Source organism: Dermacentor albipictus, unplaced genomic scaffold (genome assembly GCF_038994185.2).
Source record: "Dermacentor albipictus isolate Rhodes 1998 colony unplaced genomic scaffold, USDA_Dalb.pri_finalv2 scaffold_22, whole genome shotgun sequence".
NCBI lineage: Eukaryota > Metazoa > Arthropoda > Arachnida > Ixodida > Ixodidae > Dermacentor > Dermacentor albipictus.
Genome location: NW_027225576.1, coordinates 1,226 through 1,120,740, shown reverse-complemented (window position 1 = coordinate 1,120,740; position 1,119,515 = coordinate 1,226). Strand labels below are relative to the sequence as shown.

The 1,119,515-nt window shown below is 46.0% G+C and overlaps 8 protein-coding genes, 9 long non-coding RNA genes and 2 pseudogenes across 43 annotated transcripts; 6 read left to right on the top strand and 13 right to left on the bottom strand.

Moving 5' to 3' along the window:
• Positions 1-12,582: 12,582 nt before the first annotated feature.
• LOC135916638 (uncharacterized) lies at positions 12,583-23,676 on the bottom strand. Its single transcript, XR_011509874.1, has 5 exons — positions 23,287-23,676; positions 22,505-22,610; positions 20,972-21,089; positions 18,471-18,583; positions 12,583-12,706 (listed from the first exon to the last, which is right to left on the bottom strand). It is a non-coding gene; the product is annotated as an uncharacterized lncRNA (long non-coding RNA).
• A 54,643-nt stretch (positions 23,677-78,319) lies between these two features.
• Positions 78,320-240,693, top strand: LOC139052378 (uncharacterized). Of its 2 annotated transcripts, none has more exons than XM_070529477.1 (5): positions 78,320-78,436; positions 132,790-132,904; positions 181,286-181,435; positions 217,590-217,745; positions 240,275-240,693. In XM_070529477.1, exons 1-5 carry the CDS (start codon positions 78,350-78,352, stop codon positions 240,370-240,372), a joined length of 606 nt encoding a protein of 201 aa, XP_070385578.1. In that variant the 5' UTR covers positions 78,320-78,349; the 3' UTR covers positions 240,373-240,693. The 2 variants fall into 2 exon arrangements, with proteins under 2 accessions (XP_070385578.1, XP_070385576.1); XM_070529475.1 differs by having other exon boundaries at positions 181,283-181,435.
• LOC139052365 (uncharacterized) lies at positions 94,730-107,747 on the top strand. The gene is made up of 3 exons (XR_011509868.1): positions 94,730-94,930; positions 95,702-95,813; positions 107,452-107,747. It is a non-coding gene; the product is annotated as an uncharacterized lncRNA (long non-coding RNA).
• LOC139052408 (uncharacterized) lies at positions 188,249-194,646 on the bottom strand. The gene is made up of 3 exons (XM_070529503.1): positions 193,693-194,646; positions 189,904-190,146; positions 188,249-188,284 (listed from the first exon to the last, which is right to left on the bottom strand). The coding sequence occupies exons 1-3, from the start codon at positions 194,644-194,646 to the stop codon at positions 188,249-188,251; spliced, it is 1,233 nt and encodes a 410-aa protein (XP_070385604.1).
• An 88,643-nt stretch (positions 240,694-329,336) lies between the features above and the next one.
• Positions 329,337-363,021, bottom strand: LOC139052390 (uncharacterized). 2 transcript variants are annotated; one of them, XR_011509883.1, is made up of 5 exons: positions 362,861-363,021; positions 358,868-358,985; positions 358,007-358,232; positions 352,016-352,250; positions 329,337-329,620 (listed from the first exon to the last, which is right to left on the bottom strand). It is a non-coding gene; the product is annotated as an uncharacterized lncRNA (long non-coding RNA). The 2 variants fall into 2 exon arrangements; XR_011509884.1 differs by lacking the exon at positions 329,337-329,620 and adding an exon at positions 329,748-329,862.
• Positions 332,348-332,527, bottom strand: LOC139052431 (U2 spliceosomal RNA; annotated as a pseudogene).
• A 20,117-nt stretch (positions 363,022-383,138) lies between the features above and the next one.
• On the top strand, positions 383,139-385,092 carry LOC139052397 (uncharacterized). Its single transcript, XR_011509889.1, has 5 exons — positions 383,139-383,452; positions 384,258-384,332; positions 384,405-384,512; positions 384,623-384,706; positions 384,834-385,092. It is a non-coding gene; the product is annotated as an uncharacterized lncRNA (long non-coding RNA).
• Positions 385,093-387,687: 2,595 nt separating this feature from the next.
• LOC139052395 (uncharacterized) lies at positions 387,688-388,644 on the top strand. The gene has a single exon (XM_070529488.1). The coding sequence runs from the start codon at positions 387,703-387,705 to the stop codon at positions 388,642-388,644; it is 942 nt and encodes a 313-aa protein (XP_070385589.1). The 5' UTR covers positions 387,688-387,702.
• A 40,716-nt stretch (positions 388,645-429,360) lies between these two features.
• LOC135897083 (uncharacterized) lies at positions 429,361-927,218 on the top strand. Of its 21 annotated transcripts, none has more exons than XR_011509856.1 (9): positions 429,363-429,520; positions 432,396-432,442; positions 434,418-434,517; positions 434,830-434,925; positions 436,423-436,712; positions 451,381-451,505; positions 452,877-452,951; positions 457,717-457,779; positions 465,403-465,566. XR_011509856.1 is itself a non-coding variant. In XM_070529445.1 (8 exons), exons 4-7 carry the CDS (start codon positions 434,844-434,846, stop codon positions 457,742-457,744), a joined length of 462 nt encoding a protein of 153 aa, XP_070385546.1. In that variant the 5' UTR covers positions 429,368-429,520; positions 432,396-432,442; positions 434,418-434,517; positions 434,830-434,843; the 3' UTR covers positions 457,745-457,779; positions 927,100-927,218. The 21 variants fall into 21 exon arrangements, 11 of the variants coding, with proteins under 11 accessions (XP_070385546.1, XP_070385547.1, XP_070385549.1 ...); XR_011509855.1 differs by lacking the exon at positions 452,877-452,951 and adding an exon at positions 435,038-435,064 and having other exon boundaries at positions 429,364-429,520; XR_011509852.1 differs by lacking the exons at positions 452,877-452,951; positions 465,403-465,566 and adding exons at positions 480,418-480,521; positions 480,621-480,813 and having other exon boundaries at positions 429,368-429,520; positions 451,444-451,505.
• On the bottom strand, positions 463,897-486,506 carry LOC139052358 (uncharacterized). 3 transcript variants are annotated; one of them, XR_011509861.1, is made up of 6 exons: positions 486,392-486,506; positions 484,724-484,883; positions 469,954-470,136; positions 465,064-465,192; positions 464,528-464,778; positions 463,897-464,163 (listed from the first exon to the last, which is right to left on the bottom strand). It is a non-coding gene; the product is annotated as an uncharacterized lncRNA (long non-coding RNA). The 3 variants fall into 3 exon arrangements; XR_011509862.1 differs by having other exon boundaries at positions 464,528-465,063; positions 465,094-465,192; XR_011509860.1 differs by lacking the exons at positions 463,897-464,163; positions 464,528-464,778; positions 465,064-465,192 and having other exon boundaries at positions 469,041-470,136.
• LOC139052355 (uncharacterized) lies at positions 509,750-550,920 on the bottom strand. Its single transcript, XR_011509848.1, has 3 exons — positions 550,799-550,920; positions 522,400-522,491; positions 509,750-509,912 (listed from the first exon to the last, which is right to left on the bottom strand). It is a non-coding gene; the product is annotated as an uncharacterized lncRNA (long non-coding RNA).
• On the bottom strand, positions 573,679-584,602 carry LOC139052369 (uncharacterized). 2 transcript variants are annotated; one of them, XR_011509872.1, is made up of 3 exons: positions 584,417-584,602; positions 579,514-579,704; positions 573,679-573,921 (listed from the first exon to the last, which is right to left on the bottom strand). It is a non-coding gene; the product is annotated as an uncharacterized lncRNA (long non-coding RNA). The 2 variants fall into 2 exon arrangements; XR_011509871.1 differs by lacking the exon at positions 573,679-573,921 and having other exon boundaries at positions 577,990-579,704.
• LOC139052391 (uncharacterized) lies at positions 588,858-597,526 on the bottom strand. Of its 2 annotated transcripts, XR_011509887.1 has the most exons (4): positions 597,457-597,508; positions 597,215-597,389; positions 595,099-595,449; positions 588,858-589,057 (listed from the first exon to the last, which is right to left on the bottom strand). It is a non-coding gene; the product is annotated as an uncharacterized lncRNA (long non-coding RNA). The 2 variants fall into 2 exon arrangements; XR_011509886.1 differs by lacking the exon at positions 597,215-597,389 and having other exon boundaries at positions 588,904-589,057; positions 597,457-597,526.
• On the bottom strand, positions 647,690-688,153 carry LOC139052354 (uncharacterized). Its single transcript, XM_070529439.1, has 10 exons — positions 687,978-688,153; positions 683,410-683,498; positions 682,408-682,468; positions 680,226-680,332; positions 674,182-674,245; positions 666,253-666,363; positions 663,027-663,133; positions 655,045-655,108; positions 650,863-651,030; positions 647,690-648,036 (listed from the first exon to the last, which is right to left on the bottom strand). Exons 1-10 carry the CDS (start codon positions 688,129-688,131, stop codon positions 647,966-647,968), a joined length of 996 nt encoding a protein of 331 aa, XP_070385540.1. The 5' UTR covers positions 688,132-688,153; the 3' UTR covers positions 647,690-647,965.
• Positions 731,879-755,509, bottom strand: LOC139052363 (uncharacterized). The gene is made up of 3 exons (XR_011509866.1): positions 755,225-755,509; positions 750,965-751,037; positions 731,879-733,164 (listed from the first exon to the last, which is right to left on the bottom strand). It is a non-coding gene; the product is annotated as an uncharacterized lncRNA (long non-coding RNA).
• Positions 770,193-786,149, bottom strand: LOC139052414 (uncharacterized; annotated as a pseudogene).
• On the top strand, positions 794,862-795,600 carry LOC139052413 (uncharacterized). Its single transcript, XM_070529507.1, has 2 exons — positions 794,862-795,175; positions 795,255-795,600. Exons 1-2 carry the CDS (start codon positions 794,889-794,891, stop codon positions 795,598-795,600), a joined length of 633 nt encoding a protein of 210 aa, XP_070385608.1. The 5' UTR covers positions 794,862-794,888.
• On the bottom strand, positions 828,523-1,119,069 carry LOC139052412 (valine--tRNA ligase, mitochondrial-like; the record flags this gene model as incomplete). The annotated part of the gene is made up of 20 exons (XM_070529506.1): positions 828,523-828,865; positions 835,955-836,092; positions 865,949-866,136; positions 877,612-877,720; positions 883,292-883,504; positions 908,422-908,577; positions 928,110-928,246; positions 949,053-949,212; positions 953,420-953,524; positions 958,302-958,427; positions 958,725-958,795; positions 993,158-993,260; positions 1,001,608-1,001,677; positions 1,002,643-1,002,719; positions 1,010,078-1,010,263; positions 1,033,021-1,033,142; positions 1,049,673-1,049,846; positions 1,071,388-1,071,496; positions 1,099,024-1,099,143; positions 1,118,988-1,119,069. Coding segments are annotated over 20 exons (2,491 nt in total), but the record flags the coding sequence as incomplete, so codon positions are not given.
• Positions 975,360-987,814, bottom strand: LOC139052407 (uncharacterized). Its single transcript, XM_070529502.1, has 3 exons — positions 987,205-987,814; positions 985,992-986,114; positions 975,360-975,880 (listed from the first exon to the last, which is right to left on the bottom strand). Exons 1-3 carry the CDS (start codon positions 987,812-987,814, stop codon positions 975,462-975,464), a joined length of 1,152 nt encoding a protein of 383 aa, XP_070385603.1. The 3' UTR covers positions 975,360-975,461.
• Positions 1,119,070-1,119,515: the final 446 nt, after the last annotated feature.

Sequence of the window (1,119,515 nt, the reverse complement as noted above, 5' to 3'; positions counted from 1 at the left end):
AAGTATGTTTGCTTTGGGTACTGGGACATTGTCGGTTGTACTTGAATGAAATGGCTGGTTCATTCGCACGAGCATTCCTCCACGGCCCTATCATATCTGTTTTGCCGACATCAGCTTATGTCACCGCTGCTAGGTACAGAAATTTCGCTCTATCTCAAAACTCTACAATAGCCATGCTAACATTGTCTTCTGAATTCCACCATCTTGGCTTCCGATGGAATAATAATTGGTGTCCTTCAAGACAATTGGAAGTTTCTTTTACAAAACTGAGATGTCGTATACCTCCTCTAAATTTTTACTTTTACAGGTCTGGTCTCGCTATGTCCCCTCTATGCTTTTTTGCAGTGCACGTGAAAGTATCGAACAATGTTCACTCTCGTGCCGCAGTTTTCTAAGACAAAGAAAACTACGAGAATACTCATTTACCATACTTGGGCTATCGCTAACCTCGCCAAACATTTTCTTTTGGGGCGACTTCACTGGCATCCAGCCACAGGGATGCTTTTCTTGCAGTTTACAATTTTATCATATCGACAATAAGAGTACCTTGTTGGATTTCTAAAATTACCAATAATTTCTATTATTTCATTTCTTTACATTACCTTATGTTATAAGAATCCCTAAGAATATTTTCATTACACTTCTAAATTACAGTTCTATCGTCCCACGCTCTATTCAAATGTAGTTTCGCTTTACTTCTAAGCATACGGAAAACTGCCTGCTTCTTGGCCAATCCCCATAGTGGCTATGCGCCGCAGTTGAGGATATAAGACAACCACATTGAGTATGAACGCTAAACACTATGGGTCGCGTAGCGTTCTGCGCATGCCCCTCCCGAACCCGATATTCCGCTAAGTCTTCGCTGAACGCGCTAAAGCTGTCCACCTTGCCGACTCATTCTTCCTCAAATTGAAATGTGCAGGGGTTGCTGCCATGTACAGCTACCACGTCACTTAGCTAAATTGCTGACCGACGGATGAAATTGCGAGGATTTTTTTTTCTTTTACAAATATCGGGCTTGAAAAACTTTCACAGTCAGCTGTATATGGTTATCACATGTGTTTCACCTCCCAGATCCTTTTCTCGTGAACCACCAAGTCGGCTTCCTCGCACTGTGAAGTTCCCCTCCACAGCTGGCCGCTGTGAATTTACCGAGGCTAGAACGTTCGGTGGATCACTTCCTGTGCTTAATGTAAACTCTGCGTTATCCTTGTTTGCTGTTACCCCTGCTGAGCTTGTGAGATATAGCTGCTTAATGAAAACGCTTAGTCCCTGCAGTGCAGCAAATAGTATTGGGTAAGATCGTTTTATTAGCAGTGTCTTTATTCCTCTGGAAGTGACAGACCATGAGATACAATTCGTTAATCTTGAGCTCGTTTGGCGTATGGCGCTTCTCTTTGCACTACATGTGCAGTTTTAATGAAAGATAGCCAAGATTTCCCTCCATGTCTTGTGCTCTGCTGTCCACACTGTCCGCAGCGCCAGTACCGATACCAGTGCACCTCACAGTAGGGCGGCTGTCGATGGCCACCAAGCCCAGGGCGGACCCTCCGGTGCGGCCCAAAGCTGCAAAGGCAGAGGCGACGTTTGCCAGGAAGGCACCAGTGGTATTCCTCAACCAAGAAAATGTCACACAGCCAAAGGTGATGACCAGTTCTTCCTTCCCACAGTGTCGAACTTTTAACAGCGGAGCTGTTTAAGGTGGAGTTCCAGCCGTGCCCGGCGACCGCTCGAAACTCTCTCATACGTTGCCGATCCCGACGATAGTGCAACACCGGGCCGACCCACAGTGGAGGTGAAGCAGGCCTTAAGCACTCCCGATACGTATCCCGAAGATAGTGCAATGCCGGGCTGACCCACGGCGGAAATGCTGTTCACTATTAAGGGACCACATTCAGAGCTTTGCTGGTGATCCTTCACAGAGTGAAAAGGCACTGATATTTTTGTTTTTCTTGGGTTTTCAAGCTAGTTTAACGGAAACTAGTCTATGTTTATTTGCCGAACCCAAGAAGAATTACATGAAAACGGCATACATTTCTTTTGTTCACGTTGTTCACGGTTCTCCAGAGTTTAAAAAAGACTTGAAAAAACAACAACATATATATGCTGTTCTTCATGCAACATTTACTGTAGAACCTTGTTGGTAACTCCTTGTGTAACCGCTACCGTTTTCCGGGTTTTACCCCATGGAGCATCAATACTATATAACTTCCAATGGGTGACGTGCATTAGCTTTCTATTTGTAATGTGTTTCCTTCCAATTGCAGCATTCAAAAGCTGCTACGGCGCACCACCTGTTGGCGGGGTATGTTCTGACAGCCGCATGTCGCCGCTATAAACGGTCACTTCACAGAGCCTGTGAATCTCATGAGGCTCGGAAGGATCGCTGTTGCTTTGTTTAGATTGTTGTTGACGTCAACATGAAGATGCGAATGAAAGTACAAAGGGTCGCACCACACTTACATTGGCATGTTCTGTGTCGAGACCTTCGACAACTCGTACGGTTACTTCAATGAACAAGATTTTGAGAAACTGAAGAAAGGTGTGAATGCGTGAATTGAGAATGGTATTTTAGAAGATTTCGCCCAAGCGTCAGATGGCAATTACAAACTTTAATGTGATCCACCGCTGCGACTGCTCCAGAAAAGCGACGTTCAATCTTACCGCCATGGAAGGATAACAAGGTTTCCTTAGCGAATTATCTGTAATTTGTTGGCGTCCCTCTGAAATTAAACTAAGTTTGAGTAGTGCTGCTGCAAGTCTTATTAAACATTACAGCGAAGCTGTGTATGACTAGGCGTCGGTGCATTTTTGCTGTGCGTCAGCAAAAACTATCACCTTCAGCAACGGAGAACCAAGGAAAAATGCAATGGCTCATCCCTCTAGTAATGCAGAGGCTGTATACATGTATCTATATAGTCGTCCACGCAAATGTATATAAATTAATATGTACTCATACCTATCGTCACAATGACCACCGATCAAGACAATAAATGTGATCATACCTTTGTGGAAAATTCGGTGTCACCTCTGTGCCATCTTCTAAACAGCTTCGCTGGTCATCGACCATCAGAGTGAAATGGCTCAAGATTCTTTTACATTAAGGCGAAAGCCTTATGTGGCTCATGGGTCGAAAAATGCAACGTCCGGCGATATGGCCCTAAAATCCAATGCCACTAAAATTCATGGTGCCACCATGGTACCACCTCAAAATCCTGGCTTCCAGTTCCTCAATTAACTCTACCTTAAATAAGTTAGAGTTAATTAAGGCACTCGAGCCCACAAACATTGGTGGGAGTGGAAACCACTAAGTTTGGTGTTATTTAAGCCAAATTTATTTAGGTGCACTAAATTAATATAGTTATTTGGCACTCGAACTCACGACCTTTGGTGTTATTAGGACAAAGGTAATTAAGGCACAGTTAATGAATATATAGCTCATAGAGGCACTCGAACTATCGACCTCTGGTGGGATTCGAACCCACGACCTTTGTAACTTAAGTCCTTCCGTGTGTGAGCTGTGGTGACATGTCACTGCGGACTCCAAGGCGCATTTGCACAAACCTGTAATATGGTGTTAGAGGTGCAAGTATTTTTCATCTCACGCATCAATCTTTCTGCAAGGCCATTGCATTTCGCGTGGTACAGCGTCGAAATCTGCAGCTTTATTTACTTCTCTAGACATAATCCATTTTCAAACGTTTTCACTACCGAAAAGTTGCCCTTTGTTCGATACTTTGGTGGTTTTTACCATTTCCCGTTCCATGAGGGCAAAACCGTCAGAAAAGCTCGCGTTATCGTGACAAATTCGCGTTTATTCCTTTTTTTTTTATTTCCGCGAAGTTGATGAATGGCTTCAAACAGGACAATTGATTGACACTGGAATAACTATTAGTTTCCCTGTGGCTTGTGCTTTGTTTATGTTCGAAATTGCCATCCTTGTCGAATTGCTACCATAAAGACCTCTTTCTTCCTACCATTTGACTTCAAGTGTTGGTTGAACTTCTTAATCATCCTTCTAGATCTATCATGGCCACCAGATTCTAGCTTGTCATGGTACAGACGCAAGGTCTTGGGTCCGCGTGTTTGTGGCTCTTAGAATTTCCTCTCCTTTTGCCTCAGTTCGTCTGTGCCTTTCACAATTTGAGTGCACACATTCCTTAAGTCAGCATCCAGTGCTGATGGAATGTGCAACCTGGACATTGCGTCAGTCTTTGGTAACTTTTCTCCGGATATGTGTGCCACATCGACTGTAAATTGTTGCAGTTCGCTTATCGATCTAGCGACCCTGCCTTTCGGTTGCGACAGGTTTAATAGGTGCTTAGGGGCCTGGTTTCAGGTAGTGGACTTCATTGTGCCTTCTAAAATAGGTAAGTGGCATCGCTGCTGCCAGAACTTCCCATGTTGTTGTTCCGCAGTGTCCCTGTGTTTCAGTGAATGTGCACGAATAATAGCCGAAAACCTGCTGCTCTGTGTCGTGGTAAAGAATGACACCTGTTCTGTACAGTCAGGCGTCTGTACAGAGCTCGCAAGGCCTTTCGAAGTCCAGAAGTACGAAAAATCGGGTGGGAGCATGTAACATTAACACTGTTTTGAAATACGCGTTCATCGTCTTCACTTGGCATGAACGTGGCGCATTTTTGTGTCAACGACCTGAAGCACTTCGTCCTGGTGACATAACGCGGGATAAAAACTCGGAAGTGTTCCGAAAGACAGTAAAAAAAAAACTTGCAAAGAACACAGGTTGTACGACCTCGGCAGAGTCTGTGTTCTTTGTACTTACTCATCCCTATTGCTTTTTGCATGGTCATCAAAAACTACTCGAAAGGCCAAAGCGCTCAAATTCGCTATTCGGGACGTTGCGTTGGACTTTTTCTTCACTTTGAGCATCCACGATTACACATAGGTATGCCCACATGTTGGTCCGTTGTGGTTAAATATACAATGATATACTCTAGACGTTGCAGAACTGACACGTAAATGCGTCTAGCAAATTATGTATAATTTTTTGAAAGCAGGTGCAAGAAGCTTGTCAGCCAGGCGGTATGTTATCTTTGTAGATATTGAATGGCATGGCGGCAGCTGTAAATGTCTCCTATTGCTATTATAGTGGAACCTGCCACTAGCCTTTACGGAAGTATATTCTGCAAAGCAACTTAGTCTCGAGTGTCATTATATCATCATCAGTACGTGGCACACAGAACGAGAAAAAATCTGTTTCTCGGCTTACGAATGGTACCGTGTGTGCAACCTGAATGTACCGTCCTCCTTGGGCACGATTATTGTAGGAGACGCTGCAGTTATGTTGATGGCCTCATAATCTCAGCATCTATCATTTCCTGAAGTTCCTTCTTTTCCTATGCTTTTTTTTTGTGTGGGAGTGGATACAGATTTTTGCAAAATAAGGGTGCCCCTTTGTTCGAAAGCTATTTCAATGGAGCATGGAGATGGAGTGCACGTATAATAGAATAAAAAGGGGAATATCATGTTTTCCTTAAAATAGAGCTCACATAAATTTTTTAGCCCTCTGAGGGGTACGTATCTTGAAAGCACTGCTAGTCTCAAGATTTCTGTTAAATACACGTGACTTCAAGACCGTTATGCTTGCAGTTTTGCTTACTGAGCACGTATCTTAAAGTGATTAAAAATCCATTAGCACATTTTGCTTAATTATCCAAGTGACCACTGAAAACTTTATTGCTACTACCGCCTGAGTACCAAAGTAGTTTGCTGCAAAACTGTAGGGTCTTAGATATGCGGCAGCTGCTAGTAAACTCGTACATTTGTGTGTGCCTCTCGGACAATATGACACCCTCCACCGCGGTCATGCCCATGGCAAGCAGCTTTCACTGTAAGCAACTCCTTACTGCAATACAGTGACAAGCATTAAGGATCCGCATCCTTGTTGGGAGCTTTCTCTGTTTTTTTTTGGCAGTTGCTAGGTTTCACATCAAACACTTCAAAAGGTTGCTAAGTGGTGGTGATCAGTATACTTAGTGCTTAGCGCAGAATGGCTCAGACTCAAAAATGGTGAAGTTGTGGGTAATGTGACTAAACTCTCGCTCAGACCCTCTATGTTAGCAGTACAGAACCACAAGTGATAATATAGCCCGCGGCCATTTTTCTAGCCTACTTCTACGTCTGGGACATCGAGGCGTGGTAAAATGGTGCCAACGCATTGTCCTTTGGCTGTGACCCAGCGGCAAGCATGCCAACCCACGCCAGCTGTGTGTGAGCCATCTAAACGTCTCGGACATCCTCGAGGAGCGACTGCTGCCTTAAGGAGAAGCCTAGAAGCAGGTTTGCTCCCATTTCTGTCGTTCTCCATGGAAGACCTCAGCTCAGTTCAATTTTCCTTAAAAGGAAAGTGTAGTGGTTTTTGAAGTAAAATATGTATGGTTCTGTGTATACCTCTTAGACCGTAATTTTCCCGACTGTGCTTGTAGCAGCGCCGCAATCACCATTTATAGTTGTCGGCCTTTTACCAACATTTTTCAAATAAAAAAATTAAAGCGCTTAAGCGTGTGTGTGGTTCGATCGTTAATCTAATACTGCTGCTTGCACTGCAAGGTGACGATGGTTGCCAGTTTTTACTTCCTTTTTTGACAGTGTTCTACTGTGTGACCAGCGGTGGCCGCGATTGTGTTGTTTCCACTCGCGCACCAATAATTAAAATGTCGTTTTATATTTGTCGTTGGTTTTTTCGAATCACTTTGGAGGCAACTGTTAAGGCTAAAGGCTTTTGCCCGTGCTTATCTAGGGAGAGCGACCAAAACCTAACATGGTCATAAAGGAGCTTCTGACAGTGGCCAAAACACCCTCATGTTCACCTTCTAGCTATACATCACATGTGATTGCAGTGAGGCTATGCTAGCACAATGTTGCCGTTAACCGTTACTACAGCAGCCACTTGCAGTACTTGCGTGCTCCCGCCGCGCTTGCTCTAGAGGAACGTGCAGTCTCAAGTAGCTAGCGCGGATCACTTGACAACTGTCTGGTGTGGCAGGAGTGAGCACAACGGCCCGGTTACATAACCGGTCGTGGTAATTTAAGGTCTGGCAGTTCTACGCATTCAATTTAAAGGTACAAATACGCTAGCAGAATGATCCCTCCAATAGTGTACCGCGCTTTGGCCCACGTGTGAAAATCCAGCTTTATGAAAAAGTACTTAGCAAACCACTGCACCGGTCGCGGTGGCGTCACCAGAATAAGCGGCACCCGAGACGGTGGCCCGCCGTGACGCCCTCCTCCCCCCCTTCCGCGCGTCTTCTCGTTTCAAGGCACGAAGCATTCTGCTTATGGCTTGGTTCAAGCGTGGATTTTGTCCTGTAGCTAATGACTAAATATTTTGGTTTCTTTTTGGCATGCCCGAAGTAACTAGTGCATTACCAAGCTCCCAATTCAAGAATGACATGTTATTGAAAGCGCATATATACGTGTTTGTGTTGTATTTGTTGTATTATCAGGCACAAAACAGGACTGTGAAAATTTTAATTGAAAAGCCGAACACATCTGAAAAAGTAGAGCAAGCAGTTTTCGTCAGGCGAACGCCTCGATTAACATCATAAAAATAAAAGTCGCAGTTTCGCCCGAAAGGCGAAGTATGGTGATTCCACGAGAGATCATCACGGGTAAAAAATATTCATAATTTAGATTTGATTGAATACCTTACCGTTTATGCGCATATCACTCGGTAGCACTAAAGTGAACGTGGTTTCTTTGCCAAATGAATAATTTAGGAGGAATAAATGACGAGATGCTTCAGTGTAGAGCGTCTATTTCATGGACAAGCCATTTTCACTAATTCGCAACAATGTGAAATACAATATATAACAGCTACAAAGAATACATTTATATGCGTAAAACGTAGGCGTAAAGGAGTGTCAGCTAGCACTGTTTAAGGATTTCGTGCAAAGTGGAAATGTTTTAGAAAAATATGTTAATTTGCTACAATCTTCAAAAGTTGCTATGCCTACGATTTTTTATCAACTAATCCAATCGATGTAGCCTTGTGAAATTTGGTGCACTGTGAGACCTTAACTTATTCAACAATTATGCTGGATATTGTTGCTGTATCACAAATTAAAATTTTTACAACTCGCCTCAAATGTGAAGTTTTGACAAAAATGAACGCTTTTTAAAAAATCAAAATAAATAAAAACCATCGTGAATTTTTCTAAAAATCTCGTAAACAGCTTTCACAGGCAGTTCAAAAAAAACTTGTTGCAATATTTTGTTTGTAATCACAATACATGGGGGTCCCAGAGAGCAGTCGCCCCCAAAAGTGACCTGGGTGTTTGATATGCGGCGGGCTTCGTGCCCGTCAAGCGTGTCCCCGGTATCGCTCCCGTGGATCCCACAGCTAACGTCTGCAGCCTCATCCGCTTGATGCGTTAGGGGCTGGTTGTCGGACGACGCTTTCTCCACGATATCGAGTTGTGTTCCGCATCGTCCTCGGACGAGTCAAATACGAAAGCGCCGAAGGCGCGGGCGTGACCCGTCGCCTGGCGGCTTTGCCGTCTCGGCTACGTTGCAAGTGTCGGTCGGTCCACCTGTGCTGCGGGCTCAAGAGAAACCGCAAGCCGCGATCGAGTCGACACAACCAGTCTATCGAGATTGTTGCGTGCTTCTTGCCGCGTGGCGATACCCGGCCCTGCGGGGAGGGCGCCGTAGCGAGCTCGAACGCCGTCATCTCGGATTGTGCAAAGTGCTACCCTTTGCAAGAACGAAGCGTGTTGGGGCGCCTGAAGGTGGCCTCCGCATCGCGAAAACGGCGTCCGGCCTGCTTGAAAGGCGGGACGCGCAGTTGAACGATTACCTGGTTGATCCTGCCAGTAATCATATGCTTGTCTCAAAGATTAAGCCATGCATGTTTAAGTACATGCCGAAATAAGGCGAAACCGCGAATGTAAAAACTTTCCTTTCGTTCCTTCTTCTCCTCCCTTAAACTGGCTCTCTTAACTACTACACGCAGACACAAAGCAACAGCGCGCGCATTCGATCCCATAGATGAGACGAATATATATATATATATATATATATATATATATATATATATATATATATATATATATATATATATATATATATATATATATATGTATATATAATTATTAGTCATAGCTCTCGTAGTACAGCCCTCTGGGCCGTTTCTTTTATTTTTGGAAAGTAGTCCTATTAGGGTTATTATAATTACACGAAGGTATTTCGCCCTAGTCAGCAGCAGTCCTTCAGATAGTTCAGATAGCGCGCATTCGATCACTCTGGCTAGCTTCCCACGCTATGCGTGCCGCCCTCGCTCTTGTTTAAGCTTTTCCTAGACGCTAGAGCTATAATATGTCCGCGCAACATTGAGCGAGCGGAAAGCACGTGTTCTGCTCTTGGCCGGCGGAGAAGGGAGGCTTTGTTCCGGCCGCAAAGCCCTCCACGTCTCAGTAAGGTGCCTGGTGGGGGTCTCGTGCGGACGCTGCCCTCTCGTTGAGCGCATATTCCCCTCATCTTTTAAAAGGTTCAATACTTCCAAGCATTTGTCTCGCAAACCATACTTATTTCAAGGGAATTTTCCACGTCTCAATAATTTCTCTCGTCGTATTCGAGTGCTGATTGCCGTGTTATCGTTTGTTAACGACGCTCTTCCTCAAGTCTAAATATTTTAAGGCAGTGTGTCGTGTGCGTATAATGGCCACGCAGGCTTATATCGCCTTCCGTTTCTCTACCACGGGTACGCTTTAAAACCACGGCGCTGCAATTCTGCTTCAGAGACTTTCCTTTCCTTCCTTCTCCTCCCTTAAACTGGCTTCTTAACTACTACACGCAGAGACAAAGCAACAGCGCGCGCATTCGCTCACGCGCTCGCCGAGTACGTGATCAAGCTTTTCCTAGTCTCTAAAGCCGCTCGAGTTCACTCTTCTCAACGGGCGGCCATTTTTCCAAGAAAGTATGCATTCCAACCGTCGCGGACAACATCAGTCCCTTTCCACGTAAGTATGAGGCTCGGAGCAGGAGCTATGGCGCTTCAAAGTAACCTGGGGCCTGACGAACCAACCGACTGAGCTATCTTTCCGGGCAACATCCAAGGGTCACGAGTTCAAATCACTTGTTATGTTCCTTTTTTTTCTCCCCCTTTTTTTCTTTTTTTCTTTCTTTTTAATGTCTTTTCCTTTATTTTATCACTGTACGGAAACCCTCCTAAAGAAACAAAAATTATATATATCCTCAATGATGTATGGCCACACGTGCAGGTCATAAATACCAGGTTCTCTAGCCGAGTGCCATCCACGCGGTATAACCGAGCTCAGATTGGTACACCTTGACTGATCAAATAGGGCACCACTGTAGGTTAAATGAGGCGTAGAACTCCTGCGGGACCCGCCGTGGTTGCTCAGTGGCTATGGTGTTAGACTGCTGAGCACGAGGTCACGGGATCGGATCCCGGCCACGGCGGCCGCATTTCGATGGGGGCGAAATGAGAAAACACCCGTGTACTTAGATCTAGGTGCACGTTAAAGAACCCCAGGTGGTCGAAATTTCCGGAGTCCTCCACTGCGGCGTGCCTTATAATCAGAAAGTGGTTTTGTCACGTAAAACCCCATAATTTAATTTTTAATATAACTCCTGCGGGTACGATAGAGTATCAGTCTCCCGTACAAGAGGACCGTGGTTCAAATCCCGGTGCCGCGCAATTCTCCACCGGAAAATACAAAAAAAAACGTGTGTTGTGAAAATTGCACAAACAGGCCTGGAGTGCGGCCTGATCCCGGTGACGAGAACCGGTAACGCACTCTCTTACCAGAGCAGGATTGGCCACCCTGGTGCAGTACTTGGCCACAACCTCCTATATGAATACAACAATCAAACCCCGGCCCTCAGTCTCCAGCAGCCGCGAAGCAACTGACCACGGCGGCGGTCAGATCTGTGACGCTGCAGAGGGTGCTAAGAATACCTGGCTCCGGACAGGCCGCCATTGGAATCTGAACCTGGCAACGTTTAACATTAGAACGTTATCTAGTGAGGCGAGTCTAGCAGTGTTATTGGAGGAATTAGAGGGTAGTAAATGGGATATGATAGGGCTCAGTGAGGTTAGGAGGACAAAAGAACCAATTACAGTGCTAAAAAGCGGGCACATACTGTGCTACCGGGGGTTAGCGGAAAGACAAGAACTAGGAGTCGGATTCCTGATTAATAAGGAAATAGCTGGTAACATACTGGAATTCTACAGCATTAACGAGAGCGTGGCAGGTCTTGTTGTGAAACTTAATAAGAGGTACAAATTGAAGGTAGTACAAATCTATGCCCCTACATCCAGTCATCATGACCAGGAAATCGAAAGCTTTTATGAAGACGTGGAATCGGCGATGGGTAAAGTCAAAACAAAATGCACTATACTGATGGGCGACTTCAATGCCATGGTAGGCAAGAAGCAGGCTGGAGACAAGTCAGTGGGGGAATATGGCATAGGCTTTAGGAATAGCAGAGGAGAGTTATTAGTAGAGTTTGCAGAACAGAATAATATGCGGATAATGAACACCTTTTTCCGCAAGCGGGTTAGGCGAAAGTGGACGTGGATGGGCCCGGATGGTGAGACTAGAAATGAAATCGACTTCATACTCTGCGCAAAGCCTGGCATCATACAAGATGTAGACGTGCCCGGCAAGGTGTGCTGCAGTGACCATAGGATGGTAAGAACTCGAATTAGCCTTGACTTGAGGAGGGAACGGAAGAAACTGGTACATAAGAAGCCAATCAATGAGTTAGCAGAAAGAGGGAAACTACAGAAATTCCGGATCAAGCTACAGAACAGGTATTCGGCTTTAACTCAAGAGGACCTTAGTGTTGAAGCAATGAACGGCAATCTTGTGGGCATCATTAAGGAGTGCGAAATAGAAGTCGGTGGTAACGCCATTCGACAGAAAACTGGTAAGCTATCGCAGGAGAAGAAAAATCTGATCAAGAAATGCCAATGTATAAAAACCTCTAACCCTACGGCTAAAATAGAACTGGCAGAACTTTAAGTTAATCAACAAGCGTAAGACAGCTGACATAAGGAACTATAATATGGATAGAATTGAACAGGCTCTCAGGAACGGAGGAAGCCTAAAAGCTGTGAAGAAGAAACTAGGAATAGACAACCCTATTGAAAAAATATGTATGAGAATTTCACGAGAACTTCTGTACGCTATTATTGCTCCGTAGACTCGACGACGTCGCACATCACATGTGTACGAGTGGACATCGTCAATGAACGAGATCGTTCTCGTGTGGGTATATTAAACGAGATTATTCTCGCATAGCTGTGCTTGACGAGATAGTTCTCGCACGGCGATGCGAAACGATATCGTTCTCGTTTGTGTATGCTACATGAAAATGTTCTCATTCAGCTATGCAAAATGACACCATTCTTGTTTAGCTGCATTCTACAAGTGTTCGCATTTGTGTTGAATGAGTTCTTTTGTTCATGCAATATTTTTGGTGAAGTTCCACACAGTAACACATTCTGCCAACATTGCAGCGATTAATTTCGATCACGTGAGTCGGCCGATATGCCAGCTCAGAGACAAAGAGGACACTTTTTAGGGCCCACAATTAACACAAACCATCTTTATTTTGTATTCCGAAGCATCGTGACCAGGTGCTTGTTCAGGTCCTTCAGCCTCCTTGCCTCCGTATCCACAGTGTTCGGCGTTTTTGAAACAGTGCTCGTATGCATCTGCACAAAAATGTAAACAAAGCAGCCGGCCCTGTTAGATTACAACAAGCCATTGGAACTGACATGCACAATAGGTAGCTCCACTGCATAACTGATTTGGCTGGTTCTTGCATGATATTGTGTGAAAAGCGTGAACATCTCACAGAGAAACAGGAAAAAGAGAACACGGAGGCTCATGAGTTTTCTACCTACGTAAATTGATATTTCAAGATTAACCACAGCAGTTGAAAGCAAGTGCTCGTCCTCGCATTGTCTTGTTCTCGTCTCTGTTAAATGTTCGTGTTTCACAAAGAATAGAAATGGCTGCAGAATTGCAATACAAGACCAATGAAATAGTCTAATACTTTTCCACAAGTATTTTACATTAAATGAACAAGTATAACCAGCACAATGCGTTGGCGGGCTAGTTGGTGCGAATCCATGAATACTTTGTTTAGCGCGAAACGACACACACAAGAAAGACGACAGGACAAGGCGCTACTCTGAACTGACAGCATTTTATTGCGTCACTCCTTTATAGACCGCTCAAACCAAAGGAACATGCGCAGTGAGCACCATGCGGTGGAGCCACCAACAACATCCGATCCAAAGAGCGCACTCATGCGACAGAATCCAAAAAACCAAATTCAGCGCTGTACAAAGTTAAGGAAAGCACACTACTGCACTGCGACTCCAATGACTTAATGAAAAATGCTTCCGATAACTCTTGGGCGGTGGTGTCACGGCTCTTTTTCAAGATCGTGGTATCAGAAAACATGGGTTTGCATTTGGACGTTTTACAATGCTGAGCCAAATGGGAACCTTTGCCTGTTGCTATGGGTCATGTATGGCTTATGTTCTCTAAGGCGCTCGTTAACACAGCGGCCTGACTGCCCTACATACACTTTGCCACATGACAAGGGAATGTTATATAAACGACACCGACGCTGCATTCTACAAACTTCACATAGCTCTTTTCACAATCAGGTTTTTTACTTATTTTAGAAATACGGCAGCACAACATTGACAGTTTCTGAGGAGCGGAAAACACTACCGGAATTTGGTATTTAGTGGCGACATTCTTTAGATTGTGAGCCACTCTGTGGCAATACGGCACAACTTCAGGCCTCTTCTTTTGTGTGATGCAGTTACTTTTGTGCCGCTTCCCTTTCAGTTTCTGAAGCAATACTTCCGAGACTGATGTTACCACCACACTTGGGTAACCAGCAGTCTGCAGCCTATTTAACTGTGCAATGAAACTCATGTTCGCAGAGTGATGACAAAATTGCATTAAGGAAGATTCTAAACACATCAAAGCAATGGCGCGTTTCACAGTCTTTGAGTGCGCAGACGCTTAAGGTAAAAGTTCCTTACGTGCGCGTGGCGAGTACATCCGACAGGCGTGGCCTGTTTGTAAGGATAGCTGCAAATCTAAAAACTGGAGTTTACCGTCCCTAGATAGCTCATGTGTGAAAGTTAAACCTTTGCCATTGTCATTGAAAAGTGTTAAAATATCAGCTACCATCACAGAGCATTCGTTGTTGGTCTGTTTTATCACAACAAGAAAATCGTCAACATATCTAAAAATTTGAACCGAGTCATTTTTTAAGGCACTCTTAAGAGTGCGGTCGACAAAAGATAAAAAAATATTACAAAGAGCAGGCGCCACACATGAACCAATACACACACCATTTTTCTGGATAAAAAGGTTATTTTCGAACAGGATAAAAGTTGCACTTAAATAAAATTCAAGAAGGGACATGAAACCTTCTGAAGACAACCCGGTGGCATTGCAAAAATCTACCTCGCCACTTTCTTCGATGCACGTCATCACACTGCGAAATAGCTCATCATGCGGTATTGAATAGTAAAGATCTTCGACATCAACAGAAAAAATGTCGGCTACTGAATGGTTGTCTTCCAGAAAGGAAACAACATCGAAAGAATCCTTTATGCCATAAGGATCATGAATAGTTAAATGCTTCAACTGTTTTTGCAAAAAGCGGCTAACCAAAACCTGCCAATAGTTGTTTTCACTGACTATTGTTCGGAAAGGCACATCCGGTTTGTGTGTTCTTGCAGTGAAAAAAAAAACATCTAAAGCAAGTACCTTACATTGTTTACCATCTTTCACAATCTTGGTGAGGCCTATATTTTCCAACAAAGAAATGGCTTTGCGTTTTACCTTCTGAGCTTTCTCATTTGCCAGAATGAAGTGTTTGTTGACAGCCTCAATGGCTTTTTTGTTGAAGACAGCAGACGGAGCTATCACAAACCCGCCCTCTTTGTCACTCAGTAACAGCCGCAGTTCATTGTCTCTAAAGAAAGATACTGTCCTTTTGATCACAGCTGTCGAAGGTGGCGCGCTCCCAGTGGCGGTCCTACGAAGGTTGTCCACCCTATCGAGGAGGCACCGCTCCTGGTCCTCTAGTTCTGCTTTCCTTGCGATGCGCCTGTTCAAAGCCAGTAGCTCATGTGCAGGAATTCTTGGTTCCGTGCTGTACTTCGGCCCATTCTTTAGCAATGCAGCAACTTCGTCAGGAAGCCTGACGTCACCGAGTACCTGGAAACCTGCGGTGACCGGTTGCGTTTTTTCCTTTCTGCACGGTAGTCTGGACCGGAGGAGTAGCAGCAGCTGTGTCCACCAGAATTCTGTAGTCCAAGTTGATAGAAGTCTGTAGAAACGAAACTTCTTCTAGGCCACAATAGGTGCATCGCGCGAGTAGCACACAGCTCTCAACCAGTCGTACAGAAGGCGTACCTGCCCCCAAATTTCCGAACGAAGAATCCGACACATTTGCCGCACGTGACCGACGGAAGGCCTGACGTTCCCGAAGAGACTCGCCACATCTTGAGGAACATGTCCATTCTTCATGCAGAACGTAAGCATCCTTGCACGGCACACAGCAAAAGCTATGTGACTGACCAGAACAGCAGGATCAGGAGACAAATATCAGTGGGCCCTGATATTTGTGTGTCTGTGTCATAGGCCTCACCAAGATTGTGAAAGATGTAAAACAATGTAAGCTACTTGCTTTAGAGGTTTTTTCACTGCAAAAACGCACAAACCGGATGTGCCTTTCCGTACAATAGTCAGTGAAAACAACTGTTGGCAGGTTTTGGTTAGCCGCTTTTTGCAAAAACAGTTTAATCATTTAACTATTGACGATCCTTATGGCATAAAGGATTCTTTCGATGTTGTTTCCTTTCTGGAAGACAACCATTCATTAGCCAACATTTTTTCTGTTGACGTCAAAGATCTTTACGATTCTATACCGCATGATGAGCTATTTCGCAGTGTGATGATGTGCATCGAAGAAAGTGGCGAGGTAGATTTTTGCAATGCCACCGGGTTATCTTCGGAAAGTTTCATGTCCCTTCTTGAATTTTATTTAAGTGCAACTTTTATCCTGTTCGAAAATAACCTTTTTATCCAGAAAAATGGTGTGTGTATTGGTTCATGTGTGGCGCCTGCTCTTTGTAATATTTTTTTATCTTTTGTCGACCGCGCTCTTAAGAGTGCCTTAAACAATGACTCGGTTCAAATTGTTAGATATGTTGACGATTTTCTTGTTGTGATAAAACAGACTAACAACAAATGCTCCGTGACGGTAGCTGATATTTTAACACTTTTCAATGACAATGGCAAAGGTTTAACTTTCACACATGAGCTATCTAGGGACGGTAAACTCCAGTTTTTAGATTTGCAGCTATCCTTACAAACAGGCCACGCCTGTCAGATGTACTCGCCACGCGCACGTAAGGAACTTTTACCTTACGCGTCTGCGCACTCAAAGGCTGTGAAACGCGCCATTGCTTTGATGTGTTTAGAATCTTCCTTAATGCAATTTTGTCATCACTCTGCGAACATGAGTTTCATTGCACAGTTAAATAGGCTGCAGGCTGCTGGTTACCCAAGTGTGGTGGTGACGTCAGTCTCGGAGGTATTGCTTCAGAAACTGAAAGGGAAGCGGCACAAAAGTAACTGCATCACACAAAAGAAGAGGCCTGAAGTTGTGCCGTATTGCCACAGAGTGGCTCACAATCTAAAGAATGTCGCCACTAAATACCAAATTCCGGTAGTGTTTTCCGCTCCTCAGAAACTGTCAATGTCGTGCAGCCGTATTTCTAAAACAAGTAAAAAACCTGATTGTGAAAAGAACCACGTGAAGTTTGTAGAATGCAGCGTCAGTGTCGTTTATAAGATTCCCTTGTCATGTGGCAAAGTGTATGTAGGGCAGCCAGGCCGCTGTGTTAACGAGCGCCTTAGAGAACATGAGCGATCCATACCAACAGGCACAGGTTCCCATTTGGCTCAGCATTGTAAAACATGCAAATGCAAACCCAAGTTTCGTGATACCACGATTTTGAAAAAGAGCCGTGACACCACCGCCCGAGAGTTATCGGAAGCATTTTTCATTAAGTCACTGGAGTCACAGTGCATTAGTGTGCCTTCCTTAACCTAGTAAAGCACTGAATTTGGTTTTTTGGATTCTGTCACATGAGTGCGCTCTTTGGATCGGATGTTGGTGGTGGCTTCACCGCATTGTGCTCACTGCGCATGTTCTTCTGGTTTGAGCGGTCTATAAAGGAGTGACGCAATAAAATGACGTCAGTTGAGAGTAGCGCCTTGTCCTGTCGTCTTGTGTGTGTCGTTTTGCGCTAAACAAAGTATTCATGAAGCATAACCAGCTCATGCAAGTGAATACACAGATTTCACAGCTTTTTGCTACCGCACTGCGGAATATGCAGATGGAAAACACTGCATAGATGCCAGTGCAGAATTGTTTATAGGAAAGATTAATGCACCTTTAATACCACTATAGAAACTAAATGACAGTTTTTGTTAGCATGTTAGAGCACTCAATATGACCAGCTTCTATTACATAACATTTCAGCTGCTGTCTGGCCCTGCTCCCGATACTGCACTGGTCAAACATAGGTGCAACCACACTCTTCAATGGCTTTTTGTATTATTGCGTCAGCTTTTTAAGGCTAATTTTAGCCCCCCCCCCCCCAGTTATCTGGGAGCCGTTGCATCACAGTGACGAGAGCTGAGACAAGGATCTGATTGTACGACAAGGTTAATCTTCCTCTTTTGCTTACTTAAACCTCCCCTCACTTTACTAATTATGTGGCACAGCAACACAATTGTTATATGCCGCCTCTTTAAAAATGCCTAATTTATTGTACAGGCAGAAATAGCTTCGCTAACCGCAGCACTACTCAATTTTCATTAAAAAGAATATCTTACTCCTGAAGCAGTGCAACAACTACAGCTACCAAACTGGTTGTTTGCTGGTGCAAAATATTAATAAGCTTACCGGCTAGTGTAAAAACTACAATATTTTTATCGTCATATCAGCATTCATAGTAGCCATGCCATGTGTCGCATTCGCAGTTGTGCAAGCAACATGCATTGCCGATTTATCTGTCAGCATTGCCCTTTCGCTTCTCGCTTGATATTGCTGGGCAAGCAGTCAAACTGGATAGTTAGACACTGCCTGTCACCTCCTTACCTTCCTTATGAATTGTGCATTAAATGAGGATTTTTTCTTGGTGAAACAGTTCTAGTTTGAGGCCTAAACAAGCTCCAAGGGAGTTTGCATTTAAGGAGTGTAACCATCCTCTGAAAACATGTACATGAGGAACACTGCAGAAAGAGCACTTCAAAAAAAGAACACGAGTGTATTTATCCCCAAGGCCAAACCTTGTGTCTTCTTAAATATTTGTCAAGTCAAACTCAAAATTGGTACTGAGGTGCAAGGTGTCCACAACATATTACCTTGTGAAAGCACAGTGGTGCCTGGATGTTGTGGGACCAGCTCGGACGTGGAGATCATCACTGATCAGCAACACTGCAGTCTCCTTACAGCTTTTCTGCAGGCCCAGCCACACCTGCAATAAAACAAGTGAGCTTGGTGCCACAAAGTACTGTATTTACTCGCATAATGATCGCATTTTCTTGTAAAAAAAAATGGTCACAAATTCAGGTGTGTGATCATTATGCCGGTTAAATTTCCCGCAAAAAGAATTTTTTTCATCCCGCGTTTGCTGCGGGATGGCAATAGGTCAAGAAATAAGTGGCTGCCACTGTATGTAGTGCGGGACACCGAAACAAAAGTGGCGGCCAGCATAGCAAGCTGAAAACACCAAATGCGCCGAACGCGATTTTTTTTTCTCTCGAGTACATTACTTGCATTGAAAGTTTCTTCCATATCAGTAATGAATAATATCGTTAATATCGGTAAGTTTGTGGCAATAACGTCGCCATGTCCACTATGAGGGGGCAGAAACAGATGGGCACGCTTAGCTGCCAGTGACATAGAAAGACACGGCGGGCATGCTGCAGAAACTGCGGCATTTGTCTTCACTACTATCCTAATACAGCACGTTTGTGCTAAGGGTGGGCAAATATCTTAGCTGTGTTACAAGTGTCGGCGTATGGATAGGGTACACTTCTAACGTATCAGTGTAAACGTGGCTGCTATTGTTGCCGCTCGTGATTTGTTGCGTGCCCACGAGTGCAGATGAGAAGAATCGAAAGGCATCTATTTTGTTGCTGTTAACCACAACCATTACAAAGCCTACACATAATAAAGGCAATTTTGGTTGTAGCTTTTTTGTCATAGAAGTGCGGAAAGTAATGAAAGGAATGAAAACGAGCATCTGCTTAAAAATGTTTGGTGCGTGCAGACCACTTGGTTTATCTTGAAGAGTTGTTCGCGTAGCATTCGACAGATGGTAAGCGCGATCATTAATAGCTAGACTTGGCACATGACATATCGCTGCAGCAAGTTAGGGGTGCAATCATTACACAGGAAATAAAAAAAATCGAATTTGGACGACAAAATTCAGGGCTGCGATCATTACGTGAGTGCGACAATTATGAGAGTAAATACGGTAAATATAGAAAGTGACACTGTGAACAAAGCAATACTTATTAGGTATGAAATGCTGATATTCGCCCGTAGAAAGCTTTAAGTAACAAAGCCTGCAAGATAAGAAAAATGCAATGTATGGGCCATCTGTACAAGAACATTAATCAAAGGTCCCTTCATTTTTTAGTCCCTTCTCCTCCTCATGCATAGATGGCAGTCAGGTTAAGTAAACTGGACCAGATTGCCACATAGTGTAAGCAAAGGTGGTCACTTTGCGGGTTAATTATGATACAATAGCACAACATGCATCCCTACAGTTGTTTTAATGTGTTCCGTAATGCTAGCCACCTTGTAGGCCCTACAGTGTCAAAGCATCCATAACTTTAACAGCGTTACCCAGTAGGGATAACCAATAAGTGTCCACAGCAGCACAACTCAGCATATCTATCAGGAGGCTTTCGTTACACTTTTACAATTCTCCTCTTATGGCTTCATCCCAATTTTTGTCAATACAAGCTTGAAGCCTCTGCACAATCTGAATGCACCAGGGCACTATAAAAAATACCACATCTTCCTACCCAATTCCATGTTAAATATAAGACTGGAAAGTTCACTATCATGTGCAGAACAAGCCAAATTGTTCTGGAATCAAGTAATCTTCCACTACCTGTGAAAAAAAAGCATGCAAGAAAGAGTACGTCGAGCACAGGGGTGTTGATGGATATTAAATACCACTGTCGTGCAGTAGACACGACGTCAACAAAACAGGCCAATGTATAAATGACTGGATCTGCAACCATGTCAACTGAATGCTCAGGTCATTTAGTGGTGCAAAGCTCACTTGCATTATTTTGTTTGAAAACTATGCAACTGTGGCAATGTGTTACGAGCATAGGGCTGGCAAGATTTGTGAGCCTTTCCTTACATGTGTTACAGAGAATCTGCGAGTTGGCTCGCCCTCCAGTGGATTATCAGATAGCAAGACTGCTTATTTATCATTGTAAAACAAGTGTCATAGTAGCCATGCTTCTTTTCGCAGTTGTGTGAGCAACATACATTGTCGATTTATCTGTTCTTGCCCTTTCACCTCTCACTTTATATTGCTCTGCAAGCAGTAAAATTGGATGGCTGTTAGACTGTTATGTCCTGTCACCTCCTCACCTTTCTTATGAATTGTGCATTAAATAAGGCTTTTTTCTTGGTGAAAGAGTGCTACTTTAAGGCATAAACAAGTTCCATGGCAGTTTGCATTTAAGCATCCTCTGAAAACATGTACATGAGGAACACTGCAAGAAGAACGCTTAAAAAAAAGAACACGAGTGTACTTATCACCAAGGCCAACCCTTGTGTCTTAGCATATTTCTCAAAACTGATACTGAGGTGCAAGGTGTCTATATCATATTACCTTGTCAATGAAGCAAAGCACAGTGGTGCCTGGATGTTGTGGGACCAGCTCGGACGTGGAGATCAGCACTGATCAGCAACACAGTAGTCTGCTTACTCTTTCTGCAGGCCCAGCCACACTTGCATTAAAACAAGTGAGCTTAGTCTCACAAAAGTATAATATAAAAAGTGACACTGTGAACTAAGTAATTCTTATTAGGTATAAATAGGAATGAAATGATATTCGCCCATAGAAAGCTTTGAGTTAACAAAGCATGCGAGATAAGAAAAGTGCAATGTATGAGCCATCTGTGCAAAAACATAAATCGAAGGTCCCTTTTTTCGCTTCTCTCCTCGTTTTCGTGCATAGATGGCAGACAGGTTAAGTAAACTGGACCAGACTGCCACGTAGCGTAAGCAAAGGTGGTCACTTCTTCGGGGAGCAGCCTGTAGGCTGCTTCTTGAAAGAGTATTAGAAAATGCTAATAATGCATATATGCATTATTCACAAGAGGCCTTGTTTCTCTCAGAATGCCACAGCCAATCACATATGTCAAACTGACCATTTTAAAATGCATGAAAAGTACAGCATAGCTTTGAGGGTACCCCAAACTACTGAAATTCACATCAGCCAAGTTCAGCAGACAACACCATAATCAAGCCTCTAGAAGTTGTGCATATTATTGCAAGTTGACAGAATAATGAGGAAGAGAAGGTGAGGGAGATGGTGCCACTATAGCATAGTTCAAACTCTATCCCACATCATGTGCAGAAGGGCAAAGAATGCGCAGCTTTCAGTTATACTCTCACCTGTGACAACTGCACCAGGTTTACTGACATGCGTAACAAGCAGTATGTGATACCACGTTATTGCATCCTGCAACTGATGTGACATCAGAGATCAGCTTCAAGCTTGACGCTAAGCTATACTAGGGACACATAATGAACTGGCTACATTAAAATCTAAAGCAAAAGTGTTGAACATTGTTTGCCAGCCTGTGCACTTCATATTTTACAAAAATTCTAGACAGAAATCCTGTGTTGGAAAGACAGCACGCACTTTCCTAAAGCTTTCTCTCAGCATCCACACTTTTCTATGCATACATTATTAACCATTATTTACCTTGACACACTGTACACAAGCAGCACACTTGGAAAAGCAGAAACTAACATGTTTTTAGATCAGTGAGTTTTTCTCAGTGCTTTTGTTGCTGCAAACTTAGCCTGCTTCTGGAACGTATCTTAATGAACTTACCTAAAGCAAGTGTCCCTTTGCTAATTTTATTAGGGATTTTTCATTGCTAGCAATTAAGAAAGCAAAGCGCCAGGACTATTTTTTACGTGCATTTTCGCAATCCTATGCCACCCCATTTCTCAGCAGCTTTAGAACATCTTCACTAATAAAACTTCGTTCTCATTACTTAATGGAACATTAGTAAAATTGTAGAATAGCAAGAATTTATAAATTGCATGAGAGACTCAGAAAAGTTGACAGGTGCCAAATACACGAACAGACCCTAGAACACATAAATGGCTGTGACCGTTTAGTACGTACCTTGTCAAAGCAGGCAGATCAGATGCTTTGTCGTGCTGTTCAAGCTGCATAGTGCCGCAGCCTATGTGGTGCAGAGATGCCTCCGTCTCAGGAAATTGTGACATCCCTAAACAATAAATGTTCAGTTTATTGTAATCACTGCTGAAACTGCAAACTTGTGATTTGACAACATCGCGTCAAATTGGGGAAAGCTCTCGTACAGCCAGCTACATGAAGCTGCATCCGCTTAGAGAAATTAAATATTTCATTCTTACATCACAGGCGGTTATTCAACGTGTCAAAGGCACGAAAACAAACAACACTAAACACAAGAAATACAGGTTGCCTTGGCGACAACCTATAAGCATCAAAGTTTGCATCCAAGCTAAAATCTTCTCACGAGTCAGATCATTTGGATCCCGTCGCGCGTTAACGTTAGCTGTGAAAACATTTGCGCAACACATCAACGTACTTCTAGAATTGTCTATACGATTTCTTGCTGAGAAATTACGTATAGAAGCAGTGACATTTCCTGCTTGAATTTTTTTGCCCGTTCAGACGAAGCGATGACCCGGCGCTAGCATACTTCATAACAAAAAGAAAATAAACAATAGATGAAGCACTTAGAACATTAACCTCGGGGTAATTTTCGTGAAACTTTTTGCTAAATGTGCACTCCGATATCGAACGAACATTAGGAAATCACTGTTATTGTTCTTGTAGCTGTACTAATCATCTTCTGCTGCGCATGACAAGGTAGTACACTACATGAACCATAAGAATGCGCAAGGCGCCGGGCTTACCGTCTGAGGCGAGCGCTCCTTCGTGTCCGTTCACGCCGCATCGACTGCACCGACAGTCCGTCCAGCGTAGTGTTGAATTGCGGTGAACTACAGCACGCGATAGCACAACTATCAACACATTCTTCCGTGCACTGTGACCCGATGCGGGAGCGGCGAGACAAAGAAGCGCGAATTGAGCGCACTACGATAATCAACAACGGCGCACCGCAAGAAACATACAGCGAGCTAATAGCGTTGCACAGGCCCCAGGGCTTAGTGATCGTTAATTCACACACAAAAAAAGGAGCACATGTTCTCTAAGCACCGCGTAAATATGATCAAACGATCAGCACCACATCGGCCGCCCGCCGCAACAACGCCTATAGAGCGATGGCCTATAGTCCTCTTTAAGTACCCCAATTCCTTGGCTATGCGCACCATGCAGCCCGCTGCCGTTCCCGCCACCGCAGCACTGCCATCGACCTCCGCGCCAAGAATCCGAGCGTCGTCTGCTATAGCCTGGCACAGTTATGGTTGTTAGTCGCGGCACTCGGCATTTACATGGTGCTCGCTGAATAAAGCAGCCGTTATTTCTTTCTGTTGTTTAAGCTGAAGTATAATATTCTACAGACACCATACCTGAGAGTGCACGTCCGAAGAAAGTGAGATGGAAAAAAAGGTGGGCCTACAAACCAAAGTGCACACGCAATGTTAACGCTTGGTGACCCACACGTCGCCGGTACTGGCGTCTCCATGAGCGCAAAACTTGGACCGGACGCAAAAGACCTCGACCGCCAGCCACGTGCCCGAGGACAGTTACAAGGCTCACGCAATGAGAAAATAAAATCGGCTACAGCACAAGAAGCGCAAACACCCGCAAGTAACGTGCACATGTCAGCAGAGCAGCGCCGCTCACTTGGTGCAGAGCTCGACCGCAGCGCCCTCACAGTCCCCGGAACAAGTCGCGCCCTGCTCGAAAGGAAGACTCGCGCAACTGAGAGACTACTTCGGTCCGAAATTAAGGGAAATGACGTCGTTTGTTTACTTCGCCGTCTGTGGTTCCGGTAACTGTGATCGCATGAGTAGCGTGGGTAGTAGAGGCGTATTATTTCCATGTTTTTGCGTGTTTTAGGCGGCCTTTTTCAACAACTTTGCTGACATTGCGTTCAACAGTGAGGACAGCCTGTGGAGCAGCCCTATCAACCGGACAGGGCCGTAAAATCTGTTTGAAGTTCGCAGCACATCGTCGTTTGGTTTGTGAATGTTAGAAGGTGTTCGTTTCTCAGCGGCGTAATCGACGACGGATTTGGCGTCGAGTGGTGTGCGCTTTGTTCTGGCTTGTGCGCCGTTCTACGGATGTGTACTGTTAATGAGTGGTGCTGTTTGTGCATCGGGAAATGGTGCCACGCCGGTGGGATTTGCTTTTTTGTAAAAACATCCGTGCCGTCTTTGTCGAGTGCTTCCGGAAACTGCTCGCCTTTTGTGCGTGCGCGTGTGTGTATGTGTGTATGTGTGTGCGCGCGCGCGCGCTTCTGATATGCGTGGAACGCGTAGGAACGTCCGTACAGTCTTTCGCGAGTGCTTTCGGAAACTGCTCGCATTCTGTCTGTGTGCGCACGCGTGTGACATTCGTCGTTATTGCGATTTGCAAAGGTGTTTTTCATTTGGTGACTGCGTCTGCGAATGCCAGGATGTGATACACGTTCGTCATTTAGAGACGCTGCTTCAATGTAGGGTCACTTACATTTTGGTTGCTTGGAGGTCAGCTTTCAACGCATGGCAAGGCATTGCAGTGCGCTTAACCATCATTGGCACACGAACTGCTTTGTTATTTCTCCTTTAATTTCAAATTCAGTTTTGTGTAGTATGTAGGGAGATAATGGTCACCAAGATGCGACGCTCATCTCGTTTTTTGCCACTGCTGTGCACATATGAGGATTTTTTACTGGGTCAAGCCCTCTCAGCAAGTTGTGAAACACTTAGTGCAAATAATTTTTCACAGCAGTAACTGTGATCATTACCACAATTGATCACATGACATTTTTAGGGATTGTTATTTAATTACAATATTTTTAATTTATTTGTGACAAAGTGCGATGGATTTTGACTGCTATTTTGGCTATCTGTTCACCAACCTATTTATACTGTCTTGTGGTTCTGCTTTTTATTTTTATATGTGGGCATGCATGGCCAATCGCACGCTTGCCTTCTACAATTGGACATAAACAGGCACTAACATGCTCTTAGCAGATTTGTATTTGACAGTATTGTGATTGAGGCACTTGGCTATTTGGAAAATATGCAGGTTCAAGTTCGCCCTTATACTACCTCTGACTGATATATCTGATGCAAGCAATATTATTAGGATGTGACAAAGTGCATACATAATTTATCACTGATCAAACTGCTTGCAATAAACTTTGCCAACTCGTCCTTGTTTGAAGCATCTCCAAAGTGCTATAATCACATTGCCAGATTATTTTATTGCGTGCACAAACAAACATGTAACATTTTATTATGAAACTTTTATGGTACCTGACTCCTATATTGCAATAAAATCTTAGGCAGATCTACTCTCTGTACTAGGGATTCAAACTCTGCTGATAGCTTTTGACAATATCATTGTGCTATCCAGTGCTTACTGGCTGGTCGAGGAATGCGTCATGCAAAGGCAGTAGTATCGCCATAAGTGTTCATCCGAGAATATGTCCCCAAGTGAAAAGCATTGCATCAAAAGTACCGACACCAGCTTTGATGGGGATGAAATTCCAGAAGTTGAGCTCTGAACGTCTTATTTGCTCTGTAGTTTATGCTGGTATATATGTGTCATAATGATTCAATGTGATCATACAGCACATTGATCACACTCTTGCATTTACTACGAACAGCTCATAAATCTGACTGTCATTAATGAGCTTTTGTATGCACTACGACTTAAGTGCACACACTTTTTATACAATTCAGTCATCTTCAAAGATCAAGTTGCTCATACGACTACAGTGCGTACACATCACATGCCACCTCACACACGTCATACATAATCTCGTCAGGTCTACACAACTCATCGCACACATGTCACTCAAGCTCTATGCATTCATATCGCACATCGCATAAATCTCGTGCTCTTCGTAAATGTCTGCGTAGCACATCACACAGATCTCGCCCGTTTTCTCTGCGAGTTCGTTCAATATGCATTTCATATCGTTCTTTTCTCGTCAAATCTGTGCGACATGCATCCATCTCGTTCTATTTCTCGTCAAATCTGTGCGACATGCATACATCTCGTTCTATTTCTCACACAAATTTTTCAATAGGGAAGAATCAGATGTGTGCGTTAAGAGACAAGGGCGGCAATATCGTTACTAATATGGATGAGATAGTTCAAGTGACTGAGGAGTTCTATAGAGATTTATACAGTAGCAGTAACACCCACGACGATAAGGTGAAAGAGAATAGTCTAGAGGAACTTGAAATCCCACAAGTAACGCCGAAAGAGGTAAAGAACGCCTTGGGAGCTATGCAAAGGGGGAAGGCAGCTGGGGAGGATGAGGTAACAGCAGATTTGTTGAAGGATGGTGGGAACACTGTCCTAGAAAGATTGGCCGCCCCATATACACAGTGCCTCATGACCTCGAACGTACCAGAATCTTGGAAGAACGCTAACATAATCCTAATCCATGAGAAAGGGGACGCCAAAGACTTGAAAAATTATAGACCGATCAGCTTATTGTCCGTTACCTACAAAGTATTTCCCAAGGTAATCGCAAATAGAATCAGGAATACCTTAGACTTCTGTCAACCAAAGGACCAGGCAGGATTCCGTAAAGCTGCTCAGACAATAAACCATATTCACACTATCAATCAGGTGATAGAGAAATCTGCGGAATATAACCAATCCTTATATATAGCCTTCATTGATTACGAAAAAGCGTTTGATTCAGTCGAAACCTCAGCAGTCATGAAGGCATTACGGAATCGGGGTGTAGATGAGCCATATGTAAAGATACTGGAAGACATCTATAGCAGCTCCGCAGCCACCGTTGTTCTCCACAAAGAAAGCAACAAAATCCCAATAAAGAAAGGCGTCAGACAGGGAGATACGATCTCTCCGATGCTATTCACAGCATGTTTGCAGGAGGTATTCAGAGACCTGGAGTGGGAAGAATTGGGGATAAAAGTTGATGGAGAATACCTTAGCAACTTGCGATTCGCTTAGTGACTCAGGAGACCAATTGCAGTGCATGCTCACTGACCTGGAGAGGCAAAGCAGAAGGGTGGGTCTGAAGATTAATCTGCAGAAAACTAAAGTAATGTTTAACAGTCTCGTAAGAGAACAGCAGTTTACGATAGGTAGCGAGGTACTGGAAGTGGTAAGGGAATACATCTACTTAGGGCAGGTAGTGAACACGGATCAGGATCATGAGACTGAAATAACCAGAAGTAATATAATGGGCTGGGGTGCGTTTGGCAGGCATTCTCAAATCATGAACAGCAGGTTGCCACTATCCCTCAAGAGGAAAGTGTATAACAGCTGTATGTTACCAGTTCTCACGTATGGGGCAGAAACCTCGAGGCTTACGAAAAGGGTTCTGCTGAAATTGAGGACGACGCAACGAGCTATGGAAAGAAGAATGATGGGTGTAACCTTAAGGCATAAGAAAAGAGCAGATTGGGTGAGGGAACAAACGCGGGTAAAAAACCTCTCAGTTGAAATCTAGAAAAAGAAATGGGCATGGGCCGGACATGTAATGACGAGGGAAGATAACCGATGGTCATTAAGGGTTACGGACTGAATTCTAAGGGAAGGGAAGCGTAGCAGGGGGTGGCAGAAAGTTATGTGGGCGGATGAGATTAAGTTTTCAGGGACAACATGGCCACAGTTAGTACATGACCGGGGTAGTTGGAGAAGTATGGGAGAGGCCTTTGCCCTGCAGTGGGCGTAACTAGGCTGATGATGATGAATCACAACATAGGTGGTAGAAGCGAGAGCGTTGCCAGAATGCAGCAAGGTACAAAGCAAAAGGGACATCGGGGTAAAAGGAACGTGCATAAGGCTCTGACTTTCCTAAAATTGACGGTGATTGCGACGTGACGGCAGTTTTGGTGAACTAGAATAATTATTTCAACGACGCCGTTCTAGAATGTCTGAATTTCCGACAAATTCGTGGAGTGATGCCTGTCCTCGGGCATCATTGGCGCCAATATTTAGTTCACACTTTCAGACGCGGCTGCTGTAAAAATGGTCTCTTTTGATCTAGTTGGTAAAGCGTAGCAGAATGTGGAGTAGATCCACGGGAGGCGTTGGCAGACGGATCAAGTGAAGTAAGATATGTTGAAATTTTCTGGCAGTGCGGCCGCCGACTTCATCAGAAGAAGCTACGTGCACTCCGTTTGTTTCGGATGTGCTGCCGTCTGCCGCCTACTCAAAAGCTGCCTTCTTCTCGACAACTCCGAGATTGCACAACGTGCTCCCCGTTTCAGAGGTAATGATTCAGTTTATGGTTATTCAAGTATAGTTGGTGTCCAAATTAATGCCCCAGCGATGGCGCTCTTTGGGTAACACAAGCTAATCTCGAACGTCATGCTCCTGGTGACCGCAACCGCCGGAAGCAATCGGGGAGCCGGTAATAAGACATAGGCGCCATCCTTTAAGCACCACCTATAGGTGATGGTACAGTTATCTTACATATGAAAAATGAGCCTAATGTGGATTAACTACGGATTCAATCTAGTACACCGTAATTTTTTGCCTCCACTTCGTTCAGGTAGGAGCTCTAAGTATTACGTCTGCTTGTATAAGGCGTGAAGGAACTTGAAACAGACGACAGGCCGGTTTTGTCCTGAGAGTTCCGCGCACATCCCAGAGTCATCCTTCATCACAGACAGGCGCTGACAGAGTTCGCAGTGATTTGAGCTGTGAGTAGAGCTGCGATGGCTCACAGTTACAGCGGTGATAGGGTTTTTTGTGCAGCTTACTTGAAGGTGCACAAAAAGAAAATACCGCTGCAAAGAAATTTACGCACAGTTGGAGACATTGGTGTATCTGCATTGCAGAGTCTTGCCACGAGCTGCCCGCCATGATGACGACCAGATATGCCAAAATTGCTTCTGACGACTAAAAGAAATACTTTATTTTTCCTATGCCTCCCCTGATGAAACAGCTGATGAATTGCCGGAAGGAGAAGAACTGGGAGGTAGAAAGGAGCGCCTTCATACACTTGAAACTTTGCCTCACGTGCGTCAGCAGAAGTCGGATTAGCGACTAAGGAACTTTCGCCCAGTGCAAAAGCAAATTCAACTCGGTGGCATTGCAAGGTCCAAATCTCACTTCGTAGAATGCAAGCGCCATTTGCGCCCCTCAGGTACCAAATTCGGCGTGTTGACCGAACGGTTCACGAACTTTAAAGAAGCCTATGACAGGTGCTCTTCGTACCAGGAGCGAATGCGCTTGTTGACTATGATGCCAAGCCAACTGGAGCACCGAAATGTTCACGCTCTTGTTCCAAATTTGTCAGCCTACATGATATGCAAATGCCGACGTTGGCGCGAGAAGTGTGGAATATGCTCAGCGGCAGATGCGCCAGAGAGAACACTGTTGAGCCCAACAGACGTCCAGACCGCTGTGGAATATTATATACCAAAGACGAGCATGGATGATCTCGGCAGAGTCCGAACAAAAAGGATGTACTCGTAGTATCTGTTTCGATAGAATGGAACAAAGAGTATGCTGCCAAGAGGTTCATGACCCGCTCGGTACGGGAGACATATCACCTCTTTAAGGAAACCATTCCGCATACATCTATCGCCCTCTCAAAGTTTTATTCTCTCCGGCCAAAATGGGTTGTTCTTGATCCGAAACAAGAAGTGTGCCTTTGCATGTATTACGCCAACGCCACACAGTGTGTTTCTGCGCTAGAAGAGCTCACTGAAGGTGCCTACACAATTACCCATCTCAAAGAACTGTCTTTGCACCTTGCCTACGACTGATTGTTTCCTGCGCGATTGTGATTATTGTGCAAATGGGGATGCTTTAACTACTACAACTTTAGGGATCCCTGAAGAGACAGAGGTAAACTATGCGGTATGGGAAAATGGCGACCTCGTAAAAGAAGACAGCACAGGCCTTTCTGCCTTTCTGCAGGAGCTTGGTGTATGGCTTGTCAGGTGGATCACCCATGATTAGATAAGGGGAATTCAAGCATCAGTAATACATGACGCCAAACGGAATCAACAGCACGGATCCCGTGTGTTTCACTTTGACTTTGCAGAGAATTGGACAGCTGTTGCACCGAACGAGGTACAATCATACCATCGGCACAAAAAAGCAGGTCTCGCTATTTACGTGTGTCGTCACCAGTAGAGGATCTACTCGATGTTTTGCTGTCATCAGTGATGACGTATGTCATGATGCTGCACACGCTTGCTTTGCACAAAAAAAAAATCTATCAGTGCATGAAGGAAGAACTTCAGCTTGACAAACATGCTACGTATGTGTCTGACGGCGCCAGTAGCCATTTCAGAAACAAGTATCAGGGCCAAACAATGAGATCTTCCTTACCTCAGTAAGGGAGCCTTCACTGCGGTGAGGCTACCTTATGTCACTGTGAAAGCTTCCTTACTGAGGGTCCTTCGGTGAAGGCTTCCTTGGTGCTTCCTCAGCATAACGTTGCTCCAAAGCTACCTTCATGCGTCCTCACGCCGCTCCTGGCCCTGAACGAGCGCTTCACCTCACTGCTTAACCACGTGACGTTTGCGTGCGCATGGGCGCTGTCGCGCAGCTGCGTAGAAGCGCGAGCACGATACGCCTGGCCAGGCAGGTTCGTTTCAGTCACGCGTTGGGCATGAAAGCGTTGCTAGGCGTTGCTAGGTGTAGCACGACGCCGGCGTGCCAGCGTTGGTGGAGCACATCAAGTTTTGCGCTGTAATGCGCTACATTTTTTAAGTTTAGTAAACAAGACTAGAAGAAAGCGTCCACGTTTCTCTATATTAGCTCCTCAATTTAAAGATTGTGCGACGATACAACATTTTTTTATTGAACAATGGTGTTCGCGTAAAGCTTTTAAGAGATGATCTCGAACCCAGGCATGCGGCAACCGCTCCTTACGTGAGGACGGGTGAAGGGAGCTTTCAGAGTACGCTTGCTTCCTCCATCGATCCTTCGCTCTAAGGAGGCCTCACGCAAGGTTAGGAAGCGCTCGAAGGAAAGGAACGTTTCATTGTTTGGGCCTCAGCTTTACGAGCTGTCACAGAAGGAGCACGCGTCAACGAAGTGGCTTTTTTCGCCCACAGGACATGCCAAAAACGCTTGCAATGGTGTTGGTGGCTTAGTAATGCACCAAGCCTCGCTCTACAATCTCAGAACAGACAGCGCTACAGTCATTATGTCAGCCTCTGAGATGGTGGCGCAGATGACCGCAACGCTGAAAAACGTAAAACTAATCTATGCAGGTGCGAACGAAGTAGAAAACTTTCCCCGCCTCAAAAAGAACCAGTGGAAATCTTTGCCTCATGTTCCAAGCATACGGCCTTGGCACAATTGGTTAAGCGAGCCTGACGCCACCAATTTCGATCGCGTTGTGTTAGTGTCTCGCACTGGGGCAGGTAATTGGAAAAGGATCAAGCCTTTCTGAGCGCATACATTGGCTGTTCTCGAAGTGCCTTGCTCCATCCCCCTGCCTCCATGCTGCAGACTTCAATGCGGCATATCCGGATCATCAACAAGTGTACACTGACGGGCTGGTAAGTCAACAGGCAAGCAACTGTGCAACCACTGCGTATTGGATTCGCTTCATTAGAACTGCGTGATCTGGCCCTCTGGATCAGTTGGTCCTCTAGGAAAATACGGAAAGAGCTGCCAGTACTGCAGCGCTTCGTAAACGTAGGACGTGTTCTCAGCACGCTATCATTGTTTAGCACTCGTCAGTGGTGCTTCAACAACTATCCCATACATTGCATACCAGCAAGTTTGGCCGAGAGTTCATCTGGTCCTGCCAATACTTCAATGAAAAAATAAATGCTCTACTTGAGGCTTTGCACTGAAGGCAATTTCCTCAAAAGTGCGTGGAACAGGTAATGTTTCGCAAAAAACCCATGTATCTGAAAGAGGAAGTCTCGTGCTTCTTTCCAGCTTTTCTAAGAAACTATGAACTTCCCGACAAGTGGTGATCCTTAGGGACTGTGAACTTTTGATTATATAGTATTCTAACAGTTCCTTTTTTTATTTTCCTTAATAGGCGGTAAAATAAGCAATAGCTGGAACTATCTGCCAGCTAACCCTGCCATAACCAACACCATCGCCGCTCCCACCATCGCCGCTCCCACCACCGCCTCTTAGGTTGTAAAATGACGTTCATGTAATGACCAGTACGACATTTGTAGAGGCATTTACCTGCCTTACATTCTGTTACCTGTGTACATTCATACAGAGTTAACCGTTAATTTTATAGCAAACAAAGAAATACAAACCTACATTAACAGAAGGCAGAAATTACCTACGTTGCAAGGCGCACGACCTTGCTGTTAAAGGGACACTAAAGCAAAACAATAAATCAGTTCAGACTAATGAAGCATTGTTTGAGAACCCTGCAGGCAGTCATTTAAAAAAATAGTTTGATAATTAGATGAGAAAATGAAGGTCCAATTATCAGTATTTGATTTTCGCGCCGAAATCCCAGCGCCGGTACGTCAGCGTGACGTCAGGGATTCCAAAGTATGCTTCGACGTTTGGGCCGCGTTGGCTGAATAAAAAAGGTTCCCGAAACTTACCATGTTTAATATTTCGTTCCTTAAGAACACAGTGTAGTCAATCTGTACCGCTATATGTAATTAGTAGGCCCTAGAAGATGCCATCAAAATCCAAGACGTCACAGCCAGTGGCGTAGCCAGAAATTTTGTTCGGGGGGGGCTACGCCACTGGCCCAATATATATATATATATATATATATATATATATATATATATATATATATATATATATATATATATAGCTGCACGTTGCCGCTCAGCCTCCTCCTTAAGAGAAAGCTTTAGCTCGGGTGCTCCTATTTAAGTACACGTAGAAGGGGAATTTGTTTTTCCCTCCAACCACTTCACCAAATTTGAGGAGGTTTGTTGCATTTAAAAGAAGAGTTTATTTCTAGTGACTACTGGCTTGGAATTTTTCATTTAGGTGGCCAATTATTTATGAAAAATTGGCCAAAATTGAACATTTTCAGAAAACGAAACTATCAAGTTGAAAACTCCATGACTCAACAATGAAAAATTATATCACAATTCTGTGAATTGCATCTAATAGTACATCTACAGCGGACAAAATAGATATGTTACACATGAATCTCAAAAAAATTTAGTATTGTGGAAATACGGCTTTTGGAGGACCCTTGTACACAACGTAACCAATTCACGTAAGATACAAATTGACACAGCAAACTTGTCCGCTTTGACTGTTATAATAAATGCCGTTTACAGAACCACAATATCTGTTCTTCATGCATAGCTATTAGTTTGTAAACGTCGTGCTTCTATTTTTTCAAACTTTCGAATTTTCCAAAATATTTTAGACAAAATTCAGGCCCTAAATCGAAGTTCTGTTTCCAACAGACACTAGGATTTAACTTTCTCAAATGCAACTAATTTCACTAAAAGCGATTAGCAGGATTATCTCACAAAAGCGTTTCTGCGTTTTACAAGTATTTGAATAGGCCGCGTCGGATTGGGCCCGAACTAAAGCTTCCTCTTAAACAATTTATCGAGGGATCGAATACATGAATAATAACTGCATTGTCATTGCTAAAGATGCTGCAAACGAATTCTTGAAAGCTACGCACTGTAAATACAAGTAAAATATGTATTTTTTCATAAAATATTATACTCGTATGTGCCAAAACTTGTGCCCAACATAACTGACGTCAATGCTTCCATGTTTTTTGTCTATTTATTAAGTAAAGAAAATATCACATGAACTTTAGAACTATATGAGTTCTAAACCAGGAAAGCAGTGCATGCCGCTGATATGAAAAATTAAAAGGCAATGAACTGAACAAGTTGAGGACAAATATGTTAATGAAACTTTGTCATTCAAGAACCGTGCTTACATTCTTGTATATATGCAATGGCCAGTGAAAAATCTCAATGACGCTGTCGTTTGTTCCAATGTATTATGCAGGAGCAGCTGTCCCTTGTCGTGTATCGTAGTAATTGCACCGAAGTTATAGTCGCGACAGAGAGCACGTATAAAAAGCAGGAGTTCTGCAAGATATATGAGGGCAAGTCAAATGAATCAGCCAACAACGGGGTACTTTATTTAAAAGTGGTCTTCATGAGAATTTAGACATTTGTCCTACTGACTAACGAGTTGCGTGATTCCCGTCTTATAAAACTCCTTGGGTTGCTGCTTCAAAAAGTCTGTATCTGGTTCCCTTGAGCTGTTTTTTCGGTTGCCCCAAAATGTAGAAGTCGCAAGGTGACAGACCTGAGCTGTATGGCGGATGTTGCAGCATTTCCCACTTGAACTTTGCCATTTTTGTATTAACCACATAAGCGACGTGGGGACAGGCATTGTCGTGGAACAAGATGACCCCATTCGTCCATTTTCCACGTTGTTCGTTCTTGATTGCGACACGCTGCCGTTCTGGCGTTTTACAATATCGGAAACAGTTGATAGCCTCTCAAGATTTAGCAAATTCTATCAGTAGTGGACCCTGTCGATCGAAAAAGAAAAGTCAACAACACCTTTCCAGTGGAAATGATGGCCTTTACGTTCTTTGGGCGAGGTAAATTCGAATGTTTCCACTGTAAGCTTTGCCGTCGTGTTTCAGGCTCGTAGTAGTGGCGCCAAGGTTCGTCCCCGATCACAGTTGCAAACAAGAAGTCGTCATGCTCATTGTGATACCCGATCAGATGAGTCAAGGCAGCGCGAAACTTCTCCGTCTTCTCGCGATGGATAACAATCTTGGGGATCCATTGCGCACCAAAGAGCCGATAACCAAGAAGCTCATGAATTATGGCGTGAACCGAACCGTGACTGATGTTCAGATGGTCTGCCAGTTCATCGATGCTTATCCTCCGTTCTTGTTTCAGCAGCTCATGAACCTTTGAAATTGTGTGGGGGGTGATTGCACGATGGTTTTCGCCCGGTCTTGCAATGTCTTTGCAACGTCCTTTGAACCGTTTGCTCCAACGCTTCACAGTGTTCAATGAAATGCAGTGTTCAACGTACACGGCAGTCATATGGTGATTAATTTCTGTTTTGGAAACACCTTCAGCTGTCAAAAAAATTCGCGACACCGAGCTGTTCAACTTTTGAAGTATCCATTATGTGACGCAACCATATTCAACCCAGTGTATGAGAACATCAAAGAACATTTATCTTCACACCTGCGTGTCACTTTTGTAAATGAGACATGCCGTTCTCCTGCGCGCATGCCTCGCAGATAATGAACCGAACCATTAATGCGCGGTTAGGGTAGGTTCACTTTCATTTGACTCGCCCTCGTACATTAGAAATGCAAAGATACAATGGGATATGCAAATGCGAAAATACGGCTTGATAAAGGACAAAAAAGTGTCGCTGGAAACAAACTTCACTGCATGTATAAACAAAACCTCGCAACAAGATATGTAACTATACGTATAAGTCTCCAATGAGTCTATGTATGTAAGAAGAAGTAACTGTATATAATGCGTCAAACAAGGCAAATAAACATATTGCACAATCACAGATTCACAGAATCCTAGATTCCGCCCCCATTCCATCCACTCCCCCCGATGTATTGCGCCCGACGGAAGGCGGCGCGCTTGCTCCCCGCTTTTCTCCTTTGCGCACACAAGACTGAGCCACCATCGTCGGCTCACCCATTCCACCTCCCCTCCTACGCTTTCACTCGCACATACAGCATGCAGCGCGTGGTCACGATGTTATCACCCTTGGACTTTATACGAAACATGAGGGCGATGGCAGGAATGCGCCATGAGTGTCCATATACTTGCTTTCGCAATAATATAATAAACGTATCCTGCAACTGAAGCATCCCGTCACCCATTACTTTCCGCAAAAGAAGTATCAAAATCGAACTTTCACCTTGCGACAATTCGCTGCACCGCAACAACGTATTTTTTTTCTGTGAGGCGGAGGCACCAACATGAATAAAAAAACGCATAGGAAAGTATGTTGGCCAGAATCTAATGCCTACTTCGGGCACCTAATGGGGCTACGGAAGGAATACCGAAGAAAACATGAGACGCTTGGTCCACTGAGAACCATACGCATACTGCTCAGTATTCTACAGCGGCGAAACAAGACTTTCCAGAAAGGTTCCGCTCAAGGAATGCGGTACAATCCTTCGAGTCCCCACAGTGATGGCGGCGAGCGACCATTGTTTTTTTTTCTCGTCTGCTAGCCAGAAAGCGTCCAAAACCCTGTCCGGTGAAAATCCACTCGGCCAGAGCAAACCGAACGCGCACCGAAGTGCACCGCACGGTGGTCGGGGCCATACGAGAAAAACGTTTGCGCTCTGGCTGGCTCTGGCAGCCCGCGGGTAGGGTAGCGAGAACAAAAAAAAAAATTGAAGAGGCTCAATGTGTCCTCGCGAATAAAAGTCAAAGTAGAAAAAATAAATAAGAACGTAGTTACTTTGGCTGGCTTTAGTGTCTTGACATGGATGTTCTGGCGTAGGTTAAAAAAATATTGTTATTTATTTATGTGACATGACGTCACAAATGAACCACCCCAACGCTTCGTCTCATTGGACCTCGCTGCCTGCTTTGTCAACTCGTCTGCTATAGTGCGTTGATTTGGCTTGTCTCGTTGTATGTTCCGATGTAAGACTTTAGAAAAGTCAATAGACCTTTGGCGTCAAATGTTTATAACAACATTAAACCCACAAAGTTCCGCAATCGAAAATCCAAAAGACAACTTTGGAAATGTTAATGCACCTTTCACATCAAGAGCTTATGAGATTTATACCCATAAAGTTTCGCAATTGATATCCATGCGCTCCATAGATTCCGTGGCCTCAGTGAGATGCCGCGGCGAGCCCGCTCACCATCAAAGCGCCCTTGAAACTTTGTGCTCGGATGGGACTGCTTGGCGTTATGTGACTCCCGGTGTATGGGCGTTGCCACGAAATCCAGCCCGAGTTTGCAATCTTCGTGGTTAAATGTCTTTTCGAGCGTCAAAAAGACATTCTAGACAAAATCGAGAGTGATTTCCGGCGCCGGGGGTCGCGTTGGTCGGCGGTGCATGGACAGCACGAAAAAATTTCGGGGGGGGCTGAAGCCCCATAAGCCCCCCCCCTGGCTACGCCCCTGGTCACAGCCCCCAGGTGCGGGAACTTAAGTAGCCGTCGCCACCCGTATTTCGTTATTGCGCTTTTTCTGGCTTGCCAAACGGCTTATCGTTGTAAGAGTGGTGTTGTTTGGTGTTGTAAAATGGTAATTTACTGACGCGGAAGAAATCATTTTTCACTTTAGTGTCCCTTTAAATAAAATGAGCCACGTAAGGTTATGTTGACGCTTTTTTATCCCCATTCAAGCCAATAAGTAGTGTACTAAACGCACGTTTATGCAGAAGTATTATATATAAGGTCAAAACTGCCTTTACGTCGCTATCACAGTCAAGTTTAGGCAAGTCACAGCCCTATGCACGTTCTTTTTACCCCGATGCCCCTTATACTTAGCAGCTTGCTGCATTCTGGCAAAGCTCTCGTTTCTACCACCTTTATTGTCATTACAAACAAAATAATGCAACATGTTTTTAATATTCCTTTTCAAGTGCCTGTGAACAGCTGTTTACAAGATTTAAAAAAAAATAAGTGTTTTTTTTTCTTTTTAAACAGCGTTTATTTTTGTCAAAACTTCACATTTGAGGCGAGTTGTACAAAGGGTAATTTGTGATACAGCAAGAATATTCAGCGTACTTGTTGAACAAGATAAGGCCTCACAGGCCACCGAATTTCACAAGGCTACATGGATTGGTTTAGTTGATAAAAGTCGTAAATATAGTAGCTTTTGATGACTGTAGCAAATTAGCGAATTTTAACGCGACAGTGTTAACGAGCTCTTGTCACAGAAAAACCGGTATCGTCGGCGTCGGCAGCGTTGGGGTGAGCAAGAAATGGCGTAAGGCAATTCATAAATAAAATCAACTTGCAAGATGGGCTGGGTGGGAATCGGACCAGGATCTCCGGAGTGTGAGACGGAGATGCTAGCACTCAGCCAGGTGTTCGATGTTTCAGAATGGGACAAAAGAGCCTTTAGTGATTGCGGTGTTGCCTTAGAAGCGTGCCGTAGAAAGTTATACTACTGTGTATATCGGCAATTATGAGCATGTAAAATAGAGAAGTCGCAGTTAAACGAGTAGCGAAGTCCGTTTCCGCTACATTTCTTCTGCGCTTGGCGCACGCGCAGAGCCAGCTTGCAGCAAACACAGAAGACCCCCTCCCCGCAATGTACGGCGCTGCCCCGACAGGTGGCGCGACTCGCCCGCTTCTCCCCGTCGTCTCGTTTGAGTGCATTGGGACCGTACGGGGACCGGTGCGACGATGCCCCAATACCCTTGCGTTTAATAAGGTTTCTCGCTCTCTCCCCTTCCAACTTCCAGCGTGCATCACTCGAACCCTCGTGTTTAGGCGACGCGGCTCCTATTTCCGCTGACAGCGTGATTCCTAGGTGCAGCGTCCGATACGGGACGCCTAGCTCTGACGTGATCGCTGCGCCGTAGCGCGTCCGGTGGAAAAGCGTCCCCTGCGATGTGTGCCGTGCTGCTGGAGAGGAGTCATGCGTCTGCGTGGTGCTCCCAAGCGAGATAGAGGACGATCCCATCGAGGCGTCAGCCCCATGATCGCGTCCGCCTTTATGGGCGTCGCGGCCCGGCTGTCCGTGCCGATCACTACGTTTGGCTTGCGTAGGTCATTTCTCCCCCCGAGACACCGAGTTCTTTGGTTCGTTCCGTTTGCTCAGGCGCACGTTTCGTCTTTGTTTGACTCAAGAGCATGCCGAGCGAATGAGTGGGCAGTGCGAACGGGGTGCAATAACGCTATCGCGTTCCACTCTTGAAGGCGAAGCTTAAGCGTCCTCCAAGTTTTTCTAAAACACTTCCGTTTTGCGCGGGAACCTCAAACAGTGCTAGATGACCCTTCTTGTCGTCTACGTTGTGCACACATAAATGTATTCTTTGTAGCTGTAATATACTGCATTTCACATTGTTGCGAATTTGTGAAAATGCCTTGTGCATGAAATAGGCGTTCACACTGAAGAATCTAGTTAATTTTTTGTTCTAAAATATTCATTTGGCAAAGAAGCCACGTTCACTTTAGTGCTACCGAATGATATGCGCATAAAATATAAAATATTCAATGAAATCTAAAATATGCATTTTTTGACCCGTGCTGATCCCTCGTGGAATCGGCCAGCATCGATAGCGATAGCGAATTAGTGGATATTTATACGAGGCAAGGATAGTAGTTTTATCGACCGCATAAGCTTGTAAAATAAACATACTACCTAAATAAATATGCATTGGGTCACGCGCGCAGAGGCAAACATGAACACATCTCACTCGATGACTGCGGAAAGTTGCTGTCAGAACGCTGCAGTGAGGAAGCAGGGCAGCAGCAACGAGCGAATTGACCTCTGTGCTGCCTCTCGCATCAAGGCTAACTAAGCCGCAAAAAACACAGCGCACGGCAAACTCTGTCCCCGTCGCAGATGGCTTTCAAGATACAGCGACAAGGCGGCGAACGCACCCCCCCCCCCCCCCCCCACCTCTAGAGCTTTGCGCGCAACGCAAAACGGCGCGCTTCATCACAGCTTTCCTCTCTTGCGTGCACGCGATCGAGCCACGATCGCCGGCTCACCCTCGCATGCTTTGACTCGCACATACGGAATGCGGCGCGCGGCGACGATTTCCTTACCTTTGCACGTTATGTGGAACCTCACGGCGACGGCAGAAATGGGCCTGGAGTGTCTGTACAATTGCTATCGCAATAAAACTTGCACATAAAACACTAGAAATGCAAAAGTGAGCACCAAGAAAGCGTTGTTGCGAAATTATACGCAGTGATGCATAGCCACGTGCGGCGCACATTGCATACGTAGCCCCGCGTAGTTATATGCAAGAAGTAGAATATACCAATTTTTAAAGTGAAGTTGAACGAAGCATTTGAGAAGGAGCAAGCTTGGAAAAGAAATGAAGACGAGCCAGAAACAGCAGAAAAATAAAAAAATAAATGGATAAAGATAACAAGTAAAAAAGACCAAACAAAGAACAAAGTTTTCTGTTTGCGCCTTTATTCAACCAGTATAGTATAAGCACCATAGAGAACTTAATATAGCTATTGAGTAATACATCTTCACTGGTCTTCCATCTTCACATAATCGAAGGGCTCTGAATTTATTATTTGTTATATATTTTACATGTGTTCAAGCACAAAATAATTCTACAGAGTTTACAAATCTTTTGTAATAGCAAGTATGTGAGATACACCGAGTTACCAAAGGCGTTGAATTAAAGTTATAAGAGCAAAGCTCTGCAGAAATATGAAAGGCGGACCTTTTCCGCAAAATTGATTTGGCCTCGCCCTGCAGTCTGCTGGCTTCCTGGCTTGGCGCAGCAGCGTTCGTTTGGCGGGCGGACAAGCACGCATTTTTCGTCAACGGTGAAGCCTTCTGAGGAACGGATCTGGGTTTCTTTGTAGCTTCGTGCTACACTCCAGATGGATGACAAATATTTGTTCTTATAAGAGCTATTGCATCAATGTGTTTTCCTTCAGTCTTACCATGTTAAGGGCACACTACAGAGAGAAATTACTTGAGCTGTATTAGTAAATTAACCTCCTACAATACCAAGAAAGCCGCGCTTACACTCAGAGGAAGCTTGATAAGCCACAGAACAAGGAAAAACTAAAAGCGGCTGATGACGACGGTCTGAAGTTCCTGCCATGCCAGATTGCCCAGAGGTCTTCGATTTTCACGGCATATGATGACGCCTGGTCCATTTCAATTTTTGTGACTAAACATATACTACAATGCATTCTAAAGGCAGCCAATCAGTAAACGTACCAAGTCTTGCGACTCTTTGCTATGCCACAGTAGACCCTATGCGCAAAAAATACCTTGAAATCCGTTACTTTATGAGACATAGTCGAACAAGGAATGTCCATATACCACTGCCCTTCACTTCAGTGCTGCATCTTCCTGTGAACTTCTGTCTTGTTTGAAATCCACGACGTCTTACCGATGTACATGCGAAGGAATTCAAACACACAATTATTCATTCGCTTTTCATATTTTTTTTCCAGCAGCAAACCCCTTACTTTGAAGCTAGGGTTGTGAAAGAATATCATATCAATCTACGCTGATATAGTGTTTATCGTTAGCGTCCTTTCATTATGTTCTAGTGCGTGAACTGAATTTGGGCACCGTCATTGGGGGTCAACGATAAAAATTCTGCATCATTGTACGCTAGTACTACGACGCTAGTACTACGAGAGCGATTCAAAAAGTAATGCCTCCAAGCCCACTACATTCCTAATCGTACCGCGAACATTTTGAACTCTCTCTCATTCATGCACTGATGTTTATGGAATGCCACTTGCCTAACCCTCCTACCTCTTGTTCTAGAGTAATCGAGCGATTCATCGAATCCAATGGTGAGATCCGGTTGAAACAGCGCGCAGTAGTTGAATTTCTGCACTCTAATAACAAAGAGAGTGGGCACTCTCTTTTCGAGAGTAGATCGACCCTCTCTGAGAGAGTGTAGGTCAACTCCTTCTGACAGAGTTTTGTTACTCCACCGCAAGGGATTGCTAGTATTCTTCCGCAGAGTGATAATACCCTTCCCACAGACAGTACTAGCAGAGTGCTATACTCTCCCCGCAGGAGTGATAGTACTCCGCCAGACCGAGTACTTCTACTCCCCCAAACAGAGTGCTTGTACTCCTTCGGAACAGAGTGCTAGTGCTCTTCCCAATACCCTCTTAGCCAAGTCCTGGCCACGCATGCAGGCAGGAAATCAGATCAAATTAGGGCCGCTGATATACCGTTCCCTAGGCGGCTCCTCAGAGACAGCGGCCCCATTCCAAGCGGCCTTCAGAATAGGCGTGAGCAAAGCTATGCAGGATTTTAAAATCATTTTTCCTGGCTATTTGCTGCCTGCCATGAGGCGTGACTGCTCTGAAGCGGCCTATACGTCCCGAACGCCACTGCGGAGAAAAAAGCCAATTAACACTTAGTCCGCAATTCTCTTAGCAATACATTATCTTAACAACCAGGAGTCACATAATCCAATTAGAACACAATTGTCAAGGGAATCACGTATTTAAGAAGAATCACAACGATCCATACATCACGTGGATTCGAACCCGGGTACACTCGTATCTATACAATTCAAAGAACACATCCTAACCATTACACCACAGCACCACCACGCCCAGTCGCGTTTTTTAGAGGTTATATATATATATACCAAATGTATTTGAGGAATCGGCTGCGGTGGGTGGAGTTTCTCTGATGATGATGATGATGTGTGGTGTTTTGTGGCGCAAGGGCCAGGTTTGGCCAAAGAGCGCCATGACAAGTGGTAATGTTGATGTATTATGGAAGATGTGACTTGGCTGTAAAGTGGCCTAAAAATAGTCGCTGTACAGTGCGTAAAATCTACGTGCTATAAAATTATGGCGATCACTAATGACGAATACTATGAACATTAAAATCCATCGTAGAAGGGATGTGTGTTGTTTAGTGGCGCAAGGGCCAGGTGCGGCCAAAGAGCGCCATGACTGATAATGATGTGTTAAGCGCTGATTGGTGAGTTACGATGATGGGGTGTAACATGGCTGTAAAGTGGCGTAAAATTAATCGCTATCGTAGAAGCATAAAACGATATATAGGTATAAAATTATGACACTGATACGTGGAGTGGTCTCTGGGTATAGCTCGAATGACAAGTGATCATGGGGCTAAAATGCGTGAATATGGAAATAGCACATATGTCTCCTTAAGGCCTTTGAGCCCAAAGGCTGGGAGGCAGGTGCTTTCTTTTAATGCAGCTGTAACAGAAACCTCTGTTAAGAGGCTGTGCTGCAGATTTACTGGGGCTATAATATGAAAACTATGTACAGCTTTTAAAAATTGAAACAGTGATTGATGTTTAAAGTGAGGTTCCATGACTATAATCATTTCAGGATGAAGTAGAATTTGTTGCCGGTGTGGTAATGGAAAATACTTTTTCCTATTTGCGTCTAATTCCCTGCATTGCATCAGGATGTGAAGCACGGTAACTGGCTCACCACATTTATCACACGTGGCTGGATCACCACCTGACAAAAGGTATGCGTGTGTACTGTATGTGTGTCCTATTCTAAGTCTGCAAAGTGTTACTTCCGTGCGGCGGTTCTTTGATACCGGCGGCCAGTTGCCAAGAAATGGTTTGATAACATGCAGATTATTTTCTGTTTCGTTATCCCACAACCGCTGCTAGTAAGCCCTGAGCGTTTTCCTTAGGGAGGGCTTAAGGTCCATTACAGGGACAGTCGTGGAAGTGTCTGCAGCGTTCGCGAGGACGGATGTGGCTAGCTGGTCAGCCAACACGTTTCCTTCAATCTCGCGGTGCCCCGGCACCCAGCATACTACGATGTGCTGCTTGGACACATAGGTGGTGCATAATGCTGAATAGAGAGATATAATTATAGGATTTTGATATTTCTTGACAGTTTTCAATGCGTTTACGACGCTCAAAGAGTCTGTATATATAACTGCCTTTGGGATATTCAATTCTTTAACGTGTTTAACAGCAGCCAATATCGTGTAGGCCTCTGCTGTGAAGATACTTGTGCTCGTGTGCAGAACACCGGTATCCGAAAAGGATGGACCGACTGCTGCGTAAGATACGCCAGAATTACACTTTGATGCGTCTGTAAAGAATTCAGGACAGGAGTATTTGTGCTGTGATTCCAGGAAGTACGTTCGTATATGCGCGAGAGGCGCGCGCTTTGTAACAGCTACGAAGGATGTATCACAACCTGTTGGTTGCCACTGCCACGGTGGGGGCCATATGGCAGGGGACATAAGGTGGTAATCAAGCAGGAGAACCCTTGTTTTTTCAGCTGTGTCTCTAACACGCAGTGAAAAAAGTTGTGCCACTGTGGGTCGGTTGCGAAAAAGTTGAGAACTGTACAAATCGTTTATAGTGGAATCACAACGGGAGGGTCGATCCGTGTTCACTGTTTGCGTTCACTCTCAGAAAATACATGAAAGACGAACACGTTCTCTACAGATTAAGAGACCACTCATCCGATTCAACGTAAAGGCTTTCGATTCGGCTTGTTCTAAAGGCGCCTGTTGATAGGCGAATTCTTAAGTGGTGGACAGGGCCTAACATCTTTAGAGCAGTTGGAGTAGCCGACTGGTAAACTATGGCTCCATAGTCTAGTCGTGTGCGTATAAGGCTTTTATACAAGTTCATGAGGCATTTTCTATCACTGCCCCAGGTTGTGCGTGACAGCACCTTTAAGATATTCATTGTTTTCGTACATTTGTTTTTAAGATACTTTATGTGCGGTACAAAGGTTAATTTCGCGTCTAAAATTATGCCTAAAAATTTATGTTGCTTGTTTACAGGCAGACGCTCACCATGCCACACAATTTCAGGATCAGCGTGCAGGCCTCTTTTTCTAGAGAAAACGACACAGGTACTTTTTTGTGGGTTCAGTCTGAGCCCGTTCTCATCAGCCCATTAGGAGACCTTGTTAAGGCCAAGCTGGACCTGTCGCTCGCAGATTGCAAGAGGACTTGATTGAAATCCTATCTGCACATCGTCAACATGTGTTGAGTAGAAGATGTTACGTGGTATGTGTAGACGAAGAGAATTCATTTTTACTATAAAGAGCGTGCAGCTGAGCACAACGCCCTGCGGCACTCCTGTTTCCTGTACAAATTTCCGTGACAGAACATTGCCCACTCGCACACGGAATGTGTGATTAGACAGATAACTTTCAATAACATTAAACATATTACCATGTATACCTAACTGTGAGAGGTCGCTCAATATCCCAAACCGCCACGTAGTATCATAGGCCTTCTCCATATCTAAGAATACTGATAAAAAAACTGCTTATGAACAAAAGCTTCACGGATACGTGCCTCGATACGTATGAGATGGTCACTAGTGGATCGACCCTCCCGAAATCCGCACTGGTATGGGTCGAGGAATTTGTTTGATTCGAGAATATGTAGTAGGCGACAGTTAATCGTTTTTTCGAATACTTTCCAGAGGCAATTTGTTAGCGCTATAGGTCTGTAACTTGATACAGAGGAAGGATCCTTCCCGTGCTTCAGAATTGGAATTACAATAGCCTCCTTCCAAACAGAGGGGATCTCGCCCGAGAACCATATAACGTTGTAAAGGGAAAGGAGGGTTTTCTTTGTTTCGGATGGTAGTTGTTTTAACATCTCATATATTACGCGGTCTGTACCTGGGGCGGATGTATTACAACAGTTCAGTATTGCCTGCAGTTCTGCTATGCAGAATGGTTCGTTGTACGCCATACTTTTAGCACATTTTTTTGCAACTTTTGCTATTCTATTTGCGTTTTGTAGTTTAGGAAGTTCTCGGAGTAGTGTGAGGAGCTCGATATGTATTCAAAATGTGCACCAAGAAAGTTGGCTTGATCTTCCAGGCTTTCTCCGTGGCTATTTACTAAAGACAGGGAATATGTTTCTTGCCCATTGACTTTTTTCACTCTATTCCATACTTTCCTCTCATCTGTGTACGAGTTGATGCTTGATATATACTTCGCCCAACTCTCTCGTCTTGCTTGTCGGCGCGTTCTCCTCGCCTGGGACTTGATATGTTTAATGTTTTCCAGGTTTTCTGCTGTTGGAGAATCGCGAAGCATCGCCCACGCTTTGTTCTGGTCCCTCCGTGCTTGCCTACATGCATCGTTCCACCAGGGAACACGCCGCTTGGAACCCATGCCGCTCGCTTGACTAATACATTTACAGACGGCATCCAGCATAAAAGCTGTAAAATATTCAACAGCATCATCTATGGTTATACCAGACATCTCAGTCCAAGTCGTGTGTGTAAGAGTTCGGTACTGTTCCCAATCGGCTGAGTCAACCTTCCACCGAGGGACCTGCGGGAGAAGTTGATCTTTATTTAGGCGTAGTTAGGATTATTGGGAAGTGGTCACTCTCATATGGGTTGTTAAGCGCATTCCATTTAAAATAGGGTAAGAGCATCGGCGATAAAATGCTAAGATCTATGGCAGAGTATGAGTTGTTGGCCAGGGTAAAATATGTGGGCTCCTTCGTGTTCAAGAGTTCCAGAGGAAAAAAGCACCTGTTCAATGACGCGACCTCGCGCATCACAGCGTGAATCACCGCACAAACTACTGTGTGCATTAAAATCACCAAGAATCATATAGGGCTCTGGGAGCACATCTATTAATGATTCTAAGTCACGTCTGTGAAGCTGATAATGTGGTGGTATGTACAAAGAGCAGATGGTAATGAGTTTATTTAAAAGTACCGCTCAAACGGCCACGGCCTCAAGGGCCGTTTGGAGCTTCAGACACGCTACATTTCTATCAGCAATGATGGCTACACCGCCAGATGTTGCGACACCATCCTCGCGGTCTTTTCGGAAAGTCATGTATTGTCGGAGGAAGTTAGTGTGCTTGGAAGTTAGGTGGGTTTCTTGCACACACAGCATTTTAGGTTTAAATAAGAATATAATGTGAGACCGATGGGGTGGCATTGAACGTCGGCCGTCGAGCCCGGTGCTCTAACCATTACGCCACGAACGCGCGCATGCTCCTCTCGTTCGAAAGCCACTAAGTTCTGAAATGCTTGGCGCTTGCGCAGCGTTCCACTTCCTCGTGCTGTCGCTACAGCTGGCGCTTTCAAGCGCCTATCTCCGGGTCCGCCCCACTTTCGTAGCCGTTTTCGCTCTGTAAAAACTGCAGCGTTTCATGACCGCCCAAATTCATAACGATTTATTTCTTCGTCGGTGTACAAATACCATCGTCGTTTTAACATACAAGATGACATAGCAATTGGTACGATCCAAAATGAGCACATGTCAGGGAGCAGAAGAATGCGAAGTTCACTCGCAAACACGGTGACTACGCGCATGTGGAGTTCCCCAAAAGTAGACACGGCGGCAGCGCGGCCGGCGATAAGACAGGCGCCGACACGCGACGACGCTACTTCGAGCATCCGACTCGCTGTGGGAACCGTAGGATGCAAGCGGCGCACACGCTGCAAACATACACGTGAGTCAACTTCGAATTTCCTGCGACGCACCCTCTTTCCGGAAAGTAAATATAGCTTTTTTTATCCAACGCCCGTGGTACTAGAGATCAAACAACGAACACGCTATGATATCGCAGGGCGCAGCCGCTATACCATTGACTTCAAAAAGCTTCTGACTCAGAAACAGCCGCAACAGTATCGCAGCTAATTGCTGTATCTGCGGCTGCTCATTAAATAAAGAACCAACTTTGGGCTGCTCCCGACTCTCGCCTTGCAAGAAGCATGCGATTTATTTGAGCCTCGCCGAACTGTCGTCCTCTCGTCTCCCAAGCCTGCAGGACCGGTCCCGTATGTTCAGTTGAACAGAACACCAAAGGGAAGTGACAGAAATACAGGCAACGGGCTCTTACCATACCTTACTTGTCACCTCGTCATCTGCAAAGATGCTCTATAAACTATTCTAGTAGTTTTACTTTTGTAAAAATAATAGAATTAATAGTAATTTTTATCTCTAGGTGGCGCTACCAACGTCAAGGTAGCGTTCGGGTGTGTGTGTGCGCGCACGCGGTTGCAACCGTTGTAGCTTCGTTTGGAGCACACTTTTGCAACAGTACACATCGTTACCGCTAGTTTCGTAGTCGCATATTTTGGTCGTAGGATTTATTGTTTACGCTACAAATTAGGTTGTTCTTAAAACTTTATGAAGTTTGGTGGATGAAAAATTATTACTAATTAATTAGCGGTTTTTCCGTGCGATTATCTTGTGTTTGAAAGGTCTTTATAACTCCATACGATAGTGAACCTGTGAACGGCTTTCGGACTCAGTTGGTTGCCGTTGTGTGGTGGTTCACGCCTCGTGCTTTTTGATGAAAGTATTTTTTTCTTTTCGGACATCATGACGCACATTTCAACAAAATGCTTTAACGACGATAAGTGGGACGTTTATCCGTTGAAGTCGTTGGCTGACCCAGCTACTATCTTCGATTGATGTGCGAGCCTGGCTGTTTTGATGAGTTGCGCGGCAGAGGTCATGATGCCTGTTGGAGAGAAGGCACCCCGAAACAGTCCCAGCCGAACTTCGGCAGATAACTAAGTAATATCGTTTTCTTGCGCACGTAGCCTTTTTTTTTCTATTTTGGCATTGACAAGCGTGAGATGTTAAGCACACCGTTCACTTTCTTCAAGCAAACCGTATGCCCCGGAGCGAAAGCGTGCGATACTAACGCTCGGTGCCGCCGCCACTTCGTTTGAAACAATAGTAGGCGAAGAGGCAGCGGCGCCTACACAGCCAGGCGGAACGCTAGGGCAAAATATGTAGAAAAATACCTAGCAACCAAGGTGAACACGGTATACACGGACGCCACGGTATATCCTCGAGAACGAAGGGACACAGAAAAAAGAGTCGTCGCGGCAGTAGTAGACTCGGACTATAGGGAAATCGCTTGCACGTCGGCACGGGATTGTACGGTAACCGAGGGAGAGGAAATGGCTGTTGCTCTAGCAGCTGCGGAGGGCTACCGCACAAATAGATCCCTTACAATTCTAGCAGACTCCAAGGAAGCATGCCGAAACTACATTAACGGCAGAATCGGTCAAAAAGCGCTCCAAATCTTCCTCCACACTGGCCAACAGAATAAACGCATTAGACACACCATCTTTTGGGTACCGGGGCACACTGAGATTGAGGGCAACCAGAGGGTTGATAGGATCGTTCGCGAGCATACAAACCGAGAGGACCTAAACAGAGACCCTGAGGATTTCATGACAGTTCTCCCAACGTATTCCGACATACTAAATTACCATAGAGGGACGAGGATCAGATATCCCCCGCCCCATTATACACTCACTCAATAACAGGCAGTTTCCTGGCGAAAGCTGCAGACAGGAACTTTCCCAAATTTGCATATATTAAGCAAAATGTGCCCAAGTCAATACAGGGACACATGCCCGTGGTGTGGCACCATACCCACACTTTATCGCATCACATGGTAGTGCAATACGAATAAGGCATTCCACAAAATAGAATATCCGAGTGCGGTGCAGTGGGAGAGCGTGCTCTCCAGCGGCGACCCTAGCCTCCAACGGCGGCTGGTGGATCATGCCCGACGAGCAGCCACGCTCAGTGGTGCCCTGGAATAGGGGCGCCAAACATGCAGGCCGGAGATCTTCATCAACCAATAGAAGATCAAGACATCCGGCCCGACCGCTGAATTACTCTTTCTAGAGCAATAAAGTTTACTTCCTCCTCCTCCTGTCTAATGATCTTTCCTTAGTTTGTATGAGAGAACACAACTGGAACACAAGGATCAGCTTCTCTGAGCAGTGAATGAATGAATGAATGTGTGTTGTTTAGTGGCGTAAGGGCCAGGTGTGGCCAAAGAGCGCCATGACTTATAATGTTGGGTTAAGCGCTGATTTGTGAGTTGCGATGGTGGGATGTAACATGGCTGTAAAGTGGCCTAAAATCAATCCGTATCATAGAAGCGTAAAATGATCTATAGAATAAAATTATTATAGTGATACATGTAGTTGTCTATGGATATAGTATACATGATAAATGGACATGGAGCTAAAATGCAAGAACATGGAAATAGCAGCTATGCCTCCGGGAGGCCTTTGAGCCCAAAGGCTGGGAGGCAGGTGCTTTCTCTTAATGCAGCTACGGCAGCCGAGACCTTAGTTAAGAGGCCGCGCTACGGACTTCCTGGTGATATAACACGAAAATTGTGCACATCTTTTAAAAATTGGAACAAGGATTGATATTTAAAGAGCGGTTCTATACCTATGATCATAAGAGGACGAAGTGGAATTTGTTGCCGGTGTGGTAATGGAAAATGTTTTTTTCCTATTTGCGTCTAATTCAGTACATTGCAGCAGGATGTGAAGCACGGTAAGTGGCTCTCCGCATTTATCACACATGGGTGGATCGCCACCGGACAACAGGTATGTGTGTGTGCGGTATGTGTGTCCTATCCTGAGTCTGCAAAGTGTCGCTTCTGTATGGCGATTCCTTGATACCGGCGGCCAGTTACCAAGATACGGCTTGATAACATGTAGTTTATTTTCTGTTTGTTTGTCCCACAAGCGCTGCCAGAAAGCCCTTAACTTTTTTCTTATTGAGGGCTTGAGGTCCATTACAGGGACAGTCGTGGAAGTGTTGGAAGCGTTCGCGTGGACTTATGTGGCTAGCTGGTCAGCCAACACGTTTCCCTCTATCTCTCGGTGCCCCGGCACCCAGCAAACGACGATATGCTGCTTGGACGCATAGGTGGCTAGTAATGCTGAGTAAAGAGATACAATGATTTGGTTTTGATATTTTTTGACAGTTTTCAAAGCGTTTACGACGCTCAAAGAATCTGTATTTATAACTGCCTTTGGGATATTATTTTCTTTGATGTGTTTAACGGCGGCCAATATCGCGTAGGCCTCTGCTGCGAAAATACTTGTGCTAGGATGCAGAACACCGGAATCCGAAAAGGATGGGCCGACCGCTGCGTAAGACACGCCAGAATAACACTTCGATGTGTCAGTAAAAAATTGAGGAGAGGAGTATTTATGCTGTAATTCGGGGAAGTGCATTCGGATATGCGCGATAGGCGCGCGCTTTGTAACAGCTACGAAAGATGTATCACAGTGTATAGGTTGCCACTGCCAGGGCGGCGGCCGTATAACAGGGGGCATAAGGTGGTATTCAATCAGTGGAACTCTTGTTACTTCAGCTATGTCTCTAACACGCAGTGAGAAAGGCTTTGCCACTGTGGGCCGGTTGCGGAAAAGTTGAGTACTGAACAAATCATTTATAGTGGAATATGCGGGGTGCTCACTCTTTGCGTTCACTCTCAGAAAATACATGAATGACGAATATGTTCTCTGCAGATTAAGAGACCACTCATCCGATTCAACGTAAAGGCTTTCCACTGGGCTTGTTCCAAAGGCCCCTGTAGATAGGCGAATTCCTAAGTGGTGGACAGGGTCTAGCATCTTCAGAGCAGTTGGAGTAGCCGACTGGTAAACCATGGCTCCATAGTCTAGTCGAGTGCGTATGAGGCTTGTAGATAAGTTCATAAGACATTTTCTATCACTGGCCCAGGTTGTGCGTGACAGCACCTTTAAGATATTCATTGTTTTCATAAATTGGTATTTAGGATACTTTATGTGCTGTATAAAGGTTAATTTCGCGTCTAAGATTAAGCCCAAGAATTTATGTTCCCTGTTTACGGGCAGACGCTCACCATGCAACAGAATTTCAGTATCAGGGTGCAGGCCTCTTTTTCTAGAGAAAACGACACATGTGCTTTCTTGTGGGTTCAGTCTGAACCCGTTCTCATCAGCCCATTTGGAGACATTGTTAAGAGGAAGCTTTAGCTCGGGCCCAACTCCGACGTGGCCTATTCAAATACATGTAAAAACGCAAAAACGTTTTTCTGAGATAACCCCTGGACCGATTTTAATGAAATTTGTTGCATTTGAGAGATAAAGTTAAACTCTAGTGACTGTTGGAAGCGGAATTTTGATTTAGGGCTTGAATTCTGTTAAAAAGATTTTCAAAAATTCAGAAGTTTGAAAAAAATAGAAGCACGAAGTTTACAAACTAATAGCTCAGCATCAAGAAGAGATATCACGGTTCTGTGAACGTCATCAATTAGGTCATTGAAAGCAGACAAATTTCACATGTCATTTTATATCTTACGTGAATTTGTTACGTTGTTTACAAAATTTCTGCAAAAGTCGTAATTACATATTATAAAAATTTTTTAGATTCTTGTGTAAAATATCAAATTTGTCCGCTCTAGATGTGCTATTAGGCACAATTCACAGAATCACGATATCACTTTTCCTTGCTGAGTTACGGCGTTGTAAACTTGATAGTATCGTTTTCTGAAAATTTGCGATTTTTGCCAATATTTAATAAAAAATTGAAGCAGTAAATCGAAAATTCGAAACGAACAGTCACTAGATCATAAGTTTTTCTTTTAAATGCAACAAACCTAGTCAAATTTGGTGCAGTAGTTGCCGAGAAAAACGAATTCTCCTTTTACATGTATTTAGATAGGAGCACCGGAGCTAAAGCTTCCTCTTAAGACCAAGCTGGACCTGTCGCACACAGATTGCAAGAGAGCTTGATTGAAAACCTATCTACACATCATCAACATATGTTGAATAGAAGATGTTACGTGGTATGTGTAGACGAAGAGAATTCATTTTTACTATAAAGAGTGTGCAGCTGAGCACCCCGTCCTGCGGCACTCAAGTTTCCTGTACAAATTTCCGTGACAGAACGTTGCCCAATCGAACACGGAATGTGCGATTAGACAGATAACTTTCGATAATATTGAACATATTACCGTGTATACCTAATTGTGAGAGCTCTCTTAGTATCCCAAACCGCCACGTAGTGTCATAAGCTTTCTCCATATCTAGGAATACTGATACGAAAAACTGCTTATGAACAAAAGCTTCATGGATACGTGCCTCGATACGTATGAGATGGTCATTGGTGGATCGACCCTCCCGAAACCCACACTGGTATGGGTCGAGTAATTTGTTTGATTTGAGGAAGTGTAGTAGGCGACAGTTAATCATTTTTTCGAAAACTTTGCAGAGGCAACTTGTTAATGCTATGGGTCTGTAACTTGATACAGAGGAAGGATCCTTTCCGTGTTTTAGAATTGGAATTACAGTAGCCTCCTTCCAAACAGAGGGGATCTCGCCGGAAAACCATATAACATTGCAAAAGTAAAGGAGGGTTTCTTGTGTTTCGGAGGGTAGTTGTTTCAACATCTTATGTATTACGCGGTCTGAACCTGGGGCGGATGTATTACAACCGTTCAGTGCTGCCTGCAGTTCTGCTATGGAGAATGGTTCGTTATACGGCACACTTTTATCACATTTTCTTTGTAACTTTTGCTGTTCTATTCGCGTTTTGTACTTTAGGAAGGTTTCGGAGTAGTGCGAGGAGCTTGATATGTATTCAAAATGTGCACCAAGAGAGTTGCCTTGATCTTCTAGGCTTTCTCCGTGGCTATTTACTAAAAGCAGGGAATATGTTTGTTGCCCATTGACTTTTTTCACTCTATTCCATACTTTGCTCTCATCTGTGTACGAGTTGATGCTTGATATATACTTCGCCCAACTCTCTCGTCTTGCTTGTCGGCGCGTTCTCCTCCCCTGGGATTTAATATGTTTAATGTTTTCCAGGTTTTCTGCTGTTGGAGAATCGCGAAGTATCGCGCATGCTTTGTTCTGGTCCCTCCGTGCTTGCCTACATGCATCGTTCCACTAGGGAACACGCCGTTTGGAACCCATGCCGCTCGCTTGCGTAATACATTTACATGCGGCATCAAGTATAAAACCTGTAAAATATGCAACAGCGTCTTGTAAGGTTATACCGGACATCTCAGACCAGGTCATGTCTGTAAGAGTTCGGTACTGCTCCCAATCGGCTGAGTCAACCTTCCACTGAGGTATCTGCGGGGGAAGTTGACCTTGTTTTTGTGTAGTTAGGATTATTGGGAAGTGGTCACTCCCATACGGGTTGTTAAGCACATGCCATTTAAAATAGGGTAAAAGCGTCGGCGATAAAATGCTAAGATCTATGGCAGAAAATGACTTGCTAGCCAGGTTAAAATACGTAGGCTCCTTTGTATTCAAGAGACATGCTCCAGAAGAAAAAACGCATCTGTTCAATGACGCGACCTCGCGCATCACAGCATGAATCGCCACACAAACTACTGTGTGCATTAAAATCACCGAGAATCATATATGGTTCTGGGAGCTCATCTATTAATGATTCTAAGTCGCGTCTGTGAAGCTGATAATGTGGTGGTATGTACAAAGAGCAGATGGTAATGAGTTTATTTAAAAGTATGGCTCGAACGGCTACGGCCTCAAAGGCCGTTTGGAGCTTTAAATGCTGACACGCTACACTTCTGTCAGCAATAATGGCTACACCGCCAGAGGATGCGACAGCATCCTCGCGGTCTTTGCGAAATGTAACATACTTTCGGAGAAAGTTTGTGTGTATAGAGTTTAAGTGTGTTTCCTGTAAACACAGCACTTTTGGATTGTGTTTTTGGATGAGTTCTTGTACATCATCAAGGTTTCTAAGGAGACCTCTGACGTTCCATTGAATTATCTGTGTATACATGTTGATAGTAAATAGATGCTGTGTGTACAGAAACAGAAGTAGTGATTATGGAAATTAGAGATTAAATTACAGAGCCCTTTCGAGGCCCTGTAATCGGGGTTTTGCCCTTTCTGGAGCGTTCGAGGGAGCCTCGCCGCTCCTTAGGCGTTTGGTGCGCCTTGAGAACAGGTGTAGTGTCCATTGCCTCTAGTGAGGCTCCGGACACGTGCTCTTGCGAGCGAGAGGTTACCAGAGAGAGTCCCGCCTTGGAGGGCAAGACCCCTGCGCCCACCAGCCCGGAGGTCGATGGGGCTCCCTGAGGGATTTGGCTGCGCCGGCTGTTGCCAGCGCTGGAAGGGGCCGGGGAGGCCGGGGCAGCCTCGGCTGCGCCAACCTTCGGGGTCGATGATCCCTCATTCTGGGTTGACGGGGCAGCGCTAGCTGCAACCGCCGCGGGGGCAGATGGCGTAGCTGCCGACTCACTGCTTGGGGGTCGGACAGCCGCCGGAGGCCGTTGTGGCACTGCCCCCTGATGCGCCACTTCGGCAAAGGTGTGCTTTGGCAGGAAAGATACCCGCCTGCGTGCCTCTTTGAAACTTATGTTTTCCTTGACTTTGACTGTAACAATTTCCTTTTCTTTTTTCCAGGATGGGCACGACCGTGAGTACGCGGCGTGCTCGCCTTCACAGTTTAGGCAGTGGAGAGAGTTTTCACAAGATTCAGAAGTGTGCTCATGAGCACTGCATTTCGCGCAGGTTTGGCGGCCTCGTCAGCTCTGTGAACTGTGACCAAAATGCTGGCATCTGAAGCAACGCAGGGGATTAGGGATGTATGGCCGAACACGGAGCTTGATATACTCGGCCTCGATTGACTCAGGTAGGACGCTTGTTCCAAAAGTAAGTATCAGGTGTTTCGTCTGTATTTCCTTATTATCACGCCTCATCTTAATTCGTTTAACGTTGATGACGTTCTGCTCACTGAAGCCCTCCAAGAGCTCAGCCTCAGTCAGCTCCATCATCGGAGACTACGTCAGCTCAGCCTCAGTCAGCTCCATCATCGGAGCATCATCGGAGACTACGCCACGGGTGGTATTCATAGTACGATGCGGAGTTACTGTCACTTTGGCGTCACCAAATGAAACTAGATTGGGTAGGTTTTCATATTGCTTCAGGTTGCGGAGCTCCAAGAGGAGATTACCGCTTGTCATTCTGGATGCTTTGTAACCTGTACCAAGAACTTGGGTCAGAGACTTGGACACGAGGAATGGTGATATTGTTCGTACGGGTTTGTTTGGTGTTTCGGAGTGGACAACGTGGAAGCGAGGAAAAGTTTATTTGTGACGAGCGAAAAATTCCAAAACATCATCGGTGCGCCCCCTCTTTAGGGAGCGATCAGGTAGTGGAGGAAAGGAAGTAGCCATAGGAGATTGTAATTTCGGCAGTAACGCCAGCCACCCACCGTGGAGTCCTACAAGGGGACGCTGCAGTACACGCGAAACACGGCCTGCAAACGCCAGCTGTACGTTACCACTATAACCAAATATGAAATAACCTAGGTTGGCTATTCACACAAGGTTAAACCTTGCTGCCAGGAAAAATTGGAAGTAAGCGGAAGCTAGGAGAAGACAGGAAAGATGATAAGTGAGAGAAAGATGAAGGCTAGAGGGAGAGAGAGACAGGAAAAGGCAACTACCGATTTCCCCAGGGTGGGTCAGTCCGGGGGTGCCGTCTACGTGAAGCAGAGGCCAAAGGGGTGTGTTGCCTCCGCCGGGGGCCTTAAAGGTCCAAACACCCAGCATCGGCTCAACCCCCAGGATCCCCTTTTCCCCAGACACGGCTAAGCCGCGCACGGCTACACACGGGACGGTCCAACCCTCGTGTGCTCGGGTACGTGGTGGCGCAACACACCAAACGCCTGCTCACGCAGACGCCCCTGCGGGGTCTCTGAGCAGTGATAATTTTGTACAGTGGCAACACCATCTTTCATAGGGGCTCACGTAGGCCGTCTAAGCGCTTATTGCGTTCTGATACGTGAGAGGCGCGCTGCCTTTCAAGGTATTTAGGCAGACACTACGAGCTTAGGAGAACCGCGACAAATAATTCTGCAGCAGGTGTGCAGCTGTGCTACTTTTGTACCACACTCGTTCCGGAAGGCGGTGTCGCACGTCACGCTTACGCAATTCGTAACTATGGCGGCCACCGTGGCAATTTGGGGCTCGAGGTCATGGATACGATCCCTGCAGCGGCCGAATTCCAAAGGAGCGGAATGCAAAAACGCTCGTACATTAATGAGAGCAGCATTCCGGGAAAGTTGTTAATCCATTGCTTAAATGATATTGCGCGACATAAAAAGGACACGGACGTGAAAGAAGACGACACACCAAGCGCAAACGACACACCACCATTGCGCTTGGTGTGTCGTCTTCTTTCACGTCCGTGTCCTTTTTATGTCGCGCAATATCATTTAAGCTCGTACATTGTATGCACGTCAAAATTTCCAGGAAGTCAAAATTATTACGGAGTCCCCAACTATGACCTGCCTCATAATCAGATCGTTGGTTTCGCACATAGGACATCATAATTACTTTTTAAATCCGTAGTGGCTCATCGTATACCATACCGTTTGTGTGATCACCTTTTGTACCGTAGCGGTTAAGCGCGCCTCGATTTAGGTGGCGCCCAATGATGCGGCGCACCGCAAAATATATTTCGCCTCTTTGGGATTTGCGGGGAACGGCCGACCGATAAGTCGCAGCTTCCGCGCGGTGACTGTACACGGATACACAGCGCAAATGAACAGAGGTGTGGTGACGACGTCGGCAAAGAACACAGCCGCCGACGGGCTCGGCTTATCGCCGATCACCGCCCAAACTACCGCCTTAGAGAAAGAAATTTCAACAAGAGCGGACACTCCCATAGAGCCCAGCAGCCGAATTGACTGTAGCACACCAAGCGGATGTTGTTGACTCCTCCCGGTTTCGGTTTTGGGCGCGCGCGTTTTGAACACCAGTTGGTACACGCCGCGCCCGCTCCGCTGCTCGGCGCGGCATTCATTTTTTTCTTTCACTTTTGCTGAACCTCGCGTGCTCTTGGCGTGGAATCGTTTCATTATTAAGTAGAAATGATTGCGATTGACCTTTACAAGACTGCGCCGAATCTGTCAGGTGCAATTTCATAAAGAAAACGAAAGACGTCTTCTGAAATGATGAAATGTTTATTTTGCTCTATATAAATGCTCGTTCCGGGCTTCTTCTGCATTCATCCAAAGTTGTGGCACCAGGTAAGCAGCAGTCGTTGCCGTACGATGCTCCACCGGATGCCATCAGCTGAAAGAAAGTAAATTACAAGCATGTATCATTTTGGTATATTGACCTAACAGCAGTATTGCGTGTAGAGGCGAAACGTGCGTAAGTGGTGAATGAGCGGCATTACAGATAAATTCACTTTTACGTACATTTCGCAGCAAAGACTCCTCCCAAACAATGCCATAGAATGTGAACATATGATTTTCAAGCACCCCTCCTTCCCCGGGCATTATTTCCTGCACTTTAAGTGCAGAAATACACGGGTGACTGCGCGTTTCCAAAACAACTTGGCCTCAATCGACACAATGGTACGCCAAGTCCAAAAAGGTGGCTACAACACAGGCTCAGCCAGACCATGTTACACGCTCGCAGAATGCCTTCTAATCGCACTCAAGACAAGTTCGTGCGTGCAAAGCCTGTTTTCAGTGGCTCAGAATACAGAAATGTCATGTTCTTGAGCTCCTCCGTGTTATCCATAGAGAAAGAAATTCAACAAGAGGGGACACTCTTCAAAAACTGCCAACAGGAAACACGTCACGCCTAGTTTCAACAACATCCGTTAGTTGACGCGACCGTCAGAAAAAAAGAATGTGGAATAAACTTCCAGACAACGTTTTATTTTTTTTATTCCTTCCCTCTAAATGTGAAAAAGTTTTGCGTGTAAATGAACTTATACTTGGCAACTTTTTGTTGCGTTGCCTAGCAACAAGCTAGCGGCACGCCAGACGCGCGTGCATACGTCATGCGCCAGACAAGCCGCAGGAGTGAGCGAGGACGGTCGTACCGTGCGAAGCTCGCGTGCTTGGCGACCCGTCTGTTTTGGATATAGCCCATTTTATTGGGCTCCCGGCCTTCTCTATGCTTCTCTTGCGTGTCATCTGCATTTCGACACGGCACCACTGCACTACTGGACTACGGCAAGGTGAGAAATTGTGTTTGACAGTGTGCGGCTCATGTTAATCACATTTAGGCTTAGTTCGAGTGGCGCAGTTAGCGAAAAACAGCACTGCCGTCCTGACGCAGTTAATTTGAGTTAATGCTACGTCCTGAGAGATGTTTGCGACGCTTTCTATGAGCCCCAACATTACTGTAACCCTTTTCGGTAGTTTTTGGGCACGCTTGCTGCGCCCGGCTTAGTGACGCAGTAAGCGAATACCGGCTCGGCCGTGTGACGCATTTGCGCGTGTACATGCGTGTACTACGTCGTAGCGCCTAAGACAGACAAGTTTTCGCACATTCTGTGGCCCCCAACATTATTGTAACTAACGTCGTTATATTTCGGGTAGTTTAGAAGCACGGTTGCCGCACCCGGCTCATTGACGCAGTTAGCGAAAAGCAGCTCGGCTGTGTGCCGCAGTTAGTTTCGCGTGTACTGAATCTTACTGGTAGAAGTTCGTGACGCATTCTCTGACCTGAAAAAGTATTGTAATTTATTTGGTAACTTTTTGGCATATCTTGAGGCTTGCTCGCCGTGCCTGGGGTTGTGAAGGTGTTAGCAAAAAAGGAAGCCGGCCATAGTGAGTTACTTTTGCGTGTACTGAATTTTAGTGGGACAAGTTTGTGACGCATTTTATAGCCCTGCAACAACATATATCTTATTTCGGTACTCACGCTTCTCGAAAACGCGACGAGCGATTGCCGAGAGTGATAACACGGGAGTGTTGCATGCGCCGGCAGGACTCGTGAAAGATAACACGGAGGAGCTCAAGAACATGACACTTATGTATTCTGAGTGACTGAAAACAGGCTTTGCACCCACGAGTCTGACTTGAGTGCGATTAGAAGGCATTCTGCGAGCGTGTAACATGGTCTGGCTGAGCCTGTGTTCTAGCCACCTTTGTGTACTTGGTGTACCATCGTGTCGACTGAGGCCAAGTTGTTTTGGAAACGCGCACTCACCCGTGTATTTGTTCACTTAAAGTGCAGGAAATAATGCCCGCGAAAGGAGGGTTGCTTGAAAGTCAGATGCTCAGATTTTATGGCATTGTTTGGGAGGAGTCTTTGCTGCGAAATGTACCTAAAAGTGAATTTATCTGTAATGCCGCTCATTCACCACTTACGCACGTTTCGCCTCTACACGCAATACTCCTGCTAGGTCAATATACCGAAATTATACATGCTTGTAATTTACTTCCTTTCAGCTGATGGAATCCGGTGGAGCATCGTACGGCAACGACTGCTGCTTACCTGGTGCCACAACTTTGGATGAATGCAGAAGAAGCCCGGAACGAGCATTTATATAGAGCAAAATAAAGATTTCATCATTTCAGAAGACGGCTTTTGTTTTCTTTATGAAATTGCAGCCGACAGATTCGGCGCAGTCTTGTAAAGGTCAATCGCAATCATTTCTACTTAATAATGAAACGATTCCACGCCAAGGCCTCGCGAGGTTCAGCAGAAGCGAAAAAAAAAAATGAATGCCGCGCCGAGCAGCGGAGCCGGTGCGGCGTGTACGAGCTGGTGTTCAAAACGCGCGCGCCCAAAACCGAAACCGGAAGGAGTCAACAACATCCGCTTGGTGCGCTACAGTCAATTCGGCCGCTGGGCTCTATGGGAGTGTCCGCTCTTGTTGAAATTTCTTTCTCTATGTGTTATCTTTTACGTGTCCTGCCGGCCCATGCAACACTTCCGTGTTATCACTCTCGGCAATCGCTCGTCGCGTTTTCGAGAAGCGTGAGTACCGAAATAATGTATATGTTGTTGCAGGGCTATAAAATGCGTCACAAACTTGTCCCACTAAAATTCAGTACACGCAAAACTAACTCACTATGACCGGCTTGCTTTTGTGCTAACAGCCGGCTTGCTTTTTCGTTAACAGCTTCACAACCCCAAGCGCGGCGAGCAAGCCTCAAGTTATCCCAAAAAGTTACCAAATAAATTACGATACTTTATCGGGTCAGAGAATGCGTCACGAACTTCTACCAGTAAGATTCAGTACACCGGAACTAACTGCGGCACACAGCCGAGCTGCTTTTCGCTAACTGCGTCAATAAGCCGGGCGCGGCAACCGTGCTTCTAAACTACCCGAAATATAACGACGTTAGTTACAATAATGTTGGGGGCCACAGAATGTGCGAAAACTTGTCTGTCTTAGGCGCTACGACGTAGTACACGCATGTACATACACGCGCAAATGCGTCACACGGCCGAGCCGGTTTTCGCTTACTGCGTCAATAAGCCGGGCGCGGCAAGCGTGTCCAAAAACTACCGAAATAAGTTACAGTAATGTTGGGGCTCATAGAAAGCGTCGCAAACATCTCCCAGGACGAGGCATTAACTCAATTTAACTGCGCCAGGACGGCGGAGCTCTTTTTCGCTAACTGCGCCACTCGAACTAAGCCTAAAAGTGCTTAATATGCGCCGCACACTGTCTAAAGACAATTTCTCACCTTGCCGTAGTCCAGTAGGGCAGTAGTGCCGTGTCGAAATGCAGACGATACGCAAGGGAAGCATAGAGAAGGCCGGGAGCCCAATAAAATGGGCTATATCCAAAACAGACGGGTCGCCGAGCACGCGAGCTTCGCACGTACAACCGGCCTCGCTCGCGCCTGCGGCTTGTCTGGCGCATGACGTATGCACGCGCGTCTGGCGTGCCGCTAGCTTGTTGCTAGGCAACGCAACAAAAAGTTGCCAAGTATAAGTTCATTTACACGCAAAGCTTTTTCACTTTTAGTGGGAAGCAATAAAAAAAATGAAACGTTGTCTAAAAGTCTATTTCACATTCTCTTTTTCTGATGCTCGCGTCAACTAACGGATGTTGTTGAAACTAGGCGTGACGTGTTTCTTGTTGCCAGTTTTTGAAGAGTGTCCTCTCTTGTTTAATTTCTTTCTCTATGCTACCGCTGCAAGCATCTTTATCTAGTGCGGCGCGTTTCCGTTGAAGGCGTAGTGTACAATTTTAATTGGCGATAACCGAAACATGCAACCGTTCTCTGCTGCCTCTTTGAGCTGGACCAATCCGAATGTGCGTTGCTTGCAGAAGAGAAAGGAGCGCCACTCGGCGCGTTGTCGCCTCGAGCACCGTTTGCGCGGTGAAGAATGACGCGTGCATGAAACTAGCTCACTGCGCAGACGCTACCGCGCAAAACGCGCAAGGGCGTGTACGCGACGTTCTGCACACAAATCGCGTGGGATGATAGGAGGAGGAGGAGGAATAAACATTTATTGATGAGGCAAAAAAAAATGGCTGAAGGGAGCGGTGCAGGGTGGGTCCCTATTCCAAGACTCCAGTGGCCATTGCGACCCGCCCAGCTTGGTCCAAGAGGCCCACGCCGGAGCGGCTAGCTTCAAAGTGGTGCATGTTCTTACTCGTACAGGCACGCTCACACTTGCATCGCTCTCGGCGTATCTTTAGGAGGAGGAGGAGGAGGAGCAACAACATTTATTAAAAAGAAAGGACAAGCAGGTGTCTTTCTGCTTGTGCGGGAGGCGCCCTTAGTCCAGGGCTCCTGCGGCTCTTGCTGTCTCCGGGCCCGCCGCACCAGTTGCTGCTGGTTACGAGGGTCCGAACTAGTCAGCACGGCCTCCCACTGCTCGGGTGTGGGGTTGGGTATTTGCGGGGCCGCCTTCACGTTGGGGCACGCCCATGTGGTGTGATAAAGGGAGGCGTATTCATTACAAAGGGGACATTTGTATGAATATAGTGTAGGGTGTATTGAGTGTAGTCTGCCTAAATGGGGGTATGTGTTGGTTTGTAGTTGTCGCCATGTTACGGCATCTTCACGTGAGAGGGTCTTGTGTGGAGGCGGGTATTGTCGTCTGTTCAATCTGTGGTGTTGTAGTATGGCGTTGTATTGTAAAGGTACGGGCTCCATGGATGCGGCCGTATCCCTCTTTTGTGGCGCCCGGGAGGCATGAGCTCGGGCTACAGCGTGCGCACGCTGATTTCCACGGAGGGACTCGTGTCCTGGAGTCCGCACTATTTCAACGTCCGGGAATTGGGAGGCTTGTTTGAGGAGTCGGTGGGCGATTGAAGATATTCTGCCTCTCGCGTAGCTACGGCAAGCTGCCTGGGAGTCAGTAATAATTGTGACGTACTCGTTGGTTGGACTAGAGGTGATGGCCAAGGCGATGGCTGTCTCCTCCGCTATGAGGGCGCTGGCAGTGCGGACCGTCATCGAGACCACCTCTTGTAGGTTATAGTCGACAACGCTAGGCGTCATGGCTGCTTTTTGGGGGTACTGCGTGGCATCTGTGTATAGTGTGGTGGGGAGACTGCCATATTTTGTCTGTAGAGTTTTTGTGCGAGCTTGGCGACGATCGGCATGATGTTCCGGGTGCATGCTTCTGGGGATAGGGGCTAGGTCATTCCTGCTGCTGGACTTCTACCCAAAGATTCGATATCTGCTTGTTATTGGCTATGCACAGTCGCGTGGTCTTTGGTTCTGCGAGAGAGCCGGGAATATTTCTCCCCGCTGTGAAACATCGCTGTGCGTGTCTTAGCTAACATTTACCGTTGCAACCCATTTCTTCCTTTTCTAGACAGCGCTCGTAAAGAGTCGCAAATTTTTACTTGCCACTATAGTGTGTACTTCTATTTTGTGCGTAGTTATGTGCAGTGCGTGGCAGATTCTGAATCCGCGCAATCTCATTTTCTGTCCGCATTCCCTTCTCACAGGTTACGCATGCAGCAAATGCCCACATGCTAAAGTGTCCTACGTCAAGAGCAGCTTGGCGTCGTGCAAGAGACAACCATTGATATGTGGCTGATCTACTAGCAAGCTCGCATCTCTGTTGCCACTCTTCCTCAAGTGTGATTTTTAACTATTTTTTATGCTGCTCGGTGCTGTACTAGCTGCCGCATGGACGCTGTGAAGGTTTGCGTTCGATTTGCTCTGGCTTTTAGTAGTGAAGGATGGGCTACCTTTTGAGGGGACGTATCTCCTTTTTTGAGGGGAGGGGAGGTGCAGCGGTGGCATAGAGGTAGAACACCCGCCTCGCGTGCAAGAGGTCCGTGGTTCGAATCCCGGTGCCGCGCAATTTTCCCCTTTTGCCGGGCGTGTTGATAAAATTGCATAAACAGGCCTGGAGTGTGGCCTGATCCCGGTGAGCAGAACCGGTAACGCACTCCCTCACCAGAGCAGGATTGGCCACCCTGGTGCAGTACTTGGCCACAACCTCCTATATGAACACGACAATCAAACCCCGGCCCTCAGTCCCCAGCAGCCGCGAAGCAACTGACCACGGCGGCGGTCAGACCTACGATGCAGCAGAGGGTGCTAAGAATCCCTGTCTCCAGGCAGGCGGCCATTGGAATATGAACCTGGCAACGTTTAACGCTAGAACATTATCTAGTGAGGCGAGTCTAGCAGTGCTATTGGAGGAAGTAGAGGGCAGTAACGGGGATATAATAGGGCTCAGTGAAGTTAGGAGGCCAAAAGAAGCATATCCAGTGCTAAAAAGTGGCCACATCCTGAGACGAGAACAATGAGTCGGATTCCTGATTAATAAGAATATAGCTGGTAACGTACAGGAATTCTATAGCATTAACGAGAGGGTGGCAGGCCTTGTTGCGAAACATAATAAGAGGTACAAAATGAAGGTTGTGCAGGTCTACGCCCCTGCATCCAGTCATGATGACCAGGAAGTCGAAAGCTTCTATGAAGACGTGGAATCGGCGATGGGTAAAGTCAGAACAAGCTACCCTATAATGATGGGCGACTTCAATGCCAAGGTAGGCACGAAGCAGGCTGGAGACAAGGCTGTGGGGGAATATGGCATAGGCACTAGAAATAGCAGGGAAGAGTTATTAGTAGAGTTTGCGGAACAGAATAATATGCGGATAATGAATACCTTCTTCCGCAAGCGTGATAGCCGAAAGTAGGCGTGGAGGAGCCCGAACGGCGAGACTAGAAATGAAATAGGCTTCATACTCTGCGCTAACCCTCACTCTAAAAACTAAGAGAGTGCCGGGCACTCCCTTTGAGGGAGTAGCGGCTTGTCCCATATTTCACTCTCTTTTCGAGAGTAGATCGACCCTCTTTGAGAGAGAGTAGGTCAACTCCTGTTGACAGAGTTTTGTTACTCCGCCGCAAGGGATTGCTAGTACTCTTCTGCAGAGTGATAATACTCTTCCCACAGGGAGTGCTAGTACTCTTCCGCAGAGTGGTAATACTCTCACCGTAGGGGTAATGACACTCCACCAGACCGAGTACTTCTACTCCCCCAAACAGAGTGCAACTACTCTTCCCAATACCCTCTTAGCGAAGTCCTGGCCACGCATGTAGGCAGGAAATCAGATCAAATTAGGGTCGCTGATACACCGTTCTCTAGGCGGCTTCCTCAGACTCAGTGGCCCAATTCCAAGCGGCCTTCAGAATAGGCGTGAGCAATGTTATGCAGGATTTTAAAGTCATTTTTCCTGGCTATTTGCTGCCTACCATGAGTCGTGACGGCTCGTAATCGGCCTATGCGTATGTGTCCCGAACGCCACTGCGGAGAAAAAAAAGCTAATTCACATTTAATCCGCAAATATTTTCGCATATTTCACAATCAGGAGACACATAATCTAATTAGAACACAATAGTCGACGGAATCACACACACTTATGGAGAACCACATTGCTCTATACATCACGTGGATTCGAACCCACGTACACTCGCATCTATACAATTCAAAGCACACATCCTAACCATTATACCACAAAGCCACCACGCTCAGTCGTGTTGTTTTAGAGCTTATATACATAACAAATGTATTTGAGGAATCGGCTGCGGTGGTTGGAGTTTCTCTGCAGTGTGCTGTGCTGTTGTGTACTGGAATACGTTTGCGTTTGCATCATTTCCATTCCTTGCTACGACTAACGGAGGAATACAACGTAGACGACGACGTGAGAACTATTCACGGCTTGTCGTCACCCCAGGAAAATAACAAATGTGCCGTTCAGCTCACGATCGAGTGCTTTTCCAGTCCATGCATTATATGTTCTCCGAAATTACGCGGATACAAAGTATCGTGCCAACCATCCACGTATGTGAATTTAAGTCGCGCGTATACTGGTGAGCATTTCTGTTTATTTTTTCCGCCAGTTCCATTCGTATGTGGTCAACTGCGATGCCAGTACCAGGCATTTCGACGTGCCTCACGCTGCCGTGTAGGCGTTCTTTTCAGGTGCATTAGTTTAGAGTTTGGTTCAGTCCGCTGTGAGCTGTTGTCCTGCATTAGCAGCGGATCGTTAGCGTTTTGAAGAGCACGCATTCCAGCATTTGGAGACTGCTTATGCCGATAGCCGCGTCACATGCATTGGCACGCATGTTTAAATGAGTAATGTGTCCACTTGTTACGCGTGCACTGCTCGTATCCTGTGGCAGTGCTCGTTCTAAAAGCTTCGAAGACCATCTACATTCATACGTGTGTTCAATATATATGCACAGGATAGACTTGCCGGCTAGTTGGTTGAGCATTTTAGAAGAAACAGCGCAACACAAGGACGACGCAAAAACATCGACAACACCACGAAGCGCTGGTGTGGTCGATGCTTTTTTTCGTCCTGGTGTTAGCGCTGTTTCTTCTTCCACGATACACGCACACCACAGGTACGCGAAAGTTTAGGAGTATAGGGCGTTAACTTTGTTTTCCCCGTTTCCTCTCAGTGTCAATGGCACAATGCGTTGCCCGAAATAGCGCACGCTTACCCCCATATTCAGAAATGCATCATAACTTGAAGCCCATGCTTGACTTGATCTAAATGACGCAAGTCGTGAACGCACCAAAAGAAAGGCAGTGAGCGTCTGGGGGACGTTCGCACCAGGCGTCGTTTATATAAAGTCAAGCATGGGCTTTGTATTAATATACATTTCTGAATACGGGGGTTAGTCATCTACTTCTCACAGAAAATGTTGAAGAAACGCCCACCAAAACCAGGCACATTCGTAAACCTAACTAGGCCATACGAAGCTCCATAGAAAAAGAGTGGTATTAAAAGCTTTCAGTATTTTTCTTTACTCCAAAATGGTTGCGCTCTCGTGGTTTCAATGTACAGAGATGATGCAGCGTTAGCTAAAAAGCATGAATTTCCGAACTCCATGCCAAAATAAGCTTGTAAAATTATTTAGGTGCTAGAAACCAGGGTTTGTAGCGATCCTTGAAAACCCTTTATTTCTAAAATGCCATTTTCAAGGCATTGAAAAGCCTGGAATTTTTAGAAGTACTGGAAAGTCCTTAAAGTTGTACACTTGGCTAGACATAGCAGACATTGCCAAGTGTTTTTTTTCCCTTCTGTGACATTCTTCGCATGTCACAGAGAATTGTCTGTGGAGGTAATAGAAGGAAAGCGACATCCTTAAAGTTCAAATTACAAAGGAGCTGCAGATACCAGTTTTAGGCACATGGAACCGGCGACAAATGTACTTGGAGGAGCAGAAGCAGGAAGCTCAACGGTTGAGGCATTCAAAGAAAAGCCGTGATGAGTAAATTGAGAGCTACAGACACAATAAAAGATCACCTTTCTCCGGTGCTGTGTTGTTCCGCGATCTTGAGCGCGCGCGCGCGCGATGGAGAACTCCGAGTGAAAAAGTAGAGCGCTCGCTACGCGTTCCTTAGAACTGCGGCGGCCTGTTCTCTTAGAAGCAAAACGATGTGTTCTTTGCTCAGCGTGCATGAATGATAGATTGCCATGTTCGGGGCCAGCCACCTACAGTTGAAGCAGAAGATCACGCTACGTTTTGTTCTCTATTGCCGCAAGAGTAGAACTACTCTCTCTCTCTGAAGGGGGAGAGTGAAAAGCACATTTCACTCTCTCCTTGGTGAGAGAGTGAACAATGCATTTCACTCTCCTCGACATTTTGCGAGAGTAAAACGACGCTTTGAAGAGTGAACCGGCCGCTTCACTCCTGCGATACCCTTCCTAGTTTTTAGAGTGCTGGCATCATACAAGATGTGGACGTGCTCAACAAGGTGCGCTGTAGTGACCATAGGATGGTAAGAACTCGAATTAGCCTAGACCTGAGGAGGGAACGAAAGAAACTGGTACAGAAAAAGCCGGTCAATGAGTTAGCGGTAAGAGGGAAAATAGAGGTATTCCAGATCAAGCTACAAACAGGTATTCGGTTTAACTCAGGAAGAGGACCTTATTGTTGAAGCAATGAACGGCAATCTTGTGGGCATCATTAAGGAGTGTGCAATAGAAGTCAGTGGTAACTCCGTTAGACAGGATACTAGTAAGCTATCGCAGGAGACGAAAGATCTGATCAAAAAACACCAATGTATGAAAGCCTCTAACCCTACAGCTAGAATAGAACTGGCAGAACTTTCGAAGTTAATCAACAAGCGTAAGACAGCTGACATAAGGAAGAATACTATGGATAGAATGGAACATGCTCTCAGGAACGGAGGAAGCCTAAAAGCAGTGAAGAAGAAACTAGGAATTGGCAAGAATCAGATGTATGCTTTAAGAGACAAAGCCGGCAATATCATTACTAGTAGGGATGAGATATTCAAATGGCTGAGGAGTTCTATAGAGATTTATACAGTACCAGTGGCACCCACGACGATAATGGAAGAGATAATAGTCTAGAGGAATTCGAAATCCCACAGGTAACGCCGGAAGAAGTAAAGAAAGCCTTGGGAGCTATGCAAAGGGGGAAGGCAGCTGGGGAGGATCAGGTAACAGCAGATTTGTTGAAGAATGGGGGGCAGATCGTTCTAGTAAAACTCGTCACCCTCTGTACCCAATGCCTCATGACCTCGAGCGTACCGGAATCTTGGAAGAATGCTAACATAATCCTAATCCATAAGAAAGGGGACGTCAAAGACTTGAAAAATTATAGACCGATCAGCTTACTGTCCGTTGCCTACAAGGTATTTACTAAGGTAATTGCAAATAGAATCAGGAACACCTTAGACTTCCGTCAACCATAGGACCAGGCAGGATTCCGTAAAGGCTACTCAACAATAGACCATATTCACACTATCAATCAGATGATAGAAAAATGTGCGGAATATAACCAACCCTTATATATAGCTTTCATTCAGTAGGAAAAAGCGTTTGATTCAGTCGAAACCTCAGTAGTCATGGAGGCATTGCGGAATCAGGGTTGTTAGGAATGGCCGTACGGGGTGGCAACGTGCCAGCTTTCAGCCCACTGCGCGTGTTCCAAGCCCCCCAGACGAGGCGCCTTCTGAGAACTGCGGATGACAGGAGGCCACGTGGCGCGCGGTCAGCTCTGGAATGTGGTGCGCCGCCGCGCCACCCGGGACGGCGACAGTTCTACGAGGCCCTCGGTCGACGACACCGCGGGCTATGCTGTACCGAGAGTTCTACAAAGCCCTCTGACGTCGACTCCGGAGCCTTTGTGTGTGGGCCAAACGGCGGGGCGCTGGCAAGTTTACAATGATTGGACGAACATTCCCGACCACTCGTGCTCCGTCCACGCCGAACGATGACGTCAAGCGGAGGCTTATAAGCAGCGTTTGCCGGCTGCTAGAGGGTGCTCGTGTCGTGCTCGTCGTTGGGAGCTGAGCGCTCGTTATTATGCTAAAAATGTAGTAGTGAGCTGTGTGCTCGAAGGCTGTTTGCTGAATGTTAATCTTGCGGGCTCCATATGGGAGTCGCGCTAGACTGCCAATGTATCTTGTCTTAAAATGTCAAATCCTGTAAATAAATCCTGTTCACCGAATTCATCCCTACGACCTTCGACTCCTTCAAATGGTGGCAGCGGCGAGGTAGTCCGAGGAGTCCTACATCTGCTTGACAGCGGTAGGATCGTACGCCAAATCTAATAGGGTGTAGACGAGCCGTATGTAAAAATACTGAAAGATATCTATAGTGGCTCCACAGCCACCGTAGTCCTCCATAAAGAAAGCAACAAAATACCAATAAAGAAAGGCGTCAGGCAGGGAGATACGGTCTCTCCAATGCTATTCACCACGTGTTTACAGGAGGTATTCAGAGACCTGGATTGGGAAGAATTTGGGATAAGAGTTATGGAGAATACCTTAGTAACTTGCGATTCGCTGATGATAGTGCCTTGCTTAGTAATTCAGGGGACCAACTGCAACACATGTTTACTCACCTGGAGAGGCAAAGCCGAAGGGTGGGTTTAAAAATGTATCTGCAGAAAACTAATGTAACGATTAACAGCCTCGGAAGAAAACCACAGTTTACGATATGCAGTGGATGTGGTAAGGGAATACATCTACTTAGGACAGGTAGTGACTGCAGATCCGGATTATGAGACTGAAATAATCAGAAGAATAATAATGGGCTGGGGTGCGTTTGGCAGGCATTCTCAGATCATGAACAGCAGGTTGCCATTATCCCTCAAGAGAAAAGTTTATAACAGCTCTGTCTTACCAATACTAACATACGGGGCAGAAACCTGGATGCTTACGAAAAGGGTTCTGCTTAAATTGAGGACGACGCAACGAGCTATGGAAAGAAGAATGATAGGTGTAACGTTAAGGGATAAGAAAAAAGCAGATTTGGTGAGGGAACAAACGCGAGTTAATGATATCTTAGTTGAAATCAAGAAAAAGAAATGGGCATGGGCAGGACACGTAATGAGGAGGGAAGATAAGCGATGGCCATTAAGAGTTACGGAATGAATTCCAAGGGAAGGTAAGCGTAGCGGAGGGCGGCAGAAAGTTAGGTGGGCGGATGAGATTAAGAAGTTTGCAGGGACAACATGGCCACAATTAGTACATGACCGGGGTAGTTCGAGAAGTATGGGAGAGACCTTTGCCCTGCAGTGGGCGTAACCAGGCTGATGATGATGATGGTTTCCTTTTGCTTGCAAGAATGTTTACCAGCCTAACCATTCAATTCATACGTGCGTACTGGAAACAGCAACAGGAACAGAGCCGTACGACGCACCACGACATAGGTAGGAGCACACACGAGCGCAAGTTCAACTACATTTATTTTTGAAGACAGAGGTATTGAAGACGCTGGTCAACTTGACAAAGGTAAAGAGCCGTGCATGCGTGGCAGAAACAGCCACGAGCGACCAAAAAAATATGAAAAGGCCATGTCATGTAGAATAAACGTGCGTGAAAAACGAGAACTGTCGGAGAAATCTTTCGAAAAAGCGATATATTTGTCTGATGAGTGATACTACCCAACGTGAACTACTCTTGAAAACTGCAAGACTTTCCCACTAAGGGCAACGGTTACCTTGGTTATGCATTTGTTTCGTTTGTGATCAATAAATATTGCTCCTGGAATTCCTCTGGTGTTGAGGTATAGAGCAGAAAGAACGGTTCTTTCATCACAAAGGCCAGAACACAACAGGACTTATGGAAGAATTATTTATTGATCACGAAGAAAAATTCATAAGCAAGATTTCTGTGACACTTAATGGAAAAGAGTTGCTGAAGTATTTTTCGTTAATATCACTTAGAGGGCAAACCTTTCAGTTTTCATGTGTTTCTTTTTTTTTTTCACGCACATGTTTGCTCTACTGGACATGTCTTTCGGTCCTTTTTTGTTGTGCCGGGCTGTTTCTGCTGCACATCCATGCCTTTTTCTTTGTGAAGTTGGCCAATGTGTTTAAAATCTTTGTCTTCACGAATAAACTTCTAGTTGAGTCACCGTTCATGTGTGTTCCTACCTTTATTCATCCTTCTCGTCTCTGTTTGGGTGGTAGTCATATTTGTATGTACATCGAATTACCGAAGTGTCCATAAATTGGTACATGAAATATTTGCGCTTTTTATTTCAGGGAGAACGCGATAGGGTCTTATCTTCTCTGTTTTTAACACTGATGTACATTTTTCTAGTTCAACTTCAAGAAGCCCCCTGAGGAAGCCAATAAGAGTGATAGTAACTTCATTTGTGTAAAATTTATGAATTTCATCCATTCAAGGCATGACATGTCAAATGCCTGTAGGTATGGAAGTATTCGTACTTTTTAAACATACTAAGCTCTAGTTTTCGGTTCTCATGACGCTGCTTTGTAGTGGGCTGCGTTGTCCAGGCACAGGAACCTTCTTTTATGCCATCAGTGCATGTGTTGTTTTCGTATATATTGGTGAAAAAATTGTCCTGTGCTTAAATATGCACGTATATCACTTGCAATTTTTTTTAAACACGGGTGCTGTATCTCCTTCCGGCTTCGTAACTTCTTTTTCCCAATTTTTATGCAACTTTTATGTATTTTGTGCAATAACATTCTGGTAGCATTTTAATAACATTTTACCTGCGCAACTGAGGACATTGGTTTTTTCGTATACGCATTTATTTGCGTTTTCCACTGTCTCACCAATCTAGCTGTCCAGTCATTGAAACCTTTTCCCATCCTTTAGGAATATTTCTGGGGTACTTGATAATGCAAGTGCAGGTGACCATCTATTTGGCTCTGGAATTATGTTAGCCGTCTGTTACTACCAATTTTCTGTGCTAAATAATTATTTTTTCTCGTATCGTTCAAGGTATTAGCTTTGCCTTATCTCTTATTGACTGAGGTACCACTTAGTCGCTGGGTAACGTGAAAAAGGCCTCAAAGAGTGCTCTAATTAGCTTTGTGCAAGTGCAGAAAAATTAACTGACGATGAGCTCACTAAATTGAGGAAATACCACCAACAAACTCTTCTGTACCTCAATTTAACATATGCAAATGGTGTACTGTTCTTGCAAACCTGGCTCGTCTGAAACATGATTCAGGTGTTCACCATGCCCGACAACTTTGTAAATGATGTCTCAATAATTATTAGCTAAGTTGAGTGATGTTATTTGATCAAATAATTGGGCAACCTGAAGATATATACTCCTCGAAGACAAAAAGCTCAGACAAGTCTTCTTTGGTACTTCATTAAATTTTAATCGCGGTGAAAGAAGTGTGCTAAAGCTTGTATATATTTACGTGACGTCATTTGTTTCAAGTCTGTTATTTTGCCTTCACACAGTCAGCCGTAACTGTTCCTGTGATGGGTTAGTGTGCGAAACATTTTAATGTAACGTGTTCAGATGTCTTATATGTATGTATTCACACGCAAGCAGCTTCAAGTGTTCATGTGTTCAAAGTTGGTTGTTAAAATGCTATGCTTAAGCCCTGCCTTTTGAGTCGCTTTGCCTTCTAGTCATAAACTTAAGTCGCAAGTGAAGACCACAAGGATCGTTTTGATTGAATTCATATGTATAGGTTTTTTCAGATGTATTTACACTGCTAAGAGTGCTTAGGTACTAGCCTATGTCTCCATGTTCGATGCAGTGGTGCCTTATGTACTGTAATAATGTTTCATGGGCACGCATTTTTAGTGTAAATATAGGTACTTCAAATTGATCAGTCTCTCCTTTGCTCTTGTTTGTGTTTGTGAAAGTTATGAGCAGGCACCGGGGCATGCAAATGTAAATAGCAAAGCAATTTCAATATATGAATAAAAATCCACTAGCCCAACGAAATGTGAATCACATTTCAATGGAGATTTCTGAAATCTCAATGCCATCTCAACTAGGCCACAATGTACTTTTCAGTGCTGGGACAACAATAACTCAACAACAGGTCAAAGAACTACCACAACGTCAGTTCAATGCGGCATCAATGGTAACACAACTATTCAACAAAATGAACACAACGAGCCGTCTAAGCGCAATGGAATTTTAATGGTAACTTAACAATTATTCAACATTGAGACACCCAATAGTGTTTCAATTAAATTTCACTGGTCAATATTCAAGACCACTCAATAGTCAGCCCAAAAATTCTCCAACAACATTTCCACAATTCCTCAATGAAAAACCCAACATTGACCAATGATAATTCAGTGCCTTCTCAATATTTTTTTTTGTACGCGCAAACGGCCAAAGTTAGCATTCTGTTGCTCTCTATTTAGTTTTAGGCACACGTTGGGGAACACCAGGTGGTCCGAATTACACGATTCGCCCACTACGGCATGCTTCATAATCAGACGGTGGCTTCAGCACGTAAAACCTCATCATCTATTTTTTAACAAGAAAAGCAGAAACACACATATCAAGGTAGGGATTAAGCAAGGAGACACAATCTCTCGAATGCTATTCACTGCACGCTTAGAATAAATATTCAAGTTATTCGACTGGGAAGGATTAGGTGTGCGAATCGACAACGAATATATCAGCAACCCAGGGGTTGCAGATAATACTGTCCTGTTCAGAAACAATGGGGATCAATGTGACGCACTGTTGAGGCACTTAGGTGAGAAAGTGGAAGCGCAGGATTGAAGATTATTATGCAGGAGGGAAAGCTAATGTTCCGTACCGTTGCAAGAGAACAAGAATTCATGGTTGGCAGTCAGCCTCTAGGTTCTCTGCAGGACCGTGGATATGTTGGTCAGTTACTCACAGCGGACCCTGGTCATGGAAGGAAATTCAAAGAAAGAAAAAAAAATGATTTAGAACGCATACGCATGTCATAACGATATCATGCCCAGCCATTTAACACTACGATTGAAAAGAAAACTGTGCAGTCGTTGCATTCTGCTGGTTACAGCGTGACCGGTACTAACAAGTGGGTCAAAAATTCGTAGCTTAACAAGTAAGTTTGAGGAGTTAAGGACCGCGCAACGAGCGATGGAATGAAAAACGGTAGGCGTAACGTTAAGAGATGGGAAGACCTCGATTTGAATTAGAGAGGAAACGGGGGTAGCTGATAGTATAGTTGACATTAAGAGGACAAAGGGTGCTGGGCAGGCCATATAACGTGTAGGTCACATAACCGATGGTATATTAGTTACTGAATAATTGCACACGAAAGAGAAGCGCTGTCGAGGACGGCAGTGGACTAGGCGATGTGGTGAAGGGGAAATATGTAGACATAACTTGGAGTCAACTATCGCTCGACAGAAGCAATTGGAGACCACTAAGAGAGGCCTTGGTCCAGTTAGTGGATATAAATATAGGCTGCTGCTGTCGCTGATGATGATACTCAAGACGATGCTATTATGAAATAAACGTCTTTCCGGCATCATATATGCAGCTGCATGTGAACCATGTCATGTCTGAGGTTAGTCACATAATTAGTCAGATTTTGGAAGATAGTTACAGAAACGAGAAGGAGGAGTGTCGCTTCCTGCAGGCGGACCTTGCCCAATCTCGTCGGCAATTGTTCCGCTACAGCGCCACTTGTCAAGCGCGGTAAGGCCTGAAGCCCGTCTCATTCGATCTCGTAACCTAAGAGCATTCGGTAAGAGAAGGGATTTGAACCAAGGCGCAACATAGCATGCGCCCTTCGTTCTACCTACACGCACACGGCTCACCATCCACACTCTAGCGTTGTATCGCGGAGAAGCTTTGAGAAGACCAACGTACCTCTCTAATATCCAGAGTCGTCAAGGGAGCGAAATGCTCTTCACTGCGGGGCCACCATATGGTTCAGTCTATCTGGTAATACTTTACGTTCTGCGTCTGATTCAGGACATTAAAAAAACAATGGGCGATTTCGCCAAAATTTCTCAATGGCCAACAACCATATGTCTTTAGGCGTGTTGGAAAGAAGTCATTCTTTAGCGAACAGCGTGAACAACGCGACACAGAAAAGAGGCACACGACACGGGCGCTCTGTCGCGTGAGCCTGTGTCGCGTGCTTATTTTTTCTGTCCCGTTATTCGCGCTGTTTGCTAAAGAATGTCCTTGTACCCACAAGCCCGGCTAGCACATATTCTGAAAGAGAAGTCACGGTTTATGGTGTTTTATGGTATCACTTATTAGCAGACTATAACCACATTATTATCAAACTATAACCACGTGTGCTCTAGCCTGCAAATGCCTCTTATTTCAAGTAACACACGAAATTATAGAACTGACAGCGAAAGGAAAGTGAAACGCCGCCATTATGAAATCAAAAGGGCTTTCCGTTGGCGTAAGATTGTAAAGTAGATTAATTCTGTGGCACAGAGTCATAGTTCCCGGACTTGCGTACGAGAAATCGCTGCTGGGAATGAAATCCGCAGACTAGATCAGGCACGCATGTAAGAACTACACACGGTGCAGTAGAAAGCGTCTTTCCATATACTGGAGGCTGATCGAAAAATGTGCTTCACAGGAGAGAAAGTTAACCACGAGACTAAGCAGCAAATATTGCGCTGACGGCATGGACAGCGGCTGATGAAAAAAAGAAATACAGAAACAGACCAGCTGAAAGAACATACTGCATAAGGGCGACACAAGAGAAGCGCGTAAATTAAAACATTCAAGCAGCAAAGCCAAAAACAAAGGGAAATCGAAGAAAACTTTAGCGATATTTCAGAAGGCCGTCCACCTGTGTTTAAGGCTACACTAATTAATGTATCCCAGAGCGCGGTGTAATGACACTCATTGACAGATTACTGCTAGTCACGCGGATCAAGTGGAAATAGTACAGAAACTACAGAGTGTCCTTTGTTATGACGTTGAAGAGCCCGTCTAGGGGCAAATGCGGGCGTATTACGCTGCGCGAGGCCTTGAGATTTCAAGATAACAAAAGTGACTGAACCTGCGATGCTGATAAAAAAAATATACCGGGCTTCTTGCGACGTAAACGTAAGGAATACAGAAAGCGCTAAGACATTACCGTTTACACAAATAAATTTCTTAGGGATTCTATTATATCTTAGCGCGAACCACAGACGCTGAACAGAGAATACACGCAACACAATGGTAAAATTACCAAGCTTGATGTTATTGCTAACCACGTCTCCATTTCGAAGGAGATGCACGTAAAGCCTATCAATCCGTGTGTCCATTAATTTGTGGGGAAGACGAAACCTTTCACAAATTTGCTTTGTTCTCCACCCTTTCATGCTTTGCAAAACGAGGATCTTTGAGCGCATGTTAGTTTGGCCAAAACGAAACTTGGGGCCATATAACGTAAAACTATTCGAATATGTTGTTATTCCAATTTCCTGACGTCAAACTTGCGTAAACGCAGAGGCAAACATCGCGCGGTGAGCCACAGTGTTGTCTGAATAGACCAATAAAACGCTCTCCTCGTTTAGAGGAGGTCACTTTTGTTTGCTTTAAAAACGAATAATATTCCCTACACTTATCTAATTGGCTGACAAAAGGCAAGAAGCACGCTCAAGTGGAGAGGTATTCGACGGGGCCGAGCCAGTGCACTGAAAATCGATAACCAGATGAAGAGGGTGGTGCCGGCGTCTTTGATTGGTCCGCTTTCCTTTACTTATCTTGCGGTGGCTGGTCGAAAATCGCGACGGCATGCAGCGGAAGGTTAAGAATGCCGCTAAGACGGATCCTCAGCAAAGAATAGTTGGCAGAAAAAAGTTGTAAACATGCCGAAAGTGCTCGAAAACGTTACACGTCCGCCCAAAAAGCTTTATTATCTGCAAATAAACCGATGCTCTCCGGCTGGTGCGAGTAGCCAGTGCCTGAGTCATCGGCGGCAGCCATCTGTTATTCCTTTCGGAACGGGACAGCCTGCGCCTATTCAGAAGAAAAGTCAGTTTTGTTCGGCATATTAATGCATGTTTAACGCGTACGCGTCACGTTGACGTGGTGAGTTCTCGCGGTTTTTTGACGTCGCATGACCGGCAGGTGAAGTGGGTGTCGCCCGAAAACTTTTGACCAATAGCCGAGCGGTAATGGCGAAAAGGCGTCGAATCATAAACAACCATTTTTCTTTTGCTCTTTCTAGTCATGCATAAGCAGTGTGTTCACGTCAAATCAGATGGGGAGCTACCGCGGTTTTCGTGACGTTGCGTGACAGACAGGTGATGCGGGGGTGGTTCAAAAATGTTTTTGACCAATGGCTGAGTGCTGATTGCAGCATTGGAATAGAAAAGATTGGAATAGCTTTAGGTAATAACACCCTTCTCTTCAACCCTCCAGGAGTCGTCGGTTATCAAGCGCGTCGAGAGCCCTGTTTGCAGTACTAATCCTGATTTTCTTCCCAATTGTTGACATTTACTTACGTAGGGTTCATTCCTTCCAGGTTTCTTTCTTTTTTTGTTTTCATTATTTTGTATATTCTAATAGCTTTACATTCGCTATGACCGTTCTCCTACTTAACACCCGATTTATTCTAAACTACAGTATGTTCTTCCTTTGTGTGCTCCTATAATGGCCTTCCCTCTAGAGGGTACATGCCATACCCACGAGTACCTCTCATGCTGCTATTTTCATGGCTATGCTTCCTATGATGGCTAGCTGCTTTTATTGAATCCTGCGCGCGATATCGCCGAGAAATGATAAGGCAAAAATATTTCCCTAAGTAGTCCACTAACAATAACATAAAAAGGCGGAAGTTGTCCACTAGCACCTGGAGCACGACATTTTTTTTTTTGACGGGCACAAGGAAGAAGAAGGCCACTAGATGCTTGTCACCATTTGTAACAGATAATTCTACGATATTCAAGGCTAACTCCATAGATTTTCGGAAATTTATGCTCCATATCAATTTAGACTAATCCACTCATTTCTTGGCCAAACCCCATCGTGGGTAGGAGCCACACAAGTGATAGGCAACAACAACAACAACAACAGGCTCCTCAGTATCATGGATTCCTATAGGCGGCCTGGTCTCTGGGGTGGAGATATCTACCGTGATGATTTCGCTTATCGCCAACAGCTCATACGGGAGAGGGTAAGTGGCATTAAAGAGCAAGCTACGTGATGTGACGTTGCATGGACGGTGAAGAACGCGATAATGTTAAGACCATGAGTCACTCACGAAGCTCGTTTAGAAAAATATGAGCGACAATCAAATTAATGCGATAAGGGCGAGCACAGCTGTTGGTCGTCGAAGTCTAGCCTCGCGGGCCAAGTCCATCTGCTAAGAATGCATACATTTAGGATAGTTCGTTTGATACAACTATTGGTGCCATAAGGCTTAAGTGACGCGGACAACAAAGAACGAAAAGGAACAGCCGCTAACATTCCAGTGATTTTTATTTCCAGAAGTGATCATATTTATATGGATAAAATGCCACCAAATGGGTGCAGCGGTTACCGGTCACCGCATGTGCATCCCTACAATGTCGAGATATGCCGTTCCACGTAGAGCTACAGACGCAGCGCGCACCCACTTTTGCTATCAAATTCCCTTCTACGAGTCCCCACGTATATTAATCCATATTTCTGAACAGCACGGAACATTCCTTAAACAATGGTTCGCAACCACAATCATCACAGTTAACTGATACATGCCCATCCCTATTGCGGTTTAATTTTTTGCTTGTGCTCCCTTAATCAGTACTTTAAGCCGTTTAGGCATCTCCCGGTTTGCTCTATGCATGCTTCACCGCACAATAAGGGAAAGCGATAAATGACGTCTGGTACGCATGTCACTAATGAAGAATATTGCTTCTTCACACATCCTCGGTGCGTCTCTACAAATGGGTTTGTACCTTTACGAATCCTTGACAGTTTTTGGGGAGCAGAAAATATCGCTCACAGGAATCGGAGTCAGGCCAGGTGCACATGGCCCACAAACTCTCTCGAACTCGTGCCTTCTCGTGAATTGAAGATATCAGTGAATAAGAGACTCTCATAGAAGGCTAGTTAAAACACATGCGGAATGATTACAGACGCTGAATACTTAGGAATGAGCATTCACAAGATTCTTAAACATACAAGAAATTTGCTTTATTTCCTGTGCATCACAACGCCTTGTAAGAAACAAATAAGTATGACGTGCGATCTTTACAGTGCTGGAAGCATTTTGCGTAAGGCTAAAATGGGCTAGCTGGATCTTTAAAGAATAGGGACATTCTCATTAGTGTGTTTATATGCACACGTGCGCCTGTGCTTGCGGCGCGCGCTGGCGTTTTGCAACTTCGTGGATAGAACCAGACATAAATCTGTCCTTTCTGGTACAACCCGGTATGAAGCGCTGCCCTGTCAGTGAAAATGGAGGCTGCTAAAATTGTGCACAAAGAACTCTTGACGCCACGTGATGGCACATTTTAACTACGATTCAAGACAGCACCGCCGGGTGTTTGGGTCGCAGTTTCGCATTCTTAGACGTCGGACGTCGCGCTAGGCGCCGACAGTTTCGTAAGGCCTGGTCCGTCTGCTAAATGAACAGTAGTTATAGCTGTGATACTGCGTGCCATACACATAATATCACAGATTCACAGTGTAGATTCGCGGCTGCAACTGTCGCTGCTGATATGCATATTTGCCGTCAATCGCGCGAAATGAAAGCACCAAACGCGGAGGAAGGAAATTATCTAGGAGTGAATGTCACGTGATCATCTTCAATTCGAGTCATAAAAATATAAAAATAAATACTCATGGGCAATGGGCCCTCACTGCATGATGCGCAAGTGGTAATTTCTAGCCGCTGAAGAGCGCAGAGTGTGCGCGAAAAAATAGAGCGCGTGAGAAGGGCGCTAATAAGAGCTGCCGCGTACCGAACTGCCTCCGAAAATCTCCGATACCGCAGAAACCACCGTGGCATCGCAAGCACGTCCCGGAGAGAAAGTGGTGGGGCGGCGTCATAGGAGGCTGGCTTGCCGAGGATATAGCTGGTGGTTGGCCCCATGCTCCCTCGTAGTTATTATTATTGCGAAAATAATTTTATGGACTCTCGAGGCGAATTTCTGCCGCCACCGTCGCCGTGGGGTTCACAATAAAGCTCATGTGCGACAGGTTGTGGGGCCCGCGCCGAATGCTGCAGATGCAAGGGTGAACGAAGAAGCATGGTGTTCTTGTGCGGCGGCGTCCTCTTGCCCGCCCAAGGGAGGAAGGCAGGGAGGGAGCGCACCTACTCTTCGCGCGCGCAAGGGAGGAACGGGGGGATGGGCACGGGCTAGGAGGGCGGAGAGCCTTGCACTTCTTCCACCCCGCTCTCCCAGCCCTACAACTACTTCAGTTGCGCTACTGCTGCCACTGCAGCCGCTTGGTGCGGCTTCACTATAGAATAATTTACAGACTAAAAAGTGGGAAAGGGTGTAAACGTGTCTAGAACTCACACCCTCTGGGTTTCATTCATGTAACTCAGACCCCAAGGGTGGTAGTTATAGGCATACATACACCCTTCTTCACAATAAACGGCGTAAATCATTTTACAGTGTGGGCACCGCCGCACGCGTCCTGTCTTGGGGGTAGTCTGGTTCGAAGGCTAGCCGACCCGAAATAGCTGATGTGTGCGCCTTCAATTTCAACTTCTTTCTTTATTTGAACCACTAAACTAACCATAGATCTTTTTCTATATTTCCCATTTTCTGTCTACTTCATTCTGCGAGAAGTGCGCTTTTGTTGCCTGACTGTGCTCTCGTGATTCTGAACAGGTCGATCGCTTCTCGTATCACTCTGTTCGACCAGCTTTTCGGTTTCTTTTTTCTTTTTTCGTTCCAACGAGCACATGTTGCTTCTTTTTCCATATTTGCGTCGCACTTACACTTAGGAACTCACCATATTCCCACTCTTTGCATGGCCATTTGCCAGGTTCTTTCTCGACTCTTGTTACTATATCTGTTATTTGCTCAGCGTTCAATTTTTGGACTGGCCATATTGGGCTCCTTGCTCTCTTTCTCAATTATATATCCCAATTTCAAAATGATGCATTTACTGCCACTCTCTATGCTCATTTTTCTCAACTTAACGTAATTTCCTGTCAGCAGACATTAATCAACCGTCCATTGCAGCTTTCCCACTTCCCACGTCGTCTGTCCGTCACACTTAGGCCCTGTATTCACGATAAAGAGGTTATGTTGCTTACAAAGATCAAGAATTCACTTCCTGTTGTCGGCAGAGCCATCTAGACCCTGTATGTGGGCATACATGTTGCCTAATAGGATAATTCGAGCATTATTCCCGAAACTCCTAATATCAGCACTTAGGTATTACACTAACTTTTGATTCTGGTGTCTGCTTTCTGGCCCGAAAATTCATTACACCTAGCAAAGTTTTCTTTTCACTAATAGTTCATGATAACCAAAGATGCTCTTCACAAATTGAATTTACTCTTTCCCATTTGGCTCCCAAATGAATGAGCATTCCGACTGCCCTTCCCTTTCCTTCCCATTTAATTATATTTCACACTTCGCAAGCATAAGTGACGACCACTGGCAGCTGTTCCGAGTCTTTAAGGTGCGTTTCTGTAACCGCACAAACCCCAATTTGTTCTCTATTGAACGGCTCCTCAATATGTGCCCACTTTTCCTTTCTGCTGCTGCCCTGCATGTTTATGTGGCCTATTGCATGGCGAGCTCTCCTTTTTATGTTTCACACCTCTATCTTTTATTGACAGCGAAGCTATTCCGAGGGTCCCCTAGGGAACCTTCCTCTTCATTACTACCTACCCTGGCCTCCCGAACGCCCGTGGGCTCCCCTTAAAAGCAACTGCCCGACCAGCAAGTCACCGGCTCACTTCTCGTCCAAGCCTGTGATTGAAGTGGTTCCCGTCTCGTTGAAAACCATCACAAGTTGTCACTTCCCTGTTTTCTTCTACAGCCTGAAAACCTTTGTCTGGGCTCATTGTCCAAATCGCCTCATTAGCAGCCACTACGGCTCTTTGTACGTTACTGTCACGTATAGGCACCCCCGGCACCGTGCACACCACGACCTGCACCTGAGGGGACATGTCGCGCACGTCGTCTAACCCCTTCGCCAAGCACTGAGCTAGTCCTACCCCTTCTCTGGTAATAACACATCATTTAATCCACCAGCTACTACAACAAGGTTGCGTCCGTGGGTATATTCCGTGGGCTTTTCTTTTGCTTGCCCCATGACAAAGCCCAATGTCCGCCCTGGAAATGTCCCTGCCGGCACTCTTTAGTCGCCTTTCACCCTCTCAACAATAGCCTCTGACCAGCTAGCCATGTTTGAGCCAGCAGCGATGCTCACAAAGAAAAAAAAAGAAGAAAATAAAATAAACACTGTAAATTCCCTTAAGCAAAGTTTGAGAACACCTATTGCGAACTTCGTTTTTGTACGCGTTCGTTGTTTGTCGTTTCCCTACTTTTATTCCACCAATCTTCCCACCGCCTCTTGCTAATCTCTGTCGCGGACCTGTTTACTTTTCCTCTGCTCACGTTGAACCCAAGAGTTTCAAGGCACCACTGATACCTAAATGGACCGCTGGGCAGATATGATTCTAATAAAACTTGCTCCATCGTTTCCCTAGCTTTACCGCAGCAAGCACAAGTTTCTTCTTCCTTCTTATATCTCGCGTTACAGGTGCATGTTCTAAGGCGTCTTGATCTCGCTTCGAAAAGTTGTGAGCTTCCCTTTGAGTAATCATAAATTGTTTCTTTCCTGATTTCGTTTTTTCCTCTTAAGTAGTTACTCATGGCAGGTTTCTTGTCGATCTTCACCGTGGAGGCGGCGCTCCTGTTCCGCCACGCCGACCCGGACATGCCCGAGATGAAAGTTCGGTTCCTCATGCGTGGGGTAAAGCAACAACTATTTGCCGTATTTATGCGCAACCCACCCAAGACCGTAGAAGAATTTTTGACGAAGGCTACGACAATTGAGAAGACGTTAGAAATGCGCAACTACAATCGCCGCTCGACGCCAGAAAGCGCAGAACTTCTAGAACCCGGCCCCAACGATCTGCGGTAGGCCATAAGGTGAATTGTACGAGAGAAACTGCGGAAAGTATTCCCAGCGTCATATTGCCAAGATAATTCGATTGCTTATGTAGTCTGAGGAGAAATCCAGCAGTTACCGAGAGTTCCTGGACCGCGTCAGCTGGATACGATTACCTATGCCACCGTAGCCCGCCATCACCCTACACTGTAAGCAAAAATTAGCCGAGATGGGAGTTTTATCGGCTTATCAGCCCCAATAACTCCCATGCCCCAAGCATTTACTCCGTCATTGCGGAGTGAAGACGGCATATGTCTTCATTATACTCCGATAGGTTAGGAATGGAGTATAAAAACGACATGACACGATTATACTCCGCACGGAGTTTCAGGTCACGTGGTTGAAAACTCCCCACGGAGTTAATAGCGACGTGCGTGCGTGTGTCAGCGCGCGTGCGTGTGAAGCTTGTGAAGCTCCAGTGCCTTCGCTGGTTATTTCATGTGATCATTTGCCGAGAGAACGTATCATCAGTGCACCGAGTAGCTGCAACGACCGATTAGTGTTTTGTGTGAACGTGTCAAGGTTATTTGCACTCGCTGCTCAAACGCGCTGGACGTCTTCCCTGGGTTGTACGCTTGAAAATCCGCGATAATATTTTCGGTGTCCGAGAAAACGCCAATGCGACAAGATGTCGTGCGCCTGTGCAAGGCATGTTTTGGCTGTGTACAGCCGCTCAATCAACGAGATCGCGCCGTTTGTACATTGAACGCAAAACGATTCGTGGTATACAACTGTTGGTAGCAGTTCACAAACTTGAGCAAATTGCAGCAGAAAGTGCGACTTCTCCGTCACAGCGACGATTACTAATCGAAACAGACGACGAAATGTATCACGCTGCCTCCTCGTTGCATCGTCTGCAGCCGTCGCTGCCGCTTCCCTGGCAATCTTATTGCAAAACCCAGTACCCAAAACAACGCCAGATTATGGGCCCGTGTCGCGCGCTGCATGCTGGGGCGGTAGTCAGACACGGCGTACTGGTGCGAAAAAGAGCTCTAGCGCGTTAAATACGCGGTTCCCGGAAACGTGTATATATTTTTATTCTATAAAGAGCAATAAAAAACGTACTAGTGAAAAAAAAAAAAGGCGGATCGGGAATCGATCCATTGACCTTCAGATCCCCAAGCGCGGTACTTTACCACTACGCCATGTCAGCAGGTGCGAAGTTGTGAATAATTTACTAGATTTTAGATAGACAGAGGGACATCTCGCTCAGATAGTAAATGCGTTATCGTCCAGCAACTAAAACTCACGCCTGTACCAGAGAAATAATGTTGCTGTTCTTATTCAGTAGTATGCTTGGAAGTGTCACACCATCGATTTTCACTTGCGATAGGTACTTTAACTACGAAAAAAGTCCTAAATTAACCGCCGACCCGGGAAGTTGTATGGGCTGTTACTACTGATTTCGATAGCCGTTTCTTGTTCTTCAGGCATGGGATATGCAACGTTTTCTAAGTTCAGTGATGCGATTCAATTGACACGTCCGTTTAGTCATATATCTTCGTCAGAGAAGCGCAGGCTAGTGATGGCAGCCTTCGGCGACAGCACGTATGCTTGTGTTTATGACGCGTCACATCGGCGCGCATCACTTCTTGTACTGGCACCGGAGACACGAAAGAAAAAAACAGTTTACTTAAGAACACCGATGCGAAAGTTGAAATATGGAGTGGTGTATCCTTGTTTAGACTTGTTGGTTCCTGAGCCCAGACGCGCCGATAGCGTGCAGACGGACTCGGCGGATACGCCTGAGCTTCGGTGGGGACCGATCTCGGCGCGGGTAGCTGGCGAAAGCTAAAATGCGTGTGTTTGAGCCCCAGAACCTTCCTATAGTACAATAGGGAAAGTGGAAGCGCGCGAATCGCCTCAACTTCGTCATCGGTGCGATAATATCAATCAGCGGTAGGCTTCGAACTCGGGGCCCGTTCGAGCGCGTCTGAACAACTTCTGGATTTCATGTCCACTCCACAACACTGCGACAACGGCGACAAATCCCAGTCATATGTTACGCGCAAACTACTAAAAAACGCGGCGTCCTCTGCGTCTGCGTGATTTCGTTCAAGAATCTAGCTATCCGCCCAGTCAAAAGGGAAAATGCAAAAAACGAGAGTGATCTTCAGTGTCAAATGTGCATGTATACGCAGGGCAGCTTACGCACCTTTGCACCAAGCTGCGACACGAAATAGAGTGTTATGACCCCAAGATATAACGTTATTTAGGACAAGAGACTAGTATCAAGCGATGAAATTGTATAAAGCATTTAATATTCAGCAGCGATCGTCCTCGCGCACTGGAACCAGCGCGGCACAAACACACCCAGCGCAGTTTCCAGTGCGAACCAGCGAACTGCAGCGAGAACCAGCGCCTGTACAGCACAAACCAATGCGCCCGAGAGTCATGGCAGTGGAACCAGCGTCTCGTCCAGTGGGACCACGGAGTGGGACCCAGCGTTCTCACTGGTGTCCCGTCAGTCCTAGCGAGCGCCAGCGTCCCCATGTGCGATCCAGTGTCAAAAAACGTGCTGCTGGTTTCACACTGGAAGGCACTGGAAGCAACAGACTTGAGCCTCTATGCTTGAGCGGCGGCGCTCTCCCTCGCGTTCGGGAAACACCTGCTTTGCGCGCGATCCGCCTTGCAACGCGTCGGAGTGGTTTCCGCGGCGATTCGTGTGGTATATAGGAACAAGCCCCTGCAAACACGACCAGAATATTCGCAGCCAAGAAGCTGCAAACAAACGTCTATGCTCAGCACTCCTTCGTTTTAGACAAAACGATCTTACTAAACGCGAGTGTCGATGTTATGTCCACCCGATGTTATCAACGCGAGTGTCGCCGCAGCGGAGTGCCGTCTATTTAGGCTCCCCTTGCAGCCGCTGATATCGCTGGGAGCCACTAGGCTTAGAACCTATATTCGTCAGGTCAATAACGTCTCTACAATTTTGTCATGTCTGATGAAAATGCCACTGGCTGTCTTGGCTTGACATTGCTTTACTAAATGTCTTGACATGGTTGGCAGCGATGAGCAAACACATACGCAAGCCACGCAAACCACCGCGACTCACGATCGCTGTGCTGCCCGCCTATATACGAGTCAACTTGTATCGCGGATCTCGAGTTGTGACTAAATTAATTAACGTCGTGCCTCAGGGACAGGCTGGCCACTTTTATAACGCCGGGCCCTTTGGAGCTGGCTACTTATATAGGTCGAGGTGGTCTTTAAGCACAGTTGCAGAACCAATGAACCAAGAAAAATTGCCGTCAGCCGACATTGTCTGGCCATGACATAAATAAACTGCCAACATATTTAAGCAGCACACGCATAATCACGTCACTGTAACCAGAGATGATGAATAGTGTAACCTAGTGTCTCACGTTACCAAAGTTATATGTGCTATGCTGAATGAAATCTCTATAAGCTTACGCCAAGACAAACTGCCCTAATCTAACTAAACATAGAAAATTAAGGCTAAGCTTTAATAACATCAGCTTTACACGTGTGACAGGTGGGCCAGTACTTATCGATTCACCCTAGCTTATGGAACATGCTAACCTACCGAAACTCCTTTAAAGTGTAAGCTGCTATACCATATCTAATACCTGTCACACTGGACATTTTAATGTCATAGGATGCAAATTACATTCAGTGCAATAAATGCCATTCGACCTGTGGTGGTGGTACACAACAAAAATTGATGTCATTCGGTCATGATATCAATGGCAATCATTGCAAAAAAAATTGGTGAGAGAACAAGAGCAAGGTATATGTAGAATGTCTATGTAGAAAGTCAATTTATTTTAACATATATATGGCGTGTCACTTCACCAGAATAACACGCATATAAAACTTCCAATTCCAGAATTTCTAGCCACTACAAGCAAAAACAAGGCTTGACCAGCTTAGTAGCCATAGCCAATAAATTGAAGACAAACAATACGACTGACATGGCAGTGCTGGACGACGCTCGGTTGCAGTAGCCGAAGCAGTTAGTTGATGCGTGCTTTGCATTGCGAACAAAGCAATCAGAGGAAGAAGCGAGACTGTCAAATAGATCCATACAGGCGCCCGACTGCTTGCAGTATAACTGACTAGTAAAGCGACAGCCGCCAGACGCCACTGAGGTGGAGAGTAAAAAACATTTTGTGAAAGCCTGCCATGCAGCTTTCCTTTAGTAAAATAGCAGATGCCTTAAATAACACAAAATTAATTACCTCTTTACATCACTGTTTCTGAAATTATGAATGCTCAATGTCATTTTAGTCATTCACCACAAGTGCAAAGCTGACTGATTTTTTTCAGATTCATTTGATTGCAGAAGTAATTCGATTCTAATGGCATTAAATATCGCTGCGTAACAACCGAATAATGTCATTCAATGCTAATGCCATTCGATTCGAATGACAATAAAATTTCCAGTGTGACAGGAGCATAACACAACCACTTGTGAGCCACTGGCCATGTTACCACTATCCATTCATCTTTAGAATGCTGATTAATTATGTTTCAGAATGATTTCATTAAATATGCTAGTCCTATTCCCCAGCCTGTGTGAATTAGTCACTTGTGAAGAAACTTTCCATGTTTCTGTGAAGTATGGGTTAGGTTGCTGCATCAGCTCAGATAGGGTACCAGAAATTGTTTCTACCCGTCAAATGACGAAACACAAGTCTACAGTTACCTTCATTGCCTTTACATTGCACTTATTGTGCAAAGTATAAATGGTATTGCAGCTTTCGAAAAATTGATTCAAAATCAGCTATTTATTTTGCATCCGTATTTTGCTCATGGTGCACATCTTTCTACAGAAATTGCTATATCAATGTCAGCAGTAGGAGCAAAACTAAGGTAGATCATTCTTGTCGAAGATTTTTAGAAAACATTTGAATATCAAGTATACTGCAAGCAATCAGTGCAGGCTGAAATTATTTATTTGCTTCATGACTTACAAACAACAGGCGATGGAGGAATCAGATTTTGTGTATTCATATAAATACTTTGTACGTACAAAGTAACTATGCACAGCACAACATATAATACTCCTGAATTCATGTAGAAAGATTGTAACGCATACTGTTGAGTAATATCTCATGGTGTCTTTTTAACTCTAGAAGTGAACAGTGCACCCATAAAATTTTTGTAGTTGGAACAAATGATATGAAGAAATCATATATACTACTTCAGATGAGTAGACAATTACATCTGCCTTTAACATAGTGCACAGCCCTCAGCACTGAGAACATGCTAGAGATATTGACACATCATAGCAGGATTCACATACTGTAACAAGTTTAAATATTTTGCTTTACAGCTCGATGTCCAGAGCTGGATTGCTATTATCTTGTAAAATTACCACTCACGCCAATTTTCAAGGAATAAAAAGCCGGATTATTTCAGTCCCATTACAGATATTTCTTTTTTTTTATTATCAAGCAAGAACGTCTATAAAAGGCCACTCATTGAAGAAGGCAAACAAAATACAAAATTCCACAATCACAATGCAAGGTCATGCAAACGGCTCGTGGGTTCTATCGCAGATGCAGGTAAATCACAAAGATAACGAGGAAACACTACGTAATCGCGTTTATTCGCTGGAACGCACTGCAGCCACTTGGCTGCAAAAACATCGTACACCACCGCACATTTCTAGCACACACCACGTAGGACACATGTACGCTGCAGAGATATGTGTTTTTTTCTGAGGAATGTTCGTGAGTCGCACAATAAACACAGAAGGCACGGGCGACAGGCGCGCAACCCGCGCACATTGAACACACCGGCATGAAAGCAAATGCGGACGACACCGGCGTAACCTGCGCTAGACGAGTGATGAACCCTGCTAGATTTGATGCTTTCCGACAGAAACAGTTACAACACGCACGGAAACATCGCACGCTGCCCAAGCGTACATCTGATACCGTGTCAACAATTCCTGAGGCTACAGTTGATGTTGACGACAGCAGAAAGTTATTTAAAACGAAGTGACAACGCACGTAGCACGGGCAGGAGCTCATAACGTCATGAAAAAACTTCAATACAGCTGACTTGAAGTGCAGATCTCGGAGGCCATACTTTTGCTGGCTGCACATGGCAGTTGTTCAAAATCGAAAATACGCCATAAAATTTTTTTCTACAGTGAAGTATAGCGGGCAATATAGACGCTTCAATGTTTTTTCTCTCGCAACTATACGTAGTTGGGCGCAATACGGCACAAAATGAGTGCGTACTGGTTATTATTAATGCATCACGGGGGCCACACAACCGCACAGGTATACAAATGACGCTCGCCCCATGCGATCGGTTGGTGGCGCAACCCACTACCCTGTTTCAAAGGAGACGCTCATAGCATTCATTCGTCTACACTGCTCTCTATTTCGCAACTGCCGGTCGCCGGTCGGTTGCGGGAGCCGTTTTGATGTGTTTGTCTAATCGTGTGGTTTTGTGTTTGGTGTAACGAAATGTGACTTGGTTCGCGAACACAGAAGTGCCAGAAGATAGCTTGTGTCTCTCTGAAAACTCACCATATGCGTGGCGTGCCAGGCAAATGGGGACCAACGATTTTCATGCCCTGGAGTGCGTTCTCTTTTGTGTCTGGTTGTGGGAAGTTCGCTGGGTAGTTCTGAACTTAGTGTCACACATTACTTCCCCCCTCTTCTTTGGCTTCTGGATTGGATTGGCGCGGCTCGCTACGTGCTTGCGCGCGCTTTTTCGAGCGCAGATTGGTGTGCGCCTGGTTTCTGCACTAGGCTGTTATGCGATCGCTTTTTTGAGCGCAGATTGATGTGAGCCTGGTTTCTGCACTAGGCTTTTGCACGATCGCCTGCTTTTTGCACTGGGCTTTCAAAAGGCGAAGTGAGCGTCGCTGACTGCGGAAGTGCAGCGCCGCGGGCCTACCGTGTATGGAAGCGCGCAGCAATGCCGGGAAACATTCATACAAAAGCAAAGGGTCAGAAAAAGTGCGCTTTATTTTCCGTTACTTTGTCACACTGGGTAGCGCCGTGCGATCGCTTCTAATAGACGCAGAAACGAGTCCTTGCAGCGCATGTGCCCATTAATCGATGCCCACCATAGCCATATCAGGTGCGACTCGAGGAGCTGTGGAGTCACCCTGTAGCCGGAAGAGACGAGGTGGCGCTTCACCTTCTGCCAGTAGCTTTCGATTTTTTGGGTGTGAGCGCCCGTGATTGGGTCTACAAAGTTCATGCTGTGGTTAACAGCCTCCCATTGCAAATTCAGTCTTGCTCCGTTAGCCCCCACTAAGTTCGGGATGCAGTTGTATGCGGCCCATTCATCACTGTGGATGGTGGTTCCTGGTTCCACGTTGGCTGCAATAATGGGGCCTAGCGTCGCCGCGTCTCGTCGGTCGACCTTGAATAGTCGGAGCTCCCCGGTGGTCACGCAGATCATGCCGAATACCCACGGTCCACGATCTGCAATGCCACCGTAATTTTGGCGGCTCGGCGGAACGTTGTCGCCCGTCATCAGGCGGCCTCGATTGTATTTTCGCTTGCCGCGAAGGAGGCATTCATCAATTTGCACAATCCTCCCGGGGCCACCGAGTGGGGGTCGCGCCAGCAGCTCGTCCCGCACGACCTCACGAGCGTAGTTCCTCCAGTCGGCGATGACATGGTCCGACAGATGAAGCAAGTCGCCGGTCATCTCCTTCATGAGCCACGTGCCTATGTTTTTGCTCACGCAGTACGTGAGCCAAATCACTTGCCGCCTGGAGACGTGGACGTTCGGGCGGCCGAGGCGGTCCGTGTTGGCGAAGTAACTTCCCTCACCTCTCTGCCCGTGCAGTGCAGCGGTACCGTGTAACTGCGACAGCTGCTTTCGGCACCTGTTGCACCGGAAGGCAGCCCGGCGTCCATTCTGAGTCTTCCTATACAATGTGACGACTTCGCCTTCGCAGGTTGGTTGGTCCGGGTTGAACGCCAGGTCCTTGCAGGTGCCCCAGTACTCTGACGACGCCACTCGACCTGGTCTGGAGTTGGGGCGCGGTGGGCGGACAGCGCTTGAAGCCGGAGCAAGCCGAAGCGATCGTACGAACTCTTCCTCCGCAGCTGCATCGCTGATAATTTGACAGATGGTGACAATATTGGGGTCAATTCTCGTGGCGGCCATGACAACGAGTGCAGCGAGAGACGCGGCTCGTCTTTTGTAGCCCCGGGATCCGTTACAGCAGAACCCTCTGTTAAGGACGGCTCACCCAGGAACGTTGAGGTAGCGTGGACCTGGCGGTCTGGAGCTTCAGGAACAGGCAGGGGCCCAGGCGCAGATGCGAGACGACATATTTTCAAGCTTCTTCGATCACGCAGAGCGACACGCAGTCTAGCTTGCTCAAACGTTGAAGCTCGTTGGCGGGGGCGTGTTTTATATAGCCTGGAACGCCCTCGCTCAGGAGAAGGAGAGAGGGCGAACGCTCTCCACACTTGCGGCCCCCGCTCGGTACACAGGAGAAAGCTCAACGGATTTTTTAACCGCGCTTGGGCCACCACAGGCAAAGGCACTGACATGCACACACGCACACACACACACACACGCGCGCGCGCGCACCGTCGTGTACCCTGCCGAGGAGGAGGAGAAGGAACGAAAGCACACACGAAGCTTAACGTTCGCGCTGGCTGAGAGGAAAGAGTACTGGCGAGCCTATGTAGACATCGGGACGTGGCGAGCGCGTGGGGAAGGAGACGAGAATGCGCGCACAAAGGCTAACGGCTCTTCGCCGTTGCGGATTTTCAACGAATGTTGGCAGCTCTGCGAACTACACAGGCCATTCGTAACACCTGTGGTGCGCGCATGGCTTCAGCACAAGGGCAGCGTAACGAACTTCCGTGGAAAGCTCTGATATGAAACCTGAATAAATATACATTATAACGTATGAGAATTATTAGAAATAACGATTTTTAACGTCGAAGACATGGAAAACTTCTGTTCCGATGTCCGCGACATCAGCCGCTCCTTGGAGCCGTTCTTGTTCTGCTCTAACATGTTCTTGGACCTCCTGGATGTTCATATATATAATATCATAAGAACACAGGAAACGTGATTCTCAAATTTTACTAGCTGAAAGCAACTAAATAAACTGCGCTTGTCTTGCAGAACGCGTGCATGGGGATTTGGAGAGCCCCTTGTCGGCTCAAAGCTTGTCGACTCAGAGCTGAAGCCATGCGCGCACCACAGGTGTTACGAATGGCCTGTGTAGTGCACAATTGCGTCGCGCTGCTAAAACCACGACGAAAGCCCATGCGTTTTAAATTCGCAGAGCTGCCAACATTCGTTGAAAATCCGCAACGGCGAAGAGCCGTTAGCCTTTGTGCGCGCATTCTCGTCTCCTTCCCCACGCGCTCGCCACGTCCCGATGTCTACATAGGCTCGCCAGTACTCTTTCCTCTCAGCCAGCGCGAACGTTAAGCTTCGTGTGTGCTTTCGTTCCTTCTCCTCCTCCTCGGCAGGGTACACGACGGTGCGCGCGCGCGCGCGTGTGTGTGTGTGTGCGTGTGTGCATGTCAGTGCCTTTGCCTGTGCTGGCCCAAGCGCGGTTAAAAAATCCGTTGAGCTTTCTCCTGTGTACCGAGCGGGGGCCGCAAGTGTGGAGAGCGTTCGCCCTCTCTCCTTCTCCTGAGCGAGGGCGTTCCAGGCTATATAAAACACGCCCCCGCCAACGAGCTTCAACGTTTGAGCAAGCTAGACTGCGTGTCGCTCTGCGTGATCGAAGAAGCTTGAAAATATGTCGTCTCGCATCTGCGCCTGGGCCCCTGCCTGTTCCTGAAGCTCCAGACCGCCAGGTCCACGCTACCTCAACGTTCCTGGGTGAGCCGTCCTTAACAGAGGGTTCTGCTGTAACGGATCCCGGGGCTACAAAAGACGAGCCGCGTCTCTCGCTGCACTCGTTGTCATGGCCGCCACGAGAATTGACCCCAATATTGTCACCATCTGTCAAATTATCAGCGATGCAGCTGCGGAGGAAGAGTTCGTACGATCGCTTCGGCTTGCTCCGGCTTCAAGCGCTGTCCGCCCACCGCGCCCCAACTCCAGACCAGGTCGAGTGGCGTCGTCTGAGTACTGGGGCACCTGCAAGGACCTGGCGTTCAACCCGGACCAACCAACCTGCGAAGGCGAAGTCGTCACATTGTATAGGAAGACTCAGAATGGACGCCGGGCTGCCTTCCGGTGCAACAGGTGCCGAAAGCAGCTGTCGCAGTTACACGGTACCGCTGCACTGCACGGGCAGAGAGGTGAGGGAAGTTACTTCGCCAACACGGACCGCCTCGGCCGCCCGAACGTCCACGTCTCCAGGCGGCAAGTGATTTGGCTCACGTACTGCGTGAGCAAAAACATAGGCACGTGGCTCATGAAGGAGATGACCGGCGACTTGCTTCATCTGTCGGACCATGTCATCGCCGACTGGAGGAACTACGCTCGTGAGGTCGTGCGGGACGAGCTGCTGGCGCGACCCCCACTCGGTGGCCCCGGGAGGATTGTGCAAATTGATGAATGCCTCCTTCGCGGCAAGCGAAAATACAATCGAGGCCGCCTGATGACGGGCGACAACGTTCCGCCGAGCCGCCAAAATTACGGTGGCATTGCAGATCGTGGACCGTGGGTATTCGGCATGATCTGCGTGACCACCGGGGAGCTCCGACTATTCAAGGTCGACCGACGAGACGCGGCGACGCTAGGCCCCATTATTGCAGCCAACGTGGAACCAGGAACCACCATCCACAGTGATGAATGGGCCGCATACAACTGCATCCCGAACTTAGTGGGGGCTAACGGAGCAAGACTGAATTTGCAATGGGAGGCTGTTAACCACAGCATGAACTTTGTAGACCCAATCACGGGCGCTCACACCCAAAAAATCGAAAGCTACTGGCAGAAGGTGAAGCGCCACCTCGTCTCTTCCGGCTACAGGGTGACTCCACAGCTCCTCGAGTCGCACCTGATATGGCTATGGTGGGCATCGATTAATGGGCACATGCGCTGCAAGGACTCGTTTCTGCGTCTATTAGAAGCGATCGCACGGCGCTACCCAGTGTGACAAAGTAACGGAAAATAAAGCGCACTTTTTCTGACCCTTTGCTTTTGTATGAATGTTTCCCGGCATTGCTGCGCGCTTCCATACACGGTAGGCCCGCGGCGCTGCACTTCCGCAGTCAGCGACGCTCACTTCGCCTTTTGAAAGCCCAGTGCAAAAAGCAGGCGATCGTGCAAAAGCCTAGTGCAGAAACCAGGCTCACATCAATCTGCGCTCAAAAAAGCGATCGCATAACAGCCTAGTGCAGAAACCAGGCGCACACCAATCTGCGCTCGAAAAAGCGCGCGCAAGCACGTAGCGAGCCGCGCCAATCCAATCCAGAAGCCAAAGAAGAGGGGGGAAGTAATGTGTGACACTAAGTTCAGAACTACCGTTCGCTGGACGTCGCAAAGAAATAATGTGTATTATTAGCGTGCCTCAGCTCGTCCACTACGTCACGGCGTGTAGGCTGGTTGTCGACGCAGCACCAGCAACTTGGAGAGCGCTTTTCGACCGCGTCGTACCATTCAAAAGGTAAGTAATCGTGCTTGCTAACTACACGTGTATTGTGCGTGCTTCTCGTGTGTGCACAGAGTGCACGAGCGTAAAATAGAATCAATAGAACTGCCACGGCAACAGTGGAACCCGTGCTGATGCTTGCTGAGCGCTGGTTGTCAGAATTTAGCTAGGCAAGTTTATTGTCTTAATGCGAAATTGAAAATGATTATAAGCGTTTTCTTCCGTTGAGAAATATTACGTTCGGAAATAATCGTGTTAATTATGTGCGCCTGTGCGTGAGCTCCCGCTTTTCTGCTTAAGTTGCATAACAACGCTCATCTGCATCTTGATAGATTCTAACTGCCATTACGTTTCCTCGCGTATAAATGCTTCTACGTTGTAAATAATCTCTGCTTACGCGGTCCTGAATTTACGAGCAGTTTTAGAAAGAAAAAAAAAACGTAAGCAGTCAAAGCTTGCAACTGGTGCAGCTTACTAAAAATTTTTAAGACAAGATGTGTTGACATAACTTATGCGTAACTAAACATGACACGAGACAGTTGCTTAAACTAAGTCATGAAAAAATTGAATTGGTATGTAAACAAAGATTTCTTTGTAATGTGTTGCTGCTGTGTGTGTGTTAAAAATTTTACGGTGATGAAGGGGTCCCTCTGTTGCCACCCTTCATTATTGCAAACATTATTTTCGTGACTATTTTTAGATGTTCCTTGCATGCGTTCACACTGTGACAGCGTTAATGTGCCACTGCTATAAATTAACTGCGAACTTTCCGAACTGATTTTGTAGTGGCGAGGCCGTAACCCACACCAGTGTCCACATAATGGAGGAGCCAGCAGAAATGCAGGGAAATCTTGGATGACTGCCATAGCGCAGTGTGTAATCTGATTGCTTGGTTCAGGTATGTATGATGTGTATGTATTCCAAAGAGTAGGACCTCGGTATCATTCGTGGATAAGTTTATCAACATATTACTCAACACAGCTTACTAAGTAGGCTAAGTATTTTTGCAACTTGCTGCTTATTTGTTTTCATAGCTGTTATGCACATATTGTTTTCTATATAAAACTAGATCTAACATGTCCTGTTATTAAGTATTTTTTCTTGCATCAATTGCTTGGATGCAATTTAAATTTCATTTTTGTTTGACAGAATAGTTCTTGCGGAAACCCGCAAGGTGGAGAGAAGTACTTAATAAAGGGAAGATCAAACATCCACTTATTCGTTGCAACTGCTGCAAAGGAAACCTGTACGGGTTCCTCAAAAGAGAAGCCTCGAAGTTCAAGAAAAATTCGTCATGGTCCGGGACTTGAACCTGGGACCACTGCCTTTTCGGGGCAGCCGCTCTACCATCTAAACTAACCAGGCAACTAGCAAATGGTAGGGCGAAGTCAAATTTGTCAACAGCTGACAAATTCTGTCTGATTTTCCCTTTATAATTTTTGAAAGAGCGTAGGTTTGGGCATGTTGGTATTCCATAACTTTTAGGTTTTTGGCACACAAAAAGGGGTGAGAGACAGAGGTACGATGCGGACACAGCGCTAACTTCCAGCAATTGTTTTATTCTGCGAAGTGGTACACATACATATAGGTAACAGGCAACAGCGTACGCATGCGCATATGTACTGGTTTCTAATCAGATGAGACAGCAACGAGACGTGTAATGGAAAGTTAAGATGATATCGAAGATGAAAAAGCGACCATGCATAGCCAAAAAAATTTTGTAATTGCAAGATTAGAATGCCATCTCCATCAAGCCACCCTCTGTGACACGTTCAAAAAATCTAATTCTTTTTTTGAAAGATGGATTGAAGGGGCATGCTAACACAGATTATTGAAGCAGCGAAGATCGCTAGTTTGGGGAATGCTCGTGTTAGCGCACCTTCATTCGATCTTTCAAAAAAAGAATTAGATTTTTTGAACGTATCACAGAGGGTGGCTTGATGAAGATGGCATTCTAATCTTGCAATTACAAAATTTTTTTGGCTATGTATGGTCGCTTTTTCATCTTCGATATCATCTTAACTTTCCATTACACATGTCTCGTTGCTGTCTCATTTGATTAGAAACCAGTGCATATGTGTACCGCTTTGTAGAATAAAACAATTGCTGGAAGTTAGCGCTGTGTCTGTGTCGTACCTCTGTCTCTCGTCTCTTTTTGTGCACTAAAAGCCTAAAAGTTATTATTTTTGCTTAGTACACGGTGTATTTCTCACTCTATATTTTGGCTTTATTGCTTTGAAACTGTTTCCTATGCTGCAGCCTTTATTTCCATCTTCTTTTCTGTTTATTCTACACGCTTGTGCAGTTTCTGTGCACATAAGAATTCAAAGTGTAGTGGGCCAACTATGTTGCATGTCTAAGCACATGGCGTGCTTACCATTGTTTAACATTCATATTTGCAATTATTTATCTCTTGTCCCCAGAATAACTGCCACTCGCAAATACACATTTGATGAGCCTGAACTTTTTGAAATGATCATTATTCACTGTGCTGCAGTTACTGCTCTAACATATGGGTAACAGCACAAACATGATCACAAGAAAGGGGACACATACACACAGTGCTGGCAAACAACTGGTTTTATTGGCAAGGATAGCAACCTTATATATGCCAGTGAAGCAAAGGAAATGAAGGGGAAAACATGTCAAGGGTGATAGCGTGCTAACCACGCAAGCACAATACAGCCAACCAAGCGCGACAATATGCAAACAATTATTTTTCTTTGCCGTCTGAAGCCCCCCCCCCCCCCCAGTAGCCACATGCAGAAGGTCAAATTCAGCATCAAAGAGAGCAAGAGAAGGGGTGCTAAAGCACCTGCTACCAAATTTTCTAATGTGGTAGGCTTCTAAACTGATGAGTGCGGTCTTGTCACTGCCCTTTCCTAGAATCGTCTCTTTCAACCAGGCCACCCAGTCCGTATACTTGCCAACGTTCGCAACTAAATGTGCATATTTATCATCTGGTTGTTTCTTTTTTTCACTTTTTGAGCGTGTTCCCCTAAACGGTCATTGACACAGTGACCAGTTTCGCCGACGTAAACCATCCCACATGACGTGGGGATGCAATACACCACTCCAGTGGACATTTTACTAACGGCGGTTGGTGGTTCTTCTGGCATCCACTTTTTCTGGCGTCACAGATATGTGGCCACAACTTTCCCAGCTCAACTGGGGCAGAGAAACAAATTGGCACACCGTGCCTACTTGCCACCCTCTTAAGATTGTGGGAAAATTTATGGATGTAAGGGACCACCTCTGTCTTACGTGCCTTCCATTGATCCTCAGCCATTGTACTTCCTGATCCTCACTTGAATTTTGGAAGTAGGATTTCAGAAACAGCAGTCAAGACCAAGACGGGGATCCTGCAGCCAAAGGCGGCTTGCCTGATTATTAAACGTGGTCTTAATCTGATGTGGGCACAATTTTTGAAGAGCTGATGCCATACACAATACCGCTATACATCTCTTAATTGTCTTGGAGTGTGCCGAGTCAAAGGGCAGCAACTCCTTCTTAGCTCGTCGGTAGTAGCCCCAGCAAACATGTCCATCACAGAACTTGATTTCTAGGTCTAAAAACTGTAAACTTGAAAGGTACGGGAGTTCATGGGTGAAACGCAACCAATGTCCATGTTTGCTAAAAATAGAAAATATTTTGCCTAATGTAGAGGGGTAGGGGAAGGTAGGCTGCTTCTTTAAAAGCACTAAAACATTCTCAATATACCTAAAAAACTTTAAAACCGGCATCCATTAAACATCTGTTCCAGTGCATTTTCCACCTTGGCGAGAAAAATGTCAGGAAGAATAGGGGCTACGCACAAGCCTATGCAGATGCCATCGCGCTGCAGAAATGACTACTCGTCAAATACAATAAATGTAGTTAATTTAGGGAAAATGAGGTATCCACCAAATCGTAGCAATTGCTACAAAGGAAACCCATGCGGGTTCCTTAAAGAAAAGCCTCGCAGTTGAAGAAAAATTCGTCCTAGTCCGGGACTCGAACCCAGGACCACTGCTTTTCCAGGGCAGCCACTCTACCAGCTGAGCTAACCCGATGGCTAGCAGGCAGTAGGGTAGCAGATGTCAATCGTAACAATTAATTGCTACGATTGACATCTGCTACCCTACTGATTGGGTGGATGTCTCATTTCTAATTTTCCTATAATTAATTACTTATCTCCACCTTGCGGGTTTCTGCAGAACTATTACCACAATAGAAGTAGAGTTCAAATGAAACTGCAATAATGATAGAAAGTTATGAACAGACAAACCGACAGTGTTCTGGAAGGATACGTCGCCGTTTTCAATGCAGTCTTTGACACACGCTAGCAGTTGATCCTGCGGAACTGAATGAAACAAGTCCTGCACGTCTGCTGAAAAACCGAAACCAACATGATCATTTCCCTCTAAAATCTACTATTGTGACTGATTGCTTTAGAAGAAATGGGTCGTTCAAAGCTAGCGTCTTGAGCTTCTTAGCGAAAACTGGCAAACACACTTCTGCCACGATCCCTCTTCACTAACAATAGTGCTAAACGGAACTTCGGGCTTGCGTGTCTTGGCTGTGAAAAACCCCCTCAAACTGTTCCCTCTGCTGTTAGATATGTCCCTGGCAAACTTTTTGAGGTCTACTTGCTTACAAAACTCAACGAACTTGGTTTTTACTTGCACTTCACTTTTCTCTCCGGGGTCAAAGTTCTTATTAGCCGCTACCAAACCTTTTTCATTGTAAATTCCCTTGGGTAAAACAATGAACCCACCATTTGTCAGCTTGCATAAGCATCAGGTTGTTACCCTTAAAGAAAGATGTCATTCAAGGATCTAGTACGGTACTAGTCCGGGGTTTTTGGAGCAAACTTTCGCAGGCAGTCAGTACCTTCAAGAAGGCAGCTGTCCCGATTATCATCTTTTCCTGAGTGGCCACTTTTCGATTCATTGCAGTGATATCATGCGCAGGAAATCAGCTTGGAGCCCAAATTTGGATCCTTTCTGCAGATGTTGCATAATCTTCTCTGGTATATGGACGTCCCCCATGACGCTGACATTGGCTAAGACACAACTGGCTAAGGCGATCGGTCTGTAGGAGGAGAGCTCGTTAGGGTATTTCCCCGGTTTAAGCAGGCCTACAACGCGACTGCATTTCCAAGAATCTGGAACATTTCCTGTCTCCCACATCATATTATAAGATAGAAGAAGACGTCATGATTCGATGCCAAGATGGGTAACGTCGGCACCAGGACCAGACGGAATCACATACGTTATCCAAGGGAATTTGCAATGGAAAATTTTTTGGTAGCGGCTAACAAGAACTGTGTCCCTGGAGAGAAAAGTGAAGTGCGAGGAAAAATTAAGTACGTTGAGTTTTGTAAGCAATTATGCCTTGGAAAGTTTGCCAGGGACATATCTAACAGCAGAGGGAACAGTTTGAGGGGGGTTTTCAGAGCCAAGACACATACGCCGAAAGTTCCGTTTAGCACTATTGTTAGTGAACATGGTCGTGGCAGAAGTGTGTTAGCCAGTTTTTGCTAAAGAAGTTCAAGGCGCTAGCTTTAAACGACCCATTACTTTTAAAAAAATCAGTCGCAGTAGTACAGTTTTTAGAGGGAAATGATCATGTTGGTTTCGGTTTTTTGGAAGACGTGCAGGAGTTGTTTTATTCTGTTCCACAGAATCAACTGCTAGCATGTGACAAAAAGTGCATGGAAGATAACGGCGACGTATCCTTCCAGAACACCGTTGGTTTGGCCGTTCATAATTTTCTATCTTTATTGCAGTTTTATTTGAACTCGGCTTTTATTGTATTTGACAAGCAGCTGTTTTTGCAGTGCGATGGCATCTGCATAGGGTCTTGCGTAGCCCCTATTCTTTGTGAAATTTTTCAGGTCAAGGTGGACAACACACTGGAACAAGAGTTTAATGGGGGGCCAGTTTTAAAAATTTTTAGGCATGTTGACACTTATTTGGTGCTTTTATAAACAGCAGCCCACCTTCACCTACCCCTCTACAGTAGGCAAAGTGTTATCTATATTTAGCAAACATGGACGTGAGTTGCCTTTCATCCTTGAACTCCCGGACCTTTCAATTTTAGGTTTTATACCTAAAGATCACGTTCAGTGATGGACATGTTGGCTGGGCCTCCAACCCACGGGCTAAGGAATTGCTGCCCTTTCACTCGGCACTCTCCAAGACAATTACGAGAAGTATACAGGCGTTGCGTAAAAAATAGGCTCTCCAAAAATCGTGCCCACATCAGATTAAGCTCAGTTTTCATAATCAGGTAAGCCGTCTTTTAGCTGCAGGGTTCCCCATCTCGGTCTTGACTGCCATTTCAAAAGTCCTCCTTGAAAAGTTCAAGTGTGGATGTGGAAGTACAATGGTTGAGGATCAACTGAAGGCACCTAAGGCAGAGGTGGTCCCTTACATCCATAATCTTTCCCACAATCTTAAGGTGGCAAGTAGGCACGGTGTGCCAATTTGTTTCTATGCCCGAAATAAGCTGGGAAAGTTGTGTCAATGTATATGTAATGCCAGAAGAACCACCTACCGCCGTTAGTAAAATGTTCCACTGGAGTGGTGTATTGCATCCCCATGTCATGTGGGATGTTTTCTGTCCGTGAAATTGCTCGTTGTATCAATGACCGTTCAGGGGAACACCCACAAAAACTGAAAAAAAAAGCACTAGATGAGAAATATGCACATTTAGTTGCACACGTTAGCAAGTATACGGATTGTGTGGCCTAGTTGAAAGTCACGACGATTCTAGGAAAGAGCAGTGACAAGACTACGCGCATCAGTTTAAAAGCCTTGCACATTAGAAAATTCGGTAGCAACTGTTTTAGCACCCCTCACTTTGCTCTCTTTGATGCTGAATCTGATCTTCTGGGTGTGGCTATTGGGGCTTCAGATTGCAAAGGAAAAGGAAAATAATTGTTTGCGTTTTGTTGTGTTTGGTTGGCTTCATTGCGCTTGTGAACTTGGCACGCTGTCACCCTCGACATGATTTTCCCTTTCATTTCCCTTGCTTCACTCTGGCATATATAGGGTGTCCCACATAACGTGAGCCAAGCATTTAAAAATGAAAGGTGCGTGTGAAGGGAATTGAACGAAACCCATACTATTCACAATAGCCCATAGTAACTCAGACAATTTTTTTGTTTTCCCCATAACTTGCTAATTAAATAAGTTTAATTACAGAACATTTAGTTATTGGCTGAGGACCCCAAGTATGGTACGCAGATTTGTAGATTTGTAGAGCACCTTCAGAAACCACCGATCGAATTCTTTCCTTTACTAAATGTCTCATGTAGTCCTTTTTTTTCCGGGTTGCAAAGAAAGCCCATGAAATATGAAGAAGGCCACGTGATGGAGCATAATGGTATTGTGCTGCTCTCAAGCGTGTGTTCGGTGAACAAGGTTGGCTGCATCGTGACTGGTGACGAGAAAGTGGCAGGGCATTCTTTATCTCATTGGCACCGCTCCGCCTGCAGCATGCATTTTCGCCATCATCCGACGGGAGCCGACCTTGTTCACCGAAGGCACGCTTGAGAGGAGCACAATACCACTGCGCAAGCACTCTGTCACGTGCCTTGTTTCATATTTTGCGGGCTTTCTTTGCAACTCAGAAGAAATGACTATGTGAGACATATCGTAAAGCAAACAACTCAATTGGTGGTTTCTGAACGGGCTCTACAAATCTGTGTGCCATACTTGGGGTCCTCAGCCAATAATTAAAGAGTTGGGTAATTAAATTTAATTAATTGGTGAGTTATGGGGAAAACAAAGGATTGTAGGAGTTGCTATAGGCTATTGCGAATAGTATGCATTCGGTTCAGTTCACTTCCAACGTGCCTTTCATTAAAAAAAAAATTATTGGCTCAAGTTATGTGAGACACCCACAAGGTGTGCTGAGACACGCAAGGTGTGCTGTCCTTGCCAATAAAATCAGTTGTTAGTCAGCACTGTGTGTACGTGTCTGCCTTCTTGTGGTCTGTTTGTGCTGTTACCCATATGTTTCGAGATGAACCAACTCTCCCAAAAGGAAGTATTGATGACGTTACTGCTGTACTGAGGTGTTTTCTAGTAAGCTTGATTTTTTTCTCTCCCATTAAAAAAAATTTTGGCAAGCTATGCCCATTCATGCAAATAGGCATTGTAGCAGTTAAGAGTCTATGTCCAGTTACATTATATTTCACCTTAAGTAAACACAGTATAGATCACATAGTTAGCTGATAGATCCGTGTATTGATGCTCAATCGTTAAAGAACACTATTTCGTACATAGTGCTCAATTGTCTCGTTGCTTTTGCTGTAGCATTTGCTCGTTGTTGCTAATAAAATGAATTGAATTTCAACTCCACCACATAGAACATTCCGATTGGCACTTCTGTAATTTTAATAGTGATAATCAACCAACAAGCCCTAATTCAACAGCTGTCATGAATAATTTCTAATACTTTGGGTCCCTTTTCATGTGTTCTGTTTCACACTATGTATTTGGTCAGCACAGTGGGCATTCTTCTATTCAATCTGCTTGGTGCTGTTGAGGTCAGAATATCTTCAACCAGCAAGTTTAAATTATAATGCTATCCGTAAAACTTCGATTACTGGGCAGATGAAAGCATTTTATCTCATTCTAAACGTATCTTTGTTGTAACCACCAGTGTCTAGAGCAAGCATCATATGCACAGCAACTCATAATAAGTTTTTAAGTTGGATGGGTGAGTATGTATAGCTAAGTATACCTGTGCATACATATACTTTCTACATATTAGCTAGTGTTTTAGCCACACGAAGCAGCCTATGTTGTGTTTGCTGAAGTCAAATTTATGGTTGATGCACCTGCTTTTTTTGTTGTGCACTTACACTTCTGTGGTCTCTTAAGCACTGTAGTCGTGTGACAGCTGAAGTATTGCAGTAGTGTCAAAGTTAGCGTGCTCCACTATGCCAACACATACCTATCACCGTATTCGTGCATTTTCTGAGAACCAGCTGTGTTCACTAGTTGAAATTTGTAGTGTCCTTATGAGTTTGCCGTTCAGTTCATGTAACTTTTCAGGACAGAATTTGCACAAAGAGGAAAGGGAGACCAAACAACATGACTGCTGCTAACAACTGTCTCTTTAGTTTCATGGAAGGATTAAAAATAACAATATCACTGGATACGTGCTTATATTGTGCACAAGTTCTTTCAGAGGGAAGATGTAAGTTGTGATATAAAGGAATTAAACCACGATAAACAGTATTTGCATAAAAAGAAAAGTAAATATGTGCAGAATAATTTCTATTCCTTGTCATCTAGAAAGGATGCTTTTTTTGCGTTGGCAATGAGGGCTGGCTCACACGTTTTATTTATGTGGCACGCCTCACTGATTTCTCTCGTCAATTCTTCACCGTGGGTGGAAACAGATGAACAATCTTAATTTAGCCTGAGGCCCTATCGCGGCAATGCACGGCCTAGTTGGACGAGCATACTGGTGATTGTTTTGGCACACATTTGGCACATTTAGCTATGGCCAGTCTGCCCTGTGTACATTTGACCACATGTGAAAGGAATACAGTACACTGCCTCTCGCACACACTAGACAAACTTGCTTTAACCAAGGAAACCTCGTTCGCCTGCTCGCCTTTCTCAATTCACTTGTGTACTGTTGTACATGTGTATACGTATGTATGTGTGTACAAATGTGTATCCCTAGCAAGCAATATACAAGCGAATTGAGAAAGGCACCCAGGCTAGGGATAGGGAGGCTTGCTTAGTTAAAGATGCCACCAAATTTGTCTTGTGTTCGTTAGCAGTAGTGTAGTCTATTCCTTTGATCATCTGTATATTTGGTCAAATGTACATTGGGCAGACTGGCTGGTGCCTCAACATGCACCCAGGAGAGCACCATATGTCCCACATGACAATGCATTGACATTACTGATGCTATGCATCAGATTTAGATTGTTCATCTGTCTTGTTCACCTCTGGTAACTGAATGGCCAACAATAACAGTAAGGAATATCACTTAAATACTGGGGCGTGTCAGTCCGCTGTCATTATGATTGCGTGGAAAAGAGGAACACTCTCTAAATGACACAGAATAGCAATCACTCCAAGCTTTCTAATTCTATTTGTTATGCAACATTTGTCCTCATTCTAAAAGAACGTTTGTGCAGTACAAGTGCACATGCAGTGTAAATATTTTCTGTATTCCTTCCCATAAAATAAACACTTAAACATTGAATTGGTAGCTTTTGTGCCCTGTGGTCTCTCTTCTGTTCCTTGTGTTGTACGCAAAAGTTAAACATGAACATGCACCAACTTTCTCAGTTACTCGTCAGTCAGTGTTGATAAACTCAAAATGTTTCCAGCCAGAACATTCTTACCATTTATGTCACATCCAGTCAGTATAGTACTACTCTGGCTTTTCATAAAGCATGCTAATATGTACTTCTGCATTTATAGTTTATGTAATGATAGCCTAACAGCACAAGCAAAGAGTTGTAGAGATACAAGCTGTATTTTGGCTATCACTAATTGCTTAGAGGGTGATCAGAGGCGGATACTAAGAGAGCTCTTCTGATTGGATGGTACAAACCGTACAACACCACAGTAACTTTCTCTTGAGCGAGTTGGTCTTTGCTAAATGCCATGCTGTTGTAGTGCAACAAACTGCAAAAAGAAAGATACGAAAGGACAGAAAGAAGGGAAAGAAAGATGACACTACACTCACAACTGTTTATTAGGCACAAAACTTGCTACATATATATTGCGCATACTCTTGACATCAGGAGCAGCAAAAAGAGCAAGTGACAGGTCATGTTGTTCGTGTGAAACCCAACATTTTCATTTCCACATCATATAAAAACTAGTTTGACTAACACATGCTTGACTACTGATCCGAATGTGATATGCCTCAAGTAGTTCCCACGCGGTTTTATCTCTACTCTTACCTGGGATTCTCACCTCAGAAAAACGTGGCTTACAGGAGCACGATTTGCAATGTGCAGAGAGATGGGTGGTCATACCCTTTTCTAAATTGTTTTTGTTCCCTCATTCACACAATGGCCAATCTGCCCGACACAGGTTTTCCCATAACTTAGCGGTGTCTGGTAAACCACAGCAGTGGACCGCTTTTCCACATAGCTTTTTTGTCTAGTTTCAAGCATCATGTCCAGCAGCTTTTAAAATTCCATATTTCCTCATTCGGTCGTCACCTAGTGGCAGAAACCTCGCTGCAGCAACTCAGATGTAACAATAATCTGAAGGGGAGTCAGGGAAGTAAGCACGATTCCCAAAGAAAGGCTCAGGTGGCACCTTATTACCACAGGGTGAGCCACAGCCTCAAGGCGGTGAACAGGTATGAGGTACTTGTTGTTTTCTTCCTCGAACAAGCTGTCTTGCCTATGTCCCCGAATCATAGAGTGTGCAGTGCAGACGTACATTCAAACATGCAAAGTGCTACGTGGAAAAGTGTTCCACTGCTGTGGTTTCCCAGATACCGCTAAGTTACAGGAAAACCTACATCGGGCAGACTGGCCGTTGTGTGAACGACTAAATGAGGGAACATGCAAACAACTTAAAAGCGCATATGAACGCCCATTTTTTCTGCGTATTGTATACCGTGCTGCTGTACTGTAAGCCACGTTTTTCTGTGGTGATAATCCTAGGTAAGAGTAGCGATAAAACTGCGCAGGAACTGCTAGAGGCATATCACATTCGTATAACTGGTCAAGCGTGTGTTAGTCAAACACCTGTTTTGTTATATGATGCAAAAAGAAATTGTTGGGTTTGACGCAAACACGATGACCTGACACTTGCTCTTTTCTTCCCCTGATGTCGAGAGTGCGCGCATATATATGTAGCAAGTTTCGTGTCTAATAAACAGTTGAATGTGTCGCCGTCTTTCCCTTTTTTCTGTCCTTTAGAACCTTTCTTTTTCCAGTTCTTTGTGCTGCAACACCATGCCGTACAACCTGTACCACTTTCTACGCTTCACAAAACTGAAAGTCAACTTGGGCTCACTGAAACTGGTTATGTATTGCTTGTGTAGTCTCTTTAAAGATTGCTTTCAAACAGAGGTAAGCCATATAATTTTGTGTGGAGCCCCTACACTAATGCTACTGGACATACTTCTTGCTGCCAGCAGTTATTGACATAAAACCAATGGCCGATTGCACAAACAATAAAAATGCATAAAAAATGCTTGATGTCAGATTTCCCAGGTTCCTGTAAACAAAGCAAATTAGCTGCTTTAATGAGAAATTTTGGCAGACTGGGTGGGAATAGAACCTGGGGTGTGAAACAAGGACACTTCTGTGATGCCACAATATCCATGTGCTTTTGGAAGTAACCGTTGCAGATGTAAACGCTACTGAGGGTGAGCTTTGTGTTGTGCCAAGAACTAGGTCCTTATAAATCGGTTGTCAGTCCCTTTAAGGTGTGCCTACTGTGTGTGTTATATTGTGCACGTCGCATTGCAGCCATCTGGTTCACTAAAGATGCTTTCACGTTCCCACACGTAAACAGTCTTAACATGCATCTGCCCTTTTATTGCAGGTACACCTAGGAAATGTATACATTGATGAGGAGTGGCACCTGCTCTAGTGCCATGGCTAGGACTCCGTGTTCTGCAAAGAACTGGCGAAACTGGTGTGGGGAGTTCTGGCACTCAGGATAGGAGCATCACAGGGGCTCTTTGGTGGTGCCTTCTGAACGACCGCAATGTCATTGAGAAGCCGGCATTGAGCCTCCATAAATTGGAAGCTGTGGACAGTATCATCGACATTGTTTCAAATTTGTTTGTGTTATGTTTGTAACAATACATGTATAACAGTGAAATGATTAATTTTCCAGATGCACTTGTTGCATATCTTTCGAGATGTGGTGCCCCTGACCGTAGCCTAGCAGACATGCTGAGAGAAATTAAGTAAGCGTGTAATTGCAAACATGTGTACATGCAGTAAACCTCATTAATTTGAAGTCGTGGGGGCCATGCGAAATGACAGGACTAAGCAAACGCAACTAAAATGGTTTAAAATATATATTTATGTTTTGGCTTCCCACGGGAGACTTGTTCACAATGAAACCAGCAGCAGAGTAGGTAGCGTTCTTATCTGCAGCTCAAAACACGATTAAGGTACTTGGCATACATGGACACGGATGATTAGAGATTCAAGATAACGACACGTAAAATGATTTCATTCCTTAACAATCGAGCGATATTTTCCTAGCTAATTGTGACGTAGTTGCGCAGTGCTCGGCCAGGGCATTCGATGCAAAGTTTCGTTTCTGGACATCATTCCTGTGCTGTTTAAGTCTTTTGTAGGAGTTACCGGTTTCTTCGATGTAGACATACTGACAGTTCGCACACCAAAGGCCCTACACTACGCCTGGGAACTTGTTTTTTTCCGTACGGTCTTTCACATGCACGAGCTCGTGTTTAAATTTTGGAATGTGCACAGCCTCCACATCATATGACCACAACGCATGCAAGGGCCTTGCTTATGCAGGGGACATATGGTATTGAAGCCCATCTTTCGGGAGTCCAGGGTGGGTGGGTACTGCGCAAGCCAGCTGGCACCCTACTGTGTCAATGGAGAACTCAGGGTATCCACAAGCCATCAATTCCCAGTGCACAAGTGAATTGTCTGCCATGTGGTCTTCTGCTGTTGTGCACACATTTTTCACCCAACAAAGGAGAGAGCAGACAACAGACCTCATTTGCGAAGCAGGGTGCACCAGTGTGTAGTTGAGGTAGCGCCTCGTGTGAGTTAGCTTCCTAAACACCTCAAATAACAGGTTTGGCCCTTTAGGTTGCACGAGGCTGTCCAAGAATGACAGTTGGCCTTAAGATTCCAATTCTATGGTGAACTTAATTGCTGCTTGCATTACTGTTTAAGTGAGCCGTGAAGAGGTGAACATTCTGTTGTTGCAAAACTCTGAAACAGTCGACATATCTGGAGAAGACCTTAGATGTCAATTAAACGAATTAACCTTGAGTTAAACCTCGACCTCTTCACGGCTCACTTAAACAATATGCAAGGAAAATTAGGTTCACCATAGAAGTTTAATGTGAAGGTCAACTGCCATTTTTGGACACCCTTGTGCCACGCGAAGGGCCGAACCTGTTATTCGAGGTGTTTAGGAAGCCAACTCACACAGCGCGCTACCTCAACTACACATTGGTGCACCCTGCTTCGCAAAAGAGGTCTGTTGTCTGCTCTCTCCTTCGTTGGGTGAAAAATGTGTGCACAACAGCAGAAGACCACATGGCAGACAATTCACTTGTGCAGTGGGAATTGATGGCTTGGGGATACCCTGAGTACTTCATTGACTCAGTAGGATGCCAACTGGCTCACGCAGTACCCACCCACCCTGGACCCCCCAAAAAAACGGGCTTCAATACCGTACATCCGTGGCATAAGCGAGACCCTTGCTCGTGTGGAAGAGCACGGCAGGAAGAACAAATCCTGACAGGCTTGCCAACTGTCACGAATTTCAGCGCTCCAGGAATGGACAGAGACGCAATGAAAATATGTTAAATATTTTTCCCAAGACAACATAACCCAAAACAAATGAACAGCAAAGTAAATGCGCACAGAATAAACCCTGTACACAAAAGAGATATTTGCAAAACTAGGTATATAATCAAAACAAATTAGATATTATCTGTGTAATGTTTATAGTCTGACTGGCCAAGTGACACAGTCCCCAAGAATTGAATGTTCTGACTGTCAGAGTAGCAGTGAACGTCCGCATGGCGTGGTACAAGATGTCAGTCTGCGTAGTTGCAACACAGCGTAGACATAGACCTTCATTGTGAGTGATGAGGTTGTAGCCCCCTTACGAGACTTGCATTGCACAGGACGCAGTCTGGACTAGTCGGGCATTCAGTGGCTGACGTGGTCAGGTGATTGTGGCACTGGACAAGGCCGGTTACGGCAGTGTAGCGTTGGGCCGGGGTTGCAGAGCATAGTCATGGCGATGTAGTCAGGTCTTGGAAGCTGTTGGCCAACTCTTGGATGTCCTCTCGTCTGTCCGTGGTCCCAAGCTACTACTTCCCATCTCCAAAGCACAGCTAGAGATGCGACTGCTGTGCTTCTCATCCATGTCAACAATGCGCGCTGCTTGGTTTTCCTCCCCTTTTCCTTCAATTTTTCTCTGACACTTCACATGCTTCCTCACCTCATGTATCCATTCTCCATTTCACTGACCAATGTCGTCTGCTCCACATTATCGCACATGCTCTGCCGGTGACTCGTGACAGTGTGAAACGGGAAAGCATGGCAGCAAACATATCCACGTGTCAGTCAGCACTGTGTTTGTCTTTCGTTTTATCTCATCTGTTGGTACTGTTCCTTGCCAAGGTGGTTTGTATTGAACATATGAAAAGAGTGCAGTGCAAACCGGAAAAGAGATAGTACCCCGGCTTGAATGGAAGCATACTCCTTGACTTCAGTTGCCCAAATGGCCAGGAGTGTACACCTTGAGACACTCTAGTTTATGGCATTGTAGGTCTTGAAGGCCGTGGAATTGGCTAACATGGCTAACACTTTTCTGCATGTTTCACTTGATGATTCTCGTAAACCGCAAGTGTTCTCAGCATTATGTTCAAATGCCTTATGCCATTTTAATGTGATATTTAACATGCCTTCCTTCTCTGCTACTAGTGCACTTTTTATTTCGTTGCTTATATGTACCTTTTATTTACTTATTAGTTCTGTAATATCTGCATTGTCATTGTCTTACAGCGACACAGTTACGAGGTGTTTCACAATGGTTACAGTCTATATCCTTTTTATTTATGTGCAATATATGCAGTGCCATTGAGGCTTCCAACATCTTATGGGATGCTGTTAAGAAAAGTTACACTGTGGATGCAGCTGCATTAAATGTAAATGCAATGCTGGTTCGGAGCCTTGAACTTGTTTGAAACATAATTATCAACAATTATAAAAGTTACCTGCATATACCTTGTTTGAATACGTAGCTTATTTGCACGGTTTCTTAATAATTCATAATTTTTGTTGCTCGCATTTTATTATACTGGCTTTGTGTTAAGTAAGCAAGGACCTTGTATGGCTGCTGCCGTAAAAGCAGATGCCAAGCTGCTGCTAGTGTGCATGCAGGCTATCACTAATACAACCAGCCTTGACCATACTCGAGCGCAGCAGCACTTGCTGTGTGTAATCAAGGCTGTGAGCCAGCAATCAGGTCCCTTATTCCTCTAAAGGGTGTGAGAAATCTCTTATAACAATGTTGTCAGATTGGCACAGTAAAACTTCATTTGGGCCTAGTTGGTACATAATTCTGAACTTGACGTTACAGTGCAAACACCTAAGACGAACCACAAGAAGCGCCAGTGTGTATCGTGTCTTTTTGTGGTTTGTCTTAGGTGTTTGTGCTGTAACGTTAAGTTCAGATTGGCGCACTTCTCTGAAAGATTTTTTTTTTTTACTTTTTATCCTTCCCAAGATGTTGTGGAATGAAGCTTCCAAAAGTTGTCATCTCAACTAGTCCACATGTTCTTTTATGATGCGGTCTGCAGCACTGCCTGTTTTTTGCCTTTAATCGTCAGAAGTGAGCCAGGCGGTGGTTCTGAGGCTCTGTAAGCCTTCTTGCACCAGCAGCATTGTCCAGGTGGAATATCAGTAAGGAAGCTTGGATGATGGCCATCAGAAGCCCACTTGTCATTATTCTGCCACATTTGTTGGTTTTCTTCAGCCTGCTTTTTTTTTCAATGTTATTGTATTGTGTTAAGAAATTTAAGCATGGTGTATGTTCGGAGCTAAGGACTTGATCCACCGGCTTCAAAGTTCCTAGAGTCAGTCTGTGCAAGGAATTGTGAGGCGGTGCTGCTATTAAGGGCATTCACTTTCACCCGCTCTTAAAATCGGGGTACAATACAATGAACATTTTACCATCCCTTACGACTCTCTCTTAGCCACTATGTTTGCCTTTCGGTAATATGGGGGAAAAAAGCAAAGCTGAACTCTGCTTTATTTAGTCCACTCTGCCAGCTTGTCACAGTATAAATGGCTCTGTTAGTGCCTACCAGAACTTTCATTCTCCTAATCATTTAATTTTAAAGTGCAACAAGTGTTTTGGCGTCTTCTCAACTTTTTGCTCCCTTAACTCTTGCACATGTCAATATCAATGAGAAATGATGTCCTCTTTACCTTTTGTAGTACCACAGTCTATATTTGTCGGAGAATGCACTGTTATAGCTATGTTATTTCTACAATGACTGTATTGCACCTTGTTTAGGCACTTGTGGCTGATTTCCATGAATTTTTTATGTACTTCATAAGGTCTTGGCTTAAACCTGCAGCTGGATGAGTTGCTTTCTATTCTTGCTGTTTGGTTTGTGCTGATAACACATGGGCAAGAAATAATCAAAAACCAGTTGAGAGATTGTGCTTGCGTCGTCCATTTCTTCCTTGCCTCTGCTTATGCAATAAATTTATTTTCTACAAAGCACTACTTTGCTTACTTTTATTTGGATCTTCTAGCTTGCAAACCAATATATTGTGTATTTCTCAGTGTGGAAAATCAATATTGAAAATTCTTAAATTGGCATACTAGCCGAGTCATGTGAACAGATACTCCCATATGTTGCTGTAAAACCTCCATGATCAATGTAAAAAAGTATTCCCATAGCTTCCTGCAAAAGCTCCGTGATGGATGTAAACACATGCTCCCATAATTCCCTGCATAAGCTCCTTGATGGAGGTAAACATATACTCCCATAGTTCTCTACAAAAGCTCCGCGATGGAGGTAAACACGTGCTCCCATAGTTCCCTGCAAAAGCTCTTCGATGGAGGTAAACATTTACTCCCATAGTTCTCTACAAAAGCTCCGCGATGGAGGTAAACACGTGCTCCCATAGTTCCCTGCAAAAGCTCTTCGGTGGAGGTAAACATTTACTCCCATAGTTCCCTACAAAAGCTCCGCGATGGAGGTAAACAGGTGCTCCCATAGTTCCCTGCAAAAGCTCTTCGATGGAGGTAAACATTTACTCCCATAGTTCTCTACAAAAGCTCCGCGATGGAGGTAAACACGTGCTCCCATAGTTCCCTGCAAAAGCTCTTTGATGGAGGTAAACATTTACTCCCATATTTCCCTGCAAAAGCTCCGCGATGGAGGTAAACATATATTCCCATAGTTCCCCGTAGAAGCTCCGCGATGGAAGTAAACATATACTCCCATAAGTACCTCCACAACCTCCGCTCAGCAGCGGAGTAAATCGTTTACTCCGCCTACCCGGTGTAAATTTACCTCCCATCAGGGAATGCGCTGGAGGACAAGTCATTTACTCCCATCTCGGATCATTTTTGCTAACAGTGTACCCCTCCCCACCCACGCCGGGGCCCCATGATTCCGCGTTTCCGTCATCAGACGCCGCCGCCCCGCTCGTCTGTCGGTCGGGTCAACGCCCCGAGGAAGACGGACATTCGGCGTGCCCCCAACCACCGCCCGCTATATCTCTGCGAGGAAAGCCGGCCATGTCTGCCATCGGTGCCCTTACAGTGAGAAGGGACTACCAGGGTTCGCCGTGAATGTGCCGCGCCCGCAACAAGTTGAACGTTTTAGAGATATTGCCGACTGCGTCGCCGCCACTCAGTGCAGCCATCGACCACCGTCCCGTTCGCCGTCACCAGGCGGCTACCTGTCGTCGCAACGACGACCAGACACTGGACCAGCCCGGGGTCGGTCTGCGAGCCCATGTCCGGAAAACAAAAAGCAGCAACCGATGGAAGCGTGGTTGCTGTTCGTTGAAATGACGAAGATCCCCCGCCGCCGGCGAAGGCGCCGAGGAGACTACTTCGACGACATTTCAGCAAGACGGCGCCATTCCGACGAAGCCTAGAGGCAAAGAATACGCCGATGAAACAAGACGTGACGACGCGACGCACCATTTACAGGTCTACGTGGTGGAGCCGTGATCACGACGCCAATACCTAACTGCCACGCAAGACAAAGTACCGCCGACTTCAACGTGCGTCTTGGCGGCCACGCAGTCACCGCCTTACGGGACCCAGGAGGCAACGAAGCCGTCATGAGTGGAGCCATTGCCGCCCAGTTGAAGAAAGTTAAGAGTGCATCGGAACGCCCTCAAATCCAGACAGCTGGGGCACACCCAATAACACCGACCGGAATCTGCATGGCAATAATTAGCGCTCACGACCGCACGTACCCTGCCATCTTCGTTCGCCTCCAACAGTGTTTACGAGACGTCATTATCCGCATGGACTTCTTGAACCAGCACGTCGCAATCATCAACGTGAAGTCGAAGTCGATAACGCTGTCGGATGATCAAGCGATACCGCCGGAGAACTCTCGTAGTCACCAAGCCTTGAGTGTGCTCGAAGATCAAATGAACATCCCGCCCGAGAGAAAGCGAAACTGATGCTGGCAAACTTCAGCACGAGTTCGAGCACGTCAACAAGGAAACCACTATCGCATACCTCGAGGAAATTTTCGAAACGAGCAATGCGTTTGTCCTCTCGGATTCTGCTGTATTTGCCTCGAGAATCATTGCTCCCGAACCTCGCTTCAACAGAAAGCCAAGCGTCCCCACGGGTAAGCAACAACTCGGAAGTCTTCTCCGGCGATACGAAGCCTACTTTTTGACGTCGTGGAGGATTCGGCAAACACCAGTTGCAAAACACGGCATAATAATTGGATAATCCGCTGCACCACTCCGCCAGAGCCATTGCCGAATGTGGACGCGAGAACAAGCTATAAGGAAACAATCGTCAAAATGCTGCTTGACGACATTATCCAGTCGTCGAAAAGTCTGTCGGCGTTTCCTGTGGTCTTATTGAAGACGGATGGAACTCTGCGCTGCTTAATCGGTTATCGCTGCTTGAACAAAATAACGAAGTAAGAGGTATACCCATCCCACGGATAGACGACGCAATAAACCGGCTCTACAATGCTAAGCAATTTTTGTCGATGTATCTAAAGATTGGTAATTGGCAAATTGAATTAGATGGCAGGGATCGAGAGATGCTGCAGGGGGCCTATTTGTGCTCAAGGTGATGCCATTCCAGCATTGCTCTGCACCTGCAACCTTCTAGCGCGTGATAGACACTGTCTTAGCAGGACGGATGTGGCAGACTTGTCTACTTGGATGACACTGCAGATTTTGCCACGAAGTTGGAAGATCACCTGAGGAGGCTTTAAACAGTACTAGAGGCGATCAAGCCACCTGGTCTCACCTTGAAGCTATAAAAGGGTTGTTTTGCGGACGAAGAAGCTTTGTTTCTAGGTCACATCACCAGCAAGTATGGAGTCCGTTCTGACTCACAGAAGACAGCTGCCATCACTAAATTCCCGCGACCCGTCGACAAGAAGGCCGTGGGCAGATTCGTTGGCCTGTGTGGCTATTACGGGGGTATTGTAAAATACTTTTCATGCATTGCAGAGTCATTAACTCATCTCTCGAAAAGCGACGTCGACATTAAGTGGCAAACATGGTAGCACGATGCATTACAAGAGCGGAAAGGACGGCTGTACTCACAGTCACTGATAAAGAGCAATGAAAAACAGCAGCTTAAGCAACTTTATCCGTGCTAACCAGTCGTGGGACAAATGGCACGCATCTCAGGATGAAATGTATTATAGCATTTGGTGGCTCTTGTACGAGGCATACGAAATCGCAGGGAAGTCAATACGTGGTCACAATCAATGGAGCCATGCACAATTTTATGAAGGAATTGCGTGCCATTCACAAGTCGCATTCCATTCAGAAGTCGCCTGACATAATAAGGTCTGATAGGAGAGAATAATACTTATAAAAACGACGGCGAGCAATATATCTATCATAAAGTATCTGTACGAACTTACGCTGAACATTGCAGATTTGATTGCAACAGCTAACGGAGACGCCATTCCGTGCTACTGACGCTAACTCGAGACGTCGTTTCTCGAGAGCACAGTAAAGAGCGCGCAGACACTCGTATGGACGAAATTTTCTTGTTGACCTAGAAATAATACCAATATATCTCAAAGCGCGTAAAAGAATTGAAGATGCATGCAACCGGAAATCGAGCGTTGAGTCAACAGTAACACCCAGGGCTCGTACATGGGGAGCACGAGATATTTTTCCGGCAAGAAGAATATAATTAAGTGTAGCTGAGCCGTGTTTTCTAGTAACAGACGAAACAGAAGTTTTCCTAATGTTCAATTTAACCATATTCATCAAGCACAATTTCTCGATGTTGCCAATGTCCGCTTGCAAATCGTGGCTCTCCTCTAATTTCTCAATCTTACAAAATATTTTCTAATCATTTGCAAACAACAAAGCCCTCGAGTTCATGACACGTAGCGGAAAATCGTTGCTAAAAACTACAAACAACAACCGCCCATGGTTGGAGCCTTGAGGCAATCCCGATGATGATACAAATTCGTCGGATACACAGCCAGAAATTCTGACAGATTATGGAAGTTGCCAAGGTAGCTTTTGAGCCATATGCAGTGCAATGGGCAAAGTCCGTATTTTTTAGTCTTCACCAGAAGTATCTCATGATAAACCGTGTCGAAAGGCTTAGTCATGTAAAAGTAGATTTAGTACACAAGTGACACTTAGTGACACTGCTCGAAAGTTATTCAGAGCCGAAACACTGCCGCATTTATATACACGAACAACCACTGAGAGCTTCCAACGGCAAGGAAAAACGTCTGTGCGCTAAGTTAAACAAATCGTCAAAGCAGAACTACAAATGTCAGCAAGTCCTTTATGCACCTGGCAATTTCATCGACACCTGTTCAATGTTTTTGCTTACGTTTCTGAATCGCTAATAAAACCTCATGTTCATCGACCCTTTCATACAATAAGCAGTGAGTGCTGTCATCAAAGTGATAACAGTGGTGCTGTCAGGGCGCACAAAGGAAGAGCTAAAGTGGTACGCGAAAGCTTGGCATACATCTTGCGGTTTGAAACAGTGTCACGCAATGTCAGCGCCGAAGCAGCGACCTTATTTTTACTTTGCTTCCGCACAAAAGTCCAAAAAGTGTTCGTTTCTTTCTTGCAGTTCTCTTCGAGAAGTTTCTGAAATTCAGCTTCATTGTGTGAAATAAGTATTTTTCATTATTTATCTACATAATCAATATTTATGTAGCAGTGATCCCTTTAAGATTTTACGTACCCTGTGTGATACAGCTCTTTTTTCTTGACGTAGTGTTTTAAATGACAAGAAAAACAGCTAGGGAATCGAGGCATCCTCGGATGACATTGTGGTATAATTTTTTCATTAATCTTTGCACAAGTTGTATTAGTAGCTCAACGAATGAGTCAACATTCCTGATCTCAGAGAATCGAGACCAATCATAGTTGTGAAGCTCATTGTGCAGCCCAAGATAATCACCGAAAGCATTACTGAATTTTTCTGGCTCGGGTTCACGCACTGGACGAAAAGACAGAAAGAATGGCACCCTAACGCACAATGAGGCTTCTCTACCAGAATAACGGGACCGCGCACCGTTTGAACCTCGAAAACAGGCACGTTAGATATAATTAGATCTAAAATGTCTCCAGCGCAGTTCATCTTGTCATATTAACGTAACCTACAAAACTTATTAAATCAATTACACATCCAGCTTTTTCTTGTACGGCTGTGTAGCCACTGTTCAACAAACCCGGTGCCCATTTGAATTTAGGAAGAATAAATTGCCCGTAAATGTGAAGACTGCACTTTGAAAAACCTATTTTATTCCCAATATGACAAAAAATAACTCATGAAAAGTTAGGATCTGAATTAGGCCGAAAGTAATAACAGTGTGCTTTGTCGCGTGTTGGAATTTCCAACCACACACAATCATCGTACGTATCCATGTCCTGCCTTCTACATGCACCTTATTGAGTACGGCTCTCCATCATAACTCCGCCACCGTATTTAACCTGATCACAGAAAATTCTGTCGGCTATGCAAAGAGCATACTCATCTGAGAAATAAGAGGCACCTGTACATGATGAGTTCAGCCACGTTTCCGTTAAACATGTACTATCATGCTCACACTGGCATACATTCGCGAAGAACACCTCACTTTTGGTTCTAAGCCCTCTCGTGTTTTGATACAAGTAGCGTAGGGCTCGGTGCCGGGCTAATTCAAAGGACGGATGGCGTTGAAAGCGTAACAGCTTACGCCGTCCGGTCACTTTAAAACGCAGATGTCAGTTATTCAACGACGAACAAAGCGTGCGTTGCTATCACTTTGGCTACGGCTAAATTTTGGCCTTGCATACATGGCAGACACTTGGCAAGTGGTAAGTGACCACAACGCTTTGTATTGGCTGTCAACATGAAAAGAACTTTCAGGTCGTATAGCACGATGAAGTTTAGGACTCCAGGAATTCGACAGCACCGTGGTGTGTATGTGTGAGACGAAGCGTTCTGACGCTGACTGCCTGTTGCGCGCCCCTATTGACCCGCCACCGCAAAGCCAACTGGATGACGAAGCCTTCTTAAGAAGAATAGCTGCAGGTGACTTCGCCGAACAGCAACGAGCAGACATGGAGTTACGAAGCCTTGTCGGGTACCTAGAAGGCAAGACCACCGTTCTCCCTGGGGTAATTCTGCATGGCCTGTCCCCATTATGCTCACGCGATGACGTCCCCGTAAAAAATAACTTCGCCGCAGTTCGCGCAAACTATCTTCTCGTTGTGCCCGCCGCACTCCGGCCAGAAGTCCTGCACGCCCTGCACGACGATCAAACAGCCGGACACCTTGGGTTTTCCCGTACGCTCGCAAGTATACACGAGAAGTACTATTGGCCACGCCTGTTGTGTTGTGACATGTTGTGACTGCCAGCAGTGCAATACACCGCCGAGGAGGCCAGCGGGATTATTACACCTGATCAACCTTCCTTGCCGACCGTTTCAACAGGTCGCGATGGATTTGTTGGAACCCTTTCCAACGTCAACATTTAGAAACACGTAGATCATCGTGGCCACCGACTACCTTGCCCACTATGCCGAAACGAAAGCCCTGCCAAAAGGTAGTGCAGTGGAAGTGGCGAAATTCTTCGTCGATAACATCCTGCTGCGACATGGTGCACCAGAAGTCCTCATTACTGACAGAGGAACGGTTTTTACTGCAGAGCTCCACCAATTAATTCTGCAATACAGCCAAGCAAGCAACGGGAGCGCAACTGCTTACCACCTGCAGACAAATGGAGCGGCTGACCAAGGCACTCGCCGACAAGCTAGCAATGTACTACGTCCACGTCCAGCACAAGACGGGGGTTGCCGTCCTGCCGCTCACAACCTTCAGTTACAACACGTCGCTGCACGAAGCAACGCAGATCACGCCGTTCGAGTTGGTTTACAGTAGGAACCCAACGACGACTCACGTCGCCACGTTGCCGCACGTCACCGACGAAGACGAGTTCGGCAGCGGTGCACCACAGAGCAACAACTAATTTCTGTATTTTCTGAAGCTTTGGGCGTGTGCCCATCTACCGTGGAAGGCGTTGCTTCGTCGTTGGACTGGTGCTATCAGCGGCCGTCAGCGGATAACTGCAAGCATTACAAGCTTCGAGTGGCGGAACAGCGCATTCACAAGGACGCCCCCGGTGGACGAATCTGCCTGTATTAGGAGCGACGCCTGAGCTGAGTCTTCAGTTCGGCAGCGGTGCACCACAGAGCGACAACTAATTTCTGTATCTTCTGCAGGTGAGCAATATTCTTTTCTATTTATAAAGCCCGAAATCTTGACTGTGCACTGCTGCCGAACACAGCAAACATTGTATTTGACCTTGCCATCGCTTTTGTTGGGTACTTCTGTAAGACACCTACGATACTTAAACGTAAACGAGTAAGGAGGTGAAAGATATTGCCAAGGCGCTTAAGGACCTGAGGCGAGAACTAAGGACAGATCTCGGGTCATTAAAAGAAAGTGTGAAAAACTGCAATACCTGCGATGGTGTCAATGAAATCATAAGTGAAATGAAGGAACTTGGAAAGGAAGTCCAACGTCTATCAAAGAAAAACAGAGCTGGAAGCTGAAAACTGCAGATTGAGTGAAAGGATAGATCAGTTAGATTAATATCAAAGGATGAACAGCTTGGAAATAGAAGGAGTGACTGAGGAAGCTGACGTCGTCGATGTTGTGAGGAGGATCGGGATTACTCTGAATGAGCCGATTGCTCATTGGCACATTGACATCTGCCACCGTGTGCCCACATCAAACCCCCCCCCCCCCTCAAAAAAAAAAAAAACATTGTTGTCCGTTTCGTACAACGCACAGAACGGTACAAAATTCTTCAAAAAGCGAGAAAGCAGAGGATGACTACAATAGATCTTGATTATGGTGGGGACGGCACACCCATCTATGTGAACGAGCACGTGACCCGCTCAAAGAAGATAATTCTGGGCGCTGCGATCGCTCAGAAAAAAGTCGCAGGATGAAAGTTTGTGTGGGTGACTGGCGGGAAAATTTTTGCACGCAAGGACGAGCGAACCACAAGCCACAGAATTAGCAGCACTGCTGACATCGAGCAGATAATCGTATAGAAAAACTGTAGAAGCTGTACAATGAAAAACAGCTCTAATGGAAGACATACCACAGGAATGCCACTATTATGAATGTGATCATTTTAAGGAAAAATACAAAAAAGGCGAAGGAAAATTTTCAGCAATTTATCTAAATATGAGAAGCCCTAAATATAAGGTTCAAGATATTGAAATGTTTCTGCAGTCGTTTAGCTTAAAATTTACCGTTATAGTAGTTACGAAACTTGGCTGTCATATGAAAACGAACCCCCTTACCTTCAAGGTTACAAATGGGAACGCATAAGTAGAAAAAACAAAAGAGGTGGTGGGATAGCAATTTACTTAAAAGATAAGTTACCACATAAGTATTAGGCAGCATGTGCAGAATGGATGAAAATGCCGAGAGCTTATCGGTGAAAGAGCTTAACCCCACTGTCTGCGCCGTGTACAGGCCACCTTCTGGCTGCGTAGCTGAATTCATGTCGTTTCTTGAAAATTCACTTTGCGCTTTTAGCTCGGCGAATGCGCAGTTTATGATCCTTAAAGATGTAAATACTGACACAATATCCGGTAACTTACATGCTAACACATTTCAAGACGTTGTTCACCAGTACGCGTGCAACAATGTGATAACACTCCCCACTAGGGTGACCGTTGACACGGCCGCATCCCTTGATATCTGCGTCACAAACATAGATAGCGATGGTCTTTCTGCTGGTGTAATCTTGAATGACATCAGCGATCACCTGCCCGTGTTTTGCCTAGCAAACGCATCCTACAAGGAACAACATAATGATGAAGGAAAGCTCTTGCTTGGCACGGTAAACGAAACTGCGCTAAACATGTACAAATGCCATATCTACCAAGAAAGCTGGCAGGCCGTCTATGATGAGCATAACCCCGCAACTGCGTACAAGATCTTCTTGGACAAATTCAAACAGTGCTACAAAACAGCCTTCCCTCTGCGAAACCAGAAAAAAGAAATAAATAGTTAGAAAATCGAGATAACTGCGGACTTATACAAAACAATACGTAAAAAGAATAAATTGTATCACAGTTTCATTAGTTCTCGTAATTGTGACATATTGACTGAGTTTAAAAGGTTCAGAAATTAATTAAACTTTGATTTGAAAAAGTCAAGGAACGATTATTACGAAAGGAAATTTTACAAAATTCAGAACGATCAACGTAGACTGTGGAATACTGAGAACGATTTAACTGGACGAGGGCGAAAAGCGCATATCGTAAGTGAAATTGTAATCGATAATGCCAGTGTAGTTGGGAAAGAGCTTGTTGATGAAATAAATCGACACTTTGTTAACACAGGGGTATATAGTAGACAGGACTCGGAAGCGGATAGTTTTATCACTACAGGGCAGGCTGATTCCATTAGGCTTACACCAGCAACCCCTACTGAAATTGAAACAATTATCATAGCCCTAGAAACCAGAGCTGCAGGCGGGGAAGACGAACTAAATTCCTTACCTATTAAGTATGTCGCTCATCTTATTAGTCCTGTATTCACCCATATAATAAACGAGATGCTTGCAAGTGGTGAGATCCCATATGAATTAAATATAGCTAAGGTCACCCCTGTTTACAAAGGTGGCGATGTGAAAAAGCTTACCAGCTACAGGCCGGTATCTGTTTTGTCGGTGTTTTCCAAGATATTTGAGCGTGTTATTAATGATAGGCTTTCGTCTTTTTTTCATAAACACGAAATAATTACGAAGTCGCAGTATGGCTTTCAAAAACATAAGTCTGGAGAACTAGCTTTATTAAACATAAAGAACAAAATAATTTAAAATATTGAGAACAAACTACTCACTCTGGGGATTTTCTTGGATTTGAAAAAGGCATTCGACACTGTGCAACACGATATCCTTCTTAAGAAGCTTGCTGCGTAGGTGTTCGAAGTGTAGCACAGAATTTAATTACTTCACATCTCTCAAATCGGTATCAGTATGTATGCGTCAACAATCTGCTATCACAAAAATTGAAAGTCTAATATGGCGTCCCTCAAGGGTCAATCTTTGGACCCCTGTTATTTCTTGTATACATAAATAATATAACGTCGATACCAAACTCCCCTGAAATAATACTGTATGCTGATGGCACTAATATCTTCTTCACTGGCACTACAAAAGAGGTCATAGAATCATCACCTAACACTTGCCTCTTGCACCTCTCCAGGTGGTTTAAACGCAACCGGCTGAGTTTAATCACATGCAAAACCAAATATATAATTTTTAAGCCAGCAAATAAAAGAGTCCATCTGTGCTTATCCGAACTTTGAGGAGACGTTATTGAAACAAGTTACAGAGCAAAAGTTCTTGGGCGTATGGTTTACAGAGGACCTTACATAGAATACTCACGTTAACAAATTTAAAAGTGAGCTATTTCGAGTTACCGGCTGCATGTATAAAATAAAAAATATACTACACACCTGGTTGAAACATTGTACTACTCACTTTTCTATTCAAAACTCAGTTACGGCTTTTTAGTATGTAGAACTACGACAGCTTCAAGCTACAACAAACTAATCATTGTACAAAAGAAAATATTGAGAATGTGTGTAAACTATGTGGGTTAATTAAAATTAAATTGAGGGGTTTTACGTGCAAAAACCACTTTCTGACTATGAGGCACGCCGTAGTGGAGGGCTCGGGAATCTTCGACCACCTGGGGTTCTTTAACGTGCACCTAAATCTAAGTACACGGCTGTTTTCGCATTTCGCCCCCATCGAAATGCTACCGCCGTGGGCGGGATTCGATCCTGCGACTTCGTGCTCAGCAGCCCAACACCATAGCCACTGAGCAACAACGGCAGGTTAACTATGTGGGTGACAAATGAGAACTCCGAACAAAGCCGCTCTTCATTAAATAAAACATACTTAAAGCAGATCAAGTTTATTATTTCAGACTACTCCAGTGGGTTTATAAAAATAGCCTACACACAATACCTGTCGGCAGTTGCACTTCATACGCAAACCACAACATCTAAAGCCCGCCACCAGAACTAATCACGAAAGGCAAACATTGAATTATCAAACGATTAATATATTAAACAGTGATCACTATAACGTACAATACACAATCCTTCCACAACTTAATTATAGGGTTTTACGTGCCAAAACCACTTTCTGATTATGAGGCACGCCGTAGTGGAGGACTCCGGAAATTTGGATCACCTGGGGTTCTTTAACGTTCACCTAAATCTAAGCACACGGGTGTTTTCGCATTTCGCCCCCATCGAAATGCGGCCGTCGTGGCCGGGATTCGATCCCGCGACCTCGTGCTCAGCAGCCTAACACCATAGCCTCTGAGAAACCACGGCGGGTCTTCCACAACTTCAAAAATGACTGTAAGAACCTATTAGTGGGCAGGGGCATTGCATTTTCATTTTGAGTAACTTGTGTTCATCCTTGATAACACATGTAACCTCAGTTCTGTTAGATTTTTCTCAGCGCTTGTAAATTATATTTGACATTGTTTCGGCATTTACATTGTACATCAGTCTAAACCTTCGTTCTTTTCTGAAATGTTTCTATCTACTCATCTATTTACTGCATATGCTATTTATTTTCGGGCCAGTGATTCTATGGTTTTCTTTGTTGACTTCTGATGCAAGCCAATTTTATTCTTATATAATACTTATTGCTTATGCATCTTCTGCTCTTTAAAAATCTAGCACGTTGAAGCAAAGGTAGTGCTTTGGAGACATGCGTTCTGAATAATTGAATTTTTCGTTGCTGTGTGCTCTGTGTTAAAGATATGTTTGGCAAATATGCCTGCGAATGATATGCCATGCTGCCTTGAATTGTAGGGGCGCAGAGGCTCTGTCAAGCATTTTCCCTTTACCTCGGCCCCCTACACGAAGATAATCCGTGAAACAATAAAAAAAATAAACGAAGATCCCTGCCGCATATCTCCAGCGCGCAGAAGAAACCAAACAGCTCGTGCACATGCGTGTCAGGAACCAGCACAGGACCGACAGCCGGCACTACAATCTTCTACGTCGAGTACCAGGCCGGCGACCGCGTTTGGACCACGATACAACGACGAGGACTGAGTGAGACACTATTGCGTCGCTGCTTGGGACCCTACAAAATAACCCGACAAATTGGCGCACAGGGCTATCGGGTCGTGCCAGAAAGCGTTAGCAATGAAAGTGGCGCCGCACGCAACCCAATGTCGTCCGTGTGGTAGGTCTTAAAGGGACACTAAAGGCAAATACTATGTTGACGTGGACTGTTTAAATACCATTCTCAAGGGTCTCAAGGGTCCGAATACCTGTATCGCAATTCAAATCTCCTGCCAACCAACCGGGGAGTGGTGACGGTGCATACGAGTAAAACGGCGCCCGACAGACGGCGGTACTGTGTGTGTGTGTGTGTGCGTGTGCGTGTGTGTGTGTGTGTGTGTGTGTGTGTGTGTGTGTGTGTGTGTGTGTGTGTGTGTGTGTGTGTGTGTGTGTGTGTGTGTGTGTGTGTGTGTGTGTGTGTGTGTGTGTGTGTGTGTGTGTGTGTACAGAACGCAAACGCCTCGCCATGGAGAAACCGAGCCATGAGAGAGCGGTAGATTCGCCCCTGCTTTTACTTTTGGTCGAGTAGCATGGACCCTTCGGGCATCCCGCGACATCACATGGAAGTGGAATTCTCAACTACTTGCAGTTTGTGCGAGTTTTGCGAACTAGGAAAACTAGCGCAGCACTACGCGATAACGAAACTACTGAAACGCGAAAGCGTGTGCGGAACAGAGTCGAGCGAAAACGAAACCCCCGTAGCTGTCAACGGTTCTTTGTAAATTGGTCGATGTCAATCAGTTCCTTTTTTGTAAAGGTGAAATAGAACTGGACAAGTAGCATTTTATTTCGTCCTATATTGCAATACAATTATGCTTTTACAACCAGTGGTTAAGCACCAGTGGCATAATTTAAACTAGGAGCGCCTTCGTGTTCGGGCAAGTACTTGAATGTCTCTGGGGAGTGTCTAATCATGGCCTGCATTTACATAATTTTCTCGATTACTTAGGCTCTGTTCACGATAACACTGACACCTTGGAGGTCATCGAGCACTGATCGACCACTTTGGCTTGACTTAATATTTGCCGTTAGTGTCGTCGCTTTAGGCCTTTCTATGCACGAACTTCGGGACTTTGTTTCTTTCTTGCTTTCTTACTTTTTCTTTACTATGGGTGCTTTTGTTTCTCGCTCTCCCGTTTGTAGCACCGGGATGATGCTTCTTCAGGGGGGCAGGGTATTGACCCGTGCACTTATTCAGCTTCATCCGATGACCGCTTTTCAACAAGTAACGAATGTTAAACGTTGTCGCTCTGCGCTCGATCTGTTCTGGCCAACGGCAGCATCAACACCACATCTGCGATCGGTTGTATATGGTTCCGCCGAACGTTGTGCAATCTTATCGCATGCGCGACACGAAGTGTGTAGTAGTTTCTGGAAGGCACGCGATTACGCTGGAAGTTTCGACGTCTGATATCTAAAAGCCGACGCGTTTGAGCCGCAGATAAGGCTCCGATGATCGCCTGCTGTGCTCTCCGCTATCGTCGTGTTTTATGTGTAACCTGCTTTTGTGGACGCAGCACACAGAAAGAAATTCTACAAGAGGGGACACTCGGCGAAAACTTGCAACAAGAAACACGTCACGCCTAGTGGTCACCCCATCCGTTAGTTGACGCGAACATCGGAAAAATAGAATGTGAAGTCAATTTACAGACGTTTGATATTTTATGAATTCCCAATAAAACTAAAAAGTCCTGCGTATAAATTAACTTCTGCTTAGCGACTCATTTTTCTTGCGATACCTAGCAACAAGCTAACGGCATGCCAGGCGCGCATGCGTCATGCGCCAAGCACGCCACCGAAGCGAGCGAAGCCGGCTGCGCACGTGAAGTTCGCCTGTACGGCGACCCGTCTCTTTTGGAAGTAGCCCGTTTGTTGGGCTCCCGGCGTTTCCTTGCCTTCCTTGTGTTTTTCCACACGGCACCACTGCAGTATTGGACTACTCAAGGTGAGAAATTTCGTTCGAAAGTCTGCGACGCATTTCAAGGAAATTTTATTCTTACGACAGAAAACCAAAACTAGTGACGCAGCTGGCGAAAAACAGCTCGGCCGTCCTGGCGCAGTTAACTTGAATTAATGGCTCGCACTCGGAGATAGTTGCGACGCTTTCCATGAGCCCCAACATTACTATAATATATTTCGGCAGTTTTTGATCACGCTTGCCACACCCCGCTTCGTGACGCAGTTGGCGAAAAGCAGCTCCGTCGTGGTGACGGTTTCGCGTGTACTGAATCTTACTGGCACAATATTATTGTAATTATTTCGCTACTTTTGGGGATGATATTGAAGCACACTGGCCGCACCTGGCGTTGTGACGCAGTTAGCGAAGGGTAGCTCGGCCCTGGTGACACAGTTTGGCGCGTACCCAAACTTAGCGGGACAAGTTTGGGACGCTTTTTATGGCCCCGCAATGACATATCCCTTCTTTCGCTACTCACGCTTGTCGAAAACGCGACGACCGATTGCCAAGAGTGATAACACGGGTGTCTGTTACTTCCGCTATCACAACGCACAAAAGATAACAAGGAGCTGAAAAACGAAACCCTCTAAAATCCTATCGTTTGAAATGCTGAAAACAGGCTTTGCCCCCACGCATTTCACTTGAGCGCGAGTTGAAGGCGATCTGCGAGCGCCTAACATGATCTGGCTGAGAATCCGCATGTGTTGTGGCCACCTATCTTCACTTGTACGATCGCGCTGGCTGAAGCAAAGTAGTTTTGGAAACTTGCCGTCACCCGTGTATTTATGCTACTAATGTGCAGGCAACAATGCCCTGGAAGGGTGGAATGCTTGGAAATCAGACGTTTTCTTCATATTTGATGGTATTGTTCGGAAGGAATTTGCTATTTTCGACGCCGAGTATGCAAAAGCGAATTGCCTTTGTTTGTAATGCCGCCCATTCGCTACTCACGCACGCTTCACCTCTACACGCAGTATTCCTGTAAGGTCTGTATACGAAAAATGGTACATGCTTGTAACTTGCTTTTTTTCAGTAGATCACATGCGGTGGAGCTTCGTACGAGAACTGCTGTTGCTTACCTGGCTCCAAGAGTTTGGATCAATGCACAAAGAGCCCAGAACGTGTATTTTTGTAGAGCAAAATAAACGTTTCTTCATTTCAGAAGACGTCTTGCGTTTCCTTTATAAAATCGCACGTGGCACAGATTCGAAGGAGTCCCTTAATGTTCCTTTGCTATCATTTTCACTCAATGATAAATCGATTCCGTGCTAAGGCCTCGCGTGGTTCAGCACTAGAAGCGGAAAAAAAAATTCCCCGTCGATCAGCGGAGCCGGCCTGGCATGTAGCAGCTGGCGTTCAAAACGCGCGCCCCAAAACTGAAACCCGAAGCTGTTAATCGCATCCACTTGGTGTGATACAGTCACTTCGGCCGCTGGGCTCAATGGGAGTACCCTCTCTTCTTGAATTTCTTTCCGTATGGGCACAGGTTCGCCCAATAAATAGTTCAGTTATTCACATTTTGCTGATGTGCTCTGCCCTGTCACTGCCACGTGACAATACGAACTAACAGTGTATACGCAGCTTTCGTTTTAACCAGAACAAAGGCGGGCTCACTGGCACTATTTGTCCGTCAATATTCTGTGATATATAGATCGATAAATAAATTTTAATAAAAGAATGATCAGAATAATCGCTAATGGTCGGGGGCCTTAGTCCAGGGCTCTGCTGGCTCTTGCCCTCTTCTCAGCTGTCTGGATCTGCTTGAGCTGGTCGTCGAGGGCCGAGCTGGACAGCAGTGCCTCCCATTGCTCCCTCGTGGTGTTCTATGTTGTGTAGCGTGCACTTTCACCTAAAGTGGTATTGGGTTGGCGTGGCCCCTCACCACGGGCATTCGTTCCTGCACGCATGTGTAGGTTCGTGTAAGTGCCTGTCTGGAGCCTATGCAAGGCAGCGGCATCCTCTGTGTTTAGGTTTTGATGAGGCGGTGGATATCGCAAGCGGCTCCTTTTGTTGTAGTTCACAATGGCTGAATACTCGAGGTTGACAGGGTCCGGGTCTTCTGCAGCTGGAGTGATGAGTGCTCGGTCACGCACGAATCTTTGAGCTGCTCTGTAGGCCTGCAGATTACCAGTGGTGCCAATCTGGCCCGGTATCTAGACGGTGGCTTAATAATAATAATATTTGGGGTTTTACGTGCCAAAACCACTTTCTGATTATGAGGCACGCCGTAGTGGAGGACTCCGGAAATTTTGACCACCTGGGGTTCTTTAACGTGCACCTAAATCTAAGCACACGGGTGTTTTCGCATTTCGCCCCCATCGAAATGCGGCCGCCGTGGCCGGGATTCGATCCCGCGACCTCGTGCTCAGCACCCAACACCATAGCCACTGAGCAGCCACGGCGGGTAAGAGACGGTGGCTTGGGTTCAGGTTCATATTTGAGTATTTGGGCTAGGACTGGTGTTGCAGATCTTCCGATTCTTCCCTGTAGGAAGTTGCGCCAAGCCTGCTGGGAATGCGTTACCACCGTCAGTTGTTTGTTTCCGAGTTGACCTTCGCGGATGTGTAACGCGATGGCGAGCTCTTCGGCTTCCGTGATCGTGCAGAGCCAAGTCGATGCAGCGCAGGTAACGCGGCCTCGGCGGTCGCATACCACTACCACTGCGCCCTTGTTCTTCGTCCCGTGCGTGGCGGCGTCCGTAAAAGGGGCCGTGGTATGGAACCTGAATTTTTTTCCATGTACTGCGCCTTTTCTGTCGTCTTACAGAAGTGTAGCTAAGGGTCTTTGTTGCGTGGTACCGGGGCAACGCGATACCTGCCTCGGACGTGCCGAGGTATCGAGCGGATTTCTTTCGTTCGTGTTATAGCTTGGAAGCCAAAAGATTGTCGCACCTGCCGGCCCCTGCGAGCCCGCGCAAGTCTCTGTTGTTTCGAGACGTACAGGGCTTCTGTCAGTTCGGTGAGGGTGCTGTTATAACCCTAATGCCAATAATTCTTCAATCGATGTACCCATCGCAGGTGGACAACGGTCTTGAAACCCATCCTCAAGAGAGTGTCAGCCTGCTTCGTCTCGGACTGTGTGAGATGGTAGCAGGGCAGGTTGTATGTGATTCTGTTCACCACTAGGCTTGTGACCAGTCGGAGGGTGTCGTCTTCCTTCATTCCTCTGTTCTTGGACGTTATGTACGACATCATGCGTGATATCGCCTTGACACTGGTTGGACTACAGCCACATACCCAGGTTTTCGAGGATGTTATCGGCCAGATCTAAGAAAGTTGACAAAACCAAAGGAGCTGTTGATAATTACACAGCATTCGATTAAAAACAGAGTGTGCTTTAGAGATTCCTGCGTGCCGAAACTATATGTAGACATTCGTGTGGACATTTATTGTTAAAACAATTAAATTATGCATTTACTTTTTTCATGCCACAACCACGATCTGATTATGAGGCACGCCGTAGCGAGGAACTCCGGAAATATGCACGACCTGGGGTTCTCTAACCTGCACCTAAATTAAGTACACGGGTGTTTCCGCATTTCGCTTCCATGGAAGTGCGGCCGCCGCAGCCGGAGTTCGATCCCGCGACCTCGTGCTCAGCAGCCCCACATCATAGCCACTAGCAACCGCGGCGGGTAGTGACATATTGCTATATAGCGCAGAACATAGACACGCATACTGGGAACATTTTGTGGGTCAATAACTTACATAAGCCGGTTTGCTTTCTCCTATCAGACGAGATACGGATAGAAAGAACGACGCAAAACCATGGGGAGGTTGGAAAAAGAGCTTCCCTAAACAAAACGACGAAACAGTTCAAAAAGAATCTCCAACGAAAGAAAACGTAAAAACCTGCTCTTCTGCACTGATGACGCAGCTTCGCTTCCTTGCCTTCGCAGCTCACTAAAGTTTCGAATTGTGGTTTGCGAGATCAGGTGTTTGCAAGACTCCTATGCGCATACAAAGGCTTAGGATCAGATATGTCCGCGGGAATTTCGCCCCTTCGTCTTCGCAGTATTCTACTCGTGTAGGATGTGTTGACGCAAGGACCGCTAAAAGGATGTCACTACAACTGTTTTTGTAGACAGCGAAATAATTCTTTGCCACCTGTTACCGGTGACGTCCAGGTACCTCTAAAGAAGAATTTTGCCAATGCACATGTGCTGAAAGCAAAATCTTTTCTTTGGTTTAGGTTCAAATTGTATTTAACTCAAAATTTCAAGCATAGCGTGGAAGCAATTAACGTCTATGTAAACAAGCGTGCCACAAACCATAGAAGCGACGACTGCGCTCTAGGGCCGACTATGACCTCATATCGAGCAGTATGTACCATTCACAAGAAACAAATGAAGATCTGCACTATCGCCCATGTAAATTACAAACGTTGAACGAGCAATCTGCGGTATTTTCGAGGCCGGTTTTTCCTGCGAGAGCTCGTATGGCTAAAATGGCAAGGCTTTCGCTGACGAACCCGAGTCTGGTTTACCTTGGCTCGTGACGGCAGCTGTTTTAAGGCTGTCTCCTTTATCTCTCCATGGCACTAATTACATTTCTGCTATCAGGCTTTAAATCAGGGAAGCCTAATCACGGCAGCTTCATCGAGACAGGGTTACTTAGAGCAATGCAGGGCGAACTCTGGCCAAAGTAGCACTTGACAAAGATAGGGGTGCGCCTAAAAACACACTTGTCTGCATGCGATCGAAGGAGTGGCGTGCTTTTAGCAGTCTAGCATGCAATTAGCATGATCGCCTTATGCTACTTGTTAGCTTACAATTAGCACATTTTGGCGTGCCGTTAGTGTCTTTTATCTAGCCCCTGAAACGTCGCTCTCGCTGGCGAAACAGAAAAGGAAATTACATGTTTGACTGATAAAAGTGAGAATACGCGCTCTTCTAGCTGAAAGAGAACATTAGTTTTACGCCTGCCATGTACGCCTGTGCCATCGCTGTGTAGTTTATTCAAAGTCAGATACGCTGAAGCCTAAGTCTACAGCGCTAGTCTGATAAACTGGCTGCCGTTGGGAGGCCGCGCTTACTGAAGCTTTCTTTCTGGCGTCTGAAGCTATAGACACTGCGGTTTGATGTGGCGCGCCGGTGTATAATGCAATTAGCATTCTTGGATTACATCCCCTATACTAGAGATATAAATGTCTTTTCAGGCATACAGTTTGTCACTACGTTGCTTGAATGCGAATCGCATTAACGTCTACATCATCCTTAGATGCGTTCTGCCGGATGTTTTTTTTTCTTTTTTCATGTTGTAGTTCAAGACTCTGCAGAAAACAAATATGTTCCAGCTTCTCCAGCGCCGAGAACTGCATGGAATACCCTCACTTGGCGGTAATCCTGATTTGGTGGGTCACATGGTGCACAGAGTGCACGACAACTGGCCCTTTATTTATCCTTGTCCTGGCGCCCATTTCATTGCACTTTCTTGAACTGACCTCTATAAGGACCCTGTTTATCACATTGTTGTTAACGCGCGGGAAAGCCTGCACTTGTTAGCCTCTGCACATCCAGGCAACCACATGACGGCTTGATGAGGGCTGAAAAGAAGCAGTTAGAAACTATGACACACTTTTTTTTTCAGACGTTTAGCGTTCTTTCGGAACTAACCGCGATTTTCTTGTGACTGCCCGACCGTTTTCACGAGCCAATCCCTAAGATAGTAAAGTAGTGTAGTCTAACATAGTAGTAACGTAGTTTTACGGTACTACCGCGTGGTTGTACGCTGGTGGAGCCGGTGGTACAGTAACGCGAGGCGGCGGTACCAGTGGTACCGTGTGGCGCCGTACCACATGTTGTAAGGGGAGCCTCTTAAGACGCGGACGTTACGACGCTGCGCACGCCGGAAGACACAGGCGCTGTCGTTTGAGACTCGGCTCCTCTAATCACAGCCGCTGCGCCTGTTGTCACCACCTCTCCAATCACAGGCCACCGCAGATGCTGCACGGGGTCCCGAACTGGTCCTTGAGCAAGTGGCGCTCTAAGTGCTGGTTGGCACTCGCGTACGGCTAAGGCACGTGCGGTGGCAAAGGGAGCGCACAGTTCAACACGGTGCCACACACGACCACTTCCCGAAGCATGCCGAACACATTCTTGTATAGCAATGTGGGTTGCTTCTTCGTAACGTTTTCCTTTTCTTAAGACATGTCTCTCTACCCTTATGAAGGCTGCAAATGTTTAAGATATCTCAGTTACAGCTAGCCCAGCTTTTAGCCTTATGTAATAGCGTGTTTCAGTTATGAAGCATAGGTTAGTGTCAGCCACGTTAGCGCCATGCGTGCGACCGCATGTCGCTAACGCTTGGGTACCTAAGGATACCAATCACAGATACTGCTTTCGTTTCAACTTTTAGGCACGCCTGATGCTTCTTCAACAGACGAGGCAGTCGCGCCAGGAGATGACCAAGCTGGCAGAGAAAAGCTATGAAGAAGGACTACATATGGCCCGCTTCTTCATTGAAATAGACCGTAAGCCTACGTTGTGCAGTCATGAAATCTTTCAGAGGAATACGCTGATCACAGAGAGCCATGCGAACGCGCTTAACCATTGATGCTCGTTTTTATTAAGCTGGAGAAAGCATTTCACACCTTGGGGTTTAATTGAAGTTTTGCCGTTATATAAAAACATACACCGGTAAGCATCACCGCACTTCTGTCGTGAATTCGTTGCCCTGGAAATTTGGTCCATCTTTGGTCAATGGTGAAAATTTAAACAGGCAGGCACACTCAAATTATGGCTGGCGATAGTCTTCTAAACGCGTTTTGCCCTAAAAAAAACCTTAGAAATTCGGTCTTGCTGATCTCAAGTGCTGTTGAATATTGAGGAACGAGTTTTGTTTTATTGACGCTAAGATAGGCATTGTCATTGTATAACTTGAAAACCATCTCTTCTGATCTCTTCTGTACAGTCACGCAATTATTCGCACCTCTGCTGCATGTCTTTTAAAGGGACCCTGAAACGATCTTGGCGATTTTCTACAAACGTACTGAGTCGTTAGAGTAGGTCCTTCTGATCATTAATTGATGCATCTAAGTGCTCTGCGTAAAGCGTGTAATTTATTATAAGGTTTTAAAAATACACATCGCTGCCGATCGTAGCGCACTGCTCGGCGGAGTTTTAAGCCGCCCCTACCCATATGATGCAAATAACCCATATTACGTCACGTGGACGAGCTATCTGATTGGCTGACCAGGGCGCGTGGTCGATAATTTTTCCAACTGTATGGTAAACAAATAATCTTCGTAATAGTTGGAATGTTAGTTCATTTGTTTTTATAAAAAGAAAGTAATATAAAGAGAATGCACAAGAACAATTTTTCAGTACACTTCAGCACTTCCGGCACACAGCAAGTGTCGTCTGCTTGTGTTACAACGTACTCCACTTTGACGAGAGCTCCGCGGTCAGAGTCGGTCTCAGTCTTTTCGCGAGCACTATGATTCGACTTTGTTGCCTTGTGGACTGCAAACCTAGCGACTGGCAATATGTCAAGCTGCGACATCGTGTCCCTCTGCAAGACAGTATACAAGCGAACTGGCTGCTGCGCATGGGACTGCCGGTATCCGATCGGCGCCACGCGTTTGTGGCCGTCACTTTACACCGGAAGATTACTAACGCAATACCGTTTCGCGAGTCCAGTATTAGGGCAAACGCAAGCGCAAGGGGACATGGTCTGGCCGCTTGACTGTGCCGGGATGAGCCACGAGATGAGCAGAAGGGCAAATGCGAATGGTCTGCACGGTGCAGCCACCTGGTGGCACAGAGGTCAACCATACACAGTAGCAGCAACGAATTGTGTTATTTGCTGCTGGTGTGTATTTTTCGCAGTAGTGTAATCATCAACACGTTGATTTATAAATGTTTAAAATGCTTTACACTTGGTTATAGCAATATTAGCGCTTTGTTTGACTGGTTAAGCGTTGCGCCAGCAAGTGTCTGGACCGTGCAGACCGATCAGGCTGCTCACGTACGTCTACGCTAAAGTTCCTTCATCAGCTTGAGTTTATGCCTCCAGTCATTTGCCGAAATGACCAGCTTGCCTGTTTTTAGCGGAGTACCGGACACGTTCGGCGCTACGACAGAATGCTCGCAACGCACGCTGCTTCGATAGCTCTCGGTCGACGGCCAAGCGGCTAGCGGAGAGGTCTCGCGCGGGAGGGGGCGTGCTCCTAAACAACCGGAAGTGAACGATATGAGGTCGCATCGTGACGCTGAACCAGTGAAGGCGGAGCTTAGCGCCGCTCGCTCGGCGAGCGAGTTGAGGAGGAAAAGCATAGCTAGAAGGAGGGTAACTTCTAATCGCTTGCAGCTCCATTAATACGTAACGCTTCACTTAAATTGTGGTGCGAATGTTCTACTTAAGCTGTACCCTACGCGCCTACAAAATTTGTCCGAACCGTTTCAGGGGCCCTTTAATATCGACCAGTGCCCCACATGCTCATCCTGACACCCAAAGTTGGAACTGACATTATCAGACCCATCCTCTTCGCCACTGAAAATGTCTTTGTGGACGGTAACAGTTCACTGTTCTGCCTTGAAGCTGTGTCGTTTTGTTTTTATACAGCATGTTTCAGAATAGGAAAATCCTGAAATAGTCAACCGGAACATTCAACAGGGCACTCTGAAATGGTGAATTATCGATCTTATATATCTCAATGCAATGTATCACCGTCCATTTCACCTTCTCGGTTGAGAAGACGCCCGCTATTGCAGCAAGTTCAGTTTTCGTTTCCCCCGTCCTCACGGCTTGTGTCGATAATTGGAGGCGTCATGTCTTGAAGTATGCATGCATGAGCTTCGTCATCTTCGTCGCTGAGAATCCTGTCACCACTGTTCTCCTTCCGTTTGAAGACACGTTCTGAGTGGGCTTGGTCCATCGAAAGAACGCACATCCATTAGATAAAACGAGTGCAACACTTTCTAATTAATTGAAGTCCTTCTCCAAGTCATACACGCGCGTTCCGAAATAAACAAAGGATAAGAGCGTCATACACAGCCACATCCTGAGCCTTGCATTGCCGCAGAACACGTCGATTGAAAGAACCACCAGTGTCACCACAACAGGTGTCAATGGTCTGCCTGGTCACCTCATTTCACTATCGCGGATAAATGAGGTCCCTGTTCTATTTGGCTACTTATCCCTCAAAAGCCTTCTACTGTGTAGGGTAGCAAACCGTACGCGCGTCTGTTTGACCTATAACGTAAAACTATTCCAATATGTTCTTATTCCAATCTCCTGGCGTCAAATTTGCGTAACCGCCGACGCAAGCACTGGGCGGTCACCCGCAGGTTTGTCTGAACAAACCAATCAAACGCTCTCCTCTTTCATAGGAGGTGGTCATGAGGTTCAGAGGAGGCTGAGCGGCTCGTCGTATCTGATTGGCTGACAAGAGGCGAGGAGCATGCTCAAGTGGAAAGGGATTCGATTGGGGCGAGCTACTGCATTGAAAGTCGATAATCGTATGAAGAAGTTGATGCTGGCGTCTGCCATTGGTCCGCTTTCCCTTAGCTGGCGGTGGCTGGACGAAAATCGCGACGGCATGCAACGGAAGCCTAAGAATGACGCTAAAAGGGATCCTCAGCAAAGAAGACTTGGTAGAATGAGGTCGCAAACGTGCCAAATGTGCTCGAAAACGTTACACGCCCACGCAAGAAGTTTTAATATGGACAAATAAACCCATGCTCTCCGGCAGGTGCGAGTAGCCAACACCTGAGCGATCGGCGTCAACCAGCTTTTATGTCTTTCGCAACAGGGTAGCCTGCGGATATTGAGAAGAAAATCCAGTTTTGTTCGGCATATTAATGCATCTTTAATGTGTTCACGTCGCTTTGGCGCCTTGAGTTTTTGCGGTTTTGTGACGTCGCGTGACAGGCAGGTGAAGTGGGTGTAGCCCCAAAACTTTTGACCAATAGCCGGGGGCTAATGGCGAAAAAGAGTCGAATCAGAAATAACTATCTGTCTTTTTTTCGGTCAAATGATGCATCATCAATGTGTACACGCCATATCAGATGGGGAGCTATCGAGGTTTCGTGACGTCGCGTGACAGACATGTGATGTGGGGGTGGTCAAAAAAAGTTTTTGATCAATCCTGGAGGGCTCATTACAGAATTGGAATAGAAAAGTTTGGAATAGTTTTACGTTATAGCGCCCCTGGTTGACCTTCCTGCCTTTCCTTCCTTTTTTCCTCCTCCTGCTATCATGCGATGCATTCCCACCTAACAGTGGAGTACGGAAAAAAAAAAGCGCAAATGCCCGGTGTCGCGTATTCGCGACATCGAGAAAATCCAGCTATTTCATAGCCAAAACCACACTGCGGAGGGTTGATAGTAAGTAGAGATGCTGAGTGGCACGAGAAGAAAAACAAATTTTCTTTTACGACCCGTCCCATTTAGTGTACGAATAGAAAACCAAGTAACAACCCGAAATTGCACTTGCTCGACTACAGCACAGTTGTCTCGATGTGTTCTTGCTTGTAATCCTGATTATTGCCCGGAAGCGACAATTGAAAAAAATTTAACGATGTAGCCGTCTATGGAGGACACAAAGAGAAAAGAATGCCTGCTGTCTTGGTGCGTTAATGCGGAGTCAATTGATCGGTACGTCGCGGATATGCGACACGAGACAGTCAGGGGTTGAGACACGATTTAATTTTGCGGTCTTTAATTATCGCAAGCTTTCACACACCGCTCTAGGAGTCAGTTTGCTCCACCAAATAGGAAAAAAGTAACGCACACGCTCATGAGGGTACTAATTTATACATTTGGCAAGTAAAAGCCAGACGTCAACAGATTAAAAGATACAACAAATGATATGCACGTGGCCTTGCTACAATAATTCGCCAAACAATTAAAACAGCCGTTATTCCATTTTTCCGACGACAGCGGAGCAAGCACCCAGTATGCAACCTGCCCCTGTGGCCGTATGCATGCGCCTTCTAGCGTCAACACTTGAGCGAGCACCTTGAAGGGCTCACCGGTGGTCGTATCACAGCTCCTCAGCTTTCGCGCGCAACTGGCCCCATAAGAAATGAGAAGGTACATCGGCACGTAAAGACCGTTCAATGAAAATTACAAGGAAGAACAATGGAAGCAACGCAGGCGTCTATCTTGCGCCGTTCTACTTGCTTACTTGTAGTGCTTGGCTTAAAAGAAGGGCTTATGCTTGTCTACCGTCCACTGGTGCGGCATCGCCATAAAGCAGCGCGCGATCTCACACTTTTGCTTCCAGCGCCAAGACCTGCAGCACAAAGATATCGAGGCCACTGCACCATGACGCTTTGGAAGGACACTTGATCGCTTCATTACAGTCATCATTAGTGTCTTGCCTAGACGCAAGTGCACGTGTTACTATTAGTAATTACTGTGAACACTGCAAAGGACAGGCCGTTCTAGGCAGTGTTTCCGTTTCTGGACGCCATTGTGTGGTAACCTTTATTACCGGACACATGGAATAAATATTATACCAACTCTATAATCAGATCGATCACTTTTCAACATATCATAAAAGCTAAAAACGACGGGTATGGAAAGGATGGAGACAAGAAGAGTGTCGCCGTCGGTTCTTTTTTTTTTCTTTTTCTTTAGTTCTGCGATTGTACGTCCCAGAACCACGATATGATTACAAAGGCCGCCGTAGTGGGGAACTCTGGATTAATTTCCACTACCTGGGCATCTTTAACGTACCCTCAGTGTACTGCACACGGGCGTTTTCGCATTTCGCCCCCATCGCGCAATGCGGCCGCCGCGGCCGGGATTTGAAACCGCGATCGCGTGTTTAGCATCGCAACGCGAAAGCCACTAGGCAACCACGGCGCGGATCCAGTCGTTTTTAGCGCTTAATACTTGTGACACTGTCATACGAACGAGGCTGAACATCAACGCTTCAGAAAGCGTACCTCGCTCTGCCGCTGAGCACTTCCCCGAGCACTCGACGTATTTGCAGTTTATGGTGGCCGTTTCTGCATAATGGAGCCATACAAACAGAAGCCAAGCGGTCACTGCTAGCACTGCAAAATGTATTGGTGCATCAGGGAGAAGAGAAATTTCACGCGGACGGTAAGCTCAGTCCTAATCAATCACAGTGGTTGCTGAGCGCGGCGTGGTGACTCTGCACGGTCATCGTCGAGCAAAATTTGTCGGTAGTTTCTTGACAAGCTTTCCCATCAAGCGCCGGCGCCAGAGGCTGTAAGAATAGTTTCCATGGTTGGGTCACAGTCAAGAAGACGCAGATACTTCTTTCCTCAATGGCGAATCGCTGAGCGCGTGTATTTCTGGCCAGATCTCGGGATGAAATTCCACATCGGTGTTTTCGTTCACGTTATTTGAACGAACAGCCCGGAAAGCCGAGAGGCGTTCATTCCGGATGAGCGCAGATGTGTCGTGCGTTCGTCCTGCAGAGGCTATCGTTGAAATAAAGGTGAGCTTTCCAATCCAAGTTCTGACAGGTTTCTTTTGTTTTTACAGCACAGTTCAGTAAGTAACATTTTCTTTTTTTCTATCCTAAACACGCCCGAGGCCACCAATTTTCTCGAATCACGTGAATCGTTTCTATGTTCACTGGCGATGGGCCATTGTCGAACCTAGAGGACTAGTACTCTTGTTAAACAGCAGCTTTGCTGCGCATCTTGTCTTACGTTCTCTCCACTTACAGACTAAGCGGGAGAAACATTTAAGGGCTTCTTAACTGCCGCGCTGCCATTACGTCTTGCCCGCCAGTGCACCTCACGTGTCGACGCCCGATGAGCGCAAGATCCGCCTCGGGTGCTTGCTGTTTCGCTTAATGACATCGTTCACCAATGTGGCAGATGAGGAGCTTCAACCGTCTTCGGTTGGCTTAATGATTATAAGTGCCGGGCCACTCCAGTGAACGGTGCCATGCGATCTACATATGACATTAGAGAGTTTTAGAGTAGTGGCCTCAAACTTAGCTTTGCGGGTGTTAGCGTGGGGCACGCAGGAGTGAAGGGGTTTGGATTAGTGTTTTGCGTTTGCGGATCGCGTCTTGCGCTGACGGGGTCGCTATGGCGTCAAGAAGAAAAGCTATCAGAAATAATTAAATAAAATATGCCACTTTATTATAAGAAGAATAACTTTGACTTCGCGACGCAATACCCAAACGCAGTTTGAGTGTCGCGCATGCGCAGTGCCTTCGACGCTATTTCTTTGGAGGCCCAAACGTTTGAGGCCCCTGCTCTAAAACTCTCTATTATCTATTCGCGCAAACTATGCACGAGCTCGACGTTTCCCTGTCAGCGCCTGAGTGAAACAATGTCCCCGGTAATTTGATAACAGCATTAGACTACATCATTAAAGCATGAAAGTGTCGAAAGCAAAGCTCTATTGCTTTTTACGCGCCACTTTCAATACAGCTTTTGTGGCTCCTGTGAAGTTAGACTGCTTTTATGCCGCTCTTTCTATTGCCGAATACTGGAGACCATGTTTCCGTCTCCCAAGTCTATTTTTGGTCTCTACTATTTGGTAGCAGACTGCAAACGTGAAACTGTGATTATGGTGATTGATATGTAATAGTGCTTTGACACTCAGTGCGGCCTAAACGGGAGTAGTAAGCAGCATAGCTTGCCTTCACTAGCGTTAAGCGTACTACGGATCGCGCCTTACAAAAATTACAAATTGTCTTTCTACTTTTTCACGTTACGGCACCATAAGCATTGCAATCTACGAATTGTAGATTGCAATGTGCGATTGCAATGTGGAGATTGCCGGTGAGTTTTCGAGGCTTATACACTTGAAATGAATTTCCAGGATCACACCCGTTTCGAGATATTATTTCCCAAAGTGTGGGACGAAATACATCGGCGTGCCAGTAACTTCTGTGCTTGAGTGCATAGGAACCGTCTTGTTAAATATGTAAGTGGAACAAGAGTGCATTTTTACGGCGACTTTTATGGCGCATATCTCCAAAGTGGTGCCACGCTGGAAATTCATTCCATCTGGATACGCCTTGCCAACTCAGTGGCTTCAACTGGTAATTGCCATATGTGCACTAAAGTGGTTAATTAACAACCTATATAGCACTTTTTAATTAGTTGTATATGTGTTTCGAGTACTTGTGCAAGTAAGGTGCACATCCCTGAATAATCCAGCTCAAGGGCTAGAATTATCTGCAAAAGTAATCTGCAACAAGTGATCGTTCAAAAGCCATAAACCTTAATAATGACCCGCCCGTGTGTTCCGGGCAAGTGTTTGCCCCCCCCCCCCCCAAAAAAAAAGAACGAGAGAGGAAAGCACGCAAATTACGTGAGATGTAGGGCATATTTTGCTGCGGACTTTTGTCACTAAACGTCATGTGATCAGCGTTGGGCAGTATCGAAGGTACATGTATCTTACATATTATCTTAGACGCTCTTTACGTATCTTGTATCGGTACCATGGTATGTCTTTCAAGACTTGCACCAGTATCTGCATTCTCGATACATAAAAAAAAATACATTGTCTATTTTAAGGTACAAGATACTGCTACCGTTCGAAGCTATAAACGTTGCCTGAACTCCGTTTCTCAAGCTGATACTGCTTATACTAAGCCACCTGCATTAAACTAGAGGTAGCGAAATTATTTTGTCTTTCCGCCAGAGCCCTCCAACGAGGGTAGGTTACGAGGTCTGCGCGCGCCTATTGGTTGTGGTGTTGAGCGCAGGTGGAAGTGAGACTCCAGCCGTCCCAAAGTAAAAAGCCGTTTATTTAGCATATACAACCAAATATATAATGAAGAACAGAAGCGCCCCCTGGGGAATAAAGAACTGAAATGAATAACGAAACTGAATATAACATACTCCCTCCCTTATTTTTAGTGGTTAGTTGTTAGTAAGTAACGAAAACCCCAACGCATGCACACTGTACTTATTTACACATATTTACAACCTATGTACACAATGACAGAACACATATTTACAACACAATGTCAGACCGCGAACTAATTGGTCAGATAGTCTTGGAGCCAGGCCGGTGGCCGGCGCTCTCGGGTCGGCCGCGTTGGACGTCGCACTGGCGACGGGCTCGTTGGCTGCTGCTGTGGTATGCCAGGAGACAGTGCCTGCGTCCTGGGAGAAGGGGGCTGTAGCACGGCAGGCTGTGGTGCCTCAGGAGACCGCGGCTGCGGCGTCGCAGGCTGTGGTGCCTCAGGAGACCGCGGCTGCGGCGTGGCAGGCTGTGGTGCCTCAGGAGACCGCGGCTGCGGCGTGGCAGGCTGTAGTGCCTCAGGAGACCGCGGCTGCGGCGTGGCAGGCTGTGGTGCCTCAGGAGACCGCGGCTGCGGCATGGCAGGCTGTGGTGCCTCAGGAGACCGCGGCTGCGGCGTGGCAGGCTGTGGTGCCTCAGGAGACCGCGGCTGGGGCGTGGCAGGCTGTAGTGCCTCAGGAGACCGCGGCTGCGGCGTGGCAGGCTGTAGTGCCTCAGGAGACCGCGGCTGCGGCGTGGCAGGCTGTGGTGCCTCAGGAGACCGCGGCTGCGGCGTGGCAGGCTGTGGTGCCTCAGGAGACCGCGGCTGCGGCGTGGCAGGCTGTAGTGCCTCAGGAGACCGCGGCTGCGGCGTGGCAGGCTGTGGTGCCTCAGGAGACCGCGGCTGCGGCGTGGCAGGCTGTGGTGCCTCAGGAGACCGCGGCTGCGGCGTGGCAGGCTGTGGTGCCTCAGGAGACCGCGGCTGCGGCGTGGCAGGCTGTGGTGCCTCAGCAGACCGCGGCTGCGGCGTGGCAGGCTGTAGTGCCTCAGGAGACCGCGGCTGCGGCGTGGCAGGCTGTAGTGCCTCAGGAGACCGCGGCTGCGGCGTGGCAGGCTGTAGTGCCTCAGGAGACCGCGGCTGCGGCGTGGCAGGCTGTAGTGCCTCAGGAGACCGCGGCTGCGGCGTGCCAGGCTGTGGTGCCTCAGGAGACCGCGGCTGCGGCGTGGCAGGCTGTAGTGCCTCAGGAGACCGCGGCTGCGGCGTGGCAGGCTGTGGTGCCTCAGGAGACCGCGGCTGCGGCGTGGCAGGCTGTGGTGCCTCAGGAGACCGCGGCTGCGGCGTGGCAGGCTGTGGTGCCTCAGGAGACCGCGGCTGCGGCGTGGCAGGCTGTAGTGCCTCAGGAGACCGCGGCTGCGGCGTGGCAGGCTGTGGTGCCTCAGGAGACCGCGGCTGCGGCATGGCAGGCTGTGGTGCCTCAGGAGACCGCGGCTGCGGCGTGGCAGGCTGTGGTGCCTCAGGAGACTGCGGCTGCGGCGTGGCAGGCTGTAGTACCTCAGGAGACCGCGGCTGCGGCGTGGCAGGCTGTAGTGCCTCAGGAGACCGCGGCTGCGGCGTGGCAGGCTGTAGTGCCTCAGGAGACCGCGGCTGCGGCGTGGCAGGCTGTGGTGCCTCAGGAGACCGCGGCTGCGGCGTGGCAGGCTGTGGTGCCTCAGGAGACCGCGGCTGCGGCGTGGCAGGCTGTAGTGCCTCAGGAGACCGCGGCTGCGGCGTGGCAGGCTGTAGTGCCTCAGGAGACCGCGGCTGCGGCGTGGCAGGCTGTGGTGCCTCAGGAGACCGCGGCTGCGGCGTGGCAGGCTGTGGTGCCTCAGGAGACCGCGGCTGCGGCGTGGCAGGCTGTAGTGCCTCAGGAGACCGCGGCTGCGGCGTGGCAGGCTGTGGTGCCTCAGGAGACCGCGGCTGCGGCGTGGCAGGCTGTGGTGCCTCAGGAGACCGCGGCTGCGGCGTGGCAGGCTGTAGTGCCTCAGGAGACCGCGGCTGCGGCGTGGCAGGCTGTAGTGCCTCAGGAGACCGCGGCTGCGGCGTGGCAGGCTGTAGTGTCTCAGGAGACCGCGGCTGCGGCGTGGCAGGCTGTAGTGCCTCAGGAGACCGCGGCTGCGGCGTGGCAGGCTGTGGTGCCTCAGGAGACCGCGGCTGCGGCGTGGCAGGCTGTGGTGCCTCAGGAGACCGCGGCTGCGGCGTGGCAGGCTGTGGTGCCTCAGGAGACCGCGGCTGCGGCGTGGCAGGCTGTGGGGCCTCAGGAGACCGCGGCTGCGGCGTGGCAGGCTGTGGTGCCTCAGGAGACCGCGGCTGCGGCGTGGCAGCCTGTGGTGCCTCAGGAGACCGCGGCTGCGGCGTGGCAGGCTGTGGTGCCTCAGGAGACCGCGGCTGCGGCGTGGCAGGCTGTAGTGCCTCAGGAGACCGCGGCTGCGGCGTGGCAGGCTGTGGTGCCTCAGGAGACCGCGGCTGCGGCGTGGCAGGCTGTGGTGCCTCAGGAGACCGCGGCTGCGGCGTGGCAGGCTGTGGTGCCTCAGGAGACCGCGGCTGCGGCGTGGCAGGCTGTGGTGCCTCAGGAGACCGCGGCTGCGGCGTGGCAGGCTGTGCTGCCTCAGGAGACCGCGGCTGCGGCGTGGCAGGCTGTGGTGCCTCAGGAGACCGCGGCTGCGGCGTGGCAGGCTGTGGTGCCTCAGGAGACCGCGGCTGCGGCGTGGCAGGCTGTGGTGCCTCAGGAGACCGCGGCTGCGGCGTGGCAGGCTGTGGTGCCTCAGGAGACCGCGGCTGCGGCGTGGCAGGCTGTGGTGCCTCAGGAGACCGCGGCTGCGGCGTGGCAGGCTGTGGTGCCTCAGGAGACCGCGGCTGCGGCGTGGCAGGCTGTGGTGCCTCAGGAGACCGCGGCTGCGGCGTGGCAGGCTGTGGTGCCTCAGGAGACCGCGGCTGCGGCGTGGCAGGCTGTAGTGCCTCAGGAGACCGCGGCTGCGGCGTGGCAGGCTGTAGTGCCTCAGGAGACCGCGGCTGCGGCGTGGCAGGCTGTAGTGCCTCAGGAGACCGCGGCTGCGGCGTGGCAGGCTGTAGTGCCTCAGGAGACCGCGGCTGCGGCGTGGCAGGCTGTGGTGCCTCAGGAGACCGCGGCTGCGGCGTGGCAGGCTGTAGTGGCTCAGGAGACCGCGGCTGCGGCGTGGCAGGCTGTAGCGCCTCAGGTGACCGCGGCTGCGGCGTGGTAGGCTGCAGCGCATCAGGAGACCGCGGCTGCGGCGTGACAGGTGGGCCTGGTCCCCAGGTGCCCCTCTCCGGAACCCTGGAAAGCTTGGAGGCATTCCACGTACGGCCGTCTCCAAGTCGGAAAGAGGCTGGTCCCCTCCTCTTGATCACCTCAGTTGGTGATGAAAAGGCGCAGCCTCCCTTGAACCGAAGAGACGGTTTTTTGACGGGGACAAAATCGCCTACGGCTATCTTCGTCTTCTTGGCGGCTCTCCTTTTGTCCGTGTAGTGCTTGCTGCTTTGCTGCCGACGCCGAACCCTTTGACGAAGTCGCGCCAACTCCTTGGCTGGATCTTCCGCAAATGCTGGTGCCGAGAAACCCACGATATCCAGCCTGGTTCGGGGCATTCTACCTTGCAGCAGAACTGCTGGGGCGACCCCGGTGGTGGCGTGCGGAGTACAGCGGTAAATGGCAAGGTATTCTGTGACAGCTTGCCAGAGTGGTCGTCTTTCGAGGAGTGAGACTTGAATGAAGTTTTTCAATGTGCGATTGAAACGTTCTATTTGCCCATTGGCTTGGGGGTAGTATACCGAAGAATGTGAAAGACTGATGCCTCTGTTTTGCAGGAAAGTTATGAACTCACATGAAGTGAACTGAGGTCCGTTGTCACAAACGATCTCTTCCGGGTAGCCTTCACGGGCAAAAACACTTCTTAAAAAGTCTTTCACGGTGCTCGCGGACACTTCGCTGCAAAAATACACCTCTGGCCATTTAGAATGGTAGTCAACAAGCGTTATAGCAAATCTACTGTTGTAAGCTGCATGCTCCAAAGGACCAACAATGTCTAGGCCAAGCTTTTGCCATGGTCGCTCAGGCCATTCAACAGGTTGCAACGGTGCTGGTGATGTTTTGGCGGACTTATCTGCCTCCAGGCAGATATGGCAGTTTTTTACTGCAGTTTCTACTTGCTTATCCATTCGTGGCCACCAGAACCGCTCACGCAGTCGTGCATTCGTGCGCGTGATACCCGGATGTGTCTCGTGCGCGGTGCCGATGATCTGAGTCAGGAGGGAGGACGGAACAACGAGGCGCTCTTCACGCAGAAGCAGGTCATCGACAACAGAAAGTTCTTCCCGAATGGCGTAGAATGGTTTCGCCTCTTCTGGTATGGACTTCTTTGGCGGCCAGTAATTCAGCACGAATGACTTGATGGTTTCCAGGCAACTGTCGTTGAAGGCGGCCTGCCTGAACTCCTCCTTTGTCATGCAGGCTGGCTCAATGAACGAGACAATTTCTTCCTCCTTAGCAATCTCTGCCTCCGAGATAGGTGCTGGTAGCCGAGAAATGGCATCTGCTGCAGTGTTTGTGGACCCCTTGCGGTATTCAACAGTGAAATTGTAGCAAAGCAGTCGTGAATTCCATCGGGCAATTCGGAGTGGGCGTCTTCCATGTCCTTGTGACGACAGCAAGGACACCAGTGCCTGGTGGTCTGTTCGAATTGTGAAATGGCGACCCCACAGGTACGTGTGCCATCGCTCACACGCCCAAATGCACGCAAGAGCTTCTCGTACACCGACTGAATATTTTCTCTCTGCAGGCGACAGTGTACGAGATGCGAAAGCGACTGTGCGGAGCTCGTGGCCGCTTTGTTGCTGCAGGACTGCTCCCAGCCCACAGTCGGACGCGTCGGTCGACACAATTACTGGCAATGACGGATCGAACATCTGGAGGACTGTACTTGACGAAAGCATTTCCTTGACCCTCCGGAAACTGCTGTCTGCTTCGGCAGACCAGATGAATGGCTCATTTTTGCGAAGTAAGACTCTCATAGGCTCAACCACTTGTGCCAAGTGTGGAACAAACTTGGAGTAGTATTCTACGAGGCCCAGGAACGAACGAAGGGCGGCCACATCAGTTGGCACTGGTGTGTTAACTATGGAGTCTATTTTCTCTGGAAGTGGCGAGATACCACGTGCAGTGACCTTGTGCCCTAGAAAGGCAAGTTCTGGGACGTCGAAAAGGCATTTGTTGTTCAGTTTCAGACCTGCGTTCTTGATCTTTTGCGGCACGGTCTTCAAGTTTGAAAGGTGTTCTTCTGCAGTCTTGTCAAAAATGATGACATCATCAATGTAGAACAACACGCCAGGGCAGCGGTCAAGGATTTTCGCCATCATCTTCTGAAATGCCGCTGGGGCAGAAACCAACCCAAAGCAAACTCTTTTAAAACGGAAAAGGCCATCATGGGTGATGAAAGCTGTCAGATCCCTGCTCTCAGGGTGCAAGAGAACCTGATGGTAAGCGGAAGCCAAGTCAAGGTGGAGCAGAGTCACGTGGTAGCGGTCTCATCATGCCAGCAAAAACAAGCGCGCGACCATTCTGCATGCAGCCGACCTTCAGTTTTCCTGATGATTCGTTTGTAGTTGCGTCGGTGCCGTGATACTCGCCCGCTTTGAGTTTCCTACAATATACTACAGGCAACTCTGGCGCTGCAATTATTGAGCCATCATGGGAATGATGGGAAGACATAGGTTTGTCTGACCGTCGTTCTTGTGGATTCAGACGTTCTTTGACGCTTTATATGCCTTGATCGTCATAAATTTCAGAGCAATCGATACACTTCAAAGTGCACAAGACGCTGCGAACTCGCACAATCGCTACTAATTGCAACCATTGAGCTTGTTGAGTTGGCCAAACCGAAACGCTCCCAGCGTCTCAACACACTGGCGTGGTATGGTGTGGTACAACTTTATTGAAGTCCTGCACACCGTGAGTCTTCACGAAGCGGGCCGCTCCCACGTGGGAACCGGGAGGCCCAGCCTCTCGTCCGCATCGTGGGCCTGCTGGATACCTCAGAGTTGGTGAGCCATAAAAGGGCTGCGGAGAACCGCCTCCCATCTGGCCGAGCTGTTATCGATGACAGAGTGTGACCGGGCACACCACCAAGGCATATGTTTTAACGTGGCTATTTCTCCATAATCGTGGCAAGTATCATTCGTGTAAGTATCCGGATAGATTTTATGTAAGAGCGATGGGGATTGGGATAGGTATTCGTTTGTAGTATACGGAGTGTTAATGCTTGAGCTCTATTGAGCCGCGGATGCGGAACAAAGTAGGTTCGACGGCTGAGATAGAAGTGTTTAGTAATCTCGTTGTAGGTGGAGGGCGTGTCCCTGTTCTCTAGGGAGTCGGCTTCCGATATGTCGAGGATAGCGCGGTGGCCAAGTTCATGCGCAGCCCCGTGAGCCGACTCGTTGAGGTTGGGAGGAGCACCCTTTATCTGACTCTGATGTGCGGGAAACCAATAAATGAAGTGGTGCGTGATTACTTTGCGCCCAAGAAGTCCAAAGGCCTGTTTGGATACAGTGCCTTCTTCAAATGCTCTGACTGCAGACCTTGAATCACTATAGATTAGATCCCATGAGCTCTTCAGCAGGGCTAGTGCAATAGCCATTTGTTCAGCAATTTCGAACTCCCTCGTCCGAACCGAGGCTGCATTGCTGATTCCTTGCCGACCATCGACACTGACGATGGTGAACGCCCGACGTCCCTTACAAGAAGCGGCATCCACTGGCATGCCCGCGATAAATTCATAAGCCCGTTTGATATCGCCCGTCAATGCATGCGTGCATGGCGTGGTGATTTCAATATCGGGCCTCTGCGCTAGAAGTCCTGTGTTCGAATCCGGCTGTCGGACAATTTTAATATTGTTTGTTCAAATATTCATTACCCAGCACATTGTTGAAAAATGACGAATTTACAAAGTCACGACGCCGTTTGAAGCCAGGGCCGGTATTTTGTAGCGATGCCTTTTTCCGATTCTATGCTTTTTCACTCTTTTCGCGCTTGGCCAGTGGTCAGAGCGACGGTCTGCCCACATTATCAACGGGATCGGACGGCCGTGTGTGGTGGATGATAAGAATAGCATAGAATAAGGCATAAGGCATCGCTACAAAATAGCGGCCCTGAAGGATGAAGTTTAGGCCAATCCATGTACTTCCCATAATTTCCATGCTTGCTCGACCGCTCTCATTGCAAGTCTCGCAGACACTAGCGCCAGAGTTTCCTCTACTAATTATTTCATGAAACTCCGTGCTTGTTCGTGGCTACCGCACTGTGCTGGGTACGCCAATGCGTGCGGCGTCTTTCGCGCAAATTCTGACGCCGCTGTTGTGTTGCTATCGATGTTTCTCTTGCGTGGTGCTTAGTTACGAAGTCACAAGAACGCAAGAGTAAGGTTGCCTTGCATCTAGTAGTCTTCACACATCAGCGGTTTGAAGGCTCTTGTGGATGTAAGTTGGCTGTTGTGAGCCAGAGCTCGGACGGCGCTGTTTCCTGGAGCGTTTTGCATAATTTGGCTATTTTGTGTCCGTGATTGTTGCTCGCAAGCACTAAAGGCAGTTGTTTGGGCCACGTGACATGACAATAATTGTGCGAAATACGAATGTGGTATGAAAGATACGCATTACGGACGGACCAGCGCTTGATTATACGTTATACATGGAAGTGAAATGTCATTGATATTAGTGGTGCCGCTTGTATCGTGTGTCTAGGTATTCACTGTGACTGTGCGATACGGAACCGCCTTTCTGTTTTACTTCGATATATTTTTCTTTTCTTTTTTAGCTCACCCTTAAATTTCCTGCTGTTAGAAATTAACAGGTAGTCGGAGCTGTGTGTGGCTGTAGTGTGAATAGCGGCGCTATCCTGCGACGCTTTGTGTCACTACCGTACTCATAAAGAGCCTTTGGGCTGCACAAGTTTTCTCTAGACGAAAAATCGTGAAAGGATTGCACGTTAATGATATATCCCATTAACGAAAGCTTTACGCGAGCAGATAGGTAGAATATAACTGGTCATTGCAGCTTTATGTGCTGTCTGTATACACGATGCGTCCCAAAAAACAAAGATATCGCTACCAGCGTTGTTGCTGCTGTACGGCTGTCCGCTGATCCGGTAATGCGTAAACGGCAATACATTTACGAACAAGGCAAAACTCCACACATGTATTTGCGCCATCGTACAAAGGCTTCCTATCGACGTTCTTATACTTCGATGGCGAGCCGCTCGCTAGCTGGTCGGCAAGCGCAGCAGCTCCCGTGAATGAAAAAATCGACAGGCAAAAACCGGTTGAAGTGCAGCGTATAAGGGGATTTCTTGTTAAGCAGCTAAAGCTGTGACAATAAACACTTTCGGAATGAAAATATTACACTTCGAGCTAGAAAGACAAATTTTGAGACACTAACAGTAATTTAAATCAAATGAAACAAGTTAAAATATTTTCGAGGAAACTTTTTTTTGTGCGTACGCATTTGCTGATAAGTTATATAGATCTATAATAAGAAGTTTGCGAATCTATCAAACTATCCTAAGATAGAAATGAAATATATCGTATTCGATTCTATGATTGTGGCAGTATCTTGTATGTATATCTCAAATAATTGTTACCCGAGTATCTTATATCAAGATACAATCAAAAAGCATATTTGCCCAGACCTGGATTTGATCAATGGAGAGTCGGCTGTACATGTTTCGAACGTGCGAATATCAAAGAAACTAGGATTTCTTATTGTATATATGAACTCATTGTCGAAGAAACTGGTGCTGCATGGTGCTCCGTTGCACAGTAGCCCTAGCTGCGTCTCTCAATTTGCAGAGGCTGGCACTGTTTCATACTGTCACGTGTCTTCAAAGAGGACTCGCTACGTTTAATGCAGACAACTGGCTTCCTAAAAACACGGCGGTGGTACCTGGCTATCGAGCGGCCGGGGGTAGCACGCGCGCTTCATCTTTCTTTTTCTTCTTGCCTCTCCTCTTGCACTGTGCCCACTACTGCAGGTGGCGATATGAATGGCACTCGTGACTCTGGCGCGATAAAGTCGACGGAAAAGATAGAGAATGAGCTTTAACGAAAAGCATGTATCAGTGGCCTAAGCAGGCGTGAGGATCAATGGTGGGGATCATAATGTAGACAAAGATGTGTACAAGTAATATATAAGGCTGCACGTCCATAACCTGCCGGTCAAGGCAGCCTCGCATACACCCCCCCCCCCCCCGTAAAGCATTCGTAACAACAAGCTACGCAGAAACCATCGTCGTGAGTGACCGACAGAGTACCCGCCTTTCTTCCTCCTCTCCCGTCTTTGCAGCCCACGCCTTCTCAAAATCCCTTCGTGACAGCCGTGCAGGGGCGAACGCGCCCACTTCGTGCTCGTGTGTCGAACGCCGTCATCGGTGTTCGACGGAACGCTCACCTGCGCCTCCGGCGCATACTTCGGGGGTCAGATCGTCCACGATGGGCAAGCCACCGCCGGGTGGCCAGCGAGAAACGCAACCAACCGGGCGACCGAGAGCCTCCTCTACTCCGCCCTCCGGTTCCTCCCCGCCACTGATTTGCCTGAGAGCATGCACCCTTCCTCTCGCCTTCCCGCGACGAACAAGCGAGCCAGATAATGAGCGATAGTGTGCCCCCTCCCACAACTCCCGCCATCCCACCCCTTCCCGTCACTCGGTTACCTGGATTGATGGTATGAGCGTACCCTTGAGTGTCCCCTTCGGTGGGTTGCGCCACCGAGCTCGTGTAATTATATTGCCTCTTGACCTACCTATGTTGAAAAAAAGAATGAAAACGAAAAACCCAGGATGAATTCCCACAACCAAGGTTTCTGAACTCCTATTCTGAACTTCATTTTCGTACGCGTTTGTTGCTTGTTTCCCTACTTCCACCAATCTTCCAGACGGCTCTTACTGGTCTCTATTGCGGACATGTTTACTTTCCCCCTGCTCTCGCTGAATCCAAGGGCTTCAAGGACGCCAGTGATTCCTAAATGGACCACTGGACAGATATCTTCACATTATAATAAAAGGTGCTACATCGCTTCCCTAGCTTTACCGCAGCAAGCACATGCTTTTACTTCTTTCTTATATCTCGCTTTATGAGTGCGTGTTCTAAGGTGTCCTGATCTCGCTTGGAAAAGTAATGAGCTTCCCTTTGAGCTATCATAAATTGTGTCTTTCCTGATTTCGTTTTTTTTGCTCTTAAGTGGTTACTCATGAGAGCTTTCTTTTCCATTGCTCCCAACCATGAAATTACCTCAGGCTCTCTGACTTTCCGCTTGACGTTCTTTGTTGCTGCGTTGCTCACCATACAGGCCGCATACATGCTCGTAAACTCTCTAGTTCTTTTCCTCCACTGTGAATCAATGTTATAACTGTACATGAACACTCTGCCAGCCCATTTAAGTTCTTCCATAATCCTCAGTCGTTCTTCATAATTAACTTTATAGTGAGCTTCCCTCACTTTAAAAAGAGCTTCATTTCTAGTCTTCCCGTGAGCGTCCAATGCGAGGCGTCCCATTGGCCTTTGGTTGCCATCGAATCCTGATTGTACCCATGATTTTAAGCAAACAAGCGCATTTCCAAATTTAAGTCCTGGCACCATTGCACCTTTCCACATACCCCAGAGCACATCTTACCTATTGTATCTTCGTAGCGGTCTGTGTTTCATTAAGGTCCCATTTCTCGTCCCCTTTACTGTTACTGTTTATTTTTCCTGTCTTTCCACATATATATTCCCTTCGTTTATCCATATGCAAACGTAGTTATGTTGTTTCACACGATGTATTTCCTGGCCCTGTATTGTTACTGTCTCTTCGCTGTTTTCATTGAATACAATGACACCTGATCTTTAAGGCTAACTTTCATACGTAACTTATCGCCTTCCTGTCCACAGATATTACCCAGATGTTGCATATCAGCTTCCCTGTTAGCTAGCAAAACAGTGTCGTCCACATAAAACAAACCTGGAAGCTGCTGCTCTACTACTGTGCCCACCTGTTTGTATGAGAGATTAAACCCGATATTACTTCCTTCTAGCGCAATTTCCATCCTCACCATGTACATCATAAATAACTGTGGGGATAAAGGGCACCCTTGCTTCTGTCCCTTGTTGATACCAACTTTCTCCTCGCTCCTCATCCCTTCCCATTGAACGCAAACGGTATTTTCTAGATAAATCTCTCTCGAAAACTGTAGACAATCGTCACCTAAGCATTCCCTTTCCTGAATCTCCCACAATATGTTGCGGTCTACGTGTTCATACACTCCTGTAATGTCTAAAAAGGCCACATATAGCAGTCTCACTTTTACTCTTGATATTTCAATACACTGAGTAAGCACAGAAATTATCCAAACGCCTGCCTATTCTGACGATGAGCACAACGTGAACAAGGTGAATGCAGGAGCCAACGTTTCGACAAGTGGACTTGTCGAAACGTTGGCTCCTGCATTCACCTTGTTCACGTTTTGCTCATCGTCTTGAATTTCCATCTCCCGCATTCCCCGCCTTTTCTCTACCTATTCTGAAGTCATTGTGAAGTTCTCCCAAAATGCCATTATTCTGTGACCATGCTTGCAGCTTTAACTTAACTGCCTGCATGGCTAACATGTATATTACTGATGTAATGGTTAACGGTCTATACGAGTGAATTCTTTCTCCCCCTTACCATTACAAATTAAATTCATTTGACTTTGTCGCCGACTGCCTGGTATTCCACTATCTTTGTGGCTTTTTTCTACTGCTTTCAACATAGCTTCCTTACTTTTTGGTGCTAGTTCATTTATCAGCCTAACGGGAACCTCGTCTAGCCCTGTGGCTGTGCGCTCAGCAATTTTCTGTTCGGCTTTCTTCCAGTTGAAATTTGTCAGCACTAGCCCCTTTTCCATCTGCTTATCCTTCATGCTCTTTTTTTTTTCTTCAATTCCAACGTCGTCATTGTCTTGGAATGATTCGGCTTTATTTTACGGTGGTAATTTAATGCCGCGTTTCCTTCCAGTTTGTTTGCATCTTCGTCTGGGATATTGTTACGGAGTGATGAAAGAAGGGAGAGGAAAAAGATCGCGAGACGCTGGCTGCTGCCTATTGTTGGTGGTCACCGAGCTTAACTACTCTGACTAATCTCATATATATATATATATATATATATATATATATATATATATATATATATATATATATATATATATATATATATATATAATGAAAGGGCGTTTATTGCAGCTCGTACACGGGATCGCATATAGCACTTGATCGCGAGTCCTAGGCGTTCGCATCAGCAGCCCGAGCTCGGGTCTCGCGCCGCAGCGGTGGCAGTCCGCACAGCGCCACATGTATATTACCCACTACAATTGCCCCCGCGGCGAAGAGGAGCCATCCTGGCGACCTAAGGTGATGACACGATAAGGGGGTCGTGGTACGGCTTCAGGCGGCTGACGTGAACCGTCTCGCGGCCACGGCGGCGTTTGTCCGACGATGGCGTTACCGATTCGACCACATAATTCACAGGCAATGTACACGCGACGACCCGGTACGGACCCTGATATTTCGGAGCAAGCTTTGGGCTAAGGCCTGGAGATAGGAAGGGAAGCCTAAGCCAGACGTGAGAGTCCACGGCGAAGGACTGTGTGGGCTGATTATTGTCGTGGTGATATTTGTGGATTCCTTGGGTAGCCGACGTGAACGAGCGAGCCAGTTGGCGGCACTCTTCAGCATGGCGAGCAACTTCGGAAAGAGGGGTGAACTCAGAGGCATCCAGATGAGTTGGTCGCACGTTGTCGAGGGTAGTGGATGGTTCCCGTCCATAAAGAAGGAAAAATGGTGAGAAGCCTGTGGTAGCCTGAACTGCAGTATTATGCGCGTGCGTCACAAAAGAGAGGACATCGTCCCAATTTGACTGATCCGACGCAACGTACATGGTGAGCATGTCACCAAGAATGCGGTTGAACCGTTCCGTTAGACCGTTAGTCCGTGGGTGATACGCCGTAGTGGTGCGGTGAACAGTGCGCCAAGCGTCGTGTAGCTCATTAATAACTTCGGACAAGAAGACACGGCCTCTGTCGCTGAGCAGTTCTCGCGGTGCGCCGTGTCGTAAGATGAAACGCCGTAACATGAATGCGGCGACGTCGCGAGCAGCAGCCGAAGCAAGTGCAGCAGTTTCGGCAAATCTTGTGAGGTGGTCTACTGCCACAATTATCCAACGATTTCCTTTAGCAGTGCATGGAAGAGGCCCATAAAAGTCAATGCCAGTCCGATCAAAAGGACGTGCAGGACACGGTAAAGGTTACAGAGGGCCTGTCGTATGAGGAGATGTCTTGCGTCGCTGACAGGCTACACATGACCGAATATATTTGCGGACATAAGAATACATGCCGCGCCAGTAGTAGCGCTGGCGGAGCCGCTCGTAGGTTTTCAGAACGCCAGCATGAGCTTGTTGTGGGTCTGCATGGAAATACGTGCATATATCGGAGCGCAAATGGCGAGGGATGACTAGCAGCCATTTGCGACCGTCCGGCTGATAGTTTCGGCGGTATAAGATGGCGTCCCGTAGCATGAAATGGGCAGCTGTGAAGAACTATGAAGAATGTCAGTGAGAGAGACAATCCACGGATCTTTCCTCTGTTCAGACGGCATGTCAGTAAGAGCAAGTGTAGCAACCGGGCACTCTATGGATGAGGGTGGCGTTTCGTCGGATCGCATGGGCGATCGGGAGAGTGCATCTGCATCAGAATGTTGGCGTCCGGATCGATAGATGACGCGAATGTCAAATTCTTGTAGCCGAAGAGCCCAACGTCCAAGACGACCTGAAGGGTCTTTCAGTGACGCAAGCCAGCAGAGCGCGTATTGGTCTGTCACAACATCGAACGGATGGCCATACAAGTAAGGGCGAAATTTGCTTAACGCCCAAACTATAGCCAAACATTCCTTTTCTGTGACAAAATAATTGGTTTCTGCCTTCGTGAAGGCACGACTCGCATACGCAACCACATATTCCGGAAAGCCAGGCTTGCGTTGCGCAAGGACGGCTCCAAGACCAACGCCGCTGGCGTCCGTATGAACTTCGGTCGGTGCAGTCGGGTCATAGAGGCGTTGAACAGGCGGTGAGGTAAGCAGACGACGCAAAGTGGTGAAGGCTTGGTCACATGCCGGAGTCCAATCGCGAAGGTCACCAGGGCCAGCCAGGAGCTTCGTCAGGGGAGCGATGATGCAGGCAAATTTGCGCACAAAGCGTCGAAAATAAGAGCAAAGGCCGACAAAACTTCGGAGCTCTTTCAGTGTAGTCGGCCGCGGAAATTCTGCGACAGCACGAAGTTTGTCAGGGTCGGGAAGGACGCCGTCTTTGGCAACGACATGGCCAAGTATGGTCAGAAGGCGGGTTCCGAAGTGGCACTTTTTGAAGTTAAGTTGAAGGCCGGTGGTGGCAAGGCAAGTAAGGACTTCGCGTAGACGAGAGAGGTGAGTGGTGAAATCAGGGGAGAAGACTACCACGTCGTCTAAATAACACAGGCACGTCTTCCATTTAAAGCCTCGCAGAATGTTATCCATCATCCTTTCGAATGTCGCGGGCGCATTGCAGAGGCCGAATGGCATTACAGTAAACTCATACAGGCCATCAGGCGTAATGAAAGCTGTCTTCGAGCGGTCGGATTCATCCACTGGCACTTGCCAATAGCCCGATCGCAAGTCGAAAGAAGAAAAGAATTCAGCACCATGTAGACAATCCAGGGCGTCATCTATGCGCGGTAGAGGATAGACATCTTTTCGTGTAATCTTGTTGAGGCGACGATAGTCCACACAGAAACGAATCGAGCCATCTTTTTTCTTAATGAGTACAACGGGCGACGACCAAGGGCTGCAGGGTGGCTCGATAACGCCAAGGTCAAGCATGTCTTCAACTTGCTCGGTGATGACACGACGCTCGGTGGATGACACGCGCTACGGACGCTGGCGTAAGGTGCGTGATGTCCCGTATCAATGTGGTGAGAGACGGTACTTGTGCGGCCTAAGGATGCTTGGTTCCAGTCAAAAGATGCGTGAAAATCATTTAAAAGGGTTATTCGCTGCTCACGTTGTGTCGGCTCGAGGTCATCGGCAATGGAGCGACAAAACACATCCGGTGGTACTCGGTTAGATGGCAGCATCTACGTCGTCGGCAATAGGGAAATGCACAATAACGTCAGCGTCCACAGATTCGATGGTATCAATAGTCTCGCCACAGTGCAAAGCCAAAGTGTACGAATTTGGGTTTGAAATCAGTAATTCTTCAGCACCATGGTGAACCGTGAGGAGGGCGAAAGGCAACAATATAGGCTGGCGGCGAATGAAGACGGCAGCGGGTGTAAACATGACCGTCGCTTCGGCAAGCGATGCGCATGAACGAGGGACAAATACAGCACTGTGAGGAGGAAGGTCAGTATCTGACGCTACACAGATCCTGCTAAGATCCTGAACGTGAAAGTCGTGAGATGGCAAATCGCACAGAACGGAGAACTGAACCTCAGCACGTGCACAGTCAATTACGGCATGATGGCGCGACCAAAAATCCCAACCGAGAATCACATCGTGGGAGCAACAAGTTAACACAAAGAAATCAATCCAATACAAGATGTCTCGAATCAGCACCCTGGCAGTGCGCATGCGGAGGAGAGAGCACCGGCGGGCGAGGCGCTGAAGGCGGAGGAGAGAACCCCGGCAGACGAGGCGCCCGTGCAACGGCTTCAGCATACGTCAGAGGCGCGGCCACGGGAGCCGCCTGACACGGAGGTGGAAGAGCTTCGGTCACTTGCTCTTGAATTAACTGTCGGATCGCTGGAGCCAAATATTGAGGATATATATATATATATATATATATATATATATATATATATATATATATATGCACGTACGTATATTGTTAATACAGTCTTTCTATACCCCGCACTTCCGCCAATATGTTACGTGGATGTCTTCATTCATCATTCCGTACCAATATGTTGTATTGTTCCAGACTCCCTGCCTAATGATTTTATGCGGTTCTAAAATATTCCAGGTGCGGCCTTCTGCTTGTCACGTATTTCTGACACGCAACGTGCACTTTCACCTGCTATCTTTGCTTGCACCAGTATCTGAACCACAGATTTGTTCTGAACAACATTCATTTGGGCTACATGGTGCATACTTGAAGTAGGAAGGAACAGCGCCAACTAAGCGAATTACGAGAGGGAGAACTACACAGGACAAGCGCCCGGTATATTTCCCATTTTCTGGCGACGTCATCCTGCGGCAACTATGCTTCTTTTTTGCCTGCCTTTGCTCTCGGAATGCTTTTTGTCGTTGGGTGATCGCTTCTCGTTTTTCTCTATTCCACCAGCATTGCGGTTTCTTTTTCCTTTCCAGCGACATGGTGTTTCTCTTTCCGTATTTCTGTCGTTATTGCACTTAGAAGCTCACTACGTTCCCACTCTTTTCTCGGCTATTTGCCAATTTATTTCTGAACTCTTGCGACAATATTTGCTATTTGTTCAGTGTTCAAATTTGGACTGCCCAATTTGCGCTCCTTGCTCTCTTTCGCAATGCATATCCTATTTTTAAAATGATTCGTTTATAGTCACTTCTTACGCTGCTATACCCTTCCCAGTCAATGACCATTATTCTAAACTTATGATGTCATCAGACAGTCAACTTTTGTCATCAGACAGTAATCAATGGTCGATTGCGGGTTTCCCACTTCCCGCGTGGTCTGCCCGTTACACTTATGCCCTGTATTCACGATAACAATGTGACCTAACAGGAGAATTTCGGCATAATTTCCGAGACCCTTAATATCAGCACTTAGGCATTCAGCTAACTCTTGATTCTTCTCTGTGCAATAATTTGCGGCCTACAAATAAGTTACGCACAGCCAAATTTTCTTTCCACTCTGTACTTGATAACCAAATATGGTCTTGATATTTGGCATTTACTCTTTTCCATTTGGCTCCTTCATGGATGAGAATTCATACTCCCCCTCCCTTTCTTTCCGAATTAGTTCTGTTTCACCCTTCCCAAACATAATTCTCAAAGAGTGGCGGCTATTCCGACTCTTTAAGGTGTGTTTCTGTAACCCCATATACCCCTATTTGTTGTCTTTTTAACTGCTCCTCAGTCTCTATCCACTTTTCCTTTCTTCTACCACCCTGCGTATTTATGTAGCTTATTGCATGGCGAATTCTCTTTCTTCTTTTCCTCCTTTTTCTGGTATTGACGGCGATGTCAGTGAAATTATGTATACAGCTATATATATGTATGTATATGTATGTGCGCATATGTTATGCTGCCTCCCTGCCGAAACAGGGATTGTAGACGCGTCAAGTTGTAGAAAGATAGCTTTTTTTTTTTCTACAGACCCTCCATCTGTAAATTCACAGGATGGCAAATAAACAATTTCATTTCATGCTGTTCTGCGGTTCCACTAGAGAACCTTCTTCATTACTGCTTCACTCGCCTCCTGAGCGCTCACGGGCTACCTAGAAAACCAAGCGCGCGACCAGCAAGTCGCCAGCCCAATGCTCTTCCAGCCTGTAATTGAAGTTGATCCCGTCTCTTTGAAAATCACCACATCTTCCCACTTCCCTGTTTACTTCGACAACCGCGAAACCTTTCGCTCTGCTCATTGTCTATATAGCCTCATTAGCAGCCACTACGGCTCTTTGTACGTGGCTGTCACGTACACGCACCGTACACACCACGACCTGCACCGGAGGGCGCAGCTTGCGCAAGTCGTCTACTCTCTTTGCCAAGCGCTGGGCTTGTCCGGTCCCTTTTTTGTCTGGGGCGTCATTGAGCCCATCTCCTACTGCGACAAGGTTGCGTCCATGGGCATTTTCCGGGAGCTTTGCTTTTGCTCGCTATATGGCAGCGCCCAATGTCCGTCCTGGAAATGTACCTACCGCCACTATTTTGTCACCTTTCACCCTCTCCAGAATCGCGTCTAGCCAGGTTTCAGTCGGCGGCCATAATCGCCCTTTCACTTTCTCCTACTGCCAAAGTCTCTCGCTGCTCCTCTTTGTCACCATTTTGTGTGTGATTTGGACTTGACGGGGGCATTGACCCCTGCGTTGGTGCTTTTTCTTTGTGGTCGCATCAAGGTAGGTGCAGCTCATTGCCACTACCACCTCCTCACGTTGCGCGCATTGCACATGCTTTGTTGACATTCCGCCTCCTGACACGTCGGCAGATTACGTTCCATTGTCACGAACATTCTTGTTCACGATGTTGAATCTCTTGTGTCGATCTTGTTCCCTGTACAGCTTTTGCTCGGCTGCTTGAAGTCTTTCTTCCAACGTCTTCCGTGCATCACGCTCCATATTTAGCTCATTTTGAGCTTTTCTATATGTTTCACAAGCTCATGCTGGAAATCCTCCATTTTCTTTAGCTTAGCATTGACATCACAGTGTTTTCCGATTGACTCGATTTCTTCTCCACTCTTATTCGTCCCTTTGTTTACCTTTAGTGACCCCCCGCACACTGCACGCTTTGCCGTCTTTCATGTCATGTGTGGCCCTTCGATTTTTCTAATGCAAACACCGAAGCTTCCCGAGCAAGTGCCTTCTAGCAAAAGCCGATGCGCACAGTATCTAAATCCTTAGAACGCCGCAAAAGAATTATCAAGCATGTTTTAGAAGCAAGATATGCCGCACAGACTTAAGGTATATGTCCCGTGTTCGCGCGTGTACAACCACGCGGCCCAAGCTCTCACTGTCCTACCGAAGCAATATTCCCGATACCAATGGACACACAGTGAAACAACTAATATATATTAGTCTTTGCAATTAGTATTCGCAACGCTATTACGATTTGACGTCCCACACGGTTGCACGTGCTGAAGCACGAGGCGTAAAAGGACGCTCCGACTATCCTACAAAACCATATATACAGAGAAAAACAGAAAGCTTGCCAATTATTACTTAATGGATAAAAAGAATCAGCAAATTAATGACAGAAGCAACTCAAGGCATGTACAAAAACTTGGCTTTCGTCGCCGCCACGGAGCGCTGAAAAAAAAAAAAAAAGCACGTCCGTCCGCCACACACATCACCAAACATCAGGCACCCGAGAGCCCCCCTACACCCTTCTCCACTTTCGCCACGGCCCTTCTTTGCAACTCGCTTTCCGACGCGTGCCCTTTCCCTCAGCGCGCTTCTACGCCTTCCCTCTCCTAAGTCTGACCACCCTCGTACCACTGACCTACCGCGAAATCTGCCGAAAGAGCCAAAGAAGGCGATTCGCTTTAAAATCCGCTATCGACGTGCCATATGGAGCGCCTAATGCATGTTTGAAGCTACCAGCTATAGACAGTTTTTTCATGGGCGCCACCACATTGCTACGCAGTGCGCCATCTATGGGCAGTCGGCATGCTGGCTTGGGCGAACGCTCCCTCTTGTATGTCAGGTATACGCTCGGCGCTGGTTTCTGGCGTTTGTTTTCGCGCTCGCACGGTCTATTTACAGTGACTTGGCATCTTCTACGTGTAAAACGGTTCTGTGAGACGTACTGAAGTGGTTTAAGTCATGCAGCATGGCCGCACTTTCTGCTGGCGTTGAAGCGGACGGAGCACGCAGCGCGATGTGTGCGCGCGTGTTTGAGCCTACAGTAAGGAGATCAATTGTGTATCTCTGAAAATTCAATTCGCTAATGTCCCCTTATAGCAGTATTCTCCTTTAGTTCGAAGCTGCGGTTTAGAAGCAATGAAACACACGCGACGATCGTAACAGCGTGGGATGCCATGCTACAGGAGAAGTTGTGCCGTTATGCTTTGAGAAGCGTTCAAACTGGTAGCTGCAGATTACAAGGTGTGACTACTTGGTTCGGTGGGCGTGGTTTCCACCCATGAATAAAATAGGTCCCTAATAACAGTATACCTTACCCTGTGAATTACATTTGACCAGTAAAGTGGCCGTTTACGAACTAGGCGAGCTTCCTAAGCAGTACAAGATGCTGCATTACAGATATCTTTGCTCTGTGTAGCGCAAGGTCCAAGCACACGGTATCAACGCTTACAGATCTGTAAACGTTGTGCGGCATGACCACCCGAAGTCGTATTGTGTCGTTAGCCCTTTTTCTCTCTTTATTTTTTGGAGAAGGAAGATGACACCGATTTTTTTTTTTTCAGTTGTGTTCGTCCCGTTCTCTGCGACGCACTCGCCCATATTACAGAAATTTGGCCTCATAAATAGCCGACGCATTCTTGTTATGCGATTCCTCTCGGATATTACGGCTTTACAGGGCAGAAAGGGCAATGCTGAAGCAAATAGCTTATATGTGTATCATACTGGTCTACCAACCGCAAGTGATCGCTGTGTTGAGCGGCGGCACCGGCCTCACACAGGAGGCTAGCATACACTGTAAAAAAATTTCCGTCGTTATACGGAGAATTTCCGTCATTATACGGAAGAATTGCAGGTAAAAATACGGAAAGTGCATCATATTTCAAGAATACGGCAAAATCTCCCGGTAATATACGGAAGGTGCTCTGCGTTTTAAGCTTTACGGACATTTCACTGTAATTATTTTTGTTATGCGAACATCCGTATTATTGCGAGGAAATTTAAGCTGTCTGAATGAGCGCTCGTACTTGCAATGTTTCAGCCAACAGTATTTTATTGAACACGCAAACTGTACGCATTATGAAGATACGTACAGAATGTGAGAGCTAGCCTTCTACTAAAAGCTGCAACAACAGATCGTGTAAATATATACACGCATCCTCTATTCCGGTTGCAGCTTGCCGCGCATACGGGCCTTGTAACGCTGATCAAATGCGAAAATATATGCATGTTTTTGTCAAGTGCTCAAATTAAGCGCTTTGTAATTAATAATGCAGCATATATGTTTAGGTGAACGAAGAGCCGTGGGTATACGTGCCTATGTAAACAAACTTGCGGCACTCAGGTGCTAGCGCACTGGGAATGGGATTGGTGCTGTATACGCCAAAAATTGTGCGCACTCTAAATTAGTACCGAAACGCAGGGAGTGGTATAATGACCGTAACTGCGTATACATTTAGCAACAAATGGTCTCGAAGGGAACTGGCGGCCTATGGATCCAAGTACAACTGTCGCATGACATTTTTGAATGCCGTAAACAATTAACCCAAGTGTGTAAGGGCTTTGCTGAACTGCAATGTTGTTGGCTTAACTCATTCCTTTAATATTTCCAAAATATCTCGTCTCTGTCAATAACTGCCCATTCATTGGGACAAATCGGTTATGCATAGTCTTCACAGTTCATGTGTTAATTCTTGCGATAATATGTAATCGCAAACATCTGGCGCTTCATCTTGAAACAAGACCGGTAAGCGCTCTCGCTCTTGTACGGCAGGATAAAGATCGCGAAGATGCACCGACATGTGCGCAAACAACGGGAAGGTGACTGAAGATGAAGGACCTAGTACCGTGCTAGTACTGCGTGTACTTTCAAAAAAAAAAAAAGACGGAAAGACAGAACGCCCAGTGCCGAGTTGTAATGATTCAAGCTTTATTTCTTTTTGACCAGAATGCAACACCATTAGTTCCATCTGATTTATCCATGAGTAATTGTTATGACACAACTCATTATTTACCCGTTCATTACATGCACCAACCAGCGCAAATTAGCACTATACTAGAGCTTATTGACGCATCGCAGTGCACTTCTTTGCACATCATTGCAACACAGGGGTTTGCTATCCCCAGTAGCAAACGGTTTGGTTGACCTTCCTGCCTTTCTGCTTCTTGCATTCTCTTTCCCTTTTTATAAAACTCACTACGTTGTGGGAGAGAAAGCGTTCTCCTCTTTCATAATTCAATTATTTGTCAAGCAATTATTTAGCTGTTGCAGTAACTAGAGCAAAGATGCGAAAACGAAACCGATTATGTTCTGTTCTCCGCGCTCACAGAGTGCGGCACCAGGGGGCAGCGCGCGCTGCGCTTCCGATCTAAGGAGTGGTAGACGAAGCTGCTCATGTGTAGTCAGCCGGCATTTATTGTGTCGTGTTGCGAAAATTGTTAAGTTACCATAAATATATCTTGCTTTGTACTCAAGAGTGGAGCAAGGCTCCAAGGAAGAAAGATTGACGCATCGGGAGCGAAGAATAGAAGCGATGGATGGTTACGCAGCTTGGGTCTCGGCAGGTTCGAATTGCAAAAGTTCCGAATTTGTCGATGTGTGGTGTACGCTTGTGCGCTCGCCATGTGCCGTCATCGCGCGGGATATTTGCGTTGAATGGCTTTCACTTCGTGTACAAAACTCCGCACGCTGCGGCATCGAAGAAGTTGTCCGGTGTTTGGGTGCACGTATGCGCTTGGACACGGATAGCCTGCTTGCTCTCAACGGGTGTTCAACAGTCTACGCGCTCGTAACTTGCTCATGAGGTAAGCCCATTTTAATTTTATTTGGTTTGCATAGCGTAGGTGTTAAAATTATGTGGGGTAAGCCGGCGTCGCGAATAGAAATATTGTTTCAAAAGACCACTATGCAGTGTCTTAGGGCAAAAATGACGCATGAATGGGGAAAAAGATCACCCTATCTTTTCAGATCGATTTCAGTGGTAGCGCGATCGGCAGTGGCGTAGCAACAGGGGGGGGGGGGGTGTCATATACGCATGAAGACACCCCTCTTTCCGCCGGCTTGACTGGGCGCAAATTGCAAATAATGCTCCGGTATCCAGGAGCCCGAGCTCATGCACCCGATGCGCTGCACCGCAGAATTGTCGGCTGCAGCTCTATCAACACCCCAGGAAATAATTGCACGAATGTGCGGGCTAAAAAAATTTAATTCGTGACATGGTCGCTAAACTACTCGCCTTAGCGGAACGTTTCATGTGGGGTGCGCTCGTGCTCTGCGTTCATGCTGGGAGCAGGAGTCGCTAAACATACGGTGAGGCGTTGTAAGGCGTTGGGGCTCTGGGGTCCCTCTTCCGTTCAGAACGCGCAGCGAAGACGAACGAAGACAGCAGCAAGAGGGCGTTGAACCAGCGCGCCCGGCCCTCGCGTTTACGGCGAAGCGTTCGTTGAGAGCGACGTTGCATAAGTGGGGCCGTCAAAAGTCGCGAATGGGATTCTCTGGATCGTCTTCAGACTCGGTTCGGCCGAAAAGCTTGGCGGCGTATAACTCGACAGGCTGTAGTCGAGGGCCCGCCGCGATGTCCGGCTCGCTTTTACTTCCCCTCTCCCGCTCGCTCCGAGAAGCCGCGGCGAAACCAGCCGTTATGTTTCACGCTTTCCTTCTTACCCTCGAAAATTTCAGAAAAGTGTTGTTGTTGTGTGACTTCATGTCACGAGTACAGTGTATGTATCAGCTGCGCAGAATATTATTTTAAAAAAGGTGAATTTTGTAATGATATTTCGCGATCGAGATTCTATGAAGTTGTCTTTTTGTGATTACTAGGAACTCGGTAGCGCGAAAAATATGGCAGATAAGCAATAACCATATCCTTAATAATCCCGTAATTAGTACTTATAGAGGAAGCAGTTCAATTCGAGAATGGAGGACTCAAAGTCATATTATTAACTGAACAAAAACTTCTTAAAGAAAATAGTTTTGGGGGCTGTAACCTACAGTACTTTGGCACTGCGGGCGGCGCCCAGTATATGGCAGCAGCGAAATAAATAAGAAATAGTGGACCAGTGACGTTGATCCCTTAATCCTCTCCATTGCGAGTGCAGACCGACAGTAGTGCAAGCTTTCACTGGCACGGGCTTTATCGCGACCTTTTCTTTCTTTTTTTATGCTGTCGCCAAGAATCGACGCGAAGCGTGCTCTATCCTGTTCCCAATCTTGCGGTGGTACCGCAGCTCGGATAATCACGTTTGTCCGTATAGGAGCTAATTAAAACAAGGCTTTATTGATCAGAATGAAGAGAACTCGTAATTGTCATAGCATCGGCGCCCGCGCAGCGGGGAAGCAGGTAGCGTTTTCTAATAGGGTGGGGAGATCAGCGTCACTGACAAACAATTTAATTTTCGTTTTCGTTCAGGGCTGCCCACAGACAAAATACTGCGTGCTATAGTACCTACGACGATTTTGTGAAGTCGTTGTTGGGCAAGATATGAATGTCGGGCTTCATTTTTGCAAATGCAATATTGCCGCTAAAATTGGTAATTAAAACTTTATTATATATATCTTTTACTTGTGACGTGCGCCATATTTTCCACGATGCCGCATTCGTAGTGGATGCCAAGCCTTACAGTCTGACAGAAGATGTGCACATAGGCTGATCACACGTCATCAGCGCAGCACGCTGTGTTATTTGGAGCAGGAAAAACAGCGTGTATATTTGCTGCATTCGCGATCTCTAGGGAAGAGAGCGAAGGAGAAGGAGAGGGGGATTCGGGAAACGTGCGCGGTATCCAAGGCGGCTGTACTGGTGCTGAAACCCAGAAATTGCCGATATCCTCGCCTTCCTCGACTATATAGGGGGGGGGGGGGGTGACAGAAGACCTATGGGCCCCGGGTGCCAGACGACCTAGCTACGCCACTGGCGATCGGCTTGATCGCAATTTCCGTGTGACAGTTCTAAGCTCTTGCTCACTTGCGATAAAAGCGGAGAATAAAACTGTGTTCAGTTGAGCACTTGTATTGACGCTCGTATTGGCTTAAGTGCATACTGTATCCGATACAACCCGCTGTGGTTGTTCAGTGACTATGGTGTTAGGCTGCTGAGCGTGAGGTCGCGTGATTGAATCCCGGCCACGGCGGCCGCATTTCGATGGGGGCGAAATGCGAAAACACCCGTGTACTTAGATTGAGGTGCACGTTAAAGAAACCCAGGTGGTCGAAATTCCCGGAGTCCTCAATCAGAAAGTGCTTTCGGCACGTAAAACCCCATAATTTTTTTTGTATCCGATACAAGAACTTTTGTTACAATACGGAAATAAACGTTCGAGGTAATAGCTCTGGCTCACTACGTGTGATCGTTACTTTCTTGCTGGGATGCACGTTTTAATCGTAGTTACCAAAAAACAAGTTCTTCGCTCTGGCTGCTCTGCCGTGTTTCCTTGGTGCAACTTCTTGCGGTGCAACAAGACGTGTTGCTTCGAATGATGTCTGGGCAGTCAAGGCATTCGTGTCAGCAAGCAAGCAGTAAACGTATCAGTGCAAAAAAATTTGGACATACAAGAGAAGCTAAAGGTGTCATCATAGACTCTATGTTTCGAATGATTCAGTAGTATTAATAAAGCGGAGAGTTGATATGCATGAAAAACAGATTGTATTGATACTCAGCAGGAACAAGGTAACTTATCATTACTAATTAATCCTTTTCTTTTACTGAAAGGCAAGTTACTGTTCTGCTGGAGCTGAGAACAGGTCTGCTGCCTGCAATCGGTCCATCTCTCTCAAGTTATCGCAGTATTGTAGCTCTCAAAGTGAGTGGATTTTTTTTTGCCTTAGCTATTTTCTACCTGAATCATGCCCAGCTATTTAGCTTTGTAGGTGACCACTGTTAGTGACGTTGGAGTGCTGGTGGACAAGCACTCATTCATTATTGCAACACATCTCACAGAGTCTAGCTATGGCAGTATGCGAAGGCGTTAATATATAAGCCAAATTAGGTTCTCTATAATATGGTAACATATTGATGTCATTCGGTTGTTGTCTAGCAGGCAAAAATGCTAAACAAGGAGAAGTATTATTAATTTGCACTTGGTAAGATGTGCAAGCAAGTCAGGCTGTGACATATGAAATGGGACATTTGTAGATGTCTTCTACAATGCTGCAGTCCTGAATAGCTTGAGAGTTAAGTGATACCACTATAATTTCTCTGTTAAGCATGCTGCACGGTTTAGCGTTGTGGGAGGCTGGCATCAACAGGCGTCTAGTTATGGTGAAGTTCAAATGAGGTGTTACTGTTAAGGTCACTATATATAATTTATGCTTTCGTTCTAATCTTGCATGAGGCAGGCATAGTTTAACCACTTGGTTAAACAATGGTGATGTAATGTCTATGTATACAAGCATTACCGATTTATTTCTGCCGTTTGGACAATGGCATAAATACATGGGTAATACTTGTACATACAGACATTACATCACTATTGTTTAACCAAGTGGTGCCACTGCATGGTAAAAATTTACAGGGCTATTATTAAGTAATATCAACTTTTGTTGTAACATTAAGGCAACTAATTTTACACTATTAGAGATTACCACCATTGTGTACCATCATAGTGTGATATTTGCACTAAATGTATTTGACTTTGTCTTTAAAACCCTGCACCTGGTGCGTCATGAATATTCATAATGTTAAACACGTCATGCAGCTTACCAGTTGCATGAATATTTTTTTCGATAGTTCCTGGCCTTGGAATGCACTTCACGTTATATTCTTGTTTGCAACAAGACTATAATGCAGTTTTCTCTCTTTATATTTTGTGGCACTTCAAACTGCGGCGAATTAAACCACTGGACAGCTATACTGTAAACACTACTGCGTGTGGAACTGTCTTCAAACACACAGAAGGAATACATAATTACTTTGTTTAGCGCAAAACAACGGACGCAAGAAAGACGACCAGGACAAGGCGCTACTCTCAACCAACATCACTTTATTGCGTCACTCTTTTAGAGTCAAAATCTAGACCATGCGCAGTGAACACCATGTGCAGGAATCACTGTGAGGATTGGGGGGTCAATCCCATCGCTCGTAATCCGTTGTCAACATTGGAGTCGGGCATGAATTAGAAGGTAGCTGGCCCATGCCGTCGTCCAACTTATCCACGCTGAGGACGTTCTTGAAGGGAAGGAGTGCTTCTCATCGAGAACGAGGAATGTGGGTTTATTTACAGTATCTACTAAGGACGTTGCAGTTCATCAGTCTAGCATGAATGCGAGAAAGAGTGCACTGAGCAGCCGCACAACAGCGGTTTATAAACACGGTCCTACGTCGATCCCATGGTGAGGGAAACCTTCGACCAGTCATCGTAAACAAGTCGCCTTTCTGCGCGAGGGATTACGCACATACACTTCCGCACATGTTCACGGTCCTCAACCGACGTCAGACAGACTTCGCAGAACTCGGGGCTTACGTCAGGAAAGGTGCCTTTTATTCTCCAAGCTGACCCCCGGTGCGCGGCCACCGGTTGCCCATTGTCTTGCGTTTTGAAAGGCGCTTGGGAAGGGGCCTCGAACTACGTGCCCTCGGGGACTGCCCCGCTCGCAGCAGACCGCGTAGGCGGTGTTGTGTTCCGACACAAAGCCTGCTCCGTCGTACTCATCACGGCTCCTGCGACGGGGAGTCGAGGACGCGCGTATTGTCCTCCGGACACAGTCGACTAAGTGACGCCGTGGCTAGAGGGTTGCGGCGGCCTTCCAGGAAAAGTTTGACGCCGCTGTCGCAACTGGCTGGCAAAACTTGCACCTCAGCAGGCCGTTCTTAACAGCGCCTCCATGGCCCGAAAAATCTCGACTGTCCAGTGCTGACAACCGCTGGGCAGGAAGAGAACGGCTGGCGGCCGGGGGGTGATGCCTTGGCTCACAGCGACCACTTGTGTACTGGTGTAACCGCCCTAAAACATCCAACAAGGACAGGCAACTGCAAAACGAACCCCACAACACGGCTCTGCGCCGAGATGACGTACCTTGGATCTCACTTTAGACCCGCTAGGCTTCAAAGAAAATATAAGTGCGGAAACAAAAAATGCTGCATTTCGGTACGCCAATTTTTGATGCAATTTCATGCTGACCAATTCAGCAATCATGGAGGGAATCCTGCTAAATGAGAGGGGATCTTCTTGGTTTAACAAAATTAACAATAATAACCCTCAAATTTAGGCCGGACTCTTAAACGCAGAATTCAAAGTAGCCTGCTCAAACCATCCGCATTGCTATGCAACTTTCCCTTCTTATATCTAACGGAGAAGTTGTACTCTTGGAGAGTGACACTCCATCGGAGCAAGCGGCCATTCTTGTGTGACATTTGATTGAGCCACGTCAGAGGACAGTGGTCGGTCTCGAAGATGAAATTCGCTCCGTAGAAGTAATACGACAACTTCTGGGCGGCCAAACTAAACAAGTGCATTCCTCCTCTGAAGCGCTGTGTGCGTCCTATCTTACAGCTAGTTTGCGGCTGGCATAGAGGATAGGATGCTCCTCGTTATCGTCGCCGACCTGACTAAGTACCACGTTCATACCTCTGTCGCTTACGTCGCATTGAACTATGAATTCCTTTGTGTAGTCTGGCGCGCGAAGCACAGGACGAGAAACCAATAGCGTTTTCAAACTTTGGAAAGCGTTCTCTTTGTCCTCATGCCAGTGTACGCTACCCGGTGCTCCTTTTCGGAGGGCGTCCGTTATTGGACTTGACATTTGCGAGTAATTTGGAATGTACCGTTGATAGTACCCCACAAGTCCCAAAAATGAACGGTCTGTCTTCGTGCGCGGCTGAGAAAATTCTCCAATCGTAGCTATATTCAGCTCGGCCGGCCGTCTCGTGCCCTGGCCGACAACATGCCCAGATAAGTAACCTGCGAACAACCAAATCTACACTTTTCGGCTTTCATCGTTAAGCCGGCTTCTCTCAACCGTGGGAACACCTGTTTGAGGTGTGATACGTGTTGTTCCCACCTGTCCGAAAAAATTGCTACATCATCAAGGTATGGGAGGGCGAACTCCTGCAAGTCCTTTAGGACAATATCCATTAATTTAGCGAGGCTAAACGGCGTGTCCTTGAGCCCGAAGCTGAGTGCGAGAGGGCGAAAAGTGCCTACAGGTGAGATGAATGCGGCATAGCGGCTGGCACTTTCTGAAAGGGGAACTTTCCAGTACCCCCGCACGAGATCTATAGTTGAAATGTATTTAGCAGTGCCAACTCTTTCAATTCGTTCCTCAATGTTGGGTATCGGGCACAGCTGATCCCTAGTGATGGCATTTAACTTCCTGTAGTCAACACACGGACGAGGGTCCTTGTTAGGGGTTTCTACCAGTATTAGCGGTGACGTGTAGTCACTCTCAGCAGGCTCAATAACTCCCAACTCTAGCATGCGCTGTATTTCTGGCTCCATAATCTCTCTGTCTTGGAGACACCCTGTAAGGCTTTGATCTTACGGGTTCGGTTGACGTCAGCTCTATTTCATGCGTTATTTGTTCGGCTCTGCCCAGCCGTCGCTGAATCTGTCGAGATATTCCCCTAACACCTCTTTTAGCTCATCTAGCTGCTCGGGTCTTAGAGCGTGAGAGCTTACCCAATGTATTACTACTTCTTCTAGGCAGATTTCAGAGTTGGAGGTCGCCTTATACTCCTTAAACATGGCACTAGTGCCACCCTGCTCTTTGATGGTATAGTTAACGACTCCGCTCCGCTCTATATACGGCTTCATCAAAGTGCAGTGATACATCCTCACCTCTTTCCTGCAACCGGGCATTTTCAGAGCATAGTTACTATCTAAAAGTTTGTGCAACACTTTAACAGGCCTGTCCCAGTGAACTTCAAGCTTGTTCTTTCTTGAAGGTTTGAGGATCATTACCTGTTCTCCGTCGTTAAACGTACAAAGCCTCGCATTCTTGTCGTAGTAGAATTTGGCGTTCTATTGAGCTACTCCCGTGTTCTTTGCGACTAGTTCTTGGGTTGCACTTAGCCGTTCTAGCAGATTTAGCACGTATTTAACCACTGTAGGACTCTCTCCTCTTTCCTTCCACATCTCTCTTAACTTTCTTAGTGGAGAACGGAGTGTCCTCCCATACACTAGTTCTGCTGGCGAGAACCCTGTCGCTTCATCTGGAACCGTTCGCAAAGCAAACAAAGTTGCCGGAAGACAGTTCTCCCAGTCCTCCTTGTGCTCGTAACAGAGCGCACGCAAAACTCGCTTAAGCACTGAATGCCACCTCTCTACACTGTTTGACTGAGGGTGATAGAAGGAACTGTGTATTACCTTTACCCCACACTTTTGCAAGAATGTGGAAGTCAGTGCGCTGGTGAATACTGACCCTTGATCCGCCTGAATTCCGGCTGGAAACCCACCTCGTGCGAACACTGTCAAAAGCGCGTCTACTACTTTGATGGAGCTGAGGTCTTTCAGAGGGATTGCTTCTGGAAACTTTGTAGCCGGACACAGCATGGTAAAAAGTACCTGTAACCCTATCTTGTTTTTGGTAGAGGCCCTACCGTGTCTATCACAAGTCGTCTGAAAGGTTCTATTAAAGGCACTACCTTTAATGGAGCTTTCCATGTTTCTCCTGGTTTACTCGAGCGCTGGCATGCGTCGCAGGATCTTACAAAGTTTTCTACGTCTTTGAAACAGCCAGGCCAGTAGTATTCCATAAGCAATCTTTCCTTTGATTTGTTTATGCCTAGGTGGCCAGGCCACCCATTTCCATCACAGAGACTCAAAAGGTCCTCCCTGTACTTAGTAGGTACGACTAACTGATATAAAATCCTACCCTTTCGATCTCTGTAGTGCCGATACAACAATCCTCTCTCATGTATCGTCACGCTGCGCCTAGCAATGCCTTCTTTAGCTGTCTGATGTAATTTAGCTAAGCTCTCATCATTCTCTTGCTCGGCTGCCAGTGACTCTCTGTCGACACGTAAGAGCTGATCAACGTTCTTTGAGGCCGGTGATAACAATGACCCTGTCTCGCTTGCGAATGCATCAGCGATCTCTTCCTGCAGGCTTGAACTTTGACACTCTATTGATACGCTCTCATTGAGCTGGTCAGCTGGCAGGCTTTCCTCAACTGTTTTTTTTTTGTTCCTCTGGCCTAGCTCGGATTCGGGTATTGAAGTTATCTCCTTTTCTGCTTCCGCTGGAGCAGCTTGTGCATTTTCAGCCGAAAGCGACACGGTTTTACGAACTTGGCCTCGCGTCAATGCGTGTACTACACCCTCTCCGAATTTAAGCCCTTCTCACGCAGTAACTGATTCGAACGATTCGAAAAGATGTAAGGGTACTGCAATGACAAAAATTTGGAAACCTCAGCCTCGATCACAAGCTCCCCTAATGGCCCACTGATTTTGACTTTAGCCATGGACAGGCACATGCTGTGTTCTTCTACAACCTGTTTGATCCATGCTACTTCTCCGGCGAACTCATCTACAGTCACGTAAGACGGATGGACAATGTCCATCGTGGCGGCACTGTCTCTTAGCACGTGGCATGGTCTGCCATTAACTTGCAGGTCGTGAAGATATGGGCTTAAAAGTCCCACATTCTCGTCTTTTTCTTCCACGTAAGAGAAAACTACGCTAGGCTTCCCGCAGTTTACACCTATATGTCCCAGTTTGTGGTATTTATAACAGGGGATTGGTCTCAAATATTCGAATTTTCTGTTCCGCTCTTTTGTTACTGTTTCCCTGTTTGATTTCTCCTCGCTCTTTTATGAGGGCTTTTCCTCCACGTCTACAGGCTCCGGTCGTCTAGTCTGCGAACCCTTTTTGAACGAAAATGGTTTCCGCTGTTCATTTCGACCGTCCTAATTTCCGTCCTCCGCGTTCAACTTTCTACGCGTTGCGTACGCTTCGGCTAATTCAGCCTTCCTTTCCACAGTATTTACATTCCCTCTGTCTTGCACCCACAGCTTGGGGGATGCTTTTGTAAAACTGCTCTAGACACATGCATTCAATGATCATGTCTCTGCTGTCGTACGCTTCCGCGCTTTTCAGCCACTCGACTAGGTTGGCCTTTAAGCCGTATGCAAACTCCGGATACCCCTCGCTATCTTTCTTGCCTGTGCTCCTACACCTTCGCCAAAAAGCTTCCGCTGAAAGACGGTATTTCCTCAGTAGACTAGCCTTAACTTTCGCACAATCATATGCATCCTGTGCACTAAGTCTGGCGACTACTTCCGCCGCCTCACACGGCAGCATAGCAACCGCGGTGGCCATGTACTCTGACCGAAGTTCATCTTCTCGCAAGTCCTTTGAAAATTGCTTAGGAACAAGCGTGTGTCGGCCCCTACCTCAAATGGCTTTAATAGCCTGTCCATGCGGTATGATTCTGCCTCACTTGATCGTCCCGAGCCCCATCAGTTTTTTGAGACAACTCCAAACGTTTGCTTTCAAGTTCCAGTTGCATTTTTCTTAACTCGCGATCTTCTCTCTCTCTGTCCCGTTTCTCCCGTTTTTTCAGAAGTTCCAATCCCATTTCAATTTCTTTCTCACTGGCCTGTTCGGAAACTAGCTGCAATAATTCCGCTTTTAGCATTTCCTTGCGTACATCTAGGCCCAGTTCCTCACCAACAATCAACAATTCGTCTCTCAGCAGCGTCCTTAACTCTGTGATTGCTGCTTTACTGCCTTGGTCCTGCTCGCTAAATCTACCTAAGAAAACACAACCTAGCTAACAATCAGCAATCTAGCTTCCCTACAGTTCTAAACAGAAAAATCACAAAATGAAGCCGAGAGAATCAAAGAAAGAACCAAGCACTCACCGCAGACACACCACCACGTCGCAAAGTCCACCCCACTGCTGCCACCTGGTGTGAGGATTGGGGGTCAACTATCGCTCGTAATCCGTTGTGAAGATTGGAGTCGGGCATGAATTAGAAGGTAGCTGGCCCGTGGTGTCGTCCAACTTATGCACGCTGAGGACGTTGTTGAAGGGAAGGACTGCTTCTCATCGACAACGAGGAATATGGGTTTATTTACAGTATCTGCTAAGGACGTTGCAGTTCATCAGTCTAGCATGAATGCGAGAGAGAGTGCACTGAGCGGCCACAAAACAGCGGTTTATATACACTCGGTCCTCCCTCGATCCCGAGCTGAGGGAAACGTTCGACCAGTCATCGTAAACAAGTCGCCTCTCGGCGCGAGGGATTACACACACACACTTCCGCACACGTTCACGGTCCTCAACCGACGTCAGACTGACTTCGTAGAACTCGGGGCTTATGCCAGGAAAGGTGCCTTTTATTCCCCGAGCTGACCCCCGGTGCACGGCCACCGGTTGCCCATTGTCTTGCGTTTTGAAGGACGCGTGGGAAGGGGCCTCGAACTACGTGCCCTCGGGGACTGCCCCGCTCGCAGCAGACCCCGTAGGCGGTGTCGTGTTCCGACACAAAGCCTGCTTCGTCGAACTCATCACGGCTCCTGCGACAGAGAGTCGAGGACGCGCGTATTGTGCTCCGTACACAGTCGACTTAGTGACGCAGTGGCTAGAGGGTTGTGGCGGCCTTCCAGGAAAAGTTTGACGCCGGTGTCGCAGCTGGCTGGCAAAACTTGCACCTCAGCAGGCCGTTCTTAACACCACCAGCATCCGATCACAAGAGCGCACTAATGTGACAATCCAAAAAACCATATTCAGCACTGTTCAAGGTTAAAGAAGGCACACTAATGCAATATGACCTCAAAGAATGTATGAAGAAAACTTCCGATAAGTCTCCGGCGGTGGTACCACGGCTCTTTTTCAAAATCTTAGTATCACAAAACATGGCGAACATGAGCGATCTATACCAATAGGCACAGGTTCTCACTTGGCTCAACATTGTGAAATATGCAAGTGCAAAGCCATGTTTCGTGATCCTTCGATTTTGAAGACGAGCTGTGATACCACCACCCGAGAGTTATCGTAGAGCTTTCTTCATACAGTCATTAGGGTCACTGTGCATTAGTGTGCCTTCTTTAACCTTGTAGAGCGCTGAATATCTTTTTTTGGATTCTGTCGCATGAGTGCGCTCTTGTGATCGGATGTTGGTGGTTCCTGCACATGGTGCTCACTGCGCATGTTCTTCTAGATTTTGCTGTCGATAAAGGAGTGACACAACAAAAAGATGTCAGTTGAGAGTAGAGCCTTTTCCTGGTCGTCTTTCTTGTGTGCGTTGTTTTGCGCTAAACAAAGTAATTTTGGATTCGCACCAACTAGCCGGCCAACACATTGTGCTGAACAGAAGGAAATGCGGCTTTACCTTGTTTGTCCGTGTTGCGGGCACTTCTGAAGTACTGTCTGTCTAATAACCTTGGTGGCATGGAAGTGCTATCCACTTGTATGCGTTACTTTGTGTTTCATTGTGGCATCACATCACATTATAATCGTAATGTATATGTTCTTTTTGTAAGAGACCCATATTCCTATCCTTGTGCTATATTCGCTGTCGCATTATTTATGTGCAAATGACCAGTGCTCCAATTTCCATTTTATCGCTAAGTAAACTTCTGGTACCGAAATATTTCTGCAAAACAACGCAGAAAAACAATGCAAAAAAATTTTGCATTGTTTATTAGGTGTTGTGCCCTGTTTTCTTTTACTACAGCTTCTTAGTTGAACATCTGAATAGTGAACACAACTTGACCTTTTGCTTGATTTTCTAGATTACATGCCGTTGCTGCAAAACTATTTTACTTCAAAACTGCTTGTACCTTACTGAAAGGATCACTTGAAGCAGCTGCAGCCACCAATAACACGCAAGCGATGATTATGAAAATTGTAATATTGTTTTATGATTTACAGGGTGTCCTAACTATCGTGCACCAATATTTAGAAATATGTAAATGCGATTTAACTAGACAGAACAAAGGTAATGTTGTTTGCCGTCGCTTGGAGATACTCAGATTATTTTTTGCATTCTGCCTAATGACATAATCATTCTTAATTATTTAATAAACTTCTGAAATAGTTTAATAAAAAGTGTCAATGAAAAAATTGTAGAGCAAAATCAAAGCCTCCCGATACGCTTTTCTGTTACTCATTGTATGCTACATAAAATTGTTTCCAAGAAAGAAGCCTGCGAATACACGTAAAGTGTCTTGAGTGGCCAGCCACGTGGCAATTTCGTGGTGCGAAGCCACGAATACAACTTAAATGGGTTCTTTTATGAAAAAGACAGCTCAGAAAATTATCCTTTATGCAACCTGTGGAGACAAGGTTTCTTGACCATGGCCCTCAAAGAAGATGCCGAGGCCACAGCAGTTGACTGCAGAAGCTAAGACTACAGGCAGTTCCTCCAGTGACCCTGTAAAGGTCTCCTGGGGCACAAGTCTACTTTGGCACAACCACCTTTCTCTTGCAGCTTTTCTGTCAGCTTTGCTAACCAGGTGGGTCAAATATGGCAAAGGGAAAAAGAATCAACAGCTGCAAACACAATGACTTGCTCAAGCTGAATGCATTTTAAGTGAAATTTTTCTCTTATCATTTATAAAAAAAACGGGTAATAAGTATGTGGCATGATCTTGATATGGACACCGCTTTCCCGCAGAGAATTAGCAGTAAAAAAGAAGCTTATGAAGGCTTGAATATTGGCCAGGATGACTTGGTTTAGATATGATAGTGATTATGAAGATTTCTGGTGAAGGTAGTGGTAACAGAGTGAATAATCGAAGATATTATATATAGATTAAAAGACATATTTCATTCCACTGGCAGAATTTTAAATCATCCCAAAATAATGATTGTGTTTCATAGTCTGTGCGCATCGAGCGACAGTGCTTCTTAATGCTTGGTTCTGGCTGACATCATTCTTATGCTGCATAATTCACCTGCTTAAATTCCCTGTTTCTCCCGTACAAGCGAACTTACATGCATCATAAGAAACCTTGTCGATGACTTCCAGAAACTTGCTGATGAGATTAGAGGGCGGCATGCACCCCAGACTTAGATATGCATTCAGGAGCCTCGTATCTTGGAAATGTTAGAAATAGTCCTACTAAGCGAGTTCTTGGTGTCATATACGAGGTTATTTGTGAATACAAATTCGACTAAATTGGGAAAACAATCTAAAACATGTGAAGCGATATCGTTGACAATGCACACATATACCAACTGAACTAAATACAAATAAATATAGCACCAAATGCACGAATCATTGGCATGATGCCATTCTTTGTGCGGAATAAAATCTGTCTTGCGTTGTAAATCTGTAATTCTTTATATTTCAGACTACTAAATACCTCATGAGCGTTGCGACTTGAAACATACATGTTGCATTTATTCCTCATTTTCTTACAATAAGACCCGATAATGCTTAAAAAGCAGTGAAAGAACTGAGATCGCATAAGTAATACTATCTATTGCTCCAGATGTCAGTTTTTCTGCCGATCGCAGCATCCAACACTAACAATATTTGATAGCAAATGTGAGACAGAAGGCACAGGACACTTAGGGTGGTGCTATTCACTTTGATTGCTTGGGAATGAAGCCCATAGTGTACATGTTATGGCCGTACGTGTCATTACCTTTAACAACGAAAAGGTTGGGGGATTGCGTTTTGCAAAACTGCATGGAGGTTTTTACTGTGTGCAATTTAAATTAGAAACCTTCACAACTGATACTAAAAGCATTCTTCACAGCTTTAGGCCACACAGGTGCACTTCTTTACACAGAACACACTCTTTACCTCGTCATGGCCAGGTAGTGATTCAGATTCTTCAAAGGTGTTTCATTGTAGGGGATGGCACATCGCGCTTCACTTATTTGCAGAATATTGCATTCCAATTGTGTCATATGACATCAATTCATTAGAGAGATTTAACTTGCCCTAAATGTATTACAGCTGTGTACTGGTAAATTGGCAGCAGCTTGCAGTACTTGTGGAAAAACAATTGTAACTGCCATATTATATGTAACTGCTAGTGCACAGGCATTGGCAACAGCAATGGTTAGGGTGCACTGGTTTCTTCTACTCTGGAGTATGCATCCTCCACCAGAAAATAGTCTTTTTTCCTCTTCCTGCTCTACCACACTGGAATGTGAAATGAGGTGTAATTTGTAGGGCATACTCTTGCATAAACTTCATAAGCATTTCTCCTTATCTGTGCCACTGATTATTGTTGCTACGACTGTAAAAGCAGGGTGCCTGTTTACAGCACCCGTACAGAACAGTCTGTGAATCGTTAACAAACAGTAAGGGTAATGACTAATCGAATAATTTTTTAGTAATTTTCGACAAATTTAGCACTATGCCTTCCACTGTGGTGTATTTCAAACTCTAATGTTGGCAGAAGGTTTGACTGGAGGATGTCAATTTCTGTGAAAGAGTGAACTTGGGCACATAACACCTCATCGGCAACGTTCTGCTGCAAGAATGTCATGAGCTTTCGTATGCATTGGTCACTATCTCACAAACCAGCTGCACCTTTGTTAGGTGGAATGTAGCATTAATGTAAAGCACATTTGATTTTCTAACAAAAAGAATTGTGCCCTCTTATCCCCTAATTCTCCTCACTTGATGTCTAGTGTTATAATAGCATGGTTGACACCATGACAGTCAGTGTGGTGTATAATTGTGTGTATGGTGGGGTGGGGGGTGTCCAATAATTTTAACAACTTTTCTGGATGACTTGAATCAGTATTGTGGAATGCTGTTTGTTTCTTTCGCTCACTCTTACCAAGCTTCACTTTGGTTGTGGTAACAAGTATAATGTAGTACGCTAGCGCTCCTGCCAACATATATAATGTGTAGGCATCTGTGTTGAAAAAAAGGCGAGCTAATGGTTTGCCAGGAGCTAAGATCCATTGAGACCATTACATTTTGAGCTTACACTTGTGGAAATTACTCGTGAATGAAAGCCCAGCCAGGAGAACTGCCTATGATATGGTTTTTCATTAAAATAATACTGAAGCCTTGTACAGCATTTGAACTTATGCTTGTTTGGAAAATTTCATTTCCCATTTACTTGTTCAAGTAAGACAAAGGTTCCACAGGAAGGCAGAAACTTGAAGCCGTCAACAGCAGCATGAATATGAACAGCGCTCAATGTTTCGCAATCTTGCACCTGGTTATCATGTTGTCCATCCCATTTTTTTCCACGGGCTGTTCTTTACTGTTTTATGGTCATACCCAGTTTAGTGTTAATGTGCCTATTTTTTAAATATTTGGTCAATATATATTTTTTTCATCAGCCTTCAACAAAATATGTATTCATAATGTGCCTTCATTTACCATTTACACTGATCTTAACCAGATGCATCTCGCTACAAAATTTATTTTCCTTTATTCCTCGTCGCTTTTTTCCAAATGTGCAAACCTTTTATCTTAATACCTATTTTGACTTCTGGGAAGATTAAGTCTACTGGATTAATGAGTGCCTAAATGTGTACATCGTTTTCTGTTCTGGTCACCCCTACTCTTTGCAAGAACTGGCAGCAGTGCTCATACCCGCTCCATCACAATCACCACTGCTAAGCACACCCTTCCTGCCTTTATTTTGACACTTTGGTTTCTCTTGACCTATATATGCACCAGTTTCTTTTCCCCAATGAGGCTAGGGGCCAGTGAGCTGTGCACAAAAAAAAAACACTGCCAAGGAAAACATTTGCTACCCTGATGACAAGCACCTATGTCGAAATGTTGGCTACAGCAACATCCCTTGTTCCAACAATGTTCGTCTACATACATGTTTTTCTAACATAGAAATTGCTCCTTTGTTGTCTTCTGTTATTATCCTTTTTGCCGCTTTCTCCAGCATGGAACTTCACGAATACTATTTGTTTCTCCTAACAGCAGCAAGTTTATCCTTGCAAGACGTTTCGGGTCAAGAACAACGTTCACCAGGAAAAAGTGCAAGACGAGTGATTGAAGAAAATAAATTTGCTTCTGTGATCTAAGAATTTGAGGACCGAAATTTTGCACCTTTTTGTATATACGCTATGCAATGCATTCATATCAATGTGCAAACTGTTTTATCTCTGCAGCCATGTCAGTGCGTTGGCGAGGCAATTTTCTCAATGGCGACCTGCTGCTTCGGCTATGAGCTGCCTTCATGACATTTGCATTAAAGGAGATGTACCATCGTGGACAAAAGTACCCTGGAAGTGCGAGTGTCGACCAACTTGCATCTCTGTGTTCAAGACCGCTGGAAACAGTGGGTCACGTATGCACATTCCGAACGCAGATGTTAGCACGGCTGGTCCCTGCAAATAGCGCACCAATAAAATTCGGTCGACTATCGCGCGTTCTGGGCAATTTTGTCCCCGATTATGGTACATTCTCCAAACTCTGGATATGCTCTGCAAGACGAAACACGAGAAGCACCTGTACTTTAACGGATATAGTACCGATTCAGCATACAGAGTATTTAGTTTTCTAAATACGGGAAGCACCTGTATTTTAACGGATATAGTACAGATTCAGCATACAGTGTGTTGTTTTCTGAATACGAGAAACACCTGTATTTTAACGGTTATAGTACAGATTCAGCATACATACCCTTCCGTTTTCCAGATACAAAAGCACTCGTATCTTGTATTACGGTCGCTTCGTTAAAGTTGTCTGTTCTACGGAAATGACCGTTATTTATTTCCGAAAAAGTGTTCGCTCACAAATTACCAGTACATTTTTTTGTAAAGTAAAAGGGATTTTTTTACAATGTAGACATATCACAGTGATTTCAAGTCTACTACACTTGAAACACGTGAGAGCGATGTAGGTGTATCACAAATATTTGATAGCGCCTGGCGCTTGGATGTTTCGAGGTTGCCTTAGGTTGGCCGTACACGAACTTACACTCATGTTTTCGTTCCTACGCCAAGCGATCAGATAGTGAGCATACTGGCAATACACAGGCAATACACAGGCAATACACAATTTCTGGCAATACACAGACGCCGGTTCTCTTCATTGATTGAAAACCGGTACATCCAAAATAGTTCACCACACACACACACACACACACACACACACACACGCACACACACACACACACACACACACACACACACACACACACACGCACACACACACGCACACACACACACACACACACACACACACACGCGCACACGCACACGCACACGCACACACACACGCACGCACACGCACACACGCACGCACACACACACACACACACACACACACACACACACTGTGGCTGCTAATGCGCGTTACATCTTCGCGCCCACAAGAGATATTTCCGAGTACTGCAGTTACCGGTGCACAGAAACGCTACACACTGGTTCCCCGACGACCTTGTGTGAGCAGACATGGCGAAACATTTCACAAAGTATGAGTGAAAACATCTCCAAATCGTTCCGCAGCACGCGACAGCAATACTTTCAAGTAGCGCTGGGCCGAATCGCAAAGCCAGAGAGGAGGAAAGGCTCGCCGCGTGCCCTTTCCTCCTCGCCCGATGAAAAGGTACATAAATTGTCATTCCGTACAGCCAATTATTGTACCAACAGTTACCGCGTGCTAAGAATCCCGTGGTTTCGCTGTAACGGTAAGTTTTAACAACTATCTGTCGCACACAGCAGGAGACAGCGAAGAGCGACTGCAGGATCGCGCTCTGGCCCTGTATTTGGACTCAGTGGCTGCGCAATCGGCAATCAACTCGGCTCATCTGCCTTACCTGCCAGAACACAGAGTGCATGCTACCGCCATTGTTCCTGCTCGTGTAGAAAGTCGTAAGTGAGATCACACCCTCTTTCCTCTTTTTTTTTTCGAATGTGGAGAATTGGAAGCGTCGTACAAGGCCTTTTGATTCTAGACAGCTTCATGGTACATCTCTTGAGCTCAGCAGTAATTCCATCACGCATCGTGAAAGAACGCTCAAGAAAAGTTGAAACTTTTATTGCTAATGCATATTAGCTTCACTGCATTCAGTACTAAACGTACGCATCTTATGCCAGATACAGCATAAGACGTTTGATTATAATAAAGGTTCATATGGCAACACACGGGGTTTTATATCACACCGATTGTCATTACACGGGATTATGGATATGGGGCGAATGAAGAATGCACCGTTTTCACTATATTTGTACCTCCCTTCATTAGGTGCCTCTGGTGAGGGTGGATCAAATTTTTTCTGTTTTGATCGGTCGATTTGGCCTGTCATGTGCCGTGCCTTCGGGACGTGGCCGTCCGGTTCACACTTTAGCGATTACACATTTGGAAAGCGCTCGGCGAGAAGGATTCTCGCATGAAATATCATACTGGTGGTATAATGTTCCAACTTATTTGCCATAAATTCTAGTGTAGCCAGTTGAGCGATCTTGTCGTTATATTTAGTGACTTTCTGCCCCATTTAGCGGCAATTTTTCTTCCTTCAGCGACCAGTGACTTTTTAAAGTGATGTGACAGAACAGTTGGTGACTGATTATTGATTTGCGAGTTTCAAAAGTTGCTTTGAAAATGGCTTTCTTTAGCGCGCTCTATTAAGCATAAGCTGCAAGTGGGCTAGTCTGCAAGTAGGACTTGCGCGGTCTCACATCTTGCAAGTAGGCGGTCGAATAGGTTGAACAGCGGTAAGTGACCTCTGTGGCCATGTAAAGTAACTGCGGTCTCCATTTGTGAAGTCCATAGTGTGCGGTTCGTTGCACCAAAGGGGTTCTCATCGTGCTTTTTGCGCAACGTAAGTCCACGAGTCCTTATGTTGCGCTTGCTACAGCTTCAGTAAATACGCACGTCTGGTGGTCGCTCGTGAGCCTAGCGTTAAATTATCAAAACTTGTAGCACTAAACTTTGTGGCGGGATTTAGATGAACTGTAGAAAAGCGTACAGCCAAGATATCGGAGCGGCTACGCTCATTCACGCGAATCTGAACGCACTGCTTTCGTCCCTCACGGCTTTCGGACGAATCGATACTGCACCGAGCTTTCAGGTGCATTCAGGGGCGGCAACGTAGTAGTTGACCTGTATAAAAGTCACGCAATAATCGTCGCCTCGTTAACACGAGGAAACCAAAGCCGCAAAGCCACCGCGACGGGTGGCACTTGAGGCGCCTGCCAGTCCGCCCGACATATCTTTCTTTATTGCGGTGTTAATTATAATTGTAAGCGAAAATTAGCCGAGATGGGAGTTTTATAGGCTTATCAGCCCCAATATTCTCCCAGGTCCCAACCATTTACTCCGTCATAGCGGATTGAAGACGGCATATGTCTTCATTATACTCCCATAGGTTAGGAACGGAGTATAAAAACGACATGACACGATTATACGCCCCACGGAGGTTCATGTCACGTGGTTGGAAACTCCCCATAGAGTTTTAAATGGGCGTGTGTGTGTGAGCACACGACCGTGTGAGGCTTGTACAGCTCCAGTGCTTTCGCTAGTTATTTCATATCATCATTTGCCGAGAGAACGAGTCATCAGTGCAACGAGCAACCGCAACGACTGATTAGTGTCTTGTGTGAACGTGTCAAGGTTATTTGCACTGCTCAAACGCGCTGGATGTCTTCCCTGGGTTGTACGCTTGAAAATGCCCGAGAATGCCTTCTGTGTCCCAGAAAACGCCACTGCGACACGATGTCGTGCGCCTGTGCAAGGCATGTTTTGGCTGTGTACGGCCGCTCAATCTACGAAATAGCGCTGTTTGTACGTTGGACGCAAAACTAGTCATGGTATACAACTGTCGGCAGCAGTTCACAAACTCACGGGTAAATTGCAGCAGAAAGTTCGACTTCTCCGTCACTGCGACGTCTACTAATCAAAACAAACGACAAAATGTATCACGCTGCCTCCTTGTTGCGTCGCCTGCAGCCGTCGCCGTGGCTTCACCGGCAATCCTATTGCGAAACCCTGTATCCAGAGCCCAGTGCCATGCCGGATTATGGGCCCAGTGTCGCGCGCTGAATGACGGGGCGCTGAGCAGGCTCGGCGTATTGGGAGGTGCCTTGTAACCGTATATACCTTTTGAATACAGAAAGCAATAGAGAGGGTTTTAGTGCAAAAAAAGTTAAAATAAAAATGCTTAGACCAGGATTCGATCGTCGGACCTACAGACCCCAAGCCCGGTACTTTACCACTAAATTCTTACGTAAGGTGGTCGTAGCATTTAGATTTTTAAACCACCACTTTTCCACAGAATATTTGGCTACAGTGAGTCGCAAGCGGATAAGCTCGGATTTAATAGATACTATGTTCCCAGAACCATCATATCGAATAATATGCCGCGAAGGCCAAGGGAAAGATGTGCTAAAACGTGTGAAACGAATGATTGTACCAAGGGGAGTGAAAACATTCTTTCTTAAACTACATACTAATTGTAAACATGGCTAGAAAAATGAGGGGCCTTTTTACCATGGGGGGCTAACTGTTTCATTTGCAAGAAACCAGAAACTATATAACACGTATTTCTAGACTGTTGGAGTGCGGTCTTCTTTTGGGATATTATGCAAAGAACTATTAAAAAAGAATTGCCGTTAACAGCGCATGGCATTCGTTACCTAGCCGTAGTGCAAGATAGTATACCTTATGGCATGTTCTTTCTTCTCCACTTTACCAGTATCTAGAGAAACCGCATGGCTGTAAGAAATTGTGATATAAGTGTGAAAACAGTGAACTCATATATTGCTGAAAATGTCAGCAAACTACGGGAAGTGTTCCATAAGTTAGCGTATGACGATTAACTGTTGTTATTGATGGATGCCCTTGCCAAAATGAAAGTTTTGTAATCTCAACCGCAAGCTCCAAGCGCAGCGGTGGGAAAGTGAATATTGTCAGATGGTGACATCAGTGTGCATTGATGTATTTGTCGATTGTCTGTAAATAAAGAAAAACTACGCTACGCCAGCAGCTGGACGCGTATGGATAATTTGCCATGTCAAACTCGAGAAACAGCTTTAGGTTCGCAGAGATAGGTCCCGCACAGACATGGTAGGTGCGCTATCGCCCAGCAACTAAAATTCACGCCTGTACCAGAGAATAAAAGTTGCTATCCTTATTCAGTGGTATGTTTGGAAGGGCCACAACATCGATTTTGACTTGCAATTGGCATTTTAACTTTGAAAAAAGTCCTAAATGAACTGCCGACCCGAACGCTGTATGGGCTGTTACTACCGATTTTGATAGCTGTTTCTTTGTTCTTCACGCAAGCTCTATGCAACGTTTTCTTAGTTCACTGATGCCGTTCAGTCGACACGTCAGTCTAGTCATATATCTTCATCAGAGAAGTGCACGCGTAACATCGGCGCACATCGCTTCTTGTACTGGCACTGTAGACACGAAAAAAAAACGGGGAGGGGGGGGAGGTATTTAATAACACCGATGCGAAAGCTGAAATGTGGAGTGATTTATCCTTGTTAGACTTGTTGATTCCTGAGCCCAGACGCGCCGATAGCGTGCAGACGGTCTCGGCGGATACGCTAGACCTAAGCTTCGGTGGGGACCGATCTTGGCGCGGGTAGGTGGCGAAAGCTCAAATTCATAATGGGAACAGCGCGAACAAGACGACGACGGAGTGAAAGGACACAGGACGAGCGCTCGTCCTGTGTCCTTTCACTCCGTCATCGTCTTGTTCGCGCTGTTCCCATTATAATTGTATACCAACTCGCCCAACTTTCCACATTAAGAAAGCTAAAATGTGTCTATTTGAGCCTCAGAACCTTTCTTAGTACAATAGGGAAAGTGGAAGCGCACGAATCGCCTCAGCTTCATTATCGGTGTAATAATATCAATAGCAGTAGGGTTCGAAGTCGGGGTCCGTTCGAGCGCGTCTGAACGACTTTTGGATTTCATGTCCACTCCACAACAATGCGACAACGGCGACAACTAGTCATATGTTACGTGGAAACTACTAAAAAACGCTCCGTCATCTTCGTTTGGGTGATTACGTTCAAGAATTTATCTATCCGCCCAGACAAAAGGGAAAATGCAAAAAACGAAAGTGATCTTCATTGTCAAGTGTGCATGCATAAACAGGCCAGCTTACGCACCTTTATTCCAAGCTGCGACACGAAATAGAGTGTTACGACCCCAAGATATAGCGTTATTTAGGACAAGAGACTGGTATCAAGCGATCAAATTGTATAAAGCATCTAATATTCAGTAGCGCTCGTCCTCGCGCACTGGAACCAGCGCGGCACAAACACAACCAGCGCAATTTCCAGTGCGAACCAGTGAACTGCAGCGAGAACCAGCGTCTGTACACCACAATCCAGTGCGCCCCAGCGTCTCGTTCAGTGCGACTCAATGTTCTCACTGGTGCCCCAGTGAGTCCCAGCGAGCACCAGCGTCTCCAGTGCGATCCAGCGTCATAAAACGGACTGGTTTCACACTGAAAGGCACTGGAAGACGCTGGTTTTTTCAATAGGGATATATTTATTAGCAAGAAACTTGAGCGGCGGCGATCTCCGTCGAGTTCGGTAAACACCTGCTATGCGCGCGATCCGCCGTCCAATGCGTCGGAGTGGTTTCCGCGGCGATTCGTGTGGTATACAAATAAGCCCCTGCAAGCACGACCGGACTACTTCGCAGCCAAGAAACTTCAAACTTCTATGCCCAGCACTCCTTCGTTTTACACAAACGATGTTACTAAAGGTATATCAACGCGAGTGTCGTCGCAACGGAGTCCCGTCTATTTAGGCTCCCCTTGCAGCCGCTGATATCGCTGGGAGTCACTAGAATTGGGACCTATATTCATCAGGACAATAACGTCTCTATAATTTTGTCGTGTCTAATGAAAATGCAGCTGGTTGTCCTGACATCGTAGGCAGCGATGAGTAAATACATACGCAAGCCACGCAAACCACCGCGACTCACGATCGCTGTGCTGGCCGTCTATATATCAGTCAACTTGTATCGGGGATCTCGAGTTGTGACTAAATAATTAACGTCGTGCCTCAGGGACGGGCGGGCGTCTTTTGAAACGCCCGGCCCTTTCGGAGCTGCCTACTTTTAAAGGTCAAGGTGGGCTTAAAGCGCAGTATCAGAACCAATGAACCAAGAAAAATCGCCATCAGCCGTCATTGTCTGGTCATGACATAAACAAACTCAGCCAACTTATTTACCCAGAACACGCATAATCACGTAACTGTAACCGGAGATGAGGAACAGTGCAACCTAGCATCTCATGTTACCAATGTTATATATGCTATGCTGAATGAAATCTCTATAAATATCTGCCAAGATAAACGGTTCTAATCTAACTAAACATAGAAAATTAAGGCTAAGCGTTAATAACATCAGCTTTACACGTGTGACAGGTGGGCTAGTACGTATTGATTCACCCTAGCTCATGGAACACGCTAACCTACCGAAACTCCTTTAAAATATAAGCTGTTATACTATATGGTTGCAGGAAGAAAGCAGGCCCACGAGTGTAAAATAATGTATATTTACAACTCGCGTATATGGCGTTCAGGCAACGACCAGACTTCGTCTTCCTCTAGTCCAATTCAACTTCTTCCTTCCCTTCCCGGTAACATCACCCTCCCGGCGGGGTAGCTCCGCACCGGTGCAAGTTGTTGAGCCTCACTTAATAGGGGGACATAGGGCTTGAGCCTGGCGACGTGAACAACATCGCTAGTGACGTTGGGAGGCACTGAAGGCTGACCGACTGGGGCGATCTCGTATCTCACGTCGGACAGTTGGCGTATTATCTGGTACGGACCAGAATAACGGGAAAGTAGTTTTTCCGACAAGCCGAAGCGACGCGAAGGCGTCCAGAGAAGGACAAGGGAACCAGGTGAAAAATGGTGGTCTGAGTGCCGAAGGTCCTAGCGCCGCTTCTTAGAAGCTTGTGAGACTGTGAGCCGATAACGGGCGTCATCTCGGGTGTGGACGGCTAAGTAAATAGCATCGCGAGCGTAACCAGTGCTGGGTGATTGTACGGTGGAAGGTAGCAACGTGTCGAAGGGCAAGGTGGGGTTGCGCCTATACAAAAGGTAAATTGGTGAAAAACCGGCAGTGTCCTGACGGGACGAGTTGTATGCGAAAGTGATGTATGGCGAAGCGAAGTCCCAGTCGCGGAGATCGTCGGAAACGTACATGGCCAGCAGTTCAGTTAGTGTGCGGTTGAGTCGCTCGGTGAGGCCGTTCGTTATAGGGTGGTACGCGGTATCAATGTGGTTTTCTGTAGAAGAGCAGCGGAGCAGATCATCGACGACCTTCGATAGAAAGTAGCGGCCGTGATCCGTGAGCAACTGGCGAGGGACGCCGCGGTGAAGGATGACGTTGTATAGTAAGAAGTCTGTGACATCAGTAGCGCAGCTGGTTGCCAGTGCTCGTGCAATGGCATATCTAGTGACATAATCGGTTGCTACAGCAATCCATTTTTTTTTCCTTTGATGCAAATTGGAAAGGGGCCAAGGAAGTCTAGGCCCACACGGAAGAAGGGCTCTGGGTGGATATCAGTTGGTGGAAGCAAACCAGCGGGAGGCAGAGCTGGCGTCTTCCGGCGCTGACACAGGTCGCAAAAGCGACATAACGGCACACAGAGCGATAAATGCCGAGCCAGAAGAAGCGGCGCCGCAGGCGGTCGTAAGTACGAGTGATGCTCAGATGTCCAGCAGTAGAGGAGCGTCTTGAAGTTGCTGGAGCAGGGCCAGTCGAAAATGCTTTGGAACGACTACGAGGAGCTCCGGGCCGTCAGGACGAACGCTACGACGGTATAAAGTTCCATCGCGGAAGGTGAACATCCGGAGGGACGGGTCATTGAGCGATGAGCTTAGGCGTGCCGTAAGTGTTCGAAGAACAGGATCTTTGCGTTGCTCGTCGCCAATATGGAGAAAGCCGGAGAGGGATAGAACACTGATGTCCGAGTCTGCATCGGTATAGTCCGGTTGATCCACGGTATTGCGGGACAGGCAGTCAACGTCTTTATGCAGGCGCCCTGACTTATACATAATAGAAAATGTATATTCTTGTTGACGCAAGGCCCAACTTGCAAGTCATCCAGTTGGGTCCTTCGAAGAGGAGAGCCAGCAGAGGGCGTGATGATCGGTTAAGACGCAGAAGCTCCGACCGAAAAGGTAAGGTCGAAATTTCGCGACCGACCATACGAGCGCGAGACATTCTCCCTCAGTAATGGAGCAATTTCGCTCGGGCGTGGAAAGAAGGCGGCTGGCGTAAGCAATGACCCGGTCTTGGCCCTCTTGACGCTGAGCGAGTCCCCGCAGGAACGTCTGCGTCAGCAGGCGTTTGGTCTGTTGCGACACCACGTACCCGAGCACATAGGGGTTGGACCCTCCCGCATGTAGCCGTGCGCGGCTTAGCCGTGTCTGGGGAAAGGGGGATCTTGGGGGTTGAGCTGATGCTGGGTGTTTGGACCTTTAGGGTGCCCTGGCGGAGGCAACACACCCCTTTGGCCTCTGCTGCACATAGACGGCACCCCCGGACTGACCCAACCGGGGGAAATCGGTAGTTGCCTTTTCCTGTCTCTCTCGCCCTCTAGCCTTCGTCTTTCTCTCACTTTTCATCTTTCCTGTCTTCTCCTAGCTTCTCTTTACTTCCAATTTTTTCAGGCAGCAAGGGTTAACCTTGTGTGAATAACCAACCTAGGTTATATTGTAGCGCTCTTCAATGAAGCACACTAAACACACTGGTTTATTGTGGGCGAACGTGTGCCCGGAAACTCAATATTAAGCATTCACACACTTTTTAAAAGAGGAGTTAACAGCAGCCTATTCCACAGTCAACCGCGTCTCTCCGCCGAACGCACTTCTCACGCGCCCCGAAGGCCAAGAGCCACGCCGTAGCTTCTCATTGGACGGCAGACTCGGGCGCTGCCGTGAGCGCGTGCCCAGGAGACACGCGCTGTATCGCCACGCGCGAGGCGTTGCTGGCGCTCTTCTAATGGCGATGCGACGAGTAATGGGCTTTAGCGATGAGACGCTTGCATAGGTGCCTCACGAGAGTGCTCGTACCTGGCATGTGGAGAGCTCTCTGCGGTATTAGTCCCCCTCTGAAAACGCATCGTCCCGATGCGTATGAAACAAATTTATCTATAGATGTGTTTTCATTGCCTGTCGTAGTAAGGCTTCATGCGGACTACGTGTACGACCTCCGCATGGATGTGCCGCTTTCATCGCTCTTGCTCATGAGGGGTGACTTCGTAATTCAGGTCACCTACTCGGCGAATAACTTCGTAAGGTCCAAAGTATCGGCGAAGGAGTTTTTCACTTAGTCCGCGACGACGCACTGGTGTCCATACCCACACTTTGTCGCCCGGGTGGTACTGAACTTCTCTGCGGCGCAGGTTGTAATAGCTTGCGTCCCTACGTTGTTGCTGGCGGATACGGAACCGTGCCAACTGCCTGGCTTCTTCAGCTCGTTGTAGGAAGTCGTCGACGTCGTACGGGTTGTTGTTTTCATCATCTACCGGCAACATAGCATCCAGTGTGGTTGTTACTGTGCGGCCATAGACCAGTTGAAATGGAGTGACCTGGGTTGTCTCCTGTACTGCCATATTATAGGCGAAAGTGGCTTAAGGCAAGATTGCGTCCCATGTCTTATGTTCGAGGTCGACATACATGGACAACATATCGGCCAGGCTTCGGTTTAGACGTTCCGTCAGGCCGTTTGTTTGGGGATGGTATGCAGTACTTTTTCTGTGACTGGTGTGAGTCATCTTCATCAAACATTGCATCAAATCAGCTGTGAAGGCCGCTCCTCGATCGGTAATCACGACCATTGGTGCACCATGTCGCAGTACTATGTTACAAACGAAGAAATTTGCAACTTCAACTGCCGTTCCTCGCTCAAGGCAGCCAGTTTCAGCATATCGTGTTAAATAGTCCGTCGCTACTACGATCCATCTCTTCCCTGACGATGATGTTGGGAAAGGGCCAAAAAGATCCATTCCAACTTGTTGAAATGGAGTCTTTGGTGGGTCTATGGGCTTAAGAAGTCCGGCCGGTTTCACGGGTGGTGTTTTGCACCTTTGACATTCGCGACATGTCTTCACGTAATGCTGCACCGACGCTAACAATTTAGGCCAGAAGTATCTGAGACGAATTCTGGCGAACGTCCGGCTGACACCTAAGTGACCCGACGATGGTTCATCATGGCAAGCTTCCAAAATTTCTGGTCGCATGGCTGACGGTACGACGAGCAGGAATTTTTCCTGGTTGCGTTCAAAGTTTCTCTTGTAAAGCGCATTATCTCGGAGACAAAATGACGATAAACCTCTCATAAACATGCGTGGGACTTGGACGTCGTATCCTTCGAGGTGTTTGATGAGTGGGAGCAATTCTGTGTCAGCCCGTTGACGCTCGGCGATTTTCGAAGCTGTCATCGCTGTAAGAAACGGGAAATCTTCTTCTTCTGAAGGAGTCGACTCCACTGGTGAGCGGGACAAGCAGTCAGCATTGTTATGTTTTCTTCCAGACCTGTACACGACAGTAATGTCGTATTCTTGGAGCCTGAGGCTCCACCTCGCAAGTCGTCCAGATGGGTCTTTTAGGTTTGCCAGCCAGCAAAGAGAATGGTGATCGCTGACTGCACGGAACGGTCTGCCGTACAGGTATGGTCGGAACTTGCTGATGGCCCATATGACAGCCAAACACTCCTTTTCCGTCGCAGAGTAATTTGTTTCAGCTTTCGAGAGAGTGCGGCTAGCATACGCTATGACTTTCTCTTCCCCATTTTGCCACTGAACTAAAACCGCGCCGAGACCGAGATTGCTTGCATCTGTGTGGACTTCTGTGTCCGCTGTCTCGTCGAAGTGGGCGAGGATCGGTGGGGCTTGCAATCGTTCCTTTAGTTCATTGAAAGCAACCTCTTGTTCAGCATGCCACATGAAGGGTACGTCTTCTTTAGTCAGTTTCGTCAGAGGTTCGGCAATTTTCGAGAAGTTTTCTACAAATCGCCTGTAATAAGCGCATAGTCCCAAAAACTGTCGTACCGTCTTCTTGTTTGTAGACTTTGGAAATCGTGCAACGGCAGCAGTCTTGTCGGGATCCGGAGCAGTACCTTGCGCGCTAATTACGTGACCCAGGAAACGAAGTTCTTGGAATCCAAACTGGCACTTTTCCGGTTTAATGGTTAGGCCTGCCGAGCGGATGGCTTGAAGCACTAAACGCAGCCTCTGGACATGCTGGTCGAATGTTGCAGAAAATACCACTACGTCGTCTAGGTAAACTAAGCATGACTGCCATTTAAGACCCGAGAGGACACTGTCCATCATGCGCTGGAATGTCGCCGGCGCACAGCAGAGGCCGAATGGAAGCGCTTTGAACTCATACAGGCCATCTGGGGTTACGAAAGCAGTTTTTTCACGGTCTCTTTCGTCTACTTCAATTTGCCAATATCCGCTCTTGAGATCTAATGAAGAGAAAAATTTTGCATGTCGTAGGCGATCCAACGTGTCATCAATGCGGGGAAGGGGGTATACATCCCGCCTGGTCACACTGTTCAATTTCCGGTAATCAACACAGAATCTCAATGTATTGTCCTTCTTTCTCACAAGGACTACCGGCGACGCCCACGGGCTCTTTGATGGCTGAATGACATCGTCCTCAAGCATCTCTTGCACCTGACTCTTTATGATCTCTCGTTCAACCGGTGACACTCGGTACGGATGTTGGTATACTGGCCTGGTCGCTTCGTCTTATTATACGGTGTTTAACAATTGGTGTGCGCCGTACCTTTGACGAGGTGGAAAAACATTCTGCGAATTCATTTATAAGGTCCTCCATCATTTCTTTCTGGGCTGGCGTCAGACTTTGGTTGATCGCAACTGATGCTACGGCGTCATGCATAGTTTGGACAGCAGGTGGCCTTGACGCTAAGCTACATACATCTGTGACCGCAGTAGCGCTGTGCAGGAAGGCGATGGCTGTGTTCTTTGCGACGTGCTGAAATTCACTTCCGAAGTTCGTCAGCAATACATCAGCACACCCATCGCGTAGTTGAACAATTCCTCGTGCTACGCAAATGCCTTTTTTCAACAGTAGCTCGACGTTGGCCTCCGCTATGCCTTCCGAGTCGTCGAATGCTTCGTTTCTTACGCGAACCAGCATGCTGCATCGTGGTGGCACGGTTATGTCATCGTCGGTAATCCGCAAGGCAACGTGTTCTAGCTCCTCCGACTCTCGCATGTCTATAGCCTGCTTCGTAGAAAATGACACGCTAGAATTCTGCAGGTTGATTATGGCACCATTTGTTAGGAGAAAGTCCATTCCGAGTATTACATCCTTCGAACATTCTGGCAGCACGACAAAATCAGCGACGTAAGAAAAACCCCGAATTCCTATTCTCGCTGTACATCTACCCAGGGGCGTAATGAGGTGCCCACCAGCCGTACGTATCTGGGGTCCACTCCATGGCATCAAAACTTTTTTCAATTCCTTGGTGAGTGCATATCTTACGACGGAATAATCGGCACCTGTGTCAACTAATGCACTCAATTCATGACCGTCTATTGTAATGCGCAAGTCTGAAGAAATTCTCTGTTCACTTATCTTATTCATCCGCTTCTGTTTGTCGCGGCTGCTCGGTAAACTTGACGGAGGATCTTGGCTTTTTCGAACGTCAGCGGCCTCGCCTCCACAGGTCGCTCGCTTCAGTTTTCCGGACGTGGGCTCAGTGAACGACGCCTTGGTGAAATCGAGGATGGCCGTGGACTTGGTGATCGGTAGCGTGCAGACGTTGATGATCGGGGCTGGTGTTGGTATCTAGCAGCCGGATCTTGTTGTCGGGTCAAGTAGTCCTGAATTTCGGTGGGTCTTTCGCCATTACGGGGGCAAGGCGCATTTATCGTAAAGCCGCGAAGACCTGCTCTGCGATATGGGCACATTCTGTATAGGTGTCCGGCTTCCCCGCAGTGGAAACAGAGTGGTGTCCGGTCGGGTGCACGCCACACGTCACTTTTTCGTGGCCTCAGCTCTACTAGAAGGGGTCCACTGCGCAGAGTCGGCTGGCGGCTGCTGGGAGTCGCGAATGGAGAACAATGCCCGGTTGGTTGGCATAACACATCAGCGTACGTTGGCACGCGACGTACGGGTGGTGGTCGGTCATGATGAACAGGCGGTTCCTCACGTCCTGGCTGCAGAATGGCGTGGCGAACTTCATCTCGAATGACGGCGGCGAGAGTTGAGACTGTCGGCGTGGCTTCCGGTAGCTGCAGCTTTCGAAGCTCCTCCTTTACGATTGATCTCACCAGTTCTCTTAGTGCTTCGGTGTTACTGCCTGGGCCTGCTGACAGGATATCGGCCGGTGCGCTGGTGACATTACGACTGTAGTGATGGGAACGCTGCTGTAGCGCCTTCTCTATGGTCGTCGCTTCGGTGCGAAACTCAGCAACACTGTGTGGTGGGTTGCGGACGAGTCCTGCAAACAGCTCCTGCTTAACGCCACGCATCAGATGGCGTAATTTCTTCTCTTCGGTCATGTTTGGATCCGCGCGCGTGAAGAGACGGGACATATCCTCGATATACATGCCGACACTTTCGTTAGTGCGCTGGTTTCTGGCTTGCAGAGCGTGCTCTGCCTTTTCTCGCCGATCGGTGCTGGCATACGTGGCAAGCAGCTGTCGCCGAAATTCTTCCCACGAAGATAGTGTCGCTTCATGATTGACGTACCACGTCCTCGCTGACTCTTCTAACGCGAAGTACACGTTGCGAAGCTTCCGTGTCTCGTCCCAGCCGTTGAAATCTGCCACTCGCTCGAACTGCTCTAACCAGTCTTCCACATCTTCGAACGTATCGCCGTGGAAGGACTCGGGCGTGCGCGGTGGGTACACGATGAGCTGGGATGATGCCACTGGGCTGGTCATGGTTGCACCGTCGCTGGTAACTGTTGCCCGCACTGCTGCAGCAACAGGAAGCGGTCCGAACTCGGGTGGGTCTCCTCGGATGCGGCGGCTTGTGCGCTGGTGTACTGGAGTCAGTTCCCTGGGTTCCAATCGCTGAGGGTCGGGGCTCCGTTCTCTTACGAACTGGGGACTTCCAATCATACCCCGCACCTCCACCAGAAATGTAGCACTCTTCAATGAAGCACACTAAACACACTGGTTTATTGTGGGCGAACGTGTGCCCGGAAACTCAATATTAAGCATTCACACACTTTTTAAAAGAGGAGTTAACAGCAGCCTATTCCACAGTCAACCGCGTCTCTCCGCCGAACGCACTTCTCACGCGCCCCGAAGGCCAAGAGCCACGCCGTAGCTTCTCATTGGACGGCAGACTCGGGCGCTGCCGTGAGCGCGTGCCCAGGAGACACGCGCTGTATCGCCACGCGCGAGGCGTTGCTGGCGCTCTTCTAATGGCGATGCGACGAGTAATGGGCTTTAGCGATGAGACGCTTGCAAAGGTGCCTCACGAAAGTGCTCGTACCTGGCATGTGGAGAGCTCTCTGCGGCAATATCAAATTTCGTTATAGTAGTAATGTACCGCTGGCGTTTGTAGGCTGTGTTTCACAGGTCCTGCAACGTCCCCTTGTAGGACCTCATGGTGGGTGGCTGGCGTTACTGCAGAAATTACAATCTCTTATGGCTTCTTCTTTCCCCCCATTACCTGATCGCTCCCTCAAGAGGGAGCGCACCGATGATGCCGAATTTTTTGCCCGTCAAAAAGAAACTTTTTCTCGTTTCCATGTAGTGCACTCTGAAACACCAGACAAACCCGTGCGAACAATCTCACCATTCCTCGTGTCCAAGTCCCTTACCCAAATTTTTGGTACAGGTTATAAAGCATCCAGGATGGCACGTGGCGATCTCCTCTTGGAGCTCCGCAACCAGAAACAATATGAAAAGCTACCCAATCTAGTTTCATTAGGTGACGCCAAAGTAACTAACTCCTCATCGTACCATGAATACCACCCGTGGCGTAGTCTCCGATGATGATCTCTTGGAGCTGACTGAGGCTGAGCTCCTGGAGGGCTTCAGTGAGCAGAACGTCATAAACGTTAAGCGAATTAAGATGAGGCGTGATAATAAGGAAATACAGACCAAACACCTAATACTCACCTTCAATTCAAGCGTCCTGCCCTAGTCAATCGAGGCCGGGTACATCAAGCTCCGTGTAAGACCGTATGTGCCAAATCCCCTGAGATGTTTCAAATGCCAACGTTTTGGCCACAGCTCGCACAGCTGCCGAGGCCGCCAAACATGTGCGAAATCCAGTGCCCATGAACAGACGTCCGAAGCTTGTGAGAACTCTTTGCATTGTGTAAACTGTGATGAAGAGCACGCCGCGTACTCACGGTCGTGCCCGTCTTGGAAAAAAGAAAAAGAAATTGTCACGATCAAAGTGAAAGAAAATATATCGTTCAAGGAGGCACGTAGGCGGGTGGCATACCTGCCTAAAAACACATTTGCAGAAGTGGCGCGTCAGGGGGCAGCGCTACAACGGTCTCCGGCGGCTGACCTTCCCACACCCAGTGAGGCGGCAGTGACGCCATCCGCCCCCCTGGCGGCTGCAGCTAGCGCTGCTACGCCAACCCAACAGAAGGGGTCATCTACCTCCGGGCAGGTGACCTCAAAGGCCTCGTCAAACGTGCCGAGGACTTCACGCCAAACAAAGCGCTCGGAAGAGCGCGTGTCCAGCGCTTCGCAAGAGGCAATGGACACAATCACCAACAAGACGGGGCCACCAGCGCCTAAGGAGCGGCGAGGCACTCTCGATCGCTCCAAAAGAGACAAAACTCCCGTCACGGCGCCTGAAAAAGGCCCGTGAGCTAACTCTTCTTTCTTAAACACACAGCACCCAACAAATTTATCATAATGGAAACACAAATACTACAGTGGAATGTACGAGGACTTTTACGTAACCTCGACGACATTGACGAACTGTTACACAAACATAATCCAAGGTTGTTGTGTGTTCAAGAGACACATCTGAAACGTACAAATACTAACTTCCTTCCTAATTACTCTATCTTTCGGAATAACCGCGACGAGGCTACCGCCTCTGGCAGTGTAGCAATAGTAGCCCTCAAATCTGTCGCTTGCCGACCCGTCGCCCTTAACACGCCCCTCGAGGCAGTGTCAGTTGGGGCCATTCTTTTTCACAAATTAGTAACAGTGTGTTCCATTTATATACCGCCAAACCAGCGTCTCGAAAAAACAGACTTTTATAACCTCACTGACCAGCTCCCCGAGCCTTACATACTCGTGGGAGATTTTAACGCCCATAACCCGATGTGGGGAGACTCACGATGCGACGCGAGAGGTCGACTCATAGAAAATTTCCTATTAAACTCCAGTGCGTGCCTCTTTATTAAGAAAGAACCGGCCTACTACAATCCACAGCATAATTTATACTCCTCAATAGACCTGTCTATCGGTTCTGGTTCTATCTTCCCTGATTTAGAGTGGTCTGTAATTAAAAATCCATTTGGAAGTGATCACTTCCCATTAACTCTAAACCTAGTAACACAACATGACTCCCCTCCGCCTGTTCCTCGCTGGAAACGATCCGAGGCTGATTGGGAATGCTTTAAAGAATCCACCTACATATTACCAGATTTTATAAGTGATTTTAGCATAGATCATGGCGTATCATATTTTACCGCTCTTATCACTGATGCAGCAGAAAAATTCATCCCTCAGACTAACGGCACTTCATTGAAAAGACGGGTCCCCTGGTGGAATAACGATTGCAGAGAGGCACGGAGGAGACAAAATAAAGCTTGGGGCAAACTACGTGAATGCCCTACCGCCGAAAATTTAGTAGAATTTAAACAGATTAAATCCCAGGGAAGACGAACGCGAAGACAGGCAAAGAGGGCAAGCGGGCAGAGGTTCCTTTTAGATATAAATTCATACACTCAAGAGGCTAAAGTGTGTGACGGGCTAAGAAGGCTAAAGGGACAAGAAATTCATCCGTTGCCCCTAGTAAACGATGAAGGCAATAGCTTAGAAGATCAAGCTGACGCACTCGGGGAACATTTTGAGATGATTTCCAGCTCAAATAATTATTCCAAGGCATTCCTAAAGCACAAACAAATAGCAGAACGTGAGGCCATGAACCGCAAATGCAGACAGAACGAATTATATAACCAGCCTTTTAACATTGCCGAATTGACAGCTGCTTTGGCTGCATGTCAGAGCTCTACACCTGGACCTGACAGGATCATGTACGATATACTTAAACATCTCCACAACGATACGCAAATAACGCTACTCGCACTTTTCAATGCTATATGGGCTGCCGGGTACCTCCCATCTAAATGGAAAGAAGCTATTGTTATCCTTGTTTTGAAGCACGGTAAAGATACATCACTGCTGACCAGCTACCGTCCTATAGCGCTTACGAGCTGTCTTTGCAAGCTTTTTGAAAAAATGATCAATCGCCGTCTCGTACATTTTCTAGAGTCAAGCAATATGCTTGACCCACTTTAATGTTGGTTCAGGGAAGGGCGATCTACAACCGACCATCTCATGCGTATCGAATCAAACATTCGCGATGCTTTCGTGCATAAACAATCCTTCCTATACGTATTTCTTGACATGGAAAAGGCGTACGATACAACTTGGCGGTACGGAATATTGCGCGAGCTGTCGGCGCTGGGCATCCGCGGCAATATGTTAAACATTATCGAAAGCTACCTACAAAACTGTACATTTCGGGTGAAAATAGGTAATGCACTGTCGCGTACATTCACACAGGAAACTGGTGTACCCCAGGGAGGCTTACTCAGTTGCACTCTCTTTATCATTGAGATGAACACACTCCGCGCTTCATTACCGCCAGCTATATCTTATTCCGTCTACGTAGACGACATGCACATCAGTTTTAATTCCTGTAACCGTGCAGTGTGCGAAAGACAAATACAGCAGGGCAGGCACGTACCCAGGATTTTTTTTTCGGAGGGGGGGGGGGCCACCACCTCCATCATCATCATAGTCATCATCATCAACCTGTTTTATGTCCACTGCAGGACGAAGGCCTCTCCCTGCGATCTCCATTTACCCCTGTCCTGCGCCAACTGATTCCAACTAGCGCCCGCGAATTTCCTAATTTCATCGCTCCACTTAGTGTTTCGACGTCCTCGATAGCGTTTTCCTTCTCTTGATACCCATTCTGTAACCCTAATGGTCCAACGGTTATCTAACCGGCGCATTACATGACCTGCCCAGCTACATTTTGTCCTCTTGGTGTCAATTAGAATATCGTCTATACCCGTTCGCTCTCTGATCCAAACCGCTCTCTTTCTCTGTCGTAACGTTATGCCTAGCAATCTTCGTTCGATCGCTCTTTGCGCGGACCTTAACTCATTCTCAAGTCTCTGCCTCATATGTCAGCACTGGCAAAATGCACTGATTGCACACCTTACTTTTCAATAATAATGGTAAGCTTCCAGTCAGGAGCTGGCAATGTCTGCCGTATGCGATCCAACCTGTTTTTATTCTTCTGTGAATTTCCTTCTCATGATCAGGGTTCCCTGTGATTTATTGACCTAGGTAAACGTACTCCTTCACAGTCTCTAGTGGCCGACTGGCGATCCTCATCTCTTGTTCCTTTGCCCGGCTATTCATCATTATCGTCATCTTCTGCATATTAATATTCAACCCCACTGTTACACTCTCTCTGTTAAGGTCTCCAATCATTTGTTGTAAATCGTCTGCATTGTTGTTGAATAGAACAATGCCATCGGCAAACCGAAGGTTGCTGAGATATTTGCCGTCGATCTTTACTCCTAAGCCTTCCCAGTTTAATAGCTTGACTTCTTCTAAGCACGCAGTGAATCGCTTTGGAGAAATAGTGTCTCCCTGTCTGACCAATTTCCCTATAGGTATCTCCCTGCTTTTCTTGTGTAGAATTAAGGTAGCTGTAGAACCTCTGTATACATTCTTACGCGAAGGACGAGCCAGTAAGACGAGAAACAATTTATAGATTATATTTACAACAACGGTTGCAGCGCTGACCGGTTAGATTCACAGCGTGCGCCCAGTTCGTTCTTCCTCCTCTTTTCTGGAGTGATGTAGCCCACGCACTTCGTTAAAACAAATACCACACGCAGGTAGCAATATTTTTCAAGCTTTTTACGTAAGCGTTCTGTAGTCCATGATTACGTAGTGCCTCTAGACTGCTGGTATCTCTACTGAATCAAATGCATTTTCGTAATCTATGTAAGCCACATAGAGAGGCTTATTGTACTCTGCAGATTTCGCGATAACCTGATTGATGACATGGATGTGATCCATTGTAAAGTATCTCTTCCTGAAGCCAGCCTGTTCCCTTGGTTGGCGAAATCCAGTGTTGCCCGTATTCTATAGGATATTATTTTGGTAAATATTTTATATATTTCCGGGAGCATGCTAATGGTCCTATAATTTTTCAATTCTTTAACGTCTCCTGTTTTGTGGATTAGTATAATGTCTGCATTCTTCCAGTTTTCTGGGACCCTTGCAGTCGATATACACATCGTATAAAGAGCCGCCAGTTTTCTAAGCATTATGTATCCTCCATCTTTGATTAAATGGACTGTTATTCCACCTTCTCCTCCCGCTCTTCACCGTTTCATGTCTTGCAGCGCCCTTCTGACCTCATCGCTCGTTATAGTAGAGTTTCTGTGTCCTGTTCATTACTGTTTCTAAGTGAGGTATCGTGACTCCTCTGGGTACTGTATACAGGTCACCTTAGAATGTTTCCGCTGCTTTTACTGTATCTTCGAGATTGCTTATGATATTATCCCTCTTATCTTTTAGTGCATACATCATAGTTTATCCTATGCCAGGTTTCGTTTTTACTGATTTCAGGCTGCGTTGATTTTTTTTTCGGCTTCTTCAGTCTTTCACATGTTATAGTTTCGAATATCAGTTATTTTCGCCTTGTTGATCAGTTTTGACAGTTCCGCGAATTGCGTAACGCTGTGCGGCCGCCAGTCCCACGCAACCGCGTAGAGCGCAGGACTCTGCGATTCTAGACGTACTGCGCTCACCGAGAAAGGTTAGAAAAACACCCATAAGCACAGCAGAGCACAGCAAAACATAAGCACAGCAGAGAAGGGGCTACGTGAGGCGGTTCGACCGATAACTGTAGAAGCTTCATTCAAAGCAAGTAATTATTCTCCACTTCCGGCGGCGTTTTCTCTACTTCCTTTTTAAAAAAAGAGATGTTGATCCATAAATATTCTCATAAACAACGGTTAACATTTTTATTACTCGCTTTTGCTTGCAGTTTGGTTGTTGCGTTGGCTCTCGCCCTTAGTAGATCGCTTAATTTCCCAACTCCTTGCGATTTTTGTTTCCGGTTTCCAATTTTGCACGAAAAGTGCTATACAATTAAGGAAAAACAGACGAGGTAACTGGCGACAGTCATCTTGCTTATGGGTTTAAGGGTTATTGCAGGGTTTCATGATGGACGCTCTTTCACGTCATTTTATTTCCCACCTTATCTAACCCATATCACGTGTATATGGTTCCGGGCATCTGCCAGCGTCGCGGCGAGCCGTAACTCAAGGAAATAATGAAGCAGAGGGAAAGGTTAAACGCAATTGGCGTTGTCTCCGGCCGCAACGCGTTCCATGAGAGTACAGACCAGCTGAGTAACAGCCGCATCCCTCTCCTGGTCCCAGGATCAGCCTAAACAAAGAAGGTTGAACTAACAAAAGCAACAGCTGTGCGCGTGACGGTTGAATAGATGGTGTCAACTGAGGGCATCTCGAGTTAATCGCGCGGGTGCGGAATCTATGAGAAAACTGTCCTTCACATTACAAGAAATGCCGATAACTACCGCCATCTAAAAGGAGTGAAAAAAAAATTGGAGGACGCTTAAGCTTCGCCTTCAAGAGTGGGACGCGACAGCGTTCCCGTCGACCCGCCAAGGGGTATAAGACAATGCGCTACGGCACAGCAATCACTTACGATGCGCCCCGCATCGGACTTAGCGCCCACCTATCACGCGGTGAGCGTCGAGCAACGCAGCGTTCGGCGCGTCAACGAAACGTGCGCCTGAGCGAACGAAACGAACCAAAGAACTCTGTGTCTCGGAGGGGAAACGATCTACGCCAGCCAAACGTCGTGATCGGCACGGGCAGAGAGATAGATAGTAATCTAAACCGGATGCACGGCGAAGCGTCGTCAGGGGAGAGGGAGTCCTGCGACGCGCCTGGCAGCGGTCCCAATGCGCGCGCGGCGCGCCTCCTGTCGGGGCAGCGCCGTACATTGAGAGGAGGGGGTCTTCTGTGTTTGCCGCAAGATGGCTCTGCGTGTGCGGAAAGCGCAGAAGAAATGCAGCGGAAACGCACTTCGCAACTCGTGTAATTGTGACTTCTGTACGTTACATGTTCATAATTACCGATATACACCGCAGTATAACTTTCCACGGCTCGTTTCGAAGGCAACACCGCATTCACTAGAGGCGCGTTTGCACCGCTTGGAAGCATCGAACTCGTGGCTGAGTGGTAGCGTCTCCGTCTCACACTCCGGAGACCTGGGTTCGATTCCCACCGGGCCAATCTTGGAAGTTGCTTTTTATTTATGAAGCGCCTGCCGTGATTTATCGCTCACGGTCAACGCCGCCGACGCCGACACCCGACGCCGACGACACCGGCTTTTCTGCGACACGAGCTCCTTAACGCTATCGCGTTAAAAGGCAGCATAAGGCTGACCGATGAACAGGTGCGAAGTCTCAACATTAATCTGGCGGCGCTTTAAGAATGTGTGAGGAGTGGTGGCGTGGGTGGGGAGGGGGCGGGGGGGTATGCCACATGATTTCGGGGGGGCGGGTCTTCGGCGGGTCTTCGCAAGACGATGTCGCGGTGGTATTGGGCCATCGGTCGAAAGTTTGAGCGACGCGGCGGCCCTTCACTTGTTCGAAGCCCCGGCACTATTTTATAATGGCACCCACAGTAGCACAATCCTTACACATCAGGAGATTGAAGGCATCATCTGCAATGCCTTTTAGAATGTGACCAATCTTGTCTGCCTCGGTCACGTTGTTATCAGCCTTGCGACAGAGGGCCAGCACATCCTGTATGTGCACGACATGGGATTCTGTGGACGTCTGAGCGTGGCACGAAAGTTATTATTTAGCTGCCGGCTGAAGACCGACAGGTCTGCCAAACAGGTCTCGCATTTTGTTTTTGCAGACATCCCAGTTCGTTAGGTCAGCTTAATGTGTATCGTACGATTGCTTCGCAGTTCCCCTCATATAAACTATCAGGTTTGCGAGCATTATTGTTGGATCCCACCTGTTGTTGTGGCACATTCGCTCGTACATCGTAAGCCAGTCCTCGACGTCGGCGTTGTCCGTGCCACAATATGTCCCCGGGTTCCGCGGATGAGTGAGGAACCCGGGGACACCTGAGCACCTCGCCTCAACATCTCAGCAACCCGTTGGCACGGGCTGCTTAGGTGTTGTCGCTTGTGTCAGTTGATTTACCATTGTGGCAGCAGGTAGATGACGTACACTGGGAAGTTCCGTGATTGTACCCCGCACCTTCTGCCAAAATGTTGCAGGAAGAAAGCAGGCCCACGAACCTAAAATAATGAATATTTACAACTGGTGTATATGGTGTTCAGACAACTGTCAGACTTCGCCTTCCTCTAGTCTGATTCAACTTCTTCGTTCCCTTCACCGTAACAATATCTAATACCCGTCACACTGGACATTTTCATGTCAGTAGGTGCAAATTACATTCAGTGCAATGAATGCCATTCGACCCGTGGTGGTGGTATACTGCAAAATTGATGCCATTCGGTCATATCAATGGCAATTATTCAAAAAAAAAATTGGTGAGAAAACAGGAGCAAGGTGTATGTAGAATGTCTGAAAAGTCAATTTATTTTGATATAAATATGGGGTGTCACTTTACCAAAATAACACGCATATAAAACTTCCAATTCCAGAATTTCTGGCCACTATAAGCAAAAACAAGGCTTGACCAGCTTAGTAGCCATAGCCAATAAACTGAAGACAAACAATACGACTGACATGGCAACGCTGAACGACGCTCGGCTGCAGTAGCTGAAGCTGTTAGTTCATATGTGCTTTGCATTGTGAACAAAGCGTACTAATCAGAGGAAGAGGCTAGACTGTCAAATAGATGCATACAGGCGCCCGATCGCTTACAGTATGGCTGACTAGTAAAGCGACAGCCGCCACTCGCCACTGAGGTGGAGAGTAAAGACATTTTGTGAACGCCTGCCGTACAGCTTTTCTCTAGTAAACATAACAGATGCCTTTAACGACGCAAACTTAATTGCATTTTTACATCAATGATTCTGAAATTATGAACGCTCAATGTCATATTTAGTCATTCGCCACGAGTGCAAATCGGAGTGATTCTCTCGAATTCATTTGATTGCGGAAGCCATTCGATTTAATGGCATTAAATGTTGCTGTGTAGCAACCGAATAATGTCATTTGATGCTAAAGCCATTCAATTCAAATGACATTAAAACGTCCAGTGTGACAGGGGTATAACACAACCACTTGTGAGCCACTGGTCATCTTACCACTATCCATTCATCTTTAGAATACTGATTAATTATGTTTCAGAATGATTTCATTAAATATGCTTGTCATATTCGCAACCTTGTGTGAAACAGTCACTTGCGAAGAGACTTTGCATTTTTCTGTGAAGTATGGGTGACGTTGCTGTCACAGCCCAGAGAGGGTACCAGATATCGTTTCTACCCGTCAAATGACGAGACACAATTCTACAGTTATCTTCATTGCCGTCTGTTTACTGAAATCTTTACATTTCACTTATTGTGCAAAGTATAAACGGTATTGCAGCTTTAGAAAAACTGATTCAACATCAGCTATTTATTTTGCTTATGTATTTTGCTCATAGTGCACATCTTTCTACAGAAATTGCTATATCAATGTCAGCAGTAGAAGCAAAACTAACGTAGATCATTCTTGTAGCACATTTTTAGGAAACATTGAATATGAAGTATATTGCAAGCAATCAGCGCAGGCTCGAATTATTTATTTGCTTCATGACTTACAAACAACAGGTGATGGAGGAATCAGATTTGGGGTAGTCATATGAATACTTGTCCAGAGTAACTATGCACGGCACAACATATAATACTCCTGAATTCATGTCAGAAGATTGTAACGCATACTGTTCAGTAATATCTCATGGTGTCTACTCTGGAAGTGAACAATGCACGCATGAAATTTTTGTAGTTGGAACAAATGATATGAAGAAATCATATACACTACTTCAGACGAGTAGACAATTGCAGTTGCCTTTCATAGAGCACAACCCTCAGCACTGAGAACATGCTAGAGATACTGAAACATCATAGCATGATTCATATACTGTAACAAGTTTGAATATTTTGCTTTACAGCATGTCCAGAGCTGGATTGCTATTATCTCGTAAAAATACCTCTCACGTCAATTTTCAAGGAATAAAAAGCCGGATTACTTCAGTCCCATTACAGATATCGTTTATTATCAAGCAAGAACATCTATATAATGCCACTCATTCAAGAAGGCAAACAAAACACAAAATTCCACAATCACAATATAACGTCATGCAAACGCGTTGTGGGTTCTATCGTAGATGAAGGTAAGTAACAATGATAACGAGGAAACACTACGTAACCGTGTCTATTGGCTGGAACGCACTGCAGCGACGGCCGGCAAGGCAAGGCGGCAAGGCCGACGGCAAAGCGACGGCCGTGCCCAGCTAAGCCTACCCACGATTGCCGAGCGCCGCTGCCCGGGGCCACGCGCGTCGCGCCTCGAGGTCCACGTGCACGCCGGGCCGCCCGACAACGGCTTTTTTTTAGGTTTTATGAACATTACGGAACATTATGAACGACACGGAGCCGACGCTCGACAGCAACAGCGGAAAAAATACTATGCAAGACCGGACCCTGGGTGATGCTAGTAGCGCGACATCAGAAGAAGAAAGAATCCATCGCAACGTCGAATACCCAGAAGTTCTCATGCTAACACAGCAAGGGGCAGAACACGAATGACGCAAAACGGCAACAAGCTCCTCAGAAGCCATGGGGCCACAATAACGAAAGCAAGCCACGTCATCGCGGGCCAACGACTCCAGCGCTACCATAAAACCATTACAAGATTGTGTACAGACCTAAACCGCTATGAAAGTGTCAAACTGGAAGGACGAAGTGATAGCAAGAGGATTAGCCCAAGCATGCGGAGTCACACCCCAGGAGCTCTACGCCAAAGTTATCATACAGACACAGTGGCAACAAAACTTAATTCTTGGAAGTACCGAAGAAGAGGTCTGTGCACTTAAACTAGCAGAAATAACAAGCATCGAAATAGGACACACAACATACGAAGTCACACCGTACCTCAAGCCAATTCCGGGCAGTGTACGTGGCGTTCACAGAATAGAGGAAAGCACCACCAACGAGAACCTAGTAGATCAACTAGCAACGACCAACAAGTGCAAAATCCTGTAGGCTACAATGATGGGAAGATCGTCGTCGGCAGTGATCACCTTAGAGTGCCCGCAAGTGCCGTGCTACGTTAAAGGGGATGTATGCTCACCCGCTGCAGACCTTACAGAAAGTCCAGTACTGCAGATCCTGCGGAGAGATAGGACGCAGACAAGTCGTCTGCCCTAATATAAACGGCGAACTACGTGACAACTGCGGAGAACACAACGTTCATCCAAACAAACACCAATACGTGCCGAAATGTAAGCTCTGCGGAAGGCCCCATGAAACGGCGAGTAGAGACTGTCGAAGGAAGCTGAAACCGGCCCCGCCACCGTTGAGAGTCAGGGAGCGGTCAAGATCGAGACAGGGAAGCTTCTGGTACCAGGTCAGCGTAGTAACTACCAATGACAACGAGCACATGATGGTCATGTCAGCATCGCCACAGTCATCGAATGAGCCCGAACAGACAAAATGATCCAGATCCAAGTCGGGATTGCGATTGAGGGAAAGAGAACAGAGCGTCCCCCGGATAACGGCAACGGGCGTGGATCACGACAACACCCAGCGCAAGGTAAGCTGGCCCAACGTCATTACAGAGCACAATCATACGTCGAGGGAAAATAATGGCATTCAAACCACAATACACTCGAGGTACGAAGTCACGATGACTATCCGAAGACCGAACGATGAATTGAAGCAAGAGCTAGAACAGCAAAAGAAGGAGACACAAGAGAAGGAAGCTAGCACAGAAAAAACAGCTCGAATACCTCATGCAAGAAATAGAACAACTACAGAGAGAACAGGTCCAGCAATCGCAAACACCACTACCGCGGCCTTCATCCCCACCACCACCATCCCCACCAACACGACCAGAGCCAGCAAGACTCTCGAACCAAGCGGTGATAACCCAGAACGACCTCAAGACACTTGAAGACTGCAGCAACGTAAGCGTCACCGTCGTGATGGAAACCCCAATGTCCACGGTAACGCAGGTTATGCAAAACACGATAACACAGATGATACAGACTGGGTTCCAATCTGTCAAGAGCTAAATGGAGAGCCAGATTGAGGCCCTACAGAAGAAAATGACACAATCGGGAGAAAGTTTGAGTCAACGCATTCACATGCTAGAACAAATAGATAATACTCGCATGAAGCCTAAGTATTCTGCGAGGGAAACCAAGCTCATGCAGACCCTGAACGAACAAGATGGCGAGGCTAACTAAAGAGAAAGGTGACTACAAGCAACACAAATGGCTCAAAATTAGGCCATAGAACTGTCAGTCTATCCGAATTAAGAGAAGCAACCTTATACAATTCTGCACGCAGTTTGACCCAGATAATATAGCCTTAAAAGAAACCAAAGCTGAAGACTTCAAGGTCAGTGGTTAACTCACTCACGTCACCGACGGTAAGACGAGGACAGCAGTCGTGACTAAGAAGGCCATCAACGGTCACCGACAAGGCATCCAACACCGCATCGAACACACCCTCCTCGAAATCATACCCGAGAAAAAACAGCAGCAAAGCCTCCTTGTGTTAAACGTCTACAGCCCGCCAAAGGACCACCTAAAGGATCTAAACAAGCTAATGCGAGAAGTGAAGACGCTGAGCAAGGGTAACGGACTGATAGTCGTTGGCTATTTTAATGCTCCCCATGTGGCCTGGGGATATGCGGCCTCAAAGAATAAAGGAGATATGCACAGCGTAGCCCAACAACACCTCCTCACGCTACGCAACGACCCGCAGACACCCACGCGCATCGGCAACAGTGTATCTAGAAACACCAGCCCCTACCTCACATTCGTACACGGACTCAACCAGTGTGAGGAGCTGCATGGACCAGAATCTGGGTAGCGACCATGATATAGTGCAAACGATCATCCCGCACCACAAAGCGACGATGAAGAACGGAAAAGCCAAGATCACGGACTGGCAGGCCTTTCGCAAAGACGAAAGCGCCGTTATTGCGATGATAGACGACATAGAAGTATGAATCAGAGGAGTCGTGGAAAGAGCCGAGAGGCATACGAGGACAATCCAACTGTCGCAAGACACCCCCGTGGGTGACCCCCTCTTACTCCACCTGTGGGAGGCGCGGAGGGGACTCGCAAAACGCTGGCAGTGTAACAAGTGCAACCGGAAACTCAAAATTCGAGTCTCCAAGCTGAACAAGGAAATGCAACAGTACTCTGCACAACTTGAGAGAAAGAACTGGCGCGAAACATGAAACACTTCAAGGGACCTTAAGCAGCAAGCGCACTTGGGCGGTACTCAAGACTCTGCTACCAAAGAAGGAGAACAAGAACGCCGCAAATCAGAAAGTTCAGGCACTCATACACAACCACCCGGGGAAAGAGGAAGACTATTAGAGAAGAATTATCAAAGAAGTGAAGGAGAAGTTCCTCGGTACGGAGCGGAACGTAACTGTAGATTCGCACTTTGACGAGTATCGAGGCAACCCAAATATAGAACTGGATAGTCCCCTCAGAGAAGCAGAAATCGAGAGGGCCTTGAGCAAGCTCACCCGAAACACGGCGCCGGGGTACGAGAGAATAAGCAACAAGACACTCCGGAACCTTGACAGACCCTCTGTAGACGCGCTCTTAAAATTCACCAACGAGTGCTGGGAACACGGTAATGTACCACCGCAATGGAAACATGCTGAGGTAACAATGATACTTAAACCCAACCAGCCCATCAGCGTGCAGAACCTTCGACCTATATCCTTCAACTCGTGTGCTGGAAAACTCTACGAGCACATGGTGCATAACCGCATGATCGAACATGTCGAAGACAACCGACACGTCCCAAACACAATGTTCGTATCTATAGCTCACCTGTACACGCAAGACGTGCTACTGCAGATCAAGAAAAAAGTCATCGACAAACTGGATACGCACAGCAAAAGAGACATCCTCGCAATGGAAGTGAAACGGGCTTTCGACAACGTGTCGCATGAAGCCGTACTGCAACACCTCAACGTATATAACTGCGGGAAAAATATATATAATTACATGAAAGCTGTTCTGAAAGAACGGAGAGCCACAGTGGGGATAGGTAAATTACGCGCTGAGAAATTTGACATACCGCGAAAGGGAACGCCACAAGGCTGCGTCATTTCGCCGATGCTATTCAATCTGGCGATGAGCTCGCTACCCAAACAACTGAAGCAAATAGAAGCGATTGGTCACGCAATATTGTAACGATGTTAATAAAACAACGATATTTATTAAAGGCGAACTTGTGCCCACAAGTAAAAGTCACTGCGGGCGTGAAAAAATCCGCGGCAGTCGCGTTCTCCAACTGGGCTCGAACCGTCTTCCTCTTCATTCTCGCGTGACACCTCGTGCGCGTGGCACATGCGAGCCGGGTCCAACCGGCTGCCCGTGCCACGAAGATCGCTGCCTGTTGCTGAACAACACGGTACGGCGTGCACAGGGTCCAATAGAAGGGCGCGCAACTTGAATGTGACCAAGTTGTCGCGGCATTATCCCCCTCCTTACCGCATCGGCCCGATGCGTGAGAGGAAGTACGGGTTGCTGTGGGCTCTCACGTTTTTTTGTTCTTTTTTTTGTTCATGACCTTTCCTGGTAGGGTTTTATGCGGACAACATGCACAACTTCCGTAGAGTTGCGCCGTCTTGGGCTCTCGTGTCCAGCGGATTTCACTACGTAAGTCACGTCGCTTATACGACGAAGTATTTCGTAAGGGCCGAAGTATCGGCACAGTAGCTTTTCAGACATTCCACGGCGTCGCACTGGGGTCCATACCCACACCTTGTCACCGGGATGATAATGAGCTTCACTATGGCGCTGGTTGTACCGGCTGGAGTCTATGCGTTGTTGGCGGTGTATTCGGTACCTTTCCATCTGTCGTGCCTCCTCGGCTCTTTGGAAGAAATCATCGAGGTCAGATGAGTTACTGTTTTCTTCATCTAACGGCAACATAGCATACAAAGTTGTGGTTACTGCTCGGCCGAATACAAGTTCAAAGGAAGCGACTCGTGTTGTTTCTTGAGTGGCCGTATTATATGCGAAGGTGATGTACGGGAAAATTTCGTCCCACAGCCTATGTTCAACGTCGACATACTTCGAAAGCATGTCAGTCAGTGTTCTGTTGAGGCGTTCAGTTAAACCGTTCGTCTAAAGGTGGTAAGCCGTAGTTCTCCTATGATCAGTATGTGTCATTTGCAACAAGCATTTCATTAGGTCCGCAGTAAAGGCTGTTCCACGATCGCTAATAACAACTGTGGGAGCGCCATACCTGAGCACGATATTGTTGACAAACAATTTAGCAACCAAATGTGCGTACTTGTCCTTTAAGTTGCTTAAATTTCGGGCACGTTCCCCCAAGCGTTCATTAATACAGCGGCCGGTTTGTCCGGCATAAGCCTTTCCACACTTCAAGGGAATCGCGTAGACCACTCCTGTGGAGCACTTGATGAACGGCTTCTCATGTTTTAGCTGGCAACTTCTTTTTTTTTAGAGTTGCAGATGCGTGGGCATAACTGTGCCAGCTTGTTGGGTGCCGAAAAAACAACGGAAACACCATGCCTGTTGGCTACCCTGTTGGGACTGTGCGAAGTCTTGTGCAGGTACGGCACAACCAAAAGCTTGTCGGTCTTCCGACGTTCATCTTTTCCTCGTGTTCCCAGTTTTAGCTTCTGAAGGAGGGTCTCAGACACCGCAATCAAGACCGAATGGGGGAACCCCGCCGCCACAAGTCGGCTGTCCTGATTCTCAAAACTTTTCTGCATCAGGTGCGGGCACGACTTCTGAAGAGACGATTCCAAACAGTGCGACGCCATAGCTCTTTTTACAGTTTTGGAATGCGCTGAATCATATGGCAGCAAGTCCTTTTTTGCGCGAGGGAAGTAGCCCCAGCAAACGTGCATTTCATGAAAGGTTAGTCTCAGGTCAAAAACTGTAAGACATCTGCGTCAGGTAGTTCGTGGGGAAAATTTAGCCCAAGTGCATGCTTGTCAAATGCGTTTAAAACTTCACCTACTGTAGAGAGGTAGGTGAAGGCAGTTAGCTTTTTTTATAGGCACTAAAAAGTCATCTACGTACCTAAAAACCTTTAAAACGAACCCCCCCAAAGAAAAGACCTATCTAAAGATTTATTTACTTTGGCTAAAAAATATCGCAAAGAACTGGAGCCACGCGGGACCCAATGCAGATACCGTTGCGCTGCAAAAAAGGCAGATTGTCATAAACAATAAAAGTGGATTTCAGGTAAAACTGCAATAACGATATAAATTTATCTAGTGACAAGCCTGTTCAATTGCGGAATGACACTTCGCCGTTTGCTTCTACGCATTCTCTAACAGCCAACAAAAGCTGATCTTGAGGCTCAGAATAAAACAAGTCTTGTACATCTACGGAAAAACCAAAGCCAATGTTGTCTGTGCTCTCAAGAAACAGCGCGACATCCGTAGATTTCTTTGTTAGGAACGGATCATCGAGAGCAAGCGTTTTCAGATGCTTTTGCAGAAACCGGCTAACGTTTATTTTCCACGAACCTTCTTTACTAACGATAGTCCGGAATGGAATATCTGGTTTGTGGGTCTTGGCTGTAAAAAATGCGTTTAGGCCACTACCTCTGCTATTAGCAATATCCCTCGCAAGTTTGTCAAGATTTAATGCCCTACAGAAGTCAATAAACTTGGTCTTGACCCTAACGGCACTCTTCTTAATAGGCTCAAAATTCTTATTGATTGCCACTTGCGCTTTTTCATTGTACATTCCCTTTGGTAGAACAGCAAACCCCGTCTCTTTGTCTGCTTGAACAAGCAAAAGGTTATTTCTTTTAAACAAAGAAACCACACCAGTTAACACATTTCTATGATTCTGCGCGTCAAGAGCGTTTGGTGAGCACTTTCGCAGACAGTCTACACCCTCAAGAAGGCAGCGGTCCCGGTCCTCTTCATTTCTTGCTTTCATGGCCAATTTCCTGTTCGTTGCAATCAGCTCATGGGCTGAGACACCAGGCTCCAATCCATATTTTGGGCCCTTCTTCAGGAGACGTGTTACGTTCTCAGGCAGGGAAACATTTCCAAGGACGGTTACACTTCTTTTACTCCCCTGTGTTATGTCCATGTTACCTAAACAAGACAGCAACAGGTTCAGAAGGCACCTCCAATGGCACTCCGTGAGTTGAGCAGCTGTTTTCATCAGCGACGCTAGCTTCCTTGCGGCGAGCCATTCGGGGTGGTCAACGTAGCAAAGCAATCGAAGCCAATCTTGAAAAAGACGAACTTGCCGCCACAGTTCTGACCGCATTAATCTGCAGTCTTTTAACGTGTCCCCACGACGGTTTTACAGGGCCAAAGAGAGCACTTACTTCATCTGGGACGAGGCCCTTGCGGATACAGAAGGCGTAGCGTCTTGCCCGGCATGTAGCGTTCACGATGTGGGTCAGTAAAAGGTCAGTGATGCGAGAAGAACACAGAAGGAAGGGCCCACTGAACAAGAAAGGTACATCATTAAAACTTCTTTCTGGGCGAGTTGGTGCATACTTGACATAAAAACTGTTACAGCTCAAACACATGCAACCACAAGGTATGAAGGACAGGACACAAGCGCTGACTGTCAACTAAATTTTATTGACGGAAGACGGATACCTTATATAAGAGGAAAGGCAGAAGTGAAGGGGGAAGGGATTGATACAATCGGGGAAAAATGACAATGAGCATCGATGAACGAACGTGCCAGCAGTCATCGGAATCAGACGCAAAACAACAAGAAAACGAAAAAAACTAGAAAAACACTAGCAAAAGGCGCGGGATACTAAGATACAATGAAATCAGTAAGCAGTCGCTTCCAAAAAATGAAGGTTTGCCGCAAAAAGCGATACAGAAGGGGTGCTTACGCACTTGCTGCCATATTTGTGTATCTGCAATGCTTCCAAACTGACGCGCTCCGTCGCGTCGACACTTCCTCGCCTTTTGCTAGTGTTTTTCTAGTTTTTTCGTTTTCTTGTTTTTTCGCGCCTGATTCCGTTGACTGCTGGCACGTTCGTTCATCGATGAGCATTGTCATTTTCCCCGATTGTATCACTCCCTTCCCCCTTCACTTCTGCCTTTCCCCTTATATAAGGTATCCGTCTTCCGTTAATAAAATTTAGTTGACAGTCAGCGCTTGTGTCCTGTCCTTCATACTTTGTGGTTGCATGTGTTTGCGCTGTAACAGTTTTTATGTCTAGCACATGACCGGGGTAGTTGGAGAAGTATACCAGAGGCCTTTGCCCTGCAGTGGGCGTAGCCAGGCTGATGATGGTGATGATGATGCCTTGGGGGGATTTCTGAATAGGCGCGCACAGTATGAATGACAAACGCGCACACCGAGGTTAGTGAAAGTTCTAGCGTGTGACGCAGTCGAGTCTGTTTTATGTCAGTAAGTTGACACACCGAACCACCACACGTTACGTAGACCCAGCTCGCCGCTTAATAAGCAACAGAGAGGCGCCAAGGCTGCAGCGAACCAAGGCGTCGGGTAACGGGCATTATGCCCAACAAGCCGCCACCGCCATAGGACGACCATTCACCATGCAAACGCGTGCAGACAACCAAGGCACCCCATCGAGACGGCGATTCGTCGCGATTGGAGACATGTTCTGGGAAACAATGACGGCTACCGTCAGCGCAACATGTACAAGCAACCAAGCGAGCGCCCGAAGTGCGCAGTGACTGCTTTGCCGTGGGAAAAAAATTGTCCGTCCTCGTGGCCAAGAGTGGACTGGCGAGGTGGGGGCCGCGAACAAATTTAAGGCCGTGCTGGCCCGTTATTAGAGCAGACGGTCCCAGTCGACGCTTTCGTTCGTCTGTCTTTGTGTTCGTCCGGCGAGACCTTAAAGGCGCGCCTAAACAGCGTAACGAGTTCGCACAATCTTAGAATCTTACAAATTGGTGCACGGAAGTCTGAAGGAAAGGCGACAACTTCGATGCTTGGAGGGCAGGCCAATGCTTCTTATTTCTCTCACAACGAAAGACGCACGTCAGAACCATTTGCTAAGCGAAAACGCGACAAGAACGTATCCCGCAAAACATTTCGTTTCTTGCTAGGGCACGTTCGTGAATTGGTTGGTTTGTATTCGCTGTGGTTCGGTTGGGTAGCGCTCTGTACGCCTTTCTTATTCCCTGTTGTAGTGCGCTGCTCCTTGTCTGTTATGAATCTCGTCTCTTGCTAAGTGAAGAGAGCGGGACAAAAACTAGCAAGAAAATACCCACCGTAGTTTTAGGGGCACAACAGATTGCTTGACGAAACAATAAACCACGTTCGGACATTCTGGACGGGTTTCGAGGCGAGAGCGCTGGCAACTCCTCTAACCATGTAGGTAACAAGTGATGCTTGGAACATTCCATCGTCATGGGTCAGGCGCCCCAGTTCTCCTATTCAAGGTAATGCATCTGAAGCGAAGAACGAGGTGCGCGGTAGCCGAAAAGCACCCGTTACGTCCTACGTGTCTGCATGCCTGTGACGGCGGGCGCCGCTAAATGTTACCGTGTATCAAATAAATTCAAATGGTCCGGAAACCATGTACGCCAAATCCCACCCAAGAAGCACCGCGCACAAGGACCCGGAGAGCCGGAGGGGCAGGGTCAGAGGAGGTTGGCTTACATGGGGCTAGCGTTACAGGGTAGCACTCCTTCCTGGTTTTTTTCCACCCCGCAATGTCCCGCGCTCACAAAGGTGAAGGCAGCTTGATAAAACGCGTACTGGGGTATTGGGGGCGAGGGCTTACGCAGTCGCCATCAGCCGGAGGCGCCTCCCTTGCGCAGTATGAGGGACAACGAGGCGCCCTCCTCGTAGGTTTGGCTTACGGCGCTCAATACAAACACCGCGCGGCAGCCCTCCTGGACATTACTGTAGGAACGCTCAAAACGAGGGAAGTCTTTATTGTAAAAATAATATTATTCGGCAATTTAAAGCACAGAATCGTTTACAGACGCTCTCGCTTTACCGAATACATAGAGTGAACACCACTGCGCGCGGTCGCAGCTATGGAGTCACCCGAACCGGCTTCTTGCGTGAAAGGTAGCCAAACGCTGAGAGTACACTATGTGAAATATGTTCTTATAGTGGGCTGTGTGTATAACCAAATGGAGCATAAAAGAATGAAGCCTCAATGCAGCAATCGCACGAGTTCGCGGTGACGGACTGCAGCGTCTGCATGCATGTCTGTCCACAACGGTTTGCTTTCGCTGCGAGCGCATTTTCGCACCGTGCCGCGAGTTTTAGGCCGCATAGTATGAGCGTTTGACAGTGCACAAGCAACCGTTGTCGTGTGGACGCTATCAGAGCTGCTCAAAAATAATTTCGTGCCGTCGCGATGATTCAAACTTTTTTTTCTTTTTTTCTAAATTCTTGCATGTTTCATTATCATTATTTCTCAAGTTGCGCCGCAACGCACTCTATGTTTATCGGTCTTCTCAGCATGCGATTTGCCGCTGCTTCTTTTCCTTAATCCAATACATTAATTCATAACACAAACACGATCATGTGCCATGCCTTTATTTATTGTGCTTCTTACCGTGCTCTCTTTCCTTTCCAGTGAACTTGCCAGTGTCTAACATCAACATGTTTATAGACTAAATAAAGCGTCATGACACTAGCCAGGCAGGGGGCGAGCGTCTCAGTGCGCGTTTTCGGCTACTCACCGAACAACGCAGTCCCGACGCCATATCAGAAATCGACCTCGCGTCTGTGCATGCTGCATAATCGGTTCGTAGCCGATGGCTGCTTACCGGTTCCAAGTTTCGCGAGCCAAGCCTCAACCAGCTTCTTGTCCTGCGGCTACGTGTGTATAAGGCTGACACGAGGCACCGCTGCCTACGTCCGGCAGTGCGGCACCGAGCAGTAGCCTGCCATGCCTCCAAAAGCAGCCAATACCTATTATAGTGCTTTCAAATGCTGTCAAGCAAATACCCAAGGGGGCAAAACCTCACCACTCAATCCAAACCGCAGCCGCAGGTGGGATTTAGAACTTTCGTTTTCAGCTCGCCTCGGCGCTTCCGAAGCAGCCGACGTGGCCGCTGCGTCCACGTTGTCCCGCATGTCACGTCACGCCGACGGTGGCGTCAGCTTTTCCAGTGGTGGAGCTCGCCCCCATCACCAGAGTGGACGTCTCGTCCTCTGTCCAGGCCGCCGCTGCGCATTGCTGCGCTCACGGCTGAGCTCATACGTGGCCCGCAGGCCGTGTCTTGGAGGTAACCGGCTGCGGCGGCGAAGGTTGAGCCGGAAAGGGTCGTGGCCTCATTGGCGCTGGCTTCCCGCGCGCTTAGTGTTGGTGGTGTCCCGGTATCCAAGCTTCCGAGACGCGGTGACACGGGCCACGAAGCGTGCACTGCCGGCTGAGGGTGCTCGTCAGCACGCCAGCTTTCCGAAACGGGATTCCTCGCGGCTATGTTGTGCGATATGTTCGTGGTTGTCTGTCGGCTCGTGACACCTTGCTTACATATACTTAGTACACGAATCTTTATTGCAATTTATCTGGCCGATAAAACGAAGAGCCTCACATCGTGTAGCTGTCGAATAGTTTGCTGATAGTTGATAGTTGATAGTTGATAATTGATAATTGAATAGTTGATAATTGCCTGTCGGGCGAAACTGCGACATTTTCCACAGGTCATTGGGAATAGATGTGCGACACCCACTGCGCAGGGTACCAAACGCGACATCGACTTTCCTGAACAGGCTGGAGCGCGTGAGTGAGGTACCATCGCGGTCGTTGCACCTTTTCTGAATTTATTTAGGAGCCGCCCAAAATGACCTGCACCTTGACGCGCTGTCGGTTATGTCAGCTGGAGACGCTGTAGTATGTGCGAAGTACGCGACATCGACATAAAGTGAGATCAAGAATGAGAGGAATAATGTTCTCTCAAGAAGAACAAGAAGTTAAACTGGGTTGGCAAAGAACGATCATGCCATATCATAAACGTTTCTTTTACCTTGTACAGAGGCATGGTAAAGCGTAAAAAAATGTAGGATAGAAATACAGGCAACACCTAAAAGCAGTTTTCTATGTAGTTCCCGGCTACGTGCTGCGCTTGGACAGTGTGTTTGTGCAGGACTATATACCTATAAGCAGGGAGTTCATGGCATCGTAAGTCAGTTAAGAATTGAGCCAGCTTCTACGGCTTTCCTGAACAGCTCTGTCATAGGACAACAGTTTTTGATACTCTGGCCCGTAATACGGACACACTGGCGCTTAGATTTGGGCGCCAAATGCGCTAAAACTTTGGTCAATATTGTGTGCGGTAGTAAGGATCCCTTCTTTAACAAACTAAGTGCCAATATAGTCTTGAAAAATAATGTAATCATCAATAAATGGATTCGTGCTACACTCTACCACTCTTTATGTAATGTTAGCAGAAAACACGTACTATTGCAGTGTTTATTGAGCATCAAGTGCAGTGCAAGCCGTATTAATATCAGCTAACATAGGCGCCACTATTCGCCCAAAATGTAGTGGTACCACGTCAAAATACATATCTCGCCTTACATAGTAAAATTACTTGTACGCCGCTAGCCTCGTCTGATCAACAACTCTCAATGCTTCTGTGCCAACAGCCACTACTCGGCAAAGGTCGCTCGAAGACCGTGCATTCTGCATGCACCTAGACAGGGTGGCAGCTGATTACATGAAGAACAGCAAGCTTCCGCGGCTCCTTGCAGCAGGATATGACAGGCAGAAGGCCGGACGCACATCAGCAGGCCACTCGAACCGTGAGTACCGTTCATTGGGATCTGTTGACCTTTGGTCGCGCTGCCATCTTGATACCATGCGATAAAATAACTGCGTAGTTTGTCAGCTATGAATAATTATCTGGTCCTTCACGGTGATTCTTACAACAGGGCACTTACCACCTTTTGTTGCTAATGCAGCTTCTTAAGTTTTAGTCCTTCGATAGAGACCACGCGAAAGCATCAGCGGAGATACAATTCCCCAAAACATTAGATTAGCGATTTTGTTAAAATTAGAGATACTGGAGGCTTTCTGACTTTGTTATTCGCCCTCATATCCGTGAAATCACATAGGCCACGTGATAGAACATTGCGGCTAACAAGGCTCTGCCCCTTCGAATGAAGAGTTATGGTCGTTAGAATAAACAAATAGTGCGCGGTTATTTAGGAAGCATTACGTCTTTCTTAAAGCATAAGAATCAGGTTTTCTCATAGAAGCTTATGAAGGAGACGTTTGTGGTTTCTTTATTGAATCCTGCTGAAAACTTTAAAAATATTCACTCAGCAGCATTTTTGTCTAAAGCGCGGTGTAGTTTACGAATGAGAGATTTTATTTGCGTCTCGCATGAACATGATTTTCGATAACCGTGATGTCCCGAAGAGAAAAGTGAATTCGGCTCAAGGAAGTTAGCTAGGTGATTGATTATTACGCGTTCAAGTAATTCGCAGCAACCGACAGTGAACGAACTGTGTCGGTAGTTGGGAGGCGAGAACTTGTCACTGAATTTATAGAACAGTACCACCTTTCTACCTTTCCATTATTTAGGCAGAGTATGTGTGTCGATAGACTGCTGAGATATATTTTGGATAAAATGATCGAGTTGATAGCACACGCGTTCTCTTTAAATTTTGCACTGATTGAATCGAAACCTGGGGAAGAGTGATGTTTCAGTGGGTGGATCAGACGAATTGCACGAGATGCGTTCACAGGAGGCATGAATATGTAGTTGCGATGACGTATCACGGATGACTGGGTGCTTGAAATCGCAGAAAAATTGGCGATAAAAATTTAATTCAAAGCGCTTGCAGAACAGTCAAATGGAATAGGATAACCAGACGAATCAGAAGACCAAATATGGTTGCCATATTACTAGGTTATCAAGATTACTAAAAAGATTACACAGCGAAGCGATTCAACTGGGCAACACTAACTTTAAAGCTATTCGTAGTTATTTCAAATTCAAACGAGACAAACTTCTTTTATACTTCTTTTGCTTCTTTGATTTCTTTTTGGCAAAAGAAATTGTATTTTGGTCTTCTGCCTTTTTTGGACAAGAGCAGTATGATTGCTTTGACCGTTCTTGCTCTGCACGTGGGAGAGAAATGTGTGTATAATAAGGTACACCTTGGACTTTTTTTTCTTCTTCTTTTGCATGTCCATAGAAGATAGCATTTGTCTGCGTATGAGTATATGCGTATATTTCATGCATTCCTGTAAGATTGTGCAAATTTGCATTTTGCTAATGAACTTTATTTTATTATTCGCGTAATTATTCTGTACAATTTCCCAAAACTTTAAGCTGATTGCGTTTGTCATTGATGTAATCGCTAAAGCGGGGGCTGCGACTTTGTCAAGCTGTTGACATGACAGCTTTTTCCGCACGTCCCTTCGTATCGTTACCCTGCGCTGATACCCGCCATGGTTTCTCAGAGGCTATGGTGTTAGGCTGCTGAGCACGAGGTCGCGGGATCGAATCCCGACCACGGCGGCCGCATTTCGATGGGGGCGAAAACACCCGTGTACTTAGATTTAGGTGCACGTTAAAGAACCCCTGGTGGTCGAAATTTCCGGAGTCCTCCACTATGGCGTGCCTCATAACCAGCAAGTGGTTTTGGCTCGTAAAACCCCATAACTATTTTTTAACTGCTCTGATGCGAACATAAACATCATTGTCATATTACGGATTTATCACGTGTCAAAATTTACCGACGTGTTTTTTTCTTTCCTGTGGCAGACAATGTGTTAGATAAAAATGGCTCTTAGCGTTGTCAAGAAAGAGTATTTATGCATCAAGTGCAGATTAATGCTCCCAAACGTGAATTACTCGGTGCGTCTAGCGGAACGATAAAGCCGTTTATTGCTCTTTGATAATGTTAATATGCGCGGTGTGCAAGGTGCATGCGGATGAAGGAGTGATTGTGCGGGTTGGAATGCATGTCGTTGTAGGGCGATTACTTCGGTAGGGGACGTGTTCCAGTTAAACAGAACGGAACGATTGGGAAAATTATCAAACAGAACGTCGATAAATTCAATTAGTTCTCTGTTAGAAACGTCGAAAATTCCCTTTTTTTGGTCGTAAGTAATTTTCTTCTAGGCAAGCTCGGGATTGATTTACTCCCTTATCAAAATTTTTAGCAACATTTTTTAGACCGTCTTTAGACTATTGTTACTAGACCCTACAAACAGTCAATTGAAGTCCTGCCAACTGTCCTTATGCATCCAAACAACGCTCTAGTAACACCGTAGAAACAATTGTCCAACAACTCCCAAAAGAAACGTGTTCATAGGATGGCATTAAACTTCCTACCAATTTCATATGAACGCTTGTCTTTATACACCCTAGTAACATTCTTTCAAAAGAAGAATGTTCATATATCTTCTGCCAACTACCTATTAACATACTTCCAATTGAAGAATGTTTGTAAACGCTCTGCCAACTTCCTACCAATATCCTATTAGCATTTTTCTTTATGCACCCTAGTAACATCCTGTCAATAATTGGCCACCGTACTTCAATGTTCATAGACGGTCTGTAAACATTCTAGTAACCGTCAACCAACACGTCTTTAGGTTCTGTAGTAACACTGTGGCAATATCTTACTTACATGTGCTTATGTACTTGCTACTGACGTGTTAGTAGCCACTTAGTAACATTTGTCAGTATGTGCGAACATGTTGCTAAAAGGCTGTATGCAACCCAGAAGGTGCATGTAGATGGAAAAACAGATGAAAGTTTGCACTAAAAAAAGTTTATTCACACAAAAATATTTACAGAAAATTATAATAATGGAAACAGAGAAATTAATAAAAAAATAATGACCTAGTTGATTACGGCATGACAGATGAGGCATAATCTCTAGCAACCATCGATGATAATCTATTTCTTTTTACATTCAGAGCTGATGTGTTTGCGAATGTTTGCAGAGCCAACCATGCACAGAAACAAGATGGTCAGTGTTAAGATATTATTCAGGTTTGCACATCAAATATAGTGACGTATAGAACAGCTTTTTAACAAGGTTCACGTGCAAGTTCACAAGAATGCTAAAACTGTAGCCGTCATCCCTGTTTACTTGCAGTGGAAATGGCAAGGGTGGGCATATTTTGCAATGCATATCCTTTGCTGCGTTGTGTTTACTACATGTTATTAAAATTAGTAAAGTGCGCAAGGTGGCTTCCGCTTGCGTTTCTGCACGCCTAACCAATCGTAAAAGCCCCCAAAGTTGTGGCCTGAATAATTTCAGTTTCCCAAAATCTTTTTTTAACCAATTATCAGCATAAATAATTTACTCGTTCAAAAAGTCAAAAACATGGTTTATTCATGGCGAAATTTGTAGCGCGCACAGTAGACATCGACGCAGGCACTCAAACGCTTACTCAACTCTTTATTTTTGCAAAGACACAGAACGTAAACGCGCCAGCTAGCTGCACCGAGCATGTGCAAAGCGAGTCACCCGTCCTTATATAAAAAGATTACAAAGCTTGAAGCAGTATTCAAGAATAGATTCTCTGTAACTGATAGCAACTAGTGTTCGACTGATGCATTTTTAAGCGCACCTTATTGTATGGGACGCTTCTGTAACTTCACGTGTTCGTTTATTTTTACTCGAAAACAAGATATCATTGTCAAAAAATACCGGTTCACGGCAAACTATGTAATTGTGAACCGTGAAACTATACGCAATATTTCACTACCTGTCATCCTGAACAGCCATAGTAGGAAAGAGCAAAGAATGAGTTCATGATCATACAATATTTACCACTCATTAAGTCACTGCGACCACTGTGAAAACGTAGTGTTTGTACGCTTCCTGTTCATACGAACTTCAAGCAAACCGCATGACGCAGCGTAGTTCAAGTATGTAATAAAATCGTTCTTACAACTTTTCACGTCTTACAGTTCGCGCTATACTAACCTGCCAAAATGAGGCATAAGAAACTAAAATCAAGATAACAACAGAATATATTTATGAAAAATGATGGAAAACAACACATACTTTTATTGTAATTTGGAGACAGACAAAACTTCGGCGCAGTGATATCTTGAGGAACGGCTGTTCGCTACTTGTGCAGTGTGCAGTTTAAAAATACTGACAGTGCCAATAATAAATCACTATCACTTCACACGATACTGCATCGCAGCTGGCAGAGAAATTGCAGAAGCGTTCACATCACGGAACGAAAAAAGCGCCGTGGGCTTCACAAGCACATTGCTTCTTGGCTTGCATCGATGAATTAGCCACAACACAGCATGAACATAAACAGCAGCAAAAATAGCCAGATTGCTGCTACAGTACGCGAATAAACACCTACATCGCTTTGACCCTACCACGCAGTCGTCGCAAACGAACTGATGGCGATTGCGATAGTCTCCCTCTTTGTCTCGATTCGGATCGCTGTCAAATTTGTGCGCATGCGCGAGAGAGGCATGTGACATTCGTTCCACCCATCTGCTTCGCCCCGACCACTGCGGAACTAAAGCCCCTCTTTACGCCGAACAAACCCCCCCCCCCTCCTAACATTTCGAGGGTTGACTGACACCTAGACATTGATCGCCTGTCGGTGACAGCTGTGGCTCGTCTTTGTGTCTGCAACCCTTTCTGGAAACTGCATTTAGAGGGAGAAATGTACCTCATGGCTGAGATTGAAAAAGAACCTGACAAGACCACCGGATCAATTTTGCTGTGCATTTCGGGACTGTATTCCTTTATCTCTAGAGACAATTATTGTTCTGAAAGCCGACTTTGTTCTCCAAATGTGATAAAAATAGAAAGATGAAGTCATGTAGGGAAAATTATGTCGTTATTCTATTTTGCGCAGACATCCTTTAGCACTTGACGCTTTCAAAGACAAAAATTCGCTTCAGACCGCCCTGCGGAAAATAATGCTGAAGTCTATTGTAGTAGTACTTTTATAGATGAATATTGATTGATTGATTGAAAACATCTTTATTTACAGGATATTCGTAGAACTCGTGGGTGGGCCGCCTATTCCGGTAGCCCACTGGTTACTGCTGCTGCGCTGGCCCTCCCCACCAGCCAGTGCTGACGGTCAGGATCATCGCTGAGCAGAATAGCCTCCCACTGCTCTTTTGAGGGATTTGGGATGGGGTCAACTATGGGATTAAACTGGCAAGCCCACACCATGTGGTAGAGGTTAGCTACCGCTCCACAGTGCGGGCATTGCGGGGAGTATAGTGTAGGGTACCACTGGTGTAACTTAGCTGGCGTTGGGTATGTATTAGTTTGTAGCTTCCTAAGAGTGTTCTTTTGCAACTTATTGAGGGATTTATGTGGTGTCGGGTACTCCTTCCTGGCTGTTCTGTATGGTGCGAGAATGTCAGCATACACTGCTAAAGCAGTTAGGTCCCAGCACTCTTCACGGTCATCAGGGGGAGACGCCCGGTATAGAAGAGCTCGGGCATGCCTGTGAGCGGCTTCGTTTCCTCCTGGTAGTTCCAGGTGACCGGGAAACCAGATGACTGAGGCTTGGCTGGGTGGATGCTTAGGGAGCAATGACAACCCTGACCTGTGAATTAATCCATTATTGAGGTTGCGACAGGCGTTCTGGGAGTCAGTGAGCACAACGGCGTTGGGGTTAGATGCTATAGCTAATGCAATAGCTGCTTCCTCTGCGTGAGTGGGGTTGGAAGTTTTCATCGAGGCGCAATTCACCATCGATCCTGAAGGCGTTGAGACCACAATAGTCATCACTCCATTCTTTGGCCCTGCGGCGTCCACATAAAGGGTGTTAGGTTGCTCGTCCCATTTCTTCTGCAGGGCTTCCCCTCTTGCTTTTCTTCTTTCGATGTTATATACGGGATGCATGTTCCGCGGAATGGGGTACACGTTGATGCGTCTCCTCACATCACGTGGTACCTCTTCCCTTTGGTCTATCGTATAGGGCAGATTAATATGGATCTTTTCGAGCAGATCTCTACCTGGTTTTGTGAGTGCGAGCCTATTGAGTTGTGAGAGGCATTGTGCTTCCCACATCTCTTTCAGGGTGTTATGTACTCCTAGAGCCATGAGCTTTGCCGTTGGCGTGGAGTTTGGTAGCCCCAGTGCCGTCTTGTAGGCCTTCCGGATCAGCGTCTCCAACTTTGCAATTTCCGACTTGGAGAGGTTAAGAAATGCCGTCCCGTACATTATCCGAGAAATCACGAAAGCCTGCACTAAGCGGATGGCGTCCCTTTCCTTCATGCCATGGTGCTTATTTCTAATACGATGCATCATCCGGAGGATTTGCTCGGTGGATGTTACAACATCCACCGAGCAAATCCTCCGGATGATGCATCGTATAGATGAATAGATTTCCAAAGCGTAGTGGCTATAACGTTAGCAGTTTTCAGACGCCGAAAGCACGGAAAAAGCATGGCCTTTAATATCCTGGCTCTTGGCATCCGGAATGCGATAATTATGAATGCCATGGTGGCCCGCTGTAAGAGCTGAAATTTTTGTCGCCGTGTTGTGAAGCGAAATCACTGAATATTAACAGTTCATAATTATTTCTTTTCAATCTGTTTTCACACACAGCAAGCTACCATCGCCGTAAAGCAGATCGATTGACATAGCTACTTTGCCTTCACTTTGAGTCACCATCCTATTAGTTTCCTTTAATGTGCAGAAGCCGCCGTTAGGATGCAAGGACGAAAGCGTGCGAATAGGGACGCGTACAAAGCTACATTTTATATACAGTTAGGGTAATTCTATTATACAGTTAGGTTAATTCTATTACCCGCCGTGGTTGCTCAGTGGCTATGGTGTTGGGCTGCTGAGCACGAGGTCGCGGGATCGAATCCCGGCCACGGCGGCCGCATTTCGATGGGGGCGAAATGCGAAAACACCCGTGTGCTTAGATTTAGGTGCACGTTAAAGAACCCCAGGTGGTCAAAATTTCCGGAGTCCTCCACTACGGCGTGCCTCATAATCAGAAAGTGGTTTTGGCACGTAAAACCCGAACTATTATTATATTAATTCTATTATTCTTTTACAGAAAGGTGTTACTTGCAGAGTTCAGCTTTTCTTTCTATTCGACCTGTGCGCTTACTCAGTTCAACACTCGCTCTCACTCAGCAGCAGCAGCTGTATTTTGCAGCCTTTTGGACATTTGAGCGGCAACGTTCGGGCCTGAGTTTCGGTTGTTTTTCTTCTTTTTAACAAATATCGTGACTCTGCTCATGCTGACACGTTCCAGCCTAGGGCGTACCATTTATATCGCGGAGCGCACTGACCTGAATATCTCGTTTCCAAGCTAATTGGTGGCCTTGCAGAAGCAGTGCGAGGGCCGATTTACTCTCGAGCCATCCGCCTGCCCGCACGCATGTGGTCGGGCCAAAATGTTCCTGACTCCGCCGACTGGTACACACATTCCGGTTTACACTACATGTGCGAGCCCAGTGTATGCCAAAATTTGTGAACTAGTGTGCGAAATGTGCGCTTTTCCGCACGGCCGCACGCGTGCGGCAAGCGGGCGTTGTCACGGCTCAAGCGTAAATCGGCCTTTAATTAACCACACCTAAGGCCGGGATAAAGCTGTGTAACTGGTGCAAGGAAATACTTCCTTCTCACATAAGTGAGAAGGAAGTATTTAATGGTGTGCTTAAAACATTCTTTATAGAAAAGCAAAAAGGAAGTATTTTGATAGTGTATGAACAAATGCTACTAGAATGTAAATGTAAATAGGCTGTCAGTAAAGTAAATAGAAAGTTGGTAGAAGTTTTAAATAATGTTAATAGGAATTTCTGTAACGGCTAAGACGTTGATTGAGTGCATAAATGCTTATTGAACAGACAGCCCATTGCCTATTGGGGAAAAGGGGGGAGGGCGTTTAGGGCGCAAGTTTAAAGTTAGCTAAGCAGTCCCGTCTGCGTAGCATACGTGATCAGCGAGTTCGCAACTTCTTTGATCCGGTTGCTAGAGCCGGCAGGGCTTATCCAGGCGTCCTAGTTCGCAGGTGCCAAGTCAGCTGACATCAAGTGTCGCGTCCGGGTAGCCTAGAACGTCACAGTCACAGAACAACTGAGCGCCGCCGGGCGGACCTGTAGGAGACAACGCAGGCATTTCTGCTTTAAAGCGACCACCGGTGGTTGATGAATATCAGCATCCCGGGCACCCTCGACTGCATCAGATTTCCGTGGGTGCCAGTAGTCCCGCCAGCGTTCTAGGACATCTGGCATCAGGACGAAGACGGACTTCAACCGAAATAAGAGTATGTGACAGACTCCTGAAAATCCCTCTGGGAGGTGGTTCGGGCCTAACAAAGTACTGGCGTAAATTCAAATGTTGGTGCGAATCGTACGTTCCTTTGCAATGTGGCGTTTCTCAGTGTACGATGTGGGTCGTAGTGTTAGCGTGCATTCAGTATATATAGCTGGGAAAAGGTGCGACTGCTGGGGTTCAGATTTCTGCACGAGCTGACTCATGGGCCCTGTAATTGCCGGCAAACTGTTCTATATTGGCCTGGTAACCGGTGAAGAGTGACGCTGATGCCTGCGCTTTCGGCGGCGAGCCAGGCTCGTTTGGCGGTAATTCCAGTCGAGCTGGTGTGTACTGGGAGCGGCTATACTATCCTAGAGCAGCTTGGAAGTGTGTGTGGATGTGCAGCCAGGCGGCTTTAGCGTACAGTTGTCGTTCTTCAATCGGAGCTGAAGTTCCAAATCTAATGTCTCGTCGTTGGTGGTCACTGTATAGGCTTACGGGCGAACCGCCCTGATAGGCAATAGCACTACCATATTCGGTGGTCGCTGCGTCGGTGTACACGTGCTCAGCGTTCGCATGCGTGCAGCGTACGCCTTCTTCGTGTCTTCGTGCGTGGGCTGCTCGTCGTTCTACGTGCTTGTGTCCCATGTTGCGCGATATTGGCGTGCTGCTGACGTTGTCAGTATCGTCCCATGGAGCGAAGGCAACTGACAGCGCAGGAATCTCGTCAACTGCGTGGGGTCCGTGGGGTCCAACTGCATGAGGTCCGAGCGCTCTTCCTTGCGCAGTGTCTCGCATGCGTGCATCATAGCCCTCTTGATCGCTGCAAGTGTCGCTTCTAGGCTATAAAAGCGCGCGTATACATTCGGAGCTCCTCGGCGCTTGTGCGCTTTGGTAATTGTGTAATTACCCGGAGCGCCGCGTTGTGCAGCGTTTCAAGTGGCTAGACTTGCTTGTGCGTCACTGTGAACGCTCGGGCACCGTAATGTGCTCGAGAAATCAACAGAGCACGTACGAGGTGCCGTGCGACGTCTGTTCCAGCTCCTTCTTTTTCATATATGATGCGCTTGATAAAGTGCAGTGCCTTGTACCGTATGCGCGTTTGCGCTTGTAGATAAACAGTGCGGGTTATTCAGTATAATCGATTTGTGTGCCAAACATGCGAATCGTCGTTGAGCACGCGATGGTGGTGGTACCTGCAAACTTCGGTGAAAGGGAAGGGCTGTCTCCAGAAGAGGGTTATAGCGCCGAAAAAACACAACACACAGGCGCTAGGACAAGGGCTGGACAAGGGCTGTCTTTTGAGCCCATTGTTGCATGCGCCCTTTTCTCTGGCGAGGTGCGCATGCCTGCGGAAACCCGCCGTGGTTGCTCAGTAGCTATGGTGTTAGGCGGCTGAGCACGAGGTCGCGGGATCGAATCCCGGCCACGGCGGCCGCATTCCGATGGCGGCGAAATGCGAAAACACCCGTGTACTTAGATTTAGGTGCACGTTAAAGAACCCCAGGTGGTCGAAATTCCCGGAGTCCTCCACTACGGCGTGCCTCATAATCAGAAAGTGGTTTTGGCACGTAAAACCCCATAATAAAAAAAATGCCTGGGGAAGGAAGATAAGCGTCGATGGTGTCTAACACCCTTTAGAAGACTCCTTGCTGTTTTTCGAGAGACTGAGAATGGGTCTGCAGCATGATGTCGTCACCGCGCATCGGAAATCCAGGATCTGGGATATCGTGAAGGGTTTGGGAGACGTCAATCATTGTCAGGTGAAAGCGAGTCCGTGACAATATGGAATCGTGTGGAAGAGCCAGGCGACTGTGCCTTGGCTGTCAGAATGTGTTCCCAATTTTTTTATAATACGTTCTTTTCAGGAATCATTTCAGGAAATTTAGAGGCCGTTCCGCGTCCCTATTCTGCATAGCTGCTCCTACAATGGCCCAATGTGGGACGAAGTAGAATGCCTTACAAAGGTCAAATGGGACACGCACCCTTGGTCATCGCTGGCCTTTCCTTCGCTATGGGACGCCTTCTTCGATGAGCCCTCAACTGTCTCACGTACCAAGGTTGGAGTGAAAACTCGTCTCTGCCTGATTACAGCAAAGGAGTACTTAAGGGAAATAAAAAATCCCTGTTAGCGCAATACGCTCACCCAGTTTACATATCGTTGGCATAATCGAACTGGGATGTAGGTTGGCTACAAAAATCGGAAGCTTTGCCGACTTGCGAATGGGGATAACTAATGAGTACTTCCACTCGGCTGGCATCACGTGGCGCACTGGGAGCGTTGATTGTGGCGAGGGCGAGCTCCAGCTCTTATTTATTGAAGGGCGAATTCATGTCGTTGTCATTTGCGACGACGATTGGTACGTAGGTCTATTTTTGCGAAAGGTATATGCTATGGCTGCGGGAGTAGCACATTTGCTGCCTCCTCCTCCAGAGATTGGGCTGTGCGATCAGTGCTGAGTAGAACTTTAGTGGTGGCGATCCGCGATTTGCGCTCACCATTCATGGCCTTGAAGGTAGCCCAGACTTTTTGTAGTCCGGTGGGCTCGTCGAATGATCTGCAGTGCTGACTTCACCACTCGCGGTAGAGGCGGCGTGCGTATACCGACCAGCCACTTCCGTATGCTTTCTCATTTCCTACAAAATTCTTGTGCCGCCTTCCATTGTTGTCACATTCGAGCAGTGCCTGCTTTCGGGAAGCCGAACGGTTGTGAAGTTGGATATCAGGCGCAGTCATGCCTTGGTTGACTTCAGTTGCCACGGTCGCTGCGTGGAGCGCTGGCCTAACCCTCTTTTAGATTGATTTGTCTTTAGGAAGCGCTGAAGAAGGCTGGGCTGTAGACAACCCAGTTCACTGTACACACCGTGCGTCTGTTTTGTTGGGCTCGTAATTTTAGTCTCGGGGAAATCCACAAGGGGCGGTGGTCGCTTCACCATCATTCGCTATTGCAGCGCCAGTCTCCAACAAAGCGCCCTGTTTCCCATGTTTAAGTCCGGGTTCGTGTCTTTTTTTACCTCGCGTGGAGCGCCGCACGAATGGGCTGATCAAGACGGTTTACGAGTGATAAGCCCACTTCTTCTGCCGCATTCGCCAGCGCCATGCCCCGGCCGCTGTTGTAAACTCGTGCCCTCACTATCGATGAGGCGCTTTAAAATCTCCTCCTGCCAGTGCGGGGTCGCGAAGGCACTTCTCGTGACGGTCATTCAGCCCCACGAAGGTACCTTGATTGCGGCGTCCAGTTTACGGCCGTAGGAGGTCTACATGCCTTGTAACCTCACTAGCTACAATTCGTATATTGAAATATATGCCGTAATATAGTAAATTAAAAATTAATGAGTGTAATTATCTTAATCATTAAAATTAGCATTTTGATTTCTCGTCGAAATAAAGACTGCAGCGTCAAGCAATTTAGCGGAAGGGTTAGAATTGTGTAATCTGCCACAGGCAATTTTGTGTTTATTTGCAGGGCCTTTGTGGTTCAGATAAATGCTCCCAAAATTTATACAGCTGATTTGATATAAACTCGGTCAAAGTATTTGGGCAAAAGTACTCTCTTTCAAACTGAGCTGTGTTTCTTATCGGCGTGAACTTTGGATAAAAAGTGCAGATTTACATCATTTGTTTGCATTATTTGTTCTTTTTTGAATAAGCTAAATTATATTTCTCGTAATCCGCGACATTTCTCGCTTAGTTTTCTCCTTTTCAACTTGGTGGGGAATAAAGTTTGACAAACAATGTTCGATTGCATTTTTCTGTTCTCGTGGTAGATCGTCAACACCTGAAGGAGGACTAAAAAACGTGATAGAATATTTCAAGAAAATCTGTCGCACTTGAGTCCTTTACTTTGCTGTAGTATTTAATTGCTAAAGGACTCGTAGCACCACTACGCGATACGATGCTGCCAACGCCGGGTAATGTTAAAGGTAGAATGTGATCAGATACCCCCTCCCCTCCTCTTTGTATATCGGTTTCAGGTGTTAAATGCTAGACACTAAGTCAAAGTCATGCGCTAAACAATGTGGTCCCTGGACGAGAGTAGCTTCAGTTACCAGGCACTGTCAACGAGAAACTAAAAATCATGCGAAAAAGTGTTTGTGAACTTTCGACTTCAATGTTCCCGCTTGTTAGGCTGGTTCATTCTATTCCCGACAAAATAAGATATCAAGTTATTATGATTGTAGTTTTCTACTCATACCGCTGTGAATAAAATTGTGCAATTGTATACGCTAACCATCAGGACCATCCGGGCGCTGGCAGACACCACTTATTCCCCAATATAGAGACACGATAAACTATAGTTCTACAACAAACTCTTTCGTAGCCAGAGATGGCGTTTTCTTTGTAGAAATACACATTTGGTTTAATAGCGATGGCCAGACCCCAACCACGACCACCTCGGCTCTTGCGATGCACTGCACAGACGGAAGAAACTATTGCTGAATCGTGAATGTCGTTGTTTAGCCACGCTTCCGCCACAACATCTGAGGCCGTACGAAAGCAAGATTTCTTCAAACGTTCGTACCGCGTTTACAATACTGCTTTCGCTTAAACACAAGCATGTAACTGACGCTGCCATGTGTTGTCGCGCTTTAGAATAGCTCGCCTTTGCAACACGTGCTAGCACGTTTACCAACGATAATTTTATTTTCTGCTTTATTCTCGGCAAAAAGGCGCGCGTTGGTGTCAAGCTTATCAGAAAGGAGTGCCACTTTCACATAGTTGCTCCCATTAAACGCAGACGACTACCGCAGTTTTATTACGGGTTTCAGGTCCGGACTTGGAATGGTGACTGAGCGCGTCAGCGTGCTGTCGCTAAGTCTCTGAGATGTCATTGGGGGCCACCGAGCATTGGAAACTTTCGCTCGATAGCCCGGAAGATCGATAACTGCAGGTAGAGAATCGAGGCAGTGGCACCAGTGACAATTTCGACCCTGTGTCTGATGCCTAACGGGTCGGATCGCTCATTACGTTGTCTCTCGGAGCCCAACGAAAACGTTCTGACTGAAGTTGTGGCTGTACAGGCGTACTGAAGCCCGCATGCCGCCACACTTTTCAATACGCCGATTTGTTGCGACCGCTGCTCCACAAGGGGCACCATTTAATGACCAACATGATTGCGACTGTTCCGCCCATTGAACTTTTGTAAAAACTGTCTATTTTCAGTCCTTGTAAAGATTTTATTATAAAAAGTTCGTGTCGCGGCCACACTATGGTCCACTGTTCTCGCCATGGGCCAGCCGGTGTTCTGCGAAACCTTCAGCACACAGAGGTGCGTCATGCAGGGCGTTTCTCTCACCGTCTACTGGGTTCGCTGCAAGTACCAGCACCAGTGGAATAGTACGTAGGAACTGTCATAAATATTTCGTGGCAGAAGGCAAGAATATTGTGCAATAAGTTGGTTCGAGAAATACACTGCGTATTCCTAACGCACCGGCGTACACGTCAAGCACACTGTATGTGAGCACGCGGTATTTGAGCACACGGTTGTCATCGCGCTCACCAATATACAGATTACCCAATAGACAAAAACTATGTTAAAATATGTAACGAATTTCTGAAATATCAACAGATAAAGAAGGCCGGAAGTTGGCCGCAGTGCGTAACTTTTTGGAATATGATCGAATTGGAATCAGACGCTGCTTATAAGCTCTCCGCTTGACGTCATACTTCGACGTCATCGTTCGGCGTCACTCTTCGAGGTTCACGTGGACGGAGTCCCAGTGGGCGGAAACGTTCGTCCAGTCATTGTAAACTTGCCGCCGCCCCGCAGTACGGCCCACACACACAAAGGCACACAAGTTCGAGCCCACACACACAAAGGCTCACACCTTCGAATGTCCGGAGCCGACGTCAGAGGGCTTCGTAGAACTCTCGGTGCCGCATAGCTCGCGGTGCCGCATAGCTATCGGTGTCGACGTCCGAGGGCTTCGTAGAACTGTGCTCCGTCCAGGGCGGCGCGGCGGAGTACCACATTACTGAGCTGACCGCGCGCCACGTGGCTGCCGGTCATCCGCAGTTCTCTGAAGGGCTCCCCGTCTGGTGGGCTTGGAACACGTGCAGCGGGCAGAAAGGTGGCACGATGCCACCCCGTACGGCCATTCCTAACAGCTCCTCCATGGCCCGGAAAATCTCGCCTGGCCAGTGCTGGCAACCGCTGGGCAGGAAGAGAATGGCTGGCGAGCAAGATGACGGCTTTGCTCTCTGCAACCCCTGCGTACTTGGAATGCTTTCAACCATCTTACAACTGGCACAGAAGAGTCGACCCGGCAACACAATACCGCTCAGCGTTCAAACGCCCGGAATTAGCTGCTAACCCACCAGGCTTCCTATCACAATCCTCATGCAAGTCACTTAACTGGGAATCCCAAATTTCGCCCCAAAATTTCGTGCCGCCAAAGCGAGCGTTCACGTTCCTCCTGAGTTCGACCAAACCCGACCGTCGCGCTGCACCAGAGTAAAGGTTTACCCAGAATTAAACCGAAGGCTTTCAAACACCAATACCCAAACATATCTTAAGCAGCTTAACTTCACGAACAGCCTGTTCTTATCCTATCGCAGTGGCGTACTTATTTACATGTACTGCTTCCACTGAACCGTCTGGCCAACTCCACAGGTACGTGAATACAATCGCGCTAGCTTTGTGGTCTCTATTCCGAACACGTGCTTGCATCATACAAAGTTTTCATCACGCTGACTCACATTTGTTCCTTTAATCCACACAGGACACGTTCCATAAACAAACAACCACACTTGCGTAACTTACGCAATACAGAGGAACCTTTGAACAATTGTGTCTTTCACTAACTAGCTCTTCGCACGCGTACTAGAGAAGTCAGAATACGGCTGCCCTTGACACACACGAGCAACCCAGTCATCAACGTTCTGCTTCCTTTCGTCCGCGCAGGACACGCGCTAATGGACCTAAGAGCTCTTCTCAGTGCAAATCACGCACTTACTGAAAATCTACGCGTCTAACCTTACAAAAAACACTTAAAAAGAAAGGTTAAATAACACACACGCGCGTTACGATAGGCCTCTTAACGGTAACCCTGACCTTCAGGTTACTCACGCAGACAAAAAAAGAAAGCCTATATACTTATTAATGAACACCTCGCGAGACTACAGGTTTACTTTAAACGCGTCTTCCAAATCTCGAACTTCTCCAACAAAACATAGACAGAGCTCATACCTTACATATTGAAAGAAATCCTACTCTCAAATCGCGAAAATTTGCAACTGTTCAAAAATAAAATAAAACAACACGTTTTCCTACTACGGAAGCTCTCTTAGCCTCCCGTTCCCGATTGCTTACGACTGACGCATACTTTCAGCCGTACCCGAGGTAGCCGCGGTTTGAGAGCTATTCTGGCTGCCGAGGAACAACGAAAGGGCTGACTCACTATCAGCTCCCCCAAGACGTTACAGTCCCCTGCCAATTTGCGTCCTGGCGCCTCGCTTTCAACATGACCTCGTCTGACCGCGTCGCTACTCCCCACCTGGTCTCGCCTTGCCCCCTTGCGCTTCTTTGTACTGCACGCTGAGCTTCGAAGAGAACGACGGAACGACGAGGAATTTAACTGCCCCGTGCCCTTTGTCCGCGTCCGTGCAGAACATGCTTCTCGGTCCCCCTTTGACCGGTGGCTCGAACCTGTTTGATGCGTCAACATCGTCCGCGACGACCGCATCTTTCTTTTCTCCGCGCCCTGCCTTTCCGCGCTTGTCGCCGTCTTTGGCTTCGCTACATTAGCCCCTGCATTCCGATCCTTTCGGCGCTTCTTTCTGCGGCGCTTTCTCTTTGACTTCTCTTTCATGCCGTCATCTCGCGCCTCGTGCTGGCCGTTACACATCTCGTCGGCCCGGATCGGTCTCTTACCCGCACAGTCTGATTGATTTTCATTTAAATCAACATTCTCTCTGCCTCGACTGGTGGACACCTCAACCGACTCTGGCACAATGCAGCAGGCTTTACTCGAGTTATGCAACTCGCACTCTTGCGAACTGCCCTCTACTGCATTGCCCAGCTCACGCTGTTCATCGACACACAGTCCATCAGTCTCAATCTCTGTCTCACGCGCACAGTCCGAATGATTCCTAATTAAATCATCCATCTCTAGGCTACCTAGACTGGCGGAGAGCCGCACCGATCCCTGGACAATGCAGTTGTTCTCTCGTGAACTACGGAGCTCGCCATACCGAGAACTACTCTCAACTGCATCGTCCAGCTGGCACATTACTTCTGCACGCAGATCTGACTCGACATGGGTGCTCGCGTCTGTCAAGTCCGCAGTATTCTGTACCTCGCTAACGACCTCGCTACCATGAGATGCGACGCACACGCGCGGTAACTGTGCCAATTTGTTCGCAGCTGGCCTAGCTGTCTCTACAGTCCTCTGTTGGCACAGCACCTCGTCGCTCTCACTCTGGCCTTTAACGGCCTCTGCTGCCACTAAGGCATCGTTAGCTGCTAGCACTTCGAGTTCACTTATGGATGTGCTGCTATTCTCACCGGTACTACTACTCTCGGCTTTCGAACAAGATCTGCTATCTACTTCCTGCCATTTTCGCTGCGTCCAGCCTACAGATTTCTCAGGCCGCTGTTGGCTTTGCTCGATGAACTGCTGAAAACCTTCAATCTTTTTGTTCAATGCCTCCATGTACTGCCTCGTTACTTCTGTTAGGCCTTCCTGTGAAATGATTTTCAGTTTCTGCCTTGCTTTTTCCTGTTCATGCTTAAATCCTTCCTGCTCTTGCCTAATTGCTTCCTGTTCCCGTTTTTTGTTTAGAATTCGGTTGTCCATTTGTTCTATGAATTATAAATCATTGTTACTTTCTAGAATTGCCTTACGAATTTCCGCTTCCGTCAAGTCCTCCTCTACGTTTACCTCGATCTCTTCACACAACCACAACAGGTCAGCTCTCGTTAAACACATTAGGACCATGGTCGCAACTTTAAGCTTTGGCTCTGCTGTCACACAATACTTGCTGCGATACCCACGCAAATCAGAATACAAGTAAAAGATCCCAGCGAATCAAATCCAAAAACACAGAGAAATTGAAGCCTGGTAAATCTTACAGCCAAAACCAAACGCTTACCCACTGAAGCAGCACCATATCACCAGTCCTTCCCCGCCGTATCCAGTCAGTTGCAAGAGGTGGTCAATCTCAAGTCGCCTCCAACTTGATCAGGATGCCGGTCGGTCACCATGTGCCAACGTCCGTCAGCTGCCGTTGCTGTCTCCGAGTCGTAGGCCGATTTACGAGCCGTAGGCTGAATCTAGGAGCCGTAGGCTGATCTCACCGCTGCCAACCAGTTGTCAGATTTGGAGCGGTCGTAGATGTAGGGATGAACTTGGAACGGCAGGACTAGGCGAGCAGGGTTTACTGGCAGTATTTACATTTTAAAACATGAGGTACATTGGCAGTCTAGCGCGACTCCCATATGGAGCCCGCAAAACTAACATACAGCAAACAGCTTACGAGCACACAGCTCACTACTACATTTCGAGCATGACCACGAGCACTCCGCTCCCGACGACGAGCACGACACGAGCACGCTCTAGCAGCCGGCAAACGCTGCTTATAAGCTCTCCGCTTGACGTCATAGTTCGACGTCATCGTTCGGCGTCACTCTTCGAGGTCCACGTGGAAGGAGTCCCAGTGGGCGGAAACGTTCGTCCAGTCATTGTAAACTTGCCGCCGCCCCGCAGTACGGCCCACACACACAAAGGCTCACACGTTCGAATGTCCTGAGCCGACGTCAGAGGGCTTCGTAGAACTCTCTGTGCCGCATAGCTCGCGGTGCCGCATAGCTCTCGGTGTCGACGTCCGAGGGCTTCGTAGAACTGTGTTCCGTCCCGGGCGGCGCGGCGGAGTACCACATTCCTGAGGTGACCGCGCGTCACGTGGCTGCCGGTCATCCGCAGTTCTCTGAAGGGCTCCCCGTCTGGTGGGCTTGGAACACGTGCAGCGGGCTGAAAGGTGGCACGATGCCACCCCGTACGGCCATTCCTAACAACGGCAACCATGCGGTGAGCGCGTCCAGCGATACAATATAAGAAAACAAAGCGCTACACAATGCGGAAGTCTGTCTGCAGCGGCTGCTGCCAATCGCGCCCATGCTTCACCCGCGCGCGGGCTCTCGCTCTCTCCCGATTATCGAGGCAGTCGCGCCACACTTCGCTACGTTTTCAATGTGCCGCATGAGACAGATTGTCCGCTTTAGCAGGGAAGAAGTTTGGGCGTGTTGGTGGGATGCATTCAGACTGGGATACATAGCGCAAAAAAAATTTCACAGGGACAAGCGCGGACAAGTTTAGCGCTCGTCCTGTGTTCTGCTTGTCCCTGTGAAATTTTTTTTGCGCTATGTATCCCAGATTGTCCGCGCCAGCCAATATATCGCGAAATGAAAACACGTATAGAGCTGCGCTGAAATTTCGCATTATGAAATATCGTAATCGTCTGTGACTTTTTTTTTGTTCACAGTGTAGGCAATAATGCAATTGTGCCTACTCGCTGAACTAGCAACAGTTCTTCAGTTTACATAACAAGCCGCGAAATTTCCTTCCCCAAGTTCTACGTTTGTAGGGAGTTTTACAGCCAATAGCAACTTCAACACTTCCATGGTTGCGTACCCTTAGTAGCAAGCATTTATATGCCCCCTCTCAAAAAGAGATAAAAAAGAATTGTGAATTTTGTATGCATGGTATATAGGCCGCGTGCACCGCCTATAGAGGCGCCACTGATAGCCACCTAGCGGGCGCTTCCAACAATACGCGTGGGAGCAGTAGCAGACGACAACGCTTTGCAGCAAGGGTGACTGAAGTTCGCGGCTACGATTTGTCCTTTATTCGGGCGCCAGACTGCTTCTTCTGCGGTGACAGCTGTAGGGAAGACGCAGACCTCTGTGGGAGCGGGTATGAACAAGATGTTACCGGTGTTTGGGGCAACATGGTCCACATACGCGCCAGGTGCTTCCCGCAGACAAACGCCATGAAGACCATTTACATGAAGTGGAGCTCATGTAAACTTGCCGACAAATTTTGTTGACGAATGCGATGTCTCGACCATGTTTTCTTTTTTAAATTCTACCCTTGCCGTAATGCTGCTTCTGTACCTCAATAATAAGCACCCGTCGTTAGTGCAGGCTTAGATAACAAATCCGCACGGTGCGATGTCTGCATAGGCCGTTGTGATTTTTCTGCCGATGAATACATGTGACGCCGCCGAATAAGTGTAGTGAAAGTCGCCTGAAGAAGAATAATCGCGAATTTATTGATAGAAACGCGTACACTATATAGTCAACAAGCCACCAAACGCACGGGTTAATAAAAGCGCGTGTTAGCGCTGTACCGCCGATGAACTGCCGTTCGCGCTGCAGTTTTTGCAATTTTAAATTCCCTAAGGGAGCTGCTTGGAAACGTACAAAGCTATAGTCTGACTAACTTTGCAGTAGTTTTTTTAAATGTTACTGGAGAGAGGTGCCCCATGATATATTTAAAGGCAGAGCAGCGCCAGTCAAATTAGATCCAGCGCTGGCGGCAAGGCCGTGTTTAGCCGTATGCGGCGTAAGCATAATAAGAAATAATTCAGTTGGGTACAAAATTCACTTGCAAGAAGCGACTACGTTGTGAAACAAACAAATCACTCGGCGTGTTAAGTCTGCTCAGAAAGCATCAAGGTGTGGTGACTTACCAAACGTGACGCGAACTATTCAGCGAAAAATGGATCAGCAAAAAATGTAACAAAAATACCATATGCAGCAACTGTTAGCGATTCTCGCCCTGAGCTACCTATTTTCTAAACACATTTCCCAAAAAAACACAATATCTAAGATGCCCTCGGGCGAACTGAATAAAGCTGTTAAAGAAGCACTTGCTTGGTGTCATTCCGATAAGACACAGCGTGATTTATACCCTTTACAAACGAGGCAGGGTGAAAACCTCGCAGCTCAAAAGAATCAAGAATTATGCATGAAGCAACTAGCAACAGTTAAACATGTGCGAAGCCACGCATAAAATCGATGTAAAAACATGAAGTGCGTGACAGCTGGTGCGAGGATTTACCGGGCCACATAAAACTAACAATTTCAGTTCTTGCAAACTTCTGTAGCTTTAACATACAATACAATGCGCTCGTGCAGTCGTGCTGCCTAGCTAGCCCAACGCGGTAAAGAAGCGGAAAACAATATAAGCGGCAAACGGCATTCCGAACTTTAGCGAAATGCCTTTAACCCGCACGTTGCACTGCAGACGAACTTCGTCGCTTACGCGTCTAACTACAATCGAGTAAAAAATAATAATAAAAAAGAAAAAAACACCGAAGCGACACAGGAAAGGATGAGAACAAGAAATTTCGCGCCGAAGCGACGATCCATTGCCACCGTTGCTCCTGCTGATGAGGCTTTGCGGGGAATAATTAGAACCGTATCGCCGGCACGTTTTCGCCGGTATTTGAGCCCCCCACCCTGCAACAATTTTTCTTCGACATTCTTCGGAAGCTTTGGCCATCCCACACATGCGAAGGGTGTTGCCTATCTTGCTCTGAAAACACAAATAAGGCGGAGAAGCACTATCAGCGACGCAACAAACTACGGCGTGCTACGGCGCGCGGCTCGCTCCTCTCCCATGCGTTCTGCGCAAGGCCGCCACCAGTGGCGCGGCCAGCGGCGTGCACGCCGCGTATATGCGCTAGTGTATGATCCATTTCCTTTACAAGTTAGTTTACACAGGTACGTGGGACACTTATCTCAGGAAATTCAGTGCATTCAGTATCTGCATTCCGCCTGCGATATTGAAATATCATAGCATATATTAACCCTAGAAAGGTAGAAAAATGCAGCGAATTCTCGGATTTTACGCGCAATAACCATGAGTTTATTATGAGACACGCCATACTGGGAGACTCCGGAATAATTTTGACCACCAGGGTTTTTTTTAACGTGACCCCAATGCACACGGCAGAAAAATGAGTTTGCTCACAGTTTTATATGAATCTTCTTTAATCTATCCATTAAAAATGTGTACAAATCTCGTATAATTAAAAGTGGCGACAGGCACGTGACATAAAATCCAGGTTCTTATAAGCTATACACGGCTAGAAGTAATACCCGCTAATAGAGTCATATTGAATGATATGGTTGATATCGCTAAATTAGAAATTGATTTCGGCAGACGTTATATTAGTGTACAAGCGCGATTTCATATAGAATTATGACATGCTACAATGTGCCGTTATTTCTGCACGTTATAGGAGAAAGAAAGAGCTGACGTACATTGCCCAGTGCCAACGACAACCACGTTCACCGTACACTCTCAAGCAAAATTACGCCCTTTGGGTCGTATCCTGCCACACAACAATAATCGTCATCTGTCTTGTCGCATTTCCTTTCATTAACGCTGCGAGCCCGGTACTTCAAACCACGACCGTCGTGCGCGTTATCGGCATGACAGAGCATTGTCGACAGGACAATAGCAAGTGCAGCGTATTTAATAAAGGAAATGCAAGCAAGACAGATGACGATTATTGTTGTGTGGCAAGTTAAGCCCCAAAGGGCATAAATTTTTTGAATAGTGTATGCGCAACTTTCGAAATATTGATAAATCTTCGTTATTAAGGATAATATCCCACAAATTTTTTTTCAGTATCACATCATACATATATACATAAATAATTTATTCTGCACTTGAACGTACACTAAAAAAAGGTAGTGCACACTTCAACTTCATTCTATGTGCGCAGGCTTTAGGTAAATATTTAAATGCATTTCTTTCACGACCACACGCCATACTACTGAAACGACCTGATCAGATTTTTTCGCGCTTGTACATCGAAGTGGAAAATGCTGGGGGCAGCCCATACAAGGAAGGCGTGACGCGGCGTGCCTGAGTCTAATGGATCAACGTGGAAAATGGAAAGGGGCTAGTCGAAGCGCTGTTTAAAATAAGCATACGCGATGCAGCAAATATTTCCGCAGTGTTGAAGAAGCGTTCTAATGCGATTACTCTCGCAAACAAACGAAACATTCAGTAGGTTCAAGCGCCGATTTGAAGGTCGAAGACCTCCTTCTTCGTCCTTTGCATTCTTTTCGCAGAATCCTGGTCGACCTACGCTGGAGAGCTGCCATCCAGTGGTGAGACGAATGAACAGATTAGCGAGGACGAAGAAGAGAAGAAAGAGGAAAATGAATAGGCGGACCAGACTGCGAAGACAGAGAATGCGCAAGAGGGAGGTGACGAACAAAGAGCAAGCATGCGACGTCAAGGAAAAGCTGCAGTTCCATGTTGAAACCAGAGCAATCATTGGAAAGGCGAAGCAAGTGGTTTCAATATTCGAAGGAACTGCATAAACTACTGGGGCCTCACATTTGTATACCTCAAGTTCATGGAGAGTTTCTCTTCTTAAGTGCGACAAAGCATTAAAGCGGGATGCCATGTTTCGCCTTATCGTGGATGACCCTCAGGAACTAGAGAGCGTAGCAGGCACATAAAGCAACTTTATTATATTGTTTCACCAGAGCAATCCATCATTTCAAATACTATACCTTGAATGGCAAATCTTCAAGATCAATGAGCACAATTACGAAAAATGCGCATATTTGACGCATTTTCTCCACGATTTTCGCTGGCTAATGCGTGTGGTATACTTAAAAGGTACAACGGCCACGTACTTTGAACTGGTCTAAAGTTTGCGGGGCGAGCTGTGCTGCTTTGAAATGACACTCACTTTTAGCAGCCTAATACGGGAAGAAATAAAGCACGATGCCGTCGCGCCCTTTTAGGCCTATATGGTGCCCGGCCGCGAATCAGAAGCGCTGGCGGCGAACGTTCGCAGTCGCAGTGAACGTAGAGAAAAACGTTTTGTGAAAACTATGCAAGCTACATTGCAGTGCGACCAGAAAGATTACTGCGAACATTTGTAGGATAATTTGGGTGCTATTCAGTACGTTCAAGCGCCCTGGGAAAAGAACAAAAAAATTCCGTAGTTACAATGAAGAGTTATGCAGTGTCAAGAGCTCCACAGGAAGCTCACCACAAAGCCGAATGGCCAGCATGCTGAAGTCACGCAGTAGCCTGTACATTTCTGACATATGCTGTCCTTCTCCCGCGTGGTCATAGCTTCTCGGCAGCGCAGAAATCTACGTGTGCATAAGTACTAATTTATAGTTCCATCGAATGAGAAGAAAGCGCCTATTCTGCAAATGAAAGCATTGCTTGGACAAAATACATTCTGTCAAGCAGAATTCATTACCATCATTATCATTATTATCGATGCAAGCTTACACTTTCCAGCTCCCACAAAGGGCGTTGCAACAGTGCGGCGTATGCGCTCTCGTGGCACTGTTTGCGGAGAATATACGATTCGCCTCCCCCGTTTCTCAAATTACACACAACAACCTGTCTTCCCCAACTCGAATACGCGTTGGTCGTCTGCAATGACAATTTCAGATCCAACAGTGACATTATAGATCGGGTGCAGAATACGTTTCTAGGCATATATCATCGCCGCTTTGTTAACACGGACACTGAGCATTCTTCAAGCACCGTTACATTGTTGCCATTGCCGTTACTTCGCTGCCGACGTAATCGCGCTGACTTTCTGTTTCTTTTCAAACTCCACTGCATTCTGACGTGGCCCCAACTCCTTTTAGTTGTATCATCTTTCCTACAGACATGTTCCAGCCTGTCAGCACGAACACTCAACCGCCGACTGAATACTGAGTTTTTATAACGCTAATCTTGAAGATCTCGACGTTTCTCATAACCCGCTGTCGCTGTTGTTTTCCGCGATTTGCGCTGTTGTGGCATAGTTTCGCACATTGTTCAACTGCCCTTCTGCTCCTTTTTCTTTTGCATTTACTGCGCGTCTTGCAGTATGTGCACTAGAGCACTGCACGGGCCCGGGCGTCCGAAGCGTTTTTTGGCAGGCCCGGGCTTCAAGCCGCGGGCCCGGACTGGACTCGGGCTTCAAAAGGCACGGGCCCGGACCGGACTCAGGCCCACTCATTAAAGGCCTTCGACCACACGCGAACGTTATGCATTGCGCGGTCCAAGGCATCCTGTGGCGAACTAATGTGACACGTGCAAAGTGCTGGCTCTTAGTATACCTTACCAAAGAAAATGAAAAAAAGATAAACAGACGAAGTGCCGTTTGTTTTTCCACAAGAATGAACATTGCGTCCGCGTAAGGAAGGAAAAATACATTATACAAAAGAAACTCTCTGTTCAAACCATTACCCTGTTACCGCTGTTGCAATTGCACGATTACCAATCTCGTGACTATCATACTATTTAGCGCTAATCCGAGAGGTATCTCTTGGTACTTACGCGTTTATTTTATGCTGTATGCTCGTGAATTCGACTGTTTGTGGGAATTCGTAAACATGTGACTTCGCATGCTCAGCGAGCTCATAGGACCGAATCGTACGGTCAGGCTAAATGCGTGCGCAACAATGGGCCAGATCGCTGATCTTCCCACGAGAGAAACAAAGATTTGGCTCGTTGATTGCTTATAAACTGTAGCGCATTAGACCCCGTGATGGTGAGGCTGACACGTACGGTGAGTACAACCTGTAAGTAGCGAACGCGTTCTAAGTGCAGCTGGGCACGTACTCCAAGCGAGAAAAAACCTGCTTGAAGCCGGAGAGCCTGGACAACCTGCTGTTTTTGAACAACAGCATGGAGATTTTTGCCTTTTGCTGACCTTCGCACAGTCTTGTCTTGCCTTGTATCCTCAACAGTGGCGCATACGTACAAGGGGGGTTGGCCAAGAAGCAGGCGGTTTTCCGTATGCTTACACGTAAGGCGAGACAGGATTTGAATTGTGGAGAGTGGGAGGATAGAACTGTAATTTAGATGTGTGATGAAAATATTATTAAGAATATTGGTAAAATAAGTTAACGTATGTAAATGAAATAATAGAAAATATTGATAATTTTAGAACTTCGGCAAAGTATCCTTCTTGTGTCTCTAATAAAATTGTAAATTCCAAGAAAAGCATCCCTGTGGCTGGATCCCAGTGAGATCGCACCAAAAGAAAGAACGGTTGGCGAGGTTAGCGATAGCGCAAGTTTGGTGAATGAGTATTCTCATAGTTTTCTTTGTCTTAGAAAGCGGCGGCACGAGAGAAACTAATGTTCGATAGTTTCAGGTGCATTGCAAGAAGAACATAGAGGGGACATAGCGAGGCGAGACCTGTATAAGTAAAAATTTAGAAGAGGTATACGACATCTAAATTTTGTAAAAGAAACTTCCAATTGCCTTGAAGGACACCAATTATTATTCCATGGGAAGCCAAGATAATGGAATTCAGAAGGCGATGTTAGCATGGCTAACCTTCAAGAGGACGCTATTAAAGTTAGTGATTGGTTTGCCTGAAACTTAATACAAATAAATAGCACCAAATCCAGACTTCTCTGTTTTCGTAACCCGCACAAAGATGTACCAAGCGTCGCTTCCATATATTTACACCCTTCATATTGCTCTTTGTGCTCTTGTCAACCTATAGCTAGCGTCCAGTCGGTTAAGTATCTTGGTGTGCACATAGACAGTGATCTGACGTGGAATACTCATTTAGCCACATTTGTAAGAAACTTAGAAGTGTTGCATGTTTGTTGTCTAATTTAAAAACCATGATGCCTTTTTCTATCAGAAAACTAATCGCCCAGGCTCTGGGGTATAGTGTTTTAAGATACGGTATGTGTTGTTTTTTTAACTGCTCTTTCACATGGAAATGTCGAGTTAATCGGATTTTGAAAAACATCGCTACAAGCGTCCTCTACATGCCACAGGAGAATTTGCCCAGCAGTATCTTTAGAACGGCCGGTTTGCCTTCTTTTGAGAATATTTTTAAACAAGTCGTAGTACTTAAATATTTTTGGAGCAATGCATACAGGCACATAAATACGAAACCGGTACCGTTGAGACATGTTCCTCGTTATCTTAAACCGAGAGTGCGCACTCACTACGGTAAAGCAACAAGACGCTATTATGTTCCTGCTATCTTCAATGAACTACCGGACGATGTATTTCCTTTGTCCACCCGCAAAACACTGAGAGTTGCTGTTCAAGCGTTAGAGAACCTTTAATATGTACTCATGTTATCAGTGCATCTTTGATAATGAATGTGTGATGGTTGTGCCAAATGCACAACCAGCTTCTGATGGAGTTCTGGTGTGGCGCGTAGATTGCCGCGGCTGCCGGTTGTCGCCGCACAAGCCCTCTTGTGGCTTCGGCGCTTCCGTTTTTGTATACTGTTTTAAATATACTGAATAAAGATTATTATTATTATTATTATTATTATTATTATTATTATTATTATTATTATTATTATTATTATTATTATATTGTAGAGTTTTGAGATATGGCGAAATTTCTGTACCTAGCCGCGGTGACATAATCTGATGTCGGCAAAACAGATATGATAGGGCCGTTGAGGGATGCTCGTGCGAGTGAGTCAGCAATTTCATTCCAGTGCAATCCACGATGACCCAGTACCCAAAGCCAACATACTTTCCGTAAGTACGGAGGCGCCATCGGACGAAATGTTGAATTTAAAGATGCGGTAAGTGCGGTAGATACAGATAGCGACTCAGTCACAATAAAAGCTAATGGGTCATTTTGGGGGAGTTTTCGTAATGCTAGTATAATCGCTAATAATTCTGCCGGAAATATGGGTGTGAAGTCGGGAAGGCGAAGGGAGTCACGCCATTAAAGAGATTCAGAGATCCTCACTCCTGTCTTCTCATTGCAAACAGAAGTGTCAGCAGGTACATTATGCAAAAAAAAAAAGAGGGGAGGCGTACAGACAGGACACAAGAGTAGAGAAGTAGACAACACGAACGCCGACTATCAGCTGACGAGAGCACTGAGGCGAAAAAAGAAAGAAGACACAAAACTCATCTGCCCAAGCTCAGGAATGGTATTACCACGTGTCAGTCGGGTACATGTGCCGGTCTACGTGAGCGATAACTGTTAAGCCACTTAATCTCTTCCTTATGTAAAGTAATCGAAGGCTGACCCACGCACGCACTTCAACCATCAACTGGGAATGCCAGGATGATTGGAGCTATTCTTTCGGCTGAATCATGGCGCCAAGTTAGGTTCTATCAGGTATGTCTAAAGGTCAGTTGCGCGGCCGTCGGAGACGGTCGCCATTGGAACCACCCCTACGCCGATTGGAATAGATTAGCCGTGCAACACGCGGACTTCCTATGGAGGATGAAACTACCAGAGCTTCAACAGAGTAAGAGGAAACACCTGTCTCATAATTCACCATTAAATAACGTACTGGTTGTTGGAGACGCCGTCGTAAGTTATACCCATAGAAAAACCCTTGCTTTAGGTCCTAAGCACTGTTTTAAGCCTAACATGAAATCCGTTGACGTTTTAAGCATACCGCGCTGCATAACCAGGTTCATCCCAGAAGAACGCTTGCGTTGTATTTCAGATTGCATTGCTAGCATTAAACAATCAAATTCTCATTTTAAGACGTCAGACCCTGTCCGACCGTTAGTTAATTACCTTGTGGAGCATAAACTTAGACCAGTTATATCTGACAAGGAAGGTTATTTCGTAATTATGCCAGATGACATGTTTTCAGAAAACGCGATTTCAGCCATAGAAAAAAATTTACAGCCAGTAAAACTCAAGCTTTCGGCAGTTAAGCAACGTGCGGTTGACCTTCTGTCAAGACATAATCTTGATAGGGTTGTCTCTAATGCCAAGAAAGTAAAATCCCTCACCTTAGAACTATTTTTCTCGGCGAAGACCCATAAGCAAGAAATTCCTTTTCGTGCTATAGTGTCAGAGAAAAGGACGTGACAGCTCTGTGTCGCTAGTTACCTACAGAACTGCTTAGCTACACTAGTATCTTCAGACCCCTTTTGCTTGCGTAATTCTCAGGCACTAGTTCAGTATTTGAGAGAGAAAAATCCTGGTGATTGTACAGCTTTTAGTATGGGTATCAAAGACTTGTATTATTCCTTGCCGCGGGACGGCCTGCTAAATTCTGTAAATGAATGCATTAAAGAAGAAGTGCAAGAGTCGGCTTTTATTGACAGATGCGGTGTTTCCACGGAAGCTTTTGTAGAAATTTTTTCAATGTACTTGAAGTCGACGCTGATTGGGTGGAGAGATGGCGTTTTTCTGCAGAAATCAGGCATTTGTATTGGCTCAAAGGTTGCCCCTATTCTTAGCAATATTTACCTGAGTAAGGTTGATAGCTGCTTAGAGAAAGCCTTAGGTGATACCGTTATCATGATATTTCGTTACGTTGATGATAGCCTGATTTTCTGCAATAGGAAAGAATTCGATTCCGCTGCTACCTCAGTAAGTGAGCAATTTAAACCTTATAGAGGAGGATTAAAGTTTACCAAGGAATTTCCTCAGCGACGCGTAATTCTGTTTCTCGACGTTTCATTGGTCTTCGAACAAAATCACGCTTGTTGGCAGTACTCCCCGAGATCTTCGAAGCCGTTGCTAAACTTTCAATCCAAGCATTCCAAAGTAGTAAAAAACGGAATTGCCATGTCGTGCCTTAACTCTTCTCTCATCAGATCCTCCCTGCACACACAAAATGAGCGCCAGTTTTAATGCGCAGGTCCGGCGCCTATTAGAAGCAGGTTATCCTAGTGTAGCAGTGACCACTGTGGCTGAGCGCCTAAAGTCGGTTTCGAGGGGGATGGACGGAATTACAGAAAGCAGTAATAGCAAAACAAGAGTAGTGGCTATTCCGTACATTCATTCAGTGTCGCACCGGCTTAAAAAAGTTGCAAGTAGGTATGATGTTAAAGTTGCTTTCACTGCTCCCAATAAGCTGGGTAAGATATGCACTGCTGTGCAGAAGAAAAATGAGCAGGTAAAAGGAAAAAAAAAGAACAGAGATTTGTCCAGTGAAGCACAATAAGAACAATAGATTTACTGGCTGTCGTATGGGCGTGGTTTATAAAATTCCCCTTAGCTGTGGCCAGTTCTACGTAGGGCAAACGGCACGGTGTATCAATCAGAGGCTAATGGAACATAAAAGGTCGTTAACCGGTGGATCGCTTTCTAATCTTTCCCTACATTGCCAAGATTGTAACTGCACACCAGAGTTAGAAGAATACGCGATATCGTACAGGCATAAGACTGAAAATACGCGACTGATGGTAGAGGCGTGGCATATCTACAATGGTGGAAGTGCGTGCGTGGGTCAGCCTTCGATTACTTTCCATGAGGAAGAGATTAAGTGTATTAACAGCTATATCTCACGTAGAGCGGCGCATGTACCCGACTGACATGTGGTGACACTATTCCTGAGCTTGTGCAGATGAGTTTTGTGTCTTCTTTCTTTTTTCGCCTCAGTGCTCCCGTCAGTTGATAGTCGGCGTTCGTGTTGTCCACTTCTCTACTCTTGTGTCCTGTCTGCACGCCTCACCTCTTTTTCGCATAATGAATCCTTACCAACTAGCTCAGCTTTCTGTCGTTCTAAGCGTCAGTAGGTGCTACATTGTCAGTGGTTAGCTGGTGTAGGTGGCTGTGTAATGCCTGTTTCACATGAAGCCTGTTTCACATGTTGCGATTTTCGTCGCACCGGAAGTGCGATTTCCGTCGTTTGCGATGAAAATCGCAGTCGCAGTGCCGACCCCCCGATTTTCGGCTGCGACCAACCGGTTGGTCGCACAGTCGCACGGTCGCACCGATCGCTGCGATTTTCCGTCGAAATTGCGCGGAGAGCTGTCAACGGAGCTATATCGCCGGTTTGTTTTGGAAAGTGGCGTCTCGCCCGACAAGTGCAATGCGCGGAGACGTGGATCGTCGAATTCGGTACGTACGCGAAGGGAGAATAAAAAACTTGTACCGCAGATTGCATTCTCCGATTTCTATGCGTTTGTTGGCACGCTACACAGCAAATGAAGTGCGTTTTCACGTTTGCTTCGTACGCCTTTGCGAGTTGTCAGTGCTAGCTAGAGATGTTCGATCCCCAGCAGACGACGAGGTCGCTACAATGTTTTGATGAGTAGTATGAAAAAATCGCGCTTACGGAGCAGCTTGAATTATTTCAACCTCGGCAAGGGCAAATGACAAGACAGCAAAGTATCCGAAATTTCAACGTTGCGCTGAAAGCGGTACCGTTCAGTTGCATTTTCTAGTCGGTTTTCAAGCATGAATTTCCCGATGCATCTTGAAAGCTCATCTTGCCTCTTATTAAATTTGACAGAGCAAAAGTGTAGGCTATCGTAATGAATTTGCTACGATAGCATTAAATCCGTAGCTCGAATAAAATATTACGTGCACGTTAAGTTGCACCTCTTCTCTGGAGAATTTTTTTTTCTTGCACAAAAACCAATAAACATCGACTATGTTGCGGAATTTGTATCCTAATTGCATCTGTATGAACACTTGCTCTGCAAGGTAATTAACTGTACAGCTAGTAGATTAAGTAAATTGCTTGCTATAGTGGCACAGTGACAACGTACCCTCCTGCACAATCATGTAGTACTTGTGCAACAATGCAAAAAGCAGGCAAACGGCCTGTTCTTGTGGGGATAAAACAGTATAAAACGACACGCTGAAGAAAAGTAAATCAAAACTGTGCAGTGAAGTCAGCCAGTACAAGCAGTTCTTGCACGTTCACAGCTGATCAAGTGTGCAGAAATATTCATGCCTTACACGTTTCTAGTAAGTTTCTAATAAGTTTGTGATCACATATATTAGTGTGTAAACCCATATAACGATATCCGCTGCGCTTACTATCTTTATAAGTAATGAAATACCATGCTACTTGCAAGAAGATATACCACCCTAGGATCTTAGAACAAATTTCTGCATTTCAACAATACACAATATGTGGTTTATTCAATAAAGGACCACAAACTAGGCTTTTTTTGCAATGACAAATTTATTCCAAACTTTACTTGCATACAGGCAAGAAAAAAAATTGTAGACAGAAATATTGTTCTTCAATTTGTTCACCTGCCACTGTGTCTATAGCATTCTGCTGCTAACACAAGGTGAGGGGTTGATTTGCCAGCCATGCAAGTCGCATTTCGATGGGAGTCATAGGTGAAAAAAAAAAAGCTCTTGCACTTAGATTTAGTTCATCACCTTTTATTGAACCCTTAGACTTCAAAATACTATTGCATAGGGGGGCATGCTTATGCAAAATCTAACACCAATAAAAAAGCAATAGAAAGCAGAGGGCAGAATTGTAAAACAACCATCTTTCGTGATAATTCGAGTGTGTAAATATTAATTGCAACAATATGTATTGTTCAACAGCACTGCACAATTAAGCATGATCAGGTATAGCAAGTACTGTGTCAAGAAGCTGGTTCTACAGATGTATAAATGTCAAGGCATGAATGCTCATACTACGTCGCACACATAGCACAAAGAAAACCTTTTTAAAGAGTTGTCCCTTCTGGCAGTTATAAGTGGGCCGTAAGCAGCAGAAACTTTATCGCAGGACATTGTGTAATACCGCTTATGAAAGAGTGAAGAGGCCTTTAACAGCAGTACCTTATGCTGCTCTAATAAGAGGAACGATGAGCAAAAACATTTCTGGTAAAGTACTTAAACAGTAACTTTCTGCAAGACAGAAAATTCCAGGTCAGAGTTGGAGGTACATTTGGCCCACACACACCAACAACACGGGCATACTACAAGAAACACTACAGCCTATGGCGTATTACAGTCTATGTGAAAGCTATCTTATACAGAAATCAAGAATGATGCAACAAGCCCTCGACAACACTGCAGACTTTCTTGGCCAGTCTGGCCTCTCGCTTTCTGATAAGTTAGCTCATATCGACGTCGGAAAAAAAGAAAAACTAGAGTCAAGAACTACCCCAGATTGTACATTGTGATCCACATAGCTAGACAAGTATGCCCGCAAGTCAACGTCCACAAATCCTCAGCAAGTGTAAGCCCATGACGGCAGAGCCAGCACGTGGGTGAAACAATTATGCAATGCCTGGACGGAACTTCCACACTTGGTGAAAAGAATAATCTCGAAATAATGGGGGTGGACGAGTGGATACTATAGAAAATCGCAGATGCTTTGCTTGTGTCCAAGGTATGGTACGGTATGAATTACCTGCAGCACACAAAAAAGACAACTCATCGAATACAGGCATGGGGTAGTAATAACAGGTCTTTCCAACTGTAACATGCTTGAAGGCCTCTATGAGAAAGAGCTAACGAACAAGCACCTAGACAGAGTAGAATTGCTGCCTGCAGCACAAATTCTTTGTCTCAAGAGCTCAGAACCTCGTACCAAGATAATATGCCAGCTAGCATATGAGATGCAAAGACGACTACCCCTCCCTTCAGAAACACAACCTCGGGAGTACCTGAACTTGAAACACAACAGGCCCATACCGTGGAATATGGGGGTAAACAATTAGGCCAGGAGACTATATGCAACTGCCAAAACCACAGGGGAGGTTGCTAATCATGAAGATGCAAGCAAACATAAGGCACATATAGTACACTGATCTGGCAATAGCAGTGTAACAGTAGTATGACACTACATAAAACTAAACCCCATATAAGTGAGTACCATTCAAGGTCATCCTACACCTAGAAAAGCTGAACTGAAAGCAATCAAAGCAGCACTTGTAGTGCAGATTACACCCTGCACAACACCCTGCATGGATTCACCAGAAACTGTCTGGGCCTGCACATCACACAAGATTGTCAGGAAAATCAGGAGATTGACACGCGACTTGCAAGCACATGGCCAGAAATAAATTACAGGATACATAGCCATGCAAATATTCCAGGACACAAGCGGGCTTATAAGCCTGACATAATAACTGAAAACTAGAGTTTGTGTGTATTCATTATTAACTAAAGTGCAACAGATAGACAACAGACAAGAACGAATCGCTCTGTGTGTTCACTTCGTTCCTGTCCATTGCATTTCTGTTGCACTATAGTTAATGAATTCATAAGGCTGCACAGGAGAAGAATGATACCTCTGCCCAAGGGCCCGATCTCACATCCAAATCCACATGTGTGCACACACACGCACACAAATGTTGCAAGAGTGCATAGCATGAAGCAGTATCAACAGGATGACACTAGATATGGATGAGGACTAACTTTCAACTGAGGTTCATTTGTAAAAATGTGGCGAGTTATACAAATTACCAGAACAAGAAAGGACGACGAGCAAAGTGAGAACAAGGTGAAAGCAGGAGCCAACGTCTCGACTAGTGGACTTGTCTTCTTCAAGGTCCACGTTTGGAAACGTTGGCTCCTACTTTCACCTTGTTCTCATGTTGCTCATCGTCTTGAATTTCCATCTCCTGCCTTCCCCGAGTTTTCCCCAGAAAAAGAAAGACATCTTTGAAAGATAGATAAATATTGGTGCTTGATGCAGCCAAACATAAATAAAAATGCTACAGAAAGAAAACAGAGAAAAATTCCAAGTGCAGGAAAAAATCATTACAATTGCCAATCCTGCATGCCAGCACCTTTCAAGAAACACTGTTGTTATTCCAATAGACAGACTGACAGCTTGCTTATGCAAGCACATTCTTCCAGTTCCTTGCCATTGGTGAGTTTCCTGGAAGGTAGCCACATGCACACTTGGTGATCACAATGTTTTTTTCCCTGGACTTCTTTATCTATATGTATTTTCTCCCTTTCCTGCTTTTATGTTTGGTTTCATCAAGCTTTAGTCTTTATCAGGTTTTATTGTTGTACTACTTTGTGGTAACCTTTATAGATCATTGCATTTTCACAATAAACCTTTTAATTAGAAGTTAGCATAACCTGTTCTTACTGCTTCACACTGTTTGGTCTTGCTACATTGGCCAAATAAAAGATTGTATAAGGTCTCATGAGGGCCATTAAAGTGACTTGTTGCAGTCTAAAAAAAAACGAATAGCCTGGCTGCAAATGGCACCAGAGAACACATAGGACAGACAAGAAAACCGAGATGATCTAACAATCAAAAGTTTAATGTACACACCGAGTTAATGCTCGCTGACAAGCAATAGACTGAACATACATTTTTGCTTGAGAAGCAAAAAGGAGAAGCAAAAATTCATGTGCGTTTCCTGACAGGAAATGCATCCATTCTAACGGAGGCCGTGATGACAAGATTAACGCAGCATTTTTAGATCTACAGCTTCCGCAATTTCTCTAGGCAGCCGATCTGCACAGAATGCTAGCTTCTTCCTCTACAATGCACGCTCAGATGTGGAGTGCATTGTAGAGGAAGAAGCTAGCATTCTGTGGAGATCGGCTGCCTAGAGAAATTATGGATGCTGTAGATGCAAATAGACTGGGAGAATCTTGTGTCAGCATGGTCGCTATTACACTTTCAGAGATGGATGCGTTTCCTGTTGGGATCTGTATGGACACACATCAGATCTTGCTTCTACTTTTTGTGTAAATTTGATTTATTGCTTGTCGAACAGCATTTACTCGGCATGTTCAATAAACTTTCATTTGTTAATACACCTCATGATTGTCTTGGTCTCTAGCAGAAAGGTGTTCATTCTTTTTACAGTTAAGCTGTGTATGCCTAGGCGAAACACTCATGGTCCAATCCCAAAAACCCTAGTGTAGGGGTATGAGCCATTGTTTAAGGGGGTGTAAGCCATTGCATTCGTCTTGCATGATGGACGGAGACATTTCGTGCTGGGTAGACATAGAAATGCGTATGCATTTCAAACATACATTTATCTGCGTATTATTGCAGGGAAGGGACACAGAAAGGGATGGGGTTAGGACAAGATCATGATGTCATTATTATCTCGCAGAGAAGGTGTGGTGGGCCATTGGCTAGACCGATAGTGACGTCGTTTCTCTCTAGCAGCAGAGTGCGCGTGCAGCAGTCTCTCTCCGACTTCCCAAGAGGTTCGAAAATGTGTCCCTGTATTTAATTAAATGAAATGTGCAGCCGCGGTGTGTCACTTCGTAACTACAGTGCATAACTGAGTCATAAACATTATGATTAACGCATTACAAAACACAAGTGCGTAACATAATTCAGAAAGACTTTGAAGGACCCGCTGGATTAACACAATGAACCACTCATTGCACTTCCCACGATGGTGATCTTGCAAAGTGCAATGTGTGGCATTCCAAACAAACAATGTGATAAACCCAAGCCAAACATGTGCATAACCTCATTAAGAAACACAGACATAACCAATAATATAGAAAGACTTGAATAAACCTTTGGAATTAACTCAGTGATAAACACCGGGGCCGCACATTTCAGCTTCGCAGGTTTACTGTCTGTACAGGGTGCATGGGCAGTAACTTGTTCTGTTATTGTTTGTTAAGTATTGTATAATGTTGTGCCAGTAAAACATGTTGGGCTAGTTGGTGCAATGTGCTTTTTCTTAATATTGTGCCCTTCTTCCTTTTGTAACAACTTTTTTATTCCTCCTTGCATAATACTCCAACCTTGCAGCCTGCGAGGTATATAAATAAATAAGTACATACGCACGTCATTCATTCATCTGCATACACCTCGCACCATTCCTTGCTCAACAAATGTCACTGTGTTGATGTCTCGCAGCATGCAGCTACATTAACTGTCATTTGTGTTTCGGTATGGTTTGTGAACAGCGTAATGCATAAAGATTACATGACATTAAGGTTGTGACTTATGCGGTGCATAAGCAAACCTTGCAAAAGATGACATGTTGGATTGTTGAAAGTAAGACAAATTGTATATATCGCAGTTACTTTAACCGCATTTAATTGACCACTTGACAAAAACTTCACTTCGCATAGATTCCAACACGTACACTGAATCTGCAGTTTTTTTTGCTTAATAATGTAGTTGTTACTGCATGGCCACATTGTAGATTTGAAAAGAAAGTTAAATAAATTTGTTTGTTGCAACATGACAATATGTGTAGATCACTGTGATCGTAACACCAGAACTTGATACAAACATGCACACTATAGGATGCAAGCAAATGCTCAGGACAAACTCCAGAATGTTTGCATCCTGATACTTATGGAAGTGAACGGTTTCATTCCATGGCTGTCAAAAGAGGGAGAGAGAAAACTTAATTGTGTTCGTGGAACAAAAACGCATTGATAAGGTTAGACATGTAGTAATTTTATAGCCTGCTATCGACATTGAAGCAGCCTTTCAACAGCAAGAAAAGGAATCAGTTTTTCCAGCTCTGAACATTGAATTGCAGGAAATGCAAGCAGGCATAAAATTCTGCCAATATAATCTGTTTAGGAATACCAAATTGGAATAAACATTGAGAGTTTCATTTGTACTGTCTCTGGCTGAGCAATCTAGTTTGAAATGACTCCCATAAGCATGTCGTAGCAATTTTGATGTAATACAGGTGAAATGCATGACTAGCTTAGGAAATCTGGATAATTTATATATATTACAGTGAAGAAACTATAATATCTGATAACATTAATAATATAATAATAATATTTATTTCCACAAAACAGACTAACCGTGAGCGGCGTGCGAGGCTGAGTAAAAAGCTGAAAAACCCTACGGCAAGTGCGCCTGCTGTGGGCCTATGATTCTGCATTATGGATAGTGCGTATAGAGCTAGAGAGCTGGTTATGCGGCGCTGCTGCTCCGGGACATGCAGCGCCATCTGTGTCGCCGGCAAGCATTCGTAGGTTGGCCGTTTGCGTGTGCATCGGGTGCGGCCTGTAGAAATGGCAGCGGTTAGCGACCACCGTGTGTTGTTTTGCGGTTTCCGCAGGATAAATAATGTTGACAGCTACTTCAAGAAGAGTTGCTTGTCGCTTGGGAGGAAGCTGTACGCGAGTGGACATGTGTATGGTGTCAAAGAGGAATTACTGAGCGCGACGGGGCCGTCCGATATCGTTGGGAAATGCATAGCACAAATGAAATCCGTCGACTACAAGGTGCGACTGCAGGTGAGCTCTTTATTTTTTTATTCTTGTATGTGTCAGTAATTAGGCTACCATTGCTCTTTCTTTAGTTATCAGCAGGAGAGAGAATCATAACACAAGCGAGCTGCACATGTAAGGCTGGCTGCGCGGGCTGGTGCAAACACGCCGTGGCTGTGGCAGTGTTTGTAAATGGTTACAAACACACCTCTTGTACTGATTTGCCGTGCGCGTGGAACAAGCCTGCCACCCGGCCAAACATTGATGCCAAGAAGACTCTTGAGGACCTTTTCCAAGGTAAGAATCTTCAATTCCTGCTGCACTAAAGCGCGATTTCACATATCAGAATGCGTTTGCGATTTCACATATCAGAATGCGGTTGCGATTTCACACATCAGAATGCGGTTGCTTACACAGGTCCGCCAGCGCCAGTCGCGATTCTGCAGCGGGTAGACCCCGAAGCCATATTCTCGCAATTTCCAGACATTCAGTGCCCCTTGCGAGAAATTCTCGAAACGGAGCACGCTGTGCTGAAGCTCGCGTCAGAGCCGTTAGAGCAAGCGGCCGACAGCTTAGACCGTGAGCTCCTAGAGAAAATGCTGCACTGCGACCGCCACTTACATAACATGATGGAGGTTGCCTGCACTTGGCCATTGACACTGAAAAAACGCGACATGCTGCAAAAATTGTCAGCTTGTGAAAAAGCATTTTATGAAAAATTTGTTGCGCATAATTTGGACCAGATAATTGAGATTGCCGAGATGACAAAAAGGCAGGCTGCAGTGCAAAGGTTTGGGAGCATATTTATAAGTTATATTGCTTGCTACATTGTTTTTTGTGATGCACACACAGACTTACAAAAAAATAACATTGGCCCTTGCAGATGGCACGAGGAACGTCGCGTACGCCTTTCAAGCTCAACTGCACACCGAGTGAAGACGAGGGCTGCAGATTTTGATGGACTAGCAGAAGCAATGGCGTCCCCGCGATTATTTACATCTGCTGCCACTTCTTACGGTAAGACATGTGAGAAAGTAAAGAAAAATAAAGAAGCTAGTTGCGGAATCTAGCATACTCCACTTTGTGCCGCAAGAAGCTTTTTTTTTACCATGAAAGCGGTTCATTATGAGATGTATTAATTTTGCATCCAATTACCTTTTCCGCGTGCAGGAAGAAAGACTGAGGATGAAGCAAGAGATGAACTGTCAGCAGCATTGCAGCTTCCCATTCATAAGGTATTTGAAAGGTAATATACTGTGAAAGTATGAACAGTTCTTGTAAATATTTATTGCAGGTTGGACTCATCGTGTCACCACTGCAACCCTGGCTGTGCTGTAGCCCAGACAGCATTGTGGAGCGCAACGAAGCAATACACCTGGTTGAAATTAAGTGTCCGTATTCCCTAAAGCACAGTCTCCTCATTGACCACGAAAATCTAGTCAGCTTTGTCGCATACATTGTGTACGAAAACGGGCGCCTGAGCTTAAAAAGGGGCCACCAGTACTTCACGCAGGTGATGCTTATGCTTTATATTTTAGGGCTGGAACACGCTTTCTTTTTTGTTTATTCCAAAAAGCAAAGTATAATCGTAAATGTTGACCGGGATGACCGCTTCTTGGCCGAATATGTGCCAAAGTTTGAGTACTTTTATTTTAATTATTTCATAAAGCGACTTGCTTGCCACTGTTGCTAAGCGTTCACTTACCCGACATAAATTATGTTTGCGGTTTGTACTGATAACTTTGACGCTTAATCTGTGGCCGTTCTGCTCAGTTCAGGATGGCAGGAAATTATACGAGGCAGCGTTCTCTTGGAAGCTATCTTTGCAGTCAACCGAAGCTGAGTACTGACTGAGAGGGTGTTGCGCCTCAAACTATTCGCAGAATGGCCAGTCGGGCGTGGCTAAAACATCTGGGTAAGGCAGCTAAGCTTTTCTTGAATGTTTCTGAACTTCTGCCTTGTGGTGAAACTGAAAAAAGGGCTCCCCCAGCTTCAACTTCTGTTGAGCAGAAAAAACAATTTTGAAGTCACACAGGTGCGTGTGTGTGACGACATTGTGTTGCGTATCTGTGTGTCCCCCACCTCTTACGTGTTGAGAGTGATCGAAGGTGCAATAAATATTTATTATAAAATGCGAGAAGCAGTAACATTGAGCTCTTGATTGTAGATAACGTGCATTACACAAAGCAACATTTATTAGCGCTACAATTCCTTACAAGTTCACCTTGCGCGTCGCACAGCCGTGATCCAACGTTGTCTTCTTTCAGCTTCGTAGGATTTCCATGGGAACCGGTAAAATTTTACAGGCGGCTGTTTTCCAACAGTGTTCCTATGGCTATTATGGCAGCCATACACACATCAGTACGGAGAAGTGCCGGACTTTCGCGGCTTTTTCACGTCCTTTTGGCGAGCTGCCATGCTGCTCTAATGTGACTGCGCGCCTGGGAGCAACCAACAGCCAACCTAACTTTACCGCCGCCTACGGCAGGTGGCGCTACCAGCTCGGCTGGAATCACCAGCGCACTAGCCCTATGGTCTTCCTGTTAAAAGTTCCGAGTATACTACCAGCGCGAGACACAGGACAACAAAGTGGACGAGAAGCGTGTGTTTTAGAATGCTATGTTGCAACGTATACAGGTTTCTGCAAAACTCTGCACTACTCAAAACATTTGATGCGTCGGCTTTTGCGCCTTTAGAAATGTTTTGACAGGGCTCCCATATATATATATTCACAACGCACGCACGGCGATGGACGAACCAGGTTAGCGCTAAGGCTGAATTTGAGAACACAATTTTCATTCCACGTCCAGTAATAACACAGATCATTTGCGGCTTCGTTCAGGGGCACATGCGGGCTTTCGGGTTTGTGCTTGTTCTTGCATTTGGCGCAAGAATATGGCTAGGAGCATGCACCGCATTTGCGCAATCAAGAGCAATATACACATCATTTCTCCAGAAGCTGACGCTGAGCACGGGTAGCGCGAGGATCTTGTTGGGCTGTCACGACGACTTCGTGGCAACCGAATTCTGAATACTGCATATGTGATGAGGGTAGCTACATGAACTTGTCGATAGGTCATTTTGTAGATGGTTGTAGCGCAGGCAGAACGAAACGGTCATAGAAGGCATATGAGACAACACACAGCGCTGAACCACCTGCGAAGAGCTGTTTACGTGCGCCATGTTGCACTGAACTGCAGAAACCGCCGTTGCGCACTCCAAAACAAACCTTAACACATTTTTAATTTACTAAACGTGCAGAATATTTGCTCCTAATCAAGAAAACTGAATAATATTATGTTGAAAACGTTTTATTCATTACAAAAAAAGAATTTTTGAGCGTGTGCCACGAAACCTGGCAGTAAGCAACCCTGGGCGTCACACCAGTCGCATTGTTGAGATCGCAATCATGTGAAATGAGCCCTCTAAACATCGCATTGCGACGCGTGCGACTGCACTGATTTTCGTCGTTCCAGTCGCAGCATGTGAAACAGCCCTAAGATATTAATTAAATTTCACCTTTATAATAGTTTAACATGATTTGGAAATTTGTCCTCGAACTCAGTTTTGAGGCCTGTTAAGGCATCATTTGAATGGCAAACATGGCGTATGGACACATCCAATTTTTGTAACTTTGCTTGCACAAATATTATGTGAGGACTGTGGAATCTCGACCACGATACTTGAAAAGACTCAGACGCTTCCGTGATAAATGCATATTGCGTACGTCTTCTTAAAAAGTCAAATTTTTAAAAATGCCTGAACCGTAGGGTATATGAGCTTCCTGATATAGAACAGCGTTGGCAACAAATCTACATAGCCCGAGGCATGACCGTTGAGCTTCTCTTTCTAAAGGTATGAAAGGTTAAATTTTGTAGGCGAGGTCACCGGAAAATATTACGCAGCCCAATTCTAATATGAGCTGAACATACATGTTATAAATCACCCGATAGTATCCCTGCGTAGTCCAGAGCGACGGTGGCTGAGCCGGCGGAGCATAGCTACGGCTCGTTCTGCCTTTGTTTTATATGTTGAATGTGACTGCGCCAGGTGAGTTTACCACCGTGAATAACACCAAGGTACTTGACTTCGTACAGTCCTATTCTCATGGCATCGTTTTTCGGTGCAGTCTTTTTGTGTGACTGCAGGTCATTTTAGGCGTATTTTGTAGCTTTATTTCACAAAAAAGGGGGCAACCTTTTATGCGGGATAGCCTGAAGTACGGCGCGTGACAGCTGGATTATAGAGCTTATGTCCTACGTCCCGTGATTACATTTCATCTGGTTTTCTTCACTGTTTACCATATATAGCTTTAAGATGTTTTATCTTGCTGCAAGAAATTATCAATGAAAAGCCACTTTTAAGAATTTTTGTAATCATTATTGCTTCCAAGCTGAGGTGTAGGTGGGAGAAATGAAGAAGTAGAATAACCTGGGTTTGCTTCTATCCGCTTTTTCATGTTCTTTTCGTAATGCCTTATTATCAACTATAATGTTATATTAACGACCTCTCATGAACCACATGAGCAAACATTTCATTTATATTTTGGCACAGTGCGTGCGAAAACCACGGTAATATTACGAGGCCCACCTTAGTCGGGAGCGGATTAGTTGCGACACTGAGTTATTTAACCTGCACCTAGAACCTAAGTACGCGGGTGTTTTTTTCTATTTCGCCCCCTTCGGAATGCGGCCGCCGCGGCCAAGAATCGCACTCACGTCCTGGAACTTTTTAGTGGGGCGTATTTGAATGCAAGTGGCGTTTCAATGCACGTACTTTCGGCGTCAAATGAAAAGTAGAGCGTAACTGAAGGTATAGTGTGCGCCGTCCAGTCATCGCCAGGCGCGCTCATCAGGTTTGGACGCACGGCACGATGACGCTCCCCGTATTCGTTTCTGTTACAGCTCTCTTTTATCTGAAGACGACAGCACTCGAAGGAAACAGAAGCTAAATTATCACAGCATAAGGCGAGTAGTATCGCCCAGTGCGGCGAAAGCGTCTGTGCTACATCGGCGTCACATAGAGAAAGAAATTTCAACAAGAGCGGACACTCCCATAGAGCCCAGCGGCCGAATTGACTGTAGCGCACCAAGCGGATGGTATTAACACGTCCCGGTTTCGGGCGCCCGCGTTTTGAACGCCAGTTGGTACACGCCACGCCGGCTCCGCTGATCGGTGCCGCATTTTTTTTTTCGCTTCTGCTGAACCCCGCGTGGCTTTAGCGTGGAATCGTTTCATCATTTAGTAAAAATGACTGCGAACGACCTTTTCAAGACTCCGCCGAATCTGTCAGGTGCAATTTCGTAAACAAAACGCAAAACGTCTTCTGAAATGATGAATTGTTTATTTTGCTCTATATAAATGCTCATTCCGGGCTTCTGCATTCATCCAAAGTTGTGGAACCAGGTAAGCAGCAGTCATTGCTGTACGAAGCTCCACCAGATGCCATGAGCTGAATGAAAATAAATTACAAGCATGTATCATATTGGTATATTGACCTAACAGGAGTATTGTGTGTAGAGGCGAAACGTGCGTAGTGGTGAATGAGCGGCATTACAGATAAATTCACTTTTACGTACATTTCGCAGCAAAGACTCTTCCTAAACAATGCCATAAAATCTGAAGAAAACATGTGATTTTCAAGCATCCCTCCCTCCCCGGCCATTATTTCCTGCACTTTAAGTGCACAAATACAAGGGTGACTGCGCGTTTCCAAAACAACTTGGCCTCAGTCGACGCGATGGTACGCCAAGTACACAGAGGTCGCTACAACACAGGCTCAGCCAGACCATGTTACACGTTCGCAGAATGCCTTATCGCACTCAAGACAAATTCGTGGGTGCAAAGACTGTTTTCAGACGCTCAGTATACATAAATGTCAAGTTCTTGAGCTCCTCCGTGTTATCTTTTACGCGTCCTGCCGGCGCAAGCAACACTCCCGCGTTATCACTCTCGGCAATCGCTAGTCACATTTTCGACAAGCGTGTTGAAATATGTTGTTGCAGGGCTATAAAATGCGTCACAAACCTATTCATCATCATCATCAGCCTGGTTACGCCCACTGCACGGCAAAGGCCTCTCCCATACTTCAACTACCCCGGTCATGTACTAATTGTGGCCATGTTGTCCCTGCCAACTTCTTAATCTCATCCGCCCATCTAACTTTCTGCCGCCCTCTGCTACGCTTCCCTTCCCTTGGAATTCATTCTGTAACTCTTAATGACCATCGGTTATCTTCCCTCCTCATTACATGTCCTGCCCATGCCAATTTCTTTTTCTTGATTTCAACTCAGATATCATTAACTCGCGTTTGTTCCCTCATTCAATCTGCTCTTTTCTTATCCCTTAACGTTACACCTATCATTATTCTTTCCATAGGCCGTTGCGTCGTCCTCAATTTAAGTAGAACCCTTTTCGTAAACCTCCAGGCTTCTGTCCCGTACGTGAGTACCGTAGACACAGCTGTTATAAATTTTTCCCTTGAGGGATAATGGCAACCTGCTGTTCATGATCTGAGAATGCCTGCCAAACGCACCCCAGCCCATTCTTATTCTTCTGATTATTTCAGTCTCATGATCCGGATCCTCAGTCACTACCTGTCCTAAGTAGATGCATTCCCTTACCACTTCCAGTGCCTCACTACCTATCTTAAACTGCTGTTCTCTTCCGAGACTGTTAAACATTACTTTAGTTTTCTGCAGAATAATTTTTAGACCCACCCTTCGGCTTTGCCTCTCCAGGTCAGTGAGCATGCATTGCAGTTGGTCCCCTGAGGTACTAAGCAAGGCAACATCTTCAGCGAATCGCAAGTTACTAAGGTATTCTCCATTAACTCTTATCCCCAATTCTCCCCAGTCCAGGTCTCTGAATACCTCCTGTAAACACGCAGTGAATAGCATTAGAGAGATCGCATCTCCCTGCCTGACGGTGGTGGTAACAACTTTATTGAGATTCTGCTCAGTTATGTTCTGGCAGGCCCGAGTCCTAGGATGGCCCTTCACGAGGAGCGACCCTTTCGGCCCAGGCAACGAGGGCTTTTTGTACTTTTACGTCCGGCGTTCTGAGCAGCTCTTCCCACGTCTGTTGTGAGGGAGCTGGCAGGAGCGACCTGGGAGGGGGTAAGCCCTCGCACCCCCAAATAATGTGATTTTGGGTAGCCAATGTTTGATTTGTGCAAGTTTGACATATTGGGTTCCATTGCCTGTTGGTAATTATGGCTAGCCAATGTGGGCTGGGGAACGATTTAGTTTGGATTCGACGCCTTTCTTTATTGGGATTTTGTGGCTTTCTTTATGGAGGACTACGGTGGCTGTGGAGCCGCTATAGATGTCTTTCAGTATCTTTATATACGGCTCGTCTACACCCTGATTCCGTAATGCCTCCACGACTGCTGAGGTTTCGACTGAATCAAACGCCTTCTCATAACCAATGAAAGCTATATATAAGGGTTGGTTATATTCCGCACATTTCTCTATCACCTGATTGATAGTGTGGATATGGTCTATTGTTGAGTAGCCTTTAAGGAATCCTGCCTGTCCTTGGGACAAACTTGTCCCAGTAAAATTCAGTACCCGCAAAAGTAGCTCACTATGGCCGGCTTGCATTTTTGCTAACAGCTTCACAGCCACAGGCGCGGCGAGCATGCCTCCAAATATCCCAAAAAGTTACCAAATGAATAACAATACTTTTTCGGGCCGGAGAATGTGTCACGAACTTCTAGCAGTAAGATTCAGTACACGCGAAACTAACTGCGGCACAAAGCCGACCTGCTTTTCGCTAACTGCGCCACTACGCCGAGCGCGGCCACTGTGCTTGAAAGGTACCCCAAAAAGTAGCGAAATTAGTTACAATAACGTCTGGGCTCAGAAAAAGCGTCAAAACTTGTCCCGGCAAGATTCAGTACAGGCGAAACTACGTCACACGGCCAAGGCGCTTTTCGTCACAAAGCTAGGTGCGGCGAGCGTGCCCAAAAACTACCAAAATAAGTTTAAATTATGCTTGGGCTCATAGAAAGTGTCGCAAACATCTCCCAGTACGAATAAGTAACTGAAATTAACTAGGCCTGGACTGCGGAGCTGTTTCTCGATAACTGCGTCACTACATAGGTTCAGTTTTGTGCAGTAAGCCTAAATGTGCTTGAAGTGCGTTGCAGACTGTCAAACACGATTCCTCACCTAGCTGTAGTCCAGTAGTGCAGCGGTGCCGTGTCGAAATGCAGACGGGACACAAGAGAACGCCGGGAGCCCCAAAAACGGGCTACATCCAAAAAAGACTGGTCGCCGAGCACGGGAGCTTCACATGCGCAGCCGCCCTCGCTCCCTCCTGCGGCTTGTCTGGCCCATGCCGTACGCGCGCGCGTCTGGCGTGCCGCTAGCTTGTTGCTAGGCAACGCAACAAAAATAAATCGCAAAGTATAAGTTCATTTTCACGCAAAACTTTTACACTTTTAGTGGGAAAGAATAAAACAAAATAGAACGTTGCCTGTAAGTTTATATCACATTCCTTTGTTCTGATGCTCGCGTCAACTGACGGATGGAGTTGAAACTAGGCGTGACGTGTTTCGTGTTGGCAGTTTTTGAAGAGTGTCCCCTCTTGTTGAATTTCTTTCTCTATGGGCGTCAAACGACACGCGAACCGAGGTGCGCGTTGCACCACTGCGCCGTCATTTTTTCTCACTTTCAAATAAAAGAGAGCTAGAAGAGAAATGAAAAATATCGCACTACGGGGTGACCATCATCGCGAAGGGCAGTGAAACCGAAAGTGTGCGCCCGTCAATGGTGATGACTGGACGATGACATGACCAGGCCCGGGCCGGGCCTGGTCATGCGCACGCGGGTCCTGGCTGAGCTTCGTAATAATGCTAAGCTCAGCTGAAAACGCCCGAGCCGGGCCCTAACCTAGCAACACGGGCCGGGGGCGGGCTTGGCCTTGGTAAACGGGGCCCGGGTTGAAAAATCATCGTGCCGGGACACTACTCAGACGTGCACTCGTCTTTTCAAGATTGTTTTTTTTTCATTAATTGTTGTTTTTATTTATCTTCCCCTGAAGTATTCCTTGCTTGCCTTTTTCATTAGTGTATGGCTGCGCCAACATTCAGACCGTAGGGTTGTTCCTGAGCACGATCAATAAATGACTGATTGATTATTATCAGACATGCTTAGTATTTGTCACCCGTCATACTTAATGCCAGGATATAAGGGACTGTAGGAAACCCCGTTTCCTTGTTTACGTTTGTATATATATATATATATATATATATATATATATATATATATATATATATATATATATATATATATATATATATATATATATATATGGTGTCCCAGCTAACTTGGATTGGACCACAATTGCGCGGATGCTGCTAGCGTTTATCTAAACCTACAGTACCATTCTTCTTTGCTCGTCTTTTTGCAGTAATTAGCCGAGATAAATGAATTAGGTTGCTAAATATAGCTTGAAACTTTCAGACGTCAATAGGAAAGTTGTGGGGCTTCCCAAATATTGCCCAACCCTGGCAGTTCCAACGAAATAGACTTAGCGTGGCCGTTTTTATTCGCGAAAAACGAAAGCCTGCGGAGTTTAACAAAAATCACGTGACAGCGCGCTCTCTGCGCCCGAATGTGCCGAAATTGCAGCGCTCTCATGAGTGATTTGTAAAAACACCGGCAGCGCCGCGCTTTCCCTTCACTTACAAGAAAGGGCTTCAACCTTTGCTCGGCTCTGTCAGCGGTTGGCGACGGCGCTCCGAAAAAGCGCTTCGTCAACAGCCGCTCGCGCCTGTCGCCGAAGAACGCGCTGTCATCAGCCGTTTATTCCGATACGACGAGAAGAGCAATTATTAATAACATTTGGGGTTTTACGTGCCAAAACCACTTTCTGATTATGAGGCACGCCGTAGTGGAGGACGCCGGAAATTTTGACCACCTAGGGTTCTTTAACGTGCACCTAAATCTAAGCACACGGGTGTTTTCGCATTTCGCCCCCATCGAAATGCGGCCGCCGTGGCCGGGATTCGATCCCGCGACCTCGTGCTCAGCAGCCCAACACCATAGCCACTGAGCAACCACGGCGGGTAGAAGAGCAATTATTCTTCCAGCTCTCAAGTCCATGCGGAATAGAAAAAAATACAAAACGTGCTTCGTACATCTGGAACCTGTGCGAGAGGGAGCATCATTTGTTATAACGCTGCTTTTCTTCCAAGCTGTCCCAGCGGCTAGATGCATGTGAGCTCGGTTGTCTATTACTGTCGCGCCGCGCAAGCGTTTCGAATAATTTGTTTGCAGTGCCTATAGTATTCCCTACTTAAGCGAGCAGAAGGGGAACATGGTCTTAGCTTTGGGAGCGGCACGGGCGACAAGAGGAAAGCTGCCAAGTTTTACGGAAATTGGCAATGTAGGCGAAGGCCTAGCGCGAACACAATTATGAGGAGTTACTTGATGCTGAAAGAAAGAGGTAGCTTCAAGACGCAGCACAAAAAGGGGACCATCAGTGAAGAGGCTGAAGGAGAAATTTCGGCTTTGATGACTGCAAACCCTCATTCCAGCGTGCGTGATGTGAGTGGTGAGGTCGGCATAAAGTCTTCAGTGTCAAGAGTTCTTAGCAAGGCTGAAATGCATCCGTATCACCTGCATCACCTGCATGAAAAGCTGCAATAAAGAGACTTTCAATGGCGGCTTGATTTCTCAAATTGCATCCTTGTGAACAGTAACGAAGTACCGGATTTTGTTGACAAAGTGCTCTGGACAGATCAGGCAACCTTCTACAGAAATTCTCAAGTCAACATCCTTAATGCGCATTACTCGAGCGCTACGAAACCCCATTGCGTTGCGTAGACCAGACACCAATACCAATGGTAATTCAGTGTGTGGTGCGGTATCTTTGACGGAAGAATAATTGGCCCCAAATTGGTTTACCACATGCTCACTCCTCAGCGGTACGTGAACGGTATCTTGCAAGGCCCATTCGAAGATTTTCGCTGTCAGCTTCCTGTTGCGTTTTTAAAGAACTTGGTATCAACATGACATTGCATCAGCTCACAGCAGCAGCTTTACGCAAGCCTAACTTCACGAAGCCTTCAAACGCCAGTGGGTCGGACCACATGGACCAGTGACATGGCCTGCATGGTAACCGGACTTGACACCTCTTGACTTCTTGCGGGACATGTGAAAGACCGAGTGTACCGAAAACCTACAACTACACCAGAGGCCTGCAGTGAGAGACCGTCTTGTGTCATCAAAAAAAGCTACATAGGACTTGCTGAAAAGGTACCAATACTGCATTATGGCAGAGGGCGACTTCTTTGAACACATTCTTTAGACAGGCATTACAGCGAATAAATATCTAAAACCGTTATTCATGAAAAGAGCCGTCTGTGTGAAAGTTTTGTACGACGTGGAAAGTAAAATGAAATTACAAATTCTCTGCTGACAAGGAATGGACAAGAAGCTAAAAAGCAACCTTCCGTGTCAATTTACAATTCTTTTTGTGACAACCAGCGTAATTCACACGACGTTAGGAAGCTTCTTATAATGCGTGTTTGCTTGTTGGGGTCTTCCTCAAAAATTCGAACTCATGAGCTTGTCATTTTTCCTCCGCATGCATTCTGCTAGCCTGCGTGAAATTATCGCCGGAGAAACGGGAGCCGCGCTGTATTTCAACTGCCACCCGAACCAATTGGCGTTTATCTCGGAACCAAGCACAATGCTAAGCTCTGTCGTCGGCAGCACGAAAGGTGCGCAGCGAGCGGTGTTTTTTCTAAAACACGGTTGAGAGCGCTGTAATCGTGGCGCATTCAGGCGCACAGAGCGTGCTGTCACATGGTATATTTTAAACTCCGCGGGATTTCGTAGTTCCAGAATAAAAACGGCCACGCTAAGTTATTCTCGTTGGAACTGCCTCGGTGGGGCAATATTTGTGGATCTCCACAACTTTCCTATTGACGCCTGAACGTTTCAGGCTATATTTAATATGTTAATTTATCTGGGCTAATTACTAAATAATGAGCAAAAAAATGGCACTGTAAGTTTAAATAAACGCTAACAACATCCACGCGATCTCTGTTCTGAAGAACGCATGTTTTTTTTTTCAAAATCTTGGTCCAAATTAGCTGGGACACCCTGTATATATAATCATCATAATCATAACTATATAAAAGCCACAGAAAATCAACCCAAGGACAGCATCGGGGAAATTAGCTGTAGAAGAAAGTGAAATGTAGAAAATAATAAATAAAAGAGAAATGAAAGTGGGCGAAAAGATAAAATGCCGCCGGTAGGAACCGAACCCACATTCTCCGCATTACGCATGCTACGGCGACGGCTGTCAATCCGTCCACTAAGTGTGGTGTTTATCTTTCCCATACGTAACCATGATAGCCACAGATGTGGAACAACGATGGCGTCACGTAACAGTTGAACTTAGGAGAGTAGGCAGGGGGTTTAAGGAACCCTTGAAGGCTACCTAATCAGAACGCCTGCGCCTAAATCAAAACCCTCGCTATGAGTGGGTGAGAGAGGAAGGGAAGCTGCCGGGCTCGATTTCCGGTAATTATGACCACATGAAGCCAACATTAGTGGGCATCATTAAGGAGTGTGCAATATAAGTCGGTGGTAACACCGTTAGGCAGGATACCAGCAAACTATCGCATGAGACGAAAGATCTGATCATGAAACGCCAATGTATGAAAGCATCTAATCCTACAGCTAGAATAGAACTGGCAGAACTTTCGAAGTTAATCAACAAGCGTAAGACAGCTGACATAAGGAAGTATAATATGGATAGAATTGAACATGCTCTCAGGAACGGAGGAAGCCTAAAACAGTGAAGAAGAAACTAGGAATTGGCAAAAATCAGATGTATGCGTTAAGAGACAAAGCCGGCAATATCATTGCTAATATGGATGAGATAGTTCAAATGGCTGAGGAGTTCAATAGAGATTTATACAGTACCAGTGGCACCCACGACGATAATGGAAGGTAAAATAGTCTAGGCGAATTCTAAATCCCAGAGGTAACGCCAGAAGAAGTAAAGAAAGCCTTGGGAGATATGCAAAGGGGGAAGGCAGCTGGCGAGGATCAGGTAACAGCAAATTTGTTTAAGGATGGTGGACAGATTGTTCTAGAGACAGTGGCCACCCTGTATACGCAATGCCTCATGACCTCAAGCGTACCGCAATCTTGGAAGAACGCTAACATAATCCTAATCCATAAGAAAGGGGACGCCAAAGACTTGAAAAATTATAGACCGATCAGCTTACTGTCCGTTGCGTACAAACTATTTACTAAGGTAATCGCAAATAGAATCAGGAGCACCTTAGACTTCTGTCAAACAAAGGACCAGGCAGGATTCCGTAAAGGCTACTCAACAATAGATCATATTCACGCTATCAATCAGGTGATAGAAAAATGTGCGAAATTTAACCAACCCTTATATATAGCTTTCATTGATTACGAGAAAGCGTTTCATTCTGTCGAAACCTCAGCAGTCATGGAAGCATTACGGAATCAGGGTGTAGACGAGCCGTATGTAAAAATACTGAAAGATATCTATAGCGGCTCCGCAGCCACCGTAGTCCTCCATAAAGCAAGCAGCAAAATCCCAATAAAGAAAGGCGTCAGGCAGGGAGATACGATATCTCCAATGCTATTCACAGCGTGTTTACAGTAGGTATTCAGAGACCTGGATTGGGAAGAATTGGGGATAAAAGTTCATAGAGAATACCTTAGTAACTTGCGATTCGCTGATGATATTGCCTTGCTTAGTAACTCAGGGGACCAATTGCAATGCATGCTCACTGACCTGGAGAGGCAAAGCAGAAGAGTGGGTCTAAAAATTAATCTGCAGAAAACTAAAGTAATGCTTAACAGTCTCGGAAGAGAACAGCAATTTACAATAGGCAGCGAGGCACTGGAAGTCGTAAGGGAATACGTCTACTTAGGGCAGGTAGTGACGGCGGGTCCTGATCATGAGACGGAAATAGTAAGAACAATAAGAATGGGCTGGGGTGCATTTGGCAGGCATTCTCAGATCATGAACAGCAGGTTGCCATTATCCCTCAAGAGAAAAGTATATAATAGCTGCGTCTTACCAGTACTCACCTACGAAGCAGAATCCTGGAGGCTTACGTAAAGGGTTCTACTCAAATTGAGGATGACGCAACGAGCTATGGAAAGAAAAATGATAGGTGTAACCTTAAGGGATAAGCAAAGAGCAGATTGGGTGAGGGAACAAAGGCGAGGTAATGACATCTTAGTTGAAATCAAGAAAAAGAAATGGGCATGGGCAGGACATGTAATGAGGACGGAAGATAACCGATGGTCATTAAGGGTTACGGACTGGATCCCAAGAGAAGGGAAGCGTAGCAGGGGGCGGCAGAAAGTTAGGTGGGCGGATGAGATTAAGAAGTTTGCAGGCACGGCATGGCCACAATTAGTACATGACCGGGGTTGTTGGAGAAGTATGGGAGAGGCCTTTGCCCTGCAGTGGGCGTAATCAGGCTGATGATGATGATGATGATGAAGCCTACAGACAATGCAGACATACGTTCTATACGGTATATCTGCGTTCTTGTAAGGGCCGCAGCCGTGTAAGGGCCACGCACCCAACTTGGCAGCACAAAATGTGGACAACATTTTTTCTACCGGAGAAGCACTAGCTTTGCTTGCTCCGATGCGGCGCATGCACATGGGCGAATTTTCGCGCGCTGTGCACTTCCACATGCCCCTACTAGATGGTGAGAGCTGCGCGTTGACCTCTGATCTAATGGTCCACTCGGGGATTCGGGGTAGCGGAGAAATCGCCGGCACCATTCTGGCCAAAACGGTTCGGTTCGGCCGCGGCTCGCCAAAATTGTAATGAAAAAAAAATGCGGCTCTTACACAAATCTATACGGTTTTATATTATAAATAAATCCATGTCAGCACTCTGTGCTCCTTTATCATGAAGCTTGTTTAAGTGCTGCTTTCGCTCATCAAAAGGGGAAATACGAAGTATTTCCGCTACAGGTATCAATACGTAGAGTACCTGAAGGTAATGATAGCTTTCTATTGCGAAAGAAATGTTTATAGCCAAAGAGAAAGAAAATTATGCTTGTGCTGTCGACGTGCCGTTTGTGGAGTCTTCGGGTCTCACAGGACTACCGACCACCGCGGATTCGAGCTTAGCGAGCCACAAGGCCGCGTCAGCCGTCAGCTTCTAGCGCCGCTGCGCGCGAGCTCAGGCCGCAAGGGGCCACCGAGTGACGCATACAACAACACAGTATTGCCCTGAGTTAAGAAAAAGCGTATATTGTATCCGACGGCACCCGACACAGGACAAACGCCCGGTCCCTGGGCGGCGGGGAACCGAAGTGGTCCCGCACCAAGGGCGAAAATTACAGTGAGGGGCGCCTATAGCACCTCGCTGCGAGAGCACAGGCTCAAGCTGGGACACCCCGCTAGGAGAAGTCCCGGCGGCTATGCTACTTGCTCTCGCAGAAACCAAAGGGCCAACTCGCGAGCGCTCGGACAGTCCCCTTCGGTTTGGGCCTCCGGTATGTGCAGCTCGGCGTGGTACGACCTAGCGCGAGCACTAGGCACTCGTTTTTCGGGTCAGCATCTGGAAAGGACCAACACGAGGTACGTGCTCCCCGTACGGGCAAAGCCACCGCGCGTGATCTCAGTCCTAGTCACAAAGGTGTCAGCGGACGAGAGGAAGCATGTACGTACGTACCCGGCGCGGTCCCAAGGAAGAAAAGACACGCTACCGCCATGAGAGTAGCCGTCAGGGGCCGTTTTGTGAGGTCGTAGCCCCGCCCTCATGCGAACCATTGCGAGTGGAGCGCCACCGCGGACAAATGGTTCGGAGTGAGTGAGATGTAGAAGAAGTATTTTAATGATTAGAAAATGTAGAGAGGTCGGCCGGATATTGGAGCATCTGGCCTTCTACTTACGTAAGGGAAGGGGAAGAGGGGAAGAAAAAGGTCACAATGGGGGATGTGAATGGGAGGAAAGAAGTGAAGGACACATTACACAACTGGTATCACAGGCGTGAGTCCAGGCCCGTGTCACCTAGGAAACGTGAAAATGCAGGCATTCTCTCTGTCGTCTGCCAACTCGGTGGCCATGCGCCTAGCAAGAGGTCCTCTGACAGTGGTCCATTTTGTAAATGTCTCAATGTATCTGCCATTGTCAGTCTTTCGCGCGCATACTCAGCGCACACCACGAGCACATGTTCTATAGTCTCTACAGTACCACACACTGAACAGTCCGGGGAGTCTGTCCGTCCAATATTGTGCAAATATTTGCGCGTGAAGGCGACGCCTAATCGCAGTCTCTGTATCAGGCATGCATGACGGCGTGGAATTCCACGCAGAATAGGAAATTTCATATCGGGATCCAGCCTTTTAAGGCGGACGTGACGAGCGTCTGGCTGGGCCCAGTATCTTCTCGTCGCACTCCTCATTAATTCCGACAGGAGGCATGTGATGTCCGGTCTGGAGAATGGCACTGCAGTTCGCAGGCCATTGCTGAGGGCGCGTCTTACTGCAGCATCGGCCATCTCATTACCGTTGAGCTCACAGTGTCCCGGGATCCATTGGAACACTATGCGGTGGTGTTTTTCTTGAGCGCATGAAAGTAGCTCGGTGATCTGCAGTGCCAGAACCTGATATGCGGTGTGGCGCAGGAAGCATCCCAAAATTTGCAGCGCGGGTTTTGAGTCCGTGAAAATGCACCACTCTTGAGGTCTTTTCCCGCAGATGTGGCGAATCGCTTACCGAATAGCCACAAGCTCTGCAGCGGTTGATGTAGAATTATGGTCTAGTATGAAACCTCGAGTCATCTGTTCGGCTGGTATCACCACAGCTGCTGTCGATGCCTTTGGTGACGCGGAGCCACCTGTCTAAACATGAACATATGTCTGGTATTCTTACCAGATGTACGCGAGAGCAAGCTGTTGTAGTCCACTGACGGGAACCAATGATTTCTTTAGTATGCCGGGGACACTTACGCATACAGAAGGTTGAACCATCACGCATGGTGGTTTGACAGGGTGATATGAAAGGGCATAGCCTGATGTTATGTGGGGTAGATGGTAACGGAGTGCACTTGTGAAACTGCTGTCTGGCCGCTCACGTAGAACCGACGTCAATGGATGGCAATGGTGTCGTGTCAGTAAGCGTAAATACACACGAAGTGGTTCGTGGGACAGGTATATCGATAATGGGCATACGTGGGCTTCCTCAAGTGTGTCTTTGTTAGAGGCACGCCGTGGCAACCCGAGGCATATTTTGAGTGCCTGCGCTTGGACGCTCTCTAATGTCCGGAAGCAGGAAATGCTCAAGTTTGAGAGTATCGGAAGACTGTATCGAATGTAGCCTACGAAAAGAGACTGATAAAGTCTTAGTAATGAGCCTTCCGTGGGGCCCCATTTCATGCCTGTTGCGAAGCGAAGAACATGGCAAAACAGATTAAGTTTTTGCTTCAACATATTAACATGCCTCGTCCATGACAAATCGCGGTCGATGATAATGCTCAAGAATCTGTGGTGGGAGACATAAGGTATTATGACACCATTAATGGAGATCGGGTAGCGGCGGACGGATTTGTGCGTGAATGCAACCACAGCACATTTTTCGGCAGCTAAGCGCAAACCCTGACGCCGTATGTATCGTGAAGTAGATGACACAGCCCGTTGTAATTTCGCACGTAGTTGGGGGCGTGTTGTACCAGAAGCCCAGATGCAGATGTCATCTACATATGCACTGATGTGGATGTGAGGTGAAAGTTCGCTCACCAGGCCAATCAGTGCCACATTAAATAATGTTGGGCTGAGAACTCCTTCCTGAGGAACTCCACGGCATACCTGATGACGATTAGTCTCTCCGTCAGGCGTGGACATGTAAACGAAACGGCCGCTGAGGTGGCTCACAATCCACAGGTAGAGCCGGCCGCCAATACCCAAGTCATCTAGGGCATCGAGAATGGCTTCATGAAGGATGTTGTCGTAGGCCCCTTTGATATCTAAGAAAACAGCGGCGACGAGTCGGCGTTGACGTTTTTCATGTTCCACTGTCGTAACGAGGTCAATGACGCTGTCAATTGATGAAGGACCCCGCCGAAAACCGGTCATCATGTTCGGATAAAGATCATTTCTTTCCAGAAACCATTCGAGCCTCGCCAGGACCATTCGTTCCATAACTTTTCCAACACAGCTGGCTAATGCAACTGGGTGGTATGAGGTAAGCTCATAAGGAGTCTTTCCAGGCTTCAAGAGAGCAACCAGGCGGCTGATCTTCCATTGCTGCGGAACAATACCGGAGACCCATGTGTAGTTGTAATAATTGAGCAGCGCAGTGCGACCAGCCCTTCCAAGGTGAGATAGAGACGAGTACGAGATCCCGTCAGGGCCAGGAGCAGATGAATGCCGACACGACGCAAGAACAGCCTCCAATTCGGGCATCGTAAAGAGCAAGTCGTAGTGGTCACTTGAGGAAGGTGGCACACAAACTTCGAATTCGATTGAGGCTGGTTGAGTTGTGCCCACAATCATTTTGCCGAAGTCGTCCGCTACCTCTACATCATTGCGGCGTTGGCAAAAGGCCAGAGCTCTGAAAGGGTACCTTTCTTGTGGGGGAAAACGTTGGCTCCTGACAACATGCCAAATACGTGACAGCGGCTTGCGAGGATCCAGTGATGAGCAGAACTTTCTCCAGCGCTTCTTTCCTAATTTCTCGAGATGGCATTTTATTTGTCGTTGAGCTCGGCAATAAAGGGCGAGATCGTACGTGGATTTCGTCCTTCTATATTTCCTTTCAGCGCGCCGTCGGACTGCGCGCAACCTCTCGAATTCCACGTCGATAGGAGACCCCGGTGTAGGTGCACAGATGTTCTGCGTGGCCTCACCGAGGGCGGACGTGATCAAGTCTTCTATTTGGGTTGGTGTCTCGAGATTCGCACAGGAATTCTCCACGAATGTCTTAAAAGTGGGCCAGCCTGTGCACCGCACATGAGACGAAGTGGTAGGTGCGAACCACTTTACGCAGATATACGTTGGTATGTGATCACTGCCATGTGTTTGACATCACTGCACCATCTAATAGAAGAGTGTAGTCGTGAGGAAACAAACGTCAGGTCCAAGCAGCTACTGTAGGACGTGCCACGCAGAAACGTAGGAGAGCCATCGTTAATATTGACGAAATCCTGTGAGTGTATAAAGTCGGACAAGGCTTTGCCTCGGTTATTCATTACTGTACTTCCCCATTGGGGGTGATGAGCATTGAAGTCGCCCACAATAATACGGGGAGCTGTGCAACTCTGGATTGCTGAGGACAGATACGAGAAGTCAATGTGATCTCTGGGTGGAATGTAGCCGCCGAGTATCGAGAAGACCCGTCCTTTAAGTGTTAACGTCAAGCAAATGTAGTGGTTCGTGTTATGGGGCTGGAGGGCATGGCGGTAGTGTGGAATATCCCGGCGTATGCACACTAATACCTTGCTGGTTTCATCAGCTTCTCGAGACCACAGCAATACATATCCAGAAAGGCGGAAAGCAGAAGGCATGTTGGGCTCACATATAACAATCACGGGGAAGCGGTATTTCTGGACGCGCTGTCGGAAGTCACTTAGGCGACCACGCAGGCCTCGGGCATTCCACTGCATGACTACACTGCGACGTATGTGCATCGACACAGAGGAGGGGTTGTGTGGTAGCGCCATAATGAATTACTGCAGTGCCGCAAAGAGCGGCTCAATTGCATCCAAAAACTGAACAACAACCCTTGCTGTTGGCGTATTAAGGCCTGAAAGTAGCGTGCGCATGGAATGTAAGAGTTGTTTCGGAAGAACGTTCACCTGCTGGCCTTCCGGCTTGTCCTTATTGTCCACTGGAACGGCACGGAATGATGGACGCGTTGGTTCGACGACTTTGGATGACAAAGCAGGCCATTCCACATCACAGGAGGTGGATAATGTACCCGCATCTTTCTGAACCACCGTGGTAATATGGGGCGCTGCAGCAGGCGGCGTTTTATCATTCTGCGGCTCAAGACGTTGAGGCAACGGACCTGTGAGTTGCTGTGACGGCGGCTGAGACAGACTAGTGACGTGTGACTCTGGGCGTCGGCGTCGGGAACGACGTTTGCGGCGACGAATAGACGCGGCCGCTTCTTGGTGACTTGAGTTGTCTTTTACCATCTTCAGGATAAGCCTCTCGTTCTTCATCCTGGGACAGTCTTTAGCCGTCGCCTCATGAGCGCCGAAGCAGTTGGTGCACTTGACTGTCTCCGTCTTGCAAGTGTCATGCTGGTGTGATCCGCCGCATCGACGGCAGGATATTTCGTTTCTGCAAACAGCACTCACATGGCCAATCATGTTGCATTTGTGGCATTGAACAGGCTTGGGAACATACAGACGGACAGGATGCCGCACATAGCCCACCTTGATGTGGGATGGGATAGAGTCGGCTTCAAAAACTACTTTAACACACTGTGATCGGCCGAAACGATGAATGTCGACTATCCTGGCCGTAGAATTGATGAGTGTCCGCAGGTCGCTGTCCGTTATTTCAGGGTCTACATCTGTAATAACTCCAGCGGAAGTCCGTTTTCCGTGAGAGAGATAGGGGTGGACTGGCATACCGCCTAACACTCCAATTTCTTTCAGTTTGTCCACGGATGCGCGAGATTTCACATCTACCGTAAGGACATTCTTCCAAGCGTTGAATCTGACCTCTTGGACTTCTCCCGGAATAAGCTCGTCGAAGAATCGGGACAGCCGCTGTCTGTTGATGGTATTCAAATTAGCCTTCTCCGTTGTGGCTACGAAAGCCACAGAGAACCCGTCAGGTGCGTCAACATTCTCTGTAGGCAACTTCCTCGCTGCTGATGTCCGGCGTAACGCGCCAAGTTTGTCTACAGTCTTTGTAGTCGACTCACCAGCTGTTGATGTCCGGCGCACCTTGCTTTTCAGGCGGCGCGATTCAACAGGCATGAAGCTGCTACTGTCTGAATCCATCTCAGCCACCGTAGAGTGAGATGTAAGGATGGCAGAACAGGTGAATGCGCCCGCGCAATGGCGCGACAAATTTCCCAAATCCCCACATCCTCCTCTTCTTAATTGCCCCCCCCCCCTACCAGTCTGGGAAAGAAGCTGGTAGGGGCTAATGCACCAAAAACAATTGAACCTTTCATGCACTAGCTAATTGCTGCCTCAGCCAAGCAAGTACTATTAACACTGAGTTCTAACAACTAAGACACTTTCATGCACACTATACATACAAGAAAAACATGCAAGGATAGTAGAAAAATAAGAAAAACTACGCTTTTGCGATACAAGAAACTGACGCCACAAAAGGGTGGGGGGGGGGGGGGAGGTGGAGAATTATTAACAGAGTCTGCTGCTAACGCGGAACAGTGTCCAGGCTGCGAAGAGAATGCAGCGCATTACGTTCTGTGGCTAGTGCGGTGGCCGAAGTCGCGAGAGTTGCGAGCGTAGGCTTGATTGCAGGCCACTTAACACAGAAACGGGCTCAACGTTGGTCCATCGAAGTTGTTAGCGAGATCGATTAATACCGCTTTCGCGGTGGTGGTGGTCACGAACTCCAACCAGATGGGGCAGGAACACTGCCAGGTCAGCTGGCCACGCCACCGTAGCAGGATGAATGAGCGGCCACAACGGTGGCTGCAGGGCGTTCGCACGGCGACGGCGACTGCACAAAGCCGAGCTCTTGGCTTGACGTCATAGGGCCAGTGACCCCGTCCACCATGAGTGCTCACGGCGATTCGATGGAGTAGGTGCGGCGTCTTCTTGTTGCTTCAACGAGCAAAAGGCCCCAGGCACACACGCCTCCCCCCCCCCACACACACACCCCTCGTGGGACCTTCCATGGCAGTGCATGACTCCTTACCGTCCGCCATGCCGCCCCGCCGAAAGTTGCCTCGCCCGTCGTGCACAACGCGCCATGCCATGCCAGACGAAAAGCTTCGCTCGCCCCGCGCCAACGAGTCAAAGGGACCATTGTCATTCCCGGCGCTTCACGACAAAGCCAATTACCGACCCCCTTCTTGGCAAAAGCAGGGGGGGACGAAAACAAGAAAAAAAGCACAAGAAAATATTTTTGAAAGTCGACCTACACGTTAAAAAATGAGCTATACAGCTGTTCACTTAAAATATTCAAACAATAATTATGCTCAGCGTGCGCACTGAAAAATGCACACTGCTAAAGCACACTACCAACATCTAGCAGAAAGCTGGGCTGGGGCAAGCTTTTTTCCTGCACTGGCCACAAAGAAGCTAGCCCACTGAAGCGAAGCAATAACACTGACGGCCTTCGGTGGCGGTACGAGTCCGTCGTCAGGTGCGAAATAACACGGGTGACCGCTTCCTAAGGTTGCACCGGTGCGTGGTCCGAATGCGGTCCGACGACCTGGGTGTGCCCTGTTGCTTGCGGGTGGTGCCACTGGGCACTGGCGCGAGCTTGTCGGACCGTCACGCAAAGGCATTCAGGTCAGCGATATGGGCACGGCTGAGTTTTCCCGAAGGGGGAACCTTCAGCAAGTACACGAGCGGAGACCGATCTTTCTGTACTCGATACGGACCAAGTCACTTAGAAGCGAGCGAGGCTGAGAACCCCTTGCTAGCGTCACTAAGAGCGTGGTTGCCCTTCAGGACTAGATCATCATCATCATCAGCCTGGCTACGCTCACTGCAGGGCATATGCCTCTCCCATCCTTCTCCAACTACCCCGGTCATGCGCTAATTGTGGCCATGTTGTCCCTGCAAACTTCTTAATCTCAGCCGCCCACCTAACTTTCTGCCGCCCCATGCTACGCTTCCCTTCACTTGGAATCCAGTCCGTAACCCTTAATGACCATCGGTTACCTTCACTCCTCATTAGATATCTTGCCCATTCCCTTTTATTTTCTTGATTTCAAATAAGATGTCATTTGCCCGCGTTTGTTCTCTCACCCAATCTGCTAATCTCATATCCCTTAACGTTACACCCATTGTTCTTTCCGTAGCTCGTTGCGTCGTCCTCAATTTAAGTAGAACCCTTTTCGTAAGCCTCCAGGTTTCTGCCCCGTACGGGAGTACTGGTAAGACACAGTTGTTATACACTTTTGTATTGAGGGATAATGACAACCTGCTGTTCATGATCTGAGAATGCTTGCCAAACAGCGTTTTTACAATTGCTAGTAGGTACAATGGGGCGTGGCACTTTCGACGCCGCTCGACGTTTCTGCGCAGGCGCGAGTAAGAGCGGACGGAAGAGGGAAAATCTGGGGGATTTTGCTCCTTGAATATGTGAGTCTGCCTAGGCACTACGGAGGAGGTTTCTTAGCGCGCGTTGTATTCGTTTGTTCCCTAGACATGCCGGCATTGCGGAGTGCGATCGCGTTAGTTTATACGCTCCGCCGCTGGCTGCCCGCGCGGTGAGGCAGTGGGTGCGGACGCCGCTTGGTGATCGCTGTGTCTGAAGGGCCAATATTCTGACTGGTGTTGTACAAGTCACGGGTCGCTTTTTTCGTCGCGACGATAGATGGGATTTTTTAAAAGCACTGCTTCAGGAGCGCACATGTAACCGGCAAACGGAGGCCTCAGGAGAGCACCTGAGGTTATAATAAAGCAGGTGGCGCACGATCTCCGGGGCACCTAAGCGTTAGCGGGCGGATTAAAGCTGTAAGTAGGGCGGCCCGTGGGTTAGTGCCGCGGAGCCCGAACCCACGGGTCTAAAGAACAGTACCTCGTATGATGCGGAAAGTATACATATGCGCCCAGTTAGGCGCGTCCTTGACATCATTGCTGCGCTATAGGAGCACATATACAACTTATGCTTATAAACCGCTACTTTTCCCCCGAGAATGCAGATTGCTAGAGTAGCAGTCATATATAAAAAAGGTAGCAAAAATGATTTTGCGAACAATAGACCAATCAGTATTCTGCCCGTCTTCTCAAAAGTCTTCGAGAACCTGATTCTTAAGCAAGTTGAAAGTTTTTTAAATAAACACAGTATACTTTCTGACTGCCAGTATGGCTTCAGAAAAAACCGATCGACGGAACTTGCTCTCTTACACCAGAAGGAATATATACTATGGAACTTTCAACAAAGCAGCCTCGTTTTGGGAAATATAGCAAAGCCTTTGATTGCATAAATCGTACCATGTTGTTTCGGAAGCTTGAATGTTATAAAATTAGAGGCACAGCATTACTCTTAATTAAATCTTCCTTATCGCATAGTGTGTCCAGATAAACGAACATAAGTCAACTGTACGAACAGTTTCGTGCGGGGTGCCCCAAGGGAGTATCTTGGGATCATTGCTTTTTAACCTGTACATTAATGATATCGTCAGTGTGGATACAAATGTTTGTTTCATAATCTACGCCGATGATACTAGATTGTTTTTATCTGACGATAGCAGTAGTAAGTCAAGGACAAATGAAAATGTGCTCCTTGAAAAAATACATATATGGTCCGATAAAAATGTTTTGTCTGTTAACGCTGCAAAGTCTAAGGCCCAAACAATAAAACGTTATATATATATTTTTTTTATATTTGGGGTTTTACGTGCCAAAACCACTTTCTGATTATGAGGCACGCCGTAGTGGAGGACTCCGGAAATTTTGACCACCTGGGGTTCTTTAACGTGCACCTAAATCTAAGCACACGGGTGTTTTCGCCCCCATCGAAATGCGGCCGCCGTGGCCGGGATTCGATCCCGCGACCTCGTGCTCAGCAGCCCAACACCATAGCCACTGAGCAACCACGGCGGGTAAATAGAACGTTCCTTCCCTTCGAGCGCTTCCTAACCTTACGTGAGGCCTCCTTACAGCGAAGGACCGATGGAGGAAGCAAGCGTACTCTGAAAGCTCCCTTCACCCGTCCTCACGTAAGGAGTGGTTGCCGCCATGCCTGGGTTCGAGATTATCTCTTCAAATCTTTCCGCGAACACCATTATTCTATTAAAAATGTTTTATCGTCGCACAATCTTTAAATTGAATAGCTAATATAGAGAAGCGTGGACGCTTTCTTCTAGGTTTGTTTACTAAAGTTTTAAAAAAGTTGCGCATTACAGTGCAAAATTTGATGTGCTCCAGCAACGCTGGCACGCCGGCGTCTTGCAACGCCTAGCAACGCCTAGCAATGCTTTCATGCCGCACGCGTGACTGAAACGAACATGCCTGGCAAGACGTACCATGCTCGCGCTTCTCTGCAGGTGGGCGACAGTGCGCATGCGCAAGCGAATGCCACGTGGTTAAGCAGTGAGGTGAAGCACTCGTTCAGGGCCAGGAGCGGCGTAAGGACGCATGACGGTAGCTTTGGAGCTACCTTATGCTGAGGAAGCACCAAGGAAGCCTTCACCGAGGGCCCCTCAGTAAGGAAGGTTTCACAGTGACATAAGGTAGCCTCACCACAATGAAGGCTTCTTTAGTGAGGTAAGGAAGATTTCATTGTTTGGCTCCGTATGCTGAGGAAGTACCAAGGAAGCCTTCACCGAGGGCGCCTCGGTAAGGAAGCTTTCAGAGTGACATAAGGTAGCCTCACTGCAATGAAGGCTTCCTTACTGAGATAAGGAAGATTTCATTGTCTGGCCCTAAGGCAGTATCTTTTCGTCCCCCCAAAAAATGCGGCGATTTCGGTGAGTTATTTTACAACAGAGACCAGATTGAGTTAGTAAGGTCATTCAAATCACTCGGGGTAACATTCACCGAAAGCAGGGTGAAGCAGGGAAAACATGCTGTGGTATGACCACATAGAGTATGTAGCATTAAAGGCATCTAGAGTCATAGGATTTATAACGCGCTTCAAAAATTATCTCTCACAAAAGGTAAAACTCTCTCTATATCATGCATTATTTCGCTCACATCTAAACTGCTGCTCATTTGTATGGTGTACTGCGACACAAACCGGTCTGAAAAAACTAGGAAGATTAGTTCATAACCTGCCAAATAGACACTCAACAAAAAATTTATTTTTCAAGCACAAGATTATTAACGTTTACAGCATCTATGCTTATAGACTACTAAGTACCTACAAAGTAGAACAAAGAAGATGCATAAGTAATATATCGGACTTAGCCCCGATTGAATTATTTCATTGCACATATCCACGCCGGCATAAGCCATACTGGGTATTACCAAAGGTAAGAACAAACTATGGACGCCAAATGGTAGCATTTCAACTTCCATCCTTACTTAACAAATTAATTGATAAAAATATAGACTTAGGAAGCATTAGCTGCTCGAACCTTCGCAACTACTTTCTCCTTAATGCGTTCATTTGATTATCCAACATTTAGGCTTTTGTGGACGTTTATGTGTCTAATTGTTTTATAAGCGTATTTTTGGTTGCTATTAATGTTATTTCGCTGTTTCATAAGCGTTTTTGTTCTCAGTTGCTGTATTTATGTTTCTTTTCAATCTGTTTATATTTTTTCACACACGCTGGTGATTGTGTATTTTGCATAATTCGTTTTGTACTAATGCTTTGTTTGGCTGTATTTGCTGTCGTGACAGAAGTGCCGTCGCATGCCAGTGCTCACCTGCTGTAGGGGGGGGGGGGAACTTAGTCAAGCGTCACTCGCTTTTATTCCCATCCCCTCCATCAATGTAATGGGGATAGAACTAAATCGTTATTATATATATATATATATATATATATATATATATATATATATATATATATATATATATATATATATATATATATATATATATATATATATATATATATATATATATATTCAGTTGAATTTCGCAACAGGATCTGCCGACAGAAATCCTGACGTCTTGTATGTTAGGACACTGTCCTGTGCACTTTTGTCGCAGCTCTGCAGTCGTGTCGCAGCTCCGTAGTCCTGTCGTAACTCTGTCGTCTGTCGTAGCTCTGTAGTCCTGTCGCAGCTGTGTAGTCCGGTCGTAAATATGTAGTCTGTCGCGGCTCTGTAGTCTGTCGTGGCCCTTTTGTCTCTCGTGGGTCTTTTGTCTGTTGCGACTCTGTTGTCTGTCACAGCTCTGTTGTCTGTCGCAGCTCTACGGCCTTAATTGTAGCGCTATATTATTGTAGCACCACACCTGTTGCAAGTGTAGTCTGTAGCACAATTGCTATCATGAAGTGCATGTTTACTTAGCAGTGTAAAAAGAGCTTTGTGTATTTGCTGTAGTACTTGCTTGTTTAGCATTGAAAATTATATGCTGTTTTGGTAGGAGGCACATCTGGGCGTTCGAAATTGCACCGTGCAATCTAACAGAAGTTGGTCAAAGGAAGTTGCAATATATATTATGCAGAAAGATTGAGAAAATGTCTTGTAACTAACTGTAGAGTGAAAAGTAATTTATTATTTAAAATAATATAGAACTGGTGAGGCTTATACAATGCTGAATAACGGCCATGTCCTCTGCTATACAGGTCTCCCAGATAAGAAGCAATACGGGGTAGGATTCCTAATTCATAAAGACATAGCGGGCGACATTGACGAGTTGTATAGCATAAATGAGAGGGTAGCTGTAGTCATAATCAAGCTTAATAGGAAGTATAGAATAAAAGCAGTACAAGCCTACGCTCCAACATCCATTCACGATGATGAAGTAGATAAGTTTTATGAAAATGTTGAATTAGCGATGAAAGAAAGTGCAATCTGAATATACTGTAGTAATGAGTGACTTGAATGCAAAAGTGGGAAAAAAGCAGGCTGGTGAACACGTAATCGGCAACGGCACCTACCGCGTCGATTCTAGGAATGCTAAAGGAGAGATGCTGGTAGAATCCGCAGAAAGGAATAAGCTTTGAATAATGAACATCTTTTTGAGGAAGCGTAGCAACAGAAAGTGGACCTGGAAAAGTCTTAATGGCGAAACAAAAAATGAAATTGATTTCATACTTTCTACTGATCCCAGCATACTGCAGGATGTAGAAGTGATAGGTAGGGTAAAGTGCAGTGATCATAGGTTAGTGAGGGCTAGGATTCACCTCAATTCGAAGAGAGAAAGAGTAAAACTGGTGAAAAAAAAGAGGTCGACCTAGAGGCAGTAAGTGTAAAGCATACGAATTCAGGCTGGTACTTGCAAACAAATATGCAGCCTTAGAACAAAGAGATGATGATGATGAGATAGAGCTAATGAGTGAAACCGTAACTTGGCTGGCTTCAGAGGCAGCAATTGAAGTGGGAGGCAAGGCGCCGAGGCAGCCAGTAGGCAAGCTCCACCAAGAAACAAATGACCTAATAAAGAAACAACAAAGAATGAAAGTCTCCAACTCAAGAGAAAATGTAGTATTCGCGGAACTGTCAAAACTGATCAACAAGGCGAAAATGAGTGATATTCGAAATTATAACGTCAGAAAGACTGAAGAACTCGTAAAAAATGGACGCAGCCTGAAATCAGTGAGAAGGAAACTTGGCATAGGACAAACCAATATGTATGCACTGAAAAATAAGGAGTGTAACGTCATCAGAAATCTTGAAGGTGGAGTAAAATCAGCGGAAGAATTCTATACCGACATGTACACTACCCAGAGGATACCTCAATTAGAAACAGCAATGAACAGGATACAGCAGCCCCTCCCATAGCTAGCGATGAGGTCACAAGGGTCTTGCAAGACATGAAACGAGGAAGAGCGGCAGGAGAAGATGGAATAACAATCGATTTAATCAAATATGAAGGAGACATAATGATTGGAAAACTGGCGGCTCTTTATACGAAGTGTTTATCGACTGGTAAGGTCCCAGAAAACTGGAAGAATGCAAGCAATTTACTAATCCACAAAAAGGGAGACGTTAAATAATTGAAAAATTACAGGTCCATTAGCTTACTCGCAGTATTATATAATATATTCACAAAAAATTAAAAATTAAGTAATAATAAAAAATAACATAATAATTTATTAATTTACAATAGAATAAGGGCAACACGACTTTAGTAAACCAAGCGAACAGGCTGGCTTTAGAAATGCATACTCTACAAGGCATCACATCCAGTCCGAGATTAATCAGGTTATCGAAAAATGCGCAGAGTACAATACGCCTCTACATATGGCTTCCATAGATCACGAAAAGGCATTTGATTCAGTAGAGATACCAGTAGTCATTGATGCATTACGCAATCAAGGAGTACATACTGTTTACGTAAATACCTTGGAAAATATCTACAGAAGTTACACGGCTACCTTAATTCTGCACAAGAAAAGCAGGAAGATACCTATAAAAAAAGGGGTCAGAAAGGGTGATACAACCTCTTCAACTGCTTGCTTGGAAGAAGTATTCGAGCGATTAAACTGAGAAGGCTTAGGACTAAGGATCGACGGTAAATACCTCAGCAACCTTCGGTTTGCCGATGACATTGTTCTATTCAGCAACACTGCTGACGAGTTACAACAAATGATTGAGAACACTAACAGAGCGAGTGTAAGAGTGGGCTTGAATATTAATATGCAGAAGACAAAGATAATGATGAATAGTCGGGCAAGGGAACAAGAGTTTAAGACCACCAGTCAGCCTATAGAGTCTGTGAAGAAGTACGTTTATCTAGGCCAACTAATCACAGGGAACCCTGATCATGAGAAGGAAATTCATAGAAGAATAACAGTGGGTTGGAACGCATACGGCAGACATTTTCAGCTCCTGACTGGAAGCTTACCACTATCATTGATAAGAAAGGTGTACAATCACTGCATTTTACCAGTGCTGACATATGGAGCAGAAACTTGGAGACTGACAAAAAAGCTTGAGAACAAGTTAGGGACCACTCAAAGAGCAATGGAATGAAGAATGCTAGGCATAACTTCAAGAGACAGAAAGAGAGCGATTTGGATCGGAGAGCAAATGGGTATAGATGATCTTATAATTGACAATAAGAGAAAAAATGTAGCTGGGCACGTCATGTAATGCGCCGGTTAGATAACCTTTGGACCATTAGGGTTACAGAATGGGTACCAAGTGAAGGGAAACTCAATCGAGGACGGCAGAAGACTAGGTGGAGCTAGGAAATTAGGGAATTCATGGGAGCTAGTTGAAATCGGTTGGCGCAGGATAGGGGTAAATGGAGATCGCTGGGAGAGGCTTTCGTTCTGCAGTGGACATAAAATAGGTTGATGATGATGATGATACAGGGGCGTGTAACCGGTGCCGCTATGCCACTGCGTTGCAGGGCATTTTTTTTGCTTTTGCAGGTTATCAGTGGCTTTGCCGATGCACCACTTCTCGTCGACCATGAAGGAATCGCTCTGCTACCAGCATCATCCATTCCTGACAGCGGTGAACTTCAACGTTTTCATCGACGCAAAATGTGCGCCAGCTGATTTAGACAAGTGGCCACTGCCATCCTACGAACATTGGGAGCCGCATCGACACGTATGCAGCCTACAAGAAGGCGCAACCGTCAGTGTCAACTTGGGGCGTGTAACCGGCGCAGCTATGCCCTTGCGTTACACGGAATTTTTTTTCAGCTTGTGCAGTTATCAGTGGCTTTACCGACGCACCACTTCTCGTCGACCATGAAGGAATCGCTCTGCTTCAAGCATCATCCATTCCCGACAGCGGTGAACTTAAATTCGAAATTTTCATGGACGGAAAATGTGCTGCAGCTGAGTTTGACAAGTGGCCACTGCCATCCTACGAACACTGGGAGCCGCATCGACACGTATGCAGCCTACAAGAAGGCGGAACCGTCAGCAAGGTCGATCCAAATAGGTCGCGAAGATTCTGGCGAAAAGCTGTTCAGCACAGATTGTCACCGACATCAGCAAGGGGGGTTATGCGAGCAGCGATTGAAGCGCGACTATGTTTGGAGGGAACAAACATTGGAAAAGAAAAAAGCGTTGTTTTTATTTCAAGCGAGAAACAGATTCATTCAACGAAAATAAAATTCCTGGTCAATTTTATATATTCGTGACGAGCTAAGAAAATACAAGTTTATTTAATTTTATTGATATTAATCAATGCATTTCTTGTCAGCGCCCAACGTTACAGGGGCGTTGATGCCACTATCACTCGCAATGCAATGCACGTCTTGAAATGGCCAGAAAGGCGCGCTCGTAAATTTCACCCGTTGAAATACGCCCCCCTCACAATTTGTGCTTTCTTGCTTGTCGAAGTTTGTCTGAATTTGGTGATGCGGGTAGCTTCATCGCTTCTTCACCTGTTCAGTCAAAAGTAGTGAGTTACGACCACCAGATCATTCTTTAGTTGTTTTCATGCGACTGCGCTGGCGGACAGGCTTGGCGTCCGACGATAAGATCAGCACTCAACACCTAAAGCTTTCGTCGGCCTCCAAAGAAAGTATGTTCTATGCAGGGGTGCGGTTTCGGCAGCCGTACGGCTGGCTTTTTCTGCATGGCTTTCTGCGTTGAAAGCTCGAAACGCCCATCAAGTCGAATGGCGGGGCATTTAAATATATAGCTCCAAAGCAGGCCAATCAAACAAATTTCGCGCCTTCGAGAACAAAATGACGTCACTTGTGCTTTTAATGGACATCATCATCATCAGCCTGGTTACGCCCACTGCAGGACAAAGGCCTCTTCCATACTTCTCCAACCACCCCGGTCATGTACTAATTGTGGCCATGTCGTCCCTGCAAACTTCTTAATCTCATCCGCCCACCTAACTTTCTGCCGCCCCCTGTTACGCTTTCCTTCCCTTGGAATCCAGTCCGTAACCCTTAATGACCATCTGTTATCTGCCCTCCTCATTACATGTCCTGCCCATCCCCATTTCTTTTTCTTGATTTCAACTAAGATGTCATTAACTCGCGTTTGTTCCCTCACCCAATCTGCTCTTTTCTTATCCCTTAACGTTACACCCATTATTCTTCTTTCCATAGCTCGTTGCGTCGTCCTCAATTTAAGTAGAACCCTTTTCGTAAGCCTCCAGGTTTCTGCCCCGTAGATGAGTACTGGTAAGACACAGCTATTATACTTTTCTCTTGAGGAATAATGGCAACCTGCTGTTCATGATCTGAGAATGCCTGCCAAACGCACCCCAGCCCATTCTTATTCTTCTGATTATTTCCGTCTCGTGATCCGGATCCGCCGTCACTACCTGCCCTAAGCAGATGTATTCCCTTATCACTTCCAGTGCCTCGCTACCTATTGTAAATTGCTGTTCTCTTCCGAGACTGCTAAACATTACTTTAGTTTTCTGCAGATTAATTTTTAGACCCATTCTTCTTTCTGCTTTGCCTATCCAGGTCAGTGAGCATGCATTGCAATTGGTCCCCTGAGTTACTAAGCAAGGCAATATCATCAGCGAATCACAACTTACTCAGGTACTCTCCATTAACTTTTATCCCCAATTATTCCCCATCCAGGTCTCTGAATACCTCCTGTAAACATGCTGTGAATAGCATTGGAGAGATCGTATCTCCCTGCCTGACGCCTTTCTTTATTGGGATTTTGTTGCTTTCTTTATGGAGGACTGCGGTGGCTGTGGAGCCGCTATAGACATCTTTCAGTATTTTTACATACGGCTCGTCTACACCCTGATTCCGTAATGCCTCCATGACTGCGGAGGTTTCGACAGAATCAAACGCTTTCTCGTAATCAATGAAAGCTATAAATAAGGGTTGGTTATATTCCGCACATTTCTCTATTACCTGATTGATAGTGTGAACATGGTCTATTGTTGAGTAGGCTTTACGGAATGCTGCCTGGTCCTTTGCTTGACAGAAGTCTAAGGTGTTCCTGATTCTATTTGAGATTACCTTAGTAAATAGTTTGTAGGCAACTGACAGTAAGCTGATCGGTCTATAATTTTTCAAGTCTTTTGCGTCCCCTTTCTTATGGATTAGGATTATGTTAGTGTTCTTCCAAGACTCCGGTACGCTCGAAGTCATGAGGCATTGCATATACAGGATGGCCAGTTTCTCTAGAACAATCTGCCCACCATCCTTCATCAAATCTGCTGTTACCTGATCATCCCCAGCTGCCTTCCCCCTTTGCATATCTCCTAAGGCTCTCCTTTACTTCTTCCGGAGTTACCTGTGGGATTTCGTATTTCTCTAGACTATCTTCTCTTATCCATTATCGTCGTGGGTGCCGCTAGTACTGTATAAATTTCTGTAGAACTCCTCAGCCACTTGAACTATCTCATCCATATTAGTAATGATATTGCCGGCTTTGTCTCTTAACGCATACACCTGACTCTTGCCAATTCCCAGTTTCTTCTTCACTGCTTTTAGCTTTCCTGCATTCCTGAGAGCATGTTCAATTCTACCCATCTTATACTTCCTTATGTCAGCTGTCATACGCTTGTTGATTAACTTCGAAAGTTCTGCCAGTTCTATTCTAGCTGTAGGCTTGCAGGCTTTCATACATTGGCGTTTCTTGATCAGATCTTTCGTCTCCTGCGATAGCTTACTGGTATCCTTTCTAACGGAGTTACCACTGACTTCTATTGCACATTCCCTAATGATGCCCACAAGAGTGCCGTTCATTGCTTCAACAATAAGGTCCACTTCCTGAGTTAAACCGAATACCTGTTCTGTAGCTTGATCTGGAATTCCTCTATTTTCCCTCTTTCCGCTAACTCACTGATCGGCTTCTTATGTACCAGTTTCTGTCGTTCCCTCCTCAGGTCTAGGCTAATTCGAGTTCTTACCATGCTATGGTCACTGCAGCGCACCTTGCTGAGCATGTCCACATCTTGTATAATCCCCAGGGTTAGCGCACAGTATGAAGTCCATTTCATTTCTAGTTTCGCCATTTGGGCTCTTCCACGTCCACTTTCGGCTAACCCGCTAGCGGAAGAAGGTATTCATTATCTATTATCCATTCTGTTCTGCAAATTCTACTAATAACTCTCCCCTGCTATTCCTAGATAGAGCCTATGCCATATTCCCCCAATTAGTTGTCTAGAGCCTGCTTCTTGCCTACCTTGGCATTGAAGTCGCCCATCAGTATAGTGTATTTTGTTTTGACTTTACCCATCGCCTATTCCACGTCTTCATAAAAGCTTTCGACTTCCTGGTCATCATGACTGGAAGTAGGGGCGTATACCTGTACGACCTTCAATTTGTACCTTTAACAACAAGACCTGCCACCCTCTCGTTAATGCTATAGAATTCGTGTATGTTGCCAGCTATATTCTCATTAATCAGGAATCCGACTCCTAGTTCTCGTCACTCCGCTAAGCCTTGGTAGCAGAAGACGCGCCCGCTTTTTAGCACTGTGTATGCTTCTTTTGGCCTCCTAACTTCACTGAACCCTATTGTATCCCATTTACTGCCCTCTAATTCCTCCAATAGCACTGCTAGACTCGCCTCACTAGATAACATTCTAATGTCAAACGTTGCCAGGTTCAGATTCCAATGGCGGCCTGTCCGGAGCCAGGTATTCTTAGCACCCTCTGCTGCGTCACAGATCTGACCGCCGCCGTGGTCAGTTGCTTCGCGGCTGCTGGAGACTGAGGGCCGGGGTTTGATTGTTGTATTCATATAGGAGGCTGTGGCCAAGTACTGCACCAGGGTGGGTGGCCAATCCTGCTCTGGTGAGAGAGTGCGTTACCGGTTCTCGTCGCCGGGATCAGGCCACACTCCAGGCCTGTTTATGAAATTTTATCAACACGCGGATTTTTTTTTAATCCGGTGGAAAATTGCGCCGCACCGGGATTCGAACCACGGACCTCTTGCACGCGAGGCGGGTGTTCTACCTCTACGCCACATTATTTTTTCTTCCGCCGGAAGTGTTCCCGCCACATACAGATGGCGCTAAGCCCCATGAACCGCCGATAGACAGCCATGTTTTAAACGTATGGGCTCCTTTGGAAGCTTCGCTACCAGGTATATTTACCTTGCCGTCAGCGTCAACTTGGGGCGTGTAACCGGCGCAGCTATGCCATTGCGTTACACAGAATTTTTTCTGCTTGTGCAGGTTGGTGATTGTTTTAAGGATTCGTGTCACATTTATCTGCATGTTTTGCCAGTACTGCCCCAGATTGTGTTTGCAAGCGCACAGTCGTGATGTGTCAAGCGTTCTGAGCGGTGACGCTTTTTCCTATTGCGTAGTTATGCTTTTTATTTTCTCTTGTTACTATTGTGTGAGGATGTCGAGTTGAATCCAGGACCCGATATGCAAGATACATTAGACATGCTTCCGGAAGGACAGAATGAAATTAAATCGAAGTTAGAAGCTATTGAAGCAAAGCAGGAGGAGGGTGTGACTGCAATACATGACCTAAAGAAGCGAATCGAGAGCTTAGAAGAAACTATCGAACAGTTTGAAGGTATTAAATCGACCTTAACCACATGCAGGAAACAATGCGAAGACAGCCAAACTGTGAAGAACTTATTGAAAAAAGTCGATGATCTGGAAAACAGAAGTCGGCGTTCTAATTTGCTATTCTACGGAATTTCTGATACAGAGACTCATGAGCCTCCCGAGACGTCTAAAGTACACGTCATGGAAATAGTGTGTGAACTTGGTGTAGGAACCGTGCACATTGAAGTAGTGCACAGACTAGGGAAACACCACGAAGGAAGAAAACGACCTATCATTGCTAAATTTGCTTCTTTGAAAGAAAAACAAAGCATCTTAGCCAACGCGAAGAAGTTGAATGGAAAAAACTGTTAGTATCTCGGAAGATTTCTCTGAGGCTGTACGTCGCAATAGGAAATTCCTGTGGGATTTTTCGAAGCTCCATAAGAGTGAAGGCACTCGTGTAAAACTGAAGTATGATGTGCTGCACCTAAATGATATAAAATATGTGTACGACGAAGGTCTTGGGCAAGTCTTTGAGAGTGCATGATACAAGCCGACATCAGTACCTATCATTTATTTTTTGTTTCTGAAGTGCCGAAGCATCAGACACAAGGAAAACAGAAAATTTGGAAAACCTACTGCGCATGGCAGAGCCCTCCGTGTTTCTAGGCACAGAATCATGGCTCGATTCTGATATCGGTGATAGTGAAGTTTTTCCAGCTGATTACACAGGAACAGTCACGGAGGAGGTCTTTCTATTACTTCATCATACTATATCTTGCTCCCATCTTGAAGTGCCAGTTGGGTCATTCGAAGCTGTGTGGTGCCGGATTAGGTTGCCAAACGGGAAAGGTTTATCTGTTTGCTTCTTCTATTGGCCCCTTGGAAGCTCGGTTGATATCATGCGAGAATTGTACAAAGCAGTAGAAATGATACAAGCAGAGTGCGTTGTGATAGGAGAAGACTTCAACTTACCAGAGCTCTGTTTCAATCAACAATCTAGCTCTTGCGGAGCTGCCTCTGGTGCAGGAAAAGAATTCCTAAACATCATGCATAATTTAGCATTGACCCAGATGGTGACCCAAGCAACTCGACTAACCAATATATTAAATTTAGTACTGACAAATCGGCCAGCTTGGGTTTCGTCCACTTTAGTCCTGCCAGGAATCAGTGATCATGAATCAGTTTTGTGTGAAATGCAGGTGTCTTATGAAAAGGTAAAATCGAGCGCAACAAGAAACATATATACTCGAAAGCTAATACTGCAGAAATAGACTTAGCGCTAGAAGCTTGCTTTCCGCTTTGCGAAGCCTTGTCAGAAACTTGCAGTGTTATTGATCCTTGGCTTAATTTCAAAAACAATATGTTAGAATTACAGGAGAGGTTTGTTCCTTCATGGGTGCAGTCACCAAGGCGTTGGAAGCCATGGTTCAATGTTGATTTACGACGCCTTCGTAACAAACGCCGATGAGCGTTTAAAAGATATTAGAAGAATGAAAACTCCTTGACGAAAACAAACTTGGAGGCGGCTAATAATGCTCTACAGGTGGCTGTTGCAAAAGCTAAAAAGGGCTTCCTTGACGCCTTCTCGTCAAGGTTTCAAAAGAACCCAAAGGAATTTTGGCGAAACGTTAAACGCAATGGTAAAGATAATGTAGGCATTCCAACCATAGCGCATAATGGCCACATAATAGATGGCAGTCATGAAAAGCACAACTTGTGACATCCCTTATCAACCAGTTCAGCTTAATTCTATGGCGTCCATAGAAATAGATGAAAGGGGAATTACTGCATTACTTCAACGACTAGATGTGTCCAAAGCTGGAGGCCCTGATGGTTTGTCCCGTGGCCTCTTAAAGTTGTGTGCCGAATCTGTATCTCCTTTTTTGGCTCTCCTATTCAAGAAATATTTTCTCACCAGTTCTCTTCCTACAGATTGGAAGGCTGCCTGCGTGGTCCCTACTCATAAGACCGGGCCTCGGGAATTAGTCTCTAATTACCATCCTATATCCTCAACAAGCAATGCCTGCAAAGCTCTAGAGCACATCCTATATACGAACCTAATGAATCATCTCAATCCCTTATTAAATCCAAATCAGCACGGCTTCCGGTAGAGAACATCCGGTGTTACACAACTAACCGAGTTTGTTCATGAGGTATGCGAAGCTTTGGATCGTTGTAGCATCATTGACTGCAAATTCATTGATGTTTAAAAGGCTTTTGAGGTGTCAGTATGTCACAATAAACGGAGCCAAATTAAATATAACTGCCGTCACGTCAGGCGTCCCACAGGGGTCAGTTTTGGGACCGTTGCTTTTTCTTGTGTTCATTAATGACATATCAGAGACTATTACTTCTCACATGCGACTTTTCGCTTATGACTATGTAATCTACAGAGAAGTGAAAAATTCCCAAGATTCACTTGCTTTGCAGGAAGACCTAAATACATCGCACCGGTGGTGGGAAGGGTGACACATGAATATAAATTTGCAAAAAAACAATGCACATGCGTTTCACGAGGAAAAAGAATGTGCCTAATTACGTCTATAACATAAACGGCCACTTATTGGAAACTGTTCTCGAATATAAGTATTTAGGTGTGTACATCACCTCAAAACTATGTTGGCATCGACATGTTGATTATGTTGCTGGGAAAGCTTGCAAAATGTTGGGTTTTTTGCGCCTAACAGGAGAATGTTTCCGCAAGACTCTGGGGATTTACTATTTAAAACGCATATTAGGTCCGCGCTGGAATATGCTTGTACTGTATGGGACCCGCCGAAAAAGACTGACAGGCAAAAATTAAAAAGATTCGAGAACTTAGCAGCCCGCTACGTTTGTGGGAATTATAGTAGATACATGAGTGTGTCTGGCATAAAACAGGAATTAGAATGGGAACCCTTTGAAATAAGAAGGAGAAAGCTAAGGCTTAAATTTTTTTCATGATATGTATTACAATAGGACTGCTATTCCTTGGGAGAAGTACATTTTTCATCCACACTACAGATCGGAGCTCGTTGATCAGAACCATTTGACGTAACAATATTCACCATTGTAAGCTTGAAGGTGGGAAAAGCCTCGCTAGTGGTCGGAAGTATTACCACAGTTCATGCACACAAGCAGAAGCTCGATGGCAAGGCCGTGCTTCCACTCACTATGTAATGGGGAAGTTGAAATGCACAAAGGTGAGTGGAAGTAGAGCCTTGTCGTCAAGCTGCTGCTTGTGGGTGCAAACTCAGGCGGTATGTCAACACGACTTCGTCACACATACATGGAAGTCAAATGAACGTGTTTACCATAAATGTGTTGTGCAGTAAATTATCACAAAATGACGTGTTCTCCAAGACAAACATTAGGCATAAAAGCGTTACACGCAAAAACTGTAGCAGGCATATGTGAAGACCTGTCACTAATCACAATGCACGAATGTTAAGGTTCAGTGTTGTTACATGGCAGTTATCTGAGGAACTAGACGTACTTAAATGTAATTAAATATTTACAATCAGCACAAGAAACTGAACAAGCCTGTGCAGTTTCATCAAATTTGGTTCAGGAATAAAATTGTCTCTGTACCCATATGTCCCCCCTATCTTCAGTGTTCGTTGGGGGTTTTTTGTTTTGTTTTTGCAATGAACTCTTTCATTTTACTTTTTCGCAATCTGCCAGCCTTGATATCACAGCCCTTGGAGCAGGTAGAATGAAAACTTAGGTTGTGTCTGATATTTTGCAAGCTAATTTTCAGTGAATGCTGGCTCCAAATGCATTTATTTTTACTTCTTTTCTTATGGGCACGTTGCAAGTGCTAGGCGGCGCCCTGTCTTTCCGATCCCTAGCGCCATCTGACGAATAGTTGCGCGAATGCGGTAGGCTTACTCACGGCGTCAGCAGCCCGCGCTCCGTGTTTGGCGACCTGCCAAACGGTAGCGATGGCGCGAAACAGTGTGCCGATATCAACTTTAACCGGGTTTCGGAGAATTACAAGATCTTCATAGCTTTTTTAGTGAGAAGCATTTAGAGAAAGGAAGTCGCCTATTTGAAGTGGGGCACGTCTACGACGTGAGGGAAGTGTTGAACTCGCACTGATCGGAAGTGACGGAAGACGAAAAATAATGCACCAGCGAGATGCGTGAAGCTAAGCGTAAGTTACTTCGTTATCTACGGTGTGGACGCATGAAATTGTAGGCGAAATTGATTCTTGAAGATCGGCGACAGCAGACAAATCCTAGCGGGGAGCTGCGATTGCCGTGCTGGCATCGCAGGGAAGTGCAAGGACGCCGCGGTAGTTGCCCTGTACATACAGGACGGCAAATACGTATCCAAAACATCTCATCCAAGAACGTGGGGCATACGAACGGCTCGTAAGACCTACCAGAGGTATTCTAACGTTGCTCTTCCCAAACACAAAAAAAGGAGATGAACTTACCTGTTGTGTTAGACTACACTGGGAAAATATTTGCGCCCAAGTTACTGGAAGTGCGATACTTTTATGTTGCGATTTTTCAGTGCGTGCAAAGGAGATTCCAATAAACCACGTTGTCAAAAATTTTGGTGATCTCATCTGCCCCTTCCTTGATATGCTGGGTGCAGAAGGGTGCATGCCAGCTCAGCCGGCTGCAACCCCTCCTCAAATCTCTCAGCAAGCCCTAGCGCTGTTTGAATGGGAGAGGATTGGGAAAGAGTTCCACAGTTTTACTGCAGTACAGTGTAGGAACAAACTACTTTATTTGATGCATATCCTGGTACGCACTGCAGGCAGTGGCGCAGCAAGGGGGGGGGGGTGCTCCGGGTGCAAGGGGCCAGTGGGGGGGGGGGGTGTCATATACGTCTGGAGACACACGGAAATTGGTGATATCCTCGCCTTCCTCCAATAAACCCGGGGGAGGAGGGGGACAGAAGACCTATGGGCCCCGGGTGCCAGGCGACCTAGCTGCGCCACTGACTGTAGGAGTCCCGTTGCTGCCATCATTGTTGTAAAAGCAAAGAATTCAGCGTTATAACGCACTTGGCATAACGCCGGAACATAAAACAGCTTATGCCGTCGGACGAGCGCTATCCAGTGTTGACGCCGTTCTGCTTCATACGGTCGGCTTGGAAACCTGTAAAACTTTGTTCCTCGTGAGTTGGTGTACGTGCTGTTGCAGCCCACTACTCAACAGCTCTGGTTGCACTTCGGCATTGCTCAGAAAAGGCAACACCTACGCGCGAAACAGTGCACGTACAGGCTTTCCGAACGCAAGCGGGCTGGCCTTATCCTGCCGGTTCCGCGCTCGCCACCGCGAGGGGCGCCCTTGTAGGCGCGGGAACTACGTTCGCAACCTGCCTATAACTGTGTTCGCGCCCTGCAAAACGTGAAGTTCAATATACTATATTGTTACTTATGTAAGCTACTCTGAAATTATTATTATTATAATTTCATTTTGCCATTTATTTCAACATAGAGGCATGCATTTCAATTTTTATTTTCCCGTCTTAATAATAATATTTGGGGTTTTACGTGCCAAAACCACTTTCTGATTATGAGGCACACCGTAGTGGAGGACTCCGGAAATTTTGACCACCTGGGGTTCTTTAACGTGCACCTAAATCTAAGCACACGGGTGTTTTCGCATTTCGCCCCCACCGAAATGCGGCCGCCGTGGCCGGGATTCGATCCCGCGACCATTCCCATCTAATAATAGAGATGGAGAGGTTGCAGAAAAAAGCTACACCAGGGCAGCTTGACAAGTCTACAAACCTAATGTTCAGTAGGGAGGCAGTACTCGAACTTGTACAATTAAAAAAAATTACACAAAAATTAACATATAAGTATATCAAGTAATCACAGAGTATACACAAGACAGCAATACGTACACACAAGTAAACTCAAGCCAAGTTATTTGAACACATAGTATGAAGCTCTTCACGCGAACAAGAAAACAAATCGAAATCAATGAGGCTATAACCATTAAGAAGAGATGGAAGAAGGCGTTCTTGTCCAAATTTAAGTCTAGGTGTGGGTACTATCCATTCCTCGTCATGCCTTGTTGGATAGGTTAACGTTTTTTCATTACTTCTGCTAATTCCCTGAGATTGGTATTATTCCCAAATTCCGATTTAAAGATGACACTGACACGATATTTATAGAGGTTATGTACTTTAATCACTCTAGAATGACTACATAAAGCTGCATTTGGTTGTCGGTATGGCGTATTATACCCATGTCGGAGATACCTTTTTTGGATTAGGTGAATACGTTCAAGGTTAGTGAAGGTTGTGGTACCCCAAACTAAGTGGCAATAATTCAAATGCGAGTTGAAGATCGAGTTGTAAATCAGCATTTTAGTTGGTGTCGCAAGGATATATTTAAACGACCTATAGCACCAGTGATTTGAACTATTTTGTTTGAAACGTAATTAACGTGATAATCCCATGATATATTGGAGGAAAAAATAACCCCTAGGCATTTTAACTGCTCTATTATATCTACAGGACGTGAATTCAAAATAATATCTTCATGCGGTGGGATAAGTCTATTTTTTGGTTTCAATATGACTGCTTTAGTCTTACCCTCGTTTACCTTCATTGAATTAGCAATGGACCAATCCTCGAGGGCCATCATTGCAACGTTGCATTGATCAATAAGTTCGGAAATGTTATTACCGGCAAAAAACAGACTTGTATTATCCACATAGATGGCAAGCTTTGTATCATGGTTAATATTTATCATATCATTTATATAAATGTTGAAGAGTAAAGGACCTAGCGTACTTCCGTGAGGGTCACCGCACATGAGAGGTTTCGGTTCAGACTGAATACCATTAATTAATACGACTTGTTGCCTAAATGATAGATACGAGTTCAATAATGATAGTGCTTTCCCTCGGATACCATAGTGGTGTAATTTATTAAGCAGTATCTTATGGTCCACGAGGTCAAAAGCCCTTGAAAAGTCCACAAACACACCAATGACAATAGCCTTGTTGTCTAGTTGTGTTATTATATATTCTTTTTGTTCGAGCAATGCAGACTCAGTTGATTTGCCTTTGCAGAAGCCAAACTCAAATGGTGTTAGCAGGCTAAATTTATGAATGAAGTTTGACAGCCTTAGATGAAGCATTCTTTCAAAGGCTTTTGAGAACACTGGCAAAATTGAAATCGGTCTGTAATTACCAAGAACATTTCGATCTCCTTTTTTAAAAAGGGCAGCGACTTTCACTAGCTGCATTTTTTTCGGAAACACTGCAGCTACTAAACAGATGTTAAAAATGTGGGCAAGTATATCCCTAGTATATCATTCTTATTTTGTCTTGGAATAATTGCCCTACACAATAAACTAAATTGTATTTAATATCAGCATTATGAAATGAAATATAATACATAAATTCTATAAAACCGATATAAAATTATTGACTTCGTAGCCAGGGCAAGAAAAAAAGGCTCAATTTTCTAAGAGCAATCTTGACTTAAAAGACCAGTGAAACCACGAGTTCAATAAGTACACGACTTAGGACTCACCTGACAGCGACGCCACTTTGACTGGAGAAAGGGCCGGAAATACTCCTGTCATCCCTATAGATATGGCCCGGTTTGACAGTAACACTGCCAAATAGTACCTTAACTTATAGCACACACATATGTATATGTGTGTGTTTCGTAAGCCTGTTTCACATGGTGCGAATTTCCGTGCATTTTTGCACTTGCAAATTCGCAAATGGGCCATCGGACACTTCGTTTGTGCAGCATTTCGATGTTCATATTGCTGAAATTCTCTGCAAAAAGACACATGCGGCAGGAACGGGGAACCATTTTCGCAACACGGATCCTAGATGCCAGTATGGGCCACCTACTTAACGTTTATTTTGATAAAGCAAGGCACCCAAGCAATAAAAACTTTCCCAAAAACAGTTTCTCAGTTGTTTAATTTTGTTTTCACCTCAGAAAACCGATGCCAACAATAATTCAGTCTTCGGCCAGGTGTCCGCAAATGCGAAAATCACAGCTGCCACGATCGGTGCATGCGAAATTGTAGCTGCGAGAAATGCAGTGTAAGATTGATTGCACCATGTGAAATGGGCTTTAGAGGTGTGTGAATATTGAAAGTTTTGAATACGAATAGAATATAACGCACTAGCTATTCGTACTGGAAAAGGAACTATTAAATGTTTTCTAATACAGAGAACTAACAAAATTTTCTGCACAACCGAATGCCAATCGGTTTAGTGCTCTCCATCTGCCGAACTAAGTGCCACAAACTGTTAGAAGTTAAACAGCAACAAAAGTTTGCAAAGCAATGCAGGAATAAAATGGGTAATACAACATTAGGTGTTGTTTTCGGATTTATAGCATGAGCCCACATGAGAAGTTGGTGGAGAGTTTTCTTTGTAGTCTGTCACTTGGTGTTTATGGCTATGTAGTCGTGTAGCAGTTTGTATTATATATATATATATATCAGTGCACGTTAATTTATTTTGTCATAGCATAAGAAGCCGGCACCACGCACAATGATATGACTAATACAAATCGGTCCCCTCAGTTTCCTTTCTTCTCGTCTACATGTATATATATATATATATATATATATATATATATATATATATATATATATATATATATATATATATATATATATATATATATATATCAGTAGTATCAGTATCCGTATATCGGTATGTTTCAGTAGAATCTCCAATTCTACTGAAACAAATCATACTGTTTTATCTGAATGTGGGAAGTAATTTTTCAAGCGCTTTTCTCTAAAAAAAAAATTCTAAAGCCGTGCGGACGTTTCGAAGGTTGCGCACACATGTGAAACTATGCCAGGCAGGAAAATTTGTAGAAAGTTATTTCTATGACTTGTTACTGCCAATATTTTTTATATAGTCGCCAGACGGTACTCTTCTTTTTACTATTGTCGTTTACTACTTCTTGTTACTTTTTGTTTTAGTTTACGGAATTCTTAGCCGTAAGGAAAAGCCGACAATTGCCCCGTGTTTATTATTTTTTATAAACTAACATTTCCATGAATAATATATTCACAATATGGACTTGGTGTCTGTGTATACTGGATGATAAAAGTACTCTGATAAGAAATAAAACCTAAACTTTCGCCTAATGTCATGACCAAAATGAAACAAATTAGGTCCTGACTCAATTTGTGGTTTCATTTCCGCAGTGTAGTGTTCCAAGTAAAAATATGGCTTAGTCAGCATTGCATATGATATGCTTTGCTGCCTATCTATGTAGAAAGATTTAAAGAATTAAAATTTGTTTTAAGCGAGAAAAAAAATTTGAACTGCAAAATCACAAGGTTTCGCGGAGCATCCCTTTGTTAAGCCTTCACTGCACAGCACGTTGGTCGACGTTTCAGCCTGGCTCATTTTACGTGCTTCTTTTTCTGTCAAGGCAAGGTCTTCTTTGGCGACTTCAGGTTGATTTGGGGTTCGTGAGGCCTGAGTTTGCGGCCATTGTCGTCTTGTAAAATTAGGTGATTTCAGGTATTCTAGTGCACGTAGGACAAGAAAATAGGCGTCTGAGTTAAGCTTGGAACGAAACAGATGAACAAAGTTAACGCACAATTACATACGGAGAAGTTATAACGCGTAATTCTTACAAAATACGGCGAAATAAATTAAAACCGCATGTCCCCGTTCACACAAAGCGCGCCAGAATAGGAATCAGAACTGTGGCTTTATACAACAGGCTATTTGGGGCGTTCTGCTCAACCTACAACAACGAGAAAGGCAACTGGCCCGCTGGATACCGAGATGCGAAGCGGCTATAAATGTGAGGTTGGAGTACGTATTCGTATCGTAAACGCGTCCCGCGACGCCAGCCACCGAGGTTGGGCAAGCGACGTTGGCGACGTCAAGACGACGGGAGGAGCGTGCATTACGAGCAGACGATAGGTGTGTCGTCTGCTACTGCTCCTCAATATCGCAGGCAAAGCTGCAGCTGGTACAGAAGCAAACTGGCGTCCACGTTTACAGTTTCTTTCCGATGGTCCATGAGTGAAGGAAATGTAGCAAGTCGACGGCGTGAACGACAGTTCTGGTGCGTCTTCGGTTTCTGAGAATTCAGGTACATGGATTTGCGTAATCATTCACAGCACGTTTAAACTACACGATGTCTAGTTCACGTATTTCCTTTATGAAACATCCTTCCAGCGCACAATTGAACACGGGCGAGAAGAGAAGGACAACACGAACGCCGGCGTTCGTGTTGTCCTTTTTTTTCTCGTCCGTGTTCAATTGTGCGCTGGAACGAAGTTTCATAATGGCAGTCACAACCAACTAGCCCAGCTGTCCATACTTAGCACGTATTTCCTCTCCGGGACAAGGGGTAATTTTTACACCACTGTGTTGCGGGGCGCACACAAAAATTCTAGCCTTACGATCGTAGGACTACGCAAAATGTGGCGGTAAAATACAATACCATTTCTTGCTCTTCTTGCGTTACACAGGTGGCTTATGTCAGTTAGAGTTTTTGGCATGTACGCGCCATCATATATTTCAAAGGGACGTGTTCCTGGCAAAAGCATTTTTACGCTTTATTTTCAGGTGGCGAATTACAACACCGTTCACTTGGACCGAATGGGTGCGACAGGACAATTTACGTGAAAAGTCAGTGCATCAGTAGGGTAAAAAAACTGAGCGAACTTGATCGCCAACTCTTGATTCTCCGTTCACAATACGCACTGGATGATACAGTATGTGGCCATCATTACCATCTCTACGTAAAGCACACATCGCACATAGCATCCAAATGGTGCTCGCAACCGCTCCTTGCACACATCAAGAATTACCGAAAACCATTTGTAATATCAATATCCTTGTCAGATTCGCACTCATCTTTGGATCTCATTCCAGGAGCAAGATTGTGCCAGCCTTGCATGTGCCGGTGCTATGATGTGTAGAAGAGGCGTTCTTCTGAAGGGGCACTTGAGTATCTAAAGGTGTCGGCTCTTTCGGTAGTCGCACATGCGGTAGGTGTGAATGAGTTGAGTGCCACTGCTGTGAAGACATCTGCCAGCAGAGCAATCGATGAATAAAGCCCAAAGTATTGCGCAGCAGACGAAGGCCTGAGCCACGGAACTGCTGCACAGAGACAAGCGCGAACCTTTCCGGCACCCAGTCATACTGCAAGGACAAAGACACATGGCATCGATTTTATGCTTAGCGACTATGTGACTTTATTGGAAAGTGTAAAAAAAACAAGGTTTCACGCCGAAGGAAAGCGCGAAAAAAAATATAGCTCTTAACCCTTGCTCCTGTGTCTTGGTCTCAAAAAAATATATATATGCTATTTCGGAGCCTCGCAAAGACAAATACGGGCAGCAAACAAACTGAGAACTGAACATGGAATCCTGAACACCCCACCAACAAAGAAAGGCCACCCAATCAGCGAGAGCGTGAAGACTTTGATAAAGGACTTTTATGAAGATGATAGTGTTTGATATTGTTTCATATTGGGGAAGAACGGTGTAATAGCAGGCCGAGAAAGGCGACTGTAGCTTTTGATTTTAAAAGAGCTGTATGCGGAGTTGAAAAGGACTCGTAACATCAAGTGCGGATTTTCCATGTTTGCAAGTTTGTGACCGTGAAACTGCGTGGTAGCAGGGGCAAGTGGCACACACTCCGTTTGCGTCTGCATAGATCACCAAAATTTTAAGTTGATGATCCACTGTTCCGGATTAATGAATTCCCTGCAAGAACTGTTGACAACAACTGTGTGTGACGCAGGAAATGAAGATTGCATGCATGGGAGGTGTCAGACCTGCCCCGGTGCAGATAACGCCGAAACGGCGCTCCGTAGCAGCCGACTACTTAACATCGAAGTGGACCAGATACATGTACACCACTGGGTAGCTGGCCTACAACGCAAACTCGAAACTCTTCTGCTAACACTGGATGGGTTTCGCGAGAAATTTTTGGAGATGCTAGCCAAAGTGAAAATTCATCATTATATCAGCAAGAAACAAGCGTCCTACCTAAGTTATGCAAAGTCAAAGCTTGCCGAAGCCGCAGCTCCTGTTCTGCACATTTCAGAGAAGTATACCTTCATTGTGCAAGATGCCCCACAGGCCTACCACTCAGTGAATGAGCAAGCAACACTGCACCCATTCGTAGTCTATTGTTGACCAGATGAAGAAATTGTAGTCAAGAGTTGCGTTGTCATTTCTGACTGTACAGATCACGACGCCGTTTCTGTATCCGCGTTCCAGGCAGAAGCTGTGACAGTACCCAAGCAACAGTTGCCACATCTACAAAAATTCCTCTACTATCGTATTGTGGTGCGTCTCAATCACGTAATCAATCAATCAATAATGTCACGTCTTGTGGTTCAACACGTTTTCATGCTGATAAATGCATTGGTTCCTTTGCAAGGACCAGTGCGGTGTCTAAGAGGACGGTCGTCACTGATATCCGCAGTGCGGCTGTTCTTTCAACGCGCCAGTTATCGCTCACAAATACACCAGCGTAACTTTAACAGTATTCTTTATTCATTTTCATAGCACAAGTACGTAAAAATAGCAGGGGACAAATGTGTGGGCTGCGTGGACTCCGCGTTTGGGTTTCGAGGAGGACGGACGCGTGACGGCTCGCTCCGTGCGAGTTCTTTGGTGGCCGCCGTTGGCCGCGTGACAGCTTTTCTTCTGCACCCTTTCGCTGCCGACATTACCTTCAGGCGAGAGCATGCAGCAGTGCGTTTTTTTTTTGTTGCACAGTGACCTTGCAAGAAGACCATAACGGCTGGAAGATTTTCGAAAGCCATTGGATCAAGAACATCACGGGTGTAGGAACCTTCCAGATGAAGCAAATCTGGCAAGTCAAGTTGCGCAGCAAGGCGGACAAAGATGCTCTGGTGAAAACGGGTGGACTTCAAGTCAAGGGCGGCTCCTGCGCTGTCATTGACCCCGTCCAATAATACGTCACCGTGAAAGTACAATGGGTCGACTTTGCTGTCCAAAATGAGAGCTTTCGGCAAGCGTTGAGCAACTTTGGTGACGTCCTTGACGTTTCGAACGACAACTTGTCCGTCGCCGGTTTTGAACATGCGACGTCAGCGGCGAGCATCGCGCGAATGAGACTTAAGGAAGGTATTAAGGTTGACGACCTGCCTGACTTTTTCAAGTAGGGATGTGGCAACGTCATTCTTGCGGCTCCGGGTGGGTCACCGCTATCTTTGAGGTGCCGCAGGCAGAGACACATTCGACGAAACTGCCAGACGCCACGTTGTGGTGCGTGCCGGGTGTTCGGACATGAAAGCAATGATTGTGCCAAGGAGCTACGCTAGAGTAGCAAAAACGGTTCTCCCAACAGAAGAAGTCCAAGAGAATATAATGGACGCGAAGGAAGCCCAAACGTCTGCCCCGAACAGCAACAACAGGGAACGCGAAGACAAGGCCCGGGAGACGGACACCGAGAAACCTGGAGGGACAACACCTGACAGCCGGGACTTGACGAAGGCAACTGAGGAACGTGCCGAAATGGGCTGCAATGTGTACACGCACTAGCCACTGCTCTTAAGTCAAGCAATTGAAGAGGAAGACATGAGCGACAGCACCAAGATCACTACAGCCAAAGATAACTCAGACGCTACACGGGCGACCGCGGCACGCCGGAAGCGTTCCAGAACAGGCATTTCGAAGTTGAAGGAGGACAGCACCGAACGCAAAGCTAAACGCTTCGAGCGTCAGTAGCACCGCGTTGCTGGCGCCAAGGGTAAAAAAAATGTATCACCGAAGTCCGGTCGGCGTCATCGTCGCCGGTTTGGGGTGAGGGACGCGACAAGTACCAGTCCAGTAACTGCAGGGTAGAGCCACGGTAAGCGTTGTACTGGCGGTTCGCGCTTACAATCACCATGATTAGTATACCTGCACCGTTACGCGTCGGTACGCTCAATGTACGGGGTCTAGGGGCGAGTCGCAAGATCAGGTCAAACGCATAATGCAAGAAAGAGATCTAGATCTTCCTGCGGTCCAGGAGACTAAGGCTAGCAGAGAGGAGGCGACCGAAGGCTTGGTAGCAAAATCTTCTTTGCGGTACAATGTATGCGTGAGCCATGTGGTGGAGACATCAGCCGGGTGTATGTGTTTTTTTTTTAAATTCAATTGGCATTGCCGTTGAAACGGTTACAAATTGCTTGCAAGGGCGTTTTGTTTTGTGCGATCTTTCTTACGGGGAAGTGAAATTTTGATTTAATTGTATCCACGCACCTACAAAGCCGCATGAAAGATGTTTGTTCTTTCGTAAATTGAGTACTTATTTTGATTGTGTTGGGTGACTACAATTATGTCCTTAATCAGGAAGACCGTTCAACCACTGCTAGTATAAATGCTAGAATGCGTGAACAAATTTTCTTTAAATCATGTGGCACACTTCGCAAGAGATGGAACTCGCCAGCACTTCACCGACTTTCAAGGCACCAGTCATGCACGACTAGATCGAGTGTATGTGCGTTCTGAGATTGCGCCTTCGTGTCACAACTACGATGTTGATGCTGTTTCTTTCAGTGATCATTGTTTAAGGACCTTCGAGATCGGCCAAAAGCAAGAAAGGAAACTTGAATGGGAAAGGTGGAAATTGAACGCCAAGCTAATCAAGAATGACGTGTTCATAGATAAAACAAAAAACAAAAGAAATGGAGCAGTTTTTTAAGGACACGCTACGCAGTTCCGCAGAGAAATGGGAGTTATTTAAACAAAGGCTGATATTGAACGCAATAGAAAGAAGTCGGCATATGAAGTATCCCGCTCAAAAACAGGAACATGGTCTGCAGCAGGAGCTGGAAGACTTGGTGCGAATCGAAACAGGTTCTCCGGGTTTTTTGACGCAAGAACTGCAAGTCATTAAACGAAAACTAGAAAGCTTAGAGGAGGATAAATACAGAGATGCAATTATACGCGCACGAGCTGAAAAATATATCACGGGGGAAGTACCACCAAAGCGAGCTTTGTCAGATGAAAAGGCGTACGCTCGAGAAAATGAAATATTGGAAACAGAATATAGTGGTAAGATATTGAGAGAACAGAAAGTTATCATAACGGCATTGGAAAGTTACTATATAGAGTTGTTTGCTTGTCGTGAGCCAATGGTGCCGGGCTACGAGGATGACTTCTTGGCAGAAATGCCGACGCTAGGCAAAAAGGAAACGAATTTATCAGAAATGAATATTAGTATGGGAGAGATTGAGAGGGGTATTGAGGAACTAAGCTCGGGCAAATCTCCTGGTCCGGATGTGATTACCACGGCATTTTACAAGGTGTTCAAGACAGATATGGCAACAGCACTGCATGAAGTATTTTCAGAAGCACTCGAGCGGGGTACTTTACATCCATCGTTCAATCGTGCGCACACAGTACTAATCCGAAAAGACAAAGGTAGAACTACATTCCGTAAAGTAACGGGATACAGGCGTTTACGTTGACAAATGTTGACTACAAGGTTTTTATGAAAGTTCTTGCAGCAAGGCTGCAGGGAGTTATATGGAAGTTAGTTTGGCCGCATCAGACATGCGACATCAGGGGCAGCAAAATATTTACGAATCTACAAACAGCTAGAAGCATATTAGAATATTGCGATAGCGCTCTCCTCAAGATAGCGATGCTGCAAATAGATCTAGCTAAGGCTTTTGACATGGTACCACATAGTGTTCTCTATTTATTAATTAATTATGTAGGGTTTGGTTCCGTCATGTGTAAAGGCATCAATATGAACATTTATTTACCCCTTCATCTAAGCAACGGCGCTTCAGATGTATTCCGACCACTAACGGCGATGTGTAGAATGTTGGTTACTTTTATGCTTAATGCCGATGTCACACGCCTACTTTCGATTGCCATCGAGCCCGTTTCGAATCGAAATTTCCAACCGCGATTGGTTTCCTCCCACAGATTGCGCAGGGGAGCCAATCGCGACCGGGAAGTTCGAACCCAATCGGGTTTTATCGCGATCGAAAGTGCACCTGTGACACCGGTATAGTCTAATAATCTAATTAAATGATTTTGCTTATCCACAACAAAGGTAACAACTTCATTGTCACGCAATTTTTCTGTATGGTCAACAGCCCTTCCCAACTATGCCGAAATACAAACTGCAAATCTGGCGGATGCAGAGTATGTCACCCTGACGAAGGCGACGTATGACGGAATAATGGGGTAGGGCGGGCGGCCAAATTTCGGCGGGGGTTGCAAGCCGTCGACGGGGAAAGATGAAGGGGGCCAAGGAGAGGCACGTGGACTAGGTTGCGGCGGCGCTTTTTCGACAGGTGGCTATTGTTGTGCCACGGTGCCTTTTCTTCTCCCCTTCGTCGCGGTGCGCAGGCTATTCATAAGTGGCCATTCATAAGTGGGGATGCCCCCTTCGAGCGGTCCCTCCCTCTATTGTGAAATTACTTTCTAAAAGCACCCCGTCACCACCCTTCGTTACAACAGTGGAAGGAGCATATATAGTGAGTTGTGGGACGTCGTGTTTACTAAATCCACTTATCGGATGGAGTCGCTCCAAATTCCTTCGTATCCCAACCAGACAGGCTATCATGTAGCGATGTCAAGTATATGACTCGAACCAACCTTCTTCCGGGAGCCCGGTTTTCCCTCATCCTGTTTCCGTGAAAACCAACGGTTGTTGTTACTCTACTCCTGCATCTCTTCTTCAGTTTCTGCAATTAGCAGACAGCGTAAGCACTGGAGCTTTGTACATAGTTCGACAGTGCTACTAGAGAAATACTCACGGGTCGTATGCAGAATGTGAGCCGGGTAATGGCCACCGCGAGTCTTCTCGTCTCCAGCCTACCAGACGTCATAAAGTGCCTTCCAATCAAAATCGTCGATGTCTATCGGATAGAAACGACGTATGCCGGTATCCTTAACGACGTGCTTTCCTCTTTCTTGATTGTACCGCACAAGAACGTACATGTTCTTTTGTCACGTTGCTGCTGAAGGAGGAGCGACCTGCAGACACAGCACGCGAATAGCAAGATGGCGGCCGCTGAATCGCCAAGAGGCAGAGGCCAAGATGCCACCGCCCACCGAGTAAGTGGGAACAATTTGCCGGAAGTGAAGCCGGTTCTTCGAGGGGACAATGTAGGAGCGCTTTCCCCATAGCGGCAGCCTTACTTCGGGCGCTCCTATATTTTTTGTTTTTATTTCTTTGAAACACCAGTTTTTATGAATTCTTGTAAGAATTACAGGTTATCAATCAAAGTTAGGGCTTCCAAGAGTTTAACTTTCTCTCTCAAATGCAGCATATATCACTCAAATCAGTTCAGGAATTATTTCATAAAAGCATTTCTGCATTTTACGTGTATTTGAATTGGCGGCATCGGAGTTTGGCCCGAACTAAAGCTTTGGTAATGGCCAAAGTGTATCCTTGTGTTACTGGTTTTAGGATGAAGTCTTCTTGGCAAAGTTCATTAGAGATCACGTCATCAATACTCAGCCGAAGAAAATACTTTCGCCGGGGACAACTAGCCCTTATTTTCTATGAGCCTATATCATACTTACATAAAAACAGATCTTGTCGCACCCGGCCGTGTTAAAAATAAACGGCATTATATGCGGCGAATTAGAAGTCACCTCCGGTGATGATTTATTTGAGTTATATTCCACACTAAAAGATGCTTTTATCAGAAGTTGTCAAAAATACAGCGATGTTTCTTGCATAGGAAGCTGTGAAGAAAAATAAATGCAGTAATTCCAAGGCTCTTAATTGCTGGAATCGACGTTAAGGAAGCTTTGTTGAATCATACTATAATTCAATGCAACAATTAAGACACAATATGTTATAAATAGTATTTTACTTTCGCCTTTTACTTCGAATAATTTTCGCTGATTGCGCTTAAGCTCAAACACGAGGTCGCATAGGTCCATGGGGTATGCTACGTGTAAGCAACGATGTCTTGCCATGGCGATCGCTTCACATTTTAGCACACACACACATACCCGCGACGGCTTCCACCGTCATACCGAGACGCTGTTGCTCTCGTCATATACAGGTACAATTGCAAGTAACGTGTATCACGTCCGCACACCTTGAAATGGCATGGCCACTTGCACATCCCAATCCAGATGTTGGTAAATGTAATTTAGAGTCGCATTGATTTGCACGAACACCATTTCTGACCTATAAGCATTGAAACTCCGCCGACACGTCATACCCCAGCAGCTGCATAATGCAATAGTATTGAGGATAGGCTCACACACGCATTTGATTCTACTGCATCCAGTAATGGATTAGGTTAAACAGCACATTAGACCCTCGCGGGAACACATGCTGGTCTGCTCGCCTACCAAATCGCCACCTTTCATGGCACTTACACAGGAAATTTGGTCCATATGTACAGGACTGTCGATTTGCCGTAACGATTCCGTGAGCCCCGTGCTCACGGATAGCTCTCACATATATTCCACCATTTCCGATACGCTTCAGTCAAGGAAGTCATTCACCACTAAGTCACGGTAAAAATGTATAATACATCCCGATTGCTAAACAAGTCTCGTTGCTTTTTAGCGTTAGTGCGCCAGATGTTCGCGTGAGCAGCACCCAGTTTTAGATGTGTCCGAAGAAAAAAAAATTCTATAAGATTCTTCACAGAACTGCTTATACAAGATTACTAACGCTCAAAGAAACAATACGGTACAAAAGATAGTGTAGGTTCAGCATATAATGCAGCTATAAACTTGCAAGCAGTGATCAACAGCAGCGGCGCAGCGCAAGCAAACTAGCTATAGTCATTTGTCGTGCGGGGCTGGAGTTCTGTTGCAAATTGTGGACTGCTGTAAATAACGTGCAGATGTAATTACTCGCTCGCTCGCTCGCTCGCTCGCTCGCTCGCACGCACGCACGCACGCACGCACATACACACACATACATACACACACACACACACGCACACACACACACACGCACACACACACAACGAATGAGACAATGCATGAAACATGGAAACCGCAAATTTTAATAGATGGGGTGCGCAAGACCTGAAAGGAGACAAGAATGCAGAAATCGGTAACACGTTATAATAATTTAATTTAATTCTGGAGCTTTACGAGCCAAAAGCACGGTCTGATGTGAGGCACGCTAACGTGAGGGATCCCGGATCAGTTTGGACCACCTGGGGTTCTTTGACACGTACTCTATGCACGTGCGCTAGTTTCCTTTTATTTTATCTTCTTTTTCCCGCTTTCGTTGATAATGCGGGCGCCTAGCACTGGTTAGGATTAGACCCCGCGATCTCGCGCTTACCAGTGCAACGTCATAGCCGCTAAACCACCATGGCGGGTAACACGTACGGATGAGTAGCAGTAAAGAGAATACACTATTTACAGTGCCTTTAGTCACGCGCTGCATGCACCTATAATGTGCTGTCAACGGTTCCTGTCTAAATATAAAATGCAGAAAACACTTCATATTGGCCGTGCCGCCCTCATAACAGTTGTGCACCTGATCAACTTGAGGCGCTTAATGTTTTTCCACTTTCTCCCCGAGATTTCTACTCGAGCGCCGAGACTCGCGGGTAACCTTTCGCGTGTGAGCCCTCGGGATCTGTCGCGCAGAAGCGATGCAGGCGAAGCGCATGTCGTTGACAACGATGCAGGCCAGCTGCAACGGCATGAGATAGCTAGCCTGCACGCAGAAACGTACACTCGAACTGCAGGATAATGCCGCCCCCAGACGAACCTCCAGAGCCTACCCAGCATGCAGAACACAGCCCAGGCAGGCGAGGCGAGGTTCTGCACATTGGTACGGATCGACTGCGTGCAGCCATGCACGTGCACTCGGCGCGAGCTCGCATGGAGACAGATGACCAGATGGCCGAGCTCGAGGCGACGAGCGCGCTATTGTGACGAATAACTGGCGCGCTGTCGTACGCTGCGCAGCCGAGATGGTGCCGACACTTCACCCCGTCCTCTTGTAGACCGGCGCTTGCTGTACGCGCGCACACGTGACATTTGAAGGCGCGGGAATTTTGAAATAAAGGAATGCGCAGAACGGACGGACGGAAAAAAACTTTTATGGGAAAAGGACCTGCGAGGTTGCCAGCCCGGGCTCAGGCCACCCGGGCATTATGTGCGGTGAGGCATAGCCTTTCCACCGCTGCTCGGGCCCGCTGGATAGCCCATAATTGGTCGTGAAGTTCCGAGATAGTCTGAGCGCTTAGCCATCGCTCCTCGAGAAGGTCCAGTTCTATCTTGCCCTCTAGATATACTGATCTGATCTGTGTGCACTTGCATAAGATGTGTGCCATGTCTGCGTGTTCGTGTTTGCAGAGCTTGCAGCTCGCGTCCGGGCATTGTGTTGAACTTATTCTGTTTAAGTGCACTGGGTTTCGGAATATTCTGGTTTGGAACCTTCTCCAATCTGTCTCTTGAGACCTGTCGAGTTGTTTGCGGTGTTGTGGGTATGTTTCTCTTTGTTTCGTATAGTGTGTCAGCATGTCGTGGTACGTGACCAGTCTGTCCCTGTTGTCTCGTATCGCTACTCTGTTGTCGTCGCCTCCCCGCTGTCCTTCCTCTTTCCCTGGGGGTTGCGGTGTGTTGGGCTGTCACGGTCCGAGCCGCAGTGGGTTAGTTCTCGCGCGGCTCGATGGGCCTTCTCGTGAGGTTGGGAGGGCCATTCATGGTAACTTCTCCCATATGTGCCGGGATCCATTTGAGGTATTTGGGTGTAATTTTTGCCGTTTTTAAAGTCTTCTGCTCTGCGGCTCAGTATTTCGGCCGCCTCGGTGGAGACCCAGCCTTTTTTGAAGTTCCTAATAGCCATCTTCGAGTCGCTGATTATTGTTCTGTATTGTTGCCAATCGTTGATTACAGCCAATGCGATTGCCGTTTCTTCCGCTGCCTCCAACGATCTGGTCCTTACGGAGCCCGCAGTCATGGTCTTTGCTTTCGTGCATACGGCCGCCATTTCGAAGAGGGAGTTACCTTTGTCAGCACCGACACCACTATTGTCGTCCCGGTTTCGGGGGTACCGCGTGGCGTCTACGAAGAGCACCCCCTCCCGCGCGCCGTGGCTTTTGAGAATCGTTTTCATGCGGCATTTTCTTGTCTCGACATTGTGCACGGGGTGCATGTTCTTCGGGATATTTTCCGTGTTTATTGCGGCTAGGACGTCTGGGTGAATCTGCGTCTTGGGGCCGTTCATTCCGTGGTAGTTCATGCCGATCTTTTCCATGATTTCTCTGCCCGCCTTGGTTCCGGAAAGTATTTCCAGTTGCGCTATCCTCTGTGCTTCCGTGATTTCCTCCAGCGTGTTATGTACCCCGAGTTGTAGTAACTTTTCGTTTCTTGTGCATTAGGAGAGACCCAGTGCTGTTCTGTAAGGTTTTCTAATGAGCGCGTCGATCTTGTCTTTCTCAAACTTGTTCCAGTGGACGAACGCCGCCACGTACGCGACGTGGCTGATCGCGCAGGCCTGAACGCGTACGACGTTTGTTTCTTTAATGCCCCTCCTGTTGTTGGAGACTCTGTATTAGCCGAATGGTCGCCGCGACTTTGTTTTCCAGGCGTGTTATAGTTTCCGTCTTTGTTCCCCTGGCTTCGATCCAGAGACCCAGGACTCTAATCTTTTGAAGCGTGGGTATCTCCGTGCCTTTTTTAGTGGTTAATCTGATTCCCTATTTGTGTAGTTCCGCTACGTCTCTGGACGGTTTGCCGAGCCTCCTGGGGCGGTAGAGCAGCAGTTCCGATTTCTCCGGCGAACATTCTAGTCCGGTGCCCTCCAGATGATTTTCGATTGCCTCCAACGCCCCTTAAAGTCTGTTCTCTATATCGCCCTCGCTTTCGTTTTTCATGGTCCAAATCATAATGTCGTGTGCATAAACGGTGTGATTAATGCCTTCTATTCGCTCCAGTTTTTCCGATAGTCCGATCATGACGAGGTTGAAGAGCATCGGTGACACGACGGACCCTTGCGGTGTGCCAGCGCTGCCCATGTCCACCTGGATACTCTCCTCCTCGTCCAGTCTGAGTCTGGCTCTTCTTCCCGTAAGGAAATTTCGGATATAGTTATACGTTCGTTCGCCCAGGCCGACTTGCGCGATTCTTTCGAGGATGGCCGTGTGCTTGACTCTGTTGAAGGCCTTCTTTAGATCAAGTCCAAATATTGCCCTGAATCCCCGCCCCGTGGTGTCTATGACTTGCTCCTTGAGTTGTATCATGGCGTCTTGGGTAGAGAGCGCTCTTATGAAGCGAATCGTGTTGCTGTGGTACAGGTCGTTTGACACCAGGTAGCCGTTAACTCTACTCAGGCAAGCGTACTCCATCACTTTACCAACGCAGGAAGTGAGTGAGATCGGCCGCATGTTCTGTATTTCTAAGGATTTACCCGCCATGGGGATGAGAATCACGTCGGACCTCTTCCATTCATCGGGTATCTCGCGGTCCGCCAGCACCCGTAGATGTAATCTGTCAATCGGCTCGTTGCCTGCTCGTCCAGGTTCCGGAGCATCTTGTTGGTCACTTTGTCGGGGCCCGGAGCCGACTTGGTCTTGATGGTCTGCAGCACCGCCTTGATTTCTTGCTGGGAGAAATCTATATCGAGGTCTTCGTTGGGGGAGCCCGAGTAGTTCCGATGTTCAACGGCTGGAGGTCTCTCAAGGTACAGCTTGACGATTTCATCACCCATTTCACGGATGTTTCCTTTGTACTTGTGTCTGAACTTGGTCATTTCCGCTTTCGTCGCTGTCTTCGTTCCCGACGGGCCGAGCAGGTGCTTGAGGGTCTTCCACGTCTTGCCCGTGTTGATGTTGCCGTCCGTGGCGTCGCGTATCTCCTATATGGCGTCGCATACCTCGTCCCAATCCTGATTGCATAACTGGGCGCAGTGTGCTTCGATGTTCTTGTTTAGTTCCGCGATTTTGCGCCTTAGATTTATATTGTATTTTTGCCCTTGCAGACGTTTCTGTATGGATGTTTTGGCTTGTACGAGGTGCGCGAGCCTGCTGTCCATCCGCGGAGAGTGACCACCACCGTTGTCGCCGTCTTCGTGTTCGCGTTGAGCCTCCCAGTCGCCCCACTCCATCTCGGTCGTGGCCTTTTCTACGTCTCCTAGCAGCTCTCCGTTCCATTCCTCTATGTTTCTTACGGGTCCGTGTTCTTTTTCGTCTCTGATTTTGCGGAATTTGTCTCAGTCTACTAGCCGGAACTTATGTTTGATTCCCTTCGTGTCGCGGACCTCTCCTAGGGCTATAATGAGTATCCTGTGATAGCTCCCCAGGTCCTCGAAAGTATGCTCCCAGGTGATTTTCCCGGCTCTCCTGCACAGTGTTAGACAGGCACGTACCCAGGATATATGTTCGGGGGAGGGGGGCGGGCCACCACCTCCATCATCATCATCATCATCATCATCATCATCATCATCATCATGTTTTATGTGCACTGGAGGACGAAGGCCTCTCCCTGCGATTTCCCATTACCCCTGTCCTGCGCCGACCGATTCCAACTAGCGCCCGCGAATTTCCTAATTTCAACGCTCGACCTAGTGTTTTGTCGTCCTCGATTGCGTTTCCCTTCTCTTGGAACCCATTCTGTAACCCTAATGGTCCAACGGTTACATAACCGGCGCATTACATGACCTGCCCTCTTGATGTCAATTTGAATATCGTCTATACCCGTTCGCTCTCTGATCCAAGCTGCTCTCTTTCTCTCTGTTAACGTTATGCCTAGCAATCTTCGTTCTATCGCTCTTTGCGCTCTCCTTAACTTGCTCTCAAGTCTCTGCCCCATATGTCAGCACTGGCAAAATGCACTGATTGCACACCTTAGTTTTCAATAATAATGGTAAGTTTCCAGTCAGGAGCTGGCAATGTCTGCCGTATGCGATCCAACCTATTTTTATTCTGCTGTGAATGTCCTTCTCATGATCAGGCTTCCCTATGATTAATTGACCTAGGTAAACGCACTCCTTCACAGTCTCTAGTGGCCGACTGGTGATCCTGATCTCTTGTTCCTTTGCCCGGCTATTTATCATTATCGTCATCTTCTGCATATTAATATTCTACCCCACTCTTACACTCTCTCTGTTAAGGTCTCCAATCATTTGTTGTAACTCGTCTGCATTGTTGTTGAATAGAACAATGGTATCGGCAAACCGAAGGTTGCCGAGATATTTGCCGTCGATCTTTACTCCTAAGCCTTCCCAGTTTAATAGCTTGAATTTTAATAGCTTGAATTCTTCTATGCACGCTTTGGAGAAATTGTGTCTCCCTATCTGACCCCTTACTCTATAGGTATCTCCCTACTTTTCTTGTATAGAATTAAGGCAGCTGTAGAACCTATGTAGATATTCTTACGCGAAGGACGAGTCAGCAAAGAGGAGGAGGAGGAAAGAACTTTTTTGTGTGCCCTGCGAGTTGGTGGGGAGGGCCAAAGGCCCCGCCTAGGCGACGGCCAGGAGTTCTTGGGTCCTGGCGGCATCCTCGGCCCACTGGACGGCCCATAATTGATCTTCGAGGGCGGGGCTGAGCAGCGCGGCTTCCCAGCGCGTGCGAAGGCTGCTGCTAGAGGCCGCGTTTTCTTTATTGTTATTTAGCCCTCGGCATTCCCATAATATATGCTCCAGAGTGGCTCTGGATTCACATGTTTTGCATTTGTCCGTAGGATATACATCCGGATATATGATGTGCGAGAGCGCAGGATTCGGATACGTCCTAGTTTGTAACTGTCGCCATGCGACAGACTGCTTTTTTTTTCAATTTTGCGTGAGGTCGCGGGAATATGCACCTCTGTAACCTATAATGTTTCGTAATGTCATTATATGTTGTCATTCTGTCCTCCCACTCCCACTCATTTACCGCACCGTCACGTCCGGAGGGTGTCGGGGCGTCACTTGCGACTACGGCTCCGTCCGTAAGCCCTCGAGCCGCGTCATGTGCCGCCTCGTTGTTGCCGTCCTCCGCGAGGGTGTGAGCGGGTGTCCAGGTGATGTATATCTTTCTTTTGTAACTTTTCCCACCTGCAAGAAGAATTCGTAGTGCCTCCGGGGAGATTCGGCTGTTGGCAAAGTTTCTTATTGCCGTCTGAGAGTCGCTATCACGGTTGCGTTAGTCTGAGCTGCTGCGAGCGCTATGGCTACTTCTTCAGCTATCTCGTTACTTGTGGTGCGTATCGTCGCGCATGTCTTGCACCGTTTATCCCTATCGATTACGGCTGCCGTAAATCCCCGTCTGCGACTGTATCGAGCCGCGTCTACGAACACTGCGTCCTTGTCGCTGCCGAATTTCTTCTGTATTTGCTTCGCTCTGTTTTTTCTTCTGCCCTCATTGTGTTCTGGGTGCATGTTCTTTAGTAAGGGAGGTATTACCAATTTTCCTTTGTCTCTCTCGGGATGTCCACCTTGACACCATGCTGTGTGTGGTAACCTATGTCTAATCTCTCTAGGATGTGCCTGCCTGCTCTAGTCTTAGAGAGGCGTTCATATTGTGCCGTACATTGCGCTTCAATGAGCTCGTCTATAGTGTTGTGTAGGCCTAATTGCAGCAACTTGTCCGTGCTGGTGCTGATCGGTAGTCCTATGGCTAGTTTGTATATTTTCCGAATGAGGCATTCTAGTTTGATCTTTTCCGCGACCTGCCATTTTAAGTACGGCGCTACGTACACTATTCTACTTATTACGAAGGCCTGTATTAACCTGATCGTGTTTTCCTCTTTCATCCCGCTGTGTTTATTTGTTATCCTTCTGATTAGCCTCATGATTTGAGCTACAGTTCCCTCCAGTCTTCTGAAGGTTTCTCCGTTGTTGCCCTTGGCTTCAATGAGGAGCCCCAATATCCTGATCCTATCGACCTTCGGTATGGGTTTCCCATCGGCCGTCTTTAACTGTATCTCCTCTCTATGGGTGAGCTCTTCCCTGTAGTTGCCTGGCTTGCGACCTCTGCGAGTCGGTCTGTACAGTAACAGCTCCGATTTCTCTGCTGAGCATGTTAGCCCTGTCCCCTCTAGATATTTTTCGATTGTTTCGACCGCTGTTTGAAGCGTTTGTTCTATCTGCCCGTCACTTCCGTTTCTCACCCATAGGGTGATATCGTCTGCGTATAAGGTATGTGAAGTAACGGAACGTAGCCGGCGGGTAGTGGCAGATCAAAGAGCGCTTTATTGCTTGGTGTCGTTAGTTTTATAACGAAACAGAAAAGGTCACATGACTGGACATGATAGCAAGAGTGCGACACGTGTAATCCGTCTTGCTCATGCTATACATCAGCACGCGGGCTTGATAACGCTACATCACGCGTGCTCGATAACACTACATCCCTTCCCCCTAAGCTGGAGTAAGTGAGACGGTCTGGGGGCTTCCGTAGGCGAGTCGAACGACGTGGTGGCTGTTGGTCTTCGGCTTGAGAGCCGACAACCCGTGCGTCCGAACCTCCATGAGCTGCAGCCCGCTCGGCGCTACACTGAGCTTCGTCGCCGGTGTGGACTTCGCTCGGCTTGCTAGGTGACGACCCTGTGCCGAGCCGTGGCCGGAGTTGGTCTACGTGGTGCCGCTGCGGTCCCTCCGGTGTTTCCAATGTAACCATGCGTGCTCCCGTCGTGGACACTACTGTCGCCGGCATCCACTTCCGAGCAGACTGAAACTGGCGTGACCATACTTGCCTGCCAGGTTGATGCCGTGTTGGTGTTGTTGCTGCTCCTAGAACAGGTTCACCGGAACAATCATTTTCTGCCACCTTTTTGTCTGTCAGTGAAGCTGTCAGCCTGGTTCGGGGACGGAAGCCCAACAGCAGTTCGGCGGGCGATTTTCCCCCTTCCAATGGTGTCGTTCTATAACGAAATAAAAACTTGATTAGTCGCTCCTGCAATGTACCTGCCGGATTCTTCCGAAGCCCTTCCTTTACTGTCCGTACAGCCCGTTCCGCCAAACCGTTTGACTGAGGATGGTATGTGGCTGTTCTGATGTGTTTCACTTGGCTTTCCTTTAAGAAACAGGACAGAGTGGCACTTGAAAACTGTGGTCCGTTATCAGACACTAAGCAGTAGGGCAGGCCAAAACGTGCGAAAATACCTTGAAGTACTTGAATGGTCGTTTCCGCTGTGGCGGTCTTCAAAGGTATGGCCTCAATCCACTTCGTCTCGGCATCCACCAACACAAAAACTTGGAAGCCACTGATAGGGCCCGCGAAGTCCATATGCAACCTGTACCATGGTTTGTTGCTCGCCGGCCATGGAGACAGAACTTCCGCAGCCGGCATGGGCCAACATTGTATACACTGAGGGCAGCTTTTAACCAACACTTCGATGTCCCTATCTAGTCCAGGATACCAAAAAAGCGCTCGCGCAGTGCGCTTCATGGCACTGATACCGGGGTGACTTTCGTGCAGTTCCTTTAGCATGCATCGTCCCGCCGCGTCTGGCAGCACTACTCGATGGCCCCAGTAAAGCAGATCGTGACAGGCCGTGAGCTCGTTACGGCGAGAAAAGTACGGCATCAGGTGTTGCTGTGCCACCGATAACTGCCGCGGCCAGCCATGTGTGATCCACCCCCTGATCTGATGCAGCGTATCGTCCGATCGGCTCAGTTCCGCTAAGTGCTGAGCGGAAAGGGTCATGGAATTTAGGCTCCGCGTATACAGCACGTATTCCATGGGTTCTTGCCCTCCTCGGTCACCTAAGCACGGCAGTGGAAGGCGACTGAGAGCGTCTGCGTTAGCATTTAGCTGTCCTTGGCGGTACTCGAGGTCATAATGGTAAGCCGACAGTAGCAATGCCCATCGTTGAATTCTCGCTGCTGCCATTTGCGGTATCGGCCTCTCCGGGTGAAACAGTCCTGTCAATGGTTTGTGATCCGTCACCAGAGTAAAATGCTTCGCCAACAGGTAATCTCTAAACTTAGTAACGCCGAACACCAAAGCCAATGCTTCTTTCTCCAATTGCGAGTAATTCCGTTCAGCAGGTGTCAGTGCCCTCGAACGGAACGATATGGGATAGTCTGTATTCCCAATTCGGTGTGACAGCACCGCGCCAACTCCAACTGGCGAGGCATCGCATTCAAGCCGCAACGGCTTTTCGGGGTCGTAGTGCACGAGTAGTTCCGCTGCCACCATAGCTCGCTTGGCTGCCTGGAAGGCTTTCTCGTGTTCGGCTTTCCATTGCCATCGAACTCCTTTAGCCAGCAGCCTATAGAGTGGGACTAACGTGGTTGCAAGGTTAGGTAAAAACTTGGCGTAATAAGTGAGCAATCCCAAAAAGGATTTTAGCTGGCTCACCGTCTCCGGCCTTGGTGCGTCGGTGATGGCTTCCATATTCTCAGGAGGGTGCAGGCCAGTTGCGTCGATCTTGTGGCCCAGAAACGAAACTTGCTTCTCGCGGAACCTGCATTTGTCACGGTTCAACTTGAGTCCATTGTCGCGCAGCCGCTCGAAGACTTGCCGGAGAGTTGAGCTGTCGTTCTGCTTTTCGGCTATAATGATGTCATCCAAGTACACCTTGACGCGCGGCAGGCCTTGCAGAACGGACTCGAGGCGGCGCTGGAACAAAGCCGGAGCCGATGCAATTCGGAACGCGAGGCGGTTGTATGCAAACAACCCTTTGTGTGTGTTCAACACGGCCATTTCTCGTGCCTCGTCGTCCAGTGGAAGTTGATTATACGCATGCCGCAAATCCAAAGTGGTGAACAACTCCCCCCGTACAAAGATGCGAAGATGTCCTCAATTTTCGGTAACGGGTACTGTTCCAGATGTGTCGCCTGATTAACGGTTAGCTTGAAGTCGCCGCACAGTCTAATATCACCGTTTCGCTTCACTACGGGCACGACGGGCGTAGCCCACTCGGAAACTCACTGGTGAAAGCACTCCCTCCTGTACTTGGCGGTCAATTTCGGCAGACACCTTTTCCCGAAGCGCGTACGGCACTGGTCGAGCCTTGAGAAAGCGTGGTACAGCGGCCTCCTTTTTGTGTAGTTTCACGGGCGGCCCCTTGCAACACCCCAACTTCTCCTCGAAAATTTCTGGAAATTTAGCCAGAAGTTTCGCTGTCGCTGCGTCGCAGTGAACCACATTTACGCTCTGCGGCGCGCATTCTTCCAGTAGCGGTATGCCAGCACTCCGAAAGGCTTGGATGGTGTTCCGGCCGCACAACAGAGGCCCGTCGCAATCCACTACCACCAGCGAGCTGTCTACTTGCGTATTATCGCATTCGACTTTCATGGCCACTCGGCCAAGGACCGGTAGAGGCCCCAGGAAGCATGTCAGCCGCAGTGAAGTTTTCTCCAGTGTCGGCCACCATCCGCGATGGTTTTCAAATACCGTCCTTGGAATTACGCCGATAGTGGATCCTGTATCCACCAACATGCGCAGTTTTCGGCCTTCCCAGATGAAATCCCTTTCGAATGGCCGTGCGGACTCGTTACTACTGTAGCTGTGAGTCATCACCAAAGCGTAGAGCATTTCTTCTCCGCTTTCGTCACTGCCGTCTAGCTCTTTCACAGCGTACGTGCCTGAGGGGTTAGCGCGACCACTAGAGCACATCCTTGCCAGGTGTCCCTTCCTGCCGCACGTCGCTTTCTTGTGTCTGCACACTTCGGAAACATGAATCGAGCCACATCTCGGGCATTGCGTAGCCTCGGTCATGGATCCATGTCCACGTCCGGACTTCTGCGGATTTATCCTGTGCTTCTGTATGAAGTTCGCAGCACCGTTGTCGTTGAACCTCCTCTCTTGCATAGCCCGGACATATGTTTCTGCGGTTTCCGCTGCTAGAGCGAAAGCTTGGGCCTCCGCCAAGGTCAACTTCTTCTGAGACAACATGTGTCGTCGAGCTTGTTCATCACGGATTCCGCAGACAATCCGATCCCTCAACATGCGATCCAAAAACTTGTCGAAACTGCAATCTTTTGCAAGACGTCTCAGGTCGGTTATGTAGTCCCGTACCTTTTCGCTTTCCGCTTGGTTCCGCATGAAAAAAGCATAGCTTGCTGCTATCTCGTTGACTTGGGGATCGAAGTGGTTGTCCAGGTGCTGTACGACGGCCTCATAGCTCAGGTGGTTCACCGATTCTGACTGGCACTGGCCTTGAAGTACGCGAACCACGTTGTCACTTAGTGCTGACACAAGAAGCGCACGCTGTTTCCCTGGATCTGTGATGCTGTGGCCCTCAAAAAAGGCTTCCAAACGGACCCGGTAAGTGTTCCAGCTACTGGTGGTGTCGTCGAACTCAGGTGGCCTGGACGTCATCGTGCAGCCGGTCCTATCCCATCTTCGTCGCCACTGAAGTAACGGAACGTAGCCGGCGGGTAGTGGCAGATCAAAGAGCGCTTTATTGCTTGGTGTCGTTAGTTTTATAACGAAACAGAAAAGGTCACATGACTGGACATGATAGCAAGAGTGCGACACATGTAATCCGTCTTGCTCATGCTATACATCAGCACGCGGGCTTGATAACGCTACATCACGCGTGCTCGATAACACTACAGTATGATTTAGACCGTCGATTTCTTGTAGCTTGGCTGGCAGCCCGATAAGCGCCAGATTGAATAGCATCGGTGATAAGACCGAGCCCTGTGGCGTACCTGCGCTGCCTATCTCGATATCCTCCGAAACTAGGTCCGCTATCGTGATCTTTGCCTTTCTGTCCGTTAGAAAATTGCGTACATAATCGTACGTGCGTTTTCCCAGTCCTAGTTCGCCTACTCTATCAAGTATCGTTGCATGTGTTACGTTATCGAAGGCCTTTTTTAGGTTCAACCCGAGAATTGCCTTTGTCGATCTGCCCGAATCGTCTATGATTTGATGTTTTAGTTGTAACAGAGCGTCCTGCGCTGAGAGGTTTCTCCTGAGTCCTATCATCGTGGGCGGGAGCGCGCCGCAGTCTTCGAGGTAGGTGGTCATCCTAGCTAGGACCACGTGCTCCATGAGTTTCCCCACGCAAGAAGTGAGAGATATGGGTCTCAAGTTCTCAATTTGCAGTCGCTTGCCCGGTTTAGGTATTAACACGATTTGTGCCGTCTTCCATTGCTGCGGAATCTGCCCTGCCTCCCAGCATTCGTTAATATATTCGGTTAACTTAGCTATAGACTCATCGTCCAAGTTCCTTAGCGTTTTATTCGTTACACCGTCTAGTCCGGGTGCCGACTTGGTATTGAGTTTCTGCAGGGCTGCCCTGACCTCTGACTCGCCGATTTTGCTGTCTAATTCGTCATTTACCTGCCCTGTGTAGTCAGGGTGCACGACGGGCAGCACTTGCGAGATGTATCTTTTCTCGATTTCCTTGAGGAAGTCCTGCTCTGTCCCTCGGTACGTTTGTATTAGCCGATTTATATTTTGCCTATGTGCCGACTTTGTCCCGTCCGGGTCTAACAAATATCGAAGGATGATCCACGTTTTTCCCATTCCTATCTGACTGTCCATGTTGTTGCATTTTTCCTCCCACTGTTGTTTGCATAGCTGCTGGACGTACTTTTCTATGTCCCTGTTCAATTTGGCTATCTTTCTACGAAGCGTCCGGTTGTGTTTTTGTTTTTTCCATCTCCGTTGCAACCCTGCCTTAGCTTCCCACATGTGTAGAAGTTTACTGTCTACGTTCTCTAGATGCGCCTCCGGCGGGACCATTTTCGTAGCTGCCGCCACATCTCCCGTTAGTTTTTCGGTCCATTCCTCAATACCTCTTGTCGTGTCGTCGGCCTCCGCCCTTATATTCCTGAATTTGTCCCAGTTGACAATCTTAAGTGGTCTACGCTTTGTCTTGCGCGGTCCTGCCCTTACCGTTATTTATAGTATATTGTCATCGCTCCCAAAGACGTGTTGCGTATTTGTCCACTGCGCGTCCCGTATGTTCTTGGTGAATGTTAGATCTGGCGTAGTATCCGCGCAAACGCTGGTACCTATTCTCGTGGGAACAGATGGGTCGGTCACGAGGGTCAGGCCTTCCTGCTGCGCGCCTAGCCATAGGTTCCTGCCTTTTTGAGCTTCGATTTTGTAACCCCATGCCGCGTGTTGGGCGTTAAAATCACCTCCGATCACTACCGCTCGGTTGTCCGCTATGGCTAGGGTTTTTTTAAAGAGCGATCGAAATTTATGGTGTCTGCACTTTGGACTGCTATAAATATTTAATACAAAGAGGCTGTCCTTCGTTTTCCGCATGGGTATGAGTTCTAAAAGAATGTGATCAATTGACTTAACTTCCGTGTCATGTTGAACGACCGAGTGATTTCGCTTTACCAACGTCGTTAGCGCCTTCGTCTCCCCTACGGCCCAACCAAAGGACTTGTAACCCGACAATTTTGCCAGCCCATTTGTTTCCTGCATCATTATAATATCCGGGTTTTCTTTGTCTGTAAGGAGTTGTTGCAAAATGTATCGTTTTCGATCGTATCCTCTACAATTCCATTGCCAAATCGTGTATCTAATTCGTCTGTCCATGGCGGCGTTACAGGTTCTCCAATCCCTCGGCGGGTACGGGGGGCCTAGTGTACGCCTTAATGGCCGTCTTAACCGGTCCCCCCCTACTTGTTTGCGGTCCCCATATTGCTAGTTTGGCTTCCAAATCAGCCATCATTTGTTGCACTTGCTGTAGTATCGCCTTTCCTAGCGCCTCCATCTTTGCCTCTATCTTTGCCTCTATCTTCGCCTCAAGCCTCACTTCCAGTTCTTCTAGTTTAGTTTCAAATTTTGTTTCGTTCTGTTGGATGCTGGTTTCGATTTTCTGTTCAAATTCCTCCTGTCTTCCTTGGAGCGTCGTGGCTGGCTTGGGTTTCTTTACTCCGGTTTCAATCGGAGCGTTCTCGGTCTTACGTTTAATGGCGGTGAGGGCTACGTCCTCTTCCATTGCTGTCTCTTTTTCCTCCCTTATAACTCGCGAGCTTTCCTCGTTGCGTGACACTTTCCCGCTCCTCAAACGGTCGTTCTCTTGCCTGAGTTTTTTAATTTCATCCATGAACGCAACATTGCTCTGCCTGATTTGCGCCAATTCTTTCTCTAGCGTCCTAACTCTATTTTGAAAAGCAGCCTCTGCCTCCGCACGCGCCCCGGAAGCCGCGTCCTCCCAGCTCACCTGTAAGGGTCCCGCGGCGTCGTTGACGTTGCTCTTTCCTTTTGGGCTCTGCGATCTTCCTCCCCCCTGTGCTCTGGTAGATTCGGTATTACTGGTCTTGGATCTGGATCTCGATCTGGACCGCGATCTTGATCTGGTTCTATTCGACGTCGAGCGGCCCCTTTCCCTTGCCTGGAGCTTGGGGAAATCTTCTAGTCCAGATCCGGCCTTTGTCCGATATTCCGACCGCTGTCTCCAGTCTTCCCGTCCTGGCCTGTACAGTCTTTCAGCTTCCCTTTCGTGGTACATCGTTGCTTCTTCCTCTCGTCTGACTCGCTCCCAGCGGCGCCTCTTTACCAAATACGGTAACTTGTATCTGGCATTACATCGGCGATCTGCCGTAGGATGGTCTTTGCCGCAGAGCTGGCACTTCGCTTCGCACTCGTGGTCCTGTGGCGGGTTCTCCATGCCGCAGCCTCTGCATATCCTGCTGTTCGGGTTCGGGCAGACATCGGCTCTGTGTCCAAGGAGTCCGCACTGGTAGCATATGTCTATTTGCTTCCGGTATAGTGAACACTTGACCAGTGCCCTTCCGTATCTCACGTAGTTTGGGACGTGATGCCCGTCGAAAAGGATGATGAAATTCGTGGTGTTTCCCATCCTTTTGGCCATGAGGACTCTCGGATTCCTTGGTGTTACAAGCATCTCCACTATTTCTCTAGGAGACACCTCGTGCGTTACTCCTCTTGTCACTCCCTTAGATGTATCCTCCGGAGCCGACTCGTACGCGTTGGCTTCGAACTCCTTGTCTCCCATCCTCAGTCGAGTGATAGTCCTGTATTTTTCGGCGCGCTCCTCCGATGGCGTGCTGATCACTAGAACGTTCTGTTTGTAGTTGGCACACACCGTGTCATCTTCCGATTCCTTCCAGGGGATTCCGGCGGCGTTGGCGACGCAGCATTCTAGGCGATTGATCCCATAGTCGGTGACCTTGAAGCTGTCACAGATTATATTTACAACAACGGTTGCAGCGCTGACCGGTTAGATTCACAGCACGAGCCCAGTTCATTCTTCCTCCTCTTTTCTGGAGTGATGGCGCCCATGCGCATCGTTCAAACAAACAAATACCACACGCATGTAGCAATACTTTCCAAGCTATTTACGTAAGCGTTCTGTATTCCTTGATTACGTAGTGCCTCTATGACTGCTGGTATCTCTACTGAATCAAATGCATTTTCGTAATCTATATAAGCCACACAGAGAGGCTTATTGTACTCTGCAGATTTCGCGATAACCTGATTGATGACATGGATGTGATCCATTGTAAAGTATCTCTTCCTGAAGCCAGCCTGTTCCCTTGGTTGACAAAATCCAGTGTTGCCCGTATTCTATTGGATATTATTTTGGTAAATATTTTATATATTACCGGGAGCAAGCTAATGGTCCTATAATTTTTCAATTCTTTAACGTCTCCTTTTTTGTGAATTAGTATGTCTGCATTCATCCAGTTTTCTGGGACCCTTGCAGTCGATAGACACTTCGTATAAAGAGCCGCCAGTCTTCCAAGCATTATGTCTCCTCAATCTTCGATTAAATCGACTGTTATTCCACCTTGTCCTCCTACTCTTCATCGTTTCATGTCTTGTAGGGCCCTTCTGACCTCATGACTAGTTATAGGAGAGTTTCTGTATCCTGTTCATTACTGTTTCTAAGTGAGGTATCGTGACTCCTCTAGGTACTGTATACAGGTCAGCTTAGAAATTTTCCGCTGCTTTTAATGTATCTTCGAGATTGTTGATATTATCATTCTCATATTTTAGTGCATACATCATGGTTTGTCTTATGCCAGGTTTCTTTTTTAATGATTTCAGGCTGCGTTCATTTTTCACGGCTTCTTCAGTCTTTCTCACGTTATAGTTTCGAATATCAGTTATTTTCGCCTTGTTGATCAGTTTTGACAATTCCGCGAATTACGTAACGCTGTGCGGCCGCCAGTCCTATACAACCGCTTAGAGTGCAGGACTCTGCGATTCTAGACGTACTGCGCTCACCGCGAAAAGTTAGAAAAACACCCACACAAGCACAGCAGAGAAGTACTGGCTACGTGAGGCGGTTCGACCGATAACTGTAGAAGCGTCATTCAAAACAAGTAATTGTTCTCCACTACCGGCGGCGTTTTCTCTACTTCCTTTTTAAATAAAAAGATGTTGATCCTTAAATATTCTCATAAACAACAGTTAACTTTTTTATTATTCACTTTTGCTTGCAGTTTGGTTATTGCCTTGGCTCTCTCCCTTAGCAGATCGCTTAATTTCTGAACTCCTTGCGATTTTTGTTTCCAGTTGCCAATTTTGCACGAAAAGTGCTATGCAATTAGGGAAAAACAGACGAGGTAACGGGTGACAGTCATCTTGCTTATGGGTTTAAAGGTTATTGCAGGGTTTCATGATGGACGCTCTTTCACATTATTCTATTTCCCACCTTATCTAACCCATATCACGTGTATATGGTTCCGGGCATCTGCCAGGGTCGCGGCGAGCCGTACCTCAAGGAAACAATGAAGCAAAGGGATAAGTTAAGCGCAATTGGCGTTTTCTCCGGCCGCAACTCGTTCCGTGAGAGTACAGACCAGCTGAGTAACAGCCGCATCCCTCTCCTGGTCCCAGGATCAGCCTAAACAAAGAAGGCTGAACTTACAAAAGCAACAGCTATGCGCGTGACGGTTGAATAGATGGTGACAACTGAACGCATCTCGAGTTAATCGCACGCGTGCGGAATCTATGAGAAAACTTTCCTTCACATTACAAGAGATGCCGATAACTACCGCCATCTAAAAGGAGTGAAAAAGGCAGCACAATGCTGACCGATGAACAGCTGCCAAGTCTCAACATTGATCTGGCGGCGCTTTAGGAATGTGTGAGGAGTGGTGGCGTGGGTGGGGAGGGGGGGGAGGGGGTATGCCACTTGATTTCGGGGGGGGGGGGGCGGGCCCCCCCGGCCCCCCCCCCCTGGGTACGTGCCTGCCCCGAAGTAGAGTCGGGTAGATCGGGCGTTTCCCGAGCTCAAGGGTACAGGACAAGCGCGCAAGCCGAACGTGCGACTCGCTCTCGGAGGAGGAAATTGCCGATGCGAAACCACGTTGCGATGATTCGCCTATGCAAAGCTCCCGGCGCTGCCGGAAAAACCGGCGGACGTGCCGGCGGGACGAGCGTTCGTCGAGACGCCAGCATGCAGTGGCCTAGGTTGCCAAAGTTACCGTGGGCCGTCGCCAACAGCAGCAACGCGGCGCTGCGATGACGTTTCAGTCTCGATGACTGCTCCGACGACAGGGCTCGGAGCGCCTCAGAGCGCTCCCATAGAGAAAGAAATTCAACAAGAGGGGACACTCTTCAAAAACTGACAACAGGAAACACGTCACGCCTAGTTCCAACAACATCCGTTAGTTGACGCGAGCATCAGAAAAAAAAGAATGTGAAATAAACTTCCAGACAACGTTTTATTTTTTTTTATTCCTTCCCACTAAAAGTGAAAAACTTTTGCGCGTAAATGAACTTATAGTTTGCAACTTTTTGCTGCGTTGCCTAGCAACAAGCTAGCGGCACGCCAGACACGCGTGCATACGTCATGCGCCAGACAAGCCGCAGCAGTGAGCGAGGCCGGTCGTACGTGCGAAGCTCGCGTGCTCGGCGACCCGTCTGTTTTGGACATGGGCGTCTTGCGCTGGAGTTTGAGGTATAGTAGCGGCGCCTGGTGGCGGCGCGGGAACCGACAACTGGGTCGTACCAGCTTGGGTCGTATTAAGCCCTGGCTGTGGCGAAGCACGTTTCTAGGCCGAGGTTTGCGTCGATTCGCACTTTTTTCTGCCCTGTTGCGAGTGCGAAAAGGCTCGTCAATTCTCACAGACCATGCCGACCACGCTGCGAGCTCGCCGCAGCCTATGCTGCGGCGAGCTCGCAGCATAGGCGGACTCTCCGAAAACGGACTCTCCGTGTGCCGTAATGCTGGGAGCAGAAGGAATCATCGGTGACGCCTATCCGGAGAGACCTAGCCCAGCCTCGAAAAGGCGTCACCGTCATTACTTCTGCGTCGTGGGCTGCCATGAACAAGAAGGCCTGAATCCCAACATCAGATTCTACCGTTTTCCTTCAAGGCCTCATGAAGTGGAGCGACGGGCGTAGTTTGTCGCGCTAAGTAAGCGAAACTTCGCGCCATGCTGACTGCTTCGCCTGTCTTGAAGCTTGCTTGATTATCTGCGTTCTAAATTTCGGTCTTTTGCACCTGCAGTCCCGACAGCAGACCGACGTAGCAGCAGGCATGGGGGATAATTCACGATTCGAGACCCGGCCACAGCGATTAACAATTCGACCGATGCGAAGTGGCGAAATGACCAGGTGTGTGCAAATGACCACAAATGGCCGGGCTGATTCGGTGACAATTCACTACCCCACTACGAGCAGCACAGGTTAGAGAGTTAAATGTGCTCATACTTGACCTCAAGCCAGCATATTGAGGCAGCGCAGCAAGGTAGTATTGATTACAGCAGATCGATGTTTGAGTGCTGTCATTAAAAGTTACGTCAAGCGAGCTGCGCAGGAGCTCGCGCTGCAGCGCGATTCGCACGTACGTGCGAGCTCATATGCATTGCATCAGTTATTATCATTTACTAAAAGGGACAGATGGCCGCTACTACAACGCAGGCATAACTACTTGTTTAGCGGCACGCAGTCAACAAAGATTGCAGGAGGCCCGCCGTTTCGCGGCATGTCGAAAGACCGCTGCCTTCGCGGCGCGTACGATCGTGTGTTCGAGCAGTTCCGTACACATGATGTCTGCCTATCGCTGCTGTGGATTCATTTATAGCAAGCATTTCCTCGTGTTTGTGCGCCTGAATCTAGCAGCTAGCGTGCAAACTTTACCTGAAGTTCCACTTCGTACGCGACTCGCTTCACTTGTGATTGACACCGCGCTAAAACTTCGCCGCTTAATTCTTGAAAGGCGTACATGTATTCGGCACTGCATAATTCCTTGCCTTTACGCAGCGTGCCGTCCCTGAAAAAATCTTCGGCGCCCGATATTTGTTGCAGGCCGTGATGCAACACAACCGAAAGTGGCGGGTCGATATTGTAGACGTGCTTTCCGTAGCAGGCGACTGAGCTTGGTACGACCTATTTTAGGACAGAGGGCGCTTTTTATCACCTTTTTCGCAGCGCCCCCTGGGCAATGCAAGAGCCCCATAGCCCATGTTTTATGCGAAGCATATTACTAGAGCTCAACCCAGCTCCTTGGGCGCGGCGGTGTCGCCTTCAATACCACGTGACACCGTGCCGTCACGACAGAGGAGAAACGGGGCTCCAACTCGCGCCGTCGCTCGCGGCGTCGCCTTCAAGGCTGACCACGTGACACCGTGAGCTGCTCGTTGGAATGAGAAGCGAAGGTTGCGGCGTGCTACAGAGACTGTTTCTAGGCGGCTTTGCTACGGCGCAGCGACTACGCGCCCCGCATCGGACGCGGTGAGCGTCGAGCAACGCAGCGTTCGGCGCGACAACGAAATGTGCGCCTGAGCAAGCGCCGCACGCTTGAGCCGACGCCGACGACACCGGCTTTTCTGCGACACGAGCTCCTTAACGCTGTCGCGTTAAAATAAAGGCTAGTATGCTTCGCATCCTGGGCTTAACCTTAGCGAAGCCACAGCCATTTTTGGGCTCCCGCCCTTCTCTATGCTTTTCTAAGAGTAACCCTGCTCAGTACCATATCTCTTGTTGAGAACCTTAAAGCAGGTTTTCGCTATGTACTAGTGGGAAAGTTTGGACAAGACCCATTAGAGGTAAACAAGTTCATCTTCCCGCATGCAATTAGGTAAATAACAAAGCATTTTTCGTTTCAGAGATTTTTTGGCATTGTCAGACATGTTGCCGGTGATGGAGGACAGCCAACAGTCCAGCAATTCCTATTTATATATAGGATGCTTTCTGTGAAGAATCTTGTCCAGCCACCCAAGCGATCCTCAGTAGCTGGAGATGGTCCACAACTGCTCCTCAAGCTGCAAGATTTATTCAACAAAGAAAAACCTACTGGGGCCTGTCATGTGAGCAACAATATATTTGGAGCAATGTTTCCTGAACAGAATGAAATCAAGCAGGCCTTTTTATTTCCTTAACTAAGTGTACATGCCATAGTTCTTGTTTCGCATAGAATTATGTGCATGTCCCTTCATTTCTGGCCACATTAAGCTGTATGGGCATCACATGTATGGCAGGACACTGCAATGCATGCATATCAAGAATGGATGCTTTTGCAGCTGTTGATTTAGAAAAGCCATGCTGATATTGATAAAGGCTAGTTGTAATTGTCATGGTAAAGCTGTATAACAATACAAGGCATCCAGTAAATTTGTTGCATTGTGTGCGGGCTGTTGAGCACACCAACAATATGGTATTTGCATTTCAGGCTGATTCTTTGGCTATTCTTCTGGATGAAGTCCTCTTGGAACCTGCAGAAACGGCGGAGGAGGCTTCAGTTCTCTGCCATCAGCAGTCCCCAAAAGAATGCATAATGGATTACCTTGCTGGCTATGTTGCAAAAAAGTTTTCTTCATTGAGCTGCTCAAGCTGTATAAGAACAATGAGAAGTTTTGAACGAGCGGCAACTGGGCTGATTCTTGCCAAATCCAAATGTGGTCTACAAGTGCCTTCCAGCCAGCTAGTCGCTCTCCTCCAAATTGTGGAAGATCATCTGGAAGTGTGCACAGTTGACAAAATTGCCTGTTCTGATGTGTACGTTAATAGTGTGGAGAATGTTTTGATGGACAGTCGTACTGCTACAGCCGCTGTCGGCTGCAAATCACACTTTGTAAGCACCACTGCAGAAGTAGTTCAGTTTTTTCTCAAGACTCGCTTGCATTTTTTCACGAGAGAAAAAAACAAGCAAATGCAAGCAAATGGGCGAGCTTCATGTCCAGCAGGGGGTGGTAGGAAACCAACCAGTTGAAGCGGTACAAGGGAAGCAGTAGGTATCACGATTATCGTGTAAAGGTGACCACTTACAAAAAATTGCAATGCTGATGATGAAGGAGAATAAGGGTGTTGTGAGATCTGATCAGGGCATTGATGACAAAACACATTTGCTTTATTCTTTGTTGCAACCTAATTTGTGTTATACCAAGATAGAGTAGTTCACAGCAATAGCGCCCTTACCCTGACCATCTATGAAAGGTATAGCATTAGAATTCCTTTAAATGCAACTGTTAAAACAGAATAATATGCATTGTTTTATTTTTCCATTGTCCTTTAGTCTTGGCTATTCATGGGCTACAATTCTTCAATTGCACGTACTTTTACGTCTATAAGCTGCTATGAGTAAGAAGGTTATTAGCACACTGTTAGCTACATTTGCATTGTGATTTGCTGAGCAAGTTTTGTGTGCATGTTTAAGTAACAGCTGAAGAAGTAGAAAGGTGGTATCTCTAACAAGCCATTTAAAAAAAAAATGCTGTATTTGTGATGTGGCTACTTGTGTCCGTTTGAGAGTTCTTTAGCCGTGTGTTATGAAATGCTTATGCTTTACACTTTCTTGTTTATATAAACAATCGACTGTGCATTCTGTACATATTGCCATTCGTTTTCTGGTGTTTGTTTCCTGCCTCCCAATGCATACCTCTCACGTTTGATCTTATTTTTTTATGCGTATTATATCAGTGTTATGCTTTTAACAAACTTCTTGCATTGTGAATGGTGGACCATTTATGACCGGACGCCTCTGTGCTATCTGTATTTCGCTCCGCTTATTTTACAGGATAAATAAATGATGGTGCTGGTATTTTGTTTTTGCACACACGTTTTATTTCTTTTCTTAATCGAATTATAAAGTTCTTTTTTCATTTTTCGACCATGATAAGAATATCAGGACCGGTGATTGCAACATTTGAACATATTGTAAATAGTTGCGAATTAAGAACCCAAATACCTAGTCTCGTCGTTTCTGCGTCGAAACCACGAGCAGCGTGAATAAGTGCTGGGCTTACTGACGCTTCTAAACGACTGCTTGCTAAGGCGATTGCCTAATTACAGCTGGTTTCAACTGTGCAGGTCCTAACACTTCAGGTTCGCCTTAATCCTTTGTTAAAAGCCGCACCGAAGACGTTTAGTAGCGAAGTTCGTCTTGCAATAATTCTACCTAAATCTTATTCAGAAATGGCATCGCTTTGCAAGCAATCTTAAGCGCACGGAGCAGCTCAGTTCCCTTTTCTTTGTCATTAAGTATTCTACGGTAGCAACCCTTTGCAATAGCAATTTCTTTTTTTTTTCAATAACAATTTCAGATACTGCCCACAGAGTCCTTTTCTGCCACAGTTTAACAGAACCTGAACAGCTGTGCTCGGCGAACAATCTGGCGCTATGCGCAACGGAGAATTGGCGCTTACTCATCTGGTGATAAGTGGGACCACTGGCGTTTTGTTGCGAATGCGCGGTGTTTAATTTAAGGCAAATATTAAAAAGCGGAGCCCACCGAAGCGTTGAGGCGAACGGCGACGACGAAGAAATCCGGACCGAGACCGCCCGGCCGTGTACAGCGGACGCACTTCGACGGGGGCGAAATGCAAAACAACCGTTTTTTTTAAATTTAGGTGCATTTTAAAGAATTCCAGGTGGTCAAAACTAATCCCGAGTCCCCCACTAAGGCGTGCCTCATAATTGTATCCCGGTGCTGGCTCTTAAAATTCGAGATCTTTCTCTTTTTTTTCGGCCTGAGACCGCCGCAAGCTCCATTTTATGACCGGCTTTTTTTTTTCGTCCCGTGCGCTCATATCATCGCAGAAGACACGCTCAGGCAGTAATTTAATTATATTCAATGTTAAAAATAGTTACGTGAAACTAAAGCGATCGTTGATGAAGTTGAGAAAGCTAGAATACCGAGGCTGCCCCACACACAACCACAGCGGTAGCGGCGTTCGCATGCCCTCTCACGCACGATTGCGCCTCTAGCGGCGGGCGCTGGCGGTATATGAAACTGAGGCGGCAGTTTCGTGACCAGAAAAAACATGGAAGGACTCTGGTGCTACTGAGGCAGTGTCTCATTCTAGAGCTTTCCGCGAGATTTGTTTTCGTGTTACCATGACTGTAGGTCCCTGTTATGTGGTGTACAACTATCTACATTGTTGTGAATAGTACAGCGCAGCTGTATATGGCTAGATTCCAGCGGATCGACCTCAGTAGGCCAAAAAACGTGGGCCAATCCCGAAGACAGTGCAATACCGCACCGACCGGCGCAGGAGGTGAAGCACGCTTCAAGCAATCCGCCTACTTGCAAAAATAAATTTAATATCTTGGGTCCAAATACAACCCGTATCAGATATTAGGCTGATAAGAAGAGATACAACACTTTGACCCGCGTCGGCCATGTCTACGTTCGCACCGCCCTCTCTTTGTCGGCGTTCCAAGCGCTTGCATACCTCCTCTCCTTTCCCCCCGTTCTCCCGTGGTGGCGGCCCCGCCGAAACGTCACGTGTGTCTAGTTTCCTCTGGCTCCTCGGGGCGGCGGCCCCACCGTCCACGCGAATGCATATAAATATCACGGTCAATGAGTCCGTACCTATGTTCAGAATTCTGTGTCACCTCTGTGTCGTATGGTAAACAGTTTCGCTATTCATCCACCCTCGCGGAGTAGAATGGCTCATGATTTTTTTTTATTTAGTAACCCACATACATTTATTTACCTGCAATTGTGTTGCTACTTGTTATATGAGGCGGTAAGAAATTAATTCGAAATACTTTTGTGTTCAGTATATTGCTTCAGAGGATTCATATGCAACTAGAAATTTACTGGAAGAGAAACCGACGTGCCTAATTTTATGTTAATCAAAACCACATGGAGCCAATAAAAAAACAGGTTTGGCACGCACCTTCAGGCTCGAGTCACTTGAAAGGATGAATTACAAGTTCAGCGCCTTTGTGCTCTTTGCAGAGGCTATTTTTTATTAGAAGTGGGAAGTCGGTTTTTGCAGCCTGCAGTTGCTTTCTAGTTATGTATTCTTCCAAATGGCTGTCTCCATGTACTGTTATTCATTCTAGAAAAATCTATCAGGTTGAGGTAACCTGTGTTTTTGCCAACGATTACAGCTTGCTACTTCTGTACTAGTAGTGACAAATTGTATTGAAAAGCTAAAGGTCTTTGTTAAAGATCAACCTTTCAAGTGTTCTGTGAAAACTTGATGGGATTTTTTTTTTACTTGGTTGTAGTATACCACACCATATTACTACAAGTTTCTGCTATTACGATTACTTGAAAGCCTTTTTACCTTTTTCTACATTTCCGATCTGCTGTGTTCGAGAACAACTGCGTTCATTTTCACATTGTCAGTGGCATAATAATTACACCGGTGTACTGTAAGTGTTGCCAATTTGAAAATAAAATCATACTTCATCATATCTGTTTGGGGATCTACTTAAGGTGCAAGAGCTTCCTTTCGCACGTGCTGTGGCAAAGGTTAAGAAAGTGACCGCCGACCTCGGCAACGAAATTGCGATACGTGACGCTGTTGTGCAGGCGTATGCAGATAGCGAGAGTGCTGTGCTCTATCTTCAAGTTTGTTACGCGGCGAAATCAGAATTCATCGACAACGGCGGCCGCGCAATTACGGATATGTATCATAATCTGTTTAGCTCTGGTTCGTACGTTGGATCAGCCATCAAACCAAATAAGTACTTCCAAACCACAAGTGGTAGATCGAACTACCTTCGTGTGCGAAGAGTGGGAACGGCTTGACACGCTCGCTCCTTAGCCAGGTGCCGCAATTTCGCTGCTCCAATCACCGGTTACTCGCGCTGATCTTTTTCCGTTTCCATTGCACAAAGAAAGTAAAGCTAAGCCGCAAAAACAAGAGTGAAACACTGAACTGGATTCTTCACGATGGTTCAAAAACCAATTCTGACAGCAGTTTCGGCGCGATTCTTTTGGTATTTGCAAGCCCCTTTTCTAGACGGGGTGTTTAGCGACGTTTTTAAAACCAGATTTTAGACCTTTTATAAAATGGATTCAAGCCGGACTTTAAGCTAGATATAAGACATTTCTAGAGTATGAGCTTCTATTCCGCGTCTTCTTTTGGACGCTTTCGTTGTCTCGGATGAAAGGTGAAAAAATAACGTAACGTGTCCCTTTTGTGCTACCTGGGTTATTCCAGGTAGCCGCGGGCCATGGTTATCTCCCGTGCCCGTTTGATGAGGCTGCGCTGTCTCATCGGGTCCGTGTCTGATAGCTTGGCCTCCAACTGCTCTTCTGTTAGTGTTTGCGTGTCTACGGTGTCGTTTTTCCCGACACATCGCCGTACAATATGCAATAGGGTGTCTGGAACATTACAGTACATGCAGAAATATGAATGCTGAGTAGGTGAGATTCGGTGCAATAGGATACCGTGGACGTAGCTGTTGGTTTGCAATTCCCTGAGGGTTACAGCCTCTTCCCTAGTTAGGCTGGGATGAGGTGGCGGGTAAGTTCTTCTGTCTAGCCTGTAGTGTTGCAGAATATCACTGTACTTTTGCGGGATCTCCTTGGTGCGTCCTGTGAGAAATCCCGGTGAACCGTGAGCTCGGGCGAAGTCCTCGGCTGCCTCATTCCCCATCAGGGACTAGTGCACCGGAGTCCAAACGATGTATATTTCTGGTGGATTTTTCTTTGCCGTTTCCGCGAGGATTTGTAGGACTTGCCTAGATTCTCCCTTTCTGAAAATTCCGGCAAGCTGCTTGTGAATCTGTGAGTATTATTGCTCCCTCCCCACAGGTTGAGATGGCTAAGGCTATTGCCTTTTCTTCTGCCGTATCTGTTTCTCTTGTTTAGCTGCCGTTCTCTCTTTAACCTTGCTGTCGACGACGCTGATCGCATGAGCCGCAGCTCCTGTACATTTCGCTGCATCGGCGTATCATGTGTCCGGATTTCGGCCATAGGATTTTCGGAGAGTCTCTATTCTGGCTTTTCTTCTTCGTCCATGGTGGTTTGATGCATATTTCTTGGAATGGCGGCTACAGAGATGTACTGTCGAATGTCTCTGGGATTATCGTTTCTCGTCGAGCAGTTGCATAGCTTCGGCATGTGCTAATCTTCTGACTGTTACCCTTCCTGTTTCAATAAGCTCTCTAAAAGGACAATAAATTAAAAAAAGGCCCGAGGACACCTAAGCACTTATGATTTGTGAATGCGAAAGCATTAATGTCCAACTGAACGCCGCTGAGAGCCCCTTCGAGTTAACTCGGCGGTCAAGCGAGCGCGTTGAGACATACATGCTTGGCGCATTTTAATTTGGCCTTAACGAGGCGCAGTTAAACGCTGGCGAGAGCTTGAGCGGACGAGGAACGCGCGGATAACACCGGCTTCCGAGAGCGAGGGTTAAATTATGGAGTTTTACGTGCAACAACCACGATTTGTTTATGAGGCACGCCGTAGTGGGGGACTCTGGATTAATTTTAACCACCTGGGGTTCTTTAACGTGCACCTAAATCTAAGTATAGTAGTGTTCTTTGTATTTCACCCCCCATCGATATGCGACCGCTGTGGCCGGGATTTGATCCCGGGACTTCGTGCTTAGCAGCGTAACACCAAAGCCACTAAGCAACCATGACGGGTCCGAGAGCGAGGGTAACGTGGCGTGGCGGCGATGCCCTCTTGCCTGACGCAAAACCTGGCGCGCGACCCTTCGCCCGCTCTGCGCTGTCGAGGTGCGCTCGTGCCGTGGCGTCGCAGCCAATGGCAACGGAAGCTTAGGTGCCGTTTCGCTGCTACAGACTCGAGACGCGAGGCTTTTTCACTCAATGAGCCATTTCACGCTTTCGCATCAAAAAGAAAAAAAAATCACGAGTTATACTCGCACTATAGCTGAGTTATTTGCAAAGCCCACGGGACACTTTCCGCATTTGCATGCACGCCGCTGCCTATGAAACCATGTTCATGGCCAAATCCCAAGAACCCTCGCTCTCGGACCCGTCGTGGTTGCTTAGTGGCTTTGGTGTTACGCTGCTAAGCACACTGACTGCATAGAAACCAAATGACCTTTTTTTTTATGCGTCAAGAAATGCTCTCCAACCCATAATCTCCTTTCAAGTGACGAAGAAACCCACAAAAATTGGAGGACGCTTAAGCTTCGCCTTCAAGAGTGGGACGCGACAGCGTTCCCGTCGACCCGCCAAGGGGTCGACAATGCGCTACGGCACAGCGATCACTTACGATGCGCCCCGCATCGGAATTAGCGCCCACCTATCACGCGGTGAGCGTCGAGCAACGCAGCGTTCGGCGCGGCAACGAAACGTGCGCCTGAGCGAACGGAACGAACCAAAGAACTCGGTGTCTCGGAGGGGAAACGATCTACGCCAGCCAAACGTCGTGATCGGCACGGGCAGAGAGATAGATAGTGATCTAAACCGAGAGCACGGCGAAGCGTCGTCAGGGGAGAGGGAGTCCCGCGACGCGCCTGGCAGCGGTCCCAATGCGCGCGCGGCGCGCCTCCTGTCGGGGCAGCGCCGTACATTGAGAGGAGCGGGTCTTCTGTGTTTGCCGCAAGATGGCTCTGCGTGTGCGGAAAGCGCAGAAGAAATGCAGCGGAAACGCACTTCGCAACTCGTGTAATTGTGACTTCTGTACGTTACATGTTCATAATTACCGATATACACCGCAGTATAACTTTCCACGGCTCGTTTCGAAGGCAACACCGCATTCACTAGAGGCGCGTTTGCACCGCTTGGAAGCAGCGAACTCGTGGCTGAGTGGTAGCGTCTCCGTCTCACACTCCGGAGACCCTGGTTCGATTCCCACCGGGCCAATCTTGGAAGTTGCTTTTTATTTATGAAGCGCCTGCCGTGATTTATCGCTCACGGTCAACGCCGCCGACGCCGACACCCGACGCCGACGACACCGGCTTTTCTGCGACACGAGCTCCTTAACGCTATCACGTTAAAACGTCTGAGGCAACCACCGTGCAATGACGGGAGCCGCACGTACACGCAGTGTCTGCGTCGGTGGAAAAATTGTGGACAAAGCGACATATTAGGGCGCAACTACTAGCTGCCCTTCCTGCGGCGTGCTTCGGCGTTGTCCCTCGTAACCGAGCGAACGAACACAGCTAAGGATGAGAGCGAACGCGAAGCGCATGGGAAGATGAAAGACGGCGATAGCGAAAAGAGCACGAGGAGAACATCGGAGGAGGATGCAGCGGGAACCATGAGACGGAGGAGGAGTAGGGTACGAGAATAAAAGCATAATGTCATACAAGACGGCCTTTGCGGTGACGATGGCTTCGAAATAACGCCAGAGTAGCGCGCGTCGTCTGTGTGGAAACAAAGCGCTGCATGAGCGGAGCCCTGTCTGCGGCGACTGTTGTGAATCGTGCCCACGCGTCACCCACGCATCGCCTCTCCCGATCTCCCGATTAGCGAGGCAGTAGCGTCACACATCGCTCCGTTTGCAACGTGCCGCAAAAGATAGTTTGTCCGCGCCAGCTAATATATCACGATATGAAAACACCTATATGGCTGTGCTCACATTTCGGATTAGGGAATGTTGAATCGTCGGTGTTCTTTTTTTCGCAGACAAAGAGGTTTTGGAACTGAACCACTTCGTACAATAAAATATTTTTTTTCTCTCTCCTGCGGACTCTTCTCGCGGCCAGATCTGCACTCGGCCTACGAGCCTGGGAGCAGGAAGAGTCGAGGGCAAGTTGTGTGTGCACTTCAAGAACGCTTTCCAAGTCACCCGTGGACGAAAGTGGGCATGGAGCAAATTTCTGGAATCTTACTTCATCAACAATTGCTTCTGGGCACAAGGGCACAATAGCCTAACCTGCTGGCTAGCTGGCATGCACTCATTATGTACCGTGCAAAGGACGCGAAACATCCCAAGGAAATAGGGGGAGCTATTAGTTGTTATAGTGTGAATGGGACTATGCATGGGAATATCACAATAGCACACAGGCAGCAGAAAGGGGGTTGGAGTTGGGGTATTCATTCATAAAAGTATGATTTTACAAAGGGTCAAACAGGAATGCAAGGAGCACTTATGCCTAAAAGGGAAAACAAGAAAATGGTAGAATGCATAGCAAGTAACATTAACGAGCTAAGAGAGTGGAAGATAATAAGACCTGGAGACATGAATGCGCACATAGGAGATATGGACAGTTACACACGCTCAGACAACATGCTGCTGGATATGTGTGGAAGGCATGACTTAGCTGTATGTAACACTACTGAGACGTGTGAAGGGCGCATAATATGGGGGGTAGGGAGCCTGCAGTCAATGACAGATTATGCACTAACGTCAAATAGGATGCATAAGCAAGGGGTAATGAACATAGATGAATGTGGCTCCAGAAGTCTAGGTAGTGATCACAAGTGTATCAAACCGAGTTGTAGACAAGAAACGAAAGTAGGAAAGAAACAAGATGAACGACCAGATGAGGATTTTTTACTTGCAAAAGCAACTGTAGATAGCAACCAAATAAATTGAGGAAATAATTCCCGAGGATACTAAAGCAGAAAGAACATGCACAAATTTAACAGGACTGTTTGAGCTAAATAGAGGTGGCCAAGGTCCAAGTCAAGCCCAAAGGGAAAAGACGCAAACTCAAGAGTTGGTGGATGAGGAGCCCATAAGGAAACGTCAGGAAGTTAGATAACACCTAAGGAAGCCTTCAGGAAACCCAGATACTCTAAGCAGAGGGGTGATCCAGAAGCTGATGTTGACAGGAAATGGGATAACTTTTTAAACTGCAGAAGGGAAGCATCCCACTCGATCAATGAGAAGATTAGAAGAAAGGGGACCCAATAGTTGTCAGAAGTAAACAAAAAGAATAGAAATACAGCTATGAAATTTTGGAAACATCTGAACTCCTTGAGTAATAAGACTGGCCTAGAGCAGAGGTTCATAGGTACAGCTCAAGGTGTTCGGCTAGAATGGGATGAGGCAATGGAATATATAAGAACAATGACAGAAAATTTTAAAGAACAGAGAATGTTGCATGTTCTTTATCAGATGAGGATAGACCAGTTAGTGCAGTGGCTCCAAGTGAACGATAGTGAGAAAGGGTAGAAAAGAGGGTTCCTAGCAGCATATCGACAGGTCCTGATTGCATCCAAATTGTGTTAACAAAAACATTTGGCCCAAAATCTAAGCAAACATTGAGAGGTAGTGAGCAAAACAATAATGCACAGTAAAACCCCCAATGGGTGGAGACTAAGCACGATGAGCATGATATATAAGAGAAGGCAGTGTATCAAAATAGCAGGAAAGGAACACAGGCCCCTATGGCTAGCATTTCTGGATGTCAAGGGAGCCTATGACAGTGCAATCCAAGAGGATTTGTGAGACATACTGGACACACTAGATATGGAAGCTGGAGTAACTAATCTTTTTAGAGGAATCTATAAAAGTAACGTGCTTATAAAATGGGGAAAAAGGTAACCGAGCCTATATACATACAGCAGGGGCTTAGGCAAGGGTGCCCTCTCTCGCCTTTGTTGTTCATGTTGTAGCTACAAGGATTACAGACCAAGTTAGAGAGGAGCAAACTTGGCTTCAACCTTACTTTTTTCAAGCAAGGACAATGGATTGAATAGCCATTACCAGGACTCATGTACATGGATGATATAGTACTAATGGCTGACAACAACGAAGATTGGCAGGGACTGATGGACATTTGCGGTAAAGAGGGAGATAGATAAGGTTTGAAGTTTTTTAACGAAAAATCGGCAGTCATGATTTTCAATGATAATCAGGGCGGCAAGCATAGGATATAGGAGGTATAGTGGCTGGAGGTAGTGGACAAGTACAAATATCTTGGCGTGTGGACAAACAATGGGGCTGAGTACCTAATGGAAACTAGAAAAATGTGCAACGACTAAATGTAGCAGGACTGCAGCTGTGATGAAAAATAGGGCACTGTGGAAAAACAATAAGTACAATGTGATGAGTACAAGGGTACAAAAGTTGAACTGATTGGCAGCTTCTTACGGGGCCGTGCCAGCCAAGGGCGGCAATACTGACGTCACAGGCGCTTTTTTTTTGTCGGTTTCGCTTTAAGAAAGAGATAATGCTACAAATGCAGTGTCATTTGTTCTTGTCTCGAGGATTTAAACACGGCTTTTAATGGTCTCCGCATCGCGTTTGTTTCCAAGAGCAGGTGTAAGGAGGAAAATATTCGCTCACACCTGAAAACACATAAACACTCTCGCACGCACACACGCACTGTCTCTCCCTCGCACGAGCACACACTCTCTTCCTCAAAAACACTCACACGCTCTCTCCATCGCACACACAGATATCCGTGCACACACAAACACGCACACTTGTCCGCAGGCATGCATGCTGAAAGACGAACACGCGCGGTCACACACGTGCACATTCACACGTCGCCATGCATGCGCCGCAAACACGCAAGCGCTCACACACATGCACTAATGCGCAGATGCCGGCATGGACACACGCCGTCAACGCTTACACGAATACACGCGCTCGCGTGCAAGCATTTGCAAATACGGAGGCACTAGCCCGCGCACACACGCTCCCTTCGCACGGACACACGCGCACAGAGTAGTCTCTCCCTCGCGCATGCACAAGCTCTCTCTCCCTCGCACACACACACTCTCCTTGTCTCCCCCGCACACAAGCGCACTCTCCCTCACACGCACGTACTCTCTCTCCATCCGTCATACGCACACACGCACACACACACACACATACACACACGCACGCACACACTATACGCACGTATAGGCACCCATGCGCACACAAACTCGCACACATTCTTTCGCAGTCGTGCATGCTGAAATTCCAAAACACGTTGGCACGCGTACACGTTCACACGTGCCCACGCATGCACCGCAAGCGCGCGCACACTCGCGCGCACACGCAGGCAGGCGCCGCGAACGCTCACACACGCATACACGCACTCGCGCGCGTGCAAACGCAAATACGGAGCCACACGCCCGCACACTCATACGCAGAGCGCACACGCGCATACAACCGTACCCAGGCACCCTCAAGACATGCACACATATAACCACTCTGTACCGTCTCGGCTGCTTCTCAAAAACCTGCACGTGCTGATAGGCTGCATAACACTCCCTCTACCATTACTTTCTCAAGGCCAGCTGTAATAAACCGCTTTATGGTTTGAATTTGGCGCTTCTTCAAGTCAATGTGTCCTCTGGCGGGAGGGCGCAAAACGATTTCCTCCTGTAGCGGGACTTCACCTCCCCTGCCTGACCTGCTTTACCTGCTTTAACGCACCCCCGATGTTCTGACTAAGTGCCAAAATACATATGTTCGTAGAAGGGGCTACTCTATTGTTGTAGTCAGTTGAAACTTTTTGACCCTCTGCCGATATATTGAAATATAATTCTTTTTTTTAATTTTCCCATTGAGTTACACTTGTGCGTTCCTGTGAAGTTCCGAAGGAGAATGTCCAGAATTCCTGGACATGTACCAGAAAATGACGATGTTGCATTAACATGTAATCCCTCCGTTCTCGAAAGACATTCCATCGAAAAATTTCAAACGTAGGCGGCGACGCGGCAACATGACCTCCTGACACAGTGCTAAACCGCATGGCGAGCAGTTCACTCGGTCCTGGGTACACCCAGTTGCATAGCCGTAGATGAAACATGTACATGCTGGATTATGGATCACATGCGAAATGCACTCCAACATGAAATTACGTTTCTATTACTTTGCCGCAATTCATTCACTCGTTCCACCGGAACATGCGTGATCAGCACCCTCCAAATTAAAGATGTGAAATCTCAGCCTCAGTTTACAAGCAGGATCAAAACATCACTTATGCGTATCTTAATAGCCGAGCATAAGCTTCAAGTTTGGCATAAGCAGCTGTTTGGTGCAAAATATGGTTACGAGAAGATACCACACGTACCCGTTCAACGGCACTATCTACAGAATACCCTTTCTATGCCCACCGCTCTCAAGAATGCAGGCGATGTCGAGCCACTCGAAGTCTTCAGACATCCGAAATTCACCGTGATTACTTCGAAACTCCTGTTGTGAGGATTCGAAAGCAGGATTATTAGTGGAAAAAACCGAAATATGCAGGATGGATCGGCACAGCAAAAGCGCTTTCGTCGTGTTTTCCACTCGTGACAGTAGTCTTTTCGCTCGAGAGCTTGCAACAGGGTCATTTCGCCCAATGGTCCAGATTCCTTGTGGGAAGCATCAAGAAAAAAAAAAGGAGGTAAATCGGAGCTGAGACAGTGCCTCTAAACTATAGGTGTGGAAGAAAAGTTTTCAAGTGGTCTCATCTCTTTTGCACGTGTACGTGTACTAACAGCGGGCGGGGTCACCGCGGCAGCGTATCCGAGCCAGTTGCTGACGGACGTGATCCACTCGAAGGAGGTGCTGCTGGGCACCGTCTCCGGCGAGGGCGTTGTGCTGGCCGAGGACTACATGAGCCTCCGGAAGCCCATCAATCTTGGCTAATTGCTGGCCGCGTACGGCGTGGTGGACGTGGCGCGCCTCATCGCGCTTTACACCAACGCCGACCAGCGGGACAACCGCACCTGGGCGCTGTCGCACTTCAAGCAGCTGCCTGGTAAGCGAGTCTCGCAAAGTAAAACATCTGCAACGACTCGCGTTAACGTCGTAGCAAGCTTTGTCACGCGCATCAGCTCCAAGTTCGTTGCCTGGGTAACCACAGTGGGCGACCGATAGCGCCATTAATTTACAAGCATTTTCTCTCTCTCTCTCTCTCTCTCTCTCTCTATATATATATATATATATATATATATATATATATATATATATATATATATATGGGTTTTCTTCAAAGTGCAGCACGCAGGACCCGACGTACATGCGTTACTGTACTCTGACGAAGGCTGGTCCACCAGCCGAAAACGTTAAGTAAAACAAGTCTTCCAAAAAGTTCGTCGTCTCTTTCCTGCGTATATATATATATATATATATGCGCAGTGAATGAAGAGGACCGAGGGGACCGTGCAGGATTTCACCTTGCCATCATGGACAGTCGGAGTAAGGCACACGCGCGGGAGACGTTGTTCTCTGCGTTTTCCCAGAAGAGCATAGAATCTTTCTGGACCGCCCTTGACGCGGCCCCTTCGGCGTGTGCAGGCGACGTGCTGTCCTCGTGCCCGGTACAGTACCTGTCAGAGCACCTGTCTTCGGGCAACAACCGCTGTAATATTCCCGGTGCTGGTCGCATTCTCCAGATAAGATTGCCCCGCTTGCCACGATATCGTCCTTTCTTTTGCCACTACCTGATTGGCTGCTTAGCGCTCAAAAGGCGCGTCGCCGAACGAATAAACGGTCATTGTCTTCCTGGCGCTGCGTTGGTCGTCTATTCCCTGGGCCGGTCGTCCTGCCACCCTCGGCGTCTAGCCGTCGAATACGTAACACCGCGTGTACAGCTACGTGTTCGTCCACAAGCCGAGCTTCGGCGACTGGAACGATTCGTTTCCGGCGCAGTACGAGGACCTGGACTTCGTGTTCGGGGTGCCGCTCCGCCGAGGACTGGGTACGCCGCAGGAGCAGGACCTCAGCCGCCGGCTCATAAAGCTTGTGGCCACGTTCGCAAAGGAGGGGGTGCGTCCATAACACTGAGGTGGTCGTGTTTTCGCGCATGTCATATCTGCAGCAGCATTGCGCTGAACACGAGGCCACGGGCTCGATACTTTGGGCTCTGGCGGCCGCATTCGGTTATGGATACAACTTGGAAACGCCCTCGTACAAAGATTCGGCGCAGATTAGGCGGTCAGAAGTATTCCGGAGTCCTTGGCGTGTCGGGAAGACCGCTACAGACGATAACAAACAAGCGCCACGATGAACAAGTGGTGGCATGGCTGTGTGTGCATGACTGCGTGGCATGGTCCTGCCCTTCATCTCGATGTCAATGAAGTAGCACTCAGTAGCACAACCCTACATAAACTTACATTAATACAGGAAAATGCACTGCGGTCTATTGACAGCTTAGTCAGACTGTGCGTATGTATAATGGTATCGTGTAACGCGAACTTAGCGTTTCTCGTGTGTCTCATCGCATACAACCGGACTTTGGCTCATGAAGCGCAATGCGTGCTACTTGTTCCGGGAACCTTGCAGGACGCTGCCTCAGTTGCCCGAAGGCGCCGAGTGGCCCCAGTTCCACGGCCTGGGCAACGACACGGTCGAGATCGCGCTCGACGGCTTCTCGCTGGCAGCGTCAACACGTGCCGAGCAGTGCCGCCAGATACGACCCCACGTCCTCTACTAGGAGACGCCACGAAACCTCGGCGCTAACATGGCGGCCAGTCGACGTTTAGCCTGCTTGGTGTTGGGAGCAATGCCTTCACTATAGGCACGCCTCCGCTTTTTCTAAGAGCGCTATTTCTTATTTTGTCACTTCCGAAGTCGTTTTCTTTTTTTTTGCGTGCTGTGCTCATTATTTGTTAATTGCGCATTCAACTATATCGCAGTGCTGTTTGAACTGTTTGACTACATTTCGCTGCCCGACGAGTGACACGTTCTGCTTATTTTGTCCTTATTTCGGAGTATCGTTTTGAATGTATTGTGTGTAGTTGCTTGTTGCGCTAGCCACACGTTAATGTTGTAATAATGCAATATTAGATTGTCTAACCGTCCTGGTTCCGGTCACACGGACAGGAGGCGTCCGTCTTGAATGACCACGCACGTCAAAACGGCATGCAATGCCAGAGGATTGCGTGGGACATCAATCATGTGCGACGCCAGCACCAACGTCTTGGGCGCTCTAGTTAGTAGTGATATACACGCGGAAGAGAAAGGGCACCAAGCCGGCTTCTTGACCAGCAGCAGCGATTATGAGGTGTGCGCATTCACATCGCAGAAAATAGACTGTGCACTGAACAATGTGAACAGTGTTTCATTAACGTAGCAATATTTTGGACCAGATCACATATTGATTGTTGTGGTACGGATTACATAGTATGTAGCATGTGTGTGGAGCGTCCTTACTACACGTGGTATCGTGTGTGGCGTGTATGAACTTGACTGCGAAGTAAAGGATTGGAAAGTGTAAGCTTCAGAATCTTTTTTTAATCGACCTATTTCTCATTTATCTTTCTAATGTAATGTTTCATGTGGGTTTATAAACACAACTTGAGGTGCTGAGATTCGTTTTGTATAAGTGTTTGTGTGCTTGGACTTATGCGATGAAATCTTGTAACCGTGGATGTTTATTTTTTTATTTTAACGTTTAGCCTGAGCAAATACAATTTCATCACGGAAAATGTGCTACAACGTGCCCATCATGCACTAATAGCCGAAAAATAGGACCAATGAGCGAAACAGCAGACCAGTGATTCGTCCTATCCTCTGAACTCGCTTACCACGATGCATCGCACAGCAGACAGCGCTATCTTGTCAAGAACATCGAGTACTTGGCGGTATATACACAACTAGGGGTGTGCGAACATTCGAAACTTTTGAATAGCGAATCTGATATTGTCCTCCTCTATCAGAGACTCCCAAGACAGAATTGTCGCGGGCACTGTCAAAGACAAACATTGCCTCAGGGATGACTGCGCAGCCTTTGAGGAAATCTTGAGAAAATTTAGTACGATTTTGTTGCTAAATTCTTACGTATTTGTTATTTTCCTTTTTTTATTTTCATCCCCTAAAAAATAGTCGGATCCTCCATAGTGGGCATAAACCATACAGAGGCAAACCGGCCAATCAGCTCATCAGTACACCCAGTTTGGGTTTGAATAATTGTTAGTAAAATAGGCTGCTGCCGATGATGATGAAAATCGTCTAAGCGGATTGATCTCCATTATGCCAAACCGCTGTAGCTGACTTCCTTGTAGGTATATTTTACTAGTACCCTTGACAAAGCGTCGAATTATGTTGGTATAGGGTAAGTTAGGGTCTTTGGTCCCGTGCCCTTCGGCGATGTTTCAGCAAATCGGCTTGCAGAGTGTGATATGCCCGTGTGTGACTTTTCTGCAGAGAAGGCATGTACCGCCTTCTCTGCGAACGCACGTCCTCCACTCACCCGGAGAGGTGCACCTACAGGGTCAGACGGAAAGCGGCGAGATGGACAAGTCGCTCTAGCCAGAGCGAGCTACACTGACGTAACCTAATGGCGCATTCTTGCTTCATTCTATTATAACTAGGCATGGGCGAATATAAAGATGTCCTATAATACGAATAGTAGGTATCGAACACCGAATCGAGGCGAACGCAGCCGCATATATTTGGAGCAGAAATGCTTATGTCAGCATAGTTGTGTACCATGCTTGTACAGACTAGTGAAAAAAGAACAGCCAACTACCACGGTCATTTAGAATTAAGTTTAATCAGAAGATCACTAATCGTCAGTAACAGGACTCCATGGATAGCCTGTCAGACTGAACGCTTCTCGAGAACGCTAAATAAATGGTGGTTGAAGTAGTTGTGGGAAAAGTAAAGAAAAACTGCCGAAGGACTTCTGTGCCGTAGACACGTAAAACGGCACGTTTCAAAGAAAACTGCACTGGTTGTATAGCGGAAGAAAGAAAATAATAAAACCACATGACTATACACTGCAAGAAACAGTACAATGCCGGAAACAAAAAAAAATTCGCCCGTAGTCTATAGAGGGCTTCAGCCCCCCCCCTCCCCCCCTTCCCGAAATTTTTTCGTGCTGTCAATGCACCGCCGACCAAAGCAACCCCCGGCGCCGGAAATCATTCTGGATTTTGTCTAGAATGTCTTTTTCATGCTAAAAAAGACATTTCGCCTCGAAAATTGCAAACCCGGGCTGCATTTCGTGGCAACGCCCATGCACTGGGAGTCACATAACGCAAGCAGCCCCATCGAGCACAAAGTTTCAATGGCGTTCTGATGACAAACTGGCTCACCACGGATCTCGCGCAGGCTGCGGAATCTACAGAGCGCATGGATATCACTTCCGAAACATTATGGGTATAAATCTCATAAACTTTTGACGTGAAAGCTGCACTGCCATTTCCAAAGTACTGCTTTAGATATTCAATTGCGGAATTTTGTGGGTCAAATGCTGTTATAAACATTTGACGCCAAAAGTGCATTGACTTTTCTCAACTCTTGCTTGGAACATACAACGGGAGAAGCCAAATCAACACGCTATTAGACAAGTTGACAAAGCACGCAGTGAGGTCCGATGAGACGACGCGTTGTGGTCGTTCATTTGTGCCGTCATGTCACATAAAAAATATCAAATTTTTTTCCCCCTGCGCCAAAGCATCCATGTCAAGACACTAAAGCCAGCCAAAGTAACTACGTTCTTATTTATTTTTCCTACTCTGACTTTTATTCGGGAGGACACATTGAGCGTCTTCAATTTTTTTCGTCTTGGATCCCTACCCACGGGCTGCGAGAGCCCGCCAGAGCGCATACGTTTTTCTCGTGTTGCCCTGACCACCGCGCGGCGCACTTCGATGCGTGTTCGGTTTGCTCTGGCCGAGTGGATTTTCGCCTGGCAGAGTTTATGACGCTTTCTGGCTAGCAGACGAGAAAAAGAAACAATGGTCGCTCGCCGCCATCACTGTGGGTACTCAACGGATTGCACCACGTTCGCTTGATGGCAACCTCTCCGGAAAGTCTTGGCTCGCCGGTGTCGGATACCGAGCAGTATGCGCATAGTTATCTGTGGACCAAGCGTCTCACGTTTTTTTCTATATTCCTTCGGTAGCAACATTAGGTGCGCAATGTAGGCATTCAATTGTGGCCGACATATTTTTCTTGTGGTTTTTTAAAATTCGGGGCCCCCGCGCCACAAAAGGAAAAAAATACATTGTTGCGGCGCAGCGAATTGTTGCATGGTGCAAGTTCGATTTTGTTACATCACCCGCCGTGGTAGCTCAGTGGCTATGGTGTTAGGCTGCTGAGCACGAGGTCGCGGGATCGAATTCCGGCCACGGCGGCCGTATTTCCATTGGGGGTGAAATGCGAAAACACCGGTGTACTTAGATTTAGGTGCACGTTAAAGAACCCCAGGTGGTCGAAATTTCCGGAGTCCTCAACTACGGCGTGCCTCATAATCAGAAAGTGGTTTTGGCACGTAAAACCCCATAATTTATTTTTTTTTAATTTTGTTACGGCTTCCTTTCCGGAAAGTAATGGGCCACGGGACGTTTCATTTGCCGAATTCTCTTATTATATTATTGTGATAGCAATTATATGGACACTCCAAGAGCATTCCTGCCGTCACCGTCGCCCTCATGTTTCGTATAAAGTCCAAGGGAGATAACATCGTTACAAAGCGCCGCATGCTGTATGTGCGAGTGAAAGCGTACGGGAAGGGGGGCTGGAATGGGTGAGTCGACGATGGTGACTCAGTCTTGTGTGCGCAAAGGAGAAAAGCGGTGAGCAAGCTAGTCATCTTCCGTCGCGCGCGATACATCGGGGGGAGTGGATGGAATGAGGGTGGCATCTAGGATTCTGTGAATCTGATTGCACAACATGTTTATTTGCTTCGTTTGGCACATTATACACCGTGACGTTTTCTTAGATACGTACATATATTGGAGACTTATACGTATATTTATATATCTTGTTGGGAGATCTTGTGTATACGTGCAGTGAACTTTGTTTCCAGTGACACTTTTTTGCCCTTTATCAAGCTCTATCTTCGCATTTGTATATCCCATTGCACCTTCGCATTTCTAATGTACGAGGGCGAGTCAAATGAAAGTGAGCCTATCTACCTCGCGCCATAATGGTTTGGTTCATTATCTGCGAGGCATGTGCGTAGAAGAGAGGCATGTCTCATTTACAAAAGTGACACGCAAGTGTGAGAATAAAGGTTCTGTAACACTCTAATCCATTCGGTTGAACATGGTTGCGTGACATAGTGGAAACTTCAAAAGTTGAACAGCGTGGTGCCGTGAAGCTTTTGACTGCTGAAGGTATTTCGTAAAAAAGAAATTAGTCGTTATATGACTGCCGCGTACGTTGAACATTGCATTTCATTGGCCACTGTGAAGAGTTCGAGCAAACGGTTCAAAGGAGAGTGTGAAAGTTGCAAAGACGATCCAAGAGGGGACTAAGGCCATCGGGAAATCACCCTTAACAAAATTGCAAAAGTTGATGAGGTGATAAGACAAGAAAGGAGGAAAAGCATTGACGAATTGGCAGAGCGTCTGAACATCAGTCACGATTCGGTTCACGCCATAATTCATGAACATCTCTGTCATCGGCTTTTGTGTGCGCAATGGATGCCCAAGATTTTGAACCACCGCCAGAAGACGGAGAAGTTCAGCGCTGCCTTGACTGATCTGATCCGGTATCACAATGAGGGTGACGACTTCTTGTCTGCAATCGTGATCTGGGACGAACCATGGTGCCACTACTACGAGCCTGAAACACAACGGCAAAGCTTACAGGGGAAACATTCGAATTCACTATGCCCCCAAAGAAAGCAAAGGCCATCATTTCCGCCGGAAAGGTGTTGTCGACCCTTTTTTTTCGATCGTCAGGAACCATTACGGATAGAATTTGCTAAGTCTTGAGAGACTATCAATTGTTTCCGGTACTGTGAAACGCCGGAACGGTTGCGTGTTACAATAAAGAAGAAACGATGTGGAAAATTGACGAATGGGGTCATCTTGTTCCACGACAATGCCCGTCCGCACATCCGTGATGTATTTAATACAGAACTGGCACCGTTCAAGTGGGAAACACTGCAACATCCGCCACAGAGCCCAGACCTGTCGCCTTGCGACATCCACATTTTGGGGCAAACGAAAAAAAAAAAAAAACAGCTCAAGGGAACCATATTCCTGTCGGACGATGACGTGAAAGAGACAGTTGCAGACTTTTTGAAGTAGCAACCCAAGGAATTTTATGAGACAGGAATCACACGACTCCTTAGTCGATGGGACAAATGTCTAAATGCTCATGGAGACTACTTTTAAATAAAGTACCCCGTTTGTCATATATTCGCATTGGCTCACTTTCATTTGACTCGCCCTCGTATATTTTGCAGAATTGCTTTTTATACGTGCTATCTGTTGCGACTATAATTTCGGTGCAATTACTCACGATACACGACCGGTGACAGCTGCTCCTGCGTAATACCATTGGAACAAATGCCAGCGTCACTGATATTTTGCACTGGCCGTTGCATACGTACGTGCATATAAACACGGTTCTTGAATGACAAAGTTTCATTAACATATTTGTCCTCAACTTGTTCATTTCATGGCCTTTACATTTTTGATATCAGCGGCATGCACTGCTTTGCTGGTTTCGAACTGATATAGTTCTAAAGTTCGTGTGATATTTACTTTACTTATTACATAGACAAAAACATGGAAGCATTGATATCAGTTATTTTAGACACAATTTTTGCCGCATACGAGTATATTCTTTTATGAAGAATGATACATTTTACTTGTTTTTACGGTGCGTAGCGTTAAAGAATTCATTTGCAGCATCTTTGGCCATGCCAATGCAATAATTATTCATGTATTTGATCCCTCGACAAATTCTGTAAAAGGAATCTTTAGCTCAGGCCCCACTCCGACGCGGCCTATCCGTATACATGTAAAACGCAGAAACGCCTTTTTTTTAGATAGCCTCTCGATCGCTTTTAATGAAATTTGTTGCATTTGAGATATAAAGTTAAATTGTAGTGTCTGTTTCAATCGGAATTTCGATTTAGAGCCTTATTTTGTTTAAAATATTTCGAAAAATTTGAAAGGTCGGTAAAAATAGCAGCACGAGGTTTACAAACTAACAGCTCGGCATCAAGAACAGATATCGCGGTTCTGTCAACGGCATCTATTATAACAGTCAAAGCGGACAAATTTGGCATGTCAATTTGTATCTTACGTGAATTGGTTACGTTATGCACAAGGGTTCTGCAAAAGCCGTGTTTCCATAATACTAAATTTTTTAGATTCATGCGTAGCATATCAATTTTGTGCGCCGTAGATGTGCTATTAGATGAAATTCACAGAATTGTGATATGACTTTTGATTGTTGAGCTACAGAGTTTTAAACTTGATAGTTTCGTTTTCTGAAAATTTGCAATTGTGGCCAATTTTTAATAAAGGAATGACAACCTAAATCCAAAATTCGAAACATACAGTCACTAAACTAAGTTTTTCTTTTAAATGCAACAAACTTTGTCAAATTTGGTGCAGTTGTTGCCGAGAAAAACGAATTCACCTTCTACATGTATTTAGATAGAAGCACCAGAGCTAAAGCTTCCTCTTAAGGGAGATGCCGAGCTGCAACGTAAGCCTCCCCCACCGATCGTAATTTCTCGCTACGCCACTGGATATGACTAATAAAAATCGGGCCCCTCGGTTAACCCCCTTTCTTCTCGTTTATTACATAACGAGGGTCTCGAATCCGGCAACATTGATGCTTACAGGTAGCATGCGTGGGTTTATTGACCAGTTGCCTTCACCCAAACAGATCACGTTCTCGTGACGCCTGCATCAAAAAGGACGTTCCACGTACGCCGTCAAGGTCTGTGAGTGGTGGCGCTGGCTAACACTCCCAGGGTTCTACTAGGGCACATAAATACCCAAGAATGTGGATGGGGAAACGGCACCGCTGTAGCTCAATTGGTAGAGCATCGCACGCGAAATGCGAAGGTTGTGGGTTCGGTTCCCACCTGCGGCAAGTTGTTTTTTCATCCACTTTAATTTGCATTAGTTTATCGTTTCTTTATTTCATTTATTAAGCACAAGTAATTTCCCCTATGTTGTCCTTGGTGTCAATGTTTGTTGGCATCTTAAGACTAATAAAAATCGGGCCCCTCGGTTAACCCCCTTTCTTCTGGTTAAGTTGGAGTTACATGCTGAAATGCTTCCGTATTTCTCCACGACAGAAGCGTGCAGTATACGCGTGGGGACACAAACGACACTTTTTGGCGGCCAGTTTTATTTAGACTCACCACGGCTGCCCTGTACTGCTGGTTGGGCCGGTGCCTGTGGTACACAAATCCGGCTGTGCAAAGGGGGGAGCGAGCTCACAACAAAGGGCGGCGCGCTTTGAGGCCTCCCTGGACGTCGTAGCACGGAAGCCTTAGGTCCCAACACATCATTTTGATGTATTCGAAGTCTTCTTGGCTGAAGATATTTACGAAAGACAGTTCGGTGCCCGGCTCTCAAATCCAGCTCTTCCGAAGTCTTGTTGTTGAGACATGTGAGGCACATGGACAGGACCAAGAGACCAATGTCAATATATGACGAACGCTCACACTGTAGAGCAAAACGTAAAGTAAACGTGGAGGAAAAATAGAGTTCGGAGCAATCAGCACAACTTTCATCAGCTTCCCATCATATCGAGCCGCTGCCTGTACCTGTTAGTTCACCTTAACAACCATGGCGCTGCGTGGCGTGGGCTGTACTATAGGCTGCTTTACCTTCAGTGAAGGCATAAAACACTACTGAATATATAAAGCAAAAGAGTGCAGAAAAAATTTTGTGCCACTCAAGTAGACTCCGTTAAGAGAATGCCTCGCGTGCATGCTGCTTTTTGTTGGTCCCTACATGGCATGGTAATAAATGCAGAATGACACGCGTGTTAGTCATTTTCCAGCGGCAGTTTTTCACCCGTTTACAACTGTTACAAGCTCATCGCTCAACGCAGGAGGCGTCTGCATGTATCGGAACTATCTCGAAATCTGTAACGCGGGAGCCTTGCCTGTCACATTTCATGAACTACTCGAATAGCGGTGTACATTCTAGAACGTACGCGCGCACCAGCGATTACGCTGGAATGTATGATGAATCACGCATAAATGGCCGACAAGCCGTCGATCAGATTCTCACAATTACGTGCTCGCCGTTTCGTTTTGCTCCGAGTGTTGCTTGTTTTTGTGAGCAATCAGGGGCACCCAATAAAGCGTTCGCTGCTGTTGCGATAGCAATTATATGGACAGTCCAGGCGCATTTTTGCCGTCGCCATCGCCGTGATGTCCCGCAGAAAGTCCAAGTGCAATAACATCGTTGCCGCTCGCCTATGCTGTAGGTGTAGAGATAGATCGCGAGGGTGGGCCGAGGGTGGTGGCTTGATCTCGCGCGAGCAAGGAAGGAAGGCGGGGAGCGCGCAAGGCACCAGGAGGGGGGGGGGGTAGGGAGAGTTCTACTCCGGCGGCGGCTGCGTATGGCGCGGCTGAGCGTGGCCGCGTGGGCTCTATCTTGAAAGCGACCTGCCATGAGTGCAGAGTCTATAGGTGCGCCGAGGGCTAATAGCTTCGTCTGCGCTATGTTCTCGCCGCATAGGTCACGTTGAAGCAAGAGGCGGCGCAAAGGACAACTCGCTCGCTGCTGCTCTTCCTCACACCAGCGTTTTGACAGCGAATATCAGCGCTTACCGAACGAGGTGTTTCTGTTTGACTGCACGCGCGCGCGACAGCATTCTTGTTAATTTAGTAAGCGAAAATTCACCAGTCCATACGGCCCATAAAATTACTATCCTTACTTCGTATCGTCGTCGTATGTCTACTAATTTGCTATTGCAATCGATGCTTCACCTTTTGGGCGATACTGATGTCACGTCTTTGACAGTGTCTCATTCTTCACCGTCATGACAGTGGGCCAATATACAAAGAAGGTCCTAGCTGTCATGCATTAACGTAAAAAAAACAAGAACAAGAAATAGATCATTACGCCAAGGAAACTAAGTACATATCTTTCACTGTTGACTGAAGTTGTCGCTAGTAACTTTTTGTTGACTATAAATTCACCCTAACCTAGCATAACCAAATCTAAATTATAGTAATCTAACGGGATCACTAGTGTCACATTCTCAAGGTATCAATTGGGAAGTTAGGAAAAATCATAAGGAACTTCTAACTGCGATGCTTGAGCAACTTAATTGCGTGCTAATTATTACCGTTCCACGCTTAATTAGTCACGTTTTTCCACAGTTCATGGATAGCTGATCACTGATCTAAAGCGAACGGAGCATCGCTCTGAACACTGGCGAAAAAGAAAAGGAATAGGACAGGAAAAAGGCATCGCTATAAAATTTGTGCTGAATAGTTAAAACGCCAATTATTTTATTGCGATAGCAATTAAGCAATCCAGGAGAATTGTTGTCGTCGCTGTGAGGTTCCGTATGAAGTACAAGTGCGATAGGATCGCGGCGGCGCGCCGTGTGTTGTACGTACGAGGGAACGCACGCGAGGTTGAGCCGATAAGGATGGTGGCTTGGTGCGACCACGTATTTTCGCGCGCGCAAGTCAGGAAGGCGGGGAGGGTGCTCGGCGGCTGTTTTGCGTGCGCCAGGAGAGGGAGCGGGGCGGGGGGGGGGGGGGGTCAGGGTAGCATGCGTCTCCGCTTCTACACCGGCCGCGGCTGTTGCAGGTAATCTGAGGTGTGTTCGAAGGCTAGCGGAACCGAGATGGTGGCTTCATTTGCGCTGTATTCTCGCGCGCCTATTGCGCTTTGAAGCGAGGGGCAGCCCGAAAGGGAATTCACTCGATGCTGCTGCCGATCATCACACCAGCGTTCTGAGAGCGAGTGTCCGCGGTCATCCAGTGACGTGTGTTCCTGTTTGCCTGTGCGCCCGTGACACTGTCGTTGTTAATTTAGTTAGTAAGCGCATATTTACAGCACTTTATATAGCTTATAGAACAACTCAGATTACAGCATATAGCTGTCTTATAATTTGCTGTCTCAATCAATGCTCCGCTTTTCAAGGTGAAACTGCGGTTTCTTTTTTAATTAGGAATGTTTGTGGAAATTGTGTGTTTTTTAATTCATTGTACTGCTGCTACTGCTATGCGGGATCAGGGACCTCTGTCAGGTATTCGTTGCTTTTTATACCTGCATCCTATGTAGATTTTATGTGATTTCAGAAAACGAATTAAAATATTTTACCGGCCCCGAATAGTCACCGTCAGTGAATCAGGTATACGTCAGTTGAATAGAAAAACAACTGTCGATGATGCCTCTCTTTCTCAATGCAATATAGTAATTGGCAATTCATATTATATATAGCGCGGTCCCCGACCGAAACGTCGAAATAAATTTTTTGTTTAACGTGCTTTCTTAATATAGTTCATAATTTGTTTCTTTAATAACAACCGACATATATGGAGTGAAACAGGGTAATATAATCTTGCCCGCCCGCCCGCCCACCGCACTCACTCGCTCGCTCGCGCGCTCGCTCGCTCGCTCACTCACTCACTCACTCACTCACTCACTCACTCACTCACTCACTCACTCACTCACTCACAGTTCCGAGAGCTTCACTTCAACCGCTAAGTGGTGGTTAGCACACAGAGTGCGCGCGCACGCAGAAGCGCTTGAATAGAGTGTATAAGCACTCGTACGGGGTCTTCGTAGTTTCGCTCCAGTTCGACAAGGCCACCCTCCAGCAACAGCAGCTCTTTTTGACGTGCACCGACTGCGGCTTCAGAGCGGCTTCACACAATATAGATCAAATAAATTTCTCCCCGCGAACTAGCACCGCGTAACCCGGTCACCACGCGTTGGCACAGTGCATGATCCGCAAGCTGCGTTCCTTCTTATCCAACGCGGGAACCGATGCACCTGAGCAGCATTTGCAGCCTCGGCGACGCCTCATTGACGAGGCCCGAGCCGGCGTCGCCAATGTTTGCGGGCTGCAAATGCTGCTCAGGTGCATCGGTTCCCGCGTTGGATAAGAAGGAACGCAGCTTGCGGATCATGCACTGTGCCAACGCGTGGTGATCGGGTTACCCGGTGCTAGTTCGCGGGGAGAAATTTATTTGATCTATACCGCGTGAATCCAGCTCGATGACCCCTTGAATACCTCTAGGGTCCTCCCCAACCTCTTTCAGGCCGTCATCACCTCCCGGCGTGCCCTGCTGCTGGACCCAACAAACCTCAAGGCGCGCCGAGTTGCGTCAGCGCGATAAGCACGAAATCCTCACATGTATGCAGGACGTCAGAGCAATTATGCATCGCGTTTTGGACCAAGTGCATATTGCTCACATTCGACTAGACCAGCCGCCAAGAAATTTTTTTCGATGCCATTCAATTCATTAATAAATTGCATTTATATAATATTTAACTACTGCTCTGAATACCATGCTATCAATGAATAATTTGTAGAAAATTGAAAGAAACTTAAAACTGCTTATGTCTTCAGCCATTTACTTTTTGTCCGTTCATTTTTTCCGACTGAAAGCAGCCCGAGAAAAATGAAAAAAAAAATATCCCGCGACTAACCGTCCGCGCGCATCAAAAAGCAGCGCCCCCAAACACGCTCCGCAGGAGTTTGTGAGCGCGTACTTTTTCCACGACGCATCAAGCACCAGATAGCGGACGCTCTCTTTAGTGTTCCTGTATATGCTCCCGCAGCGGGAGCATATACAGAAACACTAGCTCTCTTAACACCAAGGCGCCGCGCTGTGGCGGGAAGGGCGCGCTAGATAAAGCGCCAGCTGTGCCACTAACTGTATCAGCCCGTTTGGCAAGCACATGTCAACCCGTCCGTACCAGCTTGGGATTGTGCATGCGCAAGGCGCACTGTGCTCGCTTTGAATAAAGCTTAACCAGCAGCCTGCGTCTTTTGTTGTTGTTCTTATCATCGGTCGCAACAGGCGCCGACTCCAGGAACGTTGCTGCCGCCGCGTAGCAACTTTCCGCAGCGGGGACGGTGCCGGCCGCGTAATACGGCTGCCGTTGCGTTCTTTGCGACAACATATCTGCGTCGGAAGGAGAGCAGAAGAAGCTGTAGCTGAAGGCCGTCAAAAGGACGCAGCACCTGTCGGCAATGCGGGCTAATGCCACATTTTCGGGAGCAATTCGCACGGTGTTAAAAAAAAAAAAGAAAGAGGTGACGCCATGCTGGGCTGTGCAAGCAGCGCTTCAGCAACGGCTCACACTAGTGATCTTAGGCTGGGATTGCATATATATAGATATTCTACGTGGCGTTGTACGGACGGGATAGCGCGTAATTGTCAACCTGTGTTGAGTAGAGGCGGCGTCTGTAGTGCCGCCGCACGGGAGGGATGGAAAGCCTACTGCAGCCGCGTATCGGCGCCTTAGGGAATAGTCTTCGTCTAAAGACGTCATGTATGCGCCATAAAGCGCGCGCTCATTCGCATTTGCGTAAGTACGATGCGTAAGCGACGGGCCACTATTTAGGACACTCTGGTGGCGCCTCCAAGACACCAAGAAAAAAGCGAGGGGACACCAAAGCAGGAACCTGGACCGTTCAGCTGTTCGCCATGCGAAATAAGCCCCGGTACGCTTTGGCCTCCTTGGCCTTTGGCCACGCTCGTTCCAGATTTTCGATTCCCCCGTTGCACTTTGCGTGCTGCCTTGATTGTCCTGCACCACCCGCTTTGCTACAATCTCTGGTGCTCTTCCGAGGCCGTTGTCTGGCAGCACTACATCTACTTTTGCATGCGGCGTGCTCCCCAGCGAGCATAGCGAAGGAACTCCATAGGCGTATTAGCGCCTTAGGTAAAGGGCGTATACCTCAACACGAAACCCGATCAAGGCACGGATACGTGACTGCGGCATGCATCGCGTTTCTGACGTGCGGTGGCTCTGCAGACAGACTATTGTGAAGAGGGCCTACGCCGCACTACGGCTCACATTTGACGGACCACAATGAAATCACAAACTGGCCTTTTTTGTGAGGGATGCATGACGAGGGCTTTTTCGAACTTACGCGTCGACATCTTTAGCAGTACTGCGCGCAGTTTCTCGCTACTCCGTGAATTAACGCGGAGACGTTAAGACGCTACTCCAAGCATTAATGTGCCTTTCATACTCGGGAATTAGGAACTCGGACACTCATACTCAGGAACGTCCCTTTTATACTCAGTAATTAGTCGTAGTACCGTGCACGATTTGGTCAACACCATTTCCACACTCCATGAAGACGGCACTACCAAGCAACCGGCGCCATACAACGCGACAGCAAGCTGTCGACTCACCCCAAATACAGTGTTGGTAGGCATTAGCCGGGAGTTGATGTCCGCGCCGCCGTCGTATTCCATCTCGGTGCAGTCTACCAAAGCGATCTGATAAACGAGTGTTGCGTTCGGCGGGATGCGAGGGAGGCACCCCTGGGCTCCGAATCCATCATTGACGTGACATTCTTCGCCCCGTCGCATGCTCTGTACAGCGGTCTGCAGCCCCAGTACTCCTAGTTCTTTCAGACTGCGTTGCGAAGGAAACACTCTACTTTAGGCAGTATGTCGAAGCATTTTACTTGATTTTGTTTTTATCATTTGATCAGTGCCTTTATGCGTAGCGAAAGTGCTGTATTGTGTTGCAGTACAAAATACTACATATTTCACGGCGAAAACGCTAAACGCTCATTTGTGCGTCGAAAAAAAAATTTGTAGCAGTCGGAATTGCATCTGCATACTGCACAATATTAGTATCGTCAAGGGAAACCGATGCAAGTGAACAAGAACAGTTACTCTATAAAAAAAATTTAAGAAATGTAAAAGCAAATTATATTTTAAGCCAATCCAAGGATCGAGGCAAGCGCAATTTGAGTACTTCGCACGGTATAACTATATGCTGGTTCAACAGTTGCCATTCTCTGGCAATGAAACAGCATGCGCATGGCGGCCGGGAGTAAGATGCATTGGCAACATTCTCTCTCGTGCGTCTTCGCAATGGGCGAACAGGAACAGCCATCAACGTCCTGCAGTGTGCCCCCACGAGGGATGACGCTAGTTTCTATGGTGCAGCGGAGACAAGCGCCAGTTCACTTCTACAGAACATGGCCGATCTCCTGCGCGCCCACTGGAAGGCATCGTTACCGTCTGGTCTGAGACACTCACTTGCAGCGGTGGGGAGTGTTTCGCATCCACGTAGAATCTATCCGCTCGGTCCAGCTTTATTTCACATAGGCATTTTAGCGTGTCGGGTGACAACAGGCCCTGACCCTGGTTGGGTTATCTGCGGTAAAAGGCACGCCAATCGACACAGTTATGTACAAGATGAGGGCCACATTCTTGATGAGAAAAGCGACTGGCTGAGAATTGGGACTGCATGGTGTGCTACCATCTACTGGCAGGCTCTGTTGCTGCAAGGTGTCCTTTGTGTCTTCTGCTCCCTTACGTCGAGTTATACGAATGGTGAACAAGAAAGATCGCGCACAGCTACCATGGGGGGATGTGCCTGAGGAACGTAGTAGCAAAGGCCGTTTCAAATGCCGCACTTTTCGTCGCACCGGAAGTGCAGTTTCCGTCGCACGCGAGGGAAATCGAAATCGCACTCGTCGCAGATGGTCTGCAACGCGTTACCTCTAAGTTGGTTGGTCGAACGTCGCATCCATCGCAGCGATTGGTGCGATCTCGGGACGGCAACACCACGAAGGGGAGAAAACCGCAGCGGAGAATTGTTTCGTTGTTTGTTTATGGTGGGAAATGTCTGTTGTTCAACAAGTCCAGAATACTTCAACTTCTTGTGGAGCCTTGGATTGCAGAATCTGGTACGCACGTACATCAGCACCACGAAACGCCAATAGGGAGGAGAAGAAAATGAAGATTTCATTTGCTCATTTCCATGCGTTCGTTAGCACACTGAGTAGCAAATGAAATGCATTTTCACATTGTCTTCGGGTGTGGCGAGTATAACTTTGCGAGCATTTCAGCTCATGCACACGGTCTGCTTGTTGCCAATGCTACGAGCTGTGTTTCCTGCATGACGAAGATTTCTAGGGGCGTGTGAATACCGGGGCGCTATAACGTAAAACTATTCCAAATTTTTCTAGTCCAATTCTTAAATCAGCAATCCGCGATCGGTCAAAAACCTTTTTAGACTGTAGGCTACTAAAACATTCGCATTGTATCCAAATTTCAGCAGGCTGCGACGTCTGGCTCTTCAGAAAGGTGCGCCTATACTCCACACCACAAGTTGGCTGCAGCACTGCCGAAGGTGCGAGGCGTGCACAGGTAGTATCCTTGCGCAGCGGTATTCAAGGTGTGTTTCTTTGTTTAGCTGCACCAATTTTTTAAAAGATTGTCTATGCCAGATAGCGCAATTCGAACCCTTGATCTACATTACTCGCTGAGGCGGACATTACCTCTATACGAGAAATTAAAATCTTCAGTTGAATAATTATCGTATATAATTACGCTAATTATCATATTAATTCGTTACTCTACGTCACATATCTTAATCTACGAATTATAGCCGCCGAGTTCGCACGGCGTATTTACTTGGAAAAAATTTTGTGGTCCACACCACTTCCGAGATATTTATTTTCAATGTGTCTGTCGAAATGCATGCGGTTCCAGTTGTTTTTTTTGCTTGAATGCATTGAACAGTCGTTTCTCAAAAAATGTAACCGGAACACCAGTGCACTTCATCGAAAACTTAATATCTCGGAACTGGTACTGCCCAGATAATTTTTTCCAAGTGGATACGCCGTGCGAACTCAGCGGCTATAATTCGTAGATTGAAATGTGTGGTGTAAAGTGACTAATTAAAAGGTTAACTAACGTATTTACGTTTATTTCTCAATTGAATGTTTTGATTTCTCGTAGGAGTAATGGCCGCCTCATCGAGTAATTTAGATCAAGGTTTAGACTTGTGCTATCTACCATAGGTAATCTTTAAAATTTTGCTGCAGCTAAAGAAAAAAAAGACTGCATATAGTTCCGGGCATAGCTGGCTGATCATTGGCTACACTAGAGAGTCATTTTTACTCGCTACATAATATGGTACAGCGGTACATGACATGTTAGGTCATTTGTGCGTGCACATCGTATACCGAAATTACTTAGGCAGTTACGCCTATAATCGTAACAGCCACCCTATAACCGTGGCGACATAGCAGTGCCCATGCAGCGCCGACCACCCGCTCCGATCCGAATTGGCGCTTGTTACTGGCTATACGCCCTGTCAGCGAGAAACTAGCGCCAAAATTCGTCATTGCTATAAGCCTCATTTCAAGCTGACGTTAAATCATTCGGTATGTTTTGTCGTAATTATTGAGATCAGCCTCTTGTTTTCACGCTGCTAGGACTACAGACGTGGCACCGAGCCGTAAAACTTGTCTGATTTCTAGTTATCAGATGGCACCACAGCATTAGCATTGATGATGCATTGACGATGCGGAACGCTATAAAAGCTTAATGATTCACTGCATCATTAATTACCTGCCATGGTTGCTTAGTTGCTATGGTGTTGGACTGGTAAGCGCGAGGTCGCAGGATCAAATTCCGGCCACGGCGGCCACATTTCGATGGGGTCGAAATGCGAAAGCACCCGTGTACTTAGATTTAGGTGCACATTAAAGAACCCTAGGTTGTCGAACCTTCCGGAGTATCACACTATACGGTGTGCTTCATAATCAGAAAGCGGTTTTGGCACGTAAAACCCCATAATTAAATTTTCTTTTTCATCACTACTACCATTACTACCATTCTAGCATGGTACGTGATGACGGTAGCGAGCAAACGCCAAGTGTAGACGGCGAACAGACACTGTGGGCCGGATGAACATTTGCAAGGGCATTCGCGCGTGCTACTTGCTAAGGAGGCTGCAAGGTAACCGCAGGGAAAGCGTACAGGTAAACCCGAAGCCCTGCTGTCGCATGCATATAAACGCAGCTTATCGTTACGGTGTTAAAACATTTTTTTGCGCCGATCCACTAACCATGGAACATGTAACATACTTTTAAGGGTTAACTGCTGGGCTAGTTGATGATCTTGCATACTGAAAAGATTTTGCGCCAAAAAACAACACACGCAAGAAAGACGACGACACCACGGGCGCTTGAAACATGTATGGCAAGCAGACGCTGAGCAGACGACGGGGCGCGGATGAGGACATCTCGAGGGGCATTCGGCCTTGCTATTGGCTAAGAATTCTTGTAGCTTCCACCGTGCTGCAACCAGATTCAGAGATGGAGCAAAAGTGGCATTGGATGGCGCGTAGGCGCTTACGCGCCATCCAAGCCGCAATGACAGCGCCGCGGCAAAAAGCCACCAAAGGCGTTTTGTGCAAGCAGACGCTGTGCGCAAGGCGCTCAACTTTCTAATGACACCAATGGTATAACGGCCCAATGCGACCATTCCTACGACAGTAAGCCAGCCGATCAGCTTTCCTGGTTCTGCACAATCGTGTGTCGGCCTTTATTGTATACCTGCGCGCATGAGCCGCACGCATTTGAAAGAACGCGGGGCCTGAGCAGTGCTACCACCACGGTGGCTGCGGCTACCTGCTACAGCCATCAACGAACGAAGTTGTAAGATCGTGCATATTACTGAGTACGATATCAACGGATGCATTACTCAGCCCCTCTCCGTTTATTCCATCCTCTTTTTCTGCTTTTTCGGCGGCTCCTAGCACGCGCCTTCTATTGACGTTGCGGTAGGCAGCGATGCCTTCTATAACATATCCCCTCTTGAAAAAAAAAAAACACGGTTGTCCTGTACTTCCTAACGTAGTCCTGCAGCTTATTCGGTGTCTTCTTGCTGCGGGCGCTTCTCACGCACGCTTGGCATCCTGGCAAATTAAACGAAGCTTGTTGCGTGCGCCCTGCAGCAGATGGTTCAGGGTACAGGGGTGCATTATCTGCGCTTGATGTGCCAGGTTGTGAGGGATGATGTACAGCCGCCATAGCTGAATGATCGGATACCAATGACCAGTTCAGGACAGCAGAGGTACCGAATTTCAGTCTGCTGATATATCTTCACGACGAACGAGCGCGAATTTGAATTTGAGTAAACGGAGAGGGACTGAGTATAATGTCTCCATTGATATCGTACTGAGTAATATGCACGATATAACAGAAGTCGGCTAATTTATCGCACTGAACCCACCTTTTTCATGACACCGCCGTCTTCAGTAAGGTCTTCCATCTCGGTTTCGGATATATGGAGAGGCGTTCGGGCCGGTGGCTCCGACGGCTCTGTGCTGAGCTCCGTGCACGTCTCGCGACTTTTTTTCGAAGGCACGATCGAACGCCGAAAGCGTGCACGAGACGGCGCGGGCTCGAGCCAGCACAAGCCTCCTTAATGATGATGATCAATTCAAGAATAGCACGTTCCAAAGAGGTTAAAGAAAAACTGCTGGGGTAGAGGGAGCGCCCGCCAAGTGAAGCCGCCGCGTGGCCATCTCACGAGGGGGGGGGGGGGGTCAAAAGCACGCCACTCGCCGCAGCTTGTGTGTTTCGGATCGCCTTGTCTCGCCGTACGCGCTGCTCTGAGGATCTGAAAATGTACTAGCGATCTCGCGCGTTTCTAGGAAAGTTGACGTACAAGCAGTTGACATGTTAGTGTCATCCTACTCATTTAAATAAGGTTGCCGATTAGCACTGCCTTGCTCTAAGATAAAGAAAAACTTTGCATTTCAGGCTGAAAGAAAACGGCCGCCACCGAAGTTCCGAGACCCTCTATTCAATGAGGATAACAAAGCACCGGCAACACCTGATGATAATGAAGATAATAATGAATACTGATGCTTGTTGCATGTACTGCTATTTATCATGCTACGTTCTCAGTTTCTCATTGCTTTTTCTTCTGACAGCTTTCATGATTGATCAATTTATAGACTACATTAACGAAGGCGAATAAACGCTAATTATTCCGCGATTTTTTTTGCACTTTACGGCAGCTGCATACACATGCCGATAAAATTTTAAAAATGCCCCCGTACTCGGATATCTGCGATGCGGAGACTTCCGATATGGCTCGCCTCATCGCCCACTGCGTTGCATTAGAACATTGAAACCTCTTAAGCATTTAAAAACCGCTGAGAATGTCGGCGAGAGCGCTGCGAAGCTCTTGGCAGGCCGCTTCTTGCCCTCCGTAAGATGGCCGCCGCCGGCTTCACTCCAGCCTATAGGCCGGTATAGGCGAATTTCACTCCAGTAGTCTTCTTTAACCTCCTTAGTACGCATAGAGGGAAATCTGACGCTGCTGCGCTGTGGTATGCATGGGAATGTCGGTATATTGTGACTTCGGATTCGCATCGTTCTCGTGTATAGCCAGGACACCTTGAAGACGCGCCTGGCAAGCACCATTCTATCTGTCACAATGATTCATTTTCAACTAGAAGAGCACGTAAAAAGCTGTTTTAGCTTTATTATTACGCAAAAACATGTATTGTTTAACTACGAGAACTTGTTATGGCATGTACAATTATACGATACGTAAAAAGTACCAGCGGGTCGCTAAAGTTGGAGCACAGACGACAAGATTCGTGCTCGCTATGAAACGGTTTGTCGTCTGTTCTTCTTTTCTTCAACTGGTAATGCATTGTAGGTGAGTAAAGATGTAATATCCATGAATGGAAACATTTCATGAAGATTTTACTTTAGGAACCCATTATTTGTGTAGCCATATCCACGTCTTAGACGAAGCCTCTTACAACACCAGCTAACACAAGCCTAGCAGACACATATACCGTCATTCCCATGACGGCACAGCGCCCCTTAGGAAACTCCAATAGGTGGTGGCGCCAGATTTCCCTCTAGGTGTTATGGTGAGAAATTTTATGTTGGTACGTACCCCACAGCTACAGAGGAAAGAATATTGAGAGCAGCTAGGTTGGAATAACATATTATTCTTCCACCCTGATTAAAAAGAAGTCTCTCCGCCCACGCTATCACGCCCGCGTATGTTTTGACTTAACTAAATCACATACAGAATAAGCGATTGTTTAGTTCAAAGTATAAGGTACAGTATCAGAAGAAACGTAAAGCGCGTGCTGCCCAACTAGCAACCTTAGACATGTTCTATATTTTACACCACTGGCTATGGTGCCTCACATGCACCCTCGCACGCCCTCTTCGATCCAAGTTCACGCTTGTTACTTGCTCTCCACTCCAATGGCAAGAACTAACATGTCCAGGAATTCCGGACATTCTCCTTCGGAACTTTACAGCAACGCAAAAGTGTAACTCAATGGGAAATTTTTTTTTCGAATTTATATTTCAGAATATAGGGCGAGGGTCAAAAAGTTTCAAATGACTACAACAAGAGGGTAGTCCCTTCTAGCAACATATGCATTTTGGCACTTAGTCGGAACATTGGTGGTACGTTAAAGCAGTTAAAGAAAGTCAGACAGGGGAGGTGAAGTCCAACGACAGGAGAAAATCGTTTTGCACCCTCCCGCCAGAGGTCACATTGGCTTGAAAACGCGCCAAATTTAAACCATAAAGCGATTTCTAACAGTTGGCATTGAGAAGGTATTGGTAGAGGGAGTGTTATGCAGCCTGTTGGCACGTGCAGGCTTTTGAGAAGCAACCGAGATGGTACAGAGTGGTTATGCATGTGCATGTCTTGAGCGTGCCTGGGTATGGTTCTATGCGCATGTTCGCTCTGTGTATGAGTGTGCGGGCGTGTGCCTCCGTATTTGAGTTTGCATGCGCGCGAGTGCGTGTATGCGTGTGTCAGCGTTCGCGACGTGTGTGAGCGTTCGCAGCGGGTGTGCGTGCGCATGTGCGCGCGCTTACGGTGCATGCGTGGCCGCGTGTGAACGTGTGCGCGTGCCAACGGGTTTTCGAATTTCAGCATGCACGATTGCGAAGAAATGTGTGCGTGTTTGTGTGGATGGCTGTGTGTGTGTGTGTGTGTGTGTGTGTGTGTGTGTGTGTGTGTGTGTGTGTGTGCGTGTGCGTGTGTGCGTGCGTATGACGGATGGAGAGAGAGTACGTGCGTGTGAGGGAGAGTGCGTTTGTGTGCGGGGGAGACAGAAAGTGTGTTTGTGTGCGAGGGAGAAAGAGCGTATGTATGCGCGAGGGATAGAGAGACTGCGTGTGTGTGCGTGCAAGGGGAGAGTGTGTGTGCGTGCTAGTGCCTCCATATTTGCAAATGCATGCACGCGAGTACGTGTATGCGTGTGTGAGTGTTCGCGGTGTGTGTGCATTCCTGGATCTGCGTGTTAGTGCATGTGTGCGTGCGCTTGCATGCTTGCGGCGCATGCATGGCGGCGTGTGAATGTGCACGTGTGCGACCGTGCGTATTCATCTTTCAGCATGCATGCCTGCGGACAAAAGTGCATGTTTGTGCGCGCATGGATATATGTGCGTGCGATGGAGAGAGCGTGCAAGTGCTTGTGAGGAAGAGAGTGTGTGCTTGTGCGAGGGAGAGAGAGTGCGTATGTGTGCGTGCGAGGGTGTTTGTGTGTTTTCGGGTGTGAGTGAACATTTTCCTGCTTACATCTACTCTTGAAAACAAACGCGGTGTGGAGAGCATTAAAACCCGTGTTTAAATCCTCGAGACAAGAACGAATGACACTGCATTTGTAGCATTATCTCTTTGTTAAAGCGAAACCGACAAAAAAAATGCGCCTGTGACGTCAGTATTGCCGCTCTTGGCTGGCGCGGCCCCGTAAGAAGCAGCCAAGCAGTTCAACTTCGTTATCTTGCTTCAGTTGGCAGCAGCGCAATGTCCTGAGGGCAATGACGCGCTAAATCTGCACTATCATTCAATCGTGCATCGTTTCTGCGACCAAGTACGCTTTCGGCAGCGCACGTTCGTTGCTACATTAAACTTTAAACGGCTTGCCTTCGGAAAAACGATGTGAATAAATATAGACACTCGTCTGGCCGCAAGGAACATGCTCACGGAGCCGTGCCATTCATCGCAATATCTCGAAAGGCTGGAAGCGGTCAGGTCGATGCTACCCACGATCGTTTTCCGCGTCAGTTAGGCTTTCAGAGAACGCTTAATTACAAAATATTTGTTCTTAGCTCTTACAGAAGCATGATTATTAAGCATATATTCGCTCAACTACAATATGTCGAAGACAGGCTCCAGACTGCTAATTTGCTTTAGCCACCCAAAACAATTATTTAAATGGTAATTAACATACATTCGTAAATTGCACACACAACTGCTCAACTTGATCCGTATCCGGAGGTTACTATCTAAACACTCGAATGATAACAATAATGTCAGGAAGATTTACATTGATCTATTCCTTAATATTCAGTGCCGTTAAAGAAGACCGCCTGTATATTGTTGGTGCAGTAGGCACCTAATAAAGCAGGTGCGAATACTCGGACAGGTTTTCTTGACGCAATTCAAGTTGAACTTAGAACAGATGCACCCAACCGTGCACCTCTGTCTTTACGATGTTTTCTCCTACATTTTACAAGAAACGCCTCCGCGCCATGGTACATCAAAAAAGGTGTGCGAGAGCATTATTTGCGCTAATAGATTTCTGAGCATTGGTGGCATCAGGCTTGGTTTCCTTGTGTCATCAGGAATGAAAGGATCACATAGCTAGGGGCCCAAGCAGGTAGGCTACTTCCGCCACTGGGTCGGCGTAAGATTACAGACAGACAGACGGACAGACGGACGGACGGACGGACGGACAGATATGTTCGATATCGCTGAATAAAGGCAAATAATGCTATTTACCTTAATAGCAACTCTCTGGGGGAAAGCATTGGATAATGTTTTTCCGTAATTCGTAACAGATGGGGCAGTGCGGACCCGATTAGATCTGCGTTGGGACGGAAAATATCGGAATTTTGAGTTGAGTGCTTTGCCGCGAATAGATTGATTGTTTAAAGTGAATTATAATAAATCCTTCGGTTTTACGAGCAAAAACGACGATATAATTATCAGGCACATCGTAGTCGCAGACTCCCGATTAATTTTGCCTACCTGGGCGTTCTTTCAACTTCCACACAATGCACGGTACGCTACACTTCTTGAATTTCGTTGCCGTGGAAATGCACCCGCCTCGGCTGGCATTCCAACCCACACCCTCTGACTTAGCGGCGCCACGCCGAAGTCACAGCTTTAGGGTGGCTGGAAATGGGAGGCGTGAAAACCGACCTCTCCAAGCTTGTCGCGATGCGCGATCACTTCAATGTGGCGCTGTTGTCGGGGGCGGGTGGGGGGGGGGGGACTGGAAAACAGTTAATTAGGGTCTGATTTATCTTGCATGAGTAATAGACAAATCGCGCAACAGGAGGTCCCCGGACTGATGTATGATGACGACATTCTGCCACTTGCGAATATTTGTGGCAAGGCAGCGAGAAACCTAGACCTTAAGTTTACACAGAGAAATCGCGACTTATAATCTGTAATGAAAGGACGAATAATTACATGGTCTCAATTCAACAGCAAGTCATACGCATAGTCAAGCACTGTATATACCTATGCGTATATACAGGGTGTCCCACGTAACTTGAGAGAAACATTTAAAATATGCAAATGCAACGTAGCTGAACAGACTCAAGGTAATGTTGTTTGCCATCGCTCGGAGATACACAGATTAATTTTTTTATTTGGCCTAATTAAATAACTAGCCCTAATTAATTATTCAACTTCTCAAATATTATAATTCGCTTAAAAGTGTCAATGAAAAAACTGTATAGCAACACGAATACTCCCAATCAAACAAAAAATGCAATGCCTCATAGCCCCCTAAGACAGAGGCTACGAGCCCTCAGTAAAGTCAAGCGAACAGTACTTAAATTCTTTCTAATCACGCATACAACATACAAAGCAGCATGTCGAAGAATGTCATCATCAATGGCTCATACCCCAGTAAGCAAGCAAAAAATGCAAGGACTCATAGTCCCGTAAGTTTCATGGCTCCTCACTTTGCGTGAATTAGCTGCGATGACACTATCTCTGTTGTTGTTGTCGGTGATTTCAATGTGTATGTGTGGGTATCGAAAAGGGAGCGGTTTACGCGTTCCGTGTTGCAGACATACCCCTTGCGATGCCACACTGATCCGGCCCAACCGTCCAGCCAGCGGCGTACGTACGTGCACCGATTTGACATTCTCAAAGAATGTGATTGCAGTTGCGAGTGAAATAATTACGACCCTCAGGACAATAAATGAGTTTGTACCTTTTGTTCAAAATTATGTGTCACCTCCGAGTCACGTGCTAAATAGCTTCGCTCGTCAACCACCTTCACGGAGTGGAATGGCTCATGATTTTTTTTACTTTCTCTTTGTCTTTCTTTTTTCGTTTCTTTCTTTGTTCTCTCTTTCATTCTTTTGTTCCTTCTTTCTTTCCTTCGTTCTTTTTTTCCTTTGGTTTCTTCATTCATATTCAGCCACTGCATCTTTGCTTCCTTACGAAGGTATTAGCCATTCCTGATTATGTCGTTCTTTTTTCGGGAAGGAGCCATTGCTGCTGGTATTTTTTGCACCATTCCTCTACTTTTCTTGTATCACTCTTCTACTTTGTATCACTGGACTAGACACCGCTTATAGGGGGAGGGGGGGTGGGGTGTATGAGCAATTGCTACGAGCCACTTGAGCCCTTCGCCTTAATAAACCGTGTGCCAATGTAGCCGTGCGGCTTGGGGCTGCTTCCACCTCGGGCACTAGGGTCGGAACTCATGTTTCCCTTGACTAGCATACTTATGTCAACATTAATTCTTTAAAAAATCCGGTATTTTCTTTCTTTATGTGTTCACAATAGACACTTAAAATATATTCCGCAAGGAACACACCCCAATACTTCAGTACTTTTTGTTCTAACACACACGTACGCGCTACTCTATTTGATACAATGTACTAAAATTATCCTTTGCTCTCCACCCGGCAGCTTAATGACGCCAGAAAACCGACCCTGATGCCACCAACGCTTATATAGTAATCGGGAGCACGCACAATGTTCTCGCACACCTTGTGTGATATACCGTAGCGCTGAAGTGTTTCTTGTATAGCGTAGGAGCAGAAGCAGAAGTGCACTGTTGGGCATAGGTGCTTAATTTGATGAAGTTGAATTGCGCCAAGAAGACCCATCGAAGCAATCGCACCTGCTTTTTAAGACGCCTACTGCACCATGAATATAAGGCAGTTATTTTTTAACGGCGCCAAACTTTAATACAGCAATATAAATCTTGCTGACATTATTGTTATCATTCGAGTGTTGAAATTGCTAGCCTCTAGATACGGTGTAAGTTGATTAATTGTTTGCGTAATAAACGAAGGTACGATAATTAAATTGTCAATAATTGATCTTAGGCAGCTAACGGACATGATTAGCTTGGAGCCAGTCCTCGAGATTATCTAGCTGAGCGAATAATTATTAAACGTGCGTCTGTATTGCACAAATGTTTTAGAAGTAATCTATTTGAAAGCGTAACTGATGCTGAAAAAGAACGTTTATAAGGTCGACCTGACCGAGCCCAGTCTTTTGTGATAATCTGATCAATGGCATCGCTCCGTGAGTACTGTACATTCCTTGCGGCCCATCCGCTTTCGATGTACATTCGTTTTTTCTCTCGAAATCGAGCAGTTTAAAGCTTTAATGTCAATACAGCAGCGAACGTGTGCCGCCTAAAACTTGCTTGGAGGGATGCACGACGCAATGATGGTGCAGATTTAGCGTGTCATCGCCGTCAAGAGGCAAGGTAGATAACGAACGCGAACCGCTAGCAGCTCCTCGCGAGACCGTGCCGATGGTGATAGTGCCGTCGAGACAAAATACAGGGCGGCAGTACTAACTGCACAGGCGCGTTCACAGCGAAGCTATGTACCTTTGGCCCGAAATGCATTTGTCGTGTCAGGGAGCAAAAATGCCGGCCGATCCCGGAGGTTGCGGAGTATCGGACTGTCATGCGGCGGAGGTGAAGCAGGCTTCGAGTGCTCCGCCAATAATAATAATAATAATAATGAAGATGCATTGTTTTCCGTCGATGGGTATGCTGGAATCGCACATGGCTTCACGCGCAGAAGGCACTGCCATATATGCAGAGGAGGAAATGTATGTATGCTACCATACAACATTAACTCGTAAGAGGAGAGGGGCATCGACTGTGGAGTTGTGTGTGCTGTACAAACGAAAGACGGAATTATGATATCCACTGTCTATATATATTCAGGCACACCCAACTGTGGTATTAAGAAGTTCATGACCACGCACTTTGCATTGGTTAGCCGCGATGACACTACCCTTGTGATCACCATTGGAGGCTTCAATGTGGGCATTTCAAAACCAGAAAAGAAAAGGTTGACTGAGCTTGTGCAACAAGAATTTGGTTTGAAGTGCTAGACCAATCGAAGTAACTCAATTAAGTAGCAACGGTCGTGCATAGATTCTACTTTGGCCAAGATTCTGTCTAAGGTTGTAACCAGGCCAACCCGCATATATCACAGTAACCACAAGGCTATCGTCACTAACATTACCAAATGGTGAAAATAAATACATGACCCCTTGTCTAATCCTGTCTGATGTGCTACACCTTAACTGGTCATCCATCTCCACAGAGTGGAATGGCTCCTAATATATATTTTTTTCTTTGTGCGTTGGTTTCGCTTTCAGAAAGTGATAATGGTATAAAGGCAGTGCCATTCAATCTTGTCTCTGTGGATATAAATAAGATTCAAGTAAACTCTATATCCGCGCCGTGCTTGCTTAGTGTGTGTGGTGTTGCGCTGCTAACCCTTACAAAAATGACTTTAGACTGTCTATAGAAAGTCTATAGACTTTTTATAGACGACCTTGTCTTTAATATATAATCTATAGATTTGGACATTTGTTGATACAAAGTCTATAGACTGTCTATAGACAAAAGTCGATCAAGTTTCTATTTCTTTTTGTCTATGCGCAGTCTATAGACAGTGTATAGAAAAAAGTCGATATGGTGTTTGTTTCTTTTTTGTCTGCTTTCCCACAACAGACACCTATAGACAAAAGTCGATACGATTTTTATTTCGTTTTGTCTATTCGCAGTCTATAGACAGTCTATAGAAAAAAGTTCATACGGTGTTCCTTCCTTTTTTGTCTACTTCCTCTCTATACACTACACATAGACGAAAGTCTATACAGCCTCTATTTATTTTTCTCTGTTATTTGTCTATAGACTTTCTATAGACGAAGGTCGATAAGAATTCTATTTCTTTTTGTCTACTCGCAGTCTGTAGACAGTCTATAGAAAAAAGTCGATACAGTCTCTCTTTATTGTTGTTCATTCTTCGTCTTTAGACTGTCTATAGACGAGAGTCAATAAGGTGTATATTTCTTCGTGTCTATTCCCACTCTACGTAGTTCTTCAAACATGCACACACACACACACACGCACACACATACATACACACATACATATACATACACACACATACACATACATACATACACACGCATACATACACACATACACACACACACACACACATATATATATATATATATATATATATATATATATATATATATATATATATATATATATATATTGCTGCGCGACCAGCTGCTCGAGTCACATTCCGTATTACGTCCTTATTCTACCAAGCACAAATTTACTAATGCATGTCACCCGCAGACCAATGGTCTTACGGAGCGGCTTCATCGAATAATAACAGACATGCTCTTCATATATGTTTCTGATGACCATCGTGACTGGGATACTGCTCGCCCGTTTGTCATATTAACGTACAATTCATCACGCCACGACACTGCACGTTACTCGCCGTTTTATTTGTTGTGCGGCCGAGATTCAGTATTGCTTTTTAATGCAATACTGTCTACACCTCAAGAGTCCGTGTCTTAGTATACAAGCGATGTCATTGCTTGAGCCCAAGAAACACGCCAAGTTGCTCACCGTCGCCTTTGTGCTTCTCAGAACAAGAGTAAAAGCATTTGCGACAGTAGTCACCGGGACGCCGATTATAATCCCGGGGATCATGTCCCTCTTCGATCTCCCACCCGCCGTTTCAGCCTCTCGGAAAAACTTATATCCCGCTACTCCGGCGCTTACCGGCTCCTCTGTCAGGTAACCTACGTAACCCTACGATATGTCTCCGGTCACACCTACTACTCGCTTCATCCAGACTTCCCATGACGTCTTTCAGGTCAGCCGCATAAAACGCTACCAGTCCTTTTCTGCCTAAAAAGCAGCGGGACGGCGCTTCCACGCCAAGTGGCACTATGTTACGCAGCTCTGCACAAAGCTGAGGAACATGAGCACGAGCTTAGGTCTGTAGAAGTGAACGGTTTAATGACTAGCCTGCTTTGTCAATTATTGTAAAAAACTGTACATTCTGTAAATAAAAAAATATGCGGTATTACGTGACAAGACCATGATCTGATTGTGAGGCATGGCGTATTTGGGGAATCTGGAAAATTTAGACCACCTGGGCATCTTTAACGTACACCTAAATCTAAGTACACGTTTGTCTTCGCATTTCGCCCCCATCGAACTACGGCCGCCACAATGTTTGTGCGATACTCGTCTTGCTTCTTCTCTACAAATACAAGTTTAGACTAATACAAAAGTATTAGTCTAAACCTAACTTAGCGGGAAGCTTTAGCTCCTACCTGGGAAATCATCAATCTTTTCTTACGACCACTGCACCGCAATTCATGAGTTATGTTGAACTTAAAAGAAACACTTAAAATTAGATTTCAGAAACCCAATTTTTATTTAGCTTCTAGTTTTCTAAATTCAAAAAAATTGCGAAATCTCAAGAAACAATACTCGAAGTATACGACTCTGTACCTCAGCAACTAAAGATGATGTCGGAATTCGCTAAGCTGCACCTAATATTTCATTTAATGCAGACAAAAATGATATATCATATGCCACCCTGAAATACACCACCAACTCCTGAATATGGTATTTGCAAAATCTTAACAGGCATTGTAACTTCACATAAGTTACAAATTCATACATCGAATTTGTCCGATTGAAATGCTCCAAGGGATGCAGTTTAGAGGGATGCGATATCAGTTTTCATCCGCACTAACGGATTTGTAAATTTCGTACTTCTTTTTCAAATTTGCCGATTTCCGATAATTCTTGTCAGTAATGCCATGGCCTAGATCAAAATTATTATTGCAGCGATCACTGTGATCTAACGTTCTCTCTTGAATGCTACAATTCTAATTCATATCGGTTGAGCGATTTTCTCATAAAATCATCTATGCGTTTTGCATGTATTTGAGCAGCCAGCATCGAAGAAGGGCCCGAGCTAAAGCTTCCTCTTATTGAATCACACTGGTTCTTAGAAAACACAAGAAAAATAACGCTGACTATACCGAAGCCCGCAGCCGCAGTTGTGCACAAATAAACAGAAAAACAACGAAGAAAGGGAACCCAAAGCAAGCTTTGCGGAAGCTGCTATCTCGGCCAGACATCTCACCCGGAATGTCGACGAGCTGTCTGGCAAGGTGTCTAGAAAATCGTGGATTCATTGCAAGTCGAGCAAGTAGCAGGTTGTCTTCAAGATAACGCTGATACATAAGCGCGCTCGTTTCCAAGTGCCGAGGGGAAGCAACAGTCTCAGGGTGTGCTTCTTTTTATTGTGTTTTCTTTAGTTGTGCGTCATTGCATACGTCACGGTGCGAATTTCAAATCTTTAAGGTTGATACGCCACGTGGTGGCGAAAAAAGAAACTAAACGCATGTCCAGAATTCCTGGGTATGTACCCCGACGACCGTAGTTCCCGAGCCAGCCTTCGACATAAATCCAAGTCTCCCCGTGATTATGCAGCAACAGCTCATAGGTCTGCTTCGACGATACAAAGACTGCTTTTCGACATCGAGGATTCGACAAACACCAGTCGCAAAGCATCGCATAATAACCGAAGAGTGCGCTCGACCACTCCGCCAGAGCCCTTACCGAGTTTCGACGCGAGTACGTGAAGCTATTGGGCAACAAGTTGACGAAATGCTGCGTGACGACATCATCCAACCGTCGAAAAGCCTCTGGGCATCTCCTGTAGCCTTGTTGAAAAAAAAGGACGGAACCCTACGTTTCAGCGTCGATTATCCTCGACTGAACAAGATCACGAAGAAGGACGTATACCCCCTTCCACGGATAGGCGACGCATTGGATCGGCTCTGCAACGCTAAACTCTTCTCTTCGATGGACCTCAAGTCTGGCTACTCGCAAATAGAAGTCGACAAAAGGGATCGCGAAAAGACCGCCTTCATCACGCGCGACGGCCTTTACGAGTTCAAGGTCATGCCATTCGGAGCGTGTTCGGTGTGCAACGTTTCAGCGCGTGAAGGATACGGTGTTAGCAGGATTGAAGTGGCAGACTTGTCTTGTTTACTTGGATGCCGTCTTCGTCCTCGTCGGAAATTTCGACGATCACCTTAGGCGGCTTGCGACAGTATTAGAGGCCATCAAATAATCAGGGCTAAACCTCAAGCCAGAAAAGTGCCGCTTAGCTTACGATGAGCTTCTGTTCCTAGGCCACGTCATCAGCAAATCTGGAGTCCGCCGTGACCCGCAGAAGACAGCTGCCATCGCAAAGTTCCCGCAGCCCATCGACAAGAAGGCAGTGCGTAGATTCCTTAGCTTGTGTGCCTACTATAGGCGCTTCGTGACGGACATTTCACGCATCGCGGAGCCACTAACACATCGAACCAAATGCGATGTCGAGTTCAAGTGGGAAACGCTGCAGGCCAACGCATTTCAAGAACTCAAATGACGCATGCAGTCGCCGCCCATACATGCACACTTCGACCAGGACGCCGATACCGAACTCCACAGTGATGCTAGTAGCCTAGGCCTCGGTGCCGTCCAGAGGAAAGACGGACTTGAACGGGTGATATTCTTATGCTAGCCGGTCGCCTTCAAAAACGGAATGCAATTATTCTACGACTGAAGAGGAATGCCTCGCCATCATTTGGGCTACACCGAAATTTCGCCCTTACCTATATGGTAGGCCATTCAAAGTAGTCAGCGACCATCACTCGTTGTGTTGGCTAGCTAACTTAAAGGACCTTTCAGGATAGCTGGCGCGGTGGAGCCTCAGACTGCAAGAATATGACTTCACGGTGATCTACAAGTCTGGACCCAATCACTCTTACGCCGACTGCTTATCACGCGCCCCCATTGATCCCCCGCTGCAAGACGACGAGGACGACGACGCCTTCCTTGGTATCGCGGAAGACTTCACTAAACAGCAACGAGCAGACCTTGAGCTAAAAGGCCTCGTCGAATATTTGGAAGGCAACACCGACGTTGCCCCTAGGGCACTGAGGCGCGGATTGTCTTCGTTCACTCTACAAAACAACCTGCATTGTAAAGAACTTCTCACCAGTCCGCGCCAACTAACTTCTTGTTCCATCAGCGCTGCGTCCAGAAGTAATACACGCCCTACATGACTATCCAACCGCTGGGCACCTCGGATTCTCCCGGACGCTGTCTAGGATACAGGAAAGGCATTACTGGCCGCGTCTGACCGCCCACGGCGCCCGTTACGTGAAGACATGCCGAGACTGTCAGCGACGCAAGACACCACCGACAAGGCCAGCAGGATTACCACGGCTAATTGAACCTCCTTGCAGACCATTTCAGCAGATCGGGATGGATTTGTTGGCACCGTTTCCGACATCAACATCCGGAAATAAGTGGATCGTAGTGGCGACGGAATATCTCACCCTCATCGCTGAAACTAAACATTTACCGAAAGGCAGCGCAGCCGAAGTGCCGAAATTTTTAGCCGAGACCATCGTGCTGCGAAATGGTGCCCCAGAAGTCCTTATCACCGACAGAGGAACGGCCTTTACAGCAGAGCTCATCCAAGGCATTCTATAATACAGCTAGACAAGCCACATGAGGACAACTGCCTACCGTGAGACGAAGGTCTCACGGTAGGCAGTTTAGAAGCTCCGTGAGACGAATGGTCTCACGGAGCTTCTAAACAAGACCCTCGCCGACATGCTGGCAATGTACGTCGATGTCGAGCACAAGACGTGGAGCGCTTTCTTGTCGTACGTAACCTTTGCTTACAACATGGCGCTGCAAGAAACAACACAGATCAGGCCGTTCAAGCTGGTTTACAGTAGGAACCCGACGACGACTCTCGACGCCATGCTGCCGGACTTCACCGACAAGAGAATCTTGACGTCGCTACCTATCTCCAGCGCGCCGAAGAAGCCCGTCAGCTCGCTTGCCTACGGATTAAGAACCAGCGGCGTACCGACAGCCGACACTACAACCTCCGACGACGCTATGTACAGTACCAGCCTGGCGACCGTGTTTGGGTTGGCACCCCAATACGCCGACGAGGACTCAGTGAGAAATTATTTCGACGCTATTTCGTACCCTACAAGGTCATCCGTCGCATTGGCGAATTGGACTATGAGGTCGTGCCAGACGGCATCTCGCATTCACAGCGGCGCCGAGCATGATCTGAAGTGGTCCACGTGGTGCGTCTTAAGCCCTTTTACGCACGGTGATGAACTTTTTTATTTTGTTGTTTCTCAGTTAAGAGTGCTTTTGTTTATTACCACGTTTAACCGTCCAACAAATGTTATCGCAGAGCACAGGACGCGCCCGCATGTATCGGAAGTTTCTGGAATGCTATCGATGGTTCCATTCGCAGTCACCGAACCTTGTGTAATCTGATTCCATGTATGCGCGACGCGAATAGCGTAGAACTTTGTAGAAGACACGCGGCTCCCTGCGATTACTCTGGAACATTCGACGACTGATGTATAAAAGCCGACGCGCTTGACCCGCTAATCAGATTGTGACGATCGCCGACTGTGTTCGCTGCTGTCGGCGTTCTTTAAGTGTAGCCTGTTTTTGTGGGCGCATGTTCGCCCAATAAAAGTTAGTTTCGTATTCCATAGCATTGCTACTGTGTTGGATGGACACAATTGTTTTGTACATCCGGCAAGGTTTAACGCAACCCGGGCTCAGGTCTCCCACGGGGGAACGTCAAGGCCCAGCCTCAACGCCGCCTCACGGGCTTGCTGGACTGCCTACGTCTGGATTCCGAGGTCTGAGCTGCACAGAGCGGCGGCCCACCTAGAGGACAGGGTCTCCGGAGTAACTGCCATCCCTCCTATAGCTACATTGCACTCCCACAGCATGTGTTTGAGTGTTGCTGGTCCTTCCTGGCACAATTTGCACGAGTCGTCCTGGTGCTTATCTGGGAAGATACGTTTCAGAGGAATGGATTAGGGAAGGTATTCGTATGGAGTTGCCTCCAGGCGACGGCCTGCCTCCTGTTCAATTGGGGACTCGGCGGTGGGTATATCCTTCTGGTGTTAAAATATGCACTAGCTGTGTTGTTGTATCTGGTGAGCTTGTCCCGTTCTGCTCGAGAAGCGTTCGCTGTCGTGCGAGAGGCGTTGCCCTGTTGAGCACGGCGCGTCATGTCTCGCGCCGTCCGGTGCGCCGTCTCGTTTAGGTTCGGGAGCGCGTCGCCTTTCATGGTGACGTGCGCGGGGAACCATGTGATCCTCGAGCTCGCGGTTTCGGATCTGCCCGCTTTGGCCAGAATGGACAGGGCTTCCTTGGAAATTCGACCTTTGGCGTAATTCTTTACTCCCGTTTGCGAGTCACTTTGCGGTCACTTCGCATTCCTGTTCTGTGAGGGCCAGCGCGATCGCTTCTTCCTCCGCTATTTCCGAGTGTTTGGTGTATACACTGCATGTGGTTCTGATTTTGGACTCTGCGTCTATGACTGCGGTGGTGTATTTTTGGCCGTTCGGATATTCGGCTGCGTCGACAAAGCGCGCGTTTCTCTCCCTGCCGAATGAACGGAGCAGAGCCTCGGCTCTTGCCTTTCTTCTACCTCGGTTGTAATCGGGGTACACGTTTCTAGGGATGGTTGCCACTGTAATGGTGTCTCCGATTTTGTTGGGGATTTGCATCTTCTGGCCGTGCTGGTTGTGGTACGTTATGCCGAGCGTGTTCATAGTGTACCTTCCCGTCGTGGTCGTCGACAGGCGTTCGAGCTGCGAGATGCGTTGTGCCTCAGCTATTTCTTCTAGGGTGTTGTATATGCCCAGTTGAGCCAGGAGCTCAGTGCTCGTCGATTCCGGGAGGCCCAGGGCTATCTTGTACGTTTTCCTTATGAGCGTGTTGATCTTGTTCTTTTCCCAGACGTACCAGTTGTGGTAGGCGGCTACGTACGCGATGTGGCTGACAACGAATGAGTGGATCAGTCGAATGACGTTTTCTTCCTTCACGCCCGCGTGTCTATTGGTTATTCTCTTTATGAGTCTCGTGGCGCTGGTGACTTTGCCTTCGATCTTCCTCACGGTTTCGTCGTTAGCTCCGTTGGCCTCAATGATCATTCCGAGGATTTTGATCTTGTTTACTTTGGGGATTGCGTTTCCGTCTTGGGTGTACAGGCCGATTTCTTCGTACTACGGGGGTCCTGGGTAGCTCTTTGGTCGCATGCCTCTGCCGGTGGGCCGTTAAATGAGTAGTTCGGACTAGCTCGGGGAGCATTTGAGGCCCGTTTCTTGTGAATGGCCGTTTGTAGTGCGTATTCAATTTGGCCGTCACTGCCGCAGTCCGCCCAAATCGTTATATCGTCTACGTATATATCGTGGTGGATTCCTTCGATTTCCTGTAGTTTGCTGGGGATACCCAGCATGACTAAGTTGAAAAGGAGCGGAGATATAACTGAGCCCTGGCGGGTACCTGCACTTCCCTGGGTTCCTTCTTCGAACTCGAGATCGCCCACCGTCAGGGTGGCTTTGCGATTGTTCAAAATGTCCCTCACGTAGGTGTAGGCCCTTTCCCCCAGGTTCAGATTAGACAACTGTCCAAGGATCGACTCGTGAGCGACGTTGTCGAATGCTTTATCCAGGTCTAGTCCTAGGATGGCTCTGGTGTTTCTTGTCTTGTCGTCAAGGGTATGGTTTTTTAGTTGTAACACGACGTCCTGCATGGACAGCGGGATCGGAAGCCTATCATGGTGTGGGGTAGGCTTCCGTCTCTTCTAGATGGCTGTTGATACGGTTCAGGAAGGCGTGTTCCAAGACCTTACCCACGCACGACGTGAGAGAGATTGGGCGTAGGTTCTCCAAACTCAACGGCTATCCCTGCTTGGGTATGAGGATAGCTTTGGACCTCTTCCAGTGCTCAGGGATGCGACCTTCTCTCCAGCACTTGTTCATATAGCCCGTGAGTTTGGTGACAGATTTGTCGTCCAGGTTTTTGAGCGTTTTGTTGTTAACCCTGTCCGGTCCTGGGGCGGACTTGCCGTAGAGTCCTTGGAGTGCCATTCTGATTTCTGCCTCACTGAAGTCTTCATCTAACTTGCGACTAGGACTGCCAGTGTACCGGCCGTGCTCGACCGTAGGTCGTTGCATGAGGTACTTGTCGAAGAGTTTCATGACGATTCGCTTCTCGCTCGCCGCCCCTTTCTCTTTGTCTAGAAGTCTCTGTATGTCGGCTCTTTGCTTGGATTTGCTTTGGGTTTCGCCCAGCAGGTGCCTCAGCAGTCGCCACGTACTTCCGTTGTGGAGTTGGCCATCCGCGGCGTTGCAGACTTCGTCCCACTGTTGCTTGCTCAAGGTTATGCAGTGCTCTTCGATTTGTTTGTTTATTTCTGCTATCTTTTTCCTCAGCTTTCGATTGAGCCGCTGGCCTTGCCATCGGGTTTGTATGGATTTCTTGGCTTCCCAAAGGTGGGCGAAGCGACTGTCCATTTTCTCCGTCAGGAATTCGGGAGTGGTCGTTTGTATGGCCTCCGCGACATCCCTGGGCAGGTCCGCGATCCATCTGTCAATGTCACCGATCGGCTCGTCATCTAGCCTGATATCCCGGTGCTTGCGGAACTTGTCCCAGTCCGTCCATGTTAAGCTTTTGACCGGGATGGTGCTTCCCGCTCGGGGAATCGTGATCTCGATGATCATGTGGTCGCTACCTAGGTCTTCTAGCGTGTTTCTCCAGGTAGCCCTCTCGATGCTTTTGATCATTGTTAAGTCCGGTGTGGTATCTCTTACAACCGAATTGCCCATACGTGTTGGGGCGCTGGAATCCGTGATGATCGTGTATTCCAAGTCTTGCGAGTCCTGCCATAACTGTTTGCCCTTTGTTGTGGTGTGGCCGTATCCCCAGGTATGGCACGGCGCGTTGAAGTCCCCACCCACTATTAGCGGGTTTAGGCCGGCGAGCTCGGCCGCCTTTTATAGCAGGGAGAGAAAACGATGGCGTCATTTGGATGGGTTACTGTATATGTTCATTATAAAAATGCTATTCTTTTGCGTTCTGTTAGGAATAATTTCTATCATTATATGCTCGGCCTGCGGGCCTTTAATCTCATGTTCTATGGGTACTAGGCCCTTTCTGATTAGTGTGGCGATGCCCCTACCCATTTGGAATTTAGGGACGAGGGCGCGGTGCCCGGGATGTTGGCCGACGCGCGCACGGTTTCTTGTAGCATTATCACATCGGGTTTGGGTTTCATGTTTCTGACGTATTGTTGTACGACAGGTTTTTTCCCCGGCTAGACCTCTGCAGTTCCACGGCCAGACCAATAGCTCTTCATCGTGTCTGGCCATCCTGGAGTCTTCAATAAGGAGCTGTTGAGAAACTGGAGCGGTGCGCGGGGGGCGGTGCCACCATGGAAACGTCTGAGATTACGGGATTTATATTATGAGTTCCTGTGTTCGGCTGTGGTGATTGCGACAGGGACGGCGCCCACATCGCACATTCTTCGAGCTTGGCCACCCTACCCTGGTTGTGAGGCTGGATATGGCGGAAGACAGATTGCCGATTGCACTTTGTAGTTCGGTAAGCATGACTTTTATTTGTGATCTCGCCTGTTCGGCGCGGCTTGTGTATTGGCTTTGTACGGCTCGCTTTTTCGCTGGTGAGGTTGCTTTGTGCTGTTCCTCGCCATTGTTGCTGGGAGCAGGAGCGCTGACGGGAATGGGTCTAGGGCGTAGCGCGGGAGGCGCGACCTTTCTCAGTTCGCTTACCTCTTGGGTTAGCTGTTGTACTAGGCTCCTGAGCATGGCGTTCTCACGTTTTATTTCTGCAATAATGTCATTGTCTATGTTCTTTGTGACTTGCAGTTCTGAGGCAGTTACTCCGTAGACGCCGCGCCTTGGCACACCCTTGACCACGTCTGCCCAGCTCACCTTTCTCTGGGAGGGCCTGGATGGAACTGGACCTGGCTCGGCCTGGTCCAGAGGTGCGACTGCGAGCTCTGCTCCTCGACCGGCTGTGCTGGCGGGATCAAGGGGTCCCGGTAGCCCACGTCGATCTGGACCTGCCCCGGCCTCTGGATCTGGATCTTGGCTTTTGCAGGGCGGGGGCTTGCTCTCCTCCGGATTCAAGCGGGGCTAAGAACGACACCCTGCGGGACGCCAGGGCAAGTGTACTGGCCAGCGGTTCAACCATCTGCACTGTGCACAAAGAAGGATCTTTTCAATAGATAGCTCCGAATCCACCGAAACATGCGTCCACCAATTGCATTATTTTTTACGGCATCAAGGATGGCTTCATGCGTTACGTTATCATAAACGATTTTACCAGGCGTAGTGTATGTCATTCCGTGTGCGGACTGTCGGTATGTCTACGTCGGTGAAACCGGCAACTTCAAGACAAGACTTAAGCAGCACGTGAATGACGTCCAGAGACAACACGTTGCATCGAATGCCTTGGCCGAACACTGGGCAGCCACATCACATAAGATTAACTGGGAGAAATCTCGCGTGATTACCAAGGAACGAAATCATTCTTCGCGTCTTTATCTTGAGTCCATAATCATCCAAACCACGGCGCACACTCTTAATCGCAACGAAGGCAATCTGCCAACCGTGTATGCCAGGTGCCTTAGGGCCAAACAATGAAATCTTGCTTACTTCAGTAAGGAAGCCTTCATTGCGGTGAGGCTACCTTATGTCACTCTGAAAGCTTCCTTACTGAGGGGCCCTCGGTGAAGGCTTCCTTGGTGCTTCCACAGCATAAGGTAGCTCCAAAGCTACCTTCATGCGTCCTTACGCCGCTCCTGGCCCTGAACGAGCGCTTCACCTCACTGCTTAACCACGTGACTTTTACTTGCGCATGCGCGCTGTCGCCTACCTGCGGAGAAGCGCGAGCACGGTACGTCTTGCCAGGCATGTTCGTCAAGGTCGATCCAAATAGGTCGCGAAGCTTCGGGCGAAAAGTGGTTCAGAACCTATTTCCAGCGACATCAACAAGCGGAGTTGTGGGAGTTGCGCTTGAAGCGCGAGTAGGGGAGCAGGGAACTACCACTGATTTAAAAAAAAAACTTTTAGTCAAGGGGAATGAATTTTTTATATTATTCGAGAATTATTTCCCAGTGAATTTGATTTAGGCGCAATCCGTAAAGAAATTATGACAGTGATTTATCATTATCAAAATATACCTTTTTCTCAGCGCCATATGAAGAAAGGGCGCACGCCATAATTATGCAGCGCAGCCCGGTAGTGCACGGAAAGGCGCGCTCGTAAAGTTCGTCTGCTACGACACGCCCCCTCGCATGTTTTGGTGTTTCGCTCCCGCATGCGTTCTGTGAATTATTGTGGCGCGAATTTACTTTTTGCTGAGCGTGGTGTTGTGAGGTACATTTATCGTGGGTGAAAGTGTTGACTATTGTGTCCGACGGGCACGGCGGCCTACGGGACGATGCGACCAACAGAGGACACCGAATGCTTTCCTCAGTACCCCCGGAAACGATGTGCTATGCAAGGGTGCAATACCAACACCCGTACGGCTGGCGTTACACTGCACCGGTTTCCACTCTTTTCTCCAAGGTGAGACAACACTATTACTATTAATGTCTTCCTGTAGGGTTTTGTGGCGTGTTTCAGTAGCGCTTGGAAAAAAAATGTTTCTGATGCTTCTGTTATTTTACAATTAACTCTTCGTTTTGACCTCAGTTTTGGCTCGGAGCTTTTGGTGTGAACTACGTCTGAGCTTCACAGCCGATTCCAATAGCGCAAATATTGTGTTTCAGTCAATTCAAATTCGCATCGCTTTAGTTGTCTGTATAAAAACAAGGCTCGTGATCGTTATTCTTGTGTTTAGATGCACAACTAATCTCTCAAACGCAGCGCTTCATACTCTGAGTTTCTGTGCTGCAGCCAAATCTTTACTGCCATAAGTTTCTTATTTGCTGTCATCGCCCTGTTTGGCTTTAATGAAACTTTTTCTCTTTTTTTTCCTTATTTATCTTAACGCTCACCTAAACATTGCTACTATGAATTTGCAGGCGCGAATCCTCGGTGAAATTTTGTGGGAACCCATGCCTACTAGATAAGACGCCGCGACAACTACGGTACAGAGTTGTGTGCTCGCTGCACTTTGATAGATCAGCATTCGTGCGGCCCGGTTTACTTCGTCAAGACGCAGAGCCTACCATATTTCCTGTTATCCGTAAGCATATCGCTGAGCCATCTATTGCGCGAGAATAGGCATGCCTGTAGTTGAAGTCGTTTGTAAAGCAGTGTGCTTATCTTTAATAGAACAAGAGGCACACATCGAGAGAATCGATCGAAATAATTGCCTTCGCATTCCTATGTAAAAAAACAAGGCATGTTTGCTACACCTTTATCACAGGCGACGGATCTAACACCCATGACGACAGCTGTGGTAACGTTGGCCTGAACCATGTCCAGCCTTCCAAGAATGAAGGTGACTTTCATTTTTGGTTGTCACGTATAGCTACATGGGGCATGAAATAAATCGTCCACATTACGTTTGCAGAGTCGAGTTTGTCAGGCCACGTGAGCTCGTCCATCTCGGATGGTGTCTCGCCAAGGGGCGGCCAATTGTTTGATAGCACTGCCGTGAAGAAATTATCCAGTGTAGAAGGTAACCTTGCTTTTTTATGCTAAGCCCACATATCAGGAGCGAAGTCGCTACTGTTCCCCGAAAATAAGTCCCCCCTCCCCGCACCAAAAAAAAAATATTAATAACTGCAGGGTGGAGCGCGCTAATGGACCACGGCGATCACACGTACTCCTGCCTTTCACTTGCATCTGTAGTGCCCCCGCAGGAAGTCCCAGGTAACTCCTGGCACAACGTGCTGCTCTCTGCGCGACTCTCGATCGGCATTTCTTTTTCCCTCCTTCTTTTTTTTGTGATCCGTGCTCGACACGCTAAAATGCACCATATTATCTCCCTCATTCGCAGAACACCGTCACAACATGCAGCTGGACGACACTGCTCCTGCAAGAGAGCCCAGCAGTAATGCGCCTCCCCAGGTTCCGACAGTTTACCCGCTTGCCGCAGGAAGCCCCTCGGAGAAGGAATTGCCTGGTGTAGAATGTAACTGTGCCTCTTTATATTAAGGCCACATATAAGGAGCGAAGACACCACTGTTCCCGAAAATAATTTCCCGAAAAAAAAAAGGCTACAGGGTGGAGCGCACTAAGGGACCACTGTGATCACATCTACGCCAGTCCTTCACTTCGATGCGCAGCAGCACGGCGGGAAGTCGCTGGTAACTTCTGGCTCAATGTGATCTTTGAGCCACTCTCGTCATTTTTTTGCCTCTTTTGCTATTGGTAGAGGTTGCACAAGCTAAAATGCACCATATTCACTCCCTCCTCCGCAGAACAACCCATTAAAATTCAGCTGAAGGACTCCGTTCCTGCACAAGAAGCCAGCGGTGACGCGGCTCCCCAGGTTCCGTCGTTTGGACAGACATCTAGGAAAAGCTCTGTCCCGGGCACAGCTGCTGAGACTGTTCGCAACTGTGAGCATATTACATCATCTAATATCATCTTGGCCATCAACGTGTCATTTTAATTTTACAGATGTGTAAGACACAAACAAAAGACACAAGCTATATGGAACTTTTCTCACGGGTGCAGAAATACATTTTGAAGAATCGTGTCAGCACCCTTTTAGGAATACAAGACGTCTGTTGATGTGGTCGCCTGCTATCGGCTGCTTGTGTTGAGCTAAATTAATTATGATAATGGTAAAGTATTACCAAAACGCAAAAGAAAAAAATCTAGAGGTATGTACATAGAGGCGATAATGATAAGAAAACAAATGAAAGTCTTTCAGGAGAGCAGTCGTTCTTCCACACATTTATATAAGGCTCAACATGTAAAAACAGAAGATCTATTTCTGCTATTTCTGTCACGCTTTTTGTGTGTGGGGGGGGGGGGGGGGCAATAAGACAGGCGTATGTTCCAGTGCATTGTTAAATGTTTGTCTATTTTCGAACAATAATTTTACTTAGTGTCACTGCGCTGAGCGCAAATTCATACATGAAATGTGCAGAAAGCAACTCTTCCGGTGCGCCATGAATAATTTGCCAAGCGGACGCCTCGTTTCTCAAGTACGCAGAAACATTCGCATCATTTTATTCAACGATGTAAATGTCGTCCGGTGCTAGAGTAATAAGTATTCCTTAAAGTTACGTAAACAGCTTTGTAAAAAGTTAAACACAATCTAGTCATGCGTGCGTATTGGCGAGACGAGTGACCTGTTGGGTTTGCGAGCTGTGTTCTGACGCTGTTATTATGTGTCTTTTTCATGTCAGTCGCCTTATCTGTTTTCTCTGCATTGACATCCGCATATACGAAAGGTTAAGCATAACAGCAGATGTCCTAGGGTTCATTTTTTTTTTTTGCAGAGGTGTAAGACAACGAGCACTGTAATTGCCGCCGGCTGTTCCTTTTTACACAGAGCACTTGTTCGTAGTAGCATATTACAAACAGCATGTGCTTTGCATTTTGCATCTTTTAATTAGGAAAGATTGAAGTATTTGCCTTCAAAACTCAGAACCCTGTCATAAAAAGTGGCAAATATCACATGCTCATCTTAAAGCCTTCTAACGTACATTTAACATCAAAGAAGCACACTTCTTAAAAAAACTCGCATCTTTCCACCCCCACAGCGCCCTGTACAAGTAACCAGTGCAGTCATCCCGACGCTCGGAGGAAAACCAAGAAGCTCAAGGCAAAACTGCGAAAACAGCAGGATTTGAACCGGAGGCTACAAAGAAGACTGCAGAGGCAGCGTCAAGCCCTAACGATTGAGGAAGTCATCCGGAGCGTCCGCTCACACGTGTCTCCAGCTGTTGCTGCACTTGTGGAGGCTCAGCTGAGGATGAACAATGTGAGCCGGTTTGGTCGCCGATGGTCAAGCCAAAACAAATCCTTTGCCTTAGGGCTCTACTTTGATAGTCCGAAGGGTTATAGGTACTGCAGGCGACTTCTTAGGCTGCCATCAGTGCGATCCTTGCAGTTATGGCTTCAGCGTTTGCCACTAAAGGCTGGATTTTTCCCGGAAATATTTGACCTTATGAAGAGACGAGCGACTAGCTTTTCCATGAGTGGCAGATCCTGCTGCATTGTTTTCGATGAAATGCACATTAAAAAGGAACTTTCCTACAACCCATCGCATGACAGGTTTGAAGGTCTTGAAGAATATAATGGTGTTCAAGGCAATAACCTCTGCAACAAGGCTCTTGTCTTTATGGCAAAAGGAATCCGAACGGCCTGGAAACAGCCACTTGGTTATTTTTTTGCCCTTCGGGGAACACTCGCAAGTATTTTGAAGGACCTTCTTTTGCAATGCTGCAAGTCCCTTGTGGACTCTGGCTTGCAGCCAATAGCGGTAGTCTGTGACCAGGGAAGCCAGAACGTGTCCCTTTTTGCAAGCCTAGTCACCACCGAGAAGCCGTATAGAGACATAGATGGAAGGCGGCTCTTCTTCCTTTTTGATGCTCCGCATTTACTTAAATGCCTCCGAAACATGCTATTTAAGTATGATTTCAGAGTAGGTGACCACCTTGTTAAGAGCCGTTACATTAGGCAGGCTTATGAAAAGGACCGCACGCACGAGATACGTTCGATTCCGAGGTTGACTGACAGACATTTTAACCTTACCTTCGCATCAAAGATGTCTGTAAAATAAGCCGCACAAGTTTTCAGCAATCATTGCGCTGCTGCAATGTACTGCACGATTTGTAGAAAGGATAGATCGCTTGTTTGACTGCCTTCACAGTTCACGCAGGGTTGCAAAGACACCTTATGCATCTTCGATGTGCAAAGGCTCTGTTCACAGAGAGTTTCTGGAGGAATGTATTGCAGTCTTTGAAAGCCTGCAAGTAGTTGGCTGTCCAAGGCAGCCGCCTTGCATACGCGGGTTCTGTTTAAGCATGCGGTCTCTTTTGATGCTATTTGATTATCTCACAATTAATTATGGATTCTCTTATCCTCTGGCCAGACAATTAAATCAGGACGCACTTGAAAACAGCTTTTCCATTATCAGGTCCAAATCAGGTGCGAACACTAACACTACAGCTCGTCAGTTTCAGGCCGCTTTCAGACATCTTTTGATAAATAACCTGTTCAAGCTGTCTGACAACTCTAACTGTGCCGAGGACATGACAACGGTCTTGGCAACTCTTCCTGCTGGCGTTTCGGCACCGTCTCCCGCTCTTAGTATCGGAAGCACAGTCCCGCTTAGTATTACATATGATTCTTCCTCCGATGAACTTTCGGACGTAGAGCAAAATAACCTCATTTATTTTGCTGGTTGGTTAGCGGCGAAATTTTTGAGGTTCCATGCCTGCGTCGGAACATCACAGAAATGTCTTCTGAGGGTAGAAGATGCGTCCTTTACTAAGGGCAACCAAGTTCTGCTTTATTTAAGCGTAAAAGGTACTGCGGAATCTGACTTTGGAAGCCTCTCACTTCCTTTCCCTCCATTCGTATCTTTTGTTGAAAGCTGCGAAAATGTTTTTCAGGAAGGCATCGGTAGCCTTTTCTCCATGGAGAGAGTAGGACATAGGTTGTGTACATGTCTTCATGAGAAGGTAGAAAATACACTCTCCATTTGTGAAGAGGATGTGTATAACGCCTTGTTCTCTCTCTTTACCCGAGTCAGGTTGCATTGGTTTGGACGAAAAAGAAATGTTGAATTTCAATGTGCACAAGTGAAGCGTCAAGCTAAGCAACAAGTCCAAAGGCTAAGGAGATGAAATTTTCCAGGGTATATGCCAGGCGGTGAGTGTGGCTGTGAAGGCAAACACATGTGAGAAAAAAAAGCAGATCGGTATATAATTTGAAGGAGTAACATAGGAGTAACGTGATAAGTGGTGTATAAGTAGTAAATTGTGCACTCTTTCTACACTGTAAAAAATTTCCGTAATTTTACGGAGGATTTCTGTCATTATACGGAGAACTGCAGATAAAAATGCGGAAAGTATGTCATATTTCAAAAATACGGCAAAATCTGCCGTTAATATACGGAAAGTGCTCTCCGTATTCAGCTTTACGGACATTTTCACTGTAATCATATAACGGCTGTGCACTGTTTTGGACGAAACAGAGAGAATTCCGTATTTTTGTTATGTGAACATCCGTATATTGTGAGAAAATTTAAGCTGTCTGAATGAGCGCTCGTACTCATAAAGTTTCAGCTAACAATACTTTATTGAACACGCAGACTGTACGCATTATGAAGATGCGTACAAAATGTGAGAGCTAGCCTTCTACCAATAGCTGCAATAACAGATCGTATAAATATATATACGCATCTTCTATTCCGGTCGCAGTTTGCCGCGCATATGGGCTTAGTAACGCTGATCATATTCGCAAATATATGCGTGTTCTCGCAATGTTCTCAAATTAAGCGCTTCGTAGTTAATAACACAGCATATATGTTTAAGTGAATGAAGAGCCGGGGACATACGTGCATACGTAAACAAGCTTGCGGCACTCGGGTGCTGGTGCACTGGGAATGACATTGGTGCTCTATACGCCAAAAATTGTGCGCACTCTAAATCAGTACCGAAACGCAGGGAGTGGTATAATGACCCTAACTGCGTTTACATTTTGCAACAAATGGTCTCGAAGGGGACTGGCGGCCAATAGATCCAAGTACAACGGTCGGAGGAAATTTTTGAATGCGGCAAGCAATTAACCCAAGTGTCAAAGGGCACTGGTGAACTGCAATGTTGTTGGTTGAACTCATTCCCATGATATTTACAAAATATCTCGTCTCTGACAATAGCTGCCCATTCATTGAGACAAATCGATTACGCATAATCTTCACTGTTCATGTGTTAATTCTTGCGATAAGATGTAAGCGCAAACATTTGGCGCTTCATCTTGAAACAAGACCGGTAAGCGCGCTCGTTCTTGTACGGTAGAATAAAGAACGCGAACATGCACCGACATGTGTGTAAACTACTGGAAGGTGATTGAAGATGAAGGACCTATTACCGTGCTAGTACAGTGTATACTGTCAAAAAGAAGAAAAAAATAATACGGAAAGAAAGAATGCCCAGTGCCGAGATGTAACGATTCAAGCTTTATTTCTTTTTGACCTAGGATGTAACACCATTAGTTCCATGTGCTTTATGCATGGGTAATGTTATGACACAACTCATTATTTACCCGTTCATTACATGCACCAACCAGCCCAAATTATCCCTGTACTAGAGCTTATGGACGCATCGCAGTGCACTGCTGTGCATTTCATTGTAGCACAGGGGTTTGCTATCGCCAGTAGCGAATGCTTTGGTTGACCTCTCTGCCTTTCTGCTTTTTGAATTCTCTCTCCCTTTGTATAAAACGCACTAACTTGTGGGAGAGAAAGCGTTCTCCTCTTTTAGAATTCAATCAATTGTCAAGCAATTATATTGCAGTTCCAGTAACTAGAGCACAAATGCGAAAACGAAACCGAATCTGTTCGGTTCTCCGCGCTCAGAGTGCGGCACCAGGGGGCAGCGCGCGCTGCGCGTCCGTTGGAGTGGCAGACAGAGCTGCACATGTGTAGTCAGCCGGCAGTTTTCGAGTTGTGTTGTAAATGTTGTTAATTCGCCGTAAATATCTCTTGATTTGTGCTCAAGAGTGGAGCAAGACCCCAAGGAAGAGAGATTGACGCATCGGGAGCGAAGAACAGAAACGATGGATGGTTACGCTGCTTGGGTCTCGGCACGTTCGAATTGGCAAAGTTCCGAATTTGTCGCTGTGTTGTGTACGCTTGTGCGCTCGTCATTTGCCGTCATCGCGCGGAGATATTTGCGCTGGATGTCTTTCACTTCGTGTACAAAACTCTGCACGCTGCGGCATCGAAGAAGTTGTCCTTTGTTTGGGTGCACGTATGCGCTTGGACACGGATAGCCTGCTTGCTCTCAACGGGTGTTCAACAGTCTACGCGCGCTCGTAACTTGCTCATGAGGTAAGCCCATTTTAATCTTATTTGGTTTGCATAACGTAGGTGTTAAAATTATGTGTGGTAAGCCGGTGTCGCGAATAGAAATATTGTTTCAAAAGACCACTATGCAACGTCTTAGGGCAAAAATGACGCATGAATGGGGAAAGGGATCACCAAATCTTTTCAGATCGATTCCAGTCGTAGCGCGATTGGCTCGATCGCAATTTCCGTGAGGTACTTCTAACCTTTTGTTCACTCGCGTTAAAAGCGTAGAATAAAACTGCGTTCAGTTGAGCTCTTGTATTGACGCTTGTATTGGCTTGAGAGCATACTGTATCCGATACACGAACTTCTGTTAAAATACGGAAATAAACGTTCGAGGCAATAGCAGTCGCTCACTACCTGTGATCTTTACTTTCTTGCTTGGGTGCACGTTTTAATTGTGACCAGAAAAAAAAGTTCTTTTACTCTGGCTGCCCTGCTGTGTTTCCTCGGTGCAACTTTTTGCGGTGCAGCAAGACGTGTTGCTTCGAATGATGTCTGGGCAGTCAAGGCATTCGTGTCAGTAAGCAAGCAGTAAACGGGGTATCAGTGCGAAAAAATTTGGACATACAAGAGAAGCGAATGGTATCATCATAGACTCTTTTATTTGACGAATAATTCAGTTGTATTACTAAAGCGGAGAGTGGATATGCATGAAAGCCAGATTGTATTGATACTCAGCAAAAACAAGGTAACTTATCATTACTAATCAATCCTTTTCTTTTACTGAAAGGCAAGTTGCTGTTGTGCTGGAGCTGAGAAGAGGTCTGCCGCCTGCAATGGGTCCATCTCTCGCAAGTTATTGCAGTATTGTAGCTCACAAGGTGAGTGGATTTTTTTTTTCTCTTAGCTGTTTGCCACCTGAATCATTACCATTTACTTAGCTGTGTAGGTGATCACTGTTAGTGACATTGGAGTGCTGGTAGACCAGCACTCCTTTATGATTGCAACGCATATATATGACAGAGTGCAGCTGTGGCAGTATGCAAAGGTATTACTCTATAAGCCAAATTAGGTTCTTTGAGGTAATATGTTAATATATTGATGACATTGGATTGTGGTCTAGCAGGCAAAAATGCTAAACAGGAAGAAATTTTAATTTGCACTTGGTAAGATGTGCAAGCAATTCAGGTTGTTATGCATGAAATGGTACATTTGTAGATGTCTTCTACAGTGCTGTAGTCCTGAATTGCTTCAGACTTGAGTGATACCACTATAATTTCTCTGTAGAGCATGCAGCACAGTTTAGCATTGGAGGAGGCTGGCATCAACAGGCGTCTACTTACTGCGAAGTTCAAGTGAAGTGTTACTGTTAGGGTGACTATATATAATTTATGGTTTAATTCTAATCTTGTGTCAGGCAGACATAGTTTACCCACTTGGTTAAACAATAGAGATGTAATATCTATGTATACAAGTATTACCCATTCATTTATGCCATTTAGACAATGGCAGAAATGCGTGGGTAATACTTGTGTACATAGACAATACATCACTACTGTTTAACCAAGCGGTGCCCCTGCATGCTAAATTTTACAGGGCTATTATTAAGTAATGTCAGCTTTTGTTGTAACATTAAGGCACCTTTTATATTATTACAGATTACCACCATTGTGCACCATCATAGTGTGATATTTACACTAAATGTATTTGACTTTGCTATAAAACCCTGCACAGCGGTGCATCATGAAATTTTTTTTATAGTTTCTGGCCTCAGAATGCACTTCACGTTATATTCTTGTTTGCAACAAGACTATAATGCAGGTTTCTCTCCTTATGTTTTGTGGCACTTCAAACTGCGGCGAGCTAAACCACTGGGCAGCAATACTGGAATCGCTACTGCGTGTGGAGCTGTCTTCAAACACACACAAGGAATACATCATTGCTTTTTTAGCTAAAAACAACGGACACAAGAAAGACGACAGAACAAGGCGCTACTCTCAACTGACATCACTTTATTGCGTCCCTCCTTTGTAGACAGCAGAATCTAGAATTACATGCGCTGTGAACACCATGTGCAGGAACCACCAACATCTGATCAAAAAAGCACACTCATGCGACAGAATAATAAAAAAACATATTGAGCACTGTACAAGGTTAAAGAAAGCACACTAATGCACTGTGACCCCAATGACTGTATGAAGAAAACTTTCGATAACTCTCTGGCGGTGGTATCACGGCTCTTTTTCAAAATCGTAGTATCACGAAACATTGCGAACCTAAGCGATCCATACCAACAGGCACAGGTTCCCATTTGGCTCAACATTGTAAAATATGGAAGTGCAAAGCCATGTTTTGTGATACTACGATTTTGAAAAAGTGCTGTGATACCACCGCCCGAGAGTTATCGGAAGCTTTCTTCATACAGTCATTGGGGTCACAGTGCATTAGTGTGCCTTCTTTAACCTTGTGCAGTGCTCAATATGGTTTTTTGGATCCCGTCGCATGAGTACGCTCTTGTGATTGGTTGTTGGTGGTCTCTGCACATGGTGCTCACTGCGCATGTTCTTCTAGATTCTACTATTTATAAAGGAGCGACGCAATAAAGTGATGTCAGTTGAGTGTAGCACCTTGTGCCGGTCGTCTTTCTTGTGTCCATTGTTTTGCGCTTAACAAACTATTAATGGATTCACACCAACTAGCCCGCCAACACATTGTGTTGCGGGCACTTCTAAAGTACCTTCTGTCCAATAACCTTGGTGGCATGGAAGCGCCGTCCACTTCTATGCGTTGCTTTCTGTTTCACTGTGGCATCACATCACATTATAATCATAATGTGTATGTACTTTTTCCAAGAGACCCATATTCCTATCCTTTTGTTATATTTGCTGTCGCATTATTTATGTGCAAATGACCAGTGCTCCAAGCTCCATTTTATCGCAAAGTAAACTACTGGTACCTAAACAGTTCTGTATATCAGAAAACCAAAGCTGAACTGCCACACAGTACCAAGCGGCAGCCTTAGTGCAGTGTCAAGTAGTCAGATTTTATTGGTCATGCAGAGGTGCACAGGATAGCTCTTTATTACTTGCTGAATAATTAAGCTGTGTGAAAACTGAGTATTTATGTAGCTTCAACCACATGCTATTGGCCATTGCTCCTGCCCTCATCAAATGTGGAAGATTATCACGGCATTTCCTATTCTCTTTTTCCTTATTACAGTGGGATTACTGCATGCGGAAGTAGGAAACGGATCACATAGGCAATCAAAAGCCAACAATGTGTAAACTTGGAACATTGTACAGTTTGATGACCCAGAATAAGCAGAAATACACCATAAATGATTGACAATTAACTTTTACTTGACACAGGGCTAGAGCATACAGTACGCATACTGTATGCTCATACGGTGTCACATCAATTTAAATTTTAGGGTAGCTTTACAGTGTACGCTTCTATTGTTGCATTCTGTCAGAGGAATGGTAATGTTTCGCATGTATAGCAACTATACTGTCAATATACAGTAGTAAAAATGTGTTAACTGTATTTTTTAATCATTTGATAGAATGTGTAGAACAATAAAGCCATACAATCAACGCACAGTGATGTGACTTTCTCTGCACATGTTGCAGGTTCAAAAAAAGTATGGTGGAAGCTGTTGCCAAGGTTCCGGCCAGAAAAGACAGCCAGTATAAAAGGGTCCACGCCACTGATCTCTACTACAGGGGATGAACAGCACATCGAGCGCCCTCGACTAAAGGCGGCCTTGTCCCGGAAGTTGGTGCTTCAGAACTTTGCGGCACCACTTTGTTGCACAGGTGTGTGGCATTTCTTCCCCTAACATGCCTGCCTGATGTGCCATAAACTACCCAAGCAGTGTTTCGAGGTGTCCAGAATTTTTCCATTGTAGTGTCTACAGTGTCGCTAACATAAGTGGCGTGCAATGGAAACACTAGTAAATCAGAAAAAACTTGATGTAAGAGAACACTATCGTATACGGGTTCAGATTGTCATAAAAGCGCTTGCCAGACATGTAGAGACCTCCTAAAATGTGAAAAACCACGAAGAAAAGTTTTTCGGCAGCGATATTATCTGATCGCACGCACTAGTTAGTCCACCATATGCCCTGCTTCCAGGACAAGCGACTGCATGACATGGCATTTCCACTGGCTACACCTGCATCCGGTGCGGTGTGCTGCATCCAGCGAAACATGTTAGAAATCAGTGGTGCGCAGTGTTTTCTGTCCCCTTTCTCGACGCCTACTGAACACATGTTAAACTGTTTCCAAAGCAGAAAAAGAGAGGGAAAGGGCTCTGAACACATTGCATTTTAAAGTGGCTAGTACTGGGTAACGCAAGTACTGTGGCATAATAGATTTGCACTAGGCATCCTGGGCACCCAAAAAGGCTGCTGTTTATTTGCAAATGGCCAACGTATTGCGAGCATGTTGAAGTTCTTTTTTTATTCTCATCGCTTATTTAGCTAGTGGAGACAGCTTTCACAACTGAAGAAGCCTTGGAAGCATGAAACATTTCACAAAACCAGCTTCAATATATCGTGACTGCATCACAATTTCATGGCTGCATGAGTGAACCCTCTGGTTAACGTGTAAGAGAGTTCATGATGTTTGCCATGCATTATCCACTTTATTTACAGGTCAACCCTATCTTGAGATTTAAGCTGATGTTGCATTTAGAGAAATTATGGCAGAGAGCCAGCTTTTGAGAATACAGATTGAGCTTGACAGATTAAACGCCAGAACAAGTCGTTGAGGATTTCAGATCAAGAATCTTCAAAGGCCAGTTCATTTAGTGGTGTTAATATTCTGCTCGAAGTTGTTGATTGTTACGTTCATATGGTGCCCAAGCATTGCGGTAACAACTTCACTTGGAGTACATAGCAAGGGTGTATTCAATGTAAGCTGCTGGCTTTTTTTCTGTGTTTTCAAAAACTGGTTTCTTGTTCAATTTAAATTTTCAAATTTTGCATTGTTTATTAGGTGTTGTGTCCTGTTTCCTTTTCCTGCAGCTTGTTAGTTAAACATCTGAATTGTGAACACAACTTGACCTTCTGCTTGATTGTCTAGATTTCATGCCCTCGATGCAAAACAATTTCACTTCAAAACTGCTTGTACCATACTGAAAGATAACTTGAAGCAGCCATAGCCACCAATAACACGCAAGAGATGATTATGAAAATTTTAATATTGTTTTTTGATCTACAGGGTGGCTTAGCTATCATGCACCAAGATTTAGAAATATGTAAATGCGATGTAACTAGACAAAATGAAGGTAATGTTTGCCATCGCTTGAAGATACTCTGATTATTTTGTGCATTCTACCTAATTACATAATTCTTAATTAGTTATTAAATATCTCAAATAATTAAATGAAATGTGTCATGCAAAAGTTGTAGAGCAATATGAAAGCCTCCTGATACACTTTTTTGTTACTGTTACTCATTGTGTGCTACATAAAACTGTTTTTCCAAGGAATAAGCATGCGAATACACATAAAGTGTCTTAAGTGGCCAGTCATGTGTCAGTTTTGTGGTGCAAAGCCACGAATACAACTTAAATGGGTTCTTTTAAGAGAAAGACTTAGCTCAGCAAATTATCTTTCTTTGTGCAGCCTGTGGAGACAAGGTTTCTTAGACATGACCATGACCCTCAAGGAAGATGCCGAGGCCACAGGCAGTTCCTCCAGTGACCGTGAAAAGGTCCCCTGGGGCACAAGTCTGGTTTGGCACCCCCACCTTTCTCCTGCAGCTTTTCTGTCTACTTAGCTAACCAGGTGGGTCAATGATGGCAAAGGGAAAAAAGAATCAACAGCATCAAACACAGAACATGCTCAAGCTCAATGCATTTTTGGTGTGAAGTTTTTCCCTTATCATTTATCAAAAAACGGGTAATGGTCTTCATACGGACACCTCTTTCCCACAGAGAATTAGCAGTAAAAAAAGCAGCTTATGAAGACTTGAATATTAGCTAGGATGATGTGGCATAGATAGGATAATGATTATGAATGTTTCTAATGAAGGTAGTGGTAGTAGAGTGAATAATCAGAGTTTATATATACATTAAAAGACATTTCGTTCCAATGCCAGAATTTTAAATCATCCCAAATAATTCTTGTGTTTGATAGTCTATGCACATTGAGTGACAGTGCTTCTTGATGCTTGCTTCTTGCTGACATCATTTTTATGCTGCATAATTCACCTGTTATAAGTTCCCTTTTTCTCCCGTTCAAGCAACTTTACATTCATCATAAGAAACCTCGTAGGTGAGTTCCAGAAACTTGCTGATGAGATTAGGGGGTGGCGTGTACTCCAGGCTTAGATATGCATTCAAGAGCCTCATATCTTGCAAATGTTAGAAATACTCCTGCTAAGCAAGTTCTTGGTGTCATACAAGGTTATTTGCAAATACGAATTTGCCTAAATTTAGAAAACAGTCAATCTAAAACATGTCAAGCGATATCGCTGACGATACACACACATTCCAACTGAACTAAATACAAATAAATGTAGCACCAAATGCAGAATCATTGGCATGATGCCATTCTTTCAGTGGAATAAAATCTGTCCTGCGTTGTAAATCTGGAATCCTTTATAATCCAGACTACTAAATACTTATGAGGGTTGTGACGTAAAATATGCATGTATTTATTCCTCGTTTTTTTACTTTAAGACCCGATAATGCTTAAACAGCAGTGAAAGAACTGAGATCACAGTACCTAATACTTTATATTGCTCCAGAAATCCGTTTCTCTGCCGATCGCAGCATTCGACACTAACAAGAAGGCACATAACACTTAGGTTGGTGCTATTCACTTTGATTGTTTGGGAACGAAACCCATAATGTACATGTTATGGCCCTACGTGTCATTACGTTTGAACAACAAAGAGTTAGGGGGTTTGCATTTTGCAAAACTGCATGGAGGTTTTTACTGTGGGCAATTAAAATTAGGAACCTTCCCAGCTCATACTAAATGCATTCTCCAAAGCTTTAGGTTATACAGGTAAACTACTTTACACAGAACACACTCTTTTCCCTCGTCACGGCCCACACTCTTAGGCAGAGTTACACCCTTTGAAGTGCCCCTTCTTCCGCACAACGATAATTGTCATCTCCCTTTATGCATTTCCTTTCTTTAACGCTGCGAGCCCTGTGCTTTCCAGTAACGAACGGCATGCGCGTTATCAGCATGATAGCATTCCCGACAGCAAAGTAGCGGGCGTGGCGTTTTCAAGAAAGGAAACGCATCAAGGCAGATAACGATTATTGTTGTGTGGCAGAAGGGACACTCCAAAGGGTGTAACTTTGCCTAAGAGTGCAGGTGGTGATCCAGATTCTTCAAAGGTGTTTCATTGTATGGGATGGCACATCGCGCTTCACTTATTTGCAGAATATTGCATTCCAATTGTGTCATATGAGATAAATCCATTAGAGAGCTTTAGCTTGCCCTAAATTTATTACAGCTGTGTACTGGTAAACTGGCTGCAGCTTGCAGTGCTTGTGGAAAAACAATTGTAACTGCCATATTGTATGTAACTGCTAGTGCACAGGCATCGGCAGCAGCAATGGTTGGGGTACACTTGTTTCTTCTATTCTAGGGTATGCATCCTCCACCAGAAAGTAGTTTTTTTCGTCTTCCTCTTCTACCATATTGGAATATGAAATGGGGTGCAATTTGTAGGGTATACTCTTGCACAAACTTCATGAGCATTTATTCTTGTCTGTGCCACAGATCATTGTTGCTACCACTGTAAAAGCAGGGTGCCTGTTTACAGCACCCGTAGGGAACAATCTGTGAATCTTTAACGAACAGTAAGGATAATGAATAATCGAATAATTTTTAGTAATTTTCGACAAATTTAGCACTCTTTGCTTTCCACTACGGTGTTTTTCAACCTCTAATGTTGGCACAAGGTTTGACTGCAGGATGTCATTTTGTGTGAAAGAGTGCACTTGTGCGCATAACACCTCATCGTAAAGATTCTGCTGCACAGAATGTCATTAGCTTTCGTATGCATTGGTCACTATCTCACAAACCGGTTGCTCCTTTGTTAGTTGGAATGTAGCAATTATGTAAAGCACATTTGATGTTCTAACAAAAAGCATTGTGCCCTCTTATCCCCTAATTCTCCTCACTTGATGCCTAGTCTTGTAATAGCATGGTTGACACCATGAGAGTCAGTGTGGTGAATAATTGTGTCTGGTGGGGTAGGGGGTGTACGTTAACTTAAGCAACTTTTCCAGACGACTTGAATCACTATTGTGGAATGCTGGATTTTTTTTTCAATCGCTGTTACCAAGTTTAACTTTGGTTGTGGCAACAAGTATAATGTAGTTCGCTTGCATTCCTGCCAACACATATAATGTGCAGGCATCTGTGGTGAAAAACAGACCAGCTAATGGTTTTCCAAGAGCTAAGGTCCATTTAGACCACTAAATTTTGAACTTACACCGGTGGAAATAACTGGTGAATGAAAGCACACCCAGAACTGGCCATAATATTTTCTTCTATATAACACTGCTGAAACTTTGAACTGCATTTGAACTGGCTTGTTTAAAAAATGACCAATTTCCTTGTTCAAGTAAGACAAAGGTTCCACAGGAAGACAGAAACTTGAAGCTGTCAACAGCAGCATGAATATAAACAGCGCTCGACGTTTTGCAGTCTTGCACCTGGTTATATTATCCATCCCATTTTTTTTTCCACAGGCTGTTCTTTACTGTTTTATGGTCATACCCAGTTTAATTTTAATGTCCCTATTTTTTAATATTTGGTTAATATATCTTTTCTTCATCGGCTTTCAACCAAATATATATTCATAATGCGCCTTCATTTACTACTTGCAGTGATCTTAACCAGATGCTTCTTGATACAAAATTTATTTTCCTTAATTCTTCATTTTCCTTTTCCAAAAGTGCAAACTGTTTATCTTGATACCTATTTTGTCTTCTGGGAAGATTAGGTCTACTGGATTAATGACTGCTTACATGGGTACATCGTTTTCTGTTTTGGTCACCCCTACTCTTGGCAAGTACTGACAGGATCGCTCATACCCGCTCCATCACAATCACCACTGCTAAGCACACCCTTCCTACCTTTATTTTAACACTTTGGCTTCTCTTGACCTATTATATGCACCAGTTACTTCTCCCCCAACGAGGCTAGGGGCCAGTGAGATATGCAAAATCCAAAACAACACAGCCAAGGAAAACATTTGCTACCCTAATGACAAGCACCTATGTCGAAATGTTGGCTACAGCAACATCCCTTGTTCCAACAATGTTGATCTACTTACATGTTTTTCTAACACCGAAGTTACTGCTTTGTCGTGTTCTGTGATTATACTTTTTTGCCGCTTTCTTTAGGATGGATATTCACGAATACTATTTGTTTCTCCGAACAGCAGCAAGTTTATCCTTGCAAGCGTTTGGAGTTGAGAACAACTTTCACCAGGAAGAAGTGCGAGACGAGTGATTGAAGAAAATAAAATTGCTTCTGTGATCTAAGAACTTGAGGACTGAAATGTTGCACCTTTTTGTATATATGCTATGCAGTGCATTCATATCACAAAGTGCAAAGTGTTTTATCTCTGCAGCCATGTCAGTGTGTTGGCAAGACAATTTTCTCAATGGTGACCTGCTGCTTTGACTATGAGCTGCCTTCATGACATTTGCATTAAAGGAGACGTACTATCGTGGACAAAAGTACCCTGGAAGTGCGAGTGATGACCAAATTGCATTTCTGCTCAAGACCGCTGAAAACAGTGGGTCACGAATGCACATTCTGAACGCAGATGGTGGCACGGCTGATCCCAGCAAATAGCACTCCAATAAAATTCGGTCGACTCTCGCACGTCCTGGGCAATTTTGTCCCCGATGGCACATTCTTCGAATAATGGATATGTTCTGCAAGATGAAATACGGGAAGCACCTGTACTTTAACGGATATAGTACAGATTTAGCATACGGAGTCTTTCGTTTTCTGAATACGGCAAGCACCTGTATTTTAACGGTTATAGTACAGATTCAGCATACAGTGTGTTCCGTTTTCTGAATACGAGAAGCACCGTACTTTAACGGTCATAGTACAGATTCACAATACAGAGTCTTCCGTTTTCTAGATACAGAAGCACTCGTATCTTGTATTACGGTCTCTCTTTTACAGTTGTCCGTTCTACGGAAATGACCGTTCTTAATTTACGGAAGAGTGTTCGGTCACAAATTACCAGCAAATTTTCTGTAAAGTAAGGAAAATTTTTTTTACAGTGTATGCTGTTTCACGTACTATCGGATAGAATACATATTCGGAGATGTGGGCGAGCAATCTGGTTCCGAAAAAGAAAACTTCCTTTAATGTCGACTTCCATGTCCTCTGGCTTGTGGAGGTGGCGCTCCGTGGCGGTGAAGTAAAGGGACACAAGCTGTTCTTTCTTTCTTATCCTGCCTTTGGCTTCTTAGCGCTGGCTTCGTGGCCTCACGCAATCGTAGCTTTCCTGGTGCATCATTATTTTTTGTTGTAGCATTTATGCACAGTAAGGCTTGCACTATTTCGTGCGGTGTTGTAACAGTAAACACGTAGACATTTGCATATGTACACGGAGCGATATCCTCTTCTGAAAAGAAGCAAAATTTTACCAATGTGTACTTGGGGGTTCACCAGTGGTAACGGAGAGAGACGGGGCAATTTCTTCCTCTTCGTTTCTGTCCTGCCTTGCCATTTTACCACTGCATTTATTTAAGTGACAAATTTCCTTTCGTTTACAGAAGAGTGGTAGGGCGCGACGTGATGCTCTCATAGTGCTAGTGGCGTGACCACCATTAACATCGGCGGGTTGACTGAGGAGTAAAATCTACGGCTGCTGCTCTGCGAAACACGATTTTCAATTAACTCGAGTCAGTGGACATTTCATGTTTTTATAAACTTCATCTAAAGCATTTTTGTACTGTTGTGATGGAAGCCGGCGGATATAAAAACGACTAATGGAGTGAATCTTGCTGCAGAATATAGTCCTTTTTTCTCGTATACGCACCTTATTTTGCATCGCCATCACGACACGTTTCATTTGCTGATTGATTCATTGATTGACTGACTGACTGATTGATTGATTGGTGACTGAGTGTCGGCAATTTTGTCGCCGTCTTTTTATAAGGCATGTAACTGTGAGTAATGAGACAAAAACAGCATAACTTGCTAAAAGCAACAACTCGGAGCTGCTTATTTCGTCGGGGCTCATGTTCTTCCGCCTGCTGTTATTGGAGTACACCAGCCTTTTTTACATTTCCCATTGCAAAATCTTTAGGTGCGCTTTACATTGCACCTGTGCACAACATCAGATAGGCAAATGTGTGATGGCGCGTTCGCGTGCTTTTTTTCCTGCAATCCTGAAACAAAGGCAGAATATTGAGTAATATTTTTAAGATGTTGGCAACACATTGCTTTGTTTTGAAAACCTGTAAAATTAACCATATTAACAGTACAAAATGGCCACCCTGACAGTACATTGAAATCTTTCTAGCCTACCTGCCGATCAAATATTGTCAGGGTATATATTAGTTCTAGATACACAAGCGGACGGTCGATCTTTATTTTTGAGACGTGGACACTGGCGTCTATATATATATATATATATGTGTGTGTGTGTGTTATGGTTGTTGAGGTGATTTTCGGGATATTTTCTATTGTTTTAAAGCAGCTGCTATTGAGACGTTGATTGTGCGTCGTGCTTATGTTATGGGCAAGGCCAATTTATCGGCGCATAGTGCATGTTGTGTAGACGCACTTTTTATATTTATTGTCCCGTCGGTGCTGATCGTGAACTTGTGTTGTGAATTTCAGTCAATAAAATTGAAACGTTGTCGTAATTTTGGGCATGAACAGGCGTTATTTTTTGCTTGTTAGAACACAAGCGCACAAGCCACACAAGCAATGTACACTTTAAGATACCTACGCACTGCGAAATAAATAAACAACGCTATAAATATGAGTGGTACGCTGCTGCTTCCTTTATTGTAGCTGAGGAAGCTGCCGGGAAGGCGATAAGACCTCCTAGTAAAACCCAGGCAATTTCAACGGCAGTATGCTTAAACACCACTGTGTAGTACACGTGTATCAAGTGTATATTAGCTTAGAGATAGAAAGCTGACATTAACTTCAAGCGAACACCCCAAGGACTTGCGTCGGTTGCAATCGACGCGAGTCCTTGGCTATGCAGGCCTACGAAAACAAGCTTAAGGTCAAATTTCGCGCCAGTGCCAACAAGATGACGTCACTTTCTTACCGAATATTGCGTCACATCCGCTGTATTTTTCTTCCGCCGGAAGTGTTCCCACCACATACAGATGGCGCTAAGCCCCATGAGCTGCTGATGAACCGCCATGTTTTGAACGTATGGGCTTCTCTGGAAGTTTCGCTACCAGGTACATTTACCTTGTGTTCGTTTCAGTCACTCGCGCGGCATGGTAGCGTTGCTAGGCATTGCTAGGCATTGTACGACGCCGGCGTGCCAGCGTTGCTGGAGCACATCAAGTTTTGCACTGTAATGCGCAACTTTTTTTTAAAGTTTAGTAAACAAAACTAGAAGAAAGCGTCCACGCTTCTCTATATTAGCTCTTCAATTTAAAGATTGTGCGACGATACATGTTTTTATTGAGTAACAGTGTTCGCCTAAAGCTTTGAAGAGATAATCTCGAACCCAGGCATGGCGGCAACCGCTCCTTACGTGAGGACGGGTGAAGGGATCTTTCAGAGTACGCTTGCTTCCTCCATCGGTCCTTCGCTGTAAGGAGGCCTCACGTAAGGTGAAGAAGCGCTCGAAGGAAAGGAACGTTTCATTGTTTGGGCCTAAGACTTTTGTACACGTTCATGAGACAATTCCTGTCGGTGCCCCATGTTGTATGTGATAAAAGTTTAAGAATGTTCATTGATTTTAGACATTTCTCTTTTAGGTGCTTTAAGTGCGGAATGAAGGTCAGTTTTAAATCTAATATGACTCCTAAAAATTTGTGTTGTGCGGCAACTGGTATGTGCTGCCCATGTAGTTCTACACTCGGGTCTGCAAATAGGCCTCTTTTTCGTGTGAAAAGGACACATGAGCTTTTAACAGGATTCAGTTTGAAGCCGTTTTCCTCTGCGCATTTACACACTTTGTTCAAGCCAAGCTGGACATGTCGCTCACAAATAGACAGGTTGCATGACTTGAAACCTAATTGTGCGTCATCTACGTATACTGAATAAAACATGCTCTGCGGTATAGATAAGCGCAAAGAATTCATTTTGATTATAAAAAGGGTAGAGCTTAATACGCCTCCTTGCAGCACCCCAGTTTCTTGTGTAAATGGCCTGGATAGAGCATTGCCCACCCTAACGCGAAATGTACGATTTGATAGGTAACTTTCAATTACATTGAGCATATTCCCTCGAATACCCATTTCTGAGAGGTCTCGCAAAATCCCATATCTCCAAGTGGTGTCATATGCCTTTTCCATGTCTAAGAAAACAGAAAGAAAGAACTGCTTGTGGATAAAGGCGTCGCGAATGCCTGCCTCAATGCGCGCAAGCTGGTCAGTAGTCGACCTACCCTCTCTGAAGCCGCATTGATAAGGGTCGAGCATTTTATTCGATTCGAGGAAATGTAAAAGACGACGATTTATCATTTTCTCGAACAGTTTGCATAAGCAACTTGTCAGTGATATTGGGCGGTAATTTGAAACGTCGGATGGGTCCTTGCCTTGTTTCAAGACCGGTACTACGATAGCTTCTTTCCATGACGACCGGAGGTATCCAGCAGCCCAAACAGAGTTAAAGAGTGCCAGAAGTGTCATCTGTGTATCAGTGTGTAGGTTTTTATTCATGTCATACATGATTTTGTCAACTCCAGGTGCAGAGCTCACACACGAGCTCAACGCAGCTCTAAACTCGGCAATATTAAAAGGACAGTTGTATGGTAGATTTGGTCTGCATTTACGGCTTATTGACTTAGGTTCTGCTATTTGCTTATATTTAAGGAATGTTTGTGAATAGTTTACGGAACTTGATACACGCACAAAATGTAATCCAACGGCGTTGGCCTGGTTTTACAAGGTATTCCCTCGCTCATCAATCAAAGGTAATGGGTTGATCTGCTGCCCTTTTAGCCTTCGCAGCCCATCCCACACTTTAGCCTCCTGGGTATAGGAATTGATGCCTGAGAGAAACCTCTCCCAGCTTGCTTTTCTAGCCTGCCGTCTCGTGCGCCGTCCTTGTGACGATGTGTGTAAATGCGATGTGATTTTCCGCTGTAGGATATTGGCGCAATCTGCCCCATGCCTTATTTTGTCTTTTTCGTGCATCCCTGCAGTCTTCATTCCACCAAGGAACACGTTTCTTAGATGACTGACCATTTGTGAAATTAACTTTTCAGCTGCATCAATAATAAAGGCGGTAAAATATGCTACAGCATTATCTATGCTAAAATCGCGTATAAACTCTTGTGATAAGTAAACAGATTCCTTAAAACGCTTCCAATCAGCGGAATCAAGTTTCCACCGAGGTACCTGTGGCCGAATGTCGTGTCGTGTTAGTAAGTTTCACGTTATCGGAAAGTGGTCGCTCCCGAATGGATTTTCTATAACATCAGAGTCTAAGTAAGAAAAAAGTATGGAAGATCCATGCGCTAAATCTATCTAGGAGTATGAATTAAGCGCAATATTACAGCAGGTAGGTTTGTTCCTATTAAATAGGGTCACACCGGATGTCACCAGAAAGGATTCGATCAGTCGACCCCTCGAATCAGTCCTGGAATCTCCCCAGAGACTGTTATGCGCATTATAGTCCCCGACAATAAGAAACGGCTCAGGAAGTTGATTAATAAGTTCGTAGAATTCTGTTTTGCTCATGTGATAGCTTGGAGGTATCTAGATAGAGCAGATGGCTATTAATTTATTAAAAAGAATTGCTCGAACTGCAACTGCCTCGAGGGACGTCTGAAGCAGCAAGTGTTGGAAAGCAATAGTTTTATTGACAATTATGGCTACACCGCCGGATGAGGTGTTCACTTCGTCACGATCTCTACGAAAGATAGTGTGCGACCGGATAAAATTTGTCTGTGTAGCTTTTAAGTGCGTTTCCTGAACACACAGTACCTCTCGATTAAATTTGTGAAGTTCGGTTACGTCGTCAAGATTGTTGATGAGACCTCTCACATTCCATTGCATAATTTGTGTACCCATTTTGATAGAGTTGGATACTGTGTGTTCTAGAAAGGAAAGGTTAGTTCACCGGCGCTTTGCAGGCGCCGTGACGGGAGTTTTATTTTGTAGCGATCGAGAGATCCTCGCCACTCCTTAGGCGCTGGTGGCGCCGTCTCGCTGGTGGTTGTGTTCATCGCCTCTAGCGAGGCGCTGGACACGCGCTCTTCCGAACGCTTTGTTTGGCGCGAAGGCCTCGGCACGTTGGACGAATCCTTCGAGGTCACTTGCCCGGAGGTAGATGGCCCCGTCTGCTGGGTTGGCGTAGCAGCGCTAGATGCAGCCGCTGGGGGGGGGGGGGGTGAGGCGGATGGCGTCACTGCCGCCTCACTGGGTGTGGGACGGTCAGCCGCCGGAGACCGTTGTGGCGTTGCCCCCTGACTCGCCACTTCGGCAAATGTGTTCTTAGGCAGGTATGCCACCCGCCTACGTGCCTCCTTGAACGGTATATTTTCTTTCACTTTGATCGTGACAATTTCTTTTTTCCAAGACGGGCACGACCGCGAGTACGCGGCGTGCTCTCCATCACAGTTGACATAATGTGGAGTGTTCTGGCATGCTTCGGAGGAATGCTCATTGTCACTGCACTTGGCACATGTCAGCTGGCCTCGACAGTTCTGTGAACTATGGCCAAACCTTTGGCACTTAAGAGGAAGCTTTAGCTCGGGTGCTCCTATCTAAATACATGTAAAAGGAGATTCGTTTTTCTCGGAAACCACTGCACCAAATTTGACGAGGTTTGTTGCATTTAAAAGAACAACATAAAATCTAATGACTGCTGGTTTCGAATTTTTGAGTTAGATCGTCAATTGTTTAGTAAAAATTTGGCAAACTCGAAAATTTTCAGAAAACGAAACCATCAAGTTTACAACTCTGTAACTCAACAACGAAAAATGATTATACAATTCTGTGAATTCCAACTAATGGTGCATCTAAGGCAGACAAAATTGATATGTTACACATCAATATAAAAAAATTATTAATGTGGAAATACAGCTTTTGCAGAACCCATGTAACCAACGTTACCAATTAACGTAAGTAAAATGACATATCGAATTTGTCCGCCGTGAATGATCTGATGGATGCCGTTTACAGAACCGCGATATCTATTCTTGATGCAGCGCAAATAATTTGTAAACTTCGTGCTTCTATTTTTTTCAAACGGTCGAATATTTGAAAATATTTTGAACAAATTTCAAGCATTAAATCGAAATTCCGCTTCCAACAGTCACTAGAATTTAACTTTCTCTCTCAAATGCAACAAATTTCATTAAAATCGGTCCAGGGGTTATTTCAGAAAAACGTTTTTGCGTTTTACATGTATTTGAATAGGCCGCGTTGGAGTTGGGCCCGAGCTAAAGCTTCCTCTTAAAGCATCTAAGAGGACTGGGCACGTACGGCCTGACACGGAGCTTGACGTACCCGGCCTCGATTGACTCTGGCAGGAAACTCGAACCGACGGTGATTATCAAGTGTTTGCTTTGGATTTCTTTGCCATCTCGCCTCATCTTAATTCTTTTGACATTTATAGCATTCCGTCCACTGAAGCCCTCCAAGAGTTCAGTCTCAGTGAGCTCCAGCAAATTATCGTCCAAGACAACGGCACGGGTGGTATTCATCGTGCGGTGCGGGGTTACTACTGCTTGTGGTCTCCCCAAATGATACTAGTTTAGGCAGTTTCTCAAATTGCTTCTGATCGCGGAGTGTTGCATGTGCCGAGGTATTCGTGGCCGGCAGGAGGTCTGGACCCCACTTCACGCAGAGTCAGAGACGAGGAGAGCTTTCTCGGCGAAGAATTCTTTATACAGTATGTACAAGTTGGCGTGGTTAACAGGAGAGACGAACAGAGCAGTTGCAAGCTGCTTAAATAACACTTCCCGTCTCCGGATTCCCCAGACAGTCCCTAAGGACGAACAAGGTCGAGAGAGAGAGTGTCCGAGCAGCCTCCGTGGTCCCAACGCCGCTTTCAGTGGCCGGCGCCTCCGGGCACCGCGCTGCGTCGTCAGGCCAATCGGGCGGTCGGTCGGTATGATGCGCCGAGCAAGTTCAATGGCCCGGCATAGGACAAAGGGAACAATCTGCAAGGCAAGGTGTCGAAACATAGCCCTTGGGTGGTCGGTAAAAGGGTTGCCCCTGGGCGCCGCCGCACAAAGGAGGGGGGGGCGCATTGCCGCCCGCACGAGGAGGGGCCGAATAGCAGTCGGTGAGCCGGCAGCCGTTTCCGTCGTTGACGCCGTGCAGCCGCGAGGACACCCAAGCCGTGCACTTAGTCGTCATGTGCCCGAAGCGGGCACCATGTGGGGATGAATGCTGCCTCCACGGTCGACACACCACAGCACTGGCCTCCCGTCAGGCAAATCCCAAGGCACAAACATAACAGCTCCTCCGCCGACGGGGAAGATCTCGTACGGTGAGAAGTCTCAGCTGCTCGACGGAAGAGATCTGCTTCGCCTCCTGTCTCTTCATTTTCTCCTAAATCACGTATAACGATACCACTGGCCCGACAGCGCAAGCCGTACTCCCCAAGCGACCAAGCTGACATTGACAGTGAAAACTCCTATACTTCGTTAACTTCTGGCAGTCACACAAGTGTTCTCGCTTCTTCACGGCAAATAAACAAAAGCATACAGTTGCAGCCAAAAGAAATTTAGTACAAGCTGGCAAGATAAACTAAAAGGCGCGGCTTAAACCCTCAGCATTGGCATTAGCTGCTCCCTTTCAATAGCGCACGCTGAAAATCAGCTCCTGAAGTGCTAGACTCCACCTTAACAATCGGGAATTCTTGCCTGACATTTGAGCCAGCCACTTCAGCGGGCCATGATCAGTCACAAAGACAAATGTCGTTCCGTAAAGGTAGCAGGCTAGGTTTTGAGATGCCCAAACAAGGCATGCACCTGCTTTTTCCGATGAGCTATAGGCCTCCTCTCGTACTGTGAGCTTTCGGCTCGAGCATAAGACTGGGTGCTCTTCACCATTGTCACCCTCCTGACACAACATAACCCCAAACCCACGATTGCTTTCCTCGCACTGTACAATGAAAGGTTGGTCGTAGTTCGGTGCACGCAGCACGGGAGAAGCCGAGAGAGCCGCTTTGAGCCCCTGAAACGCGTCCCCTTTGGCGTCATCCCAAATTACTCTTTCAAGAGCCGATTTTCTTAGGGAATCGGTCAGTGGAGCCGCTAGTTCTCAATATGGGTTGTTCGGACACATCTGATCTTTGATTGTCGCATTCAGCCTCCTATAATCAATGCAAGGTGGCGGGTATTTACCCGGGACCTCTACGAGAATGAGCGGAGAAGCATAGAAGCTCTCGTAAGGCTCGATTATTTTAAGTTCTAGCATCCGCTCAACTTCTCTTTTTAACATTTCCTGCTGTCTCGGTGCCGTCCTGTAAGCTAGTGACTTCACTGGAGCTTCGGATGTGAGTTCTATGTCGTGAGCCATCAGTTCCGTCTTTCCTGGATTTTGTGAAAACAAATCCATGTTCTCTTGTATTAAGTTATATAGATCCGCCAATCGAATGTCTGTCAAAGCTTCCTGAGACTCAGTGACCCTCATCACATCTTCTGCACCCGTAATTTCATTCATTTCACTTAGGCACGAAATTTCTGTCGCCACTTCACCCGTCACGTTGAGAGCCAAATTAACTGTTTGCTCCTTAATGAGAACCTCGTTCGTCCCTTTTGCTAGCATGCTATCTAGTGAGCTAGAGCACGGCAGGACAAATAACCCGTCGACATATTCGGTGTCCTTCATCAATGCGCTCTCTAACTTGGTTCGACTGTTTGCTCCGCCTGACTGCCTAACAGCCTTCACCTCTGTATTTTCTGCAATCTCTCTCTCATGCTTAACAGTCTCTCCCTCACTACTCACAGATACTGAAGGGTTCCCTGGCTCAATTTCGCACTCATCGCCGAGTGTATTGCTTACTTCCACGTCGGTATCCCGTTCTTTCATTTCGAGTTTAGCAGCCAAGGCACGCGCTTTAGATCTCGTTAGAGCCTGAACGGTACCCTCCAACCAATCTTTACCCAGGTCCCTCAGTAGGCGATCGGTACGGTTAGAGAACAAGTAAGGGTACTGCGGCAGCAGCTTGTTAGAAACAGCTGCCTCAGTACACCCTTCACCGAACGGCCCGCTGAGCACCACATCTGCTACCGGAAGGCAGACACTCGTGTCCTTTAACACAGGCTTTATCCAAGCGCATTTGCCATTGTACTGCTCCTGCTTCACATAATCTGGGTGTACCAAGTCAATGGTTGCTCCATTGTCCCGCAACATGTCACAGTTTTCCCCATTCACCTGCAGCTTAGACAGGTGCGGTTTGAGCAGCTCAACATAAGTCTGCGTGTCAGAAACGTACGCGAACACAACTTTTGGTTTGCGGCAGCCGACAGCTATGTGACCGGTTTCGTTGCAGTTAAAGCACGTCACCGGCCTCCGTTCTTCGAACAAGCTCTTCTGTGAACGTTTCTCACGAATCTCTCTCTCTTGTTCCCCTACCGGCTGCTCGTGAACCTTCGGCTCCACTTCTTTCGCAGCATCTTTCCCATTACTGGGCTTAGCTGTACCCTTCCAGCCTCTCTTTTCCACCGCACCGGCGATCATAGCCTCCTCTTTAATTCCTCTGCGTGAGGCATACTGATCCGCCAGGTCAGCGGCTGACTGCACCGACTCGACACGATCCCTGTCTTGGATCCAAAGTTTCATTGCCTCCGGCAACTTTGAATAAAACTGCTCCAAGGCAAACACTTCTAACGCCTTTTCGAAGCTGCCAAAAGCTTTGGCGCCCTTTAACCACTCAGCCAAATTTACCTTTAACTCATAAGCAAATTCTGCAAAAGTAGCGCCCTGCCTTTTGTTCAGACTTCGAAATCTCTGCCTGAATGCCTCTGCTGACAAATGAAACCGCTTCAATAGGCTCTCTTTCACCTGATCATAGTCGTCAGAATCATCCGCAGGCAACCTCGCAAGCACATCTGCTGCCTCCCTGGGCAACAAACTAAGCAAGCGCCGCGCCCAAGTGCTGCGACCAAATTTTGACTTTTCGCAAGTTCTCTCGAAATGTACTAGATACAGGCCTATGTCTTGCCAAACCTTGAAGGGCTGTATAAGTTTAGATAGATCATAAAGGTCATGTCTACCTGCTCCATCTGATTCCGGAACCACACTTGTCTTTCTCAACTCGACTTCAAGTCGAAGTTTCTCTATGTGAAGCTCTATTAGCTTCTGCTCGTCTGTCTTGCGCCTTAGGATTTCGTTCCACATTTCTACGATTTCCTCTTTCGCAAGATCCGTGCTCTCAATCGCTTCAATGATACTTGCTTTCGTCATTTGAAGCTGAACTTCAACGCCTAGCTCCTCGCAAAGGGATACGAGCTGAGTTCTAAGCAACCGTTTGAGATCCATCACGGAACACTGGTGTGACAATGCCTCGACCTCTACCCAGAAGTACCAAAACACACGCTTCTGCGGCAGGTCCCTACCAGCGACTAGGATTACACCTCTATCCAGTCAGCCTGGTCACTCAAAAGAGCAAAGCCAACGCTCACCAGCCCTAAGCTGTCAGTCCCCGTGATCTCGGTGTGCTGTCGTCCCTCATACTTCAGGCTCGATCCCACCGCTCGCCATCCAGTTGTTGCGTGTGCCGAGGTATGCGTGGCCTGCAGGAGGTATGGACCCCACTTCACGCAGAGTCAGAGACGAGGAGAGCTTTCTCGGCGAAGAATTCTTTATACAGTATGTACAAGTTGGCGTGGTTAACTCGAGAGACGAACAGAGCAGTTGCAAGCTGCTTAAATAACACTTCCCGTCCCCAGATTCCCCAGACAGTCCCTAAGGACGAACAAGGTCGACAGAGAGAGGGTCCGAGCAGCCTCCGTGGTCCCAACGCCGCTTTCAGTGGCCGGCGCCTCCGGGCACCGCGCTGCGTCGTCAGGCCAATCGGTCGGTCGGTCGGTATGGTGCGCCGAGCAAGTTCAATGGCCCGGCATAGGACAAAGGGAACAATCTGCAAGGCAAGGTGTCGAAACATAGTCCTTGGGTGGTCGGTAAAAGGGTTGCCCCTGGGCGCCGCCGCACAAAGGAGGGGGGGGGGGCGCATTGCCGCCCGCACGAGGAGGGGCCGAATAGCAGTCGGTGAGCCGGCAGCCGTTTCCGTCGTTGACGCCGTGCAGCCGCGAGGACACCCAAGCCGTGCACTCAGTCGTCATGTGCCCGAAGCGGGCACCATGTGGGGATGAATGCTGCCTCCACGGTCGACACACCACAGCACTGGCCTCCCGTCAGGCAAATCCCAAGGCACAAACATAACACGGAGCTCCAAGAGGAGGTCACCGCTAGCCATCCTCGACGCCTTGTATCCTAGACAAAAAAATTCGGTAAGAGTCTTTGATACAAGGAACGGTGAGATTGTTCGCACTGGTTTAGCTGGTTTTTCTGAATAAATCACGTGGAAACGAGGAAAATTGTGGACTTGGCGTCCGAAAAATTGAAAGACCTTTTCGGTGCGCCGTCGTTTCTGAGGGCGATCAGGGAGTTTAGGAAAAGCATTTTCCATAAGTAATGTTTGTTTTTCGGCCGCGATGCCAACCACCCACCATGGAGCCCAACAGGGGGACGTGACAGAAGTTCCTGCTAGAGAAACCCTGCCAACGCCAGCTGTACATCGCTGCTATAACCAAATGCAGCATAACCAAGGCTGGCTAGCCGCACAAGGTTAACCCTCGCCGCCGAGACGCTAGGAAGTGAGGAGAATTGATGAGAAGACACGAAGGATGAAAACTGCGAGAGAGAAAGACGAAGATTGGAGAGGAGGAGAGGAAAAGGCGACTGCCGATTTCCCCCGGGTGGGTCAGTCTTGGGGTGCCGTCTACGTGAAGCAGAGGCCAAACAGGTGTGTTGCCTCCGCCGGGGGGCCTTAAAGGTCCGAACACCCAGCATCGGCTCAACCACCAGGATCCCCCTTTCCCCAAACACGGCTAAGCCGCGCACGGTTACACGCGGGAGGGTCCAACCCTCGTGTGCTCGGGTACGTGGTGCCTCAACACACCAAGCGCCTGCTGACGCAGACACCCCTGCGGGAGAATCGGACCAAGAACAGACCCCCGAGGGACACCTGAAAATACCGAAAGCAGGACGGAGGAGGGGTCGTCGATAGTAACGAATTGCTCGCGGTTAATGAGGAATGTTTCTAGCCATTTTATACCACGTTTAAATTCAATAAAGAAAGTTTATGTAATAAGTGACGCTGAGAGACTCAGTCTAGAGGTGTTTCATAGTAGAGGAAGATAGCATCAGTTTGTTGATGACAGTCAAGATTCGCGCGAAGGTTGTGAATGGAAAGAGCTAGTTGGGTCTCGCAAGAAAGGCCCTTACGAAATACATGCTGTGCAGGGTGAAAAAAATGGCTGTTGTTTTCTTTTCGAAGACCTTCGCATAGGGTCTCCCGTGCTGCGTGTCCGGAGGGGACTCGCCTTCCCCAACTGCTGGGACCTGCAGGTCTCGCGCGCGCCATTGCGCGTTAGCACACGGAGCGAGCCGCAGCACGCTCGGCGCCCTAGACGCATGGTGGCTCGGAGTACTACAACCTGCGGTGGTCATCCGGCGCGCGAGACCCCAACGTCAGTCATCAAAATGCATGCGAACATGTGTACAGCTGCATACAACTAAACATGTTTCAGCCTAAAACGACTGACAAAAAAAGCGTAACGAAGGCCTTTAGGCTGCAACGCATGAACAAGATCCTTCTTGGCGTTGCGTACTTGGATTGACTAACTATTATGATTATTCAATATTTGTAGTCCACGGTAATTAAACACAGACTATACGTTCGCTATTACGTCCAGGCATTGCGAACATGGCTCCGTTGACCTCTGTCTGCACAGTTATTCTTTTATTTTTAAGAGCGCAACCATACAAGCTTGCCCAGCTTATCGCTTCGTTTATGCCTATTTTCCGCATATTCTGCCAAGTGTAAGCTGCTTTTTTCTTTAATTCTGGTGTCATTGCTCAGACAACTCACACCGCGCTCGCAGTAAGTGACGCTCTCCTCAAGTTTCTGTTCATGGTAGACAGGTGGCTCCACCACTAGCTGTGCATATGAGCGAGCGGCCACATCGCATGCTTGACTAGTGATACTACAAGTGACTCGCGTTTGCTTACTGCATTTTCAACATTAATGATAAAACTGCAGAAGCTGTAAAGTTCTTGCCACGAGTCAGCGTTATCCTTCGCCAGCATTAGCTAATGCTTAAATAGTTATCCGTAGAATACTCACGAAGCTTAAGATAATCATAGTCATTAAATGGAAGCAAGAGCTTAGTGAATACTCTTAACTAAACATTATGTTTTTAACAGATGCCTTCAGCAAAACTAGCGATGCTCGCGCCAATGAAATGAAAAACGTAATAGCGCCCTCGAACGAAATGTTGGCACAGTCAAATAGTGTTTCCTTTCACCCTAAAGCTCCAGAAACCTATACCTATAAATAAAACTCACATAAAGGCCACAAATGCTTGCGGACGTGTACACCTATGAGACAGTTCAATGTTCATGCCTCAATACGTCTTACCAAATGACACGTGTTTTGTTTTTTCATTGTGATTAGTTTCGTAGAATCTGAGGTCCGTAGAACAAAGCGATTAATGAACGAAATTCAGGCTTGTTTTTAAATAACCGGTCTATAATTTTTTTACGCTTCAGACATTAGTCATTTGCGCTCGCTCTATAAAATTCTTCTGATTTCAAGGTTCTTTCAGCTGCATCTGCAAAGACTAGTTGCGTATAAAAGGACAACGCATTTTATTATACAGAACGCGATTAAACTAGAAGGCTCTCCAAATGCCGCAATTACCGTCGTTGTATCGTTGAAATACATCAATGACAATACAGAAAGGGGCTACGCGATGCGAGTCAGTCGATCATCGGCTGCGCTCGCTCCTATTGCAGCCGGCAGCTTCTTTTTTCTGATTGTATAGGGCTAGCTCAGCACATCAATTACTCCTGCTACACGTTACCTCTAAATGGAACAGTTGTAAAGGCTGTCCTTGAATACAACATACTGTATATAGAACACAGTCATACGCCCTATGAGAACTTTGTTGGTGGGAGGTCAAAAAAGTATGCCATTTAAGATTATTTATGTAGCGAGCTGTATTACCGCGCGATACTTACTCGGCAGACACAGGCGTAAAATACGTCCCGCTTCACTGTTGGGCGCTTTGATGCAAAAGCATTGAATGGCTCATTCAGCGAGAAAGCAGGCGTCTGCAGCAGCGAAACGTTACCTAAATTCCAATTGGAAGCATGTGTTATCCGCGCCTTCCATGTCCGCGCAAGCTCTCACCTGCGTGCTAACTTTGCTTCGGTAATCGGTATAAACGAATTCACATAGTAAAAATGAACAAAATAAATGCGAAAGGCAAAAAATTGTAAACGGTGGTGAGTTTCGAACCTACGACCCCACGCTCAGAAATCGAGAATAAACTCGAAAGGAAAAATCGGCGGATCCCACGCACTGTGGGAATTGGTGTCAGTGAATCTTTGTACGCAAGCTGCTTTGATTGACGATAATTATCGGTGATGTTGGCGGCGAATGTGTAGGTTATTGAGCGTTTAGTCCAATACGAGAGTGGTGAGTTGATGTCATACATTACCTTGCATGCACCACTGCTCTTTTTCTGTGTAGCCTACGGAACACACGGGGAGATGTGTGCTTGAGGCGTCGGTGTGCGTCATTGTGCGTCATTGTGCATAACCCCTGAAAGTGTTGAGCGTTATCAAAGTTCTCACATGGCACATCGCATCGTGACAGAAGCGTTAAAATTGAATTGTGGGGCTGTTCATAAATGAATTTTTATAATTTTTTGTATGAATTGTGTACGATGTATACATAGATTCGCGCTCTGCACCACGTTTCGCTGCGTGGCGAAGATGCTCCTGTTCGACGCGACGTTTCTTTCGGGCCTGGATGTCCTCGACGCGGGGTGCACGCTTTCGAGCCATTTTTATGGCGCGTCTTTACCTGCTCCTTTTCCATACGCGGTCATCGCCCTGTTGAGACGCCAGATGCAAGCGCTCTCTTCAGGATAATGACGATTGCGACGATGACGCACGTTTATAACACCGCAGCACGCGACCTCCACAGCCGAGCAGCACCATTTTGGTCGCATAGGAAAGCAAGCACAGTACGTTCTATACGCAAAAAATGGCCAGGCTTACCTTGGTTAAGCCAAGAATGTGTTGCATATTGCGCTGTCTTTTTTTTTTTTTGAGGGCGACGTATTCCTTGGCGGCACTCGATTTTCGCGTGGATGGATGGATGTTATGAGCGTCCCCTTTGGAACGGGGCGGTGGGTTGCGCCACCAAGCTCTTGCTACTATACTGCCTAATATTCTACCTAGGTTAAACAATGAAAAAAGACAAAACAAAACACTATGAACTACCACGCCCAAATTTTCTGATCCCCTATTGCGAACTGTGCTTTTGTACGTCTCCGTCTTTTCTCGTTTCCCTACTTTTCTTCCACCAATCCTCCAGTCGCCTCTTACTAATGTCTATTGCGGACATGTTTGCTTTACCACTGCTCCCTCTGAACCCAAGGGCTTCAAGGAGGCCAGTGGTGCCTAAATCGACCGCTGGGTAGACGTCTTCACATGCTAATAAAACATGCTCCGTAGTTTCCCTAGCTTTACCATAGCAAGCACATGCTTCTTGTTCCTTCTTATATCTCGCTTTATAGGTGCGTGTTCTAAGGCATCCTGATCTCGCTTCGAAAAGTAATGAGCTTCCCTTTGAGTTATCATAAATGGTTTCTTTCCTGATTTCGTTTTTTCCTCTTAAGTAATTACTCATGGCAGGTTTCTTTTCCATTGCCGCCACCCATGAGATTAATTCAGCTTCTCTGACTTTCCGCTTGACCTTTGTTGTTGTGTTGTCCACCCTACGGGCCGCATACTTGCTGGTAAGCTTCCTAGTTCTTTTCCTCCACTGTGAATCAATGTTTTTCCTGTACAGATACCTGAACACTCTCCCAGCCCATTTACTTTCTTCCATATTCCTCAGCCGTTCTTCATACTCAATTTTACTGCGAGCTTCCCTCACTTCAAAACTAGTCCAGCCCATATCACCCTGCACAGCTTCATTTGTAGTCTTCCCGTGAGCGCTCAATGCGAGGCGACCCACTGACCTTTGGTTCCCGTCGAGTCCTGATTGTACCCCTGATTTACAGCAAACAACCGCATTTCCAAAAGTAAGTCCTGGAACCATTACACCTTTCCACATACCTCTGAGGACCTCGTACCTATTGTATCCCCATAGCGCTCTGTGCTTCATTATGGCTGCATTTCTCTTCCCCTTTACTGTTATGGTTTTTTCCTGTGTTTCCATATATCCATTGCCTTCGTTTATCCATATACCAAGGTATTTATATTCTGTTACCCGAGGTATTTGTTGGCCCTGTATCTCCACTGTCTGTTCACTGTTTTCATTGAATACCATAACAGCTGATTTTCTAAGACTAAACTTCAAACCTAAATCGTTGCCTTCCTGTCCACAGATATTAGCCAGACGTTGCAAATCACTTTGCTTGTTAGCTAGCAACACACTGTCGTCCGCATAAAATAAACCTGGGAGTTGCTGCTCTATTACTGTACCCGCCTGTTTGTATGAGAGATTAAACCCGATATTACTTCCTTCTAGCGCCCTCTCCATCCTCACCATGTACATCATGAACAACAGCGGGGATAAAGGGCACCCCTGCCTCATTCCCTTGTTGATATGAACTTTCTCCTCGCTCCTCATCCCTTCCCATTCAACGCAAACGGTATTTTCTAGGTAAATCTCTCTCAAAAGCTGTATACAATCGTTACCTAAGCCTTCCCCTTCCAGGATATCCCACAGTATGTTGCGGTCCACGTTGTCGTAGGCTCCTGTAATGTCTAAAAAGGCCACATACAACGGTATGCTTTCTGCTTTTGATATTTCAATACACTGAGTAAGAACAAACGCGTCACGCGCTGGCGCAGCGCCCCTAGCGGGAGGAGCGGGAGTCAGGTGGTGGCTGCGGCCGCGCGCGACCGCGCGAGTTGGGGCCCAGCTTTTCCTCCGGCTGTCGTGACGTCACGTCACGTGGTTGGTGGCTGCCCGGCCGCGCTCAAGGGCTGAACTGAGCGATTGCAATATGCAGCGCATAAAACTGCGCAATGCTGCCGCGGTGGCGCCGACAGGGATGCGCGGGGGCGAGCGCCATGTGGCAGTGTGGCAAGAAACCCAGCAATGCGCGTGAGCATGGATTGATGGATGGCTGCTACGAGCGTACCCTTTGGAACGGGGTGGTGCCTTGCGCCACGAAGGTCTTGTTATTATATTGCATAATGCCCTGCCTATGTTGAAAAAGAAAAGAAAGAATGAAAAGGAAACACTAAGAATTTCCGTAACCAAACTCTGAACCCCTATTGGGAAGTTTCTTTTTGTACGCCTCTATTGTTTTTCGTTTCCCTACTTTTCTGAAAGAGGAGGCGCGCGACATCTGGTGGTGTTGCAAGAAACCCAGCGGCACCGCCCGGAAAGTCGGGAGAACAATCAAAGAAAGCTAGAAAGCTTCGCAGTCAATTTCGAAAGTACGACCCCGCGCTTAGAAAGCGAGTGTATTACCGTGCGGACTAAATCGGCCAAGCGTCTCAATACTCTCGCTTGGCAGCGACGAGTTCAGTACTCGACGGATCTCTCAGCGGCGTTCAAATGGACATCAATGCTTTCGCATGCACTGGTCATACCAGGCGCTTAGGTGTACTCGGATTTTTTTAACATAGAAATTCTCAGATGTTGCCAGACCTACCTGAATAGTCTTAGTGTCCCTTTTTTAAACAAATATTTATGTAGCTTAGAATAAGCGATCCAGCATTCCTGCAAGCGGCACTAGTGCGCTTTCTCCAGGGGAGAAATTCGGGAGCACAGTGAAACGCTTTTATTAATTTTCTTTAGCAAACATATTGACCTTGAAGGACATTGAACACAGATGACAATGACTGAAGACTGTATTTTTGCAAAGACAGAATGAATGTGTGGTTTTTATTGGCGCAAGGGCCAGGAATGGCCTAAGAGCGCCACGCAAGTGTTAGCGATTTCGCAGTGAAGTGATGGGCGCTATGAAGTTGATGTGACGTGGCTGGCAAGGGGCCTAAAATGTAGTCACTGTAAAGTGCGCAAAATGTACGTGTAATCAGATTATGGCGATGACAAATGACGTGTACTATGAGCATTAGGTTGCATTGCAAAATAATGATACGATATAAAAAAATGTATAAGTTTCGAAAGTTCACTAGCGCACCATGGCCTCGTTAGAGCCCTTGAGACACAAGGGCCTGGAGGCATGTGCTGTATAAAACAACTATCACAGCGGCATCCTCTGGAAAGAGGATGTGCTACGAATTTATTGGGTTATTACATGTAGGACAACCTCATTTGAAAAATTGAGGACTACTTTGGTGTTGAAATATGGTCCTTTACCAAGAAACATAGCTGGGTGAGGAGGTACGCAATAACGATATGCAAGAGGGAAATGTTTCTTTCTTTCAGATTCGGCTTTGCGACATTCCAAGAGGACGTGGACGACGGTCAGCCTCTGAGCACATCGCCCACAGGTTGGCGGTTCATTTATAGTAAGCAGAAAATTGTGCGTACCAAATGTGGGCCCTTTTCTGAGGCGGCAGGATAAGACATCTGTTCGCCGTGATTTTGTTGGGGAGCGCCAAAAACCTAAGTGTGGCTTATAACGTGCAGAAAGGCTTCAGATCTGTGACAGGGACAGCAGCTGCAGAAGAAGTCTTTAGTGATGTGAGTGATGTGGCCATTTTATCAGCCAGTACATTAGCCTCGATGCGTCTATGGCCAGGTACCCAGCATATTACTTCATGTATATGTGATAGTAAATACTGCATAAGAGGGAGTAAAGTTCAATGAAAACAGGATTTTTATGCTTTTGTAATGAAATTAGTGCTTTTGCGAGGCTTAGCGAGTCTGTGAGTACAATTGCTCTGTCGAGTTTTAATTTCTGTATATGTTTTACTGCAGACAGTACTGCATAGGCTTCTGCATTGAAGATACTTGTTTGCGGGTTCAATAAGGCAGATTTAGAGAGAGAGGGACCAACAGCAGCATAAGATACACCAACATGTGATTTTGACGCGTCTGTGTAGTATTCGGAGCAGCTGTACTTCAATGGAAGTTCACGGAAAGGCATAGCGATTTCGAGGTCAGATGCGTGCTTTGTGACCTCCACAAAGGACACATCTCAGTCTATCACCTGCCACTCCCAGGGCGGTAATAGCTTAGCTGGAGGCATTAGGCGATGTTCGAGAACTGGGACATCCATTTCCGTGCTAAGTTCTCTTGCACGCAGTGAGGAAGGAAGTATCATAGAGGGTTTTTTATCAAAAAGCGTTTCACACGTCAAGTCGTTAACAGTTTTGAAACACGGATGTGCTTTATTGGAGCGGTCATTTTTTATTTTTTTGCAACGGCATGCGGATAGTACAAATGCAAGATATGAAGAATCCTAGCGATAATTGTGTGCGTATATACATATATATATACATATATATATATATATATATATATATATATATATATATATATAATATATATAAACAAGATGAAAGGGGGCAGAGCGAGGGGCCCGATTTTTCGTAGGTACATTATAAGACGCCAACAAACATTGAAATCAAGGCCAACATAGCGGAAATTACTAGTGCCTCATAAATGAGATAAATAGTGGAAATGAAAGTGGATGAAAAATGAACTTGCCGCATGTGGGGAACGAGCCCACAACCTTCGCGTTTCGAATGCGATGCTCTACCAATTGATCTATCGCGGCGCCGTTTCCTTATCCATTTTCTTGGATATTTGTTTCCTAGTAGAACCCTGGGAGTGTTAGCTGGGAATGTATATATATATGCCGGAGTGTTATGTGGTGTAAACCTTGTCACATTAGATGTCTCTCATCTCTACGTTTTTGACAGTCCTATATACTAAATAAATTCAGAAATTATGCAGTAGATGCGCCTTTTCTCTACTCACCAGTAAGCCAATTGTATTATCAAGAATTTTAAGCAAGAATACAAAATAGATTCGTATTTTTCTAATTGCTTTGTATTTTTTATCGTTCAGTTCATGAACTTATCTTAAAAAATCTTTACAACTACCTTCTGGTATTCCTGGCAAGTGTCCTGTATAGGTTACCATATTACATTCCTTCCATTTTTCTCTGCGTAATTAGAATAAACAGCTTATCGTAGTTCAGTGGTGCGCTTCCATTTGTAGCTGCACATTTGATGACTAATTTGTAGCAGCCAACTCAAGATGTAAGTGGAATCCTTAGTAAACATCAACATCCACATTCCGAATAACGCTCCTATGTAATATATGGTATGCAAGCATTGCAAAATTGAAAACTTTCGCTGAACAATCTAAAAGACGGTAACCTCGCAGAAATGCACACAGCAGTCGCTCAAGGGCTTTGTGTTGACAATGAAGCACATAGCACGCATCTGGCGAGTTGCACTAAAGGAAGCTATGATGGAGTAAAGAAAAATAAAACCCAGTGTGCACTGTGAGGTAAGGCGCAGAGCAGTTCATCTATGGCACAACATTGCTTTTGCTGCAGAGACACTAAATAGGCCAGTATTTGCCGTTAAGGTTATCCTCTTTGGCGTAGAGCTTCATACAATAATTACTAGAGGGAACTCTGGCGCTAGCGTCTACGGGCGCTACAGTGAGAGCGGTTGTCCCAGCATGGGAAATAGGGATACGCCTAAACTTCGTCCTTTTGGCTTGAAACAACTTTGTGACTTTGTAAACTGGCCATTTGCAACGATGTGCTGCGTAATAAATAATTAAACAAACATTATTAAAATTATCCGACGGCAGGATTATAGCACAGCTAGGAACTATAGCACAGAAGCCTGATATTGAAACCATTAAGCCACAGATTTTTTATTCTTTATTACCGCCATGGCAACATACAAACAAGACATTTTAACAGTACACAACAGTCACGACAACAATCTCTGCCATTGGTTGGCGGTCACGGGGCTAAAAACGCTTGGAATTTGCAAGCGCAGTCATCACACTCACCCATGTTGCTTTTTCTTTGTGCAAATTATACATTTCCTTAATATAACAGATGCTTTCAGTGAAGTATTCTCTAACAGGCCCGGCGTTTATTTCGGCATGTCTCAGGGCCATTCTAGTTTTCCATAAACTATGTAAGGGCACCAGCATGAACATGCCATACGGTACTTTGTCTTCATTTAGGGTAGGCAAGAAACGAATTTCATATGTTGTAATCTCTGTAAATCTCTGTTAATCTCTGTTCTCTGTAAAATGTACCAATGGAACACAGCATCCCAGCAGTCAAGGCGCTGACGCATGTATCGACAAGCGAATGAAACGCCCTTATGAGTGTATCGCAGGCATGTCAGTGCCTTGAGACGCTTGGCCCGTTTAGATTTAGTCATGGCCAAGCTCAATCCCTGCAATTAATAGCAACTGCGCGTGTTCGCGGCGTCTTCTGCACTTCGAAGAGTGTAGATTGCGCGGAAATTGACGAGAATAAGATTTATCGTCGAATAAATGGTGTAGCGTAGTATATAAAGCCGCAAGAACGTCTGAACCCCTTAAGCACGAAGATCAGACAAATCCATGTACTGTCAGCGTCAAATGAAAGTTGAACAGCGGAGCGCGTGGACCAAGCATAAAGGGCCGTTTATAGACGAGAAAACCATGGCCAGGCGGCGCTACTGCGCTTCTGCCGACAGCGCCCCAATGTGGAAACGCCAAGCAGCGCGGTCGCGTCGTGGCGTAGTCTCCGCTTCGTTTACGTTGTGCCGTCCGCGCTTTTCTTCGCTGCTCGTTTTCACGGCGCTCCGTTTTCGACGGCGGCAGATAGCCTGCTTGCGCAACAGCGATGCAATGATTGCCGTGCGGTTTCAAGAAGGTTGCCGACGCCGACAGCTTTTTTTCGTGGCGGCAACCTCACGATAGGGGAGCGTCTGCTTCCGAACGTGTACGGCGTTGAACAAATTGTGGACGGTGATGTGAGAGTGAAAGCCAAGTGCGTGTCACAGGTGTCTGACCAGATCGTAGACGACGTCGAGTTAGAGGTACGCACCATGTTCGGAAATTTAGCCACTTTTATTTCAATTACAACATAAGTCACACTGGCAGCAGGAACTTCTGTTGTCATACTACTCGATCACTGCAGATCCATTGGGCTGCTTCTTGACGGTTCCGTCACTTCACAAAAGCATGTTCTGGAGTCTGTTTCACACGTGTCTTGCTGCTGCTCAAGAGCTGCGTCGCTGCAGTACGAAAGCACATGTCCCGGTGGTGCTGACTGCTGAGAAGACTGTTGTGATTGCCATTGGTCTGTTTGGAGCCGCTTCCATCTGCATCGCATATAAATGAAACAGTATGTGTGCCTATTTGTTGTGGGGATTAAATTACTCCCAATAATATGTTTGCAAAGGTAGCGTTGCTGTGATTGTGTGCATATATTATTCTACAAGAGTGGTACCACTACAAGTTATGATACTTGCACTTTTCGATACTTAGAAAGCATGGGCAAACAACAAACATAACGCGCACGTCTCGAGCTGCTGCTTTCCGATCTGCCGCTTCCCGGCGCACGCGACGACCGCGGCTTGCATTAAATACGGTCTGCTATCACACAAAAGTAGCGCGCGGCCCCTTTCGTTACCTGCACAACTAGTAATTTAGGTTGCAGCGTTTCGAAAAGGGAAATAATTATCTTCAGCTCGTCCATGCCGATCGCGAGGGAAGGCACAGTGCAATCAAATAAATTCGGGGGTTCTAAGTGCCAAAACCATGCCAAAACCACGAAATCATTATGAGGCCCGTTGTAATGGGGAGTCTCAGGAATAATTTTAACCTCTGGGGGTTCTTTAACGTGCTCAAAAATCAAAGCACACGGTAACAAGGGTTGTTCTTGCATTTTGCCCCTTTCGAAATGCGACCGCCGTGGCTGGGAATCGAGCACGCGTCGTGGAGCTTTGCGGCGCAACACGCATGCATTTACCGCTAACAAACGGCGGATGCCACCACAATTCAGCAACGCGACACGACTAAACAAACGGCCGTGCACTAAAAACAGGCATATGACTATGCCGCTTTCAAGATATTACACGCGAATGCGAAAGTATGAGACTTACTTGACTCGGCCGCGCACTGCAGTTATCCATGCTTGTCGTCTGTCCTTCTCGTACCACTTCCCAGGAAATCTGTCGAACTTCACGGGCGGCGTAGGACCTTTCGTGTTTTCGAGGCTGCTGTGGCAATCGACAACACATCAGTATTGCGTGCCACCTTTCCTGGCTGATGAGGTCGCACTCGGCATCGCAAAAACCACGCGCACGAGCGCTCCCGCCGTACAGAACACGGGCGCGCGCCAGCGCAGCGACGACCCTCGAAACTTCCATCGGTCCGCTAGGGGAGCATTCGGCGCTGGTGCCGCGCGGGCAAACTTTAGGTTGCCTCGTCTATAGACCAGAACACGCTAGTCTCGCACCCAGACTAACCGAACGCATACTCTCGCAGCCGGGTTGCCCGGTCGACCGGCGCCGTTTTGTACTGGGCTGCCAAAGTGTGTTCGCCGGCGAACAGTAGACATGGCAAGCGCCAGCTCTAGGGCTCCAAAGTGCGGAAATGTGCCCGTTCACACGGATCCAAAGTACAAGAAGTCATCTGGGCATCATTGCGTCGTGTTTGGATGCCAAAACAACCAGCGGAAAAGGAGCAGGTTGCTTAGCGCTGTTTGCGAAGAGCACAACACACGTAGGGAATCGTGCCGGTGCGGTGTTTTCAGCCTGCACCGATTTCCATCCGCAACGAAGAATGCCAAGCTGCGCCACCAGTGGATAGCTGCAGTGAATAGGAAGAACTACCAACCCAGTGAAAATGCACGAGTGAGTATTCAATCTGTGTATATTTTGGTGCCACGTTCAACTTTGCGCCCTACAAACGTAATATGTGTAACACGCAGGTTTCCTCCGAGCACTTTCTGGGCAACAAGCCTACAGAACAGAATCCCGCGCCGGTGCTTCGCCTTGGCTATAACAAACAGGCAAGCCTTATCGTGTTTTCATTCAGGCAGAGCTCCCGACGGTTAAACGGAACAGTTGAGTTTGCGGTTAGCGATACTTGCAGCGCACGGAATGACCATTAAGCGTGAACGACAAGTTGTAGGCCTTGCTGGTGAGCGTTATTGCTAATGAAAGTAAACCGAAGTCTGCTCGTCACGTAGCATGCGTCCACAAAAACGTAAACGACGACTACTCGTCACCGAAGGTGTTCTTGCAGCGCACCTACCTTTACGAGCTGGTGTTGCAGGTGTCATTCGTAACGAATTCATTTGAGCCTCCTGAGCTCTATAAAGTGCGTGCGGGCTGTTATGCGGGGCAAAGCGCAAAATATTTCCGTTCATATGGCGAGGAAAATAAGGTGCTTAATTATTCTTGTATTTTGTAACAAAATTTTGATCGTTCTCACTAGTTTTTTTTACTGTTTTTTTTTCTAAGGGAGCGCCAACAATCCGATGGCCTCGCACAATCGAAACAGGTCTGGTACCAGGTAGCTGCAGTTGGTGGGGCTAATTTCTTGGAATGCAGGTGCGGTTGTTGTCTTGTACCAAAGGGGTCCTGATGATGCAGCTTCAAGTAAGGATGGTAATTTTACGTGCCCTGTCATGGTTTGTGCAACTGTACAACACCTGCATCTGTCATGCTCGCCCTGTTATACGGGCTTTGACTGCACATGTAGTTGAACATTATAACTACTGTAGTTCCTCATTTTCCAATGAGTGCAGGTTTAGCATCATATGCTGCTTGTTCGAGTGCTGTAGGCTTTTGTTCTGGATGTTGTACTCTTAAGTGGTTGCACGATACAATTGGCCTGGTGTATTTTCTATTTCATTTTGAGAGGACTTTATATCTTCGCAACAGTGATGGCATGGGAAATAACTACAGCCCTTCTTACTATAACATCTATTTTGTTTTCGATGTGCAGGTGGTGAAGGGCAGGCGCCTGCAAACCAGGCAGTCAAACGACCTCGCCAGTTGGTTGCCAAACGCGGCCAACCCAGTAGAGACCATGACAAACAAGACCAAACTGAAAGTGCAGATGACAGTGTTCTGCGTGCTTTAATAATATATGGCACCAACACAGTGCTGCAAATTCCTTCACAGGTTACGTGCCAAAAAGCTCACACGTGTTCTAGCATATAGCGCGCGGTTTGTACAAACGTAATAGCGTACCTACCCGATGTATTCGCTTCTGCAGTCTGCACAGCACTCAGTGTGTCCATTGTGGACTTGCATGAGGTCTTGAAGTTTGATTGAATCCAGACAGCGAAAATGACAGGTTAGAAAAAACGCGAAACACGCCTTCCGCCCAGCTAAAAAGCCCAAGTTTCGCTTTCGCGCCGGGTCGCATCTCCCGGCGTGGCAGCCCAGTCCTGCTACTTCGCGGCGCTTGGGATAGATGGCGCGACCGGCGCTCATCAATATGGCGGCGCCCTTTGAATTCACGGTGTTCTGGTGTATAGTCAGACGTAACGCGCGCACGCTACGTTACGTTGGCGAAAACAACTTAGCGGCGAGAATTAGGAGTGGCGCCCTCTCGCGAGTGACGTCACGGCCAGGCCGCCGCTCGCTCCGGCTCGCTCGGCTGCCGCGCGCGCTCGTTCCCTTCGTGTATGCGTGGGGTATGGGTGGCTCGAGCCGTACGCATTGAAGAATACGTCGGCTTCTTTCAGCTGCCATACCTTAACCACAGTTTCTTCTTCAAAAGCGTGTGAGTCGAGAAACTTTGCGGCTTGGATATCGCAAGCTAAGTAGCGTTAAAGGGGTCTACTAGGTTTTGCAATGCATATATGCGCTGTGTCTATCGGTAACGTTTGACTAAAAAAAGAATATCTGCAAATTCAACGCGCGAAGTTGTGTATGATGCTTCGCTAAACACTTAACATTCCTTTAGTATTTAGCTATGAGAGGCATTGCATTTTACGTGGAAGAAAAATTTGGTAACTGGCGTCAACATGTTATCCGATGTTAGAAAGACACTGCCCAGCGATGCTGTCATCATGATTCCTATTACTCTGGTGTGTTGTTCTATTCAACTATGGTAATTCATTAATGCGTAAAAAAATAGTTAGGCGCGCATTTCTTATGAAAAAGTTGGCTGCTACTTTCATCCCCCTCTGAAACAGGCCTCCAAAAAAACGAATTGCTCATGGCTGCTAACACGACGGCGCGTCATGTAGAGTATTTACATAGTTAATTCACAAACACGATAGTAGCAATCACCTGAGAGAAAAGTTTCGTTGTTAAGATCGAGAGCCACTCAACTGAAAGTGATGAAATGTTTCATAGTGGCCCTCAGTAGCCTTTATCGACAATATGGCACACCCCTGATCACGTAACGGTAGCAATCGACTGTCCGTATGGCGAGGCACGCTATGTTCGCTAAACCCATCAGTTCACTACAACTTCGAATTAAAACCATAAAGCATGTTTTTTACAGCGCCAACTGGAATGGCTAAAGTATTCTCGAGCTACTACACCGCAGCTTAGATTTCCTGTATGCAAAAGGAAAATTCAAGCACCTTCTGTCTCACCATGTCTCGATCCAGCGTTATTCAATTATACAAACGGATAACTATTCGCTTCGTCGGTACATAATAGAGAACCTTGCAGGCAAATTAAGTTTGCTTCAATCCAATCGCAAACATTCATAAAGAAAGCACCACAAGCCTTGCATATACTTTCACTTGATTTCTGACCCTCCACCGGGGGAATTTCGATATCTTCAATATGTCCCATACTACTAATCATTGACGCTTCGACTTCTTTCTGGCTGCAGCGATGCGGTCCAGCAGGCATACTTCACTAAAAAAATTGGGCCGAGCAGCCTGTGTCAGTTCGCCAAACAGATTCGTCATGTAGATTCCTCAAGCAGCAAGCACCAGTAAATTTCTCAAGTGAGCTTGATTTGATTTAATAATTTCCATTTACACACACACATGTACAGAGGAGTGGTAAGTGGAGGTGGATGAGGGAAAAAAGTCGCACAGACGCGGCTTGAGGTAACCTCACCCCCTTAGGTACAATATGGCTGAACACATCAAGCGCCATATAAATTACATTTATATAGCGGCCATAAAACATTGCAGTTATACAATATATGAAAGAACAGTGAAATATTTCCACTATAACAATGCAAAAACACACTGCGGCATTGAAATAAATAAATGATATACACTAGGTAACGTAGACAAAAAAAAGAGGAACATAACATACATTATTAATCATTAACAAACGCGCTCTAAAGAGGTGAGTTGAACGTGTAGCACGGAAAAGGGAATATATATTGGTACATTCCTATTTGTACTCTGTAAATAGCTGTAAGCCTTCATTAACTTTACTTCAAGTTTCCGCCGCTTAAAAAAAATGAACACGTGAAGAACCGCCTAATGTTGACAAGCAGTTAAAGAAGCAAGTGAGGCGTGTAGAATCTAAGCTCGAGTATTAGTTAAGTCCCCGTGCTACTGCCGAGCGTTTCTGTGAGGAAATGCGAAAATTCGATATTATACCATGAACTACTCGTCGTGAGCAAACCTGTTTTAGCGGAATAAAATCAACGTAACTGCTGTAGAAGTCATATATAGCCAGCTTTGTGACATACTTGTTGCACCGCGGCAGGTATGGTATCATAACTGGATTCCTATAGGCAATGCTCTTGCGATTGTCTATCCGCGTATGAAAAACCCGCAATGGGCTGGTCTACGTCGCTTCGGCTGGCACTGTAGCGTTGCCTTCGAGAGCTGCATTGTTGTCTAAGAAATTGGCTCTTTGAATAAATGTTCGCAAAGGAAGACGTCGTAAAAATATATTTGAGACGACCACCATAAGTATACAAGCAGAGAGAACGAGGGCGAACAAACGAAAACACCGCAGAAAGCGCCCGGACAACGCCCGAACTGTAGCAGACGACAGGCGCGAGTCCGTGCCCTGACGTCACGCGAGCGGCGCTCGCAGCGCCGCTCGTGTTCGTTCTCGGGGCTAATAGAGGGGATGGCATCTCGGCTGGCTCAGCGCACGAGACGGTCATTAGAGGAAACGCCAGTTCACGGGATTGGCCAGTCGTTTCAGCGGGTGCGAGAGAGAAAATCTGGGGGCGTTTGCGCCTGAAATTTATCCCTTTGCCTAGGTACCACGGAGGAGAAATTTCTTTGCTCGTTCTGTCCCTAGGCGTGCCTGGCGTGGCGGCATTTTGCCATGTGTCGGCTGGCGATCCGTGCGTCGTGTACAAGTTTTCCTCGTGCGTCTCCTTGGGTGTTGCTGGCACACTGGCGCGAACGATTGTTGTCGTTTCGTCAGTGGTCTCCCGTGAAGGCGAGTATGATATGGCGTTGCCCTGTCACTACCAGTGTCACACGTATACTTCTGATCGCGATCGGCACCGATCCGGATCGAAATTCTCGACTGTGATTGGGTCTCTCGCTCATTTTGTCCAAATGAGGCAATCACGACCGCGAAATTCGATCAGGATCGGGCGTGATCGCGATCAGCAGTGAGCCAGAACACAAGATACACACACAGCGCACACTGTCAACAATGTCATTGCGAAAGCATTGCGACCTTTGAAGATTAGAGCATGGCACTAGTCACTTGATAGATATAGCATATATTACATATATAGCATTTTCACAGTTTGCCCTGTGTGTGCGTTTTCGTTCCTTGCTTGTGCCTCTGTCACACTGGTATCTTACCGTCCTCGCGAATTTTTCCATGCGTCGAACGCTCCGAGAGGGCTCAGTTGCGCGTTATTCAATTGCCATCATTTAAACTTTAAAATACTACTAACTTGTAGCGTGGGGTCTTTTTTTTCACGTTTCTGTGTCTTCGTCCGCTTCCGCTGCTGCCTTAGTATGTTAAACGGCAAACTTCTGACTGCTATTGCAGAAGTCTTGGCGTCACAAGTTGGCGGCTGGACGTAATAATATTTATTTTAAGTCCAGCACGCTTAGGCCTCCGCCACTCCAATCTACGGACCATCCTGCTTCCAGCTTTGATCTCCCCACTACCCCTTGGGTGCCCTCAGGTACTCTCCTGAGGCCTTTGGTTGCATGTGCCCTCCTGGAGCAGTGCTTGTAAAAAATCCAATCTATCGTCGCGACTTAAAAAGCGACCTGCGACTTATACAACACCAGTCAGAACCTTGCCTGTCGAACCAAGTCATTCTCACCTAATTATTTAAATGATTAAGCGACTTCTGTAGGTGTCGGTCAATATCATATTAAGCGACTGGCGAATTTGTTCTCTTTACTGGACGGATCCTGCATCTCGGCATGCATTTTGTAGCTGTGTATTCGTATAGATGTAGGAGCTCGGTGGGAGATCTATCAGTGCAGGCAGCATGCGCTAACACCATGTGGCAGATACTGCTTGATGATTTCTAGTATATCATACCCGCGCGCAGCTATCGTTTGCGCCACAGCCCTTATAAGTGACTTGGCTCAGCCATAAGTTCCAGCTTTGCTCCGACACCACTTAAGTGCTGGTTTCCCATGTCTGTCTGTCCACCCAGTTCTTTAAGCTGACAACGACCGCTGTCATATTAATTTTCATTTTTCGTTGCCAGGATCATGATCCCCATCTTCACATTGCATTAGTACAAATAATAAGAAAACTTTGACCACTATTGTCACCACTTTGATTAAAGTTCAGGTCCTTGCAATAATGTGCATTTCAATTTTAATGAGCCCCTCACCCTAGGCGAAGCCGAAGCCTCCCTCCCCCTTCCCCCCCACACACACACCTAAAGTGCCAATACCAGTGCTTTGTCACCCACATCATTTGAGGTTTCTTTTCACTTTCCTCGACTTTTTCCCTTGAAATTTTACTGAGGCTAATAGCTTACTGCATCCTTGTTGGCGCGGACTTGAACGGCTTTTAATTAATATTTTCGATTATTTCTGCAAAAAAGAATATTAAATTATGCGGTTTTATGTGCCGAAACCACGATCTCATTGTGAGGCACCCCATAGTGGGGGACTCCGGAAGCTTGGACCACGGGGGGCTCTTTAACATGTACCTAAATCTAAGTACATTGGTGTTTTCACATTTCGCCCCCATCGAAATGCGGCTGTCGTGGCCGGGATTAGATGTGGCAATCTCAAGCTTAGCAGCCCAACACCATAGCCACAAAGCAACCACGGCGGGTCACTTTATTTTTTCAAATCCTGACAATAGGGGGACACGCCCATCAGAAGCACTCGCGGTGGCTGCCTTATCCATACTTTCTCACTTCAACATTATTTTAAAGTTCCACTGTAAACACCATGCACATATGCAATATATTTAAATATACACACAGGACAAAGTTTATAATATTTTTGAAAGAGATGGAGGCAGCCAATTAAGAATTATTTCTAAAGGTATGGATAGCCTATGTCTAGAGAATGAATATGTTGTTGTAAGCTCACGACGCTTCAAATTGTTTTGCGTGCTTTTTTGATCATTAATGAAACCTATAAACTTCACTGACCCCGTCAGCAGACTCTTTTATCCACGGCGTATGAAATGCATGTGAATGTTGTGTGTCTCGGTGTTGCTTCTCTTTACAGTAAGCAATGTCAACGACTCATGAAAAAAAGAACATTTCTAATAACTTACAACATTTATTACGTATGGGAACATTGTCACTTACATGCAAACGTAAATATATACAGAGTGTCCCAATTAATTATAATGCACCAAGATTTAAAAAGAGAGCAATGCGTTACTCGAAGAAAACCTAGCGCATATTGTTTGCAGCACATTGCAGTAGCTGCCAGTAATTTTTTCGTTCCAGATTTAATTTGGTCATTTAATTAGTTATCTAAGCCGACATGTACTATCCTAATTATCAAATGATAAATGAGGCATCTAAAGGCACAGCCAAGGGACATCTAACTGCGATATTTTCAGCGACGTACTAATTGTGTACTAATTTTTTATGATAGATAAATAAACCCTGTGAAATATAGAGAATACCACATGACTGTGCTCCCACTCGCATCATAAAGCAGCGCCCTCGAACATGCTCCCTCTGAGTAATCCAGGACGAAATAAAGGAAATAAAGAAAAACATTGTGATCGACCTAATGCCTTATCTGCCGCATCCCTGCCGAAGTAACACGTCTCGTTTGGTGTTACCTGGAAAATAGTTGTGATAGCTGTTGTTTTAGCGTAGATAAAGTGCACGGATGTTTTTTTTTTGCTACAGAACCTGTCTCCACAAAAGTGAATTGACGTCAGTACAAAGATTTAAAGGTACGTTTTGTTCAATCCCATTTGCCATGTGTTTCTCTAATGAGCACCCGGTAAGCATGATCCTCGCCTTGGCATCTGCAAATGGCAACAAGAGGAAGACTACAAATATGTATATCACTAATGGAAGTGTGGCGGTAGACCAAATGCATCGACTATCATCAGAAATTGTGAAAACTTGAGACAAACCGGCAGCTTCAACAAACCAGCGGAGGACTCCATGTTTGAGTCCTAGCCTACGCAGGGATGTTCTAGCATTTATGGCCTCAAATCCTCATGCTAGCGTGCAGAACGTGGCCGCCCAGGTACCAATTTCCAAGTCAGTTTGGAGAATTCTAAATGACAGCCTTTCACCCGTCCCACCTTAACCAGCAACAATGCTTGGAAGATAAGGACCCGTAGAATCGTTTAAATTTCTCGCAAAAGCCCATGAGTCATCATACCTTTTGAGCAACATCATGTGCACAGATGAAGCCAATTTTCTCCGAAACGCCTAGGTACATTTGCATAATGCGCACTAGTGGAGGGACTCCAATCCACGCTGTGTGAAGTGCAATAGGCACCAGTACCAGTAGTTGCCCAAATTGTGATTCAGAATTTATGCTGGTGCTATAATTGGTCCCACCTTCTTCGATCACATACTCACTGGACAGTGTTACATCAACAAAATCCTTGAAGGAGTGGTGGATGAGTTTCTCTGTGAAGTCCCGCTGTCACCTCTTCCGCTTCTGTGGTATCAGCAAGATAGGGCACCCGCACACAGCAGCAGCCAAGCACGAAACTGGCTGGATGCGACTTTCAATGCGCAATAGATTGGAAGGCACAGGCCTGTGAATTGGCCCGCTAGGTCATGTGACCTCTCTCCACTCGATTTCTTTCTTTGGGGTTATTTATGTGAATGATCTTGCTTACGTAATTGAGACAGAGTCAGATTAGTTCAAGGCAAGGATAACGGATGTCTGCCGTAGAACTCCGGCGTCGGTCATCAAGAAAGCCACTAAAGATGTTTCATATTTAAAACAGCACCAAAAAACACGGACAAGGAAGGACACAGAACGAGCACTGACTGCCGACAACACCTTTATTGAAGCGTGCACAAATATATACAATTCGCAATGGGCATAAAGAGAGTAAAAGAAGAAAGGGAAGGCGAGTCATCGTCATTCAACTCCTGCTGTGCATGCGTCAATAACATTAAACTTGAGCAAGGTTAGTGACATGTTAGTCGCACATTCAGCCACACAAACTATAAACAAAAATACTAGTGACCTATTTCACTGAGTCTCCCTTAATTCATAGAATAAGGGTTCTCTCTACTTTAACATGTCCAGCCAGCTCAATTGTTGGCGGCGGTGTGGTGTACAATCTTTACAACAAAGTGACCGGTATTACGAACGATTTTGGAGGTCCCAGGCACTTTCTTATGTCTTTGACTGTACATGTCAATGCCCATCTATCTGTCACCCTGAAGGTCCAAGCCAAGTAGGTCCACTTGCTAAGTTTCTGTTACTGAGTAAGATGCATGCATTTTTTTTAAGACTTGCATGCCAAAGAACCAGCAATAAGTGCAACATTTTTTCTCAAAGTATAGATCAGAAGACACTTCTTGAAGCAAACCAGCTTGGTGCCTTTGTACAAATGCTGCTTAGTCACTAAAAGTCGTACCATAACATGTTTGAGGAAAATCGATTAGAACATTGATGCTTTAATGCAGTGCTGCTGTCGTGCTTAACACTGCACTGTAAGTCAATTAGAACGCAGTATTTTCTCATTCCACTTACAGTAGAATCTTGCTAATCCCAGTGGTTCTGAGGCACCACAATGCATTATTGCTGTAAACATTTTGCAAAGCCTTTGCCAGTAGGCAGTGAGCTGTCATGCTCATTTCAATATGCCTTTGTCTTCTTCACAACCTTGTGTTATACTGTGAGATGTGGATCCTTCAAATATTACAGGAACTTGCATGGCTTGTGTACAGGATACAACATTTCCTGGGAGTGTTCTCAGCCTAGGTTGTGAAAGACTGCTTTAAACTCATGGGGACAACTGAGAGTGACAAGAGGCATTATTTTGTTGAGGTAAGCAATCCTTAAGCTAAACCAAGAGGTAGTATGCATGATTGGAACTGAACTTTCATATTGAGTGAGCAATCCTCTAGCAGTACTGGCACGATGCTTAGATCTCTGTGCTTCGTGCAGTTCTTTTTCTTTGCCTTGTTGTTGCCACAGTGTTTCACTTCCCTGCATTCGTGTCATTGACTCTTGCTAAGCTTGTGCAATTTTTCCTCCATGCAAGCATGGACTGATTTATCTTCTGTTTGGGAAACAGTCATAGTTTGTCCAGTGACCCACTGGGCTATGTGAATAATGTACATAATGATACCATTTCAGACTTTTAAATCATCATGATGTCGATGGCACTGTCTACAAAACTATCACCACTGGATTGCCCCTCTTCAGCGGGCAAGACAGCAGCAGCACCAATAGGTGTGGTTCCATGATAATGCTTACTGCATATGTTCTGACCATCCCTTCATTGCTTCATAGCTTCATTGCCCACATAGTCGGTGCCTTAATTTTATTCCTACTTGTTGGCCAGGTGGTGTCCCAATCCTGTAACCCTCTGGTGAGTGGGGATATTGAGATGAACCATCGCCCTATTAGACCAACAGGATAAAAATTGTAATCTTGGTCCCCCACTTGATTAATGGCTAATGTCATGACTATTGTAGGGTTGATAGCTCAGATATGTTGAAATAATTTTTGCTCTTCAAAATGAGAAAACACATGACATTGCTGAACTGTGGCTGTTCGTCAACTCTTGATATTAAACAATAAAAAATCTTCTTACCGCCCACAAATAGTTTGTGCGCGGTTTACAAGCTGGAACATACATTCAACAAACTTTCTCCTCAAAACCTAATAACCGCTTCTCAGAAATACAATATTGGAAATTGTTCATGGCAGAACAGCTCTTTTTGCATCATTTTGTGGAGTCTTGATAACAACAATCCCTTGCTATTGAAAGTTGTAACATTCTTTTCATTAACATTGAAGTTCAAATGCTTTCAAGTCCTCTTAAATAAAAAAAAATAGGAGGCTTGGGACATATTGTGATATAGGGCCTATGCAGGCATTTTTTAAACTGCTGGAATAACAAGTTAAATGCTTGTACTGAGAAAAAGGTACTGAGTTCGATTTATCTAAGCAGTGGTTCATACACACCTCTAACACCACCCCAGGAGGAGCCAGACACTGCCAAACTTTTTCCAATATACCCCCCCCCCACTTTCTCTCGCACGCAAGAGGTATTCGCCAAATGCCAGTTAGGTCGGAAGAGACAAAATAGAAAGGTCTCTTTTTGCACCTCTTGTTCATCGAGCAATGTTTAAGAAAAAATGAGGACATACAAGGCACTGTTTCCAACTAAATTTTTTATCCAAGAAAACCAATATACAGTAAACTACCACTTGAACGTCACTTGAACAAATTAGTCAGCTGTACGAAGTTTTTTATATCCCCATCGAAACGCCATTCAACTCAATGCAAATGCCTTTCAGTTTAACAAAATTCAGTACAGTGGCATTTCACTTCTGTGAACATATTCTGCTACATCATCATCGTCATCATTTTTATTTTCACCACTGGATACAAGGTGAAAAAGGGAGAGCTGGGATAAAACCGAATTCTCTTCGGCTTGACAAAGTTCCGGTCTCCCAGACAGGCACGGAAGCGGCTGGTGTAGGAATACAATTGCGGATAAAGTGTGGATATAAGAGTTTTTAAGCGCAAATACATACAGAAATTTTCGTGTTATTACATGGAAACTAGTTGTAATACAGTTGTGTCAAATGACTCCCAGTATACAATTATGATCTGTTATCTTGCATATTATTATTTAACACAGGCTCAGTTGCATATATCATAGTGGACTTGGAAGCACCAAACGAGCGCGGATGCTGATCAAATTTTTTCTGATCGCAGAGATCGTGCTGTCGAGGACCAGATTCGTCGATGCGGGGTCTGAGCATGCACTGCATCAGGCCTATCTACTGCTACCTCTGGCTGTCTGCCCTGCTGGCTTCATCGGACGAAACAAGTCGCAGGAAGCTGTACCACGTGCACTGCACTGGGACCACCTGACCAGCACGGTGACGTCGACAGAGACACCATGGCACCCGGATAAAAGCAGCAGCCTTTTCGACGTTACCTTCAGTGGACTTAGAAGCACTGAACGAGTACGGATGCTGATCAAATTTTTTCTGATCGCACAGGTTAGTGACCAGCATTTAGTCTCTTCAACTAAAGACAATGACATAACGTTAACGGTGCTCCCAAGTCCACAATGCTGTGTTGCTATTTTGCGGGATTGTTTTAATGTTGTCCGCTTAATGTTACTAATATTCGGAGATGTTGAACAAAATCCAGGCCCTGACTCTGATTCAGATGAATGTTCTCAACGGGAACGAATGAAACGCATTCTAAGAGAACAAAAGGAAACGAACAAAACACTGAAACAACTGTCTTTAAATATCAAGCATGTGGAGACAATAGTTGCAGATTTGCAAGAAAGAATGACAGTTATTGAGAATGAAAGGGGATTATGGAAAGAATGCGAAGACAAGATAGTACACTGCGAGGAATCTTGTAAATCTACCATGATGCAAGTAGAATTTCTGGCATCGAAGGTCGATGATCTAGAAAATAGAAGTAGGCGGAATAACCTAGTAATTTATGGATTAAGAGAGAGCTCTGCTGAAGATGTTAAAACACTTGAAGAAGAAGTGCGAGACGGTATATTTAGGAAGATCCTAGGAATAGAAGTTAACTCAATAGAACGAGTTCGCAGAATCGGTACAAAGCAAAGCCAAAGGACACGCCCCGTTATTATCAGGCTATTCAACTTCGCTGAGAAAAACAAAATATTATCAAGCTGCTTCAAGCTGAAAAACACCCAGATTTCAATATCCGAAGATTTCTCAAAGAAAGTACGTGACACACTTGCTAAATTATGGCGTTCTGCAGTAAGTGACAAGGCGAAAGGGGCAAAGGTATCTCTGGCATTTGATAAACTAAAAATAAATGGCAAAACCTTCATATGGAATGAGTGTGAGGACAGAAGAATTGAACTATCTAAACCGATAACTTCTGCACACGCTGGCTCAGCAGCTCGCGATTGCACGTGACAAAATGCGCGCAGTGTAGTCAATAAGTTCAGCCTACTTGAAAGCATAGTTGCAGCCCATCAACCACACGTTATAGTCATCACGGAAACCTGGCTTCACGAAAGCGTCCAGGATTCCGAAGTGTTTCCACCTTATCGGCTCATACGGAAAGACAGAGAATCGCGGGGGGGGGTGTTGCTGTCGCAATTAAATCTAACATAAAATTCACAGTTTTAAAGAGCATACCTGACCATGAAAGCGTATGGTGTAAACTTACATTTAATGGAAAAAGAATATTTCTGGGTGGCCTATATCGACCTCCGAATGCGCCCCCTGTATACCTAGACGTTATGCACACTTACATTGCACAACACACTAATTAACGTTCCAATATTATCATCACAGGTGATTTCAATTTACCAGGAATCAATTGGTCTAATCTTTCGCACAACAGCTGTGACGCAAAAAGTGCTGAATCTCTATTGTTCATGTCATTTACCTTTTCTCTAGACCAGCTAGTTTCCGAACCGACTAGAATAGCTGGTCGGTCATGTTCTGTGCTTGATCTGATGTTCGTAAGCAGTCTATTTCAAAATAACACATTAAACGTTGAAAATAGCATTTCGGACCATAAAATGATTGTATTCTTCTGTCCAATTTTAGGAAACCGTGAACGCGTTAAGCCATCGATTGCTGTTATCAGGGATTACTCAAGAGCGGATGACAATGCTATCTCAGAATATTTAAACGCCTGCTTTCTGCAGTTTTCATTACTTCATGATGTAAATTAATTATGGTTACGTTTTAAGCGTATTGTGCACTTTTGTGAAGAAAACTACATTCCCTCCAGAAATAAACGAGTGAACAGAGAACATCCTTGCGTATCGCGTGAAATAATACATTTAAAACGAAAAATTAAAAGGAAGCGCAGAAAGAAAACCACACGTGACCTTCAAGATCTCGTACGCTTATTACAATATAAGATCCATATGGCCAAGGAGCATTTTTTCACTGTTACTCTGCCTTCTTACCTGACGAATAAACCGTAAAAATTCTGGCGCTACCTATCGAGGGAGCGGCACACCGTATCGCAGATTACTGTTTCGAACGGGACAGTTCTCCAGCCTGACGTCATAGCAAGCAAATTTTATGAATTTTTTCAATCTGTATTTAACAGAACTACCTTTAACTGTCCCTCTCCACAGTATCAGTTCGAGAATCCAATGCCTGAAATAGATATCGACCAACAAGGAATTTTTCGACTCTTACAAAATCTGGATGTAAAGAAACCCTGTGGCCGTGATCTTATATCAAATGCATTTTTGCAAAAACATGCAGTTTGGACGTCAAAATACTTACACGTAATTTACAGGCAATCTTTGGAAACTTCAGTGATACCTGATGACTGGCGAAGGGCCAAAGTAATACCTGTGCACAAATCTGGCTCTAAACTCGACGTAACTATAGACCTGTTTCATTAACATGTACATCCAGTAAATTGTTCGTACATATTATTTATAAGGCCATAATATTGCACTTAGAGAATAATAACCTACAATACAGCTGGCAACATGGATTCTGTTCAAGTCTAAGTACTATTACTCAGCTGAGTTAACCCATGATGTAGCTACATCAATAAATAACAGAAGCCAAATAGATGCCATTTTCTTAGATATTTCAAAGGTCTTTGATGTTATTCCTCATCCAGATCTTATTACTAAACTAATTGCCATTGGTGTACACGAGAAAACAGTATCGTGGATCAAGAACTATCTCGAAAACCGAAAGCAATGCCCAGCTGTGAATGATATTACATCTGATTACATCAACGTTTTTTTCTGGTGTTCCACAAGGCTCGGTTCTTGCGCCCCTCCTATTTCTGATCTACATCAATGATATTCGTTGATGCGTTCAGCCGCCTATTCAAATGCGCCTATTCGCCGATTAACGCGTAGTGTACACAACAGTGAATACTGTAGCACGGCTGAATCTGTAGTCGTCACGGCGCACCAGTAATCCCGTGATCTGTGCAACCGCAATAAAGTTGTTGTTCGCCCAACTGCTGGCCTGGCTACATGGCGGCAGCGAAACCCAGCCAATATGTCGATGGCGTCCGCGCTACTACCGCCTCCGAAGCCTATGGATCCATCGCACTACCCTTGGATTGCCTGGAAAACTTGGAAAAGTGAGTTTCTGCTGTTTTCCACTGCTACGCAATTGAACAAGCAGCCAAAAGACGTTCAAGCAGCCACGTTGCTAGTTACCATAGGTGAAGAGGCTAGGAAGTCGTACAGTACCTTCAAGTTCGATGAAGCAGAAGACAGGAATGCCGTTGAAGTTCTGATTAAGAAACTTGAGGATCATTACAAGCCTGCAACGAACTTAACATTCCAGGAATTTCATTTCGGTTCAAGGAACCAAAAAGAAGGCGAGACATTTAACGAGTGGCTAACAGAACTGCGTGTATTAGCGAAGAACTGTGAATTTGGGGACCTTGAAGGCCGCATGTTGCATAGCGGAATCATTTTGGGCACTCAGGATAAGAGCCTACAGCCAAGACTGATCGCGGAAAACCCGACGTACCAAAAGACAGTCAACATTTGCCGCGCGCAAGAACAAGGCAAAAAGCACTTTCGTGAGATAAGCGAAGCTACAGGCGCCAGTGAAGGCACCATAGTAAACGCGGTAGCAACAAGAAAAAACGTTTGCTACAAATGTGGGGGTCAAATGCACCGCAGTGACACGTGCCCTGCAAAAGGAAAAACATGCAGGAAGTGCGGAAAGCTGAACCATTTCGCTCGAGCACGCAAGTTGTCGAACTTTCTGCGCAGTGCCAACCAACAAATGCGAGGGTTAGAAGCCGAAGACGAATTTTTTTTGCAAACGTTGACTATTGGTGCGATAACCACCGATCACTGGAGCGCAACAGTCTACACTGAGGGCCATCCCATCACGTGCAAGCTAGACACAGGCGCCAATGGTTGTGTCATTCAAGGAGCGACGTTGCAAAGCTGCCAAAAAAGCCTCAACAAGCCTGCAATGTCAAGCTCGCAGCATTTTTTGGCCACACAACAGCCGCGCATGCGAAAGTCCAATTGATACTTTCAGCAAATGACAGAAACAAGGAACCAACGTTTTTATTGTCAAACAAGACGTCCCTGCCACTTTAAGTAGTGCAGCAGCTGAAAGCCTCGGCTTCATATACCGGATGCAAAACATACAGCATGAACTGTACCCACCAGCGCAGCCTTTTGCAGAGGTCTTCGAGGGACTCGGGCAGCTAAAGGATTTCGAGTACAACATGAAGCTCAAGCCAGGCTCGGTGGGCGTCGTCGTTCCAGCAAGAAGAGTTCCTGTTGCTCTTCAGGACAGAGTCACGGCCGAGCTACAGCGTATGGAAGCACAAGGCGTCATAACAAAGGTAACCGAGCCTACGGAGTGGTCTAGCCATATGGTTACAGTTGTTAAGAAGGACAAGTTTAGAATTTGCCTAGACCCTACAGCGCTTAATAAAGTGCTGCTGCGCGAACATTACCCAATTCCAACCCTAGAGGACGCAGCCTCGCAACTGTCCGGTGCTAAGTTCTTCTCAGCACTCGACGTAGCGTCAGGATTTTGGCAAATTAAACTTTCTGAATCAAGCTCTAAACTATGTACAATGAGCATGCCGTATGGGCGATATCGATTTCTTTGAATGCCCTTCGGCATTGCGTCAGCTCCAGAAATCTTCCAGGCAGCTATGCATTGCTTGTTGGAAGGCTTACCGTGCGTAGCCGTGGTAATGGATGACATACTACTTTGGGGCTGCACGAAGGAGGAGCATGACCACCACCTGTTGCTTTTGTTGGCACGCTATCTCGAAAACAACCTCAAGCTAAACCTCAAGAAATACACCTTTTTGCAGACCGAAGTCCGCTACCTAGAGCACATCCATAGCACAGAAGGCCTCCGCCTGAACCCTGGTCGAGTGAACGACATACTGGAAATGAAAGAACCAAAGAACAGTAAGGAACTCCAAGTCTTTCTAGGCGTGATGAATTATGTACAACGTTTCATCCCTAACATGTCCGTCGTGACTGCACCACTGAGAACATTGTTGCGCAAGGACATTGCCTGAGTTTGGACCGAGGCTCAGCAACGAAGCTATGAAATGTTGCGTGAGAGCTTAGTTAACGCACCAATTCTTTTCTTTTTTGATGCAACTAAGCGGGTCACCCTTTCGGTCGACGCGAGCCAAATGGGAGTCAGTGCAGTGCTTATTCAAGACGGCCGCCCCGTCGCTTTCTCGTCACGTTCACTAACAGAGACGCAGCAACGCTACGCACAAATTGAGAAAGAAACATTGGCAATTGTGCATGGCTGCATCAAGTTTCATGATTACATCTTCGGCCAGGAAAGCGTAACTGTCGAAACTGATCACCGCCCCTTGGTGATGATATTCTGCTAACCACTGTATCAGTGTCCACTTCGCCTACAGCGCATGCGTTTGACTTTGCAGTGATATCCTATTAAGCTGATCTACAAGCCAGGGAAAGAGCTGTTTTTGGCTGATGCCTTATCTAGATTCCCTAGCAAGCAACTCTTGCAAGAAGAAGCTGAGTAATTTCAAGTAAATGTGCTTGATTACATTTCAGCTTCGCAACAGCACCTGAGGGATCTTCTTGCGGCCACCAATGAAGATCCTGCTCTCGTCAAGCTTCGAGGTTATGCCGAAACAAGCTGGCCAGAAAGAAGCGAGGTACCCGAAAATGTGCGTCCGTACTGGTCCTACAAAGAAGAGCTGCACATGCAAGACGGCCTTGTTTTTCGCAGCAACAAGGTAGTCATACCATCTTCAAAAAAGCGAGAAATTATGCTGCTGCTTCACGCTGCACACCCGGGAGCGAAAAAGATGAAGGCACGGGCAAGAGACGTCATGTACTGGCCAAATATGTCACATGAGATAGAGCAGTTTTGCAAAAATTGCGCTGTCTGCCAGAAATACCAGCCGCGAAACGCGAAAATGCCTCTTTACTGCCACGACATCCCAAAGCTGCCTTGGGAATTCGTTGGCATGGACCTGTTCTTTCATGAGGGTCGTGAATTTGCCATAATTGTGGACTTTTATTCTTTCTTTTTTGAGATCCGCGAACTCCGTCAAAGCACTGCTAGTGCTCTGGCATCATAATGCGCAGAGCTGTTCTCCACACATGGCTTACCGCTTAAGCTCTGCAGTAACAACGGACCACCGTTAACCAGCCGGCTTTTCAAAGATTTCCTGCAGCAGCTAGGCGTTGCCCATGTTACGCCAAGTCCGTATCATCCCCGCTCTAATGGTATGCCGGAAAGAGCAGTACATGAGGCCAAAAAGCTTCTAAAGAAATGTTCACATAACCGAGTTGACTTCCATATGGCGTTGCTCGAATGGCGCGACACCCCCAGAGATGACATTCTAAAGTCGCCTGTGCAGAGACTCATGGGACGGCAAACGAGGACCTTGCTGCCTGTGCCCACCAGCCACCTAGTACCAGAGGCAGTATCAAGTAAAGCCGTCCACAGCCGGCTCCAGGAGATCCGTCAACGCCAGAAGGTCTATTATAACCGTGGAACAAGGCACCTACCACCCCTCTCTCCAGGTCAGCCAGTCACTACATACGACACCCTCCAGCGAACCTGGTCGCCTGCTATTCTTTTGAGGCCAGCCAACACGCCCCGTTCAGCGATCCTGAGAACGGAAGATGGTCGAGAAATCAGACGCACAAGAGAACACCTGCGGGACATTCCGATCCATCGCGAAGATAGTCCAGCAGAGGCTCCTGGAGAAGGTTCCAAAGACCACTCGTCCCAAGAGCTACGGAGAAGCACGAGGACTCGCCACAAGCCCTGTCGATACCCGCAGCCTGAAAGGCATCATTCATTTGTCTTCCAGTAAAGGGGAGATGTAGCACGGCTGAATCTGCAGTCGTCACGGCGCACCAGTAATCCCGTGATCTGTTACATCACGTAGGCTTCACTATATATGTAACTTGCGCAACCGCAATAAAGTTGTTGTTCGCCCAACTGCTGGCCTGGCTACAAATACCAGAGAGGATCAGGTAAAACTAAATGATTTGTTAGCTGCTGTACAAAATTGCTGCAACATTTGGGGTGTGACGAAGAAGATCGGCAGGCTGAAAAGCCCCGTCGCCATCGCATGGCACGTACCCAGTTCGTTCGCTGGCTGCGCCCTACCTGCTGGTGCTGAGTTTGTCGCTGCTGCTCTACGAGCCGATTAAACCCCCTTTACAATTGGTGGAGGTGCTGGGTATGTGCCACGCGATGGCAACGGGGCTTTTCAGCCTGCCGATCTTCTTCATCACAATCACCTACTCATGTCTCCGCCAATCTTGTGCCATTTTGATCCCAGCACACCTACAGAACTTCACACTGATGCCAGTGGTGTTGGCCTTGGTGCCGTGCTCGCACAACGCAAGAACACTAATGTCGAATACGTAGTCGCCTATGCCAGTCGTGCCCTCACGAAACCTGAGGCCAATTACTCAGTAACAGAAAAAGAGTGCCTGGCTATTGTATGGGCTCTTCAAAAATTTCGTCCATATCTCTACGGTCGATGCTTTGACATGGTGACGGATCATCACGCTCTTTGCTGGTTGTCCAACCTAAAAGACCCGTCGGGCCGCCTCACTTGGTGGGCCCTCCGAATCCAGGAATATGATATCCGTGTCGTCTATCGCTCTGGACGCAAACACGCTGACGCCGTTGCCCTCTCGCGCTCCCCAGTGACTTCAGACAGCAGCACTTCTACCGACAGACATGACATCTCACCACTTGACATCCTGGACATGGCATCGGAGCAACAAAAAGACCCATAGATCGTCATGATGTTCGACTTCTTGTCAAATCCTCCGGCAACTTCGGCACCTCGAGCGCTACGCCGACAGGTGCAGCATTTCACAATCCGGGACGGACTTTTATACTGCCGCAACTACCACAATGACGGCCGCAAATGGCTTTTAGTAGTGCCTCGCCACCTACGACAAGAGTTCTGCTCCGCTTTTCATTCTGACCCACAGTGTGGTCACGGCGGAGTGTCAAAAACTTACACACTGCTTTGCCTAAAATATTATTAGCGAGGGATGTACACCTTCGTCCACAAATATTTACGCTCCTGTACTGCCTGCCAGCGACGCAAATGTGTCCCGCATCTCTCCACCGCACCTCTCCAACCACTTCCCTGCCCAGCTCAGCCATTTGACCGTGTCGGCATTGATATCTATGGGCCTCTTCCATCTACTGGCGCTGGCAACCGATGGATTGTTGTCGCCGTAGATCATTTGACACGGTATGCTGAAACTGCCACCTTGCCTGCCGCATCAGCAAAAAACATCGCCTCATTCATTCTAAACAACTTCGTTCTCCGCCATGGCGCACCACGTGAACTGTTGAGCGATCGGGGCTGCGTATTCGTCTCAGATGTCCTGCAGTCACTCTTATCTGAATGCCAAATTATTCACCGCACTACTACTGCTTATTATCCACAGACCAATGGCTTAATAGAACGATTCAACAGAACTCTTGGTGACATGCTATCAATGTATGTTGCATCTGACCACTCCAACTGGGACCTTGTACTTCCGTTTGTCACTTACGCATATAACACTGCCTCTCAAGCCACCACCGGATTCTCACCATTTTTTCTGCTTTACAGCCGCCATCCCTCCAGCACCATTGATATGGTTCTCCCGTACCGGCCGGACCCTGCTGAATGCTCACCTGTTTCTACGGTTGCTCAGCACGGCGAGAAATGCCTCCAACTGGCCCGTTCGTTGACGTCTGCTCAACAGTGCCGCCAAAAAGAACGCCATGACCTCATTCCTCCCCTCACTCCTTCCCCATCGACTCACTCGTGTGGCTTTGGGTCCCACCTGTTGCTGCTCCTGGCCTTTCGTCCAAGCTCCTCCCGAAGTACCACAGGCCCTACCGCGTAGTTGCACAAACATCACCAGTGAACTACGGGGGCGAGAGACTGTTGCACATTGACCGGCTGAAGCAGTATTACGATCTGCCCACCTCTTCCTAGGTCGCCAGGATGGCTACTCTTCAATTCCGGGGGTGATTTTGACGAAGAAGATCAGCAGGCTGAAAAGCCCCGTTGCCATCGCGTGGCACGTACCCAGTTCGTTCGCTGGCTGCGCCCTACCTGCTGGTGCTGAGTTTGTCGCTGCTGCTCTACGAGCCGAATAAACCCCCTTTACAGGGGGATGAAACTGAATGCATCAAAAACTACCAGTATCTCCTTCACTCACAAGAAAAATGCGCTTCAGTTTACATACACAATAAACAATATATCACTAAGAAAATATGAGGAGGTCACATATCTCGGGGTCACTCTTACAACGAAATTAGATTGGGAAACTCATATAAATAACATGTATGACAAGGCCCTAGGTAAACTACATTTCTTGAGAAGAAAAGTTAGAAACACACCTCCTAGTGTTAAATGCACACAGAACCCTCATTAGACCCTCTTTAGAGTATGCTGACATTATTTGGGCCCCGCACCAGAAGTATTTAACCGAGAAACTAGAACACATACAGAACTTAGCATTGAGATTTATATATTCACAATATTCACGTCAAACGAGCATTACGAACCTGCGCGTCAAGGCTAACGTTCAATCACTGGCTCAACGTAGAATGATTTCCAGATTAAAATTTCTATACTTACTTTATCACAGCTCCTATTGAATACCACAAGCAACATACATTCAAGTGCCATTCAGACTTTCTACCTGAACCAACCATAATAAATCAATACGACACCATCCCAGCCATAATAACACTCGCAAGTACTCTTTTTTCCCACACGCCATTTCCCATTGGAACATACTACCCTCTGGAGCCGTAAATTGCCCATCTGCCAACGCAATTATTGACAGTATTGAGAATCTGGAATTCCAATGGTGATATTACCTGTATTTCATATGCAGCCTCTGTAGATGCATTCTTATGGTAAACGCTGTTTCTCCTGCTTCCCGGACGGCTCATTTAAACAGTGTATATATTTATTGAGTATGTTCATTTTTGCGTGTGCTAATGCTCTTTGTTTTGGATACACTAGTTTCACTTTATTCTTTTTTTTGTACTGTATTCCATGTTGTAACCACTCCTGCATGGGCCCGACAATGGCCTGCAGTATTGTAAAATAAATAAATAAATAAGAATGCAAAAGCAATATATGTATACATATATACATACACACACATACATATATAAATATAACAAATTTCACAGAAGTTTACAATAAACACAAACAGTTTTTACACTCTTAAAAAGGTTGCACCCTTTGAGGTGTATATTTGTCCCAGAACGATAATCGTCATCTGCCTAGCTTGCGTTTCCTTTCTTGAAAACTCGGCGCTCGCTACATTCCTGTCGAGAATGCTGCGTCACACTGATAACGCGCATGCCATTTGTGAGTGGGAAGTACCGGGCTCGCAGCGTTAAAGAAAGGAAACGCGGGCAAGACATGGCGATTATTGTTGTGGGACAAGATACGCCCCAAAGGGTGTAAAATTTTCTAAGAGTGTAGAGCGTAGAAATATTTACACCCTTTGGGGCTTATCTTGTCCCACAACGATAATTGTCATCTGTCTTGCCAGAGTTTCCTTTCTTGAAAGCTCGGCGCCCGCTACTTTCCTGTTGGGAATGCTATGCCATGCTGATAACGTGCATGCCGTTCGTTACTGGAAAGTACCGGGCTCGCCGCGTTAAAGAAAGGAAATGTGTACAAGACAGATGACGATATCGTTGTGTGGCAAATATACACCCCAAAGGGCGCAACTGTTTTTAGAGTAAGAGTGACGATTATTCACTCAAAGAACAGTTTACACCCTTTCGAGTGCCCCTTCTGCCACACAACGATAATCGTCGTCTGCCTTGATGCGTTTTTTATTTAACGCTGCGAGCCCGGTAACGAACGGCACGCGCGTTATCAGCATGATAGCATTGCCTGTTACTTTCCTGTCGGGAATGCTATGTCAGTCTGATAACGCGCATGCCGTTCGTTACTGAAAAGTACCGGGCTTGCGGCGTTAAAGAGGAAATGTGGGCAAGCAGATGACAATTATTGTTGTATGGCAAAAGGGTGTAATTTTGCTTAAGAGTGTATGCTAGCCACCATACCCTTAGTATAAACATATCTTCTCTGTAAAAAAAAAAGTAACACAGCGATTTTCGTCTGGCGACAACAACAACAAAATAAGGTCGCTTCCAAAGATTGTGCGCAGCTATTAGCGGCGACAATTAGGAGTGGCGCCCTCTCGCGAGTGACGTCACGGCCAGGACGCCGCTCGCTCTGGCTCGCTCGGTTGCCGCGCGCGCTCGTTCCCTTCGTGTATGCTTGGGGTATGGGTGGCTCGAGCCGCACGTATTGAAGAATACGTCGGCTTCTTTCAGCTGCCATACCTTAACCACAGTTTATTCTTCAAAAGCGTGTGAGTCGAGAAACTTTGCGGCTTGGATATCGCAAGCTAAGCAGCGTTAAAGGGGTCTACTAGGTTTTGCAATGCATATATGCGCCGTGTCTATCGGTAAATTTTGACTAAAAAAAGAATATCTGCAAATTCAACGCGCGAAGTTGTGTGTGATGCTTCGCTAAACACTTAACATTCCTTTAGTATTTAGCTATGAGAGGCATTGCATTTTACGTGGAAGAAAAATTTGGTAATTGGCCTCAACATGTTATCCGATGTTAGAAAGACACTGCCCAGCGAAGCTGTCATCATGATTCCTATTACTCTGGTGTGTTGTTCTATTCAAATATGCCCATTCATTAATGCGTAAAAAAATAGTTAGGCGCGTATTTCTTATGAAAAACTTTGCTGCTACTTTCATCCCCCTCTGAAACAGGCCTCCAAAAAACAAATTGCTCATGCATGGCTGCTAACACGACGGCGCGTCATGTAGAGTATTTACATAGTTAATCCACAAACACCATAGTAGCAATCACCTGAGAGAAAAGTTTCATTGTTAAGATCGAGAGCCACTCAATTGAAATTCATGAAATGTTTCATAGTGGCCCTCAGTAGCCTTTATCGACAATATGGCACACTCCTGATCACGTAACGGTAGCAATCGACTGTCCGTATAGCGAGGCACGCTATGATCGCGAAACCCATCAGTTCACTACAACTTCGAATTAAAACCATAAAGCATTTTTTTACAGCGCCAACTGGAATGGCTAAAGTATTCTCGAGCTACTACACCGCAGCTTAGATTGCCTACAAAAGGAAAATTCAAGCACCTTCTGTCTCATGATGTCTCGATCCAGCGTTATTTAATCATACAAACGGATAACAATTCGCTTCGTCGGTACATAAAAGAGAACCTTGCAGGCTAAATTAAGTTTGCTCCAATCCAATCTCAAACATTCATAAAGAAAGCACCACAAGCCTTGCATGTACTTTCACTTGATTTCTGACCCTCCACCGGGGGAATTTCGAAATCTTGAATATGTCCCATACTACTAGTCATTGACGCTTCGACTTCTTTCTGGCTGCAGCTATGCGGTCCAGCAGGCATGCTTCACTAAAAAAATTGGGCCGAGTAGCCTGTGTCAGTTCACCAAACAGATTCGTCATGTATATTCCTCAAGCAACAAGCACCAGTAAATTTCTCAAATGAGTTTGATTTGATTTATTAATTTCCATTTACACACACACATGTACAGAGGAGTGGTAAATGGAGGTGGATGAGGGAAAAAAGCCGCACAGACGCGGCTTGAGGTAACCTCACCCCCTTAGGTACAATATGGCTGCATGGGGTAACACATCAAGCGCCATATAAATTACATTTATATAGTCGCCATAAAACATTGCAGTTATACAATATATGAAAGAACAGTGAAATATTTCCACAATAACAATGCAAAACACACTGCGGCATTGAAATAAATAAATGATATACACTAGGTACCATAGACAAAAAAAGAGGAACATAACATACATTATTAATCATTAACAAACGTGCTCTAAAGAGGTGAGTTGAACGTGTAGCACGGAAAAGGGAATATATATTGGTACATTCCCATTTGTACTATGTAAATAGCTGTAAGCCTTCATTTACTTCAAGTTTCCGCCGCTTATAAAAAATAAACGCGTGAAGAACCGCCTAGTGTTGACAAGCAGGTAAAGAAGCAAGTGAGGCGTGTAGAATCTAAGCTCCAGTATTAGTTAAGTCCCCGTGCTACTGCCGAGCGTTTCTGTGAGGAAATGAAAAAATTCGGTATTATACCATGAACTACTCGTCGTGAGCAAACCTGTTTTAGCGGAATAAAATCAACGTGACTGCTGTAGAAGTCATATATAGCCAGCTTTGTGACATACTTGTTGCACCGCGGCAGGTATGGTATCATAACTGGATTCCTATAGGCTATGCTTTTGCGATTGTCTATCCGCGTATGAAAAACCCGCAATGGGCTGGTCTGCGTCGCTTCGGCTGGCACTGTAGCGCTGCCTTCGAAAGCTGCATTGTTGTCTAAGAAATTAGCTCTTTGAATAAATGTTCTCAAAGGAAGACGTCGTAAAAATATATTTGAGACGACCACCATAAGTATACAAGCAGAGAGAACGAGGGCGAACAAACGAAAACACCGCAGAAAGCGCCCGGACAACGCCCGAACTGTAGCAGACGACAGGCGCGAGTCCGTGCCCTGACGTCACGCGAGCGGCGCTCGCAGCGCCGCTCGTGTTCGTTCTCGGGGCTAATAGCCAAGCCGATCCACGCCTAAAACTTCCCAAAATGGCCGACTGCATCGTCGACATCGTTAATACACTGGAAATGCAAGCGGTTAATTTCGCCGAGTGAAATGTCTCGACGCTTTTCAGCGCCCGTCTCGTGCTTCTGAATAGAGCTTGCGGTATTGGCGTGAACAGACAGGCAAGTGGACGTATTTATTCTAGTTATTGAACAGTTGCTTATCTCACCTCAATGCGAAATTCTTGACTGCGTTCTCGAGTTTTGTTTAACGGTAATGAGAAGGAGTTCGATAATGCACAGAGGCAAGGTTTTGTCTGGTCTTGCAGGGGTCCCAGGTGCTTTTTCCGCCGCGTACACTGTCGCAATCGTTACACGTCTGAGAAACCAGACTGGCGGCGCATAGGTAAAGCCGGCTGCCACTGCTAGCCACAGTCCCCTACCTTGTCGCTATAAAGAGGAAATTTGTACGTGTACTAAGTGTACGCAATGTTTCTTTGTTTAGTATAATTTGGCGGCGCCTCCAGCAGACAAAATGTGGGTACCATACTGCTCCTTCGGTTCGGGCTCGGCAATGTCTCCGCGTGGCGGGCGCGTTTAAGAGGAAGCTTTAGCTCGGGTGTTCCAATCTAAATACATGTAAACAAAGTATTCGTTTTTCTCGGCAACCACTGCACCAAATTTGACGAGGTTCGTTACATTTAAAACAAATGCTTAGAATCTAGAATTTCTCCTGGGTACACAAAAGATTTAAGCGAAACAATTGATGCAAAGTGGGGTGGGGCATGGTGCTTTCAGTGCCCAATTTTTTATAGAACATGTAGTTTTCTATTATAAAGGGAACTGTAATGCGATGTCTTTAAGTAGGGGTTGTCTTATATTCAGAGTCGACTTATGTTTCAATATGAACGGGAATGAAGTGTTACGCAAATCTTCTAACGAAATTTACCCCTGCTGTTTAGTTTCCATATTGTGCGTAGAAGAAACAGTGCGTGCACTTTCAGCTGCTCAGTTTATCTTCAATGCTGCTCTCATTTTGTAGAGTTCATCACATGTGCATGTGCAACACATTGGTGGAGGCAATACGAACTGCATTTCTCTCTAGCTGGACAAGTCGGAATGGCAATGCACCTTGGAGAACAAGACTCGAATTGTGAAAGTCTGGTGGTAAGTCTGAAGTAATATATTTTCATTTATATTTGGTGTTAACTTTCCAGCGCAAACTTTCTATCCTATTGAAGAAACATTTAGCCCCCTGTTTGGCCTGTTTTTTGAGGACCTTACATCAGGCCCCCTAGCAAGTTTTATAGCGTCCTCGATCACCTTGCCCCGGGGTTGCGCTGAAACCAGAATGGTGCGCCTTGCACCGCCGTGGTGGCGCACTGCGGAGGGTCAACATCGAGGACAAAACTGCACCCATTGCAGGGTGCTTGCATGCAGCGCTATTTTGCCCCTGGCGTGCAAGACATGCGCGAACGCGCGCGCGCGTACATTTTGTTCTTTGCAGGTGCTGAGCATCTGCGGCAAGCGCTCAAACCTTGTCAAACTGCATGCTTCGACATACCTGGTTGCAAGCAAACACCAATGGATCTTATAAATAATCCTGGCGACCCTTTCAACGAACCTGTCCACTTTCGGCCGCTCTTCGCCACATTGTTTTTGGACGAGGTCGATAAGCATGCCGTCTTCGCTGTCAGAAGAACTTGAAAAAAGCTCATCGATTGCGGCAATTAGCAGCGCTTCCTTTCTCATTGCCGACATCTCCACTGGCTAATTCCGTCAACTCCATTGCAACCGCAGCTATCAGGCCAGAGCATCCACGGTTCTGCAGTCGGCAGTGCGCGCGCGCGTCCCGCAGTGCTTGCCGGGATTGCACCCTGGCGCACCGCCGATTTTCTCGGTGCGAGACGGGGCAATGGAAAACCGCTCCAACAGGGTGCGCTTCCGGTGATCGAGGATGGTCGGTGCGGTTGATTGATTGAGCAAGGCGCCCCGGTAAAGTGATCGAGGACGCTATTAGTTTACACTGCAATTTAAAGCTTCTTGAGACCCGAATACAGCCATGGGACATAATTACTTTTCAAGCTGGTTATTATTGCCTCCAGGCATGTTTCGAACATGAAAGATGTTTTTTTAATAACATAGTTTTAAATAACTGGCATCTTTTTTAAATATCACAGTCATACGTAGACAGGCTAAGAGCTGCATCTCCAAGTAAACATCTCATGCTCGCTATGGTAAAAACTGCATTTCATTGCCTGAACGCAGAGGTGAAGATGGAGTTATGTGTAGGAGACTGTTACTTGGCTGCTGCATCCTGGATTTTCATGCATTAATGAGGAATTCAAAACAGACTTCAAGGTTGCTTCCTGCTGTTTGTGACAATGCAGAGGTCTACATCAATTTAGTGTGAAATTTCTTGAAAGTAGATGAGAAGAATATGAGTGAACCACTTTCGACAGTTCCACATGCATTGGACTTCATATCCACGATGAATGTTTGGAGTAACGACTTCAGACTTCTGGCATTTCTTTACAGAAATAATCTTTTAAACTGGTTTATTATTAGAGGAGACAGCAGAAATTGAATGCCCTCTTACCACACCACCATGAGGTGAGCGTGACTGCCAACAGAGAGACACTCTGCCTCGAGTAGCCTCCGCGAGCGACGTTCCTTCCTCGCCTTATCACATACTTGAGCCGAAGAACCACATCGGGTTCACGTGACTAGCACCACCCACTTTTTTTTTCTTATCCGGTTTTGTTGCATGGCACATTTTCCACCGTGGCATTGCGCATTCTGAATTGGGCGATTTACCTAAGTAATGCGTCATGGCGAGCGACACTTTTAAGACTCTATTTTGTTTGTGTTGCCTTGACTCTGGCTGGGTGTGGCGCTTTCTCGAGAGGGAGGAAAGTGGTGTTTCATTTGAAATTTCAGCGGTCTGTATGACATGCACAGATTTGTCATGAATACCTGTGTCATGTGCTGTAAACTTAAGAACAGCATTAAATACATTCTCTTAGTGGTGAATGCAACGCATACTTATCTTTTGCGCACAAAGAAAATGTGAACAGTGTACAGTGCTCCCACTTCTGCGTCAGTCTGATAAAAAGGCCAACAAAGAGTGATACTGCACTAAATCAAGTACCTTGAAATTGGGAGACATACCAGGGATGCTTCTGCAGCAGACATGATTGGCCAGAGAGGTTAACAATGTACAGCTGCTTGCAGTGACCAAATGCACAGCACCATCAGTTTTGTGCCATGCTATAGTTCTATCAACACCGCCTAAAATTCTTGCAGCTTTTTAGGAAAGGATTAGTGGCACATAACACTGTGCCTATTTTTCCTGTTTTTTTGAATGTATATTTTGCTCCCACGTAGCTGATGCGACTCAAAGGTTTATAGTCCTGAAAGCTTGTTTGCTTTGTTATGAATGTTACCAGAAACTTGCGTGTGCAAGCTTACCCCTGCCCACACTAACGCAGACCCAGTGAGTTTATTTAGTATGGAAAGCTAAAACAATGTAGTGGCTGCACTATTGTTATGAATCTGTCGTAATGATAGATGTTGCTGATTTTATGAAGTGCTTGTTTTCATCACTCAGGATATCACCCAAAATGCTAGGAGGCAAAAAAAAATGTATATAATGTTCACAAGATATGGTTGAGTAGAGGCTGGGTGGTGGCAGCCGATTGAGGGAACGAGCTCGCCTGCAGATCTTGCGACCACAAGAGGTTCAAGTAGATTTTATCGCATTAAAGTGCAACAAGTGACTAGAAAAAAAAAAGCCTGGGCATGTCATCAAAGGATACCGTTGGGAACAAAAGTCTATGGATCTACACGCACCATGAAATACCCAAATTTCTTTTCTTACTTGCCATGTTGGTGACACTGGTCCACGGTAAAGTTGCAGAATGGGGCGGGCCCTCCGTTTCATTCCTACTTGACAAAGTTGAGATTTCTTAATTCCACTCTTTTTAACTCCCCAGAATGCCAAGAGTTGTACTATTTCTCTAACTTTAAATGAAATTCTTACTATAGTTGTTTACTAGTTGTGCCTTTCAACAAAAAACTTATTTTTGAAGTTCTGACAACATTGCAGATAATGTTGTGCTTGTTTAACGAGAACATATTCGCTTTGTGACCTTTTATTTTTGCAGTGTGTTGCTAGCTGTATAATCTCTCTCATATCTACTCTTTTTGACAGTACATGCATGTTACCTGCGCAAGTGTAATTCATGAATAAATAATGTGATTGCAGAATATATTCAGTAACGTTAATCTATAATGGCATCAATTGGGCAGATTTAGTTGGAATGGAACTGGCACAGTCCTGTAGTGCTAAACCTTCACTAGAATAAGACTGCAAAACAGGTATCCTTGCCAATTACTCTAAACTAGACTAGGCCGAATTTTTTTACATTTATAAGGTTTTACTGAATAATGGCTCTTTCAGTATTTACCTATAGGTCACTATCTCTGCCGTGGTACTTACCAACAAAATGGTATTCTACTTATTGTGAAATTCTGAAGTCCTGGAGACTGTTCCAATGACGAGCTGTAATTGCACTTAAACACTAACCTTTAGTTGCCAAGAATGATTCTATTTAGCAAGAGCATGCTTGGACTATGACACAAGGATGGAGGCCAAAAAAGTTACTGCCCTTCCACTGCTGTGAAGCGGGGTGCAAGCAAAGCTTGGGATCTGCTGCTCTTTGTAACGCCTCACGGCGAGAGCGGCACATCAACGTCGACCCCTTTCTCGAATGAGTTCCCGGTGGCATCAATCAAACATTGCCTGTTCTTTGGCCAAACGCACAACACGTGGCCTGCTCCCACTGCCATTCCTTCAATGCAGCCTGCTCTTTGGCAGAACAGACCAAACGCGGCCTCCCCATCTGACTGCTGGGCCTGAACTGGTGTCAGGCGAGCAAACACGCGAACACACCCTTTCCCTCCTCTGGAGGAAGGGGACGCCCGTGATTGGCTCATGCCATGCGCTGCTTCTACTTACCCACCTTAAAGGCAGCGTTTGATGAACTGACGGTGGCTGAATCGGTTAGCGTGGTGGTCTCGCAATCCGGAGGTCGGTGGTTCGAATCCGCAGCCTGATAAGCAATTTCTATTTTTGCGCAGCTTGGGTTTTTTCGTGCGGTAACACCGACACCAGTGAGGCAATACAAGCTTCTGTTAAAAAGGTCGCAAGTGGTTGCATCTTATGCCCGTTCCTGTTGATGTGGACATTCAGTGTTATTTTTCACTGTCAGAAGTATCCTCGAAGAAAAAAGGGGAGGGGGTCAACACTAAAGAGACAACGTCGACGTACATGGTAGTTGAAATAAATCGATGATTAAATGTTGATTATGCTGTCATGTACGACGCACAAATTGTTAGATGGATCTGGCGAGCTTCAAGCTCACGTGTCAGCACTCTCACTGGCCTGTTGAGCATGTGCAGTGTCGGTAAGATTAGCATTTCCTCTCTTCATGCTGGATCCACACGACAGACGAAATCCGTCTTTTTCGCGACGGACGTGACTACGCGTCACGGATTTGTACCGTCCGCGCGTCGTCCGCGACCCCCACGGACTGAAAATGCCGTGCTATTTTTCGCATCCGGATTTTGGGAGTTGAACGCTGCGGATTTTGCCTAGCATGCTCTACAGTCTGGCAACAAGCACGGCTTTGGGATCTTTCTGAAACAGCTTCATCGCTGCTGACACCATTCATGTCTGTTCGCGAGCGTGCGACTCGCACAAGAGCGACTGAAATGAACCTGAGCGGACGAGGTAACTTTGTTCTTACATCTCGTGGAGCAGTTCGCCGCGTTGTGGGATATGACTCTCACCGATAACGCGGACACGAGAGCGTAACAAGACCTCTTTCGATGAAACAAGCACTCGTCATCATCCAATTTGGACAAAACCACAGCCATTGCGGCCAACCGTCGTTTCCTTTCGATTGCCATTTTCATTCAGAGTGAAAAACACATATGACAGTCTGACAAAGTCTTTGTTACACCGATGGCGCCATCTAGAGTGAGTAGAAACAAGCAATCATAATAACTTACGTCCACTGAGATCCGCCCGGGCCGCCACAACATCGTCGAGGCCATGTTCAGCCATACAGCCACTCTAAGCCTACACGCCGAGAATCTGAGTATCTCTTTCAGAAACGGTGTCCACTCATCATGAATGGATTGCTGTCGAAGCTTCTGGACACAAATTTAAACCAAATACAAGCCTCAGTTTGAAAATTACGGGTCACACAGTGGACGACGACTTGACAGGTTCGAGGCGGATGGCAGTCGCTTCGGGTGGTGCCGCCATGTTTATTTTTCCGGCACGGTCGTCTGCTCAGTCTGTCCATCGTCTGGATGGGCGGCGGATTAAGCGTCTGCGGCACAGACTTGCGCGGAGCCGTCCGTCGTGTGGATACACCATTAGCGTTGACTGCTGCATTGTGGCGTGGTGGAGCACTGCCATTACGAATCCCCTCACAAACTATGAGCTACCAAGCTGCACTAAGACCAGTTTCACGTCTTCGTGCACTCAAGAATGACAGCACGCATGCATGCGCACTCAGATGTGCATACATACAAATTCTTGATTACGTCTCTCATTGTATTGTTACACTAAGGTACGTTTTAATACTGGATAAAATTGCTGCTTAATTTGCACATCACATAGCATTAATTATAAAAAATTCAGCATGTGCATATTATAGCCGGCTATAAAGAAAAAAAAGTTACGGGGCTCCTTCCAACACATCATGCTATGTTTCGCAAGCTGTTCCAACAATGAAATAGAGATGATTACACAATGGTGGCCGCTTTTCATAAGTTAGCTTCGCTGGAATACATCCGAATTTGGTTTCGTGTCGTGGTGAACTGTGCAAGCTATTTCCGGCCCAAATTTCTTTTTAAAGAGTTGCACGCATTCACCATCATCATCATCCTATCTTAAAGTTCAATGCAGAACGAAGGCGCCTCCCTGCAATTATCATTGTCTTGCACTAGCTGATGCGAACTTGTGCTTTCAAATTTCATCATCCTTGGCGAAGCTTCCCTTCCCTTGGCGCCCATTCTGCAACTCTAATGGTCCTCTGGTTATCTACCCTATGCATTACTTGGCCTGCCCAGCTTCATTTTTTCCTCTTAATGTCTACTAGAATATCGACCATCCCCATTTGCTCTCTTATCCACACCGCTCTCTTCCTGTCTCTTAACATTTATCATTGCATTGCTCTTTGTACGGTCCTTAACGTGTTCTCGAGATTCTTCGTTAACCTCCAGGCTTATGTGCCATACTGCATGCTTAGAAGAACAACGTGTCTACCAAGTTGACATTTTCAAATTCCCCGATTTTTTTCAGGTTTTCACCAAGTTTCACGTCAAGATGAGCTGACACCATGTCACCTGATGCTGTCACTCTCTGGTAAGCATGTTAAAAAAATAAAAACAATGCAGTTTGAACAGTAAGGAGTAGTGTTTATTTTATTCAAAATAGAAAACTGAAACGAGGGGTTTGTAAAATGCACAGCTACTAAAATATCTTCGAAAGAAACTCGGTGCCCCTTTACTCTGTGAAGGCTGACCAGCGAAGCTGCGTATGTGGGCCCCTTAATGGTGAACTGCACCTCTGCTGCGGGTCAGCCTGGTATTGCACTACCTATGGGATTGGCCCATGTGTGGGGAGTGCTTAAAGCCTGCTTCATCTCCGCCGCAGGTTGGACTGGCATTTCACGACCTTCGGGATCAGCCCACATATCGGGAGTGCTTAATGCTTGCTTCACTTCTGCCTCGGGTTGGCCTGGTATTGCAATTTCTTCAGGATCGGCCCATCGTATGAAAAATTGTTGGTCTATGCGCGGATGCGATCCGCCAGATCCTCGCAATAGACAGCTTCACTGTAAAAAAAAAAGTGGTCTAGCTCAGGGCAAATAGTCGAACATTTTAAAATGCGAATAAAAAGAGATGCATACAAAAGCAAATAGAGCTATTTGTATCAACTGATAGCAAGCTCATTGGTATTATGCCCGAACTTTGTCACATATCAGATTCTCCAAGCAAGTGGAAAGTCAACCTCAACTGTCCTGAGATACTCTCAGACTGCACATAATGCCTCAGTGTTGCATTTCACTGCACTGTTTAAGGGGTTTATTTTGGTGTGGATGTGGGTAACCTGCATCTTAGTGTCAGCCAACACTTTGCTTTTTGAGCTCAAGCTCCTTCAAAAAGGCGGCACAGTTCCTTTCCCAGTCATTCCTCAAAGCAATGGTCCTTCCTATTCTTGTCCTCGTTCCGCTGCGTGTTCGGCCCATGGACCATTTGAAGCATCCTTTTGATCAGTTGTACAGTCCGATTTTTCAGAGTCCCTAAGGGCCACTACAATGTCTGAAAAAAATGAATGCATGTCTTTTACTGCCCTTAAGGGCCCAAATCGCCACAGGCACGTCCGAAAAAGCTCTGAAGGTCTGCCAGTACACTTATTAGGCATATAGGTGCTTGCACTGTGACAGGAGACGGCAAGTGCATGTATATGTGCTGCGTCCCATACACTTCACCGCGTAGCATCACTGTGCTGAGGCAAAGCTGCCTTTCGAGGACCAGCAATATGCAACGCGCCGTGCTTTACGAGGATTGCAGAGGCAGAGTGGGTACCATTGCTGACAGCGGTGAATTCTTTCAATGAAAAAGACAGCACTGAATGGCAAGAACCGTAATAGCATACCTAGGCCTAGCGTTCCCGCCATGGTGGTTACAGTGGCCAGTGGATCTGTGTGTGAGAGTGTCAATTCAAGGTGGCGAGATAGCACGGCGGTGTTGACTTTGATTAATGCCATTTCAAATCTGCAGTTGCAGATCAATGGTGAATATCTCGGCAACAGTGGGGACAAATTACTAGTGATTGAGGACCTTGACCAAAAAAGAGTTAGAGTGTGTTTGAAGATTAATATGCAGAAGACAATGTTCAAGAATTCACATCGCCAGTCAGCCTCTAGAGCCTGTACAGGAGTAATTTTACCTAGGTCAGTTGCTCGCAAGGGACCCCGATCATGAAAAGGCAATTTACTTAAGAATAAAAATGGGTTGATATGCATATGGCAGGCATTACCAAATTATGGCTGGGAGCTTACCACTGTCATTGAAGAAAAAAAATTAAATTATGGGGTTTTACGTGCCAAAACCACTTTCTGATTATGAGGCACGCCGTAGTGGAGGACTCTGGAAATTTCGACCACCCTGGGTTCTTTAACGTGCACCTAAATCTAAGTACACGGGTGTTTTCGCATTTCGCCCCCATCGAAATGCAGCCGCCGTGGCCGGGATTCGATCCCGCGACCTCGTGCTCAGCAGCCCACCATAGTCACTGAGCAACCACGGCGGGTGTCATTGAAAAGAAAAGTGTACAACTATTGCATTCTACTAGTGCTAACACATGAGGCACACATTAGAATCGGGTAAATACCGTAATTAAACGTTGTGATATATGGTTCTTGCTTGAAAAGTTTCCTAGGGCAAGCATAAATGGGAGCTGTTGACACGCGATCACACGTGTTGAATGCATACATTGTTTCCTAAGCATCGCCGAGGTAGACGTGCTGCCACTAAAGGGGTCGCTATTGGGTTCACCATAGGGGTCAACAACGAGTCACTGTTCCAAGTTCAAATTATCCTGCGAAGGCCAATTTTACGATCAAAATAAGAGATTCGGGACTGTAGAAATGTATGACTGCTGGCCAAGACCTTTGGCCAGGATTGAATTACCCGGAGTTGAATTAACAGAAGTCGACTGTACCATATATAAGGCAGTGGACTTCGCAGCGAGAATGTATCTCCTACTACACATAGCAGAATATTGGCATACTGCAGTGCTCAGTGGCTGCAGAACAGTAGACTTTGATCCCGGCTGAAAGTCCCAGCCAACACACGTGCATTTCTATAGGTCCTAACTTTAGTTATTTTGATACTAAAATAGGCCTTCACCCAATAATTCCAACTTGAGCAGTCGGCATGCATGCCGACCCCTACAGGGAACCCAATAAGCGACCCCTTTGGTGACATACCTTAGAGGACAGTAGATGTGTTAAATAGACTTTATCTCCTGCAGGAAATGCCTATTTTCTGCCTGCCCAGGAGGAGCTCCAAGCAGTAATCACAGATCAAAACGTCTGATTGTGTTATTTACCCATTTCTAATGTGCCATCTTTAAGAAAACTTCCTTGGCAATTTTCGTATGCTTTACCGCATAACACGAATGTATTGCGGCGAAGCTCACTTTGGAAAATTGGTTGCAATGTGCAACACATTGGACCCTTGTCCATTTTTTAAAAAATAGAAATTGTGTGCGCATTTGATTTCTCTTTCATTTTAGGGGCTTTTGTCCTTTCTATGCTAGTTTACACTTTGGACACACAGACAGCGGGCGTGTGTTTCACTCTGGGGCATGTTAGAATCTGTACGTAAACCATGGCAAATAAATCAGTCATGCGTGTTGGCATTTCTTCTGCATCTTCTTAAATTTGACCCACCAAATAATTCAATCTGTTTCATCAGTCCTGTCAGAGTCGAATTAACGGAATGAAGTTAACTGCATTTTGCTTGCTGCTCAAAAGTATGAGCTTGAATAAAAAACATAACATTACAACACATAGGACATAAAGGAGACAAATGAAGTGCTGCAACATGTGCCAACTTGCCTAAGTTAGCACTATATAAGCTTGAACCCAGATGTGCCAGCTGCATTAAGATTGTGACAAAATGTAAAATCGCATGTGCTGGAGACTGAGTAGGTTGGCTTTCCTTCTTGAAAAAGTGTTGCAGAGTGCCTGTTAAAGATTCACTGATTAATGCTGTCAAACTGTCAACAAGGCTGCCAAAAATTATTCTTAATACAACCCTTTCATGGACACAACAAGGTAACAAATTGTTTTGTGTGTGAAGCATTAAGAGTATATTCGTGATCAAATATTGTTCTTAAAAAGTGACCTCAACGAGACAGCACACGACACCACACAAGATCTAACTCACCGTGTGAGCCCGGACTCCCTCTCGGCAGGATGGGCAAGCGAGCGCGACCCCCTCGTCACTTACAACGATCTCACCCAGCATTACAAGTTAGTAATGTTAGCATTAGTAGTTAGTAATAAAAGCACCCAATAAAGCACAAGAAGTCATGTACAGGTGGCTTCAGACAGGCACCTACCCATGCCCGGCCTTCCTGCACAAAACCTTTCTGGATGCGCACCCTCACAATGCGTGTCTCTACTGTAAGGATGTAGCTAGCCTTGATCACATGCTCTGGGCTTGCCCCCTGGTGCCGGGACCACCAAGGGAGAGTGGGACCAAGCTCCACACAGCTCGGACCTTGAAGCACAGCTCTGGGCTGTCCATCGAGCCTGCGACGCGGCGGAGGGGCATGGCCTCTCTGTCCCGACGTGGGATTGGCCCGCTGCGCACCAATCGCATGTACCAACGGACCGCAAGAAATTTATTCATCCATCCATCCATCATCAAAGCAGTTGTCAGAAAACATACTGCAGGGAACAGCTAAAACACTATGCATTTCTCATTATAGTGATATTATGTGTGCGTGAGTTTAATAAATAGATAACTTGCAGGCGTGTGTATGGCAAATTCAGATGCTAACTTCACCAAAGTCATAAAAGCACACATCACTCTACTTAAAAGAAATCTGAGCATTTGGCCACTGTTGTGTCACCAATGTGCACTGTTATAGCCGTCTTCATTACCAAGCAGAAATACACCCAACAAACTATTTTTTGGGCATGCATGAGAATTGGGGTATCTTTGCAACACCGCCACGTACCTCATAGTAGCAATTAATTATAAGGACAGCTGAAATTTTGGATGCTGAAATGCTTTGCCTTCATAGTGCGGAAGGCACAACCATTGTTGAGTGTTGTATAATGCCGGTCTTCAAGCGTCAATTTTGCTGCAATATAGCTTGCTACGGAAAGAAGCTTATGCAATGTATCGTGGTGAAGCATACCAGCAGTGGAAAGGGGCCATTGTAACATGGCATGATTTACATTTCTTTATTTACACACATACATACTCTCTTCTGTTACAGCACAAGCACCAAGAAGCCTAATAAGTGTTGTGGTTGGTTTACAAAATTAAGAAAAATTAAATTATGGGGTCTTGTGTGCCAAAACCACTTTCCGATTATGAGGCATGCCGTAGTGTGGGACTCTGGAAATTTCGACCAACTGGGGTTTTTTAACGTGCACCTAAATCTAAGTGCATGGGTGTTTTCGCCTTTTGCCCCTACTGAAATGCGGCGGCTCTGACCGAGATTCGATCCTGCGACCTCGTGCTTAGCAGGCCAACACCACAGCCACTAAGCAACTAGGGCGGGTACAAAATTAAGTTCCTTGCCTATCCAAACAAAAATGTTTGCAACATGATGTGCATGGTATACCGTCCTTGGGAAGGCAAGCTTAATTGGTTGCTGTTGGCTTTGTGTCTTGCTTCACTCTTGAGCAGCACTTACTGACTGCACAGTAATAACAAGCTCCACCAAATGGCTAGGTTACTTCTGTACTACTCCAAGTGTCCCAAAATCTTTTGGAACACGAAGTAGAAAAAAAAATTCTGCTCCTAAACTGCTCCAGAATGACAACTTTGTGCTTGAAATCCTAAACTGTCTTGACCACCACCACTGAGGGGTTGATCTTCAACATCACTTATGTACTTAAGATAAAATCTTGAGTAACACTTACTGGTTGTCTAAACATTTTGAAATGGTTTCACAGGTTCTAATTTAACACTTGTTATATGCACTTTTTAAAACATAACAGTGAATAACAATTTTGGTATCAATTTCGGTAACATATTTCAGTATTCTACAGTTGATTTGGAGGATTATGCGCCATCACTGGTCTGCAATTATGGAAGTTTAGAGATAAAAAAGTGGGGGCAAGAATGTCTACGTTTTACACATTGTCGTTGTACAGAACAAAACCTATGCAAGTTGCTATAAACTTATTTATATAGTACTTGAAATTACCCGAAGAGAGTATGTAAACAGCTGGGGTTTCATAGTTCTAGGTTCTTGTTATGTTTTCGACTAGCACCTCCCTTTAAATGGCAGTAAAAGGCATGCATTATTTTTTTTTGACTGCCTGATTTTCTAAATGTTTTGTTTTTGCAGTCCTCAGGGAACCACCCCTTGCCGCCAAGAAAAAGCACCTTTGACTGTAGCAGTAATCAGTGATTCGCCTAATTGGCAAACAGTTCAGGATGCCAAACAGCCTCGAGACAGCTGTACCTCTGACAGAAGGCACTAATACACAGTGCAATGCACTGTTTCTGCACTCTAGACTGTGGGATTCTCATCCCTTACTCTTGGGTCAAAGGGACGACAGTACAGTAGTGCAAACAATCACAAGGGAATTTATTGCACGTTTCATAGATCAATGCCTGCTAGCCAAGTTGCTATCCACAAAACATGCCAATGGGCGCGCGACAAATCGCAGAAGTCCGACTCACCGTGACCGGGTAGCGAGCGAACATGTTTGCCCCTTGCTGGATCCCAACGCCTGGTTGTTCGTGTGCACGGTCACGCGAACGGTGACTCTTTCACACAAGGCCTCACGAGACGGTCTTGCAGAAGCATGGATCGGTGCACGCGTGGCACGTCCGCGCTGCTTGCCGTCCCAAACCAAAGAGGAAGCGTGTTCTCCCTTGCGCCCCCAAGTAACCCTGCCGTGAGGCGGCGTTCGCAGTGCAACACTTGCGCCATCTCTCGCATGGCCTGGGGCCCGCGGCGAAGCCGCAATGCAGGAGACGGAAGCTATACAGGAAAAACAACATATCAGGGGACGTGCGACAGTCGCGCATCCCCACAAGACAAATGTGATAAGAGCTGTATTATGTGACCTATCATAACTGCGTGGTGCCAATACAGACAGGATATGCAGGGCATGTAGCGATGAGGACAGTAGCAATGGAATGATATCACCAGTGTACAGAGCGATGAATTCATTCTTGCTCTGTTACTGATAATCGAGAACTGCATCAATTAAAAAATGTGAGAAAAATTAAGAGAGAAATCATGTGTGAAGGAATACTACTCATCAAATCTATTGCAATTATTCTCAGACAGCATTCCCTCTTTTTTGCTTTTATTATTGGTGCATTTATATAGTACTGCTCACCTGCTGTTCCATGTGTTCCATCGACACATACACGATCAGTTCCAAGCCTCTTGAAAAGCTCCTGTTGTGGTATGGTCATGATGACTAGCATAAAATCTGTCATCCAAAAGGTCCTGATTTTTTTCTCTAAAAGAATGCCACTTTTTGGTGTTTAAAGAAGAGCAATAGGTTCTCCTTTTCACTATGCATCCTCTCAACCCAGAGTTGCACGCTCACATAGTCATTATCATGCAGCCGCTCGGTCTTTGAGACTCTGGCATACCCGCCGTGGTTGCTCAGTGGCTATGGTGTTAGGCTGCTGAGCACGAGGTCGCGGGATCGAATCCCGGCCACGGCGGCCGCATTTCGATGGGGGCGAAATGCGAAAACACCCGTGTACTTAGATTTAGGTGCACGTTAAAGAACCCCAGGTGGTCAAAATTTCCGGAGTCCCCCACTACGGCGTGCCTCATAATCAGAAAGTGGTTTTGGCACGTAAAACCCCATATATTATTATTATTATTAGACTCTGGCATCCCTCATTATGTTGCGGAGACCTCTGGCATCCCTCATTATGTTGCGGAGACCCTGCTTGCTCAACAGGTTAATGCGGTGCAATGTCTCATCCACGTTGGACCGCACATTATCCAGTACTGCATCAATGGACACGCCTTCTCGCAGCTTGTCTTGAGAGAGTAGAGAAAAAGTGTATATTAGTTGAAGCATAAGTAACTATTACCGAGCACGCAAGGAAGTGAAATGGGCACTGATGAATATTTTTAATATCATTATTTAGAATTCCTTTAATTGAATAATGAGTTACATTGCCTTACAAAAACCTTTTGCAATGGTGTGTGTTAAATAGTTCAAGCTGTCGCAATTTTTGTTCTTTTTAGGTCAGTTCTTTGCAAGGACATGGTGCTATGCAGCCTTCAGCTGCTGAAGAGGCAAGATTACATTTCTGAATTACACTACACGATTACATTACATTTGAAGAGGCAAGATTACATATTTAAGTGTTTCAATGTTTGGTGTCATTGATAAACCGTCATAGGGATTATCTGCACCAGTGCTATCAGGTACGTAAGTGAAGAAATTTATTGTGTGTACCAAGTTTACAGCTAGGCTGCCAATTTCATCCTTCACTGTTGGTAACCTTGTCCGCACAAAAGACATTACTGAAGCATTGTGAAAGCATTGCACTGGACTGGACATGTGAAGATTGTGGTTCATATCCTACCCAGGGCAAAAATGTCTTCCACTTTTATTTCCTTTACTAAATATTGCCGTTATTTACAATTTCTATCCTTCAGTTAGAACTTCATTTTCCAATTACATTCCATAGCAGAAGTTATTGCCACTTCCATAGTGGCATGCCACCATAGAAGGGCAAAACAGAGTCGGCAATCGAAAACGTGCAGCATTTCCAGATTAACTTAAATATAAACATCACTGTTACTGACTGCATTGATGGACATAATTTGATTAATGTCAATATAAAAATTTTCAATTAAAGCTTTCAGCAATTATTTATAGAGTTGATTTATCAGTCACTCATCCATATTTACGGAGCAGACACACCTGTGAACGTATGCTTTGAAGGCTACGCAGTCATGTGGGTTTTTGAGTTAAAGGTATTATTTCAGTCAAGTAGAGTACTGACTGGACACTTGAAGCTGTTTTACAAGTTCATGTCTAATACCCAGGGTGTCTACCAAGTTGACATTTCCAAATTCCCTGAGTTTTCCAGGTTTTCCCCGAGTGCCATAGCAAATTTCCCTGAGTGATGCAGAACTATGTTTTATATCAACACGGGCTGAAACCATATCACCTGATGCTGTCACTCTCTAGTAAGCACATGAAAAAAAAAGCAACTTAATCCAATTTGAATACTAAGGAGCAGTGTTTATGTTATTCAAAAAGAGAATAGACGGCAGGGGTTATTAAAATGCACAGCAAATAAAGTGTCTTCGAAAACAATTGCAAATAGGGTCGGACATCATCAAATACGAATAAAAAGGAGATGCATACAAAGGCCAATATTTTCTAATATGAGCTATTTCTATCAACTGATACCAACCTCAGTGGCATGAGGCCCGAACTCTCACAATTGAGATTCTGTCTCAACAGCTCGTAAGTCAACCTCAACAGTCCTGACATACTCTCAGCCCGCGCACAACGCCCGAGTGTTGTGTTGCACTGCTTCAAAGAGTGTATTTTGGTTTGGATGAGAGACACCTGCATCTCGGCATCAGCCAAAACTTTACTTTTTGAGCTCGAGCTCTTTCAAAACGGCGGCAACAAGCTTCCTTTCTCGTTTATTCCTCAATGCGTAGGTCACTTCTGTTCTTGTCCGCCCCAAGGACCATTTGAAGCATCTTAATCAGTTGCACAGTCCACGACCGATTTTTCGAGCTCCCTAGGGGCTGCGAAAACGTCTGAAAAATCGGCCAGTTGGAAAAAAATAAATGCGTGTCATTTACTGCCCTTAGGGGCTCAAACCGCCACAGGCACGTTCGAAAACGCTCTGAAGGCCTGTCGGTACACATATTAGGCATACCTGTGCTCGTACTGTGACAGGAAATGCCGGGTGCCCGCGTGCGTAATTAAGATATACATACTGTATTCCGTGGCAATAGCCCCTTCCCACGCTTGTTATGCTTCATTGCAATACTTTTCCGTAAGCTTTACCGAGTAACATTTCTGTACAGAGGCGAAGCTGACTTTCACGAACCGGCATTATGCAATGCACCGTGTTTTCCAAGTTTCTAAGCCAATCGCAAGGACCACAAAGGTGGAGTCCGTGCCATTGCTGACAGCAGCGAATTCTTTCAATAAAAAGTTCGGCACCTAATGGCAAGAAGCTTCGTAGCGAACTTCGAAGCAGCTAGGCCTAGCGTTGCCGCAGTGGTGGCAACGGGTACCAGCGGATCTGCGTGCGAGTGCCGGTTCGAGGCGGCGAAGTAATCAAAACGGCAGCGGTGGTGCCTTTGATTAATGCCGTTTCGAACCTGCGGTCGCGGCAAAACGTCCGGAAAATCGGACGGCAAGGAGTTCTTACGTCGGAAATTTCACACGTTCTGATAAGTTGACACTATGGGGTACGAGGTGGCGCCGCAAAGCCGTCCAAATTATCAGGAATCCGGAAAGTCGCTCGTTGACTGTACACTGGCAACTCCTCCTGCCAACGACAGGGCGTCAAAGACGATTCATTACGATTCATGTCTGCTACTCGAGCCAGCATTACCGCGACTTTCGACCCTTTCAATAAAATTGCCGCTAATTTTCCCTGATAGAGGCCCAAATTCCCCGAGTTTTCCCTGACTTTTTCCAGACTACTCAAAATCCCTGAGAATTCCCGGTTTTCCCGGTTGGTAGACACCCTGAATACCCCTGTCACACGGCAGATCTAATGTCATTTACAACGAATGACATTTCCTGATAATGCCATTTCTTTGGTGTCACACGGTAAAACGTAAGGACATTTTCGAAAATGACATTTACAAACAAATGAGTTCGCCAAACTCATTTGCATTCGTTTGGAACTGAATGTGTATCCTCGACACCACAAGTTTACCAGTGTTTTGCAAACAGTACATGCTTCTTTTTTGTTTTAACAAGAAATAACTGTTAATCTATCCATTTTATTACCTAATTATTGCTTTAACGACATTAAAGTCCATCACGTGCGTAAATTCAGAAAACTACTCTCAGTTTAGTGACCAGACAGCCCTCTTTCGCTGCAGCAGTTGTGTTGGTTCTCACCGGAGCATCGGCCGCGACCACTTCAATTGACTTGGCGTAAAAGCGTGCGCGTGTTTTCCTGTGGCACGCTCCAAGAATGAGGATATTAGAAGCTCGCATGCACATCAGAACGGCGATGACATGCAACTGCCCTTCTCTTACCACTTTAGCAGATGTAGCGGACGCACGTATCGTTCTCTTCGCCCTGTTGCTTGCCTTAGCTGGACTCGACTTCGTTGGCAATGTCGACAAGTTAGTGATCAAACGCTACGGTTTGAAAGCAACGATCACATATTCTAGTGGAATTTAGCATATTGGAAAATAATTATTGGACAAAAGTGGGTTTGAGGCGTGTCTTTTTTTTACTATCGTCATTGTCATCATTTTCAAATGACAGTTTTCGCCGTGTGACAGCGCACTGTGATAATGACATTAATCGCAAGAAATGTCATTTGTTGGAAATGACATTAGATTTGCCGTGTGACGGGGTATAAGCCTAATTATCGTGACCGTTCCAATCATGTTTTATTCACATAGCTGATTCATGAGCATTCAAAATATTTAGGTACCATAGGTGCCACTATTCTTTTCATATTCGTCCAAGCGTATTATACAACAGTGTAACTTATATATGCAAGACCAACATGAGACATTCTTTTTCTCCAGCAATGTGCTTGCAGTTTATTTTGCCTGCTAGAATGTGCGGCTCATGAAAATTTTTTTTACTGAAGTTTAGTGCCCTGAAATGGGTAAGTACGACATTTTAGGATAAGTGTATAAACATGCACAATCGCATTTCACGATGCTGACCCAAGTTAAGATAGATGCATCTTATACAATGAGTTATATACACATATTTTTTCTTTGAAGGTTGTGAAAAGAGGGGGAAAGGGGGTGACTTGTACAACAGTTCAAATTATAGTCCAGAAAGTATGGCACATGGTTTGTGAGCCCTACATATGGTAGAGTAAAATACAACTTGAGCTGATGAAAGTTTCACATGGAAAGCACATCTGCTGTGGATGACCTACAGTAGTGGTGAGAGGTCGCAGTTTCATCAATGTCTGTAATACTTGCACATCAGTTTCAGCAAAATGGCAGACATAATTATGTACAATGCACCTTAAGTAATCCCAAGTGGAAATTATTCCAGCTTACTGCTATTTTGAGACATTGAATCCCACTAGGATCATAAGTCATACCAATCCAGTTAACTGCAAGCCTGAAAAATAAAGCAGAAAGAGAAAAAGCCACAGTCTGCTGCGTGGCCTACAGTGCACCAGGAGGCACTACACCTTCCTGCTTGGTACATGAAGTGATGCAAACAAGTATAAAATAACTAAAGTCGTTGCCTGCAATAAGAATAGCCATATAGGTCAAATATAGGCCACTGGCTGTGCCAAGTATTTGTTACCACTGTGAAATTGGAGAACGGTTCCCTTTTTTCTCTCTCTCTCTGAACTCTTCAGGCATTGATACAATGTAGCAAAATGATAAACATGTTTATGATGTCTTTAACTATAATGCCCTGCAGTCAGTAAAGGTGGCCTCGAATTATGTGGAAATCATGAATTTCAAATGCACTAACATGTGCTCCAATTTCATTGCATGGTCTGGCATGAGTATTGCCTTGTATTTGGGATGTTGAAAACTCAACAACCACTCTTTATGTATTATAAAGCAGAGCAAAAGCGGTTTCTTACCAGCAATAGCAGTTCTTTCCGACTTGGACAGAAAAACACGACCCAGTTCAAAGTCGTGGCCTCTGTGCTTGAATTGGAAAACCACATACATACCTGTGTTGTCTTCAGTCACAGCCATTGCCGCAAAACATCTTTTTCCACACTTAACACTTGAAGGCCGCTTCAGCTTTTGTTTACTTGTAGCTGTGGAAAAAGATAACCTGGTGGTTTATTCTAACTTAAGCACTGGACTTCCAGCACATGCTTAATGGTGGTTCTACTACACCATTTACACCATTTAGCTACTATTCAACTTGCCTGAAACCTGGCTACGTGAACGGCGCAAAGGTGCGGTATTTTCACGCTTTCAGGGCAACGCAGCGTTTTCAGCAGGGGTATGAGAAGAAGACTTAAATATAGGAAACAAATAGTGAACGTGCAAGTAATTCAGTTTGAGATGGATCATCTACTAGACTTTTCAAATATTGAGTAATATTTGCAGTAATGCAATGGATTGCCTGAGGTCAATGCATTGCATGCAGCATTTCAAGGGCACTTGGTTTGTCTCTAAACAAGAACACAAAACAAATCTGCGTTTTTACATGCCAATACCATGATCTGATTATCAGGCATGCCTCTCTCAGTAAAAATTCGTCCTGGCTGTCAACACCAATCGAAGCAATTACTATATGCAATGCTAACAGGGTACGGTGACAAAAGCAGCATTCATAGCAAGCACAATGGCATGCGCTAAGACCCATTGACCACTGGAAGGCACACAGTTTGCATTGCATACATGTGTTCTTGCACGTGGTTCAGAACTGTATGGCAATTTGTGATCCTTTAAGTACAGAAACTAACTTCTGTGCACACTTGTGATGGTTGTTGACTTGTGAAAAGAGGGGGAGGTTACTTGTGCCAGGTTCAAATTATTGTCTGGAAAATATCGTATATGGTTTGTGAGCCCTGCATATAGTAGAATAATATGCAAGTAAAAGTGATGAAAGCTTCACATGGAAAGCAGATCTGCTGTGATCTTATGCACTCATACAGCAGTGATTCATCAGTTATCAAAAACCCGTACGAATGATCTCGGAAACAATCGCCAATCGTACCAATATATTAACACCAAGCTTCCGGCGACTGCTTGCAGCCCATATCACAATCAACAAAAGCTAATTTCATGGCACAGTACCCTGACCATTGGCCCTAATCAGCACCGCTTCATCAGGTCGGTTGGGTATCAGCAACTAAAGCTACAGTTAGCTGATGAATCGACTCATATCTATTTGCAGAGGCCAGCAAACCACCTTGTAACAAAAGAGTGCATGGAATGGTAGCAATGTTGTTTGTGTCCACCACTGCCATCTTTGCATCCATTTGTGCTATGGCCCCTCCTTCTGGACGCCGTTCATAGCCTCGCGGCAGTCTCTTGTCGAGCTTCTTGCATTGTTATCGGGTGTAATACACTTGTGCATATGCCATAGTGCATATGAAAGCACATGCGTCATTTGCAATGCACATAAGACATTCACCTTCACTTCTTTTGTTATGTGTGACAGAGCGAATTGTTTTAGTGCAGTTGTAATTTCTTGCCTCTCCGACGCCTAGGCACACAGCTGCTTTCATTAGCCCACAAACCTTTTATTTAATTATTTACAAAGGCTTTCTACCTACTTAAATAAAAGTACTTGCAACATACTGGCATGGTACCAATTGGCTGGTTCTGGGTGTTAAAATTTTCTTAAATGTGTAAGCATCTCTATGCTTACCAAACGTCCATCACGCAAGATAAAAATGTGGGCCGATCCCAGAGATAGTGCAATACTGGGCCGACCCACGGCGGAGGTGAACAGCCTTCAAGCACTCAACAAAGTGAAAAGTGCATACAATATAGATAGAGCATGCAGCAGCGAGTGGCTTTACCTTTGTTCTGCCTGTCGCTACCACGAGATCGAAGCAGCGCTCGCAAATCTCTCAGCACACACCGCACCGTGCCCCTTTCGCAGATCGCTTTCAAGATATGGGCCCGCTCTTCAAGGCAAAGCGACGAGAACACGGCGTTCAAGATATGGTCCACGCAGCGCATAATGGTTTGACGTAGATGGATAAGGCACTAAAGAGCAGTATCAGCTTGTAATGATCAGAACGTCACCAGCACACCTGGTGCTGCCGTCTGCAGCAGTCCGTGTTGCTGCGACGCTGCTGTTTATACCGGTCATATTAACTTCCATAACACTTTTTTTTGTTCAGGTACTCTAAAGAGCCCAGGAGGCATAGGGGTGGGGGATGTTACGATTGGCCAGCGGGGATAGTGACCTTCTGGCTTCGCTGCAATGAATCGCTTCGTGAAGCCAACAATACGCCCCCTTCGAATAGCCCTTCGGAGCCAGTAAGGCTAGACACGTTTGGTGGACAGGATTGTTAGCTGGTTCGCTGTCACCTTCAGGGACCAATTGGAGCAAGAAAACTCCTGGAAATGTTTGTTCTATGGCGTTCCCCCATGTACTCTGGTAAAAGTCACAGTCATGACAGATTTAGCAGCTAACTGCAGAGTCAGCTCAGGAACCAAGACGTGCCAGCTTGAGTCAAGCGTGACAACACCTGTCTATGAGGCCCCGCTCATTTTGGTGTGTTCAGTAAAACAAAAGTGCAAGAGAGTGTGTGAACCTTCGCCCTCAAAGGCGGGTACTTCGACGACTTTGGACGCTTTGGTTGGATGAAGGTTGGATGGCAGCTTTCCCTGGCCTAGGGATCTAGTAAGGACAGAGAGTGTAAGCATTTTCGGCTGTTCAGTGTGCGTTTCAGTCATGCTAGACTGATCAGATGTAATGTTCTCCACCCTTCATGTAGATATTGTAAATAAATCCCCTACTCCTCATTCTTAATGAGAACAAGTTCCTCCCTTCAACAACATCCTTAGCATGAATGAGTCGAACAATGGTATGGGCCAGGTACCCTTTTCATGGCAGACACCAACTCTTACAGGGATTACAATGAAAGGAGCAAAAAATACCAAAAGTACACAACTAAACAAGAAATATGAATTGGAACAACATGAATTAGTGCAAAAAATGACTTATTACAAGGTATATAAAGTGTGTGAAAAAAACATAGTAATGACAAGGTTCAAGGTTCCTAATATACTTGACTTATCACAATGAGCTGTTTCACATTACAAAACAATGGAAAAAAATTTAAGTATAGATTCCTAAACAGGAAAGCAAAATTGCATATTAAATAAGAACATCAAGAAATGCAACTGGAACAGAACAGCATGGTAAGAGGTAGTTCAGATATCTAGGAACAACTTCAAATTATGTACAAATGAATCGTGTCAGATCGCGAGGAGGAGAGGTGAGTGGAAAAACGGATTAGTGTGGGCGAAGATGGGTGCGATTTTAAGTTGGTGATCAAGCCGTCAAGACACGCGTCACAAGCTAGTCTGATATTTAGAGTAACGTGGGACAACCGATTGGAGTAAAGTTTATGAAAGAAGGACAATATTGTCAGAAGCCTGCGTATATTGAGAGGAGCTAAATTAATTTAATATTTTATTTCCGTAACTCTAGATGTATGTGAGTAGTTTCTTGTGATGAAGCGAGCAACCTTATTTTGCAAGGACTAGTTTGTGTTCGAGGTAGGCCTCGACACAAACTAGAGTCAGAGTCAAGTAAGCGAGAAATTTTGTCTTGGAGTTAGCCGAGTGCAAATAGTGCCTTATGAAGCCAAGTGATCTGGTTGCTTTAGTAGAGTTTGCCGTTTTTACACTCTGCTAAGCAGCTGAGCGGAAGCACGAATGCACATGCGCCCTCCACTTAGGTGCAAGCGGGCTGGCGGAGTCAGAAACACGGTCCGCTTACAAGCTGCCTGAGCAGAAGGTTGCTGCCATTTTTTCCTAGCAAGGGTGGTCGATGCACACACCCACTCTGGCTCGTGCATCGAGGCACCTTGCCTGTCTTGCTCTTTACAAGATAGATTTGCACAGACGAAGACTTATGTCTGCTAGAAGGTGCGCATGCCGACCCATTTGAAAACCTCGCAGCGCGGGAGTATGTGATGCACGCTGTGCAGCACGTTAGCATCAGAAAGGACCAGATTGGATGCAAAATGCAAGCTCGCTGGCTATCACGTGGGATTCCCCAAGATGCATTCCAAGATGGGGTTTATTTTCCATTGGATAAAATGGACCGGTAACGCATTACAAGTTCATGTTTAGATGCTTTATGGACAAATAAGCTATATGTTTTCGTTTTACTTATTAAAAGTTTTACTTATAAGTTGCCAATTATGTAAATTTCATAAGTTGCCGAAAAGATGCCGATTATGTAAGTTTCATCTTTCCAATAACGTAAATTTCTATGAGAATAAACAATGTTGTCTTTTTCTAAAATTGATGGGAACCTTATTTCTGGATCAACCCTCGTATGTCTATCATGTCATTAACATAAATGTCGAAGGGGACCTAAAATGCTGCCCTGTGGGACACCTAACAATATTGCCCTGTCGAAGGAAATACTATTTCCAATGACAATGTATTGCCTGCAATCAAGCAGATACGAACACAACAAAATGTGTCATTCCGTGTACACCGTTGGCAGCGAACTCTGTTAATAAAATCTTGTGTTGCATTGTCAAAAGCCTTGCTGTAGTCAATAAATATCCGGACTACTAGGTTTCATTTTTCTAGCTTCTTGATTAACGCCTGCTGAACAAGCAGTGCAGTTTCGGTAGAGCAGGTCATCAAAGCTGTTTCTCCATCGCCAGGGTTCGTGTCATGCTCTCCAACCATGATTCCTCACTCCTTTGTGCCCTCCAGAGGGGCACGGTCATGGACCCCCAAACAAGGGGCTTAAATCACCAGAGCAATTAAATTGAAATTTTTTGCTTTTAAGATGCTTCAATGCAATACATTGCATAAGCTTCCCTGCTTAACTCAACTGTAATGCGGCAGAGGTGACTTAAGGAACACTTTCTAGACATGCCAAACAATATGTGCATTCTGGTCGGAACTACACCTGACTTAACATTCCGACACATCGGCATATGGATGGCCCTTGTGCAGTTTAAGAGCACGAATATGCATGCTGGTTGTGGCTTGAGGAAATGTGATTGCTTAAACAAGTTTCAATGCCAATGCCCTAGACTGAGCTTCACCGCAATGCAGTTGTGTTATGCACTGGAGCTTCTGTGATGTATTGCGGTCCATCACTGCAGCAACGTCAGAACCAACTTTTAATGGGTGTCAGGTGAGTTATTAGAAGTCTCGGTGCTCATATTGTGACAGATGACGGCACATGTGCGCATGTATAGCCGGGAACATGTGCAAGGCTGTGTTGCAGTCTCGTATACGGAGCTTGCATATGGGCGAAGCAAGGGCCCAAATCACCACAACCCTGCCGGAAATAGCCCTAAATCCCTGCCTGTACACTTCTTAAGGGTCTCGGTGCTTTTACCATAACCGGAGATTGCACATATAATAGTATATTTTCAAAACTTAGCTCATTGGAACATCTTCCTGTTCATGCTACGCACACAAAAATGAGGAATAAGAGAAAAATTATGCAGATCCCACACCCTGTGGGAATTGATGTAAATGAAGCTTTCCATGCTGGATGCTCTGATTGACGATAATTAGCAGTGTTGACGGCTAAAGCTTAATTTCTTCAACATTTAGGCTAACATGAGATTGGCGAATTGATGTTAAACGTTACCTTGTGGGCACCACTGCTGTTTGCCTGCGCAATAGGCAGAACACACAGGGAGGGGTGTTTGCATGAGGCATTGTTGTGGGCCATATCTTATAACTCCTGAGAAGGTTGAGTGTTGTCATTTCCTCATATGGCACATCGCGTTATGGCGGAAGTATTAAACTTGGATTGTGGGGCTGTACGTGCCAAAACGACACTCAGATTATGAAGCACAGCATAGTGGCAGACTCCAGATTAATTTTGACACCGTGATGTTCATTAATGTGTCCCAAAATCTAAGTGCACATGGGTTTTCTATTTCACCCCTGTCGAAATGTGGCTCCCGCGATTGGGATCAAATCCATGACCTCTCGCAATGCCATAGCAGCAGAGCTAATGCGGCGGGCACAGAAGTGCGTTTGCGGTGCGTTTTAATTAATGCGGCTCTGCTTCTGCACGCCCTGTGTGAGTTGCTCGCTTGACATATTTGCATGGTGTTTATTTTTTCAGAAATAGCAGCAACATATTGCACTGTGCCTTGAACATAAGCACCCCGCAACCGCTGTTGTATGTTAGTGGAGTTTCCTTGCCTTCTCACGTCACTTCCCCCATCTTATATGGGAACTGCCTCTTCTCCCTCTTCTCTCTACAGTTCTATCTGTGTCCCCTCTGGCCTCGCACGTAAGCATTGCAGTTTCTTCAGTGCTTCCGAAAGGAGTCACGGATAATTGCAGCTGTCAGGTGGCTAATGTGACAACGGCCAGGGAGCTCCAGAGGGCATTGTGCACATTCGATGCGGTGGGGTGAAAACAAGCTTCTCCCATCTCCTTTCCTCTCTTACTTGTGCCTGTCATGTATATACACACTCTGAACACCCCCCTCCCCCCTCCGACGTGGTGTGTGTGACATCAGCAGCTGGAGTGGGAAAGTGAAAGGAAGAGACAAAGAAAGCTTCACTTTAAAACAAAATGCGTAAAGGTTTCTATGCTTACCCAATGAAAAAACTCGTCCGTCACGTAAGATGATTGCTTTCAAGATAAGGCCCGCATGAGCGAGCGAATTGTAAGATCGGGCCTGTGCAGCCGCGCCATAAGCAGCGGCCGCTAATGTACAGTTGATAATGGTTTGCATCGAGAGGAGGCAGCATCATTGACATCTACGTATGACGTCTATCTAACGTGACACTGTTCAATTACGTCACGTAGAACAGCACGCATTGGCCAATGCTCATCTTCCATGAAGCAGCAACATCATCGAAACGCACCATGATGTAAAAGGAGTGAAGAGTGCTACTACTGGCCTCTGCTTCATACTCATGCTGGTCTTGGTTTAACATTTTGGTGTTGCATCTGCGCTTCTCCATTTCATGATTTTTTCGTGGCATTTCTCGCAATTATATGAAACGCAGCAGCATATGACGACAAAACAGTAGGTGATCAGTAGCAAATGCTTATGCATCATTTAGATAACTCCGACAGGATACTCTGCATGTAATTTTATCTTTTTCCACTTTCAGTATGCTTCAGCGCTATGGTATGCTTGACCGCGTAACCTTGCTATGTCCAGTGTTTGTGACCCTTTCCCACTGTTGGTATACAGTGAAAGCTCGTTAATTCGAACTTCAATAATTCGAATTTATGGATAATTAGAACTGTACGATCTGGTCCGACCAAGCTTCACAGAAGTCTATGTATAAAAAAGTCCGTTAATTCGAACGCGAGAAGGTTCCTTCACGGATAATTCGAACTATGCTCGCCTGGCACATGGCCAGAGAAATGCGCCTACTGCCTACACACAAGGCTGTATTGCCTCCGAAACGAAGAGAACAGCGAGAGAAGGCAAAATGGGAAAAAAATCTAACCGACGCGGGGTCAGCCAGAAGGCAACGGCGGCTGCCGTCTCTCCGTTCTACGTAACCTCCGAGACTTCTTGCCCATTGCGAATCTCGGAGACTTTGCAAATCTTGTACAGCTGCTAATGTTGTGCGGAGATGGCACGGCAAGCTCCAAAACACAGCGAATAAAGCACGTCGCAGCTGCGCTTGCAATCAAGAACCAACGAATCAGGGCCTTCGCCACCTTCACATGTTCAGCGTCTTTGTCTCGGCAGTCTTCATCGGTTGTGCACCTCTGTTTTCAGCTTAGGAGTATCGGCCGTCGCGATTCATTGTGATGGTGTTAAGCCTCGGCTAACGTTCGTTTCGGTGGACATCGGTGGTGTGGCACAGTCGGACCCAGAGCTTCGACTTGAAGATGGCGTGTGGCCATTTGGCGTGTGCCGCGGCACACGCCAAATTTCTGACATGCCCTACTGCTTCCAAATCGCAGTGTACTGTTGCTCTCCTTCACTTTCGTTAGTTCGAACTTTGGTTAATTCGAACTGAAGCGGCTTCCCCTCGTGGTTCGAATTAACGAGCTTTTACTGTACTTCATCACAATGCTAAGTGCATGGTTGAATGCGTAACACCACTGTATTGGGATGAAGCTAACTTATGGGTCTGACATTAGACAGCTTTAATTTAGCGTACGCAACTATAGCGTATGCTATACGCTATAGTATATATAGCGTATGCTAAGCAGCACACATTTTTTTTAGTTTTAGTTGGCCTGTGAGATGTTCAGATCTCAGAGGCCATGTGCCGTCATTGCAGCTATCTCCCTACTGTAGCTATAGGTGGTGCTAACATGTCGGATGTTTCTTTCGTTAGGCTTCGACTCACTCGAAACGAGAAGCGATCTCGAAAACACCACAAGGTTATCCATAATACTCTGTCATCGAAGCACCCTGAGACTAAGCGAAAGCCATTTACACAGTCAGTTGCTAAGAACGAAATCCATTTACAAAAGCAACGCCAAATTCAATTCGATCAAAGCTGGCAGCCGGGGCCGCCGCCATGTTTCACGCCAATTCCGCAAACCACACAAAGACGCTAATGCTCAATCTGAGAAACAGTGTGTGTACGCTATACGCAATGGGTCGTTTAGCATTCTGCGCATGCACAGTGATGTATGCTAAACTAAAACTGTCTATTATGCAGCACATTTTAGATGCTTGCTGGTTTTAAAGTCCAAAAGCTGAGATACAACAGCGTCACACACTATCACGTGAGGAAAACGAACCGCGGCATGCAGCAAGTAGCGTCAGCATAAGCACTAGATTACAATCGAACAGCTCTAGAATGAAGACCACAATTAATTTGCCTGTAAAAAAAAGAAACCAATGCATCCCTGGTGGCTGATTTACGTTTACAAAACGAATGCCGCACCAGTGCCACCACTGCCCCGCGAAGATGTCACCAGGGTAAGCTGTGCGCTAGCGCTAACAGCAGTGTATTTGAAGAGCGTGCTGATATTACTAGTGCTGTTGCTCTGCCCCAGGATTCACTCACCTCATATGCTACTTGTTGTAACGGATCAATGGCTGACGAATGCATGGATAGGCCGCGAATGTCAACGAAGGCGACCAAAAATTTTGCAGCAAGGGAGGCTTGGGGCACTAGACAATCGGGGGCTTTGCTTTGCATGGTTCCTGCATTTGGTTGGAGAGCAAGCTGGGAACCTCAATGGAGCACAGGGTGGCTACAGTAGAACATGCTGTCAGGGATATTTTGCAGAGAAAGATTAGCGGTCTATTTCATTAAGTCTCTCTTGAATTCTTGTTAAAGATTTTCTTTTGTTGAAAGTGCTTAGCTATTGTGAGCAGTGAGCTGCGCAACCTTTAAAACAAAGTGACCTGCATAGCGAAGGATTTTGAAGGTGCGAGCACTTTGTTAAAAAGGCTTTGACTACATAGATACATTCAGAGCAGCGCTTTCTGCCCTTTAGCCCATGCAGAATTTGTAGGTCCTATTTGCGTCACCGGGATCTGCCGATGTACTGCAGTGAAGCCTTTAATATGTGTCCCAATGTCCAATGCTGCGGAGTTCAATATATCCATTTAATGTCTGAGCAAGTTTGATGTATGAAGTTTCATATACATGTAATTCTCTTGGTGATTCACCACCTGTTATTTAAGCAATAATTCTATTTATAATTGTTTCATATAACAAGGTTCAATTGTAATGAATTATTGCTATATGACATTCTTCCCATTATTATAACTAATACTCTCAAGCTTGGAACCTCCAAGCTTCCTCATACAGTTGGCCAATGTGACAGTACACCTGACACAACAAGCCATGTCGTACACTTACTCTGTGCATATTCACAGCCCATGCAAGCTTGTGCTGAAAGCTTGTTGCTGCTTGCAGAGGTAAACATTTCACTTGACTGTTGTAATGATCTCGCTGACTATGTCATGGAATAAACAGTTACTCCACAATAAAACATAGTATGAGACCATTTTGTAAACATGAGTTTGAAGTAAAACTGTGCCATGCATCATTGAAAAAGGAAAACAACATTACAGGGATGAGCATAGTTATCGTGGGCTTGTCTCTATAGCTTTTATGTCTTGCTTTGTCCACATTATGCTGCACAGTTTTAGTTGAAGCGGTTATTGGCTGGCAGACGTCTTCCCATCATGTTACTATGAGTTTTGATGAAAGCAGTCTTGGCCAGCCTCTCTACCCCTAGTTCTCTGGCTTAGGTGCTGGTGCCTCCAGTAGTTCAGATTTGAATGGGTGCAAATTAATTTTCCCTCTCAGTGAAATCATACCAACTTTCCCAGGTTACCGGGCTTCTACAATTCCTCCTAAGTTGGACTTGTTCAACAGCTTTACCGAGTACTTTAAGTAGGCAGTGTATTCTATGTCGTAGGGCAAACAGAAAATTAGCATAAGCACTCTTGCTTTCAGGCTGCCATAGACTTCGAGTTGAAAGTGCAGTCCAGATCAACATGTCCGACCTTGATCCCTCCAGTCTATGTGCCAGCCTTCCCTATGAGCCAATACTTGTGCAGGTGAACATACCTTCTTTGTTCCATGCAAAACATTTTGTTAACTGTTTCCAGGAAAAAGTAGTTCAAGCATAAATGGCTAACACATGCTCTTCATACCAGGTTGCCATGGATAATGGAGACGATAGGAAAGTACAGGCCAGCGTCGCTGTCCCAGATCCATCCGTCAGCTTCTCTGTCACAGGTCCATGTGTCCTAACTGCTGGTCTTCAATGGGAGTTGACACTGTCTCCTTCTATAAGGGCATTTTCTGACACGCTCTTCTGTGGGAGAATGCCCCATTCATAAAAAGAAACAACAAAGATTGGACACGAAATGGTGCAGCTAATAAAAAAATTACTTGCTGGGTTCGCCACCGGGCCATACGCGTCGGCGCTCGTGACTCGACAAAAAGCAGCCGCAGCGGCACGCGCAAGCTCAGGCTTCACATAGTTTCGCGCCCATCGCGAGAGAGGCACCTCACGGCTACATTCGGATATTGCCGGCGCACAAGGAGGAAGTGCAGAAACATGCACGCTTGCAGTCTCGGAGGGATGCGCATGCGTGCAAACTTGATACCGTGGGTGCACAGCTAGAAGGGGAGAAGGGTCATTTTGCCACACGCTCGCGCACCCTGTAATATTTTGTGGGCGAGTGTACATACTAGACATATTGTCTGTAGTGCTTATTTTTGAAATGTGATCTTTTGGGACATATAATACATATAATATGCATCTTGGCTTTGTTGTGCATTAAGAATTTATTTTATAAATACTATGTAATTATCTGAAAAGATTAATGTTTCTTTAGATTTCACACATTTCTTTTGCTACATTGTAAATGTATATCCTGATAGATTAGTGTTTTGTATGTTATGCGTTTGCCGATAGGAGACTTACTGCTGCCATGCAAGGGCCTTCAGGCACATTAAAGCTGTATGTTGTAGCTTTTCGCCTGGAGGACACCCAACAAAGTTTGTTGGAAATAAAACCATTTCTGGTATGATAAGTCGAAAATTCTATTTGAAGTCGCTGCCTCTAGACCCTTCGTGCCAACCGCCATTTTGGCAAGGCTGTGTGATGTCTGGGAATAAGGCTGCTTCGATGGATTTCAAGACCAGATAGCAGCCTTCCTTCGCACACTCTAGCACCAAAAAGGGCAGCACAGGTGTCAGTGTTACTTGTGCTACAATTCCTTCACTTGTGCTATAAATAGCAGCAGCAAACTGCCAAGATGCAAAAGCAAAACAATGAATGAGGGCCATAACGTATTTCCCAGCTCCTGAAATCAGTTCCAGTGTTTGCAGTAGGCAAAGGCATGGCCTTCAAGATCAGCTTCGATTACCAGTGGGAACAGTTTCCGAGAGTGCCAATTCATTTCATCAAGACTCAGTGTTGCCACACTGCTTTTGGTTCAAGTGTGGGGAAAAAAAATTGAAGTGAAAATTTTCTAACACATTGAATGCAGTCAAATTTTTTTTCTGTTATGCTTTCCTTTTATTTCAAAACAAAAAAAAACCCAAAAATCTAAGAAAACAAGAAGCAAAACAGAAAGAAAATTATCTCAGTATAGGGCGAACATCATTGCACAGTGTTGTGAAACCAGATGTGCATGCCTGTGAGGGTGATGATTGGCCAAGTGTGTGCACTATACATTCATTGATGCTACAGGAACGCACTGTGCTGTTTGCGTTTCATTTGACGGTGATAGTACATCCACACAATGTAGCCACAGGGACAAGTGAGCAGTCAAGTGAAGCTTTTTGAGATCATGTTTAGTTGGATCATGCAAATAAAATGCATTAATTAATCATGTGCCATGGAAGATACAAGCACAAGTACACAAATTACTGTGCATGACAGGAGTGGCTGCGAAGATGTATAAGGCTCACACAAAGGACGGACAGCGGACAAGGGACGATGATATTTAACTAATTTTGCCAGGGAAAATGACTTAAAAGTTTGTGCATTAAGTACGAAGAAAATCCGAGGACACCTAAGCACTTCTTATGAGTTCTGAATACTTTAATGTCCAACTGAACGCCACTGAGCAGTCCGAGTTATGAACTCCTCGCGGGCAAGCGGGTACATTACGACGCTTGGCATATATTGATTTAGCCTTACCAAGGCACAATTAGAACACACACAAGAGCTTGAGTAGACAAGGAACAGGTGGTAACACAGGCTTGCTAGGGGGAAGGTGATGTGTTGTCGTAGCAATGCACTCTCCCCTCGCGAAGTAGCGCAGCAGCAGATGTTCCCATTCGCTCGCTTTCCTCCGCTGAGACACGAGCCAGCAAGTGCAAGCTAGCGTCATGAGCGCGCCTCGTGTGCTCACATGGCGTCACAGTCAACGGGAAATTAAGCACCGTTTTGCTGCTACGGATGCTGCCGGCTTTTTCACTGAAGGAACCATTTAACTCTTGCATAAAAAAAAAATCCTGTCACTGACCACATAATAAACAGCAATAAAGAAATTCCATTAAAAGTATTGCATCAAACTAGCTCGGAGCACGAAAAATTGACCAAAACTGTCAGGTTTGGCTGCTGAAAATTGATGTCTTGTAGCAAGGTTTAACGAGCACAAATGATATGCAAGGATACTCAGAATGATGCGAATGCTCAGATGCTAAGCTCTGCTCTTGTGCAGGAGCTTGGCAATGCAGCTGGCATAAATGCCAGTCTTCTGACTACTACACTGGTTTCATGAAAAGTAGGTTATTCTGGCAAGAGTATCACTGCAACATCACTGCACTACACTTTTACTTCACTGTGTCAGATAAACAAGTCAACAGACGTCTGAAGAGGTCCAACCACAATTCACAGCTGGAGAACAGGATAGCAACCATAGAATTTGGCGAGATTAGACAACAGGCAAAGAAGAGTGGACAAATGTTGGAGGTGAAAGCTGTTCTGTTTGACTGTGACGAGGTGTATTGGAGTCGTCAAGCAACAGGCAATAGCGATGGTGCTTCCTAGCGTGCCGATATTGTTCTGGCTTCAAGGCACATAATGGTGATTATTGCATTTTATAGTGTCCCATTCTTCTTTAGATGACAAAGTATTTAAATTTGTGTATTGGTTACATTTGCAGTGATGTCCAAAATCTAGATTTGTAGTGGGCAAATACTTAAAAATTAAGCTCAGTGGTTTTACATGCCAAAATCACTAAATGATGATGAGGGATGCAATAGTGAGAAACTCTGGATTAATTCTGAGCACCTGGGTTTAACGTGCACCCAATGCATGGTGCAGAGCATTTTTTGCATTTTGCCCCAATCGAAATGTGGCTGCAGGGGCTTGGATTTGATCTCACGGCCTTGGGCTTCGCAGCCAACACCAAAGCCACAGCACCAGTAACATTAAAACAAAGCAGTGATTTCATAAAGCGTGTAAGAGCACAACAGTTTTTAAGCATTGCTTCATGCTAAGGTCTAAGTCATAAGCTCGGTACTGTCACACAACAGCCACATTAACCAGATGAACAATGGGGATAAAATGCCAAATTAAGCTGCAAAATTATGAAGCAAAAGCCTTTGAAGCTGTGAAGTTCTTTAGGAACTTGGACGGTGCGGACATTTGGACATGCAAAGGATGCAGTCTTTGGAAACAACTTGCCAAGTTAATTAGTTGTTTTTTACCAAAGTAATATTTCATCACAAAGCAAATAGCTATAATTTCAATATGCTCCAAGATTGAATGCCCTATGATAAAGATTTCTAGTGCATTTCTAGCAAGTTATATGGCGCAACCAAAGGTAAGAGACATTTGATGCTAGTGTCCAATAAATTTCAGTTATTAGAAAGCACTCGTCCTGTGCCCTTTTGTGTGTCTTCCGTTATTTCCGCACTGATTAGTAAGTATGACGCTAGTGACTGCAATAGAATACGTGAAGGCCGAGAAAATAGCAATGGCAATGAAGAGCTATTGCTTGAACAACAACACCAAAAAAAAAGCTTAGGTGTAGCGACAAAGCAGAAAGGCAAGAGAAAGCAGCAGGCAAGATGTGGTGAGCAGGGGGGTGGGGTGTGGGGAGAAGTATTCTGTAAGAGCCCACCTAGGGGACTGTCCATTACGGCCGCTACTGATTGGCTAGGGCTGCTCGTCTCCTCCTCTCACAGCCGAATCCAATCAGCAGTGGCCGAAATAGACAGCCCACTAGGTGTACTCTTACAGAATACCCCCCCCCCCCCCCCCCCAGGAGAAAATGTTTAGATGGATTCTTGCCTTGTGAAGTGCAGCAACTGTTCTTTTTTTTTCTGTTCAGAGCAAACGTGAGTGAGACTGGAGATGTAATGGTGATATGAGGCTTTGATGTGGAGATAAGCTGTGGTCTGGGATGAAGCACAATTTTGGTCTCCAGCTGTGGATGAATTTCCAGGAGACCCTGCAGATAAAAAGTTTTTTTAGAAATTAACAATTCACGTATCTGGCGAAGGAAATCATTACAGTGAACATGCGGCATAAGCAATAGACAGCCAGGCACATATAGCAAAAGACAGTGCCACTGTAGATGAACGGCGACAGGGAAGAGCAACAAAAAGTGATCAAGCATGTGCAGGGAGAAGGGTACAGAAAAAGTACAAGGGATCACACAAAGGAGATCAGTTTGACAGTGACGACAAGAGCAGCACTTATGAGCACAAATTTCAGAAGAAAGTAGCAAATTAATTGGGTCATCAGTTGCCAAAGAGCAAGCATTTTCTGTCACAAATGCTACTGATGCCAAGCATCAGTCCTGGCGCTGTTAACGAAATGAAGGCGCAGTTGTGGCAAGAGATAGCAGCAGCAGGTGTCTCATAAAAATGGCAGTAACAGGCTGGTACACTTGGCTACAGTGAGCCAAGTGTACCAGCCTGTGCTTCTGGAAATCTGTCACCTATGTCGAGTTGAAATGTACTGCTAAAGTGGGTTTACGTCGGAAAGACTTTCTCGCCCGTACGGCGCTCGTGCCGAGTTGGTGATGACGGATTATTGATTTAATGAGCCATCTTTCGTCTCATTAAAAATGTTTTGTGTCTCTTCCCGGGAGAGGAGTAGGGGCCACACTGTAGACCAGGCATGCTCTCCTGGAGCAGTACCTTTGCTCGTGCAACACTTTTTGTACGCTGCTCTCTGACTTTTAAATGGAATATTTGAATGGTCCCCTTCGATATAAATAAAGGTTCTTCAGCAAAACCATGTGCAATAAATCGGTAAGCGGGAGCCGCAGAGCTAGCGAAACGGAAGCAAAGCAGGCAAGTCGGACGTACATTTAAATTAAATTATGGAGTTTTACGTGCCAAAACCACTTTCTGATTATGAGGCACGCCGTAGTGGAGGACTCCGGAAATTTCGACCACCTGGGGTTCTTTAACATGCACCTAAACTTAAGCACACGGGTGTTTTCGCATTTCGCCCCCATCGAAATGCGGCCGCCGTGGCCGGGATCGGATGTACATTTAGACAGAGCGTTATTATAAGCTCAGGTGCTCTCGTGAGGGCTCCGTTTGCCGGTGATGTATGCCGTCCTGTCGCAGTATTGGTAAAAATCCATTATATCGTCGGGACGAAAAAAGCACCCCGCCACTTCTATAACACCAGTCGGAACACTGCGGCCGCCATCACGATTCAGAGTGGTCTACGGCCATAAATTGCATAACGACTTTCGCTTTTCCCAGCTACAGGGTGCTAAATGTGTTTCGGCATGCAGACATGCATGTTCACGCGTATCTCTTGAAGGGTGCAGTATGCACCGATAACCAACACACGATGGACACGGTGTAATGCTTTGGCATTACGCCGTGGCCGTGGCATTACGCCGTGGCATTAAGTTATCCGATTGGTCCTCCATATCACAGGTTCACTGATCCCGTCGCACGTTCCGTATGTTACCAAAAAGCGCAACAAACCTACCGGCAACATCCAAGGAGACGCAGGAGGAAAACTTATGCACGACGCACGGCACGCACGGCTTCGTCAAGAAAGGAGACATTGATTTGAAGGAATCGCCAGCCGACACACGGCAAAATGCGCGCCTAGGGACAAACGCATATGAAACAAGCAAATCGGCTTCTCCTCCGTAGTACCTAGGCAAAGGGAGAAATTTCAGGCGCAAACGCCCCCAGATTTTCTCTCTCGCACCCGCTGAAACGACTAGCCAATCCCGTGAACTGGCGTTTCCTCTAATGACCGTCTCGTGGCTCAGCGCAACCGACGTAGCGTGACTGACCGCGAACGACGCTCGCCCGCGCGCCGATAACGTCGGACTATAAACGGGCCTTAATAAGTGAAGATATAAGGCCCGTTTATAGTCCGACGTTATCGGCGCGCGGGCGAGCGTCGTTCGTGGTCAGTTACGCTACGTCGGTTGCGCTGCGCCAGCCGAGATGCCATCCCCTCTATACTTCAACGCGCGCGCCGTAGGCTGCTATCTTCGGAGCATGTGCATAAGGTTCGCCAAGTCGCGCGCCGTCCGCAAAAGCCGTCTGCGGAGTTGTGTTGGCGCCTTTTTCTTCGCGCGCAATGCATTGTGGTGCGAGAGTTCCGCCGACTTCGACGCGCGAATGGCTCCGGAGCCATATCGGCGCCGGGCCGGTCGGGGCGCGTTGGAAGCCGCCGGTTGCGTTAGCTGCGCCGGTGCGTGTCGTTTTCGCCGACGTGACGTAGCGTGCGCGCGCGCGCGGCCGTTACGTCGGACTATAAACGGCCCTTATTTAAGGCCAAGATATAGTCCGGCGTTCTCGGCGCGCCAGGCCGCGGCAGGCGAAGTCGGATACGCTGCGCTAGCGACGCCAGGGGTGCAAGAAATTTCCTTCCTCTAGAGTTCGGCGCGCGCGCGCATCTCGAGGCTGGCGCCATCTGTGCGACAGGGAGCGCAACTTCGCCGCGGCGAACAGCTGTTTACATGGCGCATGCGCGTCTTGCATATACCCTCGCCGTTCGGGTAGCGCGCGCTTCTCGTTCCGCGCGCTGTTTGTGCGCTAAAGTGAAAACTTTTGCGAGATGGCGTTAACTTGTCTTGACAGCCAGAAAAAAAAAACAAGGTTTTCCGTGCGAAAACCACTTTCTTTCTGACCTGGGGTTCTCTAACGTGTACCTAAGCCTAAGCAAACGGGTGTTTTTCGCATTTCGCCCCCACCGAAATGCGGCCGCCATGCCTAACAGCCAGAACATCGCACTCATATTGCTAGTACTTCGGCTACGTCAAAAACGGAAGCGGACCATGTATGTACATGCGAAAGCTATTCGACAAGCGCCCTCAACTCGGCGACTACCACCAGGTAGTACAGGAGCTGCGAAATGCAGCTTACCTGTGGCGAGACCACACTGCTTTCGTATAGCTTCCTACGCGTGGTTCTTCCGCTCTGTGTCGCGGTGGTCCATGCGTTTCACATCGTATACACATGGATGGTTGCTAATCGCTTCAAGCAGGCGTCCTCACTCGCGCTGTCATCACACACAGATGTTGAAAAAACCACAGGCGCACTGTCAGGACGCGCATCGCAGGCCGCCATTCTGCCTTCTGCTCGCTGCCGCTACAGCACGCAGTGCATTCTGGTCTAGCGTCAGCCGCGTGAAATAGAACACGCTCTATCTCCGCGCCGGCGGCGTTGAGTTCGCCAAGCGCGCCTGGGCACGCCGGCTACGCCGTGACGCCGAACTGTAGAGTGCGCGTTTTTCACCGACGTCGCTTAACCGCGACGCGCGTGGCCGCGCGCGCGCGTTACGCCGGACTATATCTTGCCCTTTATTCATCTTTATCACCATTATTCATCTTTTTTCGTGGACGAAGGAAATGCGCTGGCAGGTTGTATGACAAACGCTGTGGGCTATCGTATGAGAATGGAACGCTAACTTGAATGCGCTGTTTGTAAAAGCCATTACAGGGCCCTTCAAACGTTTCAGACGCATTATTGCCAGCGTCGATTAGTAATACAGCGTACTTGTAGCATATCTTCCAGCGTACCGCCAAATGTGATGCCCGCACGTATGTTAGTGCTAATTTTCTGTTCCGATGATAGGTCAAAGCAATCAGTACAGCATTGAGGTACTCATATGCGTGGCTGCCCAGGCATACCGCCGGCGAAATACTGGGTGGGCTCTGATGATTTGGCACCTATTTTAAGTGAATGGGAAACTTTGATGGGTTTATAGTGCAGGATAGCAGTCAACAAAAAACCGCCCTATGTTAGTGACGCAGCCGAGGTATGAAGAAAATGTGAAAAGTATCCGAGAATCGGACGACACACAACGCGAACACCACATGCGCGACATCGGTTCATCGCACATTCACAAAGTCCGCGTTGTCAGCTACAAACATTACGAGTGTCCTTGCTGTTAGCTCGATGCCTAATTGGAATCCACTTGTAGCTGAAGCTGGCGTTCATAACAACTATTATAACAATTGGATCGGCGTTTTGCTTTCTTTATTCTACTGCCGCAAAAGTGATGCGACAACTGTGAAGACTGTCTTGGGATTGCCGAGACCGACTATGTAGATCATATCATGTGGTCAACAAATGCGGAGGTATACACTATGTGTTTACTAATGTCTACAAATAGGCTCTACAGCAATCTCAGCAGTATACAACTTCAGTGGCTTATATCAAACGCAGCTACGTATTATCCACCGGTACCTGCGCTTGGTTACAGCGTACACGGGTTGGGCCCAGATTAACGATGTTTGTCTATTGTTAATCTATAGACATGCAATACCACGAGAACTCAGAGGCAGACCAGGTGGTGAATTCACCACCTGGTCTGCCGGCTTTCGCGACTTATTCACCACCTTTGCCACATCATCACCATCTGACCTTCACCAGCTGGTCTCGCGAATTGTACGTCCGGGAAGCAGCCAAGTTTAGGGCCTTCGGGTGCCTGGAAGACCTTTGTGACTCGGACGTTGCCTGTTCCGCCGCGATCCTCGTTCGGTGCAGCTGCACCGAATGACGACTAGCAGTCCGCACGGTTTGCCCGCCGCGCCGGGGTTGCACGCGGTGCCGGTCGCGCATGAACCAGTGCCATATCATCGCCTTCGCAGAAAGAGGGGAGTATGGGAACTCGGCATTACATATTATCGACTTTCTTATATAGACATTCAATACACCAGGAGAGAAAAAGAAATAGAAACCTTAGCCGACTATTATTATTAACTGTCTAATATAGAGAGTCTATAGACAGAGTATGGACAAAAATAAATAGAGACTGTATCGGCTTTCGTCTATAGGTAGTCCATGTAGAGGGGAAGCAGACAAAAAAGAAACAAACACTTTACGGAATTTTTTCTATAGACCGTCTATAGACTGCGCGTACACAAAAAGAAATAAAAACCTTATTGACTTTCGTCTATAGAAAGTCTATAGACAGAGTATATGGACAAAAATAGACAGAGACATGTACCCACTTTCGTCTATAGGTAGTCCATAGAGGGGAAGTAGACAGAAAAGAAACAAACACCTTATCGACTTTTTTCTATAGACCGTCCATAATCTACAAGTAGACGAAAACAAATAGAAACCTTATCGACTTTCGTCTTTAGAAAGTCTGTAGACAAAGTATGGACAAAAATAGATAGAGACCGTACCCACTTTCGTCTATAGGTAGTCCATAGAGGGGAAGGATACAAAAAAAAACACCTTATCGACTTTTTTCTATAGACTGTCTATAGACTGCGAGTAGACAAAAAGAAATAGAAACCTTATCGACTTTCGTCTATAGAAAGTCTATAGACAAAGTATACCCGCCGTGGTTGCTCAGTGGCTATGGTGTTAGGCTGCTGAGCACGAGGTCGCGGGATCGAATCCCGGCCACGGCGGCCGCATTTCGATGGGGGCGAAACACGAAAACACCGGTGTACTTAGATTTAGGTGCACGTTAAAAACCCCAGGTGGTCGAAATTTCCGGAATCCTCCACTACGGCGTGCCTCATAATCAGAAAGTGGTTTTGGCACGTAAAACCCCATAATTTAATTTAATTTTATAGACAAAGTATGGACAAAAATAGATAGAGACCGTAATCCACTTTCGTCTATAGGTAGTCCATAGAGGGGAAGGATACAATAAAGAAACAAACTCCTTATCGACTTTTTTCTATAAACTGTCTATAGACTGCGAGTAGACAAAAGAAATAGAAACCTTATCGACTTTCGTCTATAGAAAGTCTATAGACAAAGTATGGACAAAAATAGATAGAAGCTGTATCGACTTTCGTTTATAGGTAGTCCATAGAGGGGAAGTAGGCAAAAAAGAGGAAACACCTTATCGACTTTTTTCTATAGACCGTCTATAGACTGCGTATAGACAAAAAGAAATAGAAACTTTATCGACTTTCGTCTATAGACAGTCTACAGACTTTGTATCAACAAAAGTCCAAATCTATAGAAAGGAAAGGTCGTCTATAAGAAGTCTATAGACTTTCTATAGACAGTCTAAAGTCATTTTTGTAAGGGCTGTAGCAATGACTTATGGCACGCACCCACAATGGGGTATTGGCTATGGCTCGCAATAGAAACATAATATTAACTCCTTACTCCGCGTAAACTCATTGGTCAGTACTACTTAAATTTAAACAATAATGATTATAATTTTTGTTTGTTTTTGCGGAATATGGTCGTGTCAAATTTTTGACGAAGCTCCTAGGTTACGAAAAAAATGCAATCTAATATTACGAAAAAGCAAACGTGATTGATTGATTGATTGATAGATTGAAAACTTTATTATTCTACCGATCTGGGGTCCCCGCCTCTTACCCTACACGCAGGTTGTGGTTGGGGGGGAGGACGAAGCAGTCCCTACGCGTTGAGGATGGTGAGTCTTTACGGGATCTTCCCTGTAGCAATGACCCACTGATGTTCCATCTGACAAACTTCCTTTCGCGATCGGCCAAAAGCACTTGCGCTAATAGCGAAAATATCAATCAATGACATATGAAGGTCCATACGTGATAGGGGCTAATTTCTTTCGGAATAATATTTTGCGCTATAGAGAACGAAATGGCCAAGTAATTCTACATCCCGACACGATGCACAGAGGTTCGACGGTGCGAACCCACACTTGCACATGTACAGATTTATTTGTGCTATTGGACTTCTTTATAGGGTAATGGAAGCATCGCACTGCCGAGAGGGGCACAACCGCGTAATCCAGGGAACCTCTACACGTTCGCGGTCTTGTGCAGTAAGGACGAGCTAATTTTTTCGACCTAGGACTTTTCTTCGCAATCTCGCCACCACCAGCAGAGTAAGGTTGGACATAAAAAAAACCTACTGGCCCACCTAGCGCCGTCTTTGCCAAACTGCCTGCGATCTGATTAAGTGCTAGTACGCAATATCCAGATAACCACAAAAAGATTTGCAGTTCTGCCGGAAAGGCGGAGCAGTGATTGCATTAGTAAATTAGTAGATAGCTGCACGAAGTAAGAATAGTAGTTTGACCGGCCGTATATTTTAAACATTCGCTCACCACCTAAATTAACAATGATAGTATATTTATGCGTCGCTCAACGAGGACGTAGAAAGAAAAAGACACACGCAGCCAGCACTGTCTTTGTGTGTCTGCTTCATTCTACGCCCTTGTTCAGTCACGCTTAGACATTCCATCATGGAATGAAACCAACTAGCCTGTCAACGTGTTTTCACAAAATAATCAGCACGGTGTCACGCCCGCACAGGTAAACATGAACACGCATCGCTCGATGACAGCGGAAACTGCCTGTGAAAATGCTGGAGTTAGGAATCGCGGCCGAAGCCGCGAGCCAGATGACCTCCGTGCATATGTCGATTCAACGCCTACGAAACGTCGAAAGCACAGCGCATACGAAGCTCCCGGCACCACGCGCACTCTGCTAACATCGCAGATTGCTTTGAAGATGAGGCACGCGCCGACGCGTGCTTCAGCGACGTCGCAGACCGCCTTCAGCACGCACGAGCGCCGGCAACGTGTTTCTACGGCGTCTGCCAAAGGAGTCTACTACGGCGTCCGCGATTCGCGTGGCCAACGCCGTTGGTGACGCCGCGGTTGCCTCGAGACTGTACCAACGTTCTTACAGGGAGGAGCTGTTCCCCGCGCTCACGCCGCGTTTCGACGCGTACGAGCCATGTCGCAGCATCTGCGCATGCGTGGGCGCGTGAACGCGAGCTTGCGCGCGTCCGCAAGCGTACGTGTGGTCCGGGCTTTAGACGTACTTCAATTTTGCAGCTCCCTATGCGAGCCCGCTGGCCGACGCGGCCGCAGCGGCTGTCACTGGAACTATGGGCGCTGCAGTCGCGTCTTTCGTCACGCGCCGCGCGTCGTCTGCTCCTGCTGCAATGCGTCGTTTGCATGAACCGGCATGTAGCGCTTATCCATCGGTAAATGTACTTTGGATACGCACTCTGAGTTTTGTGACAAATCTGCCACGCTTGAGTAACAGCGACTTTCCTGTGTCGATCTATCTGTGTCAACGTGTCTTGCATTCGCGTCTCTCTTCACGCATGGTGCTTCGTCTACTATGACTGGTGCGACACGTCGTCTGTCCCACCTAACCTGTACCACTTGCTCGATAGTGAATGTGGTTAGCTGCGTGCTCAAATTTTTATGCCAAGATTAATGCGAAAGACAAAATTTCCCTGGGCCGACCTCGATATGCACGTGTGATTGGCGCATTGAGGCTGTAGCTGTACGGGGCAAATGAGCGGCCGGATGCGACTATTCAGTTTTCCAACCAACTTTTCTTAGTCAGAAGCACCGTGTTTTTGTGTTTTTGTTGTTGTTGTTGTTGCAGCGTATTCATACCATGTGTAATAAAAACGGGTGCCTGTATATAAGCTGCAGCGGTATTAAGAACATATCACGCGCAGCTCGAGATTGTAAGGTGCACCAAATGCTACTTCTCTGCTGGTAAACTAACCCCGTCTCATTATTTTAATGCATAACCATTCTCTGGCGATTACCCTTTGCAAGATCTGTCTGTCACGAGTAATGCCTTGTATCGACACAAAAATGCGTCATTTGCGAAGTTAAGACGTGCATTAATTTGTTAAAGTAGTGTAAATGTAGAATATTGGCATCTGTATAAGCTATAAACCATAAACAAACAAAACTCCTTATCTGATAACTGACTTTTCTCAATGAATTTCTCCGCCCGCCATTTGTTCCTTCTGTAATAAACATTTGTGCAGGCCTTTTTATATGTCCATCACACACATAAAAAATGTTTGCGTTCAATGTGATCGGAGCTAAGTGGCAAGAACTGATTCGAGAACTGAACATTCATAGGTGAGAGGATTACTTTATTTTCTACGAACGAAATTGGCAACTGCTATTGTGAAGTCTTTTATTTACTTGAGCAACCTTTTTTCAATGTTACCTTGCATTTTTTTTCTGGTGGGTCACGTGCTACTGCTCTGTAAGCTGTCCTTTTATATCGTTCTTTTTTATTTTATTTTTTGTCAAGTGAATGCGCATGATCGCATAAAGCTTTATTGGTCATGTCTACGATTGCAAATCTTCACATACAAATGCAAGCACTCGGGGATGGTTTCCCCAGGCTCACTAGGGTGTTGCAGAATAAATCGCCGGAAGCAGGATTCACTAAAATGTGATTAATTAATGTTTAATTCTGTACGCGTTCAATAACGGTGAATATGCAATGATTGTATTGAAGGACCGCCTATCTCTGGGAATAAAGAGGCTTGGGGGGGGGGAGCACAGAATAACGTACATTTGAAGCCACTGGCCTTTTTCTTCATCGTATTGCGCATACTTATGTTTCTGTAGTTGCTTAAGGGTTGTGTCCAGAGGCTTGCTCAAAGAAAGTTGCCTCTACAACAAGAGATAACGTTCAAAAGTTTTCGCGAGTACTGCACTACACTATTTGTGGTGCACATATGATCTTGTATGTCGCCGTTTTACTTTGTCTTGATGTTATGCACACCCGGTCATGCTTAATTGTCAAGCCGCCTCCTTCTCTGAAGAAGATTTCAATTATGCCTTTGAGAAAAGTATAGCTCTTCGCAATAGCATTACGTGGATTTCGTTGCAGCTTTTCATGCAGCAAATTGGGTGCGATACTCTTCCCGGACAACACTTTCCATAACTCAATAGGTTCCACCTACGAGTTGCTTCATGTAAAACGATCCAGATATCGCTGCTGCGTGGCGTCGTCTTCAATAAATTCACGCTTTCAGAGTAATAGAAGGCAAAATCACGGTCGTGAAGTTGATCACAGTCAGTCGCGTATATTTCGAAGGCAAGCACAACAATATTCCAAACATTTAGTTTGAAACCTGCATGAAGTGCATCCCTGCAAGCTTCCGTCGAAGTACCTAACTCTAGAGCTACTTTTGTTGGTGAACTTTTCTTTTGCATCACATTTCCTGGCTTCAAGACGTGTACGTGAAGACCGGGAATAACTAAGTCGTGGAATCGCACCGTGAACAAACGTCCATGATTCCAGTGACGAATCAATATGTATTTGTGCTCGAGAATTAAAATATACATCGTTGCCCTCAACATGACGTTCACACACGTCGGACTTATCTGTGGGGCATTCTTTCGAAGCAGCATAAGTTTCTATATACAGAACTGTCTGCCGCAGTCGCGGTGCGAAAAATGTAGTGACCACCAGCATCTGGCCGCTGGAGCAGCCGTGGGCAGAACAAAACTGCACAGACGTTTTAACGCGTCAGCGTTAAGGAGCTCGTGTCGCAGAAAAGTTGGTGTCGTCGGCGTCGGTGTAGGCGTCAGCGACGTCGGCCGTGAGCGATAAATCCCAGAAGGCACTTCTTAAATAAAAAAAAACATCTTGCAAGATTGGCTGGTGGGAATCGAACCAGGGTCTCCGGAGTATGAGACGGAGACGCTACCACTCTGCCACGAGATTTTTTTTATTATTACCGGCTTGGCAAAAGAAGGTACAATGTGAGTATTACATGTCCATAAAAACAACTAGTCAATGCCGGATCAGTGTGGTGTGATAAGAATGGTGTAGGCTAGTCACTTTGTCCAAAGCACTTAGCCAATCAGGAGGGTCACTCTGTGCACAGAAAAATTCGCGTATATATAACACACTTTCAATGAAATATTCATGTGCTGGGGCCTGAACAATGCGCTCATGTCTAATATCCATACGCGTTCGCCACACACTGTGCATGCATAAAAGCATTAACAGATCGACAGGCACTCCCTGTGGTTCCGCGCATGGCAGGAAGCGTATTCCGAAAGCACTTAACGGCAATTCCTTTTTAAGACTACGTTTTAGAATATCCCACAAGAATACTGCGTCATGACAGTCCAAAAAGATATGCTCAATCGTCTCCGGTTTTTCGCATATAAAGCAATTCACAGACCAAGGTACAAAAATGCCTTTGCTTTGCAGCCACGGTTTCACTGGGAGAGTGCCTGTATGTAGTTGAAAAAAGAAAGAAAGAAGAAAAAGAAAGAAATAGAAGACCTTGAAGATGTAGGCTTGATATCGACGCATGAAGGCCAGGCAATGTACACTCACTTTCAGGGAGGCAGTCATGCTAGATTGGACCGTATATATGTTCCTGTCGAATGTTCGCTGTTATGTTCTGACTACCAGACGATCTATGTCTCTTTCAGTGATCACTGCCTCGTCATGGTTACAATCGGTACGAAGAGAATAGCTGCGAAATTTAATTGGGACCTGTGGAAGTTTAATGATAAATTACTGGAAGATGAAGAGTACGTGACTAAAGTCAAGGATTATATAGCGAACATGCTGCGAAGTAACTCCGGAAGTTTTATGCAAGTATGGGAGCAGTTCAAATGTGATATTAAAATAGCCGCTATTGATAGATCATGTGCACTCCGGCGAAAAGAAAAACAACGGGTTAAAGAGCTGCAGAGTGCCCTAGATTTTATGCTAAGTACGGAGTGCTACGAGCCGGGATTGTTCACAAGGGAAATTAAAGAGACTAAAACTATAAGCTCGAGGCAATAGACGAAGAAATGTACCACCGCGCAGTGATAAGCCCAAGTAACCACGGATATCCGGGCGACGTCCGACGGACGTCCTTTCTGGATATTCGGGATGTCCGTGGGATATCCATGAATGTCCGACGTACGTCCGAGGGACGTCCCTGGGAAATCCAAAGGTAATCGCTTTGGCATCCATAGTACGTCCGACGCGGACATCCAGCATGGACATTCAGGGGACGTTCAGGATATATATATATATATATATATATATATATATATATATATATATATATATATATATATATATATATATATATACATATATATATATATATATATATATATATATATATATATATATATATATATATGTGTGTGTGTGTGTGTGTGTGTGTGTGTGTGTGTGTGTGTGTGTGTGTGTGTGTACGTGTGTGTCTTCCCGGGGATATTCCAGATATACACATGCCTTGAAGCGACAATAGTGGCCGGGACACATTCAAGCACCGGACCATTATATATATTACATTGGTCTAAAGCTTGAATGCATTCTTGTTTTAAATAAACGAGAAATGAACTTACACCAACTTCCAAATACAATTAAACGTTTATTGTCACCTTATACATATACATAAAAAGACCAATAAGCAGATATATGCGTACTGTTCAAAGAACAAATAAATACACGGATAAAGAAGAAAACTTGCAATTTCAATAGCACAACACAAGGTAGAGAACAGCAGAACAAAAATACTTATTGCCCACCCTGCTTTGACATTTGAGTTTGCAGCATGGAATAAAAAGAAAGAGCAAAAATACATCAATTAGCATTATTAAGCAGCGAAAGCAACAGAAATGACATGAAGGAATTAATCTTGACTACATCACTTCACTAGCACTCTGCGACACGGGCACAAAAAATGACATTAACTGGCTAATGCCTTAAACTTTAATGTCATTCGCGGGGTGCCACACGGACATGCTTAATGGTATTGCAGCTTAAATGTTATTCGCGACGTAGTGCGTTCTCGTAAGTCAACTTGCCGTCAAATGCGTACTCTCGTTCCCAATGTCTCGACATTCTGACGTGGCTAAACGAACTATTAGTGAAGAACAATCAATATATTCTTCACTTTCTTTAAACAATAGCTTTCTCGTGGCGCAGTGCGTTCTTACAATTATTAAAACTCACTTGGCCATCGAATGCGTACTCTCGTTTACAATGTCCCCGCCGTGGCCGTAGTGACCATATTCTCACGATATTAAACAAACTTGTAGATAAAAACAACTAATATATTCTTCACTTTTTTAAAAGGAGCTTTTTATTTTCGTAGAGATCAGCAGGCGATCTTGCCGCTACTGACGGCTACAGCTCTGATCATGAGCGCATTAGCCAGGAGAAGCTCTTTGCCAGGAGAATCAAAGGGCGCCGATGAAGAGCCCGCGGTAGCTAAAGCAAATGTAGACTCCGGGGTCCTGCTTACCAGAAAACCCGCATTGACTTGTGCGTACACCTCTCCTAAGGGATCCTGTTCCGTTCTCACAGCGAAGTGGACCATCCGAAGCGTCACGTAGAGTATATCCATCAGGGAAGCAAGGCACATTGTCCGTAGTGCGCGTAGTGTCACAACCACCGTCCTGAACTTCCTATGTCGCCTCGGTGCAGCGACCAGCATCACAAGGCGTACAAATGTTTGCAGGGACAGCCCGACCGCACATGTTAATGGATGCGTGCGGGGTATACGCGCCACTGCACAGTTCTAGACTTGCGAATTCTCGAGCTGTTGACTGCTGGCTGCCGGTGCGAGATCCGAAGTCCTCGAATATCGTCTTTGTTTCCAGCGACGCTCTTTTTCGCGCGTGCGGCTTCTCCCGCAGTCTAGGCATCCTGGCACCTGTGAAGAAAACACATTTCAATACCCAAACGAATTAAAAAAGAAATCGATGTAGCTGTCATACCTTCGTAGCTGAGTAGGAGACTTCGGCAGGCACGGAAGGTGACAAACGCTGCTCCGTTGCCCTTAAAACGATCGCAGAATGAAAAATGGCGTGACGACGATGGCTAGAGCTTGGATTGGATTGGATGACTGCAGCGTTTTGCTTTGCCAAGGTTCTAACACTTCCACGTGCATCTACGCAAACATAAATAGGTTTTTAAAATATTCTATTATTACACAGTGAAATATTTACTTATTCTGGGAATATTCGGTATCTGATTTTCGAGTTTTTAGTTTCTGCTAAAGCTGTCGGCGCCAGAAAAACATAGCCTTTGAGATTACTGTCAATTCATGGCGGCTCTGACGCATTATAGCTTTCGTAATCGCTTTCAACGCATGCAGCCACCAAAAGCGTAGCCTTTGAGATTTGTTTTTGTTACCTGTAATGATATTATTGTATGCATAATTGAACACTGCAGACAACTTCCTGTTTTAAGAAACCAGCCAAAAACAGGCGCACACAGGAAACATACGAGAAGACAGGAAAGAGGCTGGAAGAGGCCTGTCTTGTGTATGTTTCCTGTGTCCGGCTTCTTTTTTTTTTTGCTGGTTTTTTCTTAATACAATGCACCAACTAGCCCAACAATGTGTTTTACTTCCTGTTTCAATGTTAAACCTGAACCTACATGTTCGGAGGTCAGGACCAAAACTCTATGATCAGGAACTTTTCATAATGAGGGGTAACTTGAGTGCTTGGCTCTAGGTCGAATAAGTGGCTTCAAATGGGCGCTTATATATTCTGCTAGTCATCCACAAGCATTTTTTTAAAGCAAACTACAAATTGTTTGTATGACCCACCGATAGAAAAAAAAATCGTATTTTAATACTGCGATGTTAAAGTGGGCAGAATTTATATCAAGTTGGAAATATATTTATTTTGCTTTGAAAAAAGAATGAACTGTGTCCGATAGAGAACAAAAAGAAACAAATATAATATGAACAAACTAAAATTTCCGGCAATATATTTATGCTAGTTTATATATAACTCACTAGTGTATATCCTGGGCATGCCTATTTATGGACAGCCAGCGGACGTTCAAAATGGGATGTCCCATGGACATCCCGGTGGGATGTCCTTCGGACATCCAAACAGGATATGGACTTTTCCTGTACGTCCCACGGACGTCCGTGTTGGATATCCAGATGGATGGACGTTGGGACTTATGGTGGACGTCCCACGGATATCCGTGGTTACTTGGGAGGGCGCGTAACGAGAAACTGTGGTCCGGAGAGACGCCTACCAAACGCGCGCTCAGTGATGAAAAAAGGCACGCTTTGTCGAAAAAGATAACGGAAATATGCTATCAAAACGAAATCACAAATCGAAGAGAAATAATCAAACAGGCATTCATCGAACATTACACAGATATTTTCAGCCTTAATACTCCGGACACTGACTACTTCAGAACAGAATTCCTGTCGCTGATGCCGAGATTAGAGGATGACCTTGTGCACGCTCTAGAAGCCAGTATTACGGCTGAGGAAATTGAATCAGCGATCCTGGAGCTTAGTTCACACAAGTGACCTGGGCCAGATGGACTCTGCCACGAGTTCGTTCCTTCAATACGGGAGAAAATCGCCTCTAGTGAATGCGGTGTTCCTTTAGAAACGTGCCGTAGAAAGGTGTACTGCAGTGTATATCGGTAATTATGACCATGTAACTTACAGAAGTCGCAGTTTCACGAGTAGCGAAGTACGTTTCCGCTAAATTTCTTCTGCGCTCTGCGCACACGCAGAGCCATCTTGCGGCGAACCCAGAAGACCCCCTCCTCGCAATGTACGGCGCTGCCCCGACACGTGGCGCGCCACTCGCCCCATGACCGCGTCTGCCTTCATGGCGCGTCAGGGCCCGGCTATCTCTGCCGATCGCGACGTTTGGCTGGCGTAGCGCGTTTGAGTAGGCGGTGCGAACGGGATACGATAACGCTATCGCGTTCCACTCTTGAAGGCGAAGCTTAAGCGTCCTCCAATTTTTTCTTCCTTTGATGAGACGCCGAAACGCGTCTGCGCGAAACTTTTCACCAGAAGAAACCGCCAAGCATCACACGACACAAAAACATGAATACAGTAGCGACAGACAAAGCTGCACCACCGAAAGGAAAACAGAAGCGGAACCAGAAGTGGTAGAAGGAAGGAGAGACGTGATCGCAGCGCCACTAGATCGCATGACGCTCACTTAAGCCACCTCCCGAGCGGAGCTGTGAAACTGAAGTATGTCTAAGACCGTTGCTCTGTACGAGCGGCGGGCGAGGAGCACATCGAGGCACCGTATCAGCCGCCGGAGAAGAATGCCTCTCTTACCTCGCCTCACCGGTCTATCTCGCGCACCACAGCAGAGGGCACGCATTCGGGCAACACCACTAGTGATCCGGGCCGCGTTCCTCCCTCGCGCGCGCGGGATTGAACCACGTTCGCCGGCTCGCCCTCGCACGCTTTCTCTCCTGATGTTTGGAAAAATCGGCCGCCGTATATCTAGATGACCGTAAGCGCAACATCAAAAAAATGTAGAATGGCGGCTTTGTTAAGGATAAAATAATGGAACATATTTTCACAACGCATAGATGGAGAAAATACAGCATAAATAGCGCGTCTACAGCAACTACAATATAACCCCATTACGACCATCGTCTTTGTCATCTCGCTAGCGCCTTCTCCGATGTAGTACGATGGCCTGTAACAATAATGTTGCCCACAAAATAGATTAATAAAGCCATCTCGTATGGTCGGGTAGTAGATTCATGTGGGAAGAAAAAGAAGGGACACCGACCAAAAAGTTGTTTTAGTAAGTATTACACGTATCGGTTTATGTGCAGAAGCCTGGTTGACTCGTTCACGTCAGGCAATTAGCCAGTGTATAATACTCAAGGTTTTATAACTAAGAGAAGGCTATCCTGTCGTCCGGTCCGCAATAATTAATTGTAGCAAAGATAAGCGAATCGAACTCAAAACAACAGTAGGCAGCTCTACCAGCTTACGTTAGGAGGGAAATAAAATGGTTATCACTTCCCGCATTCCATAAAAACAAGAAAGCAGACCAGGGGAGGTATTCTGTTGGGAAGAAAAAGAAGCGACGCCGACCAAAAAGTTGTTTTAGTAAGTATTACACGTATCGGTTTATGTGCAGAAGCCTGGTTGACTCGTTCACGTCAGGCAATTAGCCAGTGTATAATACTCAAGGTTTTATAACTAAGAGAAGGCTATCTTGTCGTCCGGTCCACAATAATTAATTGTAGCAAAGATAAGCGAATCGAACTCAAAACAACAGTAGGCAGCTCTACCAGCTTACGTTAGGAGGGAAATAAAATGGTTATCACTTCCCGCATTCCATAAAAACAAGAAAGCAGACCAGGGGAGGTATTCTGTAAGAGTCCACCTAGTGGACATGTCCATTTCGTCTGCTGTTGAGGTTCTGATTGGCTGGGCTGGGCTACGCGCCAGGAGCCGCGAGATGCCACAGTCAATCAGCAATCAGCACGAAAAGGACGTGTCCACTAGGTGGACTCGTACAGAATACCTCCCCTGTGTTCTCGAAACGTGCTTATGCTTCTCCGACACCCATTTTTTTCATACTGTTAGTGCGATTATAGTGCTGGGGTGCGATCGGAGACGGTTGTTCGGCGCGTTCGTTCGGTTACCGGCGCGCGCGATTGGCCTACTCCGCGCCGACGTCGCCAGCCGCGGGGCGCCGCCCCGTTTTTGGTGACGTCAAAATGACGACACGCTCCTGTCAATCATCCGCCCACTGAGCATTTCGTCCGAACGCGACGGGAGTTGAGAAGTTTGGAGCGATCATACGGCTTCGCATGGCGCGTCTGGTGGATTGGATTGGATCCAACAGGCGGCTTTTTCGGCTGCAGAATGGCACGTTTGCGAAACGAGTTTGAAGAAATGACAGAAAGTGAATTCCGGCGTCGTTTTTCTTTCTCGAAACAAATAATTCGTTGGTTGCACAGAGAAATCGACAACATCATCGGTGCCAGCGAGCCACTGGGATGTTGTCGCTGCCTCTTGAAAAGTGCGCCACTCTTCCCGTCGTTTTTTTTTCTCTTTTTCCTTCTCGCTGAGCGCGACACCACCTAGGGACGACGCAAAGAACCTAATAGTTATAAATTGCAGTAGTCACACGTACTACTATTTGAAAACGTGTTTGGGCTTGAGAAGAAAAATACATTTTTTTAGATAAAGATTTAATTCATTTGGAAGACGAGAAACATTTGGTTTTGTAGTATACTGCTTGCAAGCAGACGACAAACGACGGAAGTAAACTTCCGGGGAGGTCACCGCTTCCTGATTGGCTGCTCTCTCCGCCCCGCTGTCACAAATTTTGCATACTGCAACTTTGTGACGTTGCAGCAACTGAACAGAACGCGCAGCGAACAAAATATCTCCGATCGCGCCCCTGGTTCCAGTCCGATGGGAGCGTGGTTTTAGTGACATTGCAATAGCTTTAGTGACGTTGTAACGGGTGCAATATCGTTTAACGTCACCAGCAACCTAGAGTCTCGGGTAGCCGCGACTGAAGCCAGAGTCCTTCGTTGGGAGTCGAGATTCACATCCAGGGCCTTCCGTCTCCCTTAAGGGCGTGGCATCCAAACCCTATGACCGGCCATCCCTATCCGAAATCTCCAAACCGATCGCTGAACCCCCGCCACCTCAAAATGGCTCACACTCCTAACTACAATATCGCGCAGTGGAACTGCCGTGGGTTTCGCCGCAAACGGGGAAACCTTCGGCAGTTCGTTCGGGGCAAGGAGGCCCCGAATGTGATTGCCTTTGAGGAGGTGGGAGGCCACGCAAAATTGGCACGGTACAAGTCCTATAATGCTTGTGGGTCGGATTCCACCACCGCAATTCTAGTTCACAGAAATCTAACAGCCATTAAACATGATATTAGAGAAGTCGACCTAGACCGCGCTTTTATTGAACTCACCCCTAAACGTAAGGAAGATGGAATCATATTTATCCTTAATGTCTATGGTAGCCCAAAGTGCCGACGCCACAAGTTCGGAACTCAATTCAGGAAACCTCTCAGATTCTCCCAACAAAAGGCCATATTATTATTAGGTGACTCTAACGCTCCCCACACTGCATGGGGATACCGCACACAGGTAAGCAAAGGTCGTAATCTTTGGCTAGAAGTCCAACAACAGGCACTGACTCTCATCACAGACCCCTAGACACCCACCCATATCGGGAATAGTGTCAGTGTTGACTCCACTCCCGACCTAACTTTCATCAAAAATATAGGCAACCATGATTGGACTAATACCGCGGAAAGCCTCGGTAGCAATCATTATATCATGAGAACCCACATTCAGGCGGGTCCACCCCGCAGGAAACGCAAACGAGTCTCGTTCACAGAATGGGACCCCTTCCGCCAGATTCGGGAGACAACCGCTACCGAGCATATAAACGATGTCGAAGCCTGGATCGGGGATGTCAGAGATTGCGTGAAACGCGCTACGAGGGAAATCCCTGAAGACGTTGGTCTGGTCGACGTGGATAGTCGCCTCCTACACTTGTGGGAAGCCAAAAAGAGGATGCAAACCCGCTGGCAAAAGAATAAACAAAACCGTACACTCCGCTTGCGCATCGCGCAAATCAACATGGAAATCGAGTAATACGCTAACCAATTAACCAAACTCCAATGGGAGAACGTATGTGACAGCATGCAGGGACAACTTGGTCTAGCCAAAACGTGGAATCTCCTCCGATATCTTATGGACCCGGAAAAGAGTAAATCCGAGCAGAGGAAGTACCTCAATAAGATCACACACCACTACCAGGGCACGAACGACGAGCTCCTGACAGAGCTCAGAACCCGTTACATATATGCACAAATCACAAATCCCTCAGAAGCCATACGCCGGTCCGGATAATCTTAACCTAGATGCACCCATTCGAGAGGCTTCAGTACGAGCCGTCTTGCTGAAACTCCGAACTAAATCTGCACTAGGCCCCGATGGCATAACAAATAAAACCCTCCGAAATCTAGACGACGCAGCTATCACTGCCCTAACAGAGTACTTCAACTGCTGTTGGGAAACAGGTTCTATCCCCTCGCAATGGAAGCAAGCACAAATAATATTCATACCTAAACATGGTAAAACTGCAGCTCGTGAACTTACGCCCGGTCTCTCTGACCTCGAGCGTAGGAAAATTCATGGAGCACGTCATACTTAACCGGCTCCAGAATTTTGCGGGGGACAAAACCTATTCCCGAACTCCATAATTGTATTTCGTCCAAAACTTTCCACGCAAGACGTTATGCTTCAGCTTAAACATCAAGTTCTGGACCACATATCCAAGAATGGTACCCGGGCTGTCCTGGGCCTTGATCTTACAACGGCCTTTGACAACGTAGCGCATCATGCTATACTGGAGAATCTGCAGTACCTAGGTGCAGGCCAGGGGTACAGCTACGTCAAAGATTTCCTCAACCACCGCACAGCGGAACTAAGAATAGGAGAAATACGAATAGGAGAAAATAGGAGAAGTCACGGCACACCGCAGGTCTTGTCCACCTTCCTCTTTAATTTAGCAATGATCTGATTACCCGAACAACTTAATCAGATTACAGATCTCCACCACAGTCTGTATGCTGACGACATCACTCTGTGGGTGGTTAAAGGTAGCGATAGAGATACAGAAACCACGCTACAACAAACTGTAGACACGGTTGAAAAGTACGTGACCGACAAAAGCGTCGCCTGCTCCCCACAAAGATCTGAATTCTTCCTACTCAGAACCTCTACAAACGGCAAATCCGACACTGCACCACCCCCAGAAATTACTGTGCGAACCGGAGGAGGCGCGATCCCGGTGGTGACCACCATCCGTGTACTCGGCCTCTTCATGCAAGCTCACGGGCGCAACGGCAACACAATTCATAAACTAGAAGCATGCGTTCAACAGACGATGCGACTCATCTCAAGAATTGCCAACCGACACTCTGGCATGAAATAAGCCAACCTCATAAGGTTGGCCTTCGTGCTCAACCGCATCACCTACATCGCCCCGTACCTCTGCCTCAAAGCGGCTGAAAGAGAGAAAGTACAGGGGGTTATCCGGAGGGCCTCTAAACGGGCTCTTGGGCTACCTATAAGAACGTCCAACGCTAAATTGCTAGCCCTAGATGTGCACAACACCCTCGAGGAACTTGTGGAAGCGTACCTTATATCTTAATACGAGAGTGCCGCCGGGCGAAACATCCTCCAGAACCTGGGCATCAACTATGAGTCGATGCAAAGCACTGAAGTAGACATTCCTCACGATCAGAGGCGCCATCTCAAAATTAATCCACTCCCTAAAAACATGCACCCCGAATTCCACAAGGAAAGGTGGGCCGAGCGGTCCAAAGCGCTACATCAGAAATTCCACGCCTTCAAAAACAGCACTTTATGTCGACGCAGCAGAATACATAGCACGCAACTGTATGTCACTTGCAGTGGTGGACTCCTCAGGTCAAGTACGCGCTAGTGGTTCAATCCGCACCAGAAGCTCGGAAATAGCGGAAGAGGCGGCTGTCGCTCTGGTAATAGCCTCCACCCATTGTCATTACATTATTAGCGATTCCAGAGCAGCAGTACGCAATCTTGCGAAAGGTCTGGTCTCGGCTCCCGTAAAACACATACTAGACACCAACCAACACCCATGGCCAATCCAGATCATTCGGGCACCAGCACACTCTTCCCTACCCGGCAACGATGCCGCCCACACCGCCGCTCGAGGACTCGCCAACCGAGCACCCGGACGGCTGACGCTAGGATTAGAGAGGGATCGCATGGTCAGTTCCGAGGAAATAACTCAGCACTACAAGTTAGCCAGGGCGGTGTACCCGCCAGCACACAAATCGATTAACAAGCGACAAGAATTAGCTTAGAGATGACTTCAGACGAACACCTACCCCAACCCCGTAGCCTATCACTACTACTACCCGCACCAATACCCTAATACATGTAACCATTCCAAGAAAAAAGCGGATCTGTTCCATATTATGTGATCATGCCCAGCAGAAAATCACGCAAATCACGAAATAAGTAATACTGAGCAGTGGGAGGCCGTGTTGCTCAGCTCCGACCTTGACCTACAGGCCAAGGTCGACAAAAGAGCTGAAGAAGCCGCCCGGGCCCAGGGCTTCGTGGCTGCCTAACAACAAGGTCATCCGTCAATACCTTGTTTTCAAATAAAGTCTTTGCTCACTCACTCACATAAATGTTCATTTCAGCCAGACGACTATTTCATTTCATGTAACTGCAAAATATTAGTACGTGGCCAGTCAGTAGCGCCGTATACACTTTGAAGCAAGCGGCCCTCCCCTCACCATGGGACAAAATGTACCCGCCCTTACCCCCACCTCAAGACACACGCACACAACACGAACGCAACACACACATGCACACGCGCACAATACACATACACACAACATACACACAGTGCACACACAACTCCATGTTGGTGGTTGCTCTTTGTTTCAAAAATGTAGAAGCCTATCCAGAATATCGCACTCACAAGCTTCATTTTATTATTGCCAATATGCACTGAACTAGAGGATGTGTGAACCTCGGGTTAATTGAGGCGTCTGTGGTTTCCTTATTTAGGTACAGTTAAACATACAAAAGGTGACACATACAGAATGACGATTGTTTCATTTTAAAGGAGCCACAGTCAATGAAGACAAAGATCTCAGGTTGGTCTCCACCGGTTTAGCTACAAGTGTAATTACCACCCTACCACTATCTCTACCGTTGTGTTGCTTGTTTTTATGCGTGTCACCAATTCAGTACAATATTAACATACCATCTGTACAACTATGGTGGAATCATTTTTAAACCATGCAGACAGTTAGAGCGTGATATCAAAAACGAATATCCACATTCTCTCATGACTTCCTCTTTTATAACTTTCACAAACTAATCTTACTATTCACTTGATGGCACATGTTGAAATTGCGGAATTGAAGCCGATCAGTAGAAAAGTGATGCGACGACTTTATTTCTTCTTGGCCTCGATTTCGGAATCTGTAGATATGTTTCAACTATAAGACTTATGAAGTTATTCAGTCAATCGTTTCATTCGCAAACTGAACATTGCAATCTGACGCTCAAGTAAAGTCCACTTGTTCATGTAATTCATATCAACAGGCCGAATTATGCTATTTGGCAGCAGCAGCGGATGGACGTGAACTCGTCTCTCACGAACGCCGCTTCAATTTTTCAGCTACCCGCTGCTGTTTCGGCGCCTGTTGTCCTGGCACTCCTGGAGCTAGTCAAGATTCCTAATCATCGTGCCTCTGTCCCCACAGAAAGTATTCTGCCGCTCTGCACATGCCCAGACGCATCCACGCCAGGCGTGAAATTGACTGACCTACGACGTCACCAGGACCTCGGCGCCACCTTGGGCCATAAAAGCGCCGGCCTTAAAAAACGGCGCGTACAGAACGAAACTCTAAAATGGTGTTTTATAGTTTTCATGCAGTTAAGATAATACAAAACGGTTATTTTAGTTTTGACTTGATTTAGAGGCTCGAGATCAAGAACCGACAATTTTTTTTCTTTTAAGACGTTTATGTCGTAGAACATTCACAAAAAATTTATTTTGTGGAACACAATATTTCTGTATATTTTCTTTAAATTAACAGCTTTATTTACAGTGTGGTTTTGGCACGCAAAACCCTAAAATTTCATTTTTTTAAACTATCAGTTGGAATTCAGCGTTTGACTTTGTTCTTTCGTTCGTTCCGCCCTCCGTCCGCTGTTCCTAAATGTATTCTCCACTAGCCAAGCAACAAATGTTGCCCATTTAGATGCCGCAGCAATATCTGGTTCTTTAGCTGTGCAGTCAACAAAAGACAGCAACATGTATCGTGAGATTACTCACACAATCCTAATTATTGGTGTTTCGGGCCTTTTTGCTTGGTAAACAAGTCTTTCGTGTGCAGGCCGAAAAGATAAACCGCTTCGATCACCTCACGTACAACGTTTCTTTTTTCTTTATTTATATAATATTTACATCAAGACCTGATGACACGTCGTCCAATCGTTGATTTCAGCAAATAAAAACCTGATTGTTCTAAAACAATTTCAAGCTTTGCGCTTCGTCATCTCTATGGCACCAATGACTCATTGAGACGTCAAACACCTTTACTCAACGACAAGTTCTTCAAAACGTAGTGCATACAAGTGTTGCATCGCGTGCGTCAAAGTTGCAGCCCATCTCATGTTTTTCGACCTAAATGTCCTGTCTGCTTTTCCGGAGGTACATGCATGGTACTGGCTTTGTGTACACGTGTTAGACATTTTCGCAAATTCGTGGCCTTGTAGTGTGCGGGCTTTTAGGATAGATTCATCCTGTTATACTCACAAATTGATTAGTGTAATAGCATGTGGGAGCTGGCTCCTGGACTAAATCCGTTACAGATCCTGAAGCTGTGAGTCATGCGCGTTTGGTTTGTTTTCTGGGCCACTCTGGGCCATCAAACTGTAAGAAATTCTTTTCCTCATTTTTTATCACCTTGTATGCTTTTAAAGAATTGTTTCTTAACAGTCTATAGGTCTGCGAGCAGTCAGCAGCATATCCTGATATACTTGCAACGGAAATATTTGAAAATAACCAGAAACTTAAGTGAATGATCCGTCCTTTGTGATAGCGGTAATTTCGCGTTACCTTTAGTTACAAGCACGGCCAGCACGCCTAGATGCAACAATTATCTAGAGTATGTCATAAGGCAACCGCATAAGCGATGACAAGAACTGCTTTTCCTGGCGTCAAAATTCCTTCCACTTTATAGGCGTTCTCCTTAGCAAGCTTCCCTTTCACATCGAGTCATTCGCATCGTCATTCACATCGTTCCATGACAGCCGCAACCATCCCGTCCTCATGTTTACTGAGTTCCGATAAGTTGTTCGCACCGTCATGCACTTGGATAGCCGTGACAGCAAGATCCTTGAAACACTCTTAACGCAAGCACTACAGTAGAGACCGAAAATTCCGCCATAACGACAAATGAACGGCTGCCAAGATGGCTGCTCATGAAGGACAGTGCCAGAGCTTTTCATCATTAGTACTTGAATATTTGTCCCTCTCTTCAACATTATGGCGCACCAATTCGCACAGGCATGAGCAACATAAATTTATACATCCTTTTGTGCTGTGTGAATTCTGGACATAGAGCTATTACTTGAAAAGATTCATATAGTTCAAAGCACAATCGGTCTCGCGGTACACCTTGAATAAAAGAAGACACATCAGCGCGTAGAAACTGCATTTTGTAGCATTTTGTCACCGACAAAGAGCCTTCTGGTGACATGAATACTGCAAACGTGAATTGACAGGAAGCTCGCACCTTCAGTACCTATTACGTCATTCATTTATTTGGGGAAAGATTCGCTGACAGTCTTGCTTGTATACTAGTCTTCGCTTGCCCTTCAGTTTCGGCATGGAGTGTCCGAACCTTTCTACGCAAGTTTTATCTGGCTTGTCTACAGTAGAATTCCTCACTCGTATTTCGAGCCACATATCTGCAAGTAGAAATGAGGCAGCAGGAGTTTTGTTAGTAATGTGTTGCAGAAATCACCTACACTCTTGATGACGCAAAAAAGGCAACGGCGTTTTCACTCAAGAACAGTTATCTGGTATTTAACACATATAGCATTAGAGAGAGAAGAAAAGGATGTATGTCAAGGCTGGCAGGTTAACCAGAGGTCGTTCAGGTTTGTTTCTCTGCGTGGTGTCAAAAGAGTAACGGGATAATCAGAGAGAAAAGCGGAGTTCTGCGTGGAGTTCATTTGAAAGTACCGAGCTAGCAATGTTTGCTTTTATTCTGAAAGACTGCCCAGTCTATTCATCGCTGCGCACAGTATTTGCTTTTGTGCATGGTAACATGGGCGACGCAAGGGAGGTATGTGCATGTTTCGACACATCTTCACACGTCGTCGCATGTAGGGCTGTACTCTATTCCAATCAAAGCATAGCAGTTACTAAATGCGACTCCGAGCCACAAAGAGTATATAACATGACCTGCTCGCGTCTTAGTAATCCAGGCGATAGGCAGTTGCAGGTCAAGGAACAACGAACGTGGGCGCTGTTTTCTTTCGTTTACTGCGCTTTCCTTCTTTGGTGTACACTGGAAGACGATGGTGTACACTCGTGCAGCATCGTTTGCGGTGTACGAAACTGTTTCCTAAAAACCTTGCGACAGCATATTGCCCCGCGAAGACGAGAAAAAACGCAATGATTATAAAATGGCGCATTTGAATCCTTGAACTAAAACCAATGTCGAGATAGTACCTGCACGTTTCATGCGTAATAAAGGTCATCCAGCTTTTATTTACTTCAGAATAAATAAGGACGTGCAGCAGCTGTAATAAACGTAACAGGGTCTTGTACTCTACGTCATACTGCTGTTAAAAAACTTGACATCAAACAAAATTTACTGCCAGCAGCGAACGAGTTTTATTTTTATCTGTTCCTTGATGCCCTCTCCATCTTAAACCGCTGCCACCGTCACATCAATCGAAAAAAAAAATATAGAAAGAGAGAGAGAGAGACAAAGAGGAGGAAAGGCAGGGAGGTTAGCCAGTGTAAGTACTGGCTGGCTACCCTGTGCTGGGGAAAGGGGTAAAGGGAATAAAAGGAGAAAGAAGAAGCAGAGGAGAAAAAAAAATGAAGGAAATTCACGCAGTACCGCGATACTACGCGATACAACACTCAAAGGCGATCGCACAATTCGCAAGTCCTTAGATACTTCAGCAAAGCCCTTAAGGCCTTGAGTGCCGAAGTCCGTCTGGACCAGTGTCCTAGAGCCTTCTCCTCTGTAAAGGGGCGATTGTCCAGTTTTTCGAGCGCGGTTACGAGCACTGTTCTTGGCACTTTGTAGCTGGGACAGTCACAAAGGAGGTGCTGAATCGTCTCCTCGCAGTCGCAGGTGCCGCAAGTAGGGCTGTCGGCCATTCCAATGCGGAATGAATAGGAGTTCGTGAAAGCCACGCCGAGCCACAGGCGGCACAGAAGTGTTGCTTCCGCTCGTGGTAACCCTGGTGGTAGGCGGAGTTGCAGACATGGATCCAATCTGTGGAGACGTTCGTTCGTGAACTCACTGGTGTTCCACAGATTCTGCGTAAGCTCGCGGGCGAGGGAGCGAAGACTTGTGGCTGCGTTTGTTCGTGACAGTGGTAGTGGTACAACGCGGGCACCGTCGTGGGCCGATCGGGCGGCATCATCCGCATGATGATTGCCCGCAATTCCGCAATGACCCGGTATCCACTGGTAGATGACGTTGTGCCCTTTGTTGATTGCTTGATGGTGGAGTAGTCGGATGTCTGCCACTAGTTGCATATTTGGTCCGTGGTTGAAAGGGGACATCAGACACTGGAGAGCTGCCTTCGAGTCACATAAGAGGGACCATGACTGTGACGATTTGTGACAAATAAACTCTAAAGCAGCACGGATAGCTGCGAGTTCTGCAGCCGTCGATGATGTTACGTGAGACGTCTTGAACTTGAGGGTGACAGACTCTGCGGGAATAACCACTGCTCCAGCTGAGCTATTAGAGCAGACAGAACCATCCGTGTAAACGTGGATGCGTTCTTTGTGTTTGTCATGAAGGAATGAATGCACGGTTTGTTTGAGGGCAAAAGATGACATCTCCGTTTTCTTTTTGATACCGGGAATATCAAGAAGAGCCTGGAGTGGATGAAGGCACCACAGCGGTAGAGATGGTCGTGCTGCAGGCGTGAAGTTTGATGGTAAAGTTCCGTGGTTGGCGGCAATAATCCTGCTAAACGCTGAACGAGGTCGAGTGGCAGGAAGGGAGGCGAGATGATGCGATGGAAGTCGCGCGAAGTGTCTGATATGCATCCTTAAAGCGTCGACTTGAAGATACGTATCGATGGGGTGGTCGTGCGCGATGGCTATTGTTGCTGCCGTGGATGCACATCTGGGAAGTCCAAGGCAAATTCGCAGAGCTTGAGCTTGTACAGACTGGAGGGCACGGAGGTTGGTCTTACTGGTCCCACCCAGTACAGGTAAGCTATAGCGCAGGAAACCCAGGAACAGTGCATTATAGAGTTGGAGCATCGCACTCACAGACGCACCCCACGACTTTCCTGCAAGAAATCTGAGCACGTGAGTCATCATGAGTAATTTCCTTTTTAGGTACGCGACATGAGGACTCCAGGAGAGGTCTCGATCTATTATCACTCCTAGAAAGCGGTGCGTCTTCTCGTAGGCAATCGGATGTCCATTAATTTTGACAACGTACGGTTTCATTGCTTTGCGCGTGAAAGCGACCATAGAGCACTTCTCGGAGGACACCTCCAGGCCTCGCGCTCGAAGATAGCCTGATGTTAGTGTGGCCGCTTTTTGAAGTCTGGCGCGCACCTGGGGACGCGTCGCTCCTGATGACCAAATGCATATATCGTCTGCATAGATCGACACATGGACGGACTGCGGAAGGATGTGAACCAGGTCGATGAGCACGAGGTTAAATAGAGTGGGGCTCAAGACTCCACCTTGTGGTACGCCACGGCAGGTGTTGTGTTGTGATGACGCACCATCCTCTGTTTGCACAAAGAAAGACCTGTCCTTCAAGAAGCTGAGTATCCACCGAAAAACAAGGCCGCCTAGGCCGACATTGCCCAGAGCGTCTAGGATGGCTCGATGGGTTACGTTATCATAAGCGCCTTTAACATCCAGGAACATTGCCGCTGGCAGCCTCCTTAGGCTTTTTTCGTGCTGAACAGACGTGACAAGGTCGATGACGTTGTCTATAGAAGAGCGTCCGCGTCGAAAGCCTGCCATAGCGTCAGGGTATAACCGGTAGTGTTCTAGATACCACTCTAGCCGCGTCAGCACCATCCTCTCCATCACCTTTCCGAGACAACTAGCCAGAGCAATGGGACGATAAGACGCCACGTCTAGGGGTGATTTACCTGGTTTGAGCAGAGGCACAAGGCGGCTGGACTTCCATGCAGCAGGAACCACTCCTTCACGCCATGAATTATTGTACACGCCTAGAAGAGCATGCTGGGCTGTTTGACCGAGGTGTCCGAGAGCTGCGTATGTCACCCCGTCAGGCCCAGGCGATGAGGAACGTCTGCACGCTGCCAACGCCGCTCGCAATTCCTCGATGGAAAACGGATTGTCCATACGTGAATCCCGCGAGATCGGAACATCACGGGGATCACGTGTAACAAACGATGGCGGCAGACCAGCAACCTTGACACAGAAGTCGTCCGCTACGTCGATCTCTCTGCGACCTTGGTAGAGAGCCAGACATTTGAAGGGGTGGCGTTGTTGCGGTGACGTTCGAAGACCACGCACCGTTCTCCAGATATGTGACAGGGGTTTATGCGGATCAAGGGAATCGCAGAAGGTTTTCCATATGAGAGACTGCAGGGAGTTGATCCGACGCTGGATCTTCTTCTGTATTCGTCTCGCCTCCCTTAGGTCGTAGATGGACTTGGTGCGTCTGTACCTTCGTTCCGCGCGACGGCGGATTGCTCGAAGCCGCTCCAATTCTGCTTCGAAATGAGAAAACTTAGGAATAGGCCTAAAAGCTCTTGTGGCTTCTTGAGCAGCGGCGTTAATTAGCTTTTCGATGTTGCCAGGTAGACAGTCCCGGATCTCTTGGCAATTCTTCTCCATGAGCAGCGTGTATTGAGGCCAGTCAATGTGACGAAGAACTGTGGTCGATTGTGTCTTGCGTATGTCGTCAATTTTAACATATGTTGGGACGTGGTCACTACCATGCGTTTCGTTGTCCGTGAACCATTTCACACTGGCACTGAGGCATCTTGAAACAAAAGTCAAGTCCAGGCAGCTGCTGTATGTCAATCCCCGCAGAAAAGTAGGACTGCCATCATTTAGGCAGCAGAGCTCATGGTCCGACGCGAACGATAGTAGGCGTCTTCCTCGGCAATCCATCTTTAAGCTTCCCCATAGCGGATGATGCGCATTGAAGTCACCGGTAATAATCCATGGTCCAGCTGTCGCTGTTAAAATTGCACTTAGTCTCGCGTTGTCAAATCGACTCGAAGGTGAAATGTAGGCACCTACGAGCGTGAGTACGACGTTCTTGCATTTTATCGTCAAACATACGTACTGATTGTCGTCATCAGGTGCGACTGGGTGTGAAACATACGTCAAATCGCATCTGATATAAACGATGACTTTGCTGCGTTCGCTACAGGTAGCAGACATGAAAGCTTCATATCCTGATAGGCGGATGGCGTTGTCAATGTTTGGTTCACAAATGACGATTATTGGAAATTTGTACTTAAAAACAAACGGACGAAAGTCCGAGATGCGGGATTTAATGCCTCTGACATTCCATTGGAAGAGAGACGCTTCCTTGACCTCCTTAATTAACGAGTGTAGAGGAGCAGCCATGGTGCTTCTCAAGACCGTACAGTACTGGATTCAGGGCGTCCAGTATTTGAAGTGCGCCTCGAGCCGCCGGAGTGTGTATGGCGGTCAGTAGTACTCGTAGCGTGTTCATGAGGGCCCTTATCATGGTGACAACTTGTTTGTCGTCGTCTAGGGTGCTGCCTGAAGGTGAAGCATGATTCGGTGAGCGTGCTACATCTTGTCGCTCCGCTGGTGGATCTAGCCGTGGCAATGGCGGCCACTCCTCGCTTGAGGCAATGATATTGGAGCCTTTCTGCTGAGAAATCTCATTGCTGCTATTGCTAGTTGTATGCGGAAGTTTCTGGACTGTCAGTGGACGCGGTGCATCCTTAGCAATAGCAGTGGGTTTCCTAGATCTCCGGCGTCATGAACGTCGATGTCGCACCTTAGCGGCAGCCTCCCTGTGCGAGGAACCATCCCTGACCATTTGCCTCAAGACTTTCGCTTCATTTTTCACGTGTGGGCAATTCTTTGAAGTTGCATCGTGAGAGCCCTGACAATTGGCGCACTTTTGGTGTTCTGTACGACAGGCGTCGGAGCTGTGCGACCCAGAGCAACGTGAGCACACGGTAGCATTTGTGCAAACCGCACTAACGTGCCCCATCCTTTGACACTTCCTGCACTGAAGCGGCTTTGGCACAAAAGGTCGTACTATGTGTCTGAAGTGACCGACCTTGACGTGTGACGGTAGGCTGTCTCCTTTAAAGGTTAACTTCACACACTGCGAGCTCCCCAGGCGACGGGCTTGCAATATGGCAATTCCCTCTGTCGCCGGCTTGATGAGTATGTGCAGGTCAGCATCGCTTATCGAATTATCTACGTCATATACAACGCCGGCCGTAGAGTCGTGATCGTCTTGTTTATAGCAGCGTACGTTGATGCTATCCAGGACCTTAACATTGCTCAGAATGTCTAGCGCGCTGCGGTTTGCGACATCTATAGCAAGGATGTTCTTTCGGGCGTTGATCCTTACATCTTTGATCTGACCCGGAACAAGTGCCTCGAGCGACACAGATGTGGCTTGGCGGTTGATCCGGTTTAGATTGTCGCTAGCAGCCACAGGCACAAATAAAATTGTGAGGTCTGATGGCTTTCGCGTAGGGATCACAGTTGCCTTACTTGTGGACGGAGATGTCCTGACGAGCCGTCTCTTTGCTTTGTTCTTCACTACGGGCACGAAGTCACTATCATCCGAGGTTTCATCACTGGTTGTTGAGTAGATCACAGTGTCCTCGCTGTCGGTGTCACTCGGGTGACTAGACCGCTTTCTCGGAGCGGCCGCTGTTGACGTAGAAGGACCAGGGGCCCCTCCGGGTGACTCCACGTCCATCGCCGTAGTTAAGGGAGGGGCGTCTCCCACAAGGTAGCTTCAAATTCACAGAGACAAAAAAGCAGCGTTCCACACAGTGGACACTTCGTGCTTGCTTCTATACAGAAACTGGTTCTCTCTATTTACTCGCACTACCCCATGCATACTACTTCGACACTGTATTTATTTTTTCTTTTGCGCCGTGTTTAGAATAAGGAGGGCGTATGTGCACGCGTGCGCACGTAGTGGTTACAAAGAGATAGCCGCGTTGTGTTCAAGGTGAAGTCTTCATTGCATCGGAAGGCATTCTTCCTTCTTCTCTCATGCCTCATACTTTATATATAGCTTGTAAATACGGGCTGTATGCGCTTTCTCCTTGCGTATTCGTTCCAGTGCAGCTGTACACGCTGCCAGCCGCTGCAGCTCGCGCGCACTTGACTTTCGTGGCGCAGCTGTGTGATTTCACAACTGCGGGACACCTGCGAGTCTGCCACGCTCATGACCGTGTATGACGGTCCTGTTCCTTTGGCTGTGCATTTCCCACTGTGCCTACAGCTATTTACGCTCTCATGTCTTTTTGCAGCGCTTTAGAAAAACCGCGCTAGCTTCCTGGCATGTCAACGCCTGTCTTCCCATAGCATCAGAACCGTGATAACAGCTTTGGGCTATAAATTTTAAGGCATTTGCGTACATATACTGCCGGCAATAGGTAAGCTAGTGTGGCAGTAAGCTACGTGACATCTCCAGTGCTAATAGCAACTAATCTCAGCAAGAGGGCTACAAATATTGTCCATTCTTTTCTGCAAGGCATTGTGCTGTGGTGGTGCTCCTTGGAAGCATTACACGGGCAAGGACTAATGCTTGCGAACAAAAGAAATTATCAATTCCCTTTTCGCTTCCACCATGAAGTGCAACTTCGCAAATGCTTCTAACCTTCGAGCCCATGGGCTCACCATCATTCACAGATGCACTCCGTACGCTGTGGGTGCGAGAAAAAGATCACGGCGGTGAGCCGAGAACGAGGATGGTTTGATGGTGCTCACTACAGGCCGCAACAGGTGAACAAACAACTTGCCGCAGGTGGGGACCAAACCCACAACCTTCGCATTTCGCGTTGTTTTTTCATCCACTTTCATTTGCAATTATTTATCATTTCTTTATTTCATTTATTGAGCACAAGTAATTTCCCCTATGGTATCCTTAGTGTCAGTGCTTGTTGGCTTCTAATGATATCAATAATAAAAAAAATCGGGCCCCTCAGTTAATCTCCTCTTTTCTCGCTTATTACATAACGAGGGTCTCGAATCCGGTAACATCGACGCCTTCATGTAGCATGTGTGGGTTTATTGACCAGTCGCCTTCACCCCCCCCCCCCCAAAAAAAAAATCACTTTCTCATGACGCCTGCTGCAGAAAGGACGCTCCACGTCCGCCGCCAAGGTCTGTGAGCGGTGGCGCTGGCTAACACTCCCAGGGTTCTACTAGGAAACACAAACACCCAAGAAAGTCGACGGGGAAACGGCACCGTGGTAGCTAAATTGGCAGAGCATCGCACGCGAAATGCAAAGGTTGTGGGTTCGGTCCCCACCTGCGGCAAATAGTCTTTTCATCCACTTTCATTTCCAATAATTTATCTTTTCTTTATTACATTTATTATATAGGCACGAGTAATTTCCCCTATGTTATCCTTGGTGTCAGTGCTTGTTGGCTTCTTATAATATCACTAATATGAAAAATCGGGCCCCTCGGTTAATGCGCTCCCTTCACGTGTAATATACTTGCATTATACGCAGAGTAAACTCTTTTGTTTGTTTTCTTTCTTTTCGCTATCCCTATATCTCGCCTCCAATTATATGCAAGTCCGTATTATATTCTGGTTTTAATGGTATGAACCGGAGCATTAGATACTTAATGGTCTCGTTCCCAGCCCTTTCAAGCTCCAAGCAAATATTGCTACAGGACGCTGACCTTGGCAGCACACTAATCGACTAACAACCGACAACAAAAATGAACCCAAAGTATGTCACTTGCCGACTACTCGGGGAGAGGACAGAGATCGGACAAATGCGTAAAAAAAGCATCAAAGTACAAAACTAAAGGGAAAGTGGACAGCGTAAGAAACATTGCCAATGGAACAATAAGCATTTCTTCTTTATACTGCCGACGGTTTGATGGCTACTGTTAAAGCAAGTATTCTCTTGAAAGTTCACCAACGTTAGTATAGAAACTATCTGCTGTTGCGCACAAATTCTGAATGTTTGTTATCCTTCCAAGAGAACTTTCGCAAGTGTATAAGCACCAAATGCCCTTCGTTCTACCACCAAAATTAGAAAAAAAACCCCTACAATTTAACGCTCACAGGGCAATGCAGAATGCGCTGCAGGTCCACTCATTTTTATATTAGTGGTTGTAAGCAAGTCATTTCAAGCATATTTCTATTTCACACACAAGCAGAAGTATCACGCAGCTCAGTCGGTTCAGCGTGAAGCTTGTGAATCAGGTGACATCTATTTCTTCGAGCAGGGATATCTTACTATAGCTGAAGTCTGGGCTGGTGCTTTATCAGTGCTGGAACACAGTGCGTCCTCGACAGCCTTGTGGTATCTTTTATCACTGTTGCACAAACATGTGCTTAATGTTGTTGTGGACTGTCAGTTGAGATTATGATAATAATAATACTAATAATCATGTTCGTGGTTAAAAAAATGGCCCCCAATCATGATGGGAGAAGGGCCAGCAATTGGGTAGTTGCGCGCGCGGATAACCGTAAGAAAGAATGAAAGACTGGTAATCTAAAATTGCTTTACCTGCTAATTTTAATCCATTTTTCAAGAGAACACCAGCGAATGACACCTATCAAAACTCATCGTTAGCCTGTGTATGTGCCCGCTCGGACGAAGGCGTCGGCCTGCGATCTGGAATTACCTGTGCCTTATGCCTTTAGACTCAGTCCTAGGTCTGCAAATTTACATATTTTCTTACCACCCCTAATTGCGATGCCGCCACTGTGCTCTCCTTCTTTGATTAGTATAGCAAACCACCGTTTATCTTGTCAGTGCATCAAAGGATAGGCTGAACTACAGTTCTTTATCTGAACCAGAATATAATATGTCTGTGTTCACACTCTAGTCTATGCTATTATACTGACACTCTATACTATTACAAACAATCATAATTTACTTATTTATCTAAAGTACCTCGACACCCCATATATGAGATTTTTCATATGGAGTGGGCAAGAAAAGTCGCAATGTTGCCAGGAAGGTGAAACATTCATAGTGGTATCAAAGTATTAGACGCGAAATAAGGTTCGTAATTTATAGGCTGTATAGATTGCCGTAAACGTTCGCTTCCCAATAAAATTAACAACCATAGTGTCAGGCGTGCACCGGCAAACATGACCTAACCTTATTCGATGACCGCAAACACTCGCTGTTACAACAGTGGCTTGACGAAGAGAGCAAAGAGAAATTAGGAAACGCTTCTGCTGGCTCGCTACTCCGTGGGTGTCAGAAATTTCAGATTACGCTACTCCCAGCACTAGGCGGTCGAAGACGAGCCGAGATGCGCCACCGGCCATCTCAGCTCGCCTAGCCTCTGCACGCTGGCATGCGGGCGGTGTGCGCGCTCAACCACGTAGACAGCCAGGTAGCTCCGCTGCGTTGCTATATACGATTGGATGCGCACTCGCCTGCCCCTCTTCCCTCCGCAGTGCGTGCTTCGTCACATTATCGCGCGTCACATTTCTCCCTCCGGGGCCTGCCTTGCTCGCGCTTTGTCACGTGACCTCCAACAATGGGCACGCGAGAAGACGGTGTCAATCAAGCCACGTACCATCCGTCTCAGTTGACACTCGCACGGATTTCCTCAAACCCACCGGATGCGGTGCGCGGGGGAGTAATAGTATCTGATCGTACTTGCACTCTATGCGGAACCTCACAGCGACGCCGATGGCGACAAAGAACATTCGCCTGGAGCGTCCCTATAATGGATATCGCAATAAAGTGGCTTCATCTTGCAGAGAACAAAAGTTCAATGAGACGCATAATACATATTAGTAGAAACATCGGCTGGAAATCAGGCTACATTTTTATGAAGTCACAGAGTGTGAAGAATTGGCACGGCATATTAGTATAAAAGTTTCTCGGGGGTAAAATTAAAATAAAAATTAATCGATGCGTAACAAGGAGCAGCAAACATGGCATATGGTCGCACAGCTTAAGTACACCGTAGTCATATACAAGATATTGAAAATAAAGGAATAGAGTCATTTCAGTACGCATCACACAAATATGGACGCAGAAACTCCGTTGTCTTGCACACAGACATAAATGAAGTATAGCAAATCATCTTATAGAGCATGTTATTTTTTAGCTGCACCAATTTTTTTAAAGATTGCCTATGGCAGATAACACAATTGTAAACCTTGATCTAAATTACTGGATGAGGTGGCCATTAAACCTACGAGAAATCAAAGTGTTCCATTGAATATTTAACGTAGATAAGCCAACTACATTTTTAAATAATTGTATTGCGCCACATATTTATATCTATGAATTGTAGCCGCTGAGTTCGCACGGCGTATCCACTTGGAACGAATTCTCCGGACAGCTCAAGTTCTGAGTTATTAATTGTCAAAGTGCCGTCGAAATGCATTGATGTTCCAGTTACTTTCGTGCTTATATGCCCAAAACAGCGGTTTCTATAAAAAAGTAATTGGAACGCCTATGCGCTTCGTCGTACCTTCTAAAAATTATTATTTCGGAACGAGTACTTTCCAGAGAATTCATTCCAAGTGGATGCGCCCTGCAAACTCAGCCGCTGTAATTCGTACATTGAATTTAGTGGCGTAAAGTTAGTAAATAAGAGTTAATTCGTGTAATTGTTATAATAATGCAAATGAACATTTTGATTTCTTGTAGATGTAATGGCCGCCTCATTGAGTAATTTCGATCAAGCATTACATTTGTGCTATCTGCCATATGCAATCTTTAAAAGTTTTTGTGAAGCTAAAGAAAAAGCACACTGTACAGGGAAACAAGATATATATTACGACGTTCACTGTTACCGATTTGTTGCACCAGAAAGCAAGAAAAAATACTGGACTACTAAGTCACATTGCTACTTCTAGAAAATCTTAGTACACAAAATCCCACTGTTGACCCCAGTTCCATAGCCACTACAGTGGGAAGGAAGTGCAATGTGAAGTGCTTACGGGTAATATAAGAATGCTTGCATTATGTTTCTTGTGGTTATTCAGTGTGACAATCGCAACAAGCGCTAGGCTTGGTTTTTCATAGTCGAAAATACCGTCTGCTCAGGTAAATTATTTGTCATGAAAGAACGTGGTCACTGACCATCATCATCATCATCATAATCATCATCATCATCATCATCATCATCAGCCTGGTTACGCCCACTGCAGGGCAAAGGCCTCTCCCATATTTCTCCAACAACCCCGGTCATGTACTAATTGTGGCCACGCCGTCCCTGCAAACATCTTAATCTCATCCGCCCACCTAACTTTCTGCCGCCCCCTGCTACGCTTCCCTTCCCTTGGGATCCAGTCCGTAACCCTTAATGACCATCGGTTATCTTCCCTCCTCATTACATGTCCCGCCCATGCCCATTTCTTTTTCTTGATTTCAACTAAGATGTCATTAACTCGCGTTTGTTCCCTCACCCAATCTGCTCTTTTCTTATCCCTTAACGTTACACCTATCATTCTTCTTTCCATAGCTCGTTGCGTCGTCCTCAATTTGAGTAGAACTCTTTTCGTAAGCCTCCAGATTTCTGCCCCATAGGTGAGTACTGGTAAGACACAGCTATTATATACTTTTCTCTTGAGGGATAATGGCAACCTGACTGTGTGGTCACTGACCACACAGTCAAAACAAAATGACGTTTCAAGAACCGTACGGATCCTTTGTTCCCAAAATGTTTTGAGGTTATCGTTCAGATTGTATTTGAGGTTGACGATTTGCTTGAAAAAATGACAACATATTAGCGAGATAAGTATTACTGCTCAGACAAATAAACAGATTTCTTCGCGTGCGCACGAGTGTTGTCTAAACGGTTTAGCGCATTGGTTTCAATATCCAATCTGTATTTGTAAATCACTTATCAGTTTTCATAGAGAGTTTAACTCAAATCCTCTTTCACTTTAAAAATATTTCCTAAACACACTTCTCTATAAACTCTACATCCCCCATTTGCTCGCAGCCCTACAGCGGTATCGTGGCATTTTCCTAAGTGTGTAATTGCTGGTAAAGACCGCACGGTTATACGTACAAGCTTCGTTCAGGGCTACCAAAAAAAAAAAACGCCACAGCTGCTGTCCGCCGCTTGATACAAACGGTGATCATACCCAAACTCCGGTTGACCTGCAAGCAGAACAAAACCAGGAGCCACTTTTGTGAACCACTAAATGCGCTACGTGCTGCGATAGCATTGTCCTGCTTTTATGTTATTCACCGATTGTCCAACTCCTTTATACCGTAAGTATGTATTACTCTGCAGCTGAATGAAACAAATTGGTTGAATTTGTATTACTTTATTCGACGTGTAACAAAAACGCTTTCAAGACGGGCGTAAGAAATTTAGAAATGCTTTGAACCATGCTAAGTAACCGCAGAGGTGTGAACCTGACAAGTGCTGCTGGAACAAAGAAAATAATAACCTAGGTGGGTGCAAGAAGTACCATATGGTTTGTTATCGTCACCCACCCCCTGTCCACGTGACTGTAAGTTCGTTTTGTACATAGCAGGCAACGCTACAAAGGCTGGTGAGATTTCTCTCGCCGCTCAGGCACGAAGACCTGCGGGGCAACGAAGAGGTGGACTGCGCAGCTCCAGGTCGCACTAGCCGAGCGGCAGACCACACCATTCTTCAGCCCCCGACAGACCGACGAGAGACCCACGAGTAATTAACGACAAGTCAACAAATACTACAGGACCCACGTCTCGGAAGAACACAATACGCTCCCCCACACAAAGCTCTCAATAAACTCCAGGCAAGGGACTGACGCCGCCTGCAAACTAGCACATACCGACACTTGTCTCGTCTACACGCAATCTCCCCAGATAGTTATACGTCCCGGACATGTCCCTGGTGCAGCAACCACACAGCGACACTCGCGCACCTAACACACGAATGCACCGACCGTCCGGCCGACGCAATTTCGCCACGAGTCGCAGCACACACACTCACTACGTGGTCTTGGGAGGCGAGACTCTCCGAACTGGACCTGGGAAGCCAACTGGCGACCCTCGACCAGGCCCGGCGAGCCGCGATCGCCAGTGGAGCCCTGTCAGAGGGAACCACCCAGGAATAAACCGCGCAACGGTTCCTGCAATAATAAAGTTCCTCCTCCTCCTCTCGCCGCTCACTCTCCCGACCGAAAAATAGTGCATTACACAACGAAATACACACATAGCTATGCGTCAAATAATTAGCTGCAACCTTAGGTCTCGTATTTTTCCGTCGAAAACAAGCATGTGTCCTAACCCGGTGGCCTGCCGGAGATTCTATCCACGGCAATAAAATGAACAATGTGCGTTATGCATGGGTAGGGCGGGTCTGCCACATATTCTATGGGCATGCTCGAAGGTGGCTCCTTTCGAGGGCCACAAAATTCAAAACCGGCAGCAGTGGTTGACCTTGGGGATCAGCTCAATCCAGCAAGAACAGGTCTGGTCCATCCAACTAGCCGAAGCAGCCGCTAAGACCCAGGGCGTCTGGACCATCTGCTAGGCAGAGGGAAGGTGCGTCCGCTCCCGTGATTGCTGGCATCGATAGAAGTTTACTCGCTATCTCTCTTCGTTGTGAAGTTTTTGTGTTTTAACCAACGACCCTTGTTGACTTTTGCATCACGCGGCGCCGCTTCTTTACTCGGCATGCGGGTTCTGCCTCATCGATGCCTGCGTTTCGCCGACAAAAAAAAAAAAATAACAGTGAGTGGCCCATGAAATTGGCATATTTCTAAGAATTATTTCCTCGAAATTTCCTTTAGACGTCACATTTGCACGACACGCTCGAAAGGTATACAGTAAGCTTGCCGTGACGACAAATGATATGGTTAGACTCGTAATTTCAAAATGAATGCTTACGAGAACGTGATCTTTTTCGGTGAAGGCAACCGGCAACCGTTCTCGTGACGCCTGCGGCAGAGAGGATGTTCCACATCCGCCGCCTAGGTTTTTCTTTGGTGGCGCTGGCTAATACTCCCAGGATTCTGCTAGGAAACATAAATACCCAAGAAAGTGGATGGAGAAACGACGTCACGGTAGCTCGATTGGTAAAGCATTGCACGCGAAATTCGAAGGTTGTGGGATCGTTCCCCATGCACCTGCGGCAAGTTGTTTTTCATCCACTTACGTTGCGATAAATTTATCTTTATTTCATTTATTAGGCACAAGTAATTTCCCGTATGCTCTCCTTGGTGTCTGTGTTTGTTGGCTTCTTACGATATGAATAATAAAAATCGTGCCCCTCGGCTAAGCCCCTTTCTTCCCGTTAATTTGACGTCGTGTTGTCCTGGGCTGCCATTGCAGATATTTTCCGCAATAATTTGTGGCGCCACGAGCCGCACAAAGCATGCTAACGAGCGGCCCTGTTCGATGGCCTTATAAAGGCATGCGTATCGCCAGATATTCCCTGTTGTTTGGGGCCATGAAAATCTTTTATTCTAAATCCCCCATAGAGTAATTTAGAACAAAAGTTAGAAATGTGCTGTCGGCCACAAGCAATCTTTAAAGTTACGCGCAGCTAAAAAGGTACCCCGTAGAATGAGAACACACGTACAGTGGCGGGAATGCTGCTGAAATTGATCCAATCTGCTACATTACGCTAAAGCTGCTACATCCGGACTACAAATAAGAGAAACTGCTCCAAAGCAGCTCCAGGATGAGCCGCAGCGCTCAATCACTAAGGCCACGGCGAAGAGCAGTTTTGGTGAACATCAAATAGAGGTCGTTACCACCTAAAACGAAAAGTGCTGTCGAACTCCTGCTATTCATAAAACTCAATAAGCTAAGGGGTCACTGAGCTGATCTAATCCAGTGCGTGTTGACACATGTGAGCGGCCCACCATCAAAAGCTCTGTTAACGGCTCGTGCGTAGTTAAGGATGAAGTTCTCTCGAACATGGTAGTGCGCGCACTGCCCAGAACGTGTTGGCGTGTCTCACATTCGTACTTTTGTGATGACGAGGTGTGGTCTTGGTGGGAGAGGTGTTCCTTAAATGATGACGCGGACTTTGTGTGTTCGACACTGAAGCTGTTTCATGATGCACTCAGCAATAATTAACTGAAACTTACTCCCTGGCTTGTCACCAGCTAATTTGGTGTTTCATACATCTGTGTGTGCTCACAACGGAGCCGATTTGTAACTCGTCTATTTTACTAGCCAAACGACCTTAAGGCGAGAATAAAATTGCTCAAATAGCTATTCTTCATACCACGCTACTGTATTGTCGTGAGTTTTTGTGCCTCTGTATTTCTTGCTCTAGCGCTGGGGACGCGCAGTATTTCCTTTTTCGATTACAACGAAGGCGCCAAATAAAACAACGGAAGAAGGAAGGAGACACAAGACAACCACGTAGGCGCACTAATAACTGAGAGTTTTATTTCCTGACACAGGAATAAATACCCGCTGTCAAGGATCAAAACAACAAGAAGAAACGGGGCCGTCATCTGCATCGCACGAGGTAACCACCATACAGAACAACTTCTAACGGCTGCTCCCAAGATACGCCAGTTCCTTAGTCGAAAGGGAAACTGAGGCTTCACTGAGGCAATCATCACCACGCTTTTTGATCTCAAGAGCTTCCAATATCTCCCTTGTCAGTTGATCATCAGCTCTGTTCAAAACACAGGTTCTATAAAAATCTGCAATTCACTTGTGAGCCTTACAATGTGCACGTATGTGACCGGAGAGCTGGTTTTCCATCTTGTACCGGTGCTCATGCAATGTTTCCCTCAGACATCTGCCCGTTTGGCCTACATATGATGAACCACACGACAAGGGAACCGAATAAACTACTTTCTTTACACATCCGACATGCTTCTGCCCATGTCTTTTTTTGCCCATGTTTAGTTTCCCGATGACCTGCGTTCAATTTTGCACACATCAAACCAAGACATTTCCGAGCGGGAAATAAAACACGAACACCAGCTCCTTTGCCTACAAACCAAGACGTTTGCGAGCGGGAAATAAAACACGAACACCAGCTCGTCTGCGTACTTTTTTCAGATTTTTCAGATATACCACGCACAAAGAGGGACTACGTTTATATCAACAACATATACAATTTCTAAAAGTGCTTGAAGCAGCATGTGTATGATTTCAAAACGAAAAATGTCGCTTGCGACGTACTTGTGGAAGTCGTGGCAGCCTGTAATCATTCCTTGGCCTACTTGGACTGTGCTTTCGTTATCGCCACGAAAGAAACTGGATTGTACAGCAGTACCTTGTGCGTTTGCTATCCAGACCACAAAAAAAGAAGCGCTGAATCACAGCAATGGCATTATTTCGTCTGCATATGCAAGCTGCAACCACCGTGGTTGCTCAGTGGCTATGGTGTTGGGCTGCTGAGCACGAGGTCGCGGGATCTAATCCCGGCCACGGCAGCCGCATTTCGATGGGGGCCAAATGCGAAGACACCCGTGTACTTAGTTTTAGGTGCACGTTAAAGAACCTCAGATTGTCGAAATTTCCGGAATCCTCCATTACAGCATGCCTCATAATCACAAAGTGATTTTGGCACGTAAAACACCATAATTTAATATGCAAGATGCCTAGATCTGACTTTGAACAGTTACTGCTTGAGAAAAAGGTTTCCGCACCAATCTGTGGGAGCTTTTATAGGTCAAATAAAGTAAAAGCAGTTTACAATGAAGTTGAAGGGGGAGCCGAATCACTTCAGTATACTTATTAATGCTCATCACTAAAATATATCCCCAAAGTAGCGCATCAATTTCAACATGCATTTCAAAAGAAGGTCTTGCAGCCCGCAGAACTGCTACATCAGCACATGCGTACTGAAATTTGAACAAAACAGCCAAATAAACTGCGGCGATTTCAACACATATGACTTCTTAGCATCTGACACGATTGCCTTTACGATAGCTGCCTTCTGTTTCAATGTGATGATCTCTCGTTTCCGCTTTCCGATTCGCTCGTCTCTAGCATCTTCAAACCGGCGAAATGGCGACGTGTTTGAAGAAAATACATTGCAAGCTGCAACGCGAACAGTGTTCTTTGTGGTCGAACAGCACGCGGCACACACAGCGAGGCGTGGCCTCAGAGATTGCAACGGCGCTAACTCCGAGGCAACAGCTAGCTGCACCAGTCTGCGCGGCGTCGCAGTAAGGGAATGTGCTATGGGGACGTTGAGCCGCTCCTTATGCGCGGCTACACGCAGTGGTGAGAAGGACCCTGTTCAATTGCGCGTTCAATGCAAAAACCCAGGGGTTTGGAACTTCGGAACGGAATGTGTGCTTAACTCTGCGGAAGGCGATTTATGGAACCTGCAACGGTCAGGCATATGTTATTTCGGAGACTAATCTAGGCTAGTATATCTGTGGCAGGATAGTTTTACTTCGGTAAGACCACGTACTACATCTACGGGTATTTCAGAGGGAATTTCACTTTGTTATAATCAATCATTTGTTATCCCCCACTTCGCTATAACGATTGAGGTTTGACTGTAAAATATATTGGCTAATGTATTTTGTCTTAGCTTCTAGTTACACGTGCGAAATGTGAAGTCAAGCATCATTACAAACAAGCTGGATTTGCTGTGATTGCATCAATCTGTAGAACTGTCAAGCCATCTCATGGAATCATGAAGTGACCAATGTGTGATAACAGACAGTCATAACGCAAAACTCTAGAAGCCGCATTTAAAACATGCAGTGACGTGTTACGCGCTTGTTTTATTAAAATCCTTGGAAACCTTTGGTCCCTTTAGATGTTCATTTGTGTGGTTAATCTTGCTTTATGTTATGCCTGGCACTAACACCTGTTATCACATTTCTGGTCGTGCCAGTATTTCATTGATTAGTGGTCGCTTGTTAGATATAGTCCATATTAAATGGTGCTGTCCGTACGACCAAGCTATTCTTTGCAAGGGTTGCAAGGATTAGTAACATTCCCGTTAATTTTTTTAATTCAGTTGGTAGCAAGAGACACTCGATTCCTCCCTAACAATGTAGTTATAGAATGGCAATTTATGTTTCTAAATTCTTTAATTTAGGTCAAACATTCATGCAAGAAAAACTTCGGAGAAAATATGCTGGAGTTCTTTATAATATCCGATCTGTAAATCTCGATCAGCATTGACGAAGGTAAGTAAAATTATTTTGTCTTTGCAAGTCGTCGCATATGTGCAGTGATGCGAATTCTAGCGACATCACTGAAGCTAAGCAGCATTTCATGGATTAGCTGATATCGGAAGTAGGCACATCAACTGGATTGCAATGGTGCGACTGAATTTTCGCTTCCGCACATTATTTAAAATACCGTCATATTTATGCTAATGCAAACTATGAGAATCCTGCTTCCGCTGTTAATGGACATGTTGGTAGGTCTTGCTGTCTTCTTTCTAACTACTCCTTCACCAAAGAAACAAGTGATGTTTTTTAATTCGGTTTTAATGTTCTGACGGTTGCATCAACGTTAAACAGTTCTTACTAGACATTGTGTAGCCATGTTTTATTGCGATAGCAATTAAATGAACACTGCAAGCTCATTTCTGCCGTCACCGTCTCTGTGATGCAGTGATGTCCCGTATAAAGTACAAACACGATGACATCTTCGCCGCGCAGCGTACGCTGTAATTATGAGTGAAAGCTTGCGAGGCTCACTTGACGATCGAGGCCCCCAGTTGCACCCACGAGGGAGGAAGGCGGAGCAGAAGCACGCCGCCTTCTGTCACGCGCAAGGCACGGGGGAGGGAAGGAAATGGAAAGGGGTGTTCTACTCCGGCGGCTGCGGTTTACGCGCGGCCGCCATATCTTGCAAGCTATCTGTGACGTGCACAAAGTGCGCGCCCGCACGGGCCTCATATTCAAAGCGATCTGCGATGTGGACAATGTACGCGGAGAGATGTTCTTACACGTTATTAGTCCCATACATTCGCAGCACTTCCTCTTTTGAGAGGATGCCGATGGTATAGTCATACTGTGCAGCACAAGCCTCCAGGCTCTTGTGTTTCAAGCGCTCTGGTGAGGCAGCTGCGCTGTAGCTAATTTTCGCATCTCACATGTTCTGTATATCATATCATTCTCCCGCATTGCAGTGTAAGGCTCATAGTGCTCGTCATTAGACATCGCCATAATCGTATAGCATGTAGATTTTACGCACTTTACAGCGACTATTTTTAGGCCCCTTTACAGCCAAGTCACATCTTCTTTAGAGAACTCATCATTCCACCGCGAAATCACTAATACTGTCATGGCGCTCATTGGCCATACCTGGCCTTTGCGCCACTAAACGACACACATTCATTCATTCATTCATTCATTCATTCATTCATTCATTCATTCATTCATTCATTCATTCATTCATTCATTCATTCATTCATTCAATGTACGCAGCGTGCCGATAGCTTCCTATGCCCTGTGCTTTCGACGTATAGTTCGCGTTGCAGCGAGAGACAGCACAAATGTTATTCGGTCGCTCCTGCTGCCGCACTTACTAACTGCAGCATTTTGACATCAAGTTTGCGCAGTCATCGAGCGAGACGTGCTCATATTTACCTGTGCGTGCGTGGTACCGTGCTTGTAAACAAATTGCAAGTTTACACGGCCGATATAACTTATATGCTTACTTCGTATAGCCGTGTACTACGTAGTTTGATATCGCAATCAATATCTCGCCTTTCAGGCGAAGCTGCGACTTTTTAAGGAGCTTTGAAATTTCCTTGTATGTCACCCTGGGTTCCTAAAGGTCCTCTCACTTAAGGAAATGTAAGGCCACGTTTCGTTCATAGTGGCTATATAGTGCCATACCTTCGTCTTCAAGAATCTGTTTAAACCATTAAAGATCGATTTTCAAAACGGCTACAAGTCCTTTCGCAAAGTTTTTTATAGCCGCTTTTAAATCGCCTAAAGGAAGTCTTGGAAAATCTCTTATAGCCGTTTTTGAAACAGTTGCAAAACGCCTTATATTGCCGGTTTGGCAGTGCATTAAACGGTTTTGATGACGGCTGCAAGATGTTTTAAAATATCTAGCAATGGTGGCTGAGATGGCTGCAAGACGTTTTTAAATATTGTGAAAATGCCTAGAAGATGTGTTGTAGACATTTTCAGGTAATCGTCAAGTTATATTTCTAAACATGTCAAGACGTGTTGTAAACGGCTAAAAGACTAATGTGTTGAGTGACGTCAGGCTGGCTTCAGATATGACGAAGCGAAGGGGACGCACCGTCAACCCCGCTCAATCTGCTCGGTGGCGAAGCCAAGCAAGTGTTCTGTGTCTCATTGCCATCGTGAGCCTGGTGCGCAGGCATACTAAAGCACACAATGGTCTCTGCTAAGCTGCTGTCTGTATGCAGTAGTCGCAGTGGAAACCGCAATGCTCACAAGGTACTAACGCCGACATCTTTCCGTTGGTCTCATCTTTGGCACCACCCATGTGCCATTGCTGCAACGCCAATGGCGGTGCTCCTAATCAAGCTCGTATTGTGAAATGCCCCGTAGCCTCCGGAGTGTTGTCTTTCAGCCATGTATGCTGCGTCGTGTCCAGATTTCACAGCCACGCAAAGCTAAAAAAATCGTTCGATGAGCTCGCGTGCAACGTTTAACCATACTTTTTTTTAATGTTTCGTCATTCAGGTGAAACTGGCTGAAATTTGTGGACGACGATTACATGGCAACGTGAACACACGCAATATGAAGCCCTTTACGACAGTATATTCTATTAATGGTCCAGCACGTGTGGTTTTATTTCAACCAGCCATCATATTACAGACACATTGCATAGGAACGACGTGATTAGGTCCAACTCAGAGCCCCCTCCCACCTTCTCCTAACGCCACCACCACCTCGTGGTGTCGTGCTTTGCCTTCTAACGTTATAAATAAACATTATTTTAGCCATGAAGCTGAGCATTAAATAATGTCCAAAAACTACTGGTATCCTGAGCACGCGGAAGGAACTGAAATAGAAGTGCCGCGTTATTATATGACTAATAACAGAAGTCAAGGAGGAATCGTCGATTTAAAAACTGAGCTTCAGGGTTGCCTGCACCCTCGAGAGCACGATGTGCGTACTTCCTTCCTTACTTATTCCTGATGTAAGTGCAGAGAGCATGCTGTTTTGAAGATTCAAAACAAAATAACGTTGTCGCCATTTCTCTCTATTGTTACTCTCTCTTTCTCTGTCTCTCTCATTTCAAGAGCATGCCAGAAATAATGCCAGGAAATGTAGGTGGGTTTGACTACCCGAAACAATCAACGCTCTCGATTTGAGGGCTGAGTGAGTTAGTGACATGGGGCACAGCCAAAGCCAGTGCCACAATTGACGTTTTACTGTTTTCTGGCTACAGCCGTGGGAGCAGAAATGCGACTGTACTGGCCCGAGGAACAGTTTCGTTTTGATTGCATTGTCTCCCATTCAGCATATTACGGCTAAAGAAATGCATCCAAATGCATCCACGTTTTCGTCATGAAGAAGCGGCATAATTGGCCTCTGAAATTTTTCGTAGATGATTAGATAAACCAGCCAAGAGACGATGGAACACTCGTACACCAACATCACGAGCATCAGCTGGGGCAACAGGCTTACCTGGATAAGCGAGCAAAATCGTGTCATATTTCCCGGATATGTTCCTCTGGGTGTCCAGTGATGCAAATGTTCCATTGATGGTCACATTTATCCTGTTAGGGCAAAAAGTATTGCCTCTGATCTGTGAGTTTAAAAGAGTGAAACTTTTCCGTTTTACCTGTTGCCCTTTAGGTAAAAATATCTTCTAAATAGAACAAAAGTGTCCGTTTCATAGATCTTCACATCAGCTTTACATTGGAGTTTTAATAGCTCGTTCGACCTGAGTGTCCATATTACTTCGTTTGTGCGGAAAAACTCCAACAGAACAACGAAGAAGAAATGTGTATTTTATCGAGGTTGTCAGCCACATACAAGGCAATTATTACTCAAACAGCAGTGTACCATTCACAACGTATTTATAACCACTATTCCAGTGACAGAGCATAGTGTGATTTATATGAATTTTCGCTCTTAATATGCCAGCCATAATATACAGAGTTAGTATGAAATCGTCCTCCTTTTTGGACAACTCTACAAGTTTCCGTAGCTCTTTGGGGAAACTGGGAAATCCAAAAATGTTATATCGCGATCTCAGTTATATTATATTTATTTATATGTTTATATATATATACGCAGGAAAGAGACGACGAACTTTTTGGAAGACTTCTTTTACTTAACGTTTTCGGCTGGTGGACCAGCCTTCGTCAGAGTACAGTAACGCATGTACAACACATACAAAGCTTTAAAGGCACCGTATCACGAGCAGAGGGCGCGCTATCTACACTGACTAGACCATACACTGCGCATCATAAATCATTATCATTGCACATTATAAATGATTATCGATGACACGCATTTTGGAATATGCAAAAAATGAAATGCAGATGTGTTCACGATACAATACATACAAACATGACTCTCAAATAAGTGCCAGCGGTTACAATGGTTATGTGTAGTGAAAACAAAATGACTTACACATACAGATACAAAGGCGTGATGTTTAGCACATGGCATCTCTAAGTGCAACCTCGAATTATCTAAAAATTGATATCCTAACGTACAACTTCGAGCCACAGCGACATACGTCAAAAAGCCACATGTAAAATAGGAGACAGAAAAAAGCGCTGAAATCATGTGTGTACACTGTGTGGGAAGTGTATATTTGTGCTCAATCTAAAGTTAGACAGGTTAGTTTTCCTTTGTTTTCATTTATTCCAGACGAGACAGTGTTAAATTTGTGAATCAGGTAAGATTCGCGAAGCTCGCGGTCATGGTGGGTGCGGAATCCAGATTCGAGTATTGTTACTTTGAGATTATTAAATGAGTGGCCCGGCATGTTAACATGTTTCGAGAGTGGTAGATTTGGCTGGGATTTGGCATGTGACCTGTGGTTGTTAAAACGGATCCTGAAAGGTGTTTCAGTCTGGCCTATGTATTGCATGTGGCAAGTGCCGCACTCGAGCAAGTAAACTACGTTATATGAATCACAGTTGAAACTGCCTTTACTAGTGAACATGAATTGGCTGGCTGTACTGGTGGCAGTCAATGTAGGCGTTATATGAGCGCAGATTTTCAACGTGGTTTATTGCAGCGGCTGCAACCGGTCGGGTTAGAAGTGGCGATTTTTGAGGACGTTAGTATGTCACCTATGTTTTTCGAACGTCTATACACGACACGAGGTGGCTCAGGAAAAATGGCTTTTAACCTGTCGCTTTGGGTAAGAATGTTATAGTGTTTGCGGAGTATGCCTGAGACCTTAGGGTTAGATGCGGAATGTGTGAGTATCAAATTAGCCGACTGGGAGCCACTGGGCTTGTTTCTGCCTTTAAGAAAGTCCATCCGGTCATATCCTGCCGCTCGGTGTATCGCGCCATCGATCATCTTCTCTGGATATTTACGGTTGAGAAGTTTCTTTTTGAGTTCCTGGCAACAAGAATTAAAATCGCCTTCTTCGGAACATATGCGCTTAAAGCGCTGTGCCTGGCTATATGGAATCGCAGTCTTACAATGACGCACGTGGCTGCTTTCAAAATGAAGAAATTGATGATTATCAGTTGGCTTTTTGTAGAGTTTTGTGATTAGGCGTCCATCGGCAATGGTAATCGTGACGTCAAGGAAGTCTACAGATGACGGTGAGTAATGATGTGTGAATTTGATAGCGGGGTGTGCCTGGTTGAATGACGCAATGAAGTTTAGGAGTTCCGTTTCGCTATGCGTCCAAATACAAAATATATCGTCGATGTAGCGCTTAAAGTAGATCGGTATATTCGTACACTATTAAGGAACGCGTCTTCGAGCACTCCCATAAAAGCGTTCGCATAGTTGGGGCCTACTTTAGTTCCCATCGATGTTCCACTAATTTGTACATAATGAGAATTATTAAATTCGAAGTTGTTAAACTCGAGAACTAACTTAAGCAGAACCTCGAGGGTTGAGCTATCAATCGGGCTATTACACTGGAGGTGTTCATAGGATTTCATTATCACGACCGAGCCACCCTTGTCCGCCGGTTTAATGACAATATCGTCGCGTGTGCTTAGGCTTCTAAGGGCATCGGATTCGCTAGTGGAAAGATTTCTCTGGAATGGGGCGCGTGTCTTGTAGGTGTCGAGCACGTCGCGAGAAACAGCTTTGATATATAGGTCTAGGCATTTGTCCCGTTGTGAGGCAGGCGTCCAGTGTGTCGCGGACGGTATAGCTGGGTGGTCCTGTTTGCTGCTAGCGCGGCCATGAAAATATTCTTTGAGTCTTAAGTTTTGGGAGAAGTTTTCAATGTCTTTCATTAACTGGAATTCGTCGAAGCCCCCGGTGGCTGGACAGAAATTGAGGCCTTTTGAAAGAACCCTTTCTTCCGTAGGCAGAAGCGCAACATGGGAAAGGTTAACTATGGTAGTGCCCGGGTCGGTTGTCTCCGGCAATGCTTTAGCAACTGGGATTACAGAAGTTGCCGAACACCTTTGTTTGGTAAAGTATGTTATCGCCGGGACATTGTCCCGTAACAGTTTCCACCTTTTTTATTTTGTTTACCGCGTTCACCTTTCTTTCTTCGTAAACATTCAGCAAATGTACTTCATGCGGGGCAAGTTGGCCTACCAAGGTTTTTTCTACATTTAAAAGTGAACTTGCCGATGATTCATAGTGATTTAAGATAATACGGACTAGCTGGAGTGAAGCATTAGTCAGTACATCTTGCCACTTATGCTTGTTTATGGTCGATAGTTCAGAGGTGGCTGGGTTTACACGAATTCGAAGGCCCCTAGGAATTATTGAAGTATTAAGATACTCTCTAAGGGTGGACACATGAAGTTCCGCACGAATGCGTTTTTCAGTCACCTTCCGGCACTTCAGAAAAGATACGGAAACAGTACTTAAAGTTGAATTACCAAAGGAGTCTTGTAGTCACTGGTCACTCGGGGCTGGGTTATTTGGAGACTTGCAGCACGGAACGCGGGATGGCGCAAATTCCTTTCCAATTCCTTTCCATCATTAAGGAGACCATAAAAGCATTGGTGAAGAAGCAGAAGATCGACGATAAAACAGCACGCTCCTTGATCCCACTTAGTCCAATAGCCGGGCGCTTTTACCTGCTGCCCAAGATACATAAACCAGGTAATCCAGGCCGTCCCATTGTATCCGGCATCAGAACAGTCACAGAATACATCTCCCCTTACGTCGACAGTCTAATCAAATTTATTCCAGCCACATTTTCTTCTTTCATTAAGGATACTAATGCTTTTCTTAATGACATAATAGATCTAACCGTTCCCGAAGGCTCGCTTCTGGTAACGATGGATGTCACTTCCCTCTACACGAATATTCCCCATAGGGATGGCATTCAGGCTGTCTTGAAATCCTATGAACACCTCCAGTGTAATAGCCCGATTGATAGCTCAACCCTCGAGGTTCTGCTTAAGTTAGTTCTCGAGTTTAACAACTTCGAATTTAATAATTCTCATTATGTACAAATTAGTGGAACATCGATGGGAACTAAAGTAGGCCCCAACTATGCGAACGCTTTTATGGGAGTGCTCGAAGACGCGTTCCTTAATAGTGTACGACTAATACCGATCTACTTTAAGCGCTACATCGACGATATATTTTGTATTTGGACGCATAGCGAAACGGAACTCCTAAACTTCATTGCGTCATTCAACCAGGCACACCCCGCTATCAAATTCACACATCATTACTCACCGTCATCTGTAGACTTCCTTGACGTCACGATTACCATTGCCGATGGACGCCTAATCACAAAACTCTACAAAAAGCCAACTGATAATCATCAATTTCTTCATTTTGAAAGCAGCCACGTGCGTCATTGTAAGACTGCGATTCCATATAGCCAGGCACAGCGCTTTAAGCGCATATGTTCCGAAGAAGGCGATTTTAATTCTTGTTGCCAGGAACTCAAAAAGAAACTTCTCAACCGTAAATATCCAGAGAAGATGATCGATGGCGCGATACACCGAGCGGCAGGATATGACCGGATGGACTTTCTTAAAGGCAGAAACAAGCCCAGTGGCTCCCAGTCGGCTAATTTGATACTCACACATTCCGCATCTAACCCTAAGGTCTCAGGCATACTCCGCAAACACTATAACATTCTTACCCAAAGCGACAGGTTAAAAGCCATTTTTCCTGAGCCACCTCGTGTCGTGTATAGACGTTCGAAAAACATAGGTGACATACTAACGTCCTCAAAAATCGCCACTTCTAACCCGACCGGTTGCAGCCGCTGCAATAAACCACGTTGCAAAGTCTGCGCTCATATAACGCCTACATTGACTGCCACCAGTACAGCCAGCCAATTCATGTTCACTAGTAAAGGCAGTTTCAACTGTGATTCATATAACGTAGTTTACTTGCTCGAGTGCGGCACTTGCCACATGCAATACATAGGCCAGACTGAAACACCTTTCAGGATCCGTTTTAACAACCACAGGTCACATGCCAAATCCCAGCCAAATCTACCACTCTCGAAACATGTTAACATGCCGGGCCACTCATTTAATAATCTCAAAGTAACAATACTCGAATCTGGATTCCGCACCCACCATGACCGCGAGCTTCGCGAATCTTACCTGATTCACAAATTTAACACTGTCTCGTCTGGAATAAATGAAAACAAAGGAAAACTAACCTGTCTAACTTTAGATTGAGCACAAATATACACTTCCCACACAGTGTACACACATGATTTCAGCGCTTTTTTTCTGTCTCCTATTTTACATGTGGCTTTTTGACGTATGTCGCTGTGGCTCGAAGTTGTACGTTAGGATATCAATTTTTAGATAATTCGAGGTTGCACTTAGAGATGCCATGTGCTAAACATCACGCCTTTGTATCTGTATGTGTAAGTCATTTTGTTTTCACTACACATAACCATTGTAACCGCTGGCACTTATTTGAGAGTCATGTTTGTATGTATTGTATCGTGAACACATCTGCATTTCATTTTTTGCATATTCCAAAATGCGTGTCATCGATAATCATTTATAATGTGCAATGATAATGATTTATGATGCGCAGTGTATGGTCTAGTCAGTGTAGATAGCGCGCCCTCTGCTCGTGATACGGTGCCTTTAAAGCTGTGTATGTGTTGTACATGCGTTACTGTACTCTGACGAAGGCTGGTCCACCAGCCGAAAACGTTAAGTAAAAGAAGTCTTCCAAAAAGTTCGTCGTCTCTTTCCTGCGTATGTTACGTCGGGTCCTGCGTGCTGAACTTTGAAGAAAACCCCTATATATATATATATATATATATATATATATATATATATATATATATATATATATATATATATATATATATATATATATATATATATATATATATATATATATATATATAATTTATTTCTACAATACTGGGGGCTCATGGGTCAAGCAGGGTGGTCAATACAAATACGAAAGAAATACAAGAGACACAGCTATGAAAAAAGCAACAATAACACAGGCTCACAAAGGTTATTTCTCAGTGCACTTGTTTTGATGAGGCAGTTCCATTCACTAATGGTTCTCCGGAAATAAGAAAACTTAAACAGGTCTGTGCGAGCAAAATATGGGGGTTAGAGAGCTTTCATGGTGGTGTCGGGTGAGCCTGCTAGTTAAGGGTGACAAATATGTTGATGCACCTAACGCTAGTTTCTTTTCTAAGAGTTGGGAAAGAAATTCTAGGCTAAATTTTTGCCTTCGTGCCTCTAATAGGGGAATGCCATATGCTTGCATTAAATCGGAAGGTGAGTCTAACGCTGAAAATTTATTAAAAATAAATCTTACGGCCTTTTCTGAACACGTTCAAGACAATCAATATTGCGCTTAGTATGAGGATCCCATATGATGCACGCATATTCCAGTCTTGGCCGTACAAGAGCAGTATAACAGAGCAGTTTAACATTGGTGGGAGCAGTTTTAAGGACACAAAGCTTGCGGAAAGCGGATGCACAAATATTATCAATATGATTAATAAAGGGAAAATCGGAAATCCACCAATTCATACCAATTGCTACAAAGGAAACCCATAGGGGTTCCTCGAAAGAAAATCCTGAGAGTTGAAGAAAAATTCGTCCTGGCGGGACCACCGCCTTTCCGGGGCAGCAGCTCTACCATCTGAGCTAACCAGGCGGCCAGCACATGGCAGGGCGAAGTCGAATTTGTCGACAACACGAAGCGAAGCCAAGTGTTTGACGTAGTAGTTCTGCGGAAACCCGCAAGGTGGAGAGAAGTAATTAATAAAGGAAAAATCGGACATTCATCCGTTCGTAGCAATTGCTCAATTGCAATTGCTCCTAGCAATTATCAATATGAAGATGCCAAGACAGGTTTGAAGTGAGTGTTACGCCGAGATATTTATAGCAACTTACTTCTTGTAATGGTGAAGGCCCTAATATGTAGGTACATGACAGGGGATTTTCTGGGCGAGTTACTGGAAAGCAGACACATTTGCTCGTGTTAAGGGTCATTCCCCATTTTGCACACCATTGATGTATATTGTCCAGACTAGTGTTGAGATCGTTGTAATCGTTAATGGAAGTAATTTCTTTAAAGAAAACACGTGTGATGTCCACATAAATATCCATGTTTCATAATGACAACGACGTACACGAACAGCAACGGTCGGGGTTGTCTGCACCAACTGTAGTTAATCGAATCAAGTTTATTTTAGAAGGTAGTTAGTACTGTTATTCTGTAACACTTTGTCGCGTGAACAATGAGTATCTTATGTTCTATCTCTCGCAGTCACCGATAATTTTACCGAATGTAGGCAATAAGTGTTGAAAAGTTTGTCATAGTTCAAAGTATAACGAATTCGCATGCTCAGTGTCTGAGGAAAAAAGAAGTCTCAGTTTCACCCGACAGGCGAAGCAGTGCTTGTGATGATAACTTTACTTGGAATCCGGCATCTAGGCGGCCCCAGGCCCGGGCCTGGGGCCGCCTAGATGGCCACTGGGAGCTGCTGCTCCCGTGCGGCTTCCCTGGCTCGCTGGACGGCCCAAAGTTGGTCTTGGAGTTCTGAGCTGAGCAGCGCGGCCGACCACCGCGCACGTAGATTTTCCGGGGAGACTGCCATTTTATCTTGGTATATTTCACATCCCAACAACATGTGTTGAAGAATGGCTCTAACAGACTTTCATAGCTTGCGCATAGCGCTCTCGTATATATCGGGGTAGAAAGTTTTTAGTTGCACGGGACTCATATAAGTTTCTGTTTGTAATCGCCTGCAAGTAACGGACTCAGTTCTGTTCTGTTTATTGTGAGGCCATGGTAATACTCGCCTGCGATTTTGATGCAATTTGGTAATATCGCTAAATCTTGTTAATCTATCTTTTTCTCTCCAGATTTCTTCCTCCGCGTTCTCCTGACCGATGGAAGTCACCCTTTGCTCAGCTCGGCGAATAAGACCTTGAGCTTCGCGGTGTGCTACCTCGTTGAGGTCAATTGCGGGAATGCCTGGAGTCGTATGCGCTGGGAACCAGAGCAATTGCCTTCCGTTCTTCTCTGCGTTGGAAAATTTTGCTTCATTGACTCTGATGATGTGCCATGCCTCAGGAGAGATTCCACCTTTTGCATAATTTCTAATGGCCGCTTGAGAATCGCTAATATGTAATGAGCATTCGTGGAGACCAATGCTAATGCAATGGCTACCTCCTCTGCTCTCTTGGTATGTTTGGTATTAACTGAAACGCTTGTAAGGGGTTTTTGGGTGTGATCTAGGATTACTGCTACGTAGCTATTTCTGTGTAGGTATTCAGCCGCGTCTACGAAGGTTGCTCTGTCGTCTGTCCCAAAGCTTCGAATCATTTTCTCTGCTCTACTCTTGCGACTGCCGTCGTTGTAACCTGGATGCATGTTCTTGGTTTTGGTACTAGGCGTTTGTCACGAATTTCTCCCGTTGTCGTCCTCAATTCCCCGTATATATTCTGGTAATTCATTGCTAGTTTGCTTAGTGTAAGCCATCCCGTTTCGATTTTGTTTAGTCGTTCTGCCTGAGATATTTGTTGTGCTTCTATGAGTTCGTCCAGTGTGTTGTAGAGTCTTAACTTTAGCAAGAGATCCGTGCTCGTACTGATGGGAATCCCTAGTGCTAGTTGGTATGCTTTCTTTATCAGGTTGGCAATTTTAGTCTTGTCAGCTGCAAACCAATTGTGGAAGGCTGCTATGTATGTGATCTGCCTGATTACGAATGATTTTATCAGCCATATTATACTTTTTTCCTTCATACCCTGGTGCTTATTAGTAATTCCTTCGATTAATATCACGGTGTTTGTTACCTTTGTGCCTAACTTCGTTACGGTTTCCCCATTTGCGCCTTTGTTCAAGATTGCTAGACCCTGCACCTACAGCTCGTTGACTATTGGGATATTCTGCCCGTTCTTGGTGTGTAGCTTGATTTCCTCATGAGCCTTGTTTCTGTCGTATCCTTTGGTAAGCCTGCCTCTAAGTGTCGGGCGGTACAATAGAAGTTCAGATTTCTCTGCAGAGCATGTGAGGCCTGTTCCTATGAGGTGTTCCTCTACTGTGTTAATTGCAGTCTGGAGTCGTTGTTCTATTGATCCGTCGCTGCCATCACAGGTCCAGATAGTAATATCGTCCGCGTAGATTGTGTGATTCAGGGACTCTATGTGATTTAATTTTTCGGGGAGTGCCCTCAAGACGAAATTAAACAGCATCGGCGAAATACCAGCGCCTTGCGGCGTGCCGCCCCCCTATGTCGATCGCGGGCGACGTGAGCCCTCCGACAGAGATGACTCCTTTCCTATGTGATAGGAAGCTCTTGATGTAGTTATATGTCTGCTTCCCTGGCCCTATTCGTTCGATGTTTTCCAATATGGTTGCATGATTGGCATTATCGAAAGCCTTGTTAAGATTAAGGCCCAAGATGGCCCTTGTAGAGCGCGTTTTATAAGCGATTATCTGATGCTTAAGTTCGAGCATCGCATTTGGGTCGAAAGATTCTTGCGAAATCCTCTCATTGTATTTGGGTATATGTTATTATCCTCTAAGAAGTTATCTACTCTGTTTAAAATACATGTTCCATTAATTTTCCCACGCAGGATGTTAGGGAGATTGGTCTGATGTTGTCGATCTCAAGCTTCTTACCAGGTTTTGGAGTAAGTGTTACCCTCGCTTTCTTCCATTGAGCTGGCACTTCAGCCTTTACCCAACACTCATTTATGTATTCTGTTAGTTTGGCTATCGATACATCATCGAGGTTCCTGCGAGTCTTGTTGGCTATACCGTCCGGGCCTGGGGCGGGTTTGGTGCTTAACCTTTGTAGGGCCGCGCGGATTCATGCCTCCGTGAGTTCCTCGTCTAATGTTGCGTTTCTATTCTCTTTGTAGCTAGGATAGTTGCAAGGGGGTGCCTGTATTAAGTATTTCTGCGGTAATTCATTGAGAAATTCCTCTTCTGTGCCCTTATATGCCTGTATTAATTTATTAATGGCTTGCATGTGATTTTTCTTGTTATTGTCATGGTCAAGCAGCTGGAACCTGAGCATGTGCCAGGTTTTGCTGGTGCTTAATTGTCCGTCCATGGAATTACATATCCCGTCCCATTGTTGTTTGATCAATTGCTTACCATGTTCTTCTATTTTTTTGTTGAGGAGGGCTATGCGCTTTCTTAACTTTCTGTTATGCTCCTGACCACTAAGTCTATTCTGAAGCGACTGCTTCGATTCCCACTTGTGGAGAAGTCTGCTGTTGCACTTCTCCAAGTTAGATTCAGGTGGTGTAAATTTTGTGGCAGCTTTGACGTCGTCACTGAGCTCCTTGGTTCATTGTTCTATGTCTGCAATTGATCATTGCTTTGTCGTCTCTCCCGTTCTACGAAATGGTTCCCAGTCAACTAATTTGATCTGTCTTTCCTTGAGTCTATTCGGCCCTTGCCTGACGTGTAACTCCGATATGCGGTGGTCACTACCCAAATCCAGTGTGTTATGCCACGTCACCTTTTGAATATTCTTGCTAAAGGTTAGGTCTGGGGTTGTGTCCCTGTTTAGCGCTGTGCCTACTCTGGTTGGAATGGCGGGGTCTGTGGCGAGCGCGAGGCCTAATTCTCCCGAGTCCATAAGTCATAAGTCACGCCATAAGTCCCTACGTTTTGCTCTGGTATATACGTATCCCCACGTGGTGTGTGGGGAATTAAAGTCTCCTCCTATAACTATCGGATTTTCTCCAGCAAGTCTGAGTGTTTTCCAGAATAGGTTCTTGAATTTGTGTTTATGCAGCTTGTGGTTGCTATTAATCCTGAGAATGAATAAGCTACGTCTTGTCTTTTCTTGTGGGATGAGTTCCAAAAGAATATTGTCAATATGCGTTATGCCTGTGTTGTGTTGCACGAATGTTATGTTTCTTTTTACCAGCATGGTTAATGCCCTAGTCTCCCCTTCATTAAAGCCAAACGATCTGTATCCTGCTAGCTTTGCCATACCGTTTCTTTCCTGCAGAATTATGACGTCCGGTGTATCCTTGTCTCTTAAATACTGCTGCAAAATTGACTTTTTGTTTTCGTAACTTCTACAATTCCACTGGCGTATTCTAAACCCTTTTTTAGCGTGCCTATTTCGAGTGAGACCATGGGAGGGAGAGGGGAGGTTGCAGAGAAGCTGATCTTATATAATTATGTGGTTGTGAAGTCAGTAAGGAATGTGGTGCTTCTGATGCAATGGAAAGGAGTACATTACCTGGTGTATGGTTTGCCTCTAGCATGTCTAATCTACTCATAATTGCTGCTATTGTCTTAGTCATTTGATTCATCATTTCGTCCTGTTTTTCATTTGACTTTTGTATCTCTATGAGGGTCTTTGGAATATCGGCTAATGCTTCATCTATGACTGCGTTATCTTGTTTATCACTTCTGGCTTCGGCTTTGCGTTGAGTGGAGGAGGGTCATACCCTTCGTCCATCTTATTGTCCGGGATTTCAGACGGCTCTTTCGTGCTCGCGTGTGGAGCGGGAGTTCTCTGATTGATTTGTTTTTTTTTCCTTCCTTGAGTATTTTCATTTCATCGCTCATACGTGCTAGCAAAATCCTCAACTGCGCGTTCTCGTGTTTAATTGCTTGATCTCGTTATTAATGGCAGTCTCCCCGCCAGCCCCCGGGCGCACGCCATCGACTACGTCTGCCCAGCTCACCGTGTTTGTCAGGTTTGCTGAAGAAGATGGCCTAGTTCTGGATCTAGATCTGGATCCTGGCCGTGTCTCTGGTATCTTGGAGCCGGACCGGGATAAGGATCTGGTGGTGCATGGAGACCTTGTTCTCGATCTGGAGCGTCGTTCCCTGGCGTTTGGGAGGCCAGGCATTCCACGAGACTGCCCTGTCTTCTCTTGAGATAGCGTCTTCATGTCCTTGTCGTTCTCGTTGCTGTCTGTGCCATTGTCTCTGTTTAACGATGAAGGGTTTCTTGAGTTTGGATTTGCAAGTCTTGTCTGAGGTCGGATGGTCCTCGCCGCATAACTGACATTTAGGTTGGCACCTATGGTCTTTATGTGGGTTTGGTGTTCTCCCATCCCGCACAAATCTTGTTGTCAGGATTGGGACATACATCTCCTCCGTTGCATGTCCAAGTATCCAAGTCTGTTGCATTGGTGACAGAAATCCACTTGTTTCCTGTACAGGGAGCAAAGGAGTAGCGCTGCCCTGTATCGGGCGTACGTGGGCACTTTGTGTCCTTCAAAGAGCACAATCACTGTGGTAGTATTACTGAGTCTCTTTGCTGCTATCGCTCTTGAGTTTTGATCATAATCACCGCTGCTGTGTCTCTTGGGCCCTCATCGAGTGGGATTCCTCTGATGACTCCTTTGGCCGTCATGTCAGGCGCTGTCTCGTAAGCATTGGTGTCGTAAAACGAGTCTTGAATCTTGATACGTGCTACTTCCTGATATTTGTTTGCACGATCTTGATCCGATGTACGGACGATGAGGATATTTTGATAATTGTTGGGGCAGACAATGTCCTCCTCCGTTTCGTCTCGAGGAATGCATGCCGCATCTTGTACCGCAGCTGAGAGGCGAACTATACAATGCTCGGATATTTTGAGTCCCCCACGCGGTCTGTTCACAATCTTGTAATCCTCTCTTGGCAAATGTGGCATTCTGCTTGCCTTGCGTATTTGCTCTAGCCTGTCTTTCCATGGGTGATTGTTGCGCTTGTCGAGCCGCATCGGTGACAAGGTGCTCTCGCGTTGTTGGGAGGTTCGCGGGTCTGATCTTCTGTGTCTGACCTCCTTCCATCCCTTGCTTATATCCATTTCTTCCTGGGATATGCTGCGCCCCTCTACGGTGACTACCATTATTGAGAAAATGATCGGCAATTGTTAAGGAAGCCGGCTCCGGCGCCTGGCCTCGCGGCTCTCCCGCCACGAGGTCCGGCCAAAATATTGTCGTAGAGGCTTGAAAAATGGGAATCCCACCTGGTTTTCCGTATCCACTTGTTCCTGGGAATGAGCTGGGTCCGTTGGTGTGCAATAGCGGGCGACTTTTCGGCGATTTGCGCCACAAGAACATTCGTGGAATACGGAGCCGATGCGATGTGCATCTGCTCCCATCGGCTTCTTCTTCCGCAGTGCTTGCGATAGGAAATTATCTGACAGGTTCGTGGTTTTATCAGCTGCATAAGCTGCTGTACCCTTTCGCTTCCAACTAAATTCACAAGCACATTGTCACGAGTGCACAGACAAGCACGAAAAGATTTCACTCGATGACCGCCGACCCTTGCTGTCAGAACAGTGGCGTGATGAAGAGCGGCACCAGCGGCGAGTCAATTCCTCTTCGTGCTACATCTCGCTTGAACGCGAAGGAAACGCACGAGAACGCAGCGCACACGAAAGCCCTGAGCTTTATCTGGCCGGCTAGCCTTCGAAAGATTGCCTCCAAGGCAGGAAGCACTCGAAATGCGCCACTAACTTGGCCCTCCCCCTTTGCGCGCATGAGAAGACGGCGCGCACCCTCCACAACTTCCTAACACACGAGCGCGAGAACACACCACCACATCAAGCCACCATGTTGCTCGGCTCACCCTCGCAAACTTTTGCTGGCACCTACACCATACGGGTGGCCGTGGCGGTGTTATCGCACTTGGATTGCATGTGGAACATCACACCGAAGGCAAAAATTCGCCTGGTGGGTCCATATAATGGCGAGTCCATATAATTGCAATGTGCGAGTATCTGGGAGCCATGCTTCTGTGCAGTGTCGTTTCCCGCTTGCCGAGCGACACGCGGGCGAGCCTTCTCACAATTGTACTAACACAAGCGCTGCAACCATAGGATCACCAATGAAAGTTATAGTAAATGCGATAAAACATTATTTTTTACAGTCACCATCACCATTAGCATTATCAGCATCATTTTCGATTTATGCGGTCACTGCACGAAGAAAGCCTCCCGCATCAAGCTCCAATTAGACAAGCCTTGCGCTAGTGGACCGTATGTTAAACTTGCAACTTTTCTAATGTCATTACGTTATAGTCATCAATCTCGCCATTTACCTCTCTTGTGCTCTCCTTCGAAGACACATGCGATTGCTCGCTCACAAAAAATGCCAGTTTATCTAGACTAGCGTTGCCGAACACCAATTTAATCCTCCCGGAAGGGTCCAGTCAAACACTTAAGGACTGCAAGATGGCTCGTAATTAGTACAGTGAAGCACAAGCGGATTCCTGTGCAGCCGATATCATCATGAGAAGCCTGACGCGTGTTCTGAAGTAAAGAAATGGAAAGAATAAACACAAAAGCAGTGTTTTCGTACCTTGTTAATTTACTACATACTTAGAAGTAGGTTCTGTGGTAGCTTATAAATATTTGGGCAGTTTTATAATGGTAATCAAGTTAAATTAGAGTATGGGGCTTTACGTGCCACAAATGTCAATCTGCTTATGAGGCACGCCGTAGTGATGGACTCCAGATCAATTTCGACCACTTGGATTTCTTCACTGCGCACCCAATGCACGGAACACGGATATTTTTGCATTTCGCCTCCATCGAAATGTCACTGCCGCGAACAAGATTCGGTCCCGCCGCCTCGGGCTTAGCAGCGCAACGCCTTCGCAGCTATGTCCCCGCAGCAGGTCTTCCTTAGTCTTCGAAATCAAAGCAACCATAGCAGTGCGCCAACCTCCTCTTGAGCGATATGTCTTGCTGCAGCCATTTCAATTGCGGGTGACGCCACCTTCCTACGCTGTGCTATTCAAGCACCAGCACTCATTAGGTGATATTCCTGTGTTGTTATCACGAAAGTAGCATTATGCTTGAGATTTTATAGATGCTGCGGCACAATTCTCCCATTTGTTCTATTATGTGTTTTCGCCACGTGGTTACATTCACGTGTTGCAAGGCCCGCCCTCGTTCTTTTAAAAAATCTAATTACTGTGTTTCACGTGCCTGAACAAGGTCATAATAATGAGGAACACCGTAGTGGGCGACTTCAGACTGAATTTGACAATCTGGAGTTCAATGAAGTGCACCCAATGCACGCCACGCGGGCGTTTTTGTATTTCGCTCCCATCGAAGAGGCGGCCACCGCGGCTGCGAATTGAACGCGCGACCTTGTGTTTGGCAGTTCAACTTGGTAGCCTCTATGCCGCCACAGCCTTCCTCAAACAGAAAAATAGAGAGTCGGTGCCCGTATACATGAAAAAATCTCTTGCGCTAGAACCGTTTTACAAGTGCCCATGCCAGGCAATGGTTGTATTCGACCTTTTATTGTCCAGGGTGGTCGTTCACTGGCAAACTTATAAACCAAAGGCTTCGTGAATTGCCCACACTTGAGCCGTTCAATAAGAGCAGATATGCGCCGCCTCTTCTGCTTGAGCCGCCAGTGTACATAGTGCGGTAAAACATAATTTGAGGCGACAAGCGAAATTGGCATCTGAAAGGCCAGCATCATCACGCCCACGCTCGCTCCATCCTCCACCGGACCGGAACGGCAACGGAGCTCCGTGCCCTCGATGGGCAACGATCACTTCAGCTTGAGGTCATAGGCAAGACCAAGGCGAACCCGATACCGAAGCACATGAGTCATGAACTCCATGAAGGACGACGCAAGACTCGCGTCGACAGATGGCGCCGACAATTCAAAGGTCATCCATACGTAACGTACGCGGACGTGGCAGCGTAGCCTGTAGGGCGCCTCTTCGCGGTACCCACCGTGAGCGTGAGACCACTCTCCTTAACCCTCGCGGCCTCCGTCAGGGCAGAGACTCCAGCTGCGGCTGAGACCATAGCGGCGGCGCCAGTAATAAACAGGGTGTCTACCAAGTTGAAATTTCCGAATTCCCTGAGTTTTCCAGGTTTTCCCTGAGCACCTTTGCAAAAATCCCTGAATAAGCCAGAACTTTGTTTGATGTCAAGACAGGCTGACACTATGCTGCCCGATGCTGTCACTCTCTAGTAGACATGTTGAAACAAAAAAAATGACTTAATCCAGTTTGAATAGTAAGGAGTAATATCTATCTTATTTAAAAGAAAACAGAAAGAAGGTATTAGTAAAATGCACAGTGAAAAAAATGGTAAAACGCATTCCAAATTGAGTTGAACATATTCAAATACGAATGAAAAGGAGATGCATACAGAAGTAAATATTTTCGAATATGAGCTATTTCTATCAACTGATAGCAAGCTCATCGGTATGAGGCCTGAACTTTGTCACAACTAAGATTCTCTCTCAGTAGCTGGGAAGTCAACGTCAACTGTCCTGACATACTCTCAGCCCATACGCAACACTTCAGTGTTTGCTTTCACTGCTTTAAAGAGTTTATTTTGCTTTGGATGAGGGACACCTGCATCTTGGCGTCAGCCAACACTTTCTTTTTTGAGCTCAAGCTCCTTCAAAGAGGCGGCGGTATGCTTCCTTTCCCGTTGCTTCCTCAGTGCGTCGGTCCTCTCTGTTCTTATCCTCCTTCTGCTACGCATTCACCCCATGGATAATCTGAAGCATCCTCTTTGTCAGTTGTACAGCCAACGCCCAATTTTCCGGACTCCCTAGGGGCCGCAAGAACATCCGAAAAATCAGGCATTCCGAAAGAAATGAATGTCTTTACCAGCCCTTAAGGGCTAAAATTGCCACAGGCACATCTGAAAAAGCTCTTAAGGCCTGCCAGTACACTTATTAGGCATATCGGTGTTCGTACTGTGACAGGAGACGGGGTGCACGCGTGTATAATTAAGGAATACATACTGTGTCCCGTGACAATTGCCCCTTCCTACGCTTGTTAAGCCTCACCGCGTAACACTGCTGTACTGAGGCGAAGCTAACTTTCGGAGACGCATTACGCAACGCGTAGTGTTTTACGAGCTGCGAAGCCAATCGCGAGGATTACAAAGGCGGAGTCGGTGCCCTTGCTGACAGCGGCAAATTCTTTCAATCAAAAACACGGCAACACATGGCAAGAAGCTTAATAGCGAACGCAGAAGCAGCTAGGCCTAACGCTGCCGCGGTGGTGGCCACGGCTGCCAGCGGGCCTGCGTGCGAGAGTGCCGGGTCGAGGCGGAGGTGGTGGCTTTGATTAATGCCATTTCAGAACTGCAGTCAGGGCAATATGCATTGACTATATGGAGTACGTGGTGGTGCCGCGAAGCCGTGCGAATCATTGGGCATGTCCGAAAAACCGGGCGTCTGGAAAATCGGTCGTTAACTGCTCTGGAAATACCTCGTGGCCACGGCGGCCGCATTTCGATGGGGGCGAAATGCGAAAACACCCGTGTACTTAGATTTAGGTGCACGTTAAAGAACCCCAGGTGGTCAAAATTTCCGGAGACCCCCACTACGGCGTGCCTCATAATCAGAAAGTGGTTTTGGCACGTAAAACCCCATATATTATAGAAATACCTCGTGCCGATGACACAGCGTCAATGACGATTCGCTGCGATTACTGGAGCCAGCGTTAACACGACTTTTCTTTCCTTTCAATAAAATCACAGCTAATTTTCCCTGATAGAAGCACAAATTGCCCGAGTTTTCCCTGAGTATTCCCGGTTTTCCCGGTTGGTAGACACCCTGAATAAAGCAACAAGACAGGGTAGGCAGGGAAGTTCATGTCGTTACCGACTCGCAACAGGTCTGCCGTAACTTTACCAACGGACGCACACCGCTGCTGGCGGCTCAGATTCTAGGCCCAAGGCTGCAAGCATCCCATTAGATGACGTGGACGCCGCCGCACGCGGGTCTGAAAGGGAACGAAAGGGCGAACGCCCAGCTCGGGCGCTAATCAACCGAGCGTGGCAAGACCAATGGCCTGATCAATCCCCACCCTTTACCTTCATGCACCTGCCATCCAATTACTGCGACCGACTCGATATCCAGCGACTCAACCGCAGGATTTATCCTTCCCCTCACAGAAAGCTCAGCACCGAAGAGGCAGTAGCTCTCAGACTTATTCAGAACAACACACTTCCAAACCTACAAAGAAACAGTAAAATGTTCCAGCGTACATATAGCGGTATCGGCCCCTGGTGCGGCGACGTACGCCCTACACTGTTTCACATCTCGGGGGGGGGGGAGGGGTTGCGAGGGCAAACCTCAACACCTAATGACGCGAGCATGTAATTTGAGCGGCGGGAGGTGCAGCTAACCGGCGATACCCTGGCGGGACAAGAAGCTCTTGTCCAGCAACTACGTCGAGCAGCCATGGTGAGTGGAGGCCTGGAATGAGGACACCACCCACTCGACCTCAAGAGCAACGGCCCCGATGGTCCAAATAAATGATTTCTCACTCACTCAATGCGGTAAAACATCATTTCAGGCGACAAGTGAAATTCGCATCTGGATGGCCAGCAACATGACGCCCACGCTAGCTCGTAGACACAACAAATCCATTTTTAGCAATACTGGTTACACTTCGCACCAGTACTCGTCCTTCTTATGCAATCAGGACAGACACCGCAGCATGGCAGACGATTTTTTGTCTATTTTGCGGTTTGCGCAAGCTGCATAACACATTGAAGATATTGAAGATGATTTTTTTATTCTGAGTTAGTTAAGCCCCTGTATTCGTTATTTACACGGCAGCCTACATTCCGCACATCACTGATATTTTTTAGTGCTCAGTCTTGCTTAAAATGCAGAGACCTCTATGTGCCAGCTGTTGACCGAAGCACTGAGAAACGCTGTTCTCGCCGAGGTGATCCGTAACACGTTATGGTCACTGTGAAATTGTAGGCAACCCCGTTGCTGTTACAAAGACGGCATGTCGGCCGGCGTTTTAGCCGTCTAACTTTGAACCGTTAACTGAGCGCAGTGCACAAGGAGGAGAACATTTTATTCGTCGCGACCGAAAGGTAACATAATATCACGCTACACCAACGATCAGGAGCCGAATAATCGGCCACCCAAAACAGACATGCGAATGTTGCGTTATTGCACGTGTCTTCACTAAATATAATTGTATGGTATTGGAGATGTAAATGGACTGCGCATTCGTACTTACTGTTTTTATGTCACATGTGGTGCATAACAGCTCCCTCAATATGCTCACATCACCTCTTAGTCGCATCGCCGCAGGCAGTAATAGAAAGAAGGCGAATAAAATAGGCGATTTTTTCACACTTTCTCTCATGGTATGCTCGTTTCGTGAAGGGAGCACGTCCTGAAAAGCACCAGCTGCTTCTGCTCCACGATTATTTCAATGCACATGTTAGGTAATATAAAAAATGTGTTCATCTAAATAGCTCATCCATTTTACTGACATTCAGGGCATTCTTATTTTTGTGAGCTGGGAATATCAACAAACGTATATGTCAGAGACAAAGACGAGACCTTTGTGCATTTATATTTTTTCCCGGTGACTAAGCACATCGGTAATGAATGGTGTATGTGTTTCTTCTTACCTTCGTTGCCGCGATCTACTACCTTTTGTCGTGTAAGGTACAGCAACGTGTGCCTTTTAAGGCGAGCTGTGGTCACAGCCACATGTTCGCTTATCGAGAAGCCCGCCACGTGTGCAGGATGTAAAACGCTGCGTCCACAAACGATGTCATTGCGTTCTGAGAATTTGCACTGGCCATCTGCAAAAAATCAACGCGGGTGATTTGTCCACACAAGCGAATGCCGACCCATTCGTTCTGACGGACTCCTCTATCACGAAACCACTTCTCGCGTTGCTCTAATACCCACCAAGTTCCCACTCCTCTGCGTCGTTAAGACTTCGGCGAGCCTCCGTCGTCTAAGGTCTCGACTCATGGACGTTATGCCCTACAGGCTCCGTACAGACGAGTTTGCGGCCGCTCTGGTGCCATCTGCCGCAGCGATGCGACAGCCCTGGGAAGATGGTTCTGCAGATCGGCCGGCTGGAAGCGTATTACTTCACGCGCACTGAACTTACATCGGCGACGGTTGGAGCCGTTTTGCTTTGTTAATTAGCCCTACCCCCCCCCCCTTTTTTTTTTAAGATGCGCCTTGCGAGAATGCAGTGGCATGCGCTTCGTGGGCAAACGTCCAACCTAATGAGGTGCGAAAAATAACAAGTGGAACCGGTGATACTGCTGCCTAAGAGACACACAACCACAGGTCAGCGCTTGTCCTGCGTTCTTTCACCTCGTCCATCATTTTCTCCGCGCTGTTACCATTATATATGCATACCAACTCGCCCACTTTTCCACTTCTATACGAAGGCCAGCCCGGGATAAACAGGTACAGGTTTCCTGGCAGGCCTTACGAACTAGAACAGGGAAAGAAATGGAAGGTGTGAGGGGAGTTAGGGAAGTCACGTTCTGTCATCATATTTGTGAGAAGTGTTTGCTTTGCAAATCGTGCTACACATGCGCATGTCGCAGCTTGTGCGACGCCAGCGGTCATTGCCGGGTCAGCTGCTCAACATTTAAAATATATTTGCCACGACTGTGCTGATTTAACGAATGCTTAGTGTAGCCTTAACATTTGGTATAATCAGAATAACACGGGTGTGTGTAATGAGCAATATTTTATCCCGAGGAAGCCTAATTTATGGTGGCGAGCGCTCATTCATAGATGATACTTATTTCGGCTGCTGTCCGTCAGTGGCACAGTTTCGCATAGTGCGATTTTACTTGCGACTTTACATTTCCGAAATCGCTTTGCAAGAGCAAAGCACATATGCAAGCAAACGAATTCGCAGGCGATATCAGACCTTGTGAAAAGGGCATAATGAACTTTTATCATTGCACATGATGAAAAATGAACATTCGCGCATCGTATGAATTCAGGTCTCATTATTAATAAATCTCATTTTTCAGGTGCAGGTGGCTCCGAACAGGTCCCGACGCATCAACCAGGATATGCAGGATATGCCCTGGGCATTTTGTCAATGAAGAAAGAAGCACAATCGAAAGTCATCCTAACAACAATCCGACGCTTTTTCTGGACGTTTACAAAGTGCGGCAGGCTGGCGAGAATAATCTAAAGAATAAAAACCCCTGATGAGTAAAGGCTCGTTGATCTCACTTGCCACGCGAAGAGACTCGTTCTTGCGCCGATTACGTCGGCAAGTAGGCCCTGGTTCAGTGTTAAGGAGATAGCTATGACAAACCGCTTACAACTGCTACAAAACCGCAAAATCTTTCGTTTGCCACCGTTCCAGACGACGACGAAGCACACCGAACGTTAGAGTATCGTGGTGTCACCCAGGCACTTTCAATCAAGATCACGCCCGACCGGATCAAAGTTCTCAATTTTAATTAAGCATGGTCACTGCTGCTCGGCTCAAGAATTCGAATTGATTGAGTTTAGCTCACTCGGCATGAAGGTGCTGACTACAACCTCCGTTCGCGATCGTGAAGCTCAAAATCGATGCGTGGATCGCATTGGACTAAACGCATATCGAGCAAAATTGCGATCCCACATGACCCGGTCCATATCGAGCTGCATCGCGATCTTAAGTAACTATGTGACTTGGGCATCAAATGATAGGCCGCGGCTTACAACCCGGCGGACCGAAATGAGGCATGCATCCCCAACAGCGAGGCGTGGATTAAAGATCACTCTTCCTCTTGGAAGCACAGCGTTTTCAGGGTGCCAGTTTAAAAGCTTTACGCTTTAAAAGCGTGCTAGTTTAGTGATGTGAATATTAGTGCCACAGTAGGCTTTACTCACGTGCAAGATGACATCGTACAGTTGTTTTCCCTGCTGCGAACGGCACTTCGCGTGAACTTGCAGGCCGGCCACTTCTTTCGCGGAGAGAACATGTGAAGTAGCGTACAGCTTCTCTCCGCTCGTTAAATCAGCAGCACGAAAATACTCTCCTATTCCTTTAATATGCCTCAACCTGAAAAAACTACTTGCAATATCAGCGATGGCCACGTTTGCACCTTCATGCACACAAAAAAACGCCGAATCACTGATATATGCGCGGTTTTCGGCGACATGTGCACGAAGGTTAAATTTTGCGGTCTTCCCACCTTCCCGATATCGCGCCGCTCGCCACAGGCGGCGCTGAGCAGTGCGGCACCGCTGCAACTCAGTGGCGCGGCCTCATCACTGGATGGAGCCTATGGGAGCTGCCAGCGCACACCGTTATTTAAGCACGTGTCTTCAGAAATCACCGCTCAGCATTTGTACGTAGAACGACTATCGCGGCACCGCGTTATATGCGGAGAAGTACGAAGGAAGTTAGCAATGATAGGCATGCAAGCATCTAGTATGTTATTCTTGCCAATAACGTCAGCCGAGAGCAAGCGTTCATTTAATAATTGAACCAACAATGTTGCAAGCTAGCTTTAAACACTTTGCCTAAAGGTTTCTTGAAATAATAAACAGAACACTGCTTCATCCAACATATTAAACAGAAAATCAGTGATGCGATGCGTTACACTTGAAATACTCCTCATGGGATACTTTCACACGCTTAATCACTCTGTTTTCACTTGTCATCACTATTCTCCGTGCAGAGATCAAGCTGTTCGCGTTTGCCTTCTTACCAAGAGATGAATGACACATTAACGCCATCTAAACCAGTTTCAAGTGGCTCCGAAAAGGGAATGCTTTGGTGTAGCACGACAGAACACACCCTTTCATGAAACTCTTCAACTTTGACATCGCTTCAAACAAGTTGGTTTGGCAAATTGGAAACTGCCAACAGTAATTTTCTGGTGATTACGGTTTCAGCCTTAAGCCCCGTCTGCAGCGACACCGTGCGGATCCGTGCTGCGAAAGCGGCACCCAAGAAGCATTCGTTGAAACCAACCACGCACTCATTACACGAAAAACATTTGCAATAACCGGTTTATAAGACAACTGCGCTTTGCCCTGTCAGCTCCTTATTTTATGCTTTCCTGAGCTTTCCCGCCATGAAGCCCTGCGAACGGCCTCAAGTTGGTTGGCCTCAAGTTCGGTTGCTCTTGTGATATAGAGTGTTTTCTTTTTTTTGTAATAGAACGTATCCTTAGAGAATTGGCTATGAAAGCGAACTTCAGCCTGTTCAGGTAGATAACCTGAAGATGCGGGCATTGATTATAAATCATAATGCAGAGGTAAGTAATTAAATTGAACACCCGATTATTCTTTTATTATTCATTTTATGTTACAGGTTGAAATCGTGTAATCGAAGAGAAGTGAAATCATGTCTGGTCCAAAATGTCGTATGAAATATATTGTTGTTCCTGTTAATAGCTGCCTAAAGGCTTCCCTTCACCATACCGGAATAATACTGCAACGTCACCGAAGAGTAGAACATTTTTTTAACGACATCCCTCCCGAAAAATATGTTCAACTGTGCACTTTGGAGACGGATATTTTTAATATCAATCTCAGCGGAGTCCATCATTGCCGGCGTGCAATCTGGCCGCACTGACGGCACGTCCCGCATGTTCGTGCTACATGATGGCATTCCCTGCCACCGCAATATCAACCCTGATTGCCCTCAGTTGCTCCTTGTCCTTCCTCGTCATCTGCGATCCACCATTCTCGAACAACTTCACGATGCACCGACGGCAGGACACCTTGGAATTTTGCGTCCACACGACCGCGTACGACGCCGGTTCTTCTGGCCGGGTCTCTACCGCCCTGTGCGTCGTTATGTCGCAACTTCTGAATTGTGTGAGCGCCGGAAGAAACCTCCCTTGGCACCTATCGGACAACTCCATGCAATTGAAGTTCTCCCTGAACCGTTCTTTCGCGTAGGCCTTGACCTGCTTGGCCCGTTCCCGACGACGATTACAAGGAACAAGTGGATCGCCGTCGCTACTGATTACGCGACATGCAACAAACGTCGCCGATTTTCTCCTCCACGACGTCATCCTCCACCACGGTGCACCTCGACAGTTACTCACAGACCGCGGGTGCTCGTACTTATGTCGAGTTGTCCACGACCTCCTCCGCTGTTGTGCCACTGAGCACAAACTTTCCACCGCATACCACCCACAAATGAACCCACAAAGGAACATCTCAACCCAAAAAATCACAGAGATGCTGTCGATTTACGTCTCCAACGATCACTGCGACTGGGACGCCACGCTAGCTTGTTCGCGTATAACCCATCCCGACATGACACCGCAGGATATTCACCCTTTTATCTCTTGTATGGTCGTGACCCCACATTGCCGTTTGACACCATCATCCCTTCTGTGCCCGGTGTTGCAACTGAGTACGCTCGTGAAGTCATCGATCGCGCTCACATTGCACGTGAAGTCACCCGATCTCGTTTATTAGCCTCGCAGCATATACAAAAAGAGCGTTACGACCACTGTCATCGCGATTTGAAGTTCGCGTCAGGTGCTTGGGTGCTCCTCTGGTCACCCTGTAGTCTGGTTGGCCTCTCCCAGAAGCTTCTCTCTCGCTACAAACGGCCTTAAGAAGTCCTACGCCAAGTTAACGACGTAAATTACGAGATCTTTTGGCTACACTTCGATGCACCCTCAACTCAGACGTCTGTTGACGTCGTGCACGTTTCGCGGCTGAAGCCATATTTCGCTCGCAATTCTTCGCCTACCATGCGCCGAGACGGTGCTTCGCCACCTGGGGGTCCTGTTACGAAAGGATGAAAGAAGAGAGAGGAAGAAGAAAATTGGAGACGCTGGTTGCTACACGTTGTTGGTGATCAGCCATCTTAACTACTCTGACTCATACTGTATATAGATTGTAAATATAGACTTTCTATGCTCGCAATATCCCTGTAACCTAACATTAGTTTCATTTCAAATATCCTTAGCTTCGACTGCGTTGTACCTGATGCGGGTACTAGCGGATTAGGGCCTTCCGAAGGACTACCACCATGATGCGTCTTTTGACGATCTTCGAGTGGGCCGACGTAATCAAACGAAGTCAGACGAAACTTCGACGCCCAAGTCAAACGACTGCTAGAAGCCGGATTTCGTGAGCCATTCCTTGGCAGCCTCGCGGAAAAGGAAAGCGCATTAGGAAAGTTAATAGGCTACCTAGGGAAGTGCTTTTATATGCGCCCGACTTCCCTCACAGACGCGCAGACAGGCTTCCCTCACGCCTGCGTGCACGCGGTTTTCGCGCTCAACAAATTGAGCAAAATGTGCAGGCATTTCAGAAGAGCTAAAAGAACCGTCTCCTTCTTGTTCATCTAGAAGCACCAGACAGACCATGCCACCTTCGCCACCGCAGTACTCTAGGCCATCCCTCTGTCATGCGACAGGTCATATCTCGGGCAAACCGGTTACTGCATTAACGACCCGCTGCGGAAATGTGCAAATCCTTTAAAACCAGGGAAAGGCAGCAACCTCACTTTCCACTGCAATGGATGCGGATGCTATCCAAGGCTGAACGATGCAAGCATACTAAGCAAGTATAGAAACCAAAGGCCATGTGAAATCATCAAAGCATAGAAGACAGCGAAGAATGGAGTAGAGTGTGGAAACACACCGTCTATTAATAGCTTGATAAGGAGATGGAAAACCTTAACCCCTTGCCCTTTCAGTCATACGTATAATACCAAAGAATGACCACATCTAGGTAGAGAGATACGCACGTTAGGCAAAGAAGCTGCCAAAATGTGCGTTTCTCCCTACCGTTACTAGATTAGGTTCAGCGTCCAAACTTCCGTGATTGCGTGGACCCCCCACCGATTCTGGCACCTCGTGGAGCTGCTTGTGCTCTTAGCTCGATCAGCACGGCGCAGCCAAGCGCTCCCCGTGGCTGTTCATGTGGTATGGCGGCGTGTATACATGCGTGTTTTGCTGCAGGCTCGGTCGTTCTTGCGATACCGTTGTGCGTGTTGGATGCCGTGTGCATTTTGAGCTTACCACCTGGGTCGTAAAATTTTGTTTGGCGACATGAACGCATTCTTATGCGCAGTTCATGCAGCGAGAACGAGCTTTGAACGTGCAAGTAAAGTCCGCTCGCAAGTGAGCGAAGCTCGTGTAGGTTTGACCACTGCGTTTGTGAATGTGCTGCTGTGATGGAAAAAAAAGTGTGCTAGGTTCCTTTCTTTTTCGTCCATAAATAAACTGCTGAGAGTGTATACAGGGTGTCCCACGTAACTTGAGCCAAGAATTAAAAAATGAAAAGCGTGTCGGAGGCGAATGTAACCAGACCCATACTATTCATTATCGCCTTTAATAACTGTGGCAATATTTTTTTGTTTTCCACATAACTGATTAAATAATTAAGTTTAATTACCGATCTCTTTAATAATTGGCTGAGGACCCCAATTATGATACGCATATTTCTAAAGCACCTTCAGAAACCACTGATCGAGTTGCTTTCTTTAATATACGCCCCACCCAGTCCTTTTTTCTGGGTTGCAAAGAAATCCCGCGAAATATGAAAAAAGCCACTTGACGGAGCGTTGGCGCAGCGGTATTGTGCTGGTCTCAAGCGTGCGTTCGGTGAACAAACTCGGCTGCATCGTGACTGGCGACGAGGAAGCGGCAAGGCCATAGAGAAAGAAATATAACAAGAGGGGACACTCGGCTAAAACTGGCAACAGGAAATACGTCATGCTAGTATTAACGCCGACCGTTTCCTGCCGCGGGCATTGAAAAAAAAAAAGGAGAACGTAAAATGAGGTTAAGATAAATTGCTTCATTTTTTTTAGTCTTTCCCGACAAAATCAAAAATATCTGCGGATAAATTAAATTATACTATGCGGCTTACTTCCGTTGTCTAGCGACAGGCGAATCGTCGAATGACGAGCCAAGCATAAAGAAAAAAATTTCAACAAGAGCGGACACTCCCATAGAGCCAAGCGGCCGAATTGACTGTAGCACACCAAGCGGATGTTGTTGATTCCTTCCGGTTTCGGTTTTGGGCGCGCGCCTTTTGAAAACCAGTTGGTACACGCCGCGCCGGCTCCGCTGCTCGGCACGGCATTCATTTTTTTTTTTCGCTTCTGCTGAACCTCGCGTGGCCTTCGCGTGGAATCGTTTTAAGTAGAAACGATTGCGATTGACCTTTACAAGACTGCGCCGAATCTGTCAGGTGCAATTTCATAAAGAAAACGAAAGACGTCTTCTGAAATGATGGAATGTTTATTTTGCTCTATATAAATGCTCGTTCCGGGCTTCTTCTGCATTCATCCAAAGTTGTGGCACCAGGTAAGCAGCAGTCATTGCCGTAAGATGCTCCACCGGATGTCATCAGCTGAAAGAAAGTAAATTACAAGCATGTATGATTTCCGTATATTGACCTAACAGGAGTATTGCGTGTAGGGGCGAAACGTGCGTAAGTGGTGAATGAGCGGCATTACAGATAAATTCACTTTTACGTACATTTCGCAGCAAAGACTCCTCCGAAACAATGCCATAAAATCTGAACATCCGATTTTCAAGCACCCCTCCTTTCCCGGGCATTATTTCCTGCACTTTAAATGCACAAATACACGGGTGATTGCGCGTTTCCAAAACAACTTAATTGGCCTCGGCCGACACGATGGTACGCCAAATACACAAAGGTAGCTACAACACAGGCTAGGCCAGACCATGTTACACGCTCGCAGAATGCCTTCTAATCGCACTCAAGTCAGACTCGTCGGTGCAAAGCGTGTTTTCAGTCGCTTAGAATACATAAGTGTCGTGTTCTTGAGCTCCTCCGTGTTATCTTTTACGCGTCCTGCTGGCGCATGCAACACTCCCGTGTTATCACTCTCGGCTATCGCTCGTCGCGTTTTCGAGAAGCGTGAGTACCGCAATAATGTATATGTTGTTGCAGGGCTATAATAAGCGTCACAAACTTGTCCCACTAAAATTCAGTACACGCAAAACTAACTCACTGTGGCCGCGGCCGCGGCTTGCTTTTTTCGCTAACAGCTTCACAACCCCAGGCGCGGCGAGCAAGCCTCAAGGTATCCCAAAAAGTTACCAAATAATTTACAATACTTTTTTCGGGTCAGAGAATGCGTCACGAACTTCTACCAGTAAGATTCAGTACACGCGAAACTGCGGCACACAGCCGAGCTGCTTTTCGCTAACTGCGTCAATAAGCCGGGCGCGGCAACCGTGCTTCTAAACTACCCCAAATATAACGACGTTAGTTACAATAATGTTGGGGGCCACAGAATGCGCGAAAACTTGTCTGTCGCAGGCGCTACGACGTAGTGCACGCATGCACACGCGCAAATGCCTCACACGGCCGAGCCGGTTTTCGCTTACTGCGTCAATAAGCCGGGCGCGGCAAGCGTATCCAAATACTACCGAAATAAGTTACAGTAACGTTGCGGCTCATAGAAAGCGTCGCAAACATCTCCCAGGAGGAGGCATTAACTCAAATTAACTGCGCCAGGACGGCGGTGCTGTTTTTCGCTAACTGCGCCACTCGAACTAAGCCTAAATGTGATTAAAATGCGCCGCACACTGCACTGCACTACTGGACTACGGCAAGGTGAGAAATTGTGTTTCACATGTGAAACACAATTTCTCACCTTGCCGTAGTCCAGTAGTGCAGTGGTGCCGTGTGGAAATGCAGACGACGCGCAAGAGAAGCATAGAGAAGGCCGGGAGCCCAATAAAATGGGCTATATCCAAAACAGACGGTTTGCCGAGCACGCGAGCTTCGCACGTACGACCGGCCTCGCTCACTCCTGCGGCTTGTCTGGCGCATGACGTATGCACGCGCGTCTGGCGTGCCGCTAGCTTGTTGCTAGGCAGCGCAACAAAAAGTTGCAAAGTATAAGTTCATTTACACGCAAAACCTTTTCACTTTTAGTGGGAAGGAATAAAAAAAATAAAACGTTGTCTGGAAGTTTATTTCATATTCTTTTTTCTGATGCTCGCGTCAACTAACGGACGTTGTTGAAACTAGGCGTGACGTGTTTCCTGTTGCCAGTTTTTGAAGAGTGTCCCCTCTTGTTGAATTTCTTTCTCTATGAGCCAAGTGCATGCGTCATTCGTCAGAGACACTGCCGAAGCGAGCGAGGCTGGCCACGCATCTGACGTTGGCCTGTTCGGTCACCCGCCCACCTGTTTATCTATTTTTGGATTTAGCCTCGTTTGGAGGGCTCCCGGCGAATTCTTGGGTTCCTTCTGAACTTCGACAAGGCACCACTGCACTATTGGACTAAGGCAAGGAGAGAAATTTTGTTCGATAGTCTGCGACGCATTTCAAGCAATTAGGCTTACGGCACGGCACCTATAGGCTAGAATTGCGACGCAGTTAACGAAAAACAGTGCGGCCGTCATGGCGCAATTAATTTGGATTAATGAATCGTATTGCGAGATGTGTGCGACGCTTTCTATGAGCCCCAATACTATTTGAACTCATTTCGGTAGTTTCTGGGCACGCTAGTCGCTAAGGGTGCTGTGACGCAGTTACGCGTATACTGTACAGGTGCTCCCAGAATAATTCGGAACGCTGGACGCGCAGCTGCTCGTCGGCGGAGCGCGCCGGCGGATAAATACCGGCAAGATTTGCGCATGCGCGGTCTCCCTAGCGAGCTAGTTTCGCTCCCTAGTGCATCTAGATTGGCGTTGCCTTGCTCCAAGAAGGTAGCGCTAGGTGCCCTTTAGCGTTGTGCAATGGGGGCTGGGCGAATGACTGTCTGTAGCACAGCATGCATGCACCGTTATCTACAAATAAAGGCTCCTGCATTCCTTGCAGCGCATTCTCGCCATGGTCTGCATCCCGTCTGGGAGATAGCAATGCTTTGCGTGATTACGTGCTAGTGGGGTGGCTTGGCTACAACGGCAACGCTGCCTTATTTTTCCACCGTGTTAGCCTGTCCTGCGAAGTATTAGCTCTTAGTAAAATATCTCCCTACCCGTGTTACTACTAGCTTCGCAATACGAGGACAATTTCCACTATTACATGACGCCTCTTAACGGGTGTGTCTGCGATAGTGGCAATACAAGAGTTCTCAAAATGATATTACGCGGCACATTCATCAAGGCCATTTTATGTCAATCAAGGCCAATTTAGTCACTTCATGCAAAGGTCACTCTAATGAACTCTTCACGACTCTACTCATTTATTGACGCACCCCGTTACGTCACTCGTATATATTGTGCGCCAATCAATCACGGAATCTGGACCACTGGTAGCGAGTATCCTTACGTATTGATCGCGAGTCGGCGTTTGTTGGCGAAGCTACAGATTTTTTTTTTGCTCAGAGGAAATATACAATGATAATCCAGGGTAGGCTGTGTGAGCTGTATGCAGAAAAGTAGTAAGGAGAACACAGTAAATCTAAATAATAGGAAGAACACGGTGTTTATTTTTTCCACAGTAAAAAAAAAAAGAATCGAAACGTAACTGTTTCATCTAAAGCGATTGGCGTGTTCGGCTATCAATATCTCCCGAATGCGCCGTCCACGCGAAGCGCAGCTTGTACGCGGCGTGGAATTGATAGAGCGCATCGACGAAGTCCCTCCTCTCACCAAGGCGCTTCCACTCGCGCGTTATGGCGAGCCAGAGCTCGTCGGCACTGGCCCCTCCCAGATTCAGCTTGGATAAGCTTTCTTTCATCATGCCCCACACGTTCTCCACAACATTGAAGTCTGCACCTTTCGGAGGCCAGTCAAGAACGCGAACCCCACGTTCTTGAAGAAGTTTTGCCACAGCTCTGGCGGTGTGCGCCGGGCTCAGGTCTTGCTGGAAGAAGTAGCAGCCATCTTTAAATAGCCCGTCCAGCGCGTATGGCAATAGGTGGTAGTCCAGAATGTCACAGTAAGCTTCAGCTGTGAACGATGGGAACAGTCGGATTAGCGGACCGAGGCCCTCTTTGCTAATTGCTCCCCAAACATTGACAGTACAGCGGCCGCTGCTGTGGATCTCAGAAACATACCCAGGCTCGTATCTGCACGAAAAGAAGGGAATAGATAATGCTCTTTTCAGATGAAATACCTTTTGCGCGTCCGAAGAATTTGTGCTTAAAAGATCAGAAAGAAAATGAAAATACCTGCAGTTATAGGGTCTCCATACGCGGCGCTCTTGGTCCCATCTAGATGAAAGTGTCGATTCATCTGAAAATATTACTTCCTTCCATTCTTCAGTCGTCCAGCGCTCATATGCCCTGCAAAACTCAAGGCGCCGGCGTTTTTGGTGCTCCGTAAGGTGTGGCTTTTGTGCCGCGACAAATCCACGAAGACCAGCCTCTCGCATGCGCCTTCTAATTGTTTCCTCACTGGCTTGCAGGTTGAGGGCTGTCTTGATCTGGCGGGCGCTCTGGAAATGATCAACAACGGCTGCAGCAACAATACGAAGATCGGACTCTTCCGATGTGCATCGGTGTCGTCCCGATCGTGCTGCATCTTTGAGTCGGCCATCTTCATCCCTGTATGCTTGGATTATTCGGTTGACCGCACTTATAGACGTTTCTGTGAGGCGGCATATCTCACGTTGAGGTATACCTTGGGAACTGAGCTTAACTATATTTCTCCACACATTCATCGGCACTCTTTTCGGCATGTTGCCTAGATTGGAATAGGGCGGAATTTGCGTAACTGTCGTTGTTTAAATATGTTCGTATCCCTTTATCAATCGAGCTGCCGATATCATCACGGTTGCATCAGACGAAAGCGCCGCCCTTTGCCAGCGCCAGTCACGGTAACCTACCATAAATATTTTTAGCAAATGATAAATACAGCCCACACGAAAAATGAAAAAAAAAGGGGCCAAGCACGCGAACATGCAGACACGAGCGCTCACGCTCCAACTCGAGTGCATGCGCAGACACAGCTTGTCACAGACACCACCGGCCCAGCCCCCCTGGACAAAACGTTAAGAGGCACCTAGGGCTACCATTCTGGAGCAAGGCAACACAAACTAGATGCACTAGGGAGCCAACCTTGCTTGCTAGGGAGACCGCGCACGCGCAGACCATGGTACTACTACTTCCTCGGGTGCGCTCCGCCGGCGAGCGGCCGCGTGTGTGGCATTCCGAATTATTCTGGGAGCGCCTGTACCTTACTGCGACAAGCTTTGGCGCTGTCTCTGACCGCCAACATTACTGTAACGAACTTCGTTACTTTTTGGGGTACTTTTCAAGCGCAGTGAGCGCGCCTAGCGCTGTGACGCGGTTAGCGAAAAGCAGCTCGGCCGTGGTGCGCAGTTTAGTTTCGCGCTTTAATGCACCGACAAGTTCATGGCGCTTTCTCTGACGTCCAACATTGTTTGAAATTATTTTCGGTACTCCTTTTGTTACTTATGAAGGACGCTTGCCGCGCCTGTCGTGACGCAGCGAAGAGCAGCTCGGCCGTGGTGACAGTTAGTTTGGCGCGTACTCGATCTTACTGCGACAAGTTGGTGACCATTTTTATGGCCCCACAATAATTCAAGTCGTCTTTCGGTACTCACGCTTGTCGAAAACGCGACGAGCGATAACACGGGAGTGTGTTGCTTGCGCTGGCAGAACGCGCAAAGGATAACGCCAAGGGGCTCAAACGCCAGGAACTTGTAACTCGAAAATTCTGTCTCCTGAACGGCTGAAGACAGGCTTTTCACCCATGCATTTGTCTTGAGTGCGAGTAGAAGGAATTCTGCTGAGCGTCCAGCATGATCTTGAGAGCCTGTGTTGTGGCCACCTCTGTGTATTCATAGCGTACTATCGCGTCTGTTGCAGCCAAGTTCTGGAAACGCGCAGTAGCCCGTGCATTCGTGCTATTAAAGTGCAGGGAATAAGGCCCGGGAAGAGGGAAATAGAATTTTTTGTGGTATGTACGGTATTGTTTGGGTTTAGTCGGGTATCTTGTACCCCGTGTGTGTAAAAGCGACCAGCTTTAGTTTGTATGCTGCCCATTCACCACTTTCGCACGCTTCACCTCTACACGCATTATGCTTGCATGTTAATACTAAAATGACACTTGCTTGTAATTAAAATTTTTTCAGCTGACGTCTAGCGGAGCTTCCTACGGGAACTACTGCTGCTTACCTGGTGCCACAACGTTGGATGAATGCACAAAAAGCCCGAAATGAGCAGTCATATAGAATAAAATAAACGTTTCCTCCTTTCACAAGGTGTCTTGCGTCTTTATGAAATTCCACGTAGCACATCTTCGATGGAGGCTTGCAAAGATCGCTCGCAATCAATAAGCGAATTAGCTTGAAGACCGCACGCGGTTGAGCTCCAGAAGCAAAAAAAGAGAATGAACACAGCCGGTGTGACGCGTACCAGCTAGCTAGTATTAAAAACGCGCGCGCACAATACCGAAACCGCAACTGTGGTTCAGGTATTAACGCCGACTGCTTGGTGCGCTGCAGTCAGTTGGGCCGCTGGGTTCTATGGGAGTGTCCGCTCTTCTTGTATTCCTTTCTCTATGTCTGCATCGTGACTGGCGACGAGGAAGCGGCAGGGCATTTGTCTACTCGGCAGCGCTCGGCCAGCAGCGTGCATTTTCGCCGTCATCCAACGGGAGCCAACCACGTTCACCGAAGGCACGCACCTGCGGCTCTCCCACAACCTGGCGGCAAGCCAAGACACAGAGGTGCCCGCGATATATTGCGCCTGTGGACAGTTCAACCACTGAACCTAGTCTAGTAACGTTGCGTTGCTCCTGCTATATTTCTTTTTTCTTGATGTACATCGCACTTTGACTGTTATTCCACCCTTATTTTCAGAGGATTCTCGGAGTTGTTACTATTACTGCGGCCTGTTGGGGCACCACAGGCTGCACACACGTGGTGTCACTTTAATGGCGACCGCAATTCCTCCTTATAAAACAAGAGCGTCTTTGCTTGCTTTTTTGCTCGTATATTCAGCTGTTTTAGCGATGTACCTTCGCGTTAAGACACCATTGTCATGCCTGACCTATGTACCTTTGTCTGTTTGGACTGACTTGGTGAGAGGAACTTTAATGCTTGGTTTGTGTATTCCACAACCTCTTTAGCCCTTTAGGAGAGCTCTGAAATGACTCGTCAAATATGAGTCGTGGTGCTACTAGCGGTATCAATCACGGAAAAAACATCCGCCGTGGCATCCAACAAAATTACTCTGGGCTGCTTTGTTTCCTGCCGATCTATATAATACATGAAAACACCTCTGTCAGGGCCTAATCCAAGTGCGACACAAAAGTGACTCAAATTTCCGAAGACCCGCACGCGATTTTTGCGTGGTCGTGAGCTTCGAGCAAATCCGATCCTGCGCAGATTTCACGTCAAGTCACTGCCTATAATTTTACGTTCTCAAAGTGTCACTTCTTTAAACTGTTCGACGCTTTTTAGTCGAAATGCTTGGTTTCGTTTTAAAGAAGTTGAGAAGAGCGCAAGGTTTGCTGAATTGTTAAAAAGTTTCCTCATAGCATGTGCTCCAACATGTTTTTTTTGTTAGTAGCAGGAATGAGTCTGTTTACAGAGTGAAATACTAAGTAAATATGTACGTTATTTTTTTCTTTTACCTACCAATTTCAATTTTACACATGCTGTGTCCACAGACTCCGTTGACCTCTTGGTGCTTACCTGTTATTTGACCTCGTATAGACTAGCCTCCTTGGCTTGCTTAATCGTCATATGTGTAAGGAAGGATTGCACTTGATAAAACTGACCTGTCTAAACCCAGCTCACGTTCCTTATTAGAGGGTGAACAATCCAACGCCTGGCGAATTCTGCTTCGCATTGATAGGAAGATCCTACATCGAAAAATCAAAAAGCGACGGCGCTATGAATGCTTGGCCACCACGAGTCAGTTATCGCTGTGGAAACTTTCCTGACACCTCTTGCTTAATATTCTTAAAGCCAAAACGATCGAGGGGCCCCGCTTTCGCGGTCTCGAATCGAACTGAAATTCAAACAAGCATTTGCCCTTTTGCTCTACGCGAGGTTTCTGCCCTCGCTGAGCTCGCCTTAGGACACCTGCGTTACCGTTTTGATAGATGTACCGCCCCTATTCAAATTCTGTTCCCTCAATTGCCATAAAATAAACTAAATAAATAGACGGCAAAGCCACTTCCTGCAATTGCAATAACAGTTAGGGTAAGAAATAATACCCAAAGCGCATATTTTCAAGGTGTAAAGAACGAATTGGAAAAAGAAAGTGTGGGCACGGTACGTCCTAGTATCCTAAGGTTTGGTTAATGAGGGCACATGTTCCTCGAGTAGAGCGTTTTAGTCACATGTCAAATGAAATGTAAATAATGAAAATCGGGATGCAGTTGTGCCCGGCTAAAACAGAGGAGGAAGATGATGATGATGGTGAGGAGGATGTAGAATGTATCCATGATTCTTGAATGTATCCATGGACCGCTGGTGGCCCGGGTGGTTGTTGCCTGAAAGTATTCTACACAGCAAACACGAAAGTAGTCGATGACCACCCGGTCAACATATATTGGCAACCGGTTGACCATGACCGCAAAGACAGATTGCATGCAAGAGCCAGCGGCATGTGGGCCTCCATCGTACGGAAAGCATCTGAATAACATAACCAGAAAAAAAAATCACAAAAATGAAAGCGTCGATGCCATGCATAAATAAATGAAGATCGGTTTGTTGCTCATAAACATGCGCATCCCACCGGGGTCAACCACTACCATGTAAAAAATAGTCAGAAGTCAGCGAAAAATAAAATCGCTTAGTTGTCCACAAAACAAAATGTTAAAGGGGGATCGATACCTACTGGAGCAAGGCCCTACAGAATATAAATTAAGAATAAATGTAGAAGGGAAATAAAAAGATATAAAAAAACGTGAATAAAAAGAAATTAGTGGCGGGATTTGAACTCCTGAGTGACGCGCACTGAGCACCGCATAGTGCTTGCGCCCGCAGGGCTCCGCCAATGCCAGCGTCGTGACGGCATTGGTGATGCAACTAGCAGGTGCTGGGTCCATGACGGCTGCCGGCGGACACGTCAGGGAAACCGCAGCATCCCGGGCACCACCCCCGGCGCTTCAGATTGGTCCTGAACAGCCTTGCTCCGAGTACCCCTGCCATAAGCAGGCTCGTAAACCGATAGTCGTACCTAACTACATGGGCGTTCGGCGGCGCAAGGACGGGACAACGAACGCAACACTGCTGCCAACACCTGGGCCACGTCTCCGCCGGGACGCGTGCTGCCGAGGGGACTCCAGCAAGCAGTCTTCTAACCGGCGCCATAAGCCGGATAAGTGGTCACGCATCAGGCCGTACTGGACGAGTCCGTACCGAAGTCTCAGGGAGCAGTGGGATGCGATAGGAATGTACCATGCAGTAACTCTGCTCCTAACAACATCATCAGTTAACCGAGATGTATGCAAGGGCTCCGGCCCGTAAGTGTAGGCACTCATACAAGCCGCGCCCACTGCCCTGTGACAGCCTCAACAGGTGTCACGTACCTTTGACTCATAAGAGCGTTGGGTCAGCCGCGAACCACCAGCCAAAGCGGCGTGTTGGTCGCCTGAACGTAAACAACCAAGCTTTGAACGCCGGGATCCAAGTCGCTGGACGCTATGGACCAGCCGCGGCTCCTGAAGCGGTCGTTCCAACCCGTTAGGCTGTCCTTTCCGCTCGACGGCCAATCTGGCCCGTTCACCAGAGACTGCATTGGGCCCGGTGCAAACTGGTGCAGCATGCAATACCACAAGGTGTTGAGGTTTTTGCCAGCCGTGTCCCCAGCATGGAAGCCAACTACCAGGCATCTACACGGGGCACGTCCCGCGGGCAGTCCGGCACCGCCTCACTCACGATCCTTTCCATTTGAAGAAGTAACGCTCTGTTCTTTTTGTTGCGTAACAGGGTTGGGTCTTCGTTTGTCCGGAGGGCGTCATCTGAGGCGCGAACCAGCCGCACCGCAAGCTCCGCCGTCAGAGTACATTCGGTCAGGTAATGCAAAAATGGTGTACAATTCATGCCGCAAGGCCAGAGCTCACTGCGTGCCACTCCAAATCTGTACAGGTAAAATGGAAATCATCCATGATCCGTAATGACAAGTGACAATGGCCTTCACGGCGGGAAAAATGCCGGAATGTGAGCAACACTGGGGACCAAGTTAAACAGATCCGTATTGACATTTTCCTATCTCCATTTTCGGCAGCAGTCTGCCTCCATCTGCGAGTATAATTTGCTCTTAAATGACCTGATGGAGGAATTTGCCACTCTTGGAAGCCCATACCGCGCGGCACTAGCTGCGGTCTCATCCGCAAGCTCATTACTTAAAATATTGCTGTGACCTCGCACGTGGTACAGGTCAATGTTGAATTTCACAGACAGCGGCCGAAGCACTTTTTTTATCTGCAGCACGCGCGCGTCGGTCGACGTCAGAGCCGCAACCGCCGCCAAAAGTGACAGGCAGTCAGAGTACACATTCACGGCGGAAGGTGCGTGTATGGTGTACAAGTACTGAAGTGCTTCTGTAAACGCGATCGCTCCCGCGCAATAAGCGCCGCTCGCATCTTGTATTCGAAATTTACCTATCTTTATGATACGATGTTGAGCCCTCATCACTACATACGCAGCTCCCCGCAGAATGCTCGGTGTACGAACCATCAGTGAATATGTGTAAGGCCGGCTCCATCGATGTATATAATGCCTCACTAAATGTTAATCGCCGAAAAGGAAATTTATGCCTCTCCTATAGGTTGTCATTACAGACGTCATACCTGAATTCTACTTTATCAGGCTGGTAGGATTGTGGCCCAAAAGACACGTGCTGGCGTAGAATAAACAACCGAAATTCGGCCACAATTATATCCAGCTCAAGTGCAAGAGGCGCCGCCTGAGTGAGTATCTGTAGAACCGCCGTTCACGTGGTCCGATACGCTCCAGTTCTTGCTAGAATGGGCACTCGGTGCATGGATTGGACCTTCTCCTTGAGCTGACTGTCAGGGCAATCGACCACCACACCGGTGCAGCATAGGTAATAACAGGTAAAATTACTTGACGGTAGAGCTTTTGAATCTTACCCATATTATATGGATAATGCAACCGGAAATAAGCTAAAATTTTGTACGTGCTTTGTTCCATGTTTTGCCGAATATAGTCTACATGGTTCTGAAATCTCGATCGCGAGTCAAAGAGAACTCGTAAAATTTTAAGCTCTTTTTTTCCGGAGCCGGACTTCACCCATGCGCGCTTTCAGTCCCTGCCCTCGCACCGACGGATTGCCGTGGGGAAGCGCCACAAAGAAATGCTTGGCAACGTTTATCTCCACGCGTTCCCCCTGCGACCATTCGTGGACATGATATAAAATCGTCTCCGCCTTTCTTTCAATGTCCGCTCGGCTCTCGCCCGGCACAACGATCACCGTGTCATCTGCATAGGCCTGTACAAAGGCGTCCCCCGACAATTCCACGTCGAGGAGGCCCTGGACCACGACGTTTCACAGAAGTGGACTAATGGGGGATCCTTGTGAGCTTCCCAACGTGGGCTCCGCAGACATGTCCCCTGAGTTTAATCGATGAACTACCGACCGGCCAGTTAAAAATGATCGAAGTACGTTAACGATATTACGTGGGCAAGCATGGCGTTGCACCAGCACCATCGGCTGGTGCGTCTAGTTGTCATAACCTAAAATAATTTGTGCCCATTCCACTATCTTTACTCCCACAGACTGCGTAGCCCAACCTCCTCTGCAAGACACTGTCGGCCTGGGATCCATGGAAAGTAGCAAGTCCGGGATTCAGTACTTATTGGTCTTCGTTTCGTGATTCTGTGAAAGAGCCACCTTAGACCCCACCCCCTGAACATCGAGAATCAGTGCCTGACTTTCCCTTGTGATAACCAGGTCAGAAATTCTCGTGCCCGGCGATGTGGTACAGTGCGGCTCGACCTTAACTTGCCAGCCCAAGTCGTTCAACCTCTTGGAAAGGTACTTGACTATATTGTTGTGTCGTTCAATCCTCGTGTGGCGAGTCCGATGACACCGCTGCTGTATGTGGCCCATGGACTCTTCTGCCTCACAGCCCGCCTTGCATCTTTTTGGAACGTTTCTTCCTCGTTTCAGACGAGTCACATCGGGCATGGTGCCAATGCGGAATTTCGTCAAATCAATGAATTCCTTGCTCTTCAGGAACTATGTGCTTTCTCATGACAAATGGGTCGAACCCTTTGCCTTCTTACAACCTTCAAAAGACCTTCCATCGCTTGACATATGTAATTGCGAGGCCCAAAAGTGGACTGACTCTCTCGGTGTTGTAATCGTTCCTTTGAAAAGGCATATCCGTTCCGCCTGGTGTATCGCATCGGTAACAGTCTTCTTGGTTGCTGCGAATACGCAGGCCGAATAAGACGAGCGCATCATCTTCGAGAAGCGTTTTAACCGTAGAGCAGGAATTGTTGTCCTTAAGCCGGTGATGCCCAAACCCCCCTGTTCAATTTACGCATAAAAGAATCCGATAGGAACATCATGCGGCAGTGCCAACAATTTCCATGTGGTGGCTCTTCTTGCTCTATCTACTGATGTTAGTGTCTTTGCCGAAATAGATCCGAGAGTTAAACGACGTGTTAATCTTTGCATAAGGTAGCATAGGATCACCAATCTCTGCTGGTACTTCAAAAGAATACTGAAAACTCGCTGTAACAATGCAATAAGCTCATGCCTTACTAGTCCCTGTATTCTCCTGGTAGCAGAGAAAGTGACACCGAGATACCGCCACAAAGAAGTACAGTTCTGTGAGGGAATTCCTTCGCCATGAATCTTAAATTGTATGTACGGACAAAATGTGGATTTGTAGCTGTTGCCGGAAGGGAGATTGACTAACATGGAGGACTTGGCTCCATTTGCCTTTTGGCCCCTCTTCGAAAGAAAGTTTTCAAATTTCCGTATGTGCTCATGGAGCCCATACTGTGTACTAGCAGCTAAGATCAGTTCATCGGCAAAGGCCATAGCTGAGATTTGACATCCCTGACACAGAAGGAGAGTTCAGGATTCAGTTGCTGGAGAAGTTCGTCGATCAAAAGGTTGAAAAAGAATGTCGAAAGGTGATCCCCCTGTCGCACTCCAGCAACTGGACGGACTAATAATTAACTGTCGCCTTAAGAGTTGTAGAGGAAGTTGCATAGAAGTCATGTACGTAACAAACAAAATCGTCACTCACACCTTTCTGCCTTAATTCACGAAGGATGGTAGGATATACTGCGTAATGAAGTGCCTTATAAGTATCGACGGATGCCATCGCGAGCGGAACATGTGAATGTCTAGCCTCGTCGATAATAGTAGCCAGACGCATGATATCTTCAGCACAACCGTCGAGTGGGATGAAAGCCCTTTGCCTTTCCTCGAGTTTGAGTTAGGATATCCGTCGATTGAAATAGATTTTATGTAGCAGGCAGACCAATACATGAGATATGGTAATAGACCGGTGGTATGACGGAGCTCATGCTTCGGGTTTCTTGGGTACAAGGATTGTGCGAGCTTGACTCAAAAAGATTGGTAGACGCTTCTGAAACATGAGCAAGTTAAGCAGTACCTTTAGCACAGCCATAGGGACAGTTTTCAATCCCTTGGCTGTATAGCCATGTGGGCCAGAGGCCGAGTTCTCCTTTGGAAGTGCTCCCTTGATTTCTACCGCCGTGATGAACCGTTACGGGTCAATTGTCTCATGTGGTCTTGCCACATTTGGGTCTATTAAAGGCTGTTCCCTCTTTTTCAATATAGCTCTCCATTCTTGAAGGAACATTTGAGGCTCCTATACAGTTCACTCTGCCTCCCCCCCCCCTCCCATCAAGTATGCGTCTCGCGCAATGCAACTGATGTCCGGCGTAATAAGAGGGTCATAGCTACTCCCGCCACTTACCCGCGCCTTTCTGAGTTTCCTTATGTAGCCTCTGAGACCTTCAACTGATCGGCGGAATTCTCCGCTGTCAAAGGAGAGAATCTGTCTATTGTTATGCTCTCGTCTCGATTTCTCCGACTCCACTGCGCCGATCTAGAGGATCGGCACCTAAAAACAAAAAATTTTTTGCGCTCAATTAATTGAAGGAACGATGCTTCCAGTACACATGCGCATACGGCGACAACGTTGCTGAGAATGCAGCTCAGAAGTGTACGTTTTGGTTAGTGTCGTAAAAAACATGGTTTCGTCACCCCGCCGTCGTCGCTTAGCGGTGCGTGAATAGTGTCAACGCTCCTAATGTCCCGGATTTCTAAACGTACGTCCACGCTAGAGGAAAAAACGCGCGCGGCATGCCAGCAGAAAGCCCGTCGCTTAAACAGGCCAGCGGCAAACGTTTTCTGACGTGGAGTAAATTGCATAGGAATGGTTCTGCGGTTTCCCGCTCACCCCCAATCGGGGAGACCAATGGGGACTAACCAATTCAGTCACGTGGGCGCAACCACTCAAGAAAATATACCCTAGTCCCTCAACATTGCTGGTCGCATCCGCAGAGATTCCAGCTGAGACCTATAGCATATCACATGCTCGCCGCGGCGGCAAAGATGCCCGCTAGCATGGACATGTCAATGGTGGCGCGTTCTTGTCGCGAGCGATTTTCCGCGCACGTTCTTGCAGCTAGTGTAGAAGTGCTATCGTGCTCAGCACAAGCTGCACCGCGAAAGCACTTGGAAAAACGGTCGCGCTTTCTACAGCTTACACCGAGTGTGATTGTAAATTGAGGCTGCAGGCTACGTTCATGTTCCTGCACATTAAGTTCAGCATAACGCTATAGGCATAACATTAGGAGACAGAACGAGAGCGGTTTGGATCAGAGAGCAAACTGGTATAGAAGACATTCTAATTGACATTAAGAAACAAAATGTAGCTGGGCTGGTCATGTAATGCGCAGGTTAGATAACCGCTGGAATGTTAGGGTTACTGAATGGTTACCAACAACAGAGAAGCGCAATCGAGGACGGCAGAACATTGGATGCGGCGATGAAATTAGGAAATTCGCTGGCGATAGTTGGAATCGGTTGGCACAGGACAGGGGCAATTGGAGATCGCAGGCATAGGTCATCGTCCTACAGTAGACATGAAACGCGATGATGAGGGTGAAGAAGAAGAACAAGATGATGATGATGATGATGATGATGATGATGATGGCTGCTGCAGAGGGACCAGTTGTATATAGAGTACATGAATGACAATTTATTTCGTGTTAGCGATGCTACAGCGTAATCGCAGATACTTCGAAATAGGTGCAAGTATTAATTAAATCGGTAGAGTCTTTGACTAGGCGCGCTCGCCTGTTGTTGAAAACGGCGAACTTTCCGAGTCCATGCGGTTTTCCTCGCCCCAACCGAAGTGCTTCTGCTTCGTTCCGCTGTTTGCTGAGGGGTGAACTTGTGCGTGGGCTTTCAGCAACGGAGGCTGCCATTTACTTTCTTTTGTGGGTGCGATTTTCCTGCAAAGAAAATGTAACAGTTTGATTAGTTGGTATTACGTGCGAAAACAAATGGGATTTCTTTATTTCTACACGGCAATTCGTCACGTCAAGGAAAATTTGTACGATCAGGAAATATTCATTCTTTGAATCTCTAAGGGAGTCCTTTGCGATCCGCTAAGGGAGGCCTCTGTCATCCGCTTCAAGAAAAGCGACTATTGGTGCCAATTTTTTTTCGGCTCTAGCGGAATTGAAGTACACCAACTGCTTATGTAAATTTCGATGGCTTAATCACTTTTGCGCGTCATCTTAACAAACCATGATTACAAGTAAAACTTTGTATTAGGATCAGACATTCATGCTCTTCTGCTTACCTATTATTGTATGATCGTTGTGCACTGCTATAATTTGTACTATATCCTTTGTACGTGCAAAGTGAGCCTTGGAAATGCGTGTAAAATTGCTTGAGCTCATCCGAATGCCGTGTAACTCTAGACACGAGAGAAGAAATTGCAGGCACTTAAAGAATTTATTTTTCTGAGTCATTGCTCTCTATATTGTACTGCAATATTTTAATAGTGTGCCCCAAGCATAGAGAGACGCTGACATTTGCCTCTTGTAGCCACCATAGTTCAATGCTATTTGCTTCGATTCGTTTACCGTTTCATTTTTTCCCCCATATATCAGTTTTCTAAGAATACGGAACATTGGTTAGTCTGGTCCTGTGTAACATGTTTTTTATTGCAGTAGTCAGGCTTTTCTTCTCTTTTTTTGCGTTTGTTTCTTTTTTTTGCGTTGTGTATACATTCTTATCACGTCTATTATTGGTGTATGTATATCATGCTTTGTTATATACCTATTACATATATATGCTCTTTTAGTCAATCTGTGACGCCCCCCTTACCAAATGCATCATACGAGACCTGTAAGCAAACGTTAAATAAATAAATAAATAAATAAATAAATAAATAAATAAATAAATAAATAAATAAATAAATAAATGAGCGAGGTAGCCTTTCAATGCATCTAGAGATAACAATTTGAACGCCTTTCAAAGTAAACAGCGCTACTTATTCCGCATACTAGGAGAATGCCAGCAAACTTGAAAGTAGAAAAATCGTGAAGCAGACATAGACAAAGCGACAAGAAGGTGGCTGCCACCTCCCTGTCGCTTTGTCTGCGTCTTCTTCTCGATTTTGCTACTTTAAATTTGCTGGCGTTCTCCTATATAACCATCTACCAACTAGCCCAACAAGCCACTCTCATGTACTCATTTTCTTGTTCCTTGGGCTCTTTCTTAGACCAGCCACATTCCTGTCGCTTTCTTTATGTCTGCTTCTCGATTCTTCGCCTTTAAAGTTTGCTGGCATTCTCGTAGTGTATCCATGTACCAACTAGCACAACAAGCCATTCTCATGAACTTATTCCGTATAGCAGAGCAGTACGCACGCTGTTGGGATCATCATATGTTCTGAAACTACTCATTGCTGCTAAACCACAACTTAGAACTGCAGCGATTTTACAGCAGTAACGTCACATTAGTGAAACGAATATTCAGAAATACAAAACTGATCCCAGAGGCTGATTGTAGGCTGAAACACCCCACACACATCGCGCTGGCCGCTCCTTCCACCTCAACGCCGCAGTACCTTAGGGTATGCTGACTTAAATCACTTCAGTGCATGCCGAAAAAACCATTCGCCGCGTAGAAGATGCCAGGTTATACTAAATACATCGCCCGGCGCGAAAAACACCACCAGACACTGCCGTTGAGCGTGTACCTGGCATACAGCACGAAGCGTGGCCCAAGCCAGCAGGCCGACTTACCATAGATGGCGCCACTGCTTAGGCAATATGGTGGCGCATATGAATAAAAAAACGACTATATATTTGTATATAATAATTTATACGATGCGGGTTTGATTCTGCTTAGCACTGAAGAAATGTTGAAGGATGTTTTTTTTTTCTCATTGGAGAGCAGCGCGTACCAAGTGGTGCATGTCCAACGACTGAAGTTCCCGTCAGAGAGGTTCATCAAATAACAGCATGGCAACAGGAATGAGCTAGGCCGACGAAGCTAAGATGTTTTTTTTTCTTTTTTTGGCAGTGAAGTGAAAGCTACGGAGGCATTGCGCGCACAAGTAACCACAGTTCAGAAAGTATTCCTTATTCTCACTCGTGAGGACCACAAAACATAAATATTCATTTACTATTGCGCTTACAATGAAATGAAACGTAATACAGGGTGTTTTATTTTACCGTTAAAAATGTTATTTAAAGATCACCGCGACGTATCTGCTTCTCCAGCCAGACTACTCTAAGGAGCATACATCAAAGTGAAGAGAATATTTTTACTATAATTAACCAATTTTCGGTAATTTCCTTTTCAACTAATTACTTTACGCCCCATATTCCAGCTTGCAAATTGCAGCCAGTGACTTTTAAAGTGATATCCCCTTGATGTTGTGCTACTAAGCACGAGGCTGCGGCGGGATCCAATCCCGGCCGCGGCGGCAGCATTTCCATGGGGGCGTATTACAAGAATGCATGTGTCCCGTGCAATTGGGGCGCGTTAAAAATGCCTTCGTAGTGAAAATTAATCCGGAGTCCTCCGCTACAGCGTGCCTCATAATCAAATCGGGTTTTAGCACGTAAAACCCCAGAATACAATACAATTCAATCCGTGTTCACTTGGAACGAATTCTGAGAATCCCACCAGTTCTGAATTATGCGCTAAGAAGGCTCCGTCAAAATGCATTCGCGTTCCAGTAACTTTTGAGCTTCGATGTGTAAAACGGCATACTGTAACAAAGTAAGTGGAACAACTGAATTTTTACGGCAAGTTTGACTGCGTTTATCACAAAATTGGTGCTAGTTTCCCACCTTGTTCCAAGGGGACGTTCTTTGTGAAATTACTGGCGTCAATTCATGTAGTGTAACACGCATGCTAAAGTAATTAGATGAAAATGTAGTTAGGGAATTTTCGTTAATTAGTTAATTATACGTAATCGTTATTTTTTCATTTTTTAAGGTACCCAAGAACAGCTTTACGCGTTAATGTTGGTACACTTGTGTTACATAAAGAACGTAAAACCGAAAAACAAAACAGAATATCTTAAACAACTGTAGTACAAAGTGCAACAGAATACAATTATTTAGAGACAGAAGTCAGATAATGGGCAAAGAGTAGAACTGAATATATCGAGATCGTCACGCAAGTTATTTTGTTGTGTTACAAGATACAGCGTTAGAGGTGCAAGAGCAATACACGTAGAAAATGCTAGGATTGTGCAGGTTAGGACAAGGCACGCAGAACGTTACAGCTGACAGTAACCGCGGATAGTAGAAGTCGTTGTGAAATATTTTATACAATAATAAGTAATCACGGTATTTCCGCCTTGTTTCTAGGGGTCTAATATTAAACATGCGCAGTACTCACTCATAGGCATCAAATACATGGCGTCCGGGAAATCGATCGTACAGGATACGAATGAAACGTCACTGAACACATTCAATTTTTTCAACGTTGGTCAAATTAATACACTTCCATACCACACAACCAAACTCTAACTTCGAGCGGACAAAATAAGAAAACAATAGAAAAACGCAGTTAGCATTCGTAAAGATTATAGTCATCCTTGATATGAGGCCTAACTTCCCACAGGATACATTAACGATGCCAGTAACATGTTCTTCGAAGGTTATTCGGGAGTCAACTAATATTCCTAAGTCACGCGTACACCTCGCTCTTTTCAAAGAACTGTTGTCAAGTGAGTGTTTGTATATTAAAGGGCACATTTTGCGATTAAAGGAAACAACAAATATCTTAGTTGGATTAATGCGCAGAAAGTTGGAAGCACACCACTCGGCAACACAATTAAGATCTTCCTGTAATAATTCACAATCCTGCTCTGATTCTATTTCACGGTGAAGTTAAATATCATCAGCGTGTAAAAGGAGACGTGAATAACGCAAACATTCTTCAAGGGTGTTAACAAAGATATTCAAAATAATGGGCCTAAGATTGACCCTTGCGGAACATTGGAAGTTGATTCATAAGGTAAGGAGTACTTAGCACCAACGCGAACATAATTTAACCGTGTTGACAGGTAGTCTTTATTAAGCGTGCATAACCTTGTACTAACGCCGTAACTCAAGAGATTATGGATAGGAATATTATGAGACACAACATCAAATGCTTTTGACAAGTCGAAGCATACGGTGTCTAATTGTCTTCGCTTAGCAACAGCGGGTCCTGCAGCACCAAGAAAAGAAATAAGGTTTGTTTCCGCTACCTACCATGAACAAAGCCATGTTGGTATACCCTAATGTTTTGCCTAAAAAGAGACAGATGTGTAAACATAGCTATTTCAAGCACTTTTGCAGACGGAGACAGGAGTAACACGGGGCGATAACTTTTTATGTCACTCATGCTGCCACTTTTATGAACTGACACAACTATTGCCTTCTTCCAACAAGAAGGAAAGGCAGTTGTACGCAAAGCAAGATTAAAGATGTATATAAGGAGAGGAACAGAAATAGAACAGCCTTTGATCACAAAATTTGGTATGCGGTCGTGAGCGAGAGAGTGCTTTGGTTTCAACTTATTTATGGCCACCGCGCTATAGTGTTCTGTAAAACTTGGCATGTTAAAGTGGTCACTGAAGCTATCCAGACAGTCACCAAGCATAGGAGCATGCGCTGTATTAAGGAAAACTGAGGGAAAATGTTCAGTGAATGCATTGGCGATATCGCAGTTTCTAAGAATGCCTCGAGATGGATAATTTATGACATTAATCTCAGCCCGCTCAGAACTGTGATCTTTTACATAGGGCCAGAAACGTTTTGGATGGCATGTTATGTGCTCTTCGACAGGCTTGACGTATGCACCACTGTCCTACGCATTACGCATTTCACCTGGCTTCGCAAGGCACTGTATTTTTCGTACCACACCAATGATTATGTTTTCTTGAACTTCCTATGGCACCTTAGCTTTTTACGGAGTAGTCCACGTAATTCCTTAGAAAAACACGCAGGATAGCGAGCAGGATGAAATTCTTTGCAGGGGATGGAGGCCTCCAAAGCACATTTTACATTATCAGTAAGGTTGATATCTGCTTTGTTGATAGCAGTGTAAGCAAAATACCGTGTGATCCACGTAACTTGAGTCTATATAGTTATTAGACTGAGTGCTCCAGCTCAACGATACATTTGTGCTAAATTCCACAGGAAATTTAAAAAAAAACTCTCTTACCGTTACAATAAAACACAAGGTATATACACCAGTAACTGTTAAATTTGACTAATTTTGCCGCTTTTGTCCTTCGCGTTTCGGCAAGTGCGACACCGTCGTACACAGAAGCCACGCTGGCTCATCATGTGCTCCAAGAAACCGATTACGCTAAGTTCTGCCGGTCTTGTCACAGTAAGCACACGTGCAGAAGTTACGTCCTTGTAGCTTTCGCTTCAATCACCCTCCCCCTAAAAGTATTTGCCATCGAGTGCAGTACAGAATCACTTCGGCTGCGCCGCAGTCACTGCACTGGCGGCGTTCCTATCTTCTCGATACACAACCACCACCAGCAGAAGCAGGGCGATGAGGAGGCTGCCCACCATGAGACCCGCGCCAATCGTCCAGGTCAGCAGCCGGTCTTTGTTGCAGAACCGCGTGACCTCTGGCTGATGCGGTTGGTTACATGCCTTCGCAACCTTATGAAAGGCCGCGCGGGTGCTGTCTCGGCTCTTCGCTCGCGCCACCGGTGGCTCGATCACGGCGCGCTGCTTCTCCTGGACACGGGTCCTCACTGCAGAGAGCGGCGATGAATGCTACAGCGTGCATTGAATTCGAATCAAGTGTAGCGGAACGCCGTGATTCCACAACGAGAGTTCAGGAAGAAGAAACACACGAAAAAAAAAGCATACTTACTTGATTAGGCACCGGCCTTGGCACGGCCTTCGTCAGGGTAAAAATATGTATGGACACGAGAAATGAAATATGCCACGGACTCAACACATTTCAATATGTCTGAACAACAAGCCGACACCATTACCCTCGATCACAGTGCGGACTACTGTTAAAACGAACTCTAGCGTGCTGGTTTGCTGATCTTTTACTTTGCTGGTGCGCTAGCCTCCACTCTCTGCTGGAAGGTTACCAGTGCAATGCGCAGTTACGTAGAAACCTGCCAGCGTCACCAACTACAAGTAATCTGCTGCAAAGGGGGCCGATTGTTCACCTGCAAAAAGGACAGCACTGGAACATAAATAAGTGTTCTACTCCTGGGTTCCCTTTGGCAGTGGACCGCAATGTGCTTTGGCTACCATGGTGCCTTGATGAGGCCATGCCTTGTGGCTTGTCGCCCATTCCCAGTTTACCGAGTAATGTTCAAATACAGTTGTATATAAAGAAAACGTTGAATGATTTGTTCATCTATATCCCTGGCCATGAAGAGTCCATGGGTATACAAAAGAAATCAATCAAATTTTCTTTGACTGCAAACTTACATAACAGTAATAAATATTTAGTAATTGGTTTTGTTCAACTATAAGCAAGTTCGCTCCAGCATATAACTCCTACTACAGGATATTCGTTATGCATCCCTTACTTAAATCGGATTATTAAGAATGGAACTATGGAAAAACTATGGAAATTTTTCCATGATATGACTACATTTTGCATACAACATTTCATTCCTGAACGTTCTAAACGTGTAGGAAAAAGAAACCCCTGGGTAACTCGGGAAATAATACACACAAAAAGAAAACTTAAACGTATGCGAAAGGCTTGCACCCTCCGTCCTAGTATCGAACAGAAACATCACATTCATCTTTTAGGTAAAAAGCTCCGGCATAACCTGAAGACGTCTAAAGATAACTTTTATAACTCAACACTGAAACGATTTCTCAAAGAAGCCCCAGATAAGTTTTGGAGGTACTTGAATCCGACGGCTAAGTCGTGTAGCATGCACACAGACAAGAGTAGCCAGGATCAAGCGGAGGCATTTAACTCCTTCTTTTCCTCAATTTTTACCATCGATGACGGTATTTTGCCTACCGTCAATGATTACACAGACAGACTTCCTATTCAGAATATCAAGATTACAGAAGAGGGCGTTTTCAATCTCTTACTTCACGTCAATATAAAAAGAAGTCCCGGTCCTGACGAAATCCCCAATGAATTCCTTTATAGATATGCCGAATGGACATGCAAGTTTTTAACACTAATTTTTCAATCATCCATTTCTAGTGGCTCGTTTCCCACTGCCTGGAAGCGCGCAAAAATTGTGCCCATACATAAAGGTGGCCCAACCTCTAGCACTAGCAACTACCGACCGATATCGCTCACGAGCACCTGTTCTAAAATGCTCGAACACATTGTGTCAAAGCATCTGCTCACCTATTTACATGAACATAAATTAATTTTTCCAGGTCAACATGGCTTTCGCAAAGGTTTGTCCACCGTCACTCAGCTTATTGAACTTGTGCATGACCTTTCTAGCACAATTAATGCCCGCGGCCAAACTGATACAATATTCTTAGACTTTGCAAAGGCCTTTGACAAGGTGTCCCACAAAAAGCTTTTACTTAAAATGAGTTTTACTTTCAAAAATTCTTCCCTTACGCGGTGGTTCACTTCCTACCTTGAACATAGAGAACAATATGTTCAATTGGGACATCAACAATCTAGTTTATCTCCCGTGGTATCTGGGGTACCCCAGGGTAGTGTCTTAGGGCCCCTCTTATTCTTAGTTTTTATAAATGATCTGCCAAATGACATCACTACCCAAATAAGAATGTTTGCCGACGACTGCATATTGTACAAAAGAATAGAGTCACCAGGTGATCAGGCCAACCTTAATCTTAACTTACAGAAAATTAAGAACTGGTGTGGTCGGTGGCAAATGCAGCTTAACCCAACTAAATTGGTTTTTATGTCCATCTCTAGAAAAAAGAATATTTTAAATTTCCCATACCGTATCAACGGTCATGAGCTTGCTCCAGTTAAACAACATAAATACCTAGGTCTTGTATTTACACCCAACTTGCGTTGGAATCTTCATGTAAATGAGCTTTGTGCAAAAGCTAACAAAGTATTGTGGAGGCTGAGACGTAACCTGCACTGTGCCTCCCCTGAAATTAAAATTATAGCTTGCAAAACCTTGCTAAGGCCTATAATTGAGTACGCAAAAATAGTACGGGATCCCTACATCCAAAGTAACTGTCTAAAACTAGATAAGGTCCAACGCCTTACTTCTAGGTTTATATTTAATAAATACCGCCGTTTTCACTCTCCGACTGAATTATGCAAACTTGAAAGCTTCCACCTCTGCAAAAACGTACGGATTATGAAAGGCTTAAATTCCTGTTTTTAGTAATTCATAACCATGTCAAAATCAGGTACGACAAGAACTTCCAAATCAAGACACAGGAAACATCACGGCACAGACACAGTATGTATATACCTCCTCCCACAGTGCACAATGACTGCTTCAGGTATAGTTTTTTTCCCAGGGCAATTCAGCAGTGGAACTCTTTGCCTGACTCAATTGTCCAAATAAAATCAGTTAATGCATTCTTGGAAGCAATACATTGTCTTATGTACCCTTATACACCCTGATGTTCTGTAGTAATTGTTGTGACATAATAAGTCAAAATGTGCTCTGTAATCATATTGTTAATGTGTTTCATGTCAGCAGTGCTACTTCATTTTTTATTGCATTGCATTTTTGTTGCATGCATTGCATGTATTGTGTTGTTGCATGCATTGCATGTACTGTGTTATTGCATTGCATCGCATTGCATTATTGCATTGTTCAAACGCACTAATGCACTTCTCTGTTTATGTATGTTACATCCACTCCTGTAATAGCCCGTCAAGGGCTGACAATATAAATAAATAAATAAATAAATAAATAAATAAGGCTTAGCCTATAACATATATCTGATATGTTGGACATTATCAGAGTGAACATTATGCTTTAAAATAGCTTAATGACGGTTCAACGACTATGTCACGCTTCGATTATTTTGAGCCATTCTGCGACGCTGTTAGGGCCAAGAGCACTAACGGAATTGTAGTATTGCCTTTGCACTAGAGAAAACGAATGGGTTGCGAAGACGTGGGGAAATTTTGCCGAGCTCTACGGTAGAAAAATTAGGTCGTGACAGTTAAGGCACCACTAAAACTAGGAACAGCGAGGCGCGGCCTTTGCAGTGTGCACGTGTCAATTTGTAGCGACTTACTTAACTGGTATATATTCGAGACACATAGACTTTCTTTGTATTTGCCAAAGAAGACAGCATGGCCACAATTGGTACATGACCGGGGTTGTTGGAGAAATATGGGAGAGGCCTTTGCCCTGCAGTGGGCGTAACCAGGATGATGATGATGATGATGATGATGATGATGATGATGATGATGATGATGATGATGATGAAGGCTGTGATCCAATGACCAGCTTTACTAGTGTGGTGAAGAAAGTGGGTAGGTGAGAAATTATCAAGGCACATTGCAGCTCACGCTTACACGCCACATTTTTGGCGCAGGAAACGTCTCGCGCGGAAAACAGTGTTCCTACTATTTTTGTTTCTAATTTTCTGCTTCTCTTTCTGTGTCACCGTCCCGTCCCCCAAATATGTCCTTGCAGACTCACCCAGCCTTCTTTCCAGTTTTCTTTGATTTGATTCGTTTTTTTTTTTTCTTGCGCGCTGAGTCACAGATGCCCAAGAAAACAGCCAGCGACGGTGTGCGGTTCCGTACACGAAAGACAGAAAAGGTATAGCACTGTGGCGGTGAGGGAAAAAGATATTGCCACGTAGAGAAGCAAGAACCAGCTACTTTGATTTCTCTACTCAAGCGCTTGCTCAGCTCACGCTTTCATGGCGCACTTCGTCGTCGCTGAAAAATGGGCACATGGGCGCCGCCTAAGTACAAATAGGAAGGAGTAACATGCCTGAATCGACAAGGGAAGTAACGTTGTGTAATATTCTGTTGAACTGACCTGCACTATATTGTGTCACTGTGACTTTTTCCTTTTTCATTTCTACTTTCCTAACGGGGGCGGGGGCACGACCGGGTGGGCACGTTTCCCTTGTCGTTCATTCTATACATGTCACCTGCTGCTTCCAATACGCTTCAGTTGCCGGACAGCGCTAGCCCCATGTTTTCCCCTTTCTGTGTTTCCGTTTTGCGGTGCGTTTCTATCATGGTGAAAGAACTAGTTTATTAGAAAAACGTATAGTGAACATTTCTCGCGTTTTCGCGTATGAAACCTCATTAGCATGTTGAGGAACGTTCAGGAAGCTCGAATATAAAGTGGAACGCTGTCATAATAAGATTCTTTGATGTCAAATGAGATTTGCTTCACACTTCCGCAGTTTTCACGGTGGTTGTGTGTCCCCTCTCAAGATTACGCGAAACATCCAAATTACCTCGGTCCCGTATTTGGAGCTACGAGTGGCTGGCTCTTCATCAATTGGGTCAGCGGAAAGGCTAGGTGAGTTGCTCATTACGTACCGACACGTGGCTCCGAAAATACAGCAGGGGTCACCGCCTGTTTCTCCCCCGGGCCAGCAACGCAGGTGGAGATGCGCGAGTCCTGGCGCTTCACCTCCGCCGGGTGCGTCTCTGTGTTCGTTCCGGTGGAAGTAGTCGGTCTTACTCGCCGTTCCCCGCAAGCGCATCGGCAGAAGGCAGTCCTGGCTGCGAAATAAGCGCCACTATGCTTGCAGATACTTACCGGACATAAACTTTAACAGACAATAACATATGTTCCGATCTCAAGTAAGAACGTACTGTATGGTATGCGAATGCTAGTACTTCAAATACGGGCGGTCAAGGAAAGTGGCAAGCGATTAGGCGTTGAGATCACTGAGCGGAAAACAAGCAGTAGATAGTTTTCAATTCCTCTCGTAAGCTACAGACGGAGGTCCCGTTCCCCCTAGAGAATATTGGAAAGCACTTCAGCGCATAAGCCCTGTAAAATACTTGGGGTTTATGTTGAATAACAGTGTTCGAGCAAGAAATGTCGAGAGTGTCGAAGCTGCAAGATATATTCTTCGTTCGGTCGCTGTTTTTCAAATCAAGCTTCCTTATTCCTGCGAACAGCTGTCTTCTTTCAGAGTTATGCTAGGGGAGTTGTTTCCCGTTGAGTTTCATAGTAATAGTGTTCCCAAATATCTGAGCAGACCTTGCTATAGGCTCTTGAAGTGCCGAAGGTATTTTGACAGTAAAACCTCTTAGATTAATTTATTTGACGTTGTTCTCTGTTCCTCTTGTACTTTGTTGCACCCTGTGGCCGTGCTTATCGCTACCACACAGAGTCATTAAAACTTGAACAATGGCTCACGTTTTATGGCTCCGTAACATTTCAGCGTCAACAGAACGCCACTCTTTCAACAACTTCATATACCAGTTGATGTTTATGCCTTTTGGATTGCGCAATATTACTTGCAAACCAATGGGCTCACAGAGAGGCTGAGCCGCACCTTAACCGATATTCGGGCGATGTACGTTTCTGACGATCATCGTGACTCGAACAGCCCTTCGCGTACAAATCATGCCGTCACGACATCAGCGGTATTTTGCCATTTTGCCTATTGTTTCTCTCCCCCCAGCCTTTCATTTCTACACGCTACTAATTTGCTGTTGTACAACATGGCACAAAGTACGCCCGCGATGCTGATGCTCGAGCTCGTCTGGCCCGTCAGGTCACTCATGAGAGACTCCAACTCGCGATTATTAATGCGAAAGCGTTTATCGCTCATAAAGGGAGAAATCCGGTGGCATAGCCGGACATAGTACAAAAAGTCACGTGGTCACAGATACACGCTCGTGCCATTCCGCGTGCGTTCGTCGTTCACTTCCACAGCTGGCTCCGATGGCACCCGCCATGCCAGTGTTACCATACTGCGCCTCCCTCTGCGAAGGCGCTTACGGCACTGGCCCACTCACTGCCAGTCGGTGCAGTGATTTCAGTGAGTTCTGTTGCGTGTCCCGATGGACGAACCATCTTCGACTTCGACTTCTCAGTCGGTAGGGGCGCCCCGCTCCTTTGGACGTCCACGAAAGTGCGCGAACGAGGCCGAGGCACGTGGTGTGAGAAATGATACAAAGCAACGCGAAAACAATACCATTACGTTTCGTAAAACGAGTCGGCATCGGGAAGACGTCTTAATCATTGCGCATTCGTCAACATAGGGATAATTTACTGCCCTTGACTTTTTTTCAATAGGACCGCTATGACCGCAGCCACCAACACCTCTGCTTTTCTGCGGGATCTCTTGTACTTCTCTGGACTCCATCTCGTCGCGTAGCTCTTTCCGAAACACTTTTGTGCGTTACACAGGGGGTTCCAAGGTTTGACGGCAATTTGACCTTAACTATGAGATAGCGCGACTGGACAGTTCTTCACCATCCACCATGTCACCTCGTGACGTGCACATATCCCGTTTGATACCGTACTTTTCCGCCGCCTCCACCTCGTGTAATTAGTCTGCGCGCAGGAGGCGCTCCGCCCGCGAGGGGGTTAGGTGTTACGAGCCACCTCTTTGGACTAACGAAGAAGGTGATCACCTGAACGTTGCGCGCGTTCGGCCATCTTGGCCATATCTGTAAGCAGTCTGTTTATAAATCGTGCTTCCCTTTTCTTCTATTTGACGCCCCGTCACAATGTTTTACCATTTACCAGGCAAGTAAATTTTAATGTTTTTGTAATTGGTAATGATAATATTGTGAAACTGGTCTCTGCTACTAAGATTGTGTACTGAGGATTCAACGCACGCAGTGCCCTACAAAGACATCTTCTAGTTACGAAGGTTATACCTGTGTGGTATAAGCGAAGAATTTTAGTGCTGGCGTAGTCCAGGTGAAACTGTCTACGCACAGAAAGTAGAAAAAGCACTTAGCCGTCTGACATCACTAAAACAGTATTACCGTGATCTCATTGCCTCCGTTTATTGTTTCTTTAGATGTCAGCGTTTTCGGGTGCACTCCACTTGCTTGTAAGTGATCAATATTTGTCTTCAGCTTGCTATACACCCTGCACTCTAATTGTTTTTTGTTCATTACTTTATCAGATCTAAACCTAGCTGCTTATTGTTAAATGCTCTATTTTGGGCTACCTGCATTTTGCTGTTTTCTACGGAATTGTGTTCTGATCCTAATTAGCCTCGAGCTGGGGACTTCAAGTGTAATTTTCACAATTTCACTGTATAGTGAAATTAATAAATAATATTGTTTCAATTCCAAATACAAGCAATGAACAATAAATTAACGATCAAGATACTGTCACGTGTTCCCTATGATTGCTATATCCGCAGGTCTGCCTATGATGAGCACGTAATTGTGATGCTAATTATTAATAAATTACCCATCTATAGCATCGATAACTTTTATAAAGCTATCGATATTGTAAAAATACCATAAGTAGTATTACCACGAACAGTTAAAACAGTTCGCAAACTCCTGCTCACCAAAACCTTTTTTTTTAATATCCAGAAAGGTATGCATAACACTGAGCACGTGCATTTCCGGAACACTTTTGAGGAACTATGAATATTTTTATCACGCTAACCAGACATCCAGAAAAGATATCGCTAGAATCACACTCGGAACCAACCAGTGTTTCACCAACCCAATTACTTCATGTGTTTGGTTAATTTCAAACACCAAAGCGAAAAATGAGTTTTCTCCAGCTCAGCTGTATGCGTTGATAAGGACTTTCTTTCCGCTCTGACTGAACAGTCATACCTGTAACTTAATCACGTATCAACCAAGACACTTTGACGGAGAGACACAAGCACGTAAAGGGACAACAGAGACAAATATTTCATCACTTTATACTTACAAATTATTGTTTCTAACTACAGTTTTGTTAATTTCGTACTAATATACTGATTATTAAATTAAAAAAAAACAAGTTAATTTCTTTTTCAATTTCGGGCGACGAATCTCCAGCGTGGGTACGCAGGTGTGATGACATCGATTTCAAGGTATCTTCTCGCATTTCAGCCACAGTGGCTGAGTAAATTAGTAAGATCTTGATGAGGGCTAGTTGGTTCATACTTAGAACTGAGGTGAAACAGCGCGAAAAAGACGAGGACACAAGGACACAGAGCTTGTCTGTGCTATTTGTTTCCTTGTGTCCTCGTCTTTTTCGCGCTGTTTCACCTCAGTTCTGAGTAAATGTTCCTGAAACTTGAAAAGTTTATTCTTTGGCTTTTCTTTAGAATACAACGCAGTCCCTCCCTATCGGTCAACAATTACGTGGGCCTGTCCAGATGTCGTGAAAACTGGGAAATTACGATGAGCTGGTAGATAAAATATCAAGGCGTCGTCCTCACTCGTTTTTTCGTCTTTACTAGCTTAAGAAATCCCGTCGCACGGCAAGATTGGCTTCTTATCTTTATTTTTAATTTCTTTTACTTTGTGTGTGTGTTTCCAAATTGTAATGTACCAATACAGCTCAACGTATATTCTTCTCCTCTGGCTCTTTAAACCGCTTGTCCTCAAGTCTGCTTTTTGATGCGGGTGGACATTTGGTCACGTGATGTCTTTCATTTTTCTCCAGCTTTCTTTATCAGCATGAAAAAAATCAATGGGCAAAAAGTACCAGGCTGAGGACATGGCAGCTTGAAGTTTCTTTCAAGTTCCTACATATTGTTGAGTGACAGCACGCCATTCGAGAGCGGTTATTTAATATATCAGCTAATTGCAATAAGTAATAATTTAATGACATCAGCAACAAAATCACTTGTGGCTGCTCTACTCAAATGCGATCAATGTACACTTGGTTATCATAGTGTAGAATGGCCCGCTTTGTTAAAAAAATAAGAAGACGTGATGCATGATAGCTAGGACCCCCTTTACAAGTTGACATCAGCATCTTCCTATCTTGGAGTCAGCTTCTCAGGTGTGTGAACAGATCAGACGAGTAATACTCAAGTAGCATATTTTTTTTTTTCAATTCTGCTTGCACGCAAGTGGCTGCAATACGGCGTTCTTGAGCATAGCTCTAAAACACTCGCCTTCGGTTGTCTTGCTTTCAGTTGCAGTTGTGGCGGGCCGGGTCTTTCCTGAGGCCGGAAACAGCCGCATTACTATGGGGTCTGCGACTCGATGCGAGGAACTCCGCTCGACATTGGTGACGGAGGCAACCTGATAAAATGAGCAAGAGAAAGGTTGGTATCTATGCAGCGGAAGTGTTAAAACTTACGCATGAATGTTTCTAATGGATATTTAAGTATAGGAATTAATCACCGCTGTGAATAAATGTCCATGTCTGCACAAGATTCTTGCTTGGCGAGCTGCCGCTGATAGCTCGTAAGAATATACATGTGCTTGTTCACGTATGTATGACTGTTGTGTGTTTACAATTTTTTTTTTACGGTTAAAATACCGAAGAAGCGACGTGTTCTGCGAGAACCGTCTTTACTTGAGTCGGTTCAACGCACACTGCAAGAGGTCTCCACCAGAAAACACTGACATGGACATCAGGAAAGAAGCAACGCCATCACAAATGTAACAGAAGGGATTTTCTCTATCGCTACGAGATCAAAGGTTGACCTTGCTGCAGTTAATTTCTGAGTAGCGATACAGCACGAGGAAGAAAAGATGGACAATAGATTTTTATGCGAGGTGCACTGCTCAGCCATTCTAACGCGATAATAGGACCGCATGGCAGCCGGCAAATTTTGCCTCACTGGTGGGCACAGGGGGCACCGAGCTGATGTATTTTGGTATAAGATGAAACTGTGGGCCTTCGTGACGTATTGTTACTGCGTTTGTCCCCCTCCCCAGCGAAATCTCGGCGTTCACCGGGCCCGCAAAAAACGTCGGCAGCTATGCCAAACAATTATAGCCTTTGAATCGCTGACCAATATGCATGTACACAGTGCTGCATCCAGCGGTGCTATAGATCCCTTTCGCGGCAATCCCACGCGTGGCGCCATGTTTGATCACGTGATGCCGTGTCCATTGCTTGCCTCCTTGTTTGAATTGGATGTGCATGACCCCGGTACGGCTCAGCAAACTTCTGCTGCCGCGGATGTCATAGACGGTGAGTGAGTGAACGAAATGAAGCTTTGGCCACAGCTTCAGAGGACATGCAAGTGCTTCCGGAACTCATTACGCCTTCTGCAAACTGAGCGAGCAGCGTAAACGGTGTTTGTACTATGGAAGCGGTGCTATAAATGTATTCCAAGCTATACAAGCCTTCCGCCTATGAATTAAATAAGAATGAGTGTGTTTTGCTCTCCGATCTGTATTTGACAAATCGTTTGAAGGAGCTGCTTGTAGTGTTTCTCACCTAATAAAGCTCTTCGATGCGGTCTTTGTGTCGTAGTTTTCCTGCGTAATCGCTCGCATGTGTACTCAGTTACAACAGATTTGTTTTTGCTACGCACAAGGGCTTATAGCGTGGATCTTCTTTGCTTGTTATTAGCTTGTAGCAAATACCTATTATTGCTAGTCACTCGCTTACATTTCATACCGTCACGAAACATTCAGCTTCGAGCATTCCAGTGCGGTCGGTATAGTCGCACTGTCACCATGCTCCTGCGCATTGATTCAAGCGTGTCCCCGCTTACTTATTCTCGATACGTTGGGGACAGAGAGGGTGTAACTTTGCGTGTGAATTGTGTTGTATGTCACAGAATTCGAATATGTCAGAAGCAGTGCTACTCTTTTTGTCACTATGTAATGAGTGGTACTTCGAGCCGGACGTTCCGGAGTTGAAGTTTTCCATTTGATGTTATCGTACAACGCTGGCAGATGAATTAATTTTTTTGGCCTCTAGGGAACTCCATGCATCGCGAAGGGCCGGGAACTCATACTGTCCTTACGTTCCAGTGGCCCATGAACTTGGTCTCACAGATGCATTGCGTTCCTAATATGCCAGTCACTATTTTTGCAGCGAGCTACTGTACACGTGTTCCCCCTACCATGACATATCTCGCAGCATGAATAGAGCACAGTTCTTTCGCAAACGCCCATTTTACTTTCCCACAGCTGATCGCACAGTATCAGGGCTAAAGTGGTAATGGTTTTGCATTCGTGCGCTTTCGCTGAGTCAACTTGCGGCGCGCCTCTGAAAGCGCCATATGGCTCCTCTAGAGCCAACTGCTCCGCGAAAAAGGTCAGTTGCTGGTGTCCAAATCTATGCCCCACTGCACTGGTGGCGACCTCTGGATAACAGATGCAGATCTTGAAGGCTGTATTATTTTTTCTGGCTGCAAGCAGTGGAAGCGTTTGCGGGTAACGGAAACACGTCATACACGTCAGATTTTGGACACCGCCTATCAGTGGCGCGTCTAACCTTTTTGTAAAGTTAGTTGCTTTGAAATTATTTTATTCAACTAAGGAAATAAACTACCGTAGACAGGAAGGAAGTTCGTAACTCGCTATGGAAACAAGGTTCTCACGAAAGGTTCGGCATGTTACACTCCTGTAACCCGTGAAGGTGAAAGCCTCTTGCACACTTGGCAATGCATTAAGTTATACGATTGGAGGGGCCAGACATCTTGGAAGACATAACGAGCCGCTGTACGAAGTACACGTGTGGCGCATTAGGTCGACCTCCTCAACGACACATGCGAACACTTAATGTACTACCTAAACGTGCAGCATGCTTGTCGCGAGTAAGTGTTAGAAATGTGTAACACAAGCCGAACACAATATGTTGCATTATCTCGGCAGGGGAAAGCAGCACTCGCGGCCGAACGCTTTGCTCCAGCGGTTTCGCACGTCGCACCTCCTTCCTCGCTAGCCGAACATCCGAGGCCGTAGCGCACTTCCGAAGCCTACGGCGCAGTCCGCTAGACCCCGGGCCAGCGTCCTCCACCGCCGCCTCGCTCGCTTCGCAGTGGACTGTTGCCACAACCGCCGCCGCCGCCGCCACGGCAAGTCAGCGACGCAACACCTGTTTTTCTGTCTCGGCGCGTCGCTCGTTCATCTATCCACCCACCCCTTTCTCGGTGAAGGTCACGTGCTTTCTTTTTTTGTACCACTACACCAGACGCAGCGTTCTTTCAAGGTCATTGCTCAATGAACCACTGAAGACTTTCGTAATAATAATGCACCAATTATTAGGACTGCGAAAAGCCTGCTTCACATAGAAGCGACTTCGCGGAGGCGGTCGCGGCCGCTTAGCGCGGCTTCGTCTGCTCCCTCTTCATGCGACGCCAGCCGCAAGCGATGAGTGCCACTTGCGGAGAGCGCACGCGAGTAGAAGTTTCCGAGGTCCTAGAAGCGGTTCTCGACCTTCAGTTATTCATGTTTCAGCGCGTGTGAGTTCCAGATCTTGTTGTTCTCCACAAGCAACCTCAGTTCTTCACTTGCTTGTGTACAAATAAATTGTCGTTATTAGCCATGTTAATTTCTGCATCAGTTCCTTTTCTAAAGCCTGTCCCAACTATGAAGGCGTCTAGAAGAGTAGTTGGAGAGGACAGTATCAAAATTTGGCGGGAAACGAATACAAACAGGTCTGTCAGCCCCCTCGTTCTTCAATGCCGCCAAGCATTCCGGTTGACCTCCGGGCCACAAACATGCAAACAGCATTGTGACTGACTTTTTCCGCTTTTAACCAATCTCTTGCCCCCCCTTTCTCCTCAAGGCACGCACGCAGAAGGGCAGCGCTCTCTTCCTTCTAGTAGATCTTGGGTAGGTCTTGTTGGGAGTTCGGTTTGTTGGAGGCAGGCAATACACGTGTTGACAGGTTGAGAAGGAGAGTCGATTGACTTTAAGAGTAATAGCAGGTTTGCGGAGTGCGTGTAGTGGTGCCCCATTGGGACAGCCGCTTCAGTTCGAGTAGGGGGCAATGACCCCACGGTGGGGACAACAAACTGACGGACGGTCGCTACAAGGGCTCCCCCCCCCCCCCTTGAATGCTGGAGGTTTAAGTGAGAATGGCGGAAAGGATGAAGAGTTATTGTTGGGCTCCCCCTCCCCCCTTGAATGCTGGAGACTAATGAAGAGTTAATGTTCACTATAGGCTGATTTCACACGGTCCCACGATGCTGTCCCTTCTTTGCCTCGAATGGCAATTTTCAAGGTTTTCTCTGAACGCGAAACTACGTGAAAGCGGCCTTCATAGGAAGGAGTCAATGGTGGTTTTATAGAGTGGCGCCGCAGAAAGGCGTGCGTTGTGGTGTCCATAGTCACGAAACTAAACACAGGTTGCCCGCAGGCCATACGTGGGGGTTTAGGTCAAAGTTGGTCGAGCAAGGAATGTAGCCTAAGTGCGGCGCGTTCGCTGTCGGAGTGCCTGGCTGGGTGCCGAAAAATGGGTCTGGAACCGGATTTCTGACCTATAGAGCACCTCGGAACCGAGCCCCCAACAATTGGTAACCGGGACGTGATTGCCCCTTCAGTTCGAACAGGGGGCAATGACCCCCACGGCGGGGACAACGAAGTGACAACGAACTGGCTTAACCAGGCCGAACTGGCCCTCACCAAGCCGCATAGAAAATATTCGTCATACGCTGGAAGTTGTTACGCGTCCTCTAGGGAGCATTCTGCCGCAAAAGTGTTTTCAAATCGGCTTATTATTAGCCGAGATAGAAATATTTCAGTGCCGCGAACCCATGATTTAGGAGGCGTGCTCCACTGCCAAGCGAGACACTCTCTCCACTTGCGCCGTCTAGCCTCCGCAGGCGAAATTCCTTCCTTGCGTTCTCTCATACTGGACCTAGAGGGTCGCGTGACGTATACGTCACGGGCCCCGCATTCATTTTTTTTTCTCGCTTTCTAGCGGCGCGGCGTACTTCCGCTAACGGCGTCGTACGCGAGCTGTTGTGATTGTCTCGTTTCGCGCTGCGCACGATATGGCGTGATGTGCACGAAGACACCTGACTAGCGCTACAAGTCAGTGCTACACGAATAATGAGGTAGTCACAAGTGGATCACAGATCTTGATCCCGCGTTGGAACACCGTAAAAAATGACAATAGTTTTGCTGTCTTCACGTGCGAGTGCACCACGAGGCAACAAGCAGACGAAACGGAAGTAGATCTCTTTTGCTGCGGTGCGAAGTAAAACAACAACATGCAGGCATTCGGTTTGTGTATTTTATTATTTGTCCTAGCTTTATTTCGACTATTGAAGCCACCCATTGTACAAATAACAGATGTTGCCTATATTCTCGAATTGAATAATTCTCGAAGTCACGTGTCACCACGAGCGACGTCACAGTGAAAACACGTTTACGCAGGCGCACTAGCACGTGTACGTCATCCTCCGGCTTGGGGCGCGGCGGCCGCGAAGAGAAGGAAAAACGGCGCTCGGTTTTAAATTTCATGTCTTTCCGCGGCGCGTACCGATGTAATACTTTGCAGACACGATCGTTATCGCACATTGTATGCTCTGTGCTTGTAAGCTCATAATAGCGAGACCTGGTACCATACCTTTAAGCTCTGTTACGGGCCCATCGCTGCGCCGGTTCTTGAACACGATAACATTGCACATTAGCATTGATTGCGGCCACCAGATTGACAATTTCCTTATCAGGAGTGATATTTCTTGGGTCTTGGTATATTGACGGAGGCACTGCTCGATCACTCTCAAAGAAACTCGACCAAGAGCCTATGTGTGTCCTGGTGCGTGTGAAGGAGCAAGAAATGTGGCCATTTCGAGAACTTGAAAGAAAATGGCAAGTGGGAATTTGTGCGAAATGACAAGCTCCTTCTTCTGCGCACTGGTATATTATTTGTCTTCTTCGTTTAAGAAACAGTTTTATATCGGTCATGCAAGCAAATTCACCCCATTTGTTAATGCTGTGGCCCATGTGAAGTAATCACCATATTCAAATGGTGTTCCAGGGTCCTAATAACTTTACGTAAGCAATTTCGATTTGTATGCTTCGTTGTGTGGCCGTTAACCATCGCTCTTCTTTTTTTCTTTTTGTACAGCTAGACTGTGAAACAAAGTGCAAATATCTTGCGAAGCCCCCTCCTAACCTTATTGCTAGTTACACTTAGACTTTCTGTATCCTATTCATTACTACGCCAAATCATGGTTACGCGACTGATCGTGGTACATCCCAGTTCAATATACAGTTCCTCCGCTGCCTTTATTGCATTTTCAACATTACTGAAGAGGCTGCCTCGATTATCTGTGTACCGTCTGTGCAAAAGTGAGCATTACTCATTAATTTCAAGTATGTTGTTATGCCACCATACATGGTGTGATATCGCCTCACAGTACCTTAGAAGGTCCAATGCCCACGCCTGGACCGCTTTCTTCCGACACGCTTGTTAGCAGCCTTGTTTTCATCACAGTGCTCGACGTGGGCTGCCAGGGCTCGTCCAGGCGCACCAGGACGCTTTCCAGTGATTTGGTGCGGACTCTCCGGGAATCTCTGGACTTTTGTGCTGGTGGCCGACAATGCATCTTGACCGCCACTGGCGCGGGAACGACTGCTACAGGAACGACGGCTTCAGCGACGTGTGGAGGTGAGGTCTGCTTCGTGAAAACGCTGCACATCGTGGCTTCTCCTTTCCGGATTTAGCGAAGAGCTGGATGGGCCTGCGCCTGGTTGCCTTGTTTACGGGGGCTCTGCAATGACAGTGCATATACGCTGTAGAAAACTATCCGTCCGCTTTGATCACTGATTGCACGCCGTCTGGTATTTGAGAACGGGATATCAGGAAAGGATATACGAGGCGGCTTTTTTTTTGTGCGCAACACTTTGTTTCAAAAGAAAGTGCCACGTCTAGGCTCCTGCTGCTCTTTTTACAGATTGCCTACAAGAACTGAAATTTGGGCTCGTTTGTAAGAATTAATACTTGAGCCAGACAGGACGAGCGCTCGTCCTTGAGTTGTAAGTCAGGTACGAATTCGTAGACTGGCTACTTGGTTATGCGGACATTAGCAGCAACAAAGCTCTCAAGAATAATTTTTCTAATTATCGAATATGTGCAAATTAATTTGGCCATTTACTTACTTTAGGGCGCATGTTTTGATTGGGAAACTGAACTCCAGGGGTGGTGAAATCATGTCTCCTTAGCAGAAATAATAATCCTAGCACTACTTCTGAGCTATTTGAACTTAAAATGTGCTACAAGATAGGTTAAGTGTTTCAGTCCGTTAAAGTTCCGTTACAGTTCCCCAAAGCATTCCTCTACTATCATTCGCGATTATTTTAGCTGAGGCGCCAGGAACATTCTTCAGCAGTCTTTGGGGAGAGGTACCTCGGAAGTGGACGTACATATTGAATTTATGCTGAGCAATCGTGATTTCCATAATTCTCGGCTTCAGTTTTGCAATCATAACATGTGCCCTAAAGTGGGTATATGAAAAGTAAACTTGCACAGCTTGGATAATTGGCAAAATTGTCGCACATTTCCTTGCTGCTATCCGCCTGGAGCATAGCCTAACTTATAAAAGAGCAGTGGCCATGACATGATAGTATCTGTTGAAATAAAATATTCAGCACAAAATAATATACATGGTGTACGTTAAAAGGCAAATCACGCACTAGCGTTAACCGAAATTTTAGCAAAATTTATCACACTGACGCTTCCAGCCCTGTCCATTGATATGAATATCATGAAATAAATGCACAGGGCGCTACTTTATTCCTTTATTTTCGTCAAACGTTCGTCTTCACATGTAAAAAAAATACAGATTCGCCCATCGATAACCATATATGGTTATCCATGGAAAGATTCATGGTTATCCAGATTCATGGTTAACCATGGATCCTGGATCCATTGTCCAAGCTCTGGCTTGAACAATCTTTCCGTATTACTATGAAGCGGGTCTTTCATGGTTTCCTGATACTTCTATGTTGAAATGAAAATGGTAAGAGACACAGTTGGGAAACGAAGCGAATAATTCGATTACATTCCTCGTGCACGTTTTAGAATCACTGCTTTGATTTTGTCGTATCAGAAGACGCCAACAAACACTGACACCAAGGACAACATGGGGGAAATGACTTGTGCGTAAAAAATGAAATAAAGAAAGAATAAATTAATGTAAACGAAAGTGGATGAAAAACCACCTTGCCGGAGGTGTGGAACCATCCCACAACCACCGTAGTATTTGTATGGGCAGAATCTTCCAAATGAGCAATCTTTGTTACACGTGCGTGATAAATCACGCGCATGATAAGTGCGTCGATCTCTCACAAAAGTACGTATGAGTGGCGTGACAAATAGCAACTGCGTTTTAGCCACCACGCGATCGCCCTTGCACGTTCGCATCTAATCCACATCATCGTTTTATCGAGAATACTATGCATGCTGCAGTTCTATTAAAACGCATCAAATCAGTCGCCAAGAAATACACGAAAGATGAGTGTACTGCCCTTCCTTGCCTTTGCATTTCTTGTCTTTTGTCCCGAGTTCTTTTGTCCCAAGCCATCGAACTCTCCGGTGCAGCCGCTTATCGCCGGTTGTGTTGGTGACTGGCGATATTTCAGAGCGCTGTGGCGGTGGGCAGATAGCGGAGAACGATGCCCGAGCGAGAAAACCCAGCTGATACGCACAGTACTGAAAGGGCAGTGCCACGGCAGGAAAATTACGAAAGCCCACGCTTAAGCCACAGCGCGATACTTACCGGCCCGGTGAAACCTTGCCACTTCCTTCCTTCCTTGATTGCTTGCTTGCGTGGTCCTCGAAACATGCCGCTTTCCCACTACAGGGTATCAGCCCAGAACCCAGATTTTCCACAGATGAGAGAAGATTAAACTTGTAGCGAATGTAAGGCATGGTAATATTCATTTTCACAAACAATACTAAAACAGAATACGTTTAGAGTGTTTGGAGGGAATTCTGTGATTTAGGAAAACGATAGCAAATTTGGATGTGATAAAATGATTTCAGTTTCAGTTGGCGACGCTGTGAATGATCCAGTTTGAAATGTTGGGGAGGTGAAAAGTTGTTGTTATTTGGATGGAGAAATTTATTAGTGACCGAAAGAATGAGCTGTGCTTAGGTCAGCTGTAAATGGCTAGCTTGGGTGCACAATGGAGAAACTGACAAGAGAGGAAATCAATTTCACTGTAAAAGATTCTGATATTGGTGAAGAAAAGAATTGGTTTTCAAAAGAACAGAACATATTTAGGTATCAGAATTATAACCGTCCAATCATCAATTTTTGAAGGATCCATTTAATTATTGAGGAAAGCAACAAGCAGATATTTTTTCCGCCACACAGACAGTCACAAATAGGCATGGAAACAAACCATACCTTTGAACATGAGCACCAAGCACACCAACGGTATGCGATGCGAGATGGCACTTTCTTTTCGCGGCTTGCGCATTCAGCTGATGATCTTTTTCAAAATTTAAAGCTAAAAACAACCATAATGTTTTTCCACTAAAAAGATATCACAGTTTCGTGAATAAAAGTACATGATTTTCAGTTTTGAGGTCTGTTATTAATAAAGGGGGAAATTCGTCGAGCTCTGTTGTTGTTTCGCACTTTCAACATTTAAGTCTGAGAACATTTAAGATAAAAGGCTTGCGCTGTCGGTGTTCTGTTTAATAACGTTTTCTTGTGGGTTGCCGATGTCAAAATTTTGAGGAATAATTTTCTGAGGATTGTAAGACCTGGTAACAACAATTTTTGTGATCGAAATGGTGTGGCAATATAACCCCCATATACCTCATGTCATATAGCGTAGCGCATGTCATATAGCATACATATGCGTAAATGTATACGGAACCTCAGGGCGATGACAGCAAATGTTCACTTGCAGTGTCCATGCAAATACTGTACATCCGGCGACGCCGGATGTACAGTATTTAACCTGCTACTCTGAACAGGGAAAAGGGGAACGGGGATGTACGAACTTCAATAAGTGATGCCCACACATCTGTTACTCTTTATGCACATCTACATCTAACACCATCATCTGTATTTCTTTTAGTTCGTCGCTAAACACTCGATAACGAATTGTTTGCCCGCTCTTCAGTGGTGGCAGTTTAGAGTTTACAGTAAAGGTAACTCCGGATATTTACACAAGACCTCCGATCAATGATTCAAATTGTAACTTTTGATCTATGCTAAGAGAGGAAGAGAATGGACTTTAACCACGAAGATGGCTCAGATGCCTAAGCACGGGTAGTGTCAGTGATGTGGCGATCGTGGGCAAAAAATAAAGAAAACAAAGTGAACAGGGATCATAACCTGTTGGCCAAGCCGGTCTCGCGTGCTAACTGCTATGCAGTTTATAGTTAGCAGAGTATCGGCACCAGTGGGTAGCGTATACAGCCCGTGCCTCAAGTGACGTAGTGCCACCACCACCCTTGTGTGTCTGTCTCACTATCGCAACCGCGATAGAAACCTGAAGCCTGAAAAAAAGTTCCGCGATAGAAACCTGACTGTCGGACAGACATCGATGTCAAAAATGAATGAATGAATGAATGAATGAATGAATGCTGTAAGTTGTAGTGCGGCGAGACACGCAGCCTATTTGAACTCAAACGTCCATATTTTTATGAAGGGGCACTTTATTCGTTTGTATTGCGTATATTTCGTTGCGAATTGCCAGCTACTTTATTTACGACACTACACGAAATATGACCAAAATGCGAGGCTTCAGAAAGGCAGTCCTGGAATGAGGCCGACGTCCTGCGTCATCCTTTCTCTCTATGCTGAACCACAGGTGAAAGACGTGACGGAGCGTTTCTTTTCCCAGGGCACGTCGTAGACGACTGCGGTGCAAGTGTCCTTTACCTGCGGCGAGAAAAATAGTACAAAAGAAATTTTATGAAACACTCAGCGCGTGCTTCTAGCCTGTTTGTAGTTCTTGATTATCAATAATAACTAATCTTAAGTTTGGGCACTGCATCGTGTTCATTAAATCAAAAATTCATCGAACTTTCACCTAGTTTCTCACCATCTGATATATATATATATATATATATATATATATATATATATATATATATATATATATATATATATATATATATATATATATATATAGTGGCTGACAGAGCAATGCTGTGGCTTGCCCCACTTACCTATGTTGCTATTTCTTACCGCAGCCACGAATTTAATTTTAACTATGCGTAGTTACCCAAAGCGCTAACGGATCTCTCCTCCACGTTACGCTGCCCCTCCATTCACAATGACACAGCGCGCATTATCCTAAAGCACCCGTAACCATCTGTCACCCGTACACAAAAGTAAAATACTACCTTCATAAAGCGTCCTCAATTATGGTAAGCAGCGCAAAAAAGGAATTGCATCCGCTGTACTCGCAGATTCGCGACAAAGCCGTTTATGCCACAGATCCATTTCGGCTACAAATGTTGCGGTATGTCGCAGGCATACGTCCCTCCAATTGCTTCTAGGCATACATCTGCCGAATGAGCGATCACCGCTAATACTGCGCGAACACTTTGTTGCTTTTTGCCGGTCATCAGATCCACAGAATTATCACCGCACCACGTTACCACTCTCGTGGAAGATGCGCTCGGTGTATCGAAAATTCGCCTGGGAAGTTGTTGCCCAATTCGATAGCTAGATAGGGCTAACTGTACCTGCTACCTCAATACTGCAGTCCTACTGGCCGCGAGATTGCGCTATAGGTGGCAGTACCATCGGCACCTTAGTGCGGATGGGCGGTCGGCGGCGCTCATTGAAGAGTATATATACGATGGCGCGTCCCTGTGGACGATTTGGATCGATCGTTTGGTATTAAAGCATACTCACTGCAGTGAAGCGATAATATATTGCCCTTCAATGCCACCTTCTTACGTGAAAGTCACCCAACATTCCTACTATACGTTACCCGAGCTCAAAGCGTGGTTTCTGTTCCGCAACATCCACTGCACTTTTTGTTCTGTACAGCTTGCGTTCTGCCCATTCTGGTGGCCCTGCTGTTGGCCAACTGAACTTTCTGCTATTCTCGCACTGCTTATCAAAATGCCTGTATTTCTGTACAGTGAAGTTAAAGCAGCTATTTTGGGTGACTCTACTTCACCACTTCGCACACTTAACTACATTTTACTTATTATTCAATTATCTATCAAATACGAGACAGTTACTAAGTTTACTTCAACAAGGCGCTATGAGCGAGTGCGGTATGGCAGGGTCGCCATGCGGCTTCACACGTGTGTTCCTCTCATTTCGTGGTAGCAGTAAATAAGCAACATTTTAGAAAGAACGATTTTTTAAACTGTTACGCGCAAAAGAAAGATGCGAATAATTTTTATTTATTTTGGGAGGCAACTACATTACGTTCTTTTCTCGACATTTGAATATAGTGGCACTTACCATTCGACAAGCTAGCAACACTACATTAAAGAGTGTATTATATTAACCACAGGCAGCCGGACATTTACGACGTCCTAGCTCTCTTTAATGAATGCAATGTTACACGTTAGTATCCTCTTGTATTTGTTTGATTTTCTTTCGCAGCAGATAATAAAAGTACCGAAGTGCGAACATTCACTTGCGAGGCTAAATCATTTCTACGCAGTTGGATATCAACATAATAAGAGGGCATCTTGGGAAGAGGTGCCCTTTTATTATGTTGATGGTCGCGTAAGTGACATCATGTATTTATGCGTCTAGGATCAATTGTATCCTGCGACATCATATGAGCGCTTACAATTTTCTTTCCTAGTGCTGATTGATCTCATGCCACCTCGTTCATGTGCCGTAGTATCACAGAGATTGCGAAATGATCAACCCATCGCTTCAAGGAATTGCTAAAGCGCTGCGTTCAGGTATCGCAGCGAACACTTTATTTATTTAAAAGGACGCCGACTGCTTTTTTTTTAATACGCTCAAATCACAATGCGGCAATAAAATTGAGATGATCGTGACGAACGGAAGACGCGGAAGTGGCACATCAACTTTGACACGCCCTGTCACTAATTTTGTTGCAACGAAGTGGCTGCAGCACAAAGCATAATAATCCTCTACATCGTTAAAAGAATGCATACCACAATTTACGACTGCAATACAATCACGAAATAAGCAGGCTTAAAAGAATATGTTTGCCGCACGCACTAATGTAAAAAAATGGCGGCTAGCAGACGACACGACTCGCCATCCGCACTTTCCGCTTTCAGGAAATGACCGCCAGGCGGCGACTGCGCTCAATCTCGCGGCCAATACTACTGCACTCTACTATTACTAATCTACGTGAGCAGCGCCGAGAATTCTAGATTGTACGATCACACATGTATACAGAAACGACGGACTTCATTACTAACCACGCTAACCATCCTGGCCACTTTCATTGTCATCAAAATGTTTGTTTTCCCGCTAAACAAACACAGAAATACAGGAAGGGCCAGAAGTACACATCTGGACTTCGCTCTTCCAAATACTTCTCGACAGTTGTATATGTTAGCTTCAGTGCAACCAAGACCAATGCAAAGCGCATCGTTGTCCTTCGTCTATATAAGTGTCGTTCTACGAACAGTTTGTATTGTACACCTTCATCTGTACAGCCAGTGTTCCTGCTTAGGCACCGTCAAGGTGCCCCTTACAACGCGTATCCATCTTGCCTCTTTCTTTCTTTTCGTTTGCCTTTTGCGCTGCATTGGACGTTCTTAGTTCAAGTAGTTTTTGCAATTGCAGTAATCACTTTAACAAAATGCTTACATCTCCTGTCTTCGGACGGCAGTTCTCCTTGCTGTAAGTTTCTGTCAACTTGCAAGTTGACTCGGCTGTCTTGAACTTGATTCGGTAGTTCGTGCCGGCGACAAGCTGCAAAGCAGAAGCAAAACAAAGTGCAGATTAAAATACATTTCATTGCAATACTAACGTTCTTGTCACCACGCCCAGCTTGGCGCGTTACAGTGCCGTACAGTCGGCCACAATATTTCACGGGAATTTAGTTCCATGACAATTGTTTATATGCCATATTCTAAGGCCGGGCGATCCTAATCTATAGATATATTGGATAACTCTATGGGGCGTAAGGACCTACACTAGGTTGAAACTTTCAACCCGAGGTTATGTGCCTGGGCTTCAATGAGAATGCGGATTTTTTTGACAGATCCTCCACCTCGTAAACTTTTGTGGCCGACTTTGCATATATCCCATATATCAAATGGAATCTGTGTAATGATGCTAGATCGTAAGGCTTGTTCGTGACAGACAACACTATTAAGATCTTGCGTAACTGTTTGAGTTTATACAGTGAAAGCTCGTTAATTCGAACTTCAATAATTCGAATTTATGGATAATTCGAACTGTACGATTTGGTCCGGCCAAGCTCCACAGAAGTCTATGTATAAAAAAGTCCGTTAATTCGAACGCGAGAAGGTTCCCTCACGGATAATTCGAACTACGCTCGCCTGGCACATAGCCAGAGAAACGCGCCTACTGCCTACACACAAGGCTGTATTGCCTCCGAAACGGAGAGAACGGCGAGAGAAGGCAAAATCGGAAAAAAATCTAACCGACGCGGGGTCAGCCAGAAGGCAGCGGCGGCTGCCGCCTCTCCGTTCTACGTGACCTCCGAGACTTCTTGCCCGTTGCGAATCTCAGAGGCTTTGCAAATCTTGTACAGCTGCTAATGTTATGCGGAGATGGCACGGCAAGCTGCAAAACACAGCGAATCAAGTACGTCGCAGCTGCGCTTGCAATCAAGAGCCAACGAATCAGGGCCTTCGCCACCTTCACATGTTCAGCGTCTTTGTCTCGGCAGTCTTCATCGGTTGTGCACCTCTGTTTTCAGCTTAGGAGGTATCGGCCGTCGCGATTCATTGTGATGGTGTTAAGCCTCGGCTAACGTTCGTTTCGGTGGACATCGGTGGTGTGGCACAGTCGGACCCAAAGCTTCGACTTGAAAGTGGCATGTGCCCACGGCACACGCCATCACTTTCTGACGCGCCAAATTTCTGACATGCCCTACTGCTTCCAAATCGCAGTGTACTGTTGCCCTCCTTCACTTTCGTTAGTTCGAACTTTCGTTAATTCGAACTGAAGCGGCTTCCCCTTGCGGTTCGAATTAACGAGCTTTTACTGTAGTTGTTTACCGCATTCTTAATTCGTGCTCTCCTCTTCATCCTCTCTTGGCCTCGACTGGTGTCTGGGGATGTGGTCCGCCGCAGCAGCTTATTTCGATTATCAGTGTGACAAACAATAGTCCCTGCGAGAATTGTGCCACGAATTCTGAAGACTTCACTTTGTATTTTGCCCCTGCGCTCCTGTTCAGCAGGCAGGCAGGCAGGCAGGCAGGGCAGGGCAGGGCAGGGCAGGGCAGGGCAGGGCAGGGCAGGGCAGGCATCTGTCTCAGTCCCGCTGCGCCTTTTGAATGATAGAACCCAACTCGCCAAATATCGAAATTTTGCTGTAACTTTACTGTGCATAGGTACACTCGAAATACGTCGTCCTTAAGAGGAAGCTTTAGCTCGGGTGCTCCTATCTAAATACATGTAAAAGGAGAATTCGTTTTTCTCGGCAACCACTGCACCAAATTTGACGAGGTTTGTTGTGTTTACAAGACAAACTTAAAATCTAGTGACTGTTGGTTTCGAAATTTCGAGTTAGGTTGTGAATTTTTAATAAAAAGTTGGCAAAAATCCCAAATTTTCAGAAAACGAAACTATCAAGTTTACAACTCCGTAACTCGGCAAGAAAAAATGATGTCGCAATTCTGTGAATTGTACCTGATAGCACGTCTAAAGCGGACAAAATTGGTGTGTTACACATGAATCTAAATAAATGGAGTAATGTGTAATTACAACTTTTGCAGAACCCTTGTAAACAACGTAACAAATTCACGTAAGATCTAAACTGACATATCAAATTTGTCGGCTTTCAATGATCTAATGGATGCCGTTTACAGAATCGCTATATCTGTTCTTGATGCAGAGTTATTAGTTTGTAAACTTTGTGCTTCTATTTTTTTCATACGTCTCAATTTTTGAAAATCCTTTTAACAAAATTCAAGCCCTAAATCAAAATTCCGCTTGGAACAGTCACTAGAATTTAACTTTCTCTCTCAAATGCAACAAATTTCACTAAAATCGGTTCAGGGGTTATCTCAGAAAAACGTTTTTGCGTTTTTACATGTATTTGAATAGGCCGTGTCGGAGTTGGGCCCGAGCTAAAGCTTCCTCTTAAAGCCAACCTAAAATAAGCAAGTGCATGGTGGAGTGACGCCATTCATTTCTCATATTTCTTGTCGCCGTATATCAGCTAACATTTGCGCTGTTCCCTAGAGCTTCCTAGCATGGCCTTGTCAGGCATCAATGCGTTTAACAGATCTTTCAATCATGATTATGGCGCCCATGTCGTGTCGTCATCGTCACTCGGTGTCATGCCTCCATTGTCATACCGTCGACGTGATGGTGTCGAGGTCGAGTAATAATCTCTCCAGCTACGCCATTCGACTCTGTCATGCTTTCGTCATGAAGCGATCGTCATCGTACAGGTTTCGCGATGTAGTCATCGTCACGCTATTCTCGCCTCACACTCGTCGTCTTCCCATCACCCTCATGTTGTTGTCTTGCCATTGTTGCCGCTGCATCTCCTCCATGCACTCTCGTGATGCATTCGTCATGAAATCGTTGTCGACGTTCCATCTTCGTGAAGCTGTCGCTTCACCATCGTCACCACTAGGCACCTACCGAAGGGGGAGCCCGGGGGGGGCCCGCCTCCCCCCCCCGAAATTGAGTGGCATACCTCCCTCCCCCCATCCACGCCACCACTCCTCACACACATTCCTAAAGCGCCGCCAAATCAAGCTTGAGATTTGACAGCTATTCGGTGGTGAACATTTTGCTGCCTCATTCACTCCTTTTGGATGGCGGTAGTTATCGGCATCTCCTAGGGTGTGAAGGCCTGTTTTCTCATCGATCGATGCCCACGCGATTAACTCGAGATGCATTCAGTTGTCACCATCTGTTGCAACGGTCTGTCACCTGGCTATTCCTTCGTTAGTTCAACGTTCTTTGTTTGGACTCATCCAGGGACCAGCAAAGGGATTCAGTTCGTAGTAAGCTGGTCTGTATGCTCTTGGAACGAGTTGCAGCGGGAGAAAACGCCAGCTGACTAACTTTTCTTTGACTCATTACTTCTGCGAGTGACGGCTCGCCGTGACGCTGACAGATCCTCAGAACCGTATACCCATGATATGTGTTGGAAACGTGGTAAATAAGATCATCCCAAACAATGTCCGTCGTCAATAACCGTTAAACCCCTAAGCAATATGAATATCACCCCTTACTTCGTCTGGTTTTTCCCTAATGGTACAGCACTAGTCGTGCAATTGGACAACTGCATACAAGAGTTCCAAGGAATTCAGAAATTACGCGATATACTAAGGCATAGGGCCGAGGTAACAGCTAAACAGGAAGGAAAAGCAAGAATTACCAAATTTAACCGTTGTTTGTGAAAATATTCATGAGTCAACATGTTCTTATTTAAAAAGCAAGTGGGGAAAACGCCGCCGGCGGTGTAGAATGATTTCGTGTGTTTCGAATGACGCTACTACACTTATCAGTCGAGCCACGTAGCCACTTCTCTGCTGTGCTTATATGGGTCCTTTTCTGACCTCCTGTGGTAGGCGCAGTACGTCTAGAACCGTAGCGTCCGGTGCTCTACGTGGCCGTGCGGGACCGGCGGCCACACACCATTAGGCACCTTCCCAAATAACAAAACGAGTCGGTTCTGGGACTTGCTAGAGCAGTAAATGAGGGATTTAAAAGAAGTGTTGATTGGGCCGGAAATATATATTTCCCCATAATGCTTCCAGACCTAATTAAAAAAACTACTAGAAATCTTTTTTTTAGACTCGCTTCTTTAGTTCTTCTTGGCAGTGTTCTTCCTGCGCTTCTTTTCTGCGTGAGTTCATTTGATGTGGTTTCTTGTTCGTCAAGTAAAGTAGAGGTGCATCTCACAGGTGTAGCTGCGACATCCGCCTTATTTGATTTCGTTTTCGCGGGTTTGCGCGTCTTTATTGCAAACGGTAGTCATTATTCACGTTTGTACTACTAAAGGTGCCCCCCCCCCCATTTTAATATAAAGGTTTCCTTGCGTTGGGGGCCCCCCTCGAAAAACATCCTGGGTACGTGCCTGATCACCACGTCAGTACCATGATCCCTACGCCGTCATGCCTTCGTCATCACATCACCTTCGTCGATCTATCGACAACATTTCTTGTTTGTCATTCTATCATAATGATGCTGTCGTCGTTTAATCATCAGTATGCTGTTGTCATGCCATCAGCATCATTGCGCCGTCGTCACACAGACGCTATCATGCATCCGTTGTCATACGGTCATCTCCATGCCATCTCGGTCGTGCAATCATCGCCATTCTCGCATCTTCATCCTGTTGTCGTCTTACAGCCGTCCTCACACCATCGCCGTCATCGCAGTGCTCTCATGCCGTCGGCATCAAGTTGTCTTCATTATATCATAGTCATATTTACGAATCGACATGTCATTGTCTTCGCGCAGTCACTGCTATACCCCTTTGTCGATCCATTGATATTGCAACGGATATGAAAGCCAGGGACAAGAAGAAAGAAGAGAACGAAGAGCCTGAGAGGCCACACTGCGCTACGATCACGCTACGATCATCGTGCATCTTCTGTAAATATAACCATTTCTTCCAAACTCTTCGTAACCATTGTGGTGGAGGTGCGGGGTAATCCACACACGAAGACGGAGGCTGAACCACAAGTTCTTCGATGGAGCCGTTGCATTGCTGGACTCCCACCGAATCCACCGGAATCGAATATGTCCCCCGACGCAGACGAGCAATGGCCCATTCCAACTGCTGCGCCGACCAGTTACGTTCTACAACTGACAGATGCGCGTCCCTTCGCCGGAAGATCGGATGAAGACGTCGAGGAATGGCTCATCCATTGTCACCGGGTGAGTGCCGCCAACAAGTGGAACAGTGCTTCTCAGCTTTCGGACGTCGTGCTCTTTCTAATGAATACTGCTTTGCTGTGGTTCGACAATCACGAGGAAACGTTCACCACATGGGGAAGATTTGTTTCGGAAATCAAAGAGCGATTCGGTGGCTCCGCGACGAAAAAGAAAAGGGAAGAACAGACGCTACTGCTACAGGCGCAAGTGCCAGGCGAAACTTTCACGGCCTACACTGAGGCAGTAATAAAACTGTGTAGGATGGTGAACTCTGGAATGTCTGCTAAAGACAAAGTCAGCACATCATAAAAGCAATTGCCGAAGATGTTTACAGTTTCCTTATCGCAAAAGACAACCTGGCTTCTGTCACCGACATCATTCGGCACTGTCGCACTTTCGAGCAACTGAAGACGAGGCGCATCACGCCGAAGTTTGGCAGGCTAGCCAATGTGGCGACAGTTGCAAGTGAAGACAGAAGCCAGCCCCTCGATCTTGCATCAACGATCCGACGAACAGTTCGGGAAGAGCTGAGCCTGCACGCGCAAGTGACACATCCAAGTACTCATAGCTTCCGTCTACCACCAGATTTCGAGCCAAACGTGGCATCCTTCTCCCCGTATTCTGCAGCGAGGAGCACTGAGGATTATCAACTCGCGCCCCGACAGCAGCTACATCTCTACGACAGAGGCCCTACTTATGACGCTTGGGCACAACGAGAACAGCCGCCTTTTTGCCCCTGAGGCCCTGTGACTTCTGTCAGGCCGCGAGAAGAACAGCACCGACCGTACTACCACGACGCATCTTATGACCGATACAACGGATTTCAGCGAGCAGCAGAGACACGTTATCCACATGACAACGAACTTTCCCGCCGCCCACAGCAGCCTAGCATTCATTTCGAAGAAGATGCTGTGAACCGCGACCCTCCCGTGTGATACAACTGCGGTTCCACAGCCCATATAGCTCGGTATTGTCGCCAAGGCCGTCAATCACGAAGGACAACGCCGATGTTCTCGCCACCCGGAATCCGACTTGCGGACGACCGATTTGTTCCCAATGAACCACTTCTCACACGATACCAGACGCAGCGATTCGCCAGCACCTGAGGGGAGTTTGACGCCACCAAATAACCGTCGCCATCGCTCTCCATCCCCTCGGCGCCGTTATTCCTCACCGCCCCCGGGAAACGCATCCGCGGTCAATAGAGGTGAGGTCGCCGGACGATCTTCCCAAGAAATACATACCTCTGCTTGTCGTGATGCTCAAAAACATAGTGAATGTGTCGATTGACGGAATACCGACCATGGCGTTAGTTGATACTGGGGCGACTGTGTCTGTGATGAGCCTCGCTTTCAAAAACCGTCTATGCCACAAAGTTATGTTTTCTTGGAACGACGATATTACCTTTCGTGGAGTTGGCGGCGAGTGGCTTCATCCACTTGGTGTTTGTGCTTTGTGTGTTTTGTTGGCTGGGAAAGTGTTTAGGTCGGAATTCCTTGTTCTTTCTCGTTGTTCGCACGATGTTATTCTTCGTATCAATGTTCTTGAACAATGCGGCGCGTCCGTGGACTGTGGATGTGGTGAAATATCCTTGAATAAGTTATTTATATCAGCACATTCCGAACAAAGCTCGCGTGGCGAAGACAGGGACACAGACACGCTCAGTGTTCTTGATGAAGTGATTGCACCATCGTGTGTGCCTGACCCCCGTTCGCGTATCTGCAACTACTGTTGACGCTGATTGTGTTGACCTTGTAGTTAGGCCTCTCCGCATAAACTGTGCTAAAATAATGTACTCGTGCCCTGCTCTATCGTGTGCATGACGAAAGCAGTCACCACATTGTGGGTGCTGAACCGTTCCGCCACGCCGGTTGTCCTAACTCGCGGTATGAAAATCGCTTTCTTCGATGAAGCCACATGCAGCTCAATAGCGGCACTAACTGCGGACGTTTCTACAGCTTGCTCTCCTTGCGATAATTGCCATTCTGGAGAGATAATGCTTGGCATGATCAGCAAGGCTCTCTGTACATCAGAACGGCAAGCACTGGCACAGGTCCTTGTCAGGCGTGAGGCTGCATTCGACTTCACGCATGGAGATGCACCCCTTCATTTGTCGTCATCCCGCGCTCGTCATAGAATGGATACCGGCTCAGCACACCCCATCCGCCCGAAGCCCTACCGAGTGTCGTCGTCCGAGCGCAAAGTTATTGCAGGCCAAGTCAAGGAGATGATGAACAAAGGCGTCGTTCAAGAGGCGTCTAGTCCATGGGCAGCCCCGGTAATCCTGGTTCGAAAAAAAGATGGTCCCTGGAGATTCTGCGTGGATTACAGACATCTAAACGCAGCGTCGAAGAAGGATGCTTATCCACTACCGCGAATCGAAGACGTCATTGATTGCTTACACGCTTCTTACTTCTCAACACATTATTGGCGATAGGGGCATTGCAATATACTTTGGACCCTGCCGACAAGGAAAAGACCGCTTTCGTGACTCCAGATGGCCTATACGAATTTAATGTTATGCCTTTTGGGCCTTTGCAACGCTCCTGCCACCTTCGAAAGATTCATGGACAGAGTACTACGTGGTCTAAAGTGGGAGATACGCATGTGTTATCTCGATGATGTTGTAATCTTTGGCCGCAGGTTTGAAGAACATAACGAACGCCTCAGCCTTGCTCTCGACTGCATCGAGAAAGCTGGACTGGTTCTAAACTAAAAAAAATGTCGGTTTAGCGAACGTCGAATACTGGTCCTGGGACACTTAGTCGACAAAGATGGCGTCAGACCCGATCCTCGTAAGACTGAAGCGGTGAGCTCCTTCAAGGCACCGCAGTCAGCACGAAAACTTCGCTCATTCGTTGGACTATGTTCGTATTTTCGTCGTTTTGTTCCCCGGTTTGCCGACATCGTTTACCAGTTGACAAGTATTTTGCGACAAAATGCGTCCTTCAATTGGACACCAGACTGTGACGCATCATTCTCTCAACTGAACTTTATACTAACGTCAGCACCCCTTTTGCGTCACTTCGATCGATCTTGCCCGACCGAAGTTCACACTGATGCTAGTGGAATCGGGATAGGAGCGGTACTTGTACAGCGACACAGTGGCGCAGAACATGTCGCATATGGCAGCCGTTGCCTGAGCAAATCTGAACGCAATTATACGGTTACGGAACAGGAATGTCGGGCAGCTGTTTTCGCCATACAGAAGTTTCGGTGTTATCTTTACGGTAAACCATTCAAGATTATCACCGACCATCATTCTTTATGCTGGCTGGTCGGTTTGCGTGATCCCTTTGGTCGCCTCACACGTTAGGCGCTGCGCCTCCAGGAATACGACTTTGTGGTATCGTACAAGAGTGGCCGTCCTCACGCTGACGCAGACTGTCTTGCTCGGATTCTTCTTGCGACTACCGACTGCGATGCTGAGAATTTTGACGATTATATCGCTGCTGTTACTCCTACGTTCCCTGACGCGGCAGACTTTCAGCGGGAACAACGGAATGATCTTACCCTCGATCCCCTTTTTGTCGTCGCCCGTACTTCTGAAGGCGGCGGTCGCTTTACTGTCCGCGATAAATTGCTCTACAGAGCTAATTACTCCGAGCATGGAGCGCGTTTTCTGCTTGTTGTCCCAGAGAGCCTACGCTCTGGCGTTCTACGCGCCATGCATGACGATGTGACATCCGGCCATTTCGGCTTTGTACGAACGCTTCACCGCACGCAGGAGCGCTTTTACTGACCCAAGATGTACGAAAAAACCATGCGCTATGTGAATAGTTGTCACCGGGTCACCTTCGGCCATTGACACCGCCCAGTACGCCGTTCGAACAAGTAGGCATTGACCTTTAAGGTCCATTTCCGTTGTCTAACAACAAGAACTGTTGGAACCGTTCGTCGTCAGTCCACTGCTGAAGCTGTTGAAGAGTTACTTTGTGCATTCACAGTTCCGTGATTCCACGCCGTATCATCCACAGACTATCGGCCTCGTTTAAAGGACGAACAGAACGCTGACCAACATGCCTGCCATGTACGTCTCCTCCAATCATAAGAACTTGGACGACGTGCTGCCCTTCATCACTTACGCACACAACACGACGAAATACGAAACCACGAACTATAGCCCATTTTATCTCCTGTACGCAAGGTTACCGCGAAGCCCTCTGGACACTTTCTTACCCTTCGTTCTGCACAATGACGACTCTGTATTGAAGACTTTGTGTCTTGCCGAATAAGCCCATCGAATAGCCCGTCTTCGTATCCTGGCCTCGCAAAGTCGTTCGACAGAGCGATACGACGACCGTCACGTGCGAGTATCGTTCGAGAAAGGTGACTTGGTCCTTCTTTCGACACCGCGACGCAAACGTGGATTGTGCCAAAGAGAGAGAGAAAATAAGGAAGAGAAAGGCTTGGAGGTTAACCCAGAAGTAGTTCCGGTTCTTGTCACAATATTCAGGCCCATCTGTGGTTGTGGACCGCCTGAGCCAACTCACGTAATAGCTCGTCTCCTGTGCAATGGTCGGCGATCAAGCAGAACTTAGCTGACTCATATTGCTAGCCCCAAGCCTTTCTACCCTGCTTGTCCATCCTGACCCGCCCCACGGGCTTCGTCTGCTTGCAGGGAAATGTAAGGGATACGAAAGGCAGCGACAAGAAGAAAGAAGAGAAAACGAAGAGAACGAGGAGTTTGAGAGGCCGGACTGCGCTACGATCACGCTACGATCATCGTCCATCTCCTGTAAATAAATCCATTTCTTCGCAACTCTTCATAAGAATATGATTCATTTTCCCTCATTGCATCGCCAGTGCGCTAGCGTCATACAGTCGTCGTCCTGCCTTGCCAAGGTCACCCATGAGCGATCATATGAGCGGCCATGAGCGACAGCAAAGTTGGACGATATCGGAGTGTGTATGATAAAGCCGAATCAAGGACAGTCTAACAATTACCACAACCCGTGCTAAATAAACGGCATTTCAGAAGTATGGTTTGTCGCTACATTGGTCAGTTGCTATTCGCTTTAGCGGCGACAGCCATCGCGAGATCAATTCTGCCGAATTTTTTTTTTTTTCTGGCCAGCGACCGGGAATTGGTATGTGCCCCTAGGAGTGCGATCCTATATGCAAGCAGAACAAGAGGCAACGAGTGCAAAAGTCGGCTACGAAGAAGTGACAAAGTCGGCAACAGAAGTTAAATGTTGGGTAAACATTCAAGTAAATAAATATTCATCAGCGCGTGCATAGAGGAACGAGCAGTGGGGTAGCAACAGGGGGGGGCCGTGGGCCCCGGGTGCAAGGGGCCAGTGGGGAGGGGGAGGGTGTCATATACGCCTGAAGGCACCCCTCTTTGCGCTGGCTTGACTGGGCGCAAATTGCAAAGAATGCTCCGGTATCCAGTAGCCCGCGCTCATGCACCCGATGCGTTGCGCCGCAGAATTGTCGGCTGCAGCTCTATCAACACCCCACGAAATAATTGCACGAATGTGCGGGCTAAAAAATTTAATTCGCGAAATGGTCGCTTGACTACTCGCCTTAGCGGAACGTTTCATGTGCGGTGCGCTCGTGCTGTGCGTTCATGCTGGGAGCAGGAGTCGCTAAACATACAGTGAGGCATTGTAAGACGTTGGGGCTCTTGGGTCCTTCTTTCGTTCAGAACGCGCAGCGAAGACTAACAAAGACAGCAGCAAGAGGGCGTTCAACCAGCGCGCCGGCTTGTCGCGTTTACTGCGAAGCGTTCGTTGAGAGCGACGTTGCTTAAGTGGGGCCGTCAAAAGTCGCGAATGGGGTTCTCTGGAGAGTCTTCAGACTCGGTTCGGCCGAAGAGTTTGGCGGCGTATGACTGGACAGGCTGTAGTCGCGGGCCCGCCGCGATGTCCGGCTCGCTTTTACTTCCCCTCTCTCACTCGCTCCGAGAAGCCGCCGCGAAACCTGCCGTTATGTTTGACGCTTTCCTTCTTACCCTCGAAAGTTTCAGAAAAAGTGTTGTTGTTGTTTGACTTCATGTCACAAGTACAGTGTCTGTATCAGCTGCACAGAATTTTATTTAAAAAAAAGGTGAATTTTGTAAGGATATTTCCCGATCGAGATTCTATGAAGTTATGTCTTTTTGTGATTACTTGGAACTTGGTAGCGCGAAAAATATGGCAGATAAGTAATAACCATATCGTTAATAATGCCGTAATTAGTACTTATAGAGGAAGCACTTCAATTCGAGAATCGAGGACTCAGAGCCATATTATTAACTCAATAAGAGCTTTTTAAACAAAATCGTTTTGGGGGCTGTAACCTACAGTACTTTGGCACTGCGGGCGGCGCCCAGTATATGGCAGCAGCGAAAGAAATATGAAATAGGGGACCAGTGACGTTGATCCCTTAATTCTCTCCGTTGCGAGTGCAGACCAACAGTAGTGCAAGCTTTCGCTGGCACGGGAATCATCGCGGCCTTTTTTTTTTATGGTGACGCCAAGAATCGACGCGAAGCGTGCTCTATTCTGTTCCCAATCTTGCGGTGGTACCGCAGCTCGGATAATCACGTTTGTCCGTATAGCAGCAAATGAAAACAAGGCTTTATTGATCAGAATGAAGAGAACTCGTAATTTTCGTAGCATTGGCGCCCGCGCAGCGGGGGAGGCAGGTAGCGTTTTCTAATAGGGTGGGGAGATCAGCGTCACTGACAAACAATTTAATTTTCGTTTTCGTTCAGGGCTGCCCAGACAAAATACTGCGTGCCATAGTACCTACGACGATTTTTGTGAAGTTGTTGTTGGGCAAGATATGAATGTCGGACTTCAATTTTTCAAATGCAATATTGCCGCTACAAGTGGTAATTAAAACTTTATTGCTAAGATGTTTTTGTTACTTGTGACATGAGTCACATTTTCCACGATGCCGCATTTGTATTGGCTGCCAAGCCTTACAGTCTGACAGAAGATGTGCACATGGGCTTATCAAACGTTATCAGTGCAGCACCCTGTGTTATTTGGCGCAGGAAAAACAGTGTGTATATTTGCAGCATTCGCGATCTCTGGGAAAGAAAGCGAAGGAGAGGGGGACCCGCGGGCAACGTGCGTGGTATCCAAGGCAGCTGTACTGGTGCTGAAACCCGGAAATTGTCGATATCCTCGCCTTCCTCGACTACATCAGGGGGAGGGGGGTTGACAGAAGACCTATGGGCCCCGGGTGCCAGAAGACCTAGCTACGCCACTGGGAAGTAGTGTTCCGTTATACACGTCAATATGGAATGCAAGTGAATAAAGTTTCGTTTATAATCAATTCCGATATGTGCAAAGTAGCAGCAATACTTTAAATAAGTCTTTTTATCTAAAATTATGACTGTGGTTATGAATGGCTAAACTGGAAACAGGGAGGTAAGCGCGATAGCGATGATACCCCGGCTATGGTAAGCAGAGAGGTGCGACCATAGCAATGAGAAAATATTATATGATGTTCCTAAGGTTATGTTCCTGCGGTTTCTGCTTCGTGCACTGTTGAATTATTTCTACAATACAAGCAACGTGCTTTAATGGTTTCCTGTCAACTCATCTGGTCCTATACATGTCGGGACAAGTTCTTTTGAGCCTAGCAATGCCAAGTTTTCGAACACGATATGGCATTCATTACATTTAACTGTACTTTTATACGTGATGCGCAGTTCAGCATGTTTCTGTTTGGATGCATGTGGTCTTCTGAAAACCTGATAAAGCTGGAGGGAAGAATTTTAGCTCAAATGCTCAATCAGAAGTTATATCCATACACTCTAAAAGCAGTTCCACCTTTTGGAGTGTATATCTGCCACACAACAATAAACGCCATCTCCCTTACTTGCGTTTCCTTTCTTGAAAACGCTCAGCTCGATACTTTCCTGTTGGGAATGTTCTGTCAGGCTAATAACGCGCATGCCATTCCTGACTTGGAAGCACCGGGCTCGCAGCGTTAAAGAAAGGAGTTGCGGACAGGACATATGAAGATTATTGTTGTGTGGCAAATATGCACCCCAAAAGTCGGATCAGTTTTTAGAGTGCTGGAACTGGCTTGAGAAACAACGTAAAAGGCACCACCATTCCTTGAGGGACGCCATGGTTCTGCTGTTCCACAGGTTGCCGCGTAGGCAACAACATACTCCAACCGCGAGCTTTGCTTATACCCGAAAACGGCATGGAATAAAGCGCAAACGTCTTTAAAACGTAAAGAATGTGACTTTACTCAGTACTTATTGTGCGTTTATTATCGGCTGACTCGCCTAAAATAACCTTCGGTAACATGGTGAGAATCCTTTACCGCAAAGCGTCGCGACGTGCCGTTTTTCGTGACTTTCTGTACAAATATAAAAATGCGTAATTCCAATTTATACAGCTAAGGTCACGTCCGGTTTCATGACTAAAAAACATGGTGTTTATATTGCTCTCAAATTCTCATGACACGTTCTCGGCTGTTAAAAATAAAATTATAGGGTTTTACGTACCAAAACCACTTTATTATTATGAGGCACGCTGTAGTGGAGTGGAGGACTCCGGAAATTTCGACCACCTGGGGTTCTTTAACGTGCACCTAAATCTAAGTACACGGGTGTTTTCGCATTTCGCCCCCATCGAAATGCGGCCGCCGTGGCCGGGATTCGATCCCGCAAGCTCGTTCTCAGCATGCATCCCAACAACATAGCCGCTGAGCAACCACGGCGGGTCGTTCTGGGCTGTTAATGGTCCCTTTAGGCAGCGCATGTAGGCTTTACGGTAGGGAATCGCACCTTCAACCACGTGCTTCCGAGCAATACGTTATAGCCGCTGAGCTACAGTACCTGGTAATGCAGCAAGTGTCACGCTTTCTTCAATACTTTCTGCGCCTCAATAGGCCACGCTGCAAGTTACACTATATACACTATATACTATAGTGTATTAGTATACTACACTATTCCCGCGCTATAGTAACACTATAGCGCGGGAAGGACGAGCGATAAAAATTAGGCAGGACAAGCGCTAACTTTCAACACAGCGCTTATTGCGGAAGAGGAGCATATTTACGCAACTGATTCTGCTAAGGGAAAGCAGGACATATAAGCTTAACAAAAACGCCACATGCCGTCAGGCCATCAATTCAAGCTCTGTAATTGATAATCCCACAGACAGACAGAGAGACAAAAAACTTTAATTAGTCCTAAGGGACTACGTTGTCGTAGTCGCGGGCCGCACCCGCGCCGGGGGCGGAAGACCGTGATCTTCAGCCCTGTCGCAGGCCCTTTGGACAGCCCGAAGCTGGACTTGAAGGTCGTCGCTCTTGACGGCTTCCTCCCAGTCTTCTTGCCTGTTGAAAGGCGAGTGACGCAATGCAGAACATAGCCACAGCATGTGGTTCAACGTGGACCGTTCCTCGCCGCAGTCCGGGCAGTGGGGATCCACACCCGGAGTGCAGTGGCTCAGCCTTGAGCGAGATGGAAAGGAGCCCGTCTGCAGCATTCTCAGCACCGAGGTCTGGGGTCTGCCTAGCTTCGGGTGAGGAGCCGGAAACTGCCTGCGTCCCAGCTGGTAGTGAGCAGTTATCTCGTGGAAAGTAAGCAGCGGGTCCGTCGTTCGGTCGATCCCCTGCGAAGCTGGGCCCCCCGGACCGGCGCGGTTGATGAGACCTCGCGCCTGGTCGCCGGGCCAGCTCATTCGGGTTGATCGAGCCGGGGGAGACGTTCCGGCCCATGTGAGCCGGGAACCAAGTGATGACGTGACGGGCCGTGCCTGTCTTGTGGGTCCTCAGCACTGCCGCAGCCTCGGCCGAGACCGAGCCGGCGAGAAAGGCCATCGCCGCCGACCTGGAGTCCGTGAAGATATGCGTGCACCCGGGTTCGCCCAGAGCCAGCGCCACTGCGATTTGCTCTGCGACGGACGCCGTCGAGCGTTGGATAGACGCCGCATTCAGGATCTTGCCCTGGGGGTCAACCACCGCGGCCACGTAGGAGTTTAATCCGGGATACCGTGCCGCGTCGACAAAGGACGCGAGCTTTGGGTTCTGCAGGGCAGTCTTGACGAGTGCTCGGGCTCTGGCTGCGCGCTGGGCCTCGTTGTATTGTGGATGAACGTTCCTCGGGAAGGGGGAGACTCGAAAGGCGTCCCTTTCACCCTCACAGAGCGGGACTGCGCACGACTCTTCGGCCATGGCTGCCAGACCCGCCATTTCGAGTATTCGACGGCCGGCCTTTGTGGTAGAGAGGCGAACGATCTGTGCCGTTTTCTGTGCTTCGACGACTTCGCTCAGGGTGTTGTGGACCCCGAGTTGCATCAACTTCTCCGTGCTGGTCGTCACGGGGATGCCGAGGACTCGTTTAATGCTCTTCCTCATGAGTGCGTCGATCTTGTTCTCCTCCGACCGCGACCAGCTTAGCGCAAAAGCCACGTAGTTGATATGGCTCATGAGGAAGGCGTGGTCGTCACTCGCGAAACGAGTCTGAGCATGTTCTCCGTCTTCGCGCTGAGGCGGGCGATCGTCTGCGCGTTGCTGCCCTTTGCATCGAGGACTAGTCCGAGCACCCTGAGAGAATCCACCCTCTGGATGCGCTGGCCCGTCTTCGTTCTGAGTTCGATCGGTACCTGGTCCAGCGTCGTGTCGAACTTGCGGCCTTTCCTGTCGGGCCGATATAGCAAGAGTTCAGACTTGGTCGGCGAGAGGCATAGCCCCGTGCCCTCGAGGAATTCTTCCGTGACGTGCAAGGCCTCTTGCAGGGCCCGCTCCACTGCTGCGTCCGACCCACCGCCGCACCAGACGGTGATGTCGTTCGCGTAGAGAGCGTGATTGAGATTGACGGCCCCGATTCGGTCGAGTCGGACTGATAGGTCTCTCATGGCGATGTTGAAGAGCAGTGGAGACAACACCACACCCTGCGGCGTGCCGCAGGCTCCCACTGCGTATCCATCCGACTTGATCTGGCCCTACTTGATCGTGGCCTTGCGATCTCTTAGGAAAGAGCTCACGTGCGCGTGAAAGCGTTCGCCAAGGTTCATTCTCGTCACAGAGTCGAGAAGGTGCTTGTGTGTGACCGTGTCGAGGCCCTGGTGACGCATAGATCACCTGCTCGTGCAACCTCAGATGCTTCCTTCATTTCTCTTGTCAGGTCTTTGCGGTGCTGGTACAAAATGACCGTCTTATCGAGCAAGGTATGGCAAGGTGCTACCCGCGTAATGCTTCTAGCGTAATTATGTATTACCAACCAGCCCAAGCCTTTATCCTTTTGAATGGGCTACAAGACACGGTATTTTTCAAAACGTCCGTGGTTGCACCATGCAGGTGCATGGAAGTAGTCCTGACGTCCCTTCAACACGTATAATGCCACGAACTGTAATACCACGAACTGTATGATGCAACGAACTAGGCCCACATGCCGCGGTAGCCTAGTGGATATGGCGTTGCATCGCTGAGATCAAATTCCCGGGTTTGATTCAGCATGCAACGGCCGCTTTTCGACAACTTCGAAATGCAAAAACGCGCGTTTAATTAGAATTACGTGCGCATGAAAGACCCCAAGGTGGTCGAAATAATCAGGAGTCCCCCAATGCGACGTGCCTTGCAATAAAATCGCGGTTTTGACAAGTAAAAGCCCCTAGTTTGATTTAAGTAATATTAAGCTGCAGCGAAGACAAAGTACGAACAATAGCAATAAATATTCAGATTGAAAACGTCTTTCCTTCGACCTAATATTGCCGTTAACGTATAGCTGTGTCAAGTGTTCGAGATCGTAAATAATATTTTCCTAGCAAAAATTATCTTATCGTTACTCTGAGCTTTAACAATGGAAGAGCAAGGAATGGGGGTGTTAATTTAAGTTTTCGCTTTTCTGTGAACTGGTCCTTCAAAGGTTGCATTAAGTGAACACAATTGAAAGAGCCCAAAACGGATGAATCTACCCTTTAGAATTTATTGATACTTTAACAAATTTCAACGTGCCCAGTAATTTTTTTCAGCTATTGGAGTGCATGTAACTACAACACCAGCATAACATATCGAGTTATACATACACGCATATTTTAGAGCTAGTCAATACAATATTTCTAAATGGCTACAAAAGCTGAACCTCGGTGTCAGTGTGAAAAAAAGGAGACTAGTTTCCAGATTCTTTGGGCGCTCCTCAAAGTGACATATCTGCTCAAAACACAATTAAGACAAATCGTCCGAAGAACCACCCAGTGTTGCAGCCAAAGTTGTTACGCGTGACTGACATTGCGCTTTATTGCAGTTTTATAATATTTAGGATTGTATTTCGCAGTACTCTGCTGTCAACATAGTAAGAAATCTCTGTTCATATATGGCACTCGAACTCAACTTATTCTTGGGCTGTACCATTTAGCGTATGGCACGACATGCCTTAGTAGATATTCATGCATGCCAGTCTTCAGAGCATTGTCATTAATTACAATATCACACTTGTCTCTGCAATGGTTAATTCGGCGAGGCGCATATTCTTAGAAAGGAACTGGAGTGCGCAGCAACACTTCAATGTGTTTCCCCTGGTTTTATAACACTAAATACCCATTTCTCCTGGTTACATGTAATTTCAAACAATATTCAGCTGCGGCAGGGGACCTTACGGCCTGCCCACGTCAACAACGCGCCCATCAAAGCTACTTAACAAACTTGTAACTGTAGCTCCTTTACGTCACGATCATATACGTGGCAACGGGAAGAGTCAGCACCAGTTTCCAGGTTATAAGGACAAGGTTATTGCGGACTGCATGGCATCAGCCCTGGTCATTCACCGGCTGTTCCTGTCGTTGTAGCCGCTCTGCATGTCATGTTAGAGTATTGTTGCTTTGCCTATGTTTTACTTATGTGTTGCTCAGTTTTACAGCAAGGTGACCTTCACGTCGCTCTTCATGTCATGTTAGAGTATTGTTGCTTTGTCTGTTTCTTTACTTATGTATTGCTCAGTTTTACAGCAAGGTGACATTCACATCGCTCTGCATGTCACGTTAGGTTATCGTTGCTTTGCCTGTTTTTTTACTTATGTGTTGCTCTGTTTTAACGCAAGGTGACCTTCATGTCGCGCGCCTGCTATGCCACATAGCGGAGCAAGGCCTTTTGCCATAGTTTTCGCCCCACCATAACAGGTGTCGGTTGCAGCGTGTCCTTTAGATGTATTTTAGATGTGTTTTAGAAAAAGATAAACTGAATGTGGTTATATTTTTGCAGACTAAAGCCTATGGAATGTTTATAAACCAATGTGTATAGTGTAAAGACATTTGCTTAAAGACATTTTACAGACTTAGTCTACAAAAGTGGAACCGTATACAGCAGTTCTACTTTTGTAAACTGAAATCTGTAAAATGTCGATGAGCAAATGTCTATAGACTATATATATAGACATTTGTGTATAGACATGCCATGGACTTCAGTCTACAAAATATAACTATATACGGTTTTACTTTTGCAGACTGAAGTCTATAAAATGTCCTTTAGCAAATGTCTATGGACTATCTAAGACATCTGTCTATAGACATTCTATAGACTTCAGTCTACAAAAGTAGAACTGTATGTTTCTATACACTTTTTTCTATAGACATCCTGCAGACATTTGTCTACAAAAAGGAATTTTCATTACCTATAGACAGTTTATAGACAGCGAATAAACAAAAGAAACAGACCATATTGACTTTCGCCTATAGGTAGTCTATAGCGGGGAAGTAGACAAAAAAGAAACACCTTATCGACTTTTTTCTATAGACCGTCTTTAGACTGCGAGCAGACAAAAAGAAATAGAAGCATTATTTACTTTCGTTTATAGAAAGTCTATAGACAAATAATAGACAAAGATAAATATAGACTGTGTCGACTTTCGTCTATAGGTAGCCTATAAGGGGAAGTAGACAAAGAACAAACGCCTTAATGATTTTTTTCTATAGACCGTCTATGGACTGCGAATACACAAAACGAAATACAAACCTTATCGACCTTCGTCTGTAGAAAGTATATAGAAAAATAATAGACAAAAATAAATAGAGATTGTATCGACTTTCGGCTATATGTAGTCTATATACGGGAAGTAGACAAAAGAGAAACAAACACCACATCGAGTTTCTTCTACAGACCATTTATAGACTGCGAATAGACAAAAAAGATATGGAAACCTTATCGAATTCATACATAGAAACTCTATGCACAAATAATAGACAAAAATAAATAGAGACCATGTCGACTTTCGCCTATAGGTAGTCTATAAAGGTGAAGTAGACAAAAAAGTAACACCTTATGGATATTTTTCTATAGACCGTTTATAGACTGCGAATAGGAAGAAATAGAAACCTTATTGACTTTTGTCTATAGACAGTCTACAGACTTGCATCAGCAAAAGATCAAATCTATAAAAGGCAAGGTAGTCTATAAACTTTCTATAAACGGTCTAAAGCCATTTTTGTAAGGGATAACACCAAAGACAACATACGGGAAGTTACTTGTGCTTAAAGCCTGTTTCACATGATGCGAGTTTCGTCGCACCGGAAGTGCAATTTCCGTCGTTTGCGATGTAAAATCGCAGTCGAAACGACGACCCCCCGATTTTCGGCTGCGACCAACCGGTTGGTCGCACAGTCGCACCGTCACAGCAAACACTGCGAATTTCCATCGAAATTGCGCGGAAAGCTATTTCGCCGGTTTGTTTTGGGAAATGGCGTCTCGCTCAACAAGTGCAATGCGCGGAGACGTGGATTACCGAATTCGGCACGTACGCGAAGGGAGAATAAAGAAACTTTTACCGCAGATTCCATTCTCCCATTTCTACGCATTCGGTGACACGCTACCCAGCAAATGAAGTGAATTTTCGCGTTTGCTTCGTTTTACCTTTGCGAGTTGCCACGAGACGACATGGCCTTTTGGGGTCTTCGCAATTTTCTTTTGTTGAATAGCATACAAAAATCGTGCGTACGCAGCACCTTAAATAATTTCAACCTCGGCAAGGGCAAATGACAAGACAGCAAAGTGCCCGACGTTTCAACGCTGTGCTGGACGCAGTACCATTAGTTGCATTTTCTTGTCGGTTTTCAAGCGTGAATTTTCCTATACATCTTGAAAGGTTATCTTACCTCACTTATTAAATTTGACGGCGCAATAGTGTAGACTATCGTAATGAATTTTCTACGACAGCATTAAATCTGTGGCTTGAGTAAACAGCGTTATTAATTTGTTTTCCAATATTACATGCACGTTAAGTTGCACCTGTTCTCTGGATAATTTTATTTCTTGCACAGAAACCAATAATCATTGAATAGGCTGCAGACTTTGTATCCTTACTGCACCTGTATTAACATTTGCTATGAAAGGTAATTAACTCTACAGCTAGTAAATTAAGTAAATTATTCGCTTGCTATAGTGGCACAGTGACAACGTACCCTCCTGCAGTCATGTAAAACTCGTGCAACAATGCGAAAAGCCGACAAACAGCCTGTTCTTGTGGGGATAAAACAGTAGAAAACAACACGTTAAAGAAAAGTAAATCAAAACTGTGCAGTGAAGTCAGCCAGTTGCATCCCTTCCTCTGAAGCTAAGAATCTTTCAAGTACAAGCAGTTCTTGCACGTTCACAGCTGATCAAGTGTGCACAAACATTCATGACTTACATGTTTCTAATAACAGTTTCTAATAAGCTTGTGATCACATATATTAGTGCATAAACCCATATAACAATATCCGCTGTGATGACTATCTTTATAAGTAATGAAATACCATGCTACTTGCAAGAACATATCACCCGGAGATTTCAGAACAAATTTCTGCATTTCAACTACACACAATATGTGGTTTATTTATACAGGACCACAAATTGCTTTTTCGCAATGACACACTTACCGCAAGTTTTATCTACATACCGGCAAGAAAAAGAAAACATCTCCAGACAAATTCTTCAATTTATTCGCCTGCCACTGTGGCTAAGATATTTTGCTGCTAACACAAGGCGAAGGGTTGAATTGCGATCCATGGAAGTCGCATTTCGATGGGAGTCATAGGCAAGAAAAAGGTTTTGCACTTAGATTTAGTTCATCATCGTTTATTGAACCCTTAAACTTCCACATGCTGTTGCATAGGGGGCCATGCTTATGCATAGTCTAACACCAATCGAACGCAAATGGCACAATAGTAAAACAACCATCGTTCTTGATAATTCGAATGTGTAAAAATTCATTGTATAAATATGTATTGTTCAACAGCACTGCACAAATAAGCATAATCAGGTATAGCAAGTACTCTGTCAGGAGGCTGGTTCTACAGATGTACAAATGTCAAGACATGAATGCTCATACTACATCGCACACACAGCACAAAGAAACGCTTTTTTCAAGAGTTGTCCCTTCTGGCAGATATGAGCGGGCCATAAGCAGCAGAAACTTTATTGCAGGGCATTGTGTAATACCGCTTATGAAAGAATAAAGAGAGTGAAGAGGCTTTTAACAGCAGTACCTCACGCCACTCTAATAAGAGTAACGATGAGCAAAGAAGTTTATGGTAGAGCACTTATGTTAAGCAGTACCTTTTTGAAAAACAGAAAATTCCAGGTGAGAGTTGGAGGTACATTTGGCACACCCACATCAACAACACGGGAATACTACAAGAAGTACTACAGCCTATGGTGTACTACAGTCTATGGGAAAGCTATCTTATACAGAAATTAAGAATGATGCAACAAGCTATCGGCAACACTGCAGACTTTCTTGGCCAGTCTGGCCTCTCGCTTTCTGATAAGTCAATTTACATCGACGTCGGAAAAAAGAATAGAATAAAGAACTACCCCAGATTGCACCTTGTGCTGGACAAACACAGCCGCCAGTCAACACCCACAAATCCTCAGCTACTGTGTGATCATGATGGCAGAGCCAGCACGTGGCTGAAACCATTATGCCATGCCGGGACGGAAATTCTACACCTGGCGAAAATAATAATGTTGAAATCGTAGGGGGTGGACGAGTGGATACTATGTAAAATCGCAGATGATCCTGCTTGTGTCCAAGGTATTGTAAAGTATGAATTACCAGCAGCGCACAAAAAAAGACAACTCAACGAATACAGGCATCGGGTAATAACAGGTCTTTCCAACTTGGCTATGCATGAAGACCTCTATGAGAAAGAGCAAACGAACAAGCACCTAGACAGAGTAGAATTGCAGCCTGCAGCACAAATTCTTTGCTTCAAGAGCTCAGAACCTGGCCCCCAGATAATATGCCAGCTAGCATACGAGATGCAAAGACGGCTGCCCCTCCCTTCAGAAACAACATCGGGAGCACCTGAACTCGTAACACAACAGGCCCATACCGTCCAATATGGGGGCAAACAATTAGGCCAGGAGAATATATGGAACTGCCAAACACACAGAGGAGTTTGCTAATCATGAAGATGCAAGCAAACATCAGGCACATATAGTACACTGATGTGGCAACAGCAGTGTAACAGTAGTATGACACTACATAAAATTAAACCCCACATAAGTGAGTACCATTCCAGGTCATCCTACACGTAGAAAAGCTGAACTGAAAGCAATCAAAGCAGCACTTGTAGTGCAAATTACACCCTGCACAACACCCTACACACCTGCATGGATTCAACAGAAACTGTCTGGGCCTGCACATCACACGAGATTGTTGGGAAAATCAGGAGGCTGACACACGACTTGCAAGCACATGGCCAAAAATTAAATTACAGAATATATAGCCATGCAGATATTCCAGGACACAAGCGGGCTTATAAGCCCGACATAAGAACTGGAAACTGGACGAGTTGGTGCGTATTCGTTATTGACTAAAGCGTAAAAGATAGACAACGGACAAGAACGAAGCGCTCTGTGTGTTCACTTCGTTCTTTCCATCGTCTTTATGTTGCACTATAGTTAATAAATTCACGAGGCTGCACAGCAGAAGATTTATACCTCCGCCCAAGGGCCTGATTTCCCATCCACATTCATGCACGCGCACGCACGCGCACACACACGCACAAATGTTGCAAGGGTGCATAGCATGAAGCAGTATCAACAGGATGACACTATAGATGCATGAGGACTAACTTTGAAACAAGGCTCATTGAAAAAATGTGGCGATTTAAACAAATTACTAGAAAAAAAGATATCTTTGAAGGCTAGATAAAAATTGGTGCTGGATACGGCCAAACAAAAATAAAGATGCTACAGAAAGAAAATACAGAAAAATACCAAGTGCAGGAAAAAAATAATTACAATTGCCAATCCTGCATGCCCGCACCTTTCAGGAAACACTACTCTTATTCTAATAGACAGACTGACAGCTTGTTTATGCAAGCACACTCTTCCAGTTCCATGTTATTGGAAAAAAAAACGAGTTTCTTGGAAGGTAGCCACATGCGCACTTGGTCATCACAATGTTGTTTTTCCCTGGACTTGTATATCCATATGTATTTTCTCCCTTTCCCGTTTTTGTTTGGTTTGATCAAGCACTAGTTTTTATCAGGTTTTATCGCTGCAGTACTTTCTGGTAACCTTTATAAATCACTGCATTTGCACAATAAACCTTTGAACTAGAAGTTAGCGTACCCTGTCTTTACTGCTTCACACTATACATTGTTACGTTTCGCCTATGACGCGCGGTGTAGCCGGCGCGAATTCAACGGACGCCGGGGCTTCGTTCAAAGCGGCGGACATTTTGGCCCGTTCGGAGCGGCCGCGACGCATCCCCGCCGAGCGCGTCCCGGCATGTTCAGTGCCACGTGTCTTTGTGTGTGCGTGTGTGTGTGTGTGCCCACGCTTGTCAAAGCGCGGCAGCCGGGGAGAGGAGCTCCCCCAGTGTGAAGCGAGGAGGTCTGACCGGCGCCGGCCCGGCTGATGCGTCACCTCCTTGTCCCAACGTGTCTCTCAGTCCGTCCGTCGCCGCTGTCACGTGGTGTCATCTCGTGACCTTCCCTCTTGCTCTCAACTCCGAGAGTATAAGAGCAGCTGCCCCCGGACGCCAAGAGAGAGGCTCCGATTTCTTCTGTTGAGTAACGTGCTCTCCCGTCTCTCTACTTCGGTCGACCTGACCGCCCGCTCTTTGCGATGCTAGAATAACCAAGTTGTTCTGTTAGCAGTCGCCTCATGCTTTGCTGGGACCTTCGGATGCTTCCAGTGTGCCCCAGGCCGCCAGGCCAATGCTACCCTTGGGGCTTGCGACCCATTTGCAACAACGGGCGCCAACGGTCCGGTTGCAACAACAGGTGTCAGCACTGAGGTTCCGACAGCTGGTGGCAGCGCCGAGATTCCAACAGCCGGTGCCATCGGTGCGGTTCAAACATCTGGTTGCCAGCGGTGAGATCGCGACAACGGAGGCCAGCAGCGAAGATATGCGGTTGACTGTATGCTGAGCAGCACAACGACCATCCGGGAGCAGTGCAACGAGCCCTGTGTGATGACTGGTTGCCTGCGGCGGAACGACTGCGCTGAATTCTTGGCTGCGAGGTTTGGTGAGTGCGGGACTTTCTTCTTCTGAGTTTTGCCAGGCTTTTGTTAGTGTCAGAAACAGAGCTGGTAATTGTGGTTGTCGTTGCTGCCGGGTTAGTTTGCGGCAAGACAATAGTAGGCAGTAGAGAAAGCAGCATTCAGAGCAGCCATGGATTTGAAGTCGTTGCGCAAACCGAAATTGTTGGAGCTTGCAAGAGAGTTGGGTCTGGATGTCTCAGACAAACTCAGAAAACCAGAACTGCTAAGGGCTATTCTTGAGTTAGGAGCTGAGGATGACGAGCTGTCGGAATGCCTTGAGACCATTGAGGAGAGGGAGACGGCAAAAAGACAGGAACGCGAACTTAAAGAACAGCAACAGCGAGAGAAACAAGAGAAAGATGAGCGTGAACGTAAAGAACAGATAGAACGAGAGCAACAAGAGAAAGAAAAAGAGCGAGAGCAACAAGAGAAAAAAGAAGAGCGCGATCATGCTTTGGAAATGAAGCGTCTCGAGTTAGAGATGGAACGCGCTCGTAATGGAAGTCAGGCACACGGTGCAGGAGAACGAGTATTGTTCAAAATGACTGACCTAATGCGGCCGTTTAAGCTTGGAGAGGACATTGGTTTGTTCCTGGTTAACTTTGAGCGAACGTGCGAGAAGCAGGGGTTCTCTCGGGAAACGTGGCCACAGCGCTTGCTCACTTTGTTACCCGGCGAGGCGGCCGACGTAGTCGCTCGCTTGGAGAGAGAGGAGGCAGAGGATTTCGACAAAGTGAAATCGAGTCTGCTAAAAAAGTACAGGCTGTCAGCGGAGGCGTTCCGTCGGAAGTTTCGGGAAAATGAGAAAGGCAAAAGTGAGTCGTATACAGAGTTTGCCTACAGGCTTATGTGAAACATGCAGGAGTGGCTCAAAGAAGAGAAAGCGTTTGGTGACCACGAGAAAGTTCTGCAGTGTTTCGGGCTAGAACAGTTTTATAGTCGGTTACCTGAGAACGTGCGGTACTGGGTCTTGGATAGGCCAGACGTTAGTACGGTGGCTAGAGCCGCTGAGCTAGCCGAAGAGTTTGTGACGCGTCGGGCTCGCGGAGCTAAGGACGGTCAAAAGGGTGAATTTGGCTCCAAGTTTGAGAGGCCGAAGTTCACGCCCATGAGAGCAAAGGGGGACACACGTAGTGCGGATGCGAGTGAAAGCATTCCGACCGAACGTAAGGAGACGGCGGCAACCGAAGCCGAACGCAGAAAGCGGTTCGAGACTAGGCAAGCGCGCGTGTGTTATACGTGCCAGAAGCCGGGTCACTTTTCGGCGCAGTGTCCGGAAACAAAAACAAAAGTCGTGTCTTTGTCATTATGCAGCACTGACGAGAACATGAAGCTTCTCGAGCCTTACATGCGAGACCTCCTCGTGAACGGGAAAGAGTGCCGAGTGCTTCGCGATTCCGCAGCTACGATGGATGTAGTTCACCCCTCTTACGTAGAACCCGATATGTTCACGGGCGAGTGCGCATGGATCAAGCAAGCCGTGGAAGCTCATAGCGTGTGTCTGCCCGTAGCAAAAGTGCTTATTGAAGGACCTTTCGGAGCACTTGAGACGGAGGCCGCAGTGTCATCTATGCTGCCCCCTCAGTACCCGTACCTATTTTCGAACAGGTCCGATCACCTCCTGCGCGAGAAGGGGCTTTTGTTTGGTGAGGCTAGCGTTCAGGCCTTAACCAGATCGAAGGTTCGGGAGCTCGCTGCAAAGGCGGTAGTTGCGGGGCCGACGTTGTCGAACGATGAGAAAGGGTCAGAGGCGCAGCAAGCTGATATTCAGAGCACGCCCGAGCTGAATAAAACTGAGTCTGTAGCGTTAAAGGCACCAGATACTGGAGAGGAAATTCTCGATGCGGGAAAGTTAGAAGAGCTATCTGCAGATTTGCTCATCGCGCCTACGTCAGACGGACTTAATAGGTTGCTAAAAGTCAGCCGGTCGGCTTTGATAGCCGAACAAAAGAAGGATGGCAGCCTAGAAAACATACGCTGCATTATCAAGGAAGGTATCGCCAAGAAAAATGCTCGCTTCGTGGAAAGAGGTGGGGTCCTGTACCGGAAGTATCTAGACCGCAGGGGAGTGGAGTTCGATCAGCTGATCGTGCCTCAGTGCTACCATCAGGATCTGTTGCGCTTGTCGCATGGGGGTTCGTGGTCCGGACACCTAGGAGTTAAGAAAACTAAGGACCGTCTCTTGCAAGAGTACTATTGGCCAGGGTGTTTTCGGGACGCAGACCACTTTGTGAAGACATGCGACACCTGTCAGCGGGTTGGCAAACCAGGGGACAAATCGAGGGCGCCGTTGAAGTTGGTACCTATCATTACGGAGCCTTTTAGACGGCTCGTTATTGATACAGTGGGACCTCTGCCGGTAACAGCCACGGGGTACAGACACATTTTGACTGTGATCTGCCCAGCGACAAAGTTCCCTGAAGCAGTGCCGCTTAAAGAACTCAGCTCAGTTGAGATAGTCAATGCACTACTGTCCATATTTGCGCGAGTTGGTTTTCCTGCGGAAATCCAATCAGATCAGGGCACAGTGTTCACTAGCGCTTTGACGACAGCCTTTCTCGAAAGGTGCGGGGTAAAGCTGCTACACAGCTCAGTGCACCACCCCCAGTCGAATTCCGTTGAGAAGCTCCACTCCGTCATGAAGCGCGTGTTGAGAGCATTGTGTTTTGAACATCAAACTGACTGGGAGCTGTGTCTGCCTGGGGCGATGTTTGCATTACGGACCGCGCCGCATGCGGCTACGGGGTTTTCGCCAGCTGAGCTAGTGTACGGTCGCTCGCTGCGATCTCCGCTTCGCATGCTTCGAAACGGATCACTGCCCTCTCCAATGGCTGCAGACTATCTCTTTCACAAATGGCCGCCTCCTGCGCTGGAGCCTCGCTTTGCAACAATATTCCTTTGAGGTGCGTTACAAAAAGGGGAGTCTCAACGGTAACGCCGATGGCTTAAGTCGAAGCCCCTAACGTGGGAATCAGCCTCAAGATTGTTTGTTATTGATGTTTTTCTTCCTGAGGCAGGATTTTTACCATATTGCTTTTGTGTAGTGTTTCAAAGTGATGATGTGCTTTCTAGTGCAATTTTCCGATTTGTGGACGCATTCTGAGTGCTGCTAGACTACTGTAAGGAACTAGGCAGTAGTATAAAAGGGGAAAGAGCCTGGCATGGCTTAGTGAGGGTTGTGCCGTGCTTGCTGACTGAGCGGCTGAGTTTCGGCGTAGTTCTAACGCTTGCTGGGAACGAGAGAAAAATGAGAACTCTCCCGAAGTCACTTTGCAGTGTCCTGTGTGAACCTGAACGTGAGAACGAGGCCTTCTCGGTGCGCTGCGCTCAAGAAACGCCGAGGGACGACCGACTTCGGTTATGAGCATCATCGAGCGACATCCCTCCGGACAGCGGATGCAGTCCCCTGACCATCGGGATCTCCTTCCCCCGGCGGGGCGGTCTGTTACGTTTCGCCTATGACGCGCGGTGTAGCCGGCGCGAATTCAACGGACGCCGGGGCTTCGTTCAAAGCGGCGGACATTTTGGCCCGTTCGGAGCGGCCGCGACGCATCCCCGCCGAGCGCGTCCCGGCATGTTCAGTGCCACGTGTCTTTGTGTGTGCGTGTGTGTGTGTGTGCCCACGCTTGTCAAAGCGCGGCAGCCGGGGAGAGGAGCTCCCCCAGTGTGAAGCGAGGAGGTCTGACCGGCGCCGGCCCGGCTGATGCGTCACCTCCTTGTCCCAACGTGTCTCTCAGTCCGTCCGTCGCCGCTGTCACGTGGTGTCATCTCGTGACCTTCCCTCTTGCTCTCAACTCCGAGAGTATAAGAGCAGCTGCCCCCGGACGCCAAGAGAGAGGCTCCGATTTCTTCTGTTGAGTAACGTGCTCTCCCGTCTCTCTACTTCGGTCGACCTGACCGCCCGCTCTTTGCGATGCTAGAATAACCAAGTTGTTCTGTTAGCAGTCGCCTCATGCTTTGCTGGGACCTTCGGATGCTTCCAGTGTGCCCCAGGCCGCCAGGCCAACGCTACCCTTGGGGCTTGCGACCCATTTGCAACAACGGGCGCCAACGGTCCGGTTGCAACAACAGGTGTCAGCACTGAGGTTCCGACAGCTGGTGGCAGCGCTGAGATTCCAACAGCCGGTGCCATCGGTGCGGTTCAAACAACATTCTTGCTACATTGGCCAAATAAAAGTTATTATAAAGTACACAGAAGTATCGTAAGGGCCAGTAAAGCGACATGTTGCAGTCTCAAAAAATAAATAGCCTGGCTGCAAACGGCACCAAATAACACATAGGACGAACAAGAAAGCCGAGGTGATCTAACAACCAAAAGTTTAATGTACACACCGAGTAAATGCTGGCTGACAAGCAATAAACCGAACATACACAAGAAGGAGAACCAAACATTAATGTGTGTTTCCTGACCGGAAATGCATCCATTTCTAACGGAGGTCATGCTGACAAGATTGTTTCAGTATTTTTAGATCTACAGCTTCCATAATTTCTCTAGGCAGCCGATCTGCACAGAATGCTAGCTTCTTCCTCTGCAGTGCACGCTCAGATGTCGAAAGTGCAATCTAGAGGAAGAAGCTAGCATTCCATGGAGATAGGCTGTCTAGAGAAATTATGGAAGCTGTAGATGCAGGACATTGAGGAAATCTTGTGTCAGCATGGCCTCTGCTACACTTTGTGAGATGGATGCGCTTCCTGTTGGGATCTGTATTGACACACATCAGATTTTGCTTCTGCTTTATGTGTAAATTCGATTTATTGCTTGTCGATCAGCATTTACTCGGCATGTTCAATAAACTTTCATTTGTTAATACACCTCATGATCGTCTTGGTCTCTAGCAGAAAGGTGTTCATTCTTTTTACAGTGACGCCGTATATGCCTCGGCGAAACACTCGTGGTCCAATCCCAAAAACCCTAGTGTAGAGGTATGAGCCATTGTTTAGGGGGGTGCGAGCCATTGCCTTTGTCTTACATGATGGACGGAGAAATTTCTTGTTGGGTAGACATAGAAATGCTTATGCATTGAAAGCATATGCATTTATCTACGTATTATTGCAGGGAAAAGACACAGAGGGGACGGGGTTAAGACAAAATCATGATGTCATAATTATCTCGCAGCAAAGGTGTGGTGGGCAATTGGCTACACCGATAGTGATTTCCACGATGGTGATCTCGCGAAGCGCGATGTGTGGCATTCCAAATAAACAATGGGATAAACCCAAGCCTAACGTGTGCGTAACGTTATTAAGAAACACAGACATAAGAAAATAATACAGAAAGACTTGAATAAACCGTCAGAATTAACCCACTGATAAACACCGGGGCCGCACATTTCAGCTTCGCTGGTTAACCATCTGTACAGGGTGCATGGGCAGTAATTTATTTGTTATTCTTTGTTAACTATTGTATAATGTTGTGCCAGTAAAACACGTTGGGCTAGTTGGTGCATTGTATTGGTGCTGCTTTATTGCTGCTTTTTTCTTAATGCTGTGCCCTTCTTCCTTTTGTAACTATGTTTTTTATTCCCCCTCACCTAATATTCCAACCTTGCAGCCTGCGAGATATATAAATAAATAAGTACTAAAGCACATTTCATTCATTAATCTGCACACACCTCGCACCATTCCTTACTCAACAAACGTCACTGTGTTGATGTCTCGCAGTGTGCATCTACATTATCTGCCGTTTGTATTTTGGTATAGTTTGTGAACAGTGTAGTGCATAAACATTACATGACATTAAGGTTATGGCCTATGTGGTGCATAAGCAAACGTTGCAAAAGGTTGCATGTTTAATAGTTTAAAATAAGACGAATTGTATATATCGCAGTTACTTTAAAAGCATTTAATTGACCCCTTGACAATAACTTCGCTTCGCATAGATTCCTACACGTGCACTGAATCTGCAGCTCATTTTTTTTTTGCTTATTAATGTGATCGCTACTGCATGGCCACATCGTAGATTTGAAAACAAGGTTTAATAAATTCATTTGCTGCAATATAAAATATGCATTGATCACTGCGACTGCAACACCATAACTTGATACAAACAGACACACTATCGGATGCAGACAAATGCGCAGGACAAACTCCAGAATGTTTGCATCCTGATACTTATGAAAGTGAACAGTGTCATTCCATGGCTGTCAGTGAGAGGAAGAAAGAAAACTTAATTGTGTTCGTGGAACAAAAACGCATTCTTACGCTTAGAGATATAGTCATTTCTTAACACTTTCGAAATGAATAATTATAGCTTGCTATCGACATTGAAGCCGCATTTCGACAGCAAGAAAAGTAATCAGTTTTTCAAGCTCTGAACATTGAATTGCAGGAAATGCAAGCAGGCATAAAAATCTACCAATATAATCTCTTTAGGTATCCCAAATTGGAATAAACATTGAGACTTTCATTTGTACTTCCTCTGGCTGAGTAATCTAGTTTGAAATGACTCCCATAAGCATGTCGTAACAACGTTGATCTAGTACAGGTTAGATGCATGACTAGCTTAAGAAATCTGGATGATTGCTATAAATTACAGTGCAGAAAGTAGAATATCTAATAACAGTAATATTATAATAATCATATTTATTTCCACAAAAAAGGCTAACCGTGAGCGGCGTGCGAGGCTGAGCGGAAAGCTGAAAAATTCTATGGCAAGGGTGCCTGCAGTGGGCCTACGATCCTGCATTACGGATAGCGCGTATTGATATGGTCTTGTTAGAAGTTCTGAGTATACTACCAGCGCGAGATACAGGACAACAAAGTGGACGAGAAGCGTGTCTTTTAAGATGCTAGATGCTATGTTACAACGTGCAGGTTTCTACAAAAGTGATGGTAACTGCTTGAAACATTTGATGCGTCGGCTTTTGCGCCTTTACAAGCATTTAGAGAGGACTCCCATATATGTATATACTGTGCACGCAGGGCAATGGACGAACCAGGCAAGCGCTAAGGTTGAATTTCACAACGCAATTTTCATTCCACGTCCAGTAATCATACAGATCATTTGCTCGTTCAGGGGCACAGGCGGGCTTTCGAGTTGATGCTTGTTGGTGCGTTTGGCGCAAGGATATGGCAAGGAGCAGACACCGCATATGCGCAATTACGAGCAGTGTACACACATTATTTCTTCAAGAGCTGACGCTGAGCGCGGGTAGCGCGAAGATCTTGTTGGGCTGATACGACGACTTCGTGGCAGCCGAATTCCAAGTACTGCATATACGGTGAGGGTAGCTATATGAAATTGTCGATAGGTCATCTTTTAGATTGTTGTAGCGCAGGCAGAACGAAACGGTCATAGAAGGCCGATGAGACAACGCCCAGCGCTGAACCACCTGCGAACAGCTGTTTACGTACGCAATGTCGCACTGAACTTCAGAAACCGCCGTGGCGCACTCCAAAATAAATCTTAACACGTTTTTAAATTATAAACGTGCATATTATTTGCTCATAATCAAGAAAAGTCAATAATATTATATTGTAAACATTTTGTTCATTACAATAAAAGCATTATGCAGCATGTGCCACGGTACCTAGCAGTTAGCAACCCTGGGCGTCGCACCAGTCGCATTGTTGAAATCGCCATCATGTGAAATGGGCCCTCTAAAAATCGCATTGAGACGCGTGCGACTGCACCGATCTTTGTCGTTCCAGTCGCAGCATGTGAAACAGCCCTAATAAATGAAATAAAGAAACGATAAATCAATGGAAATGAAAGTAGTGGATGAAAAACAGATAGATAGATAGATAGATAGATAGATAGATAGATAGATAGATAGATAGATAGATAGATAGATAGATAGATAGATAGATAGATAGATAGATAGATAGATAGATAGATAGATAGATAGATAGATAGATAGATAGATAGATAGATAGATAGATAGATAGATAGATAGATAGATAGATAGATAGATAGATAAGAAAGTGCTTATTATGCCTTCGTTAGGATATGCAACAGCCATTTTTTAATAATTCATTCAAGACATACAACTTGTCTTGGTTGACGTGACTGAACGCATTGACATCTGACATAGCGACGCTGTGCTAAGGGCAACAGCATTAAAACTTTGTTAAGATATCTGGATCAGGAATTACACATACGAATGCACATTACTATGCACGAGCGTGGTGGAAATATGTCGTCCTCAAAACCAACTTACAAGAAACAATTGGGTGGTGGAGTTGCGCCATTCATTTGTTATATTCCTGGTCACCACAGTTCATCAGACATTTGTACTTGCCTTGAGGGAAGCGTGGCCTAGTCAGGCATTAATGAGTTTAACAGGTCGACGAAGACAATTTCTACACGGTCTTAGATAAACAAATAAATACATAGCTCACAAAGCATAACATCTTCATCCTTCAAACTACTACCTTCTTCATGTATCTGCTTCGTAATACTGCGCTTCACCGCTGGAAGCGCCATCCTGGCACTTGCTAGAACGTAAAGGGTCTAGCACAGCCCACTACACTTTCTTCAAATGAGCATCGACAACGTTGCTTGCATTCGCGGTGGCTGACAAACCATAATAAGTAGTTCTGATCTCGTAGCCCACGATCCGGCAGAAACAATGTAGGGCAAAGCATAGCATGATATGAGGTTAGATGCAAAGGCAACATCATGGTGACTAGATAAGCACCTGAGAGCCCATATTGTAGCTCACAGTTTTGTTCGGGCTACCATACTGAACTGCGGCGCTTGCTTCTTGAACGCTATTGAACGAGCATTGTGATCCCGAGAACCGGCACAACTGGCGTATTTTGTAGGACAGTTGGCAACAACAGCAAATAAGTAGGGAAATAAAAATCCCAGTGATGGCACAGCAAAATAAAATAAATAGCCACCTGCTCTAGACCGAGATCACCCTTTACCAATTTGACACATAGTCAGAATACGCAGTCCCGGTTGCTATGATTAGCAGAAGCCTACGTTGCTAGCCCACAAAAAAAAAATGCTGGGCTTTAACGCACCAAAGCAACGATATGATTGTGAGGCACGCCGTAGCGGGGCACTCCGCTTAATTTTGAGCACTTGGGATGCTTTAAACTGCACCCAATGCGCGGTACACGGGTGTTTTTTTTTTGCATTTCGTTTTTATCCAAATGCGGCCGCCGCCACAAGGATTGGGTCCCGTGCCGCCCGTGCTTAGCCGCGCAACGTCAAAACCACTACGCCACTACCGAGGGTAAGTTGCTAGCCTGTGCATATCCGACCGCGTATCACGTCATGGCGGATAGCAATGGCACTCGTTCTTACTAATTTAACCCTCTTTCGTTCTCATACCTGAGCAATGGGAGATGGTGCCGCGCTGCTCAAACTGCCTAAGCTACTGATCAGAGCACATAAGATTGCAGTTGTGAATGATGTACCGCAAAGAATTCAGCAGAGACCCTTAAGACTGATTACGTGTGGGGATGTGAAAGCATTATAGTCTTTTTGTCGAAGTGTTCTTTCTTTCTTCAGCCCGTTCCTTGTCTACGCAAGCTTTCGCCTGCGTTCTAACGGCGCCTCGGTAAGGCCAAATAAAAATGCGCCAAGCGTCTCAACGCTCTCGCTCGCCCGCGAGGAGTTCATAATTCGAGGCACCGCTCAGAGGCATCCATTTGGACATTACCGCTTCTTTTGATATACACTCATTTCATGCACTCATGACATGGCGCCACCTCCTACCCATTGGCTGCGCCGCCACGTGCCCAACGACACATGAACTAGGCCACACGTTTACACAGCCAGGTGGCTATCACGTGACGTGCGCAATGACGTGCGCACTAGACAAATATTTTGTCAGAGAGAAGCCTGGAGCCACCGTAGCTTCGGGGAAGCGCGCTCGTCTCCCACCCCTGAGGTCCGTGTTCGATTTCCACCTGCAAAGTAAACTTTACATAGTATTCTTATCAAAAACATTGGCTTACCTTGTTTACAAGAACTTGCCTGAGAAATTGGACGCCAATGTCACTGTCTTTTTACGTGCTTTTACACTTTGCCGTCGGCCACTTTTGGAACCATCATTCGGTCACACCGCCGACTAACAACGCAGGATTCTCGGGCAATATGGCATATAATACTTTCGCATTAAAATTATTCTATCAATTAATGGTGCCGATGTTGCGCAAAGAAAGTTCGGGAATTACAAACCTCTCAAGTAAGGAGTGTCGAACGGGTGACGTGAAGGTGAATAGGTGACGTCTGCATTTTCAGGGTGTCTCTCGAAACAAAAACATATGCTTACAGCGACAAAACCCGGTGGCCAAGGCGACTAGTGAGATGCTTCGGTGACGAGAGCCTGTAGAAGGCATGGTGATCTGTTAACAAGGAGAACTTTCATCCAAACCTGTTAGGCAGGAATTTGCTCAGCACCCAAGGTAATATTACGGCGCATTTCATCACACTACTTGCGTATTTAATCACACTTGCGTATTTATGGCGTATTTAGTCACACTACCTCAACAGACAAATTAACGTGAGGCATTAGCTTACATTATTGTAAAGCTTGCCCTCTGAAGCGCGAAGAAGGCTGCCGGGTAAGCGGGGAAACGTTCGGGGTTCTTGCTGTCGTACCATCGGCGTCGGTGTAAACTTCGGTGTGAAATCAGAATAGATTAATATTGCTAGTGTAGTGAGCAAATGAATGACAACACAATAAGATGTGGTTTCTTCAAAGCTGCAAATAAAAACAACGTCTTTAACAGCTGTGTACGGTTGCGAGACATTTCAGCACAATTTCTAGCCAAGTGCCAGAACTAGCGGCTTGGATTAAGAAGTTCCTGATGTATTTTGCTAGGCAAATACCAACGAAATTCTAGTCAGTGAGAATTTAGAATGACATTGAACACCATTGACGCTTACTTGATGACAAGTTGGTGATTTGGCATCGCCCAATACTGCAGGAAATACAATTTACCTGAAAAACACTGTAAAATAATTTCCACCTTTAAAAACAAAAATGAAGGCTGCGAATTATTGTATACCAGGCCTAGGAAAGTGTTGTAATATAGCATCTATATTGCTCCTTATGTAAACATGCTTCCAAGCAAGGTCAAAAAACATTTCCCTGAGCTTTATTGTGTACATGATTTTTTTAATTGCGACTATAGCTATCAATAACAATAATGATTGCTTTTCAAAAATGGCAATGACCACAATAGCTAAAAATTACAATAAAGCCTAGATAATTGCACTTTACACATCCCTGCGCCTGTGCATGCGAAATTTGGCCACGATTAAATTAGACTAAGTAAAGGTAGTCGTCAGCACAAGCTATAAAGACTGCGTAAGAGTCTAAAAAAAGTAATAATGATGATACACATTCCATTTCTTCTTTTTTTTTACCGTGCACAAGTTTACTGATTTTGAAGACGATCAACTTGCACAAGATTTGGCAAGAATGCAGACCGGTTTTTAACAAGAAGTGTAAAACTTCCAAATTCTCCTACATATGGGCTTTATCTCCTGAGAACCATTGCGAGTTTCCTACTCCCACCGCAACTTTCGTTGCTATATTTACGCGATTCAGCTTCAGCTACATGCGTTTCAGTGGTTCGCTTGATTCTGGCTCCTCACATTAATCAACTCCCGAGTTGCAAGGGTGCCCAACTCCTGCATGAAAATCTAATATGCTGTATCAGGCACGCGGCCGCTGTGGCGTATTCGTGAAACGTCTTGTGCGTTCAGCAGATAATGTAGTTCTATTAATTACACCTACCATGGCACAGTACGCTCATTCATACGCGACCACTCCTCCTCGGATTGCCAAACGTACTGCCGAGCTACTCCTCTTTGAACGCCATGTGCGAGGCTAAATTTAGCTTTGATTGCGTCATGCGCGGCGCGACAACGGCAACACCTGCGCACGCAAGACATGCATGATTGAGTAATGGCTTCTTTCTTCTAGGTAACGATACCGAAGTAAGCGGTGTCACATTTATTCACGCATCAAAAATTACGGAGATGTTTCACCCCGTGAATGCGGGTTACACGCATTTCCCATGGACGCCATTCTTATATAATTGCGACAGGAAGCCACTATATGGACACTCCAGGCGCATTTCTGTGCCGTCGTCGCCTCAATGTTGTGTATACAGTTCAAGGGCGATAACATCGTCCCCGCGCGCGCACAGCACGCACAAAGCTACGAGCCGTCGACGCACCTAGACTGTGCCCCCAACACAGATCGCTCTCGAGATATGGCCGCGCGACCGCGCCCAGCCGCCACATTAGAGTTGCAGCCGGAGTAGAACACCGCCCCCCTCCCACCTCTTCCACGGGGCCTCGCGCTCGACGGAAGACGGCGCGCTTTTTCGTCGCTTTCCTCCTTTTCGAGTGGGTGAGATTGAGCTGCGATCGTCGGCTCCCCTCGCACGCTTTCACTCGCACATACAGCGTACAGGGCGCTTGGCGATGGCGTTATCGCCCTTAGGCTTTATACGGGACATCACGGCGACGCCTACGGCAGAAAGGCGCCTGTGGTGTCCATATAATTGTCATTACAATAAAAGTGTGCTTAAAGGACCCCTCACCAGGTATGGCCATTTTGAACTGACAATCGCAGTGCATACAATGCATGCTAACGATCATGTCTGCTAAGTATTACATCGCTACGCGCTACGGAAAGAACTGAAATTTCAAACCAAATGTAATTTGCCCTTCTCCTTCGGCAGTGTTCCAAGCCGGAGGGTGAGGTATTGACCCTTTTCGCGGAGCAGTTTGTTCCAGAGGAATGAGACGGCACTCTCAGGGCGCACTGCACATAGCCTCAGCGCCACTGCATGAACGAAAAAACACTAACCGCTTCCACCTTGCTTTTCTGTGCAATCAGGTGCCGGGAATGCAAATGAGTTTTTGTTAACATGCTGTGCTTCAATCATGCTGGATTGAATCATGTGGATTGAAGACGTGTGCAGTAGTTGGTTGCAAAAATAGTGATTGGGATATGAAGAAATTGAACTGACCAATGCTGTAACTGTCTGTACGTGTTAGTGGCACTTCGAATGTACGGCTTTCCTCGAGGATGCAGAAATTTGCCAATCCGCCAGCGTTGTATCACTAACCTTCAAAGAAATTGCTTCAGCCCCGGAACATTGGCAGGAGTGAGTACCACTCGTTAAAGGGATACTAAAGTGAAAAATGATTTCTTCTGCGTCAGTAAATTACCTTTCTACAACACCAAAAACACCACTCTTACAACGATAAGGCGTTTGCTAAGCCAGAAAAAGCACAAGAACGAAATACGGGTGGCGACACCTACTTAAGTTCCCACACTTGGGGGCTGTGATGTCTTGGATTTTGATGGAAGCTTCTAGGGCCTACTAATTATATATAGCGATACAGATTGACTACATTGTGTTCTAAAGGAACCATATATTAAACATGGCAAGTTTAGGCAGCCTTTGCTCAGCCAACGCAGCCGAAATGCGAAAACATACTTTGGAATCCCTGGCCCGCCCGTACTGACTATAAGAGTCCTGGGCATGTTAATTCACCATAACACCCATAATTCTGAGGCGATTGCCCGATTACGGACGACAGCCCGCCAAATATGTGGCCTAATCAGACAAGTAGCCACACGACACCGCGGTATGAAGGAGGCTGATATCTGCCATTTGACGCAGGCTTTCCTGATCAGTCGCGTCGTGTATTCCTTCCCTTACTACCACCTACGCCTTTCTGACAAGGAAAAAGTTAACAGCGTCATTCGCACAGCTCATAAAGCTGCCCTTGGTCTCCCGAGGTATGCGAACACTGAAAGATTACTTGAGCTAGGTATATACAATACCCTAGACGAACTCGTGGAGGCCCATAAAACAGGCCAACGTTAACGACTCTCCCGCACCGCAACTGGCAGGGTTATTCTAAGTAAACTCGGGCTGAATCCCGTTATGAATTCAGCAGGAAGAACAACATTACTCGGTGCGGTCAAAAGGCGTTTGGTTATAAAACCGTTACCCAAGAACATGCTCTCTGGGAGACACGACAAGAGGCGGTCTGCCAGAGCCAAGGCCCTTCAAGAAAGGTACCAAAGCAACCAGCACACCACTTATGTCGATGCGGCAAAGCAAAATCACCAAACTTACGTTGTGAGCGTCGTGACCGGAGAGGGAAGTATCCTCAACGCCGCGACCATAAAAACAGCGTCCACCGTGGAAGCGGAAGAGACTGCCATTGCTTTGGCTATCATGAATCCCTCCGTGCAAACTATTGTAAGCGACTCCAAAAGGGCAATAGTCAACTTTTCGAGAGGCAGCATAGGCGTCTGTGCAGCGCGAGTCCTACGGGACTTTAATAATGAAAACAGTGTTGAACTCGTATGGGTCCCTGCCCATTCGGGGAATCAAGGGAATGAGGAGGCGCACTGGGTAGCCCGAGGTCTAATCAACCGGGAGATGTGCCCCTCAGACTCGGATCCCATGGATGAGGCACCGATGACATACCACGAAATTTCAAACTATTACAAGCAAAAAAGGCGAATCTACCCGCCTCCAAACGCAAGCCTCACGCGAGCGCAAGCCTCGATCCTGCGTCGAATCCAAACTAAATCGTTCCCCAGCCCACATTGGCTAGCCATAATTACCAACGGGCAATGGAACCCAATATGTCAAAATTGCACAAATCAAACATTGGCTACCCAAAATCACATTCTTCGGGGGTGCGAGGGCTTACCCCCTCCCAGGTCGCTCCTGCCAGCTCCCTCACAACAGACGTGGGAAGAGCTGCTCAGAACGCCGGATGAAAAACTACAAAAAGCCCTCGTTGCCTGGGCCGAAGGGGTCGCTCCTCGTGAGGGGCCATCCTAGGACTCGGGCCTGCCAGAACATAACTAAGCAGAATCTCAATAAAGTTGTTACCACCACCACCCTGGCATCACGCTGACGTACCGGCGCTGGGGCTTCGGCCCGAAATTCAAATACTGATACTTGGACCTTCAGTTTCTCATCTAATAATCGAACTATTTTTTAGAAATGACTGCCTGCAGGGTTCTCAAACAATCCTTCATTAGTCTAAACTGATTTATTGTTTCGCTTTAGTGTCCCTTTAAACTATGACAAATGGAGTAGCGCGACGTCCTGTCATCGTATGTTTCGCGCTCATTATCAACACACACATATCCGAACTGGCACAAAAACTTACGCCCACTCTATCACCAATGTGTCAATGAGTGAATGGGCGCACACTTGAATATATATGCGTACCATATAGACGATTTATATAGGATTCATGGGCGCCACCATCTTGGGCTGTTACACAAACAATTTCTGCTTTATAAGATGTAAAGTGACGTAACATGGTCATGAAATGCTGAAGCATTTATAAAACTATTTTCATGCTTGCGAAGTAACTGTAGTAATGTACACTTCGTCATTAAGTACAGAAAACAGCAGTGTTAACCGCCAAAGACGGCGGCACCTAAATGCTTCCATAAAATAGTCTATATGCACAATGATGGACTACACCGAGAGCATATGAACGGTCGAAGCTGAATGTTTCGTGACGTTCACAATGGTAAGTGAGTTGCTAGCGATAGTACATTGTTGCTACAAGGTATTACAATGCACAAAACAGGTATGTTTCAAGCCTTGCCCGTAGCAGGAACAAATCTATTGGAACTGAGCACACCAATGAGCTATTAGGCAGAAATAATCAGATTGTGACCCGACCGAGGAAATTTAATGAGCCAGAAATGTGACAAGCCGCAGCTTCAAAATATTTGCCCGCTAAAGAACAGAGAGCAGAACACACTAATCCTGATCCGATTCATGAGTGGAAAGTTTGTATAGCTTGGAATACATATTTAGCTCCACTCTTAGAACAAGCATCATATATGCTGCACGCGCCTTTTTGAAAATAGCATAATCAGCTCCAGAAGCACTTTTGCATGTTCTCCGAAGCCGTGGCCAAACTTTCGTGCCGTGAGCAGGGGTGCACCATGCCTCTAGCACTGAAATATTTCTATTTCGGCTATTATTGAGCCAATTTGAAAAATTTTTGCGGTCTATGAATCTAATGAAACAGAGGTTTGCTAAGCCACATCGGCAACATACATACCCATTGTAAACACGGAGGCAGTATAAGGCAAGCAATAGACTCGTCACCGTGTGATCAAACATGGCAGTGCCCACGAGATCCCGGCGAAAAGGGTCAATACATGCTAGTGCCTCTACGTACATGTGTTTGTGCTGTGACGTCAGCCATAGTGACACACGACTTCGAGAATTATTCAAGGCGACATCTGCTATTTGTATAATCTGTTGGTTCAATAGACGAATTAATGTTTAGATAAATAATAAAACACACAAACCAAATGTGTGTGTGTATTTCTTTTAATTCACACTGCAGCAAGAGGGATGTACTTCTGTTTAGTCTGTTGTTCCCACGTCGTGCAGTCGCGCACGCAGACGCCAAAACTATGTCATCTTCTACCGCGTTCCAGTGCATGATCATGATCTGTGATCCGCTTGTGTCTGCCTCAGTATTCATATTGCACTGACTTATAGTGCTAATCAGGTGTCCTTGTGCATAGCGGGCAAAATTGTGCGCTGCATGAAATGAGACAATTGCAACAGCTCCAGTGCGACGCCGTCGGCGGGGGTGCACCACGCCCCGTGGAACCGAAATATTACTATATTGACTATTATTGAGTCGATTTGAAAAATTTTTGTGGTAGAATGCTCCCTAGTGGGCACGTAACAACTTCCAGCATATAACCAAAATTTGCTATGGGGCTTGGTGAGGGGCCCTTTAAGTGCAAGTAGAGATTGAACACACTTGAGTTGCCGGCTGCGGAATGCAACAGCCTTCGCAGCTGCTAAATCCATGTAACTACTGGGTTCCATGTACATTTGTCCCATAGCTAGTGGACCCGGCAAGTGGCATGGCCTTGCGTGGTGTCGATGCTGTGTCAGCCTGTGCTTTCTTTGCAAAAGAATCGGTAGCCAACTCGGCTGAAGTGCAATTCCGTCATTACATGTATTTACCATTTGTGTACACCTTATTACACGCATATGTATGTATCATGTTCCGATTGTCCTACTTGCAGTGATGCAAGCTTTTTTTGATGTATTGTACCAGATTCATTTACTCAACTTTGTGTTAAATGTACAAAATGTAGCCACCCAGTAATGACCAACGTAGCCAACAGTAACGGCCAAAACATGATGCAGGTCCATTACACTTGTTGGAATCAACATGAGGCAAAGCTTTCATGCAACTGTCAATTGAAGTCTACGAAACTAAGCGCAAAGTGGACAATTTTCCTTATTTTCATCTGATGCAGCACAGACTCCTGTGCAGTGTTTGCTTATGCACTGCACAAGTCACAGCTTTAATGTCGCGTAATGTATACATAGGTCGGTGAACTCACTCAAGAGTCAGCCCACTAAGACTTGGACCGACCTGCGAGTTGAGTTCGTGTGAGCCTGGCTGAGTAGAATTTTAGTGAATATGTGTTGGCAGCGAACTTGGAACTTTCGCTGAGTCCGAGTTTGCGTGAGCTAGGCTGAATAGAATTTTGGGGGTGTACACACACACGCGCGCGCAATTAAATCACACCATGGAATAAATCGGTAGGCAGCTGCATCTCACAATCTAAAAAAATAAGAATCAGTTACACAAGTGAAATGCTGACTTTGTATATCTTGCAAGTTGCACGATACTTCAAATGATACTTTATTTATAGAGGAAATAATAAGGTATGGTTGTACGAGTTTATGCAGCAATACATGCAAGTACAAACTCATGATCAAGTTTGCTTCTCTTATGGGGCGCGGCTTATGGCTAGCGATACGTCTGATTAGTTGTGGATGTGCAAGAACCATCTGCACTTGAAAGGATGCAATAACTTGCAGGAATTGATGCAACTGCCAGACTTCACCGAGAAATTTCGATAAGCTTTTGTTTAATGTGTTATGTACTGTTCATAAGAACAAGGCATTTGCCTGCTTTCCACATTGTTGGATACGTTTTACAGGAGAGAGAAAAAGAAGCAAGGTAAGGCAGGGATGTTTACAGTGAAGCAGTTTTTTTTAATATCTATTGCCGTGTTACTGGAAGCATAAACAAGAGAAATTTAATGCACTAAAGTAAGTGCAATATGCAATTACATTTTAAAGTGAGGGTTAATGCAGGTGCAGCAAGGATACGAAGTCTGCAACATATTGAAGGTTTATAGGTTTCCGTGCAGTAAAAAAATGATGCATCATAAAAATGATCAAGCGGTTTAAATGATGCTTATTGTGCATTAATGCTTGTAAAAAAAATTCACACTCCTGTTTATTCCCAGTCAAAGCGCTAAATCTGACACTGTCGCAAATTCATTATGATAACCCGCCATGGTGGTGTAGTGGCTTTCACGCTACACTGCTAGGCCCGAGGATGTGCGTTCAAATCCCGGCCACGGCAGCCGTATTATGACAGGGGCGCCCGTGTACCACGCATTGGGTGCACATTAAATAAGCTCATTAGTCAGAATTCACCCCGAGTGCCCCACTACGGCATGCCTCATAACCATATAGTGGTTTTGCCACGTAAATCTCTATCTTAAAATTCGTTACGGTATACAGTTTGCACCTTCGACTGCCATTTCCGTTGCATGCAACTGAAATTGCACTTCTGTTGCAATGAAAAAAGCATCATGTAAAACAGGCTTTAAGAGTTTCTCAGCGTTTGCATGCATTGGCGCGCCATGCATTTCAGAGGCCACCTGCAGACTTGGCAGCAGCGGTGCTAGATGGCACAGAGTGTCATTAGAGAAGGACAAAAGAGGAGTCCCGCTGCAGCGCACGTCTCGCAACTCGTTTCGATGCTGACAATGCGTTGTCGCTGTATTGAAGCAATGCTAAACACATTGCTGAATATTTTTTTAGACATTAAGATAGTGTGGCAAAGTCTAATACTACTGCAATAAAAATTCAAGAAGAAAAAGTTGCAAGAAAGTGCGATATTTTCAATCTGGGTTCTGGGCTCGGCGGCACTGTGCAGACTTTTCATTCACCAACAATACTTCCGAGAACTGTTTCAGGTTTATTACCAACCGGGCATCTGGCTGCAAACGCCGTTGCACATGGGGTTCCAGAGCAAGCAACATACGCCACTCTACAGCCATCATCGCAGTCTGCCCTAAAGTGACGTGCTTCTCATTGCATATCAACTTTCACTCGCATAGCGTCGCATATATATTGCGTCTGTCATCTCTGTTCCCTGTCCTTCAATGTGCCCAATGTTTGCAACCCCAGGCTGTAGTATGATGCAGGACATGCACAAAGTGGCATGCACATGCATGAAGCTGCACATCAAGTGCCTGCTTTCCCCGGCGCTTCAAATAGAACTGTCATGGTAGAGATTGGAGTACTGCAGGAAAGAGCATGACACAAACTTCTTTGACATTGTTAAGTGTAGTGGCCTACTTCTTTCTCAGCTATATATTCTACTGCATCGCTGTATTCAGCTATTTAACTCGGCTGAACCATCAAACATAAATGTAATTTGTAAATTACTATGCCAGAAAAAAAGAATCTCGTGCATGTGGCAGTCAATGCTAGGCGAAGCATTTTGAAAGGGACCAAACACTAACAATTTAACAGGTATCTGGCTATGCAGCGTTTTGGGGTTCGCGAAAGTGTTACCAGACAGAGGTGTTTGTGTGAGGCTAACATTTGTGTATGTGTGCGACAACAGATGCAAGGCGATGATTGACGACAGTAATCCGACGGCCATCCCTGGTGAAGAAATGCTACATGCTGTTCTGTTAAGACCCGGGCTCACCCTGAAGGCTTAATATCACATAATACGGGTTCTAAAGCACTAGCTACTATGAAGAACTGTGGAAACAGGCACGCTGTCGCTTTCAGCACCATATACAGGCCGATTATTTTGAAGTTTTTCGGAACTTTTAAATAACGCCTTTGGCAGACAGCAGAATTACTCGCAGGTAGGCATTGCTTGCACGAAAAATCAAAACATCTGGCTGACCAGACTATTCCAGTAAAATCAGCAATCTACGCCGCCTATGACTTCTGTTCAGTTCTCTGAAGGCTTCCCATTTTTTCTCTGCCCTAACAACCTCCTCATCGGTATTCATCTCTGCCTAAAAAGGCATAGAGGAGGGCTCTGGCTTGCACCTCTTGCAAATAAGTGTACGAGGTAGAAAGTTGAAATGACACCAATGCCAAGGAAGTTTCTTTAATTGAATAGAAATCATTCTGCCTAATTACATTACTCATAAAATAAATCGAAGTGGACGAAACGGCAGCACAGCTCAAGCCCACAGCATGCCCCAGCAACAGCAAACCATCTTTTCCTCTACTATCGAGTTAAAAGGCCAAGCATTGCTTAGCATTTGCAGCATTGCACGATTCACCACGAATGCAAGCTAGGGACATTTTTCAGTACATAGACACAATGTATAAAGAATGGGCAACTGCAGGAAAATTCTGTTTCAAAACATGTAAACTAGGAACACTAGGTTTCATTTTACCTTCATGGAGAGCAATGGAGTTCTAAAGTCTTCAGAAAGGGGGGCAATGAGTTGGAGGAAATCATCTCCACTAGCAACTATTGTTTAAATACACATTGCTTAGGTGTTTAAAAGAGCACTTTATTTACAGGCTATAGCGGTGCATCCCGACAGCCTGAATGCAGTGCCAGAAACTTGCTGGCAGGCACTTTGTCAAGACAAGAGAAGGCAGGCCCAGCATGTAGCCGAGCTCCGTCTTTTTTTTTTTTTTAAGTGAAGCAGTCACAAAATCTATGGAGTTTAGATTATGTGCTGTCCGTTCCTCCATGCACTTAAAGGTCTTAAAACTGAAAATGGACTGCAAGTCATGGCTGCAAGCTCTACAGCGGCCCTCGGTCAGTCCAGTGGCACATACTGAAGCTCGTCTTGTAAAGGCTTTTCGATGGTCTCCAGGTCCACAAAGTCTTCTGTGAAAATCACCAGGAACGAGCGTGAGTGCAATGCATGGGAGTTCTATGAGCTAAAGTTAACATACAGAATACAAAGGTCATTGGCTTCATAAGTGAGATAACTAAAACTGTGGGCCAATCATATGGCAGATACACAGCAACTTTTTTGCATCATAGCTCAAGTGAAGCTTTCTGCAGGCCGCACTACTGCCAAAAGTTGACAAGCTGATTTCAGTGCCCACTTTGACCGTCATGAAGTGTAACGAAGATACGGCGCACCAGTTCGTGCAAGGAAAAATTGCTATGCAAATGACTGCTGTAGAAACCCAGAAAGAGTTAGCGTTAGCATGCAGATCAAGGTAGGAGAGCTAGTTCCCAGCGTGTCTGTCACGTTGCACACAATACTAAACATAAGCAAAGCTACCATTCACTATGACTCATTGCACTTTATTACTAACATACAAATGCAACACAAAAGCCAGAGCATGGAGGGCTAATAAGCAGCAGTGTGCGAATATCCGAAACTTCGAATATTCTATTCGAAAGAACCCACAAAAATTGCTGTTGGTCGTTTTTGTCAGCTTCTTTGCAGTACTGCAGTGTTATGCAGCGAAGCGTTCAAAATGCTCAAAACCTGGTCCTGACTAACGGCCCTTCACTAGCAGCAGGTGTTGGAGGGTTGTGCTCAACATTGACGAGCGGAATTCAGACCTACTTTTTCGCGCCAAACACACCCCCGGGAGAACTAAATGAGCAAGAAACAAGTGGTCGCCCTTTGAGCGATTAGTAACAAGATAGCCATCAGTTTTGCAAGTGCAAGAAGCCGAAACCGCCCGCGTAACAAAGCCCAAACCGCCATCCGACCGCGCGTGCGCCAATGCGCGAGCGGTAGTATATAGACGTGTGGGAGCAAACTAGCGCCAAAACAAACCATGCAATGAAAACCGTGAAAGGGAGGCGCGCGAAAAAAATTTCCTGTATTTCCACATAGCGGTAGCACATGACAGAAAATAAGAAGTTGAAAAATTGGTGCGCTTTTTGAACATACAGATGGCGCCATAAATATACGGCATCGACCATTTCGGACTTTGTTCACAACAGCCTCCAAGCGCCCTGTACATTTGCGCGTGAAGCCACATCAACATCATTTCGGCGCCTTGCCAGAGAGCGTTGTAGAACCGTGCAAGCTAGGACTTGTGTCATGCCAAAGCTCAGATGAAAAACACTGGGTGCTCAGCATAGAAGAAAAACTGGACATTGTTCGTGCTATCGAACGTGGCACGAAGAAGTCTGTGCTGGCACACGACAGCTGGAGATCTACCATTGACTACGGTGTGTGGCATTTGGAATGCAAAGAAGTTGCTCGGCAGCGCTGCTGCGACCGCGAAGAGATGTCGGCTCGAGGTTCGACTTTTCGACATAGTCGCCTCTGTTGTTGCTGAAGTGTCGCCTAATGACAGTGATGAGGACGACAAGGAAAGCGACAGTACGGGCGATTCAGGCCCAACAGTGGCAGAAGCTGTGCATTATGTCAGCCTCATTGTTGTATTGTAGCAATGAGAACAGCAACCAGCGATGAAAAAGGCGCCCCGCAACTTCTGCAGCACTACTGCGCCCATGCACGGAGAATACGCAACGCCAACGAGGAATTTGCCATGCGAGTGTTTGCCGAAAAGTGGGAGCTGGCTGAAAAGCTGACCCGCAGCTGCAGTAAGTTTGAGGCCACTCTTTGTTGCTGCTAGGCCGCCGCGGCATCAAACGAAAAACACTTCGGTCGCGTGAAGTGAATAAATACTGCATGTTTTTGCCCTTTCATCGCCCTTTCATTGCACTCTCTACGAGTTATGTTTTTGACAAGTAAGTGGGCGATCTCATGCTATTTCGGTTAATCAGTACTACCGTTTAGTACGCACTTTTTCCGAGCTCTGGCCAATTACAGTGTAACAAGGTTTCACGGTACTTGTTATAGATAAAAGTGTCGATAAATGTTGGGCAATGCCGCCGTGATGAAATATCGCTGCCGATGTGGTCGCGGAATGCTTGCCGCAAGTATGTTTGTACGGTTGGCTCCCGTGATCGGTCCCGAGGTTATGCGTGCAGGTTAGATCGACGACTGTTGAAGCGTCTCATGTTTGTCGCTGTGTATCCAACATGATATGTGCACCTATTGCCGACTAATCGGCCCAACCTTCGCACTTTGCGAAATACGTGTTTTTTACATTGCTGTGCCCTCTGTCTGGCGATGCATTATCATTTCGATCGACCCTGTAGACCCGGGCGAACCTTGTGTACCCATGGACGCAGCCTCAGCCGAGGCGGCACCGTCCTGCGAATTTCAGCGTTCAGGCGCTGTGCGTGTGATCCCCACACAGAGCCGACGTCGGAGAGCGCTCGCAGTGGTGACAGTCTGCTACCGCAACAGACGTGGCAGCGCGTCCGCAATGCCCTTCTTTCAGGTCGAAGACTAAGTGCTCACTTGGGCGGCGTCAAGTGCGAGGGGCTCCGCTGCACATGCAACTGAACATTTCTAACCATTACTTTTTCTTCACTTTTAAAAAGTTTCTTCACTTTCGTCATTTTCGGTTGAGGCATATAACCGGTTAGTACGTATTTGTGCCACGTCCCCACCAACTAGGTATTAACGAGGTTTCACTGTATATTATGCCCGGACAAAAATTAAATTCGGGAGTTCTACGAGCCAAAATCATGATCTGAGTGATATGTGAAACTATGATTCGTGGCGGTGCCGCCACGAAGCCATCCGAATTATCGGGCGAGTCCCCAATATGATCAGTCGATTGCATGCTGGTGGTGTCTGTGCCAGCCCGCAAGAGCAGTGCTCACCTTCGAAGTAGCCCACATCCAGTGTGGGCGAGTGCGCAAGCGGCGGGGGCGTTGATGGGATGACCGGCACGCTGCGCTTCTGGTGCAACCTGACTCCACACACATCCCTCAGCACCTCAAAGTCCTTGTCTTCCAGCTTGAACTCATCTGGCAGCTCGTAGAAGCCCACTACGGAGAAGGCATCAGACACTGCGGTAAGTCATCAGACATTGCGCAGCACAAAACACGTACGACCAACTCACAGCGGTTCGGATATTCGCAACTCATCATGCTGTTGAGGGGAAACAAGCGCTTGCATCTGGCCTTCCATTTTTATATGTGTCTCTTTAGTGCCAAGTGCACTAAACAAATGAGAGACAACATCAACTAGCGAAACAGTCTTTTAAGGTGCTAATGTAATACAATAAAAAAAATACAGTATGGAAATATCTGGAAGGTTCAAATACAAAATGAATATTCGTTGCTATTTAACTCATATTCTACTAAAATATGTTATGAGAAATTTGAGACCATTTGCTCGCGGCCAAATAGTAAAGGATAAGAACGGCTATTAGTGCCTGCCATATGAGGAAAAAAAAAGCAGCGACAAGCAGCATCAACTGTCTGCCGCAAATTCAGCGCTGCTAAAACTAAATATAGTCACTACGACACTAATTTGAAGTTGGTGCATGGAACAGCATTTAACTTTCTCGCACAACATCCTGCATTTCATTGCCTTATCACAGGTTGCTTTCTTAGGCTGTTTGCAGAGTTCTGCACTTTATTGTGCTCGTACCAAAATGTGTCTTATTTTGGCCCCCTACAGTCACCAACTAATTTTTCGGACCTCAGGGTGGGGGGGAATAAAGAATGGATAGGTTCAAAAAAACCTCACCCAGAAAAATAATTTATTAGGCTTACAGCAGTTAAAGAACCTAATAACGCCTTGCCTTATACTATGTTTCGAGGCGATCAGATTTACTTGGATTTGCACAAGAGTGACGTGTCCGTATACAGGACAAAAGCATTACCGCATTGGCGATCTCCGTTGGCGGAGATCGTGATGGAGATCAAAGAAACGAGCCACGCTTCTTCGCATCACTTAGCTCTCCCGAAGGCACAGGAGGTAGCGCCAATCACACGAAAGCGAAACCGCACAAACACACACACAGAGGTGTGATGTCTGAGACACACCTGCTGCTCTGCGAAAACCATGTGCAAAATAGCAATCGACACCTTAACAGGGAAAAAAAAGCATTCTGCATTAAGTGATTATAATGATAGTGCTGACCGGAAAAAAAAATGCCGTCCCCTGGAGAGTTTTATCAGCCAAAGCGGGCATGACCTCCGAGACTAGGGCATGGCTTGCACTGTTTATTGGTAGCGTGCGCCTCCTAATCTGAGAGGCTATAGAGCTCGTAGTGGAGCCGAAACGTCTTTTTCCTTTTTGTTTTCAACGAATGGTCGGTGCTTGAAATTTCCCGTGGCTTCATCTGGTTGTATTTTACTAGCTGACAAGTTACCTGCACAGGTTACAGTTTATACTCTAGCTACACAGGTTACAATCAATCAATATTCAAGTAAACAACAAAATCCGAGCAATGAAATTTGACCAGAGGCTGACCACACAACATAGAGGAAACAATAATGCAATGAAACAGCTGTGGTTTACCACTACGCCAAGCGATATGAAAGCCCGACTGCTGTCCACATCCATGTCGAGATTTCATGGCAGTCCGAGGGCAAGAGAAAATTTCCCACTTTCTAGCAATTTTACGGTAGCCGAAATGCATGCGCCGCACCCCAACACATGTGGCCTTGCTGTAGTTACTCGCACAAGGCTTCAACTGGAGCTAGTCAGTGTGGCCTTCGGTTTACAGAGTTGGTTTCCATAAAAAATAAAAGTAACAAGGACAAACAGCTTGCACAGTTGCTGGTCCTCATCCTCTTTGTCATATAGTAACAGATGGGGTGGGTTTGTTTACAAGATGATGGATGTTTAGCATAGCACAAGGGACAGGACGATCACTCAAGGCCAGCAGGCAGCTTCTTGCACACTCCTACTTTCTCTTCCTTCAGGTCTGCCATGCAGCGAGACAATACATTTGTGTGGAAACTAGCACAGTAAACCAAATGCTGAAGTTACTAATGTGCGTTATCCACATGCACAAAAGGAACGGTAGTAAGCAGACATTTCTGCCTCCTTTTTTTCTCTTCATATGTTAACTGAAGCAGCGTACCCAATATGAATTTGTACATTACACAATGTAACTGCACCATCTTTTGGCTCAGCCAATTCAAATCACATTAAGGGAAGAAGAAACCAACTGCATCAATGAGTTGCAACATTTTACAGTGCGCATGTAACCAGATCTAGATTTCTGACAAGCAACAGTCACTGAGGGCAACTAACATTTATTTTTATGCTCCAAGAATAGCACAACAACAAAATACAATCGAACACTGCCATATCGAACCCATTTACATCGGATTATTCTTTATATAGAACAATTTCTGAACACGGTATAGTTACAATAAGTATATATAGCAAAAGTTACGCTTACATCGAACAAAAATAGCAGGGACTCCCGATATATCGAACGTCAAGCGGCGGAAAAGTGCCCTCAAAAGTTGGCTTTCCCTTGCGGCGACAGGGAAATTCCACGGCACAGCTCCATCAAACCACTGTCCCTACCATGACCGTGCTGCGTCTAGCAAGCCGTCGACACCACCCTTCAAAAAATGATCCTGGCCCACCCGCAGCACTTGCTCAAATGGCCAATCAGAGGCTCTTGTGCCCTCGTTGTGCAAGATGGCGCAAGTGCAAGTTGTCTCGCTGTTTTCCGGGTGCATTGTGTTTGCGCCTTTCTACCGCACTGTTGCCGTGATGAAGCGGCAGAATTCACCTTTCGCTGTGAAGCTCGAAATCATAAATCGGGTCGAACGCGTTGAGAAGTCTGATGCTCCGCAGCGTGCAAGGTTCTGAGGAGCACTCTCAGCACGATCTTAAAGAATAAGTGGGAGATTAGGGCTAAAGCAGACAAACCCGTGACCCGGTGCCCATGGTGCCCAACGCATACGCACGGTCGTGTACAAGGGGTTCATCCGAAATCACTTCCGACGTGCCGGCTTCCACATGCTCGGTGCTGACTAAATTTTGATGAGTGCAACGAAGCCGCTGCCGGTGTTGCTGAAGTTTGGACCGAGCCGTGCGAATTTCCAGAAGCTGTTGACGAATCAAAAGTGGACGAGTTAGTGAGTGCAAATGATGGTGTCGCGACCACGGGAGAGCCCGAAAACGAAGACTACATCGCTGACGTCGCACTGAGCACAAGTGAAAGTGGGCAGAACGAGGAAAGCAACAACGGTCCTTAGCTCACGTCCTCTGAGGTGATTGGTGCACTCGCACTAGTCTGGCACTACTGCGCGAATCTGGAAGGCTACCGTCAGCTGCTCCGACTCCTGAGACAATGTGGAGAAGTGCGTGCGTCGCAGGTAGCCAAACTGCCCAAGCAGAAAAAAATACAGGACTATTTCATGCGAAACTAACCTGTTTCATCAGTAAAGTGATTTTATAAATGATATGCGCTTTTATGACATCCAATTCTTTAGCAGGCTTATATCGAATTATGCTCTATATCGAACTGATAGGCGTCTTTTGCGAGTTCGATATAGCTGGATACGACTGTAGAGGCTAAATAAGGCTAATAATTACCGCAAAAGAAACTTGCAACAATGGCTTCCTAGAAAGGTTAAACAGATTCATGTACAGCCAATCATTCCCAGGCTGAATGAAGCACTGTACTAATTGCAAAGCTCCCTCAAGAATACTTATGTGAAATGATGAGCTGGCGCATGCCACAGCAGTTCGTAACACCACCCAGCTACCACAACATTACCTATATGTCGTAGCATTTGAAAAATGCACCAAACTTAAGCACAATGAAAGACTGACAGATGATACGAAACAGACAGCTGTTTCTTTTTATTGCATTTATCTACATACTGCAGCCATAACAGGTTCCAACCTTCCCAAGTAAGAGTTAGTGCCTGAAAAAATGTTACCTGCCAGAGGCTATTCTATTTAAAGTGTTATCTCCACCACAACCTTACAGTTCTTGCCTATGGCCGACACAGTATTCCAGTGAAGCTGGGCATTCCTGCATGCAAACTATAAAACAAAGATATGGGCAATGCCCCCACCTTCGTCGTCATACAGGTGCGCGGCTTCGATTTCGGACTCTTCATCCGGGTCAGAAGGCCCATCCTGGAAAACAGGTGATAGTGAACAAGCATTAGGCCCCAGAACCAGCTAAAGCAACTTTTTCCATTCAGTTGCCATCAGTTACTCACGAAAGAAAAAAAAACTTGTCTAACTTAAAATAGCACAAAATGAAAAAAAAAAGGAAAGGTGCATAGTTGAAAATTTTTGCCTGCTCAGAGGACTGGACTGGCCACTGCCCTGCTTCCAGGAACCACTTTGGGAGCAGAAACAAAGGAACTTATATGGCTTTCTGTCATAGCTATGTGCTAACCGTCAGTTGTATAACAACGTGACTCTTTGTAAAACTTCCCCATCATGTGGACCTCCATGGAACTTTCTCTTCTTCATCAGATGCTTTAGGAGACAGGCAACGTTAAAGAATCTGGAAAATACAGCTGGGCCATTCTATGCAAAATGTCCCAAAACTCAAAATTGACCAACGCCGATTCTCTTGGAGAGAAATTGGACTAGGATTTATTTGGCGAATGTGTGAACAAAGTTTCACGAAAGTATTTTTGTTAAAAAAAAGATTTAGGTGATGCAAGAGCTAAGTTTTCAAAGAATCAAAAGTTGGTTGGAGGTAAACTTTTTTCAATCAAGTGCATAACTAAGTATAACGACAAATCTTGTCTCAGAATATTTTACTGATGTGGTTCTTTCACATGATGTCATGGGTGAACACAAATTTTTTGCATTTATTAGGCTCAATAAAACAGCAAAAAAATTTTGTTTTGAGGAACTGTTTCCATAAACACCATTGACGTTTCGGCCAAAATATTTTCTTACTATTTTCTCCTTTTGCAATAGTTTATGCTGAAGATAATGGTAGACTAAAATCAAGTACTTTCCAAGAAATTACTTCCAATGTTACCAAAAAGACTTCCAGACAGACCTAAATTAGGTGTTAAAGCCCCACAAACAAAAATATTGAAGATAGCGTATTATGTGCATCAACCTATCAGCTTGAGATCTAGAAATGTTAATTTCCCCGAACTGTCTTCACTGCAGAACACGTATGTGCCGCCAGCTATTTTCCTGACACGCATATACACTAGCTATTTGTCAAGCGATCGTGTGCTGTTCCACTTGAAATTACTACAGTATAAATACATCGTAAACGGCTTATGTTCAGCAGTTCACTTCTGAATTTGGAGGCTCAGGGTGGTGAGGGAGGCAAATACAGCATAGTTACAAGCTTTTCGTAGGGGCAGATAGTGGCTAACTTAACCTCATTGTGTCCTAAACGAAGGCAGAATTACAGTAACCTTTTTTTCTGCTGTTTCATACCAGAACGTTAACGGTGCTTGACCAGGACCACACACACTAGCAGCAGACGATATTAAACTTCTTCAAACTTGTCAGCACTCCATGCCAACCGTAGCGTAGAAGACAATTCAGGTTCTTCCATAACTCGTAATCTCCCGATCTGCAATACTTACAGAACAGTCAATCAGCTATATGCACAATGTCTTGCGTCTGATAGCTATCCAGTCCTGACGACTTCGAAACAGTCGTGGTTTACTTTCATTGCACAAACATATCGTAAAATGTAGTTGCAGGGGCCATTGATATTGAAACAGAATAAACGGATACTTCACTGCCATGCACCGCACATAAATAAGCATGTGCCTGTATTTTATGCATAAAGAGTTCATAAGCAGGGCAGAATTCGATTGTGGCCCAAATAGTTTTGCAGTGAAAAGAGTTCAGCAGTAGCTACCAGCGAGATTGGTTGTGCATATTAATTTTTTTTCTCGAGAGAATCGGTGGCGATCGCTTTTAGGGTCTGGGATGTTTCATGTGGAATGACCCAGCTTGACATGCAAATAGCAAAGAGAAGCGAACAGCAAGGTCCACCAGGCATGTAAGACAACACACATGTGGAATAGGTCGCTGCATGTACAGTACCGTATTTATTCGAATCTAGGCCGATAGTTTTTTTTTCAAATAATCATATTCCAAACTCTAGGGTCAGCTTAGATTCGAGGATTTGAAAAAATGCGCCAGTTTTTAATTGAAACTGCTAAATATGGTCCACAGCTAGCGGCACCTAGAAAAGTCAGTATCGCAGCCGCTACTAGCTGTGCCAGTAGCCAACTGTACACAAGCGAGGTCACCATTTTGACCTGTGTCGTGTCAGCCGTATCCGTGTGCGGCATGGTGTTATCGCGATGGCACCAAGCAGGATATGCCACTACAGTGCCACTTTCAAGCAAAAAGTTGCGATAGCCACAGAGGCATTATCGAACCTTCAAGGCGGGCGGGACTTCAGCGTCAACGAGAAGAATGTCCGTCGTTGCAGAGGACAATGACAGCAACATTTTGCAGGCGCCGCAACGAGGATGGCATTTAGAGGACCGAAGAAAGGCCGTCACCACGAAGTGGAGACAGTTTTGGCTGACTCTGTTCAGACGGAGAGCAGCTGCCCTTCCAGTGACAACAGACGTGCTCCAAGTGAAAGCTAAAGAACTTTCGAGGGAGCGAGGCCTAACGCCAAAGGATTTCAAAGCCAGCTGGGGCTGGCTTCAAAAATTCATGAAGCGCTTCGGCTTCAGCCTCCGACGTCGCACTTCAATCACCCAGAAACTGCCAAGCGAAGTTGAAGAAAAGCGGATAGCTTTTCAGCGCTACATGCTGTGAAAGAGAAGCAGCAGGCTACAACCTTGGGCAAATCGGCAACGCAGATTAGATGGCTGTGTATTTTGATATGCCAGTGGCCTACACCGTGAATGAAAAGGGTGCCAAGGAGGTGAAGGTGCGCTCTGCGGGCTACGAGAAGCAGCGCGCAACTGCGATACTGTTCAGCTGATGGACAAACTCCCTCCTTATATAATATTTAAAAGGAAAACACTGCCTGCTCGAGAAACTTTCCCAAGAAATGTCATTGTGTGGGCAAATGAGAACGTGTGGACGACTGGTGCGATGGTGGAAGAGTGGGTTAAGATAGTGTGGTGACAACGTCCAGGAGCCCTTTTGACAAAGAACTCGCTCCTTGTCGTCGACTCTTACCGTGGGCACTTGACCGACAACGTGAAGGCTGCGCTCGCCCAAGCGAACACGGACCTCGCTGTCATACCGGGCAGCATGACGAGCCAGTTGCAGCCACTTGATGTCTGCATCAACAAACCTCTCAAGGATCGTCTGCGGAAATTAATATTACACGGACTGGTTGACTGACGAAGACCACATGCTAACGGCAACGGGCCGCATCAAAAGTGCATCGCTATCGCAGCTAGTGGGCTGGGTAGCTGCAGCGTGGGACGACATCCCAGGTACTTTGATCGTGCATGCCTTTAAAAAGTGCAGCATATCTAATGAGCTTGACGGTACTGAAGATAGTGCTCTGTTTGAAGGTGACAGTGACAAGGAACACAGCGACGAGTCTAGCAGCGACGATGACGTTGAATGAGCTGAATGAAATGAGCGTTGAATGAAACAAATACGAGCACGAGCTATTTACTGCACATAATGAAGGGAAGTCTGTGGCATGTTTCGCATCCAAGCCTTGGGGTGTCGCCACTATCGTAATGACTACAGTGTATCACCAGCAATGGTAATCGAAGTGCCAGCTAAGGCTTTATACATTGTCAACTTTATTTGAAATGCTTCAAACAAATACGCACACAAAAACATTTCTTTCAATTTTAAACCCTTTGAAGCAAATTCAGCTTAAACACACAAAAGTTTTATATTGTGAGAACTTCTGGAATGGGTGATGGTAAGAGAGAGCAGGCAGTCTGGACCAGAAGACAAACAGTCGGAACAGAATTCACATTTTTGAAAGCTGCGTGTTTATGCGTAAATTGAGCTTCAGTTACTTGAATACTGTGAATGAAGTGGTGTGACATCTTCAGCTATGAAAGTGTACGAACTTTAGCAACATGCCCACCTACGATGGCATTACATGGTTGGATGTATTTATTCATTCAGCGGCGGACAGCTTGCATTCTCCAAAAATATGTGGCAAGACTGTACGTAGTATCTTTTTGCACATAAACACTTATGCATCAGTATACCTTAACGCTATTCACGTGCCTTTTATTTTATGGAAACATTGACGCTGTCATAATATTTTTTTTGCAGAATGTTGGTGTGATTAGCATTGAGCTTTTGCTTGACCTATGCAGCAGTGCCAACCTTCAAAAGTAAATATACAAGCAAACTCCGAGTGTCAAATAAGAATATATATGTATATATATATATATATATATATATATATATATATATATATATATATATATATAGTGCAAAAGTTACACTAAATTAATTAAAGTTACACAAAAATAGCAGCGACTCCAGACATATCGAACGGCAAGTGGTGCAACAGTGCCCCAAGAAGTTCACTTTTCCACGCACCGGCAGGGAAACCCGCCAACATATCCCAAAAGTAGTTTAGCCCAGCGGTGCGGCTCCATCCACCCGCTCTGCCTACCGCGACTGCGCCGCATGCTGTGCCGTGTAAGGCAAGCCATCAACACCCCCCGGCAAGAAATTATCCTGGCTGGCCCGCAGTGCTTGCTCAGTGAGGCTCTTGTTCCTTCCATGTGCAAGCTGTGCAAGTCCGAGTTGTCTCGCTGCTTTTCTCGTTTATGGTGTTTGCGTCTTGTGGGCCTTCTCCCGCAGCGCAAAGCGGCAGAATTCACTTTTCGCTGTGAAGCTCAAAATCCTAAATCAAGTTGAACTTGCTGAGAAGTTGGATGTCGCCACACTGTACAAGGTTCTGGGGAGCCCTCTCGGCCAATCTTGAAGAATACGGGGAGATTAGGCCTAAAGTGGACAAACGACCCGATGCCCAAGGTGTCCGATGTGTGTGCACGGCCGTGTATAAGACGTCAAGGCAGCCGTGTACAAGTGGTTCATCCGAAACTGCTTTACATGTGCTGGCTTCCGCATGCCCAGTGACGACTGCAAACTGATGAGTGCAATGAAGCCGTTCCTGGTATACCAAAGTTTAGAGTGAGCCGTCAGAATTTCCAGAAGCCGTTGACAGATCGAGTTCGTGAGTGCGGATGATGGTGTCACTACCACGGGAGTCTGAAAATGAAGACTACATTGCCCACATTGTACCGAGCACAAGTGAAAGTAGTTACAATGAGGAAAGTAATGATAATCCTTAGACCACATCCTTCGAGGTGACAGGTGCATTCGCACTAGTCCAGCGCTCCTGCGTGAATGTGGAAGGTCGCAGGCAGCGAAGTTGCTTAAGCAGAAGAAAATACAGGACTATTTAATGCAAAACTAAGCTAGTGTCATCAATAAAGCGCTTTTATAAATGGTATGTGCTTTTATTACGTCCAATTCTTTAGCAGGCTTATATCGAATTATGTCCTATGTTGAGAGAGAGAGAATAAACATTTTTATTGGATGAATGCAGCTTTGGAGAGGCGTCCTCATTCCAGAATGCCTTGAGCTCGGGCCGTGTCCTGGGCCCTCGCAATCAGCCATTGCTGATCCCAGAGGTCGGAGCTGGCCAAGGCTCTCTCCCAAAGCTCGTTAGTGGGGTAAGGGTTCGGAGGATTTAATGGTGCCACTCTGCAACCCCCTACTATGTGCATGAGGGACCTGTGCTCTAACTAATAGCGGTTTTTGCGAGTGCAATATAACCGGGTTCAACTGTATGTGAACGAGATAAACTTGGGATACATCTGGCCAATGCAAAAGGGCAGCGGAACAGCAATAGCAGAGGCAGATGCCACCGGTGTCAGTCATCTGCTAAGCAGCACTGCTCACAAGCGTCACTGCACTTTCGATACACACAACTTTCTAAGCAACTAGAAGTTATTTAGATGTCACCTGTTGCTTTTAAATTTAGGTTAGAACTGATTAATATTGCAAACGTCATCTAATATTAGTAAGTGAACATTTTTCTTGTATCACTGCAACTACCGTTAAAATTTAGGTGGCGCTAGAGTCACCTGCGAGAACAGGCCCCATTGGCCCTATAGGAATATCACGGGTTTGGTGAGAGACCAACGAGCAATCTGGAAGCGATGCAGTTGGCAGAGTTCCTTGGCGTTTCGGACGGTGGCGCCGCATAAAACTATGGGCGCAGCCCATTTGTGTTCAAAGGGGAGCGAGATGCACGAGGCTGACAATGTGGAGAATGCTGAAAAATGTGTGCACGGTGAGTGTTGGGGAGGTGAACCATCAGACAGCGGCTTGAATTTCTCATATGCTTTTTTTCTTTTCGAGGATTTTGCATTTCATTACCTTTAGGCATGGACACCCAGCAGCCAGAGTTCGTTGTTATATCCAATAATGCGACATGGTGGCAATGTAGTACGGTGAAATCTCAATATAACGAACTTCAGGGGACCGCATTAAATTGTTCATTATTCTCAAAGATTGTCATAGTAAAAGCCCTAAAATTAACCATTGCACCCATCAACCCATCAGTTCGTAAGTTGTCACTACACGAGCTATACATGAAAACTTTCACCGTTCGCTCTCCGCATGCACAGTGCTATATTCCACAGATTCTGCCACCACACACCACTGAAGCACTGTATAAGAGAAGCACGCAAAACAGATGCTGGCACCGAAAAAACTACGGACAAAAAGGTAGCACAATGTCGCCTCCAAAGCGCAATGTTTCTTGCTTGGCGTTTGTTTTTCACATTTCTTGCCGTGGGCACTGCAACTGTCTCGCTCGAGGAAACAGTGTCTGTAAAGGGCAAAGTGCGAGCGTATGGCATCCCTGCGAGTACGGACAGTACATTTCACCATGCACATAGCTAGTACGGCCGCAGAAAGAAGAGCGCAAGAAAGAGGCATGTGCAGAAAGAAGGGTGAAAGAACGAAGAGATACACCTCCGTTGCTAGGAGACATTTTTCTGGGCGGAGCATGCACTCGCAAAACTTGATGCGTCATCGCCTCCACTCAGCCGCACCCATTTTTTTTCTCGGGCACAGTCGCGGGTTTTGCGAACACATGCGCTGTGACGTTCTCTCTCTGCGCCTTGTCTGCTAGCCTACTGTTTCAGTTGCCATGAAGGATACTCGAAAATCTAAGGATCCCCAGATTTCTGAATATTAATTCATAGTACTGAGGCATTAACATCTCAGGGAAGCTGAAGAATGATTGGTATAACGAGCGGTATTCCGAAGATCGTAGTAATTAAATACTTTTACATTGAAACTATAAGAAGTCGGCAGGGGATTTCTGAAAAGTTTGTTAATGTGTTCGTAGTAACGAACTTTCACTGTAAGTGGGTTATTTCGCCATAGGAAACGTACTAAGTGGGCAGTGTTGCAGCCTCTTGTTATAACCGATATATTGTTAAAACCAGTATAAGCGAGTTCGACTGTATCACAAAACTGGCAGTATCCTTCCATCTTTCTTGGGTTCATGCTCAATAATGACTCCCCATAGAGCCGATTGGTGCTGCTTGGTCCTTTCACTTGCATTGAATACAGCGGTATAGAACTAACACCAAGCCCTATGTTTTTGTTGTATTTTCTCGGGCACAAGGTCGCCCAAAGCACAGCCTAAGTCTCTGGATTGTTTTGTGCATTTGTTACTTTTTCTCGCCTTCAAAGTAACCCAAAGCAGTGCCAAGATGGTGAGCTCACATGCCCATTCTTGTTGTACTTACTTTCCCTTTGGTGAAATGTCACCCGAACTATACTAGCGAGTCTCGCAACTGTTTTGTTGACATATTTTGTCTCTGCTTTACATGGCTGTCATGTGCAGCTTACAAGTAGCATACATGCCTACTTTTGGTTATGCATTTATGCGTAAGCGTAATGCATTTATGCTTACACGTGCTTTCTGGTTTGAAGTTTGGAGGCTTGTCCAATAAGGCAAGTGTGCCATCAACTAGAGACAGTTGTACGAGGCTGCAAGACATTTTGCACATTGTAGCTACAACATATTCATCAGAACAGAGCCTGCGCCGCTCGCTATCACAGCGCCACTTACATCACCAAGTTCCACCTCTGGGACCGGCATGTCTGGAACTGGTTCGGGGCACTCAGGTATTTCACAGAAGAGCTTCACAGGCTCAAGCTGCAAGTAGTCTGAAAGTCCTGAGGGAAGAACATAGCAATCGAGGACACCTGTTAAAGGGAGCATTAACAGACATTTTCAAAATTGTATGAACTCCGGCGCGCTCACCCATCCTTTTGTTGAGCTAAGACAGGACAAGGGACTTGAAAATATTTGTAACAAATGTGCTTCTCGTTTCACATTTGGCACCGAGGATATCTATGCCAACCACAAACTCAAATAGACGTTCAAGTTAAGTAAAACATTCCCTACACTCAATTCAGTGAGCACCGCATTTTCAGTGACTGCCAGGCTCTCCTATAAGTAGTACATCTGGGAAGAACAAGGAATTGAACTGAATTCTAGGGTTTTACATGCCAAAACCAGAATTTCATAATGAGATACACCGTAGTGGGGGACTTGACTAATTTTGACCAACAAGGGGATCTTTAACATGCCCCCAGTGCAAGGGATACGAGCGCTCTTGCATTTCGCCCCCATCGAAATGTGGCCGCTGCAGCCAGGATTTCATCGCGTAACCTCGTGCTTAGCAATGCAACACCACAGACGCTAAGCCACTGAGGTAGGTAAGAATAAGGAACAACTTATTAGGTACATTAAGGTATGTAATTCAGCCGTACATGTAAGCAAAGCCGAGTTTTTTTTTTATCTCCCAGAGCATTGCAAGTCGTGCAGTTGCAGCCCCCTATTTAAAAACAAACAAACATTAAGGTCATTTATAAGCACGCAAGCCAATTGACAAGAGAAATCGCTGAGGCTTACAATATTAAGATTAGGGACACGGCATGTATCAGCGAACAGTCAATTGCTGTTCATGACAAGGAACTATGTTACCTTTGTCACTTTTGACTATGCATCAGTTCGTCACAATTGCCTTGATGTATGTGTGTCCTGCGCATGTCATGGTTCTTAAACTGATACAGCTATATTTGTTAGACATCTCTTCAATAAAATATCAGTGGAGAGTCTGCACCATATTGTTTTTTTATCTTCCTTCTTGTCTGCATCTTGTGTTGTGCTGTTACGAACCTTACGATGCAAAACTTAAATTCTGGTATTTTATGGAACAAAATGCACAATACGATTATGAGGCACACCATATTGGAGGACACTGGATTAATATGATCCACCTGAGGTTCTTTAGCATGCCCCTAAATTTAAGTACAGAGGGGCTTTTGTATTGCACCCGCATAGAAGTGCAGCTGCTGCAGCTGGGACCAAACCTGCGACCTTGATCTCACCAGTGCAAAGCCATAGCCACTGCGATACCACGGCAGGTCATAGTGGAACCGCGACAATATATGCTACAGTCGAACCCACTAGTAATGATGCCAGATAAAATGGTCTATGGACTAATAGCTACAATTAGGTACATTTTTTATTTTCCAACACTGCCCCATAAATCTAGTTACAGATATGAGGAATATTTTTTAAATTGCTGTACTGTTACAACGAAAGCTTCAAACCTAATCACGGTAAGAAGAGGGTTCACATGGAGTGATAAACCATGGAAGCACCACCAATTTGGGCACATCTCAGCATGCACCCTGCTCCAGTCAGACCGCAATGATGACAAAGCCTTCGCGATGAGTGAGCAACCGCCACACGCCTATTTCAGAAGCCGCAACGAAGGTCATTTGCATTCCAGGCAGAGAGAGAAAGCAGGCCTACAGCGTAAACAGCACGGCACATCCGATGGTGCATGTGCCACCGTAACATTGGATGCAGGATGGCGGCACTTTCGTTCTTCCACAATTGTCCGTACCGTACGATGTGCATTACACCTATTTCAATGGTTTGGAATGATTGTCTAGGATGCCCTTCCATTACGGAAGCAATGGCCACTCAGACATTGCTGTTCTTATTCACGCAGCCCGAATCGGCGAGAACACTGTACCACGTGCTGCCGCCACGCTATGTTCTGAAGGATCGGTAATGCTTAGTTCACACGTTGCCGATCATTCATAACGGTTCACAGCAACGTTCTACCTTTTGAACATCTAATTTTTTTTTTTTGCTCGAAGCGACATAAACAACAATTTTAGGGCTCGTATGTGGCTGACACACAGTTGTAATGCCGAGACCACGATGTCCAAGACCTTCGCAGCACGGCCGCTTCCGAAGTATGCGCTTCTGGCCAACTAGTGGGTGAGAAAGACGAGATATGGCTCCGTGATCTGCTGTGAAATTGCGCAATTTGAAGCTGTTTTTTTTCCTGTGCACTGATAAATAAATATATTTTTAGGCACTTTTAGCCAAACCATTTTGATACAGCATACATTAGGTGTTGCAGATACATAAACGTATGGTTTCTAAAACCGGATCTCTTACGCGATTTTCGCCATCCAATTCCTGTGTCCCTCCTTCATTTGACCTTACGGATACTTTGACCCAAATTTGCAGTTCCTAAAGGGTTGAATTAAAGGGAGTTGACTGTAGTATACAGTTGAGCGCCTCTACAACGAACACCTCTATAACGAAATGACCTGTATAATGAAGGAATAATTGTCTCGGTTGTATTGTCAGCTGTGCGGTGTTCAACCTTTACAGCAAAGTGACCTGTGTAACAAATCATTTTGTAGGCCCCAAGCACTTTGCTACAAAGGCGTTTGACTGCATACACCTGCGTACTTGTCCCGAATAAACTGGTTGGAAGTTAACACCCGTGCTATTTGTGTTCCTTTCGCTGTCTCCGTATATTTGTGCGACAAAAATGTCATGCACTAAATACCAACTAGGCCGAGCTCAATTCCTTCTAAAGTCTATATGCCCACCCATCCTTGCACTGGAATGCTTGCTCTGGACACATATCTTTGCCAACAGACTACACAAAAGTAGTATGCACATCTCTGCATTGAGCTGTCTGCCTCCATGCCAGTCTTGGCCATGCGCAAGGTAGTCAAGCGTGACATACACCTTGTCGAGAGTCCACAACTATGTCTTAAGCATTGAACAAAAAAAATATTCTCTATTTAAACGGGACAGAAGTTACAACCCTCATACAAGAACACAGGGTGCTTTGTAGAGGAAGCTACTCTTTTGACTAACTGTGCTCGGCAACAGGATCATAATGTCGGATCAATGAGTGATGCAAAACCAAGCACAAAACCGAACCGAGGCCAAGAATGCAAAGCCGCACCTTCAACGAGATGATCCATGCCAGGCGCAGCGAGGGATGACAGCAAGCTGTCCTCCTGAGCATCGTCTGTCACAGCCAGAGACGATTTGTCCGATAGCACATACAGCTCATCTGCAGGAAAGAGCCGGGACATTGCTGAAACAGGACTTTGCAAAGACAGTACTAACACTCTTGCCACAGGTAACGACACTTCATGCATCAACTGATATTGGGTTCCAACGGTGCTACATGGCAAAAATTAGTGCCACGTGCATTAGGTGGCGAAGATGTTTCAAGGTATAAACGACAAAAGATGCAAGAGTGCGTGTGAAACTTTCTGAAGCGGGTCTTCTTATTTAAATTTTAAAAGATTTCTGGAAATAATCTAAGGCTTTCATATCATGTGTGTATAAAAGCAATCATGGGATGCTTATACCTCGATATAATGAACTTCAATATAACAAATCATTGAAGTTTTTAAAACTTGTCCATAGAACACCATAAATTTTGAAGCTCAATTGAATGAAGTGTGTTTATGCACAATTTCAATATAATGAAATTTCACTGCGGCAGCAAAAGTACACCAAGACAATAAATGCAAACTTCCACAGGCACAGATGGTCAAATGGTAGAACTGCGTGCGGCTGCTTGCAAACACACCTCTCAAATCACACACCGCCAAGAACAACCACCAAAGCGAAGCAACAACATGTTCTGTATAAAGTGCAAGTGTGGTAAAATCCTATCGTACCTTGTGCAACATACGATTTATAGCTGCCGATGGATTTTTCGTACACCAAACATTCAGGTTTTATGGATATTCCAGACTTCATAAATGCATGGTCAGCGTTCCCACAGAGCTAATGCATTTTCGAGACCAATCTTTATTTGGGGAAATTAGGCCCCAGAATTAGATTTTTCAGACAAAATTGCTCATTCCGAGCGACGCAACATCATCTTGGAGGCCACCACAGTGCATTTTCCGCTGGCTTCCAGTGGCTCACTCTACAGCCTCCAAGATTGGGAGGAGTACACTATCAATAGAGCGTGTGCGGCCTCCTCTGGTCTCAGAGGCCATGGTTGCTCTTCCTTAGATGACAAAACCTTCCAGGGGAGGGCACTCTTTCTTTGTATTTCTTGTTTCGGTCAGCACTGTAGTCATAATCGCTTAATGCGGGATCAGTTTTTTTTTTATGTTTCATTTGCTACACTATGTCCACAGAGCAGGTGCATCTTGAAAACGACGTCGCATCTTTGTGCATGTTTGTACGGCTTTGCATTTCTGTGCTCGGCACCGCCCCCTGTGCTTGCGCAAGAGCCAAGCGGTGTGAAGTAACGTGGCTCATTTCCTTGATTTTCGTGGCAATCTCTGCCAACCGAGATCTCCAATGCAGCGACGCTATTGTCAACTGTATACAAAGATGACATCACTCTTGCACAAATGTAAGCAAATCTGATCGCCTTCACGTGTAGTACGAGGCAGAGAATTATCAGATATTTTTGGGCCACTTTAAGCCTAATAAATTTCACTTCGTCACTTTGTTTTCGGAGGGGGGGGGGTGAACAAGTTTTCTGGACTGTTTGATATTATGGAATACTTTTCGGTCCCTGAGAGGTCCGGAAAATCGGTTGGCAACTGTAAGCGTGCGAGAAGAGCCGAGAAGGAAGTTAGATTGACAAGCGCAATCCTTATTGCACAAGCAAGGATAAAGGAGAGGGGGAATGAAAGCCGGAGGCAGGTTGGTTAGTGTCTTCTACAAGCGTGGCTTTGGGTGCACATGGCCGTCAGTGTGGCCGAGCACATATGCAGTTGCGCGCCCCGTTTTAGAGATAACCTGCCATGCATGCAAAGAGTGTGCGTGCCAACATCGCAAGGCACCACGCGTGCCATCTTCCCACACATTTAGTGCTGGAGGTTGCGTAATCTCAAGCTTTGGAGGCATGTTGAAGCAAGAGGCATATGAAAAATTTGCTCCCCACTGCCAGCGCTCTTCACTATAGCGTCTTTCCACTGCAAGCAACACTATTAGCCGTGGGGGTGGAGTGGATGCGAAAGCGTGGCTCGCTTCTCTACACGCAATGCCGATGTGAAGATATTGTGGACACGGCATGAAGACATATCTTACGTTGATGACCCTCAAATTTAACAAAGCGATTTTTTTTGTCTTACTCATTGAAATTTGCTTTTCGAGCTGCTCGATAATTGGAAGAAATTCGCAGCACCGTCCTCGCAAGAAAAATCCGCCGGCGAGACTGGTTATTTGCGTAAAAGATCGAATTTCAATAGAACGAAATGTCGATATTGACACGCGTACTTATCTTTATCGGGCGACCAGGTTTCGCCGCCTAACAAATGTTACCGCACAGCGCGGGACGCGCCTGCATGCATCCGAAGTTTCTGGAAAGTTATCGATGCTTCTATTCGGTTGTCTGTTGTCACCGAACCTTGTGCTATCAGATTTCATCGCATGACGCGAATGGCGTAGAACTTTGTGGAAGGCACGCGGGTCCCAACAATTAGTCTGGAACATTCGACGATTGTTGTATAAAAGCCGACGCGCTTGACCCGCTGATCAGATTTTCGACGATCGCCGACTGTGTTCGCCGCTATCGTTGTGCTATAAGTGTAGCCCGTTTTGTGGGCACAGGTTCGCCCAGTAAAATTTAGTTTTGTCGTTTACAGTGGTGCTACTGCGTTCTTCAACGTCACCACTACGTGACAATATGATGAAGGGAAAATGCAGATTTTACCGACTTCATTATATCAAGGTTTAGATGTACAAAGTTTTGTCAAGGCTTGGGGTAAGCATGAATCCAACAGCTTGTAAACAAGCAACATGGTTGACATGTTAGAAACTGCATGAATGTCCACAGATGCTGTCTATTGATCAGATAAAATGCATAGCATACTTGTATAGAAAAAAGAAAAGAAAAACAAACTTGAATGCTTAGAGATTAAGCAATCCATATACTGTTCGTCTTTGCTGCTCAGTTACCTCTATTATGGAAAGCAGATACATGTTATTTCTTTTGTGTTTGTTTATAATTAAAAAAAATTTGTTTATACATTGCCATACATATATGTTTAGTTTTTAAGTTGTTGAGTAGCGAAACTGTGGCAACATTTGTGCCGCTCGATGCGGCTGCCGTATTAATGTGTGTTCGCACATGTCAAGTGGCAAAAACACTTTATTGAATAATGAATAACACTCTTAGTACTTTTAGAGCATTTGTTTTGATTTGTTCTAACCGTGAGTATGTGCACACTGTGAACGAGAGGGCATGTTCATGCTGTTTCCGCTTCCATTGCTCAAAGGCCATTGAGATTTCGATAGTTGTAGGGTGCTCCGTTGACTCGATAGACTATTGACTCGGCGGCCTTCGAAACCGGCCGTGTAGCAGCTCGAACTTGACCTTTGAGTCAACTGACTATTGGTTGGAAGGCCTTCCAAATGCCCGCGGGACACGGGTATAAGCCATGTCAAGACAATCCAGCAGCTGATTTGTTCGCGCACGACGCTGGCCACGTTTTTCTTTGGTGCGAATGGTGTCGGCATGGTGGTGTTTACTTTGTGTGCTGTGTCGAGTTTTCGGTGATCCAACGCGGCATACGGAAACATCGCGTCAAGTGTCTAATGGCGCCGACAGTGCCCGCGCAGACTGCGCTGAGGAATGCCGGCAAACGGGTGCCGGGAGGCCTAAGATGTGTTGCCTTCCGATGTGCTCCCTACTGACGCGGAAAATGTTCTGCCGAGACCTGCGCAATGGTTGCATTGAGACTCCGGACACCGTCTCATTTGACAGTTTCACAGATGCTCACACTGCTGTACTGACACGTGCGCAGAACTCGATGAAGGTGAGATCATTCGTCAGGTTTGTGATGCACCGCTGGACGATGACTCAGAGTCGGAAGATGACGCACCATGTGCTACGCTGCCGTCGCATGCGGAGCGTGTACAAGCAGTGACTGTGCTTTCAGCCACCTATAGTGACCGTACGACCTTCTCCAAGATTCAGGCTTATCTGATTGCACATAAACGGAACAGCGTGCAATGGCGCATTCAAAATTTCTTCAAGCCTACCGCCGAGCCCGAATAAGTGCGTGGAAATAAAGGATTTCATTTTTTTTCTTAATCTGCTTTTTCGGATGCCTGTTTATACAGTCGGCGACTGTATTAGGTTCTGAAGCAAATTAGGACCTTAAGCAACACAGGATCCGAAAGACCGAAGAACTGCAGAACATTGTGACAGATGCCGCTGTGAAGAGTTTTCTGATAAATGAATAACATTGAGAGGTTTCACAGAACAGCGGCACCTGTTATTTAGGAATCCTCTTTTGGTGGACGTGAAAGCCTAAATTAGATTGCGGGGCTTAATGTCCTGAAACTGCACAGAAGGCCATGAGGGAAGCAATAGTGGAGGGCTCTGGATCAAGTTTGGCCACTTGGGGTTCTGTAACATGTGCCCAATGCACGGTACACCAGTCCAGTCCACCTCCCACCAGAATTTGCTACTGAGTCACCATGATAGATAATGTGAAAGCATCACAAGCAAGTGTGTGGCTTTTATACTGCTCCACCACAGTGACATTCATTGCCACATATCCGACAGGCCACTCGATGGAAATGACATTCTTGATGTTTGTTTCTTTAAGGGGCGTTGCTGCTATACGGGGTCAGCATTTTTAAGTCTTCTGCAAGTTTTAAAGATCACCTCCGGCAGATGGCGCAATTCTTGTCTGCAAGATTGATTATTCGAAGAGGCATACATTTCTAGCATGATAAATTGAAACACTCATTCAACTAATTACCAATTCACTAATTACCTTCCTAATTATGAAACATTTGGCAATTTACAGATGGTAGCATTTAAGTTTACCATGTGAAGGGAATCTGCAGGATGACATTAGTTTCGAAACACATCTCATTGTGTCGGACAAAAGCAGTATAACCTCCTTCATACGTTTTGGAAAAAAACTGCGAGAGAAAAACGTATTAACACGGAAAACATACCATTCGAAGTAACTAAACAAATTTAACAGACTCGGCTATCGTTGACATTTACGTGATGCAAAGCGTCGGGCGGATCTTAGTGGCCGACATGCTTCGAGTTGATAGTGCTCCGGCAGCCGAAGATGAGAGCTGGTGGGCGACGCCGGATGCCACCGAAACGAAACACTATACCCACAGCGTGCTGCCTGCAGCAGGAAATGGCGGCGCGTTTGGATGATTGCTTACTAAAAGCGTGCAGTACGCTACCAATCGCACTATGCACAACATGGTTTAAAACATAGGTGAAGATGCTTATCACAACAGGTTGGGCAGCGATAGCTGTGAATGCGGTGTGCGACGACCCCGGAGAAGATTTGTGAGTGCCAAAATAAAAAACCGAGTGTGCACCGGCATATTCACCAGAGACGGGCAGGCAAATGTTGCAGCGAAGGTGCCGTGGCGGGCAGCTATATACCGTTGTTGATCGCACATGCCTCATGCATTTTCTTGTTTACATGGGATGCAGCAGCTGGAAAACGTAGCACACGATTGCAGTTTGGCGATGTACTGAACGTTGGTGCTGAAAAATCGTGTTTTCTGGGAATGTATGAACCGGTAAAAAATGAGCGTAACTTATTGGGTCATTTTGTTGTGTTCTCGATCGTGAACGTTGGCACCAGGAAAACGTACGTAATGGAAACGCATTAGCGTGTTTCTGCTGTACATAGGTTATTCAGTTACATTGTGCTTAAATGCATAAAAGAGCGTTTTGTTAAAAAAAAAAGGTAAGTGAAACAACAGTGCATTTTTATGGAGAGTGATGGCACATATCTCCAAACTGGTTTCACAATGGAAATTCATTCCAAGTGGACGCTCCTTGCAAGCTCACCGGCTACAGTTCGTAATAATCAATATATGCCGTAATGTAAATAAGCTAATTAGCGATTTTTCTTATATTAGTTGAATATGTTTTTCGATTTGTGAAAGTAATGTTCGCCTCTGAATAAGCCAGCTCAAGGACAAGAATTATCTGCAACTGCAGAATCTTTTTTTTTAATTCCAGAAAACTTAGAAATGATCACCCCGTACATAGCACTGTCGATATGCATTTAGGACTGGTTGTCAGTGCTGCCCCTATGTCTGAATTTTTGTGCCATCAGTTCCCTTTTCGCTTAAATGCTTAGTGAAAGCTCTATTAAACAAAGTGGAGGCCCGTCACAGCAACTAAGTGGCTATTGGGTAGCACTGCTGAACAAAAGGTTGCAGGTTCAATCCCAGCTGTAGGAGTAGCATTGCCGTAGGGGCAGAGAGCGGGAACGCTCGTGTACTGTGCATTGGATGGACATTAAGGGGACACTAAAGTGAAATAATAAATCAGCAGACTAATGAAGCACTGTTTGAGAACCCTGCAGGCAGTCATTTCAAAAAAACAGTTTGATTATTAGATGAGAAAATGAAGGTGCGAGTATCAGTATTTGAATTTTGCGCCAAAGCCCCAGCGCCGGTACGTCAGCATGACGTCAGGGATTCCAAAGTATGTTTTCGCATTTGGGCAGCGTTGGCTGAATAAAGGTTCCCGAAACTTGCCATGTTTAATATTCCGTTCCTTTGGAACAGGAAGTAGTCAATCTGTACCGCTATATATAATTAGTAGGCCCTAGAAGATGCCATCAAAATCCAAGACGTCACAGCCCCCAGGTGCGGGAACTTAAGTAGGCGTCGCCACCCGTATTTCGTTCTTGCGCTTTTTCTGGCTTACCAAACGTCTTATCGTTGTAAGAGTGGTGTTTTTGGTGTTGTAGAACGGTAATTTACTGATGCAGAAGAAATCATTTTTCACTTTAGTGTCCCTTTAAGGAACCTCAAATGATCAAACTTATTCCGGACTCCCTCGCAAACTCACTGAAGTTTCAGGACAGTAAGCCCCCACAATTGAATATTTCTTGCAAACTAAGGAGTTGCTTGACATGCACTGAAAAGCAAGAACACAGGCATACCTGCATTGTGCTTGGACTACAGCACTGCCACTGAGGCCAAGAACCAAACCTATGAATGCAACCTTGGCAGCAGAATGACATCACGCTAGTATTTGCACAAAGACAAGGCAATGTGGAGATGCTTGACGAATGGCAGAAAAACAGTAGACTTCTGTGGCCTTCAGGAGTGCAACCCAATTTCAAGTGATGCTGTAGCTTTCAAAGCGAGTTCTACTTGTATGACAGATTTTTGTCCCGAAAGCCTGTAATAAAACCATGCCCTTAAGACTTTGCTCAAACAAAAGCCACATCTTGCAAATTTAAACTATCCCACAGTTGGTTTTCTTGGAACACCAAAAAGGCGTTCAATGTGCTTTGTATATTGCTAGAAAAAAGTGAGAAAGCGACTATGTAAACATTATGCCCACAGCCCCTAAGCAACGCGCAAGTTTTAAACTGTGCCCACACATCACCTATAGAATGCCCTTCATTTCCTTCAAATTTCAACTCTGCGCAGAATTTACTTGTGACAGGGCAACATGCACGCAACAGTTTCAAGCTCTTTTAGTTGCACAAACAGCTTTGTTGCAAAAGAAAGCAATGTTGGGATTACAGCATGACGCACCGATGTGCAATACATAGGTATATATTTGTAGGCTTTGAACAGGAAAACTAGGATAGTGCGATCAAGCAATCCATTACCACAATTTGTATCCATGCATGCACGGTGCTCATGGAATAAAATGCAAAAGGGAAACGAAATTCTGGAGCTGTACGTGCCAAAACCACAATCTGACTATAAGGTAGTCAGATTGTGGAAAACTCCGGATTAACGTCTACCACGTGGGTTGCTTTAACCTTTTAATGATGGCAGATATATATATATATACAGTGATGCAGCTTTCGCTTATCTTTGTGCTTGTACGTAATAAATGAAGACAGAGGCAAGGCTCCAATGCAAAATTCACAAGGTTGCGGCTCACCCGAGCAGTCGAGCTTGGTGTGCATCACTTCCAGGGAGAGGTTGCCAGCCTTCTCTTCGGGACTCTGCAAACCGCAGAAAACACGGTCGGGAAAAGAGCAAAGAGCAAAAGAGCAAAACCGGTTTATTAAATTTTCAAGCGATAACTATCTTACAATGTGTGATCATGGCATTTAGCTGACTAATAGGCGCATTTTTTTCTTTTTTCAAGAAAACAAATGGGCTAAAAATTGCCCGAGCGGTGCAATCGATTATGAAATCAAAACCACCTTCGCAGCGTTTGTATGCTTTACCGTACAAGATGGCTATATTACGGTGAAGCTGACTTTAGAAAACTGGCCGCTATCGTGCAACACATATTAGACCGTTGCCACTTTCTCATGCTAAAAAAATTTGGTGCGCGTTAGATTTCTGCTCCATTAGGAGCCCTAATGTCATTTTCTACATTTGTTTTCTACTTTGTACAGATAGAAATTCGGTGAATGTTTGAATTGCGGGGATGTTAAACTCTGGTAAATACTGCCATGAATCCGTGGTGTGTTTAGGCATTGATGTGGTAGCATTAAGGGTCCTGTGTCGTAGAAGATCTGTTGGCGGCATCCAGCATCCAGCGTCGGTTCAGCAAAAAGAATTACGAACCACGCATACCCAAGCCCTTTATGTGGCGCAAGGAAGTTACTGAACTAATTAAATTTCTCAAGCTAAAATACATAGAAAAATCGTAAAATATGACTTATACACAACCTAAAAACATGCTTGCATTGGATTGTAATTTGAATATACGAGAAAACATAATTATGTTATGCGAAAACTGAAACAAATGCCCTTTCTAGTGTTTCTACTATTCATAGACGAGCCACAGCGTCTGCCACTTGCACGTGCCGGCACCACAAAGCAGAGAGGCCACGGAGCGGCGCGCCCGGTTCCTTGCAACACCTCCAGGTGGCGCTCACCTCCACTGCATCACGGCCGCGTTTCCACGAGAAAGCCTGCCTTCACGCATAGCGTTCGCCGCCAGCATTTCCTGGTAGGTTATGTAGGCTGCAGTTGCCGGGAAGTGCAAGCAGTTGGGGATCTTGGAATACTACTGCTTTCCGCTCTTAAAGGCGAAGCTTAAGCGTCCTCCAAATTTTAAGCGCCTTAATCTTAAGCGTCCTCCATGGTGATAACGGAAGTTTACTGTAGTATGTGTAGCAACTTCATGGCTTCTGTTTATTCTAAGCCCTGTATACTTGCCCCAACCCTCAAGGGCAACTGTCACCTGTGCACTGAAGGAGGCAATCTTTAAATGAGTCCCTATTCAATTAAGGCATTCGAAACAAATGACTCCAGGTCACTAACATGCATTCTCTAAGTTGTAAATACTCTAAATGTTTCTTGCACGTAAAGGATGACACTTGGCAAGTAAGGTTGGGAAACACAAGGCATAAACTTGATACCAAACTTGTCTCTTAATGCCAGAATCGAAATCAGATTTAAGGGGGCAGCCTGGTTCTAAAACCGAACTGTTTTTCAGCCAATCTTGATGACATTATGCAGACTTGTTTAATTACTTAAGCTCATTTCAAATATTTTGTTTCTTGTGCATTCCTGTTGTTTCAAAAGTTATTGAAAATTAGAAATCCTGTATACTGTTCCAGGCTTCTATTGTAGAAAATGGCAAAATAAAAATTTATTTTAATGCATGGTTTGATAGCTTGAAAGGTTAAGAATAATATTCTAGGTGTTTTAAAGTACCTAATATACCGTATTTTCCAGTGTACAACTCTCATTTCTTCTTTAAATTTTTTTCACCGGTGTGTCTTACAGAATAGTGCAACTTTTATACTTCTTTTGGAAAAAAACATCCGTCAAAATCAGATTGGATACTATGGCCACATGAAGCGCGTCGGGTTGACCTCCTTTGGCAGTTCCTATGGTTTGTGTGCACGCTATGGAGGTACCGGGTTCTTCTCATGATGAAGTTGCCGAGCACTATGTGAGAAGGACAGAGCAGCAATGCAAGCAGCGGCAGGCTGACCGCGAGTTGACTGGCTCCGAAGCCGTCGCATCTGCAGATCACTTTAAAGAAACGAAGTGTGCTGTTGCGCAAACTACACTGTTACTGCCAGAGTACAAGACCCTACCGCCCTCCTGCGCTGCCTTCCTGCTTTCTTCCCTTGTGCTCGATTCGGCCGACCGTCGCACGCTTTGATTTGCATGATGGGGTGATGTTATCGCCCTTGGGCTTTACTATATAGAACATTGCAGCTACCACGACGGTAGAAATGCGCCTAGAATGTCCATATTGCTATCGCAATTCTATATGAATGGCACCGATACGCTTGCATGTGACCCCGCTTTCCTGAAGTAAAACGTCACTATTTTTTTAAATAGTGATATTATTCAGAAAAACTGCAGTTTTGAGGAAGGTGCGACTTATACAAAGGTGGGACTTATAGATAGGAAAATATGGCAAGTGCCATTATAATGCATTAAAGTTCAGTTTTTGCAATGTGGGAACAATACGGCAGAAAATAGAGCAGTATAACTGTGAAGACCAAACTTGAAGATCTGCTTGCATTATACACTTATCACATATGCGGCCGCCTACTAAAAAAAATGATTTCACCTGCTCTGTGTGCCGAAATATGAATGCTGGCGAATTGCATGGAGTAAAAAAAAATAAAACTTAACCGCAAGAGAATTGCAAGAAGGCAGCTCAAGGCAGGAGGGACACAGGTTTATACAGTTTTGTTTTTACTTGACCAAAATATTCATTTGTGATGCGAGATACCTTAAAGAATAGTGCAAAAAGAGTTCCGAGATATTGAAAAATGCACTTCTAAAAATTAATTCTTTCTCACGAATTTCAGCCTCCAAGGACCAGGCTGCAACACAACGGGTCTAAAGCCTGCCCAGTCAGTAGACAGGGCTGTCAGAAACATCTGAGCCAACATTTCTGTACTATGTATACCTTATGAAAAGCTTCAATGTAGCACGTACATTCTTCTCAAAGCCATGCAACAACGGCATAATTCTGGCTACTACGCTTAAGTAACCTTTAGAGATCAGATGCGAACAGAGACATGAACTTTACCCGTCCGAGTAATCGCGCTTATTTTTGATGCTTTTATTCCTCGCACATATCATGATTATCTTCAGGGAGCAGAGCACATGCAGCTGAATGAATACAATTGCTCAGCTCATTGCCTTGCTCTTTCCTGCAATGTTCTTAAACTCCACCACAACATATGCCTTTTATGCTAGTGGATGAAGCATCACAGCTACTGGCCAAGATTTTTTTCGAGGAAGCACGAAAATGACGACGCGTTATGGAATTTATCGGCGCAAGGGCCAAATGTGACCAAAGAGCACCACGTGAATGGTGACGAGTTGTTAATGTAGAAGTGTATCGGACATGGTAGGGGTAACCTGGCTGCAGAAATGGCTAAAAGTTAGGGGTGTGCCAATATCAAAATATTTAATTTCGAAGCGAATTTGAATAATCAACACCAAGTGGAAATGGAGTCGCATATTTTTTTAAAATAAAGATACTTTTGGTTTTAAGAGAACGAAATTTTTTTCGCAAGCCGGATGTACAAGAAAAAAAAGCTTAGTGCACAGCAAATAACATAGAGAAAGATTTTGCTTTCTGGTTGAAGAAATTCCCTAGTGCAACACTTTTGCTTGACAGTATCACAATTGCAGTTATTTAATGTCGTGAAGGATGGGTGCTCGACATGTTCAGGGAGCAGACGCGCCCTTCCTGCATGTTAATTCCTTTAGATGCCAAAAAGAGCGGCTCACGGCTCACTAGACACTAGTTTCCGGTATCAGCATGCATCTCTTCGCAAGCCGAGCCAACAGGGGGCACCATGCTCATACCACCACTCGCATGGATCTTCTTTATGGCCCAAAATTTCAATCATGCCCATATCTTCCAACTTGTGTGTCTGGCAGTGAAAATAGCTGCTGGTTTATGAGCTTATCGAAGTCTTTCCACAGTGCTGACATGGAGGGAGCCTCTTCAGAAGCTTTCGTTGTTAAGACATCTGGGTTCCTCGGTGTGGAAATTTGTACTTTGTGAACCGTATGTCTTAGGGATTTATCCACAGTAGGAACAGACAGCTTTCCACTTCGCGGCTCATGTTGTCCAGGTGCATGATGTGGCAGCACAGTGTAGGTACTTGGGCTCATAGTGTCGGGTAGCCGTAAGCACCAGCAGGGAACCGCGATAGTTCCTCTTGCTTTTGATATGCTCCACTGCAATACATGTTGCATGCTTCGCCATACTACAAGGCTGGATTGCAGCAAAGCTGAGTTAAAGAACCAAGAACAGTATTTTTCAGTGTTCAAATTTTTCTAATAATAAAAGTACCTTTCGATTTCAATATTTGAATTTTCGAATATTCGCACACCACTACTAAAAATCAGTCACTGTGAAGTGCATAAAATATATATGTATGTTGTAAAGGTATGGCAATGACTAATGAGGTGTGCTACAAACATGAAAGACATGCTACCGTGTGATGCTGAGATTAGGATGGATAAAAAGAAAAACTGAGGAGTGGTTCTACTACCTCACCAGAGCCCTTGAATGCAAGGGACTGGAGGAACATGCCATACTATATGCAAGTATCACAGCAGCAGTTTGATGAGAGGTTGTTTTACGCGTTTCTTGTACTGACAATGTGTAGTGTATGGATGTTATTTAAAAAGTCTAAAACCGATTTGGTGTGGAATAACTGTTCTCCGCTAAGAAACATTGCCGGGTGTATTGGGATCTGCTGTAGGTATGCTAAAAGAAGAATGCTTCATTCTCTCAGCTTCTGCTTCTCTACACTCCAACAGAACAGGGAGGGCAGTCAGCCTGTTGCCACATCTGCCACAGATAGGAGGTTCATTAGTCAGCAAGTGATTGTGTGAACCGTACATGGTGCTCTATTCCAAGACAACCAAAGAGGACATCACAGAAGAGGCATTGCAGGATTGCGTGCCCCTCTACAGTCTCCCTTCCACCCCTCCAATACACCAGTCGACTGCACCGATGTTGGAGAGGTGGAAGAGACTGGAGAGAGGTATGCGAGGCTGGCGATGCGTAGGGCGATGCTACGAGTGTGCCAGGCGAGGTGCACGACACAAAAACGAGGGCAACAGAGGGAGTTTTCTTCTTTTTGGCCCCATGGATATTGCTTTCCTTTTCAGCGCAGACACCCATTAGCCAGATTAAATTGTTATAGCCAGTAATGAAGCAAGGGAGCATTGTAGTTTGTCATAGAGTACACAGACGCACAAGTTCTTAGTGTAAGGCATGCTCATTGTCATATGCATCCAATGCATCGTTGAAATCAGTACCGTAAGCGAGTTTGACTGTAGTGCTTTTACTGCTCTCATTTAAAAAAAAAATAGAAAGACCTACTTATGTTTAAAAAATTGAAAGGTAGTGCAACCTTTGTCATGACGAGTTAGCTCATGATGGGCAGTTAAAGGGAAGGATTAAAAGGAAACCAGTCCAGCACTAAAAAAAAAAGCCCTGCACACCAAGCAGCAAGTAGTTGATCCGATACATCAGCACTTTATTCACGAGTTCACTGCACACTACCACCTTTCGTTGCTGCCACTGACCAGCGTGTGCGGCGATTGTATTGCAAATTCCTACTTTTACAAAATTTGCGGCTGCCATGTGGTTTCGGCTAGCACTCCCGCAGTGAAAATGAGCAGTACGACCAATGGTCTAGTTGCAGCAGAAAAATACTGGATAGTACCTCGATATCAGTGAAGAGGTGGTAAGAAACTGCTGCGAATTCAAGTTCACACTACACTTATCTCGTGCCGTCATGGTGCCAGAGAAACTGTATGCTGCTTTGTTGCTGCACAACACAGGCACTTACAATTGCAAAGAAAGGTCACGAACTGGGCTAATTCTTTGTACGAACGACACCATGCAGAAGGTGTCACGCTTGCACCGCTAAAACGAATCGTGAAGTCCAGCATAGCCAGAACCAGTTCACGGCGCCAGCAAATTGAACGGGCCTATGGCGACGACACACTAAGGTGCCTCACCTGAGAAATGTCCACTGGAATCGGCACGACCGGTTCAGGACTTGGGACGTTCAGGCATGTCCGTGCAGTGGCGCTGCGAACTTCTACAGGACGTAGCTTGGTCCCATCTGCAGAAAGACAACAAAATTCAACATGGACTTCATAAATTGTTGCTTGACAGGTGCAGTCAACATGTTTGCCTCACTTTAACGCAATCGGCATTCTGTGAAAACATGTTGCAATGTCTCACATTGTTTCTGCCAACTTGGGCACTGGGCAGCGCATAGTGTAAATGAAATGGGCAGGCCATCAGGCTGCAATGCTGCAAGAATCAAGTTTGGCGCCAACTGTTGGATCAACTTGGGTCACGGAGCATGTGTCACTGCATATGTGGCGCTCTTCAATGAACCACTTGTGGGCGAAATTGGGTCACTGGGTACGCCCCAATAGGTATGAGCTGCTCTTGAAAATACCTTTTTCGACGAACGTGGAGCTTGGAACGTGGGATATGCGACGCAAGATATTGTTGCTATTCAATGCGACAAGTGCGGACTTCACGGCAGCATCGCAAGATGCTGCAGGGTGTTCAGGCAGTGGGAATATGGTGTCGCTACATTGCGTCAATGCTAATCACATTAACGTCAACCGTCATCTGGAGATGGTTTCTGCTGGAATTTTCATAGATGGTCACGAGCCTAGGAGGAGATGGTTTTGGATGTTTGAAGTCCACATCACCATAGTCATCAGTGGAAATCGTAAATGACAGCGCCAGAACACTTCAAGCCTATAACACTGCGCTGGCCATGTGCCTTCATAAGTGCATAGTGACCACGAACGATCATGTCGATAGCCAGCATGGTCTCGTGCAAGGCGGTTGCGGCAAACGGGAGTTTCGTTTTGTCTTGATGCATGCATCGCTTACATGCCTAGAGAGCCTCAAGGTTGCACTCCATTAATGCGTCAATAGCCGCTGCGGTTACAGCAAACAGTATTGTTCTGGCTCGGTGAAAAGCTATACAGGATAAAGAGCACTGGCTACATTGTGACAGCCACTGAATTGCATGATAGACATACCTTCTTTCATACATGACATGGAATTTTTCGGTTGCAAATACGAGTAGTGAGAGGAGGCTCTTTAGCTTTTTTAATGGGCCCGTCACCAGGCCACATTTCTAAATTTGGTTATGCGCTGGATGTTGTTACATACCTTCGAAGAGTGTTCTACAGCAACAATTTTTGAAATTCATTAATGGCAGAGATCGAAATATTTCAAAAGGCAAGCATCCTTGCCAACATAGGCATTCTCTTCATTTTCCCCGTCCAGCCTCCGCAAGCAAAATTTCTTCCCCGAGTTCTCCCTTACTGGAGTCTGAGGATGGCGTGACGAATATGTCACGAGCACCGCCGTCTTTCTCTCCTTCTCTCACACGTGTTTTTGCCGAGTGGTGCACTTCCGAAAATGGTCTAGCATGCAAGCTGTTTCGTTTGTCTCATTTCGTATAGCAGACAATTTTCCGTGCTCTCCATAACACCTCATCAGTGCCACAATCATGAGCAATGAGGCAGGCATCAGATGATGGAGCGTAAACACGACATTGGAACATGGTAGAAAATGAGTTTCATTCTCTGCGCGTGTGGTAGCACAACGTGGCAACAAGTAGACAAAATGGAAGTACATCTCCTGCTACGGTACGAAGTAAAACGAAAACACAGACATTCGGTTTGTACGTTTCCTTACTTCTCTAAACTGTAATTTGACTATTGAGGCAACAGATTAAACAAATAAGTGAAGTTGCCTTCAATAATTTTTGAAGTCACTTGTCATCATGAGCGACGTCGCAGAACTGCACAGTGGTGCGATATACGCAGACTCTCCGGCTAGGAGCATGACGCCCCTGAGGAAAGAGCAAATAGCATTTGGTTAAAAATGTAACCTCTTTCCGTAACCTATAGGGAAGCGATACCTAGCAGGCACGATCGTTGGGATGCACTGCATGCACTGCACTTGTCAGCTCAAGATTACCACATCTGGTGAGGGGCCCTTTAACGTTGTTTGTTATTTAAGAAACAAAGTATAGTCACCAACAAGCAAGATTAGTCAAAATAGAGTATTGAAAGAAAAAGTACCTTATCAGTCTAAGCAGATTATGAGTCTTGTTACAGTATTAAACATGATTCACAAATGTTCAGACAATGAGCTCACCACTGGAGCAGTCTGCTGCCAATAACTTCTGGTCCACACTGCTCGTCTTTTCGCTGGGAGTCTGCAAAGAGGGTGTCGACCGTACAGCCATGAGCATGGAATGGCCCCTAACTGTACTAGTGTATTCACTAGAATCGCTGTCAGTGGTCATAAATATCCAACATGTTTGTCTCAAACTTCACATACGGACAAAGCTCGAAAGTGCTTCATGCAAAAATACAAGTGAAAATTGATGATGATGATGATTTATGGCTAAGTGAATGTTGCCAAAGTTAGATGCCCGGCAGTTGTAAAAAAAAAATCCAATTTACATGCAGTGTAATGCTATGATGTACTACACGATAAAATTTCATTGGGAGAGAGAGTGAAAGTCTAAATTTATAAGTCGCACTATCTTCCAACTCTTTAGAACTGTGTGAATAAATAAAGTACATGCATTTGTGCTCACAAATATTTGTTGCCCATCTCGAAAACAATGCAGATGGCTATCAAGATGGCCTGACAAAACAGATTTCCAAGGCCCCTAATGTTCACCTTAGAGGGCATCTACTGCACTTGCAACACAATATATATATATATATATATATATATATATATATATATATATATATATATATATATATATATATATTGCATTTGCAGGTGCAGAAACCTCAACACAAAAAAACAACAAAAAAACTGTTTAGTGATAAAAAAGTCAATAGGAAACAAGGTGCACAATGAGATACAGCTACACAGTGCACGAGCTGGGCAAGTGGTGACAAGTGAATTCACACGTAACCACTGGTTTAGGAGATAAAGATTATACATTATCCATTTCATGCGCAACCTATCATTTTGCACTGCAATCTTGTTGCACCTTCCATCCCGTCAATTTTCTGCAAAACTTCGGCCGAAAGCTGTATCACGGATACGACTGCAGATGAGACTGGAGTGCCGTAACTATACAAGCAAGTGCCTATACGTACTAGTTTCATTGCTGCATGCAAGAACAATACTCACCCCGGAGAAGCTGTTCACTAGATCAGACAGCACGTGACGCCTTCCTTGGCTTTGCGGAGACTTTGTAAGTGGATGCACCGTGTCGACCTCTGCAATTAGACAACGGCAGGGAGTGCTATTAGGCAAGCCAATCACTAGCATGTAGGCCTATGGGGAAGCAGCCATTCTATAATCAATTTCATTACTCACAGGCAGCCCTGTGCAAGCTATGTAGGTAGTATGGTCATAAAGGTCTCAATTCGTGCGTATGTCATTGCAGTTGTGTTGCATCTATGGCAGTTTAAACCGGATGACTACTTCAGATATTGTGTTAATGTCACGCAAGGTTACATCGATGCCTGTATTTCTACTGCCATTCGCGCTTCGAGTATTTGTCACACTATGATTTGGCTGCGAATGCAAGCAGTGCGATGTGGCTGCAGGTCGCAGATACATGTCACTCCGCTTGTTCAGGGGTAAATACATCTAGATCTGCGACACATTCCACATAATAAGTCAATTTGAGACATTAATGTAGGAGACTTCACGTTGCATGGAATTACGTGAAGCATACCCATGTATTTCTTTCATATGCAACAAGACATGGGCAGCCTCATGAGGGTGTCTTCACGCTTGGTTGGCGACTCAAGGATTAGCTTCGGAAAATTGGGGAGGGCGAGGGAGGATGACGATGTGAGGCTATATGAGGAAGATGCAATTAATGTTGCTGAATTGCAGAGAAGTCATTTACATTGCACGCATGGCGGGTCTGAAGTTTTGCAGTGCACTGGCAAGAAGCCGCTCGAGCTCAGATGCATGTCGAAGCCCACTTGTAACTGACCTCCGTCATAAATGGATGTTGATGTTAGCTGGCGATCGAGAGCTGTAAGCAGTAATGAAAGTGGGAACACTGACAGCGGCTTTATAGTCACTCCGACATTTCTTGTTATTTTTTTATACCGATTACGAGAGTTCAGCACACTCTGTTATCGCACCCGAAATAAAAACCTTGGAATTCACCTTTTCTTGCTCTGGTTAGAGAAGGAAAAAACTTGGTTTGAGCCTTTTCTGGCATTGACTGCACTTGGCATTGAAGCCTGGACACTATTCCTCTTCCATCAGTCGTGTCAGAGAAAACAGTGCTTTAATTTTCTATCACACCTTAGGCAGCAAGTACTACTGTATACATCTAGTACGAGGGATGTTATGAAAATAAGTTTCGTCATTTATTTTCCCACATAAGCTTTACTGCCAAAAAAAATACACCATGGCATCATGAACTATACACCTTGCACTATTTTTGCACATAGTCGCCACCAACACCGAGACATTTGTCGTAGCATGCAATCAGTCTGAAGAAATCACTGTGTCAAAACTGTGCCCTGCGATACAAGGAACTGTCGCACAACCTGCTCCACCTCAGCACTGCTTTGGAAAAGATGTCCCAAGAGCGCGGCTTTCAATGCAGGGAACACCATTCATGCCACATAACAGCACGCACTTCCATTGGCGGCCACGTTGTCACTACATGTCTGTCCGGCATCGCAATTTGTACTGGAATAACCGCGGGCACACTGGCCTGCTACTACTCTTTTTTTTTTTTGGTGCTCTGTACGAGTCACTCTTCCTTTGCTGACACTTTTTCTGTCGAACCAGCAACGGGTGTGGATTCTTATGGCGACTGTTTCACCTAGTGCACCATCTTTTCTTTCAAAAAAAAAAAGACAAAACGTACCTTCGGGACGTCCCCGATAGTTAGCACATTCTTATCAAGGCTGAACAGCATGGTCGCATCACAGGCGACAAGTGTGTTTGGATGCACCACGTTTCCAGAAGTGTCCTTGCAGAATATATCCATATTACTAGGAATCTCTGCGCAATCCTTGCTTTGCTACACATTTGTTCGCCAGTGCACCTGGTGATGAACACGACTATCCAAAGGTGTCGCAAGGACTTCGTGGAAGGCGCATGCATGCAGCCAAGAATTAAAATAGGCAGCTCGCCATAGCCATTGCGGAAATATCAAGCTGCGTCTTGTTTCACTCCGACTCCTATGACGAAATGTGCATTTTCTACTAGTAACAAGAGCAAAAAGTTGGCAGCTGCGGTGGTCAGCTTCACAAGTATTGTGGATAGCTTAATCTTTAGGTTTAGTCAATGCCATTCTATAAGCAAAGCAATGCGGCATGTTTTGACAACTGGGGTATCACAGCATGCAATCATATTTGTAATTCCAGCTCGCGGTACGAGCAAGCGGTTTATTTGAAACTGTAGCAAACCAAAGGTAAGAGAAGGATGGTAGCGTTTTCAACGCAAGGGCAGGAAGGGTGGATAAATTTTTTGTGGCGAGGACATGACTAGCATGGCGAGGGTGAGCGAGAAAAACCAAAACTGAGGGAATTTGCCTACCTCTGCACAGGTAGAACATTTTTTTTTGGTCAAAAAAGCGAGCAACCTAATCTCGCCCTAGCATTCATGGGATCGCCTGCTACCTGTGAAGTGGAGTAAAGATGCTTTATTTGTATACGCACTGCTTTGCTGGACTCCGCACTTTAAATGTCAGCACTATTACCAAGCGATTCGAGAGCGAACACTTTAACCAGGGTGCCCCCTGGGTCTATTCAAAAGCCATTTAACAGAGGAGCGTTTAATAAATTTCTTGCTGCAGACCTTAGCTGAGGCCGCTGCAGGCCCACTGACGAGCTCGGCTTTTTAGCAGTACTTTGCATTTTGCAGCGATGCCACAGGCGAGCCTTATCTTCTAACAGTGCTTAGTCATGCTTTTGTAGATGGCAGCACACAGAAGGGGTTAAAGGAGTACTGACACAAAAATTTGAAGTCGAGATAACTTGTGAGATCGATTTAGTGGGTCACACACACATCGTGTGTAAAATATCAGCGGCGAATATCGCTTAGAACATATTTAAAATCAATTTTAAAGTACGTGCGCGCAGTCAACCGTAAAACAGAGCACCTCGCGACATTGACATCACCCGGGTCTGTAAATAGCCAAGAAAACGCTACGTCATGTGGCTACGTCACGAATTTTCGTTGGCTGCCGTGCGGCTTTACACGTGCTCTTTACACGTGCTCGCCGTCGCCGGCCGCAATATCCGAGTCGCTGCTCTCCAGTGGGTCAAATTGAAAGTGATTGGCCACGTCTAATACGGCGGCGACTCCCACATGCAGGAAATCGTCGCCGCTGGACGACGAAAACGAGGACGACGATGATGGCGAGGACATGGCAAACCACGTGCAGGCGTAGCAGACGACTAGCAACACGAAGCTCCCGTGCCGGCGCGCCGCACGCTGGCTTCGCGGCAGAGCATACGTCATGGCTTTTTGCGAACACGTGACCACTTTGTTTACACTCCCGGTGGACCGTTTCGTTGCTCTCTGAAACCGAAACTTGGACTGGTCGCTACAAAAAAGACTGCAGATAATTACCTGTCGCGCTCTGAAGTAAATGAGGTCTCGTGCCGTGATTACTGGGTCATTAACTACTTATTAAAGCAGAAAAAACCACATGGATTTTTTTTTTGTGTCAGTACTCCTTTAAACAGCCTGTAGTCAGCCTGGCGTCTCAAAAGGTGTGCAGCATCTGCAGGCACTGCACTTGACACTTGAAAGAAACCGCAGATCTAAAGAACAAGACAAATACAGCCAGGACAGGAAAACAATGCTGTCCAAACTGTACCGCTGCCACTGTAGTCAACTGTAAAGAGCTCTTGCTCGCACTCAAGCGCCAACAATTCAATGAATATCTTCCTCTGCCAATGAAACACTAGGCAGGTTTAGAAATAGCGCACACAAAAGTTGGGGGACGCACTCCACCGGGTGTACAAGACAAAGGTATACAACACGCAAAAGGAGCACAAAAGAACGCAAACTGGCCGTGGGGTTTTGGATACGCAAGGATGCTTGGGTGCGCTATTTTATCACTCGCTCGATGAAGCTCATGGCCCACAAACGTCGCAACGAATATCGAGAAACGAAACTCCAGCAATGCCAGAGCGGTTGTCGTACATCACGCGAAATTTGCCTCTTCAAATTTTATGTCGTTCTAAGTAGAACACAGTTGTTTGCCACGGTCGAGAGAGCGGTTGAAACTACAGGTTGCTCCGCCTTCATACGTATTACACGCCCCAGTTGGGTAGTCGCTTACCCTAAGTCGCGGCATTTAATGTGTGCCGAAGTCATGAGATTGTTACTAATTCCATGCTACCATGCTACTAATTCCGTTCATGAAACATTTAACGTTCAAGCGAAACAGGCACAATTCACACTGTCGCGTCAAACATTTTTTTTTATGAGAACACGCAGAAGTGGCTTTAGTGCAAGCGCTTGAATTCCGCTCGATAACAGGCGTGCGCGCACCAAAAGACCACACAGTCTTCGGACATATTAAGGCCGAACTGGCACATTTCGTAGAACGATAACACTTTAGTTAGGCTGGCGTGACGCAACTTTGGAGCGGTCGTTAACACTGTTGTGGGAGTACAGCACGCTGTACTTCTCCCCACAGCGCATTCTGCGCTTAAATTAACTCGCAAATGGAGAGTCAACGTCTGGGATGCGCAGGCGCTCACCTGTCGTCGACATGGTCTTGTGATGCGAGGTGAAGCTCCGGATGTCCGAGGCTGATGTTCGCAGAGGCTCGCTCACTTCGCCGGCGGCTTTGGGCGCTGGGCTGTTACCGCAAGACAAAATGCGCTCGTGCAGCCCGTGTTCTCGCGCGAGCATGCGCGAGTTCGTCGTTATTTTCGTTTAAGAGGAAGCTTTAGCTCGGGCCCAACTAGCTCCGACGTGGCCTATTCAAATACATGTAAAAACGCAAAAACGTTTTTCTGAGATAACCCCTGGACCGATTTTAATGAAATTTGTTGCATTTGAGAGATAAAGTTAAATTCTAGTGACTGTTGGAAGCGGAATTTTGATTTAGGGCTTGAATTCTGTTAAAAAGATTTTCAAAAATTCAGAAGTTTGAAAAAAATAGAAGCACGAAGTTTACAAACTAATAGCTCAGCATCAAGAAGAGATATCACGGTTCTGTGAACGGCATCCATTAGGTCACTCAAAGCGGACAAATTTCACATGTCATTTTACATCTTACGTGAATTTGTTACGTTGTTTACAAAATTTCTGCAAAAGACGTAATTACATATTATAAAAATTTATTAGATTCTTGTGTAAGATATCAAATTTGTCCGCTTTAGATGTGCTATTAGGCACAATTCACAGAATTACGATATCACTTTTCCTTGCTGAGTTACGGAGTTGTAAACTTGATAGTATCGTTTTCTGAAAATTTGCGATTTTTGCCAATATTTAATAAAAAATTGAAGCCGTAAATCGAAAATTCGAAACCAGCAGTCACTAGATCTTAAGTTTTTCTTTTAAATGCAACAAACCTAGTCAAATTTGGTGCAGTAGTTGCCGAGAAAAACGAATTCTCCTTTTACATGTATTTAGATAGGAGCACCGGAGCCCGTACCGGAGCTAAAGCTTCCTCTTAAATACACCGCTTGGCTATTGGCTTGGCCCTATGGCTTGGCCGCTTGGGTTCTTGTGCAGGTCGAAGCCTGGCTTTTTGCATCGATCACATAAAACTGCAAACTGTCCAGATGGCGCCATAACATTACTACCTTTGAGTAAAAAAATTAGAACTCAATTGCCAGTGAATGCATGCTGAAACAAAAGTTGAAAACCGTAATCTTTTTATGAACGTGATGTGTTGGATTTGCTTGGACATTAAGTTTACTTTTGAATGTCTATTGAATTTTCATAGGTGGTGTTCAAAACATGACGTCCATGGCGTTTATCTCAATCTTTGCATGCGCTACTGCTAAATGCAGTCAGCAAAAGCATAACCTCTGAGACGAGTATTTCTTAACAAAGGGAATTGTAGCAGGGTCATTTATTTAGAGACTGCTGATACCACCCATTTGTTTCAGCCATAAAAATCTTTATAAGCTTGTTTTTTGTTTTTGTTTTTATCTTACAAAGGATGCGCCCAAACGTACTGACTATAGCATTTTTATGGTATCCCCACAGCTTCTGCCGCATGAAACAAGCAAAATCATGCACGCTAAGAATAGTTTACACCCGTTGGCGTGCCTCTTCTGCCACACAACGATAATCGTCATCTGCCTTGATGCGTTTCCTTTCTTTAACGCTGCGAGCCCGGAACTTTCCAGTAACGAACGGCACGCGCGTTATCAGCATAGAACAGTTTACACCATTTGGAGTGCCCCTTCTGATACACTCTTAAAACGGTTGCACCCTTTGGGGTGTATATTTGTCCCACAACAATAATCGTCATCTGCCTTGCTTGCGTTTCCTTTCCTGAAAACTCGGCGCTCGCTACTTTCCTGTCGAGAATGCTGCGTCACACTGATAACGCGCATGCCGTTCGTGACTGGGAAGTACCGGGCTCGCAGCGTTAAAGAAAGGAAACGCGGGCAAGACAGATGACGATTATCGTTGTGGGACAGAAGGGGCACGCCAAAGGGTGCAAACTGTTCTTAGAGTGTACACTCTTAGAAAAATTTACACCCTTTGGGGCATATCTTGTCCCACAACAATAATCGTCATCCGTGCTGCCCGCGTTTCCTTTCTTTAACGCTGCGAGCCCGGTACTTTCCAGTGAAGAACGGCATGCGCCTTATCAGTGTGACGCAGCATTCTCGACAGGAAAGTAGCGAGCGCCGAGTTTTCAGGAAAGGAAAGGCAAGCAAGGCAGATGACGATTATTGTTGTGGGACAAATATACACCCCAAACGGTGCAACCGTTTTAAGAGTGTACACTCTAAGAACAGTTTACACCCTTTGGCTTGCCCTTTCTGCCACACAAAAATAATCGTCATCTGCCTTGATGCGTTTCCTTTCTTTATCGCTGCAAGCCCGGAACTTTCCAGTGACGAACGGCACGCGCGTTATCAGAAGAGGCACTCCAAAGGGTGTAAACTGTTCTATGCTGATAACGCGCGTGCCGTTCGTTACTGGAAAGTTCCGAGCTCGCAGCGATAAAGAAAGGAAACGCATCAAGGCAGATGACGATTATTTTTGTCTGGCAGAAGGGGCAAGCCAAAGAGTGTAAACTGTTCTTAGAGTGTAGCCTGTGAGATCTGTTTTTGTTACTCCGTGCACGCTTTGTCTTCTATGTCCACGTTCACTCTGCTGAAAGATCATGATCTGTGACAGGTTGCACCCTCCTCCCGGAGAAATTTAAGCGTCAGTTGGCTGAGACGAATATTACTGGCCCAGAAAGAGAGCGGTTTGGATCGGAGGGCAAACAGGTGTAATGGATTTTATAATTGACATCAGGAGAAAAAAAAACGGAGCTCGGCAGGTCATGTAATGCGCCGGTTAGATAAGCGTTCGACCCAACGTTCTTCAACATATTTCACTTTCACAGCTCCACCAAAGAATAAAGAACTCCGCTCGGGAGGTGGCTAAAGTGGTGGTCACGTGAACTAGTGGCGCTGCGATCGCGTCTTTCGCCACTTCTACTTTTCTGGTTTCGCTTCTGCTTTCATTTCCGTTTTCATTTCGGTGGTGCTGGTTTGTCTGTCGCTACTGTGGTCATGTTGTTGTATCGTGGGATGTGCGGCGGATTCTTCCGGTGAAAAGTTTTGCGCTGAAGCGTTTCGGCGTCTCACAATAGGAAGAAGTTTCTTATGCCGTTCTGCTTTGCCCACGGCTGCTCCAGCGGCTAGATGCAACGTGATGCTGGTGGTGACTATTTTTATCGTACCGCTACGTACGACGGCACAGAAACACGGACGCTAGTTCACGGTGTGATTCCACGGCTTAGTTATTCCCGGTCTTCGCGAACACATCTAGAAGCCAATGAATGTAAGGCAAAAGCAAAAATCACCAACATAAGTAGTTCAAGTGTTGGCAGGCACTTCGGTGGAAGCTTGCAGGGATGCACTTCATGCAGGTGGCAGAACAATTGTACTTCAATGTTAATTGTAGTGCTTGCCTTCGAAATATGCGCTATTGACGACGATCAACAAGCTCACGACCGTGATTTTGCCTTCTTTACTCTGAAAGCTGTAATTTATTGAAGATGACGCCATGCAGCAGCGATATGTGAATCGTTTTACATGAAGCAACTCGTAGATGGAATCTTTTGAGTTATGGAAAGTGTTGTCCGTGAAGAATATCGCACCTAATTTACTGCATGGAAAGCTACAACAAAATCCACAAAATGCTATTTCGAGCGGCTATACTACCTTCAAAAGCATAATTGAAATAAATCCTCAGAAGCAGACGGCTTGACAGTTAAGCACGCCAGCTGGGTGTGCATAACATCAAGTGAAAGTAGAACAGCGACATACAAGATCATATGTGCACCACAAACAGTGTAGTGCACTACTTGCAGAAGCTTGTGAGCGTTGTCTTGCTGTAGAGGCAACTTTGTTCGAACAAGCCTCGCGAGCACAACCCTTAAGCGATCACAGAAACATAAGTATGGGCAATACGATGAAGGAAAATGTATGTAGCTTCAAATGTGCGTGATTGTGCACCCCCACAAGTATCTTTATTTGCAGTGATATGAGGTCGTTCAAAACAACCCTGACATATTCACCGCTATTGAACGCGTGCAGAATTAAACGTTAATTATTCACACTTTAGTGAATCCTGCTTCCGAAGATTTATTCTGGAACACCCCAGTGAGGCTGGAGAAACCATCTGGGCGTGCATTTGGACGTGAAGGCTTGTAATCGTTGACATCGGCTAATCAAGTTTCATGTGATCATGCGCATTCTCTTGACAAAAAAAAAGAACGATATAAAACGACCATTTGCAGAGGACGTGCACGTGACCCGCCAATACAAAATGCAAGATCACTTTGAAAAAAGGTTGCTCAAGTAAATAAAAAAATGGCTGTGGCTTAGGTAAGGTTAAGCCAAGGATGCGAAGCATACTAGCCTTTATTTTAGTTGTTGAACCACTGTTTAGCCTGGTGAACTGCTGTTGATTGGCTATATTTGCTTCGGCTAGACGAAGAAACAACTCATGCGTTACTCTGCTTCGCCTTCAAGAGTGGAACGCGACAGCGTTCCCGTCGACCCGCCAAGGGGTGTAAGACAGTGAGCTACGGCGCAGCGAATACGCGCCCCGCATTGGACGCGGTGAGCGTCGAGCAACGGAGCGTTCGGCGCGGCAACGAAATGTGCGCCTGAGCAAGCGACGCGCGCCTGAGCCTTAGAAACAGCTCGTTTCTAAGGCAACACCGCATTCACAAGAGGCGCTTTTGTACCGCTTTGAAGCATCGTACTTGTGACTCAGTGCTAGCGTCTCCGTCTCACACTCCGGAGACCCTGGTTCGATTCCCACCCAGCCCATCTTGCAAGAGTTGAGCCAAAGGCACTTCTCCTCTCTCGTGACGTCACGGTGTCACGTGGTATTGAAAACGACGCCGCCGCGCCTGAGGAGCTCTCGTAATATGCTTCGCATAAAAGAAAATAATCATTTGACTTATGAATGTGCATTTGTCGAATCGGTTGCCACTTCCTACCGATCACACTGAACGTACATATCTTTATATGCGTGAAGGAGATGTAAAAAGGCATGCACAAATTATGTTTATTTGACACGGAACAGATAGCGTGTGGAGAAATTCACCGAGAACATTCAGTTTCCAGATAGGAATTTCGTTTGTTTATAGCTTATACAGATACCAATCATCTACGTTTACACTGCTTTAATTAAACGATGAAATGTACGTCTTAACTTCGCAAATTACGTATTTTTGTGCCCACACAAGGTATTACACTTTTCCTGTGACAGATTTTGCAAGAGTACTCGCCAAAGAACGTTTATGCAGCTAAAATAACGAGAGTTAGCTTACCAGCAGTGAAGTAGCATTTGGTGCACTTTACAATCTCCATCTGCGTGCGATACGTTTTTAAAGGGGTTAGGACACCAAATTTTGAGGCTATAAAAAGCATGTTGTAAGCTGCTTCCGTATGCAAGGACACCCAGAACGAGGTATTGGACGCTACAAACATACGTAGCGTCCAATACCTCGTTCCTGATCCAAAACATTCAGCTCCAAAAAGTCATTAAAAACTCCTTCTCGTGGTCAAGACCCATCGATAGCGCGGCAGTTATGACGTCACAGAGGAGGACGTCATAGCACAACAGCACAAAAACGTGACGTATGATGAGTAGCGATGAAATGCCGATTACGGAGCCTGCTGAGCCGAGCGACCGAGCATAGCGTCCAATATATGACCGAGCTACAGGACAGAAGTGGACAACACGAACGCCGCACGGCGGCCCGCGAACGGCGAACTGCGTATACACTAGCCGGCCGACACCGCCTGATGCGGTGTTCGTGTTGTCCGCTTCTCTCCTCGCATAGTCGCATAGTTCGGCAGCTCGGCGCGGTCTCTCGTTCGCTTGGCCTTTCTCACTGTGAGGGCCCGTCCACGTTACCGGCACGGAGACTCGCCGCACGCCGTTTGCCGTTCGCTGGCCTCCGTGTGACGGCGGTTTTGCTCGCGAACGGCGAGATTTCCTCGCCGTAGAGAGGACAGGCCCGGGACCCATTTGTGCGGCAGCCGTACGGCGAATCAGCGACCGAGGAGTGGTCACTCTGGCACCGACGGCAGCCTCACCGCCTCTGATCGTTCGGCGCCGCCGATATCGTCGCTAGGCCTTTTCCGGTTCACTTCAAAGCTAAAGCTTACGGCGCTTCGGAATGAACCGCCGACTCTCACAAGCCGCAATATATTCTTACCGTTGTTGTCGCTCTTCGCAATAATTATAATAATCGCGACATGCACTTCGAATCGCCCGTTGTTTATCTCTGCTGGGAGAGCAAGCGTACGCTCGAGCAGACGACGCAGCATCGTTTTACGTCACTATTTTTTGTGGCCCACGTCACCAAGCCATGTTGCGTTTCCTCCTTTGTGACGTCATAGCATTCCCCGGAGCCCAGAAACCAAAATCGCCCGGTATAATAATGCTATTAAATTATTTATCGGATATATATGAATCCCGCTGTGTGTATCACGCTCCCTGAAGCATGACGCAACGTTTGAATCAACAAACGCATGGACGAAAATTTTGATGTCTCCACCCTTACCGCCGCGGATAATATACACACACTCGTGTTCATTACATGCGGTATGAATACGCGCTGCCAGAAAAAAAAGCACTAAGGAGTGTGGCACGTGCTTCTGATTAGGACAAGTTGGTTGGACAACCGAATCGTCGCACCTGGCCGCTCATTTGCGCCGTACAGCTACAGCCTCGATACGCCAGCCACACGTGCATATCGAGGTCGGCACAGGGAAATATATATAGTTTTTTGCATTTACATAGGCATAAAAGTTTAAGCAGGCAGCTAAACCACGTTCACGAACGAGCAAGCGGTATAGGTTAGGTGGGGCAAACGACGCATCGCGGCAGCAGCAGACGACGCGCGGCGCGTGAGGAAAGGCGCGACTGCAGTGCCCGTAGCATGCAGTGACAGCCGCTGCGGCCACGTCGGCCAGTGGGCTCGCATAGGGAGCTGCAAAACTGAAGTACGTCTAAGAACGTTGCGTTGGACCGTTGCGGAACGTTGCGTTGGTACCCAGAATGGGTACCAAGAAAGGGAAACGCAATCGAGGACGACAGAAGACTAGGTGGAGCGATGAAATTAGGAAATTCGCAGGCGCTAGTTGGAATCGATTGACGCAGGACAGGGGTAATTGGAAATCGCAGGGAAAGGCCTTCGTCCAGCAGTAAAGCAGTGGACCAGGCTGTTGCTGACAGTGGCGTAGCCAGAAATTTCGTTCGGGGTGGGGGGCTCACATTGCAGCTCGGTCTCACCTTTTAGCTCGGGTGCTCGTATCTAAATACATGTAGAAGGAGAATTCGTTTTTCTCGGCAACCAATGCACCAAATTTGACAAGGTTTGTTGCATTTAAAAGAAAAACTTAAATTATAGTGACTGTTGGTTTGGAATTTTTCATTTAGGTTGTCAATTTTTCATTAAAATTCGCCAAAATCGTAAATGTTCAGAAATCTAAACTATCAAGTTTACAACTATGTAACTCAGCAATGAAAAATGATATCACAATTCTGCGAATTGCACCTAATAGTACATCTTCAGCGAACAAAATTTCTATGTTACACGTGAATCTCCAGAAAAATAGCATTATGGAAATACGGCTTTCGCTGAATCCTTGTACACTACGTAACCAATTCACCTAAGATACGGATTGACAAACCAAATTTGTCCGCTTTGACAGTTATAATAGATGCCGTTTACTGAACAGCGACATGTGTGCTTGATTCAGAGCTATTAGTTTGTAATCGTCGTGCTTCTATTTTTTTTAGCTTTCAAGTTTTTCAAAATATTTAAACAATGTTCAGGTTCTAAATCGAAATTCCGCTTCCAACAGACACTAGCATTTAACTTTCTCTATCAAACGCAACGAATTTCATTAAAAGCGATCCGGGGGTTATCACAGAAAAGCGTTTCTGCGTTTTACATGTATTTGCATAGGCCGCGTCGGAGTTTGGCGCGAGCTAAAGCTTCCTCTCAAACAATTTGTCTGGGGATCAAATACATGAATAATAACTCCATTGTCATTGCTAAAGATGCTGCAAACCAATTCTTGAACGCTACGCACTGTCAAAACAAGTAAAATATGTATTTTTTCATAAAAGAATATACTTTATGGGCCAAAAATTGCGCCCAAAATAACCGATATCAATGCTTCCATGTTTTTTTCTCTATTTAATAAGTAAATAAAATATCACACAAACTTTAGAGCTATATCAGTTCTAAGCCAGCAAAGCAGTGCATGCCGCTGATACGAAAAATGTAAAGGCCGTGAAATTAACAAGCTGAGGACAAATATTGTAATGAAACTTTGTCATTCAAGAACCTTGTTTCTTGTACATATGCAACGGCCAGTGAAAAATCTCAATGACGCTGTCATTTATTCCAATGTATTACGCAGGAGCAGCTGTCACCGGTCGTGCATCGTGAGTAATTGCACCGAAATTATAGCCGCAACAGAGAGCACGTATAAAGAGCAGGAGTGCTGCAAAATAAACGAGGGCGAGTCAAATGAAAGTCAGCCAATGCGAATATATGACAAACTGGGTACCTTATTTAAAAGTAGTCTCCATGACCATTTAGACATTTGTGCCGTTGTCTAACGAGTCGCGTGATTCCCGTCTCATTAAATTCCTTGGGTTGCTGCTTCGAAAAGTCTGCAACTGACTCTTTCACGTCATCGTCCGACACGAATCTGGTTCGCTTGAACTGTTTTTTTTTTTCAAATGCTCCAAAAAGTGGAAGTCGCAAGGCGACAGGTCTGGGCTGTATGGCGGATGTTGCAGCGTTTCCCACTTGAACATTGCCAGTTTTGTATTAACCACATCAGCGACGTGGGGACGGCATTGTCGTGGAACAAGATGATCCCATTCGTCAATTTTCCGCGTACTTTGTTCTTGATTGTGACACGCAGCCGATCTGGCGTTTTACAATAACGAAACAAACGGATAGCCTCTCAAAATTTAGCAAATTTTATCAGTAATGGCCCCTGACGATCGAAAAAAAAGTCAACAACACCTTTCCGGCGGAAATGACGGCTTTTCCTTTATTGGGGGTGGTGAATTCGAATGTTTCCACTGTAAGCTTTGCTGTGGTGTTTCAGGCTCGTAGAAGTGGCACCATGGTTCGTCCCCGATCACAATCGGAGTCAAGAAGTCGTCACCCTTATTGTGATACCGGATCAGATGAGTCAAGGCAACGCTCCACTTCTCCGTGTTCTGGCGGTAGTTCAAAATCTTGGGCCACCATTGCGCACACAAGAGCGGATAACCGAGATGTTCATGAATTATGGCGTGAACCGAACCGTGCCTGATGCTCACACGCTCTGCCACTTCATCGATGCTTATCCTCCGTTCTTGTCTCATCAGCTCATCAACCTTTGCAATTTTGTTAGGGGCGATCGCACGATGGCTTTGGCCCGGCGTTGGATCGCCTTTGCAACTTTCACGTCATTCTTTGAACCGTTTGCTCGAACGCTTCACAGTGGCCAATGAAATGCAATGTTCAATGTACACGGCATCCATACGGCGACTAGTTTCTTTTTGGGAAATACCTTCAGCTGTCAAAAACATCAGGGCACTACGCTGCTCAACTTCTAGAGCGTCCATTATGTCGCGCAACCATGTTCCACCCAGCGTATGAGAGCATTAAACAACCTTTATACTCACACCTGCGTGTCACTTTTGTAATAGAGAGATGTCTATGTGTCACGTGCATGCATCGCAGATAATAGGCCGAACAATTATTGCGCGGGGTGGGTTGGCTCACTTTCATTTTACTCGCCTTCGTACATTAGAAATGCGAAGATACAATGGAATATACAAATGAGAAGATACAGCTTGTACAGCTTGATAAAAGGCAGAAAAGTGTCACTGGAAACAAAGTTCACTGCACGTATACACAAAACCCCACAACAAGATATTGAAATTTACGTATAAGTCTCCTATAAATCTACGTATCTAAATAAAGTAACTGTATACAATGCATCAAAAAAGGCAAATAAACATGTTGCACAATCACAGATTCCCAGAATCCTAGATCCCACCCCCATTCCATCCACTCCCCCCGATGTATCGCGCGCGACGGGAGGCGGCGCGCTTGCTCTCCGCTTTTCTCTTTTGCGCACACAAGACTGAGCCACCATCGTCGTCTCACCTATTCCAGCCCCCCATCCCCCTCCCTAGGCTTTCACTCGCACATACAGCATGCGGCGCGCGGTCACGATGTTATCGCCCTCGGACTTTATACGAAACATGAGGGTGACGGCGGCGGCAGGAATGCGCCTGGAGTGTCCATATAATTGCTATCGCAATACTATATCATAAGACTATCCGGCAACTGAAGCGTCCTGTGGCCCATTACTGTCCGCAAAAGAAGAAGTAACAAAATCGAACTTTCACCATACGAAAATTCGTAGCGCCACAGCAGTGTCTTTTTTTTTTCTTTGTGGGGCCGGGGCACCGGAATGAAAAAGCGCAAGGTATGTTGGCCACAACCGAATGCCTACTTTGGGCACCTAATGTAGGTACCGAAAGAATATCGAAGAAAACACGAGACGCTTGGTCCACCGAGAACCATACGCATACTGCTCGGTATCCTACACTGGCGAGACAAGACTTTCCGGAGAGGTTGCGCTCAAGCGAACGCGGTGCAATTCGTCAAGTCCCCACAGTGATGGCGGCGAGCGACGATAGTTTCTTTTTCACGTCTGCTAGCCAGAAAGTGCCCAAAACTCTGCCAGACGAGAATCCACTCGGCCAGAGAAAAGCGAACGCGCACTGAAGTGCGCCGCGCGGCGGTCGGAGCAACACGAGAAAAACGCATGCGCTCTGGCTGCCTCTGGCAGCCCGTGGGTGTGGTAGCGAGGACAAAAAAAAAATTGAAGAGGCTCAATGTGTCCTCGCGAATGAAAGTCGAAGTAGAAAAAAATAAATAAGAACGTAGTTAGCTCTGCTGACTTTAGTGTCTTGACAAGGATGCTTTGGCGTAGGTGAAAAAAAAAATGTTGATATATTTATGTGTCATGACGGCACAAATTAACCACCAGAACGCTTCATCTGATCGGACCTCGCTGCTGGCTTTGTCAACTTGTCTGATAGTGTGTTGAGTTGGCTTATCTCGTTGTATTGTCCGATGTAAGACTTTAGAAAAGTCAATGTACCTTTGGCGTCCAATATTTATAGTAATATAATACCCACAAAGTTGTGCAATTGAAAACCTCACGCGCAACTTTGGAAATGTCAATGCACCTTTTACATCAAAAGCAGGCCCCGTACACTCTCAAGTTCAACAAATGGCCACAGAGGGCGAAAAATCAATCGAGGCGTGTTTCAGCGTAAGCGCGCAAGTGGAGATACTGTAATTTTGTCGAATACTTTGATTTGTGCTTTTTCTGCTAGGGGCGCTGAACATGCTGAATTTTTTACTTTACGCAAACCATTGACATAAACGATCGAGGTGTCTAAGGATGTTTTGTTACCTCAGGCAAATAGGCAGTTGATTTTTTTTTAATTCGATTGATGAAGCTGCTTTTTAGTAATAGCGTCAAGGTTTTTGTACTTGATTAACCACCGACAGCCGACAGCCTATTGGCATCGACGTGTTTCCTGGCCGTTGGCGTTCGAATACTACGGCGGTAAAACATTTTCGAAAGCATGCTGGTTTCGTCTGCGAGTCATTACATAGACTTGCTGTAAAGAGGTCTACTCTTGGCAAAAAATAGTGCCTCATTTTGTTTAGGCGTTGATTATCATAATGAATGCGGCGGAGGTTGAGGGAGTACGCTTGAAGGTACGTTTTTATGCCGTTGATCTCCATAACACCGTAAATACGCAAAGCGATGTCACAGAACACCCGATCATAGTGTGTTCTCCGTCATCGCTTGTTTGCTGTACGCCTACTAATTCTTCATTTCTTCAAGTGTTGTATCCTCCTTTTGTCCTTGTTCTCTTGTGCTTCACTTACAGTATGTCGTTCCGTCAGCTGTAATGCGCATTTGCAAAACCAATACGTTTGATAAGACGCAGTGGTTGTCATAATTTCACTACACATGTATTAAGCTGGCACATATATGGTTCAGATACAGATGCCTGTATGCGGACTTGCACGACGTTGATGCGGAGATTAGGATAATTATGACAGAGGGAGCTGACGGCCGTAAGCTGTTGCGTTCTTTCCGCCAAACTACCCGGCCTGGTAGTGCTGTAAAGATGCTGTATAAAAGTGACACGCGGTGACAGGGAAATTATTATACTTAGCAGCCGACCGTACGTTTTGTAGCTTAGGTCTTCTTTCTTGTGCGTTTGTGCTACCCTTATTAATGAGCCATTTCTTGCCTATGTTCTTGACTATGTAACCGCGTTTGTGTGGATGCGTAGACGTGTGCTTTTTGTTGCACCTGTAAAATGCAAATAAAATATTTTCAGGCTTACTCAATCTTTGGTGTCGTGTGCGTTTATTCCAGTCGAGGCCATCGTGCCACCTGGAAACCGCATTTTGTCAGTAGCCCTACACGAAATGCAACAGCTGGAGCGCGGTGGCACAACTCGGCGTAACGGCGGCGTAATAAACGAAAAACCGCTCGGGATGCCCTTAAAAGTCCGTTCAGAGTGTGCCTTAACTCGATATGACTCAGCGCTACATGTATTCTGCGCCTCTATCGTGCTCCCGCCAGTTTAGTTGCTGTGTAGCAAACGTAGCGCCTACTTAATATAGGCGCTACGTTTGCTACACAGCAACTAAACTGGCGGGAGCACGATCGAGGCGCAGAAGCCAGAAACCCAGTAAAGCCACAGAACACCTGGTAAAGCGTGTGCAAAACCCCGTTTCCGTTTCCTGTTGTACAGCGCCACCCGTGGTCACATACTTTAGTTCACGACGCCACCGCTACGCTTATTTCCGTAGCACTGTGGAAGGTACAGTTTCCCATCTCTAAGTTTGTATAGGTGTTCTGTGTCAAAAGTTTATGAAAACTCTATACCCATAAATTTCGGAATTGACATCCATGCGCTGCGTAGATTCCGCGGCCTCCGCAAGATGCCGTGGCGAGCCCGTTCGCCATCAAAGAGCCCTTGAAACTTTGCGCTCGGATGGGGCTGCTTGCGTTATGTGACTCCCGGTGCATGGGCGCTGCGCGAAATCCAGCCCGAGTTCGCAAGGTTCACGCTGAAATGTCTTTTCAAGCGTGAAAAAGACATTCTAGAGAAAATTCAGAATGATTTCTGGGACTGGGGATTGCTTGGGTGGGTGGTGCATCGGCAGCACGAAAAAATTTCGGGGGGGGGGGGGGGGGGGCTGAAGCCCCATAAGCCCCCCCCCCTGGCTACGCCCCTGGTTGCTGATGATGATGAACTTGCTTATATGCCCCAGTTACGACTTAAGTGCAGAAACCTACTATATAAAAAACTAATACTTAGGACTACTATACTATTCCTTAGCACCGAAAGTAAAGTAAATGTAGGAATGTCTCTTCGTTGTCGCCCTGGCGTGCCCAAGGCGCTAAAACGGGCGAGAAAGATGTGTAAGATGGCCTCCGAGATTCTGGCATTTTGTCGTCTTGGAGGTCATCCTTCTGGCTCACTGCGATATGGTTGCTTGTCCTGAGAGAGAGGGAACAACAACACAGAGAGAGAGAACATTCTATTCACATTGCACCTCGTACTTTGCGACCTATAGTCGGATACACCTCAAGTCTGCCGTGAAGCCGCGCCCACGCCCCCATAACCGCCAGCCACTGCCCATCCGCGACGCTGCAAATAGTTCGTACTTCAAACTTTCCCTGTTACCTAAATAGCGCTGTAACCACAAAAATAAAATTCATCATCATCAGCAGCAGCCTGGTTACGCCCACTGCAGGGCAAAGGCCTCTCCCATACTTCTCCAACTACGCCGGTCATGTACTAATTGTGGCCATGTTGTCCCTGCAAACTTCTTAATCTCATCCACCCACCTAACTTTCTGCCGCCCTCTGCTACGCTTCCCTTACCATGGAATTCATTCCGTAACTCTTAATGACCATCGGTTATCTTACCTCCTCATTACGTGTCCTGCCGATGCCCCATTTCTTTTTCTTGATTTCAACTAAGATATCATTAACTCGCGTTTGTTCCCTCACCCAATCTGCTCTTTTCTTATCCCTTAACGTTACAAAAATCATTCTTCTTTCCATAGCTCGTTGCTTCGTCCTCAATTTAAGTAGAACCCTTTTCGTAAGCCTCCAGGTTTCTGCCCCGTACGTGAGTACTGGTAAGACACAGCTGTCATAAACTTTTCTCTTGAGGGATAATGGCAACCTGCTGTTCATGATCTGAGAATGCCTGCCAAACGCACCCCAGCCAATTCTTATTCTTCTGATTATTTCAGTCTCATGATCCGGATCCGCAGTCACTATCTGTCCTAAGTAGATGTATTCCCTTACCACTTCCAGTGTCTCACTACCTATAGCAAACTGTTGTTCTCTTCCCAGATCGACTGTTAAACATTACTTTAGTTTTCTGCAGATTAATTTTTAGACCCACTCTTCGGCTTTGCCTCTCCAGGTCAGTGAGCATGCATTGCAGTTCGTCTCCTGAGTTACTAAGCAAGGCAATATCATCAGCGAATCGCAAGTTACTAAGGTATTCTCCATTACCTCTTATGCCCAATTATTCCCAATCCAGGTCTCTGAATACCTCCGGTAAACACGCTGTGAATAGCATTGGAGAGATCGTATCTCCCTGCCTAACGCCTTTCTTTATTGGGATTTTGTTGCTTTCTTTATGGAGGACTACGGTGGCTGTCGAGCCGTTATAGATACCTTTCAGTGTTTTTACATACGGCTCGTCTACACCCTGATTCCGCAAAGCCTCCATGACTGCTGAGATTTCGACTGAATCAAACGCTTTCTCGTAATCAATGAAAGCTATATATAAATGTTGGTTATACTCCGCACATTTTTCTATCACCTGATTTATAGTGTGATTATGATCTATTGTTGAGTAGCCTTTACGGAATCCTGCCTGGTCCTTTGGTTGAGGGAAGTCTAAAGTGTTCCTGATTCTATTTGCAATTACCTTAGTAAATACTTTGTAGGCAACGGATAGAAAGCTGATCGGTTTATAATTTTTCAAGTCATTGGCGTCCCTTTTCTTATGGATTAGTATTATGTTAGCGTTTTTCCAAGGTTCCGGTACGCTTAAGGTCATGAGGCATTGCGTATACAGGGTGGCCAGTTTCTCTAGAACAATCTGCGCACCATCATACAACAAATCTGCTGTTACCTGATCCTCCTCAGCTGCCTTTCCCCTTTGCATAGCTCCCAAGGCTTTCTTTATTTCTTCCGGCGTTACCTGTGGGATTTCGAATTCCTCTAGACTATTCTCTCTTCCATTATCGTCGTGGGTGTCACTGGTACTGTATAAATCTCTATAGAACTCCTCAGCCACTTGAACTATCTTATCCATATTAGTAATGATATTGCCGGCTTTGTCTCTTAATGCATACATCTGATTCTTGCGAATTCCTAGTTTCTTCTTCACTGTTTTTAGGCTTCCTCCGTTCCTGAGAGCATGTTCAATTCTATCCATATTATACTTCCTTATGTCAGCTGTCTTACGCTTGTTGATTAACTTCGAAAGTTCTGCTAGTTCTATTCTAGCTGTAGGGTTAGAGGCTTTCATACATTGGCGTTTCTTGATCAGATCTTTCGTCTCCTGCGATAGCTTACTGGTATCCTGTCTAACGGAGTTACCACCGACTTCTGTTGCACACTCCTTAACGATGCCCACAAGATTGTCATTCATTGCTTCAACACTAAGGTCCTCTTCCCGAGTTAAAGCCGAATACCTGTTCTGTAGCTTGATCTGGAATTCCTCTTTTTTCCCTCTTACCGCTAAATCATCGATCGGTTTCTTATGTACCAGTTTCTTCCGTTCCCTCCTCAGGTCTAGGCTAATTCGAGTTCTTACCATCCTATGGTCACTGCAGCGCACCTTGCCGAGCACGTCCACATCTTGTATGGTACCACGGTTAGCGCAGAGTATGAAGTCTATTTCATTTCTAGTCTCGCCGTTCGGGCTCCTCCACGTCCAATTTCGGCTATCCCGCTTGCGGAAGAAGGTATTCATTATCCGCATATTATGCTGTTCCGCAAAATCCACTAATAACTCTCCCCTGCTATTCCTTGTGCCTATGCCATATTACCCATTGCCTTGTCTCCAGCCTGCTTCTTGCCTACCTTGGAATTGAAGTCGCCCATCAGTATGGTGTATTTTGTTTTGACTTTACGCATCGCCGATTCCACGTCTTCATAGAAGCTTTCGACTTCCTGGTCATCATGACTGGATGTAGGGGCGTAGACCTGTACAGCCTTCATTTTGTACCTCTTATTGAGTTTCACAACAAGACCTGCCACCTTCTCGTTAATGCTATAGAATTCCTGTATGTTACCAGCTATATTCTTATTAATCAGGAATCCGACTCCTAGTTCTCGTCTCTCCGCTAAGCCCCGGTAGTACAGGACGTGCCCGCGTTTTGGCACTGTATATGCTTCTTTTGGCCTTCTAACTTCACTGAGCCCTATTATGTCCCATGTACTGCCCTCTAATTCCTCCAATAGCACTGCTAGACTCGCCTCACTAGATAACGTTTAGCGTTAAACGGTGCCAGGTTCGTATTCCAATGGCGGCCTGTGCGGACAAATAAAATTAAAAGCAAGTAATTTTGTGCGTTTTCATTCGTCGATTATTGCCGAACGGTGAAAGGCTAATTGTTTATTGAACTGAAATAAAACGCTTGCTTCACTGCAACTATTTATTGTAAAGTTTCACTTCAGTTGGCAGTGATGTTTCATGAGTAAAACGAGGTCAGCAGTGAAATGAACTGCATCGCGGACTTTTGAAGAGTGAAACGCTCAGACGTGCACCATACACTTTGTCCGTGTCCGTTGCACACCTCATCGCTTCCGCCAATGAAAAGACTCTTTCAAGAACAGCAGACGTTCCGGAAGTATCAAGTACCACACCATTTTGAAATGGTCCCATGGCGACGATTTTGTTTGCTTCTGTGATTGGCTGGCGGAGTAATCCCACATATGTGACTGGACTCTGTGTTGCTGTGTTACTGAGTTGACTTTCAGTTATTGTGTGGCATTAGTCTACATACGTGACTGGTCTTTGTGTATTTATGATTTGGAGTTGTCTGTCAGTTATAGTGTGACATGAGTGTACTTATGTTACCGGAAATTGTGTTGTATCACAATTTTTTTGCAAATTATTCATCAAAAAAATCTCTATGTCAAAAGAAGTAGCCGGCGCAAATTAAGGGCGACATCTGCTGAGTACAATAAAAATACGAGCAAACCTTTAGCCACCATACCTGCGCGGTACCTGTGCCTTGGTTGCCAACTGCTATCTTTTTTTAGAATTGTATCCTGCTATTGTTACCGCCAGTTAATTGCGTGTTCTTGCTCCTGGGGAACCTGAACGGCACCTGCTCCATGAACGCTGCACTAACTTTCTGGCGAGTGCAAAGAATGGTGTGAACTTACCTTGCACGAAGCCAGCACTGAATCTTCCAGAACATAGAGTTACTATACTGACTCTAGAGGACAAGCTACCCATAGGGCCCATGCATTGAAATTGGGAACCGCAAGAGCGCCGCTATGTTGCTACGCGCCGAGGTTGCCAGTTACTGAGACGCTTGCTAGACTTGGTGACAGTAGTCAGTTTTAATCTGGCAACCGTAGCAGTATGGCGTCTCGCTTGTAGTTCTTTATTCTATGCTTGTAGTGTGGTGATGTGGTGTGCGTGCAGCCGTGTGTTTGCGGCTTTATAAGTTGGTTCTTTATTCTATATTACGGGATGGTGTTGGTGTGGTCCATGTTGGCTGTGCAGGTGGCAGTTATGCAACCGAAGGATGATCCTGTTGAAGTTTCCGGCGGTATGCGGTTTTCGGCGGTCACGCCTTTTGCAGGAGTGTCACTCTACGAGGTTACAAGTTAGGAGCTCGAAGCTGTGGCCAGATTCCTCGTTGGCGTTCCGTAATTCTCTTCGCACGGGTGCGGTATGTTGCAGAAACTGCTGTCTCGATCAATCGTCGCGACGATAGATCGTTTTTTTAAATTACAAGTACTGATCCAGCTGTGCAGCTGTAACCGACAAACGGAAATCTCAGGAGAGCACCTGATATTATAACAAAGCAGGTGGCGCAGGAATTACAGGGCACCCAAGGGACAGTGGGGGGATCAAAACTCGAAGCAGAACGGTACGTAGGTTGGGGCCGCACAGGCAGGTGTGTGCCAGGGAGTGTTCGCACGGACAGCTCCCCTGGCACGCGCATCGGTGCCTCGCAAGGTCGAGATACTTTAAAGGCACCTGCGCCCGTGATCTTTCTTTTATCCTCGGTGCAGTGAGCAAGATTAACCAGAATAATATGGAGGGCATCCGGTGCAGTCGCGAATGCGAGTCATGGCAAATGTAGCTCGCGTCGCCGGGCGTGTGTAATAATATCGGAGTTGTATGAACTTTCTGCACAATACGCTTTGTTACGCTACCTTAAAGGAATGGGTCTAGAGGACGGTGTAGGCACGTTTTTTCGTACCGCCCTAATCCTATTCCTCCCCCTCCTACAAACACAAACATACGCCCTTTCTTTTTCCCTATGTGTATACATACGATTCCTTCCCATGACTAATTGATTAGTTCAAGTTGTCAACTTGTCAATGACTGTCATAGGAATTACTGTAATAAATACAATTCCACGATCGGCTTGTTTACTTTTATTTTTTATTGTAACACTGAGATCTACATAGAACCTTATTTTGTATATGTGAGAGAAGTATAGGCCTTTTGCACATGTGTATATGACAAACTTAATCCAATGCGCAATACACAGACAAAACAGCTTCTACAACATGAACTGCATTGAGGGCCACACAACACATACGTATTCAAAGGTGCAAAATATAGAGGGAAGTTTCAAAGTACGCTCTGTAGGAGTGCAAAGTATAACATATATTGAACGTGTACACTAAATGTTCATAAAAGCAATGCATCAATGTCCCACCTGCCTTCAAGTTTATTATCAAGTCCAAGTTTACTGAAGTTTATTATGAGCATATGCACAACAGTAATCTGCTGACACACACGCAGTCAGGGTGGCTGTTCGAGGTGTGCTAGCTGCCTCAGTGTAAGAAAAAGAAAGAAATTGGGTGAATGTCTACACCAGTGCCACTGCTTCTTGCCTCTGATCTGCACATGCCTCCGCGGCATCTTTGTTGGTGGAGTCTGCGCAGGTGAGCTGGCGTGGCGAGGCGTAGGAGTCATCCGAGAGAAAGAGTATCGTTTACATGAAGAAGTGGCTGTTCACCTTGCCTGTCATTTTCCCTCAAATGCTTCCTTGGCGACTAGGGTGACACGCCCGCAGTCGAGGTGGCTGTTCGAGGTGTGCTGGCTGTCTAAATGCAAAAAAATAAATAAATAATGTCAATACCAATGCTATTGCTTCTTGCCTCATCCTGCATTTGCCTCCACGGCCTCTTTGCTTGCAGAGTCTGCATGAGGGAGCTGCAGTGGCTAGGCATAGGCATTGTCTAAGCAAAAAGAAAAGGCCATTCAAATGTGGAATTATGGAAATAAAGGCAGTTCTTATGTCTGCTTCTAGCACTCTTCTTGCCTAAATGTTTTCAGACATAGTGTCCAGAATACGCCAGCACTTTGACTGCTTTTGCTTTTTAACTGCAGGTGTTGCTATGAGATCCTTAGTATGGCTGCGTGCAGCATTGTAACACTTGGTGGAGGCATTTGAAGTGGTGGAGGCATTTGAAGCCAAAAATATAAAGAATCATCCATGTCTGCATGAATGGTTTCAAATTCTAAATGCTGTGGTAACTATCACTATTGGTGCAAGCAACCCTCCCCCCCCCCCGGCCTCTCCAACTATGCGGCAAGTGCCATAGCTCGAAAGTGAATTTTTCCTTTCATGTTTCACAAGGCGTCTGATATGTCCACATTAGATGTGATTCGTTTCTTTTTATTTATCCCGGTGTGGAAAGAGCATCATTAAATTGTTTTTTTTTGCGTGTCTTGTTTTTTTGTTTGTTTTTAAATTTATCAAGCAGCAGTCTCATGATGCTAAAGTGTCTCATGTAATGACAGTCATCAGCTTTTGTATTACTAAAAAACAGCGCATTTCCTGACCCATTATTTGCCATCCCATCACTCGCATAATTTTGCAGAGTATTCTACCTGTATTGACTTGCTTGTCCTCCACTAAAGAGTCTTGCATCTTGAAACACCATTCTTTCATTAAAATCATTCGACACTTCTCATAATTTCTGTACCTTGGGCTTCTGATACTATGCATTCACCATTTTTGCTTGTCGTTTCTGACTAGAAATGTCTTCGTTAATTTAGAGCTTAAATTTTACCTTTGGAACACGCAGAAGGGCTTGTCATTGCATATCTGCACAACAGGGAAACATGTTTCATTAAACATTTGCAATATCTAATAGAAGATTGATGAATGCAGCTTGCAGTGTGATTTGACTGAATGAGCCATAAAAGTAACTCATCTGACTTGGTAAATTAAAGCACATATTAGCGTGATGTACAGCATATGTTAAACTTACGTGGTGGTTCTATTGCTTATACAGCAAAATAATCGGTGCGCGAGAAAAAAGTTATTTTTGCATACCCTTGTATACACACTGATTTAAGGGAAATGAGCTGGAGCTGTCCACGTGATCTACTTATTTTACCTGCGAGAATACTCAACAAGAATGTGTCCCAGCTGCTTAGTGGTATTTGAGGTTATGTAAGTATTGCATATGTGCGTGTTGCCTAAAATAATTGAACTTTGAAAATGCTCGTAGGGATCTAATGTGAATATCTGCACTTTATGAATACATGTAAAAGACTGAGCATGAAGTGCAAGTCAACGGTCCCACAGGCCCGGAGTCGATCATGCAAATAGATTCGCTGCACGAATTTGTGACCAGAAAAGATATGCCACATGAAATGGCGCGCAAGTAAGTGTTGAAAATATTGCACAGTTAATAAAACGCCTACGCCTACCCCACATATTAATAATATGTGGGTTCATGCACTCGATTTCGTCCGTATTAAGCACTCGCCTCTTGATTGCTTCGTGGCACAGAAATACTCGGCATTAAGCTGTTTTTCAGCTGTGGCCTTTGTAGAAGCATGATTGTTCAAAGTGCAACAATTAACCAGATTCTATGACTTGCTTGTGGATTCACCAGTACGATTCCGGTGCGCAGGTCCGCCTGTCCAGCAGTTTCCTACTGAAGGGAAACCTGCAAATAAAAGCACCGCTCCGCATGTAAAAAAAATTTTCTCTTGTGACGCTTATCAAACGATTGTGATGCATTACAAGAGCTGTCTACTCGCGTGATGTTCTGAACAAGAAGATACATTCATTTACTTACATGTGAAGGTATATGCAAGCACACTTCGGGGCTTCGGTGGCACAAAAGGCACGAATCTGCCATAGCGTCCGATGTTGACGCACGATGGCATGTCAAACCTAAACTGTACGAAACTACTAAGCATCCAAAAAACAAAGATTCGAAACCGAAATTCGTGTCATCCTTTATTGCCTGAATGCGTACATCGTGATTTACATAAGTCACACACTTAGCAAGCGCTTTTTGTAAACCTAATATAACGCATCACCTTCATAAAGCCATAAGGCATGCGATTCTAAAAGGCAAAGTATAAGGTGACCTGTATATGCTTTGACCTCTTTCAATAGTGACTGCGCTGGCCACATTGACCAGTAGCAACAGGGCGGTGCCCTAGCGTTTCCTAAAGCCCCTTAAACTTCGTAATGTAGCGACACTCTCCTCCTCCGCCTTCATTCCTCCTCGTTTCTCCTCTTTCACGCTCCCTCCTCGACCGTGGCGCCGCCTACATTGCTCGAGCGTAGCAATGGAGCCAACATGCGCTCCTGGCCACTCCGTAGACGCTCCTCGAGCAAAAATGGCGCTGATGCATGGCGCGAGGGCTCACGTGATGCTATTAGGCCAATAGCGACGCGGCGTCGGCCTCGGCCAGAGCGCGCGAGGAGGAGGCGGCATTCTTCAAAGCATGGCAGTACTTTACGAAGTTTAAGGGGCTTTAGCGGTTCCCACTTTTTCGGGCCAGCTTTTCCTCTAGAGTGGGTATACTAACTCTATTTTCCAGAACACTGCAAGCATGGAGGAAGGAAACTGAGGAGAGGCCCTACCGCCTTCGCGTGCTAGGAGGAAAGTGTGGAGGAAATGACGTAGTAGGTTCTCTTTTTTCTTGCTGTTTTTTATTTTTTTGCTGTAGCGGCCACGCCCTTCAGGCCACAATGGCGGCTTTGTTATGGTTCTGTGCGCTCACACGTGTTGCTCCGTAGGTTTCGTACCGTAGCAAAGGCGCCATGCGGGCAGGTTTGCGTTGGTCTCCATGTTTTGTTGAGCTGCCTTATGTGGACCGTGCTCTCCCGGTTGTTGCTGTGGCCAGGTGGGACAGGAGAAACTGAAGTTCTTGGAAATTAACGCACATGCAACGCTGTACGCGATGTACCGCGCCACGGCAATGGCAACGGACGAAAAAATATCCGCGGGAAATTTTGCCCTCTTTGGCGGAATCATGCTAACGTGCCATCGCAGGTCGAAACCGATGCGTTTCAGAATCTAGACCAGGCACGTACCCAGGATTTTTTTTCGGGGGGGGGGAAGGGGCATCACCTCCATCATCATCATCATCATCATCATCATCATCAGCCTCTTTTATGCCCACTGCAGGGAGGGATGCAGGGATGTGATCCATTGTAAGGTATCTCTTCCTGAAGCCAGCCTGTTCCCTTGCTTGACAAAATCCAGTGTTAACCTTATTCTATTGGAGATTATTTTGGTAAATATTTTATATAATACTGGGAGCAAGCTAATGGTCCCATAATTGTTCAATTCTTTAACGTCTCCTTTTTTGTGGATTAGTATAATGTCTGCATTCTTCCAGTTTTCTGGGACCCTTGCAGTCGATATACACTTTGTATAAAGAGCCGCCAGTTTTCCAAGCATTATGTCTCCTCCATCATTGATTAAATTGACTGTTATTCCACCTTCTCCTCCCGCTCTTCATCGTCTCATGTCTTGCAGTGCCCTTCTGACCTCATCGCTAGTTATAGGAGAGTTTCTGTATCCTGTTCATTACTGTTTCTAAGTGAACTATCGTGACTCCTCTGGGTACTGTGTACAGGTCAGCTTAGAATTTTTCCGCTGCTTTTACTATATCTTCGAGATTGCTGATGATATTATCCTTCTTATCTTTTAGTGCATACATCATGGTTTGTCCTATGCCAGGTTTCTTTTCTACTGATTTCAGGCTGCGCTCATTTTTTGCGGCTTCTTCAGTCTTTCTCATGTTATAGTTTCGAAGATCAGTTATTTTCGCCTTGTTGATCAGTTTTGACAGTTCCGCGAATTGCGTAACGCTGTGCGGCCGCCAGTCCCATACAGCCGCGTAGAGCGCAGGACTCTGCGATTCTAGACGTACTGCGCTCACTGCGAAAGGTTCGAAAAACACCCACATAAGCACAGCAGAGAAGTGGCTACGTGAGGCGGTTCGACCGATAACTGTAGAAGCGTCATTCAAAACAAGTAATTGTTCTCCACTTGCGGCGGCGTTTTCTCTACTTCCTTATTAAATAAAGAGATGTTGATCCATAAATATTCTCATAAACAACGGTTAACGTTTTTAGTACTCGCTTTTGCTTGCAGTTTGGTTGTTGCCTTGGCTCTCTCCCTTAGTAGATCGCTTAATTTCTCAACTCCTTGCGATTTTTGTTTCCAGTTGCCAATTTTGCACGAAAAGTGCTATACAGTTGGGGAAAAACAGACGAGGTAACGGGCGACCGTCATCTTGCTTATGGGTTGAAGGGTTATTGCAGGGTTCCATGATGGACGCTCTTTCACATTATTTTATTTCCCACCTTATCTAACCGATATCACGTGTATATGATTCCGGGCATCTGCCAGCGTCGCGGCGAGCCGTAACTCAAGGAAACAATGAAGCAAAGGGATAAGTTAAACGCAATTGGCGTTTTCTCCGGCCGCAACTCGTTCCATGAGAGTACAGACCAGCTGAGTAACAGCCGCATCCCTCTCCTGGTCCCAGGATCAGCCTAAACAAAGAAGGTTGAACTAACAAAAGCAACAGCTATGCGCGTGACAGTTGAATAGATGGTGACAACTGAACGCATCTCGACTTAATCGCGCGGGTGCGGAATCTACGAGAAAACTGTCCTTCACATTACAAGAGATGCCGATAACTACCGCCATCTAAAAGGAGTGAAAAAGGCAGCATAATGCTGACCGATGAACAGCTGCGCAGTCTCAACATTGATCTGGCGGCGCTTTAGGAATGTGTGAGGAGTGGTTGATTGGGTGAAGAGGAGGGGGGGAGGGGGGGTATGCCACTTGATTTCGGGGGAGGGGGTCCCGGCCCCCCCCAGGCCCCCCCCAGCCCCCCCCCCCCCTGGGTACGTGCCTGATCTAGACAATGAATGCTTTGCAGGTAGCGATTCCTGCATTTGACAGCGCATATGGTGCATTCGCGGCAAGTAGAACGTACGTTATGAATGCATAGTTCGTGTTCAGTAACAACTTGCTTTTGTGCATATTAAAACACATGTTGTTTAACTGTTGCTTGTTCCTCGCAATACTGGCTACAGCACGAAAATGGCCATGATGCCAAGGCCATGATGACAAGCCATGATGCACCGTACTTCAGTCAGCCTTGAAGAATCAGCGTAGTACATCCAACGACTACATCCGGAAATTCAAGCGGTTTCGTTCCTTGTTTTGCATGTTTGCTGCATAGGAGACGGCATACCATTACGCAAATATCCCGGTTTCATGAGACCAGCCCACCCCGCTTGTTACCCGCACCTACCAGCCGCATCATTCCTGAGACCGACGACACGTGGATTCCTCTGCACCTGCGCATGCCCACCTTCCGGGGACAGTCTACCTGCTTCCGGTGGCCCCTGCCTATATATACAATCCGATATCACCGGACCGTCAAAGCAGCAGCGGCGACAGCATAACGTGCAGCATCTGAGTCGCCTCTTATTCTTGCACAGGTTAGTTCTGAAACTACAGTACCTTTACATTGACATATTATTTTCCCGCTGTCGTTGCTGCTGCTGCTCTGTTCTTTCATCCAACTTTGTACTTCGTTTCGTGTGCACCGTTGCCGAATCGATTGTGTTGGTGCCCGCTTTTGCCTGATAGTACCGAGAATGGGTGGGAAAGATGACGCCAAAGAGATAAAGGATCTGTCTAAACAGCTTGAAGCCTTCAAGCGTGACATGCGAACGGATTTGAGAGAACTGAAAGACAGTGTAAAATACTGTTCCGATACATGCGATGAAGTGAGCGAATTCAAAAAGGAATTAATAGCCTTAAGGGTTGAGATTAAGCAGCTACTCAAAGAAAATAGCACCCTAAGGGAGGAAAACGAAAAACTGACACAAAAAATCGAAGACCTTGAACAGTATCAAAGATTGAATAATCTCGAAATCAGGGGGATTCCAAAAACCGAGAAAACACTTGACGCCATGGAAATGGTTGAAAAAGTTGGCGTTGCCCTTGAAGAAATCATCCGGGAAAGTGACATTAACACATGCCACTGGGTCCCTACACCGAAACAGGATGTGAACAACATTGTTGTCCGCTTCGTCCAACGAAGGAAGCGCGATGAATTGCTCGCCAAGGCCAGAAAGAAGTGGCTGACATGTAAAGAACTAGATCTAGATTCGAAAAATGCTGTGTATGTAAATGAACACCTGACACAAACAAACAAGAAACTGCTCGCAGCCGCGCGCAAGAAGAAACCCGAGGTAAACTGGCAGTTCGTTTGGACGTCAAAAGGACGGGTGTTGGCACGGAAAACTGAAACTTCAAGGGTGATCCGCATAACTTCCCTAAATGACCTAGAAAAAATGGCTTAGAAAGCGTATAGGCTACCAGGAACACATACGCTACATCTAAAATTATTTTAGCATGGGATTTGAAATAGTCGACGACAATTATTATGATATCCTTCGTCTCAACAGAGAAACCACAGGTTTAAAAAGTTTTTCGACTATGCATATAAATGCCAGAAGTATAAGGAACAAAGTAGACGAAATTGAGAATATGATGTCGACAATAGAAAATAAATTTGATGTTATATGTTTCACCGAAACATGGTTATCACAAAACGACCACATACCTATTCTTGATGAATATCGCTCGCAGCACATTACTAGAATCAATCAAAGGGGAGGTGGTGTAGCTATGTACATAAAAGAGAGATTACATTTCACCGTAGTGGACGAATTCTCTGTAATTAATGAACACGTAGAATGCCTTACTATATATGTAGGAAAGACCATGACATCGGTAATATATAGACCTCCTTCTGGCGAGAAAGAAATATTTTGCAATTTTTTAGACGCTTTGCTATTGTACGCCTGTTCTAGCAATGAACCTGTGATAATTATGGGAGATATAAACATAGACATGAGCTCACATGACACGTGGGCTTTGCATCTGAAATCAATTCTAGCTTGCCACGCCTGCACAAACCACATTGAGTTACCAACCAGAGTTGCAGAGAATAGTGCCACATTGATTGACATCTGTGTTACAAACTTAAATGAAGATGAAGTACTTGCCGGTGTTCTTACAAGTGATATAAGTGACCATTTACCCCTATTTTCTTTTATCAATTCCACTAACATTCGCGCTACCCGGACACCTTGTCATCGTCGAATAATAAATAATTTTTCGTTACAACACTTTCGGGAATTAATTGTAGCTATAGACTGGCAGGCGGTCTACAATAAAAGTGATGTTAACGCAGCTTTCAACATTTTTCTTTCCAGCATACAAACTTCTTATGAATCCGCTTTCCCGCTACGATATGAACGTACCAGAAATAAGAAAGTACGAAAACCTTGGATAACCCGTCATTTATATAATGAGATAAAGAAGAAAAACGCGATGTACCACCTTTTCATAAAAACACGTGACCAAGAACAGTTGGCGACATTAAAAAAGTTCAGAAATCATCTACAAAGCAAACTAAAGAAAGCTAAACAAGACTACTATCTACAACTGTTTTCTAGCATACGTAACGAACCGAAACTGATATGGAACGCAGTGAATAATATAACGCCGCCGCACACGCCCAGCACAGGCAAAGCCATGAAACACGGAGGGGCGGCCGGGAGCCGATTTTTGTCTCCCGCGATCGGTAATAATTGCAGTTCTTAAAAATCACGGGGAAGGATATACAACAAGCATTCAATGATCCCAGATTGCTTCTCACGCTTCCCGACAACTGCAGCTTATGCAACCGTAATGTTTACCGGGAGATCAATCAATCAATCAATCAATCAATCAATCAATCAATCAATCAATCAATCAATCAATCAGAAACTTCTCCGTCTTCTCGCGATGGATAAAAATTTTATTTAAACCTCATACATACATACATACATACATGCATACATACATACATACATACATACATACATACATACATACATACATACATACATACATACATACATACATACATACATACATACATACATACATACATACATACATACATACATACATACATACATACGCTGGGCTAAGACGGCACCTACGCCATGACCGCTGGCATCTGTACGCAATTCTGTAGGGGCATCAGGGCATCAGAACTATAGAGGAACACTGCAGAGCCCTTTCTAAACAACAATGGGATGAGGTGTGTAACTCGATCGACGGGCAGCTGCGCAACGGGGGCACCTGGAACCTCCTAAAGCATCTCCTCGACGAGACAAACACTAAAACCAACCAACGCAACACACTGGCGCGCACCCTACACACAGCAAAGCGAGAATATTCGAGCAATGAAATTTTATCCAAACTAGTGAAGAAGTACTTATCAGTCGCATCGGGCCCTACACCACCTTCCCCTGACTACGAAGGCTCCGACAACCCTGAGCTCGACGCAGAATTCGGGATTGAGGAGATCAGGCAGGCGCTCCATGCCCTCAACGGCAGATCGGCTCCGGGTCCGGACAAGATCACAAACAAAGCTCTACGGAACCTGGACGAAAAGTCCATCGAATACCTAACGGACATCATTAACCAAACATGGAGCAGCGGTAAAGTCCCGGAAATGTGGAAATCTGCCAACACCATTCTCATCCCCAAGCCAGGCAAGCCGCCCAGCCTCGATAACCTCCGCCCCATTTCGCTCACATCGTGCGTGGGGAAGGTTGCTGAGCACGCAATCCTAAACAGGCTTTCACGCTACCTGGAGGACCACGACATTTACCCGCACAACATGATCGGCTTCAGGGTCGGACTGTCGACGCAGGACGCGGTGAAGCTCATCAAGCATCACATTATTGACTGTAATACGCGGGACACGAGAGCCATACTAGGTTTAGATCTGGAAAAGGCCTTCGATAACGTTCATCACTCGTTCGTTTTGAACACAATCTCGAGTCTTAACCTGGGGAAGCACTTTCATTCCTACACGAGATCTTTCCTGTCAAACAGAGAAGCCACCCTTAAGATCGGGGACCTGACTTCAGACATGATCAAGCTGGGGTCTAAGGGGACGCCACAAGGGGCAGTCATATCCCCAACCCTCTTTAACCTCGTCATGATTGGACTATCCAGGACACTCTCTGCTATCGACGTTATCAGTCATACCATATACGCAGACGACGTTACCATCTGGTGTACGGGAGGTAGTGACGGACAGGTAGAGACGGCCCTGCAAGAGGCGATTGATGCTACCGAGAGATACCTTGAGTCCACGGGCCTTCGATGCTCACCGCACAAGTCGGAACTGCTACTTTATCGACCCAAGCGAAGAGGCCCGAAACCAAAGGGGTGGAAACCACTCGCCGATTGCGACATAAAACTGCGCACAAACGACGGAGGATATATTCCGAGGGTGGATGCTATCCGGATTCTCGGCATGATGGTAGAGTCGAATGGTTCAAACAACCAGACAGTGCTGCGACTCACTAAGAATACGGACAATGCCATCAGACTAATCAGAAGAGTGGCCAACCGGCAGCAAGGCCTCGGAGAAGATAACCTCATGAGATTGGTACATGCGTTCGTAATGTGTCATTTAACTTACGTCGCGGCTATGCACAACTGGCAAAGATCGGAGCGGGATAAGCTCAACGCATTAATCAGGAAGGCAATCAAGAGAGCTCTCGGCCTCCCCATATACACTCACACGGAACGCTTACTTCAACTTGGCATGCATAACACGCTAGAGGAAATAGCGGAAGCACAGGAGAGGGCCCAGTTCGTCAGGCTATCTACCACACAAGCTGGAAGACACATCTTACAGGAGCTGGGCGTTCCCCCCACAGTAATCAAAACAAAATACTGTAGCATCCCTCGAGAGCAGCGGGACCGCATCATTGTCGCCCCGATCCCACGAAACGTCCATCCAGAGCACAACGTGGGAAGACGTCGGGCGCGCGCGAAGGCTCTCCTGGAAAAGGCTCGTGAACGGGCTTCGGAGAACAGTTTCGTAGACGCAGCGCGCTACGCCGACGGACAAGCCTTCGCTGTAGTTAGCGTAGATCATGAAAGGCAAATAACAAACGCAATCTCGATTCGGACGACGTCCTCTGAGATCGCAGAGCAGGCTGCAATAGCGATGGCCTTATTGGATGACAAGAGGACATCAATCTACAGTGACTCCATATCAGCTGTTAGGGCATTTGCCAAAGGGACCATATCCGAGCTGGCCCTAAGGATACTAGGAAGCAATGAGATCAAGCCACACACATTGATCTGGTTTCCAGCCCACATGGGACAGATCGAGGGTGCCCCGCCCAACCTCAACGAGTCGGCACACGGAGCTGCGCGAGGGATCATCAACCGCGTAGCTACCGGGCAGCGTGACGCTGGGGCTACTGACAATCGGGACTCTCCTTCATCCTACACCGAAATTACTAAGCACTTTTATTTGGCTGGGAGGATCTACCCCCTCCCACATTGCAAACTCAATAGACCTCAAGCTTTGACACTAAGGCTTCTACAGACGGGGGCTTATCGAAACCCCCTACTTCTTCACGAGGTGTACCCCGAAATTCAGACAACAAATGCATGTGCACTATGCAATGATTTAGCGAATTTACCTCACATGCTCTGGCGATGTCCCGCGTTACACAGCGATAAAAACAACACTTCTTCACGTTGGGATGCGGTCCTACACAGCCCCAACCTCGAAGAACAGTTATGGGCTGTCCAACGGGCCCGCGACGCGGCGGAGAGACTCGGCCTCTCTGTCCCGACGTGGGAGCGGCCCGCTGCGCGCTAGTGCGCGCCCTAAAGGACCATAATAAAGTTTTTCATCCATCCATCCATCAGGGTCGAAGTGGGCGAGAATGGATGGTGAGGTTAGCTCCCAGTTATAGTCGCACTAAATTCTATTAGCCTTTTGCAATGAACGTTACGACATTTTGGCATGTCAATGTTACCGTTTGAAAGCATGTCACGTATTGCGTATAGGAACGGCAAGCGCGTTCTTTAACAGTATTGAACAGTTGGTAGTTTGCGCTACGTACGTCCAATGCAATCGTCGCGACGAGAAAAGGGGCGCGATAACGTAACTATTCCAAACTCTGGCACCCGGCAACGAAAAACGTGCCCCGGGACTTCTGCAGCACTGCTGCGCGCGTGCAGAAGCATTCCAGAGTGACCAGAGCATTCCCTGATTCCCTGATTCACCTCTCTCGAACTTATTGCCGCGGGCCGACTATTTGCATGTATATCGTGTGGTTTTGCAGAAAACAACGTCCGCAAAACAGATGAACAGTCTAAATCTGGCGTGCAGCCCCAGTCTGAAATTTGTTGCATTTGAGAGAGAAAGTTAAATTCTAGTGACCGTAAACCTTGAAGCACATAGACGAAGCACCTCTTCAACCACGTCTGGTAGATTTCTACCAAACGACGTGAAAAGCATGCCGATGCTGCTCTTTTTAGCACCCGCACATGGATTTGTGCCAAAACGCGTTTTAAGCATGCACATGCATAACACTAAATTTTTTTTTCAGTCTTTTATTCTGCGCACATACCTGGAATGGAACCACGTTGCTGCAGAAATTGTGGCACAAATCCATGTGCGGGTGCTGAAAAGAGCAGCATCGGCATGCTTTTCACGTCGTTTGGTATTATAAGTAGAAAGTCGAGTATCGCGTCCCAGACACCATTACTGCACAAAAGTCAAATGACAAGCATGAACGAACATTTCGTTCAGGCTGGTACATGTACATCGAGGGGAGGCGAAAGAAGAGTGGTTCATGCAATCGACGTCTCACGGGTGACCAGCTCCATTTTTCTACAACCTACAGATAGCGTTGAGATGCAATCTCTGATACACAAAATGAAGAGCACAGCCTCGGCCGGACCCGACGGAATTCAACCGAAGCCGATAAAGTATGTCTCAAGCGAAATAAGTGTCGTTCTAGCTTATATTGTTAATTTGTCAATATCTTCAGGGATCTTTCCAGATGCTCTAAAAACCGCTCGCATAACACCAATACATTCACTTGGCAGCTGAGGTCGCGGCAGCGGAGCATTCTGCTGAACGTTTTCTGTCGCCTACGCAGGTTTTCACAGATCGGGCGCAGTACTACCGTGAACCGGCGTCAGCAGTGCTTCGACCATCCTATTTAACGCACGTGTGCCCTATCTCATGAAGATTTAACAGGACTGGCTGCGTCAGCGAAGCGCCACGTGCCGCCCGTGACGAACGCCACCTGTACATCACCCCAGGAACCATCGGCACCTGGAAACCATATAAAGTTGGATCACCGCAGAATTCATCACTTGGCAGCTGAGGTAGCGGCAGCGGAGCATTCTGCTGAACGTTTTCTGTCGCCTACGCAGGTTGGTTTCATTTGTATCACTGCATAGGAATTCGTTTTCACATTTTTTTGCCGTACCCACTGCTGCCAAATCATAATGCCAACGTGTGCCGAGTTATCTAGAGAGATGGATTCGTTGCGAAAAGAAGTTGAGGAATTGCGTGACAGCATCGCCCTATTTAATGAAACGTTTGAAACGATGAGGACAAAGCAGGAAGGCCTGGTCAAAGAAAATAAGGAGCTCTCGCGAACGAACGAGCAGCTAACAAAACAGGTTGCTGAGTTGCAGCAATACTCCCACATGAACAATGTGGAAATCAAAGGTGTACCAGAAACAAAGGGCGAAAGCTGTGAAGCAATTCTGCATCATATCGCAGAAAAAATTGGTTGTCCTGTGAGTCCTGCAGAAATTGATGTTGTGCACAGGGTCCCTGCTAAAGGTGGTTCAAACATTATTGCGCGTTTTTGTTCTCGTCAAAAGAAGACCGAGTTCGCTACAAAGGCTAGGAAGGCGCGTCTGTCAACCAGGTCCATTGGCATAACGAATCAGGATAAGCCCATATTCGTCAACGATCACCTGACTCCAGAGAACAAGCGGCTGTTTGCCTAAGCGCTGGCTCTTAAAAGGGAAAAGCAGTGGCAGTTCCTTTGGGTCGACAACTGCCGTATCAAAGCAAGAAAGTCTACAGACAGTAGGGTGCACCGCATCTCTGGAGTCGATGATCTATCCATTTTTACCTGAAAAGCACTATTCCTGTGCCTTAATGACTGGGAATCACCATGGCGTCACACACTGTTCATGAGCTGAAGCAACTATTTAGTTCTTCGTCCACTTCTCAGATTTCTATCATACATTTTAACGTCCGAAGCTTACCCAAAAACTTTGATCATATGGTTAACTTTCTTACTTTAACCAATCACCACTTTTCGCTCATATGTCTATCGGAAACGTGGCTATCTGCAGCTGACGATACCTTATTTTCCATACCGGGCTATCATTCGGAATATTTTCATCGTCTGGCTGATCGCCACGGTAGATCGGGAATATTTATTTCCAACACATTATCTTATAAACGGCGTGCAGATATCTCATTTTCCATGGCCAAATGCGAATCAGTTTGGCTTGAATTTGACAATCACTTTCTACCAACCAACAAAAGAACTATCATTGGTTCAATTTACCGTTCCCCATCGTCATCTTACGATGATTTTTGTGGTGAACTTGATAGTTTATTAAAGTCGTTCATTACCAAAAATTATAATGTAATCATTGTCGGCGACATTAACATTAACATTACAAATTTTAACGATAGTTCTTGTGTCCAGTACACCAAGTGCTTCATCGGACATGGTTTGGAATCTTTGCTAGATTCTCCAACACGATGTGCTTCTTCCGGTCAAAATACGCTTATTGACCATGTACTCAGTAATATCATGACTAATCAAAAAGCTGGTGTCGTCCATTTTAATCTGACAGACCGTTATCCAATTTTTCTCTTATTAAATACTCAAACTACTTACAAAAATAAAATGGTGATTAAGAGTTCTTTTGATTCAGGAAAATTTGTGGATTTGGTGTCCGGCTCTGACTGGGGCCTATTATCCGAGGAATATTGTGTTAACAAAGCATTCAGCACTTTAAATGAGAAACTAACAGATATTATAAATACTTGTACGTCTGTATCCTCCATATCACGTTGGTATTCCACCCCCAGGCATCCGTGGATCACTAGAGGACTACTGCGCTCTATAAATAAAAAAGATAACCTCTTCAAAAAATTAAAACTCCAACCATTTAACCTCGCCCTTAAGGCTCGATTCAAATTATATTCACAAACTCTCACCGTCTTACTTAAACAGGCTAAGAGAACCTACTATGAAAATAAAGTGCTCGAAAATGGGAATGATTGGAGAAAAAATTGGAATGTAATTAAAGAATTTTTAAATCTTAATCAACAAGACACACCTGTGACAGGGTTTACTGACGGCACCAGCACTCTAACTGATCCTATAGATGTCGCAAATTCATTTAATGAATCATTTTTCAAGAGCTCTGCAGCCGGTGTCCCTAACTTGCCCAAGTTGCCCCGCGTGACTCACTCCTTTTTCTTAAAACCCACATCGCCAAATGAAGTTCATCGCACTATAATAGGGCTCAAGACAACAGGCTGTGGCCTAGATTCAATTCATCCATCAAAAATCAAACTTGTTGCTCGTGAGTTATCTTTTGTCCTCTCTGATATTATTAACACTGCATTTCGTACCGGCGTTTTTCCAACGAGTCTCAAACAAGGAAAAGTCACTCCAGTATTTAAAAAAGGTGATATCTTTTCTAATTATCGCCCTATAACGATACTGCCATTTTTTAGTAAAGTAATTGAGAAGCTCCTTGTTAATCGCCTAACGAACTACCTAACAAAATTTAACCTTTTAACTTCTAAGCAGTTTGGTTTTCGTGCTAACTTATCAACTGAATTAGCACTGATAAAACTAACTGACAGCCTAAAGCAGTTTATCGATAATGGGCTATGGGCGGGAGCGGTATTTGTTGATTTAACTAAAGCTTTTGACACTATTAACCACTCCATTTTGTACGCTAAACTTGAATCATTTGGAATTTGTGGACCTGCTTTAGCTCTTTTGCAAAGCTACCTTACTAATAGAACCCAGGTTGTTAGATATGGAAGCGTTTTATCCACCCCAATAACAACGAACCAGGGCGTTCCACAAGGATCAATTTTGGGTCCCCTGCTATTCCTCATTTACATTAATGACTTACCATCATCGCTTAACAGTTCTGAGTGCATCCTCTATGCTGACGATACAACGATATTCAGTAGTGATAAAGACATTAACAGTCTACTCAGAAAGTTAAACACCGATGTCACGAATTTTGTGTCTTGGTGTAAAAATAACTTGCTAAACGTAAACCCTGTGAAAACAAAGTTTATGTTATTTCACTCGTCCCAAAAAACGCCTACAAGAACCCCTGAACTATACATTGATAACTACGTCATTACCCCATCTAATTTTGTAACTTTCCTTGGTGTTACATTAGACCCCCAACTTAAGTATAACATCCACGTAAACTCTGTCACTAAGAAGACTGCTTTCGGCATCCGCGTGCTCATTCGAACAAGACACTGTTTTCAGCAATATATACTAAAATCACTTTACTACGCTTTCATTAACAGTCACCTTACTTACTGCATTTCATCATGGGGCAACACATATCCTGCACATTTGACAACCCTCATTCACCTTCAGAACCGGGCGGTCCAAATAATTACCCGCAGTTCATACATCACATCAGCAGCGCCCATTTTTCGCACTCTTGAGATTCTACCATTAACTTGCACATTTCAACTGAAACTATGTCTTATATTATATAGAAGTAGAAACAGTGACATTCCAGCTGAGTTACTTCCCTCAACGCAACTTTTCAATACAAATAACACGCGGTTTTCTAAAAATAATAATCTCTTGCTTCCTAAAGTCAACACTAACTACGGTAAAATGACAGCCTTCTTTTCCGCAATTTCATTTTGGAATTCACTGCCATCAAATATTAAATCATGCTCTTCATTACACTGTTTCCGGCGGCTTCTAAAACAGTTCTTATAAACAACATACCTTACCTGATTATTCGACAAGTGTACATACTTTTATATGTGTGTCTATATATAGGTGTGTATCTATGTGTGCGTGTGTGTATACATTTATTACTGTGTAGCCATGTTTCATTATTTTTCTCAATTTATGTTGATAGATTATCAGTCGTTTGTAAATTAATTTTGTTGCACTGTTGGATTGCCCACTTTTGTTCATAATCATTATACTTCTATTCAATTACTGTGATGATAGTACCTTCAAGTGTATTTCAATATGGAATTATTCTTGCTAATTTTTGTATAATCTTCAACTACCCGATGTTTCAGTAATTACTTCTAATATGTTCATTGTATTTTCACGCTGTTCTTACCCTCGTTGCTAATCCTATATTACACATTTTGTGCATGTTGTAACAGCAGGTCCCCCTGACAGTTTTTACTTTGGGACCTCCTTCTGTATTACATTTTCTGTGTAATTGTATTGTATTGTGTAATAATAAAAACTGCATGCGACATAAAGGTAGTGCGAAAGATCAAGTCTCAAATTACAGACCAATTTCGGTCCTAAATATATTTTCAAAGCTTTTCGAACGCGTCGTAGTTGACAGGCTGTGGTCTTTCTTGACTAAACACAGTGTAATCTCAAAGTACCAATATGTTTTCCAAAAGAATAAGTCAGCAGAGCAAGCCCTTCTAGATATCAAGGATAAAATTATTGAGAACATCGAAAAACAGAAGGTTACACTTGGCCTTTTTCCAGATTTACGGAAGGCTTTCGACTCGATCGATAATAAAATACTATTCCATAAACTAGAAATCTACGGAATACGCGGCGTCGCTAATGATTTAATAAGAAGTTACCTAACGAATCGAAGCCAATTTGTTCAGATAAATTCTAGTACCTCTGATATTTTGCCTATAAAACAGGGTGTACCTCAGGGCTCAAAACTTGGCCCACTATTGTTCTTAATTTATGTAAATGATATTGTACGAATACCCGACTCCCCTGACCTGGCAATGTATGCCGATGATACCAACGTGTTTTTTACTTCCAGTGACACTCCTGAACTTTCTGTCAGTGTTAATGCATATCTAAATCGCTTATCAGTGTGGTTGAGTGCAAATAGTCTTGAATTAAATACTGCAAAAACAACATACATTTTATTCAGGGCTCGTAACAAGACCGTACCTAATGACATTAACATTATTTACAATGGTATAGCAATTAATCAAGTCCAAGAACAAAAATTCTTAGGCGTTTGGTTTGACGAACATTTATCTTGGAGTTCGCATATAAGGATGCTATGCAATGACCTTTCTAAATCTGTCGGTATCATTAACAGGATAACCCAGCTGATTCCGCTTTGGCTCAAACAACAGTTATACAATACTCTCATTTATTCTAAACTTTGCTATGGGGTACTGGTTTGGGGTACTACTTCAAACTACAACAAATTAATTCTCTTACAGAAACGAATCCTTCGTATATACTGCAATTACCATGGCCGTTTTGTAGACCTTGAAACAGCTCCATTATTTCAACGCTGCTCCATTCTTCGAGCAGACAGAATATATTATAAGAAACTTCTGATGACCATACACAAGCAAAAATTATTCACCAAAATAGACAACGATGAAATACCTCGTTATTCACGGCGCCGGAATACCAGACACTTACCGAAAACAAGAACAAACTATGGTAAACAAGCTTTCATATATCAGTCGACAGAAATAGTAAACAAGGTAGGAGACTTGTTAAACTTCAGTGCTTCAGAAAGTACCTACAAAAACAGCTTAATGCATTATTACTCGCCGATGACATTGCTTTCACTAATTATTAACATTTTTCATTTTATTGCCTCTGTGTGTAGACATGTATGATCTAATAAAGAGCGCATACTGTGCTAATCATTATGAGGCTTACTGGTTCTAACGAACAAATATTGTAATAATTTTTGTTCATGAATTTATGATCTCTTGTGTGAAATATATATGTATGTTATATGTGTATTCATTTGTAATGATTTCATCCGCTGTTGTAACCGTGGGGTCTGGGACCTCTGTCAGGCCTGCGTGCCTTATGTCCCAGTCTCCCCTCACTCGGACGAGAAATAAAGTACATATGATGATGATGATGATGATGAAGTGCTTAAGCAGAGTGCGTTCGCGGTTCCTGCACACCCGCACAGGTGTAACTCAATACACGTGCTGATAGAGCATGCGTACGTTACGCAGAATATATGAATTTTGCTGCCCTCGGCACCGTGCGCCTGCCAGCCGACGCTTCATCCTGGAAGATGGGAAAGAAGCGGCTGCTTTGGCTAAAGGAACGAATCCTCCCTACCGCAGGCGTATCTTATCTGTGCGCACGAGAAGCGCAGGAAAGTGAAGGTTAGCGGATGCACTGCAAGAGTCGGCAAGGCTCCACAGAACGTACGCCTGCGGACACATCAAACGGCTGTTCCATATGGTCGCATGTAGGCCAGTTCTACGCGCGTACTGTTCTGCACCATGCGCCGGCTATCGCAAAACTTTGGTTCCAGCATGATTCACTACCATGGTGAGAAGGCACCTCAGGCCGCAGTCACTTAATCTAAACGCAGAGTCAGAAATGACATTCTGCCTCCTCGGCGGCGCGCTGTCGCAGTGATGCGCGGCCACCCGAAGTTTGTTCAATAAAGCACGACGATTCCTCAAGCGAGAATGTGTTCTTGCTCATAAGCTCCAAATGGATCGCAAATGGATCGGTGTGTCTTCAGTGCGTTCTTGCAGTGCGGTGAGAATGCGTACATTTTTTTTCGTATCGCCAGACGTCCAGCTCGCAATACCTATAGCCCAAGCAGAGAAAAGCAAGTAGAAACAGCGATGAAGGTGACCTTTTTTTAAAAACACGCAAGAACTGAGCAGCGGCTGATACCTGCGGTTGATGAGAACAGTTCAGTTGGCTGGCCTTATAAGGCATGTTTATTTTCATAAAGGCGGTAAAAGTAGCCGATTCAACCTCACGTCCCCCAACCTCAAGTTCATTATGAACTTCTTTCAACATGACTTCGCCAACAGTAATGCAAGGAGACATTGCGATTGTTTAGTATTGCTGCGGAGCGCGCGCGTCCGAGCAGCCCGGTTACGCGCAGCGCGGCGTGGTTTCGCGAGAAATGAAAACAAGAGAGGAGAACTGGCCCGATAGGCGGAGCAACGCCACGAGCAACGCTAACTTCGGGCTTCACTTTAGCTTCACAAAGAGTGACGTCAGGGCCTCTCCTGAGTTTCCTTCCTCCATGACTGTAAGTGAGTTACAGTACTAGAAGCATAGAGTTTCCTACAAAAATTACTAGAGGGAATTCTGGTGCTAGTGTGTACGGGAGCTGCAATGGGAGCGGTTGTCCCAGCATGGGATATATGGAAAGTACATGGATTTGCCTAAACTTCGTTCTTTTAGCTTCAAACGGCTTTGTGACTTTGTAAACTCGTAATTTTCAACAGTGTGCTGCGTAATAAATAATTAAGTAAACATCATTAAAATTGTCCGACGGCAGGATTTGAACACAGGGACTGTAGCACAGAAGCCTGATATCGAAACCATTAAGCCATGGACGCATGCATCAATAAGCGAATGAAACGCCCTTATGAATTTATCGCGGGCATGCCGGCAGTGGCGTAGCTAGGTCGTCTGGCACCCGGGGCCCATATGTCTTCTGTCACCCCCCTCCCCGAGTGTAGCTGGCGGAAAGAGGGATGTATTCAGACGCATAGGACACCCCCCCCCCTCCTCACTGCCCCTTGCACCCGGGGCCCACGGCCCCCCCCCCCCCTGTTGCTACGCCACTGCATGCCAGTGCCTTGAGACGCTTGGCGCGTTTTGATTTTGCCACCTGGGCAAGCTCAATCGTTGCAAATAATAACAACTGTACGCGTTCCGGGCGTCTTCTGCACTTCGAAGAATATAGATTGCGCTGAAATATACAATAAGATTTATATAGCGTACTATACAAAGCCACAAGAACGTCTGAATCCACAGGCACGAAGGTCAGACAAATCCATGTACTTCCCATCATTCCCATGGTAGGACAACGACTGCAGCGCCAGAGTTCCCCCTAGTAATTTTTGTAAGAAACTCTATGACTAGAAGAAGGCAGGCGGCTTAGTTACGCGGTGAAGCATACTAAATGTGGGAGGGGCCGCTATCAGCCAGCATAGTATGTCCACTTAGGCGACCTGAGAGGCGTCGGGTGCGCGAGTGTATAATTAAAGAACTCTTATGTCAGTGACAGTGGCCCCTTTTCACTTTTAGTATGCTTCACCGCAGCAGATTGCTTAGGCTTCACCGCGAAATATTAGCGTGTTGCGAGAACGATAATCGTAAAAAGCCTAATTATGCAACCTTTCTTTTGTAGCTTGCTACACCGCAATACAGGGGTGTAAATGTGCATCGTGCAGTAAAGCATAATTTCGGTGTCATAGTGGTTACTCGAAATCTGTGCAAAAAACTGCAGAGTCAATGTTAATGACGCTAAAGGATGTATGTCGAAATTCAGCGAACATTTCGGTCAAGCGGCAATAGCATCAATGAGTCTGGAAGTATCCATTATACTATGCATGCAGACAAAAAAAAAAGAAAAGGCAGAAACTAATAAGGATCTTAACATAAACGTGCCAAATGGTGGAGCAGGCATAGCGTCGAGCTCTCATGGTTTATTGCGGCTGTCGCAAATGTACAGGCGCTCCCAGAATAATTCGGAACGCAACACACGCGGCCGCTCACCGGCGGAGCGCGCCCGTGGAAAAAGTAGTACCATGGTCTGCGCATGCGCAGTCTCCCTAGCGAGCAAGGTTGGCTCCCTAGTGCCGCTAGGTTGTGTTGCGTTGCTCGAAAACAGTAGCGCTAGGTGCCCCTTAACGTTTTGTCAAGGGAGGGTGGGCCGGTGGTGTCTGTGACAAGCTGTCTGCGCATGCACTCGCGTTGCAGCATAAGCGCTCGTGCCTGCATGTTGGGTGCTTGGGCGCCTTTTTTCATTTTTCATGTGGGCCGTATTTATCATTTGCCCAAATTAATTATGGCAGGTGACCATGACTACTGCTGGCAAAGGGCGGCGTTTTCGTCTGATGCAACCGTGATGATATCGGCGACTCGATTGATAAAGAGATACGAACACATTTAAACAATGACAGTTATGCGAATTCCGCCCTATTCCAATCGAGGCAACATGCCGAAAAGAGTGCCGATAAATGTGCTCAGTTCACAAGGTATACCTTAACGTGAGATATGTAGCCTCACAGGAAAGTCTACAAGTGCGGTCACCCGAATAATCCAAGCATACAGGGATGAAGACGGCTGATTCAAAGATGCAACACGATCGGGACGACACCGATGCACGTCGGAAGAGTCCAACCCTCTCATTGTTGCTGCAGCCATTGCCGATCCTTTTCAGAGTGCCCGCGAGATCAAGACAGCCCTCAACCTGCAAGCCAGTGACGAAAGAATTAGAAGGCGCATGCGAGAGGCTGGTCTTCGTGGATTTGTCGCGGCACAAAAGCCACACCTTACGGAGCGTCAAAAGCGCCGGCGCCTTGAGTTTGGCAGGGCATATGAGCGCTGGACGACTGAACAATGGAAGGGAGTCAGATTCTCAGATGAATTGACATTTTCATCTAGATGGGATCAAGAGCGCCGCATATGTAAACCATACAACTGCAGGTATTTTCCTTTCCTTTCTGATCTTTTAAGCACAAATTCTTCGGATGCACAAATGCATTTCATCTGAAAATACTGTTATCTATTCCCTTCTTTTCGTGTAGATACGAGCCTGGTTATGTTTCCGAGATCTACAGAAGCGGCCGCTGTGCTGTCAACGTTTGGGGAGATATTAGCAAAGAGGACCTCGGCCCGCTAATCCAACTCTCCCCATCGTTTACAGCTGAAGCTTACTGCGAAATTCTGGAGTACCACCTATTTCCATACTCTGGACGGGCCATTTAAAGATGGCTGCTACTTGATCCAACAAGACCTGAGCCCGGTGCACACCGCCAGAGCTGCGGAAAAGCTTCTTAAAGAGCGTGGTGTTCGCGTTCGTGACTGGCCTCCAAAAGGTGCAGACTTCAATGTTATGGAGAACGTGTGGGGCACAATGAAGGAAAGTTTATCCAAGCAGAACCTGGGAGCGGCCCGTGCCGACGAGCGCTCTGGCTCACCATAACGCGCGAGCGGAAGCGCCTTGGTGAGAAGAGGGACTCCGTAGATGCGCTCTGCGAGTCAATTCCACGCCGCCTACAAGCTGCGCTTCCCGTGGACGGCGCATTCGCGAGATATTGATAGCGGAACATGCCAACCGCTTTAGACGAAACACAGTTAGGTTTCGAATCTTTTTGTTTTCTTTGGTAAAATAAACCCAGTGCTCTTCCTGTTATTCATATTTACTATATTCTTACTATTTTTTAGAGCGCAGCTCTTTGGCGTCCGTTCCTGGGTTTCGCGTCGTCGTCGGCGTTGTCGTCGGCCTCGTAACCAGCTCCGCCCCCCTTTCATCCCCCCAGCGCTAGCAGCGACCGACTGATACCGCTGGATGCCGCTGACGCCGCTAGAGAGTCAAGATAACGTGACTGCATAGAACACCGTCGCCGCCATGCAGAAACAGGAGGAAAGGGTGCCCCCCCCCCCCTGTTTTTGTGTGGCGGATAGGGTGCTCTTCAGTTGCCGACGCGCCGGTTATTTCACGTAGGCCCCGACACTTCGACGAATACGTGACCACCTTCCCACGGCTAGACCTGGTTCTTAGCGCTGCGGAAGCGAGGGTATCATATTGTTTGTGTCGGCATCGGCGGCGTTGTCCCTGAAACCAACTCCGCAGCTGGGGTTGACTCACTATCGGCGTCAGCGGCATCAGTCAGTCGCTGCTATCTCTTCCCTCCTCCCTTTATCGTGTTGTCCGCTTGCTGCGCGCGCTTCTGCCCCCATCGTTTGCCGCTGGGTGTACACGCCGCCCCCCTCCCCCCTCTTCCTGCGAGTCTCCGGTTGTCAAAGCGCCGGCTCGAACTTAATTCCTTTCTTCGCTCCTCCTCCAATGCAACCCCTGTGCGGTGGCAATCAGAGAGCCAGATCGGTGGCGGCGGATCTGTATATGTGCACCGCCCGAGCCGAAATTGCCGCTGCCGTTCGCCCTGTGCGGTGGCAATCAGAGAGCCAGATCGGTGGCGGCGGATCTGTATATGTGCACCGCCCGAGCCGAAATTGCCGCTGCCGTTCGCCATGGAAGTCCTCCGTCTGCTGCTGCTGCTGCTAAACGAGCTGCCAGAGCAGAGGCCCAGCGCCGTCGCCGTGAGAATCCAGAGGTGCGTGCCGCCGAAGCAGAAGCTTACCGTCGCCGCCGTCGAGATGATCCAGGAGTACGCGTCGCCGAAGCAGAGGCTAAGCGCCGCCGCCGAGAAGACCCTGCCGTTCGCGCCGCCGAAGCGGAGGCTCATCGCCGCCGTCGAGAGCAACCAGCAGTAAGCGAGGCTGAAGCAGAAGCTCATCGCCGCCGCCGAGAAGACCCTGCAGTTCGCGCCGCCGAAGCGGAGGCTCATCGCCGCCGTCGAGAGCAACCAGCAGTAAGAGAGGCTGAAGCAGAAGCTCATCGCCGCCGCCGAGAAGACCCTGCCGTTCGCACCGCCGAAGCGGAGGCTCATCGCCGCCGTCGAGAGCAACCAGCAGTAAGCGAGGCTGAAGCAGAAGCTCATCGCCGCCGCCGAGAAGACCCTGCAGTTCGCGCCGCCGAAGCGGAGGCTCATCGCCGCCGTCGAGAGCAACCAGCAGTAAGAGAGGCTGAAGCAGAAGCTCATCGCCGCCGCCGAGAAGACCCTGCCGTTCGCACCGCCGAAGCGGAGGCTCATCGCCGCCGTCGAGAGCAACCAGCAGTAAGCGAGGCTGAAGCAGAAGCTCATCGCCGTCGCAGAGAAGACTCTACCGTTCGCGCGGCCGAGGCCGAGGCCAAACGCAAACAAAGGCTCGCAAACAGTCAGGGTGCAACAAATGCTTTCCGGCGACAGTTTACAGACAATCCGTTTGGAAGTGTGTGTTCAGTGTGTGATCGGCTCTGGTTCCAAAATGACGTGAAACCGCTTCCGGATACGTGCCGTGAGAATCTCCGGTGTGCGTTTCCCAACTCGGACTTGTGTCAATTCAGACTGTGTTCTTCATGCATGCAAAATCTATCGAAAAGGTGAAACAGCTTATTTGCTGCGCTCAAATTTCGCATTAGGAAGTAACGTAATCGTCGGTAATTTTTTTTTTTACATTCAGCGCACACAGCCTACTTTTGATTATTATTGTATATTCCTTCTGAGCAAAAAAAAATGAGTATGAAAATGAGTATCTACGCCAACGAACGCCGACACGCGATCAATACTCAAGGATACTCGCTACCAATGGTCCAGATTCCGTGATTGACTGGCGCACAATATATGCGAACCACGTAACGTGGTGCGCCAATAAACAACTGGAGTCGTGAAGAGTTCATTAGAGTGCCCTTTGCATGAAGTGACTTTCTGTGCGTGAAACTGGCCTTGATGAACGTGCCGCGTTATTTCATTTTGTAAACTCTTTTATTGCCACTATAGCAGACACACCCGTTAAGAGGGGTCATGTAATAGTGGAAATTGTCGTCGTATTACGAAGCTAGTAGTAACACGGATCGGAAGATAATTTAATAAGAACTAATACTTGGCAGGGCAGGCTAACACGGTGGAAAAATAAGGCAGCGATGCCGTTGTAGCCAAACCGCCTAACTAGCACGTAATTACGCAAAGCATTTCCATCTCCCAGACGGGATGCAGACCTTGGCGAGAATACTCTGCAAGGAATTCACAAGATTTTATTTATAGATTACGGTGCATACTGTGCTACGGACATTCATTTGCCCCGCCGCCATTGCACATTTCTACAGAGCACCTAGCGCTACCTTTTTGGAGCAAGACAACGACAATCTAGATGCTCTAGGGAGCGAAAGTTGTTCGCTAGGGAGACCGCGCATGCGCAGATCTTGCCTATATTTATCCGCCGGCGTGCTCCGCCGACGAGCAGCTGCGTGTCCGGCGTTCCGAATTATTCTGGGAGCACCTGTACGTACTGCACGTACAACACGAACGTGTTAGGCACACGTTGATAACAGCACATCAGATGGAAGCAGTGAATTCGCGATGGCAATAGTTGCTCATTTAGAGCGCAAGAGGCGTGTGCCTAGCAGGTAAGAAGCAAAGCAAAAAGAAGACGCTACATTAAAACAAGAAAAAAAATGATAAAAGAAATATTACGAAGCGTCACTCAGTGAAATGTCACACACGAAAGGTCTTTTCCCAGTGTTGGTACATAAAAGCAGGCAGCGCGAAAACGGAGAAGAGAGTATGCGTAGAGTAATGATAGTATAGGATGCCACGAAGCTGCGTCGTCCACAGAAAATGCTTCCTATAGAAAAATTCGCACCCGAGGTGCATGCGCCCATTAGCAGGTGTTGCCGGTAACGCCCTTCGAGTATACTACATTGCACGATCGGGGTTCGCGCGCCGCTAAGAGGGCTCTGCGGTCGCAGTCACTGGGGGTTCGGGCCACGTGAAGTCCGTGACAAGTCGGTGTTGAGGGCTGCAGTTGAACGCCTTCCGGAAACGTGGCGCCGCCGGTAGGGCAACGTTGCAGGCGGCCATCTGGATAAAACGGCCGGGCAAGATTTGATATCAGTTGGCATGGGATTATATGCAGGAAGACACACTATATGATTCGCGCCCCGAACTAAGATCGTAAGGGAGACGCCTATAGGGATATACGCGAAAGACAACTTTAGGACATCCCGAAGCAAGACTATACGGATACGGGAAATATCTATAGGATATGTGCGAGTCGCATATAAAGGAAAGAGGGGGGCAAGATGGATAAGTGGAGGAATAATTAGATAAAGGCACGTTGCAGATTGAGTTTAACATCCAGAAGGCACCCTAGTTTACGGCGAAGACAGGCGTCGTAGTTAGGATAACGAGAAAATTTTCGGCCACAATGTCGACAGAGAAATTCCCGTCTCGATATGCAGGCGGAGTAACTTTTGTTTGATGAATGTGAGTGTTTTTATATGTACAGTGAGAAATAGGCTTTTTTTTTTCGCACTGTTAAAATATGATCCCTGGGTCATTAGTAGTTCCGCACCGATAAGCCAATCAACAGGCCCAAAACAACCTATCTTCAAAGAACTTCGGGAATAAGGCAGTGTTCGTAAGAATATAGCGCACGATCTTCAAAAGTACGCAACGTAAATATTCATTTAGACTAATTCAGGCTAATGAAAAGATTACGCTAGTGAAATCTCATATGAGTTATTACTGTTGTAAGATCACGGTTGATGGTAAAGCCAAAAAAAGAAGGCAACAAAGATCAATGTAGAATCCGCGACCACGTTCGCACCCTTTCAATTTGTGCTTCGATGCCGTGGTGCTTAAAAATGAAATTATGGGGTTTTACGTGCCAAAACCACTATCTGATTATGAGGCACGCCATAGTGGCGGACTCCGGAAATTTCGACCACCTGGGGTTCTATAGCGTGCACCTAAATCTAAGTACACGGGTGTTTTCGCCCCCATCGAAATGCGGCCGCCGTGGCCGGGATTCGATCCCGCGACCTCGTGCTCAGCAGCCCAACACCATATAGCCACTGAGCAACCACGGCGGGTGACGCCGCGGTGCTTGCTGTGCATGTTCGTGGCGTCCATTCACGTGTGCGTAACTCGCGTTCCCGAAGTGAAACGCCACTAACTTTTTTTTATGTGTGGGAAAGGGTAGCTCCGCCCACCGACAGGAAGCCATTTTTATAGATGTAGTATAGCATGGAAACTACACTTTTTACTCTGCGGTTTCGATGAATGTGGGCAGCAGGCGACAAACAAGCAGGCTGACATTCCAGACACGTGGCGCCATTTTGTCTGATACCATCGATGCCGATATAGCGACGGCAGTTCAATATTCGCTGCATGGACGGTATTGAAGCGGTGGCGTGACCAGTCACGGAGCATGGCGACCTAATCTTCCAAGAAGATAAAATTATCTTACTCACGCATGGTGAGGGCAGCTTGAGACTGCGTGCTGTATTATACGCATTGAGAAGTTCCCTTCGTGAACTGCGCATTCACGATGTATTTAGCGGCAGTTTGTCTAGATTTGTTTATGAAAGGCAACTCGTACATTAGCGTTTAGTTTCAGGCAAGGGCATATACGCAGCCAATAAGGGCGAGATCAGGCGCTTCCCGTCTGCTGATGCAGGATATGACGCGCTGTCTGCTCTGACTGGCTACAGCCCAGTGAGCCACAACGCCATAGCCTCCGCCCGGCATTACACTAGTCTACACGAGCCTGCATGAAGTGTAGGCAAAAATAGCCCTACTGGCACCTTTAATGTCATGGCTGCCATGACGCGTTTTTGTTTGTTGCAGTCGTTTGTGTCGCCAAGAAGCATGATCTTCGATATTTCCTATAGAGGTAACCGTTGCTGGGGGTGGGATTAGGATACTATCTGGAGCGTCCGTCCAGCGAATTATGCAAAAGCATAGCCTGGGCCTATTCAAAATCCGCCCATGACAGTCTCGGACTGCCGAGCTGTTGATTTCAGCCAATGAGCGTTGTGTATGAAGAAATCTAGGGCAGTCCTGCATAGCCCGGGATGACAAGTCGAAGAGGTCCACTGGCCATATGGCAGTCATGTTTTCAGCTCCTGGATTTGCTTCCGGAGCTTGCAAGACACAAAAGCATGGCCTTAGAGATCGGGCATTTGGGGCTGTTGCTTCGAGAGAGCCGCTGGAGGGAGTGTGATTTAGACACCACCTATACTAATTACGACGGCCAAAAACAGCCAGAAAGTAGCCAAGTCGCCAACCACAATTTTCTGTCGCCAGAAGCCCCTAAATGTAGCAAATTCGGCGAGAAGTCACGAAAACTGGCAACGCTGAGCTTAGCTGACTGGGCAGATGCGGACGCGCGCGCCTCCCTGCCTGATGCCTGATGAAGCGTCCGCCACAAGCGAGCGCTGCTGAAAGCGCGCGATTTTTCACGGCAAAGCTGTTGACTACTTTCCCCAGAATCGTGTGCGTGTGTAGACACAAAACTATCACCATCATCATCATAGAAAAATGGTGTAAGACATGGTTAATGTCATTAAATGTAAATAACACCTCATTAATCTCTTTCAATCATCGGCATTCTTATGTAGCACCCTCATATCTCTTAGGTAATTCAATAATATCATCTGTGACCTGTTATATATACTTAGGGCTTATTTTAACGCACGATCTGTCATGGTACTCTCACATCGCTAAAATAACTAACGAGGCTAACCGCACCTTATGCTTTCTCTGGTGATATCTGAAAGTTGCCCCTCCTTCGGTAAAAACTCTTGCCTACAAATCTGTGGTAAGGCCCAAACTTGAATACGCGTGCTCAGTTTGGGACCTTCATCATACTAATCTTTATAACGTGCTTGAATCTGTCCAAAACCGCGCATCCCGATTTATCCTCCATGGCTATTCTTCATATTTCATTGCTAGTCTTCATATACTATAGTGTCACAGCGCTAAAATCTAATGCGAATCTTTCTAGACTAGAAACGAGACGTCAAGTGTCCAGGCTCATTCTATATCACAAGTTTTATCAAGCCCCGATTGGTAACAGCGTCATATTGCCCGCTCACTGCCATTCATACCGGACGAATCATTCAAAGTCAGTATACAGTACCCCCCGCATGCGCGCACATCATCCCCATCTGCATTCGTTTTATCCACGTACAGCGTGAGACTGGAATGATCTGCCTGAAGAAGCGGCGGACCCCTCCAGTGCGACTTTTCTGGTCAATAGTTCAGTTCGCATGGTTGCGGCACGCATTCCTTTTTTTAATCCCCAAACGACGAAAACTGTGCGCGCACAAATTAGCACGGCGTTTGCGATGTTTGAATTTGGCGCCTTTTCCCGCGCATCCATTAGCTCCGGCCGGTGCACTGCTTTACTGCGCTAAAGAAAGTAGTTCATCAAAGAAGCGAAGCAAAAAACTTTCATACACTTGCAAATCGCAGCAATTGTTCAGTAATAACATGAAATTACAAAATTTGTTATCAAATGGTACAATTTATGATAATATAAGCGTGTATTTGTATGAGTGTACATGTATGATTGCGCGTTTGCGCTGTTGATGCTTGGCGCATTCCCGCGAGTTCGTGCACGCCGTTTGCTTGAGAGAGAGAGAGAAACAACTTTACTGGTCCATTATGAAATGAAACGCGTTAAGCGTCTGATGGGGTGGCTCCCTCTTCGCGGGCTCCATGTACTTCTAGTACCGCCTCGCCCTTGTGGATCAGTCGGAGCTGGTCTTCCAGGGCGGGGCTGGACAGCATGATCTCCCATCGCTCGTGAAGGGTGGGGATAGCAGGGGGTTTAGTTATGGGTATAGGTGGGGGGTGGTCTATGGAAAAATTGCACTCTCCTATGACGTGCTGAAGGGTGCCTAATGCATTGCAGTGAGGACATGTGCTCTTGTATCTCTCTGGGTATATTTTGTTCTGGAGGCAGGGGTGGGGAAAGGATCCTGCCTGGATTTGCCTGTATATTGTTTGTTCGGCTCTGGTCAAGGAGTGGTGGGGGTGCGGGAATGTCTTCCTGCCGTCCCTGTAATATTTGACCATATCTCTGTAATTTGTGATGGGTTGCCATCCCCTTGCCTCCTCCTCGTTGGCCCGGGAGTTTAGCGCTCGGGCCTGTTGATGAGCATATTCATTACCCTCAACTGAGGAGTGAGCCGGGACCCAAACTAATTCGATTGCTTGTTTAGGAGGCGTAGCTTTACCAAGCATTTTTAGTGCCGCAAGGGACACCCAGCCAGATCTGTAGTTCTTGTATGCAGCTTGTGAGTCCGTGACGATCTTGGTGACGTTAGGTTGCAGGAGTGCGATCGCTATCGCTGCTTCTTCTGCTTCCTCCGAAGACGGAGTGTAGATTGATGCGCAGGTGACCAGCTTTTCTAGCCCGGTGACCACGACTGTTGCCCTCGTGGAGCGTTTGGATAGAGAGGCGTCTGTATATAGAACAGTGTCGTCTTCCTCCAGGGTCCTGGAGATGGCTCTTGCCCGAGCGTAGCGTCGTCCGGCATGCCTTGTGGGGTTCATCTTGCGTGGTAGTGGTTTGCATTCCAGCTTCTCGCTCAACTTTTCGGGTAATAGGTCGTGGCGGGTGTAGTGCGATTCTTGCCATCCTAGCTTGCGGAGGACGCTTCTGCCCGCCTTGGTCTGGCTAAGGCGTACCCTTTGATTAGATAGGTGGGCTTCTACGAGCTCGGCTACTGTGTTGTGGACTCCCATTTGAAATAATTTTGTCGTGGATGAATTTATGGGAATACCCAGGGCCTGCTCCGTGGCTTTCCTGATTATTGCGTCAAGTTGTAAGACGTCCTTCTTGAGGAGCTGCAGGTACGGCGCTCCGTAGACGATTCGTGAGATAACAAAGGCCTCAACGAGGCGCAAGGTGTCCGATTCCTTCAGACCGCTCCGCTTGTTGGCCACTCGTCTGATCACGTTCAAAATTTGGTCTGACGTGAGTTTGATTTTTCTAATCATGGCTGTTGCCTTGCCGTCTGCTTGGATCAGGAGGCCCAGGATCCTGAGTTGAGGTACCAGTAGGATCCGGTTCCCTTCCAAAGTGATTTCTATGTTTTCTGCTTGTTTCCTTGATGCACGTGGTCTGACAATTATCAGCTCCGATTTTTGAGGCGAACAGCAAAGGCCACATGTCTTCACGTAGCTGTTGATCGTGTCAGCCGCTTTATGGAGCGTGTTTTCCATCCAGCCATCCGACCCTGCTCTCGCAGTCCAGAGGGTGATGTCGTCGGCATATAATGCGTGGCCCAGACCATCCATTGATTCGAGAAGCTTGGGCAACGGCAGGAGAGCCAGGTTAAATAGGAGGGGGGAAAGGACCGAACCTTGCGGCGTTCCTCTATCCCCCAGGGAGATCGGTTGGGATGTCTCCTCTCCTATTCTGATCCTTGCCGTTCGGTTACGAAAAAAGTCTCGAATGTAGTTGTAAGTTTTCACTCCACAAACCGTGTTGCGCAGGTTGCGGACACTTTCATGTGTGACGCTATCAAAGGCACCTGTGAGGTCTAGCGCTAGTATCGCTCGCGGCGCCTGCTTCGTTGCTTGACAGCTTCCTGCGTTTTCTGAGTTCTTTGTGTGCTTCGCTGTGACACCTTTGGAATATTCCTGCGTGTTACTCGCTTTTTATTGGCTTGTTGCCTCGAAGATCGCCATGATCGCCATGAACTCAGCGACATCAAGGTTGAGTGAGTGTTTCGAATTCCCCTTGTTCGTCCATTGCGACGCGGTGAACGGAAGCGGGGAAATGATTTCAGCGCTTGTGCGTGTCTTCCGCGCGCCTCTTTTCTAGTTTTCATTCCTAGTACTATCCTTCCGTTGCGAGAATTGGTTGTACAGCACTATATTCATGGTATATAACATGGAGTTTTGTCCTGGTTTAACTTTACACTCCGCTTGTGGTGACGTAAGGCAGCTATGTGGCACCAGCTAACACAGGACATGTTGTACGCCACGATTTCTGATACGGTGTTCGAGCACCGATTGAGTTAGCCTTATTAATGAGCGCAAAACAATGCGGCGTGAAACCATCCGATCTGTACTGTAATCGAAGATATTTCGTTTGTGCCACGCTAGTACAAGGCGTGTGAGCGAGCTTTTAGCAACGGAGGGGTGGTGGGATCGGCGAAAGTGTATTCTGTTGCGCTGTTCCCGTCAGGATCAAGTGACTCCGCGGTGCTTCAAGGCCACTATCTGACACTCTTTGCACTCTTTGCATAGGCGCTCTTTGCATTCACAGAAAGGCAGATTTCATGGCACTCGAGGTCCTACAACATTCAAAACAATGTAATTTCGTGAAACTGCAGCTTTTCGCACTTCAGTAACTGATTGATTTAACATAGCTTTAAAATCAGTAAAGGAACGAGATGCCTGGCATATGTGCCTTGTCGTCCTACTGTTTAGCATTGTTTCTTGTGACCATAGAAGTAGCTAGTTATGTCGAAAAGCTATTTTTGCTTTGAATCCGAGCACTATAGAGTGAACAGATTGAAAGGCCAGCGCATCGTTGTGAACTAAATGACGACGCTTTGCCACAAGCTTGGAATAATGCTTTGTCGGAAGAGCAGTTCTGTGAAATTCTTTCTTTGACAGTAAGCAAAACTTCAGTAGCATCAGGTAGACGGGGAGTAAAAGAATGTAACACTGTGGTTATATATGAAGGAGCTGCGTTTAATATGTGGCCATAACAGTTAAGTATATGCGTGGAAATAATTTTTAAAATAAGTAGAGGAATGTGAAATAAATTCTTTGACAAGCTCACACTGCCATTGGCAAGAGCGGCCACACTTTAGTGTATTCAATGACTAGTCATTTGTATTCGTCCATTTATGTCAGCCTAATGGTCCATGTAGCTCTTTAGATTGTCGCTTTTGCTGCATCGTGGCTTCACGTTTTAATAGTGACATCTTTTTTCAAATTCAAAATGAGCTGGGAGACACCCCAGCTAAAACGCTAAAGGTGAATTCGTTGACCATCCCTTCTGTAGCGTCACCATGATCAAATACAATGATACCGTGAAAATGTACTGCAGGAAGCAGAAAAACCAACATCACTGGTGCAACTGCAAGGCATTTGCTATAGTGATCTATTGGTGCAGAGTGCCTTCATTAGGAGACATGGTACCTTTAAGCACTAAGCTGAAAGACTTTGCAACTGCACCGGGACTGGGAGTGAATTTCAGTGTCACTTGTGAACATATTAAACACAGAATATGTCTTTTTCAGTGTATATGCCTGATATGAGAGGGGCGTTCAGAAACTTAGTGTGGACATTAGTGATCTACATGAGTGCACATCTTTCTAGTTTTACCAGAACGAAGGTATTATGACCTATGTCATACAGCAGTGCACTGCTAGAGGTATCAAACCAGAACAGCAGCATCCATTGAGAAAGTTGGCTCAAGAACGAGCAGTGATCGGGGCTTTCTGCATTTCAAGGGCCAAATTCCAAAAAGATTGATGCCGAGCTGGACGGTGTGAAGTGCCGGTCACCACATACTGTAGCCAGCATGGCATGAATTTTTTTGGCATTATGTCTCGTTACGATACAGAAATTCCATCACTGCTCATAAAGAAATCAGAAATTGGGAGGTTGAGGCGAAGTGGCAAGGCTCCCCTCTGGAGCAGCCAGTGCATGCCCTTTGCTATACTGATAATCCTACCTTAATGAGAACCAGTGATGCATGTTAACCTATTACGCTGCCAAGTGCATTCCTTGTTTTGTATTAAGGGGACACTAATGACACCCTAAATGAATTTAAAATATAGCATCGTTCTAAATATCTACTGCTGTAAATTTCTTGGTACTTGCTTGATTATCAGAGAAAAGAAAGCTCAAAGTTCAATTTTCTGAGTATCGCCCCAATATCTTCGTGCTGAGACCTCATTGTCACATCATGGATTCCAAGTATTTTTTCAAACTTGGGCTGTATTCGTTCCGTAAAAGTTCCTGACTCTTTTTATTTTGGGTTTTTGGAATACGACGAAGAACATCTTTATTTGTAAAAAAAAACTGCTACACCTGAACAGACATCATCAAAATCCATGACGTCACAGCAAGCGGGTGTGGTAACTTCAAGGCAGCACTGCCACCAATCTTTCCTCTTGCTACTTTTACAGTTTACTCAGCCTCTTGTCACGGTACGAGTGAACCTCTTGAATTGTACGAAGGTCAGTTACAGATACATCTAAAATAATTGTTCTCTTTAGTGCTTTCATGCCGTAGTTGCTTAGGGGTGTTGGCACAGCGCCGCTAAGCACTAGGTCACAGGATCAAACAACCGCATTTTGATGGAGGTGAAATACAAGACTGCCCATGTACCTTGAAGCCTGATTTGGTAAAAGTTAATCCAGAGTTCCCCACTATAGCGTGCCTAAACATCAGATTGTCGTTTTGGCACTTAAAACGCCAGAATTTAATTAATTAAATTTTACTTTTGTGCTCCTTTAAGCTGTAGAATTCATGATCTCTGCAAAAACTGATGCTCGAAGTATTCTCCATAAAGATTAAATAAACAGTAGATATGTCTATTTATATTTTGAATTGTGGTGATACGTGATGCCTATTAGAACGGTGTACAACGAGACAGACAGAATTGTAATACAATGTGTGATGATGCACATCGAGCAAATGACCGAGTCTCCCTAGAGGTCGCTGACATGGACATCAACTGACTGTCCACAAACTTCCGAGTTCACTCCATGATCTTGTGCAGCCCGCGCTTTGCGAGTCGATTAATTTAATTGAGGTTGTGGTTGGCACATACTGTCCTTGCGGCTTATGTACATTTCATACAGTGGAGTGGAATCTCACTGTTACTTCTGGAGCACAGCAAGTGAACGTGATGTGTAGTGATAATCTTAGTAATGATTGACAATCATGTCTCTCTTCGAGCTCCTAATGCTGCTTGCCAACACAAGCAGCAGCAGTTGCCCATGATAGCGTGAAAGAGATTCAATGAAAAGTGGCATATGCCCAGGGTCGCATACCCAGTCACCCAAGCTGTTCCGACAGTTGATTTTGCACTTTTCCCTCAACATAGCAGCCCAATCTCCCCATTAGACCATAGACTACCTATTGACACAAATGGAAGGGAAAAGAGGGACAAACACCTGAAAATATGAAGTATCCTAAGAATGGCAATCACAATAAATAGTGCTAGATGTGCATTAGCGCAAGCTCTTGGGCCGTTGGTGCATGATGAACAAGAAAAAGGGGGGTACCAGCAAAATAAAGGACGCGCACACACGGAAAACGCGTTAGACAGGGACGGACGCTGGTCCGTCCCAACGTCCGTCCGTGTCTAATGCCGTTTCCTTGTGTGCGTGTCATTTGTGTTTCGCTGGTACTTCCCTTTTTCAAGTACTAGATGTTTGGATACTTTGGTTTATTATTCTTGTTTGTGCTGGATTGTTTTTCTGAAACATGTGGCATCCAGACAGCATAAGAAGCTAGTAAGAAGTCAAGTTTAGCATTCTAGATTTGCAACAGGTACTTTTTTCATTTATTTGCAGTAGGACTGTTGTGTGAATGTGCTTGAAAGGCTTAAAACTAGGGGTGTGCGAATATTGAAATTTTCGAATACGAATAAGGCGAAAAGGCGAAAAAGGCGAAGGCGAATACGAATAAGGCGAAAAACTGTCTTCGAATATCGAATCGAATATCGAATAGATGTGTACTATTAAAAAATTGCAAAACGAGGTAACAATAGCTTTATTACCCTTTTAAAAATAATATTGCATTTTACGAGGCTGCTTCAGGTTAAAGAAGCACTCATTCTAGGTAATGCACTCAGGTAATGTAAGGTAATGCGCTGTCAGGTAAACGCTTGTTGCAGGTTATCGCGAAAGGAAAATTGACTACTCAACATGTTCAGAAAGTAAAGGCTCTCTATGCGCTGTGACAACATTGGTCCAGGTAACATTTTCTAGGTGCATATTTTATTGCGCATACTTACAAAGCCCGAAAGTACATCATATATTCTTAGGAAAGAGCCCTGGAATAAAGCTTGGTAAAAAAAAGTCGAAAACTGATCATGTCTCACGGGTCTGATGCATATAGACTGGAACAGAGCGTACACATTCATAGTAAGGTTCGTTACAGCACTTAAGATCACAGTGCTGTAACGCTGTGTCGTCGTTTTGTACCTTCTTTTGTCCTTGTTTTCTGTTGCGCTGTAACGAACCTTACTATGAATCCCAACCAACTGGCCCAACTTGCCATCTTGATGCAGAGCATACAGATAATGAGCGGATCATGTGAAGCTCTGAGTGAATGAACATGTTCTTAGGAGAATGTGGAGCAAGCGTATAATTCGTTAATTGCTAAATTATTCACAGTCTGTCCGAATATATTCGCCGTTTCGACCATTATTCGGCCGTCCTCGAATATTCGGGAATTTACGAATATGCATTTCTCGAATCGAATACGCTTCGAATAAGGAAAATATTCGATTCGTATTCGAAATTTCGAATATTCGCACACCCCTACTTAAAACCGTTTTGCTAACATTTACTTAAACATGCAGGTTCACATAGGTTGTAGGAGTACACATTGGAAACGTTATCCTGGCACAGCTTACCATGGCCTGCCATGGTGGACCAGGAAAGTTTGCAAGGGCCTTGCTTCACCATGTGTTCACAGAGGAGGAGCTCATGGGCCATTTGGGCTTTGGAAATAACACCAAGGGGCAAAAGAGGCTCTTGACCCCACCAGGGTCAGTGCTGTTATAGGCAAGTGCCATATATCCTTTCCGGTTGCATTTTTACATTCACATTTTTTTCTAAAATTATGAACTTGCCATTGGCATAACAAACGACTTTCAAGTACCCCGTGTGTGCAGTGGTGTGCTACAATAGCCTACCATTTGGAATGACTATTCATATGATCTTAAGTGCCTAATGCCGCCATACTCAAATGCTTCTAAAATTTAAAAGCTGCCTTCACTGCCGAAAGTTCTTAGTGGCTCCACCACATCAAATGAGCAGCATTTGCGAATTAGCAGTGCTACTTGGCTGTCATTGCAAGGAATAGTTGTCTGTGAAGCACGCTCCAAATCTATTGGCATGGAGGACATGTTTAAGTAGCCTGAAAGTGTCATTCTAATACACGAGTTGCGGAGAAGCTATGCTCAAGTGTGGTTACTGCTCAGCTCGAGCAGGAGCGTTCACCAAATTGCAGCAATCAAAACAGCTCTCCAGGCTCTGAGATGTGAAACAGTAGTTTCACCAATTTTAACAGACCACATCGAATTAAGGTTGCTCCTATCTTGAAGGAGGTCCATGTGATGCCAGACAGCCTTTCAGCAGAGGGAACCTGAGTGGTGTGGCAATTTTCTTTTGGTTGTTTCAATCAAAGAAACAACAGGGACAGAGTTGCCAGCTTCACTGTCAACAGCACTACGTTTAGTGGACGCTTACTCATTCTAAGCACCTAACCTATGACTCGTATTTATTAACCTGCGCTTTATCACTTTGTATTCTAAGATATGAAAAAAATATTTATGTGGCTATCCCCCATATACTTAAATAAATTGAGAATAGGCTCTTGGGGCCTAATGTATAAAGCTTCTTAAGACCATCGGACATGTCCACTACTCCCATCCTGAAATTGTTAGAATTGTTTCCTGCTTCCTTACTTCAACTACCTGTTAACAGGGTTATTATGAACCATTGCCAAGTAGATTATGGGCTTAAATTTATCAAACATATGAATGGGCTCTTCTGTCGCTCTTGTTTAGCCCGTTGAGGATCACATTTTGGGGAGAAATATGCCTCTCTAATTTAGGAGTTATATATTTTGTGTGGGGTGCAAATACTCAAAACTTTCGAATTGAATAGTGTCCTATTCAATGAAGTCTGTGAATGGTCACTATTTGGAGGTGCAAGTATTATTCTAATGTTTCTAAACACCAATATAACATGAAATTTGAGCCAAAGTACGGTAAATTTTCACCTCCAATAACATAGTATAAACATAAAACGTAAGAACTTGTAAGAATAGCAGACCAGGCTACGTTACTTAAGTAGCTGTATTTTAGAGGCTGTACAGGGATCATTTATGCTTACTGGAGAGTCCTGTGCATGTGAAGAAACTTTTTGCTGCTCCATTTGTGCTTTTAATAAACGGCTCTTCATAACATAAGAATGACAGAAACTTGCTAACTTTAAGAATACTAGGATGTGAACCTCATCTTACATTAATTGTGATACCAGCTGTTCATTATTCGGAAGCTATCCACCATTTGATTTGCTTCTGGCATTATTCGGTTCAGTTTCGAAAATCACTTTTCGCGTATCCTCAATATTTTTATTGCAGATTTAAGTTTTTCAGAGTGACTTTCCGAGAAAATACATGGGTAAATAATTTTTTAAATAACAATAAAGTGGCAATACCTTTTCAGTGCTTGCAATTTTACCTGTGTTATTTTTTTATGCAGAATAAAGCAGCATAATTTTTTTTGTGTAATGAAACTTACAAAAACTTGTGGCAACACTCTCAAATTACTGCAATGAGAGACACCAAGGAGCTAAGTGAAAAATCAGTTTTGGAGAAACACAAGGAGCGGCAGCACTATAAGAATATTTTCTAGAAGTCTCAGAAGGTTGCAGCACCTCCAGTGGGATGCTAGGCAATACTTTGTTGTGAAAAGGCAAATTTTTTTCAGAACGTTCCGTCACAGCCACAGATGTACGGCAGTGAACCCTAAAAGGGTGAAAGAAGTCATTCCTATGGCATATGGCTCTTAAAAGACAGCATTTCTTCGTATGTCACATTCTGCATGTGTCATGCTAAGCAGCTTGGTGCACAACTACACGGAATCCTCATTAAAACAGTAATTCAGTCGTTGAGGTAGAAAACATACTTCGCTGTAAGCAGTGTCTTCTTTACTATAGAAAGTCCTAAGTCATTGTATGGCGAGAAGTACATTCCGATTGCATGTGAACTCAGGAAACCTAACTTCAAATGAAGCTACACTCAATTGTAGTGACATAACAGTATTGTATTTGGAGCATGGAAAAGCACAGTGAAGTGCTGCACATTTTAATTATGAAAGTTACAAGAAATAGTTTTAGTTGTCAGTTCAGGTTTATTTATGAACGACATGAATTTTTTTCACCATTTTGTTTCTCAGCAAGCAAAGTTCACATCTTCGACATTGAGGATACTTATATAGTTATTTTGCTACAGTGTTTTGTTCCTCTTTGCCCTTTCCTGCATTTGGCACTTAGTGGAGTCCTATGCCACACTGAATAAATTTAAATGGTCATGCTGTAAAGCTGTACCCGTGGAAAGTTGGAATAAAACAACACAAATACATAAATCAATTTCATTATAACGAGGGCATATTGCATGCCATTCTTTTGCATGTGGAAGTTGCTTTTTAAAGCTTGTTCTGGCTTCTTGTTTTTGCAGGCTTCACGTGTTACAAATTTCCTGGTACTAACTCTGGCCTCGATTCTCGCATGCGACCAATAGCCTCTGAAGAGCCCAAGTTGGACAGCTCAAACCAAAACACAAGTGTTGTGCTTTTGTAACTCTCGACATTTTTACGTTTTATGTTAGTCTCCTGAAGGGCCCAATTTGGATTTCTCAAATGAGCATACAAATGTTGTGCCTTTCTATGCCTCGACATTTTTATGTTAATTTTATTTATGTTAATTATGCTAGCCTCCTGAGAAGCCCACATTGGATTGCTCAATCCAGAATACAAGTGCTGTGCGTTGTTATAGTTCACTACATTTTTATGTTAGTTTTGGATATGGTTCCAGTAAGGATAGTGTTTTCTTATTAATATATTTTTCAAGTATCTTAAGTCATTTCATGCCAAACCATCCAATTTTGTCAAGAACTGTTCCATTATGGCAAACCATTAATTTTGCTTGATTTTGAGTAGGTACAATGAGAAAATTTTTGAGAAAATTTGCTTTCATACATACACTTGAGTCATTCCAGGGCATCCAACCAGCGTTTCTTTGACCATCACAGATATAGTTGAAGCTCCGAACTCTTACTCCCTATTTATTTTCCTTCGTAAATTTTTTTTGAATTTTGGCAAACATTTATTGTTCTTGCCCAGCTAAGCTAGAAGGCACTCATACACATTTCTTTTGAAAGGGAAATTGTATGATCCAGATATTCAGATGGTGTTCATGTCAAGATACTGAAGTAACTGCCAAAATTTGCAAAGTTTGAATTTTCTTCTAACGTAGGGAAAAACAGAAGGCACATAACAAATATAAAATCAGACTGGTTGACTTGGTATAGCTGCAAAATATTTCAAGCCTTGGAGGTTCAGTTGATTAGCTAAAAAAACTGTAAAGTTAAAATTTTTTGCAAAGAGCTTCGTGTTGAAGGTAAGCAAATTAGCTTTGGTGGTTGGCACAAAAGTATATGTCACCCATCATTACAGAGCCCTACATGTATGCTATGCATGCGACAAGTAACAAAAAGGTATTATTCTTGAAGTGCGATGAATTATTTTTTATAATGTTCATTTGTGGATCACACATACAGCATAAATATAGCATAAATATATGAAGCCATGGGGGTCATCTGCAAGGAAAATTTTTAATATAATTAGCCACAAAAATTACTCAACAAACTGACTGCCTTTTTTATCGTTACGAAGGCAGGTGACGTCAAGCGCTGCAGCTGCAGTCTCAACTCTTATTTTTTTAACATGAACGCAAAAAATGGTCGCCAATGGTGTCTGAGTACATCAGACGAACATATCACATGTGACTTTTATAGATGAGCATGTTCTGGCTCTGAAACAGTGGTAGCAAACAACACCACAAGAATTTGTTCATACTCATGTAGGTTTGCAGTCTTAATTATGAAGGTGTTTTCTACTTGCATCAACATTGGGCTCCAGGGAGCAGGGCACAAAGTGTCCTGCTCCCTCCGTGTTGCATTGCAATGCGACATGCCCTTTAAAATGCTTTGTATGAACAATATCAGCGCTCTTTCTGGATTCACTGTCTACATAATAGCTGATATTTCTTTTTATAAACTGCATGAAACATATATTTTAGCACTGCAGGATTCCCTCACGTATTTAATACGTACGAAGTCTGTTAGAAAAGTATTTGACCTTTTTTTGCGAACACCTGATGAATATGAAACAAGCGCGTTTTCATCAGGCGCCCTTGAACCTTTGTGCGCATGCACGAATTTTTTCCCGCCTGCTAATAGCGTGAATTGCTGGGATGCAGCGTTTGAATGAGGTAGTACACAGTGCTCTCGTCGGTTTTTTATTGCAAGGAAAATGGCGGAGCGACTGGAGCGGTGCTACTGCATCAAAGTTTGCCAGAAACTGGGCGACAGCCAAGTGGAAATCATTCGGAAGATTCACATCGCTTTCGGTGACTGCGCTATGAGCAGGACACAGATTAAGGAGTGGTACAACCAGTTTAAAGACGGCCACACATTCCGAAATGACCAGGTCATTGCCGAAGTGAACCCCGTGGTGATGCGGGCCCGTCGTGTGACTATCTAAGAAATTGCGGAAGAGGTGGGCATCAGCACATTTTATCCACATTCCATTATCACCGAAGGTTTGGCCATAAAGAGAGTTGCGCCGAAATTCGTTCCCAAGCTGCTCATGGTGGAGCCAAAGCAACTTCGTGTTGAAGTCTCACAGACATGCTGGATTCCACAAACATTGACCCCAACTTCAAGAACACCATAATCACTGGTGACAAGTCTTGGGTGTATGTTTACGACCCGGAAACCAAATCCCAGTCGTTAAGTGGAAGCATTCCAGGTCACCAACCAAAGACCGCTAAGTTCGCAGCAACATCAAAGTGTTGCTGACTGCTTTCTTTGACTCCTGCAGTGTAGTACACCACGGGTACGCACCACAGGGTCAAACAATCACTAGACTACTACAGGGATGTCCTCCATGGCCTATGTGATGGTGTGTGGCGCAAGATACCGAAGTTGTCAACAGGAAATTGGCGCATCCATCACGACAATGCTTTTCTCGCGCTTGATTCAGACTTTTTTTGTCGAAAAACCAGACTCCTGTAGTTCGACAGGCGCCTTACTCTCCTGATATGGCCACGTGCGACTTCTGGCTGTTTCCCAAAATCAAGAGGCCATTGAAAGAAGCGCAATTTCAGACAAGAGAAGACATTATGGCTGCAACGACAGCTGAGCTAAACTCCATTTGGAAAGAGGCCTTCTCGGAGTGCTTCTAACAATGGCAGCACCGCTGCCATTGTTAGGCATTCGCCGCTGCAGTCGTCGGGGCATCGACCGGTGCAACTAGAACAGCGGCGAGTGTGCGGACTCGAGGGGCGCATCAAGCCGAGGAGGTGGCCATTGCTTTGGCCATCGCCGACCCCGAGTGCACGACTGTGCTCTGTGATTCTAGGACGGCAGTGAAAAATTACGCCAGAGCAAGGGTGTGTGGTGAAGCCGCGCGTGTGCTGCGTGTGGTCGATCTCGCGAGTGAAAGTCGGTGTGTGGTGATAAAGTGGTTTCCGGCCCACATGGGCAGTGATGTGTCGGATCGCGGCAACGCTAACCACAACGAGACGGCGAACGCGGCGACGCGAGGACTAACCAACCGCGCCGCTGCTACTACAGCCGACCCGTCGTGGTGGTGGGAAACCAAGGACAAAATGACTTCGTACAATGAAATTGTGAAATGGTACCGACTAGAGCGCAGGACTATGCCGCCACCTCATCCGGGCTTGACCCGTAAGGAGGCGGTTTTATACCGACAACTTCAAACGGGGTCGTTATTCACCCCGGTGCTGATGAGGCACGTGTGTCCAAGTGTTTATGAAAGTGATCTGTGTTGTGTGTGCCGAAAGGAAAGAGCCACTGCAGCTCACATCCTTTGGGACTGTGCTAAGAATCCGCATGAAGCTGCAACACTAACAACGATCCCGCCGCGGCTCGAGGCCGCAACGAGATGCTATGACCAAGATGTTCAAACCCAGGCCGTCCAGCAGATCTCGGCGGCCCTCGAGAGGCAACGACCGAGCGAAACCGGAGGGAGGCTGCCACCCCAAAGGAGGGGCAGGCGCGGTCGACCAAAGGGAATAGTGCGGCCGCGGCCGAAGTAGAGGCGCCACACGCCGCGAAGACGTCATGGCCGCGTCACGGTAACGCCTCCCTAACAGGGGAAGGCTAACCGTTCTGCAGGCGTTCAGAACAAAGTTTCGTCACTCACTCACTCACCGCTGGGAGAAGTGGCTGGAGTCCCAAGGAGACTACTTTGAGGGTGATTAGGTTTCCAACGCTCCAGTTATGCCAGTTTTCGTTTTCTTCAGCCAAAGGTCGGATACTTTTCTAACAGACCTCGTATTGATATTTTATGTGCAATGGCTGTATGCTTTACCTGGCCCACACCAAACACAAGCCTCGTTGCGTTAGAGCAAGCGTCCCTTGGCAATAAAATGCAGACCCTAACACCGCTTCTCTGTCATCTGTGTTGCAGACGAAGCCAGCTTTGTCGTTTGCATTCCCGGCCGGCAAGCTGTGCGCACATCCGAGAAAAGTCGGTGCTGACAAAATTTCAAAAAAGAATTTCTCTCATTTAAAAATAATACCTTTTTTTAACTTCGCACATGCATAGCAGATATGTAGAGCTATCCAATAATGTATCACATATTTTGTTTTGGCCAACTACCAAAGCTGTTTTTTCCTTGAACATGAAGCTTCTTGCAAAAGATTAGAATTTGTTTTTTTTTTGTTTTTTTTACAGGCGATCAGCTGAACCTTCAGAGCTTCATATATTTTCCGCTAGACTATGTTACCTGGGCCCCGCAGGGGCGTCTGCGCAAGCAGGCGTTTGGTGTGTTGCGACACCACGTACCCGAGCACATGGGGGTTGGACCCTCCCGCGTGTAGCCGTGCGCGGCCTAGCCGTGTCCGGGGAAAAGGTGATCCTGTGGGTTGAGCCAATTCATTCATTCATTCATTCATTCATTCATTCTTTATTTACATCATATTTTACAAAATACGAAACCCTTACTGGACCCATAGCCATTGGCTAGTCTCGGGTCCATAGTGAACTTAGGCTATAAAACGCAACACGCGAACACACAAAAGCAGCAGACATATTACATAATAGTAATATAAACATAGATAACTCAGACACGAATGTAAATATAACTCAGCGTTCTTTTATCCTCAACGCGCGCGAGCAATAAAACAGACATAATACTTAACAATGACAATGACATTCACAACTCGAGCAATTGATATGTACAACTTAGACAGGAATCTAAATTTAAAGTAGGTTCCTTTTATCGACAGTAATTTTCAAAAAAGTATTTTCTCACAGCAGACCTAAAGTTACGGGCTTCTTTTATATGTATTGGCAAAGAATTCCAAATAAGTACGCCGTTAAATTCCACGAGCCTTTTCCCTTACTGATTTTGACATGGGGGCAAATTAAAACACTGATTACTTGCAGCTCTTGTATTTCGTAAAGGGATTTTAAACAAGGTAATTGGAAGTGGATTATTGTTTTCGATAATACTATGAATTACCTCAGCAATTTTCAATTCATACAATGCCTGCACTGGCAACACATGCAATGAGCTGTACAAGTACATACTGGATTGTGTACACTTAGATGAGGTAATAATTCTTAATGCGCGTTTTTGCAGATTGAATACTGGCTCAAGGTAAGTTTGAAAGGTGTTTCCCCATGAGTCAATACAATACGATATGTGGCTCTGAATGAAGGAGAAGTACAGAATGCGTAGGACAGGATATCCGAAACATTCACGAGCCTTAAGAAGAATGTAACATCCGTAAGCTAGCTTAGAACAAAGGTGTTTAATGTGAGTTTTCCAGTGCATGTCTGAATCAAAGAAAATGCCTAAATATTTGTAGGAGACAACTTGTTGTAGTTTAATGCCACGTAATGATATGTCCAGTATTTCAGTATTGAGCTTTTTCTTCCTGGAATGAAAAACTGTATACTTAGTCTTCGTAAGATTAAGGGTCAGTTCATTGGACGTGAACCACTTAAAAACATTATCTAATTCTGCATTTATTTTATCCTGTATATCGGACAGACTGTCTCCAGTAAATAGAAGAGCGGTGTCGTCAGCATACATCAAAGCCTGTGAATGCCTAAGCGTTGCAGGGAAATCATTTATGTAAAGTGAGAAAAGCATGGGCCCGAGAACGGAACCCTGTGGCACACCAGTTAGTACAGTTTGTAATGTAGACGTATAGTTTATAAGTATTACTTGCTGTTTGCGGTTACTAAGGTAGCTTCGAAGCAGGTTCAGGATTTTGCCCCTAAACCCTAGATTGTTAATCTTGTTCACTAGTATCTGATGGTCAACTGTATCGAAGGCCTTTTTTATGTCGAGATAGACAACGCCCGCAATTTTATTCTGCTGCAGAGCCGTATTAAGTAGGTGCGTCAGGGTGAAAACAGCGGAGGAAGTTGATTTCTGAGGTCTGAAACCGTGTTGGTGTGGGCTCAGTATATTGTATTTCGATATGAATTTGTTTATGTGCACAGCGAGTATCTTTTCAAACACTGTGTTGACCACGCTAGTAATAGAAATCGGCCGATAACTTGATGGACTAGAGCGATCTCCGTCCTTATAAATCGGAATTACTTTTGCGATTTTTAATTCTGAGGGATATGTTTCGGAATCAAGGGAATGATTAAATAGGTGAAGGAGGGGACCCGCTAATATGTCAATGTTGTCCTTAATTAGCTTAACAGGTATTTGGTCAAGCCCAGCAGCCTTAGTTCTTAGCCCATTAACAACTGTTATTATTTCATCCACAGTGATATCTTCAATTACCATAGTATTCACCACTGATTCGATAGGCTGCGTACATTCGGTGACTTGAGGAAGCTGGCTTGCTAGTTGCGGTCCAATATTTACAAAATACTCGTTAAATTCATCAACTGTTTCCTGGTTAAGTACATCAGGCAATATACGCTGCTCTGAACGAAGCCCTACTGCACCTGTTACAATATTCCAAATTTTACCTGAGTTGCCCTGCGCATTAATGATGAGAGAAGAGTGGTATTCTTGTTTTCTTTTACGCATTAGAGACACCGACAGGTTCCTGAAACGCTTAAACTGGCTTAGATAATAATTGTTGGTTTTAGTACGTTTCCACTTTTCATGCCATTTTTCTTTCTCTTTTAGTATGCGTAGGATGTCGCGGGTCATCCATGGGCATATAGGTGCAACATATCGACCAGAGAACTTGTGTGTGGTGCTCTGCAAGACGGCACTCTGGACAACTGTAAAGAAGTTTGTATATTCTTTGTTTATGTCTGTATCATAGGTGTCCAAGAAGTTTACTTGCCGCAGGTTCTCGCGAACTAATTGATAGTCAATCTTTTTCTGCCGTTCATGACCAGATATGTTCGCAGATATCTTTCCTTCAATTTTGACAGCTAAAAATATGGGCATGTGATCGGCTATTGGATCTAGGTAAGTTCCACCCCATCTGTTACATGGGATGTTCGTAAGGGCATGATCTATTAAAGTGCTTGAACTGCCTGTGATACGCGTTGGCTCTGTTATAAGATTGCATATGTTATATGACTGTAGAAGTAAGGTGTAATTGTTAGTTTCTCCAGACACATCTATATTAAAGTCTCCTACAATTACAACACGGTTACTTTTTTTAGAGGTTAAGATTTCTATAATTGATTCAAGTTTCTCAATAAAAACTGAAACAGCAGAACTGGGAGGCCGGTACACCACACCGACCGTTATACCACACTCAATTTTGATAAAAAGTGCCTCAATGGTAGGGTCACTGATAGTAAGGGCAGAAAGGACTTCAAAATCAATACTTTCTTTTATAAAGAAGGCAACACCACCTCCTCGTGCCCTTGAAACTCTTGGCAGAGAGGAAAGTTTGTAACCTGGTATAAATGGTGATTCATTATCTTTGAGCCAGGTTTCCGTAATAGCGATCAAGTCAAAAAGAAATGTGTGCTTTGATAGGAAGGCACTCAGTAAGTTCAGATTTTTTTGGATACTGCGCACATTGCAATGAAAAACTGAGAACACATCTTGGTGTTTTATTAATTGATCTACTTGATCCCAACTAAATGTCATTATAAAACAGAAAGACAACGAGAAGATATGCACAAGGAAAAAAGAAACTATACAATTTGAGCCAGGTCGCTATCACTTTCAATTCTCAAAACAGTTGAGGTTTCTGTCTTCCTCATGAAGATCTTTCCTTGCGAAACCCAGGCAAACTTCCATTTTTTTTTCTAGGCGCAGTTGACGTGCTTTGCTCAATAGTACTTTGTTCTCAAAACAGAGATGCTCATTAACATAAACCGGATTGCATTCTTCGAAGCCAAGAATTCTTGTGGTAAGCCTTGCCTTTCTAGCTGCAGAGAAGAACTTATCCCGCACAGCACGAGTGGAAAAGCGCAACACAACATTAGGTCTATCCTTGTCCTTTGAACGGACGCGGTGCACAACGTCAATGTCGTCTTCGGAAACATCGACACCCACGGATGCTGCCATCTTTTCCACTGACTTGCGCAGATTCTCATCAGGCACCACTGGTATGCCTTTTATTTCTACGTTCTGGCTCCTGCTGTATTGCTTAAGCTCGATAATTTCTTTCTTAGCTTCCAATAGTGCCTTCTGCATCTGCTTAATTTCATACTGGCATTGAGAATTCTGTGTTTTGACTTCGGTCACCTCGCGGCGGAGCCCCGCGACATCCTTCTTGAACTGCTCAAAATTCTCATTCATGAAACCCATGGCCCCTCGTATTCCCTCTAGTTCAGAATGGATATCAGTGTTTGATGTTCGCACGGCTGCAATTTCATTCGTCATGTCAGTTGCGAACTTGTCAAGCTTCCCTAGTACCTCGCCTAACACTTTCACAACCTCTTTTAAGCTATTCGGTTGCTTTTCACCAAAAGCCGTGAGAACGTTCCCGAGAGTACCCGTGTTAGCCATAATTCACAGAACAGAGAGCACCAGGGAAACGCGAGTGTCCCGGCAAACACAAATTTGGCGACAAGCAGGCAATAAGCAATACACTCGTTGCAGCAACAGCGACGGCGCGGCGTAATATTTCCACAAATAGGAGCAGAATTACCACCAACCTGCGAAAGGTAGATCAAGTTGGTTATGACGCGTCTGTACGCCGCCGCTGCTGCTGCCAAAGTGAATGCGGCACACAGGAATGCCGCCCCCTCGATGAAGCCGATAATCCCAGGAGTAGTCTCCGGTCAGCGAAAACAGATGGCAGCAGGCGTGAGTCCCGCTGCACCTGAAGTACTGGCCTTTCTTCAGGATTGGTAATGCACGAAAGCAGATATGTTCCGGAGCCCTTACAATATGCTGGCAGCGAGCTTGTCCTGCTCCTGCGAAAGGTAGATCAAGTTGGTTATGACGCAAGTTATGTTTATGATCAAGTTGAATGCCGGGTGTTTGGACCTTTACGGCCCCTCGGCGGTGGCAACACACCCCTTTGGCCTCGGCTTCACGTAGAAGGCACCCCCGGACTGACCCACCCGAGGGAAATCGGCAGTCGCCTTTTCCTGTCCTCCTCTACGATCTTCGTCTATCTCTCTCGTCTTTTCCATCTTTCCTGTCTTCTCATCACTTCTCCTCACTTCCTAGTTTCCCGGCGGCAAGGGTTAACCTTGTGTAGCTAGCCAGCCTTGGTTATGCTGTATTTGGTTATAGCAGCGATGTACGGCTGGCGTTGGCAGGGTTTCTATAGCAGGAGCTCCTGTCACGTCCCCCTGTTGAGCTCCATGGTGGGTGGTCGGCATCGCGGCCGAAAACCCAACTGTACTTATGGAAAACGCTTTTCCTAAACTCCCTTATCGCCCTCAGAAACGAGGGCGCACCGAAGAGGTCTTTCAGTTTTTCGGACGCCAAGTCCACAATTTTCCTCGTTTTCATGTCATCCACGCAGAAAAACCAGCTAAACAAGTACGAACAATCTCCCCGTTCCTTGTATCAAAGTCTCTTACCGAAGTTTTTAGCCCAGGATATAAGGTGTCGAGGTTGGCTAGCGGTGACCTCCTCTTGAGCTCCGCGACCAGAAGCAATTTGAGAAGCTGCCACAGCTAGTATCATTTGGGGAGACCAAAGTAGTAGTAACCTTGCACCGCACGATGAATACCTCCCGCGGCGTTGTCTCGGACGATGATTTGCTGGAGCTCACTGAGGCTGAGCTCTTGGAGGGTTTCAGTGAACAAAATGTTATAAATGTCAAAAGAATTAAGATGAGGCGAGATGGTAAAGAACTTGCGACCAAACGCCTAATACTGACCTTCAATTCAAGTGTCCTGCCCGAGTCAATCGAGGCCGGGTACATCAAGCTCCGTGTAAGACCGTACGTGCCAAATCACCTCCGATGTTTCAAGTGCCAGCGTTTTGGCCACAGTTCGCAGAGCTGCCGAGGCCGCCAAACTTGTGCGAAATGCAGCGCGCATGAACACTCCTCTGAAGCTTGTGAGAATTCTTTCCACTGTGTAAATTGTGATGGCGAGCATGCCGCATACTCGCGGTCATGCCCGTCTTGGAAGAAAGAAAAAGAAATAGTAATGATCAAAGTAAAAGAAAACATATCATTCAAAGAGGCACGCAGGCGGGTTGCATACCTTCCTAAGGCCAGCTTTGCCGAAGTGGCGCGTCAAGGGGCAGCGTCACAACGGCCTCCGGCGGCTGTCCGACCCACAAGCCATGAGTCGGCAGTTACGCCATCTGCCCCCGCGGCGGTTGCAGCTAGCGCTGCTCCGTCTACCCAGCAGACGGGGCCACCGACCCCGAAGGTGGGTGCAGCCGAGGCTGCCCCACGCACCCCCACCCCTTCTAGCGCTGGCAACAGCCGGCGCAGCCAAATTCCTCAGGGTGCCCCATCGACCTCCGGGCTGGTGGGCGCAGGGGTCTTGCGCTCCAAGGCGGCACCCTCCCTGACAACATCTCGCTCGCAAGAGCACGTGTCCGGCGCCTCACTAGAGGCAATGGACACTACACCAACCCTCAAGGCGCACCAAGCGCCTAAGGAGCGGCGAGGCTCCCTCGAACGCTTCAGAAAAAGCAAAACCCCGGTTACAGGGCCTCGAAAAAGCTCTGTAATCTAAGGCATCACTTCCGTTTCCGTAAACACAGCACCAATTTACTTTAAAAATGGATACACAAATAATTCAGTGGAACGTCCGAGGTCTTCTTAGAAACCTTGATGATTTGCAAGAACTCATCCACAAACATAATCCAAAAGTGCTGTGTTTACAGGAAACACATTTAAAATCCAAACACAGAAACTTTCTCCGTACGTATGTTACTTTTCGCAAAGATCGCGATGATGCCGTCGCATCATCGGGTGGTGTGGCGATTCTCACTCATAAAAGTATAGCATGTCAACCTTTACAGCTACGAACGCCCCTTGAAGCAGTGGCGGTGCGAGCTGTTCTGCTAAACAAACTCATCACTATTTGCTCGCTTTATATACCCCCACATTACAAATTAACTAAACATGAATTTCAATCCTTTATAGATGAATTGCCAGAAACTTATCTGGTTCTTGGCGACTTCAATGCACATAACTATCTGTGGGGCGACCCTCGTATAAATGCGCGAGGACGTCTTGTTGAACAGTTCCTTTTCTCTTCTGGTGCTTGTCTTCTGAATAAGAAGGAAGCGACATACTATTCTCTTACAAACAGAACATTTTCTTCAATAGATCGTAGCCTAGTCTCCCCGTCACTACTGTCTGAACTTGAATAGGAAGTTAACGACAATCCTTACGGGAGCGACCACTTCCCCATACTACTAAGAACATATAAAGAAAACGAATGTCTACCACAGGCTCCTAGGTGGAAAATCGATACAGCCGACTGGGAGAAATTCCGAACCTGAACTAGCATATCATGGGATGACATGTCCTCGTTAGAAATTGATGCTGCTGTGGATTACTTTACAGCTTTCATTATAGATGCCGCATCTAAATGCATACGTGAAGTAAGTGGCTCGGCATGCAAACGGCATGTCCCGTGGTGGAACGATGAATGTAGAGTCGCACGTAGGAACCAAGACAAAGCGTGGGGGTTGCTACGTGCTTCGCCCACTGCAGAGAATCTTGTTAACTTTAAGAAAGTTAAGTTTCAAGGTAGGAGAACCCGCCGACAGGCCAGAAGAAAGAGTTGGCAAAAGTTTTTATCGAACATCAACTCGTTTACAGATGAGGCGAAAGTCTGGAACCGCGTAAATAGAATTAGAGGGAGACAAACATATTCACTCCCTCTGGTAAACACACAGGGTGATACGCTGCAACATCAGGCAGACTCACTTGGGGAGCACTTTGAGAATGTGTCAAGTTCAAAACATTATTCGAAATCCTTCCTGAAGTATAAGCAAATAGAAGAATGTAAGCCACTCAAAAGAAAATGTCTACAGAATGAATCGTACAACTGCCCTTTCAGTATGGCCGAGTTGAGAGCTGCCTTGAGCTCATGCAAGAGCTCTGCACCAGGATCTGACAGAATCATGTATGAAATGATCAAAAACCTACACAATGACACCCAAGTTACACTACTCACACTTTTTAACACCATTTGGGCTGCAGGACACCTCCCAACTGCATGGAAAGAAGCCATTGTGGTTGCTGTTTTGAAACAAGGCAAAGATCCTTCCATAGTGGCAAGTTAGCGCCCGATCGCCCTCACGAGTTGCCTTTGTAAGATATTTGAAAAAATAATTAGTCGGCGACTCATCCATTTCTTTGAAATGAGCAAAATGCTTGATCCGTATCAGTGCGGCTTCCGAGAAGGGCGGTCTACAAGCGATCACCTCGTACGTGTTGAAGGAAATATCCGGGACGCATTTATACATAAACAGTTCTTCCTATCGATATTTCTCGATATGGAAAAGGCGTATGATACAACGTGGCGTTACGGAATCCCAAGAGACTTGTTAGAAATGGGCATCCATGGTAATATGCTAAACCTAATAGAAAGCTATCTGTCCAGTCGTACCTTCCGCGTAAAAGTCGGTAACGTACTTTCGCGTCCTTTTACGCAAGAAACGGGTGTACCCCAAGGAGGCGTGTTCAGCTGCACACTCTTCATCGTGAAGATGAACACGCTTCGCGCTTCATAACCACCGGCAATCTTTTATTCTGTCTACGTGGACGACATACAAATAGCTTTCAAATCCTGTAACCTCGCAGTGTGCGAGAGACAGGTACAGCATGGCGTGAACAAAGTGTCGATGTGGGCAGACAAGATGGATTTAAGATCAATCCTAACAAAAGCTCTTGCGTTCTTTTTACAAGAAAGAGAGGAACGATCCCAGATCCTTGCTTAGAACTGGGTGGACAACAAATACCTGTAAACAAAGAGCACAAATTTCTAGGTGTTACACTGGACTACAGACTCACTTTCGTCCCCCACATTAAACATCTTAAAGAAAAATGTCTCAAAACAATGAACATAATGAAACTTCTATCCCAGACTACGTGGGGTAGTGACAGGAAGTGTTTATGGAAACTCTATAAAAGCCTCATTCGATCACGATTAGACTATGGTGCCGTGATTTATCACTCTGCCGCCCCGAGCGCACTAAAGATGCTAGACCCAGTCCACCATCTAGGAATCCGACTGGCCACAGGCGCTTTCAGAACAAGTCCCATACAAAGTTTATATGCAGAATCAAATGAGTGGTCACTTCATCTTCAGAGAACATACATCAGCCAAACATATTTTCTGAAAGTCCACTCAAATCCTCAACATCCCTGTTTTAATACCATTAATGACATGACATATGCTACACTCTTTCGCAATCGTCCCTCCGTAAGACAGCCTTTCTCGCTGCGTGTGAGGGAGCTTAGTGAAGAAATGCACGTTCCACTCCTCGAGCTTCGCCTTATCCATCCAGCCAAGCTGCTACCTCCTTGGGAGTGGCAGCTCATACAATGCGATATATCTTTTGTGGACGTCACAAAACATGCTCCAGAGATTGAAATCCAAATGCATTTCCGGGAACTCCAGCACAAATACTCCTGCACGGAGTTCTACACAGACGCATCAAAGTCACACGACGGGGTGTCCTATGCAGCTGTCGGTCCATCTTTCTCGGAATCCGAGGTACTACATCCGGAAACCAGTATCTTTACGGCTGAGGCCTACGCACTGTTGTCGGTTGTAAAGCATATAAAGAAATCAAAACTACAGAAATCAATTATATATACGGACTCCCTTAGTGTTGTGAAGGCCTTGATGTCTTTCTGTAGCCACAAAAATCCGGTAATTAATGAACTCTACTCCGTACTGTGTAAAGCATAGATATCTAACCAACATGTGATAATATGCTGGGTGCCTGGACATAGGGGCATCGAGGGAAATCAGGGTGTCTACCAAGTTGACATTTCCAAATTCCCTGAATTTTCAAGGTTTTCCCTGAGTGCTTTTGCAAAATTCCCTGAGTGATGCAGAACTATGTTTTATGTCAAGTCGCGCTGAAACCATATCGCCCTATGCTGTTACTCTATAGTAAGCATATGAAAAAATTTTTAAAGAAAACTGACTTAATCCAATTTGAATACTAAGGAGTAGTGTTTATGTTATTCAAAAAAAGAGTATAAGGGAGGGGTTATTAAAATGCACAGCAAATAAAACGTCTTCGAAAAAATTTTCAATTCGAGTTGGACATTCTATAGTACAAATAAAAAGGAGATGCATACAGAAGCAAATATTTTCGAATATGAGCTATTTCTATCAACTGATAGCATGCTCAGTGTCATGCAACTGTCCTGACATACTCTCAGCTCGCGCAAGACGCCTCAGTGTTGTGTTTCACTGCTTTAAAGAGTTTATTTTGGTTTGGATGAGGGACACCTGCATCTCAGCATCAGCCAACAATTATTTGTTTTTTGAGCGCAGGCTCCTTCAAAGAAGCGGTCGCATACTTAATTCCCCGTTCATTCCTCAGTGCGTCGATCCTTTCTGTTCTCGTCCTCCTTTCGCCGCGCGTTCACCCCACGGACCATTTGAAGAATACTCTTGGTCAATTTACACTCAACGTCCAATTTTTCGGAGCCCCCAGGGGCCGCGAAAACTTCCGAAAAATCAGGCAGTCCGAAAAAATAAATTCATGTCTTTTACCGCCCTTAAGGGCTAAAATCGACACATGCACGTCTGAAAAAGCTCTGAATGCCTGTCAGTGCACTTATTAGGCATATCGGTGCTCCTACTGTGACAGGTGAGGGCGGGTGCACACGTGTAAAATTAAGGAATACATACGGTGTCCCGCGACAATTGCTCCTTCCTACGCTTGTTACGCTTCACCGCGTTACACGACTGTAATGAGGCGAAGCAGACTTTCGGGAAAGAGCATTATGCAATGCGCGTGCTTTCCGAGCTTCGAAGACAAAATTATTGCTGTCAGCGGAGAAATGAAGAAACACCGCACCGAACAACAAGAAGCTTAACAGTGAACGTCGAAGCCGCTAGGCCTAGCGTTGCCGCAGTGGTGGCTACGGTTGCCAGCGGATCTGCGTGCGAGAGCACCGGTTCAAGGCGGCGAGGTAATCAAAATAGCAGCGGTGGTGGTTTTCATTAATGTCGTCTCGGACCTGCGATCACGCAAAACGTTTAGAAAATTGAACGGCGAAGAGTTCTTGCGTCTGAAATTTCAGACATTAAGATACATTGACTCTTTGGGGTACGTGGTGGTGCCGCGAAGCCGCCCGAGTTATCGGGAATCCGGAAAGTCGGCCGTTGACTGTACACTGGCAACTCCTCCAGCCGACGACGATTCGTTACGAGTCCTGTCTGTTTCTCGAGCCAGCATTACCGCGACTTTTGACCCTCTAAAAAAATTACGGCTAATTTTCCCTGATAGAAGCACAAATTCCCTGAGTTTTCCCTGAGTTTTTCCAGACTACTCAGAATCCCTGAGAATTCCCGGTTTTCCCGGTTTTCCCAGTTGGTAGACACCCTGGAAATGTACTAGCGGACCAGATGGCCACATCAATTTCATTGCATGCAGTTAATCCTACTGCTTCGGTCTCTGTCACAGACCTGAAGCCTTTCTTAAGAAGGAAACTACGAAACCACTGGCAACGAATGTGGGACGAAGAAATAAATAATAAACTGCATGTAATAAAGCCACAATTAGGTTTCTGGCCGGCTGTAACAAAATCCCGCCGGACAGATGTCCTATTCTGCCGTCTAAGGATAGGACACACTTATGGCACACATAACTTCTTACTCACGGGAATCGAGCCTCGAACCTGTGGTAGATGCGGGGAGAGGCTGACCGTCCTCCACGTCCTTCTGGAGTGTCGGGAAGCCGGATCCGAAAGAAAAAAAACATTTTCTCTTAGCATACCGGCACCACATCCCCCTTCATCCTGTTATGTTACTTGGTCCAGAACCACTCTTTGACACCAACGCCATCCTAGGTTTTTTGAAAGATGTGTTGCATGTTATTAGCCCCACACGTTCGTAGCACTTCCTCTCTTCAGAGGATGCCGCTGCGATAATTATTTTGAATAGCACATGCCTCTAGGCCCTTGTGGTTCAAGGGCACTGGCGAGGCAGTAGTGCTGTAAGCAATTTAACATCTCGCATATTTTAAACAATGCATCATTTTTTTACGATGGATTTTAATGGTCATAGTATTCGTCATTAGTCATCGCCATAATTTTATAGCACGTAGATTTTACGCACTTTACAGCGACTATTTTAGGCCACTTTACAGCCAAGTCACATCTTCCATAATACATCGTTAACACTACCACTTGTCATGGCGCTCTTTGGCGAAACCTGGCCCTTGCGCCACAAAATACCACACATCATCATGTTACCTGGGCTACCATTCTGTATTTGATTTCTGTCCTGTGAATTTTTCGTTAGGAAAAAAAACTAACGGATTGCAATTTGACTCATTTTTGCCAGTGCCAAAAGCAATTGAAGTACTCAAATATTTGAAAAACTGGCTATTTTGGCAGTTGCATCACTTCAGCGTATTTCCACGCACACCATTTGAAGGCCTCGATCAATACAATGTCCATTTGAAAAGAATGTTGATTGATGTCCTCTAGCTCAGTTGAGTAGGAAAACTAAACTGTCACCAAAATGCTACAAAATATCTGACAAAAATAAATAAAAGTGGGTAACGAGTTTTGAACTGTAGTAAACATATGGCAATGTTTCAGCTATATGTGTGGTGTAAAAAAAACGCTTGTCGATTCGGCATGGAATCGCACACCTGCATGTGCATCTGTGCCATTGTCAGAGTTCAGTAAAAACTGCATTTTACACAACATTGTAAAAATGGTTTATTGCTATCTAAAATACATGAGTAAAAATTAATAGGTATAAGTCGGCTTAAATTTAAAATGCAACAAAAAATCTCCGTTAATGGCAATGATGTGCCTTTCATGTTTGCATGAAACCATATCTTTTTCTCAATTCTTTCATTATTTTTTGTGGCAGTGAACAAAATTGAAATGGAACTCACACAAGGAGTAACTTTGTTGTATTCCAGCGCATCACTAATAGCTGTTTTTATAAAAATATCTGAAGCAGTTAATATGAATAAGTCGCTTGATATGGAATGACCTGCGCAGGAACGTTATCATGGCAGAAAACAACCGGATTATGCAACAGCAATGCAGCATAATAAACTGCTCCCATAAGCATCACTTATTGTGATTGCTATGTTTCAAAAGTACGTAAGATTTACTGAAATGGCCACCCACCATTCCACCAACAAATAAAGATTGTGCAGTGATCCTTTTTCAGTTTTACAGGTTTTTTTAAGTTGTCTCTGACAGGTAGCATAATTCTTGTTCTTGAGCTGGATTATTCAGAGGTAGACATTACTAGCACAAGAAATGGAAACAAACTGATTCTCATAAATTTATTAATTCACTTATAACATCACGGCACATATCACAGTTTGAAAATTGTAGCCAGTGAGTTTGAAAGACATATTCACTTGAAATTAATTTCCAGGATGACGCCAGTTTCGAGATTTTTCCGTAAATGTGAGAGAAATAAATGGGCATTCCGGTTACTTTTGTTCTTCAATGCATAACAGTGCGTTTTGTTAAAAAAAATAAGTGCTACAGCAGTGCATTTCTACAGCCAGTTTGATGGCATTTGTCTCGTTACTGGTGTCATTCTGGAAATTCATTCCAAGTGCATACACCTTGTAAAATTACCGGCTACAATTCGTAAAAACTTTATTAGGAACTGAGTTTTTGTTAATCAGCTGACTATGGTGTCTTGATTTCTCATGCAAGTAATGTTTGGCACTCTGTATTTAGAATTATGTTAGCTGCAACAGCCAGTCTTTAATAAATTCCATGAAACTAAAAGATAACCACCCTGCATATCAGGTCTCAGTTGAGTGCTGTGGGCTCAAGCAAACCGTGCCATGGTTATAGTACCACTGGCTACTTAAGAGAGAAAGCAAGTACCTTTTTTATTGTTCTTATTTATAGCCATTTTAGTCTGCTTGTACATTTATTTATTTAGGTATTTATTTTTTAACATTTATTTCTTCTGGGAAATGTATTTTACTTGAGGGCCACATAGACTGCATCTTCAGTATTCAATTTTGTTATGGTGTCAAGCTGCAGGAAGTTTGTACTGTGCAATAGTTTTTAAGAAGTTTCTGATGTTCTCAAACTACAAATGGTTGTACATTTACACAGATGTTTGGTTACAAATAAACAGTTCACCTAGAAAAATGGTTTTTGTTTGCATGATTTCAGCACTCTTGATTTTGTGGAGGACCGTTCACTGTGACAATTGAAAACGTTGGCATAACAGTACTGCTAGCAGTTTTACAATATAATTTATTACAGGCAATCTAGAAGCGTGCTTTTGAGCCCAGGGTGACAGAGGCCTGCGATACAAAACGCCTGTATTTAAATTTTATCCCTATCCTCTCACAGCAAACACACCAACGTGACATCAAAGGTAATTATATGCAACATAGCTCAGCAGTATTTTAAGGAAAGTGCAGGTTTAAACTGCTAACTACCCAGTGGGCATAAAGGGCTTTCAACATAATTTGTGTTGATGTTCAACAGATCTGCAACAATTCTTTCATGGGCTTTCAGTATTGACGAACAACACATTTCAACAATACCTCAATGGGCTTCCAATTTTGAGACTCAACACATCATTAACAATGCTTGAATGGGCTTTCAACATTGACAAACAACACATTTCAACAATACCTCAATGGGCTTTCAATTTTGAGCTTCAACAATGCTTCAATGGGCTTTCAACATTGAAAAACAACACATTTCAACAATACCTCAATGGGCTTTCAACATCGAGAAACAAAACATCTTCAACAATGCTTCAATGGGCTTTCAACATTGAACTACATTATAGTTTCAACGAAATGCCAATTATCTTTCAAATTGAGAGGCCACAATGATGTTTCAACAAAATGTCGCGGGCCAATTATCAACACTTGTGAACAATTTCCTCTATGATGTTTCAACAATTCCCCAATGATCTTTCAAGGTCATTTGTTGACGTTGAACAATGATGTTTCAATAACCTTTCAACAATTTTTTTGTAAGGGATCGACCTACGTCAGCAACGCCCGGACGCCACGCGTCCCGCCGTGGTAGCTAGGGCTACACCTATCCGTCCAACTTAACGAGGATGGCGTTCCGTGATCCCCACCCAAGGTGCACTGTTTGACCTTCAGCGCGCCAGCGGGCAGCAGCACCGATGAAATAATCGACGCTATCGGAGAAGCCCTAGGGCTCGGACGCCTTGAGACCCCTTCCACACCAGGGAGGAGTGAAGTTCAGCGCAGCTGTCAGGTCTGCAGCAGCCACTGTCAAACTATCATGCCGGGGCTCCTTCGTTCTGAACGGTGCCTCAGTTCCAGTCGCCCAAGTGGGACCACGAGTCCTCTACATTTCCGCCTTTTGCGTCCCCCTAACGTGGGAGCCGCCACACTCGCAGCACTCCTGTCTCCGTACTGAAAAAGTTATTTGCAGCTCAAGAATCACAGTTCAAAGGAAGACCCAGATTGGTACCGGCGTGAGGGTCATTCGCATGGAAATGGCGAAGCCCGTGTCAATACAAGGCCATGGCATCATGTTCGACAACCGAGGAATTTGGAAGGTGTGCTCACGGAGCGGGACGGAAGGATATCTAGGAAAGGCGTGCGAGACGCCACGCTGCGAAAACTGTGGTCTTCGTTGACGAGACCGCCACGTGCATGTCGCTTTCTACCCGTTGCGCTGGGAACCGCGTCATAGCGGACTGCTTAGTGCCCAGATCATATGCCCCGGCAGCCGCAAACACTAACACTCCTGTTAGTAACGAAGACGGCGGCCAACAAGAGTATGACCAGCTTCCCACAGAACAACCCAACGACGACAGGGACTCCGACGTACAGGCGTCATCCGCAGAACCCCGTCGCAGCCTACTTTCCGAACCCGCCTTCCTCGGAGGCTTCAAACAGCCCGGAAAATGAGCAGTTACCACCACTCCTCTATTCTGAGAACAGCACTACCGAAGTCGGCACACCCGAGGGAAGCTCAGACAACACGGCCTCTCCTCCAGAACTCATAATCAGCGAGTCAGCGGACTTCGCAGCGCACGAAGACGTCGTGCCAGCCGGCGAGTTCAACAACAGGCCGCGTCATCTGGCAGACCGTGGCCACCACCCTTAGTCCTGGCAGATGCCAAAACCTGGCACCATGCGGGAGGCGGTTTTTGTCCAAGCCAGCGGATTCCGTATGCCCCGAACAACGGAATGGTCGTGAAAGAATCCAGTAAGTCAAGCTGCCGACCTTCTTATGGCAGAATCAATGGGCATCGATGAGCAGGAGATAAAGAGAGCATGCGAAGCAGAAACGGACTCGAGCAGTTTGCATTGAGAGCAAATCTACAGTCCCGAAAAATTTACGCGCATCGGGTTCCGCCCTTTAAATAGGGGCGCTATTCTGGACATTCCGCCATTTTCGTCGATGCGTGACGTAGACGCCACGTGAATAACATGGCGCTGATGGCTCGATTTTGCTTTCGCAACGTGGCGCCAACTTGACGTCTTGCCTAAGAAACTGAAATGAAGGCACTGAGTGTAAGGTTATCGGTAAAGCAAGTTTTCGTCCTCAGTAAAAAAATAAAGCAGCTAGCTCAAAGCCTACGATTACTCCATCGAAAACGCTTCTCGCTTCCGTCTGCTTCGACAGTTTTAGTACTGCGCCATGACGATACGTACGCAGCACGCAAGCGCTTCGTGGAACGTAGGAGCGCGTGTCGAAGCGGGCGAGCGTTGTAAAGGCGGAACCGCATGGCACGATTTCAGGCGCGATTGACGCGCGGATGGTGGGACGCGCGCGTCATTTTGACGCGTGCCATCACGAAATCGCGCCGCCGCGTGCCGCTGCTCGGAGTAGAAAAAAACGCGTCGCGCGGGCGCGTCCACCAATCAGAGTTCAGGTAAGTCACGTAGCATTTGGTCACATGACATTTTTTTTTTGCCACCAGATGGCCCTGGTATCTGCGAATCTCAACGGAACCTCCTTGGAGCATTTTTTTTTCTCCGCAGAACTGGCGCGTGCGTCAAACAAAAACACGTGCTTTCGTGATTTCGTTCGCGCATCTGGACATGGACAAGGCAACCTTCAACGAGGCTCTCATAACCGAAGTTGAGAAGCGTCGCGTCCTGTGGGACGTACGCGACAGGAACTACAAGAATAATATGAAACGGGACCAGGCTTGGCGAGAAATAGCAGATGCCCTCAGCGTAGACGGTATGTACCAAATCTGTGCACACGTGGTGTGGGTGCCCTGCTTGTTCTATGTACATTCGCCTCGACAAGCGTGTGAACTTGGCATGTTTACCCGCCGTTTGCGTACTTATCTCGCAGGCACAGAGCGTGCCGCCGCGCTTTCTTTGTTTATTTGAGAGAGAAAAAGTTTGATCACAAGCTGTGTTGTTTCTTGACATCTGATTGGCATGAATATGCCTGTAAGAAAATACTAGCAGACTAGACTAGACTGATGCATCAGTCTAGTCAAATACTAGACTGATGCAGGCTTCTCGATTTTGTTATTTCTTTCCTGCAGGAGGAATAAACTTTATTAGTAGAAATGAGCCGACGGTAAAATCGTCCGAGGTGGGCGGCTTCCCTAGTCCAGGATGCCGTGGGCCTGAGCTGATAACTTGGCCCTGCTCACCAGGCGATGCTGGTCTTCAGGGCTCGAGCTTGTCAGCTGGGCCTCCCACTGCTCGACAGTTGGTCCGGTGATGGGCGGTGTCGATGCGTTGTGTTGACATTCCCATACCATGTGGTAGAGGGTATTGGGCCTAGAGCAGAAAGCGCATTTGTGGGTATAGCAGAAAATAAATTTATTCAGCACGTTTCATTAGTTGCATCACCTTCCTGCGAGCGCATATATGTTCCTCACACTAACACTTTGTTACTGCTTTACAGTGACGCAAGTAATGAAGCGGTGGAAATCCCTACGCGACACTTTTATGAAAAAACGCAAAGAAGTGACAACAACGAAAAGTGGCGCCGGCGCGGACAGTGTTTTCAGTGTGCGGTGGCCCCATTACAACCGACTACTGTTTCTCCTTGACACAATGGAATATCCTGACTGAGTATTTCTTTCGAATTTCTAGGGCATCTATTTTATGATAACTTATTGTTCCACAGTAGGATCTGCTAAACAAAAATAATTTTCTAGAGATTTACCTTCCCTTCAACTTCAGCATTTAACACATTCTTTTCATCTGTTTTCACCCGGGAAGACCACTTTGACGTTCCATTTGTACCCGATCTTGACTGCCCATATATGGAACCGATCGAAATACCTGCCGAGGGCATAATACTTCTAATTAATAACCTTAAATTATCCACTTCAGCTGGCATTGACAATATGAACTCTAAAATTCTTAAAAACACTATCTCCGTTCCTGCTAACATTTTATACCGCCTTTTCAGGCAATCTTTGGTTGTAGTTTTTTTTCTTACTGTCATCATTGTGATTGGTACACTCTATAGTTATTGTTTGCAGTTTTGCCATAAGTATAATGCCAGCCAATATATTTTTTCGTGTTGTCCTCTTTCCTGCCGAACCTTATATTGCCGTCATACCACTTTATTATCAATTCATCCATTTATTTGAGCTAAATTGCAAATTTGAGCCGTATATGTACTCCGTCGACTTACTTTGCACATTTATTAACCCCTTACTCAATGTCCTGTCAAGGTGCCTATAAGGTATTTTCAATAAACTAATCGGGCACATTACTCGAAGTCATATGTGCATAAGGTATACTTTTCAAATCTACTGTCAACATTTAAATTAATCCTGCTTATAATAGTGTCGAAGTGTTGGGAATAGCTTGCGGTTCATTTATCTGCATGTTTGATTTTATTCATAATCAGCTTATGACAAGTTGCAAAATGTTCAGGCCACAAGTCATGGTAGCTTTACACAAATGTTGAAATAAAGCGTGAATTTGCAATGTGTATTATCCATGCAGGACAAGCGGGAACCTCGTGGATATTCAAGACATCGACTCATTCGACGAAACAAGCACCGCATATCTTCAGACTGAAAGAACTAGCATCATAGACATTGAAGCCAATCTGGTTGCTCGCAACTTTCCTACCACCCCTGGGCAGGAAGATGGGGGTGGATGCTCCAGCCCCACGTCAGCGCCATCACCAGCCAGCAGCGCATCATCTGGTCCACAGAAAAGGAAACGGGGCCGTGACAAGGTCTTTGAAAAAGAAATAGGAATTCTGGGAGAATTGGCTTCTAAACGAGCCGGCGCTTCTGAACTATTCGGGCTTTTTATAGGGGACAAGCACAAGTGTTCCCCAACATCTGCGAGGACAATTTGAGTTGGAACTACTGCAAGTTGCTGCTCGTTATGTGGACAATCAGTAAAGCTGTCAGTGAAGAACGGGAAGTTGTCAGTCTCTTTTGAAAAAGGAAGTTCGGCAAACAGTGAAAAATAAATTAGTTAAAGAAACATTTATTACAATACAATTTTTCTTCTGACGCCTGACATCTTTTTCCAGAAGAAGAGCTACACAATATTGAGGCACTATTCTTTCACTTCTTCATCAGCGGGTTCATCAATTTCCAGTAATTTCCACTGCCAGGGAACTTTTCCTTCATTCGCAAAGTACGCTGCATACTGCTTGCGAACCTGCAATGCCGAGTGAGCACACTTCCGCGCATGCGTTGGCTGCAGGCCAAATGTTGCCGAATCTGTGTCGGTTGTTGCTCTCCACGCACCGTCAATCATATTGCCATATACATCTTCATAGTCGGCAAATCCAACTGGGCTATATGAAGAGCGACCGTTGGACTCCATGCACAAAAAAACACACACGCTGCCTTCACAGCCCGTTTGGCGTTTTCAGGACTCAGGTTGATGGGGCCACGAAAGATTCTAAACCGTGCCCGCAGAATGCCAAAGGCATTCGCTACACATCTCCTGCAAAAATAAAGGAAAATGCATTCACAGCAACGCCATTCGTACAAACGACAAAATTCGGTTTTCATGTGCAAATAATTTTAGTTGTGCTAAGTATACAACAAAGTAAATAAATTTGAAGTTGCACAGCACGGAAAAAAACGAGCTCAGAATCAGAGTAGAAGTTTGTGGCGGCAATAACAAATCAGGAAAGAGTGTCTTTAACCGTTAATTAGAAACAAAGAAGAATAGCAGGTAATTCGTTGTACCAAATATTCAGGGGTGTAGCATAATGTTGAAACCACAACTTTTTTCTGTCTCAGCTTTTGCAATAATACTTCCCTTCTCAAGTTGCCGCTTAGCTTAAAAGCACTTCTTGTTGGGCTAGTTGGTAGCTGTTCATTATAACATATGAAGACGCCAAATAAACGCCCTGTCCCGTTCTCTTCTCTTGTGTGTGTCTGTTTATTTGGCGTCTTCAAATTTTATAATGCCACTTAGCTATTCTGTGTTCTCATGCTGAACAAAAGGGGAAACGCACAAGAAGAGAGCAGACAACACAAACATTTCATCTGTGTGATCTATTTTCCTGTAGAAGCTTTATACCCACTGCTCCCCTTTTATTTAGTGTGGATGAATACACAACTAGCCCATTTATCTAATCTACCAAAGTTTTAATTTTGCTACAATCATACCAAGGAACTTGCTTTGCATGAGAGCATAATTATGGTGTAAAAATAAACACTAGTTGAAAATGATGTACTTTTCCTTTCAAGAGGATATGGAAAATACACACACCGTGCACGGCTCAGACAGTAATTGAATATTCGCTCAGCAAGGTCTTCCCTATATCCAGGGAATGGTCTCAAAGTCTTCTCGCAGCTGAAAAGCCTCGTCCCCTATAAAGGCAAACGGGAGTGTTTTGTGGGAGCCAGGCAGCTGTGAATGTGAAGGCAGCTGCAGCAGACCAGCATGCAGTTGTCGGCCAATTGGAGAGCGTTTGAAGACGCCTCCATCACTTATGCGGCCAGGAGCCCCAACGTCGACGAGACGAAACAGATATCCGCTGTCTGCATGCTACAGCCATAAGCACGATTGAAAATGTGCCCTGTAACAAATAAGCACAAAAAGGCACTTTTGAGCAATAGACATGGCCACAGGAAAAAGTAAAAAACAAATTGGATAGGAGGCAGCATTGATACGCAGAAAATTTCAAGGCCTAAAAACAGTTCATGTTCAAGTAAATGAATCTGTCAGTGGTTGAGCGCGTGCAATCATACACCTATATGTGCAAGGTTGAACACCCCAATTATCGCATCTAAATAAAAGCATTCGAATATTCATTACTTATGTGTCGTTTACCTTATAATTGTAGTATAGGCTGCCAGAGTTTGCTGGTGCCACAATCTGAACATGTTTGCCATCCACTGATCCGAGGCAGTTCGGAAACTGCCACCGCTTCCAGAAGCCATCAGCAATGTTCCGCCACATTTCCTCATTTGGAGGCTGCAAGGATACAAGCCACAGCAGTGATGCTCATTACATGAAATAGTTAATACACAGTTCTGACAAAAGTTGTGCCTCAGGTAAAAGCCGCCACTGGCTTTAAGTGAGTCTAGATAACATCACAGAATCTTAGAAAAATAGCCCCGGTCTTGCAAGAGGTGGACTCTCATTGCACAAATCATGTATTCATTCTAAATGACGCAACTTCATATACTGAGGAGCGAGATCATCCCACAGCACTTAGAGAGTCAAATGGATCGCTTCTCGTGCAGTCTCCAGCCCGACACGGAAGTCCTTGGCGATGTCAACAATGGCATTACCTGAACATAGATACCTGACGCATGCCAAGCATTGTATGTAGAAAGTATAAACATACGTCCATTCTTCCACAGATGTCTTTTCAGAACAACAGAACAACAATAACATCCAAACCATCCAAACCATCCAAACCTTTTCAGAACAACAATAACATCCAAAACCATGCAGCACATGTTTATAAGTAATTTAAGCATTATTTTAAATGCAATTCTTGAGCCGTACTTTTAATCAGGTTCATCAGGATCAGGTTTAATCATCAGGTTTAATCAGGACGGTGTTAATTCATTTTTAAAAACGAAAGACCATCAATCGATATCACACCACCAAGGTGTTGCGCATATCTGAGTTATATCTGCATATTACATACATCTGCATTTGGCTGGACAACTTGCCTGTGGGAAATGTGTGAGTGTCAAATAATCAAGCACACATACAAAGTGAACAGTACAGTTACCTTAATGTCCTAGCTAGACGTTCGCCAGATGAGATGGGCTCCTGAACGACGTGCATCTTTGTGAGCCTTTCCTGCACACGGCCATGAATTATATCAAAGAGTTCGGGGGTCATTCGATAATATTTGAAGAGCTGCGGATCCCGTTCCCTCATAACCTGAAACTGCATATAACAAAGACATAAGCTTCAGGGCCTCATTTCTTATCGCTAATGCTGGCAAGACAATTTGAAATATTACCAGTGTATGGTACTCGCTCTCTTGCTTTCTTCTCAAACATGCAGGTCGCACCCACATAGACCTCCTGAGCCGCATTTGCTCTTGCTTCAGTATCAGCATCCCCCTTATTAGCAGCAATCGTCTCTTCTGTTCGGTAGTAAGCGACCGACACTCCATTTTCCAAGCGAAGTTGTAAACAAGCAGCGGCCTCTCAGCATGCGGAAGGTACATAGTCGCAGTTTCGCACTCAACCTTGCTGCTTGAAATTAAGCTTCGTAAATACACTTCAGAAAAAGATGTCGCTGTCTAATTACCCGAGGACTGTTTTTCTCGTAATATTCTGCAAGTTTAAGGGCATATAATATATGCAGTAAAAAAATAATTCACGTTGTTGGGAGCTAGGCTGTCTGGCAACCCGGAAAACGCGGCGCGAAAGCGCCGCTCCTTCTTTTCGTACAGGCGGAACCGCATGGCGCGATTGACGCGCAGATGGTGGGACGCGCGCATCATCTTGACGCGTGCTCAGCATGTTCCGTCACGAAATCGCGCCGCCGCGTGCTGCTGCTCGGAGTAGAAAAAAACGCGTCGCGCGGCGCGTCCACCAATCAGAGTTCAGGCAAGTCACGTGGCATTTGGTCACGTGGCACTTTGGTTCTTTTTTTGCCACCAGATGGCCCTACTCTCTGCGCATCTCAATTTTTCAAAAGTAGCGCCATTCTTAGATCTTTCCGCCAGCCCGCTCACCCTGGCGCTTCCTCCTCCACGCCTCCTGTCGCCCCAGCCTCCTCCGCTCCCCCATTGGCCAATCTGTGTCACGTGGACGCAGGCGCCGCGCTTTTGTATATTTTTTTCTTTCCAGCGCGGAACAGGCGCCGCGCTTTTGTATATGTTTTCTTTCCAGCGCGCGCCGACCGCCATTGTTGGGCCTGCGCGACGAAAGTACGGCAGGCAGACTGACGGAGTGCGTTAGCGTAATAGAATGTGCAGGGTGTCTACTAACCGGGAAAACCGGGAAAACCTGGAATTCTCAGGGAATTTTAACAGTCTGGAAAAACTCAGGGAAAACTCAGGGAATTTGTGCTTCTATCAGGGAAAATTAGCTGTAACTTTATTGAAAGGGAACGAAAGTCGTGTTAATGCTGGCTCCAGTAACAGAGGAATCGCAACGAATCGTCATTGACGCCGTGTCATCGGCACGATGTATTGCCAGAATAGTTAAAGACCGATTTTCTAGACGCCCGATTTTTCGGACATGCCCGATAATTTGCACGGTTTTGCGGCACCACCACGTACTCCATATAGTCAATGTATATTTCCCTACTGCAGGTCTGAAATGGCATTAATCAAAGCCGCCACCGCCGCTATTTTGATTATCTCGCCGCCTCGAACCGGCACTCTCGCGGGCAGATCCGCTGGCAGCCGTAACCACGACCGCGGCAACGTTAGGCCTAGCTGCTTCTATGTTCGCTATTAAGCTTCTTGCCGTGCGGTGCCGTGTTTCTCATTGAAATAATTCGCCGCTATCACCAATGGCACCGACTCCGCCTTTTTAATCCTCGCGATTGGCTTTGAAGCTCGCAGAGCACAGCGTGTTGCGTAATGCCAGTCTCCGAACGTTAGCTTCGCCTCAGTGCACTATTGTTAGGCGGTGAAGCATAACAAGCGTGGGAAGGGGGCAATTGTCACGGGACACAGTATGTATTCCTTAATTACACATGCGTGCACCGCGTCTCCTGTCACAGTACAAGACCTGATATGCCTAATAAGCGTACTGGCAGGCCTTCAGAGCTTTTTCAGACGTGCCTGTGGTAATTTTAGCCCTTAAAGGCAGTTAAAGACATGCATTATTTTTTTCAGACTGCCCGTTTTTTTTTCTTTTTTTTTTGCGGCCCCTCGGAAGTCCGAAAAATGAAATGTTGACTGTACAACTGACCAAGGGGATGCTTCAGATGATCCATGTGGTGAAATCGTGGTAGAAGGAGGATGAGAACAGAAAGGACCGACGCACTGAGGAAATAACGGGAAAGGAAGGGTGCCGCCACCTTTTTGAAGGAGCTTGAGCTAAAAAAAACTAAGTGTTGGCTGACGCTGAGACACAGGTGTCCCTCATCCAAACCAAAATAAATTGTTTAAGCAGTGAAACCCAACACTGACATGTTGTGTACAGGCTGAGAGTATGTCAGGACAGTTGAGGTTGACTTCCCAGCTGCTGAGAGAGAACCTTAGTTGTGACAAAGTTCAGGACCTCATACAGATGAGCTTGCTATCAGTTGATAGAAATAGCTGATATTAAAAAAAATATTTACTTATGTATGCATCTCCTTTTCATTCGTATTTGAAAATGTTCGACTCAATTTGGAATGAGCTTTACCATTTCTTTCGCTGTGCATTTTACTAACACCTTCCTTCTGTTTTCTTTTTAAATAAAATAGATATTACTCCTTACTATTCAAACTGGATTAAGTCATTTTTTTGTTTCAGCATGCTTACTAGAGAGTGACAGCATCGGGCAATGTGATGTCAGCCTGTCTTGACATAAAACAAAGTTCTGGCTCATTCAGGGAATTTCGCAAAGGTGCTCAGGGAAAACCTGGAAAACTCAGGGAATTTGGAAATGTCAACTTGGTAGACACCCTGATGTGTAGGGCCGAGAACTTAATTGCGATGCCATGCTGCTGCGCCTTCGGTTGCCGCAACAGACACAGCGAGGGCAAAAAGCTTTTTGCTTTGCCGTCTGGCGGGCGCAACGCAAAAAGAAATGTGGATTCGCAGGATCGGGCGGGCTGACTTCGAGGAAGTGGCAAAGAACGCACGGCTTAGTGAAGTAAGGGCCACGGCTACTCACAACCTCTTATTTTGAGCCTAGTTCACGCCTTCCGCTTCGAAAAAGTGTGTGTTCATGCTCTGCGAGGTTTTTAGCGCGTTGTTTGACTTTTTTTTCGAATGTGCTCTCTTTGTTTCATGTAGTTTCGTCTTGCGGTGAAATGCACGCATCTGCAGCTGGCCTGTGACATAAAAGCGACTTTATTCAGGGTGTGTTTTGAGCTCCACCAGAAGTTAGCACATTCTCGACGCTTTTGCAAAGCTCACTGTGGCTTACGATGCAGTTTTTTAGCTTCGAATGTACGCCCGCATGTATTGATTTGGTTTGTGGTGATTAACGTTTTTAACGTTCCGAAGCGACTAAAGCTAGGATGGAGGTTGTAGTGGATGGCTCCGGATAACTTTATGCAACTTTATCTAGCTCGCCTGGGGATGTTTAACGTGCACTTTGATCGTAGAGTCGTACGTGGGCCGGTAAATTCATCGTTGGCGTTCCATAATATTCGCGCGGGCGCGCTAGAGCTGCTTTTGAAGTTGGCGCCTTGGCGCGATTGTATTTCTTCAATAAATTTTATTTACTAGTTGTAACAACTTGTCATTATTTCGTATTATTGACGGCGCCTCCAGGGCACCAAAGCGGCAACGGGAACACCAAAGCTAGAACTAGGGCTGGATGGGGCTCGCCGAAGCCTGTGCATGCCAAGGGGTATAAAATGGCGGACAGCCAATTTTGTATGCGAACATTCCCTGCGACGCCTACATTATTGTAATGTCACGTGCTCTTCAGAGGCCTCCGCTAGCCATTACATGTGCCCTGCTGGAGTAGCACTTGTAAAAAAAAAAACAATATGTCGTCACGATTACCAAAGCACCCCGCAACGAAAAAAACGGCCTTGTTGCCAGGCATTGCTGACCGCACACAACCGGAATCTCTCACGGGCGGCCGCGGTAGGTACGTAAATGAACCTGCAGGTACGTAAATGAACCTACGAAATCACGTACACATATTTTCACGCTGTCAACACCTGAAACTTTGGTAATTACGCGCGTGTTTGAGTACACCGCGTGCTTGCGTCGTGTTTTAGCAACACGAACTCTCAACGTCGCGCGCTTTATGCCTTAAATACGCCTTGAATAATGGTCCTTTTCTCTATTTCTTCCGCATTTCCAACACGAAATTCTAAAGGTCAGTTACCGACGGACGAAGAAAGATTTCGATTGAAAAAACTGCTTCGCAGGGCTCGAACAAACTTTTCTTCGGATTTCCTCCCGTAGCGTGTTAGCCGTCGTCTGCTACGGCAGGCCCTCCACCGGCGGCGCCACCGTCGAGGCCACGCCGAGCGGAGGAGGAGGGAAGTGAATGGCGCTACTTTGGAAGATTGAGGGGCTTGACGCATCTCGACGGAACCTCCTTGGCGGAATTTTTTTTATTTCTCTGCAGAACTGGCGCGCGCGTCAAGGAAAACGTGTGCTACCGTGATTTCGTTCGCGCATCGTGTTGGTTCGCGCATCGTGTTCACCTAAAATGAACAAAGCAACCTTCAACGAGGCTCTAATAACGAAAGTGGAGAAGCATCGCGTCTCATCGCTAATACTGGCAAGACAATTCGCTAATAATATTACCAGCGTATGGTGCTCGCTCTCTTCTCAACCAGGCAGACCGCACCCACATGTACCTCCTGATCTGCGTTTTTCCTTGCTTCAGTATCAGCATCCCCCTTAATAGTAGCAATCGCCTCTTCTGCTCGGTAGTAAGCGGCCGACCCTCCTTTTTATATGTGAAGTTGTAAACAAGCAGCGGCTTCTCAGCATGCGGAAGGTACTATCGCGCTCAGTATGAGCTACACCACGCGAGCGCGTGGCCGAGCGCTCTGCAAGGTTGTACAGTGGCGCGGATTGCGCCGCGTTTTCGAGCTATCTGGAGAGGGCGTAGCTGCTCCAGCAAGCGCGCTGGAACCCCTCGTCCCCGTTTATGTAAAGGACACCTTATCTGTTTCTTGTTCACTTTCATTTCGATGAAGCAGAAACTGCAAGATCATGCAGCACTTTTGCAGGTTATCAAAGACAGCGCTTTCTTCGTCCAAGAATTAAGGCTGTGCGTTTAGACATGATTTTAGCACTGATAATGCGCCTCAGCGTCTTGCGTAAAGGCGGAAGCAGCCACGACGTGGGCCATGCATTGTTTTCGACAGAATGTTAGCACAGCCCCGGTGCCAATGCGGCAACGCGTTGCCATTGCTGCCATCGCCGTTCTCCGTACTATAGCAACATTTCACATTTGGCGAGGAGCAGCCTACTTTGCTCATTTGCCGCAACTCCTGGGGCCATGCGTCGTCTTCATAAACTTCCCACCGTGCGTGATGGCTCCAAAACACACCACGCTTTCTTAAGATGCACTAAATTGTTCCGAAATTTTAGAGTGCGCTATCACTATGGCCCCAAACCCCGATTTCGCCGATCATTACCGGTATTACCAGAATACACTAATTTCCAGTCAGCTCATCCAGAGGATACTTTTCCTAGATACATAAACGCAAGGTCATGTGCAGTTTATTTTTGTCTAGGGTACTTAATTGCCTTTCCGAAAAGTCGTGTGGTTTGGTTTGGTTTATGGGTTTAACGTCCCAAAGCGACTCAGGCTGAGAGATGGCGTAGTCGAGAGCTCCGGAAATTTCGACCACCTGGGGTTCTTTACCGTGCACTGACATGAAAGGGTCGTGTGGTCAGTCAAAGATATATTCAGCCCGAATAAAAAAAAATGGTTCGCACTAAGACAGCTTGCGTGCTGTAAATGCTAAAACCTGAGATGAATTAAGAAGTCGATCACTGTTGGGCACCCGGGACATTTTGCGAGCTGACGAACCTATTCCTTTTTATCAATCTGACACACCAGATAACACCCACTGTGCGGACCGACGCTGGCCCGATTACGCAGTTTCGGCGTCCACCTACGGCTTCAGTTATCATTTTCGAAACAGATACCAAAACCAGTCTAAACGAGGGTGAAGGGGAAAGCAAGCAAGTGGAGGTGATAATAATAATAATATTTGGGGTTTTACGTGCCAAAACCACTTTCTCATTATGAGGCACGCCGTAGTGGAGGACTCCGGAAATTTTGACCACCTGGGGTTCTTTAACGTGCACCTAAATCTAAGCACACGGGTGTTTTCGCATTTCGCCTCCATCGAAATGCGGCCGCCGTGGCCGGGATTCGATCCCGCGACCTCGTGCTCAGCAGCCCAACACCATAGCCACTGAGCAACCACGGCGGGTGAGTGGAGGTGATGCGAGCTTGCTGGAACAGCTACACCCTCTCTAGATAGCTCGAAAGCACGCCACTATCGGGGCCACTGTACGACCATACCGAGCGCACGGCCACGCGCTCGCGCGGTGTAGCTCATACTGAGCGCGATAGTACATAGTCGCAGTTTCGCACACAATATTGCTGCTTGAAATTAAGCTTGATAAATACACTTCGGAAAGAAATGTCGCTGTCTAATTACACTCAGATTATTTTTATTGTAGTGTTCTGTAAGTTTAAGGGCATATTATATATGCGGTAACAGAGACAATACATGTCGTTGAGAGTTATGTTATCTGGCAACCCGGAAAACGCGGCGCGAAAGCGCCGCTCCTTTTTTTTCGTACGCGTGCTCGCGCGTCGACGGCAACGCGGGCGTTCGCCGCCCGTCACGTTTTTCGTTCGCGAAAAACGCGCCATGCGGTTACGGCTTAAAAGCCTGTTTCACATGCTGCGACTGGAACGACGAAAATCGGTGCTGTCGCACGCGTCGCAGAGCGATTTTTAGAGGGCCCATTTCACATGATTGCGATTTTAACAATGCGACTGGTGCGATTCCCAGGGTTGCTTACTGCCAGGTTTCGTGGCACACGTTGCATAATTATTTTATTGTAATGAATAAAACGTTTACGTTATAATGTTGTTGACTTTTCTTTATTAGGAGCAAATAATATGCTTGTTTTGTAATTTAGAAACGTGTTAAGTTAACATTTGTTTCGGAGTGCGCAACGGCGGTTGCGGAAGCTCAGTGCGATGCACGGAGACATTTAAACAACGCTGTGCGCAGCTAGTTCAGTGGTTGATCAGTGCTGCGTGTTATCTCGTGCCTTCTACGTCTGTGTCGTTCTGTCTACGTTTTGTCTACTTATAAGATGACCTGTCAACAAGTTCATATAGCTACCCTTACTGCATATGCAGTATTCTGAATTCGGCTGCAGCGAAGTCGTCGTGTCAGCTCAACGAGACCCTCGCGCTACACGTGCTCAGCGTCATCTTCTGGAGGAATTATGTGGCTCCTGCTCCGAGCCATATTCTTGCACCAACCCGAAAGCCCACGCCTACCCCTAAACGAAGCTGCAGATGATCTGTGTGCGATTGCTAAACGTGGAATGAGCAGCTACCGTCATTTGTGTAGAAACCTGTACGTGGCATCGTAGCATTCTGAAAGACAAGCCTGTCGTTCGCTTTGTTGTCCTGCGGCTCGTGCTGTTAGTATACCGTGAGCCTCTGAGAAGACAATATCAATACGTGCTGTGCATAATGCAGGAACGTGGTTTTTCACCTTTCTGCTAAGCCTCGCGCGCTTCTCACGGTTAGCCTGTTTTGTGAAAATAATATTATTATTAATGTTATTAGCTGTTATAGTGCCTTCACTGTAATTTATAGCAATCATCCAGATTTCTTAAGCTAGTCATGTATTTAACCGGTGTTAGATCAACATTGTTATGACATGGTAATGGAAGTCATTTCAAACTTTATTACTCAAAGGATGTACAAAGGAAAGCCTCAATGTTCATTCGTATATCTGGTATTCCTAAACAGATTCTATTTGCAGAATTGTACGCCTGCTTGAATTGCCTCCAATTTAATGCTCAAAGCTGCTCAGTGCTCATTCCTTTTCTTGCTCTCGAAAGCTGCTTCAATGTCAAAGTTAGCTATAATTATTCATTTCTAAAGCTGATCAATGGGTTTTTGTTCCACGAACACAATTAAGTTTTCTTTCACCCTCTCATTGACAGCCACGGAATGAAAATGTTCACTTTTATAAGTATCAGGATGCAAACGTTCTGGAGTTTGTCCTCAGCTTGTTCTTAGTTCTTAGCATATCCGTTCTTAGTTTGTCCACATCCTATAGTGCGTGTGTTTTTATCAAGTTCAGGTGCTGTCATTGCAGTGATGTACGCATTTTTGTAAATATGTTGCAACAGAGCAATTTATTGAACTTTGTTTTCAAATCTACAAGATGCGGCCACACAGTAATGACCACATCAATTAGCCAAAAAACTGCAGATTCAGCAGACATGCTGGAATCTATGCAAAGTGAAGTTTTTGTCAAGTGTAAATGCTGGTCAAGTAACTGCAATATTTGCAGTTGCCCTTATTTTCGACAATCCAATGAGGAATATTATGCAAGGTTTGTTTATGCATAGCATAGGTCACAACCTTAATATCATGCAATGTTTGTTTATGCACTACGCTGTTCACATGCTATACCAAAATGCAAATAGCAGTTAATGTGGATGCGCACTTCGAGACTTCAACACGGTGATGTTTGTTGAAGGCAGTATGGTGCGAGATGTGTGCGAGACTTCAACACAGTGATGTTTGTTAAAGGCAGTATGGTGCGAGATGTGTGCAGAGAAATAAATGACACATGCTTGTGCATTTATTTATTTATTCTTTGTATACCTCAAAGGCTGCAAGGTTGGAGTATTAGGTGAGCGGGAAGTAAAGAAAACAGTTACAAAAGGAAGGACACATCCTTATATAACACTTAACAAACAAATTAACAGAAAAATATATATATGTAAACAAAGCTCGTGCAAACACAAAGGAATTAAAAGAAAAATGATTACAGGACACTAAAACACAGGGAAGGCGAAGATGGAAATTCAAGACGATGAGCAAAATGAGAACAAGGTGAAAGCAAGAGCCAACATTTCGACAAGTAGACTTGTCTTCTTCAAGTCCACTTGTCGAAACGTTGGTCCCTGCTTTCACCTCGTTCTCGTTTGGCTCATCGCACAGGGCACTAAGTTATACAAAGTCTAATGATAAAACCCAGCTAACGAACAAGGCTTTTACTAGTATAGAAAGGCCCATGTGTCACGGTGACATGTACCCAGTGGCCCAAGAACGGGCTAGGTTAAACATAAGAAATTCAAGAAAATAATTGAAGATCATGAGGTTTATGCACTTTGATGATATCTGCGAGCTGAAATAATATTTACAATCTTTGTGTGGTGTAATTTTTGGTTACAAAGTGTGCTAGTTAGAACCTGGCACAACCAGACCATTGATACTTCGGGAATCTTTTTACCCTTCCTCTTTACCTCGGTGTGGAGTAGCAAGCCAGGGACTAGTTCGTTTGGCCAACTTTTCCGCTTTTTCTCTAATCAAGTATTCTTCTCTCTCTTTCTCTCTATCAGCCTATTTTATCAATTCTGACATGTTTCACAAAGACGGGCCTAGTAATTGTAGGGGTCGGGGAGTTCTTATTGCTTCAAAATGTAATCTAAATCTCACACTAGTGAATATATTGCTTCCCTTGGAAATGCAGTCGGTTTGTTAACACTTCCTTCGTGCTATTATTCCATGATGCCCTTCTACAGCTATCTACATTCCATGAAAAAGCCCTCATTGTGTTATTCAGGGACTAACATCCCATCAATTCCTTGGATGAACACAGTCTTTGCTGACAACTGCACCTCACCTCCCAACATAAAATCGCCCACTTTTGTCTTTTCCACAGGTTCCATAATACCCTACCATGAAATAGCACACTCATCTTTTATGGCCATGGCATCCCATACATGCGAATTCAGTTTGCCCACCACGTGCTCACACAGTTACATTTCAGCACTCCTTCATCCCTATAGCACGATTGAAATGATCTGTCCATTTTTATCACTACTGCAACTGACAACTATTTCAACTCGCTTTTTACCACCTGTTTGTTATAAACTAATCAACATATTCAAACACTATCTATATGCCCAACCCTCATGTAATGCCCATGTTGTGCCTTTGAGGTATAGTAAAGAAACAAATACAAGCTACATTTAAAACTTCGTATTGCACTATCACAGCACGAAAAATGTAATCACTTTTACTTATTGCACTGCTGGTGTGGTTCTGCTGGAGCACTATCGCCAGCGACAGGTCAAGAATACAATGGCAAATGCTTTGGAGGGGAACATATGATTATGCACTTGTGAATCACTTTATGTGGGGCTGAACTCGCAAAGCTATTTGTTCATCAGTGGTTTTGGCAGTTCGTTTGAGTTTCCTTTTGTGAACAATCCTAGTGAAAGTTTTTGTGAATGGTGCCCCTGATTCACCTCCTCTCTTCTTTGCCCATGACCATGTTCACCTTACGCAAGTGCTGTTGTGTCACAAGCTCTGTCTAGTGACTGTTTGTAACACTATGCTGAACAGGGATGTTACAACTAGGCACACTATACAAGATTGCAATGAGGTAGAAAATTGCGCTAGTTGGAGTGGATGTATACTTAAAATTAGCATGAAAAATAATGGCAACACAATGAGAATGGCACGGGAAGTGTGCTTTCTAACAACTGAAGTTTAATTATAGGAACACACAAAAGGCAAACACACTTCAATGTGCATGCCAGTAAGTTACATCATGGAACTAAATTAACTAGCAGCTGCATCTCACTATCTAGCAAAGAGAAGGTTGAGGTACCCAATTATTGTGCTGCCTTGTATAAATATAAAAAATGAGTTCCTGCAGATTTTCATCTTCATGGTTCTTTCTAATTTCAGTTCACTTGAACAAAGGCTTACAACTATAACTGTTACTATGTGCCGAGAGCAGCGAGGTAGACATTCCCTTTAATGTATTGTGCTGACTTAGATGCTCATTTACACAGTTGGCAGTCTTCCCAAAGTGAACTTGTAGAAGCTTTCCTTATGCAAAGGGGCCTGTTAACATTCTATCTGCTTGTTGATCGTAGGATGCAGCTGCTTGCTTATTTCTTCCATAATCTGACTCGATGCCACATACGTTCAGCTAGTGTTTTCCTTTTGTGTGTTATTCTATTAAGCTTCAGCTTTAAGAGTGCTCATGCTGTTACCTTCTCTTGGTGTTGCATTTATTTTCCATGCTGATTTTTATCGTGCGCACAGAATTAGACTAGGTGCACTATTTCCATGGAGTGCAGTAGTATGGCAAATGGTGTCAGCAACTTATATGCAACTGGCTGCTACTGCGTTCTTGACCTGTGACGAAGTGTAGGCTTTAAAGGGACACTAAAGAGAAAAATTGTTTTATCTATATTAATGAAGTAGTAATTTAGCAAACCTAAAAAAGGTTTGCTTACCATAAGCAGAGGCCCGGTAAGCGAGGAAAGGTATACAAACAAAATATGGGTAGCAACGTCACATTGATGTTCCTGCCCTGGCTCACCACAGTGTCAAAGATTTTGGTAGTGTCTGGTCGAGGCTAGTTATTTTGTCCTTTATGATTCAGAAGAGCCAGAAACTTGACTGACAAGGCAAAAAAAAATGCAACTTTAACATGGATGAAGACAAAGTATACAAAAGTCCACCCAGCTCGCCCATATATCTCTTTGGAAAACTGAGCTTAGCAAGTTTCAATAACTTTTACTGCGCCACAATGACTCAAATACGAGAAAAATATCTTGAAATCTGACATCTCACTGGCATACCAGCTCTGAGGTTTCCCTACAATATTAGAAAAATTTAATATTTGCTTTTTTTTTCTCATCTACTAAAAAACTATTGCTGCAAAATTAGTGAAAATTAAATATTTAATTCATTCGGTCTAAACTGACAGTGTTTCTCTTTAGTGTCCCTTAAGAGGAAGCTTTAGCTCGGGTGCTCCTATCTTAATTGTAAAAGGAGAATTAGTTTTCCTCGGCAACCACTGCACCAAATTTGACGAGGTTTGTTGCGTTAAAAAAAAAACTTAAGCTCGATTGACTGTTGGTTTCGAATTTTTTAGTTAGGTCGTGAATGTTTTATTAAAAATTGGCAAAAATAAAAAAATGTCAAAAAAACAACACTATCAAGTTTACAACTCTAACTCAGCAACAAAAGATAATACAATTATGTGAATTGCATCTAATAGTAAATCCAAAGCGGACAAAAATTAATATGTTACACATGAATATAAAAAAAATTAGCAATATGGAAATACAGCTTTTGCAGAACGCTTGTAACCAACGTAACAAATTCACATATGTAAAATCACACATCCAATTTGTCCGCTTTGAATGATCTAATGGATGCTGTTTACAGAAATGCGATATCTGTTCTTGATGCAGAGCAATGAATTTGTAAACTTCGTGCTTCTACATTATTCAAATGGTCAAATACTTGAAAATCGTTTTAACAAAATTCAAGCCCTAAATCGAAATTCCACTTCCAACAGTCACTATAATTTAGCTTTCTCTTTCAAATGCAATAATTTTAATTAAAATCGGTCCAGGGGTTATCTTATAAAAACATTTTTTCGTTTTACATGTATTTGAATTGGCTGCATCGGAGTTGGGCCCGAGCTAAAGCTTCCTGTTAAGCAAAGAAGTTTTATTCATCTTCTGGTCTGTCTTCAAAGATGCCAGTGTTCGGGTCTGGTTTCCGCACAATCAGGTCAGGGAACACCCCACGACTATAAGATGAAACTACATTCAGCAGTTCTTGTCGTAGGTAGGACTGCATATGTTTCGGGGTTTCATTCATTGCTTCCTCCAGTGACACTAGAAAGTACCCTGTAGATGTTAATGGCTTAAATGCTGCTAAAGCGGTCTTCACAGCTGCAAGCTGGGCATCAACTACCTCCAACTCTGTGGTTCCTCTTTTCCTTTTAATACCTTGCCTCTGTGGCCGGGGGGCTGGAGTGCCAGAGGGTCCAGGCGTCTCGGGAGGGCATTCTGGAAAGTTGTAAATATCCTCAAACAAAGGTTGTGTGGAATGCCCGTCGTCCGAGGTCTTTTTCCCTTGCTTGTTTTCTGGCTGGTCATCGCCGCCTGGCTCGCGGTCGCCTTCTGGTTCTTCTGGCCGGAAGTCACTGGCTGGTGTGCCAACCTCGAATAGTTCATGCACCTCCACTTCCTCGTACATATTGCTGTGGCTCCTGCAGAATTTGCATTTATTCAAAATTTATTTAAGAAAGTGTTCCTGCTTGAAAGCATGCAGTGTGACTCAATGGTTCTTACTGGCGTGGCTCCATCAAGTCTGACATGAATCGCATTCGCTCCATGTAGGGCCATTGTCATGATTTGGATTTGGAGCCAGAGCCACTCCTTGTCTCGTCCTTAAGTTCCTTAATTTTCCTTCGGTATGTGTCCTTCAAATTTCGCCACCGGCTTTGGATCTCGTCCAGTGTAACTAAGAATTGTACGTGAGAAAATGTTCCAAAAGCCAGGGGAACTCATGCTTCAAAGTGTTGTTTTCACTGGCTTTACTTACCGAAAAATAACAAAAACATAGACGTTTCGCCACCTATGCGGGTGGCATCGTCAGTACACAATGGCAACAAATGAGAAATACGTATTTCTCATTTGTTGCCATTGTGTACTGACGATGCCACCCGCGTAGGTGGCGAAACGTCTATGTTTTCTTGTTATTTTTCGTTAAGTAAAGCCAGTGAAAACAACACTTTGAAGCAAGAATTGTACATAACAGAAAAAGGAGAAAAAATGCTTGTTTGGCAAGGCTGAACATTACAAAGCAGCGTAATGTGTAACACATATTTTCTAGATTTAGTTTTTATGTTTTAAAATTCACCAATAATTGCAACTTGTGAAAATATAAATACCAATGCCTAGTGATGACTAGCCACTAATAACCATGCATGAAAATTCTACTGCACATTCATGACTTCTGCGGAGAAAGTAACTTTTAAAATAATCATTACATTGTGTGGCACTTCACTTGCATTCCGCCACACCCTATGAGCCCTACTTTATTAATGCCTCAGTCATGCTGCCATGTAATTGTGAACAAATACTGATGCCAGAAGAAGGTTGCTACATTTTTTGTGAAGCTATGCTATGTCCTAGATTAAAGCGCTACTGTATGATTACATGAGTTCTGCAAGCAACAATAAACGAAGTGCATTGGCCAGCCGTTTCTTCTTATTGGATTACGGAACAATAGACCTGATACACTAATAACTGTGCATGTGCTGTTATACTAGTTTTGTATGAGGGGGTGCACCAATTGTATTGAACTGTACCACAACAAAAATCTCAATGCAAACAATAATAGCCTATAAGGTTATTGGCAATGAATAGCCTATGAGCCTTGAGATTAACAGTTGGATGCAAGAAATGTTCGACACTTGCAAATTATATTGAAATGCACACACACACAATCGCAATTCACTTCAATAACTTGCCCATCATTTCACTAGGTGCAATCTCTTGCACACTGTATATATATATGCTAGAAAAATTTGGATCAAGTATGTGCCAGTTGAAAACAAATAAGTAAATCTTTAGGCAGTTTTCAAACTTGACAGAAAATTTATATGCTCTCTCACTACAAATATATCTCATTTTGGGAACTGAAATTATAGGTATGCTATTGCTATAGTTCCTAACTATTTTGTTTGCACTAATCCAGTGACTTCCATTTGGCACTTATTGACAGGCGAACAACCAGGCTAACCTCTGCAGCTCATCAATAAAGCTTGTTACTCTCTCCTGTTGACATATCGAGCCTTATCAAGACCACGTGTAATTTAGATTGTGGCATTAGAGATGGCATTATACTCCAACAAAAACATTAGTTGCAGTAACAGGCTACAATCATGTATAATAGCAGAAGCATTCATCTGTAGAACTCCTAACATCAAGCACTATGTCACACTCTATAGGCATTAGTATATACTACTTGCATCCTTTGTCCCATCTAACATTAGTCAAGCTGTCCAAAAATTAAAAAAAAGGCTGTGCAAGGTACAATTATAAAACATATGGTGTTCAGTCGCCAGAGGTGTAACTATCTGACACGATAGGTCACGAGATTGTACCTTGCAGCATGTTTTGTAAACATTTTTTTTTTCATTGAACAACTTGGCTAACGTTAGTTGGGACACCCTTTAGACTAATATGTCAGGAATGCTACTGGACAGTCAGGAAATAAATAAACAACTGTACTTTTGTAGCTACTTCTATCAGACTAATAAATTCATCGGATATTAAAAAAAATTACATATAATAATCTGCATTGGAAATTGCCACAATTGCCTCAGACAAAATTTACTCGAACGAAAGTTTCTAAATCACACGCTAGGAGGTCAATGTGTATGTTGAGCTATCTGACATATATTTATCTGGAGGGCCTTAATATTTAAACTTGGCTTGAATATCAGAATAAATTCATTTCTTGCAAACTTTGGAGCCATTTTTCTAAAAAGATATGTATTTATTAATAATTTCAAATTATTTTTTGCAGACACTACAGTAACAGGCAAAAAGGGAGAAAAATTATGGTAGCTGAAAAAAAAAACAGTTTAAGCAAAGAAGTTCTAAAAATGCAACTTTTATTGCTTTTTTACTTAGGCAAATAAACACGGAAAATTCTCAAATGCATTAAATTGTGACGTCATATGAAACAAGGATGCAAACAAAATGATCTGAAAAAAATTATTGCACCTAGTTTGAAACCCGAGTAAAAAAAAATGTACCTCCAACCAAATTTTCCTACTTTGCAGAAATTTCAAACAGCGCTCACGTGGAAAAAAAATTGACCAAAATATTTTGGTAAAATCATATTCACACAATAGCCATCTAGCCCAATTTTTTTCAAGAAAATCAATAATGATCACTTTTGGGTCTGGGATGTTTCGCGGAAATCACCCCAATATTCAAAAAAAAATTTAAAAAGAAAGAGAACGCGGTTTTTTAGTGTCGCGCGTGCGTTACCTGGCTGTTCCCTAAGTTAAAGTTGAAGACGTAATGTGCACACCTAAATATGTTTTCACGCCACAAAGATAAGAACATTTATATATACGTACCTCCAGGATCGACGACTTCAAGCGCTGCCTTGATTTCTTCCCACAAGGAAGTCCTATTCGCGGTTTTTCTGTAATCTACGAGTGAGAAGTCCCACAAAAGCGGGCGCTTTGCCACTTCCTCTATCAGCAACTCGTTGAAGACGCACGCGACATTGTTGAACGGAGGCGTTGAGACGAAGATCTGAAGCAGACGACTCTCTGTGACAGACGACTCGCTGGTGCGCAAATTGTTCACGTGATGCGGTACAAAAGCCGTAGTAGTTTCGCACGTGATGTGCTCAAAAGTATATGCAGAATTGAACCTTGGACATTCCATTCTTGCTCTTAATTCTTGCATATTTGTTTTGTATTTACAACGCTTCTCAATTACGCCGCTCTCTTTAGGTTCTTGCTTTTTTTTGTAATGCGCAACTGAGCCCTAGCTATTACAGTATTGTTGCCATGGCGACCAACGACGCTACGTGCACTTTCAGCTTCGAGAGAGAGTTTGTTTGGGGGCTGGTTAAAAAGAAAACAAACAAAAAACCAACACACGAACTGTACGGGAGGGGCGGAAGGAGGGATAAGCCACGACGTTCCCACGCAGCAGAAAACGTAACCCTGCAAAGGTTAAAGAACTGGAAAGCTAGGTAAAGCGCTGCGCCATTCTCAAGGTTGAACGGTGCGACTCTCACTAATTTAAGTGACGTGGAACGCAAAGCCCGAAGGGAGACGCGCGCAAAGGGCGGCACACAGACTGGAGGTCAAACAGTTCTCTGCTGTTCTCTGCTTTCCTTTCTTTATTTCCTTTTCTTCTGAAATAAACATATACAGGATGATACTAGCTCTTGTCGGCAATGACTACCCCTCTTCAATTGGTTTATAATACAGCTAGAGCAAATATAGCCTTATTGCCTTATGTTCAATTCTTGCCTTACGCTATCCCTAAATGAAACAGAACAATATATGTAGCAGCACTAAGAATAAAAGTCCCTATCGAAAGGTACTCATTGTAACAATATCCGCAACAACCTACTCGGATGCTAATTTAATTAACAAGCAGGCAGACAAAAGACCCTTCGCTCGACTCGCAGCTCTGCTTGGAGGGAAAAACGGAAAACAAAGCTTTAATGGAAACTGCAGATGTGCGCGCTGTTGTCATGTGTGTATACAGGGTGCCAGCAAACACATTCAAATTTTTTTTAAAGATTGTACGTGTGTGGCAGGTAGCACAATTCTAGTCCATGAGCTAGTCTACTCGAAGAGGCAGACATTACTTGCAAAAAAATTTGAAATGCATATATTGAACTAATTAACAAAAATTAGTTACAATAAGTTTTAGCGAATGACATCGCACATATTGAAATTTACTCATTTTAGGGGGTGAGACTGCAAGGCACACACACACACACGTGTATATATATATATATATATATATATATATATATATATATATATATATATATATATATATATATATACATATATATATATATATATATATATATATATATATATATGTGTGTGTGTGTGTGTGTGTGTGTGTGTGGTGTATGTGTGTGTGCGTGTATACATGTGTACGTGTGTGTGTGTGTGTGTGTGTGTGTGTGTGTGTGTGTGTGTGTGTGTGTGTGTGTGTGTGTGTGTGTGTGTGTGTGTGTGTGTGTGTGTGTGTGTGTGTGTGTGTGTGTGACAGCATTTACGAGATATACGCCGTTAAACTTGCGGTAACAATGCACTGTCGTTCCGTTTACTATCTTAACAGCGTAGTTTTATGCATTTCTCCGCAAAGTTCGAGAATTACTACCTCGAGGTCGAAACTGGTGTCATCCTGAGAATTTGTTCCCAGTGGATCCGCGTTGCGAACTCCCCGGCTAGAATTTGTAAACTGCAATGTGTACCATAATTTAATTAGTGAAAATATAGTTAGCTAACTTTCGTTAATTAGTCCATTATGCGTTTCATTTCTTTTGTGCAAGGGATGTGCGTCCGCCTCCTTCAAGTAGACCAGCATAGTTTTTCATGTTAGCAAACTTTCTCTGCTTCCCTAATTGTCCCACCTCGCCCGTTGACCTTCAGCCTTCGGCGCCCTTTCTGTACGTCGCATCCCCGCACCCCCACCGCGTCCTTCACTCCCGTCGCTTCCTTCCAACCCCCCCTCCGGAACCGACAGTGCGTCGGTGCATCGCACTTAACCTTCTAGTTGTTGCAGTTGCACAGCGTTATTTTCCTAGCACTCTTGCTGTCTCTTTGCCTTAAATTTTTTTTTCCTGCGGCCTTTTTCTCGCTTCCCCTTTCCCTGCAGAGAATTCTCTGCTTTCAAACAAGAACTCTCTCTCTCTTTGTATACATAGCAACATCGGCTATGCTCCCGCAAGGGCTGCAGAAAATATGGTCAACCTTTCCTTTTCTTCTAGAACCACATCTCTCTCTCTCTCTCTCTCCGCACCTATATTTTGCCACCCGCAACACACACTTTAGTTGAAAATCAACGCTGTCATCTGCTTCTCACTTCGTGAGCTTGCCCATTGATTCCGATCGAGATGGCAGCCAACGCTATGGCTTTTATAGCACTTCTACAGGAAGAGCGCGTATTGCTTGAGAGGAAAAAAATTCTACTGATGACGCTTTCGGCAAGGAGCACAAACAGGCAGGCCGACGTTGATGTGTTCAACGACGTAGACATGTCCCTGCATGGACCTAGCTCGCATCTCTTCCATTTCCTCCTACTGGAAATGACACTCCTTGAAAAAAAGAAGCTCTTGTTGCGACATGCCACGTCAAGACGCTGGTGGACACGGCCAATATGGGTGAACCGAAGGCAGGAGTCCGAGTTTCACACAGTGGTAAGTTGCTAGCGCTCTCTCAGTTTGCCAGAGTCTCAGTATGATGTCGCAATACTTTGGTTCGCTGCGTTGAAATAGCCAAAGGTCAATATTCATGTATACATATATTGTCTTGTCTTGTTTGTTTCATTCAGATGCCCTTGCTGATTTCCGGCGACCCCGAATATTTTAGGAAGTACTACAGGATGACACCAGAAAAATTCGAACAACTGCACGCTCTCTTGGAAGAATCCCTCACTAGGCTACACTTCATTCGAGAGCCAATCCCAACGCGGGCCAGACTCGCCATCACTATCAGGTATTTATGCGAACGAATATGAAATCCCGGCCGCAGCGGCCGCATTTCGATGCCGCGAAATTCTCAAATACCCGTTTACCGTGCATTGGAACCCAAAGTGGGCAAAACTAAGCCGGACTACGACAGGCCTTATAATCACTTTGTGGTTTTGGCAGGTAAAACCCCCGGAATGCAATTTTATGCGAGTGGATCTTATATTTGTTTTCATTCATTATTTCTTAAGTAGGCATCTTAATTATGGCGCTACCATGTTAACTTACAAAATTCGTAGCTGCACTTGCCGCGCCACAGTTGCTCCTTCTATAGGCACTAATTCGATCTGCAGCGTATATTATTGTCTCTAACTTGCAAATCATTGCTGCATTGGCTGTGACCTATTTTATGTAGAGGTCCACCTGTGACTTCCTTCATATGATGTCGCAATACTTTGGTTCGCTGCGTAGAAACAGCCAAAGGTCAATATAACAAATTATCGGATATAACGAATTAAACCTTTTTCGTCGCCACTGGCATGCATACAACTATAACAAATCTTGTATATTAAGGACGTGTTTTTGTGTCAGGTGCGACTTCTTCATGTCGAGATTCACCTGTACCAGTACAGCATGCACTCTTTCACAACTCACTGTGTCGTTATGTTGCAGTAAATAATACGAAAATTTCTTTTTAGGTATTTGGCCTCGGGGATGTTTATGCAGGATATTGCCTTGGAGTTCTGGGTGGGCATTTCCACCGTGTCCTCCATTGTGCACGCCACGTGCAGGCTCTTGTGGAGTACCCTGCAACCTGTATGCCTCAAGGTATGTATATTGTGCATGCAGTGGCCGTAGATGTTTAGGCATAAAAGGTGCTTTTATAGATTATACATGCGGCTCAGTCAGTATTTGCAACATTAATTTGAGGTTAAACTGAGTAGCCTCCTGTATTGCTAATTGACAGCTCTGCATAATGTGAGCCAGAGAAACAGCTTTCAAGTCAGCACATTTTTTCGATGATTTTCAAGTCTTCCTTTTGCTGTAAATGAAGGCCCGGTACATCTAAACCTCAAGAAAAAAATTCTTAAGCCTCACAGAGCCCGCCTTAACTTGCTAGTCATTTTCGGCTTCGTTTCTGCTGTGTTGTGACGTATGACGGGGAAGCGCGGTCACCTAAATGGCATTGCGACGTTTGGGCACTCGCACCGGCTACTCGGTTGTCCGCTATGTTGCTACGCTGGACTGTCAAACTGTCGTAGTGTCCCTTTCCCACGTGACCACGCACTTTGTCAGGCCATCGCAACAATCACGGGGAAACTAAATCTAAAGTGGTTATAGAAAAGGAATTAGTAGAACCCCGTTGATACATTTTTCAAAGGACCCCATGAAAATGTAACAGTGAGGAACGTCCCAAATCGCCACATCCACAAGAAACAGCTCAGCGCTTATGTACGTTTAAACATGTAACTATTTTCTGCGACTCTTGCTCCACCGCACAAGATGCCTGTATTGCAGCGAAGCTGACTTTAGAGCACCAGCAAAAATAATCGCATCGTGATTGGGAATGACGATCGCGAACTCTCGGGATTTCGTGCCTCCGAATTTGCCTCTGCACCGCTTAATTTGCGTTACCACCGCATTTATATGCCGCATAAAACGCGGCGTAAATGCCGGGAAAATGCAACAGCGAGTAACGTACGTATACCAACGCGTTTCCAAGGGCACTTCATTGTGACTGTTATTTTTCTACTACCTTCATTCGGAACGCTTAATGGAATTGTCCTAGTTCACCTAGCTGTCCTGTGTGCGCAATGTGCCCTCAGGAAAGCCAAATGCGCTCAGCAACCTCGCTGCTGACTCCAGCAATTAAGGCCAGCAACTAACATGCCGCACAGTAAACGACATTATCGATCCCAATATATAATGAACGATCTATTCTACATGTTCGTCGATCGTATACATGTCCATATATTTCAGCTTTTTAATAAGGAAAGTGCGTTTTATGTTCTATCGGGGACACAATTGCCCAAGCGACGCGCGCGACCGTCGGCCGAATTGCATCGCTGCATGTCTGCCGGGATCAGTCGCGCTATGGTCTGCGCTAGAGGTCGCCGGACAGCGTGGGCCCCTAATGGGCCACGTATGCGCTTTCCTGCGATTTCGAGCGCAGACGGTGGCGCGGCTGATCCCGGCAGACAGTGCAGCGATGCAATATTCGGTCGACGGTCGCGCGCGTCGCCTGGGCAATTGTGTCCCCGATAGAACACTCGATCGGTGGGGTTTTAATACCTTGCCCATATGCCTTGTGTCATGTACTGCTTTTCACAATTGTTCCGACTTTCCTCAGGTACCAACAACTGAAACTTGGAGAAGCACTGCTGCAGGCTTCTGTGAAAGATGCAACTTCCCCAATTGCGTCGGCGCACTTGACGGCAAACACGTGCAAATACAGGCCCCACCACACTCGGGCAGCCTATATTACAACTACAAGGTATGCTATTGTCATTATTGGCTGTTTAATTATGATCATTATATATGCATGCTATTATTATAATGGATATGGTATATCTGCATGATGTGCGCTCATGATGCAGACCTGTTAAATAGCGACACTACGCCCAATACAATGTATTCTTTATCCTTTGTCTTTCTACTAATGACTGACACATGTGATTGTTAATTAATTACTGACGCTGTCATTCTAGTTTTATTTTGCTTGAGTAATGTTCACTGTCTATACAGTTTATTTAACAACCTCTGGGCACATATAGCAAACTCATCAAATAATGCGAATAAATAAATAGCTTACAGTCTATGTACAATGAGGTGTTTACATTGTGGCGCATTATCTTTACAGGGCACTTATTCTATAGTGCTGATGGCCGTGGCTGACAGCAACTTGAAGTTTGTTGCTGTCGATGTCGGTGCATATGGCAGGCAGAGTGATGGAGGCACACTGAGTGCTTCAAGATTTGGAAAGTGCCTTGAAAATGGCACCCTTGGCCTCCCTCCCACACAGGCTTTGCCCAACACAAGTACATTAGCTCCTCATGTTTTTGTGGGAGACGAGGCCTTCCAACTACGGCAAGACTTCTTGCGGCCTTATTCGGGGAGGCATCAGACTGAGGAGAAAAGGATATTTAACTACCGGCTCAGCAGGGCAAGGTAAATGTTCTAGGCAGTAGCTTTACACTGTAGTGAGAAAGTTATAATGCAAGCTAACATGTTGTTTTTTCCATTTCAGGAGGTGTGTCGAGAACACGTTTGGCATCATGGTGTCAAGATTTAGGGTATTTCGTCGTCCCATCAACCTATTACCTAAAAACGTCGACTACGTGGTGATGGCCTGCTGTGTCCTCCATAATTTTCTGCGAGAGGATCCCGTCTACCAATCCCGCAGCCACGAGGACGAGGCAACCAGTGGCCAGCAGCATGCAAGTGGTGGTCAAGCGATGTTTCCCTTGCAGCCACCTGTAGGCCACAACTACAGCAGGTCTGCAGCTAGCGTAAGGGACATGTTCTGTGAATATTTTATGAGCCCACAGGGTGCTATCCCGTGGCAGGGAGCATATGCTGGGCTACGAACATGAACGCCTTTCTGCTAGAGAACAAGACAATCATAAGGTGCACTAACAACTTAAAATTTGTGGAATATGCCGAGTAAATGCTGGCTGACAAGCAATAAACCGAACATACACAAAAAGAAGCAAAAACTTGTGTACAGGTAACGCATCCATCTCTAATGGAGGCCATGCTGACACAAGGTTCTCCCGGCATTTTTAGGTCTACAGCTTTCATAATTCCTGTAAGCACCTAGCTTCTTCCTCTACAATACAACCTTAGAAGTCTCCACATCTGAGCGCGCATGGTAGAGGAAGGAGCTAGCATTCTGTGTACATCTGGTGATCAGCTGCCTAGAGAAATTGTGGAAGCTGTAGATCTAAAAATGCTGTGAGAATCTTGTGTCAACATGGCCTCTGTTAGAGATGGATGCGTTTCCTGTCGGGAAACACACATTAGTTCTTGCTTTTTTGTGTGTGTTCGGTTTATTGCTCATCACTCAGTATTTACTCAGCTTGTTCATTAAAGTTTTGGTTGTTTGATCATCTCGGTTTTCTTGTTCATCTTATGTGTTGTCTGGTGCCGTTTGCAGCCACGCTATTCTTGATTATTTTAGGCCACAAGTCACTGTGACTGCACTTATGATGGTTATGTGTCACCACCATCATCATCACCTTATTTTATGTCCACTGCAGGATGAAGGCCTCTCCCTGCGATCTCCATTTACCCCTGTGCTGCGCCAACTGACTCAAATTAGCGCCCGCAAGTTTCCCAATTTCATTGCCCCACCTAGTCTTCTGCCATCCTCGAGTGTGCCTCCCATTCTGTAACCCTAATGGTCCACCGGTTAATTATCTAGCCTCCGTATTACATGACCTGCCCAGCTCCATTTTTTTTATTTCTTTTAATGTCAATTAGAATATCGGCTACACTCGTTTGCTCTCTGATACAAACCGCTCTGTTTCTGTCTCTTAACGTTATGCCTAGCATTCTTCGTTCCATCACTCTTTGCACGGTCCTTAACTCATTCTCAAGCATCTTTATCAGTCTCCAAGTTTCTGCCCCATATGTCAGCACCGGTAGAATGCATTGATTGTACACCTTGCTCTTGAATGATAGTGGAAAGCTTCTAGTCAGGATCTGACAATGTCTGCCATATGCACTCCAACCTATTTTTATTCTTTTGCAAATGTCCGTCTCATGAAGAGGGCCCCCTGCGAGTAATTGACCAAGATAAACGTACTCCTTCACAGACTGTAGAGGCTGAGTGGCGATCCTGAACTCTTGTTCCTTTGCCCAGCTATTGATAATTATCTGTCTTCTGTACATTAATCTCAAGCCCCACTCTTACACTCTCTCTGTTAACGTCCTGAATCATTTGTTGTAACTCGTCCGCAGTGTTGCTGAACAGAACAATGTCACGTGCAAACAGAAGGTTGCCGAGATATTTGCCGTCGATACTTACTCCTAAGCCTTCCCAGTTTAATAGTTTGAATACTACTTCCAAGCACATAGTGAATAGCAATGGAGAGATTGTGTCTCCTCGTCTGACCCCTTTCTTTATAGGTATGTTCCTACTTTTCTTGTGTAGAATTAAGGTAGCTGTGGAATCTCTGTAGATATTTTCCAAGGTATGTGTGTAAGCGGCCTGTACTCCTTGATTATGTAATGTCTCTATGACTGCTGGCATTTTAGCTTAATCAAATGCCTTTTTGTCATCTATGAAAGCCATATAGAGAGACTGATTGTGCTTTGCTGTTTTCTCGGTTACCTCATTAATGACATGGATGCGATCCATTGTAGAGTATCCATTCCTGAAGCCAGTTTGTTCCCTTGGTTGACTAAAGTCCAGTGTTGCCCTTATTCTATTGGAGGTTATTTTGGTAAATATTTTGCATAATACTGGGAGTAAGCTAATGGGCCTATAGTTTTTCAATTCTGTAACGTCGCCTTTTTGTGGATTAGTATAATGTTTGTATTCAAGTTTTCTGGGACCCTTGCAGCCGACAGACACTTGGCATAAAGAGCCGCCAGCATTATGTCTCCTCCATCAATGATTAAACCGACTGTTATTCCATCTTCTCCTGCCGCTCTTCCCCGTTTCATGTCTTGCGAGGCCCTTCTGACCTCATCTTTAGTTATAGGAGGAGTTTCTGTGTCCTGTTCATTACTGTTTCTAATGGAGGTGTGTACAGGTCAGTATAGATTTCTTCCGCTGCATTTACTGTACCTTCAATATTGCTGATGATATTACCCTGCTTATCTTTCAGTGCATACATCTTGGTTTGTCCTATGCCAAGTTTCCTTCGCACCGATTTAAGGCTGGGTCCATCTTTTAAGGCTTCCTCAGTCTTTCTCATGTTATAATTTCGAATACCCCTTATTTTCTCCTTGTTGATCAGCTTTGATAGTTCCACAAATTCTATCTGACCTCTTGAGTTGGACACTTCCATTCTTTGTTTCTTTATTAGGCCCTTTGTTACTTGGAAGAGCTTGCCTATTGGTTGCCTTGGTGCATTGCCTCCCATTTTAGTTGCTGCCTCTGAAGCCAGCCTAGTTCAGTTTAATTAATTACCCCTATGTCATCTTCATCTCTGTTCTAGACTGCATAATTGTTTGCAAGTGCCAGCCTGAATTTGCCTGATTGTACCCTTACTGGATCTTGGTTAACCAGTTTCTTCTTGACCAATTTTACTGTTTTTCTCTTCAAATTGAGGTGTTTCCTAGCCCTCACTAACCTATGATCACTGCACCTTTACCCTACCTAACACTTCTACATCCTGCATTATGGTGGGATCTACAGAAAGTGTGAAATTAACTTGATTTTCTTATTTCACCATTAGGGATTTTCCAGGTCCACTTTCTGTTGCTACACTTCCTGAAAAAGGTGTTCATTATTCGCAACTTATCCCTTTCTGCAAATCATACCAGCATATCTACTCTAGCATTGTGTACCTTGTAAAATATTTATTTTGGCAATGTTGCAAGAGCATATAGTGCAAAGCAGTGAGAACAGGGTGCGCTAACTTCTAACTAGTTCAAAGGTTTATTGTGAAATTTCAGTGATTTATAAAGGGTACCTGAAAGTAGTGCAGCAAGAAAGACTGATAGAATACCAGTGCTTGATGAAACCAAACAATCAAAAACAGGAGAGAGAGGAAATACAAATAACTATACAAGCCCAGGGTAAAAGAAGAAACATTGTGATCACCCACTGTACATGCAATTACGTTCCAAGAAACTTGTTTTTTTTTCCAATGGCATTGAACTGGAAGAGTGTGTTTGCATAAGCAAGCTGTCACTCTGTGTATTGGAAAAAGAACCGTGTCTTTTGAAAGGTGCTGGCATCCATGATTGGCAATTGGAATGGTCGTTTTTTTCCTCTTCACTTGGATTTTTCGTCTGCATTTTCTTTCTGCAATGTCTTTATTTATGTTTGGTTGCATCAAGCAGCAATCTTCATCAGGCCTGCTTGATGCATTTCTTTTTCTGTTAAACTGTATAAATTGCCTCATTTTCACAATAAGCCTTAGTTGCGAGGTCTGGTGTAATACTGCGGATAGTGCTTCATGCTATGTGCCCTTGCAACCTTCATGTGTGTGTGTGCGTACGTGCACGCATAGATTTGGACGTGAAATCGGGGCCTTGTGCGGGGCCATTGTTCTGCGCAGCCTGATGAATTCATTAACTATACAGCACAACAGAAACACAAAGAACAGAGTGAACACAGAGCTCTTGCTTCATGTCCGTAGGCTGTCTGTTGTGCTGTAATTAATAATGAACACACCAACTCGTCTAGTTTTCAGTTATGTCTGGCCACTTGTGTCCTGGAATATCTGCATGGCTATGTACCCTGTAACCTGCAATTTAATGTCTTGGCCACGTGCTTGCAATTCGTGTGTCAGTCTCCCGATTTCCCTGACAATCTGGCGTGATGCACAGGCCCTGACAGCTTCTGGTGAATCCATGCCGGCGTGCAGGATGTTGTAGTCTGCAAATTTGCACTGCAAGTGCTGCTTTGCATTCAGTTCAGTTTCTCTGGCTGTAGGATGTCCTAGAATGGTTCCCACTTGTATGGTATTTAATTTTATGTAGTGTCCTGCTACTGTTACATTGTTATTGCCACATCAGTCTACTACACGTGCCTGATGTCTGTTTGTGTCTTCATGAATGGCAACCTCGTCCGAGTGCTTGCCAGTTGAATATAGTCTCCTGGCCTAATTGTCTGCCCCCATATTGCACGGTACGGGCCTGTTGTGTTTCAAGTTCAGGTGCTTTTGAGCCTGTGTTTCTGAAGGGAGGAGTAGTCTTTGCAGCTCATATGCTGGCATAGTATCTTGCAACCAGGTTCCGCTCTCTTGAAGCAAAGAATTTTTGCCGCAGGCTGTACCTCTACTCTGTCTAGGTGCTTGTAATTTGTTTGCACTTTCTCATAGAGGTCGCCAACCTTGGTAAAGTTGAAAAGACCAGTCAGTACCCGTATGCCTGTGTTTAATGAGTTGTCTTTTTTGTGTGCTGCTGGTAATTCATACCACAACACCTTGGACACAAGTACAGCAACTGCGCTTTTTTATAGTATCCGCTCATCCACCCCCCATGATGTTAAAATTATTCTTTTCACCACATGTATTGTGTCCAGGCATGGCATAATCGTTTCGCCCACATGCTGGCTCTGCCGTCTTGATCTTACACTAGCCGACGATTTGGAGATGCTTACTTGCGGGTATATTTGTCCAGCTATCTGAAGCAGAACATGCAATATGGGGTAGTTCTTGGTTCTAGTCTTATATCAGATGTCGATGCAGGCCGACTTGTCAAAAAGCGAGAGGCCAGGCTGGCTAAGAAAGTCTGCAGTGTTGTCAAGAGCTTCTTGCATCGTCCTTGATTTCTGTATAAGATAGCTTTCCCATAGACTGTAGTACACCATAGGCTGTAGTATTTCTTGAAGTGTGCTTGTGTTGTTGGTGTGGATGGGCCAAATGTACCTCCAACTCTCACCTGGAATTTTCTGTCTTTCAATATGTTACTGTTTAACTTAGGTGCTCTACAAGAAACTTTCTTTGCTCATTATTCATCTTATTAGAGTAGCATGAGGTACTGCTGTTAAAAGCCTCTTCACTCTCTTTATTCTTTCATAAGCGGTATTACACAATGCCCTGCAATAAAGTTTATGCTGCTTATTGCCCACTCATATCTGCCAGAAGGCACAACTTATGAAAAAAGGTTTTCTTTGTGCTGTGTGTGCATGTCTTGACATCTATGCATCTGTAGAACCAGCTTCCTGGCAGAGTACTTACTATGCCTGATCAAGCTTATTTGTGCAGCGCTGTTGAATACATATTGATGTAATGAATGTTTACATGTTCGAAGTGTGGGGAAAGGTGCTATGCTTTCAAGTAGTGTTAGTATTAATTGGTTGCATTAATTTTGCATAAGCATGCTCCCTTTATGCAGTAGCTTCTGGAAGTTTAAGGGTTTAGTAAATGAAGATGAACTAAACGTAAGTGCAAGAGCTTTTTTACCTGTGACTCTCATCCAAAAGTAACTGCCACAGCTGGCAATTCAACCCCTCATCTTGTGTTAGTAGAGAGTTTTAGAATAGGGGCCCCAAACGTTTTGGGGCCCCAAAGAAACAGCGTCGAAGCCACTGCGCATGCGCGAGACGCAAACTGCGTTTGATTGGATTGTAAAACTTTATTTGTCCAACAGATGTAGGGAAGGCTTTAAGTCTTCCCACCTAGACGACGGCCAGGAGTCCTTGGACCCTAGCGGCGTTTTCGGCCAGTTGGACGGTCTTCAGCTGAATCTCCGGATCGGAGCTGAGTAATAAGGTCTCCCATTGTTCTAAAGAGGTTATTCTTCCCTCAGAGGGAGCCTGTGGGCATTCCCACAGAATGTGATTAAGATTAGCCCTGGCTTTACATAGCTTACACTGGCTAGAGTACTGACCCGGGTAGTAGAGGCTGCACGACACCGGGCTTGGAAACGAGTTGGTTTGCAGGCGACGCCAAGTGGAGGCCTGGCTCTTGTTTAAGGATGCATCAGCCGGAGGATATTTAACCCGCCCTAGTCTGTAGTGTTGTGTGATCTCTCTGTAGCACACTAAGCGGTCTCGCCCCGTGAAGCCTTCGGCTAGCCCACCAGCTCGGAATGTGAGTCCTCGAGCTAATTCGTGGGCCGCCTCATTCCCAGCGAGGGAGGCGTGCGCAGGTGCCCAGATTATTTCAATTTTCCTGCTATCTCGGCAGGTCTGCAGGATTCTGTTCGCCTCGGGAGAAATTCTGCCTCTGGCAAAGTTCATCACCGCAACCTTAGAGTCGCTGACTATAATTTTGGCCGAAGTACTTGCAATTGCAAGGGCTATGGCAGCTTCTTCTCCAATTTGAGAGCAATCCGTTGGAACTGTGCCACTGGCTATCAATCTACTTTCAGCGCTCGCTACAGCTAGGGCCATGCGGCCGTTGCCATAGTCTGCAGCATCAACGTAGAGCACGTCCTTCGAGTTTTTGAAACGCTTCTCAAGAGCCTCGGCCCGTTTCTGTCTGCGTTCCTTGTGATGGATTGGGTGCATGTTTTGAGGTAGTGGTGGGATTATTAGTCGGTTCCGCACGCTTCGCGGCAGGTCTATTTTGATGCCTTCCTGCCCCTCATAGTTTATGCCTAGCCTAGCTAGGATTTTCCTGCCCGTAGGGCTTCCCGCAAGTCTCTCATACTGCGAGATCCTCACTGCTTCAATAATCTCCTCAAGCGTGTTGTGGAGCCCTAGAGCTAAAAGCTTTTCATTTGCAGTGCGGATGGGAAGCCCCAGCGCCTGTTTTATACTTTTACGTATGATGCCATCAATCTTCTTCTTCTCGAATGACCTAAAACTGAGGAAGGGAGCAACATAAGCTATTCTACCTATCACAAAGGCCTGGACTAGCCTAACTAGATTCGCTTCTCTCATCCCGGACCGCCTGTTGGCGATCCTGCGGATCAGCAGGATCCGCAGGATCGTTTGAGTTTTGCGTTGGGAACGCTATTTCACCGATTTAGCGGGAGCTCAAATAGCGTTCCCAAAAGCTTTGCGTCAACAAACATGGCGGCACCCATCGAAGCGACGGCTCTAACCTAGCACCAAACTGGGTTCGATTCGCGGTAACGCGTGAAGTTCGCAAGCTAGGAGAAGTGACTGCAGTTATCGCTTTCTCTCAACTAGCGTGTGTTATGAAGATTGATTCATTAGACGCCGCTGATTCCGAATTCGAGGGTGGATTTTATGGCTCGTAGGCCTAACACGGCTAAGCTTGGCTGGTGAAGGCACGTAAAGTTGGTTTTGTGTGCTCAAAACTAAGCACAACTAATTGTTTGCTGCTTGAAGAATAACTTCTAAATTGTAATTAAACGCGAATACACGCAAGTCAACATTTCTATTCATATTATAAAATGTTAAATTTTATTTAATTATTTTTAATCGTTTTTCTTAGACGCCCTAGTGGCGCTGTCAGCGCAAGACGCTATCCGCAAACGCAAAGCCCTATTCTAAAACTCTTCACTCCTGCGTGCCCCAACGCGAACACCAGCAAAGCTCTTTGGGGCCCCAAAATATTGGGGCCCCTATTCTAAAACTCTCTGGTAGCAGAATGCCTAATCACAGTGGCAGGTGAATAAATTGAAGAACGACTTCAATGTCGCGAGATTTTTTTTTTTTGCCTATATGTCGGTAAAAAGTGCTGCAATAAATGTCATTGCAAAAAAGCTTTTTGTGACCCTTTATTCAATAAACTGCATATTCTAGTGTAAAGTTAAAAAGTAGAAAGTTCTTTTAATATACCAGGCTGATATGCTCTTGTAAGTAGCATGGTACTGCATTACTTATAAAGGTGACAGAGGATATCGTTGTACAAGTCATGATCACAAACTTTTTAGAAACTGCATTAGGAACATGTGTGGCACGGATGTTTCTGCACGCCTTATTGGGTGTGGACGTGCAGGAACGTTTATACTTAAAAGATTCAAAGATTGCCAGGAAGGGACGCAACTGGCTGACTTCGCTGCACAGTTTTGATTTACTTTTCTTTAACGTGTCGTCTTCTAGCGTTTCGTTGCTTTTCGCATTGCTGCACGAGTTTTAAATGACGGTGCAGGAGGGTGCGTTGTCACTGCCACTATAGCAAGCCAAGGGTTAACTACAGTTCAAAGCAAATGACAATACAGGTGCAGTAAGGACACAAAGTGTTCATTGGTTTCTGTGCAGCAAACGAAAAATCTCGAGAGACGAGATGCAACTCGGCGTGCATGAAATATGCGAAAACAAACTGACGAAGCTGTTTATTCAAGCCACGGAGTTAATGCTATTGTAGAAAATTCATTACGATAGCCTGCACGTTTGCCATGTCAAATTTAATAACTAAGTGAGGTAAGATAATTTTTCAATATGCATCGGGAAATTCACGATTAAGAACCGACAAGAAAATGCAACTGAACGGTACAACTTCGGGTACTTTGCTGTGTCTCGTCATTGTTGAAATAATTCAAGCTGTTCCGTAAGCGCGATTTTTGCACGCTACTCAACAAAACATTGTAGCGACCTCGTCGTCTGCTGGGGATCGAACACCTCCTAGCACTGACAACTCGCAAAGGCGTACGAAGCAAACGTGCAAATGCACTTCATTTGCTGTGCAGAGTGTCAACAAACGCATAGAAATCGGAGAATGCAATCTGCGGTACAAGTTTTTTATTCTCTCTTCGCGTACGTACCGAATTCGACGATCCACGTCTCCGCGCATTGCACTTGTCGATCGAGACGCCATTTTCCAAAACAAACCAGCGAATTAGACGCCGGGCGCGTCGGAACGCGTTGGCCGCGTCCGCCCGTACGTCGAACTATAGACGCTGTTGATCTCGCCAACATGATGTTACGTTTGGGCTCGTTCACGCAACGTCGCACTATATTTAGGTCTTTAAGAGACTTAATTTTAATACGGATGCAATAAGTAGGATATGCAATACAGGAATCGTATTGAAAAAACTAAAAACCGAGTACTCGCTTTCTGAGGCTGGCACGGTCATTTGCAATAAACTGCGCCAACAGGAGGTCGAGCCTTTCGCGCGAACAGCGCACACTAAATACTTTCTCAAAAAACAAAGTTCATATTTTTTCTTTTTTTTTTTTTGCTGCGGATTCCCACCGTGCAGGATCCGGGAATGGCTTCGGTGTGTTCACTTCTCGCAGCAAAACCAAATCGTAGGCCATTCAAAAGTAGAGCCTTCCGCTGCTCGCCTTCAACGCCGACATTCTGCGAAACTTGTCGTGACTGACGGAAGGACAGCGCAACAGTGGAGCGAAAACAATAAGGCTTTATTTAGCCATCAACCTAATAGCGGTGGGCGAACTGCCCAGTTCTATATGTTACAGGAATGAAAGCGCGCGCCAGCATAATGCTTGCGCCGCTACCACGGCGCATGCCTAGCTGTGACGCCTTGTCGCCTAGGCGCGCGACATATCACTCTTTTGTCTCGTGCACTCCCGAACAAACGAGAACTACGAGGGCAGCACGCAAGGCTCCACCCGTACCCACGCAAGAATCGGATGCGTGCGTACGCAGCGGCCGCGTACGCATCACGCACCGTTCGTGTTGTGTTCTGCACATGCGCACTTTGCAGGACGTAGCGATCTTGCGTACGCAACGCCGTTACGTACGCAACGTACAGGGTCGTCCACGGAATGCCGCTCCGGGCTGCCGGCGCTCCGCGGGGCGCCTCTGTCGGGCGCCGGAGAAACTATTGCGCAGGTGCAGTGATAGCCGCAGGCGGGGCTTCGCGCGTCATCTGCTACAGTGCGCCCTGTATTGCGGTGAAGTGGACTTCAAATTTGCACTGCCTCCGCAAAACGCCGATCGGAGAAAATTTTCTGAATAAACAAAAGACTGCTGAGAAGCCTATCAGCTGCTTTAATCCCGTTGCTGCAACCATAGCAAAGTTTCCTGCGTGCCTGGTGAAGTTGAAACACACCGGGGAGAAAATGGGCGCCGCATAATATTCGAAGCTTTATACTACTGCTGCAGCACCACGATCCGCCAATATTTTTAATTTTTGGCGTCTTGCTGAGTAGCTGATAATAAGTGTTAGCAGACGACTGCTGTGGTCTGCTGAAATCTCGGCGCAAGGAAAATTATTCGGAGCGGAATAGTAATAGTGTAGGTGGAGCTACATTTTCAGTCTCCTATTTTACCTTCCCACAGATACAGGTAGACGGCCAGGTAGACTCATCAGCGTATGAAAACAATCCCTAAGGTTTACTAGGACCTTATGTCTTCAGCTTTGCATGGCTTTAAGTAGTTGCTGAGAGGATATTGATTAAGGCGATAGCGTTTAATTGTTCCTACTAGCGTCCATCCGTTACATTTTAGGTCACATGACCTTAATAGCGCGTGACATCACGGTGCAGCGCGTCGTGATGTCACATGATCACTCTGCCACGCTTTGTAGGAGTTGGAGCGGTCGTAGTTGTCTGGAAGGACCTTGGCAGGAACTAGGCGAGCAGGCTTTTTACTGGCAGTATTTACATTTGAAACATGAGGTACATTGGCAGTCTAGCGCGACTCCCATATGGAGCCCGCAAAACTAACATACAGCAAACAGCATACGGGCACACAGCTCACTACTACATTTCGAGCATGACAACGAGCACTCAGCTCCCGACGACGAGCACGACACGAGCACGCTCTAGCAGCCGGCAAACGCTGCTTATATAAGCTCTCCGCTTGACGTCATAATTCGACGTCATCGTTCGGCGTGGACGGAGTCCGAGTGGTCGGAAACGTTCGTCCAATCATTGTAACCTTGCCGCCGCCCCGCAGTACGGCCCACACACACGAAGGCACACAAGTTCGAGCCCACACACACAAAGGCTCCGGAGCCGACGCCATAGGGCTTCGTAGAACTCTCGGTGCCGCATAGCTCTCGGTGTCGACGTCCGAGGGCTTCGTAGAACTGTGCTCCGTCCCAGGTGGAGCGGCGGAGTACCACATTCCTGAGCTGACCGCGCGCCACGTGGCTGCCGGCCATTCGCAGTTCTCCGAAGTGCGCCCCGTCTGGTGGGATTGGAACTGGCACGTTGCCACCCCGTACGGCCATTCCTAACAGCTTGCGCCATCTGCTCTTCTCATCTGTCACGAAATGAATTCAAGCGCGGCAAATTCAACTCAGTGGAATGAGTCGCAAACGGCTTTCGCCTTCCCGCAGTTAATAAACATCTAAGTGCCTCCAATGAATTTTAGAGTTCACAGGCGGCCGTAGGAAAATATGCCGTACTGTGTTCGCGCTAAGTTCCAAGTATGTGGCTGGCGTATTGAAGCAGGACATCTTGAATCGGGTATGTGGACAATTTAGTCAGCCGCTTTTCAATCTGCCTCTAACACTTCCATCAGGGCTTTCGGATGAGCACTAAAAGTATAATCGTTTCTTCGGTTTACCGTGACAGTGCAACTTCCCGGTTGCGAAATTTCTATGACGAAGTTTATCTATAGACGTAAACCGTCAAGTCACACAACTGTCTCCGCCGAGTGCAACTGCTTTCGCGAGTCATTCGGCGATTAAGACTACAAGAACGTTGCCGTATCACCACTGCGGCCCAAAATGGGATTCCCGCCTGTCTAGACCGAGAGCGCAGGCACGTCTCGTCGCTTCAATGTTTTCTGCTTGTGGGCCGCACTAAACCGAAATGTCGAGAGTGCCGGAGGACGGAAGACCTGTAGATTTTGTCGTCGGCGATTTTTTGCTTCAATTTCATGTTTGATCGAGTACAGAAGACGGCAAAGTTTTAGAAAAATATTCGTAACTTCAAATAGCGACTATTCAATTCATGGACTGAATCAAATAGGACAATCTTCTATTCGCTATTAAAAAGTTTCGAATATTCACACACCTCTAAAGCATATATAACCTTGAAAAGTACCGAGGGCGGTTCCGCCATAAGGAGTGCTTCTACCTAACATTTTTTTTCAGATACTATGTGGTAAACATTTCTCCTGTGCACGGAACCAAATTCGGGTCTAAACTCTGTAAACTTATAAAAAACACTGGCAAGCAACAGAGCGCTCTACCTTGCTGGTGAAGCAGCGCACTGACACGGACACAGTGAAGACAAACAGGAAAAGACGACACTGTTTGTCTTCACTGTGTCCGTGTCAGTGCGCTGATTCACCAGCAAGGTATGATGATCACTCACCAACTAGCCCAACTTTCCACTTTACAGAGCGCTCTAATTTACCATAACGCTTCTTTCTACGAACTAGCTTTGATTTCAATACGCATAAGTTGCTTTCCTCATTACATCACGATACAATGGCTTGCTCCGTCCGTGGAATGTTGTGGCTCCCACACAAAGGCAGCCAGGAAACATATGCACAGCACTCCCCCCCCCCCCCATCTTTTTTTCTTCAATGAGCAACATCATATCACACCCAGTCCTGAAGCTAGACGAGGTCAGCAAAATTTGCTGTCTCTATAGTCGTCAAGGTGATGTCAATGACATCAGGTCTGGAATTCTGAGAACTTGATTTGGGACTACCTTATTATTATATTAAAAATATAATTAAAATATCTTTTGTGTGTTTCACATCCTGTCCCCATAAGGCCTCCATGCCGCCGCGGCGCGTTAGATCTCGCGCACGGTCATGGGCAAGCTCGTTGAGGTTAGAACGATCCGCTCCTTACTTTTCACGAGATAACATCTCACTATCGGCTTAGCAGAAGGGCCTATCCTCTTCCTCACCCGAAGTTAGACAGGTCTCAGACAGTTTTACTTAGAATGCTCCAGACGGGCTCATTCCCTTCGCTGGGCTTTCTCAGCCGTATCTACACAGACGTCGATTCTAGCTGTCCGGACTGTAATGAGATCTATTGTTCCTTAGCGCATATGCTCTGGCAATGCCCCGCGTTACCTAACGGCCCTCTCTCCAGCGAAGCCGACTGGAAAGAGGCACTCCGGAGCCCATCGCTCCAGACAAAACTATATAGAGGCAATCCAGCGGGCCCGAGAAAGGGCGGAACATCACGGTATTCCTGCCCCGACTTGGACGCGGCCAGCGGCTTCCGCGGGTCCCCGATAGGGGCCTCCGCTGAAGCTCCTCAGGATCAAATAAAGTTCATTGTCTGTCTGTGTGTTTCACAACTTTCATACTTGCCAATGTTACGGTTGACGTGTAACACCCCGGGCAAAAAGGATGCTCGAAAGACCCTGCTCAAGCGAAACTGATGGATTCCTAATTTGTCATGGTTGCCTCGTGTGGCTGCCAGTCTGGCAGGCGCCCCACAGTGATGACAGGTCCCTTTGTGTGTGCGATCAAGGGGAGGACCCTTTTCACGAACTGTCCAACTCTAGGGGAGAACGCTTTCTGCGAACCAACGTCGGCTAGAAGAAATGAGCAGCCGCAAAGCACCAACGGGGACGTGCAAACTTACCTGGGAAAGTGGGAGCCGCCGCCAAGCACTGTGAGACTCTGTGCCTGTCACGTGACCTTGACGTGAGCTAGATCCCGCCTAAAATTTTAGTGGGCCTATTTAAGGGGCCCCGCAATGTACTTTTTCAATTCATTCATTCTCTTCTTCTTATTGCTTCACCAACCATTGAATAAACCGTGCAAGTTTCGCACTAGAAATCGTCTCGTCCTTGCCTGGTCGCCATGGTCTACCGGATGCCTGCAGCCCGCCGACAACGCCACGCTACCCAATAGTAACGCTGGTCGGCCTTGGTGAAACAGGCGTCGCAACACCAAGTGCAACCCTTTACGCGCAGAAGCATATCTACAGCTTCGAAAATACCATGTATCGCTACTCCTTTAATGAAGTGATTAACAGTAGTAGAACTACTAAAGAATGTCGGTGGAGGCAACGTTTCGACAAGGAGATTTCGTCTTCCTCAGGGCCACCCTGACAAAGTCCCCTTGTCGAAACGCTGGCTTCAGCAACATTCCTTGTTCTGCCACTATTCATCACTTCAAGCCTCCATCTTTCCGTGCCTTGTTTGTGCTCCACAACAGCTTCACCCGTTCAGTGCTGTGGCCATACGGCAAGGCCGGCGTGAGGTTGACGTCGCCGATGACTTTTGCAAATTACTCGTGAGCTCCTCGAACGATATACCAACCCATTCACGACTGACTTTCCCGTCATCTAGTGATCACCGTCTGGACGCGCCTTTTACTATGGACGAGCTCGACGCTGCGATATCTTCTTCCCGCCGATCAACTTGTCCAGGACCAGACGGAATTACATACTCCGCGATTTGTCATCTTGGAGTAGAAGCTCGAGAAATTCTCCTGGCGCTCTACAACTCTACGTGGGACACAGCAACTGTGCCTAATCACTGGAAGTGCAGTCGTCTTGTGGCTTTGCTAAAACCTGGGAAATGCCCGCAGGATCTCTCACATTATCGACCAATAGCCTTGGCAAGCTGTGTCGGTAAAGTGATGGAGCGAATGGTACTGAGCAGACTGGAATGGCTACTCGAGAAAAGTGGTGGACTTCCTGATTTCATCAATGGATTCAGAAGAGGCCGATCATCCATTGACGGTGTGATCGACCTAGTATCTTCTGTTCAACAGGAAAAGAGACGCCGTCGTCTGGTATGCGCAATATTTCTGGACATCAAAAGTGCCTACGACAACGTCTTCCACCATTCGATTCTTCAGGCGCTTGAGGATATAGGTGTTTGTGGCCGGATGTATGCGTGGCTGCAGAGTTACCTCAGTGGCCGCACCATTTTCATGTCCACTTCGGATGGCGAGACTGATAGACATGAAGTTCGCAGGGGTGTTCCGCAGGGTGGTGTCCTTAGCCCAGTATTGTTCAATATGATACTGGTGGGCCTTGCAGACGAGCTACCTGAAACAGCGCGTATCAGTACGTACGCGGATGATATCTGTATTTGGTCATCTGGGGTCACACGTCCGCAAGTGCGTGCAAGGCTTCAACGTGCGGTTACCATAACGGCGAAGTACTTGCGCCGTAGAGGCCTGCAACTCTCAGCTACTAAGTGTGCAGTCATGGCATTTACGCGCAAATCGATGTCAAATTATCCAATCGTTGTCGACGGAACGGCGCTCCCTTTAGTCACCCACCACAGATTTCTTGGCGTGATAATAGACCGCAATCTTTCTTGGACCAAACATGTTACTGCGCTTAGGGCTAAACTGTCCAACTTCATACACGTTCTTCGTGTAATATCAGGACTGAGATGGGGGCCATCTGAGCGAAGTTTGCTCCAAGTGTACCAGGCACTTTTTGTGGGCTACATACGCTACAGCATGCCTGTGTTATCTAACATGGGGTCATCTTGTATACGCACGCTGGAGAGCCTTCAGGCTCAAGCACTACGGATATGTCTTGGCTTGCCACGCTGCACGTCAACTAAGGGCACAATAGCGGAAGCACGGGCTTGTCCTATCGACATATACAGGTCTTGTGAACCCGTGCGAACCTATCTTCGCCTGCTAACCAGACACTCACGCCATCCACTGTCAACGCTTCCAAGCATCAACCTTGACTGTGCTTTTTCTAAAGCTATTGCATGTCACGCAAGCATTGTGCCTGCAAGATTCCAGGTAACCGACATCCCCGCGACACCTCCATGGACATTGCCAAGACCACTAGTGAGGCTTCAGATACCCGGAATTAGGAAGAAATCTCACGTTTCCTCCATTGGCTTGAAGCAGCTCACCCTGTCCCATATATTTACTTTATATAGTGGGACTGTAGAAGTATATACCGATGGTTCGGTCACGCCATCTGCCACAACGGCCGCATTTGTCATCCCACAATTTGGAATTACTCAACGATTTCGATTAGACCACAAAACGACATCTACGGCAGCGGAACTTGCGGGAATACGGGAGGCTGTCCGTTTTATGAGAACGCAGACACCCCATAAATGGACAATATTGTGCGATGCCAAATCAGCGCTACAGGCGCTAAAATACTTTTTAAACAAAGGACCATACTATCTGCTCGTGCTGGAAATCGTCGAACTTTATCACAGTGCCGAGTTAAGTGGCCACGTGATCACCTTTCAATGGGTGCCTAGCCATTGTGGTGTTTTTGGTAATGAACTCGCTGACAGTGAGGCAAGATCGGCCTCCCCTTCATGTGATGAAGTACGGATTGCCTACTCGCGACCTGACACCAACTCCATGATCAAGGCACTCATGCAGGACCTTACAAAGGCTTACAGAGCCCACTCTGATAACATTCACAGACGTTTACGTATGATTGACCCAGACGGTAAATTCTGTTTGCCCCCGAAGCTTACACGGAGCAAAACATCATTGCTACACAGGATTCGGCTCGGCGTTGCTTTCACCCGTCGCTACTCACACCTCACCGGCCAATCGAACAGCCCTGATTGTGTACACTGCCAGATGCCCGAAACACTGCAACACATACTGTGCGACTGCCCAGCATATATGCTGGAGCGAAGGACGTTAGAGAGTTTCCTAGCCAGCGTTGGCAGACAACTACTGTCGGAGGAAGCTATTCTCGGTCCATGGCCTGACACTGCAATTTCAATGCGTGCCACAAAAACATTGTTGAAGTTCCTGCAGGACACCAAGCTCGACGAGCGGCTCTAGCGAGGCAACTGTCTCATGTACATAAGCACTCACCACTTCTCTTATCATCATCATCCATCCCAATACTTTCACTCCCCTTCCCTCTTCCCCAGTACAGAGTAGCAGACTAGAGCGCACTAGCTCAGGTCGACCTCTCTGTCTTTCCTATCAATAAATTCTATTCATACATTGTGCTCCTTTAATAAAATGTTTCAGTCCAGGGTTTATTATAGCCTTGCGGACAAACCAAGCCGTGTCTCCTTCATAAGTCGGTCGGCGAGCCCACCATCTCTGTACAAGGGGGGCACTGAACCAAGAACCTGAACCTTAACTGAACAAATAACCAACACGATGCCACTCCATCATTTCCGCATCGCGCAGATGTTTTCCAGGTGCTTTGTGGGGCTTACAAATGGAGTAGAATTTAAAAAAAAAGACAGCCGGCAGATCCCACGCCCTCTGGGAATCAATGTTATGCGCAGAAGTGTGCGGGGAGCCTATCAGATTAATGAAACGACCATGAGAGCACCAAGACGTAGACGGCTGTTTCATGACCTACATGACACGCATGTCATGACCTATCATTTATGTTCGTCATATACGCTTGTCACACTATGCCAATTTTGGTACATACCAAGACATAAGTAGCTGCTTCATGACCTACATGACATGCATGTCACAACCTGTCATTTATGTTCGTCATACATGCTTGTCATACTGTGCCAATTTTCGTATATATTAAGTTAACGAAAAGACCATGAGAAGACCATGAGAGCACCAAGACGTAGGTGGCTGTTTCATGACCTGCATGACACGCATGTCATGACCTATCATTTATGTTCGTCATATAAGCTTGTCACACTATCCCAATTTTGGTACATACGAAGACATAGGCGGCTGTTTCATTTATTACACGACACGCATGTCATGACCTATCATATATGTTGATCATACACTCTTGTCATACTATGCCAATTTTGGCACATATTAAGTTAAAGAAACGACCATGAGAGCCCGAAGACGTAGGCGGCTAGACAGACAGACGCACGGACGGACGGACAGACAGACATTGTCAAAGTGGCAAATGTTCGCCAAGAAATGTAAAAAAAAAGCGGAGTGTCTCTTTTGTTGCATACAGTTGCATGCCTTGCTGCCAGCTCATCTAATGCCATATTTAAGGTGCGGCACAACCAGTTTAAAATAATTTCACCGTGCCTCATGATGAATTTTATACTATGCAGTACCAATTTGCAAACTAAAAGAAAAAGGCTGTGGCTTAGCTATGGTTAAGCCCAGGATGCGAAGCATACTAGCCTTTATTTTAACGCGACAGCGTTAAGGAGCTCGTGTCGCAGAAAAGCCGGTGTCGTCGGCGTCGGCTCAGGCGTGCGGCGCTTCCTCAGGCGCACATCTCGTTGTCGCGCCGAACGCTGCGTTGCTCGACGCTCACCGCGTCCGATGCGGGGCGCGTAGTCGCAGCGCCGTAGCAAAACCACCTAGAAACAGTCTCTGTAGCACGCCGCAACCTTCGCTTCTCTTTCCAACGAGCAGCTCGCTCACCTCGTGAGTGCCTAGCAGAGGCAAGCGCAGCTGCTCGGCGCGAGTTGGAGCCCCGTTTCTCCTCTGTCGTGACGTCACGGTGTCACGTGGTATTGAAGGCGACACCGCCGCGCCCGAGGAGCTGGGTTGAGCCCTAGTAATATGCTTCGCATAAAAAGATTGCAGAAAAGCCTCTAGCAGAACTTGCGCAACACTGCTGCAAGAGGTCTGCGATAACCACAGCGATACTAACGAGCGCAATAAGTGCTATTAGTCCGTGTGTTTCTTCACTTAAAAATAATTTCAGCTGTATCAGCAAATTACCCTCCTACAATTCCAAAGAAGCAACTTTACAGTGAGGAGGCTCCCTGAGTCACAACAAACGCAAGGACGGGTGGCGCCACCGCCTTGAAGTTCCCGCACCAGCGGCCGTCATGTCATAGATTTTGACGCGGCCTGTGCTCAGGCCTAGTTAATTTTTCAGTGGTAAAGAATAACCTACATCGTATTCTAAAAGAGCCGAAAAATCGCGTTAACAAGTTTCAAGAGCTTTTGCTGAGCAACGAGCCAAATACCAGAAGAAACTTTGAAATTTCTCATGTCATACTGGCGCACCGCGCGCAAGTCGAAAATTGTTAGACCTACATTTCTATTCCTAATACTCAACCTGTTATCGCGAAAATTGAGTGCAATGCAGTTTTGAAAAAAATGTTTGTCAGTCTAAAACAGATTTAATGTTTCTCTTTAGTGGTCTCTTCAACACCACAAAGGAGGACAGACAGACACCAAAACGCCGTTATTAAATTCTGCTGTGCACAACCAACTACAATTTTTCTAACGGGTGTACCTGAGAGCAATTAACAATCTTAATCTTCAACAATGAACACCGCAGATATCACATGTTTTACAACATTGGGTATGCATCACACACGCTACATGTGTTTGTATGTACAAGCTGCCCACATGTACTTTTCGTCAAAGTTTAAATTTGTGCCTGTGTACTATTCCAGGACACTACTTAAAGCATATGTTGATGACTCCATGAGACTAATTACGCAGCCCAATCAGGCAAGATTAATCAACATGACAGCTCCTGAATCTAGTGGAAACGTTGCAATTAGAGCGAGCGAGTGAGATAACTTCATTCGGAATCCGAGGATTGGGAGGCCTGGGCCTGGGGCCGCCTAGATGGCCACTGGGAGCTGCTGCTCCCGCACGGCCTCCATGGCTCGTTGGTCGGCCCAAAGTTGGTCTTGCAGTTCCGAGCTGACCAGCGCGGCCGACCACCGCGCCCGTAGGTTTTCCGGGGAGACTGCCATTTTATGTTGATCCTTAGAGTGTTGAAGGGTGGCTCTAGCAGACTTGTACAGCTTGCATATATTGCTCTCGTATATATCGTGGTAGAAAGTTTTTAGTTGCACGGGGCTCGTACGTATAAGTTTCTGTTTGTAATTGCCTCCAAGTAACAGGCTTAGCTTTGTTCAGTTTAGTATGACGCGGTGGTAATACTCACCTCAGATTTTGATCGAATTTGGCAATACCGCTAAATCTTGTTAATTTGCCTTCTTTTTTCTCTCCAGATCTCCTCCTCCGCGTTCTCCTGACCGATGGAAGTCGCTCTTTGCTCAGCTTGGCAAGTAAGACTTCGAGCGTTGTGGTGTGCTACCTCATTGGGGTTGATTGCTGGAATGCCTGGAGTGGTATGCGCTGGGAGCCAGAGCATACGACTGCCGTTCCTCTCTGCGTTGGAGAATTTTGCTTCGTTGACTCTGGTGATGTGCCATGCCTCAGGAGAGATCCTACCTTTTGCATTTCTAATGGCCGCCTGAGAATCGCTAATTATGTATTGAGAATTTGTGGAGACCAATGCTAGTGGAATGGCTGCTTCCTCTGCAGTCTCAGAATCTTTGGTATTAACTGACACGCTTATAAGGGGTTTTTGGGTGTGACCTACGACTACTGCCACGTAGCTATTTCTGTGTGGGTATTCAGCCGCGTCTACGAAGGTTGCTCTGTTGTCTGACCCATAGCTTCGGATCATTTTCTTTGCTCTACTCTTGCGTAGGCCCTCGTTGTAACCTGGATGCGTGTTCTTGGGTATATTTGGTACTAGGAGTTTGTCACGAATATCTCTCATTATCGTCCTCTTTTCCCCGTACAGATTGTGGTAATTCATTCCTAGCGTGCGTAGTATATATGCCGTCCCGTTTCGGTTTGGTTAGTCCTTCCGCCTGAGACATGATGAGGTTTTTGCACTTAAGTGCACGAGATGCAGAAAAACAAAAACATGACTACACAGGCACAGTGACTGCATTGCTCTCAATACGTACAACATGACATGTTGCCGCTGAGAGAATGAACAGGCAGCGATGCAGGTGCTCGCCGCGGTATTCATGCCGGCAATCGGTCTCTACTAGTATACATCGCATGCATGACTGCCCACCATCGCTTTGTGTTGTATAAAATTAAGGCTAATTATATGGCTGGCTGAAGTAAAGCATTAACATTAAATGACCGCCCTGCTAATTGTTCTTGTAATCCTTGAATCAGTTTGAGGTTATGGAGTTGCTGTTGTGTTGCCCAGTTTATGCGAGTACAACAAAGCGCAGGACGATTTCACACGCTGCTGCTTTGGCGAACGACCAGAAACGAAGGACGCAGGTCGGTTCTGCAAAGAGGGGACACGGGAGGCACCCACGCGTGGAAAGAAGTACGGCTTAGTGGTGGCGCCGTAGAGGAGCCGTCAAGTCTCCACACTTGCTCGGAACAAAAGGGAAGATGGTCCAAGCTGAATGGGAGCGTTCGGGCAGACGGGCGTGAAGATAAAAGGTAGGGACGTGTGCTCGTCACTGCCACCGCTAACGCCCCTGCGCTCCCCACATGTACCGTTGACCTTCTCGGTCACGTCTACGCTTTGTTTGTGGCCATCGCTGCCGGACAGGGAAGCGGTCATGGAAAGTAGGCGACGCGACACATGCTCGTCCGGTTTGAGTGTCACTGTTTGGCATCCGCGCGCCTTTTGAGAATGCCTCGTGAAAACGGCGGTATTTTTATGACCACTTAGTCGGCTACACCCGATTTATGCTTTTGTGTGCGATTGCCATCGGGTCTCAATTTCGGTGTTTGGAGCTTTCAAGCAAACCGGCCCACAACTGCATGGGGGACCAAGCGCCGATCGCTCTGGCTTTTCACAGCTCAAAAGTTCCAGCTATCGTCTTCTCGGACTCACGCACGGCGGTTAGATCCTTCTCGTCCGCCATCATATCTGAACAGGCGAACAGTATTGTGATTAAAGCACTTCAAAGGACTAGGGCGAGAGCAGCGAAAGAGGATACCAAATCTCGTAGTTCCCAGCCCGTCTAGATAGCTCAATTAACCCGCTTGGATGTAATCCTAACGAGCAGGCCCACCGGAGAGCGCGCAATTTCACGCACCACGCTGTCGCGGGTAGCCAAGCTTGGAACGAGGTCAACATCCACAAAGATCCGTTATGTATATTTCACGAAATTGTTTCTCATTATCGACTAGGCAGGAGGACATTTCCACCCCCTCACCCCAAATTGAACAAACCTCAGGCTACCACACTCAGACTCCTGCAAACCCGTTCATATCCCACTCCTTGGTCCCTTAACAAGATAGATCCTGAACGCTCACAGTCGTGCCCCAAATGTGGTCATGACTCATGCTCTTTTGACCACATGATCTAGCTGTGCCCAGCCCTTAACGCCTCTCCACCCATCACGAAAGAACAATGGCAGGAATCTCTCAAGAGCAGCAATCTTCACATTCAACTCCAGGCTGTCCAGAGGGCCCACGACATTGCGGCGGGACTTGATCTCCCGGTCCCATCGTGGGCGGAGCCACCGACCTGATCTTCGGGAGCCTTCGGTTTTGGCTCCCCAAGATCTGTCCCTCAGGACTCAAATAAAGTTCTTGTCATGTCATGTCAAATTAATCTGCTTTCCTGTCTTTTCTTCCCTGAATCTGCCCGTATGTTGTATCTCTTTCTGGTCTGCATTTTTATTTTTTGAAGTAATCTATTTTGGCAGTCGGCGGCAAAGCTGTACCATGTACTGATCTGTTATTTTGCTGTCGACAGGCTGTCCGGTTGCGCACGCACTGAAAGCGACCGATCCGGCTATCAGGGAACACGCATTGACGCGTGTTGGCTGCCTGGATCACCGATTTTTGCATCAAGATACCAAAGGACCAACATCGGCTTCGTTCCCTGTCGCCCTACGTTGCTCGCATCGCCTTGGTCACCTGATCTCGGCAGCCCAATCAAGTCTGATTACCGTCTACAAAAGGACTGCTATCGCCGACTCCTGTCGCAGTCGGCAGCAAAGCTGTACCATGTACTGATCTGTTATTTTGCTGTCGACAGGTGAGTTGAAACGACCACCTGCCCGCATTCTTTTTTCTATTTTGCTCTCTGCCGCCGACTGCACCACAATGCCTGATTGTACCGCTTGTGCTGAGCCATTGCCGCGAGACGATAAGTTTCTGACGTGCTCTGTTTGTAATGAAGCTTTCCACCTGGGTAAAAACTGCTCGACGGTAGCTGAATCAACTTTTTCAAAAATGTCGGCAGCAAAACGGGGATCTTGGGTATGCCCGGCATGCAAGACGCAAACCGTGAAGCAACCTTCAATGGGTAATAAATAGGATGATGGAGTACTAGAACAGCAACTTTTGACTGTAAACGATAAACGGACCGGCTGACGACTACAGTTGAAATGTTGGCTAGTCGAGTGGAAGAACTACTGACCTTCAAAGCTATCGGAGAAAAAACTGCAGGAACTGTTCTGCAGATACAGGGGTCGCTCGATTCCCTTGCTGTTAAATATGAATCGGTGTCATCCACAGTAACTGCGAACCAGATAGCAGTCGGCGAGCTTGGCACGCAAGTAGATACTGTCCTCTAAGATTGTTGCCCAGGCTGAGTTGCTTGAGAAGGTTGGCTTTGAACTTAGTGAATTAGAGCAATACAGCCGACGCTGCAATTTTGAGATTCATGGCCTGCAATATAACCCCAACGAGGATTTGCCTTCCTTTCTGTCAGGACTGGTGGCGAAGCTAAACATTTCCGAATTCAAACTGACCGATGTTTCTGCCGTTCAACGACTTCCCGCGCGCAGCAATACCATTCCTGTAGTCCTTGCGCAAATGCACACTGTTTCGGCCAAACAGCAATGGCTCGCTGCACGAGGAATCCTACGGGAACTTGCTCAAGATAGTACCTTTCCACGGCTTTACTTCAACGATAATATTTCGCGTGCCCAACAGGAGCTGTATCGGCTGGCAAGGCAGAAAGGCAAAGAATCAAAATTTAAATTCGTTTGGACCAAAAACGGCAGGATACTGACTAAGAGGGATGAAGATGCACCTATTCTGTATATCAATAAGGCATCTGATCTCGAGAGTATTGCATGAGCATGAACAAAGTTGCCTTCAAGACAAGTACTAATCTAAACGAGGTTCTTAGTTTCTTCCCAAATCCTAATGGTTGCACCTTCCGTGCTGTTTCCGTCAACATTCGTAGTATTAGAAAACATTGGGACCATTTTCAGGCCTTAATTACTCCTATCAACTCCTATTTCGATGCGATCGTACTTACCGAGATTACAGTGGAATCTCGATGATACGATCACGGCTGATACGAATTTCTGGATGATACGAATTTTTCTGTGGTCCCGGCCGAGCCCCATTACTTTTCAACGTGTTAGAGAATGGTTGTTACGAATCAATTTTCGACCCGCGTCGGTTGATACGAAAATTACCGAAGACATTGGAAATTTCAAAGTGTGCTTGGCGAAAGCCAGACGCTGCTGCGGTCTGCGCTCCAATTCATTCGCTTTGGTGTTCGGCGATATCGCCTGTCGCTGCTGCCGCTTTCGTTCTGCTTCCCTGCCTTTGGTACCCGGCGATCTAATCAGTCGCTGTTGGCGTTTCTTTTCTGCCTCCCTTGCTTTCGCATCTGGTGACATGCTCATTCGTGGCATGCGCATTCTCTCCTTATTCTTCTGGCGTTTGGTGTTGGGGGAATCCGGCGTCCGCTGGCGCTTCCCCGAACCGCATGGCGCGCAAAACGGGCCTCTCACTCGACTGCAACGAAACGGCTGGCGAAGGAGCGGCGGTGCCACCGCCGACGCGCGCGCGCCCGTTCTACCGCTACTGTGTGACGTCACGGTTGCTATGCGCAGCTGCGCCCCTGACCGGCGCGCCGGTTGCTAAGGAAGGGAGGAGGTTGCGCCGCTGCGCGGAGGAGAGACCACAGTTGGCACGATTCCAGCGCACGGATGGACGCGACCACGAGCATGAGTCCCACCGATGGCAGTGAGAGAGAACAGCGCGCAGTAGCGCGATTTCTCCCTCTCTCTTTTGGTGCAGAGGCCGCGACTGGGCGCGAAGAGTTTGAAGCGGTGGCACTTGTGTTGCTTTTGTGCTTTTCTTCACTTTCCGCGTGCCATTGGACGGAGTGGCTGCTGTGCTTCCGGCCGCGTTCTTTGTGTTAGACGTGGGCGACGGCGAAGGACCCACCACAGGCGGCTGAAACGCTGCATGCGCGCTAAGTTCTGAGGCGTGCGCGAACGAAATCAGCAACGACACGTGCACGCGTTTTTATGGATTTGGACAAAGTCTGCTAATTGACCTGACAAAGAAAAAGAGGCAGAGGACATTAGAGAATTTTCTACTAGAAATAAATCCTTTTTACGTACTTGTGTCTGAGTGAGTTCACCTCTGACTCTTTGATTTAGCTAGTTTTAATTGTTTCGATGATACGAATTTCGGCTAATACGAATATTTTTCGTGACCCCGTGAGATTCGTATCATCGAGATTCCACTGTAACATTCCGTCCGCCTCCATCAATCAGTATCAGATTATTGGATACCAAGTTTTTTTCGTACACTAGGCCAATTAAAAGGGGAGGAGGCGTGGTAGTTTTCATCCGGGACACATGGGCGACAACTGAGCTGACTTTCTCGTTTTCCCAAGCTGAAATTGTGGCAGTGCATCTTTGCGCACCTTCCTTGTCACTAATTCTGCTTGCGGTTTATCGCCCACCGTGTTTCAACGGTCGTATATTCCTGGATGAACTTGATGTCGCCCTGGCCTCGATGTCGTCAATGGACCATGTTTGCCTAATTGGGGATGTCAACATAGATACGTTACGCCCTTCAGCAACGACAGTTGGCAATTATTTGGACGTGATTTCCAAATGGGGCTTGCAAAACACGATCTGTGAACCTACACGCGAAGAATTCCTTGCTGGTCATCTTGTCACATCTTGCATAGATCATATAAATATACGTGCACATAACTTAAGTGTCAAATCTGCCGTTATTACAATGAAACTTGCTGATCATTACATGGTCTGCTGCTCTCTAACAGATGACACTACCAACTTGGTCGCTCCAAACGAAGTCAAACAAATCTCAATTGTTGACCCTTGGCTTTCGAAAAATTTGTAATGAATCACGACTGGCATAACTTTTTGATGACTGTTCCTCTAGGCGACCCCTATGACAACTTTGTAACACTGTTCACCGATTTCCGGCTTGCAGCTACACGGGCCTGTAAAATCAAACAACAGAAATTGGACCAAAAATGGATGTCGACAGAAATACTCGCGGCAATACAAGCAAAAGACTTGTTGTGGGTTCAAACAAAGAGAAGTCCTAATTGTACTGCTTTGCGGCTTCGGTACAAAGAGCTTCGAAATAAGGTCAATGCTATGATACGTCTAGCAAAACGCAATAACTTACGAGCAAAATTCACGGACGCTCGTTATGACAGCAGGAAAACATGGTCCCTAATTAACAATCTTAGAGGTGGTGATGTAAATGCTAATCGCCATGTTGATCTGATGTCTCATTTTTCTTCAAATGGTACTGCCACCGCTAATGATTTTAACTCATTTTTTTCAAAAGTGTCTGGTGTAGCGAGACCTCATCCAGATATTTGCACATTGCAAACTAGTATTTCAGAATCCGTCCTTCTTCCCATGTTTTCGGAACATGACCTCAAATCAATCCTTTTCAGTCTAAAACCAAATAAGTCTCCTGGAATTGATGGTAGTTCAATATTAGAGCTGTGCAGAACTTTCGAAGCAATAAAAGATGTGCTAGCTACTACTAATTTTAAACAACATTATTAACACTGGTATCATTCCCGATAATCTGAAGAATGCGCTGGTCATTCCTCCTTTTAAAAGTGGCGCACGCAGCAATATTGAAAACTACCGGCCTATTTCGATCCTTTCATGCATTGGGCAGATATTGGAAAAACATCTGCTCAAGACAATGAGCAGCTTTTTAAGCAATCATGGCGTGTTATCTCCAAGCCAATATGGTTTCGTGCCGAATCGGGGTACACAGTTGCTGCTTGAAGATTTTTCCGATACACTAAACTCTGCGTTTGAACACAACCAGATTGCTTGTTTGTGCACTGTTTCTAGACCTTCGCAAAGCGTTTGACAGCGTCTGCCATAGTATACTGCTAACCAAACTTTCTTTGCTAGGCTTTCGGGGTGCTTTTTTGCGGCTTCTGGAAAACTTCTTATCTCATAGGCACCAACTTGTGTCTATAGGAAAATTTCGTAGCAACCTGACCGAAATTAAAGCTGGCGTCCCCCAAGGTTCAATTTTAAGTCCGTTATTATTTAATTTATATTTTAACGATTTAGCTAATGTTGTGAACGTCACATTATATCAGTATGCTGATGACACTGTCCTTGTTTCACACGCTCGAAGTTACACTGATGCCATCTCTTCTTTACAAATGGCAACAACAAAAGTGATGGACTGGTTTCAGAATAATGTAGTCCATATCAATGCGTCCAAAACTCAACTAATCTGTTTCCACAACCCTGTCAAGCAAGTTACCCTATCGTCCCCATTATATTTGCACACATCACATTGCAATCCGTGTTCGTGTGCCCCTGTGCAATATGCTTGTTCAATTAAATACCTTGGTGTCTTTTTTGACAGTGATTTATCCTGGAACTCTCATTTCGCATATATTTGTCAAAAACTTCGCGCAGTGTCTTGTGTTTTGTATAATATAAAATTTTACATGCCATTGTCTGTCCGAAAGCTTGTTGTACATGCCATATGCTACAGTGTAATCCGGTATGGGATATCTACATATGGTCATGGCGCTCAACATTTGGTAAGCCGGGTCAACTCCGTCCTTCATGGCATTCTGAAGCATGTTGCTTATGATGTCTCCCCCAAATCTGATGTGTTCAAAACTTTGTCTTTACCTGATTTCAATTCTTTGCTGCTTGAAACTGTTATCTTAAAACATTTTTGGATAAGTCAGTATAAAATTCCTTATGTGCCTGTTCGTTCCCCGAGACCAAAGAATCCTTATGTTACACCCCGCTGTAAGACGAGATATGGTAGAAGACTTCGTAACTATTATGTCCCAGCAATGTTTAAAGGGCCCCTGAAACGGTTCGGACAAATTTTGTAGGCGCGTAGGGTACAGCTTAAGTAGAACATTCGCACCACAATTTAAGTGAAGCGTTACGTATTAATGGAGTTACAAGCGATTAGAAGTTACCCTCCTCCCTAGCCATGCCTTTCCTCCTCAACTCGCTCGCCGAGCGAGCGGCGCTAAGCTCCGCCTTCACTGGTCCTGCGTCAAGATGCGACGTCACATCGTCCACTTCCGGTTGTTGGAGCACGCCTCCTCCCGCGCGAGACCTCTCCGCTGGCCGCTTGGCCGTCGACCGAGAGCCATCGAAGCAGCGTGCGTTGCGAGCATTCTGTCGTAGCGCCGAATGTGTCTGGTATTCCGTTAGCCACAGGCAAGCTGGTCATATCGGCAAATGACTGGAGGCATAAACTCAAGCTGATGAAGGAACTATGGAGGAGACGTACGTGAGCGGCCTGATCGGTCTGCACGGTCCAGACACTTGTTGGCGCAGCGCTTAACCAGCCAAACAAAGCGCTAATATTGCTCTAACCAAGTGTAAACCATTTTAAACATTTATAAGAACAACGTGTTGATGATTACACTCCTGCGAAAAATACACACCAGCAGCAAAGAAGAATGCACTTCGTTGCTGCTACTGTGTATGGTTGAGCTCTGTGCCACCAGGTGGCTGCACCGTGCAGACCATTCACATTTACCTTTCTGCTCATCTCATGGCTCATCCCGGCGCAGTCAAGCGGCCAGACCCTGTCCCCTTGCGCTTGTGTTTGCCCTAATACCGGACTTGCGAAACGCTATTGCGTTAGTAATCTTCCGCTGTAAAGTGACGGCCACAAACGCGCAAATCCTGGCGCCTATCGGATAGCCGCAGTCCGATGCGGAGCAGCCAGTTCACTCGTATGCTGCCTTGAAGAGAGACACGATTTCGCAACTTCACATCTTTCCAGTCGCTACGTCTGCAGCCCACAACGCAACAAGGGTGATTCATCGTGCTCACGAAAAGACTGATCGACACTGACGGCGGAGCTCTCGTCAAAGACTGCGCACGTTGTAACACAAGCAGACGACACTTGCTGTGTGCCAGAAGTGCTCAAGTGTACTAAAAAACTATTCTTGTGTATTCTCTTTAAGTTATTTTCTTTTTACAAAAACAAAGTAACTAACATTCCAACTATTACGAGCATCATTTGTTCACCATAAAGTTGGAAAAATGATCGACCACGCGCCCTGGTCAGCCAATCAGATAGCTCGCCCATGTGACGTCATATGGGTTATTTGCATCATATGGGTAGGGGCGGCTTAAAATTCCGCCGAGCAGTGCGCTGCGATCGACAGCGATGTGCATTTTTAAAACCTTATAATAAATTACACGCTTTACGCAGAGCACTTAGATGTGTCAATTAATGATCAGAAGGACCTACTCTAACGACTCAGTACGTTTGTAGAAAATCGCCAAAATCGTTTCAGGGTCCCTTTAATTTACTTCCTCAAAGCATACAAGATGTGAAAACGAAATATGGTCTTAGAAAGGCTCTTAGACACATTAATGCGTGATGGGAAGCTTGTCATGTGTGTGTGTGTGTTTTTTTTTCTCACTGTTGTCTAATAACGAGTTACTGATGGCTTTGTCGCTGTCTGCCAGGCACTGCCGTTCAAGCCCACTGTGGCTTTGGCAGGCCCGATTCTTCCACTGTATCATTCTCAAGTCATCAATAAAGTATTATTATTATTATTGTTTAACTGAAGAGAAAAAAAAATTAATCACAAAGCAGCTTTCGGTGATATGTGAGAGTTGTCCATACGAAATTCAGCATGCTGCAGCGTGCTTTCGAAGCTTGAAAGTTCTAAATTTCAATCATAAGTGTCTGAACAATGGGCAAGAATTATTCATATTTTCATTTCCTGCCTAAGACATCTTACATGTGAGGTGAATGGCTAAAAAGATGCAGCTCAGAATCCTTATCTCAGCATAAAGCACTGTGTGGACTTTTTGAAGATTTCCAAGCAAGGCAGTAATCTGCAGTGCCAAGTTTACATAAATTATGTACAATGGAACAGCATTAGTACATTCTTCATTGTTGTATTTTCATGGTCCCGACCTAAGGCCCACTGACTCGAATCTATTATGTTCCCATTTAATACATTGCCATTCTGTAACTCTGCATTTGAATGGGGCGGTCCCGTGAATTCAGCAGTGCAGAGGCCAACTGAATGGAGTGCGGAGTTTTGGGCTAGTTGCATCAATTGAAGTCACAGCCCTGGATTGAATTGACACCGACAAGAAAGAGGACAGGACCTGCGCTAACTATCAACAGAATTTTATTTCAGAAAAGCATGGTATTTATGCCGGCTAAAACGAGTGGAAATCATCGCACGCGCAACCCAGCATTTTCCAGATAGGCCATTTCCTTTCTGCTCAGAGAAATCGACAGAGCGCTGATGCAGTTCCTTCCTAAAGAATGAAACCCATCAGCACCTTCTTCCTACAGGGCGATTTCTCTTTTGCGCATTTTCATAAAATTGCTAGGACACATCATCTATAAACACATAACCAATTTTCTCGAGGAGAATCACATTACTGAACCCCGTCAGCACGAGTTCCGTCAGCCTTTCCACTATAACGCAACTGATTGCAACTGTTCGCCATTTAGCAGCGGCATTTGAAAGGCGAAGTAAAGTCGATATCGTTTTTCTTGACTGCAAGAAGGCGTTCGACCGTGTATCGCATCAAAAATTATTCCTGAAATTAAAACCCATATTAAAACACGATTGCCTACTTTCGTGGATTGAAGCCTATCTTTCGCACAGACGTCAAAGCGTAGTTGTCGGCGGTGTTCTTTCTGATGCAGTCCCAGCGTATTCTGGTATTCCACAGGGCTCTGTCCTTGGTCACCTTTTATTTCTAGTGTTCACTAACAACATTGCTGAAAAATATACATCTTAAAATACGACTGCTTGCGGATGATTGTATAATTTATCAAGAAATTTCTAGTTCTAACAACCTACTTTCTTTAAAGGGACCCTGAAACAATTCTAACGAATTTGTAGAAACTTACCGAGTCGTTAGAGTAGACACTTCTGATAGTTAATTGACACATCAAGTGCTTCACGTAAAGCACGTAATTCATTATAGGTCTTAAAGATGCACATCGCTGCCGATCGCAGCACATCCCTTGGCTGAATTTTAAGCCGCCCCTACCCATTAGACATGATCTGCCCCAATGACGTTAGTAGGGCGAGCTATCCGATTGGCTGGCCATGGTGCGCCATAAATAATTTTTCCAACTTTATGGTGAACAAATGTTGTTCGTAATAGTTGGAATGTTAGTTAATTTGTTTCTCTAAAAAGAAAGTAACTCAAAGAGAATGAACAACAACAATTTCTCTTTACACTTAAGCACTTCCGGACCACAGCCTCACCTGCTTGTGTTACATCATGCTGCATTTTCACGAGACCTTTGCAGTAAGAGTCAGTCTCAGTCTTTTCACGAGCACTATGACTCCACTACGACAGAATGCTACGCGCTACGACAGAATGCTCGCAACGCATGCTGCGTCAACAGCTCTCGCTTGGGGTCGATTGCCAAGCAGCTGGTGGAGAGTTTGGATAGGCCTCGCGCGCGCTCCTAAAGAACCAGAAGTAGATGACACGATGTGCCTTCATGACGCAGAGCAAGTGAAGGTGGAGCTTAGCCCCGATCACTCGGCAAACGAGTTGAGGAGAAAATGCATGACTATGAAGGAGGGTAACTTGTAGTCGTCCATAGCTCTCTTAATATGAGATGCTTCACACAAATTGTGGTGCAAATGATTAACTATAGCTAACCCTACGCATCTACAAAATTTGTGCGAACCATTTCAGGGGTCCTTTAGGCAATCCCTTATCTGCAATAGAAAATTGGTGCTCTACGTAGCAAATGACTGTGAATTCCAAAATGATTGTAGCAGTGACTGTCACACGTAAAAATAATCATTTAAATTTTACATATCGCATAGCCAACAAACCTCAATTAGTTGGAAATACCTTTAAATACTTAGGAATTGACATAACCTCTGACCTTCGATGGAATGTGGATATCTCGTATATTGAAAAAAAAAAATGCCCTAGGACAACTGCATTACTTGAGGAGAACACTAGCACAATCTACTCCAGAAATAAAGCTTTTAGCTGATAAAACCTATGTACGACTGCTATCAGAATATACTGCGGCAGTATGGGATCCCTGGACCGAAACTAACAAACTGAAACTAGAAAATGGCCAACGCAAAGCAGTCAGGTTTATATTTAATTGTCACAGCTGGAATATATTCCAAACAGCCTAACGGCACACCGCAGGACTCGAATAGCTGGCCATGCGATGTCACCGCGAACGACTAAAATTATTCTAGTTACCTTAATAAAACAAAACTGGAAGAAGGCATTTTAGTTGAGCTCTTTACCCACCGCCCTATGCATTCCTATCATTCTAAAAAAGTTGGCGCATTTTCGTGTAAAACAAATGTTTTTAATAGTCATTATTTCCTCATACTATTGTTCAATTAAATGGTCTGCCTGGAAACGTGGTCAGTTCCGAAATGGTGAACTTGTTTCTACAAGCCCTGAGTGAAGCATAGGGCACATATATAATCTGTGTTTTGAGCCATGTTTTGCTTGTGTACTTGATTTTACACTGTGCTTCAGGCTCTGGTCGAGTCTTGTTTGCTACTTCTGTTGGCATGTATGTTTTCTCTGTTTTTACGATTTCTGCACCCCACTCCTGCCTAAGGCCTGTAATATAGGCTGGCAGTATTTGCTAAATAAAAAATAAAATGAAAAATGAAAAAGCAGTTCCAAGTTTACTATTGAGATAATCTGAATTTTCATTTTCCTCTGTCAGGCATAAATACCAATAAACCTGTCGTGATTTCAAGAGCTGAAACTGCCGTGACTGATACGGCATGTGATAAATAATTAACGCAGTCAACATCAACATGAAAATGTCCATTTGGCTTCTGTGATTTAAGAGAACCACAAATCTGACCATGTCTGATTAACTTATTTGTGCCTATGATTAAAGCTTCATCTGCTCTGCTAATGTATATTGCTTCTCATTTCGTTTATATAAGTTCTCCAGCAAAAATGCAATGGAAAGCCCAACCTATTCCCTTCATTTTGTACGATTGTTTCAAATTCATTTTGTTGGTAACAGAAAGACTTCAAGCAGTGCAGTCAGGAGCACAAACTGGGTGTCCCTTTGAGGCTTTTTTCACCAATAATCACTACCTATTCATCTCTTTCAGAGGGCACCACATTTAAACACAGATTTTCGGAAGCAGAAACAAAAACAAGAAATGTTTGACAATTTTTGCTGGAAATGAACTCCACAATACCAGAAGCCAAGCTATAACAGTCAGATTTGCTAACTTTGTTCATCACCATCATGATGCAAACACAGCATTATGTTGAACACTTCCTGCAGAGCTTGTTCCCCCTTTTGGAGCAAACTGACCTTATTTAAACAGCCACCTTATGAGATCACATGGTTGTTGCATAATAAAGACAAAGGAGCACTTATGTTCAGGGAGAACCACTTAGGTGAACTAAGCACCGGGATCACATTTATCCGTAAGGATTGTCATCCTTACGCCTTGCCATACTTGGGCTTCACGAACACTCAGCAGGACAACTGTGTCTGTGCAACGCTATAGTTCCTGCAGCCTTTCGATTTCTTTCTTCATGTCGGCAATCTGCAATAAAAAGAAAAGGCAAATTCAAGCAAAGATTGTCACTGAAAGAGGAAAAACATGAATGACTTTCTTCTTTTGCTTCCCGGACCGAAACCTTCTGCAAGTAGTATTAAAGGCGCTTCAATTGTGGCAACGTTTTTCACAAGTTGAGGAAATATGCAACTTTTCACCAGATTAGGCTTCGTGCAAAATGCAAAACAAAGTAAAAAAATTATTATTTCTTTTCTGCTAAATAAAGGTATATCTGCACAATAACCATTTGCTGTCTAGTTGATGTTCACTAAAGCACATATTTGCCGTTATTTTCAAAGGGAGCCGAGCCTCTCTCCTGTCTCCCTTCCACCCTTCCGACTGAGGCCCAGCCAGCTTGTGTATCAGAGGGGTGTGCGAGGCCGGCAATGCGCAGGTAAATGCAATGCAGGTGTGCCATGCGGTGTGTGCGGCACAAAGGAGAGTGTGGCGAAGGTGTGGGACGGGTGTGGCGGTCTGCATCAACTTTTTCTCAAGAATTGCATGTTTTAATGCGTTAACATTCTTAGAGTACTTCACGCACTTTCCGGAGACTAGTATGTATGCATGCATGTATGTAGGTATGCATGCATCTATGTTCGTTTGTTTCTATATCTATGTATGTTTGCACCTAACCATTTTCCTGTCTACTTTGGTCACTGGGTAGTCCGTGGTCAAATGGGTAGCGCATAGCGCTACTGTGCTGAGGTAACGGTGTTTGAAACCAACCATCAGACCAACTTCAGTCACTGAGTATGTGGCAATGTGTACATCCGTGCCGCTCTTCAATGAACTTCTTTCCCGCTGACATGGGTCACTGTAAGATGCAGGATTGGGTGGGTACTGCTGTTTAAGAAACTCTTTGGTGCCGACTTGGAGCACTGCGTATGTGCCACTTGTTCTGTGCTGGTCTCCAATGAACCTCCTTCATGCCAACTTGTGTAACCAGGCATGTGCCACTGGGAACGTGCTGCTCTGCAACGACTAAAAGATCCCTTAAGTTTCTCTGATCATGAGCGGAATCGAACCAATGTCAGGAGGGTTCCTTAGGGACAGCAACACGGCACAGTAGCAGGCTGCACTACAAATGCACTGGGTATGTGCTGCTATTCAAATAACGCCTTTCATGGCAATGTTTCTTTAACGAGCAGCGCCATGAATGTACTGGGTATGTGCTGCTCTTCAATGAACCTCTCGCCAACTTCAGTCACTGAGTGTGTGGAGAACAAGGGGACAATTTTCGGAGTTTGCGGGCAGTGGCTTGCCAGATTTCTCATCTCGGAGGCTATGTGCAGGCTTCTTGGCAGTGCCACTAGATGGCGCACTTGTGTCTAGAAAGAAGCGGAGAGAGGAGCGCGGTTGCCACATGACACATTTCTCAACGTTTGCACGGAACAGCGCACCATGCATTTTGGAGGCCACACGCAGGCATCGTGGTGGCGGCACTATATGGCACCGCCACCATGAAGCCTGCATAAGAGGAAAAAGAATTCCCTTGTATATAGGCCCATTACACGGGTAATCTACAGGTTAGCAATGCAGGTGATTAAATTAAATCTGCAAACATGGGCAGAACATATGGCATATTGGGAGGATATCTGAATGACTATAGAATAGGTAGGTGTTTGGATGATAACTTATTTGTTCTTCCTCGGTATACTGAAATATCCAGATAAGAAACGCGACTGTTATATGTGGCTTTTTTAGATATTACTGGAGCGTATGACAATGTAGACTGCAACATTTTGTTGGATATTCTGAAAGGTGAAGACTTATGCAACAACTGTATACAGCGTTTGAGCGAGATTTACCTAAAAATACCATTTGCGTTGAATGGCAAGGGATGAGGATCGAGGAGAAAGTTGATACAATCTAGCCTGGTTATAACGAAGCCACTTATAGCGAAATATCGGTTGTAACGAAAGGATTTCAATTTCCCCTTCCCATTTTTGCATTTTCAATACATTTTGGGTCCGGTTTTATTGAAGTAAATAAGAAGGCGTCAGCGGATATAACGAAGAGATTTAATACCAACCAAAAAATAATCTGTCAATCAACACATTTTTGCGTCCTTGAGGCGATTTTTTCCGCGAAAATAAGAGCAAAATTCGGCTGACGGCGTCCTTTCGTGGCGTCGTCTGCGTCGTAGAGGTTTTGTTCCTGCCCCCAAACACTACTGCCAAGCTGGAGCCCATGGACCAGGGGGTTGCTGGGGATGAAGCAACCGCGATTGACGTCGCTGCAACCGCTGATGCTGCCACTGCGACGGCCTGCTTGGAGCAGCTTTGGGATTCCACTAGCGACTAGAACCTTGTGCCTGCGGGTCTAAGTCACATGGACTTCGTTTTCGCCGACGAAGACCTTGTTGCCACCGAGGACTTCACGACTGAAGAACTTGCCGGGAGTGTCATGGAAGAGACCTTGGCAGACAGCGCCTCCGACAGCGAATGCGACGATGCTAGTTGGGCCCCTAAGCCGGTCAGCTCCGCAGCGGCCATCGCAGCTGTTGACACGCTACGGATGTACCTCGGGAGTCCGGAGTTCAACCAGATTTTTGGTTCGCAGGTGGATGGCATGGAAGCCGCAATCCCTAAGTCCGCACTCGCGAAACGTGTTCAGGGGACGCTGGACCACTTCTTCCAGCGACAATAAATCGGTATGCCCATGTTTGCATTTTTTTTTTTCATAGTCCACATATTACGAAATAGCGGATATAGCGAAGTGATTTCCGATTCCCACCGACTTCGTTATAACCGGGCTAAACTGTATCACCAAGGGACTGAGACAGGGGTGCCCTTTATTCCCGCCCCTGTTTATGATGTACTATCAGCGTCAAATGAAACACGACCAGCAGAGAACATAACTGAAGGTATAGTACCAGCTGTCCAGTGAACACCACTGACAGGTGAGCACATCCTATATGACCACACTGCACAATACTGCTCCCCCTTTAGTTTCTGCTTTGGTCCTATTTCATTTGAAAAAGAGAAAATAAAAATAAAACAGAACCTAAAATATAACATTGTACAGGGTGAGCGTTTTTGCCCTGTGCGACGAAACCGTATGTGCTATCGGCGTCAAATGAAATGCGAGCAGCAGTGCACGTGGTACAGTTTGCACAGTCATCATTACTACATGGTCACCTTTTCTCCTTTGGAATAAAAGAGAACCATAACAGAAATGAAAATATTGCAGTATATAGGGGGAGCATTATAGCTTCAGTTATGCTCTCTGCTGTTCGCATTTCATTTCACGCCAATAGCGTCCGTTCTAGCGACAAAAACTTGCGTTTTCTTGTCAGGTGTGACATGCTTCAGCTGACAATCCAACAGCTTCGAGAGACAATGACCAAATGGCGCACAATCATGCAGTGTCAAGCATGCATCACTTGAACGCCTCCACGCACCCTACCGGGATTTCACTTCACGACCATTACTTCGTATAGTAATTGCTGTTGTACACCGGAGCCATTTTCACGAAGCTATGTAGAGAATGAATAATTAGAAATACTATAAAAATAAAATAATTGCCTGCATGTTATTTGTATGCACACCATTTTCCTAACCAATATGACCCAAAACGTTTCCTCGGAGCTCAGATGCTCCTCCAAAGGGCGCGTTGCATCGCCATCCACAACGCCGCATGGCGGCTTTCTGTTTTGTGTACGTTGCGTCATGGCCCGAGCAGGTCCAGTTTGTGTGCGTGTTCTTTTTTTTTTTTTTTCACGCTATCAAGGTTGATGGTTCGTCAAGGCATGAAAAAACAGTTCTAGGGGTTTTGATGAACTACAGTTTAAATAATTTTGCTCACGTCTGCTCCGTAAAAACTTTGTTGAAGAGAAAATGTGTCCGCAAAGTAGTTCGTTTTGGAGGGAATTCTGATGCATTACCTTCTATGTGATACGAAAAATCTTCGTTGTGGCAAAAATTTCGTTGTAGTGAACGTCCTTGTACCGGGATTAGACTGTAGAGCTAGGAAATACCTTGGGTAAAAAAATACAAGTACACTGGCGTATGAATAAACAAAGGAAATACATACAGTAAAACCTCGTTAAACCGTACCCGCTTAAACAGTAGTTTCGGTTTAAAAGTAGTAAAGTCAATTCCCCGACTCAGCGGCCATTGAACATAATGTATTTTGTATCCGCATAAACCGTACCAGCTTATTGCGTACGCATCGGTTAAAACGTAGCGTTTCCACTTTTCGTCGCGCAAACACGGCGGTGCGTCGTTTCCATCGGGCGGCCCGGCAGAACAACAAGCCTCAGAGATCGGTACAACGGCCTCCAAGCGCCCTGTGCGTTTGCACGTGAAGCCGCATCAACATCAACATCATTTCGACGCCGCATAGACGAGAAAAGAGTGGCAGTAACCATAGAGTTTCTCACTACATGACCTAGAGGGAAATCTGGCGCTGCTGCGCTGTGGTATGCATGGGAATGCCGGTATATTGTGGATTCGGATTGGCATCGTTCTCGTAGAGACAGGACACCTTGAAGACGCGCTTGGCAAGTACCGTTCCGTCTGTCACAATGGTTCATTTTCTACTAGAACAGCACGTGAAAAGCTGTTTTAGCTTTATTATTACGCGAAAACATGTTCTGTTCAACTATGAGAACTTGTTATTGTGTGTACGACTACATGTTACGTAAAAAGTATCAGCGGGCCGCTAAAGTTGGAGAGCAGACGACAAGATTCGCGCTCGCTGTGAAACAGTTGGTCGTCTGTTCTTGCTTTTCTTCGCTTGGTCATGCATCGTGGGTGAGTAAAGATGTAATATGCGTGAATGGAAACATTTCATGAAGATTTTACTTTGAGAACGCGTTATTTGCGTAGTCATATCCACGTTTTAGACTAAGCCTCTTACAACACCAGCCAACACGAGCCTCGCAGACACATATACCGTCATTCCCATGACGGCACGGTGCCCCCTTAAGAAACTCCCATAGACGGTGGCGCCAGATTACCCTCTAGGTGTTATAGTGAGAAACTCTATGGCAGTAACGAAGGGGAGGCTAGAGGATTGGTGGAGGAAGTCAAGGGATAGATAATAACATAAATCGGGGACAAAATGTTTCCTCTACTGTTTTAGATAGTTATCTTGGGGGGGGGGGAAGGGAAGTAAAAACTAGGTTGAGAAAAAAAAAAAGAGGATATAAAGATAGAAAAAAAAAGAATAATAATAAAATAGGAGGGGGGAGCAAAAGGCTAGGTGGCGCCAGCCGCCGCCCGTTACAAAGGGTATAGCCGCCATCCATCCATCCATCCATGGACGCCATGCCAGAGAGCGTTGTGGCGTCGTGCAAGCGAGGACTCGCATCATGTCAAAGCTAGGATAAAAAAGACGCCGGGTGCTCAGCATAGAAGAAAAATTAGACATCGTCCGTGCTACCGAACGTGACACGAAGAAGTCGGCGCTGGCCTGCGACATACATCTGCTGTTGACTACAGTGTGTGGCATTTGGAATGCGAAGTTGCTCGGCAGCACTGCTGCGACCGCGAAGAGATGTCGGCTACGAGGTTCGACTTTTCACCATCGTTGCCGCTGTTGTTGCCGAAGTGTCAACTAGCGACAGTGATGAGGAAGACACGGAAAGCGACAGCACGGGCTATTCAGGCCCGACAGCGGCAGAAGCTGCGCGTTACGTCAGCCTCGTGAATGCGATCGTCGCAAGAACAGGGGCGCGATAACGTAACTATTCCAAACGAAAAGTTTTCCGGACTCCGGCACCCGGCAATGAAAAAGGCGCCACGGGACTTATGCAGCACTACTGCGCGCGTGCACGGAGAATACGTAACGCCAACGAGGAATCTGTCGTGCCGTGCGAGTGTTTGCCGAGAAGAGGGGGGCTGGCTGAGAAGCTGGCACGCAGCTTCAGTAAGTTTGAGGCCGCTGTCGTCGTGCTAGGCCGCCGCGACATCAAACGAAAATAACACTTACGTCCCGCGAAGTGAATAAATACTGCATGTTTTTTCCCCTTTCATCGCACTCTTTCTGAGTTCCGTTATCGACAGGTAAGTGGGCGATCTCATGCTATTTCGCTTAAACAGTACTACCGTTTAGTACGTACTTTTTCCGAGCTCCGGCCGACTACGGTTTAACGAGGTTTCACTGTATATGGAAGCACAGTAAACAACAATAATAGCAAAGGCGAAAAGAAATGCAGCCATAATAAAGCACAAGCGAGATCAGGATGCCTTAGAACGCACAGTTATAAAGCGAGGTAAACCAAGGAAGAAGAAGCATGTACTTACTGTACATGCCTGAGAAAGCTAGGGAAATGACGGAACATGTTTTATTAGAATGTGAAGATATCTGCTCAGCTATCAGTTTAGGCTCCTCTGGCCTCCTGAAGCCCTTGGGTTCAGAGATAGCAGGAGGAAAGTAAACATGTTCGCAATAGAGATTAGTAAGAGGCGATTGGAGGTTCGGTGGCAGAAAAGTAGGGAGATCGCAAACAATGGAGGTGTATAAAAACACATTTCTCAATAGTGGTAAGAAAGTTTGATGCTGGAAATTCTTTGCATATTTTTTTTTTTTTTAAAGAGAGGTATATAGGACATTAGACAAAGTAAGAAGAGCTTGGTAGTGCAACCCACCATCATGTTTCAAAAGTCCCATTGATAGTATCCCTCCACCGAAAGCGTGAAAGACGAATACTGTTACAGTACACCCCTCATACATAACTTGTTTTGTGGTGGCAATACATTGTGTTGCTATATTGCTATATCGAATCAATGCTAACGCATTACCATCGAAAGTCATCGTGACATGGGCTCTGCCACAATATTTTTTTCTTTGCGTGCACACACCTAGTAGCCAGATAAGCAGATTGAATTATTATAACAAATAACAGGGCCTGACAGCATTGTAGTAAGCAGTTTATTTCACCATAGAACTACTGCAAAAGCTGTAGGTACAACGGCTGCTAATTGTTATATCTGATATATCTTAAGAATAAAGATTTTTTTTAATGTTTGGTTTAAGGCACAATTCCCTTAAGGGAGTTCCGAGTTGCTGCTCTACAGCCGTGAACCAGCTAGAATGGTTTGACTTCGTGAATAGCATCCGAGGGCTCACCTTCTCGATGTGTCGGGCCTGCTCTACAGCAGAGTTCTGGAACCTGTACCTTGGGTGCGACTGGCGCTGCTTCAAGGAGTTAAGCCTGCTGAGGAGCTGCTTGAGGCGCTGCTGCACTGCCACCTGAACTGCTTCTCTCTGCATGCAAAAGAGGTCACCCATTTCCCATGTCACTACCAAAGTTTTAATAATGCTTATTGTACTTGCTAGCTGCCACACTTAACCCTTTCACTTCCAAATTGTTTTCCTAGAAAACTGCAAAAATTTTCTAAACCTTCTTTTACTTCCTTGAGGTTATAATATGTAACGTGCTCGGTGAAAAAAAAAAAAGGGGGGTGCGTGGTTTATTCTCTGCAGTTAACGAAAACATTGAGTAATATACCCTGTTTTGAGAAACATAATTTTCCGCGCAATGCGCGAGTCTTCAATAATACAGTAGAACCTCGTTCATACGTTTTCGAAAAAGACGCATGAAAGAATGCACAAACTGGGAAACTGTACGATTCTAAGTCACCAAAAATGCGGGAAGATTTAACTCGGTTTACATTTACACAGTGCGAAGCATTGCACCCATTGCTGCAGCACAACATGCCGACGTGCGCCAAGTTGGTGGAGCCAAGCAGCCCAAGATGGCCGTTGTCGTTTCTGCGGCTTCAGCAAGCTTATGTTTGCGCTCCTCGAATTCAGCCCGAGTCGGCAGCTTTTTTGAGCGGGGTATTTTGGCGAGAAGTTTTCATGTACCCACTTGGCGTGAATCATTGTGGCACGAGACGCCGATGCATGTGCAGCCGATGGTGCCTAAGGAATCGCTGTCATTCAATTACTTGTTGTCATTTACCTTTGTGAAACCAAAACGAAATCGAGCTTGTGGGCGACGCCGGAATGCAATGCCTGTGATACTGCCAGAGCAAAACACGACACTCACTTTGTGCCGCCTGCAGCAGGGAACAGTGGCATGTTTCAGTTTTCACCTGACAAAAGCATGCAGTACGCTTGCAACGGTACTACATCACACGCGCTGTGGAACACACAGGCATAGGTCGGCGTGTGGGAGATTACTCACTCACACTCACTCACCGCAATTTTTCTAGGCCCCGCATTCCCTCACGTTCACGCTCACCTCCACTGACACTCACAAGGGCCCACTCATGCTTGCACTCACCGCCGCTCTCTCACTGGCACTCATTTGCACTCATGTCCATTCATACTCACTGGCACTCACTCGCATTCACACTCACCTCCACTCATGAGGTGTGGCAGATGACTCTATATACCCAAGGATAAGTAATGCTAACAGTAAGTAGAAAGAACTATCCCCTTTAGTTACTCTGCTTACGGCACTACTATCTCGGAAGTCGAAAAATACAAATATTTAGGCGTTTTAATAAATTCACAGCTTAACTGGAGTGACCATGTTGATTACATATGTTAATCTGCGTTAAAAAAACTTGGATTTTTGAAACACAAGCTCAAAGGAGCACCCAGTCACGTTAAGCTATTAGCCTATAACTCTCTTATTCGGCCCAAACTTGACTATGCGGCTATAGTGTGGGACCCGCACACCAAAAAAGATATAGCAAAAATAGAAAACGTGCAAAGACATGCTGTGCGCTTCATTTACAATAAATTCAAGAGAACTGATTCCCCATCTGCTTTAATGGCCTCCAGCGAAATTAAACCTCTTCATATAAGACGGAAAATTGCTCGATTAACATTTCTTCATTCACTCATCCAGGGAAAGTTTGGAATTTCTTCTTCACCTTATGTTACGCCTTCCACTACACGAAAAACCCGTCACCAACATACCCATGCCCTAACACCATATTTTGCTAAAACAAACTTGTTTAAATACTCGTACTTTCCGCACACAATAAACAATTGGAATGCACTGCCTGAACAGATTGTCTCAAGTGACAGTTTTGAAAGAAATCTTAGAAATGAATTTTGATGTGCTGATTGATGTCCAATGCATTTCCTTTGACTTGTTTCGCTCATTTGTATCATGTATCCAACCTTTTGTCTATGCAATAACTTCATGGCGTTTGTAAATATGCCTTGTTATCTGCCCTTCCTGCTTGGACCACATGAGGTCTGCAGTATTATGTAAATAAAAAAAAATAAACATATCTGATTTTACCTACATTTTACCTACACACCTCTCACTTGTGTATTTCAGGGTAAACATTTAGGTGTCACTTTAACAAATGCTTTCTGATGGGAAACCTATGTTAACAACATACCCTCAAGAGGAAATCAATGTATGTGCTGAGCACGAAAGCGACTCGTCTTTCTGAGAAGGCGCCTTCGTCTTGCGCCACCAGATACAAATCTGCTAACCTATAAAATGCTTGTTTGACCAGTGCTGGAGTATGCATGTATTGTTTGATTTACATACACAAAACTCATAAGAGGGGGTGCAGAGGAAGGCAACAAGATTCATTTATAATAAATACAAGTTAATGGATTCATCGACTGAGTTATTAAAAAGAGCTGGTTTATTAACACTGCAAAAAATTAAGTAGAGCAAAACAAGCACGACTAGTCCTTATTTCAATTTATTCATGATGACAGAATTATTGACACATCCGTACAAAGTTCTTTGAATCGTTCAAGGTCAACACGCCACAAGCACTCTAGAACACCTAATGAATACAGCTTAACTCAAATTGCTTTAAATATTCATATTTCCCTAAAACAATTAGGGAACGGCATGAATTTAGTCCTTCCATTGCTAATGATTTATATTTATATACCTTAATGACTTCGAGCGGCCGCCAACTTCAACAGCGTTCGCTCGGAGCTTGCCCCTCGTTGATCATCGAGGAGGGAATGGCACGTAGGCAAGACGATGTAAAACAAACTTGTTTAATACAACGCTACATCGAGCAACAGAGAACCATAGTGTATGCCAGCAAGTACAGAAGTTAGAAGCATTCACACCTACAGAGCAGCGCGCTCTTTCTTTATATCCCTTACAGGGGTCTGTCTTCACAGTACTGGAGTCTGGAACGAGCAATTCCAATGCGTCTATATGCTTTGAAGGACGCATTGGCATTATTTGTGTACTCACACGGGGCATGCCTTCCATTAGGTGTATTTGAATGAAAAAAAAAAAAAAAACATATAGCTATTGCGCAGCGTAGGATGCGTGCATAAAGAATGTGCTGTGGGCACAGGAAAAAGCAACAACAAAAAAACTGCGCACGCGACATGGGGGGGGGGGGGGGAGCGGGTAGTGAGACGGACAAGTCACTATAATAACTTTTAAAAAGCTGCTTTGCCGAGGAGGTGCCGCGTGGCTGCTCTTCCTGTTGCCACGACAACGTAAACAACCATGTGCACTACCACTTTCCGAAAGTATCGTCCGCCCGAAAGGGCTGTAACTGAAGGACAACTTGGTGCTAGCGTCGAAAAGAACGGCTGCATTAACTCGACCAATGGGAGCCATGCGGAGATTCACACAGCGGTCTGGAACACGAGCACGGTTAGAGTGACCTAGAATCCTCCGTGCATAGAATACTGGGAGAGTGTCCAAAGCACCAGCCCCGCGTGAGGCTTTTCCGGGGAACTGTGCCGCTGCTGCGCCGGACCCGTGGGCTTTCTGCACTCGGGATGCAAGTGGAAAGCCAGGGGCGTCTCCTACGCGCTGTAGTTCTCTTGCATTCACTTTCTACGCAGGACACTTGGAGGCTATTTAACTTCAATGGTGCGGTATGGCATGGAACTTACCTATCTTTAAGTATTGTCTTAGTGCTGGAGCAGCAAGATAATGGAAAAATCATGTGTCGAACGGCATCAGTGCAGCCTAGTTCCGGTGCTAGAGTTCAGAAATGGTAATGTGGGAGCTGTACGCATGTAGAAATGCACAAAATGAAGTCGCACGCACAAGGAGAGAACGAAAACAAAGTTATTCGCATGTGTATTTGAGCAAAAGGGTGATGCATGCAAAAATTAAGTATAACGAAAACAAACTAAATTGCTCGCACAGTCAACTGCAGTACATAGGTGCAGTTACAGCTTTGCTCGCCACTAAAAGCTTTCCAGTCACGGTTGCCAGTGGTTTATAGTCATATCCAAATGTCTTCATTCGACAATTTGTAAGCCTCAACTAGTACTTTATTATCCAAAGAGCACCGAAAGAGAGCTTAAGGGAAACGAGATGGAGTTGAGACGGCCGTAGCGCCGTAATCATGTTAGCTTATTTCGCTTCAGAGATAGCACGCAGCAACAAGCTTCGCCGTGCTTAGACGAAGCTTGCATTAAATGCAGATATTAGAAATAAAAGCAATGCCAGGTAAACTTTATTCCACAAGGTTTTACACAAAAGGTGTCCCACAGAAAGAGACTTTACAGATATCCAGATAAAATTAAATTAAAGGCATAGGTTTCGTTGCATAAATTAACTGCCAAATCAAAAATAGAGCAAGCAATTTACAAACGTAAAAGTGTTATTTAAAATACCTTAGAAAATTGTTCAGGAATACAAACCTGCTCTATATAAATAAAAAATATACTCAACAAATATAGAGATCTATCCGTGCCTGACAAAAATATAACATGAGACAACAAATATTCATTATAGACAGGTACAGAGTGGGCGTTTCGGAGTATGCTGGGGCAGTGCCTCCTCTATTTTTCTGTGCCTGGGAAATGGAGCGGAGAACCAAGGGAACCGGCCGTCGGCTCTAGTACGGCTTTTCGCCGCCACGCGCCGCCGCCGGAGTAGGATCATCGTCGCTCATTGAAACGCAGGGCGCGACTGTATACGCAGTTGTTAAATGGTTGAGCTTTCGACTGTATTCGCATTGTTTCAAGTACAAGCAAGACCTTTGTAAACACGAACCCTGAAGCACTTGTCGCTCTGGGCAACCAGCCTATTTTAGAGGCATGTGTCGTTCGCGGCTATTGCTGTTCGATGCGCTTGCGCGTCGTGTGCTGCGCCGATACGAGAGCGCGCGCCAGTTGAAATCCAATGCGTGGAAAAATGTTCTGTCGCCGTTATGTTCGCTTATATGAAAGTCGATATTTGAAAGCAGTGCTTGTCACCATATAATGGGAACGCTTGGGCGCTGAAAGAGCCCCTAACGTCAACTCGTGTAGCAGGCTGCACGCAAGCCGGGAGTTCACGCGCTAAATGGCACGTAATGTCGTGAGACTGCTCTACGGCAAGACGTGATGCCACGTTTCCTTCTTAAAGCTTTTGAGAATTACATTTGTTGCCACCGCAAGGAAGCCACAGCTGGCGTCAGAAAATGAGGAGCTGTGCCGTGTCATTTAGGAACTCAAAGCTGTTGAATCGTAACGATGCAAAAACAAACAAAAAGCGCGTTCTGCCGCGCGATTCTGCAACACATGAAGTTCTGCAGAACCTGCATGCAGACATTACTCCGCAAATAGGGAGGTTCATGTCTTCAATATCAATGAGTTGCGAGTCATGGCTCACATTGATTTTACCATTTCAATGGTGGAAATAAAAGCATTTATTGCGGAAGGAAGCTACCACATGTCATTGAAGCGTGTGCCACTCTCACAGTTTCGCGTGCTTTCGCGAAAGGGGCTTTCTTACGAAATGTTTAACTGCGTCGTGCCTATCAGTAACATTGAAGGCGTAGTTGCAGAGGAGCGGCCTCAGGAAACGAACCGATATGAGGTTCATGAGCTTAAGCCTGTGCTCGTTGCTGTCATTGCTCTTGCACTTTAGCAACTTTGAAGAACAAAGAGCTGGGACGGCGTACTCCACTAAGGTAGTCAATGGCTTCTGCAAGGTCTGGTGCTCCTGCAGTGCACGGTCAGCAAAATCTCTTAAACAGTCCAGGACAAAGAGAAGTTGGTCCGACGGGTAGAGCAGCCCACCTCGATCTTGGCTCCGAGTGAGCTGAAAGAGCGGCTGGTTGCTCACCGGCTTCGTACACAAAGTAACACAGTTCTCGCAGTCAATATGCTCACCTACAACCCGTGCAATGTAGCCCCCCACATAGGCGGTAGCCGAAATCTGAAGCGATGACAGCTGCTGTGGCAAAATTGTGGTATTAAGTCTCTGCAATGCCAATCTTGCTCTCGAGAGCTGGGGCACTGCTTGCACAGTCGACGGCAGGGGAGGTATTGAAGCTGAAGCAGAAGTTGGTTGTGCAGAGGAATGTGCATCACACAGTATGTGTCCCGACATTGCACCACATTCTTTGTGGGCAATATTGGAGGCTGCATTCGACACAGCAATCCCGGTCTTCAGTAGTTTTTCGAGGCCTGACAGTGCAGCCCGAACGTCCAACATGTCGTTGCACCCGGATGACATTCGCAAACTTCCAAAGAGCGATTCAATTGGATCGCTGTTGAATTTTCGAGTGAGCACAAAAGAAAACTTCTCTTCTGTCAACAGATATCTGACGCACGCCACTGTCGAATAGGTGGTTAACAGAATTGCTTCATACGTTTCGGCTGTGAGGAATTCACGAGCATGTCCAGATCTTTTCTTTAATGTCTCCAAGTACATAGGAAAAGTGACCTCAAGCCATTCAAGCCGCGGATCAGCACTGTCGTCAAATTGACGGCCATCCGAAAAATTGTGGCGTATGTGCTGCGTCGTGTTGCTGACATCGTGAAGCACGAACCACCGATAAACGTTCTTCATGAACGTAATTGTTGGGCCTGCGGCTGAAAATGACAGTGCACAAGTGTGTCCAGCCTGATCCTTGAGATGTTCCAAGGCAGCGGTTACACTTGGAGACATGAGCTGGACGGCTCTTGCCACGTTCATCTTTTCTATGTTGCTCGGATAAACATGCTTCCTGCTTAAAAACCGAACAGGCTTTACAGACAAGCCTTTCTGCAGTTGGTAGAGGTCTTTTATGTGTGAAGCAGAAATCTCACCTTTCGGGCCAAAGTCACGCGATAGAAACTGTGACCTCACGTTCTTCAGCACGTGGCACGGATCAAAGCTAATGAAAAGAATCCTGCTGCGATCACAGGGGTGTTCAATCCGGTAGGTAAGCAGGCCATTTCCAAGCAGTTTCATGCAATTCACGTTCACTTTATGATTGTCCGTGACAAGGCGAACAATCCTAAACCCACAAGCTTCCACTTTTTGCATGACGAAAATCAGCAACTTGTGGAGTTGGGGGCCCGTTAGCCCTTTTGTAAAATAGTAGGCAACTGGAATCCGAAACTTTGTTGTCAGTCCACTGATGACAAAGCACAGGAGCGAATTGGCTAAGACAAGGTCACCGTTTTGCTCTTCCACCCCGATGTCTACTTGCCCAACAAAGCAGTCACGTTGCTTGTTGTATTGCAACTTCTGCTTTACCCTCATCTCGTCAACGATGAGCGAGCAGACCTTTGATTGCGGTTTGTCAAAGTTTTCGGCTTCACATATCAGCCGAGCTTCCACCAGTTTGCTGAAGCCGGTCTCACCACTTGTAGTTCCAATATAGTTGGTTAGGGTCTTTCGGTCTGGAAGCTTCAAAAGCATCTCCCCTCGAATATGTTCATAGGCTTTCGTTGATAAATGCCTCAGCACCACACAACGTCGAGTAGTTTCTTCAGACCAGGTAGGCCTTTTTTTTTGTAATTGGTAATTTGGTCCACGAGAAACAATGCTGAAGCCTCTTTCTCTGCTGCTCTTTCTCTAATGTAGGAAACGTCTGCAGTCAAAGAGTCCTCCTGCAGTTTCTTGAGCTCCTCTTTGTACTTTTCAATTGTCTGATGTAGTCTCAGTATCTGGCTCCTCAGATCTCTTTCTTTTCTCTTCCATTTGGCCTTTTCGGTAGAGAGCAAAGCAGAGGCCGAATGGCTGTCGACCTGGACACTTTTGTCGCATGAGGCAGCCTGGTCAGCACTGTGCACGCATTCATTCTGGCACTGTAGACCATGATGGTCTCTTGTTTCGCAGGTAGCGCTTGTAGTATCCATCGGCTCCGATTCTTCAGCTTCGGGACCTGTTGTTGCCTGCGTTGCACATGACAGCGGTCGCGAGGCAGCATGGCTACTGGTGCAATCATTCGTTGACTGTTCGTTCACAGCACGGTCACGTTTAGTGATACTTGCCATGCTTCGTTTAATTGTTGCCTTCGGCTGCAAACGTGAAGGGTAGTCTGCAAAGACGGACGGAACTGCATCCTTCTTGAGCCGCCGTTTTTTTCCTTCTATGAAGTCTTCTGTTCTGAAATGGCGGCTGCATACTCTAGTGTAGTTTGAAGTTGTATTAGGCGACCAATCACCCCGCCTAATTACTGCAAGCCACCTCTCTCGTATACCAGCGGCAGCTGGTATTTCGTGGAACGACAGCCCGACAGTCTTTTTCTTTCCGTTCGATTTGCACAATGGTACGCAACAGTAAGACATACTGAGGCATAGGGAACACGTGCTTGCAAAATCCTGAAAGAAGAACAATACGAATTCAAAGTTTCGCAGTGTTAGCGCGGCCGGACAGGCTGCATGTGCAACACAAGCGTGCAAAAGCCTGAGAAAAAAGAAAACGGATACTATGAAATACGAATGCAAGTTTCGCATTGTCAGCGCGACCGGACAGAGTGCATGCAGAATACGTACCTGCAAAAGCCTGAGAAAAATCGGAAATGCAATCAAACGCGGATGCAAACACGAATTCGTCTGCTTCGTACTGCGCGCGGCCCGTCAGCGCCAGCTTACTATCCTACTCACACAGCGCCGCCACGCGGCGGCGGCGACGCGGGCGCCCGACGGCCTGGGGAGAGCGTTCGCCCAGGCACTGAAAAAATAGAGGAGGCACTGGCTGGGGTCAGTCAGGCGTCGGCTTTGTGTCTCTCTACAGGGATCACCGTACATCAATAAAAGATAATCATCCGAGCTGCTGGGATTGCTTCACCATAAAAAGTGCAATAGATGAGAACGTTTAAAACAGATTCAACTAATCCAGCCTCACGTACAGCAGCTTAACTTCAGATATTTGAAGATTGGTGGTGGTTAGTGTTCGCGCGCTTCAAAGACTTTGCAAAAAAAATGGAGACAAGTAGTTGCATAGAAAGCAATTTCATCGACAAGTGCGTGCAGCGAATGGGGCACCCGACCACAACTTCACACTTTTTCCTGATGAGTTCAATAACGACCATGCACCACGCTTTCGTGATGAAGCTCCCAAATACTGAAACACCTTGTGAAAAGGTTCTCAAATTTTCTGACAAATCTAAAGAGATGGCCAGCAGATACAGCAAGCTTCCCTTGTCCCGCAGCTAGACGTGTGTAATCAGGTGCACTGAGCTGGACAACACACTCTTTCTTGGTTAGTAGAATGTGTTCACACTTGTTTTCAGAACAAAGTTCCTAGTCACATAGCCGCAAATGTAAAAAATGAGCCTTTTACCACTTTTTTGAGACACGCATTCGGCGTGATTCAGTTCTGCACCGAAGTGGTTGCCGTCTTCTATCAGCCTTTCGGTCAAGCCACATTTTCTGGCTTTGCACCACCTGCATCATCTTGAAATCATCACTGGCTGTGAATTGATGCAATCATGCAATACCTAGCAATGCTGCGGAGGCGTGTAACTGCGTGCGGAATGAGCAAAGAGAAGAAAGTAGAGAAACATTGGGAGCGGTGATGCAATGTGGGGACGACATTATGCCGTATTATAGCTCAATATGAGAAGCGAGAAAGGTTAGGAGACAGGAAGTGACGATGTAATGGGGAGACAACATTACTAAGATTAGGCCGCATAACTAGAAAGCTGCAGGGGCTTCACTTTACGCATGATAGGTGAATGAGAAAAGAGAAAGGAGCAAGGTCTGGAGGTGATATGACGCGAAAACATCCAGTCAACCCTGGCGGGTTGACTGGATGTCTCATCTGCATCATCTGCATTTATCCAGCCCCTCCTCCTTTTAGGAAATTTTCCATTTATACACAAATTTATTTTTTCTAGATTGAAATGTATACATAACTATTACAGGCCCAGCTGTTTATGCATTTATTATGTGAAAGTTTAACTGTTACAACAGCCTTGTTATATAATCCGTGAGTTCTCTCATAAATCATCAACATGTAACTTGACTCATGCTATCATATGCAAACGGCCCGCCAGTGGGATAAGCGTAATTTATTGCCTAATGTAAGACTGTTACGCAAACTAGCATGCATTTATTGTGCATGACGATGTTATGTATGTTTGCATTAAATTACCACCCCTGTGCCTGATGCACTGCACATATTTCTGTTAACTTTAAATATTAGTACTGCTATTGCCTTCAATGGCAGTAAAACGTGAGTAGTTTACGTCCTTATACGTTATCTCTTTTCATTATGTAATTACAACTACGTATTAAATGATCAGCGAGTATAGTTGCTATGTACGAACCAGCGAGCATACAGAATAAATTGCTACCTTTAATGTCACGAAGGAAACAGCACAGCGCAGGAGGTGGTCTTGTACAGCAAATCTAACGCATGAAATAAAAGAAAGTAAATGAAAAGCACAAAGTGTTAGCATGAGCAAGCCGTTTATATCTCCTTTGTTCTCCTGGTTATGTGTGTCATCTCGTGCTTATTTTATTTTGCCGCATGTTTACGTTCGTCATGCCACACTTAACTATATACCTCCGCTCACAATGAAGTGCGCGCTGAATGTGCGCCAGAAACAGCCCCACAAGTGCGAACCATTGCTGTGACAAACCTGCAAGCATAGAAGGAAATATACAAAATTGCCGTATTTGCAGCACACAAATGCATTCTCTGTATGGCAAGTCGCTGCAGTATTATCTAGCAGTTACGTAGTGCATTACAGGAGCTTATTATCGCAATGTTGGCTAATAGCGCCCAAATATAAAGCGCATAGCCGACACCTGCCGCTTTGGCAAAGCTTCTACAGCGGAGAACGCCCACGGGAGCGGCAAAGTAGCACGGTGGTGTGACAGTTCTCCGAAAAAACTTCACCCTCCCAGTATTCTAGGTCACCCTAGCACGGTTTGGTCTAATCAGGAATGCAGGCACAAGATTGGATCATAAATGGGCATAACCGTCTCATGTGCGCACCTGCAAGCACGGGGCGCCACTGGTACACACACGCACGCGCACTCACGGTTCGCATGACTTTTAACAGTCGTGTCTCGGCGACTCGTCGGCGCCTCCCTAAAGCCGAGTTACTTTTCCAGGCTCTTTGTTGCCATTTGCAAAGGTGCCTGATTTTGAATGTCTCTGCGCTTTGCGCTCGTGCTAACAGTTGCCACACAAGTGAAGTGTAACATTATCTATGGTGGAAATTAATGTACATGCTGAGCAGTTTCTGTGAACAATTAAAGAAAAAAAACCTGTATCGGGATTTTGGCGGAATAATCTGATCGCATCATTGTGCATCCTGTCATTGTATTTTTCGCGATTTCTATTTTTTAGTAATACCAAGCGTACTGCTACTAATAATTTCATGTATTAATTCTGCTAGTGTTTTAGTGTTTTCCATTGTATAACTTATTTGATTGTGCTTCTTTTGTATTTATACGTATGCCTTCCCTGCAACAATCTCTTGTGAGATCCACAGTATTCCTAAAAGAATAAATAAGCGCTACGCGACTTCCATTTGCCTGCTTGGGCGCATTTATTTCGCGTGCTTTTCGCTGCTGGAAAGGAAATGTTCTTCCACCCTTGGCCCACCTAACAACAAAGATTCAGCGAAAGAGCCATTCGCACAATAAATGCTGGGAATACGAAAAACTATACACTACAGCAATGTGGTATGTGCAAGTTTCTCAGGGCTGGAGAAGGTAACCTGCTTTCAAATCAGTTCCGACTAGAAGCAGACAGCCAACATAATGCGGAAAAAAAACCGATGAAACACAGATATTCCGCCAAAATGCACTACAATCACTTGCTTTGGGCAGGTTAGCAGCACTCTGTCAATGTTTTTCAAGTATTGCACCATATTAGATATGATAAAAACACATGCGCGAACAGCAGAACTTATTATTTAATGTCTCAACTCACGTAACTCTATGGAAGCTGCTCTACGCCTCCCAAGAGCCGAAACTGGCAGGGTGAGTGTCAAGTGATGAGAGGAAGCCTGCAAGGCGTTTGGGATGAGGAGATATGTCTCTACGCTTAGTTTTTTCAGTCCTGAAAAAACTAGTTAATTGGAACATTTGCAGATTTTATTTCACTTTCCTACGAAAGCAGTTTTGGGTGGAAATATCACAAACGTGGTGAACAGCCCAAAATACCGGTAATCCTATAATTTACACCAGTAGGCACGTCGAACTGAGCATAATAGAATCTGTTAGCTTTTGTGTTTGTGCTATTGTTTGAGGCTATTCCTGTGGTTCTGGCAAGTGTCATTATATTTGAAAAGTAGTACTGCTAAGCTCGTGGACACGGGTTCGATCCCCGGCCGCCACGGCCACATTTCAATGGGGGCGGAATGCCAGAACCCCAGGTGTTCAAAGTTAATCCCGAGTTCGCCACTGCGGCATGCCTCTTAATCATAACGTACTTTTGGAAAGTAAAACCCCAGAAATTATCTGAGAAGTTCGCTGAATCATGTGTAATACATACACCATAAAGGCACAATTTTAATGACCCCCCCCCTCCCCGCAGCTAGCCCTCTCTCTTGCTACACCTACGATCACCGGAAAAGTACTTGCTTGAGCTGCAATGGCATGCTCGTCAGCCTGAGTTGTGAAGATGGCTATTTGTTTTTGTTTTTCGCGGGGCCACAATCCGGTGTGAGACCAATCTGTTGGCCGTGAGCGAAAATTTCCGATAAAGGCAATAAATAAATAGATGTGAACCTGAAAGTAAAGCTGCTGGCCGGGGATTCAACCCCAGGGACTATGGGTTGCGAGACAAGCATGTTAACCCATTCAACCACTGTCTTCTTTTTTTCTTTATTGTCGAACTCAGCCACTGTCGGTCGATGGTGCGCACGCTCTTAAAGGCATTTTGTATGAAGAAGCTCGGACGTAGCCCATGCACATGCCTTCAATGCTGCGTCCACTTCCCCTTTGATAGGGTCCGCCAACAACAGCCTCCCATGATTTCCGACGCGAACATAGCACGTTTACGCTATCTCGTTCCACTCTTAAAGGAAACTTTAAACGTCTTCAGTTGTGCTAACTGTGATATACTCACTCACATTAATACTCATGTCTACTCACGCTCACTCACTCACCTTCGTACTCACGTCTACCAACATTCACGAGCACTCACATTCAGACCATCATTCGCACTCATATACAGTCACCTCAACTCACAAGCACTCACTCGCATTCACACTCACCCCCACTCAATAACTCAGCTTCACGCTGACCTTCACTCACCCATGTTCACACTCACCTGCATTCAAACTCACGTTCGCACTCACCTCCACTCACTCAAACACCACGTTCACACTCATTTCCACTCAAACTCACAAGCGCTCACTCAAGTTCACACTCACTTGCACTCACTCACTCACGCTCACACTCAGCTGCACTCGCACTCACATTCACACTCCCACTCACACATACTCGCTAGCACTCACTTCCACTCAGACTCACTGGCACTTGCTCCCACTCACACTCACCTCCGCTCACACTCACTGACACTCACTGGCACTCACTCATGTTCACACTCACTGGCACTCACTCACACTCGCATTCACTGTAGTACTTTACCTAATGAGCTCCTATATAAATACATTGGTACAGAGAAATCATTTTGTTCAGTGGTCACCACACCAATTTTGATGAGGCTTGTTGAAGTTAAAAGTAAAAGGTAAACTGTAGTGACTGTAGGAAGCAAATGTTTGTTCTGTCAATTTTTTTCATAAATACTGCTGAAAAAGAAAACTCAAGTATCAAGTTTTTACCCTTGCAACTCAGTAATACTAAATAACAATAACACAAATCTGTAAAGTGCACCTACTGAGACAACTAAAACATAAAATTTTTGTATTACACACTGTTCCAGAATGCACCACTACTTTGCTAGTACATGACGATTGCAAAACTCTTATATAAATTGTAAAAATTTCACATAAGCTGTGAACTTACATATCACATTGTTCTGCTTAAGTTCACCTAACATCTTTTTACTGATGCAGTTTACAGAACTGTGATATCTGTTTTTGAAGCAGAGATACGGACTTGTAAACTCTGTGGTTAAACTTTCTTTAAATGTATGGTGTCTCAAATCAAAATATTCCTTCCTACAGTTGCTAGAACTTTCTGTCGAATGCAACATGTTTGACGCAAATCGATCAAGTGGTTGTGTAATGGGAGCATTTCTGCATTTTATGTATACTACTGTATTTAACAGAGAAATTGGGGTTGGCACCATGCTAAAGCTTTCTTGGGGTTTGTACAGGCCTCGGAGACAAACATTAAAGGATATTCAAGGACTTGCAAGGCCTCGTCAAAGCTTTTTCAAGGGTGCAAAACGGCATCCCATGTATAAGTTTTTTTACTATAACAATGTTTCTAAAACACTATAGCTAAACTTAGACATAATGAAGTCGGTAAAGTTGACACTTTACTTCAATATATTGAAATTGGACCTCTTAAAGGGGCCCTGAACCACCCCTTGGGCTTTGCAAAAAAACACATTCAGCGGATGGTACCTACATGCTGCTGTGAACATCTCAGCCAAGTTTTGCACTCGTGCGCGACGCGTGGGGCTCACAAGCGGAGCACAAAGTCACCTTTTTTTCAAATGCTCTCGTTTCAAAAGAAGCCATTTCCTCCCTCTCTTCTGTGTGCTTTATTTCGTCATAAAGCACATTCCCTTAAGATGGCTCGTATTGGCTGATCGCTGACATCAGTCAAGATGGGTGTTTGGATCACTGCACTTCTTCCTACTGTTAGTGTGGATATTAATTGACACAGTTAACTAAACAGGCTGAAGAAAAGCTGAAGTAAGCGAAAACTTTGCTTTAAATTTTCATATGACGCACTTCCTGACGAAACCAACTGTTGTCTGCTGACGCTCAGCCATGGCTCAGTGACGCCCATCCAGCGCACCCGCATCTGTTCAAAATATTTTTGACCGTACTGCCTTTTCGGAATCGCCGCCTTCGTACCTCGTTTGTTTCGAGTGGTTTTGAACACCAGAAGTGGTATCAAACCTTACGAAGCTTATGATGCGGCGCTGCCACTTAGTTCTAAAGCCGCTGATTCCGTGGTGGTCAGCGCGTACAATGAGTACAATATGCGAGCACGGAGCGTGGGATCCATCGGCGAGCTCTTATGCGCGCTACCAATGTAACTACGCACACTATTGAAACAAGGCGTGCACAGGTGACATTACAAACAGCGGTTTGGAGGACCAGTTGCACCGCCGCGCGCACTCAGAAGCAGGCGACCGGAAATACCATGTTGCCAACAGCACCCAGCACTCGTTAATTTGCACGAAAAGTAGCAGCGAAAGAAGAAACACAACATTGAAGCCTGGGGACGTAACGCCGTGGGCGGGGCATCACCATAGGCTCCGTCTCCCTCTGTCGGAACAGAGGATGTTGAGGAGGAATGAGAGACATAAATATTCCTCTCGTAATATCTACGCTCCTGCTAGGTCTTGTTAAAAAATAATTTCACTTATATGTTCCTGGGAGGTACAAAACTTGTCCGAAGGTGCTTTTGAGGCTTCAGAGAAAGGTGGTTCAAGGCCCCTTTAAGCAAATAAATACAGTCGCTGACATATTTTTCTTCCATGAAAGGGGCCCTAAAATTTTTAAAATTATTATGCGATCGAGAAAAAACTAATTTCATCGAGGAAAAAATCATTTTGTTGAATATAAGAGTCCACGACCAAAGATACAGTTTCATGCCGTGCCAAAGATATTGTTTTATCGACAGCATGAAATGAAGCCTGCGAAGCTTGCACATGCTTTCACAAGCCCCTGCGTCTGATAGTGTCGCCTGCAATGGGATGACGCTATCAGCCATCTTTGTTTACCCTACCTTGGCACGTGCTGCATATTACCTCCAAGATAACGGGTGAGGATTGCGTGAAAAAAAAAGAGGGGGGAGCTACCACACCCGCTTTTGTAGGATTTGGCAGGATTTCGTCCCATCGCCATCCCCACATGCCTTTCTCCCATCTCCCTTTCACTTTTCCAAAACAAGAGTCTCATGGGGAAGGGGTAGAAGGGAGTCAAGAGAGACAAGAGAGTGTGACAGTGACAAAGCCATCGTATCGAGCGGGGCGCGCGGATCAAAGGCTAGTGTGGTGAAAGTGTGTGGCACGCAGGCTGGTGTGCCGGCTCACATTACCCCCCCCCCCCCCCTTTTTTTTAATGCACCGTTGTTCCTGAAATGGGGAGTTGGCTGGGTCCGTGCTGATCCTCCATAAGAAAGACAGCATTCTTTTTTCTAATGATCACATAATGCTACACCATGCAGAAGATTTCTGTCAGAAAGGTGAAGTCTAACAAGAAAAAAAAATGTTTACATTGTAACAAAGATGGGCTTCACAGCACACAAGGAAGTCTATGCTTCCAACTTCACTCTTGAACAGCTCCTTGTGGCATCTGATGTTATTTAAAACGAGCACAAAATAAAGCACGCCATATGGAAGAAGTGGGGAGCAACACAGGAGCGCTAATTGTCTTCAGGTCTGCAGAAAAAAACTAAAAAAAAAATGCACTGCAGTAGCTTAGCCAGTCTTCCAACCTTGAAGGGTTAAGCCACAACAGTGAGCTGCTGATTGCAGCTTCTTGTATATAATTTACAAAGCCTGCCCTGCCACTTCACAAATGTAAGGGAGCCAGTGGTCAAATGCTGAGGTGCCACAGTCTCCAGACATTTTATAGCAGTTGCTGCTAGAGCATGACAAATTATACAATGCTCTGCTGCCACTGTCACTGCCGCATGACATCTGGTGAAAGGGAGTTATCATGACCTTAATCGGGCTCCATAATCTATGGTCAACTAGTACTCGAGAACTAGTGTCCTTTAAGAAATTCCCTGTTTTGGTGTCATTGGGCAGGCATTGAAGGAACAGAGTAGGGAATGTCCTGACTGATTTCAAGCACATTTGAGTTTTTATGGTAAATTCTGACAGAAAAACAGGAGCACTGCAAAAGTGATGCCGTCTGGGTGTGCCACTTCCACAGGGTGTCTACCAAGTTGACATTTCCAGATTCTCTGAGTTTTCCAGGTTTTCCCTAAATGCCTTTGCGAAATTCCCTGAGTGATGCAGAACTATGTCTTATGTCAAGACAGGCTGAAACCATATCGCCCGATGCTGTCACTCTCTACTAAGCATATGAAAAAAAGAATGACAGCCCAATTTGAATACTAAGGAGTAGTGTTTATGTTATTCAAAATGAGAATAGAAGGGAGGGGAGTAAAATACACAGCAAATAAAATGTCTTCAAAACAAATTGCCAATGGGGTTGGACATTCTAAAATACGAATAAAAAGGAGATGCATACAGAAGCAAATATTTTCGAATAGCGGCTTTTTCTTTCAACTGATAGCAAGCTCAGTGGTACGAGGCCCGAAATTTGTCACAATTGAGATTCTCTCTCAACAGCTCATAAGTCAACCTCAATTGTCCTGACATACTCTCAGCCTGCGCAAGACGCCGCAGTGTTGTGTTTCACTGCTTTAAAGAGTTTATTTTGGTTTGGATGAGGGACACCTGCATCTCGGCCTCAGCCGACACATTGTTTTTTGAGCTCAAGCTCCTTCAAAACAACAGCAGCACGCTTCCTTTCCCGTTCATTCCTCAATGCGTAGGTCCTTTCTGTTCTTGTCCTCCTTCCGCCACTCGTTCGCCCCAGGGACCATTTCAACTCCCTAGGGGCCGCCAAAACGTCCGAAAAATCAGCCAGTTGGAAAAATAAATGCATGTCATTTACAGCCCTTAGAAGCTCAAACCGCCACAGGCACATTTGAAACCGCTCTGAATGCCTGTCGGTACATGTATTAGGCATATCGGTGCTCGTACCGTGACAGGAAATACGGGGTGCACACGTGTATAATTAAGGAATACATACTGTGTCCCGTAGCAATAGCCCCTTCCCACGCTTGTTATACTTCACTGCAATACTTTTGCGCATGCTTCACCAAGTAACATTTCTGTACCGAGGCGAAGCTGACTTTCTGGAACCGGCATTATACAACGCACCGTGCCTTCCAAGCTTCTATGCCAATCTCGAGGCCAAACATGCCAAACATCCCATTCAGTCATATTTACAGTGTGCTGTTTCCTATGCCATTGTTCTTTCTTCCATATCAATAACGAAATGGCAATAGCTACGATGGCCAAACAAGCCAAGGTTATAGAAAAAAAAAACAGAAGGCTTCTTGCCATCACCATACGGCAGTCACGATAAAAAGCTGACAGTCACTTAGCATATGCTAAAGAGGATGAAGGCAAAGCGCATGCTCACAAGACAGTCATTATATTGCCACATGGTGTGGCGCAGCAAGAGACTGAAGAAGAGGAGCACGAGGTTTGTCTCAGCATCGCGCGTCGCCGCTTGCATTTTCGTAAAGTGCAACCGCCTGTATCTTGATTCGGCTTGTATACTCCAGCAGGGTATACGCGACAATTTGGTGGAGGTGCTGGGTACGCTCAACTTATGCAGGAGACCCCACTGGGCAGCAAGCACCTAGCCTCACAGTTGGAGTTGACTCCAGTTCATCGCACAAGCCGGCGAATCCGCAGCCTCGCCCCAGAATTTGGAAACCTCCAAGAAAAAGTGATGACTGCGATCACTGCGACTTCTACGGAACGGGTGACACCAACTTATCTAACGCTGCTGAACCCCCAAGTGCCGACGGCTCTTCATGGCGACACATTTGAAGATGTGGAAGACTGGCTGGCGGAGTTCGAGTGCGTGGCTGCGTTTAACGAGTGGGACAACAACGCCAAACTCAGGAACGTCTACTTCAGCTTCCAGGATGGTGCTCGCACGTGGTTTATGAACCACAAAAGTGCCCTGTCATCCTGGCCTGAGTTCCAGTGCAAGCTACTGGAGACTTACTCCAGCCCCGATCGCCGAGGAAAAGCGGAGCGGGTCCTTGAGTCACGCATTCAAAAGCCAAACGAGAGCGTCACGATGTACGTGGAGGACATGACGCGTCTCTTTCAGTGTGCCGATCCGAGCATGTCGGAAGAGAAGAAGGTGCGTCGTCTGATGAGAGGCGTAAAGGAGCAGCCCTTTGGCGGTCTTGTTCGGAATACGCCCAAGACTGTTGCGGAGTTCCTCACCGAAGCCACCACCATGGAGAAGACCCTTAAGCAACGGTCGAACTTGTACAACCGACAAGTAAATGTCGCCTGCACTCCGGATACGCTGGTAGGCTTCGTCTGTGACGTCGCCTTGCTTTGCAAGCTGATTCGCTCAGTGGTTCACGACGAGCTGCAGGAGCACCACGGTACGTCGCCACCGCCAGTCAGCTCCCTCGCCAGCGTCGTACGCAAAGAAGTACAGCAGGCACTGCAGGCATCTCTTTTCAGCAGTGAAGCACTACCTCTGCCAAGCGAATCCCGGCGCAAGACGTACGCAGAAACATTACTGAGCCCTGCCCAAGCTTTCGCACCTACTTATGTGGCGCCGCCAGTCGCGTTGCAATCGGTGCAAGTCGCTCCGACAACTCCGCTACCGTATTTCGATGATCGCCGAACACCCGCGAGGAAATCAGAGGTTTGGCGAGCATCCAATCGACGACCGCTGTGGTATACCTCTGCGGCGAAGCTGGTCATGTGTATCGGGAGTGCCCCTACCGACGACTCGGACTGCGGAGTTTTTCTATCGATTCACCTCGAACTAGGTTCGGCCAAAGGCCACGCGACATCGCAGAATTCCTCGAACAGCAGCGCAGACCGGGCCCATCGCAGCGGCAGTCACGCTCACCCTAACCGCGGCAATATTTCCCTGCTCGCGATACCACCTCGAGGACGACGCAAGGGTGATCACCATGTCCACGCCGGGAAAACTTACATCAGCGACCTTCCGAGGCGGGGCTGCTGATACTCGACACGCTCAAGACCTCGTATCGTGCCGACCGCAGAACAACGAAAACACGACGATGCCAGAACCAGTTCCCGCCAACAAGATTTCACTGGACACACCTTGATCGACGGAAAAACAGTGAGTGCACTTGTAGATACCGGCGCCGATTACTCTATTCTTAGTGGAAAACTGGCGAGTGTTCTGAAAAAAGTTACTTTGCCCTGGAACGGGGCACCAATTCGTACGGCAGGTGGCCACGTCGTCACACCGCTTGGCTTATGCACAGCCAGAGTAGAAATTCGCGGTGCTGCTTTTCTCGCCACTTGTCTGGTTCTACGCGAGTGTTTCCGCAATTTAATCCTTGGGATGGACTTTCTCCAGGAATATGGCGCCATTATTGACCTCCGCGAACGCTGCATCACTTTCTCGACGCAAAGGGCAACAACACAGACCGACGCCATTGGACACAGATCCGCACTTCGCGTTTCAGACGAGAGCATCACGATACCGCCGCGTGCGAGTGTTATGGTTCCGGTCAAGTCCGACGAACTACAACACGGTGAAGCCATTGTCGAAGGCAACATCTCTATTTTGCTGGCACAAGGTATTTGTGTAGCGCGAAGCCTTGTGGAACTTCGTGAAAGCCAACAACGGTCCTCGTTACCAACTTTACCTTTGAGCATCGGCACATTTTTCGTGGCACTGCCAGCGCCTACGCCGATCCATCAGCGGGTCGAGTGCTTTGCTTCTGAGGTGGACACAGACGACGCTTCGCTCAGAGACATTGATGTAAACTCCAAGCTTACGGACGACCAAAAGAGCGCACTGCAGGAACTCTTAAACGAATTCCGCGCGTGCTTCGCTCTGGCTACTAAGGTGGGCCAAACGCAAATCACGAAGCACCGAATAATGACATCTGCCGACGCACGTCCCATCAAACAACAGCCTTATCGTGTCTCGCCGAAAGAACGTGAGGCAATTCAAGTCCAAGTCAAGGAGATGGTAGATGATGGTGTCATTCAGCCTTTGCACAGCCCGTGGTCCTCCCCGGTCGTTCTAGTCAAGAACAAAGACGGAACGCTTCGTTTCTGTGTTGATAATCGACGCCTCAACGATGTTACCAAGAAGGACGTGTACCCGTGCACTACCACGTATCGATGACTCTTTAGACAGGTTGCGGCGAGCTAAGTATTTTTCGTCTCTCAATCTAAAGAGCGGTTACTGGCAAATTGAGGTCGATGAACGAGACCGCGAAAAAACTGCTTTCGTCACTCCAGATGGCCTTTACGAATTCAGAGTACTTCCTTTTGGTCTCTGTTCGGCACCAGCAACTTTCCAGCGAATGATGGAAACCGTTCTCGCTGATCTAAAGTGGCAAATCTGCCTCGTCTACCTTGACGATGTGGTTGTTTTTTCGGCGACATTTGACGACCACCTGAAACGACTGCGGCAAGTTCTCGAAGCCATGCGATTGGCTAACCTCACCCTTAAGCCTCAGAAATGTAATTTCAGCTACAAGGAGCTGTTGTTTCTCGGACACGTGGTCAGCGCAGAAGGCGTTAGCCCCGATCCCGCGAAAACTGCCACTGTAGCCTCGTTTCCAACACCGACCGACAAGAAAGGTGTCCGACGCTTCCTGGGCCTTTGCGCATACTACCGGCGTTTCATAGAAAATTTTTCGAAGATGGCGGAGCCGCTGACTCGCCTCACGAGGGACGATGTATCGTTTGTCTGGTCCTCAGAGCAAGAGACTGCTTTCACCGAGCTTCGACAGCGTCTGGTGTCAGCACCCCTTTTGGCCCACTTTGACGAGGAGGCGGACACGGAAGTTCATACAGACACTAGTAACGTTGGTCTTGGTGCGGTGCTTGTACAAAGGCAGGAAGGTATTGAAAGAGTGATCGCCTACGCAAGTCGCACACTATCGCGTGCAGAGACCAACTACACCACCACGGAGAAAGAGTGTCTTGCCGTCGTATGGGCACTGACTGAATTTTGACCTTAGCTATACGACCACCCATTCAAAGTTGTAGCTGATCATCACTAGTTATGCTGGCTTGCAAAAAATATCTCCGGGACCCTTCTGGACGATTGGCACGGTGGAGTCGACGTTTGCAGGAGTACGACCTGACCATCGTGTACAAGTCGGGCCGCATACACGAAGACGCTGACGCACTCTCGCGCGCCCCTATTGACACTACCGACCACGACATTGTGGACGACGGCGCTTTCCTTGGGGCCGTAAGCGTTACTGATTTGTCCACACGGCAGCGCGCAGACGATGCACTACGGCCTATATTCGAACATCTGGAAGGACGAAACCCATCAATACCACGGCATATCGCTCGAGCATTGTCGTCTCTTTGTTTACGACATGGCGTTTTATATATACAAGAGGAACATCACCAACAGCACCACCAACAAGACCTACCTTTTTGTCGTTCCAGCAGACCTCCGTGCCGAAGTTTTGTTCGCCTGTCATGACGAGCCTCCATCTGGCCATTTGGGTTTTACGCGAACGCTTGATAGAGTGCGCAAATCCTACTACTGGCCGAGACTTGCCGAGTGTGTTAAGCGCTACGTCCAAGCCTGCCGTGAATGCCAACGCTGAAAGTCGCCAGCTGTGAAGCCTGCGGGATTGCTGAATTCGATTGACCCACCTGGCAAACCTTTCGACCAGGTCGGCATGGATCTTCTGGGCCCGTTTCCACTGTCATCTTCTGGCAAGAGGTGGATAATCGTCGCCATGGACTATTTAACGCGATATGCTGAGACAAAGGCGCTGCCTCGAGGCACAGCTTCCGAGGTTGCCCAGTTTTTCATACAGAGCATCGTCCTACAGCATGGCGCCCCATCGCACGTCATCACAGACCGAGGCAAAGCCTTTACAGCACAGCTCATTGAAGACGTGTTTAAACTCAGCTGCACGACCCATCGTAGGACAACTGCCTATCATACGCAGACTAACGGCTTGACTGAACGACTGAACAAAACAATGACTGACATGCTGTCTATGTACGTAGACGTACAGCACAAGACGTAGGACGAGATACTCCCTTACATAATGTTTGCCTATAATACTGCTACGCAAGAAACAACACGCTTCACACCGTTTTACTTCGTTTACGGCCGTGAAGTGCAGACTATGTTAGAAGCAATGCTGTCGTGCGACAACATCGATCATCTCGACCTCGCCCAAGATGCTGAACTTTTTGTGCAACGCGCGGATGAAGCCCGTCAGCTTGCCCGAGTGCACATAAAGCAACAACAGAGTATCGATGCGCACCATTACAATCTCCGCCATCGACATGTCGAGTTCCAACCTGGTGATCAAGTTTTGGTCTGGACTCCCGTGCGCCGAAAAGGACTATCCGAGAAGCTCTTGAGTCGCTACTTTGGACCTTACAGAGTGTTTCAGGGAATTAGTGACGTGAACTACGAATTCCTTCCTGACGGAAGTCAGCCTCCCCGACGTCGACAACCGCAATCTGAGATTGTGCACATTGTGCGTTTGAAACCGTACTATAGCCCCTAATATTCGATGTTTTCAGCCGCTTCGGTTAGTTTTGTGGTTGCTCGTCCATCAGTGCTTTGTGACTATATCGGACACCACAGTGATTGTGACTATAGCCTATGTGTTCGTCTTAGACCGTCTCGGCGCTCTGAGGTCAAGCCTATGTATGCTTTCCTTTTTTCTCATTTTTTTTTTTTTGAAGAGGGGGTAATGCCACATGGTGTGGCGCAGCAAGAGACTGAAGAAGAGGAGAACAAGGTTCGTCTCGGCATCGCGCGTCGCCGCTTGCGTTTTCGTAAAGTGCAACCGCCTGTATCTTGATTCGGCTTGTATACTCCAGCAGGGTATATGCGACAATATTACTTATATTTTCATTGCGCTGTTACTTCCTATTACTTGTTTTCTCCCACCAAAGGTTGTGGGTTCGAGTGCCTTAATTTACTCTACGTCAGTTACCTGTGCCCTATTGACCCTAATTAACAACTAAGGTCACGGGTTGACTCCCACCGAAGGTCGTGGGTTCGAGTGCCTTAATTAAGTATATCTTACTTACCTGTGCCACAATTAACTTTGCCTTAATTAGCAGAAAAGGTAGTGGGTTCAATTCTCGACCTTCATGATGTAAAATGGAATCCAACTTCGAGATATCTCCGGTTCGCCCATATCTCCAAGTCGGTTTTCCTCTCATCAAAGGTTGCTGGTATGAATGCCTTAATTAACTCTATCCTAATTAACTGTGACTTAGTTAACTTTGCCTTAACACCACAGGTTGTGCGTTCGACTTCCACCAAAGATTTTGTGTTTGAGTACCTTAATTAACTGTATATTAATGAATTGTGCCTTAGTTCAGTTTGCTATATTTAACACCAAACGTCGTGGGCTTGACTCCCAGCAAAGGTCGAGGGTTCAACCTCCAATTTTGGTGCCAGAACGCTGGATGACCCAATTTTCGTTCCAATAAGCCATCTAAGCTTTTACCTTAGTAACGATCGAGGAACGCTTAACGCAGTAACACAGATAAAAACGTCATCAGAAGTCCGCAATATCTGAAACTTTCGTCGCGATGTCTAACAACTTTATGGCAAAAAGTGAGTGATGAACGTCCAAAAAAAAAAACAAAAAGCAAAAAGCCACAGCCTCGCCCCAAAGGCGAAGCATCGATTGCGATGGCAAATTAAGCAAGATAAGCGCGGCAGCAGCAGCGAGTGAATTGACCGTCATGCTCTCTCTTGCTTCAATGCGAACTATACGTGGAAAGCACAGCGCATACGAAGCTACAGGCACTCGGCGCACATTGCTCACATCGCAGACCGCTTTCAAATACGGCTATGGTGGCTAGAGGGGGAGGTGTTGGCATCGGAGCGCCGGAGAGGCAGCATTTTTTCAGGACGATGCGGCGGCGCTGCTGTCGGCTCCGAGATGCCTCCCGTACGCTGGCTAAGGTCCGCTGCGGTTATTTGGTTCCGCTGTGAAGTGCTTTCTCGCTCCGCGGCTTCTTGGGGCGCAATACGCGCATTGGAAAATCATTTTAAAGGCTAGGCGACTTTATCACTGCAGCTGGCCTAACGTACTATGTACTAAATTTTGGTCATTTTATCGCCGCGCTTTAGCTTCTCGCTCAGTGCAACACTTGTGAAACTCATAATTGCACCTAAAAGAATGCTTCTGCAGTAGGCGGTTGTTTGCAGTTTGCCAGTGCCGCTTTAATATTTTAAGGGAATATTATGGGGTGCCGTATGCAGTTCTGTCTGGCGTTACTTTATTAGTGTCTTGAGCTACAGGCGCTTGTCCTAATCGTCTACTGGTTGGTGCGTGCCTCATTGAAGTGCGCGCCTCAGTTAAAACGGGCTACTTGAGTGAACCATGATTATTTCAAGTTTATTTAATTTCGCAATGAAAGGTAGAACTGCAGGCACCATTGCAATGATCAAAACTCAGCATAATGAGAGCGTTAAGGAAAATTTGGTTTCCAATATTAGAAACCTGCAAAGAACTAAGTTCGCGTATTTAGTACCGCTCAAATAATGCCAAAAATGCCTTAAAAAAGGAATATTTATTGTTAATGAAATAATACACACGACTCTATATACATGGTTGTTAGCTCTCAAACAAACAATATGCCACAAAATGGAGCGCAAATCCAATATATAATGGAGGTGTATACCCAGAAATGGTGAACAAGGTGCAGTGCAAACAATAATTTGTTGGGTGAGAAATTCTGTTCAGATATGTAGATATTTCTAGGCATACAATGTGATGTGAACAATTCCTGTTTTACATATACAAACGCTTCATGTTGGTTTTGCTGATATAAACTTTGCAGTTATGCAGTTATGTTGTGCGCCTCAACTTGAGGTACATAATTTTTTCTCGCTTCCCTTGCTTCGATGCATCCTCTCCTGCGACAAGGACGTGCAACCTCGTGATGACAAGAAACCGTATGGTTGGTGATTTCTATGCTGTGCTGTGCACAGCCAACCATATCCAGCTTATTTATTGACAGGCAGGAAATAAGGCCCATGATGCTGTCAGCCTTCAACTTGTTAAAGCTGAAACAATGTGTGAAGGCATCTTCCATCGCAGTACCCAAGTCCTTTAGTGCCTGAGATGGGTAAAGTAGGCCACCTCTATCCATGTGGTTGGTAAGGCACGACTCTACCGGAAGCAAGCGCGAGTCTTTTGCTTGACAACAGCTCGGGAACACTCTTCGCACTTTCTCATTAGCATTTTCCTGGTAACATACCCGCTAACGTAGCAGGGTATGCGAGAGTCGCTATTTGATCCCACCATTTCACGATGATCTGGCATCGCATCACAATGCTTTACCATCTCGTGAACTTCATTTAGGTGGCCCACATCCAGGAGATCATCCAGCTTACTCTACATACCGACCAAAATTTTCCCATGGCGTGGGTCAAGAAGGCTACTCAGAACTCCTTACGACAAGCAAACAAAAGCGGGGAAGGCGAAGCTAACTTCACCACAGACTTCACGACGCGCGCTTGGAGCCGGAGAAATTGCTCAAACACATCACGCTAGGCATCTCAGACGACGAGCGCGCCACCTGTCGCTGTCATGAAAAAATGCCGCACCGCCATACGCGGTGCAGCCCAGCCGATGCTGACACTTCCCCCTCTAGCCACCATAATACGGCGGCCGCCGCCGAAGCAGAACCCCCCCCCCCAGTGGTGTAGCTCGGTCATCTGGCACCCGAGGCCCATATAGGTCTTCTGTCACTCCCCCCCCCCCCCGCCCCCGGGTGTAGCCGGCGTAAAGAGGGGTCTCTTCAGATGTATATGACACCCCCCCTCTCCTCTACTGGCCCCTTGCACCCGGGGCCTACGGCCCCCCGGCCCCCCCTGTTGCTACGCCACTGCCCCCCCCCCCCTCGGTGCCTCGCGTGCGAAAGAAGACAGTGCGTTTCCACCCCGCCTTCCTCCTTCGCGCGTAATATTGAGCCGCGATTGTCGGCTGACCCTCGGAAGTCAGTTGTCAGCACGTGTTGACATGGCAAAAGTATGTTTTATTACGCCCGATGTTGAAAAAAAAAAATTGCCACTAATTTATGCCGCTGTAGCCGATAGTCCGCTGTCACGCGGTCAGTTAAAAGCGACCTTCGATGCATTAATAAAATAAGCAGAACAAACTAAGGCTGGAATGTGGTCCATTATATCTGAAAGTCTGTTCACGCGGGTCCGTTGTAACTGTACTGTTTCTTTTTTTTTTTTTTTGCGAGCGCTTCACGCCTTTTCTTGCTCACATGGGATATAGAGGCAGACTGCAGCAAGGAACGGCGGCGTGTTTCAGTTATCGCCTATTAAAAGCGCGCTGTACACTACCGACGGCACCAAGCGCTGTGAAACGGATAAGCGAAGATGCTTGTCGCAATAGGGTTGGTGGTGATAGCTGTGAATGCCACGTGCAACGACGCCATAGAAGATTTGCTGGCACCGAAATGAGAAACTCAGGGTGTCTACCAAGTTGACATTTCCAAATTCCCCGAGTTTTCCATGTTTTCCCTGAGCACCTTTGCGAAATTCCCTGAATGAGCCAGAACTTTGTTTTATGTCAAGACAGGCTGACACCACGTTGCCCGATGCTGTCACTCTCTAGTAAACATGCTGAAACAAAAAAATGACTTAATCCAGTTTGAATAGTAAGGAGTAATATCTATTTTATTTAAAAAGAAAACAGAAGGAAGGTGTTAGTAAAATGCACAGCGAAAGAAATGGTAAAGCCCATTCCAAATTGAGTCGAACATTTTCAAATACGAATGAAAAGGAGATGCATACATAAGTAAATATTTTTTTAATATCAGCTATTTCTATCAACTGATAGCAAGCTCATCTGTATGAGGTCCTGAACTTTGTCACAACTAAGGTTCTCTCTCAGCAGCTGGGAAGTCAACCTCAACTGTCCTGACATACTCTCAGCCCGTACACAACATCTCAGTGTTGGGTTTCACTGCGTAAACAATTTATTTTGGTTTGGATGAGGGACACCTGTGTCTCAGCGTCAGCCAACACTTAGTTTTTTTTAGCTCAAGCTCCTTCAAAAAGGTGGCGGCACCCTTCCTTTCCCGTTAATTCCTCAGTGCGTCGGTCCTTTCTGTTCTCATCCTCCTTCTACCACGATTTCACCACATGGATCATCTGAAGCATCCCCTTGGTCAGTTGTACAGTCAACATTTCATTTTTCGGACTTCCGAGGGGCCGCAAAAAAAAAAGAAAAAAAACGGGCAGTCTGAAAAAAATAATGCATGTCTTTAACTGCCTTTAAGGGCTAAAATTACCACAGGCACGTCTGAAAAAGCTCTGAAGGCCTGCCAGTACGCTTTTTAGGCATATCAGGGCTTGTACTGTGACAGAAGACGACGTGCACGCATGTGTAATTAAGTAATGTATACTGTGTCCCGCGACAATTGCCCCCTTCCCACGCTTGTTATGCTTCACCGTCTAACACTAGTGTACCGAGGCGAAGCTAACTTTCGCAGACTGGCTTTACGCAACGCGCCGTGCTCTGCGAGCTTCAAGGCCAATCGCTAGGATTACAAAGGCGGAGTCGGTGCCATTGGTGATAGCGGCGAATTCTTTCAATGAAAAACACGGCACCGCACGGCAAGAAGCTTAATAGCGAACATAGAAGCAGCTAGGCCTGACGTTGCCGCGGTGGTGGTTACGGATTTGCGGATTTGCCTGCGAGAGTGCCGGTTCGAGGCGGCGAGATAATCAAAATAGCGGCGGTGGCGGCTTTGATTAATGCCATTTCATACCTGCAGTCGGGGCAATATACATTGACTATATGGAGTACGTGGTGGTGCCGCAAAACCGTGCAAATTATCGGGCATGTCCGAAAAATCGGGCGTCTAGAAAATCGGTCGTTAACTACTCTGGCAATACATCGTGCCGATGACACGGCGTCAATAATGATTCGTTGCGATTCCTCTGTTACTGGAGCCAGCATTAACACGACTTTCGTTCCCTTTCAATAAAGTTACAGCTAATTTTCCCTGATGGAAGCACAAATTCCCTGAGTTTTTCCAGACTGTTCAAATTCCCTGAGAATTCCCGGTTTTCCCGGTTGGTAGACACCCTGGAAACTGAGTGTGCACCCGCGTTTTCACGTGAGACGGGCGGTCGAGTATAGCGGTAAGGCTGCTGCGGTGGGTTCTCGGTTCTCGATATACGGTCCTCGATCGCGCGCACCTCGCACATTTTCTTGTTTACACGGGATCTAGCGGCCGGAAAACTGATCATGCGATCGCAGTTTGGCGATATACTGGGCGTTGGTGCCGAAAAATGGTGTTTTAAGTATGAACTGGTAAAGTATGACCGTAACTCTATTGGGTCATTTTTTATGTTGTCGATTGCGAACGCTGGCGCTGGCAAAACTTATGTAACGGGAATGTGTAAATGAGGTTCTACTGTATTTTAAAAGGGCCATGGCATGCTTGTCTAATTATTCTCAGTTTATGACTGTAACTGAGAGCAGAGGGGCCCATTTCAACCTGAAACTTCAATTTGAAATCGCTATATCTGAGCCACTTTTACTGGCAGCAATTACCATTTCGGTATATCTTGCATGTCAAACAATCTGGGGCCACCACTGTGTCGTCTGACCCAAACATTTCAAAACCACATGTGCACCTCGCCAAAGTCTCCTTGCTCTGCACACTATCACACCAAATGAAGCAGCAAGGCTGTCTCCGTTGCATTCTGCACACAATTTTTTCACTTGCATGGTATGAAATGGCACAAACCTGAGAATACATGCAGATACAATATCTTGGGCCGACTGCCACAGTGCATGACTTATTTCCGGCTCCTGGAATTGCCGAAATTGTGGTCAGCATAAGCACGGCTTTCAAGATTCATTTTTGCTAACCAAAGGGAGCCATCGATGGGCCAGAGATCTTGAAGCCACCTATACAAATATTCTACTGCACTCAATGGGCACAAATTTTGCCGGCTTGCTGGAGGTCACGTACAGTTTTAATGAGCAATGCATGACTCAGGCTCAATTATTTGGTGCCATGGACTCTTTAGCAATCAAATACATCAAATTAAAAAAAATTAAAGCACTCACATCAGTCTCAATGTAGATGTCCGCATTGGAGTCCACCATGGCCTGTGTCCAGTGGGCCTCACTTGGTGGCTCCCATGACAGAGTGGTCCTGCTCAACACCGTGACTTCTTGCAGCTTTGCCAAGTGGCACACGGTTGGAGCTAGCTGACGCACAAAGTCAGCATTTTCATCCTCCATCTTCACAAATGCTGTGTGCACAGAAAAATGAATTCGTTTAGCATGACAAAAGGAAAGGAAGATTTCCGGCAAAGGTAGGGTATTCACTTTTAATTAAGTGCTAACATTTTCCCAAAAATTCTTGTAATCTCAAAACTAGACCAACAAAAATTGGGTAGCTATTCATTCTATACAATGTGCAGGGGCTACTATAATAATGGTGCAAACTCTCTTGTGCTGCAAGGTTAGCAGGAACAGGCCTCTTTCCAAAATGAGTATGTTGAGAAACATCATCTCATCCAGCTTAAGTGCCTTGTTACGTTTCAACATCACCAAGGGTGTTAACTCAACGTTTGTTACGTGTCAAACCACCCCACCTCCTAACCAGATGTCAGCGCGGCGTGGACGACTAAAAGCGCTCACCCACCATTACCTGGAAGCCGGAGAAAAGGATGAACGGGAGGGAACCACGACAATGAATGGATAAGCGCAGTTAATTAGACGAACCAAATCGCCACTTTCCCTCGGCACTTATCCAGCCGTCGAGACAGCGTGCAGACCGGCTGTTGCAGGATTCCACGAAAGGACCTCAGCCCGCGCCTCACCTTGCAGGCTGAGCGAAGAAGAAAGGCAGCATGCAGACCGGCTGCTTCAGGATTCCACGAAAGGACCTCAGCCCGCGCCTCACCTTGCAGGCTAAGCAAAGAAGTAAGACAGCATGCAGACCGGCTGTTGCAGGATTCCACGAAAGGACCTCAGCCCGCGCTTCACCTTGCAGGCTGAGCGAAGAAGTAAGACAGCGTGCAGACCGGCTGTAGCAGGATTCCACGAAAGGACCTCAGCCCGCGCCTCACCTTGCAGGCTGAGCGAAGAAGAAAGACAGCGTGCAGACCGGCTGTTGCAGGATTCCACGAAAGGACCTCAGCCCACGCCTCACCTTGCAGGCTGAGCAAAGAAGTAAGACAGCATGCAGACCGGTTGTTGCAGGATTCCACGAAAGGACCTCAGCCCGCGCTTCACCTTGCAGGCTAAGCAAAGAAGTAAGACAGCATGCAGACCGGCTGTTGCAGGATTCCACGAAAGGACCTCAGCCCGCGCCTCACCTTGCAGGCTGAGCGAAGAAGAAAGACAGCGTGCAGACCGGCTGTTGCAGGATTCCACGAAAGGACCTCAGCCCACGCCTCACCTTGCAGGCTGAGCGAAGAAGTAAGACAGCATGCAGACCGGCTGTTGCAGGATTCCACGAAAGGACCTCAGCCCGCGCCTCACCTTGCAGGCTGAGCGAAGAAGAAAGACAGCGTGCAGACCGGCTGTTGCAGGATTCCACGAAAGGACCTCAGCCCACGCCTCACCTTGCAGGCTGAGCGAAGAAGTAAGACAGCATGCAGACCGGTTGTTGCAGGATTCCACGAAAGGACCTCAGCCCTGCCTCACCTTGCAGGCTGAGTGAAGAAGAAAGACAGCGTGCAGACCGGCTGTTGCAGGATTCCACGAAAGGACCTCAGCCCGCGCCTCACCTTGCAGGCTGAGCGAAGAAGAAAGACAGCGTGCAGACTGGCTGCTTCAGGATTCCACGAAAGGACCTCAGCCCGCGCCTCACCTTGCAGGCTAAGCGAAGTAGTAAGACAGCATGCAGACTGGCTGTTGCAGGATTCCACGAAAGGACCTCAGCCCGCACCTAACTTTGCAGGCTGAGCGAAGAAGAAAGACAGCGTGCAGACCGGCTGCTACAGGATTCCTCACCCTCACCCTACTAAGCAAAGGATGGGGTGTGCAACGACGAACGAACCAGGCGTCGCCAGATGATTTCTTTTCGCCACAAGTTCCAAACCGGTTTCTTTGAGGCGGAGTTACTACCGGTTATGGATAGCATGAGCATGGTATCACAATGGAGTTGACAATGGTGATTTGCTGCTGGACAGTATACAGATCCCTGGTCGACTCGCCTAGGGAAGAGGACAGGATTAAAAGCAGAGACTTTTCGAGGGTGAGAAAAGAGGTTCCTGTTGTGAACTGAGACATTTAACTTGCTTCTGTATGGAGCGGGCTTCTGCACTGGAGCCGTGTAACTAAGCTAAATAAACCCTTTTTCCTACATTTTTTACAACTTGACGTCATAGTCGATGGGCTTTGTGGATTCCATGCCCCGAACGCCATCCTAGCTGCAACAGCCTTTTCTTTAAAGCTAGGACCCTATACAATGTCAATACACTTTCCTGGTGTTGTCTATTTTCTTATGACATTTCATACTGCAGCTTTACATTTGACCAAAGAACACCGTCAATTTCATCTCTGCAGACAATTTGTTGACTTTCAAACATAGGGTAAAAAAAAAAATAATTTGTAGCTAAATTGAGTAGCAGTGCACAAGACAGGAGGAACAGAAGGAAGGATTTCAGTACTTTGTCTGTTTTCTTCCATTCCCTCTGTCCAGTGCACTGTTACTCTATTTAGCTACTAATCTCTGTGCTCTAATGTCAGTGTGCCACATAGGTACTACAGCTCACAACAATTGCCTTTGCAACAATACCTTTGCATTCGAAGACGTATGCATGGTATGTGTCTTTCCAAGCTACTCTGGTGAGAAGCTTGGCTGTAGAGTAAACATCCGTTAACTCACAGCTATAAAAGCAGGGAAAAGTTCCAAGATAAGTGGAGTTTCGAGATAAGTGACATCACAAAAATTGAAGCCCGCTGGCCGCACGTAGACGATGTGGGAAAAGACACTTCTCCCAAGTTTATTGTCGCAGAGCGTTCAGCCGTCCTAACATGCCGTACTCAACGTGACAAGCCTAACATCCGCATCCTCCCCGTTTGTGAACCCATCCCCCACTTCCTCTTCTTCGTTGTGCTACGTGAGCATGATTTCCAACATCCTCTGCGGCCAACAATGTCACTTGCACAGTTCCAGAGGACAAAGAAGTTGAACCGGTCTCGTGGGACCTGTGTTGTCTGCTAGTCGGACTTTGCATGCTCTGACGTACCCATTGCTCCCCTTAAAGATTCGAACAACTTTACCTAATTTCCAAAATGTAATGGGTATTTAGTTATCTCTAATAATGACAAAGTCATCATTCTTTAAACAGTTGTCGAACTTCTGTGACTTGCTGTGCGCACTTCTGAGTGACAAGATGTATTCTTTATACCAATGCTTCCAAAAGTCATCTAGTTTTTGTTGTCTACATCTCCAGCCACGCAGTGTGTCTGTGCGACCTCCCAAGTTCTCGTTAACTTGCACTTGTGGAAGGGCAGTGAGATTTCTACCCGACAAAAAGTGCGAAGGAGTTAGTACCTACGCTTCGGTAGCATCATCAGAAATGTATGCGAGTGGTTTAGAATTTATCACTGCCTCGACCCCTGTTAGTAAAGTGTGGAGCTGTTCGAAGCTGAAGCATCCTTTTCCTAGTGTTTTCCTGAGGTAGTTCTTAACTGTTCGAATCATTCTTTCCCAAAATCCTTCCCACCATGAAGCGCGCTCAGCAATGAACTTCCATGTGGTGTTACTAGATGCACAAAAGTTCTGTACCTGGACATCACATAGACGTCCATGTGTCAGCTTAAGTTCGCGACTGGCTGCCTTAAACATTAAAGCATTGTCAGAATAGATTACACATGGCAAACCACGGTGCTAAATAAATCAACGAAAGGCCAATAGAAGGGAGTTCACAGTCATGTCACTGGAAAGTTCTAAGTGAACAGCTCGCACTACAGCACAGGCAAATACTACAATGTATGTTTTCACAGAGCCGTTTCCCTTCAAAAACACTGGACCAGCAAAGTCAATGCCCGTGACTTGAAATGAATGAGACCTCGAGACTGTGTCGATCGGAAGCGAGGCTGTAGGAGCTGAAGCCGCTTTAAGACGAAACTTCACACAGACCCCACACTGGCCAAGCACCTTTTTAATGCACTGGCGGCCACGCACTACCCAAAACTTCTTACGCAACTTGGTGAGTGTAACACCGACACCACTGTGAAGAAGCCGTCGATGTTCGCTGTCCACGTTGAGGTGCGATCTGCGGGTAGGAGTACAGGACATTTCATGTTGTCCAAAGCAGCCACGTTATCAAGGCGATCCTTGATCCTGATAATGCCCTTGGCATCCATGAACGGGTGAAGGTCTCGTATGGTAGATGTCTTGTTGAGAGCTGTTGTTAGCGCAGCAATCTCATTTCCAAAGCTTTGAGCTTGTAAAATCTTCAGCCACGTATCCTCGCTTTCTGAAATCTTTTAAGCGGAAAGTGGACCTTCTCTTCTAGTATTAGAAGGTGCTTGGCAACTGTAAATGAACCTCCTCACACTAGTCATGATTCTAAAAACAGTCTTTCAGCGACTATATTTGGTGACATCTAATATAGGTTCAGGAGTCCTACTCAGGGCCATCAGAACCACTTCTTCTGGTGGTTTTCTTTTGTCGAGTAACACCTCAGGTGAGTTCTCGCACCTCTCTTCTAGTTTTAGCAATGTTTGCTGGCGCGTAATTAGCCATTCGGGGCCAAGCCACCATAAAGAATTTGTGCAAAGACTCTAGGCTGACACACCTCTTGTTAGTAAATCAGCTGGGTTGGTTTTCCCAGTGCAGTGACCCCAGCGACTTGGGTCGGTGCAGCCTTGAATTTCTATTACATGATTGCAAACAAAGGGTTTCCACTTAGTGGGTGATGACTAATTCCAGCATAGGCAGATGTTCAAATCGGTCCAGCAGAAATATTCATCGAATTTTGATAGTGTCTCTCGTAGGAATGTTGCGATCCACGTGGCCAGGCAAGCCCACAGGAGTTCAAGACGCGGTAACGTCAGTCTCTTGATGGGAGCGACCCGAGCTTTTGAGAGCAGTTGTTGGACATAGATGCTGCCCAATCTATCTTCAACCCTTAGGTATGCGACGACACCATATGCCTGAGGGCTCGCGTCAGTGAAGACATGTAGCTGCAAGTGAGCTCCGTCCGTGTTGACTTCGGTCAATGAGCTCCTCTTCAGAGGCAGGCCTTTTATGTCTTCAACCTCCACAGCAAACTTGTTCTAATCATCTTTGAGAGCCTTCGGTAGTGACACATCCCAATCTAATCCTTGCTTCCATATCTCTTGAAAGAGTATTTTGGCTCCGATTATGAATGGAGACAAAAAACCCAATGGGTCGAAAATTCTTAATGTGGCTTGGAGCACTGTTCACTTTGTGCTCTTTCCTTTTTTGATAATCTCTAGAAGTGGGTCAAGGTTCACACAAAGGGTGTCTTCTTCCGTATTCCAGTGTAGGCTGAGTACCTTCGTTAGTATATGTTTCCTCGTTGATGTTTCTTCTTTTTTCCGCAGTGTCTGTCGCAGCATGTCGTCATTAGTTGACTATTTCTGTATATTCATCCCTGCTAGTTTCGTGATCTGGGTTGTTTGTTCATCCAAGTGGGATATCTCCTCTGGTGTTGAAGTGCCAAATACCAAATCGTCCACGTACAAGCTTTTCTTGAGCTGAGCAGCTGTTTCTTGGTATTTCGAATCTACATGGTTCAAGTGATACTGAAGCCTAGCCGATAGGAGAAACGGACTTAAAGTGGTTCCGAAAGGCACCTACGTCATCCTAATCTCCTCGAGCCATGGAAGCAGTTTATTCTTGGTGGGAAATTCCGCACACCACAAGAAGTGAAGCGCATCCCTGTCTTCTTCCTTGAAGGATATCTGAAGGAACGCCTTCTGTACATTCACTGCCACTCTAAATACGTACCAACGAAACCTGATTCTCATCTTGAGAAGGTCAGCATTCAAGTTTGGTCCCTTTTCAAGTCTTTTATTTAGACTGCATGATCCTGTTCTGTGCGAAGATGCGTCGAAAACAACACGCAGTCTTGTAGTAGTAGATGTCTCGTGAATGACTTCATGATGAGGCATGTAATACACGTTTCCTCGTGATGTGCGGACGTCCTTGACCTTCTCCGCATGGCCATCCTTCTCGTACTGTCTGACTGCTTTGTCATACGCTTCCAAGGCTTCATCATTTGACGAAAGCCTTCGAGCCAACGAATACACTCACGAAAGCGCAACTTTGCGATTGTCTGTCATATCATGTCCAGTTGATTTCCATGGGAGCGATACTTCATAGCGACCCTCTTGAAATTTGATGGTTTCATTAAACTTCATCCAAACGTCTCCTTCTTGTTTGGATGATGGTGTATCCACCATACCAATTGCTTCCATTTCCCAGAATCATTGCAACGGGAAGGAAAGCTCTTCATTCTCGTATGGGTCTACGCGTAAAACACATATCTGACTGCTCGTTTGCCGACTAACTTTCTTTGTGAACGCCAAAGGCCCTTGAATAGTTCATCCGATGTTCGTGTTGATCGCTACCAGAGATCGGTTTTCGGTATCCCATTTCAGCTCACTTGAATTCGGCACGAGCTTCCACATCTGGTCGGAACCAATCAAAAGTCTCACCCCAGGTTCACCTGTTACGCCAGGGAAAACCACTGCGTCTGCTAGTGGCTTGTCCTCCGTGACGATGGCACGGAACAACTGGTTATCTGGCGGAACTTCGATCATGTCTTCGCAGATGAAAGGCACGATGATTGCTCCTATTTGTACTGATACATTCTCATGGCTGGCTCCGAAGTGTTATGCTGACTACCTTAGCCTGCTGAGCATGTTGTGACCGAGCTCGTGCGAACGTGCTAATCACCAGATCTATATCTTGTATGGGAGATAAATTGAGCTTCTTACAGACACCTTCCCCAAAAAAATTTTCTCCGACTGCCATTGTCCAAAACACCGCGGAGGTAACAGCAGTGGGTTGGAGTTGTCAGCCAGGCACGGAACCTCTGTAGGAGAATCTCCGTAGCAAGCCGAGGCTGTTTACCATTCGTTGCAATGTGCATGGCAACATCCGGCGTCCTTTGTGGTGCTGAAAAATTTGATCTTTCGTTAACACCAGTGCTGCACATCGTGGAAGCATGACGACGCTTGCATGCAGTACACTGGATCCTGCGACGACAGTCACCCGCAAGGTGTCCCTTCATCGTGCACTTGAAGCATCAACCATCTTTTCTGAGCATGCCGCATTTGTCTTCGAGGCTAACCTCACTGGTGCATCGTTCGGTCCTGTGTTGTTTGGTTGAACAAAAGGAAGCATGCTGCATTTAATACTTCTGCCTTGTTGTGAAGAACCCTTGCAGCAGGAGTTGACGACATATTGAGCTCGGACTGTGTTTAGGGCGTGTTTTGTTCAGCCTTGGTGCTCTAGTCGAAGTGCACCTCTCTCTACATTCGACTTCTAGCTGAAAAAATTTCAGCAAGCTAACTCCTGTTCCGGTGAGTGCTCACTGTTGCTCGAGCCTACCGATGGCATAGTGGACTCGATGTTCTCGCGCTTGTAATACTCTACTACCATATCTTGAGGTATAGCTTTCAGAAGTATTTCACCTAGCATCGAAGCGTAAGATGAAGTGCTCAGCCTAATTTTACGAGTCCTCATCGGTTGAGTTGAATGTGGTCAAGCAACTTCCGTAAGGCTGTAACGTAGTTAGAAGATGTCAGCAATCTGAGCATTCGTAGGTTTTCCAAGAGATTCTGCTTGATCAACTTCCGGTTGCCGTAGCGCTGCTTTAATATTCCAAGTGCGTTGCTGTAGCTCGATTCCTTCACTTGGATTCTGGCGACTGCTTGAGCAGCAGCTCCGTCAAGTAGCGAAATCAGGTAATGGAAGTGATCCGTGTTGGACAGTCGCGGGTTCTCGTGAACAAAATGAAGAAACATATCCCATAACGGCTGCCATCGGGATATCTTTCCATCGAAATGTACAAGTTCCAACTTCAGAAACCTAGCGCCAAACTCACGCTGTGAATGCGTCATGTTCGTCAAGGAAGCAGACACTTGGTTCCCGTCAGATGCGGTCGGTGGCCGAGTTGTCGGAGGCGAGGAGGAAACCTTGAGCATGTCGATATTGTGCTCGAGCAAGGCCAAAGCGCTGGTAGCAGCGTCTTCATATTCCATGACGGAATCATAATCTGCTGTGGCTTGCTCAACGGTCATGAATGTTTCCAACTCGGCATTGAGTACGGATCACTCCGACTTCGTCGCCGTTAACCGGCTATGCAGGACACGAAGGGCAGAAAGGTCGAACTGTCTGGATGGAAGGACCTCGTTCACCTCGGTAATGATCCTCGTGCTCTGCGCTCGGGGAGAAGTCCGCTTGTTCTTGATGCGCTCCACGACGGTCTGGCTGCAGAGGTCTCTCCCAGACGAACCCGCAAGTTGCAATGGCGCTGGCTGGCTTCCCGGGTTTTCGGCACCAGAATACGATGCGGGAAAAGACACTTCTGCCAGGTTTATTGTCGCAAAGCGTTCAGCCGTCCTAACACGCTGTACTCAAGGTGACAAGCCTAACATCCGCATTCTCCCCGGTTGCGAGCTCATCCCCCTCTTCCTCTTCTTCGATGCGCCGCGCGAGCACGATTTCTAACGAACCACATGAAGCCTTCCCAAAATGTCGCCAGTAATATTCTCGGTCACTATCGCGTGTGCATCAGCATGGAACACAACAGCGTATACACGCAACAACATTACTGGCACAGAGTCAAGAGGATCGATCCTAATGCAATATTTGGAGACAGTCATATGAGCATAACTGCTTCCAGACATCCAAAGAGCTGATGCTGCTACTTTCTGCATCGTATCGAATTTCGGATAATTTCGCTTCAAAAACTGAAGCTGGACTGTGGAAGAGTGCAATTGTCATGCCTTTAGCAGACACCCACGAGTGACGCGGCATTTACGCCTCAGTGGCAGGCAAGCATGAAGCCAGCATCTTTACCAAGTTGTGATCATGCTAAAATGGAGTGGGCTCGCATGCTGGCTTCTTTTGAACGCAGCACACGGGTTAATTGCGCCTGCTCAAAAGTGCCAAGCTTCTTGCTCAAGGTCACGATTAGTACACCGCGACCACATTAATGCCATCTCAGACAGCGTCCTAAATGAGAGGGGGAAAACAAAAAGACTTTGGCTCCTAGCTCACCGCTGCCGTGCAAGGCTCCAACGTGATAGCAATCAGTTGAGCAAGTGTGCGCGAGCGGTGATAGACAGAATGGGGAAGATAAGCGGAGGAGCGCAGTGCATCTGGAGCTGCCACCAGGAGTGTTAGGAGCTACCGCCGGGTGAAAAGCAGGTGCAAGTGACGTTGCTGACGCTGCCCCGTTGCCTTTTATCTGGTATAGTCTAAGTTGAAATTTCAAGAGATCCACTGTCTGGTGCAAAAACTTTCTGAGATAGGAGGTGAAAAACACATGGGTTGATAACATGGCCGGAAAAAAAATTTGACTTTAACAATATTTTGAGATGTCAGAATTTGAGTTAATGATAGCTTACTGTATGCCTGTAATTGCGCACATTTTGTGACACCTTGCGCAGAAAGGACTCTTTGCAATGTGCAGGGAGGCCGCCCCTCTCATCTCGAGACCATATCAGCCCCTACAAGCTGGCGCTAGTTGCCAGCCTTTGTTGGCAACAAGGTGCCAATGACTGCTGATGCCTGCAACACCTTCAACAGGGAGAGACACTACTACAGTCATTGACCTAAAGTTCAGACTTAGCGAGGGCCATTATTCTGAGCCAAAAAGTCAGAATAATCGCGAGTCCGAAATAATAATTTGCCATAAAGTTTCTTTATTCTACAAGTGACCCAAAAAATCCAGAAAATCTGTGCCTTTGTTCCACATGTAGCCAAAAACAAAAAAAGCATGTCATAGGATTCACACAGAACATCCAACACAAAATTCAGGGACAATAATTGTAGCATTTACAGGCTGCTCAAGGCCAAAATTCAAGGAGGTTGAAACAAACTTCAGTTACACACACGAACTAAAAAAGCATTCAAATCTCCTTCTTAGTTTCAATTCTTAACAGCTACGCAGCCACTGAATTGCACACATGCTTCAAGCTTTTCAGGCAGCTTTTCCCATTGTAACGATGTCAATCACCTCATGGCACATCATACACTTTGCTCAATGAGGTTTAGCATTGTCTGGCTTCACCCAAAGATGCTCATCACGTAAAGCGAAATAGCTGAAACTTACTGTCTTCTGGGCCTCAAAAACAGAGCCTTGATGGCTGCAATGTAAACCACCTAACCAAACAACAAAAATGGTGGTATGGATTGGTTGCTTGCATGAACTGGCAACTTCTAGCACCATATGGCAATGGTGATTTAAACAAGCCTGTAGCCAGTGGCTGTATACATGCTAGACTGCAATTGGTTTGCCAAACTTTAAAAACAGATTGTTTCTCAATAGACACAGCATAGCACTAATGCGAAGCTGGTTACTTTGAATGTTCAGAAGCCACCCAACCCTAGTTTTCAAAGAAATCAAGGAAATGAATTTAAATTCATTTTCAAGAAGTTGTAAGGGCTCTTGAATTTCTTCTTTCAAATTGAAGGGTTTTCAAGGATTACGAGGATGTGTACAAACCCTGATGTCAGCACTTCGTTGCACACACATGCATTTGCAAGCCACCCGTTGTGTGTGTATTTGGACCATTGTCATGCTGTTGCTACAGATGGAAAAAAGTACAGTCTATACATGGACGAAATCTTCATCTGCTGTCAACTTCATTGACCATGCTTCGATAACCTTATTATGGCAGCGGATTTCTTCGCAAGACACCGATGATGGATTTCGCATCATTTGAAGTTGCTTGACAGTTCTGAGCAACAGAAATTTGTAACAGAAACAGATGAAGTAGCCCAACGCTTTGTCGCTATTTAACACAAAAGTACAATGTAGAGCTCTTCAATAAGCAAGAGTTTTTATGATGCAAGCAAGTACCGTAATACATCCGTGCAGTTTATGAGTTATAACACTGTTAGTCTGTCTGCTTAATCTGCTTTAACAGATGCAGCATGCAGAATTTTGAGCTCTTTTCTTGTTCAAGAACTACAGAGTCAAAACTACTCCCCACTTGTAATGTTTGCAAGGTTGTGACCTTCATCAATTTCGCTATAAAATGTGTTCCACTTAAGAAAAAAAGTCAGGTTATGGTGACATTAGAAAGTTGAATATTTATTCAAGTGGAAAACTCTTTATCTGAACCCTTGCTGCAGTGGCCCACGGAAAGCATTTGCACAAGAAAAAGCGGAGCTGGGACCGAGGCAAAAAGGGGTGTCCCTGAGTGTGCGCTGAAGGACGTAACTGCTGCAAATATGACACACACATAAAGGTAAACACATAACAACACGGACGGCATGCATGGCATGCCCGTGTTGTCATCTAGGTATCTACATTTTTGTGCGTGTCTTATTTGTGGCAATTATGTCTTTCAGCGCACACTAACTAGACCACGAAGCAGTTCTCTCGTTGGTGTGTGCATGCACACCAGTACATGTGTGTCTGTTTGCTGGGTTGCCCCAGGCAGATCTACTTATAAACTCAAACACCATCTTCATTTGGTACGGGACACAAATCAGAACCAATTTATGATAAAGCAGAAGAAGGTCACTCTTGTGCGCAAAAGTGTCCACCTCTTACCTCTCGGCTGTTTCAGCCCACACGTCAGCCTGGCACTGCGTAGTAATGAAACAATGGGCAGGGCTCGTTGCATGCTACGCTCCAAGTCTTCGGCCCTCCACAAACACCACTGCATACAAGCAAAAGCATGCAGCAGAACGAGTCAAAAGGTGGCTACTTTGTATTCCATCAATAGTAGACTAGAGGCGCGAAGGCGAGGAAAATGGAGACAAAAAGACGGCACCTAAACCACTCTGAGCTTTGAAATGTGTTATATACTGGCAGCAGTGCACAAACGTTAGATGAACATACCACAGCAGGAATAGTTTCAAAGCGATGATGCAATAGCAAAGCTACAGGTGTTTGATGAATGAGTACACGGCTGCTGCGATCTCTCACTCGCCTTCCCTACCAGCACTCTGTCCCCCTTGCCACATACTGTCATCAACTCCATGCAGTCAGCTAAATCTATGAGTCACTTCAACACACCGCAAGAAAGGCTCTGTCACTGTTTACCCTTAATAGTCCTCTGTGCAACAGACAGAACGGAAGCTCCGCAGAAGGATCAGTGGTGTACAATGAGAGAGCCCTTCTACCTTACCAGAACACACAAGGGACTCCTCACGTTGGCATTACCATCCCTCGTTGGGTGACCTCTCAACAGCTTTCACCCTAGCGATCACGTGCACAGGACATTGCAGGTGTTATGACATGCCAAGAAGGGACCAGAAAAGCCCAGCTCTTGCAGCTAAACAGTATTCCCTAAACTTTATGGCTTGAAGAAACTAAATTAACCATTAAAGGGCCCCTCCCAGGTCTGGCCATTTTGAGGTGACAAGCGCTGTGCATACAACGCGCGCTAGTGATTGTGTCTGCTAAGTATTACATTGCTATGCACCATGGAAAGAGCTGAAATTTCAAACCAACGCTGTTTGCCCTTCTCCTCGCAGGTGCCGCACTTCCAGCCGGAGAGTCAATGCAGATCGTAGAAGTGTGCTGACGTACATGACAGTGTTGTGACGTCGCTCATAGTGGCATGTGATTTCGAGAATTATTCAAGGCAACATCTGTTATTTGTGCAATCTGTTGTTGCAATAGACGAACTAAAGTTTAAGAGAAGTAGTAAGGCACACAAACCGAATGTCTGCGTGTTTCTGTTTTACTTCGGACTGTAGTAAGAGAGATGTATTTCCATTTCGTCTGCTCGTTCCCACGACATGCAGTTGCACGCACAGACAACAAAACTATCTAATTTTCTACTGTGTACCAGCACACGATCTGCTTGTGTCTGCTTCAGTATTCGTGTAGCACTGACTTATACCGCTAGTTAGGTGTTCTCACACACAATATGCAAAATCGTGCGCTGCGTGTAACGAGACAAATGCAACAACTTGCCCACGACCCCATTACCAGGAGTGCATCGTGCAGCAAAATAGTGAAGAAAGAAAAATGAAGGCGGGGCCCGTGATCTATGTGCCACACGATCCTCTAGCTCTGGTATGGGAAAACGCAGGGAAGGAATTTCACTTGCGGAGGCTAGACAGGGCAAGTGGAGAGAGTGTCTATCTTGGCAGTGGCCCTTGTCTCCTAAATACGTGGCTTCGTGGCACTGAAATATATCTATCTCGGCTATTCATGAACCAATTCGAAAAATTCTTGCAGCAGAATGCAGAATGGAGAGCACGCAACAACTTCCAGTGTATAACTGAAATTTGCTATGTGTGGCTTGGTGAGGGGCCCTTTAAGAAAGAAGCCTGTTTTGTTGCTTTGCATACAGACTCAAAGGGACTCTAAAGGGCATGTCATTCCTCTGCCTTTCAGTGCTGTGCACACACGAAGCTTTCTGTGCTGTTGGACTTGATTGATGATAATTATTGGTAATGTTAAAAGCAAGCGATTAATTTCTTCAGTGTTCAGTGCAATACGAGAGTGGTGAGTTGATGTTAAATGTTACCTTGCGTGCACCAGTGCTGTTTGTCTGCGTGTTACACAGAATACACAGCAAGACGTGTTTGCTTGAGGCGTTGTTGTGTGGCATTGTTTGCAACCTTCGAGAAGTGAACTAGGGTGCTCATTGCCTCACATGGCACACTGCATGGTGACGGAAGTGTTAAAGTTTATTTGAATTATTGGGCTCTATATCGCAAAACCGTAATCAGATTATGAGGCATGCCATAGTGGCAAACTCTGGATTAATCTGGGCCCCGGCGTTCTTTACCATGCACCTAAATCTAAGTGCACGAGCATTTTTGTATTTTGACCCAGTTGAAATGCTGCTGCCACAGTAGGGGTTGAATCCGCAACCTCGAACAATGCAATAGCCGCAAGGCTGCTGTGGCAGGCACAAAACTGTTTACTTGACGTGCGGCTGCTTCCGTAGTGTTGCCAAGATGCTATGGTACTTTAATACGGCTTTGCGTCAGCATGCCTTGCATCAGTTCTCCCCTCGACAAAGTTGCAAGGTGTTTATTTTTCAGAAATAGCAGAAACGTATTGCAGTGGACATCGAATTTAAATTTATTCAGTTTGTCTGCAACTGCTGCCGTGTCTAGTAGTAGTAGCGTTTCCTTCCCTTCTTACGTCGCCTTTTCTCTCTCCCACCTTCCCCCCGTGTATGCGAGCTGTGAATGAAGAGTGGCAAGGTAGTTATTCACTCATTTCGTGATTGCGTCTGCTCTACCCGTTCGCTGTCTCCTCTCTCGAGTTCTCTAGCCCTCTATCTACCCCCCTTCCCCCCCCCCCATCTGGACTTGCGTGCTAGCATAGCATTGCAGTTTCTGCAATGGTTTTGCAGCAGGTCATGGATAATCACAGCCACTGGGAGGGTATTGTGGGGATGCCCAGGGAACTCCAGAGGGCATTGTGACAACTGTCCAAGGAAAGGTCCAAACGAGTTTTTCACGTCACCTTTGCTCTCTGTTGTGCTCCTGCCATGTATACACGGCTGTGCACCACCCCCCCCCCTCCCACCCCACCATGGTATGGAAGACAGCAGCAGCAGTGGAAAAGTCTAAGGAAAAGTCTAAGGAAAAAGCAAAGAAAGTGTCACCAAAAAAACACCAAGCTCGCCAAGGTTATAGTTTCGTAAAATATAACACCAACATGCTCCCTGCAGCCCGGTGTTTGCTTGGGAGACTAAAAGTTAGGGTGCTTTCTCACTCACGGCACTGAGGGCCATTTTTCGTAAGAGCCCCTTGGACAGTGCCGATTTCTAATGCATCTAATTTCCAAGGGGATTTTATAACTGTCTGATATAAACAATAATTCGACATACAGACAAACCTCGATATATCGAAGTTATACTTGCAGCGAAAAACTTTCTTAAATTGAAAATTTCAATAATTTAGGTTTCTAATATTGGGCAGGAAAACTTATTTCACAATTTCCCAGAACATTTCTAGTGGGTAGTATCTTGACAGTGATAACTTATACACAAATTGCAAGAAGGTTGGGCCATAACAGCGTGGTTATGAGCACCAGCACATCTGGTGCAGGTCACGCCGAGAGCAATGCATTGGCGTGGTGCCATAAAGCTTGGATGCCATGGCTGACCACACTTAGTGCCCACATTAATCATCAGATGGTGCCCTCAAATTAAAAACAAAAGTGTGAGAAGATACGGATATTCGTCCTGAAAGGAAAAAAAATATAAAGGTCGCAGCTTCGCCAGAAAGGTGGAGCATTGATGGTGATAGCGAACAGACAACTACACAAAGTAAGGTTCGTAGTTTTACCGTGTCATGTGTGCGTAACTAAATGTCTCACTCAATGAACAAGAACATTCCCTATCTCAACACGAGCGAACGCTTCACACCGTGCCTCGGAAACTTGAGATTAAGCTAACACCAGCACTAGACGCGCGGGAACAAAATGTGCCTGAAGGCACCAACCATATCAGCTTGGCCTTTGCAATTGCCAAAGATTACCTCCAAGATACATCGTGTGGCCTGCATATAGAGAGCCATGTGGACCCACATGCAGCAAGGGTAGAAGAGAGGAGACAGTGCACTAGTGGGAGAGGATGAATAGGCGCGTCTCCTGCCCCCCCCCCCCCCCGCTCCTCTAGTGCGTGCTTGTTCATGTTACCGCGCGCTCACCCCTTTCCTAGCCCCCTTGCACTCAAAGACTTGTCAGCTCTCGTGTTCTTCTGAGCGCTCCAAAATGCTGCATGCCCCACGGCCTCTCAAGTGGTTCATGGCATAGCAATGTTTCCTGCGCACCGCGTGCCGGCACACATGCTTCGACAGCGTCTTTTGCCGCTCAAACTTTTCGCGCAAAACTTAACATTTTTTTTTCACCAAAATTTTTATAGCTTTTTGCTAGTTTACCAGCCACACGTTTTAATTATATGCTTGAAATGGCCAAAGACTTTGTTAAATTAAAGCTGTGTCATGAAATTACTGCATTAAATCACACACACACAAAAAAAGAATAAATGGTTTTCAATGGAACTAAGATTGGGAAATTAAAGAGTTTGTTGCATCCCGAATTTCGTTAAATTTAGGTTCATTATATTGAGGTTTGAATGTATACAAGTTGGATATATCCAGAATCAACTGTAATATATTTAGTGTTTTCTAGAGGATGACGTTGTTTAGAGGACAGTCAATAAAACCAATCGGAAAGTGTCTCTGTGTAATCCCTTGTTTTGAGCTGTACCACATACTCCCAAAGCACTGTTACCGTACCATGTGCAATTGGTATGACAAAAACAAAAACATTCTGTATATGCCGCATATACTCGTGTAATGGCCGCAGGTTTTCTTTCCGAGATTAGGGCTGAAAATCGGAAGTGCGGCCATTACATAGAGAAAAAGACGGAAGTTTCTTTTTTCATGAATATTTTCAGTCGTACTCGCCTTTATTAACTACAGTACTCACTTGTACTGGCTCTGGCTATTCGTTGCTATTCCCGTAGCGCATCACCTGCCCGTTGGAATAAGTGGCGATGCCCAACAGACCAGCGACAGCAGTGTCTCGGAGGCAGCTACTAAATCTTGGAGGCCGTGCTTTTGCTACCTGGAGGCACCGAAAACTCGGCACAGCTGCCTTGTTTTGCCACCGATTAAAAACAATAAAGGCTTCGGGATTCTCGCACCACACAACAGATAACACTGCTGACCTTCACACAGATCAAGGGTGCGGCTTATACAGGGGCAATTTTTAAATCTATTTTTGGGGGGATTTTTTTCTTACAAAGTTCTGGATGTGGCTTTTGCACCAGTGCGGTCATTACACGAGTAGGTACGCCATTCGTTCCATAATGTTTGATTACTAGCACACGGTTGGTGCATTTATACTATGGCATAAATAAACTTTAGTAACCTACTTTTATTCATTCTGTGAGTCAAGTTATTTGTTTCTGCCTCAAAAACCTGCATTTCTTTATATGGATATTAGCAATCAGCTTTAGAAAAAGTAAGCACTCTGGATAAGAATTTTCTTGACAAAACAAAGCAGCTAAGGGGTTAAAATTTAAAGAAAATAAAATTAGAAAGATTGAAAAAAAGATAGACCATTGGCGATGATTGTGAATGTAAGCCAATATCCCGATGAATGAACAAACAAAAGAGCAAATGATTGCCAGTCCCCCTCCCTCCCAACCCTCTTGCAACTCTTTGGTCAACAGCTTTTGAAACAAATGTATGGAATAGGGACAAGCTTTCTCTTTCTTTCTTTTTCTCTAGCTCAGTGTGCCCACCTGTTCACTCGTGGGGTAAGGAGCCATGCAGATGCTAGGAAAGGGAGCTCCTTGGTCAAAGAGTCTAGAGAGGCGCTGGTGGACCTCTTCGCAGAGGAAGGGCGCTGCAGGGGCCATGAGGCGCAGTGTGGTGCCCAGCGCCACCCAGAGGACACTGCACGTCCGCTCCAATTCTGCAGTGCGGCTCTCCCAAACTGCTGCCTTCATGCTCTCCTGCAGGTTGGGAGGTGGGGGGCAGAGGTTCAAAACAGGTTGATCAAGGAAGTGGCAAGCTTCCCTGAGCAGCTTGGAAAACAGTGGCACATTAGAACACTACAGGATGCAGCCAAATGTACAGATATAGCATGATTGCGTGCTTCAAAGTCCCAAAGCTGCACAGTCAGTTACGAGGGACACCGTTTGACCACCTGGGATTCTTTATTGTGCACTCAAATCACGGCACACGAGCATTTTTGCATTCCGCCTTTATTGGAATGCGGGTGCCAAGGCCGAGAGTCAAACCCCTGACCTTGGGCTCAGCATCACAATGCCATAGCCACTGAGCCACTGCAGCAGGTGATAGATACCATATTTGCGTGTAAGGCAAGCCCATCCCCTTTGAATTGCAGGATTTCTGGAAAAAGCTTCCCTAAGCATTACACACATATCTGCATGATAGTTAATTTTTGCAAAAAGCCGTTAAATGACATTAGTTACTGTCCTGCTGATGTGGCATCAACATCGTCACCATCACCGTTTCCTGCCGGATCCTATGGCATAGATACCGCGCACTTAAACCTTACTCTACGGTCCTGCAGCAGCTCCTTGTTTAGCTGCACTGTGCTTTTGGGCACATGAAGAGGTTGCTACTGCAAAAACTGTGCTTACGAATATTGGACCTGTGGCGCGTGGCTTCGTTCGAGACCGTTGTCAAGAGCTTCAAGGTGAAGGGAATCTCAAACAGTAGGGAAAGCACAGAGGACGGCCAACTTTGGGAGGGCACCAATGATGCGACTTTATCAAATGATGAGGGTAGTGACATCCACGAGGATGATTGATTAGAGTGTTGATAGTTGGCCACCAGCGGCTGTGTTATTCGGCATAGTAGTCCGAGTGCAGTTCAAGGCTCTAGTGAGTAGGGTAAGCACGAGCCGGGCAAGGCTTGCACCAATAAAATATCGGGAACAAAAAAGAAGTGCGGGCCTTACATGAGAAAATATGGCATTTTCAGTTGACTGCTTTCTACAGTAAATGACTTCATTTTAATTGTTTTGTTCAACCGCAAGCAATAACGTACCTGTACCTGATCCCTGCCACCCTAACACACTATGTTTCATTTGGCCTTGAATTAACCATTTTTTTAGCAATCAGTTTAGACTATTACCCCACGGCCTTGTAATATGGCAAATTTCATTATCAGGGGTGTGCGAATACTTGAATATAACTAAATAGAATCGTATAGTGAATGCCCGAATAGTTCTATTCACAAATCAAATATCGACTACAGTCAATGACCGACTATTCAGACACTAATTGACTATTCAGACAATAATTTGGACATGCCTGATTATTTGGACAGCACCGTGGCCCTGCCACCAATACCACAGTAAGAATGAGCAAAATTTTGGACATCTTACAGCGTGTCATGCGGTAATTTGACTGCCCAACCGGGTGCTAATATGGCCATTGAGTCGAGCAGCAATACAGATATTTTCATTCTGAGGTGTCATCAGCCATGTCGCCGATGCTCCGTGAAACTGAAACTAGTGAAGCCTAATTGATCTCATGTAACAGTTCTGCGGAAACCCGCAAGGTGAAGAGAATTAATTAATAAGAGGAAATGAGACATCCACCCAAACGTAGCTAAGTGCTACAAAGGAAACCCATACGGATTCCTCGAAAGAAAAGCCTCGCAGTTAGAGGAAAATTCGTCCTGGGCCGGGACTCGAACCCGGGACCACTGCCATTCCAGGGCAGCCACTCTACCGTCTGAGCTAACCAGGCGGCTAGCAGACGGCAGTTAATCTATAGTCACCGCTGAGAATTCAGTACATGCATTGACTGTACTTTCGTCTATCTGCAGCAACAGCATAACAATGGCTGAGGTACAGGCAGTGAATTTGTAGTGATGCCTCTGCTCGATTCTAGGCCACTCTTATCGTCCACGGTACATGGCCGGCTGATCCCGTTGATAATGTGTGCAGAGTGAAGTGTGGCAAGGAATGGCATAAAAGCCACTGCTAGAAAATCACAGCCACCGAATGCCTGAGCCAAGGTCAAGCATATGTGCGTGCAGCAACGTGCATTGACAACCTTGAGCCGTATTCAGTAATGAAAGCGGCACTTGGTCTTTCAGAGCAGCTTTCGGAGCAGAAAAAAATGCAGTTTGAAGCAGAAATATATGTTTTTGGAGCAGAAAAACTTGCTGTTTGAAGCAAGAAAAGAAAGCTCTGGAGCACTAACTTACTGCCCTGGTGCAAAGAGGAAGCTCTGTATAGGTTAGTACTTTCTGAAACAATGCATTCAATATGTATTATACTAAGATGAAAGCATTTTTTGTTCAACTTGCTGTTCCATTTTATTGGTGCTTTATAAGGAGATGAAGATAAGCATGAACTTAATCTTAATTCACAGTTAATTCTGCATTTCAATAAAGCATTTAGTGAACAATTTATTTTCATCGCAAGGAATTGAGCCACCTTCAGTGTAGGTTGTCTATCACACATTCACGTACACAGGCAGCACGGTCACAGCTAGGTAAATTGCACTATGTCATGAATGCGTCAATACGTGTTAATGAATTTCCATGCACGGAATAAAATGTGCTGTTGTTACAGAGTTGGAGTGATCGGATGGCCGTGGCCAACAGGTAAGATTGCGTGGGCGTATACACAACTGGCATCGCCGGCCGTAGGGTCGGTACTCTACCGGTCCCGTATCACCCGGCCCAAGCAATTGCGTCTGTCGCCGCTTACGGCGACATAGAAATCTGCTCGAGAAGAAGCCGAGGTGCGGACGTCCCTCACAACGGCTCCGTCGTTTTTGAATGTTTGTGTAGCCATCTTTGCCACCATCATGGATTCAAGCACATCACTGGATTTGTGAAGTCACCGGGAATTCGCGGACACTTTTCTTTAAGGTGGGACTTCCATTTTTGGACTTTTACTGGCCTTTCTTGTTGCAAAACCCAAGTAGGCCTACTGGCCCCGCCGGGCCGCGATGGTGGACACGCGCATGGAAGATGAAGACGCTACCGGATTAGAAGAGACTGAGGAAGATCTAGGTTGGCAAATTGTGAAAGGTCGAAAATTTCGCTCCACCACAAGGATTGCTTGCGATGGGAAAACATCGCCGCAGAGCCAGCAAGAGCAAGGCAACAGCAGCGAGAACAAGGGACCTACAACCACTATGTCCAAAAATCGGATTGTCAAGGCATCAAGGATGCCCCAATTAACCGAGGAGCACAGCAAAATCATCATCCGCCCACGAGGAGGTCTCAACTTGAGCAAAGTGAGCACCACAGCGATAGGCGTGGCGATTATTGAAGCATCGGGCCTGACTCCGCAACAAGCCCGAGAGGATGTCGTTTGCCCTAACTTCACGTAAAACATCGAGGTGGTTTGTACACCAGATCCCAGTCATGCTGCCAGGTATGTGCGAATCAGGTCAATCGTTATAGTGGAAACCAAATATAAAGTGAACGCCTACGAGACAGCTCCGCATACCACGTGTAAAGGGGTGATTCGAAGAGTTGACCTCAGAGACAATCAGGCCACGATAACGAAGAACATTGTGCATGACTTTAACCCACTGGCATTGGCAGCCAAACGTATTAAATCCACGGGCTAGGTCATTGTTCTGTTTGATGGGCTCAAGGTGCCCAATTATGTCAGATACGGGTCGACCCTTGTAAGGTGCTACCTGTATAGGAAGCAGTTTGATGTCTGCTATGCTTCCGGAAAGATTGGACATGGATCAGATGTATGTCCAACACCAGACGTGGTACAGTGCAGAGGATGTGGAACTCAAAACCCGGAGGACAATCACATGTGTGTGCCTAACTGCAAATTCTGTGGAGGGGACCACCCAACTGGGGACAAGACTTGTGGACAGCGGTACCAAATTACATACATGGTGCGAATTTGACAATGAGAACGCAACAGATCTGCATTGGGGGCGACATCAGCTCAGCTGCAATGGGATGCCCAAGCGACCACCAGGGGGCGCACGCACTCAAGGAGCCCCACACGGTCAAGACGCCGCTCGCCGTCGAAGGGCAGAAGCCGCTCCAGATCACGTGAAGTGCAGGTGCCCTTTGAAGGAGGCGGGCAGATGCCTGGTGACAAGATGACATCTGGAACAACCTGGGCCAACACAGTGAAAGGTACTGTGAGGACTGCGGAGAGCGGTGCGGGGCGGCGGGTCGGAGATAATGATGCCAGGGTAGAACAGCTAATTAAAGAAGTAACGTATCTGAGAAAGGCAAATGAAGAACTTACTAAACAGGTTGTAGAACTTCGCAAGAACTCACAGACTAGCTCCACAAAAGTAGCAATAGCCAAACCGGTGAATAATGACAACAGTCAGGATGAAGAAAACACACCAGCTCCAAAGAAGCGGGCAATAAGCCCAGTAGAAATGACAGTGTGCTCTGCTTTGGAAGAGATCAAGGACGCGATTAAACAACTCAGAGATGCCATAGATAAAACTACCTTCAAAGTTGATAAGTTATGGAAATGGAGACTGACGGCTGAAAAGAGGCTTACCAAAGTAGAAGCGCAAGGCGAGGACGACGAATACCTACCCCCAGAAGCAGAAAGCGTCAGATCGCTCGCTCCCTGGCGCGTCGGGGGGTTCTACGAAGCGTACTCTAGTGGGTAGCAGTAAGGCGGGTTCTATAAGCAATGGCTAGCGGGGGGAGCTTTACCATGTGGCAATGGAATTGCCGAGGATTTTATCACAAAAAAGCACCTTTCATGCAGTTAATAAAAACCTCTCCAGACAAACCGAAAATAATTATGCTGCAGGAAACCTTGGCGGATGAGATCAGCCTATCCGGATACAAAGCGACATGCAGGGGCAAAGAGCCGGGTAGGGGGCTAGCGACGCTCGTAGATAAGAAAATACTTTACATAGAACATGATTTGCGCCTTGGACTAAACAAATTAGAATACTTATTGTGGAAATAATTTTGAAAAGGAATAGAAGCAAACCGCAAAGCCTCTTTTGTCTTAATGTTTATAGCAGACCTAGTGACATGAAACGGAGTTTCAGGGCACTTCTTAATAAGACTATGGCTGTTACTAAGCACGCTCCACTCATTATTGGAGATTTCAACGCCCCACATCAAACCTGGGGATATCGCTGGAATACTAAGAAAGGGGATGGACTCTGGCACCTAGCTACAGATCTTAATCTCTCCCTCATCACAGACCCAGCTTATCCCACTAGGTGTGGTACATCTACATGAAGGGACTCCACCCCAGACCTTACTTTTGTATCAAATTTGGCGAACGCTGGCTGGAATAACTCCAATATGTACCTGGGTAGTGATCATTACGTATTACAAATACTATTGGAAACACCAAGTAATGAGATAAAGCATTTTAACTACATTGACTGGGATGTTTTTCGGAAAGCAAGGAAAAGCAGAGCTGAGACAGAGACAGGAGAAAAGAAAACACTCCAAACTTGGACCACTCAGCTCAGGGAAGATGTAAAGGCGGCAACGAAGGATATTACCACAGAGGCTGGCGCACTTGAGTGAAGCCAAACAATCTATGTTAAATAGATAGAAAACGCAACGGCTGAACAGGAGACTCGGGAAGCGCATAGCATTGTTGAATAGGGAGATTAAAGAACACTCCAGAAATTTACAGAAACAACAATGAGATGAGCTTTGCAATTCCATAGATGGTTGAATCAGACGTGGTGGAAATTGGAACTTACTTGGACATTTGCTTCATGAGAACGACACGAAATCTAATAGGAGAACAGCAGTAGCACGACTCGTCCATCGTGAGAGTCAGGACACAATGGAGGAGGCCATTCTGGATCGGCTTGCAGCTAAGTATTGTGGGGAAGCGCGACTCTCACGCGTCCCCTGATATGTTGTTTTCCCGCACGGCTCGCGTGGTCTGGCGCCCGCGGCGGTCGGAGTGGTTGAGGCGCAGTACGAGAGATGGCATGAGTGTTGCGCTGCTAATGCCGCCGACAGGCGGAGTTACTTGGGCGCCGAAAGGCAAGGCGCTTGCTCTTTGGTTCGGGCCAGCAAGCAGTGCGGACATGCCATGCCGCGCGTGCGCCGATCCAAGCTTCTGCGAGACCATCTTTCGCTTGGCCGCCTTGGAACGTGCCACCGTTCGCGTGACCGTACAAGCGAATGACCAGGCATTGGGATCCAGCATGGGGCGAACATATTCGCTCGCTATCCGGTCGCAGTGAGTCGGACTTCCTAGATTTGTCGCGCGCCCATCGGCATGTTTTGTGGATAGCAACTCGGCTAGCAGGCATTGATCTATGAAAGGTGCAATAAATGCCCTTGTGATTGTTTGCACTACTGTGTTGTCGTTCCTTTGTCCCAAGAGCACAGGAGGAGCACCCCACATCTGGCTGCCCAACGTGTGACTCTTGGGCATCGAATGACTGTTTTAACAGTTTTACTTCGTTCGAGACCTTTTTTTGAACCGAAGCAAAGACCTAGCGTGGATTTTGATCGCTAGCGTCGGTGGCGTGCTTTCTTGAGCGAGGCAACGATGGCTGTAGTGGGTTTGAACTTGTCAACATGCTTAGCCTTTTCGCGACTGTTTTTTTTTAATGGCATTCGTCAGTACGAGAGCCACGTGGTCTGCATCCTGGGAGATCGACTGAAGCGAGAGACTCAAGCGAGTGAGTACGGAAGCCTTGTGGGTGGTCCGAATTTCATATGTAAATAGCTTCTTCTATCTCTTTGACTCTGATGAAGTCGCGGCTCTGGGAGCCGGGTGGCCGCGGGCCACGGGTGCCACTATGGGCTGACTGGTATTGCGGCCTGGCACCGGGCGCTCCGACACCGTCTGGGACGGTGGGCGCCGTCAACTCAGTTGCTGTGTGCACCGAGCGGAGTAGGACCACCTCACAGAGCTGACGTCTCCTCGTGGCTGCCTGTTTTGTGCTCATTTTGGGTGTTATGTTTGGATGCCAGTTGTTGTCACGGTAGCGACGCTTTAGGCCTAAGGCTTTACGAAGCTGCCTGTCGCACATGGAGGGACACAACCTGGTGGACCGTGGCGTTGAGGTGTTGCAATTTGCTTCCCTCATTCTATTTAGCCTCGCACGAATTGAAATTACTCGTTCGACTCAAGGAAGCGAGCTTCGTTCACATGAACTTAGCATCTGAGTAGCTGCCCGATCTTTTGCTAGCCGAGTTGAACATCGTAACACGTGGGCGATGCGCATGAAAAATTCCTCTTCCTTGCACTACTTTAGTGTTTGCCGACTGTGTTGAGTGTACGCAGCGTGATTGGAGTCACCCCTGTTTTACTGTCACCTGCACATCGTCTGCGCTGCTGCTCCTGACTATGATCGAGCCAACCTGGGCGAGGGTGAAGCTGTGACCAGTTCGGTGCAGAGACTTCACCGGCCACCTGCATCCAGCTCGCAACCCTCAGCAGCGGAGAAAAGAGCCGGCGGTCACCGACAGCTACTGCGGCTCTCGCCAGCAGGGCGCGTCGGCGCGAGCGACGCTTGCTCGTTCCGACTACTGCGTCACTGTTTCCGGAGTCCTGGCCTGGAATCGTGCCGTCGAGTCTGCAAAGCTGCAGCTGTGACCGGCGGACGTCAGCGGTGTACCCAAGGACAATGTCGGCTTGCATGCTATGGACAGCGTGTGGACATTTCTTCGGCGCGGCCACTGTTGCATGTACTACCTTGTTGCGAAGCACGCATTAATGTTAGACCGAGTGACATGTTTCGCCGGAATATGTAGTGATTTAAGGTTGGGGGGATGTGGGGATGCGCGACTCTCACGCGTCCCCTGATATGTTGTTTTCCCGCACGGCTAGCGTGGCCTGGCGCCCGCGGTGGTCGGAGTGGTTGAGGTGCAGTACGAAAGATGGCGCGAGTGTTGCCCTGCTAACGCCGCCGACAGGCGGCGTTAGCAGCGCAACATTCGCGCCAAAAGACAAGGCACTTGCTCTTTGGTTCGGGCCAGCAAGCAGTGCGGACGTGCCGTGCCGCGCGTGCGCCGATCCAAGCTTCTGCGAGACCGTCTCGCGTGGCCGCCTTAGAACACGCCACCGTTCGCGTGACCGTACAAGCGAACGACCAGGCGTTGGGATCCAGCATGGGGCGAAACTATTCGCTGGCTATCCGGTCGTGGTGAGTCGGACTTCCTAGATTTGTCGCACGACCATCGGCATGTTTTGTGGATAGCAACTTGGCTAGCAGGCATTGATCTATGAAAGGTGCAATAAATGGCCTTGTGATTGTTTGCACTACTGTGTTGTCATACCTTTGTCCCAAGAGCACGGGAGGAGCACCCCACAGTATTTACCGCTTAAGGATAGCAACGAGAGTACAGACACGCCTGAATGTACAGGGGAAGACTGTGAGCCTATGGATCAAGACTTCACAGAAAGCGAAGTTCGCGCAGCCCTGTACGACCTCAACAGTAGATCTGCTGCCAGTCCAGATGGCATTTCCAATAGGCTGTTGAAAAATTTGGACGATGATTCTATAAAATATTTAACAGAGTATTTCAACGAACTCTGGAAAAATGGTGATTATCCGAAGGAATGGAGAATTGCTAACACAATTCTTATTCCCAAACCTGGCAAGCAACTAAATCTAGATAACCTAAGACCCATATCTTTAAGATCATGTCTGGGAAAAACCATGGAGCATGTCATACTCAATAGACTGACTAAGTATGTAGAAAACAGAAATGTTCTTCTGTATAACCTGATCGGTTTCCGTCCTGGACTTTCGACTCAATATGCAATGCTTTTAATCAAACATCACCTTATTCTTGCTAGCCCGCTGCATACGAGAGCTCTTCTAGGCCTAAATATAGAAAAGGCCTTTGATCGCATCAAGCACAGGGCCATATTGGATATCCTCTCGGAGATGGGATTGGGTAAACGATTGCACAATACAGTCAAAGCCTTTCTCGGTGGCCGTTCTGCTTGTCTCAGGTTAGGCAAACTCCAATCGACAACTCTGGAACTTGGGAATCGTGGGACACCACAAGGGTCTGTCCTATCTCCCATGTTATTTAATTTGGCAATGTCAAAAGTGGCTCGAGGTCTCGCGCAGATTGAGGGTATCCACTTTGCTATATATGCAGATGATGTAACAATCTGGAGTTCCGAAGGTAATATGGGACAAACAGAGACCAAACTACAGGAAAGCATTTATGTGGTGGAAACAACACTTGAGGGTATAGGACTGAACTGCTCTGCTAAAAAATCAGAACTATTGGTACTACGGAGCAGTAAGCGTGGGCGCAAGCCGAACGGATATATACCAGAGGAAGAACCCCGCATTGACATATACGCCAAGAATGGAGAACCAATCAGGCAGGTGGAGACTATTAGAGTGCTAGGACTTCTCCTGCAAGCGAATGGATCTAATTGCAGGATGATACAACACATCTCTAACAAGTCAGAAGAAGTCATTAGGCTTCTGCGTAGAGTTACCAACAAGCATAAGGGGCTAGGAGAAGACACTGCCATAAGAGTGGTACATGAATTCGCCTTTTGCCCCTTCTCATACGTGGCTGGCATGCTACAATGGATACAGGCTGATAAGAACAAGCTAAATGCTTTAATCAGACGACTTATAAAGACTGCACTAGGACTTCCCATCAGCACGGCCAATGAGAGCTTATTGAGCCTAGGGCTGCATAACACACTAGAAGAGATAGCTGAGGCTCAACAGGTGGCCCACCAGGAGAGACTCATGGGGACACGACCTGGGAGGGTGCTACCTGAAGAAATTGGCATAGAAATAAACAACCACACCAACGAAGGAGAATTATAAACACAATTGCAAGCGGGACTACAAGAAACAATAAAGACGACCCCATTCCCTAGAAACATGCACCCGACACATAACCTCGAGAAACGGAAGGCAAGGGCGAAGGCACTCCTTTAAGACATAGATCAACATAAGCAGAAGGCAGTGTTCGTTCACGCTGCCTGGGTTAAAAATAAGGATGCGTGTACCTCCGTTGTTGTAGACACTCAAGGTAACATACGGGATGCCATCACCGTCTATACCAAGGACCCAACAGTAGCAGAACAAGTAGCAATCGCCTTAGCCATCCGGGCCAATCGGTGGACAGATATTTACAGCAACTCTAGAACAGCCATACACAACTTTACCTACGGATATGTGACATGGACAGCAACAAAATTACAAGAGAAGGTCACAGTGAGAGGATTGAAATCCGCTGGTTTCCTGCACATCTGGGGGTGGTGGATGGAGCTCCGAGAAACCTCAATGATGTGGCAAATGAAGCAGCACGAGGACTTTCTAGCCGTGCTCGTCAAGACCGAGCAACTTACACTCCACCCGGGGAACAGAGGGATCGATTATTAACATATAACGAAATCACGAAGCATTATTATTTAAGCAGAAGGGAATACCCATTGCCACACGGTAAGCTTTGCAGAGCCCAAGCGGTCACATTACATTTACTACAGACAAGAACATACCCAAGTCCAGATTTTATTAACAGGATCTATCCGGAGAGGGAAACTCAAACCAACTGTAATAAGTGCAATGGCATCATTACTCTTGACCACATGCTTTGGGAGTGCCCCGCGGTGTTCACAGACTGTGACAAGGAACAAGAATGGTGGCGGCAAATGCTACACAGTGAATCACTCTCTGACCAATTACAGGCAGTCCAGAAGGCCCGCGATGTGGCTAAAGGGCTCGGCCTGACAGTCCCAACGTGGGAGCGGCCCGCGTCAACCTATGGTTGACCTTCAGGACCCAATAAAGTTCTTCATACCATACCATACCAACTGATGCACAATCCGGTCCGGCCCAACAGTCTACGTTTCTGAAATCTGCTACAGTTTGTTTTTCACATGAAGTACTACTTAACAGAGCAACATTATATCAAATGTGCGCATGTTTTGTAAAGCAGTGACTGGTACTACACCAATGGCGTGATCGCCAGCAACGATCTGATGGCATTTCATCTCGCGGATGGAAAGCAAACACCGATCAGCGAGGCGGCTCGGGTGGCTTGCAAGTACTATGATTCATTTGCTATTCGCACCAACAAAACTGAGAAAACCAGTTCATTTAAGCCCACATTAATTGTGTTGTCAAAAATAAGCGCACTTAGATGAGCTGTGGCCAAATCACAGGCACCGTTGGTTGTCATTATTGCGGCAGTCAGAGAAATGGGCCTACCGTCTCGGGTAGCGATCGCATGGCTCACACACTGTTGACACACCTGTCGAAGTGCACTATCCAGTTCGTTAAGAATAAAACATCAGAGATGGGAATCTATTATGTGGCAGAGCATGGTTTCGAAGCATATACAGTCACTGACTGCTAATTCGGACACTGATAATTTGAACATGCTCGGTCATTCAGACAGGTTCCAGGCACTGCCACTGGCCCCATAAACTTTGTATAAGGACGGTCAGCGAAATAGGCTGATGATGATGATGAGGAGGAGGAGGACTGAAATTTCATACACGTTACATCATGACGTTCAATAATTCAAACTTGGCCTGCATGACAACGTGCTATGCTAACTGGGCCATGAAGTCGAGCAGAAAGAGTAATAAATATCTTTGCTTTAAGATGTCGCCAGCATTTCTCCGGCATTAAGGTGACAGTCACCAGCCATGCAGCTGGCGCCTCCTCAAAACTGAATATAAGGGTGTTGGGCTCAGAGGCACCGGGCGCATGAAGCCACCGAGTTCAACTTGGAAATGGATAGAACGACAGAAAGCTGAGCTAGTTGGTAAGGATTCATTATGCAAAATAGAAGTGAGGCGTGCAGACAGGACACAAGAGTAGAGAAGTGGACACCACGAACGCCGTGGTGTCCACTTCTCTACTGTTGTGTCCTGTCTGCACGCCTCACTTCTATTTTGCATAAGGATTGGAAATGGAGCTATACATTGAAATCGACTGTGCAACACCTGGTGTGCCACGTACGCTTGGCAATACCGGACATACCTACATAATGAACACACTTTTTTCCCAATATACCAAAGCAAAGTTGGGGGTTGCGTTCATTATGCGGGGTAAATTTCATGCAGACATTTTCGAAACAGCAAAAATTGAAAGGTAAGACGGTAATACTTTGGAATATGCACCAAATAATTTTGCAGCAAAAAAAAGCCATGCAAAGTCGGCGCGGCCTAGGTCAATCTGAATGCGGCCTAGTCAAGCTGAATGCGCGCTCCGAACAGTGATCTCCGATTGCACACCAGGTCGTCCTCACAGCCACTTCGGGCAGTCTACCGTTATCACAAGCATCACGTTGAAGTGCGCACCTGTTTTGACAAGCACGCTGCATGCACCTCTTTCCTGAACCGTCCTGCTCATCGGCATGTCAAAGTTTATCGGTGTTTCGGTTATTGGCATTAGCAGGCGTATATCTCGACTTAAGGTATATCACACACATCAAAACCTACGGCATGCAGAAAAGTGAGCCAATGACACGCGAATTTGACACTATGCCCGGCTATGACCACTATGCCAATCAAGCGCTGGCAGCCCTTCTTCACTTACAGTATCTTCGACTGGTCGCCTCCATCCCCCCGAAGCAGAGTTGGGTTCCCCGAACTCAAGGTAGAGGACAAGCACGCAAGCCAAACATGCGACTCACTCTCGGTGGAGGAAATTGCAGATGCGAAACCACATGACTACTGCCAATGTCCAATGTTTCACCCACGACCTATTGGAACTCCAGACCTGCACAGATATCTGGCTTCTATGGAAGCCGCTTGCGCCCACTCTCTTTCAACCGTTGGTGTTGCTTTAATAACCTGTTCGTCTGCCACTCTACGGTTGACTGGGGTGGCATTGTGTCGTGATGAACTGTTTGCCTAGCTGATGATTTCTGTGAACACAGTGACAGTGATGTCACAGGGCTTTGACCGGTCACTTGGCTCCAAAAGTTGGCTGCCCGAACCTGAAAAATGTTAATGCGGGAAGTCTGCTGCTCTCTAAAGTAGCGTTAAAGTTTGAAAAAAGTTCCGTGACACAAAGGCCTGCAGTGCAGTACGTTTTAAAGCACTGGGATCGCTTTTACAAGTTTTCTACTGATTTAGACATCCAACAGCATTAAAAACAAGCTATGCTCACCTTTCCATGAGACAGACCAGATCAATTTATTGCACATATCGGGCACAGCACTTACTTGTGCAATACTTTAACCAGATCCTCTGCCTTTCACTACGGCACACAGCAGTATATCCTAATGTCATCTACGACATTAGGCTATCTGTAATCAACTCAAAAAAGCTAGATTATCCTATGAATCTTACAAAACAATTTTTCCAATCTTACGGGGGTTAGGAAAGGGAGTGGGTGAGTGAGTAAAAACTTTATTCAATATAAATGTACTAGGACTATGTACCAACAAAAGTACAGATAATAAGAAATGTTTGCCCGTGGATAACTATGCCAGTGGTTCGGTTGGTAAGAGAAGCGAAAAAGTTAAAAAAACATCATCAGAACGCATCCCCGTTGTGCATGCATAAACTCAGTGTCGTGCGCAAAGAATTGAAAGACTGTATAAAAAAAGCAAAAGATTATTATTATAACGTTACTTTATAGAACTTTTTACTTTCGTCTCCGGCGAAATTCTGGCAGCACTTTTCTCCAAGAAAGAAGTGCTTCCTTAATATGTGTATAAATGGTGTAATTGTTACGAACAAAGAAGTAATTGCGGAATCATTTAATGCATTCTTTTGTTCAGTGTTTACTGATGATGATGGTAGAAGGCCATGCCCAAACACAGCTAATGATATTCCACCAATAAGTGACATCTCGACATCTGAGGAAGGAATCTTCTCGCTGTTACTTAATATCAATCCAAAAGAGTCGTCTGGCATAGATGGCATACCTAACGCGTTTCTTGTGAGATACGCTGAATGGTGCTCGAAGTTCTTGTGCATTATTTTTCAGAGATCGTTTTTTCAGTGCGAGCTTCCCAGCGATTAGAAATTTGCAAAAATTGTTTCTTTACCTAAAACCTTAAAGTACTTCCCTTATTTCATCTTACAGATCGATTTCCCTGCTGTGCTCAAGCGCAAAAGTTTTAGAACACATCATATTCAAGCACCTGTCACTTTTTCTCGAGGAACATAACCAAATCAACGACTGACAACACGGCTTTCGTAGCGGACTGTCAACTATCACGCAACTGCTGGAAACTGTTCATGATATTGCGGCTATCCTAGATAAACAAGGCCAAATTGTCATGATCTTCCTAGAGTTTGAAAAAGCGTTTGATCACGTGTCCCATCCCAAACTTCTGAGAAAACTCAAACCTATACTGAAAAATGATACCTTAATTTCATGGATCGAGGCCTACCTCTCGTATCGAAATCAAACTGTCACTATGGACAACATGTGCTCCAATTCACGACCGGTGAAGTCGGGAATCCCTCAAGGTTCAGTGCTTGGGCCACTGTTCTTTTTAATATTCATAGATGACATCACCCTAGATATTCTGGTTACTATTAAGTTATTTGCAGATGACTGCATCCCTTATCAGGAAATACGCAGTCCATGCGACCAGGCTCTCTTAAACACAGCTTTAATCAAAATATCTTTTTGGTGTGAAGTCTGGCAAATGAAGGTCAACGAAAAGAAGACGGTGGCTATGAGCTTGACGTGTAAATGGTCTCCCTTAAAATGCGATTATTTTATTAATGGCCAAAAACTATTTTTCCTTGATACTTACAAGTACTTGGGCGTCATACTTAGCGCTGACTTTAGGTGGAACGAGCATGTTGCCTACACAGAAAAGAAAGCTATGCAGAAATTGGGATTTTAAAGAAGGTCTCTGTGCAAATCCACCCCAAAATTAAAACTAATTGCGTACAAAACTTACATCCGTCCAATCCTCGAGTACTCTTCTGTGGTTTGGGATCCACATAGCCAAGAAAACATTAAAAAGCTTGAAATGATTCAAAGGAAAGCAATTAGATTTGTTTACAATCGCTACAGTTCCTTTACATCCCCCACCACACTTCTAAATAACGCTAACCTGGATACATTGTAGACAAGAAGACAACATGATCGTTTGAAATACATGTTTTTACTTTATCATGACAAGCTGCGCATAAACAAGGACACGTACACAGAATCCGTTAAACGGCGATCCACGCGATCCGAGCGCTCAAAGAAACTGAGGGAGTATTCTTGCAAGACACGAGCTTTTAAAAATTCTTTTTTTCTGCGCACCGTTACTGAATGGAATGCTCTTTCTGCTGATACAGTAAATTGTACTGCTGTTGAGTTGTTCATGGCAAAGCTGCAGCAACAATCCACTTGACCTTACCTCATCGTACATTGTTAGATATGGCGCCGTTTCCTGAGGCTACTTCGAGTTCCCCAGACCACATCGAATCGCAGCACAGCTAATTGAGGAATGCAGAAGCAGGAAAGCACATTCCAGAGGAGCGCACGAGCCAACAAGTTCACGTGCCAACAAGGTCGTACGCCGCCGGGATTAGAAGGGGTTCTCGGACAATAGAGCCCAATCGTCCCCCTTCGCCTTTGAAGAAGGCATTTGCCACCACTGCGGAGCCGAGCCACCGGGAGCAGGTGGGCCCTTGTACAATGGAGCATGAGCGCCCCCCCTCCTTCTCCACCTTAGAAGAAGTGGATTGCAATTCTGCGAGGCAAGAGCACAGGGGGATCAAGTGATCAAGCAAGGGGGCCCAAGCGGCGACTCTCTTCGCCGGGTATGACACCACCGCACGGGCGCCTACCATTGGCTGAAAGTGGCGTCATCTGAGCGGACTCTCCCATTGGTCGAACATGACGCGACTTCCAGTGCTCGAAGGGTTTATAAGAAGCGTTCCAGAGAGACCTGAGCATTCTGGAGCATTCCCTGATTCCCTGATTCACCTCTCTCGAACTTCTTGCCGCAGGCCGCAGCGTCCGAGTTGCTGCTGGCCCGTAATGACTGTACGAATGTTACTTGACTCTCACCTCTCTGTATATAATGTAAAATAAATACTTCCAAGTTTGGTTTTCATCCCGAAGTCCGTCCCTCAACCCCTACAACATGCCCCCCCTTCCCCTATCTGGCCTCGTTCAACGCACGCGCACTACGCTTCAATTTACGTTTTCTAGTACTTTTTCAGTGTGCTAAAAATATTTGCCTGGCGCCATGTGTATCTTTCGGTATTCGCAAAGCGTAATGTTTTACAAATTTATCTTGCTCTGATTATGGTATGGTCACTCGTTGCAGAGATGTTTGTCAAGAGATGTCTGTTGCCGTCATTATGCTCTTGAATTGTATAATTTCTAGTAGTATACGAGTTTCTGGCGTTTGTTTTTTGTACCTGTGCATGAATCACGTTCTCCCTAGTACCTGCATTGGATTTGTTTTGGCAACTTTTTCTGCTGCGCTACTAGATTTGGTTCTCTTTGTTTCCAAATCTGTTTTTGTGCTATAACCCACTCCTGCCTAAGGCCCCATATGAGAGGTCGGCAGTACTCCTGAAATAAATAAATAAATAAATAAATAAAGTAAGGCACAATGGTTGGGGCCCCTATTCCAGAGCCCCACTGGCACGAGCAGGTCGCTGGGCTTGGTCCAGAAGAGCCAATTGGCTCTCCCGACCCTCGTCCACAAGCCATGCCTCCCACTGCCTATTCCTCATTAGTGGATGTTGGTGTAATATGGGGCTGTCTATGTGCGGAGGGAAATTTATGCTGTCTAGCATTGCAGCTGCTGCCTATATGCTCGTTGTTACCTTTCTTGCACTGCTCCTCCTCCTCTAATTTCACTATTAAAATGCAAAGCACTCGCAAATGTTTGTTTTCTTTTTATATTTGCGAATTTACTCATTTACCACCAATACAAGCGCTTTGTGCCCGAAATGGCAGCACGAGCACTGAACAGATCGCCAAAACAGACGACAGTGTATAGGTTATAACTAGCGCCACTCTGCTTGTAGGTACGCCCTATCCCTAGCAGCAAAAGGGGGCGAACTAGACGAGGCGTGCTGGAGCAGGGATATCTGTGCAGGTCTGGAGTTCAGTAGGTCGTAGTTTCACCTATCCAAAGCTCACGGCGCTGCCGGGAAAGCGGGCGGACGTGCCGTGGAAAGCGTTGGTCGAGATCCAGCATGCAGTAGCCTAGGTTAAGGCAGACCATTGCCAAGAGCAGCGACGCTGTGCTGGAATGACATTGCGGGAAACGCTTCAATCTTGACGAGTGCTCCAACGACAGGGCTCGGAGCACCTCAGCGCGCTCAAACATAGAGGAGAGCGATTAAGTAGAACCAGCCAAACGCAGGGCGCGCACGCCCTTTCAACCAGCCAAAGACAACGCCACTTGCGAGAGCACTCTAGAGCGCTCAGAAGCGACCAGCCGGAGATGCCATGAGACTCTCCCGTCCGCTGCAGCGGGCCGCATTTTTAAGTACAGCAGGGCGTGACACTTTCGGAAGTGCCCGACGTTTCTGCGCAGGTGCGAGTAAGAGCACGTGCGAGAGAGAAAATCTGGCAGCGTTTGCTCCTTGAATATCAGACTTTGCTTAGGCACTATGGAGGAGAAGTTTCTGTGCTCATGTTGTATGCGTTTGTCCCCTAGGCATGCCGGCATTGCGGAGTGGGGTCGAGTTTGTTTTCGCTGCGACGCTGGCTGCCCGCGCGGTGAGGCAGTGGGCACAGACGCACCATTCAGCGATTGCTGTGTCTGAAGGTATGTCGAACAGACTTTGTCCTCTACCTTCAAGAAACATCACTGATTTTACCGGGGGAGCAGTACAGACCATAGTAGAAGCCACTGCATGATGTCACGCTGTGACATCAGGCAGTGGCTTTGGGTCTTGCCAATGTTAGGTTAGGTTGCCTTCGGTTTAGGTTAGTTATAGGTAAAATTAAGTTAGTGTAAAAGGCGTTAGGGTGGCCAGGCGTATTCTCACAGCTGTTACGCTGTGCCAGTTTTTGTATTTGCATCTCGGCCACATGAGGTTAACATTACGTTACGTTAAGCTAGGTTAGGTTAGAGTAAAAAACGTTAGGGTAGCGTGGCGTATTTTCACGGTGCTTACACCGTGAGGATTATTGTATTTGCGTCAGGGCCATGTTTGGTTAGGTTAGTTAGTTAATTAAATGAGGTTTAATGGCACAAAAGCAGCTAAGGCTGTGCTGCGCCAAACACGAGGTGTTTTAAAATCCAGTTTATGAAGGAAAAGGCTGTGTTAATAATCTATATTTTATGTAAAAAGCCAGTGTCATCTAGAAATTTACGGACGTCACATAATGAGAATATCATCACCTAAAATTATAACAGGGTGTAAAGGTATGTGTAGTTGATATAATTTGTGCAAAAATGCTCGTCTGTGTGTTTCAATATGCGTGCATGTCAGTAATAGTATGTGCATAACTGTTAGTGGCTCTTGACATTTCTCGCATGTTGGCGTGTCTTCTTTCGTCAGTAAATAATTGTGTGTGAGGTGTGAGTGCCCAATGCGTAGTCGGCATAAAACTACTTCGATGAACCACTCCTGATAATAATATGACTTCCACTCGCCAACTATGGGTTTAGTGAGATGTAGCTTGTTGTTGGCACAACAGTCCCATTCATATTGCCATTTTGCCGTTAAGGCTTTTCTAATCGCACGGATGCTATCTTTGTATGGAAGTGTTGTGTTTGTTATCTTTTTGTACGGCTGCCATCGATGCACATCTATCAGCTGCTTCGTTACCCGGTATCCCAAATGACTTGGAACCCAGCAGAAACGAATTGACCTCCCGTATTTGTTAAGCGCCAACATATTTAAAATGTCTCCTATCAGGGGTTCACACTCAGATTTCAGCTGCAGAGCCTTCAGTGTGCTTAAAGAGTCAGTGTACATGAGTGCATGTTTGTGTTTATCAGTTATAACCTTTTTAACAACAACCCTGATAGCGTAAACTTCGGCCGTGAAAACAGAGGCGTGTTATGGCAATTGAATACTTGTTTCCCAATTTTCCGTTACGGCCCCCACACCCACGTGATCTTTTGTTTTAGAGCATCATTTGTCCTGAAGTGCACGGAATTCTTGTATAATGTGTTCGTGTGGGATGTCTCTTTTTTTTAGGTGTGTTAACATCCAATCACATAAGTGTGTGAAATCATACCACGGGGCCAACCGTTGTAGTTTTTTGGCAACCTGGAGGACTTCCCAGTGAATGTCATAATCCCGACAGTATTGCTCATACTGCAGGACATGTGGCCCAATCGTGTTTGGTTTATTTGTATAGTGTAGGCGTGAGTTGCATTGTGTGAGGATGTTGTAGCATATGTGTTGTGGTGATGACTGAATTCTTAGCACGTAGGAAAAAGTGAGTAATGCTCTGCGCTACTGTAAGGAAGGTTCATTACACTCACCGTATAAACTTTGAATAGGTGAAGTTCTGTTGGCACCACTTGCCAGTCGCAGTCCAAGGTTATGTACTGGATCAAGTCATTGGATGTAGGACTGTCTGGCTGAGCCGTAAACAACGGAGCCGTAGTCTAAAAGGCTACGAACAAGAGCCCGTTAAATACGTAGAAGACACGTTCGGTCGGAACCCCAGTGCTTATGAGATAAAACTTTCAGGATATTCAATGCTTTATTTGCTTTAATCTTTAGTGTTTTTATGTGAGTTAGGAAGTTAAGTTTGGTGTCAAAGGTTACTCCTAAAAATTTATGGTCTTGTTTCACCGGCAGTATGGTGTCGTTCAATTTTAGGACTGGATCGCTGTGTAGACCTCGTTTCTGAGAGAACAAAACAGTAACTGTTTTCTGTGTGGAGAAATGGAAACCATTTTTGTTAGCTCATTGTGTAAGTTTATTTATTGTCATTTGAAGCTGCCTTTCACAGGTTGACAAATTTGAGGCGCCACTTGGAGATCGTCTACGTAAATAGAGTGCATAAGAGACGACGGTATAACCTTATTAACTGAATTCATCTTTACTATAAACAGCGTCGTGCTGAGAACACAGCCTTGCGAAACGCCATTTTCCTGCGTAAATGTATTAGAATGAACTGCACCCAGCCGTACCTGAAATGTTCTATTAGACATAAAATCAGTTAGGCAATTCAGCATTTTGCCACGGATGCCGAGGTCAGCCAGGTCTCTTAAAATTCCATATCTCCATGTGATGAGCAAAACGTGAACAAGGTGAATGCAGGAGCCAACGTTTCGACAAGTGGACTTGTCTTCTTCAAGTCCACTTGTCGAAACGCCTTAAAGAAGACAAGTCCAAGTGCCTTGAATAAGACAAGTCCACTTGTCGAAACGTTGGCTCCTGCATTCACCTTGTTCACGTTTTGCTCATCGTCTTGAATTGCCATCTCCCGCATTCCCCGTCTTTTCTCTGCATATCTCCATGTGGTATCATAGGCTTTTTCTAGATCGAAGAAAACTGCAAGACAGTGTTGTTTGTGTAAAAATGCATACCGAATTTCATGTTCTAGACGGACAAGATGGTCAGTAGTTGAACAACGCTTTTTATATCCACACTGATGGGGGTCTATGAGGTTTCTTGATTCTAAAATAAATGATAGCCTTATATTGATAATGCTTTCATATGATTTTGCCAAACAGCTCGTGAGGGCAATGGGTCTGTACCTGCTTGCGGATGTTGGGGATTTACCGGCTTTTAGAAATGGGACTACTATTGCTTTTTTCCACTCTTCGGGCATTAAACCAGATTCCCAGATTATGTTGAAAAATTTAAGGAGAACTTCTACAGATGCCTGAGATAGATGAGCCAGCATGGCGTAGTGAATACAGTCGTGTCCTGGCGCTGTGTTTTTCCCTGCAGAAATGACTCTGTTTAATTCTTGTTGTGTGAGGGGGGCATTGTATGGTTCATTTACCGCACCAGTAGTGGGCAGCTTCTGTTTTTCAGCAGACTGTTTGTACTGCAAAAATTCCTTTGTATAATTCCCTGAACTGGATACATCCTGCCTGTTCTTGTATTGTTGTTTGTGTGTCTGGACTTGTAAGTAACGGTATTGTATAAGATGAGTAATCTCCCCGAAACTTTCCAACCTGTTCCCACATGCATTTAGATGTGATTGAACTGTTTATGGAAGATACGTATTTCTTCCATGATGATTTTTCAGCCTGCCTTCTGATAAATCGTGCCTTGGCTTTGGCCTGTTTAAAGCATAAAAGGTTAGTATAGGTGGGGTGTCTTCGTAACATACCCCAGGCCCTATTCTGAAGCTTTTTTGTTTCTGTGCACTCAGGAGTCCACCAAAAGAAAAGCTTTTTTCCCACAAGGTTGGATGTTTGAGGTATTGATTCTTCTGCCGCTGAAATTAAAACCGCAGTGAATTTCTCATTAATTTCATTTACATTGAGTTCATTTAAGAAGACTTCTTCGGGTTTTGCATGTTCCATAAAAAGCGGCCAGTCGGCAAGATCTACTTTCCAGCGACGTGGCTTAGAGTTTATGGTACGTAATGTGGATGATAGCTTGATAAATGCCGGCAAATGATTCCTTCCATATGAAGTGTCGAGGACTTCCCACTTAAAATCACGAAAGACAGAGGGTGAGCAGAAGGCTAAATCTAGACAGCTAAATTTGCGTGAGCTCGGTGAAAAATATGTTGGTGAACCCGAGTTTAAAAGACATATGCTGTTAGACAAAATAAAATCTTCGATTACTTGCCCTCTTTGGTCTGCTCTATCGCTGCCCCAGAGGGTACAATGGGGATTAAAATCTCCTACTAAAATAAAAGGCTCCAGCAACTGGTGTATTAGATTTTCCAGTTGTCTAGTAGTGAAATGAGTACGGGGTGGGATGTTAAGTGAACAGATGGTGATGGTTTTATGTGATAGAACGGTGACGGTGACAGCCTAATGCAATAATGCAATAATGCAATATTTTCATCCTACTAAAATCATAGTTATGCTGTAGAACTCGGTGTTCACACTGTTTCAATACTGTAGCCTTGTCTGGTGCATCACGGGCATTATAAATTTTTCTAGATTGCATTTGCTTCAAAAAAGAGCAGTCATTGTATAGCAAATATGCTTTTTTCGTGGCCAACAAAATAAATTTTTCTAAAATTTAATATTCTTCCTGTCTTTGCATTGTACAACTATAGGTCGATCATCATCAACCTATTTTTATGTCCACTGCAGGACGAAGGCCTCTTCCGACGATCTCCAATTACCCCTGTCTTGCACTACCCGATTCCAACTTGTGCCTGCAAGTTTCCTACTTTCATCACCCCATCTAATTTTCTGCCATCCTCGACTACGCTTCCCTTTTCTCGGCACTCATTCTGCAATTCTGATAGTCCACCGGTTATCTGCTCTATGAATTGTGTGGCCTGCCCAGCTCCATTTTTCTTTTCTCTTTATGTGAACTAGAATATTGTCTATCCCCGTTTGCTCTCTCGTCCACACTGCTCTCTTCCAGTCTCTTAACGTTGTGCCTAAATTTTTATGTTCCATCGCTCTTTGCGTGGTCCTTAACTTGTTCTCGAGCTTCTTCATTAACTTCCAAGTTTCTGTCCCACATGTTAGCACCGGTAGAATGCAATGATTGTACACTTTCTTTTTTTCTAATGACAGTGGTAAGCTCCCAGTCAATATTTGGTAATGTCTGCCGTATGCACATCAACCCATTTTCGCTCTTCTGTAAATTTCCTTCTGAAGGTCCGGGTTAATATTAAGTTATAACACCCTTATGAAGTGTAACCATTGCACTGCTATCTCGCTGGTACGAATAAAAGAAAATAGCAGTATCCGGGTAAGAAGACGTAAAGAAAAATGGCACGTTCCCAACCCTCAAGTATATTACAGCAAGAAATCTTTTACTTACACAGTGCCCTCTCTCCTTAACGTACAAGTCAAAGATGGCTTTGATCCTTTATGTAGCACGAACACCGCAATTAAAATGATCTGCCAGAACACCAGTGCGCCTGCATAAAGGTGCATGTGGCATTTGCATGGCAATATTTGTCTAATATGCCTTCTATTCGTTGCACAAGCCTTCTATTGGTATCTTGCTAGTACAGTTAAACCTCGATATAGAAAGTTGGTAAAATCAGCAATTTGCTTTGTTATATACAAATTTCACTGTACTGAAATTCAGCCTTTTATGCAAATAAGTACAGTCACCAATTGATTTTTCCTACACGGAAAGGGGCTACAGAATTTTCTGAATTATCGGGCAATCGAGATAGGCAAATTTAAATAAGAAAACAATTCATTTTGAGAAATCTGGGAGCCGGCAACGAATGATACTGTTTCATGCCGTGTACGTCGACGATACCTTCACATCGGCTGTACGAATTAAGCAAAGTCAGCCACGCTTTCACCTACACTCTGCCCTGCAACTGATAGCGTTGCCCTTACTGGGACGACACTGTCAGGAAAAGTGCCGGCAGCAGGGAGCGAATGTTTCGTCTGCCTCTGAGTCATTGAAACTCGAGATTACGCAACCCCCAATACCAAAAGCGTAGGAAGACTGCGTACGTGGTGCCCCGCCATCTCGGCACGCCCACTCTTTGCACATGCGGCAGGTTACCTCCAAAGCAAGGTGTGTAGCTGTGAATGTGCTCAGCTGCGCTTAAGCCATTCGCAACCACGTCAAGACGCACCCAACTTACACCCCACTCCACCCACCCTGCCACCCTCTCGCACACGCTTGATCGCATTACTGCGTGCTTGCACCCCTTCTTCTCTTTCCCTTTCCGGTTGCACAGGCGGGCAGGCGTTACTCGTGAAGCCACCATCTTCCTTGTCTCACCCTCACACACCTTCACTCGCACCTATAGCCGCACACTGTGCATGGGGCGTGATAGGATCTTATTGCGCTAGGACTTTATACAGAACATGATGCGGCTCCACTTCGGCAGTTGCTCTCGTCGCACACCATTTGAGAGGTGCGTTTGCAAGGAGCACCTTGTATTCAATCATTTCACCATCTGCATCTGCAGACGTTTCCATTTATTGTCTTGACAACTCCTTTGCGGCGGCAGTGAAATTTTGTAATACTGAAATTGTATACCAACACACTTCGTTATATTGGGGTTCTAAATACATGGTGTTCTATGGAAAAGAGGTTACGAAAAGTTAAATACTTTGTTATATCAAGGATTCAGTTATACTGAAGCTCGTTATATCGATGTTTAACTGTATTTCTACTATTCCAGTGTTCTTTTTGTTGCATAAATAACATGTGCTTAGTATTCATATACATTTTGTAAATTTATTCTTTGATTTATACCATGCCAAGTATGCTATTAATATTTTTTTGTTTTTGCTTGTGATTTTTTTTTTAGCCATGAATATTTTTTGAGTGTCTATTAGGTTGTTTCAGGAACGATGCTGTTGGCTTCACATACTGTTGACCGTAAAAAAGGGCAGGACCTTCATCAAGCTGTCTCAGCTTTTTGTCATATCTCCTCTCCTTCCATTGAAAAGGAAATAATGGTGACTGATTAAATTTCCTCTGTGTAATGCTGATGGCCTGCTGCTTATCGACCCACAGTATATGGTCCCTTGTGAAGTGAAATAGGGCACTGAGAGCCGTGGAAATCTGAATATAGCTGCACATTTCCCTGTATATTGACAGTTCTTGTGTTCTATAACCTATATTCGCGTGCATGGGAGATCATAGCTCCTTTCGCTTCGACCTCTGCAACATGCGGAGAACTGATCTACAGCAAAAATGATGGCCCCATTAAAGGGCCCCTTTAAAATATGTCAGCAGAAGGGTGACTACGTGAAAAGTACACATCTCCTTTGAGATAAAAATTGATCTCAGTTCAAAGGAATGTGAAACGCTCCTGCTACAAGAGCATCATCCCCAAATGCCTTGTATTACTCCTTGTTTTACATGCACCATGCTTGAACTCTTACGTTCCCCATGCTTGCAGCAGTACACATAAACACACTACATTAGAGGAAGAGACATGCCCACACAAGGCTACAACCCGGACCTCACCAGATACACATCGCAGAGCTGCTGAACAACAAAGGTCTGGATGGAAGCAGCGAAGTGGTGCAGTCTCCCGGTAGACAGAGAGTCGTTACAGGTGCCAACGAAATGTGAAAGGCAGCTCAGGAGCCAACGATCCATCACGGTCATTTGAGACTGAATCTGAAATGGCAGAGTTTGCAGTTAACCATGATCCTGATAGCGTACTTAACACATCCTCCAAGATTCTATTCATGGTTTGAGGCTGTGTCAAATTATTTGTGGCCATGAACACAACAATGAAGAGATAGAGGAAACGTGGTCTACAATACCGCACTTATACTGGTCACTTCCTTTCCAAAGGTCCTCTCTGTACTGCCTTCCTTAGTAACCACACCCTCTCAATGAAAAAGAATAATAAGAGAAAGCTGTTCTGAATAAATACCATAACTATAACCACATAAAGTGACCATAAATGTAATGTAAAGGGCAAATTTTGACAGCCCAGGAAGAAGAAAACTGGCACATGAATTAAAACATGCCTAGTTCCAAAACATGCACAGCAAGTCATTTTTTAAAGCAATATTCATTGTGCTGGCCTACTGCAACCTTCAAGGCCATCATCATCATCATCAGCCTGTCTACACCCACTGCAGGGCAAAGGCCTCTCCCATACTTCTCCAACTACCCTAGTCATGTGCTAATTGTGGCCATGTTGTCCTCGCAAACTTAATCTCATCCACCCACTTAACTTTCTGCTGCCCCCTGCTATGCTTCCCTTCTCTTGGAATCCAGTCCATAACCCTTAATGACCATTGGTTATCTTCCCTCATTACATGCCCTGCCCATGCCCACTTCTTTTTCTTGATTTCAACTATGATGAACTAAGATGAGGGAACAAACTCGCGTCTGTTCCCTCACCCAATCTGCTCCCTTCTTACCCCCTTAACGTTACACCCATCATTCTTATTTCCATAGCTCATTGTGTCGTCCTCAATTTAAATAGAACCCTTTTCGTAAGCCTCCAGGTTTCTGCCCCATACGTGAGTACTGGTAAGACACAGTTATTATACACTTTTCTCTTAAGGGATAATGGCAACCTGCTGTTTATGATCTAAGATTGCCTGCCAAATGCACCCCACCCCATTCTTATCCTTCTGATTACTTCAGTCTCATGATCCGGATCCGTGGTCATTATCTGCCTTAAGTAGATATATTCTCTTACCACTTCCAGTGCCTCGCTACCTATCGTAAACTGCTGTTCTCTTTATGATGATGATGAGGCAACTGACAGTAAGCTGATCGGTCTATAATTCTTCCAAGTCTTTGGCATCCCCTTTCTTACGGATTAGGATTATGTTAGCGTTTTTCCAAGATTCCGGTACGCTCGAAGTTATGAGGCATTGGGTATACAGGGTGGCCAGTTCCTCCTGATCCTCCCCAGCCGCCTTGCCCCTTTGCATAGCTCCCAAGGCTTTCTTTACTTCTTCTGGCGTTACCTGTGGGATTTCGAATTCCTCTAGACTATTCTCTCTTCCATTATCGTCGTGGGTGCCACTGGTACTCTATAAATCTCTACAGAACTCCTCAGCCACTTGAACTATCTCATCCATATTAGTAATGATATTGTCGGCTATGTCTCTTAACGCATACATCTGATTCTTGCCTATTCCTAGTTTCTTCTTCACTGCTTTTAGCCTTCTTCCGTTCCTGACAGCATGCTCAATTCTATCCATATTATACTTCCTTATGCCGGCTATCTTACGTTTGTTTATGAACTTGGAAGGTTCTGCCAGTTCTATTCTAGCTGTAGGGTTAGAGGCTTTCATATATTGGCGTATCTTAATCAGATGTTTTGTCTCCTGCAATAGCTAACCGGTATCCTGTCTAAAGAGCTTACCACCGACTTCTATTGCGCACTCCTTAATGATGCCCATAAGATTGTCGTTCATTGCTTTAACGCTAAGGTCCTCTCCCTAAGTTAAAGCAGAATACCTGTTCTGTAGCTTGATCCGCAATTCCTCTATTTTCCCTCTTACCACTAACTCCTTGATCAGCTTCTTATGTACCAGCTTCTTCCGTTCCCTCCTCAAGTCTAGGCTAGTTCGAGATTTTACCATCCTATGGTCACTGCAGCGCACTTTGCCGAGCACGTCTACATCTTGTATGATGCCAGGGTTAGTGCAGAATATGAACTCTATTTCATTTCTAGTCTCCCCATTCGGGCTCCTCCACGTTCACTTTCGGTTAGCCCGCTTGCGAAAGAAAGCATTCATTACCTGCAAATTACTCCCTTCTGCAAGCTCTACTAATTACTCTCCCCCGCTATTTTTAGAAACTATGCCATATTCCCCCACTGACTTGTCTCCAGCCTGCTTCTTGCCTACCCTGGCATTGAAGTCGCCCATCAGTATAGTGTATTTTGTTTTTTACTTTGCCCATCACCGATTCCACGTCTTCATAGAAGCTTTCGACTTGCTGGTCATCATGAATGGACGTAGGCGTGTAGACCTCTACGACCTTCAATTTGTACCTCTTAATAAGTTTCACAACAAGACCTGCCACCCTCTTGTTAATGCTATTGAATTCCTGTATGTTGCCAGCTATATCCTTATTAATCAGGAATCCGACTCCTAGTTCTCGTCTCTCCGCTAAGCCCCGGTAGCCCAGGACGTGCCCACTTTTTAGCACTGTATATGCTTCATTCGTCCTCCTAACTTCACTGAGCCATATTACATTCCATTTAATGCCCACTACTTCCTCCAACAGCACTGCTAGACTCGCCTCACTAGATGAGGTTCTAGCGTTAAACGTTGCCAGGTTCTGATTCCAATGGCGGCCTGTCCGGATCCAGAAATTCTTAGCACCCTCTGCTGCGTCGCAGGTCTGACCACCGCCGTGGTCAGTTGTTTCGCAGCTGCTGGGGACTGAGGGCCGGGATTTGATTGTTGTATTCATATAGGAGGTTGTGGCCAAGTACTGCACCAGGGTGGCCAATCCTGCTCTGGGAGGGAGTGCATTACCGGTTCTGGTCACCGGGGTCAGGCCGCACTCCAGGCCTGTTTATACAATTTTATCACACAAACGCACTTTTTTCTTTTTTTTTTATCCGGTGGGAAATTGCGCGGCATTGGGTTTTGAACCACAGTCCTATTGCACGCGAGGCGGATGCTCTACCTCTACACCATCACTGCATTTATTTATATATATATATATATATATATATATATATATATATATATATATATATATATATATATATATATATATTCCTTGTGCAGGAATCCGCGGCAGTCGCATACTCAAACTGGACTCGAACCGTCTTCCTCTTCTCCTCGCGTGACACCTCGTGCACGTGGCGCATGCGAGCCGGGTCCAACTGGCTCCCCGTGCCACGAAAATCGCTGCCTGTTGTTGCTGAACAACACCACTGTACGGCGTGCGCAGTGCCCAATGCAAAGGGTGTGCAACTTGAATGTCACCAAGTTTGTCGTGGCAATATATATACATACATTCAAGGCCAACTACAACAACATTTTGAACCATGTAAATCAAACACCAAATACTTGTCTACTAGTTTTCAAATAACGAATGACCTTTTTTTTAGAATTAACATTAAACAATGTTCACATGCTAGCATTCACAACATTAACAAGTTTCTGTCATTACTCAGTAAATAATGAAGCATGCTTTATTAAAAGCACAAATGCAGCATTTGAAACAAATAGCAAGTTTGTTTACACACTCATGACACTTTGGTGTTTACGTGTGTATGCATATAATGTAAAGTTTAGAAAGGTGGCCTTGTGAACTCATGGGCTTCCGTATATGCCTTCAAGACAAAACAGAAGCCGTATGGCTGCACTGATGGCAGAATGAAATATGCACCATTTCTTTAGTTGAAACGATCACTATAGATGGTGCAAATACTACTATATCAAATAATTTTCCAATGAAGCAGACTCAAAATTTAATCCGAAGCAAGCACTGAGGTTCAGCATGCATAAATAGCACCCAACAATGCCCAATCCCAATGTGCAATGCCCAATGCCACGTCTAGAACGAGTACTGACACAATATTTTCTACTTTTAATTCTTGCGTTAGATAATGGTCTTTGGCCTAGAAGCCCTAGAGAAAATACTGGCAAGCCTTAGAAGATCCTAAATACTGCGGCAGCTTTTTTATGAACCAGTTTCTCTTTAGTTTCCCAGGAGGCAACTGTGTTACGACATCGTGATGCAGGAGTTGCTCACGAGAAAGCAGGACATAGTGGTGTACCGGCACTCGCCTAAGCTTGCTCGGTCGTGCGCTACGCTGCTATTTGTTCCGAGGTCTGATGCAGCAGCACAGCAGATGATTGAGTGAGCCAGAACCTTCCTTTGTTTGATTACAGGCCCCTACACAAGCAGTAAATCTAGAAGACGGCAGAGAAAAAGAAGCAGAGCCAACCTCGGATGCTTGCATAGCCCCTCATTGCTCACCATACCTTACCGAAACAAATGCCCCACAGACTGTGCAAGTACCGCAACATTTTAATTTTCTGTCAGCTGGAACTTTGCTGTACAGCCATTGGCAACAGCCTACCATCAAGGCCTGCATCGCTGCCATTGTCGTCATTACACGAAGGCTACAAAACAATTTTACGTCAATAGTTCTGTATACGTATGGTTCCAAGCGGGTTGGCAATGACGGGCCACTTATATTACGAAAGCTTAAGCGGAACATGTCCCGCTTATGGCAAGTTGTCTTTTAGTTCCCTTTCTTTTCTCCTGAATTCTACATTTAAATTAGAAAGTAGTTATTTTCCCTTCTACTTTCCCTGGCTTCGTAAACAAGTTTTAGGACATGTGCCTTGGGGGACACGTGTTTGGTGTGCCCTGATCTGGCTATGCCCCTGGTTCACACACACACATTCCCGCAGTTTGGAGCTTTCTGTCCACAGGTGAGTTGAAGTGCACGGACAAACATGGCATGCAAGGTCATCTGCAAATCTGAACACCCCTTCAACAGCCGTCAGTCTAACCTGTACAGGCCATCAGGCCTAATTGACGCTGCTTCGTCAGGCATCGGCAACTAAAGTAATGGTTGGGATGGTGCCTTGAATGAGTTTATCATGGCTCTACCAATTTCAGAACGTTCAAAGGGTGGCAAATAATGCTGAACACAACAAGGAAGAGGCCCCTGCTGTTTAAGCAGGAAATACACGATCTGCTTCGACATACGATACGAAGTACGACGCAGCGGAACCAAGATGGTTTGCCAAGCTGAAGCACCGGGTCAAACGGCCAGCATGCTACAAACTGGGCAGGTTTCCATCGTCTGACCCGTCCGACAACCACGCCGTCGTTTGGCTGCAGCCAGTAACAGTGCAGCTAATGTGTGACATTTTCTGACGTTCCCTTCACAGAGGCGGCACTGGCGGCTGGTTTCACGTCACTTTCTTTTTCTTTGCAAGCTGCAATTTGTTTCTGGTACGAAATAGTCACCAATTCAGTAAAAACACCTCAAATGCATTCCTGTTCTGCAAAGCAACGCCTAGTAAACTAGTGCTAAACTACTGGTGAGAGTGGGAGCAGCAATGCTAGGGCATTTTACAGATAAACAGCGCGCAATGACCATTTGAACGGGGCGGCTCGCTTGGCTTGCACGTTTCCCCTTTGCATCAACGGTCTCCAGCAAACCAATTTTACCTAATTATGGGCAGCGTAAGTGTACCACATTAATCGTGTTTGAAAAATAAGCGCTCTACAATGAGTTTGGGCTGAATCGCAAGCGTCGTCGGCCACAGTGTCCCCCGAGCTAGGCTTACCGAGCCTAGCGCTGGCTGTCAGCAGAGTCATCAGTGGACAATGTGCCGCTGTGAAGTGTTTTATTGCTCGCAGAGGCATAACTTTATTGACAGTGCTCGCATAAAGCAAAGCAGTGTTGTGTAAAGTTGTTTGTCTTGTATTTCTCAAGGTGGATATGAAGTCTTCCAAGCACAAAATTTGGGGCGTTGGATTTGGGCGGAGCTTGCGTGCTGCTTGCTCGTTAGGACGTACATACTGGAATTCTTGGGTTTTACGTGCCAATACCAGGTTTTGATTATGAGGCAAGCCGTAGTGGGGGACTCTGAATTAATTTTGACCACCAGGGGATCTTTAATGTGTTCCCATGCATGGGACAGGGGCGTTTTTGCATTTTAACCCCCATCGAAATGCGGCCCCTACAGACAGGATTTGATCCCGCGATCTCATGCTTAGCAGCGCAACACCATAGCCCCAAAGCTACCATGGCGGGTTGGGATGCACATCCGAACCTGTGTGTCCTGAATTGTCATGTGCCACATATTAGAGCATGAAGTAATATTAATGCGGAAACGCGCAAGGTGGAGAGAAGTAAATATAAAGGGAAAATCAGACATCCACCTGTTCGTGGATGCCCTTTATTAGTGCTAGAGTATGCAGCTAGTGCATGTTGGATCAGCATACCAAATCGTATGCGTCTCCAGCTTTACTGTCGGCACAACTGCGGTCGACCTGCACAGTACCAAAATGGTTACACACAAAGCTTTGATCAAGTCACATGATCCACTATATGAGCTTTTGTCTTTAGAGGAGATTGACCTTAATGAACAGACAAGAACCCACAAAACCCCCCTACCACCAACACCCACATGATCATATTAGCGTCAAGCATACCGCAATGGCTTGCAGACTGTTACCACATCGACCAGTGCCAAAGTTTCGTCACAGCCACATTGCCTAGGCCATTAGGCCTAATCGGCGCTGCTTCATCGGGCATCGGTAACTAAAGTTACAGTTTGGTGCCATATCGACGGAGATCTTTTTGAAGCAGTCATGTGACACTCAGAAAGCTGACGAACTGCCTTGCAAATGAAAGCAAGTGCACGAGATGGCAACAAAGCTGTTCACAGTCGCCATCTCTGCAACACACCGTACCACGGCCTCTCATTTCTGACGCCGTTCGCAGACGCACGCCACCGTCTTTTTCTTTTGTAGCTTCAAGCAACCCATCAAAAGACTACCTTCGGATTTACACGGCAGGCACGAAAGCGTCATGAGCCTGTTGCATGAATTTGCGTGGCCAGCAAATTAATGAAGAGAAGTGCCATTGATGGCACTTCTCTTCGGATCACAGCAGAACCATGATCCGAGTGACACGATGCACTGTCCTTTCGTCTGTTGCACAGATTGGCCTTCGGATAACAGCCTGCCATAATTTTGGGATAGTCCTCCTGTATTTTAGCGAAAAACTGGAAAACAAAACTTTTTATGCAATAAATAAAAAATTGGCACAAAACACAGGTCCACTATTTAATTAAGAACCTCAATGGTATTCAGTACTATAGAATGTAACTAATTCATTAGTTTCAGAGGAAGAAAGCACTTGATTCTATTCAGCAGAAATTCTATTGATCAAAAAAAGTATTTTACAGATCTTCGTGTACTAGAATTGAGCTGCAATAGGTGCTGGCCTACTAATTTGGTGTTCCCCTTAATAAGAGTAGATTGTACTGTGTACCTTGATTTCTGTGTACCTAAGCTACAAGTTTTAAATTTTAGGTTTTACATTCTTGTTATGCAATGCTAGGAGACTCCCGAGTATGTGCAGCACCATATTTCCTTTCCCGAAATTTGACAGAATTAAAATTTGTGGAAAATTTTCTGATATTCAATATTTGATTTGATATACAGCTTTATTTTTTTGTTTGATTCGATATTTCGTTTGAAATCTACTACTCGGTATTCAAAGACCCCCGCTATTTAGTACATTCACACACCCGTAGTTTTAGATGCGGGGTGGATGCAATTATTCGTAAAAGATGTTTTCAACGACTTCTACGAACTGGGCAGTGATCAAGTGGTGCACAGTGTCACTGTGAAGACTATTCCAATCCGTAGATGTCTGAACAAAGGACGATAATTGTTGCACAGAAAAAGGCACTGAAGGAGGGTATGCTGGTTCAAGATTGTTGAAAAGACTTGAAGGATGATGGGCTAATGTTATGACAGGGGTTCAAGGTGCTGTGTGATAAAATTTATGTGAGAAAGGCAAATATGCGCTACTTTAAGGCACGATGAAAGAGTGGGAAGGTTAGCACATGATTTTATGGTAGTGATGCTTGAATGATAAAAGTATCCGAGGATACCTAAGCACTTCTTACGAGTTGCGAATGCAAAAGCATTAATGCCAACTTGAACGCCGCTGAGGGGTCCTTCAAGTTATGAGCTCTTCATGGGCAAGCGAGTGCATGAGATGCTTGGCACATTTTGATTTGGCCTTACCAAGGCGCAGTTAGAATGCAGGCGAGAGCTTGTGTAGACAAGGAACAGGTGGAATACACACAATTCCAAGAGTGAGAGCGCGGGAGGTGACCTCCCCCCTTACACGACACTTGGCATGCTAATGAAGCAGCAGGCCCTATCTGCTCCATCGAGGTGTGCCTTGCGTTGCAGCCAATGAGAAGTCCATCAAGGCGCACTCATTATGTGGTGTGACATGATGTGGTACCACCTCCTCCCCAATGGCTGCACTGTCACATGCCTAACGACGCACGTACTAGGCCACATGTTTAGTCAGGCTGCGATGTGGTGTGTGCCATGACTCATGCACTAGGCGCACCTTTAGTCAGCCAGGACCGTGGAGCCACCATAGTGTCGGGGAAGCGAGCTCATCTTGCACCCCAGAGACCCGGGATCGATTCCCACCCATACCAAAACATACCAAATTTTCTTCTCAAAGCCATTAAATTGCTTTGTTAACAGTAACCTCTATGAGAAATTTGACGTCAATCCGAGCGTTTTTTTTAATGTGTTTTGCTCTTTGCGCAGTTGGCCCTTTTTGGTACTGTCTTTCGGTCATGTTGACTACGACGGATTTTCACTCAATGGAGCAGGGCATATAAATCTTTTGCCTTAATAATCAGAGAAGATGACTCGAACAGCGTGGTTCTAAAGTGATTATAAGGATTTATAAGGTTAGCTTATGAGGACGACATGATAAGCTAGCGGAAACAGAGCTGTGTCATGGGTTTTTGGCATTCGATAAAGGCTCAGAGCTCTGCCCAAGTGAAGAGCCGCAACGCCGGAGACCTGCTGCCATCCCGTACTACCACTAAATCTCTCATCGCCTCAAAAAGGTGGCTGAAGAATGTGAAGTCCTGATGGTTTTTATGGCACCCAAGAAACTGGCTGGCATGTGCAACATGGTGCAGGGAAGGAAGAAAAGAAATGAATGCAGTGTCAAGCACGTTGACAGGTTCGTCCCATGCAGAATAGGGGTAGCGTACCAGATACTCCTCTCTTGTGGCAACTGCTACATAGGCAAGACGGGACGGTGTTTAAACGTCACACCGCAGGAGCACCGCGCAGGAGTAGAAGGATTGGCGGGGGGTGACAAACTGGCTGACCATTGTCGCCACTGTCGTAATTCAACGCCTAGGTTTCCCAACACAAAAGTCTTGAAGATGTTTGCGTCACAACTAAGCCAAGAAATCTATGAAGCTTACTGTATAAAAATGCAATCTGGCAGCTGCGTAAGCAGCTCTTCAGTGTCACCGAGTGAAAAAGAGTTAAATTATTTACATAGAAATTTGTGCCACTCACGCTCGCCTGCCATTAATGTCGAGTGATGGTTGTCCGATGATTAACAAGTGTGATTGCGATACATGTATATATGTGTGGTTTTCCTGGAGTAAATCTGAGTTGAAGTTCTGTGCTTGTCCTGTGTGTTTCCTTCTTTGCCCATTGTCATTTGTGCGGTTACATAATGCATTCCAATATCGACAACCAACTAGCCCGCCTTTCCCTGTTAAGCATTCGATAAATATGTATAGATGCAAGATGAATTGGCAATGTAGTTAGTCGAGGCAAGGGTCACCATCCCGTCTGCAGCTGCTGCAAAGTTGCTAAAAGAATGCAGAATACTGAACAATGTAGTTCACGGAGAATGATACATTGTAGCTTACGGACTGCGATAAAAAGTTGTCCTATTAGGGTTATATTAGGACTGCGATAAAAAGAAGTCCTATTAGGGTTATTATAATTACACGAAGGTATTTTGCCCTCGCCAGCAGCAGTACTTGAGACAGCTATTCTGGCGGCTAGCTTCCCACGCTATGCGTGCCACCCTCGCACCTCTTTAAGCTTTTCCTAGACGCTAGAGCTATGCTATGCCCGTGCAACCTTGAGCGATCGGAAAGCGCATTTTCCACTCTTGGCCGGCGGAGAGGGGAGGCTTCGTTCCGGCCGCGAAGCTCTCCACATCTCTGTAAGGTGCCTGGTGGTGGTCTCATGCTGACGATGCCCTCTCGGTGAGCGCATATTTCCCCCCTCATCTTTTAAGAGGTTCAATACATACAAGCATTTGTCTCGCAAACCAGATTTATTTCAAGGGAATTTTCCACGTCTCAATAATTTCTTTCGTCGTTTTCGAGTGCTGATTGCCGTGTTATAGTTTGTTAACGAAACTTTCCCTCAAGTCTAAGTATTTTAAGGCAGTTTGTCGTGTGCGTATCATGGCCATGCACGCTTATATCGCCTTCCGTTTCTCTACCACGGTTGCGCTTTAAAACCACGGCGCTGCAAGTTTGCTTCAGAGACTTTCCTTTCCTTCCCTCTTCTCCGCCCTTAAACTGGCTCTCCTAACTACTACACGCAGAGACAAAGCAACAGCGCGCGCATTAGATCCTATATATGAGATGAATATTTACAATTATTATTAGGGTTATAATTATATTCGAGAGCTGATTGCCGTGTTATAGTTTGTTAACGAAGCTTCCCCTCAAGTCTAAATATTTTAAGGCAGTTTTCCTAGTCTCTAAAGCCGCTCGAGTTCACGCTGCTCCTCTGGCGGCCATTTTTCCAAGAAATTATGCCTTCCAACTGTCGTCGATTATGCCATCGACTGTCGCGGACAACATCAGTCCCTTTCCACATAAGTGTTGTGTCGGCAGCGGCAGGCAAGCGGGGGGCCCCGACCAGCGAACGCGCGGCTAGCGCCGGCGCAGTAAAGGAGACTCGGAGCGAACTGCTCCCGATGAAAAACCGGAACGAAGACTCGCCGTTTATTGCTAATAAAGGCTTCACACGCCAGATGACACCTCCAAGTTTGTCACATGACAGAAGGGAGGGGCGCCATCTAGCTAAACAACTACAAACCATACATGTACGATGACACAGAGATCTGACAGGGGGCGACACTATACTAAAATAAGTATGAGGCTCGGAGTAGGAGCTATGGCGCTTGAAAGTAACCGGAGGTTTGACGAACCAACCGACTGAGCTACCTTTCCAGGCAACATTGAAGGGTCACGAGTTCAAATCACATGTTATGTTCCTTTTCTTCCCCCCTTTTTCCTTTTTTTCCTTCTTTTTAATGTCTCTTCCTTCATTTTATGACTGTACGGAAACCCTCCTAAAAAAAAAAAATTATATATCCTCAATTATGTGTGGTAACACATGTGCAGGTGATAAATACCAGGTTCTCTAGCCGAGTGCCATCCATGCGGTATAACTGAGCTCAGATTGGTCCACCTTGACTGATCAAATAGGGCACCACTGTAGGTTAAATGAGGCGTACAACTCCTGCGAGACCCGCCGTGGTGGCTCAGTGGTTATGGTAGTAGACTGCTGAGCACGAGGTCGCGGGATCGGACCCCGGCCACGGCAGCCGCATTTCGATGGGGGCGAAATGCGAAAACACCCGTGTACTTAGAATTAGGTGCACATTAAAGAATCCCAGGTGGTCGAAATTTTCGGAGTCCTCCACTACGGCGTGCATAATCAGAAAGTGGTTTTGTCACGTAAAACCCCATAATTTAATATTTAATATAACTCCTGCAGGGACGGTAGAGTATCCGTCTCCACTGCAAGAGGACCGTGATTCAAATCCCGGTGCCGCGCAATTCTCCACCGGAAAATACAAAAAAAAAACGTGCATTGAGAAAATTGCACAAACAGGCCTGGAGTGCAGCCTGATCCCGGTGACCAGAACCGGTAACGCACTCTCTCACCAGAGCAGGATTGGCCACCCTGGTGCAGTACTTGGCCACAACCTCCTATATGAATACAACAATCAAACCCCGACCCTCAGTCCCCAGCAGCCGCGAAGCAACTGACCACGGCGGCGGTCAGATCTGTGACGCTGCAGAGGGTGCTAAGAATACCTGGCTCCGGACTGGCCGCCATTGGAATCTGAACCTGGCAACATTTAACGTTAGGACACTATCTAGTGAGGCGAGTCTAGCAGTGTTATTGGAGGAATTAGAGGGTAGTAAATGGGATATAATAGGGCTCAGTGAGGTTAGGAGGACAAAAGAAGCATATACAGTGCTAAAAAGCGGGCATGTACTGTGTTACCGGGGCTTAGCGGAGAGACGAGAACTCGGAGTCGGATTCCTGATTAATAAGAAAATAGCTGGTAACATACAGGAATTCTATAGCATTAACGAGAGGGTGGCAGGTCTTGTTGTGAAACTTAATAAGAGGTACAAATTGAAGGTGGTACAAGTCTATGCCCCTACATGCAGTCATGATGACCAGGAAGTCGAAAGCTTTTATGAAAACGTAGAATCGGCGATGGGTAAAGTCAAAACAAAATACACTATACTGATGGGGGACTTCAATGCCAGGGTAGGCAAGAAGCAGGCTGGAGACAAGTCAGTGGGGGAATATGGCATAGGCTCTAGGAATAGCAGAGGAGAATTATTAGTAGAGTTTGCAGAACAGAATAATATGCAGATAATGAATACCTTTTTCCGCAAGCGCGTTAGTCGAAAGTGGACGTGGAGGAGCCCGAATGGTGAGACTAGAAATGAAATCGACTTCATACTCTGCGCGAACCCCGGCATCATACAAGATGTAGACGTGCTCGGCAAGGTACGCTGCAGTGACCATAGGATGGTAAGAACTCGAATTAGCCTAGACTTGAGGAGGGAACGGAAGAAACTGGTACACAAAAAGCCAATCAATGAGTTAGCGGTAAAAGGGAAACTAGAGGAATTCCGGATCAAGCTACAGAACAGGTATTCGGCTTTAACTCAAGAAGAGGACATTAGTGTTGAAGCAATGAACGACAATCGGCATCATTAAAGAGTGCGCAATAGAAGTCGGTGGTAACGCCGTTAGACAGGAAACCAGTAAGCTATCGCAGGAGACGAAAGATCTGATCAAGAAACGCCAATGTATGAAAGCCTCTAACCCTACAGCTAGAATAGAACTGGCAGAACCTTCCAAGTTCATAAACAAACGTAAGATAGCCGGCATAAGGAAGTATAATATGGATAGAATTGAGCATGCTCTCAGGAACGGAGGAAGCCTAAAAACAGTGAAGAAGAAACTAGGAATAGGCAAGAATCAGATGTGTGCGTTAAGAGACAAAGCCGGCAATATCGTTACTAATATGGATGAGATAGTTCAAGTGGCTGAGGAATTCTATAGAGATTTATACAGTACCAGTGGCACCCACGACGATAGTGGAAGAGAGAATAGCCTAGAGGAATTCGAAATCCCACAGGTAATGCCAGAAGAAGTAAAGAAAGCCTTAGGAGCTATGCAAAGGGGGAAGGCAGCTGGGGAGGATCAGGTAACAGCAGATTTGTTGAAGGATGGTGGTCAGATTATTCTAGAGAAACTGGCCACCCTGTATATGCAATGCCTCATAACCTCGAGCGTACCGGAATCTTGGAAGAACGCTAACATAATCCTAATCCATAAGAAAGGGGACGCCAAAGACTTGAAAAATTATAGACCGATCAGCTTACTGTCCGTTGCCTACAAAGTATTTACTAAGGTAATCGCAAATAGAATCAGGAACACCTTAGACTTCTGTCAACCAAAGGACCAGGCAGGATTCCGTAAAGGCTACTCAACAATAGACCATATTCACACTATCAATCAAGTGATAGAGAAATGTGCAGAATATAACCAACCCTTATATATAGCTTTCATTGATTATGAGAAAGCGTTTGATTCAGTCGAAACCTCAGCAGTCATGGAGGCATTACGGAATCAGGGTGTAGATGAGCCATATGTAAAAATACTGGAAGATATCTATTGCGGCTCCACAGCCACCATAGTCCTCCACAAAGAAAGCAACAAAATCCCTATAAAGAAAGGCGTCAGACAGGGAGATACGATATCTCCAATGCTATTCACAGCATGTTTACAGGAGGTATTCAGAGGCCTGGAGTGGGAAGAATTGGGCATAAAAGTTGATGGAGAATACCTTAGCAACTTGCGATTCGCTGATGATATTGCCTTGCTTAGTAACTCAGGAGACCAATTGCAATGCATGCTCACTGACCTGGAGAGGTAAAGCAGAAGGGTGGGTCTGAAAATTAAACTGCAGAAAACTAAAGTATTGTTTAACAGTCTCGGAAGAGAACAGCAGTTTACGATAGGTAGCGAAGCACTGGAAGTGGTAAGGGAATACATCTACTTAGGGCAGGTAGTGACCACGGATCCGGATCATGAGACTGAAATAGCCAGAAGAATAAGAATGGGTTGGGGTGCGTTTGGCAGGCATTCTCAAATCATGAACAGCAGGTTGCCACTATCCCTCAAAAGGAAAGTGTATAACAGCTGTGTGTTACCAGTACTCACATATGCGGCAGAAACCTGGAGGCTTACGAAAAGGGTTCTGCTGAAATTGAGGACGACGCAACGAGCTATGGAAAGAAGAATGATGGGTGTAACGTTAAGGGATAAGAAAAGAGCAGATTGGGTGAGGCAACAAACGCGGGTAAACGGCATCTTAGTTGAAATCAAGAAAAATAAATGGGCATGGGCCGGACATGTAATGAGGAGGGAAGATAACCGATGGTCACTAAAGGTTACGGACTGGATTCCAAGGGAAGGGAAGCGTAGCAAGGGGCGGCAGAAAGTTAGGAGGGCGGATGACATTAAGACGTTTGCAGGGACAACATGGCCACAATTAGTACATGACCGGGGTAGTTGGAGAAGTATGGGAGAGGCCTTTGCCCTGCAGTGGGCGTAACTAGGCTGATGATGATGATGATGATTAAGGTACACTCAATTCAAGAGTTGATCTTAAAGATTATTACAAGCAGCATGCACAAACCTAAACATAAAAACAAGACTGCCAGATCAGACATACTTACAAGGACACCTGCTGTAACTGTCTGGTGTTCCTTTGGTCTCTCATATCCTTTGCAATGTTTCTGTTTAAGTATACACGACCCCAACTATATCTCATATAATTTTTTTTAATTTGGGCCATTTTGGCGCATACTAGCTCTTCAAAGACAGTGAGCAGCGCGCCTAATAATAAATCTCTTATTGTTGTGTTATCATCGCCGCTTGAGCGATAGTGGCGGCGCGACTATCGCGACAGCTTGCTATATTAGCCCAGTCATGCGGCCCCCGCGCGGCATTCCACTACGAGCCGTCATGGAATAAACCACGTTTGGTTCTGCTCACGCCTCTTCCTTCGGCTGCGGTTTTCACCCCGTGAAAACACTACATTGGCGACGAAGATGGGATGCTAAGCAATTCTGCGGCAAGCTGACATGGCAAAGGAAGGTCCGGCAGCGGGGGGTGCAGTGGCGCAAATCGTGGGTCGACTGGGACACATCGAGCCCTTTGACGAGTCCACAAGCGACTGGCCGTCGTTCGAGGAACGCTTGTAATCGTTTCTTCAGGTCAACCGAATCCCCGAGGACGACAAGGTACACGCTTTTTTGAGTCTCATAGGCCCAAAGACGTACAGTCTTCTCAAGTCGTTGACCGTGCCGGAATTGCCGTCAGCTAAAGGTTTCGAGTTTTTAAAGAGACTTCTTGGTGACCATTTGTCACCGAAGCCGTCGGTAATAAGCGAACGCGCAAAATTTCACAGAAGAGCACAACTTGAGACTGAGTCAATTTCGGAATATGTTGCGCAGTTGCGGAAATTGGCACAGACATGCGAATTTGAATCCGCCCTTGATCAGTCGTTGCGGGACCGTTTTGTCTGCGGTCTGTGCCGAGAAGATATACAGCGCGTGTTATTCACGGAGGATAACAAGCTAACCTTCCAGAAGGCCGTAGAACGAGCGCTAGCCATGGAAGCGGCGAAAAAGAGCGTTGCAGAAGTGCACGCTTCGGAATCAAGCGTATCAGGCGTTCACAAAGTCGGAGCGGTTAGAAAACTGATATGACGCAGGGAAATTGCTACCGCTGCGGATCTGCGAAACATTCAAGCAGACTGTGCCCGTACGTCGCGGCCATTTGTTTCAAATGTGATAAGAAAGGGCACATTCAAAGAATGTGCCAAGCTCACAAGAGGAGAACGACGAAGGGAGCGCGTCGAAACGTAATGAAGGGGTTGAGTCCCGTTCAAGCTTCTGTTAGCGTGAAGGGAATTGTTTCACCCGGTATGGAGCCGATAAAAATTTCAGTGCAAGTACAAGGCGTACCTTTGGAAATGGAGCTGGATACTGGGGCGACTGAGTCCGTAATGTCTTTGGATCAGTTTCGTCAAATGTTTCCCTCTATCAAGGTCGTGCCAACGACGCTGAAGCTGCGGACTTTCGACGGAGCCATCATCCAGCCTGTCGGAGTGGCTCACGTTGCCGTGCAGTACGGAGAGCAGAGGGCCCAGCTGCCTTTTTACATCACGAGAGAAAAGGTCGACAATGGCTGCAAGCCATCCGACTCGACTGGAGCCGTATTTTCAAGCTCAACGCTATTCCCAGGTGGGACGGTTCTGCCTCTTCCAGACTGCGCGCTCTTCTAGACAAGTACCAGAGTTTGTTTCAGGACGAACTGGGGACAATTACAGAAGAAAGAGCGACATTGTCTCTGAAAGAAGGTAGCGTGCCAAAATTTATGAAGGCAAGAAGTGTTCCGTTTGCATTGCAACCAGCAGTTGAGGCTGAACTTAAAAAGTTGGAAGACATGGGAGTCATTTCGCCAGTCGAGTCAAGTGACTACGCGACGCCGGTTGTGCCAGTAGTAAAGAAGGAGGGTGGCATAAGACTATGCGGCGATTATAAGACCACCCTAAACCCTTGTCTTGAAACTGATCGCTATCCACTCCCGAGAATCGACGAGTTGTTCACGGCGCTCGCAGGGGGCCAAGCATTTTCTAAAATTGACCTAAATCGAGCCTATCAGCAGGTAGTAATGTCAGAATCGTCAAGAAAGTATTTGACACTAAATACTCATAAAGGACTTTTTTCCGTAAACAGGCTGCCGTTCAGGGTTTCTTCGGCACCTTCTATTTTCCAAAGAATTATGGACACCATGTTGAAAGGCCTGAAAGGCGTCAGCTGTTATTTGGATGACATTCTCATCACCGACAAGATGTCAGATGAGCATTTTGCAAATCTCGAAGCGGTCCTGAAGCGTTTAACTGAGCGCGGCGTTTGCGTAAAGAAAGAAAAGTATTCATTTTTCCAAACGGAATTACGGTATCTGGGTCATGTTATCAGTGCAGCAGGGGTCAGCACAACGCCAGAAAAGATAGACGCACTGTTGAAAGCGTCCGCACCCACAGGCAAGCAGCAACTACAATCGTTTTTGGGCATTCTAAATTACTACGGGAAGTTTGTTCCTCGATTGTCTACTCTGGCGAGTCCACTTTACAAACTGCTGCGTCGCAACCAGCCATGGCTCTGGGATGAATCGTGTCAAAGGGCGTTCGAGGAAATCAAGAATGCGTTGGCGTCATCCTCGATCCTGGCACATTACGACCCAGATAAACCTTTGCAAGTGGCATGTGACGCTTCCCAATACGGCGTGGGCGCAGTACTTTCTCATGTAACTGAAGACGGAAGCTCTCGGCCTGTTTTTTATGCGTCGCGCACATTAACTGAGGCCGAAAAGAAGTACAGTCAGCTAGAAAAAGAAGCACTGGCCTATCTTTGCCGTCAAAAAGTTTCATTTCTACATCTATGGGAGATGTTTCACGTTGATTACGGATCACAAGCCATTGCAAACAATTCTTGGGCAAAAAACGGGCATTCCACCAATTGCAGCGGCACGCTTACAGCGATGGGCTGTCACGTTGTCCGCTTACAAGTACTCGCTCGTGTACAAAAAGTCCAGTGACAACGCAGAAGCAGATTTTTTTTCAAGGTTCCCGCTCCAGGGTCCTGAAGACGGTACGTCTGAAGGCGAGGAATCATTTTATGCTTTGCGTCTGAACTCTATGCCGGTGTCCGCTAAACAGATTGCGCTCGCTACAGCACGTGATCCGGTGCTCAGTAAAGTGCTCCAACTTACAAGCATAAGCTGGCCATTGTATTTGCGAGATGCGAGCTTAAAACCATTCTTTGACAGACGTTTGCAGATCAGCGTGCATCAAGGGTGCCTCATGTATGGCCTGAGGGTTGTTATTCCGTGCGCTCTTAGAGAAGCCGTGCTCGACGAACTGCACCTCGGTCATCTTGGCATTGTGCGGAGCAAGGAGCTGGCTCGCAGCTATGTGTGGTGGCCGTCAATTGATGCAGACTTAGAGACAAAGGTACGAAGTTGCCAAGCCTGCCAGGAACAACGGAATGATCCAGTTAAGGCACCTCTGCATCCCTGGTCATGGCCGACCGCACCGTGGAGGCGAATTCACTTGGACTTCGCAGGACCTTTCCGAGGAACTATGTTTTTAGTCGTTGTAGATGCTCACTCGAAGTGGCCGGAAGTGTTCGTTATGCAAAGCACAACGTCCGAGCGTACTGTTGCCTGCTTGCGTGAGCTTTTCTGCAGATTCGGAGTGCCGGAGACGGTGGTGTCCGACAATGGACCACAACTGGTGTCCGAAGAGTTCAAGGCGTTTATGCGGAGCGTCGGGGCCAGACACGTCGTGAGCGCTCCTTATCACCCAAACACAAACGGTCTGGCGGAGCGTTTCATGCAAACGTTGAAGTCTGCTCTACGCAAGTCATCTCCCGGTGAGTCTATCGAAGAAACACTTCACAACTTCTTATTCCTACGACTGGAGAAGCTCCAGCTAACCTATTGATGGGTAGACGATTGCGCACCAGGCTGGATGCAATGAAGCCTACAGTGGAGGGGAAGGTGATGCACAGTCAGTTCACCCAAATGCAGCAGCGCAGGAGCAACAGGGACTGTTTTTGTGTTAATGACAGTGTTCTAGTTCGCAATTACAGAGGCCCAACGAAGTGGGTTCGTGGAACCATTCTGAAGAAGACTGGACCAGTCTCCAGGACCCCCGAGGCAAGTTCATCTGGCGTCGACATCTCGACCAGCTGCTGGCTGGCGCCGGCCCTGTGGTGACACCAAGGGCATCCGACTGTGATTTCTCGGAGGGGTTCCTGGTCTTCCTTGAAGGTCAGACTGGTGACCAGCCAACGCCAGCAGAGCCGACACCCGGGGAGTCCGTCCCTCCAGCTCCCGCTCCTCCATCAGAGACATCGGCTCCGCACAGGCGCTACCCGTCAAGGCAACGCCGTCCACCCGAGAGATACTAAGCCATTCTTTAACTATTGTATAAGGATACAAGTGCACCCTCTAAAATAAAGAGGGAAGAGTGTTGTGTTATCATCGCCGCTTGAGCGATAGTGGCGGCGCGACTATCGCGACAGCTTGCTATATTAGCCCAGTCATGCGGCCACCGCGCGGCATTCCACTACGAGCCGTCATGGAATAAACCACGTTTGGTTCTGCTCACGCCTCTTCCTTGGCTGCGGTTTTCACCCCGTGAAAACACTACACTTATGACCTGCGAAAAATACCAGACTGGCTCTCTCACATACCTGGGACAGGGGAATAAACTGCAGAGAGTTGCCGAGCTTCTCAGCTGCTGACAGGAAGAAACGCGTCGCTTGCCAGAACTTGTTGCAGAAGTGAAGCCAGTAGATGGCATCCTTCATTTGAAAGTTGACGTTGGTTGCTGCACACATCAAGACAACCAGTTTCACTGTCTTACAGAAACAAATCAAAAGCTTAGTTAGTTCCCTAAAACAAGAATCACAGGACTGGGTGCCACTGTCACTGGACACTGTCAGCACTCCATTTTTCATTGTGCTGATCAGTGTTAACTGTAACATAATGCATTTATGCCATGATTTTGAAGGTTATTTCTTGAAACTGGTGCCAAGCAAGGGATCTCTGTTAAACTGCTGCTCAGCTTCAATCCCACAATTAGGATATGTTCTATCACGGCTGCTGCATGAAAAAGCACAGGGTGCGGCCCACCGCGTCATGCCTGAACAGCATCTCTGGCCTAGTTTTCTGTGTGCCCGCTGCGGCGCCTCTGCTCGGGGATCGCTGCTGATAGAGCCTTCACAGCTGCACTGGCACACGTGATTCCACTCCAATCAAGGCATAAATAATGCAATTTGTATTTGGAAATCACAGACAAAATCTTTAAGTCGTCATTAGAAGTGCTGATTATGCTACAAACGCCAACAGGTTGTCACAGAGGTGGAAATTTGTTCTAGAATATGCCTGACCGCTATCTTTGACGGTTGCCCGTACAATGCACGGGTTGTGCACTTCCATCGAGAGGTTCTGCTTGAAGCAATCTATCAGTACTCTTATTCACTTCTCGTGAACACGTACACAAAGTAAAAACTTTACATAGGGAGAACTTGCACTGAGTTTGCCAAGTAATGCAAACTAACTTAGGTTAAATAAAAACGCTTATCATTGCAAATATTCATCAGTAGAATGTTTCTCATCAAGACAAAGCATACAGAGTGATGCTGGAGCTTATCTAAGCAGTGCGCCCCTTTTAACGAAGTTCAACTTTTTTTCTCTCTTGCTAGTGTTCCTGACAAGTATGTCTCACCAAACAGCGCCTCCCCTCCCCATCCCGCTTGGCATCAAAAACACCTCAGGCCCTGTTAACAAAAACTGCACCTGACTCTTCCTTGTGACCAATGTCAGCGAGACAAAATATTTTGTCCACCTGATGGTCACACACAACTTTTTGAGCAATGTCCATCTCATCGATAATGAGTGAGCAGCAAACTTCCCGCTCCACAGAAAGCCCTTTGCACTCAACACGCAGCCGCTGCTTTATCAATGTTGTCACACTGACTTCGCCGGTCGAGTGTCCTACATACTTTTGAAGTGTAGCACGACATGGAAGCTTCAAAAGGCCTCTGCTTCGAACATGCTCATACCGTTTATTTGAGCACGCTTTCCATAAGACACATTCCCGCAGATTCTTTCAATGTAGGCAGGCTTTTTTCCCCCTGAAGTGGCAACTTGGTTGCTGATAAAAACAGCAGCTTTGTCTCCTTTTCCCGCTTTTTGTAATGCCTGAACAAAGGACTGAATTTCATTGTTGTTTTTATAAACTAAGAGGCGCTTTTTCATTTCGTCCCGTTCTGATTGCCATTTTTTCAACTCTTCTCCTTGCAGACAATTTTTTTTCTTTCAATCTCTTGACTGCTCTCTTTGACTATTCCAGGACGTCCACAAGATCTAATGTAGTTTGACATTCCTGGTCAACAGAACTACGTTCAGAGCATGATTCTAAGGCAGCCTCTGGAACTAGAACTTCCACCTCGTCGCTGAGAAAGTGCAAGGCACTTTCGATGTTGGGGCTCTCTCCTGAGCTGCCGCAATCATCGCCTGCCTCAACTACTGTGTCATCAGTAAAGTTTCTTCCACGGCGTTTTTTGGACTGCACATTCTCTTTTTGCAGGTACTGTGGATATTTGCAAAATGCGGTCGGTACTGCAGTCAGGAGCAGGAGCCTAAGCTTCGTGTTCTTTTTACAGTCATTTTCTGTAAAGTGCAAGGAACATACCAGAGACCTGTCGCTTGGTTCCCACTTGCTTCCTTTTCCCGACACTGCTTGGTGAGATATATTCTCCAGACACGCTTCTAATGCTCCAAGTCGCAGGGGAACTCTTGATATTTCAGTCGGATCCTTTCTGGCATTTGTGCCGCAGAGTGGCGCACGACAGTCGCGCGGCATCACACCACATGAACAAAGCTGACTATGGCACACACGCACATCGAAGAGCCTTAACAAAGCACAGCAAGCACAGGCAAACTTGCTGACACACATGCAAGTGAAAAAGCACGAGATGAATGCATATTCTACGAGGCAAAGACGTTCTGACGCGAACCGACTTGCTCACCCACACACACGTGAAAAAGCACGAGATGAATGTATAAAGCACGAGGCAAACATGTTCTGACGCGAGAAGCAACTCCCTGTTAGCCCCAGTGTGAAGTCGGGAAAGTGTCCCTGAGCAGTGGCGCCCTCACTAAGAAAAGCGGTCACAACTGTAAACGCAGCCGAAAGGCACCCGCCTATTGTCCGTGGCACAACGTAGCTGGCTGCACCGTGCATTTGTATCGAGCAGCCATGGTTTTATAATGTGATTACTACCAAATTAACTAAATTTCATCACTTAGATAAGATATCACTCTGAAACTTGCCTTGCAAGTATTGGCTGCCTCTTCAAGTCATTCAGCTGATGTAGTAATTCAATTTTTATCAGTAGACTTCCACTAATATGACCCTGAAGGAAGCAATGGAATCGATCAATTTATCTAGTGAATCAAATAAAAAGAAACTCTGAAAAACACTGAAACTCGCTGCTGATTTATTTGGCAAAATAATCATACGTTGTTAATTGCCGTTTTCACTTGAAACATACTTGAAAAACCGTGTTGCACAAGGCAGTGATGCTCCTGAACACATCCTCGACACCGGCCTCAACATCTGCTGTGCTCAGACACACGATAGCGTTATCTGCGCAGTTATCACTGCAGTCATCATCGCTCTTGTCGTGGTTGCTGATCGTGCCGCCGGTCATGGAACACAATAAGTCGCTGGTTGTCAAAGAACCAAAAACTGCCAATTCATGGTTGGCATTTATGAAGACCTCAAAGGAAATGCTGTCGAGAACTGAGCGAAAATCAGCGAGAGACTGTGTTCTCAGCGCATCTGTTGTGAGTGTCTTAGGTGCATTCACTTGCTACTGGCATTGCGAGGCAGACGCGGTTTCGTCCACAGCGGTTGTGGTAAACAGTAGTTTCGTTTTGAATCATTGCGCACATGGGCCGCATGCCTTCGGAGCTGAAAGATCGTCATCCATGATAGGGTCGACAGCAGCCACGGTTTCGTCCGCAGTGGTTGCGGCCAACAGTAATTTCGTTTTGACTTGGTACGTGTGTCAGTCGCGTGCCTTCAAAACTGAGTATTCGTCATCCATGATCACGTCAATAGCCACCACGGTTTCGTCCACAGCGTTTGCGGCAAACAGTATTTTCGTTTTGAATCGGTGCACATATCGGCCGCGTGCATTCAGCACTCTGAGATCGCCGTCCGTGATTGTGTCGATAGCGGCCGCATTTTAGTCCGTAGTGGTTGCAGCAAACGGTAGTTTCGTTTCGACTCTGTGCAAAGCTATCCGGGATGAAGAGCACTGGCTATATCGCGATGGACGGACAGTCTATTGGCGGTCACCTCCCTGGCAAAAAAATAACCCGGGTGTGCACGGAATTATCCAAAATCTATTTCCGATAGTTTCTAGCTTCACCAACTCCCATGCTTAAGCAGTTACCGTATATGTACGCATAATGAACACACTTTTTTTCCCAATATACCGAAGCAAAGTTAGGAATTGTGTTCATTATGTGGCATAAACTTCAAGGAGACATTTTCAAAACAGCAAAAATTGAAAAGCAAGACAGTAATGCTTTGGAACATGCATAAGATAACTTATCTTTGCAGTAAAAATACACGTATGCCATTTGCAAACAGTAACTTCATTCCGCATTGGAACCACCAGACCTGCCGTTCAGGTTGGTGGCCGCTTTGATGATGTGTGGTGTTTTATGGCGCAACGGCCAGGTTTGGCCAAAGAGCGCCATGATAAGTGGTAGTGTTGATGTATTGTGGATGACGTGCACAATGAACTCATCATGGTAGATGTGATATGGCTGTAAAAGGGGCTAAAAAAAAAACTTACGCTGTAAGTGGAGTGGAATATATAGGTGCTAAAATAATGACGGTGACTAGGGCGTGATGTGGGCTATGGCAATGGGCTTTCGTTAAACAATGATGCAATAAAACATAACACTGATACCAGAGTTTCAGGAGAGTCCTTGCATGCAGGGCTGTTAGTTGTGTGCTTAAACGTTGCCTCGCCAGATGATTTTCAGGGTGTCCGTTTCGGCTAAAAACTCTAAGACTGTTTGCAGATTAAAAAGCGGTTCATCGCTAAGAAAAAATGCAGGGTGAAGGGGTAAATTCTGCCGACATGCAGCAGGGAAATACTTTTTCCTCTCTGTTTCTATTGCAGTACACTGAATAAGAACATGGAGGACTGTGAGATTATTGCCGCACATAACACAAGTTGGAGGATCGCCCCCAGTCAAGAGATGAGAGTGGGTGCCGTATGTGTGGCCTATCCTTAATCGGCAAAGAAGTACTTCCTTGTACCTTCCTGGCAAGGAAGGTACAAGGAAGTACTTTATCCATTTATCCAGTTCCCCAGTTTTGGTTTTATTATGTGAAGCTTATTCATTGCTTGTTTATCCCATTCACTTTGCCAATGATTCCTCAATTTACTGCGTAGAAAAGGCTTTAGGTCTGTGGCAGGGATGGGGATATTTGAATCTGCATCGCTAAAAGTTACCGACCCAGCGCTTTCGTCAGCAGCTTCGTTACCTTTTATACCTTTGTGACCGGGTATCCAGCATATGACAATCACTTGATTGCACATATATAGGGTGCACAATAAGTTATACAGCTCATTCAAAACGGAATTCTTATGTTTTTGTTAACTAATTAGTGCTTTCACGACAGTTAATGAGTCTGTGAAGAGAACAGCCTTAGCGATGTTTGTGAGCCTGATGTGTTTAATACCCGTGAGTATAGCATATGCTTCTGCTGAAAAGATGCTTGTGTATGGGTTGAGTGTCCCAGATATTGAAAATGATGGTCCAAGAGCTGCATAAGCAACAGTAATAATCCATGTATGCCATTTGCAAACAGTAACTTCATTCCGCATCGGAACCACCAGACCTGCCGTTCAGGTTGGTGGTCGCTTTATCCACATCATGGTTCCACCATAGAATAGAAAACCAATGCGTCAGCTGCGTGAAGTCAGTGAGGCCTAGGCCAATTGTGTGTGGCGAAACTCAACACATGCTCCAAACAGCAATCACCGATCCCACCCCAGCTCGTCCTCGCAGCTGCTTCCGGTCAAGCATCACGTTGAAGCGCGCACCTGTTTTGACAAGCACACTGTGTGCATCTCTTTCTTCGACCATCCCGCTCATCAGCATGTCATAGTTTATTGGTGTCTGATCAGCGTTTCCATTTTGCAAACAGATAAACACTATATCCCGTAGCAGGTGTATAACTCAACTTAAGCCCCATCACAGACATCGAAACCCAATGCAGGCAGAAAAGTGGGCCACAGACACACGAATTCGACACTATGCCCGACTATGACCACTATGCCGATCAAGTGCTGGCCGCCTATTCTTCACTTCCAGTTCTCCCGTGTGCCGCGCCCGGCCATGCATCCCGCGTGCATGCTCTCCTATCACATCAGCGTAAAGTATGTAAACTGTGTATGTTACAGAGAGCCAGCTGCGTTTTTTTGTTTTTTTCTCTATCAAAACTGCGAGGTGCCTTTGCACTGGCACTGGCAGAAAGGATGCACTAAGCATTAAGTGCGCTTGCTTTAAACACATGTGCAAGAGTCAAAGATTGTAGTCTCTCCGAAAAACTACAGCATGGCCGTTGAAACATGGGACTACACAGTAGCAAAATTGTGGGGTGCATTCATTAAGTGAGGAAAAAAAAATCTGATTTTTCGCAAATAATCAGTGGGTGCGCTCGTTATGCAAGTGCATCCATTACACGAGTAAATACTATATGTGCCATAGCGCCGTGCGTAGCAACTTCATATTCTTTGATGCTTTCAATGCAGGTGACCATTCACCGAAGAATCGCCTTCCTGTACAAGCCCTTCATGTTCCTTATCACACATTCCTCATTAGTCCAGGGGTTGCATGATTGCCATTACATTATTAGGCAAGAACTGGAGGCATATCACTGTTAGCCCTTCCACGTCAAAGTACGTGTGGTGTAGAGGGCGCTTCTAACCTTACTAACATAACTAACGGCTGACCCTACTTATCATTTGTCCATTCTGTTATTCCGTTGGTCAGTATAAAATATGTGGCAATAAAGTGAGCGGATATACACGTCTGCCAGGATGTGACATGCGGTGCTGTTTCGTTCGCTTCATGGTGTCAGAAGTGGCCGTCCTTTGGCTTCTCTCAGAGGTGGAAGGAGCGTGTCAGCAGCGTTGTGCTGGAGATAACAGTCCCCGGCGCAGTTGAAGCAGTCATCTGAGCACAACATGAGCAACACCGATAAGAAGACAGATGATTCTTTGCAAGGTGCACGGGCAATTGCAGGCGCCGGCTCCCGTGTTTGCATCAGCAGACCTTAGGGCTCCAATGCCTTTCGACTTCAGTAATCCAGGGCAGTAGAAACACTGGCTCGTCCAGTTCAAGGAGACTACCTGTACGCTTCGGGATTGTACACTGGCAACGAAGAGGTGCGTGTCCGCACGCTGCTGTCCACCATGGGTCCGCAGGCAAGGGAAGCCCTCAGCTTGCTTGACAGCAAGTTCTCTGACAAGCTGTGCAGGTGATCAAAGCTCAGTCTCGAAGAAGCTTTGATACAGGTGCGTCAACAGAACGACGTATTGCACGTGACTCCCCCAGTGTGACTATGGCGTCTTCATCCATTCGTGTGGATGCAGCAAAAGCGATGACGAATCGCTCGCGAAAAATGCCTCCTGCAGCAGCCAAAGTTCGGTCACCTCCAGCCTCAAGGGACGGGTATTATTGTTGTGGCAGAGCGTCCAACCCAAGAACAATATGCCTGGCCCAATATGCTCTCTGCAACAAGTGCCATAAAACGGGCCGCTTGTGGCAATGTGCCATTCTTCAGTGTCGGCTATAGGTCTGAACGAGGTTGGCTCAGTCAAATTACCCTGGCCCAAGTACGTTGATGTGGAAGTCAATGAAACACTGCTCACGCTCAAGGTCAATAGTGGCACAAAAGTTTCTGTTGTACTAAGCACCGTTCTCTGCCATTCCTGCGCATCTTGATCCTCAAGAAGTTCAGGTAACGGGCTCCAGAGGGCAGCCACTGGTGGCTTTGGGTACCTTCTGGGCTACCTTGAGATGGATGAAGCAAATGGCAGAACAGAAATTGTATGTGGGGCGTTCACAAATGGTGCCTCTGCTCGGTTTTCCAGCCATTCAGGCACTGCAAATCCTCAAATTTGTAGGAGACATAACTCAGGACGAGAAGTCCACCACCGAAGGACTCGATTAAGACATGTTCCAAGGTCTTGGCATGCTGGAGGAATTGTACAAGATCTACACAGGGCCAGGGGCTGTTCCATTTTCCTTAAGCATACCAAAAGGATACCCATCCTGTTGTGCCTTGTTGTAAAATCTGATATTGACAGGTTGGAAACAAAGGACATAATTAGGCAGGTCATGAAGCCAACATGTCAAAGAAAATAATTTTCGTTTCTATATATGAACATAGGAAACATTCTTCCCAAGGCAGAGACCTAATTAATACAACAGAATCAGATTTGTTTGCAATCACGGAAACGTGCCTTAACTCTGCTGTAATCGACTCCGAGATACTACAACTTTTTCCGCATTTCAATATTTTCTGACGTGACTGCACTAACAAACCTGGTGGTGGTGTATTAATAGGCAGTCATAAAAGTCTTCAGTGTACCGAAATTAAGACACCCGCATCTTTGGAAATTATGTTCGTTCTCTGTAATGCTTCGTATCCCTCCATGATAATTGGTGTTTGTTATCGCCCCTCTGGAACTGACCTTCTTTTTGTACCTGAATACCATGAGATTCTTCGCTCTCTAACTGAATCTTATCGACATCTTCCGATACTGCTGTTTGGCGACTTTAGTTTTCCGGCAATATGCTGGACCAATCTAGCATGGGTAGCTTCCAAAAACAGTACCGAGAAAGATTTCATCAATTCATGCCTAACCTTTGGATGAATACAACTCATCAATGAACTGACGTGCTACAGCGATAATTCTAATATCCTAGATCTTTTTCTTGCCTCTGGGCCCGACCCGGTATCAAAAATGACTCCTTTGCCAAGGCTCAGTGACCATTCAGTAATCCATGCATCCTACTTTTGTCAACTTTCGCATCCCACAAAGGCAACTAAAACAATAACATTGTACGATAAGGGTATTTATTCTGCAATCAACTCTGAGCTCGAAGAATTTACTACTTTTCTTCTAACTGACTTTTTACAGCGTTCAGTCGAGACTAACCGGTCACACTTTAAAAACAAAATACTAGACTTGTTTACTAAGCATGTGCCCAACATCATCGTAACCGAAAAGAAGTCATCCCCATGGTTCTAGGTAACATTGAAGCAGCTGAACAATAAAAAGAAAAGGCTTTTTCGTTCTGCAACATGCTTCAGTGACGCAGGCTACTATGCCCCAGAAAAAGAATTCGAAAGGCTCGCAGACAGAGAAAAACATTCCTTTTTTTCCCCCAGACATTGCCCGCTATGTTACAAAATAACCCCAAAAAATTCTGGAACACCATTAACCCTAATAACGCCCAACCATTAGCATTGCGCGACGAACAAAACCATCCAATTCCCGATCATGAGGCCGCCGAACAGCTTAACCACATTTTTTCTTCCATGTTTATCGCCGAACCTGTTCACAACTTACCTCCCTTTCCTTATCTTGACTATAACGTGATGCCCAACATCACATTTTGTCTGAACGGCATTGCAAAACTAATCGACTCGTTAAAACTCGCATCTTCATGTGGCGGGGACCGTATCAACACGAAAATGCTCAAAAACACGAAATCGACTACTAGTGTGATACTATGTCATATTTTCCCGCAGTCACTATCAACAGGAGGGGTACCGGGAGACCGGAAAGTGGGAAAGATTATTCCGGCACCCAAAAAAGGTCCGCCATCTTTGTGCAGCAGTTATCGCCCTATTTTACTTACTAGCATTTGTTCTAAACTAACGGAACATGTGATCCATTCAAACATTGTCAATTTCTTAGACTGGGATAATTTCTTTCATTCTAGTCAACTTGGCTTTCACGCAGGACTCTCGTGTGATACCCAATTAGTTTTATTTTATAACTATATTAGTTCTAGGCTTGACTTAAACATACCTGTCGATGCTCTCTTCTTAGACTTTGAAAATGCATTAGAAAAAGTTCCGCATAAACGGCTACTCCTAAAGCTTTCTCGAATTAATATTACTACACCTGTATACAATTGGATTCGCTGTTTTCTCGCCAAATGACAACAATTTGTCTATGCCAAAACCCACTCATCAAACCGATCCCCCGTAATCTCTGGTGTGCCACAAGGTACAGAACGTGGACCCCTACTTTTTCTCATTTATATTAATGACCTCCCAGATAGTATCTCTTCTACCATTCGTCTATTTGGAGATGACTGCGTCATATATTCTTGCATTAGAAACAGCACAGATATTAATACTCTTCATAACAACCTCAACCTTATTGAGTCCTGCTGTAACACATGGCTAATGTCCTTAAATATAAAGAAAGCTTCATTAATATCTTTCCACCACATGCCGCATTACCAGCCAGCACAACATATCATTTCCGGCTCCACAATATAGGTACATGCATGTGGTATTTGATTGTTTGAACGAGGTGCGTGGGCGCCATCACTCGAGAAAAGAGGAGGAAGAACGAACTGGGCTCGCGCTGTGAATCTGACCAGTCAGTGGTGCAACCGCTGTTGCAAATAAAACCTGTAAATAGTTGCTCGTCTTACTGACTCATCCTTCGTGTAACATTGTGGTGGAGGTGAAACATTCCCCGTCCTTGCCACAGAGCTCCGAAGCAGCCGCACCATCGTCTTCTCAGCCATGGCTTTCGATGGAACCTCCCTGTCATCATCTACGTCTGCGGCACCAACCACAACGTATGTTACGGTTTCTAGTCTCCATGATCCTGGGACATTCTCCACCCAAAATTACGTTGACGTCGACGACTGGCTCAGCATGTATGAGCACGTTAGCCAAAGCCACCACTGGGACCCTACCATTCTGCTTGCCAATGTGATCTTTTCTCTGGATGGGACACTGCGTGTCTGGTTTCACACCCATGAGATCGAGCTCTCCAGCTGGGACAATTTCAAAGAGCGGCTTCGAGACCTATTTCGCAAACCGTTAGGTCGCCAACAGGCTGCGTAAAAAGAGCTTGCCACCCGTGTCCAGTCGTCGACCGAATCGTATGTCTCCTACATATATGAAGTGCTCGTGCTTTGCTGGAAAGTCGACGAGCACAACCGAGGTTGACAAGGTACGCCATATCCTAAAAGGCATCGTGGACGATGCCTTCAATTTGCTCGTCTATAATGACGTTTCCACTGTCGACGCCATCGTCAAAGAATGCCGCCGCTTCAAGGTGCCAGAAGCCACCGCGTCGTCCCACAGTTTTCCCGGCTCCCAAACACCCTTGCCATGTCCTCTAGCTCTCCTCTTACCGCTACACGACCATTTCAAGAGAACGTCACACGTATCGTTCGCTGTGAGAGTGAAGCGGCGAGTCCGGTCCCCCTTCATCCATGACCCCATAACGATACCTTTGACCAAGCGGCCCCCACTATTTCTGTTATTCAAGCAGTTGTGCGGAAAGAAATTGCAAACCTTGGCATCCCTACCGCCTGCACTGTCTCCCGACCTGATTCGGCACTTATTCCGATGTTCACAACCTATAACGACCAGTATTTCGCGCCAAGACCACACAATCCCGCTGAACGGCGAACCCCAGACAACAAACCGATCTGCTTCCGCTGCCACCGCTCCTCCAGCTGCTCCTCAGTGCCATCGCCGTCGCCTAGACGCCATCACTCCCCATCACCCCAACCTCGCCGCTTTTCCTCGCCAAACCGACGGACGTAAAACTAGGCCATGTAGCTCTTGGAGGTAGTGCTGCACCCCGTTCGTCCTGTCCAAATCCTCTGTTGACACTCCTCACCAACACAAACCTAATCGAAGTAGAAGTAGATGGTGTTCCGTTGATGGCATTAATTGATACTGCAGCCCAAGTGTCCATAATAAGCGCTAACCTATGTCGTCACCTCAAAAAAGTTCTTACGCTTGCCATCACTCGAGCCTTACGCATCGCCAATGGTGCCACTGTTGCCGTCAGGGGTATGTGCACTGCTCGCATAAGAATTGCAGGCCGCCAAGTTCCAGTCCTGTTCACTGTGCTGACCATATAGTTGCCCTCATGACCTAATCTTCGGGCTCGACTTTCTGACGACGCATTCTGCCCTCGTTGACTGTTCCACCGGTACGCTGTGCCTCAAGCTTCCTCTTCTTTCAGACGTTCGCCCCGAACAACCAAACACCCTCTGCACTACAGCATTTGTTCGCTTACCTCCAAAAGCCCTAACCTTCGTCGAGTTGGCTCCAATGGCAACCGTGCCTGATGGCGACTATGTCCTCGCACATATTTGTGATGTTCTCCTGGCGGGCGACATCTCTGTGCCCCACTCCGTCGTAACCCTTGCCGCTAATCGGACGAGTCTCTCCGTTATCAATTTTGGCTGGACGAAGCAAGTGTTACCTGAAGGCATAGCGGTGGCCACGCTCCGGTCAGTGACAGACGACCACATCGCTGCTTTTGTGGCCGACACGTCTCCAGATCCTCCCGATTACCCGCAGGATGCCTTGAACCTCGATGGCCCATTATATCCCATGGTCACTCCGGACCTCGCACCTGACCAAACAGCCGCCCTATATCACCGTTTGCTTTCCTCCTGCGACATATTTGACACTGACAATAGACCATTTGGTCAAGCGTCACTTCGTAAGTATCGGAGAAACACTGGCGATGCTGTTCCCATTCACCGCCGACCGTATCACGTGTCCACGGCAGGGCGGCAAGCTATTCAGCTGGAAGTAAACAAGATGCTCACCAGAGATATTGTTAAGCTCTCGTCGAGTCCACAAGCATCGCCGGTCGTGTTCGTTAATAAGAAAGTTGGCAAGTGGCGTTCCTGCATTGATTACCGCCACCTAAATTGAATTGCCAAAAGGGACATTTACCCTTTACCACGAATCGACGATGCTCTTGATTGTCTTCACAGTGCCAAATACTTTTTGTCTATCAACCTTCGATCTGGTTATTGGCAGATTCCCGTCGATGAGCAAAACCAAGAAAAGACAGCTTTCGTCACTCCAGATGGCCTCTACCAATTCAAGGTTATGCCGTTCGGTTTATGCAATACCCCCGCCACATTCGAGCGGATGATCGACTCTCTGCTTCAAGGTTTCAAATGCTCAACTTGCCTTTGTTACCTCGACGACGTCCTTGTGTTTTCTCCGACATTTGACCCGTTCGCATCTACAGAGGTCCGAACCGATGCCAGTGGTTATGGGATCGGCACCATCTTATCGCAACGCCAACACGGACACGACCACGTTATAGCCTACGCTAGCCGGCTCCTGACAACTGCAGAGCAAAACTATTGGATTACCGAGCGCGAATATCTTGCTCTCATCTGGGCTGTTTCAAAGTTCCGCCCATATTTATATGGCAAGCCCTTCTCAGTAATGACAGACCATCATACGCTCTGTTGGCTTCCGTGCTCAAGGATCCTGCTGGCCGGCTCAGTCGTTGGGTCCTCGGACTGCATGAATATCCCTACACAGTGACTTACATGTCGGGACGCCAACAGCAGGATGCAGATTGCCTCTCTCGCTACCCAGTTGAAGACGCGACCTCTACGTCTAATACTGACACCGATGCCTGTGTTCTCTCTGCTTTTCCACTGCTCCATGTCACCGATGAGCAGCGCCGTGACCTGTCCTTGCCTATCATCATCGACCACCTGGAATAGTCACTTGCCGACAGTTCCCTTCGATTATTCACACTTCAACATGGCGTACTCTACCGCCACAACGTTCACCCCAATGGTCCTACATTACTCCTTGTGATCACTAAACAACTTCGCTCGGCTGTTCTTCACGAACTTCACGACCTCCCCACTGCCGGTCACCTGGGTGTGTCCTGTACCTACGACCGGATCCGCTGACGCTTCTTATGGCCAGGGCTTGCTCGCCCCGCTTGAAGATACGTAGCTGTGTGTGAAATGCCAGCGACGCAAGACACCATCGACGCTCCCTGCTGGGTACCTTCAACCACTCGACATTCCCGTGGAACCATTTTTTCGGGTTGGTTTGGACTTACTTGGCCCTTTTCCTCTTTCTACCTCTGGGAAAAGGTGAATCACTGTGGCCACGGATTACACCATGTGCTACGCCATCACCCAAACGCTATCTGCAAGCTGCGCCACAGATGTTGCCGATTTTGTTCTACACGACGTGATTTTTATTACATAGAGCTCCGCGACAACTTATCAAAGACCGTGGCCGGACATTCCTACCAAAACTTATCGCGGACATCCTGCAGTCCTGTGCCACAAGGCACAAGCTATCCACGTCATACCATCCGCAAACAAATGGCCTTACAGAGCGTCTCAATCACACTCTCACAGACATGCTCACGAAATATGTCTTTTCAGACCACACTGACTGGGACCTCGCTCTACGGTTTGTCACATTTGCTTATAATTCCTCGCGCCATGAATTCCTCGCACCATGAATTTGATGCTTGACATGCTGATCTTGCACTTTTCCTTATTTAGGGTAAGGCCAGCCCCACGTAACTGTTCCAACACCTCTCCGAGTGTTCTTCTCGGTTGCTGCCAAACACCAGAGACTCGTCGATCATGTTAACCATGCCTTGCTGCTCCTCTAAAATGTAGGCCACCTGGCGCTGAAACTATACTCTGGTGCAGACGTGATGCTGAAAGGTAGCTGGCAAAAGCATTAATTACCGAAAGGTGTTATGTACGTGGTAAGTTCCTGGCTGCATACCGCCAGCTTGAATTGGTGAAAACCAGACATCGCGTCCAGCTTTGAAAAGACCTTCGCCGCTCCGAGGAGTCCTAAAACTTCTTTAACCATTGGTAGCAGGTGTTGCTCCCGGAAAACGAACTTGTTCAATTTGGTCAAGTCCACACATATGCAGTAGCTACCAGAGTCTTTCTGCATCAACACCAGGCCAGGGCACCATCATTTCATCTATACCTCAAAGGCCCCAGCTGGGGTATTACACGAAGGGTGGGTTTTAATTACAGTGAAAGTGTGATTCCAGTGCCGCCTTGAGTTTGCTTTGCTGCTTACATCACTAAATGTGCCACTCCCAAGCCGATGGTGGAAGAAGGGGAGGACGCAACCAATAGATGAGAGGGTGCCACCTCTGAAGTGTACGTCATTATATGACGACCTAATCGAGGAATTGCACAATGTTTCTGCTTGCTAAATAAATATAAATTATAAATTAAATATTATACGGTAAGTTCTAGCGTATGGGCTCATTCACACCGACCACTGGCAGTGGTCGCACGACCAAGTTGGTCGCAAATGATCGCAAATGGTCGCTTTTCTCAAAAAGCAACCATTTTGGGCCAGTCGCTCGCTGCTCGATTTTTCACTTGTGCGACCGTGGTCGCAAAACTGATAAACCAATCAGCGGCACACCGGAAGTGATCTTTCATGTGTCTACATCCGGCCTCCTCCGGTGTCGCGGCACATTCCGCGTAGATTCTGAGAGTTCTCGTTGAGAACGGTAATCTCTGGGATTGCCACTTGCGGGTCACGCTCAACAGGGCTTGCCAGTCTGAACATCAGTCGCCTTCGGTCGCTTTATGGTTGCGAGTCGCAAATGGTCGCACGACCTCCTCGAGTCGCCGGTGGGAATGAGCCATATAAACGTGTGGTGCCGGGACTTTACACATTAATGTGATTCTTTTTCATTCCCAGCCGACTGGTGGAATCTCAAGCGTAAATGAGTTGGCAGAGCGCAGAGCTATGTCGCCTGCTACCAGGAGCTCGCACAATGCACGCAACAGGAATGCACTGCCACCACTTCTTAAGTAACGAGCGAAAAAAAAACCGTGAACTGGTTCTTAGGTACACCTTTAATTACCAGCAGACTATTGGCGGCGAGGAGTTACGGAGTCGCCCTCTATCGGAAGCGCCTCGCTGGCGTAGTATGAGGGATCACGTGGCGCCCGCCTCATAGGTTTTGCTGTCAGCGCTCACTGAAAACACCACGCGCGAGTTCTCCCGGACATTTCTGTAAGTATTTTCGAAACGATAGAAGTTTCTTACTGTCTAAATAATAATCTTGGGCAAACTGAAAGCACAGAATCGTTTACAGACGCTATCTCTTTACCGAATACGTACAGCGAACGCCACTGCGCGCGGTCGCCGCGATGGAGTCTCCCGAACCGGCTTCTTGCGTGAAAGGCAGGTAAACGCTGGCAGCACACTATGTGAAATACTATGTTCTTATAGTGTTTGTATAACTAAATGGAGTGTAATAGAACGAAGCCTCAACGCAGCGATCGCGCAGATTCGCAGCGACCGACTGCGCGTCTGCATGCTTGTCCGCGCACTGTGTCGCTTTCTCCGCGCGCGCGTTTTCGCACCGTGCCATGAGCTTTAGGCCGCAGAATATGAGCATTTGACAGTATACAAGCAACCATTGTTGCGTGGGCGCTATCAGAGCTGTTCAAATATAATTTCATTGTAGAGACTTCGACGCCTACGGGGACTGTGATGTGCCGTCGCAATGATTCAATCTTTTTTTTTCTTCTAAATTCTTTGACCTTTCAATATAATTTCTCGAGTTGCGTCGCACTGTATGTTTATCGGTGTTCTCAGCGTGCACTTTCCCGCTGCTCCTTTTTGTAATCCGGTGCATTAATTCATAACACAAACATGACCATATGCCATACTTTTTTTAAATGTGCTTCTTACCGCTGCCTTTCCACTCCACCGAACTTGCCAGTATCTATAGCATCGACAAGTTCATAGACCGAAGTGTTATGACATTAGTCGGGCAGCGGACTCGGGCGAGCGTCTCAGTGCGCGTTTTCAGAACATTGCAGACTGGGCGCTGTAGCAGAAATCTTCGTCGCGTTTGTGCTTGCTGCATACCCGAGTTGTAGCCGATGACTGTTTGCCGGTTTTATGTTTCGCGAGCCAAGCTTCACGCAACTTCTTGTCCTGCGGCTACCTGTGAATAAGGCCGACACCGGCCGCCGTTACGTGCGTCCGGCCCTGCGGCACCGAGCAGTAGCCTACCATGTTGCGCGCCTTCAAAGGCAGTCACTACCTATTGTAGTGCTTTCAAGCGTTGTAAAGGAGACACTCGAAGCGGGAAAATTTCGCCACTAAATGAGGACCGCAACGTACGAGGGAATTTAAACTCGTTTTCAGCTCGCTTCGGCGCTCCCGAAGCAGCCGACGCGGCCGCTATGTCCACGTGATCCCTCCTAGCATGTCACGCCGACGGTGGCGCCAGCTTTTCCAGTGGTGGAGCTCGAGGCCAATATCAATTTTCCTTCTTTTTTCTCCCTTTGTCATCGGCTCGGAAGTGACTCGCTCGCCGCCGCGCAGCCGCTATCCCTGCAATCTGCCCCACTGCGCGGCACGTAATAAAGCAATGGAACTTGAAATCTACTATTACAATATACGGGCCTTGAATTGCCTGCGCGAAGTCAAGTCGAAGAGCGTGGTGCTGACGATGCACACTGTGCCATGAAATTGAGGAACAAGGTGCGGCACTTCCGAACTAGAGAAAAAGGGGCAGCCAAATAAGAGATCTCCACAATATCTTCGTGTCCTGACTGTATATAGTTTTATCAGCCTAACGAAAGGAGCACTGGACCAGCCTAGGTTGAACCCTTATGACTGCTGAACGGCGATCTGAGAGCTATTCACGCTGGCGATAGCACTGGGAATTCGATCTCACCATGTTAATGTCTCCTTGGCATTGGCTTGAAGCGGAGGTCCCGGGAAAGCTGTCCCAGCCCTTCTACCGGCCAACACAGTAATTGCAAGAGAAACTTCATGGACAGTGTCGGCAGGAGAAATCTAGGCCATTCCGATTAATGCTTCGCTTCTGACCAACCTCTGGGAGCTGCAGGCCGGTGGCGATCAACCGCAGCACACAATTACGTACTCTGCGTGGAATGACCACTGGTACGCTTGCACCTGAGTCTCCTCCAATTGATAGCATAGCCTGCGAAAGGTCTACTTAGAAAGCCGGCACGGGCGGTGAAAATAAATATCCGTCATCTCTTTGAACACGTACTGCACTTCCAGCCGTGATCGACACCAAAAGAGCAACGCCAAGCAGATGACAAAGGCAAGTGATAGCCTCCAAAGCAACCAACGCATGCTCGCGCTACGCCCGCGTGTCTCCGGGGTCGCACGACCGGCGCACGTGGCCAGGGCCGCGAGCCAACAGTCAAGCCACAGCAACCGAAACCAAAGCGGACTACCCCTTCGCCGGTTCCGCTCTTAGCCAAAGAGGGGTTCGCTTCGGAAATGATTCACAGATGCGTGACGTGATCGTAATTTGAGGTGCAGCCCTGCTCTCTCTGATGACCTCTGACGCAAACAAAATTTTGACCAATCAGATGAGGCCAAGCAAACCGGTTCCCTTCCGAACCATTATACGTTTCAGCCCCTGCATGGCCTGCTATCACCCAAATTGCCCAACAGTAATCTCCGATGATGCAAGTTCTTTTGGGCTCGGAGCAGTCCAGATGCAGTATCAGACAAAGGGCAAAAGACGGGTTGTGGCCTGTACTTGATGCTCACTTACAAAGAATGAGCAGAGATACAACCAGAGAGAAGAGAAGGCCTTAGCTGTTGCATAGGCAGTGCAACGCTTTGATGCATTTCTTTGAGGCCTCCAATTCATCGTTGAAACAGACCATCAGCTGCTATCAACACTTCTAGGTGACATGGAACTGGATCTGCTACCACTCAGGATACAAAGCCTGCAATTCAAGCTAAAGTTATATCAGTTAAAGGTACTGTACATCCGGGCAAGCTGCTAGCTACTGTCGACACACTGTCAAGGACTCCACTTCCATCTTCGGACGTTGCAATTGTTTACCTTGAAAGTTACGTGCAAGTGGTAATGTAAACTGTTGGCAAGAGCGCGCCCATTGAGTTGGAAACAATAGGAAGGCATCAAGCAAACGATGGCGTCTGCGGTTGGCCATTTAAGGCAAGACTACCTGTAAACTCGGTAGCATAGTGGAAACACCGTAGTGAACTTTTCGCTGCGAACTCACTTTCGCTGAAAGGGGGACGACTGGTTGTTTCTGCAGCCCTTCATGTGGATGTCTTACGATTCGTTCATAAAGGTCAACTCAGAGTGGCTTGGTCCAAGGTGAGAGCCTGCGAGTTCGTATGGTGGCCTGGAATAAGCCGCGAAATCAAGGAAGTGGTCGAAAACTGTGAATAATGCGCAACTGTGAGACAGCAGAAGGCAGAACCCATGATACTGACAGTTACTCCAGAGCTCCCATGGCAACAAGTGGGGGCAGAGATTTTCCACTTTCAAGGTCAGGACTTCCTATCAGTGTAGTTGACTACTATTCAAGGTTTCCAGAAGTACTGACTCTGTGCAGAACGTCAAGCAAATCAGTCATTACTGTATTAAAAAACATTACGGCTTAATTTGGCATGCCTGAATTTCTTCGGAGAGACAATAGACCACAGCTTCTGTCGAAAGAATTCGCAGACTTTGCACTGACTAATGGCTTCAATCATCGCACAAGTAGCCCTGCTTTCATACACTCAAATGGGAAAGCGGAATGTGCAGTGTCAACAGTGAAGAAACTGTGGAGGAAGAATGTCAACCATCACAGTGACACTCTCGGCTCAGCTTTTGATGGGTTGGCGCCTGTGCACCCGCTTTCCAAAAGTTTGTGACCATCTAACTTCAAAACTTCCTGACCATGGGGCCTTCAAAGAGCGCGACAAAGTTGCTAGGTGCAGATAGACCACGGACTACAACTGTCATCACTGTGCCTATCACTACCGGGTCTACAACCTGGCCAGAGTGTCTTGGTGACAGATGCTTGGTGTGCTGCTCAAGTGGTGAGTCGTGGTCAGCCTTCGCGATGGTACGTGGTGGAAATGCTGAATGGTCTGCTTGTTCACTCTGCTGGTCACAGCAGGTCACCTGATTCGAAGGCGCAATATGGAGTGCCAGAGACAATGGAGACAACTGACAGCGCGGGAGAACTCTCGGGTGCTGAACTTAGTGGTGTGATTTCTTCGAAGGCTCCCCAAGAAAGTGTGCCTTCCTTACCAGACACAGACTGCCCGGGCACGCACCGGGACTCCAAGTCACTGCCCTCATTACACTTGATTGGGTCGATGCATTTTTACGCCAATGAGACTGGACCTGTAATTAGCCTGTAAGTAGTTCCCCTTTTCGACAAGGGCGGATGTAGTGTAGTCCGTGCTTCTACCTCTACTAACATCACTAACGGCTGACCCTACATATCATTTGTCCATCCTGTTACTCCGTTGGCTGGTATAAAATATGCGGAAAAAAAGTGAGCGAATATAAACATCTGCCAGGATGCGACATGCGGTACCCCTCCGTTCACTACAGTGCGCACTGCAGTTATCGACCACAAAAACTATGCATAAATTTCTGTGCGAGAATTTATCCAACTTCAAAATGGAAAAGTTAAGGTGTCCTCCACGCTTTTTCGAGTTTGCAGCATAGTCAACTGGGATTGTCTTCACTCTGAAGCAGCGTGGCTTAGATGCCTGCCCTAGGATGAGCAAGCAACATTTTTCTGTGCCAGCCATGTTGGCAGCAAGCAGTGCAGTTGATCACTCCTTGCGTCTTCTTTAGCTGGTGCACGCGTCATTCTTAAATGTTATCTTCTCTGGTGGCATCTTAAAATACAGGACAACTTCATCTGCATTGCATATATCTTCTGGCTTATAAATTTTCAATATGTGGTGCAAACAGTCCTCCACCCAGTGCGCACAGACCTCAGGGTCAACGTCTGTGTGTTCACCGCTAAATGTCTTGAAGGTCAGTTGGTGCCTGTTTTTAAACCGGCTTAGCCAGCTCTCTGTACAGGTGAAGTCTTATGCGCTGAACCTGGCTGCTGGTTTTCTCAAAGATGAAACGACTACTCAGAGGCAAATTTCAACAGTGTATTTCGCTGATCCACCACAGCACTGGTCCGTCGATATCGGGGTGTGCCGAACATTGCATCCACTTTCTGTCCCTATTCAAGTTTTGCTTCTGGTCAGCTACAAGGATCTTCTCTTTCTTAGTGAAAAATGTTGTGAGGGTACTCGGAATAGCTCTCCCGATGAGACTTTTTGGCTGCCAAGGGCAGCACAAGGTGCGATTGCTGACCAGTGAAGTTTGAATTATTCACCAAGGTTCAATTTCAAGACCAAAATAAAAGTTTTTACACATAAAAATTCATGGGTGCCGGCAGGGACCTTCAGTCGGGATCGAATTAACCGAATAATCGAAATATCTGGAGACGAATTAACAGAAGTACACTGTATCCACCATAGGAGTTCTATAAGTCTGTTGTGCATAACTCGTTATAGCCTTGAGTTTGAATCGTTTTGAAAATTAACCAATATACTGAATCTCTCTTGCCTTTCGTATCTTTAGTTCTAAGCTGTTATCAAAGGCAGCTAAAGATGGCTCTTCAAACAAATAAGCAGCACTGCTGCAACACTCAAATGAGCATACCTGTGACGTCATACAAGAGCAGAGCCAGGCGCAGCGCATCACTGCCACACTTTGCGACACCATTGGGGAATGCCTGCCGCTGGCTTTTTAATGCCTTGTGCAGTTCCTCTTCACCAATGTAGCCTAGCCGGTGCAGCTCGTTAGTTGATGCCTCCATGTCCTGCAAGGAGTGAATTATGTGCAGGACATATTCATTAGAAATGTAAGTAAACCTCAGGAAATTGTTTTACAGAGCCAGAAAGTCACATTTAACAAAGAAGCAGCCCTAAATTTCTGCAATGTTCCTTTCTTAAATATGAAGGAGTTCTTACAGGCAAATTTGGAGTGTTAATAGTATTGTCTATGGAAGTGCAAAGAATACTGTCTGTGGAAACATTTAAAGAATATAGTAGCTGCTGCACTTCATTGGTGCCAAAAGCTGTGGTCATTGTTTATGTGTGTCTCATGAGAGCCAATGCAACAGCAGATGATGTTAAGTATAGGGTCACTGCAGCCCTTCCCAGGGCAGCAAATGCATGTTGTGGCCTATCACAGCACTCTTTTATGTCACATGCTGAGGTCTACAAAAAGTGCTTGCAATAGCATTTTAGGCTAACGCTATGAAGAAGAAAAAAAAAGGCCAGCCCATGTTCCTGCTCATGGTAGAATTTGAGAGCACATAAACCCAACTGTGCTTTGATGCAAACCAGCTACATGAGAACACCACCAATTCCCCCTGTTTCTGGCTTTCGACACATTGCAGTCCCCCATGCCATGACAAATAATGACATTTTTCATTCGCTTAGGAACCAAATTAAGGCAAAATCTTAAATATTCACTCCCTAGGCCCTTCTAAAAAACTGGAGCATTTCTTTTGGTCTATAAGAATCACATTGCCTACCAAATTATTTATGGATGTTCTATGGTCGACTTCTGTTTACCCATTTTCTGTAGGACATGAAAAATTGTTTAGATTTATTCGAAATAAATCGAAATAGTCTTGTAACACATATTAACTAAGTTTCACAACATTGTGCACACAAAGGGGCATCCCTCCAGGAGTATCTTCCCATAAAATATTTTTAAAAAGCATTTTGCCTCGGTGCAGTTACAAGGGGAACGGTTTCCCTTGAAGCTTTTCTCGTCTTCTTCCTTTCCCCTTAGCACACTGATACCTGCAAGGCATTGCATAGAAAGGAACGGTAGACCTTTTTGTGGTAAACATCAAGAAGTCATGCACTTAGAAAAATAACTTTCATAAATACCAGAGATGAAACTTGCAGTTTGCAAAGTTCTGTTTTCTGGTTGCAAATTTGCCCCTAAAGAAGCTGAGCTTCATTTGCTTAATTCTATAAATCAACCTAGAAAAGGTATGCTCGGTCATACAACCTTGTGGCATCTTGTCAAAATTAAAACTGAATTAACACTTAACACTCCAGGACTCCAGGATGTTAATGTAACATCCCATGGTGCTAAGTTGGCAGGTTGAAATTCCTTCATTTTTTTTTTTTTTCCCGACAGTCATGACACAGGATGTTTATCAGGGAAAAGAAAAAAAGTGTTTGTAGCTTGCGGAGTCACTATATGTCAGCTCATAATTTCAGACAAATACTACTGGTAAGCTATAAATCAAGTGTGATGCACTATCAGATTTGACTGAATCATTGTTATGATACTCCAATGCCCCGGCCAGGCTCACACTCGCAAAACCAGCAAAACAACACCATCACTTGTGGATTGAACAGATTGAGTCAAGATATTTTTCCTTCTGGCATACCACTAGCTTTGTTGCAATGACTGTAGGTGCTGAGGGATTACAAAATGACAAATGCCAACTTTAAGCACAAAAGACTGGCTCATACTTTCAATGAATTAACCACAAGCATAAAGTGCAGCAGAACAGTGCTGAAGAAAAGCAGCTGCCACCCCCCGAAGATGGCTAGGACATTTATGAACTGCACAGCGAGTCTGGGAGCCCCATTACTTGTGGGGGCACGCTTATATGTTCTCAAGACACCCTAAAGCAACCTGAGAGTGCTTTTAGTGGCTGTTTATGTCAAGGCTGAAAAGGCATGGCGCAGAAACATGGAAGCAGCATGTTGCTGGGCGAAGTAGTGACACAGCACAACTCCGGCACAGCCATGGGGCTGTGGTGGCGATAAAAATCACCACAGTACCAATTTCCTTTATTCAAAGCAACTGGGGTGAAAATTCAGTTTTTTTTCCAATTTTACATAACGGAAAAATTTCCTGAAAACTTCAGGCTTTCCCTAAGTTACTCTCAGCACCCACAAAACAAACTCACGGGAGATCAAACACACGGGTGAAGCGAGTGTCTAGAATCCAACAGCTTTGATGCCATCAGGTAGCATGCGGGGGTCTATTGACGAGTTGGCTTCACCCAAAAAGTTCATGTACTACATGACGACTGCAGTAGATAGGATGTGTGAGTGGTGGCGCTGGCTAACCCTGTTCTAATAGGCATGCATAATGCCCAAGAAAGTGGATGGAAAAACAGTGCCGCAATAGCTCAATTGCTAAAGAGCGTCACACACGTAATGCGAAGACGTGGGTTCGTATCTCACGTGCTGCCAGTTATTTTTTAATCCACTTTCATTTCCCTTTATTTAAAATTTCTTTAATTCAATTAAGAACTACAAATAATTTCCCTTATACTGTTCTTTGTGTCATTGCTTGTTGGCTTCTTATGATAAGGGCAATTCAAGAACTTGAATGAAGACAAAGGCTAAATTTCAAGGAGGGGGAAGAAAACCTCATTTGTACACAGACACTGGAAAATAGTCAAATAGCCTCCTTGGATGTTTTTTCTTGCAGCTAAGCAGTCGCCAACTAGGACACACGCTTCAAGCTCTTTAAGTGGCTTGTCAAAGTTGACTTTCCCATTGTAATGATGTCAATCAGCTTCTAGCATGGTGGTTAGTTGTGCGCGGCTTCAGCCAAAGATGCTCGTCACATTATAGCCAAATCGCTGGAACTTACTTTCTGCCAGGTATATCTGGAGCCAGTTCAAAAAATGGAGCCATGATGACCATAGTGTGACCCAACTAGCAAAACAACAAAAATAATGATGCGGCTTGGTCGCTTGATGTGGCTTTGTCCAGTTCCACGAAGGCAGTAGTAATTTAAACACACCTGTCATTGGTTGTTGTGGACATGCAGGATTGCATCACTTAGCGACACACTGGAAATATACATTATCGAGGATCGTTTCCTGATAGTGTTCATGGCATAGTCCCAATGCAGAGTTAATTACTCTGAGTGCTCAAAAGCCGGCCCCAACCCTTTTTCAAGGAATTCAAGGAGTAATTTTTTTTTTTCTTTCTGAATGAGCTTTAAGGGCCCTTGAATTTCTTTTTCGTAATTCAATGTTTTGAAGGATTTCAAGAAAGTATGTGAACCCTGTACCATGCCTCAATTAGAATAAGTTTTCGCAGTCTTTGGTTGCCTCGATTTTTTTTTTACACTAGAATGTAGAATGTTGAAGTGTGATTTTGCCACCCAAATCTAAGAAATGATTTAAAAATGCAATTTTCAACCTACACTTTCCCTTGCATACAGTCAGCCACAAAGACAGTGAGGGATCTTGCATCAGTGAGGTTTCTTGCATGCAAGTCATTCTTCTAACGGTAAGCAAAACCATTCCTGCAAGACATCTGTGGTGGTATCCTGGGGTGATCCCTTCCAGAGATAAAATTACTTTTGCAAGATTTTGTGTGCCTAGTAGATGACACATCAGTGTCTCCAGGCAACAGAGTTTCTGGCACTACGTCAGGAACACTGTCGCCTGTAGACCCCAATGCATCTGCTACTAGACACACAAAATCTTGCGTAAGTAATAGTACCCTCAAAAGTGATTGCCAAAGCATACCATCCATGGCTAGCACACCAAGACAAGCACCTTCAGAGAGAAACATCAAACACAGGCATTTTTAAGTCCCAATCTCTGAGAGAGGCATATAGAGGCATTAACAAAGTAGTGATTCACTGGGTTTCCGATGAAAATTGAAAACAATTGAAAGAACAAAACTGAAAGCAAATGACCATTTTTTTCTGTCTCTAGCTTCTGGAAGAAAGTAATATAATGGCACCCCTTCAGTCTTGCAGTCACAAGGTTTAGCATACGTTTATAGCCTTAAAAATTAATGCATAAAGGTTGTCCACAATATACAAAGATCAGGTAGTAAAAGTTGTTCGTAACTGATTTACACCAGTTGGAAAGCACAACAATATGTGCCAGCTCAGCAGTGCCTGCCAACAGAAACTGCGAGACAACAGCGCAGCGCAGCGCAGCAACGGCGAGTTGCACACATTGCAACTCGCCTTTGAACTCGTTGAGCAAGACTTGATCAAATTACACCAAAACCCACCTGCAGAGATTTTCCATGGATAATGTCTAGAGGATCAAGGACATTGCCAAGAGATTTGGACATCTTACGCCCTTCTGAGTCCCGGATCATGCCATGCAGCAGCACCTTTAAAAGAAGGAAAAGGAGAAGAACAAGGCATAAATATCTGGCAATTTAAATTGAATCACATAAGTATGCACAAGCTGCGTGCACTAACTTAAACCCTCTCCAGGAACCAATGCATTTTACCGGCTAAAAAGTTCATTAAAAAATATTAAATTAAAATTAAATTCTGAGGCTTTACATGGCAAACCACAATTTGATTATGAGGCACACCATAGTTTGGGACACGAAATTAATTTTGACCATCTGGGATTCTTTAACGTGCACTAAACCTAAATAGACAAGCATTCTTTTAAATTTTGCCTCTTTCGAAATGCAGCTGAGATCACAAATGTTACCTTGAGCTCAGCTGTGCAGTGTCATAGTCACAAAGCTAGCGCAGTGGGTGAAAAGAAAATTAAGTTTTAAGACACTTCTTTCTCCTTCAGCAATCATTAAAATCATGCAATACTGGTGCAGGATAAGAGTGGCATAGAATCAAGACAAAGGAATCGCTACATTATGCCAGCCCTGAATACACTTGCGGGCTATGTTGTTCGTATAGACATGAACTCCTAACCTGTACTGAAAAAAAAAATGCTCCAGGTAGAGGAACCCAAGACAATCTGAAGCATCTCAAAGGGACTCTGAAACCCTCTCTCTTGAAATTATTATTATTATTATTATTATCTCTTGAAATTGTGTGACATGTTAAAATGTGTGTGATGCCTTCGTAGAACATGTTGATCAAACATTTGTTGTTTTCAAAAGACTTTATATGAGTGCAGGTATAGCAATGGCAACATTTACTTTCCTCGTTACCCTCAACTTCTTCAGTTCCTCTCAGCTGGTGGAGAGCTGTAACAATTTCCTGCCTATCGTCTTCTTTTTATGTTCTTCTCATAGTATGCTTATGGTAAACCTACTAGCTTGGCATCTCACACAGGTACTCAAGGGTGATAAAGGGGCAAGGACAGAACACTAAAAACAGTACTAAAGAGAAGCGACAGAACACTAAAGAGAAATACTAAATCAGTTGAGACTGACAAAAGCATTCTTCCAAAACTATATACTAATTGTTATTTTCGTGGTAATAGGTTGATTATTAAAAGAAAAATTCAAGATCAAAGTGCTAGTTCTTGAGTTTTGTGCCAAAACTAGTGTTGCTGCATCATTGTGCCACCATGGATTTCAAGGTAGTACAATGGAATCTCGTTAATTCGAACTTCTAATTTATTTGAACTGACTCTGCAGTCCTGTCGAAATTATGAGTAATTAAATGTGTGAAAACAGCTGGTAATTTGAACATGCAAGCATTTGCAACGGCTAATTCAAACACACTGCGTCACTGACCATGCTATCAGCAGCACGAACTCACGCAGCGGCATCTGTGACCCCCCAGCGCGGCCGTCTGCCGGTTGCTGCTCCCACCTCTCGTAGCAAGTACTGTATTTCGGTGCACTAAAAGTTAAACGAATTTAACAGTGAAGCCAGAGTGTGGGTTAGATGTGAATTTTGTCTATGAGTCTGGCTTCACACCAGCATGGCTGTCATGAAGCCACACTTTCTGAACATGTGACTCGTGTTAGCTCAGCGCGCATGTGCCGCATACCACAGTGCTACACGCAAGTCCTCCATTGAATGAGCTTCTTTTAATTTGATCATTGTTTCATTCGAACAAATTTTCGGGTCCCTTTGAGCTAGAGTTATTGAGATTTAATATTTTCTCAGAATTGGGCTGTTGTGGCTCAGTAAAAGTTGCTAAAAACTGCCAAGTGAAGTCTTTGGCTCTCGTAGTACACACTGTACTCCATCTTTATCAGTGAAACACTAACTGGACGTGAGCAGACACTGTCAAAAGCTGTGATGTTACAGCAAGCTGGTGCAAGAAGTTCAAGGCAGTGTCGCCACCGGTCTTTTTTGTTTCTGCATTTCTTGGCTTACCAAATCTCTTCCCATGGAAAGAGTTTTTTCTTTCTTTCCTTTATTTTTTTGCTATTGTGGAAGAGCAATTTACCAATGCAGTTCAAATACTTTTTCTCTTTAGTGTCCTTTTAAAGGGGCCTTGAAGAAATTTTTTAATGGTATCACTATTAAATTACATCACCTCACAAAACACCTGCAGCAAAATTAATTTGAATCCTTCAAGCACAAGCGAAGTTGGACGTAGTTATTGGATCAATCAGTGGCTTCCTCTCTCCTTTCATTGCCACTAGCATGCTGGAAGCTACACAGGGGAGAAAGCAAGGGGGCACTACAGAGCAACGCCTTGCCTGCCCCACCCGAAGGTTGCACGTGAGACGGCTCATGGTGGCTGTGCTACGCTTTTCATTCCAGAGGCCATGCGCAGCAGATGCTTTCCTGTGTTTAGCATTCCTGTATTTTTGAGGTCGCAGACATATATACTTTTCATTTATTTAACTCAAATGAGCAATAATTGTGTTACTGAGAAATGTAAAAATTTAAATTGTAAAATTGTAAGTTTGTAAAATGTTGTGGATCAAAGCTGCTTGCAATGACGCTGCAACAACAATGCAAAGAAGAGGGCAAGCGGTTTTTCACTGCTTTTGACACGAGAGTGTAAATTTCCTGCTGCATGCAGTGTAATAATATTTGACTGACATGTTTCCAGGAGCCTCATTAACAAATTAGCAACATTTTCTTACTATGTCCAAAAAGTGTTTCAGGGCCCCTAAACTGCTACCACTTCCCCATTTCATAGAAGATCTGGGACGGTGTGCAAGCATGTGCCAAATGGCTAGAATCTATGGGATGTCGTGCAAGCTAGAAAATTATCACTGACATAGCATAGACCAAAAAAAAAAAATATTAAAAACCAGGTGCTTTAAATCCCATACGAAAGAGCAAGATATCTATAGTAATACCTCGTGGATATTTTCCTGTACGCTTTGCCAGGTAAAACAGTCTCGAATTTCAATCCCATTTAGTTCCCATAGGGTCACATTTCCTAGCATCTTAGCCTCCCGCTTGTTACGCTTCCCTTCACGATTGTTACATCTAAAAACTGTGATGGCACACAACCTACCATATGGTGACTTTCCTGACTACCGTAAAAACCGGACTATAGGTCGGACCGGAATATAGGTCGATCCCCCAACTAACGAATTCTCAAAATGGAAAAAAAAAATTTTTCAATGGCAAAAGTACCGAAAGACATGACACCCTTACCGTGAAACAAATGCGACTCAGGGGGTTGCACAATGGTGACAGTATTTATTTAAATGCTGCTCGCATGTGCACCTGGCCAAGTTTTTAGCGGTATCGCGCGACCATCGACCCGCGTGCTAGTCAGCACCTTATTAACGGCTCTGAGCAGCGAAACAAACGATATACGCGCATGTGTACACATGCCCTTACTTTCGCTATTTCGCCGCTCCGTGCCGTGATGACAAGGTGCTGACAAACACGCGGGTCGATGGTCGCGCGGTACTGTTAAAAATTGGCAGGGTGTACAGTACACAGAAGGGCACGAAGTGCGCAAGCGCTACTCCGAATCAGAGCAACGCCTTTGATCAGAGTCGGATGACGAGTGCTTCTCGCTGCCCAGTCCATAGGCGCGTGCGATCTCTACCGCTTTCAAACGGATGCATTCGACAGTCACAGGCAGCGATCTTACACGCAGCTCTCGGACGGACTCCGCGACCTTGCCTTCCAGTTCTGCAGTCCGCTGCGATCCGGCACGAAATGACGTTTTCTTTTGGTTGCTGCAAGTTGTAATACGTTGCTTTTGCCTCCGCCACTACCGAATGCACTTTCGGATACTTCAAGTTCGCGCTGTGCCGCCAGGTTGCCGTGGGCTTCCTCGTACTCAATCGCCTTTTTCTTGAAGGCGACGGTGAATTGACGTCGGCTTCCGCTCATTTTGAAACAAAAATGAAAATGCAGCCATTAATTAATGTAACTTTGCGACAATGGAAACGCAAAATGCCAGTGCCACAACGTCGCCATTACGGAGGTCGCCATAGACGCCGCGCTGCTGCTGATGGCGATGGCGGCTGTTTACTTCATCCGCCCATTGTTGCAAGACTTCCGTAGTTTTTCCGCCAATGTCCGGTATATAAGTCGAGGGTCGACTTTTCGCGATGGTTTTTTGAAAAAAAGTTCGACCTATATTCCGGTTTTTACGGTACATCATGAAACCATATTTCTGGTATGACTGTGCAACATTGCTTTCAGAAGTTGGAGGGGCAAGGACAAGCACTTGCAGGGCAAAATGCCAGCAAAAACAATGAAACAATACATTGAAAATGCTGACGAGTCTGCCTAAGAAGTAGAGGATGCTCAAAGATGTTACGGCATGTATAGGAGCACATTTTTAAAAGGTGTAGATATATTTCTGACTCTTCCTTCTTTTTTGTGCATCGAAAAGATTCCTAGGCATCAAGCACCCCCAAAAAAACTACTGGCAAGCCTCACAGCAGCCTAAATATATTAATATAGTGATTGTCAGTCTCTAAGTTGTAATATACAGCCATCTAGTACCAATGCACTAAAATTCATCTTAGAACCACACGAACACATGCACACAAAAAAGTGCTGACACAGGATAAGAACAAGAATGACAGGACAACGTCCTGTCAACAGCACAGTCCATCATCCTGTCATTCTTGCTGTCATCCTGTTTCAATCCTGTTTTCCAATTTATATGCACCGACGGTCCCAAGTATGCATAATTTTGAAGCATCAGTAAAAAAGTACTGGTCATTTCGTGGTGTTCCCTTGGAATTCTTACATCAAGTTTTTTAATGTTCTCATTATTATTATTAACAGCAGACTTTACCTTAGTAAAGGGCAGCTGTCCGGTGAGTTCTTTGCCAAGCATGACCATGCGTGCCACCCAGAAGAACAGGATGTCTTGTCCAGTCTCCATCAGGGACAGCGGGTAGAAATTTCGCAGAGATCGAGTCTATAATAATTGCCAAAATTATGTATATACTTTGATGAAATGCCTAGTACCCCTAACATGAAAATACTGAAGCATTAAAATGCCGAACCTTGAAGAAAAGACTTAGCAGTTCATTTTTATCACACAAGATTTCCCTTTGGATGATGAATTTTTGAACAAGGCATACTTTTACGAGCACAGTGGTTTATCTAAAAAGGAAGTTGCATGACCAGGGGTTCTAGCAGCCCATTTTGGGAGCTTACAGTCAACATTTTATATGACCCATTCTCCTAGTACACCATTATGAGAGGTGCTTACGTTATTTGGCCAGCCAAACACGGAGAACGGGAAAAGAGCCGAAGAAAACCATGTATCCAGGACATCTTCATCTGAAGAAGAGAGAAAAAGAAGCTGTGAGCTAGACGTGAAGCTGTGGTGCAAAGCGTTCGTTAAAGTAATCGACAGTGGTCGAACTAGGGATTGCTGAGAGTGGAGGCAATGCTTCAAGGTGGGAACTTGTCTTCGTTAGGGCCTTTATGAAATGCCCTTCTCAATACACCAGCTCCAGCCTCAGACATGTCTTGTTCAACCACCACCGACTGCCTTCAAGTCACCATCTTCCCATGAAACTCTGTCTTGCTTGGTTTTAGTTAAACCCATGCAAGCCACACACCACATGGGACCTCAGCTCTCTATGGTAGGTTCTGTGGAATTCTTGCGGCACTCCTGGTGTTCCAAAGTTCTGGAGAGTAAGGGTAATGTTCCAATCCCTCTTCATAGTTTCTGAGCAATTAGCACACAACAGGAACCCAATATGTGGTACTTCTGATTAACTATACAAAACCCAAACATCATTCTACATTACTGAAGATTCAGATAACTAGGACCATCTTTATTTCTGGCCATAAAGAGTACAGTCATACCAAAAACATTGAAATTTTATTTGAGTTTTTAATGTAAAGCATTCTTTGCTTCCTTCTAGGCACTGTGCGGTAGGTAGGTAGGTTGCAGTCTTGTCTTTCTTTAATAAATAAAAAATTAATGAGTGACCTAGGTTGGAATTGAAGCACCGCCATCGAGCACAGCAGCCCAGTGCTCTAACCACTAGGCCATAATCGCACGGATACTTTTCTCGTTCCGAAGCCAGCTAGCGCTTTGAAACTTTTGACACTTGTATCCCATGCCACTTCATCTTCTTTCATTGTGACAGCTCGCACTTTGTGGCACTGTGCTAGACCGTACTGCCTTCAGGATCAGCCCACCGTCACCAGTACTTTCCTCGTAGCAGCTAACGCTACATAGAAAATGTGCAGCATTGTACTGCACTGATGAATGAATCAGGTTGATCATGTTTTACTATTTCTTTGCCGGAGTACAAATGCCACTGTCATTTTCACACAGATCACATGACATAGACATAGTATGTGTGCTTGTACTACATTTAGTCACAGACCAGGTCCCAAACCGTGCGTCTCTAGCTTATGTCTGTTAAATACCTATACAAAGCCCAACCATTGCTATGTATAATTTTGCACCAAATACTGTATTTGCACGATTCTAATGCGCATCTTTTTCTAATAAAAAGTGTGTTTATACACTTGCAAATAAAGTTTGCATGTGCATTACAATTGTAACTAATCCTAATAAAAACAAAAAACAAAATTGATTCTCACTAAAAATAAAAAGCTCAATGCAAGGTAGCTAGCCTCACTGCCATTGAACAGACGTTTGTTTATACTTTGGTTTGCGGTAGCCATTTTTCAGTTTGCTGTACGCCCGTCATAGTGCTTCTGCTCAGCCACCTTATGTCGAGGTAGTCCAGTGGCAGGATGGGGGAAAAATAAGAAGTTTGTTTGCCTTTGTATTTTACATAAGTACGTTTCAACATGGTATGTGTCAATTCAGGTTTCATTACTTGATGTGCGTGGTAGAATCAGCGCCAAGTTATTTTTTAATATATTTAGGCGGTAATGTAGCTGTGCATTACAATAAACGACGCGGTAGAATCATGCAAATACGGTATCCTGCCATTGCCATCATACGATCATCGTCAGCATGCGCAACAGTGCCGCTGTTATCACACACACGTACACTTGCACACACATGCAACTACTCGATTTACACGAACACATTGTCCCACCTGGAAACCCTTTGTGGAACTGCAAACAATGCTGGATAGCCAGCTACCTGCAAAATGCTTTGCATAACATCAATTTTCACAGTGAAACGGATCTGCACAATTCTTTAATTAAATAGTAATTATTTAGTAACCACTTTGATGATATATCGCACAACTGAACCTTCACTCCAGCATTTCAGAAACAGTGCTATGGCTTTTGCATTATGTTTCATGCACTTAAATTAGCATTTTGAGATCTCAAGCTCAGCATATTGAAAATTATGCATTGGGCTTCCTTGGGTTACATTCTGACCACACAGAGAGACCTGCGCACTTTGACAAAGGCTTGAAAGTGCACCGCAAATTGTGAATACCAGCACAATGTGCTATCGTAACTTACAGTCCAACCTTCTGGGAAAATTGTGCACTCTTTCAGTAGATATACTGAACATGATTAAAAAAGACAGCAACAAACACACACAAATCTCAAACTACCCTTTCTTTTTTGTTCTTCAAGCAGGTGAAGCGAGGAGAGAATGCAAGTCATTAATGATGCGTGAAATACAATCGCTTTGTGAAGCAACAAAATGTGTATTGTCTGCAGGTTTTTACATGCACATAGGTGTTACACATCAGCAGGAAGAAATGAAAAGAGAAGCTTTGAAGCAAGGTTTAGAAAGAAGCATGTTCTGTGTGTTTTATGCAGGTTCTGTTTAGCAAAAATGTGCTATTGAATGCAAACAGCTACACACCATAGACTGCCAATAGCTGCAAGTACCACTTAAAAGGGGAAATGGCACAAAATCTGTCGCTTTTTTTCTATTGCAACAGCAGTTCAAGAATCTTGTTAATTTCCTTGTACTTGTGCAACTTGAGTGAACAGAATTCCTATTCATATACTCGGGCATGCACAGACCCTTAATTTTCAGTGGCAGTGAACTTATAAGCCAGCTGTCAGCGAAATTGGTGACTGATAAGGAAGCCTTGCTAGATTGTGTGTTACTAGCCAAATAATGTTCGCTCCTTCCTTGATGCTATTCTGCCTTTTATTTTGCTCCTCGGTGCCATACATGATACCGTCTGTCACTACGAAATATCTAATTTGCTATATACACTGCCTTCCAAATCCAGCAAACTTAAAACTCAAGATGTTCACTGTTTATTAAAAAAAGATTGTTGATTTTGTTTTGTTGAGACAATGCGAAAAGGAACTATGCTCAGTACCCACAGTTGGAATGATGCGCGCCACAGACAGACTAAAATATTTGTCAGGTTTATTCATGAAATATTCTTGAAATGATGGTAGAAATTTCGGTTTCCGCTATATACTGGATGGGTGGCAGTGCTGCAGGTAGGTCCGTACAATTCAGAAGATGCGGAAAATCGGGTTCTGAAAAATCTGCCAGCAACTCTGTACTTTTTTTAACTAATTTTGCCCTAAACTTGATTCAAATGAAAAATTACCAAATTATTGGTCAATATGGCAATCATAAATAAGCTAGAAAAATAAGGCATTCCATCATAAATGACAAAAGATGGCAAGTATGGTGTCTATTTAGTGCCCACTTTTTCCACCATACCAAATCTTAACTTTTCCATGTTCGATGCGCTGTTGGCCTCCCAAGCTCATCTTGCAATCCGAAGTCACCAGAGGAGCATTTTGCACTGCACAGTGCATTCAGTGACTGTGCCCTGCCAAAATGCACTGTCAAAATTGCGGATTAAGCCTAACTTCCACTTAACAACCTAAGAGATCCACAAATGAAGCTGTGCAATTTTTATCTCATACCCTGTGCAACGTGATCAGCATGCATAGAACAGCAACTTTACATCCATGTGCAAGCAGATGCATCCCCAAACTCATTCCTATCCTTGTCAACCGTGCGCACCTCAATAAACATTGCACATGGCGTCAAAAGTACAAGACACCAAAAGCCTTGATCATTTCACATGACTCAGCATCGACACAGCAAAGTATGTGCTAAAACGCTGCAGTGCAGGCACACCTGCGGCTTTCAACCACAGTTGTAGACAGGCAAAGGCAGGGCAGCGCAAAAACGGGCAAGAAATGAAATACTCGCAAGCTTCTTGCTATTTAAAATGTCTCATTAGGTCAATGCTTGAGAAACTGCCATTCTGGGATCTGTTTCACTGTTTTTTTTTATTCATCATCACCACCTTAATTTATGTCCACTGCAGGACGAAGGGCTCACCCAGCAATCTCCAATTACAGCTGTCTTGCATCAGCTGATTTCATCCTATGCCTGCAAATTTTCTATTTCATCGCACAATTTAATCCTTTGACACCCTTGATTGCACTTTCCCTCCCTTGGCACGCACGCTGTAATCCTAATAGGCCACCAGCTATTTGCCTTACACATTCATACCCTGCCCAACTACATTTCCTCCTCTTAGCTTAAGGGGGTATGGTAAGGTAAACAGACCAAAACAAACGATATTTTCATTTCCTTACTGAAAAATAATACACACTGTGCACAGCAAAACTATGCAGTGGCCAGTGCAGAGGAGCGCTCAAAGCCATTTAAAAATGGCACCAAGAGCCGGACCTCCTGATAATTAAAAATGACAAATGCAAGGGTTTGTTTACATGTTGTTTTCCACCAAAAAAAACGATATTTCTTTATTTCATTGCCAAAAATTAATGCACACGGTGCAGAGCAAAACCTTGGAGTGGCGAGCGTGCAGGAGCGCTCGAAGCCATTTAAATATGGCACCAAGAACCGGGCCTCCTGGTATTTAAGAATGACGAATGCAAGGGTTTGTTCATGTTTCCACCAAAAAAACGATTTTTTTTATTGATTTTTTGCTAGAAATTAACGCACACTGTGCGGAGCAAAACCTTGGAGTGGCGAGCGCGCAGGAGCGCTCAAAGCAATAAAAAAAGGGCTCCAAAAACTGGGCCCCCTTGTATTTTAAATACACATAAAACTGTGTTTTTCTCAAAATCACTCTTTCGAAAATTTTCGAAACTTGGTGGACCGTTTCTGGAAAACTATCCAACCGATTACACTTAAATTTTCTCAGATTATACTGAAATTCCTTGCTAATAGTTTGAAGCTAAAACTTTGCAATACTGTTTGGGTTACAATTGTGAATAAAAAATTAATTGGAGTCTCTCTTATGGTACGTGACAAGTGGGGGCACTATATTTTTTTTCTTGTGATATGAATGTAGGCACCCAATTTTTTTTTTTTTTAAGGTGTGGATTAAAGCCACTGTCATGTGGAATTATTGTGCAAAATTTCATGGTCATACAAATATTTTTTTTCCGAGAAAAGTTGCATTTAATTTTACACCCCAGCCTAAAATTTGGTTCTCAAACACACAAAAAAATAAAAAAACGGCTGCAGTGACAAAATTGCACCAAGTGGAGGCCAAAAGCATTCTTATTCAACTTGCAAGATTTCACAATAAAATATGAAACAGTTATTGAGACATAAAGCTGAAACCAAGATGACCCATTTGCCTCTATCATACCCCCTTAACTCTTAGAAATAAAAGAATTTTTAGAACCAGAAGAAACTAGAGCAGGTCCTACTTTTATATAATCAATGGATGTAAACTAGTCCACCTTCCAGACTTGAAAGACCCCTCACCAGGTTTGGGCATTGAAAGCAAACAAGCAACACACCAGCAATTGTGTCTGCAGGGTATCAAACTGTTCCATGGTGCAAGAACAGCTCAGCTTTCAAACAAAAATCTGTGCGCCCTTCCTTTCAAGGGAGGCCCAGTGCCTGCTCGAGAATCGAGGTCGCTTGCCTAAATGCCTCTACATTAGGGGTGTGCGAATATTAAAAATTTCAAATAGAAATCGAATATGAATACTCAGCTTCATATATCAAATCGAATATCAAATAATGATATGCACGTGCATTTAATAGCAAGTTGGGTCAATTTAATAATATTTGGGGTTTTACGTGCCAAAACCACTTTCTGATTATGAGGCACGCCGTAGTGGAGGACTCCGGAAATTTTGACCACCTGGGGTTCTTTAACGTGCACCTAAATCTAAGCACACGGGTGTTTTCGCATATCGCCCCCATCGAAATGCGGCCGCAGTGGCCGGGATTCGATCCCGCGACCTCGTGCTCAGCAAGTTGGGTTAATTTGTTATGTTGGAACACTGCAATTACATTGTCAATGTTAATAAACCAGACTAATAAGTCATAATACTAAAGCAGTATGTATATGGCTCATGTTAACTTGGAAAATTTAGTAAGTTCCACTAACTGTCACCAGCCTGTGCCTTAATATACCGCATAATATGCCCGTAAACTCGTAGGCATTTGACCTTGTGCCAGTTGTCACCATCACACTTGCTGTCACACAATAAGCTCAGAATTGCGGGTGGCACTGCAAAAAATAAATAAATAAATAAATAAATAAATAAATAAAGGGAAAAAAGAAAAAAAAGTACACCCTTGTTGTTTGCAAACCCATGTCCCTTGCTACTAAGCGGCTGGCTTTCCCACACAGTTTAAACATTTAGTAGCTAAGTATGCTCTGTAGGCGAAATTTCGCTAGCAGCATGAAACTTGGAAAATTCAGCACTAAATTGCCCCAATATTCCAGACTAGATAGAAACAAATGCTAAGACCTGTTTTTGCTCCCGCACAGCCAGCAACATATTCTATTTCATTCGAATATTTGTATCAAACCGAATACTGGAACATTTTTAAATATATATTTTTCAAATTGAATACGAATATTAAAAAATACAATATTCGAGAATATTCTAACTGTTCAAATAATCGCACACATCTAGTCTACATTTAAGACACACTGCCTGCAAAATTATTTTTCAGGCCACCATATTTGCTCTAGATCTATTCTCATAATGTCATAGAACACAGAGCAAAAGTAATTATGGTAATTAATGCACACAATTCCAAGTTACCAGTCAGAGAAATAAAAAAATACAAGCAAAATGAGAGTTATTCTCAACTTCAATTTTCGGGGCTCTAGGGGCCACCACTTCACTCTCCCAGTACATCATAATGTGGCGCCAATAGCAGCAGGGCATTAGTGGAAGTCAGTGCACCATGGTCACAAAGTACCTAGTATTACGGTAAAACCTCATTAAGGAAGTAGTACCATGGGAGACATCTTGCGAGTAGTTTTAATTCCACCACCAGGCGACCCCACTCTCTCATGACCAAAACAAAGCCCTCTGCCAATTCAGCAGAGGCGTGGTGAAGGGGATGCACTTTGGTTGAGAAAACTGTCTCCCCCACCCCACCCCTTATGTTTTTGTGAGCGATGAGTGCTGTCTTGGTGTGTTATCGTCGTTTTGTTAAATGCACAGTGTCAACAGGCATACAATGGAACAATGGCATGACTGGTTCCTTTTCATTGTGAAGCAGCTGCTGGTTGCCTGCATCGATTAGAGTCTATTTTGTTGTAAAAATAGCATGAGGTAAAACACACAAAAGAGAAGCACTTTCGTCCATCCACCCAGACTGCATCCATGACAACCAGAAATGCCCAGAGCAGACCACTATGTTCCTCTCTTCCTATTCCCATCTTTAGGGCTGCATTCCTGACCGTCACGGTGCACAAGTATTAGTGCACAATAGACAATCCGTCCTTGCTTCGTGCAATGTGCACCCAGCCCTCCTTACTGCGACCTAGCCCAGCAACAAGTAGTCAGCAGCAGCACGCAAGATGAAGGGGTGCAATGGGAGCTCGTGTTGGAGAGGTCTAAAACATTCGCAACTGAGGTAAAATGTTCTGACCCGTCCCAGTCGGAGGAACAGTGAACTTCTTGGTTCATCACATTTATTCCGTCCATGTAGGTGGCACTAGGCGACAATTTTCTCTGCAAGATGAAAATAATATAAATTTCTGCTTTCCTGCAGTGATTCATGTGTATAAAAATAGAGAGGGACCATGCCTGTTGGTTTTTGAGCGATGCATGCTAAGGTTTCAGCACAGTTCAAAGGCTATGTTGACGTTATTTATAATCACAGTGAAAAAAAAAACAGACAGAAAGTTCATACATTTGCTGTGACGTTACCATTCGCTTTATTGGAAAAGTATACGTTGAGATTTTAAATTCAGGCTTCTAGTTTCTTAATATAAAACCTCAGACTAATGCCTTTAGTAGCTTCCCAGAAAAATGAGCACAAATATGATCCACTATTAGGAATGCATTGCCTAATAACGATTGCATTATCAAGAAAAGTATTAAACACACATGAAAGAAACTTTCCTTCTAAGTGGAAATTATTTAAGCTATACAGTCTCCAAAGTTCAGCTTTTTTTTTTTTTAACAAATAGTTGCACAGCTGTTTAAATGCAAGTTGCAAAACAATCGACCCTGGATATATTGAACTTGAAGGGGATCATGAAATAGTTCGACATATTGATAATTCAAAATATATGCCTATCTGAAGCTCATATGAGACCTCCGCATGTCTCAGACAGTTTTCAGAGATTGTGAAAAGCATGAACCTAATGATTTGCTTGAACCTAACGAACGCTGCTATCATTGTGTTTTAAGTGTAGCCTGTTTTCGTGGACACTGGTTCGCCCAATAAAAGTTAGTCTCGTCATTCACAATATTGCTACTGTGTTCTTTACCGTCACTACTATGTGACAACATGTACCTGCTTAAAACATACTATAATGGTTGAAGTGTAGTTGCGATGAGTCCGCGACCCAGTCTCCATTGAGTATTGGCTGACCACTTAAGCCATAGTGGCTCGTCATATGACTACCGGTTAGTAGGTACCATGACCATTCTTCTTTGCTAAGTTTAACTGCGCTGTCTTAGCTCACGGTGTCTCCAATGGCCATCCTGCGCCGGAAAGGATCTTCTGCCTTTTTTGAAAGTACAGAGATCAGTCGACCAATAATTTCTGCTTCTGCGAGAGGTGCAGCACCACCTATAGAGAGATAAGCAGCAGAAATGCATGGAGGCGAGGTGGCAGATTCAGCAAGGAATATAACCACTGACAGGCGTGCCAATATGACTTATCGCTTTTCAACTTTCTCAGCATTTTCAACTACGTATCTGCTCGGCAGCACACGTGGTGCTGTGCGTAGTGCCATTGGAAGCCTACTGCACACTTTTAATAGGCCATAACCCAAAAGCACCACCATTCTCTGCCACTACTTTGCGGGGCCGCTTCAAGTGCATGTCACTTGCAGTTATGAAAGCAGCCCGTCATCAGCGCATTGGATCAAAAAGATACGCGCCACACCCGTGCATGGCCAGAAGCGGCACGGCACTGGCCAGAAGCGGCACGCCAGAAACACCGTCAGCTGTATATATGGACAAGTCTAGTGTCGAGTCATGCGAAATCTCTCGAAAGAGAAACAATCCCTGAAAGTGATTGCCTGAGAGTACTGCCCCAGCAAGCGTTTTGGCACGGTGATGGCATGCGCTTAGTAGGTGATCACCTGCATGCAAATCGCACAGGATGATCGGCACCACGCGGCATCACGTACCACTTTTTAATGGAGAGGCGCCGGTTTTGCTGAGCACAGTCAAACCCACTTATAACTATATTAATCTGAACAATATATCACTTATAACATTGAGAAGCTACTGCACTGTCAACTTCTCTGTTTTCTATGGTGAAATAACCTGCTTACTACTATGCTCCCTACCACATTATTGGTTATGATGAAGTCTGGCTACAGGGTATCCGTGCCGAAAGGTAATGGAATGTTAAATCCTTGAAAAGAAAAAGGAAAAAGAGAAATTCGAATTGCTGAATGCCACCGCGTGCTGTTTTCCAGTCTTCTCCACATTGCCAGGGTCACACACCTCTCTCCCGTCGCCCTTCCACCCCTCCAAACACAAATTCGCTGTGCCCAAAGCTCTACGCCGCGCTGCCCTCCGAAACATGACTGAAATGCGCCAACTTCACTGACAGCATTGGGCTATGTTAGGCATTGCTCCCAGATTGCTCACTGGACCCTTATGCTGCACAGCTCTGCCAACGGATTCAGCCGCTCATGCTCGTCTTTGCTGGCTCCGTCGAAATCGTTCCTGGAAACATAGTTTTTCAGCATCATAATTTCTTTCTCTATGGCCTTGTTTGACTTGCTGCCGAAACGGAAGATAGCTGATCCCCCCGCTGATCATCGGCAATGCACGACATTGCCGGTGAAAAAAAGCACAATGCTATAGATTTGAAACGACGTGCCTCTAACCGATGAGGCGATCATCATGAATGTGCTTATGTCAGAGAGCGATGACGGAAGCTATGACATGATAGGGCAGGCTACATCAACATTGTCCTGAGGCCCCCGTGGATGATTCAGTCCCCCCAGCAGGGCTTCATTTTCACGAGGGACCTTGCGCTACACTATGTGGAACATGTGGATGCCTTGGAGAAGGATGTCGGCAAGCTTCACGTAAAGCAAGCAAAGCTGATGGGCATGAGGTTTTTTTCGTGCAAGCCAGCGAGAAATACGTGGCGACATGCTTGCGGCAATCTAGCCCTAGCATTTCTTCTGGATTTCTCAAGCCGAGAGGCTACCATGGCAACATCCTCGCATATTTTAATGGGCATCTTTTGAGGTCACCAAAGCAATGCCTCAATGGAATTGACATATCACTTGCTGCCCGTGACCCTGCTTTGCAGTTACAGCAGTGCCCTTCTTGAACGCTGACAGCTGCAGCTTGTTACAGGCAAGTGAAGCGTGCAGTAAGCACAGTTAAACAGTTAAACGAGTTGACACAATCAGCAGCCAGTTGGAGGTAGGTGGTGGGGAGGGGCACACTGGCCTTCTCGCCATTATGGCTTTATCACAACAGTTCTGCCATCCCCCATTTTGATTTTTTTCATGCAACTAGGTTATAACAATTATAACAATGGACTTTTCGTGGCCTTTGAATACTGTCATAGGTGGGTTCGACTGCAGTAGATCACTACAAACGTGCACTTATGCATAGGGGAAAGCTGCACAAGTCGTTCATACAGCTGCCATTTCTGCCACCATGTTCCATGCCAAAGTTTCGAAGTGCCCCTTTGGTATTTTGGCGATGCACCACCATGGTGCATCGCCTCTGCGATGCACCATGGCAAAAGAGTTGATTTTTTTTTGTGTGTGTCGCTTTGAAAAGAAAAAGAGAAAAAACCTAGTAGCACATATTTTGGCCGACTTTACAGCAGCATCGCATTTATTTTTTTGTTGGTGGCAGTGGTGCACTTCGGGAGACGCAAATTTGTACTTGGCGGTTAGTACATACTAGTGTCTAGTGTGTAGTTATGCCGCATTCCCGTCAAGTACATATTAACGAGGTTTCCCTGCAGTAGTTTATTAGGCAGAAGGAGGTAGGAAATGAAGAGCTGAGAGCATCGTAACTGTCTCCCTGCTCAGTGGATGCTTGAATTCTTTAGTGGCCATGAGAAAGATCAAGGTGAAGAGAAAAGATAGGGGAGAGGCCTGCTCAGCTTGTTGATGACCTTCCCATGTCCTCTGCCATTAAGGTAGTGTATGATGTTATCACGAAGGCCATTGCGTCATTGCTATGGTTACAATGGCTTCCACGAGGTGGCTGTTGGCGCACTATGTGCTCAGCATGATGATGCATCATTTCCATGGTTGCAGCACCTTGCCTGTAGCTGTGTGATAATTAAGTGATACTTAAACTTAGGGCTCTGCAAATACTTGAATATTCCACTACGAATCAAATAGTGAACATCTGAATAATTCAATTTGCAAATCAGATATCTAATATTTATATTCTCGAATATTCAATTTTTCGAATATTGGTACCTTCGGTGAATGATTATGCCATGGTCGGAGCCTTGCCCGGCCTCGGCAACTCTGCTGCTTCGGTGGCAGAGCTAATTGGCAGCATCAATCAGGAGGGCGGAAAAGTAAATCCGCTTCCTTTGCGCTTCCTCCAATATCAGCGTATACTCACGTGCGCCGATCAAAGACACTGTGCCCTTTTGCCCCTCCTCTCAACTCCTCTTCCCTTGTCCTCCCCATGTAACACCCTCACCTTCGACCGTCTCCGAGTGCGCATGCCGGCACTGCGCCAGCTTCGCCCGTTACATGAAGTTTCACGTTTTGTTATCTGCTGTTATCGCGAAGCATGCGCTGCTGTGCGTTGACCGGGGCAGACAGTTTCGTGGTCCTCGATAGCTGTGTGCTTGGGCTCCGATGTTTGATCCGTTTCACAACTCGCACAGCTCGTGCATCATGCAGTGGTGCACGAATACCTCAAAAACAAGCCCTGCAAGGTTCTTCCGGGTGCCTAAAGACAACAGGTGAGCGCGCAGACCCAAAGACGTAAGACGCAGGTACACGAACACTGCCCTCTGCATGCGAGTTCTCCACGAGTCTCAGGACGTCGTTGCGCCTTGATTGTGCTACACTTCCCTCTTTGCCGACAGAGAAAGCTGACAAATAGATGTTCCTCCTCATTGTCACCGGGTCTATGACTTGTTTTCCTGTGCCAAGTCTCATTCTGCAACTGCACCAAATCGCCCTGCTTTCCATTCTGCCCTCAGTGCTTTTTGGGTGTGTGACCATTCTACAAACGTACTAAGAGCTGAAAAATTACTGTTCCGTGTTTGTGAATTATCTCAGTAATCACCGATAGAAAAACCACGTGAACAACCTTCATGTGTAGGCATGATGCAATTTTTTTCCTTCTGGAAAGCATGAGCATAGCAAGTGTCCTAAATGCAGATTTTTTACAGTTCGTGCTTAATACACAAAGGAGTGCCCAGGAGGTACGACTTAATTTTGCTGCTAAGCATTGCATTCGGGATGTAAGAAAAGCTGTGTTGTTGGCTTACTTTACCTGGTCTTTAATTGAGGAATAAGGCTTTATGCGAATGTTTTCTATGTGCTGCTGCAAAAGCTGACTACCTTCTGTTCCCCCTTGCCACCGTTACTCAAGTTGTGGGAAAGTGCAAAATAATGTAATAATTTGTATTTACGTTTTTACTGCAATGTTTTTTTGTTCTGCCATGTCTGCTTTTTCATTTTGTTCAGTAGTAATAAACATGTAATGCGTTTCATATACCTTTGTGCAGGTATATAAGCAAGTTTTTTTTTTTTTGGTATGGCTGTCAATAAAACAATCTCATAATTTTATTCCATTTTTCAGGTATTTTGAGTGTCATTGTTATTGCCATAATCAGTGAATTTTCCTTTTCATTAGTTCTCATAACTATGTCATACACATCGTCCAGTTTTGTGCAATATCTCAGTGAGTATATCAGAAGCTCTCAGTGCACACATCAGAAGCTCTTCTATACTTTGGTCTTTAGGGCATTATGTAAATATCTTTTTTTTTATAAGTGTGCACAAGAAACGGCCTTAGTGTTTTCTTGAGTTTTATTTATTTTTTATTTCACTGTCTGTGAACTTTTGTGTTGTTTAGTAGTCATGTACATGTCATGCAATTTTCACTTTTGTTCATTTTCTGAGCGTGTATCATACTAAGTTATGCGAAAATCTTTTTTTTCGGAAACGGAAGTCAATAAAACGAGGCCAAAGATCTGTTGTGTTGGAAGTGGTATTTATATATGTTCTGGCATATGCTGGCATACTCAAAATATGGACAAGACTGCGTGCATGCAAACACATAAGGAAACCACGGCACACCCTGTGCCAGTTCACAATGCCAATGCCTGGTGTAACGTGCGCGATGAAATAAAATATGCGCCACGGACAGGCAAAATAAAGCAAAAGTAAAGGTGCCCGGGACACGAGGAAGGGTGGAAAGGGTGTGGAACAGGTCGTCATAATAAAAACAAAAAGAAAAAAAACAAAGAGCGCTAGGGGAGGAGGCACTGCGCGGCTGCTGTTCCTGTTGCCATGACAACGTAAACAATTGTGTGCTCCGCCATTTTACCAAAGTACCGCCCTCCTGCTAGGCCCGTAACTGAAGAAGTCAGTTGGCGCTAGCATCGAAACAGCGTCTGCTTAAAAACAGCCAATGGCAGCCATTGACAGATTGACCCCTGGGGCCTTGCTGCATGCAGCGTTCCCACAGCACACAATGTTTTTCAGTACAACGTTCGAACAGGTCGGCCAGACTGACCTCACTGGTTGACAATATGCGAGCAGAGGGAACAACAAAAGCAGTGTGTGTGTGTGGCAAGCACAGGAGCACGAGTGAAGATCAGGCCAATTAGCCACCGAAAGGTCGGCTGATCGCATCGAATACACAAGTTCAGTGCTCATGCACGCAAATTTGTGCAGTTCGGAGCTTTCTACCCATATGCGAGCACACAGGCCAACTTGGCATGCACGCTCGCTGTAGTTGCCAGCTGGTTGACCACAAACCTGAATGCCACTTCAATGGCCATCAATATAACCCGTACACACAACCTCACAGCCAATCACTGATGAGCCATCTGCAGGAACTAATGTGACAAGCTTTCTGCGACAGACTGCGGTCCGTTATCACAATGGTAGGCGGCAAATTTTCATCACAGCCACACCATATGGTACACTAACTCATTAGGCTTAATTAGATTAGTTAGGCTTAATTAGGCTTAATTAGCCTATACTTGAGGAGGGAACAGAAGAAACTGGTACATAAGAAGTTGATCAATGAGTTAGCGGAAAGAGGGAAAATAGAGTGGAGAAAAGAGGAATACAGTATAGGAATATGGCATAGGTTCTAGGAATAGCAGGGGAGACTTATTAGCAGAGTTTGCAGAACCGAATATCAGATAATGAATACCTTCTTCCGCAAGCGGGATAACCGAAGGTGGACACGGAGGAGCCCGAATGGTGAGACTAGAAATGAAATACCTTATATTCTGCGCTAACCTTGGCATCCTACAAGATGTGGACGTGCGCTGCAAGTTGCACTGCAGTGACCATACGATGGTAAGATCTCGAATTAGCCTAGACTTGAGGAGGGAACGGAAGAAACTGGTACATAAGACGCTGAACAATGAGTTAGCAGTAAGAGGAAAAATAGAAGAATTCCGGATAAAGCTATGGAAAAGGTATTGGGCTTTAACACAGAAGAGGACCTTAGTCTTGAAGCAATGAACGACAATCTTATGGGCATCATTAAGGAGTGTGCAATAGCAGTCGGTGGTAACTTCGTTAGACAAGATACCAGTAAGCTATCGCAGGAGACGAAATATCTTATTAAGAAACGCCAACGTATGAAAGCCTCTAACCCTACAGCTAGAATAGAACTGGCAGAACATTCCAAGTTAATCAACAAGCAAAAGATAGCTGACATAAGGAAGTATAATATGGATAGAATTGAGTATGCTCTCAGGAATGGAGGAAGCCTACAAGCAGCGAAGAAGAAACTAGGAATAGGCAAGAATCAGATGTATGCGTTAAGAGACAAAGCCGGCAATATCATTACTAATATGAATGAGATAGTTCAAGTGGCTGAGGAGTTCTATAGAGATTTATACAGTACCAGTGGCACCCACGACGACAATGGAAGAGACAATAGTCTAGAGGAATTTGAAATCCCACAAGTAACGCCGGGAGAAGTAAAGAAAGCCTTGGGAGCTATGCAAAGGGGGAAGGCAGCTGGGGAGGATCAGGTAACAACAGATTTGTTGAAGGAAAGTGGGCAGATTCTTCAAGAAAAATTGGCCACCCTATATAGTCAATGCCTCATGACCTCGAGCGTACGGGAATCTTGGAAGAATGCAAACCTAATCTTAATCTATAAGAAAGAGGACGCCAAAGACCTGAAAAATTATAGATCGATCAGCTTACTGTCCGTTACCTACAAAGTATTTACTAAGGTAATCGCAACTATAATCAGGAACACCTTAGACTTATGTCCACCAAAGGACCAAGCAGGTTTTCGTAAAGGCTACTCAACAATAGACCCATATTCACACTATCAATCAGGTGATAGAGAAATGTGCGGAATATAACCAACCCTTACATATAGCTTTCATTGATTATGAGAAAGCATTTGATTCAGTCAAAACCTCAGCAGTCATGGAGGCATTACGGAATCAGGGTGTAGACGAGCCGTATGTAAAGATACTGAAAGATATCTATAGCGGCTCCACAGCCACCGTAGTCCTCCATAAAGAAAGCCACAAAATCCCAGTAAAGAAGGGAGTCAGGCAGGGAGATATGATCTCTCCCATGCTGTTCACAGCGTGTTTACAGGAGGTATTCAGAGACCTGGATTGGGAAGAATTGGGGAAAAGAGTTAATGGAGAATACCTTAGTAACTTGTGATTCGCTGATGATATTGCCTTGCTTAGTAACTCAGGGGAACAACTGCAATGCATGCTCACTGACCTGGAGAGGCAAAGTAGAAGGTAGGGTCTAAAAATTAATCTGCAGGAAACTGAAGTAATGTTTACCAGTCTTGGAAGAGAACAGCAGTTTATGATAGGTAGCGAGGCACTGGAAATGGTAAGGGAATACATCTACTTAGGGTAGGTAGTGACCGTGGATTCGGATCATGACAATGAAATAATCAGAAGAATAAATATGGGCTGGGGTGAATTAGGCAGGCATTCTCAGATCATGAACAGCAGGTTGCCATTATCTCTCAAGAGAAAAGTGTATAACAGCTGTGTCTTACCAGTACTCACCTGGGGGCAGAAACCTGGAGGCTTACGAAAAGGGTTCTACTTAAATTGAGAACGATGCAACAAGCTATGGAAAGAAGAATGATGGGTGTAACGTTAAGGGATAAGAAAAGAGCAGATTGGGTGAGGGAACAAGCACGAGTTAATGACATCTTAGTTGAAATCTGTTACATAGTTACAACACACGTGCCATGTCTTACTGTATACGACAGCACACCGTTCGAAGGTTGGAACATGAATCTTTATTGCTTCCGTCTCGTAGCTTATATATACGAAACAGAGAGGGGGAAAGGGAGAACAAGGGAAGGTTATCATATGATAAACGCACATGCCGTTAGCGCTTGCAAGGCAGTCTGATTGCGGCCGACGTCACTTTACAACATCTCTTCTCCTTTAATACTGAAGTCGCTGTACTGGTTTTCTTTGATGTGTAGAGCGCTGCAAGGCTTGGGGTGATCTGACGGGTTCAGCGTTGCTCCCTGCGAGTTCCGGCTGAAGTTCATGCTCAGGTTCTGTTATGCCCCCTTCTTCGGCTGGCGTTCTTGGCGACAGTGGGTAGTCACGAGGAGTACCTGTTCTTGATTCTCGTTTTGGCGCTTCTTGGTCTTTACCAAGCGGTGGCTTCGCATCTTGCCTGTTCCGCACCTGGTAAACATGTCGTCTTTCTGATCCGGCTGGTGTTCGAATGCTCACCATGCCTGTTGTAGACTCTACAATTTGTGGAGTCCATTTCTCACCCGTTCCGAAGTTGTGGGCGTACACGGTAGCTTCAGGTAATGGCAGTGGCCACTCGTCTGCTTCGTTGGCTGGCCCTGCGTGTACACGAGGGAAACATGTATCTAAACGGGATAGAATTTTGTATCCGAAGAGCAGCTCTGACGGTGATTTTCCAGAGCGGTTAGGTGTCCTTCTGTAATTGAAAAGCAGCCTGTTTATATTATCTTCCAACCGCCCCTCACCAATCTTCTTGAGGCTGTCCTTAATTGTCCTGACAGCCCTTTCTGCTAGTCCGTTTGATTGAGGGTGATATACAGCTGTGCGCAGATGCGTTATGTTGTTCCTCTTGACAAAAGTAGCGAACTCGTCAGCGGTAAACTGCGTTCCATTATAGGATACGATGGTTCGCGGCACGCCAAATCTGCAGAAGATACCGCGCAGGCAGTTGATTGTGCATGAAGCGTTTGCTTGTCGGAGTGGCACAGCTTCAATCCACTTGTTGTATGCGTCCACGACCACGAGTATCATGTTCCCTGCTATAGGTCCTGCAAAATCGATATGCACCCTTGCCCATTTTTCAACAGTAGCGGGCCAGCTTTTTGGCGTTGCTGTAGCTGGCATGGGCAGGTTTTGAACACAACTCTGACATGACGCTGTCACTGCCTCAATTTCGCGATCTAACCCTGGCCACTAGAATGACGACCTAGCCACCGCCTTCATAACGGACGATCCTTAGTGCATCTCATGCAAAAGGTATACTATGTGTATCAGGCATGACTGTGCTGTATCATGACTGTGCGCCTGTTCCTGACATGCGCGCTACGATCGGCCCATTATCAATCAGTCGGCTATAAAAGCAACACTTCCCAATAAATCAGCGTTCTTCTTGTTCTGGCTACCTTGCTGTTGTCACGTCCTTCGCAGCACGCATACATGGCGTCAGAAGTGGCTACGACGGTCTAGCTTCGGTAGCGGTGGAGTACGAAGCATGGAACGGCTGCAGGCACCGGAGCCCCTGCGTCTGGCGGGGAACGTCTCGGCATCGTGGAAGCGTTTCAAGCAAAAGTTTGAGCTCTTCCTACAAGCAACGGAAGTAAAAGACGAGCCAAAAAGTGAGGCTTCGAAAGCTGCACTTCTGCTGAGCATCGCGGGTGACGAGGCGCTTGATGTTTTCAACAATTTCAAGTTCGAGCCGAACGAGAGCAAGGATGACTACAAGACCTTAATACAAAAGTTCGACGCCTACTGCACAGAGGTGACCAACGAAGTGCATGAAAGATAACTGCTTCGCACGAGGACCCAAGCGGAAGGAGAACCGTTCGAAAAATTTTTACGTGAGTTAAGGGGGGACGTGGGTCCTAAAAATTTTTTTCTTATTTTTGGGTGAATTTTTAATAAACTCCACTGACTGGGGTAATTTTTTGTGCTGATTTCAGATCTGTAATTAGATTTTTGATAGCTATAGCAGTTCAAAAAATATTGAGGTCTGAAGTCAAATTAATTTCAAACTCGTTACGGGGCTTTTTCATCTTGCTAAACCAAAAACTAAATGCATGACACCATTGCTAAAGACCTACTGTAGGGGGTGATGCTATTTTTATTAATTTGGAAGCATTCTGCGGACAAGAAAACAATCTTGCATTTATTATGAAATTTTTTTCTAATTAGCAGTGATTACTATACCTGAATGTAATTTTCATGACTGTGCGAGATTAATAAAAATAGCATCACCCCCCAGATAATTTCAATACAAATAAAATGATACCACCCTTGTCATTTTTGGCCAAAAACAACCCAGAAAAAACACCCGTAAGGCGGAGCGCAGTGTGGAAAAACATCGAACTGAAATAAACGCATGTAAGTTTCAAACAAATGTAGCTTTTGCTGAAATGAATCTACAGCAATACAAATGGCACCGCTTTGAAGCTCTATATTTTGTAAGAATGGTTATACTAAATGTGTGACTGCACACTCTCAAAATAATAGCACACTAGCCATTGAACTAGCACAAGAAACTTTATTAGGCACCATGCTCTACAAAGAGCATGCTGCCTGGCTTTCAAACCGAGGTGCAGAACTCTGTGTGGGCATGAACATAGTTCCACTGTTGTACCTGCAGGCTGCCTGATTTATAGCTGTCTCCATTACAATCAGTGAGGCATTTTTTTTCATTTTGTAGAACTGACCATGTTACTGAATGAAGGCTCTGAGTGTAAGTAGCCTTCCAAGTCATCTTCACCTGACAATGGCTGTGGAACTTAGGATCAGAGAGCCAGTGATAGATATGCAGCTGCTAGGTGCTTTCCAGAATTGTACTTTTGTTATGTTGCCTCGATCACTTTTGCAGCCAGATGTAGTGCTAGCACAAAGGGGCCTAGTGAACAGAGCTCATGATGCGGTTCTGTTTATGAGGGGGGGGGGGGGTATGATAGGGTTCGCTGGCGCGAGGAGTCGACACTCGATGCTCTTGTTCGCACAGTTCGAGGTGCCGACGCGTGAAATGCCTAGCCGCGGGCTCGAGGAGTCGACACTTGATGCTCTTATTCGCGCAGTCCGAGGTACTGACGCGCGAAATGCCTAGCCGCGGGCTCGAGGAGTCGACACTCGATGCTCTTATTCGCGCAGTCCTAGGTGCCGACGCGCGAAATGCCTAGCTGCGGGCTCGAGGAGTCGACACTCGATGCTCTTATTCGCGCACTCCGAGGTGCCGACGCGCGAAATTCATAGCCGCGGGCTCGAGGAGTCGACACTCGATGCTCTTATTCGCGCACTCCGAGGTACCGACGCGCGAAATGCCTAGCCGCGGGCTCGAGGAGTCGACACTCGATGCTCTTATTCGCGCACTCCGAGGTGCCGACGCGCGAAATGCCTAGCTGCGGGCTCGAGGAGTCGACACTCGATGCTCTTATTCGCGCACTCCGAGGTGCCGACGCGCGAAATTCATAGCCGCGGGCTCGAGGAGTCGACACTCGATGCTCTTATTCGCGCACTCCGAGGTGCCGACGCGCGAAATGCCTAGCTGCGGGCTCGAGGAGTCGACACTCGATGCTCTTATTCGCGCACTCCGAGGTACCGACGCGCGAAATGCCTAGCCGCGGGCTCGAGGAGTCGACACTCGATGCTCTTATTCGCGCACTCCGAGGTACCGACGCGCGAAATGCCTAGCCGCGTGCTCGAGGAGTCGACACTCGATGCTCTTATTCGCGCACTCCGAGGTGCCGACGCGCGAAATGCCTAGCTGCGGGCTCGAGGAGTCGACACTCGATGCTCTTATTCGCGCACTCCGAGGTGCCGACGCGCGAAATGCCTAGCTGCGGGCTCGAGGAGTCGACACTCGATGCTCTTATTCGCGCACTCCGAGGTACCGACGCGCGAAATTCATAGCCGCGGGCTCGAGGAGTCGACACTCGATGCTCTTATTCGCGCACTCCGAGGTGCCGACGCGCGAAATGCCTAGCTGCGGGCTCGAGGAGTCGACACTCGATGCTCTTATTCGCGCACTCCGAGGTGCCGACGCGCGAAATTCATAGCCGCGGGCTCGAGGAGTCGACACTCGATGCTCTTATTCGCGCACTCCGAGGTGCCGACGCGCGAAATGCCTAGCTGCGGGCTCGAGGAGTCGACACTCGATGCTCTTATTCGCGCACTCCGAGGTACCGACGCGCGAAATTCATAGCCGCGGGCTCGAGGAGTCGACACTCGATGCTCTTATTCGCGCACTCCGAGGTACCGACGCGCGAAATGCCTAGCCGCGGGCTCGAGGAGTCGACACTCGATGCTCTTATTCGCGCACTCCGAGGTGCCGACGCGCGAAATGCCTAGCTGCGGGCTCGAGGAGTCGACACTCGATGCTCTTATTCGCGCACTCCGAGGTGCCGACGCGCGAAATTCATAGCCGCGGGCTCGAGGAGTCGACACTCGATGCTCTTATTCGCGCACTCCGAGGTGCCGACGCGCGAAATGCCTAGCTGCGGGCTCGAGGAGTCGACACTCGATGCTCTTATTCGCGCACTCCGAGGTACCGACGCGCGAAATGCCTAGCCGCGGGCTCGAGGAGTCGACACTCGATGCTCTTATTCGCGCACTCCGAGGTACCGACGCGCGAAATGCCTAGCTGCGGGCTCGAGGAGTCGACACTCGATGCTCTTATTCGCGCACTCCGAGGTGCCAACGCGCGAAATTCATAGCCGCGGGCTCGAGGAGTCGACACTCGATGCTCTTATTCGCGCACTCCGAGGTGCCGACGCGCGAAATTCATAGCCGCGGGCTCGGGGAGTCGACACTCGATGCTCTTATTCGCGCACTCCGAGGTACCGACGCGCGAAATGCCTAGCCGCGGGCTCGAGGAGTCGACACTCGATGCTCTTATTCGCGCACTCCGAGGTGCCGACGCGCGAAATGCCTAGCCGCGGGCTCGAGGAGTCGACACTCGATGCTCTTATTCGCGCACTCCGAGGTACCGACGCGCGAAATGCCTAGCCGCGGGCTCGAGGAGTCGACACTCGATGCTCTTATTCGCGCACTCCGAGGTGCCGACGCGCGAAATGCCTAGCTGCGGGCTCGAGGAGTCGACACTCGATGCTCTTATTCGCGCACTCCGAGGTACCGACGCGCGAAATGCCTAGCCGCGGGCTCGAGGAGTCGACACTCGATGCTCTTATTCGCGCACTCCGAGGTGCCGACGCGCGAAATGCCTAGCTGCGGGCTCGAGGAGTCGACACTCGATGCTCTTATTCGCGCACTCCGAGGTGCCGACGCGCGAAATTCATAGCCGCGGGCTCGAGGAGTCGACACTCGATGCTCTTATTCGCGCACTCCGAGGTACCGACGCGCGAAATGCCTAGCCGCGGGCTCGAGGAGTCGACACTCGATGCTCTTATTCGCGCACTCCGAGGTGCCGACGCGCGAAATGCCTAGCTGCGGGCTCGAGGAGTCGACACTCGATGCTCTTATTCGCGCACTCCGAGGTGCCGACGCGCGAAATTCATAGCCGCGGGCTCGAGGAGTCGACACTCGATGCTCTTATTCGCGCACTCCGAGGTACCGACGCGCGAAATGCCTAGCCGCGGGCTCGAGGAGTCGACACTCGATGCTCTTATTCGCGCACTCCGAGGTACCGACGCGCGAAATGCCTAGCTGCGGGCTCGAGGAGTCGACACTCGATGCTCTTATTCGCGCACTCCGAGGTGCCGACGCGCGAAATTCCTAGCCGCGGGCTCGAGGAGTCGACACTCGATGCTCTTATTCGCGCAGTCCTAGGTGCCGACGCGCGAAATGCCTAGACGCGGGCTCGAGGAGTCGGCGCTCGAAGTACTTAGTCGCGCAGTCGGAGGCGCCGATGCATAACATGCTTAGGTGAGGGCCCGAGATGTCCGCGCGCGATGTGCTTGATCGAGGAGTCGGAGACTCCTATGCGCGAAATGCTTAGCCGCGCTACGACGATTGCATGCACAATGTGCTTGGTCACGAATTCCGAAACATTGTGTGCTGAAAGGCCTAGCCGCATGTCCGAGGACTCCGCGCACGAACCATGGTCGCGAACTCCGCGTCACCGATGATCGGAATACTTTGCCGTGGGTCTGAGACGTCCACAAACGTAGGGATCGGCCACGCTACCGCAATGTCCGCGTAGCACCTGTTTTGACACGTCGAGATTACGGCGAGTGGAGACTGAACTTTCAGGCTCGCGAGGTGCAAAAAGCCGTGAAAGAGCCGAGCAGACTACGCGAGCGCCAGACCAATGGCGAACCGCGCTGGAGTCACGTGGCAGGCGCGGCCAATCGCAGACTCCGGCACGACCTTCAGTCATTTGCTTCTTGTGTGCTTGTTTCTGTACAGAGGAGATAGCTGAAGCGGCAAATTTGAAGACGGAGAAATGCGCTTCGCAATGAGGCCAAGATGGCGGCGCTCGGTTGCGCCGTTCCAGAGATATTGTGGCTTGAAAAACGCGGTTCTTTCTTGATTTTCGCGAAATTTTTCGCCACCTTGGCTGATAAAACAATCTTTTTTTAGCACTTCTACGTGGCTTATATGGATGATATTTCGGAATCAGATAGCAAAAGAGTTATAGAAACTGAAAATGTGATTTTCAAAAAATAGATCTTTTTGGCCATTTTTCGCGATGTAAAACGATGTAAACAAGCCTCGCAGTGCAACTTTGGAGCATCGCACGGCTCACTGGTAAGAGACCAAATTGTCTTTGGTACCAACAACGCTAAGCTACGGGAGAAGATGCTTCGTGAGAAAAAGCTGACGTTATTGAAAGCGGAAAATATGTGCAAAATTGCAGAGTCAGTTGCACAACAGAATGAGGTGTGGCGCAAAGCAGACGGCTGCGTCGATGCCATTTCGAGGTGCACAAACGAGAGCAAGGTTGGCGGGGAACAGTTGCAGTGCAGGCGTTGTAACCGCAAGCACAGACCGAAGCAGTGCCCAGCATTTGGAAAAAAATGCTATGTGTGCCAAGGTGTCAATCACTTTGCTATATGCTGTAGGAAGTCGACAGAAGTGAGTGAAGTCAGCAAACTTCAAGAGAGCGACTTTGATGTCCTAGATGTCTGCAGTAAAGGTGGAAAAACCAATGAGTGGACTGTAAAAGCTCAAGTTAATGGTCAGGGAATTTCCTTCAAGATAGACACCGGATCACAAGCCAGCCTTTTGCCGTTTTCAGGCTATCGGAAACTTCCATCAAATGAAGTACAGCCGACAAGCACAGTGCTGCGGGCGTATAACGGCGGTGTCATAACGTGCTTTGGGACAGTGTCGAAAATTGTGCGTGTTGGAAATGCACACACTCCGGTGAAATTCTTCATTGTAAAAAATGGTCGCCAGCCCATACTGGGACTAGAAGCCAGTGAGTCCTTGGGAATGGTTCACCGTACTGTGGATGCTGTGAACGTGGCTTCTGTATATGGTCCTCTGAAGGATTTCAGACATGTCTTCGAGGGACTTGGTTGCCTGAAGCAGCCCTATCACATGGTCCTGAAACCTGGAGCAGTACCGTTTGTCCAGCCAGCTCGTCGTGTTCCTTTGGCCCTGGAGGAGCCTCTCAAAGATGAACTCGAAAGAATGGAGCGGGCTGAAATCATCGTGAAAGAACAGAGCCTACTGACTGGGTAAGGCCCCTGGTACTTGTGAAGAAAAAAGATGGCAGTCTACGAGTGTGTTTGGATCCTAGGAATATCAATCAGCGGGTGAAAAGGCAGCATTTCCCCCTCCCTAAGCGTGAAAACTTGGAAGCTAAGTTAGCGGGCGCCACGTACTTCAGCTGCTTGGATGCTAGCTCTGGCTACCACCAGATAGCTTTGGATGAGCAAACCTCAAAGATATGTAGTACTTTCTCGTCGCCTTTTGGAAAATACCGATTTTTGCGTCTACCGTTTGGAATATCGTCTGCACCAGAAGTGTTTCAATAAACAATGACTCAAGTTCTAGACGGGCTACAGGGCGTACTAGTATGCATGGATGACATTTTGGTGTGGGGTTCAACGCGGCAAGAGCACGACGAGCGCCAAGTAGCTGTCCTGAAAGCAGCCGAAAAAGCTGGCTTAACTTTTAAGGCACAAAAGTGCAAGTTCGGCGTTACAGAAATCAAGTTTCTTGGTGACATATAACCTCAAATGGTATATTACCGAACCCACAGCTCGTTAAAAGCATGATTGAAATGCCGGAACCAACAAGCAAGCCCGATGTTCAACGCATGCTGGGAGTGTTAAACTACTTCGGAAAATTTGTGCCGCGTCTGTCTGAACGAACAGTGGTGTTGAGAGATCTTATCAAGTCTCGCTCAGATTTTCAGTGGACTGAAAACCATGCTAGGGAGTGGAAGAGCGTAACACAAGATTTGGCCACAGCTCCCGTGCTTGCTATTTTTGACGCTCAAAAGGAAACCAAGATTTCGTGCGATGCTTCACGGGATGGTGTAGGAGCAGCTCTGCTGCAACGTCACAGCGATGACTGGCGACCCGTAGCATATGCATCAAGTGTTCTCACTCTCACACAGGCAGAGCAGAGATACGCTCAGATTGAAAAGGAGGCCCTTGGCATTTGCTTCGGATGCGAAAAATTCCATCAATTCGTCTACGGGCGAAAGCTACTCATAGAAACTGACCACAAGCCACTCGTGTCGATAGCGGAAAAAGCAATAGATGGCATACCGCCCCAACTGCAAAGGTTTTTTCTTTGTCTGTTTAGGTATGACTTTGTTTTATGCTACATTTTGGGAAAGAACCTAGTTCTGGATGATATGTTATCGCGATCCACGGCTGATGACTGCAGCAGACAAGACACAAACATTAACAACGTGGAAATTCACGCGGTGCAGTCCCTAGGTTACATGGTGACGCCAACGACAGAGCGTGAACTGCGGACATAAACTTCGCGTGACAGCTACCTGCAGGTAGTGGTGGAACGTTTGTCAAGGAGCCAACCCGTTGAGGGTGAACTCAAGCCTTTTGCTCAAGAACTATCTGTAGTGAATGGGGTACTTTTTAAAGGTTCCAAAGTAATTGTGCCCCAGAGCATGCAAAAGATTTTGTTCAGAATTCATGCGGGACATCTTGGGGTTCAAAAGTGCAAAGAGAGGGCATGCAGCCTTGTTTTTTGGCCAGGCCTTAACAGTGAAATTGCAACGCTACATGCAAGCTGTTCAACCTGTAAGAAATATGCTTATGCGCAAGCAAAAGAACCTCTACTGATGCAGTCAGTTCCCAGATGCCCATGGTACAGGGTTGGAGTGGATATATTTTTCTTTGCTGGAGACTCCTACCTTGTCGCTTATGATGCCTTCTCGAACATTCCAGAGGTTCAACAACTCCAGGACACTACCTAAAGGACTGCGATAGCTGCACTAAGCGCTATCTTCGCAAGATATGGCGTCCCGTTAGAAGTTTGCACGGACAATGGTCCTCAGTTTTCGAGTTATGACTTCGCCATGTTTGCACGAAACTATGATTTTTCACAAGTAACTTCTAGTCCTCATTACCCGCAGTCAAATGGGTTGGCAGAAAAAGGTGTACAGATTGTCAAACGCATCTTGCAAAAAACCCAGGAATCCGGGGACGACTTCTGGCAAGGACTACTGGCTTATTGCTCAGCTCCACTTGAGGACGGGCGATCCCCTGGTGAATTGTTGCAAGGGAGGCGCCTGCGAGCCAATCTTCCCGACTTCCGTGAAGTACCCTGCACTGAGGTGAAAAAGCACTGCCAGCATGCACAATGCAAACCATTGCCGAGGCTTTCTCGAGGGGACGTAGTACGGCTGCAAGGAACGAGAACGTGGTCCCGGAAAGCGAGGTAAGAGGCACGCAAGCTCCAAGGTCCTAATAGCTGGTAACTGAAGATGGGCAAGTTCTGCGGCGCAACCGCAAACACCTCATATGAACTGATGAGCCGTATGCTGACACAAGCAGCGAAGACGGGGACGACACAACCGAAACGAGCACGCCTGTCGACAACGCTCAGGTACCTGCAATGCATTCTTCGGCTGGATCAACATCGCAGGCTTCGGAATCATCACGAACGACTGATGGGGCACAACAGTGCACAGCCAACACAGAAGGAAGGCCAACACCGGATTATGTGCCGACCCCAGCTCCGAGAAGATCGTCCCGGAACACTAGACCCCCGCAACGCCTTCGCTATGACGAGGCATTTAATCGAATTCCTCAACTAATGTCAAGAGTCTGTTTTGTTTGTTCACACGAAAGGATGTATCAGGCGCGTGCATGACTGTGCGCCTGTTCCTGACATGCGCGCTACGGTCGGCCCGTTATCACTCGGTCGGCTATAAAAGCAACACTTCCCAATAAACCTGCATTCTTCTTGTTCTGGCTATCTTGCTGTTGTCACGTCCTTCGCGGCATGCATACAATATGCGACGTCGCGCCTCCATCGGAACGACTACTCGCCGGCCCCAGTATAACAACCTATGGGCCAAAGAAAGCTCCAATTTCTTGTCAAAAAAAGGTGTGATGCTCGTGTTCAAGCCTTTTGCGCAGGGTGGCCAACCGTTCTTAGTGAATCGCATAACTTGACTGAGAGCAGGGTCACCAGCAGTCAACTGCCTTAGCTCCTCAACTGACACAGTTCCCTCATCGAACACAGTCAAGGCCAGCAGATAGTATGGTGGGTCCGCTTCTGGTGGCTTTGGCTCAGACGTCTGTTGTGGCAGTCTACTAAGGGCGTCAGCGTTGAGCAGTTGTTTACCAGAAGAGTATTGAAGCTGATAGCGGAATCCACCTAAGTACAGTGCCCAGCGCTGTATTCTGGCGGCTGCCAATGCTGGAGTTGGTCGATCCGCCTTCAGCAGGCCCACGAGGGGCTGGTGGTCGGTGACCAACATGAATTCTCGACGTACGAGATAATCGTGAAATTTGGACACTCCAAGCACAAGAGCAAGGGCTTCCCTCTCAAGCTGGGAATAATTTTTCTCAGCCCTTGTTAGTGTTCTAGAATGGAACCCGACAGGTTTGTTTATCTTTCCAAATGTATGGAATTTGTATGGAAAAGCACGGCGCCTATTCTGTCCTGTGAAGCGTCACACTCTAGCTTGAGGGGTCTCTCGGGATCATAGTGAGCCAGCACAGCCGCTTCCCGAAGGCATTTTTTTGCTTCACGAAAAGCTGCTTCTTGCGCATGTCCCCAGAACCAATGTGTGCTATTCTCCAATAACTTGTACAGCGGTGCAAGTACGGAAGACATGTTTGGCACGAACTTCGAATAAAATTTAATCATGCCCAGAAACGACCTCAACTGCTGGACATTTTCTGGGTTGGGGGCTCGCGCGATTGCTTCAACATGCTTCTCTATTGGATGCAGACCTTCAGGATCAATTTTATGACCCAGATACGTCACTGCCTCTTGGCGAAAGCTGCATTTCTCAAGTCTGAGCTTCACTCCATGTTCACGAAAATGCTGCAGTACTTGTCGTAACCTGTCGGTGCTACCAAGTTCTTCTGATACCAAAACGTTGTCAAGGTAAGCCTGAACACCTGTCAGGCCCTGCAGAACTGTTTCTATTTTCCGCTGGAAGATGGCAGGCGTCGAAGCTATGCCAAACGGCAGTCAGTTGTAGCAAAATAACCCACGGTGAGTATTGATTACACACATCTTCCTTGAGTCCTGATCGAGGGGAACTTGGTTATACGAGTCTCTTAAATCCAGCGTGCTGAAGCAGTCCCCACCGTTCAGGCATGTGAAAATGTCATCAATAGCTGGCAACGGGTACTGCTCCAGTTCACAGATGGGATTCAAGGTCACCTTAAAATCAACGCAGATTCTAACCACGCCGTTCTTCTTCATTACAGGCACAATGCCCACTCGGCGTGCGTTACAGGTGACAGTACTTCAGGCGTTATGAGCCTATCAATCTCTTTCGAAACTTTGTTGCGTAAAGCAAATGGAAGGGAACGGGCCTTACAAAATTTCGGCATGGTGCCTTCCTTGAGCTTCAGATCGACAGGGTGTCCGTCAATTAGACCCAGCTCGGGGCTGAAGACGTCTTTGAACTCCGACAGGACGGCATGAATGGCGGGGGTACGGCTGCTTCGAGGACCAGAGCTTTGTTGCACTGATACGTTCAACACCGAGGATCCTGCGTCATTGAACTTGGAAATCAACTCTCGTCCGCAGAGGCTCGGACCTGAACAGTTCAGGACCATCAAGGAACTCTTGACCTCCTTGTCGTTGTAAGACAGTGACATACTCAGTTTCCCTAATACTGGAAGTTCTCCAAGATAACAGGACAGTTTAATGAATGCGGTTTCTAATTGCGGCCAATGTTCATGGTTTTTCTCAAAAATCTCTTTGGACACAACACAGACGGGGGAGCCGGTGTCCACAATCATAGGTACGTCAATGCCACACCATGTGAAAGTACGAAGAATAGGTGGTGGTAGCCGACCATTGGAGGGTGCGGTTAGTGTCCAAATGTGTGCATCGTCTGCATTCTCCTCAGTGACATCCACTGTTACTGCAAACGCATCTCCTTGCGTGCATTGTGAACTTGCTTTTGGGCGTCCTTTCCGCATGTCGCTTTGGCACATCTTCGCCAGATGGCCGCATACACCACAGTGGTAACACCTCGCTTTCGCCCAGCCGCAGGCGTTTCTGTTGTGTTTCTGACTTCCGCAACGCCCACATACTGACACCAGTTAATCAGCTTGTCGTGCATTGACCTTCAGCATGGGTTCAATGTCAGATGACATCTTCTTTGCATCTTTTTCCGCCGCTTCTGCTGATATGGCAATTGTTTCAGCCTCCCTCAACGTCAAATCTGTTTTCGCTAATAACTGCTTCTGAACAGCGCTCGACCTAACTCCACAGACAATCCTGTTGCGAAGCATTCGGTCTAGCATGCCACCCAAATTACAGCCATCCGCAATCCGGCGAACTTCAACGATGAACCGTTGAATGGGCTCACCTTCCAACTGGCAGCGATTGAAGAACCGATAGCTCTCCGTTATTTCATGACACTTGGGGTCGAAGTAGTCATCCAAAACTTTGACTGCTTCCTCGTACGTAAGCGAGTTTGGCTTCCTCGGTGCAACCTGTCCTGAGAGCACTTGCACGGTGCGCGTACTCAATGCTGCTACCAGCAGCGCCCTCTTCTTTCCCGAGTCGCTGACGACAGTTGCCTCAAAATAAGCTTCTGCCTTCGTGATGTAAGCCTTCCAGTTGTCGGACTGGTCATCGTATTCCGGTAGTTGACGATGAGCCATGGTCGGTATTTCCGTAGCCGCTGCTTCCTGCTTAACTGCCTGGCTTAATTCATTTTTCACCTCGAGGGTTCTGTCCCACCCTCGTCGCCACTGTTACATAGTTACGACACACGTGCCGTGTCTTACTGTATACGACAGCACGCCGTTCGAAGGTTGGAACATGAATCTTTATTGCTTCCGTCTTGGAGCGTATATATACGAAACAGATAAGGGGAAAGGGAGAACAAGGGAAGGATATCAAACGATAAACGCACGTGCCATCAGCGCTTGCAAGGCAGTCGATTGCGGCTGACATCACTTTACAACAAAATCAAGAAAAAGAAATGGGCATGGGCAGGACATGTGATGAGGAGGGAAGATAACCGATGGTCATTAAGGGTTACGGACTGGATTCCAAGAGAAGGGAAGCATAGCAGGGGGCGGCAGAAAGTTGGGTGGGCGGATGAGATTAAGAAGTTTGCAGGGACAACATGGCCACAGTTAGCACATGACTGGGGTAAATGGAGAAGTACGGGAGAGGCCTTTGCCCTGCAGTGGGCATAGCCAGACTGATGATCCTATGCATCTCAATTCATAGGTACCAAAGTTACCGATAGCTAGCAAGGTTCTTATTAAGGAATGTGATTAGCCTCCTGAGCACATGCTTTGTTTTTTTTTTTTGCACAAAATTTGGAACCTTAAAATATTGTGTTAAATTTTCTGATATTCGATTCGATATACAGCTTTTTTTCCTTGATTTGATTTGATATTTGATTTGAAATCTACAATTCGGTATTCATGCATTCCTACTTAAAGTGGTTCCAATTAATTCGGCAGACACTTAAGACTGCTTACACGTGGGAATGCAAAAGTATTATAGAACCATTTGTAGACCTGGGAACGGCATAAACATACTAACTTTATACACTCATGGCGTGGCGCTACCTCCTCCCCATTGGCTATGCCTTCCCGTGCCCAATGACCCACGCATTAGGCCTCACCTCTAGTCAGCCAGAACTGTGGAGCTGCCGTGGCATCAGCGAAGCATGCTCGGCTTGTAACCTGGAGGCCTAGGCTTGATTAACACCCTGACCGAAATTTACCAAATTTATCAAGAACGCTGTGAGATTGCTAGAAAAGTGCAACCAAGAAATGTTGGCTAAGGCAGTGGGCAAGCGTAGTAATGACCGGCTTCAAGTCTGCTTCACGGCAAAGACCCATAAGGTGGAATGTCCACTCTGAGCTATTGTGACAGAAAGTGGAGCATGGCAAAAAACAATGAGCAGCTTCTTTCAGCGTCATTTGAACACCTTGAAGCCAACGGACCCGATGGCCCTCCGAAGTTCAGCGAACTTGGTGGAAGTGTTAAAGGACGGCCTACCTGGAGCAACCACAGCTTTTTCCTTAGACATAGAGGATCTTTTTACTCAATTTCCCACAATGAATTGTTTGTGGCGGTGCGTGAAGTGATTGAACTTAGTGGGGAGGTTCGTTTTCAAAACCTAGTAGGCATGAGCATTGGAGCGTTTCTTGAATTGCTGTCCTGTTATTTAGAATCTACCCTGGTCGAGTTTAAGGGTCACATATTTTTACAAAATAGGGGATTTGTATTGGGTCTAGCATTGCCTCAGTGCTATGCAGTAGTTTCTTGACAAAAATTGACAACCTCATTGTCACATCTTTGAACAACGATCATGTGGTCCGTGTGTTTAGATACGTTGACGATTTTTTTATCTTTTTAAGGCTTTCACCAGGGGACATAGTAGATAGTATAGCACAGGGTATTTTATCTGGTTTTAAGGAATGCTCTCGCAGTTTAAATTTCACCTACGAACTGCCAAATGACAAAGGAATTAATTTCCCCGACTTACAACTAACCTTTCATGACAATGACCCCGTCTGCTGGATGTTTTCACCCCGGACTAAAAAAGCGCTAACGCCGTACGATTCTAATCAGTCTAAGCTAGTCAAGAGGGGTGTAGCGGTTGGACGCCTTCTGGACGCAGTACAGAAGAACTGCTGCCACCACATGGCGTATAGCCTGAAACAGCAGGTTGAGAGGTTGCTTGCAGCAGGTTTCCCTTTCTCAGTCATTAAGGCTGTTGCTGTGCGGAAAGTAAAGGGTCTAGCAGGCCATAAGTCACCGACCAGGGTGTCTACCAAGTTGACATTTCCAAATTCCCTGAGTTTTCCAGGTTTTCCCTGAGCACCTTTGCGAAATTCCCTGAATGAGCCAGAACTTTGTTTTATGTCAAGACAGGCCGACACCACGTTGCCCGATGCTGTCACTCTCTAGTAAGCATACTGAAACAAAAAGAAAGACTTAATCCAGTTTGAATAGTAAGGAGTAATATCTATTTTATTTAAAAAGAAAACAGAAGGAAGGTGTAAAATGCACAGAGAAAGAAATGGTAAAGCCCATTCCAAATTGAGTCGAACATTTTCAAATACGAATGAAAAGGAGATGCATGCATAAGTAAATATTTTTTTAATATCAGCTATTTCCATCAACTGATAGCAAGCTCATCTGTATGAGGTCCTGAACTTTGTCACAACTAATTATTAAGGTTCTCTCTCAGCAGCTGGAAAGTCAACCTCAACTGTCCTGACATACTCTCGGCCCGTACACAACATCTCAGTGTTGGGTTTCACTGCTTAAACAATTTATTTTGGTTTGGATGAGGGTCACCTGTGTCTCAGCGTCAGGCAACACTTAGTTATTTTAGCTCAAGCTCCTTCAAAAAGGCGCCGGCAATTCCTTTCCTGTTAATTCCTCAGTGCGTCGGTCCTTTCTGTTCTCATCCTCCTTCTACCACGCTTTCACCACATGGATCATCTGAAGCATCCTCTTGGTCAGTTGTACAGTCAACATTTGATTTTTCGGATTTCCGAGGGGCCGCAAAAAAAAAACGAAAAAAAAACGGGCAGTCTGAAAAAAATTAATGCATGTCTTTAACTGCTTTTAAGGGCTAAAATTACCACAGGCAAGTCTGAAAGAGCTCTGAAGGCCTGCCAGTACGCTTATTAGGCATATCAGGGCTTGTACTGTGACAGGAGACGGGGTGCATGCATGTGTAATTAAGGAATACATACTATGTCCCGTGACAATTGCCCCCTTCCCACGCTTGTTATGCTTCACCGCCTAACACTAGTGTACTGAGGCAAAGCTAACTTTCGGAGACTGGCATTACGCAACGCGCTGTGCTCTGCGAGTTTCAAAGCCAATCGCGAGGATTACAAAGGCCGAGTCGGTGCCATTGGTGATAGCGGCGAATTCTTTCAATGAAAAACACGGCACCGCACGGCAAGAAGCTTAATAGCGAACATAGAAGCAGCTAGGCCTAACGTTGCCGCGGTGGTGGTTACGGCTGCCAGCGGATCTGCCTGCGAGAGTGCCGGTTCGAGGCGGCGAGATAATCAAAATAGCGGCGGTGGCGGCTTTGATTAATGCCATTTCAGACCTGCAGTCAGGGCAGTATACATTGACTATATGGAGTACGTGGTGGTGCCGCAAAACCGTGCAAATTATCGGGCATGTCCGAAAAATCGGGCGTCTAGAAAATCGGTCGTTAACTACTCTGGCAATACATCGTGCCGATGACACGGCGTCAATGACGATTCGTTGCGATTCCTCTGTTACTGGAGCCAGCATTAACACGACTTTCGTTCCCTTTCAATAAAGTTACAGCTAATTTTCCCTCATGGAAGCACAAATTCCCTGAGTTTTCCCTGAGTTTTTCCAGACTGTTCAAATTCCCTGAGAATTCCCGGTTTTCCCGGTTTTCCCGGTTGGTAGACACCCTGCCGACATAAGAGCGAAGAAAGCAACTAGAAGTAATACCATACATTCATAAAATCTCCCACAGCATTAAGAAGGTGACGGGAAGGCAAGGTGTAAGTGTTGTGTTTTCTGCACCTTGCAAATTGGCTAGCTTGTGCGGGAGGATTGGAAACGATGGGAAGAAGAGAGGGGCCTGTAAAGTTAAACACATGACACCCTTCATCAAGTGCAACACTGGGGTTGTTTACCACATTCCATTGGCTTTTGGTAAAGTCTATATAGGCCAGACGAGTAGGTGTGTTAATAAGCGCTTGCAAGAACATAACCTATCCTTAAGCGGGGACCAGGGAAGCAATTTGGCGGTTCATTACCGTGGCTGCATTAGGTGCAAAAAAAGTGTGCCATTGTTCGGTCGTGTGACCATTGTAGGGAAGGGCAAGACCAGATACGAACGCAAAATCTTAGAAGCTTTTCACATTGGAAATGAGAAACAAATTTGTGTCAGTGATACATCTTTGTGTTTAACAAACAAGGAACGCGCTTACCTATCGAGTAGGTAAAATATGACTAATCAAAAACTGACATTCATGCACAGGTCTTGGGAGGAGTAGAAGTTACACATGCGTCGGCAGTTTTCACACGGTAATGTATGTTCGAAATGTTATTTTTGCACATGTTTTGGGAGGAGTTGAAGATGCGCATGCGTCAGAGGTTATGTGTGGCAATGTAGATTTCAATAAAGTATAGTTGAAAGTCCAGCGTCCGTCCGTGTGTAACGCCTTTTCCTTGTGTGTGCGTTCTTTGTGTTTCGCTGGTACCCCCTTTTTCAAGTTCATCATGCACCAACTGGCCCAAGAGCTTGCGCTAATAATAGAATCTTGTGATATAGCCACCTTGTCGCAGGTGCAGCACATCCTCCCGCTCAACTCCCAGCTTCAGAGCTGCTTTGGCGGCTGCCTCCTGCGCGGTCGCTGCGCTCACCCACACGTCCTCGCTCTGCACAAGGGGAATGCACGACACACACTCAGGTGATGAAAACATCACAGACAGTACAGTGAAATTTTGATATAATGAACTTCAGGGGACCGCAGTAAATTGTTTGTTATTTTGGAAGGTCGCTACAGTGAAAGCCCCAAAATTACCGTGTCCGGCCATCAGCCCCTCAGTTCATAAGTTGTCACCATTTGAGCTACCCATGAAAACATCGCCCTTGGCTCTCGGCCCACGCTGTTGCTATTTTCCATATATTCCGCCCCCATGCACCATCGAAGCACCGTATAGTAAGAGTGGCACATGCAAAAGAGACACTGACGCTGAGAAAACCCCCGACAAAGAGGAAGCTTTATGTCCCCTCCAAAGCACAATGTTTCTTTTTGTTGGTCTGTTTTTCACATTCCTTGACACGTACACCACAAATATCTCACTTGAGGCCAACACCTGAACCATTCCAAAGCACAAGCGTGCATAAACGACACCATCAGGAAAGTGCAAAGTGCAACCGTGTGGCATCCCTGCGAGTACGGAGGTTACATTTCTTTGAGCACGCAGCTAGTACAGCTGCAGAAAGAAGTACGAAAGAAAGAGGTGTGCGCAAAAAGAAGGGTGATAGAAAGAAGAGACACGCCTCCATTGTTAGGCGACAATTGTGCGGGCGGAGCATGTGCTTGTGAAACCTGATGCATTGTCGTCTACACAATAGATAAATTTGCTCCGCAGCTTCATTTTTTCTTCTTCTTCCTTTATTTTAATTGGGCACCGTCTCAGGTTTTCCAAAGCCATGCAACATGGCATCCGCTTTCTGTGCCTTGTCGTTTGCTAGCGTACTGTTCCGGCTGCCATGAAGGATACATGGAAATCTCAAATTTTTGTATATTAGTCCATAGCACTGACGTGTTGTTAATATGACAGGGAAACTGAATAATGATTGTTCTTCTGAAATGTTTGTAGTATGTACTAAAATATTTTGACACTGAAACCATAAAAAGTCACCAGGGGATTTCTGAAAAGTTCGTTAATCTGAAAATTTTGTTAATGTGGAGTTTGTAGTAACCAGGTTTTACTGTAAAAGGACAAGGTCCTCACAGGAACAACATCATGCTGATACACTGACAGCCGATGCAACCAAAGGCAGACATGAGCGAGAAAGTGGCAACAATCATCACATGTGTGCACAAAATGTCATCGCACGTGTACATGAAATGGCATGCACTGTGTAGCACAAAGGGCCACATTCCATCAATAAAGTGGTGGGGAGAGCAGGCCTCCACCATTTTCACAGTCCCGCAATGAGCACAATGGACTAAGCTAGCCAAGCAAAGAATATGAACTACAGTAGAACCCAGCTGATGTGTTTTTCAGAAGACCACAGGAAAAGAATGTATGAGCTAAGAAAACATTACATCTGATAATGCACTTGGAACAACACTACAGATGAAGGAACAAAGCTACTCTCCCACAACACCCTACTTGAAGTTGAACAGGAAGGCAACAAACTATTTAAAACCCATTCACTAAAGTTTGTTATCGTTGCTTAATGGTTCAACTGCCTCCTGAACACTTTTTGGAACAATCGTAGCTATGAATCACAGTAGGTAGAGCTTGTAATTTCCATTTGGTGCTCAGGCAGAATACTCAATAAATAACAGCTCTTTTCAACCAATCGCAGCCCTTTGTCAGATTTTGCACAGCCTTGTATATCAAGTACCAGCACACATTATCAAAGGTAATGACAGATTGTCCACAAACGTGGGGGCAGGGCAATGCCTCGTGTCTTCGTCTACCTCCTCTTAGCGTTCAGCGTTATGAACCATGTTTAGATGACAACTGGTGATGACCTTCTGCACTGCATGGCAGATTCTGCAATATAACTGTTTTCAGTAAAAATATGCAGTTGTCAATGTAGGCGCCGGTGCTGGACCATGCTGCGTTGGTGGTGTGCTGCCACAGTTTTAGAATGTATCAATTGGAAAAAGAAACATAAAAAACAGAAACCTAATACACACGACCTTAAATGGGACTTGTGCTTCCAAAGATAAGAGCTGGGAAAATATTACAGAAACATGTATTAACAAGACTCCACCGTAATTTCATTCCCTACCTGCTGCCTCATGAAAACAATGAAAGCAACATGCACAAGAAATAAAGCAGACTTCCATTAATTTGACTATGGTTAATTCGATTTTTCAATTAATTTCGAATCTGACCAAAGGCCCCAGCTGGCAACCTTTCATATCTATGGGCCCAAACATTTCTTATTTTGAGCCTAAAATTGGCCTTCACTGGGTAGTTGACCAGTCAGCATACATGCACCTGGCCCCTATGGTGACCCCATTAGCGACCCCATTAATGGCAGCGTCTGTCTCGGCTGAGCCTAGGAGACTTTGAATGCACAGAACACACATCATCTGCCATCGTAAATGGCTATTTTCAGCCTACCCTAGGCAGATTTTCAAGCAATAAGTATAGCTCACAATGTCTGATTACAATATTTACCCAATTCCAACAAGCTTTTTTTTTTTCCACAATTGAACCTAAAATTGCCATTGCATTAGTCATGAGTTTTACCGCACAATACGGAAGTAGCGTGGCGAAGTTGACCTAACAAAAAAAAAAAACATACTGCGAAGCTGACTTTAAGAAACCGGCCACATAGTGCAATACATATCAGACCCTTGCCCATTTTTTTTGCAAAAGAACTGGGTGCACATTAGATTTCTACTTTGTTTAGGCGCTTTAATGTCATTTCTAGGAGATTTTTCTACGTTGGACACATAAAAGGAATGCACACATTTGGTTCAGGGGAAGGTTATGATCGAGCAACTACTGCCAAATGGATAATTGACAGTAGCTGATAATGGATCGAATTTTTTTTTTCTTTCCATCTTGTTTGATTCGACCCACCAAATAATTTGATCAGTTTTGTTGGTCTTGTCAGGGTTGAATTAATCGAAGTCAACTGTAGTGTATGAGGTAAGAGAGTAAGCGTTAGGTTAGCCAACATGTACAAGATAGACCTGCTTTGTCTGCTACAGTGACATGATTCACCACCAACTTTGACTACATGACTGTTACCTTTTATTTGGAAGAGACATGCACTGTGGAAGGCAACAGAATGAGCATCGCTGTCAATTAAATTCTCTTCACATCAAGAATACAAAATGTAACAGAGCATGTATGTAGGTCTACACAGTAGGGAGACCATATGAAGCGCCAAGAAAAGAGATTCTTAAAATTTGGAACTTTCAGTGGCGGGAGCCAAGCCTGCAACCTTCGCATGACACGTACAATGCTCTACTTACTGAGCTACGATGATGGCTATCCTTCAGTCTACTTTCTTGGGTACTTGCGTATGTGCACTAGATCTAGACCTGGGAGTGTCAGCCAGCGCCACTCATGGCCACGTCGGCAGATGTAGAACTACCTTTGCACCGCAGGCACTGCAGGTCAATCAACATTCATTCATTCATTCATTCATTCATTCATTCATTCATTCATTTATTTATTTATTAAAAGATACTGTCAATCCCTGGTGGGATTGACACCATCACCCAAGGGCTCTATTTTTTGTTAGTCGCAACCATGTGAAGCTAACAGGACAAGTTGTTTGCTGCCTTCATATGACTGTTACAGTGAAATCCCAGTAATTCAAAATTTGTTAACTCGAATTGATGAATAATTTGAACTGATTGGATGGTCTAATCAGAGTCACAGGTATTCGAATAGAGAAACTCATATTTAATGCTGCTTGCCCCAAAGCCATAGAAGGCATATATGCATAGGCATTAGGATTAATTATCATAAAGATGAATTTTATTTATCAGTGCCATTGAACCTCGTTATAACAATATCCCATCTTACAATTAAATCGCTTCATTATTAGTACTTCAAGAAGATCTGAATTTGAGCTTGGTATGGCTTCATGATGGAAAAGTTGTGCAAAAAATGGGACAAGAAAGAGACAGGACAGGATTACCTAGGTGCCAGCTGCAAACAGGTACGTTTATATTGCAATCGCAATATATACGCTGAAGAATGGAAAGAAGGCATTGAAAAACTAACCGAAAACCGATGGCATGTCCTTAAAGGAAAACGAAACAAGAGCACCCAATTACTCAGTCACTGAAATAGCTAATTTGTTTCTTAGTCAAGAAGACTGATGGCAAGCTTGCCCTCTCCTCTCCTCGTTATGCCATTTCTTACGCTGTTTAACTTCATTATATTTGAGGTTTGTTATAAGCCAGGGGTTCTCAAACTTTCTGGTCTTTGCAGGACCTTACCAGCTTTCCAAGAGTGCTGTAGAACCCTTCCCCTCTCCTTCTTCCCAGCAATGTGCTTATACATAGACTCACAATAAGTCAATAAGGGCTTATTAAAGCGAGGCACTAAGCCATGCTCCCTGCAGTAAAGCAGAAACAAGGTCTCATTCCTTTATGCAACCTCTCTCTCATTAAAGAATATAGAGAATGGTAAGGAAGGAAGGGGGTGCCACTGCACGCTCACTATTGTGACCGTTTAAGTGCCAGCATGTCTCGGGTTAAGGTGGAGAGCAGGGCCTCATTCCCTCTGGATTCGCCTAACCAAAGTATAGCACCGCCGTCACATCAGCGTGTGGCAGCTGTTATTTACGGTTCAATGTGTTATCTTTAATTTCGAAGGCCCACATTCTTGACAAGGAACTCACGATAACAGACAGACAAACAGTTTTTTTTCATGCAGTGCACCACAATGTAATGCACACCAACCATACAACAACCACTCTAGGCACCACACGCCATAAATGCAATCTTCAAGCAACCGAAGTGCCGAATGCACAAAAACTTTTTTCTTTTCTTTTCTTTTCTTTCTTTCTTTTTTTTTTTCGAACGAATGTCACAAGTCAGTTGCACCGCAGAATGGTCTACGATATATCAATCGCAACACCAACCCTAAATTCCTGTGTCGCCTGCAGCTGGCATACAGCAGTGCCACTCGCACATATTGAAAGCCTTGTTCCACACTTTTATTACGGAACGGACACAGTGCAGTAGCAAACTCGCCTGTACTGAAACTGTTGCCAACACCAACATACCTGAACTACCCCACGTGTCTGTTACAATATGCCATTTAAATGGCCAATATTGTCATTCGTCAGCAACAAGAGTTGACAGGCAGACATCAATAAATTCAGAAGTGGCTATCAATTTGCAGGACTTCCGAGTTGATTCCCGCTCATATGTTACAATCTGCACTCGTGAACACGAATTATAAAAGTGCTCTGAGTGGCCACTATAGGCCCACAAAATGCACAGTGATAAGCCTTGTGCACCACTGCTGAGTAGGTCTCTCATTGCTCACAGACTTCCAAAATGCAGATGTGGCATGTGGTGGCTTTGTTAAATCCAAGATGCATGAAATATTTCTTCTCTAAATTGATAAATTGTAGAAGCGGATGGAAGAAAATGGGATGGGGTTGGATTAATTCTGACCGCTCTCACTGAACCTTAGCTAAGATGTTTGTGCAAACCCGCGGTTCCATGGAAGCCATTTTGAAAACCCCTGTAACATATACAGTGTGTCCCACATAACTTGAGCCAAGAATTTAAAAATGAAAGGTGCATTGGAAGCGAACTGAACCGAACACATACTATTCGCAATAGCCTATACTAACTCAGACATTTTTTGTTTTCCCCCATAACTCCCGAATTATTTAGTTTAATTACCCAACTTTTTAATTATTGACTGAGAACCCCAAGTATGATATGCAGATTTGTAGAGCACCTTCAGAAACTACCGATCGAGTTGTTTCCTTTATGACACATCTCACTTAGTCCTTTTTTCTGGGTTGCAAATAAAGCCAGCGAAATATGAAACAAGCCATGTGACGAAGCGTTTGCGCAGTCGTATTGTGCTGCTCTCAAACATGCGCTCGGTGAACAAGGTCAGCTGCATCGTGACCGGCAACGAGAAAGTGGCAGGGCGTTCTTTATCTCGTTGGCAGCGCTTGGCCTGCAGCATGCACTTCCGGCATCATCTGATGGGAGCCGACCTAGTTCACCGTATGCACGCTTGAGAGGAGCACGATACCACTGCACAAGCGCTCCGTCACATGGCTTGTTTTATATTTCGCAGGCTTTCTTTGCAACCCAGAAAAAAGGACTACGTGAGACGTATCGTAATGCAAACAACTCTATCAGTGGTTTCTGAAGGTGCTCTACAAATCTGCGCATCATACTTGGGATGCTCAGCTAATAATTAAAAAGTTGGGTAATTAAATTTAATTAATTAGCGAGTTATGGGGAAAACAAAGAATTGTCTGTATTACTATAGGCTATTGCGAATAGTATGTGTTCGGTTCAATTCGCTTCTGACGCGCCTTTCATTTTCCAATTCTTGGCTCAAGTTATGCGGGACACACTGTATATGTTACCAGGGTGTCTACCAAGTTGACATTTCCAAATTCCCTGAGTTTTCCAGGTTTTCCCTGAGCACCTTTGCGAAATTCCCTGAATGAGTCAGATCTTTGTTTTATGTCAAGACAGGCTGACACCACGTTGCCCGATGCTGTCACTCTCTAGTAAGCATGCTGAAACAAAAAATGACTTAATCCAGTTTGAATAGTAAGGAGTAATAGATATTTTATTTAAAAAGAAAACAGAAGGAAGGTGTCAGTAAAATGCACAGCGAAAGAAATGGTAAAGCCCATTCCAAATTGAGTCGAACATTTTCAAATACGAATGAAAAGGAGATGCATACATAAGTAAATATTTTTTTAATATCAGCTATTTCTATCAACTGATAGCAAGCTCATCTGTATGAGGTCCTGAACTTTGTCACAACTAAGGTTCTCTCTCTGCAGCTGGGAAGTCAACCTCAACTGTCCTGACATACTCTCAGCCCGTACACAACATCTCAGTGTTGGGTTTCACTGCGTAAACAATTTATTTTGGTTTGGATGAGGGACACCTGTGACTCAGCATCAGCCATCACTTAGTTTTTTTAGCTCAAGCTCCTTCAAAAAGGTGGCGGCACCCTTCCTTTCCCGTTAATTCCTCAGTGCGTCGGTCCTTTCTGTTCTCATCCTCCTTCTACCACGCTTTCACCACATGGATCATCTGAAGCATCCTCTTGGTCAGTTGTACAGTCAACATTTGATTTCTTGGACTTACGAGGGGCCGCAAAGAAAAAATTGAAAAAAACGGGCAGTCTGAAAAAAATTAATGAATGTCTTTAACTGCCTTTAAGGGCTAAAATTACCACAGGCACGTCTAAAAAAGCTCTGAAGGCCTGCCAGTACGCTTTTTAGGCACATCAGGGCTTGTACTGTGACAGAAGACGATGTGCACACATGTGTAATTAAGTAATGTATACTGTGTCCCGCGACAATTGCCCCCTTCCCACGCTCGTTATGCTTCACCGCCTAACACTAGTGTACCGAGGCGAAGCTAACTTTCGCAGACTGGCATTACGCAACGCGCTGTGCTCTGCGAGCTTCAAAGCCAATCGCTAGGATTACAAAGGCGGAGTCGGTGCCATTGGTGATAGCGGCGAATTCTTTCAATGAAAAACACGGCACCGCACGGCAAGAAGCTTAATAGCGAACATAGAAGCAGCTAGGCCTGACAATGCCGCGGTGGTGGTTACGGATTTGCGGATTTGCCTGCGAGAGTGCCGGTTCGAGGCGGCGAGACAATCAAAATAGCGGCGGTGGCGGCTTTGAATAATGCCATTTCAGGCCTGCAGTCGGGGCAATATACATTGACCATATGGAGCACGTGGTGGTGCCGCAAAACCGTGCAAATTATCGGGCATGTCCGAAAAATCGGGCGTCTAGAAAATCGGTCGTTAACTACTCTGGCAATACATCGTGCCGATGACACGGCGTCAATAATGATTCGTTGCGATTCCTCTGTTACTGGAGCCAGCATTAACACGACTTTCGTACCCTTTCAATAAAGTTACAGCTAATTTTCCCTGATGGAAGCACAAATTCCCTGAGTTTTCCCTGAGTTTTTCCAGACTGTTCAAATTCCCTGAGAATTCCCGGTTTTCCCGGTTTTCCCGGTTGGTAGACACCCTGGTTACACACTGATATCATTTAGAAACATTTGATATTTACATTGCTACATCTAATAATTCATTACATCCATGTTCATCATATCAAAGTTTAACTGTAGTATGTAAGGATAGACAGCCTTCCATAAGAACGCTTACATCATTTTGCACTGTGGCACGTGCATGGTTGCAAACTAATTTTAGCAGGTGGCGACAGCTATCACAAAGAATAACAAATATATGTTGCTAGACAATGCAAGTAAAAAAATGTGAGCAAAAGAAAACGGAACACTGTCCCCTCTCATGTGCTTACGTCAGCATTGAGCACTCTGTAGGCTGGAATCTGGTGGCCCCACCACAGTTGACGAGAGATGCACCAGTCCCTGCAGTTGAAGCCAACAACACTGTCAAAACAGGACCAATGGCCGTAACAGCAGCACAGCATCCATAGCTCAAGCAAACATTTTTGGGTTAGATGGTCCATCTCTGCTAAAGACAATTAAAAAGCATCAGGAAAAAAAAAAAAGGCATGAAACACTGGCCAGAACAGCAGCTCTGCATGGAGCTCTCCTTTCTTCACATTTTCTTTTCTTTCTTTATGCTCCTTTGCCATTTGTGTTGAGGTAAAGCACCACCTCAAGAGAGATGCTGCTTGTTCATCCAAACAAGACCGAGGTTCAAAGAAAGATGAACACTTAAAGTGATGAACACTAGTTAAACAAAGGATGTTACAGGCTGAAGCTATTTCGACAAGGAAGAGTCTCTTTGTCGAAAGCAAGTCCTTTGTTGGAACCTTGGCTACAACTAGAGACATTCCTCATTTGACCACTGCTCAACACTGTACAGTCATGAAAGGCACAAAAACTTGCACATATCAGATCTCACACCATAAAAAGGAAAATTACATATTTGCTTTGACCCTGTAATGCTTTTTAAAACCCTGTTCCACAATAAGAAAGACAAGAACAACCTGCTCACTTTTATTTCTATCTATGCAGAGTAAATTTGTGCCACCCCCCTCCCCCCCACAAGAAAGAAAAACAATAAAATGTTACTTGAGTAAAAACTTTGTTGATCTATCCAGAACTGAAACCTCATTCCGGTGTACCAAAATGAAACTATAGGCCAGACATTACTTTTCCCGTGTTTAAATAGTAATTTATCAAACTCAGCACAGCTTAAATGGTACATTCGGCATTACAGACTTAAATGGACAAAGCAAACATTTTAAAGCTATTGGTTACAAAAACTTTAATTCAATGTAATGACTCAATAACATGCCTCTCAGTTACTTAGTGCCTGAGCTGATGACTGAATAAGAGAGACCTCGAGGCAGAGGCCAACTCACTCAGTCCTTGTGAGCCACTCCACCCAGGCTTTCCGGCAGTGGTCAGGTTCAAGGACCAGCTCTCCACTCTCCACTGCCTGCAGTGTTTGAGAACAACATTAGTTTGCAATCCCGCATTCTTCCATCAATGAAAGATACATGCGTTCCCAGCCAAAGGATTTCATGGTTTCACATCTTGATTATCAACATTCAAAGTTGACCAATAATTGCTTCTTGAGGTGCAAAATGTTGAAAAAGAACCTCCCGGAATCCCAAGTATCAGAAGACAAAGCTATTGAGGGAATGAATTTCAGCTTGAAATAAACGATGGTGCACCAAAGTGCAGTTGCTGATAATTCTTCAGACACTAAGAGAATTGTGGAAATGCAACTGTGCAGTCAGGAAAAACAAATTTTATTGCCTCTTACACTTGCACAGCTACAGAAGTCCATTATAGAGACCCTAAAAAGAAACTTACGTTGAGCTGCATTAGTAGATGATGCTTTCACAACTCGAAAGAAGGCCCCTCATACAGTGAGAAAAAGCTTGGTAAAGCCGACAAGAAGCAAAAACAAGACATGAGTGGTGTCACCACCTTGAAGTTTGCCCATCAGCTTGCCATGACATCATAGAGTGACAACATTCGCTCGGTCCTAGTTAATTTTAGTGCAACAGCAGCTGAGAGCTCGAAACTGGGTTTGCCTTGTCTATCCGTGCCGTCTACCGTCTGTTCGGTAATGCTGACAATGACTGCTGTCGTCATCAACATTTTTCATCGTCAGGTTACCACATCATCTCAAGCATCATCACTGCAACAGTGTGAGGAAAAATAAATGTTAACCAACACTGTTTCCACTAGGACTTGAGCCTATGCCAGTGAAGCAATATGCATATGGAAGCTGAGCATGCTAACCACTGACTTATCATGCAACAACAGTGCTTCGCAACTAGTGGAAAGCTATGGACTGCACACAGACTGTGAGGGCAGTGGCATCTGTGCATGTACTATTTCGGAAACCATAACAAGCAATACTGCATTGGACATGGATTACGTCATGTACATCGCATAAAAACTGTTTTTGACAAGATGGTGCTGTGTTTGCACGCAATTCTTCATTGTAATGTTCGTGAAAACAGCGTCAGTGGAAAAAGGAGGCATGTATGACAATGATGATGATAAGCCTAAAACATGGCCCATATCAATAGAGGATGCGCAAAGAATAAGGTTGGTGGGTGAAAACAATGTCAAAAGCATCAATAATGTCACTGCCAGCAGCAACGTCACAATGACAAATGCCATGTGGTTCGCACAGTAGCTCACACTATGCATAGGTGCTGGGTGCCCTACATAGTAAGTAAGAGCTCATTAATTTATTTATTTATTTATTTATTTGAAAATACTGCCAGCTGCTTTTTAGCAGCCAAAGCAGGAGTGGTACATAGAAAATACAAAGGGATACTGTACAAGCAAAAAAGTCAAAATAAAATTCGAACACAGCAAGCTCACACACACACAGTGCTTCACAGATCATACTTGTACGCTACTGCGCAGAACAATATCTCTGAAACTAATGACATGAGTTGAATAAAAATTCGGTACGAAAGGAATTGCGTGCTTCGCTCACAACTGAGAAATAGCCGATAAGAAAGAGTCAACAGTACGTTTGTTCGTTACCTCTTGTGGAAGCCTGTTCCATTCTCTTATCGTTCTAGGAAAAAATGAAAATTGATAAGCGATAGTTCTAGCCTGGGGTACAATAAGGGTAAGTTCGTGCTTTCCGCGGGTACTTCTACACGTGTTAAACTGTAAGTATTCGTCAAAATTCATTTTAGTTTGGCCGTTCACTAGAGTGTAAAGCATCTTCAGACGGTGTAGCTTACGGCGTTCTTCCAGTGTTGGAAGGCCAGACCTTGAACGGAGATCAGATAGTGATACTTGTCTTCCGTAGGCATTAAAAATAAACCTGAGTGCTTTTTTTTGTACTTTTTCCAGCCTATCTGTATCAGTTTTAGTGTGTGGGTCCCAAACAACTCGTTAATTCGAAATTTCGTATCATTCAAAGTAGCCGCCGCGGTCCGTCCAACAATGTATTGAAAGCAATATGTATCGCATCCCGTTAATTCACGCTCAAATCCGCACCGCCATTGATAATTCCAACTCCGTGACATCGTGGATGGGGAGAGTGCTAGAGTGCGGGAGCAGATTGTTGACAGTGGCATCGCCGTGCTAGCCACACAGCTTTGCTCTTTCCATCTGCAGCCCTTCATTTAGGCCTGACTGGAGGGAGAGACGAGAAAGACACGTTTGGGCCTAGCCAGGCGTGACCAAAGCCTATGTTGCAGGTCGGTTCTCTCCCTATTTCAATACCTTCAAGATAAAAACACGGACGCTGTGATATGTGTTTTTAATTTTTTTTTTTCATGTTGCATTTTGGAGGCTATGCTCTTTGTCAACGAGGTGTTCTGTCGAGAAGCGGTACCACGTAATGTTTAAAACGTGGTGGCCGTGAGGTTTATTGGCACTCGCAGTATAAAAAACATAGCCTTTGAGGCTCGATGCTGTTACTCAAAGAAAAGCAACGCTGGTATACGTGTATGGACGGTGCAGCTACGAAAGTACAATGGAGACCAACATCGCAGCAGGTTGCGGTGCATCTCGTGAGTGCACTTTAGAGTGCAGCTCTTATTCCTGCAGTGAGCGACGGTGGCCCAAAGGTGTACTTAATAATAGTCCAGCGTTTTCGGCACACATCGCTTGTGGCCAGTCATGCTACACCGCTTGAGCTGGCTGCGCCAGTGAAAATTCCGTCTCCTCTAGGCTTCGACGTATGCGCCGTCAGCTGTTCTCTTCAGAACATGTGCAGAACGATCGCCAACCCGCACGCCGCTTTGAACAACTGCCTTCAACAGTCGGCGAAGCGGCATGGGCACGTTTTTTCTCCGCACCATGCATTGTGGGTCGGCGCAGTCGGCACAACGAACATGTGGATTGAGCAAGAGCCATCTCGACGTTGGGCACATCAGATCGCATTAGCTACGTCCGGTTACATTGGCTACGCTTGAACTATAGACGTTGTTGTTCTTGCCAACGTGACGTAGTATGTGTGTGTGTGTGTGTGTGTGTGCGTGTGTGCGTGTGTGTGTGTGTGTGTGTGTGTGTGTGTGTGTGTGTGTGTGTGTGTGTGTGTGTGTGTGTGTGTGTGCAGACGTGCTCACACTACGTTGGATTATATACACGCCTTAACACAGATTTTTTTTGTCAGACGTTCATTAGTTGAAATTTTGTATAATTCAAATTTACGTAGCGTACCCGTGGCATTCAAATTATTGAGCTTTTACTGTAGAATGTGGTGCAAATGTACAGAGAAAATGATATCACTCAAATCTAATAGGCAGCATTGTTTAATTTTGCTCTTGACATCAAATGTATTAAAGTTTCAGCCTCAGAGTCTATTTGATTATTCCAGCTGGGACATTTAAAATGAGTCATCAAGCCTTCAAAGCATGAAGCCTATAGCATAGCCACTACCCTACCCACTTGTGGCATAAGTATTTATTTATGTTTGTGAGCAAAAAGAAAATAAAAGCTCCCATAAGCACTTGGCCAAATAATTGCAATTAAAAGGTTCATAAAGCTACATATTTAACTAAACAAACATAGATCACTTTGACAGGGGAGGTATGAGAGCACTAAAGTCTGTCGATGTAATAGTTTGAATTCCACAGCATGCATTACTATGACATACAGAAATGAGGTTGCATACATCACAAAGAAGAAAAGGTTATCTAATTCACACTACTCTTTCTGTATTGTCACACAATTGTAATTGCCTTTCAAATGTTATGATTAATGCAACTTTTTTTTAATTCTTCTTTTAAATGATTACGATCAATGTGACTTTTTTTATTCTTCTTTTAAATGATAAGTGCTTTTACTACCACACCCTTCCCCCAATAAATGCAGTCCTAAACCACTCAGTTCTTTTCCATTTCCTCATAGCAGGTGAATGCTATTATTTGAGGAAGAAGCAGGCAACCAAATCAAACAAACAAATTTTGGTGACAGAAATGTTTGCTTGGCAGTTCGAAATTTTCTTACTCAATTTCTTACTGAATAACCCTGCTAAATTGATGCCTAACAATTAAATGCTGTGTTTGGTGTTATTTTCTTTCTACTTCCTCCTGCACACTGTACTTTTTTATCTATAATTGGGCAATCTCGAGTTTTTACTTACCCTTTTTTACTTGTTTTCTTAACCACCAGCTTCATGGCCAATCCCCCACTGTGGTTATGCCCCAGAATTTCTAGGACAACCACAACAACAAATAAATGGGTATGAACCATGTTTTGGGGCAACAACAAAAACAACAGTTAAGGTGCTTAATAGGATGTGTTGCTGGGCTATGGGTTCATTATTGCGTAGATTAACAATAGCACACGCCTAGGACGGGACAGCAAAAGATACGTTAAAGCATGTCGTTTCTCTGTTTTACTGTCCCGCTCAAGCTGTGTGCTTTTGTTAATCCATGCAAGAAATAAGATACTGGTTTTTACCGTGAGATGCTGCTGCTGTCACAGTAAATGAATTCAGAGCCAAACGAATCACTGAATATGGACTACATTGCATTCTCAAGAAGCCAAAGACAAAACTTAGCAAGTTCTGAAAACATTTACCTAGCTGCAATAACCTAGATATGAGAAAATACTTTAAAATTTGTGACGTGATGCTCACCATACTAGCACAGGGGTTCCAGAGCGACATTAAAATGGAAGTCTGAGCTTGACATTAACATCTAATGCACAACCAAACACAATGAAATTATCCCACTCTATACCCAATATAGATGTCCTCACTGTGATGAATACGCCTCCCTATATCTCACAGTGTGCACTACTACAGTGTTCCTTGAAAGTGACGCACTGCCTGTGCAAAGCTTCGCACCTACATTTTACACCATGTACTCACACTGCCTTAAGTGAAACAACCGTACACATTTAAAATAAACAGGTTGAATGATTTGAACAAGAATCATCTCTTGCCTTATTGAATTTATTCAGAAAAAGTTATTCAAGCAAGCCAGTGTCTTCCAACGCTGGCTGTCTGAACCAGCAAAGCTCGTCTAGTCTGCTCGCCCCACTAGCATGGAATTATAAGAGTGTTAGTGCCTCAACGGATACCTATGAAAATACATACAACTCTCAATTACATCCTCAACAAAATATGAACACAGATTCATGGGCACACTAATACGGTCGCGCATTATTGCACGCGAATGCAGCGGTACGGAGGCAGGAATGGCATGAGACTTGGCGACTTTAGCAACGCCCGATCTCCCGAGGAAGAAGTTTACAAAGCCCAAGCTATTTATTAGGCAACTGCTTTCCTCTGAAAGTGGCCAGGACGCAAGCTCTTCGTAGTCATGCTGTGTTTTGGAGCGGCTCGAGCTCAATTTGAGCTACTTCTTATGTTTTTATGCGGCTTGGCAAAGCGAGTCGCAAATGTAACTTCAGTGCCATTGCCACAGCCGTACAATCCCTGAAAGCTGTGCATGAAGAAGACGGTCCAGGCCATAGCAGCCACATTCATTGATGGTTGCAGAATGCAAAAGCACCTGTGTATAGTTGACTTTTGTTAACTCGACCCTGATTGGACCAAAAAAATGAATAAAATTATCCAGCGGGTTGAATTAAACAAGACACAGAAATAATGGCAATGCATGCTGCCAATTCCTTTTGCAGTATTTCCCCGTGTCTAACATGCGCCCAAATTAAATGTGAGCTTGCTTTATATGTGTAGAAAGTATAAAACTAATGTAGAAATGACGTTAAGGCTCCTCAACAAAGTATAAATCGAACGTGCACACAATTTTTTAGCACGAAAAATGGGCAAGGGTCTAACATGTGTTGGACAAAGGCAGCCAGTTTTCTGAAGCTTTGCCACAATTATATCTAAAGGCAGCTTCGCAGCAATGCACCTGTGTTATCCGGCAAAGCATACAAATATAGCAAAGGCGGTTTTGGTTTCGTATCCGGATGCACCATGAAGGTAATTTTTGGCGCAATTCTCTTGCAAACAGAAAAATCTTTAAAAATAAGGGCTTTAGAATGCACGTTAGAATTGGGTAAATACTGTAATACTGTAAGCTACAGCTTTGATGAAAAATCTTCTTAAGGCAGCCACAAAATAGGTGTTTTCAACGGGAGATGAAGCGTGAACTCATTCACTGTCCCCTATCCCCTATACTTTGCCAAGACAAACGCTACCACTAAAGGGATCGCTATTGGGGTCACCATAGGGATCAGGTGTGTGCGTGCTGACAAGTTATTGCTTGTATATGCCAATGCCCTTGGTGCCAAGTCATGAAAATTCTAGCGAAAGTGATCGTGTGCCCCAAAGTGACTGACCGAGAATAGAACCCTTTATTGACGAATGTTGACTACACGTAACATACCAGAAAACATTTTTTTTATTGATGAATCATCAAGAATCTCGGTATTGAGTACGAAAATTCTGGCTAAATGCCTTCGGCCAACATTGAATGACAGGCAGCAAGTGTCATTTGTAGGTTTAGAGCCCAAATGCAGGACAAGAAGGAAGAATTTTGGTACACGACTAACTTTTTATTTTTTTTTTAAAGCATGTGCACAGCAGACAGACCGATTCAAGTTCTCCGGCTGCAGTGGTGTCCCCTACCTGATGCAAAGCAAATGAAATCTACACCTATAGTTTACATATGACGAGAGCTGTCTGTACAAATTCCAAACAAAGCTATAAGCGGCTTGGAGTGGATCCCGCTTCCAGTTTTTTACCTGATTTTGCACTCCCCTTGCTGAAAAAGCTAATGTGAGATATTTTTCTCTTCATTGATTATGCTTATTCTTCAGGTGTTTTGCACATTTAGATAAAGAAAAAGAAGTGTCGATCGTGCGAATGACACAGCAGCTGACTCTAAGGGCGGGCAAGTGCCCAACAGGGTTTATTCGGCCCTTCTTTGGTCGTGGATGCTGTGCTGCCTTCCAGTGGTACTGCCGTACACTACAGTTTTTTGGGGTATATACATGTGTCGACATTAAAGGGTTAAGGACAGGAGACTTGTAAATATGAACAGAATCAAGAGGCATTGTAGGAAGCTGAGGTAATATCAATGGCATGACTTCCCGGAACATTATTAAGCCATTGTTCTAAGAGTGCTGAGTCATACAGCAAACTACTGTGACAAACATACATGCTATTAGTTGTTCAAGAAGTGCCCACCTTCTTTAGAATGTACTTTGTGATCTTTCTGTCAGCAACTTACACCAGACAACTTGCCCGCACAATTAGATTCCACAAAGCCAGTAGTAAGAGTGAATTTTGCCTGCAGCAACTGCTTTGATAGGAGAGCACCGCAACAGTTACCAGGAGACGCCATGTTGAACATGGCTCTCTCCGGCACGACTCAAAGTTTCAGTCACCTGCAGCGCCTCGTGTGCCAGCCGTTCAAATTTGAGGAAGAACTGTGGCTTGAGTCGGAAGTCGAGCAGGTCACCCGAGCGGCTGCAGACAGGCACTGTGGTCGCGTGCGGCAGGCGACTGCGGTGCGCCCCCATCTGCTGCAGTCGTTCACGGATGGCATCTTGCGCTTCAAACCGCGACAGGCCCTGCACACAAGTCACACGAAGAGGGAGGCCATTGGTTCTGGCCCACGTGGCTTAGACAACTGCAAGATGGAACTTCACACGAGCTGAAGATGGCAAAACACAGTAGACAGAGAAACAGTAAATACAGTGACTGCAGGCTAGAATGTGTGACAGCAGGGCTGGGTGTTGATTCAAATGTTTAACCCGATTAATTGTAACCATTTATTCAACGAACTGATTTATTAACTGAATTTTTTATTCCAGGTGCCAGAGCTAAAAAGTTCAGCTCATGAGTTCTGTACATAAAACTTCAGAAAAAAAACCTGTGTGATTCAAATTGACAGTCTAGTGTCATGGCGTAGACAATGTGACCAGCATCACTCAACACGCTGTGCCTCCACCGGGTGGGAATACAACGCCTCTCATCTCACGCCAGAGCTGCCAGAGCTGCTAGAATATACTGCATCTGTACTGTACTGTGCCGCATGCTGCCCTACAGTTTGGGTGCACTAAAGACAGTGTGTCAAGTCTACACCTCTGCCAAACAAAAAAGCGCTTCCTCGCCGTACACTTGTGCACATGCTTGCAGTAACACCCGACTGCCACGCTTCTGCAAGCCAAACCAGCCGAGCAAGTGCATGAGTGATGGTAGAAGGGGAAAAGAATTATGCTGCATCTGGGCTTGGCTAAGGAGCTTGCTGTCGCCAGGTGAAAAGTGAGTGCAAGCAATGCTGCCCCGTTGCCAAGGCAACCTGTGCACAACAGGGAAAAATGTACAGATAACAAGATGCAGTGCAATGTTTGGTGGAACTCACATGTTCTTTCCTACCCTCATTCTTGGGGCAAAATATCAGCGGTTGAGTAAGTGTCAGTTGTCCCCTTTGACATGACCTTGGTCGGTGTGGCACACTTTGCAGGTAGTGACATTTGCGAGATTCCGCAACCCGGCACACTAGGCACAACCACAAGGCAAGTGCTGAGGTTTGCTGATGCCATTAATTAGAAGTTGTCGTGGCGCTAGAATCCTGTTTTAACGTTCTGGTAGTATCGCAGTTGCACATAAAGCATAAAAATCTTTGGGTAGCAACTTCTTCCCTGGTATTTTCACAATAAAATATTTCAAGTTACCTATAGTCCAGCAGAGAAGATTTTTCAGATATGGGGTGAAAAACACATGGAGTCGACATTGAGACAGGAAAATATTGTGACTTAACCAATATTCCAAACTGCTTGAGGTAAAAAGGGTTTACTGCATTTGTGGAAGAAATACTTTTTTTCATGTCAGAAATGAACAGGGTTACCTGTTGTAAGTTTCTGCATGACAACCCCAAAGCTAAAGGTGCTTTTCCGATTCCATTACTTCAGCAACCATGTTTTTTTGTAAACAAAAACAATAATACTTTCAAGAAAACAAACTTTGCAATAAACATGCCTAAATTACTTCTCAGTTTAATGACACTGCTTCAACTAGAGGTGTGAAAACACTTGAATGCTTCAATATTGAATAGCAACCATCTCAACCAGTTTGATTAAAAAACCAGATTACTAGGCCCTATTAAGCTTCTCTAAATGCAATCAGCTTCTCTAATTATTTCACGTGCTCAGCAAGGTACCCATAGTCAGTGCCAGGCTCTATGCACTATTTCTACAGAACGCAGCTTCTGCAGTGGCCAAATCAGTTCTACAGAAATACAGATTTTTCGTAGGTTGATTTTCCTCACCTTGCGGATTTCTGAAGAACTCATTTGTCATATTCAGTGTCCATGCATTTCGAATTGATTAATTTGTCCTCTCACAGCAATCTGCTAGCATACTGTTTAGCTCACATGATGATGTGAGTGGCCTGGGAAGGCGCTGGTCCTGTGTTTGATCTTCGAACAAGGATAAATTTTTCAATAGCAAAGCTTTCTTTCTGAGAAACACATATGGGTTTCCTCTGTAGGTTCGCACTACTGTCGGGTGGATGACAACCTTTTCCTTTCATACAGTTTCTGCTGGTACAAAGTCCACCACCTAGACTGATCAAAGCAAGCAAGGTCTTGTGTGATGTCGATAAAAGGAACAGAAAAGGCAGCAGCAGCACTAAGCACAGAAAGAATATGAGGTCTTTCTGTGCTCCAAAATACAAAGTCTGGGAGTGTGCAATGAGACTGTACCTAGCAGCCAACTGAAGTACACAAGAATTTATCAGGATCATGAGACACATAAACCAGAGGTCACAATCAAAATTTGTTAAACTACCCTAAAGCCTCTTTGACATGCTGTGCTTCGAGCGAAAAAAAAAAAAATCTGTGCACTTGCACGCGTCACAATTATATTTTCAGAGGGCTCATTTCGCTCAATTGTGAGTTCAATGATGCAGCTGGTGTGACACCTGGGGTTGCTTGCTGCCAGAGTTTTGTGGCACACGCAGCATAATTTTTCAAATGTAAAGCAATAAATCTGTGCATTATGATATTATTGATCTGTCTGTATAAGAGCAAGTAAATATGTGCATTTTGTAATATAAAAATGCTTTGAAGTTTAAATGTTTTGGAGTGTGCAACATGCGGTCCGTGAAGTTCAGTTGAGATGACATGGAGAATGTTCGCAGCTGGTCATTCAGTGCTGTTTGTTGTCTCAGGTGCCTTCTAAGCCCGTGTTATTCAGCCTGCATGACAACAAATTATAAGATGACCTATCGACAAGCCCATATAGCTACCCTCATCGCACATGCAGTATTAGGAATTCGTCTCCAGCGAAGTTGTCGTGTCAGCACAGTGAGACTTTCCCGCTATTTGTGCTTCGCGTGAGCTTCCGAAGAAATGATATATGTACCGTATTTGCGCAATTCTATCACGCCACCGTTTATAATGCACAGGTATATTATCGCCGAAATATCCAAAAAATAACTTGGTGCCAATTCTACCACACACATCAAGTAGCGAAACCAGAGTCGACGCATATTGTGTTGAAGCGATATTATGGAACATACGATGGTACACAGGCATGCACACACCTGTACCTTAGCGAATAGTGGCTATCAGAGTCCGACGACATCTCCTTTTTGCTGTCTATCGACCACAGAAAATCATCTTCAGTTCCATTTAATGCATTAGAAATGCCAGAGTTCTGGAGGCTTTCCCTACTGTCATCTGTGGGAGGGCATTCCACGCACTATGGACCCACCTTGCAATATCTCCGAGCGTCGCCACGCATCGATTTCTTCAGACGACCCGTTTGATGGCAGTGTGGCTAGCTACCTTACATTGTTTTGTTTTTTTTTGCACTTGAATAGAAAGTTACAATTGTAATGTGCATGCAAATTTGAATGCACCTTTCATAAAATAAAAAAAAAATCCACATTAGAATTGTGCAAATACGGTACATTGATCGCAGTCGTGCATAAGCGGTGCCTGCTCCTAGCAATACTCTTGCACCAAATGCAGCAGCAAGCACCAACCCGAAAGCCTACATCTGTCCCTGAAGGGAGCCACAAATAACCGGTGCACAAATACTGAACATGGAATGGAAAGTGTGTTGTGAACTTCAATCTTAGCACTAGCCTGGTTCGCCCGTCACAGCGCTTGTGCTGTAATTATGTATAGAAGTCCTCTCTGAATATCTTGAAAGGCATAAAAGCTGACATCACAAATTTTTAGGAGCTGCAGTCACTTGTTCACGTAGCATCACAGCATTCTAACAGACATGGGCATCAGATAATGTCTCTTTCTGTGTCTCACACTGCTAGTATACTGTGAATTTGTACCAAGAAGCTTAAATCAATATGGTGCAGTACAGTAGTCCTATGGCAAAATTAAATATGGTGTTAGGTGTACACTTGTTTGCTTAATACCAAAATAGGGTGCTACTATTTTGTATGGTGGCAAGCATAAAGTAGGGAGCTGTCAGAACTACTGGCCAATTTTCTTGACATCTGTGTGCGTCTACCTGCTTCAGCACATTATTTTGAAGTGGGGCCAAAATCCACAGGTTACCAAAAAATTTGTGAAGAAGTGTGATTCCATCTGTACATGTACTTAGCATTTGCGTGCATCATGTTACGATTGTTGTACCTGCAGTCATGCAAGCATTTTTCTAATATCTTGAACCAGAGTCATTTATTCAACTTTGTGGTGAAATGTGCAAAATGTGGCCACCCAGTAATGGCCAAGACAACAAGTGTGTTGCTTTCTTGCTATACCTGCTCATGAGACATCTTCTTCACCTCCTCTTGAGGGTGACAGTCACGCCGCTACAGGGCCCCATTCCTAGCGCGAAGCGCGATTGAAATATGTGCCAAAGGCGTGCGTCTCCTGATTTCTGCTAAGCAAGCACAACGAAGCACCTGTGTGCAGATGGTGCTGCATGAAGACCAAGTCTGGAAATGTGGCGCATTGACTTTTGAATTGACGACATTATCATGCGTTGCCGACGTCTGCATGACCAGTGTGGTGCAAATGGGCAAGCAGAGACGGTTCTTGGCATGTGCCAAGAGTTCAGGACGTTGAGGGGAACAACGCTGAAGATGGTGTTGTCAAACGATGTGCAATGGTGGCAGTGGTGGAGACCTGCGAGTGTTGCTGTGCCTTGTTGCCCTTGCTGAATGCTCGTTGGTACTGTCAGGTTCACATTATCCAAGAGAGATGTACCAGGCAGCACCGGCAGCAAATGTTGTGAGCGAGGTGCAGCCACAGTGATGCCGTGGTGCGAAATCACGACCTGCCACAGGATCTCGTAGATGCCCGTGCCTGGTAGAAGTCGGAGCTCTGAAAGAAGACTGTCTGGCAGCTTGCGACTTGCATGGAGATAGTGCAAGTGTTGGTTGTTCATGTTGTTGAAGTAGAAGTGATTCTTGAGCTGAAAAAACCAGATGGCAGAGCTGTTCGTGCAAAACTTCGGTAGGCCATGCATTCGTGGAAGGTGCGAGCACAGAACGGAAGGCTCGCCTGTTGCTGCTTGCAGCAAAATCTTGAATGCCAATAGCATCGTGGTTGCGGCAGTCACTGAAGGCATCGCAAAAGTAGTAGTTGTGGCATCGCTGTGCCTGCGAAAGTGAAACTTGCACCTAGTGGAGCCGGTGGGAAAGCCTCTGAATTGGTGATGAGTGAGGTACCTCCAAAGGGAAAGCAGATAGCTTGCGAGAAAGTCCAAGGAAGGAGAGCGGTGGGCTGTGGAGTAATTGAAAGTACTTGCGTTTGGCGCAGTCAATTTCTTGGAAAGAGTTGTCGTGGCGCTGCCTTTGATATGGGGACGAGGCTCCTGGACCGAGTAGAGCTTTGGTGCTAAGGCCAGCGTGTGCTTACAAATGGCACAAGTGGACGCAGGCAATGTGGGGCAACAAGACGTGAAATGACGCAATGGTTCAAATGGCAAGAAGGACGGCTGCCAGCAACGCCTTGTAGAAGTCGGGGCCGGGGGGTGGCAGCCGGAGCCTGGAATGCAGCCAGAGCCTGGAACCTTGTTTATACGGAAGTGGCTGTCCAGCTGGCTGAAGCAGATGTCCTGCATGTCGATGTAGATGGTCACAACCAAGAGGGGCCACTGAAGAGGAGCAGCGTCATGTTCGGTATAAAGTCCAAGTGAGACAAGATTCTATTGTACCCTGCATGCTGTATGCTTTTGGTGCGACAAAGGGAAAGCGGATAGCTTGCGGGAAAGTCCAAGGAAGGAGAGTGGCGGGCTGTGGAGTAGTCGAAAGTGCTTGCGTTTGGCGCAGTCAATTCCTTGGAAAGAGTTGTGGTGTGTGAGGGTGAGGTGAGAAGGATGGTGGTTTGATTAGCACCATGTTCCCACATGAGCAAGAGGAAAGGGAGGGGGAGGGGGGCAGGTTGGCGCACATTTCTTTTTCTACCACAGCCGTAGCTGTGCATGGCTGTCAGTGCAGCTGAGCACATATGCAGCCAGCTCACCCTGCTTTAGAGGAAATCTGCCACGTCTGTCTCTGCAAAGAGGGGGCGTGCCGAGACAGCGAGGCATCATGTGGGCTGTCTTCCAGCACCTTTAGTACTGGAGGTTGCGTAAATTTGAGTTTCAAAGATGCATTGAAGCGAGCAGCAGACGAAGCATTCGTTCCCCACTGCTAGTGCTTTTCATGATAGCGTCTTCCCACTGTGGACGACATTGGCCCTCTTTGATTAACACTTCCTGACAGTCCTGGACTGCTTAGGATTGCTGTGGCACGTTCCGATTTTGCACGGACAGCTTTTGAAGCTACACCGAACAATCCGAGAGCTGCCAGAATTGCATTCGTTTTTCGCAGACCAGAAGTCACAGACTGTCTGTGTACTCTCAGAGCTGTCAGCAGATTTTTGCTCGGACCAAAGCAAGCAGCTAGTAAATGACGGCTCCCTCAAAAATATGCGCGCAACGTTTGCCACCATATTGTAAAATATGCTTCTGCGTATTTTGCACATTCCAGGCGGCAAATATTGTGCACTCATCTATCACGTCTGCTACATCGGTGCATTGTGTGCCATCATGCAAGCTTTTCATGAGCCATGAAAATGCTGCAGATTTAGTCTTCGTGTCAGACAAGCACAGCGATCAGGCACACAAGCCTGCTTTCCTTTATATGTTTTGCTAAACCTGTCATGCTCATTGCCATGTCTGTAGTAAACAGGTGGATTTTGCTTTTCAAGTGAGTGAAGCTGGTGTGCGAGGAAGCATATCATATCTCATATGGCTATTTCATACTGGTAGCTGGGTGGGTACACATCGGAGCTTCGCCGATTATCCCTTCTGCTGCAAAGTTCGGGAGTTTGCATTTGAGTTGCAGGATTAGTAGACGGTGTACATACGCTGTATCCTATATACCAGTTGGGCATTTTGTGGACAGCCTTTCGAGCTTTGAGCATATTGGCAAGTGCTTTCTGCGTGAACAGTGACATCACAATATCATGACTTTGCTTGCATTGATATGGGAATTCCGCTTAAATTTTGTTTGCAACGAGCTAGCTTAATTACTGCAGTTAAGCGGCACGAAGAGCGAAAGCGGGATGTAGTCTGCGTTTTGCAAACACCTACGTGATCAGGAAGCAATTCCACTGGGCAAGCTTTATGCTTATGTCGGCGACGTGGCCTCTGAGAATGCATCATCTCGGAGGCCACACTGATCACTTCACTAGGCAGTTGGGTTAGCTACAAGCAGACGGTGGCAGCCAGGATTGTGACTTTCGGTCACCGTGCTTTGGAGCGAAACCTCTGACAGTCCCCAAACTGGATCACAAGACTGTGACATGCCCTTCTGTGGGCGCTAGTCAGAAGGGAAGTGACAGATGGTTTGCAGGCAGTTCGGGACAGCATAATCGAAGAGGCCCATTGTCAGCTGCAGGGGCAGAGTGGATGCAAAAGCGTGGCTGGCTTCGCCTTGTATCGCTGATGTGAAGATGTCGACACGGCATGAAACCTGTTTCATCACTGACTCTCAAATATTAAAAAATTAACGTTTTTCTCATTCAACTTTTCTTTTCCCAATTGTCCAATTATGTAGAAAACCTTGTGGCCCCTTCTGCGTATTAAAAATAAATGATCCATTGTGGCTGTACTTATTTACACAAAAGGTTGACTTGCAATACCGTATTTACTTTCATAATTTGCGCCCTCGCGTAATTTGCGCACCCCGAATTTTTAGCCAGGTTTATGGAAAAAAAAATATTCACTCGCATATTTTGCGCTCCCGGTCATGCCCGAGCCAGCCCACCAGCACGCGTGCACGAACAGGCAGACTTTGGATGGCCGCACTGCGCGGGTGAGCGTGGTCATACACGAGACGTGCTTTGCGTGCATAGTCCCTTCATTCTTTTCTCCAGAAGCCCGTGAGCACGTGAACCACTGGAGCCAACATGCCTCGATAGCTCCTATGACAGCGTCCCAACTCTGCCCTTTCTGACACGTACACATCCCTTGTTCCTTTCCGCAGGGAGTCGGAGCTGCTTGAACGCACACGTTCCTCCAATTTCCCCTTTTTTTTCGCCGTGAGAAAGCATGCACACAACGCACAGCGGCGCAATCAGAGTTAGAATTTTCTGCATCGTAGGTGCGCAAGGGCATATGAGAAGCAGCTTCACCAAGGTGGTGCCGGCCTAGCCTCTCCTTGCTTCTCTAGGTCTGTGCTGCAATGGAACCCTATCCTTGGTTGACTCTGGTAGCTTAGGCTTCGCCATCAGCCGGTCGCGTATTGGTTTTTCAGCAGCGATGGGCTACATAACTACAGTAAAATTAAAACTCACTGTTATAGAGCTTGCAGAAGAAGACATGGGGAACCGTGCCGTTGCCAAGCACTTCAACGCGAGCTAAAATCCTTTGTTCCAGCTTGCTCAGCTCTTCGAGAGACGACATCGGAAATTATAAGTGCATGCTTGGCTGCAGCAACACGAACCGCGTATCCCGTGCAAAAGCACAGTTTCGTTTTCGATGCGCTTGGTTTCATTTTCACTAGTCAAATGCCAAACCAGCAGGACAGGAAACCGTAAAAACACGTAGCTATAATCGCAGAAATAGTTTAACACTTTGGAAAACATGAATCGCAGGAACATCCACTTGATAAACAAAATAATACTTTCTCACACCTATGGCCGCACTTGTCGTCTGCCACCCACTTGTGCCGGCGTATAATCGCTATTACGGTCACCTATCACAGTTTTCAGCATGCTTTCAGTGAACGACTTCATTCTCACTGCAGACAAAAAAATTCTGATAAAAAAACGTTTGACAGCATTTTCCGCATTAATACTACATGATTAGACGTTCTGGCCAGTAAGCTTTCCATTGCACTAAAGAAAGTCGGTACCATGAAAATTGGAAGCTTCTTGTGTATGCTGCACTGCATAACGTTGCTGTGCTGAAGCGAAGCTGACTTTTGAGAACTGGCATTATGCAATGTGCCATGCTTTCCAAGTTTCTAAGCCAATCACAAAGATTACAAAGGCAGAGTCAGTGCCATTGCTGACAGCAGCAAATTCTTTTAATGAAAAACATGGCACCAAACAGCAAGAACCTTAATAGCGAACGTCGAAGTAGCTACGCCTAGCGCTGCCGCGGCACTGCTCTTGGGCAGATTCTTGGTACTGCACTATTACTAACAAATTCACCATGTAGCTTGCAACCTACAGTATACTCTCGTTAATTCAAACTCGAAGGGACCCCAGGATTTTGTTTGAATTATCGGAAGTTCTCGCATATATGACTCTGAGCAAGATTACAGCGCACATTACAATTAATTATCCACTTAAATCATATTTTAAACATTTCACTCTTTAATTACACAGTAAAAACAGAGCAGAGATGAAGGATTCAGAACAAGTTTAATGGAAATCCATGGCTGACTAGACCGTTTGAAGAAATCATGAATTGTTGATTGTTTTTTCTTTAAATGTGCATTAAGAACAAAGTTCTCTATTCCATTAAGAGCAGCCAGATGTTCTTGAGAATTTTCTTCTTCTAAGTCAGAAATTTGCGGACCTCGGCAAGGTAGTGGAAGGCCTATGCTGCTGTCACAGAGGATTGCTCTTCTGATTCCTCTTCACTTTCGCTGCTGTACTGTGCTGGCAGCACCTCAGCCACCAAGTCGTCTAGGGTGTCTTCCCTGCACACGCAGAGGTTATCATCGGCAGCCGCAAATTCACTGAGGTCAGCAGCTATGTTGTGTGCTTGGAGTGCAGAAAGCACTAGCCTTGCTTCATCGCTCTCCATTTGGAGGCAGTCTTCACCTTCATTTCGAGCGCAGTCAGGCAAGGTATCACTGGTGTGGCCTGGTATGCGGAAGGCATGCTGGGAGCAGTTCCGTATCGTTGCCGATGTTACTGCACTCCATGCGTCAGCTAGCATTCCCACAGACGACAGCAGTGTTACGCTGTACGACATGGAATTATCCATGCATATTAGCATCCTCTTAGGAGTAGCTTTCTGCAGTTTATCTTCAAACATTTGATTACCCCCTCATCCAGAGGCTGGAGGACAGCTGTTGTGTTTGGAGGGAGGAATTCAAGACGAATTGCCTCCAGCCCCTCCACGTCACCGTGAGCGGGACAATTATCCACTATCATCAGCACTTTTCTTTTATCGCGCTTAAACCACACATCAAGTTTCCGCAGCCAATCCTCAAACAAAGATTGCGTCATCCATGCACGTGTATTTGCTGCATAAGAAACAGGAAGAGTTCGGACGCCTTTAAAGCATCTCGGACGCTTCAATTTGCCAACAACGAAAAGTTCGGGCTTGTGACTACCATCCATATTGGCACAAACCATGACTGTGAGCCGCTCCTTGCTCAGCTTTCCGCCGGTGCAACGTTCCCCCTTGCGACACAATGTTTGCTGAGGAAGGCACTTGAAGAACAGTCCCATTTCGTCAGCATTATAAATGTCAGCCGGGGAGTATTCAAGCAGTCGGCTCTGAAGACGCGTCTGCTGCCAGTCGGTAGTAACTGCCTCATCGACCGCTGCCGCTTCTCCACTTACTGTTTTGAAAGTGAGGCCATGTCGCTCCTTGAATCGCGACACCCATCCATCACTACACTTGAAGTCTTCAATTCCAAAGCGCAAAGACAGTTGTTCGGCCTTCTCTCGCAGGATTGGTCCACTTACTGGTAGACTGCAGCTCCGAGCGCGCTTCAGCCAAAGAAAAACTGCCTTCTCAAGCTCCGGATGCGCCGCCTCCCTAAGCCTTTTTCTGTCGGGAGCGAAATGGCCTGCGTTGTTTCGCAGCTAGTCTTTCACTTTCACAATCGTTGTCAGCGTACTTTTTGTGATTCCATACTTCAATACCACAGAAGTCTTCTTCGCTCCAGCCTCAACTTCTTCTAAGGCTGCCAATTTTTCTTTCACAGAAAGGGTTCAGTACTTCCCCCGCGGAGACATGATGCTACCAACGCGGGCGACGGACCAGGGAAAGAGAAGTGCGAGCGGTCACGTGATTCGGAATCGGCCGATGCTACTCGCATCACTTTCGCACCTTTTTTTTTTTCCTTTTCTCGTGCTCTTTGTTTTTACGTCAGGTTTTACGTCAGTTTTGAGCGTTTTGACAAACGCAGGTGGACAGTCATCATTTCCATAGTTTTGAGGGTTATGTGTTTTAATTTCGAACTTCCTGCTTTGAACTGGCTAGCAAGCATGCTAGCAAGCCACGGAAAGTTGAGCAACAATGTGCCCTTCCGGAGGCTTTTGTTTCGAACGTTTGTTTGTTAGGCTCTTGTTCGCTTTCTTTTATTTTTTTAGGCCATAGTGCGCTTATTAAGATTTTCAGCTGTTGTGGTAATATAAGAAGTCAGATTTTTCACCAGTGGTGGCAACGATAGCCGATAATTTTCCGGTATGGACAAGCAAAAAGTACGAATTAACCGAATTGCGGTGTTTGAATTAAGCGGCCTTAAAATAAATTGAAAACATGGCGAACCAACCAAAAATTTGATTTTTGTTTGAATTAACCAAAAGTACGAATTATCAGAGTTTGAATTATCGCGAGTCTTCTGTACAGGCTTATTTTGCTGCCCCATGCTTTCACTGCTGCTCCTATTCAGCTTTGCATAACTTGCTTTGCTTCACTTTCTTATTATTATTTTTCCTATGGACTCCCATTCTAGAAACAGTGAATGAATGCACGTCAGCATACTGTCATTTCCAGTCACGTGATCAAGTGCTACTCAAAGCTAACATCTAAGGTTGGCCAAAACCTGCCCAATAGATGTACTCATGGGTGTACAACAAGGTTCCTTGACAAGAAGCACGCCGACAGTCCGGCTGTAGCGTGCATTATTACGAGGGTTGTGAGGCATACATAACGTGCAAATCTCAGCCGTGCCACCTCTCTATTTAGCTGTAACTTGAGGAATGTTTTACGTTAGCTTGCCAAAATTATTATAGTCCAGCCATGGGTTTCTCAAGTCCAGAGGATAAGAAGCCACTCCAAAAGCAGATGACCAGACAAAGAACCCATGCTTCACTTCCTCCCCACCACCTTATGCAGCTGCACAGACTAGATAATGATGATGATGTATATGGTTTTGTGGCGCAAGGGCCAGTCATGGCCAAAGAGCGCCAAGCAATGGTGTTATGTACTCGGTGAGAAAAGTAACAACAAAGGGTATGGTGGCTGTCTATGACGAAATAGTGTGGCTGTATAGAGGCATAAGACAAGAAGCAGGATATAAACATGTTAACATAATGACAATGGCTTGTGAGGTGTGCTGTTAACCTAAAAGTTATACCATGAAGGTGTGAGGTACTAAATACGTATATATGTATGTAGCACTACTGCCTCAACGAGGTCCTTAAGTAAAAGGGCCTGGAGGCAAGTGCTATACAAAGTGCTGCTTTCGCAGCAGGAGCCTCTGATTAGAGGCCGTGCTACGAAACATGTGGGCCTAGTATTTGTAATGCGTCAACATCCTGTAAAAAGTTAAAAACACTTTTTGGCTTAAAAAGCGGGTCAGCACCAGAAACATACATGGGTGTAAAGGGATCTGCTATCGGTACGCTAGAGGGAAGTGCTTTTTCCTTTGAGATTCCGCTTTGCGAATCTCCAGCAGGACATGGAGGACGGCCAGTGTCTCGCCACATTTACAACAGGTTGGAGCTTCGCTACTGGTCAATAGACAAGAGTGTGTGCTATAGGTATGCCCTATCCTAAGGAGGCAGAAAATGACTTCAGTTTGCCGTGTTTTTGTTACTGGTGTGTAATTTTCTAAGTGTGGCTTAATTAAATGGAGTTTATTGGAAGTTTCAGCATCCCACATCTGTTGCCAATGCTTTCTAAGTTTTCTGCACAAAAATAGTTTTAGCTCTGGAGGTGCGATACCTATGAAAGAGTTGCCAGCTTTTTTTGTAAAGGATTTGGCAATTTCATCAGCGAGCATGTTGCCCTCGATGTCCCTGTGCCCAGGCACCCAACATACTATGACGTGTTTATTACACGAATATAATTTGCACAAGAGTGAATATAGATTAGTTAGTATGAGATTCTTGAGGTTCTTGAGTGACATCAGAGATTTTACGACAGATAGAGAGTCTGTAAATACAATGGCTTTCTGTAGCTTTGTTTTCTTGATTTGTTGAACAGCAGAGGGTATTGCGTAAGCCTCTGCGGTGAAGATGCTCGTTTCCGGATGCATAACGTTGGATTCGGAGAACGATGGGCTGACAGCTGTGTAGGAAACGCCAGCGTGCGACTTCGAAGCGTGTACGGGTACTTGTGCTTGAGTTCTAAAAATGCATTCTTATGTGTGCCTCTGGAGCGTGTTTTTGTAACCTCCATGAAGGATGTGTCGCATTCTATGTGCTGCCACTGCCACAGCGGCAGTGGCTTTGCTGGGACCATAAGGCTTTGCTCAAGAGTCAGAACTTCCATTTCCTCAGAAAGTTTTCTGACGCGCAGAGAAAATGGTTCTCTAGCTGCAGGTCGATTATCAAACAGCTTTGCAGATGCGAGGTCGTTTATGGTTTTATAACACGGATGGTCGCGGTTCACGTCAACTTTCAGAAAGTAAAGGAAACTGCAGTACGACTTCTGAAGATTGTTAGGAATGGCCGTAAGGGGTGACAACGTGCCAGCTATTTAATCCTGCTGCACGTGTTCCAATCCAACCGGACGGGGCGCACTTCAGAGAACTGCGAATAACCGGCAGCCACGTGGCGCGGGGTCAGCTCAGGAATGTGCTACCCAGCGCGCCACCCAGGATGGAGCAGAGTTCTACGAAGCCCCTTTGACGTCGGCTCCGGACCTTTACACCTGTGTGTGTGTGCGGCACTGAAACTTGTGCGGCACTGAAACCTGGGCAACACGTGTCTGTGAGTCCTCCTCCACCTCCAAAAGGGCGGGTCATCTTCGGTGACGTCGAACGATGACTGGACGAACGTTTCCGTCCGCTTGGAATCAAGGGGGGGCCAAGTGCTTATAAGCAGCGATTGTCGGCTGCTTATGTGTGCTCGTTGTCGTGCTCGAGATTTACTAGTGAGCTGTGTGCTCGTAAGCTGTTTGCTGTATGTTAGTCTTGCAGGCTCCATATGGGAGTCACGCTAGACTGTCGATGTATGTCTTGTCTAAGATGTAAATAATGTAAATAAATCCTGTTCACAGAGTTCCTCTCTACGACCTTCAACTCCTTCAAAAGGGGGCAGCGGCGAGATCGTCCGACGACTTTTACATCTGGTTGACAGCGGTGGGATCGTCCGACAACTCCGACAAGATGAAGCGACCACTCGTTGACTTCAACGTAGAGACTCTCTACAGGACTTGTCCTGAAGGCACCGGTAGCCAGGCGGATACCTAAGTGATGAATGGGGTCAAGAATCTTTAAGGCACTTGGAGTGGCAGACTGGTAAACCACAGCCCCATAGTCTAGGCATGTACGCATAAGGCTTTTGTAGACATTCATCAAGCACTTCCTGTCACTGCCCCATGTTGCATGCCACAAGATTGTCAGAATGTTCATTGTTTTTAGGCATTTGTGCTTAAGATATCTTAGGTGCGGAATGAAAGTTAATTTTTTATCCACAGGGTGTCTACCAAGTTGACATTTCCAAATTCCCTGAGTTTTCCAGGTTTTCCCTGAGCACTTTTGCGAAATTCCCTGAATGAGTCAGATCTTTGTTTTATGTCAAGACAGGCTGACACCACGTTGCCCGATGCTGTCACTCTCTAGTAAGCATGCTGAAACAAAAAAAATGACTTAATCCAGTTTGAATAGTAAGGAGTAATGTATGTTTTATTTAAAAAGAAAACGGAAGGTGTTAGTAAAATGCACAGCGAAAGAAATGGTAAAGCCCATTCCAAATTGAGTCGAACATTTTCAAATACGAATGAAAAGGAGATGCATACATAAGTAAATATTTTTTTAATATCAGCTATTTCTATCAACTGATAGCAAGCTCATCTGTATGAGGTCCTGAACTTTGTCACAACTAAGGTTCTCTCTCAGCAGCTGGGAAGTCAACCTCAACTGTCCTGACATACTCTCAGCCCGTACACAACATCTCAGTGTTGGGTTTCACTGCGTAAACAATTTATTTTGGTTTGGATGAGGGACACCTGTGTCTCAGCATCAGCCATCACTTAGTTTTTTTAGCTCAAGCTCCTTCAAAAAGGTTACGGCACCCTTCCTTTCCCGTTAATTCCTCAGTGCGTCGGTCCTTTCTGTTCTCATCCTCCTTCTACCACGCTTTCACCACATGGATCATCTGAAGCATCCTCTTGGTGAGTTGTACAGTCAACATTTGATTTCTTGGACTTCCGAGGGGCCGCAAAAAAAAAAATTGAAAAAAACGGGCAGTCTGAAAAAAATTAATGCATGTCTTTAACTGCCTTTAAGGGCTAAAATTACCACAGGCACGTCTCAAAAAGCTCTGAAGGCCTGCCAGTACGCTTTTTAGGCATATCAGGGCTTGTACTGTGACAGAAGACGACGTGCACGCATGTGTAATTAAGTAATGTATACTGTGTCCCGCGACAATTGCCCCCTTCCCAGGCTTGTTATGCTTCACCGCCTAACACTACGGTACCGAGGCGAAGCTAATTTTCGCAAACTGGCATTACGCAACGCGCTGTGCTCTGCGAGCTTCAAAGCCAATCGCTAGGATTACAAAGGCGGAGTCGGTGCCATTGGTGATAGCGGCGAATTCTTTCAATGAAAAACACGGCACCGGACGGCAAGAAGCTTAATAGCGAACATAGAAGCAGCTAGGCCTGACGTTGCCGCGGTGGTGGTTACGGATTTGCGGATTTGCCTGCGAGAGTGCCGGTTCGAGGCGGCGAGATAATCAAAATAGCGGCGGTGGCGGCTTTGATTAATGCCCTTTCAGACCTGCAGTCGGGGCAATATACATTGACTATATGGAGTACGTGGTGGTGCCGCAAAACCGTGCAAATTATCGGGCATGTCCGAAAAATCGGGCGTCTAGAAAATCGGTCGTTAACTACTCTGGCAATACATCGTGCCGATGACACGGCGTCAATAATGATTCGTTGCGATTCCTCTGTTACTGGAGCCAGCATTAACACGACTTTCGTTCCCTTTCAATAAAGTTACAGCTAATTTTCCCTGATGGAAGCACAAATTCCCTGAGTTTTCCCTGAGTTTTTCCAGACTGTTCAAATTCCCTGAGAATTCCCGGTTTTCCCGGTTTTCCCGGTTGGTAGACACCCTGTATCCAGAACAATGCCCAGAAATTTGTGTTCTGTGTTTACAGGTATGCGCTGCCCATTTAAGTCTATATTGGGATCTGCGGTCAGTCCTCTCTTCCGTGTGAATAACACACATGAGCTTTTATTGGGATTGATTTTAAAGCCATTTTCTCTAGCCCATTTAGAAACTTTGTTCAGTCCAATTTGGATGTGCCATTCACAGATTGCGAAGTTACATGACTTGAAACAGATCTGTATATCATCTACATATAGGGAGTAGAACATGCCGTGCGGTATTGCTGAATGCAAGTTCATTTTTATGATGAAAAGCGTACAGCTGAGTACGCCTCCCTGCGGCACCCCAGTTTCCTGTGTATATGGTCTGGACAGAGCATTGCCAACTCTAACGCGGAACGTGCGAGTTGATAAGTAGCTTTCAATTATGTTAAGCATATTACCGCAGATACCAATTTCTGAAAAATCTCGTAATATTCCAAACCGCCACGTTGTATCATATGCTTTTTTCATGTCGAGGAAGACAGAAAAAACTGTTTGTGTACAAAAGCATTGCGGGCATTTGCTTCTATGCGAACAAGACTGTCTATTGTAGAACAGCCTTCTCTAAAGCCGCATTGATAAGGATCGAGCAGTTCGTTTTCTTCAAGGAAATGTAAGAGCCTACGATTTATCATTTTTTCATAAAATTTGCAAAGACAACTTGTTAAAGCAATGGGACGGTAACTTTCCACTGAGGATGCATCTTTACCTTGTTTTAGAATGGGTACTACGATGGCTTCTCTCCATGCCAGTGGAAGGAACCCAGTTGCCCAAATAGTGCTAAAGAGGGACAGCAGAGCCATTTGAGCGCTAGGGTCCAAATGCTTGATCATCTCATACATAATACGGTCGGCTCTGGGAGCAGAGCTTTGACAAGTGTTTAATGATGCTCTGAATTCCATAACACTGAAGGGACTGTTGTAAGGTTCGTTTTCTCCACACTTTCTATTGAGTGGCTTGCTTTCTGCAGTTTGTTTTAGTTTATAGAAAGACTCCGAATAATGTTCGAAGCTAGACACATGCTGGAAATGCTGTCCAAGGGCGTTAGCCTGGTCTTCAAGGTTATTGCCTTGGACATCAACCAAAGGCAGGAGGTAAGGTTGGTGGCCTACTAATTTTTTCAACCGACACCATACTTTTCCTTCTTGTTTGTAGGAGTTAATGTCGGATACGTATTTTTCCCAGCTTTCCCTTTTAGCCGTGCGCCGTGTTCTTCTGCCTTGGGACTTTATGTGATTGAAGTAAATAAGGTTCTCAGTTGTTGGAGAGCGGCGCAGCATGTCCCAAGCCTTATTCTGTTTTTTTCGTGCATTCCTGCAATCCTCGTTCCACCAGGGCACTCGCCTTTTCTTCGGGGTCCCGTTTGTTTGTGGGATGCACTCCAATGCGGCATCAATCATAAAAGCGGTAAAATAAGCAACAGCGTCGTTTATATTAAAATCGTTAAGAGCGTTTCGAGGCATATACATCAGAGTCTTAAATTTTTCCCAGTCTGCAGATGCAATCTTCCAACGAGGGGCGTGTGGGGAAGGATCATGTTCTTTTGTAGATTGGAGGATCACAGGAAAATGGTCACTGCCATAAGGGTTCTGTATAACTTTCCAATCTAAACGGGGTACTAAGGTCGGGGATACTATGCTTAAGTCTATGTAGCTGTATGTGTTATGTGCAAGACTGTAAAATGTTGGTTGTTTCTTATTTAGCACGCAGGCGCCTGAAGAAAACAGGATTTGTTCTATTATTCGACCTCTTGCATCGCATCGGGTATCCCCCCAAAGAGTATTGTGTGTATTGAAATTCCCAACCAGTATGTATGGGTCTGGCAGGGCATCTATTAATCCCTCAAGTTCTGTTCGATGAAGCCGAAAGTTAGGCGGTATGTAGATAGAACAAATGCTAATTAGTTTTACAGACAATAAGGCCCGAACCGCAACTGTCTCAAGAGGTGTTTGAAGTTCCAGAGCACGGCATGCAACGGACTTATGAACTATTATTGCTACACCACTGGAAGAGGTGTTGGCATCGTCACGGTCCTTGCGAAAAATGACGAATTGCGTCAGAAAGGCTGACTGTGTTGGTTTTAGATGCGTTTCTTGTACACACAGCACCTTGGGATTATATTTATGTACGAGTTCTTTGACGTCGTCGAGGTTGTGGAGGAGACCTCTAACGTTCCAATGTAATATTGGTGTATCCATGTTGTTATTGATATGTGCTGTGTGTTTAGGAGAGAGAAGCTACTTTAGCCCACAGGGCTCTTTCCAGGCCCCGTGATGCGGGTTTTGTCCTTTTTGGCACGCTCCTGAGAACTGCGCCGAGCCTTCGGTGTCTGGGACGCCGACGCATTTTGTGATGTATCCATCGCCTCCGACGAGGCGCTGGATGTCCGCTCGCGGGTGTTTCGGGCTTCTCTACGCGTGCAGAGGCCCTTAAAGAACTAGAGACAGCAGACCCTGAGGGCTGCTGGATCTTGCTGGGTGGCAGGCCAGCACTAGCTGGTCCCGCAGTAGGGGTGAGTGGCGATGCCGCCGGTCCACTCTGGGTGGTCCTAACAGCCGCCGAATACCGTTGTGCCCGTACCCCCATCCGTGCCACTTCGGAAAATGTAGGTCCCTGTGCAATAGAAAGACGCTTGCGCGCTTCTTTGAATGAGATATTTTCTTTTACTTTAAGTGTTATGATTTCTTTTTCCTTCTTCCATGAAGGACAGGAGCGGGAATAGGCGGCGTGTTCGCCATCACAGTTTGCACAGTGAAGTGGGTCGTTGCAGTTGTCCGCAGGGTGGTCATGGGACGCGCACTTTGCACAGGTGGTACGGCCTCGGCAGCTCTGAGAGCCGTGGCCGAATCTTTGGCATTTGAAACATTGTCATGGATTTGGTATGTACGGTCTGACACTAATTTTCATATAGCCTGTTTCGATGCTTTCAGGGAGAGTGCTGGTACAAAAGGTAAGGATCAGGTGTTTTGTGGGTATTTCCTTGTCATCTCGGCGGATCTTGATTCGTTGCACATTAATGACATGCTGCTCCTTCCAGCCCTCTAGCAGCTCTGCCTCAGTCATTTCTAGAAGGTCCTGCTCTGAAACTACACCTCTTGTGCTGTTGAGGGAACGGTGAGGGGTTATTGAAATTGGGGTTTCACCAAATGAAACAAGATTTGTCAATTTGTCGTGTTGTATTTTGTCACGAACTTCAAGGAGAAGGTCGCCACTGGCCATTTTAGTAATTTTGTATCCAGGGCCCAGTGTGTCAATGAGGCACTTCGCAACAACAAATGGAGAAAGCGTTCTTACAGTCCTTTGGTTCGTTTCGGTATGGATCACGTGAAAATGTGGGAAAATGTCTTTGCTCTTGGCGAAAAAGTTGAAGGGTTCATCAGTGCGACCTCTTTTCAAAAGAGGTCGATCAGGTAGCTTGGGGAATGAGCTAAAAGCCATAGAAATTTCTGAAATTTCGGCAGCTGTGCCAGCCACCCACCATGGAGTCCAACACGGGGACGTGACAAGATTCTGTATAAATGCAGCCTGCCAGCGCCAGAGGTACACAGCCACTATAACCTAATGTATATACCCAAGATTGTATACATTACACACGGTTAACCCTTGCCGCCAGGAAATACGAAAGCAAAAGAAGTGAAGAGAAGCCAGGAAAGATGCAAAAGCGGGAGAGAAAGACGAAGATTGGAGAGGAGGACAGGAAAAGGCGACTGCTGATTCCCTCCAGGTGGGTCAGCCTGGAGGTGCCGTCTTTGTGAAGCAGAGGCCAAAGAGGTGTGTGTTGCCTCCGCCGGGGGGGGCCTTAAAGGTCCAAACACCTGGCATTGGCTCAACCCCCAGGATCCTCCTTTCCCCAGACACGGCTAAGCCGCGCACTGCTACACGCGGGAGGGTCCAACCCTCGTGTGCTCGGGCACGTGGTGTCGCAACACACCAAACGCCTGCTGACGCAGACGCCCCTGCGGGGAGAGTAGATAATCAAGCCGCAATATTTATGCAATGATGATGTTGAGTCATGTCACATCGGTCCTGTGCATCAATTTAAAGAGCCCCTAAAGAACCTGTGACAATTAAAAAACATTGCATGCTCCTCTCCGAGCTCTTCCAGTCCCTTCTTCACATGTGACGCCAACAGGAACACGCACAATAATGCCACTAGTGCAAAAACTGTTGACTGGCTCATATTGGAGGTTTTGATCCATCCGCTAGCACACCTTTGCCACACGGTCACAAGCCTCCTTTTCCTTGTTATTTCCCTTCTCTAGCATGCACAATTTATCTCACTTCGTGTAAAGTGCTTTGCGCTGCATGTGCGGTTGCAACAGTGTGGGGCTGAGAAGTGTAGAGCGACATCATGGTAGCCAGAAGTGTTTTCAAACAAGAGCACCAACATGGCCTTTGATACTGACATAATGTCCATGTGCCACTCAGAGAAGCACGTGGCAGTGAGGAGAGAGCACTCATAAGAAAGGTAGTGAAAACGAGGAAGAAACTGCTTGCTCGCTTTCAAGCTCAACGTGGTTTCAGGAGAATAAATGGCAGAAACCGCCTGCTGTAAAGATAACCCTTCGAATTTTTGGATGGAAATAGAAAAGCTAAAGTTCGAGAGGCTCTTCCAGTGAGTCCATAATGTACATGGCCATACCAGCAATGCAAATAAACAATGTTTAGGAAGACTGGCAACATTCTCACAACCAAATGATGGAAGGAGACTCCCATGCATGTGCAGAAGCTGCTTTTCTAGCGCAAAATTTGTGAACATGTAAGCTTACATTGAAGCTTGCATTAGATTCAGTATTTTACTTGAGAACTAATCCATAAATTGCTCTTCTTTCTGAAGCTAACAATTTCAAACTAAAGGGAAAATCGAACATCTACCCGTTCGTAGCAATTGCTACTAAGGAAACCCACACGGGTTCCTCGAAAGAAAAGCCTCAGAGTTGAAGAAAAGTTCGTCCTGGTCCGGGACTCGAACCTGGGACCACCGCCTTTCCGGGGCAGCCGCTCTACCATCTGAGCTAACCAGGCGGCTAGCAGATGGCATGGCGAAGTTGAATTTGTCGACAACACGAAGCAAAGGCAAGAGTTTGACGTAGTGTTTCTGCGGAAACCCGCAAGGTGGAGAGAAGTAATGAAAAAAGGGAAAATCGGACATCCACCCGTTCGCAGCAATTGCTACAAAGGAAACCCATACGGGTTCCTCGAAATAAAAGCCTCAGAGTTGAAGAAAAATTCGTCCTGGTCCGGGACTCGAACCTGGGACCACCGCCTTTCCGGGGCAGCCACTCTACCATCTGAGCTAACCAGGCGGCTAGCAGATGGCAGGGCGAAGTCGAATTTGTCGACAACACGAAGCAAAGGCAAGAGTTTGACGTAGTGTTTCTGCGGAAACCCGCAAGGTGGAAAGAAGTAATGAATAAAGGGAAAATTGGACATCCAACCAATCGTAGCAATTGCTACAAATGAAACCCATACGGGTTCCTAGAAAGAAAAGCCTCAGAGTTGAAGAAAAATTCGTCCTGGTCCGGGACTCGAACCCGGGACCACCGCCTTTCCGGGGCAGCCAGTCTACCATCTGAGCTAACCAGGCGGCTAGCAGATGGCAGGGCGAAGTCGAATTTGTTGACAACACGAAGCAAAGGCAAGAGTTTGACGTAGTAGTTCTGCGGAAACCCGCAAGGTGGAGAGAAGTAAGAAAATAAGTAATGGTGGTCCCGGGTTAGAGTCCCGGACCAGGACGAATTTTTCTTCAACTCTGAGGCTTCTCTTTCGAGGAACCCGTATGGGTTTCCTTTGCAGCAATTGCTACGAACGAGTAGATGTCCGATTTTCCCTTTATTCATTACTTCTCTCCACCTCGCGGGTTTCCGCAGAGCTACTACGTCAATTTCTAACTAACTTGCTGCACTGACTACAGTAACCTCACCACAGTACTTATTGCTACTATTCAAGATGTACACGGCACACCTGCCATGAAAATAATGGCAATATAGAACTAGTGAATATTGAATGTTTTACCTTACTCACGTGATATGGTTATTAGAGATGCCACTTTGGAAGCCAAATGCTAGCAAAATACGTGAGGGAGCTCTACACAAATGTAACGAAAGGTGAGGCAACAGACTTCAACTTCCTTTAAACTAGTTTTGAAGGACTAGTTTTATTGCTCAAGACAATCTGAACTCCAATCAATGGCCGAACAGATGCTACACAGCCATATGTCATACTGCATTTGGCCGGATTTTAAGCACATTCAATAGATTACATACACTAGACAATAACCATATTATAAACAACCATCAATTATCATAAGTGCTGTCATTACAAGTGGATGGCACTGTATTATTATCCACTTCTGATAATGCCACTCAGTGAACCATTTGGGGCGTATGCTGGCAAAACTTATCTAATGTAAGTCCGGTCTGCAAGTGGCCATTGCTACGACAACCCTCCTTCTATCCCGCCAATCCCCATAATGAGTGACAGGTGCCCTGACTGCTGGCTAAACACAAATACCTTATGCCACAGAAGTTCGAAGAACACTGGCCCTAAAATGAGCTTAAATACAAGCAATGCAGAGCAGAAAGAATTTGCTTATTCAGTGACAATTGGGTGGGCTGCGCACTTACACTAAAGTTGTAATCTTCGATGACTCTACCATCATCATCAAAGCACTCCACAATAGGCAGCGAGTGCTTCTTGGAGAGCGCATAGTCCACCTTGCTGTAGCCAGGTGTCACTTTCATGGCCCCTGCAAATATTGGAGGGCATTTTGATCTGGACTGTCACTCTTTAATAAAATTATTAATGAAAGGGCAAGTTGACATCCAGTTTAAAGGGACAGTGAAGAGCAATACTGACTTAGTCAGTTAATGCTGGTATTCTTTTATAAACCTAATTACCACTGCATATCAAGCATAGCAGCAAGGAAACACAGTCGGTCATTACCAAATCTATCACTGTGCTGTTAGCTTTACCCAGCTATGCCTTTTTCACAAGGTCTACCACCATTTGTCATTGTGTATTGAGCCCAGCCATGCCTCTGACTTATCGCTCATCTCAGACTTTTCATCAATAGAAAGTTAGATGCAATTTCTGCAACACCAAGACTTTTTCTTATTCCTTCATACAGAACCCGTCTAATGACTGACATCAACCTTCCAGACAACACTGTATCTATATGTCAGATCACTCTCTTTTTTGCCGTACTTCATTTACACACTCTCACTAAGATAATCCTGCATGACTATTTAGTGCACTCACCCCCACCCTTTTATTTCTTATTTGTTTTGTTACGAGCTGTGATGTCTGTAGTCTGTTCAACATTTCTTTTGTATTTATGATTTGGCACTAATATTGAATAACACACCGCATTTCATTTTGCTATTGTTTTATATACATTGGAACCCCGGTTATGCGTCCCCCGATTTTGCGACATCTTGGGCGTTACGACAGATTACTGCAGCTCCAGCAAATTCCCCATAGAGACAAAGCACTAAAAACTGATTATAGAATGCAAGATTATGCATTTCACAATTCATACGATGACCCGAGCGAAACTTCGCACCGACTGGTGGATGCATTAGAAGTGCCACCAGCCTCTGACAGGTCCCTCATGGTGGAGGGGACAGCCCTCTGTTAGGGGGAGGGCAGGGGACTGTTGCAAGTGAGCTCTTGCACAATCGAATAGCAGAGAGGGGTGGGAAGGAGGGGGGGAACTGTCGCTCATTAGCGTGTCGTGGGAAGGTGAGGGAAAAGTCACTTGCTCTTGGGCAAGTGAGTTGTGGGGAGGAGAAGAAAAGAGGATGAGGAGAGGCTACTTGCTCATTTGCACGCTCGTCGCGGGAAGGCGACCAAAGAAAGGGTCAAGCGAGTTGTGGGGATTGGCAGGAAGAGGGGAGGGACGATTTGTGGGAGCGCAGCAAGCACTGTCCTCCCATATTGTTTCCCTTCCCCCTCTTTGCGTCACTCACTCAGCACCTGCCTTTATTCCTTTGTTGCTGTCTCCTAGTGCTTTCTCTCTCCTGAAGTTTTTGCAGCAACTGCTCTCGTCACCAGACATGCCCGCATATACAGCCCACAGGATTTTCAGCACAGTACCAAGCGCATGAAGCATGGTTTGTAGGCAATCAGCCGGCAACTACCACGAACGCATATAGCAAAAGTCTTCATGTGAGCAAAAGGCTTCTCTGTCGCCTAGGCAGCCCGCGGGCACCCGCTGAACAAGCACACCACTGGAGCATTTCTTTTTCTTTTTGTTCACTTTTTATGTACAGTAAAAGCTCGTTAATTCGGACTTCTAGGGACCGTAAATTATGTCCGAATTAACCGAATGTCCGAATTATCGAGCGGACAAAAAAAATAATAAATGCACGACTTTCATCAACAAACCTTTATTGTGCAAAGTAATCGAGGATGCTCGTTTGCTTTCGAGCAGAAACCCGCGCGGATACTATTTTACGAAGTCCTTCCAGGTGCTTAGAAGCTCGCATGCTGTCTGCAGTGTCCCCACAAAATTCTTCCAACACAGCTAGTGCCTCCGCGGCTTCCTTCACTGTGCGAGGGGGCCGAGGCTGCTCCTCTCGCGGCTCCTCTTCCTCCTCAGAATCTTCTCCGTGCAGCACGTCCCTGACAATTTCTTCTTCGGTAAGCGAGCCGGCTGTAACAATGCCGTTATCAATGCCGACGTAATCAGCGAGTGTCACCGCATCCGGCAGAACTCCTCCAAAATCCTCGCAGTCATCTCCATTGTCATCTAGCGACACTTCGGCCACTGCATCATCGCCAGGCTCACGCACAACGAAGCCACTGTGTCTAAAACAGTTGGCGACGACGTGCGCGGGCGTGTTGTGCCAAACGTAGGCAAGTATGTTGACCGCGCTCAAAAGATTCACGTCTTACTGCTTGCCGACTTCATGGCACAGGAGCATCCGTTCCAGCACGCGCCTGCGGTATTTTCGTCTTGACATACTGAATTATGCCTTGGTCCATCGGTTGGAGGGCCGATGTTGTGTTCGGCGGCAAGAAAACAACTTCTATGTTGTCCAGTCCGGTGACACTGTTACGTGCACTACAATTGTCCAGCACCATTAACACTTTGCGGTTCTTTGCAGAAAACTGTTGGTCTAACTTCAGCAACCAGCCACGAAAAATTTCCGACGTCATCCAGGCCTTTTTATTCGCTCGGCATTCCACCGGAAGAGCAGGCATGTTCTTAAAGCACCGTGGCTTTTGTGCCTTTCCAATGACGACAAGCGGCAAGCGTTCTGTTCCTGTCATGTTGGCGGCTAAAAGAATGGAGACGCGTTCCTTGGATCTTTTGCCACCGATGCACGGATCTCCTTTCATGGTCACAGTATTGTCTGGCAAAGCCTTAAAGAAAAGTGCTGTTTCATCAGCATTAAATATGTCATTTGAATCGCAGGCGGCAATGTGCTCGAGCAGCTGAGCGTTCTTCCAGTTGTTGGCAACGTCTTCGTTGACAGCGGTTCTTTCGCCGCACACAGTCTTAAAAACGAGGCCATGTCGCTCTCTGAAGCGCGCGCACCACCCTTCCAATGCCTTGAATGCATCGATATGCATCATCAGTGCAAACCTCTCTGCTTGCGCCATGATGAGGGGTCCACTCAATGGCAGATTCGCATTACGCGAGTCGACCACCCACCGAAGCAAAGCCTCTTCCAACTCTGGACGAGCTGCTGTTCGCAGACGCTTTTGTGACGCTCGAAACTTTTCGCTTTCGAACGCCTGAAGAATCTGTTCTTCATTTTTCACATACGTGCTCAAGGTACTTCGTTTCACGTCGTACTTCTTCATGGCTTCTTGTCGAGAGACTCCGTCTTTCAGGGCCCGCAAAATTTCCACCTTGGTAGCCAAGTCCTTCACCTCGTATTTCGGCCAAGGCGGATTTAAAGTGGTGGCGAAGGCTGGGCCGAAAAGTGGTTTAGCGCGACTGCAGCACAACCAGAGGATGGGGGGCAAAACACTCATATAAAGAAATGATAAAGCTACAAAATTTGAATGTAATCTGCCAATAGAAAAGAAAAAATATATTAGCACCTTGTTTTATGAAAGAGGTAAGTCATTTTATTAAAACCTGGCAAGTTTTGTATTTTTGCAACACTCTTGACCTGCCCCCTATTCATGAGTGTGCGGTGCATTACAGCGCGTCTTTGCAGGCCTTGTTTCAATACCCGGCTAACCCGGCCACAGTGGCGGGAGCTTAAGAAGCGATTTCTTATCGCCAGCTGTCTGCGATGGCGCGCCTGGTAAAGCGTATAAATTTAGCTCGCCGGTCTCAAAATGCTCCTTTGGCGAAGTTTTCGTCGTCCTTGCCGTCGCTTCTTTGTCACCGTTCGGTAAGATTTGCAGCCCGCTGCATCGCTGCGGCAGTTTTCTCGGTTTTGTCGTTTCCTTCGGCGTGCGGCCAGTACGAAGTCTTTTTCCGTCTTTGCACGCTTCGCGCTCTTCTTTTGAAGCGCTTAGCGCTTCATTTCAAGATGAGTTTGCGGCATGTGAAGAAACGATGCTCTGTGGTACACTGCGACAGCATGGATAGTACCATTGGTGTCACGCTACACCGATTCCCGCTGGACTTTCACAGGTGAGCTCTTGACAGTGTCGTCTGCTCTAGGTATGCGTGATAGCTTCGATATGGTTTCGCCGGGCTGTTCGCTCGTGTTTCATAGCTGTAACCCGTTCGTGCGTACTTGGCTTCATGTTTCGGGGATATTTATGTACTACACTGCAGGGCACACACTTTCAGTGCTGAGGTGTGCGAAAGAGGCCCACATTTTTCTAATTTATAGTGAGTTTCATGCAGCTGACTATCACCAACGTGAACTTCACACCGGGCTCTCAGGAGCAACCACGTGCACGCTACTGACCGGAAGGCCCATTTAGAACAAAGTTTGCTACCTGACAGCTCTGAGTACGACATTGTTTAGTTTTGCAAAACCATGAAGCCAATTTGAGGATCCCCTCGCAACTGGGAGTATCGAAACTCAGCCTCGTGTATGTGCGCGGCTTTGAGGAGGCTTTAACTGGATTCGCTCAGCAGGAGTTATTGCCTGCCTTGGTATTGCTGTCCTACATATACATGACTGTCAGGGTAATTTTAAACGCACTTCACTCTCGTCACTCGTTGAGCTTAGAAAAGCAGCTAGCCGCGTGGCATGAGGATGAGCGTTACCGCACTCTGGGGCGCAGAGAGCTTGGCGCGAGCATTTACTACCATAGTTCCGATGTAATGCAAGTATAATTTACTGCAGTTAGCAGTGACAGGAATAATGACGCATTGGCGTTTCGAGTATGCGTATTCCTTTTGGCGCAGTTGTATCTAACGTGCATGTTGCATCACGTCCAGGTGCCGAGCGTGGGCGCAGTTCTGCCGCAACGTCAGCCTGGAGAAGAAGGCGCCGTCGCAGCTACGAGAACTCAGGATTTGCTCGAGGCACTTCGAACCATCTGTGTATCTGCCGTCAGGAAGGCTGCGACACGATGCTTTGCCTACTCGAGCAAGCATCGCCGGTAATTTTTGTTATCAAACTTTTAAGGCATTCGCCGCTCTTGAAATGTCAGGTTTTGTGAAAAAATTAAATTTTTCCTTTTTGTCGTAACCGTAAACAGTCTAGCGTCTTTTGCAAAACGAATTATGTATCTGTCTTGTGGCTTTAAAAATTACAGTAAATTTTTACCTGCACCCTGCTAAGCGAAAACGAAAATGGAAGTATCGCTTTCACGTGAGCACATATAATTATATACATGTCGTGTGTGTATATATATATATATATATAATATTCGTTTTACGTCTCTTGCATGCAAGTTTAGCGATTCAACAGTTGTCAGTATTTGAATCAACTAGACACTCACACAAGGGGGTGCTCCAGCCCTTTTATTTGTGTACTTTCTGTATGCCGTGTGACATTGTACAAGGCGTATTTTTCCGCTGTTGGGATCGAAACTTCTTTTCTCCCGGTATGCACTGTACACTGTATGTGAGGTTCGTGACAAATGTCCAACATAGCATAGAATTAGGTTTGTGCTTGTGGTAAGCTAATGGCACAAGCTTAGTAGGCGAAGGGTGCTCAAGCGAATTTCTAGGCACGGGTGCGGAAAAAGTACACTGATGGTGTGAATACTCTTGCCTGATATTTCCGGTAAAAAAAAGGATAATGGAAGTGGGATATTTGGTAGTCTGGTATGGCAAAGGGCTCCAAAGGATCTTAACGTGAGTCTGTCAGTCTTCCGGTTCAGGCTGTTTGATGCCGCTAGCCACTTCAGCAACGGAAACCAGGCGACTCTACATGTTTTGCAGCAAGTGGGAGTTGAATCTTTCATATTCACCGTGAAACCTTGTCTCATGAACGGTCCCTGTCGCGTCCAGAGGGCATTCTCGTCCTTCCTTTGATAGCTCAAAAGAAGTGAGGGGGAAAAAAGGGTGAGCCTTCCTAAATGTTTGATGAATTTTAGTACTCCAGAACTTTGCTTTCTTGTATGCAGAGCTTCTTTTTTCACCTTCAGTCTTATCAGGATGCAATCTTATGCCGACTTGGGCAAGGTACGCTTGGTGAAAAGCTTCTCGAGATATTGTGTGCTCACGTGTTATGTATCAAAGCACGCACTGAACGATTATAGAAATGCACTAATAATTGTTTGTGTTGTTGCCTTTTACCTCAATATTCATGCTAGCGAAAGCCAATGTTTGTACAGGTTTTTATTTTTGGTGATAATTGCTTACGAATTCATTCTTGTTGCATCTCATTGCGTAGGCCATAAGCTGACCTGCATAAATCTGTAAACAATATGGGGCACATTACTTGATTTGCGAGCTATCGTTGTTTGTGTGATAGGCAAATTTCGCACTCTTCAAAGTAAAACATAGCATATGAAAATTGCAAATGATTTACTGGTGCTCCACAGCTGCTGATGACATCAAACTAATGTGCCTAACGATTAAGGGTGGTAAACAGAATTTTATTTCATTGGATAAGCATTTTTCTTTCTAGAGTGATGACAATGTGAACCGCATGCTGTGGAAGCTATAGTTCTTTGGAAATTATTTACTATAAAGGTACTGAATTCTCTTTTCTCTCCGCAATAATGTTGCCATTTCAGACACCTCAAGCGAATGCAGCAGCGACATGGACTGTTCACAATCTCTGAGCGAAACTTCGGCATCAGTGCACCGGGCTGGAGAACCAGGTGAGCAGGGTTGTATGCATAACTGACATAAATCTCTTGAAAATGGTGACGACTGAAAGCTCATTGGACTGCTTCCTATGATAGCTGCTGTCTCCGGTGAACCTGTTTCCAAGGGGTACGTCCAGAGTCGGCCGTCCCAGTCGCTGCTACTCTTCCAAGAAGGTGATTGTTATTTCGTATCTGCTCGAACAGCCTGAGGAGGTATGGCTCAGAAATATGCTACAATTCCTTGTCTGTGCGCTGTGCAGATGCAGATGGTGCCAGCCCTACTGGTTCTACGCTGAACCAAGCTTGTTCCCACGCCAGTGGCTTCATAATGGTTCAGTGTAAGTGTTAATTTCGCCTGTGGTGCTTAGTTATTATTTGTGCATTGTTGGGTTGCTGGCTTCCCTGTCAGAACTGTGCTGTCACTATATTTTGTTCTTTATATTCTGTGGGCGCAGCTGACCACACATATGCAGGACCAAGCACTGAAGCAAGCGCTTCATCTCTGGAACCTGGCACGGCAGGGGTGGCTGCAACACTGTCAGCGAGTGCTGATCTGTCACCAGGAGCTCCGTTCAGCAGTTCGCCTCTTTCTTATGAAGGTTAGCAATTTTACGCTTTCGCAATATTGCGCACTTTTTGGTGCTACAGGACTACATGCAGCTATGACTAAACCCGACGTAGCAACTTATTGCTCTTCCGTCGACTCTGTACGTTGCAGGATCTTTCACCAGCCCCATCAATGAAAGGCGGCCACTGCAGAAACTTCGAGTCAAGCTCAGGCAACTGCGTAACCGCAACAAGAGGCTGCAAGGACTGCTGCTTCAGCGCCGTCGCATGAAGACCACTGCCGAATTGGTAGATAGTCTGCGTGAGCATTTAACACCAGCTGTTGCTGCTTTTGTTGAAGCTTATGTTAACACTCTTATGCACCCACTAATGATAGGAGGTCCCCCTGGCAGTTTCTCACTCTGGGACCTCCTGATGCTGTATATAATATGTAAGCCCGTTTTTTGTACATGTCATAACAACAATAAACTTGAACTTAAACTTGAACAACAACAATAAACTTGAACTTGAACTCAGTTAAAGATGCACAATGTCAGCAGGTTTGGCCGTCGATGGTGCAGCCAAAACAAAACCTTTGCTTTAGGTTTATACTTCCACAGCCCAAAAGGTTACAGATATTGCAGGAAACTCCTGAAACTTCCATCTGTTAGGTCACTGCAGCTGTGGCTTGCACGCGTACCATTGAGGGTTGGATTTTATCCTGAAGTTTTTGATTTGATCCGAGAAACGGGCAGCGTCTTTTCTATGGCAAGACAGGGCTTGCACCATAATTTTTGATGAAATGCATGTTTCAAAGGAGCTGTCGTACAATCCAGTGTCGGACAGATTTGAAGGCCTTGAAGAGTACAGTGCAGCACAAGGTCCAAATCTTGCAAACAAGGCGCTTGTGTTCATGGCCAAAGGAATATGTACGCCGTGGAAGCAGCCTCTTGGCTACTTCTTTGCAGATAAGGCAGCGCCTGCAACTGTTCTGCATGACCTTCTCTTCAAATGACACAAAATGTTGGTTGGAGCTGGATTGCAGCCTGTGGCTGTGGTTTGTGATCAGGGGAACCAAAATGTTTCTCTGTTTTCGAAACTTGTGACCCCTGAAAAGCCGTACTTAAGTGTGAATGGTGAACCGCTTTTCTTTATTTTTGATCCACCGCATTTGCTCAAGTGCTTGCGCAATATGCTCTTCAAGTATGACTTCAGGGTAGGCAGTGACACAATTAAAAGCTCGTACATACGACAGGCTTATGAGAAGGATCGAGAAATGCAAATTCGGTCCATCCCAAAGTTGAGTGCCCGGCACTTTAATTTAAGTTTTGCTTCGAAGATGTCTGTGAAACTCGCAGCACAGGTATTCAGCAATCATTGCGCTGCTGCATTGTGCACATTGATAACATTTCAACAGTTGCCATCAGAGGCTATCCACACAGCCAGATTTGTTGAGAGGATCGATAGACTCTTTGACAGTCTAAATACTTCACAGAAGCGGGGAAAGTCTCCGTATGCATCTGCAATTTGTGCAAGATCTGTGCATGAAGAGTTTTTGGAAGAGTGTATTGCAGTTTTCGAAAACATCGAAGTTCTAGGCTGTGCGCGGCAGCCTCTTTGCATCCGTGGCTTCTGCCAAACTATGAGGGCTGTGCTGCTGTTATGGAACCACCTGGCCTCTCACTATGGTTTGACATACCTCCTTACCAGGCACCTGAACCAGGATGCACTTGAAAACACCTTTGCTATTGTTAGGTCGAAATCTGGATCGAACAGCAACTCGTCTTGCCGGCAGTTTCAAGCAGCATTTAGGCATCTTTTAGTTAGCAACCTTTTCAAACTGTCGGAAAGCAGCAACTGTGCTGAAGACATGTCTAGCCTTCTAGCCACTCTCCCAGTTTGTTTATCTAAGTCTGCTCCTTCTCTCTGCACAGCTGCCACATCTTTGCCAGTTGCAGTAGAAGTTTTGCCATATGATTATCAGTCTCCAATACTAGAGAACAACATTGTCTATTTTGCTGGCTGGCTTGCCTACAAGTTTATGAATGATCACAGGTGTGTTACAGGGCCACATACGTGCGAGGTGAGGCTAGAAAATGCCGCCTTTGCCGATCAGAGCCAAGTTCTCTTGTACTTAAGTGTCAAAAATCCTGGAGAAGGTGACTTTGGGAGCCTGTCAGTTCCTACACCCTCGTTTGTAGCTTTCATCAATGCTTGCGAGCAGGTTTTTGTCGCATCTAGTTCCAATATTGAGGGAAAAGAACAAGTAGGGCATGATCTGTGCATGTTGCTTCATGCCAAGGTAGAAAAATCGCTGACTGTGTGTGGTGATGACGTTTATGATGGTTTGTTTGCCCTGTTCGTCAGGGTGAGGCTGCATTGGCTTGCACGCAGAAAAAATCTTGAACTGCACAGTCAAACTACTAAACGGAAAGCCACGAAGCAAGCACTGAGGCTAAGCAAATGAAAAGGATGCAATTCCCGAGCTGTTGGCTGAATATTTTGTGAAGTTGCAGGCTATTATGCAGCCTGTGCAACAAATCAGCTTAGTCTGGTTTAACGGTTGCAAAGGGTTTTTTTCTGGTTCACAGCCTGGTTTTAGTCTTTTATTTTTTACTTGTGTATTTTGATTTGCTAGGATGTGACGTGGTTGCTCACAGGGGCAATGGTTTAACAATGTAGCATCTTTCATCGTTCATTCCACTATGTCACTCTTTTAGGGTACTTTTATGCCATGTACAGCCTGTTCAAGTGTCACCTATGTACTTGTGCAATATTGTCAGATAAAACGCCATACCGATAAAGCGAATGCCTCTGAAAGGAGACTTTCTAGGCAATGGATTAACCTAGTTTCCGTGGCGCTGGGATTAATTTTTCCACCTGCTCGCCCCCCCTGCAGTTCCGTGCTGGCAGGTATAATGAAATCAACCATTGTCATCATAACTACCACTCGGCACCACTGGCTACCAGGCCACCTTTTAGCAGTCTAGTTGCATCTCAGAGTTTTTAGTAGGATCTTTGTCAGCGCAACGAACAGAACAGCGCTGGACTTTTATCTGGCTATATTGTAGCGTACAGTACACTGATTACATGCTTTACTGCCCCGCGAATGTCCTTGCACTTCACTGTACGCTGTACTTCATGTGTACTTTTGTTGACGTAAAATTACTTCAAATTGATCCGGCTAACGACTAGAAGTACTCTGGAGATGGTACGCCGGCTCATTTGCTCCTACGTTGAGCACGTTTGAGGGCGCTAAAGCTGGCTTTAACATTGCCTTGCAGATGTAAACGCACCTGCTATATTCTTTCAGCTGAAGAAATTAAATGTGAAGAATAATCCCAGTGTGCTCTATGGTCTGTGTTGATGCGCCTACTAATGTCATGTTATGTTTGCTTCAATTGAAGCTGTCGTAGCATTGTTTTCTATACTTTTCAATTTCCTAACTGACAACGTTCGTGGCACTTCAGGGCTTTTTCCTATCTGCACTGTGACTATTGAGATGATTAGCCAACTTAAACAATACTGCTTGTGCTGCCTGTGACATGTATTTTTTGTTTGTGTGCCAAGGGTGTGCTTTGTGACTGTATTTGTTTGGTTGCTGCAATAAACAATATGAAACTATGAAAACCATACTTGCCGTACACTCTATTGCGAACTGTGCACTTGAGCCAGTGCTTTGTGCATCATACCTTGCTGTACTCAAAAGCTCTCAAAAGTACTAGCACCAGTATTTGCACTACGAATCATGCATGCTTCGCCAGTGTCTGGAAGTGTTGCTGCCTTTCTATGCTGCCCCTCCTTTACCAGTCACTTTCATTGCGTTCCCAATTGCACATTAACAAAGCCATAACTAGCAGGAACTCGAGCACATTTGACTGGCAAAGGTTGGGGCGCACTGAAAGGCAGCAACCTTCGAGAGGTATGGGCTCGAAAACGCGGATTCTACAGAAAGACCGCTTTATAATTCGCGCCAAAAGCATACGTATGCATGACGTCATTCTACGTCACGTTTGCATAGTTTGCCCCCCAAAATCCAGGGGGCGCTGGAGTGCCCACGAGCCACCATTTTTTGGACCAATGGGCGTCTATGGAGCCTTCGCTACCAGTACATCCACCTTGTTTCGGCCGCTTCGCCGGCGCTGCCATCGGCGGAGAATGCAGTGACACGGGCGCACAACAGAAAAGCAGCAATGAAGTTCAATAACTGAGCTGCGCTAAATCCAGCGGTCTTCGGCAAAACAGCGGGCAAGGATGTAGCGCATCAACAGCAACAAAGCGACAAAATGGCCGCGCGACACATGCAAAAACAAGAAAAAGCACCCATCCAGTCACAAGTCGAGCCAATTGGATTGGATTGGCCAAGTTTCAGCCACTTGATGTCAATGACGATGCTGCGTTTGGGAAACAAGGCGCTGGTTTGGGTATCACTTTTGTGCCGCGTTTGCCGTATTTTCGTTTTTGAGCCTCGGTGGGTGCCCGAAATCGTCCGAATTATCCGAGTTGGGCTGGAATCCGTCCGAATTAACGAGAGTTTCGTCCCATAGACTCCTATATATAATTGTAGGGACGAGGCGCGAAGGCTGAATTATCAGATTTTCCGAATTGACGGAAGTCAAATTAACAAGCTTTCACTTACAAATATTTCAGTACCACGAACTTCAGAATACCAAACTTTTCAGAGTGACCTTTGTTTTTAAGTTTCCGTGTCATGTTAACAACACCTCAGTACATAAACATTCCAAAATCTCAGGATTCTTAGATTTCTTGCAACAGCAGCCAGAACGGTAGGCTAGCAGATGACAAGGTGCTGAAAGCGGACACAGCGGCGCATAAGTTTGGAAAACCTGAGACGGCGCCGGAGGAGAGAAACATGGGAGGGGACTTTTTGTTTTTTCTTTTCCCCCTATTACGGAGGCGACGATGGATCAGGTTTTGCTAGTGCATGCGCCACACAGACTAGTGTCACCCAGCAATGGAGGCATATCGCTTTCGTCTTTCACGCTTGTGTCTGCGGCTGCATCCACTAAGCACGGAGAGAAAAGCAACTTCCCTGCTCGCGGAGGTGCCGCACAGTTGCACTTTCAGGACTGTGTAGTTTACATGCACTTGCTCATTTTAAATAGTTCAGGTGTCCACCATAAGCGATAGTTGCCATGTCTACAGAAAATAATGTGAAAAACAAACCAACAAAATAAACATTGTGCTTTGGAGGCAAGATAGAACTTTCAATTTGTCAGTGGTCTTCTTAGCGTCAGTGTCTCCTTTGCATGCACATGGCAGCGGAATCTATGGAAAATAGCAACAGTGTGTGCCGAGAGCCAACAGCGACATTTTCGGGGATAGCTCATATGGTGACAACTAATGAACAGGTGGGTTGGTGGGGGGAATGGTTAATTTTTGGGCATTTACATAACGATCACTCCCAATAACAAACAATTTGCCGCGGTCTCCTGAAGTTCGTTATATCGAGATTTCACTGCAGTTTCTTTGAACTGAAGCTTCTTGCAACTCTGTCACATGAAAACGTGCGTTATAGACATAATTTTTGTTGGTCAGATTATACAATGCCCCAATGACACAATGTTTTTGCATAGTCTCGAGAAAGTTGTACTATAATCTGGGTTCCACTGTATTGTGTAACCCACTCCCTTCTACAATGGCTCACTTGAGGGTATGTGAAATAAATAAATATGTAAATAAATGAATAAATAAATAAATAAATGCTATTTTAATCAATTTGGCTGTCATCATCATCATCATCAGCCTGGTTACGCCCACTGCAGGGCAAAGGCCTCTCCAGTAGCGTAGCTAGATCGTCTGGCACCCGGGGCCCATAGGCCTTCTGTCACCCCCCTCCCCGGGTGTAGCCGGCGGAAAGAGGGGTGTCTTCAGACGTATATGACACCCCCCCCCCCCCTTCACTGGGCCCTTGCACCCGGGGCCCACGGCTCCCCTGCCCCCCCTGTTGCTACGCCACTGGGCCTCTCCCATACTTCTCCAACTACCCCGGTCATGTACTAATTGTGGCCATGTTCTCCCTGCAAACTTCATAATCTCACCCGCCCACCTAACTTTCTGCCGCCCTCTGCTACGCTTCCCTTCCCTTGGAATCCATTCCGTAACTCTTAATGACCATCGGTTATCTTCCCTCCTCATTACATGTCCTGCCGATGCCCATTTCTTTTTCTTGATTTCAACTAAGATATCATTAACTCGCGTTTGTTCCCTCACCCAATCTGCTCTTTTCTTATCCCTTAATGTTACACCTATCATTCTTCTTTCCATAGCTTGTTGCATCGTCTTCAATTTAAGTAGAACCCTTTTCATAAGCCTCCTGGTTTCTGCCCCGTACGTGAGTACTGGTAAGACACAGCTATTATATACTTTTCTCTTGAGCGATAATGGCGATCTGCTGTTCATGATCTGAGAATGCTTGCCAAACGCACCCAAGCCCATTCTTATTCTTCTGATTATTTCAGTCTCATGATCTGGATCCGCACTCACTATCTGTCCTAAGTAGATGTATTCTCTTACCACTTCCAGCGCCTCACTACCTATCGTAAACTGCTGTTCTCATCCGAGACTGTTAAACATTACTTTAGCTTTCTGCAGATTAATTTTTAGACCCACCCTTCAGCTTTGCCTCTCCAGGTCAGTGAGCATGCATTGCAGTTGGTCCCCTGAGTTACTAAGCAAGGCAATATCATCAGCAAATCGCAAGTTACTAAGGTATTCTCCATTACCTCTTATCCCCAATTCTACCCAATCCAGGTCTCTGAATACCTCCTGTAAACATGCTGTGAATAGTATTGGAGAGATCGTATCTCCCTGCCTGACGCCTTTCTTTATTCGAATTTTGTTGCTTCCTTTATGGAGGACTACGGTGGATGTGAAGCCGCTACAGATATCTTTCAGTATCTTTAGATCCGGCTTGTCTACACCCTGATTCCGCAATGCCTCCATGACTGCCGAGGTTTCGATTGAATCAAATGCTTTCTCGTAATCAATGAAACCTATATATAGAGGTTGGTTATACTCCGCACATTTTTCTATCACCTGACTGATAGTGTGAATATGGTCTATTGTTGAGTAGCCTTTACGGAATCCTGCCTGGTCCCTTGGTTGACGGAAGTCTAAGGTGTTCCTGATTCTATTTGCAATTACCTTAGTAAATACTTTGTAGGCAACGGACACTACGCTGATCGGTCTGTAATTTTTCAAGTCTTTGGCGTCCCCTTTCTTATGGATTAGGATTATGTTAGCGTTTTTCCAGGATTCTGGTACGCTCAAAGTCATGAGGCATTGCGTATACAGGGTGGCCAGTTTTTCTAGAACAATCTGCCCACCATCCTTCAACAAATCTGCTGTTACCTGATCCTCCCCAGCTGCCTTCCCCCTTTGCATATCTCCCAAGGCTTTCTTTACTTCTTCCGGCGTTACCTGTGGGATTTCGAATTCCCCTAGACTATTCTCTCTTACAATATCATCGTGGGTACCACTGGTACTGTATAAATCTCTATAGAACTCCTCAGCCACTTGAACTATCTCATCCATTGTAGTAATGATATTGCCAACTGTCTCTTAACGCATACATCTGATTCCTGCCTATTTCTAGTCTCTTCTTCACTGCTTTTAGGCATCCTCCGTTCCTGAGAGCATGTTCGATTCTATCCATATTATACTTCCTTATGTCAGCTGTCTTACGCTTGTTGATTACCTTCGAAAGTTCTGCCAGTTCTATTCTAGCTGTAGGGTTAGAGGCTTTCATTCATTGGCGTTTCTTGATCAGATCTTTCGTCTCCTGCGATAGCTTACTGGTATCCGGTCTAGCGGAGTTACCACCGACTTCTATTGCACACTCCTTAATGATGCCCACAAGATTCATTGCTTCAACACTAAGATCCTCTTCCTGAGTTAAAGCCGAATACCTGTTCTGTAGCTTGATCTGGAACTCCTCTATTTTCCCTCTTACCGCTAACTCATTTATCGGCTTCTTATGTACCAGTTTCTTCCGTTCCCTCCTCAGGTCTAGGCTAATTCGGGTTCTCACCATCCTATGGTCACTGCAGCGCACCTTGCTGAGCATGTCCACATCTTGTATGATACAAGGGTTAGCGCAGAGTATAAAGTCTATTTCATTTCTAGTCTCGCCGTTCGGGCTCCTCCACGTCCACTTTCGGCTATCCCGCTTGCGGAAGGTATTCATTATCCGCATATTATTCTGTTCCACAAACTCTACTAAGTATATAATAATAGTATTAGTAGAATTTGGCTGTAAAAGGTTGTTACTGAAGATAACGAAGTCCTTCACTTGAATTTCATGCAGATTGCACTGCACTAGTAAGTCAGGGTAACATCACGTTTTTCAAGCCAATGAGCAAAACGAGAACAAAGTGAAAGCAAAAGTCAACGTTTCGACAAGTGGACTTGTCTTCTTCAAGGCGACATATTTGCTTTTAAAGTATTTTACAGTACTTGGGACGTCTGGTACAGAGTTCTAGAAACTTGTTAGGTTGAGTGTTCGGATCATTTTGAGTGAAATGTACTAGTCCTTATTTACCTAAAAACAACTGACCAAACCTGAGCAGGTGCTGTCAAAATTCATGACATCATGGCAAGTTGATGTGGGTTCATCAAAGAAGTGTTGTGACCCGTATTTCGTTATTGCATCTCTTCTGGCTCAGCAAGGTTCCTCTTGCTCAGATAACAGTGGTTTTTCCACTGCCGAAATGCAACATACTACTGCAACTTAACTTAACACAGTAGCCTTTAGTTAACTCAACTCGGGTTTATATTGTTTTTTGGTTAATTCGATCCTTACCCAAGGTCCTGGCCAGTGCCTGTGCATTTCAATGGAGCCAAACTTTCGTTCTTTAGAACATAAGATTCGCTGTAACTGGATCATTCAAACTTGACTGGTCAGAATGCACACACCTGACTTCAACTGTGACCCGAATAGCGTCCCCTTTAGTGGCAGTGTCTATCTTAGCGGAGCTTCAGGGACAGTGAATGCATCTAACACACGTCATTCTCCATCGAAGGCGCCTGCCCCAGGATGATTTTCAAGCAAAAACAGCAGCTTACAATGAATGATTAGCTTATTTACTAGATTCTAATGCTTTCGAATTTTTTTCCCCCATGAAAAATAGTCTGCAAGTTGCCTGCACAGTCCAATTGGATACAAAACCAGAACAATGCTCAGCTTTTGCAACAACCTAACATAGAGCAAGCCAAGCCAGCGTCATCGCCATTGCCATCACAACATGGCAACAGAAGTAATTCTCACATAGTATGTGCATGGCATGATAGTGCCACTCTCTGTCTTGGATTACAAAAGTTCATTAAAAAATAGGTTATTGTACATGGTAAGCGAGCGGCAACAAGTTGCGCAAGATGTTTTGCCATTCTGGAGAATTGCATGCGTCACAGGCCAAACTAACGAAGTGATTAGTCTAGGCATCAAACACTATCCAATTTATGGTTGTTGCAAAGTCGTTTGAAAAATGCAGAATTTGTATGCCCTATATATGGGCCTCCTCACCTGTTCCAAAACTTCTGTCTACTTGGCTGTCAGCCACAACAGGCAGCTCTCGGCCAGTTATTGGGTGCCTTGCTCGGCGACCGATGAAGTGAGCGTAACGCGGGTCTTCAGGGTGGACGGCCAAAGCTGTGTCTGCAAGCATCGTCTCCAATCGGGTTGTTGCAACCTCGATTTCTGCCACAGGCAAGGAGAGAGAGAAAGAGAGAGTTTAATTATTACACGGTAGCCTAGACAGTACCAATGAGTATAAATTATTGCATAATAAAGAAGGCTTTTGTCTTGAGTTAAACATATGAACTACCATGGTCCAGTGTGAACGATGAGGGTGAAGAATGGAATGAAGCCAAGGGTATATAAACAAAGCAAGAAGTCTGTTTCACTAATCTATAAAATGCATTGGCATTAGTCTGATTTAGCATTAGCTGATTAACTATCTTTTTTAAGTTAAGCGCAAGCACCAAAAGAAAAATGCACCTCTTCATATCTTTTTAAACAACAAAAGGTCCCTCAATGCCTTCAGTGCCATGGATAAACCCATTCTTGTAATGAGGCTTAAGCTTATAGCTCCAATGGTTTCATTCACTGCGCCTAAGAAGACATGACAAGGGGCATGTGATGGCTTGAGTTTATTTCCAGAAATTAAGGTGTTAAGATTGGTATCTTCAATTTATTTGGAGCTTTACTTGGACATGGAGCTAGGTAAACCAAGTTTGGAGATATAGTTTGAAAGTTTCTACCACTATTTCAATATGAAATGGAGCTAACCATTAAAATATACATTTACCCTTTCAACTACAGTGGAACGTCTTTCAACGAAGTGCTCAGGGCTTGCAAAATCATTTGTTATACAAGTCACATCATTGTAAAGGTCTCTCCCGAGACAGAACTATTGTTTTGTTATACAGGTAATTTTGTTGTAAGAGTGTTCGTTGTAGAGGCGTTTGACTGTATGTATGCAAGTATGAAACTTTCAGTCACAGACTCAAAGCAAACAGAACATGCTGCATTTTGTATAAAAACATTGTCAGGTCTCTCATATATTGAGGAAACTAAAATCCATTAATGAAAATAACTGTTTGGATGTTGGAGGCCACCACCTGGAGTAAAGCACAATTTTTTTCAAGACGAATTTTGTGCCTTAGGCCTTCTGTGGTGTACACTTAACAAAAAACGAATTATCACAGTGTTAAACTATCATCACAAGCTACACAGCCACAACCATTTTTTAAAAATATTTGTAAAATAGTAAAAATGTGAGGTTAATCTCCCTTACATCGGACTGCTCATAACCTAACTGTTGAATGTGCATTCTGTGTAGTAGTGGGTATTTCACTTTTAAAAGAGCATTCCTGATATATTTTGGTTGCAAGGGGCACTATTAGTGAAACTTCACAGTTGGCTTATTGAAAACAATTTCTCATGACAATTTCCCAATTACAGTGTTGCGTGTGCCTTGTGCTGCATTACAAATACCTTGGACATCATCGACGATGTGCTGTGGGAAGGGAAAAGTGACTAGTGGCTATCCCTGGACAAGAATCTTGACAATTAATGCACAGTTTTCATCTCTGATGACAAATGAGCAAACTGACCAAATTGAGTATGTTCTTAGTTAACTGCATTGCAAAATTTTTTTTATTGCGAGAGCAATTATACGGCTACTTGGGGGCACATTCCCCCCTAGTTCTGTCTCTCTTCTCATCACACAAGCATTGTGAGATGATCGGTAGCTGCCTTGCGCACTGTATCATGGCGACATGCTGCAACCGCGTATAGAACGCTGTCTGAAGAAGTCAAGCACAACGCTAAACCTTGCTGTCACTGGCAATGCCTTGTCTGTCAAACGAGGCTACCAATTTCTTTCTTTTTTTTCCAATTTTACTTACTTCAAAGTGAGAGGTCGACCTATATTCTAATTTATGCGCTAGTGTCCACATGGCTTCTATAAAAGTATATGCAGTGAGGAGAAGAGAGTTCTATGGGGAGGATGGCAAAGGCATGAGAGAGACCGTTCACTCACGTTTGAGATCAGAGTGTTTTAGAGGCTTTTTAACCCCGATGAACTATCATGAATACTGGAAAAATAGCATGATAGTCTATTACATGTTATCGATTCAGAGGTTCCTCGAACAAAAGCATGCTACACCTGCTCTATGTCGCTCTATGCTCCAAGAGATAGTTCTTACAGTTCTCACAAATATCAAGACACATCACAGGAGTGGTTCAGCAGACATGCACATGCAGGCTGCCAACATGATGCAAATGTGACTAAGACACCTCACAGCGCAAGCTTGTGGACACCATTATGACTAACATTAGCAAGAGGTCAGAGGAGTCTACACTGACACTGGCTCCAAAGACCCTTCTCATAAGTAAGACCTGAGATAGCCAAAGGCCCTACTACCAGGATATTCAGATATAACACCAGCTCCTTCTAATTATTATCTCGGCATTTCCAATTTCCTAGATTTTCCAGGTATTTTCTGGCTTTTTTATAAAAATTCCTTGGCTGTCTATGACACTGACAATTCAGGCACAAGGAAAAATTGGTTGTTTATAGCTTGCCAAGTTACTATGGCAGCCCATGACTTTCAACGACTACTGGCGACACGATGTAATTCAGTTGGAATGCACTTAGCATGTGTTTCATGAATTAGAATACCTACGGGATCTAGTTGTCCTGTTTTAAAGTGCAGCTTTCTCTGCCTCTTCCTTCGACTTTCCCATTGCTGCTGCTGCTGTTGTCGCTGCTGTCTGGCACACCATGTCGGGGTGGTTCAGAGTGTGTGTATACATGACAGGAGTGTGGCAGAGAGGAAAGGCAACTTGAGAAACTCGTTTGGACCTTTGCACCATGTTGAATGTGCACAATGTCCTCTGGAGTTCCCTGGGCATCGCCACATGAGCCTCTTGACAGTTATTTGGGTTATTATCGGGGTTCTGTTATTATCCGTGACCACAGCAAAAGTACTGCAGAAATTGGAGCACTTATCGTTCTACAAACGTACGAGTACAGAGGGAAGCCAGATAGAATGGCAGAGAGGAGGGGAGAAAAGAGGCATAAAATGGGTACAACCAACATAGTTGCAAAGCAAGTGAATAACAGCCTAGCCACTCTTCGTCCACAGTTTCCAAACAAGGGGGGGGACAAGGAAAAGGTGACGTGAGAAAACAAGGAAACGCTACTACTATAGACACCACAGCAGTTGTGGGCAAATGGGTTAAATTTAAGGTCCCCAAGGTATGGTACAGCATGTTTCTGCTAATCATGAAAAATAAACACCATGTAAATTTGTCAACCAGACAACTTAAGCAGGGTGCACAGAAGCAGAACTGCATTAAAGCACACCGTAGGGTCTAGGCGACACTATGGAAGCAATCGCAAGTAAAATCATCACTTTCTTGCCCGTCGCAGTAGCTTTGCGGGTATGGCATCGCTCGAGGTTGCGGGTTTGATCCTGACCGGGGCAGCTGCACTTCGACAGGGTCGAAATAAAAAACAGTCATGCACTTAGATTTAGGAACACTTCAGAGAAAACTACGGTGTCAAAATTAATCTGGAGTCTGCCACCATGGTGTGCCTCAGAGAGCGATTGCGGTTTTCACATGTACAGCCCCATAATTCAATAAGAGTTTAATACTTCTGCCCCGATGTGATGTGCTATGTGAGGTAATGAATATGCTCAACCATCTCAGAGGTTATGAAGTATGGCATACAATAATGCCTCAAGCAAACATTTCCCGCTGTATGTTCTGTGTACTACGCAGACAAACGGCAGTGGTGCATGCAAGGTAACATTTTAACATCAACTCACCACTCTTGTGTTGGACTAAACATTCAAGAAACTAAACATTTGCGGTCAACATTGCCACTAATTATCGTCAATAAAAGCAAACAGGGCAGGAAGCTTCGCTTAGGTCAATTCCCATAGTGCATTGCATCCACATGATTTTTTAATGCTGTTTGTTTGATGTGTTTCACAACATTCCAACTACCACGCCAGGCTCCACTTCCTTCTGGCATACCACCTGCTTCGCCCTAATCACTGCAGGCACCAATTTCACTGATTCAAAGCAACCACAGTAAAAATTCCTTCTTCTTTCCTTGAATTTTCTAAAACTGACAAATTCTCTGAAAATTCCAGATTTTCCCCAATGATAGACACCCCATTACCGGCTAGAGGTGCAGCGAGAAAACGTTTCACATTATATCTCTTGTCACGCTTCAAAAAATCTCTAGGATATTCCTGCCTACAACCTCCACCCCATCCTTTTTCATTTTTGTGCATTGAGATGGTGCAAACTCAACCACTAGAGGGCAACCTCTCCTTGGTTTATGTAAGCTCCCTGGAGAAACAAGTTTTAAGGTAGTGCAAATTCTTTCATACAGCCATCATAGTTATGGTGGCTAGAATGGGAGGCAGGAGCATAACGGCAATAATTCATGACACGTAGCAGTAATTAACGACGATGGGAGGTTATAGCACGGCTTCTTAGACGCCTGCTTTCGGGTGGCGCCGTAGTAGCTGGTTGTTGTGACGCAGAGCCTCCTGCGTGCTCGGTGCCTTCCGTCTTATTAGCTTGTTTAGACCAACATCGATGCACCCTCAAGATAGAAGCGATAATAGATAAACTTTTAAACTCCAAACTCACTGCTATTTAGCTGGGTGTATGACAGGGTACATCTCCGTGAGGAAGAAAGGTAGACGAGAAACAATGCTCTAGTTGAAGCTTCGTTGTGCGACATAATATGCTCTGATGTGGTGCTTTGTATCCTTATTGGGTTTTCATGTTTCATGTTCGATGAGCTTTATAACAGACCTATGAAAGCGAGTTCTCAATTCATCACGTCGTGTTTTTGTATCTTTTCTTTCGTACAATAATAAAAGAGTTCATGCACAGTGTCACCAACCAGTGTTTTTCTATATGTACAGTCGATGACTGATTTTCTGCACCTCACGGGGATCAAAAAATAGTCTGAAAAATCGTACAGTCCTAAAAACTCGTTCAGCCAAAAAAAGAAATTTATTAGGCTTAGAACAGCTTAAGAAAATCTCTAATAATGCCCTGCTTCATACTACAGTTGGAGGGGATGAGACTTGCTTGGTTTTGTGAAGAATGACATCATCTCCATATACAGTCGACAAGAGTGTCAGCACATTGGTGATCTTCGCTAACGGAGATCACCATGGAGATAGAAGAGATGGGCCATGTTTCTTTGCACCACTCGGCTCTCACGAAGACACAGAAGGTTATGCCGATCACACAAATGCAAAGCTGCACAAACACACACAAAGATGCGACGTCACCCAGGCACACCTACGTGCGCTCAGTGGACACATTACGTACAAAATGGCAAGCGATACTTTAGAAGAAAAAAAAAAACGGATACCGCATTAGGTGATTATGACGATAGTGATGACTGGAAAACGAAAGAAGAAAGAAAAAGTGCCATCGCCTGGAGCATTTTGTCAGCCAAGGGAAAGTGGGCATGACCTCTTGAGACAAAAGGAGGGCACACACTCTATATTGATAGTGTGTACCTCCCATGAAGTCCATATTATCTATCAAGTCTGAATTTTTGGAGTCTGAAAAATCCACCAGCTAATTAGAGTTGGCCAAGGCTTTCGATAGATAAGCAGCAGCACCTGCATTTCAAGCAGATGTTCACCATTCAATGTTACACCCACCTTGTAAATGGAAAAGCCAAGTTAAGGATGGGCAAATGATTTAATAAACCCCTCTTGCGGGCTTATACAACCACACAAAGAGGATGAAGTGAATAGCCCTACATAATAGGAGTGCCGGATGACTGTGCATTTATGTGCAAATATAACAAAAACATTAAAAATTCAGAAAGTTTGTCTCTTTGCAGCATGAAAGTAGATGCTGCAGCATGCCATGTACTTCTTTTGACCGCATTTTTTCTTGGCACTTTATGGGCTCTCTATAGACCATTTAATGTATAAAAGAAAATCAGCTTGAGCTGCCTCTTTCCGTAATATGCAAATTACAGTAGAACCTTGTTAATGTTATCCAGTCTCGCAGAATTTCCCAGCACCAATGTTTGCAATCGATAACACAAAAAATGATCCACTGCAGTTATGCTTCTTTTTTACCTGTTAAAGGGCCCCTGAAACGGTTCGGACAAATTTTGTAGGCGCATAGGGTACAGCTTAAGTAGAACATTCGCACCACAATTTAAGAGAAGCGTTACGTATTAATGGAGTTACAAGCGATTAGAAGTTACCCTCCTCCCTAGCCATGCCTTTCCTCCTCAACTCGCTCGCCGAGCGAGCGGCGCTAAGCTCCGCCTTCACTGGTCCTGCGTCACGATGCAACGTCACATCGTCCACTTCCGGTTGTTGGAGCACGCCTCCTCCCGCGCGAGACCTCTCTGCTGGCCGCTTGGCCGTCGACCGAGAGCCATCGAAGCAGCGTGCGTTGCGAGCATTCTGTCGTAGCGCCGAAGGTGGCCGGTATTCCGGTAACCACAGGCAAGCTGGTCATTTCGGCAAATGACTGGAGGCATAAACTCAAGCTGATGAAGGAACTTCAGAGTATGTGAGCAGCCTGATCGGTCTGCACGGTCCAGACACTTGTTGGCGCAGCGCTTAACCAGTCAAACGAAGCGCTAATATTGCTCTAACCAAGTGTAAAACATTTTAAACATTTATAAGAAGAACGTGTTGATGATTACACTCCTGTGAAAAATACACACCAGCAGCAAAGAAGAATGCACTTCGTTGCTGCTACTGTGTATGGTTGAGCTCTGTGCCACCAGGTGGCTGCACCGTGCAGACCATTCACATTTACCTTTCTGCTCATCTCATGGCTCATCCCGGCACAGTCAAGCGGCCAGACCCTGTCCCCTTGCGCTTGTGTTTGCCTTAATACCGGGCTTGCGAAACGCTAGTGCGTTAGTAATCTTCCGGTGTAAAGTGACAGCCACAAACGTGCAAATCCTGACGCCGATCGGATAGCGGCAGTTCGATGCGCAGCAGCCAGTTCACTCGTACGCTGCCCTGCAGAGGGACACGATGTCACAGCTTGACATATTGCCAGTCGCTACGTTTGCAGTTCACAAGGCAACAAAGTCGAATTATAGTGCTCGCGAAAAGACTGAGACCAACTCTGATCACGGAGCTCTCGTCAAAATGGAGTACGTTGTAACACAAGCAGACGACACTTGCTGTGTGCCGGAAGTGCTTAAGTGTACTGAAAAATTGTTCTTGTGCATTCTCTTTCTGCTACTTTCTCTTTATAAAAACAAATTAACTAACATTCCAACTATTACGAAGATCATTTGTTTACCATAAAGTTGGAGAAATTATCGATCACGTGCCCTGGTCAGCCAATCGGATAGCTCGTCCCACTGACGTCATATGGGTTATTTCGGTCATATGGGTAGGGGCGGCTTAAAATTCCGCCGAGCACTGCGCTGCGATCGGCAGCGATGTGCATTTTTAAAACCTTATAATAAATTACACGCTTTACGCAGAGCACTTAGATGTGTCAATTAATGATCAGAAGGACCTACTCTAACGACTCAGTACGTTTGTAGAAAATCGTCAAAAGCGTGTCAGGGTCCCTTCAAGTGTACTGAAAAATTGTTCTTGTGCATTCTCTTTATGTTACTTTCTTTTTATAAAAACAAATGAACTAACATTCCAACTATTACAAAGATCATTGTTTACCATAAAGCTGGAAAAATTATTGATCACGCGCCCTGGTCAGCCAATCGGATAGCTCGCCCCACTGACGCCATATGGGTGATTGCCATCATATGGGTAGGGGCGGCTTAAAATTCCGCCGAGCAGCGAGCTGCGATCCGCAGCGATGTGCATTTTTAAAACCTTATAATAAATTACACGCTTTACACGGAGCACTTATGTGTGTCAATTATTGATCAGAAGGACCTACTCTAACGACTCCGTACGTTTGTAGAAAATCGTCAAAATCAGTTCAGGGTCCCTTTAATATGTTCCAGGAAAACACAATCTTTTGGCAACAACATTCAGTATATTGCCAAACTGCGGTGATATGTTTTCCAGCTGTTAGATCCCATAGTAAAAAAAAAATTTGGAGGACACGTAAGCTTCGCCTTTAAGGGTGGAACGCAACAGGGTTCAAAGACCATTTACTGCTTTTAATGTTTCCCGGCAACTGCAGGTTATGTAACCATAACGTTTGTCAGGAAACGCTGGCTGCGAACGCTAAGCACGAAGGCGAGCTTCCTGGTAGAAATGCGGCCTTTTGCGTGGATCAATCTCCTGTTATCGTTTCGCACTTTTAATATTTCAGTCCGAGAAGAGCTAACATAAAGGACATGCACTGTCGATATTTTTTCCCGTTACATTTGTTTGTGGGCTGCCCTTCTTAAAATTCCGAGGAATAACTTTGTAAAGAATGAAAGACAAGGTATGAGCAACTTTGGTGGTAGAAAATCGGTTGGGTATGCATGGTTCGGTATTTGCCTCAATATGAATTGCCTTCCAGGATTTTTAGTTCACGGCCAACACTGCCGACACCGGCTTTTCTGCGATACGAGCTCCTTAACGCTGTCGCGTTAAAAAGTGCAAGGCACACACAATAAAGAGCAGTAGGCACCCATCATGGCAGTTTCCCCGCAGTATTGCCGGCATGCACTCAGTTCCCTTTTCTGGCACCAGCAAATCTTCTCGATGGTAGTCACACTTCATATTCACAGCTATTGCCACCAAACCTATTGCGATTAGCATCTTCACCTATCTGTTTCACAAGGGACATGGCGTAGTACAGTTGAAAGCATATTGCACTGCATAGGCGATAACCTGTTGCAGGCGGCGCAAAGTAAGCACCAACCATGTTTCACTCAGATGGCATCATATCCCAGATAGCCTATGAGCTTGATTTTGTATCAGTTTTTTGCCACATTTTAAAACACATACGCAATAGGAAAACAAAGCACGTCTCGGGCTGCTTGGGCCCTACCAGCTTGATGTACATCGGAATCTCAAGCCACAATATTTCTTGCAGAGTGGGCACATCAAAACTTTCCACCAATATGCCCTGCGTGACGATGCTGTTGACTCAGGCCTAATCCAAAGAATAAAAACGTAAGCTTTGCAAAGTCGCAAGATCTACAATGCAGGTCTCGGACAGCTCAGGCCCCAACAGCTTGGCATGTGTTTGTGTCTAATGCTGCAACAATTTGTGCAACGCTTCGCATCATGTAGATGTCAACTACAGCTGAGTCTACCTAATTTTTTAGTAACTTAAGGTCGTGCGTTTTCCCATTTAGTAAACTTTTTCTCATGTTTTTTTTTTTCATAACGTATAAACACGGTTCTACTGTAACCTAAATGCATCTCCTACACATTGTACCTGCCTTTGTACTTGCCCTGCAAACATTGCTTCACCTTTCTTGCAGAGTTTGATTTATTATGCACATCTGGTCGTTAAGCACTGCTTTTTAAAGTTACGAGCAAGTGTCTCACAAACATCATAAGTCGAGCAGCAACAAGCACTGGCCTTTGCAGCCAGAGTACGCCAAGCTAAAGATTAACAGCTGCATTGCCGGCTGCTGCCATGATTGGCTGCTACGCTCAACGGCCGCCAATGCTCCCACCTTCCCTTATAGCCACCACCTTGCCGCCCTCCTCATTCTCGCACTAGCCCACGATTGCCCATGTGCAAGTGGCCTAGTGTGATCACGTGGCACTTGTACGTCACTGCAATGATTACTAGCACCCCCAAAAGACTCCAGGGTTTATTCCATGCAGCATGGTTTAAGCCAACAAACACATGAATAAGGATTTACTGCATGGAATAGTTTCAAAATGAGTATTGATAATGAAGTACTGTACAACACAAACAAAAGGGTTCTTATTTTTTACATGTCTGTTGAGAGGTTTAGAGCCTTTAGGGGTACTAGCGGCACTCCATGTGAGAGGAGGATGGAAGCAGGAAAAGAGGAATGGCGCTATGTTGCAACTTGTTTAGCTACGGACCTTAATTTCAGGGAAAACACAGACAAGCCTAACCGACAGGAAGCATGGTTCTTTGAAGTATGAGCATAGTTAAAGCAAGAGGTGACAACACAAAAGATTTCCAATGTCCCAATTCATTCCTGTGACATGCACTCTTATACAACCCTTTCTGACCAAATGCAACTGCTCAACATGCATGCATAAAACACATCTGGCCAATCAGCAATGCTTACTGCAATCTGCTACAGCAATGTGCAGCTGCATGGGTATCATTTCAGGCGCAGTTCGTTAGCCCAAATAATGATTCAAACAACCATCAATTGTTCTGTTTTAATAACATTACACATCAATGCCTTGAATTAAAACTTATGTTACTATTTTCTTATATTCCGAGTCTTCTCAGGTACCCCCCTCCCATCACATTAGCCACTATACTATATACTTACAAACATGGCAACCCCTTCTAAACCACTGTTTTAGCCATCTGAACACACAAATCCTTCAACCATCTCCCCCCTAGGGTCAGTTCAGCCATTGCAGTCTTTAGATGAAGCAAAAACTATGATGTGAATCACAAACAGAAAAAGAAAAAAAAAAGAAGGAAGGCTTAACTTGGCTGATGCATGGGGTATATAAATTCCATTTGAAGTGGACTTATCACTACCTTCTTAGCTGGCAAGTATAATTAACTTGTCTTATGATTTGGGGTCTGCAGACACCGCAGCAAAACCTCCTGATTCTGTCATTCAGCAGCCACCCAAAGTCAAAGTCATGACACACTAGGACAAAAACTGAGAAATATCCATCAACACAAAAGATTAACAGCACACTTGACTGGTTCCTACTGCACTACAACTTGGACTGCAACAATGCAAACCTAGAAAACTGCTACAGGCTAGACATTCATAACACTTTCCAGAGTAACGAAAAGCTAGAAATGGAAAAACGTTCATGTTGCTTCTGTTTTAAGCAAACATGGCAGACACCACGTGCAACACTTCTGCCAAAAAAAAGGGCACAGCAAATGCTGCACTGACAATTAAATTTGCTGCAGCCATGTGACCAAAACCATCAGATCTCAGTTATAGTCATGTATCAACTGAAGAAATACAGAAAGAAGACACACGAAGAATGGTACACGTGGAACCTCAATACCATGTACTTCCGTTAATTCGACTCCAGTTAATTAAATTTTTCAGTTAATTCGATCCCAACCATTAGTCCCAGCCGGCGCCTCTACATTTATATGGGACCAACTCATTATTCCGATCCTAAAATTGGCCTTCGCTGGATAATTTGAACTTGACCAGTCAGTATGCACATGCCTGACCCCTATTGTGACCCCAATAGTAACCCCTTTCATGCCAGCATCTGTCTTGGCGGGGCTTAGGGGACAGTGAATGCGTTCAGCACACGTCATCTCCCATAAAAAAACATCTATTTTCAGCCTACCTTAGCAAGATTTTCAAGTAATAACCATAGCTCAAGACATCCGATTTCGGCATTTACCCGATTCTACAAACCTCTCCTCACCTTTTTTTTTTCAAGAAAATTGGGCCAAAAGTTGCCTATGGGGTATAGTCTAATACAAAACGAAAACCACCTTTGGAAGCGTTTGTATGCTTTGTCGCACAACACAAGTGTAATGCGGCGAAGCTGACTTTAAAAAAAAAAAAAAAAACTCCCCGACTCTTTAATGCAACACATTTTTCATGAGAAAAAATTGGGTGCACATTAGTTTCTACTTTGTTTATGAGCTTTAATGTCATTTCACCATTAGTTTTCTACTTTGGACAAGTAACAAGTGGGTGCCCCTTTGATTTGGGGGTGTGTTGAAATAGGGCAAATGAATCAAAGGTGTGTTTGGGCATTTTTTCTGCACCTTGTTTAATTGAACCCGCCCGATTATTTGGCCATTTTCGCCAGTATCATAAGGGTCAAATTAATGGAAGTCTACTGAATAACAAACATGGATACTGTAACATTGTAGTGACAGAGAAGAACCAAACAGAAGCAAAAACTGGATCATGAAACTAACTCTTTATTGCATGCAGCTGATCCCGGGAAAGACAAGTGACACTCAAAGCACAACAATAGTGGTGAGAACAGTCCGGCAACTGTCAAGAATCTGATCTGCAGGTAAGACAAGTAGGCTATTTATACATGACTCAATAAACTTTGCAGCGTAATCACTAGTGCTTGCGCAAGTTCTAGAAGCTCAGTGACAACATAAACAACAGATAGAACCAACAACAACATTCGAGAAACTTCCAATACAGAAACGCGTGTCTTGTGCTGGGCGATAACTTTCAACATCTGTTAGTTGGTGAAAGAGAATGACCGGGAAAGATAAGTAAGCGTGGCAATTGAATGAATGATCAGATACAACAAAAGTTGATTTAAAATGTCTCTCGCCAATATCAGTGTGTAACGAATACATGCTTAAAACAAACATCAGATTTATTGACGGTATTCTCACGCAGATGCGACTTCCTTGTAATGAGTTTCAACTGTAAATAATAAATACAAAAATTAAATAAAACACAAATGCATAAAGAGCTATGTGAAGCAAACAACAAAATACCACATAGTAGAAGTGAGAAGGCCAGTTGCCATCTGGAATAGCAAGAGATGTGGTCCACTATGGATTCTCAGGGTGTCTACCAAGCTGACATTTCCAAATTCCCTGAGTTTTCCAGGTTTTCCCTGAGCACCTTTGCGAAATTCCCTGAATGAGTCAGATCTTTGTTTTATGTCAAGACAGGCTGACACCACGTTGCCCGATGCTGTCACTCTCTAGTAAGCATGCTGGAACAAAAAAAAAATGACTTAATCCAGTTTGAATAGTAAGGAGTAATATATATTTTATTTAAAAAGAAAACTGAAGGAAGGTGTTAGTAAAATGCACAGCGAAAGAAATGGTAAAGCCCATTCCAAATTGAGTCGAACATTTTCAAATACGAATGAAAAGGAGATGCATACATAAGTAAATATTTTTTTAATATCCGCTATTTCTATCAACTGATAGCAAGCTCATCTGTATGAGGTCCTGAACTTTGTCACAACTAAGGTTCTCTCTCAGCAGCTGGGAAGTCAACCTCAACTGTCCTGACATACTCTCAGCCCGTACACAACATCTCAGTGTTGGGTTTCACTGCGTAAACAATTTATTTTGGCTTGGATGAGGGACACCTGTGTCTCAGCATCAGCCATCACTTAGTTTTTTTAGCTCAAGCTCCTTCAAAAAGGTGGCAGCACCCTTCCTTTCTCGTTAATTCCTCAGTGCGTCTGTCCTTTCTGTTCTCATCCTCCTTCTACCACGCTTTCACCACATGGATCATCTGAAGCATCCTCTTGGTCAGTTGTACAGTCAACATTTGATTTCTTGGACTTCCGAGGGGCCGCAAAAAAAAAAATTGAAAAAAAAACGGGCAGTCTGAAAAAAATTAATGCATGTCTTTAACTGCCTTTAAGGGCTAAAATTACCACAGGCACGTCTCAAAAAGCTCTGAAGGCCGGCCAGTACGCTTTTTAGGCATATCAGGGCTTGTACTGTGACAGAAGACGACGTGCACGCATGTGTAATTAAGTAATGTATACTGTGTCCCGCGACAATTGCCCCCTTCCCACGCTTCTTATGCTTCACCGCCTAACACTAGTGTACCGAGGCGAAGCTAACTTTCGCAGACTGGCATTACGCAACGCGCTGTGCTCTGCGAGCTTCAAGGCCAATCGCTAGGATTACAAAGGCGGAGTCGGTGCCATTGGTGATAGCGGCGAATTCTTTCAATGAAAAACACGGCACCGCACGGCAAGAAGCTTAATAGCGAACATAGAAGCAGCTAGGCCTGACATTGCCGCGGTGGTGGTTATGGATTTGCGGATTTGCCTGCGAGAGTGCCGGTTCGAAGCGGCGAGATAATCAAAATAGCGGCGGTGGCGGCTTTGATTAATGCCATTTCAGACCTGCAGTCGGGGCAATATACATTGACTATATGGAGTACGTGGTGGTGCCGCAAAACCGTGCAAATTATCGGGCATGTCCGAAAAATCGGGCGTCTAGAAAATCGGTCGTTAACTGCTCTGGCAATACATCGTGCCGATGACACGGCGTCAATAATGATTCGTTGCGATTCCTCTGTTACTGGAGCCAGCATTAACACTACTTTCGTTCCCTTTCAATAAAGTTACAGCTAATTTTCCCTGATGGAAGCACAAATTCCCTGAGTTTTCCCTGAGTTTTTCCAGACTGTTCAAATTCCCTGAGAATTCCCGGTTTTCCCGGTTGGTAGACACCCTGATTGTGTGCCATTATGGTGGCTTGGAGGATTAGCTGACAGTGTCCAGTTGAGGCTGTGCCCATACTCCAGAGCTCATGTTCCGTGGGCTGAGAAGGCATACCTTAGTAGACCAGCTTTGTAAACGTGACAGTGCCTTCATCTTTGAGCCAAGTCATGCAAACACTGAAGCAAGTGACGCTGGACCAAAGCAACGGCTTCAGGCCAAGTTTTGTGGACATTAGAATCAACAATGACAGTTTCAGTGAACTTTTGCAAATGTTATTGAGCTTTCTTTTTCTTCTTTTATTTACTCAAGACTGATTGAAAGTTGCTTCAGGTAACATGTTTGGCTTCTTTTCATGTTAGTTGACTTGTGCCCATATTTCTCTGCTGTCTCTGCTCTTTCCTTATTTGTTGTTGGACATTTCGGCCCTATAATATTCTCATTGCAAATTAGTTCTAATGTGGAGTGCTACACCGTGAAATCATGATAGCCATGCTCCAAGCATGAAGCTAACACAGTGGAACCTCGATAATACGGCTTTCTCGGGACCATGCGAAAACATTGTGTAATCTGAGTGTTGTACAATCCAACCCACAATAATTATGTCTATAATACTTAGCTTCGCGCGTAAGTTGCTAGGAGCTCCAATTTAAGCTACAGGCTAATAAAGTAAATGTGTGATTTTTTTTTTACTCCATGGGATCACAAAAACGTGCAAAAAATCAGGCAGTCTGAAAAAAAAAAAGGAATATGCCTTTAACTGCCCTCAAGGGCTCAAATCGATTGCGATAGCAAATTAAGCAAGATGAGCGCAGCAGCAACCGCGAGCGAATTGACCGTCGCGGTGTCTCTCGCTTCAATGCGAACTATACATGGAAAGCACAGCACATACGAAGCTACCGGCACTGCGAGCACTTTGTCCACATCGCAGGTCGCTTTCAAGATACGGCGGCCGCACGCAGCAGCCGCCCCAGTAGAACCCCTTCTTTACTGCCTCCATGCCTCCCCACCACCACCAGGGCCTAGCGTGCGAATGAAGACAGCGTGTTTCCACCCCACCTTCCTCCCTCGCGCACGCGCGACTGTCGGCTGAGTCTCGCATGTCAGTTGTCAGCGCGTCTTGACATGGCAAAAGTATTTTATATACAGCCGATTTCGAAAAAATTTCAGCCATTGTAGCGTGGTTCGTTAAGGGGGGACGCGGGTCTTGAAACCATAGAGTTTCCTACAAAATATATTGTAGGAAACTCTATGCTTGAAACGGCAAAAAATCACAAAAAAGTCGATTTTCGGAAAAGTGCATTTTCGCTACGTTTATACATTCAATCCCTTCGCGCAATCTAGAAGCTAAATTTAATCGAAAAATAATAAAAAGTCGCGCTTAAAGGGGCCAGGGTGAACGCGAAATCAGCAAAATTTGGTAAAAAATGTTCAAACTTCGCGGCGTCACTGTTAGCGAACGCGGTGGCCGATGGCCGCCATCTTGCGCTTGTTTTGAAGCTGTTTTCTTTGAGCGCATTTTGCACCAGTTCAAAATGGCGTCGGTGAAGGGCATAGAGTTTCTCACTATAACACCTAGAGGGTAATCTGGCGCCACAGTCTATGGGAGTTTCTTAAGGGGGCACCGTGCCGTCATGAGAATGATGGTATATGTATAGTGCCTAGAATATACTGGCTAGTGTGCCGTCCGCGGCCTCTCGGGTGGTACCAAATGCAATGAATGCCGGCGGCTGCCACTAGGGGCGCTGCAGTGCATGTGGGTGCCGCGGCACCACCCGGTCTTCGTAGCCCGCCGTGTTTCCACAGCATCGGCAAGCGGGCTGCTGCGCTTTTTGTTTTTATTAAGCTGTAGCAGCAGCACAGTTCAAATGTGGGCAGCTGATTTATAAATCAGGGTTTGTTTCGATTCCAACAGGCTTCTCTAGCGCTTGTCGCTTGCGTGAAAAGCGTGTGCTAGCTCAGCTGGGCTTCGAGCGGGGAACCTGATGTGTTTCTATGCTGGCGAAGAGAAAACGTAATTTCTAAGGCAAATGCCTTGATCTCCATGTTCCAAGGCCGTGTTGCGAGGTACAGAACATATCACACGATCCAAGCAAGGCCAGAAACGAACCAAAGCATGTCCAGCCGTGTATAGGAGATGCTAAATGATTAGCAAATTTAATTATTCATTATAGTGATTGGATTAAGGGGATAAGGCTGAATTAGAGGGATTAAGGTGTATTAATTAAGGATTAGAGTGAATTAGAGTAGGCTTTACAAGGCTTTCGCCTTCGTACGTGTATATCTTTGGCGATAGCTAAGGACACTTGTTTTTTTATTCTAGCGATGATGGCAGCGTAATTTTGTAAGGGTACGTTTGAGGTTACATTTTTCATTCTAATAAAGTAAAGGAATTCTAAGGTTACGTTACTGTTCTATTGATGTTATAGTAATGCATAACCATTCAAAACCACTGTAACCAATCATCGTTTGAAATGACTTGAATTTCTGTGTTCTTTCTTTTTATTTTCTTTGCTGCTATTTCTGCCTACTATCTTATTGTTGTCCTCATAGGTTTGAATGTTTTTGATAGTTTGTAAAACATGTACCCATCTCCTCATAATTCCCATTGGGCCCCGAGGATAGGATAATAAACACAAAAAGATGCCTGTAAAACGAACTGCACGTGGTGTTCCGTGTACTATACATTTTTTTTATACCTGGTAAATACGTGCAGATTTCTTTTTATGTCTGATATACGTGAACAAAAATAGGAAACAGATATTTCATTTAAGCGTAACAAAGATTTTATTCATGCGTAACAACAGTCAATCGCAGGCATATAAGACAGCCCTAGATGAAATAATGTACACATACATGAATAGATAGCGCAGTGACGCAGTTTCAGGAGCTTCTGCCGTTGCCTTTGCGCTTCCCTCTCTTTGTTGATGCCTTTTACCAAAAAAAAAAGAAAACGAAACCTCAAGAAAACAAAGAACTTTGCAACTGCTGTCAAAAGCTGGTTTTTCATGCTCTGGGCACCCTGGTTGAGGAAAGGCCAGCTGTCTGCGGCTGACCTGAAAAATCAACTATACTCGCAACATGTAACTTGTTTTTGCTGAAGAACACAGAAAAAGCACCTTTCCCGGCCTTCACAGCGGTTGACGTCTGGCTAAGATAGACAAGCAAGGCCTCCATTGTCAAAATGGGAAGTGCAATAATGAAGCAGCGTCTGTACTAGCTTCAGCTTTACTTACGCAAAGGAAGCCTGCACAATGTGGTCAAGAATTTTGGGCAGTAATCTATCGTGCAACATAACCTGCAGTATAGTAGATCAAAGCACTACTGCTCGTTTTTTTCTTTTTCTTTTTCCCTGGTACTCAGGAAAAGTAAACTGAATGCTTAGCAAACTCAGGAAATATCGTGGGTATAGCTTAGGGTTTCAGGCATGGTCACGATGGAAGAATACTTCCACCGTGGGCGTGTTTTATCGCGGGGAATCTCGTGGACAACGTCATTCGTGGTGATAGAGAACGCGCGCTCGACTAAGCTGTTTTCGAACTGTTTTTCACATACCGCAGCAGTTGGTGCCGGCCTTCTGTTCGTTCTCCTGATCATTCTTGCCCATTCTGCTGCCGCTTCGTATCAGATGGTAGAGTGAACATGGATACATGCCCTTTGTTCGAGCGGTAACCGCTTCCACACAACGGCACAAAACAGGTCCTCTCCTTGCACTGTCTCAGCTTCGGCATTTTTTCACCGCCGCCGCATAGTTCTCGCAATGACAGGCACACGAACATAACGGCCACGCACTCACTCTTTGACAACACCAAGCACAAACACGCAACGCTGTAATAACACTGAAAACGCAAACACAGAAACCGACGCAACAACTGCGAAACTGATATGCGAAGCAGACGACACGCGCAGTCTGCACCCACCCGTGTGGCAGCGACCTCTGCCGGCCATCGTGGGCATTCATTGCAGGCGGCGCCACGCTCGTCCATTGAAAAGAGCTGGTGCACGGTACACTAGCCTAGTATATGTGTCTGCGAGGCTCGTGTTGGCTGGTGTTGTAAGAGGCTTCGTCTAAAACGTGGATATGGCTATGCAAATAACGCGTTCTCAAAGTAAAATCTTCATAAAATGTTTCCATTCACGCATATTACATCTTTACTCACCCACAATGCATGACCAAGCGAAGAAAAGCAAAGAACAGACGACCAATTGTTTCAAAGCGAGCGCGCACCTTGTCTTCTGTCCTCCAACTTTAGCGGCCCGCTGATACTTTTTACGCAACATGCTTAGGGTACACGCAATAAGAAGTTCTCATAGTTAAACAAAACATGTTTTCGCGTAATCATAAAGCTAAAACAGCTTTTTACGTGCTGTTTTAGTAGAAAATGAATCATTGTGACAGACGAAACGGTACTTGCCAAGCGCGTCTTCAAGGTGTCCTGTCGCAACGAGAACGATGCCAATCCGAAGTCACAATATAGCGGCATTCCCAAGCATACCACAGCGCAGCAGCGCCAGATTTCCCTCTAGGTAATGTAGTGAGAAACTCTATGGTGAAGGGAAACCGACCATTGTTGATAACCGACGTTGGTTGATAAGGTTTCATCATTTCTTCTGTTTTGCTTTGACTCTCGTGGAATCAAATCTGGACAATCATGTTGCGTTTTTGGGTGAACGACCAGTTATGTACCGTAAACATGAGTTGATGAAGCATTTTCATCGGTTTTCATTGCGGCCTCAGAAGGCCTGGATATGCTGCGCAGTCTTTGGGCAAATGCACATACATTTCCACACTACTTTGGTTTTGACTAGTTGTTCTAGCATAAATAGTGAAGCCCTTTATTCATAGGCGCTTCATGTTCCCTGTAAATTGTGTTCCTTCACTTCTTCGGGTTGTGACGACTCTGAAAATTTGGTATGGAAGATGAAATGTAGATTTGTAGTCGTCATTAGGCCGTCCTCTCAGTGGCACAGTTTTTCTTTTTTCTTTAGGGTACATTTTCCTTCCTTGTGCTTCCCAGTGCTGGCTGTGTCTGGCACACAACTCTTTGATGGTGAACGCCAATGCAGTGGTGCGTCCACAATCGCCGTCAATGCTGGCATTACACATGCACCGGCTGCTGCCACTGATTCTCGCTGCACTTTAAATTGACCAAGACTGAAGGTTGGGGAACGTTTTAAGACATTAAGATTGGCAAAGTATCGCAAGAAAGGAAATGGACAAAGAACGAGAATGTACAGACACAAGTACAATCAGCAAAGCAGCACAAAAAAAAGAAAGAAAGAAATGTCACTTTTTTGTCACTGTTTGTTGTGCTGGTTCGTCATTCTACATGCATAAAATACACAACAATGTTCGGCGTGAACAGCAAAGTAACATCTCCAATAGAACTGTTGAAGTTCCACGCCTTTGTTATATAAACTAACACTCAGCAGTTTATTCGACAATATATCAACCTCGCCTGACAAAATTTCGGCGAACTTTGGACTAAGTTCTACGCCTTAGCTTGCCGCAGTGAGCTCTGTTTGTGGGGTGCATTTACATCAGAATTTGCCCTCATTTCTTGCTTTATATACTAGCTGATGTCATGAAAGTGCCTTGCCTCATACAAACAGCGACCTTTCTCAAGAGCAGACGCACGAAAATGCATTTTTAGGCTCGTCAGGCTTTGAGAGCCACAGTGTGATATCACTGAACACGCCCATATGCACCTTTGCCCTGCCGTCTGGTCCCCCTTTTGCCCCTCCTCCTTCAACTGCCATCCATGCAAATGCAGCTATGACACTTTATCGCCCGCTGTGTTAACCCAAAGCTATAGTATTGTGACAGGTTGCTAGAAGCAACAAAAAATGTTTAATTGAAGACCAATGTGCATCTACAAATGGCCACCAATCATAGACAAACATCGGTCGTTCTTTTCCCATTCCTGATGCTATTCACTTAACAGCATCAGGAAGATGGCGTGTCGCAAAGATGGCAGCCATGAGCAACTTTGTTGCCATCCCATGCACTCACTTTCGGTTGCGAGACAGTTTGCTGGCTTTCCAAGTGTCGCGCAGCTGCTGCGAATAGATCGGCGACGATTCGGCACCCAACTGTAATGTTAGTCGGCGACGACCAATGACGCCAATTAGGCCTAACGGCGTTGGCAGTGTGGCCGTGCCACAAGTCACAGCAAAATGGTTGTCGCCGGGGAACATATTTTGTGACAATCACTTTCGACAACAGCGTCACCTTGGCGATAGTATTGCCGTCGGGCCCACGCTGATTGGCTGGTTGAGCAAAATCGGATGACGCAGGGCTCAACCAGCCAATGAGCTCCTCCGATTTTGCTAAAATAATAAATCAGTGTGTGCGTGCCTATGGCAAAGGCATGGCCAAGGCGATAGTATCTGGAAAAGTTATCGTCACAGAATACATCCCCTGTAAGTTTATACGGGTGGCTCATCATGTGATTGGTCCCAAGGTCACGCATATGGGTCAGAGTGACAGCTGTTAAAGCGGCGTAAAGATTTTCGCCGCATATCCAACACGACCTGCTAATCAGCTCGATCTTCGCACATGCTTTCGCACTTTACAAAATGTTCGCCGCTTTTACTGCCATTCCTTCTGTCCTCTACCGTTCCTTCTGTTCATTTTGATTGGTCCTGTCAACCCAGATGAACCTTGTACCGACAGAGGCAGCGGTGTTCTGTGAATCGCGGTGCTCAAATACCGTGTATGTGAGCTCTGCATCAGGCCCACATCGGGGAGCGCTCGCAGTGACAAAGCCCGCTACCGCATCAGATAAGGCGGCTCATCCACCACACGCTCATCGCTCCTTTTGCGCCGAAAACAAACTGAAACGCTCACTTGGACAGCACCACGCATGAGGGGCTCTGCGGCACACACGACATGTGACACTGGGCAGCTCTCTACCTCAAATATATCAAATATTCAAAAAATTGAACAGTAGATATTTGATCCACAAATCAAATTATTTGAATGTTCATGATTCGATTCGATTTGGTGATATTCGATACTCACATAGCCCTACTTTTAATGCATTGTCTCTATGGGGTAGTTCACTGGGACTGCATTAATCCGTCTTAAAACCTGGGACGTCACAAAATTGGGGGACATATAACCAGTGTTCCACGCAGCACTTCCTAGTGCTCCGAGCTGAAGAAAGGCACATAGAATGAACCAGGTGTGCCAAGTGCTTTACTTCAACCAGCCTAATGCAAAGCATGTGGCAAGAGCACTCGGAAGCATTCGAATGTGACTTCTTGAATGTACAATAAGTCAAACTTTATGCAGAAAGATCATTACTTCTTACATTTAATTAGGTACACCACACCAAACAACCTACTACTACAGTGCAAGTATGTACACATCACATCACCACTGTGCAGCCCAGAACATTAAAAAGCAAGATTTACAAGAACAGGAAAGAGGGGGAGGGTGAAGAGAAATATCCCACCAGTGTTGTCAATAGGAAAGGCAACTGTTTCGAGGAAGCCAACTTCAACTCCAGTGTTTGATCCAGGCACCTTTAGAATCTCACCAGGTGATATGGTGACATGCTTGACCTAAACGAGCAAAAATAATTCCGCATCAAATCGGCTCTTTCAACTGACAATTTAGATTAAATCAACAAACTTTAAGATCATTGCAGAGAGATGATTTGAAGAAAGGTGGAGAGGTCAGCCTGAGATAGAGCACACTAGCCTGCTACGATGAACAGGGGGAAGGGATGTAAAGGCACGATGAGGGATAATGATGACAGAGAAAAGGGAAGCATAAAAGTAGTGCATGCCAGTTCACCAGTATTGCAATGATCATCCAAAAAAGTTCAAAAATAGTATTGTCTAATAAAATCACCCAAAGAGCCACAAAAGCAGGTTCCAGATCTTGGCTGGGACTAGTGACTCAGGTGAATATGAAAGGGCATCACGAGGAGGCTGCAACCTGGCCTTTTAGTGTATGAACAGCACAGGTACCACGAAAGGGCTGTAAGTTTTACAGTCTGTTATGTGCTACGATGAGCAACACCTAGATGGGAAAGCCAATGGCTATTGACATGTTTCAACTATTCAACACCAAGTGCTCATGGTGTTACCCTCACCAACATCAGTTCTGCATCAAAAGCAACCAGCCATGAGATTAAAAAAAAAAACATTTCTTATTGCTGCAAAATGTTCATGAAGGGCCCTTGAACCAAGCCGTGAGCCTTGTGAATAAACACACTCCATAGGGGAAGCACAGAGCTGTGAACATGTCAGTCAAGTTTTTGCAGTTATACATGGTATGTGGAGCACATAAGTGCAGTGTAAAGTTGATTATTTTCTTCAAACATCTTCCCCCCTGGCCTGCTTTGAAGCTGCTGTCTGGCTGCCGCCTCGAGCAGTATTTTCATAATCACTTATGGGGACACTTTCGCTTTTGAATGACGTGGCATTCAGCGTGATGCCTATGAGTGCTCGACATGATGCGGGCTGGCCCAGCCAATTAACATGCTCTGAAAGTAACATATTTCCAAAAATGGTTGATCGAGACACAGCCTCTGTTGTCAGCTCGCAGCAACTTATTGACACTGGCCAATTTTTGAGATGCTAACAGTATGAAACTGCAGCGAATATCTTTGTGAAATGTGTTTCATCTTACCACAACTGGTTAAAAGCAGTAGAACCTTCTTACTAACTACCTAATTAGGACATACTAACAGCTAAGAAACAGTTACAATGAATCCTCGACCCAGTCTCCTAGAGTGGCAGACCACTGAAGCCATAATTGCTTGTTGTATTTCTAATAATAATTAATATTTGGGGTTTTACGTGCCAAAACCACTTTCTGATTATGAGGCACGCCGTAGTGGAGGACTCCAGAAATTTTGACCACCTGGGGTTCTTTAACGTGCACCTAAATCTAAGCACACGGGTGTTTTCGCATTTCACCCCCATCGAAATGCGGCCGCCGTGGCCGGGATTCGATCCCGCGACCTCGTGCTCAGCTGCCCAACACCATAGCCACTGAGCAACCACGGCGGGTGTGGTATTGCTAATGGTTAGTGTGTACCAAGAACACGCTTTCCCACAACTTTCGCATTTCGCATGCGAAATGCAAAGGTTGTGGGATCATTTTCTAACTGCGGCAAGTTGTTTTTTTCATCCACCTTCATTTCTATTAATTTATCATTTTTTATTTCATTTTTTTTTTAAGCACAAGTAATTTCCCCTATGTTGTCCTTGGTGTCAGTGTTTGTTGGCTTCTTATGATATGACTAATAAAAATTGGGCCCCTCGGCTAACCCCCTTTCTTCTCGTTTATTACATAACGAGCGTCTCGAATCCGCCAACATTGATGCCTTCAGGTAGCACGTGTGGGTTTACTGACCGGTTACCTTCACCCGAAAAGATCACATACTCGTGACGCCTGCCGCAGAAAGGATGTTCCACATCCGCCTCCAAGGCCAGCGAGTGGGGGCGCTGGCTAACACTCCAAGGGTTCTACTACGAAACATAAATACCCAAGAAAGTGGTTGGAGAAACGGCACCGCGGTAGCTCAATTGGTAGAGCATCGCACGCGCAATGCGAAGGTTGTGGGATCGTTCCCCACCTGCAGCAAGTTGTTTTGTCATCCACTTTCATTTCCATTAATTTATCGTTGCTTTTATTTCATTTTTTAAGCACAAGTAACTTCCATTATGTTGTCCTTGGTGTCAGTGCTTGTTGGCTTCTTATGATATGACTAATAAAAATCGGGCCCCTCAGTTAAACCCCTTTCTTCTCGTTTATGAACACATTTTGTCGCACAAAATTTTGGAAAGAGCAAAGACTGCCTTATCAATGATTCTAGCTGCACGTGAATACTGTGATGCCTATCTGGACAAGCTTTGGAAATGTATGAAGGTGCAGTGCTTGGCAGCCACAGCATAGAACACCACCACTAAAGCTTCAATGGCCATTAACCAAACCACAATAAGCAACTTCACTCAACCACTTTGGTTCAAATGAACTTGCCATTTCTTTTTTCTTGTCTTGTTGTTAGTATTCTTGTTTTCGATCTGTATTGTTTATAAATCGTAATTATGTGCTCACCTGAAATCTCCCCCTATGTAATGCCCACTAGGGTGTTTAGGGTATTGAAATAAATAAATAAATAAACATGCACGGTGCAAACATCACAAAGCTATTGCAGCTCAGAGATGCATTATTAAGAAGGGTGACACTTCTTCGGAGAGCAGAGAATGGAAAGATGCGATATCTGCAACCCTGGAACGTGCAGCAGATGTTTAGCCATGCGATTTAAAAATGAGGAAGATCACGTTTGAAGGCCGCTCTGGACGAGTTGGTTTTTACTAAAAAGCTTAGTGTTAGTGCAAGAGAACGTGGACTGTGAACACAAACAACCCGAAATGGCGACTTTCAACTTGTGTGATTAGGTCATGTGCAGCAAATGTAGCCCTTGGGCACAGAGAAAATCGCAGATGCAAACAGACAAAGAACGCTGAGGCTGTGTGCAATAAAGCGGGGAATAACATCACCGCGCGGTTCAATTCACTCTCCACATTTGCAGGCACCAGCGACATGCCCTTTAAAAAGCTTTAGCTTTGTAAAACAAAATTAGGCACATATGTAGGCGCCTTCGCGAACTTCAACATGCACTAAATACATTAAATTATTGGGTATTACATGTCAAAACCACGATCTGATTATGAGGCACGCCGCAGTGGCGGATTCCGAAAGTTTTGACCACCTGGTGTTCTTCAACGTGCACCTAAATCTAAGTACATGGGTTTTTCCACATTTGGCACACATCAAAATGCGGCCACCATGGCCGGAATTCGATCCCGCGACCTCATGCTTAGCAGCCCGACACTAAGCCACTATGTAACCGCGGCGGGTGCACTAAATATTTTCCATCACTCCTTTTGTTATACAGGTTCACAAGACAAGAGGAAACACTTTATTACATACAGAAATCCACATGCACCCATCAGATCGAGCTTAGCAGTAGGCTCTACTTACTCTCCTTAGCTTCAAATGTTTCCGGCGCTCCCTTTGAAGAGCCTTGTTGAGAAAGCGTAGCCTAGTTAACACCACAAAATGGATAATTTTTCCAGTGACCTCTTTGCGATGGAGCTAGCATCCCACTTGGCGGAGTGTTAAAGTGCTCAAGAAGTGCATAAAATCATGCACAATGAAAGCATGAAGCTTCTCTGTTGAAAAAAATCATGTGAATGCATCCTCTAGCACTTTAATGAGCGTGGCTAACTCATCTTCAGGGTACAACAGGCCGTTTGCAAACGACGCACTCTGTTGTCGACTCCTTGTCAACATGTTTGATGTTTCATGACCACAATTCACGCCGAGCTGCATCTTTAGGCGGTCTGAAAAGGGAGGCCTTGACTTTGCATGTTCTGTACCTGCTTCTGTAACCGGGTACAAAACATGCTTGTGCTTTCGACGCCATGAGTGCACGCCACATTACCTAACATAACACACGAAATGCACCATATCACGCACTACGCACCTCAAAATAATCACAGTGGCACATGTTCGACATGATCAACATGCAAACAACTGCAGTGTACATGCCTGCACTTACCCGGCAGACCTCGCTGGCGCTACACTGGCAAAGGCTGCGCTACGGCTTGTCCTTGTACACCAGCGCGCTTCAGCGCCCCTAGTGGCGCCGGGAAATTTCATCACTCATCGCACCTCTCCCTTGCCCGTTGCAGATCCCGCGCCACTATCTTGCGCCACACTGCCCCCTTCTAGCCACCATAGCCTAGCTGTCGTAGCTTGCTCCATATGCTGTAGTATGTCTGCTTAGGTTAGTGCACTGTCCGTCTTCCTGGTTTCTGCGTTTGCTCTATCAGCATGGCAGTGCCGACTGCAAAGACATGCCGAGTTCATCACGATGCAGCAATTAAAAGGAAAGTGATCACATGTGCAGAGATGGATAGAAATTGGGCCACATCATGGGCGTTCGGAGTTCCCGAAACTTGCATGTGGGACTGGTGCAAACAGGAGAGGCGTTCTACTTTGGTGGCGGCTACGTACGGTGCGGCCGCGCGGCACCTATCATGAAAGCGATCTGCGATGGACACAGTGTCTACGCACCTAGGCACACCACGCTGTATTCTCGTCGCTTAGTTAGCATTGAAGCGTGAGGCCCACACAAAGGTCAATTCGCTCACTCCTGCTAACGCATTTTGGCTATGTTCACACTTGGTCTTAGAAAAGGCAGAAGCAGCAAAAATTTGACATATTCCGCCAGCCTAGGTGGCAGAACGGGCCAAAAATCAGGCGGTGAGCCCGATCGGTTTTGGACTGACTTTTTCACCACGGCCAAGTGGAAAGCCGTTCCGCTTCACCAGAAGCTGCACTAGCATGTAAACATCCAGTTGTAAAATTTAACATCCTTCATTCTTCATTGTCCATTTTTAGGAAAAACAACTAGCTAAAAGTATCAAAACTACGTCTTTTTCCTCATTCATGATAGATGAAAGTTAAAGATGACGTGTAATTGTGCGAAATGATAGCTTTTAATAACTGATGGGTCAATGAATGAACCTCTCTTGAAATGGTGCGATCAACGGTGCCACCACATGAATGAATGTACTGTTACGTTTCGCCTACGACGCGCGGTAAAGCCGGCGCGAATGCAACGTACGCCGGAGCTTCGTTCAAAGCGGCGGACATTTTGGCCCGTTCGGAGCGGCCGCGACGCATCCCCGCCGAGCGCGTCCCGGCTTGTTCAGTGCCACGTGTCTTTGTGTGTGCGTGTGTGTGTGTGTGCCCACGCTTGTCAAAGCGCGGCAGCCGGGGAGAGGAGCTCCCCCAGTGTGAAGCGAGGAGGTCTGACCGGCGCCGGCCCGGCTGATGCGTCACCTCCTTGTCCCAACGTGTCTCTCAATCCGTCCGTCGCCGCTGTCACGTGGTGTCATCTCGTGACCTTCCTTCTTGCCCGCGACGACAAGAGTATAAGAGCAGCTGCCCCCGGACGCCAGGAGAGAGGCTCCGATTTCTTCTGTTGAGTAACGTGCTCTCCCGTCTCTCTACTTCGGTCGACCTGACCGCCCGCTCTTTGCGATGCTAGAATAAACAAGTTGTTCTGTTAGCAGTCGCCTCATACTTTGCTGGGACCTTCGGATGCTTCCAGTGTGCCCCAGGCCGCCAGGCCAACGCTACCCTTGGGGCTTGCGACCCATTTGCAACAACGGGCGCCAACGGTCCGGTTGCAACAACGGGTGTCAGCACTGAGGTTCCAACAGCTGGTGGCAGCGCTGAGATTCCAACAGCCGGTGCCATCGGTGCGGATCAAATAGTACGCAGAATAGACGGATGTGAGCGAAAGCGGCAGTGGTTTCTGCTGCAGTGGCAAAAAAAACGTGAACATCTTGGACATGTGCGGAAAAGCATTTTCTGCCCGCTTTCGCCTTTCCAACCACTTGCGGCTTCCAAAGTGTGAATGTATCCTTCGTCACTCATGCGTTTTGATAAAGAGTCTCCACGGTCATAGCAGGGGGTGCCCTATATATACCTCCATTGGGACACTCGGTCCCATGCTGATACGCGGTGGCAGCGCCGCTTCCACCACTGGCGGTCGCAGGATATCCAACTGGAAGTAATTCCCAAACAAAACAATGCCTCTATGACGTCACTGATGATGTCAGAGGGAGAGGGCGCGCCGCCTGTAGAAGGGGCTTGTTGCGAAGCCCTACTTTCCCACTTCGCATGCAAGCTGGCTGCATTCGTGCTCTCTTGTAGGTCCGCGAGCTGCGTGGTGACATTGGCCAAATCGCGGCACAGAACCCGCTGAAGTGTGCCGTGTTTACGAAGAGCTTTTTTTTTTGCTGCATTTACATTGGAAGCTTCTATTCATTCTTTAAAGCACTGGGACAGCGCTCATGCACACCAGTGCCAAGCAATTATAACGAAATGTATTTATATAGCAAACAGTCATTAACGACCAATTCTCAGTTAATATATTGATCATCATCATCATCAGCCTATTTTATGTCCACTGCAGTACAAAGGTCTCTCCCTGCGATCTCCAATTACTTTTGTCTTGCACCAACCGATTCCAACTAGCACCCGCGAATTTCCTAATTTCATCACTCCGCGTAGCCTTCTGCCGTACTCCACTGCATTTCCCTTCTCTTGGTACTGTTGGATAAGGACTCTTTTCCTGGCATCACTCGAGTTCCCCGATAACATCCAATTGCCTTCGCATTCCAATTAGGGTGCGCAGGAGCGTGTCTAACACGTTCCCAGACCTGTCAGACAAGTTGGCGACACCCACCTCAGGTGCCGCCCGTTGAGCTATTGTCTCTACCCCTGCTTGACTCTTCCCGAAAGTGCAATGGGAGCATGGCATGGTTTCAGGTAATCTTAGTCCCGAGAAAAGCTGTTTTGCAGCTCTGAAAGCTCGTTTGAAAACAACCCATCTCCTCCAGCTGAGCGCTTCCAGCCACGCCAGTTGTAAGTCACCCGTAAGTAAGTCGCAGTGGAGCCCTCGGAGCGACTCTATCTGCCAAATGTGACTGCACTTGCACAGGCGCCTACCATTGGAGGAAAATGACGACACCTGAGCGGGCTCGATGATTGGCCGCAAATTACATGACCCCGAGAGACCGAAGGGGTTAAAAGTGAGAGACAGGGAGAAAAGAGATGCATTCCTTCATTCATTTTATCGTTCTTCTTGCCACGGGCCGCAGCGACCGATTTGCTGCCAGCCGTCAATGCCTTTATGACTGTTAATTACTTTGTGTTATTACTGTAAATATTGTAAATAAACCTTCAGTTTCATCTCAAAATCCTCCTCAACGTCGGCCAACTCCCGCACTCCACGGCAATAACTGGTAGCAGTGATAGGGATGAAAACTTCATCCAAAGAAGTCCTGAAGAACTGGGAACAGCGAAAAAGAAAGAGCCTTCGACCAAATGAGTCCTGAAGAACTGGGAACAGCAAAGAAGAAAGAGCCTTCGACCGAGGGAGTCCTGAGGAACCGGAAACAGTGGACCGATGAACTAGATGGCGTGGTGCTGCATCTGTGAGTGAGCGCGTGGCTTTTTCCTTTTGATTTGCCAAACTTCAAATTTTGCGTGTTTATTTTGATAGTTCTAGGAACTGAGAATTTGTTGCATATTGTGTGTTTGCACAAATTATTTAAGGAAAACAGTTCTAACCAGCAGTCGGGGCCGCTGCCATGGATCTCAGAAGGTTGACGAAGTCAGACTTGTTATTGTGCGACGAGTTGGGAGTTGATGCAGACGAAAAGATGAAAAAGCCAGCTATCCAAAAGGCAATTCAAGATAGTGGCAATGATTATGAAAGCATTAAGATTGCTTGGGAGGTGATACAAGAAACACGGGAGCATGAGCATTAAGCACGTGAGAGTGAACGTGAGCGTGAGTGCCCAGCACGTGAGAGTGAGCATGAGCGTGAGAGTCAAGAACGTGAGAGTTGACGTGAGCGGGAACAGGAAAAGCATGAGAAAGAGATGGCAGCATTGAAAAAACAGATACAAGATTTGCGGCAGTTAAAAGCACAAAGACAACGGCTGCCTGAAAATTCTGTAGGTAGTACAGAGCAAAAAAATTAGGAAGTATCTAGCAGATTTCCGCCAAAAGCCGACGAGAGGAGTAGTACCTGTGAGACTAGCAGCACATTCGTAGGCGAACGGAAAGGGCTAGCTGCTAATGATGCCTTAGTGGCAACAGAGGCCGTTAAAGGCCGTAGTGAGAGATACGAGGTGATTTGCCAACTCAGCACTGTAGAGACAGCTGGGCCAGCTGGGAATAATTGGCACAGTCACCGCGCATGTGCGTCGCATGTAATGAGCGATCTGGGCCGACGAGATGTGTACCGGCCAGCTTGAGGCGCGAGAAGGCGGCATGAAAGGGAGTTCGAAGATAAAGCACCGTAGAAAGAAGCGTGGTAAAGATCAGAATGCGGTGAATAATGTAGCGCAGCCAAAGACGGTGACAGGCGCAAAAAGCCAGGGCGCGAGGAAAAGAAAGGTGCGGTCGTCATTGACGACGTTGGCGCATCGAGCACGTTTGAGCCACCAGTCAAAAAGAGACAGAGAAGCATGTCCTGCGTGCATGCGGACAAAGGGCACAGGGCAGTTATGTTCCTTGTCATTCCGTCATTCTTTTCGAGGTGCAGCACATAGTGCAAAGGAGTGCAAGATGGCAAGACGAGACGAGGTGGCAGGGAGTCGCGATGCGGTCAGTCGAGTTCATGATGAAAGCCTGGCACCAGGACACAAATTGGCAAGATACTGCAACGTCTTGAAGGAGCTGATAGGGTGTCGGTCCTTCTGTTGTTCCTGGGTAGCTAGAATAGCTTTCGAACCGCGACCACCTCGAGTAACGCTCAAAAGTATGAATCTGTCATAAACGTTTGGAACGGGAGACCAAGATGGCTTTCGTAGAAGTGAAACGTGTTGTTTTGTTTTATTTTTGAGCATATGAAAATTTTCGCAATTTGAGACTGAGTTTGTTTCAATATGTAAGGTATGAGCTTTGTTTATGTTGCCGTTTGAGAGCTTCGAAATTTGAAAGATGCGTTTTATGTAAACCCTTAGTTTCGCGAGGTGTTAATGTGCAGATTTGTGTGTGTGTGTGTGTGTGTGTGTGTGTGTATGTGTGTGTGTGAGAGAGAGAGAGAGAGAGAGAGTGAGTGAGTGAGTGAGTGAGTGAGTGAGTGAGTGAGTGAGTGAGTGAGTGAGTGAGTGAGTGAGTGAGTGAGTGAGTGAGTGAGTGAGTGAGTGACCTGAAGCGTCAAGGTTATTGGTGAGAGGCCTGTGGTAATGTGTGTGTGTATTAGCTAACCTTCTTTATTTTTAGAAGTGTTTTTGTAGTTTCTAAGGTTAAGAGCATAGGTTTTCAGTAAATGCATAATTTGCACTGAGAAGCATTCTTAGTTCCATTAGCACGTGTCCTGTGCAGACGGAAAGAAGCAGAATGTTTATGACTGGGTCGCTCGTGTGTGTTGAGGACGGCTGTGTTCTGACTTCTCTAGCAAGCGTGCGTGGAACTAGTTATTAGAAGACGAATTTTTTTTAAGGGTTCTGCGGAGTGCGTAAGTTACGCAAGTTTAGTTGTTCATTTAAGGTACGTGTCCTATATGGACTAGAGGAAGAAACGTAAGCGTGATGAAACGTCTGCATACGACGCAAGTACACGTGCTGAATAGGGACCACAAAGCTAGCGCGATTGTGATTACGTACCTGTGGAGTTGACCAGACTGTTCAGTGACACCAGTACATGCGATAGGTATGCCACAGCGATAAGGCAAGAACAGGCTGTTTGTGAAGGTAGGCTGCTTAAGTTATGTTCGGGTATTGGTGGTTGGAACTGCTTTATCAAAATTGGGAAAAAGAAAAGAAAACCCAGGGTTGATTTCGACATAGTAATAGCCTGGCGAGTCAGGAGTGAAGAGCCTGCGCCTGCACGTGGTGCACCGCTATGTTGTTTCATTTGTTTTACGTACATTCTCCAGGGCCCGGGATCCCGAAATTCGTCCCACGAGGCTCATAACAGTACACTACATGTTTCATCAGCGTTCCTCATGGCCAGCGAATTGAGTTTGTAAAGGTCGCCACAGTTCAGCCCTGTTTGTTAGGCTGCCACCAGAGTATGGCGCCTCCTGTGACTTGTGAGTGTCTCTATATATGTTTGGGCCCAATAAAGGAGGGTTATTCCCTTTTAGTCCAGGCAAGTGGCTGTACGTGTCGGTCCATTCCTGCGTGCCCGTGCACCGCGGCACTAACCCCGCGACATAGTGTCAGAAGTGGCTGAATAACGCCCCCCCCCCCCCTGCATTAGCCCTCACCTCATAGAAAGGCACCAAGATGTCCCTCAAGACCGGCGAGCCGCCGAAACTGTACGACGTCAACTTCCAGCCGCCGGCACCATTCGACTTCGCGAACCCACCAACATGGGCAACATGGCTCAACTGCTACGAAGACTACGAGCGGTTTCAGGACTGACACAAGCGTCGGAAGACATGCAGGTACGCTCGCTACTGTATTGCATGGGCCTGGAGGCCAGCCCGCTTCTCGAGACCTTCTCGCTCGACACCCAGACGCTCGCTTCATACCAAGCCGTTGCCACCCGCTTCACTGAGCACTTCGTGCACTCGGCAAATGAGCTTTACGAGTCATCGCGGTTCCACAGACGTGTTCAGCTAGCCGACGAAAGTGTTGACATGTACTACGCAGAATTGCACAGGATGGTGAAGCATTGTAACTATCCGTCAGCTGCTGTCGAGGAAAGGCTTGTACGCGACCGGTTCGTCATCGGCCTCAGCAACTCCCATCTCTCAGACCAGCTGTGCCAACACGCGAAGTTGACACTCCAGGACGCTTGGACACAGGCCCGTCAATCCGAAGATGCCGACAGGGAAAAGGCGTTGCCCTAGAACTGCACTGAGCAGTCCCACGAGCTCAACCTCGATGCCAAGCCTCGTTCACCGCAGCCGCAAGCAGAGCGCTCACTTGAGCCGTCCACATGTGAATTCTGCGGCCACGCGCCTCATCGACGTTCAGACTGCCCGGCCCAACGCTCCGCCTGCAACTTCTGCAAAAAGAAAGGCCACTTTGCCGAAGTATGCCGCTCGTGGAAGTTCAAGCAGAACAAGCTCAGCTCCGTTCAACTGCATGCCGTCGGGACGCCCGCCGCGACAAAGTTCGTCGAAGTCACCGTTGACTACACAGGTTCAAGGTCGACTCTGGAGCCGAAGTATCTGCTGTTTCCAGCGACTTTCCTACCTTGCCTGTCAAACTCGACCAAATCAACACTCCGCTCACTGGCCGGGGAGGACAGCCACTGCGCGTGCAAGGCTCGTATAAGGCACGACTTCGGTGGCAAGGGAAAACAAGCTGTCAGCGCCTTTACTTGATCCAGTCTCTCACTGTACCTCTTCTGGGACTGCCAGCTCTCCAAGCCCTCCAAGTAGACAAATTTCTTGATCAACTCAAGACCCACTGCACGCCGAGCTCTTCAATGGATTGGGCACTCTCAAGGTTGAGTACAATATCCAGTTGAAACCTGATGCCGTACCTTTCTCGCTAAGCGTCCCTTGCAGGATCCCCATCCCGCTGCTCGAGATCGTCCGTCGCGAGCTGGACAAATTGGAAAGCACAGGCGCGATATGCAGAGTTGACAAGCCAACACCATGGTGCTCCAGTCTCATTGTCGTCCGGAAAGGCGATGGTTCCTACCAGCTCTGCGTCGACTTGATTCAATTATTCAAGGTCGTCCTCCGGGAACGACACATTCTACCAACTGTCGAGGAAGTCCTTGGCCTCCTCGGCGATGCAACAGTTTCTTCAAAGCTGGATGCGACCACAAGGTTCCACCAGGTGAAGCTCTCTAAAGATTCCTAAGAGCTTACGACATTCATGACCCATATGACGATACTGCTTTTGCCGGTTCCCCTTTGGCATCACCTCTGCGCCAGAGTACTTCCAAAAACAGATGGCAAGGATCCTGGAGGGCCAAGGAGGAATCGCCAATATGATAGATGATATTCTGGTTTTTGGACGCACCCGCCAGGAACATGATGCCAGACTGAGCCAGGCGCCATCTCGCCTTGCAAAAGCCGGCATCACATTGAACAAGGACAAGGGTCATTTTGGGGTACCCGAGGTCTCCTTCCTCGGAGTCATCGTCTCAGCACAGGGCATCAGTCCAGACCCGGGCAAGGTCGAAGCAGTCAAAGCCGTGGAAGCTCCAACGGACGTTGCTTGCGTTAGAAGACTGCTCAGAATGGTGTATTATCTGGCCAGATTCTTGCCACACATCTCAGACGTCACAGCGCCTATCAGAGCCTTACTGAACAAGTCTGCGAGTTGGGTGTGGCAGCACAAGCAAAAGGCAGCATTCGAGAAAATCAAGGAGCTCTTGATGTCATCCAGGTGCATGGCCAAGTACCACCACGCTTGCAGACGCAAGCTCATTCGGACTCGGTGCAGTTTTGCTACAGACGCAACACTCAGGAGAGCGCCGCCCAGTCGCGTTCACTTTGAGGTCGATGACCGAGACCGAGCAGCGTTACAGCCAGACTAAAAAAAGAAGCTTTGGCAACGACGTGGGCTATCCAAAGGTTTGACGAGTTCGTCCGTGGCATCCCCTTCGACGTCGAGAGTGACGATCTGCAACTCGTTTCACTTCTGGGCAAGATGGAACTGGACATGTTGCCGCCTTGTATTCATAGATGATGGCTGAAGACCATGCGATACCAGTTCCGTATGCTGCACGTGCCAGGAAACCTGCTAGCCACAGCCGATACATTGTCGTGCATCACCTACAGGCCACCCACTCCTCTAGACACTATTGAACTTTTTGCAGCACAGGTAGTCGGCTGAACGTTGGAAGGCTTGCCATTCAGCCCTAAAGACGAGCGACAGGCACAAAAGTCTGATGGCAAGTGCAAGGCCCTCGCCTCCTACTGCCAGCATGGTTGGCCACAAAAGACCAAGATACCACTGCACCTCTCAAAGTACGCCTCTGTGGCAAACGAGCTTTCTGTCTGCGACAGCGTTCTGCTGAAAGGTGCCCGGATAGTCATCCCATCATCCCTTCAGCCGGCGGTCTTGACGCTGTTGCACGAAGGTCATCAGGGCATCAACAGGACCAAAGCCCTAGCACGGGAGTCAGTTTGGTGGCCTGGTATCTCAGCAGACATCGCCTCTCTCGTCGCCAACTGCGAACAGTGCACTTCCACCAGCGTGAACTTTGCAGAGCCCCTGTTCTCCGTGGCCCTACCTGGATATCTCTGGGAATACCTTGGAATGGACTTGTTCCACCTCAACGGCCAGACGTTCATCCTGGTGGTGGTGCTAAAGGTTTCCTGAGGTGGTGACCCTGAGGAGCACGACAGCTCAGGCAGTCATCGATGCTCTCAAATCCATCTTTGCCCGCCATGGAATCCCGCAGGAAGTCAGGTCAGACAACGGCCCATCGTTCTCGTCGCAAGAGTTCGCGGCGTTTGCAGCGTCGTACGGCTTTAGCCACGGGACCAGCAGTCCACACTACGCTCAATTGAATGGAGAGGTGGAGAGAATGGTGCGTACAATCAAGGACCTGCTTTGCAAGTCAAAGGATCCTCATCTGGCTCTGCTCAGTTATCGGCATACTCCAGGAGTCGATGGGACTCCTGGAGTATGCCGATGGGACTCCAAGCTGTTGATGGGACGTCAACTCAGAACCAGAGTCCCAAAGCAAGACTCCCAGGTATGTGCCAACTGGCAGCCAACAAAAGATATCGTCGCCAAAGATGTGGCTTACAAGCAGAAGCAGGCCAACAACTACAATATGCATCATGGAGCTCGAGACCTACCACCACTCCAAACAGGTCAGCGTGTCTGGGTGTGACCTGATCAAGTGCAGGCTACGGTCCTCAGTCCGGGGCAAATACCAAGAAGCTACGCGGTCGAAACGGACCGAGGTGGCACCCTATAGCACAACCGGCGTCACCTAGTGCCTTTTGGGCCTACTGCCTCCGGAGAGGAACCACCACCACCGCAGCAAGTTCCCTATCAGGAACCTCAGCCAGCCAATGTCGTGGAATCAACGGTGCCCCTCGGACAGTCTGGGCAACAGTCCCCTGCAGTCAGAGACCGCAGTGACAGTGTGACACGAAACACGTTGTGGCCGGCCTGTTCTTCCGCCGCGCCGTTTGAACTTGTGAAACTTTTGACGTGTTCGGCTTCCTGAGTCCCTCCCGTCTAACCTTCAATGCTTCAATGGGGGACATAGAGGACGCGACAGTTCAGCCCTGTTTGTTGAGCTGCCACCAGAGTGTGGCGCCCCCTGTGACTTGTGTGTGTCTCTATATATATTCGGGCAAAATAAAGGAATGTTATTCCCTTTTCATCTAGGCAAGTGGCTGTATGTGTCGGTCCGTCCCTGCGTGCCTGTGCTCCACGGCACTAACTACGCGACAGAGTTCACCGGCCATTCTGAAGTGTCGGGGCAAGGAGGAGCTGTTGGATACTGACCCTTTTTATGGCATCACTCAAGTTTCCCGAAAACATCCAATCGCCGTCGCATTCCAATTAGGGTGTGCAGGAGCGCGTCCAACACGTTCCCGGACCTGTCAGACAAGTTGGCGACACCCACCTCAGGTGCCGCCCGTTGAGCTATTGTCTCCACCCCTGCTTGACTCTTCCCGAAAGTGCAACGGGAGCATGGCATGGCTTCAGGTAATCTTAGTCCGGAGAAAAGCTGTTTTGCAGCTCTGAAAGCTCGTTCGAAAACAACCTGTCTCCTCCAGCTGAGAGCTTTCAGAAGTGGAGGCAACACCAAGGCCACGCCGGTTGTAAGTCACCCGTAAGTAAGTCACAGTTGAGCCCTCGGAGCGACTCCATCTACTGAATGTGACTGCACTTGCACGGGCGCCTACCATTGGAAGAAAATGACGACACCTGAGCAGGCTCGACGATTGGCCGAAAATGACGTGACCCCGAGAGACTGAAGAGGCTAAAAGCAAGAGACAGGGAGAAGAGAGATTCATTCCTTCACTCATTCATTTTTTCGTTCTTCTTGCCACAAGCCACAGTGTCCGATTTGTTGCCGGCCATCAATGACTTTATGACTGTTAATTACTTTGTGTTATTACTGGAAATATAGTAAATAACCCTTCAGTTTCATCTCAATATCCTTCTCAACGTCGGCCAACATCCGCACTCAACGGCAAGATCCAATAGTACCCATTCTGTAACCCTAATGGTTCAACGGTTATCTAACCTGCACATTACATGACCTGCCCAGATCAATTTCTTTCTCTTAATCTCAATTAGAATATCGGCTATATGCGTTTGCTCACTGATCCAAACCGCTCTCTTTCTGTCTCTTAATGTTATGCCTAGTATTCTTCGTTCCATCACTTTTTACACGGTCCTTAACTTGGTCTCAAGCTTCTTTGTCAGTCTCCAAGTCTCTGCCCCCTATGTAAGCACCGGTAAAATGCACCAATTGTATACTTTCCTTTTCATTGATAACGGTAAGCTTCCAGTCAGGAGCTGACAATGTCTGCCGTATACGATCCAACCCATTTTTATTCTTCTATGAATTTCCTTCTCATGATCAGGGTTCCCTGTGATTAGTTGACCTAGGTAAACGTACTCCTTCACAGACTCTAGAGGCTGAATGGCGATCCTGAACTCTTGTTCCCTTGCCAATCTAGCCATCATTATCTTTCTCTTCTGCATATTAACCTTTAACCCCATTCTTACATTCTCTCTGTTAAGGTCCTCAATCATTTGTTGTAACTCATCTGCAGTGTTGCTGAATAGAACAATGCCATCGGCAAATCGAAGGTTGCTGATATATTTGCCATCGATCCATACTCCTAAGCTTGAATACTTCGTCCAAGCATGCAGTGAATAGCATTGGAGTGATTGTGTCTCCCTGTCTGACCCCTTTCTTTATAGGTATCTTCCTACTTTTCTTGTGTAGAATTAAGGTAGCTGCGGAATCCCTGTAGATGTTTTCCAATGTATTTACGTAAACGGTCTGTACTCTTTGATTACGTAATGCCTTTATGACCGCTGATATCTCTACTGAATCAAATGCCTTTTCATAATCTATGAAAGCCATATTGAGTGACTTACTGCAATATGCAGATTTCTCTATTACCTGATGAGTGACATGGATGTGATCCATTGCAATGTATCCCTTCCTGAAGCCAGCCTGTTCCCTTGGTTGACTAAAGTTCAGTGTTGCCCTTGTTCTACTGGGGATTATTTTGGTGAATATTTTATATAATACTGGGAGTAAGCTAATCGGCCTATAATTTTTCAATTCTTTAACGTCTCCCTTTTTGTGGATTAGTATAATGTACACATTCTTCCAGTTTTCCGGGACCTTTGCAGTCAATAGACACTTTGTATACCAGGCCACCAGTTTTCCAAGCATTATTTCTCCTCCATCTGTGATTAGATTGATTGTTATTCCTTCTCCTGCCGCTCTTCCTCGCTTCATGTCTTGCAAGGCCCTTTCGACCTCATCGCTAGTTATAGGAGCAGTTTCTGCATTCTGTTCGTTATTGTCTCTAATGGAGGTATCCTGACTCCTCTGGGTACTGTACAGGTCAGCATAGAATTCTTCCGCTGCTTTTACTATACCTTCAAGATTGCTGATGATATTACCCTGCTTATCTTTCAGTGCATACATCTTCGTTTATCCTATGCCAAGTTTCCTTCCCAATGATTTCAGGCTGCGTCCATATTTTATGGCTTCTTCAGCCTTTCTCACATTGTAGTTTCGAAGATCAGTTATTTTCGCCTTGTTGATCAGTTTTGAAAGTTCTGCGAATTCTATCTTATCTCTTGAGTTGGACACTTTCATTCTTTGTTTCTTTATTATGTCTTTTGTTACTTGGGAGAGCTTGCCTACTGCTTGCCTTGGTGCCTTGCCTGCCACTTCAATTGCTGCCTCTGAAGTCATCCCAGTTACGGTTTCATTCATTACCTCTATGTCAACTTCATCTCTCTGTTCTAAGGCTGCATACTTGCTTGCTAGTACGAGCATGAATTCGTCTGCTTTTACCCTTACTGCCTCTAGGTTGAATTGTTTCTTCTTAACCAATTTTACTCTTTCTCTCTTCAACTGAGGTGAATCCTAGCCCTCACTAGCCTATGATCACTGCACTTTATCCTACCTATCACTTCTACATCCTGCACTATGCTGGGATCGGCAGAAAGTATGAAATCAATTTCATTTCTTGTTTCACCATTAGGGGTTTTCCAGGTCCACTTTCTGTTGCTACGATTCCCGAAAAAGGTGTTGAGTATTCGCAGCTTATTCCTTTTTGCAAATTCTACCATCTCACCTCTAGCATTCCTCGAATCGATAACGTAGTTGCCAATTGCTTGTCTACCAGCGTGCTTTTTCCACACTTTTGCATTGAAGTCGCCCATTACTAGAGTATACTGAGTTTGCACTTTTCTCATCGCTAATTCAACATCGTCATAAAACTGATCTACTTCATCGTCATCCTGACTGGATGTTAGGGCATAGGCTGGAACTACCTTTAATCTATACCTCTTATCAAGTTTGATTACGACCACTGCTACCCTCTCATTAACGCCATAGAACTCATCAATGTTGCCCTCTATCTCCACATGGATTAAGAATCCTAACCCCGTATTGCTTCTCACCTGGGAGACCTCTATAGCAGAGGACATGGCCATTAGTCAGCACTGTATACGCTTCACCAGTTCTAATCTCACTAAGGCCGATGATATCCCAAACAATGTCTGATAGTTCCTCACAGAGTCCTGCATGGCAAGTATTAGGACACTGCTTTGACACAACAGCAAAGCAAAGAACCGCCAATTCACACACAAACAAAAACTTAATGGCATTCTTCATCACCGGGGGGTTACCAGTTTGTACTTAATTAGCATTAAATACTCTATACTTGTATTACTGGTGTTATTAAAAACATTTTTGCCAGCAAAACAAATAACATTGTGCCTCGTCTATAATACAAGTGCTGAAAAACGTTGCAAAGACCCAAGCTGTACCTAAAGCAAGGTAAAAGCGTATGGTACCGTCTACGGTCCAAAATTCAGATAAAATAGAGTGCTTCAACCTTCTTCAGTACAATATCTTAGTAATGGTGCATCAAAACGCGACAAGAAATTACATGCATGCATCCTTTTGCAGTCATTGCTTTTGAAATTTGATAAAACATCAGGGCTTCTGCCGACACCTGCAGCCTTGATACAGGTGTCGACAAAGTAAAGACTGTACAAAATGTATAGCCCAACAAACACGCAGTCAAGCCCTTCAGCTCAAGTATTTCACCAACAGCAGATGGGCTGCCGTCCTGACAAATGGATTGAGCGACACTGCTCTTATGTCAGGCCGCTGAGGCTTGAACAGAACTGGTTTACTCATGCAACATGAATACCTACTCAGAAAATAAAGTGAAATAATAGTGCTTACCAGCTGTATTTAGGAAACCTTAAAAACTTCGCGGAAATGGAATTCCTGGTGCTAGAACAGTACAGAGCTGTGCAACAGATGTGAAACTGCGATTTAGCTATCTTCGTCTAATGCTTGGTTGACCTGGTTCCCTGAATCTTTCGTTCGTCGACGCCCAATCGAGCTTCTCTGTCTTATCTTTCCTATCTTCGTACTTGGGATGACAACCAAAGCAGATGACCAAGCGCGATCCAACTTGTGATATCGCTGACCAAGTGGCAAGGGTGAGCGGGTGTAAGCTCGACAGACGCACGAAGACAACCACTTCCCGCACTTCGCCCGATTTAAAATTAACAAAAAGAGAAATAAAATAAATAAGTTAGAATATCCGGCAACTGCTAGGAGTGCGCATTTTCCTTGAAACAGAAATTAGCATTCGCCTTCCAGGGGTTGGTCACAGCGTGAGACGTGTTGATGTTTGCTTGTGTGCACCTGAGCGATTTCGGTTTCGGTTTCTGGGTTCCGATTGATTTAGTAAAAACTTTATTATTCCCTCGAGCTGGGGTGCCCGCCTCTTAACCTACATGTAGGTAAGGGGGGAGGACGAAGCAGTCCCAGCGCGTTGAGGACGGTGAGTCTTCGCGGCCTCAACGGCCAGGCGGATTGCTCGACGCTGGTCGTCTTCGGCCTCGCTCTGGAGCAAGGCCTCCCAGGCTTCTCTGCTGTCAATGTTTTCCTTGGCCCCTGGGGAGCCAGCACACTCCCATATTATATGGTCTAGCGTACCTCTTTGCTTACAAATTTTGCAGAGGGTGTCGTTATAGTCCCTCGTCTGTGTTAAGTAGATCCGATGTGGTGATGTACAGTTGTTTCCCTGGAGGCGTTGCCAAATGCGTGCGTCCTACAGAGAGAGAGACTGATGCAGAGGCAAAAAGATGCTTCTTTCGGCTTTGTAATGATCGACAATTTCCCTGTACGTGATGATGCTATCTTTTATCCCTGGAACTGGCTGCTCTAGAGTTGCCCGGTGGTAGAGTGCTCGGGCGAGCTTGTGAGTGGCTTCGTTGCCTGGGACTTCTTCATGGGCCGGAACCCAAATAAATGTTATGTCCCTCCTGGGAGGGTTTTTGAGTAGAATGTGGAGGGCTTCTTCCGAGATTCTCCCGTTGCTAAAATTTCCGATAGGTAATTTGCTATCGCATAATACTCCCGCTTTTGTACCCGTACAAGTGAGTGCTACTGCAACCTCCTCGGCTGTACAGGCGTCCCTCGTGCACATGAAGCACGTTATCTTAACGCGCCCGTCGCCATCAACCACCGTCGATACCGCAGCCCCGTCTCTGCCGCAAGCGGCGTCCACGTACGCTACTTTGTGCGCGGGTGCGTTTTTAAGTTTATTTACTACAGCCTTAGCCCTGTGAGCTCTCTTCCCTTTGTTGTAGATAGGATGCATATATTTAGGTATGGGGGCGATTCGGAAGCATTTACGCACATCCAACGGAATGTCTTTCTTGTCAGTCAGGGCACCCTTGTCGCATTGGATTCCTACCCATTCCATGATTTTTCTCCCTGTTTTAGACTGGCCTAATCTTTCCAACGGAGACACTCGTACTGCCTCAGTGGGCTCAACTAGCGTGTTGTGAACCCCCATTTTGAGGAGGAGGTCAGTCGAGGTCGAGTCTGGGAGCCCTACGGCTCTCTTAACGCTCTTCCTGATGATCGCATCTATTTTCTCCTTTTCTTCTGGTTTAAACACAAGATACGGTGTGGCATACGCTATACGGCTGGTAATGAAGGCTTGCATGGGTCTGAGGAGGCTGTTCTCTTTGAGGCCCCTGCCTTTGAGTGAAATTCTCCTAAAGATCCCCGCGACCTGCGCCGCATATCCTTCTAGCTTTTTGATTGTCGTGAGGTTGCATCCATTTCTCTGGATATATATGCCCAGAATTCTGATTTCCTCCACCTTGGGAACTTCATTTCCGTTTACGAAAACATTGATGGGTCTGCTGCTCCCAGCGCGTCCCCTTTGATGTTTTGGCTCAATGATTAACAGCTCCGATTTCTGTGGCGAGCATGCCAAGCCTCTGCTGGCCGCATACTCTCCCACCATATTCGCCGCTATCTGTAGTTTAAGTTCGATGGCTGCGTCACTGCTCTGCCAGCAGAGGTAAACAACTGGTGACTCGAAGTGCATGTCGCGATTATTATAATTATTGTGAAGAGCGTCAACAACGGTAAGAAAATATTTCGGCTTGCGAGAGTCGGCGATTCATACCGAAGCGCCGTCAGTTTTAGCTTTGAAGTGAACCGGAAATGGCCTAGCGACGATATCGGCGAATGATCAGCGGCGGTGAGACTGCCGGCGGTGCCAACCACTCCTCGGTCACTGATTGGCCACTTCGCCGTACAACTGCCGCACAAATGGGTCCCAGTCCGATCCTCTCTACAGCAAGGAAACCTCGCCGTTCGCGAGCGAAACCACCGTCGCACGACAGCCCGCGAACGGCAAACGGCGTGCGGCGAGTTGACATGCCGGTAACGTGGACGGGCCTTTACACGTTGAGAAACGTCAAGCGAACGAGAGACCGCTCCGAGCTGCCAAACTATGCTACTCGCAGATGTCATGCTCTCCGCTACAGCGCTGTGCATGTCTCGGTTAGCCAGGAGCCAGGGTTAGCTCGGTTTCAGTGTTCTAGAAGCCTGTAGCATAGAGAAAAAATTTTTAGAATGACAGAAAGCTGAGCTAGTTGGTAAGGATTCATAATGCAAAGAAGGGGTAAGGCATTCAGACACGGACACAAGAGAAGTGGACAACACGAACGCTGTATATCCTGGTGCCTTTCGGAGCCGGCTGGCTAGTGTTATACTCAAGGCCCATCCACGTTACCGGCACGGCAACTCCCCACACGCCGTTTGTCATTTGCGGGCCGCCGTGCGGTGTTCGTGTTGTCTGCTTCTCTCCTCTTGTGTCCGTGTCGGCACGCCTTACCCTTTCTTTGCATAAAGAATTTCTATATGCCTGTAGCTCGTTCATAGTGGAGGCTATGCCCGGTCACTCGGTTCAGCAGGCCCCATAATCGTCATTTCATCGCTACTCATCATACCGTATTTACACGATTGTAAGTTGACCCCTTTTTTTAAATTTGAAAGTCTGAAGTTGGGGGGGTCGACTTACAATCGAAACCAAAACATGGCCCCGCCAAAAAAAGCGATACTAACGGGAGCTACAACGTAGTTACAATTTTATGTTTGCTCTATGGCCCTACCCGTATCTTTTCGCTATCCCGTGTGTTTGTTCACTTTTCGGAAGGGTTTTTCGACATTTTTGAAAGTCTTACAGTGCATGCAACACTCATGAGGGGGGGTGTCGATAGTTGATGGAAGCGCCGCTGTTCCCATTCGCGGCGCCACCCTCAGAACGGCGGCGCTTCCGGGGAGTATCGGTAGTTCATGGAAGAGCAGGCAGCGCTCTTGGGTTTCTCTTTCTTTGTTTAAAGGCATTGGTATTCGTTTGACCAACTTTTTGACGCATTCCACTTGACTGTCGGCTACGTGCTACTTCTATGCTTCCCCAGTCATCATGAGTGCTCCAGGCCCACTAATTGTTCGGCACTCGTTCACAGCAGCGTACAAGAGAGCTGCCATTCCTTACGCCGAAGAAACAAATCACTGCGCAGCGGGCCAAAATTTCTATGTTTCTAAACGGGTGGTGCGAGAGTGGCGACTGCAGCGAAGCGAAATTTCCACCCTGCGACGTCAAGTGAGAAATTTCCTACGTGCCTAAGTCTGGGCGCTTTCCGGAGCTGTAGGCTAAGCTTGCAGCGTACGTCGCTGAAATGCGTGATTGGTCCCTGCCACTGAAGTGCGATGTGGTCATGAAACAAGCCCGGACCTTCGCCTTAATTTTAAGGTTCTGCTCCGCCGTGAGTACAACGAGTGGCTGGCGGCAGAAGACTGCGAAATTACGCCAACCAAATCTGTCGAAAGAGCCTCCCTCACGGCTGCGTGTGGTTGGGTGCATTTGGCATGGGCTGCTGTTCTGCAAGATGTCCTGGTGCGGTCGTTTGCGAAATTTGAAATTTCGCTGGACCACGACGCACTGTGGGACCGCACCAACGATGACGATGGCAGCACTAGTAAAGACGAGTAGTCCAGTGACCATGTCAGCTACTAATAAATTTTCGTTATCAAATGCGCCCTCGGGTATGCTCTCCTATTTCTTTTTTTTTTTCCGGTCAAGCGATATGGGGGAGTCGACTTACATTCGAGTCGACTTACAATCGTGTAAATACGGTACGTCACGTTTTTGTGCTAGTGTGCTATGACGTCAATATTTACGTTCCTCCGCTGTGACGTCATAACAGACGCGCTAGCAATGGGTCTCGACCACGAGAAGGGGCTTTTAATGACTTTTTGGAGCAGAATTAAAATTATTTTGAAATGTTTGCAGCGTCCAATACCTCGTTGTGAGTGTCTTCGCATACAGAAGCAGCCTACAACAGACTTTCTATAGCCTTAAAATTTGGTGTCTCCACCCCTTTAACTTTGTCAGTAAGCGAATGTTTGAAAGTTTATATGGCCAATAAAACTACTATCCTTACTATATGTACTTTTCATGTTTTCTTCAGCAAGTCTGTTGTTAGGTTTTGCTTAAATCAATGGTCTTAACAATCATACTCTGGTGAACCTTTTTGCTGGGCGTTCATGGCTTTCACATGTCTGCATGTGTATAGTTTCATCAAAAGTTTTTGGTTAATAAAATCTACATCCAAAAAGCTTTCAAGAAGGGATGGGCAAATAGTGAATTTGAGGTTCGAAGCAAATAGTGATTTGGTCGAATAATTTATAATTGAATAGTTCGAATAGTATATATCACATACCAAAACGTCGTTAATTCAGATTTCACGGGACTGAAAAAAAAATATGTCCGAGTCGGAATTAATCGAACATCACATTTTCAAGGGTGTCAAGAAAACAATAAGCAAATGCTTACTATGTCAACACGCCTTTATTAGTAAATGGATGACCAAATCCTTTTGCTATTTTGCACAAAAGCACTGTGGAGGCTGCAATTCTCGTCATCTCATGACTGATTAGAGGCTCTCGCAGTGGCGATCGAGGCCTTGCGACTTTTTTCGCAGCACTACCAGGCGCGTGCCTTCATTTGCAACCCGCTTTGTGCTACCACATGTTCATCCCAATTATTTTTTCGCCAGTGAGCTGATCGTCAAAAGGTCACACGTCCATCGCGATGTAGCCAGTGCTTTTCATCCTTGACAGCTTTGCACCGAGCTAAAACGAAACAACTGTTTGCCACAATCGCTACAAAGGAAACTGCAGCTGCTATTAACACAGTATGAATGGCAACTTTGCGTTGTATCTGATGAATAAACCAGACCACTGGCCATCCTGCATGGTAAATAAATGCGGTTTGCAAACATGGCACCAAAATAAAATACAGAAATGCTTGCCATAGGGCTACAGAAGAGGCACCAAAAATCCCACATTTTGTTAAACAGATCCTGTGTGTCGACAAGGCAATTTTTGGTACATTTTGCTAAGAATTTCAGTTTCGATTTCATAGGCCCTTGGGTACGCTCATCAAGTATATGTAGTTCATTTTTACACATTTACAGAGTACGGATGCATTCACAGTTCATCTTTTGTGAGTGCGCAAGCCTTGACGCTTCCTGAAAATTATGCCTGCTTTAAATTATTGGAATCAAAATGGGAGCCCATTTATTATTCGTTCATACATGTCCTGCATAGTTACCCGCAAGAAAACATGACTTGCGAGTTGTGTTTCATCTTTTCACATAATACAGCTGCTGATAAATGCGTTACATACCCAGAAAATGTTGAAAAAGCTGTTGAAAAAAAATTTTGCTACTCTTAGCTCCTTGCTGGATTTTTTTTAGCTTCTTCTAACTACTTTCACGTTGCCATCTAGCCACTTTTGCTCGCCGACATTTAGCAACACCGATTTCCTCATTATGAGTGGTACCGCACTGTAAACAAGACATGTTTCAAAGGCTGTGCACGTACAAAACATGTAGACCAAGCAGTCACCCGTGTCCGGGAATCAAAGGATAGGATCAATATGTGCCCTCACTTCATTGACGAGGTGGTCCCTCCGCTTTCCGAGTGCCGTACAGCCACTGCTAAGCATTTCGCTGACTCTGCACTAAACCGCAACTTTGGACACCAAGGTTAGGCGTAGCCGTGACGGGACACTCGCCCTTGATACATGTTCATACCCATAGACGAATGCACGTAGGTCTGGCGCGAGATAATGAGCATAGACTGAACTCACGGCAGCGCGCGTGAAGCAGAGTTCGTGGGCGATCAGTCGGCAACTACTGTGAGCACATGCAATAAAAGTTCTTATGTGTGTGTACTGGTAGGAATGGCGAAAGCTCACATGTGGATAACGTTCCAAACTGAAGAATTTGCAAAACACAGTTTAAACTGACAGCGTCATGAAGTCAAGGTCACACCTCCCATACCTGCACTTTGCAACGATGCGCATCCTGACAGGTGAACATGAAACGCACTTGCAGCCTCAACCTGTTATTCCGCGTTTCTGGAGTTGTAAAAAAAACAACAAATTGATTTTACCGTCACAATTCATTTTGACTCCACTCCACTGGTGAAAGATATCAGTTGGCGGCTCTACTCCCTTTCCGCACACAAAATGAAAACCAAAGAGCAACAATGCACACGCCTTTAGTGTGGACTGCACACCGTAGACAAGTGGCCGCAGCAAACGGATTCTCTATCACCAAGTCAAACCTCGCAAGCCCACTGAGCCAGCACGCTGTTGCCACGCTTTCTTTTTCCTTTTTTTCCTTATTTGTCTGCTCATTCCACATCTCCTCCTCCGCATTGCCCTCGTCACTCTCTCCTTCGCCGACGCACCTCGTTGACATGCACGTTCACTGCCTCGCTTGTTTGCAGGATTTTCCGGCAACTGCATTATAACCGGCATGCTGTCTCACAAGTCTGCACTATAAGCGGTATGCATACGCATTGAATTCTATAGAAAAATGAACGGGAGTCAGAAAAGACCCCATTACAGTTCTGCACTATAAGTCGTCATGGCACAAGTGGCATGAGCTGTATTATCCTTTTGGAAAATTCTCTGCAGAATATATTTCTTGGTAGGCAAAGCATTCATTGCAAGCCTTCTTTGGGTTTTGGGCAAAAGTGTTTCGGACCCCTTTAATGTTCATTGTACTGCACTCACTTAATCAAGATGAATAAGCATTGATGCGAAATCGAGCAAGCCTGAACAAGCAGGTGACAAAACAACACTCCCGTTTGCTGGTGCGTGCAAGCTCACACCTGTGCATCTACACATAAGCAGATGGAGCGGGACAGATTGTACGTGTCCAAGCACAGTGCGAGAATGGATACCTATTCCAGACAGATATGGGCGCTCTGGCTTCCTCGCGTTTCCACACACCTGGCTATGCAGCTACGTGGTGCAATCAACCCACAGCGAAGCAGATTTATGTTGCACAAAGTCAAAACGTTTATGAGTGAGTCAAGTGGGTGTGCGCTGGCGCATGTCTCTTGTACAGTCGAACCCACTTATAACGATTCCGGTTTTAACAATAGTATATCAGTTATAACGAGAAGCTGCTGCACCATGAACTTTTCTATGTTTTGCATGGTGAAATAACTCGCTTACAACAATGCCCCAATGCCGCATTATCGGTTATACCGATTAAGTCTGGCTGCTCGGTGTCCGAGCCAAAAGGTAGTGAAATGCGAAATCTTTGAAAAGAAAAAAAAGAAAACGAGAAATTGGAGCCGCTGCATGATGGCCCGCTGCTCGAATGGCTGCCGCATACTCATTTTTCAGCCTTCTCCACGCGCCTCTCTCCTGTCGCCCTTCCACCCCTCCGAACATGAATGGGCTGCAGCTATATCTCTACGTCACGCCACCCTCCGAAAAACGAATGGATCTTGTCAACTGCGCTGCTCGCATCTTGCTCGCTGGCTCCTCATTCAGCGCAGTTCAGCAAACAGCATAATCGTCCATGTTCGTCTTTGTTGGTTACGTTGAAACCTGTTCCTGGCCATGTGGCTTCTCAGCCTCTTTTGACTCGCTGCTGAAACGGAAGATGACGGACTCGCCCACTGATAATCGGCAATCCACGACATTGCCTATGAAAAGAATGCGCACGGCTATAGATTTGGAAACGAAGTGCTTCTAACTGATGAGGCGATCGTCGCAAACTGGATAGCTTGCACTGGATAGCGATGGCGGTGACGGCAGCGATGACACGGTAGGGCAGGCTGCTTCAACGTTGTCCTCACAGGAGGCTCAGCAGATGATTCAGTCCTTCCGGGGCTTTGTTTTTATGAGGAACCTTCTGCTGCACTACGTGGAGCATCTGGATACCTTGGAGAAGGATGTCGGCAAGGCTAACGAACATAGGGTTTTCTCATGCAATGCAATGCAACGTACGTGGCGAGACTCTTGTGGCGATCTCGGCTAAGCGTTTCTTCTCGATTTATCAAGCTGACAGGCTGCTGCGGCAACCTCCTGGAATTTTTTAAAAGGCCCCTTTTGGGCCCACCAAAGCGCTGCCTCGGCGGTGTTCGCATATCGCTTGCCACCCGTGACCCCATAGTGCCATTCTATAACACCGACAGCCGCGGCTTGTTACACATGATCGGAGCGCCCAGGAAGCAGTTAAACGAGTGAGCACAACCAGCAGCCAGGTGGAGGAAGATGGTGGGAAGGGGCACTGGCCTCCCCGCCATTATAGTTTGCTAAGATCAGCTCTGCCATCCGCCTATTTTGATTTTTTCATGCAATCCGGTTTTAACAATTATTGGTTATAACAATGGAATTTTCGTGGCATTTGAATATTGTTATAAGAGGGTTCGACAGTAGATGCAAACCATCATTCCTCACGAGGCATGGCAAACGCAAGCTGCACAGATGCAAGTTCGCATGCGTCGACAAGCGTACATGTAGGCTCAGCTTTAGGCTTCCATCTGGTTTTCATATACATTTCTGCGATGTCATTATGAAATTTGACTTAATTAGCGCTTAGAGTAATCACATTTCTTCCTCAGAGACAAAATAAACAGCTGATTCAGTAAAGCGTATAATGAATGAAAAACTAGCCCACATGATGCTTACCTCACTGTCCGAGATGGCCGAATGTAGCCAGTAGCACCAGTTCACCATCTTCTTTTCCCGGTAGATAAGACCCGCATCGAAGAGCCGCACAAACGCTGTCGTGACCGCTTCACTTATCGGCTGCACCAATTTCAAAAATTAACATGAGATTTTTTGCTCAATATTCTTTGAACTCTAAACCAGCATAAGTGTTTCGTTACATTATGTCAGGTGGCCCAGCATAGAGATCTGCAACACAACAGCCTTGACTCAAAGATACTACCTGGTGCAATATGCCAGGCCCACTATATTGTTTGCAAAGCCTAGCTTTAAAAGCAAAACAACACAATTTTAAACTTGTCACAACCATGGCAAAAGTGAAGTGTCACAAGCCAGAAATTCGCTACCCTTAACAATCACCCTCAATATAGGATGCCATGCTTTACAGCTTCCTTATCAACTATTATTTTATACAACAAATGAACCTACCTGATCATTATGGTTGGCTGCAGTTTTATTATTATTAATGTATATTATTGCTAGCCCCAACTGTAGTAGGAATGGCAGGGTGGCACAAAGCCCACTTCAAGAAGACAAGAGAAAAGTGCACAATAAGTAAGATCAACTAAAAAAAACATATTATGATGCACACATTTGTGCTGAGCATCAAGACAGATAAACTTGACAAAATAAATTTGACGTCTTAGCAACTAGGGGAGATCTTGAAACTGATATAAATCCTATCACCCTGCCCCTATTAGGACTGTTCCATTTGACTAAAGTGTACAGCTGCTTAAGAATAATGTTACGCGAAGGACGAGCCACTAAGACGAGCACCTATTTACAGGTTATATTTACAGCAGCGGTTGCAGCACTGACCGGTTAGATTCACAGTGCTGAGCCTGGTTCATTCTTCCTCCTCTTTTCTCGAGTGATGGTGCCCACACGCCTTGTACAAACAATCAAATACCACGCCCGTGTAGCATAATCCCTCGGCGGCAGAAGCGACGTCTGGAGCATCTAAATGTCATCACTGGGAGAGTGATACTGCTTCAGTCGTGTAATGTGCACAATATCAATGGACTGGGGTGTGATCGGAGATGGTTGTTCAGCGCGTTCGTTCGGTTACCGGCGCGCGCAATTGGCCTGCTCCGCGCTGACGTCGCCAGCCACGGGGTGCGGGCACGTTTTTGGTGACCTCAAAATGACGGCACGCTCCTGTCAATCATCTTCTTACCAAGCATTTCGTCTGCTAGGCGCCAAACCCAACGGGAGCTGGGAAGTTTGGAGCGATCATACGGCTTCGCATGGTGCATCTGGTGGATTGGATCCAACCGGCGGCTGCGTAATGGCACATTTGGATCCAATCCACAGTTTAATTCGAGAAAATAGCGCTTCCGTTGGGTAATTAGGTTGTTGCGCTGGCATTTCTAGAGGACGGAGGAGAGCGGGTGGCGGTGCGAAACGCGTTTGAAGAAATGGCAGAAAGTGAATTCTCGCATCATTTTTGTTTCTCGAAACAAATAATGCGTTGGTTGTACAGCGAAATCGACCCCATCATTGGTGCCAGCGAGCCGCTGGAATGTTCTCGCTGCCTCTTGAAAAGTGCGCCACTCCTCCCGTCATTCCTTTGTCTGTTTTCTTCTCACTGTGCGCGACACCACCTAGAGACGACGCAAAGAAACTAATGGTTATGAATTGCAGTAGTCACACGTACTACTACAGTCGCCGACCGTTTATTCGGACCTCACGGGGACTGCGTAAATTTCCAAATAAACAGGTGTCCAAAAAAGCAGATTAAAAAAAAAAAGAAATCCTTTATTTCCACGCACTTATTCGCGCTCGGTAGTAGGCTTGGAATAAATTGTGAATGCGCCGTTGCACTCTATTCCGTTTACGCGCAATCAGATGAGCCTGAATCTCGGAGAGGGTCGAACGGTCACTATTAGCGGCTGAAAGCACAGTCACTGCTTATACATGCTCCGCATGCGACGACAGCGTAGCACATGGTGCGTCATCTCCGGCGGTGCAGCAGAAACCTGACGAATGATCTTGCCGTCGTCGAGTTCTGCGCATGTCAATACAGCAGTGTCAGCACCTATGAAAGCACCTATGCCGCGTTGGCTCACCGAAACCTCGACACAGCACACAAAGCAAACACCACCGTGCCGACACCAGTCGCACAAACGAAAAACGCGGCCTGCTCGCAGCGTCAGCGAAGAAACAAATCAGCTGCTGGATTGTCTTGACATGGCTTACTAAGCTCAAACCGGAACTGCTGCAGAGCCACTCTATCTAACCAGGCAGAAACGATGATGATGAGCGGGGATTTCCAGTAGCGCCACTTCGTGGGGCAGCAAGGAAGCTCTGTTCAAAACAAAAATGGCGTTCAGCAAGTCGAACGACGCACCGGTCAGAGTCGGTGCATGGTGCTCTCGACCGAGTTGGCTCAAGGAATGTCCGAAAAATCAGACGAGAGGTTGCAAGGTGTCCGAACTTTCGGCAGTTGTTATACATTATGGTCTATGGGGAGAATGGCGGTGCCGCGAGGCTGACCGAATAATCGGGCATGTCCGAATTTTCGGAGTCCGGAAAATCGGTCGGCGACTGTATTTGAAAACGTGTTTGGGCTTGAGAAGAAAAAATACATTTTTTTAGATAAAGATTTCATTCATTTGGAAGACGAGAAACATTTCGTTTTGTAGTATACTGCCTGCAAGCAGACGACAAACGACGGAAGTAAGCTTCCGGGGAGGTCACCGCTTCCTGATTGGCTGCTCTCTCCGCCCCGTTGTCACAAATTTTGCGTACTGCCACTTTGTGACGTTGCAGCAACCGAACAGAATGCGTATCGAACAAAATATCTCTCATCGACCCCTGGAAAGCAGAAGGGGCATCAGCGGCGATCTCGTAGGTGATGGGAGTCACGGCATGAAGCACTCGGTATGGGCCTGTGTAAAGAGAGAGCAGTTTTTCTGAAAGGCCAACCTGACGCGACAGAGACCATAGAAGTACCAATGAACCAGGCAGGAAGCGCACGTCTTGGTGTCACCGGTCGTACAAACGCCTTTGACTCTCTTGGGATTTCAGAAGGCGGTCACGGGCAATTTCGCTTGCGTGGGCACAGAGGGCGATGGTGTCAAGCGCATATTCACTGGTCTGTGCCGCGTGAACCGGGAGGGTTGTGTCGAGGGGCAGTGCTGGTTCTCGACCGAACAGAAGGGAAAATGGGGAAGAACTGGCTCTGTCGTGGCACAAGAAATTATAAGCAAATGTGACAAGCGGTAGCGCGAGGTCCCAGTCAGTGTGGTCTGAAGAAACATATTTCGCGAGCATGTCTGTGAAAGTGCGATTGAGACGCTCCATGAGGCCATTTGTTTGCGGATGGTATGACGTGGATAGCTTGTGCCTCGTGGCACAGGACTGCAGGATGTCCACGATAAGTTTTAGTAGGAATGTCCGGCCACGGTCTGTAAGAAGTTGTCCATGTAATAATATCATGTCGCGTAGAAGGAAATCGGTGACATCTGTGACGCAGCTTGTAGGAAGCGCTCAGGTGATGGCGTAGCGCATGGCGAAATCTGTGGCCACAGCGATCCACCTGTTCCCAGCAGTAGAAAGAGGAAAAGGGCCAAGTAAGTCCAAACCAACCCGAAAGAATGGTTCCACGGGAATGTCGAGTGGTTGAAGGTACCCAGCAGGGACCGTCGATGGTGTCTTGTGTCGCTGGCATTTCTCACACGCAGCTATGGATCTTCGAACGGAGCGAGCAAGCCCTGGCCATAAGAAGCGTCGGGGGATCTGGTTGTAGGTACGTGACACACCCAGGTGACCGGCAGTGGGCAGGTAGTGAAGTTCGCGGAGAACAGCCAAGCGAAGGTGTTTATGGATCACAAGGAGTAATGCAGGGCCGTCGGGGTGAACATTGTGGCGGTAGAGTACGCCATCTTGAAATGTGAATGAACGAAGGGAACTGTCGGCAAGTGACGATTCCAGGTGGTCAATGACGATACTGTCACGTGGTGGTGACGTTGAAGAACACAGTAGCAATACTGTGAAGGACAAAACTAACTTTTATTGGGCGAACCTGTGCCTACAAAAACAGGGTACACTTACAGCACAACGATAGCAGCGAACACGGTTGGCGATCGTCGAAAATCTGATCAGCGGGTCCAGCGCATCGACTTTTATACAGTAGTCATCGAATGTTCCAGACTGATCGTTGGGACCCGCGTGCCTACCACAAAGTTCTACACCATTCGCGTCACACGATGAAATCAGGTAACACAAGGTTCGGCGACAACAGACAGCGGATAGAAGCATCGATAACTTTCCAGAAACTTCGGATACATGCAGGCACGTCCCACGCTGTGCGATAAGGTTTGTTAGGCGGCAAAACATGGTCGCCCGATAAATATAAGTACACGTGTCACTACCCCCCCTCTTAAAAAGCATCGACCCGATGCTGCAAACAAACGAAATAAAGAAAAGCACTCGTAGCAAAGAAAACAACAAAATAAAGAAGTTCGTAAGCGTCCATAAAGGGTTTAAGGCGCACCACGTGGACCACTTCAGATCGTGCGCGGCGCCGCTGTGAATGCGAAATGCCATCTGGCACGACGTCATAGTCCAGTGCCCCAATACCTCGGATGACCTTGTAGGGTCCGAAATACCGTCGCAATAGCTTATCACTCAGTCCTCGTCGGCGTATCAGGGTCCATACCCAAACACGGTCACCGGGCTGATACTCGAAGCATCATCGGAGGTTGTAGTGTTGGCTGTCGGTACGCTGCTGGGTCTTGATCCATAGGCGGCCGAGCTGTTGGGTTTCTTCGGCGTGCTGCAGATAGGTTGTAACGTCAAGATACTCCTCGTCAGTGACGTGCGGCAGCATGGCGTCGAGCGTCGTCGTCGCGTTCTTGCCGTAAACCAGCTTAAACGCCGTGACCTGTGTTATTTCTTGCACTGCGGTGTTGTAAGCGAATGTTACGTACGGCAGAACGGCATCCCAGGTCTTGTGTTCGACGTCGACGTACATTGCTAGCACGTCGGCGAGGGTCTTGTTCAGGCGCTCCGTGAGACCATTCGTCTGCGGGTGATAGGCAGTTGTCCTCCTGTGGCTTGTATGGCTGTACTGCAGAATTGCTTATGTGAGCTCTGCTGTAAACGCTGTTCCTCTGTCGGTGATGAGGACTTCTGGGGCACCATGTCGCAGAAGAATGTTCTCGACGAAAAATTTCGCCACGTCGGCTGCGCTGCCCTTCGGTAGAGCTTTAGTTTCAGCAAAGCGGGTGAGATAGTCCGTCGCCACGACGATCCACTTATTTCCGGATGATGACGCCGGAAACGGTCCCAACAAATCCATCCCGATCTGCTGAAATGGTCGGTAAGGAGGTTTGATCGGCTGTAGTAATCCTGCTGGCCTTGTCGGTGGTGTCTTGCGTCGCTGACACCACCATACGGCATGACGGCATGTCTTTATGTAATGGCCGACGTCGGCGGTCAGACGCGGCCAGTAATACCTTTCTTGTCCAGTAATTTGAGGTGCCCAGCGGTTGGATCGTTGTGTAGGGAGTGCAGTACTTCTGGACGCAGCGCTGACGGTACAACAAGAAGCCAGCTGGCACGGACTGGTGAGAAGTTCTTCACGAGCAGGTTGTTTTGTAGCATGAACGAAGACAATCCGCGCTTAAATGCCCTAGGGACAACGTCGGTGTTCCCTTCCAAGTACTCGACAAGGCCTTTTAGCTCCGGGACTGCTCGCTGCTGTTTAGTCAAGTCTTCCGCGCTTATTATTCCAAGGAAGGCGTCATCGTCCTCGTCGTCTTGTGGCGAGGGATCGATGGGGGCGTGTGATAAGCAGTCTGCATCGGAGTGTTTTCTTCCGGACTTGTATATTAAGGTGACGTCATATTTTTGCAGTCTGAGGCTCCACCGTGCCAGCCGTCCTGAACGGTCCTTTAAGTTGGCTATCCAACACAACGCGCGATGGTCACTGACGACTTTGAATGGCCTGCCATAGAGGTAAGGGCGGAATTTTGCTGTAGCCCAAATGATGGAGAGCCATTTCTTTTCAGTCGTAGAATAATTGCCTTCCGCTTTTGACAGCAACCGGCTAGCATAAGATATCACCCATTCAAGTCCGCCTTTCCTCTGGACTAGGATGGCACCGAGGCCTAGGCTACTGGCGTCAGTGTGGATTTCGGTATCGGCGTCCTCGTCGAAGTGTGCAAGTACCGGCGGCGACTGTATGCGTCGTTTGAGTTCTTGAAATGCCTTGGCCTGCGGCGTTTCCCACTTGAACGCGACACCACATTTGGTTAGATGTGTTAGCGGCTCCGCGATGCGTGAAAAGCCCTTGACAAAGCGCCTATAGTAGGTACACATGCCAAGGAATCTGCGCACTGCCTTCTTGTCGGTTGGCTGCGGGAACTTTGCGATGGCAGCTGTCTTCTGTGGGTCGGGGCGTACTCCTGATTTGCTGATCACATGGCCTAGGAACAAAAGCTCATCGTAAGCGAAGCGGCACTTTTCCGGCTTCAGAGTGAGCCCTGATGACTTGATGGCTTATAACACTGTCGCAAGCCGCCTAAGGTGATCGTCGAAATTTCCGGCGATGACAACGACGTCATCCAGGTAGACAAGGCACGTCTGCCACTTCAGTCCGGCTAACACCGTGTCCATGACGCGCTGAAACGTTGCAGGCGCCGAGCACAGTCCGAATGGCATGACCTTGAACTCGTAGAGGCCGTCTGGCGTGATGAAGGCAGTCTTTTCGCGATCTTTCTCGTCGACTTCTATTTGCCAGTAGCCAGACTTGAGGTCCGTCGACGAGAAGTATTTAGCGTTGCAGAGCCGATCCAATGCGTCGTCTATCCGTGGGAGGGGGTACACATCCTTCTTCGTGATATTGTTCAGTCGACGACCCTTTCAAGTCCTTCTTTCCTCTGGACTAGGACGGCACCGAGGCCTAGGCTACTGGCGTCAGTGTGGATTTCAGCATCGGCGTCCTCGTCGAAGTGTGCAAGTACCGGCGGCGACTGCATGCGTCGTTTGAGTTCTTGAAATGCGTCGGCCTGCGGCGTTTCCCACTTGCACTCGACATCACATTTCGTTAGATGTGTTAGCGGCTCCACGATGCGTGAAAAGTCCTTGACAAAGCGCCTATAGTACGCACACATGCCAAGGAATCTGCACACTGCCTTCTTGTCAATTGGCTGCGGGAACTTTGCGATGGCAGCTGTCTTCTGCGGGTCGGGGCGTACTCCAGATTTGCTGATGATGTGGCCTAGGAATAGAAGCTCATCTAAGCGAAGCGACACTTTTCCGGCTTCAGAGTGAGCCCTGATGACTTGATGGCCTCTAATAGTGTCACAAGCCGCTTAAGGTAATCGTCGAAATTTCCGGCGAAGACGACGACGTCATCCAAGTAAACAAGACAGGTCTGCCACTTCAATCCTGCTAAAACCGTGTCCATCACGCGCTCGAACGTTGCAGGCGCCGAGCACAGTCCAAAGGGCATAAACTTGAACTCATAGAGGCCGTCTGGCGTGATGAAGGCAGTCTTTTCGAGATCCCTTTCGTCGACGTCTATTTGCCAGTTCCAAGACTTGGGGTCCATCGATGAGAAGTATTTAGCATTGCAGAGCAGATCCAATGCGTCGTCCATCCGTGGGAGGGGGTATACGTCTTTCTTCGTCATTTTCTTCAGTCGATGATAATCGATGCAGAAACGTAGGGTTCCGTCCTTTTTCTTCACTAAAACAACTGGAGATGCTTACGGCCTTTTTGACGGCTGGATGATGTCGTCGCGCAGTATTTCGTCGACTTGTTGTCTTATAGCTTCGCGTTCTCACGTCGAAACTCGGTAAGGGCTCTGGAGGAGTGGTCGAGCGCACTCCTCGGTTATTATGCGATGCTTTGCGACTGGTGTTTGTTGAATCCTCGACGTCGAAAAGCAGTCTTTGCATCGTCGAAGCAGACTTATGAGCTGTTGCTGCTTAATCACGAGGAGACTTGGATTTATGCCGAAGTCTGGCTCGGGAACTATGGTCGTCGGGGTAGATGCGACAGAATCCGAGAGGACAAACGCATCGCTGGTTTCCTGAATTTCCTCGATGTATGCGATTGTCGTGCCCTTGTTGATGTGCTTGAACTCCTCGCTGAAGTTTGTCAGCAACAATTTCGTGTTTCCTCCGTGCAGTCGATCTCTCTTGCGATGCAAATTTCACGGTCGAGCAGTAGACATTGGTCGCCTTCGATGACGCCTTCCACGTCAGCAGGTGTTTCGGTGCCGACCGAAATAACAATGCTGGAGCAACGCGGGATGCTCACTTGATCTAAGAGCACACTCAAGGCGTGGTGACTACGAGGGCTCTCCGGCGGTATCGCTTGATCTTCCGACAGCGTTATTGACTTCGACTTCAGGTCGATTGCGCCGTGTTGGTTCAGGAAGTCCATGCCGAGAATGACGTCTCGTGAACACTGTTGCAGGATAACGAAGGTGGCAAGGTAAGTCCGGTCATGAATGGTAATTCTTGCCGTGCAGATTCCACTCGGCGTGATGAAGTGTCCTCCAGCGGTCCGAATTAACGGGCCTTCCCATGCTGTCTTAACTTTCTTCAATTGGGCTGCGATGGGTCCACTCATGGCGGAGTAATCAGCTCCTGTGTCTACTAAGGCGGTGACTGCGTGGCCGTCGAGAAGCACGTCGAGGTCGGTGGTTCTTTGTCTTGCGTTACAGTCAGGCCTTGGCGTCAAATCACGGCTGCGTCGCGTTGACCTGTGGTTGGTACGTGGCGTCGTCAGGTGGTCTTTTGTCAGCGTGTTCTTTCCTGCCAGACTTCGTCGGGACGGCGGTGTGTCGTCGTTATGTCGTCGAGATAGTCTTTTCGCCATCTTCAGCGGCGGCGGAGGATCTTCGTCAGTTCGACGAACAGCAATCACACCTCCAACGGTTGCTGCTTTTAGTTTTCCGGATATGGGCTGACGGACCAGCACCAGGCTGGGCCAGTGTATGGTTCTCGCTGCGGCGACAGGCAGCGGCCTGGTGACAGTGAACGGAACGGTCGTCGAGGGCTCCACTGAGTAGCAGCGAGGTAGTCGGCGATGTCATGAGGGCGTTCACCTTCCCTCGGGCGCTGTGCATTGACGGCGAAGCCTCGCAATCCCAGGTTGCAGTATGGGCATCGGCGGTACACATGGCCAGCTTCGCCGCAGTGGTAGCAGAGCGGGCGGTGGTCGGGGGTGCGCCAAATGTCCGTCTTTCTCGCGTAGGTGCGCTGGGCGACAGGTGGTCGTGCTGGAAGCGGCAGACGACAGGATTGCGGCATTACAGGGCCCTGGCGCGGTCACAGAGGGGGACCTTGACGGCGTGCAATGGCGGCGTAAGTCATCGCTTCTGGCTGGGGCTGCGGTAATTGTGGTTGCACCTCAGGAACGCCAAGCGATCGGTGCACCTCTTCTTTCACGATGTCGGCGATCGAGGCCACTTGAGGCTGCGACGATGGCAAGGCCTTGCACAGTTCTTCGCGCACAATGGCTCTGATGGTCTCGCACAGATCGTCCGTGGCCAGTGATTGAGTTCCGGCGTAGCCTGTTGGCTTGGTGCGTTGGTCGAATTGCCAGTTCCGCAATTCCAGTGTCTTCTCGATGCTCGTCGCCTCACAAAGAAACTCGTCGACGGTCTTCGGTGGGCTTCTTACCATACCGGCGAAAAGTTCCTCCTTTACACCACGCATCAGTAGGCGGGCTTTCTTCTCCCTGGACATTTCTGGGTCGGCGTGGCGGAACAGACGGCTCATTTCCTCAGTGAAGATCGCGATCGTCTCATTCGGCAGCTGCGCTCTGGTCTCCAGTAGAGCTTGGGCTCGCTCTTTTTGCACGACGCTTGTAAATGTTTGCAGGAAGCCGCTTTGGAAGAGGTCCCACGTCGTCAAGGTGGCTTCTCGATTCTCCAACCACGTCCTGGCGGCGTCCTCCAATGCGGAAATAAACATGTTGCAGCTTGTCGTCGCTTGCCCAGCTGTTAAACGTAGCGACCCTCTCATACGTTTCAAGCCGCTTTTTGGGTCCTTAAATGTGGAACCGCGGAACGTCGGTGGTTCCCTGGGCTACTGCAGCATGATGGCGGACGCTGGGGCTGCCATTGGGGTTGCCTTGGTCACAATCTTCTTGGTCTTCTCCGGTAGAAGTCCGTGCTCCGGGGGCAGCTATGAAGACGGCGGCTTGCTCGATGGTCCGGGACTACGTTGGTGTTCTCTTTGCGGTCCGGGCTTGGATCACGGCTTGTCGGGGGCATCCGGTACATAAACAAAAAGCACCTCCACCAGATGTCACGTGGTGGTGACGTTGACGAACACAGTAGCAATACTGCGAAGGACAAAACTAACTTTTATTGGGCGAATCTGCGCCCACAAAAACAGGCTACACTTATAGCACAACGATAGCGGCGAACACGGTCGGCGATCGTAGAATATCTGATCAGAAAGTCCAGCGCGTCGGCTTTTATACAGTAGTCATCGAATGTTCCAGACTAATCGTTGCGACCCGCGTGCCTTCCACAAAGTTTTACACCATTTGCGTCACGCGATGAAATCAGATAACACAAGGTTCGGCGACAACAGACAGCAGATAGAAGCATCGATAACTTTCCAGAAACTTCGGATACATGCAGGCGCGTCCCGCGCTGTGCAACAAGATTTGTTAGGTGGCGAAACGTGGTCGCCCGATAAATATACGTACACGTGTCAATACGCAAGGACGGGTCATGGCGCTGCTCGTCGGCGACATGGAGCAGTGGAAAAACAGAGAGAACACAGGCGTCGGTGTCAATATCAGATGTAGAGGTCGCGTCTTAAACAGGGTAGCGAGAGACGCATCTGTGTCCTGGTGTTGGCGTCCCGACATGTGCAAGTCACTGTGCAGGGATATTCTTGCAGTGCGAGGGCCCAACGACCGAGAAGGCCAGCAGGATCCTCGAGCGACGAAAGCCAACAGAGCGTATGATGGTATGTCATTACTGAGAAGCGCTTGCCATATAAATATGGGCGGAACTTTGAAACAGCCCAGACGAGAGCAAGACATTCGCGTTCGGTAATCCAATAGTTGCGCTCTGCAGTTGTCAGAAGGCTATAAGCTAGCGTAGGCTATAATGCGGTCATGTCCGTGTTGGCGTTAAGACGGCACCGATCCCATAACCACTGGCATCGGTTCGGACCTCTGTAGGTGCGAACGGGTCAAAGTGGGCCAAGACCGGTGGATTGGAGAGAATCGCGATAAGGCGTGAAAATGTGGCAGCCTGAGGGGAACCCCACGTAAAAGGCATGTCTTAACCACCAATTTACCCCGTTTATAGTTCAGTGAATGGTCGAGCGATTGCTGCGAAATCTTTCACGAACCGTCGGAAATAAGAACAGAGCCCCACAAAACTCCGGACGTCTTTGACAGACTGATGGTACAGGAAAAGCCATTACTGCTCGAACCTTTTCCGGGTCGGGTTGTACTCCGGTAGCATCAACAAGATGGCCTCGCACTGTAATCTTTCGGCGCCCGAAGTGGCACTTCGATGAGTTTAATTGGAGCCCAGCCTTGTGGAAGACATCAAGGATAGCTGCGACGTGCTGAAGGGGCGTCTAAATTGTAGGAGAAAATACAAGAACGTTGTCGAGGTAACAAAGGCAAGTTGACCATTTGAAACCTTGAAGCAGGGAGTCGATCATCCGTTCGAACGTGGCGGGGGCATTGCATAAACCGAACGGCATAACCTTGCATTGGTAGAGGCCGACTGGAGTGACAAAAGCGGTCTTTTCTTGGTCTTGCTCATCGACGGAAATCTGCCAATAACCAGATCGAAGGTCGATGGATGAAGAGTATTTGGCACTGTGAAGACAATCACGAGCGTCGACGATTTGTGGTAAAGGGAAAACGTCCTTTTTAGTAATTCGGTTTAGGTGGCGGTAATGCAACACAGAAACGCCACGTGCCATCTTTCTTTTTGACGAGCACGACCGGCGACGCCCAAGGACTCGACGACGACTCAAGAGTGCCTCTGGCGAGCATCTTGTTTACTTCCTGCTGAATAACTTGCCACTCGGCCGTGGACACGCGATACGGTCGGCGGTGAATGGGAACAGCATCAACAGTGTTTATGCGATGCGTAACAAGGGACGTCTGACCAAGTGTTCGATTGTCAGTGTCAAATATGCCGTGGTAGAAAAGCAAAAGGCAATACAGGGCGGCTGCTTGGTCAGGTGTGAGGTCTGGAGCGACCATGGGACGTAATGGGCCGTCGAGGTTCAAGGCATCCTGCGGGTAATAAGGAGGATCTGGAGATGCGTCGGTTGCAAAAGCAGTGACGTGGTCATATGTCACTGACCAGAGCGTGGCCACCGCTATGCCTTTAGGTAACACTTGCTTCGTCAAGCCAAAATTGATAACAGGGAGACACATCCGATTAGAGGCAAGGGTTACGACGGAGTGTGGCACAGAGATGCCACGTGCCAGGAGGACATCACGAATATGTGCGACGACATAGTCGCCATCAGGCACGGTTGCCGTTAAAGCCAATTCGACAAAGGTTAGGGCTTTTGGAGGTAAGCGAACAAACACTGTAGTGCAGAGGGTGTTCGGTTGTTCGGGGCGAACGTCTGAAAGAAGAGAAAGCTCGAGGCACGGTGTACCGGTGGAACAGTCGATGAGGGCAGAATGCGTTGTCAGAAAGTCGAGCCCGAAGATTAGGTCATGAGGGCAACTGGTCAGCACGGTGAACAGGACTGGAACTTGGCGGCCAGCAATTCCTATGCGAGCAGTGCACGTACCCCTGACAGCAACAGTGGCGCCATTGGCGACGCGAACTTCTTTGAGGTGACGACATAGGTTAGCATTCATTATGGACACTCAATTAGGTTCGTGTTGGTGAGGAGTGTCAACGAACGTGATGCAGCAATATTCTTGCTATAGTATTTTAAGAGGAACTAGACTCGCGATACCTGGTGGCACAACTAGGATAAAAGTAAACACACTGATGTATTTGTCTGCTTGGTTTATCGTTCATTATTTCAAACATTCAGTGCAAGGGACACATTCTGGCTAGTTTTGTCCCTTCAACCCTGCTTGAGAACTAGTTTTCGCCAGTAAATGAGAAACTGAAACCATTATTTAACTATATAATAACTATTAAACTACATCTTACTGCACGGGAACATGCGCTATACACTCATCAAACAAAAACTGGTTACATGTATTTCAGTCATGACAAAGAGCATGGCTGTCGCACAGCGAACAACGAATGCACTGACAGCAGCAAACATTACACCAAATACGATGTGCTAACACCTACAGCACACACCCGTAGTCTCCCAAATATGGTAACAAGTCACGTGTTTCATAGGTACAGTCCATGTCCATTACAATGGTTCCGCATATAACATAGTCTTGGATATAACAGACCATCCTTCTCACTTAGTTTGGTCTGCATGTTATCAATGCAACGAAGTCCGCTTTAATGGACCCAGCTATAATTTAATATGTATCAGCTACAAAGGACAAATTTTGTCTATATGGTGAAAATACAATGTACTTTGCTGCGGAAATGCATGCAAGCAGCAGTGCACTGCATGCAACTATTTCCGACCACTTCCAGAATTTGTGAAAATGCACATTTTCAAACGAGCAAATAAACAGAGGCCAGCTTCCCATATTGGCAGGCCGCACAACCACTGCTGGTGGAGAGCTTTCATGTCAACCATGTAAGTCGCCATCTGCTGCCCACTGCTGTCGGAACAGTGCCAAGCAAGTGCCGATGGTACCGCTTAGCCTAACCAGCTTCAAAGCAAAGCAGCAGCTGCGCTGCTTCATAAAGAACTAAACGATCACAAAACGCATTGCTATGAGAACGCTTCATTTCTCATCACATGAATTTCTCAAAAAAAATTAAGGTGGGCTGCTATTTTTGGCATCCAGACTGTGAGGCGGATGATGCAGTCAAGCTGTCTCAAATGCAATGCACTCGTCGCCATACGCGGGCTCTGAGTTGAACTTGCCTCGTACCGCAGCTCTCATACATGCTACAGATTTGACAGTGGTCATCGCTTGTAACGAAAAATAAAATGAAGATATCAGTTTATTTACCAGCTACTATTTCGCACGAAAAACTAACTGCGGCCAATGTTTGTGTCATCGGTGGCAGCCAGACGGTTACTCGCCATTTTCTAGGAAATCGCACACAAGAACACAGACAGGAAGACAGACAGGAACCACTACATCATGGTCGGGATAGGATATGGCCGCCAACTTCAATGAATATGTCCCCGGTGAGGCATTACACTTCTACTTCACGCACATCTTTGAAAACAACGAATTGTGGGAGGTAATCAAAAAAGAGATGATTAGTCGAATTTAAGTATATGCTGCAGGCCCCCTCATGATCCAAGAGCTGAGCTACAGACATTGCAATTGGGTAGCCACAGTCACATGGCACCTCCATGTAGTGGTCATGATCAGTGCCAAACAAAACCCCATATTAGTAGATCATCGACAAGCTTCCCACGTAGTGATCCTCCAGAAAAGACTAAGCAGAATCCCATGCTTAGCATAATTTCCCCGCACACAGTGGACAAAGTTAAAGCATCTGTAAGCTGACTGATACCCATGTTGCTTTTCTTCGAGACCAAACCGTCCACCAGGTTTCTCCTTCATGCATAAATTGCCGTCATGCGCATCTTCATCACGTTATCGGACACCTGTCGTTGAAGCATCGAATGCACTTACTGCTTCCTTGTATGTGCGACCCGCCGCCCAGTTTCAAGTCATGCGATTCTTCTATTAAGCTCATCCCGCAGCCCGTGCTTCACGCAATTGCTTCGTTTGGGTATGGTAGCTCGAATTTGCCATGCACAGGCATATCACTGGAAGCGCACAGTGAAGCCATGTCTACTGCAGCATCGTCCAGTGATCGAACATCCAGGATTCCAAGCTGCATTAACTGAGACTGTGGTACCATTTACACCAGTCAAGGAAAGAATGCCACCAATACTTCTAGCAGTGACATGAAGCAGCCTGCCTTCCCGCCAAGACAATGAAAGGAAACCACCACCATCGTGTTCTCTTTTCACAAGGAAGACAATGCACTATCAGCAGCAGTAAATGAACCACGTACGTTGGGAGACCAAACCACTTCGTAACACAAATTTTTTTCCGTGCACGACACCCCAATGAGCTGCTGCCTCTACAGAAGTGTTGCAGGCACTGAGCGCTGCGCCCTGCCATATGACAGTAGCACTGATTCCTTATCGCGTCACAGCAGCCTCAGAAGAGCCTCCTGCAATGCCTGGCAGAATGCTTTTGCCACCAGACAAGTCTTCCAAAAGCACGCAATGTACCAGCGACCCATAGTGACCCATGTCAATCTGCGCAAAAAATCAAAGGCCAATTCTGATGGAAACACTACCTCAGCAACTCCCGCCGCAACATCAGAAACATCAACATCAACTCCATCAACAACTTCAGTAACCATAACAACTTCAATACAGACAATGACCGTCACTGGAAACACAAATTCATTCCTGAAATACGTGTTCGTTCATACTTGGCACATTTGAAAGCACTACCATTGCGGTACACAAGCGGGCATGCCACATGCTTTTTTTCATATTTCGCAGGCTTTCTTTTGAATGCAGAAAAGATTATTATGTAATAACTGGAAGTTAGACACTGCTGAAATTGATGCCTTCTAAAATGCTCTATACTTTCGCACAGGAAATTTCGCTCTGAAGTTAATAATTGCAAAGTTGGTTAATTATTAATTTTTACTAATTCTACAATTAAGCAGAATACAAAATAGTGAGACTTACTTCACACAATAGCCAACAACATGCATTCGGTCCTGTCTATGTAAAGTGCTTTGGCATATTTTTTAAGCCTTGGCTAAAGTTAGCTGGGACACCCTGTACACTACAGCGAAACCTCGATATATTGAACACAGATATATTGAATTATTGCGTATATCAAACACGTTCCATATCACCTGGAAAATCGCACGCATTTTTAATTTTTAATTTCGAATGGGGTCGGACGCAAAATGGACATACATGTATCGAACTCCACCGTCCCAGACCACATGCGCTCTGTTGACAGGTGGTCAGCTTTCCCACAAAATGCTCCAAGATAGAGGTGGCATGATGGTTGTTCCCGACTGCTGCGCACTATAGCTACACACATCGATCGCGTCGAGGGTGCCATTTGAAGGTAGCAGCATACACACACACCAGCTTGGCTAGTTTGAAGAAGTCAACGACGCATTGCATTTTACGCAATGACTCCTCCTTGGTGTTGCGCCTTGCGAGAACTCCTGGTTTGCATCCACAAAGACGCATGCGCATGCTCAGTGGGCTCACTCATAGACGCCTTGGCAGACGGCACTTAAATAGTATTTCAAAATGCTTCGATTAACAAACGTGGAGATTGCAGCAGAAGTAGCGGCCAAATGAAGGTTCTTTTGTGGTTGATCTCGCAAACGCTGATGTTGCCCCGCTCCCGACTTCAACTGTGGCTGTAGCTGCTTTGGCCTTTCTATGCCGTTACTGCGGCGATATAGAGGGCACCAGCCTATCACTTGTGGATCATTTAGAATATGTTGAGGGCTCCGTGTTTAAGCATGTGGCTGCCAATAAAAAGCAGACTACACTACTACAGTACATTCAGCTAAATAAATAAATACATTGTCTTAAGCTTCAAGTGAGTAATTACTGCACCGTGATTGGGGTGTTATCGGGGATCGTTGTTTGGGGCGTGCATTTGGTTGCGCCAGGCGCGACTAGCCTAGGCCGCACCGATTTCACATGGACAAAGTCGGTGCTGCCTAGGCTAAAATTGTGTACGGTGCAATCGATCATGCGCACCCAGCTGATGAAGCAAGCGCGGTCTAGGCCAATTGCTCGTGGCACAACCACAAACGCGCAAAAATAACAGCCGAATCTTTCCAAGGCAATGACGAGGTTATATTTCAAGAAAAAAAGAGCATGAAAGAGAACCAGAGGGAAAAGGAGCTGGCACTGACAAAGTTCAACTGCAAGAAGGCCGAAGAGGAAATTCCTAAGCAAGCAGGGCTAGACAAGGTTCCTGTTAGGCTGATTAATGAACTAGCACTATAAAGTAAGAAGCTCTGGTGGAAGCAGCGGAAAAAACTTTAAAAGCGACACCAATACCAGACAGCAGGTGACAAAGTAGAATTAATTTAATTTAAAAAGGTAAGGTGGAAAAAGAGAAAATTGTCTCATATAAGACCGTTGACCATTACATCAGTAATATGCAGGTTACTAATGTAGGCAATTAAGTCAAAGCTGCAAGCATGGGCAGAGAATAATGGCATTTTGGAAAAATTTTAGAATGGCTACAGAATAGGCAGGCGTTTGGATGATAACTTATTTGTTCTAACTCAGTGTATTGAAATATCATGAGTACAAAGCATACATTTATATGTGGCCTTTTTAGACATCACAGGAGCGTATGACAATGTAGACCGCAACATTTTGTGCGATATTCTGGAAGGGGAAGGCTTAGTGACGATTGTCTATAGCTTTTGAGAGAGATTTACTTAGAAAATACCATTTGCGTTAAATAGGAAGGGATGAGGAGCGAGGAGGAAGTTGATATCAACAAGGGACGGAGGCAGGGGTGCCCTTTATCCCCACAGCTGTTTATGATGTTCATGGTGAAGAAACGGGTTTACTCTCTTATACTAACAGACGGATACATTAGTAGAGCAGCAACTTCCAGGCTTACGTTACACGAATGACATTGTGTTGGTAGCTAACGAGCAAAGTGATTTGCAACGTCTGGCTAATATCTGTAGACAGGAAGGCGAGAATTTAGGTTTGAAATTTAGTGTTAGAAAATTAAGTGTTATGGTATCCAATGAAAACAGTGAACAGACAGTGGAAATACGTACAGGGCCAGGAAATACCTCGGGTAAAAGAATATAGACACCTTCGTATATAGATAAACAAAGGCAATAAATATATGGAAGCACAGTAAAAAACAATAACAGTAAAGGGGAAGGGAAATGCAGCCATAATGATACACAATGGGGGTACAATAGGTACAAGGTGCTCCGGGGTATGTGGAAAAGTGTAATGGTTCCAGGACTTCCTCTTGGAAACGCGGTTGTTTGCTTGAAATCAGGGGTACAATAAGGACTCGATGGGAAGCAAAGGTCAGTGGGACGCCTAGCATTGGGCGCTCACGGGAAGACTACCAATGAAGCTGTGCAAGGTGATATGGGCTGGACGAGTTTTGAAGTGAGGGAAGCTCACAGTAAAATTGATTATGAAGAACGACTAAGGAATATGGAAGAAAGTAAATGCGCTGGGAGAGTGTTGCGGCATTTGTACAGGAATAACACTGATTCACAGTGGAGGAAGAAATCTAGGAAGCTTACCAGCAGGTATGCGGTCTGTAGGGGTAAGCAACACAGCAACAAAGAATGTCAAGCGGAAAGTCGGAGAGGCTGGAATAATCTCATGGGTGGCAGCAACGGAAAAGAAACCTGCCATGAGTAACTACGTCAGAGGAAAAAACGAAATCAGGAAAGGAACAATTTATAACTCAAAGGGAAGCTCATTACTTTTCAAGGCGAGCTGAGAATGCCTTAGAACACGAATAAAGGGAAAATCAGACATCTACCCGCACAAATAAAGCAAGATATAAAAAGGAAGAAGAAGCATCTGCTTGCTATGGTAAAGCTAGGGAAACGAAGAAGCATGTTTTATTAGAATATAAAGATATTTGCCCAGCGGTCTATTTAAGCACCACTGGCCTCCCTGAAGCCCTTGGGTTCAGCGAGTGCAGAGGGAAAGTAAACCTGTCCACAATAGACATTAGTAAGAGGCGAATGGAGGATTGGTGGAAGAAAAGTAGAGAAACGTAGGGAGACGTACAAAAACAAAGTTCACAAAGGGGGTCAGAAAATTTGGTTATGAGACTTCACCGCATTTTTCCCCCCCTTTTTTCTTGTTTCTTCTTTAACCAAGATAGTCAATTAGGCAGTAAAATAGCAAGGGCTTGGTGGCGCAACCCACTGCCCCGTTCCAAAGGGGACGCTCACAACATCAATCCATCCATCACGCAGAACCAAGCCAAATCTTTGACATTACTAAGCATTTGACACCAATGAACAGGGCATGTCTACCAAACTAGGTGACGAGTTTGAATTGTCCCAATTTCCTAAATTACCAGATGACAAAGTTAACAAGGTTGACAAATTCACAACTCTACAAATTTTCCAAGGCTGCAAAGGTTTGGTACATTTAAAGAGATGAGAGTTCAGTAAGTGTTTCTTACTTTGACAGAGAATGTATTGTACAGTGTGTGCTGCTTTACGTCCACATAGAGCGAAAGTTACTGATACACCTTTGACTGGTTGGGTCAGAGTACTTTACAGTGGTAGAAACATTGTGCAAGGCAGAAATAGAGGTTTATTACAATGCTAGGCCAGCTCCAACTCAAACAAGCTTAACGACTAGAGCCTGCAAGTACTCAAAGTACCATTTGTATACTGACTTTCATGCCTTCAATGTGCTGTTTCATGGCCAGTCACAGGTGCACATGGCGTGGATACCATGTAAATTTGCTTTAACTTCACATTCATTGTACAAAAAGCCACCATGTTACACCTTCCCGAGAGACAGTGATTGTGAACAGTGGCCAATCTGACCAATCGCAACTACCCACTAGAGTCAGAGCAGTTAGCAGGAACATTTTGATCCCATAATACTTCATAAACTAACAAATGTATCACAGTCTGGAGAACAGTGTTTTTCATATACGGTCGCACACAAGATATTTTGGTACAAGTTCTATCACTGAATGTGCTTAGAAGCAGCAAGTTAACGCAACAAAGATTGCACACTTATCTCTCACAATATTTGAGCGAACAAAGTGATGTCCTCACTCCATGCAATCAGTATAAGTCATGCAACAAAGCTTACCTCATCCATAGTGAACATGTAGCGTGAGTAATCAAGGGATGCACCAAGCCTCTTCAGCTGGCCGAGAATGTTGGCCTCTTTCCTGCATGGTCATCAAGGCTGGATCTTTAGGCAGCAAAGAAGTGCATCTTAACCAACAAAAATAGGCACTTAAAACTCCTTTATGGGCATTAAGCAGACAAAAACAAGCACTGTAATATGACAAAGTTGAGCAAGTTAGAACCAGGTTTGAAAGATTAGCTGTATCAAATGCCTTAGACTCTAAAAGAATGTTGTATTGTCTTTCGTCTTTATTGTGTAACCGTGCTTTAGTACACCAGAACCTCGTTCATACGTTTTGGGAATAAAACACAAGAAAAAACATACTAACTGGGAAAACATACGATCCGAAGTAACTAAAAAAATTTGACAGACTCAACTACTGTAGACATCAATGTAATGCAAGTCGTCGCACGGATTGTTGCAGCACGAGACGCAGACACACTTCGAGCTGGTGGTGCTCTGGTGTCCTAAGACGTGGTGTCCTAA

What these genes read in the sequence shown, in the direction of transcription:
- LOC139052378 (XM_070529475.1), top strand. Translation starts at nt 78,350, where the DNA reads ATGGATTCCTATAGGCGGCCTGGTCTCTGGGGTGGAGATATCTACCGT. An exon ending in AACAGCTCATACGGGAGAGG is followed by an intron (nt 78,437 to 132,789) that starts GTAAGTGGCATT and finishes TTCAACTTTTAG; the next exon opens with GCACGCCTGATGCTTCTTCA. An exon ending in TCCTGCTCGTGTAGAAAGTC is followed by an intron (nt 181,436 to 217,589) that starts GTAAGTGAGATC and finishes CTGTGCCAACAG; the next exon opens with CCACTACTCGGCAAAGGTCG.
- LOC139052408 (XM_070529503.1), bottom strand. Translation starts at nt 194,646, where the DNA reads ATGATTGGAAGTCCCCAGTTCGTAAGAGAACGGAGCCCCGACCCTCAG. An exon ending in ATCATGACCGACCACCACCC is followed by an intron (nt 190,147 to 193,692) that starts GTACGTCGCGTG and finishes ATGGCAGTACAG; the next exon opens with GAGACAACCCAGGTCACTCC. An exon ending in ACCCGGGCGACAAAGTGTGG is followed by an intron (nt 188,285 to 189,903) that starts GTATGGACACCA and finishes GCCCTGCTCCAG; the next exon opens with CAACTTCAAGACGCTCCTCT.
- LOC139052395 (XM_070529488.1), top strand. Translation starts at nt 387,703, where the DNA reads ATGTGCAAAGGCTCTGTTCACAGAGAGTTTCTGGAGGAATGTATTGCA.
- LOC135897083 (XM_070529445.1), top strand. Translation starts at nt 434,844, where the DNA reads ATGATGTCGATGGCACTGTCTACAAAACTATCACCACTGGATTGCCCC. An exon ending in AATTTTTTCTGATCGCACAG is followed by an intron (nt 436,713 to 451,443) that starts GTTAGTGACCAG and finishes ATTTCTCTCTAG; the next exon opens with CTGGACAAGTCGGAATGGCA. An exon ending in CGAATTGTGAAAGTCTGGTG is followed by an intron (nt 451,506 to 457,716) that starts GTAAGTCTGAAG and finishes GATTTTTTTCAG; the next exon opens with GTTTTCACCAAGTTTCACGT.
- LOC139052354 (XM_070529439.1), bottom strand. Translation starts at nt 688,131, where the DNA reads ATGCTCGCGCGAGAACACGGGCTGCACGAGCGCATTTTGTCTTGCGGT. An exon ending in CAAGACCATGTCGACGACAG is followed by an intron (nt 683,499 to 687,977) that starts GTGAGCGCCTGC and finishes GTCTAATTGCAG; the next exon opens with AGGTCGACACGGTGCATCCA. An exon ending in TAGTGAACAGCTTCTCCGGG is followed by an intron (nt 682,469 to 683,409) that starts GTGAGTATTGTT and finishes CCCTCTTTGCAG; the next exon opens with ACTCCCAGCGAAAAGACGAG.
- LOC139052413 (XM_070529507.1), top strand. Translation starts at nt 794,889, where the DNA reads ATGGCCGTGGCTGACAGCAACTTGAAGTTTGTTGCTGTCGATGTCGGT. An exon ending in TACCGGCTCAGCAGGGCAAG is followed by an intron (nt 795,176 to 795,254) that starts GTAAATGTTCTA and finishes TTTCCATTTCAG; the next exon opens with GAGGTGTGTCGAGAACACGT.
- LOC139052407 (XM_070529502.1), bottom strand. Translation starts at nt 987,814, where the DNA reads ATGCGGAAAGGACGCCCAAAAGCAAGTTCACAATGCACGCAAGGAGAT. An exon ending in AGGCACCATGCCGAAATTTT is followed by an intron (nt 986,115 to 987,204) that starts GTAAGGCCCGTT and finishes TGTTGGTCACCG; the next exon opens with ACCACCAGCCCCTCGTGGGC. An exon ending in TCAGCTTCAATACTCTTCTG is followed by an intron (nt 975,881 to 985,991) that starts GTAAACAACTGC and finishes GTGTACACGCAG; the next exon opens with GGCCAGCCAACGAAGCAGAC.